Genomic DNA, 1,153,433 nt, shown 5'->3' on the forward strand with positions numbered 1-1,153,433 from the left:
CTTTCTTGAACAGGAGCTTTCTAGGTCTTGGAACCAAGCAGGAGCTATGCCTCGAGGCAGAAAATCCCCAGGTGAGATGTAGGGTACGTCCTTCGTTCTGCTGAGCTGTCACTGATGGTACCGACACAGGCTTGCATACCCGGAGCAGCTTTTTAGAGGAGTGCTTACTCCTGTCTGTTAGTGCTGAGTCAGTGCCTATGCCCATCGGGTCCATGGGCCTGCCAGCAATACCTGTTGCTGGTGGTCTCTGGGAGCCATGGGTGCCAGACTGAGATGGCCTTGGTGTCAGTGATATTGAGCAAGATGGTGATAACTTATGACTATCTCGGTGCTCCCTATGGCAGCTTCCTGCTTAGATCATTTGTGAAAAGGGTTTGTAGTCTGCTTTTTTGACCCACAGCCCTTAAAATGCAGAAGGTTGTAGGGAGGACTCGCATCGACCAGCCAACTAGGGTCAGAGAGCTGCCTTGATGAAGATAATCTTCTGGCAGAGCTCTGTCTTTGCAGGATCCTGGCCCGAGTTGTTGGCAAAGACCACACTTTTGTTGTATGTGACTGTCCCCGAGGCAACAAGTGGACTGAGTGTACTTATCTGTGATGAGAATAGCCTCTTTACAGGCATACTGTCTTGGGGAAAAGGTGGGAAGAAAAATGAAGTCATTCCTTTTTTTAAAGGATAAAATAAAAAAATGGGGGGGGAACCCCTAGAACTATAACTAGGAGACTAACTATAGGTATGTAGATTAAAACAATAGTCTTAATGAACTGCTAATGGCTCCATCTCTAGCCAAGGGCGGTTGAGAAGGAACTGATGCATTAGCCCACATGTGCGGACTAGCCTCGTGGTGCAGCATGCGGAGAGACAGCATATTTGTGGTCCCAACAGATACTGCTCCTAAAGTCCTCTGATGAGCAGCACAGGGATGCAAGCACACCTACAGTGGAGTGAGTAGGCATAGGGACACTACTCAAAGCAGCAGAGGATAGGTTTTATCAAGTAGTAGGAAGGTTTTAATGAAGATGGTCCATCCCCCATTCAGGCACTGGAGAGCCTTCTCAGCACAGAAGAGTTTAGATAATGTCCCTCACAAACACACCCTGAAAACTTGCTAAAAAAGTAACAGCAACCAGGAAGACATTGAACAATACATTAGCTAATAATTTTACTTAAAAAAAATCATTTTAACATTTTATCTGACAATTTCACTGCCCAAACACACAAATGTTAGTCTTCCAGATGCCCATCTGCTTCCAAAAGTTAATTAAAAGCAAGCTGATCCTTTACTTTTCAAGCTGCTTCATATTTCTGCCCTTTATAAAAGTTTTTGGGGAGGTTAAGCTAGATTTAAGGTTTAGATATAAAACATTACATTTGAATCCAATGAAAGTTAGTTTACTAGCAAGGCATCCAGCACAAAAGCCACTTTTCCAGTGTTATCCAAAAGCATTTATTTATAGGTTTACCTTTAAGTACTGAACTTAGCTGACTATACTGCTGTAAAGAAAGCATAGTTAGGAAAAAAAAGTGATTGCAGTTACATGGTACACTAAGCCAGCTATTTTGTCATAGGCCCCAAATAAGTTAATTTGTTGTAAGTACCTAAACTTTTGTAGGGAGGCTGTAAATTTAAGCCACTAATATTTATGAATTAACCAAATTCAGACAGGCCTAAATTTTTAAAAGTGACTCAAGTTGGGCACCCATAATCACAAGGTCACTATTCAAAAAATAAGCATCTACTCCTATAGCAATCAGACCCTTTTAAAGTGGCTTGAGAAGGGCAAAAGAATGGAAACACAGGCCAAAATGGTTTTTCAGCCTCTGTTGTAAAGACCACCACTTAATGGAGGCAATTGATGACATACATGCAAGTTTGGGACTGCTGTTTTGGGTCAGATTTTTAAAGGTGCAACTAGGCACTTTTGAAAAAGCCCTCTTGGTGCCTTTAGAAATCTGGCCCTATAAACAATCACTCTAAAATGGCAGAAGGGGCATCAGCATAATTTTCTGTTTTTATATCAATTATTCTTCACAGAACATATCTAAGGTATCTGCATTTTTTTTTAAAAGAGAGAAGGCAGTGAAAAGGAGAGAGGCAGGATTAGAAGATGCAGAAATTTACAGAGCCCACTTCCTGTTCTCCAGACATATTTTTAAGTAGATACTAACCTACAATATATGGGAAAGGTTTTTGTATTAATGCAGTTTAGTTTTTAATTCTTTATTTTAACTACATCATTAAACGTGCACAAATGAGGGATAGCTCAGTGGTTTGTGCATTGACCTGCTAAACCCAGGGTTGTGAGTTCAATCCTTGAGGGGGTCATGTAGGGATCAGGGCAAAAATTGAGGATTGGTCCTGCTTTGAGCAGGGGGTTGGACTAGATGACCTCCTGAGGTCCCTTACAACCTTGATATTCTATGAAAAACTGGTTACAATAGCTATATTTCCCTGTTCAGGAGGCACCTAGTCATCTGTATACCTCAGGTGATATTTTTCCTAATTATCTGAAGTAATTACATTTTCTAGATGGAATAAGTATTAGTCATAAAATCTGTCACTTATAAGGGCAGCCCTAAGGGTGGGATCCATGAAGAGACTCAGGCATTGCAATGCAGAGCATCACAGCAGCTAATGTCAGATGCCTGAACAATCTCAGGAACACCAATTGCCAAAGCTGAGTTAGGCCCGCAGGCTGCCTACCCAATGAATGGGGAAGAGAGGCATCTTAGAATACAATCCACAGAAACAAGTACACTAGGCAGGGAGCACCTACACTAACCAATGGGAAATGCTAATGACATAAGGATCCCTCTTTGGAAGGGGTAGGGTTAAGTCTAGGCTACCTGATTTTAGCAATCCACAACTGGGTCCCAGCTAGCTAGAGGCAGCTTGGGAATTTAATTTTTTTTTTTATGGTAAGTGGGGGCAGCACCATCATTGGCAGTGTCTCTACTTGTGAGGTAACTCCCTTTTCTTCATGTGTCAGTATAATGACTGCATCTGTAATTTTCACTCCACACATTTGATGAAGTGGGTTCTAGCCCACAAAAGCTTCTGCCCAAACAAATCTGTTAGTCTTTAAGATGCCACGGGCCTCCCTGTTGTTTTTGTGGATACAGACTAACACAGCTACGCCCTGGTACTCAGCCTCATGAATTAGTTTTCAATACTAGTGGTAGTACAGTTGTCATTACTGATAAAACCTGGATCTGCCACTGCTTTAGTTCAGCAGTGAATGAGCCAACAAGGCAGATTCACTCACTGACTAACTGCGGTTTAGATGGTTATTTTCTCCCCTACTGCCCACCCCCAAGAAGTTGAGACAGAAGTAAGTTGAAATCACATTTAATGAAACAAGACTTAAGTTAATGTTAGCTTAGAATTAAGCTTATCAAGTATGAACTTTAATACCATAATTGACTAAGTTACGAGCATGGAATGGGCAGCATAGGACAAGCCAGAAGTGTAAATATTTTGAAATATCTTTTATAGGTCTAGACAAGCCAGAAACAGGTGTTTGAGTACAAGATTTGTTAGCAGCTGTGAAATACATATTCTAAAACAAACAAATACTATTTTACACAGATTGAGCATATTAAATCATGTGTTTTGTATATTAGTTACACTAATGACTGTTAGAATGTTTAGGCTAATGTCTAATTAGAATGGTAGTCTAATTGGTCTGAAGAGGTCTGTTTTAGGATACACTAATGCATTCTTGTAGATGTCTGAAATTTAATAATTCAGGATACAAATAAGCTTCTTTAGCAAGAATTCCTTGTACCAGCTACTTGAAAAATATCCCAGATCTTGCTTTGCAGAGTCTTTTGGTTGGCAGAAGTTTAATCCTGTTTCACATCACCCTTTAATTTCCTTTTCATGCGTGAGTAAGGGCTGATTGAGTCATCCATCACAAAGTCATAAAGCACTTTTATCCAGGAGTTATATTGTGGAAGATGATCATAGTATTCAGCTGCTATTTTCTTCACCTAAGAGGAAAAAATTAAGGTTTATTCATATTTAAGCTCAAGACTTCTTCCTTCCCCTCCAGTGTTTCTGCCAGTATTTCTAGAAGCAGAAGAGAAAGTCTTCCAACAACTGGGAATGCTAAGAAATTTACTTTTAGCAGCATTAGCTGATTATAAATTTAGACCTTATAGGTTATCAGTTTCAAATTTAAAATGAAATGGATTTTTAATAAACCTGGGGGTTTTTTTTTTAGTAAATTGTATTCACCCAATGTAGAGCTATCAAAGTTTTAACACGCATTGTTGGGAGAAGGCAAAGCTGTTTTAATGCCCAAGCCAGCTGCTTGCTTAATATCTGATTACAGGCAAGGCCTTTTTAGGTACTCCTAAACTAACAGAGGTGGGATCTACATGGGATATTCAGCCCATCATGGTTCTTTCTTTGTCCAGAGTGTGTTACACTCTTCCCCCGCCCCCCAAAGAAGTGCCGCTGGTCTGCTTTTGTTTATCTGAATGAGGCTACGGCTACACTACAGAGCTTACAGTGGCGCAGCTGCACCACTGCTAGTACAGACAGTAAGCAGATGGGAGAGAGAGGTCTCCCATCAACTTCATCACTCCAGCTCCCACGAGCAGCAGTAGCATCAGCAGGAGACAGTCTCCTGCTAACAGTGCTGTCCACACTGGTGTTAGGTTGGTGTAACTTAAGTCATTCAGGAAGGTGGTAGCATGTACATAGCCTCAGACTGAACTAGAACCGAGTGGTGTAACACTTGGTACATAAAAAACAAACGTTCACCCAACAGTGGTCCAAGGAGTTTATACACAGAAGGGGCTTAGAAGCAAGGGGACCAAAGTATTGAAGCCGACTGGGTTCTGAATTGGAAACAATCAAGCAGTTGGCACAGAGCTGAAATGGGGATGTGGGTAGGGAAGAGAGGAGAGAAAAAGCTTGAAAATTTGGGTCTGAGATTGAGACAACTGGTCTGGCATAAGCATTTGAAGCCCCGATTATAATCAGTCAGGGCAGATATATTGGTGCAGTAACAGCTGATGAACTACTCTGAAATGGAAGACTAATAGTCAGGGCAACCTGTGACAAGTATTGACCAAGTACCTTTTCCCGGTACCTATCAATACAGTACAGCAAGCAGCCTAGGAACTTCAGATTCATCTGAGACTATCAGTGCTTTCTGGGCACTGAATTTAGAACGTTGAGATATCGATCTTCTAACTGGTCTTCTCAGAGTAGAAATCCATTAAGATGCCATCATTAATGATTCCACAGGGAGAGGCAGAATAAATATTCCCAGTTCAAAACCTGCAGAAAGGCCAGTTGTTCCCCCACAGTGTGGTTTGCATTAAGTATTCCAAAGGGCATTTGTTAATATGTTATGCAACTTTACTACTTGCTATTTTTTGAACTGCAACAACCTTTAGGAATGTTAAATTCTAAAGAAATTATGTGACGTGATTGAAGACACACTTATGTATAATGGTTACTTGAAGGATTTCTCAGATTCCATTGTAGGACATAGGAATTAAGTCTTAAAATTGCTAAACAGCTGCATCTCCACATGTGGAGGTAGTAATGTTGACAAAAAACAAACCAATACTGTCTCCATTGCAGCTTCAGAGGAAACTATACCAGTTGGGAACTAGTGAAAAAACTCAGTTGAGATGTGGCCAGAGTACTGCATTTGTGGCAGTACAGGTGCAGTTAAATTAGCATGCAGATATAAAAAAGCTTTACTTAATGTTTGTGGTAGGATGATCCATCAAGAATTTCAAAACTCCCCCAATGTTAGTCTGAGGTAAACATTTAGTTTTTGCTTGTTAACATGAAGCTGTTAATCAGTTTGCTAAAAATAGTCAAGAGAAGCATCCCTATGTAAGCAGAAGGGATCAGACTAGCTATGCAAGCTTTTATTTAAGAGAAATGCTCAAACTAAAATGCAGTCTTTTTTTAAAGAATGTAGTTTCACTGTTCTTGTTTCCTCCCATTTTTGTTTTATAGTGAGTGTTTTTCTACTGCTGTGTGGGAAAGAGAAACCAAAAGGTGAGAAACTGAATTACAAAAAACCAAGTATGCAAGGTGCTATCAAGTACTACCCAGTAAATAGAAAAACAGATTGCAAGGCTGGATGGGGGGGAAGGACAATCAGAAGTAACACTTAAGATTGCTAACAGAATTATTTCACATAATGTAGTTTTAAGTCTCTAGTGGATACTTAAGGTACTGCTACTTTAAGTGTCCTACTTCAACCAAAAATGTAACTAAAACAGGGGCAGGCAAACTACAGCCCAGATCAGGCCCGCTAGCTGTTTTAATCCAGCCCTCAAGCTCCCACTGGGGAGCGGGGTCTCAGGCTTGCCCCCCTCCAGCCAGGGAGCAGGGTCGGGGGCTGCTTTGTGCAGCTCCTGGAAGCAGTGGCATGGCCCCCCCTCTGGCTCCTATTCATAAGGGTAGCCAGGGGGCTCTGCTCTGCACACTGCCCTACCCCTGCAGCTCCCATTGTCTGGGAACTGTGGCCAATGGGAGCTGCAGGGGCAGTGCCTGCAGACAGGGCAAGGCACAAAGCTCTGACTCCTAGGTGGAGATGTGGCCAGGCAAAAGGGAAATGTGCCCCAACCCCCTGCCCTAATCCCCCCTCCTGCTCTCTGAACCCCTCAGTCCCAGCCCAGAGCCCCTTCCTGCACCCCCAGCTGGAGCCCTCACCGCCCCCTTCCCCAGCCCAGAGCCCCCTCCTGCACCCTGAACTCCTCATTTCTGGCCCGAGCCCAGAGCCAGCAATCCCCACCCCTCAACCGCAATTTTGTGAGCATTCATGGCCTGCCAGACAATTTCTATACCCAGATGTGGCCCTCGGGCCAAAAAGTATGCCAACCCCTAAACTAAAACAAGCACTGAAGTAAGCTTCAGTTTACCATTAGCTTTATATATTCTTGAAAGTGTACTTACCAATGGAAGGTTCTTGCCAGGAATATTGGGAAAGTCATGGTGTTCATTGTGGTAGCCAACATTAAAAGTGAGCAAATTAAGTGGCCCATAATAGGAGTAAGTCTCATGTCCCTTTAAGAACATATAATGTTCAGCTATGAAGTGTCCTGAAATTGGGTGCAATCCCAGTCCAAGTATTGATCCTGCAAGCATGTAGAAGGCTGATTTAATTCCCAAGTAGTAGTATATTACAACATCAAAAGAGAGCTGAGCCAACAAGTTGATGATTTCCAATCGAGAAATTGGTTTGGGATTAATGCAGAGAGGTCGAATAGCATAGAAAAAGGGCTGAAGAACAATCCATATGAACTTCCTAAAACGAGTACAGAAAAACCAGCCTTCAAAGTCAGTAGGAATGTCCACATCAATTCCATCACCTCCTAGATAGCGATGATGATCCATGTGGTATCTCTTGAAAGATATAGAGTATGGGAGGCCAAGAGGGAGATTGGCAAATATTCCAAACCACCGATTCCACATAGCTCTGCAGTTGCCAAAGGCACTATTGTGAGAGATCTCATGAATAGCCAGAGTCATTGAGTGACTGATGCAGCTGCCAAAAACGTACGCCCAGAACATAACCCATTTCCAGTCCAAGTCTTTAACTAGATAAAATGCAATCAACTGCCCAAGAACCATCAGTACAACCACCCAGATCAAGTTGTAGTCTGGCTTCATTAAAGCTTTTATTTCTGGATGTTTAGCTGTTATGGGGAGAAGATAAACAGTTACATGCAAAGAAAAATGTCAGAAGTACTCTTTAGTAGAGCCAAAGTTCTCTCAGCCACACAAACAGCTTATTAGTATACCTCTCTTCCCCCCCCAAAATGGATTCCATTCATTAAGGAATAAGTCCTCTCAACTCAAATCTTCCTACATTTTTGGCAATTCAATTACATTAGTAGTTTGCATGTACATGTTGGGAATTGTTTGAATGCTGTTGGCATGTGTATCCCTGAAATATTGAGCAAGATCAAAGAGTGCTGCTGTAGTTTAGTGGTACTTGGTGTTATTTTCATCTAGAAACCCAAAGCCTCTTAATACTTAGCATGCAATTCCACAGTTTGTTACAGAGTTAAAATTAATCCTACACCTGAGGCACATATTACACCCTTTTTAGGGATGAGAAAATTAAAGATAAGCAACTTCAGACTCATCTTGGGCAGACATGTAAAGATTCCTATTTATGAACTGTCATTTTTACTTCAGTAATTAAGCTTCTGAAAGTACTGTTAGTTGCATTATTATGCCTTTAAGACCAAGAGTGTACAAGCAGCATTTGTTACACAACCCACCAAAGATTTATAGTCCTTGCTAGAGTTGTATACATCACAGCTGCCAGATAATTATATTTCAGGCTCTATACCAGCTTTTACCATAGGTACAGCCAGGGAAGATTGCTTGGGAAGCTGTAGCCAAACAAGGCAGACAACCCAAATTGCAAAAGGCCCTAACCTTAAGTGGTTATGGACAAGGAGACAGCATGGTCAAAAACTTGATACAACTTCCTGAGGCTTAGTATTACCTTCCCAGAACAGACAACCTCAGCTAATAAAACAGCTCTTCCTCCACATCCCACTCTTGGGATGACTTGGTTGTGCAGAGGTGTAAGCTACACTTAATTTAGGCAAATCTGGACCACTGTCATTATAAAGCTAGTCACAAACTAGTCAGAGTACTGACTATTTTGTACACTTCAGGGTGTTAATGCTCACTTTAGGGTTTAAAAAGTAACCTTTGCATTTGGTATAGTAGTTTTCCCAGCCTCAAGAAAACGAAATTAAAGTGAAACCAATCCCCACCCATCAGTTAGAGGCAGAACCACCATAATTTATATGTAGTGTTTCTTTTTAGCAATTTGAGTTCTATGTAGATGGCCAAAAAAATCATCACACACACACTAACAAGTAATGTTTCTGTAATATTCCCTAGTGCACTTTAATGTAGCACTGCTTCAACGACCACTACATTCACACAGGAAGGAACCTTTAATGCACACCAGCAGGGTCCACATGGACAAACTAATGCACAACACACTAGTGCACTTTAGAAATCACACCCCAGTTGTCTGCATTACTGCTATGTAGACAAGCACTCTGATACAATGGCTCATTGCCAGTGTTAACTGAAAAAACACCCCAATTTAAAAAAAGGGAAGTGTTCATCCGGTCACAACTGATCAGAAGTCCTATTTAAGTCTCCTGTGGACTTCTCCCTAAGTAGTTCTTCATGTCCGCCCCTCTACTTCAGGGGTGGGGCAAGGTCTGCTTTTTGCAAACACTGTAGTATAGTCACCATTTCCCTTCCCACCACTCTACAAGCACTGTCAGTTTCGTATATAACTGACCACATCCATCACTGTACTACACAGCCCAACAGTACACATCATGAAAATGCGGCCTGCTTCACGATTTCCATCTCAAACAGTTGTTCTGCCAGCAAGATCAAAATACAAAACTCTTCTTAGAGCTTTTCCTCCTCCTCTCCTTCAGGTGTGTATAAGTGTACCATTTCCCAGGCCATCAGTTTTAAGAAATATTCCGGAGACGTTACCGGAAGCCAACCCACCCGTCCTCCCTCCAGCTCGTTACCTAGAAAGAGGCTAACGACCGCACCGAGTGCACTTGAGAGGGGCATGACAATTTGATGAGTGTCTGACCACAGGACAATCCCCTCCCCCAAATCAGCTGAGCGGAAGACAGCCCAAAATGACTCCGAGGGCGAGGAGCCTCCCCGTGCGCGTGCAGAGCCGCTGGCCAGGAGGGCGGATCTGCAGGGTTGACTCCGGCCTCTGGACAGTCCAGAAACGCCTCATTCCGGGGCTCTGCTCGCGGGCCGCCGAGCGAGGCGTCTCGCCCCCCCTCTCAGCAGGGCTGGGGGGGAAGAGAGAAGTCCTGGCGGTAACCGCGCTGCCCGCCCCCACCCCAGGCCGGCCGGAGGGAGGAGCGGTGTCTAGCGGTCACGGATGGGGTGGGCCCTTCGAGGCGCCTGAAGAGCTCGGCCTCCGAGCCTGGCTCAAGGGGCCGACCCGTTTGTCACCCGCCTGCCCCCCTTCCTCGGCAGCCATTTTACCAGGCTCGCCACCCCCGAAACGGGCCCTCTCGGCGCTGGGGACACCCACGAGGCCTCCACACACGCCACCTGCCCTCGACTGGGCCGCTCCGTCCCGCAGGCAGCACCCCTCCCGTGCGCGCAGGGCGACAAGCGGGTCCGGCTGCCAGCGGATACGGCGAGCCTGGAGGCGACCGGTTCCCTGTGGGGAGGCATCAGGCCCTTCCCCCCGCCGCCGGAACGGGTAGAGCCCAGGGCACCTCCGGCTCTGACAGCGAGCCGGCTGGGGGGAGACACGCGCCGCCAGCAGGACGCCCCGGCGCTGAGGGGAAGCTGCCTGGGCCGCTCGCTCACCTAGGATCGCTTTGCGGCGATCGGCGTGGGGCTGGTCCGTATAAACCCACTCGAAGTCCTCCCGAGCTACCGCGTTCCCCATCGCTGCCGCGCCGCCCCCGCCCGGACGCCTCCTTGGCTGACTCGACTGGCACGCGGACGGAGCTTGGCGGCGGCGCCGCTCCCCCTTTATATAGCGAGAAGGTGTCTCGCCGGCTACGCCCCCACTGCTGCTGATTGGCCGGGGGCTGATGGCCTCACCCCCACCCCTTGCTCAACCCGTTTTTACTGACCCCCCCCCCTTGTGCTCTACGAATATTTACAAAGATTTTAAAGGATTAAATAACGGTGTTTGCAGATAATATTCGGGGCCCCACGGGGCGGGGCAAGAAGTGACGTAGGCGGCGGCGGGAGCCTAGTGAAGGAGGACCGTTAGGTAGTTGGCTGGGGCGGGGGTGGCCGCGGCGCGAGCGTTGCCCGCCCCGGGGGAGGCCGGGTCTGTCAGCATGTCACCCTCCTCGGGTAGGGGACGGGGGGCAGAGGGGAGCCCCCGCATCGCCCCTCCCCCAGACACCGCTCCCTCGGGCCGCCCCCCCAATACTACGTTCTAGCCTCCCCCGTCTGCTGGCTGCTTCCCTATCCACCGCCTTGCCAAGCCCCGCTTCTGCGGGCCCGGCGTGTCCTCCTCGCCGCGTGTCCCCACGTCGCCCCCCCCCATCTGGGGTGGGAAATAATGGGGGTCATACAGAGCCGCGGGCGCGGGGGCTGCAGAGAGTCCCTGAAATAGAGGATGGCCATGGGGCAGGGGAGGTTGGAGGGATGCAAGAAGCCCCCGCAGTGTGTGCGAAACGCTTGGCCTGCGTCAGCAGCAAAGCACCCTCCTATCCTGGCCGGTCACGGGCTGATTTCCCAGCCTCTGAAATGGTGCTAACACGCTTTGCGGGGCTGGGGGATCCATATGTGCACGCACGATGCTGTGCAGGCATGACGTGTTGCTGTGATACTCATGTATATCTGTGTGCACGGCCGGTTAGCTTGAGGTGTATGACACCAAGGTTGCCTCTAACCAAACTCTCCCTGCAGGGAAAGCGCTGGCTCCAGGTAAGTGGTGCTTTAAGGGCTTTGGCTTCACAGACCCAAAGGTGATGTTTTTTACAGCCAGATAAGGAAGGCGTGATAGTTATCGCACTGTAAAATCCTAAGTGGTGACAGAGGCCCTTGTATTTTACCCTGAGGAACCTAGGCGAGGTCAACACTAGATCCCAGCCAGGGGTTGACCTCGCCTAGTTCACCTGGCAATAAAGTGAGAGTGCCCTGTCTCCTCTGTGTTTTTACAATGGGATAGGTTAAGGCGCATGACCTATCACAAGATAAAAACACGTTTCTGTCAGTCACAGTTGAGGTAGCTGGCCTATCAAGTGGCATCGGCTGAAGCTCAAGTAAGACTGATGCTGGAGCTAGAGATGCAGTCCGGACTCCACTGCAAATACAAACACCCTGGGCTGCTGGTACAATCACTCTGTGCAGCTTGAGTGGGTTTCTTTTGGTGTGTAGTGGTTTAGTGGTTTTTTTGTTGTTGGTTTTGTTTTTGGTTGGGTTTTTTGTTTGTTTGTTTGTTTTTTTCATAATGTCAAGTGTTTTCACTGGAGCTAGGCTAACTCAACAGGAGTTAACTCTGCTGTGGATATTATTAATCTTGTCTTGTCTTTGGAAGGTGTATGTCTCTATTTGAGGCTTGCTTTCACTACTGTGTTAGCTCCGGAGTTGGTTGAGGTAACACACCTGAGTTATATCTTGACTTCACACTGCAGTGAAGACAAGCCTTGAGTCTTGGAGGACTGAGAGTGGTGTACATAGTACAGATACTGTGCAGTAGCAGGGAAAGTGATCTGCTTCTAAAGAATGCAAATCTAGTTCTCTGGCAGAATATTGTCCACAAATGGAGAGGATGGGCAGCAACTAGGAAGCTAAGTCAGGTGATGCAAAGATTCTGAAGTCTGTTGTGAACCTAAGCACATTGTCTTGGAACAATATGTGCCCATTGTGTTTGTACTTTGACTCAAAATGAATGAATGTACTTTGTACTCAAAATGAAAATAATCAAAATCATTCTTTTTAAACATACAGAGAACTGATTATCATACGATGAGGTGTAATACCCTACCTGCAAAGTTCCTATACTATGATGGATCCATCAAAGTTCAGAAGGAGCCAGTCAAGGTAGGTTTTTATTATCATTAATATTTATACTATGGTAGTGACCAAAGGCCTACTTGGGATCGGGGGCACCACTTGGTGCTGTAGAAACAGAAAAGAGACAATCCCTGCTTTGCAAGGTTTTCAGTCTAAAAACATACACAGACAAAGGATAGGACATGTGGAGACAACATAGGAACAAATGAATCTGGTGAAGTACAGGCATAGCTTTGTTAGCTATGTGAATTTTTTTTAAGTGAAGTACTGGTAGTGAGGAAGAGAATAGGACAAGGAAAGTGGGAAAGGAGAACAGTCACAGCTTGTCACCTGCCTCGATATGAAAGCTGGATTTTGTAAACATCATAGCAGAGGCAAGTCTTACAGAAGGATTTAGAGTAGAGCTGTTGATTAGTCACAGTTAACTCACGCGATTAACTCCAAAAAATTAATTGCAATTAATTGCAGTTTTAATCGCATTCTTAAACAATAGAATACCAATTGAAATACATTAACTATTTTGGATGTTTTTCTACATTTTCATATATATTGTATTCTGTGTTGTAATTGAAAATCAAAGTGTATATTATTTTTTATTACAAATATTTGCACTGTAAAATGATAAACGAAATAGTATTTTTCAATTCACCTCATACAAGTACTGTAGTGCAATTTCTTTACTGTGAAAGTGCAATTTACAAATGTAGGGTTTTTTTTGTTTCATAGCTATGTGCAAAACCAAAACAATGTAAAACTTCAGAGCCTGCAAGTCTACTCAGTCCTACTTCTTGTTCAGCCAGTCGCTAAGACAAACAAGTTTGTTTACATTTACAGGAGATAATGCTGCTCTCTTCTTATTTACAGTGTCACCAGAAAGTGAGAACAGGCATTTGCATGACACTTTTGTAGCTAGTATTACAAGGTATGTACGTGCCAGATATGCTAAACATTTGTATGTCCCATCATATGTCAGCCACCATTCCAGAGGACATGCTTCCATGCCGATGACACTCGTTAAAAAAATAATGCGTTAATTACATTTGTGACTGAACTCCTTGGGGGGAGAACTGTATGTCCCGTGCTCTGTTTTACCCACATTCTGCCATATAGTTCATGTTATAACAGTTTCGGATGATGACCTGGCATATGTTGTTCATTTTAAGAATACTTTCACTGCAGATTTCACAAAACACAAAGAAGGTACCAATGTGAGATTTCTAAAGATAGATACAGCACTCGACCCAGGGATTAAGAATCTGAAGTGCCTTCCAAAATCTGAGAGGGACAAGGTGTGGAGCATGCTTTCAGAAGTCTTAGAAGAGCAACACTCCGATGCAGAAACTACAGATCCTGAAACACCAAAAAAGAAAAGCAACCTTCTGCTGGTGGGATCTGACTCAGATAATGAAAATGAACATCCGCTGGTCCGCACTGCTTTGGATTGTTATTGAACAGAACCCATCATCAGCATGGACACATGTCTCCTAGAATGGTGGTTGAAGCATGAAGGGACATATGAATCTTTAGTGCATCTGGCACGTAAATATCTTGCGATGCTGGCTACATCAGTCCCATGCTCTTTTGAAAATGAGGCCCTGCGTGAAGTGCGTGCAATCTTGTAAAACAGCAGTTTGAAATAAGGGCAGCAGTGAGGATTTTCTTTTCCCTTTCAAAAATGAATGCTGCAAGAAAAAAAGAAGAAAAGAAAAAGAAAAGTGGACAGTGAGTGTCAGATTTTCAACAAAGAATGGAATGCAAAATATTTTTTTACAAACATGAACTCGAAGGCTGTATGCCTGATTTGTCAGGCGAGCATCGCAGTGTTCAAGGAGCATCGCAGTGTTCAAGTTTGAATTGCCATTTTTCAACAAAACATCCTAATTATGGCAGCAATTTAACAACTGAGGAATGGGCAAGAAAAGCGGAGAAACTTGCCACGAACTTAAAAGCTCAGCTAAATATTTGTGCAACAGGGTACAGTTCAGGAAGCCACCTCAAAGGCAAGTTATGTTCTGGCATTTGAAATCACTAAACAAAATAAGCCTTTTGCTGAAAGAATGCATGGTTGATGTTGCTGGCATGCTATGACCGGACTACCAAAACAAATTTGAGAACATTAGTTTGTCACAGACAATTGTTACTCGCTGTGTAGAAGTGATTGATGAACATTTGGCTTCTGAGTTGAACAAGAAAGCCCAGGGCTTTACGTTGTTTTCGTTAGCTCTCAATGACAGCACTGACATTAAGGACACAGCACAATTATTGATTTTTTTGTCAGAAGAATTGATGACAAATTTGAAATCACAGAGGAATTTTTATCAATGGAATCAATGAAAGGCACAACTAAGGGATCGGATTTATATGAGAGGGTGTCTGGCTGCCTTGAACATCTGAAGCTCCCCTGGAGTAAACTGACAAACGTAACCACAGATGGATTGCCAAATTTAATTGGGAAAAACGTAGGACTTTTAAAAAGAATTCAGGACAAAGTAAAAAAAGATGACCCTGATAAAGAGGTGATTTTTCTGCATTGTATTATATACATCAGGAGGGCCTCTGCAAAAATGTCCTGGACATCGATCATGTTGTTCACACAATAGTGAAAATAGTGAATTACATAAGAGCGAGGGGACTTAATCATTGGCAATTCATTTCCCTTCTTGAAGACACTGATGCCGAACACCAGGACTTACTTTATCATACAAAGAAAAGGAGTACTTGTGGCACCTTAGAGACTAACCAATTTATCATACAAATGTCCACTGGCTCAGCCTAGGAAAGGAATTGCAGCAATTTGGGAGTTCAGAGATGAAAGTCGCATTTTTCTGGAGATGCAGGGGAAAGAAAATGATTTCCCTGAATTAAAGAATTCAAACTGGGTGTGCGACCTTGCTTTTGGTGGGGATCTCTTGGCACATTTAAATGAACTTAATGTGAAACTGCAAGGAAAGAATGTGCTTGTACATGAATTGTATTCTAGTGTGACAGTTTTCAAAGTCAAGTTAGTCTTGTTTTCAAAACAAATTAAGGACAAAGTGTTCGCTCACTTTCCAACACTGAAATACTTGGAAGTTTCGCCGGAGCAGACAGAAAAGTACAGCAAAATATTGAGTGACTTGCACGGAGAATTTTCTTGTTGATTCTCTGACTTTGAGAAGATAGAGAAGATGCTGGAGCTGGTGTCATGCCCACTGTCATTTGACCACGAGAGACCACCGCAAGAATTACAAGTGGAGCTCATTGATCTCCAATGCAATTTCAACTTGAAGGAGAAGAACAATTGAGAAAAACTGTATGAGTTTTATGTCCCCTTGAGTGAAACAAAGTTCCCAAATATCTGCAAGGTGTCACAGAAAATCCTTGTTTTGTTCGGCTGTGTGTGCAAACAAACATTTTCCCTGCTGAATTACAACAAATCTGCTTTGCATTATATTCAGCAGTAATGCAAGAAACCTACAGGCCTGTATCCTGTAAGACATTAGCTTTAGCAAGTTAGCATAAGGCTTGAGGCCTATGAACCTTGAACAGATAAGCTTTGCATAGATAAACGGCCCAATGGAAAACCCAAAGTATTTGGGGAGCTGAAAATAGAGTTTAAGGGGAAGTTCTGACCACAGGTACATGAGTCAACCACAGAAGTGTCCTGGCAAAGAACTGACGTACATAACAGGTACATGAAATACGTCTAAGTCTAGCCTGCTTGCTCGCCTATGTATCTTTTCTTATAAGTTTCTTATTTTCTTATGGGTTTGATTATTTGTTTTATTATTATAGCTTTACATTAGAGTATATTTTGGCTGTAACACAAGGGACCTGCAGGCCACATCCTATATGTTGAGCTAAGACAAAGTTAGCATACATAAGTTTAGGACCTTTCACCTACATCAGTGGTTCTCAAACTTTTGTACTGGTGACCCCTTTCACATAGCAAGCCTCTGAGTGTGACCCCCCTTATAAATTAAAAACACTTTTAAATATATTTAACACCATTATAAATGCTGTAGGCAAAACGGGGTTTGGGGGAGGGAGGCTGACAGCTTGCGACCCCCCATGTAATAACCTCGTGACACCCTGAGGGGTCCTGACCCCCAGTTTGAGAGCCCCTGACCTAGATAGATGGTGATAAGCTAAAGCATAAGGTCCATGTATGGCTGTGACCTTTAACATAGAGGATGCATTAAAGCAGGTTGGCATAAGGGCTTTCCTAAGGTCATACCCTTTTAAACTAAACAGGTACATCACAATTTGGAACTTGGAAAGAACCAAAATAGCCAGTTAGGACAGAAATAACAAATGTGATACCTAATCACAAAAGGGCCATGGTATCAAATTGATACATATGATAATAAGTTGAGATCATTGATATACTAAGCTATAGAAAAAAGACACTCCAACATTAGTAAGGTGAGGAAATACAAATAAGGAAGGGGAAAATCCCTTACAACAATGCATCAAACATAGCGGCATCAACGTAACATATTATAAAAGTGGCATCCCAGCCTAGGGGCAGTAGAGAGAGAAAGATGTAGTCCTTGGGAGGTGCCAGAATGATGGCCCCTGGTGATGATGGGGAAGGTGATGTGATACTTATAAGAAGCACACAGGATCTTTTATAAGAGAGAAGGCAAATATGCCGTATTCATTGAGAATACAAAAGTTAGCATATGCTTTTCAGTCACACACACGTACACATCATGCAAACAGTCCTGCCAGTTGATGTTTTTATAGTTACCAGTCTGTTGTAGTTCGAGTCAATCTAATGGCCAGTTAGATTGAACACGAGTGAGGAGCTGGGCTCTGTCGATCGCGATCCGATGCTCCGAGGTTTTGGCAGGACTGAACCCAGAGTTTCATGGCAAAGCACTCCAGCTTTATACTTGTAAATTCCCATTTGAGTCCATCAATTTTGCAATGTCATCCTGTAATCATTAGTCCTTAAGTGGTAGTAATCTTGGGGTTTTCCACTGTTATCATTTGATGAAAAGAAGAGGAATACTTGTGGCACTTTAGAGACTAACAAATTTATTTGAGCATCCGATGAAGTGAGCTGTAGCTCACGAAAGCTTATGCTCAAATAAACTTGTTAGTCCCTAAGGTGCCACAATTACTCCTTTTCTTTTTGCGAATACAGACTAACACAGCTGCTACTCTGAAACCTATCATTTGATGGTTATTGTCAGGCTTCCCATCATTATCTCCTATTTGTTGCCTTGCCTTCGGGGGCGGTTGCCTCACCTCTGAGGCTATCAATGCTGCTAACATGTTTAGCATTGGATACAATGGATGTTTTCTGATTGTCTCCTGGTGTTTCCAAGTCTCTCACTTTTCTTGACGATCTGGACATTTGTGATGGGTTTCACACCTTATCTTTTCCTGATGCATGCATTCCTCATTCACACAAACAATCTCTCACAGAGAAGACAGCAGTATTTTATACAGTAGAATACATTGTAAATTAAACTTCACTTAAATCTTGTGGTCAAAACAGTTTACATTTTTCAGAGTAGCGGCCGTGTTAGTCTGTATCAGCAAAAAGAAAAGGAGTACTTGTGGCACCTTAGAGACTTTAGAGAATTTATTTGAGCATAAACTTTCGTGAGCTACAGCTCACTTCATTGGATGCATGCAGTGGAAAATACAGTGGGGAGATTTTATATACACAGAGAACATGAAACAATGGGTGTTACCATACACACTGTAAGGAGAGTGATCAGGTAAGGTGAGCTATTACCAGCTATTATCAGGAGAGAAAAAAAAACCTTTTGTAGTGATAATCAAGGTGGGCCATTTCCAGCAGTTTACATTGTGGCTCAGGCCTTTAACATTTGTTTAATCTAATTAACACAGACACAATACAAGATCCTGTCTTTTACTCAAAAAGAAAAGGAGTACTTGTGGCACCTTAGAGACTAACCAATTTATTTGAGCATAAGCTTTCGTGAGCTACAGCTCACTTCATCGGATGCATACTGTGGAAAGTGTAGAAGATCTTTTATACACACAAAGCATGAAAAAATACCTCCCCCCACCCCACTCTCCTGCTGGCAATAGCTTATCTAAAGTGATCACTCTCCTTACAATGTGTATGATAATCAAGTTGGGCTAACACGGCTGTTACTCTGAAACCTGTCTTCTACTCACTAAACCTTAAACCAAAGAAATGACTAGAGGGAAGTTTATAATGCATATAGGAAACAAGATCCCAGTCTCATTCCTTTCTGTTATTCAGAAAGGGTGGCTGGCAGAATTAATTCAAAGTTTACATCAATTTTTATAGTACAGTTATAAAATCCTGTCCCTACAGTGATGGTGATGAGAAAGATGATGGCTAACATTTCAGGTTTTTCTACAGGAGATGGTATGAGTATATGGATGTGCAGATGTACATTCTGTAGTATCTCTATCTATTTTACTAAGTTGGGGTGTTTGTGACTGTGTTAAATGTATTAAACTATATTTGTAAATATAAAAGAGTTCCTATAGTGTGAGTATTGTAACTGTACACATCGGGGTTCCCAACTATATAATAATTTGAATAATACTGGCCTTGATCTTGGGGCAAGAACCTGGCAACCCTAAAAGTGATAACTGGGGATTCTTAAGTAATCAATATAATTAATACATAAGCTAAAGGTCAGGCAAAAAGATGCACATCTCTCTCCCTCCTAACCAGGGTTTTTCCAGGCTGCGCGTTTCCCTGCCCATGCTGTGATATCAACAGCAAGCTAGACTGCCTCTCTCTAAAAATCCCCAGGAAAACCCGTCAGTACTGTTTGTCCCATCAATACTGTCTGTCCCAAAAGTCCATTGTTGTCTCCCCCAGTCTGAAGTTCATAACATTTCCTACAGTTTACAATAATACATAAACTTTGTAGTCAATACAGAGGATTCCAAAGATACTTAAACTTAATTCAATAAAGTTTGTAAAGATATTGGCAGAAAATTGTCATATCTGTCACAATTCAGATCCCCTCTTTGTAGCACACACAGTGTGAAAACCCCTAGTTGTGATCTTCCACTTCTTTACAAGACCTTGTTAGGGATCTTAAATAGCACAAAGAACCTTGATAGGGCATTCTCCATAGGTGGACTTCACTCTTCCTGTAGACAGAAAGCAACATTACTCTCTCCTTGTATCCGATGAAGCGGGCTGTAGCCCGCAAAAGCTTATGCTCAAATAAATTTGTTAGTCTGTAAGGTGCTACAAGTACTCCTGTTCTCTCTCCTTTCTGGGGTTTAAAAAATAAAAATCTGATCATTTGTCCAGGCCTCATGCATAGAAAAGTTTACTGATCCTGCAAGCGTTTGTATTGTTCTTTCCCAAGAATTTTTTTGTCCAGGCACCTCAATATCTGTGCTACTGTTAACTACGTAAAAACTCCTTAATTTCACAAATGTAATGTTCATATTTGAGCCTGTCATAAATATAAAAGGAAGGGTAACCACCTTTCTGATTACCATGCTATAAAATCCCTCCTGGCCAGAGGCAAAGTCCTTTTACCTGTAAAGGGTTAAGAAGCTCAGGTAACCTGGCACCTGACCCAAAATGACCAATGAGGGGACAAGATACTTTCAAATCTGGAGGGGGGGAAAAGGCTTTTGTCTGTCTGTGCGATACCTTTGCAGGGAACAGATCAAGGATGCAAGCCCTCCAACTCCTGTAAAGTTAGTAAGTAATCTAGCTAGAAAATGCATTAGGTTTTCTTTGTTTTGGCTTGTAAAATTTGCTGTGCTGGAGGAAATGTTTATTTGTTTTTGTCCTGTTTTTGTGTCTTTTTGTACCTTAAGGTTTTGCCTAGAGGGATTCTCTATGTTTTGAATCCGACTGTCTGTAAGATTAACTTCCATTCTGATCTTACAGAGTTGTTCTCTTATCTTTTTTTTGTTCTTCTAATAAAGTTCTGTTTTTTAAGAATCTGATTGGGTTTTTTTGGGTCTTAAAAATCCAAGGCTGGTCTGTGCTCATCTTGTTTATTCTCAAGCCTCCCCAGGAAAGGGAGTGTAAGGGCTTGGGGGGATATTTTGGGGAAATAGGAACTCCAAGTGGTCCTTTCCCTGATTGTTTGTTAAATCACTTGGTGGTGGCAACATTTACCTAATCCAAGGGCAAAGACTTTGTGCCTTGGGGAATTTTTAATCTAAGCTGGTAGAAATAAGTTTAGGGGGTCTTTCATGCGGGTCCCCACATCTGTACCCTAGAGTTCAGAGTGGGGAAGGAACCCTGACATAGCCTAATCTGTAATTCCTTCTCCCAACATCTGAAAGACTGTTAGAGGTCCAGGCTGCCAGCACAAGCCTTTTCTGATTTCACATTCAAGAGAAGCGCCTACGACCTAATGAAGTTAAGTGGAGAAGCTCTTAGACTTCATTATTTTTAAATATGATATTCTTCCTTCCCTAACTCCAGAGGGCTGATGTAGTTCTTCCTGAATGTGGAAAAAGGAAATGATTGTGTTTTTTGGTGGAATGAGTTTTGTATGGCTAACTTTTAATAACATTTTAACTAAAAAGTTAGATGACACCCATATTTTAAAATAATTTTTTTCTGATTATTGTTCTGTTTCCCTCCACCCACACTTCCATTACTGCATTATTTGCTAGCCATCCTACTGTACACATGAAATCCTAGAGCTATAGATTAATGTTTTATACTTCTTAAAAACTGGGAGTTACACACATTCAAGTGTTATGCAATATTGGTTCTACCTGTAATGTTTCTCAACATAGTGGCCACTCCAGTCAAGTCAGAATTGAAATTGGGAAATGATTATTTTATCCTCAGGTATATGTCTTTATTCTTGTTATATTCTTCCCATTAATTTCCATTTAAGAATTAATGTAGTCAGTTACTGCTGCAGAACCTTTTTCTCATGTTTCCTGTTTCAGTCTAAGGAAATGACTAATTAAAAACACAGTTATAACTTGATGTGTGCATAACTTGTCTTGATGAGAGCACAGTCTCTGGTACTATGACATTAGAACTGATGCAGAAATTATATTCAGGAGAACAGTGTAATAGTAGTGGCATAAAGACAGCTATAATATTTTTGAGGAACTATAAACTGGGTAATATGTAACCCTATCTTTAAGTCCATAAGAAATAGGGGTGGAAATTCTCTGCTGCAGTGTAGAGCTTACAGCACAAGAGTGGGAGTTGTATGATATACGTTAAATTGGAGGTTCTGCCACTGACTTTCTGGGGGACTTGGCAAGTCACTCCTTGCAGTGTTTCAGTTTCCCTGTAATGTAAAACTTCACATAGATGTTGTAATAGCTTAAGTAATATGCATATCGAAATTTGATATGTTCAGATGGAAGGCAGTATAAAAATGTGAACTATTACTCTATTTGGGTCATTGTAATGTAATACAATACATATTCAGGTACGGATTTTTAACACAAATCTGGACACTGTACGAACTTCCACAAAATTAATCCAGAATGGCCAAGAAATTATTACTACAAACCAACAAACAAAATAAGTAAAAGATAAACCAAAACATGAGAGATGTTAGGGGAGAGGGAGAGAAAAGAAGGAAAATTTGTCAAAAATTATCTGACTCAAATGGAAAGAACCTGTGTCTAGTCTTGCAGCCAATCATCAGGAGTCTACCAGACATATCTAAGGAGAGATTTCCACAAATGAGATTCCCAGATGAAAAAAGGCACTACCCCTGCTCTGATCCAGTTGAATGTGGGGATAAAGAGCATGAACAACTGTACAAATTGCTACTATCTTGGAACTACATAGGGGAAAAGATGATCACTGAAGTATGGTCATAGAGCATTGTTTGCAAGTACAAAAATTAGAAAACATATCGCCAAATGTTTTCCTAGTCCAAGACGTTTGGTCTGCTCCTCTTTTCCTACGAATATCAAAAGCAGCTCAGATTGTCCTTGGCGTTCAGCCATGCACCTTTCATCCTCACTCCAGAGGAGCTGCTTTCAAAGTTGCATTGAAGCACTAAATTATTAATAGTTTAAACATAAATGTAAAAATAATTCATTATTCAATCATAGTGACAGGGACCCTGGACCCTGAAGAGACCCTAAAAGGCATCTCAGGTGGAGCAAACTGCATGGGAGGCCATTCATAAAGCTTTAACACATTTTCCATTTTGTTTTCTGACTTCTCCTCCAGTCTGAGACTGTTGGAACATAATGAACAATAAGGAGAAAGATATAGGGAAGAAGAGATAAATAGGCTAGAAGGACACGATTTCCCCAAATAACATAGCTAAACTATTTAGGAATCACCACTTGGGACATTTTCCTGCCAAAAGGTGGCTTCTGCAGAAGAATGAAAACCAGCCTATAGTGTTTTTCATAATGGGATAGATGGATGATCTTGGTGGCAGCTTTATTATTTAAATAAATTAATCTGTAAAATTATTTACAGATTTTCTGTGGTGGTTTGCTGCATTGTTGTCTCACGATATCATTGTGGAGAGTGTTGAATAGATTCTGATCCCTTCTGGGACCAGCTTATCCTCAGCTGTGTACTTTTCAGTAATGCTGAGCCTAAGCCACCTGCCACTTGTAGAAGATTTAGAAGTTTTCAGGCTCAGACTTTTTGTTTTAATTTAGCACAGTAATCAGCTGAGAATTGGGCCCCATCGTGCTAGGACTGTCCAAATATAGAATAAGAGACAGATCCTGCCCCAAAGTATCAGAGGGGAAGTGGGGTTTTTTTTACCCATGAAAGCTTATGCCTAAATAAATCTGTTAGTCTTTAAGGTGCCACTGGACTCCTCGATGTTCCTGCCCCAAAGACAAAAAGCAGAAAAAAAGATATATAACACACAAGCAGTGAACAATATAGTGACTATAAATGTCATGGTAGTTCCACATTTATTTTCTTTTGTTATTTAAATCCTTTCTATGGGATTATATTAGCAGGGGCTTAGTTAGCAGAAAAGATGAAGGAAGAGAGTGGGCAGGAGAGGTTGACAAAATCAGCCAGTAAGCACAGGTGATGCAATGTTCAGAGTTAAAACTGGAGAAAACAGGCCAATGACATGATCAGTGGTCATCAGTCCTGTCTGAATGGGTTTTATGTACAGTAACTCCTCACTTAACGTTGTCCCGGTTAACGATGTTTGGTCCCTGACATATTAGAGAATATACTCCTTTAGAGTCCTGCAATGTTCCCTTATAATGTTGTTTGGCTCCCCCCGTTCTGCCTGCCCAGCACTCCTGCCAGGGAGTGGGGTGGGGGAGCGGGGGCTTGCCCTGTTCCACCTGCCTGGCATTCCATCTGGGGAGCAGGCAAGCCCCCGCTTCCCCATCCCACTCCCTGGCTGGAACGCACAGTGGGCAGAGCAGGGGCAAGCCCCTGCACCCCAACCCTGCTCAACCAACCCTGTCTCAACCAACCTTCACAATCATCATTGGTGAGTACAGTATTAAATTGTTTAAAATTATTTAAAACTTGTACTGTATATGTATACAATGTCTTTTGTCTGGCAAATAGCATTTCCCTGGAACCTAACCCCGGCCCATTTACATTAATTCTTATGGTGAAATTGGATTTGCTTAACATCATTTTTCTTAAAGTTGCATTTTTCAAGAACATAACTAGGATGTTAAGTGAGGAGTTACTGTAGTTGTTTTCCTGGGTTCAGTCTGTGGCTGGTTCTTCCCTGTAGTTTCTTTCCCAAAAGTCATATGGCTGGAGAAAAAGAGGACACCATATGGGTCCTAGTGCCCTGGGAAGGGCTGGTGTCCCCTGAACAGTGCTGAGTTTAGGGAGTGCTAGGGTGCAGGGTGAAATTGAACTGAAAGAAGATGTTTTTCTGAGCTGGCTAATATATTTTAATTGCAGGTCTCACACGGTAAACCCTGTTATGAACAGAAGCCTTAGAGAGGAAAGAGCACTCACCTCCCTTGATTGGTGAAAAGGGAAAAGCGCTGTCATAGAGATCTTCATTTGCATAAGATAGCTACCCACAACTCCTTTCGTGACACTTGGGGAGTCACCATAACTATATACAAACTTGGATTTTGGGGAACAGGGGTAGTGGTCTCCCAGACTGAAGAGGTCCTTTACAAGTACTTAAGGTTTTGTTCATAAATCTGGAGTATTTTGACTTCCTTTCTATGGGAAGAGATGGTGGTGATTGGGGATTTAGTAGTGAGAGAAGACAGCAATAGAGCTGAGTAGTTTTCAGTGAAGTTCTATCTGCCCAGCCCCCTAAAGATGAACCACTCAACTAAGTTAGGTGATGGTTCCTCCATGCAAGCATCTCTCTTGGGGCTAGAGACAGATCTGCATAAAGACACTTGGACTGGTGCTGCTCACTGATCCAAAGTATGAGTGGGGTTTTATGGGTGGGTGAGGTGGTGCATTCTTAGCACTATTACCTGTGGGATGTTTTCATCAATGGGGGGGAAGGGAGGGCTATTTTATTTTTTATTTGCATATATATTTTGCTGCTGTGTTTTTCCCAAATGTGATTGTGTACCCTTTCTCCAGTGGTTTTCAAACTATTTAGGCTACATAACCCTTTCCAAATTATGTAGTCTACTGTATACTCCTGTTGTCAAAAGTTTGAAGGCTTTATAGTTTTGAAAATGCAGTAAAACTTTCTAGTTACAAGACATGGTATCAAAGAGCTCATATCTATCATTTAGCTTATAATTAGATTTTACAAATCCTAATAGTAGAAACATTTTCCTGACATTAAATTTTAAAAACTATTTTTTAAAATATTCCTATGTAGTGTTGATTGTGAACCCAAATACAAACATTCTTTGTCTCTTTGCAAACTGAAGGTATGTTCCTTATCCTGGGGCTTTATCTGAGAGGCAGTTTGGAAAATACTATTTCCCAAGGTATTGTATTCATGATTAACACAATCAGATAGCTTGAGCATAGAAGATATTTGCATCCCTTGATCCCTGATGCACATAGTGCTATTAAACATTTCAATGTTGTAGTAAAAAGAAAAGGAGTACTTGTGGCACCTTAGAGACTAACCAATGTATTAATTTATAAGGTGCCACAAGTACTCCTTTTCTTTTTTTAAATACAGACTAACACGGCTGTTACTCTGAATGTTGTAGTAGTCACGTTGGTCCCAGGATGCGAGAGAGGTGAGGTAATATCTTGTATTGGACCAGCTTCCCTTGGTGGAAGGGACAAGCTTTTGAGCACCTCAGAGGTCTTCCTCAGCTCTAGAGAAGGTAATCATCTGTAGCTCGAAAGCTTGTCAATATTATCTCCCCTACCTTCTCTCTCTCTCGTATCCTGGGACCAACATGGCTATAAAAACATTGTTATTAAAAGCTTTCATGTTTCAAGGTCACAAGGCAAATAAATGGAAAAACAGTCAGTATCATCTTTATAAAGCAAGCACTAAGGCAGAGTTGCTTGAAAAATTCTAGCAGCCCCACTGACTTATGTGTATGAATCAGCAAAGGTAGTGTGGCTGTTGTCCTAGCTGACTTTCTTCTTCTGAGTAAATTCTTTATTAGCTGAAGTTGTTACATTCTCCCCTCTCCAAAGGATCATTTTCCAGCATAGACACTTAATCCCAGTATGCTTCCTAGAGCAAATCTACTTTCACTATACGCTTTACAAAAGTGATTCTTTAGAGGTCTTCAAATGCAAATGAAGCTCTGAAGCAATGAACACAAAAGCCTGGTAAGGGCTTATTTAAAACCACGACTGCATATTATCAGTAAGGTAAAATGGTGGTTCCCTTCTCACTTGAAAATTTATCCTATCAACTTTGGCATCCCAGCTCAAATGTTGATTTTGGAAAAAGCTGGTGAGCCTATTTCAGCAGAAAGAGGAGAAATTTGCCTCTCAATAGTTATTGGAGAGGTGATGAGTTCTCTCTGCTTTAAGTCAGAATGTCACCTATTTCAGAATTTTCCAGTCAATCCTCTCATAGTGGTAGAGAATATTGTCTTCAGAATTTATATATTAAGAACCACAATTTCTCCAAACTGGAAGTGCCAGATGGATGTATTTTAAGGTCAGGCTTATTAACAAGTCCAGTCTAGTGAAGAAATACACATCACAAAATGAAAAGGAGTACTTGTGGCACCTTAGAGACTAACCAATTTATTTGAGCATGAGCTTTCGTGAGCTACAGCTCACTTCATCGGATGCATACTATGGAAAGTATAGAAGATCTTTTTATACACACAAAGCATGAAAAAATGGGTGTTTACCACTACAAAAGGTTTTCTCTCTGCCCCCCCCCCTCCTGCTGGTAATAGCTTATCTAATGTGATCACTCTCCTTAAAATGTGTATGATAATCAAGGTAGGCCATTTCCAGCACAAATCCAGGGTTTAACAAGAACATCTTGGGGGTGCGGGTAAGGAAAAAACAAGGAGAAATAGGCTTGAATAGAGACTGGGAGTGGCTAAGTCATTATGCAAGGTAACCTAAGTTAATTGTATCCAATTTGCAAATGAATTCCAATTCAACAGTCTCTCGCTGGAGTCTGGTTTTGAAGTTTTTTTTGTTGTAATATCGCAACTTTCATGTCTGTAATCGTGTGACCAGAGACATTGAAGTGTTCTCCGACTGGTTTATGAATGTTATAATTCTTGACATCTGATTTGTGTCCATTTATTCTTTTACGTAGACTGTCCAGTTTGACCAATGTACATGGCAGAGGGGCATTGCTGGCACATGATGGCATATATCACATTGGTGGATGTGCAGGTGAATGAGCCTCTGATAGTGTGGCTGATGTTATTAGGCCCTGTGATGGTGTCCCCTGAATAGATATGTGGGCACAGTTGGCAACGGGCTTTGTTGCAAGGATAGGTTCCTGGGTTAGTGGTTCTGTTGTGTGGTATGTGGTTGCTGGTGAGTATTTGCTTCAGGTTGGGGGGCTGTCTGTAGGCAAGGACTGGCCTGTCTCCCAAGATTTGTGAGAGTGTTGGGTCATCCTTCAGGATAGGTTGTAGATCCTTAATAATGCGTTGGAGGGGTTTTAGTTGGGGGCTGAAGTTGATCGCTAGTGGCGTTCTGTTATTTTCTTTGTTAGGCCTGTCCTGTAGTAGGTGACTTCTGGGAACTCTTCTGGCTCTATCAATCTGTTTCTTTACTTCCGCAGGTGGGTATTGTAGTTGTAAGAATGCTTGATAGAGATCTTGTAGGTGTTTGTCTCTGTCTGATGGGTTGGAGCAAATGCAGTTGTATCGCAGAGCTTGGCTGTAGACAATGGATCGTGTGGTGTGGTCAGGGTGAAAGCTGGAGGCATGTAGGTAGGAATAGCAGTCAGTAGGTTTCCGGTATAGGGTGGTGTTTATGTGAGCATCGCAAATGGAATTCATTTGCAAATTGGATACAGTTAACTTAGGCTTGAATAGAGACTGGGAGTGGCTAAGTCATTATGCAAGGTAACCTATTTCCCCTTGTTTTTTCCTACCTCCCCCCCCCCCCCAGCTGTTCTTGTTAAACGCTGGATTTGTGCTGGAAATAGCCCACCTTGATTATCATTGTAAGGAGAGTGATCACTTTAGATAAGCTATTACCAACAGGAGAGTGGGTTTGTGGGGGGGGGACGGGCGAGGGGAGAAAACCTGGATTTGTGCCAGAATTGGCCCAACTTGATTATCATACACATTGTAAGGAGAGTGATCACTTTAGATAAGCTATTACCAGCAGGAGAGTGGGGTGGGGGGAGAGAAAATCTTTTGTAGTGGTAAACACCCATTTTTTCATGCTTTGTGTGTATAAAAAGATCTTCTATACTTTCCACAGTATGCATCCGATGAAGTGAGCTGTAGCTCACGAAAGCTTATGCTCAAATAAATTGGTTTGTCTCTAAGGTGCCACAACTACTCCTTTTGTTTTTGCGAATACAGACTAAGATGGCTGTTACTCTGAAACACATCACAAAATGTATACCTTATTAGTATGAGACGCAAGGGAATATTGGTATATAGAGAGATCTCATAAAGAGATTGTACTAGTTTAACTAGGAATAAAACCAGTCAGCACCAAATTAAGCCACATTGACATTAGTTGTAAATACATTTAAGTGTCCACACAGGCATTTGCACCAGTTTAAATTATTTTAACTGATTTTTTACTTAAATCAGTCCAAATTATATGTGTGTGTGTAGAGACCAGCCCATATTGACTCATGCTGAAGAGACATTCCTTTGAATTAAATAATACTTATCTATTCAATGTGTGTGCTTATCCAGATGGTTAAGATTGCTGTTTTATCAGAGCAAACTCCACTGCACTGATACTTTAGTCCTGGTGACAACATTCCTTTCATTTGAACCTACCTATCTACCCAACTACAAGTGTGTTCAGTTGATCCCGTACTTATCCAAATATATTGTTGCTCAAGCACTATGGATAATTAGGATTCTGCAGCAGCTAGATAATGCAAAAGTTTGAAAAGATGGTGTTAATGTCTTTAAATTTATTTTACATGGTATCTAACGTGATGATTTGTTTGAGAATTACATGTAAATTTAAGACTAATGTTTCAGTGGAGTACAACCATCACTCAAACAACATTGATGTTTTACAGTATTTTTATATCTTTAAAAATACGAATCTTACAGAATCTGGATATGAACTGCTAAGGAATGCAGCTTGTTCCTCACTGCTATTTAATCCTTCGCCACTCGTCCACATTTAACTTTGATACCTAAAACTTGCAGAATTGAAAAAATGAAGAAATTACATTTAAAATAAAAAGTTAAAGTGAAGGAATGAACAGGGCTATTCTAGTGTTAGGTGATAAAGAAGAATTCCAGATAGATTAAGAAATAATATCCATAAAAAGGTCAAAACATTACTAGAGATTATAAAATGTCATTTCTTATTCAAGGAATTCATGTGTAACAACCTAGTAATATTTTGACCTTTGCGTATGCTTTTGCAAAGTTAAATTTGGGTATGCTGTATGAGGCTAGGTCTACACTTGGAGCAGTTTGCTAGTGACAGCTGTACCAGTCTACTAAAGCAATACAAGAGTGAATAGATCTTATACCAGCAAAATCGTGCTTTTGCTAGTATAGCTTACTCCAGTTCCGCCTGAGCGGAATAAGCAATACAGGTAAAAGTGTAGTAGTTGGTATAAATTGCATCTACACTAGGAGCTTTTGCCACCACAACTATGTCAGTCAGTGATCATACCTAATCAGGCCCCTGATCTACATACCTATTGCAACAAAACTTTTAATATATACCTAGCATGGGTTAGGTGTGGTGATGTTAGCCGACGGCCAAGGATGTTTGGTGAGGTGCCAGCTATGCCCGTTTATACCATCCGTGACTTTAACCGCTAGGACGCACGGTCCCTTCGCGGCGGGCAGCCCGGGGTAGGCTGACGGATGCCCCCAAGGTCCTAACCACCCGTGACTTTAACTGCTAGAGCTCAGAGCTCCTTCGCAGCGGGCAGTCAATACTGACTGACAGGTGCCCCAATGGCAGCACTAAGAGCCTCTCCACACCCGTGACTTTAACTGCTAGAGCTCAGAGCTCCTTCGCAGCGGGCAGCCAGGATTGACTGACAGGTGCCCCAAGAGTTTGCCCCGTGGAGGCGGCACAACTCAACGCTAGGCTCTTAGTACTCTCACCTAATGGCCAGGCTTTAGAGCCAAAACGGCTGAGGTTCTTTAATTGTGTTGGCTGCTTTACAGTAAACCAGAGAAAACAAGTCAGGCTTATGCACAAATGGTTACCAAAATTTATTAAGCTAGATTCTAATCACGTGGTTACAAAATTGCTAGTGCCTACTTATTTAAATGTAGAGATGTTACACACACAAACAAGTTGCAAAACTGAAGCCACAATCCCAAAGAAAGAAAACAAAGTATAGAGCTCTATTTCAAAATATGTGTACACTAAAGATAGGAGATCAGGTGTGGGTGCTTCTTACCCTCCTTGCATCTCTCGATTCCAGCGGTGCCAAGCCAGGATCGGTCACTCAATTCCGCGGAAAGACGAATAAGGGACAAGGCTTAGGGACCCTCTTAGCTGCAGAAGCCTTGGGAGGCTGTCACTTATCTGACCAGCAGATAGATAGTGAAAAGCACTCAAAAATCATGGTGCTGTAGGTCCCCTACTTATACCTCTGTACTCCTTTATTCTCTTTCTCCTTTCTTATGCCAAATTGAGGCTGGTCTGTCTGGGTGACGCCAGCTTTCGCAAGAGTAGTTTACACTTGCAAGGGAGAGAAACAATAAGTGTCGACTACTGGACATTTCTTTTATCAGGGTAAATATTTTCCCACCTAGGATGTTGGTGTGTGTGCATCACGCTATTTAGTAGGGGCTAAGAGCCATGTCTGTCACAGGGCCTCTGCCTGCTGTGAGCTTAATCGTTGTATCTGTTCCCAGAGGCACATTGTAGCAGCACACCTGTGCTTTTCACAGCTTCAAAGGCTGTGCTGGAATATATGTTAAGTGCCCTGTTCCGGCTTCCTCCTGTGTTTCCAGCAATGCTGGTCTGGGGGCGGGCTGGCTGTCTGGCTACAGGTGAACTAGTGGTTCGGTATTAGGTGGCAGTGGAGAATAGGCTGCATCCTTTAGTGGTTATTTCATGTCAGTTTAACTTTTCTTTTTAAAAAAAAAAAAAGGTGTAAGATTTGTATATAAAAAAACCCCCCAACAACAGCTGTTTCATGGCATCAGCTAGACTCCATTAAAACATTAGCTCTTGAGTTTGAAAATTTTATTTTTTTTAAAATGCATATCAGATTAAATGAGGTTGGTAGATCAGGTTTGTAGGACAGGAACTTCATTATCAGGTCTTTTATGATGTATCTTAATAGCAAGGCTTCCCACCTGAAGACTTGAGCAAGTCCGTAGATGTTGGGTGGCAGCTTTTACCCACATTGAAACAGAGTGCTTGATTTCATAGATAGAAAATTGTATGGGTGTAAAATTTTAATATTGATCAGGCTCTCTACATTTCCTTGTCTTTCTCCCAGTTTTCTAGTCCACTCTTCCATGCCCCCTGCACCACTCATCTCTTCACGCAACATGCCCTGCTGTTACCTGTTCCTCCATCTTTCCTCCCTCCCTCAGGAAACACAAGTGAGTCAGTAACAGATCAATTTATATTTATAACCTTGTTCTGTTTATGCACTCTGCATGAATTTCTGGCTCCAGTTCTAGCCATAACTAACAGGGAAAAAAAACCCAATATGATCCATCTTTTCCCTTTAAAGTTCATTCTGCTGTGCACTGCCATTCTTCACCTCGGCTGACAAACAGGGACTCTCTTCATGACGGCCCTGAAAACCCAGTAAGAAATGAAGGTTAAATTTCCATCAGGAGGAAAATACAAATAGCTCATCACTTTTGTCTTTTTTTGTTTTTAAACAGTAACGTTTGTTTCCTGGCTCCTACTAGCTTCCAGAAGGCCAGGCAAGTGTTTGCTAGGTCTTTGCTCTTCAGGGCTTCCTTGATCAGCGTGCCACTGCTCATTACAACTCTGCTTTAGTTAACCACTTTCTCAGTACATGGAGTTCCAACGTGTTTGGTTGTATCTCTTTGGAAAACTACGATGAACTCTTTCCCCACCTCCCTATAAAAAGTAATAAAAGGCACTATTCCACAGACCTAATCATAACAAATATGGAGTGTGTACACCATACCATTTTGAAGAGACAAGCCAAAACAAACTACTTTCAAAAGTGAATTTTAGGCACATTTGACACAATGTAACTTTAGAATTCCTCTGATTTTTATGAAACTTCCCCAGACACACACTAGTCTGCAATAAGGTGCATCATGCAGTTTCTGGAAGAGTGGTGTCTTTTGGGGAAAGTTATGGTGTGTGTTAAACTGAGTAATTACAGAATTTGTAATTTTTGAATAGGAAACTTGCTTCAACTTTAAAAAGCACCTTTCATAAAGTCACTATATCTATAGTTCTAAAAAAGCTACTCCATGAAAATCTGAGGACTACACTGCCTTCAGTTTCCTTCTACTCTGAACAGGTGATTGTAACCCTATTAGAATTCTTTGAGAGTGTCAACAAGCATGTGGCGGAGAAGGGTGATCCACTTGATATAGTGTACTTGGATTTTCCAGAAAGCATTTGACAAGGTCTCTCACCAAAGGCTCTTAAGGAAACAGTCATAGGATCAGAGGGAAGGTGCTTTCATGGATCAGTAACTGGTTTAAAGATAGGAAACAAAGGGTAGGAATAAATGGTCCGTTTTCACAATGGAGTGAGGTGAACAGCAGGGTCCCTCAAGCATCCCTACTGGGACATGTGCTGGTCACTCTTTTTCCAGTTATTATTGAATATGTTGAAAAGTGAAGTGGCAAACTTTACAGATAACTACCCTGAATAATTTTGTTAAGTCCAAAGCTGACTGCAAAGAGATCCAGGGGATGTCACAAAATTGGTGACTGGGCAACAAAATAAAGTTTGGCATTGACAAGTGATTAGTAATTCACACTGGAAAAAATGATCTCAACTACACGTATATAATGATGGGTTTTAAATTAGCTATTACCATTCAAAAAGGCTCTTGAAGTCACCATGAATAGTTCTCTGAAAACTTCAGTTCAATATGCAGCAGCAGTTAAAGATGCTAACAGAATGGTATAAACTATTAAGAAAGGGATAGAAAATGAGAGAAAATATCATAATGCCACTATATAAATCCTGGTATGTCCCCCACCTTGAATACTGTGTCTAGTTCTAGTCACCCCATCTCAAAAAGGATATAGAGGAACCCAAAAAGGTTCAGAACACGGCAACAAAGATGATCAAGGGTATGGAACAGCTTGGATACAAAGAGAGACTACAAAAATGCAGCTGGTTAGCTTAGAAAAGAGGTGAGGAAGGGGGAATATGACAGAGGTCTAATGAATCGTGAATGATGTGGAAAAAGTGAATAGAGAAGTAGTATTTACCCTTTCCCACAATACCAAAACCAGGGGTTACCTGATGAAATTAATAGGCAGCAGGCTTCATACAAACAAGAGGAATACTTTTTCACACAACCACAGTTAACCTGAGGAACTCATTGCCCTGGGATGTTGTGATAGCCAAAAGTATAACTCTATTAAAAATAGAACAAGATAAATTCATGGAGGATAGGTCCATCAAAGGCTATTCGCCAGGATGGTCAAGGATGCAACCCCATGCTCAGAGCTACCCTAAACCTCTGCCTACCAGAAACCAGGAGGGGAAGAAAGAGGTGAATCACACTATCTGCTCTATTCTTTGCATTCCTCCTAAAGTTCTGGTTGTGGCCACTGTCAGAGACAGAATAATGGACTAGATGGACAGGTCTGACCCACTATGGCTGTTCTTATGTTCTTAGATACCTAATGACTAAGAAACCTGAAAGAAATTGAGAATTAGAGTAATATATACAAATATTTAGCTATTGTATAACACTCACCTCATGAGAGTCTGTATTAACCTGGCCACTGCTCACCTGTGTTGCAGGTTCCTCCTTAAGCAGTGCTGAGTTAAATAAGTTGGAATGAAGCTAAGAAGCTTGATAATATCTGAGAATTACACAATTCTTGTTTTCAGGATAAGTCTTTCAGGGGAATATTTCATAGCATGATTTGACTTGGGAGAGGAAGTACATTAGCTTGCTGGTATTGTTTTTACCTGAAGAGAAAATTTGCTAAAGAGAACTATTATGCAATATATTTGGTTTTCAGTAATATCCAAATGCATGCTACTGCAGACTTGAATAGCAGAAAAATATAACTGCACTTCATAAAAATGCAATTTTTAGTTACAAAGCTTTTGGCCTTTTCTAGACTTGAGAAGAATGATGCAAAACTAATGCCAGTTCCACCTTTAAAAGTTTTGGTGGCATAGTTATGTTGGTTAAGGGTGGGATTTTTTGTGCTTTGTTTTAATAATTTATCTATGCTGGCAAAAGCCCCCCTGTAGATGTAGTCATACTGGCAAGAGTGCTTCTGCTGGTATGACTGCATCTATACCAGGAGGGTTTTGTCAGTAATAGCTATACTGGGAAAACTCATATAAACTTGTTTACACTAAGAATACCTCCTCTATACTTCGTTTAATTCAGCATCAGCAACAAGGTATTAGTGAAAGCAGTTATTTTACAAGAACAATTATTTACCGTTTATACCAAGTGATTAAATGTTTATAGTAAGCTTCCTGATCAGGTAAGACTTAAATTTATTCCATCTACACAAAATTTACCTCAACATTATTTTCCTTCATTATTATTCATTAATGTACATAAACGTGATGCAAAACTATCTGTTAAACAGGGATCCATGGGTAACAACGACCTACTGCATAGGCATATCGTCAATGGATTCAACTCGGCACTGCTCCTGATTTTAGTTAGCATAATGTTAATAGCTAATCAGCTTGAAACTCCTATTAGTTTCAGAAAAAGCTGTGCAATTTATGACAGGAAAGGGCAGAAGAAACTAAAACTAGTGAAACCCTAAACTAATGCATATGAACAAGCCTATTCAAGGAATGCAATTACTGTATAGGCTCTTTATTTGTGGTTAAATCTTTCTAAACAAGAACCTGTTAAAGGAATAAGCCCATTAAACAAATTAAAGCATGTGTACCAAGTCATAATGCATAGAGTAATTAAACCTGTTAAATGATGATCATGCTAATTTTTGTTATAACAAAAAACATTTTAGAAATGAAAGAACATTCAAGTGTTTTGCCGACAACTGTTTCTCCAACAGGCCTTTCTCCTATAACAGCGTTATAGTTCAAAAACCAAGTTCTACAGACTAAGAACAGCTAAAAGAAAGGCATCTGCTATTAAAATTTGTTCCAGATTGATATGTGAATGTTTACCCATTGCTAATACGTTTTATTTATGGAAACAACCCACTGTAAAATCTCTTTGAACTAGCAAAAGAAGTTTATTTAAAAATTAAACACTCTGCCAAAAACTAGACATTAAGTTGTAACGGTATGTTTCACGGGAAGCACTTGATATGAGCTAAATGTGTTTAAGAAGTAAAACCTAGGATTAATAAAATTTAAAGAAAAAGTGAACTATCACAAAAGAGTTGACAGATCAAAATCTGATTTCTGTTTGGTTAATTTGAATACAAGAACCACATTGTGTGGACAGGCATAGAAGATATAATAGTGTTGAACTTGCACTTTAACCCATGGTACTTCCCAAAACCTTAAACTACCACCAGTAAGTGGCATTTTTCAGTGCGATGCCCAAATTTAATTCCACCTAAACCGAAGGCAACAGTTGATTAAAAGAAAACATAAGTCGAATGATAAAGCTACATAGTTTAGTACATTAAAATAAAACAAGGACAGTGATATTTGTATAAGGTTCCAAAAATATACAACTGGAAAAAAATAATCACTGTACACAACAACTCTGAGGTTGTTAAAGTGACCAATCAAAAGACTGAACAGTGCAAGACATGCTTTTCCAGTTACAAGCTCAAAACAGAAGTGCAAAAGAAATTAAAGCTTTTTTGTCTGAAGTGATTTACCTTTTAGGATAAGGAAAGCTAGAATATAGTTAAGTATTACAGAGCGCTCTTTTCCACAACATGAAATAGTTTAATTTTTTTTCATAATACAATGTTTCACTCAAACTGTGTCCCACTAGCCTGTTTTGTTAAAGGAACAGATAACTTTTGTCCAATAGTTGTTTAATTTTGGCCTATGAACCAGAGGACCCATAGTCAAAAACAGCTGAATTCTCAAGCTTTGGCTTCGCTAGAGTACCTGCAATCTACAGGTAGTGGAAGCAGCAAGTAGGCTTGCTTAAATACACTTTCCTTTCCTGCAACTGGTTGACAAGTGGTCTCAAGACCTCCTCACTGTCAGAAAGCAGCTGTGCTGAAAGCAGATGCTAAGTTATGGCTGAGGACTAAGAAATTGCTCTACAACTCTGGGAAAGTAGAGGTTTAAGAGCAACTTCAGGCAAGTGCTTTTAGCGAGCTGACTAAGCAATGCATGCAGCTATTCATGCAACTGTAGAATATGGCTCCAGAGACTTAGAACTAGGGTGTGTGTATGTGGAAACTGGATAGAAGTCCCTTGCTCATAAGTTTACAAAAATATATAGCCAATACTGTAGCATAAGAAGTCACTTTTACTCATTACATAGATTCCAAAAAGTATTAACTACTTTTCAGACATTCCAGACAAGGTCACTTGTAACAAAAAAGTCAACTTTTTTAAACAAGATTTAAAAAGTAGGTCTTTTCTTCAAGTGAACAGGACATCTGTTTGTACGCTTAACTTTCTAATCAGTCAAGACTGGATTTATTTAAGATCTCTTATGTGAATATATGCATAACACAAATAAGTTTACTTTAACACGTATCATCTGCACAGAAAAAAGGTTAACTCTTCAAAACATGATAGAGCAGGTCTGGTTAGTACAAATCTATTGCAAATTATAAAGATCCTGTGCATTAGGCCCACCCAGACAGAAGCAGAGGGAAAAAAGTCTCAACAATGAGAGAAAGTTACTGTTCAAGTCTATGTGGTGTTTTGAAGAGCCAGCAGCCTAAATGACACCATGCTGCTAATCACAGTATCCAGACAAGCAAATCTGCTTGGGCTACTAAAGCAGTGTAATCTTCTGGAGGTGTCATTTACTCCAAAGTTATTTTCTGTTTCGAAGGCGTTTGGATTTCCTAGGAGAGTCTATGGATTCAACTGCCTTTCTCCGTTTCCTAAGGGACTCCTCATTTGAACCAGAACCTGAAGAACTTCCTACTGCACTTTCCATTACTTCTCTCAGTTTGCGTTCAAGCTCAGCCAATCGGGCATTCTGTTCACCTATGATTTGGGTTTGCTCTAGCAGTTTCTGGTCTTGGTCTTGGAGCTGTTTCTGTTGTTCTTGCACTTTGGTGCGAAGCTCTGAAATTTCCCGCCTTAGAACAGTCACACCTGCACCATTCGTTTTGACTTGCTGCTGGAGTTTGGTGACTTCCTGCCTTGAAGGGTTTTGCTTGGAGAATAGTTGCATTGTTGTTAGGGCTGCAGAAGGACCTGGAACTTCAGAAAAAGTGATTTAAGATTATTTTTTCTGCATTGTGTTTAAACAAAATGTATCAAACTGTGCCCCAATTTACACCCTCTGTTCAATTCTGTTGACCAATCCAGAATCTGAGTAATTAGTGGTTTGTAAAATTGTGACCATATAAATAGTATTTACAGATACTCAATATATAGTAAATGAATAAGACTTTATAATGATTTTACAATGGCTTGCACATGATACGAGTCAGGGCACAATTAAGTCCAATGTTTCAGGTTTTAAGAGGTCAAAGCATAAGTGATTTTCAACTTCCTGAATAAGGAAAAACTATTTTTTGCCTAAAATACGAATATTAGATTATGTTCTAAACCATTACATTAAGATATCAAAGGTGTGACATGCACAAAGCCAAAAAACTAGACATCACTTTGACTAGACTTACTGCAGGACATGCAGTAGACCAGTGGTTCTCAAAGCCAGTCCGCCACTTCTTCAGGGAAAGCCCCCACAGGGCCGGGCCGGTTTGTTTACCTGCAGCGTCTGCAGGTTCGGCCGATCGCGGCTCCCACTGGCCAATGGGGGCTGCGGGAAGGGCGGCAGGTAAACAAACCGGTCCGGCCCGGCAGGGTCTTTCCCTGAACAAGTGGTGGACCGGCTTTGAGAACCACTGCAGTAGATCACTCATTGGATATCTGTGCAATACCAAGGAATTAATAGTATGATCCAAAGATAACTCAACTTAATTCTGAATTTTTTTCAGAGTAACAGCCGTGTTAGTCTGTATTCGCAAAAAGAAAAGGAGTACAGTGGGGTGGGAGGAGGTATTGTTTCATATTCTCTGTGTATATATAAAGTCTGCTGCAGTTTCCACGGTATGCATCTGATGAAGTGAGCTGTAGCTCACGAAAGCTCATGCTCAAATAAATTGGTTAGTCTCTAAGGTGCCACAAGTACTCCTGAATTTTTTTGTGTTTGTCAGCTTGATGCAATGTTTGAGTTTCTTTAAAAAAGTGACAGTTAAGAGGAAAATCATGAAAATTCAGTAGTCACCATTGAGTGTGCACAATCTATTCTTTCAAGTCCTCCAGGACTCAAGAAACTTGAACGGTTTCAGAGTAACAGCCGTGTTAGTCTGTATTCGCAAAAAGAAAAGGAGTACTTGTGGCACCTTAGAGACTAACCAATTTATTTGAGCATGAGCTTTCGTGAGCTACAGCTCACTTCATCGGATGCATACCGTGGAAACTGCAGAAGACATTATATACACACAGAGACCATGAAACAATACCTCCTCCCACCCCACTGTCCTGCTGGTAATAGCTTATCTAAAGTGATCATCAAGTTGGGCCATTTCCAGCACAAATCCAGGTTTTCTCACCCTCCGCCCGCCCTCCCCCTCCCCCCCAAACTCACTCTCCTGCTGGTAATAGCCCATCCAAAGTGACCACTCTCTTCACAATGTGTATGATAATCAAGGTGGGCCATTTCCTGCATAAATCCAGGTTCTCTCACTCCCTCACCCCCCTCCAAAAACCACACACACAAACACAAACTTGTGCTGGAAATGGCTCAACTTGATGATCACTTTAGATAAGCTATTACCAGCAGGACAGTGGGGTGGGAGGAGGTATTGTTTCATGGTCTCTGTGTGTATATAATGTCTTCTGCGGTTTCCACGGTATGCATCCAATGAAGTGAGCTGTAGCTCACGAAAGCTCATGCTCAAATAAATTGGTTAGTCTCTAAGGTGCCACAAGTACTCCTTTTCTTTTTAAGAAACTTGAAGTAATTTTTTTCAAAAACAACTACTGTAAATTGACGTGATAGAGCTATTACAATCATGTAAGTTTTTTGTTTAAACATTTTAAAGCAGTATTTCACCCTTTTGGAAAGGATACGCAAGCCTAGAACAACTCAAATGCATCAATCTATATGAATGACTTTACCTATGTTACTATAGAGATAAGGCAAATCTTGAAAAAGGCAGCATAGCCTGAACAAAGGAGTTTCAATTTCATTGTGGGGAGAGAACTGAATCCTTAAGCACCAAGTGTTGTTACAAGATCACAGCATTGGGGAGGTATGGGGAGATAGTAGGCTACATCAATGTGTCCTATGTTTTTTGAGCCATGGGGACTTGTGCTATGTTCCAATCTGCTGCTCATGCCATTAGTGGGTGCTGTTCATTCCACTTCCCCCACACACTTGCTAGCAGAGACTCTCAGTTAAGTTAAGGCCAGAAGGGACCGTTGTAATCTGTTCTGACCTCCTGCACTACATGAACTATAGAATTTAAATTAGATTCCTCTGTCAACCAAAACCTTCTGTTTGAACTACAGCATAGATGTTAGAAGGACATCTAAACTTGATTTAAAAAACTCCAAGTAATGGATACTTTACTACATCTGTTAGTAACCTAAGGTGTTGGGACTGAGCCTGTACAGATATCCTACACAGGATAGTGGACATACATCTTTTCTGCTACTTTTGGCCATTATATGCTCAGATCAGCAGCCTGCCTCAACATTTGGCCCATACAAAGTAAGTTGTATGAAAAATGTAACTGGTCGTGCAAACAAAAAACAAAACCAGTTTGAGTGTTAACTTATCCAGTTTAATATTTTACAGGGCCAAGAGGCCTTTTCCATGTTACAGACTAAACTCCTATGAATATTTCATTTGAAAACAAAACATTTGGGTTCTTGTTACATAAAGAATCTAAGGGTGCCTTAGCTTTCTCTTTGTACTACAATAACTTAAGCTATCTCATTTGTTTATCCTATTAATAAAACTACAAACATCTTGAATTGTGGCTTTGTTTGCTAAATTTCAACCAAGTGTGATTATAAAGTCTCATTCATTAGTGGCACAAAAGTATTTGTTTAATGAATACACACTATGCATAATTATAAAATATATTCAAGTCTAGCAGAACAAAGCCTCCTTAAATTTTCAAACAATTACATTCCATACTCAGGTTTCAGAGTAGCAGCTGTGTTAGTCTGTATCTGCAAACAGAACAGGAGTACTTGTGGCACCTTAGAGATGAACAAATTTATTAGAGCATAAGTTTTCGTGGGCTACAGCCCACTTATTGGATGCACAGAATGGAACATATAGTAAGAAGATATACATCTATACATACACACACATACAGAGAAGGTGGAAGTTGCCATACAAACTGTGAGAGGCTAATTAGTTAAGATGAGCTATTATCAGCAGGAGAAAAAACCTTTTGTAGTGATAATCAAGATGGCCCATTTAGACAGTTGACAGGAGGTGTGAGGATACTTAACATAGGGAAATAGATTCAATATGTGGAATGACCCAGCCACTCCCAGTATTACACATATCAAATCTATCTCCCTATGTTAAGTATCCTCACACCTTCTTGTCAACTGTCTAAATGGGCCATCTTGATTATCACCACAAAAGGTTTTTTCTCCTGCTGATAATAGCTCATCTTAATTAATTAGCCTCTTAGTTTGTAATGGCAACTTCCACCTTCTCTGTATGTGTATATCTTCTTACTATATGTTCCATTCTATGCATCCGATGAAGTGGGCTGTAGCCCACGAAAGCTTATGCTCTAATAAATTTGTTAGTCTCTAAGGTGCCACAAGTACTCCTTTTTTTTATTCCATACTCAATGTCCTTAGGATGCAAAATTAATTTTCATCAGGAGACTGGATTATAATGGGGTATTCCACTGTTGAGGGAAACAAACAAGGGAGTGAATCCTTTCTAGAAAGTGGAATGTTGTGAATTCTCCGACAACATGATAGACAAAAACAGCTAGATAAAAAGTTAAAAATACTAGAGGTTGAAAGTAATACCTGGGGCAGCTCCTATGAGACGACCTGATACATCTGATCCAGGCAACTTTCTTTTTAGAATTGGAACAATCTTCTCATCAAAGTATTCCATAGCCATGGATGAGATGTCTCTTAATTCCTGAAGGACTTCATGGGCTCTCTGAGGGGCTCTTGTAGAGTTTACGTACCTTAGCACACGATAAATTTCATCAATCACCTAAAATATTTAAGAACCATTAGATGTTCTGTTAAGTTCAAGGGAAAAAATTAAAATAGTTATTGGTATAGTCTGAAATTATAGCACTGATCTATTGATGGGCAGGTATTTCATACCCATTACACTAGTCTGTTGCTGTGTTCTTCCTAATTTTAAACTAATCACCTGAAATGAAATGCTGTATTTTACAGTGGAGGTAGAGTCTGAGTTGTCATTGTATCTTTAGAAACTTTTACTCAGTAAATTTACTATAATAGTTATTTTTGAACTTATGAACTAATCTGCATAACCACTGCATGAAATGTAATGTAATGGAGCATCCCACAGTAACCTGGACAGCAATTAGCAACTTTTCTTTTCTTATTACATCTACTATTAGTACATGCCTTAAAATATCTCCCATAAAGTTTATACTCAGTACAGTATGCTTAGTTCTCCAAGGAGACTCATAAGCAAATTCTTAGCAAATACACTGAACACCTTAGCAAAGCAGTCAATTCTGGCAAAAGCACTCTGTTGGCATAGCTGCATTCAGTCCAGGAATTTTGCTGGCAAAAACTAAATTGGCTGAAGGGTATGATTTTTTTTCTACACTCCTAGCTGACAGTTTTTGCCAGCAAAATTTTCTAATGTAGACTAAGATATAGTGCTTTAATGCTTGCGAGGCACTCAGATACTATGGTGATGGGGAAATAGACACCTGAAGGCGTTTGCCAATGACAGATGTGATTATGAACACCATGCTAGTGACTGTATAACTAGCTTAATCTATTGTGTCACATACACATAGGGGGAGGGATAGCTCAGTGGTTTGAGCATTGGCCTGCTAAATCCAGAGTTGTGAGTTCAATCCTTGAGGGGGCCATTTAGGGATCTGGGGCAAAAACTGGGGATTGGTCCTGCTTTGAGCTCCTGAGGTCCCTTCCAACCCTGATATTCTATGAAACACTGCAGTGGAAATAAACAGCAAATTTACATGAAAGCTGAACATATATGCTTAGATTTTGACATACCATCTTGTTTTGTTTAGGTCTAACATATATGCTAGGTGCTGCACCACCACAGATAATATATTCTAAAATAGCTATACAAGGTATGCCAATGGTATTTCTATTTTTAGGGAAAAACAAGTGTTCCTCTCATCTACTGAAAAAACTCAAGTTCAATTTGTCTTTGGCCTAAAATGCTTAATATCAACTGATACTCAACAGATGGTGTTAGGAACACATTAAATATATATATTTTTTTTTACAGAAGTGTACCAAAAATATTGCACAGGATAATCTGGGTGACAAGAGTTTGTGGTGGAATGGCCTCCAGTTTGGTGTTTACAGTTTGTAAGTCCGGACTACTCAAACTCTACATACAGCATCTACATACTTTTAAGGAATAAACTGTAAGTAGAGTTCTATCTGTTCAAAGGTCTCAGTAGCACACATATGAACAGTAAAAGTGAACCTGCAAAGAACAGTGACCAATTCAAGCATTTTTAAGGATTTCTTTAAATGAACACATTTATTATTAGAAATATGATCCACGAGTGGCATACTGAGTTCATTTAAAACAAAAAAACACCCATTTTCTATGTTGAAACATTAATATAAAGCCAAAAAACAACTCATTCAGACAAGCACATCTATTCATAGGGTAGCCATTACAGTACATAGGCTCCCTATAATATGTCTAAGTACATCCAGAATGATGCACTATACTATGTTTTTAGGCAGCTACAGCTGTTAATAATTTAAAATTGCAGGAATATGATTTTTTAGCAACAGCACACATTCATACAAGCAAGCAATTTTATATTTTACCTTTCCAGGTATGAAGCAACAGAGATTGGAATCCACATATTTCATGAAAGTCATATTTAACAGAGAGAGCCTTGTTTCTACAGCAGCAAGGATGTCTGCATGGCGAGCTAATGAATGGTTTCTTCTTTCTGACTCTCGCCTAGAAGAAAGCACACAGAAACCATTAAATGACACCACAGACTTAGCAATTTTAAGCCACCAAAAACTGAAGTATTGCAACAGTAGTTCTTTTAAATCCTTCTGTTCTTAAGAGCCCAGATGTAAATCAAGATCCAACAGGCAGCATCAGGTGTATTAGTCAGAGTTTCTGAATCTTGTATCACATGGCCATTTACCTGCTGAGACTCAGAAAGAAATACAATTACTTCCAGTAATTTTGTCCTTCTCAAGAGATTGCTGCAGCTGTCAAGAAAGAACCAGCTAGCAAACGACTCTGCATGTTTGCTAAACACTGGAATAATTTTTAGATCTATTTGTCAAATTTGGTTCTCCTTGAATCATTACTGTGAAAAAAAAATTATCCAAATTATATGCATAAGTAAAGGCATCTTAGTTTTTAAAAAATTCCAAGATTAAAAATATTAAAGGACTAGAAGGAGTAGTCTTAAAGCAATGCAGCGGGGCAGAGTGCTTCAATGTGATTTTGTCATCACTACTCATTTGTGTTCTGGTAACTGACCTAAACACCACCACCACTAATAAACAGCAATTCAGCCTCCATGCTTCCTCAGTCCCAAGCTTCATCTGAGCTGAGGGAACTGATGACTGTTCAAGCTTTTTTGATGCTGGGTAACAATCATGAAATAAAATGAAACCATTTAAATCATGACAATAAATTAGGCTGAATTATCAGGTTTTAGAAGTGAGAGGCAGCTTCTCTCATTCACTTAGAGACAAACATTGTCTTCTAATGCCCATGATCCAGCTCCAAATTATGTTAGTGGATACTGTGTCCATGCACTTGCTGATTGGCCCTTAGCTGAAAAATACATGAAAAGAAAACATGCAAAATTAGATCATGACTTTCTAATCCCAGGTAACATGAAAAACGTGTTTCACGTCTACCCAATTGCACAGGTAGGTAAAAATCCTTTTAGCCAAGGTAAGTTAGTTGGCACTCCTTTTGGAGCAAGTTATCAGAGCTCCTAGGTTTGCCAGAGGAGTTGATTTTGAGTAATACTGGACACTTCCTCTCTCTTCTGAAAGCACTTCAGTTCCTGACAGGCTGGGAAGCAAAACAGGATACAAAACAAAATAGGATAACATTTATCTATACAAACAGACTTTAGGGTTCGGCTAAGTGTTTTTGCAAGAAAAATAACCCATAGAATTTTACCACCTAAACCAGATAATTCCAATTACAGCCAAAATATTGTCAATGTTTTTCTAGAATATATTAATTTAACTAGATAACTGAAGTAAACTTTTACAGACTTAGCTTTACACTTAAGAAATAATGTTACTGTGTTCTTACTTACGTGTTTTAAGATATAGTATTTGGAACGCATAGCTGTAATTGGCACATACCTTGGAAGTTGTGCTTTAACCTGTTTCTGACACAAGTTGTGATATCTTTCCACTTTCAGAAATCCCTGATTTAACATTCGCTGGCAGACCAAGTCCATTCGCTTACAAACCTATTTTTAAAATACAGAACAAAGGAAACTTCAAATGTCTCAAACCAAGTTGTTTTCATGATTAGTCAGTCTGTGCTTGTTCAATGGTGGAAGATTAGTTTTTATTCTTTCTGATTTGCAAACTAATCCTAAATTGGATAAAATGTCAACTACAATACAAAATAAAATTGTTTGCCCTTTACTGATCCTGTTATAAAAAAGGCAACTTCAACACTCATTCAAATCTGTATCACTTCTTCCTTCATGTTAATAGAAGTTAGCAGCAGTTCAGTTTAAAGGCTCATGTTTAAAGACTCGTTATTTATGTCCACTAATGGTCTCAGCCATATCCTCCAAAGAGAGGTAGGACCAGATATTTCAAAAGTTGTTTAATATATCAAAGATGACAAAACCCCACTTTGCAGTTAATTTCACATCTAGAAGCTTTTCGCCAGAGCATTTTCTCTCAGAGAAGTCTGAAGGAGTGCAGAGGGACAAAGACTGATCTTGGACTTTTTTGGGAATTGTCCCACTGCGTAGCAGGGGTTTTCATAGGCAAGAATTTTCAACCTTATGGAAATGTTTTATAACGTAACAATATATATTGTTTGGTTATCATAAGCAAACCATGAAAAATCTAAAAAAAACCACAGGTTTGAGCTAAATTAACATGGTATTGGTGTTGACCATCAGACTCACTTGGCATGCCACAGGCAGAGTAGGATCCTCGTGGGTAACCACCTGTCTCCCACCACTAGGTTTCCATGGAAATTGTAACTGTGTAAGGATGCATGTGTGGTGATATGGGACAACAGTCTCATTGCCCTCTGATATCATCCTCACGGGGTATTACTGAGTAGTCATTAGGGTTTAGAATCTCGCAAAAATGGGATTCCTTTATACACATATTACAGGGGTTTTGTAAGTTGAATTGTGTAGTAATGTAGAGGTACCTGAAGTTGAAATTACAGTTGCATTGGGGCCCAGTGATCCACACTTTGAGGTGGCAGGAGACTTGATTTATGTTTTAATTGCCGCCAGGAAAGCCACAGCAGTTCAGAACCTGCACAGGTTCGTGCTACCTTATCTCAGTCCCTTCAGCTCTCCCGCCTGTGTCCTGATCCGTGTACCGCAAGCTTGCCCTGGGCTGCTCGGTGGGTCCTGACAGGGTAAATATTAGCTAAAAGCATGTTAGCCATCGAGTGAAGAGAGAGAGAGAGAGAGAGAGAGAGAGAGAGAGAGAACCCTTATCCCCTGTGTTTTTCTTGGGACTTGTTCAAGTAATTGTTGAAACCTGTTATTAAGGGGTTAATTATTTAAGGAGGGATGCCTTCACATATGTATAGTGTTAAGTGTTTATTGTGCACTGTTAGAAATTAGATATTAGGCTAACCAATACAGTTTAGGGTTAAAGTGAGCAAAACAGATTCAGACGAGACTTCTGTTATTAACCAAAATACAGCATAAAAATATACTAAATATCCTGGAGGTTTTTTATGAATGAAACATAGCCAGGCTATTTTTAATCACCCTAACTTGTGGGGTTTGATCATATGTTCAATGTAATGTTTAATATGTGATATGTTCAATGTAGTAGTGGGGGAAAGTACAGGAAGCTATGTTACAATGCCTTAATGCCTATCAGGGGATAATTACTCAAATAGAAAATGAGAACGGTAAGTATAAGGCCAACTTCCACCAAAGCAAGGTGTTAATAATCCAGGAAACTAAATTAAATAGTAATATAAAGGAATGGCTGAATAAAAAGTATCAAAGAAACAAGGGAAAAACCCTCTACTTACCAGAAAATACCAAAAGCTTTGTTTCCCCGCAGATCTTAGAGACCGTAATAATGCATTTTGTAGCTCATATCCTATAACCTGCCAGGCTAACAGTCTCTGTGCCTTTAATTTGTAATTTCTAAATAATCCTCAGCAACAAAGCCACCAACAGCTAACATGTTGCTGTAAAAGCTGAAGAGGATGTGTGTCTGGGGAAAAAAAGGCGAAGCAGGCAAAGCAAATTGCTTCTAACCTGAATCTGGCAAAATAATATTAAAATTAGGGACCCATAAAACATCTAATTACAAGGTTCAGCATCCTTTTAGACAAGGCTATATCTAATGTATGTGTACAAGGTAAAGCAAACCCTGCTTACTACCCTTCTAACCCGCAACTGGTGGGGGAGGCAGTAGGAAAAGGAGAGAGGGTGAAATTCAATGTTATTTATATTGTTTTGTTACTTGCATGTTTTTATTAGCCAAATTGTGGCTCAAGTTATTAATGAACATATTCCTAATTTAACTAATCGACTGTGCATTATTATTCCAAAAATAGGTAGCAAGTTAGTTGCAGTTCTGGACTTACCCAACAAGGGAACGAAAGCCAGGAAGTATAATCTTTTTCTGCTTTACACAGAAATAATACTTTTAAGGAAGCACTGAAGCTTCTAACAATCAAAATGTAGCAAACTTTGCTACCCACAATATAAACCGTGGTTGTTATTATAGGTCCTAATTCATCAAAGTAAATTGTTCAACTTATCTAATTGCAATTTTCCCTTTATATTTCCTAAATAATAAAGCACATATTAATATTTTTTTTCTTTTTAACCCACTTGTGTTTTAATCTAGGATTTAAAGACTCAAGGAAATCACCTTTGGCTCCTGACTAAATTGTTAAACTTATTTTATAGGCTAACCAAGGTGTAAACCCAGAACAATTAATGATTTCAAACTTCAGGTTTCCTGGACTTGCTCTAAGCCAGTGGTTCTCAACCTTTCCAGACTATTGTACCCCTTTCAGAAGTCTGATGTGTCTTGCGTACTCCCAAGTTTCACCTCACTTAAAAACTACTTGCTTACAAAATCATACGGAAAAATACAGAAGTGTCACAGCATACTATTACTGAAAAATTGCTTACTTTTCATTTTTGCCATATAATTATAAAATAAATCAATTGGAATATAAATATTATACTTACATTTCAGTGTATATAGAGCAGTATAATAAAAGTCATTGTCTGTATGAAATTTTAGTCTGTACTGACTTTGCTGGTTTGTTTTTTTTACATAACCTGTTGTAAAACTAGTCAAATATCTAGATGAGTTGATGTACCTCCTAGAAGACCTCTGTGTACCCCTAGTAGTACGCATATCCCTGGTTAAAAGAAAAGGAGTACTTGTGGCACCTTAGAGACTAACCAATTTATTTGAGCATGAGCTTTTGTGAGCTTGTAGCTCACGAAAGCTCATGCTCAAATAAATTGGTTAGTCTCTAAGGTGCCACAAGTACTCCTTTTCTTTCTGCGAAGACAGATGAAGTGAGCTGTAGCTCACGAAAGCTCATGCTCAAATAAATTGGTTAGTCTCTAAGGTGCCACAAGGACTCCTTTTCTTTTTACTAACACGGCTGTTACTCTGATACCCCTGGTTGAGAACCACTGCTCTAAGCAAAAATGTTTATTCCCTTGGTGGTATGGTTTGGTGGTATGTTGGGATTACTTGTTTGTTTGATGGTTATATGTTTTATGTCATGTGACTAGATTGATAAATTGTTGCAACAATATTTTTGTGCGCTAAGGTGTGAATAAAAAAGTTAATAGGAAAATAATTTGATGGTACCACACAGTTTCAATATTAGAATTAGGGTTTAACCACCATGTGCATGTTCCTATAAGACAGCAATGGTAGTTCCATTTTTGCAAATGTCAGTCAAATATAAGTATATTTGTCTCAATGAAAAAATTAATTGTAACTAATATATATATAAATATAAATAAAATTTTGATTTGGAGTTTGTCAGGACCCAGATTAAAATTCAGAAGTTCACTGAGCAAACTACCATAATATTAATGTAAGATTAATAACTATATTAGAGCTATTAGAACAGTTTTATAATGTTACAATATATAATTTGGTTATCATAATCAAACAAAGAAAAAAATTAAAAAAACAGGTTCTAGCTAAAGTAACATGGGGTTGGGGTTATCAAGATAATCACCCCAACAAGTAACTGTGTGTGTGTATTTCTGTTCTGCACAATATACTGGGAAGAAATCTTGCTGACTTATTTGTTTTGGGTTTTGCCCTTGTAGAATGTGTGTCATTCTTGTATTTTGTTTTTGAGGGTTCACTGCTCAGATTGTTTAACCCTCACATATGGAGGAGCACTTGGTTGTTTTATATCACTCTCTTGCTTTAGCAAACCGCTTTCATGTTTGCAAGGCAATAGATCACTGTAAATGTATAATGAATCCTTTAAGCTAAGTTATTTGCCACAAAAGGAGCATGATGGAAACAGGATCCCTTAAACACCTCAGATTTTCAGGGATAGTAAAAGGAATTAAATTATCAAATCAAAAGCTGGTAAATGCCCATAACATCAAGTCCCACAACATTGTACCAGGAAAGGGACATGTCTTTACAGATATTCAGAAAACGATCCTCAGAGGCGACGAGACCCAAGCCAAAACCGGCTCAGAGGACCATGTACCTGACAGCATTATTCCTCCTCTGCAGCAGCCCTGATGTCCTGATAGTCGGTTTGGTGAGATGCCTGGCCAACTAAATGCAGACTTGTGAGCTCCAGTATTTGACTACCATATGAAGGAAGCTGAGAAAAAGGACTTTTCTGTAAAACTCCAGATGGTGAACTCTAACTCTGTAGTAACTGTGGTCTGGAGCCAACAGCAGCAGCCCGTTGTAAGGATACCGTTTGGTGCACTGGTGTCATCTTCAGAGCAATATGATCTCATCCCCAGATGGCAGTATACTGAATTTGGGGAAGACTAATAATCAAAACATGGGACAGTATTGAGGTTATTGCCTGAGCTAATGGTGTCAATGTACAAATATACATTAGAAAAAAAAAGTATCTAAAAGGGGTCGCCATGGTCAAATTGGTTCCCCATTCCAGTAGTGGAATCAAGGAAGCCAACCCCTAGTAGGTCCTATCAAATTGTAAAGAGTATACTAGGTGAAAGACAATGAGGAGTACTTGTGGGACATTAGAGACTAACAAATTTATTTGGGCATAAGCTTTTGCGGGCTAAAACCCACCTCATCAGATGCATGGAGTGAAAAATACTGTAGGAAGATATATAAATACACAGAGTACATGAAAAGATGGGGGTTGCCTTACCAATTCGAAAGAGATAATTCAATTAAAGTGGGCTATTATCAGCAGGAGGAAAAATCACTTTTGTAGTGGTAATCAGGGTGGCCCACTTCAAACAGCTGACAAGAAGGTGAAATTCCACTGATGGCGTATTGCTCTGAAAAGGGGTATCAGTACATTGGCAGATACGATATGGCTGAGGTGAACACATCACCATGTGGCTAGAAGGAAGATACCAACAGAATCCATTGTCATCGTCGTTGGTAGCCTAGCAGTCTAACCAAGCATGATGCTCTTATGAGAAGGATGACATATAGTGGAGATGGTCAGTATTGTGTAAAACCAAATATCAAAGATCTTTTTATGCTCAATTTGAGTGCAAGGTCAGAGGGTCAAAATTTGTTACACCCCAAGGGTGGCAATTCCCCTTTATCTCATCTATTGTGTTATGTAAAAAGCACAGGTTTAAGCAAAGGATAAATCCCTAAATTTATGAGATAGGGTGATTGTTAACGAGCCCTGTCAAGTGGAGGACTTAATTATATTCACTGCCTTGCCTTCATCATATTCTGTCTTTATTATATTCAGCAGTAATGCAAGGAACCTATAGGCCTATATCCTGTTTATTAATCTTTATTAGCTTCAGCAGTTGGCATAAGGCTTGAGGCCCATTAACTTTGGCATAGATAAATGGCCCAATAGTAACCCCTAAGTTTTGGGGAACTGGAAATAGATTGTAAGGGGACCAACCATAGAAACATGAGCTAACACCAGCTTTTGAAAAGTTTTTGAAAGAACATCCAAACACAAGAGTGCCAGGGCAACGAACTGACATATATGATAATAAGTTGAGATCATTAATATACTAACCTATAGAAGAAGGGCACCCCAACTTTATTAGCGTTAAGAAAGAAGAGAGGAGAAATCCTTACTGAATATGCATTAGACATGGTGGCATCAGCATATTATAAAAAGCTGTATCCCAGCCTGTGCACAATAGGGGAGAGAGAGATGTAGCCTTTGGGAGGTGTCAGAATGATGGCCTCTGGTGACGAAGAGGAAGGCAATGGTGAGGAAGAAGATAATGGCCAACATCTCAGACTGGTCTGCAAGGGATGGTGTATGGATGTTCAGATGTACTTTCTGTATTCTCCCCATCTACCTTACTGACTTAGTGTTTGTGACTTTGCTTAATATATTAATAAATTATTGTAAATACAGAAGAGGCCTACAGTGTGAGTGTTGCAGCTGTGCACATCTGGGTTCGCAACTATATAGTAATTTTAATAATACTGGGCCTGATCATGGGACAAGAACTTGTCAATCATCAAACTTAGAATTCTTAAGTAATCAATATAATTAATATATTATTTATAGATCGGGCTACAATCCTGGGAAAGGGATGCCCGAGAAAGCACAGGGATGGCTACTCCCATTATATGGCTGTTCCTTAACGAGCTATGCTGCCACTAGCTATCATCTTGTGGCTTTATACAAAAAATATCACTGGGCCAAATTCTGTCCTGGTGTAAGCAAAAACAATTCCTATTGACTTCAATGGGAGCTGCACCTACATGTACCTGGGCTGAACTTTATGTACAGAGGTTCCGATGGGTCATAAATACTTTAATCTCTCAAAAATGCCAAAGACCTATGAGCCAGAAGTTGAAATTTTAAAAAGCATATACATGGAAAATTTTATTAAGACAAAAACCATGAGATGCAGAATTAAAGCATCTCAGATACATTTCTGTTCACTTTAAACTGACCAGTGTCAATAATGCTTCCTTAAAAGCGTAAATAAAATTATTTTAATCAAAAAATATTTCTCCATTTCTAATGGAGTCTTTAATTACAAAGATCACACAGTACTGAGTCTAGGTCTTAGCACAAAACAGATATTTTACAAAACAGAAAGCCAACATGTTGAAGATTTTTAAATATATTTTATAAGGTATTTGTAAACTGAATAGCCAGTATATAAATTACAACTGGTATATTTTAACGTGTCATGTTTTCAGCTTATCAGTAATTGATATTGCCTCTTCAAAGGTTGACTAGAAAAGGGAAGTGGAGATTCTTTTAAGGCTACATGTATGTGCTGAATGCCCCCACATTTCTCTGCTGAATGGAGAGCATTCAGCAGAGAAATATATTTTTAAAGAAAGAATTTAAAAACTAGCTGCTCCTCTCTGAAAGTTCTTAGCAGCTCAATTTGCTAGATGTCTGAAAATTAATTGTCAGCAATAGGAGCTCAGTCTCTAGTAGGCACAAAACAGCACAATATTTCCATGGGGGGGGGGGGGGGGGAGTATTTGTGTGCGTGTGTGTTGTTTTTTTAAAGAGAAGTTAAAATGTATGTGCCAAAAGCCCCCATAGTGGTTAGTGAGGGCATTCAGCACAAAAGTCTAGGATTGACTCAACTGCGTTTCCCATTACATTTAACTTCTAAGGTTGAAACATCAACATCTACTTTGAATTTACTGGTTTGTCAGTCTCAACACTACATTTATTTGGTATTTTCACTAAAAAGAACTCTATTTAACAAGCTTTGAGCACCTGTTGTATGAACCTGCAGTCTAAGCCAAAAGATTTGTGTTCCATTTTGTTCATTTTAGACACTACAAGAATGGTGCATAAACACCTCTTAAATATAAGGTCGCATTTGTCTTCAGGGACACATGCCCACATTTGGGCTCAAGATTTTCAAGTCAGTATTTACCATATATTCTGAACAGTTTCACATTTTCCTATTAACAAGTACACTGGCCACGGGACAGCTGCAGAAAGATTTACAGGGAGCAAAATTTGTTCTCCGTATTTAACAGAATGGAAAAAACTAGGTGGAAGTCACTATTATTTTGTCTCTGAAAAGAACTGAGATAAAATCTGGGGCACTATTAGAGAATCAAAAAGTGCATAATCATTGACAGTCTAACGCTTTAAGAGCTAGTATACTGTGCTGCCCTCTCAGGCTCTGTGCGCTTTAGTACTTGCTGAAGACTAGGAAGATCCATGGGAAAAAAAGGATTCCTGAAAGGTAACATGAAGAACCATTGATCTTTAATTCTAGTGCAGTTCTCCCCCACACTCATCGATGGAGTCAGCTAAGTAGTCAGTTTAAAGTGTTGGTGTTTGAAAAGAAAAAAAAAATCAATTTGAAGGAAACTTTATGGCAGCTAAATTAAACCATATTTGTTCCAAGACAACCTCTCAGAAGTATTACTCTGGTCCAGAAGCAGGGAGTCACCTACACAGTGCTGTATGAATACCTAAAATACCACCTAAAGAATTCTGGTTTCAAATATAAGAAGCTTGAATTCTAGTGTTACTATACATGGCAAAAGCTAGTATATAAAAGATAGGTTTCAGAGTAGCAGCCATGTTAGTCTGTATTTGCAAAAAGAAAAGGAGTACTTGTGGCTCAAATAAATTTCTTAGTCTCTAAGGTGCCACAAGTACTCCTTTTCTTTTTATATAAAAGATAGAGATTTTTCTGGCAAATACATTGTGAAGTTTGTCACTGTTTAATTAAAATAGTACAATAGACAAAGAAATAATCTTAATACAATTTTTGTGGACAGATTCATTGCAAGATATGTGAGAATATTCATCATCAAGTTTATACTGACATCTAGGGTATATATATAAAAAAATATTTTCTAGTGTGTTCAGCTATCCCCCAGGCAGTAGCCCTCAAAAAGTAATCTGAGCTGCACTCAGGATAAATTGAGATATTTAAGTATGGGGTTTATTAACCTTACATAGGTAAAAATAAGAACAAGCATCTCTCTTTTGCAGACAGAAAAAAAATCAGCTGTGGTAAACTTAATTCCTGTATATTACTTAGCTTCAGTTGTGCTAATTATCACAAGTTTGAATCTGAATGCAAACTGATCAGGAGTGCCAACAGCAATTGAGAAAAGAATGTCTGAATCTATATATTATACCTGATAAAGCCCATCCTCCTTCATTAAAACATAAGGCGACTATTTAGTCATGAGTATTTTTAATAGAAGTCATGGACAGGTCACGGGCGATAAACAAAAATTCACATGGCTGGCTGCAGGGCCGTCCAAGCGGCTGGCAGCGGTGTGGCTGTCCCCGGGACCAGCTGCTTGGGCGGCCCTGGGGTCAGCCATTCTGGCTGCTGCAGAAGACACAGAGGTTGTGGAAAGTCACGGAATCCGTGACAGACAGAGCCCTATTTAAATCGCAATTTCTATATTATATTGCACAACAGAAAATTTACATTTCCACTTGAAAGTTTTAGCCTCCATTTTAAAAGTATTAGTAAATATGAAACCGAATGAATTAGTAAAAAATATCCTTTACTTTGCCAGTTGCTACTTTGTTAGATGTGGCCAGGAATTATTTTCAAGGACCAGTTTTGGAAATCAGCATAGGAAGATTAGTCTCAAACAGAAGGGTTTTCCTCTAGCCAGCAGTAGCAAGCAAAATAGCATTACTATGTTGGAAATGATCTATACTATTTCCTCAAGAAAGTTTCTGAATGCAAGTGATTTGAATGGACAAAACAACCATTACTTTTAAAATGTAAATTTAATCTGTTCATAATGATCATGTTTACCAAGCCTCACTAGAGGATTTTCCTACTATCATAAGTCTGCGGCAGACCTCAAACCTGTCAAGTATATTCCATGCACCAAACTGAGCACTTTAAAGTTCTTCCAGAAAAATCTCAATGAAACTGAAGAATTGGAACTAGAAAGAATAATGTAAGTCACCACATGCAGAGCAACCATGTGAAAGCTTTACAGAAATTAAAAATATATTTTCATTAATTTTTCTGTAGACAACTGAAGTGGTTGACACAATCTCACAGATTTAGCAGCTTTTCCTTTGTAGCACAGATCACGTCTGCCTATCTTCACTAGAGAGATTTGACAAGCAGTGAGATCATATGAGAGAGAAAGTATGCAAAATATTTAGATACACTGCACCACAGCCTGGAGCTCCCCTATACTTTATAAAGCTTCTGTTTCAGATTATTTGAGCCATCTTGTTATAGAAATTATCAAGGCCTTATTTTAAATTCTACAATGAAGTAAAATGAACAGCCATAGATTTCCTGAAGTTCTTAGTTCTGGAATAGTAAAGCTCTAGTGTACAGCTTGCACCATTTTTTCTTTATGTTTTGGATGTAGACAGAAAAGGGAAGTATGCCATACAACCTGCTAAATATGAAGTTGGTTATAAGTACCCGAGTTCATGACAACATTGTCTTCAGTGAGTACATGTGGAGATTAATCCTGGATCATTCACTCCAACCACCCTTGTTGTGGCAGTAACTTGAACTTGAGCTCATTTCCAGGATATCACAGCTGTATAGAAAACTGAAGATGTACACATTTATTGTCCCACTGTTTAAAAAAAAGTGTCCATTATTCAAGCCTCTAGATCCATTTATGTTTAAATACATTTTAAAAAACCACAATCTAACATATTGTCTACAACTGGCAGCAACAAATCCATCCCAAAACTAGTTCAAAAAATAACTTACAGCCACATCATCCCTACCCAGTCCTTCAGATAAGAATGTCCATCACACACAAACCCACCACAGACAAGAACCTAAGTAAGGAGATGGGCCATCACTGTGGCTTGAAGGTCAGCAAACCTAGACCCCTGAAGACCAACAAAAGTAGCAAGTTCAAATAGAGGACCCCTCACCAAAAATGCTATTCCTCCAAGTACCTTAGAGACTAACAAATGTATTTGAGCATAAGCTTTCGTGAGCTACAGCTGTAGCTCACGAAAGCTTATGCTCAAATACATTTGTTAGTCTCTAAGGTGCCACAAGTATTCCTTTTCTTTTTGCGAATACAGACTAACACGGCTGCTACTCTGATTCCTCCAAGTGTCAATTCCCAAATCTCAGGCCTAGAATATCTCTTCTGAGCTCAGCTGTCAGAACAGAAATACCAGGCTCTTATATAGCACTTAACACTAGCTATCTACATGCTTTAACAATGGGAATCATGATATTTACTTCATATGAACAGAGGGTGAAACTGAGGCAGAGGTGCAGCAACTTGCTTAAGGTAACCCAACAGGTCAATGGCAGAGCTGGGAATAGAATTGAAGTTCAGCATTTTAACCACTATACAATGCTGCCTCACATTCAAAGCGTTCATAGAAAGAAAAACGGTATCTGTCAGTGTTTTATTTTTACTTAAACCCAGAATATTAGTGGAATGCTTTCTGAATGCCATCAGGATATTGATTACCTTCTCAGAATATCCCTTCCTCTTCATCCTGTCTTTTTCAATAGCCAGGTAATCGGACAGAGTTGTTGCAGAGTCATTGAAACCTGAGAACAGAAGTCTTTGCAAGATGGAAGATGTGCAAGTTTCCTAACCAACAGGATTACCAGATGTTTTCAAAAAGCTTGACCAGCAGGGTGCAACTTCAATCAAAACCTCAAGAGTTCCTTATGATTAGATATGGGCAGAAAGGAAATGCATAAAGCAGACCCCCTGAAGGGACCTTCATCTGAAGGACAGATGGTCAGCTACTGTTTTCCCCTGGATTCATCTGTCTGGAGTAAAACTTGGGTACTTTAAAGTTATGGCTTAGTGCAAATAGAGCAGACATGAGACTCCTTAGTTGTTGAATTGTATTTCCAAATACCTATTTGTTTAGACATCATACTTATAGATCTATTTCCCTTCTTAACCAGTCAGCTGCATTTTATATACAGCGCTTTAAATGACAGCAGATGACACTCTGCCCTATGAAGCATAGTGAATGTTTTTCTTGTGGAGTGAGATGATCTCAGTCTTGCCTGATGAGATGACAGACATCACAAACAGGTGATGTGCCTTTACTTCCGCCTTTAATGACAGAACTACAAGCTTTATGGCTTTTAACACAAATTATGCTCCTTTTGGATTCCTAGAGCCAACCTCTCCATTGTACTAAAGAGATTTCCTAGTGTTGTGCCCTCCCTGCCCTTCTTCCACTCAACCTACATCTTCTTTTCAGTTTATCTGGCTCCAATATATCTCACCTGAGAAAAATCTGATTGCATCAGTCCCCTGGGGCGATACAGAGATATCAAAAGAATAACTGAAATTAGAACATTTGTATCCTCCAGAGTGCTGATCCAGGGACAATAGAAAGGACTGAAGTGATCTATGTAAGCAAGTCCAACTCACTAGGTCAGTTCACAGATTCCAAGGCTAGAGGGGACCACTTTGATCATCTAATCCAGTGGTTTTCAAACTTTTTTTCTAGGGACCCAGTTGAAGAACATTGTTGATGCCCAGGACCCAACAGAGCTGCAGATGAGGGGTTTGGGACGCAGGAGGGGGTTCCGGCCTGGGGGAGGGGGGGCTCAGGGTTGGGGTGCAGGAGGGGGTCAGGGCTCTGGGCTGGAGTTGCAGGCTCTGGGGTGGGGCTGGGGAATAGGAGTTTGGGGTGCAGGAAGAGGTTCCAGGTTGTGGGGGGGGGGAATCAGATCTGGGGCAGGAGATTGGAGCACAGGGTTGGGGTGCGGACTCACCTCCGGTGGCTCCCGGTCAGCAGCGCAGCTTGGGTGCAGAGGCAGGCTTCCTGCCTGTCCTGGCACCACAGACCACGCTGAGCCCCGGAACCATCCAGCAGCAGGTCTGGCTCCTAGACAGAGGCGCGCAAGCGGCTTGGCACGACTCTCGCCTGCAGGTACCGCGCCCCCCTCCCCACAGTTCCCATTGGCTGGTTGAGAGTTCCCATTGGTTCCCGGCCAATGCGAGTGCGGAGCCAGTGCTCGGAGCAGGGGCAGCACGTGGAGCCCCGTAACCCCCTTGCCTAGAAGCCGGACCCGCTGCTGCCTGCTTCCGGTGTGCAGCACAGTGTCGAAACAGGTAAGCACTAGCCTGCCTTAGCTGGGCAGCACCACCAACGGTTGGCGGTGCTGACCAGAGCAACCCAGTGCCTGACATGCCGCGACCCGACCCAAAGTTTGAAAAAACGCTGATGTAGTCTCACTTCTAGTATAACACAGGCCATAGAAATTTCCCAAAATAATTCCTAGAGCATATCTTTTAGAAGAAACATCCAATCTCGATTTAAAAATTGTCAACAATGGAGAATCCACCATGACCTTGGGTAAACTGTTCCAATGGTTAACTACATTCACTGTTAAATGTACAACTGATTTCAAATTTGTCTAGCTTCAACTTCCAGCCATTGGATCATGTTATACCTTTCTCTGCAAGACTGAAGAGCCCATTATTAAATATTTGTTCTTCATGTAAGAACTTATAGACTGTGATCATGTCACCCCTTAACCATCTTTGTTAAACTAAATAGATTGAGTTTTTTTCAGTCTATCAATACAAGCAGGCTTGGAAGGGCTACGTTTTTTATTTGAAATTCCAGTAGACATACAAACCAATGAAAAAATATTTCCATCAATAAATGGAATTTCCAGACAGGCAAAATGGGGGGGGAAAAAAAAAAGCTGCTTGAGAACTTAAGAGTTTTATTTAAGTATATTAGGGTGGTCGATTAATCGCTGTTAACTCCCGTGATTAACTCAAAAAAAATTAATTGCAATTAATCACACTGTTAAACATAGAATACCACTTGAAATTTATTAAATATTTTTGGATGTTTTTCTACATTTTCAAATATATCTATTTCAATTACAGCCAGAATACAAAATATACAGTGCTCACTTTATATTTTTTTATTACAAATATTTGCACTGTAAAATGATAAAAGAAATAGTATTTTTCAATTTACCTCATACAAGTACTGTAGTGCAATCTCTTTATCATGAAAGTGCATGTTACAAATGTAGGATTTTTTGTTACATAACTACACTCAAAAACATAACAATGTAAAACTTTAGAGCCTACAAGTCCACTCAGTCCTACATCTTGTTCAACCAATCGCTAACAGAAACAAGTTTGTTTACATTTACGGGAGATAATGCTGCCCACTTCTTAATTACAATGTCACCTGAAAGTGAGAACAGGCGTTCTCATGGCACTGTTGTAGCCAGCGTCGCAAGATATTTACATGCCTGATGCACTAAAGATTCATGTATCCCTTGATGCTTCAACCACCATTCCACAGGAGATGCGTCCATGCTGATTATGGGTTCTGCTTGATAACAATCCAAAACATTGCAGACCGACGCATGTTCATTTCCATCGTCTGAGTCAGATGCCACCAGCAGAAGACTGATTTTCTTTTTTGGTGGTTTGGGTTCTGCAGTTTCCACATCAGAATGTTGGTCTTTTAAGACTTCTGAAAGAATGCTCTACACCTCATCCCTCTCAGATTTTGGAAGGCACTTCAGATTCTTAAACCTTGGGTCGAGTGCTGTAGCTATCTTTAGAAATTTCACATTGGTATCTTCTTTGCATTTTGTCAAATTTGCAGTGAAAGTGTTCTTAAAACGAACAACACGTGCTGGGTCATCATCAGAGGCTGCTATAATATGAAATATATGGCAGAATGCAGGTAAAACAGAGCAGGAGACATACAATTCTCGCCCAAGGAGTTCAGTCACAAATTTAATGAACACATTTTTTTAACGCGCGTCATCAACATGGAAGCACGTCCTCTGGAACGACAGCTGAAGAATGAAGAGGCATATGACTCTTTAGTGCATCTAGTACGTAAATATCTTGTGATGCCAGCTACAACAGTGCCATGCAAATGCCTGTTCTCACTTTCAGGTGACATTGTAAACAAGAAGGAGGCAACATTAGCTCCTGCAAATTATAACCAGACTTGTTTGTCTGAGTGATTGGCTGAACAAGAAGTAGGACTGAGTGGACTTGTAGGCTCTAAAGTTTTACTTTCTTGTTTTATTTTTGAATGCAGATTTTTTTTGTACATAATTCTACATTTTTATGTTCAACTTTTATGATAAAGAGATTGTACAACAGTACTTTTATTAGGTGAATTGAAAAAAACGTATTTATTTTGTTTTTAACAGTACAAATATTTGTAATCAAAAATAAATATAAAGTGAGCACTGTACACTTTGTATTCTATGTTGTAATTGAAATCAATATATTTGAAAATGTAGAAAACATTCAAAAATATTTAAATAAATGGTATTCTATTATTGTTTAACAGCACCATTAATCGCAATTAATTTTTTTAATCGCTTGAAAGCCCTAAAGTATATTTGTTTTGTATGGCATGTGACGCTGTCAATGTGTTTTTACAGATATAAAGCTTTAATTATTTGAATTTGTGTCTGGTGTCATTAAAATAATTGTCTGACCCCCCTGCAATTTCCTGCAACTGTAATAATTTAAATAGATAAAAATTAAAAAAAACTTAAAACTCATAATTGTGAGGAACTGTGAACATTTACATTGATAAAAATAAAAAACTTAAATATTGATATCTGTCAAAATAATAAAAACAAATTCTAACAAGCCTAACTACAAGTCATGTTTTCTAATCTTTTAATCAATCTCCTGGCTCTTCTTTGAACCCTCTCCAATTTATTAATATCCTTCTTAAATTCTGGACACCAGAACTGGACACAGTATTCTACCAGTGGTTGCAGCAGCGCAAAATACAGAGGTAAAATAGCCTTTCTACTCCTATTTGAGATTCCTGTTTATACAACCAAGGATCGCATTAGCCCTTTTGGCCTCTGGGAGCTCTTGTTCAGCTGATTATTCACCATGACCCCCAAATCCTTTTCAGAGTCACAGATTCCCAGGATAGAGTCCCCCATCCTTTAAGTATGGCCGACATTCTTTGTTTCTAAACATATACACATTTACCTGTATTAAAACACAAATTGTTTGCTTGCATCCAGTTTACCAAGCAATCTTGTATTAACGACCTGTCTTCTTCATTATGTACCACTCCCCCAAATTTTGGGGTCATCTGCAAACTTTATTCGTGATTATTTTGTTTTCTTCCAGGTAATTGATAAAAATGTTATAGTATAGGGCCAAGAATAGATCCCTACGGGACCTCATCAGAAAAATAACCACTCAATGATGATTCCTTATTTACAATGTTTGAGTCCTGTCCATTAAGCCACTTTTTAAAAAACCATTTAATGCACGTCATGTTAATTTTATTTTGTTCTAGTTATTTAATCAAAGTGTCGTACAGTACCAAGTCAAACCCCTTACAGAAGTCTAAGTATACATCAATACTATTACTTTATACTTGAGCATTTGTTGAAGAGTTTAAAGCAGATTACTACCTGAACTCCACAAGATTTCTGGGGAACTATGAAAAAGATTTAACATAAACATTGGAATCTCATTGTCTAGAACAGGTTCTACGGCTCCCATACAGCACTAAAAACTTGCATAATTCCTCTTTACTGGATTCAATATGGTTGCTGATTGAACATATTAATGAACTGTTTTAGTTTTTGAGTGATCCCTTTAAATAGCCTCAGACAGATAAAGTGAAGATTATTATATATTTACATTCCTGGAGGAATAGAAGCCAGAAGTGTTTACACTGAGATTCTTGATGTCAGCGGATGGTCGGAAAAGAGGTGTGTACTTTCTTTCTCTTGGAATAATTATCCTCTGCATCTATCTTTAGAGAAATGCCTTCTGAGGAACTTGGTGAAAGGATTTGTTTTTCGCTTTCATTGAATCAAAAATTAAAGATGGAATAGACCCACTGAATTATTTTGTTCATCCTTCATTCAGTGCAGTACTGTTCCCTACAGTATATTTGTTAATAGTTTATCCAGACTAACTCTAAATATTCCAACAATAGGGCTTCCACCGGCACTTCTATTGATAGTAGCTGTCTTCCATAATAACCAATTTCTTTGCAAACCAAGCATTTTTGAGTTCAGAAAAGGGAAAAAAATTTTATTTTCCCCTCAATAAAAGCAGTCCACTACCACAGAATAGACCCCCTAGGTAAATATAACACTTTGCTTTCATTCAAGAATCTCAGCATGTTTACAAACATTCATTTAGCTTCACAAACCGGTGAGGTAAATATTATCCCTATTTTACAGACAGGGAAACTGAGGCAGAGAGGGGTCACATTGCTCAGGCAATGTCACACACAAAGACTGTGGCGGAACTGAAAGCAAAATCCCACAATTCCTCGTACTATACTTTAACCATCAGTCTTTAATAATGAGCCATACTAATGAAGTTTGCCAAAGTAGTATATACAAAGATGCTATTAAGGTTTCTTCATAGCTGGGCAGGTCTGAAATATAGCCTACTTTCAAAATAACACATACATACACCTTAGTGAGGATTGGTGGACTTAATCCATCCTGGAGGAAAATACTTACTGATATCAGCATGTGAGGTGCTGCATAAACAGAAACGGAGCCCTGTCTCCAGGAGTTTCAATTTAATATTAGAATCAGACAAACACATTTTAGAACACTGGCAGATTTTGTAAAATATTTCTCCCAGAAATGTAGTCCAAATTACTGTAGAAATATGTTTGTCATATTAGAGTTCTAATATTTGTTTTGTTACACAGAAAGTCTAATTACATGTTCTTAAAATAGAAACAGTATGGCACACAAATTTAGCGAGGGTTACATAAGCTTCCTAATCCTTCTACTTCATTATCCACAACAAGTAATTTATTGGCTTGGTCCAGAGTTTATACTCCCTTGCTATTCAGACACTACCAGCACGATGTACACTGATCTCAGTTACATCTCTGCACATTTTTTGCACCTTAACTCTTGACCTATGTCTGTCTGAGTGAGACAGTAGGGGTGTGATCCACAAAGGTACTCAGAAACCTAAGTCCTGTTTTTAAGTGCCACTGCAATCCACAAAACTCCCATTCAGCTGCCACCTAACCTGTAAATGCCTAAACTCACTCAGTACCTAAGTTTTTTCCTCTGGGCATGTGTACTGCAGCCTCACCCTAGGCACCCTGGTGCCTATCGCCTGCCTGAGCACTATTGCCTCATGATAAAGGTGCAGATTCCTATCTCCTGCCTAAGCCCCAGAATGATTCACAAGCTGGGAAAGAGAAGGTGTTCAGCTGCTTAAGTCACATCCAGAGACCTGATCTGGTAGGCAACCTCTGGGCACGGTTACCATATTGTGCCCCTCAGGCAATCCGGGCGGGGGGGGGGGTAGCAGGAGGGAGGAAGAACGTTCCTTAAAACCTTTAACCTGGTGGATAAGGTACTCGCCAGGATGTTGGAGAACCCCAGTTCAAGTGCCCTCTCCTCCTGAGGGGGAAAAAGGGATTTGAACTGGGATCTGCCAACTCTCATATAAATGCCCTAACTACTAAGCTATGGAATATTTTGATATGGATCTTCCTCAGTCTCACCTATTTAAGTTGTTACACTTTAATAAAACAATTGAATAATTAAATATTAACTGGGCCATTGAAAGAGTTAAAATGACTTTATAGGAGTGGTGGGCAACCTGCGGCCCGCACGCAGCCCATCAGGGTAATCCATTGGTGGGCAGCAAGACAGTTTGTTTACATTGACCGTCTGCAGCTCCCGGGGTCAGTGGTTCACCATCCCTGGTCAATGGGAGCTGTGGGAAGCGGTGGCAGGCACATCCCTGTGGCCCGCACCGCTTCCTGCGGCTCCCATTGGCTGGGAACAGCGAACCGTGGACGTGCCTGAGGACGGTCAATGTAAATAAACTGTCTCACGGCCTGCCACCAGATTACCCTGATGGGCCACAGGTTGCCCACCACCACTCTATAAACTAGTGATTAGACCGCTCACCTGAGAGGTGGCAGATCCCTGTTCAAATCCTTTCTCCCCCAGCAGGAGCAGAGGGGACTTGCACTGGGAGTCTCACAGACCCTGTGTGGGTGCCCTAACTATTCGGGAAGTCCCCATCCCCAAGCCATTTAGTTTCAGGCCCCACACGCAATTCAGGCAGCAGGACAACCTCTTCTCCAGGTTGCTAGCAGAGCTACGCACTTCCCTGCAGTCAGCATCTCCCATTGGCTATCTTAGACATCTCCCGGTCTAGCATTCTGGTTTTGTGGATCTCATTCTAAGGTGCCTATCTCTCCCCATTCATTCTACAGGGAGCCTAGGAACCTAACCCAGGCTTTGTGTTCCTGTGATTTTCTAAACATTAGATGCTGCAGTGCTGAACAGTGTGGTGCCTAAGTCCCTTAATGGATCTGGCCCTAAGCTCTTTGCAGCAAAGTTCTTATCTTCCTATACATTTTCTATATATCATATACACTTACTGTACTACAAATAATAAATAGACATGCGGACTCTAATCTAAACCCACAAGGAAGCATTTCACAGGAGGAACAGTCTTGGAACATAATGCTACCATTTCTAAAAAACATGAAGGAGATAGATGTACCAGTTAAGTAAAGAAACCAATGCGCAGACAAATAGCATGCCTCCCGAGGCAAATACACCAAAACGTTTAACACATAGGCTCTTGTTTGGGTTTTCGGGGGGTGGGTGTGTGGGAAAGAAAAAGGGACAAATGCATCCCCCAACTAAGAAGGTACTGAACAGGAGACAGTGTGGGGGGAATTGCCTGGCTTTTCCACAACTCCAGCACAGTACTGAGGAAAGATCGGGCCAGCGGGCAACATCAGACTGCAAGAGATGGTGACAGTGGGCCCCTCTCCCCTTCCGCCCACCTCGTTTCCCTCCTGACAGACCTGAGTAATTGCATTAAACAAAACCCGGGGGGGGGGGGTATTTCACCCTAAGCCTCCCAGCAGCAGGGGCAGACGTGACGGACTCAGGGGCGGGCAGCAGTAGGGCCCTGGGCTCAGTCGGGCCCTGGCTTGATATTCCCCCCTTCCCCTTCCCAGCCCCCCTCGCCCCCCACCAGGCGGAGCTGATGACCCAGCCCCCTTCGCCTGACGGAGCCCCCCCCCCCTCGCCGGCCGGCCCCTCACCAGGCGGAGCTGGCTGGTCTCGTCGTAGGAGAGGAACCCGAGGATGCTCTCGATGGCCACGATAGGCAGCCCCACCAGCGTGTTGCTCTGAGGGAGCTGCTCCAAGAGCGCCTGGCCCCCCTGGAGCTGGGGGGCCGGAGGCGGGGAGAGGCGCGCCGAGCCCATGGCGCCTCCTTCCCCCTCCGACAGGAGCCGCTCCTCCGCCACCGCCGCCATCTTGGGCCCTGTCCCCCTCCAGTCCTCGGCTGCGGGAGGGGGGACTTCCTGTGACAGCACTTCCGCCCCCCGCCCGCCCTGGGCGCCGCTAAGGGGACGCGGGGGGTGTCCTGGGGTGCCCTCACAGGGGCGTTTTGGGCCCGTCCCCTCCCCAGTTGTGACCCCCCCCGGGCCCTTGGGCGCCAGTGGCCTGATCCCCCTGCAGGCCCCGTGCTGCCGCTGGAGCGGCCTGGGGCCGCCGCCCTGAGCACCCCAGTGTGCCCCCACTCTGTGACTAGCCCCTGCCCCCAGCGGGGAGGTGCCGCGGGGGTGGCAATAGGTGAGTGAGAGCGGCTGGAAGCGGGGTGTCATCTACGCTGAGCTGAGCCTCTGGGGCCAGCAAATCCAGCCCGGCGCCTCAGCCCGCGGGAGCTGCTGGCTCTACGGGGTGTCGCTGGCGAGGAAGGAGGGGGCCTGTCCCCAAAGAGCTCACATTGCGAGGCCCACAGGCAGCGAGCTAGGGGGCAAGGAAGGAGAACAAAAGGGATGGCTTTGTGGACAGACCCCTCAGCCAGCAGACCGTGCTTTTGTGGGCTGAAATACCCCTGGCTGCCCCTCCACCATGCCCTTGTTGAAGGCGGTGGGGTGGGGGGCATTTGAGACAGCTCCAGGATTGCCCCACACAGGTTCTGAAGAAAGTGCCCATCTTCCCTCTGTAGGGCTCTTCCTCTAAGAGGCTCTGTTGGACCACCCTACCTCTCAGAGCTGCCAGCTGTCCAGGCACCTTGTCTTTGGCCCCAAGGCCTCCTGCAAAAAATTGGAGAGACTGAACATCCATGGGGTCCCCCAGCCTCCTGCTGCTCCATCACAGATAGGTGATGGGGTTGTGTGTGCATGTAAAACAAATGGGTGACCACTTCTGATTGTCACTACTTGTATCACAATAATACATAGTGCAGTTGTAGCTGTGTTGGTTCCAGGATATTAGACATACCAGGTGGCTGAGGTAATATCTTTTATTGGACCAACTTCTTTTAGTGAGAGAGACAAACTTTTGAGGTACACAGAGCTCTCTTTTCAGGTCATACATGGAACAAATCCTATTTCCAAAAGGTCAGTGAACCACAGTCAATATTATGGGGGAGTTCTCTGCCATTATCCATTCTTTGTGCTCTTTAGGCAGCACATAGGGAGTGGAGGTTACTCACAAGTCCCCAGCTGGCAACATGTTCCCATACGTTGTATGAGCACCTTTCTGAGCCTATCACCATCTTGCCCCAACCTGTCAGTACCAATGGCTAATTGGGGAGGGGCAGGAGCAAGAGGAGCCACCACCATGGTCAGAGTTCTTTCCCCGTTTCTGCGGAGTGGAAGCAGCAAGAACCAAAGGGTGTGTTTCAGAAGGAACAGGTCTAGGAGCTGTTTTAGCAGCCACAAAGGAGCTCCTGGTGCCTGCCTGCAGTAATTGAGGAGTACCACAGTACCTCCTGAATTCCATAGGAATAGTAGTAACAGCACAGGAGAAGGAGACCACCACAAGTGAGGGAACAGAGGTGTCAGTGTACCTCAGCAAGGAACCCAAGGAACTTCGTTTTTCATTTGGTTTAGGTGTTACCCTTTCCGCAGCCCGTGGGGCAGAGGTGGGTTGGGTGAGGACAGGGAATGGTTAGAGTATATGGTAGATTGGGGACCTTAGCCAGCTGTCCCAAATTAGAGCAGTTCTCAGATCGCTCCTATGGATCCAGAGAATATAGAGGGTAAAGTATAGCCAGAACAAACCAAATTCTGGTCACAAGTAACACCTCTGAAGTTAATGAAATTTCATGGAAATTACAGCAAAATCTGCCACCAAAGGGATGGGTTAGGATAAAAGCACCTAGAATATAGTTTTCTTTGGGCCTAGAAAATGTCATGATGGTTCTTGTTGTAACTAATGACTTTCTAGCTGCCTAAAATCCCTGTGGATTTCCCCTGCTACGATTAAAAAGTAACTAGTTATTTGTTGGTTACTAAGGTAAATGATTAGGGGATGGGGATTAACCTATGATTTTCAAAGACAATCCTGGGAACCTGCCTTTCTCAATGGAAGAACTATTCAGCTAAGGAAGGAGTAATTTGGGAGCAGCAGAGAAACAATGGGAAAGCCTTTATATATATCATAATGGCATTCCAAAAATGTGTCCTGAAATGAATATTTCCTATTTGGGAGCAGAACATTATATGCCATGTACATATTTGGAAGCATTTTGCATTGTTTTTCCCCCACTAATGTCTAAAACTACAAGCCAATATTAGAACAAGGCCTCCCTTTTTCCTCTATAATTTCAGGATCTGACAGCCTTTCCAAGACAAACCTTTAGTGGTTTCAGTCCAGTTATGGGGATTCACGATAGGTTTGTGACTTTGCACATATAGTTCAGGCAGACAGCTCATTAATATTTTCAAAATTAGGAAGAAAAAGCCGTTTACATTAGTTATAAATGTGTTTAATTGTTTTGAATGCTTAACTTGAAAAGTTTGTTTTTAAGATATAGTTTTGCAAATAATTAGTAATTAGTCTGCTGAGTTAAAGCTCAGACTCTGCTGAATCTTAAGTTTTGATTCACATTGTGATGTTTTCTTTTTTCTGTATCATATTTTAGAATGGTCAATTTGTAAATGATCCAGTGCTTAATCTTGAAAAAAATACATCATCCTTATCTGTAGATGATCCACAATATAGCCTTAATAGTGACTTACCATTTGAGCCCATAGTAAGAGACTCTGGAGCCCATCACCCCAGCAGTAACTCCTAGAAGTATCATGTAAGGTAATAAAGGTTTTAGTGCATCCCAAATCATAGACCGGCAGTTTTTGCAGTCAGTGTTTACAATTGATGCAGGATATATTTCCTGTATCCTGCTACAGCTGTCACCGGTCTAGATTTTTACAGAGCTTGCAGGACATTAAAACTGTCTTGCAATAGCCTTAGGGCTAATGCAACATCATAATATGATGATGGTTGTCTATGTCACACTGAATTTTTTGGGTAACGTTCAGCAAAAATGGTTCAGTCATTTCCAGGAAGGAAGGTAAGGAAAAATAGGCTGTTTTCTTTAAAAAAAAAAAAAAAAAAATTACAGTTGTTTCTTTGAGAAACTACAGTGCCTCCATACTTGGGAGTAGGGACATGAAATTTGACAGGGGAGCTGCCCTCGTGTCAGAGATGTGGCTTTTGCTGTCCCTTTGAAAATCTGCCAAATTTGGCCAAGTTATAAACCTCTGAAAAAATCTCAGTTCATCCATACTTAGCCTTGTTAGAATTTGACAGAGGAATTCTGAGAATTTCATCTGCCCTGAACATGCACCATCCCTCCATGCCAGCCGAACTGCCCATGTGCCAGCCCCTCAGAGCAACTGAACATGCTCCAACCAAGGGCTGCAGGGGCTGAACAAACTTTTCCTATAATTGCTCCTCCTGGCTGCCTAATTTTTGAATGCTTGACTTTGCAACCCTAGCATGCTGTTAACATTGTTTTTTGTATGCAGTATAGAGTAGATACAGAGTAAAATTAGTGTGGAGAGAAATATAATATAGTACAGTCCATTTCATTTTAAACTCCTCAGGGTGACACCTCCTGCCAAGACGTTTAATGTGAAAAAGTATGCAGATAAGATGCTTATTTGGAAGCAAAAGTTTATCTAGACTGAGAATTGCACCAGCTTAATTAAACTGGTGCAACCCTCTGTACGCATAGTGTTTGGTTTGTTTTTTTTAAACTTTTAGTGGCTTATGTTGGTTCACATTAATTTAATTGGGAACAGGTTTAAATTGAACCAAAATGAACCACTCTTATACCAAAATACATATTCACATAGGGGTTTTCACTGGTTTAAGTAAACCAGTTTCAGTTAAACTGGTGCAAATTTGGGTGTGTACAAGTCCTAAGATGTAAAATACATATTAAAAAATTTGGAATCTAAACTGTTTATTCAAAGGAGTGAATACAATAGTGAATGACTCTGGCCATGGCATGAGACACAGGCAGTAATACCCTCGCTCTGCAGAACACCAAGGTATACCTGCCTAGCCATTAACATGCCTACAGAACAATGCCAGCTGACTAGGCACATGGCAAACTGAGAATACTGCCCCTCATCTGTTTGTTACACCTACGATCCAAACACAAGTAGTGTATGCAAAAACATCATGTTACTGTTTCCTTGTCCTTACTCACACACTCCCTGCTTTGTTTCATCCAGCTGTTGTAGCTTGTCTTTAAAATTGTATGTTCTTTGGGGCAGGGACTTCTTTTACTAGATAGCCGTATCCGTATAGCACACAGTACGAGAGGTTCCCAACCTGGTAGAGGCCTTTAGGCAATGCTATATTACAGATAAATTAATCAATACAGATGTCATTTGGGTTTGGTGTTGCATATGATAATAGATCAGAAACATCAAAGAAATCTGAAAGGGAAAGCAAAATTGCAAAACAGGTGGGAGATGTATCATGCCCACCCAGAGACCGGAGGGCTGGGTCTCAGACTGGAACAGAACAGGTAGAAAAAGACTAGCCAGGGAAGGAGAAAATGCATTCTCTATAAATGTAAGATTGTGATTCTTAATTAAAACAACATGGATTGGACTGATCTTAATTAGCTTCTGCAGCTTCAGGCTGGACATGTCATGCAAACAGTTTCTTTTGCTCAGTCTGATTTTCTCTCTCTTTTTCAACAAATTTTGTTTTTCTACAATTCAGGTGGTTTAAGATTGGTATTTGAGAAATTGATGCAAACTACGCTGGGCGGGGCTAGAAACCTTCAACCTCCAAGATGAGGTAAGGAAGAAAAGGTTGTTGGAGCCCACCTTTCTCTGGATTTGTGGTCAAAAGGGTCCTTTCCTCTAAGGAGTGTTAATATTAAAACTGCAGGCCTCCAGACACTTAGGAAATACCTAATGACCACAGATAAGAACTGAGTTTAAGGGGCATAGGTCACAATTACCCAACTGAGAATTTACCCAGATACTGTTTTTATGTCTCATCGGAAAGGTCAAGACAGTGATCCAAAACCAACTGGCCATTGGTTTGATACTGATTCAATGGAGGAGTGTCATCTATAGAATCACCAACACCACTTCCCACATCACCCTGGATGTTCCTTGCAAATCCAACTTACTGCCATCAAGTACTGAACAGTCCAACCCTAAAGTTACATATTAACTGGAGTGGATTTGTGGGGACACCTTATGGTCAGTTTGGGAAACTACATGCCTTTATTCACAAAGGTGTGAAATCCAGTTCTGTGTAGAGGGCCACTCCAAGGCCTTTGAACCATTCAAGTTCATTTCCAGATAGGCCCAATGCTGAGGAACAGGTCTGGTGTGTGGAAGGAGATGGGTTCAGTGTATATTGTGCAACAGAGGAAGTTATCACTTGTTTAATAGTAGTAAATATGGCAATACCCAAGGGTGCAATTGGGATTGAGGCCCTATTGTGCTGGGCTCTGTGTGATCACAAAAAAAGAAACAATCCCTGCCCTGAAAGGTTTACGATCTAAAGATTTAGTGCTTACAGTATGCTGGGAAAAGTACAATTAACTAAAGAGGCATTGACTCAGAAAAACAGTGAAGCAGTATCTACAGAAATAGGAAGGAGAAATATGAGGAGGTATTAACTTACATGGCTTTTGCTCGCTCTCCACCTCTTTTCTTAGAGTGTTCACAAAAACAGGAAAAGATTGTCTGATTTCCTAATTAAGGGCCCAATAATTCTGTCAGCTACACTGGTGTAAATCCTGAGTAATTCCTTTGGCTTCAGCATGTTACTTTAAATTTATATTAATGTATTTGAGAAAAGAATTTGGCCCTAAAAAGGACAGACAGGAAATGCCTTTGATGGTCATCAGCTGAATCAGGCTTTATTGGCATGACAAGCTGTTTGAGTGTTGCCAAAGTGTAAGAAAAAGACAGGCCATCAATCATCTGTCAGAGGCAGGTATGAGCCATCCAGAATAGAGTTACACACTGGGTTTGGGATTATTACAGTCCATTCCTGATCTTGTAGCAGGTTGCTGTAACATGAAGCCAAAACAGAATATCATTTGGTGATGAGCACTGGGAGGATATGTCAATATGAAAATATATGAAGAGAATATGTAAATTGACGAGAATATATTAACCTAAGGACCCAAACCTGCAGACCTTTAAAGGCCTTGTCTACACTACAGTGGCACAGTACAGCACTGCAGCTGTGCTGCTGTAGCACCCTAATGTAGATGCTTCCTACATCAACTGAAGGTTTTTTTCTGTCAGTGTAGTTAATCCATCTCTCTGAGAAGCAGTAGGTAGGTCAACAGAAGAATTCTTCCATTAACCAAGCTGCATCCACACTGAGGGTTAGGCTGACCTAACTGGTGCTCGATGCAACATTTTTCACAGCATTGAGTGACGATTATCTCATTTTTAAGTGTGGTACAGGCCTAAGAAAACTATTTTGGGCCTGATCTTGCATTCCTTTTGCATACAAAACTCATTGATTTTGTGGTATTCTGAAAATTGTGTTAAAATTATGATCTAGCACTTTACATTCCCAGGGGTTTTGCTAGGGCTCTGTAGGGAAGCATGTGATCAGATTCACTCTGTGCATAGCGAGCCAGCCTAGAGTGACAAACAAGGTCAGAGTGAGCTGTGCCTCTGCATTTTAGGGAGCAGCCTGCTTTCTCTCTCTCTGATTTTGGATTCTTATTTGTTATTGTTCTGAATTCTAAGAATAAAGTAAAAAGAAAAGGAGTCCTTGTGGCACCTTAGAGACTAACCAATTTATTTGAGCATGAGCTTTCGTGAGCTACAGCTCACTTCATCATGATGAAGTGAGCTGTAGCTCACGAAAGCTCATGCTCAAATAAATTGGTTAGTCTCTAAGGTGCCACAAGGACTCCTTTTCTTTTTGCGAATACAGACTAACACGGCTGTTACAAAGAATAAAGTAGTGTTTGTTGCAAGCTTCCAGCAAGAGTATTTTATGTTTTTATCTAACTTCTGTGTGTGTATGCTGTGAAACAACAGATTTCCCTGTCTCCTTCTTCTCTTGACTTCATTGGAATGCTCATGTGAGTTAAGGTAGGTAGCTGGTGCTTGGAATGGGAGAGAGGAAGTAGGTAGGGGGGTAGGAATAAAGTTTCAGTATTAAGTTGCTCGCCACATCTCATGAATACTCAGCTCGGGTGTACATTGAGCACCAGTTTGTGTCCAATCAGTACCTTGTGGTTTTTGCTGGGGGTTGTGCAGTTTCAGTCACAGGCTAAATAAGGGATATGCTCATTCAGCACATTCCTCAGCTGGCCTAACCACTCCTCCTCACTGGCCAAGTGTCAACTCTACTTCTGGGGCTAGATGGTGCCTCCAGGCAGAAAGGACTTTGTGCTCCCTTGGACTGCTTCAATTGCTCCAAACAGACTTTCTGTTGCACAGGGCCTTCTGCCAGGGTCTGTGCTGAGAAAAGTTGGCATAGACCCCAGAATTAATCTGGTCCAGTGAATACAATTCAGTACTGAGAAGCAAGCAACAGAGAGAGGGAGGAAAAATACACTATATATGCTACATACAGGGCACCCATTTGTGTCAAACCAACTTTGGGGGGGGTGGGGAAAGAAGGGCTGGTGTAGGGGAAATTTATTTCTTCTGTCCTTAATACACAGCATAAGCATTCTTTAGTTTGGAAAATGTTTGATTTGTATATTGAATTACTTGTGAAAAAAAGCCATGGCTTTAAATTACAGAGAGTAGAGTTACGGGTAGAAAACTAGGATTTTAATCTAACAAATACTTTGAGAGTGTTTGCAGAAACTTTGGTTCATGGAAGCTCACTCATCTCTTTTTAGGTTGGAAGAAGTGAAAAACTATATACATTATGAATGCTGTGTGTGTGCAGTGGTACTGACAATTCATCCTCTGCATTTATGAAATCTCCATTTAAAATCTTCACAGAAATCTCAAACCAAGAGCAGAATATATTACAGCCTAGCTCTATACAATTTCTACAGTAGTTTCTGGGTGCTGCTGGCTCTTCACTTGTAAATAGCTATTAGCTTAGTCACTGTTGTTATTATGATTTGACATTTGTGTATTGCACCATGGAAGCACATGGCACTTTACAGAAGATAATCTTCTAGGTTATGAGATAAATGGTTTCTAAAGTTCTCCAGTCTAATGTACTGCTACTTACTTTTCCGATTAAAGATCCAAAGAATCAAATGCTGCTTTGTGGTGTAGCCATTCACATAAGTGCTAAGTGGGTCTATTGTGATACCAGATCAGATTGGTAGCATTTTATACCCACTTTGTACAGGTGCAAATGACAATACAAAATACAAGACAAGCCTTTGCTCTTTCAGGTGTGATAACATTGTGTGATCTGGCCATTCCTATTGCTGAGAAAAACAGTTTTTGTTTGGTTTGGGGTGAGAATGTCACATAGAGTTCTATTTTCTGTCTGGATTTTCGTTCAGCATAATCTTCAGCACAGCTATTCCTGTTTTTATCTCAAGTGGGTATTTATGACACACCACACAGGAGTGCTTCAAATGGTCATCCAATAAATCCTTCAACAAAACCAAACCATCCAACCAAAAGCACAATAACTGATAGATTCTTCATGAGGTATTTACTGATGCGTTGAGCAATAGAAAGTGCACTACAGCTGAGGAGAGTAGGTTCAGTTGTCCCACAGAGTGGATCTTCCAATTCAACCAGCACAGGTATGGAATTAAACAGTCACCTCTATAATACTCCTTAGACCCAATGGAGAGTACTTCACACTGCCTGGGATCCCCATATGTAGAGGGCAGGAGGTAGGAATTGGATATGCTAGATTCATCCTATTGACAATGGGGTCCATTTAATACAGTTCAAGGCATGCCACTTGAGGAAGGGTTCTAGGGGTGGTGGAGGCCAGAGGAATCTGGCTCCAAAAAGTAACCAGATGGGTAGCATGGGGCTCCAGAGCTGGTGCAGAGACAGTGCTTTGTGGCTGACCCTGGCCCCTAGCCCATCTCCTGGGATCTAAATGGATCTCAGAAAGGTGAAGATTCTGGAGTCAGTAAACTCCTTCCTCTTAACTTCTGAGGGGCAAACTCTGCTGCCACAATCAAAAAAACAGAATCTCCCTGCATCTTGTCCCTCCCACAGCTTCTATGGAAGGAGGATGATCTGGCCAAGTATCACTATTTATTTTCTAAAATAATCTGGATACCAAAAATTGAGCATATAAATAATAAATTAAAAATACCTGTAAGAAGCACTAGAGATCAGCTGGTGGCTTAGTGAAGCTGGGTGAGAGCAGTGTGGATTATACAGGTTTTCTTTTTCCAGTGGTTCAGTGAAATCTCTTAATTCACCTGTTTGCAAAGAAAGTGAAAATGGCACCTACAGACATGGCAAACAGAGAAAAAGGAGACAAAGGGATACATGCGTGTTTTGACTTTTGCACCCTTGGAATGCTGTGCCTCAAGCCTCTTGAGTTTAACTGAGCCCTCCTCCCACCATTCTCCTTCCAGCAACCCTTTCCCCCTACCCTCCATCCCTCTCCTGGCTCTCTGTACCCTCAGCCACCAGGAAAAATTGGAAGCAAGTTCACCATATTAGACTTGACACAGACTTAACAACAGGTGGCGCTGGATAGTAAATGTAAAACACCAGGCCTGAATCTGCTGTACTAATTTTACATGATATTATTCCATTCATTTGAACAGACTAACTCCTTATTTACTCTCTTCTAAGAGACATAAGAATCAGACTCAGCATATTGCCATTAAAGAGGTTATCTCCCAGTATAACCAGCTGGCAAGCCTAGCAGTGATTTTTCAACACTTTATGGACAAGATACAGCAAAGGATTAGAAGAGCTGTGGAGAGAAGCTGCAGAGATGCACTTGAGCAACTTGGACTCAGTATTTGACAGGTTGCAGGATGAGAAGATGTAGAATTTACAGATCTGAAGATGAGACTTTACTGATCTGATGCTGAAGGAATGCATTCAATAACAGAAACTATAGAGTTGTCACAGGTGTGGCAAAGGTGTGAAAGGCAGGAGTGCTGGTAAGAAACTGATTTTTATTTCTTGGACCCGTATTGTATGGGTCAGGGCAACAAAAGATTAGGCCCCTATCATATAGCACTCCATTGACTCCGGCGGCTACTGTTACAACTGATGCCCACTAGCAGCCCAGATCACCCTTCTGCTTATGTAAGTGAATAGGGTTGATATCAAGTGGATTCCTCCTAAAAGCATAAAGAGAATAGGGATGGCGTTTCTGCATTGTCACCCCTCCTTTGGATTCTATACAAGCTATTCCAGAAGCATTAACTTCTACAGGATCCCTTCCCTTACTGCTTCTGAGTAGCTGCATAGGGACACAGACAATTGAACCATGGCTCTTTCTAGAGCTATGCTGCCAGAAGTGGGGCCAGAGAAGCATCACAAAGAGGCAGTTGCATAGACAGGACGGCTCCAACTTCCATGGATCTAACCTTCTCTTCTTCATGGAACCCCTGGATATGCTGGATGAGGAGGCTTTGCCACCCTGTCGATTCTGCAGCCCACAGACTCCTTCCCACTGGGGGACAATTTCTTGAAAACTCTGTGAGATGAACCTTGCAGAGTTTTCAGCCCCCTTCCACTGGGCTCTCTGAAGGAGGGAGTGATCTGCTCCATAGCTATCAAAGGTTTCAGAGTAACAGCCGTGTTAGTCTGTAGGAGAGTGGGGTGGGAGGAGGTATTGTTTCATGGTCTCTGTGTATATGTCTTCTGCAGTTTCCACAGTATGCATCCGATGAAGTGAGCTGTAGCTCACGAAAGCTTATGCTCAAATAAATTGGTTAGTCTCTAAGGTGCCACAAGTACTCCTTTTCTTATAGCTATCAAATCTTTCCTGGAATTCATATATTGTTGTGGACAATTCATTTCATGCGTGTCTAGTCTGTTGCCTGCAAAGTTGGTTAATAATGCCCTCTTCTGTTGTAGTGGGGACCCTGATCTAAAAGGAATTGCTAGGTGGCATATGAGTCACACAGCCTGGACTAAACCTGAAACAAATGATGCTTGATGAGGACTCCAACTCCTTAGCAGGGGGGCTTTAGTTGTGTGTAGAAAAGATAAAAATCAGGTCTGGGCTACACTAGAGTTAGGTTGACACAAGGCAGGTTACGTTGACCTAACTATGGAAGTGTTCTACATTTAAATTTTGTAACTGCCCAGCTACACTGACTTAATAACTCCACCTCCATGAGCGGCATAGCGTCAAGGTTGATGTAGTTAGGTGGTTGCAGTGTCAGTGCAGACACTTGTGTTGTTTATGCTGACTGTTAGTGGCTTTCAGGAGCTTTCCCACAATGCTCCACACTGACAGTACAAGATAGTGGAGAATATCCTGCAGCTCAAGTGGTAGAGAGTTTATTCTTTTGGAGCAAGATGATCTGTTTTCATGAAGTTTTGAGTGGTGATGTGTACAGCTATGAAGTCCTAGGAAGCCACAGTTTTCTAAATTGAGATATGCTGAATCTTCCCCATAATCACAGAAAAATGTATGCATTGTTACTGAACCAAAAAAAAATCAAAGGATTGTTCAGGCTTGTTGATAATAGGGCTAATCTATCAATCAGAACTCAATGAACTAGGAAGCCTCTACATAGACTAAATCTGTGGCAAGAACGTTTTATTTTATTATTTATTGTATTATTTTAAAAATAGGCTAGAATTGATCAGACAACTGGGAGGAGTGTGGTAACTAACACCCATGAAAAGGTTAATGCCAGCTTTCAGCAGCTCCAAGAAGTTGCTAAGAAACAGTGTCATGTCCTCCTGGTATGTCCAGTGAGAGTCTGAGTAGATGATGTAATGCTCAAAATTTGTGTTTCATTGGTTGGATCTGTTGCCACTCAATGCCCTACTAGAGGGTTAATAGGCTGGAGTTCTCTGGAAGCCTCAACTTTTCTCCACCTTCCTCATACACACACTTTAGCTAAGCTCTAATTAAATAAAGTTGGCAATTTATTTTCTAACTCGCCTCTGAACTTTTACTTACTATTGCTACAAACAGAGCACTAACCCTGTCTGAAAGGATGATTTCAGATGGGTGATAAAGCCTGTACACCTCTCCTATGTCTTCCACAGAGGCAGTCTTTAGTGCCATGAAAAATGCATTGGAGTAGTACAGTCATCTATAATAACAAACACATGGTAAGGGAATATTTGACTATTAAGGGATTGTGGAAAGATGTGTGTCCCAGAGTCACCTTCACCCTTCAGATGACTGTTCATTTAGGAAACATTTTTATATGAGCTTTTTCACCACCTTTGAAATCTACTGACTCTTAAGGACAAATATTTGTGCGTCTCTCTGTTTGCCAAGATGATCCTGCAGATGTGTAATGCCTGCGTGTCACTGTGTGTAAAGTGCTTGACGCAGCAGCAAGCTGGCTGCCCTAGAGAAGATGACAGAATCAGCAGAACGGAGCAGCTTTCCATATGTTCAATTAATTTCCTGCTATATGCCAGGACACTTCCTCCTCCTGTGCAGATGTAAAAAAAATCAGGACCAAGTTTCTTAGTTTCTAAATTTTTGTCTTTTCTCTTCCCTTCAGCACCCTGTGAACTGTCCTGCCTTCTTCTGTGTTATGTTCCCTTTTCCGTCCTATGTGGTTTTTTTCTACAGAGACAGCATATTTTAATGGACTGAGCACAGAGCTGGGACTAGAGTCAAGAGTTCCTGAAAACTAATTCCAGCTCTGCCATGACTTGTTATGTGGATATGATTTCCAGGACATAATTTATATTACATACATATGTATAAAGGGTGCTTTTAGAAAACTGTAATTTTAAAAAATTAATTAAAAAATAAAATGTAAACTCTATGTCAGTTTCTTTATCTGTAATACAGGAATAAAAACGCTTCATTACCTCACAGGCAGGTTATGAGGATTAATGCTCTAATAATATGGTTAAATTTTCTACACCACTTTGAACGTGAAACTGGTATATATATGCTGAGTATTATTGTTATTCTCCTTGCATTTGGGGATTCCTGTCTAAAATTATTAAAAATGTTTAATTTCTAGAAATAATGGGTATGAAGACCAGCATTTTCTGCAGAGTCCTAAAGGGTGACTGACTTACCACACCTTCAATTTCCAGCCTTTTTCTTGATCTTTAAAGTTACACTACCAAATGATTTAGGCCAGTAATTTATACCCCATCCTTCAAGCTGCTCTGTGTAGGTGTCAGAGTAACAGCCGTGTTAGTCTGTATTCGCAAAAAGAAAAGGAGTACTTGTGGCACCTTAGAGACTAACCAATTTATTTGAGCATGAGCTTTCGTGAGCTACAGCTCACTTCATCAGATGCATACCGTGGAAACTGCAGCAGACTTTATATATACACAGAGAATATGAAACAATACCTCCTCCCACCCCACTGTCCTGCTGGTAATAGCTTATAATAGATAAGTGGACAGTGGGGTGGGAGGAGGTATTGTTTCATATTCTCTGTGTATATATAAAGTCTGCTGCAGTTTCCACGGTATGCATCTGATGAAGTGAGCTGTAGCTCACGAAAGCTCATGCTCAAATAAATTGGTTAGTCTCTAAGGTGCCACAAGTACTCCTTTTCTTTCTGTGTAGGTGGACTCTTGTACTCATAGTACAATTTGCAAGGTAGGGCCTTTGATTTTGTAAAGAAAATAAATGATAAAAAAAACATGGAAAGATATGGTTTCTTTTTGTTTGTTTTTATATTTAAACATTGCCCTGCAAGGTTTTGAACTTAGACATAACAGAATAGAATTGGAAAGTAAAAGTAACTAGAAACAAAGGTAAAATTAACCATTTTAATATCACTAGCCAAAGTGAGTAATATGAAAAAAGTAAAAGGAGAGCATAGATAGGAGGCAGCATGGTCTAGGAGGTAAGACACTGCAAAATAAAGTCAGGAGATAAGGGATCCAGTTCTGGCTCGATGAAGTGAGCTGTAGTTCACGAAAGCTTATGCTCAAATAAATTGGTTAGTCTCTAAGGTGCCACAAGTCCTCCTTTTCTTTTTGCGAATACAGACTAACACGGCTGGTACTCTGAAACCTGAGTTCTGGCTCTGCTGCTGAAGTGCTCTGTGACTTTGGGCTGGTCACTTCACCTCTGTTTTCCCTTTCACCTATATGTCTTGTCTGTTTAGATTATAAGATTTTTAGGGGAGGGACTGTCCGCTGTTGTGGGTTTGTACAGTGCCTATAACAACTTGGCCCTGTCTCAGTTGGGACTTACAGGTGTTACTGTAATTTAATAACCTAAGGCATTGCTGTTAACAGTATGAGGATTTTAATTTTATCATCTTGCCATATCCCTTTAATAAAGATGTTTTTAAGCCTTGGCCTCTGCAAAAGTGGAGACCCCTGGAAGTCAGTGGGGCTGTGGGAATCCCTGCACTGGAGATAATCTTGCACTTTGCCCTCCAACGATCCTTAAAATCAGGGGAACATCTAGCTAGATGCATTTACGGGTATCTTTTAGTTCATTTAAGCAGGGGTTCTGAAAGTGATCATGGCTGAATAGAGTGAATAGATTGTGCGATCACAGAGATAAGGGGGTGAATAGTAAGTACCGACTTTCCAGTTCTTGCCCCCAGGGCAGGGTTTGAATTCAATTAATAGATACCTTAGGGGTGGGGAATCCATTGTCATGTATATACATAGGAATGGGCACACTCAAAATACGCAAAAAGAAAAGGAGTACTTGTGGCACCTTAGAGACTAACCAATTTATTTGAGCATGAGCTTTCGTGAGCTACAGCTCACTTCATCAGAAATCAAAATACGAGAAGTGAGAAAGTGATTATGCCAAAGGTAAAACTTATCCTCTCTGCAGGTGCCCTCAAGAGCCACAGGAGTACGTCAGCAAGGCAGGGCTGGTTCAGCAACTGCGTGTGAAATCCAAATCTGTCTGAGCGATTTCTGATTTTAACGAGGGACGGAGTGAATTATAATGAAAATGTCCATCTGGTCATGGCGAAGGACAGTCAGGGAGGGTGGCGCAGAGATGTCCAGAGACTGAGCGAGCTTCAGCAAAGAGGGGGGTGGAATGGGGCCCAGAGAGTTGGAGGAGGGGGCGGGATGAGCCAGCAGGAAGGGACGCCCCATTAGAGGGGGGATGAGCCCTCAAGGGCGGGGGGTCTCTGTGAGGGAGGGGGATGAGCCGCATAAAAGGCGGTCTCGGGCAGCTTCCCTCCTGTCCCACACAAGGCAAAGCCCGCCGCTGTCTAGCGTGCTAGGGGAGGGGAAGGGCAGGGCTTAGGAGGGAGCTGACCCTCCCTGTGCCAGCCCCTCCTGGGGGTAGGATCCGGGCGGGGTTGGGGCTGTCGGCTCCTCCTCGCCAATCGCTGGGCTTTGGGGTTAGTTTCGGAGAGTGGAGCCGGGGGCGGCGGCGGCGGCGGGGAGAGCGGGTCGCCGAGGAGACAAAGCGGCGGCGCTGGGGCTGAGCGGGGGCGGACGCCAGGGCCCGGCGGGGATCCGGCAGAGTGCGGCGCAGGCCGGGCTCCTCTTCGCAACAGGTTCCCAGCTCTGCCCGGCCCCCTGTGTGCTGCGGCGGGCACCGCAGGCCGCTCCGCCTCCCCAGGCCCCGGCCAGTGGTCTCCTCGGTCTCGGGCGGGGCGACCCGGCACCATCCGCCTCCATGCGGTTCGGCTCCAAGATGATGCCGGTGAGTCCGGGGTCCCGGCCGGAAAGAGCGCGCGGGGGGGAGGCGGACTCGGGGGGTGCGTGGGCGGGCAGTGCCGGGGGGGGGGAGGTAAGGGGGACACGTGGGGCTGGCGCTGGGGCTGGACTCTGCTCCCATCCCGTATTGTTCAGTCTCGGGGGCGCCGCGATCAGCGAATGTGACTCGTTGGCCCCAACATGGGCTGGGGCCAAGCGTGGGCAGAGCCAGGCCAGAGGGAGTTTCGTGGAGAAAGTTGGAAGGGGGGGAAGCTCGGGCTCGGACTGGAAATTGCCTTTTGCTTCTGACTCCAGGATCTCTCGGTACCTCCATGGTAACTTGGCGGTTTTCAGGGGGGGGGGATCAGCCGCGTGTACCTCGCCCCCCGGTTCAGAATGTACGATGGGGCGGTGCTGCTTGGAGACGGGTCATTAAATGGAGCTGACTCCTTATCTAGGGAAGGATCTGATAGCGCCAGTAAACATCGGAAGAGAAAATGGATCCTGCCATTGTGGAGGCAGAGACGGAGGAGCTGGGGGAGACCATCAGATTAGCCCTATGCTTGGTCCGAATCTGGGCTGGTTTGTGTTGGGGGATTTTCCTCCCACCTCTAATCTCAGTGTTTACAGCTATTCTGCTTGCTCCCGTTTCACGCTGAGATCAGTGTAACGAGCCCTCCGGGGGAGAAGAGCGAACCTTGTAGGGAAAAGTGCCCCAGGTTAGGATCAAGTGTCAGTAGTCTCTTGGCCTATCAAAGGCCATGATCAACTGTCTTGATGTTTTTGGTCTTTTGGCCTCGAGATGAAAACTTTGTCTGTGTCTCTTGGACTGGGAAGTAAAAATATTATCTAAGTTATAAGAGCGGCGAGCCCTGATCGGCGCTAGGCTTGCGGGGCAGGGCTTGTTGGGGGCTGTCCAGCGCACTGGGGCATGAACTGCTGGGGAACAGGTAGGTTATTGGTGAAACATTCCACACATTTAAAGAGACAGTGGCGTTTGGCCTTTGGAGGGAAGGGTTTGCCATACACTTCCCTTACTCCTCCCACCCCCCATTTCTTCTTGCATTAGATAGTTCTCCTGACTTTTTATTAAGGATTTAACCAGCTGCCAGTCTGAATTATCTTCAGATGCACAACAGTCCCTGAACATTGAGTTTGTTTCACTCTGAGAATTATAGATGTTATGGGTGGAACTGGCCTGTTTGGCAGGAGGAGGGACTGAATAAGCTAAATTGTTTTGTTCTCTCTAACTTATTCAGTGTGAGTTTGCAACTTCTATGTAACAAATTCATTAACAATTCTTAGCAAATTAGAGTTCCTAAATTTGTCTAGGCACAGACCCCTGCTGCGGCCCTAAGATTTTCCACATCCATTTTCTTTTTTAAAACGCCCAAGCTCCAAGAGGATGAGTGCCCATGTTCACAAAATAAACTGGTTTTGCTTGCTTTAAGGATATTCTCCCATTGACACTGAAGTAGGAATTACCAAGAGACATTTGTAGTTTATTAAAGGTGTGTCCACACTAGGTAAAAAAGGTGTGTTTTTAATACTTTAAAATTGACCCCTACCAGCTAACTTGTGTTAAAATATAAAGTGCTATGTCCAACCTATGGTTCTAACATGGGTTTAAAAACTCATCTTTGTTCCTAGTGAAGGCAAGGCCTAAACTGAATACAGCTGAAGCTGAATGAAGGGATGGAAAGGTTTTGCTGTGTGGGAAGAGGGAGGTCCTTAGTCCCCATGTTCCAGTTGGGCCAAGTGAGAAGTAATAGTATCTCTGAATATTTGGTATTAACCAACAATGGTTCATTTGGGGCTCTATTGGTTATTTCTTAAAATGGCAGACTACAAGTAAATAAAATGTGTTGGGAATTCTTGTGCTTAAAACAGTCTCCATTCATGCTTTCCTATAAGTATCTTAGATTGCAGTGTGTATGTGTGTTCCATGCCTATATGGCCTTGCTCTTTAAGTGCTTGCAAAATCAGGGCCAACACTGTGTTATGAGTAACTTTACACAGCTGCATAGACCCACTGAACTCAGTGGGATTATTCATGTATATAATGTTATTCACAAGTGTATTTGCAGAATTGGGGAATTGTATTCTTATGATGCAGCATATTGTCAATTTAAAAACACCCTTCCTATCACAAACCCTGGAAGCTGACTGAAACAAATAGGAATCCATAAACAGGAAGAGAATCTCCATTTATAAGGAGATTACACTTGAGTATCTCAGGCTGAGGTGGTTTGCTTGTTCCAGGGAAGCTAATGTCTCTTCTCCCATTCCTGTCACTCTTTCCTCCCCATTGAGGAGGCAATGATGAGGGTTGATTTAGTTCAGCAGACAAATCAAGGCAGGAGTAAGTGACTTTAATTGGTGTAATTAAAGAGACCACAATCAGTATTGGTGTAGTTAAAGTAGTCAAACTTTCTGGAGAATTATATTGTCATCAGCCCCTGGAAATCTGAGGAAAAATAAGCAATGTATATAGTAGCAAGGTCTTAATTCAAAGATAATCATAATTCAGTAAACATGCTGTCACCAGATAGTAAATCTGTACAAGAGACTACTCTTATCAGCTAACTGCCTGTCTTTGAAGATCATCCCAAAGTATCCCCAAACAATTCTATTCCTCCTTTATTTGAATGCCACCTCCATTTAAAATCTAGTTCTGTCTGTCCTTTCAGTGGTTGGTTGAGACAGGTGCCAGTGCATGAATTGCTGTAGGTGCTCAGACTTCCATTGCATGATGACGCAAATGTTGGTTATTCTGCTTTAAATTAATAAAATAAAGGATCCTTGCAACCTTTACCATACCATGTTTACTACATAAAGTAATGGATCAGTTTAAATTAGAACGGGTTAGGTGACTTAATTCTAGAGTGCAAATATAGTGGATTTAGAACTCAGCATTTTTAAAGGTTATAACATATTTTGTTGCTCTACAGGCTCTCATTTCTAATAATTACATTAATCCGGGGGGATGTGGGAGGAGATTTTAAAAGACACAAAGAGCAGTTAGTGGCCCACTGTGAATTGGTGCCTAAACAGCCCCTTGAAAATCTCCTCTGTAGTGTAAACACTCTGAATGGATAGGAACAGAAACGAACTGGAGCCCAAATAGTGCTAAAAACACTTGGGAGCATAAATAATAGCAAACCTTAAAACAATCTCTTGCACTTTTTTGCAGCTTCTTTTATCCGATCGCCCTTTTGATGACTAACACTGTTTTGTACCAGCAAAAATCATATTTAAATGATGAGATTTTGGAGTCTCTTTAAAAGAGTATTTTTTAACATCTGTCTAAATGTATAGCAACCAAGAATGACATTGAACCAAAATGTACCAAGCGTGACACTTTAGGAGAGCAGTCGTCTCCTTGGTGTGATGGTGGGACTCTTATGGGCATAAATATCTTCATCCATGCTGCTGAGTGAGAAATAGGAAGGTGATCCTTAAGCATCTTCCAACCCCTTCTTCCCCATCCCCCTTTTTTAATTCCTTTTGTGGTAACTTTTATATTTTCCTCTGCTTCTTCCCTATCTTATCTCTTCCTTCCACAATAAAACAATCTGACCGAACCCCTTGGCACCAGTCTCATACTCTCTTCTGCCCCAGCCAGTGCAATGCATACATAGCAAGAGTATAATGAATTACCTCTACGTACAGGTAAACTGATGGCACCTTAGAAATGCATGCAGAAGTAGTGACAGGGTTAAAGTCAGAGAATTAAATGATCCATATAAAACTGTCTCACCTTCCATCTGTTGAAGGCCTGTGGGAGTGCAATTTGTACTGTTGTGTTGCGATGAAGAGCTAGCACATTTTCTAAAATAGCATATCTTTCTGCAACATAATTGGTCCCCTTTGCGTGTTTTGCATTCTTACCATAAAGATGAGTAGATGTTGGGAAATAACGTGCGTCATTATGTATGCTGGATAAATAGCTTTGCTGAAGGGGTGGGCGGTTTCACAGATGGAGCTAATGCAGAAACTGTTATAGGCAGAGGCTTCAATTCAGTCTGAAATTCTTGTTGGTCATAATAGCTCTAAGGTCTGGATCTGTGTTGCGATGCAGAGCATTGCAGTGACCAACATTTAGGCGCCCAGACAATCTCAGGAACAACGCTGATCCACAAATCCCGAGTTAGGCGCTAGACTCCCTATATGATAAATGGAGCAGAGAGGTGCCTCGGAATGTGCTCTACAGAAGCCTACACACTAGATGGGGAGTTGGCTAAGATAGCCAGTGGGAGATGCCAGTGAGAAGAGTGTGTCCAAATGCCTACCCTTCTCATGGAGATAGGCGCCTTTGCTGCAACCCAGACTTGGGCACCTATGATCTACAACTGCAAATCCTTCTCCTGGAGTGAAGTTGCTTAGCAGCCAAAGTTGTTTTTGTGAGAATGAGCCAAGTGCCTGCCTCACTCAGTGCAAAATAGAGGAAGAGGTGGTGCACAGAGAAGGCAATGCCCCTGCCTGCCTTGTAAGTTTTAGCCCGGTGGTTAGAGCACTTACCTGGGATGTGGGAGACCATTCTCCCCTCTGTGTGAGGGGAACAAGGGATTGAACAGTGTCTCCCACACTTCTCAGAGTGCTCTAACCACTGGGCTATGGGATATCTTGATGTAGATTGCCCTCAGTCTCTCCTGTTGAAGCTGTTCTAGACTTTAAATAATTAAAGTCTTTGGAGAAAGAGGACGAGACCCTGCATCGCCTACCTCCTAGTGGTTAGGGCTTCCACCTAGGTTACAGAGTCATTCTCACTCTCGACAAATAACTCTTTATTTATCCACAGTGGAACACCTTCAGCAGAATAGGCTGAGCGCCCTCACCACAGAGTATGTAATAGCCCAGTGGTTAGAGCACTCTAAAGAAATAAACATTCAAGGGCCCGTTGGATGTTCCATTGAATAGTAACATAGGAATTACCACACTGAATCAGATCAGTGATCCATCTAGTGCAGTTTTCTTTGACTAAAATACTTCCCTCAATTGTATTATGAGAAAATCTGGTTTTAACTACTTGGGATTTACAGACACATGCATCTTCAGTAAGTATTCACTACTTTAATGTTAGATAAGGGGGAAAAAAATGTCTGTCTACAGTATGATGCAGATAAACAGTTGTTTTTGTTCACCCTGAACCACCTTTCTTCATCTGTGTGTTGCTTATTTAAGTGCCAGTCCTGCAATGGGATCCACGCAGCCAGACCCCTGTGTCTGTGACACCCAGTTGACTTCAGCATGAATTTGATTGTCAGATTGGGGTTTATATTGTAAGCACCCCAGGGCAGGGGCTTTGCCTCCTAATTTGTTTAAGGGCTTGGTATACATTGGATAACTATTAAATATAGTTCTGGACATTTTAGCCAAAGCAAGTCACTTAGTAATGTTACCAAAATATTATTTCATAAAATCATTTAATACATGGTATTCAGGGTCTTAACTTCAGGGATATTTTGCATAGAATGCTGAATAATTCTGAGAACATGTTTTGCTGGTCTTTTCTCTACAGTGCCTTGGGTGTGCATAACATTTTACAGACCATGAGCTGTTGTGAATCATGACAGTAAATAATGTCTCACTAGGTTTCCTGTACCCCTATAGTTCAGCAGGTTTTTTTGTCTATTGATCAATAACTTCCTATTCAATTTGTGAAACAATTTTAAAATAAAACTTATTTCTGTGTTGTCCCTCTTTACAAACAACCCCATTCTCCCAGAAAAAATTCACCTGAAATCTGTATTTTGTAGTACATGACAATTTGTTCAGTATGTCAGTTTCTTTAAGTGCTTTCATCACAAATGATCTGTATTCCCCCTCCCCCCCGACACTAGATCAGTCTGTGGAAGTCCTGGGAAATCACTTATTATGGTTTTGCTCCTGATCTGTCTATTCATCAGTAATTCAGACTGTGAATGCCTTGTGGGTTTCCTGTTACTGTTGCATGGGTCAATCCACAGGAGGATCAGATGGGGAGAGATGGGGATGGACACTTCATATAAAACATTTCCTTTCCCCTGTGGCTGTTACCAGATGGGGTCTCTGCTTTATTAATGAAGGGCCTGTCTGAAGAGCTGTATGCTAGATTAATTTGCATGGAGGTCAACGGAGTTTTAATAGAGGCAGGTACAATGGAGATAACATATTTGTTGGTTTATCCTCATTCTGGTGTCTTAAAGTGGCACTGTGCTCACTCATCATTCAAATTGATGATAATAAGTTGGCTTTAAAATGCTTTCCAGGTTTACCAGCTCTCCTTGTTAGCAATCTGCCTGGGGGGGTCTCCTTGCCCCCACAAGGCATGCCACTGGGCTTGCTGAGTTTGTTCAATAGGGACAGGGTCTTGTCTCTTTCAAAGGGAAGCCCTGTGAATAAGGAGGTGGGACGCACTGCAAAAATGACTTGGTTAGAGTGGCTTTTTTGGCTTGGCTGTTATAGCATCAGGAGGAAGGGGAGTAACTTTATTTCCTCACATCTGTGACCTCCCTGGGGAAGAGGTTGGAAGGTTCCCTTGTTATCCTGGGAATGTACACAAATGTCAGTTCTAGTATCAAAGAGAGGGTTATTTAATACTCTGGAAGATGCTCACATTCTTGAGGTCACGAGCAAATTAAGCCATCCTGCTCTTCGCTCTTTCACAGCATTACTGTCTTAAAGCCCTGTTTTAACTCTCCTTACTCACTTTTTGCTCAGGTAAACCTCTTTCCGAACTTAGTTGTGCCTGAGTAAGAGATGATTAAGGAGCTTGAGGCAGGGCCTTTTGTTTGACGTCAAGATGGTATAGTGTATAAAGGTCAACAGAGTTCTTTGGTGTCATGTGAAATAGTCCTATTTTTATATGATGCTCAACTGTTTGAGAAAATGCCAAACTTTTGGAATGTGGGAGAATTGCAGATGGTGTGGAATAGCTAGTTCTGTCACTTGGATGAGAATTTTAGGCGAATGATGCTCTTGCTCTAATCCATGAGGATTCCTTGTTACCAGAAATATTCAAAGGTAGAAACCAATTCCCATCGTGCTGTTAATCACTGATATTTTTGTTGTTGTTAGTCCTGTAATCAGGTTAAAATTAGTAACACCAATGACATCACCAGTTGTTGCATAGTTACTAATAGTGCTACGGTTACGTTTAGTGCAAAGCCAGTTTTGCACATGTGTTTAGAAATCTCTGGTTTCTGTTTTAGTGATGTTAGTATCAAGAATGTTTTCTTTATGTGGCAACTGGATATAACTCATCATTCCTCACTCCCTCTTCTATTTTTATCGGTCTGAGGTAGGTATGCCAGGTATTTGAGTAGATACTTCTGTATCCATTTGTTCTACATTACAGAACCACCCACGGTATAGGTTCTAACGCTGATTAGCAGGAAGAGGTCCTTTTGATAGAGGGTTGTGTGTGTAGGTGGCTCAACTAGGCTGAGGTAAGTGTGTTGTGGGAGCCGTTTAAGAAAACAAAAATCAAGCAACATTTTCTCTGGTGGTGGTTGTCGTCTCCGTTTTAATACTTACAACATCAATTTTATGAGAATAAAACATACGTGAATGGATTTAGCCTGCTCTTCCCCCAGTGTTTTAGAACAGTTACTAGGCACTTTTTAAAAACGTTTTTTGATAACGTGAAACTGATGTGGAAAAGTTTCTATGGGAGAGATCCAGTTAGATTATACTGTATAGTGTCTGAAATTGAATAAATAATAGGGATGCTCTCCCACCCAAAGCCTTGAAAAGCTTCTGATATGTTAATGTTCTGAGTTGTTCGGTGCAGTTGTTTGAGTTGTTAGTTTATTTAGCACTCTTTGCTGTGGATCAAGGAGTTGTAGAAAGGGAAATTTAAGATAGAAGAGCTAAGTGACTTGCCAAAGATCATGCAGCAAGTCAGTGGAAGAGCTGGGAATAGATCTCTCAGTTGCTGACTCCTGCTCCTGGGAGTCCTACTAACTGGGACACTCGTGATGTCAGTTTCCTTTTTTTTGGCCACACACAAGTATCACTAAATGTCATTGTCTGACATAATCGTATCATCTCCATGCACACTACAGCAGGGTTTTGTGGTTGTTGATATACGGATGCTAGGGGAACCTTGAGCTGGTTGTGTTCTGGACTGTACCTCTGAGCAGATTTGGACTGTGATTGACTGGGTGGGGCTGAAAAGAGGTTTAAAATCCGCTTTCTACTGCATGCTCCCCTTACGCTCCTCCTTTAATACATTCAACTGTGTAGCTAGTTCTCATACTTTTGAGATCCATTTAAAATGGCACATCTTTGTTTTATCAAGTTTAAGAATTTTTCTTCAGCCTTGATTCTTCAATTCTGTGAGGTGAACTACTAAGCACATAATTTATATTTAAATTTAGACTTTCACTCTGTTTTGTTGTAGTAGTGCAAAACTAAATTTAACAGTTCTCTTGAGCTGAGTTTTAAGGGAGAGTTTCTGGAATTATCTGTCAGTTTCTTGGTGCCAGGGTACCTACTGTGTTTAAGCAATGAGGTTGTGTTTCTTTAGATATATCATCAAATGAGCTTTTTGTTTTTAATACATTGCTTTGTCACTCCATTCCCTCTGTTTTTACCTTGGGTGGAGATTCTCAATATTACTCTCTGAAACAATCCTTGTGTGAAAAATTTTTCACTAGCTGCACTTCATTACTGTGCCACTCTTGACAAACCTAGTTTGGTGAACAGAGGATATGAAAGTAATAATTAGCTCTAAGCAGGTCTTAATCTGAAGATCTCAAAGCACAGCTCTCAAAGTTGGGGTGGGGTGTGGGGGGAGTAAGTGCTGTTATCACTTTACAGGTGGTGCAGCTGAGGTAGAGACCATAGAGGGCGCTGTCAATTTGAAAATTCCACTTCCATATAAAAACTTCGTGCCTATTGCTACAAATAGTGTCTAAAATCATTATAACTGAAAGATTAGAGAGAAATATTTTAGTTTGTTTACATTGTGTATTTGCCAGCTCCTTGTCTGTCAGTTTCACTAGTTTGTTGATCATGCTCACCCCTTCCCAGGCCCGAGAAGGAGGTGTTCACCTGTACCAGCAGAAGCAGATCTGAAACTGAAAGAGAACAGGCAATAAGCAGGCTTTGCTCAGAGAAAGGAAAGGGAGAAGTGTTGCTCTCAGGTCCAAAAGACACATCAAAAGAACAACAAATACTCCTGGGGGAATTCTGCACCACTGCGCATGCGCAGAATTTGTCCCTTCAGATTTCTTTGCTCCCCTGCAGAAAAATGACTTTCTGACAGGATAGCCACAAGAGCGGTCATTTGACCCTCCCCAGCAGTATGTTTCGGGCAGCCGGGTAAATCACTATGGGGCAGGAGGCGTGACTGGGGAAAGACCCGGCTGGTGGCTCCTAGCCTTGTGGTAGGCTCAGCTGCTAGTCCCGGCTGGGCTGGGAAGGATGCTGCACGGCATCCGGGGCCGGGTCAGACCCTCCCACAGCTGCAGGAAGCTCTGCAAACTCCTTCCCCTCCTCCCACCGCTTTCTGTACCCATTGCTCCTCAGCTGCAGGGGGAGGGATTACTGTACTGTACAGGAAGCTGCTCCCCCATCTGCCCAACCCCCACACACTCAGAACCCCCTCCCGATGAGCCCCATTGCCCCTGGACCACCCCAATGAACCATCCGCACCTGGATTCCCACCCTGCCAAGCCCCAACCAGCTGCACCTGGATCCCCGCCCCACTCCCCCAGCATCTGGACACCCCCTCCAAACCCCCCACACGCAGACCCCCTGGCGAGCTCCATCCTATTCCCACAGCTACACTCCCCCACTGAGCCTCAACCACCTTCACCTGGACCCCTCTGCAGAGTCCCATTATTGTTGCACCCAGAACCCCGCAACGAGTCCCTGTGTATCCAGAGCGCTGCCCGCACGCAGATCGCCCCACACAGAACCATCTCTACCCACACCTGGATCCCCCTACACTAAGCCCCTCCACTCATGGATCCTGCCTTGCTGAGCCTACCTGGTGCACCTGGCACAGAAGGGCAGGGCCCTGGGATGTTTCTGGGGCAGGCTCTGTCCTTGGGCTGTGTCAGGGTTGGGTGCAGCTTCAATGCCAAGTTCATGTCCTGGAGAGGAGCTACATACTGTGCAGCCAGTAGCCTGTGCTCCCCAATGCCATGCTGGAGCCTCCAAATTTATTTGACAAAATTTGCAGAATTGTAATTTTTTTGGCGCAGAATGGCCTCAGGAGTAAAGAAAACAGCAGGAATTTGTCCTGACATTCAATAAAGAACTTTTTTTTTTTTTTTTTTTTTTTTTTTACAATCTATTTAGAGGGTGCTCCAATAGAAAATTAATTGATTTAAAAATAGATTAATACACTTACAAAAATTCAAATTGTGTCCCTTTTAAGTGGCTTTCCCATTGTCACAAAACATGTCATTGGCAGAGCTTGGAAAGAGAACTGTGGTCTCCTGATTTCCTGTCCAGTGTTCTGGTAAATGGTCTGATTTCCTTTGTCTTCGAAATCATTTTAAAATTTTTTTTTTAAATATAGCTGAAATGTGGGTGTTGGAAGGGGTTGTGTTTCACTGTAGCTCATGGAGGAGAGACTAACAGACTTTCGGACCTTGCTACTGCTTGTGTAGTGAGTAGCATGTTTTAAACATTAAAAGTAGGATTTTCTAAAGCACTCCGCATTGGCCTTATTCTGCTCTAATTGCTGTCGTTTTTTAAAATATTTAAGAAGCTTCATTTAAAATGAAATTAAAATGCAGAGCCCCCCGCACCGATGGCCAGGACTGGGCAGCGTGAGTGCCACTGAAAATGAGCTTGTGTGCCGCCTTTGGTACATGTGCCATAGGTTGCCTACCCCTGGCTAGAGTATGCCAACACTGGGTGCTTTTGAGTTGCACCCTGAATCTTTGTTTTTGTAAACGAGAATTTATTTGCTACACATTCTACTTTTATAATAAGCCCAATAGTGGCTCCCATATAACTCTCTTGCTGCAGTTGTTGTTTAGGTTTAAGTGAAAGGACTAGACCTAAAACACCCCCCAAAATTTAACAGTAAGCTTTTGCTACTTGCATTAGAAACAGGTGATAAATTCACCTGTTCTAGGGAAATTTTTTTCCCCATAGTCACCTGACCTTACTATGATTTATGGGCTAGAGTTGCATGTGATTTTGGGTTATGGGTATTCCTGTTGCTTGAGGCAGAAGTATCAGTCATCTTTTCTTATCAGTGTGATTTCTAAGTGCGAGATGGAAAAGAGAAGAGTAAATATTTTAAACCCTCTGTAGTATTGCGGACATCAGTTAGCCAGCAACAGGACCGGCTCTAGGCCCCAGCAAAGCAAGCATGTGCTTGGGGTGGCACAATTCTAAGAGTGGCATTCTGGCCACCCTTTTTTCCTTGTGCAGTTGTGCTCTCGGAGCTTGGGGTGGCAAATTTTTTGCTTGGGGCGGCAAAAAACCTAGAGCTGGCCCTCGCCAGCAAGTAGCAGAGTGTGTCTGGTGCAGTTACCACCTCTCCATGATAGTCTGGTCTCCTCAGAGGAAGCATGGGTTAAATGTGCTGCCATCTCACCACTGGGCCTCCTGAAATAAAGTTTATGTACAGATCACAGCTGGTATGGAACCGTATTCATTTGCTATGGACACTGAGAAACATTTAGCTCCTTTTTTCATTGCAGGAACGTGTGCCTTGAAAGGCCAGTGAGAACAATTGAGTTTTTTACAATAGCATCCCACAGGAACTCTTTGAAAGCCTTTCTGCTGGCCAATTGCCATCTAGGAAGGCTGTTGACATAACAGCACCACTGCTTTCAGTGGGAGTGGCATGGCAGTTGAGCTTCAGGAACAGTTTTTAAAAAAAATAAATACAAAGGCTCCTTATGAGTTTGATGTCAGCTGAGAAAAGCAAGACAGTTCAGGCATATGGTTGTTGCTTTCATAACTCCATTCGTTATCCTTAGATGTCATCTGTTCCATGCAGAGTATGTTGCAGTACTTAACAGAGGGAGGAGAGAGGCATCTGCAAACTATTTTGCTTGTGTTGAGTAAGTTAGATCCTTCTATTTTAGAGTGCAGTATCTGTTTTTAGAAATGGGGGGGGGGGTAATTGAGTTTGTGGTGGCTGAAAAGTGTTAATTGCTCTTTGAACCCTGACTGCTTGATAGGACTGAACACAGACTGGGTTGAGCAATGTAGTGTCTGCCAGAAGGGGCATATGATCCAGAGGACTGGTCTGTCTGTCTTTCACTGACTTCAGTAGGAGGATTGAGCTCTTATTTAGACAGACTGTACAGTTCAAACAGTGGCTGAAGATCAAACCTTCATGCCATCCGTTTTAGTTAGGCTTTTAAGTGTTAATGATACAAAATGGCTGACTAGTTGTCACTGAGAGGACATGCAGAACTGGTTATTGGACACTTGGGGAACATGTGCAGGAAGGGAGTTCCAAGTATAGATGTCATTGTGAAAAGAGTTGTATATTGTATGTTCTATCATACAATCTCAGGATCGTATTAGGGTTTGTTTACACCCAGGTTTTTTTGCACTGATTTAACTAAATCAGTAGAAAAACTAATTTAATCAAATTGGTTCAGCCCCCTAGTGTGGATTCAGTTATGTTGATACACAGTTTCATTGAAACAAGCTATAGCAATATAAGACCCCTTATGCCAATATATCTGCATCCATACTAGGGGATAACATTAATTTAACTAAATCACTCTTTCTACCAATTTATTTAAAACCATTACAAAACTGCATATAGATAAACCCTTATTCTCTGTATCATATAGCCAGTGTAACTCTTAAAATCTGAAAATAAAACATTTATAGAAAGTGCTTTGAAACCGTTACAAACCCCAGTTCACGTTAAACATCTGGCTTTCCATACTGATATTACGGACGTGGGTGGTCTGAAAATATAATCACCCTTAAAAGATCCCCTTGATCCAAGGCATGCTTGGTTGTAAATTCAGATACAAAACTGAAGTACCACAGTTATGTAGGTATAACTTTTGGCTAAATACTTTCACTGAGTACCAAGGCAAAGTGCTCATGTTTGAAGTTTTATTTGAACTGCTCTTTTCCTAATGTCCTGCTTATGGATAGTCTGGCCTGTATGTTCTGTTGTACATAAACTAATAGAATACATTTTTAATAACTGAGGGCTTCTGAGCTCAAGATTCTTTGTAAACTGCTCAGTTTGAGAGCTGACAATAAAAGGAAGATTGCCTTTTTCTGTTGGTTACATGCATCCCAGTGCTCATATTTGATCCAAGTAGGGTAGTTCAAAGTTTTGACTACAGCTTTGGTAAATGGCCCTTTAATGGATTCCTCCCTCTTGTCCTTCCTGGTAGTAGCATAAGTAAAGAACATCAGACTAGGAAACTAATCTGTTTAACAGATTTAAACAATTCTAGATTGACAAACTTCAGAAAATTAATATGGCCAAATTAGATGATGCAGAAAAAGAGACCTTGTGATGAAGGTAGTATCTAAGCTATAATTATGGATCACTTCTGTTTAGATGTACAGACGCACTTGAGATTTCAAATGAGATCTGCTGGAATACAGAAATTGTCATCTGTGAAGTAGGAGGGGCCCGTTGTGTTCCAATTATAACTGTATTTTTCTAGGGAAATTAAGTCCATGGGTTTTGGTCGCACAGTCTCCAGCTACTTCTCAGTGTTGCTGATGTGGGGGAAGAAAAAACTTAAAATAGCAAAAATCAGTGTGTTCATCGTGTACTTTGTGTTGTGGTGTTCCAAAATCAGACCGTTTTCACTGTTCTCGACCCTTAAAAAAGCTTCCTCTTAACTGTTTCCCTATATTTATAGAAAACAAGTTGTTTTATCTCCTCTGAAAATGGAACATATATCTCTTCAATGAGAATTTAACCTAATTTAGAGAGTAGAGAATACTGTGTCTTTGGGATTAAAGGTCGAGTTCTATTCTCCTGCAGTACAATTAAAAGGAAGAAGGGCTGTCCTTTATTTAGAACAAGAATAATCTTAACAATTACAGTATTTCCTACTGTACCACTCCTACTTTGCATCATAACTTCCTTTCTCATAGTTATGGCTAAGTGCCACTGCAATATAAACTGAGCTGTGTGCGCAGTGGCTGAGAAGGAAGGATCATACTTTGTGTATCAGGTGTGGCTGTAGGTAAATATTAAACTTATCTGTACACTTTGAGTCTTACCTTATTAAAGTGAACTGCTGAATATGAAAGGAGCCAGGATCATGTGTTTTTCTTCTAGGAAGGCTATTATGTACCCTCTTGTTTACCTTAATCTCTAAATACAGAGTCTGAACTGGCTGGCTAGTGAAGACCAGATAGACGTTCTGAAGAACTTGATATGAAAGGAATCCTTTTGTTACTGATACAAACTTGGTGTATCAACTTTAGTTGCTGCCTCTCTCCTGTTAAATTGAGAGCTAGAACTACGTACCAATGTGGAATTCTGTTGATCAGAATATAAAAAACTTGCCATTGTACAAGCTGCTTTTTGCTTAGAAAGTTGCAGTCAAGTCAGCAGAAATGTGAGACGTTTTAATAGCTGATTTCTTCATGGCTGGCTTGTGAAGATGAAGCATCAGCGTTTGTGTTTTCCAGGGCTAGGTAAGATCCAGGACTTGTTTATAAAGGAGTTTTTACTTACCTGTAAAAACTCACTCCGGGCTGAAACTTTGGATGCAAGGTCTCTGCCTGGAAGTAGTTACATCTGTATATTTCTCTCATACAAATTGCTTTTTCAATTTAATAGCTAAGTGTTCTTATTCACCCTAAAACATTAGCTATTTACTGTTTTTGTTTTTTGTACTCTAACTGAAAATAACTCTGTTACCATTTATTTAATTCCAGATATGAATCTGGCTCTTGTAATTCTTCCACCTCCCACACTGTTTTTAAAAGCAGCTACTGCACCTCTGAAATGATGGCTTTCTAGTATACAGCTAAAATGTTCTTCTACATTCTCACTGTACATGGAATCCACTGGGGGAAGAGGAGGTCCCTGCCTTGAAGAGCTTGCTGTCTAATTTAGATACGATACAAACAGTGCTGAGTATGTGATTCTATTACACATCGCTATTAATCTGAAGAATTTCATTTATCAATCTCATTTTGACGGGACATTAAACTGTATACCATGAAATGTCTCTCCAACACCATTTCCTAGTGCTGCTATAAATATCTAGGGAATTAAAACTAGCTTTTTGTGGTTTAAGAATATTAAAGTTATGTTTGTCTTAAACTCACAGAGAGAGAAACCTCAGAGTTGAATGCTGAAATGACATCACTTGCTTAGACTGATTCACAATATTAAAATAGTTCATGCTTTTTTATAGAGGGGTAGTGTTCTCATGGGTCTACTGGGTTCTTGTATCTCTGCCAATTAGTTGTGTGCCTCAGTTTTCCCGTCTGTAAAATGAGCAGACTACTTGCTTGCCTGTTTGTGTTGAGGCTTATTGTTAGGTGCTATGTAAGTGGAGAGCGTTATTGCCTCTTATACCATTTGTGATGCATTATACCTGGGCAGAACAGGGCTAGGTTAAATGTTAACCCTGAATTTCATTATTTTTGTAGAGAGACCAGGTGGGTGAGATGATATCTTTTCTTGAATTGACTTGTGTTGGTGAAAGAGACAAGCTCAAAAGCTACTAGGTGTTGAGCATGGTTGTTCCTGTCCCCACCAGGGACCAAAACACGTTTCCCCCACTCTTGAATGGATATCTGCGGGAGGAGACTCTTTAGGTGTCCAAACACAAGAAATTGAACTGAAAGACAGATCCAGAAGTAACCTATTTCTATGTCAAAAACTGGTCTCTTTCACCAACACAAGTGGGTCCAACAACAGATATTCCCTTACTCACCTTTTCTCTTTCATATTCTGGAACTATCACATCTACAACAATGCTACAAACATTATTTATGCAGGGAATTTAAGGCCCTTAATGAACTCCATATTTGAATATAGTGTTTTATGTGAGATATACAGGTTTTGTGTGTGTGTATATAGTTTTGTCTTGAAGTATTTCTGCTAATTAAAGGCTGACAAAGTTTCTACATAAGAGCTTTGACTAGAACCTATCTGAAAGTACAGGCTGTCCTTTTTACTTAGGTTAATTTCAGGAATTACCTAATCCATGCTGTCAGAGAAACTGCATAATTGAGTTTTCCAGTCAGCACATGCACTTAGGGATTTAAAATATTTGATATAACTGAAGACTTAATTTAAAATATTATGTTGATGCAAAATTATGTAATGGAACTACTTTACAAATTTGAAGATTTTTGCCACCATCTTTTTTAGAGCGTAGAAAAAGGCCCTTAAAAAGGGACCCTGCCAAGTTAAGAACTTCAGAACGGCCATACTGGCTCAGACCAATCGTCCATCTCTAGCCAAGTTAAGAAGACAAGTGTATTTCTTTTTCCCTTAGTTTCTCCAGTACGCTTTAATCACTATAGTAATATCAGAAAACACAGCTGGTTCTCCGCATACCACCATATCTGCTCAGTTGAATGGCCAATAAACTGCATAATGCAAATATCTTCTTAGCTACTTGAACTTTGGCTTAATACCAGTTAGGAAAACTGATTCTGTTTTTTAAAGTGACAGAGCTGTAGTTTCAGAGTGGTAGCCAAGTTAGTCTGTATCAGCAAAAAGAACAAGGAGTACTTTTGGCACCTTAGACTAACAAATGTATTTGGGCCTAAGCTTTCTTGGGTTTTAGGCCACGAAAGCTTGTGCCCAAATACATTTGTTAGTGTCTCAGGTGCCACAAGTACTCCTCGATCTTAGAGCTGCAGTTAAAACCCTTTGTGGGCATATAGATCTGCATTTAAGCAGAGCTCAGCAACTTTTTTTAAGAAATAGTTATCCACAAATGTTAGAGCTGGGAAACAGTATATATGCTGTATTAAACTACACATAAAAGCTTGTCTGAAATGATAGTGTCACTGAATTAAAAAAAAAAAATTGGAGGTGAATCTCAGGAAGTTTATGTGGGTGTAACTTGCATGCTGATGAAACAGAAGATGGTGAAATTTTAAAGTAGGGTGTAGCCTACTTTAATGTACACCTTCTGACATCCTCTTTCTAATTGCTTGTCCTGCCACACCACCTCCCTTTTTGGCCTCTTCGATAGGTGTTATGATTCAAATGTAGTGGGTTATATACAGAGAAGATGCTGTGTCAATTACATGGATTGGAATCAAATGCTGTAACTCATGATGAGGGGACTAGAAGGTGCAACTTACACCAATTTGGATTCCCTTAGATTTGCCTCTGAATCTGGTCTGTTCTTTTATAGAGATGTGAAAAGTTCTTCTTTATAAATATGTGCTTTGCTTTGCCATCTCAACACTTGCGGGTTGTGCATTTCACTTGCATTTCTAAAGATTCATATGCCTGCTCAAAAAATGGTCTCTGGCTGAAGTGAACGTGCACATGTTAGTCATCCCTTCAGTGTCCTTGATGCATCAGATGAAAGTCTCTCTTTTGCTGGAGGAGCCATAATTGCAAAGTTTATTTTCTAGGCTGGACAATACTGCCAGCTGAAATGTACGGTAAACCATGCAGGAACCTGCATTGCTAGATCTACCATCCATCTCTGGCATCTGGTGAATATGCCACGAGCTACGCTGCTGGGATCCAGTGCTTTTACACTTAGAACCCCTTCATAAATCACAAAAAACAAAACAAAATATTCAGTCATGATTGTCCAAGGAGTAGAACAAAATAAATGGCAAATAACACTCTTTGTACACTCAAGTCCACGTAGGTCCTGTCTATGCTAGAAAATAAGATGATTTTTTGGCACCTGACAGGTCATAATTCTACACATCTTAGACACTGGTGTAGACAAGGCAAAAGTGTCCACGATCAGTCCTTTTTAATACTGCCACCACGTGTTGAGCATGGTTGATCCTGTCCCCACTAGTGACCAGAATGCATTCCCCCATATTTAAATGGATATATATGTGGGAGGAGACGGTCTTTAGGTGTCCAAACTAGAAATTGAACTGCAAGACACATCCAGAAGTAACCTATCTCTATCCCAATGGAGGATATTAGCAAAACAGAGAATTTCAGAGCCTGATGTTCAGTGAGGCCCAGCACCTGGAGCTCCCGTTGACTTCAGTTGGAGTTTTGGTAGGTTAACACTTCTGTAAAACAAGATTAAACTTGGCACAGAGCTACTTGCAATTGTCAGAGCTTTCAGCCTCATTGGGTATTGTCTGTAATAGATACTCAAATGCTGACTCTTCTCCTCCACTTCTTCAGACTGAATGGTTTGGTTTACCTGTTACAAGTCACTTTTCTTTTGTCGTAGTAACTCATGCCCATTTGGAGAGGTGGTGTCCAATTTCTTGAGTTTTGGGGCCAAACATATTTCAAGAAGGTCAAGGGCTACGGCCAGTACTTTGGGTCAGTCTCTCTGGGCTCTTATGGTCCATTTATGCCAATTGTTTGGGTGCTCTGCACAACATCTCCTTTGCTGGCGATTCCCCAGTGGTATGGTGCCAATTTACTCCACTCCCATGCCTCTCTCCCCACAGCCTCTGCCTAGGGGCCATGCTGGGATGTGGAGCAGCATGTCAACAGTTGGGTTGGGAGAGTGACTGGTGCACGCTACATGTCAGCTATCCCCTGCTGGTGTGTGGTCTCTTGGGGAGCCTTGCCAGCTTGTGTAAGTTAGAGCAGCCACCAGGCTACTATAACCCACCCATGCCAAAGCAGTCAATCAGGGAGCTATAAAAGATTTCTGGTTCTTAGCTTCTCCCTTCCCCTGTTCTGTGTTGTCGTAGGTTGCAGTGATAGGGAAGGCAGCCATCTTTGCTAGATACTCCCTTTAGGCTCAGGCAGAGCCAGGCAAGCTCTTACTTGGCTCTTCCTGGAGTTTATACAGCCTACCAGGCAATGGTGCAGCCAGTGCTGCTTTTTCTTCCCTCCTCAGTAATGCAGTAGATGGCCTGTGTGGGAGCTGCTGAATAGCAGGGAAGGGGTGGCTCACATCAGAGCAGCAGGTAGTTGGGTAGGCCATGCCCGCTACTACATCCTGGGGGCTGATCCAAACACTTCAGTTAATTACTTGATGTCACTCTGGAAATACACTTTCAATTTGTCAATGAATACAAATATTCTGACATAGTCATCGCTAAGGGAGGTTGAACACCCTGGTAAAGTAGTTTATCTGGGATTTTCAGGGTATAAATGGGCAACTTGTGACCCTTTCTGAACAGTTGCCTCTGTGTATGTAAACCTCAAGATTAGCAGTGGGACTTATTTATCCTCATTTGAGGAGTGAATAATCTTGTATTAGGTTGGCTGTCTGAGGTTCCATATAATACCCATGATTATGCTCGTTTTAATTAAAAACATTCCCAGCTGAAAGTGAATCACTGAAAACAAATGTCCCTAGATGCAGCACATTTTGCAGATACACAGGACCTGGGAGATAGTTTTGTGTGCAGTCATTTTAAGTGTGAAGTGGTTGGGGCAGTCATTGCTAATGCTACAAAAGGTGGTCTATTCTACATTCCTGTAAAACTCCAGGTTTTCACTGCAGCTGCACAGCTGGCTGAGCTTAAGGAAAACAAAACTGTTTTTCTGGTTTCTGGTTCTGTCTCTGTGATTACATGGTAGCTCTGCCTGGTGGAATGTCACTTCCCCACCTTCAAACTCTCTCCTTAAAATAGTGTGTATAAAATGTGTGTTTTCGAGTTTTGTCGTGGAGCATTGTTGTAAATTTAAAGTTGAACTTCAAAGCTTCAATTTGAAAGCTTTAAATAGAACCAAACTACCATTGACACATCATTGGCAGTTTCCCATAAACTGCACAAAGTCATGATGGCCTTTTCCACATTAGATACATATGGAATGCTAACCACTGTAGCATGCCTGTAACACACCTCTAGTCTACATGGAAACATGCCCCCAGTAGTGCTCAGCGTTTAAACGAAGAGTCCTAGGCTGTGTGGCTGCATACACTGCTGGCACATAGCACGAACTTACTAGCTGCTTCCGGCCAAGGGTGGGAGAGGGAAGGAGAAGGGGCTTCATGGCTTACAACTTCCTTCTCTCTTTCTGTGTGTGGGAAATAAATGACTTCCTGAATTTCTTCTTAAAACTGAAGAGTGGAATCTCTCGCCCCCATTTTCCTTCCTTTTTTTCCCCCCCCTCCTCATTCTTTCAGTACCACACATTCGTTATCACCACCTGTGCATTTCACAGTCTCCCCACTCCCTTTTATCTTTCTTGTCTCTTCACTCCCATTCTGTTCCTCATCCCATTTATCTTTTCCCTTGCTGTCACTGTGATGCAGTGACTAAGAAATGGTGCCAGGGGATTTATGGGAGTTCCCTTAGGAATTCTGGGAGTTGCGAGCTCTTTTTCCTCAGTTCCTTTTAACTCTCTTACTGCTTGCGGAAGGCCTTCTGAAATTTCTCAGATGCCACTGCTTCAGGGAGCAGTACCAGGAACTGTAGACCTACTGGGCTGTCAATACTTGGGTGCAGTCCCATCAGTTTAGTTACCAGTGGTTTAGTACTCCAGTGCAGATACAGCCTAGGAGCTGGCAATTCAACATACCCACTCCAGGTGACTGTGTAACAAGAAATGTTGTATATTGTAGTTCTGAAATCCCTTAAAGTAGTAGAATATCTTTAATTTGACAGTTTTACATGTAAATAAGATGGCTGCTGCAACTTGTTTTGAGGGGAAGGAACCCAGGCATTTGAAAGATCCTTGACAAAGTAAACAAGATTTTTCTCAGACAAATGCACACCTTAAACTATGTTCATCCTTTCCTCAAAAGATTTTAAGTCCTCAATATGGTGGGCCAAATTTGTCTCTAGTGAGTACAGTGACGCCAGGCATGAGTTTGACCTACTGTATCTACAGAAAACAACTGAATAAGTACATGCTGTAATGGCTCCCTTTTTAAAGTTAGAGGGAAACGAACATTTCCATTGTACCTTGCTTGAGTCATCGTTCAGGCCCAGCATATTTTGAATCTTTAAACTATGGTTCATAAAGAATCTTCACCTGTCCACTTTTACCCCATATGACTTTAACATAGCTTTGGGGGTAGGGAGTGAGAATAAACATGGCTGGTTTCCAAGATCCAGTCTTTTTGTTGACTTGGAACATATTTTGCTAGGAGACCTACAGTTAAAATGTTCAATTGGTTTAGCAGAGTAATTGCTGTTGAGAAGACATTTGACAGATTTATGATTTTGGAAGTTATGTCTTTCAGCTAGTGCTGAAATAAAAATTCAGAGGAACTCCAGGAATGAAATAAACCTATTTAATTTTTTAGTCAGCTTCTTAAATTTATAATTCTAGAATAGTAGTATCCAACAAACTGATTGCCTTGTTTTCAGAGATGCTGATCATCCACAGCTCCCACTGAGGTCATCTTCGCTGAAAATTAGGCTATAGTTTTTTTTTTTTTTTTTTTTTTTTTTTTTTTTTTTAAAATCTGAGCTTCCTATTGCAGAGGGTAGAGAAATAACAGCAAAGAAGAGCAGGTAGCTGTTGAACTTTTCTTGTATTGAATAATCCTAATCAAAGAACAGTGAGTTGCTAAGAGAGGAAGCCAGATGAAATTTGAAGCACATTTCATTTGACTGCATTTGCAGGGAACCTTGAATTCATACAGGGCATGTTTAAGGGCATAATAAGTTGAGTTGTGCTATCTGTAGGAGATCCTCAAGTGACAAGTGCTAGCTACATAAATTCAAAATATTAGCTTCTACTGGATAAGAAATGACAGTGGTTCTTTCTCCAGACTTTAACTACCTTTGTTCTCCTTCATGAGAAGTTGTTTCTGGTTAAGAACACTTCTGAACTGTAGAGGACTGTTTCTGCTTCTACATCAAATCATTGTGCAGTGTGTAGGTACCTTAAAGTGATGCAGAGAGAATTTTGACACTTCACATCTGCTCTTTCAACTCTTGGCCTGAAAGAACAGGCATCTCCATGTTTTTTTTTTTTTTTTTTTTTCAGAACTCCAATATCTCAGAAAGGGATGCACATGCAATATATAGTACAGATTGTTTGAGACATGTAGCCAGTTAAACTGTTTACATAAACTGGAAGTGACTTCCCTAGCATCTCATTTTGCTCAGTTCTTTTCTGTGAATTTTTGTGATCTTGATTAGGACTGTGTATGTTCAATGATCACTAATGAATGGTGCCAAGTGCTTTAGGCTGAGAGTGATGAGCTTAATAATAAGGACATGGGTGTGGCATGCAACCTACCTTGTGTATTCTACTGTGTGCCATTATCTTTCTCTTCCAGATGTTTCTTACTGTGTACCTCAGTAACAATGAACAACACTTCACAGAGGTGCCAATTACACCTGAAACCACTTGCAGAGATGTCGTGGAGCTGTGTAAAGAGCCTGGTGAGAGTGACTGCCACCTGGCTGAAGTGTGGTTTGGCTCAGGTATGAGAGATGCAGCTTTTGTGATCATTCGATATCCTTTGTTTGTTTGCTTTTCCTTTTTTTTATTACCATAGCACCTAGAGGCCAAGGCCGCGTTGTGGTAAACATAGTCCCTGCCCTGAAGTGTTTACCATTTGCCTTCCTTTCCATTCATCTCGTCACTGGAAATATAAGCTATATATGCAAGGCTGTCTGGTGACTGGAGAATGTGACATCCTGCGGGTCTGGAGACTGAAGGCTGAGCAACTGAGAGGAGAAGGGATTTTAAATAGACAGTTTAATGCGTTTTGGGGGTTTATGTAATTCCAGTGCCTCATGAACATTTTGGAGACATGATGACTGTTAAATGAAAAGGTGGGAGTTGAATTTTTAAGTCCTGAGAATTAACAATACTCATGCTCCAAGAGCCTGAAGAGGTTCTCCAGCAAAAACAGGGAAGATCAGACTTGGTATTCCTCATATTTCTAACCTTTAAAACACATTCTTTTATTATTATGGTTTTAAAACAAACAAACAAACAACCACATACACCCAAAAAAGCTTCCAGGCCTTCATACATCATAAATAGGCCAAAAAAAAAGAAAAGAAAACACAAATTCAATTTTAAAAGTGACCTTCTAAGAAAGTATTTTTTTATTGTATAATTCACTGATTGTACAACTTCATTTTAATCATCACGAAGTACAGAAAGAAAAACAAATGAAATCAAGTTCTTGGTTTGCTTTGTTACTTTGAATTCTTACATTTATTTTCCAAGTGGTGTTGTGCAGCTCACTGGAAGAGAACTATGTATACGTGCTCTTAGCTAAGAAAGAGAGAACCTTGGAGTCTGCATGTTGGTTAGGATCTTGATATAGGCTCTCATCCTGAAAACACTTATGCACGTTTAATTGTCCTTTTGAGCTCAATGGGACTTTTCCCCTGTGTTTTGCAGACTCAGGGCCATAAAACATAGGGAGTTTTATTTGTAAAATCCAGTCATTAGCTGTATTGGTTGTACTCTGGAGAGAGACCCTTTAAAGACTAGGTAACAGAGACCAATGCACTTTCCCAGAAGAGAGATGCAGAAACAAGAAATAAAGCAATTACCTGTGTGTGTGGTTTTATGTGTTACCCTATCCTTGTGATGTCTAAATGCTGTTTGTACAATTGTGTTTTTATAAGCCATATAAAAATAAACCTGGTATCTATGGAGTATTCCCTTTTGTAAGGAGAAACAAGCAAAATTTGGTTTTGGGGGGAAAAATTGAACTAATATCCGATATTCTTCTGGGAACATTTGTGTTTACTAATGGAATTTTGTATTCATTTTTCAACACAAGCATTTGCTTACCTTTGTACAAAACCAGTATTTACTGGTCGTAAATATAAAAGCTATCTCCATGTTTCAAATTGCATTGCCTAACAAATAATTTAAACAAGGTGTAAATTTTTAACCAATTTAGTTACGGTGGATTCTCCATCACTGACCATTTTAAAATCAAGAAATCCCACCCACCCCCGCCCCAAAAGATCTGTTCTAGGAATTTGAGACATTCCATGGCCTGTGTTATGGCCTGAGTTCACACAGGATGATCACAATGGCCCCTTGTGGCCTTGGAATCTATTAATCTGACTGAAAATGGTGTAAGGCAGAAAAAGATGCTTTGGTGCAGTATGAATTAGAAACACATTTAGAAAGGGATATATTTGATCCAAAACCACTACTGTGCTACCAGTAGTGGCCAATTGCAGTTATTTCAAATGAATCCCATTTTATCCTGTGAGAAAATTGCTGTTCAACTCTTCTCACCTTTAAGATGAGGCTGTGCAAAATGAGTCCACTTTATTTTGCAGAGATTTAGGAGCTAGACCAGGGGTGGGCAAACTTTTTGGCCCAAGGGCCAGATCTGGGTGGGGAAATGGCTTGCAGGGCTGGGGCAGGAGGTTGGGGTGTGAGGGCAGGGTGTGGGAGGGGGGTACAGTGTGCAGGGAGGGGCTCAGGGCAAGGTGTTGGGGCAGAGGAGGGGTGTGGGGTGTATGAGAGGGATCAGGGAAGGGGGTTAGAATGCAGGAGGGGTGTGCAGTGCAGGAAGGGACTCAGGTTGGGGGGTGCAGGAGGGGGCTCGGGCAGGGAGTTGGGGTGTGGGATGCAGCTGGGGGCTCAGGGCAGGAAGTTGGGTGCAGGAGGGGTTCAGGCTCTGGCCCGGCGCCGCTTATCTGGAGCGTTACCATTCCTGGCCAGTGGTAGCTTTGGGGGAGGGACCCACAGGCAAGAGCAGCGTGTGGAGCTCTCTGCCCCCCCATCCCTAGGGGCTGCAGGGACGTGGTGTGGCCGCTTCCCTGAGTGGTGCAGTGCCACAGGGTTGGCAATCCTGCAGGCCGGGTCCAAAGCCCCGAGGGGCCAGATCTGGCCCGTGGGCTGTAGTTTGTCCACCCCTGAGCTAGACAGTTTAGAAAAATTGCTTTCAGTGGCAGGCAGCTATATAAATATACAGTTATTAAAACTGTTAAGTGACTTAAACATGGAGACAGGCTCTTCCACTGCTGACGAAGAAACAAAAGTTATGAGGCGCATCTTGAAAAATGAGGGCTCTCCAAATTAAATTACTGGGGTACTCTTTGGGTATCACTACCTCCTCCTCCTCTTTTTTGTCTGGCCACAAGTTACAATAAACTTTTCTCTGGTTCAGGGGGTTTTGGCTCCTGTTCTTGGAGCCTATTAAATTTGCTGTGAATGTTGGCGAGTAGATTTGCTGGAAACTGACATAAGGGGCTCTTTCTGCAGGAGCTATACATGCTATCTCCACAGTGCTCTCATCCTCTTTTTGGTTTGAGAAATAGGAGGCCAAGCTTTTAATAAATTGTTATCCCCTGTGTGGCATCATATACCCTGCTACTTGATCACTGGTTTTGGCCAGGAAAACTGTTTCTACTTCCTTAATTACCAAGAAAAGTAATTAAAAGGAAGGAGTATGTACGTTATGTGGCTTTTTGATGCAAGGAAAGAAGAAGTGAAAACGGAAGACTTCTGAATGATCCTCTTTGTCCTGTCCTTGGGTAGTTTGTGTTTTGATTTCTATTAGAACTTGAAAAATCTGTTTTTGACCTTCCTTGAATTCACCAGTTAAGTGTTGACAGTATCCTCTTGTAAAGGGCATCTTCTTACTTTTGATTACTCAGTTCTGATTGAAGTATTGCCCAGTTCGCTAGGAATATGCCTCATCAGTCTTTTAAATATTCCTTGTTTAAGAAGATGTGAATCTGACAGAGGTAACTTTTTTACATTGGGGTTTAGCAGATGAAGAGCTTTTCTAGCTGTCTAGACAAGTAACCACTGGGAGACTGCTTTTTCTGTAACAGTGACCTAGTTGCTTATACTGTAAATCTAATCTCTTCCGACAATGACTCCAGTAATTTTCCCTCCTAGATGGCTTCAACATAGCTGAGGAATTTTCATTTAAAGAAACCCTTTTTATATTGTGAAAGAAGAAGAAGAAAGAAGTATTCAGATACTATTGTATCTGTGTCCCCTTTCAGTTTTATAAGGGGGCATTCATGCTTAACAGCATAAATTCCTTTAGTCTAAAATTAACATTTACCTCTTAAAGAAAAACTCTCTATTCAAGATGAAATACTTCCTGACTTAAATCGTTTTCCTCTCAGCCTTATCTTTGCCTTGAATTTAAAAAACGCAGACTGTAAATCCAATAGCAACAAAAAATTGCCTCCATCATTATGACGTTTACTTGTATGTTATATCACATCATTCACCCTCTATTTGCTCTTGCCTTCTGAGTGTAAGCTGTTCAGGTCAGGGACTGTCTTTTTCCTATGGTTTGTACAGCACCCAGGGCAAGGAGGCCTTGATCCTGATTGGGCCCTTTAGGTGCTGCCATAATATATACATTTATAAATAATAATGAAAGTTCCACATATGTGGAATTTACTGTTGTATCTCAGACATTGTCTATGCTCAGGAAAAAAAAACTGTTTACACAACAAGTTATTAATATATTATTGTTGTAAAAAGCCTAGTATAGACTAGGCAAGTTGTAGCCTTACCTTGACCAGCTCTATCAAGATGAATCCTAAACTCAAGTTCACCTCAGCTGGGTAAATTGAGGTAAAACTACAGCTTGTTGGGTCTACGCTAGGATTTTACATTGCTAACTCATTGTAAACACAAGCCAATTTTACCTAGTGTGGATGAGGCTTCAGACAATGCTGCTATTCTTATTTATTCTTTAAATAATAAAAACCACATAAATGGGTAAGTATCTAGGAGAATTAAAAATAAATAAATCCTGGCTCATGTGCAAAGACAGAAGGCCCCTAAGTCAATCTAAGTACTTTCCACCTCTAAACCCCAAGTCATGAAAGAGTGGTCAAATTGCAAGAGAAAAATATGCTGGGGAGGGAGAGAATCGGTAGATGGAAGTAGTATACACAAAGGTAATCCACTGGGGCAAAGATTGGTCACTCTAAAAATCCTGTAGGAGTCAAACGGCCAAAGAATGATGGATTTGAAGCTTTTTTTTTTTTTTTTTTTTTTTTTTTAAATTAAAAAGGCCTGATTTATTGTTGTGGAAGCTGGGAGCAGGAGTGGAAAAAAATAATTTATGCATAACTTTATTTTAGCTTAAATAGGTAGATTAAAAATGTAGAAGAATTAGCAACCTCTTGGATACTTGCCCCATGAACTCTGACTTCCCATTGCCGCCGTCTCCTCCTCCTTTTTCTCTCTGAGGCACTAATCCGAGATGTTAAGTGTTTGGCTTTTTCAGAATCATCAAAAATTAAGCCTGGCGTCATCCAAAATGCATATGATCTAACAGGAAATAAAATTGGCAACAAATTCTGCTTTCAGAGGTATTGTGCCAGATCAGTGGCTGATGTAAATCAGCATAACTACACTGAAGTCAATGGAGCTTGGCTGACGTACGCTGTCTGAAGATTAGGCCCAACAGCTTTTACCCGTGAGCATGAGTAGCTTGGGGCACATCAGGAAAAGATGGATGAACTGGCCACCACAGTAAAGCCTTTGTCTCTTGTCGCTTTACTGCTTTTGTTGTAGGATCCTCTCCACCCAGACAGGGCTTAGAGGAGACCTCATTAGAGTCCAATAATATATATGTATTTTGAGTTGTGTGCGCCTTTAAAATTCAAAGGTTATTAGGAAGATTTTAATATATTAAAGGGTTTCAAAAACTTTCTCTTATTGATATAAGCTCTTAAGGGTTGAATGGTGTTTTAGCTATGGATTTAGGCAGATAGTTTCAAGCATACAAGCTTGCAAATTTTGACCTGGGTTGTTTTTATCCTGAAAAACACTACTTGAATACTTAACCCAAAAGTCTTTGCCTGAGCTTGAGTGCCTAAAGCTGCAGTCAAGCAGTGAGTCACCATCTATTGGTATAATTAAGAGAAGAAGAATCCTTTCTTTCTTTTTTTGGCCACTAACCCTAATTCACCATGGTATTGGTAGCAAAAGCATCTCCATATGATTGGCCTCCTGCCAGTCCTTTGGTTGCCATTTTAAAGGAATGGAGAAATAGTATCATCTGAGGTACCATGGAATTGGAGGAAAAGCAACTTAAAATTGGTTCCTTGAAATGTTAAAAAGCTCAAATGATTTCAAAATATAGCACTAGCCTGCTATAGACCAAAGCTATAGACCATCTGTTGGCAACCACTTGAGTTGCAGCATTGCCTGGGAGGCCAATTTGCACACTCCTCTTTCATAGCACCAGATTTTTGTGGGTTACTTCCTTTGTTTTTAGAGGTGTGTATGCATTTTCAGGAACACACTCTGTACAGCTCCTATGTTTACATGTTATTGTGTCAGTTAATAAAGTTTTGGGGATCTTTCTCCCACCCACTCCAGTGTTTATGGTGAGTGTGTGTGAGGCATGAAAAGCATTGGTGGGATATGAAAGAGGTCTTACTGTATTGGCATTCCGCTTTTTCAGAGCGCCCTGTAGCTGATAATGAGCGGATGTTGGATATTCTGCAGCACTTTGATGTCCAGAGAAACGAGGTTCGTTTCTTCCTTCGCCATGAACGTCCCCCTAGTCGGGAAACAGGTATGTGGTGATCTGAATTGCTCAAATCTGACTTAAAAGAAAAAACTAATTTCAGGCATTCTTAAGGTTAGGTTAACTGTTGCATGTCTGATGACTACAGTCTCTCTAACAGAGAGCCGGGATCCTCGGGGGCAGTGTTTGGTCTGACCTTCGTTTTGCCTGCAAGAAAATGCTACTACCAAAAAACTTTTAGACTCACTACGTACACGAAATATGACTTCTATTAAGTTTCAGGCAGAACTGGGCTGGTTTAATTTGTTTCCTCCTCTTTTCCCCTCCCCCGCCCCCAGCCCCCCAATTCTTGTATGATCTACAGAAACCCATATTTGCCAAACTACTTTCTATCTCTGTGGATTTTATACAGCTATTCATCACCATGGTATGTGAGAGCGTTCAGTGTTAAATAGATTGGCAGTAGCTAAGTCCCTACAGGACTTCAGTATTCCCCCAAGTTTATCACATTTATCACCCTGGTAAGTGTGCTACAAAGTGAGACTTCTACCTGAATTCTTGTTTAAAAAATAAATGCCTCTCTGGTCAGAAGAGTGACTTGGGTTATCAAATGATCTTAAATAACTTCTTTTTATTTTATTTTTTAATAGCATGTAGATGATTTGGCATTCACAATAATGTGACCTTTTGACTTTTTTCAATTTTTGCCAAGACAAACCCACCAGGTATACATATCATCCCTGCACCAGAGTAGAGAATAAACTCCCTCTGTTACTGTTTTGGCTGACTGGGCTGCATTTTTGAATTCTCATCTGTCTGCCCATGTGAAGTACAGATGTCCAGTAGTGAGAATGAAGTGTCCTCTTTTACTGTTGAAACAGTCAACCCCTTTGCTTATGAGATAAGGAGAGTGAGTTCATGCAGTAGATTTTCCTGGCCGAGTGCTAGATTTAATTTTCATTTAGGATTTGACTCTTTTAATTTCCATGAAAAGAGAAGTAAGACCTGTGTTGTAGTGTTCTCCATATCACCAATGGTGGGAATAACCTTGTAACAGCCCATTTAGTAAAACATCCATGGTCTGCAGTTAAGTTTATTTTAGTGTTGATAAAGGTAAGAAGAAAACCAGAAAGTCTCTCAAAATCTAGACTGAAAGAAAATGCACTCCCTCTCCTTTGCAAAGAACGTTGTGTGTAAAGGGAGCAGTACAAATATTTCAAGTGTTACATTCTCCTTGACTGGTGTGTGTGTTAATCTAGGGAGTGGACAGAGACCACAGGATCTGAGCTTAAAGAGAAATGGTGTAAAAGTGGCTGCTGATCGACGATTAGAGAATGGGGTAAGCATTCAGTTAAAGTCTCTCTAATGCAGTTAAGCAGAGCCTTTCATTCTGAGTCACTGGTGCAAATCCAAACCTGGCAGACAAAGGCAGATATTTTGCTGGATCTTTGGTGGCTGCTCTGGAAATATGCAGTCAGTCCACTCCACAAAAACACTATCACAATTGACACCCTTGTTGGCAGTCTCTGTAGAGATGTTAAGAACTGGAAAGGAATAGACTGAACTACCCAGTTCCTATATATCATCCCCACTAGGTTGAAACACAGTGGCAAAGGCAGTCTGAGGAAGCTTGCACTAGTGTGTACCTGTTCTGTGGCCAAGCAGAGCACTTCAGTCTCAGTACTGTCAATCAGATTCCTGCATCAGCATTAGATCTGCAGAATGATAGTTCTCTTAACAAACACCCAATAAGCAGAAGGAAAGGATAAATTTCCTTTATCCTTTGTTAGTTTATTGCTTATTTTTCCCAAATATTGCCAAAGGTTGTTCATCTTGGTTCTGTGCTTCTAGTTGAGCTCAACTAGATCAGTTTCTTAGGAGTTGAAACCACTGCCATCTTAACTGCAAGTTCCCAAATCCAGGTTTAGCGTGTGCCAGTTACATAATGTGGTGATTGGGCCAACTTCAAATTGTGACTTAAACTCTGATTCCAGAAAACAAATTGATCTTAGACTGCTTTGTAGGATGACTTCTCTATGCTCAGGGATCCATCCTGCAAGGTGCTGTGAATCCATCAAAGCACTTAGTTCATGCTGATCTTAATCCAGATGGGTTCTTATAAAATATTTTTAATACATATACATTGTGTTATTTTGATTTCAATGGGCTATTCACCCAGTGCTTTGCTGGGTTGGGGCTAGAGTGCTCAGTACCTTACAAGCTTGTACAGTGCCATTATACCAGTGGTTCTCAACTTCTTTACCATTACGGGCCACATATGCAGCTCTTTGTATTTTTGTGTGGATGAGGCCCACATAAAAACACAATATATGTACTACCCGTATGACCCTGAGGATGTCACATGGGCTGCAGCTGTGTGCTGATTGGTCTGCAAGCAGCCCACGGGCCACTGGTTGAGAACTGCTGCTTTATATGCTCTCTTGAAAGATGACCAAACAGGCTAGGTATTTCGTAATAGATCCACAGTGGCATCAGTCTTTTTATTTAAAAAAAACAAACCAACAAAAAACTTTTTTAAAAGGGATCCTCTGGGATGAATTGTAAATGCATGACACTGGTAGATAAATTTGACTCAATATATTCTTTTTAAAAGCCTTTATTCTTTAATAACTTAGCAGAACACACATTTTCAAAGTCTGAAAACATTAGATTTGACATATTTTGGATTTTCATCTGCAGATCAGTGTTCCCAGAATGGATATGACTCTGGCTGAACTGCAGGAAATGGCATCACGCCAACAGCAACAAATTGAGGCTCAACAACAGATGTTGGCTAACAAGGTACACTTGAAATATGTTTGTTTACAGTCCAGGAACAAAAGATCAGCAGAGTCCTTTTTCCTCCCCTTCCACACACCCACCCACCCACCCCCGCCCCTTTTTCTGAGTACTCTCAGTACTCCAGCTCCCTTTTGTACATTTGGACAATAATCTCAATAAGTGTTCCGTTCCTACCAGTATTTTCTGGTCAGGGGTTTATCTCCAACATTGTAAATAGCCAACAGTTTTAAAATAAAATGCTGATTAAATCAATCGCACAGCTTGCTCAGATGATAGAGCATAACACCAATGTTGTAATTCATTGTAGTGGCTCTGCCAACCCCATTTTGCTCTGTATAGTCACCAGCTATTCACTGGATTTCATCAGTGAACCATGCTTTTGTCTCTCGGTGTAATACTCTCCTGTAACTATCTTGCTTTTTCATTATAGAGTTCAACATGTCTGGCTTCCTAGGGCAGCCATCTGGAAAAGATGGGCTGGCTGTAGTGATAAAAAGGAACTAGAAACGTCTTTACAGACTAAGTCCTCAATTCCTGTTCAACAAAACTAGTGATGGAACAACGGGAACTAGTGAATCAACAAAAATCATTCTGAACACTCGTGTGCAAAATCAGGGTGCAAACATTGTATTTGATTCAGGGATCATTCAGACATACTGCTCTTGAGAATGTCCCCATCAGTTGATGAGCATTGTCTGTGAACCCATCACATGCTGGCCTATCCTGACGTGTTTCCTGTTATCAGGTTTCTCCAGTTTCCTGTGCTTTGGAGAGTGCTGTACTGGAGAAGAAGGGCTGTATTGGCACTCCTGAGCCGATTGTCTCATCCCAACATTCTTTCTCTGCTAGTAACCCTGCCTCCCTTTGCTCTCAGGTCACCACTGGCCTGTCTTTGTCTGCCATAGCTGTGATTGGAGTAGGACCAGCATGGACCAGAGAGCAGCTTTGTGCCTATAGGGCTAGACTGGGAGGTTAGGAGGGTGAAGAGTGGGATGCTTCTGGGAGAGGGAATAAAGAGTGGACTATGACAATAGGCAGGGAATGTGGGAGGGCAGAGTTTCCTTGGCTTACATCCCTCATTTTATTATCTGAATCAGCAGACTGGTCTGTAGAATTCTACGGGTTAATGCATGAAAAGTTTAAATATGGGTACTGAAACTCTTGATTCTCCATACCAATTGTAAGGTTACTGGAATTTCAGTAAGTCTTACTCAGTTGGGTGCTGGAAGCCAGTTTCATAACTCAGCTAGAGCAAATCCAAAGTGGTATAATAGCTTTTAATACCAAATCTTGCACATTTAAAAAATATCCACTGAGACTTAGTCTGAATTTGTTTGCATTTGGCAGTACAAGGTGGTGTGGAATATCACGTGTAAGCACACATCAGAGATATAGTGACTGGAAGCACTGTCATATTAACATATGTCATGGTCAGCTCCAAACTGAATCTAACTCTAACAAGTGACTGGGATTTTACTCTTGAAGTTAACACTGCCAACAAACACCTACTTTGCTTGGGTAAATTAGTCAGGGGCAAAGCTTTGTGTCCCTAATCCCGCCAGATTAGTGATAAGAATGTCATGTGTTATCAAGAATGAATCGCTGTTAGGCTAAACTCACCTGGTTATATAAACACTTAACAACTATGAATAACCAGCCAAAAAATAAAGGGGAATAGCCGATAGTGTTAGAAATAGCAATAAATCTAAGTCAGGATGACATCTGCAAGAACAAAAATAGTAAATTCTTATTGCAAAGGAAATCAAACAGGAAAAACTGGATGTACACAGTTTCTCAATCTGCCCTGTGGTTGTCTTCCAGCATCTGCATAAATAATCTGGATGACCATCCATCAGGCAGGTTTTCTATGTGGCCTGCACCTTGCAAATAAGTTGTCTATTGGATGTCCTACAGAAGAATTTGTTTCAACTGGGATGCCTCTTTCTTTCCTGGAGGATTATTAGGAAGTCCAAGTTGTTCACACACCCAGTCTTTTCACCATTCCTGCTGAGTTACTCCTTTCATTTGTTCTCAAGGCCACCTTCCAGCTGAATCCTATCAGATCATCTCTCAAGAAAATAAACCAATTTATGCTTTCTAGAGCAGTGATTTTCAACATGGGGTCCACAGACTGCCTGAGATTTCCAAAGGGGTCCATACTGCCATTTGCCCCTTTTTAAGGGGTCCACAAATGAAAAAAGGTTGAAAACCACTATTCTAGAGTGAGGCTGTGATGTTTACTAGTTGGTATTCCCGAGCACGTGGGGGAAAACACCAAACTGATGCAACATAGGATACTGCAGGTGCTACTTGGGTTAACTATGAAAGTGACCCACGTGGCCCTTTTTTCTTCAAGATCATTAAAGACCAATATTTTCAAACATGACTAGTGATTTTGGGTGCCTCAAATTCTGCCCAATTTGAGATGCCTTAAAGGGGCCTGGGTGTGTGTGTGAGGTTTGTTTGTTTGTTTCCAAAAAGTGCTGAGCACCCACCCCAAAACACTGGTCATCTTTGAAAATCTGGGCCATGATATTTTGATGGGGTGCTTGAATAACCCCTGATAACTATATATTCTCCATTAACTGCTGGAACAAACTACCAAGGGAAGCAGTGGCATCTCCGTGTCCTGAAGTCTTTAAATCAAGACTGCGTGCCTTTCTGGAAGGACTTAGTCAAACACAAGCTATTGGGCTCAATATAGGGTAACTGGGTAAAATCTCTTAGCCTGTCACATACAGGAGATCAGACTAGATGATATAATGGTCCCTCTGCCTTTAATCCAATTGTTCATAGAGTCATACATTTTAAGATATGGAGATGCTTTTCTAGTGCAGCATCAATGGTACTCTGGTTTAGAGCTCTTGGAGAGACAAATGCACCTTTCCTGCCAAGGCTGTCATTGGAGAATTGATGTGGCCAGTTCAGCACATGGATTCTATGCTGTGTGCTTCTCTCTTGGAAAGACTTCACAACCCACTTCTGTAAGCAAAGCCAGTCACCTTTGTTGTAGTAGCTGTGATCATTACTTTCCTGATCTGAGACGTCTGACATCTGATTATGGGATAGAACCTTAATATGCAATACGTGACATGCTACTTTGTCTCTTAAGACTACTACATCTGAGATTATATCCATCAGTACATTACCTTGATCAAGCATATAACCTATTCAAAAATTAATTGCTAAATTGCTTCCTGTCTCTACCTGCAGGAGCAGCGTTTGAAATTCCTGAAACAGCAGGATCAGCGACAGCAACAGCAAGCTGCTGAAAAGGAAAAACTTAAGCGACTAAAGGAAATTGCTGAGAATCAGGAAGCCAAGTTGAAGAAAGTGAGAGCACTCAAAGGCCATGTGGAGCAGAAAAGACTCAGCAATGGAAAACTCGGTGAGCCGCTCTAGAGAGGACATATTGGGGGTGGTGGGAGAGAGTTGTTGTCTGAAATAGCTCCTAAAACATTCTTGGACAGTGGAACTTCCATTTTAAAATTTAAAGCTTTTCAGTTAAAATGTTCCTGTGCAGAGTCAATCAACTGAATGTTTTTAAAAATCTGAAAAATATTATTAAAATATCTGTTAGGTGATCCCTTTGATCTCCCTGCAAATGGTGGGTTGATGCTTAAAGTACATTTTTCTATCTTTTTGTCCAATTTCATTTTAAATGTCCAAACAATGTTTCCACCACATCCCTAGGGAAACTCTATTCTTCAGCCTAGTATAGTGTTTTTAACTTCATCCTAGTTAAACTTCCTTTGAATCACATTTTAAATATTTTTTTTCCATCCTTGATATTAGCAACCTTTAAATATTTAGACTGTTACATCCTCCTCCTTTAATCATCCCTGACAAAAGCTCTGCATGCTGCATGGCATACTATCCCTACTGCCTTTTGAGCAGGAGCTGGCTTCTTAGACTCTAGTTTATTTTTTTGCAATACTACTTGCCACCAAATAGTTTTTTGGGGTGTCGCATCTTGGCCAGTTGATCATAGTGTCACATGCTTGCCTCAAATTTCATATGAGTTCAAATATTTTCTTTCCCCTTCTATATAATAGTATTGTGCAAAGAGGCTTTTTTACAGCAAAGTTGAAAGAAAAATAGTCTTATTCATGTCCAAAACACACATGGTGCTTTACAGATATAAATTAAAGCAAGGCCCCAGGCTTGAGCAGCTTACAGTATAACTCAAAGATAATGCAATGAGCAGACATCAGATAATGAGTGGAAGGTAGTAATGGGTCAACAAAATAAGCAAAGTTGGGAAACTGTTGGGAGAATATATGTTATAGGTGACAGTATGTTTATGCCTGCTTCTGTAATTTTCACTCCATGCATCTGAAGAACTGAGGTTTTTCCCCCCCCCCCCCACGAAAGCTTATGCCCAAATAAATCTTAGTCTTTCAGATGCCACCGGACTACTCGTTGTTTTTGTGGATACAGACTAACACTGCTACCCCTCTGATACTTGGCAGTCCTTTTAGTTGTCATGTCTCATTAACTACTTATAAGACATACAATATTAATTAAAGTTTAACACAATGGGTTCAGACAGTAAAAATTCCTGATTTGGAGTGTCTCGATAGGATGCTATTTGTGATAAGCTTGTAAGTCCATTCAGAGATCCCAAGAGATTTGATGACATATTTAATAACTTGGATATATACTCAGTCATTCATACTATCTAACGATAAGACTCTGCATATTGTAAAAGCACCTACCTGAGTGTTACGGGGTTAATTTCCTTGAGCAGTTCTTGCATGATGCTGGAGTTAGCTTCCTCCTGGTAACTCAGCCTGATAAGTTTTGCATTCAAATGATCAAAGCAATATTTATTTTGGTTGTTTCTCACCAATGCATTTGATGCACAGAATTAATGTTAAATTTGGGATTTACTGGAACTAACTTTCCTTACTATATATTTTGCAAAGACCCAGAAAACAAATTAACTTTAGTCTAAGAAGCACCTATAAAGGATATTTGTGTCCAATTGATTTGTAATTGCCTGTTGTAGACCTGGCTCCAGCACTGTGCTGAAGAACTGCAGGGTGTTCTCTGTTCCCTTAACTGCTGCCTTGGATGCAACCCACATTTGGTTCTTTCTCAGCTGCAGCTATTGTGCTTTCTTCCTTTCTAGTGGAGGAAATTGAACAGATGAACAGTTTGTTCCAGCAAAAGCAGCGAGAGCTGGTACTGGCTGTGTCAAAGGTAGAGGAACTTACCAGACAACTGGAGATGCTGAAGAATGGCCGGATTGATGGTTACCATGACAACCAGTCTGCTGTAGCTGAGCTTGACCGACTGTACAAGGAGCTGCAGGTGATGGCAAATCTGCTTTGTAAATGAGAACTTTCAATAATGGCTAAAAGTTGGTAGGTCCGCTACTTGTCTTAAAAATACAGCACATTTCTATTCCTCCAAAGCCATAGAGCTGCATGAGATGTACATAGTCTTCAGTATTGTGAGAGCAGCATATCTATCCTATTCAAGATAACAGGTGGAATATACTGTATTGAACAGGTTGTATATATTGTTAAAGCAAAATTGACTGACTAATCAACAGATTGTTATGGGGGGGGGGGGGGAAAAGAAAAAAGTAACCTCAATTTGTGTGTATGACTTTACCTTTTAGAATTCTGTTTATTTCCTCAAGTGCCTCCTGGTCTTCATCCTGAATGCTGATCTGTTTTTTGTTCTTGGTTTGTTTCCCCCCTTTTGAATATATTTAGTTGAGGAACAAACTGAACCAGGAGCAGAATGCCAAGCTGCAGCAACAGAGGGAGTGTTTAAACAAGCGCAACTCAGAGGTGGCAGTTATGGATAAGCGTGTTAATGAGCTGAGAGATCGACTGTGGAAGAAGAAGGCAGCACTGCAACAGAAGGAGAATGTACCGGTAAGGGCTGGATAGTTGATGATAATCCTGTTTAGTTTGCTGCCCAAACAACATTAAGTCAAGACCCTGCTTGTGGGGAAGGCTGTTCTTCTCTCACCCTTGGTGGTGATAGTCTTGTATTATTAAAGTGCTTTTCATGCTGCTGTGGTGTTAACCTACTTCGTGTTCATAGGCAAGAGCTTTTTTTATGCTGCTGTTAGATAGCCCTGGTATATTTACTTGGACTGTAAAGAAACCTTACTTTTAATAAGAGAATGCTACTGCTTTTTTTATGCCTCTTTCCTGACTCCTGTGGTGTGTACTGCCATATTCAATTATTTTTTACTTGCATTCTTTATTTAGATTTCTTCAGATGGGAATCTACCCCAGCAAGTGGTATCTGCCCCAAGTCGCGTGGCAGCGGTAGGTCCTTATATCCAATCCTCCACCATGCCACGTGTTGCGTCCAGGCCTGAACTTCTAGTGAAACCTGCATTTCCAGAGGGGATCCCAACTTTGCAGGCACCTGATGGTCCACTGAAAACACAAACTCTGCCGAATATGAGAGCTGCAGGTGTTTCTCAAGCTAAAGCTTCTGCTGGTAATTTATCTAATTCTCAGTTTCTATTAAATTCCTTCCACAAAAGCTGCTCTTTTTTTTTTTTAAACTTTCATCTTCTTCTACTCTCTCTGTCTTTACATTAGCACCCCAAACAGTATTACAACTAGATTAAAATGACTCTGTTGGTTAGCGATTTTCCTGCCATTACAGAGAAGGAGACCAATTCAGCATCTGTGTACCCTAGCAGATTGGTGGGAATCCTGAAGATGTTAAACTCAATAACGAAGCAATCCAAGATCCTTTATCACGCATTTGGGGAATAAAACCTGTAACACTGGCTTTACTATAAATGTTCAGTCATTGGTGGGGTGGAGGGGAAACGGGCTGATCTTTGGTGGCAAATTGCTGATCATAGGATGACTATAAGCCACCAATGTGATATGGCCGTGAGAAAAAAGCTAATGCGGTCTTGGGATGCATCAGGCGAGGTATTTCCAGTAGAGATAAGGAGGTTTTAGTACCGTTATACAAGGCACTGGTGAGACCTCACCTGGAATACTGTATGCAGTTCTGGTCTCCCATGTTTAAGGATGAATTCAAATTGGAACAGGTACAGAGAAGGGCTACTAGGATGATCCGAGGAATGGAAAACTTGTCTTATGAAAGGAGACTCAAGGAGCTTGGCTTGTTTAGCCTAACTAAAAGAAGGTTGAGGAGAGAGATGATTGCTCTCTCTAAATATATCAGAGGGATAAATACTGGATAGGAATTATTTAAGCTCAGTACTAAATGTGGACACAAGAACAAATGGATATAAACTGGTCATTGGGAAGTTTAGACTTGAAATTAGACGAAGCTTTCTAACCATCAGAGGAGTGAAGTTTTGGAATAGCCTTCCAAGGGAAGCAGTGAGGGCAAAAGATCTATCTGGCTTTAAGATTAAACTTGATAAGTTTATGGAGGAGATGGTATGATGGGATAACATGATTTTGGTAATTAATTGATCTTTAAATATTCATGGTAAATAGGCCCAATGGCCTGTGATGGGATGTTAAACGGGGTGGGATCTGAGTTACTACAGAGAATTGTTTCCTGGGTATCTAGCTGATGAATCTTGCCCATATGCTCAGGGTTTAGCTGATCGCCATATTTGGGGTCGGGAAGGGATTGGAAGAGGCCCTGGAGGTTTTTCGCCTTCCTCTGTAGCATGGGGCACGGGTCACTTGCTGGAGGATTCTCTGCTCCTTGAAGTCTTTAAACCACGATTTGAAAACTTCAATAGCGCAGACATAGGTGAGAAGTTTTTCGCAGGAGTGGTGGGTGAAATTCTGTGGCCTGCGTTGTGCAGGAGGTCAGACTAGATGATCATAATGGTCCCTTCTGACCTAAATAGCTATGAATCTATGTAGGGAGCAACAGTTTGATTTCTGGTCTTAGTTACTCCTGCTGGTGTAAAAGGAGTGCTTGTGGGCTTGGCATGTTTTTTCCATGCAATTCTTGCCATGAGATGACATTTGCTTTACCTCTAATCAGTCAATGTGGAAAAATTGAGAGATGTAAAAACATCCTTTGTGCTTTCACAGGGACACAAGACGCCTGAGAGAGAAATGCATAAGAGAAACCCAACATATCGCAAAAGGGGAAAAGAGGCTGAATTGTGCAGTACTCATTGCTCCTCTTCTTCATTCCTTCCCCATCACTAATATTTAAGAAGTAGTCATTGCACAGAAATGGTGCAAATGTCCTTCACTGCTCAGCAAATATTTTGGAAGTAGAGACTAAAATTGCTGGAGTGGAACTCAAGCCTTGGTGTAATAGGGACTCTCACCTCTTGAGTGCCTCTTGCTGCTGTGTGTAGTACTGCAATCCTTTGCCAACCTAACGGGTCACCAGGAGAGGGGGGAAATCTCACTTTGAGGGGTCTACAGTGCCTCGGCCCTCCGGCCAGCTCACACAATCTAAGTGAACCCTTTCAGGGGTAACAAGTCCAACAATGCTATTTATCTACCCTCATCAGGGTCTTCAGCCCTAGCTCTGGGCCCTTTAAATTCCGCTCTTTACTTGGACTTCCAAACAAGCCTTGTCTCTTTCTGAGGGTTTACACCACTTCACCAGTGGGGGAACCTGGGCCTGCCCACTACTCTGGGCTCCAACCCCTGAACCCTATAACCACAGTCACATACTGCTCATTTCAATTTGTTGCTGCTACTTCCCTGGGCCTCCTCCCACCTGGCCCCTTTATCTTCACCCCCATCTTAGGATTTTAAAGTTCTCAGGACCTCTTGTTCCCAGCTTCAGCAAATGCAGACACTACCAAATTCTAGTAGTCCCTCAAGCTCCTGTGGCCAGAGAAGAGCACCCTGCCGTTTCTCTCTGGTCCCAGCAAGGAACTGACTCACTAAGGCAAGGCCCCGCAACTCCCATTTATCTGAGCCTGCTGGGCTTGGATTGGCTGCTTCTGTACAGCCTCTCTAGGCAACCCTGGAGGACCCACCTTGGTTGCCCCATTCCTGGGGTTATGTGTAGTAGGACCATGGGGCCTCCAGTAGGAGGCCACGAAGGATCTGGTACATAACATCACACTTGGCCATAGTGAAACCTAAATTTTAATCACCAGAGCTCTCTGTCCTATATCCCCCTTTGATTCCCTTCTCTTGAACCTATGACCTTGCTCCTGCCCCTGTTTTCTCATTTGTTGACCCCGGGAATCAGCTGATCCCTGGTTCCATGGCTTCTTGATTGAAGGGGAGTGGGCTTTTAATTTTAGACAGCAAATAGGCTGCTAACCTTGCTTTCTATAGTGAAACCTTGCTATGTGTAGTGCTGTGCTGCTTCTGCATGAGATTGACTCACTCTAGTTATATCTTATCTCTAGCATGGTCATAGTCACTGGTTACCAAGAGTGATGGTCTTTTAGTTCAGAACAGAAATTGTCTTACAAGTTTGTCCTCTGTTGTTAAAGTAGAAATCCAGTTCAAATATTATTAGAAGGGTGTTATCTTGCAAATACATAGTGAAACTGTTTACTTCTACAATATTGAAACTAAGAACAAGATCTGTGCATCAGCTTAATTGTTTTTGAAGTAGACTTTATATCTGCTCTAGTGAATTTAAAGAGCATCCCTCTCTAATTCAGTGTCTGTGTGCACACTGAATATACAGATTATTTTTCTGCTGTTTTGGATGTCACTAGCTGGATTTACTACTACTTTAATGCATCATATTTTTCTGTAGTTTGCATTAAATCCCTCTTCCTTCCCCCCTCCCCCGCCACCCCAGTTTCTTGTTTTACAGACTATATTTTATTAGCTAAGGAAAGTTGCATACCAACCAGGAGCATGCCAGTGAAAACACCAGTCTAGGGGATTTTGCCTAAAAAAGTTACAATACCAAAATGCAGACAAATACCAACATTAGTGAGCTTCACTGCTGTGGGAAATATAAAAGTTGGGTTAATTTTTTATGTTGTAATTAAAGGCAAAATGTGTCCAAGCCTTGCAATGGATTCTTAAAAAGCCTGAGAAATCTAGAGTGATATTTATCTTAAATTATATGCTGGAGGAATCTCATTTAATGAAGAGGCTAATGAACAATGGTCAATAAATGAAAATGGTTTTAGTTAAAACTGTTTTTCTTTCCTCCGTTTACACACTAGGCCCTACAATCCCAGGTTCAAAACCTCCACCATCTGTCCCTGAATGGTGTAATTCAAATGCAGACAATTTCATTAGCCAAGGACCAGTCTCTTCTTCAGCAAAAGGAAATGTGACTAATGAAGGGCAAGGTAAGTTCTTATTTGTCTTGTACAAAATTTACGTTTTATTCATATTTGCTAATCTATACACTGGTGAGAAACCAGTTAACATTTATGAGTTGATGCCTATAATTCACTTTAGTAATAGAATTGAAGACAGTAGGTTTGCTACAGTAACCTGCAAAAACCACTAACAATCTACTGGTGGTTGGTTTTTTGTTTTTTAAAGCCCCTAATTTTGTATGGTGGTGTTACAGTAGAGAATATTGCCCACAGACCTGGTCTGGTTTGGTTTGCATCTTATGTACAACTTTTCTTGGAGTCTTTAGGGTATGGCTTGGGGGTGTGGGGTAGGATTATATAAAAGCTTCCCTATACAAGTCCATACAGTGACAGAAGAGTAAAATGGGCCTCTTATTGATGCAAATGGATTCCAGATATTTGCCTTAATTCTGCCTTTCCTCTCCTTCAGCTGGTGATGGAGAGACTCTCCTGCGAGAGAAGAAGGAGAAAGTGCGTCCTTTCTCAATGTTTGATTCTGTGGATCAGTCCACTGGAGGGCCAGCATTGGGCTCGCTGAGAAAAAACCAGAGCAGTGAAGACCTCCTGCGAGATGCTCAGGTATGCAGAAAATGCATAGTCCTCTTCTAGTTTTGCACTTATCTCATTTTCCTGCATTCCAGGAAACCCTTCCATTAATGATTGCCGCACAGCTTCACAAACACTGCCATAAAAAAATTGTGAAAGGGCCCCCGTTCTTTTCAGGGAATACTAGAGGGGAATTGTAGGCTTCTAATGTGAGTAGGTAGCTCTCAAAATCAACACCTTCTACCTACTCTGAGTATTTATCATGAGCAAGTAGTTGTGCTATTCACATTTGCTTGCATGCGATCAATATTTCCTTGCTAAGATGCTATACAGAACCTATGCTTTAAAACAAACTGTTTAGGTTTGAGTATCTGTTTACACAATTTGGTAGCATCCCTTAGATCTTAAATAAATCACAACAGGATTCAGTAATCTGTGACTAAAAATTCAGGTGCTACATGTGAAAATAGAGAGGATACAGAAGTTAGAATAAACGTATGTATGTATCATTGTAGTAAATATCCTGCTAGCCTTACAGAACTACTGTGATTCCTCCATAATTTGATCACTTTAACAGACCCTTTCAACTGCCAGATATTTAGACTTTCTGTGGCCAATTCAGGGATTGTGTACAACAGCTGTGATTATAATTCAAATCTTGGTATTTCGTGCATTCTTATGAATAACAATAGAGACCATAAATAGCACTGCAGAAATAATCACATCTGTAGCTATTGTGCTGTCTACACAGTGTCTTTCCCACCAGATCTGTTAGAACACCCTTTTTAAAACAGTGCCAGATTAGACTTTCATTAATTCAGCTATATTTTTTTGTCTTGCAGATTGCCAACAAAAATGTGACAAAAGTACCACCGCCTGTTCCCACTAAACCAAAACAGATAAACTTGCCTTATTTTGGTCAAGCCAGTCAGCTACCTTCTGATACTAAGCCTGATGGAAATCCACAGAAGCTGCCTTTGGCTATCGTAACAGTGGGGAACAAACAGAAGTCAGCAGCCCAACAGCCACCCCATAATTCCCAGCAAATCCAACAACGAATCTCTGTGCCTCCCAGTGGTCCTGCCACTAGCCAGGACCAAATTCTTTCCTCATCCAAACAAGAGAGCCCACCTGCAGCAGCTGTGAGACCTTTCACCCCTCAGCCATCCAAAGAAACCCCACTTCCATCATTTCGAAAGCCACAGACCGTGGCTGCTAGTTCAATATACAGCATGTACACGCAGCAGCAGACCCCTGGGAAGAATTTTCAGCAGGCAGTGCAGAGCGCCTTGACAAGGGCACAGACCAGAGGCCCCCACTTCCCAAGCAGTAAGGATGTGGATATCTTTCACTTTCCTTTGTAAAATTCCATGGGAACTGTAATGTGTATCTCTTTCTTGGGGAATCAAGAGTGATATGGAAGCTATAAATTGTTAGCTACTAAAGGTCAGTGTTTGTAGTGGAGAGAACAGTAGTGAAGTGTACATTGTCAACTCCTCCACCCCCACCCCCAAGATGCTTGTGTAAAATATGGTTACCTGTATCTGTCCTCTTACCCTGGTCTCTAAAACAATACCTTTCTTCCAACTTTGGGGAGGTGTTATTTTAATATCTGTAGGATAAGGCTGGTTTCTAGCAGATTCAAAAGGATACGATTATTCTACCTTCTCACTATAGTAGATAGTTCTTTTTGTTGGTCAAATACTTAGTTTTCTCTTTCTGAATTGCTCATCAGTGTACGGCAAGCCTGTGATTGCTGGAACCGGTGCACAAAATCCATCACAGCAGACAGAGAACGTCTACTCAAATAGCCAAGGCAGTCCGGAGTCCGAAATGGAGACAATAGCTTCTGCCCATGAGAATCCTGAAACTGAACGAATTCCTCGCCCACTCAGCCCAACCAAACTGTTGCCTTTCTTATCCAACCCTTACCGAAATCAGAGTGATGCCGATTTGGAGGCCCTAAGGAAGAAGCTGTCTAATGCACCAAGGCCACTGAAGAAGCGTAGCTCTATTACTGAGCCAGAAGGTCCAAATGGGCCTAATATTCAGAAGCTTTTGTATCAGAGAACCACTCTGGCTGCCATGGAGACTATCTCAACCCCATCATATCCATCTAAACAAACCTCCACGTCTGCCAGTCCTGAAAGCCCAACAGAAATCCAGAACCCTTATCTAAGCACAGAATCTGAGAAAGAAGTGGTTCCTTCCACACCTGAACCAGCCATCACCGAGGAAGCAGAAAACACAAGCACAGATCAGAATGAAGTGCCTCTGCCTTCAGCAGGCCTAGATAGCGTGCCTGAGGTAACATCAGACAGTGATGCACTCGTGCAATCTGAAATGGAGGAACCAAGTCTAGAGTCATCAGAACCACTGGAAGTTTACATGGAGGAATATCCTCCATACCCACCACCTCCTTACCCATCAGGAGAACCAGAGGGATTGGGAGAGGACTCCTTCAGTATGCGACCCCCTGAAGTCACTGGACAGTTTTCCTTACCTCCTGTAAGTACCAGCCCCTCTAGTTAACCTAAGATTTGATTACTTCATGGGTCGTTTTAGGCTTCACCAATAGAAGCTGTGCATTGCACTGTGTAGTAGGCTGTAGAGATTTCCTACCAGCATGTGGGAGAATAGTCACCTTAGCAGGCTATAAGTCCCTCTCTGTCAGTGTCCAGTCTAGCTGTATTGATATCCTGTTTTTCTCTAAAAGTATTTACTCTGGTTAAAAATTTCAAATACTACTCAACACAGAACAATCCTAGAGTTCCTTTTTGGGTTTGTGAAAACAGCGTTCTCAGCATAAATCTCCATTTCACGCAAAGCTAATTCCATTTTAGAGGTAATAAAATTGTGGTTTTGAGATGGTAAATGCTTCTTGAAATCTCTATTCACATTATTATTGATACTTGGTGGAGCCTAATATGCTTAGTACAGGATCATGTTGTATATTGGAAGTGTACTATCTAAACAACTTGTTGGTGCTAAAGGCTATAGTTAACTTTCATTCTAAAATTGGCACAAGATGCTTGCATCCATTTTACTGAAGTTTAGTTGTTTTTATGATTCTCTACAATTCCAACTAATTAGCATCCATCAGTGTAGTCCATATGGAGTCCATATGGGTTAATGGTGCCACTTACGAGCTACTAAAATAAACAGTAAGAAAACCCGTTTTGAGACGACAAAACATGCCTCACAACCACTGGTTTAGAACAGAAATGTTAAATGTTTTCGGTTCCACATGCAATAGGTTGGTGTACAAAAGTGGGATTCCACAAAGTCAACTGGAAAGCAGAGGAGCTAATAGCTTTCAATCCAGTTCACTTTGTCTTCTGATGTTGCATGGAGTACCAGTTACCTTCCCCCTCCCTCCGCCACCCGCCAAAAAAAGCCCTTAGCAGAAAACTTGCAGATGTAAAGAACTTGAACAATCGGGATTTCCCATATCCCAAGAACTCAATTCAGTTGATCACCTTTGAGGCCATTTTGAATGTATTTTGGAAACTTTTCTCTTTGCAATACTGATTCTAGACTGATGTGAAGAAATGAGTCAAGAAGTTGAGCCCATTTCTTGACAGGCTGGTTTGGTGTGGTGTGTTTTTTTTTTTTTTTTTTTTTTTTTTGTTGAAAAATCCTGGCTTTTTGTAATTTATTTTTCTGGAAATCTCAAAGTAGTGTCAATCCACTTACAGATCATAGATTGGTCTCTTCATCTGCAGAATGTTTTTTGTTTTGTTTTTGTTCCTGTTTATTTAAATGAGCAGAAGCCAATATGACTCACTTCTGTTGACATCTTTTTTCCTGACATATGTCAGTAGGAATTTGCATAGCCCTATGAATAGTGTTTGCTGCTGCTGCACAGGCAGCTGGGGATATCGCTGTTTTTAACAAATACTCATTCTCAACAATAGTGTGTTGGGCTTTAAAATAAGTGTTTGTAAAGTCAAAATTGTTTCCAACACAGCTGTAAAAATGTTAACTTAGATCTAAATATGGTTCTACAGGATCCCTTTAAAATTTTCTTTAATGTAGCCAGATGACTTGCTTCTGTAATCCCTGTTCCTACTAACGAGTTTTTAATAATTTGTTGAAATCCAGAAGGACTGTAATTTACACCAGCGTGTTAAAAATGTCTTATGGAATCCTAATTTTTCATCCTTCTAGTTACTGTGTAGCTTTTGACAGATTGATGATAAAATGCTGTGAATACAAAAATGCACTCATTCAATAATATTTTATCTTGTTAGTATTTTTAGTTGGCTTCTGGTTTAATGATTTTGCCGTGTTAGGACCATGGGAATTGCTGTATTAGACTGGACCATCAGTCTCATCTCCAGCAGTGGCCCTTATCTGAGCTCTCAGAGGCTGGCAAAAATCTCCCATTATGTATCTAGCTATCTCTGCAGTGCTATGCAGGAAGAGTAGTGGTTTAGAACATCATAAGTCTATATTTCATAATAAGTTTCTACCATTGTTCTCAGTGTATCAGTTTTGTATTCTTGTTCCACCTAGGCAAGAATTCCTAAAACCTGTATTTTTCCCCCTCCCCCCGCCCCCCAGGGGAAGAGGACGAATTTACGTAAAACTGGCTCCGACAGGATTGCCCATGGAATGAGAGTGAAATTCAACCCCCTTGCATTGCTTTTAGATTCATCTTTGGAGGGAGAATTTGACCTTGTGCAGAGAATCATTTATGAGGTAAAAATATTATAAGAGATGTGATTAAAATTGAAGTTCATCTGTACATGTCTCAGTTTGTAATTTAGAGAAACTTTTTGACATTAAATGTTGAGAAGATGGCATCAGGTCTATAAGAGATGGTCCCACTTATGGGTCAGTTCAGTTGGCAGCATATCCATAGTGTATGTTCTGGATATTCAATGTTAAGTCTTTTTAGGGAATAATTTTGCCATGTTGTCTGTAGCATGTCTTGACCTCTTCTGACAATATGTAATCTATAATATATCAAATGACTTGATAACACACAAATACAAATCACTAACTTACCTTGAAGAAAAGGAGTACTTGTGGCACCTTAGAGACTAACCAATTTATTACGTTTCAATGTGAAATACTCAAGAATCCTGACTCCCAATTCCAAAAAGTTGCCATGCCATCCCTCTAACATTTAGCTCTGATCAATTCTGTAATTATCTGGACACTGCAAGTAAACCGTGTTTGACTGTTACAGTGAATTTGAGTTAAGTGTACATGTGAGACTTCATGGGGGTTTGTATTCATTTAGTTCAGGGGTTCTCAAACTGGGTGTCATGACCCCTCAGGGGGTCACAAGGTTACTACTTGGGGGGTTGCTAGCTGTCAACCTCCACCCCAAACCCTGCTTCGCCTCCAGCATTTATAATAGTGTTAAATATAAAAAGTGTTTTTAATTTATAACAGCTGTCACACTCATAGGCTTGCTGTGTGGAAGGGGTCACCAATACAAAAGTTTGAGAACCACTGATTTAGTTGCTGCTTGTTGCCCATATCCATCACAGAAACTTCGCTCTTAAGTAATCTTTCAAAACAAGATGACAGTCTGTTCATTTTTATATATGGTTCCATCTGGACAATAGTGTTGTAGACAAAAGCATTTGAATGTGAATGGCTTCTTTTTCTGTGCCCTGTAGGTTGAAGATCCCAGCCTGCCCAATGATGAAGGAATTACAGCACTTCACAATGCCGTGTGTGCTGGTCACACCGAGATTGTAAAGTTTCTGGTACAGTTTGGTGTGAATGTTAATGCTGCAGATAGTGATGGATGGTAAGGACAGTCTTCAGTTTCCTTTAAGTGGTATTAGTGTGAAAACTCATTGCCAAAGAACAGCTCCTTTTGGGCTGCCCTGAATTAATCTTATGGAAGTGTGACTCTCGAACTTGGCACCCTACTTTTTGTACAGCAAACTGGAGCTGGAAGCATTCCCTCCATGAAGCTCTGAGTTCTGGACAGGTGGGATTTCAACTGTTGCAGCATAAGGTGGTCTTATTGAAAGAGAATGGAGCGTGAGAATTATTCACTCCAGTGTAAACAAAGTGCTGGAATATTACAGAGCTAATTAGTGATGCTTTTCCTGCTGGAGAACCTGGTTGGTGAGGTGTCAAGTAAGGATATAGACAGGGTGAAAATATGGCCTGTTGATGAAGCCCTGCAGCGTAAGCTTCTGAACCTCTGCTAGATCAGTTTTCCTCACTCAGTTTGGCCACCACCTTGAGTGGGACAGAGGAGGAAGAAGGGCATAACCCACAATGGGGAAGTTTGGAGGACAGAAAATCCTAAGGTTGAAGAGGACGTGGCTCAAAAAGACCCTGACTATAATGCTTCTGGCTTATAGTCAGTAGCTATAGTAATGCTATACTTGGTGTAGAAAACTTGTTCTTGTTTGTTTGGGGTTTTTTTTTGTTTGAAAATTAATATTTGAATCCTGCTGGGGTGGAAACAACTCTCAAGGAGAATCTGTGTTTTTTCAAGTGAACATTGCAAGCTATCTTGACTTTACTAAAGTTTTCGATACTGTCTTGCATGACCTTCTCATAAACAAACTAGGGAAATGCAACCTAGATGGAGCTACTATAAGGTGGCTGCAAAACTGGTTCGAAAACTGTTCCCAGAGAGTGGTTATCAGTGGTTCACAGTCATGCTAGGAAGGCATAACGAGGGGTGTCCTGCAGGGATCAGTTCTGGGTCCAGTTCTGTTCAATATCTTCATCAGTGATTTAGATAATGGTATAGAGAGTACGCTTATAAAGTTTGTGGACTATACCAAGCTGGGAGGATAGGATTAAATTCAAAATGATCTGGACAAACTTGAGAAATGGTCTATAGTAAATAGGATAAAATTCAATAAGGACAAATGCAAAGTCCTCCATTTAGAAAGGAACAATCAGTTGCACACATACAAAATGGGAAATGACTGCGTAGGAAGGAGTACTGTAGAAAGGGATCTGGGAGTCGGTGGATCACAAGCTAAATATGAGTCAACCGTATAACGCTGTTGCAAAAAAAAGTGATTCTGGATGTATTAGCAGGAGCGTTATAAGCAAAAAACGAGAAGTAATCCTTCCGCTCCACTCTGTCCTGATTAGGCCTCAACTGGAGTATTGTATCCAGTTCTGGGTGCCACATTTCAGGAAAGATGTGGACAAATTGGAGAGTCCAGAGAAGAGCAACAAAAATGATTAAAGGTCTAGAAAACATGACCTATTGGGTTTGTTTAGTCTGGAAAAGAGAAGACTGAGAGGGGACATGATAGTTTAAGTATGTAAAAGTTGTTACAAGGAGGAAGAAGAAAAATTGTTTTTCTTAACGTCTGAGGATAGGACAAGAAGCAATGGGCTTAAATTGCAGCAAGGGAGGTTTAGATTGGACATTAGGAAAAAATTCCTAACTGTCAGAGTGGTTAAGCACTGGAATAAATTGCCTCGGGAGGTTGTGGAATCTCCATCACTGGAGATTTTTAAGAGCAGGTTAGACAAACTCTTGTCAGGAATGGTCTGCCATGAGTGCAAGGGACTGGACTAGATGACCTCTCAAGGTCCCTTCCAGTCCTATGATTCTATAATTCTTTAAATCTTTTAGCTGAGGCAGCTAATTGTATGAGGAGGAGCTTGTTTGCCCAAATTCCAAATGTCCCCTACAAAAGTGAAAACCTACATTTTGCTTACCCTGGGCATAGGACAGTGAGTGTATTAGCCTTGCAAACTTGTCAGTCCTCTACTCGAGTGACTGGTTGGGGGAGGGGGGATCTTTCTTGTATCAGACACTGAAGACTTTTTTTTTTTAGGGAGAAGAATTTCTTGCTAATAAAGGCCCATGTGACGGTTGCTGGCTTTACCATTGTTTGTTGTACTTCTAATTATATCAAAAGTGCCTAGAACCCAGGATAATAAATCCAAACACACACAATAAAATAATTAGGACCAATGGAAGGCAGGATTTTGTAGTTGTCTGTGTCCTTGAGACATGAATTCAGTAGGATTCTTGAGGTGGCTTTACCTGTCTTAATGAACATTCTTGTAATTTGACAGAGCAGAAAACTAGCATGATTACACTTTCCTGTTGGTAGCCAGATACTGGTAGTTGTGCTGCATCCACTTGGAGGCAACTTGATGTAATCTGGGAAATACAGCTACTGTTGGCTCTAGAAATTCATTGTTTCACATGTGGGGTCTTTACCGATGCAACATCTATTGCTATATCATGCATAAAAGCAGTCTGCCCCAAGAAATCAATGGGTATATCTACACCACATCTGGGAGCGAGCCTCCTAACCCAAGTACACCAACTCTAGTGCACTATAAGCCGTTGTGAAGACATTGCTTCGACACTGTGACTCGGGCTCCGAAGCTCCTTTCCCCGCAGGCTTCAGAGCCCAGGTTCCAGCCTGAACCGCTGCATCTCCACAGCTACTTTTAGTACCCTAGTGTGAGCCCTGCTAGCACAAGTCTGTCTGCCCGGGTGCGTGGCTCGCTTCCAGATGCAGTGTAGACATACCCAATAAGACACTGAAAAGATGTCTTGAACCTAACAATCACTCTTCCTCTCCCCAATTTGTAGGACCCCTTTACACTGCGCAGCATCTTGTAACAATGTCCAGGTGTGCAAATTCCTAGTGGAATCAGGTGCTGCTGTGTTTGCTATGACCTACAGTGACATGCAGACGGCTGCAGACAAATGTGAAGAAATGGAAGAAGGCTACACCCAGTGCTCTCAGTTTCTGTATGGTATGTGTTCCGAGTTCAGTTCTAAAGAATACCAGCTGCTCCCTGGGGCCTTTCTATATGTTTTTTGGGTCTGATTACTGAAGTGTGGCTAGCGTGAAATGAACAAGGCCTGCTGAGCAGAGGATACTTTGGTTTAATTGGAGAAGCTGAGTGAGATAACCCAATGGGAAAACCCTCCAAAGACCACAGGGAAAAGTCAGCCTGAATTCACCTATATGTGCTAACTGAAGTGGGTACAGAGTTCTCCTACTTGGGTGGTTAATGTTTGCTGAAAGGCTACTGTGTGTTGGCTTTCACGTGCTAGATTTATTAGAAATTAATATCGGAAGCAAGAAAGTTTTTGTCAAGTTTCTGAGCAGAGGTTTTGTGCTCTAAACTTGATTCCATACTGTTTCCTGTATTCTGTTACCCCATAATTACAATGCAGGATGTTTTTTAAGTCCTGTTCAAATAGTAAGGCTAGAAGGAGTAGCTGTTCAAAAGTACAGCCATCTTTGTCCTTTCTGAACTCTGCACAATATGGGAAATATATTGATCATTGAGGATCCCAAGCTTTTTTAACACATTGGTGTTGAAAGTTCAAATGTATTTTTCTCTTGTCTTCTGTCTACTGATCAGTTAAGGAGTCGACTGTCTTTTTAGAAGTAAGTGTGTGTGTGTGTGTGTGTGTGTGTGAGAGAGAGAGAGACTGGAGGACAGTAATAAAAACACAGCTTTTTAGTTATACGTAGAACATAGGCAGTAGTTTGTACAAACTTCTGCAAGCTGCTTAAGCCAGTTGTCTCAAAGTTCCATGTCTATTCAGCTGTCTTCATTGGATTGCGATTGCTAACCAAAGAGTCACTTGGTTCCAAATAGAAAGGTGTTCTTTTGAAAGTAGGGAACCCAACTAAGTAGGATTTAAACTGAGGTCCTTTCAGATAGGCCTCAGGGTGACCTGTAGTGGCAAAATTTTAGGTCACTGTCCGTTTTTACAGATTAAAACTAGCGTCTTTAAGCAAGCAGTAGGACACTGGTTATGTATTTGATGTCTGGTTATTTTTGGACTTCAGAACCTATTAATATGATGTTTCTGGTAATCTACAACAATGATAGTAAGTTCATAAACTGGGAAAATCTGATTCCTGGTGCCAAGGAGTGAGTTCAGAATATTCCTTCCATTTGCCTTTTCACGTGTTGCTTTTTAAAGAATGGATGTTGAATTGAAATCTGACCCTCTGGATTCCACAGTAGACAGAGCACAGAAGCCGCATATAAACTGGATGGGTGTATTTAGTGTACTGGACAGCAGTGAAGCAGTTAATATATAGTCCTGAAGAATATTCACCTGATCCATTTTAGCGGCAAAGAAATTACAATACTCGTAAAGCTGCTTCAGCACATCTAGCCAATCTGGGCTGAAAGACTAGAGGCTTAAAGTAGAACTATGATATTACTTATGCTTGTAATCTTATCCCCATTGAGATTTGCTGGCTTTACCATCTTCATTTTAAGAGTAATTTCTACACATGGATAAACTGGGGTCGGGGGGAAGCAATTAAACAAACCCATGTCCATTACCTGTAAGTTTGTCTCACCGCTAGTGTTCTCATGTTTTGACTTGCAATTCTTTCCTCTCACAACCTAGCTTCTCTTTCTGCCAAATCCTTTGAGATCCTAATCCTGTGTTCGCTATCCCTGCATGTTGCTACAGACCATAACTAAGGTCCACATGCAACAGGGTCACTTCACTGCAAGGTCAAGTAGATGGTGAAAATGAGGGCCTTAGTCTGAACACAAACCTTTCTTTAGCAGACATTGTTAAGGAATCTTGTGAAAGGTGAAATGGGTTTGGTAGAGTTATATTTGAAAGTTCTGACAAGGAATGGTGAGTCAGTAATACACGCACACGATACTGAGATGTATTAATGTTCTTGCCTGAAGCATGCGCCTATAGCTGTGTAAGGTCAGCCGTGCCCAGAGTGCCCTCCATTGGCAGACCACAGCATGACAGGTGTACCTGCCTCAGTTTCCCTCAGCTTTTCAGACATAGTCCAAAGCATCTTCCCAAACATAAATATAGCCTTTGGGGTGGAGAGAGGGAGTCACTTATTACAAAAGTCCCATGCACATAAATCCATAACAAAAGTCCCACCCCCATATAATGTAAAATTCCCCTAGCATGGTCCAAACAGTACATGCAACATACAGTCCCAGTGTCCCTCACCACATCCTAGCTCTCTCCAGTGCAGTCCTCTCTTGTCCTTGTACCAGGATAGCTGCCCCAGCCCTTCAAACTGGAGTGCATCCCTGCTCTTCCCATCAGGAACCCCCTCAGCTCTCTGCTGGGAGCCTCCTTGCCAGAGCAGCATCACTCACTCCTCATGACCCTCTCTCTCAGTTCCTCTGGGACCAGCTGTCTGGCCCTGGAGCTGTCAACAGGTAAACTCCTCCCCTGCCATCAGCCTTTGGTTCCAGCTCTCCAGCTTTGAGCCAGCAAGCAACTGCCTCTGCTCCTCCTCGTGCCATTGGCCCTGGCTCTCTGGTTTGGGGAAGTCAGCCAGCAAAACCTGCTTGGTGCTCTCCCTGCCTTCAGCCTTCCCCCAGGAATCACCTCCGGCTTCCTTCTGGGACAGTCCATGGTCTTCTGGTAGCGGTCACCTGCCTGTCCTGACTAAAGTAGTCTGCTGTGATTCACTGGTACTCTTTCCTAGCTTCCCTTCTGGACTTCCTTTCACTGGGTCCCTCCTGGATCCCAGAGTCTCCCAGTGCTGCCCCACCCTCTTAACTGGGAAATGGGGGCACCTGCTCTGGCACAGGGGAGCCAGGCCTACGTAATTTACTGGGGTTAACCTCCTGCTGACAGGCTCCTTTTGTGTAACTTGAGAGGCTTGTGCCATGGTTAACTTCCTGCCCTGCTGCGGTACACCACTATGCCTCAGCCCCCCCAGCTGTGCCCCAGAGGTACTTGTGTACTACACAAATGTTGTTCCAAATTAAAATCTCCCTCTGGGGTCTGGTTTATTACGTTTTTAAAAAGGAATTCAACCCTTCACCCTTGTATTCAAGCTCCCCACATCTTTTTGTCAGGGCTTCTGTGTAATCATGCTCCTGAGGTCCTGTCCCAGCTGCCTCTATGCCAGGAGCTCTGCTGGCCCTTCTCTGACATCCTGGCTCTACCCCAGTCAAACTGCCCCGCAGATTGCTGCAGAGAGACCCACACCAGCTCTTTCCTAGTCCCTGCTCTCTGAAATGTGCCTAGAGCTCATATCGTCACTGGAGTAGTCACCTGATTCCCATGTCACCTGTCCCTTCCCAGGTCATGTGATCTTTCATCATCTGCTTCACCATTCCTATCTGGGGGAACTTTGCTACCAGAATTCCATCTTTTCAAGGGCCAACAGGCACACTGGTTGTTCCTGTTCAAACACTGTAGGAAGCAATGGCTCTTTACATAAGCACTATTTTTTTAAGGAATACCTATCTCTGGACACTAGAGGTGTGTTGACTGAAACTACATAACCTGGATTATTGTTTGTTTTTTTTTGTTTAATGTTAAAATTAGTCTCCTCCCCCCCACTTTTGTTTTTTGACTTGCCCATTTCTTGGACTTGTCTATTCTATCTAGCTAATGCTTCTTGAGCATAATGTAAGTAGGCGATTACATATGTTTGAAATTGCCTGAAGTTTTCTAATGCGTCTTACTCCTTTAATAGTTTTCCAGGAACATGTTGTTTGGTTGCTGATAACTAGGTAGCTAACTTGATAGGAGTCATGACTTTCTTGTGCACATCCCTTGTTTGGCTGTCAGATATGGTACAACAGTTATTCCCAAGTGACCATGACATTGAGATCCAATTTAGGTTGAGCTGCTTTGTTCTGTCTTTCATGTTCCAGGAGTGCAGGAGAAAATGGGGATAATGAACAAAGGGGTGATCTACGCACTCTGGGATTATGACGCACAGAATGATGATGAGTTGCCCATGAAAGAAGGAGACTGCATGACAATACTACGCCGGGAAGATGAAGATGAAATTGAGTGGTGGTGGGCACGGCTAAATGACAAGGAAGGATACATACCACGCAACCTGCTTGGGGTGAGTTGCTCTTGATACTTAGTTAGTCCTGTGATCACTGAAGTACAAACTACATGTATGGAAAAGCAGTCATGTAACCGATATGTCAGTGTTGATTCTACATGCACATACAATCTTTTTTTACCAACTCAAAGATAATTACTAATTTGCAACTGAACAGGTGACTTACACCTGAAGCTCCATTTTGACCAAATGTTTTTCGGTTGCTATGGGGAAAGCAGGGGTTAGTGTTTTCTTTTCCAGAGTGATACTCTCTGGAAAAGGACATCTCAAATACAGCTATTTTATTAAGCATAGTCAACTGCAAATCTGACACTTGGTTTAAGGGTGTGGTCTATTTCTGCTCCCAGGAAGATCACTTATGGTGAGCCACCAGCCCTCCTGCCTATACTCTAAATGCGCATCTTGCATCTTCCCCTTTAATTATCCCTGGAGCGATCTCATAGGAAGGGGCATGCCACAATATTCTACAGTTAAAATAGTTCCAGTCTGAAAGAGAGAGATCATGCTGTCAAAAAAGCAAGACCTGTAAAGATTCTTATTGTCCTCCTTGTATTATTCAGTTAGTGTCAGCTGTCATGAAATCTCTTCTTCTAGAAACAGAAGAAAACAAATGACAATTCTCTAAGCACTGAAACTTCAGTAAATTATCTTTTAATCCGTACATTATGACAATTTAAGCCTTGCAGCATGCAATTTGAGAAGTATTGTTCTAATAAGAAATTGTCAGGTTGATGAGAATGAGATGTCGGTCCTGGGATGTGATTCACACATTTGCCTCCCGTAGATCAGAGGTGCCTCCGTTCTTATCAGTCTCTGCCTTCTAGGTTAACTCGTTTCCCCAAATGTATTCTATATTTTGAGGCTGGAAAAATACTACTTATAATTCTCTGCTGGTGCAGCAATTGTTGTATAAATGGAAGCATATCACAGAAATCCATGTTAAAGTGAGTTGTGCTGGTGATTTCATCCCACTCTGTTCTATTCTTTACAACATTTGTTAATGGGGAAATGGGGCAGATCTCTTTGAAACACATTTTCGTCTCTCTCCCTTCTCCCCCAGATTCCCAGAAATCTGTAGCAGATGGACACTTCTGTCTCTTCATTTAAAACTTCTCCCCATTAAGCTTTTCATCCATGTCCAGTATCCCTGCTACAGGAGATAATCCTTCAGTGCTGGCAGAACCTCTTAACTGCTCTGAATTTCAGCTGATTGATGCTTCAAAGAGGCTGTACCTCATACAGATAATCCATGCACACAAGCTGGCTAGGATTTCCAGAGGGAGTTTCACAAATGGATGGAAATGAAGACTGGATTCCTATGTCTTTCAGGACAGGCCTACTCATAATGTTTTAAAGTCTTCCTGACGTACCTCTTCTGCTTGGTCTAGTATTTTTTAGGAATATCTCTTCATGCTTCCAGTCTTTTCTCAAACAGCATTAATGCCTTAGAATCTGAAGGCTGAGTTTGTGGCAAACAGCCATAAAGGAAAAAGTCTGGTTATTACTGAATTTCCTGTTAGGCTATCTCTTCCCCACCTCCCAAGCGTGTGTGTGTGTGTGTGTGTGTGTGTGTGTGTGTGTGTTTACATTAAGATTTACATCAAAATAGCTCTCAATGGATAAAAGGCTTTTTACCTCAGTGTAGCTAATCCAACCTGGTGTTTGCTTTGACTGACTACATTGAAGTTAAACACACAGTTCCGTGTCTCCACTAAGATCTTACAGAGATAGCTATCTCGAAGTAAAAATGCACTTTTACCTTTGAAGACATAGCCTCCGAAAGGTAGAGTTCTGGAGTACAGGGTAACTAACGTTGCTGATCAAGCTTCGCTTTGCTCTTATACCAGTAGGAGTGGCCCTTCATATTATACGGTCACCTGGCAAAACACTCTTTTGCCAAACAGTGTTTCAACAAAACAGTTAGGATTTAATTTCTTGGCTGTGGTGTTCCTTTCCTACCATCCCATTCAGTGTTTGTTTAAAATGGGCTAAAGGAGAGAGGGATTTTATTTCAGCTACTGGTGAATGGAAGGGGAAGGAAGGAGACTAGTTTTTTCTTCATCCGTTCTAAAATCATTTTCCTCTTCTGGTGTGTTTTTCAAGGGGTAGAAGGGAGTGGGTGTGAGATTGGGTTTTGTAGGGGTTAGGGGAGATCCTTCCCTAAGAGCGGGCTAAAGAGAGTCGGTCTGGTGTTCCTAATTTTGTCTTCAGGAGATGAGTGGAGGAAGGCATGGCACCCTTCCTTTCCTCAGGATCTGTGTACTCAGCAGGAGAAGCAGAGTGAAACTGAATAGGCTTGTCTCACTTTCACTGTACCACCCCTGTGTATTAGCAACAGTTCAGGAACAGTCCTGGGTCTGGAAAAGGAAAGAGAGAAGGCAGCAGAGATGCAACATGCAAGGTCTGTGTATGTAGAGGGTTGTCCAGGGCAGTAATACTCAGCATGGCTACACTGGAAACTTCAAAGTGCTGTTGCGGGAATGCTCCTGCAACAGCGCTTTGACAGCACAGCTCCCAGCGCTCGGAGCCTGTTCACACTAGTGCTTTAAAGCGCTCTGACTTGCTGCACTCGGGGGGTGATTTTTCACACCCCTGAGTCAGCAAGTTTTCATAGATATTAAGGTCAGAAGGGACCACTGCGATCATCTAGTCCGACCTCCTGCACAACGCAGGCCACAGAATCTCACCCACCCACTCCTGCGATAAACTTCTCATCTACGTCTGAGCTATTGAAGTCCTCAAATCATGGTTTAAAGACTTCAAGGTGCAGAGAATCCTCCAGCAAGTTACCCATGCCCCATGCTACAGAGGAAGGCGAAAAACCTCCAGGGCCTCTTCCAATCTGCCCTGGAGGAAAATTCCTTCCCGACCCCAAATATGGTGATCAGCTAAACCCTGAGCATATTGGCAAGATTCATCAGCCAGATACCCAGGAAACAATTCTCTGTAGTAACTCAGATCCCACCCCATCTAACATCCCATCCCAGGCCATTGGGCCCATTTACCATGAATATTTAAAGATCAATTAATTGCCAAAATCATGTTATCCCATCATACCATCTCCTCCATAAACTTATCGAGTTTAATCTTAAAGCCAGATAGATCTTTTGCCCTCACTGCTTCCCTTGGAAAGCTATTCCAAAACTTCACTCCTCTGATGGTTAGAAAGCTTCGTCTAATTTCAAGTCTAAACTTCCCAATGACCAGTTTTATATCCATTTGTTCTTGTGTCCACATTGGTACTGAGCTTAAATAATTCCTCTCCCTCTCCGGTATTTATCCTCTGATATATTTAGAGAGAGCAATCATATCTCCCCTCAACCTTCTTTTAGTTAGGCTAAACAAGCCAAGCTCCTTGAGTCTCCTTTCATAAGACAAGTTTTCCATTCCTCGGATCATCCTAGTAGCCCTTCTCTGTACCTGTTCCAATTTGAATTCATCCTTAAACATGGGAGACCAGAACTGCATACAGTATTCCAGGTGAGGTCTCACCAGTGCCTTATATAACGGTACTAAAACCTCCTTATCTCTACTGGAAATACCTCGGCTGATGCATCCCAAGACCGCATTAGCTTTTCTCATGGCCATATCACATTGGCGGCTCATAGTCATCCTATGATTAACCAATACTCTAAGGTCCTTCTCCTCTGTTACTTCTAATTGATGTGTCCCCAGCTTATAACTAAAATTCTTGTTAATCCCTAAATGCATGACCTTACACTTCTCACAATTAAATTTCATCCTATTTACTATTACTACAGTGTACAAAGTCATCCAAATCTTCCTGTATGATATCCCAGTCTCTCTCTAAGTTGGCAATACCTCCCAGCTTTGTATCCTCCGCAAACTTTATTAGCACACTCCCACTTTTTGTGCCGAGGTCAGTAATAAAAAGATTGGTCCCAAAACTGATCCCTGAGGAACTCCACTGGTAACCTCCCTCCAGCCTGACAGTTCACCTTTCAGTAGGACCCACTGTAGTCTCCCTGTTAACCATTTCCTTATCCACCCACCGTTCAATTTTCGTATTGATCCCCACCTTTCCCATTTAACTAATTCCCCATGTGGCACGGTATCAAATGCCTTACTGAAATCTAGGTAAATTAGAGCCACTGCGTTTCCTTTGTCTAAAAAATCTGTTACTTTCTCAAAGAAGATCTACCTTTTGTAAAACCATGTTGTATTTTGTCCCATTTACCATTGACCTCAATGTCCTTAACTACTTTCTCCTTCAAAAATTTTTCCAAGACCTTGCATACTACAGATGTCAAACTAACAAGCCTGTAGTTACCCAGATCACTTTTTTTCCTTTCCTAAAAATAGGAACTATGTTGGCAATTCTCCAGTCATACGGTACGACCCCTGAGTTTACAGATTAATTAAAAATTCTTGCTAATGGGCTTGCAATTTCATGGGTCAATTCCTTTAATATTCTTGGATGAAGATTATCTGGGCCCCCCAATTTAGTCCCATTAAGCTGTTTGAGTTTCGCATCTACCTCCATATCCTCATTCCCATTTGTCATGCTACCATTATCCTGAAGATCCTCTTTAGCCTTATTAAAGACTGAGGCAAAGTATTCGTTTAGATATTGGGCCATGCCTAGATTATCCTTGACCTACACTCCAACCTCAGTGTTTAGCGGTCCCATTTCTTCTTTCTTTGTTTTCTTATTTATATGGCTATAGAACCTTTTACTATTGGTTTTAATTCCCTTTGCAAGGTCCAACTCTACTTGACTTTTAGCCTGTCTCACTTTATCCCTACATGTTCTGACCTCAATCAGATAGCTTTCCTTGCTGATCCCTCCCATCTTCCACTCCCTCTATGCTTTCTGCTTTTTCTTAATCACCTCTCTGAGATGCTTGCTCATCCAGCTTGGTCTACAACTCCTGCCTATGAATTTTTTCCCCTTTCTTGGGATGCAGGCTTCAGATAGCTTCTGCAGCTTTGACTTGAAGTTATCCCAGGCCTCCTGCCTTTCAATCCATAAATTCTTCAGTCCAATCCACTTGCCTAACTAATTTCCTTAATTTTTGAAAGTCAGCCCTTTTGAAGTCAAAAATCCTAGTCGCAGATTTATTTTTGTTTGTTCTTCCGTTCAGTCTGAACTGAATTAGCTCATGATCACTTGAACCAAGGTTGTCCCCTACAACCATTTCTTCTATGAGGTCCTCACTACTCACCAAAACCAAATCTAAAATGGCATCCCCTCTAGTCGGTTCAGCAACTACTTGATGAAGGAATCCATCAGCTATTGCATCTAGGAAAATCTGAGCCCTATTATTATTACTAGCACTCGTCCTCCAGTCTCTATCTGGGAAGTTAAAGTCTCCCATGATCACATTAGTATTTACTTCATTAAAAACATTAAAGAGGGCTCTATCCGTACCCAAATTAGATCCAAGCGGTCTATAGCACACCCCACGCACTATCACAGGAGAGGCTCTAGTAGTTTTCTTCCCCAGTGTGATTTTTGCCCAGACAGACTCTGTCTTATCCATTCCATCGCTTCTTATTTCTTTACATTCTACCTCATCATTGATATACAGTGCTACTCCACCACCTTTGCCTTTATTTCCGTCTTTCCTAAACAGCACATACCCTTCAATACCTGTAGCCCAGTCAAGACTACTATTCCACCATGTTTCTGTTGTCCCTATAATATCTGGTTTCACTTCCTGCACCAGTAGCTCTAGTTCCTCCATTTTGTTACCTAGGCTCCTCGCATTGGTGTACAAACACCTTAATTTTTGCTGTTTGGCCTCGCTCACATTCTGTACCCGATTAGGCACAGTCATTCTACAGCCAGTATAACCTATTAGACTGGTATCCACACTGCCCTTCCTCCTTATATCTATTCTCCTACCCACAGCTGTATCCTTTCTTTCTTCATTTTCTTCCCTCTCAATGCTAAAATCCAGCGTGGAGATTACCTGGACATCTCCCCCAGATTCCTAGTTTAAAGCTCTCTTAATCAGTTGTGCCAACCTCCATCCTAGAAGTCTATTTCCTTCCCTACTTGGATGAAGTCCATCCCGAGAGAACTGTCCTCTGTCCATGAATGCCTCCCAGTGGCCATACATCCCAAAGCCCTCTTTATAGCACCACTACCTAAGCCATCTGTTGATAGTCATAATCTTGTCACACCTTTGTTGCCCTTCTCCAGGAACAGGCAGAATCCCACTGAAGATCACCTGAGCCTGGATTTCCTTAAGTGTCTTCCCCAGCCTGGCATAGTCTTCCTTGATACGTTCCAGTGAGAATCTATTGGTATCATTTGTTCCCACATGAAGGACAATCAGTGGATTCTTTCTCGTTCCCTTTAAGATCCTTTTCAACCTCAGGTCCACATCCTGTATCTTAGCACCTGGAAGACAGCACACCCTTCTATTCTCTGGATCAGCTCTGGTTACAGGCCTGTCTCTTCTTCTCAGTAGAGAGTCCCCAATCACGTAGACCTGCCTTTTCCTGGTGACTGTGCTGTTCTCCAGTCTATCCCCTGTTCCCTCTGGCTGCAAGTTCTTTCCATTCCTATTCTCCCTTGTAATCCTCTTCAACCCACCCTGTATCGCCCCAGGAGGATATTGGTGTAGTCTCCATTGACTCTTCCCTTTTTCCTATAGGACTAGCTGCTCTTCTCTTCTTCCTTGCCCTTCCACCTTCAGTGACTACCTGCTGAGCCTCTCCTTCATTTTCCAACTCTACAAACCTATTCTTGAGCCCTATTTCTCCTTCACTAGCCCGTCTTTTCCTCTGCCTAGTTCTTTTAGTCACATGCTTCCAATGACCACTTTCCTCACCCAGCAGTCTCCCTTCAGAATTCCTCAGTCCTGCTTCCGTCTGCAAGTCTGAGCTTTTTCCCTTCAGATACCTTCAAAGGTCTTTGCTCAATAATCTGCTCGAACCCCTTTCTAAACTCAACCAGACTTTCCACCTGCATCTCCAAACCTCGGATCTTTTCCTCCATCAGCTCTATCAGACGGCATTTCATGCAGACAAAACTCTTACCAAGTACCCCCTCCAGTATCATGTACATACCGCAGCTTCCACATCCACTCATCTTCATCGTGTTTTCCACTACATGGGTCACTCCCACTGCTGCCTCTGTATCTGTCATGGCCTTCCCACCTAAATCCTGTTAATCTGGGAAACACAAACCACACCAAAACACCACCACCCACAGCAAAAATAAATCTCAAACAAACACCACAAGACAAACTCCCACTGAAACTCCCCTGTTTACAGCTCTGTTTGCTGGCTCCTGTGTCACGACAGCTGTCTGTTAGAGAGCTATAAAATGTAAGTGTAGCCAAGCCCGCAGACTGAGGCTCAGGAGTCGCAAGTGGCTCTTTGCAGCACATGATGATATTACTGTAATGATTTAATTATTGACCAATCAGGGTGCTTTTACTATGTTATTAACCAATTGGAAAGGCCATTTTTGCTGTGATTAAAATGATATATAATACATAAAAATAGTAAAGGAAACCATGAATTCACAGTACTGTGGCTCCTTTGGGTAATGTTGATTGCTAATTTGGCTCTGGGAACCACTGAGGTCTGAGTATCACTGGTCTAGGGGCATCAGGATTAAGAGACATCCCTGATCAGTTTTGGATGGGCATGCTGTTCATGCCAAGCTGTGGGGACAGAGAGGGAGCACTCCATGAAGTAGCAGCTCTGCAAAAGACTCCACTGCTTCTGGGGGCATTTGGAGAAGAGGTCAGGAACAGAAACTAAATGTCTCTCCTCCTCCAGTGGAAGGACTGTGCCTGTGGCGATACTGCAGGGATTGTTTCCCCTCCAAGGCTGAGCAAGAGCACAGGTGTGAGAACACGAGAAACCTCTGTTCTCCTGTGACAGTTTAAAACCTGTAAAGCAATAAACCTTTGGAAGCTTCTTAGCTATTTTGAGCCTCACCACAGTGGAATTCCTGTCGCCTTCTCTGGAAGGACTAGAAGACCCAGAATTAAACATGCTAGCCATTAAAGTTTTGGAGCTGCCTATTCAGTCTTCAGTCGATTAAGTATTCATAGGGCTTGTCTACACTACTGAGCGGGGTCGATCTAAGATGCACAACTTAAACTACATGAATAGCGTAGCTGAAGTCGACGTGCTTAGATCTACTTACCACGGTGTCTTCACGGCGGTAAGTTGACAGCTGACGCTCTCCTGTCGAGTCCGCTTGCGCTTCTTGATCTGGTGGAGTACCGGAGTCGACAGGAGAGTGCTCAGCAGTCGATTATTGCGTCTATACTAGACGCAATAAATCGATCCCCGCTGGATCGATTGCTGCCCACCGATCCAGTGAGTAGTGTAGACAAGCCCATAACTAAATGATACTTCGTTAGCCTCTGAGAAAAGTGCTTGGACGCTGCAAACATCCGTGGCATTGCCTGAAACTCAGGTCTAGGTGTTTAGCCCGGAGAGATTGATTCAGTAGTTTGACACATTCTTTCTCATTTCTATGATATCACAGCTGCTTTCCCCTTTGAGGTTAAGTGCATTCGGTGAGTCTAGGATTAATGATCATCTGCTTCAATACTTTCTGTCTGGAAGATTATTCTTGCCAGCCATGTTAGTGAAACTTACAGGCTATGTGAGAACTCTGCTGAATCCTATGTGAATGGCAAGATAGTGGCTACAAGTCTTCAAACCCTAATTATAATACAGATGTTGACTCTGTCTGTGCAAAACGGAAACACTTTGGGCAATGTCAGATTTTTAATGGACTTGATCTGTTGGTAGCTTTTAATATCTGATTTCATATCTCTGCTGATGGTGAAAAATGACCAAATGGATTTGAGTTCTGGTGGCTGTCTACAGTTCTTCTCTTCAGAAGCAATTTACTGACTGTGATAGGAACTTGCTGTATTCAAACACTGAGACACTGTTTGATACATATGGATATGTGATTGGTTTGGATTGTGGAAGATCTTAAACCTGTTTTGGGGCCTGGCATTTAAAGGGGTGTTGACCAATATTCAGTGATCAAAGCAGGGAAAATGTCATACTGACTGTCTTCACAGAACCAGACAATCGGTAGCGATTATCTATAACATATGGGTAGATTTTTGTTTTCTTCTTTTTTCAGATTACCTGTTGCTAGTCAAAAGCTGTTCGATATGCACCGAGATGAATGAAATCAAATAGACTGTAGACCCTGATCTCTCCTTTTGTTTATCAAATATAATAGAAATACCTTCTAAAGCTCACTGCACAGTAGAGATCACTTATTGCACGACAGCCTATCTGAATAGGGCTGAATGTTCCTAAGGGCTTAGATAATTTAGAATTGCTTGCTTTTCAATGTATTGCTTTTGACATTCCTATTACTCTGCTACGGAGTTGTCACAGTTGATACATCCCTGTGATATTTTTATGCTTGCCTGGAGAAAGTTTAAAAAAAAAATCTTTGCAATTGCTACTTTTTTTTTTTTTTTTTTTTAAAGTTGCCTCTGTGGGAATTTTATGTAAGTACTCTTTGTCACCGAAGATGATGTGTGTATATAATTAGACACCAGTGGCTCGTGGTATTCATGATAGAAATTCTTGTCTACATTTACTTTCCTTAAATTTAAGAATTGCTGCCCCATTATACTCTTTTTTTAACATTTTTAAAATCTTTTTTCTTCCTTTTTCTCCCCCACAGCTGTACCCAAGAATTAAACCAAGGCAAAGAAGCTTGGCATGAAATTGCACAGACTCCTGAGTCATGAAGTTCTGATCATGGGTGATTTATCACTTCTATAAAAGAAATCATTCATTTTGTGTTAGTTCCAATTTCATGAGACTTATGTTAATAACAATGTAACTTGAAAGCAATGAAGAATGTGCTTGAAAACAAATGAAGGATCAATGGATTCACAAATGGAGGAGGGCATTCCATGAGCTGAAATGCTGCTTACAAGCAAATGACGCTGTGCTACATCTGGCCTAAGCAAGCCTAATGTTCAACTAGTGCCCACTCTGCTTTTCCAAATGACACATACATACATACATACATACATACATACATACATACATACAGGAACAGAATTCACTTTTTTTTTTTTTTTTTAATTTCGAGCATCATATGCAATCAACTTTTCAATTACTCAGTGAGGGAGTTCATGTTCCACACAACTGGCTTTCTCCAAATCTGTTTTTGGCTTTGTTCCTAGTGGAGGAAATTAGTCATCTGAGCTACCCACAAAGTACCCAAAAGCACATTTCTGTAAGCAGAGTATTTGTTAAAGTAGCTGAGTTAAAGTTTTGAAGATAAAACAGTGCGTCTAACAGTGAAGAACTTTTGACCAGTCCATTGAGCAATAACTATAAAATGCTGTAGCATCTTAGGAATTCCATGTATTCAAAATACTTTGTGCTATATCAGAGGTAATGTAGTTTTAGAATCTGTTTGTACAAAAAAAAAAAATCCTGTATTTATTGTCTCTTTTTGTAACTGAAAATTAAGCGTAGAAACTTTCTGTAGCCTTTAAAACTTACAAACTTTGTTATGTGTTTTTTATTTTTTGTTAATTGTGATATGATTAAAATGGTGTCTCCTCTGAAGATTTAATTCTTTGGCATTTCATGTCCAACTCTATCCATGACATCTGCATTAGCATGTCACTGAGAAATCTCAACCTGCTATGCAGATACATAAACACAATACATTATAACATCCTGGAATATGCCAGTATTCAACTATTACAGTATCAGTGTGGAAAACATTCTTTGACTTATAACTTTCATCTAACCTGCTATGCAGCCATATCCGTTGTTAGTTCTAGGAATAACATGAAGGTTATAAGTGACTGCTAGATCTTCTTAAGTAAATTTAATTACTCTATACAGATATATTTTTTAAATGGAAAGTTTTATAGCAGAAGAATTACTTCTAACTAGCCTTTTCCACTAGGATAATCTTATAGGTGATATTACTGTACTATTCATAGCTTTGTTAAAGACATGTCAATAAAACTTGAGGTTCAATAACCTTTCCTTGTAGGAAAGGAGTCTGAGTCCATGAATTTCCTGGACAATCACTACAATCTACAAATACAAACTGAAAAAGTTATCTGACCCCCACTCTGCAGTGTGATCTTTCTACTCCAGCTCAGGATTTGGGAATTGTACTGTATATGGCTTTGTGAATGTGTGATCTCTCATTAGATCTGGTGAAAAGGGTTGTCAGACTGACATGAACATGTGGAACTGGATAGCTCAGGGGATTGGCAGTGGGCAAAAGTGCTTGTAACTTCTAGGACCAACGTAGTTTAGCAATGATGTATAGTAACCATTTACCTAGTTTGAGCAATGAGCTTAATTGTTCAAACCAGTGAGCTGATGCATGGCTGCATGCTGAACAAAAGATGCAAGTAACAGAGGCCCTGCTGGAATCCTTGGTAGGCAAGAATATCAAACCTACTGCCCATCTGGGCCTGGGTTGCTGCTGTCAGACCCTTGCTGGATAAATAGGAGTGCTATTGCCCAGCTGAAAAGACCTACCAACACATGGGGCCTTGCAGTAGGAAGGCCATGCTCAGCAGTGGAGCAAAGACTTTTACCATGCACAAGCAAAAGCTCTACCACCACACAATTCCTCAGAAGTTTAGATGATAGTAAATGCAACTTGGTCATGAAATTGAAGTCTGTTAATGTTCATAATCTCATGCTTATGCTTTTAATAGGGGGCCATGTACATGTATTGGATACTTGGTAATTTCATGCCTTCGGTATGCAGTGTAGTACTTTATAGATGCCTTTCCTGTATCTCAATTATCAGCATTGCTTTCTACAGCAGACTTAAAAGAACATGTAACCTGTGATTATGCAACAAATACACAGCATATAGAAACATGTTGCAGTGAACCTAAGATTGTGTCCCCTGCTGTCCCCCCAAAAAATTATTCTGTTGACAGTCAGGGCTTTATGCACCCAACTGATCCCCATTATAAAGAAACACCTTCCAGCTGGACCAGGCCTGAATTGTCTTTATTTCTATTGTTGCCTTCACTTCTCCCAGCTACTTATTCAAATAATGTTACATTCATTACATTACATTCATTTTATAAGGTTTAAGGGGTTTTATTATTTTTATAATTCATAACCAGTGATGTTCCCTACCATACATGGCAGCATTTGTTCCCCCTTGAAGTCTTTGGCTGATGACACAGATCTTACTGGTAGCAATCCTCTTGCATGGGGATCAAATATCAGACTAATAAGATCTTGTCCTCTCTTACGTGTATGGTTTCCTGCTGGTCAAACTGCCATAAACTACTTAATCCAATCCTTCAAAATACGGTTAACCCAAAGAATGCTATGGTTTTCATGTATGAAACAGGATTACCAATGCATTTAAGGGCTAGCAAGATTGCAATAGGAAGTTTATTCAGTGTGTTGCTTATTTAAAAGGCAACATTGGCCATATTTAAAAGGGAATATTGCTCTAATTTTAAAAGGAATAGTTCTTCTAATAGGTAAAAAACTGAAGGGCAATGGGCCCCTACTGCTTTCTCTATTCAGACCTCCCACTTACCTCTCTTTTTTTTTTTTTTTTTTTTTTAAATAAGATAGCCACTATTCATTCCCAGGCAGCTTAAAAATGCCAACAAACTACAAACTTCACTTCCTTCTAATTTACAGTGAAAACTGCTGTTCCTCAGAAGTCACATTTAACTGCACTTTAAATATCTTCCTGATTAAATGTAAAACAGATCAATTAAGCAAAATTGTCAAAAATAGAACTGAAGAATTATATACAAAAGTAGAGCTTTCACCCTGAACTTATAAAGGTAGTTAAAAATATCCAGTCTGTGTATATATAATGAGACTGCAAGCTTTTGTATCGTTGGAGTTTTGGTTTTTCAGGTACTTCAAAATATTCTACCCATCCCCTCCTACACACTAGTTTAAACATCTCCATTTAAAAATGTAAGGAACAGGTTGATGTTGGGATACAGTGGGGTCAGGTTATTGCAAGTTGTATGAACATTTTTGCATTATCTTGATTCCATGAGATGTCTTCAGCTGAGGTCAGTTATTGCTTCAAATGCTAGTAAAACACAACCACTAGTGGAGAGAAGGAAAAACATGAATTAAGGGCTGTCCTCATCTACCGTAAAACATAAAGCACAATGCAAGTTTAGCAAGATGTATATCAACAAGTTCTTGAGATGATGCAGTCTGGACAAGAACATATTTAGTGCAAAGAAGGAAAATCTATTCCTGTAGAATGGTGGTTCTCGAAGTCGGTACACTGCTTGTTCAGGGAAAGCCCCTGGCAGGCCGGGCCTGTTTGTTTACCTGCCGTGTCCACAGGTTAGGCCAATCGCAGCTCCCACTGACCGCAGTTTGCTGCTCCAAGACAACAGGGGCTGCAAAAAGCTGCCCAGGCCAAGGGACGTGCTGGCCGCCCTTCTCATAGCTCTCATTGGCCTGGAGCGGCGCACCATGGTTAGTGGGAGCTGCAATTGGCCGAACCTGCAGACACAGTAGGTAAACAAACTGGCCCGGCCTGCCAGGGGCTTTCCCTGAACAAGCAGCGGACTGGCTTTGAGAACCACTGCTATGGAAGACATTGTGGGATGTTTCCTGAACGCCTTACATTTGTAGACTTTTTGTTTAGGTTACAAATGCATATGAAATGTAGAACAAATGTTATCAGTTGCATCCTTGTGCAGTGAACTGCCTGAAATGTTCCTGTCACATTTTAAGGTCTGAATTGTAAACACCTTTTAAAATTAACCAACTTCAGCTATTCTCTTATAGTAATGTAACCTGATTTTGTCACCAGAAGATAACAACCTTACTCCAAGTAGCATTCAAATTACTTGGAGCAACACGAGCTTATCTCATACACTGAGGACTTGTCTCTGCAGGGACATTAAGATGAATTAACTAAAGCTGTGAAGTACATTAAACCCATGTGTGCACTCTCATTCAGAAGTAAAGTGGCCTTAGTTTACATTAGCTGAATCCCCTTTGAAGGAGAATAGAAGTGGTAGAGGATACAATTATAGGGGTGGAGGCATGAGAGGACTTTGGGAAGATGGAATGCACAATGACCTACTATTGATGGGAAAACTAGGAAATAGGAGAACTAGTACTCCTGGGGAATTCTGCACTACTGCACACATGCATAATTAATTATCTGTGCATATTTTTAATTTTTTGGGCAGAAGAAAGTCTTTGCTGAAATGTTGCTGCAGTTCTGCCTTTTGCCCACCAGAAGGTGTTGTGGCGCTAGAACAAAGCAGCAGCTCCCAGCCATCTAGGGAAGAGAAAAAGCCTGCCTTCTTTGCAGCACCGGCCAGGCCAGGAGACTGGGGCTATGGGGAAACAGACAGCGTGGGGCTGATGGGGGCAGGGGGTTGTAAGATGGGCTCATAAGGGCTAGTGGTGGGAGGACAAAAAGGGGCAGAGGCTGAATGGGAGTGGAGGCGCAGGGCCACATGGTGATTGGGAGGGGGTGCAGAGCTACATAGAGACAGAGGGAGGGGGTACAGGAGTACAGAGCCACATGGGCTTGGGGGGAATGGGTATCTGAGTGGGATGGAAGGACACTAAGGACAGGGGGTGCAGGAACACATGGGGATGGGAAGATGTGCCTGACTGGGAGAGGCTAGGAGGTCAGCCAGAGTCTGCATGGGGGAAGCTCCATAACAATCCCCCCCCCCCAAAAAAAAAAAAAAAAGAAAAAAAAAAACCTGTTCCATACTTTTCCCACCCATACCCAACAACCCTCCAAGTTCATAGCCAGGTTCCTTCCCAGCAATTTACTTCCCTCTCCCTCAGCTCCTCCGTTACCCCTGACTCCCCCAAGCCTTTGCACTGCTTCTGAGGGCTGAGGGAAATAAGGTTCTGTATTGTAGTTCAAATGCATTAGTATTCAGAGTTCTGTATTAATATACCTAGTAAGGAATCTATTTGTCAAAAAACATATTCTTAATCTTTTTTGTTGTCTGTATTGTTACAGACATACTTGCCCACAGGTATTTTGAAATAAATGACCAAAAATAATTGAAACTGGTGTGACTATATTGTTATTTTGACAAATAAAATATGCAGAATTTTGCAGATTTGTAAAATATTGTGCACATAATTTTTAATTGTTTGTTGAATATTTTTGGCACAGAGTTGCCCCAGGAGTAAACTAGGCAGGCTGCAATTGAAATTCATCCCAGTAAAATAGAAGGTTATTTAACTAAGTATAGGTGCTGGAACTAGGGATGCTGGGGGTGTTGCCTCATGCCCTGGCTTGAAGTGGTTTCCACTATATACAGGATTTAAAGTTTGGTTCAATGGCTCTCTGCACCCCCACTCTACAAATTGTTCCAGCATCCCTGACTGGAAGAGGCCAATGTGAGCAAGTAGAGAGTGATATAAATGGATTAGAGAGAGATTTACCTTCTTTAATCACATGCACAAAGAACTCTCGACACAGAAGATACCAAAATCTTTCTTGTGCTTAGATTCCCAACTCTGTGTGAAACTGGCACACTAGAGAGTGCATCAACCATCCCAAATGTATAGATCCTGTACTACCAGGGGAAACAGCTTTTAGAACCGAACGAGCATTTTTCTCCTAAACCATCTCAGCAAGCCACAGATCTGTGCTGTTGATCCCAAGCAGACTTATTAACTTACAGTGATAAGGTTCATCTCCACTGTTCCACTTTTCTCAACATCCAGTTTCTTAAATATTTCTGTCACAGAGAAGAGAGAAATAAGATGTGTGTATGAAGAAAGCCGTGGGAACCGGAAGCTGAATCTCGACTATGTCTCAACTATGAATGTTTAAATCTGAGACAAAGGGACAAATTTAGGGTTTGAAAACAACCTTTTAGAAAACCAAACCGAGAGAAATCTCATGAAAGCTGCTTCCTTTTTTTTTTTTTAAATAGTCCACTATTTACAGCAAAAACAGAGCAGCTTTGTCCTAGTGCATGAAAACTAGCGGCTGCTTAGTTCAAGCTGAGTGAAATGAAAAAAATAAACAAGCAACATAAAGACTGTAATGTTAAATTGTTTGAAAAATTATTTTAATGGTCCATCATACGGTTAGAACACTGGTAAGGAGAGTTGTCTGTGAAAATAAGTATTCTTTTAAAGCTGTTGCAAACTGAAGTGCTTTCTATTTTTGTCACGTTAGCACTGGAGGTGCCATTCACAAGGGGGATGTAGGTGCCCAGCTGCCACTTTAGGCCACATAACGCCAACGTTTAACCACCACTGGCATTCAGAAAACCAGAACTCAGCTGCCGCTTAACCCTGGAGGCTCCTAAAGTCCCATGCTGTCTAAGTGGTAAGTTCCTATGGCGCCTAAATTGCTGCTGGTGAGCCTGTGCAAAATCAGGTAAATCCTGACACCACTGAGCAGCTGGATGCCTCACTCAGGCTTAAGTCCCACAAGAATTCACAAGCTAGGTATTCTCACACCTGTCTCGCCTGCAGGGCCTGATTCAGTAGGCATCCTCCCACTGGCACCTAAGAGCACTCCTACTGGATTGAGTCCCGCACAAAACACAGTGGAGGTGGTGCCTCCCCGCATCCAAAAGCTCAGTGGTTAAAGCATTCATCCAAGAGGTGGAGACCAGGGATAAAATTTTCACTCTGGCTGGTTCATGGCTGGTATTCAAACCCTGGTCTTCCCCCTACCAGCTGCAACCACTGACTAAAGAGTCATTCTCATGCTCTCTGGCCGAATGACTAAAAGTATTTCATAACAAGTAGAACAATTTCAACAGGTGAGACTGACAGATCCCACTCAGCATGCTGGCTTCTGTAAATCCCGTTTTTAGGCACCTAATTCTCCCCCTGCATTGTATGGGAAGCCTGGACAACTCACTTAGGGTTGTGAATTCCACTAGGCAGCGGGACAGCTAGATGTTAAACAGTTTAATGCCTAAATCCCCCTTATGAATCTAGTTTTTGGCCGTGGGGTGTAACTAAAGCCTGTAACAAAATGTTTTAAGCCCAATCCTGCAGTCTGATCTATGCAGACAGATCCTTGCACCCCTGGGGAAAGTACAACTGTCTTTCTGCGCAGATCAGAATGTAGGATTGGAATCTCGGCTTGTCTCTAATTTATTCTGGTGCAAAGCCAGGAGCCTTGTGTTAGAATAAGCCTGGACCTTATACAATGCAGCAAGGTGAGGGGCTGCTCACAATGTGAAGATTTATTAAGAACATACTTACTGAACAAAGTTTCCAGCCGAATCAAGCACCTGACAAAATTATCAAAGTCAATGATAAGCTGCTCATCTGCGAAACGAGCCACAATGACTTGGTGCAGCTGGCAAGTCAGCTTGAACCCTACAGGGCAAAATAAAAGGTGAAAACATTTGGCCACCTAATAATGCAATCAGGTGTTGGTGAAATAGCAGGAGCAATGTGTATGTTTTTGTTTAAAAAAAAAAAGTTGTTTTAAGATCACAAAGTCTTTGCAAACTGGGAGCAATGTTGGAAAATTTTCATATCTATATTGGCTACTTGGTGACATCTGTGTGTCTAGTTTTCAAATTGCTTTTTTAACTATTGAGCTGGTTGGTTATGATGGGTTCCTTTGTTTTTCTGTGGGCATTTCTAAGTTGTTTGGTATTAGTGCTGATTGGCTGAGCCGACTCCATGTACTCAGGAGGACTAGCAGAACTTAATTTGATTCACTGTCTTAGAGGGAGTGGCTGTCTTCTGTGGACCAGTCAGAGAAAAATGGTTGATGGTAAGGAGCAGCTCTGTACTGTAGTAAGTGTGGGCTGTGTCTTACCCAAAGACCATTCAGAATTTGAGGGGCACAGAACTGCTGTCTACTGGTCCCAAGACCCCCAAAGGGAAAGCAGTCTTTCCACCAAGGAAGCCAAACAGTGATATCTGATCTTACCCACACAAACACAACAGCAGGTGGGGATGATTAGGGGTTGTTCTAGGAGGGTTCAGGTGGGATTGTTGGTAGAACCCATGGCTTTGCAACCTTGTGAACCTCTCCAGCAGTTTAGATAAGCATTCAAACTCTGACTCTTGAGACTAGCCCATCCATAGCTGAATATGTACTTTCACTCTATTGAAGCTGGTTTACAGTGTAATTTTGCTGTGCTGATGCTGGTTTCCAGCACCCAGCTGTGGTATGGAGATCTTCAGTGGATGTTATGCTTTTATGAGGAGCTTTGTCTGGGTGCCAGTTCATTCTGGGCTTGTGTATTTTATTCCCCTTGTAGGCATTGTGCAATGGACATAAGAATCCAGTGTACAGCGCACTGGACTGGGTCTCAGGAGACCTGTCCTCTATTCCCAGCTCTGCCACTGACCTGCCGGGTGACCTTGGGCAAGTCACTTTCCCTTTCTATGCCTCTGTTTCCCCCTCTGTAAAATGGGGATAATGATATTGACATCTGTACTAAAGCATTTTGAGATCTACTGATGAAAAGTGCTATAGAAGAGCTTAGTATTATTATTTAATGGTGATTCATCAGAGGAGGTGCTTGCATTGATTGCCTCCTCTTCATGGGCAACCTGGCCAACTCTATCACTGAAGGAAGTCAGCCTGTGGATCCTGGTTGTTAAGGGCCTTCTCATCATCCTACTGTGCCAGGTCCTAAGTGAGAATAGCCCCAAACAGGAAGCCACTCATCTGGGCCACTTTTAATGTGCCTCAATTGCTGAGTATAGCCAGATATCATGGCCAACCACCAGAGAGAAAGATGAGTGTACACAATAAGCCAGTGTCACTGGTAAAGATCACTGAAATGGTTACACTGTATTTACACCAGCACCTATTGACTTTGATTATTGGTCTAGATAAGGGACTTGAAGTGGCATAACCCTATACTGCATACAGGCAGATAAATGTTGGGTAATACAGCTATAGAGGAATGGAAGTACCTGCTTCTTCTAATGCTCTCCGCATCTCATAGGAGTTCATGGTACCAGAGCGATCGACATCTATTTCCCTATAGATTTTCTGTAGAACACAAAATCCAGTGTTGGAGATCATCAATAATTAAGAGCTGGTTATTTTGACTTCAGCCAGAAGTCAGATAAATGCCTGTGGAAAGCAGAGTCTCTGCTTTCCTGAGAAATGGAACCTAACATGGATTTTGGATTGATTTAATTAGTGTCAGTCATACCACTGCTCCTAGGGCTTGTCTTCACATACAGAGCTACACCAACTGCACTGGGGAAGGTGCTTTAGTGAAGACGCTGCTACGGGAGAGCTTCTCCCATCGGCGCAGATACTCCATCTCCCCAGGAGACAGTAGCTATGTCATCAGGAGAAGCTCTCCCATCGACATAGCACTGTCTACGTGGGGGGCTAATGTCAGTATAACTACATCACTCAGGGTGTGGATTTTTCATACCCCTGAGTGACATAGTGATACCGCTATAGGGCTGTCGTGTAGACCTGGCCAAGATGGAGCCATAGCTAATCCTTTCAGTGCAGCATACAGTAGGGAGGAGACTCAAGGAAGTCACCTGAAAGTGCAGTGATCGCAGGGTAAGTACAATGTGGGACTGCAGAACCACTGACAAAGCAGGCACTGTCTAGCACTTGGTCCTGTGTCAAAGTTATCAGACCTGTAAGTGAAAAGGCTAAGGATGTGGGAGGGATGTGGAGCTAACGTGAGGAGCAGTCACAGGAGCAGAGGTGGCTCCACCTTCTGCTCTTCACCCTAGAATTCTAAAGAGCAGCTGACTTGTCTCTAGGGCTTTAAAACTTAAAATCCCAGGGGGCAGATCCTTAGCTTGTGTAAATTGTCTTAAACCAGCTGAGGCTCCGCCCCACTGTTTTAAACTGGTCACAGAGAGTGAACCAGCCGGAGGGTCCCAGCTCCCTGTGTTTGGGGTTGCCATCAGTGTGGTCCCCAGCTGTAAAATGTGGAGTTATCTGATAACAGAAGTCTAATACTTTGTTTCTTTTATCTACTGTTGCTTTCCGTGGCCATTCTGGAGGCCTATTATTTTTATAAAAATAACTTTTTAAAATTTGAGTGGCTGGTGAAGCTGATGTGCAAGTAAGGGCAGGAATTCCCAGTGAGGAAAGGATAGGACTGAAACCGTCCTGCCTTTACGTTCTGCATTTGTGGTCTGTGTGTGCCATGGCCTTGTGATGCTCAAGGCCACGCTAGTCCCACTGAGCCCCATCCTGCAAGATGCTGTGTCCCTCTTGTCAGGCACTGAGTGTCCCCAGCTCCCACTCACTTAGTGGGAGTGGAGGAAGTTCAGTGCCTCACAGAACTGGGCCGGGGAGCAGGTTTTTACTGAAGAACTCAATCTTTCCGTTTAACAATATGTGCTCAGAATTGCCCATATAGATAGATATACTGTACCCACAATATACATATAGATTTACACCCACAGTGCTCCAACAGCCATTGAACAGACCAGACTACATTGACACAAGTAGTATACTGTATGTTCCCTTCTACAGAAATCATATCTTACTTGATATTTCTGTATCTTTGTCCATAGTATGTAGAACTCCTTCAGTCCCAGTTTACCGCTTCCATCCGACTACAGGAAGAGTTAAGGCAACCTCTTTGGATGGCAGGAAAGAAATGTTTTCCCTCCTCTACATTAGGTTTGCTTTAATATAATCTCAACACTGTTTTTCTGATGTCAAATTTAGAGAAGGATGCAAATCATCTTGTGACGCATGGCTTACTCTGGCTCATCCTGCAGGATCTAGGGACTCTTCCTCTGTTTCTTCAGTTGTGTTTTAAGTTTCTAAATCATCTGTTTGGATGAATTAAATCTGAATCTCTGAATATTTCCCCAAGCCTTTTCAGTGCCTTCCACAGGTAATCTTTAACTATTCAGTATGTGTACCGAGAGGATGCCATTCTGTTCCCCAGTGGTGGTTCACCTATTGATGGGAATCTGAGTCATACCATGTCTGGATTTGAAACAGAGACATAACCAAAATCAAGAGCTGCTGTTGACAGAATTTGTAGGTCTTCAGAAAACCCCTAACAAAAGAATCCCAACATCACTGTCTGTCTCTTACTGTAACTACAACAGTGGAATCCTGGGCTCTGCCACATTTTACAACAAATTGCAGGAGAGCTTCATTTTGTTCGGTAATTTTCCTTTTCTAACCACATTATTCTCAAACCTGCGATGGTTTAAAAGATCAAACAAACCCCTTCCCCTCTCCTGCCAGTGAAACTGAGCATGGCTATCATGGTAGATTTCTTCCTAGAGCATTGGGCTCAGAAAAACTATGTGTCATCTGGAAAGAAGTTCTGGGACTGTGCTTCTAGCTGGTTTCCCTTATTTTTAACCGTGAAATCTTTGTGATTTTACTATGTTCTGTCCAAATCTGACATGGATTGAATGTACTGATATCACTTCTAATATACAGATTTCAGTCCTCTAAATGAGCCCATGATACCGATTCCATGTTGGGACCAATCTTTTCCTAGGCTGTTGCCAGCCAGACCACACATGTAGCATCAAGGCTGGAATTCAGACAGGACCTTTTGCTCTAAAAATACAGGCTCCCACTGCTAGACATACTGTAGATTCAGCATTAACTGGCAGTACCATTAACATGTATAGTCTCTATGCAAGAGAGTCTTTAAAGAGTGGCTGTCACAAGCAGATCTGGCCTTCCCTCCTGCAGGGGTTGTGGGTAGGAAGGGATGGATTGATAGGGACATCCCCACTCCCCCACTGGATCCATTTCAGCATTGATAGAGGAACACAGTCTAGCTAATACAATCAAAGGATACATCTAACAGATCAACCATGATTTTACACGTCTCAATACTGAAGCCATCTGATTTAATATCTTGGCCTGAAAGGAAAGAGGACAGAAGGCAGGTCAGTTATATGTGGAAGTGTATGGGAATTGGATAGTAACCCTTTAAATAGTTTGGGAAACCTCCTAGTGGGCCTCCCTGTCTTCAACTGCAGAAGCCATCAGCCGCTAACAAGTACAGCTGTGCAGATATGGAGCTAGACTTTGTAGGTTTGTCTACAGAGATAGTGAAGAGTGCTTCGGAACCCAACTGTGTCTGGGTGTTTTTAATGCTGTGTAGACCAACAACTCACGCCTAGAAAGCTCAGGGCTATAGTGCCTTTTCTACTACTTCCGCTGTTCAATAGCCAGTAATTCAGTGTCTGTACCTGAACCTTTCCTTTGGGCTTGGATGGGGCAATGAGCCATCTCTAGTTTGATTCCAGGCTAGCGTCGTTCTATGCTTTTTGCTAGGTCCATTGGAGGGAGGTAACATTACTACCACCTGCATGCACACGTATGCACGCAGCCATTAACAGAACCCTGGGCCTTCAGCTCCAAAAATACAAGGCTCTCCTGATCGGACGAAAGTGAAATTCCTTTAGCTCCTGTTAGCAAGACCCTTATTTTTTCTGTGGAGCAGCGCCTAGAGGGAAAAATCATACATACGCTCACAACCACTCCCTATAGTAAGATGCAGGTGGTGCTACCCACTAGTCTAGGAACTGCTTCCAGCTCCTAACAAATGTAATTTTAATCCTTAGGAAACTGGATAGTTCTCAGCTGGCCATTGCCAGGGGACTGGTTAATTTTTATGTGACTGGTGTGAAACGTGTAGGGAGAGTGTGAGGGTGCTGGGAGGAGAGCCTGGGGCAGGACTCCTGCCTCCAGAGAATCCTATCATCTCCTACCTGCTTGATGGAAACCTCGTCTCCCCTTGCAGGCCCTCTTAGTGAAACCTGCTTTCTCGGCTGCTGGATCCTGCTCTTCCTCAACAAAGGACACAGCATGTGCCTACAGTAGATGCTGGGATGTAGGGGGACAAGACTTACTGGCATGGAATACAGAGTGGCTTCATGCTAAACAGCAGGCTGTCTACAAGCAGGACAGGGTCTGTGAAGGTCTGTCTACCGGGATGAGGACCCTCTGCAAAGGGTTGCAGGAAAGTTCTCATTTTGCACAGTGGCGGGTCACATGACTGGAATGAAGGGGATGGGCAAAGTGCCCATGATCAGCATCCTCAGCACTTTGCTGCAATTGACCATGAGTCCTAAGCGTAAAAGCTGCTGGGAAATTTTCGAAGCAGAACCTCCACGCATAAATGGTTTGTATGTGAGCTGCAGAGATCAAGTGTCTCTGGTCCTGTCAGTAAACATAAGTGCTCCTGTGGGGACTGAAGGAAAGGGGAAGGAGACTGAGCTCAGTTATACAGGAAAGACAATCTATACCACGCTGGTGCATCTAGGGGGATAAAGCACAGCATGGACCTCCCTGTCTATTTGGCTGATGTCTGTAAAAATCAGTGGGGCTTTTATCTCCGTGAACTTATCAGTGTCCAAGGGGAGACTAAACCAGTAACAAGTCCTGAGTCCCTTTGTGCAAGAAAAACAAGATTAGAAACACCCCTCCATTATCACTGAGAGAAGCCCTAGCCAGTTGCCTGTGCTGTCACTAACCTTGAAGGCTTAAAATAGGCAGCTGTCTGTGTAAGTTACTCCCCCTTCTAAACCAGAAAGAGGAGCTGTACGCGTCCTAACATTCCCATTCATTCAGTGTTTCACATTAGTCCCCTACTCTTACCCTTCCCCAAACAAAGTTCTCTCAGATGCTGGTTCATCTTGAAAGCAACAGATTCACTTTTCTTTAAGTAAATCTTATGGCCAACAACTTCTTCTCATTTGAACCAGTGCCCTTTAAGGACAGCAACATGGTCTTCACAGTCCACCTCTGTTGTAATCACCGGAATCCAGTTGGCACCACGTGCCAGTTTGTGACTGATTCAGGTACAGGGAAAGGTGGATTTTTTTTTCAATTGTGCAGGCCGTGACCATAATTATTTCACAAGGAACTTGCAAGAGCAGTTTATGCCTTTGACACCTGACACCAGCCCTGATCATTGCAATTCACTCATAGTAAGGCTTCTGCAGTGCTTCTTGGTGTTGCTTGCATCTTATTCAGAATCCAGCAGCATGTCTGCTCATTGGTTTGAGTAATGTGATCACATAATCTGATTATTTCACATCAATATCAATCTAGGTTGGATTCAAACCACTAGAGGATAGTGACACTCTTGTCCATTACCAATCCCTTGAGCTAACCAGCTTCTATCTGACTAGCCAGACCCAGTAACACCTATACACACACAAGGAGTGTTCCTCATTCATGCCAGTGTGGTGTTGAGCAGTCCTGAGCTCAGACTGCCAAGAGTTTCTCCTGCAGCTCTGGAGTGCAGGAATTAGGGGCACAGCTAGTTTGAGATCTCTGTGAAGCACAGGACTGGGATCGATGTCTGCACATTTGACTTCTCTGGAAGTTGTGGGTGCTCTGTTTCTAACCTACTACTGGCCATCACAGACAATGTATTCTCAGAGGAGAGGAAAACACTTACGTTTAGCCATGATTTTTCTCAGGATATTACATAATTCAAAAGCAGAGATCTCTGCATCCTGTGGAAATGTAACAAAACAGTTGTAACAAAATAGTCATAGTAAGCCAAGCCAGATGTGGAATCTATGTAACAGGGAAGGGCGTGAGAGGGTTAGCTAGAAGATCTATTGCATTTACCCAGACTGAATAAAATTTGCACAAATGAAATCAAAAGCTCTGCAATGCTTAGAAAATGCAGACAGTTTAAATCTGGCTATCACCTCATATGCTAACAGCAGTTACCGGGCATGCTCAGGACTCCTTCTGATGAGTTTGCCAGGTCTAGCTTTTACCCCTGAAATTTCCCATCACCTCTCGTGCTCCAAGCACACTCTGTCTTGGAATGGGTTTTATGGAAGGATTTGAAGTCCTTCTGTGAAACCTTCCTGTGCTGATCTCACTGGCCAGGTCTGGATTCCATTGCTTCTCTAAGGCAGTGGCTCTCAACCTTTTCAGAGCACTGTACCTCTTTCAGGAGTCTGATTCGTCTTGTGGACCCCTATGTTTCACCTCACTTAAAAACTCCTTGATTACAAAATCAGTCATCAAAAATACAAAAGTGTCACAGCACACTAGTACTGAAAAATGGCTTACTTTCTCATTTTGACCATACAATTATAAAATAAATCAATTGGAATATAAATGTACTTACATTTTAGTGTATAGTATATAGAGCAATATAAGCAAGCCATTGTCCATATGAAATTTTGGTCTGTACTGACTTCGCTAGTGCTTTTTATATAGCCTGTTGCATAACTAGGCAAATCTCTAGATAAGTTGATGTACCGCCTGGAAGACCTCTGTGCACCCTCAGGGGTATGCGTACCCCAGGTAGAGAACCACTGAGCTAGGGGCCTGACTCAGCAGAAACAACCGCAGGTGCAATCAGCAGAGGGCTTAACCAGAGTAAGTCTAAAACAAGATAATGTCACATAAAAAGAGTAATAGTAACTCTCCCTGCCTGGGGTTTGCTCCACTCATAGGAGCCCTGGGTGTATAGCCAGGAAGCTCTTTCCTCTGAGCACCCATGCAAGGGGAAAGCTCAGCTAAGCCTTTTTCTCTGGGGACCAGATATTGCCCCTGTACCTTGTCATACTTGGTTACTCCATAAGCCAGATTTTCAGAAGGGCATGTGCTCAGCAGGGTGCATAAAAGTGCATGTGCAACTTGCATATTTTGCATGCTTAATTGCTGTGATTGCTGGATGAGCTGAACCAGGAACTTCCAGAGCTAAAGGCATGAATCTAAAGAGCTTGACCCAAAGAGGTAAGTTCTTTAGCTGGGGGCTATATGAGACTGTGATGGGACATCCACCCCACACTGGCCTGTAAGGGGTTAATGGAGCCCTAGGGAGGCTGTGCAGAAAGCAGTCAATCAGGGCCGGGCAGGCCTATATAAGAGGAGCTGCAGAGCAGTGGCAGTATCTACCTGGAGCTTGATGAGGGAAGCTCAGACTCTTGGCAGGAGGAAGGGGTGCCAGCACCCTGGACAGAGCAATGCTACCAGCAGGGACCCGGGAAGCTAGAGAGAGCTGGCTAGCTGCTAAGACTGGCAGGCTGAAGTGCTGAGGTAAGGGGAAGAAGGTGCTGGAGGCTGTAGGATAGTGGCCCAGGGAAATGAACTGAGGAGATGCAGCAAGTGGCAGCCATCCACAGGGTCCCTGAGCTGGGACCCAGAGTAGTGAGCGGGCCTGAGTCCCCCCCACCCCCACTTGCCACTGAGGAAGTGGCTGGATTCAGGGACTGTGATATTGTCCCCCAGAAGGGGGAAACACAGAGGGTGGCACAGCCAGAGGGCAGTGTTTATGAAGAGGACGCCTCAGTCCTGGGAGTGGTGTGGGTCTGGGAACAAAAGTGATGGCAGTGAGGAACCACCAGAGGAGGATGCACTGGCTACCAGAGCTAATTTCCGTTTCAGCCACAAGGAAGCACCAGAGTGGTGAGTAAACCCCGTTACACAGACCAATTGCCTGTGGCAATTAGGCACACAACTGTGGACATTTTGGCATGCACAATTGTGTATGTATGTTTTGCAAATCTGGCCAGCACATCTGAGTTAAACTGCTCCTTGGGGTAGAAGACACAGAAGATTTGTGGAGAACCATGTACACTGATAATAATGGATAAGAATATGTAAGAGAAATACCCACCGCTCCAGCCAACTGCGCAAAAAGTTTTTTGAAACTGGGTTCAATGTCATCTTCACTGATGTCATTCTAGAAAAGGGTTCAAATGGTAAAAATCAACCTGTTATAAGAAGGGACATTGTGTCGGAGATGCTGTTTCATTAGCAATCACATTTAAACGAATGCATTTCCTTAGCTATGGTACAAGCAACACTGCAGATTATTGCAAAGGAAAGAATTTTTTAAATCTAACTTTTACCATTGAGTCTGTCTTTTTTTTTTTTTAAACAAAACCAGATATTGGACTAAACTGAACCCCAGAGTGTCTGTTTAAAAAAATGTATGTAAAACATTCAGATCCCACTCCTGCAAAGATTTACATACATGCTAATTAAGTAATCTGCTGCTTTAACTACTAGGACATGCTCTTGCTTACAAAACTATACATATTATCCTGCATCCCTTACACAAGCCATCTCATAATGTCAGTGGGACTATTCACATGACTACGTATTGCTGGATTGGGTCCCTCTACTCAAATGTGGATTTAATGTCTACATTTGAAAACTGAAGCCTGTTTGCCTAGGCTTGAATCGTTTCAATGAACAATGTCTGATCTGGTATCTGAACAGGCTGAGTTTTGTTGCTGCAGGTAAGGGCTGAAATCTGTTTTCAAAGCTGCTTCAGATGTTTTCATTGACTTCACTGGGAGCTATGTGTGTACATCCAAGAATCTGGGTTCAGGATGAAATAGAAGTTCTTGACGGATTATGGACTAATAGAAAAAGACTACAATACTGTGAATGTTTTGTGCTGCTCGAGAAAGAGGGGAGTCAGATAAATGGAAAAAAGGCATGATCTATCAATAAGGCTAAGATTCTGTCAAAGGCATTTTTAGTAAAAGTCAGGGACGAATTGCAGGCAATAAACAAAATTTCGCAGAAGCCCATGACCTGTCCCTGACTTTTACTAAAAATACCCAGCCGGGGGAGGGTGGCAGAGGAGAAACAGTGCTGCCAGGGGCTTGCAGGGGCTAATCCAACCCTGGCTGCTGCTCTGGTGGGCCTGGGGGCTGCTGCTCCTGCCCCAGCAGCACCAGGGCTGATGGCTGGCAGCTTCTCTCGCCCGGCTGCTGCTCCTGCCCCAAGGGCGCTGACCTAACCCCAGGCACTGCTGCTCCATCCCTGCCCCAGAAGAAGTCCCGGAGGTCCCGGCAAGTCACGGAATCCATGACCTCCGTGACCGAATCGTATCCTTAACTATCACCTTTCTGTCTGTGATAGGATCGCTTCAATTAGCAATATTAAGGGGGAGGGAGGGGAGAAGATTTACCTCTTCAATATTGGCCTCAATTTCATCATCTACAATCCTAGAAAGATAAAAGGATTGATGTTAAAACAAACTAATAAAAAATAAAGCAGCTTAAGCAGAAGTTTTACTTCAATACTAGTTCTTTTAACTCCTATAATATAGCTTTAGAAAATTCTAGAAAAATCCATTTAAATATTAATTGAAAATCAAGTTAATAATAATCAATGTTTGAGGCAGAGGCCCAAATATTGATTTTTGTGGATGACTGCCCACAGAAACTGACTTTCAAGCAAACCAGTGCCATTAACATTAGTCCAGTTATGACAGCGTAATTTTTAGTTCATTTCACCCTCAAAGCACTTTACTTTTACAAACCATGCAACGCTCCTATGAGGCAGTATTACAGATTCACAGAAGATTCATTTTAAGGCCAGAATGAACCAGTATGCTCATCTAGTTTGAGCTCCTACATAGATTTTTTTTTTTTACCCACTAATGCCTGCATCAAACCCATATCTATTAACTTCTCTATTTCAGAGAGAAGGAAATAGGCACAGAGAGTTTCAGTAATTTATCCAAGGCTTCAGAAGTAATCTGAGTCAGAGCTGGAATTAGAACCCAGGAGTCCCTGGCTCCTACTCCTCCACTGAGATTAGACCATCCCATTCTGTTAGTACACAAGATGCAGCAAACCAAAGGAGGAGCTATTCAGCTCATCTGCCGCTACTTGTGTGGATCTATCACCTGGGGAAGGAGTGTTGGTGAGTTATGGTTGAGGGCAGAACTAAAACTGAATAGCTACTTGAAAGCTGAAAATAAACAATGTGGCAGGAGACCCAGCTTTCACAGGGGGCCGTGTAACGTGCAGGCCTAGAGTAAGTGGCCTTTTGTGTTTGTATACAGGGTTTGAAAAGCCTAGAGATGAAAAGCTTCCTAACACGTTTCCAGTCCCCTGAGCCATCCCTTCCTCACACGGTGACAGTTTTGAAATTCTTCTCTTCTCTTTAGAATCATGATTATTCCACGTACTTCCCAAATGGTGCCGTTTCGAATCAGTCGTGTTTGATGTTTCATATTTTTAATCAAGGAAGACGTTCAGCTGGGCTAGTTCCCTGGGCCTTTTCCCAGCAAGATTTCAAAGGTGTGAGCTCACCTCTTATGACTAATTGTGTCTGTTTGTGGGCACTAGTCTTGCAATTGGGCTTTAGAGGCAATAGGAAATGTACATCTCATTGTGAGATTTAACATTTCCGTGAGTCAGAGAGCCCAGCCTGCTATTTTCGAGTGCTTTCTTTAACACTTAAGACTCAATTGGTTCCTGCTCAATAATCAGCACCTACGCTGCCAGGATTGATATGAAATCTGCCCCTCACCTTCTGCAACGTTTAATTAGAACTCTCCTCACTGGTGCTCAGAAGCAATGAAGAAGTTGATGATGGGTTGGATTCAATCCCATATTAAAGAGGAAATTGGAATTCAGGCTGATGCTCTGTGGTCCTAGATCAGGGGTGGGCAAAATTTTTGGCCTGAGGACCACATCTGGGTATGGAAATTGTATGGTGGGCCATGAATGCTCACAAAATTTGGGAGAGGGGGAGGGCTCCGGCTGGGGGTATGGTACTGGGGATGAGGGGTTCGGAGTGCAGGCGGGTACTCTGGGCTGGGACCAAGGGGTTCAGAGGGTGGGAGGGGAATCAGGGCTGGGGCAGGGGGTTGGGGTGCGAGAGGGAGTCAGGGGTGCAGGCCCGGGCAGTGCTTACCTCAAGAAGCTCCCAGAAGCAGTGGCATGTTCCCCCTTCTGGCTCCTACGCGGTGAGGTGTGGACAGGCAGCTCTGCATGCCGCCCATGCAGCTCCCATTGGTCATGTTTCCTGGCCAATGGGAGCTGCAGGGGCAGTGCTTGGGGTGGGGGCAGCATGCAGAGCCCCCTGGCTGCTCCCTACACCTAGGAGCCGGAGTGGGGACATGCCGCTGCTTCCAGGAGCCACGCGGAGCAGGGCAAGCCCCGGACCGCACTCCCCGATGGGAGCTCGAGGGCCGCATTAAAACATCTGGAGGGCCAGATGCAGCCCCTGGGCCGTAGTTTGCCCACCTCTGGCCTAGATGCTCACCCTGGATTATTAAGTACGCAGTATGAGTGAAAGACAGAGCTTGTTTTGCATTAGCTGGGCCCTGTTGGTTTCAGTAAGACAGTGTTTGATTCTGAGTGAGTTTAAAGATGCTGCACTGACAGCCCTGGAAACTGAAGTCCTTCATCCAGTATAAGAGGGGGAATCAATGCAAACTTCACCTCAGCGTCACTCCACATCTGCCCCTTGCACCTTTGACTCATCTCCCTTCCTCTTCTCACCAGCTCTGTCCCCCTCACCACACTCCCTTTCTCTGTCTTTCCACTGAGCTAATCCCTCCTAACTAACCTGCCTTTGCAAGCTGTGAAACTAATATGACATTGGCCACAGTCACATTGATCACTCTGCTGGTTTGCTACATCCCTTTCCTCTACACATTGTCTCATTTGTCTATTTGTGGGGGCAAAGCTGTCTACTACTTTGTGTTTTTATACTGCCTAGCATAGTGGGACTGATCTTGGTTGGACCCTGGACACTACTGCAATAAATGTGATTAACAATAACAAGAAACTTCCCTGCATATAGGACAAACAGTCCTTAACCAGAAGAGACCACCACTAGAGATCAGAGGGTAATTCAGACACCATGGTGCCTTTGATCATTGGCCTCTCAGATGAGGCTCTCAACAAGGATGCCAATGGTTGTGGGGTTTTCCTTTAATGCAGATACCTGTCCACGGGGAAATGGAACAAAACCACGAACTCCTTTTACATGGGCCATAGTAGCAATTTTTGATCATTCTACATTTAAACCAATGAGCTAAGGGGATCCCATTAGCAATTCTCAGGGCCATCCAGTCCCTCAGAGATATCAGATTTATCAGGATAATATTTCTGGATTACCCTAAGGAGGAGAGAGAGGGTGCATCAGCTACGTACTGTGAATCTGCATTCTTTTCAGAGAAGACTCGGAGGCAGAAATCCCCATTCTTGTTGGGTTCAAAAGTGGATGGCACAATGACATATTCTCCTGGAGGCAGTTTGAATCGGTTTAGTACCTCTCGGAGGTTGATGAAGGTGTTTGATTTTTCTCTGGCTCTGTTCGTCAGGAAGAAGTTTTTGCTCAGATGAACGTTTGTCTGGCCAGAAAACTTATTCAAACAAATAACGAGTTATTTCAGTTCAGAGAGAAGGTGAAAACAGAACAGTAACATGTTATCCTCCTTGGGTAAAGATCAATGCAACAGAATTATGAGAGAGAATAAATATTGGCTTGGTATATAGGTTTCATTGGCATGAGTTTGCGATGGTCACCTTACTTGTGAGTTTGAGGGATAGTGCATGTTACGCAGCTCATTCCAAATGAGGGTCAATAAAACCTTTACCCTGGGCTGTCAAATTCTAGATATGTTACACAGTTTGGGAGGAATTTGGCAAAATATTTAGGATTTTAAAGACGTGTGCTGGGTGCTATTTTCACATCCCCCCCACCCTGGAAAGCCAGGGATGTCTAAGGGTCTCTCTCTCTGCTAATGCAGTGTGTGTATGTTAATATTATACTTGATACAAGTCAGTGTCTACTGGTTTAGGACAACAGAGCATAATTTTAGGAGCTGTTAGTGTCCAGGGAATCAATCTTATTGCAATTGCCCTCAAACACCGTCATAGTATACAAAAGCCCAGGCTTGTATTAACTAGATGCAATTGACAATAGGGACCAAAAGGGACAACAGAAAATCGTTATTTGGAATATTCATTTTGTGCCAAATTTGGACCCTGTGCCAGCCTGAGAAAATAGGCTACCCAAGGGGGGTTTGCTGGGTTTGTGCAGCAAAGAATCCTACCCATGTGCAGAGCAGCAATACAACAAAAACAAATACCTTCCGGCCTGGAAGATCTACTTATAGACTTAGCAAGGTCAATATTGTCTGTCCAGTGGAGTGCTCTCTTTATCCATGCCATTAAGCCCCGTCTATGAACATTAACCCGAGAATGGAGGAAAGAGAAAATGCACATTACATACCTGCGAGGGCAGCTGCAGAAAAAGCAGAAAGGGACACAAGTTATTCATTTGTTCATTGAAAGGAAACAAGCAGAAAGGTTAGATAATTATTACTATTATCCAAGGTCATGACATTTTTCTGCTGATACTTCACTCTGCACCTCTCTGACACATATCTAGTGAAATACACTGTGATAGATATGACTATACTCAATACTGGTAGCTGAGGTATAGTCTCTGTCTTGTATTAAAACAGGGCACCCAAGCTTTATCCAATTAAAGGCCATGTGGCAACTTGTCAGAACCCTGAGGGCTACACCTAATCTGTATAAAATGGAGCCATTAGTAGCCATCTCCTTCTTCAAAACAGCAATATGGCCTTTGGACACTACAGATCCCATCATGCAATGCTCTGTCATGATCTGAGTGGAAGACCTCTTACATCATGGTGGGCACTGTAGTCTCTGCAAACTGACCCACTAAATCAAAGATGAGAAACTGTGGTTTCTGTTGAAGCTCTCCATTGGACACGTTTAGTTTGCACATCAAACCTAGGTCATTCCATCCCTTTGTCCACTCTCGTACTGAAAGGAAACTGGAATACTGCTGGTTTCTGGCTCACTTGCCTTGGCATGAAACTGCCAAGGATTTAACAATTCCAAACAGCAGGAGGTTTCAAGCAGCACCCAGTTCAGGGTTTTTCCTTTGGGATTTGCATGCAAATCTTCTGTAGAATGGGCTGCTTGTTGTCCCACAAAAAAATTCACAAAAGGGACCAGGCTGTTCATTTACTGGCATTACCATAACTAATTAATCTTGCACTTGTCTAGCAACTTTCTTCAGAGAACCTGAACTTGCTTTAAGTCTCACAATGCCCAGCTGGAGCAGGTGGTGTGACATCTATCTTCCAGCCTTGGAAATTGCGGCAGAATACCGTTAAGTAACTTGCCCAAGCTCATACAGCAAGTTTGTGGTACAACTGGGACTAGAACTCGGGGAATTAGACCCTACATGGCACTATGTTTAAAGGAAGTACCAGTGAGCCTGGGTGTGTTTATTAGGAAATAGAGGTGGAGCTGGTTTAGATGCACACACCAATGCCAGCCTCTTTCTGTAGTCCTTTATCCCAGCTAGTCTTACACATGCTTTCACTGGCTCTTCTCCTGGGCCGATCTTTTTCACACTAGCTCTGATCCCCAACTAGTGTCCCATCCCCTGCCAGAATCACTCCCATTCTGTCGCCACTCCCCATGATTTGATCAACTGAAAAAGGCTGAGGTGAGTGGAACCCAGAATGCATTTCTGACTTTTCATTGTTTAACCCCCTACCCTGCCCCTGTACACCAGAGGTGTTCAGCAGCTGGCACTCAGAGGGGCTAGACGTACCAGGTGCTGGACGGGCATTGCTGCATCTGACTTTGTGTCTTGTTCCTGAAGCGTTAGACGGCAGGGAAGCAGAGGAACCATTCATTGATGACCCCTCCCCATTTCTGAAGTTCTGGAAACTTTTTCTAGTTTCTTCCCCTCAAGGAATTTGCATGTGTATGTGCATTGCGCTACTTGCCTCGTAGATCCCAAAGCCAATGGTGTGCATATCCTCCCCCATCTTCCGCTGCCTCCTGCGGTGCTTCTGAATCAGGCCAACTAAGAAGGTGCAGCCTTTCTCAGGATCATCGGGATCCTCATCTTCTTCCTCCAGCTTAATCAAATACTGCGGATTCATCCAGAAAGTATCTGAGAAAACAGAGTTTGACACAAACCCCTCAGAGCCTTCTCTGAAACCAGCCCATACTGACATTTCTCAGCAGCCACGGTAGCTTGGACGTGTCCTTAAAGATACAGACCTAAACTTTCAAACTGGGGTGCATAAAGAACAGCAGCACTGTCCAGATTTATGCCCCTATGCAAGTGGTCTGATTTTCAGAGACGACAAGCCCCTGTGGCTCTCATTGAAACTATTTTCCCGTGAAGTCAATGGGAGTTGCGGGGACTCAGTACCCCTGAAAATCAGGTTCTAGGTGTCTCAAGATGAGCAACCGATCACCCGATAGTTGGTAGATACCAGAAAACGCTGGCCTAAGGGACTTGCCCAAGGCCGCAAAAGAAGTCAACGTGAGAACCAGGATTAGACTCCCCCAAGCTCCCAGGGGCCAGTCCCATGGTTAGATCACTAGTTCATAGCTCTCTGTCTAGACACATCCCTGGAGAAAGATGAATCCAGCTGGTGTTTGGCAGGGGCTGTTTGAGCGTTTTAAACAAGTAGTGGATTAAGCCAAGGGCAACGATCTAGATTTTTAAAAAATTGCCAGGGAAAGAAGAAATGGGAGTTTCGTAGAGGCTACACTGAAGGATGAGCCCCGACTGAGGGGATTTTATAGAACTCCCCACGCCCTAAGGAAATCCTAGCTAGAATAAGTCCATGTGTGTTTTCTGTGAATGCAGAAGTAGCACGTGGGAGGTCTTACTTGGGTAATTCCTGCAACCCCCAGCAGTGGAGCCACACCTCCAGTTCCCATCAAGCTTGGTCAGGCTCCACTTCTTGTATTTTTCATTTGCCAGCGTGTCTGGAGTCAGGTTGCAGATCTCAAGGCGGGAGTAATGTCTCAGAAAATCACTGAATGACATCCTGTGAAGAGCAATACCACACACTAATTCTGCTTAGAATGGGAGACTTTCCCACATGCCGCTTTTCCTAATCCTCCCTCTAATAACTCTAACTATGACCTGACACTACAGTTGTTGGCCAGGCTGATGAGGTGCTTTATCCAGCCATTGTGGGGACCTTTGGTATTATATGATTGAAATCACTCCTACGTTGATTATATGGCCACTACACCGATCCATCACATTTCTGGTGATCCGGATCCTGGACCCCACATCCAATGGGATAGGCTACAAAGTCTCTGCTCAGGTTCGCAGATAGCTGTGCACTTCCATATTATCCCCAGGCCTATTTATCTGAGTCACTGTTTGTTGGCCCACGGTACTTTATGTTAAAAAATGAAGGAAAACAACCAATCTCCCCTGCTGTTCAAAAACCCAGAGCTTCTCACCAAAATTCTCCATCTTCATGTCTCTTGGTCAATCGCTCTCTCACATCAGGAGCGACGCTGTTCCAGTTTGAGCAGCTACAACATAAAGATGGGAGTTTGCTTAATTGTCAAATGACAGCTCAAAGTCCATCCCTAATGCAGTGACTTTGATGGGGTCACTTCGCTCTCCTGTGGCTCCATGTGATTGCAATATGCTACTGTGCCCAGCTCAGCAGAACTCCCAAACTCAGTGGAGTATGGTAGCAATTTAGATCATGTACAGTTAAGACATGTACAAATTTTCACAAGCGCCTAGTGATTTTGGGTGCCTCACTATATGAGGGCCCAGCTTGAGATGCTTTAAACGTGCCTGAATTCCAGTAAGTGTGGAGCACCTGCCTGTCTGCTGCAAATCAGGATCCTGCCTGGTGTCTCAGGTTGGACACTCAAAAATGGAGGCACCCAGACTCATTAGACACTTTTGAAAAGTTAGGCATTGTGCCTTTAAGAAATGACTGCTTTAATGAACTGTCCATCAGTAGGATAACTCCTTCTGGAAAAGGAGGAACTGGGACCAATGATCTCCTACCACTGAAGACAGCAGATCTATGTTTTCAGTGTAACAGCAAATATTAAGTTCTTTGTCAAGAATTGTATAACTTTACAAAGACGTCTTTTCTGAAGAAGACCTTACTGGGATCCAAGTTTTTAGTCATGCAAGGTGGAAATGACTCAAGGGTTTATAGTAACCCTATACTGTAGCCAAAATACTGTAACTTACATGAGAGTGTGTTACAATAGGGTTTATAAAGAGAGCAGAGCATACTGTAAAGTCTCTGTGGGGAAAGCTATGGTCCTTTTAAACAGCACAAAGCAACACCACACAACAGTTTAGGATAAAAAGTACAGAATACTGGGTCCAACGGTAACTTCAGGGGGAATTTCAGGTAGGGAGAATGCAATTCCCAGTGGAAATTTAGCCATGCCACTGGGATGAACACCCTCTTACAATGTATAAGTCCCCTAGACCTTTAACTCACTTATCATTCCATTTTCCAGTCCATTCCACTTCCCCCCAGGGATTTCGGATTCTGATCAGCTTTTGCATGCTTCCTCGGCAATTCACCTGATAGGATTAGAAGTGCAGAAGGGACTTAGTTACACAGGGAACCTGTGTAGTAATAAACACAGAAGAAAGTACAGTGGTTGAAATACAATACTTGCACCCTATTCCTTAGCTATTTATGTAATTTTGCACCTGGTTATTTAGTTGAAGAGGCATAAAGCCACATTGGCTTTGGATAAACTTTGATTACCTAATGCATGCAGACAGGAAATTTAGATTGTGTGCAAATCAAATATTTGTGTGCTTGGGGGCAAACAAAATCATTCTTGTACTGGAAGAATGACACGTCTAAGAGAGTTTAATAATAAAGAGCGGAGCTGCGGAGGGAATGTGAGGTTATTCACAGCACAACGGCAATTCTTACAGTGTGGCTTTACTCTAAAAAGCTCCTGAGTAAAAACGGTACCTTCCTACTCAACCGCTCCGTCCCCCACATGTATTCAGAGTCATACCTGCAACTGACTACATACAGGACACTGGGTTGACTGCTCCTGTTCTTGTAAAAACTGCCACAGGCTGTTTCCTCACCACAAACACTCTGGACAGCAGGGTTAGGACCCCTCGGAACTTTAAAAATCCCAACCAGAAATCAGTGTTATTTGGGGGGAGGCACCGGATTCATTTAAGTAGGGAATTGCACAGTGGGTGTGAGCTTGAAGCCAAGAAAATGGATACGCTTTCTCATGAGGACCGGTGCACTATGGTGCATGCAGTAGCTGAAACAGCACAGAGAAGCCTGTGGGGGTTACTGGTGGGCCTGAGGTCTGAGAAGGTTAACGGGGTTCCGAAGTGAAACAGCCACTAGGAAGAGCCTGCAGAGATTTCCAAAGATTAAAGCTGGCCTAGCCTTCTTAATGTCTGAGTCAGGAACAGAAGAACTCCCCACTGACTTCTGTCACTGGGAGGGGGAGAGCCAACAAGCAAGGCTAGCTGCAATCCTGCATGCTGCCAATTCCCATTTAGCTTCATCAGCCTGGATGCAGCATGCCAGGGACTGACACCACTTTCATTTGAGAGGCAGGGGCATTTCAGGAGTAATGAATAGGGCCATGATCCAAAGACCATTGAAAATCAGTGGCAAGGCCCCCTATGTTTCCATAATCCGTCTGCTTCCCTTCTATCCTCTCCCATCTTTCCTTTACTGAGCAAGGCAATTCACCTTCTTTTACACAGATAAACGTCTTTCACACAGTGAGATCATCAGTCCTTCCAGTGGAGCTGCTGGGCAGCTATACCAGCAGATGAATATGTCGTTCCCCTGGGTATGCATTCCTCTTTCTCTCATATGTGCATCCTGCTGTTCTCTGAACTGCCTCATTACTCAGAGTAAAGTAATAATCACTCACAGTACAGTGTGCTGGGCTTGGATTTCCCATTGGGAGCTCTGTGCGTAGACAATTTACAGTATCACGCTCCAAGATTATAAAGTGGTAACAGAACAGTCTAGGACGATGCCATTTTCCAAACATAATACTCCAAAGGCTGAGGCCCAGTGAGTCTAAAACACAGGGATAGTGTGTGAGGGAATATTCTCCTGGGTGACTAGGGGAAAGTGCCTCCTTCCCCCAAGCCTGTTGACCTTGATTGGAAAATGACCCAGCTGTTTGTAGACGCACGGAGAGTCACATTAACCCAGCACACACTGAGACTCTGGGTATTGCCTCGGCAACGCCCAGTCCTCTGGGGAACACTGGAACAATGCAGAATGGCTAACCGTTCCAAACGCAGAGAGAACTCAGAACTTTGCTCTATCCACCCAATTTTATGCACATTGTTTTAGGGGTTTTTTTTTAAATAAAAAAGAGCATTCAATAAGTAATAAGTGATGTTAAAAATTCTGCGTACTGTAAATGTTTGTGAGATAATTTAACCACAAGATGGCAGTTGGACTCAACAGTTTTCGGTATATAGGCTCTCACTGCAAGGGTAGAAATGGTCAGAAAATGGGAGGGAGGGGATGTAAAATGTTTCTTGCCAAACCCAAAAAGTTTTGTTTTCAGCTGAAAAGTTTTTGATTTTTTTTTCAGTGAAAAGCTGAAAGTTGCGATGGGGAGGAGACATGTTTGTGAAAATTGTCACAAATCAAAACCCAATTTTCTGTCAAAAACTAGTTTGACAGAAAATTTTCAACCTACCCAACAGGTTAAAAAAACAACAACAGTGAAATGTGACTGTGATGCAAGCAAGCAGGACACCAGGCAAATACAATCCATGGACAACGCGAGAGAGGTTACCTCTTCGGCTCCTGTAACGGAGTATGCGTGGCCTTTGACCAGCTTCTGAGAAGTGACTGCCTCGGTCTCGGCTGCACTTGTGATCTGGAAACACAGAGCAATTCAGTGGTGCTTATTAGCTGCTTGCAAGTCTGAGGATACAACAAGCTACAGCTTTTATAAAGCTCCCTTAGAGCAAGAGTTTAGCTGCTGCACAGGGGTACTGGAAGGATCAATTGGGTGTTTGAACAGAGCTTTGAAACCAGCCAGTGTCCATGTGTCCCAGGGTGCTCTGGTAGTGGATGCAATCTAAACTCAGCTCTGTGCCATACAGCTGGCATCTAACGGACATTCTCCTTGAGCTCTGGAAGAGCTTCTGCTTTGGTAGCAGGATAGGAGTTTACTTCCTGATGTGCCCATGAAGTTCCACAGGTGCGCATAGGACACACATAAGGGCCTAAGTGGCCACCGACTTGCTACAGTATCACAATTCATGGTAAATAGCATGAATATCAGATACACATTTTAGTGCAATGCTGTGTGAGTAGCTCAGGTTTTTAAGAGTAGCATTCGGACCCCTGCTTATTGAGATGGCAGAGCTAGAAGAACCAAGGAGACAAGAGCTTGCCCATTGTGCATCTTGCTGCACATTGAACATTCATCCTCACTCAACAGCTGTCTAAATCTGTATACAAGCTGTAAAGTCTTAAAAGGAACAGGCTGCAAATCCGCCATTTTTTATTTTTAAGGTACGTTATCTAGTGTGCACCAAAGGAGCTGTGAACTCAGGACTCCTGGGTTCTTATCCATGCTCTGCCACCAATTTGCTGGTAATCTTGGACATGTTGTTTAGCATCAGTTTTCCCCTCTGTAAAATGGGTATAAAACTTCCCTACCTTGCAGGGGTGTTCTGAGGTTGAACTAATTAAAATATTTATAAAACCATTTTGTGCTTCTCTAACACCTTTCAACAAAGGAGCTCAGTATTTTTAGTCTCTCTCTTCCCAGCTAGGAGATTTGAAAACCTGGATCATTCTGGGGTAGAAAACCAGATGTCAGATGCTTATCAAACTGCATGCTAGAAAAACAGGACCTAGAAAATGCAGGGAAATCCTGAGTAGGGAAGTGCACTGTGCTTAGCAAACTATTTTTCCCATTGTGAAGTTCCTCTCTCTTGTAGCTCTTCGATTTAACTCAAATTTGGAGGAAATATTTCAGTTTATGTTGTGAATGGAGGTTTTTAAACTACTTACCCTCCCACTAAAAAGAAATAAGATCCATGATCCCCAGGAGAGTTGACTATCCCGTACTGACAATACTTAGCAAGCATACAGTGCTTAATATCATCTGAACTTCAATCTATGGTACTAACGATACATTTTTGGCTTAAAGTGCCTGTCTTTAGGCCTTTTTCTTTTCCTGGTCTATTTCCTTTAGACATTCTTTGCTTTGTGTTAATTAGGGGGTATGTTCAAATGTTTTTGAAGTACTAAAGCTCTTTTCTTTGTTTATATACAGATAAAGTACACACCATGATGACTGAGATTTTGGCAGTGGGCCTATTCTGTTAGGGCCATTTAAAAGACTGCCAATGTATCTAGCTTCCCTGTTTCAGCCTGGATTTCATGCAACCCTTGGGAACAATTTCTGCAGCAATAAGGTAAAGAGATTACTGCAATGCTAGTGGCCTGCAGTCCCAACTCTGCAGAAATCGTTGTGAGCAGCAATATGCTGGGATCCCTGCCTAAGTATTCTGAGATTCCTTCTTTCCCAAAATCCAGAGCCAGGAATAACTTCCTGCCAAACCAGTGGGATTTATTTAACCCATCCAGGTCTCTGATGCACAGTGGAAAGCAAGGATGTGGTACACAATGCCGTTAAATCCAACTCCCACGTAATCTGGGCATATCAGAAGTGTTAATAAATTATCCTTCTAGCTCCAGAGAAAAAAAGATCTCTGGCTCTTATATGCCACTAAATCGCTGATCAGTAATGGCTGAATTTTTCATATTCTGTGATCTGACCCCACAGAGGATTATGTTGCCCCTAATACTCCTGTGTCAAATTCTCTAGCCATGAAATAGAGGACAGCTGGCCTCCCTGAGCTAGCAGCATGAGTAGAAAATCCCAAGGGTTGTGTGGTAACTGAGCACAGCAATATGCTGATTGCTTCCTATCTACTCCTGCTGCAAGGGATATCAACAGTCTGGTAGAGAGCTGGACTGACTTACATCAATAGAGCATCCGAGGAGGGAGCCTTTTAGAAGAGCTTTCTGGATGATTTTGAACAGGTTGGGTGGTGCCTTTTGCAGCTCATACCACTCTGCAATTCCACCGGTGAAATCTTCAAAGCCTTCAGTGGTGGATCCTCCAGAGAGAGCCTCGTATGACCCATTCACCCTGCACAAAGGACATGTACTGTTTCAACCTTCTCTCTGAGGCAGCTCCTCACCTAGTATAAATATCATAGCTAAGAAGAAGTCAATGGAGCTCCACTGATTTCAATTTAACTATGACAATTTATACCAGCTGAGGATCTATCCTCTCCATCTATGTCTTTCCTACCTCTTCAGGGCAGAAAAGCCACACGTAGGAACTAACATGCTGTACGTCAGGAATATGGGTTGATATGCCCAAACATGCAATGACAAATGCTCAAGACTGTATGTAATCAAGCACATGCGCCCTCTGCCCCCAGGTTCAATACAGAAATTAGACCTCAGACTCCTTTATACCTCAGCTGGTATAAGTCAGCATAGTTCCATTGAAGTCAAGTATCTGGCCCTGTACATTCAGAATAAGATTCCCACTATTAGATGCAAGAGTTCCTTCCTGTCCTTCCTGAGACTGGAACATCAGACTTGGGTGTCCTTACCATGAATCAAAGGTTTGCACACACTGAACTGGAATACCATGAGCTCCCCAGAGGTCAGCTGGGTAATAAGGCAGTGCGACTGGTATTCAGTCATGACCTTCTTGGGACACGTGTAATGTTTCTTCCACAACCTGGACTACCAGAGATTAAGTACAGAGAAAACGTTTGGCCCCAGAAGAAACCACAAACATTAGCCTTTTCAGCTACAGCCTGTAGCATCTGTCTCAAACCCACATTATACAATCAGCTGAAGCAGTCAGTGATATACCCTAGAAGACTAATTAGACTGACACTACCTCCACATAGTTCCAGATAAAGGACAGATACTCCACCAGATATTAGCTTAGGCATGAGGAGGTCAAAAGGTGAAGCAGAAAGGAAGAAGTTTCCTTTGATTTTAAAAATTGACCCTTTACTTACTTGGCATAGGCCTTCTCCAGCAAAGCACTCCAAAACTCACTCCCCTCTGCTGAGTGAACGAAGAGCAGCTCCCCGTTTTTGGTGGGCAGCCTGTCGTCAACAACAACATCCACCCACTCCCCATACTGCCAGAACTGAAAGAGAGAATGAAAAGGACCTAGTTGCTGCTGATTGCCAAGTGCGTGGGTTACATAGCCATGCTCTGGACAGAACCTTCACAGATGATTTTCGTTTCCGTGCATGTCCTCTCTTGCATTCTCTTCTATTCTCCTTGGTTTTGTCTCCCTGTTCGCTGCCTGGCTGCTCATTAAACATTTTTCTTGAGCTTTTAGTTCATTGTAAGTCTTGCATGGATTTTTGTGTGCTTTGAACATGTAAAGTATATATTGTTATGTGGCTCACTATATGGCACAATACCAGCTGTACTGTGGGCTTTAGGGTTATTTGATTAGTTCTGCTTGCTTAGTTTGCTGCAGAGATGGATAGACTGGTCTGGATGCATTTCAAAGTCAAGCAGATCCTTCATTCGAGCCTCAACCTGAACCAGGATGGGACTTTTCTGAAGTTCAAAAAGCTCTGGATAACTCAAGCAACTGGGCTCTCTCGGGGGAAACAAATGTCAGTGCCAAACCAGGGTACAAGAAACGGCTCTCCTCATGTTTCTGGATCCATGGATAGGAGGAAGTTCTGGAAAGTTTGTTCTTATCAGATTAGCGCCCCACATTGCAAACTGAAGGGCCCCTAACTCCAGTTTTACACCCGTGAGATTCCATTGACTTCCCTGGAGTTACTCCAGATTTACATCAGTGTAGGAGAGAAAAGAATAAGCCCCCAGGAAAGGTCAGGGGTCGGGTAAGCATGACCTTTCAGGTGTCTTGTGAAAAACTGACTTGCTTTAATCTTTTGAAGTTTGTTTGCCACAAGTTTGTGCTTCTCTGCCATAGACATCAAGTGATACCTTGGTTACCCCAGACAGTGTTAACTCAGGTTGTATTACTGCTTGGGTTATGATAAGCAGTGAAAGGGATGTTGGCTGAATATTTAGAACCACCTGCTTAGAAACATGGTACTGACTCAGCCAGCATTCCACCCCCTATCACAATGTTGCTTGGGAAACTTCCCATAAGAAGCTGGGTCTGCTAAGGCCTTTACCCCTAGCGTGAGGAAATCGAAATTCCTCTGAAACTCTCTAACTGGTCACCTAATGCTAATGATCTTGGCTGGAAGTACCTCCTTCAGTTTAACTTCCCCAGACAGATAATGGTTTCCGTATCCAGGATCAGTCTGGCAGGGATCCTTGGAAGAATCCTGCCTTATTCTGAGATGCTTCACTTCTCTGTTCTGGAGTGAGAGTGGAGGGAATGGTCCTTTGTGGGGACTACACAGTGGATCTGGACAACAAACACTACAGGACTGGAATGAAACCCACACTCCAGTCTGACAGACCACCACTGATCTTTGAGAGACACAGTAACCAAAATATGCCTTTTCAGTTCTTTGGCTGGTGTAAATTGGTGCAGCTCCATTAACTTCAATGGAACTATACCAATTTACACGAGGTGATCCGACCCACCATGTTCCTCACGTTCTGTCAGTATTTGACTCTTTAGCAAAAGGCAGAAGTCAGGTACCTGGAAGTGGAAGATTCCTGCATATTTGTCTTGGAAGCTCTGATCTTTGGGAACAACTCTGGCCAGAATCTCTTCATTCAGGGTGAGAGACGCAATGGCGGCCAGCAGCCAGCAGTCACCTGTGAACACACCAGAAAGTATTAGCCCTTAGTTCTCGTACTGTGAAGGAATTTCTATATGTCTGAGGATAGGGACAGGGAAGGATTTCACCTCTGCTTCATGTTATGCTTCTACTATTCTCGGAGCTCAGGGACTTGACATAACTGATCAGACCTTCAAGGCTATAACCAGGTGGTCAAGTCCTGGGTCTGACAGAAAATCTTGTTTTGTTTCTTAATGAATGGAAGTGTTGCTATAGTGATGACGGGGGTGATAAATAACCAACATGCATGGCCCCTCTCAATGCGCTTGACAAACTTTACACATAATTGCAAACTTTCTGCACTAACATCACTTGACCCATCACTGAAATGCAGCCGTGACGCTGGCAAACCAGGTGCTAGCTCTTGCCAAGGCTTTAGGCCTCAGCCAAGCACTGACAAATTTACTGCTGGAAGCCAGTCTTTCACATCTGTGTGCTGGTATGGTTCAGACGGGTACTGAACTTCTAACAACATGCTTAGACTTCTACCAACAACTAGTGTTTAGACTTCAGTGCATGCAGCAATTTACAAGCATTTCGTAATTTCACTTGTAATGTCTTTATCACATGCTATAAGGTAATATTTAAGTTTTTGCTTTATAACTGTAAAAAATGTTTGCTCTGAAAGGGTCAGCCTGTCACTCCTGCCTGATGGACAAGAGCTGATCCCTTCTACCAAAACTAAATGGGCCATTGTGAGACATTGTAATACGAAACTTTGTTAATTGCCCCTACACAGCCATGAAGATGCTACGTGCAAAACGGCTCATCCCATCAGCTTGAATTCTGGAAGAAGGAAATCGAGATAGCGAACAAGAAATTTTTTAATCTTCTGCTGTTGGACTCTCATAGGGCTGCAGGTAGGAAACAAGCAGAGATCTCCAGGGTCAACCTGGGTTAGCCCTAAGAGACATTCAGTGCTGACAGATTACTATAACTCTGTCACCTTTCAGAACCATAGACTGTAACTCATTTGTGCATATGTTTGCCTGCTTTAATCTGTAAATAACTCTCCATTTCTTTTTCCTAGTTAATAAATCCTTAATTAGTTTATTATAGGATTGGCTACAAGCGTTATCTTTGGTGTGAGATTGGGGGTACCAGTTGACCTGAGGTAAGTGACTGGTCTCTTGGAACCAGAAGCAATTTGAATCTTCTGTGATCTTTGATGGATAGCAACCAACTATCTCTAAGTCCAGCTTGCCTGGGTGACAAGATACACTGGAATGCCCAGGGGAACTCTCCGTGACTCCATAGTCACACTGTTAGAGTGCTTCAGGAGTTCACATTTGTTACTGGGTTGGTGAAGTATAATTAGAGAACATTCAATCAGTTTGGGGTGTCTGCCCTGCTTTTTGACAGTCTTCCCCAAGGTTGGCACCCACAGTTACAAACCACTCCAGACAGCGTGACAGTAATCACCACTGCGGTAGAAGACAGCAGTCTTTACAAAACATGAAGTGACTTTGATTCTGATGAAAGGTTCTGGATTGCCAGCCCTGGCGCATGAAGTCCTCTGTCAAACCACAGCACAGGTAGCATCACTGCAAATTTCTGCATCCTCTGCCCTGCCAATGTGCCTCAATCCTGAGCTGGGCACACACCTTCGAGGGGTGGGGGTGGCGGGTAATTTACAGCCAATGGCCCATTCAATTCTACGCCTGTCTGCTGAGATTGTCAGTTGTGGGCCGCCTTTAAACAGCACCCAGATGTACATTACACAACAAATTTGGTGTGGCTTGGCCCATCCTTGATAAAACAAACATTAGCGATGAATGAAACCAGCTTTAATATGTGCATTTAAAAAGAAGATTCAGTTAAGACTGGGATCACTACCGCCCTGTGTCCTTCCACTGCAAAGATAATGCTAGTTAACCTTGCTGAGTCAGCAGGACGATTCCTTGGCTTCTCCAGGCCTGCAGGGCTCTCTCTCCTTTCAGTACATTAGATGCCTGACCCATTCAGGAATGAAGAGCCTCCTTCCCTGTTCAATCTAAGCCACCACTTTTGCCTCTAGGCATAACTGAGAAATAAGCATAATTGTAGGCTATTTCCATGCAAATGCTGCATTGTATCCAAGAAGAGGTGGAAATGGGCTGTTTGTGATGTTTCATGTTCCCTATGTATATAAATCTCCCCACTGTATTTTCCACTGAATGCATCCGATGAAGTGAGCTGTAGCTCACGAAAGCTTATGCTCAAATATATTGGTTAGTCTCTAAGGTGCCACAAGTCCTCCTTTTCTTTTTGCGAATACAGACTAACACGGCTGCTACTCTGAAACTTAACACTGTTGTCTACAATGGACCATGGATGCCTTTTCAGCTGTTCCTGAAAGAAATGCAGAACCCCAGTGTGGGCTCAATTAGTTTGAAAAGTAGTTGGCTCTGTATCCCTTTGAATAGTTTGTTCTGAACCCCGTAGTGGGGCTCACTGCCTCCTGTGTTTGTGGGTACTTACTAAATACTGTTTTTAGGGACTCAGTTTGTGCCCAGATTTCTTCTTTGTTTGTTTGTTCTGTAAAAGGCAAAAGATACCACAAGCTCCACCACGTGAATGCATTTAATGTATTTTACAGAAAATGAGCCGTTCTGCGCTTATTTACAAATTAGGGAAGGGAGTGGCACGGGGAGGAAGAAAGCATGGTGCCTCTAGGCATGTGCAGCAGCTCCAAGGATGTTCCTCATTCGTAGGGCCAGTACTTGCCTAGGCAAGCAGAGGACGTGTTTCCCTGTCCACTCCTCTCCAGTTCATGAGCGACTGCAGATTTGCTCTTGCAGAGACATACTCTAGGGACTGACGCTCTCACAAATTCCCATATACAGCATCCTCCTAAATGATATTTATAAACCAAGGTCCTTCAATCTCCCAACCTTTCTTATTTGTCTCTGTGGAAATTCACTGAAGCCCTCCTGATCCAGCCCAAAGTTCCAGCCTCCGAGACTTGCCACCCACAAGTCAGAAAAGGTCTGAAGGCCAGCCCTGTTTCTTAGTGCGGTAAGCCCTTCTGCCCTCACTGGGACGAAGCCAACGTACACTCTGGCTGCAGGCTGGAGCCTCACATTCAGTACCGGCAATGTACTTTTCCGACAGACAGACAGAAAAACATGCCTTCGCGGAGGGGAGGGAGAGGAGACTGACTCCATACACACAGCAAATTATCTATTTTTGTAGTTACTCTAGGAAATAATAAACATGAGTTCAGTAGTGAAAGATCACCTTTATGTGCAATCTCAGACCCTTTGAGCAGCATGTTAATGAGGTGACTAGTGCTTTTAAAGAGCCTCAGGATCTCAAAGAGCTGAGTTCCAGGGTATGCTCCTTTGACTGCACTTTTCCAACTGATTTTTTTACTCCTGTAGCCTACAAGGGAAGGCTCTGCTGATTAGAGCAGGAAGCTAAGAGTTAGGACTCCTGGGTTCCATTCCCATTTCTGCCATTGCCTTGCTTTATGACCTTGGGTAAGACACTTAATCTCTATGCCTCAGTTTCCCCCATCTCTAAAATAAGTCATGCTCCTCCTCTCCCTGTGCACCCCAAATATAGAAGAGAGCCTTGAGATGAGGCGTTGGAGAGCAAAAGGGCTGTTGGGGATTGTGGGGTCCAAGACTCATGGCAAGAGGGGGCTGGATGGAGCAGCAGTTAACCAATGGCTGTCAGACGGCCAGCTGTCACCACTGGAAGGAAGATCAAAGACTTGTGAAGGGGATGAAGAGAAGGGTTCAGCTGGGTGCCTGGGAGGAAGTCTGGGGTGGGGTCATTTAGCCTTAATCCACCATTGAGTGCTGCCACAAGTTTAACGTCTGCAGCACAAACACCATCCTTTTGAGAAGTACGGGGACCTTGTAACTCCCTCGCACCCCCTCTGTTCTGTAGTTTTTCTCTGTCAACAGATCACAGTGACTGGATTTATCTCTCAGTACATCTCAAAGAAGAGCTGGAAGCGGTGGATTTTTACAATAATTTGCAGGCTTGAGTCCCTCTTCCTTTTCCCATTTCCTATACCAAATGGCATGAAACGTAAATAAACCTTAAAACCCACCCCTTAGCCGAGCTCCAATGGCCAGCTCTGTTGCTGTAAAGGAGTCCCTGCTAGCTGGGATGTTATTTTTCCAGACAAAGACCAAGCACACACTTCCAGTTGGAATGACTCTAACTGTAGATTAAAGTACAATGATAGAGAGCAGAAGTCAATTTCCCATGAGAGAGCATAGTGCACGTCTCCTCTGTAAGATGCTTCATCAGTTCTGCCTCACAAAATGCCAACTGCCCTTGCAGACTCCTTAAAAATGTAAAGATGAAGTACAGGGGAAGTCATAATAGGAACAGAGCTCCGTTCACTCATTTTGGAATGCCACAGTGCTCAGGAAATGGGCAGAGGATATGGACACAAGGCATTTGGGGTGTGAAATACATTCTTAACAGGCTATTTACATGTCTTATAGTGATAGACTCAAAGAGCTCAATCTGTTTAGCTTAACAAAGAGAAGGCTAAGGGGTGACTTGATTACCCTCTGTCATAAATATAAAGGGAAGGGTAAACCCCTTTGAAATCCCTCCTGGCCAGGGGAAAGCTCCTCTCACCTGTAAAGGGTTAAGAAGCTAAAGGTAACCTCGCTGGCACCTGACCAAAATGACCAATGAGGAGACAAGATACTTTCAAAAGCTGGGAGGAGGGAGAGAAACAAAGGGTCTGTGTCTGTCTGTATGCTGGGTCTTTGCCAGGGATAGACCAGGAATGGAGTCTTAGAACTTTTAGTAAGTAATCGAGCTATGTATGTGTTAGATTATGATTTCTTTAAATGGCTGAGAAAAGAATTGTGCTGAATAGAATAACTATTTCTGTCTGTGTATCTTTTTTGTAACTTAAGGTTTTGCCTAGAGGGGTTCTCTATGTTTTGAATCTAATTACCCTGTAAGATATCTACCATCCTGATTTTACAGGGGGGATTTCTTTATTTCTATTTACTTCTATTTTTATTAAAAGTCTTCTTGTAAGAAAACTGAATGCTTTTTCATTGTTCTCAGATCCAAGGGTTTGGGTCTGTGGTCACCTATGCAAATTGGTGAGGCTTTTTATCCAACATTTCCCAGGAAAGGGGGGGTGCAAGTGTTGGGAGGATTGTTCATTGTTCTTAAGATCCAAGGGTCTGGGTCTGTAGTCACCTAGGCAAATTGGTGAGGCTTTTTACCAAACCTTGTCCAGGAAGTGGGGTGCAAGGTTTTGGAAAGTATTTTGGGGGGAAGGACGCGTCCAAACAGCTCTTCCCCAGTAACCAGTATTAGTTTGGTGGTGGTAGCGGCCAGTCCAAGGACAACGGGGGGGAATATTTTGTACCTTGGGGAAGTTTTGACCTAAGCTGGTAAAGATAAGCTTAGGAGGTTTTTCATGCAGGTCCCCACATCTGTACCCTAGAGTTCAGAGTGGGGGAGGAACCTTGACACCCTCTATAACACGGGTGGGAAAAGTAAGGCCCACAAGCTGCACCACACGCTTGGTCCCAGCCGGAGCACCAGAGCGGGGCGCTGGGTCAGGGGCTGGACCAGCAGCTCAGCCCCGCTCTGGCCAGGGCACTGGGTCGAGGCTGGACCAGCAGCTCAGCCCTGCTCGTGCCGGGGTGCTGGGTTGGGGCTGCATGACGCGGCTCCCGGAAGCTGTGGCATGGCCCCGCTCTGGCTCCTACATGCTCCAATGGGAGCTGCAGGGGCGGTGCTTGCGAACAGGGCACCGTGCAGAGCCTCCTGGCCGCACCTCCATGTAGTAGCCGGAGAAGGGACATACCACTGCTTCCAGGAGCCTCATGAGGTAAGCGCCGCTCAGAGTCCACAACCCCTGAGCCTCCCCCCATGCCCCAATCCCCTTCCCCTGCCCTGGTCCCTCTCCTGCTTTCCGAACCCCTCGATCCCAGCCTGGAGCACCCTCCTGCACCCCAACCCTCTCATCCCTAGCACCACCGCAGAGCCCGCATCCCCAGCTGGAACCTGCACCCCTTCCCCAGCTCTGACCCCCCTCTCGCCCTCCGAACCCCTCGGTTCCAGCCCGGAGCACCCTCCTACACCCCAAACTCCTCATCCCCAGCCCCACCCCAGAGCCCACACCCCCAATCCCAATTTTGTAAGCATTCATGGCCCACCATACAATTTCTATTCCCTGATGTGGCCCTCTGGCCAAAAAGTTTGCCCACCCCTGGTCTGTAAGTACTTATATAGGGAGCAAATATTTAATAATGAGTCTTCAATCTAGGAGAGAAAGGTATAACAAGATCCAATGGCTGGAAGCTGAAGCTAGACAAATTTAGACTGGAAATAAGGTGTAATCTTTTAATGGTGAAAATAATTAAGCATTGGAACAACTTTACAAGGGTCATGGGGGATTCTCTATCATTGACCATTTTTAAATCAAGCTTGGATGCTTTTCTAAAAGCTCTGCTCTAGGAATTATTTTGAGGATGTTCTCTAGCCTGTGCTAAACAGGAGGTCAGACTAGATCAGGGGTGGGCAAACTTTTTGGCCTGAGGGCCACATCGGGGTTCCGAAACTGTATGGAGGGCCGGGTAGGTAAGGCTGTGCCTCCCCAAACAGCCTGACCCCCTCCCACTATCGGCCCCCTCCCACTTCCCACCCCCGACTGCCCCCCTCAGAACCTCTGACCCATCCAACCCCTCCTGCTCCTTGTCCCCTGACTGCCCCCTCCTGGGACCCCCCTGCCCCAACCACCCCACTGGGACCCCACCCCCTATCCAATCCCCCCTCTTTCCTGTCCCCTGACTGCCCCGACCCCTATCCACACCCCCAGTCCCCTGACAGGCCCCCTGCGACTCCCACACCTATCCAAGTGCCCCTGACCATGCCCCCCCCGAACCTCCACCCCATCAAACCGCTCCTGCTCCCTGTCCCCTGACTGCCCCCTGGAATCCCCTGCCCCTTATCCAACCCCCCCACTCCCTGCCCCCTTACCATGCTGTTCAGAGAATCAGGTCTGGAAGCCATAAGTAGCACATTCCTGTGGGAAGCAATTTAATACACTACACCTGTCGGCTCTCACAGCTGCGCTGTCCGGCAGGAGCTCGCAGCCCCGCCGCCCAGAGTGCTGGCGGCACAGTGAGCTGAGGCTGCAGGGGAGGGGCCGGGGGCTAGCCTCCCCAGCCGGGAGCTCAAGGGCCAGGCAGGACAGTCCCACGGGCCAGATGTTGTTATGGTGGATCATATTAAAGAAGTTCTGTATTAAAATCACAAATTAGTTTGATTCCCCATAGTTTAAATTCGAGGGTATTACTAATTAAGAGGTCTCTTGGGTTTTGGTCTCTTATTTTTACTGTTTCTCTCCCCCTCTGTGTGAAACTTGCCAGCTGCTAATTGTGTTAGTACATCCTAAAACAGAGTCTGTTCTCAAAGCAATACTCTGTAACAACAACTACACACACACACAGAGACTCAAAGCAATACTTTGTAACAACAGAAACAGCACACAGAGACTCCCCGCCCTTTTGTTGTATTCATTTTGCTTTGTTAACAATTGTGATTAAAATAGAGATAGAGGATGTATGTGGATGGATGCTTGGTGTGGATAATAAATGAATGATCAGGGAGGTGCCAGCCTAAGAATCCAGTGTCCATCGTCTGAAGAAGGCGTCAAGTGGAAACAACCAGAGGACCCCCAGAGGTCAGACTGGAATCCACCCAACAGCTTCAAGGATGGGAGAATCAAAGAACAAGATAACATCTGGGAGCAGGGAGCCATCAGGAATGTGCCATCTGCTGATTGATTCAGCAACAGCATGATGAACCAATTCCCATAGGCTGGCATAGGAATAAATTCCTATAAAAATGGACTCTAGAAACTGAGAACTTTGGGGTCTGATTCTGCAAACCAACTTCCAGGAGCATCAGATGGGCATCTGACAAGGTCCTGCTCCCTCCTCATGTCCAGGCCACCTGGCCAGTGGCTTGGCACAAGCAACTCTAAGGCTGGTAACTATGATGACAACCTTGCAGAACTTTGTGCATGTGTGTATGAATGAATGTGTGAATAAATATGAAATGGAATGGAATGTTATAGCTATAACTAACTGCTTACTGTGATTCTTTCTGTATTCACAATAAATGTGGCATTTTGCCTTATTCCCTTTAATAAGATCCTGCTGATTTTATTTTATTGGTATAACAATGTGGCTCGCGGGCCGTAGTTTGCCCACTTCTGGACTAGATGATCACAATGGTCCTTTCTGGCCTTGGATGAGTTTGCAATTAGTTACAAACACCTCTGTCCCCTGCTGCCTGGGTTATTCAGAATCTCAAAATGATCCTATTTGTGGAGGGAAAGGTTGCAGGGCCCCTTGCAACCAGCCCTCTAGGCTAATGAATGCAGAGGCCTCATGCTCTCCCATACACAGCCTGTCTGTACAGAAGTGCCATTGTTCTTCTGTTTTTCTACCAAGGAATCCCCAAACAAACAGTCACGCGCTCCGCTTGGGTTGAGATGCACATGGAAAGGAATCCCCAGAAATTCTTTCCACACTGAGGATCTTGTTTTTACACAAGTTCTTCTTTCTTAATCCTTGAACTGAGAGGGTTTTGGTCACTGGCTCATTCTGTCTCCACCAAGGACAATTAAAGAAGTTATTGGCCCAGAGGAAAGGGAAAGGAGGTTTAAGGAAGATCAGAGCTCTTCCTAAAATCCTGGAGCCACTGACAGGTATAGTTTGTCTGGTATTTTGGTTAAGATGCTCCACCGCATATCATTATCATATACAATAAAGAGTGATAAATGGTTTCCTACTAGCCATAAAAATAGTAACAAAGGCTGCGAGCACAAGTATGCTGGTAGGATATGGTGGTGATGGGCAGGGCCACCGACCAAAGGGGGCAATTGCTCAGGGGTCTGGGTGATTTAAAAGGGCCTGGGGGCCCCCAGGAGTCCCTGACCACCGCTGCCGGCAGTGCAGTGGAGCTAAGGCAGGCTTCCTGCCCACCCTCGTTCTGCACCACTCGCAGAAGCGGCTGACAAGCCCTGCAGCCCCTGGGGAGGGGGTCTCCGCGCACTGCTCCCTCCCTGAGTGCCAACTCCACAGTTCCCATTGGCCAGGAACTGCAGCCAATGGGAGCTGTTGGGGCAGTGTCTGCAGGCAATGGCACGCAGAGACCTCCTGGCCCCCCGCCTAGGAGCCGCTGCCAGAGGGGCGTGCTGGTCGCTTTTGGGAGCTGCCTGAGGTAAGCACTGCACCCCAACCCCCTGCCACAGCCTAGAGCCCACACCCTGCACCCAAGTCCCTCCCAGAGCCCAACCCAACATCCCCTCCCACACCCAAACTCCCTCCCAGAGCCCGCACCCTGCACCCCAACCCCCTGACCCAGCCTAGAGACCACACCCCAGACCCAAACTCCCTCCCAGAGTCTGCACCCCTCCTGCACCCAAACTTCTTCCCAGAGCCTGCACCCCTCACCCCCTCCCGCACCCAAGCTCCCTCTCAGAGCCCTCATCCCCTCCTGAACCCAAACTTCCTCTAATCAGGAAAGAGATCTTGGAGTCATTGTGGATAGTTCTCTGAAGACATCCATGCAGTGTGCAGCAGCAGTCAAAAAAGCAAACAGGATGTTAGGAATCATTAAAAAAGGGATAGAGAATAAGATGGAGTACATCTTATTGCCCTTATATAAATCCATGGTATATCCACATCTTGAATACTGCATACAGATGTGGTCTCCTCATCTCAAATAAGATATACTGGCATTAGAAAAGGTTCAGAGAAGGGCAGCTAAAATGATTAGGGGTTTGGAACGGGTTCCCATAAGAGGAGAGATTAAAGAGGCTAGGAGTTTTCAGCATGGAAAAGAGGAGACTAAGGGCAGATATGATAGAGGTATATAAAATCATGAGTGGTGTGAAGAAAGTGAATAAGGAAAAGTTATTTACTTGGCCCCTAGTTCTTATATCATGGGAACACCAAATGCAATTAATGGGCAGCAGGTTTAAAACAAATAAAAGGAAGTTCTTCTTCACATAGCACCCAGTCAACCTGTGGAACTCCTTGCCTGAGGAGGTTGTGAAGGCTAGGACTATAACAGGGTTTAAAAGAGAACTAGATAAATTCATGGAGGTTAAGTCCATTAATGGTTATTAGCCAGGATGGGTAAGGAATGGTGTCCCTAGCCTCTGTTTGTCAGAGGGTGGAGATGGATGGCAGGAGAGAGATCACTTGATCATTATCCGTTAGGTTCACTCCCTCTGGGGCACCTGGCATTGGCCACTGTCGGCAGACAAGATACTGGGCTGGATGGACCTTTGGTCTGACCCAGTAGGGCCATTCTTATCTTCTTATGTTCCTCCCAGAGCCTGCACTCTGCACTCCAACCCCCTGCCCCAGCCTGGTGAAAGTGAGTGAAGGTGGGGGAGAGCAAGCAACAGCGGGATGTGGGATGGAGTGAGCAGGGGGCAGGGCCTCAGAGAAGGGACAGGACAGGGGCATGGTCTCAGGAAAGGGGCGGGGCAGGGGGTAGGACAAAGGTCTTTGGGTTTGCACAATTAGGCAGTTGGCAACCCTACCAGGCGGGCATATGAAAGCCCTGGCTGTGCCGGAAGAGCACGCCCAGCATCACAGCCAGCAGCTTGCTGGGCACCAGCCAGCACAGGCGCAGAATCTCCCAAATGTCAGGTGGACCAAGTCCGCGCGGGCGTGGCTTGTGCATGCATGGGGGCCCATTGACTATTCTGCCCTGGGGCCCGGAATTGCTGTCGGTGGGCCTGGTGATCAGGGGGCAGATGAGATCATGTCTCTCTTGATGGACAGAGCCCAGCAAAATTAAGAGCCTGATGCATATGCCCAGCTAACAGCTTTACTCCTTTAGGGTCTTTTGCTTTCGGCACTGAAGGAACTTCCTGGGTTCCATCCCTGCTAATGGCTATGTCTGTATGGGACAAGAGTTTATTACAGCTGAGCTGTACTGCAGAGATTTCTGAGCACATTTTGAATCAATAAAGAGCTCTCTGGTCTGGCCACCCCACCTCCTCCTCCTCCCCCCTCCTGTGCATTTGGAGACACAGGAAGGAATAGCTCCAGCTGAAACTCCCCTTCTGAATGTAGAAACATTAAAAAAAAAAAAAAAAAGCACAGTAGCCAAAGTCATGTGTTTTAATTCCCTTCCTTCCTTTTGGGCTTTGGCTCCGTTGTTCCCTCACGCTGGGATGGGTCATCTTCACTGCAGTATGCCGTGGCTTTCCCCCCTTGTTTGTAGTGCAAAGCACTGAAAGCAACACTTAGACAAAGCAAACATCCCAGCCTTGTGGAATTCAGAGCTTTCACCTCCCCGTGCCCAGTGCAACTCTGTCCTGTTTTGGCAGTGACTGAAGGGCAATGCCTGGCTAACAACCAGCGTGAACTGCGCTGACTGTTTAGTTCCTGTGGACTGATCTGCAAATCGCACACACCCACCATTACATTAATTGGGCCCAGCCATCTCCATAGAGAGTCCAGACACTGAATGGGTCCTGGAGACTCAACCGCCTCATGCTCAGGGTTAAGGCATATGTGTGGGAGCTGCATGCAGAGAAGATTTCAGCCTCCAGGGTTCTTAGTCGGCCAGACACCTTTTACCAGACTTAGTTCACAGCTAATGGCCATGTGCCAAGAGTGAGATCAGCCTGAATAAGAAGAAGAGTTCAGGGGCTGCCAGGAGTGTGTGTAGTGCCTGGTTGGGGGGGTAGATAAAGCTGTCGGTCTCTGAGAGTGGAGTACAACAAGACACCGGGCAGAGCTACAGCTGGTCCCCTTGCCTGTGCTCTGTGGGCTGGGTGGGACAGCTGGAGGCAGGTTCTACACTCCTAGCTTGTGGAGGTTCAGGTCAGGAGGCATTTTTTCCTCATGATTGCTCAACCCACAATGCAAATACAAGAACCTGGGGGTGAGCTCACTCTAACCATAACAATACTGTAAACTTCTCTGAGTCTGTCTGTTGTAATGTATGCTGCCTTCTTTCCTGGGCTTGCGGGGGTTGGATCTGACATAACTTGGAGCCTGTACCCATGGATCCTCTCTATGGGGGCTTCTCAGGCTCCAGAGGTGTAAACCAGACACACACAACATTCTCCCTTTTCCCACCCCAAAATCCAGGAAGTGAAGAGTAGCAGGAGCCTTTGACGGTTTCCATGTGTGGAAGGGATGTGAGCACTGGGACCACCTTGAGTAGAAGATTGTTACTGTTCAGGTCCCACTACTCCAGCGGTTACTGGAAATTTAGCCCACTAAGTCATAGTAAATTGAAGGCTGTACAAGTAAAGAGCCTGGTGATGGAATACGGAGTTTTAGCCATGTGTGAGGAAACACTGCTCCATCACCCTGGGACTCCAGGGACTGGCATCTTTTACAAGCTTAGCTATCTGACAGGTTTGGCTAGAGATTGTCCTTGGGCAGAGACAGGAGTGCCAAGCCCAAGGCGTGACAGAGACTTTGTGTGAGAAGAACAGACTGTCTAATAAACCTCTTGGAAAGGAGTGGCAGGTTACAGAAATCCCACTGTGATTCCACCAAAATTAACCCCACATCTGTCTAGGCATGCTATGCATAGAGCGTCCTCTGCGATAAGTACGAGGAATCCATTATTTTTGTCACTGTATTTCCTGTATAAATGGCTCAGTGTTCCTCATCCTATCTTTACCTATCTCTTGGTGCATTAACTTAGATTATAGTCATAAGTGTTAGAAATATTAATATACCTCACTTGTGACTGATTATTCACTAATAATTATAAGAGTTTAGCTACTCTTCCATAAAATATAGAGAGATGAGGGGGTCAGCACTCCCCCATGAGTAATTTGCAGAGGTTCAGTGGAAGTATGTATTTAAACTACCCTCTAAGGCAGGGGAGGGCAAACTAGAGCCCGCGGGCCAGATCCGGCCCATCAGGGCTTTCAATCTGGGCCACAAGATTGCCAGCTCCTGGTGCAGCGGGCCTAAAGCGGCACCTGGGGGACGAAGTGGGGGGGCAGAGGGCTCCGTGTGCTGCCCTCGCCTGCAGGCACCGCCCCCCACAGCTCCTATTGGACAGGAACAGGGAACCATGGCCAATGGGAGCTTCGGGGATGGTATCAGCCAGTGAGGGCAGTGCGCAATGGAGACACCTGCCCCACGAGAAGCCACTGTCAGACATGCTGGCCGCTTCCGGGAGTGGCATGGGGCCAGGGCAGGGAACCTGCCTTAGCCCTGCTGTGTGCCACTGCCCCCTCGGAGCCGCTCAAGGTAAGCCGCACTGGGCTGGAGCCCACACCCCGAAACCCTTCTGTACCCCAACCCCCTGCCGCACTCCACACCCTCTCCTGTACCTCAACCCCCTGCCCTGAGCCCTCAACCCCCTGCCACACCCCTCCTGCACCCCAACCCCCTGCCCTGAGCCCCCTGCTGCACACTGCACCCCAATCCCTTGCCCTGAGTCCCTTCCTGAAACCCTCACCCTTTCCTGCTCACTGCACCCCCTCCCACATCCCCTCACGCATCCCAACCCCTTGCCCCAGCCCTACATTTATGGCCCTGCATACAATTTCCCCATCCAGATGTGGCCCTCAGGCCAAAAAGTTTACCCACCCCTGTTCTAAAGAAATGCAAATATGTCGTCACAGCTGGTATTGGCTAGAAGGAAGCAGCTGTGATAATCCAATGGTAATTATCTGCCATGGGATCTCAAGAAGCCTGGACTGGGAGCATTTATTGGGTAAACAAAGATGCAGACAGAGGGGTATTGGGTGGGGCAGTGCTGGTACTTGGCAATGGTAGTCAGGAAGCCCCACTGTTGCAGTAGCATGTGACTTCTGACTGACTTGATCCTATCATCCTAAATGTCTTCACTCTGTACACCAGGGATAAGAGTGAGGGCCCGCTACCCACCAGCCTGGCACATGCCTCTGTAATGCTAATGGCTCAATGTGAATGTGAAGGCTGCTAGTGCCTTTGTGATTTTGAGCCCAAGGTTGTAAGAAATTGCATCTGTGTGCAAGAGACTCAGACCAAGAAGACACACAAGGTAGGATTACTGTTAGCAGAGAGAAAAGGAGTACTTGTGGCACCTTAGAGACTAACCAATTTATTTGAGCATGCTATTACCAGCAGGACAGTGGGGTGGGAGGAGGTATTGTTTCATATTCTCTGTGTGTATATAAAGTCTGCTGCAGTTTCCACGGTATGCATCCGATGAAGTGAGCTGTAGCTCACGAAAGCTCATGCTCAAATAAATTGGTTAGTCTCTAAGGTGCCACAAGTACTCCTTTTCTTTTTGCGAATACAGACTAACACGGCTGTTACTCTGAAATCTGTTAGCAGAGAGTGAAGTTACTGTGACAGAGAGGCCCTTTGCAAAGAAAAGGGGACCCTCTGTCAAACAACTCATCTGAGGTCTGACAAACTCACTACACCAAATGCATGTCTTGTAGCGTATTTATCCATAAGGGGTAACATGTAAGGTATCTACAGAGAGCTCACAATGTAGCGAGACTCATTGTGAGACGTATGTATGAATAATATTTAAGGAATAATGTAACTATATTGAAAGTATGCTTTATGATCTTGGAGTAAAAATGAGATCATGGGATAATTCCAGCAGGAGGGAGTTGCCACCCCTTCCTTGTTAGCCAATGATATAATACAAGGCTTAATTGTCTAGCATTGCTGCATCCCAAAACTAACCATGGAAAACCATCAGAGACAACTGCAAACAACGGAAACCACTTGGAGGTAAAAAAGGAACATTACAACAACAGGTTTCAGAATAGCAGCCGTGTTAGTCTGTATTCGCAAAAAGAAAAGGAGGACTTGTGGCACCTTAGAGACTAACCAATTTATCTGAGCATAAGCTTTCGTGAGCTACAGCTCACTTCATCAGATGATCCGATGAAGTGAGCTGTAGCTCACGAAAGCTTATGCTCAAATAAATCTGTTAGTTTCTAAGGTGCCACAAGTACTCCTTTTCTTATTACAACAGACAGGGGATCGCCCTGTCTATGAATAGAGACAAAACATTTTTCAGGATAACAGAAGTCCGGGAGAAGTGCAACTTGTGGAACGGACATGTTTTTTGTGAAAATCTGGATTCTGGTTTCTGTGAAGCTCTGCAACAGACTGAACTTTGCAGGGGAAACCTACTTTATTAGAGAGGAAAGGTAACTATTAATAAGTGTAGGCCCTAGTTTGCATTTTCTGATTTTTGTTTTGTAGTGTAACCATTTGTTTTTGCCACTCTCTGCTGTTTTTAGTTGAATCTCTATTCTTTCTTGCAGTAAAAGAAGAGGAGGGTTATTTAAGTGCTGTACATTTTACAGGGACAGAGCTTTAAGGTAAAACTGGTAAACTGGGCACACTGATCCTTTGGGGGCAGAGGATCTGGGATTTCTGTGAGTACTGGTGTCAGGGGCTGAACATCACAGGGAAATGCTTCAAGGGTCTCAGGGACTGGAGTGCACCCACTGTTAACCTGCAAGGCATGGACAGGGCTGGCATAGTCCAGAAAAGAGTGCCTGAAAGGCTGGTAGTGTTAGGCAGCTGACACCCAGCTACCACCAGAAGGACTCCCTCACGTTGCAGGCAAGAGGTAACAAGGTGACTCTCAGTCCTGGGAGTCTGCGATGTATTCGTTTCATGGTCATTCTTTCAGCCTATAGATTGGAACAGTGGCTGTTGCTCCTTGTGTACTCTACATGCACCCTATTGGCCACCGCACCCCTCCATAACCCCAGCCCCACAGAGCATTTAATTAAGGTGCCTGGTGTGAACCCTCTGCACTTGGTTCAAACAAAGCACCTTAATTAGTCACTGAGAATGACTGTTGCTGCAAATACTGCTCCCTTGTGAATTCACTAAGCCCTTTTAAAATATTGGCCGATGGGTCCATACACAAGTTTGAGCATTCTGACTCCTGGTGTATGTAACCTTTTGATTTACCCCCAATACTCACTGCACCTAGCACGTATGCTCCTGAACATACTGGCATGCGGCAGACCAGGAGTTGCAAGGTGGGATGCACTGTGGCAAATGGGATAATTCCAAGGACTTTCCATCCCATGCTAGGGTCAAAAACCAATCAATCAACCAAGCCCAGGATGCAGCTGATCAAGTGAAGATAGTCCACTCACTTGTAGCCTCCATGTGACACACTTTATAGTCACAGTGGTGAACTGCATTATGATATCTAATGTTTTACTCTTCTTCCCCCAGGGGGGCTTTCCATCAGAAGCATCTAGCAGACATGCTTATTACTTAGAGTACAGTGACTAATTTTTTTGATAAGGCATTACATTTTCCAGGTTTTAATTTGTCTGAGTGAGTGAGAGGAATGGATGAGTTACTCACAACACAGTAACCCCATCATAGGAAAACACGCATCTAATTTTGTGACTTCGCCCTATCTGATTTTTGTTATATTTTTCAAACTTTTTTTCTAGGGAGGCGCCATTTATGTCTATACACAGATGAGAGATACCGTGCTGTGTATGCTCCAGTGTTGTGATACCATGGTGACTTCCTTTTGAAAAAAATTGTAAAGAATGAATAAGCATCCTCTATGCAATGGCCATTGTTTCCTTTCTTCTGCCACAATGAGTCACTACATCCCATTTGATGGGTTTTTTTAGCCAAATACCATAGCTGAGTAATGTTCGATCTGATGTTGCTGAACTAAATACAATTGTCGCCAGAACTGTAAGAATTGTGGAATAATAATAATAATTAATAATAAAAGCACCTCTCCTGAAAAATTAAACCCTAAAGGGGAGATATTTGGTGCTTTTGAGAACCTAATGAATTATATATTTTACATTGTAATGAACGGCTACAGTGTGTGTGTGTGTGTGTATCACAGTCCTGTACTGGATAAAATTAGAACGATTCAACAATACACTCCATACTGTGAGCAAATAAGAGAGATGCTCCTTAAGTTTAAGAGGTAGGATCTTGTGGTTTTGGTGTTCTCTATCCCTGCTGTAACGGTGACTTTCTAGATGGTCATGACGTGCAGCGTCATCATAACTGTGACGCCATAGGTGGCCAGAGGTTTGTCACAATGTAAGTAGGGTTTCTGATTTTCAGGACTCTTACAGAAATTGTGCCTTACTTATTATTAGTAGGAAGTCACTCTGATTGCCACCACGTATCACAGCTTCCTTTCTTAAATGAACCAAAACCCAGTTTCCTCATTAGTGCAAAAATTGTAACCATAACTTGAAAACCGCAGCAGTAGGATCTGAAATGAACAATGTAGGGTGTCTTGCCTCCACATCGTTCTGATGAAAAGCAACCTTTAATGCTTTTGGCCTTTAATTGCTTGCCAATTCCAACTGAAAAAACAATAGTGAAAACACAACTGCAAATATTGGGAACGTTCGTCCCTTTGTTTGTATTTTGTACTAAACAATTATTCTTGGAGTTTTCCCTTCAGTTAGTTGCATTTATCACTTTAAACTGAAATCAAAAAAGTGTTCTCTATAGATAAGTGTATTACAGCTGAGTAAAGCAGTGGGGTGGGAACCAGTGGGAAAGATGTTCCTGCACTTTTGACCTCACATACACTGGACTTGTGCGGTCACGCCAGACGGAGGGCGCCTTTTATACAGAAACATGCTGGGGGCTGGGAGGGGAAGGAATCACACCTGTCAGGGCAGAGTTCCTGCACACACACACACACACAAAAAAATATCAAGATACATTACACCCCATAGCCGCATCATCTACTCCCTCATTAATCAGTTTCTTTCTCCTGCAGCATTGCCCGTATCCACATTCTTCCCCCGCTGCCAGCACCTGCCTGACACTACAAGCCAGTGCAGTACTGCAGTCTGGCCTAGAGGCTCTCCTCTGGTGAGTTCAGCCCTAGCAGTGCTAACTGCCTGGGGTGGGAGCACAGAGGGGCTGGAGTAGATTACTGACATTTTTCACTGCAGGATTTAGATCCCTCCTTGGAATAGCCACTCCCTACACTTTCACCTTGCTCCGTGGTTCACCTTGAACTTTTTACTCCTGGAACCGGTTGGACCTGTAGTTGCATAAGCTCAGTGGCAGGCAGCTCAGGAATGAGCCAGTAATAGACATATCTATCAGGAGGGATGGATATACATTCCCTTCTGTTAGTTTTAGCTTAATACCAGCTTGTTCAGAGATATGGTATATGTGCTCGTGGCTTTGTTTTCTCTGTACTGCACCTTTTAAATTTCTCAGGAGCCTACCTGTGTGCAGGGCCAGCTGCCATTCTGAGATTTGACTTTTGTTCTTTCTTGTTTTGTTGTTCTCCTTTAACTTAAAATTAGTCAGTCATTCAGACTGAAGAAAATCTGACAATTCCAAACAAGTGACCAAAGGAAAGAGAGGCCAAGATCTTTAAAAAGAGATACTGTCCAGCCATCGATGGTCTAACCACAGGCAGACCGTGGATCAGGCTGTTTTAAATCAATCTGTATTTCCTCTGAAGCACAAAGGACATGCCAGTCATGGCAGACTGCACAGTGTGCTTGAGGGATGAGACCACAACATTTAGTGATTTGATTGACTGAAGCAGAGGCAGCAAGGGATGATGTAACAGGAAACAAGAGTGGAGAAGGAGGAGCAGAGTTGTTAAGGGCCTAGAAGGTGAGGACAAGAAGCTTGAACTTTATGCAGTTCAACAGGGAGCCAGAGGAGGGTCTCAGATGTACGTGTGTGAGAGTGACGTGATCATCACAACAGACAAGAAAGGTGATCTTGGCAGCATGGAGGTGATGCAGGTGTTAGGGCAGCCAAACAGAAGGAATTAAAGCTTTTCAGTGCAAGGATCATCTTTTTGTTCTGTGTTTCTACAGTGCTGAGCACAATGGGATCCTAGTCAATAACTGGGGCTCCTAGGTGCTAAGGCAATACACATAATAAATAACACAGCAGTCGTGACTGGAGTTGCGATGCTGGATGAGAGTGTTGACTGGACAGAAAGAAAAGGATGGATTTTAGACATATTGTGGAGGAAGAAATGTCAAGATGAGGTCATACTAGGCCACCACACCCCTGAGCCCCAAACTGATAGTGTTTTAAAAATCAAAATGGGTCAATACACCAGAAGGTCCATCATGAGGTGGTTCCCAAGGGAATGCTCAGAAATGCTCCTTTACCCAATGAAACTGCATATAACATTTCCTTCCTCACTGATTTTTTTTTTTTTAAACTGCCGGACTAGTGCACTCTGCACAGTTGTTTGTTAATTTAAAAAAAAACCAAAACACCCACTGCACATTGCAGAGAGGATGAGAGAACAAACCACACACGACAGCTATTAGTCACATCACTTAAGGCACTACTGAAAGATGCTCAGCCGCTACAGTGATGAAGGTGGTATTAGAACCTATACAGAATAGAAAATTAACCGTAGTATGTGATACAGCAGGGCCAGATGGCAGCAGGATAGTCATCGATGCGAAGTATAAGGGCCCCAGGATGATCAGAGCCTGTGGACTGAGGAGAGGTTACTACAGGTTAATTAGAGCACCTGGAGCCAATTAAGGACCTGCCAGAGACCTAATAAAAACCCCTGCTTCAGTGAGAAGGGAGGAGAAGAGCTGATTGTAGTTTAGAGGAGCACTGTTATGACCAGAGTAGCAGGGGAGGGAAACATTGCTGGAGCAGAGGGACTGCCCAGTGGGAGAGAGGGTAAGAAGCCCGAGAAGCTGAAGGGGCAGAATGGGAGGTAGCCTAGGGGAAAGAACTATAGCTCCAAGTGCTCAGCTGCTCTCCATAGGGCCCCTGGGTTGGGACCTGGAGTAGAGGGCAGGCCTGGGTCCCTTCCCCACTCCCCTTCCCTCCCCCACCAGGGCACTAGCAGAGCTGTCAACAATAGAGGCAGCACCCTCACCCATCACATGAAGGAGAAACACAGGACCCCACCAGAATAGCATTTGCCACTTGTCACAAATATTATTATTAATTCAGACAGTGATGCTGCATACAATGGACAAAGAAAACAGAATCCAATCTGGAGGAGCTTTCAGCGAAGGTCAGATAAAACATGGTCATCAACAATACAAGGGGAGATGGCAAAAGGCAAAGGGGTGGAAACTGGAGAGAGAACTAAACAGTTATTTAAGAGTCTAACATGAAACGCTAACGGTGTGGAACTTGGACAGCATGTTAAGATACCACAACTGAAAATCAAACAGGTGATCTCTGTCTTACCCAAGGCTCCTTGGCAGATATCTGTGCGGGTGGCACCTCCAACAATAAACTGGGGATTAGAACACAGCTCCTGGAATGAAATACATAAAGTACTTAATAAATAGACAGACATGGGATAGGCAGTGTACTTAAGATGCCGGAGATCCCAAGTCTGTTCCTTACTGATCATCTTAGTTTCTGTACATTTGCAGCCATGGTGTGTTACGATTAAGGCTGTGTGTTGGTCACAGAAGTCACTTTCTGTGACTTCTGCAGTGGCCAGCAGCAGTTTGGGGGTGTGGGTGGGGGTTCAGAGCTGGGGCAGGGGTTTGGGGTGCATGGTGGTGCTTTCCTTGGGGGGGGGGCAGGTGGGAGGCTCCTACCATCATGTCCCTGCAGCTCCTAGGCGAAGTGGCCAGGAGGGCTCCCTGCAGGCACCACCCCCACGGTTAACAGCCAACGGGAGCTGCAGAAATGGCACTGTGACAGGACCAGAGCACGGAGCTCCCCTGGTCGCCCCTCCCCCTAGGAGCTGCAGAAACATGCCAGTCAGAGCTGTGTAGGGAGGCTACCAGTCCTGCCAACACCCCCCTCCCCCCCCCGCCCCAGCACTGGTCCCGGGCCGTGCACCGCCTCCCACCCAGCACCCACGGCCCGCCCCTACAGAGTGCCCGCAGTCCCTGGCCCAAGTTTTAGTTAGGGGTATTTTTAGTAAAAGTCATGGACAGGTCACAGGCCATGAATTTTCATTTACTGCCCATAACCTATCCATGACTTTTATTAAAAATACCTGTGACTAAAACGTAGCCCTAGTTATGATTGCCCCCTCCATTGCAAAGCATATCAAAACCCTTACATAAAGAGGATACCGTCGTGTCAAGAATGGAGAAGGGCAGGGGGCGGCTGGTGTACCAACACAGCCAGGGCTGGCTCTAGGATTTTTGCTGCCCCAAACAAAAAAATTTTGGGCTGCCCCCCATCCCAGCCCTGGGTTCCCCCCCACCAGTGCCCTCCCTGCACTGCACCCCCCTGCCGCCCCAAACTTGGGCTCTCACCCCCCACACCCGCAGCCCCCTGCTGCCCTAGTCCTGGGCTCTCACCCCTCCAGCTCACCCGCAGCCCCCTACTGCCCCAGCCCTGGGCTCTCACCCCCCCACCCCACCCCACCCCACCCGCACCCCCTGCCACCCCAGCCCTGGGTCACTGGTAACTCACTCCCAGGGCGGGTGGTCAGCATCCCATTCACGACATTGGCAGGGGCAGAGGCTGCATCCACTCGACTCCTTCCTGGCACCCAGGGGACCCTGACTCCGCCCACTCACCTCTCGCCTCCAGCCCGTCCGGGTCAGGGTCAGGATAAGCAGCGGGGCTCCCGGGCTATGCCTCAGCCCAGGGTCCCTCCAGCCAGGGCTTCTGCCTCCAGGACCGGCCAGGAATCGGGAGGGCAGAGCCAGGTGGATCGCCCCAGCAGGGCACTGAGGAGCCGGGGCAGGGCAGCCCCAGAGGGAGCAGCCAGCGGGGAGCAGAGCCCCAGAGAGCGGGCTGCAGGCCCCGCATGGCAGCGCCTTGGGCACCGGTCCCCTCTATGGCCCCACTGCTGCTCCTGGCCGCCCTGCTGCGGCCCCTGGGCGGCTCAGGCCACTTCGCCCAGCCCCGGCTGCGGCGCTGGGGGACGGCCGCCCTGCGTCACTTCATAGATATTTAGGTCAAAAGGGACCATTATGATCATCTAGTCTGACCTCCTGCACAACACAGGCCACAGAATTTCACCCACCACTCCTGCGAAAAACCTCTTACCCCAGCCCAAGTGTCCCACCCTCCACATGTCGGAGCCCGCCGGCGGCGCAAACCATAGCAGTCCCAGGGCAACCCCCACGCCGCTGCTGCTGGACCCCAGTCCCGGGGCCAGCTTTGGCCACTCGCTGTGGCTCTTCCACCTGGTCTTCGGCAGCAGCTTGGGGGCTGGGACAGCATCTACCTGGGTGAGCGCTGGCAGGGCCGGCCCCGAAGTGGGGGGGGGGAAAAAAAAAGGATGGCCTGAATGCCGCCCCTACAAATGTGTCGCCCCAAGCACCTGCTTGCTTTGCTGGTGCCTAGAGCCGGCCCTGGTAACACAGCACAACAATGGGGAAGGGAAATCATGGCCAAGGAAAACCAGGGCAAATATCTGTTTTTACAACAGGCACAATTTCAGGCCTATACATACAAGATTTTAATGCCTAATCTTTGAAGGACCCTGAGACAATTAATTGCGAGGAACCCATATCTGCTTTGGAAGGATTAACAGCTGAGAGGACTCTGCTGGGATCTGAATGGGTGCTTGGAAATTGCATAGTAAGCACGAGCTCCTTTAAGTTGCCGGGGATGAAGGCTGAGTGGCACATTGTATAGAACAGCCTCCATGTCTCAGACAACTCATCCCTGTGCTAAGAAAAGCAGCTTTCTGCAGTGACCGATCGCAATGGTACCCAAAGCTAACATGCTTGTCTGCAGAGGCTGGTGTAGGCTCTAAGGCAAAACATAAGCAGAGAAAACTTTGTACAGTGTTGGCCACCCCACAGTGGGTTCCCTGAGTAAACAGAGGCTTGGAGACCAGCCCCTTCATAAAATAGCATATTGATTGGGCTCTAGTTGTTTGGCTCTTACCCCTGAAGGATTTTTCCATTTGTTCTTGGACCTGTTTCAATGCTCCTTGGGAGCACTTTGAGCCAAATTCTTCCCTAATGAGTTCCTAATACACCAAGGATGAATGTGGCCCTGTGCAAAGAAGCTTTATTCAGCTGTACCTCTACAAAAGATAGGCACTAAACAAAGTGGTAAGGGATGCTAGACAGCTGGCAGGAAAATATAACCTCCCTGTAACAGTCAGAGTAGAGGAAAGGGTATATGGAGAGGGCAGGGGGAAGGGGTGTGTAAATAGGGACATTAAAGTGGGAAAGACTATCACAGAGATTTGGAAAATGAAGAATGAAGCAGGCAACATTAGTAGGATGAAGAGAAGGAAAAGAAATAGGTAGTGATGGGGACAGAATCCATTGTAACAACTCCAAAACTTGACAGGTATAGTTCACAAAAGACCTGTGTAGCTGCAGGGTGTGGATCTCAGGGTGGGGATGGTGTGAGAGTTGGGACATGGATTAAATCAGCAGGGTTTGTTCATATCAAACAGGTGTAAACAGGCATGAGTTATATAGATTGGAAATGCCAACAAATGAGTCAACTAACAGCTAAGAACAGCCCACTGGCTATTACATGTTAAAAAAAGCCCTCTTCAACTGAAAGCATAGTGGGAGGGCAATGGAATGTGAATGCGGATTCTTGTGTGTCTTGCCCTTCATGGAGTTTGGCACTGAAAACCAGCCATGGCTCTGGCTGGCTTCAAATACTGGCTCCTGTCTTAAAAGTAAAAGATTTCCTGTATTGAACTCAAGATAAACAAGATATCTGGCATAATTATAAAATTGATGTGAGAGGAAGATCTGGGCCCAAGTTTGTATCAATATAGCTCCCCTGACTCCCATGGAGTTACTCCGACCTTACACCAGGTGACTCTGGCCCTTGAACTGGACTGAATCTCTTTGAAGTTCAAACAGAGTTTCACTTAACCTTCCTGTTCATTTTTGTGCCTCAGCATTTCAAGCCCAGATATTTCCACAGTTCCCACAAACCTTCCAGCTAGTTTTATAGACCAAAGAGTTTTGAATAAATCCAAACCGAACTGCTGGAACTTTTTAGGTTTGCCTGGTATACATCACTGAGCCATTAACTGCCTGCATCTGCACCCTCATATCTTGGCTGTGTGACAGCACCAGGCAGCTTGGAGGTGCATCCCTTGCCCATTAGCAGGAACCAGTAATGCGCATTCTTCTCTATGGGATGGGGAAAAGGTTTTCGATCAATAGACAGGCTTTCACTGCTGTGTGTGCTGAGCTTGGAAAGAGTGCATTCATCCTCCCTGGCTAAACAGCTGTCAGGTAGCGCTGCTTTGCCAGGGACCTTCAATCTATGTGTCTTCCCCCTCTCCCTTTAAGGAGAGACAGTTTCTATAACCTAGTCAGGTGTAATTTAATCTCTCTTCCTGCTAGAGATGGGCTCAAGCCAATAGATCCTGATCTGAATCCCCAACCACTTTGGGGTAGTAACATCCCAGGAACTGGGTTTGCCTCATTAGTAAAGAGAAGGACCTAATGCAAAATTCAGAGCAGACCCCTCCCCCACCTTGCCCCTAAAAATTCAGAGGTTGGAGGTTAAGATCAGGGGGTTGAGCTCATCTGCAGTTCTCATGCTGTCATGATGCACTGAAAAGTCCAGCTCAGTTTTTTATAGACAGTATCTTTTGACTCTTTCATTTAGAAATATCTTCCTCCCCCCAGAACTTCCCCTGCATGGGGGTGGAAGGGGGAACCCCCCCCCCCAGGGGAAGCTCACCCTGATCACTGCACTCCCCGCACCAGCCAAGCCAGCACAGCTATTCCTGACAACGGCATGGCTTTGCCCTGCCCTTTACGTTGACCCCCTTCTCTCGCCCTCCTCCCTGCTGCCCAGGGGGCCCATCACGCAGGTATCCTACCGTTGGTCTCCTCCACCTGATGCCCTGAGTTTTGTGTGAGTTTGGTCCCAGTTCTTTGTACCCCAGAGAGGATGCAATCGCAGGGAAGGATGGATCCTGGAAGAGTTTCCCAGCCTGAAGGCACTCGTTCCTCAGCCTCTCAAAGTCCTGACTGAGGTACTTAAACGCCTTTGCGTTGGAGCCTAAGCCCCTGGCTGTTTCTCTCTCCTTAGCTAATTTAGCTGCAATCCCAGACATGTTTGCCTTCTCCCGCTGCTGCTGGTGTTTTGCTGCCGTCTGCTCTCCTGTGGGTAACATAAAAATGCAAACCTTCCAGCTGAGCAGAGACGTAGGAAACCTGAAGTAAACAGCAGCAGCGGTATTGGGAGCCAGAACCGCTGGTGAATCATCGGGGGTGGGGGGGAATCTGCAGCAAAAGCTGGGTGTGGCTCGTGCTTAAAGCTTTTAGCTTCCCCCTAGTGTCCCTCTGAGGGTATTTACTAGAGGGCAGTGATGCACGGTGCCGGGGTGTTACCATCTGTCAGCTAGTGTTACTGACAGTTACATCTTGCCTCTTTGGTAAGGTGCAATCCTCCTTACTGGGATGTGCCTTTCCAGTGCCTGTTATCCCCCTTAAGCAGATGTCCTTTTCTTTGTTTTTTTGAACAGCTTCCTCCCTCCATCAGAAGTCTTCAAAAACTGGCCCTCAACATGGGAACAGGATCTGGGACCTTTTTGTTCCAAAGCACAGAACTCTGCCAGTTGAACTAAAGGAGTGACCTCTTAGCTGGTAGGATTCAGCTCTTAACCGCTGCATGGATCAGCCATTTGAAGGGGACATGATCAACCTAGCCACTGTGTTATACACTCTGACTGTCAGGGTAGCTTATTCTGAGTATCTGAGGTCCGCAGGAGTAAAAATCCCATACCCATCACTTTCTCGTGATCTCTGGCCTGGGTTGTCAGCAGGAATAAAACTCAAACCTTTGGGCACCAAAGCCCAGGCCTCTACCCTGTAAACTAAATGGGATAACTGTACAGCCTGTACTGAATGTAAAACTTCTCTTTACTGCATTTCCTCTTTAGTTCCTCCACTCCAAAACTGGCTGTATTTGACAGTAATGGGTGATGCAATGCTTATATTTTGTAACATGCTTTGGGATCCTCTGGAATTTAAGGCTCTGGAGGATTAGTATCACCTTTCCCTTTGACGAGCTACATTTTGAGGGGATCCTTAAATCCTGAAACATTTTCTATTGATGCTGTACAAAATACCTAGGAAAAGGAGAAAACTGAACATTAGCTGTACACATGGCTGGCATGGTCCTTTCCCCCATTTGCATTGTTCTGTTGTCTTTCCTGGAGTTCCAGGTAGCAAGAAATATCTACAATTCCTCTGTTATTGTTAATTATTTATATTATAGTATCACCTCGAGATTCCAGCAGATGCCCCATTGAGCTAGGCACTGTACAAGTGCAGAATAAGAGACCAGTGCTTGCCCTACAATCTAAACCAGGGGTTCTCACAGCACATTTTTTGATGGCCTCAGAGTGCAACCACCAGCTCTTGCTGGTGGCCGCTCTGACAATTTTTCCTAAAATACTCAATTAACTTTAGGAAAAACAAATGAATATGCACATATCCATGTCCAAATCATTGTAATTTATTTATGTAGGGTTTTTTTTGCAGACTCAATAATAAAAATAATGTACAGTTGTCGCTATTCCTACTGGACCTAAACAGAATAGAAACACTAATAAGGTGCTTCGCATGTTCTTGACTTCTTTCTTTTTCTTTTTCTGGTTGCTTTTTTTTTTAGACTTGCTAGCTACTAAGTCTGCTGTGAAAAGTGATATTAACAAACACACAAATATCACTTTCCACAGCAGACTTACACAACCCTGGGAATCCTGGGGACAAATTGAGCCCTGGATGGGGAGGTGGGTACAGAGGCAGCGGGAGCCAGGGGCAGTGGGGGCTAGAGGTGATGTGCTCGGGGAATGGAGCCCAAAGCCCTGGAACCTGCCAGGGATGAAGCCTGACCCCACCATCCCTGGGAAGGTGGGGAACTCACTGGCTACTCCAGCTTTTGTGTCTCCAGAGCGGGGCCACTGCTTTGCCCCCCATAACCACCCAGAAGGCTGTGGCCGCAAGAAAAGCCGCTGGTGGCTGCATTTGAGAAACACTGGTCTAAACAGAGAAAGGAAGTATTATTACGCCCACTTTATAGATGGAGGCACAGGGAAAGTAAGTAATTTACCCAAGATTACACACGAAGTCTGTGGCAGAGCCAGGAATTGAACCCAGCTCACCTGAATCCCAGTACAGTGTTTTAACCCCAGTCCATCCTTCCACCCACTATTAGTCCCCTATATAGTGTGGCTATAAGTGAAGGGCTTCAGCTACTCTGACTCTCAAGACAGTGGCTGCTAGTGGTGCCACCTGACATGGGACATTAGCTGAAAATCCACCCCCCTGAGTAAGGTAGTTATACCGAGCGAACCCCCAGGAATGAAGCTACCACCTCTCAGGGAGAAGCTCTCCCCCCAGCATAGCTAGCGTCTTCACTAAGTGCTACAGCTGTGAGTGTAGACAAGCCCTGAGTCAGAAGCTGGCACAGCATGCTTTATGGAACAGTATAAAACCAGCACAAAGAAGATGCTCTGCACAGTGGGTACTGTCCTTTTCTGAACAGCAGAATGGACAAGCGACTGAACTCATCCCACGCCACCCCTGAATGGGTTAAAATGGATTACAAGAGGCTATTTGACAGGAGGGGCTGCACCTGGGTGAGGTGTAGGCTGGCTGTACTGAACCTGCCCCAGCTAGGCTCCAATAAAGCCAGAGAGAGAGGCGAGCACAAAGAGGCTGCTGCTGCAGGGGGAGAGAGTCAGCAGTTACTCTCAGGGTTGCAAGAAAGGAGTAGGAAGAAGCCCAGGAGTCACAAAATCAGCAGCTGAGGTCTACGCAGTCTCATGCTTGTGCCTATTTTCCCTAGGCTTCTTCCTACTCATTTCTCTCCACCCTGAATAACTGCTGCTAACTCTCTCTCCCTGTAGCAGCCTTCTTGGGCTCTCCTCTCTCTGGCTTTATAAGAGCCCCGCCTCCTCCTGCCCAGCTGTGTCAGGTTCAGTTAAGGCTGTATAGCCAGTTTACACCTTACCCATTGCAGCCAATCCTGTCAAATAGTCTCTTGTGAGCCATGGTGACCCTTTTGGGGTGGTGGGGAGTGAACACCCCATCACAGCACCCCTTACCAGTTCTTTAGGCCAACTTGCTGATGATATGCACCCTGTGCAGTCCCAGTGACAGCTGAGGTTGCATGTGCCATAAATCCACACAGAATTCAGCCTCTTGTCTCACTACTGAAGAGTGATGAAAGACACCAAGCCACACCTGTCTCTAAGCAGATCCACCTTGCTAGGACTGCTTTGTTTACTCCTGCAACCTGAACCACAAGTATAATCCCAGTTTGGGTGGAGGAATCATGAGGTTCTATTTAGACAAAGAGCTACTTTGATGTGTTCACATTCAGGGCACTAAAATAAAACCATGACTTTTTTTTTTCTTCTTTCAAATGCTTGTTTCTCTTTCAGGAATAGGAAAAGCAAAATCCTAAATGCTTTATCCAGCCTTTCCCCATTTAGAAATCTCCCAGTTCCAGCTCTCTGAACTGCCTTCGCCCGCTCTCTCACTGCCAAACCTAAACCCTCACAGACACCAGCCTGCACGTTGGGTCTAGTCCTGGCTCAGGCCAAACTCTTGTTGGGATGAAAGAAAGTTTTGCGTAAGTAAGATTACGGCATTGTCCTACACTGTCTGCAGTTACAATACAGACAGCCCACAGAGGGGGAATAAAACACTCAAAGTAATACAAGCCTTTTAGGATGAGCTGGATTCTTTATTTGAATGATTCAAGCCATTTGGAGAGTGGCAGAGTTAATGAACTTTAACTGCTTTGAAATCCCATATTAGTCCCTGCTCTCAAGTCAGCATTAATCCGGTTTGTCATTTGTATGCTTGCAAAATCCATTCACTGCTTTGCAAAGGAGCTAACAATAACCAGCCCTGCAGCTGGTGAGGTGGAGCCCAAAGCTTTGTGACCATGGCTGCTGGTGATGGGAGCCGTGCTGACACGACATAGAAGGGAAGGGAGGGGTGACTGAATTCCAGAGTTGTTTTCCTTACTCATGAGGTTGCATGGCTTCACTTTTTCCATGTGATTGCACCACTGCTGGCCATTTGAACTGTCAGCTTTCCCCAAACAGAGAGGGAACTTGCTGCTTGCTGAAGGAAACTGTTGTTAGTCTGTAATCAGGGCATGAGAAGCCAGTGCTACAGTGGATTTTTATTTGTAGAGTGAGAGATAAAGCGATGGAGTGAGATTGCAGGAAGTCTGGACTCCTACAGGGATGGTGCTAGACATTTTGCTGTGTAGGTACCCCCCTACACAGGTCTTCCCCGGGCTGGAGCCATCCCGGTACTGTTTAGGGTAACCAATTTTCTAATTTGTGAAAACTGGACATTGAGGGCCAGAACCTGCCCTACTCCCTGCCCTGCCTCACCTGTTCCCACTGAGGCCCCACCCCGGCTCTGCCTCTTCCTTCAAGGTCCCGCCCCTGCTCTGTCTTTTCCCTCGAGGCCCCACCCCCTGTTCCTCTTCTTCCTCTCTCCTCCCCCTCCCCATAGCTCATTGCTCTCCTCATCTCCTCTCTCTGAAAGCTGAGCAGGGCTCTAGAGGTGGAGGGGTGACTGGGGCAGGATGGGGGAGGGAGAGCCATGTTCTGGGGGTGGAGGGGTGACTGGGGCAAGGCAGGACAGGGGAGGGAGAGCCATGTTCTGGGGGTGGAGGGGTGACTGGGGCAAGGCAGGACAGGGGAGGGAGAGCCATGTTCTGGGGGTGGAGGGGTGACTGGGGCAAGGCAGGACAGGGGAGGGAGAGCCCCACTCTGGGGTTGACTGGGACAGGACAGGGGGCAGCACGCCGGGGGCGGGGCAAGGGCAAAGGGGCCTGGATAGTGAGGGTCACTGGCCCTACTCCTCAAATGCCCCACCCTTCAGTATCCCTTCCCCCAGGAGCCGGCCGCTGGTACCGCTCTCTGCCGGAGCCAGGAAGTTCCCGAATGCTCCGCTAGCTCCGGTAGCAGCTGCTCTTCCCGCCCTCCCAGCAGCGGAACGGAAGCCAATTGTGGACAGTCAGGTCACCAGACTTTTGGTGACCGGTCAGTAGTACGGCTCAGACGCAGTCAGGTCCCCTTTTCGACTAGACTTTCCAGTCTAAAACCAGACACCTGGCGACCCTAGTACTGTTCCCGGGGATGAGGATGGGCTGCTGGGCCAGAGCTGCACTACTCGTGCCGACTCCCCGCTGCTATTTCTGGTGTGTGTGTGAGGTGGAGGAGACTACGCCATTAAAGGGGCAGGCTCCTTCCCCACAAAAGTTGTGCTGCGCAAGGGGCAGTTGGACCAGAGCCACACCAGTGCTGCTGTTCAGGCTCAGTCTGCTGGTGTGTGCCTGTCGGGGAGGGGTAGCGCCCTCTTATGTGCTGGGTCTGTACTGCAGCGTACTAACCGCCTCATCTTCCGGTAGAGGGTCTGTTGTGTCTCCTGGAGTCTGGTTTCCCACTTCTGTTGCTGCTGAGCTCAGTGAAAGCTCAGAGAGAGAGAGAATAGCTTACAATTTCTGTTGTATAATGATGAATCACAAAGCCCCCATATAAGCTCAGTTAAGTGAATTTCTCCTTCCAGAGGGACTTTGTGTAGAGTAAGCTCTTAAGAATCTCTGTCTTGAGAGGCATGGTTTCTAGGAGGCAGGTCTTGGCCTCTCTCCTGTGCCCTGTAGATGAGGGGGAAGCTCTAGCTTAGAGAATAACTGCTGCTGATAATTGCCTTTGAAACTCTGCCTGTGAGAAGCTGTTTCCTCAGGACTGGCTCTAGGCACCAACAAAGCAAGCACGTGCTCGGGGCGGCACATTTCCAGGAGTGGCATTCTGGCTGTCCTTTTTCTCCCCCGGCCCTGCTCAGTCAACCAATGAGCCCCTGCATGGGGCAGGGCGGCGGGCTCAGCGTGAGGGTCCCGGCCCAGGAGTGGTCCCTGCCCTGGCCCTCTGCCGCCAGGGGAGTGGAGTGATGCAGCTCCTCCCCCCCGCCCCTGCCACATGTGTCACAAGCGTCAGAGGAGCCGGAGCCAAGCGGAGCAGGGGCAGGACCAGTGGCTGGTAAAGGACCCACTACCCTTGTCCGCCCCCCTCCCCATGGCTAACCTGCCCCCTAGCCACTCTGTCAGTTACTGTCCCCTCTGCGGGGGTGGGGCCGGGTCTGAGATCGGGCTGGGGGCCCACGGGCGGGATGTACAGCCCTGAGCACCCCACTCCAAACACTGCTATAGCATTACGCATTCTTTTAACATTACCAGTATCAGTGGCTTCTGGTGAGTGCAGTTTCTCAAAACTGAAATTACTAAAAATTATTTGAGGTCCACCATGTCTCAAAATCGTTTGTCAGGACTCGCATTAATTTCAATTGAAAGTACCATTGCAAAAAATTTAGATTTCACTGAATTATTAAGACTACGCAAGTATAAAAACCAGAAAAATTTAGTTCATATAAATCTTTTAATTTAGGAGAAACTGGGCACACTGGAAGACACTAACATTTTTCATTACAGTATATAGTTGAACCAAATTGTTTGTAATTGTGACTTTGTTAAAATTAAATGAGAACACTAGTAGGAAATTGTTTTATTTCACTAACCACAAATTCTGTTTTCATATTTTTTTTAATTTTTAAACAGTCAAAAAAACCCCAAACCAAAACAAAAAACGTTGCAAAGTGCAAACGTGTAAAAGCCAAAAAAAAAAAAAAAAAAAGGGGGCAGGGGCAAAAATGTCTTTGCTTGGGGCAGCAAAAAACCTAGAGCCGCCCGTGCCTTTCCTCTCAATGTATTTAAATCCAAAGCCTATGGGTGGTTCTTCAAGTGTGTTCGGCTGAACTGATGAGTCACACGGGGACAAGTAAGAGTCTTGCTTACCAGAAGAGGAAGTGAGCACTTCTACTTTCCATGCAGAAGGAAAAAGGAGTCACAGCTGATAACTGCCATTAATCCTAAGGACAAAAGATACACAATTAAACCAAAGGAAAGGTAAATAACAGTTCATTAAAGGTAAATAAAAGTATACTGGTCAGACTGGAATAGGAGATCTTGCTCAACATAATGGAGGGGCATACTCATGTTGTAACAAATCCTTGGATGGACTTCCCGGTTGTCATTACACTGCACACCACAGCCACTGAGATATTCAGCAGCAGCAGGAAGGCAACTCAGATCCACCTGTGCCAAAGTTACAGGCTTCTACCTCTTCCTCTCTAGAGAATTCGCTTTAGCTGGTAGCATTATAGGGCCTTTGGCCTTGCCTGCACTTGCAATGGTGTGTAGGGTATGTATAGCTACATGCCGCAGTGAAAAGCAGGCTCCAGCCACACTGCGGTGTGCAGCTACATGTGGCAGTGAAATGCTCTGGTAGGGTGGAGGCAATGGGGAAAGGCTCCAGCAGCGGGACATTGCAGTGTTAAAATAACAGTGTAGATGGAGAGGTGCTGCTTGGACATGTAGAGAATCGTGTAGGGTACATACCCGAAGGTGGTTGTGTGTCTGTATGCTACTCACCTAAGCAATGCCTCACTATCTGTACTGCTATTTATGCCTGTGCTAGCTGAGTATGTGGTGTCAGTTTTCTATATGTGGCTGTAAGCATAGATATACCTATGACCGGGGCTCCATGTTTGTCACGGAGGTTGTGGAAGTCACGGATTCCGTGACTTTCTGTGACCTCCATGACTTCTGCAGAGGCCAGTGTGATTGACTCCAGAGCCAGCCAAGCAGGTGGCCCCGGGGCCAGCTGTTCAGGCAGCCCTGGGGACAGCCACACCAACTGCTGCTGGAGCGGCTCTGAAGCCAGCCACTCCGGGGGCCCAGCAGCCAGCCTCACCAGCCACGACTGGACTGGTCCCGGCTCCTTGGCCAGCTGCACTGGCCGCTGCTCTGGCGTCTCCAGGCAGCTGGCCCCCGGGACCACCAGGGCAGTGGCTGATGCAGCAGGCCCCGGGGACTGCCTGAGCAACGATCCCAGGGCAGCTGGAGCAGCCCCTGTCCTCCCAGGGCTCCCCTCCCCGGCCACTGGTGCCATGGGCACCCCAGGCTTCCCCCAGCATGGCTCCCCTGCTAAGATTCAATCAAGGGTATTTATGCTATAAGTCACGGACAGGTCACCGGCCATGATTTTTTGTTTCTTGCCCATGACCTGTCCATGACTTTTACTAAAAATGCCCATGATTAAATTGTAGCCTTACCTATGACATACAATTGAGCAATTCTGATTCCATCCAGCAGAGAGCAGCAATACACAGTAGCCAGTTCACCACTCTGTATAGCAGTGGTTTTCAAACTTTTTTCTGGAGACCCAGTTGAAGAAAATTGTTGATGCCCTCGACCCAACGGAGCTGGGGATGAGGGGTTTGGGGTGTGGGAGGGGCTCAGGACTGGGTCAGAGGTTTAGGGTGTGGGGGTGAGGGCTGTGGGGTGGGGCCGGGAATGAGGGGTTCAGGGTGTGTGAGGGGGCTCTAGGCTGGAGCAGGAGATTGGGGTGCGGGAGGGGCTCAGGGCTCTCGACTTGGGGGGCAAGCTCTGGGCTGGGGCCGGGGATGAGGGGTTTGGGGTGCAGGAAGAGGTTCCAGGTTTGGGGGGTCTCAGGGCTGGGGCAGGGGATTGGAGTGTAGGGTTGGGGCGTGGACTTACCTTCGGCGGCTTCTGGTCAGCGGCGCAGCTGGGGTGCAGAGGCAGGCTTCCTGCATGTCCTGGCGCTGCATACCACGCTGTGCCCCAGAAGCAGGTCTGGCTTCTAGGTGGAGGCGCGCAAGCAGCTTCGCGTGACTCTCGCCCACAGACACCGCTCCCTACCCCCGGCCAATGGGAGTGTGGGTTCTTGGGCCCCCCTGCCTAGAAGCCGGACCTGCTGTTGGCCACTTCCAGGGCTCAGCGCGGTGTCGAAACAGGTAGGCACTAGCCTGCCTTAGCTGGGCAGCACCGCCAATGGGACTTTTAATGACCCAGTCAGCAGTGCTGACCAGAGCGACCCAGTGCCTGACATGCCGCGACCCAGTACTGGGTCTTGACCTGAAGTTTGAAAAATGCTCCTATATAGTGTCTCCTTCTGAAAGTGAAATAATAAGCAATTCAAACCTAGAATAAATACATAGATGAGAGTCCAAATCTGCGCTCAGTCACCTTATACCCTCTGCAATTTCCTGCTGTCCCTGCTCACCCTTTTCCTCCTCTTTGACCTTTTCTAGTATGGCTGCAGCCATAAATTACTCTCAGGGCTGGAGTTGCTCATGGTGGCTGAAGAAGATCTACCACTGCGATTGTTTTGATTAATCTATCCATTCTCCTTTGTGCTTCTAACCTGCATGCTGCTAATTCCCTGCCAAACACGCTTTGACTGTACCTTGCACTAGCAAGAGAAGATGGGTGAAGTAATATCTTTTATTGGACCAACTTCTGCTGGCAGGGGCAGCTCTACCAATTGTGCCGCCCCAAGCAGTCGCCACCGAATTGCCACCACACCCGGAAGAGCAGCGGAGCTGCTGCCAAATTGCCGCCCCATTCTCCATGCCGCCCCTAGCACCTGCTCGGAAAGCTGGTGCCTGGAGCCGTCCCTGTCTGCTGGTGACAAAGACAAGCTTTCGAGCTACACAGGGCTCTTCTTCAGGTCTGGGAAACTTACTCAGAGTGTCACAGCTAAATACAAGATGGAACAGATTGTTTATCTTAAGTAGTTGACACATATTTAGGCAGTTTCTTCATTTGAGCTGCATGCTAACATGCCAGTTGCTGCCAATGTAATATTGTTTTGTCCTGAGGGGAAATTAAAACCGTTTGTTACACATTTTTCTGTCTGAGTCAGGGATTATTTGAAGCCAATCACAGTTCACTTTCCAGTGAAGAGTATTAATATTCTGTGCACTGACTGAACACACTTTAACATTCTGCATTGCATCCATGTTCTGTGTTCAGTGACCATCTGGCTTATATTTTAACAGATGGACTTTCTTTAAAACTTAGCATCCCAAGACATGTATCTACTAAGGACCTACTCAGAACTATCTGATCAGATAAAAATATTTTCAAACAGTAATAATGCAAAGGATCATAAAATACCTCAGTTGTATTACAGGGTGGTTTTCTTGAAAAATAAGAAAAAAGTTTATTTTTAATATTGTGGCCCTAGGGCATCACTCTGTGCGTCTGGTGCTGCCTTTGTATCTTCTAGAATTCAAATGTCTCTACTATACTAAGAGGTACTACACATGATCTTAGCTCCATATACATTTATCCTTCACTTAAGACAATGTGAGCTGCAACTACTACCAAATTACGAAAATGTGGCATACATTATGCATTCATTAAACACTTTATATCAGAGGAAGCCTTCAGAACCTTTGTTATAAGTCAGACACCAAGAATGTGGCTGGCTTGCCTTTGACTCAAAGTATGTGTGTGTATTCAGTCAAACATGAGGACAGTGGCTGAGCTCACTGCTGGGTTCTCCAGTGGCTTTTGCTGTTGCTGTGTGGCAACTGGCAAGCACAGTTAAATGCTGTAGAAAAATTGACCCAATGAAGGAACAAACCTTCTTTGCATCTGAACATATTTTATCAAACAGCAAATTCAAATTCCTTGAAGTCACATGCCACTGCAGCAGAAGCAACTGTAGGCCTTTGACCTGCGTGGCCACATGTAAGACCTCTTCTCTCAAAGGTCCCTGAGCTGCACGCTTAAATGATAGTATTCCATTTCACGTTGACAGCTGCATAAGACCACACCAGGTCCAGTGAGACACCACAGGTACATGGCACAGTAGTAGAGACAAGTTTAGGTCCACAAACCTGTTCACTAGACAGCACTGAACATTTGAACAGCTACCTTGTGAAAGACTAGGCCTATTTAAAGAAGCAGTCACTGGTGCAAGAAGTTCATCTGCTTAATGGGGACAATAAGATGAGATGACCTCCTGCGAGCCTAGAATTTAACTATGCTGTATCATGGCTCATCTGCAATGTAGGATGTAATTGTTATGACTGCTTTTAAAAATGTGTGTGGCTCCACTTAGTGGTAAAGATGTGTATAGCTGCCACAAATCGGCACTGTGTGATATTTCAGCAAAAAGGCAATGAAATAGAACTGAGTTTTGTGTAGACCTCTCTGATTTCGTCCGGCAGCTGTGGCACATATAATTCTACATACAGCCTGTTCAACCATCTTCTACAGCCCCCTAAAGCCCTTTAGCCAGCAGTGTTGGGGAACGTGGCAGCCATTTTGTACTCAGTTTACAAACGCCTCTCGATGTTAGAGGATCAGTTTTATTGGGAGAGAAAGTGTTTTGATCACTACAAGGCAGTCAGCCCCTCAGTCTCTCAAACACGTATGCATAGATGCAGATATTGGCCAAAACTTCACGAGCTGGCAGCATTATGTATGTCATCTTTAAAAGTGCAGCCCTTCTTTGCACTTCACTACTGCATTGTAATGCCACTGTACTGTCAGTTTGGGGTATGAGCCAAGATGTGGTGGCAACTTCAGCCTGTCACATAATTGCAACCAGAACATGAGTGCTACTGGTGCAAGTGAGCCATCTTCTTCCCCAGCCAGGTCTAAGAAATGGACACCATTTTTTGGATTTGCGTGGAATAAAACCTCACTGGTTTAATGGCATCTTACACTCCCTCATACCTCGGTATGGAATATCTCTTGGATCATCATAGATTGCAATGGAAAAAAAACTTTCAGAGCCATACCTGGAACCATTTAGGAATGTCATGGTTCTTCCTGTGCTGCTTAGTATGGGCCATACAGAACTCTGCAGTAATAGTGAGATAGATCTCATGTTTTCCTGCCCCCCTACTGGTCAAAATAAAAGAATTTCTCTTTGCTACAGGGCCAACACCACTGCTAAGCTGCTCTGATTCCCTCCAGTAGAGAGCAGTGTTACACTAGTAATTTTGCTACAATTAAATCTCCCCTGTAAAGGATGTATCTAGAACTGGTTGAAAAATAGCAATTAATTTATACCAAAAATGTAAAAGAAAATTGAACAATTTTAGTTTCATTCGAAAATGGCGAGTTTTTGAAACTATTATTTTTGTTTCCTGGTATAGTTCATTCCCTCCTTTCCCTCCCCTTTTTCCCCCTGAAAAAGAGAATGGGGCAAAAAAGATAATCCTTACAAAATTGATCCAAAGCAATTATTTTACTTTGATGAAAAACTGGATGATTTTGAATGATATAAAATAATTACACAAAAATCATTTCATTTTTCCCACATTCTGAAAAGCCATTTTTTTAGAGAAAATGTTTTGACCAGCTCTAGATATATCCATTAAATAAAATAAACAGGGAAAATAGTTTTACTTTGTGTAATGACATCCACTCCCAGTCTTTATTAAAGCCTAAGTTAATGGTGTCCAGTTTGCAAATTAATTCCAATTCAGCCGTCTCTCATTGGAGTCTGCAAAAAGAAAAGGAGTACTTGTGGCACCTTAGAGACTAACCAATTATTTGAGCATAAGCTTTCGTGAAGTGAGCTGTAGCTCACGAAAGCTTATGCTCAAATAAATTGGTTAGTCTCTAAGGTGCCACAAGTACTCCTTTTCTTTTTGCAAATACAGACTAACACGGCTGTTACTCTGAAACCTGTCATTGGAGTCTGTTTTTGAAGTTTTTTTTGTTGAAGAATTGCCACTTTTAGGTCTGTAATCGAGTGACCAGAGACTATTTCCCCATGTTTATTCTCTCCCCCACTTTCCCCCACTGTTCCTCACATGTTCTTGTCAACTGCGAGAAATGGCCCACCTTGATTATCACTACAAAAGGTTTTTTTCTTTCCTGCTGTTAATAGCTCACCTTACCTGATCACTCTCATTACAGTGTGTATGGTACCATCCATTGTTTCATGTTCTGTGTATATAAAATCCCCCTACTGTATTTTCCACTGCATGCATCTGATGAAGTGAGCTGTAGCTCACGAAAGCTTATGCTCAAATAAATTGGTTAGTCTCTAAGGTGCCACAAGTACTCCTGTTCTTTTTGCAGATACAGACTAACATGGCTGCTACTCTGAAACCTGACTTGATTTGTTCATCGCTGAATGGGAATAAGTGATCATCTCCTTTCAATCCTCTTTGTTGTCTCTAGGTGGTGCTTGTGTATCATTTTCCATGTTACTCTGGCAATAGACAGTGCTGACACTGATCAATCCTGCAAAGGGAGAAGTGCAAAATTTAGGATTTATCACTAGAATCAGAAGCTTGAGGTGGAAACGAAACAATCAGGTCGCCCAGTCCATCTCCCTGTCCATGAAGGATTGTTCCGTATGATAGACAGTGGTGGGGCTTTTACCACTTCCCTGGGAAACTATATTCCTATCTTTTAGATTTCCCCTGTGGGAAGTTTTCCTGAAATACAGGTCAGTTAACTATTGCTTATTTTTATCCTGTAAAACCATAACCAATTCCTCTTCTCCACATAGCCCACATCAGCTGACCCACCTTTACTGAATCGGAAGGTGCCCAATGGCAGAAGTGCTCAGACCTTGAGCACAATAGTTAAAGACGTGTCCTGGTTCGGGAAGCCCCTGATTCCCACCGACCAAATCCCCATTAGATCACCAGGGCCTGCAGGGGGATCTACAATGAGAATTAAAGGGGAAACAGGAAATGGAAATTAATCTTTGTCCTGACCCTGACATGAAGGCTAAGAGAGTAGGCAACAGACGAATCCTGATCCTGTAATCCTCAGAGGATGGCAAGTGGACCCTACAAATGTGTTTCCATTTGGCTTGTTGAGACAGGCACATTTAACCAGTCCCTGACCAGTGTGACAAAGTGGGACTGTTCTTAATGTTTCCTCTGAATAGTGTGAGGTTGCCTCAGTTTCCCCTATGCAGTTCTTAAGTATCTAGGTGGTGGGGTAAGGGTGTATGATCATTGCAGAGCCCTAGAGGGCAGGTGTGTGCAGGGGTCTGGACACAGAGAATGGCCGACACCCTGTTTCCTGGCAACTGATGGCCTGGGCCCTTCCCCCCTACAAGGTGAGAGCTAAAGGGTTGGAGAACAAAGGAATTAGGTGACCTCCTGGCCCGGGAATGGGATAAAGCCCAGAGGAGGAGCGGCTGGAGGGAGTTTTCAGCTTGGGGCTGGCTGGGACATGGAGTGAAGTGCAGACGTGGTTGTCTGGCTCACAGCCCCCCAAAATGGACCCAGCTGAGGGGTTCTGATCTCTGCACCTGCAAGCTCTGTTTTAGACCATGTTCCTGTTGTCTAATAAACCTTCTGTTTTACCGGCTGGCTGAGAGTCATGTCTGACTGTGAAGTTGGGGTGCAGGACCCTCTGGCTTCCCCAGGACCCCGCCTGGGCGGACTCGCTGTGGGAAGTGCACGGAGGGGCAGAGGAGGCTGAATGCTCTGAGGTCAGACCCAGAAGGTGGAAGCCATGTGAGCTGTGTGTCCTGAAGACAGGCTGCTCACAGAAAGGCGACTGCTCCAGAGTCCTGACTGGCTTCATGGGGAGTTCCAGAGCATCGCCCAGGGACTCCGTGACAACTGGTGGGAGCAGTGGGATGTACTGCACCCCGTGGACGGCGCTTCCTGCAGTAAGTGACTGGGGAGCAGTAAAATGAAGGGGGATTGACAGGAAACAGGGTGTCAGCCATTCTCTGTGTCCAGACCCCTGCACACACCTGCCCTCTAGGGCTCTGCAATGATCATACACCCTTACCCCACCACCTAGATACTTAAGAACTGCATAGGGGAAACTGAGGCACCCTCACACTATTCAGAGGAAACATTAAGAACAGTCCCACTTCGTCACAACCAGTTTCCCTGCTAATCAGCTATTGTGGAAAGTGCAGGAGGTTTGTGTCTGGGACAAAGTAATTGATCATTCCAAGCAATATAGGGACACCAAAGGGATACCAACCAGAAAATGTATGGTTAATAACTCGCCCTGCTTAGCTTCCTTTTCTTGCTGCAGTGGCATGAGGCAAAGTGTAACATCAGTCTCAACTTTACATTTCCTATCTTCCGTCCATTAACGCTAGACTGGCAATGAGAATTCAGTATGGTGGTTTGTATTTCACATACAGTTAATGTGTCACAATGAGGAATTTTTTCAGCCAGCGTAAGATCATCAATTACATCATTTGCTGCAAAGGTGAAGAAATCTAAGGATTCATGCCCAAAGCATCTCTTAGCATGCTCATGGTATGGTCAGAATTGGATAAAGCACTGCACTAGGTGTAGGAAACAGTGTTTCTGTGGTCAGGTTGCTCTTTCTCCTATTAAAAGTTTCAATGGTTTATACTGTAGATAATTTTTGGAATTATAATTTTAAATCTACATGTATAGTCTGGTTTTGCTCTAGGATATTTAACATAATGAACTGGCTAGAGCACATGTGCATCACTTTCCTCCACTGAACAGAATCAAAACTGCTCAACTGTATCATAGACCCTCTACTGATGATTGGTTGTGGAATTTCTCCTTTTGTTGAAGCGGTAGGGGGAGGGCTTTTGGTTGTAGGACAATCTGCGTTCTATCCCTGCTGCCTCCATGAAGTTCTAAGGGGTCATGGTGTGCAGTATGGTCACACAACTAGGAAATCCCATGGGTTTGTTACAATACTTTTAAAAAACAAAATATTGGAAAATGTACCTGCCCTGCTGCCCCTGAGCTCAGGATTCTGTGTTTCCCTTTAAGAGCTGATAACATCACAACAAGCATTTCTATCAGAGGAGGGAGCAGAGGAAAATGCTCTGCTTTCTGAGCTTGCACCATGCAGCTGATCATCTTTAAGGTCCTGTCTACCTGGTAAAAACAACGTGGTGGATCCAATAGCAACATGGTACTGCACTGAGATGGGGAAAAGACAGTTCAGTCATGCGGTGCATGACGGGAACAAACTATGTTTTAACCGTGCTGTGGCTTTACAACTGAGTCCCCCACTTGGTAGGAGTTACAGTGTAGACAGGATGTAATATAAGTGACATAAGCTAATATATTTGCAGTGTGGAGCTGCCTGCTTGCCAAAGAACATAGAGGAAGTGACAGTCTCTCAACCTAAATGATGATTCACACATCCCAGAGAACACTGCATTTCAATGAACAGAGCAATTGAGATTTGTAGCCTGGAGCTGCCAATACCCCCCAAAACTGAATATAAGAATAGAGAATCTATATAGCCTGTAGACAAGGGGTATGAGGAAGTTCCCAGCCTGGGAACCATAGGCTGTGTCCACACAGCCCGCAGCAGCGAGTCTCGGACCCCGGGTCAACAGACTCAGGCTTGCCCTACAGCACTAAAAACAGCTGTGTAGTTGTTGCAGCTCAGGCTGCAGCTTGGGCTCTGCAGCCTTCCCCCACCCTAATCTTCAGAGCCTGACCTGGAACATCTACACAGTTGTTTTTAGCACCACAGCAAGAGTCCTGTGCAGCATACCAGGGAAAGGGGAAGGAAAGACATGTACTGTGATCAGAGCTGGGACTCAGACACTTCAAAACGTGAAGGTGTTTAGAGCCAGGGTTTTGATGTGATCCGTTACACAGAGAGAGGCCACCTGCAAGCTGAGAATCAGGCCTCAGCTCCTCCTTCCCCCAGAGTTTAAGGGCGTGGGACGCTGGTATTTAATTTGCACCCATCTCTAATTATGATAACAGTGTCTTGGCTTTTAGTGGGGTTGCTCTAATGAGATGCAGTGATTTTTTTTTTTTTTTTTAGAAATGCATTTGTGAATTAATTTAGTGCCAGTAGAAGGTGTGCCCTGACAGTGCTGGAGACTAGCGTCCTTTGACATTCTGTCCAGTACAGGGCAGTGATATACCCAGCCCAGCAGACCTCCCAGCAGCCCCAGGTTTTATAGAACTGTCCCACTTAGACCCTTGAAAGCCTCCTGTCTTCGCTGAAGTGCAGTTTGCCCCAGGCCCCCCTATTTGAGAGGGGCCCCAAACCGAGTGGCATTATGATCTGGTACACAGGGTTGCAACGACACTTCAGGTTTGGCCCCTCTACTTCTCCAGACAGAGAGGGACGGCAGGCCAAACCTGAGTGGTGCTGCATCCTGCTTTAGCCATTGGCAATATTGGGAAGTATGGCCCAGTAAAATAGGCTTACCTACATGTTGCAAACAGCAAGCTACATGAAAGTCTTGGGAGGCAGCGTCTTATGCTTATCAGTCAAATCTAAGATGGACCAGTAATGAGTACTCCAGGGTTCTGTCTCTGCTCTGCCACAGATTCACTGTGTGACCTGGGGAAAATCACTTAAGTGCTATGTGCCTCAGTTTCCCCACCTGTAAACCAGGGATAACAGCATTTACTTATCTCGCAAGGTTGTTGTGAAGTGTAGTCAACCAACATTTGTATGATGCTTTGAGATCCTTGGAAAAAAGATGCTTTATACATGCAAAATATTATTGCCTTTATGAACAAATATCCCTGGTGTGGCAGTGTCTCTTTAAATCAGATATTGGAGCTTGAAAGTAGCAGCTCTGGTTCCGCCAATACAATTGGAACTGACCTATGCACAACTTCCTCTCTGTACAATGTCTGCAACTTTCTGGAGGCTAGTTCCCACTGCACATAACTTCACCCTCCTGCCTTCTCTTAGAATGATCACGCTTTCCCAAGCAGAGTTTGCTTTGGAACCAGTGCAGGCCTGTGTAAATAATGGCTTTGTTTGCAGAAGATATGAGTAAGTTTAGGCAGCAGGGTTGAAAAGAGAAAGAATTTTTCTTAGGGGAGGAAACCTCTTCTGAGATAAGGGAACCTGTTAAAAGCTAGTCAGGTTGTTTGTCTACAAGTATTTGGTGGGAGTAAACACAAAGGCAGGAGCAGAATGATTTGGAATGGCACAATTAAGAGAAATGGGTTGAAAGCAACAAAGAAAATCTTGCTGATATGCTGATTATCAAGAAGAGTATTTAACAATGACCTCTATTAGAGTTAGAGCTGAGTGAAAATCAGAACTTCAGATATTTCAGCATCTGTTTTTGCCCCGATTCAGGATGAAAAAAGAAATATTGACATTAGTCACAGAATGGAAAGTTCCAAAATATGTTGAAGTTTCATTCAAAGCAAAATGTTTCAACATTTCTGAACTGAAATATTTCATTTCAATTTGTTGAGCCAAATCAAAGCAATTCACTTGGAATCATTTTGACATTAAACTGTACCTGCACCCGGTGCTGTGGTGCCTCAGTGGAGCTGTAGTTTGGATGCCTCTTGCCCTCATTCTGTCCTACAGCCTGGACTCTCCAGCCAGACTGCATTTCCCATGATGCACCTGCAGTCATGGATTCCCATGGTGCATCAGATGGCTTGGTCAGAGAGCTGACTACAGTGCATCATGACAGATGTAGTTTCGCTAAGGAACCCACCCCAGAGCAGAGAATCAGGCCACGGAGCACTGCAGTATCAAGGCGGATGCAGATGAACTGACTCTAAATAAAATCTTTTGGTTCAGTTCAACAAGCCACAATGTTTCAACTTGGTTCAAACTGACCTGCAATGTCACTTAAGGCAGGTTTCTCTGAATGTAAAACACTGTAAAGCTCAGTGAGACCCTGGGTCTGAGCACCCCTATCCTTTGGTGATGGTGGAAATCCAGACCTGGATTTTGTGATTAGCCCCCATCTCTCTGATAATGTTCCCCCAAGCTGAACATCCCTGAACTTTGAGGAGGACCAAGGTATCAGAATCCTAACTGTGATCCTGATCCGTCCTCTATAACAGGCTGAACAAAACCCCTGGATCCAAGCACCCATGAAAGCTCAGAACTGATCTGAATTATGTGGCTCGGAGCCATCTTTAGTGTTAAAACACTTTCCCCCTTATTCCCTGCCCTCTGCTAAACATATATAGAGAGGGAACTCCCACGCTGTTATACAAATAGAGAAGATAATGAGAGCCAGAATCTACAATGAGTCATCGGCCCAGGTTCTTTGTCTCCTCCCAGCTTCTCTTTCCTCTTGTCTTGAGTACATATGTGCATTTGCATTGTGCCTCCTCCCTCCAAAGGTGCTGGACTGTGTAATGTGTTCACTCGCTCCACCCCACCTGGCCACTCACTTATATTCATTCCCTCTTGTTCATGAGATAGGAGCTGTCCTGTCCACACACACACCACCACGCTGGAGGCAAATGGTGATGGCAGGAGTCGCAGCTAAGTTGTCCAAAGAGAGAGCTGTATTAGAAGGGCTTGGCTCCAATGGGAAGGCAGTGAAGTATTTAAATCAGGATTATGAGGCTCTGAGGCAGCAGTGCTTGCAGTCTGGCACTCTGTTTAAGGATGAAGAATTCCCAGCCAGTTCTTCTGCCCTGGGCTATAGGGACTTGGGGCCATATTCCCCTAAAACGCAGGGTATTGTCTGGAAGCGACCCACGGTAAGAGAGCTTCATCATTACATGTTTTACTAGATTCAGATCAAATCAGATTCAACCTGAACTTTCACTCCAAAATCCAAACTGAATCTGAGCTGGAACTTTCTTGAAGTCTGGAAAAGGCACAGATTAGCCTTCCCTTTCATTCTTTGCCACCTTTCATCATCTCCCTTCCCCCGCCCCTTCTAACCAGAAGTGAAAGTAATGGAGTATCATAAAAAAAGCTGCTGTCCAACTTCAAGCCCTTTGGGATGGGAGAAGCCCCAGAAATGCAGAGGGAGAGCCTGCTCTCATAAGATTTCCAGCACCACGCTGCCGATTTGAGAGGTTTCAGTACAATTGAGAAAAGCATCTGAACTTTTGATGCTTATCCAAATGGAACCTTCAAACCTCCTGGGAATTGTTGGTCACCAGTTAAAGCTTATTACTGGTGTCATGTGTTTTCCGGTATTACTCCAGGAAAATTAGGCTTGTACTAAAATAAAAATTTAAAAATTCCAACCCCCAAAATACCATATTTTGAAGAGCTGGTTGAAACGTTTTAAATGAAATTTATTTTTAATTTTAAAAAACGGGCTTTTTCATAGAAAAAAAATTAGTGTTGTCGATGAAAATGAAAAATGTAGGGGTTTGTGGCTTTTTTTCGTTTTGTTTATTGGGTTTCCTTTTTTCCCTTGTTTCTCTCCCTTTCCCTCTCCCTTTTTCCTTCAGTGACAAAAGGAAAAACTGGTAAAAAGGAAAAAAGAATGTGTGTGCACAGGGGAAGAGCGGGGGGGGGGGGGGGGGGTTAAACTGTAACACTGAACACAAACCTCCTCCAAGATGAAAAAATTCAAAAAAGAAATTTTCAAATTAAAAAATGTTGCAAAAATTTTCAAATGAATGAAAAATTAAAACTTGCTGCACTAAAATGTTTTTTATTACAAGTCTCCACCCTAACCCCCTTATTTTTTGACAGCCTCCTAATTTGGCACTTGAATACTTCATGCGTGGGTGCTAGGGAAACATATCTTGTATATGTCCACACTTGGCATTGGATGAGAAAACATTTTAACTCACACATTTGAATTAACATGTTGTTAAACACCACTCAGTGCCTAGCGTAGACAAAGAGTCACGATGACCAACGTGTTAGCTGGTCATGGACAACCTTAGGGTTAACACCAAAGATGAATAGAAGGGCTAAATCCTCCAGCTCTGAATGGTGCAAAGCCAGCCTGGGCAGGGGCAGGAACTTTTTATCCCCTGCACGTTGCAGCAAAGTGGTGGAAAGGAACCTGGGGGAGGGACAGAATCATAGACAATCTACAACTACAAAGCTCTGCTGGACTATGCCCTGTGCATAGAGGCTGTGTAGAACACTACTGCAGCCTCAAGGATGCTGTAGCAACCACAAAGGATGCGGTAGCAACTACGAGGGCAGCTCCTAACCCTCCATTTATTAGTTCACCTGAGAAGGGACCAGGCTCTGACTCTGACTTTTGAAAGGAATGGAAATCTTCAGTGACAAGTAACATGCTTAAAGGTCTTGCTCATTTCCCCCCCTGGATTCTCTGTTCTGCAGGGGGTTTTCTTGCTGTAAGCTCTGCCCTGGATTCTGGGGGAATGAAATTACCCTTCACCTGATTTTGTCTGAACTGGACAGAGTCTGTAAGTTCCTGCTGGGAAAATGTCTAGTCATGAAACAAACACTCAGTGCTAAATTCACCCCCGCACCTGGTGCATAGTGCATCTCTGTTTTATGGACAGATATCCTTCCATTACAGGCCTCTTTTCTGTGCTTTGTCACTAGGTTTGTATAAAATTGATTGGAGGAAAGTAGACAATGCCTAGGAAGACATTTACTGTCTAGTCACTTGGCATAGATTCAGAAATGACAGGTATCGAAGGGTACATCTACACTGCAATTAAAAACCCATGGAGGTTGGTGCCAGCTGACTTGGGGTCGCAGGGCTCAGGCTAAGGGGTTGTTCAATTGTGGTGTAGATGGGACCTGCCCCCCTCGCAGAGCCCAGACTCCAGCCCAAGCTTGAACATCTGCACCACAATTAAACAGCCCCTTAGCTGAGCCCTGCAAGCCCAAGTCAGCTGGCACCGGCCTCTGTGGGTTTTTAATTGCTGTGTAGACGTACCCTAACTGAAAATGAGTCACGCTGGACTTTTTTGCCATGAGGTGCTGCTGCAGCAGAGATCTGCAGTATGTGGGCAGTTCGGAGGGGGCTGCTCAGTGCCCCAGCCTCCTTCCTACACCCTACCCACCCAGAGAACAGGATACTGTGGGCGGGGCGGTGGGGCTGGGGTTCCTCGACAACGGGCCAAAAGCAGGCATAAGCAAAGCAAGCAGCACCTCAGAGAGCTTTATCTCATGCAAGCTGAGATCAAAAGCTGACCCACCTTTCTCTCCAGCAGCATGACTAAAGGGAGAACCAGCTAATGGACTAGTTCTCCTCTCAGGCATTGTAGGAACCTCTCTTGCTGGGGCAGCATAAATCATAAGACCCACCCTGGCTCCCCCACCGTCCAAAGATGCGTATTCTGAAGCAAGCTCTCTGTCAACAGGGCCCAGCTCCCACTGGGAAAGAATCTCAGCTTCTCTCTTAACACCTACACCCCAAAAACTCTTCTGTATGCTGCTTATCACCTTCATTTAGAAATTCAGGTGAAGTGCTCAGAGCAAGTGAAGACTTTTGTCCTTGGAGAGAGTAGGGAGACTTTAAACTATGTCCTAGGTTTAAAATAATTGGAGGATTTTATTCAGACTTTCCAAACATTGCACCTTTGAGCAAGTACAGTAGTGAGTATGGACAATTTCATCTCTAATTGTAACTCGGCTATTCAGACTTGCAGTGGAGAGAGAAGACATTCTAACTTAAAATCCCTGACTGGCCCCAAAATAAGATTCTAAAAAAGTGGGAGAATTACAAAAACTAATAGCAATAGAAATGTTTGCATGTGTATCCTTTCAGTGCATTGAAAATAGGTGTGGGAAGTTCAAACACAAGCCCAAAAAACAGCAGGATGCTGGTGCCTGAGTACCAGGAAGTGAAACTGACCAACCTTGTTGAATTGACTGAGCCCAATGAATTGCAGAATAAAGAAAAAGGGCCAAACCCTGAAGTTCCTTCTCAGTTTTTACTCACTCCCTATTCAGGCAAAATTCTTATTGATGTCAGCGGCAGAAATGACTGAGTAAGGGCATCAGGATTTGGCTCAAAGGGTGTAAATGTAAAGTACATTAGAATTTAAAGTTCAGCTGAGTTTTCATAACCTGAGATAAAAGAAAAGGAGGCTTGTGGCACCTTAGAGACTAACCAATTTATTTGAGCATAAGCTTCACTGAGCTGTAGCTCATGAAAGCTTATGCTCATGTAGCTCACGAAAGCTTATGCTCAAATAAATTGGTTAGTCTCTAAGGTGCCACAAGTCCTCCTTTTCTTTTTGAGGATACAGACTAACACGGCCGCTACTCTGAAATCTATAACCTGAGAAGTTGCTAATAACACAGTTAAAGAATATTTTTCCAAAGCGTTTTTTAAATCTTGATCTTTTAAATATATTGGAAATGTTTACATTTCGTCTTTTTCTGGATTTTGAATTGAAATAGGTCAGAAACAAACTGCAGCTTTTGTCAGACTGCCAAGATTAACATGAATTTAACAAAATTATTTTCAGGAGTTATGTACCAATCCTCAGTTTATAGTTGGAGGAGCCACTCGGACAGACATTCGCCAAGGGATCCTGGGTGAGTAGAGTAATTGAGCAGAATTTTGCTTGTTTGAGAGACAGGAAAATACCTTTTGTTATTTGAAAAGCCATGTAACACACTAGCTAAGTGTATTCCATTCTGCGCTACATAGAAGCAAAAGGGCAGGACCTACTACTTCTATCAGCTAATGGAATTACTCTTTTAGATCAAATAATTGAAATCCGTGCTGAAGGTCTCAGGTTCAAACCCTGCTGATGATCAACAGGAGGGGTTTTTATATCATTTCCCCCCAAACTCAGCAGCACACATAATGCTCATTCATTCCTCTTTACATAGCAAGTTTGAAGTTCAGCTATTTTTAAGTTATCACTTAAAAAAAGTAAGAATTTTTTTATATTAGGGAAAAATATGTGTTTGTGGGATTTTTTAACCCTGTCATAACTTTACAATAAAAATGTGTTTGTTTGTTTGTTTGTTTGTTTGTTTTAAAAAAAACATTGTCATGTATTTAAAATAATTGGGGGATTTTATTCAGGCTTTCCAAACAATTTCACCTTAGAGCAGGTAGTGAGCATGGACAGTTTCATCCCAGAAGCTCAATATTTCCGAAAGGTCTGAGTGTGTGAGAACAAGGGGTTAAAATGGAAATTGTTTTACAACCTGAATAACAGTGGTCAGTGCTATATCTGCCAGATCAACATACTGGCAAGACAATCCATCTGGTCATGGCCATGAGTTAGGAATGCTGACCACGTCGTTCAGAAATTAACGGAGCACATCAGCTAAGCAGGGTCACCCTTAACAAGTAATTTGTTCCAATTTCATGTTGAACATTCTATTTCTACAGCATTTGGTGCAGAACAGTAGCAAATACTGGAGAAAGAAAGGGGAGACCGTACACCAGGCACACATAAACATAAACATAGCAGGGCAAGGTGGCATCAAACATTTCTCCTTGAATGGCAGAGCAACATTGATGAACGTTTGGAAGACGTTTTATCACTCATCACAGCAAAGCTCACGAAAGCTCATGCTCAAATAAATTGGTTAGTCTCTAAGGTGCCACAAGTACTCCTTTTCTTTTCACAGCAAAGCTGACTCTTCCTTACCCGCTTTTCCAATGCTGCTTTACATAGAACTTTAATAGGGTCTTTAACTATTTTTTAAATTCCTTTTTAAGGCCTTATTCTAACCCAACACATGCTTTCTTTGTTTGCTGCCCAACTGATAAGATCCATCTTTGGAAAACAGCAGCAGCAGCATTCATTACAGGCTTTCTTGCCAACACACACAGCCTAAAATTCTGAAAGCCCTGTAATAAGAACGTGATAGATTAGTTAGATTGCATCTGAGCTCCCTCCCCTCCAAGGTGCTTACTGCAGTAGTTCTAACCTTACCTCAGTCTCATCAATTCTGCAAATAAGATTCATGCCATTTCTGCAAGTCATTGACAGTAAATGACACAAGTGCTGCCCCAGTGAACACAGCTCCATTAAAGCAATTGCTAGAAAATCCCTCAGTGTGGTGTGTTCCAATTGCTAAAAATAAGAGGCACAATCCTATACTTGCTCCAGAATATTTACTCACTTATGCATCTGGGCATAGGAGATCACTTACTGCATTTTCAGGGGGTTGTTCAGTAAGAATAGTAAAGGCTTCATTTCTTGTCAGCATCACAGTTTATGAAGACAGGTTTCAGAGTAACAGCCGTGTTAGTCTGTATTCGCAAAAAGAAAAGGAGTACTTGTGGCACCTTAGAGACTAACCAATTTATTTGAGCATGAGCTTTCGTGAGCTACAGCTCACTTCATCAGTTTATGAAGTTTCTGTAATGGATGTGGATTTTTTACATGCCCAGAACACAAACCCCTTTTCCATGGCAGTTTACAAGCTAAGGGACTGGAGCATACTTCCAGCCTTGTCTAGTCTGACATACAGACATAACAAACATCGTTTTGGTTAACACCTTAAATAGAATGCAGGCTCCCTCAGGGCCAGTTGTTCCAGCTCCTTCTTTACCTTCTTCATTTCAGCCCCCGCGTGGAAGTCTGATGGCCTTGCGGCATTTTGTAAACAGAGACTTTCACCATGGACTAATGCCAAAGTAAATCACATAGCAGGAATAATAAAGATGGGCCAAAACTAATCCCCCTCCTCTGAACTAGAGCGTGGGGCATGTTTCTGAGATTTCCTAACAGAGTCCTGTAGGGAGAACCCCAAAGCCTGGGAGCTGATCACCCCATAACTTTTGGGGAGGTTCTTGAAATCGGAATCAAAATTGTCTGGCTTGAGCCCATCTCTCAAAACAATCCTCTGTGGCTTGTGGGAAGGGTAGAAAATCAGGCTGATAATATAATGCAGGGCGGCTTGCATCTCTGAATAGAATCACTTCTATCAGCTCCACAGTACTCTGTCTCTTTATAAAAATACATACATACATACATACATACATAAAATTGACTTGAGTTTGGAGCATAACCAGGGAGCAGATTTTTTAATGTTCAGGTGGTAGTTGCTTAACACTGCTGAGGCCACAGTGGGCCTTTTTGTTATTTAATCTAATAGCTTGAATATCAAAGTGCTGATTATTAAGCCCTGTATGTAAAACACTTTTAGTGAAACAAACCTTGGTTACATATTTACATAAGTCAACTGTGTGACTCACTGACTAGTCCCTTAGGGGAATAAACTCCATTTTTTATATTTCTTTGTGACATGTTTTGCTTTTAAAAAGAACACTACAGGTCTGAGCTCATAGGAACAAAAGCAGGAAATCCAGAGTTACAGTCTCACTCCATTAAACTTTATTTAGTTGACAACGGCGTAAGTTAGATGAATATCAGCATGGTGAGTTTGATGGGAACTTGAAAGACTGGAAATATTTTAAATGCACTCTTTGAACCATTTCTTTTTGATGGCCTCGTTACAACTTAAAATGCAGAGTCACACACACTCTATTATTTAAAGGTGACCTCTGAAGTTTCCTTATAGCTATCCAAATAAGTTAACCCCAACATTATTTTCTGAAGGCCTCAAATAGCAAGTGGCAGAGATTTATTTTTGAAAAATAAATAGTATTTTACATCCACTGGGATGAAAAAATACACTTAAAATAGCTTTCCAGATCCATGCCATTTGCATGTGTAAAGTGCCGTTCATCCTGAAGGCTCCTGAAGCACTGTACACACGTCAGAAACAGAGGGCCAGATCCTCTGACCGTGTACATGGGTGTAGCTTCATTGAAGCCAATAGAGCTATGCCTGTTTACACCAGCTGAAGATCTGTCCCATGCACACTTTCTCTCTATGTGTAGCGATTATATATGCATAGATAAAGTGCTCATTCAGGCAAAAACCTAGCTGGGAGAGATGTCTTCTAATAACGGTGGATCTGAACTGTACTCCGTATATTTGGGGATTCTTTTTGGCCTCTTAACACAGGAGTTTGCTTAATACTAGTGGTTTCTGTGACAGGTTTCACTGTATAATATGTTTATAACCCTCATAAAGCCTATCTCCATAGGCTGTGTGGTTTCTGATAGCTGCTGTATCACAGACTGATGCATTCTGGGGATCAGGGGATCTGAGGCCAACTAGATAGTCTTTGAGGAACCTAAAAGCCTATTTCTTTGTTGAATGTACCTTTGCACCTCTTCTATTTGCAGTATTTAACACACAATTGTAGCGTTTAACTCATTTTAGTATAAAACTTTAACAGGCCTCCTTTAAAAGTAATAAACTTGTTGACCTAATGTATTGTAATCCACTGCACTGCGGAAGTCGGGTAGTCTAGTCTGTGTGCTGTGAGCTCCATGGCAAGTGCTGGCAGTGAAGGGTAGAACTGAGAGTCAAGTCTGGGTAGAGGGCAGATGTTGAAGGAAAGGATCACAGGCTGGGAAAGAAGAGAGTGAGAGCATTTTGCCTGGGTTCTATTCTCAGCTTAAGGGCTTGCTGAAATAGCAGGAAATGTTTAATACAGAGATGCCTCTGAGCTGCAAAATTCAGATCTGGGTTTCAAAAATTCTAAATTTGGGGAGTTTCTTTCTGTCTCTCTCCAATCTCGGCTTTCAGTTTGGGTCCATCTCTACTTGACTAGATCATTGACTAGAGAATTAAATTCTTACCAGTTTAGACACTTTTAGCATTAACGAAAGAAGCCTCTGTGTGACTCTAAGTAAATATTTCTTGTGGATTTTATTTTATAGTCACCATGAGTGCAGCACAGGTGAGCAAATATCATATAATTATACAGGAATCTGAGTCAGAGTTCCAAGATTACCACAGGTTTCAGAGTGGTAGCTGTGTTAGTCTGTATCAGCAAAAACAAGTCTTTATTCAAGCCTAATTTGATGGTGTCCAGTCTGGGAGTGGATGGGTCACTACAAAAACTAATTCCCCACTGCTGATACTCACACCTTCTTGTTAACTGTTTGAAATGGGTCACCTTCATTACATTGGCCTCATTAGCACTACAAAAGTGATTTCCACCTCTTCTTGTCAACTGTTGAGAATAGCCCACTTCCACCTTAATTGAATTAACTCATTAGCACTGACCCCCTCCACTTGGTAAGGCAACTCCCATCTTTTCATATGCTGTGTATTTATACCTCTCTACTGTATTTTCCACTCCATGCATCTGATGAAGTGGGTTTTAGCCCACGAAAGCTTATGCCCAAATAAAGTTGTTAGTCTCTAAGGTGCCACAAAGATTACCACAGATTTAGCATTCACTGAGATTATTTTATCAAACCAGGAAGCTGACAGCATTACTCAAAGAGAACATCAGTTAGCACGGTACAGTTGTGAAGAAGGAACAATTTGTTTTAAATGTAGGGTGTAGTCAATAAAGTAATTCTAAAAATGACATTGTGGGATTTCATGTTTATTTCTTCTTACAATTTGAGATATCAATTTGCTCACTTCACAAGTAAAAAAAATTGCATATTGCCTGCATCACAAACTCCTGTAACAAACCCCTAACTCATGTCTGAGCTGTTGAAGTCCTCAAATCGTGGTTTAAAGACTTCAAGGTGCAGAGAATCCTCCAGCAAGTGACCCGTGCCCAACGCTGAACAGGAAGGCGAAAAATCCCCAGGGCCTCTGCCAATCTGCCCTGGAGGAAAATTCCTTCCTGACCCCAAATATGGCAATCAGCTAAACCCTGAGCATGTGGGCAAGACTCACCAGCGAGACACCCTGAAAAGAATTCTCTGTAGTAACTCAGATCCCACCCCATCGAACATCCCATCACAGGCCATTGGGCAAATCTATCACTAATAGTCGAAGATCAATTAATTGCCAAAATTAGGCTATCCCATCATATCATACCCTCCATAAACTTATCAAGCTTAGTCTTGAAGCCAGATATGTCTTTTGCCCTCACTGCTTCCCTTGGAAGGCTGTTCCAGAACTTCACTCCACTGATGGTTAGAAACCTTCGTCTAATTTCAAGTCTAAACTTCCTCATGGCCAGTTGATATCTATTTGTTCTTGTGTCCAAATTGGTACTGAGCTTAAATAATTCTTCTCCCTCCCTGGTACATTTATAGATAGCAATCATATCTCCTCTCAGCCTTCTTTTAGTTAGGCTAAACAAGCCAAGCTCTTTGAGTCTCCTTTCATAAGACAGGTTTTCCATTCCTTAGATCATCCTAGTAGCCCTTCTCCGTACCTGTTCCAGTTTGAACTCATCCTTCTTAAACATGGGAGACCAGAACTGCACACAATATACCAGATGAGGTCTCACCCAATGTTCCCTCTAATTTTTGACAGGCCGTGTGCGCAAATAATTTCTTCTGTGCGAATTGTGCTTCTGTGCAAATTTTTGTGCGTGCGGCATTTCGACGCGTGCACGGGGTTTAGGATCTGTGTGCGTGTGCACACACACGCAGTTTAGAGGGAACAATGGTCTCAGCAGTGCCTTGTATAACGGTACTAACACCTCCTTATCTCTACTGGAAATACCTCGCCTGATGCATCCCAAGACCGCATTAGCTTTTTTCACGGCCATATCACGTTGGTGTCTCATAGTCATCCTGTCATCAACCAATACTCCGAGGTCCTTCTCCCCCTCTGTTACTTCCAAGTGATGCATCCCCAGTTTATAACAGAAATTCTTGTTATTAATCCCTAAATGCATGACCTTGCACTTCTCACTATCATCCTATTACTATTACTCCAGTTTACAAGGTCATCCAGATCCTCCTGTATGATATCCCGGTCCTTCTCTGTATTGGCAATACCTCCCAGCTTTGTGTCATCTGCAAACTTTATTAGCACATTCCCGCTTTTTGTGCCAAGGTCAGTAATAAAAAGATTGGTCCTCATACCGATCCCTGAGAAATTCCACTAGTAACTTCCTTCCAGTCTGACAGTTCACCTTTCAGTGTGACCCGCTGTAGTCTCCCTTTTAACCAGTTCCTTATCCACCTTTCGATTTTCATATTGATCCCCATCTTTTCCAATTTAGCTAATAATTCTCCATGTGGAACCATATCAGATGCCTTACTGAAATCAAGGTAAATTAGATCCACTGTGTTTCCTTTGTCTAAAAAATCTGTTACCTTCTCAAAGAAGGAGATCAGGTTGGTTTGACATGATCTACCTTTTGTAAAACCATGTTGTATTTTGTCCCAATTACCATTGATCTCAATGTCCTTAACTACTTTCTCCTTCAAAATTTTTTCCAAGACCTTGCATACTACAGATGTCAAACTAACAGGCCTGTAGTTACCCGGCTCATGTTTTTTCCCTTTCTTAAAAATAGGAACTATGTTAGCAATTCTCCAGTTGTATGGTACAACCGCTGAGTTTACGGATTCATTAAAAATTCTTGCTAATGGGCTTGCAATTTCATGGGCCAATTCCTTTAATATTCTTGGATGAAGGTTATCTGGGCCCCCTGATTTAGTCCATTAAGCTGTTCAACCATCAACCTCAGCCTGGACCAGTCCACACAAGAGATCCACCTCCTGGACACTACAGGGCTAATAAGCGATGGTCACATAAACACCACCCTATACCGGAAACCTACTGACCGCTGTACTTACCGCTATACTTATGCCTCCAACTTTCATCCAGACCACACCACACAGTCCATTGTCTACAGCCAAGCTCTACGATACAACTGCATTTGTGCCAATCCCTCAGACAGAGACAAACACCGACAAGATCTCTATCAAGCGTTCTTACAACTACAATACCCACCTGCTGAAGTGAAGAAACAGACTGACAGAGCCAGAAGAGTACCCAGAAGTTACCTACTACAGGACAGGCCCAACAAAGAAAATAACAGAATACCACTAGCCATCACCTTCAGCCCCCAACTAAAACCTCTCCATTGAATCATCAAGGATCTACAACCTATCCTGAAGGACAACCCATCACTCTCACAGCTCTTGGGAGACAGGCCAGTCCTTGCTTACAGACAGCCCCCCAACCTGAAGCAAATACTCACCAGCAACCACACACCACACACCAAAAACACTAACCCAGGAACCTACCCTTGCAACAAAGCCCGTTGCCAACTGTGTCCACATATCTATTCAGGAGACACCATCATAGGGCCTAATCACATCAGCCACACTATCAGAGGCTCGTTCACCTGCACATCTACCAATGTGATATATGCCATCATGTGCCAGCAATGCCCCTCTGCCATGTACACTGGTCAAACTGGACAGTCTCTCCGTAAAAGAATAAATGGACACAAATCAGACGTCAAGAATTATAACATTCAAAAACCAGTCGGAGAACACTTTAATCTGTCTGGTCACTTGATCACAGACCTAAAAGTCGTAATTCTTCAACAAAATAACTTCAAAAACAGACTCCAATGAGAGACTGCTGAATTGGAATTAATTTGCAAACTGGACACCATTACATTAGGCTTGAATAAAGACTGGGAGTGGATGTGTCATTACACAAAGTAAAACTATTTTCCCATGTTTATTCCTCTCCCCCCCCCCACACTGTTCCTCAGACATTCTTGTCAACTGCTGGAAATGGCTCACCTTGATTATCACTACAAAAGGGATGTGAGTGTGTGTGTGTGTGTGTTTTCTCTCCTGCTGGTAATAGCTCACCTTACCTGATCACTCTCGTTACAGTGTGTATGGTAACACCCATTGTTTCATGTTCTCTGTGTATATAAAATCTCCCCACTGTATTTTCCACTGCATGCATCCGATGAAGTGAGCTGTAGCTAACGAAAGCTTATGCTCAAATAAATTTGTTCGTCTCTAAGGTGCCACAAGTCCTCCTTTTCTTTATCCGTGTATTATTATTGTTATTGCAGTGGTGCATAACAGCCCCAGTCAAGACCAGGACCCTATTGTAGGCACTGTACAAACAGAGATGGTCCCTGCCCCCAAAGCTTACATTCTAAGTAAGCCTAGCTCTTTAATCTAATTAGGCCCAATCCTGAAAATGCCTTGACATCGCTAATTCCAGCACCCTCATTGAGCCACATTCAAGTCTGTAGGACCCTGCACGGTGAGAAGGGTCTGATGTGCAGCATTAAGGTCAGTGTTGAACCATGAGTCCTTATTTAAGAATACCTGACTGAGGGCTGATCTATCCACAGACTTGTACCAAAATAACTAAATGGGGTTTGATTCACATTTTTTGTTATTTCAGTGCCAGGCTGTGCGTGGATATCACACAGTTTCATTTTAAATAGGAGTGTTCTATTCTGAAATAAGAATATCCACACCATAGACTTGTGCCAAAATAACAAATGGTGCCACTTAAAAGCACTGTAGTTCTTTTGGTGTGAGTTGTGGGTGGATAGACCAGCCCTTAATGTCTATCTAAAATATAGTTATAGTTTGGATTAAAGCTCATGACGCATGCTGGTGGGTGTAACTACTGCCCTTCATTTAAGATAGTAGAAACAGTTAAGTTTCCAATCTCTGGATTGGAAGGGACCTCAGGAGGTCATCTAGTCCAACCCCCTGCTCAAAGCAGGATCACTCCCCAATTTTTGTCCCAGATCCCTAAATGTCCCCCTCAGGGATAGAATTTACATCCCTGGGTTTTGCAGGCCAATGCTCAAACCACTGAGCTATCCCTCCCCCCTGGGTCTGGTGCTGGCTAAAAGAGGTTTAGTGCTGTGAGCAAGGAAACTATTGTTTGGTTCTTCCTCTGTTCAGAGAAATAGGACTTCGTACACTCCTTGTAAATAAACAAGATGCATCAAAAGTCCCTGACTCCATCATCAAATTTTCCTCCTAACTGGAACAACGTGCAAGACCCCATATTTTTGTGATCTAGCCTCCTTTGAAGGAAGTAGAAATGACTGAGTGATGGAATTGCTGGCATTCGCCTAAATGCTAGGACAGAGGGAGATTTCCCCTGGGGAATTCTTGTGAAGGACTTCACTCTGTGGGCACGCGCGCTGTCCTAGGGGAACAGGACCTTACATTACTATAGTAAGACTCAGAATGAGCACAGGGAAGGCTTCTCATTTAATTGAAGAGTCTATATAGTTTTGTGCTGACTAAACATTCCCAAGGTTGCCATCCTTGAGGTCAAGCAATTCCCAGCTGCTGACACACAGTAGTTAATGGGGCAGGCTCTATTTCAATAGTTGCAAAAGCCTGGCCTGTAACACAGAGAAGGCATTTCCAGACATCACATATGGGGAGAACTCTAACTCGTCCTTACCAATGGGCTGTGTCTGTTCTCCGCTGGATACTGTTATAGCAGGAATACCAGGAGAGCTGCTCCACCATCTCCTCAAAACTAGCACTGTGTGCTTCAGAGCAGGCCAGCAGCAGCAGCCGAGGAACTCAGAGGCAGGGGAGCCAGTAGCTGGGATACATAGAAAGATGAGGATTTAAATTTCCACTTCAAAAGCTGTTGTTTTCCTCTCCACATCAGGAGCCCCTCCTCTACCACACCCCCCTGCTACCACAAGGACCATGATTAATTCTGCTTCTTCAACCGTGCTCATGTGGGGCAAAACATGTGTGATACTACAGTTCAGTGCTAGCAACGTGTATGGACCCTGCATGTATGCAAAGCGGTACTGAAATACTCTCATGCTACGTGCTGGTATCCTGGAAACATGGTGACACCAGTATGGCATTTCCTTACCCCTCGGACCAGCATTGTGTGTGTGTGTGTGGGGAGAGATCTTTCTCATCTCCGCTCATATCAGCTAACTTTTTTTTTTTTAAGAGCTAGGCCTTAAAACACGAACTACAATGCTAGGAGAGCTATGCATGTTTTAGTTTGAGAGTTACATTTCGCTAAATGATGGGCACATCTATGGGAATTGGTACAAACATGTCTCAGAACTTCCTGGGCAGCAGTTTAACCATCAGCAGTTTCCTAATTAGGCTTCTGATGCTGGGAGGTGCTGGGCACCTTTATTCCAATTCAAGGTTAATCTCAAGCTAGTGACAGTCAAGGGCATGCGGCTCCCAGCCTCTTGCCGAACTGGATTGGACGTTCTGCTACGGTGAATACACTTATCTAATTTTTAAGAAGTTAACTGCTGCCCTCTGATGTTAAAGCACACACCAGTTTAGACTATTTGGGCCAGATCCTCAGCTGCTGATTTACACCAACTGATGATATTGCTATGTGTGTCCACATGAAGAAACTAAGGCTGGGTTCAACCCAAATATCTCAGAAGTAGTATTTGTTTTCCTGATCTTTTTCTAATGCCTCAGGGAGCCATTTGGGGCCATGAAAGAACATGAAGTCTGTTTTTTTCCCCCCCATGGTATTTCCATCATCCAGAAATTAAAATTCTGTGGGAAGCCCAGACCTTGGATTGCTTCAGCCACATAAATTGCTCCCTGAAGGCATTAAAAAGCATGTAAAAACATGGTCTAAACACCAATAAAATTTGGAAGTGGCTCTGTACCAGGGCCGTCACCCCACTTCAGCCCTGAAAGGGTTAAAAGCCAGCCCTTGGAGAGGGCTGGGGGTGAGAGAAAAGCTTAGGCTGATTGGGGAAACAGCCACAGCTGGCCCTATAAAAGGGCTGTGAGCCAGGTGCTCAGAGTCTCTCTTTAGCAGTGGAGAGAGAAGGATCTGGCTGCTTGGGAGAGATGGGTATCTGGTGTGGAGCAGGGCTAGGGAAAGGCTAGAGGAGTGGGGGAGCTCCAGCCTGCAGGCTTTACTAAAGGCTGGGAAAGATATTGGGGTTGCAGAGGTGCAGCTCACTGTTAGGCAAAGGCAGCAGGCCCAAACCCTCCTTGCCAATGATGACTGGATTACACACTGCAGTCTGCCCCAGTGAGCGCAGGCTAGATGGTGACTGGCAGTAGCCACTGAGGCAAGGTGGGGATAGAGGGTGGGCGTTCCCTTGGGAGGGGAGACCCAGAGACTATGGGGGTACTGCAGGGGGCAGCACCCCAAGGTAAAGGGACACCAGGGTCTGGGAGGCACATGGGGGCCAGTGCAGGTGAGACACCGGCCTGCAGAAGGTGCTCTGGAGAGCTAATTCCCAGGAGGTCCAGCAGGAGGTGCTGTGCTGGTGGGTTGTCGCATTGCTACAGGCCCCAGACTGGAACACCAAATCCACCAGTGTCATCAGCCCTGGAAACTTTGGCAGAATTTAAATCAAGATTTGGGCCTAACAGTATTAAAAACACAAAAGCTAGAATCTGCCCACCCCTCCTGGAAAAATAAGCAAAATAGATATATTTAAAAACAAACAAACAAAACAATCCAGCAACTAGACTTCCAATAGGATCTCACAGGGCACTCTACTTTGGCATTTTATTCAAAGAGTATTTCAATTAGTGGTGTAGGACAAAATGAAGGAACTGCAAGGCCATATTTTATTGATGCACATTTCTATCTTGAAACTTGCATGTTCCCAGGTGACTGCTGGCTCCTAGCAGCCATTGCATCTCTTACCTTGGATCAAGAAATCCTGTATCGAATTGTTCCCAAAGATCAGAGCTTCCAGAATAACTACGCTGGGATCTTTCATTTCCAGGTAACTCTTGCTAATCCATCAGACAGGATCAAGATGTGAGGAACAAAAGAAAGATCCAATATTTAGGTAAATGTAGCTTGTCTCATTGCTGATGACAAGTTAGATATTCAGCAATTAAGGTGTGCAAGTGAGATAGACAGGGAGGGGGAGAATAGAGGAGACTATAACAAAATGGAATTATACATACTCTGTTGGCTAGAATTCTGCTCTCTTACACCTGTGTAAACCCGGTGCTGCATCAGTGGTGGCAAGAAAGTTACTCCAGATTTATACCACTGTGATCTAGAGCAGAATGTTCTAGGTCAGGTGCCAACTTTTTCACAGTATAGGCCACATTTCATCTCCACAGGGAGATTGTCCTGTGGATTTGCCTGCCTCCCAAACTTTGTCTGGTTGTCTATCTGCCCCCTCATTTGTGATCACATAACATCCTGGTGGCAACTCCAGCAGCTACTTACACAGAGAATAAATATTAGCTAAGTACACAGGCTTACATTTCCAAAAGTGACCAGTGTTTTTGGGTGCCCCAACTTGAAGTACTTTTTAAGGGGGCCTTATTTTTTCTGTGGGTGGGTGCACAGCACTTTCTGAAAATGAAGCCTCTTCAGGGTGCCCCAAGTTAGGTACCCTAATGTACTTTTCAAAATTTAGGCCTTAATACATCCCAGCTGCCAGCCAGGTCTTTGTGAACACGAAAAGTACTCCATGGACCACACTATGAGAATGTTCTAGATGTTCCTTCCAAGGCAGCAATAACATTACCTATTATTAAACCTTCACATAGTACTTGTAAATGTACCAAAGCCTTACAGAACCTAGTAAAGCAGAGCATAGAAAACACATTGGTCTCTGTTCCAAATGATGTGCAGCGTAATATCGATGGGACAAAATGCAGATATGTTTTCAAATACGGGAGACTGAGGAGAAATCAATGGGGAGGAGCCCAGTGTCGGAAGGATTCCTCAAAGTGGGTTTTCATGAGGGATGTGAAGATGGAGAGGAGAAGATGAATGGCCAGCAAGAAGTGGGACACTGTTCCATAGCACAGGGGACAGTGAGAAGCAGAGAATGGCAGGAGGATTTTTAGCAGGAAGGTAACTGTAGCACACCACTCTAACCACCCTTTCTTTCTTTCCTTAGTTCTGGCAGTTTGGGGAGTGGGTGGATGTTATTGTTGACGACAGGCTGCCCACCAAAAATGGGCAGCTGCTCTTCCTTCACTCAGAGGAAGGCAATGAGTTCTGGAGTGCCCTGCTGGAGAAGGCCTATGCTAAGTAAGTGGGGCTAATTCTGAGAGAGGCCATAATAAGTGCAAGGAATGTGACTGTCTCAACCCATGCTGGTGCCAGGCCCAACACATTCTGCCCTAGTGTCAGTCTCTTATTCCTCCTCCTTCCTCTCTCCACACCATTTCTTGTTTCCCACAAACACTTCAGGGAGAACTGCCAATCTTCTGCCCCAAGATGTTTTATCTACTAGTTTCACAAGTAACACTTTTATGTGTACAGTAACAGATTGGGTTCTACACCATTATTTCTGTAATGCAAATGTGTGGGGGTGTGTGTGTGTGTGGAAACTGGCCGGATGCTCCTTGTTGCATCTCTGTTATCTTATTTTCTTCCCCATAGATTGAATGGATCATATGAGGCTCTCACAGGAGGCTCCAGTATAGAAGGGTTTGAGGATTTCACGGGAGGCATCGCTGAGTCTTACGATCTGAGGAAGGCCCCACCAAACCTATATCAGATCATCCAGAAGGCCCTTCAAACTGGGTCATTGGTTGGCTGCTCCATTGATGTGAGATACCATCAGTATTTTATTCTTTCACCATCAGAACTCTGATCTGTGTAGCAGGAAAAGCTCAGGTCAGCAGCAGGCATTGTTACTATGGAAGGGCCTTTTTCAATGCCCACTGAAGTCAGTGGAGACTTTCAACTGATTTCAGTGGGCTTTGGTTCAGGTCTTGAATGGGCAACCACCCATCGTGTCTCCCTGCTCAGGAAAGAGCCTAATAATTAGAGCTGGGAACTAGGAATCATATTTCTGTGTTCTATTTCTGACTTTCCTCTCATTACCATTTCATTTTACTCATCTGTAAAATAGGTTAGCACTGCCATGCCTATCTCACAGGAATTGTGAGAGGTTTTATTAATTTGGGGCTATTGAGATCCTTGGATTAAAAGAGCTAAAGATGTATAAAGTGCTATTATCAGCACAAACTTCTTAAATGTTAGGTTAATGTGACTCCCTGACTATCTCTTCAGCCCTGATGTCTGACACGGCCTCACATAGAATCATAGAATATCAGGGTTGGAAGGGACCTCAGGAGGTCATCTAGTCCAACCCCCTGCTCAAAGCAGGACCAATGCCCAACTAATCATCCCAGCCAGGGCTTTGTCAAGCCTGACCTTAAACACTTCTAAGGAAGGAGATTCCACCACCTCCCTAGGTAACGCATTCCAGTGTTTCACCACCCTCCTAGTGAAAAAGTTTTTCCTAATATCCAACCTAAACCTCCCCCACTGCAACTTGAGACCATTACTCCTTGTTCTGTCATCAGCTACCACTGAGAACAGTCTAGATCCATCCTCTTTGGAACCCCCTTTCAGGTAGTTGACAGCAGCTATCAAATCCCCCCTCATTCTTCTCTTCCGCAGACTAAACAATCCCAGTTCCCTCAGCCTCTCCTCATAAGTCATGTGTTCCAGTCCCCTAATCATTTTTGTTGCCCTCCGCTGGACTCTTTCCAATTTTTCCACATCCTTCTTGTAGTGTGGGGCCCAAAACTGGACACAGTACTCCAGATGAGGCCTCACCAATGTCGAATAGAGGGGAACGATCACGTCCCTCGATCTGCTGGCAATGCCCCTACCAAAATGCCATTGGCCTTCTTGGCAACAAGGGCACACTGTTGATTAATATCCAGCTTCTCGTCCACTGTAACCCTTAGGTCCTTTTCTGCAGAATTGCTGCCGAGCCATTCGGTCCCTAGTCTGTAGCGGTGCATGGGATTCTTCTGTCCTAAGTGCAGGACTCTGCACTTGTCCTTGTTGAACCTCATCAGATTTCTTTTGGCCCAATCCTCCAATTTGTCCAGGGCCCTCTGTATCCTATCCCTACCCTCCAGCATATCTACCTCTCCTCCCAGTTTAGTGTCATCTGCAAACTTGCTGAGGGTGCACTCCACACCATCCTCCAGATCATTTATGAAGATATTGAACAAAACTGGCCCAAGGACTGACCCGTGGGGCACTCCACTTGATACCGGCTGCCAACTAGACATGGAGCCATTGATCACTACCCGTTGAGCCCGACAATCTAGCCAACTTTCTATCCACCTTATAGTCCATTCATCTAGCCCATACTTCTTTAACTTGCTGGCAAGAATACTGTGGGAGACAGTGTCAAAAGCTTTGCTAAAGTCAAGGAACAACACGTCCACTGCTTTCCCCTCATCCACAGAGCCAGTTATCTTGTCCTAGAAGGCAATTAGATTAGTCAGGCATGACTTGCCCTTGGTGAATCCATGCTGACTGTTCCTGATCACTTTCCTCTCCTCTAAGTACTTCAGAATTGATTCCTTGAGGACCTGCTCCATGATTTTTCCAGGGACTGAGGTGAGGCTGACTGGCCTGTAGTTCCCAGGATCCTCCTTCTTCCCTTTTTTAAAGATGGGCACTACATTAGCCTTTTTCCAGTCATCCGGGACTTCCCTGGACTGCCATGAGTTTTCAAAGATAATGGCCAATGGCTCTGCAATCACATCCGCCAACTCCTTTAGCACTCTTGGATGCAGCGCATCCAGCCCCAGGGACTTGTGCTTGTCCAGCTTTTCTAAATAGTCCCGAACCACTTCTTTCTCCACAGAGAGCTGGTCACCTCCTCCCCATGCTGTGCTGCCCAATGCAGCAGTCTGGGAGCTGACCTTGTTCATGAAGACAGAGGCAAAAAAAGCATTGAGTACATTAGCTTTTTCCACATCCTTTGTCACTAGGTTGCCTCCATCATTCAGTAAGGGGCCCACACTTTCCTTGACTTTCTTCTTGTTGCTAACATACCTGAAGAAACCCTTCTTGTTACTCTTAACATCTCTTGCTAGCTGCAACTCCAGGTGTGATTTGGCCTTCCTGATTTCACTCCTGCATCCCCGAGCAATATTTTTATACTCTTCCCTGGTCATTTGTCCAATCTTCCACTTCTTGTAAGCTTTTTTGTGTTCAAGATCAGCAAGGATTTCACTGTTAAGCCAAGTTGGTCGCCTGCCATATTTACTGTTCTTTCTACACATCGGGATGGTTTGTCCCTGTAACCTCAATAAGGATTCTTTAAAATACAGCCAGCTCTCCTGGACTCCTTTCCCCCTCATGTTGTTCTCCCAGGGGATCCTGCCCATCAGTTCCCGGAGGGAGTCAAAGTCTGCTTTTCTGAAGTTCAGGGTCCGTATTCTGCTGCTCTCCTTTCTTCCTTGTGTCAGGATCCTGAACTCGACCATCTCATGGTCACTGCCTCCCAGGTTCCCATCCACTTTAGCTTCCCCTACTAATTCTTCCCAGTTTGTGAGCAGCAGGTCAAGAAGAGCTCTCCCCCTAGTTGGTTCCTCCAGCACTTGCACCAGGAAATTGTCCCCTACCCTTTCCAAAAAGTTCCGGGGTTGTCTGTGCACCGCTGTATTGCTCTCCCAGCAGATATCAGGGTGATTGAAGTCTCCCATGAGAACCAGGGCCTGCGATCTAGTAACTTCCGTGAGTTGCCAGAAGAAAGCCTCGTCCACCTCATCCCCCTGGTCCGGTGGTCTATAGCAGACTCCCACCATGACATCACCCTTGTTGCTCAACTTCTAAACTTAATCCAGAGACACTCAGGTTTTTCTGCAGTTTCATGCTTGAGCTCTGAGCAGTCATACTGCTCCCTTACATACAGTGCAACTCCCCCACCTTTTCTGCCCTGCCTGTCCTTCCTGAACAGTTTATATCCGTCCATGACAGTACTCCAGTCATGTGAGTTATCCCACCAGGTCTCTGTTATTCCAATCACATGTACCGGTGATGGCATGAGTCCATGTACTCATGAGGCATGAGTTGTGGCAATCTGCCCCAAGTCTGATTTACTTAGTGACAGCATGTCAGCTCAGACTCCTTCACGATATTTCCTCTCTGACCACATTCCTTTGACACTGGAAAAGAAACGACTAATTTGCCTGGTTCATCCAGCTTCTAAAATGCAATTCTAACTACTGTTCGGATTCAAATGCTGCCTGCCTACAGCCCCAGACACCCAAATGGGGAGAAGGTGACAGACTCAAACTCTTTGAGAATATCTTACATTCGCTCTATGGTGCCTTTCAAGTATGCTTTATTATGAGGTACTCTAGGTCAGTCATTTGAGACCCACACTCACCCTTTTCCTCACACACAACCTGGAGTTGGCTCCATTTCTCAATCCTATAAATCACCGACATCTGTAATAGGCAGTCTCAGCAGTTATAGAAAACATTAGATAGGTTAAAAGAAGCCCACATCTTTCAAATTCGTTTCTTCCTCTTGTCCCTCAATGTTTTTTTTTTAAAGTTGCACAGTAAAAAGGTCAGTGTTGTATATCTGAATCTTGGCATACTGAGCCCTTTATATTCACCAGAGGCTGAGTTTATTATTGACTTACTGGATTCTGACCAACCGAGCTGAGCTCTGGATCTGAGTTCAAATAAAAGTTTGTAACTGAAACTTTTCTCTATAATGGACTGGACCTGAATCTTTGAAATTGAGAAAATTTGGATTCATATTGCAGCTCCCCCTCATCCCAAGTCACAGATGTGTTTGGAACTGGGGTTCTGGAGCTACAAAGCAGAGCTCCAGGGTTAGGGTCCATTTCTGTTTAACACAGTTTGTATTGTTGAATTTTTTTAGAATACCATTTAGATATCTGCAACTGTATTAATCTGGTCTTTAAAACTGTGTGCGCGCGCAATATATAACAGTATTTTTATTGCCCTAGATCACCAGTGCAGCTGAAACTGAAGCTATCACAAGTAAGAAATTGGTAAAGGGACATGCTTACTCTCTCACGGGAGCAGAAGAGGTAAGCTCATACATAATGGCTAAACCTATTAGGTTTCCTATGCGTAAACCTGACCTATACAGTGTTGATGAAACTTGCCATCACACAGAATGATTTACCAGTCTAACAAACAACATAATTTTGGGTTTGTGATACTACACGGCCTTTGACAACTTGCTGATGGCTCTCTACATTTGACCCCATATGAAAATGTTGCTAATATCTTCACAGCCACAGAGACAGAGATTGACTGTAATAATTCTTTAGCTTGAAATCTCTCCCCTTGGTGATAACCTCTCAGATACCTTATTCAAACCAGTTTTCCTCAGCAAATTAGCATAGCCTGCGACCTGCATTGTACTAACTGACTATATTATAAACTCACTTAAACCTTACGTTTCACAAGCTTTCCCTACATATCACAAGCTACCGTGATTATAGAGGAGATTCTGCTAAATAACTTAGTGCAGCAGCATAATTGGTACAATCTTCTGAAATGTCACATGCTGTGGAGAATGCAGATCTTGTGCTGTGCTGCAGCTGATGCTCATCCTTGCATGTTACCCATATATTGTATGACTCACCATTAGGCCTGTAAGTAATGCTATTTTTGTAGTGCTGGGTTGGTGGTGAAGGGGAGAGTAAAATGATGATGGGGGTGGGAGATGTTTGGTGGGTTTTTTCTCTTGACATCCCACTAGAGTGCAAATTGTGGTTTTTTTTTCCCTCTAGCTGTAAAAGCGCATACTACAGGATAATGAGTAAATTAACATAATGCTCAGACTCTGCTTGCTATGGATCCTACAGGTAAACTACCGTGGGCGCCCAGAGAAGCTCGTCAGGATTAGAAATCCCTGGGGTGAAGTGGAGTGGACCGGAGCCTGGAGTGATAAGTAGGTTATTATATTCTGTGCCATCCCTCTCCTCACTGTGTTCCAATATCTTTTAAAAATTAAATTGATAATATCTGCAGTTAATAAGCCACACAGCACATTTGGAAAAGGTGTTAAATCAATTGATCTTTGTCAGAAGTAAAGCATTATTCATAAATTAGCAGTGCTGGCTATTGATCTGTTCTCATAATGGGATTTACCTCCTCCCCCCAGACAGGACTAGGGTGACCAGATGTCCCAATTTTATAGGGACAGTTCCGATTTTTGGGTCTTTTTCTTATATAGGCTCCTATTACCCCCACCCCCTCCCGATTTTTCACATTTGCTGTCTGGTCACCCTAGGCAGGGCTCTCTATTTGTGGAGAGTAGTCTGTAGTTCTTGCTGTGAACAGGACCAAGGAAGTCAGACCCATGTCATTTTGCAAGGTGACTCTCCTCATGCCTGTATCCTACTGATGCTGGTGAAATACCAGTGTAGTATTCAGTCAATTTCCATGGCTAGAAAACACAATAGGGCCAAATTGCTGTGCAACTCCATCGATGGGACTGCAAGGCCTAAGAAAGAGCAATGTTTCACTGCGGCTGGAGAAGCTCAAAAGGCTCTGTGTTCAGCTAAGCACCCAAACATTTGAATACCCATCTGAACTGCTCTGAGCTGGAAGGTGGGCTTGGTATCTCATGAGAAGTATGGTCACAATGTTTCTAAGATTTTTCTTGGGTTTGGTCAGGTTGAAAATAGCATGAACATTTCTCATGCAGGATTTTGATATATCTGCTTCTCATCCCGGCTGGCTGGAAATTATAGCATTGAGTTTGTGTGCAACTTGAGCAAAGCTTTAGGGTGAATCTTATTTGTATTGGACCTGGTTTGCTCACCCTAAAAGTAGTCTGCTTCATATAAACTAACAGGGCCATATTCTGATCTCAGTCACACCTGTTTTACTGTGGATCATCTCCACTGAAATCAATGGAGTTACTCCAGATTTTCATGGGATCAGATGAGAACCTGGCCTACTCTACAATAGTATGATAGAGATGGAATAGAAGCATTGGATACCTAGTCCTTCCCTGTGACCAGTGCAGGATTGCTCCCTGTAGTATATTTTTCTAGTGCTCTTTCTCCATTCTTGTTTTATAATGTCCCAAATAATGGAGGTTTCACCACTCTGCTTGGGAGACTTAGACATTAGAATAGATCTCACACTGAGAGAACATTTCCTGATAGTCCTAGTGATATCTGTGCATACTTGCATCTTGTAGTTATGATTAAATGTGGGGTTCATTTGCCACAAATACAGTTAAATGTAAAGCCTGATTCTTTGACCAGCTTGTCTAAATTTCCAACTGTATATAGAGTTAATTTGCATTTTGCACAGTCCTTGGAATGAGTAAAGAATCCAGTCATTGAAGGAAATATGTACTTTTATCTTCTGTAAGTATAGAAAGATTCCAACTTCCTGACATTTTTATAAAGTAAAATGTAACTACTATACTTATTGCCTCTTGTGTTTTGCCTGCAGTGCTCCAGAATGGAATTATATTGATCCCAAACAAAAACAGGCTCTGGATAAGCAAGCAGATGATGGAGAGTTTTGGTAAGAATCATTTAGTGGGATTAATCCTTAGGAAACTGTACATGGAGATGTACAGCATTGCTTTGGATGGTGGTTGAGGAAAATACCACTATCCAAAGGGTTAATAACACAGCCAGGATGTGTGAGAGAGCCTGTTGGTTATCTCCCTTCCCATTCAAATATGACCTGTATATTAGGGTTTCTATAGCATGATGAAGTGGCAAGGATGTAGCTCAGATGCTCAATATTTTGTGGCTTGGATTTGGCTAAATAGTAGTGAGGAAGTTCTAAGTAGCATCTATTTACCGGGAGTGAGTGGAAAATCCAGCCCAGTATTTGGTTACATGGATTAATATTGAATTGATCTTTGTAGAACTCTACCCTCAATTAGAATGGCAGTTGTCCTCTTTGTGCAAATGTAAATAGCTACACAAGGTGCAAGACAGTGGAGAATCAGGGACGGATCTGATTCAGATTTTCTTTGCTGTGGATTTATTCAGTGTTTATTCCACTGACAGTGATGGAGTTATGCCTGATTTATGCCAGTGGAAGTGAAATCAGAATCATTCTGAGTGCAAGGAATGGTGTCAGTCCCCATGAGTGCTTGAATATCTGTTGGCAGTGTGTCCTGCTTTCCTGGGTAGCTGGCAACATGACCTGATTATCTTCTAATGTAATAATAAGGTGAATGTTACCCAGGCTGAGCTATCAGAGGGGGGTAAGAAACATCAACAATGGAAGGATAACCAATTTATTTTTTTTTTAAATTTCTGGGACTATCTGGATGTATGGCTCATTCCCCACATAGCTGCACTGATTTCAGTGAAATTATTTGGGTACTAAAGTATGATTCAGCATGAGCAAAGGTGGCACAGTTGAGCCCTTAATGAATATTAGCCATTGAGAACTGTTGCCTTAAAGGGGTGGTTGGGGTTCCTAGAAGCCAATTTTAGTTCCAAAGTTCAATTAGACTGAATTTCAGGGAATTCTCCTGTGGTTCTGCTATTTTCTGCCCCATTAGAAAAGGGATCAGTTCACAGTGGGTCTGGCCATGTTCCAAGTTCATGAATTCACCATGGTCTCTTTGTGTTCTTTGTCAGGATGGCATTCTCAGATTTTCAAAGACAGTTTACACGGCTTGAAATCTGCAACTTGACTCCTGACACCCTGACGAATGACAAGGTTCATAAATGGGGCCTGACCTTATTCAATGGTCAGTGGAGACGGGGTTCTACCGCTGGTGGCTGCCAGAACTATCCAGGTAAAGACCCAGGTGAAACTTGTTTGTGTGGTGAAGAAATAGATACAATTTCTTCCAACACAGGTTCCATGTTGTATCACTGTTGAAGCAGCAGTGTGGGTTGTTTCATGGGGGTGTGTGTTCTGGTGTTTTTATAGTTGGATCAAAGAGGTGAAGCAAAGATCTGGACTGGTTTAGTCCGGGGTCTAGGCTCAAGGCTGAATCAGGACTGTCTGTTTGGGTTTGAAGTTGAAAACTTGCAAGTGCTCTCATGAGATTTCAGCCAAAAGTGGCAGAAATTTCATGAGATCAGCTGGTATTTGGAGATTTCCATTATCAGGACTGGCTGGGAATCTGAGATCAGTCATTTTCATGAGATTTCTGCCATCTTGGGCTGCATCAGTGCCTGATTCAGAAAATAGGTCAAGTCTCCTTTTCTCTAATTTGGAACCAGAAGCTTAGAAAGGAGTTAAGAGCCAGAAGGGTTTGGATCTGAAGTTCCTTCTCTAGGGTTTTTTACCTATTTTCTACACGTGTTGATATTAACCCAAACCTATGTGGTCTAAATCAAAACCTGATTCAGACACATTTTCTCATCAGGGTTTCTTTCCTCACTTGAGCAGTTAATTTACTGCACAGTATCTTTTCTTTATGCACTTTCCCTGCCTGTATTACTCAGGCTTCTGACTGGACTAATCACCAGTGGATTGTGGAAGCCACAATACAGTCACAATTCAACACTAAAAGACACAGAGTATCGTAATTTGGCCTTGCATTTTCAGGTCAAACCTGAAGAGAGGCCCTCTGGGATTTGGCCATATAACAACAACAAGTCTCAGCAGAGGACATTTCCTGGGACTAAATGACTACTTGGTGTTTATGGCATTGGCTCCTCCCAGCTAGTCATTACTCCCCAGGAGATGTCTTTGTAATTTGTTATTGCTTAAATAAATATACAGCACAGCTGGAAAAACATGGAACCATATAATGTAATGGAAAGGTTTGACTGAACCCCAAAGAAGGTCTTTCCAAAGTGCTGTTTCTGTACGTCTCATGAGAATGACCTCAGTGGCAGTGAAAGCAAATGCTCTTTCCTTTCATTTTCCCTTGGGATTTTTTTAGTGACATACTGGACCAATCCTCAGTTTAAAATCAAGCTGGATGAGCCCGATGATGATGATGATGAAGGAAGCACTGTGCTGGTGGGCCTTATGCAGAAGAACCGCAGGAGACAGAAGAAGATGGGGGAAGGTCTACTCAGTATTGGCTATTCTCTCTATCAGGTATAGTAAGTCCCTTTTAAGGGGTTACTCAATGCTGTGCTCTCCTCGAGATCGGCAACGCTCAGGGAGGCTTTTGACTTTTCAGCATCACCTCGGTCAGGTTTTGGTTTTGCGAGATGGTTCAAATCCTTCTCTCATTCGATCTGACCCCCGTCGCATGGGAGTGTTCAGATAAATGGTTCAGGGTTTGTACCATTCAGTTTCTAACAGAGCGCTTCAAAAGTGGAGGTGGCTAATTTATCAACAGTCTCATTCAGGTCTTTTCTCTTGCAAAGCCTAAACAGTGCTGGTTCATAATGGAAGGAGATTCCAGATAAATGGTTCAGTTTTAGGCCCATCACTAGTTCCTGCTGTTCGCTTGAATTATTTTTCTTTGAATATGCAGATTGTGTTAGCTTCACTACCTACCATAGTATTGTTCTGTTGGTTTCTGGTTTTATATAACACTTGCGTCACCACTGTCTGTGTAAACAGTTGGATAATATACTGTAGGGAACAATTCTGCAGAGGCCGGAGATGGGAGTAGGACTTTTCTGTCTCTAACTTCTGTGATGCCATGGAAACAAAACAAAAAATCTGAAATTCCAACTGATATCATAATTCATTGCTTTTCTGCAGATATGAGATCATGAAGTGTAGCATAGACTCCCATAGGCAAAGGTCTTTAATGGGAATGACTAACTTTTGCTAAAGTAGCTTGTACATTTTGGTTCCCTTATCTCCTGCACATGTGGGATAGCTTTTCTTCAGGGCTGAAAATGTGGCACTGGTACAAAATTGGCAAGGGTTTTCCCTGGTGCTAACATGTCTGTGCACACAGCTAGCTCTGTGTTTCCCATGCCATCTGTTTAATACCAGGCAACCCAATCCATTTGCATTCTAGAATTTGCACATTAAAGAATGGCTCTCTCTACTTATCTATCACCATAGACAGACCAAAACACAATCTTTCTGCCTTAGTGTATTTCTGTCTTGGGAGATCTCACTCACCTGCCCACTTAATAATCTTCTACTTGTTAGGGTAGATCTAGTAACTCTTAACAAATGAACTCTACCTTGAAAGGAAGGGCTGCTAAATCCTCTAACCTGGACGCTCATCCATGATACAAGCTACCACTGGTGCTTTCGCCTATGGATGAATATAATTTCAGCTGAGACTATGGCCAAGGAAGACCTACTCTAGTCAGGAAAATGCTGAGCAGATGTGCATAACAAGAAAAGAGAATGGGCATACTGAAGCTTACCTGCCTGGTAGAATCTTATATAAGTCATGTCACTGAAGCTAACTGAAAGACAATTACAGTAGTAATAACTCTTACAACTGAGTGCACAGGCTTATACTCTTATATGGTATGAGCCTCCAACCAATGCACTCCTATCTAAACTAGACATAAAAGACATTCTATAAGGGTATGTCTACACTACGAAATTAGGTCGAATTTATAGAAGTCGGATTTTTAGAAATCGGTTTTATATATTCGAGTGTGTGTCTCCCCACAGAAAATGCTCTAAGTGCATTATCTCGGCGGAGTGCTTCCACAGTACTGAGGCAAGCGTCGACTTCCGGAGTGTTGCACTGTGGGTGGCTATCCCACAGTTCCCGCAGTCTCCGCTGCCCATTGGAATTCTGGGTTGAGATCCCAATGCCTGATGGGGCTAAAACATTGTCACGGGTGGTTCTGGGTACATGTCGTCAGGCCCTCCCTCCGTCCGTGAAAGCAAGGGCAGACAATTGTTTCACACCTTTTTGCCTGAGTTACCTGTGCAGATGCCATACCATGGCAAGCATGGAGCCCGCTCAGCTCACTGTCACTGTATGTCTCCTGGGTGCTGGCAGATGCAGTACTACATTGCTACACAGCAGCAGCAACCCATTGCCTTGTGGCAGCAGATGGTGTAATAGGACTGGTAGCAGTCATCGTCATGTCTGAGGTGCTCCTGGTTGCCTCTGTGAGGTTGATCAGGAGCGCCTGGGCAGACATGGGCACAGGGACTAAATTTGGAGTGACTTGATCAGGTCATTCTCTTTACTCTTGCAGTCAGTCCTATTGAACCATCTTATGGTGAGCAGGCAGGTGATACGGATTGCTAGCAGTCCTATTGCATCATCTTCTGCCGAGCAGCCATGAGATGTGGATGGCATGCAGTCCTTCTGCACCGTTTGCTGCCAGCCAAAGACGGAAAAGATAGATGGAGTGTATCAAAACAAGAAATAGACCAGATTTGTTTTGTACTCATTTGCAACCCCGCCCCTCCCTGTCTAGGGGACTCATTCCTCTAGGTCACACTGCAGTCACTCACAGAGAAGGTGCAGCGAGGTAAATCTAGCCATGTATCAATCAGAGGCCAGACTAACCTCCTTGTTCCAATAAGAACAATAACTTAGGTGCACCATTTCTTATTGGAACCCTCTGTGAAGTCCTGCCTGAAATACTCCTTGATGTAAAGCCACCCCCTTTGTTGATTTTAACTCCCTGTAAGCCAACCCTGTAAGCCATGTCGTCAGTCGCCCCTCCCTCCATCAGAGCAACGGCAAACAATCGTGCATCTGAGTTGAGAGTGCTGTCCAGAGCAGTCACAATGGAGCACTCTGGGATAGCTCCCGGAGGCCAATACCATCGAATTGCGTCCACAGTACCCCAAATTCGACCCGGCAAGGCCAATTTAAGCGCTAATCCACTTGTCAGGGGTGGATTAAGGAAATTGATTTTAAGAGCCCTTTAAGTCAAAATAAAGGGCTTCATCATGTGGACGGGTGCAGGTTTACATCGATTTAACACTGCTAAATTCGACCTAAAGTCCTAGTGTAGACCAGGGCTAAGAGGCTATGGGTGAATTTTTCAAAAGCACTTATGTGACTTGAGAGCACAAGTCCCATTGAAATTTGTGCTCTCACATCACTTGGATGCTTTTGAAAATCATGTCCTATATTCATAAGTGCAAATTGCAGCAGTGCTTTTTAGCTATTTTATTAACTTATCAAGGGCTAAATTACACAGATTAAAACTGCTTTGCAAAACTATTTGCCTTCTGGCAAATATTTTAATTGCAAGTCAAAACAGATATCATCATTACATTTTTCATCAGTATTATGGTAATGGCAGGCAAATAGATTTTATGCCTGTTCTCATAAATTTTCAAAACAATTTTGAACTAAGCTCTCATTGCCTCTGAGTAAAAACAGAACATTTGGCCAAATCTTGAAATTAATTTACCTTTGGAACAGTGCTAGCACAAGTGGAAACTTTGTGCATGGACTAGAATTGCATTAAATGGTTGTAAATAGGAATGAAAGACAAACTACCTGAGTCTATAAAATGTGGCATTAGTTAACATTTCACCCAACTGACTGCAGAAGATACTAAGCAGCCTCTTTTCATTATTAACTTCTCTTTTGCAGGTCCCTGAAGAGGTACGTACATTCCACTGGAGACTTCCATCCTCCAGATGGCCACCACCTGTTTAATACAACTGCTGCTTAAAGCATGGTGCCTTCTAAACTGACTACAAACCTTCGGGAGAACTTTGACTGGGGTGTTTTTTTTTAAATCACTAAATTGATATTTGAAGACCAACACTGCACTTCTGAATTGCCATTTTAAAGGAACTGTAGGATGAGGTTTCATCCCAGTCAGATTTTGATCTCATTTACACTAGTCTAAATATGGAGTGACTCCATTGACTGCCATTGATCTTAATATAACTAAGATCAGAATTGGATCTGTGTGTCTAGTAAAGATTATGGCAGAACAAGGTCCATACTGTATTTTCCTTTCCTGCTTAGAGGAAACCCAGTTTACATTATTTAAAGAAATATCAAACTCTGTGGCTCCCTCTATCTTTGCTGGGCAGTGGCACAATGTCATCAATTTACCCAACTCTATCTCCTCAATCAAGTGTCAATGTTAAGATAAAGAGGCTTTCCATTTCTAAAACTAGGACCACAAAGGGGTGTTTAGAGCTAGATGGAGTCATGTTCATTACTATAGTGTAGCATTCTGTGCTGCCAATTTTGCTGTGGTTTTTTCATCCCCTTTGTTCTTGCCCAATAACATAATGTGCAGCTATGTACCAATTATCTGCTCTCTGTTTACAGCTTCAGACACAAAGGGAAATGGAACTTATACATTGAAAAAATGCTGGATCTGATTTCTGAATTTTTCATTGCGTGTAGTTTCGCTTCAGAATGGGTGGGGAGAAATAGTTTGAATAGTTGATTATACCAAAACCCAATCCTTACTTTAAAAAAAGAGAAAAGGCACCACATTATTCTATAGCTTACAACAGAGATGCTGTAGTGTTTAGGGCTATTATTGTTAAATATACCACTTTTATATAAGAAGTTACACCTGATCACCCTTACAAATGAGTTCAGCACATTTACCCTGTGACCTGGCTTTATAGTCAAGCCAGAAACACAATCAGTGTAGCAGTCGGCACACCCTCTGTCAAACATGCTCCACGTTTCTTGTATCATTGCCTTGATGAGTCACACATTTTGAAGGAAAAGTTTATGGAGTAAAGGTAAGTTGAATGAGATTTCTAAAGGTGTATTTCGCACTGGGATCTTGTTTTTAATTGTGTTCCGCTATGAGTGGCTGATTTGCTTAAACTCTGTAGAGTGTAACCAGATTATCAGTCCATGGAACTGTTGAGTTGGATTTTCAAAACAGATAAGGGATTAGCCACACATTTCCCACTGAAATGAAGGGGAGTTGTGTGGCTAAATCCCCTCGTTGGCTTTGAAAACCTCAAGCCATGTTATCCTTATGCCTACTGTTAGAGGTAGAAGGTGCTTGAAGTTTCCATTGCAGCAGCTCATAGCTCACCTAACATAGCCAATAAAAAGAATATTCTGTTTGTAGTGTTGCTGAAGGACAACCTGCATCCATTCACAGTTTTGGATTATGGATACTGTCAGAAGCAAGGAATAGATGATAGGGCTGTGAGGCTGGTGAAACAGGTGACTGAAGAAATCTGAGAGTTAGCCATGGTACATGGGTGCTAGAGCTGCAATGCTAACAAACATCTGCGTGAATTCTGAATGGCCATTTGGCTTGTTCATATGTGTGTCCCTTATTGCTATACATGAACACTCTCATGACTAGGGTTTTGTCCTCTTGAATATTTTGTGCTCACGAATGCCACAGTGATATGAGAACAAGCGTGTTAGCTATTCACTCTTTTCCTGTTTAAAAAAATTTAGTCCTCCAATCGCAGAGCAGAAACAGCATGTGACTTTCGGGTTGCCAGTCTTCATTGGATGTATTCCTGGAGATTTCATCACATGACATAATCTTTAAAGATTAATCTTTAACTCCTGGAGACTCCAGGCCAATCCTGGAGGGCTGGCAGCACTATGTGGCTTAGGTGACCAATCACATGCCATGAATAGTCAAAGCGAACAGTTTGCAAACACTCCATAGGCTGAATAAAATTTGTAAAAAATCAGTCTTTTTATGTACAATTCATGAAAAGAAAGTGCTAAATTAACAGAACAACTTATTCACAACAAATTTGTCAAGCTGTGAGTGCACATTAACATGGTTCTATTTGCTATTGTCTCACAGACATTAGAGACACATAAGTTTGATCCTGATAGAGTTAAGCACCATCCCCTTTCTGTTGTTCAGCCTGTTCTGGGTTTGTTTTTTATGTTGATATGGCAGAACATTCGTGCTTGTCTCCCTTGCCTGCACTCAGAGGTTATATTGCTTCCAACTGGCATAAAGTTCTGGGGATGGCTTTTAAACAATGAAATAGAACTAGGGAAATTAGGCTTTCTGGTGACTTTATCCAGTTGATTTTTTTTTAATAGAATATTATTTTTGCCAGCTGAAAAATCACACAGATGTCCATCTGAGCCGAGATTTCTTCACAACCCACCGACCAGTAGCCCGGTCTGACACCTATGTTAACCTGCGCGAAGTCTCCAGCCGTCTCAAACTGCCCCCAGGAGAGTACCTCATTGTGCCATCCACATTCGAGCCTTTCAAAGATGGAGAGTTCTGCCTTAGAGTTTTCTCTGAGAAACAGGCTAAAACTCAGTATGTATCTTCTTCATAATTCTGTCTGCTCAAGGTGAGGTATGCAAGGAGCAAGGTGGAAGGATCCACACTACATGGGAGACTTGCGAGTTGAACCTTTAAGGCCCCCAACTCATGGGCTACTTGTATCAGTCAATACATCCACACACAGGTGCCAACTTTCTCATTTCTCTGGGGATGCTCGAGCTCCACCCGCCCTCTTTCTGCCTTCACCCCACCTCTTCCCACCCTGTTGCATGCCCTGTCTCTGCTCTGCCCCCTCCCCCAGGGCTTCCTGCCTGCCACTGAACAGCTGATCCACAGTGGGTTGGAGGTGAGGGTGGGGGGAGGAGCAGATTAGCAGGGCCCACTGGTGGGTGCTCAGCACCCACTATTGTTTTTTCTGTGGGTGCTCCAGCCCACATTATAGAGCAATGGCTTGTCCACTATGTTCTAGCACCCACTACTGTAGTATCTGAATACCACCTGGGGTCTACAGAGTAAAAGTTTTGTCAAAAAGTGCCATGGGAAACATAAAAACGGCTATATTGTGTCAGATCAAAGGTCCACCTAGCCCAGTATCCTGTCTTCCGACAGTGGCCAATACCAGGTGCCCCAGAGGGAATGAACAGAGCAGGCAATCACCAAGTGATCCAGCCCCTGTTGTCCACTCCCAGCTTCTGGTAATCAGAGGTTAGGGACACTCAGAGCATGGAGTTGCATCCCTGACCATCTTGGCTAATAGCCATTGATGAACCTATCCTCCATGAACTTTTTCTTTTTTAAACCCCATTATAGTCTTGGCCTTCACAATATCCCCTGGCAAGGAGCTCCACAAGTTGACTGTGTGTGTGAAGAAGTACTTACTTTTGTTTTGTGTTTTGTTGTTTTTTAAACCAGCTGCCTATTAATTTCATTGGGTGACACTGGTTCTTGTGTTATGTGAAGGCGTAAATAACACTTCATGAGTGGTGTGGAGAAAGTAAATAACGATTTTATAGACCTCTATCATATCCCTGATTAGTCTTCTCTTTTCCAAGCTGAAAAGTTCCAGTCTTTTTAGTCTCTCTTTATACAGAAGCTGTTCCATACCCCTAACTTTTTTGTTGCCCTTCTCCACCTTTTCCAATTCCAATATCTTTTTTGAGATGGGCTGATAAGAACTGCACACAGTATTCAAGGTGTGGGTGTACCATGGATTTATACAGTGGCATTGAAATTTTCTGTTTTATTATCTGTCCCTTTCTTAATGGTTCATAGTATTTAGCTGTTTTGACTGCTACTGCACATTGAGCAGATGTTTTCAGAGGAAGGATCAGAAGTGTGGGGGAAGAGACGGTCGTCAAGCATATATATCCTACAAAGTGGCCAGTAGAAGGAAAAGGCTGGAGAGGCTGAATACACGGCAAAAGAAAAGGTCACCTGGTGTGCATGATTTTAAAAATGTAGTGGTGTGTGCTGAGGTAGGATTATTGCAGACTGAAAAGCTCAAGTTACCGTGTTAGAGACCGCAGTCCTATACAAGGATCCATTGTTTTGTAAATACTAGATTGGTCATTTCTTTTTTTATTTTTCCTCAGGGAAATTGGTGACGTAGTGGCTGCAAAACCATATGAGGTAAATGCCAGTTAGGTCTAAATGAACAGCTTCTTGGGCAAGCAGACATTTGATTTGGGATTTTGTTGCGGTTGGCTTGAGCTGAAATCAGAGTATCCATACTTGTGTAAAGAAGCCCTGTAATTGAAAACCTCCTTTCCCTATCTATCTGGCTTACAGGTTCCATGTGCATTTTTGGGGCAAAATTTTGCCCATGCAATTCTGTAACTGAGCTGTAGTACATCAATTCAGAATACATATACACAAGGAGAATATAATACCGTGGTATAGTGTGATCCTTTCCATAAAGAAGAATTTCAAAAGCAGACCTCCAAGGAACTGTGTAATTGCTATAGACAGGCTCAATATAATTTTTCTCCACATCTATTTTGTGATCCTAATGTGATAACACAAGAGTCCTTTCCAATCAGGGTCTGACTGCACAGTAGTTAAACATCCGCAGCTGACTTGGGACAGGCTGCGGGGCTATAAAATTGCTGCGTAGACATTCAGGCTTGGGCTTGAGCCAGAGCTCTCTGACCCCGCTCATCTTCCAAATGGAATTAAGCCATTTATTTAGGAAATTTTGCTTGGCAATTTCAAACACCTCCACCCATTTCCTGGCACCTGTGTCTGGAATAATAAACCACATTATTGGTTCTCTCTTCCCTTTAGCCTCATGTTGATGACAAGGGCATAGATAAGGAGTTCCAGAGCCTGTTTCAGAAGCTTTCTGGAGAGGTGAGTGGTTTAAAGAGAGAAAAAGATAGTGACATCTTAGTACAGAGGTAGAAAACTATTTTGAGTACCAATTCTCTTGTTTATCTAGTCTTCTGAAGAATAGAATGGATTTCCCCTTTTATTAACTCTCAGCTACCATTTTGGTCCAATTTAATGTACCTTACAATAGAACAGTTGTACTACGTTATTCCATATCGGTGCTGAATGTGATTCTCTCAAGGTGTAGCCTCCCTTTAAGAATGGTGGAAGTGAGTGATGTTACTATGTGGTGATATAAATTACCTGGGGAGTCAGCTACCTGGTGCTGGTGCATAATTTGGAGTGTTGTACTAATAGATATTAGGACTATATTCCTTGTTGGTTAGAAGTTGCTGGACTCAGGAATCCTTTAGCTAGAGGGTAGTATTGCACTCTCTACTGCATAGGAGACCTTGGCATCTGCAGGATCCTGCTGCACAAACTAGCTTGTAGCTGTCACATTGGGTTTGCTCTTAAGAAGCAAATACCTGGGGCCAATTTTAAGTGTAAGAGCATCATTTTTAGCCAGAGAAGCCTGTTTGAGTTGTGATTGGTGAATTTCAGCTGCTTCCCTTTCAGTTTCCATAAGTCTGGATGTGTTTCTGAATCTCCTTAGTTGAGGAACTGAGCCAGTGGTTGCTGGTAGACACGTCACATTTAGTGGGTTGCCACACTGTGGTACCTGAGATACCACTCACTTCACATTCTAAGTATAAGGAAATATCTGTGGTGTGTCCTCGGGCTTTGTCTACAGTAGCACTTTTGTCGGCAAAACTTTTGTCGGTATAGAGCGGCTACACGGGAGACCTTAGCGTTAGAGTCCCAAGCCTTAAGATAAGGATGAGAAGTGGAGTTGTCTGTAGGGGTATTGCAGTGAATGAAGGCTCAATTGGTTTGTTCCAAACATTTATGTTATCACCTGAAATGTGGTTTTTTTTTTTCTTGTTTCCAGGACTGTGAAATGACTGCAAATGAACTTCAAACTCTTCTGAATAGGGTATTAGCAAAGAGTAAGTGACACTAGATGTTTCACACTGAGCAAGGCTGGTAGGCAGATGCTGCAAGTAAGACATACAGGATCTCTCTTTGATTCGCAATGAATTTCTGTACCATGGTCCTTTCTGATAGCACATAAACAAGTAATAATGTTAAAAGAGAACTGCTGGGATCCGTTCAGGGTAATGAATCTTTCTGTAAGATAACTGTCACCCCAAATAATGGGACTGGAATGTGGAGTCTGAATAGAGAGGTCAGGGCTTGTCCTGGGAGAAGTGACTGGGTCTCACTCCCTGTGTGTTTCTACATTTGGATCTGGCCTAACAAACTGTACAGGTACTTGTCTGAAATCCATGCCTAAGGAGGACTCCAGAGGTGCTGCTGTGTAGCACACCATGGCCCCTATATTGACAACACAGATGTAATCTGGTTTTCCTGCTCCAAAAGCACAATCCTCTGCCACATGGGCTAAGGGGAAATCTCTATTAGCAGTACAGGATTTATGATAGAATGTGCAACTCTGATTCTACCAGTAGAGGGCACCTGCACGTACACGCTACCCGGTTCATTATAGTGTATTCTGTGTAACCTACATTGATTACAAAAGGATCAATTTTGTTCAGTGCAAACACAGAAGCTCTTTCTTTACAATGGATGCAACATAGATCCTTGCCAGGGCAGTTTGGGAAAAGCATGTACTGCAATTGCCCATGCTGTATATGTTCTGTGAATAAACAGACCTTTCCTCTCTGGTATTTTTTGAATCCAAACCCTTTCACTTGTACTAAATATTCACTTTCTTTTTTTAATAAGTTGAGAGAGGAGGTGCATAGAAGAAATGTTGGTAGTAATGAAAGTGTATTTGCCCTAGTAGCAGATGCTGACTGTAGGTGGACTGTATTTCTGTGGGCTGCAGAAAATATTTGTCTAAAGTATTTCTGACTTTGTTTTTATTCAGGGGCAGACATTAAAAGTGATGGATTCACCATAAACACCTGTAGAGAGATGATCAGTCTCTTAGATGTATCCTTTAAATGTCACTTCACTGTTCTCTGAAGTTCCTAGATCTCCCTGGCAAAGACCTTGGACTAGATAAGGCTAGATTTACACTTCCGATTTTCCCAGTCCATCTGCCTTCACTTGCTGTAGGCATAAAATTCAGAAAAGTGGCTCTGTCAGCACAGTGTGGCAGAGACGTTAACCCTCAAGTGGCCAGATCTTCACCACCCCTGCTTTGTGGCTTTCATATGTTAATGTTTTCTTTAGACATAGCTGGTCTACTCTGCAGCACAGCAGGGGCATTCTGCCAGAATTCACCTAGTGCAGCAATGGGAGCTCAGGGTAGACATACCCAGTGTGCTTGGGAAGCTGTGCAATGGTTGTTATACACACTGTGAACTTCCTTCTGCAGGGCCGTATGGTCTTCTCCCTTTACACAGTATAGCCCTAAAGGTGCAGAGAAAGATCAGAGGAACTATGTGATGGGGAAAGGCTTTGCATGCCCCGTCCCATTGCATGCCTCCTGTGGGAGATGAGCTTCGCACGGCCAGAGGACGAGGGTTAGGACAGTGGTGGCAACCTGCAGCCGGTCAGGGTAATCCGCTGGCAGGCCGTGAGACAGTTTGTTTAACTTGACCATCTGAAGGCACGGCCGCCCGCAGCTCTCAGTGGCCACGGTTCACCATTCCTGGCCAATGGGAGCTGTGAGATTTAAAAATTTGATTGAAAAATGGTCAATGATGGAGAATCTACCACAACACTTGGTAAATTGTTCCAATGGTTAATTACTGTCACTGTTAAAAATGTACGCCTTATTTCCAGTCTGAATTTGTCTGGCTTCAACTTCCAGCCATTGGCGTGTGTTGTACCTTTCTCTGCTAGACTGAAGAGCCAACTAGACTAATCAAGTTACCCCTTAACCTTCACGTTAAGAAGAACCGATTGAGCAACTTGAGTCTATTGCTAGGAGGCATGTTTTCTAATCCTTTAATCGTTCTCATGGCTCTTCTCTGAATCCTCTCCAATTTACCAACATCCTTCTTGAATTGTGGGGGTCAGAACTGGACAAAGTGTTCCAGCAGTGGTCATACCAGTGCCAGATAAAGAAGTAAAATAACCTCTTTACTCCAACTGGAAAGTCCCCTGTTTATGCATCCCACAACCTCATTAGCTCTTTTGGACACAGCATCACACTGGGTGTTCATGTTAGCTGAACCCACCACTACCCCAAAACAGTTTTCACAATCCCTGCTTCCCAGGATGGAGTCTCCCATCCTGTAAATAAGGCTACCATTCTTTGTTCCTAGATGTATACTTTTTACATTTAGCGGTATTAAAACACACATTGTTTGCTTACGCCCAGTTTACCAAGTGATCCAGATTGCTCTGAATCAGTGACCTGGCCTCTTCATGATTTACCACTGCCCCAATTTTTGTGTCACCTGCAAACTTTAATTTAATTCAGAATCTCTTATTAGTTGGAACCTTTGTTCTTTTTAGCAGTCAGAGGTTCTTGGCTCAGCACAGATGTAATCAGCATAGATCAGGGCAGCTTCTGATCCTGATAGCTAATGAGTGTCCAATGTAAGGTCAATCACTTATTGACTTATTGTAAGGTCAATCACAATGTAAGGTCATCCACCAGGATGTCCAAATTGCCAGGGCCTGTACTTTGAGAGAAGTCTGTGTCCATGTCCTCATCACTCTTATCACCGTGCTGCTGTCGCCTCCTTGCCTGCTTTTGCAGGTTCTGGTTCTGCACATACTGCAGGATAATGCGCGAGGTGTTTACAATGCTCATAACTGCCACGGTGATCTGAGTGGGCTCCATGCTTGCCGTGGTATGGCGTCTGCAGGAGAGCAGAGTGGCAGCGGAAGCAGTGGCTGATGACACATGCCACGAGAATAGATATTTATAGAGAATGATGAGAGGACCTGTGAGGTGGATTCAGGAGAGCAGCACGGCAGCGGAAGTGGTGGAGGACGATGGTTAGCACCGCACACATTTCCCAAGGAAGAACACACGTACCCAGGAGCCTGTGATAGACAACATGGAGAAATTCACTATTGAGACAATAGCAGCAGAGCAGCGGTGGATGACGACAGTTAGCAGTCCTACTGCACCATCTGCTGAAAGCAGAATGGTGTTCGCACGGGGTGGGGAAAGGCACGAAACGATTGTCTGCCATTGCTTTCATAGAGGGAGGGGCGACTAACGTACCCAAAACCACCCCCAACAATATTTTTGCCCCATCAGGCATTGGGAGCTTAACCCAGAATTCCAATGGGCAGTGGAGATTGTGGGAACTGTGGGATAGCTACCCCTAGTGCACTGCTCTGTAAGCCTCTGCTAGTCATGGTAGTGAGGACGCACTCCGCCGACTTAATGCACTTAGTGTGGACGTACGCAATCGACTGTATAAAATTGATTTCTAAAAATTGACTTCTATAATATCAAACTAATTTCGTAGCGTAGACATACCCGTAGTCTATTAAAAAAGAGCTTTCAGTAGTGGGTTACTCCTCTCTGTATGAAATGGGAGTGTAATCTAATAGGTGTAGTACCTTTTTAACCATCCACTACAGTATTGCAGATAGCCCAGGAATTCTTAGCACACCCTTAGCTAAGCAAATTTAAAACTGCAAGTTTCTCTCTAATGGGTGGATTACAAATGAAAACTACTATGAATAGTACACTACATTGCAATGGGTCATTTATTTGTATCAGTGCCGGTTACTCTTCCTCTTTGATATGGGTAGAAACTGATCCATTCTGAATTTGAACCAGGCCTTAACATACCCAGACCAACGCGACTGGCACCTTGGATGTTGTAGAATTCAAGATACTTTGGCTGAAGATTCAAAAATATTTGGTAACTAACTTATTTCATTGTTTCCCTGCCCCTATCTAGCTCTGTGAAATACAGATTTAAACAGAGATGGGTCCAAGCCACCAAGGTCAGAAACAGGTCCCAATTTCCCATTATGTTTGGAGTTTTGCTCAGAGCTCTAGTTCAGATACATTTCTGATTTAAAGAGACATAGTCAATTCCTCTTCCACCCTAGCCCCTCCCACTCTATTTTGGAACACTTTTTTAGAAGCTTGAACAACTCCTTTTGCTTGGTGATTTCATTCCTACCTGCTAGGCAAACATGGATTCATCCCCACCTCTTACATTTTAATACAGCTGAAATGAACATGGCTCTGTTGTTGTGCTGTGCAACATAATTACTTGTGCACCAAACCTTCTAATACCTGCTCTGGAATAGAGTTTGTTAGTTAACTGCTATAGCAGAATACAAGGCAATTCTATTTTTGCAGGGCTGACTAAAATAGATATTGTTTAGGTTTTATTTTTTTAAATGTCTCTGTGACGGGTTCCCCCTGGGTGCCACCTGGAACTGGGGTACCACTGAGCCCTTTGACCCACCAGCCTGGGCTCCTGTTCACACGGTGTTTCTGTGACAAGCTGCAGACATGCTCCTGGTCTTGCACTGCACCAGCATACGCACAGATATGGAAGCACCTAGCTGCAGTTACATGCAGTCGCTTTGACCAGCCACTGCATGAACCAACAATAGAGAGGCTACAGTCAAAATAACCACTAGCTTCCCAGCCTAGGACCCCAGAGCTTTACTATCCTGCCCTGGTCCAAACCACAACCACTATGAATTTATTTTCCTGTTCATCTCCCACTCAGTGCGGAGGGGAAATGCAACAGCCCCTCTGAGCCAAGATTCCCAGGCACTTCACTCCAAACCCACTGGTTTAGATTAAAACATAAAATAAATTTATTAACTACAAAAGTTGGATTTTAGGTGATTATAAGGGATAGCAAACAAAAACACAGTTTAATCCACTAGTTAGATTGACTATGAATTAGCAGTTTCTCACCTTGACTGATGATACCAGCAGTCTGGCAGATTCTCAAAGCACAAGCTGCATTTAATTTGCAGCTTGGGTTTCTCAGGTTTCCATACATAGGCTAGAAATCCCTTTAGCCTGGATCCAGAACTTCCCCCAGTTCAGTCTTTGTTCCTTAAGTGTTTCCAGGAGTCCTCTTGTGGGGGGAGTGAAGAACAACCAATGATGTCACTCCCTGCCTTATATAGCTTTAGCATATGGCAGGAACCCTTTGTTTCAAAGCTTGGTTCCCAGACCACTTTGTGGAAAAATACTGACATCCCAAGCTGGAGTCCAGAGTCACATGGCCTGGTCACAGGACCTTGCATACCTTGCTGAGTCATAACAGCCATTACTTACAGGCCCTCGAGCATTCTCAGGGAGGCTCACCAGGTAATGGATAAGCTTCTCCTAAGGCTTATTGTTTTTTCCTAATGGCCCATTACCTGAATAGGCCCTTCCCCACCCACTATCTAGACTGAAAGCATCTTGCCTATTGGGTATCAACTTGGTATAACTACATTCATAATAGATACATAATATTAATAACAGATACAAAAATGATACATGCATGCATATAGGATAATCATATTCAGCAAATCATAACTTTTCCAATCACACCTCACATGACTTATCTTGTACAAAATGCATCATAATTATGCCATAATTATATAATATTACTGTGACAAATATGGGGTGCAGTGTCACAGTCTCCACAAAAGTGCTTCCCCCCCCCCATAGAAAGTTTAATATCCAGAAGATTTTCTGCAGAATCAGTTTAAAGAAGGCCAAAGTTTGGACTTAACCTACTTGATAATGCCCCTTTAAGATAAGCTTTTGGGATGGTACGCATTACAGGCCTGCTCCTGTGAAGTGCAGAGCTCCCTCCTTTCCCATTGAAGCCAAGGAGGAGGTGCTTAGCTCCTCACAGGTTGGACACATTCTGATCACCAGCATGCAATGAGTAGGTGGCCTGCGTAAATGAAAACATGCCCCAAGTGCAGTTTCCCCTCTGAGCTGCAGGCCAGAATAGTTTCTAATTACTCAGCTAGAGCTGGCTAGCAGATCAATTGGCTGTGAGAACTGCCTGTTGTTTCTTTTGAAGTGCTAACCAAAATGGAAGTTGTATATTACAGTGTTTGCTGAGTGAGGGGGATATTCCTCAAGGGCCTATTTGCCACAGCACAACATGCCGATGGGCAAGCTGCCAGACCACTGGGAATAGTTTCCCAGGGCACAGTTTGCCATTAGCTAATTGAAAATTTTCCTTCAGTCATTTACACTTTCAGAGAAAAGATGCATTGGCTGGCAGGAGCAATGCATCTCCCAGTCAATCAGATAGGGCTCCTAACAGTCTAAAGGCAGACTCAATACTTCCTCTTTCTTCTGCTGCAGGAGATCTACAAGAAAGTGGATACGGACTATTCTGGTACCATAGATGCTCATGAGATGCGAAATGCCCTCAAGGAAGCAGGTAAATATCACGTGTAGAAAGGATGCCCTAATGTGGTATTCCGTATTTTAAAAAAATGAAAATATTGAGGCATTCTGACTACTGTACTATCCCTCCTGCCTCGTAGCCTCATAATTGTGGTGACATCATTGACTTGCCTCTCTCTCTTCCTGATCCCCGTATATATCCCCTGGCCACGCCTCTTCCTTGGCCGTACTGTCCACTTCTGGGGTGGTGCTGGCCAGCTCTGGACCCCCTGCAGGAGCAGTTTTTCTGTGGATGATCTGTATCTCTGCAAGCTCTTTCCTGGGGGACTTTCTGTGGGTGGGTCCCTGCACTCTGGATTAGGCCAGAAGACGTCTCATTAACATGATCCTAAATCAAGCCCTAAAACTCAACACCAGCGTGTTATGTAGGTAATGGACTCTGCTGCAATTGCTGCTGTTTGGCTCAGGCCCCAGGAGTGCAGTAAGTCATATTAATTAGGTGCTTATCTCAGGATATAGGGCTAAGGAACTCTGCAGAACAAGTGGAACATATACAGTTTGTCAAGGTTTTGGGAAGAGAATTATGCCTGTCTCCACCATAGCACAATGGGCTATAGAAAGGAGAATACACAGTAGAGATAATGACAGGTTTCAGAGTAACAGCCGTGTTAGTCTGTATTCGCAAAAAGAAAAGGAGTACTTGTAGCACCTTAGAGACTAACCAATTTATTTGAGCATGAGCTTTCGTGAGCCACAGCTCACTTCATCAGATGCATACCGTGGAAACTGCAGCAGACTTTATATATACACAGAGAATATGAAACAATACCTCCTCCCACCCCACTGTCCTGCTGGTAATAGCTTATCTAAAGTAATCATCAGGTTAGGCCATTTCCAGCACAAATCCAGGTTTTCTCACCCTCCACCCCCCCACACAAATTCACTCTCCTGCTGGTGATAGCCCATCCAAAGTGACAACTCTTTACACAATGTGCATGATAATCAAGTTAGGCCATTTCCTGCACAAATCCGATTATCATGCGCATTGTGTAAAGAGTTGTCACTTTGGATGGGCTATCACCAGCAGGAGAGTGAATTTGTGTGGGGGGGTGGAGGGTGAGAAAACCTGGATTTGTGCTGGAAATGGCCTAACCTGATGATTACTTTAGATAAGCTATTACCAGCAGGACAGTGGGGTGGGAGGAGGTATTGTTTCATATTCTCTGTGTATATATAAAGTCTGCTGCAGTTTCCACGGTATGCATCTGATGAAGTGAGCTGTGGCTCACGAAAGCTCATGCTCAAATAAATTGGTTAGTCTCTAAGGTGCCACAAGTACTCCTTTTCTTTTTAGTAGAGATAATGGAGACCAACAACTCTTCTAGGAGGAATAACCCATAATTCTTCAGCCACGTCTTTCTGCAGCTGCAAAAATTCCATGTGCAACCTGCATTAAAAAGTGTATGTAACTGCTGCTTGAGTGATTTCTGTGCTTTCAGGTTTCACTCTCAACAATAAGGTGCAAAACATCATTGCTATCCGCTACGCCGGCAGCAAGATGACCATTGACTTTGATGGCTTTGTTGCCTGTATGATCCACCTAGAGACCCTCTTCAGTAAGTTCCTTCTTTCGAAGCCGCTGAGCAGAACTGCTGAACATTGCGGGGCGGGGGGGGGTGTTTGTTCAGTGCTTGGTATTTTTGTTTAAATTGGAGTGCTGAGTGCAGAGTACTGTGTGGAAGTGTAAGGGAGCCAGCAAAACTGGCTCTGCTGCGCAAACCAATAGAGAAGGCCCCAGACAAAAACTGGAGGAATTCAGTCCAGATCCAAACCTTAATCATCTTTCTTCTAGACAATAGTCATGGACTAGATTGTGGAGCACTTACTCAGCCTGGAAGAATCTCCTACTCATGCAAGTAGGCCACTGGCTTCAATGAGACTATTTGTGTTAGTAAATGTTCAACCAAATGAGTAAGGCTTGTGCAATCTAGCTGTAAATTTGCACTTACAGACACATTTTTAAAGGTTCTAGGTCCCTAAAGATGTAGATGAGTGCCTAGTGGGGTTTTCAATGGGAGTTAGGTGCCTAGGTTGTCTTGAAAATCTCACTAGGTACCTATCTGCATCTTTAGGCACTTTTTATATCTTTAAAAATCTGTCCCTCTGAGCTTTGCAAGCCATACCTCTTTAATCTTCACAGCACCCCCATTAGCTCCATTTCAGAAGTGAAGAAAGGAAGGCACGGAGAGGTTAAGAGACTTGCCTCAAGCCAACCAGGAAGCCCCTGCGCAGAACTGGGAACAGGAGTTAGGCATCCCTAGCTCAGCCAACCAAATGTATCCATGCTGGAGGCTTGCCACCATGGCCTGCCCTTTCCTCAGTTCTCTAGTCCACACTGAATTTAGCAACTCCAATGAGTTCTGAGAATGGCAAAGTTTCAAAATGGGGAAGGTGAAAGCTGTTCTGATAAAAATAAGAACTGGCCCAAATCTTCACCTGAAAGTCAAACTGAAACCAAACCAACTTCTCTAACTTGTTCAAATGATTTCTGGGTGCCATTTATCTCAAATGAACCTCTGAACCCTTTTTAAGGTTTGCCCAGCACCAGTTCAAAGCCCTTTGTCTGTAAAAGGGTCAAGGATGCAGATTATTCTCTTGTATTGAGGCTTGGTTAATTAAAAATAAACTCAATGTTCACATTGAGAAGACAGTGGAAATCTAGAATATGCTTTTGTTTCGGGGCAGTGAAGGAGTTTCATGGGTTTGTATGGCTATAAAAATCAGATTTTGTATCTAATCAGCCACTTAAGAAGCTGTTGTACTCTAGGATTATGGGAGGGAGGAAAAGGAGTAGCCATCTAACCTCCTGTTGTAAATTCTGAAGAAACACCCAGTATAATAATAGATCAAGGACAGTCTGATTCTTTTAGGGATTGTTGATAGAGATGGGCTGACAAAAGAGGAGAACTCACTTACTCTTTGAATGAATGCAGTCTAATGTTAACTGTTCCATTTGACTGACCATTGGGGATTCTTCCAAGATGGTGAAACGCTTTTCTTAATCCTCCTATGACTGATAATCACATGCACTATGTTTCCAGTGCTCTGCCCCCACATTAGTCATCTCCCACTAGTGATATAAAGAAAAGGAGTACTTGTGGCACCTTAGAGACTAATTTGAGGTTTCAGAGTAGCAGCCGTGTTAGTCTGTATTCGCAAAAAGAAAAGGAGTACTTGGGGCACCTTAGAGACTAACCAGTTTATTTGAGCATAAGCTTTCGTGAGCTACAGATCACTTTAGTGATATAGTTTACCTTATCTGTGCCTGGGTCAGATCTCAGATTCATGGGTGCATCCCTACATATCATGTGAAATGGCCAGTGCTTTGTGGCTGTCCTGTTCTGAACACACAATGTGTCATAGTGGGTCCCGCCTGATATGCTATCCCATGCTTATAAGTGGCTTATGAATGATACTTAAGAGGAAGGGAGGGAAATAATCTGTAATGCTCCTATCCAATTGTGACTCAAAATTTGCACCTGAATCCAGATTTGAATAGGCCACGGAGGGAGGCCTCCATATTTTGTCAGACACCGTGTTACTTATATTTTATTTCTTCCCTTCTTTTGTTCTTCAGAAATGTTCCAGCTCCTAGACAAAGACAAGAATGGAGTCATCCAGCTCTCTTTGGCTGAGGTAAGGCTAGTTACATCAAACTACCCTATGGTTAAACTGTTGTGATGACTGGTCACAATTAAAACATATTTCCTCAGGATGTCCATTATCAGCTTTATAAACAAATGAAATAGCGATTCAAACAGGAGACCTACTGAAGATTCAGCAGCGAAAGAGAGATTTTTCAGACAAAAAGCTCTTACTAAAATCCTTCCTAAGCCAGTAGTTGTTCTTCCAGAGAATGAACACTTATCACACATACAGTGAGAGAGAATTTATTCAAAATGCCTCCATTTGTCTAGGAGATGATATCCTTATGGGTATTTTCATTCTCTTCTTTTAAAGTGGAGCAAACCACTAGAAAATGCACAGCAGGGAACAATTCTTGCAGAGGCAGAGGGTGAACTAAATGACCTAACAGCACCTGAAAAAGACCTTTTAAGATGTCATGTCTTTCCCCCCACCCCCTCCTTTTTAAATGAGGGTTTTCATTATTCAAACCAAAGTTGTTCAAAAGTAATGAGGCCCAGTCCTTCCTCTGCAGGGAAAATCCAAGTGGAAAAATGAATGGCAGTCCCCCACTATGATTCCAGTGGCAGTTCGTTGTATCCTGTTAAGATGTGGGAGGAATCTGGCTCCATGATTTTTTTTTTTTAAAGATCATGCATCTCTTTTTGTTGCATTCTCTCATCCCAAGAGAGTGGCCTATTTGCAAAGTTTGAAGCAGCTCCCAGTTCTGAACTTCCCCAAAGTTCAAGAGCAATTGGATCTGTGGGTTTTTGTTTACCCCATAAAAGAAATTTAGATGCTGATCTAATCTTCCCCAAAGTCCAGTGGTGTTTGGATCCATAGTTTCAGGGCCCATATGTAGCTCCACTAAAGACATGTAATGGACCTTCTAGACAAACTCCTTTTTTCTCTTCCTCCCACAGTGGCTGTGCTGCACAGTGGTTTGAGCCGTTGCATCTGAATTGAGTAGAGATCCCCGTGACTCTTGCAAACGTGTTGTGATTTTCATATGCCTGGAAGCTTGGAAGATATTTATTTCCTGTGTATCTGAGTGACTCTCAATCTGCTGCTCCCCTCTTACGGGGAGAAAAAATCCTCTCTCAATCACCAGCAACTTATTTTAAGCCAAAATGAAAATAAAATGACCCCTTGCCATTTGGAAAACAAACACTGCAATGATACTTTAAAAACACACAAACAAAAAACCTTTTCTTTTTTCTGCCTGAGGAGTATTTTTGTGTCATGCTGAAATGTCATGAATTACAATTACTACAGATAGGCCCAAAGGGCATAACTTAGATTCAAATTCCAGCTCCCCACCAATATTCAGCAGTGTTCAGATCCAAACAGCTGGTCTGGATAGAAAGGGTCAGCTACAAAATTTGTATCAGATTCTGAAGCATCCACCCATATCCTGCATTTGAATCTAGGAGCTTGGTTTGGGCCCATCTCTAAGACTTCGTTTAGTGACCTGGTTTAGTCTATTCCATTTAAATTCTTATAACACCTGAGTGCCTTCCAGATTGAGAATAAACAAGGAGGATCGCATCTGTCATTTTTTAGTGAGCAGGAGAAGGAGGAGGGAATCTGAAGGCCCTTTTTACAAACATGTTTCATTTATGGCTCTTTTGTATGTTTTCAAGGAAGAGAAGGAGAGGGCAAGGTGGTAAGGAAAGAATGTGATTTGTGCTTTCAGTAGGCACATTGGTTGATAACAAACCTTGTCAGTGATCCACATGCAGGTCCAAAAACAAATATTTACATTTAATAGGTAAAAAAGGGGAGTGTGCAGCCTGGGAAGGAGTCCTATTAGCTCATCTCACTAGAAACCTGAAAGAGCCTACAGGATGGTTTTCAACTTCAGCTGGAGGGTAAAGTTTCCAAACATGGAATCACTGGAAGTTGCAGTTTTTGAAACTGAGGCCAGCAATCAGGGCCGTCCTTACCCATACACAAAGTACACAGCTGCGTAGGGCACCAGGAAATTTGGGGCACCACATTTCCTGGTGCCCTACGCAGCTGCATGCTGCTCCAGCCCCTGCTCCACCCCAGCCCCACCTCTTCTTGCCCCTGCTCTGCCCCATCCCCGCCCCCATCCCCTAAGGACTGCAGCAGGGCAGGGCCTGCACTCACCAGCCACGGGAAGTACAGACCTGGCCCTAGCCACGCTGCTGGTGAGGGCTGGGAGGTGGTTCCCTCCTGTCCCACAAGCCAGCCCCCCCACATGGAGGCCTGGGGCCCCACACACCACGCACCCCAGAATAGCCAGGGATGGCCCTACCTGCAACCCACACAGAAGCAAATGCACAACAGTGACAGAGGATGCAGCTTCTTTAGAATCAGTGGAGTTGCTCCTGCTTAGAACTGTGTGAGTTGGGCTCTTGGTCATTAATTAAAGATCCTCTGAAAGCTCCAGCGTCCTGGCTGGCCAACTTCTAATTTGAGGAATTACATTCTGCCTAACTATTCTGCAGCTTCATTTGGAGAAGTTATTTTCCATTCCCCTTCTTAATTGTCATCACACTAATAAATCTGATCTATAGTATTGCTAGCACAGAGTAGCTGCCATGATCCGTCCCAGAGGTGGCTGTGTTCAGGTGATGTGAATGACCTCTATACAACTCTATACAGGTATAGGGCAAAATTCTTCTCTCTCACTGATGTGGGGATCTCTGCTGCCTGCAATGTTCAGGATTTGTTTGACACAGGAACATCATTCTTGCAATAAGGGCAAAATTAGCATTTAGTGGGTTGTTTGGCATATAAGAACAGAACATTTTACCCTTGGTTTATAACAGGGGCGGGCAAACTTTTTGGCCTGAGGGCTGCATCGGGTTTCGGAAATTGTATGGAGGGCCGGTTAGGGGAGGCTGTGCCTCCCCAAACAGCCAGGCTTGGCCCGCCCCCAGCCCGTGGACTCCTGCCCCATCCAATCCCTGCTCTCTGACTGCCCCCGCCACTCCATCCAACCCCCCCTCTCCTTCCTGATTCCCCCCCCCCCCCGGGACCCTTGCCAAATCCAACCACCCCTTCTCCCTGTCCCCTGACTGCCCCCTGCCAACCCATCCAACCCCTCCTCTCCTTCCTGACTGCCCCCCCAGGACCCCTACCCCCATTCAACCCCTCTGTTCCCCACCCTCTGACCGCCCCAACCCCTGTCCATGTCACCCCCCCCCCCCCAAACTCCCCTGCCCTCTATCCAACCCTCGCACTGCCTGGAGCACTGGTGGCTGGAGCCCGGCTGGAGTCAGCCATGCCATTGTGCAGCACAGAGCACCGGGTCAGGCTGGGCTCTGCAGCTGCGTGGCCCCAGGAGCTCGCAGCCCCCCCTGCCCAGAGCATTGCACCGGGATCGCAGTTAGCTGAGGCTACGGGGGAGGGGGAACAGCGTGGGAGGGGCCGGGGGCAAGCCTCCCGGGCCAGGAGCTCAGGGGCCGGGCAGGAGGGTCCCACAGGCCATAGTTTGCCCACCTCTGGTTTATAAAATGCTCTGGGATCCTTGCGGATGAAAAGTACCATGTACAGTGAAACCTGTGCTAATGATCAGCTGGGTAGGGTGGGCACCTTCCCTAAGGTCCAGTAAAATCTCTGGCCTCGAGAGAGTTCCTCTCTATTAATTGCAGTGTGTTATACACTGTAGCTACCCAGCAGTCCCTTTGGCAATTAAGGGGTCTCACGATAACTACAGGGACCGTAATGACCTGGCTAGTGTGTGTGTATGCGACAAGCTCCCACCTTGCTGCAGAGGGAATGAAAGAGGAGCTCCTGCCCACCCGCTATTGGGAGGTCCAGCCTTGGACCTTGAAAAAGAAGCGGATGACTGATATAAGGCTCAAACCCTCTCAGCTTCTTTGCCCCAAGGCCACTTCCTTCACCTCTTCCCAAAGTACTTCCCTCATGACCCAGAAGGATTTACACGGTCTGTTGCGTAACAGCGTCTCGCTCTCCAGCCAAACTTCCCCTTGTTGGGAGTGCTGTCTTCAGGCTTTCTTAGACGTCCAGGAGCAAAAGTCCAAATAAATAACAAAATCCAGACGAAACAAGCTTCCCCTTCCTGGGGTTTCTTCTTCAGCCTTCTGGGCTTGCATGGCCATTTAACAGACCCTCTTATCAGTTTTCCCTCTTAAGTGGGAAGGGATCTGGTGGTATCTTCTGGCCCCTTCATAGAATTCTTTGCTGTGATAGCCTCTAAGGCTCAGCTGTCCCTCCAGACTTCAATTCCCAGCAGAATGGGTGTGACCAAAACCAGGGTGGTGCTGGATCCAGCTGCCCCACTACCCCCTAGTGGATGCATATGAACTGCTCACTGAGGTATCATAGACCCTATACCAGTAACAGAAAAAAATTCTCCTCTAGTTCAAGTAGCAGGGTCTGAGTTTTTGGAGCAAGGGGGTCTTAGGTCTTTCTCTTCCATCCCTGGAGATCTGATTGGCTATGCTGTACAGCATAGTGACAACTGTCTGACGTGGCCAGGGATTTCTGACAGTGCTACTATCCCTCACAAAACAGCGTAATAATCTGCATGCACCTGTGTGTCTAAACAGAGAGAAGTCAGGGATGGGATGGAGCTCCCAGAGGCCCTAGCTCTCTCCAGCAAGTGCTCTCTGCCAGTTGAGCCAAACGAACACCTCCCCCCAGCACAGAATCCTGAGTATGTCCCACAATTCCTTACCAGCCACGCAGCACAGCAAGATAACAGCATGCAGCTCTGGATTAGCTTTCTGCTCACATCCGCTAGTCATCAATTTAGTCCAATTACGCATGATCACAGAGGTGTCTCGCAACAGGACGGGGTAAATCAAATAGAGAAATCCACTGGATGCTCCTCCTGCCCCTCTCCTCTTCTCAGGCAAAATGCCCCCATTTCAATACACCTCCTACCTATCTCTGTGTCTCTCGCTCACCTTTCCAGGCTGGGCAGAGTGCTGCACTCCATCCTCCTTTATCTGTAGGAGGCAGGCCGTTCTAGTGGAGCTACTTCCTCTTTTATTTGTTCTTTGAGCACAGCACTTGGCATCTGGTCTCCAGACAACTGCTCAAAAGTAAGCCTTGTCATTGAATACACTTCTCCTTGCCACTTGGCTGCATCTGCAAAAAGATGATTGAGGTCATCTTGTTTCTCTTCCTCATACGACAAGCCAAACAAGTGTCTGTGCACGTCAGTCCCTCTTCTACCCTTGGCCCTAATTGCTTGTTGACTAAAATGCCTGCAGCTGCTATTAGGGGCAATGCAGGACAGGGTGGGGGGTGGACTGAGCCTGGGGCTTGGAGTCAGGAACTCCTGAGTTCTGATCCCTTGTTGTGTGGCCATGGCTCCAGAGTTGCCAAGCGCCTATAGCTGCCATGTGACTTGCGTGACTTCATCGCTTCATGTCAGTTCTTCTCGCCGTATAATGGGGATCATATGGCAGGGGTGTTGCAAGGGCTCACTAATTCAGGTCTGTAATGTGCGCAGTATTAGTAGGAAAACCTGACTGTGCCTGGCTGGGATTCCTAGCGCTTCGCATGTAGGATGGCAAAGAAGAATTTACCCATGGGAACAATGCAGTGGCTAGTCTATCCGCTCTCTTCCCGCCCTCCCATACTTTGAAGGAATGTTTCCATTGATTGTGCTGAAGCCCATGCATCATGGTGCCCTGCAAAGCCAAAATCTCTCTCTGTGTTGCTGGGGTAGAGTGTTATAAATATTGGCCAAGGTCCAGATGGCCATACTCACTTGTGGCCAGTTTGTCTTACATCTGTGTAGTCACATTAGTTCAAATGGCAGTAATTCCTACCAAAGAAGCATTTTACACCAACTTTGCACAGGACTAAATGACAGTGTGAGATACAAGGCTGTGGAGAATGAGGCCCTGAATAAAGCTGGTTTGTCAGCAGGAGAATCAGGCCCAGCAAGTGCAAATAGCTGCCTCAGCTTCTGCCTTAGCAGTCAAAGGAGATCCCACAGTGTAAAGTGATTGCTCGCATAGTGAGGGAGAGTTTTTTCATGGGGAATTACTGGGGTTCTCCTTCATCTTCCCTGTCATCTCAGGCTATAGACCTTGGTTTATTCCTCAGAAAAGGAGTGGTCCAGAAACCTCTTCCCCCAGGATTTACTCAAAGGGATGCTGCTGAACCTAACTCCAATTAATTTTTGGTGGGTCTGCATTTCCACATAGTTTCAGGCTGCCTGCCAGGCCTGAAAGTGCTGCAAGAACATGAACACTTCCTTCCTTGCACTATTTCCAACCCGGACAGGCAGTTTCTGAAACCTCAGCCTGGCATCATAATCCCAGTGCAACTTTACAGCCTTGGGAGATTCAGATAAATTTCATAAAATCAATGCAGTGTTTAGGTGCAAGAGGAACCCAACCGCCCTCACTTTTGAAGCTTCCCCACTACTAATGATGTTTACTCACCCTCTTTACCGCTCTCATATCTTGGGACTGACATGGCTACACATACACTGTATACCTACTTTTAAAAAGCATCGGGATTGGACTGCAGTGGTTCCAAACAATCTGGAAACTGTAGGGGACAATTTCCTGGTGCAAGTGCTGGAGGAACCAACTACGGGCGGAGCTCTTCTTGACCTGCTGCTCACAAACCAGGAAGAATTAGTAGGGGAAGCAAAAGTGAATGGGAACCTGGGAGGCAGTGACCGTGAGATGGTCGAGTTCAGGATCCTGACACAAGGAAGAAAGGAAAGCAGCAGAATACGGACCCTGGACTTCAGAAAAGCTGACTTTGACTCCCTCCGGGAACTGATGGGCAGGATCCCCTGGGAGAATAACATGAGGGGGAAAGGAGTCCAGGAGAGCTGGCTGTATTTTAAAGAATCCTTATTGTGGTTACAGGGACAAACCATCCCGATGTGTAGAAAGACTAGTAAATATGGCAGGCGACCAACTTGGCTTAACAGTGAAATCCTTGCTGATCTTGAACACAAAAAAGAGGCTTACAAGAAGTGGAAGATTGGACAAATGACCAGGGATGAGTATATAAATATTGCTCGGGCATGTAGGAATGAAATCAGGAAGGCTAAATCACACCTGGAGTTGCAGCTAGCGAGGGATGTTAAGAGTAACAAGAAGGGTTTCTTCAGGTATGTTCGCAACAAGAAGAAAGCCAAGGCAAGTGTGGGCCCCTTTCTGAATGAGGGAGGCAACCTAGTGACAGAGGATGTGGAAAAAGCTAATATACTCAATGCTTTTTTGCCTCTGTCTTCACGAACAAGGTCAGCTCCCAGACTGCTGCACTGGGCAGCACAGCATGGGGAGGAGGTGGCCAGCCCTCTGTGAAGGAAGAAATGGTTCGAGACTATTTAGAAAAACTGGACGTGCACAAGTCCATGGGGCCGGATGCGTTGCATCCAAGAGTGCTAAAGGAGTTGGCGGATGTGATTGCAGAGCCATTGGCCATTATCTTTGAAAACTCATGGTGACTGGGGGAAGTCCCGGATGACTGGAAAAAGGCTAATGTAGTGCCCATCTTTAAAAAAGGGAAGGAGGAGGATCCTAGGAACTACAGGCCCGTCAGCCTCACCTCAGTCCCTGGAAAAATCATGGAGCATGTCCTCAAGGAATTAATTCTGAGGACACTTAGAGGAGAGGAAAGTGATCAGGAACAGTCAGCATGGATTCACCAAGGGAAAGTCATGCTTGACTAACCTAATTGCCTTCTATGATGAGATAACTAGTTCTGTGGATGAAGGGAAAGCAGTGGACGTGTTATTCCTCAACTTTAGAAAAGCTTTTGACACGGTCTCCCACAGTATTCTTGTCAGCAAGTTAAAGAAGTATGGGCTGGATGGATGCACTACAAGGTGGGTAGAAAGTTGGCTAGATTGTCGGGCTCAACGGGTAGTGATCAATGGCTCCATGTCTAGTTGGCAGCTGGTATCTAGCGGAGTGCCCCAAGGGTCAGTCCTGGGGCCGGTTTTGTTCAATAGCTTCATTAATGATCTGGAGGATGGTGTGGATTGCACCCTCAGCAAGTTTGCAGATGACACTAAACTGGGAGGAGTGGTAGATACGCTGGAGGGCAGGGATAGGATACAGAGGGACCTAGAAAAATTGGAGGATTGGGCCAAAAGAAATCTGATGAGGTTCAACAAGGACAAGTGCAGAGTCCTGCACTTATGACGGAAGAATCCAATGCACCGCTACAAACTAGGGACCGAATGGCTAGGCAGCAGTTCTGCAGAGAAGGACCTAGGGGTGACAGTGGACGAGAAGCTGGATATGAGTCAACAGTGTGCCCTTGTTGCCAAGAGGGCCAATGGCATTTTGGGATGTATAAGTAGGGGCATTGCCAGCAGATCGAGGGACGTGATCATTCCCCTCTATTCGACGTTGGTGAGGCCTCATCTGGAGTACTGTGTCCAGTTTTGGGCTCCACACTACAAGAAGGATGTGGAGAAATTGGAGAGAGTCCAGCGAAGGGCAACAAAAATGATTAGGGGTCTGGAACACATGACTTATGAGAAGAGACTGAGGGAACTGGGATTGTTTAGTCTGCGGAAGAGAAGAATGAGGGGGGATTTGATAGCTGCTTTTAACTACCTGAAAGGTGGATCCAAAGAGGATGGATCTAGACTATTCTCAGTGATAGCAGATGACAGGACAAGGAGTAATGGTCTCAAGTTGCAGTGGGGGAAATTTAGGTTGGATATTAGGAAAAACTTTTTCACTAGGAGGGTGGTGAAACACTAGAATGCGTTACCTAGGGAGGTGGTGGAATCCCCTTCCTTAGAAGTTTTTAAGGTCAGGCTTGACAAAGCCCTGGCTGGGGTGATTTAGTTGGGGATTGGTCCTGCTCTGGGCAGGGGGTTGGACTAGATGACCTCCAGAGGTCCCTTCCAACTCTGATATTCTATGATTCTATGAATCTAATCCAAGTGACACTGCAGTGTTCTGGGATATTACCCTTTTCTACAGTAGTGCATCTCTGTGAGACAGTCTGGTCCAAATCCAGTCCTGGCAGAAATGGGTACAATTCCTGTTCATCTCGGTAGGAGATGCACCTACTTGCTCCCGATCTCAGCAGGATCTCATGTGTTTACCCAAGCTAGGCTAGTCTGGCTCCTTTTAGCTTCTTCAGCAGGTATGGTTGTGAAACTGTTTCCCCCTTGTCCAAAAGGACTCTCTCATCGTCTCCCTTGTTCACACTGTAGAATCTCCTTCTAACATTATAGCTGCTTTAACCTCATGACCTGTGGTGTGAGGTCAGCCAGGCATTAATCAGTTCACGGCCACTCTCAGTCTTCCAGAGCACTGTGAACAAAGGATGGTGGAAGCACCACTCACAAGTAGTCACAAGCCTGTCAAGCCACAGATGTAGCCATGTGATCAGCTAGTTGGCTTGTCCCCCAGGCTGGACTTTCAGCAGTGGCTCAGAGACCTGAGTGCTGGATCACCAGTGAAGCCACTAGGAGGTACCACACAGAAAGCAGCATAAGTGTCTTTCAGCTTCACTTGGAAGGTTTGCATTAACACACTTCCCTCTACTCCGGTAGGGCAACAGCATCACAGATAGACACACAGGTCTAGTAGGCAGCCCAACACAATGCTGTGATCTCCAAGTCAGAGATAAGTTAATATGCTTTGGAGCCTACTGAGCGTCTACAGCGAGACACCTGCACTGAGTTTTCACGAGGGATCCACAGGTCCCATTGCGGTTAGCACCTCTGAAAAACCAGGCCACTTATTTTTGTGCGCCCAGGTGTTGGCTGAAGCCTTTAAAGAAAGAAAAGCGCAGAAATGGGAGAGGGAAGCACAATGCTGAGCTGGTTATAAAATCATAAAGGTCCACATTTATTTATTTATTTTGATAAAGAACTAGACCTCTTTTGGAATAGTCCAGCTGCAGATGGCAGCAGAATTGAGGCTTTCAGGGGTCATTCACTTCTGCAGGCAAAAATCTTTCACCTGTAGGAGAAGGGGATTGCCCACTTTAGTTCCCCAATGGGGCAGTGTCCTAGGACCACCACTCCCCCACACACCTGAACGTTAGAGACATCCACCTCAATTTTGGTTTGAAATCCCTATGCTGGCAGCAGTCAGAGAGAGGGTGACCCTTCCTCTTTACTTTGGCTGCTTTACCTGATCATCTTTCAAGAAGTCATTCCAAGTTGGAGGTGTCTGAGATATTAGAGGTGCATCAGCAATGAAGTGTGTCCCAAGCCAATGTGATCATTAGAGGTTTAAGAGCCACAATGGCCAGATGGGTCCAGTATAGCTTACAGCATATTCCCATTTGTTACTATTTAATTGCACATAATACTTGTTCATTGATTTTCAGTGGAGCTAGCTAGGAATCAGAAAGCATGATTAGCACTGAACCAGGGATTACTCACATGTGAGGATTGTTCTTTAATTTTATTACCCTATTGCACCTCAGGCCAAGAGCAGTTTGCTGTATCTCCACACGTTTCTGCTAGAGGGCAGTAGAAACTGTTACTTCTGCCAGGACCCGCTGGTCCTGCTTTAATATTGTTGTTTTTAGGCTGTCAATGAAGGCCCGGAAGAACATTACACTGTTCATTAGGTAACACCTTTCTGCTGTGAAAATCTTGCTCAGTAAGAAGTGAAGTAGCAGTGGAAATGGAGATTAGAAAAATATATGTGATTTCAGAGGGAATTAGCATGGAGTGAATTAAACAGGGGAAAGGAGAGTAAGAGAAGAGGAAAACAAGAGAAAATGATAAAGAAGCAATTGTGTCTAATTTGTAAACACCATTAGTCAAAATCCTTTGAGATGGGCCCCCAGAGGTGATGACCGTAATAATAGTGAAGGTGTGGTCAATCCCAATAGTAATAAAGTGTCCCCACCAATGTTCCCTCTAATTTTTGACAGGCCGTGTGCGCAAAAAATGTCTTCTGTGCAAATTTTTGACAGGCTGTGTGCGCAAAAAAATTCTTCTGTGCAAATTGTGCTTCTGTGCAAATTTTTGTGTGCATGGTGTTTCGCCGTGTGAGCGGGGTTTAGGATCTGTGTGCACACGTGCACAGCTTAGAGGGAACATTGGTCCCTACCTTCTTCAATCTTAATTTCAGTTCAACAGGTTTTTCACTATTGATTGCTTTTGTACATCCCCCTCCAAACCATCTGCACCCCAAACATTGCAATGGTTGGTGAGTGCATGAGAACCTGAAAGAAGAGCTGACTAGACAAGTTCTGCTGTTCAAGCTGGGAGAAGTACAAAAGGTAAGTAAATGAACTGTACAACGGTGGAAGAGAATAGGAAATTCACAATTCATTGTCAGTATTCTGTGGTATTATTGCTAACTCGGATAATAAGAGACTTTGATCATTTTTAATTATATGAGCCAAATTGGAGGTCTTTGAGTAAAAAAAGGAAGGGGTCTCTTGTGTCTTAGGCAATGGATTGGGGTCAGAAGATTGTGGTTCAATTCTGAGCTCTACCACTAACTTTCTGTGTGCCCTTGGGCAAGTCACTTACTCTCTGTGTGTCTCTGGTTCCCCATCTGATTAAAAAAGGGATAATATCCTTCATTCAATCTTTTGGTGCTCCAGGTCCCCATCTATAAAGTGGAGTTAATAATATCTCCTTTCTCCTACCTTTTATCTGTTTTTTTCTATTGAGAGTTTCGGCTTCTTGAGGCCTTTTATTATGTGTATGCGTGATGGGGTGGAGTAGGCCCGGAGGCCCCTTGCTGAAGGCCTCAGTGTCCTGCCACACTCATCCCAGGAAAGCAGCAGTGGAGCTAAATCCTCCAAGCAGCCTATAGAGACTGCACAGGAAGCAGCCAATCAGGGAGAGGCAGCAAGGGGCTAGCCAATCAGAGTGTTGCAGGCTAGTATAAAAGGAGCTTTAGTGCAAACCCCAGTCAGTTCTTTGCTGGAGCCAGAGGAGTATTGCTGATACTCCTGGTTGGCAAAAGGGAACTGCAGCACTATGGACAGCTCAGTACTGGCAGGGAGTGAGAAAGAGCTCCTCGCTGGTTGGCTGGGCCTGAACATAGAGAAGCCTTGAGGTAAGAGTGAAGCTTTGGTGATGGCTGGGGCTGTGGGGAAGTGGCCTAGGGGACTGAAAGCAGTTTTGTTAAAGGGATATGGGAGGGTGAGTGGCTGCTATTCTTAGGGTCCTTAGGCTGGGACTCAGAGCAGTGGGTGGGCCTGGATCCCCCCCCCCCCGCGCCCAACCAATAGTCCACTGGAGAAGTGTCCTATAATTATTAGAGCATAAGCTTTCGTAGCCCACAAAAGCTTATGCTCTAATAAATTTGTTAGTCTCTAAGGTGCGACAAGTACTCCTGGTCTTTTTGCGGATATAGACTAACACGGCTGTAACTCTGAAACCTGTCCTATAATTGGACCGCAATAAGCCCCCAGCAGGGGATCTGAATTACTTAGTGGCCCAGCTGGGTCTAGGGCAAAACCATTGCCTCCAGGGAGGAAGCCCTGGGTTACAGCCTGATACCAAGGCAGGGACTGTTTAAAGCCTGCAGCCACACCTGACCAGAAGGGGTGCTTGGGAGATGTGTGTGCCATGCTGTTACATTATGTACAGTGGCTAGCACTATGGGGCCACAATCTTGGTTGTGATCTGAAGGTGCTACTGTACTATTATAGTAAGTGTAACTCAGTGAGGACTTTTGAAATTGTACTTTTTGTTTTTGTTTTTAACTTGACACCATCCCTTTTATGTCCAAGATAGCGAATGTGTGAGATGCTGGAGGACTGAGCATGGTCCATGCTTTCAGGTAGAAGGAGGCTAAAAGGCTGCTATGGAGTGGGAAGGAGGGTGTCTATATGCCACTGGCCATGATTTGTTTCTGTTGGGCCTCCTGGCTTCCTGGGAAGTAGTGGGGATATGATGGGGTCCTGTCCATAAGCACTATTGGCATGACATTGATTTGAAAGGTCTTTCTTCTTTAGTGTCTGATACCCAATAAGGACTTATTTAGAAGCGTTTGATCGGGTAACAAGTATGTTTTCAAGCCATAATCCCATGACATTTATTAGGCACGTGACTATGGCTTGAAAACATATTTTTATCTGCACTCCCTGAGTGAAAGATCACACTTTGTCATACAACTGTCTGATTTAGCACTGTGAATAACATGCTGTCAATTGGATCCCTTGAAACATTTGCTTGTCAAGTACTTTTCATTCGGTTGTCTGATTTCCTTCAAATGTCACTGATTACCCAGCCTGAGCCCATTTTATGGGGCCTAAAAGAAGAGGTTCCATACCCAAATTTAGAATCTGTGAGCGAGGTATACGGATGGACATAGAAGACTAGAACAAAACAGGTGCCCCCTTTAGAATCATTTGGTTAGCTAGGGTCCTAATGAACCTTGAGCAGAGCCCTTTGGAGCCTCTGTATTAGGCTGAGAATGTGTTGCATATTTTGCTGCAGCTTTTGATAAGCCAAAGTGATCAAGTGTGTGTTGTGAATTAAGATCTCTGCAACTGGAGTGCTTCCTGGAGAAGGCTGGGGATAAAGGTCATCCAGAGACACACTGAAACCACCAGTAGACCTTTAAATAATACAGATGTCAGACAAAATTGTGCTGTAGCTTGCCTTTAACCTATGCTCCCTAAACGTTTACTTCTAATTTAATTTTCTTAACTGCATTACAGTGTACTTCGTAATTACAGCAGGGAAACACTTGAGTTGTAATATATATATATATATTTTAATCTTTCTCAAATTATTCTGGTAGGCTCTGTACCAGCTAACTCTCCTGGCCTAATTTTATACTAGCTTTATGTAAGTGAGTACAAGCTGTTTGGCAAACCCTTTAACAAATCCTTCAACTGATGGAAAACTAAAACTGCAAGGGTGAGATTAGGAGACCCTTAATCACATTGAGGATCACTTTACCCCTTGAGTAGTGCCATTGAAATCAATGGGACAACTTCCAGATGCCACTCAGTATGAGTAAGGGTGTTAAGAGCCGATGTAAAGAGGAAGCCATTTATAGTGCACAAGTTTTATTGGTCCTACAAAACTCAGCAACTATGCCACATTGTTAGTTTCATAGGCATGGGAAGTAGAGGTGCGGGGGTTGCTACAGCACCCCCAGGTTTTGCACCCAGTGCCCCAGCTGCTGGCCCCTGCCCCCACCCAGCTGCCAGCGCTGCACGTGGGGTCCTGCCTGGCCGCTGGCCCCAGGCCTGGGGTTTCCACTGCCAGCCCTGGGGATCCTGCCCAGCTGCTAGTCCTGCATGCAGGGTTCCGGCTGCTGACCCCACACCTGGGGCTCCACACCCACCCCCAGCTGTGGCCCCAGGTGGGCTGGGCACTGGCTACTGCAAATCCACTTTATATCTGTGGATAGCTGCATCTGCGGACATAAATTTTGTATCCGCGCAGGGCTCTGCTTGTTGGGCAGAGTGGACGCAGCATGTTACAGGAGAGAGACATACCATGTTCTCTCATGGAGACTTACTTGTCTTCCTCCTTCCTTTTGCTGCTTTTCCTTCATTTAAAATAAAAGCCATTCAGAGTGGAAAGGACATAAGTTTGCTCTTTGTTTCTGGATGTGCATAGCAGTGGAGATTGTTAAAGGAATTCACAAAGCACAGTTCAGGGCAATTACTGCACTGGCTAAAAGATGCCTGATCAGTAGCAACCACTGCACAACAGGAAAAACATCTACAATTTACAATGTGTGGGGCCACGGACACTAAGATATATTAACAAGTGCTTCACGTAACCCCAGCCTCTTCCAATTGTGACAAAACTCAATGAGTTTCTGACTTCTTCCTCAGATATGCCCTCAAAGAGCTCGGCACACAAAGAATCCCTTTATGTAAGCTCCAGGTCCCCTGATGACTATAGTTCCCAGATCATTCTAACAATCCCTTCCCTAGAGTGCACCTGTCTTTAGATAGCGATGCACCTACTTATAAAAGACTTTAGCTAAGAACATTAATGTGGAATGAACAAAAGCCCTTTGGAATTCTAAATACAGATCCCAATAGAGCTCAGTCCAGAATGGGACAGTGGCTGGGCACCCAAAGGAACAAAGCCCTTTTGCTTTAACCATGTATTTATTCAAGATGGTGGTTGTTCAGGTTTTGGTCCTAGGCTTACCTTTCATTCTGCCCCTTAATGATGGTCTTGTCACCGCAAGGCCTGGCTTCAGTGTGAATGTTTATTTGCATCATCCATTTTAGTGACTCGTATTTGTTAGATGTATTTGCTTTCAAATTGAATGTGATGTGCCCCAGGTGCTACAGCCAGGGGTACTGCACAAGCAATAAAAGCTTGGAATTGCCTTCTGTACAGGATGATAATAACGTGCGTGAAATGGTAGCAGGCTCCATCTGAGCCCCCGAAACCACTTATTATTGTTTGCCCTGTATGTCTCCTTCTATATGGTGCTGATGAGAATGCATTAGGTCCTAGTATACCATTCTAACAGCATGGATGGGAAACAGGAAGGATTGTTGTATAGTTGGGCATTGGACTTGGATTTGTAGAGCTCTGGGTTCAATTCCCAGCTGTGTCACAAACTCCTGGTGCGTGTCCTTTGGCATGTCATCTCTCTATGCCTGATAGACTTTAAGGTCAGAAGGGACCATCATGATCATCTGGTCTGACTTCCTGCACATCACAGGCCACAGAACCTCACACCCACTCCTGTGATAGGCCCATAATGTCTGGCTGTGTTACTGAAGTCTGCAAATCTTGATTTAAAGACTTAATGTTACAGAGACTCTACCATTTACTCTAGTTCAGGGGTTCTCAAATTGGTTGAATCCCCTCGGAGTCATGAGGTTATTATATGGGGGGGGGGGGGAGGGAGGGTCATGAGCTATCAGTCTCCACTCCAAACCCTGCTTTGCCTCCAGCATTTATAATGGTGTTAAATATGTGTTTTTGATTTACAAGGGGGGTTGCATTCAGAGGCTTGCTATGTGAAAGGGGGTCACCAGTATAAAACTTTGAGAACCACTGCTCTAGTTCAAACCAGCAAATGACCCATGCCCCAGGCAGTTGAAGGCGCAACCTCCCCAGGGTCTCTTTGCCAATCTGCCCTGGGGATAAATTCCTTCCTGACCCCAAATATGGCAATCAGTTAGACCCTGCAAATGTGGGCAAGACCTACCAGCCAGACGCCTGGGAAAGAATTCTCTGTAGTAACTCAGAGCCTCCCCATCCAGTGTCCCATCTGCAGCTATTGGAAATATTTGGTAACAGCAGTCACAGATTGCCTAGTGTGGCACATGGACCATCTCATCATACCACCCGCTCCATAAACTTATCAAGGTTTAGTCTTGAAACTAGTTAGGTTTCTTGTCCCCACACTGCTCCCTCTGTAAGGCTGTTCCAGAACTTTACTCCATTCCCTATATGTGAGATGGAGATAATACTTCCTTTCTTCCCAGTGTGTCTTGTCTATTTAAACTGTAGGCAGGGATGGTCTCTTACGATGTATTTCTACAGTGTCTAGCCCAATGGGGCCCTGAGTTTGGGAGGAGCCTCTAGGTGCTACTATAATACAAATGAAAAGCAAAGAATTATTTTCACGCCCTCAGATGGAAAGAACGAGCCTCCCAAACATTGATGGAAAAAGTGAAGTTCTGCTCTTAAAGTGAATCTGTAACAACAGCATGGTGGGGTCCCACATTTGTTGCTTCTCATGATATCCAAATGAAATGTGCTCAGCTTGCAAGTAAAAGGATGTATTAACTTTATCGCTACCAGCGCTGCAAACACATCCTGGTATCTGAGAGCAAGGCTGGGTTTTTCTCCATCACCATTAATAAAGGATCCACCAGGTAAATTAGGCCATGAGTTACACCTGTGCAATCCCATTGTCTTCACATTATACCCTGAGATGGGGTAGTGTGCCATTGATAGCAATAGTACCTAGTGGTCAGCCCACCCTACCATCTGGCTTGGACTCTTCTGAACCCTTAAAGGGCCAGTAGAAATATATAGAAACCTAAGGGTCCGTGGAATGAATGGGAATTGGGGAAGGAATCTGGAGACTACCTTTTAAGGCCTGAAACCTTACAGAGGAGGCAGGGCAAGGCTCCCCCCTTGCCCAACCCGTTGGGCGAAGCTGTGCAGCATAAGGCTGCCTTCCTCCTCCCTCATGGCAGGCAGACGCTGCCAGAAGGCTGGCCTGCTGAACTCTCCAGATTGGAAAGCTAATTGGGAATGGGGGACAGTTGAAGGAAGCTGGTGAAGCCTTGAAGGTGACTCCTCTAAGGCAAGAGGCCAGAGATCTGAACCCCAGCTCCAGAGAGAGGGCTGAAGGGGAACTCCTGTTGGGAGGAGGAGGGTAATATTGGCTACCCTAAGGCAGAGTGACTGTCAGGTGTAACCAGTCCCAGAGAGAGGGCTCAGAGGGAGCTCCTGCTCAAAGGAGAGAGAGAAGGACTGATCTAAGGGAAGAGGCAGAGAAAATGGTAGCAGTACAATCCCACTGCTGCAGGGAAGAGCCAAGGTCAGCTTTTAGGAAACCTCTGTAGCTGGCCCCAGGAAATGCTGTGGGGAACCACCAAAGTCAAGGTGGGTGGGGAATCGGACCCTGCAGATCTTATGACGATACTAGTGAGTGAGGTAAAGGTAAGAGTGTGTGATGTTGCACCCCATAAGGCTTTATGGAAATATGCTTATGAATGTAAATATGACATAACTGGAATATGTTTTATGCTACATATGCCATGTGACATCTATGTAAAGGTTATGATCTACTGAATCTATTCATCCTATTAGTATGCATTTATCGTTTTTGTATTTGAAATTATGAATATTGGCTGTGTACTTGTTTGGTGTGTGTGGTGTTTTTTTGTTTTTTGTTTAAAGTAGCCTTAGTAAGGCATTTGGTCAGCTTCTTTAGAGAGGAATGTACAAGTTAAGTGTTTCTTGATTGGGCACTTAAGCTGACAGTAGACCTTGATAGATGCCAATCCACATCTGAGCTTTCCTGGCTATGTGGCTTGGCCTGTAAAGTTCTGAGTCATGCATGGACATGTGACTTGCCCATGTGACTCCAATACTCCATTTTGTTGCTGTAATTCTGCAGAGGTGGAGGGAAGGGTTTAGACCCACAAGGAGAAACTATATAAAGCCTTGGGAGACCCCTCCATTTTGTCTTCAGCTGCCTTAAGAGACCCTCTCCACCCCCCAAAGGATACCTGAAAGAAACTGGAACAAATGACAGTAAGCTCGGGGGTGATTGCTGGACCTGGACTAGAAGGAGACTAGCCTGTAAAAGAAGGTTACTGGAACATCTGAGGGTGAGCCTTCATCTGTAATCACTTTTTTTAACCTATTAATTAACCCAGAGTATATATTAATACCTGGGGGGCAAACAGCTGTGCATACCTCTCTATTCATGTTATAGAGGGCAGACAATTTGAGTTTACTCTGTGTAAGCTTTAAAATGGCTTTATTGGGGTTTGGCCCCCATTGGGAGCTGGGCATCTGAGTGTTAGACAAGAACACTTCTTGAGCTGTTTTTTTTTTTTTTTTTTTTTCAGTTAAGCCTGCAGCTGTTGGGGGACGTGGTTCAGACTTGGGTCTGGGTTTGCAGCAGATAAGCGTGTCTGGCTCAAGCAAGGCAGGGCACTAAGTCCTAAGCTGCCAGGGAAACAGGCTCAGGGGTAGTCTCAGCACATCAGGTGGCAGTCCCCAAGGGGATTTCTGTGATCCAACCTGTCACAGAGCAGCCCAGGGAAAATGCTGAGGCATTGACAGAACAGGTCTTAGCCACCTAAACAGGGTCTCTGGGTTGGAAGCCAGAGGAGAAGGTGGGTCTTCCCCAGAGGTGAAAGTGGACTAGTACGGCATACCGGCAAGAGCCGGTACACAGTCGACCATACTGGCAGGGGGCAGCTTCCCCAGGCCCACGGTTTAAAGGGCCCAGGGCTCCCGTCAGTGGCTGGAGCCCCAGGCCTTTTAAATCACCGCTGGAGCCCCGGGGTAGCAGAGGTGGCCTGGGGCTCTGGCCACCACTACCACAGTGGAGCCCCAGGCCCTTTAAATCGCTGCCGGATCCCCAGGGCTCCTGGCCGCCGCTGCTACCCCATGGCTCCAGCAGCAGGGCTCTGGTGGTGATTTAAAGGGCCCAGGGCTCTGGCCACCGCTACCGCAGTGGAGCCCCAAGCCCTTTAAATCTCAATTTAAAGGGCCTGGGAATTTAAAGGCCCTGCCTCTTTCAGTTGAGGCCCCGCCCCTTGCTCAGGACTCCAGCGTACCCGTAAGTCCTTTAAGTTACTTTCACCCCTGGTCTTCCCCTGCCTCTCCCGAGACCAGGAGGGGAAGCATGAATGTCAAGAATAAAAAGCCAAGAATGACAAATGTCAGAGACTTGAGAGCCAGGCCTGGAAGTTGTTAGATTTTGAGTTTATTTTCTGGACCTCTCTGTTAATCTCCAGCAGGGGGCATGGACTGAGTGGTGACTTGGCGTGAGGGCTAGGCCATGTACAACACTTGACACCAGAATGACCAGAGGCGGTGCTTGACCAGAAAAAGCCTGGCAACACCAAACCCAGGCACAGGGAGGTACTCTGGAGGTGAGAGGCATGGTGACTTCCCCTCAGGGACACCTTCAATGCAAATGATTTGGAGCTTATTAAATGATTCTGCTGCTAGAAGGGATAGATGGTGACTCACTGTTGCTTAGCTGGGCTGGCCCTGCAGGGCTCACAGGAGTAAAAAGCAGCAAAAGTGGACTTTTGTCACTAAAGTCAGCTATAGGGCTTGAATACAAGCAGCTGATCTGCTAGGTTAGATGGTGCCATTTTCCCACTTCAGAATAGAAGCACACTTTTAGGCCTTCTTAGCAAGGTTGTTGTGGGGCTAGATGAGAGAGAGAAGCATTTTGCTTGGATGTAAAAGTGGATAACTAGAGCGATTACAGTACATGGATAATTCAGTGCACAGCCTGGCTCAGAATGGCGATTGGGCTAAAGGGCAATGAGCCATGATACTGATGGGGCTTCTGGGGAAATAATTGCCTCATTCAGCTGAATGAGGCAATAACCCCAGACTGCTATTGAGAATGGCGCCTAAAATCAGGATTGTTCAGAATGGGCTTCTCCGCAGAAGGCGTAATTCAGTTTGAGAGATTGTACTCGAGTCAGGCCACCATTAGAAGTCAACAGGAGTAGGGCCTGAGTAACGCCCCAGGGTGAACTGGTGACCGCTCTCCTTGTCAATGAGGTGGAGGGTTGTAGAACCCCACATGAGAGGTCCCAGAGGATGTATGCCACAGGGGGAAGCACTTCGCACCACACCCTGAGGAAGAAAATGGATTCAGCACACAACCCCAGCAGACTTCAGGGAGCAGGAGTCCAGCCCTTTGTCTCCTTTGCTGTGGCACCATCTCCCAGCTCCTTGGCAGTTCCCGTCCACTGTAGCTGTCCTGCCGGGAGCTTCCTAGCCAATGCCTACCCAGTGGAACTTCCTGGAAAACTGCAGGGTGGAGCAGCTCAGCAGAAAGCTAATACAGAGTACAGAGAGCCACTGTTGCAGAAACAGCTTTCCTCCCTCTCCTTTGCAGGGGGAGGGGAAGATCCATGTGAGGAAGGTGCTCATGGCATATCCAGGCCCTAAGTAAAAGCTCTGGATCTGTCCCTGTACACATCTGAATGTGATGATGGCAAAATGTTTATCCTGGAAAATAAACAGAAATATCCTAATCAGTGACTTGAGCCCTACAAGTCCAGCATTTTATACACTCACAACTTCTTAGGAAGTCGCTTACTCGCTTGCTTGCTTGTTTATTACACACTGAGTGTTTTTATTACACACTTAGCCTCTGGCTAAGGCTTCCATCCAAGAAGAGGGGTGGAGGGGAGCAATGCCTTACCATATGCATCCTTGAAGGGAACAAGAGGCAGAGAAGAAATGTACTGAATGGAGTTTCAGAGGGTCCCAAACAACCTCAGCTTGGTATTCCAGTTCTGCTGGGTGATGGCTTCGTTACTGTTGCATCAGTAGATTATAACATTGAGTCAAGGTGATGCAGAGTCAGAACACCTTACTGCAACGACTCTGTGTCTCTCTGCAAGCACGTTCAGCAATGATATGGCCCAGCAGCTGTTCAAGGCTGGGCACCTCTGCTCTAAACAATAGTGAGAAACTGCTGAGCACAGGCATGTTCTAAAGGATGCTTTCAGATTTGTTCTTTTACCCTGCGGCTATATGGTGCAAGCACTGCTCTGGCTGCAAGCAATGCTTCCGCTTTTCTCCCTGGGAGCTGCTGTGGAACTTGCAATATTGCTGAGATAAACGCCTGACCTGATGTGCTTGAACTGTCTCCTCTCCACTTCAGCTGTTACAGAGGGCAGCATTTCCCTTTTGGATATTCTCCTGGGGTGTCTGTCCTGCCTAACTGAGCCCTACTTTCTTGTCCTCCCTCCCTGTCCTTTTGGGAGGTGGGAAGGTGTTAAACACTGAGCCAGCAGGGGAGGGGAGGGGAAAAAAAAGACCTTGTCCACAAAGATGCAGCTTGAACTCCAGCTACTTTAATAAACTTTAGCAAAGCCTTGATACTGTCTCACATGACCTTCCCATAAACAAACTAGGGAAATGCAACCTAGATAGAGCTACTATAAGGTGGGTGCAAAACTGGTGGGAAAACTGTTCCCAGAGAGTAGTTATCAGTGTTATCACAGTCATGCTGAAAGGGCATATAGAGTGGGGTCCTGCAGGGATCAGTTCTGGGTCCAGTTCTATTCATCAATGGTTTAGATAATGGCATAGAGAGTACATGAAAGTTTGCGGACGATACCAAGCTGGGAGGGGTTGCAAGTCCTTTGGAGGATAGGATTAAAATTCAGAATGTCTGGAGAAATGGTCTGAAGTATATAGGATGAAATTCAATAAGGACAAATGGAAAGTGTTCGTTCCTAAGTGGACTAATCAGTTGCACACCCATAAAATGGGGAAATGACTGCCTAGGAAGGAGTACTGCGGAAAGGGGTCTGGGGGTCATAATGGACCACAAGCTAAATATGAGTCAACAGTGTAATGCTGTTGCAAAAAAAAAAGTGAACATCCTTCTGGGCTGTTCTAGTAGGAGTGTTGTAAGCAAGACATGAGAAGTAATTCTTCCTCTCTCCTCTGCGCTGATTAGGCCTCAACTGGAGTATTGTGTCCAGTTCTGGGCACCACATTTCAGGAAGGATGTGGACAGATTGGAGAGAGTCCAGAGAAGAGCAGCATCGTTAAAGGTCTAGAAAACATGACCTATGAGGGAAGATTGAAAAAATTGGTTTTGTTTAGTCTGGAAAAGAAAAGATTGAGAGGGGACATGATACGTTTTCAAGTTTGTAAAAGGTTAGAATGAGGAAGAAAAATTGTTTTTCTTAACTTCTGAGGATAGGACAGGAAGCAATGGGCTTAAATTGCAGCATGGGAAGTCTAGGTTGGACATTAGGAAAAAAAATCCCAACTGTCAGGGTAGTTAAGCACTGGAATAAATTGCCTTGGGAGGTTGTAGCATCTCCATCATTGGACATTTTTAAGAACAGGTTAGACAAACACCTGTCAGGAATGGTCTAGATAATGCTTAGTCCTGCCACAAGAGCAGAGGACTGGACTAGATGATCTCTCGAGGTCCCTTCCAGTTCTATGATTTCTATAAAACCATTTATAGATGGGCTTTTCCAAGCAGCCCATGGGATTTATCAGAGGTGGGAGGAAATGAGGTGGGGGAAGCAGACTTGACACATTGCAACTAGATCTGGGCCCAAGACTCTGGATACAAACACCCTAGATTCAAGGGCCTGGACCCAAACTTTATGCTTGGTTCTTGTCTCTAATTAGGCAAATCAAAATGCCAAATCTGAAGAGCTGAGACTCCCAGCATAGAAAAAATTCCAGGCTGGATCCAGTCTTCGCAGCTTGGGTCCTCAAACTTGTTCTTGGTTTCTCCTCAAACATCCATATTGACAGCCCTCTGCTAAGCTGGAAGTAGAGTTGTTACTAGAATGGGGTTCTAGAATGGACACTGAAATGATGACTCCATGCTGCAGCAAACGTTACTGAAGCAGCTGATACTGTCCCTGCTACAGCAGAGAGCCTCTGATATTTGAGTGGGGCTATAGGTTCACATGTGGCTACTGAGCTGATTGGGGGAGAGGGAATGCTGCTAAAGAGCAAAACGTTTTGGGTGTTGTGCTTATTGGAGGGTTTAGTGGGAGATTATTAGTACCATATGATAGGAACTGTGCCTAACATGAGCTCTTGAGAGAGGGATCTCAAGTCTAAAGGCCTGAGTGAGAACACTAGTGCTCAATGCACTATATAGACCAGCATATGGTCATGAAGAGAAAGATGGCCTTGGAGTTAAGGCACTAGACTAGGTGTCGAGATGTAGCAGTGAGGAGGTTTAGGTTCAGTTCTCCTCTTTGCACAGGCTTTGTATGTGAGTCTGGCCAGGTCACTTAGGCCCAGATTTTTAAAGCTATTTAGGTGTCCCTGCTCTCAGAGTTTCTACACTTAACTGATTCAGGAGCCTCAGTCTCTCTTTCAAAAGGGATTTAGTCACTTAAGAGACAATCCCATTGACAGTCAAATCTGGGCCTTAATCTGTGGGCCCCCTCAGTAAAATGGAAATAACAATATTCCCTTTCACCCGGTCTTCCCTTTCTTGTCTTTTTTTTAGTTTGTAAGCTCTGCAGAACAGGGACTGTCTCTTCCTACATGCATGGCCCGTACTATATCCAAAGTGGCCTCTAGGCATGGCTCTAATACAGATAATAGCTGGAATTCATGCAGGTGTTCAGTTTTCAAGAGTACATAAAACAGAGCAAGGAAGAGGGAGGAGAGCTTAGGACACATTAATTGGGAGGCTGTTCCAGGTGTATAGGGCAACCTGAAAAAGGCCTGGAGTGGGCGAAGAAGATAATGGTACTAACGTTTAGCTGTGTTATAGCACTTAACATTTAAATATCTCTATGTGCTTTACAAACTGGGCAATTCTCATTGCTCCCATTTTACATACACGGAAATTGAAATGGAGAGGTGAAGTAACTTTCTCAAGGTTGCACAGCAAGTCTGTGTCTGGGTCAGGACTAGAGCCATGGGAATCTCTGCTTTGGTCCCCTGTACACCTGGTAAAGGAGTCGGAGTGACATAAAGGGGCTTTAAAAGCCCCAGATCTGACCCAGGTTGAAGTTCTCTGGTGCTAGAACTTCCTGTGGCTGGCTTCTGAAAACCCCTCATAAGTCTCAGGAGCAGGGGCATCTTGGGGATGAGGCTGGGGATGGAAGGGGTGTGCCGGGGGGGGGGGGAGGGAAATGTGATGTAGAGATTCTGGGCAGCACTGCTGCCCCAGGACAGCCAAGAACAGATTGCCATAACAGGTTGCATAACATATCAGTTATGCTTGTGGCAGGGAAGTCTGCTTAGGCCCTGGAGCAATGCAGAATTGGGAGAGCACAACAATGGTTTAAAGCCACCGTAGCCCTCCTCCCCCTGCACTACTCCCCCATCCCTTGAAGTAGTACAGCATAGAATCTCGCCCCAGGCCTCCTGAATCTTTTATTGATGGGTTCTAGCTACTAGTCCTTCTGCCTCTCTGGTTCTAGTGGTGAGAGCAACTGCGCCTCCTCACTCTGCTGGCTGAAAGTTTTGAAAATATCCTGGTGGTTCTTGTTTCTCACTAAGTTGTGAGGTTAAATGACTTAATGTTTGTAAAGTGTGCTATGATGTGTACCTGGCTAGCTCAGTTGGTAGAACATCAGACTTTTAATTTGAGGGTCCAGGGTTCAAGTCCCTGGTCAGGTATAGGGGGGATTGTATTCCCCCAAGAGCTTCAAAAGGCAGCTCTTCCGTACCCTCCTTGACATCTGACAGAATGAGGAGCAATGGTCTCAAGTTGCAGTGGGGGAGGTTTAGGTTGGATATTAAGAAAAACTTTTTCACTAGGAAGGTGGTGAAGCACTGGAATGTGTTACCTAGAGAGGTGGTTGAATCTCCTTCCTTTGAGGTTTTTAAGGTCCAAGCCCTGGCAGGGATGATTTAGTTGGGAATTGGCCCTGCTTTGAGCAGGGGGTTGGACTAGATGACCTCCTGAGGTCCCTTCCAACCCTGATCTTCTATGATCCTTGGGAGGTGCCATGGAAGTGCAGAGAGTTATGATGTTTGGAAACACTTTATAAATGCAAATTATGAAGAGGCAGAATGTTGGTGTAATAGTTGAACAGAAATAGGGGGGAAACCCAGAATGGTTATGAAGGGTCATAGCAAAGTGTTCGGCCTCTTTTACAGATTCAAGAATTCTTTGATTAGGCGTGCTTCTTCCCAAAAGGACCTTTTCTTTGCAAATGAAATTGGTGCTCTGTCAGCATGTTACTTGCAAAACAAACACACTGCTGGGCTGATGAGATGCAAAAGGAATTGGGTTTCTGCAGGGTGTGTAAAGAGTAGGTGTGGTTTCTCTGTATGAGAAACAAAAGCATGGCTATACAGATGGGAAGCAGGGCGAGTGGATTTGAGAGATGTGCAGGGGAGAGGAGAAACATAACTTCATTAGTTTGTAAAGTGGACTGCAAAGGGTGAGAAGCCAAGTATAGGATATGGAGGTAAAAGAATAAGATATTTAGTTACCCTGCTCTGCACTAATACTCTGCCTGAATGGCTTACAAAGGAATAGAATGCTAACAGGGAGAATACCAATAGGCCCAATCCTCATTCCACATAAACTAATGGCCAAGACTTCAGTGGGCACAGGATCAGGATCATATGCTGCAGGACAGGAGAGCAACTATGAGAGAGGAAAAGTGACATGTGAGAGTGGACTCTAGAGAGTGATAAAAGGAAGGGAACTGAGGAAGGAGTTTGGGGTTGATGGTGAGTGGTTTCTTTTTTTTTTTTTTTGGAAATTTCACCCGATATTCCCTGGAACAGTGTTGAAGATGGTTTTCTCCCTTCACATGGTTAACACCACGCCCTTGAGGTGGCCCAGGAAAACCTGGTGCTGACACTCGTTGTCCTTTTCCTAGCGTAGACAGGCCCTCCTAAGATAAGCAGGGGAGCAATGGAGCTTGTGATACACATGGTGGGATTCTTGAGGTGGGGGTAGGGGAACCATTTGTGTCCTTCCATAGGTAACTTTTCATGCTTAGGAACATAAGCTTATTGCCCACCTAGCAATAGTTTTACCACTGTTGGCTTAGGAGGGGTCTATTTGAAATAATGCTGACCTAATGATTTTTTTTTATTGACTTCAATAAGATTTGCTTCTATTTAAAGCAATCTAGACTGACTACTGCATTGGGTAATCACCCAGTGCTCAGAGATTTAAACTGACTTCAAGGTAAGTGGAAGGAAGCAGGAGTGAGTTATGGACTTGGGGTGCAATCCCTCCCCAGAGGAAAACTGTTTGTGGTCAGTGTGGGCCTGGAGACAGCTAAAAGAGTTGAAAGGTGCAAGGGCTAGTTACAATATGTAAAGGTAGTCGCATGTTCCACTTGAATTAAATTACTCTACCTTTATTGCCCAGACCAAGTACAGAAACTTGTATGCCTTACACAGACACACATAATTGAGAGATGCATGATGCCCTCTATGGCAATAGGAAGTATAGATACTGGTATGGTATGACTTTATGGTATGACTGGCCTTCTCCAGGCAAGGCACCTCTTAGACTTCCCATTAACTGTCACATTTCATGTCTCTGTGTTATCTTAGTTGCGAGGCACAGACAGGGAGGCTTCCAGGGCTGGCTAAACCCACGTGCTGTAATAAAGACTCTTACAGTGGTGGTGCTGTGAAATAGGGTTGGAGGCGGATTTCCAAGGTGCTGTACTTTCATCGCAGCCCTCAAGTTATGTGGCACTGTGGCTAGGCTAGGAGAACTCTACAGCAGGCCAGGGTGAATTCGCAGGTACTTAAGCCTATGTCACAAATGTCACCCAGATTCTGGGGCAGCTCAGACCAGTTCAGTCCCTGGCAGAAGATAGAGAAGTCCTCAGAGCTGCCTTAATTTGTGCCCCCACTGACAAGGTCCCATGGGCTTTATGCATCTGCATAATAGTTGAGATGTAGAGATGCCAGGGTCACAGATCTCACTACTCCCCTCTAATTCCCAACACGTTCCTGGAATGCCTCCTGCACAAAAGGTTTCCTTTGCACGAGGAATTCAGCAGAGGGCTGATGCTTTGTGGCTGGTGGAAAGGGGCTTCAGGGCAGCCATGAATGAGACCCACAGATTTTAAGCTTGATCTCGGGCAGTCATTCACTCCACAGAAGGGCGGGCCGGGGGGGAAGCGGGCAGGAAACCTTGTCATTGCTCATCTCCTCCCTAAACTGAATGGTACAAATATTCTTACTCTCTCTGCAGATGGAATTCTTCCCATGCCTTTGATAATCCGCCGAGGATGTAATGGATGCACAGTGGTGATTAGAGACGTGTGAGTCATGTAGCTTGGATCTGGATGCAGGTCTCAATGGTCTTGTGAAGAATTTGAAAAGTATAGTGCTATGCAATAGCTTCCTCTTGATTGGAGGCCTATAATGGGAAGCAAGTAATCTAATAATACTTTGCAGATGTATAGTGCTCTGAATCAGAAGAACTCAAAGCTCTTTAGAAATGTCCCATATCTTTGGGGGTTTTTCTCCTGTAAAGCTACACTGTGTACAAGTGCCAGGGGTTGGACTACTGTGTAGAAATAGCTCTAGCTAGCCACATTCATTCCTAAAGGGATTGGTATTCTGGAAAGGTCTGTGATAGGTCCCAATGCCTCATGTACCAGACAGATTATGACAACCTAGTTGCAAACAAAACAATACACAGTAGGAAGAACTGGTTATTTAAATGGCTTTGTACAAAGGGCTGTATTCACCCTCTGAGACCTCATGAGCTTGTCTAAAAAGAGTGACTGGACTTGTATCTTGTAATATGGAGAGGTAATTGTGGTGAGATTAGTGCAGACTTGTGCTCCTAAACCCCAGAGGACCATAGCATGAGAGCATTATTCCTGGGAGACGTTTTTGTAGTGCAGAGAAGGGGAGTGTAATGAATAAATGGCAGTGGAAAAAACTGAAGAGAGGGGGGAAAGTGTAAGGAATAACAATCAGGAATTGAATTCCTTAAAGGAATAGCTACTTCAGTGTCCTAAAGTACAGCACCCTGTTTAAGGTCACGGTAATTATTCTTTTTTCAAGCAATGTCTTTGCCAATAAAAAGAGGCAACCAAAGTATTCTTGACATAATGAGCCCATTTCAGACCTGGCATAAGCAGTTTCAATTCCACTGATGTCAGAGTCCCACCTGCATATATCAGGTCAGAATTTGTCCCATTATTTCTATGTGGCCCTCCTCTGCCACAGAATTCTGGTGTGATCTTGAGCAAGTCACGTAATTTCTCTCTGCCTCCATTTCCCCCATCTGTAAAATGGGCACTTCATCCCCTTCAGCCAGACTCAATCCATCTTGTTTTGGTTGGGCTAGCAGTTTTATTCCTTCCCCCAGCAAAAGGAACAAAATGTTAACCTGGGGGCGGGGGAGAAGTCTACTCTCTTTCTCATCAAGGCATGAGAATTTCATGATATTGGCCCAGTTTAACTGCAAAGAAACAATGACCCAGAATTATTAGGTCTTGGACCAGAATCTTTCAGAGACCTAGTCATAGTGATCATCATTTCAGTCTTCTAAAATATTTAATGAAATTAATTCTTAGCCAATATAGGGAAGAATGTTGCCCAACTCAATAAATTAGGCTTCTGTTAGAGACGTCCTTTCCAAGAGCCATGGTACAATGCCTAGTTTCCAGCAAACACAGAGGTGACATCCACAATGACTGCAAATGGTTCTTCTGTCCTTCCTTGGAACATTGGGAATTGCATACCGGAACCATGCATAATACTTAGTTACAATCAAGAAACCTTGTCAGGATACAAACCTAAAAATGATCATCCAGAGCAAGAGATGGGCCAAAACCAAAACCTTAATGCTTTGAAGAAATTGGACCTGGTTCCAGTTCTAAATTTTTTTTGTCTTTGCCTATGTGTCTTTATCCCTCTGTTTCTATCTCGCATATTATATCTAGGATCTTAGACACCTGTTGTCATAGTAGCTAAGAGCAGACTTACAGTATTCATCCACATATTTACTGGTTCTTATGGGCTTAGGAAAAGATTTTTTCAAAAGTAACTAGTGATTTTTGGGTGACCAGCTGGAGACATCTGAAAGGAATCTGATTTTCAGATATTGCATAGTATTTAAATAGGTCTGATTTCAAGAGGGTGAATACTGAGCAATGTCTGAAAATCAGGCCCCTTTAAGATGTCTCCAGCTGGTCACCCAAAATCACTAATTACTTTTCAAAATCTTGGCATTAGGACTGCACCTCTCAGCTTACTCCTTTATCTTTACTTTGCTGCAGAAGAGGAGAGAGGCAACACTGATAAGAAAAAGATTCTCTTGGAATCAAGGTCCAAGTCTTCTACTTCTTACCCTGGAAGATGTTTGGACAAGGCAATAGAAATGGATTTTTCACAGCATCTCACAAGCTTTATGAAGTATAGAGATGGAGCCATATCCTAGAACTTGATGCCCCCAAACTCTGAGTGGGGCTGGGGTTCAAAATCTGAAGCCAGATTGGATCCAAATTTTGTAAATGACCCCTATTGTTTTATAATGGGCTAAACAAAAATCCCAAGCCCAAGCACCTCCAGATTTTGGGGTGTTCAAAATTTAGACTCAGATCAGATATTTCATGAGAAGTCCAAATTGAAAAGTCCAGGGGGACTCATTACTGCAATACGCCTGAACTCTCTCACATGCTGTGCACTTAATTTGTGCTTGGTTGAAGGGATCCTTTAGCTGGCAACCAGCCCTACATTCTTAAGTTCATGTTAATCAGCAGCCACTCCGCATGTAGCTGCTGCTTCTCCCATATTCAGACTAATGAGGGCAGAGTTTGCATGGCTTGTTAAATGCTTGTTGTCATGTTCACATTCATGTTCTTAGAGAATTTAAAAAAAGAGACCAAGCAGAGAAGCATTCCGTTAAAAGCTTATGACCTGGACAGGTGCTTTGGACCTGTATTTGACCTGGAAAGGTGAATCTGTGGCTAAATAGCTGCTGGGAACACTAGTCCCAGAAAGAAAGAGGTCACATTCTCTTCTACTATAGTGGTGCAACCCTCTCCTGAGTTCAATGGGGCTGCAAGCAGCAGCAGGAGGATTTGGTTCATGGTGTGCACAGAATGCTCCAACTGTGGAAATCTCATTTAAAAAAAGAACCAAAAAAAATCCCCCTCAGAGCAAGAGTGGGTGCAGCATGTCTGTTTTAACTGTTCGCATGCTGGGGATGAGAAATGAAAATCCTTTGATTGATCTAGTGCTGTAAGTGTCACATGGTCTCTCTGCCCCTAGGATCTTACAATCAAATCTATACAAGACAGGACAACAGCTGTGAGGACGCTGGGGGGCTTGATTCTCCATTACTCCGCACCTCATGCAGTCACTTACATCATTGCACAGAAAGTGTAAAAAGCCAGCATTCTGACTGGTTAATATTTCACACCCAAATTGCATTGATGCAAATGACACCCCTAGGTTTAGCGTGGTGGAGAGCTGGGCCCCAAGAGTGAGGTGATTGAGACAGGAAGGATTTCTGGCTGGGAAGCAGCTTGACAGAAAAGGAAGATTCGGAGGTGCTTGACAGAAAAGTGGGAGATAGTCCCAGGCATAGGGGGAAGCAAATGTATGAATGAAGGTGTCATTGCTGAGAATGGATGGAAGACTAATGCAAAGAGCAAGTGGTAAGGAGGGAGAACTGGGTGCAATGTACCAAGAGAGTTGGAGGGAATAAGAGGAGAAACGTGACAGTGGGAGGGAATAAGAGGAGAAACGTGGCAGTGACAAAGTCTATGTAGGGCCTCTGAAAGTAAGCATGAGGCTCTTGAATTTCTTCAAGTAAGAAATGAGGATGCCAATGAAGGGGCTCAAAGTGACGTGGGTGGAGCAGTGGGAGAGGCAGAGACCTTTAGCAGCAGCCCTTTGGTGAGGAGGGAGGACGCAGAGGAGAAGGGGGAGGATGGAGTGGAGAAGGTAATTTGCTCTCTCAGTCATTCTCGCCATCAAATTCAGGTACTTCTATCTTCACTTCAGAGGGTGCAATAAGGCTGCACTGTCCAAACCTGCAAAGATTTTCAGTGAAAATACCACATGCCAAACACCTTTTGTGAAGGGAGGCCAAAGAACAGCCTCCAATGTCCAGACTTGCTACAATATGTAGCAATAACCCTGACCTTGTAGGATTGTTCTTGAGGTAGCCAGGACTGCGTGTAACCTTCTCTCCTGTCCCCAGCATGAGGGAGTCTTGCTTGTGTTAGTCTGGTGTTTGCTCCCTGACGCCACCGGCTTGTTAGGCACTCTCCTCTGGGCAATGCCAGTCCTGTCTTTGCCCAGCAGGTTAACAAGAAGTGCCTCCCAGTCCTAGTGTTCCCCTGAAGCATTCCACTCTGTTGTCCAGCCCCTGACACTGCTAGTCACTGAAATCCCAGATACTCTGCCCCCAAAGGAGCAGTGTGCCCCAGTTTTACCTTCATTCACTGTTCCTGTATAATGTATAGTACTCTGAGCACTTATAATAAAAGAATCTATTTAAGAAAGACTAGAGATTCAATTAGAAACAGGAGAAAGTGATGGAAGCAAATGGTTACAATACAGAACAAAATAATAAAATGAACTACAGCCTACACTTTATCAATCGTTACCCTTTCCTCTCTAATAAAGTAGGTTTTCCCCCAAAGTTTGCTCTGTTGCAGAGCTGGCTGGCTTCACGGGAACCAGGATCCAATCTTTAGGGAAACTCCCCTGCTCAACAAGCTGGCTTCTCAGCAAATGGATGCAGAGTGTCTTTTGTGATGGACTGAATCAGTCTTTTGTCTTTATTCACAAACAGGGCAAATCTCTCATCTGTTATAATGTTCCTTTTTATTTCCAAGTGGTTTTGATTGCAGTTGTCTTTGGTGATTTTTTCCATTGGCTGTTCTGAACCTTGCATTTCATCACTAGCTAACCAGGAAGGGATGACCACTCCCTCTACTCACCAAGGCATATGAGTCAGGTGACCCTTTTACTCCAAGACCATAAGGCATAGTTTCCAATATAGTCACAATATTCCTTAAATATTACCCATTCACACATCTCACAATGACTGAGTATTGATAAGTTACAAGCTTTCAGTAGAGACCTCACATGCTACCCTTCATGGATAAAAACCATGAAAGTGGTAGTAGGTATAGTGAGTTTGTCCGGTCTAAGACAGGAGTTCTTTGTTAAGAACATAAGAATGGCCATACTGGGTCAGACCAAAGGTCCATCTAGCACAGTATCCTGTCTTCCGACAGTGGCCAAAGCCAGGTGCCCCAGAGGGAATGAATGGAACAGGTAATCATCAAGTGATCCATCCCCTGTTGCCCATTCCCAGCTTCTGGCAAACAGAGGCTAGGGACACCACCCCTGACCATCCTGCCTAATAGCCATTGATAGATCTATCCTCCATGAACTTACTTAGTTGTTGGTGAGCACTTTGCTGGCCAGTACCAATGGCCTCTGGGTCACATTTGGGAGTAGGAGTAACCAGACAAGATACAAAGAAAGTCTGAGTCTCAGTAGCCCAGTGTCTAATTATATTGGAGGTGGGCTCAAGCTGCAACTTGCATCCATAGTTTGAACACTCCAAAGTGCTAGTTGTTTGGATCTGGGGTTCTGGGCAGGCCCGTTATAAAGCAGGAGCTATTTGCAAACTGTGGCTCCATTCCTATCACCTGTAAAGTATGGGATGCTCTCTCTAAATACACTGGATTTAAACAGTTTCAATATAAAATATGAATGCAATTCACCCTTACGTTGTGCTTCAAGTGATCTGAAAAAAGTAGGATCGATCATAATCTGAGAGCAGCAGTTTTGGTAAGATCGTGCTTAAATCGTGCCCCACAGCAACCCTGCTTTTTGTTTTTTGCTGGGTCTGTAATCCCTTTGCAAATTCTGCCCCCCCCCCCACTTTAAGCAGTATCTTTATCCAAAAGATCAGCTCAAGGCCCATACAACTAGGGTTTAACTAGGTCCGGATGTAAGTGGTGCACATACCTCATGCTGGCATCTTCACAGGGAAGCAGTTCTTCCTCTATAAATTACTTAACAGTGTCACTTTGCATGAATGTTCTTGGCTCAGATTTAATGTGTTACACAATGGTCTCTGTGTGATGCAGCAATCATCTCTGGCACTTTAAAGCAATATTTCAAGGCCTTCAAAGCTTCATATTTTATTTCACTCTGTAACACCTGAAACTATAAACTGTGGGGCTTACTTTCTTATTTCTAAATCGAAAAGCTTTTCTCCTGTTATGTCCATCTGCTCCACTCTTGTGAACCATCAGCACTGTATGATGGAATGGGAATATCAGGATTCAAACCATAGGATTCCTGTAAATTTTTGTAGACTGTCTGATTGAAAGAAAGGAATGGACAGGCTCAGCGGGGCATTACTGCATGCAGCAGCTGCAGTCCAGTCCATACATGGTACTGTGTCTAGATCACAGGTTTGACTTGCCAGCGTTGAGAGGAGAGAGATAAGGTGGGTGAGATAATATCTTTTATTGAACCAACTTCTGTTGGTGAGAGAAACAAGCTTTCAAGTTACTGAGAGCTCTTCTTTAGGGCTTGAGTAGTCCTAAACTTTATGCAAATGATATGTAAATTATTCAGTGTGTTCTGTTTGAGTTACATGAAACCCATTTCTTAATGTTTAATATATGGACTAAATTCTGCTCTTTTACACTCATGTAAAACCACTGACTCCAATGGTGTAGCTAAGAGCAGGATTTGGCCTTATAAAACCAATGTTTGCTAATGGAAATGGTTGTATAGCTGCATATTTACTCCGAGTCCCCGCTCATCTGCCATTTACACTTGCTAATCAGGACACAATGCAACAGTCCTTACTCAGGCAAGCTTCCCTCTGAACTCTAGGGAACTCTGTATGAGTAAGGATGGATACATTTGCCCCTAAATTTTGCAACCTGCAGAAAACACTCCTACCTCACCTAGACTATAAAACAACACTCACAGAAATCCCTGAAAATAACCAAAGTGGCTGCAGTACAATGACTAATTCCCCTTCATATTGATCACATACAGTAGTAATTTTAATTTGAAGTCACTCTGAAAATCACAGGCCACTCTAGTCAAATGCAGATGCTGAAATAAGATCCACCTCTTACAGCACACTGAAGTCGGAGCTGAACAGGGAATTTGCTCTAGACATCTCTTCCTACACAAAGAACAACTATATACTTTCAGTCTGAATGGTGAGATATTTGTTTCGTTGGTGGTTTTAGATTTAGGAAACCAATAACTAGTAAAATCGTTGTGAGCTGTGTGTGTGTGCACGCACGCCTCTTCTGTTCCAGGCTGCAGTGCCTCTGAGAACAAAAGGGCAGGCAGAGTTCCTAAAACTTTTAAAATTCAATATAAAACAGAGACATTAGTTTTCCAGTTATATATGCTACAGCATCTTTGCTGCCAGAGAGAAGAAGGGGAAAGGAAAAGGCCAGTGTTAGTTCTGAATTGATCTAGCTTTCATGATGGTTGGGCTACCTGTGGAGAGGGACAGCTGGACTCTGTAGGGAAGGCAATTCCAGGGTTAATGGGCTACTAGCCTCTTCCTTACTGAGAATCTTTGGTGCAGCATAGCCTGCTGGCACATGCCTCCTCATGAATAGCTGATTATCACTGCAAGTCCTGGTCAGAAATTGCTGCTTGTTGTTGTTACAATTCAGTGTGTTTTTGTGACAACAGCCCATGTGCTGGAGTGTTATGGGGACTGTTTTTCTTAGCTTTGTAATGCCCTATAGTTGTGCTCTAGAAACAACTGGCTATCAGCAGTCTGAGTAATTAGACCCCTGCTAGGTTTACTCTGAACTAACTAACTCTCTTCTCCTGAAATTACTCCCTGCCCATCTGATCACCTAAAGACCTACAAATTTTGTTTAGATACTATAGTCCGTTCTTGGTGAGATGATATATGGAATATTCTCATCCTGAGATCTCTTACCAGACAGAACTAGTGCTGGGATGTTGTACAAAACAGTGAAAGACCTGGATTTTTCTGCATTCAGCCTAAATTCTCCACTCTCTCTGCTGCATGGGGTGAGGTGTCATGTCAGGAACATGGCAGAGCTGTTGCCTCTTTGTAGAGGTGATGGGGGCTCACACTGATCCACCCCTATTCATATCTACTAGCCATTGACCTGTGTCTGTGTGAAGGGTTGTAGTGCTCCAGAGGCTATTTTAGTCCTGAGGTATGGGACTCTCTGTAAACCTGCTTCAAAGCACTTTACAAATATTCATAAACTAATCCACACGGCACCTCAACCCAGTCTTACAAATGAGGGATCTGAGGCTCAGAGGTTCAGAAACTGGCTGGTGGTCACAGAGGGAGTTCTAACACTGGTTCAGATTCCAGTGCAGGAGGAAGAGTGGCTCTAGCCATTTTGCTGGCCAGGGAGAAATTAGCTGGAGAAATTTAGTGATTGTCAAGAGGGCCAGGGACATCACCACATGGAGTGACTCAGCTTCTCATCTCAGACAACCCACCCCAGGGGATCCTCTGTTCTCCCTCAAAAAGAACAGGAGTACTTGTGGCACCTTAGAGACTAACCAATTTATTTGAGCATAAGCTTTCGTGAGCTACAGCGCACTTCATCGGACGCATACTGTGGAAAATACAGAAGATGTTTTTATACACACAAACCATGAAAAAATGGGTGTTCATCACTACAAAAGGTTTTCTCTCCCCCAACCCCACTCTCCTGCTGGTAATAGCTTATCTAAAGTGATCACTCTCCTTACAATGTGTATAATAATCAAGGTGGGCCATTTCCAGCACAAATCCAGGGTTTAACAAGAACGTCTGAGGAACAGTGGGGGGGGAAGGAATAAACAAGGGGAAATAGGTTACTTTTTATAATGAATCAACCATTCCCAGTCCCTATTCAAGCCTAAGTTAATTGTATCCAATTTGCAAATTAATTCCAATTCAGCCCCCAACTAAAACCCCTCCAACGCATTATCAAGGATGTACAACCTATCCTGAAGGACTCTCACAAATTTTGGGAGACAGGCCAGTCCTTGCCTACAGACAGCCCCCCAGCCTGAAGCAAATACTCACCAGCAACCACATACCACACAACAGAACCACTAACCCAGGAACCTATCCTTGCAACAAAGCCCATTGCCAACTGTGCCCACATATCTATTCAGGGGACACCATCACAGGGTCTAATAACATCAGCCACACTATCAGAGGCTCGTTCACCTGCACATCTACCAATGTGATATATGCCATCATGTGCCAGCAATGTGCCTCTCCCATGTACATTGGTCAAACTGGACAGTCTCTATGTAAAAGAATAAATGGACAGAAATCAGATGTCAAGAATTATAACATTCATAAACCAGTCGGAGAATACTTCAATCTCTCTGGTCACTCGATTTCTGATCTCAAAGTGACTATCCTTCAACAAAAAAAACTTCGAAAACAGACTCCAACGAGAGACTGCTGAATTGGAATTAATTTGCAAATTGGATACAATTAACTTAGGTTTGAATAGAGACTGGGAATGGTTGATTCATTATAAAAAGTAACCTATTTCCCCTTGTTTATTCCTTTCACCCCCTCCACTGTTCCTCAGACGTTCTTATTAAACCCTGGATTTGTGCTGGAAATGGCCCACCTTGATTATCATACACATTGTAAAGAGAGTGATCACTTTAGATAAGCTATTACCAGCAGGAGAGTGGGGTGGGAGGAGAGAAAACCTTTTGTAGTGATAAACACACATTTTTTCATGGTCTGTGTGTATAAAAACATCTTCTGTATTTTCCACAGTATGCATCCGATGAAGGGAGCTGTAGCTCACGAAAGCTTATGCTCCAATAAATTGGCTAGTCTTTCAGGTGCCACAAGTACTCCTTTTCTTTTTGCGAATACAGACTAACACGGCTGTTACTCTGAAACCTGTTCTCCCTCAGTTATCCTTGTTCATTACTCATGTGGCAATCACTTTTAGTAGCAGAGTCAGTTTCCACAGGCCCCCAACACCCAATCACAGGTCAGAGTCTGGACCTACATCTGAATTTCTCTAAGGGTCCCTTTCTCTGTAATGGGCTGGGCCAAACCAAACCACCAATCCAAACACACACCCCATTTCCAGACTTTAGAGTGTTTGGAATCCTGAATGTCGCGGCTAGGGCCTGTCTACCCTGAAAATATCTACTGCTTCTTGTTCCTCTGGGAGGCAAGGCTTGGGAGACAAGGAGTGACAGATGGATGTGCAGTGAAATTTAACAAATGGTCACTGACCTTTAGGAGCCAGGATGCTGTGAAAGGTCTAGCAACCTTGGTGAAATGATAGGCATCCTACATCTCCTGGGTAATCCTATACAGCGGCCTGTGTGCCAGCTGTTGCCTTTGTCTGGAGCTGAGTGTTTTTTCATTAGATTTTTATCTGAATATTCCAGCCTTGATGTCTTGTTTGTCTGCTTCTTCCTCAACCATTATCTCACTTCTTTCCACACCATATTTTACACTTGGAATGCCCTCTCCATAAAATCCTTCAGATACCTTCACCAGACCCACTTCCCCCAGGATGCTCCTATGAAATTAACCAACTAATAAAAGCTGCTGACCACACGGGAGCTTGGTGTAGGAGGAAGAGGGAAATCCCTTTCATTATATGTTTCTCCACTCCTCCTCCCCCCCCATCCTTGTGTTACTGTCTTCTTAGGCTCCAATCCTTCAAGTTACTCTGTGCAGGTAAACCCCTGCATCTACTGAGAGCCCCACTGAAGTGAGTGGGGTCTTGTTGTTATGGCCACCTATCCTTTCCATTTCTAAAGCACCCATAACCATGGGATCTTGGCGGCATGGAGGAACTGGGGCCAGAACAAGAAGTTCATCTAACAAAGGGAGCCCAAGCTACTGTAACTGGGTAATGATTTTCAACTCGGATCCTACTGATCTTTGCACTGGTGACCTTCAGGCAAGTTTTTGTATCCCTTGATCTCCTCTGGCATCTGATTTGTGAATTCCCATATGCTCAGGAGCCTTCCAAAGCAGCACACTAGAGTATTTCCATGGGCGTGCATGGTATACAATTAGTAGGTTGTCCCAGGCTTCTTGTTTGGGGATGAGAGGGAACTGACACTTTAGCTGAGGTTGATATGGCTGTCGTAGATGGGCTGGAGAGGAGGAGCAGACTAGGTTGACCCCATGTTGTCCTGCCTCATCCCACATAATTATCTCTGGATACAGATGTGTTTCTGTAGCACAACTGCTGCCCTTCTTTGTACTTTCACACAGTATGTACAGTTACTTCTCAGTTTTTCAGGCCCCACTGGATCAGAGCAGTCTGGCAGCTGCAGCATACACTGAAGTGAATGTGTTTTTTAGGGATTGTTGCAATTACTCTGAAATGCCCAAGTTAGTGGGTGGTCCACAAAGAGGCAAAACAGTATCGGAGGCCTAGATCCCTGGTTCCAGCATGGCTGCTTTGTGCTGCTGGCAGCACAAAGCACCCTCAAAGCCAATTTAGCTGCAGGTGGAGCAGTTCCCATGCACAGGGGAAACCCCAGGTGGTACAGACTAACTGTAATAGCCCTTACACCACTCCCTTCCGGGCCATCAGTAGAGGTGGTGGGTCCCAAGGAAACAGGAGCATGTCCAGGTCATTTCCGTGCCACAGTGATCCCCAGCTGCAAACAGCCCTGCGGGGTCATGGGCAGCTGGTGTAATAAAGAGCAGTTCTGAGGCTTCTCTACTTTACACAAAGCCAGGGAGGGGCAGAGTGGCCAGACGGCCCCTAGATCAGGAAGCATAACGTTGACTTAAAGCTGCCTTTGTCCACATTTTCAAGATGCACCAACGACAGGATCTTGGGTTTGAGAATTTTAACACTTTCCTAGGTTAATGCCTCTGTTCCAAATTACCTGGCAGAGGGAGTTGGAAACAAATAGCTGGAGCCAATCCTGCCCCTGAGGTTTTAGTTCCATTTCAGCCCCCAGACTGGAAGGTGCCTCTCTCCTGAACAGGGAGCAATGTCAGGAAGGGGCAAGAGTGAATATCAGCAGTGGACTGCTGCTAGAAGGCACTCAGCTCCTCGAAGGATCAGCTCCCACTGAACAGCTGTGGTAACTCGATTTACCTTGGGCATTGGTTAGATGACCTTAGAATGCACTGTTATACAGATGTGATATTTTTAAATACATCCTTCCAGGTAGTTACAAGTTTCTGGACTAAGCTGTGTGGTGCTGCAATATATAATGGCCACTTATTAGGATCACCTCTGTTTCCTATGAAATCACCGGAGACTGTGTAAAATATGCAGCTCGGGTCCATTATTTGCTCCCCTGGGCAGCAACTAGCTAGAGGTATCGGAATAGCAAAGATTTCTGTATTCATTTAGTCATGCTCATCAACCTTTACCCAGAGAGACTTGATCTGTGGTGAGGGCCAGGGGATAATTAGATTTCTGCCTGTTCAGGTTTAGGATCTTTATGATTCAGCAGAGTCTGTTCAATTGAGTTGTGTTTGCCTGCTGTTTAGGGACTTCACTAAAGAAAACGCAAGTTTATTATATGAGTGCAAAGTAAAGTATATTACTGAGTGATAGGCTGGGTTTTTCTGCAGTGAAAAGGAATGAAATACTATTGCTCATCACTCAACTATCCCTGTGTTTAGATGTCTGCAATAATCTTGTTTTAAAAGCAACGTTCACTCAACTAGAAAAGGAGGACTTGTGGCACCTTAGAGACTAACAAATTTATTTGAGCATAAGTTTTCGTGAGCTACAGCTCACTTCATCGGATGCATTCACTTAACTGGATCCCAGTGGCTCTGGCTATTCTATTTATCAAGTGATGTGTGCCCTGGGCCATGAGATTTAGTTGTACGTATTTTGACAGAAAATAAATTGGGAGGCAAACCAATGCAGTGGAGGGCGGGAACATTACACTGGAAGAATTTGATGACCTTGAGGACAGGAGTAACAGAAACGGAACAAAATTCAATAATACAAAGTACAAGATTATGCCCTTAGGGGTGAATAAAAAGAATTTCAGCTACAAGGTCGGGGAGTTATCAGTTGGAAACAACACAAGATCCTAAAGATCTGGATGTATTAGTCAATTAGAAGATGACGATGAGCTGCCAACATGATGTGGAAGTGAAAAAAGGCAAATGTGATCCTAGGATTGCATCAGATGAGGTATTTCCAGTAGAGATAGGAAAGTATTAATGCATTGTACAAGGCACTGGTAAGAACTCATTCGGAATACTGTGTACATCTTTCTTAAACATGGGTGACCAGAACTGAATTCAAACTAGACCAGGCATGGAGAACATCTACTAGGATGATCAGAGGAATGGAGACCCTATCTTATCAGAGGAGGATAAAGAGCGTGGCTTGTTTAACCCAGCAAAACTAAGGCCATGGGGACTATTATGTGTCTCAATAAATAGATTGTGAAGTTTGTAAAACTATTTCACAATCAAACATACCCTTCAATATAGCTTGTCCATTTTCTCCAGGGGTCAAAACACTTCCAGATCCATCTGAAGCTTCATATGTTAGTAGAAAAGCCTGGAAAAAGAGATGTTGAAAGGTGTGATGCCACTGTTGGCATCTTTATGGAGATCTTCTGTGGCGTTTTCTTCAGAAACAAGTGGGTCACTTCAATGATACATAGGCACATAATCCTTCTCCACTGCATCTTTCCTTCTCATCACAGCCAAACTTTTTGCAAAGAATGCCCCTTATACAAGGCTCAGCCATGTACACCTTGGTCTGGTTCCACTTTGAATAATTTCCTTACAGTTTTTAATATAAATCCAGTCTCCTTTTTCAATGCTTACTGGACAGTGGTAAAATAGTTGTTCTGAGGAACATGGAGCCTTAAATTCTTGCTGTGAGTATAGTATTTAATTTCCAAGCTTATGATTTTAGGAAATTAAAGACATCATGCAGTAATCTTTCTTCCTTGGCTTTCATGTGCACTTCCCAGGAAATATCAGTTCACAGATTCTCTGAGCAGCTTTCTTGGTATTGTCTCTGGGGCAATGCTTGCTTTTTTTTTTTTTTTTTCCCCCTTTCTTTCTCTCCTCCTTGCAGATGGAACTCTTCCCTCAGGTCCTTAAATAGGCTAATCCTTCCTTACAGGAAAGTAATGAGAAATTAATTACTGTAGTCTTTGGTAAACCAGGCTAGCAGCAAACTTTAGACTGGCGGTGGATACGGCTGCACTAGAAAGTAGCAGAAGTCAGACTTCCTGTGTACAGTATTAGAGCAGCTTCTTCTCTTACAGTGGCGAAGATCATCCCTTTTTCCTATAACTAATGATCCATGTCACACTTAAAATTCAAACCACAAGGTTTGACCACTGCTAGGTTGGTTTTCAAAATGACTGTTTATTGCAAACAGCTTTGAGGAGGAAGGTAAATTTTGGATAGGAGGGTGGTGACCTACTCTAGTATTCTCCTCTCCCATGCCAAGGGATTTACATGTAAAGTATCAGTTTTAGCCCATGTTTAAAGCCTTGACCAGGGCAGTGAGAATCCATTTTTTTACCCAGAGTAGATTGTTAGCTGGAAAGCAGGGAGAAATGACTACTTTTCCTGCTGATGGCATATAGTTTTCAGAGCCTCCGAAGCTTCCTCCTGGCCTGGACCTCTGCAGAGGTTCTCATTGCTGCTCCTGCCTTATGTAAAGGGCTGGACTGTGAGATCTTTACTCACTGTGATTAGCATCGGATGCCGCAAGTAGTTCAATTGACTTCAGTAGGACTGCTGATCTCTTGTGTAAGATGTAACACAATGTAATGGTATCAGTTTGGCTCAAAGTAAGTTAACTCAGGGTTTTGGGGGAAGTGGGAAGGGGAATGTCAAAATAGCTAATGGGCAGATCTGCACTTCCATTGGTGGCAAGTATTGCTCTAGGTGCATGACTGGAGGACAGAATTGTTGGCCTGATTCCACTCCCACTTACAGTGGTGCAAATCAGGAATAGCTCCACTGAAGCCAATGGAGTTTCATCTGTGTACCAGGAGAGCAAGATTAGCATTAAGCCTGGAATTTGCATGTATATTTTGGAACAGGAACAGTGAGGATAGAAGCATGGACAAGTTTGGGTTTTGGGGTTAATTGTTCAACCCTAGGGACTGTGGGGAAAGGAGCTGAGATGAAATCAATGGGACTACTCACTAATGTAAGTACTTCCCAGTCTGGCCCTAAGTGAACATTACCGAGTCCTATCTTGGGCATGATTAGAGTAACCCTGGCTATTGTAAATCCAGCCATGGACAGTAATGGACCATCTCTTCACACACTTTCCCCACTGGTAAAGTGAAATTAAAGTCCCCATCTTACTAACACTGCAGGGATGGGAGTATTACAGACTATATCTGGCACCCAGCCAGCATCCGATACCAACAAACTGACACTCTTGACATTCCCATGAAATAGTAACACTAGTAAGACCCAGTTCTCCTCTCACTTAGACCAGTATGAATCAGGGGTAACTCTAATGGAGTCAGTGGAGTTACACCTTTGTAGTGCTTGCACAAGCAAGAGGAAAATCAATCGTTCAGAGAACAAACAAAGAAAAAAGCAAAGATGGAAAGCCTGTTAAGAGGAAAGTACTAAGTCACTGCCTCTTCACGCCTCTGGAAAACAGTTCTTGTAGCTATGATTCACTGTGGAGAGCTAGAATAGCTCAAGTTCCCCTTGAGTTAATTCACAACTGTCTACTGAAAAACCTGTTATGTCAACCATACAACAGTGCATCTTTCAGGCTTCTGTGGCATTTGGCCTGGTCTTCTGTCTGCGGCATGTTGGCTGGGAGGAATTAAAAATCAAAAACACCTCAGGCTCTGGGCATTCTCCAAAGCAGCATCACAACTGGCAGTCTCCCAGTAACACCTGCCAAATGAGGTTCTGAATGTCCGTTAAAGAAACCAGAGCAAAACTTAATGGGCCTCATTCTGATTTTAGGCTCACCAGTGTGAATCTGTAGCAACTTTCCTGAAGTAGAAGTATGATCAATGCAGACCCAGTTGAGAGCAGCATCAGTCTTTATAGCTATTTTTTCATGAAGAGGAATTTTTCCTCTGATATTGACAAGTTTTATTTCAACCATCTTCAAACTAAGTGTCCATATTATATTTTTCTAATATCACAGGTTTATAGACATTAGAGATAGAAAAGACCTGGTAAGTTACCCATTCTTTCTTCCTCCCAGTGTACGATTATTACTAGCATTTTAATCAGCCTGTCTTTTAAAAGTCCCATGCTATGGAGCTTCCATCATTGCCCCTGAAAGATTATTCCTCAGCCTAATAGATTTTACTGTCAAGAACGTTTTCTGATATTCATCTTATATTTTTCACTTCATTCCACTGCTCCTAATTATGTCCTCTGGACCACCATAAATTGTTCTCTTTACTGTCTTATAGGCATTACCATGTCCTGCCCTGGGCCAATACCCTGCAACAGCTCAATATAGATGAACCCCCAGTGGGGACAGGGTTTTCCTGTATAGATCCAATTTACCCTTCCCTCAGGTCCTGCTGCCCTGTTGTAATTTACAGTAGAACTTTAAATTGTGGAAATCCTGCCAGGTTGGTCGGATTATTCCCTTGCAATTCTTTTCAGCTGATGATGCCAGAGAACAGGCACTGCATGGATCTGAGAAGGGAGAGCGGATCTGAGTAATACCTCACCCTGATTCTTTCTGACTTATGCCTTGGAAATGGATCTTGCCTGAATCTGTTGTGGGTTTTTTTTTTTTTTGGAAGTTTTTTCCAAACTTTCCAGCTACACAATTACTGGCTTATACTTATTTTCTGCGGTGGATGACTTCTACCTCTAATGCTTTGTATTTATGTAGCACTGTTCAGCCTATAACACCTATACATATATAATATGACAGAGCCAGAAAAGTAGCCAGAAGTCACCTACTACAGGACAGGCCCAACAAAGAAAGTAACAGAACGCCACTAGCCGTCACCTTCAGTCCTCAACTAAAACCTCTCCAGCGCATCATCAAGGATCTACAACCTATCCTGAAGGACGATCCCTCACTCTCACAGATCTTGGGAGACAGGCCAGGCCTTGCTTACAGACAGCCCCCCAGTCTGAAGCAAATACTCACCAGCAACCACACCAGAAAAACACTAACCCAGGAACCTATCCTTGCAACAAAGCCCGTTGCCAAATCTGTCCACATATCTATTCAAAGGACACCATCATAGGACCTAATCACATCAGCCACACTATCAGAGGCTCATTCACCTGCTCATCTACCAATGTGATATGTCATCATGTGCCAGCAATGCCCCTCTGCCATGTACATTGGCCAAACCGGACAGTCTCTATGCAAAAGAATAAATGGACACAAATCAGACGTCAAGAATTATAATATTCAAAAATCAGTCAGAGAATACTTCAACCTCCCTGGACACTCAATTACAGACCTAAAAGTTGCAATTCTTTAACAAAAAAAATTCAAAAACAGACTCCAATGAGAAACTGCAGAACTGGAATTCATTTGCAAACTGGACACCATTAAATTAGACTTGAATAAAGACTGGGAGTGGATGAGTCATTACACAAACAAAAAACTATTTCCCCTTGCTAATTTTCCCCCTACTGTTACTCTCACCACCTTGTCAACTGTCTGAAATGGGCCATCCTGATTATCACTACAAACGTTTTTTTTCTCCTGCTGATAATAGCCCACCTTAATTGATTACTCTTGTTAGAGTTGGTATAGCAACCCCCATTTTTTCATGTTCTCTGTGTGTATGTAATATATATAATCTTCCTACTGTATTTTCTACTACATGCATCTGATGAAGTGGGCTTTAGCCCATGAAAGCTTATGCTCAAATAAAATTGTTAGTCTCTAAGGTGCCACAAGTACTCATGTTCTTTTTGCTGATACAGACTAACACGGCTACTGCTCTGAAACCTATAATCTCAGAGTGTTTCACAACCAATTAAGGGTCCCTTCTGAGGTATATATTACAAGCCCAGTTTTACTGAGATTACTTACCCAAGTGAGATAAATAATAACCAATATTGTCTCATTATTTCCTTGCACTCCCCTATTGGTCTATATCTATCTGTTGTCTCTTTAGGGCAGGGACCATCTTTTTGTTCTGTTTTGTACAGCACCTAGCACACTGAGATCCTGGTCCATGACTCAAGACTTTAGGCACTATGGTAATACAAATTAATATGTCCTTCAAAACTGGGACTAAAACCTAGAACTTGTGACTAACAGTCCTATGCTGTAACTAGTAGACAATTTTTTCTCTAACTCTGGAATACTAGACATTAGAATATCCTGCCTGGTTTTCCCCCTTACAATACAAACACAACAGAAACTTGACAGACCACTTCCTCTTTTTAACTCTCCAATTTTATGCAGCTTTAAATTTCCCCTTGCACCTGATTCTGCCCGCTTGAATTTTTATCTTTGCACACTTCCCCCTTAGCAACTATTATTGTACATTAATCTAACCCCCTCCAGAGCAAAGATTGATGCTTTATGTGAATCAAAGCATCTTTTTCATATGGCCAACCTCCACCCTTGTGGATTGTCCAAAGACCATGACATCCATGGCTCAACTCTGCTCTCACACTGTTTAACTCCAATAACGTTACTGCTGATTTGCTCCAGTGCCATGGTCCCCTAGTGTCCAGCAGAAGACTGTCAGTGACAATGAAAAATAGTCTTCCATTGCCTCCTAAGTTGAGATTGACCTGGGAACGTATTGCTAAATTCTATACTTGCAGCACACTTTTAAACAATATCTACTGTCAATGTTCAACCATGACACTGATGAGACAAGAGGCAGATGCTGGTTACAATCGGTGGGCTAAATCTGGTCCAATTTACACTGGTGTAAATTCACTTACACTGGTGGAGTTCTCCAAATTGCCATCGGTGTTATTGAGAACAGAATCTAGTCTCTTTTATTTCTTTGTTACATCTTGCAGTCTGGTGGGCACATCAAAGCATGGACTAAGCGGAAATGGAAATTGGATGCTCTCAGCAGGGACTTTTCTTTTTGTAACCCCAATGCAGGCTCTTATCTATGTTCACTTGCAAAAGTCACAAGCACCAGTATCTGTCATGTGACTACAGAAATAAGTGATAGAAAATTCTAAAGAGTTTAAGACTGATTCTGTTCCTGCTGAAGTCAATGGCAAAACACCCACCAACTTCAATGGGAGCAGGATCACAGCCCCTGACTGGTAGGCAGAGCAGACAAAGGCAGAATGAAAAGACCTTTGAAAGTGGCTGAAAAGGGAAGCATCTCTCCACGAGGGTAATTAACCAAATGTTTTTCTTTGTATGTGTCTGGTTTTTTTTTACATCAGGATCAGCTGCGATGTTGATATTTTAAACTAATTAATTTCCCAGTTCTGGACAGAGCTCTGAGCAGCCAATAAACTGGTTTATATAGTTTATGATTGATTATATATGAAATTGCCCCTGTCACCACAGCAATCTGTTAGAATTAAATCAGTTTATGTAATCTACAAAGTAAAATCTGTAAATTGTGTGAAAGGTTTGCTTTTCTGACTAGAAATTTAACTCTCCTGAAAAAAGCCGAGATGATAAAATTTTCTGCCAGAGAAAGAGACAGTGTAATGAAAAATGTGCCATGCATCTTTCTAGCTGAACTTTCTATTTTTAAATACTTTTGACAGAGGGGTTTTTTTTTTCCTCATTTTTTACTGTTAGGCCTGGGTCCTGCAATTAGATCTGTGTGGCCAGACCCCTATTCCCTCCCAGAACCCCAACAATACCCACATCCCCCTGCTCAGCTCCAAATACAGAATTGGAGGTTTTAAATGTCTTCACTAGCAGGAAACTAAAACCTCAGATCTATTTTGGTGTAATGATTTCTGAATCTTAGCTTCAGAAGATTTAGAAATAAATCATATTTTGTAATAAACATACTTTATCATATTCATTTCTGAAGGTCCCATCACGTACTAATTGACATGCCTGGGATTCTTATTAACCTTTGAGTAACAATTTTAAAAAAATGTTCCTTGTCTATAAATGTCCTTTGGGTTCTCACCCCTTCCAAAAATCATGCCCTAAGAGTCTGATCCAAAACCCAGTGAAGTCCATCAGAATCTCTGACTTCAAGATCAGGCCCTAAGTGAGTGGCTCAAGGCCAAGTCAATGGGACTGATTCTTCATTGCCCTGCACCTTTTGGGTCCCGACTTCCGTACCATGTCTTTGGCTTGCTTTCCCTAACCTGAAATCTTTCCTCAAATACCCTAAACGCTGCCTAAAAATGTACACGTCTCAAACTTCTGGAGTGCAGTAAATATGGCTGAAGAATCAGATCTATGCAAAAAGCAATGCCAATTCCCTTCAAACTGAACTTTGGGAGAAAAAGGCCATGCACCCCAACATGTTTACATTCGAAGTACAATGAATTAGTGTAATATTCTTCCCACTTCTGAATTGATATAAGTAAAGGTTTTAATTACCGAAATTATGCAGTTGTAAAAAAATGATTTAATGAAATTATTCCTCTCATTTACATTCATGGGCTCCCTGCATTCAGACAGTATGACACATGGTAAATTACACTGAAGTGTGGTAGAATAATTACCAATGTTGTAATTCTGCCTGAGGACCCTGCACTTAAATCATTTCAATTCCAAGTGAAATCAAACTGCAGGAAAATAGATCCAACATCTTCTAAGGAGGATTAAATGTGACACCTGGCTTTTGAAATTCCTACCCCCTTACTTTTATTGAACTAGGACCTAGACTCAGATATAATAATGTCAATGGGATGTTCTTGTAGAACTGAATTCTGCTTCCATTGAATTCAATGGCAAAATGTCTATTGAGTTCCATGATGCAGGATCAGGCCCTAAGCAATCAATATTTCTGGCTAATACATTAATTAAGGTGCCTAATTTGTGTTCTGAAGTGATAGCTGATTTTGCAGCAAAGCCACTTATTTCACTGCTCTTTTTAGTGTTCATCCTCTAGTCTTTTGTGCCTGGATGAGACTGTAAACTGCTTGGAAGGACTGTGTTTTAGCACAGCACCAAGATCGCTTTCAGTGCTCACTAAGCCATGCATCTGAAGAAGTGGGTTTTTTACCCACAAAAGCTTATGCCCAAATAAATCTGTTAGCCTTTAAGGTGCCACCAGACTCCTTGTTGTTTCAATGCTCACTAAATAAGCTTCAGGGCTGGTGAAATTAATGAAAATACTGTATCAGAGGACCCATGAACTTTGGATCGGGATCAAACTTCACTGTTCATCTCCTGTTACTAATCATGAGCAGAACTAAACGCACTCAACCAAGTACTCCCAACCCTGGGGAAAGTTTAGCTCTGAATAGAGCTATGATAGGTTGGACCAAAATTCAGGATTCAAATGTCCCATACTAAAACTTCAAGTGTTCTGTCATTCCTTAAACAATGTGAGAGGAACTTCAATTTGGGAGACACATGCTGGAATTCTCATTCATCCAGTAGTAACACATCATTAGATTTTCTAAAAGTTAAACTGTGACCAGATAACAGGGAAATGAATGCAAGCCAATATAAGGAAACCAACGATTAAAAGAATATTCAGATAAGTTAGATGTATTCAATACAGCAGGGCCTGATGAAATTCATCCTAGGGTACTTAAGGAACTAGTGGAAGCAATCTCAGAATCATTAGCTATTCTCTTTGAAAATTCATGGAGAATGGGTGAGGTTCCAGAGGCCTCCCCCAGCCCTGATCCCCCTCCTGCCCTCCAAACCTCTTGGTCCCAGCCCGGAGCACCTTCCTACACCTCAATCCCCTCATCCCCATCCCAGAGCCCCCTCCCACACTCCAAACCCCTCAGCCTGGAGCCCCCTACTGCACTCCAAATCCCTCATCCTCGGCCCCACATCGGAGCCCTCACTCCCCACCCCAAACTCCAGCCCAGAGCCCCCACCCATACCCTGAATCTTGCATTTCAGGCCCAACCCCAGAACCTGCACCCCCAGCCCATAGCCCGTAACTCCTCCCAACCCCTTGCCTCAGCCCAGAGCCCCCTCCCATACTCTGAACCCCTCAGCTCCACCCCTCAGCCCAGAGCCCCCTCCCACACTCTGAACTCCTCATTTCTGGCCCCACCCTGGAGCCTACACCCCCTCCCACACCCAGGCACTCTGAGCCAGCTTGGTGAAAATGAGCGAGTGAGTGAGGGTGGGGAGAGCAAGCAACAGAGGGAAGGGGGATGGAGTGAGTGGGGGCAGGGACTTGGAGAAGGGGTTGGGGCCCAGAAGGGGGTCGGGGCGCTTACCTCAAGCAGCTCCCAGAAGCAGCGGCATGTCCCCACTCTGGCTCCTACGCGAAGGCGCAGCCAGGCAGCTCTGCATGCTGCCGCTGCCCCATCTGTAGGTGCCACCCCTGCAGCTCCCATTGGTCAGGAACCACTTGGGATGGGGGCATTGTGCCCCCTGGCTGCCCCTATGTGTAGGAGCTGGAGGAGGGACATGCCGCTGCTTCCCAGGAGCCGCGCAGTACAGAGGCTAGCCGGGAGCCTGCCAGCCCCGCTGCGTGGTGCTGCCAACAGGACAGTCAATGACCTGGTCAGCGGTGCTGACCGGAGCCACCACGATCCCTTTTCAACTGGCTATTCTGGTCAAAAATCAGACACCTAGTCACCCTAAGTAAAGACTGAAGAAAAATAGATATTAAACTCCTCAGCTTTCTTGATGCTGTCCTTTATTAGTTCTCCTTCCCTACTAAGTAGAGGCCCTACACTTTACTTTCTTACACCTAATGTATTTAAAGAACCTCTTATTGCTTTTTATGTGACTCATTTTATGCTGTAGTCTTTCTGATTTTTGTCCCTACATGCTTGTGCTATTGTACTCATCTTTAGCAATTTGTCCATGTTTCCACTTTTTGTAGGATTTTGTTATGATTTTCAGGTCATTAAAGAGCTCCTGATGGAACCATATTGGCCTCTTCTAGTTTTACTTCGCATCAGGATTGTTTGCTGTTTTGTCTTTAATATTATCTCCAAGAAACTGCTAGCTCTCCTGAACTCATTTTTCCCTTAGATTTTCTTCCCATGGGACTTTATCTACTAATTCTGAGTTTTAGTCTGCTTTCTTGAAGTCCATTGTCCTTATTCTCCTGCTCTCACTCCTTCTTTTCTTTATCATTTCATGATCACTTCATCCAAATTGCATTCAACCTTCAAATTTGCAACCAATTCCTCCCTGTTGTCAGAATTATGTCTAAAATGGCTGCCTTCCTAGTGTTACACTGATAAAAATGATACCAACAGGATCTTGTAAGAGGGACAAGGCAAATTGCCATGTTTATTGTAAATACAACAAAATATTCCTATATACAATTTCTATATAGATCCATTCACACACACAGACATTCACACACAGGTTCTACATAAAGGTCGTTATATTTACCAGCCTAGATGTTGCTCGTTCCAAGTCACTGGCCAGGTGGCCTGGATACGAGAGTGGAGCCGAGTCGTTGTCAGATGCTCATCCGATGCTCCTGGAGGGTGGTCGTAGAACCAGACTCAAAGAACACAGTCCCTGGACCCAATTTTTATATGTCTCTGGTTCAATACAAGTCTATGGAAGTTGCTTCATCATGCTGAATTTACAATTGAGATGACCATCAATCAGCTCAATCAGCAGGTGGTACATCCATGACTGCTCCATGATGGCTAGGTGTTATCTTCTTGTTCTTCCTTGATGCGTTTTGGGTGGATTCCAGTTCGCCCTCCGGGGGTCATCCGGTTATCTCCACTTTGCATATTCTTCGGCCCATCGATATCAAGGTTGAAATTCTTAGGATTAGACTGGCAAGAAATACCTCATCTATCTCCTCTTCCTGATTTGGTGGTCTATCATAGATCCCACCCTGCTATGACATCACCACTGTTTTCCACCCCTTTTATATTCACCCAGAGTCTTTCAATGGGTTTCTCTCTCACATCCTTCTGGATCTCAAAACAAGTGCATACATTTTTGTGATCCCAATTAAGTCATAAGATAAATTATGTACTAATACTACCAGTTCTTCCTGTTTAATCCCCATAATCCTTGCATTTGTATATAGATATCTAAGATGTTGAGCAGATTCCCCCACTGATTTTCCTCTTGTTGCTTCTATGACCCTATTGTAATTTTTCATCTCCCTCCCAACATTTAGCACTCTAAGGTCACCTTTTTTTATACCTACATGCGGGCTTTTGTCACCTGTCTCTTCTGATTCTAGTTTAAAACCCTCCTCCCTAGGTTGATGAGTCCATGTGTGAACATGCTCTTCCCCTTCTTGATCAGGTGAACCCCATCTCTTCCCAGAAGTCTTCCTTCCTGGAACAGCATCTTCTGGTCAAGGAAGCCAAAGCCCTGTTGACCCCATCTGTGCAGCCATGTATTCATCTCCACAATGCGTGTGTTCCTGCCTGGGCCCTTATCCTCATCTGGACAGCACCTGTGCCCTCAACTCCTTCAACCTCGCTCCCAGAGTTCTGTAGTCACGCTAATCTGCTCAGCGCAATACCTGGTGTCTACATGGATGAGCAGCATGGGGCAGTGTCGGAGGGACAGATGAGTCTCGGCAACCTTTCTGTAACATTTCTGATGTGGGCTCCAGACAGGCAGTGTACTACCTGGGACATCATGTCGGACAGCAGAGAGATACCTCCATCCCCCTCAGGAGGGAGTCCCTTACCACCACCACCACCACCACCCTACAAGGGAGGGTGTGTGCACATGCATACTGTGCAGTAACTCTTATCAAACCTGATTTTGTTCTTTGAGATTACGGATTTGGTTGATAAAGGCCACTGCATAGATGTAATATTCTTAGACTTCTGTAAGCCATTTGACATACAATGTGCTGATTAAAAGAATAGAACTATGCAATATCAATTGAACACACATTAAAAGGATTAAGAACTGGCTAACCAGATCTCACATGGGGAGTCACCCTTGAAAGGGGGTATTTGTACTGGGGCTCTGCAGAGATCTGTACTAGGGCTGACACTAGTCAATATTTTCATCAATGATTTGGCAGTAACTATAAAATTACTGCTGCTAAAATTTGCAGATGACACACAGATTGGCAGAGTGCTAAATAATGATGAGCTCAGGGCAGTAGTACAGAGCAATCTGGATCCCTTGGTAACCTGGGCCTGTTCAAACAAAATATGTTTTAATATAGCCAAATGCAAAGTTATACATTTAGGAACAAGGAATACAGGCCATAATGATACAATGGGGGGAGGGGGTGGGTATCTCTTGAAAAACAGAGACTCTGAAAAGAATTTAGGGATCATAGGGGACAAACTGAACATGAATTCCCCAGGCGATGCTGTGGTAAAAGGGCTAATGCGATCCTTAGGTGTATAAACAGGAAAGCAGTGAGTGGGAGGTGACTTTACCTCTGTATACGGCATTAGTCAGACTGTTACTGGAATACTGCTAGTTCTAGTGTCCACGTTTTAAAAAGAATGAGAAAAATTGGAGAGGATGTAGAAAAGAACCACAGAAATCGTTCGCGGGCTGGAAAAAATATCTTAGACGGAGAGACTTAAAGAGATTGCTTCGTTTAGCTTATCAAAAAGATTGAGGATATGTCTACACTGCAATTAAAAATCCCTGCCTGGGCTATGCCAGCTGACTGGGGCTTGCAGGTCTGGGCCTAAGGGGTTGTTTAACCGTGGTATAGAGGTTCTGACTTGGGCAGCAGCCTGAGCTGTGGGACTCCCACATCTTGCAGGGCCCTATATCCTGGGCATCCACACTGCAATTAAACAGCCTGTGACAGGGTGCTATCAGCTGCATCATGATTACTGACAGAGCTGTAGCCTGGAGAAGGCTGCAGGCCCAGCTAAGGGAAATTATATGCTTTCTGGTGGGGGATTGTGAACACCTGCGTGGCAATCACTGGTTTAACAAGGTAATTGGGGAGAATATAAGGAGAGGAAACAGGCTATAAAGGTAGCTGAGGAGGGAGGAAGCCTGGGTTGAACAGAGAAGGCTGTAGGGGAGCCTGTCCTTTTTATGAGCCTGTGTTATGGGGATGTAAGAGGGAAATAAAAGCACACCTTGGTGAAGAATAAACAGGCAAGCCTGTGTTTGTGACTAGGGCATAGGGGCTGAAGCTGTGGGTGCCCTCCGGGGCTAGAGCACCCATGGGGAAAAAATAGTGGGTGTTCAGCACCAACCAGCCACAGCTGATCAGCTGCAGGGGGCCTGGTGTGGGGTGGGGGGAGCAGTCCTGGGGAAAACTAGAAGTCCGTGCTTAGGGTCTCTGGAACCATCTGAATTGGCCAGATGGTGAGGTTAACCGGGTAGTGATGGAGGCACCCTGTGACACAGCCTCTTATCATGAGACCTGCAAGCCTGAGTCAGTTGGCATAGGCCAGTCACAGGGTTTTAACTGCAGTGCAAACATATGCAGAGTGGGGACCTGATTACAGTATATATAAATACCTTAACAGGAAGAAAATACTGGCTACTAAAGGGCTATTTAGTCTAGCAGAGAAATGCATAATAACAAATGCCTGGAAGCTGAAGCCAGACTAATTCAAACTAGTCTTATTGGGATCCAGGAAGTGCTAAAGGATCCCCCCCCAGCCTAAGAGGGGGGTCCACAGGACCTGGAAAACCAAATAATTACGGGGGACAACTAATGAACAACAGGGACAGGAGTGCGGTCAAAGAGTCAAATGAAGGGAACCGGACGGGGACACCGAGCAGAGAACCCCGGACAGCACCCACTGCTCCTCAAAGTAGTAACAGGCACAAATTCTTAACAGTGAGGATTATCCACTGTCACAAACTCCGCAGGTAAGGGTAGGGATTGCCATCTCTTGGTGTCTTCAAATCAAGCCTGGGTGCCCTTCTGGAAGATATGCTTTAGCCACAAATGTTACGTTTCAGTCATATGTAAGTTATTGAGCTCAATTCAGGTTTAACTGTGAAATTTAATGGCCTTTGATATACAGGAAGTCAGACTAGATTTAATGGTCCTTTCTGGCACTAAACTCTCAATTTATTGTCTTAAACATTTTTCTTGGTCCTATCTCTATAAATCATCATCATTCCTATATATGCCAAAAATGTGTTTTGTTTGAATATTCTGGGTATATTTATTTCAGTTTCACTTTGTTCTATAGCTGCATCTGAAAAATGTAAAAAAGTAAAACTCCCGTGTAATATAAACAATATTATAATCCTGGCACCTAATTACAAAAAAATGAAGCACTAAAAATAGCATTCAGTATAATAAAAGGGGAATAAATCAATACTGCAGCAGGAACCTGACAGCTAACTTGTTCGTGAAACTTTAACAGGAAGGATTGGTTTTTCATTAGCAAGCGTAGGCAATGAGGAGGGCGGCTTCTGTGGGAACCTGAATATCTGAAAATTGGGTTATTCAGGAAAAGCCACAACTGGCTCCTTTGGGCAGCTCATGCAACAGTCATATGGATTCCACTGAAGTCTCACAGGATCCACATTCATTGGAGGGTATAATGGGTCCCCTGTAGAGTGAACAGGGAAGCAACAAGCAGGCAAAGGCAGCAGAGCTCCAGCTGCTTTACAACCTCCATGCAGTAGTGAGTGCTGCTGGCCTTGACTCTTCAAGCTACCCTGAAGTGCTGCTGTCAGATGGCTGCCTTTCTCTCTTTCCCTCTAGCCTAGGGAATGCTGGTTCCTTTCTTACCCTGACTCTCTTTCCTCTGTTAGTGAATGGACTTTCATATTGTAACTGGCTAGGTTATATGCTGCCCTCTACTGCATGGAATCAGAAATACACAACTGTGTGCTGTTGCCATGGGCCCTGTATGATTATCTGCTAATGGCGATTCCCTTTTCGTTGAAGCTGTGTTTCTGGAGCAGCAGGCTCAACATGCAAGCCCTGCTATTGCTCAGAAGTTCAAAGTGGCCATGGTGTAGTATAGCGATGACAGGTAGGTTCCTAGGTGGCTATGGATTTGTTACAATAGCACCTTTATGATAGCTTAATTCTTTCAGGGAAGGCATACAGGTCGCAGGTGGGAAAACCTAAACTTATACATACCTCCAGTGAAATGAACGGCTGATGTAATTGGCATAACTCCATTGTAACTAGGCTGTGGATTAACTTAATTCCTTTTATGGCTAGAAGAAAGAAAATGGCTACAGCTGGAGGATAAATAATTTACTGGAAACTAGAAATGGACAAAGATCTGATACTTAATTTCTCCAAAGGTTTGGGGATGTGTGGATCTGGCCGTAATGTTTGCTGTATGCTATTTTTCTTGATGTTTGTTAGAACAACTACTGAAGGAAGTTGCAATGACGCTAGTGTAACACTGATGAAATCACACTTTCATAGTGCTTTGACTGCTCTGCTATAAAATGAAGTCAAATATAAACCAATGTATATGACTCTAGAAATGTACAAATAGATAATTCTGGCATAAGTGAGAGATACTCCATTGCCTGTAATGCAATTATATCAATTTGCAACAGGTTTGAATTTGACCCATGTGTTTAGAAGTCTGGAGTCTTGGTGCTCAATAGGGTAAATTTGACACAGTCCATGCTTTGTTTCATTTCAAAAATGTATCTCTGCTTCTATTTTTATTGTGTAGAAATGAAGTTTTCCCACCAATTCAAATTGTGGAAATAGACTATAACCAAAATGCTGATTTAAAATTATGTTGATAGAATCAAATCCAAAATCTTAATTATTTGGAATATAATTAGGTGGTGCTATAAAATTATGATACCTTGTGTTATCTAGGTATTACATCTTTAAATTTCTAAGAACCCTTGCTATGTGCAGACTTAAACAGCCATTTTGTTCTCATAATTGTTGCGACCTGTTGCAGAGAAGGCACATGCTCACTTTGTTCCTTCATGGAGACTTTATCTTAATCTTCTTTACTGTTTTCCCTTGATCTACAAGTCATTTAGGATGGAATGTACGTGGTTGCTGTTTATGAATGTAAGCTCCTTTGGGCAGGGATTTTTTTTTTTAGTCTGTGTTTTTACGGAGTCTAGGAGCTCCTAGGCACTACTGTAATACAAATAATAATGAATGTAAAAATGTAGCATATTGAGCATGGATTTTGTGTTCTCTCTCTCTCTAGATATAGATATAGATAGATAATTAAAAGCTTTGGAACACACAGAGAAACTCCCTAATCACTGATGATTTGGTGAAGTGTACCAGATTAGACAGCTCTGGAAATGGAGCTCTTCTAGTTATCCATATCGTGGGTATAGAATGGGCACTGACAGGGCAAGCTTTCACATTCTGTTCTACCAATACATAGTCTCGTTTATTATTAATGAGAACTTGGAGCATTTCTCACCCAGGGAACTCAAAGTACTTTCCAACAGAGGATAAGCATTATTACCTCCGTAATCGATGAGGGAAAGTAAGGCACAGACTCAGTCACATGCTGAGTCAGTAGCAGAGCCAGAAATTAAATTCAGAGGTGACATCCTGGCCCTATTAAAGTTAATAGCAAAACTCTCATTAACTTCTCTGGCAGTCAAGATTTCCCCTGCAGTCTACTGGTTCCCAGTCTAGTTTCCTATCCAATGGCTTGTGCTGCCTGATTTCAAGGGATCATCTCTAGGGATAAATGTCTGATTTGGATTATATCCCATTCCATGCTTAGCCATCTGTCCTGAGATGGCAAACAAGGTTGCTGGTTGTGACGCAGCCACTTGTCTCCATCCATTTCCTAGTAGACACTCTCATTTTTCCACAAGCCAGCCCTCAGTTAGTAATGAGATTCAATAAATAATGAACTGGAAACCATGACTTGGAAGTGAAAGGTACTCTATCCTACTAAATGTATCCTGAGGTATCCTACACCCCGTGACTTTCACTTAAAAGTTTACTGTGAATCCTAGAAACCTTCATTGTGGGTTCCTACATAATGTTGATAGTTTTCATATTTAGAGTGGTGTTGCAAATCCAATACTGTATATTAAAAAGCATACATGCTGAACTATCTTGTGGGAATATGAGAGAGGCAGGTATTAATAACCTCTTAAAATGCTTTAATACTGGAATTGGTTTTAAAATGGTGTGTGTTTGTGTGACTGATGAATACTTCAACTGGAAATAACCAAGTAAGGGCTTGCTGTCTCTTCTCACAAAAGTAACTACATCAGTGGGATAACTCCTGCGAGTAGGATTTAATTCTCATCAATAAAGTACAAAATGTAATGTTTTGCTTCTCCAGCTAAAGGAACAGACCTCCTGTTTTAAGCGGTTCAGTTTGCAGTCTGTGCAGGATTCATTTTTGTTTAATTTCTTCTGGGTTTTGTTGAATGAAATAAGAGAATAAAGAATGCTTTCGTGTTTACTGAACCTCTCTGTGGTATCAAGATGCTCTCTGTTAGGCTTTTATTTAATTATTTAAGAAAACATCAAAGCAAAAGCAGGTACGTAAGTCATTAGTTTAAAAAAAAAAAAAAGTAGCTCAATCTCAGGTCTTCTCTGTGCCCCAAGTCTTTATAATAAAGCTTATTTAGCACTAACTGATAAACACTATCCTGATGCCTAGTTACTCATGCTTGTGGATTGGTCCTAGACCGGGCTGCTTATCTGCAAGTGCTGATGATTCACTGATGAAAAGAGAACCATCCTTTCGAGACTCCTGTGATTACCTTCAAGGACTGAGTACACTCATGGTCCAACCAATATGAATTATATTAAGAAAGGGGAGGCCTCTACTAAAGCCCTTTCCTTGTAGGAAAACTGAACACCCTGAACTCCCATTTAAAATTGGTGGGAGCTGAGGTTACTTAGCACCTCTGCAGGATCAGACTCGGCAACTGCAAAACTGCTGTTCTTTAACCTTGGTGTTAGTGATTCAAAATTTGTTATAAGTAATAATTGTTGCACTAATTACATACTTATGCTTGAAACCAGGCTTATTAGGCAAGCATCTGTTCCAAGTGACCACCTTAAATGCGCCTGCTTGGAACGATTGCTTTCCATGCAATCACAGTGATTATGGCGACGGCAATCCTCTAAGGAAGAATAAAACAAGAGAACAGGCCTTGCAGGACAGTGGTGAAATCAAGATGGGCAATGAGGAGGAAAAGCCTTTTAGATGACTGCTGTTTTTTAAATTGTACATATGGCACCAAGATATATTATAATTGCCTTATAAATGAAATTGATAAGATAAATAGGATGGAAAGGAGATCTCAGAGGGTATGATAAACTTTGAAACCCCTGAATTTCTCAGAGTTTACCCTAATCTTCTGAGGGTTACCTATTACTAATTAGGCTAGCTGGATTGTTTGAAGGATAGGATAGATACTGTTTTTTTAATATTTATATAATACCTAAAACTGCTCTAGGCACTTCCGACATTTAAGAATAGAAGGCCTTTTCCTGAAAAGCTCCATGTATTATTATATGGATTCATAAGGTGCTCATCAGCATGGTATTTGGATACAATTTGCATCATTGAGATTTGGGACCATTAACATTTCCAAGTAAGAGCCGAAATACATCACACTGCAAATATGAGGATTTCTCTGGAAAATTCTCTGTATATTGAGCTTATAAACAGGTTGAAATAAACCGCCAAACCCAGCAACTGACCACAAATTTGTGTGGAAATGCTCAGTCTATTACGAATATAAGAAAATACCTACCATAAGGACGTGACAAGGTGTGTTTTATAGGTCATTAAGCTGACTTGGGGCTTAATGGTCTAGTCTTAGAAATCATTCAGGACTCATATCACCACCCCATTAAACATCAGCTGGATTAATTTAATTTTGTTTTAAATTGTTTCCTTATTTTTACGTCTAGGTTTATTTTTTATAGTACTGTCTTTTTTTTTTCCTTGTGGCTCATTTTTTTTTAAAAAAAGTAAGTTGGTTTGTGGCTACAAAGGTCTGAATGGTTTTTGAAGTGACGTGTATTTACAGCTTGAAATGATTTTCTGTTGGCCATGGACTAGGAAAGAGATTGGGCTCTTTTATATTTTAAAATAATTCATCACAGAGGTGACTTCTGAATGAAACTCTTCGCTTCTCTATTAGATTTACCATCCCTTTACACCAGGAGCGGGCAAACTTTTTGGCCTGAGGGCCACATTGGGGTATGGAACTTGTATGGCGGATTATGAATGCCCATGAAATTGGGGGTAGGAGTGCAGAAGGGCTCTGGCTGGGGATGAGGGGTTCAGGGTGCAGGAGTGGGCTCTGGGTTGGGGTGCGGGGGGGCAATGAGGGCTCTGGGGTGGGGCTGGAGGGTTTGAGGTGCAGGAGGGTGCTCTGGGCTGGGATCAAGGGCTTTGGAGGCGGGAGGGGGATTAGGCCTGTGGCAGGGGATTGGGGCATGGAGGGGGCTCAGGGGTGCAGGCTCCGGGTGGCACTTACTGCAAGCAGCTCCCAGAAGCATGCCCGCCCTCTGGCTCCGAGGCACGGCCAGGCGGCTCTGCGCACTGCCCCGTCCACAGGCACCACCTCTGCAGCTCTGATTGGCTGGGAATTACAGCCAATGGGAACTGCAGGGGCAGTGCCTGTGGATGGGGCAGCACACAAAGCTGGAGAGGGATCATGCTGGCTGCTTCCTAGGAACCATGCGGAGTGGGGCAAGCCCCCAACCCTAGTACCCAGCTGGAGCGCCGGAGCAGGGCAAACCCCCGAGCCCGCTCTCCGGAGGGAGCTGAGGGATGAATTAATTGGTCTGACAGGCCAGATGCGGCCTGCGGACTGTAGTTTGCCCACCATTGCTTTACACCCATGCCCAGCTGGAACTAGCCTGCAATATTCCCTTCTCTACAATGCTCACATTAGCTCTAACCAAACCATGTATATATCCAGGAAGGAGTTCAGAAGCATTTGATCAAATAAAAGGTCTATTTTCAAGCAGTAATCATGCACAGGTATGATATTGTACCACAGATAAAACTGTGTGAGCACACACACATGTGCTGGAAAGGAGGAGGGAAGAGCCCTTAACAGGGAGCTTCACACAGCATTTTTCGATGAGTTGGCCTATATTTTCTTGAAATGTAGGTGGTCACCATTAACGTATTCCCCTACTTGCAAATGAGCTGGGAGTAAGCAGGAAACAGCTCCTCAAATTGAAGCTAAACTGTAATTAAACCAAGACACCTCTGCGTGTTAGAAAAAAAGCCAAAAACTACCTGCTCACACCAGCTAGGACAGAGCTGAAAAGCTCCCCCTCCTATCTGGAACAGAGCCAGAACTGCCTCTCACCAGATGGAATCAAACCCAAGCTGCTGCAATTAAGCAAGAATCTCCCTTGGCCTTATTTTATGCATGTTCCTAAATAACAGGAATGTGTTTCTGGGGCAATCAGGTGTGGTACTGTCATTGTTTATCTTGGGTCTGGATGGAGGTGGGTGGCTTTGGTTTGTGGGATGTGGTCTAGCTAAGTCACAAAAGTTCATCCCTTCCAGCATTAAAGTCCAAAAGGAAACAAAACCATTCTTCCATCCCATTCTCGTTAGGAACAGCCCTTCCTCTCAGGGTCCTCTTCTTCCAGCTGTTAGCTCAGATTCGAGCTCTCCTGGGTTCCAGTCAATTCCTTCTTTCCCTTGTTGGCAGGAGCCCACCTCACAACATGGTAGCATGCAGGAAACCCAACCCACCCTCTATTACAGGTCTGCAGCCTTGAGACACTAAACAATTGGGTTGTCTGCCATGTGAAATGCCCCCTCTTCTTCCCAGAACTGCTTCCTATATACCCAGCCTAGGCCTCCTCACTGGCCTTTTTATGTCTATTCTGTCATTTTTCAACAGAGTGCTCATTCCTATGTTTGATCTCCCTAGAACCTCACTGAACTTAGGCTTGCACTTGTATCTCCTCCAGCAGCCTCTTTAGTTACATGCTCCCCCTGTGATGTGACCCTTGTACACCTGCTAAGGGGGTTAAATCTGCCACAAGTGAGACTGGTCCCCAACCTCCTTAAAGGGCCCTTTCAGCCAGTGACAGGGAGATTCTGGGCTGATTAAAAGTGAATCCAGAAGGATACATGAGCATTTTGTTTGGACAGCGTTGGTGGATTTATTGACCTGGAATGCCTTCCCTTCCCTAACTTGGTGAACCATATAGCCATCCTCGCCTCTTTCCAGTCCTGACTCTAAACATGCATGTGCTATGAAGGCAGTTAGTGTTGTTATGCCACTCACCAAAGGATTTGCTATTTTTAATTTATTAATAAGATACAAAATAAATAGCTGTATCATTGAGTGATAAATCCACTTCCTGATTACCTAGTGCTTTGTGTATGCGATGGGGGTTGTTTGTCTACTTAGGGCTTGATCCCTTAGCCCTGTGCACATGATACTCTGACACTGAGGGTAGTTGGCTTTTCACAGGATTAGACTTTAAGACTGTGTGTTCCTTGGGGAAAGGACTGTGTATTCTCTGCATTCTGTACAGACATAAGAATACTGGGAGATTCAATAGCAGCTGCCAATGATTAAGCAATAACTGTTTATCAAAAGGGACACTCTTTTCCATTTGTCCCCTCTCCATCCAGAAGGGAGCTGTGTTTCTGGGCACCTGCCCCAACATGTTGAACTCAGGGATGGAAAAAAAGGGTCTCCTGAATAGAGATAACATAGGAATTGCCATACTGCATCAGAACATTGCTCAAACTACTTAGATATTCTGCCAACTGTATTGGCCAGCACTTGATTGCTTCAGAGGAAGAAGCAACTCCATTGCATTTGTAAGTTACACTTTCACGATTGCACTTCAGTACTTGTATGAGGTGAATTGAAAAATATTTCTTTTATCATTTTTACAGTACATATATTTGTAATCAAAATTAATCATATAAAGTGAGCACTGTGCACTTTGTATTCGGTGTTGTAATTGAAATCAATATTGAAAATGTAGGAAAACATCCAAATATATTTAATACATTTCAATTGGTATTCTATTGTTATAAGTGTGATTAATTTTTTTTAATCGCGATTAATTTTTTTGAGTTAATCATGTGGTATACTGTGATTAATTGACAGCCCTAATCAATATAGATTTTCTGTTTCAGTAGAAATTGGGGTGATGAACACCGGGGATGTACTGCTACTCAATCCCTGCACTATACCCCAATGCATATAGTTGGGTTTGGCTGGCTAGGGCCCCGCTTGGAGAGAGAAACTCCTTCCAGATATGTTTCTTCTTTTGCCCCATTTTCTTCCACTTGCTGTGTCCTGTTACCACCACATAATTTCCAGACTTGTGAGAAAACCCATCAAAATGGGTGAGCTCTGCTACTCTGGTCTACTCTAACTATAGCTTCCTATCTTACCTTAACATGCATGCATTTGTTCAAGAACTTGAGTTGCCCATATGTGCACCATAATCTGCTTCAAAAGCATAGGCTTCCTACCACCTGAGTTGAAGGAGAATCTCTCTTAGTTTGTTAGCAATATGGGGCCTGACACTCAGTAGAGCAGTTCTGACTCTACCCAGTAGAAGGCAGTGTGCACATCAACACTAGCTAACTTCAATAAATGTCATCAGAGGACATACAGTTTTCCAATCCTTATTTAAACCCAGACACTATATTTGATTCAGTGATATCCCGTAGCGGTGAATTCTCCAGACTGACTAAATCCTGCTGGGTACGGCTTCCTAATAGGCAAACTGCTTCAACCAACAGTCCTGACTGCTCTTCCCTCACCCCGCGAGGCAAATACCAGAATAAAGAGCTTTGTAATACACCTTCTCCTTGCCCACACAATCTGTGAGGAATGTCAGGAATGTTATAATATGAATTAATCATGTCTCACATAGGATGTTACATATAATTGGTCAAACATCCCATAGGCTAAACGATATTAAACCCTCAAGGCTGCCTATGCATTTGCCCTGTTTTGAAGCACAAACCAGGTGGAAGAAGACGCTTTGGTTGATATTTAGCAGCCTTTGGAAGTGGCTCACAATAACAGGGGTTTCATAAAACTCTGGTCATGCACACAGAAAGTGCTACATGACTGTACTAGGCTCCTGTCATGAATGCACATGTGCCATAGAAACTCAGGCCTGGTCTATACTACAGTTAGTGTAAGTGTTGGGGTAAGGCATCTTACACCTATCTAATTACATCAGCATACACACTACAGCCTTGCTCCCACCGATGTAAGTGCCCTACTATGCCGACATAACTGCACCTCCACGAGAGGCGTAGGGATTATGTTGGTGAAGTTAAGGAAATGTAGTGTCCTTGTAGACACTGTGTTACTTACATCTATTGACTGTCATTCTGTAATTACTGTAGTTGCTTGTAAATCGATTTAACATACATAGGTCGACTGAAGTTTATGAGTAGATATGCCCTCGGGCTTCTATGCCTCATGCTGGATGGGGAACATTGGAAGATTTGCAGCAGATTCTCGCTAGCTCTTGATATGCCTGTAGCAAGTGGCACAAGTAAGTGTATTTACTGCATGCTCTGGCCTAATCCTGACATGTATTAAGCATGAGGCAAAGGAACATTTACAGCAGACTCTTGCCTGTCCCTCCTGTACATGCAGCCCAGGGGACACGAGCATAATGGCAACAAATTCGTGTCAGCGCCTACCCTGCATGCAGCACAGTGTATTACCAAAAAAAAAAAAAAAAAAAAAAAATGCAGAAGACTTTGTCTACTGCTGTTATGTATGCATAATAGGGCGCCCAGGAGGGCTGGCACCCCAGGCTCTTGCTTTCTCCCGCAGTCCCTGCAAAAGCGGGAGACCCAGCAGATTTTGCAGCAGCAACCCCTGCTTGCTCCACGCAGCACTGGGGAATGCGGAATGGGTGGGGGCTGCGCGCGCTCTGGGTGGGCGAGGGGATAGAAGGCGGCTCGTGCAGCGGGCAGGTGCAGGCTCGGGCACGGGCTTCCCCTTGGCAGCTGCCGCAGCCGCTGTAGCCTTGGCTCTGGGGCCGCCCGCCTTCTCCCCCCTCCCGCCAGACACAGGTGGGATGAGCGCGAGCGGCGGCGCGCGCTGCGTGTGTGGCTCAGCCCGTCCCCTCCAGCGGGCGGGGGAGCTGCCGCGGCTTACGGCGGCTGTGGTGGCGGCAGCAGCGGGTCGTGCCCAGCTGGGGGCTCGCCCGGGGGAGGCAGGCAAGGAGGCTCCATGCAGGCGGGCAGCGCTCAGGTAAGGGCGCAGTGCGCACCTGGCTCCGTGCGCCGGGGAAGCAGCCTCAAGGGGGAAGGCAGTAAATGGGGGAGCGTAAAGGGGAGCAGCGCTAGAAGCGGGCGTCAGGGGGAAGCCGGGGTGGGGAGTTAAAGGGGGAAGCGTGTATTTGCCCCTGGCAGAATTAACAGAACCTGGGGCCTGCATTCGGTAACCCCCTCCCCCCCCCCCGACAGTTCGCTCCTGGGTGGAAATGGGAGCGTTGCAATATTTATAAAGATGAGAGATCTAAGTCCGGGGTGGTCTTGGCAAACCGGAGACCCTCGGTGGTTATAATACTTTATCACGGTAGCAAGCTGTGAATTGCATGGAGCAGCACAGTGAAGGTGGCTTCAGTGCTGCGTCTTTGCGTTGAGGCTGATTTGCTGTTTGGAAACTGCATCCCATTCCCAGGGAGTCTTGGCTATTGCAGGAGGTAGAAGGAGAGTTCAGAATGGCACAGGGGTTTCGTGTGTATGCAGCATGCAGGCAGGGGATTGCATGTTAGGAGAGGGCATTTGGGGGAGTGTGGTTTGCATGTCAGGGAACAGACAGTGGGGAACGGGATGGACAAAGATGATTATAATAATTATTATTTTATATCCTGTCTTTGGTGTCCATAGCCCTGTCCAGATGTGTAGGTGGCAAGGTCCTTGCCCCAAAGAGGTTTCTGTTGCATGTCGGAGCTAGGAGTGGGATTGCCCCTTGGAGAAGAGTGGGCAGAGATTTCATCTGGAGGAAGGGAGAGATTGATGCTCTGTTCTGAGATCACTGGGAGATGGCAAGATAATATTCTCTTTCTTGTTGCAGATTATTGCCCTTTGTGGATAAAAGATGTATCATGGAATGAACCCGAGCAGCGGGGATCCGTTCCTAGAGAAGCAGCAGCAGTACCCGTCCCCCCGGAGACTCTTCGTGGTGGTCTTGTGGCTTCAGCTGGTGCTGTGCTTCGGCCCTGCACAGATCACGGGCGGTGAGTGACTAACTCATGTGACTGACAAGCAGCAGCAGCGCCCCTGCAAGCTAGCCAGCGAGAGACGAAGAGAGAGAGGCTCTGACAGCCTGCAGGCAAGCGGGTTCCCCAGTGACGGGGTGCTGGGCCCCCTTACTGTGTTTAAAGGCTAACTCACTTCTGTCTTATAGCCCCCCCCCCTTACTTCTCACTTCTGTTTACATTAAAGCAAGCCACTTGACATTCAGGGTCCCTGTGCGTTTTTCCCATAATTTGAGCACTGGAGACCTTCCTAATTTGACCCCATATGCACAAATGCCAGTGTGAGAGACTGTTCTGAACCTCACTGCATACAGATACCTCCTTGCATGAAAGCCTCCCTCTGCATGTGCCTATGCACACACAGATGCTGAGATGCAAGAACCCCTTCTCTCCTTTCCTGCTCCCCAACACTCAGGCATGCTGACAGGACCCACCCCTATATGCACATATAGACACCCTTTGCCCACCACCCTTCTAGACACATGCACACAGAAGTGCTGCCAGGAGAGACTCCCTCCTTATCCCCCTCTTATCTCATCCCCAAAACCAAACCATGGATCCTAATAGGAGAAAATCCTCACACTTCTCTCTCTCCACCTCTCCCCCCTCCCGTCTTCCCTTTCATAGACACAGACTAGAGAACTGAATCCCCTTTCTCCTGTAAAAATCCCACACATAGATGCTGGTAGGCAAAACACCCCTCCCCAAATGCTGAAGGGAGAGGAGAAACTTCCCTCACATGTACACACATGGATGCTGATAGGGTAACACTCCCACACTCACCTACACCCTGCTTCCCCATCTATACATGTATACAAATACGGAGAGGAGAGAGCATTCCCTGCTGCCTGCAGGAAAGAATAACCATGTAGGTTGATGTGGAGAAAACTACCCCAGGCACTAAACTGGTGACAGGAGACAGCCTTGCCCAAATGCTGTCTGGAGAGAAGAAAGTAGTAATAAATATTTCCAGTATAATCACACATTCATTTTTATTTAAAAATAATGTAATGCTTTAATAATGAATAGCAAGAATCCTCTTCTGTTAGCTCTCTTGCTGTTCTTAACCTAGGCATCTGGGGAAGCATAGGTTCAGTGTTTTGGGGGAAAAATCATCTAATGTGGGGCTAAAGAAAGAGACATTAAAATTCAGTTCCATTGCATCCACTTTGAAAAAGGACCAGTTCATGTTTGTCCTTTTTATGATTTTAATTACAATTTTTACACCTTTTTTATTTTATTGATGCTTTTGAGATATTTTAAGCAGATGTGTTTAATTACCAAATTGCTTGAAACCGATTCCCTAATTAGGTCTGGATTGCAGGAAAAGTCTTCAGTTAAACTGCTGTGCTGCAAAGTGAACTTAGTTGGAATAACATTAGCAGCTTCAAAGGATTTCCACCCTAAAATGGTGTTATATTCTTGAGGGGGGAAAATATACTGATTTGCGATTGGATCACACAATTAATGGCAGACTGAGAGGCAGTGTAAGAGTAGTGTGGGGTTCTTTTCATGCCTCTGAATTACATCAAACTTCGGTGCTTGCAGTTAAGCTCATAAATCCACTGTTACTCACGCCACTTCTACTTTTAGTGTTTATGTGCTGCTCCCATTGCCTTCAGAAAAGCTGCCTTATTTTCAGAAATGTATTTTAGGTGCCTAACGGTGGATTTAAGAGCCAAATTTAGATACCAAAGTTTGAACATTTTGGCCTGAGTTAACAGGCATGAGAAGAAACTGAAGAATCTCCTACACTGACACACTTTCTCTCATTAATTATGTGGTCCATTTGTAAGCTGGCTTATCTTTTTCTCCTCTCAAGAATATAATGTCATTTTAGAGTAGAAATCCCTGGAAGTTGCTAATATTCCAGCTAAATTCACTTTGCAGTCATACCTCGTGCTATAAGAGACCCTGTGTTTTTTGGAAGTGCTGCCTTTCTGATGAGACTTAAAAAAAAAAAATTAATTAGTGTGGTCATTAAACAGTGTGTGTCAGTTGGTGGCATATTTCACGAGAATAAAGTGTTCACTTTAAGAGTTGGTCAGGACATCAAAGTTTAATTATGTTCTGCCCACCTATGTTTCCCTTGCAGTTTAAGTTGGACAGGCCAACGTTCATTTTATGGGCCACCTCATAAGAGAGAGAATGCCTCATGGATCCACCTCCTATCCCAAACCCCATATCCTACTGCTTAATTAACTGCTGATTAACGGAAGGTGTATGGTGGTGGATGTTAATAAACAGCTGCTGCATTTCACTTCAGTAGTGAAACCTGATATTGTTTCTATATCAAACTACATTTGTAAAGCACTTCGGGATCCTTCAGGATGAAAGGTTCAGAGGAATGATATAAATCCAATATACTGTTTGTTAATATGAAGAGCTTTTGTTATAGGCCAGCTTGAGGCAAGAGAGAAATTCTTGTCCAGATTCCAGTGAAGGTTAATGCATTAAGAAAAGGAGTACTTGTGGCACCTTAGAGACTAACCAATTTATTTGAGCATAAGCTTTCGTGCATCCTATGAAGTGAGTTGTAGCTCACGAAAGCTTATGCTCAAATAAATTTGTTAGTCTCTAAGGTGCCACAAGTACTCCTTTTCTTTTTGCGAATACAGACTAACACGGCTGTTACTCTGAAACCTGTCTTAATGCATTAAATAACTTTGATTAAAAGAACCAGTGAAAAATATAGATTGTATTTCTAAGCAGTATTATTTTCCAGTGCATTGTATTGAGAAGTACTGTATATACACAGGTTTCAGAGTAACAGCCGTGTTAGTCTGTATTCGCAAAAAGAAAAGGAGTCCTTGTGGCACCTTAGAGACTAACCAATTTATTTGAGCATGAGCTTTCGTGAGCTACAGCTCACTTCATCAGATGCATACCGTGGAAAGCTCATGCTCAAATAAATTGGTTAGTCTCTAAGGTGCCACAAGGACTCCTTTTCTTTTTGTATATACACAGTCTGCTAAATCAACAAATCTTTCATGTAGAAGAATACATATACCTGTTTTTCTGAAGCATGGAAGTGGTGAGACAATGGGATTTTAAAATTAAAGAAGTGGACTGTGAGCCAGGACTCATCATCATTATTTCCCACTCTGTTATGGTCTTGGGCGAGCCACTTCGGCCACTTGTTTTGCATGCTTCAGTTTTTGACTGCTCAACTTGAGACACAGTGTGTGATTTTGAGAAGTGTTGAGCACCAACTGGACTTTAGTTGGAGTTGTGCTTGCTCAGCACTTTTGAAAATCTGGCTTCAATAGTACTCTAAAGTTGGATATCCAGATATTAAGGCATGCAAAATCAGTGAATACTGTTGAAAATTTGGCCATTAATCTCTTTGTATCTTAGTTTTCCCAATCTGTAAAATAGGGTCGTCACCAAGGAGGGTGTTGAAACATATCTAATAGTTTGTAAAGAGCTTTGATGATTTTAAATTAAAGATGCTATGCAAGTGGAAAGTATTTATTATTTTGTTTCAGTAGCGGTTCATCTTTAACAACATCAATGTGCTATAAGACAAAAATAAAAACTAACTAACATGTTGAAAAGGGGGAAAATGATGATAGGTTAGACCAGGGATCCCAAACATGCGGCTGGTCTGTGGAGTTATTTCCTTCGGCCCACCATAGCTCCCCTCATCCTCCGCCCCACCGAGCGCACTGCGTCCCCCGCTCCTCCGCCTACCTCCCAGCGCTTCCCGCCGCCAAACAGGGGAGGAGGCAGTGATGCGGCCTTCGGGCCAATGTATTAGTCCTCATGTGGCCCTCGTGGTGATTTGAGTTTGAGATCCCTGGGTTAGATTTTGCCGTAGAAAACTGTTTTCATTTATAGGATGAAAATACGTTCTTCCCTTTCTTACCTGAGGGCAGAATTTGGCCCTAAGTAATAATCTTGTCATGACTTGTGTAGCTCCTTCTATTTTATATCTGACTGTTCTATAAACCATATTGATTTTAAGGTTCTGCCAGTTCACCCCAAATCAATATTATTTATAACCCTTCTTTTTTTTTCTTGTCAGTGATTTTTACAGAGAATAAATCTGCCTGTAGTATTTTTACCCTCTCAAAAGTGGTTCCTGGAATGATCCATGAGAAAAATCACTCCACAAATGAAATCAAAAGAACAAACTCTTCAAAGCTCAGTAGGCCTAATTCCTCCCTGGTATATGTAACTACATTCACATCAGAGATGAATTAAACCCCCTTGATGTAAGCTTGGGACTTCCTTCTAGTCACCTGGTATCTTTGCTCATCTTGCGCTTTTTACTGTTAGTCTATAATGAGGAAGTGTTTTTAATAATAGAAATAACCAGTGTTAAGACCTTCAGACACACTAAATGCATAGCTGGTGCTAAAGGCAAGATATTCATTGCACATAAACAATTTGCAGAGTTCATGGCTGTACATGTATCATTTTGAGGGGATATTACATATATATTTTTTCCAAATGTTGCAGATCTCTAAGTATTTTTAATTTTTCCAGGAATTCTGAATTTTCTAATAACTGTGGGCAAAGAATTCACCATGTGAAGATTTATTTTAGTCAGTTTCTGAGTTTGGACATGGGCTTTGGATTTTGCTGTTGTAACAGGAGAGGCACTTGAGCGAATTTCTCTTTTTTGTTTTCTTGGTTGGCTCTGAAGTATTTCTAGTCCTTTGGAAAGTCGTTTTTCCCCACCCCCCCCCTTTGGATAGCCCTTTGAGGAAGCTCACTACTGCAATATGATGGAGTATTTCTGGTATGTTTGAATCAATGTCAGCTTGTTTGTTTTTTAGTGGTTGATACTTTCTTTGAGCCAGATTATGATACCTTTGCTCACACTGAGTAATCCCATACTGTACAAATAGTTCCCATTGAGAGTACTTATGATATGTATGTAAGGTACTATTAGTTGTGAATAAGGGTGTTGCATTCTGGCTTTTTGTGAGGTACCCAAACATGCTTTGGAGTCTCTTGAAACCATGAAGAATAGTGTTTTTGCTTGTAAATATAGGCTGAATTTTTATTGCTCTCTTGTTTTATTGTATTGCAGCCTGGACTGTGCCTGATTCTGGATTTGATGATTCCATAAGAAATCTTTCTCAGGTTGCCAAGCAAAGTAGAACTGTTCCATCTGGCTAAGTCAGATCTTTCGCATTCAGATGACTTGTGTTCGCATTAGGGATGTGCATCGCCTTTGTTTTGACAACCTACTGTCTGTCTTTGGTGGTTTTTGGAGACACAGAACTGTTTGAGATTGTCTTTTTAATTGGTGCATGCAAACTCTTAGATCTTATAAAGAGTCTTTTCTGAACAGACTCCTATTTGACTGACACTCCAAAAAATATATCTGTAGCCAGCATATTTTGCTTCTCCCTTTCAGTATGGCTGCTTCAGTTGACAAGCAAAACAGACAGCACCCTTCTTTTCAACCTGGAATATGTAAATGAGGTTGGTGAAATCATTAATTAGCTTTACAGTATCAGCCTTGGCTTATTACTTTGTAAGAGCTGGTTTAGGCATTGTCATATCTTTTAATGTATCTGCAGTATAGCTTCCTTTCATATATCTGCTGAGATATGTTCTAAATTCATTCCACTGAGTAATTCTGATTTAAAACGACAAATTCTTCTACATACCTTGGTAAGACAACAGATAGTTTGCTTAGTGGTGTGTCCACCCACATCCTTGTGAGATGTGGACTTATTTGATAGGCTAATACTGTAGCAGTTCCTTCTTGCAAAGTCCCTTAGCGCTTCATGAGAAGGAGCTTGATCTTGTTGCTAAGGCATGGGAATAAGAATTAAGATCTGCGTTCTGTTCCCAGCTCTGCCCCTGACTTGCACTATAACCTTTGGCAAATCACTTAGCACAAAATGCAAATCCTTACAAAATGATCCAAATTTGCTTTCTTTGCCATGATGATTGGTAGTAATGAAAAAATGAACAATGCTTGGCTGGACTGTAAAATGTGATGATTATCCTTCATCCCATGTGAGTGGGTGAGTAGAATTTTGCAAAGATAATTTGATTTTTCTCTGCAGTTTCCTCATTTGTAAAATGGGCATAATAATCTCATATGGAAGATGCTGTGACATGAAAAGTATTTATTATTACATAAAGTAAAAGATTAATCTTTAACATTGTTTGTTTGCCTCAAAGATGGCCAACCTGGGGCTCCTGAGCTGCATGCGGCTCTTCAGAGGTTAATATGCGGCTCCTTACTTAGGCACTGATTCCGGGGCTGGAACAATAGATGCTAACTTTCCTGTGTGTGCGTGCGTGCGCGCTCACTGCTCAACCCCCTGCTTTGCCCCAAGCCCTGCCCGCACTCCAACCCTTCCACCAAGGCCCCTGCCACTTCCCCTGAGCCTGCCATGCCCTCTCTCCTCCCCGCTCCCCACCATAGCCTCCTGATTGCGGTGAGTGGGGGAGGGGAAGTAGGCGCTGATTGGTGGGGGCTGCTGGCAAGTGGGAGGCACTGGGGAGCAGATGGGGGGCTGCTGACGTATTGCCGTGGCTCTTTGGCAATGTACGTTGGTAAATTCTGGCTCAGGTTGGCCACCCCTGGGTTAGTAAGTAAAGATCCCTAATGAAGGTAGAAAGATTTCATCCCTTTTGATTTCTATGGCTTTTCTTATGGATATTTCTCTGTATAGAGCTTTGATCACACACTTTGAATTTTTTTCAAGTATCTACCACCTCTGCCTCTCTGATATTCATATGTTCCTTGTAACAAAATAAACCTTACTAGAAACCATGACTGTTGCACCCTTACAACTCCACTGATGTAAAAAATGTATGGGGTGGTTTTTGGTAGGGCCAAAGAGGGCAGAATGTGACCCCAATTCAGATCTGATGTAAGCAAATGCAACACCCATGAAAGACTCTGAGCCAAATTCAGTGGTGGACATAGGCTACACATCATATGTAAATTGGTCAGAAAATGAGTGTAAAGGGTAAAATGGTGTGACTTGTTTGGTACACTAATTTTATGTGAAACTTCCACGCTGAGGAGGCTGAAGGTTTACGTGTTGCAGGAAATCCAGCTAATTACAGTGCCCTGCTAATTACGGTGCGAGATAAAGTAGCCTGCCTACTTCATTTCACATCTTCCTATTTCTTTCTTTCCTTGCCATGTTATATATCCATCAACATGTTAATTACACTTGGTTTACACACCCACTGGATGTATGCGGTATTGTTGTAGTCGTGTTGGTCCCAGGGAATTAGAAACATTACCGTACCCACCTTGTAGCATTTATTGGACCAACTTCTGTTGGGAGAGTCAAGCTTACACAGAACAACTAGATGTCAGATTGGAGCAAATTGCGGTACTGACACTTAACATTTATTTATACTAGTTTTCTAACCACCTTACACCACTGTTTATGTTGGTGCTAATTTGGCCCCCTGTGTTTGCAGAAGGGGCTCTTGATGCCTTTTCCCCAAACAGCTAGTTGGCTCATACGATTAGTCTAAATTGGAGCATTTCTTTTTCATGTATTGAAAACATTAGAACAGTTTGTTAATACCATCTATGCACACCAAGCACATGCTGACAAAACGTGTCAGACATATTTTCACACTCACGAAGAGTGACCCGGAATCACTTTTTTCCCTTTATTTAGTCATATTTTCTTAATGATGTAGTGTCCATATTGAGTTGGATTTCTGCTTGTTATTAAGGAATGATACAAAGCGTTCACTCCGTGAGGAAGTTCAAGACTTTATTAAGAGAATTTTTTGGTTGAACAGTTCTCTTGATTGTCAACATTACTGGCCTTAGAAAGATAATATGTGGAGTTAGTCTGCCAACATCACTACTGACACATTGCTAGGAGCATCAAATTAAAAGAAAAGATTAAACATATTCTAGCAAAAATTGTTGCCTGTTAATAATAATAATTTAATAATTCATAGCTCTTTCATATAGCCCTTTTTGTCCCTAGATCTCAAAACATTTTACAAAGGAAGTTAAGTATCCTTATCTTCTCTTTTTATTTGGGAAAATGGGCGCAGAAAAGTGAAATGACTTTGCTTAAGGTCACATTACACTGTCAGTGGCAGAACTGGTAATAGACCTGTGGGAATAGATCTCCTGGCCCAGTGCCCTGTTCATTGGACTGTATTTTTTCCATGACAATTCAAAGGAAAAAATGACTTGCAATTGCAATTTAAAATGGAGGAGCAGGGGGGTGGGCAACATCTATAATTTTCTTTTGATGCCACATTTGTATGGTAAAAATCTCTGATGTATCTTTTTGAACTCAATTTTCTCTTCACTGAAGTCAGTGACACAAATCCCATTCACTTTACCGGGAGCAAGTTCAGGCCCTATGTGTTGCCTAAAGAAACTACACAAGCAGACTATTAATCTAATCTTTCCAGGTGAGATTTATCTGTCATAATACTTCTGAACAGGAGTAGGTATGTGGGGGTGTGTATATCTCAGGTGGCACATGGCATTTTTCCAATATCAGAAGTATCTTTATTTGAATAATATACAATACAAAACTATTACCCTTGGAAAACCAGCTCGCGCACATGCTCGCGCCCTCTCTCTCTTTCTCCTTAGAACTAGCTGATGGTCTGCGGGATAGGGTTCTTAAACTTTTTCATAGTAAGGAACACATTAATAGTGAGAGAGGATCTCGTGGATATCCCATAGATGTCACTCCCAGTTACGATCACAGGACTTTTCACTGTCATATAACAGTCCTGGAGCAACTACAACAATTGCTTACATGGAAAGATAACATAAGGAAAGTATTGAATGTGTTTGCAGGTAATTTTAATGTGCTTTAGCAGCTGGAAATAAGGAGAGCCAGTTCCATGTGAACAGCCAGCTCTCTGCAAGCCATTGTCAGAAAACAGTACCACCCTTCTCATTTGTTTTGGGATCAGTGGAAATTCAATGGCCGCACTCAAAAACTTCTCTTTCTACAACTGTTTTCTTCCTGCAAATAATGCTGATATGTGTTCCTTGCATGAAGGGAAAGAAACTGATGAAACAGTTCAATTTAGTTCCTCCCTCTTTCACTTGTTTACACCAGATGGCCATGCTGCTGTCACATTCTGCATATTCTCCTACTGTAGGAAACGTCCCATCCCAGCCAGGAAGGGGTTAATGAGCTCCTCTGGGCACAGTCAGCTGTGGAGAAGGGTGGCTACTTAAAAAGCATGATCCAAACACAGTGAGGGGAGGCACTCCGAGGAAAGCAGAGCTCCCTGAAACTACAGAGCGGAACTGCTAACCTGGAAACTTTCTGAAGGGCCTCTACCGCCTGGAGCATCTGGACAAATGAAGGGACCTTCTTTATTTTGTTTTCTTTCCTTAAAGCCTAGGACACTCAGCCTGTGCCTCACAGACTGAAAAGGGGTTAGAGACCCAGCCCTTGCTAAGAGATTAATAGCCCGTTTGCCTTGCAATCATAGTAGGGCAAACCCAGACCGTTTGTGGACTACCAGACTGTTATATTTTGCCTTGATCACTGGGACTGCCGAAGGACTTTGAGAAGAGGGGGAACTGCCTCCCTGAGATGTGTAGCTGGAAGGACATAGCCTTGTGGCAGACAGACTTTACAGTAATTACTCGCAGCCAAGTAAAGGCCTCTGGGACAGAGGAGGTACCCCACCATGCACTGCGGAGGTGCTCTAGGTTCAGAAGCACAGCCTCCGACATCTCCATTGAGCTGTGTGTTATGGAGAGGTGGTAGGTTTAACATAGTTGAGGTTGCACGTGAGATTCTGTTTATAGCCAAATTTTCCATTTTTGGAAAAGCCTACAAAAAAGAGTCAGATCAGCTTGGAAGCTTTGCAGAGAGGACAGGAGTTACAGTAGACTGGGGGAAGTGAAGTTTAGATGATACAAAATTACTAAAGATAGTTAAGATACAGGCAGATTGCGAAGAGCTACAAAAGGATCTCTCAAAACTGGGTGACTGGGCAACAAAATGGCAGATGAAATTTAATGTTGATAAATGCGAAGTAATGCACATTGGAAGGCATAATTCAAACATATAAAATGATGGAGTCTAAATTAGCTGGTACCGCTCAAGAAAGAGATCTTGGAGTCATTGTGGATAGTTCTCTGAAAACATCTACTCAATGTGCAGCGGCAATCAAAAAAGCGAACAGAATGCTCGGAATAATTAAGAAGGGGATAGATAATAGGACAGAAAGTATCATGTTGCCTCTATATAAATCCATGGTATGCCCACATCTTGAATACTGTGTGCAGATGCGGTCGTCCTATCTCAAAAAAGATATATTGGAATTGGAAAAGGTCAGAAGAGGGCAACAAAAATGGTTAGGGATGTGGAACGGCTTCTGTATGAGGAGAGATTAATAAACAAGACGGGGACTTTTCAGCTTGGAAAAGAGACCGCTAAGGGGAGATATGATTGAGGTCTATAAAATCATGACTGGTATAGAGAAAGTAGATAAGGAAGTGGTATTTACTACTTCTCATAACGCAAGAACTAGGGGTCACCAAATGAAATTAATAGACAGCAGGTTTAAAACAAACAAAAGGAAGTATTTCTTCACATAACGCAGAGTCAACCTGTGGAACTCCTTGCCAGAGGATGTTGTGAAGCCAAGACCATAACAGGATTCAAAAAAGAACTAGATAAATTCATGGAGGACAGGTCCATCAATGGCTATTAGCCAGGATGGGCAGGAATGATGTCCCTAGCCTCTGTTTGCCAGAAACTGGGAATGAGCGACAGGGGATGGATCACTTGATGATTACCAGTTCTGTTCATTCCCTCTGGCACTGGCCATGTTGGAAGACAGGATACTGAGCTAGGTGGACCTTTGGTCTGACCCAGTAGGGCCATTCTTACATTATTATGATCAAGGGGATCCTGAAGTACTGCAACCCAACAATGAGTTGTTTACAAAGATGCTAAATTCTTCTAATGTTGTTTTGCACACATATGCAGGGGAAAAAGCCAGATGCAGGAGACACATGAAGCTGGATTCCCTTTGCTGAGATCTCAGACAAAACTGAAAAGAAGATCTATGAAATCTAAAAAGGTTTTTCAGACCTTGTTTTTGGAATTAGAGTGGTTAAAATGCAGTGTTGAGGAGATTGTGCAAACTCAACACCTAGGCTCTCCAGTATACTGTGTGTGGGGGGGAGAGTGTGTCGACCATGGGTTCTAGTCTCATCTCTTTCACTGATTGACACTAGCGATCATATATACTTGACAACTTGTTGTATAAAGACACATACCTTCCTGCCTTCTAAATAGGGGTATCTTTTCCTGAATTTTACAGATACTGTAATGAAAGAGAGAACTGGGAATAATGTGGCAAACAAGTTTCATTTGTTTAGCTATATTGCCTTTCAGAATGAATGTGCTAAGTATGTGTTCTTGGCTATACTGCCTGCTCTAACCACTAGATTACACTTCATTCCCAAGATCAGGAACAGAAAGAATCCTGATTCCCAATATTCTACTGCTGTCTAACAAATAGTTTTGTAACTCGCTGGCAAAGTGTTCGTTCAAGTGGCAGAGGTCCGTGGTATGGATCTAAAAGTTCTGTATTCAAACCTTGCTGCCAACCCATGAAAGAGTCATTAAGGTGATGAAATTTCTGTTTGTTTTTTTTGAGGTCACCGCTAAGTTTGTTTTAAAGCTAGATTATGTATCCTCCCCAACAGTGATCAAAAGAGACAGATTGGCCTGGCTAGGTCAGGGGGCTGGCAGAGATTCTGCAAGGCAGAGCCAGGAATAGAACCAGGTCCCTTGTATACCAGAGCCAACCCTTATCCCCGTAGGCTGGTGCCTCTCACTAAGTATACGTATTTGGCCTAATTTTCCTATGCTGTCTGTACAAAGAGGCTACTCCTGCATACTGACCTCTGAAAGGCACTGTGAAACACACTGATGAATTTGCGTAGTAAATAGTTTCACATGATGGCATTTCTATGTAATGAATGAGGCTGCAGGGGAAAAAACGGATGGTCCTGTGGCTAAGATAATAGACTGGACCACAGGTGAACTGGCTTTTATGTATAGACATCCTTGGCAAGCATTGTACACCAGAATTTCTGGAGGTAGTTACTAATTAATGTCCTTGTACCTTAGCTCCTTCTCTGTCTAAAATGGAGGTGGTTATTATCTAGGAATGTTTGTCATGCAATAGCCTCGAGCTATGCTAGAAGTGTATTAGAAAGGTGTCTGGAGCATTTCTAGGTGGGGACAAAATGTGGAGGACGTAGAGGTGTACTGGGAGCTTGCAGTCTAATCAAGAATAGTGGGTTTGTAATGGTGGTGAAGTCAATGGAACTAATCACTTGAGAAAATGGTACTCAACATAAGTTCAGCATCAGACCCCCTGATTGTAAGCACTTCATGGCAAGGAATGTGCCTTTTTATGTATGGTTTTTAAAGATCTGTGTAAACTTACAGTGCTACACCAATGTTTTTGTAATACTAATTAGTATTCAGGAAGCATGGCACTTATGAGTGGAACAGGCATATTTCTCTGCATCACATCTCTCACACAATTGCTACAATATTTTTAAAGATATTGTATGAAAACCACACAGTTCAGAGAATATACAAATGACCCACTCCAAAAGGAAAATAAATTGTAGTTAATTTGGTTGCACATAAATTGGAATTATGAGTGCATTTTAAAATAGCTTAATTGGAACTAGTTGCTGCTTTAACCTTAAAGATGGTAACATGAGAACACAAGGGGAAGTACAACAAAATAATGACTATCATTATGGGGAAACAGTAAATGTAGGAATGCACAGGCTATTGGCCTTATCTTGCAAAATTTTCAGCATCTATCCCTCCTGTTGAGGGCTCTCAGTACCTCTCAGAAGGTGCTCAGTGTCAGAAACTTGCCCACTCCCCCTCTGGAAGGACACCAAATGTCTACACTGCAATTTTATCACACCCCTTGCCCCAGGCTGAGCCCTTGCGAGCCAGTCAGCGGACATGGGCTAGCCACAGGTGTTTTATTGCAGTGTAGACATACGCTATGGCATGCTCCCAGGTGTAGACCTCACATCTGTACCCCTTTCTTGAGATATGGTGATCTGCTGTGCTGGCTACCTTAAACCTTGGAACCAGCCCTCCTGAGCCCATGGTAGCTTGTGCACGCTCCCTTGGAGTCCACCTGACTTTGGGTCTGGGCACTCTGAGCTTCTCGATTAACCCCTTCAGGGACAACAATGGCAGGCACATGGAATGCAGACTTAGCAAGGGAATTGCTTAAAATCACAGGTACTTTTTTTCTTGAAACACTTGATAGTTACAAATCTTTGGAAAACCACACAATCCTGAGTATGCAGCCCCTTTAGTGTGATCTCGCCCCTCTTGTGAGTCCTGGGTTTGGTATGGGTTCATAGGCTAGATGGCCCTTCCACCAGCCTTCTCTCTCCTTAGCCTGGCCTTCTTGCGGTGATCTGGCTCCCTGCTCAGAGAAACACTCACCTTTTAAAACAGTCTGTCACCCTTTTTCCCATGTGCTTCAGCTGGGGAAATTCCAGAGTACAGCACTTCATGGCGAGGAGTCATTCAAAAATCAGTGGCCCTACCAGTAGAAAACCCATGGTTCCAGAAGAGAAGAGTCAGTCACCATTAATGATCCTTGATGGCTTTCTCACTGTTAGTTCTCTCCAAAGTGTCCCACACCCCTGCATGAGCAGGACACTGTTCAGAAGAGACTGGCTGTGTCAGGGCCACGCTGATTTTTGAATATAAACTGGATATCTTATTCCAGCATGGTGAGTACAATTTAGGGTGACCAGATGTCCCGATTTTTTGGTCTTTTTCTTATATAGGCGCCTATTACCCCCCACCCCTGTCCCAGTTTTTTACATTTGGTGTCTGGTCACCCTAGTACAATCAAAAGTGACAGTCACAATGAAGGTTACAGTCGACAATGGCATTCACAAAACAAAATGGAAAGTTTTTGGTTTGACACACAGACGTACCCCCCGCAGTCTGTCACACTCAGCACCTCAGAGGAGCTGGCTCTTTATCACCGGACATGCTGCTTTGTACTAACTGTGAAGGATTTAGGAGGAAGAAACTACATAAATGGGCACACAGATGAGGAGACGGATGTGGAGAAAGAGAGAGACTAATAATTACATACACATATTACTTTTATGTACACGTGCATGCACGTTAGTCTTAATCTTATGCGCACACGCATGCATGCACCCTTGCCATGAAAGTAAAATAATAAACAATGTGGGAGTTGGAAAAAATTTGCTGCTCTCATTAGCAGTCATTTCAAGGTTATCTTCAAGTAAAGTAAGCTGCTTTAGTAAGGCTAGGGAGGAAGAAAAAGAGGAGAGCAGCAGAGCGGTGAGGGATGGGCATTGTGTTCAACGTTTCTATTGGAGTGCCGTCTGTGTGGGTGATGGAGAGGAGCACTGGGCTTCGCATATCCATTTAATTTTTATGTAATACACAACACTTTATTTCCTCAAATAGATTCCAAATGAAAGAGAAATAGATCAGATAAATTGGGCTCATTGGGGGAGGGAGAGGGATGTCACAAATAGGCTGAAAAATACCTATTTACAGAGACTTGATTTGATGTGAAATCTGTTTTGGATGCTATTGATCCATGCAGTTTCCAAATCCAGGTTCTCTGTGTGTGAAAGTTTTACTCAATTCCCCTAATGGATTCTCTGGAAAATCCTTTGGATAGAACAAGTAAATCTATGGTGTTCAAAAATATCATCAGTCAGCCTTGGTCGGTAAGGGTATCAACCAATAAATGAAGGTAAAAAGTTATTTAAAATATATGGTTTATAAAAGATAGTAAAATCACTGTTCAGTATTAATACAGTGTAAAAAACTAAGTCAAGAGCACGCTGTTTACTATATAATATTATAAATTAGCTCTGGATTATATTAACTATTTTTTTTCCCATGGTACATTAGCATCTCAGATCTGAGAATCATATTCTCTTAGAAATGTGCTTTAAAAAGTCTTCATTTTTATACGACATTGTTCTAAATATGGTCTAAAGCATGATCTTATTATGCCAAAGAAACTTTAAAGCAGTAGGTGCTAGATGTCACCAAGCAGTCTACCATCTGATGTTTGTAGTAATTGTATAGGTTCGTTATTCTCAACTTAATTTCTGAAGTTGATTGGATGGGGAGAAAAAATAACCTTGCCACTGTAGCAAACAAGGCACATTATAAAAAGCTTTTGTTCGATATGTAGTGGTATTTTTTGTAGCTTTTTATTCTGGTGATCATGTGGTCGCAATATTTCTTTTGAAATGCAAAACTAAAGCAATTCAGGCAGCTGAACCACAACTTCGTAGATTTAGTAACCCTTCAGTAAATGGCCCCATGTTGTATATGTTAAACTGCAAACTGTGTGTCAGTTTTTGTCACTTTTTTTTAAATTAATTTTTGGAATAGGGTTTGGGGATTTTCCTACTGATCATCTTTCCATTCCCCTGCAAGTGTTCTTTCCTCACTCTCAATGGCTTGCATCACAGTGACCTCCCCTCTGGTTGAGAAGCCTAGGATTACGAGAACTACTATCATAGCCGAGGGCTGCAAGGGCAAATTTGGATCTTATGTGCTGTCTGCGAAGACTACCAGATAGCACTCAAAGACTTCATTCTAAGTGTCAGACCTTATCCAAATTGCACAAGAGTTGGCGCTATGTGAAGTATTTATATAATAAGCCAAACAATGAGATTGTGATTCAGGGATACCATTCCTCAGCAGTCTGATCAGAGTAGACAGAGATTTACTTGCTTCCCCACTTCATGAGGTGATTTTAAAGCTGTCTTTCTGAGCATATTATTTTGACTCCACTTCCCTATCTCAATCTGGTAAATCCCTGACTTTTGTAGCATTGTTTTTGCAACTTGAAGAACTGCTCCTGTGTAGCAGAATGAAATCTTCCAGTCTGTTCTGTCTTCCTTGAATAAACCTGCCTGGCACTGTGAAAGGACTAAAAGATGAGAGAGGAACTTCACTGGGAAGGTTGGCCCCAAGCCTAGCCAGTTATTATTAAATGTAAGTGAAATCATCCTTGGGTTCTTACACTTCTCCCCTTGGGCAACCTACCCTACTCCTTTGCAGCACACCTTATTGGGGGATTAGGTTCCAGAAACTCCTTTTTGCCTTCTTTACTTCCCTTAGAGACTGAAGACCTTTTCTGCCTTTTAGAGGCAGCTTGTGTGAAACACTCACATAGTAGAAGTTTTATTGGAAACAAGATTTATTAAAAATAGAAAATCAGATTAAAATGTCATTTAAAATAGATGAAAATAAAAGAAACTGCATAACATACCTCATTTCAGTACTTTGCAAAATCCCATAGAAGCCGGCTCCTCTTCATTTAGCTGTAAGCTCTCTAATGTAGCTGTTCTAAGCTGATGGGAGAGAGCTCTCCTGTCAGCTTAATTAATCCAGTCCCCGTGAGCGACAGTAGGTATGTTGGCAGGAAAAGCTCTCCCACCGACATAGCACTGTCCACACCAGTGCTTAAATTGGCATAAATTATGTTGCTGGGGGGAGGCTAATTCACACTTAAGCTGTAGTGTAGCCATAGCCTTAGGTATAGGTAGGGCCCTACCAAATTCATGGTCATGGAAAAACACATCATGGACTGTGACGTTATCTCATTAAATATGACCATGCAAATTATTGTTGCTATCACTGTTGTATAATTGCAATGATTCTTATACAAAGTGTGACACATCGCCAGAAAGGGTTAAGCAGGATAAATGACCCAGATTCAACCTTTAGAGACATGATAGAAAAGTATAGAAATGGTAATTAGGACCATTCCATGGTAGATAGGCTAGAACTTTGAAATGCAAACCTATATTGTTACAATTAGTATCACCTCTAATTTCTGTGTGTACTCATATTTTGTTAAGTGTTAGCCATGTAAACAGACAGTTCCTGTCTGTCATTATAGCTGTTGATTCAAAGATCAAAACATATTTGGTAATACTAACATTTAGATGACTCTTTTGTGAAATAATGTCATTGTCTATATGTCTCTTTAAAGTTTGTGATAGACTGCCTAATGGATAAATTGCCTTATGTTAATTTGTGTCGCTAATTACTGGTGATGCTTAGGAAATAGGTCTGTTTCAAAGTATCCATAATTGCCTATTGCTCGCCTAAGGACTCTGAGCTGTTAAGGAGGAATGTCTGGGGTCCTGATCCTTTTTATCTCAGATCTGCTTCATGCAGGGGAAGCTTAAGCCTAAGATTGAGATCTCCAGTCCAAAGCTGGAACATCCTGAATATGATCATTGGACAATAACCCATGGTCTAATTATGAAAGAACTCTTTGCAACTACAAAGCTTACCATCTATACTATGAATCTAAATCTCAAGAACTGTACTCGTGTCTGTATGTATACTGATCTTTTAACCAATACACTCTTTCCTTTTTTTTTTTTAATAATTTTTAGTTTAGTTAATAAGAATTGGCTGTAAGTGTGTATTTGGGTAAAATTTGAAATATTCATTAATTCTGGGAGGTAATGTGTCTGATCCTCTGGGATTGATAGAACTCTTGTATATGATGAATAGGATTTTCAGTAATCCTCATCATATTTGACTTGGGTATCTGGGTGGAGGCCTAAGGCTGGGTTACTTTAAAGGAACTGTGTTGTTGGCTTCTGGGTAGCTAGTGAGGTATTATAGAAGTTGTTTTGTGCTGGCGTGGTAAATCTAAGTATTGGAATATCCACCAGCTTTGGGGATTGTCTGCCCCATTCTTTGCAGTTTACCCTAATTGAGTGACCTCAGTTGGCTCCCCGGGACCCCGGTCATACGAACTGTGAAATCTGGCCTTTTGTGTGGTTTTACCCTATATTGTATAGATTTCATGGGGGAGACCAGCGTTTCTCAAATTGGAGGTTCTGACCCAAAAGGGAGTTGCAGGGGGGTCACAAGGTTATTTTCCAAAACTGTTATTTGAATGTAAAACACACAGTTAGGGTTGGTACCTTCCCCAGAAGATTATCTGAGGATGGGGTAAGGTCCTTATAACAATGCTTAGTATTAATGCGGCCTGCTCAGCTACTAAACTCAGGTATAGCATTTCTCAGATCATTTAGTCTGGCTATCTCCAGATTATCCAGGCCTCTTTTTAAAACCTTTTTCAAATGTTTCCTTTGCCATGAAATATAAATGACTGACAGACATTCTGTCACAGGAGGTGAAATGGGACATTTATCTTAGTGATAAAAACTTCCAAATGTTCGGGTGTAGCTTTGCTTCCCAGGTGGTGAGTAGGTCTGGGTGTGTTTGTCTTACCTGACTCAAGTTGGCATTTAGACCAGGTTTATCTGGTGGGCAAGATGCTATACCTGGACGCTGATATTTGAATCTAAGGGTCAATAGATGCCTCTTTTAAAAATGTTCATGTTCTCACTATCATACTGTATATTTGTAAGGGAATGATTCTGCATATCTAGGCCTGATTGCCCAGGATTTGTAAAGCTAAACAGCAGCAGTTTGGTGCCGACATGAGTCACTATTATTTTTAGCTCTAAAGAGAAGACAGTTGGTCCGAGGGCTTTACTTGTCTTGCCACACCAGCTGTCGTTTCCTAAGGATGATCAGCCACCACTGATGTTTTTAACTCCACGGCTCCCTCTTTAATCAAACTTTTTCAGGATGTACTAATAGCTGTTCAATTTTTTCTTATTACAGTGTCAGTCCTTGAAAGAATGGCTCAGTGAAGTTGGTAGGTGATCTGTTGGTATTTTTTTGCAAAAGGTACTTTTTATGGTTCTCAAGGATCAAGACTTAGAAACTTGAGCTGCTGTAGTACCTGGAAACAAAGTAGGAATAGCAGAGGTAGGAATGTACCTACAGTAGCAATATAGCAAACATTGCAATAGGTTGGATCATTTCTTTTCTCAGTTCCCATTTTGAAAGTTTATTCCAAATAATAATTTCAGAATTTGTGTAATGATGCTAAAATAAATAGATCGGGGTCAGTTTTTTCTCTTTGTGGTCACTGATCCAAGACCCTAGAGTTTGGAAAATTATACTGGTTCTGAAAGCACTTTAGTGGTCTGCTAAAGCACTCATAGCCCTGGCAAGTTACATTATATTTAACATACATTTAAGTTAATATTCATACTAGCATTCTCATTACTTCTCCCAGTGAAGTTTGAACAGCCATTATTATTCTAGTCTATTCTGTTCAAGTTTTTGTACTGTGCGTGATATGGGGGTGGGTGGGAAGAAGAGCAGTTCAGAATGGATTGAAAGTTCTGAGTCAAGTCAGTGAAGAGAGAAGGAAATGGGCAATAGAGTAACAGAAATGTCTTAACTGGGTGTGTCTGTACTCTTATGTTCACCCTTTTTACAAAACGATAAAGTACAAAGTACACCTTGTGAACTATCATTTGAAAACTCATAATCTACTGAACATTATTGTCCTGGTAAAATGTGTGTAGCAACATTGTATATAAAGTTATAAGATTATACTGTATGACATTGTTGAGACATGCTCCAAGTTCAGAAAAGCAGCCCAAACCAGTTCCTCGGGGACAAAAGGTTAGCCAGCACCTCAGCCAGATGTCAGCATAATCAAGTAGACTATCACCTAGGTAAATAGTCGTTCTTTGGCAGGAAGAAGAGTGTGAACAAGACATTTACATTTTGGGCAATGTAACAGTTGGGGTTTCCCATGTGACAGACTGGCTGTGTCACCTGTACCCCAGCTGGGGTCAATCCTTAAAGAGAAGAGAAAGGTATAAGAATAAAGGACACTCAACACAGATTACTGTTCTCCTCCACTCTTCTCCTCTCTCGGCAGCAACAATACCTGAAAAAACCCTGAACTGGGGGAGAGGTCCTGCTGGGAGGCTTTCAGCCAGTAAAGACAGCAAAAACCATGTGGTGAGAAAAACCTTTGCTTTTAATTCATTTAGTTTGCCAAGTTAGATATTAGTGGTGTTTTATCTTTTATTTTCTTTGAAACCAATTCTGACTTTAATGCCTCATTACTTGTAATCACGTAAAAACTTTCTTTCTGTGGTTAATAAACTTGTTTTATTGTTTTATGTAAACTAGTGTGCTTGGATTGTAGTGTTTTGGAACATCCATTTGGAAGTTTTGTGCATATCATTTTCTATTAATGAAATGACAGGCTTTCTAGGAGCGTGTACTGCACAGAATAAAAGAGCTGGGCAGTGCAAGACGCACATTTCTGGGGACAAGTCTGAGACTGGGAATTTGCTAGTGTTGCCCCGTAATGTAATTTGAGTGGTTAGGTGTAACACTCTTTCAGTTCAGGAGGGAATGACTTTGCATGTTAGTGGCTGTGTGAGAGCAGGACCAGGAGTGGTTGCTTTCACAGCGAAGCAGTGTAAAACACATCCCAGGTTGGTGATTTGAGGTGACACAGTTGTCCATCTGTCCAGATAGTACCCTGGGGAATTTCACACTCAAGGCGGCCTGTTGGAACAATCATAATCAATGGTGGAATAGTATGGCATAGTGCATTGAGGAAGCCTCTGAAAGACATGATCAGAAATGTGTGTTTGAGATGTCCATTTCTGTGGCTTCCTCCAGTTAAGGATAAAAATGGAGAATACCACCAGGTTATCAATGCACAACTTGAGCTTTGGCCTGAGCATTTTTTTTTTTTAATTAATGAACTGATCCCTCACCAAGATGAAAATTACAACTTAATCCAAAAGTGAACCCAGCAGAAAACATTCCAGTGACATTAGAAGAAATGATCATAAAGTATCTTGTCATGACCATATTTCATCAGAATGCTAAAGAGTGGGTGCCCAGATTTAGTTAACTGGTTTCATACAGTTGTCTTAAAAGTTTGAGGAAACTGGTCACATTCTAGAAGGTTGGAAAAGGGGCTGCATCATCCCTTGTTTCAAAAAGGAGAGTAATCCGCTTGCGCAAGTTACAAGGGAATAAACCCTGCTATCAGCCTCAGGTATTACTGTAAATACCATACTACTGAATCGACTGAAATATTGTCAGGTTTCAGAGTAGCAGCCGTGTTAGTCTGTATCCACAAAAAGAACAGGAGTACTTGTGGCACCTTAGAGACTAACCAATTTATATGAGCATAAGCTTTCGTGAGCTACAGCTCGCTTCATCGGATGCATGCAGTGGAAAATACAGTAGAGGGATTTTATATACACAGAGAACATGAAACAATGGGTGTTACCATACACACTGTAACGAGAGTGATCAGGTAAGGTGAGCTATTACCAGCAGGAGAGGGAAAAAAAAATCGCTACAAAAAGGTTTTTTTTCCCCTCTCCTGCTGGTAATAGCTCACCTTACCTGATCACTCTCGTTACAGTGTGTATGGTAACACCCATTGTTTCATGTTCTCTGTGTATATAAAATCCCTCTACTGTATTTTCCACTGCATGCATCCGATGAAGCGAGCTGTAGCTCACGAAAGCTTATGCTCAAATAAATTCGTTAGCCTCTAAGGTGCCACAAGTACTCCTTTTCTTTTTGTGAAATATTATCTTAACCCAAAAGTGAGAGACCACTAATGTGGTTTCCTTACACACTGATCTACAATCCCTGCTATATATGCTCTGCGGAATGTTATTGAACAACATTTAGAGCAACAAAAGGAAGTTAACGTTGCATTTATAGACTTTACTGACGATTTTTGGCTCTGTGCATTTATCAGCACTGTGGATACTGCTAGGCCAATGTGTGGTGTCTGAGGACTTAGTATGCTGAGGGGAGGAACTGTACCATGGTACTTTTAGCTGCGTAAGGGTCAACGGTTGTATTATCGACTGGTTTTCAGTAGGGTCAGGAGTACACCAGGGATGTGTTGTCACCTATGTTTTTTAAATATTTTAATAGACTGTCTGATGACAAAACTGATTGAGGCCGAAGTATGGGGTGTGAAATTTAAAGATCTCAAGTATGTGGATAATACTGTCTGTCTTGGAGAGACTACTGACCAACTGATTTTGTCACAAATCGGGAGATACTGAAACGATCCCAGTGAGTTGCAATCTTGCATCAGTTGAGATCAAGATGACTGCATTGGGGGGGTCATGTCCAATGTGCAGAAGAAGGTATGCTTTTACAGAAGATTTATGGAGCTGAGATTGAGGGAAGTAGAGCATGGGGCCAACCATGAGTGAAGTTGGATGATGCAGTTCTGAGGGATTTAAGAAGTCTAAACCGTCCCATACTGACTATTGCCAAAGGAAGAAAAGATGGAAGGAACCGTTCATGATGGAAATCCATTCTGTGTGTCACCATCACTACATCATATCCATGTAAATCTGCTGCAGCTGCTGCTCTTCTACCACACTCATCACCATAGTATCTGAACTCCTTCCAGAAGTGCATTAAGCAGTGTGACTACACATCTGTCACATGTTTGTTCTCTTCTCTTCTCCCCAGAGAGTGTGGAGTGTCTTGTTTTGGTAGTGTTTAATAAATATATCTGTTGCTACATGTGTTCATTAGAGAAGGCAAGGTCTAAGAAATGTGCCTCACACTTGGAACGAAAGTTGGCAGGTTTGTGTTCCTTTGGGAATGCATTCCACAGTCTCGGTCCACCCTGGAAGTTCTGTGTCCCGCACAAATGAGCTTTACTCTTATTGTAGAGAGTTCCATTGTGCCAGAGGAGCGAAGTTGTCAACCATAGTCTTTGTCCTGAAGCTTCAGTCAGTGTTCTAGATATCACGGCCACAGGCTATGGAGCTCTTTAAAGATAAGGACTGAGATCTTGAAGTCTATAAGAAGCCAATGTAGAGGCCAGAGGAAAGGTTCCAGTAGTCCCGTGCTGCTGCAGCTGTCTTAAGCAGTTCTCGTTTCCATTTTAAAGAGGAGCTATTGTAACCCATGCCAGCTTGGCAAGATGCTCTGTCCCCCTCTAGTGGCATCTAGCCCAATTAGAGATTAATGAGTCTGCTGCAGCCTTGGCTAAGAGACATGTGGCTTTTAGCTCATGCAATAGGGACTCATACACTGAGTTTCAGAGGCCCCAGGTTCGATCCCGCCAACAACCGGGGTCTGTTGCTGTTACACTATGATGGCAGAAATCAACAAAAGTCAGTGGAGAAAATATTGGACTTGGAAAAAAGATCAAAGGTTTAACATTTTAAAAGTACATGTGGGTATGTCCACACTGCCAAAACAAAAACCTCATCGCACCAAGCCTTGGTGCCTGGGCCTAAAGACTCAGGCTTGCACTAAAAATAGTCATGTAGACCTTTCAGGCTTCAGAGCCTGCCCAGAAAGTCTACATAGCTATTTTTGGTGCTGTAATATGAGCCTGAGTCTGTAGGCCCAGTCTCTGAGACTTGCTGCCATGGTTTCTTTCTTTTTTGTTTTTGTTTTTTGTTTTGTTTTTGCAGTGTAGACATACCCTAAGTGACTTTATTCAGCATTGACCTGTGCACTTGGGACCAGATCCACAAAGGGAGTTAGCTGCCTAAGTAAATGCCACTGTGACCACAAAACCCCTGCTGAGCTGCTGCCTGATCTCAGCCAGTGCCTCAATTTTTGCTGTAAAAGTTCCCTAGACACCTCCTAAATTTCTGTCTCTGGGCATGCAAAATGCTGCCTTGCTCTAGGTTCTGGATGTCTGACACCCAGTGGGATCCTCAAACCAGGTGAAGAACAGCATTTCCCCACTTATCTTTTCGGTGAGGCCCAATCCACATACTGCAATAGTTGTTGGCATTGCAACACCTAAGTTCCTGTGTGGATCTGGGCCTTAGTACCTAAGTCATGTTGACTTTCAGTGAGACTTAGGAGCCTAAATGCCTATGTGACTTTTGAAAATAGATCTTCGGCTCCTGAGTCACTTAGGCACTTTTACAAATTTAACCCAAAGTTCAGTTTTTCCCTCGGTGTTCACCAGGACCTAGGCTGAAGCTTTCCTGCTTTCATTCTGAAGGACCTTGCATTTGGCTAGGGCAGTTCAGAAGGCTGTAGAGCTGCCAAATTTACTACTGAAGATATATATGGCAAATAGTTTTGACAGTTCACATCTCATTAGAAAAATGAAACGTCTTAGGTGCTCAAAGCAGCACATAGAGATTTATGTCTCTAACCTCAGTGTGACTTTACAACTAATTTTACAACAAGCTTTACCTGCATCCGATGAAGTGAGCTGTAGCTCACGAAAGCTTATGCTCAAATAAAATTGGTTAGTTTCTAAGGTGCCACAAGTACTCCTTTTCTTTTTGCGAATACAGACTAACACGGCCTTTACCTGTTGAGTAGACCTAAAACCATAATCAACTCTGAAAGTGTAGGGGAAAGCAGCTAAAGCAAGGGTCTACACCAAACAGGTAGACCAACCCCACTACATCACTCAGGGTGGGTTTTTTGTTTTAAAGTCCACACCCCTGCACAATGTAGTTAAGCCAGCCTAACCCCTGGTGTAGATAGTGTTAGGTCGATGGAAGAAGACTTCTGTTGACCTAGCTACCGCCTCTCAGGGAGGTGGGTTAACTACAGTGATAGGAGAACCCTCTTCTGTTGCTGTAGTGAATGTAGTGTGCCGCTGTAGTGGTTTAAGTGTAGATACAGCCTAAGTTGCTGCTAAATGCTCTTCAGATACTTGATAACAGTATAACCAAAGCAAAATAGCTTCATTCAGAATACAAGTGTGTTGTGTCTTTGTGCTTCAGAGATAGTAGCTCATGCAGCATATTTGATGAGAAGATTACATCATGTGCATGAAGGTGAAGGAACGGATTTTTTTTTTTTTAATTTTTTTTTAGTTTTTCTGAGAGCGTGTATGCACAGCCCCTTTACTGGAAAGACTTAGCCTTGTGTAAGTCTAATTTGAATTTAATTTATAAGGAAAACCTATGGATCAAGAATCTCATTGAGCAATACTTAGTTCTCTATAATGGGGTTTCATCCTGCTGCATGTGAAAGGTTAATGTGAGTCAAAAAGGGAGGAAGGGGCAGAGAAGGAGGAATAAGGGGAGAATGTGCCCTGTGTAGACAGGGAATCGCAAGTTTACAGAAAGTAAGACAGACATTTTTCAAAGAAGCTTGAAGCTTGCTCCAGGCAGTTTTAACTTTCTCAGCTAGCACTTACAGTGGCTGATAACTCATACTGACAGTCGCACAAGGGTAAGCTCCCCAGAAGGATGAACTATTCTTGAACCGTTTCTCCAGTATACCAGGCACAATCCTGCATTCCTTCAGCATTGATTATGGATGTCTGTTTTATTCCAGGGTCAACATATTGGTTGCAGATAATGTTTGAGCACTCTTGCATCCATTAGTACCGCAGGGCAGTGTGGTGCAGTAGAGCCTCTTGCACCACACTTATTCTCTTAAATTTTTTCCCCCCGCCATTCCCCTTCAAAGTGCTGTAAAGAGTATTGTTTTGTTTAGTAACCATCTGCCCTATGGTGTTCTGTCTTTGGGGTAATTTAATAATTTCTTCCAGTCTTGTATTAATATCTAGTGAGTGCCAAGTAATCTTTTACATGTACAGTTTCACTTGCACAGGCAGTTTTCAAACATCATAAGTGGCAGCTTTGAGCTGATCAGCATTAGGAGACACAGTCAAGGCAGTTATATTATTTTTAAGCCATCCTCTGTGCATTGGAGGGGGCTGCCTCTTTGCTGCTGAATCACTGTACCTCTTGCTAAATATGCCAGGGTCCGTGGGTGGTTGAATGCCGCCTGAATATAAATCCTTTCTCTTGTAGAGAGCCCTCCAGACTCAAGAATAAAGTGCCACAGTAGGAATGAGGCTTATTTGCATCCTCTCCTTGCAGATCACTGCAGCTTCTGTATACTGAAAGGTCAGCTGGGGACTCGAGACCTATCACGAGTCATATCCTGTAACATGGAAGGTTATGAATTATGGTCTATTGCAGAGAGACTTTAGTTGTTAGATAGGTTTTAGGAATTAGAGGGACCCTGTCAGGGTTTACAGGCCCTAAATGGCTCCCTACTGTAAAAAAGAGTTGTTGTTTTTTAATATTACTGTGTCCATGATACAGAAAAAAACTTCTTAGGCTATTCAGGACTGTGACTGCAGCAGTGTTAAAATTCTAGGTCCTTTGCTAAATGATCTACCAACAGCACATAGGGTCAGGGATGTTTTTGTGCATGTTACATTGTTGGTCTGTCTACCTGCTTTCTCTGATCCCCTGAGCTGGCAGAGGAGTAAAATTGACAAGACTTCTGCTCTCCCAGCTCTTCAGGGAGGAGGAATCTTGTCAATTTCAGGACCGTGCCTGCTTACAAGAATTCAGCTGGCAAGGAAAAACAGATAATATCATGGGCATGTGTGTGACTGCAGCTGCAGAAAAACTCTATTACCCAGGTTTTACCAACAGTCCTCAGGCTAGAGAATGGGATTTTAATGTTCTCGGACAGCTGCTAATTTTTTTCTGTATCAAGGAGGCATCTAAACAGAAAAAGAATACTCTGGTGGGAGGATTTCATTTTTTTGCATCCACCTGACTACTGTGACATATTAAGGATATGATGTGCTAAGAGGCTCTTTCTGAGTGTCTCTCTGTTAACAGCACATGTCACAGTTTCAGGGTAACCACAGTTATATTTTCCTCTCCCTGGTCCACTCCAGGAGTTCCTAGTCAGGTCTCCAACTGTCATCTGTCTGGAACCTTTGTCCCATTCCCTTCTGACTGGGGTGTTAAGGCTTCGCAGCTCCCTGCCTTACATTATGGCATCCTCAGCAAACTAGTGTTCCTAAAGGCCAGTGCCTGTGCATTGTTTTCTCTCTCTCAGGGCTATGAACGGTATATTGCCAGCAGTTCCAAGTGACCACAGAGCTCCTTCTAAGCAAGCACCTTTATTTTAAGGTAAAAGCATTACAGAAAAAACATAATAAAAATAGACTGATTTGAACACACACAAAACATACCAGGAGTCACCCATCAATCTAGTGGAGCCCTAGTAAGCCAAAATATTTCCAAACTTTGGGCAAGTGTTGGGGCTCCCACTGGACAGAAGGTTCAGTCCGTTTGCAGGATCAGAAAGAGGATCCTGAGTTGGTTCAGATGCAGCCTTTTGATGTCAAAAGCTCTCTCTTTGTCTATTGGTCTCTGAAAACCTAATTTGAACGGGTATATGCGAACCACCCCAAGGGTGATATCTTCCTGGAGGTATGCGCAACCTAAGTGATTTACTTTAGTCATCACCCCCTTGTTTTTGATTTCTGGAGGAGTTGTGGTGACCCTCCCCATGGAGTTGTGTATAATCCCTGGCCCACAGCGATATATAAACTTAATACAATATAGTCCTCAAAGATATTGCAAGAGATTGCAATATCTGTCACAACTGATTTTATTTCACAGATGGGACCAATTTCCTTATTGGAACTCAGCCTGAGTTCTGGTTGCTTGCATGTAGTGGGGACTACCACTTAATCAACCACAATGATAAATTACTTAGCACCCAAGGGGAAGGGTGTGGGTGTTTGCATACAAATGGACCTGCACACATAAAGGCTGTAATCTGTACACATGTGGTCATGTGCAAAAATAGTACATGCAGAGTTCTGCAACCACAAATAGAAGCAGTGCTTTGAAAATTTGGTCCATAATAAATAAGGGATGAACGCAGATTTGACATGCATATAAGAGTCTCTAAATTGTTTATAAGAGGGCCAAGTGGAACGGGGATTTGTAATGGGATATGGAGCCTTCCTCCTGCTAAAGGTCATTCCCTGCCAGAGCCATTCCCTGTCAGACCATCCCACTGATGGTGTTTATTGACCTGTGGTCCTAGTGGGTAGGTGTTTATCTTGTGCCCCCTTTGCAATTGACGCTAATTTAGCTTGCTTGTTGTCAGTCTTGAGAGAGTGGCTGTGTATTGAATGGGCATGGAGAATGAGTTACCTTCTTGACCTTAGAAGTTGTCAACCTAGAACAGGGTTGTCATAAATTGATAGGGCAGTATAAGGAAGTTAGAAGCGGCTGGTAGGCCATGCTATGTCACTTCTGGATCCTGTCCTGCTCCATTGAAGTCCATGGGAGTTTTGCCATAGGTTTCAGTGGGAGCAAGATCAGGTCCTGAGTGAATAGGTAGAAGAATTCAGGCACCAGGGCTGCTTGTATGGTACCTTCTAACTTGAAGGTTATTTAGAAATACACCGTTAACTTCATTTGAATTTATTTTAAATCCTAATTCATACCATTTTTTAATAAAGCAGCATGCTCTTCTATGGAGCAATCTCCTGTATAATTGGCTGACCTGCTATCAGAAATTATTGCTTGTCAGCTCTACACGTGCAACTCTCAAAATCAAAATAAGAGGACTTAGGCTTTTAGTCTTTTGAGGAGCTGTATTGTGATGGCTAATCTGTGTGAGCAGATGGCATCTTGCACCGTTCTTAAGACTGCATCATAGTTTCTGTCATAAACTCCTATTAGTCAGGAACTTATAAGTCAATTGTACAATTTTTGCTTGGAGCTAAAACTTGACCTTCAAGGTCACAGCCTAAGTGCAATGTTGCTGACCCTCTGAGGTAGAAAAGAAACTCTGGAAGCCACAGCTTTATTGTCAGAGGGACCTGATTTTCCAAGGTGCTGAGCCCTGTAACTCCTGCTGAAATCAATAGGAGTTGCAATATCACAGCTCATTTGAAAACTGGACCCCAAATCAAGAGACTTACCCATTCGGACTACAGGTCATTTGAATACCATCAGATGGGAACAAGCCCTTACCACTATATTAGGGTCCCTGAATAGTATCCATCTGGCCAGTAGTCTCCTACGGTGAAATATATTGGCCTTGTTATAAATTAACTTTAATGGCCCAATATATTGGCCCAGTATATTGGCAGTATTCTTGCTAAAGTTGGTCAGCAGAAGTACTGTAAAATAAAAAAGAGACACATTGATTTGGTACTTCATTTTTTGAAACATTTCACTTTTCAATAAAGAGACAGAACCACATGTTTAAAAATACATGTTTATATGAAAAAACATATTATTCCTAAAGGGGCATTTATAATTAGGGTCCTACCAATTTCACAGCCATGAAAAATGCATCACGGACCATGAAATCTGGTCTCTCTGCTGTGAAATCTGCTCTTGTGTGCTTTTACCCTATACTATACAGATTTAATGGGGGAGATCAGCGTTTCTCAAATTGGGGGTCCTGACTCAAAAGGGAGTTGCGGGGGGGGGGTCACAAGGTTATTTTAGGGGTGGGGGTCGTGGAATTGCTACCCTTACTTATGCACTGCCTTCAGAGCTGGGTGGTCAGAGAGTGGTGGCTGCTGACTGAGGGCCCAGCTCTGCAGGCAGCAGCGCAGAAGGAAGGGTGGCAGTACCACACCAGGCCAGTCTTACTTCTGTGCTGCTGCTGGCGGCGACGCTGCCTTCAGAGCTGGGCTCCCGGCCAGCAGCTGCGCAGAAGTAAGAGCAGTAGTACCTCAACCCCCCCCACAATAACCTTGTGACCCCAACCCTCTCCCCCACAACTCCTTTTTGGGTCAGGACCCTACAATTACAACACCCTGAAATTTCAGATTTTAATAGCTGAAATCATTCCATTTACGGTTTTTAAAATCTTATGACTGTGAAATTGACCAAAATGGACTGTGAATTTGGCAGGGCCCTATTTATAATCTGTTGTGTAAATCTGCCTTTTAAATAGCCCCTAAACACATTTACACAATGAATAGTTCATAAAAGCTGTAAATATGTATTTCATCAGAGAAAATAGTCTATTGTATATTCTCATGCATTTATATGGCAGAACGCTTCTTGGTAACATATGTTAAAAAACAAAGCAGACCCACACATCATGCACACAAATAATGTTTAAATGAAGTTCAAGTTGCAAAATAAATCTGTTAAAACCAGGAAATTAGTTAAGGCTGACACATTATTAGTAAGTGTTCTGCTGTGCCTAGCTATTACGGAGGTCTCAGATTAGTAGATAATTCTGTATACTCTGAGATACAATAAATAGGTAAGACCAAGAGGTTTCTAGATGGAGGGAAATGCATCACTTCAGTGAATTTACTTCTGCTTATGCCACTATTCAAGTTGGCCCTGAGTATCAGGTTTCATTGTGAAATTCCGGGTTTTAATGAATTGTGACACAATCTTTACGTTGCTTTAAGCTTTGTGTTGTTTGTGGGCTTTTTTTAATACATCTTAAATCTGAGGATATAGGAAGTGTTTTTGCATTGTATTCTAGCTACTAATTCTTTTCTAAAGCAGGTGTTAGCTAAATAAATATATATATATATATTTATTTAGCTATTAAAAAAAATATGGAAGTGATGGGTTGTGGCGGTGGTTTCTTAAATAAAACAAATAACATCAATTTTATATGTTTGCATAAAATATTTTATTAACTTTTCCACCTCTACCGATGAAATGGCTATTCCTGTGACTAAATATTAAGGGTGAAAATCTCCTCCAATGTGCAAGGCCTGAGTAAATGTGAGTATACGGTAGAATTCTCCCCACTCACTCCATAGTTGATATTATAGCTTGCTAAGCTCCACCACTGTGGGTTTTCAGGCAGTGAACCTGTGTAGTTTATGGACTCACTAGCCATGCTGTTGGCTTTTGCCTGGCCTGCAGTCGGTCGTGTTGCTGCAGAGAACTTCTCTATGACACAAGGAGGATGCCTGTTTGCAGCCTACACACAGGCTTAGTTGAGCCACTGTGTTCTGCTGCATTTTGGGCTTTGCATTCCCACACAAGAAAGGTAAGTTGTCTCCTTCAAGCAAAATGAGTTGGGACCTAATGATGGGCGTACTCTCTACTCCATCGTTATAAACGATGGGTGAGTCTGAATTAGGAGTGCAGTAGCATTTAAATAGCTTATTTAAAATTGAAGTCCTATAGTTGAAACACTTCTCTACCAAGATTTATTTCTATTCAGTTTTTTGAAATGGGAGTGTATTATTTCAATGGTATGTTTCCATTGCCGACTCAGAAGACACGCAAGAGAAGGAACTTTCTGATTAACAGCAGAGATTTTGTGTGTGAGAGATGCTAATCTCAGTCTCTGGCAATTGTGTGTGTGGCGAACGGGTGAGGGGAGTTGATCTCCTGCCTTCTGTTCTTTGTACCCCATTATAGCTGCAACACTCCCAGTGTCTTTTTCTCTTACTTATTAACCCCCTAAAATTCTGTGCTGTGTAAATCCATCTTGACTTGCTATGGGTTTGAAAGTGGTGGTGGGGGCTTTAATTTATTAAAATCTGAGAGAACATTTGTTGCTCATGGGGGCACTCTTAAAATGCAAAGGAGACTAAAAGCAGTCTCAGCCTTTGAGGTGACCTTTCATGAGAATCCCTTCTCATACTTTTCTCCTCAGTTGCTTCTGCAGGAAGAGAGGCAGAGAAAGCTCTGCCAGCTTCCAGCATTTTCTTTTACTATACTAGATACTGCCTCAACAGTGTGTATACCGAGCCTGTATGTCATTTGGGATCAAATTTTGCAACTTTTTGTTTAGCCAGAAAAGCCTTACCGATGTCCATGGAACTCAGTGAGTAAAGGCTGGTGGATTTGATTTGACCCATGTGTTTTAACTGTTGATTTTTAAGCCCCCGCCAACCCATGCAGTTCTGTCAAACCTAATCTACAAATAACGTGCTGATACTTTGAGATCTCAGTGTAACCAAAGTCACAAAAAGCAATCAGCCAAAAGTTGCTATTCTCCCTCTTGTTTTAATGATGCACTGAGGGAGGGTCATGTTGGGTAAATTTCCTCCTGCTCCTCCTTGTATTCGTTTACCCTAGAAGAATGTTCAAAGCCAGCGCAGTGCAATTCACCCACCCTGCTCTGTCTCTCAGCAATCTGAATGTGCAGGAAGTTATTGTAGGAAAGCTAACTTAATGAAACAGGTCTTACATTTTGTTCTGATGGGGATAACATTAATGATCATCCTGATAGCTTGTGTATGGGAGCTCTACAGAAGTCGGCCATGTGCTGAGACAGCTGCATCCCCAGCATCTTGCAAGTATCACCCTAGACAAGGTGGATTATAGAATCATTACGGGGAATGCAGCTCTCATGATTACAAACAGGGAGCAGCTGGGGGTGGTTTCGGAGATAGTTGTGGGGCATCCTACTGAAAGTTTTTGAAGATGAAAATCCAGACCTTGAATTGGAGTTTTGGGCCAGGTGCCAGTGCAGTATCTAGAGCAGTAGGGGTAATGTGTCCTCAGCACGCTTTGCTGGTTAGAAGGGAAGCCATTACACGTTGGACCCTCTGGAGCTTCTTTGTTCCTTCCTCCCCAGGTGCAGTGAGTTCTGGTAGTGGAGCCTTGAGGTGATGCAGATTGTGGCCACCTCTGTTACAAATGAATGTGAATTTCTAGCCCGCTGAAGGGCCACTTAGATGTCCAGGAGCAGTAAAGAATCCAGAAGGACCTCAAGACTGCACAGTCAGCATGGGAAGGCATTTACCCTTGATTGAGGGTGATGTTATGGCTTAGCTAGTTCTCCAGAACACTTTTGTCTTCCTGTTAACATCACCTCTGTCTTGGCTTGCATTTAGTTTCCGACAGCAGCCCTTCGTGCAGGTGCATTATTCGCTGAAGCACCAAGACTGCTGTGTGTGCGTGCTGCCTGTATTCGATGTGAAGGGCATAGATAACGCCCATCTTTGCATCTACAGCTGGTGTTGGAGTCAATAGCACCTCTCAGCCTCCTGTAGGGGTTTACATAGCATGACATGGGACGGGAGGAAATGATTGAGCCTGGTGGAACTTCACAGATGAGTGATCTCAAAGCAAAAGAACAGCTGCCTGCAGTAATCTGCTTTGATCTATCCTAGAGGAGTGTTCAAAGCCAGCATAGTGCAAGTCTAACCACCCTGTTACAAGGTGTTTCAGCAATCTGAATATAAATATCTATCCATAGCTAAAAGTGCCATCCAGCTGCCGTATCCTGGCTTTGAGGAGTCTAGAATTTACTGCTGGAGGTGGTTCTTTACCTGCTCCTCAGTTACGTTGCTCAGGAATAGTAGATTTGATACAGGCTGACACATGAAAAATTTTAACACCCGAGCATTAGAATTTGCAGCTACAAAAGCTAGCATTTTTGAACACTTGTGTGTGTAGACATTTAAATTCTGAATGTGCATATGCAGAGGTTTGCACCTGCAAGGTGCAGGTACATATGTGTGTGTGCTATTTTGTATATTGTACATGCAAAATTGTATATTGTGCTGAGTAGACACCTATTTGAAAATTTGGCCTTAAAAATGTTACATCTATGTATAGTGGCACCTATCCTCTTGCCCTCCTTGGCTCCCCTCAAGAGTTGCTGTTGGATTGGATCAAGATGAAGCAATTTAGCAACCCTTCCAAGTACAAATTACAAGTGCAACAGTAGGAATTTTGCACTAAGTATAATGAGATAAAAGTAGAGGGACTGAACTTAAGAAATCAAAAGGCCACTTCAAGCTTTATGTAGGGCAATGTTTCTGCATCTGGTCTATTATTTGTTGTTATAATTATTATGGCTGACACATTTGCCTTTGTCTGGCAACTGTACATCAGCTGAAATTTGGAACAGTTTACTGCATTGTGTCTTTATGAACATGCAACATGACTGTGTGCTGTCTTGGCACAACTAGGACCAAACCATTCGGGGGATAGCTCACATTCTTCAGTTTCCTTGTGTTACTGCTTTTTTACAGAGCAGAGGTAACCTTGGTTGGTTAAATCAAAGATGTGAAAGGTCATATGAACTGGCTTTTATTGGAATGTGCTAGTTATCTCGGCTAGTGGTTGTTTAACAATCAATCTTTGAGAATACCTTTCATCCATTGCACAGATAGGATCAAAGGTCTGGTAGTGCAGGAAGGGAATACAACAGAAAATAAATTGAATGCTTTTAAGTAAGCAGTTCAAAATGACTCTAAATTCAGCACCATTATTTGTCTATGCATTTTGAGACATTTCTTGCTTGCTCTGATTCTGATCACGTAGCGACAACATTTTGATTGAATAATAAAATGACTCTGATGTAGTGGCACCATTTCAGAGCTAGTTTACTTAAAAATTCTGGGGGGTTGGATAATGGGCTGTAGAAACGTACTGTTTAAGCCGGTTCAGATTCTGCTCTGGTGAATGGTGACCAAGAATTATTGTTAACTGACATCGGATGATTTAGCATGTAAAATAAGTTGGTGCTTCTCAGTTTGGTTCCAGTTGCTCAAGTGTCCACACCACAGAAGCCATCCTAATTGGCCCTTTCCAGTCTCTGTACGGAGGCCAAGTATGGAATGGACCCTAGAAGCTGAACTACTCTCACCTTTAAAAGTGCTCTGTCCAGTCCAGGGTTGAAGTGCACTGGGATGGGGGGGACATAAGAGGAAGCTCACGTTGCCAGTGTCTATGCAGTTACTGAAGGGCGTGTCTAGGCAAACACAGCAAGCTGGGTTTTAAATCTATAGCACTCCAGTGTGCCAACGCACTGTCTGTGTGGACCCTGCTGCCATGCATTAAAATTTCCCTAGTATGCTTTGACTGACTACTCTTTGTTAGTCTCCAGGAGTGTTGATCCAGCACCAGCACAAAATTCACTTTCTTGTACCTAAAGTTTATTTTCTTGATTTTTCACTGCATTTGTACTTGGTACCCTTGTCTATACCATGTGGGATGCAGGGTGCTCTGTAACAAGAACTGTGGTGCTTGTGCCAGGAGGTGTCAAGAAAAAGCAAATGATAAGAGCACATTGTGACGGGTTGGATCACAGAAACCCCCTTGGGGCTGCCAACTGATGTGCCAAGACTGCTTCTGCCCCTGCTTTCCCTGCCAGCCTGGGACTCCAGCACCCTGTCTTGCTGAGCCAGAAACGCCAGTCTGCGCCAACACAGACCCAGGGTCTGAACCACATGCCCCAAAGCTGCAGACTTAACTGAAAGCAACTTAAGAAGTGTTCCTGTCTTTAACACTCAGATGCCCAACTCCCAATGGGATCCAAACCCCAAATAAATCGGTTTTACCTTGTGTAAAGCTTATACAGGGTAAACTCATAAATTGTTTGCCCTCTATAACACTGATAGAGATGCACATCTGTTTGCCCCCAGGTATTAATACATAGTCTGGGTTAATTAATAAGTAAAAAGTGATTTTTATTAAATACAGAAAGTAGGATTTAAGTAGTTCCAAGTAGTAACAGACAGAACAAAGTGAATTACCAAGCAAAATAAAATAGAACACGCAAGTCTATGCCTAAGAAAACTGAACAGAGATAAAACCTCACCCTTAGAGGAATTCTAGTCAGCTTCCTTTTACAGACTAGTCTCCTTCTAGTCTGGGTCCAGCAATCACTCACACCCCCCTGTAGTTTCTGTCCTTTGTTCCAGTTTCTTTCAGGTATCCTTGGGGGTGGAGAGGCTATCTCCTAGCCAGCTGAAGACAAAATGGAGGAGTCTCCCAGGGGTTTAAATAGACTTTCTCTTGTGGGTGGATACCCCTCCTTCCCCCTGTGTAGAAGTCCAGCTACAAGATGGAGTTTTGGAGTCACATGGGCAAGTCACATGTCCATGCATGACTCAGAATTTACAGGTAGCAGCCATGGTTTACACGCTACCTTGAACGTCCTCAGGTAGACTTGTTATGTGGATTGGAGCCTCCCAAGATCCATTGTGTGTTAAGTGCTTCTTGATTGGGCGGTTAACTTGCAAATTCCTTTCTAGAGAAGCTGACCAAATGCTTTACTAAGGCTACTAAAAAATCAGGCAAGCACACAGCAAATATTCATAACTTTTTAAATACAAAAATGATACATGGGTACAAATAGGATTAATAGATTCAGTAGATCATAACCTTTTCAGAGATATGTCACATGGAATATGTAGCATAAAACATATTCCAGTTATGTCATATATACATTCATAAGCATATTTCCATAATGCCTTATGGGGGGCACCATCACACAGATTTTTAAAGGGAGCCACTTTCTCTGCTTTCTCTTTTATTGACCTAGCACCAGATTTGTCTATATTCTTATCTCATTCTGGCATTTATTTCTTGATCACTTGAATGTCTTTTCGTTTTCTGCATAAAACTTGAATAACAGCTTTCATACCTGTGGGTTTTAAGAAAGGTGGGAAATATATCCATAGGGCTCCAAACACATGGGGAAAATCTCATGTGGGGCTGGGAGCCTTTATACCTAAGATAACATTTTTGAAAACATGTTTCTATTTTGATGATTTTGGTCTTGTTTCTGAATCTAAAATTGGTGTCAGTTTTCCACTGATGCCATGTTAAATTGCATTTTCTGCATACAGACTATTTTGCCCATTGTGCCACAGGTGGTGGTTTTTTTCATTTCACAATGGTAGTAAAAGCAATGCAAAAGAGTCCCTGTTTTAAAAAATCACAGTTGAAGACATAGGCATTATTTAAAGTGAAAGGCGCAGCAGAAGTGTAAAGTTTTATTTATTTATTTATTTAGTTTATTCTGATTATAAATTCTCTGCAGAATCTTGTGAACTGAGAAGTGGATCACAGTCACCTGCAGGGAAAGTCTGAGACAAAACCTTGATAGAAATGCTATTTCTCAGTTTCCCTCTGACATCAAGGTTGATTCTATAAAAAATGACTGTTAGGTCTGATGAGCTGTTTTGTAGAAGGGGGAGCTGGTAGCGGTACCTATAGTTAAAATTACTAACATCTTCCCATTTAAGAGCCTCTGTTTTCAGTTGCTTATACTTTTGCCAGATTATAAACATTTAGGGGAAAATGTCTGTGCATGCTCTTTGTCTGTGGCCGAACAGTTTTGAAAAGTTTCAGCAAAAAAGACAGCGGCGAGGGGAAAATAGGTAGTTTTGCCAATGTTAAATTATTTTCACAACTGTTACTTTGAAGAGCTCCAGATCTCTTAAAGGTTTGGAGCAGGAACTTGAAATTTGCCAGGAGTAAGAGGTACTTTTTGCTATCCCTATGAAAATCTATCATGATTTGGTCAAGCTATGGGACTTAGAAAAGCACTATCTGTACACGCTCAATAGAGTTTGTCAGAGGCTTGATAAAATCTCTGAACATTCTTTCTGCATGCTTCCACTGACCTTGATCTGCACTGAGCATGCTCCATGGCTTCCATGGGCTTTCCTCTTCTTAGAGCATGCACCATGTTCCCACATATTTTGAGCTTCAGGTGTTGCAAAATAGCAACTGCCCCTTTAGCCTACAGGAAGAGGATATTGGGCTGTAATCCTGGAGGAGATCATGAGTTCTAATCTCAGCTCTTCTGTTGACTGGGAAGGAGGATGGTCAATATGGTTCCACCTGATGGAATTTGTTTCACTTTTTTCCTTTTTAGAAACCTAGAAAATTACATGTAATAACACTAGGTTAAAAGAGCAATAAGGTTGCAAAGTCAAACACACCAAAATTAGGAAATGCTGGCATTAAGATTGTCTCTGCAAGCTTAATTCTAGCTCCCTTATCCCTTATTCTAACCTAGATTTTTTGCATGTAGTGTTATATAAAATATGTGGGGAGGGGAAGCACTTTTCAAAAATTATTTTTATGCATGTGATTTCCAGATAGGGGCTATGAGCCCAATTACACAAGAGATGAGAAACCCACATGGGAAATCTCCCATCACAAAGCGGAGGGTTGATGTGTAAAAATGATGTTTTCAACATCTGAAGAGGATCTGGTGAATGCCAGTCGTCTGCATCATCTAGTGAACAATCCAGTGATGCCAGCTGACCCTCCCTCCCCGTTTATAGGATGAGAAATGGAAAATTCCCTCATTCTACTCCAAGCAGACCAAAACATGGGTTGTTGTTACTATGGCATGGAAGTCATATTGGCAGTATCCTCCAGGTTAGGGGGATGATAGTTGAGAACGACTGTTCATATACTTTCAATGCCTAACATCCTCTCATAAAAACAGTGTGAACAGGACGCAGAGTAAGCAATTCAGATGTAGGCCGGAGCGTAAGAACAAATTATCATTATTTCAATAAATGTGCTATGAGATAGAACAGTTACTACCTGCTGTCTCGATTGCAAACCATTTTACACTTTAAGGCAAATTCACTTTGAAGGACTGTGCAAGGAATGGGATGCAAAGCATGACAGAGCTACCTTAGTGTTGTTTGTTAGTGACATTTTGAAGGTCAGTAGTCTGGAGAATTAAGGGGAAGATGGTGCAAGATGGTAACAAAAACTGGGAAAGTTCCCTATGAAGAGTCTTCTTTCTTTTCTTCCTTTCCATCCATCTACAGAGCCTTTTATGTAGTTTATCCATGGTGTGTGTCTGCATGTGTAAAAATTTTTTTTTGTTTAATTACAAGTTTGTGTCAGGAGAACTGAAAATTTGGATTCTGTTCTAATATTTATAGTTGCACATTAAATATCTGTGTTTTAGAGGCTGACATTGCTTGTTTGATCTAAATTGGTTCTATTTAGTCCCCTTAAGCTAATTCTTTTTGTTCTGTAGTTAGAACATAAGAATGGCCATACTGGGTCAGACCAAAGGTCCATCCAGCCCGGTATCCTGTCTACCGACAGTGGTCAATGCCAGGTGGCCCGGAGGGAGTGAACCTAACAAGTAATGATCAAGTGATCTCTCTCCTGCCATCCATCTCCACTCTTTGACAAACAGAGGCTAGGGACACCATCCTTGCCCATCCTGGCTAATAGCCATTAATGGACTTAACCTCCATGAATTTATCCAGTTCTCTTTTAAACCCTGTTATAGTCCTAGCCTTCACAACCTCCTCAGGCACGGAGTTCCACGGGTTGACTGTGCACTCCGTGAAGAAGAATTTCCTTTTGTTTTAAACCTGCTGCCCATTAATTTCATTTGGTGGCCCCTAGTTCTTATATTATGGAAACAAGTAAATAACTTTTTCCTTATTCACTTTCTCCACACTACTCATGATTTTATATACCTCTATCATATCCCCCCTTAGTCTTCTCTTTTCCAAGCTGAAAAGTCCTAGCCTCTTTAATCTCTCCTCATATGGGACCCATTCCAACCTGCTAATCATTTTAGTTGCCCTTTTCTGAACCTTTTCTAATGCAAATATATCTTTTTTGAGAAGAGGGGACCACATCTGTATGCAATATTCAAGATGTGAGTGTACCATGGATTTATATAAGGGCAATAAGATATTCTCAGTCTTATTCTCTATCCCTTTTTTAATGATTCGTAACATCCCGTTTGCTTTTTTGACTGCTACTGCACACTGCGTGGACGTCTTCAGAGAACTATCCACAATGACTCCGAGATCTTTCTCCTAATTAGTTGTAGCTAAATTAGCCCCCATCATATTGTATGTATAGTTGGGGTTATTTTTCCAATGTGCATTACTTTGCGTTTATCCATATTAAATTCCATTTGCCATTTTGTTGCCCAATCACTTAGTTTTGTGAGATCTTTTTGAAGTTCTTCAGTCTGCTTTGGTCTTACCTATCTTGAGCAGTTTAGTATCATCTGCAAACTTTGCACCTCACTGTTTACCCCTTTCTCCAGATCATTTATGAATAGGTTGAATAGGATTGGTCCTAGGACTGACCCTTGGGGAACAACACCAGTTACCCCTCTCCATTCTGAAAATTTACCATTTATTCCTACCCTTTGTTCCCTGTCTTTTAACCAGTTCTCAATCCATGAAAGAATCTTCTCTCTTATCCCATGATAACTTAATTTACTTAAGAGCCTTTGGTGAAGGACCTTGTCAAAGGCTTTCTGGAAATCTAAGTACACTATGTCCACTGGATCCCCTTTGTCCACATGTTGACCCCTTCAAAGAACTCTGATAGATTAGTAAGACATGATCTCCCTTTTACAGAAACCATGTTGACTTTTACACAAGAATTTGTTTGTCTATGTGTCTGACAATTTTATTCTTTACTATTGTTTCAACTACTTTGCCCGATACTGACGTTAGACTTACTGGTCTGTAATTGCCAGGATCACCTCTAGAGCCCTTCTTAAATATTGGCATTACATTAGCTATCTTCCAGTCATTGGGTACAGAAGCTGATTTAAAGGACAGGTTACAATCCGTAGTTAATAGTTCCGCAATTTCACATTTGAGTTCTTTCAGAACTCTTGGGTGAATGCCATCTGGTCCTGGTGACTTGTTACTGTTAAGTGTCTCAGTTAATTCCAAAACCTCCCCTAGTGACACTTCAGTCTGTGACAATTCCTCAGATTTGTTACCTACAAAAGACAGCTCAGGTTTGGGAATCTCCCTAACATCCTCAGCCGTGAAGACTGAAGCAAAGAATTCATTTAGTTTCTCTGCGATGACTTTATCATCTTTTGTATCTCGATCGTCCAGGAGCCCCACTGGTTGTTTAGCAGGCTTCCTGCTTCTGATGTACTTAAACATTTTATTACCTTTTGAGTTTTTGGCTAGCTGTTCTTCAAACTCCTTTTTGGCTTTTCTTATTACATTTTTACGTTTACTTTGGTAGTGTTTAAGCTCCTTTCTATTTACCTGACTAGGATTTGATTTCCACTTTTTAAAAGATGCCTTTTTATCTCTCACTGCTTCGTTTACATGCTTGTTAAGCCACGGTGGCTCTCTTTTAGTTCTTTTACTGTGTTTTTTAATTTGGGGTATACATTTAAGTTGAGCCTCTATTATGGAGTCTTCGAAAAGCATCCATGCAGCTTGCAGGGATTTCACTCTAGTCACTGTACCTTTTAATTTCTGTTTAACTAACCTCCTCATTTTTGCGTAGGTTCCCCTTTCTGAAATTAAATGCCCCGGTGTTGGGCTGTTGAGGTGTTCTTCCCACCAGAGGAATGTTAAATGTTGTTATACTATCTATGGTCACTATTTCCAAGCGGTCCTGTTATAGTTACCTCTTGGAACAGATCCTGCGCTCCATTCAGGACTTGATTGAGAGTTGCCTCTCCTCTTGTGGGTTCCTGTACCAGCTGCTCCAAGAAGCAGTCATTTAAAGTATCGAGAAATTTTGTCTCTGCATTTCAAACAGTTGAACCTGTTTGCTCTAGTGTCCTGTGCAAAACTCGACTGGACATGCAGCTATCTGACTGCTTAAAGAAGAAAAACCCTTGTTCTTTTTCTCCTCAACTTTGTTGAAAGGAGCAAATCATACAATAAATTTACATCTGCTTTTCACAAACCCGTGCATGTTAGTAGAACTTGGTCTGAAGTAATAACTGCCCTTTCATAGAATCATAGACTATCAGGGTTGGAAGGGACCTCAGGAGGTCATCTAGTCCCACCCCCTGCTCAAAGCAGGACCAATCCCCAACTAAATCATTTCTTGGAACTTAATTAAAACAATTATAGTTGAGAAGTTATTTTCCCTTTGTCATAATATCTTTCTATTATATTGAGATTTCAGGGACTCTCTTGCGGCTATTTTAACTTAATATGGCTCAAAAAAACCCCACGCACATGCATGCGGGGGCACACGCACTCACAGGACCAGCCTGATTCAGGGGGCACAAACAAAAAAAACAGTGTTCTCATAATTCCAGTCTTTTTGAGGGGAGGAAAGAGATGACCAGTGATGCAGGTTCATTCAGAATGGGGGTGAGGAAATGCTTTCTGGCAAGAACAGCTGAAGGAATTGCAGCCCGGCCTGACGGTTGGTAATGCACAATCAGATCCTGTAATTTATTGATCAGGCACACACAGATAGGATTAGAACTTGGGACCTCCCATTTCAAAGCATAGCTTCTCTATTTGATAAGCTAAAGGAACAGCCTCGTCTTCTCAACTAACAGGAGCTATTGTACGTTGTGTCCATTGTGCGGAGTCCAGCTCCCACGTTGGTATGCACTTTAACAGATGAGTCGGGCATAGAGCCTTGTTCATATTTATAATGAGAGTGTGTTGGGCACAAAAATATGCCCCTCAGTTTATCAGATTTGTAAATTATTTTTGGAGGTAATTCTTCCAAGCACTCAAACCCTACATAAAATCATTCAATACTTCATTTTAGTCATTAGTATTATCTAAGGAATATCTCTTTGTGCCTCATTATCCCATGCCCACTGCAGTTGGATGGAAGCAGTGTATTAGAGCTATCACAACTGTATTGCGACTCCCACACTATTTTTCTCTGAGTGACAGGATTGATCGGACCTCACACAGCTGCCGGAACTTGAATTCATTCTTTTCCAACTGAAGAAATGACAAATGTTAGTCCAGTTATCCTCATCTACAACTGTAACACTCTTTTGTGTGGTGCTAGAGATCTGGAAACTTGTTCACAGTGCATAAAGAGTCTGGATAATTCTCTTCCGAGTCATGTGCTGACCCATATCTTTTTGTTACCAAAAAGATGATGGGTTTTAACTGCTCTTTTCTTTGTCACCATTTCCTTTAAATAACACCTCGATAGCACAAGAACAAGGCTTCTCCAACTTTTTCATAGAATGGAGTATGTCTTCATGGTGAGCCATGTTCTCTCTACATCCTCCCCCAATCATAGCCCCATTTGCAATCATACAGCAACACTATGTGTCCACAAACATAGGAACTGGGACACTGAGTCCAGGGAGCAGAAACCAGCAAATGAATAGGAACAGGAACAGGAACAGGGAGCAGGAAGCAATAAGCCAGAGAGCAGCACCCATACCAGTCATCACATTAATGGAATCACAGTATAAAAAGCCCTGGGTGAAAAAGGTATGCTCCCATGCTCTTATAAGACCCACTTATGTGCCTAATAAACACTGAGGATTTCATAGTTCTGCTGAAATAGCATATGAAACAGACTAAAAAGCTACAAGCTTTCAATATGAAAGGAAAGCATGTACTTCACAATGTACTTACCAGGGAGAATATAGTTCTACACTGTTCTAAATCAAACTAAAACAATTTTCTCCTCCATTTGGGTAAAGTACATTTTGAAATGGGTGTACCCATGTGTGTTTTTTTAGCTGTCAGAGTAAATATGAACCAGAAGCTTTACTGGCACTGATTGGATGACATTCAGTAAATGCTGAGTTCATTCCAGTTTGGAGTGGTTGTGTTTGCTAGGGATGTTAGAACATCACTACCATTCATCGTAAAACAGTTTATAGAGTCAAGACCGAATTTCTTGTGACCCAAGGGATAGCTGATGCAGATCAGATCGAAAATACTTCTAGAAGTAAATGTATTTCTTTGCTGTACTGGAACAATTAGTTCTTACCTTGGAAGTCAGATAAAGGATGGTGTCCCTGTGGTGAATTATGGTACTGTATACAGAGAATATTAGGTGCAGGCAAGGGAAATTCTGCAAAGTACCTGCAGGATTTTTCAAGAAGACAAAACATAATTAAAAGATAAAAATTTATCAGAGCCATCTTTAAGTATAATCTATGTAGGAGGCCATATAGGGTGCTACGTTTAAGTAAAAGGCAAGATCCTTGGTGCCCCCCCCTTTTCCTCTCCCCCCAGGCCTTACCATCTAACTCACAGGCAACATTTATCTTCACATGAAAGTCAGTCCAGTACTTAGTAAAAACAATATGGGAACTGAAAAGGAAAGACTTGGGACAGGCAACCCATTATGCATAAGGCTGCAGCATAAGGATGTAGGTTCTTGCACATTTTTAACCCCCCTTGCTACATAATTCAGGATAGTGAGGTTTGCTGAGGATGAAGCATGAGTCTCCGTTCGGAATTTTTGGTCTGATCACTGCAGCATGAAGTTACTGAAAGAACAATCCCAGGTGACCTGCACACAAACAGATCTCGGTATGTGGCCTTTCTCTAGCACAGCATATGTATAGATCTGACTGCACGCACTCTTTTAAAAATGTATGTATGTAAAATAAATCTGATGTAGCTGTTGCGTCAGAAAGAAATACAGCACTGAGGGAGAAGAGGCAGGGGAAATACTTACCTTAAACCCGACAAAGGAAAATAACATTTAAATAAGTTGCTTGTTTAGGTGTCTAAAATTCTTATCAGTACTACTTGAATAAGAACAGTGTACTATATCATTGCTACTTTCAGACCCTTCCTAACTCCTAGCTAATCAGACAAATGATGTGAGCCATAAAAAATTATATAACAGCTGTTTCTTTTTCCACCTCCAGTACTTTGAAATGATGAGAATCTATTTGCATGGCAGCTTTGGATATGAATATCTCTAGAAGAACAGGACAGACGTCTAAAATATTTTGAGCATCGGATATCACGATTAACTGTTTTTTGTGCACATGATGAATCCCATAGTTCCTGATCACTCAGTAGACTAATCATGGTGTGTGTATTTTTGTTACTATATAAATTTTGATTACCTAGGTCTTCACCACTGTCATTGTGCTGCATATGATGGCCACCTCAGTGCTCATTCATGGCAGAAGTGTCTTTATTTCTATTTACTTCTATTTTTATTAAAAGTCTTCTTGTAAGAAAACTGAATGCTTTTTCATTGTTCTCAGATCCAAGGATTTGGGTTTGTGGTCACCAATGCAAATTGGTGAGGCTTTTTATCCAACATTTCCCAGAAAAGGGGGGGTGCAAGTGTTGGGAGGATTGTTCATTGTTCTTAAGATCCAAGGGTCTGGGTCTGTAGTCACCTAGGCAAATTGGTGAGGCTTTTTACCAAACCTTGTCCAGGAAGTGGGGTGCAAGGTTTTGGGAAGTATTTTGGGGGGAAAGACGCGTCCAAACAGCTCTTCCCCAGTAACCAGTATTAGTTTGGCGGTGGTAGCGGCCAGTCCAAGGACAATGGGTGGAATATTTTGTACCTTGGGGAAGTTTTGACCTAAGCTGGTAAAGATAAGCTTAGGAGGTTTTTCATGCAGGTCCCCACATCTGTACCCTAGAGTTCAGAGTGGGGGAGGAACCTTGACATGGTGGCATAGTGGTGGGATTAACCTGAAATCATTTTGAGATCCAGTTGAGATTTTCTGAACTAGAAATAAAGAAATCCCCCCTGTAAAATCAGGATGGTAGATATCTTGCAGGGTAATTAGATTCAAAAACATAGAGAACCCCTCTAGGCAAAACCTTAAGTTACAAAAAAGATACACAGACAGAAATAGTTATTCTATTCAGCACAATTCTTTTCTCAGCCATTTAAAGAAATCATAATCTAACACATACCTAGCTAGATTACTTACTAAAAGTTCTAAGACTCCATTCCTGGTCTATCCCCGGTAAAGACCAGCATATAGACAGACACACAGACCCTTTGTTTCTCTCCCTCCTCCCAGCTTTTGAAAGTATCTTGTCTCCTCATTGGTCATTTTGGTCAGGTGCCAGCGAGGTTACCTTTAGCTTCTTAACCCTTTACAGGTGAGAGGAGCTTTCCCCTGGCCAGGAAGGATTTCAAAGGGGTTTACCCTTCCCTTTATATTTATGACAACCCATGTTGCTATGTGTTTATGTTTAGAGCAGGCAAGTCCAAGAACAGTGCCTTGTACTTGGAGTGGAAGGTGGTGAGGTTATAATGATTCTTAGTTCCTGTGGGTTTTGAGTCGACATAGTACAACTAGCTCCCGAGAAGTCTCTGTCTCCTGCACAGAGAAGCTTTATCCTTATTGTAGAAAATTCCATTTTGTGCTGGAGGAGTGGAGTTGTCCACCACAGTCTGCATACAGGAGCATTAGTTGATCTTTAAAATACCATTGTCCCAGTTCTGTGGAGCACTTGAAGACTGTGATCTAGAACTAGAATTTGACTCAATATTTATAGGAAACCAGTATAGAGAGCAGAAGACAGATCTGATGTGCTCACAGTAGCCAGTGTAATAGAGGAGATGTGCTGCAGCATTCTGTACCAGTTGGAGTTTCCTAAGTGCTGGAAGGTGTATGCGCGGATATATCTCGTTGCTCTAGTCCATCTGAGAAGTGATGAAAGCATGAACAAGAGAGGCAAATCAACCTCATGGATGGGATGGAGTCTCCTAACCAATCAGAGATGGTAGAAAGCATTACACTCAGATTCTGCTGTGTGAGAGCTTAGCATTGATGAGGAATCCAAGAGCACTTCTAAACTATGGCCTGAATTAACCAATTGTGGGTGCATGCCATTAACCAAAGGAGACGCTTCATGGCTGCAAACCCTTTAATGTGTTTCTTTGTGCGCAAGCGTCACTTCTATTTTGCTCGGTTCACCTTCAGCTGGGTATTTTTCATCCATGAGCAGATGTTGTCCAGACACTGGGCCATCTTGATTGCAGTGGTATGGTGGTATGTGGTGTTAAGTAGAGCTGTATGTCATCTGCATCTTTCTGGAACTTGAGTCCATGTTGTCTGATCGCTTCGTCTGGTGGCTGCATGTTAAGTATTGGATGGGACCGGAGAGAGAATTGAACCTTGTAAGACTCCACAAGTGACGGGTGCAGAGGTGGAGGTGCAGTTTCTCATCACTAGTCATAAGATGTGTCCCTCCAGGAAAAAACACCATCCATTTTATTGCATTATCCAGGGCCCCATCACCTCTCTCAGGTAAGGCAGCAATATGATGGTTGATATTGTTAAATGCTTCAGAGAAGTCTAGGAGGATGAGAATGGATGTCTGCTCTCCATCTGTTGACAGCATGAGATCTTCCATCTATGCCACTAAAAGTAGTTTCAATTCCATGTCCTGTCTTGAATACAGATTGTTCTGGGTCTGCAATATTAACCTCAATTAGATGTGCTTCAAATTGGCCTTTGGCTAGCTTCTCTATGAACTTGCTCAGGAATAGGTGCTCCAGTCACCCTTTCTGCCAACAGCTGCTGCTGCTCCCCACTGCCATCTGCTTTTTCCATACACTTCCTGCATCAACCACCTTCCTTCAGCACCCAGATGGAATCACAGGTGTTTCCATCTTGTGCAAATTATTTCTGGAACGGGGTTAAATATGAATATCTTTTGTGACTGGCATGATACAGCTATTCAAAACAATTTCCATGATGCTCACAAGCTCTCTTTCTTGATTTATTTTCTTAACTTGCTTGTTTCCTGATTATATGAAGCATTGTTGTAGCAGTGTTGGTGTCAGGATATTCGAGAGACAAGGTAGGTGAGATAATATTTTTTTATTGGACCAACTTCTGTTAGTGAGAGAGACACACTTTCGAGCTTACTCAGAGCTCTTTTTTGGTCTGGGAAATGTACTCAAGAGTGTCACTGCTAAATACAATGTGAAACAGATTATTTAGCCTAAGTAGTTAACACACATTTCAAGGGACCATTCAAGGTGAAGTGGCCCATTAACACTCTCCAGTCATGGGAGGGGGGAGGCAGCTTGGGTGGGAGGGGGGTTAATGGTTATAGGTTCTATCAATAAGTCATAAACCCAGTGTATCTATTCAGTCCATGATTTATATTGTCTAGCAAATTTATGAGTTTAAGCTCCCAAGCTTGTCTTTTGAAGTTGTTGTGCAGGGTTCTTTTGAGGATGAGCACTGAGAGGTTGGATATGGAGTGATCACTTTGTGAAATGTGTTCCACCATAGGTGATGTGCTGTTTTTGTTTTACCATTTTTCTGTGTGATTGTCTGGTTTCACCCACATCGTTGTTGTTGGGGCATTACATGCACTGGATGAGGTATACCACATATTATGATAGGCATGTGTAAGACCCTTGGATCTTGAAAGGTGTGTTTGGGGGGTGTTGATCATTGTAGCAGTGAAGCGATGTCTGCAGCTTTTGCATCTGTTGTTCTGGCAGGGTCTGGTACTGCTTTGAGTGTTTGTGTCCTGGTCTGTGGAGAGCTGGTACTGTGCGTACCCGCATGGCCCCACAGTATGCCAACATTTTTATGGCTGATTTAGAACAACGCTTCCTCAGCTCTCGTCCCCTAATGCCCGTACTCTACTTGCGCTATATTGATGACATCTTCATCATCTGAACCCATGGAAAAGAAGCCCTTGAGGAATTCCACCATGATTTCAACAATTTCCATCCCACCATCAACCTCAGCCTGGTCCAGTCCACACAAGAGATCCACTTCCTGGACACTACAGTGCTAATAAACAATGGTCACATAAACACCACCCTGTACCGGAAACCTACTAACCGCTACTCCTACCTACATGCCTCCAGCTTTCACCCTGACCACACCACACGATCCATCGTCTACAGCCAAGCTATGCGGTACAGCCACATTTGCTCCAACCCCTCAGACAGAGACAAACACCTACAAGATCTCTATCAAGCATTCTTACAACTACAATACCCACCTGCGGAAGTGAAGAAACAGATTGATAGAGCCAGAAGAGTTCCCAGAAGTCACCTACTACAGGACAGGCCTAACAAAGGAAATAACAGAACGCCACTAGCCGTCACCTTCAGCCCCCAACTAAGACCCCTCCAACGCATTATTAAGGATCTACAACCTATCCTGAAGGATGACCCAACACTCTCACAATCTTGGGAGACAGGCCAGTCCTTGCCTACAGACAGCCCCCCAACCTGAAGCAAATACTCACCAACAACCACATACCACACAACAGAACCACTAACCCAGGAACTTATCCTTGCAACAAAGCCCGTTGCCAACTGTGCCCACATATCTATTCAGGGGACACCATCACAGGGCCTAATAACATCAGCCACACTATCAGAGGCTCGTTCACCTGCACATCAACCAATGTGATATATGCCATCATGTGCCAGCAATGCCCCTCTGCCATGTACATCGGTCAAACTGGACAGTCTCTACGTAAAAGAATAAATGGACACAAATCAGATGTCAAGAATTATAACATTCATAAACCAGTCGGAGAACAATTCAGTCTCTCTGGTCACGCAATTACAGACATGAAGGTCGCTATCTTAAAACAAAAAAACTTCAAATCCAGACTCCAGCAAGAAACTGCTGAATTGGAATTCATTTGCAAATTGGATACTATTAATTTAGGCTTAAATAGAGACTGGGAGTGGCTATTTCCTTGTTTTTTCCTACACCCCCCTCCCGACGTTCTGGTTAAACTTGGATTTATGCTGGAAATGGCCCACCTTGATTATCATACATATTGTAAGGAGAGTGGTCAGTTTGGATAAGCTATTACCAGCAGGAGAGTGAGTTTGTGTGTGTGGTTTTTGGAAAAAAAGGGGGGGGGTGAGAAAACCTGGATTTGTGCTGGAAATGGCCCACCTTGATTATCGTACACATTGTAAAGAGAGTGGTCACTTTGGATGGGCTATTACCAGCAGGAGAGTGAGTTGGGGGGGGGGGGCGGAGGGTGAGAAAACCTGGATTTGTGCTGGAAATGGCCCACCTTGATTATCATACACATTGTAAGGAGAGTGATCACTTTAGATAAGTTATTACCAGCAGGAGAGTGGGGTGGGAGGAGGTATTGTTTCATGGTCTCTGTGTATATAATGTCTTCTGCAGTTTCCACAGTATGCATCCGATGAAGTGAGCTGTAGCTCACGAAAGCTTATGCTCAAATAAATTGGTTAGTCTCTAAGGTGCCACAAGTACTCCTTTTCTTTTTGCAAAGACAGACTAACACGGCTGTTACTCTGAAACCTGTGGAGAGCTTGTTTCTCATGATAAGCTTGGAGAGGTAGGGGGGCTGTTTGAAGGCCAGAAGTGGGGATTCAGGAAAGATCTTTCAGGAGGGGTCCCCCCATCAAGCATGGGTTGCAGTTGTCTGATTATACTCCATAAGGGTTCCAGTGTGGGGTGGTAAGTGACAACCAGGGATGTGTGGTCAGAGGGGGTTTTTATTTCTGTGTTGACGCAGGTTCTCTCAGGGTAGTTAAGTGGCCCCATTCCATGAAGCAAAGTACTTCTCTGGTGGAGTACCCTTGTTTGATTAAGGCAGTTTTAAGTGTATTAAGGTCTATATCCTGGACTTTCTCCTTGGAGCATATTCTGTGGTATCTGTAGATAACAGATTTCTTGGTGTGTTTGGAGTGGTTACTGGATCTGTGAAGGTAGGTGTGGTGATCCCTGGGTTTCTTGTTTATGGTTGTCTGTAGGGTTCCATTGCTGAAGCTGAATGTGGTAACTTGGAAGCTGATGCTAGCGTTGGAGTGTTCTGGAAGGAGTTTAATGGACAGGTGATGATGGTTGAATTTGTGGTGGAAATATGAGGAAGTTTAGGTTATTTGTCCAGAATCAAAGCGGCACCAGACCCTGCCAGAACAACAGATGCAAAACCTGTAGACCATATCTCCACTGTCTGCTACGATGATCAACACCCCCACAACACACTTTTTGAGATCCATGGGACCTACACTTGCTTATCACATGTGGTACACCTCATCTAGGGCACTAAATGCCCCAACAACAACAATGTGAATTAAAGCAGACAATCGCTCCGCACTCAAATGAACTCTCACAGAAAAGTGATAAAACACAAAATCAGCGTATCACCTGTGGGTGAACGTTTTTCACAAAGTGATCGCTCTGTCTGACCTCTCAGTCCTCGCCTTCAAAGGAAATCTGCACAATGCCTTCAAAAGACTAACCTTCTAACTTTTAGACTCTAAATGTCATGGACTGAATAAAGACACTGGATTAATCGCTACTTACACAATCTGATGAAGTGAGCTGTAGCTCACGAAAGCTCATGCTCAAATAAATTGGTTAGTCTCTAAGGTGCCACAAGTACTCCTTTTCTTTTTGCGAATACAGACTAACACGGCTGTTACTCTGAAATCTGAAACCCGCTACTCCCCCCCCAGCTGCCTTCCCTCCCCCTTAATTTCCTCCTATGACTGAAGAGTGTTAGTGGGCCACTTCACCTTGAATGGTCCCTTGAAATATGTGTTAACTACTTATGCTAAACAATCTGTTCCACCTTGTATTTAGCTGTGACACTCTGTGTACATTTCCCTGACCTGAAGAAAAACTCTGGGTAAGCTCAAAAAGTTGTCTCTCTCACCAACAGAAATTGGTCGGATAAAAGGTACTATCTCACCCACCTAGTTTCCTGATAGTCTCACTCCTGGGTCATTGATGAGTTACTATTTGTCCCTTTAAGAAAAGGAGGACTTGTGGCACCTTAGAGACTAACATTTATTTGAGCATAAGCTTTCGTGAGCAGTGAGCTGTAGCTCACGAAAGCTTATGCTCAAATAAATTTGTTAGTCTCTAAGGTGCCACAAGTCCTCCTTTTCTTATTGCGGATACAGACTAACACGGCTGCTACTCTGAAACCTGTCATTATTTGTCACTTTGACAGCCCCCTTGTTCAAAAACAGAGGTTCACAGATTTTAGAGAGGTGCTTATAAGAATATTTTAATAGTGACTTCCCTAGAATGGAGTGCTTTCCTAAGAGGTTTGAGGTCTTTACTAAGCTGTCTAGACTGTATCTGGAAGGAGTTTAGAAGCTTTAGGGGCATTTCCCTTACGTATTGTGGAAACTGTATTGGAAGCAATTTTGATTCTAAAGGACAGGAAGAAACAAGGGTTAGAAACCCACTTCTGCATTTTGTTTTCGTAACCTACTTCTGATTTTTACAGCCTTTTCTTCATGAATAAGATGACTCATTACATGACAGAGTATTTATAATGTATAATTTCACTAATACAGCCATTTCATTTTGATGGTTGTACGTTATCTACGCCCAAATAGATCTCTGCTTCCTTTGTATTCAGTTATTTCATTTTGTATCATTCTCTGAAAATAGCAAGCAAACTTGTCATTTGTCTCCAAGGAATGTACACTTGCTAAGGGAAACCACAAACTGAAACCTGTGCTGGATGTTAATATTAGTGAAGCGTAGGAATATATGGTCAGTTCTCAGCATGGAAGGAGGTTAGTAGAAGAGTGCCCCAAAGATCCATATTAGGACTAAAATATTGTTTAATGTATTCCTTCAGTGACATGGAAAAGGGGATGAACAGTCAGGTGTCAAACTTACATATAATACACAATTATTACCAGTAAGTTAGTCAAGTTCAGAAAAGACATTAAGGAACTCTATTAACAAAGCTAGATGGCTGGGCTAGATGATGGTTGCATTATGAACTACATCCACTCCGGAAAAGAAAAGAAAACTCTGGGTGTTTTAAGTAGCTCAATAAAAGCTTTTGCTCATTGTGCATCAATAATAAAAGAAGCAAAAAAAGTTAGCTTGTGTTAAAGTTATAGAGAATAATCTGAAAATAGGATAGTGCTTATTATATACATTGATGATATGCCATCATTTCAAATACTGTGTTTAGTTCTGGTACCCCATCTCATAAAGCATATAGCAGAAATGGAAAATACCAAGCAACAACAAAGAAAATGATTTAGAGCCCTGGAAAGACTTTGATATAAGGAGTGATTACAAAGATGAGGAGCTATTTAGCCTAGAGAAGAGACTAAGAGGGGACTTGTTTTAAAGAAGGTCAAGTTTGTGATCGTTGGCTGAACTTTGTGACTTTGTCCTTACCCATAACTATTTCACATTTGGGGACAATGTATACCTTCAGATCAGCGGCACTGCTATGGGTACCCGCATGGCCCCACAGTATGCCAACATTTTTATGGCTGATTTAGAACAACGCTTCCTCAGCTCTCGTCCCCTAAAGCCCCTACTCTACTTGCGCTATATTGATGACATCTTCATCATCTGGACCCATGGAAAAGAAGCCCTTGAGGAATTCCACCATGATTTCAACAATTTCCATCCCACCACCAACCTCAGCCTGGTCCAGTCCACACAAGAGATCCACTTCCTGGACACTACAGTGCTAATAAACAATGGTCACATAAACACCACCCTATACCGGAAACCTACTGACCGCTATTCCTACCTGCATGCCTCCAGCTTTCACCCTGACCACACCACACGATCCATCGTCTACAGCCAAGCTCTGCGATACAACCGCATTTGCTCCAACCCCTCAGACAGAGACAAACACCTACAAGATCTCTGTCAAGCTTTCTTACAACTACAATACCCACCTGCGGAAGTAAAGAAACAGATTGATAGAGCCAGAAGAGTTCCCAGAAGTTACCTACTACAGGACAGGCCTAACAAAGAAAATAACAGAACGCCACTAGCCGTCACCTTCAGCCCCCAACTAAAACCCCTCCAACGCATTATTAAGGATCTACAACCTATCCTAAAGGATGACCCAACACTCTCACAAATCTTGGGAGACAGGCCAGTCCTTGCCTACAGACAGCCCCGCAACCTGAAGCAAATACTCACCAACAACCACATACCACACAACAGAACCACTAACCCAGGAACTTATCCTTGCAACAAAGCCCGTTGCCAATTGTGCCCACATATCTATTCAGGGGACACCATCACAGGGCCTAATAACATCAGCCACACTATCAGAGGCTCGTTCACCTGCACATCCACCAATGTGATTTATGCCATCATGTGCCAGCAATGCCCCTCTGCCATGTACATTGGTCAAACTGGACAGTCTCTACGTAAAAGAATAAATGGACACAAATCAGATGTCAAGAATTATAACATTCATAAACCAGTCGGAGAACACTTCAATCTCTCTGGTCACGCAATCACAGACATGAAGGTCGCTATCTTAAAACAAAAAAACTTCAAATCCAGACTCCAGCGAGAAACTGCTGAATTGGAATTCATTTGCAAATTGGATACTATTAATTTAGGCTTAAATAGAGACTGGGAGTGGCTAAGTCATTATGCAAGGTAGCCTATTTCCTCTTGTTTTTTCCTACCCCCCCCCCCAGATGTTCTGGTTTAACTTGGATTTAAACTTGGAGAGTGGTCAGTTTGGATGAGCTATTACCAGCAGGAGAGTGAGTTTGTGTGTGTATGGGGGTGGGTTTTTGGAGGGGGGTGAGGGAGTGAGAGAACCTGGATTTGTGCAGGAAATGGCCTAACTTGATTATCATGCACATTGTGTAAAGAGTTGTCACTTTGGATGGGCTATCACCAGCAGGAGAGTGAATTTGTGTGGGGGGGTGGAGGGTGAGAAAACCTGGATTTGTGCTGGAAATGGCCTAACCTGAAGATTACTTTAGATAAGCTATTACCAGCAGGACAGTGGGGTGGGAGGAGGTATTGTTTCATATTCTCTGTGTATATATAAAGTCTGCTGCAGTTTCCACGGTATGCATCTGATGAAGTGAGCTGTAGCTCACGAAAGCTCATGCTCAAATAAATTGGTTAGTCTCTAAGGTGCCACAAGTACTCCTTTTCTTTTTGCGAATACAGACTAACACGGCTGTTACTCTGAAATTTGTGATCGTAGTTCTCCTCTGGGCAATGACACCCAATGAAATTAAAAGGCAACAAATATAAAACGAATAAAAAGGAAACTCTTTTTCAAATGCAGTGCATAGTTAACCTGTGGAGCTCATTGCCACAAGATATTACCAAAGCAGGTAGCTTAATAGGATTCAAATATTTTATATTTATATGGATACTAAGAATATATGTGGTTACATTGGATAGGATAAAAATGTGTTGAGGTATTAACCTTCCAGCTTCAAGATGTAAGCCAGACATTAAGTGCCTGGTCTTAAGAAGAAAGTCCTCCTATTGTCAGGTTAGACCATAAATGTCTGTTACAGAGATGATGCTTGCACCTTCCTTGGAAGAATCTGGCTACTGTCAGACAGGATGCTGGACTTGGTGGGGTCTTGGTCCAATTTGGTACTTTTTCTTTATCTAATCCTTTTTAGAGGAATACTTATACCAAGGGGTAGATACTCAGGTTCTGGAAGTTACTTTATTGATGTCAATGGAGCTATGATAATTTACACCAGCTGAGGATCTGGCCCACATCTTTGAAAGCACTCTTTGATGGGAGGGAATATTTCACTTTTAAAGTTGTGCGAATGGTGTGTTAAATCAATCCCACAGATTTCAGCTTTGGCAATTTTTAAATCTAAACTCCTGAATGGTAATAGTAATTATTTTTTTTCCATACAGATGAAAAATGTATGCTAAACACAACAGCAACACTGAAATGAATATTAACTATTTTTTAAAAAATACCGTAGAAGAAGTAACATTCTGATTTTCTTTATTTTACTTCATTTTGCATACCTAAGGGTATATTCTCACAGCAAGAATGTAGAAAACTCCCTGTTAAGCCCATGAGAGTTTGTGTATAAATTCCAGCTCTGACATAAAAGATGGAAAATATACTCCTTTGACAGCTATGCTGAGTTTTTATAACTGAAACATAAGCTGTGTTGGTGTGAGCTAAATGCTGTCAGAACTACTACTGGCAGATTTACTTTCTAAATTTTGTCTTTTATTTAATTGATGCAAAGTTCAGAGAATCACACAGTAGCATGTAACATTTGTTGTTTCATAGGGATTAATAAATTATGCAGTCAAACTTGTTAGCTTTAAAAACAAAAAGAGGCTGGAAACAAATGCTTCTGGCATTATAAATGAAATGGCTTATTTGTAAAGAGGCATATATATATACTTTAATTGTAGGAGGAATTTGTGATTAGGGAGACAGACTGATGCTCTTTAAGATATTTATTAGAATAAACATACTGTTCCAGAAAGAAACAAATGCATCTTTTAAAATTTTGTTTTGGCCATGTACGTAAATTAAAGATTTGATGATGATTGTCTGAACTGGACCTGATACGTATGTGAATCTACTCGAAATCTGCATATTTGGATTTGACAGTTCCTGACCCAGCTGTCACTTTGTCCCTCAGATTTCACAAAATGCAGACAAAAATGTAAATAGCAGATAAATTAACAAGATTTAGGAACTGATCCTGCAACAAATTTTGCTTGAGTAGACCCCTGCACCTGTGCAGAGTTGATTGAAGATACAGGCCTTAATTTTTCATATTATTCGTATGGATTCAAATACACAAATGTCAGTATGGAGGGTAGTTTTTTGAGAAAAGACCCTTCTTTCTGTCCCATTCAGCCTTTGTGGAATCTTTTTTGAAGGGTTAAAATGTTTCTTGAAAACTGTTTGAACCCAAAATCCTCCCAAACCTTACTCCCCCTTTCCTGGGGAAGGTTTGATAAAAATCCTCACCAATTTGCCTAGGTGAACACAGACCCAGACCCTTGGATCTTAAGAACAATGAAAAAGCATTCAGATTCTTAAAAGAGGAATTTTAAGAGAAGAAAAAGTAAAAAGAATCAGCTCTGTAAAATCAGGATGGTAAATACCTTACAGGGTAATCAGATTCAAAACATAGAGAATCCCTCTAGGCAAAACCTTAAGTTACAAAAAGACACAAAAACAGGAATCTACATTCCATTCAGCACAGCTTATTTTCTCAGCCATTTAAAGGAATCCGAATTTAACGCATATCTAGCTAGATTACTTACTAAATTCTGAGACTCCATTCCTGTTCTGTCCCTGGCAAAAGCATCACACAGACAGAGAGGGACTTTGTTTCTCCCCCCCTTCCAGCTTTTGAAAGTATCTTGTCTCCTTATTGGTCATTTTGGTCAGGTGCCAGCGAGATTATCCTAGCTTCTTAACCCTTTACAGGTGAAAGGGTTTTTCCTCTGGCCAGGAGGGATTTTAAAGGTGTTTACCTTTCCCTTTATATTTATGACATACCCTAAGAGAGTTATCTTGTTGTCACATAGGTGCGGGTCTTCGATTGTGTAAGTATACTTGAGGGTTCTCTCTGCCTACGAACCTTTAGGAACTGCCACATTGGATTAAGTCAGTGGTCTCTAGTCCTGTATCCTGTCTCTGATATGGGCAGCACTAGATGCATCTGAGGAAAGTGCAAGAAACCTGCATTAGGCAGTTATGGGATAACCTGCCCACAGGATTTACTGGAGCCCCTAAACCCCGCAGATCCCTACTCTAGTCTTTTACTAGAACAAAGGGGGATGGGAGGCTGCACTGAAGGAGGTCCCTTTAAACAGCCACATAGTCACCCAACATTCAACTCTGTGCACATTCGCGTACACACATGCTTGATTTCTGTCTAAAACTCACCCCTACGTGGGATTTTCTTTTATACTTAATTTAAGAATAGCAGATATAAATACTACCATACTACCTCATCCCTTGCCTTCAGACTCTCCCTCAGCCTTTTTTCCTTCTGAGTTGGTGGTGAGGAGACCCAACTGGTCTGCCTGACAGATGTGTCAGCAGAATAATCCTATATCTCTATTTATTTTACTTTATATTTTATTTAAATTTAAAATAATTAAATAGATGCCTATCCAAGGCTCTCAGCACCCTAGCATATTAATAATATAGGAACATCCCAGCAACATTAATGTAATCGTTACAACTGGAATTCGACCAGCCAAGCATCTACAGAAACTTATTTCTACCCCTATGTCATTGTAGGAACTATGCCCTTAATGCTTTACAAATGTCCTATCAAACAGATGCCTGTTGCAGAGTGCCTGGAAGGTCATCAGATTCGGGCTATTTTGAACCAAGTGGGGAAGAGAGTTGCAGAGTCATAAAAACATAAGATTAAGTGTGCTGGGTCAGACCCAGGGTCCATCTAGCCCAGTATCCCGTCTTCTGACGGTGGCCAATGCCAGATGTGGCAGAGGGAATGAACAGAACAGGGAAATTATCAAGTAATCCATCTACTGATGTCCAGTCCCAGCTTCTAGCAGTTAGAGGTTTAAGGACACCCAGACAATGGGGTTGTGTCCCTGATCATCTGGGCTAATATCCATTGGTGGAGCTATCCTCTGTGAACTTATCTAATTCTTTTTGAACTCAGTTATACTTTTGACCTTCACAACATCCCTGGCAGTGTGTTCCACAGTGTTCCGTGCGTTGTGTGAAGAAGTACCTCCTTATGTTTGTTCTTAAACCTGCTACCTATTCATTTCATTGGGTGTCCTCTGGGTCTTCTGTTATGTGAAGGGGTAAATAACACATCCTTATTCGCTTTCTCCACAGCATTCATGATTTTATAGACCTCTATCCTATCCCTCTTACCTCTTTTTTTCTAAGCTGAGCAGTCCCCTTCTTTTTAATCTCTCACATCTTTTTAATATGAAAACTGTTCCATACTCAAAATCATTTTTGTTGCCCTTCTCTGTACCTTTTCCAGTTCTAATATCTTTTTCTGAAATGGAGCAACCAGAGCTGCATGCAGTATTCAAAGTGTAGGCATACCGTGGATATATATAGTGGCATTATGATATTTTCTCTTATTATCTATCCCTTTCCTAATAGGAGTCTCTGGGATGGCCATTGGGATAGTTGATTCCCTTTTAATGGGCCATAAACACATGTCTGGCTGGTCCTGATGTAAATCTGTCTTACTGGGTGCTCCTTTGCTGCCACTGAAAGACTGGCTATGGACATCTTCCACTCTCCCAACATATTTCAGTCACACACACGGAGTAATACTTCATAACTTCAGATGCAATGGTAACACACACAATTCAACAGGATAGTAATGTTCAGCAATCATGACTTCTCAAATGATACTTCACAAGGCATACCTTGTACAAAACATACCATATCACAGTGATGAATATGGGGGTTTTAGGATGCTATTTTGAGGTAGTGTCTCAGTGGTAACAGCTAACTTAGACCCCATCGTTGTATAGTTAGAATTATTTTTTCCAATATGCGTTACTTTGCACTTATTAACATTGAATTTAATCTGCCATTTTGTTTCCTAGTTACCCGGTTTGGTGAGATCCCTTTGTATCTCTTTACAGTCAGATTTGGACTTAACTAGCTTGAGTAAATTTGTATCATCTGCAAAGTTTGCCACCTCACGGTTCACTCCCTTTTCTGAATCATTTATGAGTATGTTGAACAGCACAGGCCCAGTAAGGGTCCTTGGAGGACACCACTATTTACCTCTTTCCAGTGTGAAAACTGACCATTTATTCCTATCTTTTGTTTCTTATCTTTTTGCCAGTTACTGAACTATAAGAGGACCTTCCCTCTTATCCCGTGACAGCTTACTTTGCTTAAGAGCCTTTCTCAAAGGCTTTCTGAAAGTTCAGTACCATATATTAACTGGATGACCCTGGTCCAATGCTTGTTGACACCCTAAAATAATTCTAATAGATTAGCGACACATGATTTCCCTTTACAAAAGCTGTGTTGACTGTTCCCTAACATATCGTGTTCATCTGTGTGTCTGATAATTCTATTCTTTATTGTACTTTCAGCCAATTTGCCTGGTACTGAAGTTAGGCGTACCAGCCTGTAATTGCCAGGATCACCTCTGGAATCTTTTTTAAAAATCAGCATTACATTAGCTATTTTCCAGTCACTTGGTACAGAGCCTGATTTAAGCGGTAGGTTACATACCGCTGTTAATTGTTCTGCAATTTCATAGTTGAGTTTCTTCAGAACTGTTGGGTGAGTACCATCTGGTCCTGGTGACTTATTACTGTTTAATTTTTCAGTTTGTTCACAAACCTCCTCTACTGACACCTCAGTCTGGATCAGTTCCTCAGATTTGCCCCCTAAAAAGAATGCCTCAGGTGTGGGAATTGCTCTCAGATCCTCTGCAGTGAAGACTAATGCAAAGAATTCATTTAGTTTCTCTGCAATTACCTTGTCTTCCTTGAGTGTTTCTTTAGCACCTCAATTGTCCAGTGACCCCACTGATTGTTTGGCAGGCTTCCTTCTTCTGGCATACTTACAAAAATTGATTTTTTTTTAATCTTTTGTTTGTTGCTCTGCATAATTATATTTTTACACTGGACTTGCCAGAGTTTATGCTCCTTTCTATTCTCCTCAGTAAGTTTAGACTTCCAATTTTTAAAGGATGCCTTTTTGCCTCTAACTGCTTCTTTTGACTCTGCTCTTTAGCCATGTTGGCATTTTTTGATCTTTTTTCCTGTTTTTTTTTTCTTTTTATTTGGGGTATAAATTTAGTTTGTTTCTATTATGGTGGGTTTTAAAAAGTTTCTATGCAGTTTGCACTTTTTTTCACTCTTGTAACTCTTCCTTTTAATTTCCATTTAACTAGCTTCCTCATTTTTGTGTAGTTCTGATTTTTGAAGTTAAATGCCATTTAAATGCCAGGTTTCTTTGGTATTTTCCCCCTACAAGGATGTTAAATGTAATTACATTATGAGCGCTGTTACTGAGCGGCTCAGTTATATTCATCGATGTGACCAGATCCTGTTCTTCACTTGGGATTAAATCACAAATGGGCCTTTCCCCTTATGGGTTCCAGGACAAGCTGCTCCAAGAAGCAGTCATTAACAGTGCAGTAGAAATTTTATCTCTGTGTCCCATCCTGAGGTGACCTGTATCCTACCAATATGGGTATAATTGAAATCCCTATTATTACTGGGTTTTCTGATTTTATTTGTAGCCTCTCTAATCTCCCTGAGTATTTCACAGTCACTGTCATGATTTATATCACAAGTCAGGAAAACTCAATTAAATCATGGATTTCTATATAAAAGTGCATTCTTGTTGGTTGTTATAACCTTAATACATATTCTTCACAACTCAGAGATAGATGAGACCCAAACTAGGTCTCTTTTACGGCCTGCTGCCATTATAGGTTTTCCCTTCTGGTGAGAGAATGGTATGGTAGATCTCAAATCAGTGAAGGCTACACTCAGAAAGACTTCAAGACTTCTGGAATATGCTGCTCAAACAGCTTCACTTTTTTGTTTCTACTGCCCGTCCCTCCCTTCTCACATTTATCTCCAGACTTCTCCTTTTCCAGATCTGTTCCGCCCCCAACAATCTTCTATTCATTGAACTTCTTGAAACTTTTTTTAGAGAGCGGTAAGGGATTGACTCTGTGTACACAAATTTGCAGAGGGACAGTAGAGTTGAGAGCTGTTATTTCTCACCTCTATATATTATTTATTTAAAAACATTTTTGCTGTTAACAAGCATGTTACCTCTGGAGACACAAATCCACAATTTGAGAACCGCAAAACTAAGCGCATCTGATGGTATCTTCTAGACTGAGCACCCATTGGATAGATAGAAAGATTAACTGAAATAATCTATACAGAAGCCTCTGGAACCCCATAAGATTGGGTCCCTAATCCATGAGCTATTGGAACTCATTTACAAAACTCTTCTTAAACATTACATTACTATATTGTCTCCTACTATAGAATTAGAATTTATAATTCCTATTCTATGATGAGATATCTTTAAGCTATAATGTATCTTAATTAAGGCTATCTTTAGAAAGGTTTTTTTCCTCAAAAAGCATTTTATAAAAAAAATCTGATTTAAATAAAAACATTTTTTTAAATTTAATTTAATATTTTTTTTAAATAATTGATTTTTACCCACCTGGGAAGGAGGGTCCCAACTATGGGATCATTTCCCTCTGTTCCAGCTTGATGATCTTCTTCCCCGAGACTTCATCCTTCTGAACAGCACAGAGGCTGTCAGATTGTGGGTAAGACTGCTCTATGCGTCCGAGAAAGCTCTCTCAGAGAACATCCTGCCAGCTGCCCCATCTCTTTTGTAATGAGGGGAGAATCCAGTTTGGGTGTCCCTGTTGATTGCAGCTGTGGCAGTGTGGCCTGGGAAGAGAGGCAATCTCTCAGGTAAACTGATCACAGACCATTTAAGGTGTTGTGGGAACATGTAAATATCTTGCAAGGCCAGCTACAACAGTGCCATGCGAATGCCTGTTTTCACTTTCAGGTGACGTAATTAAGAAGTGGGTAGCAGTATCTCCCGTAAATGTAAATAAATTTGTTTCTCTTAGCGATTGGCTGAACAAGAAGTAGGACTGAGTGGACTTGTAGGTGCTCAAGTTTTACATGGTTTTGTTTTTGAGTATAGTAATGTAACAAAAACCCCTACATTTGTAAGTTTCACTTTCATGACAAAGAAATCACAATACAGTACTTCAATGAGGTGAATTGAAAAATACTATTTCTTTTATCATTTTTACAGTGCAAATATATGTAATAAAAAAATACTAAAGTGAGCACTGTACACTTTGAATTCTGTGTTGTAATTGAAATGGATATATTTGAAAATGTAGAAAAACATCCAAAATATTTAATAAATTTCAGTTGGTATTCTATTGTTTAACAGTGTGATTAATTTTTTTAATCACTATTTTTTTAAGTTAATCATGTGAGTTAACTGCAATTAATTGATGGCCCTAATAATGATTAATATATCCCCAGTCCATTTAAGGATCAGACATTCTCTCGTGGCTTATTGCCTCACATCTGCAGTTCTTGTGTCTTCATTTTGTGTTGTGCTTGGGAGGTTTTGGTGCCTGTGGATTGCAGTGCACAGTGGTTCCTTATTTTTCTGCCACCCCACTGTAGGGTTAGGTGAAGGAAATTGTTGCTTAATAACCTTGGTTTCATGGATCAGTTTGTGGTTTAAGCCAACTCTTTTCACACACACACACCCCGCCGAGTGTGTTGGCTATTCTGCTTCTTCTGCATAGTAATTGGAACACCTGCCTTTTTTTCAGTGGCTTGTTACGCTGTTCTCGATAAGGTTGTACAGTGTGAGAAGCAGGAGCCCTCAACAACGTCGTGAGCTGGGATGCACTCTGGAAAAATAGCAGATGAGACTGGGAATCATGTCTCAAGCAGGGCTGGGTTTCACAGAGCTGCTGATGCCTTGAGGAAGCCCAAATAATAGTGATTTAAAGGGATTAGAGAGAGGCTACAATTTTAGCAGGGATTTCACTTATGAAATTACAGGTTTATAATTCATTTCACTTCTTCCAAGGGAAGATGCTATAAGCAGATCCTTCTTTTTCTGTAGTGTTAAGCAGATGATTCAATTAACGTCACTGATTTATGAAGAAGCATAAATAGCCTGAGGCACAGAACTCTGTGTGGTAAAACAGAGGCATTTAGGGTACTGATTGTTAAAGGGACAGAAATGACTTTTTTTTCTTTGCAAGAGACAAACGAGCCCTCAGCATGTTTGCACTTGTGGCCTCGTTTGACTTAAGGTAATGCTGCAGCACACACAGATTGCTTTTCAGAAGTGTGAGCTGGGGATCCAGTCCCACTGTAAGCCACAAAGTCTCTACTTCCTGACACTGTAGAAAGACAGAAAAGACCAGCCAATTTGGTAAGGCCAAAGATTAACATACTGGGTTGAGGGAAACCCACATTCCAACCTAATGTTACAGCCAAAGAGAAACACTGCAAATACATTATAATGTTAACAATACCGTACATTTACATAGCACCCCTCCATCCTTCTAAAATCATAACAAATTTGAAATACAAGCTTTGACAAGGGATTGCTTCATCCAGCACTGAAATGCAGCCACCTTTGGGATGACATGCATGAGATGTTTAACAATGTAATATTACACAGCAGTTTGGAAGGGAAGGAATCTGCCATCTGCAGATTAGAAATCGGATCACCAGTAGCATGATCTAGAAAACTTGAGTTCCTGGGATCGGGGATGGATGGACTCTAATTTAGAGCTGTGGAATATGGGAGGGGAGAAGATGGAAGAAACCAGATGAGGAAGGGTGACTGCAGAAAGGAACATTCAGAAAAGAAGGATGAAATGAAGTGTGAGGAAACATTCTTTAGACATATGACATTTTAGGTCTTATCTAAAATTCAGCCATGTTGAAAATAATTTTCTTTGATCATTGATTTATTCTTCATTTTGCTCCCTAACTTACGCGAGTACTTGGGTGCTACCTGGAATGTTCCCAGCAGTTGAGATAAAATTAGGGTTGCCAACATTATATTTCAAAAATAAGGGACTGTTTTCTTAGCATCCCCACCTCAGCCCATCTCCCCATATTGTCACAAATGTTATTAATGCATTCTTTTTTTAATGAGCGTCATCAGTATGTATAGAAGCATGTCCTCTGGAATTGTAGCCAAAGCATCCAAGGGCATACAAATGTTTAGCATATCTGGCATGTAAATACCTTGCAGTGCCGGCTACACAAGTGCCATGCCAATGCCTGTTCTCACTTTCTGGTGGCATTGTAAATAAGAAGAGGGCAGCATTATCTCCTGTAAATGTAAACAAGCTTGTTTGTCTTAGCAATCGGCTGAACAAGAAATAGGACTGAGAGGACTTGTAGGCTCTGAAGTTTCACATTGTTTTGTTTTTGAGCTCAGTTATGTAACAAAAAAAAATTGACATTTGTAAATTGCATTTTCACAACCAAGAGATTGCGCTACAGTACTTGTATGAGGTGAATTGAAAAAATACTATTTCTTTTGTTTATCATTTTACAGTGCAAATTTATGTAATCTAAAATAATATACACTTTGATTTCAATTACAACACCAAACACAATATATATGAAAATACAGAAAATATTTAATAAATTTCAATTGGTATTCTATTGTTTAACAGTGCGATTAAAACTGCGATTAATCATGATTACTTTTTTTGAGTTAATCACATGAGTTAACCGTGATTAATCGACAGCCCTAACAATATTATTGTGATAAGGGACGTCCCTTGTGATAAGGGGCTGTTGACAATCCTAGATTAAATGTCCCAGGATATACTAATAGTTTACTCCAGTGGGGACATGTGCTACATTTATTTTTATCAAGGAGTAATCTGCCATTTTTACAGGCCTCATAAAGTCTTCATTAGGAAGCAATTGCCTGTGAATGGAGATGTCTATGTTAAGGAGTGTTTTATTAGGGTTGTCCCTATAAAAAGCTTTAAAACATGGAGCAAATCCTATCCTGAGGTGTCCTAACAATATCTGGCAGAGGGATTTCCAGAAGGTGAGTAATTTTGAGGGTAGCTAAAATTCTGGTTCAAAATTGAACTTAGTTTGGAAACCTCCAGACCTCTGTGAGATAATTGACTTCTGCTTTTTCAGGCTTTTCATCATGAACAAGATGAATCATTGTATAACAGACCATTTAAAATGTAGAATTTCAGTAGCACAGTCATTTCAAATGGATTATAATGGCTCATTATCTACCCAAAACAGAGCTGCCTTTTTTAGTCTTCTGATTGATTTTTTTCATCATATTTTTACCCTGACAATACAAAAGTAATTTAGATAGAATGAACCTGAATAAAATGCTCTCTCAATCATGCTGTCTTATCCATGTTGGGAGAACTGCTATATCTCTATGATCACAGTTTGGTCCAGTAGTAAAATGCAGCCTATAGCAAAAACCCCTTCTGCATCAGGGACACATCTTATTGCTGCCAAGTAACTTCCTTACCCCTGAGCTACAGCAGAATGTGTTGTTACAGGGCTGTCAATTAATTGCAGTTAACTCACCTGATTAACTCAAAAAAATTAATCACAATTAAAAAATTAATCATGATTAATTTCAATTATAATCAAATATTTTTGTTTTCTACATTTTCAAACATATTGATTTCTATTACAACACAGAATATGAAGTGTACAGTGCTCACTTTATATTTTTTATTAAATATTTGCACTGTAAAAATGATAAACAAAAGAAATAGTACTTTTCAATTCACCTCATACAAGTACTGTAGTGCAATCTATTTTTCATGAAAGAGTAAGTTACAAATGTAGATTTTTTGTTTGTTACATAACTGCACTCGAAAACAAAACGAGGTAAAACTTTAGAGCCTACAAGTCCACACTGTCCTACTTCATTTTCAGCAATCGCTAAGACAAGCAAGTTTGTTTACATTTATGGAAGATAATGCTGCCTGCTTCTTATTTACAATGTCACTTGAAAGTGAGAACAGGCATTTGCATGGCACTTTTGTAGCTGGCATTGCAAGGTGTTTACGTGCCAGATATGCTAGACATTCATATGCCCCTTCATGCTTCGGCCACCATTCCAGAGGACATGCTTTCATGCTGATGATGCTCGTTAAAAAAAAAAATGTGTTAATTAAATTTGTGACTGAACTCCTTGGGGGAGAATTGTATGTCTCCTGCTCTGTTTTACCCGCATTCTGCCATATATTTCATATTATAGCCATCTCGGATGATGACCCAGCACATGTTCGTTTTAAGAACACTTTCACAGCAGATTTGACAAAACACAAAGAAGGTACCAATGTGAGATTTCTGAAAATAGCTACAGCACTGGTTCCAAGGTTTAAGAATCTGAAGTGCTGTCCAAAACCTGAGAGGGATGAGGCCTGGAGCATGCTTTCAGAAGTCTTTAAAAGAGCAACACGCAGATGCGGAAACTACAGAACCTGAACCACCAAAAGAGAAAATCAACCTTCTACTGGTGGTATCTGACTCAGATGATGAAAACAAACATGCATCGATCGGCTCTGCTTTTGATCATTATCAAGCAGAACCCGTCAGCAGCATGGACACGTGTCCCATGGAATGGTGGTTGAAGCATCAAGGGACATATGAATCTTTAGCACATCTGGCAAGTAAATATCTTGCAATGTCTGTTGTAATAGTGCCATACAAATGCCTGTTCTCACTTTCAGATGATGTAAACAAGAAGCGGGGAGCATTATCTCCTGCAAATTGTAACCAAACTTGTTTGTCTGAGCGATTGGCTGAAGTTGGACTGAGTGGACTTGTAGGCTCTGAAGTTTTACATTGATTTATTTTTTAATGTAGTTATTTTTTGGTTCACAGATCTACATTTGTAAATTCAACTTTTATGATAGAGATTACACTACAGTACTTGTATTAGGTGAATTGAAAAATACTATTTCTTGTTTTTTACAGTGCAAATATTTGTAATAAAAATAAGTATAAAGTGAGCACTGTACAGTTTGTGTTCTGTGTTGTAATTGAAATCAATATATTTGAAAATGTAGAAAACATCCAAAAATTTAAATAAATGGCATTCTGTTATTGTTTAACAGCATGATTAATCGTGATTAATTTTTTTAATTGCTTGACAGTCCTATTATTACAAATAACTCTACAAGATAGGTCCTAGAGGTGCAACAATACATAGACCTAACAAGATGGATTAAGGATGGAGTTTTGATCCTGAGGGTGAAGGGTGGGTAGCATTTCATCCTTAATTCTGCAGTCTTTACTTCTGTGGGTTTAAATCAGAATAGTAACAACATTTAACATCGTTATAGATGGTGCAACTTTACTGTTTACACTTTGGATTTCCCAAAAAACTGGTGGAGATACCCTGGTGTAATTGAGATCAGAATCTGGCTCTGCATCTTACAATCATATCATAAGAATTGGACATCGCAATTTTTTCCCCTATAATGGTGGTATGATGTTGCTCCCCATAATGCTTTATAGAAATATGCTTATGAGTGTAAATATGACATAACTAGAATATGTTTTATGCTAGATATGCCGTGTAACATATCTTTGCAAAAGTTATGATCTACTGAATATATTCATCCTGTTTGTATGCAGGTATCATTTTTATATCTGAGGTTATGAGCGTTGGCTCTACACTTGTATTTCAAGTGTTTGCTGTAGGAAGCATATAAGACAGATTTGGTCAACATAGTGTGAAGGGGTTATTCAAGTAATTGGGAGTACTTAACTGACAATGGACTTTGGGAGATGCAATTTCACATCTGAGCTTTCCTGGGAACGTTCAAACTAACATAAAGAATGGTGTTGGCCTGCAAAAAGGTGAATCGTTCATAATGTGACTTGCCCAGGTGGCTAGAGACCCCATTTTGTGGCTGGGATGTTGCACAAGAGAGAGAATATAAAAGGCCCTGGTAAACCCCTCCATTTTGTCTTCAGCTGGCTCAAAAGATAACCTCTCCACCCCAAAGAGATGCCTGAAAGAAACTGGAACAAAGGACAGTAACTACGGGGGGTGGGGGTGGGGCAGGGAAGTGAGCGATTGCTGGACCCAGAATAGGAAGGAGTCTAGTGTGTCAAAGAAGCTTATTGGAACATCTCTGAGGGTGAGATTTACCTGCATTTAGTTTCCTACTGTATTAGGCTTAGACTTGTGTGTTTTATTTTATTTTGCATGGTAACTTACTTCGTTCTGTCTGTTATTACTTGGAACCACTTAAATCAGAGGTGGCAAACTACGGCGCAGGCCACATCCGGCCCACGGGACCGTTCTGCCCGGCTCCTGAGCTCCTGGCCCGGGGGTCTGTACCCTGACCCATCCACCACAGCCGGAACTCACTGCGCTGCCAGCACAATGCTCTGGGTGGGGAGGCTGCCTATATTACTGTGTAGCTTGTGGGAAACACTTCGAAGCAGGGGTTTGGGAAAGTTTCAGGGAATATAATTCCACTTTCTCCTTGCTCTTCCAGTTCCTTCCTGGAAATTGCAGTGTGCGCACATTGTCTCCACACACAAATTGTGTCTGAGGTGTGGACATACATTAAGAGATCAACATTTTTTGCCAAAAGTTCCTTGAGAGGAGTGAGAACCTTGAGTTGCAAGAGGTCATTGGAAAGGTGGCAGCAGACAGAGTACATAATTAGACTGCAGAAGAAGAAAACATTCCTGCCCCATGTACTCCAGAGTTTCATGATAAGAGGCCAGGGCAGCTGTAACTTTGTATACTTGGCTTTAACCAGTTCAGGAATATGCTTAAATTGCTTTTTCCTCTATAAGTTGCATATGATCTGGGCACCATTGTATCCTTGGTCGCATGATTTCTGAACAAGGCAGTGTGCACCTCTCTCCCTTGTGCAGTTAGGAAGCTCCTTCAGGAGATGGCAGACCTTCTGCAACACTACCATTCACATTTAAATGATGCTAAAATTCAAGATATCCTTGGGTTTGGATGGAGTGTAAGGGCAGATTCTTTGAGTATCCAATTGTATTTGGCCAGTTCTGCCTTCACAGATGCAATGTGTCACCAACCAGTCTAGGGTTAAATGAGCTCCTTCTCCCTGAGCAGATCTGCTGTTCCTGCGTGCGGACTGGGATATTTGTTTGGAGGTTGTTTTTACCCTCCCCTGCCCTTCAGTAGGTTGGTTCTCTGCGCAGGAGGCTGACACGCCCATGAAAATGGCATGACTTTTCTGGTCAGGGTCCAAAGAGAGACAAGACCACCACCTTCCCCTCTGTATTGTCCAAGATAGCTTCCAAGCCCCTCATCCTTTGCTGAGAGAGACCACGACTGGGCTCAGTTGGAGGGTTTTGCTTCTGTGGCTGGCAACATAAGGAGCTCTCTTTTTGAATCTCAGGTAATGAGTTTAACCCCCTCTCCATAACTAAGACTTGTATGAGGTATATAACCCCGCCAGTGTAATGAATCCATGACTGCACAATGGTCGCATTTGTTAAAGTGGTGGAGGCATGTGTACTGTATTTTGTGCACTAGGTTCTGAGTCATAGATGTCTGTACTGTGTGTAGTTGGGGGAAGGGAGCCAGCCATGGATTTGTTTCACAGTATCATCACAGATGAGACTTAAGCTCCTGTGACTCTTTGATGCTCAGGATGAGCTTCATGTAACGGGGGGTGGGAATATGTAGGGTGAGAGTCTGTGGCCTGTTCTGCTTCCGTTGTGCTTCTCCAGCAATGCAAAAGAAGTGGGGACTGGCTGCATCCCTCTAGTTGGGGTTCTTCATGGCATAGGAGAACCCCACAGGGTGTAGATCTAGTAGAGCCAGTTCCTACATAATTCCTGTTGCAGCCCCTGGCAGATGGGGTCTGTTGGGAGTAGGGAAGTGGCTCCTGGGGGTGTTATCAGCTGGTGGAGTTCAGAGCAGCCATGGAGCCTGGACTGACAGTACAGTGGAGGCACTTGAGGCTTACCGTGCAGGAAATTACTGAGGCCCTATGATACTTTTCTTTTAAAATCAAAACATTAAATCTATAGTTCGATGGTTTTCAAATTTTTCCAGGCATCCCTCCCATTGGCTGATTGCTCCCCTGCTGATCTTGTTGCAGAGCTGTTTGCTTTTTCATATGCATATTCATATTCAGTACAACATTAAACCTTAGTTGTTTTTCAGCACAAAAAAAAGCAACATTTTGTGTAAGACACTGTATACATTGTAGTGAGCTTGAAAAAGTGCTGGACACTCATTTTGTGATTCCTGGCTGTCTGTCTGTTGATTAGTTAGTTCTCTAAAAGCAAGTGTCTTAACATAGTTCCTCCTGGTGGTAACTCCTGCTAGTGGTCCTCCACCAGGGTTTTACCAATATGTGAACTGACCCACAAGTCAGCTTCATTGTGACATCTCATTTACCCAACATAAAAAGTCACTTTTCCCTATGTACTGACACTCCCCAAAATGCCCATCCTGCCCCCAGCCAGCTCAGCTCCTAGATTGGCACCTGATTCCTTGGATCGCAGCTAGAATTCATGCCCTCTACACTTTCCTTTTCACTCTCTCTTCCCATTCTCCCCCCTTTCTCTTTTTCTGTTTCTTCCTCCCTGCTTTCTTTTGGCTCTTCCAAATCACTCTGGTCCCCCAGCTCCTGTAATGAGCTACAGATATGTTACCCTGCTTTGTTCCCTGCAGACATGTGAGTCAGGTCTTTATTGACTTTGATTAGATATTGAGTGGCTAGGCTAACATCGTTTCTACTTCTAATTCAATAAGTGTGTGGCTGGGGGTATGAGAAGGGGCAGAGTACCTCAGCACCTGGAATTTCCTACTGGAGATTGGGGGTGGGTCATTTCCAGTGGAGATGGGTGCCCTAGAATGCCCCTAGTGATGAGCTTACTGACCGGCATTAATAGGAGCCTTATGGGTTCCCATACGCTACAGGGATTGCAGTGGGTGATTGTTGTGTCACTATCCTCCACTGGCTGTCGCTGTTTTCCAGAGCCTGTCAACATGGTGAATCTTAGAAAAAGGAAGACTGCAATTATTTGAGTAATAAATGACCATAATTGACTTGCATGTTTGTTGACATAGGATTTGATGACCTCCATGCTTGTGCTGATCCTGGAGTCCCTGAACACGGATACAAGACACCCAGTGCAGGTGTTTTCTTTGAAAGCGCTGTAGTCCGGCTTCACTGTCAAGAAGGATACAGGCTTAAGGGTCCTTCAAAAAAGATTTGTGTGAGACATTTTAATGGCTCCTTGAGCTGGAAACCAAGTGATAAACCTGTGTGCCTACAAGAAGGTAAGTTAATTTTGTTTAAACATTTCATGAACCTAAATTGTGATCACTTACTTACATACATACCATTATGTCTCCCTGCAGAGTGCAAAAGTCTGGAACCCGTTTCATAGGATTACACTCAATATGTGTTTTAATTTCTGAAAAGTTTTTATCCAGATAAATTAGCTAGAATATGCCTGTGTGTGTTGTCAGGGCAGGAACAGGGGAAGTAAATGAATCCTAGCCATGAAAGGAATAATATCCCATTACAAATAGATTTATCACTGCTTTTGTCAAAACAGAGAGAGAATACTGCCAGTGATAATAGTAACATTATTTATTACCATTACTGTTCACTTAGTGATCCTTTCTGTCATATCTTACTATAAAAATATAATTCATTTCTAATGATACTAAAGATGTATTTTAATCAGAGGCTTAAATCGATTATTATTTATTACATGTACATAGTTCATAATTAGAGAATGAAATATGCAGAGCAATCAGTAGTTTATTGGTACTGTATATGTTTACTTTTACGTAATTCAGACATTCATGGGGTAAAACCAACATGATTTTTGTTATATGTAAATGTGGTCTGTTTAAATATGTATTTGGTTTTAAGTATTTGAGAAACTGCTACTTTTTCTTCTAAGATGTTTGATGGAAGCAGGATTAGACTATCAAACCACAAACATTAATTCTGGCCAAAAATGTGTCCAAGTAGTGCATACTATTCATTTCACCAAGTATATTAAAACTATCACTTCTTTCTACAATTGATTTATTTTTGTTCAGCAGAGATACTATAATCAAGAGACATAAAGTATCAGCCGGACTTAGTGTGAATGCTTTACCTCTATGAAGCTTTATAAATAATATTTAGCTGGGAGTGTTATCTCTCTATTATATTAAAAACCGTGCGGCAGATCCTCAGCTGGTAGAGTCATGCTGATTGACTCCCACTGAACAACTAGTCCTGTGTATCTGAGAAGAATTTTTCTTGTGCTGTTTGTTATTTTTAATCTAACTGTATACCTCTTGTGTTTTAGGGCCTGCTTTTGCCCCCCTTAAAGTCAGTAGCAAATTAGCCATTGACTTCAGTGAGATCAGGGTCAAATTTTATTTGTTAAGGCTCCCTTCATGTAAAAGAAGATAAAATACCATTAGCTAGATCTACACAAGGGTGTAGAGTTGACTCAAAAGAAACAACTGAAGGCTATGTGACTAAGACTTAGCCCAATGTGTATAATAACTGCAAATATATTGTGAGGGAAAACCCCTTTTATATTTTGTCAGTTGTTATGAATCACATCTTCTAAGCATGAAATGTACAGAGGCCTTTGGTTTTGGATGATAAAATTGTATCCTGGTGGCATGTTCTTTCTGAATCATGATAACTGAACCTTTTGCAGTCATAGTCTGTTTCTGGTACTTTTTCTTTCAGTAAATCTCATTAATAGTATTGCTTGTTTGTTTTGTTTTAATTTTTAACAGGGTGACATGAGAGTTTTGCTTTGTTTCATTCCATTGGCAAAGCAGGAAATTACCACCTTCACAGGACAATTCAATCCCATTTTGCTGTTTCTGACAGCGATGCTTCTATTATACAATGCTTTGCACATTTCATGCTGTGGCACTAATAATCTGTAGATCAGGGGCGGGCAAATTTTTTGGCCCGAGGGCCGCATTGGGTTTCAGAAATTTTATGGAGGGCCGGTTAGGGGAGGCTGTGCCTCCCCAAACAGCCAGGCATGCTCTGGCCCCTGCCCTCTATCTGACCCCCCCGCTTCTCGCCCTCGACGGCTCCCCCGGGATCCCTTCCCCATCCACCACCCCTCCGCTCTCAGTCCCCTGACTGCCTCCGGAACCCCCACCCCTAACTGCCCCCTGCTGCCCCATCTAACCCCTCCTCTCATTCCTGGCTGCCCCATCTAACCCCTCCTCTCATTCCTGGCTGCCCCCTGCTGCCCCATCTAACCCCTCCTCTCATTCCTGACTGCCCCCTGCCGCCCCATCTAACCCCTCCTCTCATTCCTGACTGCCCCCTGCCGCCCCATCTAACCCCTCCTCTCCCCGCCCTTCCTGACCACCCCGATCCCTGTCTACACCCTTAGCCGCTGACCATGCCCCGAACTCCCCTGCCCTCTATCCAACTCCCCTGCCCTCTTACTGCGCTGCCTGGAGCACTGGTGGCTGGCAGCACTACAGCCAGGCTGCCCAGCTGGAGCCAGCCACGCACTGCACAGCACAGAGCGCCGGGTCAGGCCAGGCTCTGCAACTGCGCTGCCCCAGGAGCTCGCAGCCCCGCCTCCCAGAGCATTGCGCCCACAGTGCAGTGAGCTGAGGCTGCAGGGGAGGGAGGATAGCGGGGGAGGGGCCGGAGCTAGCCTCCTGGGCCAGGAGCTCAGGAGCCGAGCAGAATGGTCCCACGGGCCGTAGTTTACCCACCTCTGCTGTAGATATAGCACAGTAAAATAGCAGTAACTTCTTTGTTTTAACTTTACTGTCTTATCACCAGCAAAATAGTTACAAAGAAAAAATCTGCCACATTTTAACAGCACGTGTGTGTAATGTTCACATGCTTACGTATTGTTCCATTCACCTGGCATTGACATCCATACTCTCTAACCAAATGAATGTTGGTGAAAAAATGAAAATGGAACGACAATGGAAACTATTATGTTTAAAATAAGCAGTAAAACTAGGGGAAAAAGACAAGTTCTTGTAAAAACTTATTTTCTTTTAGACATTGCTAAGTGTTTGCTTAGGGGCTTTTGCATATCTCTGAGCCAATATATGTATCACTTGTTGCAACTGTTACACTGAGCATTAATGCGTTTTTATTGTGTTCACACAAAAACAGTTTGTTAGAATCCATGGATGAAATTCTGCCCCCATAGAAGTCAATGGCAAAACTCCCATTAAGTTTATTGAAGGCTCAAGATTTCACCCCATGTGTAAGGGATGGTAATGTGATGGGCTGAGTGCCCAACAATCTCACCAGAGGCGATCATTAACTTACACCATTGGGCATTGCATAGCATTGCCTGTCAAGGCCTTAATCTAGCAAAACACTTAAGCATAAGATTCACTGTGAACACGAGACTACTCATGTGTTTAAAGCATGTGCTTAAGTGCTTTTTTGGATTGGGACCCAAGAGAGTAAGGCCCTGATTCAGGAGAGCAGCTAAACGTATGCTTAATTACTTCACTGGTTAGGGATGCTTTCCTGAATTGGGGTCTAAATACCGTACTACCAAAAAAAATAAAAAAATAAAAAAAATTAGCAATAGAAAAGTGATTTAGATCATATAGTTCATCCCCCTGCTAATGCATAATATAGCCCCTGGTTCAGAAAAGCACTTAAGCGCATGCCTAACTTTAATCGGTGGGATTTAAGCAGTTGTATACATGCTTTCCTGAATAGGAGCCTTTGTCATGAAGCAGGAGAATTATAGATTGATGGGCGATATAGTAGCATGGCACATTTGAAGTGTAGTTGGGAAGGAGTTGGAACACCTTTTTGGGTTCTCCTGGCACCTATCAGAGGTTTAGTGACTTACATAAGTCTGCATCTCAGACAATTTCTTCTTTAATGATATGTGTAGAAATTTGGAGTAATTAGTGGCGAAGCAGGCTTTTAATATTTTAACATACATCATAACCCATCAGAAGGTGAAATAATCTTTGTGTTACAAGCACTACTTGACTGTTAAAGACAGATGTTTGTTATATTTGCCACTATGCCTTATGTAAATTTCAGGTACTTCCATCTGGATCATTAAAGTAGCTGTTTTTAATATGACCAACATTAGAAAACTTGAGCATTAAAAACCATTAACATATCGCAGTTATTTGCTAGAACAATCTAAAATTTATATTTGCTCTATAATTTCAGGTATTAATGCTATTTAAAAGACTATGAAATGTCCATCTATATAAAAAGTTCTTAATTTAAAAAATCAATAAGATTACCAGGAGATTTTCAGTCAGTTGATTTGATTTGATTCCATTTCTTGTTAAGGTGCAGATGACTTAAGTGTCAATGCAAGGACAAAGTCACACAGCACAATTATATACATGATAAATGTGCTTGTCAAAAATCTGTTTACTTACAGTTATAGTCTCATATTGCTCTACAGTGTGTGATGCATGTAACTTCTGATGGGGTTATGCATGTAAATCCTGAGTCATCAAGGTGAGAATTCCGTATTTACTGTTTAAGAATAAGTGCCATGTTTTCTACACCATAATCTTCTCCCACTGCAATACGTGGCTGCTGAAACTACCAGACTACTTGGAACAAGAGCTACCTCCTTTCAGGCTGAGTCTACAGTTACACAGTCCACTTCAGGATGCTCTGTTGTCCTATGGGCTGAACTCTCTCACTCCCACTCTCCAAGGCTGTTTGTTACTGTTGAGTTCTTTCACTGCCCAGATGTCCCAAGGGGAGAAAGGATGGCCTTGTGGTTAACTCAGGAAATCTAGGTTCAGTTTCCACCTTTGCCACAGACTTCCTGTGTGACCTTGGACAAATGATTTAGTTTCTCTGTGCCTCTGTTCCCCATCTGTGAAATAAAGATATGTCCTTCCTCCCATCTTTTTTCTGTCTTGTCTATTTAAATTGCAGGCTCTTCAGATCTGGGACTGTCTCACTGTTGGTCATATTAAAAACAGCTATTTTAATGATCAGATGGCAGTATCTGAAATTTACATAAGGCAGAGTGGCAAATATAACAATCAACATCTGTCTTAAACAGTCAAGTAGTACTTGTAACACAAAGATTATTTCATCTTTTGATGGGTTATAATGATGTATGTCAAAATATTAAAAGCCTGCTTCACCACTAATTGCTCCAAATGTCTATACATATTATTAAAGAAGAAAATGTCTGTCTGTACAGTGCTTACCTCTATGGGGCACCAGTCTCAGTTAGCGGCTCTAGGCACTGTTGTTATATAACTAGTAACAATAATTAACAAAGAGCAGGAATCCTGTGATGTCTCCAGAAATATTATCTTTTTGCCGTCCGCAGAATTATCATACCAGCCTAATTTTGCCAACTTTATTTTATAGCACTCACAGACCAAGTTTTTCCATAGATTACAAAAGTACAACTTAATGAATGGGAAAATATAGATCCTTATATTTGTTTTTAAGAGGACACTGTCAAGATCAATTAACCCAAAACTAAGCACCATTTTAATAATGCCATTCCTGTTATATTTCCCTCCTAATCCTGGAAGACCTGTATATGCCCCTTAACAAGCACTGCAGCATAGATAAAATCCAAGCCACTCTGGTGGGCAACTCTACAGTAACACACCTGGAGCACTGTATTTCTTCACTGTTGTGTGCATGTCCTGTCATCCCTCTGAGCTGCCTTTGTGCACTGTTCTTGTAAACAGGAAGCAGTTAAGAAATAATCCCTGAAATCTTAATTCAGAAGAGGTCGTGTATGTTTCAGTGTCACAACAGAATGGAACAGAGAAACATGGGCCTCAGTATGAAAGATGAGCTCCATTTACTGCCATTGGGCCTCTGGAAGTTCACAAAGGTGTTTCACAGGGAATGGTTTGGGCTCCCCTTCTTTCACATTGACATATTCAATCTAAGTAGAGAGACAAGTAGAATCCTTTGCTCTGTAATGCTGGTAAAAGATCACTTATTACATGCTATGTGATTTACATGTTCCAGAAGATTTGCTGAAGAGTGCCTAGAAAAGCAGTGACAGGAACACATTTTATTTTGTCTGATGAAGAAGTCTTTCAATTCAGTCACTTACTCTCAGCTATTCCAGGTGGAATCTGTGCCAGTTCATCCAGTTTATGGAGGGGAAGACTACCGCAGTTTATTCTTTTATTTAAGCCAGCCAGGGTGTAGTCGGCTAATAATGGTACAGTGAGCAACGGCCACTGTATTCTGATAATATCCATCTGAGTAAAATGATTCAGTCTGCAGCCATCATTTGGGATAATAGGAACAAAGTCACTGTAATAGATCATAGTTACAGGATCAATTTTCTCTGCTTTGAAAATTTCATATTTCATCTTAGTGTATAGTTTGCGCCTTTGTTTATGTAGCAGCAGGACACCATTATCCCAAGAGTAAGCTTTTCATCAACATGATCTCTTGCCATCTGTCCTAGCCTTGCATCAGGCTAGGACTCAAGATCCCTGTCAGTCATTCCATCCGTGAAGACTTCCACTGAAGCCCCTTCATGGCAATATTCAAGACTTGGTGTAAGGCTTTTCTGTTGGGTCAGGACACCATTTTTTCACTCCCAGGTTCAGTAGCTCTCCCTTTTATTTTTTTGGAGGGGGTGTGGGGGAAGGTTTGGCCAGTTTTTTAAGGGAATGTCTAGGTTTTGAATATGGCGTGGGTTTAACTTTTTGTTAGTGTACACATCATCCGAGATCTGGGTGCTCTGTACATTAATAATCCCTCTTGCTGCTGTTCCCCTGCAACACCGGCCATCATCCATTAACACTCCAGTGGACAGCTGGTGCGTTCTGCCAAATTCAGCAGTAATGAAATAGTTAAAGGTATTGGGAAATTGTCAAATCTTTGACTACTAATTGTTTCCAGATAACATAATAAAGTCTACTAAGTAAAATGTAATCCAGAAAGGACAGGTATAAATTGAAAACACAGAGGGATGCGTTTTTAAATTGGGGCAAGGCACAAAACTCCAATTTAAAGTCAGTGAGATCTGGTGGCTGAAAGGATCATCGAACACAAGATCGTCTGGTTCATCTGCGTGCCACTGCTAGAGCTTTATCTAGTCTAGTTCTAAATGTTTAGGCCTTGCTTAGAAATTGTGCCCCTAGTAAACAAACAGCTTGAAAGCAAGATGTTGCCATTTTTCTTCTTTGTGGATGAGAGATTGATTCCTAAATTGTAAATTTTAAAATATACGATCAGTGAAAGTGGCAGAAGATTTCTCTTGGTTCCCTAAAATTTGCAGTTTCCAAGTGTTTTTCAAAACATGGTAGTCAGCCCCTTTGTGTAATAGGGTTGGTGATTGTCTCTTGGGAGAGAGATGTTTGTAAAGCAGCACAAAGATTTTTTTTTTTTTTTGAGCCCTTTATTCTCCTATGTTTTCTGGTGTCTAGAGATTAACTGGTGTCTCTGACACGAACTGGTTACTGGCATTCAGACAGATGATTACATGGACATATTTCTCCAAGATTTCCTTTATTCCTCTTTCTAATCTTATTTTATATTTATGAGGAGGATGAACTTTCTGAGTCATATATACAGTTCTCTCATTAATTTACCTGGCTGTTAACTGTTTAGTATTAGTAGAATTTTTCTGTATCTCTTTGTCCTCCCTCACTTTCCAGCCTATGTTTCATCTATTGGTGTATTTTTTCACTTTTGCTGCTTTGGCACCATTGTGTGTCTGTGCCTGCATATCAGTTCTCCACCATTCTTCCTCATATTTCATGTAGCGAACACAGGATTTTCAAAAGTGGCTATTTGATTTTGGGTCAGCTCAGTTTTTGGGTACCTATATGGAGGGCCTGATTTTTCAGAGGGAAGTTTCAGACAGTACTGAGCAAATCCCTTTTAAAGCATATCAGTTGGGGCACCAAAAAACTGAAGCATCCAAAATCGCTAGTAACTTTTGAAAATCTTGGCCAACGATCACACACTGGGCCTGAGTCTCTACTCCTGTCAGGGTTCCCTCCCCACTCTGAACTTTGGGGTACAGATGTAGGGACCCGCATGAAAAACCCCCTAAGTTTATTTCTACCAGCTTAGGTTAAAAACTTCCCCAAGGCACAAATTCTTTCTTGTCCTTGGACGGTATTGCTCCCACCACCAAGTGAGTTAGACAAAGATTTCGGAAAAAGACCACTTGGAGTTCCTGTTTCTCCAAAATATCCCCCCAAGCCTCTTCACCCCCTTTCCTAGGGAGGCTTAAAAATAATATACCAACCAAATAGGTAAAAAAGGTGAGCACAGACCAGACCCTGGGTTTTTATGACACGAAAAACCAATTAGGTTCTTAAAAACAGAACTTTATTATAAAGAAAAAAGTAAAAGAAGCACCTCTGTAAAATCAGGATGGAAGGTAATTTTACAGGGTAATAAGATTTAAAGACACAGAGGATTCCCCTCTAGGCAAAACTTCAAAGTTACAAAAACAGGAATAAACCTCCCTCTTAGCATAGGGAAAATACACAAGCTAAAACAAAAGATAAGCTAATGCATTTCGTGCTATTACTTACAATTTTTGTAATCTTGGATGCTTATTTCAGGTAAGGTTTTAGGAGATGGTTTTCTCCTGCCCTGGTCCCTCTCTGTCCCAGAGAGAACAGCAAAAGGCCACACAAATAAAACCTCCCTCCACAGATTTGAAAGGATCGTCTTCCCTTATTGGTCCTTTTGGTCAGGTGCCAACCAGGTTATTTGAGCTTCTTAACCCCTTACAGGTAAAGGAGGGATTTTATGCTACCCTTAGTTGTATGGTTATGACAGCTCCTTTACACCGTTTTACATTGCTGTGACTCCATTGACTTCAGCAGAGGCACACTGATGTAAAACGGGTGTAATGCATGCAGCAGAGAATTAGCTCCATCCTCTCTGGAAAGAAGGAATTTTTGTTATCCTTTGAACTAATGCCTCACATGCAGTTTACACGTTTTTACAAATAGACATTATCAGGGCTTAAATTCTCATAGAGTATTTCTGGGAGGCCCCCCCGCCCTTGCTATAAAAACTCCAGAGGGTTGAAAATATTTATTGGAACTCTGATCCAGACAGCTCCGACCGAATTTAAGCCCTGGACATCATCCTCAATTGACAGGTTTCAGAGTAACAGCCGTGTTAGTCTGTATTTGCAATTGATTTACCTTATTCAGCATCTCTGCATTATATACACAGTATGCAGCCTGGGAAGGTTAAGTATGCATGTGAATTACAACTTCGTGGCCTCTTTATGGCCAGCCTGTGGACAGATGTCTGCAAATGGATAACATGATATGATCTCTTCAGCTATGTGTTTTTTCTGTTTTACTGTCTGTGAGTGATTGTAATGTAAATCACTAAAATGAGCAAACTGAATGCTAGTAATGTGGGACTTGCTATTGGCTGAACACTGACCATGTGTAAGGACAAGTATATCCATATACAGACCCCATCCTACAGCTAGATTCATAGCAAGTAGACATGAAAGGCAAGCAGAGTGGGATGATAGTGTGGGGTTAAATTAAATCTCCTGCCCTGCTGCTATACAGATTCATAGGCAATGGGCAGATGTTCCACTGACCACAGAAATGTAGTCATTAATACTGTAGCGGAGGACTTAGGGTATGTCTACACTACGAAATTAGGTCGAATTTATAGAAGTCAGTTTTTTAGAAATCGTTTTTATATAGTCGATTGTGTGTGTCCCCACACAAAATGCTCTAAGTGCATTAACTCGGCGGAGTGCTTCCACAGTACTGAGGCAAGCGTCGACTTCCGGAGTGTTGCACTGTAGGTAGCTATCCCACAGTTCCTGCAGTCTCTGCCGCCCATTGGAATTCTGGGTTGAGATCCCAATGCCTGATGGGGCTAAAACATTGTCACGGGTGGTTCTGGGTACATGTCGTCAGGCCCTCCCTCAGTCTGTGAAAGCAATGGCAGACAATTGTTTCGCGCCTTTTTGCCTGAGTTACCTGTGCAGATGCCATACCACGGCAAGCATGGAGCCCGCTCAGCTCACTGTCACCCTATGTGTCCTGGGTGCTGGCAGACGCGGTACTGCATTGCTACACTGCAGCAGCAACCCATTGCCTTGTGGCAGCAGATGGTGCAATAGGCCTGATGACCATCGTCATCGTGTCTGAAGTGCTCCTGGCCGCCTCGGTAAGGTCGGTCAGGAGCACCTGGGCAGACATGGGCGCAGGAACTAAATTAAGAGTGACTCGACCAGGTCATTCTCTTTAGTCCTGCCGGCAGTTCTATTGTACCATCTTCTGCCGGGCAGGCAGGAGATGAGGATGGCTAGTAGTCCTACTGTACCGTCTGCTGCCAGCCAAAGATGTAAAAGATAGATGGAGTGGATCAAAACAAGAAATATACCAGATTTGTTTCGTATTCATTTGCTCCCCCCTCCCTCCCTCCATGAAATCATCGGCCAACAATCGTTTCGTTGTGGTCTGTCGGGGCACCTTGAAAAGTTTAATGGAGATTCAGTCCTGCCTGAAATACCAGGGGAAGGGATAGCTCCGAGGGTTGAGCATTGGCCTGCTAAACCCAGGGTTTTGAGTTCAATCCTTGAGGGGGCTATTCTGTGTGATAGTTGTTTTTCTTTCTCCTTGATGTAAAGCTACCCCCTTTGTTGCTGCTTGGCAGCAGTTCTGCAGAAAAGGACCTAGGGGTTACAGTGGACGAGAAGCTGGGTATGAGTCAACAGTGTGCCCTTGTTGCCAAGAAGGCCAATTGCATTTTGGGATCTATAGGTAGGGGCATTGCCAGCAGATCGAGGGACGTGATCGTTCCCCTCTATTTGACATTGGTGAAGCCTCATCTGGAGTACTGTGTCCAGTTTTGGGCCCCACACTCCCATTTTTCCACTTCCTTCTTGTAAAGAGTCCAGCGGAGGGCAACAAAAATGAGTAGGGGACTGGAACACATGACATATGAGAAGAGCTGAGGGAACTGGGATTGTTTAGTCTGCGGAAGAGAAGAATGAGGGGGGATTTGATAGCTGCTTTCAACTACCTGAAAGGGGTTTCCAAAGAGGATGGATCTAGACTGTTCTCAGTGGTAGCTGATGACAGAACAAGGAGTAATTGCCTCAAGTTGCAGTGGGGGAGGTTTAGGTTGGATATTAGGAAAAACTTTTTCAATAGGAGGGTGATGAAACACTGGAATGCGTTACCTAGGGAGGTGGTGGAATCTCCTTCCTTAGAACTTTTTAAGGTCAGGCTTGACAAAGCCCTGGCTGGGATGATTTAGTTGGGGATTGGTCCTGCTTTGAGCAGGGGGTTGGACTAGAGGACCTCCTGAGGTCCCTTCCAACCCTGATATTCTATGGTTCTATGATTAGTTTGATCCTCCAGCAGCCTCAGCATTGAATCCTGCTTCCTCTCATCACACTGCCACCATCTTTCAGCTTCAGCCCGCCACTTACTTTCTTTAGCCTGCCACCTCTCCTCCCAGTCATTTTGTGCTTTCCTGCACTCTGACATTGTCTGAGCATTCGTCTGTGCTCTGTCAGTGTGGGAGGACTGCATGAGCTCAGAGAACATTTCATCGCGAGTGCGTTTTTTTCACCTTCTAATCTTCACTAGCCTCTGGGAAGGAGAAGATCCTGTGATCCTTGAAACACATGCAGATGGTGGAGGGAAAAAAAGGGACAGTGGTATTTAAAAAGACTCATTTTATAGAACAATGGGTACACTCTTTCATGGTAAACCTTGCTGTTAACATTACATACATAGCAGATGTGCTTTCGTTACAAGGCCACATTTTACCTCCCCCCCACCGCGTGGCTAACCCCTCCCCTTCCCCCCTCCCCGTGGCTAACAGCGGGGAACATTTCTGTTCAGCAACAGGCAAACAGCCCAGCAGGAATGGCCACCTCTGAATGTCCCCGTAAGAAAAGCACCCTATTTCAACCAGGTGACCATGAATGATATCACTCTCCTGAGGATAACTCGGAGATAAAGAACGGATGTTGTTTGAATGCCAGCAAACATGTTCTGCAATGATTCCCAAGTACGTGCTACTGGCCTGGAGTGGTAAAATGTCCTACCATGGTGGACAGAATAAGGCTGCCCTCCCCAGAAACCTTGTGCAAAGGCTTTGGGAGTACATCCAGGAGAGCCGCGAATGCCAGGGCAAATTAATCATTAAACACGCTTGCTTTTAAACCATGTATACTATTTTAAAAGGTACACTCACCAGAGGTCCCTTCTCCACCTGCCGGGTCCAGGAGGCAGCCTTGGGTGGGTTCGTGGGGGTACTGGCTCCAGGTCCAGGGTGAGAAACAGTTCCTGGCTGTCAGGAAAACTGGTTTCTCCACTTGCTTGCTGTGAGCTATCTACAACCTCCTCCTCATCATCATCATCATCTTCTTTGTCCCCAAAACCTGCTTCCGGGTTGCCTCCATCTCCATTGAAGGAGTGAAACAACACGGTTGGGGTAGTGGTGGCTGAACCCCCTAAAATGGCATGCAGCTCATCATAGAAGCGGCATGTTTTACGCTCTGACCTGAAGCGGCCGTTTGCCTCTCTGGTTTTCTGGTTGGCTTGCCTCAGCTCTTTAAGTTTCACGCGGCACTGCTTCGGGTCCCTGTTATAGCCTCTGTTCTTTATGCCCTGGGAGATTTTGACAAATGTTTTGGCATTTTGAAAACTGGAACGGAGTTCTGATAGCACGGATTCCTCTCCCCATACAGCGATCAGATCCCATACCTCCCGTTCAGTCCATGCTGGAGCTCTTTTGCAATTCTGGGACTCCATCATGGTCACCTCTGCTGATGAGCTCTGCACTCACCTGCAGCTTGCCACGCTGGCCAAAGAGGAAATGAAATTCAAAAGTTCGCTGGCCTTTTCCTGTCTACCTGGCCAGTGCATCTGAGTTGAGAGTGCTGTCCAGAGTGGTCACAATGGAGCACTCTGGGATAGCTCCCGGAGGCCAATACCGTCTAATTGTCCCCACAGTACCCCAAATTCGACCCGGCAAGGCCGATTTCAGCGCTAATCCCCTTGTCGGGGGTGGAGTAAGGAAATCAGTTTTAAAAGCCCTTTAAGTCGAAAAAAAGGGCTTCGTCATGTGGACGGGTGCAGGGTTAAATCGATTTAACGCTGCTAAATTCGACCTCAACTCCTAGTATAGACCAGAGCTTACTGTACCTGCAGTTTAACTTGTGCTGAGATGTAAGGGGAATATTAAAAGCAATCTAGCTGTGCTCTCCATCTGCTTGTATACAACAATTGGAAATACATACTCTCATTATAACACACCGGACTCTACTGTCATACAATGGATTATGGTACTGATGAGTGACTAGGAAAATGTATATTAACTGAATTGCATTTTGTGCTGTGCAGACTGCAAACTGTTTAACCAGAACAGATATATTATGGGTTAACTTTGCTTAAGAGCTTGGCTACTGAGCAGCTGGCCACAGTTTTTTTGTAACTAAATTAATAATACACAATTTTTTATTATGTCACAGATTGCCTCGTTCCACATGTTGAAGATGCAGAGGTTCATAACAAGACATACAGGACTGGAGATAAGTTAATAATCAGTTGTCATGAAGGATTCCAGATCCGTTACCCTGACTTAGACAACATGGTTTCAATATGTCAAGATGATGGAATGTGGGATAATCTGCCCATTTGTCAAGGTATAGTGCACCAGAATATCTTACTGTATAGCTCTTACACCTTGTAATCATTTACCAACACTTTTTTCTGCAGCTAAAGAGAATAGCAATAAGATGATAGATCCAGCTGTACAGTATTTCTGCAAAGGCTTTTGGATTTGCTCGGCCCCATTATTCACTTTTGGAAGTAAAATTCCACATTTCAGCATAGCTTTATTTTAAAATATTATGTTAAATGTGTTTTTTTTTTTTTTTTGCTAGTTTAAAATCTGAGGTGAGCATGTCTTCTCTTTTAATGAAACAGGTTGAAATTCACCCATTAGGTCAGCACAAGGCCCTTTGGACCACCTAAATCTGTGCACTACTTCATTTAGTGAAAGAATTAGGTTTTTTACTGCTTTTCACTTTGTTAGCCCTGCAGAGCTCATGCAACTAGGAGAGAGCAAGTTAATCTATTCCATCTTGTTCATTATCAGCTGAATGGTGTACCAAGTTTTAAATCAGTTACACGCATGGATACTGACTGAACACTGTGCAGTTGCACGGGGCCTAATTTGGCCAGCAGAGCCATTAGGGCTAGTGACAGCGTATGAGAAGGAAACAGCTTGAGTTTGTCTAGACTTGAGAAGAGTGATTGAGGCTAGACTGCCATTAGTGGGCATGTGTTAAATACCCTGATCTAACCACAACCCTTTTCTCTTGCATGGGCACAGATTAGCACCTTTAACCTCAATTTAGCTAGTTGAGATTGATCCTAGGCTCCCCTGGGGTTAGTCTTGACCATTTTAGTCAAGACAAAAGGTGTTAACCTGCATCGGCACAAAGGGAAAGATTAGGATTGGCTAACCTTGACCTCTTTTCCTTATCTAGACAGGTCTTCTGTGTATAATACAATTTAGGAAGTATGCTGTTATTTGGGGCTTGGATGTGAGAGTGCTGAGCCCCCTTTGAGTTGAAATCCAGTGTGAATCACAGATGCCCAGCCCCTTTCAGGTTATTTGCATAAATTTGGAACACATCTGGGAATGCAGTGATAAACTATTGTATTTTTAATGGTGTTGGGGATTGCAGAAAGCATTGAACATTATGACTTGTCAGCATGGTGCAAATGTATTTTATGTCAGTTTGATAGTTCCTATTATTCTGTAAATCTTTTAAAATTCAGGGAGAGCAGAAAAATAATCAAATTTCACTTAAAACAGTTCCTAAATATGCTGTGGCCAAATAGAAGAAAAAACAACCCTTGAGTGATTAATTTTGGCTTTATTTTTTTTTTAATTTAACCTGCTGCAGAGTCTCTACATATTTCACAAAGAAAGGTCTTATAGCTGCCATGTGGCACCGGCATGTTGAAGTTAGGCAACTGTCATAGCCCAGTATTGCTTTGCACATATCTTGGAGATTAAATAAATTGTATCTGTAGATGGTAGCAGAAAAAGCAGAGCCCTTCAGAAAATCATCTTTTCCAGTCAAAATGGTGAATGCACTTTGCGCCATTGCATGCCGGTGCAAAGGGCATTTGTGTGTAGTGGTTTTAAGTGCCCCTGCCATTTTTAAACAAACAATGACGGACTCAAACACTTTTGCACTTAGGGGACGTCCTCACACAGTTTACAGGTGGAATTTTTCTGGGCTATTATTCAGATGAGCAGTAGTATCCATTGCTTTCCTCCAGTGTGATATCAAAGCCATGGAACAGCAGACAACTGCTGCTACACACACCTCAGCTGCAGTGGATTGATATTGCCTCCTAAACACAAACCTCAGTTCTCCTCCTGCTTAATTCAACATTAACCACATTTTAAAAGTAAATTTAGTGCAAGTAAGTGGTACGAGATCAACAGCATTAGTGTGAAATCTGGTATCTACGAAACAGGTACAGTTCAGGCAATTACAGTGCAGGTTTCCTTACATTGCCCTCCAGTGGTTCTCAAGTCTTGTTGTGGAGTTAGCAGCTGTTCCGGGTCCAGCTGGTCTGTTAGGATTGCAATCACAAGTGCTAAATATGAGGTGGGCACTTGTCCACTAGGACATAGACCACCAACTCATTTTACATAGCCCACCAATTACTGTGGACCTGATTCTCATTATGCTAAGGCCCCTTTCAAGTTTTCAGAGCCGTGTAAAGAGGTCTTGGTGTAAATGAGAAACGAGTTCAATGATTTGAGGCTTTAGACAGTACTGACAGTAACGGACCTGGGATGGATCTAAGTTAACTAGACGTGAATGGCATTGTTTTCTAATACCAACCCCCTCTACACCTTTATTTGTTTGCCAAGTTAGCTATTTTAGCAAAGGAAAAAACAGTGAAAAATTGTTAGAGTAGATAAACTTAATTTGTTTAAAAATAGGGGGAAATGTATATGATCTTCTAATTGTATTTTTGGGTGAGAGAAGGCGAGCCTGGTAACTAAGGCCCAGATCCTCAAAGGTATTTCGGTGCCTAACTCCCTTAGATTTCAGTTAGGTGCCTAAATACCTTTGAAGATCAGGGCCTATATGACAACAATCCTTAAGTGCAACGCATAAGTGTGGCCCATAAATCTGATCACATCTGACTTTAAGGATACCTACCCTGGAGCTGGAGGTGTAACTGTCAGTTCAAGTAGACATACCTGCACTAGCTCTGATGGATTGAGCACGCTAAAAATAGACGCATCGCTGTGATGGTAGAAGTGGTAAGATAGGCTAGCCGCCTGAGTACAGTCACCTCCAAGATGTGTCCTCAGGGCAGCCAGCACCTCCCACCACATGCGCTGCTGTGGCTACACTTCTCTTTTTAGGGTGCTAGTGTTGGTATGTCTACTCAAACTGCAATGACACCTTCAGCTCCAATGTAAACATACCCTTCAAGAGTGCATTTGTCTGATGATTAATAACACAGACTATATTTTGGGGTTGATTTTGGAATTACATACTCCTAGTTGCTGAACGACAGGATTTTAGTTATGTATTAAAGGGGAAAAAAGTTTTCTGGATCACTAAGAATTGTGAACCACTGGAAGATGCCACCCTCTTTCTTGTTTTTTAAACTGAATTCTTGTGGAATTAAAGGTTTCAGAGTAGCAGCCGTGTTAGTCTGTTTTCGCAAAAAGAAAAAGAGGACTTGTGGCACCTTAGAGACTAACGGATTTATTTGAGCATAAGCTTTCATGAGCTACAGCTCACTTCATCGGATGCATGAAGTGGAAAGTACTTTATGCATCCGATGAAGTGAGCTGTAGCTCATGAAAGCTTATGCTCAAATAAATTGGTTAGTCTCTAAGGTGCCACAAGTACTCCTTTTCTTTTTGTGGAATTAAAGTTTCCGAGCTCCTGGTGAAAATGGGAAGGCCCTTGTTTCTGGATAGACCTTCATGTAACTGTATCAGAAGATTGATTTTTTTTTTTCATACTTTTTTATATACTGTGCTCTGTGAAACTTACATATTGGAGGGGTCCTCCCTCCAAACTCTCTTACCTCCAGAAATGGGAGACCATCTTTCTGTGAACCCAGTTTAAATGTCTGAGGAAAGGGCAGGTTAGATTTACTGTAGCGCTGTGAACTGGGTGCTCGTATGTAATAGGATTTTCTGCACGTCATGTACAATCACACAAGGAATTATAACCAGGCTTTAATACTACATTTCATAATGTACTTTTTAAATTTGCATATATGCAGTCGTCCGTTGGGGCCTGTGCATCAGAGCTCTGTCATCTTTATCTGGAAATCCAAACAAAACCTTATCTGAACTTAGTCACCTAGGACCAGATTGTCAAAGGTATTTATTTAGGTGTCTGATGCATATAGGCACTTAGCGGGATTTTTAAAGCACCTATTGAAAATCTCACTAGATGCCTATCTTCTTTAGGGACATAAATACCTTTAGAAATCTGTCCAAGAGGCCAAATTCACTCTGGTATAATTCCATTGAAGGTAAACTTGCCCCATTTATATAGTCTGTACTCTTTGTCTGCAGAAGTACATGTGTTTTATATTTGGTACAGAAGAGAAGGCAATAGCCAATAAATAGGGCCATTGTGGCTTTATTTGAGCGAAGGGGATTCATGAACTAGTAAAACTACTATTAAAAGCCGTTGTGCTGAACGTGATGCAACAAGTTTCCGTCCCCTCTCCCCCTCCCCCAATGGCCGGAGCCCTGAATTATTCTCCTGTCTTTGGACTAGTTAGAAGCTGTTTCTTTAAAGTGGCGGCTGGACATCTCAAGAAAAGGGAGTTGAAAGTACACAGCACTTTGCAGGATGTACTCAAATTGGAAGATCTGGCCTGTAGCTTTTATTTTGATAAAGTAAGACTCTCTAATTTTTAACAGTTTGTATAACAAGGCTTGAAATTATGGGAATCCATGTGACCTTCCTTCTGGAATTCCTGATAGTGACAAGAGGCCTATTAATGATGGTTGTTGCCACAACAAACATCTTATGTTAGTCTCATAAATTTTCATAAAGCTTTTTTCATTCCCAGATTGCTAATCATCATTCCTCAAAATCATTGCAAGCTAAAAATCAGCACCATTAGTCATTACCAAGAGGGTCATTTTTAAGGCAGTGAGCAAAATAATTCTAGTTTATTTCAGTACACAACTTGAAATCTCAAGTCTCAATATCCACTCAGAACATTGTTTGCATACATGTGAATCAAATATTAGAAAGTCGTGAGTGATTATGTAGTGAATTTCCTTTTATTCCAAATGTCATCTCATTTGTGAAGCCAACTGCTGTCAATTCCCCCTCTAGGGTGCCAAAATTACAAAGTCTGCCTGGAGTTAATCACTCTGGGCCAAACTCATCTCTGGTGTAACTCTACTGAAGGTAAGTTTGTCCCTTTCTCGATCAGCTGTGGCCACTGTTCTCAAAAATGGGTGCCTCCATTTTTGGGTGCCCAATCTGAAACCCCTTGAAGGGCCTGATTTCCGGAAGGTGAGCGCACTGAGCACTTTCTGAAAATCAGGCTCCTCTAAACGATCTCAAATTGGGCTCCCAAAATCACTACTCATTTTTGAAATCTTGGCCTCTCTTGCTGCTGTGTATATCTTGTAACAGCATCAATTTCAGTATTAAACATAACCTCTGTGACTGCCTGTTTGAGGAGAGGAATAAAACCCAGGGTTTTGTATAGGTGACCGTCTTTATTTATTAAGAATTCCACCTTGTAATAAGTGACAACTGCTAAACTGGTGAATGTGTGGGTGTGCAAAACGAAACATTGCAATTGTCATTAATGCTATTTTGGGTTTGCAGATGATATATATTATCTTGGCAGAATGTGTGGGCTAAGCAATAAAAGAACTTGAAATGAGGTAATGACACTTGAGCATCTAAGAGAAAGATTAAGCAGGAATGCCATTCACTGTGGGGAGGATGGGAAATATTGTGCTTCTCAACTTGGGAACCATAATCAAGATGTGTTACAATGACTAAGACAAGCGCCTCATAATAAAAGATACCTTCCTCTTCTTAATTTGCAGGTTGCCTGAGGCCATTGGTTCTTCCTCATAGTTACATTAACATATCTGAGTTCGAGTCCTCCTTCCCAGTAGGAACAGTGGTATATTATCAGTGCTTTCCTGGATATAAACTAAAGGGGACAAAGTTCCTTGAGTGCATGTATAACCTTATCTGGTCACATAGCTCACCTAGGTGCCTTGATGTGGAAGGTAAAACAGCTTATTTGTTTTTAATTTTGGACAATTAACATGATATATTTTAATTGAACTTAGGGCTACAATTTTTAGCTCCATTTTGTCCACTGCCTCCTGAGGACGTACAAAGTGCATCCATTCAAGCTCCTGTTTTGTTGTACGTATACTGTGTAATCTGGAACATCGCATAGCTTAACTGTTAAAGTTACTTACATAATGTTTGCTCTGTCAGTATCGTAATCATACTAGCTGAAGTTTGTAACAACAAAGACTGTTTATACTTAAAATCTAAAAAACTATGTAATCTGCTGTCTTTCTAATGAAATGCTGAGAAAGTTAAGAATCTATATTCACATAAGGACAACCTGAGTAGCTGAAGATTTCAGCACCATACCATTCTGAACTAAAAGCATTTGTAAATACTATTAAGTATCAAGTTTCATTTCAGCCTGCATGCCAGGTGTATGCAAAATCTAATACTGCATGATTCTGCATTAAAAATTACTGGATGTTGTACCCAAAAGTACTGGAGTGTTTCTTATTTTTAATTAACAGTCCAGTTTTCAAAATTCTAAAAGGTCTTTGCAATGTAAGGGTTCCACCTTCAGGAACTGACTTTCTGATCTAACATCCTAGAAATTTAACCACAAAACAGCCCTGCATAAATCATCTTTCTTTTTATTTTTTGTAGTACATGAAATACATGTTACAGATAAAATTATTAGAAAGAGACTGCCTGTCGGATATCATAAAAGAAATTACAAAATGAAGCAGGATTAGCCAGAAGTAAGTCTTTAATGTGTTAGGAGCATTAAAACCCACAAACACAAATGTATGAAACCTGAAAATTTTGTATGTGTCATTTCCCTGTGCTCACTTAACACAGATGACAGTCTGAACTACCTGTTCCAGCTCTCGTCGACGTACATGGCAAAACTCCCATTAACTTTAATGGGGGCATGTATCATTTGTATTATATTAGCACCTAGAGCTCCATTGTGGTAGGCTTCTTAAAAATATACAGAGAGTAAGAGAGAATCCCTGCCCTGAAGATTTTGTAGTCTAAATAGACACGTCAAAGAAAGGGTAGGAGAGGCAAAGAAGTATTCTCCCCAGTTCACAGATGGGGAACTGAGACAGCGATTAAGTCCCTTGCCCAAGGTCACACCGGACGTTTGTGGCAGAGTGGGGAATTGAACCTAAACCTCCTGAGTCCTGATCCAGTCCCTTAATCACAAGCTCATCCTTCCTTATGATCGCTTTTGGCACAGGGCTTGTTGTTCTGTTGTAACATTAAGACCAATTTTTTCCCCGGTGATTACTTGTAGAAACCCTATATATACAGGTGATGGACAAACCACAAATGTTTCAGATAGTACGAGAATGGGTTATCTTGAGATTTTAGGTCCTTTCTTTTTCCATATGGGTAGGACAGAGTCTTTTATAGCTGAAAACTTCATTTCTCAGGTGTCATGTGGGACCGGTGTAACTGGAACACACAGAACTTGTAAAGTTCCATCCAGCACCTGTAAATCAACTTAGGTATTCACATTTGAAAATGACAGGTTTCAGAGTAGCAGCTGTGTTAGTCTGTATCTGCAAAAAGAAAAGGAGTACTTGTGGCACCTTAGAGACTAAACACATTTATTAGAGCATAAGCTTTCGTGAGCTACAGCTCACTTCAGCTGTAGCTCACGAAAGCTTATGCTCTAATAAATGTGTTTAGTCTCTAAGGTGCCACAAGTACTCCTTTTCTTTTTACTTTTGAAAATGTTGGCCTAAGTGACTTATTCAAGAAGAGTCAGACTTCAGGGGTCCTGCTTCCATCTAATTCTCCAACCAGTGAACAGCACTCCCACCCTTTTTATCCAGTATTATAGAATAATAGAAGTATAGGGCTGGAGGGAACCTCAGTCATCACAAGTCCAGTCCCTTGCTCTGAGGCAGGACTGAGTAAACCTAGACCATCCCTGACAGGTGTTTGTCCAACCTGTTCTTAAAAACCTCCCATGATGGGGATTCCACATCCTCTGTTGAAAGCCCATTCCAGAGCTTAACTATCCTTATGGTTACAAATCTTTTCCTAATAGCTAATCTAAATCTCCCTCACTGCAGATTAAGACCATTACTTCTTATCCTATTTTTAGTGGATATAGAGAACAATTGCTCATAGTCCTCTTTAGTACAGCCCATAATAATATGTTGAAATGTTGAAGACTCTTAGCCAGTCCCCTTTCAGTAGTCTTTTCTCAATACTAAACATGCCCAGTTTTTTTAACTTTTCCTCACAGGTCAAGTTTTCTATGATTTGTATCTCTCTTTTGTTGCTCTCTTCTGGACTCTCTCCAATTGGTCCACATCTTTCCTTAAGCGTGGTGCCCAGAATTGGACACGATACTCCAGCAGAGAGGCCTCACCAGTGCCACATGGAGTGGGACAGTTACCTCCCATGTATTACATACAACATTCCTGTTAATACACCACAGAATGATGATGAGCTTTTTTTGCAACTGCATCACATTGTTGACTCTCATTCAGTTTGTGATCCATTATAACCGCCAGATCCTTTCCAGCAGTACTGCCACTTAGCCAGTTATCCCCCATTTTGTAGCTGTGCATTTGATCTTTCCTTCCAGAGTGAAATACTTTGCACTTGTCTTTATTGACTTTCATGTTATTGATTTCAGACCAATTCTCCAATTTTGTCAAGGTCCTTTTGAATTCTAATCCTGTCATCCAAAGTGCTTGCAACCCCACCCCACCCCCAGCTTGGTTTCATTTGCACATTTTATAAGCATATTCTCCACTCCATTATCCAAGTCATTTAATGAAAATATTGAATTGTACCAGACCCAGGACAGACACATGCAGGACTCCACTAGAGATCCCTCCCAGTTTGACAGCAAACTATTGATAACTACTTCGAGTACAGTCTTTCAACAGTTTGAGCACCCACTTTATAGTAATTTAATCTAGACCACACTTCCCTAATTCACTTACAAGAATGTCATGTGGGACTGTGTCAAAAGCCTTACTAAAATAAGATACCTCACATCTATTGTTCTCCCCCTCCTCTACTAGGCCAGTAACCCTGATGAAGGAAATTAGGTTGATTTTTGTCATGATTTATTTTTGACAAATCCATGCTGGCTCTTCCTTATAATCCTGTTATCCTCCAGGTGCTTACAAATTGATTGTTTAATAATTTGTTCCAGTATCTTTCCAGATATCGAAGTTAATCTGATTGGTCTATACTTACTGGGGTCCTCTTTGTACCCCTTTTCAAAGATAGATATTATATTTACCCTTTTTCAATCCTCTGGAACCTCTTCTGTCCTCCATGAGTTCTCAAAGATAATTGCTAGTGGTTCCAAGATTGCTTCAGTACCTTAAATACCCTATGATGGTTCCTAAAGTACCATATGATGAATTTCATCAGGCCTTGCTGACTTGAATGATACAACTCATTTAAATATCCTTTAACCTGTGCTTTCCTTATATTGGCTTGTGTTCCTTCCCCCATGTTGTTAATATTAGCTGAGTTGAGTATCTGGTCACTATTACCGTTTTTAATGAAGACTCAAGCAAAATAGGCATTAAACACATCAGCCTTCTTGATGTCATCAGTTATTAGCTCTCCTTCCCCGTTAAGTAGAGGGCTTGTGCTTTCCTTTGTCTTTCTCTTGGTCCTAATGTATTTTTAAAATCTCTTATTCCCTTTGATGTCCCTTGCTGGGCGTAACTCATTTTGTGCCTTTCTGATTTTCTCCTTACATGCTTGTGCTATTCTTTTGTTGCTCCTTCTTCTGCACCTTGCAGTTGAACTTAGCAATGTCAGCTCCGCTTTACAGATGCCTACCATATATCACAACTGTATTCATATTGCAGTATTACCCACCAGCATTTTTCATAGAGGGGATATTCAAATAGCAAATTAGTCTCTTTATTTATTTCCATGATCAATACTAAATGTATTCTCATAACATTACCTGTTCTGGTCTTTTAATGAGAGATTGATTAAAAGCAAATAGTTGTTAGGAACTTTTACCAAATCTTTATATCATATTTTGCTGGAAGCAGTTTTGCCTGTAGCTTCCTGTTTTTGACATACATTCTTCTCTAGGCTCCAACAATATGCAGATTGAATTTAAAAAAAGAAAAGCTATGGGCTCTTTAGTAAACCTTTCTCCAGAGTGGTACCAGACTTCATAACAATGATTGTTTCTAATTTTGGAAAATATTGATGTAGAAGTGTTCCAGGAGGGCACCAAAAATTGCTCTTTCTGCTGCATACGCACAAACAGTTTTTCTTGCCTGGGCAGTTTCTGTGGTTGCATTATATTTGATTCTCCATCTGAACATCAAATTTCAGATCATATGGAGCCTGGCATCAGAGTAATCACACAAATGATATCTGTGAATCTTATGAATTTTGCCTCTTTCTAAACTATTTAGGCCGAATACATTGCTGGTGTAACTCCAGTGAAGTCAGTGGAGTTACACAGGGAAATATTTGACTTTTTCTTTCCTTTCTGCTGCTATAACTGTAGCATGAACATTTTTAATTAATATTACACTATAAAATTTACTTAGTGCTATAGCTGTGGGAATCTCAAAGCATTTTAGATACTTTACATATAGAATCAAAGTAACTGGAAATGGAAAGAAACTATTAGTTCATCTAATCTATCTTCATACTGCTAGTGCAGGATTATTCCCTATAATACACTTTTCCAATGCTTAATCCAGTCTAGTTTTAAATGTTTCCAATGGAGCTTCCACCACATCCTTTGGGACACAGTTTCACAGCTCTGGCTGTCGGAGGGAGATTTTTCTTATAATTAACCTAATTGTTCCTTTTCATATGTATTGTATGGTAATTCCTTTATCCAGTGTTGACATGCAGCCACCTCCATGGAGGGATGCAGCAGCTGTTTAGGAACTGTTTTATATTTTACACACACACACTCTCTCTCTCTCTCTCTCTCTCTCTCTCTTTCTCTCTCTGTTTAGGAACTGTTTTGTATTTTACACACACACTGTTCATCTGATCTGGAAACTTGTTATAGGCAGAGCAGGGTGGTAATGCCATAGTTAAGGTTGCTCAACACGTGCCATTATAAGATTCTATTTTCAGTTGCTTATAATTCTTCTTCAAGTAGTGGCCCTTTGTGGTCCCACTTCAGGTGCACATGTGTCTCTCAAGCCCTTGATTGAAGATTACGCAGGCCAAACGGACATTGCTAGCTAGAAATCGTCTTATGCCTCTTTATGGCAGACACTGAGGCTATATAGGGGTGCGCAGGGGAACTGCCCTCACTTCCTTCTCTGCTGCCTCACCAGTGTGCAAAAGGACAGATAAGTACTACGTACCCCTTAAGGATTATCACTTTTTATTTTCCCGTCCCCCACCTAACTCCCTAGTGGTGGATGCAATGAATGAACGGGGTAGGCAGTACTTTTTGAGATATGACAAGGAACAAAAGTGGCTGAATGTCTTTGGAGGAAAGTCTTACTCATCTGCAACCCTGCAGCTCCGGATCGCAAACTATCAAGCGGTCACCAAATACAACCTTACTAATTACAACAAGCTCACAGCCTTTATTGAATAGCTGCCATATGACTGCAGGGAGCAATTCCAGTCTGTAGTTGAGGAGGGTCAGCTACTAGCCTGAATGGCTCTCCAGACATCCCTAGATGCTGCTGCCAGATCCATCTCTACGGTGGTAGTTATGTGCAGGGTGTCATGGCTTTAACTTTTGTGGTTTCTGAGGGAGGTTCAGAACGCTGTAGAGGGCCTCCCCTTTGATGGTCATAGGCTTTTCTCAGAGAACAAGAATGATGCCCTGCACACATTGAAGGACTTCAGGGTTATCCTATGTACCTTGGGCATTTACACAGCTACGAGCAAGAAGTGTTTTAGTAGCTCATGCCCTGTTCAGTTCTTGGGGTACCGTAGATCTGCAGAACCCTCCAGAAAGAGAGACAGGTTTCCCCCAACCACCCACATGACCACCCAGGTGTCATCTAAACTGCAGTTTTGATAGGTTGGTCAAGAGTTTGAATTCTCTCACTTTTCTGGATTTACAGTTGTGCCCTTCAGCCTGCCTCCCTCGCTTTGGAGACTGTCGTATCCATTTCGTCCAGGCTTGGGAGCAAATCACCATGGACCAATAGGTCTTGGAGGTCATGACATCAGGCTATACCATCCAGTTTATGTCACTCCCTACCTTCCACTCCCCTTCCCCAGCCTTCTTTAGGGACCCCTCTCACAAGCTTCCACTAAGGCAAGAGATGGAGTCTCTCCTCCAACTAGGAGCAATAGAACTGGTCCCTTTCCCTTACAAGGGCAGGAGTTTCTACTCAAAATACTTCCTAGCACCCAAGAAGGATGGAAGTTGGAGGCCAATCTTAGATCTAAGACAACTGAATAAGTTTGTGATGCCTCAGAGGTTCAGGGTGGTAACTCTGGCAACTATAATTCCTTTACTAGAGAAAGGGGATTCGTTTTCAGCCCACGACCTACAAGAAGTCTACTTCTGATACATCTATCACACAGGAAGTACCGATGATTCACTACAGGCAAAGATCATTTCCAGTACCATGTGCTCCCCTTCGGCCTATCCTCAGCCCCAGGTGTGTTTTCAAAGGCTCTAGCAGTAATGGCAGTTTACTTTTGGCAGGAAGAGATCCTGGTCTTCCCGTACCTTGATGAACGGCTACTCAAGGGCTGTTCCTTCGAAGCAATGTTATTGTCTACCCAGAAGGCCCTCGCTCTGTTCCAAGAGTTGGGCCTCCAGCTGAACATAAAGAAATCCACAATAGTACCAGTACAAAGGGATGCAGTTTATAGGGGTATTCTTGGACTCAGTGACAGCCAGAGCATATCTCCCTTTAGACAGATTTGTGACCTTGTCAGGACTGGTAGCGACAATTCAGGGAAGCTCTCGGACCACAATAAAAAGCTGTCTTGAGCCATGTGGCAGCTTTTACCTTTTGTGACCAATTACACAAGGCTATGGTTCTGCTGCTTCCAGGGTTGGCTCAGAACTGCCTATGCTCCAAACAGGGACACCTTGGACAGGGCAGTGATGGTCCCTTTGCATGCACAGAACTCCATATCTGTGCAGGTGTTCCTTTCTGTCACCCAAGCCCATCAATGACTCCAGCAATCTCATTGTTAAGATTGGGTGCCCATCGCAATACCCTCAGGAATCAGGGCAGATGGACAGTCCATGAAACCAGTCTCCACATCAACCTGTTGGAAGTCAGGGTGGTCAGGAACTCTTGCCTCCATTTCCTAATGACAAAGCATTCAGGGTCATGATGGACAAAGTGTCCTGCATGTTTTACATCAACAAGCAAAGAGGAACAAAATCCCCTTCCTTGTGCACCAAAGCTATAAAGCTCTGGAACTGGTGCATAGCCCACCATATCCAGATTTCAGTGATCTACCTCGACTATGACTTGGAGCTGGACACTCAGGTTCTCCACAGCATATGCCAGAGATCGATATTTTCACCACCTCCGAGAACAGGAAGTGTCCCCTCTTCTGGTCAAGGTTCACCACTCCTTGCGGGACAGCCTTTTTCTACCTTGGAGGAAGGATGCACCTGCAATTCTAGGGGTATTGAACAAGATCAGGCAGGACAAAGCCAGAGTTATTCTCAGAGTACCTACCTGGCCGAGACAAGCTTATTACCCTTACCTGCTTCAACAAAATATCCAACCGTTAATCAAGCTCCCAACCATTCCTCTTCTCCTGTCTCAGGATGTGGGTTGCATGCTTCGCCCCAGCTTGGTGGTTCTACACCTCAGGGTGTGACTCCTGGATGGCTCTCAGGAACAGAGGTTTCCTGCTCTATGGATGTGCAGCAGGAGTTATTAAACAGCAGAAAAACATCAACCTGCACTTCTTCCCTGCAGAAATATTTTTTAAAAATTGTCCAATGGTGCAATCCATTTGTCCATTGCATCTCTAGCTGGAATTGGTTCCCCTTTCCCTCATCCTAGATTACCCATTGGATCTGAAGACATCTAGGTTGTCCATCAGTTCAGCCAAGGTACACCTGGCTGCCATATCAACCTTTCATCCCCCAGTAAAGGGATTCTCCATTTTTGCTTACCTGGTATTGTCCAGAATTATTAAAGGTCTGGGTAATCTCTTCTCCCACATTAGACACACGACCCTGTCTTGTGACCTCAACCTGATTCCCAACCACCCAGCAAGGCTTCCATTCACACCAATGGCGACCTGATCCCTACTTCATTTATCTAGGAAGATGGCCTGGTTAGTTGAAAAATGTAAAGGAAATGGTGCTTCTTATTTTTAAATTAACTGAATCTACAATCCTAATTTGGGGAAAATGATTAATCTGTGAAACAATGTTATTACATTTCAAATGACTGCATGTTCTTTGCATTGAAGAAATGTTTTTTCATCTTCATTGTCTTGAAGTTGATGCACCCTGCATTGTTCGTAGCATTGCAAGAAAGGCAAAAGAACAACTTATTCATAGATCCATAGATATTTAGGTCAGAAGGGACCATTATGATCATTTAGTCTGATCTCCAGCACAATGCAGGCCACAGAATTTCACCCACCACTCCTACAAAAAACCTCACACCTATATCTGTGCTATTGAAGTCCTCAAATCATAGTTTAAAGACTTCAAGGAGCAAAGAATCCTCCAGCAAGTGACCCGTGCCCCATGCTACAGAGGAAGGCGAAAAACCTCCAGAGCCTCTTCCAATCTGCCCTGGAGGAAAATTCCTTCCCGACCCCAAATATGGCGATCAGCTAAACCCTGAGCATGTTGGCAAGATTCATCAGCCAGATACTACAGAAAATTCTTTCCTGGGTAACTCAGATCCCACCCCATCTAATATTCCATCACAGGCCATTGGGCCTATTTACCATGAACATTTAATTACCAAAACCATGTTATCTCATCATACCATCTCCTCCATAAATTTATCGAGTTTAATCTTAAAGCCAGATAGATCTTTTGCCCCCACTGCTTCCCTTGGAAGGCTATTCCAAAACTTCACTCCTCTGGTTAGAAACCTTTGTCTAATTTCTAGTCTAAATTTCCTGGTGGCCAGTTTATATCCATTTGTTCCTTTTTTGGTCTTTTACTATGACATTCCTATGGATCAAGTTGAAACAAATCACCATTTTACACCTGCTGTGTCACCTGCATTCTTCGCAGAAACTCCTTAGCCTTTCCCAAATCAGCTAGACATCAGAATTTTCATGAAACCATAATTTCCTGCCCTCATAGTTCACATTTGTCCACAGATGGATGATACATTTTATCCATGGTGTTGCAAATGTGTGAAGGATTAGACAGGGGAAAGCAGATCAAGTTTCTCCCTCAGGGCGGTCTTATATTGAACTTTTAAATGTTATCTGACAGTGCACCTCTAACAGAACAAGAGCACTACGCTATGTCATCGGAGAGAGAAATATTACTTTGTGCATCAAGGACATATTTATTGATTTACAGTCCACTTACTGCGATCACTGGGCCTGCTCCTCAGCTAGTGGAAATCGGTGCAACCCCTTTGACTGCAAGTCATTGAAGTTATGGTGATTAGCACTAGCTGAAGATCTGGCCCTCTCACTATGCCTATAGAATCTAAAATATATATTACATGCTAAATTGGTTTGTTCGCTTTTCAGGCAGGAGTCAAAGGTTCAAACTCAACTAGTTAATAGAGGAGACTGTAAGCAAACAAAGGGCTGGAATTAGAATTATGTCACTAGAACTCTGATATTACCCTGGCCTTGTATGGTGATGTCTCATAGAGATTACTGCATTAGTCTGCTCTGGTCTAATTCTAAAGCCCAAGCCAAGCACAGCAGACCCAAGAGTACCCAGGTCGTTTTCAGAACTGACCCAAACCTGACATCTTCCCCAATTTTGTGTCAGAGCCACCACCTCATCCTAGAGGCTCAGCCTCGTGGGGACTTCCCATGCCCGCAGTCTGTCTCTGACCCCCTCCTGCCTGTGGAATTGGCACAGCAGTGGCTGTGTGCCCCACTCCTGCCTTGCTGCATTGCATATGTTGTGGAGTGACTGGCACTGCGTCAACACTGTGCTCCACAGTGTAGGAAGGCAGTGGCAGCCAGCAGAAGCAAGGCACTTAACCTCTGCTACCCAAACCCCACAGGCAGGCGGAGGTGATCAGAGCCTACCTGACCCAAGTCCAAGAGGTTCAGGTTGTTTTCAGACCCAACACTTGTAGTCAGATTCCGTCAGGTTGCAAGGCTCTGAGCTGCACCTCTCTTTCCTTCCTGGTGTCTCTGAGTGCATTCCTCAGGCCTTGTGCATTTACCTCTCCTGAGGCAGAATCATGAAGTCCTCTACTCTTTGACCAGATCCTGGACTATAGTACCCTGTGCCTGAGTCATGCTTACTCAGCAGATCTGGCTGGTTTCAGCACCTGTGGTCCTTCCCTTAGGAACTCTCTGACCACTAATGTATATAGTGACCTGTAGCTTTCTTAAAACTAAAGCACTGTTTATTTCACTAGGTAGGAATAACGCATTTAGAGGAAAAAGGATTTAAAACCACAAACAGTCTGCACAGGTCAATATTCAGCATTCATAAATTATTTCAGCTCCGCATCCATCATGCATGGCAGAAAGCACTGGCCCAGAAAGATGGGCTTCCTGGAATATCCTTTTTGACATCAGTAGCAAATTAAAGGCCTGATTTGGAACAGGGATCCAGTCTAGACTCCTGCCCATGATTGTGGATGCAGTTGATGTTGTTTGGACACCTAAGTACGGTAGCTGATTGTAGCTGCAATTCAGGTAGTCAGATGCCTAAATGACATCAATTACACATGCAAATAATTATGAATATCCAATTAAACTCAAACCCACAAATTATTTGCACCAACACATTTTGAGCCTGAATAGCAAGACCAGGTATTGAATGTCTAGCCCTGGAGGTTTTAAAGAGACAATGCATCATCGTTCGGAGAGGTACTGAGTTCATTGGGGTACATGTTTACAGAAGGGGAAAAAAACCCACAGAAGGTAAGTAATGTTGTGACCAACTAACACAGTACTTACTGTAATTGCAACCCCAGTGCTCCAAACAGCCGTGCGCTCCTAGCACAGCATAAATGTATTCAAACATGATTCAGCTCATTTCTCTTAAATAAATAAATAAATGGGCCCCATCTTGCAAAGTGTTGTGTCATCAACTCTCTAGCACCTCAGCAAGATCATGACAAAAATTTGTTTAAATGAAAGCTGCACTTGTTTAGGTTATCACCTCTGTGCAAAATATCAGAAGGAGTGTGCCTTGCCATGTATAAACTGTGAAATGTATTTGAAACTACAGAGTTTAATTAAGATCAGCATTTCTCTGGTTGCTCTTCTGTAAATGGTTGTATTACTAATGATTGTGTCATAACCATACAGCTAAGGGTAGCCTAGAATTCCTCCTTACTTCTAAAGGAGTTAAGAAGCTCAAATAACCTGGTTGGCAACTGACCAAAAGGACCAATGGGGAAAGAAGATACTTTCAAATCTGGGGAGGGGGAGGCTTTGTTTGTGCTTTTTGTTGGGTGTTCTCTCTCCTAGGACTGAGAGAGGCCAGGCCAAAATTCATCTCCTCCAACCAATGCTGAACCAGTCTCTAATATTACAAAAATAGTAAGTAAAGCCAGACAAGGCGTATTAGATTATCTTTTGTTTTAGCATGTGAATTTTCTTGCAGGAGGTTAACTACCCTGCCCTCAGGCAGAGAAAAAGAACACCTCCAGGTGCTCTCAGCTTGAAACCTCCCTGCTTCCAAGCAGCCAAAAGGAAAAAAAATTTTTTTTGTCCTTTTAAAATCCTAAGATCTGTGCTTTTGGTTCAAAATGATCCCACCGCACTGCCACCAGGTCAGGGTTCCCTCCCCACTCTGAATTCTATGGTACACATATGGGGACCTGCATGAATGACCCCCTGAGTTTATTTCTACCAGTTTAGGTTAAAAATTCCCCAAGGCACAAATCCTTTTTGTCCTTGGGCGGTATGCTGCCACCACCAAGTGATTTAAACAAACATTCAGGGAGGGCCACTTGGAGCCCTATCTCCCCCAAAATATCCCCCCAAGCCCTTACACTCCCTTTCCTGGGGAGGCTTGAGAATAATATCCTAACTAATTGGTTACAAAGTGAGCACAGATTTATCTCCACCCCCTCCCCCTCCCCCCCGGTCTTAGGACACTGAAAATCAATCAGGTTCTTAAAAGAAGAATTTTATTTAAAGTAAAGGTAAAAGAATCACCTCTGTAAAATCAAGATGGAAGATAACTTTACAGGGTGACAAAAGATTCACAAACACAGAAGAACTCCCTCTAGGCTTAGTTCAAAGTTACAAAAAACAGGAACAAACCTCGTTCTAGCAAAGGGAAAACTCCCAAGCTAAAACAAAATATAATCTAACACCCCTTGTCTTGCTTTACTTACTATTTTTGTAATATTAGAGACTGGTTCAGGATTGGTTGGAGGAGATGGATTTCGGCCTGGCCTCTCTCAGTCCCAGGAGAGAGAACACCCAACAAAAAGCACAAACAAAGTCTCCCCCTCCCCAGATTTGAAAGTATCTTCTTTCCCCATTGGTCCTTTTGGTCAGGCGCCAACCAGGTTATTTGAGCTTCTTAACTCCTTACAAGTAAAGAGGAATTCTAGGCTACCCTTAGCTGTATGGTTATGACAGACGACCATAGAGGCCAGTCTGAAAGTTCAGTGAGAGTTTTGCCTGAGTGGGGACTTGCAGAACTGAACCCATTATTTGTACCTCCAGTCACAGGGAAGGGGAGTGATTGTTAAAGGAGGACTGAAAGTTATTTCAGTGTGAAACTATTATAAAAACACAATGGGAACCGGTTTTGTAATCTTTCACTTAGTCTCATGCCATTGGTGTCACATTGATACCAATTTTCAACAAGAAATTTGTTGGAGGCAAACCAGAAAAGCAGGTTTTCATTAAAAACTTAATTATTCAACTCATTTCGCAATTCCTGCAAGGTGAAAAATGCTGCTCACCATGTGAACTCTCAACTTGCTGTGCTGTATTAATGTAGCTAGTTTTTCTCTGAATCTTACAATTTGTACTCAAACAGATGTTTGTGGAGATTACACAGAATTAAGACATTTTGGTCTAGTGCCTAGAGCAAATAGCTGGGTGTCAAGAGACCAGGATTCTACCACTGATTTGCTGTGTAACCCTCAACCAGTTGCTTAACTCTTCTGTGTTTCTTTTATTCAACTGTAAAATATACACACAATGTTGTAAGGCTTAATTGGCTGGTGTTTGTAGACGCTAGAGAGATCTTAGGATGAAAGGTGCTATCCAATTGCATATTATTCTTGCATGTTCAGCCTTCTGTGATGGAATTTACTACTCACTGCTGCGGTGCCTTCTTGTGGCTCATCGGGGGATTAGCTCTTGACCAGTCTGACGCCCCCTCCTTCAGTTGCCCATCTGTAGAGTGAGTGTGTGTGTGTGTCTCTCTCTCTCTCTCTCTCTCTCTCTCTCTGGATTTGGGGTGCTCTCTTTTTGTGGCTTTGTCCTGGGGGTAGGTCACTATAGAGTGCCCCTTCCTGTGTATCTCTCTGGACAAATGGTCTCAGGCAGACTTCTGATCTGCTGGTCAGACTGTGTCACTTCCTCAGTGGCTCATAGGGGAACCCAGACCCCCCGACACTATTCCGCATTCCAGCCCAAGGACTCTATGCCCAGCAACCACTGTCTGCTCCTGCTCCGACTTGTTGCTGTTTCCCTGGGCTCTTTCCTACTTTTCTTTTCCAACTCTGGCTCCCAGGGGTTACCAGTGAAGCTTCCTCTACTCCTTGTGGCTATTTCACCCCCTTTCGGGTTCTTGCCAGAGTCTATAGTCCAAGGGAGGATTCCAGGGTTTATTCTCTTCCTAGACCTTCTCCTTTGTCTTCTGCCAACTCCCCTCCCCTGCAGGTAGTGACTGCAGAGCCTCCCCCTGCCATCCTCTTTCTTTATGAGCCTTGCCCAGCTCCTCCCCTAAGTGGGCTTCATCAGTCCCTGGCTCTCCTCTAGGTGCAGCCTTTCAGGTTAATTGGCCCTTTTTAACCTGCTCAGGCCTTGTATGGGATGGAGACGCCATCATACCCTCTGCAAGATTCTTCTTTGTGCCTGTTAACTGCTTCCCATGAACAGTGTGATCGCCTCATACCTCTGTCACTTTAAGTTGTATCTGAAGTCTTTATGCTATAGCCTTTACTGTTCGTGGTGATTTATTTGTTGTTAGGGATTAGTTTGATTCAGTGTTGTTTTTGCTCTGTCGGGGAGGGACAATCTGAAAAATTCCTTGAAAGCATCTCTTCAGTGTCAAAGCACGAATTCCAGAGGCACAAGAACTTTTCAGTTTGTCCCGTTATAGCTAATACACAGCTACACAGCTGTGTGTACACTGGAAATGCATTCTGGGTACTGGAATGCAAATGAGCCCCACTTTGCATCTGGAATGCCTACTCTTAGTAGAGACTCTTTTTGTGACCCTGGCAGTGTTTTCCATTTGCAAATAGGAAATTGTTAATTTATTGTCATGATTAATAGGAACTTTAATAAAGCTTCCTGCTCTAATCCTGTTTCATGAGAGACTGATTAGAAGTAAATTATGGTTTATGAAGCTGTTCTAGATCATTGTGGTTTTATAGTACTTGTTTTTTAAGCAACTGGGCCTGCGGTTTCCTCTGTTCTCCAGCTCTCAACAAGTTGCAGACCAGCTGAGTCTGAGAATAAATCTGCTCTCCTACCAGTGTCAGACTATGTAGTGAGTTGAGGAGGGACTTGTATATAATTTGAGATATTTTTATTTTGCAGGTGAGAATGAAAGATGTTTTAAATTTAATTAATTAAATCAAGTGGAGTGCCCCAAGTGTTGGTCCTGGGGCCGGTTTTGTTCAATATCTTCATAAATGATCTGGAGGATGGTGTGGATTGCACCCTCAGCAAGTTTGCAGATGACACTAAACTGGGAGGAGTGGTAGATACGCTGGAGGGTAGGGATAGGATACAAAGGGACCTAGACAAATTAGAGGATTGGGCCAACAGAAATCTGATGAGGTTCAACAAGTGAGAGTCCTGCACTTAAGACAGAAGAATCCCATGCACTGCTACAGACTAGGGACCAAGTGGATAAGCAGCAGTTCTACAGAAAAGATCCTAGGGGTTTACAGTGGACAAAAAGCTGGATATGAGTCAACAGTGTGCCCCTGTTGCCAAGAAGTTAACGGTATTTTGGGCTGTATAAGTAGGAGCACTGCCAGCAGATTGAGAGACGTGATCATTCCCCTCCATTCAGCATTGGTGAGGCCTCATCTGGAGTACTGTGTCCAGTTTTGGGCCCCACACTATAAGAAGGATGTGGAAAAATTGGAAAGAGTCCAGCGGAGGGCAACAGAAATGATTAGGGGGCTGGTGCACATGACTTATGAAGAGAGGCTGAGGGAACTGGGATTGTTTAGTCTGCGGAAGAGAAGAAATGAGGGGGGATTTGATAGCTGCTTTCAACTACCTGAAAGGGGTTTCCAAAGCGGATGGATATAGACAGTTCTCAGTGGTACCAGATGACCGAACAAGGAGTAATGGTCTCAAGTTGCAGTGGGGGAGGTTTAGGTTGGATATTAGGAAAAACTTTTTCACTAGGAGGATGGTGAAGCACTGGAATGGGTTACCTAGGGAGGTGGTGGAATCTCCTTCCTTAGGTTTTTAAGGAGAGGCTTGACAAAGCCCTGGCTGGGATGATTTAGTTCGGGATTAGCCCTTCTTTGAGCAGGGTGTTGGAGTAGATGACCTCTTGAGGTCCCTTCAAACCCTGATATTCTATGATTCTATGATTTTCATGATCCTATAACTTAAGTGATGCAAAATAATAGAAATAGTGCACTTTTTTGCTTATTTATACTGCATAAAGAATTTCCATTCCTCCCCTTTCCAGCTCTGAAAAAAGATATTTTTTTGTGCTTGTTTTTGCATTAGACATATTTCTTGGCTACTGATTTTTTCTCCAGAAGTCTTTGTGGAGAACTGGTTGAATGATATCATGAGACTAAAGACTAAAATTGAAGTAACTGGCTGTTTTATTTTTTTTTTTCTTGTTACCACATACTCCTGACAAATTCTTAGAAGAAAAAAGGCTCTTTATGAAAGATTCCGACACCTATGCCCCTTCCATTAAATATGAAGATATAGGCACTGCAGTGATTTCTGTAGCGATATGTTATAATAGGGGAATATTAGCTTGGAGTTAAGGCTTTGTGTTGTAGTGCAAGTGTGAGTAATACTCTGTGTGTGTGTGTGTGGCACATGTTGGAGTGCATGGTAGTTATTTGTGGAGTAGCCGAGTCTGTCAGATAGACTAGATACTGGATTGTGCACATTTGTTAAAGAACGATCCCTTCACTGGGCGTTTGACTGAGTGGAGGTGGCACTGTTGTTAGTGAAATGTTTTTTAGTGGCAATATTCATAAAGAAGCAGAAATGGGCACAAACATCATATTTTGTTTCCTTTATAGGTTACTTTTAAAACCTTATTTTTCAAATTGTGCAGATGTTTACACTGTGATGTGGGGTAATCGCCTTTGAGTCAATATTTAAGAGACACTTTGCTCTACCGGCATCCTGGAGCCAACCAAAAGTGGGTGGCGCCATTCTGGAGTAATTGGGTCAGGCCACCCGGGAGAGAGAGGCTCCTTCAGCATCACTCCTGGGCAGATTGTATCGGCACTGCTCCCCCCCTCCCACCTGCCCTCTCTTGAGTGAATGCCTCTTTGGAGCAGCTGCACTCTACTCTCACTAGAGCCAATCCACCCCTACATTGAAGTCTGATATGCAGGGTGGCTGGGATGGGGCAAAACTTCACACTGGCAATAATGGTTCTGAGTATCCTGGTGAAAAATGACTAGATCTCCTGGCTCAAGTCTCCTCTCTAGTGGCCAGCCGGGGTATTGCTAACACTAACCTTTAAAGGGGCCACCTGCTTCTTGTCTGCTGGGGAGTATCATTAGAGAGAGAATTAGTGGGCCAGGATGAAGAAGATGGGAAAGATTAGCACATTGCCTCTCAAATGCTCCTCTCAGGGAGGTTAGAGTCCCTCTTTCAGGATGGTAGATTAGAGGAAGTCTCTGTATTGAATAGCCCGCTCTCATTTCCTGTGAATGGGGAACTAATAACTTCCATTACACTCTGGTAATGTGGACCAATCTGGAAGGTAAGTAATGCTCTTCCTCCTTGGTTTCCAAAGCCTATGACAGGATGATAAGCCTTGGGGAAGGTAATGGAACATATGTTTAGGAGACTGAGGTTTTCTGTGTGCCTCCTTCACGATAAAATAAATAGTGATTATCTGGTCACTGTGGAACAAATGTGAAAATCACCTTGTTTTTCTGTTGCCATCTGCTTCACATTAATTAGAGAGAGGGAAGGAGTTTTGCTGACAATACAGTAGTAGAGTAGCATCTTAACGTCAATTTAGTTAACATGAAGTCTGGTTGCCTTTCCCGTGCACTGGGGAAGACTAAGACTGCTCGTGGAAGGGAAGAAATGCAGATGGCTGGATTTCAGGTATCCAGCTTGTTGGTGTAGCACAGTGTGTATGAGCATGACAAACAGGAGGGGCAGGAACGGTTCTTCTCTCTCCTGGTTTGTGCACAGATGGTACGCACTTTGCAGGCATGCCAGGATGTTTCAGATCTCCATTATTATCTAAGCGAAATGCGAAAAAGTGCTTTCCCTGCTCTTTGCCCACTGCAGCTTTTCCTTGCACTGGCCTCGTTATAAAGACTGATCTTAATTCTTTTTCAACCTTTAAAAAAAAAAAAAAAAGCAGGGATGCACAGCACATCTAGAACAAATGCTATTTTTGTTAAAAGCACCTACGTTTTGATGATGTGCCCCATATGAAACATTAAAAATCAGGCCATGCACAGGGATGTTCAGAAGGTAACCTAGCACAGACAGAAAAGCAGCTGGTAGTCTAACACAGGAGCCAGGCTGCTAACGAGAGGAAAAACATGTTATTTGATTCAGATTCTGATTCGAAGGCAGGAGATGGGCTTCTGAAATGCCCTGGATCAACAGATAATAGTGCTCTTTTTGTCAGTCTTGAGTGTGAAAGTCAAGGCAAAGCTTGAATAATTTTCCTACCATTTAGCAGTAGCCCAAAGACTAAGCATACCATCCAGGATGAAAAATAACTGTGTGATCATGCCCACAAAACTCTGACCCCTGCAGTTTAAGGAACTACATTGTTGTGTTCTGTTAATTGTAACACGTCAGCTTCCAGTCTGTAACTTTAAAAAGCGTAACACTACATCTCTCTTGCTTCCCCATTTAAGGTTACTTGGAGTTATGTGAATGCCCAGAATCCCTCCTGAAGTTAGCAATGCCAAAAACATAGGAATAGGTTAACATCCTGTGGGCAAATCCGCTTGTCCACAATGAGTAGGAAGCTGTTCTGAGTGAATACCATCAACTTCTGTAGCGTCTAAGCCGGGGTGGGCAAACTTTTTGGCCTGAGGGCCACATCGGGTTTCCGAAATTGTATGGAGGGCTGGTTATGGGAGGCTGTACCTCCCCAAACAGCCAGGCATGGCCTGGACCCTCCTCCTTGTCCCCCGACCACACCCGGACATCCCGCCCCTGACTGTCCCCCATTGCCCCATCCAACCCCTCTTCTCATTCCTGACTGCCCCCAGAATCCCTGCCCCTGACTGCACCCCGCCACACCATCCAACACCCCCCCTCCTTCCTGACTGCCCCCCAGGGACCCCTGCTCCCATTCAACCCCCCTGTTCCCTGCCCTTTGACCGCCCAGACCCCTATCCACACCCCCACGCCCTGACCACCACCCCAAACTCCCCTGCCCTCTATCCAACCCCCCCACCCCCGCTCCCTGCCCCCTTACTGTGCTGCTTGGAGCACCAATGGCTGGCGGCGCTACAGCCGGGCTGCCCAGAGCGCCAGGACAGGCAGCCGCGTCACCCGGCTGGAGCCAGCCCCGCCACCGCGCAGCTCAGAGCACCGGGTCAGGCCACGGCTCTGCAACTACGCTGCTCCAGCAAGAGCTCACAGCCCTGCCGCCCAGAGCATTGCGCCGACAGCGCAGTGAGCTGAGGCTGCGGGGGAGGGGGAACAGCAGGGGAGGGGCCGGGGGCTAGCTTCCGGGGCCAGGAGCTCAGGGGCCGGGCAGGAGGGTCATGCCCCCCTCTGGTCTAAGCTGTAAGTGGCCCCATGCTGCAGCTGCTCCTTGGAAGGCCCTGAGGTGGGGGGGAGGGGTGCAGAATGCTATGAGGATTCTGAATGGCAGAGCAGCCCAGGGGCATCTGTAGAGGCTGCCATAAGGTGGAGCAACCACCCTTGCCTCCTTTCCCTGGGCCTTCTGCACTGTCTCTCCCAGGAAACGCAGCACAGAATCTAGCCCTGGGTATTTTACAGTGAGCTTCAGAAAATGAATTTGGTTCTAGTTGTTCAGCTTGGATGTACATCCATCTTTGATACGTTATAAACCAAAATAACTGAGTCAGACGAACAAGGAGAGGGACACAATTCTGGCCTGTCTTGACTGACTTCTGATGCTTGTATCACTCATATAGGAACCATTAGCCTTGCTGAGAATTGAGGACCTTTGCTCAGTTGAAGCGATTGTTCAACAGCCTCCCGCGACACCACACACAGAGTGGCATTCAAACACAAGGGCAAACTAATTAGCGTGTATGGACCAATTAAATTGTGACTCATTATTTTGGTGTACCTTCATCTGCATTCAAGGGACTAGGTTCCTGAAAAAAACAAAACGATAGAAGATTTTTGGCATTGCTTGGTTGCAGAACTGAGCTACGAAAGATTGTCATTGATAAGCAAAGCTTGGGAACCTGGCACCTGAGGAAAACTCCGCAGTTGAGAGCAGGCATGGTTTTTGTGTACACTTTAAAGTGGGATATATTCTGCCCTCTTTCTTAAAGGGGTGCTCTGCCCAGAGCCAGTGTATGAGTCTCAAGCATAGATGCCAACTCCCGTGGGTGTTCTGGGGCTGGAGCACCAAGGGGAAAAAAATAGTGGTTGCTTAGCCAATCAGCTCCTCCTTCTCCCCCCAGCACCTTCTGCCCACCATTGGGCCGCACGGATCAGCTCCTCCCCCACCCCCATCCCAGTGCCTCCCATCCACCAATGATGCTCAGCGGCGTGCAGGAGGCACTGGAGGGGAAGGAGCGGGGGCAGGAAGAGGCTTGAGTGAGGGTGGGGCGCACTCAGGGGAGGGGTAGGGTGGGGATGGAGTAGGGGTGGGAAGAGGCAGGGCAGGGGTGGGGTCTTGGGGGAAGGAGTGGAGTGGGGACAGAGCCTGGAGCGGGGGTTGAGCACCCCCCAGGGAAACCAGAAACTCCGTGCCTCTGGTCTTTAAGTACTTCCTATGAGTTGCTGAACACCCTCATTGAAATCAATGGGAGTTGGGGGCACTCAGCATATCTCAGACTAGAGCCCTTAGCTCCTGCTGTCATTAAGAAAACTTGCAGAAGCCCATCACACCACACTGAGCTTCCTTAATTTCATTGACCAACTGTAGTCTTGAGTATCCCAGGAGGGATTTGTTTTGCTAGACAGACGTAGTTTTTGTTTCTATTGTCAGGAGGAAAGGGTGGTTTATTTCTGGTTAACCATTTTGCTTTTCATCTGGAATGCACAGCTGCAAAACACCCAGCCTAATGATGAGCCTGCTACAATCTGTGGCCATTGCCCATAACACCTGCATTCTCAGGAAACAGAAAAATATAGGGGAACACGACTCATTTGATCTTGGCTACCCAGTGTCACACATTTCAAAATCAGCAGAAGATAAGACATGAATCACACACATGCCACTGAAAAGCTTTAAAGTTAAGAGTTAAGAACTCAAACTGTCTCTTTTTAACTCTCATTTTGAGAAAAGAAGGTGATTTTAGATTCTCCAGGTTATAGGGGGTAATTACTGAAATAAAGTCTGAAAAAGCATTATGAAGTGCTGAAAATAATGAATCTACAGATAGAGTTCTGTCACATTTTAAAAGTCATAATGTAAAAAGATTCTTCACATATGTAACAAATAATGTCATAGATTAGTAAAGCTGAAAGAAGTTTTGAAGTGGAATTGCTTGTCTCTCTATGTTCTTTATTTACTTTTCACATTTCTCTGAGCTTGGACCATGAAAAAGGCTTGTCAGCTTCACTTTTGTTTGTTGTAATCAGTTTATGGCCAATTTCATTTTGTTGGATCTCTCCTACACTAGTCCCAAGGCTTCAGTCTGTGGATTACAAACATAGCGGTAACGGGTTTTTGTTTGTTTTCGTGTTTTTTTTAATGTGCAATGGAATTTTTCGTTTTAGTTTCATGGAAACATTGCTATTTGTCTTCAGTTTGGTAACCTACATTTGGGACCATATTTGATCTGTTAGTGTCTGTTTAATCTGTAGAACACCAGTGTGATATACTGTACTAGTTTCTAACACACATGAGAGCCTACAAGAAACAGAATTTGAATAGCTGAAGAGTTTCATAGTGTTTTAATTATAATTAAGGTGTCAGAAATTTAGGGCCCAATCCTGTGAGGTGTCTAGTGCCTCCTGCTGCATTCAGATCTCTCTTCATTGGGAGGCAAGTGTGTTCAGCAGCTTCCATGGTCAGATCCTTAAAAATCATGCTGTTTTAGGGCCTGCTCTAATGCACATTTGTAGTTCCTGGGAATCTTTCCATTGACTTGGATGAAGCTTTTAGTTATTTTTTATACAAGGTGGCTTGTGGAGAGAACTGGGAGCATGACAGGCTGCTCCGTACTCCATAACTAATTGATTGAAAGGGGTTGCTTGTAAAGTAGTTTGCTTGCTTTGATTTGATAAAGACTTTATAAATCTGAAGGGTTTCAGAGTAGCAGCCATGTTAGTCTGTATCCGCAAAAAAAAAAGGAGTTACTTGTGGCACCTTAGAGACTAACCAATTTATTTGAGCATAAGCTTTCGTGAGCTACAGCTCACTTCGTCAGGTGCATTCAGTGGAAAATACAATGGGGAGATTTAAATTTAAATTTTCCACTGAATGCATCCAATGAAGTGAGCTGTAGCTCACGAAAGCTTATGCCCAAATAAATTGGTTAGTCTCTAAAGTGCCACAAGTACTCCTTTTCTTCTTATAAATCTGAAGGTTATTGATTACACCAGGGGTAGTCAATAGGTGGACCGTGGGCAAATCCAGACCACCGGATGCTTTTGAACGGACCACAAAATCTTTCTATTTACTTATCATTGTTGTTGTTGTTGTTTTTATATTCTTTTCTCTGGAGTCTGGACCTTGACTATACCTTGACCAAGAAATTTGGACCTTGACAAAAGTAATTAATTACCCCTGGATTACAAGTATCAATATCTTTTTTACAGACTTAAATATAACCATAGGCCTGTGTTCTATGCAAATTTTGAAGTGCATTGAAGATTCTTTAGACTGGATTAGCATAAAATTCATTAGTGAGACATGCCTGAAGTGAGGAAAAAGCCCTTATTCTCTTGGGTAACTGAAATAAGAATAGAGTACCGCCTAAATTAAGTTTAACTTGCTCATTTTCTGCTCCACTCTTTCCCCATCTGTTGCCCATAATAAGTATTTTAATAAAAAGAGCCATTGGCAGGCAAGAGTGTTTAAAACAGGTTCATTTCGTTTCATTTATTACCCAAGACACATTTTCCACAAAGATAAAAAGAGGATTGTTTACAAAAGCTCTCGGGCAGCAGCAATATGAGTTTCCCTTGAAACGTGGAGGATGTTTACAATGGATGTGATACCAGCTTCAATTTTATCATTAGGAAAATAGAACACACTAAGATTAATGCTCCTGTTTTCAGGATTTAATAAAATATGTCTCCAATATAAGCAGGCAGTGACAGTATCATAGCTGAGTTGAGCCAGCAATGTACTCTTTTTAATCTTGCTGTTGAAAACTGCTTGGTTACTGGGCCAACACAGAACGCTAGAAGGCCAGTGTTGTGCTCCTGCATTCAGAAGATTGATGCAGCCCTTAATGTCATGGACTGGGGATTCTGAGCACCAGGAGAGGCAGCAGGTGTCATTACTTTAGATTAGAAATTTTCTTCTCAAAGCAGTTGATCCCTGTGATGAGAAGCTTTTTATTTTGCACATTGCTGGAGCAGTGCTTTATATTCACATATCTCTGGCAGCCTGTTACAGCTTGCAAAGCTTGCTTTGAAACCAGCTGTAAAGAAGTTTAGGTAGCAGGGGACTATCGGAAGATGGCAATAAATGTATGTAATAAAACATACCATGTCTCATGGTAGTGGACTGGGATTGTTGCTTTCATAGATTGGTGTAGTGAGATTGTCCATGACATAGATAATAGGCATCTTCCCTTGCCATCTTGGTGTCCCTCCTTTGAGCCACACTTAGAAGAATTGTTTTAGGCAGAAGAAGAGAGAGCTCTTCAGACCTTTTCTGAAGTTCCTAATAAACATTCCTGCTTCCCCTAGGTTTAGTCCACTTTGGAAAGTATGCAAAGTATTGCCTTTGGTGTGAATCACTTGTTCTGGGTTTCACATTATTATTAAGCCTTGCTAGCGAAAATGCAAACAAAGCTTGTCTTCAGGGTATGGGGAGTAGACAGTGCTGCGCATTGTAATCAGCCGCTCTTGAAGTTCCTTTAATGTCTCTTTGTGGGCTTTCTTTCTTTTTTTGTTTAAGCGTTTAAATCCATTATTCATGTAACAAGATTCACAGAGAGAAGCAACTGAATTGTGATTTCAGTGGAGATTCTGTTTTAGAGAAATGCCATTTTCATTATTTAAATCTATGCAGTGAGTCTTTACTGCATCGCAAATGCATGAAATTAACACAACAGCCTGTTCATGGGGCACTGATCCTGTTGGTTATTTCCTCTGAAGGGAAATAAATTGACCCTTTTAGCTAATTCAGACGCTTTAGGCTCTCAGAATGCTCAGTTCAATATTGTAGTCATTTTATTAATCATGACAGCAACTTTGAGAAACAGTAACCAAACCAGTGGTCAACTAATCTTATTTCTCATTTTTGGTAAAGAGGCTTCCTCTGCTATACAAAAAAGCAATGCATTCAAACACTTTAGCTACTGCTATTTTCTAAAAATGTTCCTTCATTTAATTCGTCCACCCAACAAAGTGATTTTTTTCTTTCAGTATCTGTTTTAAAGCATGTTTATATTGCAATTCTTTCTTATTTGCATAGCCCTTTGTAGTCTGCTTTATTAATACAGGGCCAGATTCTATCACTGTTGCATCCTTACTTCCTGAGCAGGCCGATTGAAATCAAAGGGGCTGCTCACAAAGTGAGGTGCTACTTGACTCGAGTAAAGTCATCAGACTCTGACACCGGCTTTAAAATAATATATTTTAGGGGCTTTAATTGCTTTAGCAATATTACCTGTATTGTATCTATTACAGTATACTTTACAACAACTGGTTTCGTAGCATAAACTGTTTAAGAATGGAATTATTGTTTTTAACTATTTCATAGTGTTAATGCTATATGTATTAACAGGACCTTAGGACTGAATTCCAGCTGCCTAGTAAAGGTGTTTGGCACAAAACCTCAGGGTAGAGGGGGATTACAGAGTGGTAGGTTTCTGCTGTAATTAAGATTTGCCTCCTTTCACTTTTATCACCCCCTCCCTCCTCCCCCCCCAAAAAAAGGGTCCCACAGAAAGACCACATCTTAGGCCACATCATCATGATAAATGCCACTGAGTTCTGGGGAGGAGTTCTTGAGGTATGGCCTGCACATTTATACACATTTTCTGACCTAGCTATGGACATCACATTCCTTCCCCCACACTGCACCAGAGACTTGTGACAATGGTCATTCATGGTCAGAATTCAGGCTTCTAGTAGCTTTAATATGGTTTGGGGTTCAGTTATATAGGGGGACAGTATTTGGTCCTGTGTACAGTGTTGTATCAAATCCATAAGCTGAAGATACTCTGTATGAAATGGTTGCTGCTGTTGTTGACTCTCTTTTTTTCTTTTTGCCCAAGTTTGTCCACTACCTCCAATGGTGATTCATGGAGATTATATTTGCCATCCGCGGCCTTGTGAGCGTTATAACCATGGAACTGTCGTTGAATTCTATTGTGATCCTGGTTATACTCTTACCAATGACTACAAATACATCACCTGCCAAAAAGGAGAATGGTTTCCCTCAGCTCAAGTATACTGTGCCAAAACAGGTAAAAATAGCACTAAGATCACAACTTCTGAGGGAGTTTACCCTTTATTTTAACAGTATAATCACAGGCTGACATTGCCTGTCAAACTACATTTGTGTCATGTTTTAAATTTTACAGGTTCATTTTGAAACATTAGTAAGATGTAGTTATTTTCAGTTTTTATGATCTTGAATTTTCAGCGGCTAGCTCCACAAATGCTAAAAGGTGCATATTAAATGTCTGCTAGATCTTCTTTATTTTGTTTGTAAATAAATCCAGATTATAAACACATTAATAAAAATAGCATGGAAGACCCTGAAAGTAGGGATTTTGTCTCTGTATTTATACAAAACCTATGGCCCTGATCCTGATTGGGGTCTCTGAGCATTACTGCAATATAAATATGAAACAACAATAATAATCTAATGCAACTATTTTATTGCCCTTTTGCTACAGAGCAAACCTGGCCAAATACACAGGAAACCCTCCTGACTACATGGAAAATAGTGGCATTTACTGCTACCAGCGTTCTACTGGTACTTCTGTTGGTTATTCTAGCCAGGATGTTCCAGACCAAATTTAAGACTCATTTCCTTCCAAGGTTGGTACTGTAGATGGAGGGCTTTAATTTAGTTATTTCACTGAATAGAGAGGAAATAAAATGACATTGCAAATATCTTCTTTTCTTGCGTTGATTAATAAATAACAGAGGGAATGTGGGGGGAGGGGGGATAGCTAGACAACCCATGGAGTTGGGACCCCTGGAATTCCATAGTACTGTTCTGGTCTTTTCTAGGGCAAAGAGGAGAGGCAAAGTTTGTCAGATTCACTTTGGGTGCGATTATAATAATTGCTAAACTGATACTGAGAGTATTGTCTTTGATCGGATATACTTACAGGTAGAAGCCACATATTTTAATATGTCCATTTTGGGAGTTGGGGAGTAGGTTCTTTTAAATATATTGGGCTTAGTAGCGTAAACTTCAAAAACACTGTTTTTTCTCAATGGAAATATTGTTTTAAAACTTCATAGAGGTCTCCACTGAAACCCCTCCAGGATGTTCATTAACTAACACTCTCTCTCTCTCTCACTCACCACTGTGCAGACGTCACTTACCTGTTATTAATGCTCATGCTATTCCTTGAAAGACAGGGAGGTAAATATTACCCTTCCTTTACAAATGGGAAAACAAAGGTTAGTGGGTTAAGTGACTAGACAGGTCTACATAAGTGAGTTAGTGTTATACCTTAGTTCAGGGTTTCTGGGCCCAGGCCTGTGCTTAGACTGCTAGACAACATGTTTATCTGTCTGTCTTTCTCTGTGTGTTTCTTTTTTACATCATCTATAGGAATGAGAGATGGGAAATATATATTAGGTCAACTAGTCTGTCCCTGTTCCAGTGTAGGTGATGGACTAGTTCACCTGAATTATACATACGCAAGTGAGAGAGCCTCTAGATTTAAGAGGCTGCTCCAGTGGCAGGTGTCCTGGCCTGTATTCCTCTGACTTGCTGAAATAGGCTTCTGTCTTCCTCTTTCAGATGTTCCCATATCCTAAAAACACATGGGATCCCGGTGGGACTCCATTGTAATCTAATTCACATTTTTGAGATTAACAGATCCAAAATTGTATAGCCTGAAAAAAGTGGTTTGCTTGAAAATATCCTCTTAGTAGTGCCGGGGGGTTTTGGGGAATGTGCATCATTCCAAACTGAGGGCAAAGCAAGCTCAAAATCTCAACCCCAAAGCTTGCGTCATCCAGCAATTATCAGCTCAGTATAGTTTTGCATGTGCTGCAAGTACCCTACCCCTTTAGGTCCAGTGCTGATCTCTTTAGGGATTCACACACTTATTGATTCACCCCGATTCTATAGGATTCTATATCCCTGGTATTTACTCTGCATGGGACAACAGAGAATGCTCCTTATCGCTGCCTCAGACCTGTTTTCCTTTCCTTCTCTAAACAATGTCTCGGTTCTGGCTTTGTTTATCTCATCATAACAAATTGCACACACCTATCAGTCTGAGCGGATTTCTGCAGATCTGTGAAGCGGATATTCCCGTGAATGTTAACGACCTTGTATAGCTCCATTTCATGCGATTAGAAAATATTACATCTTGAAACGGTTGCTTCAAGATGCTATTGAAATGTTCAAAGACTCCATGATGATCTGTCTTTGTTTGATGTAGAGGTGCCCAGGAGAGTTCCACCAGCGACCCCGACTTTGTGGTAGTGGATGGTGTTCCTGTCATGCTCCCTTCCTATGATGAAGCTGTGAGCAGTGGTTTGAATGCCTTGGCACCGGGATACTCATCTTCTGCAGCCCAGGGGCATGCTTTCCAGGCAGAAGATCAGAACCCTCCAGCTTATCCTGGCCCAGGAGAGACAGACACATTACCTGCTGAATTTGAGAGCTGTGATAGCATATCAGGCTCCTCCGAACTTCTCCAAAGTTTATATTCATCTTCTGTGTGCCAAATGTGCGTGCATCCTATTTCAGATAGAACTGAGGTGATCAATAGCACCACTGGGGAGGCTGCATCCACAAGCCCAAGTATCGATATTGCAGATGGTAAGTTTTGCTTGGATATGTTACATGGGATGTGTGTCAAAGGTAATGGTCAATAAATACAATCCATGTGCTTGTGCTTCAGAGCAGGAATTAAGCAGGAATTTTTTTCAGTATACGTGTTATTCGTTATGCTTTCTTCAAAACAAATTCTTCAGTACTTTTAGGATCTCATCTCCCCTACCCCACCAGGCTAAGCCCTAGCCAGGGTTGTGGCAAGGGGGGTTGGCTCTCCAGGAATGGAAGAGGGAGGAATCTTCACCCCCAAATCACACAGTGGCAACAAAGCCACTCCTTGGAGAGTTTTTCCTTGTTTGTTTTGGAGTGAATGGAGGTTTAGTTGGCTAATTCCAGGCATCACAATAGAAGCGGGTCTTGAGGAGGGATTAGACTGGGGATAATATTGTATATTTTGCTCAAGTACAGCCTTTCATCATGCATTATTTGTATGACAGATATCATCAACTGGTAGGTGTGAGATGGCACTCTGCAGGCAAATAAGTTGACCTATGCAGTCTACAAGCTAAAGCCAATAATTCTTTTTTTTTCCCCTAGAAATTCCATTGATGGAAGAAGACCCTTAACCAGCACAAATTTTGTTCATTATATGATCAGACTGGGCAAAATGAATCATGCACATATATATACATACAGATAGAGAAAAAGACTATTTAAAGATTGGAGGGAGGGTATTTTTCCTATTTTTTGATCTTCCGTGTGATGATGTCACCAGATTGTGTGCACATCTCAATCAACTGTGTGGTTAACAGCATCAGCAATTGAACAGCAGGTTTGTGAAATGAATCCTGGGGATTTGATGAGACCATTTGCAGAAAAAGAACTATGAATTCTTGGAACTGAAATTAACGTATCTCTGCATTGCACGAAGTTGGATGGTTCTGTAGAAACACTGTTGAATTTTGATACAAGTACTTACTGCCTCATAAAAGCATGTCAGATTGTGTAGATTTGCTTACAAAGGCTGCTCTATACTATCTGTGGACCCTGGTTTGTGAAGGATTATTATAATTTTTTAAAAAATCAGTGTTGAAATCTGAAAAAAGAAAACAATCTCCTTTTGAATACCCTGTATTAACCAGACTTTTAAGAGGAAGCCATTGTTTTTTCTTCCTAACATCATTTCAGACCCTGTCTGCAGAAAACATAACAGAAGAGATGGGACTCATATAAATTTTGACATTATGATAACAAATATAAATATATATACACACACACTCTTTTAAAGAAAATTAAAAAGAAAGGGAAAGACATGATCTGGAGATTTTTTTAAAGTAAAGTAGGATTTATATAATATATGATGTACAAGGTAAAGTATCAATATTTGTATTTATGCAGCACTTATACATTAGATTTGATAAACCCTGTGATTTTATGAATGGATTTAGAAAGTGTTAAAATAACAAGGTCATGATGAAGGAGGTGTTGAACTACTGTCTTGTTTCCCCATTTCTTACACCATCCCATACATATATACATAGGTTATTCTACGGCCAAATCCCCAAAGCACTACAGTGTCCCTACTGTATGGGGTAGTACTCTGGTATTCTACAGTAATGACCCAGAGTACTTTTTTTTTTCTTTTAAAGGGGCATTACCTGTATTTCAGTCCTTTTTTTTATTTACTGGCTTGTATCCAGTTGACCTTCATAGAGCTTGTTATTACTAACTAAGTGCTCTGCTACCATGTTAGCTTCCACGCAGGAACATTTGAAAGGAAGGAAGGACAACGCAGTCAGCTTGAAGTGCACTCATCACGGATACAAATAGACAGAGTGATATTGTTTTAAAGAAAATGCACAGTGCTCAGAGTGCTGTTGAAATTTGATTTCCTCCTTTGCAAGAACGGAATACCATGCCTCATGATCCACTTGTGGCTCCATTTCTCTCCTCCTCCTCCTCATGTGGAGCTGGGGCACAATCTAACCACTGCAAACAAATCCTGTATCTACGGTATGTTCCTGGGAGGGTTATGTGATACATTATTTGTAAGGAATATTCCTCCCTGCTTCAACTTGGCTATTCATTTGCCAAACAAATTTTCCATCTCATTTCTAGCATTGCACGCTTGAAATAAGAACATTATGTTAAGTTTACAGTGGTTTAAAGCAGGGGTCTCCAAACTACGGCCCATGGGCCGGATCCAGCCCGGGGCTTCCATTTGTCCGGCCCCCAACCAACGGGGAGAGGCGGCGAACAGCTGAGTAGGCACGCCGAGCAGGCAGGGGGAGGGCCGCCGCCAGCAGCAGCTCACGTCTGAGCTGTGGGGAGGGGTGAGTGCCGTGGGTGCCAGTGTCCCCCCAGAAGGGGAGACCACTTAGGGGGGAGTCGTTCCTGCAGCTGAGCAGGCACAGACCCCTGCCTTAGAGTAAAAATACAAGCCAGATGCTTCATTATATCTCCAATAAATGGAGTAAAAAAGATGGATAATTTCATAATGGTTAAATTTTAACTACAGCACTAATAGAACCAAACAGTCCCAACCAACAATGGGAACCTGGAGCTTCTCTTACCGAAGTACAGCCAAACTTTCAATCCTTTGTCATTTTCTTCAGCAGAGCAGGCATGCCTAGCAGGCACAGGGAGAAGGGAGCAGGCAGGGGGCACAGCAGACCCAAAAAGGGGAGCCAACTTACAGTACCTGCATCGATTAACTTTTATACCTGATTTAGAATTTAATACAACTCTGACACAGTAGAGTAGTGTTGTTTTTTTAACAATTTTGCGTATATTTAATTTCTTTCACAGTTGCTTCGGCCCACGAAGCCCCTTCAAAAATCTAATATGGCCCTCGTCTCATAAAGTTTGGAGACCCCTGGTTTAAACAGTAACTCACTGTTGTCTTGACTGAGAGAGATTGTTATCTGTGTGGGCTAGTTGAAAGAAAGAAAGCAATATAGCAATAGAGTCTAGTTTCAACTGCAGTAGAACAAATCAGGAGTATTTCTGTTATCATTAGTCACTCCATATTATACTGTTGTTTTTGTTCATTTATTTATTTATTTATTTATTTGTGTTGTGAGAGCAGCTAGAGGCCCCAGACATCAATCAGAGCCCTATTGTGCCAGGCACTGTACAAACATAGAAGGAGGAGATGGTCCCTGCCCTGAAGAGCTTACAGTCTAAGTATATAATGAGACAATAGGTGAATACAACAAACAGGGAGAGGCAGCAGAGTGTAAGATTGAGACAATGATTGTTATGATCTTGGTTGCCCCAGTCTGAGATCAGAATCTCTAAAGTATGATGTTGAAAGGTAAGATGCATACAGTATCATCTTTCATTGTTGCTTAAATGAGAGCTGCAAATTGCTTTGACGGAGTTCTCTCAGTTGTATCAATATCTATGAGATTTCCCCCATGCGCAGGCCATGAGGACATTCCCACCATATCCAGCTGTGCTTTTATTGCCAATTCCTGGTTCAGTTTGCCATCCCAGCATATATACTGTGTGGGTGATGTGATATCAAGCAAGGAAGACCCTCAGGAACACAGGTTAATTAAATGATTTCGTTTTATAGTATTGTTGCACAGATTTGCAAAATATTAACCATATTACAATTATCCTATAAAATACAGTGAAATCTGTTCTTGCTGCTATCCACAGTGCCCTGTGTTAACAGTTTGCAAAATCTCAATCCTTGTGAAATTGCTTACTTCCTGTATATTAACTCCTACTGTGGTAGCTGCCTGGTTAATGTATGTCTGCCTGTCCGCAGACTGCCATTGCTCTGTCTGTTGTATTGCAGTCAGCCTGCTGAGGTGGTCAGAAAGGGCAGCTGGTTCCAAACTTGAAAATTTATTTTTCAAGTAAAGAATTTAGCTCAAAACACTTTCAAAGTATCAATAGAGAGTTATGGTTTATTGGACCATTTTTCTTTGTAAACCTGAAAATGCTATAGAAAACATGTATAAGTGAAAGCAGCTAGTTAGTCTTTTGGTAGTGGTGCTGTGCTGTATTAAATGTGGCCCAAAAGAGAAAAAAAATTGAGTTTGTCCCCCGTTTAATTCTTTATGATATACAAGATAGCCTGAAAGATTTTTCCAGATGTTTTGTTGCTTGCTTGCTTGCTTAACATTTTGTTCTGATTGTTTACATTGGAGTGGAATTGTAAAGAGAGTTATATGCAGCAGTGTTGAGCATGTTTGAAAATTCCCCCCTAGAAATCCAGGTCTTATGTTTTTTCTTGAAGACATGTTAGGTCACTGGAGAACTGGTAAGATGATACTATGCTTACCTGGCAAGTGAAAGCAGATTGGGAGGGTAAGGTATTCTTATTGTGGTTAAAGATTCCGCACGCAAGCTCCTTCATTTAAGGGTTAAGAGCTCACAACCTACATTTCTGAGATCTCCAGGAAAACCAAGAAAGAGCAGACTTGGCATTCCTGAAATTTCTAAGATGAAAAATAAGCAGGAAAAAATATATGTTGTAGAGAGGGTGAGAGACAATCATTTCTTCTTTGAGGAGTGTCCCTATGGGTGCTCGGCTGTAGGTGTCTGCGCCCCTGCAAAAGTCGGAGATTTTTGGTAGCACTGTCCGTTGAGCCTGCACATGTGTTCTCTCCCCCCCCCCACCCTGGCTATCTAGCACTGCATCAAGAACCCCCCTCTTACTTACATGGGCTCCCAGTCGTTGGCCAGGCCAGCCTGAGGGGTTCCCCGGTGCAGCCACCTCGGTACCAACAGCACCAGCAGCTCTGAAGTATGGTACTCAGAAGGGGGCCTCTGCTGTGAGCTCTGCTCTCTGCCACATGGGCTGCACCACCTGGAGACAGACAATTACCGTACCATCTCTAAAAGAGCAGCACAGAAAAAATCTTTGGTACCAGGTGCGACAAAACTCCATCATCGTGGACATGGTTAATGCACGAAGCAAGCAACATCATGCCAAGTCGACCCCATATGATCGGGCTTGGCAGGATGGCATATTTGTCGGCAACATTACCATTTAGAGTCACGAATTACCAAACTCTCATGGCCAAATACAATTTTATTAATTATGGGAAACTAAATGCGTTTCTGGAACATTTACTGGAGACACAAAATGAGCAGTTCCAGACCATTCTTAGAGAGGGTCATTTATTAGCCAGACTGGTGCTAGAGGCAGCACTGGATGTAGCCGATACAGCGGCCTGCCCGGTCTCCATGACAGTGGTACTGAAGCGGGCTTCTTGGCTACACCCTTCTGGGTTGTCCAAAGAGATGCAGAAGACTTCCAGTTTGAAGGGCCCAAACTCTTCATGGAGAAGACAGATACTTCTCTCCACATCCTGAAGGATTCCCAGGCCACATCACACTCCCTAGGAATCTGTACTGTGAGACAGAAGAGAAGGTACACCTCTCAGCCACAGCATAGGTCACAACCTCCTCAATACCCACCATCTCAGCACTGTTAGGACCTGCAGCGTCAGAGGACGAGGGCTCAAAAACAGAAACATTTCGCACCCCAATCCGTGACTGCCTCTCAGTCCGCCTCCTTAAGCACTTTTGACAGGCTGGTTGGGGGCCTGAACAATTATATCTTGCAACATCAGCTGCCATCTACACACCTGTCACGCCCCTTCAGAAATTGCCTGGCCCTTTTTCACAGCAGTTGGGAGAATATCACCTCTGACAGATGGGTCCTGGAGATTATTTCAAAGAGTTACACCATTCAATTCATGTCCTGCCCCCATTCCAACCCTCCTCCTTCATCCCCCTTCAGTTCTGAGAAACCCTTTCTCTCGAGAACCTACGTCATCAGGAAATATATAATTTGTTATGCCTAGGGGCCACAGAACCAGTCTCAGTGCAATTCAGGAGCAAGGGGTTTTACTCTCATTATTTCCTGATCCTCAAGGCAAAGGGAGGTTGGAGGCCCATTCTAGTTATAAGGGCATTAAACCAATACTGGAAGGCACAGACATTCAAGATAGTGATGCTAACCACCATCATTCCAGCTCTAGAGCAAGGAGATTGATTTCCAGCTCTCAACCTACAAGATGTCTACTTCCATATCTCAATACAGCCATCGTACAGGAGATTTCCTACAGTACACCTGCTCTGCCTGGAACTGCTCCCTTGATGCTGGAGACACTAGTTCCTTGCTGGGTTGTGGACTTGAGCTTAGTCCCTCTGGAAGCGATGCAGGTGATGGGGGTGTCTCTGTCGACTGTGAACCATTCTCTGCTGGTGCACTGGGTGGTATTTGAGGCTCCAGTTGAGCCTCTTGCACCAGTTTAGCTGCTGCTGCAGGTGCAGGCTCTGTGGTGCCCTCTGGTGCTGGTTCCCCTGACTCTGGTGGGGTTGCAAGCACGGACTCTGGTGCTGACTGCTCCGCCAGTTCTGATCCTTGGACTGGCTCTGGCTGGGTCCCACAAACTGGATCTACAACCTCTGCTATAGACTCTGGTCTGGGGTCTGGTTCTACCAACTCTGGCTGGGTCCCCAGGCCTATAGTATCAGGGGACACAGACTAGGTCCTTTTAGGAGGCTCAGGAATGGAGTTAGGTGTGGAGGCCTATTTAGCCTGGCTGTGGGTGACCATCCGTACCCTTTTTGTTAGCCTCACATGGTTGGTTAAGTTTTTTCTCCCAGCAGCATGGGAATGGGATAATCATCATAGACTGCAAAGGTCCGCTTTCCTGACCAGCCCTTGTCTGTAGGCAAGTTAAGAGTTGGCCTTAAAGGGTTGCACTGTCACTTGGGCCTCTGGGTTGATGAATTTGGGGTCCACCAGGGATTGGTGGCTAGCTGACGTGTGCTCCAGTTTCTCTCCACGCTGTAATCTTCCTCCCGCCCACACTCAGTTTCCCTTCGGTCTGGGGGTATTTGCGAGACATCTAGGCCTGAAGGCTCTTGGTGGGACCCCGGGGTGATGAGTTGCAGTCGGCTAGTGCTCTTGGGGCAATAGGCCTTCACATGCCCCAGCTCGTTACATTTAAACCATTGCCCAGCTGAGTGTGGGCTGGGGCGAGGTGGGTGGGGTGGTAGGACCATAGGACATCTGGGGTCTCCCTGGCTGTGTGGAGGACTTCTGCTTGTGAGATGGGGCCTTGGGCTCATTCCGATGGTGGGTGTCGTCTTGGGTTGCCTCTTCTGGTACCCCCACCAACTGCTACTATCTATCTTCTTCTCTGCCACCTCCACCCATTTGGTTCCGATCTCCCCCACCTCGATTACAGTTTTGTGCTTCCCATCTAGGATGTACCTTTCTATTTCCTCAGGAACACCCTCTAAGAACTGCTCCATTTGCATTAGGAGATCTTCCTGAGACTTAACACTTGCTCCTGATATCCAGGCATCCCAATTTTTTACAATGTGATAGGCGTATCGGGAAAATGCCCTATCTGGTTTCCACCTTAGGGCTCTGAACCGCCGACGGGCATGCTCGGGGGTTAGCCCCATCCTAATTCTGGCCTTGTGTTTAAAAAGTTTGTACTCGTTCATGTGTTTTTTAGGCATTTCAGCTGCCACCTCTGCTAAGGGTCCACTGAGTTGTGGCCTTAGCTCCACCATATACTGGTCTGTAGGGATGTTGTACCCAAGGCAGGTCCTTTCAAAATTTTCTAAGGCCTCTGTATCATCGCCTACCTTGCATCTGGGGAATTTCTTGGAATGGGGAGCGGTACCTGGAGGAGGACTATTAAGGCTACTTGGCTGACCCAGCTTAGCCCTTTCCAGCTCTAAGTGCTTCAGCTCTGTCTCCGCTTCTAAGCACTTCACCTCCATTTCCACCTCCAAGCGCTTCATCTGTAGGAAGAAATTCCCGTCTTCCATAGTTAGAACTCAGTCTGGGTTAAGGGCATCCCTCCATCTTGGCACCTGGATCTCGAGTTGGGGAGGGCTGACCATTCCCTCTGGGGAAAACTCCAGTCCCCCATCCCCTCCCTGCATTTCTTTCATGGAGCTGGATGTCTGGGCTTGATCTGGGTCTGTCTTCTCTGTGGCGTGCCACTTTGGGAAGACTGGTTGCTGTAGGGTTTCAGTGCCTGACTGCAACCTCATGCACAGGGCTGTCTACTCTAGCCTAGCTATTTCATTGCCACAAAGCTAGAAAAAAAAAATAAACTGCTTGTTGGACTCCCTGGCTTTGCAGGCTGAACCCTTTGCATGCCTGTTCCCCCTCAGGCAGCAAAGAAAAGAGGAAAAAAACTCCCTGGCTTTGCAGGCTGCCAAAAGGAAAAATGTGTCCTTTTAAAAGCCTGAGGTCTGTGCCTCTGGTTCAAAATGATCCCACGACTGCAACCATGTCAAGGCTAATTCCCCACTCTGGGACTATGAGTGCAGAAGGTGGGGGTCCACAAGGATTCTAAAAATTAAAAAAAATAATGAGGAGTCCTTGTGGGACCTGAGAGACTAACAAATTTATTAGGGCATAAGCTTTTCATGGGTTAAAACCCACTTCATCAGATGCAGGGAACGAAAATACAGGAGCAGGTATAAATACATGAAAGGATGGGGGTTGCTTTATCAAGTGTGAGGTCAGTGTAACGAGATAAATCAATTAACAGCAGGATATCAAGGGAGGAGAAATAAATTTTGAAGTGGTAAGAGAGTGGCCCATTACAGACAGTTGACAAGAAGGTGTGAGTAACAGTAGGGAGAAATTAGTATTGGGGAAGTTAAGTTTAGGTTTTGTAATGACCCAACCACTCCCACTAGAGGTTCCCAGAGGCTTTGGGGCAGAGATGCACTATAAGTAAGTATTGTTTTGGTACAGGTGTGGGAATTTTGCAAACTCAATTTTATAGTCACTTTAAAGAAATTACATCAATATTGAAATCTAGCCAGTTTCAAAAACTAGTTAAAAGTAGTTCCAGAAGCTACAGCTCCTCTGCAGTCCCTCTGCCAGCTTCCATGGTTTGATAATGTCCTGTTTTGAAAAAAATATGTTTCTCTCGATATGTGAAAGACCCACCTAGCGAGAGGAGGAATGCTGGAGCAGATGGCACACACAGTGCTGCCAAATGTAGACTGAAAAAACAGAAACGTGTTACTGTCATCTCCAGTATCGTCCTCTTGAGTGGTAGTTGCTAACCATTTGGAGACAGAAGTGTAGTTGCTTATAGCAGACAAACCTCTCTGTAAGGATGGTGGGTTACTCCTCTCATATTGCAGCGTACATTGGTACTGATGTGTTAACTAAGACGCCAACCTTTAACATAGAAGTATGAACAGGAGATCCAACAGGTTTGGTCAGAAAAATGTAAACAGAGGTGTTCTGAGGCCTCATTCTGAACCAGTGGGCATTTGTATCTTTGCTGATGTTATATCTGCCCCTGAAAAAAAATTCTCAAAAATAACAGTGTCAGGCAAATTTGACTGGCCAACTCTCAGACATTTCCAGAAGTGTGTCAGATGCACTGGCTCAAAGGATTTAGGAGAAATAACTGGGCTTAACCCAGGTCCCATCATTTCAGCCTGTTTTCTGTGTTGTTTGTATAGGAATGTATCCTGTGCATTGTCTTCTGGCATGTTCACCATCCCTTTGGTATTTATACAGATTCCAGCCAGAGCTATACTCCAGTTCAGCAATGGAAGTATTCCATAGACCTGGACTCCACTAAGAGCCTCTGAGTGTAACCCGAGCCCCACTGCTGCCAACGGGAGCTTTGCCATTGACTTCAGTGGGACCAGACTTTCACCCTAAATCAAATCTGAGATTGTGTTAATCTGCTCTTCACTTTCAGTTTTGGCTGTTCCATAGGTGTAGGGCTCTTTACTGGAAACTCCCTGTGCACTTTGTGAGGTTATTCACCCTCCGCATTTAGCTGAAGACAGCAGTTTCAGAGTGCAGAGCCACAGTGAAGACAGCAGTTAGATTACTGAAGTGGTCAGATTGTCAGGTTTGTGCAGAATATTCCTCCCCTCAGCATTGTTCTGGTTCCAGAAAAGGAGTTTCATAAGGCTGCCAATCCTCTCTGCTTCCTTATGCAGAGGTTAGCCAGTATGCCACATTAAAGCCAAACCTGGACTGAGGGGAGAGCAGCACACCTGTGGCTTTCTAAACATGGAGCTCCTGTCTTTTGGTCTCTTTTGGATTCTGGGGGAGCGGACAGGGAGGAACCAGAGAGCAGCTTCTCTGGATCTCCAAGGGCACATCTGCTCCAAAACTAATACTGGTTGAACCAGTAGCAAATCCCACTGTGCATCTATAATACCCACCCCTTGCAGGCTGCTTTTGGGGGAGTTATGCTTCCATGGCAGAAAGACGGGCCTTGCTTTGCCCTGTCCTGTTTCAGGTCATTTTATATATGCTCCTTCCCTCTGCAGGTAACATGAGGGAGCTAACCTAGAGTAACAGCCTAGTCCTTCCGCTTTCCCGTCTGTGCCCCAGAATAATTGGTAGAAAACTCCTCAGTAGGAACTCCTGTAGTATCCTTCATGCTCGTTAGGGTTTTCCCTATACGGAAGAAATGTGGCCCAGACTTTCCAGATACACCTTTTCCATGAGTGGAAGAGCCAATATTTAACAATAACAGAAAATGCCCCCACCTGCTGGCTAGACTGTGTGTGTGCTGCACATTAACACAGCTGAGACTCAAACTAGGACCCTTGTGATCTGATGGTGGCAGCTTTCCTTTGCGAGTCAGAAAGAAATCCCCTAATGGACAAGGCAGAATGGGCTGGGCTAAGATCCATGTAGTGATTATTTGATAACTACAGGAACAAGAGATCCATACAATAACTTATTTGAAGCAGAAGCCTGCAGAATAGATGGGTTAAAAGCAAAGAAGACCAGTGGAAACACCCTAGCAGGGTGCTATGGGAAGGCCTTGGGACTGATTCAAAATGAAATAAAGGCACAAAGAGAAAGAGATTCCATGAGAATATGCTTCAGGTACCTTGGGCGGATTCAGTTCTTCCCTCTTGCCTCTGCACTTCATGGTGCATGAATTAGCTCTGCTTGCAGCAGTGATTCTTGTCTGCCATGGATGAGACTTTCTTTGTGCTCAGATGAATTTCCTCCATCTTTCTAGATTTGCTTTTTCCTTCCCCTCTGCTTTTTTCTTCTTCTTAGTCTTTCCTCTTTGCTTTCTCTATCCCCTCTTCACACTGTTACTTCTCTTTCTCAGACAAGATGCTGGGATGTGAAATTAGTTTGTTGATATCAGGTCGTTTCTAGAGGCAGAGTTTCCCCATCACAGCACCTCATTGACATTCTCAGAAGAGAAGACTGATAGGTCATGGGGACTGAATGACCCACTCCCCAAAGAAATGCGCCATGGAGATCATGGTTGAAGCACAGTGAAGGTTGCTTGTGTTACGGCAGCCCATGCTTTATCTGGTCTGACGCTGTCAGTCCCCAGGCCCATCAATGCATGTGAACATATACACACAAAGAAGTATTGGCCAAGATTTTCAGAGTGACCAGTGCTTTTGGGTGCCCAATGTGAGACCCTTTTAAAGGGGTTGATCTTCAGAAATCTGCAAATCAGCCTTGAAAAGCTTGGCCACTGGACACAGCAGAACAGTCCATCCAGCTATATCCTATTGCTGCTTGGTTTGTTTCTTAATAGAAGAATAATTGTGCTTTTATTACAACAAGCAGCTGAGAATTTGCTAGTTACTATGTTGTTACGTTTACATCCAACTTTTGCCAAAACAAGACTAGGTTAGTTTTCTACTGCTCCTTGCCCTCAGCCTCTGGCTTCTGAGAGTCCAGTGCTGGATGAATGCCACTCTTAACTCTGTGTCTCAGAACCCACACCTGTTCTCTCTAGAGTATTTACACTTCTCACCTTTGTCCTTATGTTATCTCTCTGGCAGCACATTTGCCCATCTTGATCTTGCTGCTATCTGATATTTTAGTGGGAATGCCATGTCAACGGATGTATTTTTTTATAACCATATAATTACTGCCTCTCAACAAGGTGCTTGGGGCAAAAGGTCTTTCTTAGAACATTGGGATGGTGCAACAGTCAAGAATTTCAGAGTTAGCATTCCAAAGGGCTGGGCAGTTTCTATTACAAATACATTTCACTGGTGGTTTGCGGTATGGGCGGGTCTCTCTTTTATGGGGTGGGGAAAGAATTGCTGAGCAAAGCTGTGCTGTTCTGCATCCACACCACTAGGACACACCTTGATACCACAAGAAATACCATTAACGGAAGAGATTTGTTTAGTCTGTAGATCTGATAATACTGCAATTTTAAATCCAGTTTTTATAGGAAACAGAACTGCTACAGTCTATGGCTCCACTAGGAGGAAACCAAACAGGGGCTGAGTGCCATTCTCCACTGACCATGTGCTGCTCTATACTGTGTCACTGACACTACTTGTTTAATAAATGGAGTGTTACAATCCCCAGTGAAATTGTTCATTTACATTATAGTCTATGGCTGAATTGCCCTCCCCATTCTATGATTCCTTCTTGATCCTTTTTCCTGTGCTGCCTGTTTAAATCTTGCATCAGAAGTTCACTGCACCCTCATCAACAAATATGCTATGAAGGATTCTTCAGGCCAGTCCTACAAGGTGCTGAACGCCTTCAACTCCCATTGGTTTCTCAGCACCTCTAAGGAGGGCCCTGAAATTGTTACTTCATTTAAAAAAAACTAAACTGCACATTAGACATTGAGATTGAGCCTGATCTTCTTCCTATTCTTTTTCATTTGTTGTTTAATTTTAAATTTAAAAATTAATATCAACACATTCAAGAAGTAGCTAAGGAAGCCAACTTTAAAGCAGATCAGACTCATGGTCAAAATTAGAGCCCAGAAAGAAAGTCACTCGTTAAGAAGAGTCAATACTAGCCCATAACTACTGAAATCTGAAAGCTTAATGCAAGCTGTATCCCTACATTAATTGCTAGTGTTTATAAGTGCTTTTGCTGGAAAGATACAACTTCTGCAATATAGTTACATATTTATACTCTGTACAATAGATCTGTACGCTTACAAAGGTGGGCCTGTGTCTTTGGCCACCAGTCAGAAGGGAGCTGTGTGTAATATTCACAAGTGCAATACTAATAAAACACATTTGTGAACTTTGACATTTGGTGAATTTTTTTTCTTTTACAGAATAACAAGAATGACATAGAGCTTAGAGGAAAATGAGTCAAGGCATTAGTAGTGTCAGAGAGAGAGGGTGGAAATAAGAGCAACTGTGTGGAGGGTGGTAGGTATGTTTTGAAGGATGTTAAAGAGGTTCTGTCAATTTGGATTTTTTTTAACTACATAATTTTAAAAGCTGGGTTTATGATAGAGCACACTTTAAACGGCTTGTTTAGTTTCTTTAAAAGAAATTACTTGATTCATCTGCATCCCTGCAGATCCGTATTACTTACAACAATCTTTGTTACATTGGTGTTAAAGTTGCTGCCATACAACCATGCCTTCTGTTCCCTATATCATTTTGGAACATGGGACTTCTAAATCCCAAACCAAACAAGCTAAGGTCCCACATATTCTGAAAATAATATTTAGTTACATAAGAACAAAAGAACGGCCATACTGAGTCAGACCAATGGTCCATCTAGCCCAGTATCCTGTCTTCTGACAGTGGCCAATGCAAGGTGCTTCAGAGGGAATGAACAGAACAGATAATCCTCAAGTGATCCATCCCCTGTCGCCCATTCCCAGCTTCTGGCAAACAGAGGCTAGGGACACCATCCCTGTCCATCCTGGCTAATAGCCATTGATGGACCTATCCTCCATGAACTTCTCTAGTTCTTTTTGGAACCCTGTTGTAGTCTTGGTCTTCACAACATCCTCTAGCAAAGAGTTCGACAGGCTGACTGTGAGTTGTATGAAGAAATACTTCCTTTTGTTTGTTTTAAACATGCTGCTTATTAATTTCATTTGGTGACCCCTAGTTCTTATGAGAAGGAGTTAATAGTTTCCTTATTTACTTTCTCCACACAGGTCATGATTTTATAGACCTCTATCTTATTCCTCCATAGTCTCTTTTCCAAGATGAAAAGTCCCAGTCTTATTAATCTTTTGCACTGGTTTTACACTATTGCAGCTCACATGCACTGGGGTTTGCACTGTGTAGCAACATCAGTGGAAAAATTTCAGTGTAGACAGACCTTAAGGGGCTTTTGCCAGGAGAGAAAAATGGGCTGAGAGTAACACCACCAAATGTGTTTGCCCCACTCCAACCTTCCCCTCTGTGCACTCCTCTGACTGCGGCCTCTTCTCTTTCAGCTTTGCTGCTGCAATTAGTTGTAATCCACCCTTGTACAGAGTAGTTGCATGAGGCAGGGAGGCAACTAAGCATCAACATCACAATGAAAGCGACTATACTCAAGCTCTCAAATGCACACAGTAAAGAAACAAGTAGCCACCCAGATCGCTAATTTAGTAATAGCAGGCACATAATTTTCAGGCAAATATGATTTCCAAGTTGATGCTGACTTTTAAAATAGTTATGATAGTAGTTATCTGTCCAGCGGAACTTGGGCTCCATGGTATCTCTCATGACCCCAGTCAAGCCTCTACAAGGCAACAAGAGGAAATGGAACAGATGTGAGCAGTGTTTGTGGGGCTTAGACTCATTGCACAAAGGGTATGTCTACACTGCAATAAATCACCCACTGCTGACCCATGTCAGGCTCGGGCTGTGGGGCTATAAAATTGTAGCGTAGACAATCTGGGTTTGGGCTGGAGCCTGGGCTTTGGGACCCTCCTCCCCTCCAAGGACATCTACGCTACAGTTTTATAGCCTTGCAGCACAAGTCAGCTGACATGGACCCGCCGTGGGTGTTTTATTGCGGTGTAAATATACCCAAAATCTGCCGAGACTGGCAGCAAGCCCCAGACAAAGTCGACCTCACTCTACAGTGTAGGGCAGTTGCTGGAGCATGCTCCAGTCTGGCTCCTTGGAAGCCATCATTTGGGGGCAAAGTTTACAACAGCTTCCAGGCTACTCTAAACTCAGATGTAAGACTGGCTCCAGGATCAGGGAAACTACCTCCTTGGTGCCCCAGCCCACCCCCACGTCCTGTTCCCAGCAGAGATCTGGACCACCATCTTCATTTTACAGTCTCATGAGCTCTTGCTCTAAGTATACCTGATCACTGATCGCTCACTAAAATATCAGAACCTCCGGAAGGGAGAGGGTTGGTGTTTGCAAAGGTGGTGCTTAGGGGAGGGATCAAATGGACACTGGATGACATGGAAGGAAGTGAAGCCCCAGAAGGGAGAGGGCTGAATACAAAAGCCACAAAAGTGGACATGAGGCAGTGCTGTCCTTCCCGCTGAACTTTTGCGTGCAAATCCCGCTTGCTTATGGATGGAAATGTGGTTTGGTAGCTACACAAGGGAACTGGCAGCCAGGACTCCAAGCTTCTATTCTGAACTTTGCCAATGTGATCCTTGGCAAGTCCCTGTGCCTCAGTTTCCTCAGCTTTAAAACTGGGATAATGATACTTAAGTCACTGCAGTGTTATGAGGCTTCATTAATTAGAATTTGTAAAGCACTAGATAAAAAAGAGGAACTGATGTGCCAAATGTGACCAGCTTTGCAATTTTTATACTTTGCCATTTCGTACATGTACAAAATGTTACTACTTCTGCTAAAGTACAGCGTCTCCTCCACTATTTCCACACTTGAGGAAGTTGTCAGAGTGAAGCAATACAGCCTTACCAATGGGCTGTTTTTCATTATTACAGCTCTCCTCAGTGACCCGTGAGGCACAAGGCTGTCTTGAAGGTGCTGAGTTTAAGCCACAATTGCACTGGAGTTCAGCATGTGCCAGTGTGTACAATTTATAATTTGTTTCACAGGGCATTTCTTTTGGTGTTACTGGCAGGTTGGCTTTGATCTTCATCCTTCCTTTTATTTGCACGCTGCTAATGTCACTAGCTTGCTTATTGATACTACATAAAATGGGAGATTTAGGGAGATGCAATGTTCAGGGACCAACAGGTCAGTCTCGCAAACTGCTAGACACACCAATATGATGAAAGCTGTTACAGGCAGATTTAATAAAGGTTAATCAAGCTTGTATGTTGTTTAGAGTAGTTTAAAAATAGATATAAGCCTGAGCCTCCAACTTTTAATCACAGGAGTAATTCCACGGAGACCATTTTAAGTTGGGAGTATTGGGCCCTCCAACATTAATCCTTATCATTTCCCTCCCTCTTTCTTAGTCATAATGATAGTCTTTAAAGCATGATGACTAAATTCTGAGCCAGGATCTGATGGTAACTCAAGTAGCTGAAACTTTGGTCAAGCAGTTGCTGCTTCAGTTTTCCATAATCATAATGTAGGTATTTGCAAGTCAAAATAAAACATGTTGAATTATTCCAGTGTCCAGTGCTGGGAGCTCCGAGTCTGATGGAATGCTGTACTTTTTGATCAGTGAGGTCATTTGGTTTAATCAGACTGCACTGTCCGACTGTTGTAACTTTTCTGTTCCCTTTGTTCATATTGCCATTGAGCCAGATAAATCCCCAGTGTAACTTCATTGTGCTGTGGTTGCAAGATTTTTGACGAAATAAGAATGAGAAAATACATTCCTTGCAGTTTTGGATTTGATTCAGAACAAAGCTCACAGAAACCCATTTGGAGCTGAATCTAAGCCATCTGAAATTGGAGGATCATCTTTGGGCTCACCTCTACTTTCTAAGGGAAGAAAAGATGTCCAAGCGCATACTGTAATTTCTTTTTTGTCACTCCATCATTTTGGTCAACAAACTGTTCAGTGTGTAGCTTTAATAAAAGCTTTCCAAAAAGCAGTGAAGGATATCCAGGAGTCACCTTCCATTCCCCTCCCAGCTGCTGTGTACACATCTGGGTTCTTTAGAATTTGTGACTTCATTGAAAAGTGAACAGATTTGTCCATACGTCCTGTGAAAATCACCTGGAAAAATTCAAATACTTGGTATTTTAAAACCTTTTCCAGGCTGGTCTTTTAAATGCTGAGACTCAAGGAATAACAGGAACTGTGCCTTATTATTACTGGAACATATCCAAATGAACACAATTCTTTGCTTCTGGTGTCCTCTCTAGGGCTGCACCATAATAATGGCTTTGATCTTGCATAGTTGGGGGCCTATTATAGATGAGACCACTGTGTCCTGCAAGAACATTTTACCCATCTGTTGTACAGTATGCAAGAGTCCAAAGGTGCAATAAGAAATACATTTAGTCAGTGCAATACATGAAATAAATTATCAATTTAATTTATGAATCACCAAAGTGCAATTAGGGGACTTCACTTAGAAAGTATTAGTCGTTCACATTAGATCTCATCCATGGCTATTCATATTTCGTGGATTCTGTTTGGTTCATTTTGGCCTGATCTCAGCTGAGGACAAATCCTTTTTGCAGTATAAGTCAAGCGCTAGTCCTAGTTAATAACTTTTTTTTTTCATGCATGCATGGGTTGTCTTTTTGGATCGTCTTTCAGTAACTCTTATGGTCACGCTTTTTATATGAAGGTTCCATTTATAAACGGCTTAGCAAGGCTTAGTACATTATTGATACATGTTATAGTCAAATTACAGACCTGAGCAGTATCAACGGTCAGCGTTATAAGCCATGGTAATAAACAACCTATTGACCTGTTGGAAACTATAACAATATATATAAACAATTGGTTAACCAGTCATTAATCATTTATTGACTCTTTATAAACATGCAACCAATAGCCTTAATGTGGTTTTCCTCCTAAATTAGAAATAATTATGTATCTTATTGTTGTACCTCAATGATTTAATTGATCAATGCTTCAATCAGGGACACACAAGCTTGATAAAGGAAACTCCACAAATAGGCTTCCTCTTTAAGCTTTTCAGTGTTTTTCACTGGTGTGGGGGAAGTACCCCTGGTATTTCTGCTGTAGTTGCAGTGGAAACCACGATATGGCATTTTAGAAGTGGCAGATTTGTGGTCACAAAAATGTGCCTGTAACTGCATGTGAAAAGCAGAGAGTCGCATGCAAGAACAGCCAGCCAGGGGTCTGACTCACCATTTGTGTGGGCCACTGCTTGAGATGCACAGATAAATGTAGCAACTGAAACTACACAGTGGTTGTCCAGTCACTGCCACAAAGGCAGCTTCTGGTTTAGCTGCCACCATCTCATGTGTATCCTTGGAGAATGACAAATTAATACAAGTAAGTGATTTTTCTTCTTTGTCAAATACAGCAGCTGCAATATAGCCTGAGGTGGTGGTGCAGGTGTTAGTTTGGTCATCAGTGTGTATCTTCTCCTCCTGTAATCTGGCACGAATCACCCTGGATTTATCTTGAGGCCAGCAGAAACTTTCTATTGAAGTGTCCCATATTCATAACCTAACATCATCCCAAAATAATTATCATGTTAGAAGCATCTCCTTCAAAAAATGCTCAGATGCAAACTTTAGGAGGGCGTCAACTATGTTATACGAGGGATATAATTCAAGGTGAATTTAGAATAGGATCAGAAACCGCAATGATATTCAAGGAGTATGTCCCAGCCTGGCTTGTAAACAGCATCCATACAACAGATAAGGAAAAGATAATGGACTAATATTCAGAAGTGCTGAGCACCTTCAACTCCCATTGGTTTCAATCCCACATCAGTTTCAGTAGTCATTGTGAGTGCTTAGCATTTGTAGGTGAAATGCAAATCCATTTATCAAACACCTTTCATGTAAGTATTTTAAAATACTTCACAAAGAGGCAAGGAGAGGTCAAGTAACCTGTTCAAAGCCATAGATCAAGTCTGTGGCAAAGCGCAGCATAGAAACCAGGTGTGCCAATTCACAGTCCCCAATTATTGCAACTAGCTCACAGTGTGTCTCCTACGCAGTGTAGCAGTTAGTAGTTTCTCCTTCGTGGCATGTTTATATAATCACATTGTTAGGATGGGGTGCTTCTATTACACCTTGATATGCTGGTACCCGTGTACTGAAAGCACTGTTATGTATGTATTTTAAAGATGGAGCTGCTTAATAATTAATTATAAAGTTTTTATTCAGCAGAGGCTTTTCAGCTGTAATAATAGTTTGTGTGGCTGCTGAATATCTTCTGTTTATTGTTCAGCGACAACCTGATATCTTTGATTTATATATGGCAGGTTTACACACACACAACCCACAAAGGCTTCAGATGGAATGTGCTGTCATAATCTGGGAAAGGCTTTTATAAAAATCACTTCTGTCAATTAGGGTTCCTTTGCTAGACATTGGAAACTGAATCATGCAACTGGAGACGCACGCTCTTCTTTCCTTTCTGAGGCAGAACTCTGTGTCCTGTACAGGATGTTGCTTAATGCTGTCTTGCAGGGGGAAAAAAAGTCCAGCTATAACTGATATTTGCAACAGCACCTGATGCAGAAGGCTGTACTCAAAGGCAAACGGTGACATTTTAAAAATCTCTCCTTTTGCAATGACAAATTAGCTCTCGCCTTTGCTCAGGTCCTCATCACCAGGTGATTTATGATCAGAATCACGTCAGCCTGAACAAGTCAGCCTTGTTTGTTAGCCTTCACCAAGTAAGTAAATAAAAGTAATAATTTACATGTATTATAGCACTTTTTATCTCTGGGTCTGAAAGAAATATACAAAGGTTGATTATTTGGAAGCGATTGTTGGCCAGAATCTTAAGCTAATGTAAATCAGTGTGGCTTCGTTGACATGGCAGTCTTGTACTTACAGGTGATATTCATAGTGCAGCAAGACCCATAGTAGGTGAGCCGCCCTGGATTTAAAATCACCGCCTGTTGACAACCCTGGTGAGAGCCTGAGGGCAGGGAAGTTGGGGATAGTTGACATGTGAGGGGGTGTGCTGGGAAGTGTAATGTGCATATAGCTACAGCAAAACTAAGTGCTGGGAAGTGGGGGGGGGGTGGGTGTGCCATCGCTCCTATTTTGCCTTACTGCCTGCTCCCCCTGGCTTGTATACATCTCCAAGGCCTCCTAAGGGCTGTCACTGCCTGCCCCTGCCTCCTGCCTGGCCTGTGGATCAGTGGGACCTCCCTTAGTCTCTGCTGCTGTCTACTCTCTCCTGGCTGAGGCTGCATGTCCTGAATCTGTGTGCATATGTGTAAGACCAGGTCTACACTACAAACCTTTGACGGCATAGGTATGTAAGGAATGTGATTCCCTGACTGACATACCTGTGCCAGCCAAAGCCTCTAATATAGACACACCAGTTTGTACTGTCAAAATTGTGCTTTTAGCAGTATAGCTGCAGTTTTACCAGTATAAACTGCATCAACAGGAGCATCACTTGGCTGGTTTAAACTTGTCTGAGTGTGTAAATGTAAGTAATTTAGTGATTATGGGAGGGTCAACAGTGGGCCATGGATAAACCTGAACTGGCCCTGCTCCCATCCGCTCTTACCTACGATTTTCTTAGACCAGGAATAAATTCCACAGGAGCAGAAACCATATTCCATCTGCTAATCCTAATGATCTATTAATTAATCAGTAACTAATCTAAATCATGCCAGTGCTCTGAAATAGCACAGCTGCCAACTGAACCAAACCCACATTTCACAGCTACACATGTGCTGCTAGTTTTCGCTATTTCTGATCTGAAATATTTTGTGTTCACATAAACTCACCAAATTCTCTTGGACCTCATATTCCCCCAATGTGAAACTACCCTGGGGGTGGGGGGAGAGGGAGTATTAGCAGCAGGATCAAAAACTAAGGTAGCAGAAATGATCAAAGGCAAGCCTCTGATGAAAAGAAGACACTGCAGGAGTCACTGAAGATACTTTTCTGCTGAACATTTACGCTGAACAATCTGGAGTATTTTCAACAAACCAGCTGGTATGCTAGTGTGACAAGACAGGTGAGGTAATATTGTTTATTGGCCCAACTTCTGTAGGGGGAAGAGACCAGCTCTCGCTCCACAGAGCTCTTGCTCTGTGTTGGTCCAGTAAAAGATATTACCATATGGTCCGCACTCGCCTTGTCTCGCTTTAATATCCTGGGACCAACAGAGCTACACCACTGCAAACAACAGGCGGTATTGTACCCAGCTGTATACATTGACAGGGCTGAGTCACCAAATATTTGCAGTGATATCTGGCTTGTAACCAAGATTGAGATAGCTACACAATGGCCACACTTTTCAAAAGTGTCTACTAATTTTGAGTGCCCTAGTTAAACTGACACCGCTCCCCCGCCCCCACAAGGAGACCCCTAAAATTAAGGGACACTTGAAAAGGCAGGGGTTAAACGGCTCTAACCCTGGCAGGCTCTAGGGCACCAATCGGCCTAGGAGCCACTCCCGCTAGCTCAGCCGCCTGTTCTAAGGGGGGCGCCATGTCGTTGTAGCCCTGTCAGCCCCGGGATCTTAGCCAGCCAAAGCGAGGGAGACAGCTTTGGCGCCACACAGAGGCGACTCTTCGCTAGCGAGCGTGTCCCGCACCACCCGACCCTGGGCCAGCAAAGGCTAGTCCCGCGCCCGCCTTGTCTCGCTCCTAGGACTGGGGCTCTTTCCCGGGGGCTCGGTTGGCTGAGCTGCCCGCGGAGCAGGACCCGGGCGGAGGTAAGCGGGAGGGAGGCGCTGGACGGCCCGGGCCCCACGGGCAGGAGGGGATGGGCGCGGGGACGCCTGAGCTCTGTGCCAGCCCTACGGCGGACTCCCCGCCGGCAAGCGGCTGCGCCCCGCGCGAATGCTCCTGCTGGGCGCGGCGCAGGGGCTGGGGCGGGGCGGCTCTGAGTCCACCGGGGAGCGAGGGGGCTCCCCGCGCTCTTGCAGCATCGTTACTCCCGTGCCAGGTGTTGGCCCCGCTGGGCACTACCGGGCCTGGCAGGCGGACAGCTGGAGCCTGATGCAGCTGGTCTGAGTGCCAGCTCCGTCTCTGGGCAGGTGCAGGTTCAGCTGGGCTCTGGCTGAAGCTGACAGCGTCCTGGGGAGTCAAAGGAACATATTTGGGCCATATTTCCAGCCACAGCACCTTTAAAAGAGGCAGGCTGAGATTTTTCAAACGCAGGTTCTGTCTGGACAAATTTGTTCACCTGACCTCAAGGGTCAACCCCTGTTGCCAGGGGAGCGGAGGGAGCCTAACACTACTTGCTTTTGGAAATTCCAGCAGAATTATTTAGTCCGATTTAAATTAAAAAAATCAGATTTTTAAATTTTTTTTAAAAAAATAATTGATTTTTATCCACCCTGGCATCTGGGCATGGAAGAATTTTGGGCACTCTGCTAGCTCTTTACTAAATAATGCTTGTACATTGCTTTGAAAAATGTAATCACTCCTTCCACCACCAATGTAAATATTATTATCCACCTTTTACAGAGGAGCAAACCCAAACCCAGAGTGCCAGTCCTAGAAATTAAACCCAGGCGTTCCTATGTCTTAGTCCTGTTCTTATTCTACCATACTGCCTTTTTAAATCTTTGTTTGTTTATCCCATTTTTAATCTAGTAAATAAAGCCAATTAGAATATATGGTTTAGCTAAGAAAGGCATGGCAAACCGTTATTCACATTATAAACACTGAGGGAAGCATTCTTAAAAGCTCTCAGCATTGGTCAAACCCTGCTTCCACTGACACCAATGATAAATCTCCCATTAATTTTAATGGGAATAGTTAACCCATCACTTCATGCTTTCAAAAATTCCACTCTTAATTTACTTTTTCTTTATTTACAGACTGGGAACGGTTAGGTGAACCTTCCTCCTCTCTGCCCCTACTTCTGGGAATGCTGGGGCTTCATATAAGATGGAATCTGGTTTGAAACCAGCTCAGGTATGAGCATTACTGAGAGGAGTCCAAACTAAAATTTTTCAGCCATTGATTAACCTTTAATTGGATTAAAGATGATATCTAATTGACCTTCACTATTGGCTCCCTTTCATATGCAAAGCTGCCTTTCATCCTGGTTATTCAACTATCATCTACAGCACCTGCCTGTTATAGTAAAAGCAAGTAAGTTACATGTACATAAACAACTGATACTATAAATTCTGTAGATAATGGGGATTGGGAAGATTTCAAATCTAGACAAAAGCCTCATTGTTTTAGTAAATTGATTATGATGTTTAGTGGAAGCTAGAAAGTATAATGAATAGGGAATGAAACATGCAGATAATCCTGAGAAGCTTGTCTATCAACTCACTGGGGAGATAATTCAGGGGAATGCATACCTTTAATTCCAGGAGTTTAATTTTCAGTTATATATTAATTACAGCCTCCAACTGCACATTTTTATTTGATGAAGAAACTATAATAAACTTATTTTTATAGACAGCCATTTTCCAAGAAATCATTGCTGAGGTGTAAGTGGAGGATTTGATGTCAAAAAGATTTATTGATGCAAAGTCATCTTCAGGGTACCTTGGCTATCTCTGAGGCAGAAACTGTTGAAACTGAGTTTTCTGTATGCAGTCTTATTCAAGGGCTGAGAAAAGAGCTAGGGAGGTTATCTGGTGCCGGCTCTTTGCTTTAGAGAAGGGGTTTTCAAACTGGGGGTCGGGACCCCTCAGGGGGTCACGAGATAATTATGTGGGAGGTCGCAGGCTGTCAGCCTCCACCTCAAACCCCACTTTGCCTTTAGCATTTATAATGGTGTTAAATATGTAAAGAATTGTTTTTAATTTTAAAGGGGGGTCATACACAGAGGCTTGCTATGTGAATGGGGTCACCAATATAAAAGTTTGAGAACCACTGCTTTAGAGAACAACTACATGAGGGACAGGCTCAAGTGGTCATAAGTGGATGATAAACAATAACAGTCTGTCTCCAGTGGATGCAGGCATAGCCTGTAAAAAGGAATTTATGTCAACATCAGTAAGTGTTCAGGCAATATTGCTCTGAAAGAGAATTAGTTGGTTTTGAGGATAGGCTCAGTTAGAATGGCTTTGCAGGGGTAGTACTGGTTCTCAATTAACTCAGGTTAAAGCAGAAACATACATGTGAGTCCTCTGGGCATGCCCTGTGTTGTGGCAGGAGAAGAGTGCAATGTGCTTCACCTAGCCCAGCCAGATAGCTTCCAGCTGCTGGAGTGAGTACTGGGGAGCCTCCTGCAGCCACCACCACCTCCCCAAAGTCAGAACATTTCCCTAAAATGTCTCATCTTGGTTGAGGGCAGCAGTTTTGACAAAGGCTTAAGGTTTGGCCAGGGTTTTCTGTGAACTGCCTGGAATCTAGTGGCCCTGTTTGTAATTTGGTGCAAGACTTGGGAACCTGTAGAAAATTGGCTACTCCCCAAGCCTATTGCGCTCCTTCATTTCTTTTGTTTGGCATCTTCCTTATATCGGCTAGTTGAATTTCTTGCAGTGAGTCTATACTGCCACAAATATCTTTTTATACCATGTGAGTTGACTTCCTTTTGCAGAGGGTGAGTAGAGATACATGTTTATCTGTCTCTGTAGTTAAGATTTATAAACTGATTGGCTTAAAAATAATCAATTTTTTAAAAATAAGACCTTTCGGGTCTTTTTATTTGAATTGTAAAGTTGGAACCTTTGGGTGGGGGGATGTCCCAGTTCTTCAAGTGCTGGTCCCTGTGTGTATCCCATACGTGGCTATGCATGTGCATCATGCGCCCGAGTCTAGAAATTCTTCAGAGCAGTATCCATTGACCCGCACATGTGCAGTAGTTTCACTCGTGCTCTTGACCGAAGGTATACAAAGCAGTGCAGGTCGATGCCTCTCCAGTTCCTTCTTTCCGCTGCATGGCCTGAGTCGGAATTGTGTCCTTCTGTGCATAACCTGTAAACTCAACTCTTTGTAAATAGCTTTATATCTAGTTTAGTAGGTTTAGTTAGCATAAATTTATAGTTAGCATAGGATAAGTCCCCCTTACCCCTTATTTGGGGGACAATCCTCCCCAGTCCCAGGACTATGCCCAGAGTCCCAGGATTCAAGAATTGTCTCCTGCTCTTGCTCCTTCTCCATCAGTGACGGGCATCAACGGTGCCTGTATTGCCTGGGTGAAGCACGTATATCTGCAAAGTGCTGTATCTGCTGATCTTTTCCACCCAGCGAGGCATGAGAGCTCTGTCTTAGGAAGTTTCCGATGGAGGAGGCTATAAGGCCTCACTCCAACCCTGGGAATCACCCCTGTATAGCGGTATCAGCTGACTAACAGCGGCCCTCCAAGCATGGGCCTCGGAGCAGGGCCGTTACCACCAAAGCCCAAAGACTCCTCCTACAGGGCTTCCCATGAAAGTAAGGGGAACTCTCATGGGCACAAGGATAGATCCCCACAGAGGACTGTTCATAAGAAATGCATTTCCTCCCCGAGCCGGTCCAGGTCAGGTGAGATGTCACAGATGGAACCCACAGAACATGCTACACCAAAGACCACCCAAGGTTGGAGGCATGAAAAAAACGGGATTGAGAGAGTTCAGATAGTTACAGTTGGACCAAAGTGAAAAGACAGATACTTGCCAGTCCATCAATGAATGCAAGTCCAGACCCATCAACAGTGCAGAGCCATTTATCCAAAGACTGAACAATAGCAACAGATGAGCCAGGTTCTTCAGGCATCCCAGCTGGAATTCACTGGACTCTTGGCCCTACAGAGACCTACATAACCCCAAAGGATATATTTGTCCATTATCCACTGTCTCTGCTCTTCTTGGGCTTTGCCCTCCTGAGTGACATCCTTAAGCCTGGAGGAGGAATTGTGCCACCGCTACCAGTGGAATTGGAATCGGAAGAGCTAGAGGAGATGGAGGCATGAGTATCTCAGAGAAAGCACAGGAGTCCTGACAGGCACTCAAGAGGCTACCTACCAGCACTCTGGATATGAACCCCCAGAGAGACCTGTTACAGATTGGGACCACCAAGGCTGATGGACCTAGGGTGACCAGACAGCAAGTGTGAAAAATCGGGATGGGGGTGGGGGGTAATAGGAGCCTATATAAGAAAAAGCCCCAAATGTCAGCCCCCTATAAAAGCCCCCTATAAAATTGGGACATCTGGTCACCCTAGATGGACCCCTCCTTCTGGCCTTATTGGGGCCCTTGGGACCTTATGGCAGACACCCAGACCCCTCTCAGGTGTCATACCACTCCTCTCCCTCTCGGCAGCTGGCTCCGTTGGTGTGTGAGGAGGAAGAGCCGGAACTGGTTCCAACAGTACCAACAGTTCTGACGGCGACTTCCTTATCATCCCTGGACGATGCTGTCACTCCTTTGTTGTCCTCTCTGCCGGATAACCATCAGCAATACCAGGAGCTATTGCAAAGGGTTGCTAGTGATCTACAGATCCCATTGGAATTGGTCCAGGACCCTCAACACTGGCTCTTGGACATTTTACAACCACAAGACCCAACAAGAATAGCTCTTCCAATTAATGAGGCTATATTAGATCTGGCCAGAGTAGTTTGGCGCATACCTGCATCTTGTGCTCCTATGCCAAAAAGATGCTACTTTGTTCCTGCCAATGGAGCTGACTTTATATTTTCCCATACTACCCCTAACTTGCTGTTGATACAGGTAGACATGGAAAGAACTAGGTCACAGAAATCCATTCTGGCAGAGTAGGGCCCAAAGAGACTAGACCTTCTAGGTAGGAAGGTCTTCTCTGTAGGTCTGGAGTTTCGTATAGCTAATTACCAAGCCTTATTAGCAAAATATGATTTCAGCACTGAGGAGACTATAGGAGCATCTCCCAACCATCTCCCACGAGTTCCTAGTTTAAAACTCTTTTAATCAGTTGTGCCAGCCTCCATCCCAGAAGTCTATTTCCCTCCCTCCTCAGGTAGAGTCCATCTCATGAGAACAGTCCTCTGTCTGTGAATACTTCCCAGTGGTCAAACATCCCAAAGCTTTCCTTATAGCACCACTGCCTGAGCCATCTATTGATCATCATAATCTTGTTGCCTTCATTCTTCTCCTAGGGACAGGCAGAATCCCACTGAAGATCACCTGAGCCTCCATTTCCTTAAGCATCTTCCCTAGTCTGGCATAGTTTCCCATGATGCATTTCAGCTAGAATCTCGCTGTGTCATTTGTTCCAACATAAAGGGCAATCAATGGATTCTTTCCTGCTCCCATTAGGATCCTCTTCAGCCTCAGATCCACATCCGCTATCTTAGCTCCTGTCAGACAGCACACCCTTCTGTTCTCCAGATCAGCTCTGGTGACAGGCCTGTCTGTTCTTCTTAGTAGGAATTCACCAATCATGTAGACCTGCCTCTTCCTGGTGTAATTCTCCAGGTTTCCTCCTGTTCTTTCTGACTGCAAGTCCTCTTGTCTTTTTTCTTATTTGCAATCTCTGCAAGTTCACCTGCATCCTCCTGGGACTCTGAACTTTTCCCATCTTTGACGCTTCCACTCTTCTTGTAAGCTTAGGCATTCTTCTTTTCTTCCCTGTCCTTCCAGCTTCTGTTATGGCCTGCTGTGCCCCTTCTTCATTTTCCAACTCCGCAAATCTGTTCCTGAGCTCTGTTTCTCCTTCGGTAGCTAGTCTTTTTCTCTACCTGGTTCTTATAGTCATGTGCTTCCATTGGCCACTTTTCTCACCCAGCAATCTGTTTCCCCATAGAATTCTTCAGTCCAGCTTGCATCTGCAAGTCTTGATTTTTCCCTTCAGTCTCCTCTTGCCTTCCCTCCATCATCTGTTCAAATCTCCTTTGAAACTCAACCAGAATTTCCACCTGCATCTCTAAACCTCGGATCTTCTCTTCCATCAGCTCTATCAGGCAGCACTTCATACAAACGAAGCTACCACAAGGTAAAAACACACCTAGTTTTGTCAGGGAAGACCAGACACTCACTGCTTTGAAGAATTTCTGCACTTGAGTGCGTGGTGCGCATGTGTACCCACGTGTGGAATACAGATGGGGACCACACATCTCGAAGAACCTTGAGTTACAGTAAGTAACCTCTCATTTCAAGTTTTTCTCTGCAAGCATAAGAAAACGAAATTTAGGGTGGTGGGGTTTTTTACCCTTTTCTGTACTCTCTCAGTATTTCTTAGCCTCACAACTGTGCACCATGCTGTCAGCTCCTTGTGCTCTTTTTCTGTGAGTGATACAAACCTCTGTTCTTTTTGCACTCTTAACTTCTCCCAGACATTGAGAAGATGGGGTTTAAGCACCTCTTCTCTATCAGTCCCCAGCCTTTTTTCTCATCAGGATCTTGCAATCTTTTATTACCTTGAATATCTCTCTTTTGCTGTTTTGCTGTCCTCTCCTAACTGCTTTGCATCGAGTTGCATGAGCCTCCTCAACCCCATTTTTCCTCTTTACCTGTAGAAGTAGATACCTTCCCCCTTGGGTATTAGATGTCACTCTTAGTTCTAGGTGCCGGCCTGCCTATTCCTTTTGCCAGTTCCTTGATGTATAGCATGAACAAGATAAGCACCAAGGAGTGAGTGTTGGTCCTAACATGTCACTTACCTCCTATCTGATCTGTAGCCATTCAATGCTGGTCTTCCCTGACAAAACCAGGTGTGTTTTTTACCTTGTGGTAGCTAATGCACATTAGCTATCCCACTGTAAAAACATAGAGGAGACGGGGCACTTTCATTTTATTGAGGTAAACTAGGCAAAGTCAACCATGGGTGAGGCAGGTGCCTTGTCTCCATTTAGACTTTTACAGCAAATTAGCTGCTGCATGTTGGTTATCTTGCTGTAAAACATCACTTTGTTAAGCAGTGAAGACAAAGCTTTAGCCAATGTTCTCTGGCTTCTGTTACCAAGCCAAGTTGGTTAGGGTTTTTTTTAAGTCAACTCATTTCACCATTATACTTGTGCTTCTTAACTTTTTACGAACTGTAACCTTGACGACAATACTCTATTGAAACTCTACTTGAAGCTCTTGCGTACATTCTTTACATTACTCACCATCTACTCTTCACTGCCTTTTCCTCAAAGATTTTAATCAGTTTTGTCAACCCTGACCTCCCTTTTGTAAATAAGGGCTGTCTCTAGCCAGCCTGTAACTGCCCAAGTTCTTTCCTGTTACCTTTCTGATCCTTTCAGGTCAGAGTTTAGGTCTTGGCTGCATTTCTAATTAACTTGTGAGAGTACCTAGCGACCCCTCATCTCTGTTCTAAATGCTGCTTTGTTGGAGACATGGTTCAGAATAACTACTAATGTTCTTGATTGTTCAATGACTAGATAAGAAAACATATTTAAAAATACAGACTTTTTCTTGTGGCAATTCCTATTCTAATCAGAGCAATTAAAATTCTTCTCACGTGAGAGCTTTCAAGAAATATTGAGAGTCAACACAGAATTAGTTTGGGCTTGTGAGCCTGGAACAACTGAGCGCTAATCCTGGTTCTGTGGCTTTGGGCAGAGGTAAAATGAGGGTAATACTTGTCTGCACAGGAGTGTTATGGGATCAATTAGTTGCCCTAAAGTGCTTCAAATGAATCACACTGATAGCCCTTTTCAAAAAGGCCAGATTCTCTCTGACTTCACTGCTCCTTTGAGAGACACTAGCAACACAAAGGGGCCGTAAACTAACCCATCTGGTCTGCTGAGAAATTTCCCCACTGTGGCAGAATCCTCAGCTGGACTAACCAGAAGAACCAGCTCCTTCATCCAGTAGAGGGGACATGCCAGTGATGGGAAGGGGCTGGTTTGTGGTTGGAACACTCAGACTATGTTCAAATGGTGGATAACTCATCGGCAGCTGTAAACAGCCGGTATGGCTTAGAGCAGTGGTTCTCAATGTTTTTTGGGCTCAGGACCCAAAGGTTTATGGCATGTCGCAACCCAGTAAATAGTCAGGGAGTTGAGGCCCTGGGGTGGTTTCAGGCAGGTCCTGCCCCCCATGGAAGGGTTGGGTCCTGCCCTGCACTCACCCCACGTGGCAGCTCCTGTGCTGTGGGGCTGGCTGGGGTTGGCTCTCCACTCTGGGCATTGCACCTCCGGGGTTGCAGCGCTGCTCAGATTTGGCCTCGCCCCCCTGACTGGATTAAATTTGTGTGAGTGGAGTTGTGACCTGGCTCATGGGGTTTCAGTGCCACTCACTCAAATTTGGTCTACCTGGACTTCCATCACGATAGCTGGGCCAAACCTGAGTGGCTCTGGGACCCCCAAGTTTTGCAGTGGTTGCAGCGTCTGTAGCAGGGCGGCGAGCCCAGCTGGCCCTGTGGGACAGGAGCCACAGGAGCTGCCATGGAACTGTTTGAAACATTCTGGTGACCCAATTTTGGGTCCCGACCCAACAGTTGAGAAACCCTGGTTTAGAGCATCCACCAGTCTGGGACCAATCTGAGAATCAGGGAGCCAGGACCAACCGTCTTATGCCTATTCCCAGCTTTTCTGCTGTCCCCAGTTGTAGCAATCAGGCAAGGTACTAACAAACTTCAACAGGACTTTAAAAATAAAGTGAAAACCTCTTTACCAAGCTGCTTCTGCACCCTCAGTAGCTCTCACTCCACCTCCTCAACTCCCCCCCTCCCCTTCCTGTTTCCTGTCCTTTCAGACTCCCAACAGTCAGTGCTCCAGTTCTAATAATTACAAGCAGCATCTAAACACTACATCCCTCCTCTCTTAAGAAACTCTCCCAATTAAAATAAACATTGTTGTTCTAACCACAGGAACAAATATGAAACAAGACACTATACTGTTGGCAGAAATATTACACAGAAAACACTGTAGATACTACATAACATAGTCTCTAGTCCAGACAGGTGGTCATCTGCGTCTGACAGGCCATCTCTCAAGCCCCGGTTCCAGTGCAATGTCTTGTTGTGTTGATACTATGGTGAAGTCATCCAATGAAGACTGGGTGTTGGCATAATCTCCTCTTGGTTCATAGGCAGGTGCAAGATAAGAAGCATTCCATGCCCACCCATCAGAAAGTTGATAGGTGTAAGGTCCCTTCTTCTCTATGATTTTAAGAGGAGCTGTGAATTTATGGTCCACTTTGCATAAAATTCCAGGTTTTTGTATTGTAATGAAGGAACAACACTCAAACTTTGGTTCCTTAGCACCCTGCCGCTTGTCTGTGAAAGCCTTATACTTTGCTTGGTTCTGTTCAACTATATTTCTCACATCATCCTCGGCTGGGGCATCAGGTCGTGCTTTTAACAATCCAGCAATGTTCAGTTTAGTAGTCATCTGTTTCCCATGCAGTAACTCTGCAGGTGATCTTTGCGTTGTGGCATGTCATGTAGCCCGGTATGCTTGCAAGAAATCAGTAGTGAAGGTTATCCACAATCGCCCTTCCAGTTTAGCCATTTGCAAACTCTCTTTCAAACTTCTGTTAAACCGTTTGATTTCCCCATTGGCTTGAGGGTAATATAGGGATGACCTTCCGTGTAAAATGTTCCTCTCTGCTAGAAAAGTTTCAAACTCCAGGGAAGAATTGATCTACATTATCTGAAACCAGTTCTTTGGGGTTACCTTCCCTGCTAAAAACTAAAGAGAGGAACTTAATTACTGTAGCAGAAGAGATTTGCGATGTAAACGCTACCTCGGGCCTGTCAAGGTTCCTTCCCTACTCTGAACTCTAGGGTACAGATGTGGGGACCTGCATGAAAACCCCCTAAGCTTATTTTTACCAGCTTAGGTTAAAACTTCCCCAAGGTACAAACTATTTTACCTTTTGCCCTTGGACTTTATTGCTGCCACCACCAAGCGTCTAACAAATATATAACAGGCAAAGAGCCCGCTTGGAAACGTCTTTCCCCCCAAAATCCTCCCAAGCCCTACAACCCCTTTCCTGGGGAAGGCTTGATAAAAATCCTCACCAATTTGCATCGGTGAACACAGACCCAAACCCTTGGAGCTTAAGAACAATAAAAAAGCAATCAGGTTCTTAAAAGAAGAATTTTAATTGAAGAAATAGTAAAAGAATCACCTCTGTAAAATCAGGATGGTAAATACCTTACAGGGTAATCAGATTCAAAACATAGAGAATCCCTCTAGGCAAAACCTTAAGTTACAAAAAGACACAAAAAAAGGAATATACATTCCATTCAGCACAGCTTATTTTATCAGCCATTTAAACCAAACCGAATCTAAAGCATATCTAGCTAGATTACTTACTCAGTTCTAAGACTCCATTCCTTTTCTGTTCCCGGCAAAAGCATCACACAGAGAGAGAGAACCTTTGTTTCTCCCCGCTCCGGTTTTGAAAGTATCTTGTCTCCTCATTGGTCATTTTGGTCAGGTGCCAGAGAGGTTATCCTCGTTTCTTAACCCTTTACAGGTGAAAGGGTTTTTCCTCTGGCCAGGAGGGATTTTAAAGGTGTTTACCCTTCCCTTTATATTTATGACAGGGCCATTTACTGAAATAGTCTATTAAAGTAATGGCATAACGGCAGTCACTTGGAGCATTATCAAAGTATCCTACAATGTCAATCGCCACTTTTTCCCGTGCAGATTCAGGAAGAGGAACAGGCTGTAATGGAGGGGTACATGTCATTGCTGTCTTATCATGCATTTGGCAAGTGACACAGGATTTTATGAGTACTTCAGTTTGAGAGTCCGTCCCTGGCCACCAATACAGATCCCATAGTCATTGTTTGATTCTGACAATTCCTTGATGAGTATCGTGTGCCAGGTGTATGAGTTTTGACTGTAATTCTTCTGGCACAAGTGGCCGGTGTGTACCTCATAGCACAGAGCCATCAAGCAAAGAAAGTTCAACCTGAACTCTAAAATAAAGCAGCAAAACTGGGTCAAGGTTTTTAGGGTTACTGGGCCATCTCTTTGTCAGAAATTCCCATAGTTTCTGTTGAATTGGACACGCTGAACAAGCAGCTTGAAATTGTTCTTTTGTAACTGCAGTAAGAGTGCTTGTAATAAGCTCAACTACTACATCCTATCCTCCGGTGACCATCTGGTGAAGGCAAAGGCAGGCAAGAAAGGCAATCAGCTACCACATTTTGGTTTCCAGGCTTATATTCCAGTTCATAATTGAAAGAGAGTAATCTTGCAGACCATCTAGCAATACGATATTCTGCTCTTCCCAGTCCTTTCGTGGCGAGCAACGTTGTCAAAGGGCTGTGGTCTGTGTGCAACTTGAACATGCGGCCCCACAGGTAAGTTCTCCATTTTTCAGTAGCCCAGACACAAGCAAGTGCTTCTTTTTCAACTGTAGAATATTTCCTCTTAGCATTACTTAGTGTCCTTGAAGCAAATGCAACAGTCCTCTCTGTGTTGTCCTCATGAAGTTGTGTGAGGACAGCCCCAAGTCCATAATCAGAAGCATCGGTAGTTACAATTGTGGACAACGCAGGAGTGAATAGTGCAAGTACTGGACTATGTACAATCAAGTCTTTCACTGTTTCGAAACTAGCTTGTGCATCCGTTGTCCACACTAAGGTTGAACTTCTCTGTAGTAATTCTTGTAATGGTTCAATGACAGAAGCATAATCGGGAATGAATTTTGCATACCAGGAGGTAAGACCCAAGAAGGAACATAAGGTTTGCAAATCTGTTGGAGTAGGAGCATTTGAAATTGCCAGGATATGATCTGGATCCGGTTTTAGTCCAGCCTGTGAAATTGTATGCCCCAGAAAGGAGAGTTCAGTTTGTCTAAATTTGCTATTGGGCTAGAGGTCTGCTTTGCTCATGCAGTTTAGTATAGACTTCAGGTTATTGTCATGCTCCTCAAAAGTATTTCCAAACATGATAATATCATTGAGATAGCACTGAACTCCATGTTGATTCTTCAGAATCAATGACATCATTTTTTGGGAGGCACTTGGGGCAGATGCGAGAACGTATGGAACATGTTTAAAACAAAATAGTCCCTCATGTGTAATAAATGCTGTGAGGTCTCTGCTATCTTCATGCAACATAACCTGGTAGTATGCAGTCTGCAAATCAAGAGTAGAAAACATCTTTGCTCCATGGAGTTCTGCAAATACTTCTTCTATGTGAGGAGGAGGATGGCTGTCAATCACAATAGCTTTATTTGGCTCCCTTAAGTCCACACAAAGGCGAATGCCTCCACCCTTCTTCTGCATCACTACTATAGTTGAAACCCATTCCAAGGAGTCAATCTCTTCAATAATGTCCTTTTGAACAAGTTTTCTAAGTTCCTCTGAAACAGCTTCCCTGACTGAAAATGGTAAGCACTGTAACTTCTGTCATACAGGCATCACATTATTCCGCATTTTAACTTTATGCAGAAACCCATAAGCACAACTGAGTTTCTCCTCAAACTGTTGGGTCGCAGCTGAAACTGGTGTGTGTACCGCAAGAGTGATTTGCTGAGGAAGATCAATTTGTTCATTAACTACCCTGACATTTAAAGCAGCCAATAAATTTCTGCCAAAGATAGGAGTGCCTTTGTGGACAATGTAGAACTCTGCAGTTACACAGTAATCACCAAAAGTAACTATTGTTGGCAGGCAGCCATGTAGTGGAATATGGTTTTTCAAATAGCACACCAAGAGACGTTTGGGTTCAGTGAGAGGCACATCTTTAAAGTAATGCAAATAGATGGAATCAGGTAGTATAGATACTGTTGAGCCAGTGTTCAACATAAGCTGAATAGAGTGTGATTTGCCTGAGGGTTTGGTGGAAATGTTTACAGTGCACTTTATTTGTTCTGGAATATGTGCAATAGTGGTTTTGTCCACGCTTAGCACAGTAACATCTGGTATTGTAACTGCATGCACCTGTTGATTGAACTGGCTGCTGCGACATACTTTAGCAAAATGCCCAATCTTTTTGCAATGATTGCACTGAGCTACTTTTGCTGGGCATCCTGTGTAGCTTGCAAGTTGTTGTGGGGATCCACAGCAAAAGCATGCTTTTACTGTATTTTGAATTTGCTGATTCGGTGGTTTTCCATTAGTTTTCCCCTTGTAATCATTTGTCTGCAGCGATAGTGAACTTTTCTGCAAAGGAGTCGCAGCCTGGACAGTGCCTTCTGTATCCATGCTTATTATTTTGGCTTCAGCTGTAGCTGACTCAATCTGAGTATCAATGGTTATTGCTTTTTCTAGTGTAAGCTGTGGTTCTAGAAGTAAGCGTTCTCTTACACGAAGCATGGTTTTTTTCTCAATGAGCTGGTCTCTAATCATCTCATCTGCCATATTCCCAAAGTCACAAGTTACAATCAGACTCCTCAGGGAAGCAATATACTGCATTATCATCTCCCCTGTTTTCTGCTCACGCTGGCGAAATCTGCAGCGATTAGCTACTACATTCACTTTGGGCACAAAAAAGTTCTTTAATGCAGTGAGTGCTGTCTCCATATTTATCATCTGCAAGGGGAAAAGTGTAAAATATATGCTACCCTTCTGCTCCAAGGCAGTGGATTAGTAGAGCATGCTTTCTTACTTCAGAAATCTCTGTAGCACTGATTGCAAGCAGATAAGTCTCAAACATATGGATCCAGGCAGTAAAAGCATTTGGAGGCTCACCTGGGCTTTGCAGAAAGGGTGCAGGTGGGTTCAGAGGCAGAAGATCCATCCTCGTCGCCAAAATGTTGTAGCAACCAGGCAAGGTACTAACAAATTTCAACAGGACTTTGTTTTTAAAGTGGAAACCTCTTTACCAAGCTGCTGCTGCACCCTCAGTAACTCTCACTCCGCCTCCTCAACTTCCACCCCCCCTTCCTGTTTCCTGTCCTTTCAGACTCCCAACAGCCAGTGCTTCCAATTCTAATAATTCCAAACAGCATCTAAATACCACACCAGTGCCCCCTGAATTTCCTGGTGCCCTGCACAGCTGCATGCTGCTCCAGCCCCTGCTCCGCCCCTCCCCCCTGCCTCTTCCCCTAGCCCCTTCCGCGCCCTAGCCCCACTCCCAGCATTCACCAGCAGTGTGGCTGAGGCTGGGTCACTGCACTCCTGCTGCCAGTGAGTGCAGGCCGAGCCCCGCCCATGCTGCACCCCAGCCCCACCCCCACTCCCCCGCGCTCTGCAGCCGGACTGGGCCTGCACTCACCGGCCGCAGGAGTGCAGCGACCCGACCTCAGCCATGCCAGTAGTGAATGCTAGGGGGTGGTTCCCCACATGGAGGCCTGGGGTCCACCCCCCCCCGCTCCTCCCCTGCAGAGACCTGTCCCCCCTTCCCCCGCAAGGGGGCTGCATAGAGCCACAGAATTGCTAGGGACGGCCCTGCTAATGGGGCATTAGCCCTGTCTGACTTTTCCATTGCTGTATCTGAAGGATTAGTTGTGGGTGACATCCAGAGTAGCACATTTGAAATAGATACATCTAACTTCAGATACAGAAATGATACAGGCATATAAATTGGATAATTACATTCAGTAAATCATAACCTTTCCAATGATATCTTACATGAGTTATCTTGCATGAAGTAGATCTGTTATGTCATATCCATATCATAAGCATATTTTCATAAAGAATATGGAGTGAAACATCACACCTTCTCCCTGAGTTTACTGCCAGAGGGTTGGTCACTGACCAATGCGGAGGTAGTGTATCTAAAATCCCTTTTTGGCTTTGGCTATTGTTGACCTGAATTTAATGGGTTAGTTTAATGGCTCGCATCTGACCAGAAGATTTATAGGTTATCCAATTCAGGCTACAGAGTTCGAGAACTCAATGAGTTCTATAACGGGAGAGGATTCTCGGGGTTGCTTAACAAGAACAAGTACACTGAGAACAATACCAAATTGATAAAACCTTTATTGAAATTAACATAAAAATAAGAAATGCAATGAAACTTATAACTGCAAAACAGTAAAGAATTCCAAAACTCCTGGTGGTACCATTTCTATTATTAACCTTAACCTAACATACTCACACCCTTCCTTGAGGACACGGTAATAGGAGGTGAAGGACCAGCCTCGCTCCTGGCATGCCGATTACGTGATGGTTCTGGCTTCCCCAATGGTTAGGAATGTTAAGTAGTTATACTATACTGCGCAAGCTAAGCTAATAGCATGATAGACAATAGAATAGATAGCTAGATGAGAAGATAGTCTATAGAGTATAGGAGAACTGAATGGAATGAATGAATGAATCAAAGGAAGAATTTTAGAATAGAGTCGACTCCCGAAGAGCTCTCTTACAAGGTATTTTATAGGATCCTGACCTATGTAATTTAGGCCCAACCTACTATACCCAAACCTTATTTCCATACCCTAAGAATTTTATGGGTACCCTTCTCTTATAGGTTAGTGGATTATGACACCTACTTTCTAAATATATTAATAAGTATTATCTCATTCCCAAAACTGCCAGTCTAGGCTCTCTTGATGACCTCCAAGTTGTGGTGTACCCTGTGATTACCAACCAGTTGTAGAAGTCGGATAAACCTGTGATGTGATGTGGATAGTTCCTCCCTTTGGTTCCCCAAAGTTCAGAGACCATTCTTATCTGTGCCAAAGGTTGCCAGCTTTTATGCTGACATATTTATAACTGATTATACTTTTTGCTATATAGCAGATCGGGATCCTACAGACCGGTAGGCTTCTTGCATTTCAGCAAAACTTATTAGGAAACACATGCCTCAACATATCCTAAATTCCAAGGAATTAATACTGATAAAATAAAATGGATTAATTTCAGAAAAAGAAACATATTAATTGATACTGCCGGCTGGATTAGTAAAATATAATAGCTAGCAAAATAATCCTATGGGCTACAATATACAACCTCCAAGTGTTCCCAAACACTGTAATGTTATCCATCGGTATTTTTGCAAAGTTCTGGGTTTCTGTTCCCAGGTTGCCTGAAAACATTGTGGTGTATAGCATTGTATAAATAATGCAGATATCAATATCTTTTAAAATGTCTTGGCATTTAGCCGTTAATGCCATGAGGCGATGTGCCTCAGTTGCCCCTTCCATACAGCAGTCAAGACTGGTTATGCTTTCTTTACTGTTCCAGACTCTAAACCTGTCTACAGGTACTAGCTGAGAACTAGACTCCAACGAGAAACTGCTGACCTTGAATTAATTTGCAAACTAGATACCATTAACTTGGGTTTGAATAGAGACGGGGAGTGGCTGGGTCATTACACATATTGAATCTATTTCCCCACGTTAAGTATCCTCACACCTTCTTGTCAACTGTCTAAATGGGCCATCTTGATTATCACTACAAAAGTTTTTTTCTCCTGCTGATAATAGCTCATCTTAATTAATTAGCCTCTTACTCCACCTTTTCATGTTCTCTGCATGTATATATCTATCGATCTATCTTCTTACTATTTGTTCCATTCTATACATCTGATGAAGTGGGCTTCAGGAGTACAGGGGTACTTGTGGCACCTTAGAGACTAACAACTTTATTTGAGCATAAGCTTTCGTGAGCTACAGCTCACTTGCTCAAATAAATGCCTTAGTCTCTAAGGTGCCATAAGTACTCCTTTTCTTTTGACAATACAGTACTGTATTTGCTTTTCCGCCCGGCTCTGCTGTTGCCTGATTGCGTACGTCCAATTCCAAATGAGGTGTGTGATTACCCGATCAGTTCGTAACTCTGGTTTTCATAATGCTGAGGTTCTACTGTATATTAGAGGTAAACTCAGTATTATGATGCCCATTTAAGAAGAGAGTAGGGGATCACATTCAGTACATAGCCCAAAACACTGTTAAGGCCAATATTTTTTTTCAGATTGTAATTATTGGGATGAAATTCAGCTCCAGAATATTCAGAGCAATTTAACAATGTTAATGCATAGGTGATAGCTCAGAGGGGGGAAAAGAATCTTGGCACTTTATTTTTGTTAATAAATAATTGAATCTGGCCTAATCCAGATGAAAGCAGCAATGCAATTAGTCATGAGAACAAAGGTGTCGACAATCAGGCTTTTCTTATCTGGCCAATATAACAACCATGCTTTTACTGTAAATTGTACCTTATTTTCAAGAGCTTTACTAGAATCATAGAATAATAGAATACCAGGGTTGGAAGGGACCTCAGGAGCTCCTCTAGTCCAACCCCCTGCTCAAAGCAGGACCAATCCCCAACTAAATCATCCCAGCCAGGGCTTTGTCAAGCCTGACCTTAAAAACCTCTAAGGAAGGAGATTCAACCACCTCCCTAGGTAACACATTCCAGTGTTTCACCACCCTCCTAGTGAAAAAGTTTTTCCTAATATCCAACCTAAACCTCCCCCACTGCAACCTGAGACCATTACTCCTTGTTCTGTCATCTGCTACCACTGAGAACAGTCTAGATCCATCCTCTTTGGAACCCCCTTTCAGGTAGTTGAAAGCAGCTATCAAATCCCCCCTCATTCTTCTCTTCCGCAGACTAAACGATCCCAGTTCCCTCAGCCTCTCCTCATAAGTCATGTGTTCCAGTCCCCTAATCATTTTTGTTGCCCTCCACTGGACGTTTTCCAATTTTTCCACATCCTTCTTGTAGTGTGGGGCCCAAAACTGGACACAGTACTCCAGATGAGGCCTCACCAATGTCGAATAGAGGGGAACGATCACGTCCCTCGATCTGCTGGCAGTGCCCCTACGTTTGCATCCCAAAATGCCATTGGCCTTCTTGGCAACAAGGGCACACTGTTGGCTCATATCCAGCTTCTCGTCCATTGTAACCCTAGGTCCTTCTCTGCAGAACTGCTGCCGAGCCATTCGGTCCCTAGTCTGTAGCGGTGCATGGGATTCTTCCATCCTAAGTGCAGGACTCTGCACTAGTCCTTATTGAACCTCATCAGATTTCTTTTGGCCCAGTCCTCCCATTTGTCTAGGGCCCTCTGTATCCTATCCCTACCTGCCAGCATATCTACCTCTCCTCCCAGTTTAGTGTCATCTGCAAACTTGCTGAGGGTGCAATCCACACCATCCTCCAAATCATTTATGAAGATATTTAACAAAACTGGCCCCAGGACCGACCCATGGGGCACTCCACTTGATACCAGCTGCCAACTAGACATGGAGCCATTGATCACTACCCGTTGAGCCCAACAATCTAGCCAACTTTCTATCCACCTTATAGTCCATTCATCTAGCCCATACTTCTTTAACTTGCTGGCAAGAATATTGTGGGAGACAGTGTCAAAAGCTTTGCTAAAGTCAAGGAACAACACGTCCACTGCTTTCCCCTCATCCACAGAGCCAGTTATCTTGTCCTAGAAGGCAATTAGATTAGTCAGGCATGACTTGTCCTTGGTGAATCCATGCTGACTGTTCCTGATCACTTTCCTCTCCTCTAAGTGCTTCAGAATTGATTCCTTGAGGATTTTTCCATGATTTTTCCAGGGACTGAGGTGAGGCTGACTGGCCTGTAGTTCCCAGGATCCTCCTTCTTCCCTTTTTTAAAGATGGGCACTACATTAGCCTTTTTCCAGTCATCCAGGACTTCCCCCAATCACCATGAGTTTTCAAAGATAATGGCCAATGGCCCTGCAATCACATCCGCCAACTCCTTTAGCACTCTTGGATGCAGCGCATCCGGCCCCATGGACTTGTGGTTGTCCAGATTTTCTAAATAGTCCTGAACCACTTCTTTCTCCACAAAGGGCTGGTCACCTCCTCTCCATGCTGTGCTGCCCAGTGCAGTAGTCTGGGAGCTGACCTTGTTAGTGAAGACATATGCAAAAAAAGCATTGAGGACATTAGCTTTTTCCACATTCTCTATCACTAGGTTGCCTCCCTCATTGAGTAAGGGGCCCACACTTTCCTTGACTTTCTTCTTGTTGCTAACACACCTGAAGAAACTCTTCTTGTTAGTCTTAACATCTCTTGCTAGCTGCAACTCCGGGTGTGATTTGGCCTTCCTGATTTCACTCCTGCATGCCTGAGCAATATTTTTATACTCTTCCCTGGTCATTTGTCCAATCTTCCACTTCTTGTAAGCTTCTTTTTTGTGTTTAAGATCAGCAAGGATTTCACTGTTAAGCCAAGCTGGTCGCCTGCCATATTTATTATTCTTTCTACACATCGGGATGGTTTGTCTCTGTAACCTCAATAAGGATTCTTTAAAATACAGCCAACTCTCCTGGACTCCTTTCCTCCTCGTGTTATTCTCCCAGGGGATCTGCCCATCAGTTCCCTATGGCCTAGATCAACATAATAAAGAATCTCCTTGTCAATAGTCTTACTAACCATGTAAAAAAAGAGAGATTAGGTTAGTCTCGCATGGTCTGTTCTCTGAGAAGCTTTGCAGACTTCCTTATTACATATAATGCCGTTGTCAGCTTTTGTCATCAATGTCTTATCAAGTTCTCCAGAATTTTATTTGGGAGTGGAGTTAGATTAATTATATTATAATTTCCTGGTTCTCCATTTTCTCTCTCTTTTTTTTTTTATTTAAGCGATGGGAGTGGTCTTCCAGTCCCACACTGAACAGCAAGACGACGTTGACTATATAGTGGTAGCAGAATAGGAAGATCCTTTAATATTCTGAGAAATAAAGCAGCCAGGATTAGGAACTGAGTCAGATTCAAGTTCTGTGAGCACAGTGCTGGTGAGGATGCTATCATTACCCTCTCCTGGTACATTCGTGACATTGATTTGGAGACATTCACCATCTGGTCACAGCATCGTAGAATTTGATTTTATCATCAAATTTTTTCATCGTAGAATTTATTTAATTCCCCTCAGTTCTCCTTCCCTCCTGCTTTGGCTCATAGCTTCTTTGATTCACTAGCCTCGGAGGTCATGTGACTTGGTCTCACCAGGTCTGTTCCGCTCTCAAAATAACTCACCAGCACAGCAATGAATCTGTCCCTCTGTTTTAGGTACTTTTAGGGTGATCATCATGGAAGTACTAAGTAACTCAGTTTTGCATAGGGTTGTCCACCTTGAACTCAGCTCTTTGCCTCTTCTAGCTTTTGCAGCTCTGCTTCAATGTTTTTGGGCTTGTCCACTCAGACTCAATAGAGAGAGAAGAGGGAGCACGAGTGGTTTGAGAAGTAAGGCCTGGGGTCAGGCTGCGGGGAAGAACATTGGGGACTGAGTTTATTTATCTTCCATCTCAGTCTCAGTTTAGGAGCTCAAAGGTGAGAATACATAGCCTAAGCTGTGTATGAACTCATGCCACATACTCCTGGACCACTTCTGAGTTTGTCTGTCAGCCTTCATTGCCCATCACAGTTTAGCCGTGTCATAAATATAAAGGGAAGGGTAAACCCCTTTGAAATCCCTCCTGGCCAGGGGAAAGCTCCTCTCACCTGTAAAGGGTTAAGAAGCTAAAGATAACCTCGCTGGCACCTGACCAAAATGACCAATGAGGAGACAAGATACTTTCAAAAGCTGGGAGGAGGGAGAGAAACAAAGGGTCTGTGTCGGTCTGTATGCTGGGTCTTGGCCAGGGATAGACCAGGAATGGAGTCTTAGAACTTTTAGTAAGTAATCTAGCTACGTATGTGTTAGATTATGATTTCTTTAAATGGCTGAGAAAAGAATTGTGCTGAATAGAATAACTATTTCTGTCTATGTATCTTTTTTGTAACTTAAGGTTTTGCCTAGAGGGGTTCTCTATGTTTTTTAATCTAATTACCCTGTAAGATATCTACCATCCTGATTTTACAGGGGGGATTTCTTTATTTCTATTTACTTCTATTTTTTATTAAAAGTCTTCTTGTAAAAAACTGAATGCTTTTTCATTGTTCTCAGATCCAAGGGTTTGGGTCTGTGATCACCTATGCAAATTGGTGAGGCTTTTTATCCAACATTTCCCAGGAAAGGGGGGGTGCAAGTGTTGGGAGGATTATTCATTGTTCTTAAGATCCAAGGGTCTGGGTCTGTAGTCACCTAGGCAAATTGGTGAGGCTGTTTATCAAACCTTGTCCAGGAAGTGGGGTGCAAGGTTTTGGGAAGTATTTTGGGGGGAAGGACGCGTCCAAACAGCTCTTCCCCAGTAACCAGTATTAGTTTGGTGGTGGTAGCGGCCAGTCCAAGGACAACGGGTGGAATATTTTGTACCTTGGGGAAGTTTTGATCTAAGCTGGTAAAGATAAGCTTAGGAGGTTTTTCATGCAGGTCCCCACATCTGTACCCTAGAGTTCAGAGTGGGGGAGGAACCTTGACAAGCCGTGTGGGGATTTTTAACCATTTCTAGTTTACAGCACAATGCCAGTCATCTTTACTGCGCAAGCACAGTGCATAGATTGTTTCTTTCTTCATTTGTTATTGCCCAACTCCTGCATGTTACCAGAGTCCCTGCCAGGCTGCTGCAACTGACCTTTCTTCCTTCAGCTCAAACATCCTCCTAGCAATTTTAAGTTCCTTATACCCAAGTTAGCCCAATATATTAAAGATGAAAAAAACACCTGAAACATCTTCCCCTATCTCCCCTTTATCTGTAACAACCTGGGATGTTTTCCATACAAATGCCCCAGTTACAGCAGCATTCATGCAGCTTCAGGATAAACTCATAATGTGTCTAGCATTGGAACTAAAGAAAAATCTTCCAAGCCGACGGTAGGGCTAGGGAGACAAGGTTGGTGAGGGAATATCTTTTATTGGACCCACTGGTGTTGGTGAGAGAGACACATTTTTTGAGTTACACAGAGCTCTTCTTCGGGTCTGGGAAAGGTACTGAGAGTTTGAGAGCTAAATACAAGATTGAACAGATAGTTTAGCATAAGTAGTTAGGGACCATTCAAGGCAAAGTGACTTGTTAACACCCCTGTCATAGGACAAAAAAGGGGGTTAGTGGGTTACAGATTGTTGTAGTAAGCCATAAAACCAGTGGCTTTATTAAGACCATGATTTTTAGTGTCTAGCAAAGTTACGAATTTCAGCTCCCAGGCTTGTCTTTTGAAAGTGTTGTGATTTCTGATCTATCAGTTCTCATCCTCAAAGGAAACTTGCCCAATATGCAGAGAGTAAACACGCTGATGAATGCTGAATCCACACAAAAGTCTTGCCAGTATTTGCAGGCTCTGGGAGATATGCAAAATTTACCCTGCACTTCAGACAACAAATGTGTTTCCTTTCCTGTCTAAAAAAGTGAGCAAACATTCTCAAGTATTGGCAGGGACAATGTGAATCCAAACAGGATGGTAACATCCTTCCGTGATCTAATTAGCTTTATTGGCAACACTTGGCAAAAGCCATCAGGTCTGCATTGCTTAAAAAACAAAACAAACTTTTGAACAAATGCTTTGGTTATAAATAAGATGCTTTTTTAAAAGAAGGAAATGATGAGTGCTTTGCTTCAGCAAATCTAAACCTTTTTTTAGATTAGCTAGTGCTCCTCTCAGTGTCCCTGCCCTTCTCCCCCCCTTCATTCATCAGATGCCCTTAGGAGAACACTGAGGTTCTACAAAGGGCCCAGCATACTGCAAAATTCACCCTAAAACGACAGTCAGCAAGAGTGTTTCCTTCTGTCTACACTGGGAAATCTTCTAACCAGTTTTAAAACCAGTTCACCTAAAATGGGGGTTTATCTACACCACTGTGGGGGGGATCTACACCCCTCACTCAGGGGTGTGAAAAAACACCCCCCTGAGCACAGCAAGTTACAGCGCTGTAAAGCGCCAGTGTAAACAGTGCCCTCCCAGCAGTCTAAGCTAATCCCCTCATGGAGGTGACCACACTCACACTTCAAAGCACTGCCAGGGGAACGCTCCCGCCGCAGCGCTTTGAAGTTTTGAGTGTAGCCATGCCCTAAGATATGCAACTTCAGCTACATGAATAGTGTAGCTGAAGTTGATGTACTTACATCTACTTACGTCACTGCGGTAAGTCGACAGCTGATGCGCTCCCGTCGACTCCACTTGCGCTGCTTGTTCTGGTGGAGTACCGGAGTCGACTGGAGAGCGCTCAGCAGTCGATTTATCGTGTCTATACTAGGCACGATAAATCGACCCCCGCTGGATTGATCGCTACCCACCAATCCGGTGGTAATGTAGACAAGCCCTGAGTTTCAAAAACTGCTTAGAGCTGTAGAGTAGGCCAGTTTTAGGCTAAGGCAACCTGATCTGTTTTTACTGAGCCCGTTTAACCCCTGCTGAGAGGGAACTCAGAGCCTGGAGCTGGAATATTGAGATGAAGCCTCAACCTACACACTCATTGGTTGGTCATACGGGCAGGGGTAGGTGAAGCTCCACTTCTCATTATAGAAGCTCCCTTCCTGCTGCATGGAGAGCAGTATGGTGGGAGGACCCATCTGTTATAGCTAAGGGTACATTGCTCACTACAGCATGGCCTGGGAGTCACATGAGCCTCCCCATTCTCAACTCCCCTGGTCTTAGTTTTTTCTGTATTTCCTTCTGATGCCTAGGCAGGAAAACAAAATGAAGTTTGGATTCAAGTGTCTAAATCCTGCAGCCATGGATCTGGAATGTTCAATGCCATGGGTCTCGATAATATATTAATCCCTCTTCTCAATAAGGCTGGTGTGGATATATAGCCCAAGTAACTGTCCCAAGTACTGAGGATTTCTGCAAGGTTATTTTGGCGCAGGAACATGTTTGCCCAAAACATCTTGGGTGCTCAGATACTATCCTGATGGGGCCATATAAGTGCCCAAACGGATGTTTTTAGGTTAAAATTCCATCTGTTTTCAAATCTGACTCTAGAGACATGATGGGTCCCTGGCTTCCTTCTAGCCCTACGCATCTGTGTAACCTCATTATACGGATTGGTGTGGTGAGCATTGGTCTGTCAGTAAGTTCTACATACACTAAATCTTTGGTCAGTTCGCATTGCGCCAGTAAAGGGCAAAGAATGGATTCTTGTTTCTGCTTTAACAACAGAAAAAGTAGCCTGGTCTACATTTGGAAGCTGCACCAGTATAACTAGCTCAGTTAAGGGTGAGATTTTTTTTTTTTACAGACATAGTTATACTGGTATATCCCATATTCTGGACACAGTCATACTGTTATAAAGATTCTTTACACTGGTAGAACTTATTCCCCTTCCACTATGGGAATTTATTCCCCTTCCAGTATGCTATATCAGGGTATGACTAAACTGCAAGTGCTGCAGCATAGACACTAGCTACAGCAATGGAAGGATTTCCCATTGCTGTAGTAAACCCACTCCTTTGAAAGGCTGGAGCTAGGATGATGGAAGAATTCTTCCATCAACCTTGTGATGTTTATACCAGGGCTTAAGTTGGCTTAACTGCGTCTCTCGGATGGTGAATTTTTCTCACCCCTGAGCAGAATAACTAAGTTGATCTACGTTTCAGGTGTAGATCAGGCCTCAGTATATGCACATACACGCTAGGGTGTCGTACCAATTTAACTATCACAGTATAGCAGTAAAGCAATACAAGTTTTATCTGTAGACAAGCCCAGAGAGACAGAACTTCCCATGCTGTGCTATATTATTTCCACTCCCCCACCACCCCACTCATGCATACTTTTCAACTCCCTATGGAGATAAAGCTGATGCTACCATTCATTTAAAAATAGTTGGACTCCTAGTGGAATTTGCAAAACGCTGTGGATTTTCAATTAAACTTGCTCCAGCAACACACAACCCCAGTCAGTTTTATGGCTAAACAAATATATTTTTACTGATCCTCTGTGCAGTTTTCCATGTTATATTGTGTTAAAGGAATGCTATCAGCTACTTCTAGATTTAGATTATGTAGATTGTTTTGCTAATAGAAAGAACCTCTGGTGCAAGGAGTGGTTCTGAACTGCTCCCTGTGACAAGAGTGAATGGAAAGGTCGCTTATTGTCATCACTCTTGCAATTCCACACAAAGGTCCAAGTTTCCAGGAGGACACTGGTCCCATGAAAATATTGAAGGAGCAAACAGTTTATCGATTAGCCCCTCCCTGCAAGCAGACTCGAGATAAAGGCAGGATTGTATGAGGACACATGGCCTGATGGATACCTCCTTAATGTCTGATAGTTTGGATAAGCAGCCAAACTATAAAGGGTTGGAAAATTTTTCTGATGTAAAAATGAGATTTCTTTTTCCATCAAAAATTGCCCCAGTTCCCCTCCATTTTCTGAGATCCTCAATCTGAACCTGTTGCAATTCACCTATTGCTAGGTTCAGCATAGAATCTTGAAATAATTTACTCTCCCTGTGATGCTTCTGGGCAATCTGTGCCATTAGTGAAACAGTACAGTCAATCGATAATAACAATTAATGGGATTGACCTACTTGTTAATTACTGGCTCAGGGCCTCTCTTTTTCTCTATAAAGTAAATTTATTTAGCAACCACTAGATGGCCAGGAGGGATTTGGTTTGACAAAAACTTATGCTTATTAAGTTTGAACACATTAGGCTGTAGGGTACAAAAATTCTTACGCTGGTTGTCAGCCAAGCAAACATTTCAGTGAATGCTTTTTAGAAAGGAGAGGCAGGTAGTTGCAATCTTAGTAAATACATATTTTAAAAAAGCATGCAAGTAATCCTTTTAGTGCAGACAACTTGCTCTGTCTTATGCAGCAGGCAACAATAAGGACAGTGATTGCTCTGAAGAGATTACAGTTTAAAAGAGAGATGTTTAGATGACAGGATGCATGAAGAAATCCAGAGTGGGGAAAACCTCGAAGTATACATCAGTTAGATGCATTTGTTACATTCACGCATTGCTATGCAAAATCTGACTGTCCACAGTACATCAAATGTAACCTTTTAATAAGCAGTAGGCTATAAACAGTAGATTTGTCTCACACAATAAATCAGTGACATTAATACCATATGATAGATCTCTTGTGAGCTTCATTTGTACTGGAGAATATTTTAAGATGACTAATAGCAATAAGAATGATTTGATTACTAAGGGCTATTTAATTACGATATCCTCCTCATCAACCTCTTTCCTGTGTACGCTTTTAAAGCATTGCTCCCACCATAAAAAACAACTTCACATTACTGGAATAGTCCCAGAGATTCTGAAACTCCAAATGGGCCTTTTCCTTTTAAACCTCCATGGCTGAGTCAAACTCTCCTGTGTTAAATTCAGAGTAACTCAGCTGATGACCAGAAATCTCATGGGTGCTCCAAAAAGAAAGCATACCATTTTTTAAAATACTATTTCTGGAAGGGCCTTGTCTGTGACACTATTGTGACATGTCATTGTTAGCCATTGGAATTGTCTGACCTAGCCCTGATAGCAATGAGGAGTGGGGAGGAACATGGCAGTGATTACACTGTTCAGAAGAGTAGGTGGATATCTCAATACTTGTGTTAACCTAAAGCCTCTGACCATACTATCCAAACTTTTAAAAAACAGTCTGGCTAACTTTGAATAAGGAGTGAGTTTCAGGCTAATGTACCATTGTTGTCACATCAGTGGTGCAACTGTTAAATATTTGGACCAAGATTTTCAAAAGTGACCAATGATTTTTGGGTGCCCAACTTAAAATACTTTTCATGGAACTTGATTTTCAGACTGGGTTGCTCACCATTTTCTGGAGCCCATCCACTGAGCATCAGATCCCTTTAAGGTGTTTCAGATTGTATACTCAAAAACACATGCACCCAAAATCCCTCATCATTTGAAAATCTTGGCCTTGGTCTTTTATTCTGTTGCATTAAAACTTTGCTACAAAACTTTATTGGTCAGACAGCCAATTTTATATTTTGTTCTTACAACTTTCTCTCTCTCTTTTCATGCAGCATCACAATGTTACATCATCTAGTATTTCTCTTAGGAATGTCGCTGGTAGCCAAAGAAATATTTGCTACAAGCTGCTGTTCCCAAGGCCAAAATGCTTTGTGTTATTTTTGTAACCTCACCGAGGTTCCACCTGTGCTCAGTGACACAGTTGCACTCCTGCTAAGTTTCAACAAAATCAGGCAAGTGAATGCATCCTCTTTCCCTCTGCTGGAACAGTTGCAGATTTTGGAAATTGGAACCCAGTTTGTCTTTCCTGTTACCATAGGGAAAGCAGCTTTTAGGAACCTGCCAAACCTTCGACTCTTAGATTTAGGAGACAATAAGATACTTCATCTGGATCCTGATGCTTTTGTGGAGTTGTCATATGTACATACACTCAGGTTATATCACAACAGTCTTGAGGAGTCCATTCTGGAAGAAGACTATCTTCGAGATATGATCTCCTTAGAATATTTGGATCTGTCTGGAAACAAGATCAAAAGCCTTCGCCCTCATCGCTTATTTTACCATCTAAAATCCTTGCAAATTGTGGACCTGAAAAACAACAGGATATCCAGCTTATGTGAAGGAAACCTTGATAGCTTCCAGGGAAAATTCTTCATACTGTTTATTCTTAATTCTAATAAGTTACATTACTCAATTTCTATGGACGGGGCCAAGTGTGGAAATCCTTTCAAAAACATAGCCCTGGACACCCTGGATCTTGGCGGTAATGGCTGGGGTGTAGATATAATGCAACACTTCTGCACAGCTGTGAATGGGACTTCAATTGTTTTTCTGAAGCTTAGCTATCACATAATGGGTCCAGGATTTGGCTTTAAGAACTTCCAGGATCCAGACCAAGATACATTTGCAGGGCTAGCAAGAAGTGGCGTTCGCTTACTGGATATTTCACATGGTTCTATTTTCTCTCTCAATCCTTATGTATTTCAGAGCCTTGGTGATCTGGAATTGCTGAATCTTCACAATAACAAGATAAATCAGATCCAAAAGCAAGCATTTTTTGGCCTGGGAAACCTAGGAACTCTCAACCTGTCATATAACATTCTGGGGGAGCTGTACGATTACACTTTTGAGGGGCTTCAGAATGTGATGCATATTGATTTGCAACAAAATCATATTGGAGTAATTGCTGGGAATTCGTTCAGGGATTTAAGAAGGTTAAAGATGGTGGATCTCCGGGACAATGCCATTAAAACTCTCCCTTCTTTCCCAGCCATGTTCACTCTTCATTTAAGTGACAATAAGCTAGTATCTGTAGGTAACCAGAGAATAAGTGCAACATTCCTTAACTTGGAAAGAAACAGATTGGACAATCTGGGTGATCTTTATATTCTTTTACAAGTTCCAGATGTGCAGTATCTCTTGTTAAGAAAAAATCGTTTATCTTATTGTGTTAAAAGTGTTGATGTTATAGAAAATAACCAGTTAGTGTACTTGGATCTAGGAGAAAACATGTTAAAGCTTGTGTGGGACAGAGGTTTATGTTTGGATGTGTTCAGGGCACTTTCCAAACTAGAGGTGCTCCACCTGAATAACAACTACCTTACTACCCTTCCACAGGATATTTTTAGTGGTCTAACATCATTAAACAGACTTAACCTAGCCTCCAACCAGTTGTCTTATCTTTCTCCTGGTGTTTTCCCTGAGAGCCTAAAGACACTGAATATGTCTGAAAACCAACTTCTTTCACCTGCCCTTGAGCTCTTCATGACTTTGAGTGTCCTGGATATAACAAATAACAGGTTTTTCTGTGATTGCACTTTAAACACCTGGACAGCATGGTTAAATCAAACCAATGTGACCTTAGCTGGCTCAGAAAATGACACATACTGTGTACTCCCACCTGTTTTCACAAGGGTTCCACTTTCTTCAGTGGCACTTGATAGCTGTAATGAAGACGAACTCCAGAAGCCTCTACAGTTCTCACTGTTCATTTTCACTTCAGTCACTCTGATAATGTTCCTAACAGTAGTCATTATTTTTAGTCACTTTCGGGGGACTTGTTTTGTCTGGTATAAGACCATCAAAGGTGCTCTGCTAAAAGAACGTAAGCAAGCAATAGATAAAAGTGCATATAAATATGATGCCTATTTATGCTACAGCAGCAGAGACTTTGAGTGGGTCCAGAATTCATTGCTAAAGCACCTGGACTCTCAGTATTCTGAGAAAAACAGATTTACTTTGTGCTTTGAAGAGAGAGATTTCCTGCCTGGGGAGGAACAGATCACCAACATCCGTGATGCCATTTGGAACAGCAGGAAGACTATTTGCATTGTGACAAGGCAGTTCCTCAAGGATGGATGGTGCGTAGAAGCCTTTAATTTTGCCCAGAGCAGATACTTTTGTGACCTGAAAGAAGTCCTCATTATGGTTGTGGTTGGGTCACTTTCTCAGTATCAATTGATGAAATACAAACCGATTAGAGTCTTTGTGCAAAGGAGTCAGTACATGCAGTGGCCTGAAGACCATCAAGATATAGACTGGTTTTTAAATAACCTTTCTCACCAAATTCTGAAAGAAAAAAAGGTGAAAAAGAAATCCAGTGTTATAGAAATGCAAACTGTAAGGACAATCTCGTAGTTGGGAGGGTTGTTCATGGTTTGTATTATTAGTGCTATAAAACAGACTTTTGTAATTACATTTTTACTTGTGGCTTGACAGTTACTTAAATAGTCTAAATCCATTTCCACCTGTGGCATGGCAGGAAAGAAGTATGGGCCATGCTTCAGCTTTCCCTGACAAATGGGTAGAATATAATTTCCTTGGTTTAAGTTTTAATAAACATGGTGTCAGCTTTAAAGTCACCAGCAAATGCAATTAACAAATTCAATCACTCTAGGAACTATGGCCCATATTTTCAAAAGAAGCCACCAATTATGGGTGTCTCAAATTTTCGGTGTTCAGATTGGGACACCATGGATCTGATATTCAGAGATGCTGAGCGCTCACAGGTCCCCATGACAATGGGAGGAGTGGGTACTCAGCACTTACAAAAACCAGGTGCATGTTATTGCAAGTTAGGCACCAAATTTATAGGATACTTGAAAATTTGGGTCCATGTGCTGAAAGCCCCCACTAACTAAACTGAATGGGCACATTAACTGATGGCAGTGCCACATTAAGGTCTTGCAATGTCTAATCCTACCATTCATCCCCTACTCACAGAATGTTTTAGTGATCATCATCCTTGCTTGTGATGTTGCATGATCAAGATGGTGTAGGTGTGGGTGTGGGGGAAGTCATGTAAATGTCGCTCACATACACACACACACACACACACACACACACACACTATTGGGTACCATTTTTCACAGAACAACAACATTTTGTAAAGCCACACCACATAGTGTTCGTTTTTTTTAAAAAAAGGGGGATTTACCTCTTCCTTAAAGCCAGGCTTGGAAGGATCACATTTTTATCAGTAAATGTCACTAAACATCAATTTCACCATACATGTACAAACCAACCCAACATTTCCATTAATAATAAATGACATTTAGAAATAGACCAAGAAAGAAAAATGCTGCTTGAGAACGTAATAGAGTTTGATTTAAGGATATTTACTTTGTATATTTTGGCATGTGATGTTGATATGTTTGAACAGTTATAAAGCTTTAATTTTTTGAGATCAGTGTCTACTGTCATTAAATAATTATTGCATGTCCCACCCAGTTATCTGATACCCTCCCAATTTCCCACTACTGTGAAAATTTAAATGGATAAAAATAGAAAAAAAATGCTTAAAAATAAACATTGATATTGTCCATCGAAATTATAAAAACAAATTCTGCCAACCCTACTTATAGCAGATACTGAACAAATAATATATAGTGGTAACTAAAACCTTAGACACTACATGAAGGTCATATTCTAACCTTGATCTTTGGGCACATATCCTGCTGCCATCACCGGGAGAGTCTCTGTGGCTTGAGGGTAGTGTGTATAACCCTACATTTATAGCCCCACTTGGCCATGAACTCATTGGTTGAACTGTTCCTGGACCTTGTGCTTTCTCAGCTCTATGACCTTTTAGCACCAATTTCAAAGATGCTTTGAAATGTATCACCTTTTGCCACTGTAATTGCTGTAGTATGGTTCATGTTTACTTTTTCCCATGTGATAAAACAACAAGCACAGTTTGCCTAGGACTTTGAGATTTAGCTGGCACACATACAGCCCTGGATTATTACATACCTTAGACTTCACCTCCCCCAATATGCTATTTCTGCTCAGTTGTAAAACTACTGTAACTGCCCTAAGTTACAGCTGCTGCTGTTTTCATGTGAAGATTCTTCAGCTTAGCTGCATCAAGGACTGAGGTGGATAAAGACCTTAGAGAGATTTGAACACGCAAAATCACTGAACAAACTTGAAGCCAGTCTTCTGTGCAGTCTACCTTACTCTTCAGGCAACTGTAAGGGAATGCCTTGCATTGGATGGCATGTGGAGCTCCTTACTTTATCACAACACCTACTTTACTATATTTCAAACTACCTCAGTGACATGAGCGTTGTAGTCAATAGGCATTCTACAGGCCTCCCTGAAGCAGGCGTTCCCAGCCTGCACCCACCCTCTGAGAAGGTGAAATAAGGATCATTTCAGTATCAGTTAGTAACTGTTTGCACATCTGTTTCCTGATCAGCTCTGAGGCTGCTTCTGCTCCTGTTGAAATAGTCGGCTCGACTCACTAGGACCTGGAACTGACAGTATGCATTTAGAAAACCAAATTTTAGAAGTGCTCAGTTTGCATGATTTCAGCATTGTAAGAATTAAGGCGGGGGTTCTCAAATGTGTCAGAGAGCGTTAAGAGGCCCAAATCCTGTTCAAATTCAGGAGGGCTAGGGCTGCATTTCCCTAAAGAGCCTTTGAAAAAGCCCGGACTAAAATAATTCTTGTCTTTCAAAAATTATAAATATTTCCAAATGCTTGATTTGATCGGCCAGTCTGCAGGGTACATTACAATGGCAGGGTGACCCTGGGTGCATTGATATGAAAACTAAGCCTGTCTTTTGAGTGTGAAGCATTTCAAAGAGAGAGAGCGTGCGTGTGTTTGTTTGCACATTAATTCAATTACAATTGAACAAAATGAAAAATATCATTAGGGGCCGGGGAGAAACAAACCTTCCATTATTGGGTTAGGAAGAGGCCAGGAATGGACTTTGCTTCGTAAACTGATTGGTCAGTTAGGCCTCATCTGTACACAGAATTTTTGCCACTTTAATTACATGGGTAAAGTTAATGCAGTACAATCCCCTCGTGCGGATGTGGTATAGAGGTGCTTGTGCCATACAGCTTACGCCTATATGGGAAGGACTTTTATACCAGTATAACTGTGGCCACACTAGGGGTTATACTGATATAAAAACTTTGATTTAAAAAAAAAATCACACCCCTAGCTGACTGTCATACTGGACCAAAACCCGTGTGTAGACTAGAATGGTAGAGGATTTTCGTCAGTGAGAAAAAAGCTGGTGAAAGTAGATCGTGAATTAGGCTCATCATCCTCTAGGGGGCGTGATTGGACTGGATAACATCTAGGACTTAGGCAAATTGTACCTAGTCAAAAGCATTGCACAGTAGCTGTTTGCATGTAGGATTGAAGAATTTTCATAATGAATGTGCCACATAAAAAGACTTGAAAAGGAGCTTGCTGCTCTGGCCCGTTACAAAACCCTTTGTACTTTCTACAGCACCTGTGCCTACACTTAATTTTGTTAGTTGTACTGTTCTTGTAGTGCCCTAAACACATCTGACAATTTTTTTAGTGAAATATTTACAGGTCTCCCTGTGAGGTAGACGTTATGCCAAGAAATGTCTGACATTAAACTTTGACTACAGCAATCTCACGGGCCAGGGCATTCTTCTTTCTTTCCCTTATCCCACAGCTTTTCACTTCCAGCTCAAGTATTAGGAGCAAGTTTGAGTCTGTACCACCAAATTCATATCCAGGTCTGGTCTGTGAACTTCCACAGATGGTGGGTAAGTAGAAGGGTTGGATCTGGAAATTTGGATCAGCCCACTGTAGAGATATCTGAGAAATTCATATTCAGGTTTCTGTTCCGACACCCTATGAAATTTGGGGGTTGGATTTTGGTTCAGAGCTATCTCCAGTTAGGCCACTGTTAAGTACTTGTAAAAAGTGTTTTTCATAAGAATATCCCAGGACTTGAGACACCTGCCCATTGCAGCCATCCCACCGTTCACTAGGCTTGTGGGTTCTACCCCTTCGCCCACCTCTGCCTGTCTGTTCTGATTAGAAGCTCTTTGGAACAGGGATTGTCTTTGTGGTCTGTGTTTATACAGCACCTAGCGCCATGGGGTCCTGGGCCTGGATCAAGTTTTCTAGGTGCCATAGTAATACAGATAACAATTGGCAGGCATGGACATGACATGGGGTGGGACCTACTAGAGCCTTTCCGCTTCTTTTTGTCAGCTTCTCTGAAGTGCAAGATTCTTGATTGTCTCATCTCTGTGCATGTCCTGCAGGTCAGAGGTGGATACACAGCACAGGGATTTACTTATCACTCTGGCTTTAGAAAGAGAAGACTTTTAACATTTCTCAGAAGTGCTTGAGAAGATAAAAGCCCTTGGGATAGATTCTGTCTCTCACCCCAGCCCTTATACACCATTCCAGCAGCACACAAGAATTTGAACTGCATTACTAAGAGCTGGAAGAGAAGTTCTTCCGTCATAGGCATAGCATAGAGCTAGCATAAGCAGCCCTACTTTGGCCACTCATAAGCTCCAGTGCAAGGGGTGTGCTTGGGGTCGGAAGAGGGTAGCTGTAGCACGTGCTGCTTTTGAGATTCTAAGCTGCTCCAAACTGTGGTGCATGCCATACGCAGCCTCAGGAGGGTGCTGTAAATCAGAGCACAACCACCTTTGCCCTGCCCTTCCCCTGGGCTGTAATTCTGTGCTGCACCTCCTCAACATCAGTCCAGGGCAGTTCTCTTTGGCTTCCGCCACCCCCTTTGGATTGTATTCTACACCCCAAGCAGAAACGTTTTCCTGACAAAGTTTCTGTGGCCTTGAGTGCTTCGGGTTCCCTTTGCACCTTGGGGTGTTCCAAAACGGGAAGTGGCTGATGCCAGGATATTTTAAGTCATTGCTTTAAAGTTTCTCTTTTTTCACAAACAGTCAGTCATGCTAATACTTATTTCCTCGCTAGTTTGTTAGGAGAAAGTTGCACGTGAGTTCTGGGCTATCCACATCCCTCTGTCTGCAGTGGAAGCCAAACACTCCCCTTTTCTAACCACCCAAACTACTGCAGGCTTTAGCCCCTCACGTCTCCCTGTGAACAAATACAGCTTCCCAGGCTAATGGACCTGCAGCCATTACAATGAGAAGATTCTGAGGGAAGACCACATCAGCCTGCTCACAGGAGCCCCTGATCAACTTCTGTATGCAGCCTTGTCCTCCTCCTCCCAAAGGCCTGGGGGATTGTCAAAAAAGAGCCGTCCATGTACCCTTTATATTACCCTTCTAGCAGGAACCACCAAAACCATCCTGCGCAAAATAAGGGGAATGACTACGTTCGATGAATTAAGCCCATAAATTGAGCCGCAGCCCCATAACTATTGACTGGATTCCCTTCAGGCTTGCTAGGAACATTACTGCTCTATTAGTACTTTATGGCTCTTTCGTTAAAGATACACTCATCAGTTTTATTCACGTCGCTTGATGAACGACATTAAGTCATTGGAGAGCATCCAGAGCAGGGTAGTAAAGTGTGACACAGGCTCTAAAACTGACTATTATGGCGGAAGCCGCTGAATTTATTTGCGGCAGCAGCACAGAGAAGATTTAGTGGACAATGGCTCACCTCCATAAACTACGAGTGGAGGCAGATAGAGACGTGCTACACTGAAACTCAGAGCGTCCCCCATGCAAGGTGCTTTGCAAACGTTAATCCTTGCCAGGAGAAGTATTATTTTCCTGGTATGACAGCTGGATACATTGACATTGAGTGGTTAACTGATGTGCCCAAGATTGTTCAAGGAGTCTTTAGCAAGGCTGGGATTGGCATCCAGGTATGCTGGCTCCAGGGCCTGTCCCAGGACCTGGCAGAGTCTCTGGGGCCATTGAAGGAAATCAGCAAAATATATGTATAATGTACAGATATAATATGGTGAAGGGATCCTCTTCCACCAATATACATAATGTACAGGGCAAGGTATCACAAGGCCACACACTGCTCTCAGATGCACTGGTGCTACCCTACTGAAGTCACTGGGATTGCTGAAGTGCAACAGAAAGAATTTGGCCCCCAGGTACTAGAGATGGCAAAGACCTCTCACTGTAAATCATACAGTCCATCATTTGGCTGGAGCAGAACTGTCCTCTACAGAATTTGCTCCCATCTCAATTTAAATGTCCCAAGTGATGGAGGTTTCTGCCACTTTCCCATGGGTGACTATTCCACATTTTAATAGATCCACCATTAGGAAGTATTCTCCCTGTTCAGCCTAAACCAGAGGTGGGCAAACTATGGCCCATGGGCACATCCAGCCCACGGGACCATCCTGCCTGGCCCCTGAGCTCCCCGCCGGGGAGGCTAGCCCCCAGCCCCTCCCCCACAGTCATGGCGCTCCACGGGCAGTGCTCTGGCCTGCTGCTCCTGTCAGGCAGTGTGGTGGCATGGCTGGCTCCGGCATGGCAAGGGGGGTGGGGAGCGGTGGGCGTTGGATAAGGGGCAGGGGGTGCCAAGGGGCAGTTGGATGGGGCGGAGGTTCTGAGGGGGGAACCAGGGAACAGAAAGCAGGCGGCGTTGGATGGAGGGAGGTTCCGGGGGGGGCAGTTGGGGCGGGGATGTGGATAGGGGTCATGGCAGTCAGGGGCCGGGGTCCCGGGAGGGGGTGGTCAGGGGACAAGGAGCTTTGGATGGGTTGGGGGTTCTGAGGGGGGGCAGGAAGTGGGGGCGGTAGGGGCCAGGCTGTTTGGGGGGCTCAGCCTTCCCTACCCAGCCCTCTATACAGTTCTGCAACCCAAATGAGGCTCCTGGGCCAAAAAGTTTGCCCACCCCTGGCCTAAACCATGGTTTCTGTCATTGCTACCACCAGGGGAGCTGCACTGGTGCGAGGCCACTGATAGGAAAACATTCAAGCCCAGACAAGATGATCAAGGGGGACAATGCTCAGCCTGCACTCTGAGATCTCTATGTGTGCTGCTCAGCTGCACAGTCCCTTTTTTGCCATTGTGTCACATTGCAAACTCATCTCATTTGTTTCTTTCAGCGTTACTGCTCTGCTGAGTCTCCCTGCCAGTGCCTGTGAATGCCTGTGTTTCAGATTACGTTTCCCACCATCTTTTCATGCCACTTGGATTATTTTACAGTAGCTTTAACATGCTCTCTCCTGCTGGAACTGTGAATTCATGCAGCCCAGTTTAATCATCAAAACAGGAACTGTATCTGGCAAAATACTTACCATTTTGCACAAAGAGCAAAGCACAGAAGAGTGGTAAGAGATTTGCAGGGAGTGGAGGGAATACACTGCAAATGGGAGAGAAACAACTCCAAGGAGGTTTCAGAGTAGCAGCCGTGTTAGTCTGTATCCGCAAAAAGAAAAGGAGTACTCGTGGCACCTTAGAGACTAACCTATTTATTTGAGCATAAGCTTTCGTGAGCTACAGCTCACTTCATCGGATGCAAGGATGCAACTCCAAGGAGCAAACTCAGAAGCCAGGGGGCTCACTATAAGGCAGGGAGGGTACACATAGCTCTCCAAACACCATGTCACATTAAAGGGGATGCTCTCTTAACCAGGTGTGGGTTCTGTGCCAAGCAAAAAGGAATGGAGACAGGATACCTTCTTAGGGCCTGATCCTGCACACACTACCAAACATAGTGCATTAATATGATGAGTAACTGGATTGAGTTCAATGGGATAATGATAATTCATGGTAGTAATCACTATGCTTGGTAGCAACTGTTTGCAATTGTTGCCAACCTCAAGCATTAAAAAATCACGAGTCAGGCCTCTGAAAACCACGAGATTGGCTTAAAAAATATTAGTTTTGTTTTTTTAATTGAGTCTCGTTGTATGTACCTTCTGGTTTCTGAGCCTTTAGATCGCATTCGGGTTACATTTTCAAGGTTTTCTATGCAGCCTGAGGGCTTGAAACCAACTGTTTTTTAAAATGACAATGGAGATTCTTACATAATTACAGAAATCGAGGAGCTGGGGCTTTCAGAAGCCCACCAACTATCACACGACTTACAATACAATTATAAGAGTTGGCAACACTCCCTGTACCCTGAATAAAGAGGGGGTTTGTGGGGGTGGAGGAGAGCTTTCAGAATGTGCTTAGACTCCTCACCTTTGTTTTGTATTGTTTATTTGATGTTAAGTAAAACAGCAAAGTGTGATTCCTGTATTAGAAAGAGGAAACCCGAAAGAGAAGCAACAATATTAAGTCTCCTTCAGCAGAGCCATTTTCAATTGATGTCCTCTACCAGGTCTACTATGCTGTTCCAGAGGGCTAGACTTTCAAATCTCAATGCCTCAGTCACCCCCTATATTCAAACACACCTCAGAGTGTGCAAAAGAGCCTGTCCATGTGTGCACAAGAGCTGTTTGCACATGCAGTTAGTAACCCTTTGCTTACCTGCACAAAAATATGTTTTGCCCCTCTTGAGGATGCCCTGAATACCTGGGTTCTCAAAGTTGTGTCTCTGCTGCCCCCCGCAGTGTGATCCTACAGGACTTCACAGCTACAGCAAGGATAGAACGCTGCTCATTCTAATCCACAAGTATGGGCCCACCAAGCTAAAACAGAATGACTTGTAGCAGTTGAGTATTAAGGAATATCAGCTGAGATATTCTGATTCCTCTCAGCAGAGTGCAGCAATGCTCAAAAACACCAGTCCATAAAGTGCATTGCATTAAATTTTGTGGGTGCACCTTAGGCTCCATAGGTTTAACATATAGCATAAAGTCGTACTTTTACCAAAGTTAAGAGCAGTCACCAGAACGTGGTCAAGCCTTTCCCTTTGTACAGATATTGACAAAAGGGGCATTTCCCCATCTTACTCTCCCTTTACTTTTTGTATTGCACATGCCTAGCGTGGTGCATGCTAAACATAAGTCTTTCCTGTCCCAATATGCACAAGTCACTGCAGGTATGACATGAGTTATTTTATAGTGCAAAGTTTGACTATCTAGTCATAGCGGAGCCCATTTGTTTTAGAGGCAGGCTTTTCCTTCCTTTCGGCGAGCCTATTGTTTGCCTTTTCCATTTGTATTAAAAATAAAATCTTTGAAAACTGCAAGTAAGGAGAAAAAAAACTGTATTCCTTCTGAAACTAGCAATTCTCCAAACAGGAAGGTTAGCTCTTTCCTGTTTAGACATTATGTCCAAAGAAAGGAAATTGGGATTTTAAATTGTAATAATAATTACATAAAGCAGTGGTATATAAACATTAATAAGTATCAAAGATGATTGCACTGTTTATTTAGTGTGTGCTGAATGGTATCGCTTTGTTTCGAGTTTTTGTTTGTTGGCCACTTCATGGGCATTACACACAGATGTAGATTCAGGAGCAATGATTCCTCCAGTTTGATCACCTGTATGCCTCACCCAGGCTCTCACAGTATGAGGGGGGCAATATGAGGCTGCCTCAGATCTGTGTGAATTACAGCATAGAGGGCAAATGTATGTCTTCTGCAATGGAGCCAATAGAGAACAAGGTTAGAAAATGACACTGATATGGCAGTGGCTTTCAGAACACAGAAGAATGTATCTGGGCTTCACGTAATTTTAATGCTGACAAAAGGGTGAGTATTTCAGTCCACATTTGTCATCACTGTTCATAACATTGAGCTGGCAACTGAATTTTACTACTGAGATATGGTACTAATCAAATATTGGTATTATTCAAATATTAATAATGTATTAATCAAATATTTAGCACGGATGTGGCACTTCTCATCAGTAGAGCTCATGGTACATTTTAAAGGTGAGTGCATTTTATTATCCTCCATTTTACAGATGGGGGAACTCAGGTACAGGGAAGGGAGGTGACCTGTCTGAGGTTACACCAAGCAATTCGCTGGCAGAGATGGGAATAGAACTCAAGTTTCTTTTTCCAGTCCACTGCCCTATTCACAGGATCATGCTGCCTCCCTTAGTCAGTGAGAGAGAGAAAGAGAGAGAGAGAGTGTCAACCACCAAGGGGAAGAAACAGAAACTCTCCTGAGATGCTAGTACTATTTATTCTACCTTGTAAGATTTTTTTCAAAGTGTATTTTGATCATCAGGGGGACTGGAGTCCTCTGCTTAGCCTCAGAATTAAAGCACTTCAGCACCAGAGTGAATTCTCCACACACTACCCACCAATTTGCCTTAGTCTGGCCTGCAGGGACAATTTTCTAGGAATGAGAAGGTAGTTAAGGCTTGGTGCTTACTAAAGCTGGCACCTAGGCTGCCAATAGCTTTGGCATGATGTGGACACCTGTCCACTAGGCACTTGATTGGGACGACCAATACCAACTCACTTCATGCAGCCATTAAACACTCATTAGAGAGCAGCCCTTTTGGGTCACTACCCATCTTGGTGAGATTTGAACCAGTGATAAATATTCACTGGATATGGCTTCCAGCTGACTCTGCCAGCTTTCCTGAGGCAATCCGGTGTGAGAAAGGGCTCTACAGACAGAAACTGAAAGGGGTGAAGGCCTTGCTGATGGAAGTACCTCAGAGCACCCAGCTTATAAGCTGTGACAAGAATCTCCATCACTGCCTACCTCCCAGCTGATTGCCGGGTTGTTTCCCTGTGGGTGCTTGGGGGTTAAGCTGCAAGGGAGTAAAAAGAGAAGTAGTGAAAATGAGGAAAAGGACCTAGGACCTAACTCAAAGCAGCAGATCCTAGGCCTGTTCTAGGCTCAATCCTGCTTGGGAGCTCCTTCTGAAATACCAGAGTTGCGGGTGGAGGAGTGTCTGTCTTATTCCCCTCCAAACTTCCCACTGGAGAGCTGAAGGATGTCAAAAATGCATCAGCAATTAAGGGGCTACTTTGAAAAGAGGCCATTTTTTTCAAAACAATAAAAACACCAATTAGGGAATTAAATGGAGAGCGAGTGAGAGTGACAGCATAATGGGGAAGTTATATCAAACTAAAGAAAAGAGAAAATAAGAGGACAGGCAAATATCTGGAACAAAGAACAAAGCTGAGCCTTCTTATAGTCTCTTTTTGTCTAGAGGTCTCAAGGTTCATTAATTAGCTCTAACAGTGACCCGTCTGAAAGCTAGACTTCGGGGCCCACACTGCCACAGCTGCTGTGACATACCAAGGCACAAACCAGACTAGTGAGGGGCTGTATTACCCCTGCCCTGTGACCTTGGGGGTCTTACCGTGCCTTGCTGTAGTAGCTCCCACCTGGACCACTCACAAGCAGCCTTCCAGCATGCAAACCACACCCTGAACGTCTGTGTAACTGCAGTCTGCCAGCTATACTGTGATATCGCCAACCTGGGTTATACTGCAGGGTGACCTGCACTCTTCTGGACAGTACAAATCTATTAAGTCATTTATTCCTTTAAGGGAATAATATGCCAGTTTATTGCTTTAAATGGAGCCCAGACACTTCAACTTAAACACACTGGATTAGATAAAACAGTAGCACAAGTTTATTAACTGCAAAGAGAGAGATTTTAAGTGAGTATAATTAATGAGGCATAAAAGTCAGAAATGGTCACAGGAAAAATAAAGATAAAACACTTACTAGTATCAACTTAAGAAACGATCTTGGTTGCAAAGCAAACTTTCTCACCACATGCTCCAGCAGATTACTGACCAAATTTTGCAGCCAGGAGCCCTCCCCCAGGGTCCAATGGATCTTTCACTTTGTCTTCTCAGGTATGGAGAATGAGGTAGGCAGGGAGGGGCGGGTGCCTTAGAGTGTTTGGCCCTCATTTTTATAGTTTCAGTCCTCTTCTTGAAAAACATTTTTAGCTGAGACCCAGGAGACAAAGAGTCTATGTGGAAGGATGTTCTCTGCTGGGTTCCCCCCTCCACCCCCCATTTGAACTTCCTTTGTTTTCCCTCCTTCCTTGATGACTCTCTTTACTGCTTAAATGCAAATTAAGGCAAGCATATATTCCTTTCTTTGTTTAGGACAGACCTGTCTTCTGCCTGGGTAGGGCTGTGGGGTTTGGAATGTGTTAATATCATACAGAAGAATCTGATAACTTCACATACAATGTTGACACTCATTTTACCAGGACAATACTGACCAGCAAATTATGATTGTTAAAATGATACCTTACTAGGTATACTATGTACAAAGATTATTAAAATAGTGTGTAGAGTGTAACTATTGAGGGGTGGATTCTGTCACAGCTGCAAACTGATCTGGGGTCCTCCCCAAAATCAAGGCATCTTTGGGAATTGTTTTCAAAGACCAGTCTTGAGAAGTTTATAGCAGGGAGCAGAGATGGGGCTGTGAGAAATCCATTACCTAGCTGAGATCCTTTGGTGAGGAGTATGATATAAGTACCTAGACAGATAGTTTTGTAGGAAAAATTTCCAACTCTCGCAATTAGTTTTCCAGTTTGAAGGCTATAGTTGCAAGGAAAGGAGCAAGAAACTTAGAGCCTGATTTTCAGAAGTGCTGAGCACTCACAATGTCATCTGAAGTTATTGTGGGCTGCAGGTGCTAGCAACTCTAAAAATCAAGCCATTGCTTTTTTAAAATGAAAGAGTAGCCCTGACATTTCTAGTGGATCTGATGGCACTAGGTTACATGTAAGTTTCCTCCCAGCCAGATACCTACAGCTGAACCAGCTCCTCTGTTGAGTAGAAGCCAATGGGAGAAGCAGGCACCCAGGAAGGTGCTTGGCACTTGGTAGGGACACACCTCGAGAGACGAGATGATTAAGATATAGATCAATAAAAGCTAACTAGAGTGACAATATTCACTAGCCTGTATCTTTAAAATTCAATTCAGGAATCATTTGGAACCTGACTTGCTGGAGAACAGACTCTAGTGAGGCACAGTCGTGCCAATTTAGTTTAAATAAAATTGGAATTCCTTCCTCTCAGTCCCTGGACCTTCACCCAGGTGTCACAGTCATGAACCCAAGCTGAACTTTTTCCAACATTTGAAAATAATCAATTAGCTTTCCTCCCTCTTCCCCCCATTGTTTCTATGTTTGTGCAGTTCTCCTCTCCCAGATTCTGGGGATGAAAGTAACAAATCACATGAGAAGAACTTGTCTCCATAAAATCTTCAGTCCCGTGTTAGACTCAAAAGATTCCAATAAGCAATTGGACCAGCACTCTGAACATTTGAGATCCACCCCTCAGTTGCCAGAAGAATATCCTCAGTGTTAAAGCCTAGAGTAAAAAAAACAGAACAAAATGGTAACGTTGGTGATAACTGAAGCTTCATCATCCAATGGTGGTCCCTATGTGTATTCTACACATGGGTACCATGCGCGCCATATGCCTGAAGCTGGGAGTTTTTCCTAGCAGTGTTCATTGACCCACACATGGGCACTATCTCCCCCATGCTCTCAACCGAGTGTAGAAGGAGCGGTGTGAGTTCACGCCTCTCCAGTTCCCTCTCACCACCACATAGTCTGAGTCGGAACCCTGTCCTCCTTTGCTCTTCTAATCGCTAAAAGAGTTTTTGTATATATTTGCTGTTTAGAAATCTTAGTGGTATATATAGTCCAGTAAAGTGTAAGAATACCCCGCACCCCCAGTCGGGCAGAAATCCTCTTTACCCCAAGGACTATGTCCAGGGTCCCAGGCTTCAAGAACTGTGACTCCTGCCCTCACCCCTTTTCCATGAGTGATGAACATCAGTGGGGGCCTTTAGTGTCTGAGTGAGGTGTACATCTCTGTGAAGTGCATCATCTGCAAGTCCTTCCCATGCAGAACCAGAGAGGCCTGAGAGCTCAGGCTGAGGAAGCACCTGATGAGGCCCTGATCTGATCCTGGCCAGGAAGACCCCTGTACATAGGCCTCAGCTGGCCAGCTGTGCCCCTCTGAGCACATGCCATGGAGCAGAGCCGCTGTCCAAAAGCCCAAGGACTAAGGACACAGGGCTCCCCATGACAGTAAGAAACATTTTCATAAGCATGAGGGCAGATCCCCACAAAAAGCACATTCCCCTCCCAAGTTGTGCCAGGTTGGGTGAGATGTCTTGTATGGATCCCATGGAACTGGTGCCAGAGCCCCCTGGCAACTGGAAGGGAAGGTGAAGAAGAAGAGGAATCAGACAGTGACTACGATACCAGGACACAAAGACAGGCAAATCTCATCCACGGTCCAGATGTACCACAGGAACCACTTCGGCAATATGGAGACCAGCGAGCTCTTTCAGCTGAACTGGGTTCCTTCCGTGTCTCAATGGGAACCTTGCAGACTCCAGGCCATATGGAGACTTTTCTGACACTGAAGGAAGTCTTCCGCCCCTATCCAGTTTCCACTTCTGTCGGACCCAATGGTTCTCAGGGAGGTTCCTATCCCGGAGGATGAACCACTTCTACAGTTTCAGGAGAGACTCCCTTTAACTATCTATCAGACAGGGCCTCCGGGAACCAACAGTACCACTGTTTCTGACAGCACCATCATCAGACTCAGAGAAGATAGTCCCACCGATGTCTCCAACCTGTCTCAGGAGCTTGGACAGAGCCACGGCAACCCTTCCACCTGGCTATGACCCTAGCCCCAGGCTGGGACTCCTGGTATCAAATCCCAAGGGGACAAATAGATCTGTCCTCTGGCCATACCGGGGCCCCAGGGACCCTTATAGCAGATGCCCAGCACCATCACAGGAGTCCTACTGCTCTTCCTCCTCTTGTCTGTCGATTCTGTCGGTGTCTGAGGAGGAAGATGCTGAGCTGGTACCACCAGTTCTGACTGGAGTCTCCTCATCACTGGATGACACGGTCATCCCATTGCCACCCTCTCCACCAGATGACCACCAACAATATCAAGATCTGCTCCAATGGGTGGCGACTGACTTGCAAATCCCACTGGAGTTGGTCCAGGACCCCCAGCACTGTCTCCTGGACATCTTACAGCCACAGGGACCATCCAGCGTGGCCCTTCCTATAAACCAGGCCATACTGGAATCAGCCAGAATGGTCTGGAACACACCGGCAACATGTGTTCCCACCCCAAAGCGAGCCAAGAGATGCTATTTTGTGCTGGTCAAAGGGGCTTATTTCCTCTTTACACACCCTGCCCCTAATTCACTGGTAGTGCAAGCAGCTGTGGAAAAGGCTCAGCACTACCTGCAGAAATCCAGTACCAAATAAAGGGTCAAAGAGGCTGGATCTCCTGAGCAGGATGGTCTTCTCCTCCTCAGGCCTTCAGTTTCATTTAGCCAACTACCAGGTTGGCTAAATATGACTTTAATACGTACACCAGACTGGCAGAGTTCAAAGACAAACTCCCTGTGGAAGATCAGGCCCAGTTCCAGTCTGTGGTGGATGAGGAAAGGCTAGTGGCAAAGGCAGCTCTCCAGGCCCCAGTGGCTGTGGCTGACACTGCATCCCAGGCCTTGGCCACAGGGATGGTCAAGTGTATAGACTCTTGGTTCCAATTAACGGGCTTCCCAAGGGAGGTCCAAAATACTATTCAGGACCTCCCTTTCAACTAGGTCAATCTTTTCAGTGAAAAGATGGATGAGTCTCTGCATTCCCTGAAGGACTCAGGATCCACCCTGAGGTCCCTGGGGACTTACACTCCAGCCTCCAGGAGAAAACATCAAAACCGGCCCTTCAGACCACAGCCTCCTTCCTCCTGGCTCTCCGACTACCAACATTCACCTGAATCTTCTTGCAAGCGACCGAGATCCCAGCCCCAACCACTACCACATCCTCCCAACCATGGGCTAAAGGCCACTTTTCACATATAGGTCAAGACCCACACACCACCATCAATGCCGCCAACTTTGCCACCCATCTTTGGAGGCCAACTCACCTTCTTCGCCCACATTTGGAACAAGATCACCATGACAGTTTAGTTCTGGAGATTATCCATCATGGATATTCCACAGAGTTCCTTTCTTTCCCTCCTCACAAGCCTACCACACAGCTCCCCTGGGGAACCCCTCCCACCTTCAACAAAAGGCAGACTCCTTATTCCACTGGGGAGCAATAGAGAGCAACCCCCTTCAATACCAGGGAAGAGGGTTCTTCTCCCCATATTTCCTTGATGCCAAGGAAGGTAGAGGGCAGAGACCCATCCTGGACCTTCGACAGCTCAATATTTTCATCAGGAAGCTGAAATTCAGGATGATTACACTGGCATCAATAATCCCCGCCCTCCAGAAGGGACTGTGGTTCACAGCTCTAACATGAAGGACTCATATTTCCATGTGAACGTTCACCCATCACACAAGAAATTCCTATGATTCAGGATTGGACAGCAATGCTACTAGTTTTGCATCCTTCCCTTTGGTCTTGTGACAGCACCAAGGGTCTTCAGGAAAGTATTCTCAGTAGTAGCGGCCCAGATGTGACACCTGAGACATATGTCGTTCCCATACTTAGACGACTGGCTTCTGGTGGGACATTTCCGACAAGAAGTTGTCTTTGCAATAGAGATTCTTTGACGCCTCCTTGCCTCGTTAGGGATCTGCATAAACTAAGACAAATCTGTGTTGTCACCCACAGAAATGTTACATTTCATAGTAGCAACGCTGGACTCGGTCTTGGCACAAACTTTCCTTCCAACAGACAAATTTTATGCGATGAACAGCCTGATAATTTGCATTACCCACAAGCCCTGCACAACGGTGCATCAGTGCCTCTCCCTATTGAGCCATATGGCTACCTGCACGTATCTGACACCTTTTGCCAGGCTTCACTTGTAGTACTTACAAGACTGGCTCCACTCAACCTTCCAGCTGACTAGGGACCTCATTGACTCTATTATTCCCTCAGGAGCTCTTGCCTCTCTTGCTTGGTGGTCCAACCTGACCAAGATCATGGTGGGGACCCACTTCAGTCCTCCAATACCTAGGGCCACCATCATGACGGATGCCTCCCCGACAGGATGGGGTGCTCATCTGGACTGCCACGCAGCCCAGGGTATGGAGATACCACAGGAAGCCAGGCTGCATATAAATTTTCTGGAACTTGGAACAGTCCACCTAGCCTGAAAGGCCTTACTTCCCCTCATCCATTCCCTCCGTGTGCAAATCCTATCGAACAATATCACTGCAGTGGTCTATATAAACAAACAGGGAGGAGCAAGATCTCATCTCCTCTGCCTGGAGGTAGTCAGGCTGTGGCGTTGGTGTGTCACAAATCAGGTTACCATATAGGCTGCATACCTCCCGGGCGTTCAGAACTCCTTAGCAGACAGACTAAGCAGACAGACTAAGCAGAAGTCTCTACACAGGCCACAAATGGGAAATACACTACACAGTACTGACCAACATCTTTGCACAGTGGGGTACTCCCCTCTTTGCATCCCAGACTAACAGAAAGTTTCCCATGTACTGCTCCAGGGGGGCTGTAGGCAGCGACTCACAGGGCGATGCTTTCCTGCTTCCCTGGATGGGTGACCTCCAATACGCCTTTTCCCCTATTCCCCTCATACCACAAGTTCTCTGGAAGACTCACTGAGACGCAGCTACCATCATCCTCCTAGCACCCTATTGGCCCAGTTCTGGTTCACTGATCTCCTAAAATTGTCCACACGCCCACCCATCAGAATCTGTCTGTTGCCAGATCTCCTGACATAAGACCACACCAGGCTCAAGTACCCCAAACCAAGCTCATTCCACCGCACAGCCTGGTGTTTGGATGGGTGTTGGACCTAGAAAACTCATGCTCTGCCTCGGACCAGGAGATCCTTAACCAAAGCAGGAGAGAGTCAACCAGAACATGCTACTGGTCTAAATTGTGCCACTTCTCAGTTTGGGTGCACCGCCACCACCATTCCCTCGCCATGGTGAGCATGCCAGTTATCCTCGACTATCTCCCTGCCCTGAAAACTCTTAGCTCGCTGTGTGTACACCTAGCAGTGATTAAACATGCATAATCTTAATTTTCTTTTTTTTAAATAAAAACAGTGTACAAAACATTTAGCAATTAAGATAACCTGAACATTCCTGTCTTGTATTTTAGCTCGCTGTTTGTACACCTAGCAGTGATTAGCACTTTCCTTCCCCTGGTGGAGAGATGCTCTATCTTCACGCACCCGACAACAGTACGCTTTATGAAAGGCTTGATCTGAATCTTCCCACCAGTCATCAAACCTTGCCCCAGTGGGACCTTAACCTCGTCCTGTCAAATCTCCCAGGGCCACCCTTTGAGGGCCAACCTGTGCCATGACCCACCTCTCCATGAATGTGGCATTCTTGGTAGCCATCACTTCGGCCAGAGGGGTCGGTCAGCTAGTGGCCATGATGGCAGACCTCTTCGTCCCCAAGATTGTGTCCAAATTCAATAACAACCAATTAATGCTCTTACCTGTAATTTTTCCAAAACCTCATGCCTCTCCTGAGGACAAGAAACTACACTCCCTTGACATCAGACACACCCTGGCATTCTACCTGCAGAGAAGCAGCTCATTAGAAAGTCTCTGAGACTCTTTGTCGCCGTAGCAGAAAGATCAAGGGGCCAAGCCATATCCTCACAGAGAATTTCTACGCGAGTCTAAGGAAGCATACTAGAATGCTACAGGATAGCAAACATTCCCCCTGCTGGGAGTGTTCCAGCTCACTCCATGTGAGCGCAAGCAGCCTCCATGGCATCCTTATCTGATGTCCAGTTGCAGGACATTTGCAAAGCTGCAACTTGGCGATCTGTCCACACATTTACTGCACACTATGCCCTAACTCAAGCGACAGCTGCAGATGCAGTAATAAGAAGGGCTTATAAGCAGAAATTACAAGCAGGTCTGCCGCCAGCCTCCTCACACCCACGTCCAGGCCAATCACTGCTCACAAGTCGCCTACATGTGGAATTCACATAGGCACCAGCATTCAAAGAAGAAGAGATTATTTACTGTAACTGGAGGTTCTTTGAAATGTATGGGCCCTATCTGTATTCCACCACACGCCCTCCTTCCCCTCTGCCTTGGACTAGAGAGGGAACTAGAGAGGTGTCTACCTGTATTGCCCCTTATGCCCTCAGTTGGGAGCACGAGGGGAGATACTGCACATGTACGAGTCAATGGACAGTGCTTGGAGAAATTTGCAGACTCAGGCGCATGGCGTGCGTGCATATCTATGTGTAGAATAAAGATAGGGACCTCACAATCTCAGAAATCCTCCAGTTACAGTAAGTAATCTCCTCTTCCAGTGGGGAGAAGGAGTAAATATACACTGTAGCATTGGCCTGTCTCCAAGGATCAAGTGCTCCCCTTCAAAAACCCATTGTTGGCATTTGTTGGCACCACAGTTGGTTCCAGTCTCAGCAGATAGATCAAGGAATGAATGAGAAAGGAAGAATGGTCCAGGGATTAGTGTGTGCGCATGGAACCAGAGAGACCCAAGATCTATTTCCCTCTCTGCCACAGGCTTCCTGTGTGATCTTGGATAAATCAGTTTGTCTCTCCATGCCTCAGTTCCCCATCTGTAAAATGGGAATAATATTTCCCTGTTTCAAAGAGGTGTTGTGAGGAAAAATACAGAGTGTGAGGTGCTCAGCTAATATAGTAGTGGGGGGGGGGCCATGTAAGTACCCTCTCAGTGGGGTCAAAGTCCATTTCCTCAACATCAGAGTTGAGGCACACGCGATGGGTATCATGCTCTACCATGGTCCTTAGCCATACCTATTGTGTGCATGAGATACAAGTGCTTCACTGACTGCAGGTTTCATCATCACGCAAGTTCACATTAAGAAGAACATTCACCCAGGACAAACACTACCTATTTCAGTGGTTCTGCTAAAACTGGAAAATCTTTCCTATTTACCAGCAATGTAAAAAGAAAATAATACTGGTCAATAGGAAATGGGAACCAGCTCCCTCTGTGTGTTTTCCTTTTAGAGTATTTTCTCATATTTCTGTGGTCCTTTGTACTAACAGTGTCCTTTTCATCAGTGTTCTTCTCTGAAGAGGCTCATTCATAATATTCTCATTTGAGTATATACACATGCGCCTTCTTGATACTTAAAAAAAATCTACAACTTCATTCATACACCAACACACATATCAAAGAGCTGTAAAAAAAACAGGAAATTTGCTCACAGCCACGTTCTATTTTCAGACTTGGACTGGCTTTGGGAATTTTACAATATTGAGAGGACTTGGCAGTATGACTGTATTTCCTCACCAGGACATGTCTGCAGACAGAACAACATGTACAGTACACCTTGTGGGGAAGGAACAGGCTACCCTTCAGACTAGGGCATAGAGATCAATGTTTATGCCATGCTCAATTGGTAGCTGGAAAACACCTCCAATAAGCCACTAGAATCTCTGTGAAGAGGTAGGCAATTAGGGGTGGAGTCAGCCATTTCAATGTACAAACAATAGGCCCGTCTGCTGCCCCTTGCTTGCATTGTACCTCATAATGAGTAAGGGTCTGGCTATACAGACATTTTTATTGTGTTAGAGCAGTGGTTCCCAAACTGTGGTTCGCGAAATGTTACAGGGGGTTCTCGGGAAAAAAATTCCGTAATGGCAGACAGAGCTGTCCCTAGGGACCCTGGGCAGCACGGGGCCAGCAGCCCTTAGTCCCTGGACTTCCAAGAGCTAAGCAGATCAAAGCAAGCATATCTATCACTCTGAGGAGATTTAAACTTCAAGACTCATAAGAAATGGAAAGGGAAGTAGATATTTTTTGCTGTTTTTAAAATTAAATAGGCAGCTAGTATTGTTTTTAAAATTATTATGAAGAACAAGTTTAAGCTTTGTTGTAACATGCATTGTTTGTCTGGACTGCTCAAGACCTGAATCCTTGTGTAGGAGGAACTCTTTGAGTTGGCTTCTTAAATACCTTCATGCTGTTTCACATCTAATACTCCTTGATGAAACATAGGAGCCTTGTCTGACAACAGGCTTATTCAAAGTGATACAAGCTATGAAAATGAGATCTTGGAAGAGTATCGCCGTTTTCATAATGTAATAAATACTTTAATGGTAAATAATAATAATAAATAGTGTGTAATAAGCATGTCATAACAACAAATTTTATGTTTCCAAGATCACAGTTTTTATAATTTATACTCCATTTAAAGGAGAAACTCCCTGGAAATATTCATTTTAGGAGGGGGTTCGCGAGACTTGACATTTTAGTGAAAGGGGTTCACAGGTTGTTGAAGTTTAGGAACCACTGTGTGAGAAGATGGGTTCGTTACTAGCTGTATAGGTGGCGTTGGACCAAACTGCGTTTTATTCATGGTGAAGCACTGTAAAGTTCATGGTTAAAACAGTTTGATTCCTTCTCTGTTTGACCAAAACATGGTAGAATAAATTCAGGAGATTATCCTGATAGACTATGGTTCTAAAAACTGCCATGTAGATGCAGGGGGTGCAGTTAGATTGTGTAGTAATAAGAGGTTTAAGGAAGAACAAGGAACCAGCCAGCAGCCAGGGCATTACAATTTTTCTACCATGCTTTAGTGTTGATCCTATGGCACCTGAGGAATGCACCACAATCCTTTTAATTGACACACCCCAGGGATCACCTGTTATGCTGATAGAGTGGCTGTACTGGGTTAGGTGAAGCCACTTAAAAGTTTAGAGATTTTAAACAACAAAATACTGGATTATATAAAACTCAAGTCTAAAAGGGACACTGGCCACATTCCCATTTTCTTTAGTCTTTTTTCTTCTCTAATCAACCAGTAGGCCACAGTTTAGGGTTTCACCCATAACACTGGGTCAAATACCACTAACTACTTCGGGAAGCATTCAAGCAATGCAATGGATGCTGGCCTGATTAAGCAGTAGTCATTACCATTCATGGATAAGCTATATTAGTCCCCTGTAGTCTAGGTCTACAGTTTAGGTAGGGCCCTGTAACTTATCTTAGCTCTCCATGTGCTCAGTCCCTCAGGACCATTAGGGAAGTACCCCTCAGTGCTGCGGCACAGGGGCTACAAGGGACCTGCTGGAGCATTTGGGGTCTTTCCCTCCACCTGGATCCTTCACAGAAGAGGTATTCAGTTAGAACAGACAGCTGTGAACAGCACCTAAGGCTGCGTTGAAGGTTTATTTTACTCTGATTTTATTTTTAATTTTTCTGCATGAGGCAGCATCTCTAGTGCCCCAAGGTACGCCCTCCACAGACCCATACACAATATGCATTAGAGACAGTGGTGGAGGAGGAGCCTTGCTGAAGATCCTGGGTTTTATTCAGAGCCCAGCTATGGTTCCTCTGCACAAAGATTGCACTTTCTGGCCTCATACATGGATGTTCTTGCGCTCTGACATGGTTGTGGTTTGTGACTTGTAAATGAGCCTCATTGTGGTTCTCAGCCAAGCTCAGAATTCACCAAGTTCTTCATTCAAGAAAATGTGACTCTCCAAACTTTGGCTTCTTCATTTTCCTCCATGATTCTGCAACAAGGAGATGGGGAGGAGCATGCCTGGAGAGTTGTGAGCTGCTCTTTCTCTGTGACCCTGCTGAGGCCCTTCGACTCCTGTTGGAGTTCTCCCCGCCTCCTGCTGACTGTCTTTCACTGGCATGACAAAGCAGCACATCTTGTTTGAACCCAGGAACCTTTGGCTGGGTCCCTCACCTTCCGAGCTCCAGGATATATAAAGTAATGGGGCCTGATGACCATGTTTGATTGGTCTACACACTAAAATTGGGCTGCCCTTTGGAAAAAAGATGCTAGGGCCTAGAGTCTTGCAACTAACTCCGAGCTCTCTTCTAAGCTTTGCTCTGCCACAGGAATACCAGTCACAGTGAAAACAGCAGAGTGCACGCACCAGAATGTGTGAATGGCAGCACTTGGTTTTGTTCTGGCTTAAAATAAAGGCTGGAGATGTGCCCCAAGTCTCAGTGTTTAGACGACCACAGACCTTGGGAGTTTTTGCACCTATGTGCTTGATTCAGACTTCTCGGTAATAGAGACTCGATAGCTGTCTAGATCAATTTCTTCAATCTTTTCAGGTTAGTGACCCTTTATTCTAAGTCAAAAACATTTTGTGACCCCCCCCCTTACATTTACTGTAAAAGCATTAAAAAAACCATCAATGATAACAATAGCCCTCGATAATCTATTTGGGCGGGTTTTTTGAGATGCTGACAGAGACTAATTGACCTTGAAGGACAAGGGTGTGCGGAGTGGGGGAGCAAGATCCTCTTTGCTTTAGGTTGTAATAACATTTTCAATGCCTCAGACTCCCCCACCCCCGATTTCCTTTTGTGACCAATTGAGAAACACTGGTCTAGATGGTTGCCAACAGCCTGCAATGCAGCCAATGCCTTAGTGGAGAATGGGAAGAATGATCTCCCATTTACAGTAATTTCTTTTCCCTGTAATAATACACATGCTGGAAGACAAGGTGGTGTCCGGTGATTTAAAAACTTTGATTCACAAGAATTTTGGCTTTGCCTCTGCTTATATGCCAGAGGACAGAAAATGCAATACTCCTTTCCTTATCAGAACATTTCTGATTCGACTGTGTAGTATCTTTATTTCCCTTCTCATGAAGTCTCCAGAAAGTAAGTCTGTCAGCAATTCATGACTGCTTCCCATCTCACCGCCTAGCCCCTGATCACCAGAAAGAAATTAGTGCAATTTATGATTCATGGCTTGCCTTGCCAGAACAATATGCAATCTGATTACATCTGGAGACTCTGAGGAAGTAGTGGGCGTTAATGCATTGACTTGTAATTCATGTTCAGTCCAGAGATCCCACCCCAACAAAACCCTGTGGTGAAGTGCTACCACAAGTCCCCAAATGGATTTCCAGAATGAGCTCTCCACTGAAACCATAGCCACCGAGTTACCTTCTTCTAGTCACGGCAGAGAAGAAATGGATGTTTCCTATGCATTAGCAAGCTCTATTAGGCTATGATTTGTCAGCTCACCAAGAAAGTTAGAGCCTACATCTAAAAAGCAGCATATGAAGGCTGTGATGTGCAAGTGATGAAGGGGACACCTCAAGAGAGGGACCTTGAAGAATAACATTTCATGGTTGAGTAATATTTCACCCTGTTACACCTCTATTTAAAGAAATCCAGGCTAGTATTACAGGAGGGGACGCTGTTCTTCAGAACAGAAAGGAAAAAATGAAAAGGGTGATAACTGAAGTTAGGAGAAACAGCCCAGATTCCTCCATTTATCGTGGTACCCATCTGTCAGATAGGAAAAACTGTGTATTTTGCCTGCCATTCTAATAAATGTCAGTGAAACAGAAGCTTTTCGCCCAAAGGTCTCCGTGTTTCACAACAGCAAGCAAATATCCCTATCATTAGGAAAATTGAGGCACTGGCAAATTAAGTAGCTCTCCTAAGGTCACAAAAGTGGTAGCCCTGGGAACACTACCTGGATCTCCCCTGCTCGCATCCCCATGGGCTGCTCTGCCAAAGGGAAGAAAGAAGATGCTGCATCCCCCTTCTCCCCATGCTGCAGTTTCATTCTTGGAAGTACATTCACTCCCAGAAGGCCATGCTCCCAGACAAGATCTAGCCCAGCACAGTGTTTGGTAGGGTTGCCAACTCTCTACTTGCACAAAACTGAACACCTCTGCCCAGACCCTCCTCTGAGACCCCACCCAGGCCCTGCCCCTTCTCCGAGGCCCCGCCCTACTAACTCCATCCCCCCCTTGCTCTGTCGCTCGCTCGCCCCACCCTCACTCACTTGCTCATTTTCACTGGGCTGGCTAAGGGAGCTGGGGTGTGGGAGGAGGGAGGGCTCCGGCTGAGGGTGCAGGCTCCTGGGTGGGGCCAGAAATGAAACATTCAGAGTGCAGGAGGGGGCTCCAGGCTGAGACAGTGGGTTGGGATGCGAGAGGGCTCCAGCTGGGGGGGTGGGCTCTAGTGTGGGGCCAGGGATGAGGGATTTGGGGTGCAGAAGGGGGCTCCAGGTGGTGGCTGAGTTGGGAGGGGCCTCTGGGCTGGGGCAGGGGTGCATGGGGTGCAAAGGCTCTGGCTGCAGGTGCAGGCTCTGATGTGCGGCCAGGGATGAGTGATTTGGGGTACAGGAGGGGACTCTGGATTGGGGCTGGGGTTTGGGGTGCGGCAGAGTGAGAGGGCTCTGGCTGGGGGTGCAGGCTCTGAAGTGGGGCTGGGGATAAGGGGTTTGGGGTGCCGGAGGGAGCTCCAGGCTGGGACTGAGCAGTTCGGAGGGTGGGAGGGGGTCAGGGGTGCAGGCTCTGGGCGGCACTTACCTCAAGCAGCTCCCAGAAGCAGCAGCATGTCCCCCCTCCGGCTCCTATATGGAGGCGCGGCCAGGCTGCTCTGTGCACTGCCCCATCCGCAGGCGCCACTCCCGCAGCTTCTATTGGCCATGGTTCCCAGCCAATGGGAGGTGTGCGGGTGGTGCTTGGGGTGGGGGCAGTGTGCGGAGCCCCCTGGCTACACCTACATGCAGGAGCCGGAGGGGGCACATGCTGGTTGCTTTCTGGGAGCCACATGGCATGGAGGCTAGCAGGGAGCCTGCCAGCACCACTATATGGCATCAACGGTGCTGACCGGAGCTGCCAGGATCCCCTTTCCACTGGGTGTTCCAGTCGAAAACTGGGCATCTGGTCACCCTGTTGTACACACTTTCCCCAAGCAACAGAGTACGCCTACCCAGGACTTGCTTGTCACCATCACTAAAACAAATTGTGAGGAGACCAGGCCTCAGACCCATTTTGTGTGAGTGAGGCAAGGCGGCAGAAAGGAATGCTGGGTGAAAGGGAAGAGGAATGGAGGGTGGAAGGGAAGAGGCCTTCATTGGGAAACCGTCTCATGTCTGAAAATTACCACCTCAGTCCCCGCCCCAGCCATCACTGCTGCTTGTTCCAGGGGGAACAGGTCTGAGGGGAAACAGACCTTCTGGCTCTGGAGTTCAGACTGAAGGTTGGGAAGTTTCCTAAGAGGCCTGTGAAAATGGTTCCTTTGTGGCTGTGGGTCGTGCAGATGCTTCAGTTAGTACAGTGCTGGGAAAATGAAAAATAATATAGAGGGTCTATTTAGGTTGTTTTTGGCACTCCCGCAAGAGATCAGAGTGACCACAGAACTAACCTCTTGTAGTGCTAAATTCAAAACTCATTTCTCTGACTTAGGCCTGGTCTACATTACGGGGTTATGTCGAATTTAGCCGTGTTAGGTCAATTTAAAAATGACTGCATCAACACAACCAACCCCATTCTGTCGACCTAAAGGGCTCTTAAAATCGACTTCTGTACTCCTCCCCGAAGAGGGGAGTAGCACTAAAATCGACCTTGCTCGGTCGAATTTGGGGTAGTGAGGACACAAATCAATGGTATTGGCCTCCAGGAGTTATCCCAGAGTGCTCCATTGTGACCGCTCTGGACAGCACTTTTGCACTAGCCAGGTACACAGGAAAAGCCCCGGGAACTTCTGAATTTCATTTCCTGTTTGGTCAGTGTGGCGAACTCAGCAGCACTTAGAAGCACAGGTGACCATGCAGTGCCCCCAGAATCGTAGAGCGTAGAATGTTTCTACGCTCCCCCTATCATCTCCATCCCTGAGGTTATCGCAGATTAGATGGTGAAAAAAAAGCATTTGCGATGACATGTTTTCTGAGCTCATGCAGTCCCCCGGCACTGATAGGGCACAGCTTAATGCATGGAGGCATTCAGTGGCAGAGGCCAGGAAAGAATTAAGTGAGCGTGAAGAGCGGAGGTAGGATGCGATGCTGAGGTTAATGGGGGAGCAAACGGACATGATGAAGCGTCTGTTGGGGGAGCAAATGGACATGATGAAGCATCTGGTGGAGCTACAGGAAAGCCAACAAGAGCACAGACCCACACTGCATCCATTGTATAACTGCCTACCCTCCTCCCCATGTTCCATATCCTCCTTACCCAGATGCCCAAGAACACGTAGCGAAAGGCTCCAGGCACCCAGCCATTCCACTCCAGAGGATGGCCCAAGCAACAGAAGGCTGTCATTCAAACAGTTTGATTTTTAGTGTTGCTACAATAAGCAATGTGGCCTTGTCCTTCCCTCCTCCCCCAGCCCAACGGGCTACCTTGTCCATTATCTCATTTTTTAAAAATTAATAAAGAAAGAATGCATGGTTTCAAAACAATAGTTACTTTATTTCGAAGTGGGGAGGGTGGTTGGCTTACAGGGAATTAAAATCAACAAAGGGGGCAGATTTGAATTAAGGAGAAACACACACAACTGTCACACCGAAGCCTGGCCAGTCATGAAACTGGTTTTCAAAGCCTCTCTGATGCGCAGTGCGCCTTGCTGTGCTCTCCTAATTGCCCTGGTGTCTGGCTGCTCAAAATCGGATGCCAGGTGATTTGCCTTAACCTCCCACCCCACTATAAACGTCTCCCCCTTGCTCTCACAGATATTATGGAGCACACATCAAGCAGCAATAACAATGGGAATGTTGGTTGCACTGAGGTCTGACCTAGTCAGCAAACAGTGCCAGCGAGCTTTTAAACATCCAAAGGCACATTCTACCACCATTCTGCACTTGCTCAGCCTATAGCTGAACTGCTCCTTACTACTGTCCAGGCTTCATGAGCCCTGGGAGCAAGGGGTAGGCTGGGGTAGGGGCGACCGCGCGGTGTTGCCGGCTGGGAGAGCTCGCATGATATTCCAGGCATGACTGAATCTCCATGAGACAAAACTTAAAGAAGAGAATGACCTGGAGTCTCTAGCTCAGAATTCAGTGCTCTAAGAGGAGACTAGCCATGTCTGTCCAGGCGCCCCTGATCGACCTCACCGAGGTCTGCCAGGAGCATCCAGGAGATGTACGGTGACGGTGAGCTAAGCGGGCTCCATGCTTGCCGTGGTATGGCATCTGCACGGGTAACCCAGGAAAAAAGGCGCAAAATGATTGTCTGCCGTTGCTTTCACGGAGGGAAGGGGGGACCTGACGACATGTACCCAAAACCACCCGCAACAATGTTTTTGCCCCCTCAGGCATTGGGAGCTTAACCCAGAATTCCCGTGGGCAGCGGAGTCTGTGGGAAAGCTACCTACAGTGCACCACTCTGTAACTCGATGCTAGCCACAGTAGTGAGGACGCACTCCACCGACTTAATGCACTTAGTGTGGACATATGCAATCAACTGTATAAAACTGGTTTCTAAAAATCAACTTCTATAAAATCGACCTAATTTCATAGCGTAGACATACCCTTAGATTCATCTGCATTTCTTCACACAGCCACACATACACAAACCCTACAAACTAACCGTGCGTATTTCGCTTACAGGCTGGGAAAGGAGAAAGATGCTTATTGTGATATCCGTTTTCCAGTCGTTGGGAAGTGCACAGATATTGTAGTGATGGGGGCTATAGAAATACCTAAATGGGTAGGAAGCAGGGAGAGCTGGCAGGAGATTGTTTGGGAGACAGACAGACACATGTTGTGTTGAGAGAGAAGAGAATCAGGCACAGGGGACTAACAGCTTTTTTTAAACAATAATCTGACTGGAATCTGACCCAACTCCTGCTGAAGTCAATGGAAAGATTAATCAGGAGTTCAGCCAGGCCCTCAGTCAAACAAATCCATTCTCCTTTCATTCTGAGCAGTTCCACTTTACAGCAGAAGTACAAACTTTGTTTTCCAAACTCTTAATGCTTCTTGAAAAGTTCTGTGTTATGCAAGATCCTAGTGGAGTGGACCAGGTGGGCCTCAGTCCTTGACAGTTCAGGCTGGCAGACCATTTGCCCCACAGCATAAAGGATGACCACAGTGGCTTCTTCTGCAGGTGTGGTTTTAGGTGCAAAGTAAGTTAGACAGCTGCCTAGGACACCACTTCCAAGGGAGGGTGCTGTTGGAAAAGCACTGGGACCACTTGGGTGACTCACCAGTCTTAAATCTCTCATCTGGCTGCAGCATTTCTGCCTGTCTGGTGTCCCCACCCCTTCCCCAGGGTGCGTCTGTTTCTGCTGAGTCATGGTTTTCAGATGTGTTCCAGAATCCTGCCCTCGCAGCACCATGGTCATAGCAGGAGAGTGTCCAACCGCACAGGTGATTGGGGGGGCATGTGGGAAATAGAATGCCTGGTGCACATGGCTGCAGGGGCAGCAGAGCCTTCCCAAAAGTGTGGGGGGGGAGGGGGGCAGGGCCCAGGGCAGGTGGAGGGACCCAGGCTCCCCTCAGCTGCCTGCGTGGTGGCTCTTACCCCAACCTGGCCATGGCAAGAACCACGTGGGCAACTGTGGGGAGCTGCGGCGCGGACCTTCCACTTGCCTGGACGGAGGTCCCGGGGAGCAGGGACACAGGCTGGAAGCTGCCCTCAGGGGACACACACACGCATGCAGGTGGAGAGTCCATGCAGCTCCCACAACTGCCCAGGCTCCCCGTCCAGGCTCCACCAGCTGCTGGCCTGGCTGGGGGGGGGGGGCAGGGTCCACCTGGCGAAAAGTGGAAAGGCCAGGCCCCCCCACTTTCAAAAAATGGGAGGGCCCTGGTCCCCCCTCCCCACCCCCGTTCCGGCATCACTGCATGGCTGACCAGCACGTGGCATGTACTTCTGGAGAGGGGCCATCCGTATGGGTTTGGTTCCATAGCTGGGTGGGAGGGATGGAGGAGGGGAGAGAAATCATCACTTTGCCTAGTGTACTAAAGCAACCGGGACTGGCACTGGAAGGCTGAACTCTCTGGGTTTTCCTTATAACAGTCATGCATGCACTTCCACGGTAGCAGCAGGGAATGAGTTTCCAAAAGCAGCTCACCTGTGTTTACTTTAAATCACTTCCATCATTCTAATGCCTTCAGAAATCTCACCCTAAGGGACCCAGCGCCCCCTCGCCCAGAGACCTCCCCCACAGATCCCTATGGCTAATCTCCCTGCACCCCCTATGCCCAGCACCCACTGCCCAGAGATCCCTCCCGCTGACCTCCCAACACAACTGCACAGCACCCTGCACACCATACCCCCTGCCAGCTCCCCCACCCATAGATCCCTTACTGTCCTGCACCCCCGTCACAGTCCCACCATCACACTGTACACCGCCCCATATTCCTGAGGGAATTCTGCATCAAATTCTGTGCACAATATTTGTAAATTCTGCACTTTTTTTTTAAACAATAAATAAATGTGGACGCTCCACCATGGCAGTGGGGAGCAAAGGCCATTGGCTGCATGGAGGTGGGAGAATACCCTGCAGCCTCCCCCACATCCTGGGACAGGGACTCGGTAGTGAGGCTGAACCTGACCCTGACACAACACAAGGGCCATGCCTGCCACAGAAACACCCTGGGGCCCTGCCCCTTTTGCGCCAGGCACACCAGATGTGGGCAGGGAGGCTCAGCCTGGCAGGAGGATCCAAGTGTAGAGGGCCTTAGTGTGGGGGATCCAGATGGGGGTAAGAGGGTTCTGTGTGGGGCAGTCTGGGTGCAGGCAGCTCAGTGGGGGATCTGGATGCACAGGGAGGTTCCAGGTGCAGGGACAATGGGAGTCTGCAGGGGAGACCAAGTGAAAGTGGTTGGAGCTCAATTGGGTGGGGGTGGGGATGGGGATCTGGGTGCAGGGGAGGTGGGGTTCATTTGGGTGGGGGTCCAGGTGTAGGTGGTTGGGGCTCAGTGGGGAGGGTGTCTGGGGGGGCTCATTGGTGTAGTATAGATGCAGGGCAGCTGGGGCTTGTCAGGGTGCGGGTTTGATGGGCCTACTTAACAGGGGAGCCCCAGCTGCTGCCAAGGGGATCCACATGCTGGCCCCCAGCTTCCCCTATCCCCTTCTCCTCCCCATCCCACCTCCTTCCTTCCCCCCTGCCCCCACATCCCCCATCGCCTTCTCTTCCCCATTCCATGCTCCTTCCCCACTGCTCCATCTCCTCCCCATCCCACTCCCTTCTTTCCCCTGCCTCTTCCCCCCCATCCCCTTCTCTTCCCCATTCCATGCCCCTTCCCCACCACTCCATCTCCTCCCCAGGCTTGGAGGGTAGGGGGGAAACCGCCCCCCAGCATGAGCCAACAGAATGGGCTGGGACCAGGTCGCTCTATTTCCTGCCGCCGGTGATTGCAGGGCAGGCTCAACGGTGCGCTCACGGGGCGGCAGGAAGTGGAGCAAGCTGGCCCCAGCCCACTCCAGTCTGCTCGCCTGGCTCCCGGCCTTGGGACTGGGGAGAACTCACCAGCGGAGCGGAGCGAGCTGGGGCAGGGTCGCTCCACTTCCCGCTGCCCCATGAGTGCGGGGCACACCCAACCCCTGCTGCAGTCCCCCGGGACGCGTAGCTCAGGGGAAGGGGTGGAGCGGGGGTGGGAAGAGGGGGGCGGGGGCGGAGCAGGGTCAGAGCTGGGGCGGAGCAGGGGTGGGAAGAGGCGGGGCTCAGGTGGAGCAGGGAAGGGAAGAGGCGGGTCGGAGCAGGGAAAGGGGCAGCTTTTCTGGTCGGCTCAGCCGGCGGGGGGATCAGGCTGGCCGGGGCCCCTTCTGACTCTGGGCCCAGCGCCATGGTGAACCTGCTACTGGATACAACTCTAGGAGAAGAGGAATGTGCAGGTATCCTTGTCAGCAGCATGAGACATAAATGGCACTTTAATAACGTACTTGACAGTAATGAAACAGAAACAGCCATTTATCCTAATTGGAGGTGATTATATAGGAAAGTGCTGGGCCTGTGGACAGCGGAGTGCAAATAGCATATATTCCAACTTAATGATTAGGTGAACTATCCTGACAGACTTTGTCCATGTGCAGCTTCAGTGCATTCCCCCAAACAGAAAAATCATCCTGTTGGAAGCTGGCATCAGCTAAAGTTTGAAAATGGAGGGTTCATTCTGGCTGCTGAACATATGTGGCTTGAAGAAGTGAGAGAGGCCTATAGGCAAGGGATGGATCCCATATAGAAAGCCTCTGAAAGGAGTGAAAGCGGTTGAGGTGCATCTGGAATTAATGAAGGGAAACATCCAGCCTGGTAGTTACCTGTGATTGTTACAGGAAATGTGAAGAACTCTCAGGCTTCCTCCATGTGAAGACAGGTGAACTGAAGTCATGACTGGCTTGGAATAAAGCCTTTGTTGATACTTATCACCTCTGTGGCGCTCGAAAGCTTGTCCCTCTCACCAACAGAAGTTGGTCCAATAAAAGATATTACCTCATGCCACCTTGTCTCGCTAATATCCTGGGACCTACACGGCTACAACAACTGCAGACTTATCCCCTCTGATAGTCACCTCTCTCATTCTGGTAAATCTTATGCTGGAATTTCTTTGCCTTATCTCTAAATGGTTCCCACCTGATATGGTTGATAGGCTTCTGACAAGGTTCTGTACTGTCGTTTGGCGGAGGAGACTCCTTCCCAGTATTCTCCCAAACCACCAGACGGGGAATTTTGCAGAAGTAATGCAGGCAGCTCATTGTGTGACGTGAGCGTCTCATCTCATTCAGCACAGCAGCAGCTCCCTGAGGCCAGTGATGAGGCATCTGTGCCAGACTTTGAATGAAGTCCCATTCAGTGCACGTAAACTAGGAGGAGAGTGGTTGTGACACAAGGTCATGAGGGTTTGGAAGGGATGTAAAACAGGGAACAAATAAAGGGATCCAGAGGAGCCCATAACAGACTCCTGCAACACACTGGAACAGATTTCCAATGCTGGAGGGAGGGAAGCTTATACCGTTGGCCTCAGCTATCACATGAATAAATTATCAGTTTGTACAAATGTGCAACAGGCTTTTAATTTTCTGTTAATTGACCGGATCCTTGAGGCCTCTGGAAAAAGAATAAAAACTTTGCTACCTATTAAAAAAAAACAAAACAATAGGCAAGACAGTGAATTAACCAAACATCCTCTGCCAGCAAAGGAAGCCATCAAAATTTGCTCCTGAGCAATGTGTGACAGAATTAGAAAACATTTACACTAAAGCCACATTAGTCAGAGCATTAAAATATTAGCAGAATTGACTGCATGGAAGCCTTGCTAACACAGTGCTGGTTTTATGTGCTGAAGATGCTGGATGAATACACAAGTACTGACCAAACAAGTATAGTGCTGACAGCTTGGCTAAAAAACCCCATCAAAGATGCTGTAAAACACCAAGCAAAAGGTGCTCCCACACAAAAACCTAAACAACCCCCCAACAATCTGGGATAAAAAGACATTCACAGCCTCTGAATACTTAGCAAGATTAGACATAAAAGCTTCTTTGGCTTATTCTGAATTGTACTTTCCTAATGTCAAAGGGTTCCCTTGCCTCAGAGAGATGTTTATACCCTCAAGTGGGAAGCCAGAGGCTTTCAGATAAGATAGTGTCTTTGGAAGAGCAGATCTTTAAAGGCTCAGGAAGATAGTAATTATCATCAGTCAACCCTCTGTTCAGGATGGAGAGATTCCTGTTTGAGTTGGCTACAGTCTCCATGCCTCAAGTCCCTGCCCAGGCCGTTAAAATAGAACATCGCCCTGCAGCTGAAAAAGGGCAAAGAGCGGAACGTGTAAATAGTAATTTAAAAAAAAATCATGTTAATTAAAAGATACTCTGTGCTCTCCTCCTTGTAGGTGAGTTCTGCAGCCTGACCAGTCAAACGCGCCACACGAAATATAGTGCGAGTTAAAGGCAACTTTTCCAGAATTACTTTCTGACTGGGGACAACAACATGGTCGCTGCTATCTCTGCTTTTTATTTTTCTTTTTATTTTATTAAAGGCAGTGTTTCCTAATGGAGAGAGCTGGGACTCAAACAACCAGGGTTCTATTCCCAGTTCTGCCACTGACCAACTGGGTGGCCTTGGGAAGTTACTTTGCCACTCTGTGCCTCAGTTTCCCCATCTGTAAGATGGGGCTAATATTACTGACCTCTTTGTAAAGAACTACTGAGGAAAATACTACACTAAGAGCTAGATATTATAATGTATTGTCATTGTCAATAGGACTAGATGGAGAGGTACCGTAGCCAAGGGAATTGAACTTGGGTTTGGGAGCCAAGAATCACAGTTTCAGGGTTAACTGCACCTTTGAACTCACCTCTGCCTTGGGCTTCCTTGAGGGCACCCACATAAGATTTGAGGCTCTTAGTTGTCACTTCTCTTAGCTGGAGACCTGCGTCCCCCTCCCTCCAGACCATGGTTTTAGGCTGGCAGTTCCTTTGACTCTCACTGTGATTGCTCCAGCAGGCCTGACCAGTGTCCAACACATGCAGTTAACTCTTTCTCCAGGGGATACTCCAGTGTACACCAGTTACCAACCAGCCTTCACAAACGTGTAGTACATTTATTCTAAGGGCAAGTGTATTACAAAGAAAACATAAAAAACAAGAAAGGAACCTAAAAGCTTACCAGAGGTCATCCCCTTGACTCCAACTAGGGCTCTGGGAAGTGTCAGTCTTTCAAACCCCTCAGCTGGGTTTGCTCTCCGGGTTACCAATTCACGGCAGGTTTCAGATCAAGAACCAGAACCACTTTGGGACACTCCAAATGTTTGTTTAACACAGTTTGGGCCTTTGATCTTTGGCCTCCTGCGACAGGTAATTACCAGCCAATGGCCCTCTCTTCAGGGCGAAGCTTCAAAAGGCTGGGTTCTTGCATAACAGGTGTGAAAGATTTCAGAGTAACAGCTGTGTTAGTCTGTATTCGCAAAAAGAAAAGGAGTACTTGTGGCACCTTAGAGACTAACCAATTTATTTGAGCATGAGCTTTCGTGAGCTACAGCTCGCTTCATCGGATGCATACCGTGGAAACTGCAGCAGACTTTATATACACTGTATATACACTATATAAAGTCTGCTGCAGTTTCCACGGTATGCATCCGATGAAGCGAGCTGTAGCTCACGAAAGCTCATGCTCAAATAAATTGGTTAGTCTCTAAGGTGCCACAAGTACTCCTTTTCTTTTTAGGTGTGAAAGAATTTGCATTAATCAGCCCCTAGAAATTCAGCAAGAAACCCCCACCCCAGTGAGCCATACACGTCACCTATACTGATACAAAGGACTGTGAATATTCCACAGCTCATACTGTTGGCCCAGCCAATATAATGGCTTGTCACGCTTTCAATGTAAAATACAGTACGGTTCCCAAAGATACTTCATGGGGTTGCAAGAACTGTCACTCAAAGAACTGCAGCGTTCCTTTCCTGACTGCCACCGACTTGCTGCATGAGCTCAGGAAAGTCACTTAGAGATAGCTTTTTCTGAAAAGGGTCTAGGTGCCTTACGCCCATTGAAATCAATGGGAATTAGGCACTCAAAGGCTTTTCCAAAGACACTATCTGGACTTGAGGCCCAAGTTTGAAAGGAGCTGGGCACCCCCAGCTCCTATTTATTTCACTGGGTGTTCCAGGCCCTTAATGCCAGCGTGCCAGCAGAGCCCCCCTCCCCGTCCTGTTTCTGGCCAGCACTGGCTGGTGAGTGCAGGCAGGTGCCAGGTGGCGGCTGGTTATGTGTGGCCTCTGCTACCCACCCATCGGCCCTTTACGGGCTCCCCCTCTCACTGTCCTCTCCCTGCTTTGCCCTTTCACCACCCCAGCCCTGCTGCTTCTCCATACCCTCCCTGGTGGGACACATCCCACTCCCAGTGCCATGTGGAGAATCAGCCCACCAACAGCCTGGCTGGCTGGCAGGCTCCCTTCCTTCCCCCACTGCCTCTGGCTGGGCTGGCACCCCAGGAACGCTCAAGACCCTCTGGCCTGGGATGCTCCCCAGGAGGAGCAGAGCCCTGCATGTGTCAAAGCCCCGCACAGTGCTGGCATAGGGAACCCTCTCTGTCCTTCAGCTACGCTCTGGAGCGGTGGTGGTGGGAAGTGATTTCCAGCCTGCTTGCACCCCGACTCTGCAGACTGCACAGGAACCCCCCCGGGCAGGGGTTTAGAAATCCTTTTCAACCACCCTCTGACCCGCCCTGGGTCCTGCCCTCAGGGAGTGTGGGGCTGCTCCATCCTCTGGGTACCCTCCCCTGCTGAGCCACCTCTCTGGCCCAGTTCGCTGAAGCCCCTGGGCCCTGGTGCACAATTCATCCTTAGGGCTTAACCCCCTCCTGCCTGCGCTGTAGTCAGAAGTGGCTGGTTTATGTCAGTGGCCAGCAGCAGCCTGGAGGTGTTAACTGCTTTTCAGTACTCTGTGGGCAGGAAGGGACAAGCTGCTTCCAGCCACGCTGGTGTTGGGGGGAGGGCAGGGAGGGAGAGGGAAGAGATAAACTCTGCAAAGACACAGGCCAGGTCATTCCTTCCCTACCCATCCCCCCATGAATCTGGAAGCCGTTCCCATTCCTTCCCTTCCACACAGTGCCCAAAGGCTGCTGCTGGCCACATTCTGGTGTGAACCCTGGCAGAAATCTGGGGAGGGTGGGATGTGTGACCCTGGATGCCCTCCCTCCCGCCCTCATGTTGCCTCAGGAAGACACAGCACCAGGAGAGGCGGGTCCATTCTGGGGGCCCAGCCCGGCATGGAGGGCAGAGAGCGCCAGACAGGGAGGGTCATGTGAAGGAGGTGTACAGAAGTGTGTGTGGCACCTCTCCCCATGTGTGTGGGGAGGTAGGGGGGGGGGGTGTCACCCCTTCCCGTTTGGACCCTAAAGCCTTAAAGATAAGAAGGGAAATAAAAAGAATCCAACTACACTGTATTTCTTTTTAATGGGGGCTCAGTCAACTTGATGGTAATTTGAATGTTTGTACTGCATAGTTCTGATTGAATTCGCTTGAATACGAGTAATTTACCAGGTGTCCTGTATTCAGCATAGGGAAATATGGTCACCCTACACTCACATGGCTTTGATCAACACAAAGTGCTTTCAGATGATCTGGCGCTGGGTGCTCTCTGAATGCCAAAATAACGTGATTCCATGTTTGAGAGGAATCTGTTATATCACAGACAGAAAAGCTGTTCTCAGAACGTAAGGGATGGGGGGATTCCATAGAGAAGAGTTTAAAGGGGAAATTCTTCTCGTACTGAGTGTTAGATTCTGCCTTTGATCATAGGCGCCGACTTCTACTTGCGCTGGTGGGTGCCTGATCCTCGGCCCCCGTCCCCACCCCAATTCCACCCCCATTCCAACCCCTTCCTCAAAGTCCCTGCCCCAACCCCACCCCCGTCCTGCTCCTATTCCAACTCCTTCCCCAAATCCCCACCCCAGCCCCACCTCCTCCCCTGAGTGCTCCTCCCCCCTCCCTCCTGGAGCTTGCTACAGCTGTTTGGCAGCAGCAAGCGCTGGGGGGGTAGGCAGAGGAGGGGGGACATGGCACACTCAGGGGAGGAGGAGGAGGTGGGACGGGGTGGGGAGTTTGGCTGCCAGTGGGTGCGGAGCACCCACTAATTTTTCCCTGTGGGTGCTCCAGCCCCGGAGCACCCACGGAGTCAGTGCCTAGGCCTTTGATCACATGCTCATGACTTCCACTGAAGTCAACAGCAACTGCACCCAACTAACATAGAACAAAACTGTCCCAAATAGCTAATTACACACGCAACTAACCACAGGTAAAACTGACTCCAATGGGGGTTATGTGCATGTACCTAGAGGCAGAATTAGGTTGTAGGAGAGTTCTCAGCATCTTTCCTCTCTACTCAGACAGCATTAGAGTTTTCTGGAAAGGGCCAGACCCCAAAGGGACACATACTGCAGCATACTCAGTAGCAAAGAGATTGGGGAATCCATGTAGAGAAATCCCTAATACTCCCAGGCACAAACCCCAGCTGTGGTTAAGGAGGCCAACAGGACATGGGGTTGAGTTTGTGCATAAACAGAAGATAAATAAAGAATATTTAATATTGTAAAAGACATTGGCTACACCCCTCCTGACTCCCAGCTTCCTCTGGAACCAGAGCCCTGAAGGATAAAGGCGGGGGTGGGGGGACGCGGTCTGGTTTACATTTGCTCTTCATCTCCCTTCCTTCATGACCCCTGCCCCATCTGCCTTAGGAATGGAAGAGATTTTTGTTTGTTTGTTTGGGATGCGTTTGAAATGCTGGGTACACCAGCTAAGTAGAGGCAGGTTTAACATGCATGGCTGGAATGATACAGCACTTTATACCTACCGAGTACTTTGCAAACATTGATTAATTCCCTGTCATTGGGTATTGTCAATCCTATTGCGTAGCTGTAGAAGCTGAGGCACACAGTATAAGCGACTGGCCTTAAATCACACAGTAAATCAGTGCCTGAGCCAGGATTGGAACTTTAAGGGTACGTCTACACAGCGAGCGGCAGTGAATCTCAGAGCCCAGGTCAACAGACACAAACTTGCAGGGTTTAGGCTACCATGCTGCAAATAGCTTGGGCTGGAGCTCAGGCTCTGAAAGCCAGGAAGTGAGTCTGAGCTCCAGCCTGAGCCACAACTTCTACACAGCTGTTTTTAGCAGCTAGCCCGAGCCCCACAATCCCAAGTCTGCTGACCCAGGCTCTGGGACTCACTGCAACGGGCTGCTGCTTGCTGTGTAGGCATACCCTTAGTTTCCTGCTCAAACCACTAGACACCTCTCTCTCGACATCCAAATATAAAGCATCTCATGAGTGAGTGAATGAATATCCTGATTTGCCTGGGACAGTCATAGGGTTTGTTGGCCAAGTTCTGAGCAAACTCACTGGAAGCACAAACATCTCCGCTGGGGAGGCAGGTTCCTTTCCACTGTGTGGTCCTGTTGGCAAGCCTCAGTTCGGATCCCACAGACCTTGCCTCCCTGAAGAGAGAAGGGGTTTGGTTAGCCAAGGAAGGTCCGTGAGTCGTCCTGGTATGTTTATAAATCCAGCTCGTTTCCAAGTGTTCATTGAAAAGCAAAATGTCCTCAACTAAAGAGCTCTTTGTGGAAATGAGCAAAACAGTAGAACTAGATGCCATTTGGGTTAGACTAATTCAGGAGTGGAATAGAAGGATGCTGCAGATCAGGACTGAGGTGTATTGCAAAGGAAGCTGGTACATCACCCTATGTACAGCTTCCATGAGAGACATGTGCACCTCAAGTGACCCCATGAAAACTACAGCTTGATCTCGGCTTCCCTACTGAGCATTCATTTGGCTGGCAGGCTGTACAGTGCCAGCAATCTTTAAAAAAAAAAAAAAGTGCACCCTCCTTTCATGAAAAGGAAAGAAGGAAACAAGGTTGAGGGACTGTAGAGGTGTTGCAGGTGTCTCCAAATACAGTGAAGCTCACTGACTGATAGTTGGGAAGGGTGGCCCTTTGGGTGAAATCCTGGCTCCATTGAAGTCAATGGGTGTTTTGCCTTTGACTTCAGCGGAGCCAGGAGTTCACCCATGGTTTCTGTTTACATCCCTGTGATGAAAGGTCATTCACAGAACTACCATTACCTACAGAAGGCAGAGCTAACAAATATGGGCCCATTAAGTTAGCTGGATGTGAGTCAATGCATGATTTGATCCCCTTTACTTTGAAGTGATGGAGATAAACCAGATACTTTTTGACACTGTCACACAGACAACTTAATTTCTGTGCATGCCACATTGCGGTGAAGGTTATACAGACAATTTGCCAGATGGATGCCTGACATTCTTCCCAAATTGGAGTGAAGAAACAGGCTGTAGTTTATGTGAAGAGAAGCCAAAGATGAGCAGAGGCCAGAGACAGGAGAACCTCAAAAGAATCATAGGGCTCTATAAAGCTAATCCAAATTATCTGAGTATTTTTAAATTGAAAAATGGTATTTTTCAAAAGTAGAAATTATAACTTTCCCTCAGTTTTTTCCTGAGTTGTCTTCTTTTAATTTTTTTGTAATGAATCCGCAAACTACAGGTTTTTCAGTGTTCATTTCTTGGGTTTTCCTCCACGTTTTCCCTCTCCCCTTGCTCCCTTTTAAGTGGCAATATGGAAAAAAAAGAAACAATGGGAAGGAATTGGGGGGTGGAGGGGAAAGGAAGAGAAAAGAGGAGAAACTTGAGTATCTGGTCCCCCAAAATTGAAAAACCGGATGTTTTCCATACAAATTTTGGCAAAATGTTTTGAACAAACAAAATTATCATTCTGTAGAAAGAAAAGGTTTTAAAAGTTTTTATGAACATTCTTGACCTTTTTTGTACCATAATTAGTTTGATTTGTCATTTTACAACCACTAAAAAATGCTCCAGAGGGTTTACAAAACACGTGACATTTCAAGAGTTTTCAAGCTACAACTAAATGCAAAAAACCTTGCTGCTTTGAGTCTATAGGTTCAAATATGATTCTTAGTCTCAGCTCTAATGTAAAGTGGGTGGCTTTGCACGGTAATCTGGCTGTTTGTGCCTGTTCTGTGTTTCCAGTTGATCGTTTTAAGATGAACATTGACAAGCCTTTTATAGTCCTCGCCACAGAACCCTGTACTGAGCAGAAACCCGTACTAGCTTGGCATTTGCAAGTACAACTCTGGGGCTGAGTTCTCTGGCAAGGTGCCAATAGAAAATAATTTCAAGAGCTGGTTGGGAAATGGGCTTTTTCCAGTGAAAATGTGATAAAATTTTGCTTTAATTGAAAGTTCTTGTCAGATTCTTGGGTATTTGCTTAAAATCCCAAACCTGGAAATTTGGGTGTTTTCAGCAACTACACTACAGTGCAGGACTTTGATTCTACCAATTCCCCCTAGGTTGGAGGCAAGAGAAGATGGGATGGGGAGAGCTGGGAAGAAGTACTTATTTTAGTCTTCGCTGAGGCTACTGTCTGAAAAGAACATCACAGTGAGGTCCTAAAGGTTCCATAAGGATTCTGGTTTATTCCATGAATTGCTTTCTTAGACAAGATGTTTCCTTGTTAGTATTTAGAACAAATTCCTAAACCACAATGGTTTGGGAAAGGTTTTGACTTCCTACCTTACTTGAACTGGAATTGTTTGATATATATTTTGGGTGAACACCGCTTTTATTTATTTTGGGGGGAGAGGGAGCAGCAACATACATCATTTCCTCATGCCGTGTCAATATTTTGCAGTTTTAAAGCCCTAATTTCTCATAACACTAATTATTGTTATGTGCACATAAAATATTAAGGGATTATTCCTAATCCTCATTAATTTACCAGCAAAAGGAACAGGAAATTTCATAAGGAAAAGCCTGTAATTACCACTGTGCATTCCCTGTACCATCAGTCACACAGCATCGGGACACTGTCTGGCTTGTTCTAAGTTTCTCTTCAGCTCGGATATCCTTTTTGCAGAACCAGCTCCGAGAACACAAAGATGGATTAGACATTTGTCTGAATAAGAATAGCATCTGATGTTACATTAGCTAGGTAAAAATTAAAAGGGCATATCAACTGTCGTGCTTCAAGGGGATAAGCTGATCACCAGCTGGGGTCAGGAAAAAACCTCCCCCTGCCCGGGAACAGGATAAAACAATGACAATAGGTGCATGATGAGGTTTTAAACTTTCCTTTGAAACCAGAGGCATCGGGAAGCAGGATACCTGATCAGACATTTCATTTATCTGGAAAATTCCTATGATGCTACCCAAAGTATGGACAAGAGACAACTTGTCATGTTGGGCCAGATAAAGGTAATATACGAGGATTTTGTCCCCTCCCTTCCCAATGTCCCTTTTCTGGCAGGTTTTATAAAGCGAAGCATGTGGATTTGTTTTCTGCGATTTGCACGTACAAATGAGAGCTGCAACATTCTGTCAAGGTGGTACTAACACTGCCTACCATTGTATCTGCCTTGATCACTTTTTCCTCCAGAACCAGTAGCGGGTTTACCATGGCGCCGGCCCAGAGTCAGAAGGGGCCCTGGCCAGCCTGATCCCCCCGCCGGCTGAGCCGACCAGGAAAGCTGCCCCCGCCCCTGCTCCGCCCCCGCCCCGCCACTTCCCACCCCTGCTCCACCTGAGCCCTACCTCTTCCCACCCCTGCTCCGCCCCAGCCCTGACCCTGCTCCGCCTCTGTCCCGCCTCTTCCCACCCCTGCTCTGCCCCAACCCCACTCCACCCCTTCCCCTGAGCTACGCGTGCCGGGGGACTGCAGCAGGGTCAGGCCTGCCCTGCAATCACCGGGCGGCAGGAAGTGGAGCGACCCAGCCCCAGCCTGCTCCGCTACCCTCCAAGCCTTGGGAGGAGATGGAGCGGTGGGGAAGGGGCATGGGATGGGGAACAGAAGGGGATGGGAGAAAGGGGAAGGGGGGAAGAAAGGTGGTGGGGTGGGGAGGAGATGGAGTAGTAGGGAAAGAGCATGGGATGGGGAAGAGAAGGGGATGGGGGAAGCGGGGGCAGGGGTAAGAGGCAGGGGGGAAGGAAGGGGGTGGTATTGGGAGGAGAAGGGGATGGGGAAGCGGGGGCCCAGCATGCGGATCCCCTTGGCAGCAGCTGCGGCTCCCCTGTTAAGCAGGCCCATCAAACCCTCACCCTGACAAGCCCCAGCTCCCCTGCATCTATACTACACCAATGAGCCCCTCCAGACACCCTCCCCACCTAGCCCCACCCAAATGAATCCCACCTCCCCTGCACCCAGATCCCCATCCCCACCCCCACCCGATTGAGCTCCAACCACTTTCACTTGGTCTCCCCTGCAGACTCCCATTGTCCCTGCACCTAGAACCTCCCTGTGCATCCAGATCCCCCACTGAGCTGCCTGCACCCAGACTGCCCCACACAGAACCCTCTTACCCCCATCTGGATCCCCCACACTAAGGCCCTCTACACTTGGATCCTCCTGCCAGGCTGAGCCTCCCTGCCCACATCTGGTGTGCCTGGTGCAAAAGGGGCAGGGCCCCAGGGTGTTTCTGTGGCAGGCATGGCCCTTGTGTTGTGTCAGGGTCAGGTTCAGCCTCACTGCCAAGTCCCTGTCCCAGGATGTGGGGGAGGCTGCAGGGTATTCTCCCACCTCCATGCAGCCAATGGCCTGTGCTCCCCACTGCCATGGTGGAGCTTCCGCATTTATTTATTGTTTAAAAAAAAAAGTGCAGAATTTACAAATATTATGCACAGAATTTGATGCAGAATTCCCTCAGGAATACGGGGCGCTGTACAGCTGTGATGGTGGGACTGTGACGGGGGTGCAGGACAGTAAGGGATCTATGGGTGGGGGAGCTGGCAGGGGGTATGGTGTGCAGGGTGCTGTGCAGTTGTGTTGGGAGGTCAGCGGGAGGGGTCTCTGGGCTGGGGTTGCTGGGCATAGGGATCTGTGGGGGAGGTCTTTGGGCGAGGGGGGCGCTGAGCAGGAGGGCAGTGTGGAAGGGGCATGCTGGCAGCCCAGGGCTGTGCAGGCCAGTGTGTGTTTAGCAGTTGTGGGTTTGTTAACAGTGCCCTGGGCTCATTGCCCCGAACCAGCCCCTCACTCTGTGGACCACCCCTCATCACATGCCCTATTTCCCCAATGGGGGCCCACCAATATGTTTGGCGCTGGGCCCACAAAAAGTTAACGTGGCCCTGTCCAGAACCAAAATGATGGCTGCACGCATTTTCTGAACAGGCTGCTTAAATTATTTATGACAATTCTCCACACTTGCAAGAGCCAGCTTCTTTATTAAGCCTGGTTTTTTAACTCAGTTCTAAAGCATTGCTATGTCCATGTACAAGACTAGTCACAGTGCCAGGAAGACACACTGAGCTGAATTCTGCTGTCAGAACTCATGCAACTCGACTTCAGGGGGAGGGACGTGTAAGAGAGAGCAGAACCTGACCCACTTCACTTACATCCCTTCTAGAACTTATTCCGTGTTGTTTCAGCTTTTTTCTTCCAAGTGGCTTACCTTTGAAATGACACTGAGGGGACCTACACCTGCTCGCTTTACCGGCCAATGGTGCAGGCCCCACTTGGGATCTCAGAATCAAGCCAGAATCTTTCTGCCTTTCACATCATTTCTACTAAGAAAAATCCTTAAACTGACATTGGGAGCAAGCGGCAGGATTGTAGCACAGGGGCCTGATGGTCTGTAGGCAGCCATGCTCTGGCAGCCATGCTCTGTACCAGATGGAGGATGTGCATCATCTTCAGGTTTGACGTGGTACAGCAATCCAGGCTCGACACAACGCAGGCCTGGCTCACTGGGGACAGGGCCTCCCCCAGGAGGAAGGGATGACGTTCCTTGACAAGCGGGAGGTGGAAGGGAAAATGGTTACCTACCTTTTGTAACTGCTGTTCTTTGAGATGTGTTGCTCATGTCGATTCCATTTTAGGTCTGTGCACCGGGGCGCGCACACACCTAGAATGGAATCGACATGAGCAACCACTTGAAGAAGAAACCATTTGTGGAAACGGATACAAACATGAACTTTAGTCAGTAAAATGAGCCAGTGTGACTCAAAGACCCACAGGGAGCAGACTCATTGAATAAGAACAGGATGGTTTTAACAGTGTCACTTTTATGACAATAACAAACCTTTAAAAGCAGATGTTGCTGTCTCAGCTATACTGCCGGAGCTAGCTGTGTTTCAGTGAAAAACTGATCCCCCGAGAACCACCCTCACTCTTTCCTCCTTGCTACAAGAAGGGTCTGTACAGAGCACACAGAGGAATTATTAAAAACCTGAAGCAGGTCTCACAGAATGGACATAATTTTCAGCTGCCCAGCTGTAAGCACAGCAACCTTCCTGTCCAGCTCTGCTCTGGAGGGGCCATCATTTGCACTGCCTTAGCCTCTAGATTTTCATGCTGGCAAACTCTGAATTGAAGCTCCAGCTTTTAACTTGGTGAAAAGATGCAAAAATTAAGGTTCTGACTAATACAATTGCAGGACACAAAGGAAATAATGCCTATGGTACTGGCTGAATTTGCGCTGATGCCTCAGTCCTGAGCAGCTTTTCCTGTGAAGAGTCACACAAAAACAAAGAATGGCGGATTAGTCAATTGAATTCAAGCTTTCCAGGCCTGTGTGTAGCAGCTGGAAGAGCTATGAGCCCAGATGATGAGCTGGCTTTAAAGCAGCAGCAGCAACAGCAGGGAAGACAGGAGCCAGGCGCCTGATCAAATTGCTGATGGGTTCATCTTGAAACAGGCTACCAGCTCGTTCCGGGAAATGAGGATTGTTATTAAAGAACCTTGCAGAAGAAGAATGCTAGAGTCTGAGGCCAGGCCTACACTACGGACTTACATTCGTACAACTACATCGCTCAGGGATGGAGGAAAAAATTCTCCGCGCCGTAGCTCCCGCCTCTTGGGGAGGTGGATTAAGTACGCCGACCGGAGAAGCATAGTAGCATCTTCACTAAAGCACTAGTGCACTGTAGCACTGTACGTGAAGACAAGCCCTGATATGACAGAATGGGAGTTGCTGTGACCCTCTGGTTCCAATAAAGTCTGCACAGAGACTATCTTAATTGAGCTCACCTGCTACATTGAATCCCATTGAAAAGCAGATCTAGAACTCCCCTTCTCGGCACATACACACTGGTTGCATAGAGAGGAAGGAGGGTCTTTTGCTTAAGGCACTGGGCTGGGATTCGGGAGGTCTGGATTCAGTCACGGCTCTGCTCCAGACTTACTAGGTGACCTTGGGCAAGCCACTGAATTTCTCAGTGCCCCGTCTGTAAAATGGGGTTAATACAACTTCTGCTCTGCCTTCTCTGCTAGGGCAGGGGTTACATCTATACAAACACAGAGCAAGAGCCTAGCACAATGGGACCCCAGTCTCAGCTGGAGCCCCAGTTATTGTAATACAAACCATAGTTTATTTTACGGTATAAACTGATAGTAATCACAGGGCCTGAGAGCAGTTCATTGCAATATGAACTAGATACTGAACTGAGTGCTCAGAGCACCCGAAGCTCATTCCTATCATGATGATTTCCTCGTGTTTGCTAGCAGGGGATGCTGCTGGGATGAAGGGAGTGAGGCCCTGTCTTCTTTATGACCCCAGGCCTCCTTACGGCAGCTACACCTGTGGTTCAGGAGAGCAGAATGCTTTCCCATCCTCAGAGGCCATCAGTTTCTTTCTCTGCACTGGGAGCTACGTACACCTCGCTCCCGCAGCACTCCCAGGCTTGCTAGTTCAGAGAGAAAGGGAGGCAAGGTGAGCTGTCCATGTGCTAGTCCCACTTTCCCATCTTAGTCTGTGAGGTTAGGACTATACTGGGTTCATAGCTACCAAAACACGTCAGCCCCTGGAAAAACACAGAGTGCCAGGCCCACAATTCCTTCTTGTCCTGCCTGTCCCTTGAGTCACTCATTGCAAAGTCAACAGAGGAGCTGCAGGGCACCTAGGACGCACTGCCACCTCCTGCTCCCTGGGTCCAGCCCTGGCAGCACTCAGCTGTGTGCCATGGCACCTACTACGCACTGACTCCGTGCCTGCAGATTGCGGCCTGGAACTCACAGAGCCTACTTCATCCTTCCCGATGTGCAAAGGAGTCCTGCTTGAAGCAGATGCTTTATATACAGACACTGCATCAGGAGGATTTATTTATCTGTTTCCCTTAGTGAGCTCCGCTGAGACTCTCTCCTGTCCAGGGCCCGGTTAGAGATGCACCAGAACAGCTGCTGCCTTGTGGAAATGAGGGACAAGATACCGAGAACAAGACTCTCGAGCCAATCCAAACCCATCTTTCCCATGTCCCTTGATCTCTAGAAAAGGGCACATACCCAAGAGTCTAGGCCAGTTGGATGCACTGGAGACCAGCCTACCAGTTTCCACTTCAAGATCCTTTAAAGCAAAACATGCCAATCTGAGGGCTGTGGTAGCTTGGAGGAAATCGCTAAGGCACATCCCAAAGTAGCAAACATGAAGAGGCTGTGGCTTCCTTGCTGTCTGGGTTTCCTAAGGAAGGGTGGACCCCTCTGCAGAGAGAAGGGCAAAGGGAGGGGGCACAGGGTTGGGGAGGAAAGCGCTAACATCAACAACATCTGATAGAAATCTCTGTTCTCTTAATCCTAAATCACAACAGTGTGAAACCAGAGCAAGTGTGAGAGCTGAGGACTCCAGCTGGTTTTCACATCAGTCCCTCCTCTTTAATGTTACAGAGCATTAAAGAACTGGGGGCCGGGGCGGGGGAGAGGAAGCAAGCATGAGTTTGGTCATTAGATGCCAGGGCTGTTTCCAACCCCATGTATAATCAGACTAGCAACTATGCAGACACACAGTCCATCTCTGAAAGTGCACACTGCCCATTCTCTGCTCCATCCGTGGCAGAGCACGCCAACATTAATACAGACAAGGGCTATGTTCAGGGGGGACACTATTACAAATGTGAAAGCCACCAGCTCTCCTGTGCGCTGACAAATGGGCCATGTCAAAGCCATACATGAGCAGTTTGGAATGCAAACCAGGGGGCAGGCTTGATGGACAGGAGCAACTGCTGGTGAACTGGAGGCTTGGGGGTGGTAGTGGTGCGGAAAGGATCGTTTTTGTAATGAGTCGCTGTGATGATTGATACAGCCTATCAGTATCTGAAGAGAATAAGCAACCAGGAGGGAGAGGTCTTGAAAGGGGGAAGAACAACTAGCAAAGTAACAGGGTGACAATGAGCAAAAGGAAAATTTTAGACCTAATCTGAGGCAGATAAATTGCTTAGAGGTCCATTAGACTGAAGAATAATCCTCCAAGAGATTACTTGGCCCACTACTTGCCGGTGTGGGGGATGTCCCACCTGCTCAAGTACATGAGATCAATCACCGGCTAGTGGCTGGGCGACCGCAGTGGCCATTCTAACACTAGGACTCGATTACTTAATGGGTCTTTTCCAGGATGTCTCTCTGGGGAGTGGGAGGATAAAGGCAGGGCACACACAGCCCATAACTGCAATATTATGGATCCCCCAAAACTGATTTGAATCCATTCAGTGATATCTCCAGCTCTGTCCCCTTAGGCCATTCAGGCAGCACAGCAAACAGGAGTTGGGGCTGAGAGAGAAAAGGGAGGGCTCGGAAGAGGGAGAAATGGAGGCAGATCACGGAGGGAAGGTTGTGTGGAGGCCAAGATGGCGGTGGGAGATGTGAGAGGAGGGGGCACTGGCAGCTGAATGTATTTAGGCCTGTGTTTAACTATTATGCACCAAAAAACATTTCCCACTTGTTTCAAACCAGTTTTACAGCCCACTGAACGCTGGCCTGAAAGGATAAACACAGTCAGGCGAGCAGCTGAGGCCCAGGGTTTAGATTTTGTTTTTAAAAAGGCATTTTACAAAACATGGTGACTAGAGCCAATGAAATACGGAAAAAAAAGTCCCTGTGCCCCTGCACTGCTGGGCCCCGAATAGAAATACTGGAGGAAGGGGGCTCATCACTTTAAAAGGAGCTGACAGTAATAGGAGTGCAGTGTTTGGGGCCGTTACTGCAGGATGTATAGAAGGATGAATTAAAAACGCAACAAAATTGCATTTCTTCAAGACATCCAGAAAATGAAACTGACCAGTTCACTGCCCTTGTTCAGGCTGGGTGAGGAGCAAAATTAAATAGCTCGCTCATAGGGCAACAGGTAACTGTTTGGGTGAAATAACCCATGTATTTAGTTGGAGGAGATAAATAACTTTAAGCAATGGAGCCAGACATCTACTGTCCACATCAGACTCCCACAGAAAGGTTCCAGGTGCCTTCTTTACTTTCAGATTGCCTGGCTCAGCAAAGTCAGCTGACTTTTTCTTAAGGGGCAGGGAGCAGTAACCTACTTGAAACTCTCCCATTGCCCAGCCAGTTACCAACAGGCAAAAGAGGAACAAGATTCCTTACTTCCTGTCCCGAGGCTGACCCCAACTCTGAGCCACTCTTTCTAGAAATGAGAGGCAATTCAATCTCTAGCTGAAGTCCCAAGCAGTGACAGCCAAATGTGCTGGATTGTGCTTGGTGTGGACTCCTGTGCAACAGGGCACTGAGCAGACAGTGCCAAGGTTATAGAACTTAAAGCTTCAAATTGTTTCTATCCACTAAGTTACAGCACACAGGGCCCGCAGTGCTTATGCCTCATTCTGAGCAAATCCTGATGCTCTCTACAGGTTGATATTGTTCTTTTAAATGTGTCATATTTAATACTGGTAAATGTTAAACACTTGGAACGCTGACATCCCTACATAAACTATAGTGCTCTTTTCTATGGCCCTGGGCTTGCAAACATTAGTTACCATGAGTAGAGTTCTTACTGCCCTGAGGAGTCCCAAACAAACCAACCAACCCCCAAACCTCATGCAAGTTCTTATTATATTTGTTCTGTTCCCAACTCAGAGATCTTAAACATTGTGGTTCACAGACGCTTTCCAAGCCAGTGGAAAAGTTAGCATATTTTAAACATTAAACTCCATCTGTATCCTGTGGAAGTGTTCAATATAAATATAGCTTTGGGGTACCGCTTTTTTTTTTTTTTAACTGGACTAATTGAGGGCTATAGATCTAAATTGTCCAGCGCACCTACTGAGCGGTCTCAAATTCTTGCTTAGGGGCTGAAGTATCTTGCAGTTAAAATATTTCAGTTCAAGTCCCATATTGATTTTCAGCTGCAAATGATGAAAGTGCCAGGATAGAGTAACAATTGAGTGATTGTCTTCATTAAGACACCTTCTTTTGGTAAGGTATCATCTTTCCTTAGTGACGTTCAAATTTTGTAATTTATTCAAACTTCTCTGGAAAGTGATACCATCTAAAGATGCCTGCAGACAACTTACTGAATTCTCATTCTGTAATGGAGAGTTGCATGCTTTTTGCCTGGGACATACTCGTTTTACTAGATAGCTCAAAAGTCTTTTTAGAACCTAAAAAGTACCAAGTGCCCTGCCTGGCAAATCAGCTTAACCCTAATATTTTTTCCCATTTTCTCTGGCTTACTATTTCCTGATTTTAAAAAAAACCATCTTTCTTTGCTAGTTATTTAACATACACTATATACAGTGCTACACAAACATAAATACCATTTACATATGATACAAGGAGGAATATTTAGCTCATAAACTCTTCAGAATAGGAACTTTGCCTATGTCTTTGTCTGTGAAGATTATTTTATATAGTATCCAAAGAATATAATTCCAACTCATGTGACTGCAGGCTGGTGTAAATCTTCAATGTAATGTCAGTCTATGCTTATTTTCCGCCCTCTGCTGTGGTGTAATCTAGCAGTAAGTTATGAAAGTTCCATCCCAAAAGTGGTTGAAATCAGACCTGGGCAAAGTTTTGAGATCGATTTGTTAAATGCTCTGAGATCCATCAAAAAGAAAACGTTCTGAGATCCTTCAAGAAGAAAAGAGCTATCTAAACTGTGTGTGACTCTATCAAGAGACGCGCAAGGAGAAATCAAGAAACTCCAAATTGTGAACAGTTTTATCTGAAAAGGAAAGTGCCCCCAAATAATGTTATCTTCCAGCAATAGGTTAGATTTCGACAGCTACAGCCAGGTGGAATAAAAGCCACAGGATGCATAATTATTAACTGAACAGTCCCATAAAGTCCCCTGCCTGGTGAAAATAGACGTAGGTAAATGAATCAAGGGTTTTGGTCTGCCATCTGACAAGGAATATTACAGGAGTAAAAATATTTACTATCGAGGAATATTAAAGTATTAAAGTACTAAATATTAAAATATTAAAGTACTACAGAGTAAGCTGCTTGGGGCAGGGACCATCTTTTTGTTCTTTGTTTGTATGGCACTTAGCACATGATCCTGGTCCATGGCTTGGGCTCCTATTCATTACTGCAATACACATTGATAACCAACAAACAACAACAACAACAACAAGTGACCAATCAAAACATCAGAATGAGGAGCTCTAGGACCCTACAGAATGAAGCCAAGAAGGAAAATGCTAGAGATGAATGGAAGTATGAGTTCTAGAAAGGCTATGGTACTCAAGACATTTTTCAAGACCCCAAGGAAGAAGGGGGGGGGGGGCAACAAAAGCAACAGAATGACCTTTAAGCAACGACAAATGTAATGTATTGATAAATGAAGTACATGGAAGATTAAATAGCCAGCCTCAGCATTCGTTAAGAGTAATGGAGAGAGGTCAGTATGAGATACATTTGCCAAAGGAGACAGACTTAAAGGATTCAGGATCATGCCAGAACAGACAAGTCAAGCAGTTAGGACATTGGAAAACTGACAAAATTCCAAGGCCAGATGAGATGCATCCCAGAATTGAGAGGAATGCAGCATGAGAGAATGGATCTTAGCAGTTTCACATCAGGACTGAGGAGCTGGGTGGATAGAAAAATGTGTATTGAAGACGAGGATTGGCACAAGTCAGCACCATGATTCTTTCCAGCTTGAGAACACTGATGTCTCCATCACTTGGAAAGGGTCCCCACAATTCTACAAATTCCTTAAAAAATGAGGAATTTTATTGTAGCCAAAATGAGAGGATGTACCTAGCTCTGCACATATTGCAATCCGCGGAAATGGACCCGCCTTTCCTAAATCTACCCTGAAAGTATAATGAAGCCCTTACTACTCATGCCACATGCCCTGGTTTACTAGGAACACCCTGTTCTGCTCATTGTAGCACTCTGGTCTCCTTGGTAATTGATGGGCTGTGGCTTTACACATATAATCTCCCTTTGCAAATGGGTTTAAGGCCAAGCATTAAAGTGAAACAGGAATTTTTATGACAACCAAAAAGAAAAGGGCTGAGATTCTTCTCTCAAAACACCAGGGTAAGTCTGTTCATTTAAACAAAGTTACTCCTGACTTACACCACTGTGAGAGGAGAATCAGATCTCTGGAATGACATTTGTATAATATTATCCTATAACCAAGTGTGTGTATGGGGCGGGGGGATGGTCATTTATTGCTGGACTGAGAGAGAGAGAGAGACTGTGTGTGAGAGAGAGATTAACCTATAATGAAGTCTGTGCGTTTGTATGTATATAAATGTATGAAGCGTATGTATGTATGTGTGATATATATGTATGAGATATTGAAGAGTATATGTCTGTATGTGTGTACATACACACTTCATTGTAAGTTAATCATATATATCTACTATGTGTGTCCAGAAATAAATCAGTGCATCATTCATCTAAAAGCCTTAAACCATAATTTGTCACTTCATTGAAAACTCTGAAATAGTTAGAAGAAGAAGGTAGATCTTTGGCCAAATATTAAGGGAATCCTGAGTGTCATTTTTAGGTTTTAATCCAAATATAGCTAAAGGGTTGGGATATCAAAACGTGGCTCTAATGTGATTGTAATTAACAGTCAGCTAAAAATTTGATCCCTTTTTAAATATTAGAGAAGTTTCTGAGAAGTGGCACCAAGAGAAGACTATGGATATTTTTTGGTAAACACTCTTTTCTAGTGTTTAAGAAGGTTGGTTTAGACCCCAAAGGAAAAAACCATCCATCTGGTCTAAAGAGTCCTGGTGGGAGAATTGGAGCTCTAACAGTACAATCACTGAGGCTAGCCTGAAGCCAGAGAACAAATGTTAGTCCTGCTGCGTGTAAGATGACAAATCAGCCCAGTTTTAATTAACTTTAATGGCTTGGAAACTAGACCAGACAAACTTGCTTAACTAGCAGAATTTAAATACAAGCAAGAACCAGTTGCTGTCCTGTTTCTTCCTTGGAATGTGTTTATCCATTCACAGGTAAAGTGACATTTTTGCCATTTAAACCTTTTTATATTTCTTTGACATTTTAAACTAAACTATACATTGTGCAGGATACATTTCAAATTACGGTCAAAATCTCTCTGGAATCCACAAAAAATGAGCTGTTTCTACAAAGTACCTGGGTCTATGGATCTCTGTACCCTGTGCAAACACAGTTCCTTCTACCCCGGGACACAGGGAATAAGCAAAGCCAGAGCTCTCAGTTTAAAGTTGCTTATTAATAACTAGTTGTATTACAATAGCGGCTAGAGACTCCAATCGAGATTGAGGCCCTCTTGTGCTACACACTGTCCAGCTCCACACCAGCTATAATTTCCAGCTCAGGCAAATGTATGCATGCTAGCTTGGATCGAGCTAGTGAACGAAGAACAGCAGCATCACCTGGCAGGGGTGATTTAGTCGGGGGTCGGTCCTGCTTTGAGCAGGGGGTTGGACTAGGTGACCTCCTGAGCTCCCTTGCAACCCTGATCGTCTAGGATTCTATGTTAGCACAGGCAGCAGCTCAGGCTAGCTGCCCGAGTCCAGTCCCATCAGAGATCCTAGGTGTATACTCGGGCAGCTGGCCCACGTTGCCACCAGCAATCATCAAGGCTACCCTACTATTTTCAGCACGCTAGCTCTACATCTACCTGAACTGGAAATTACACCCCCAGTGGCCGAGTAGATGTTTGCTGAGTAGACAATGCAGGTAAAGTGTGGGAGGGGAAGAGAGGTACAGAGAGGTGAAGTAATTGGCGCAACGTCGCGGAGCAAGTCAGCGTCAGAGCCAGCAATAGAAACAAGGCCTCATGACTGTAAGCCTGTGGCCCTGTCCACTAGACTAGGCCATGCTGCCTTCTTCCTATCTGACCTGAGAGCTTGTTTGGGGGATTTGAACCCAGCTCCTCCCATACTTAAGAGCCATAGCCCTGGGCCAGCAAGCAGCTTGAAATGAATGGCTCCAGTGAACAAGCAGACTAGGAAGAGTTCTTCCTGGGAGCGCTGGTTTCTCAGTGCATATCGTCTTTTCTTCAGTCTTCAAAGAACCACCTCCATAGTACAGCAGCCCAAATATATATGCTGCTGAAAGCCTGAGTAGAAAGCGTTGCCACTTCCTATATTACTATCCTTGAAAAGAATAATTAGCCTTTTTTGTCTTGAAAGCACTTTACAAACATTAGCTCTCACAATATCCATGTGAGATAATGTAGGTGTTATCCCCTTTTTACAAATAGGAAAACTGAGGCCTGGGTAAAGTAATTAACTTGCCTGAGGTGAAAGATGGAGTCTGTCTGAACTGGGATTGGAATGCAGGAGTTCCTGTTCCCCATGTCCTGTGCATCTTACCACAAGTGTATTTCCTTACTAAACTATCAGACAAGGTTTATGCTCACTCCTTGCCACTGCCAGAGCAGAGTCTCTTGTTTACATCAGTGTAAATCAGGGCTAACTCCACTGAAATCAATGGACTTTGTAAGAATGCTGTAGGAGCAGTGTCAGGCCCATATTGTATGAAAGCACATGTTTTCAGAAATTTTTTTGTAATTATTAAATCATGATTAACTGTCGATTAGTTTACTCTGCTGAGGAGTATTTGAATGTTACACCATGTCTGCACTAGAAACTTTTGCTAGTACATCAGTGTCAGTTAGGGGATTGATTTGGGGGGCAAAAAGACCCTAGTATAGATACAACTATTGTGGCAAAAAAGTGCTTTTGATGGTATAGTGTATTTTGCTCACTGAACTGCATATAAGCTATACCAGCAAAAGCACTTTTTTGCTGGTATAAGCTGCATCTACTCTAGTAAGAAGAGTAATTGCTGGCAATAGCAATACTAGCAAACTTTTAAAGGTAGATGAGGCCTTAAACTTGTAAATGTAAAGGTAAAAATACGTAAATTTTAAAAATAAAAAGGAAAAATTATGCACAAATACAGTATCTTAGGAATCAGCAAGTGAAGGGTAATGAAATAAAAAAGCACAGAGAGGAAGGATGGTCTTGTGATTAAGGCACTAGATTGGAATTCAGAAGATCTGGATTTAATTCTGGTTCTTCCTGAATGACCTTGGGTAAGTCTGCTTCTTTTATTTTGCCTATACAGTGTGTGAACTTTTTAATGCAGTCATGGTCTCCCGATGTGTGTCTTGTCTATACAGTGCCTAACACAATGTTGCCCCATTCTTGCCACTGTAATTCAAATACTATTACTGATATTTTACATGCCGTTGCTACAAATGAAATTTAATAGTTTCCCAGCTTGTGGCAAAAATATAAGGTCAATTTAAATTCAATCAATGGGAGTTTTATCTGAGTAAGCACTGAGCAGAAGCATCCCTCAATTTTTTGAAACCATCTGCTACTTACATGAAGTAGTGTAAGATTTTCTATTAAAATAAAATGCATTTGCGTTCATCACTTTGGACATTTCTTACAGAGTTAAAATCTTGTAATAAGTTAACCTATATGTTTCGATTTCTCTTGGATTGACTGCCCAGCTTCCATTTGGCAAAATCAGAGGTCCTCCAAATCCAAGGCATTTTCAAGGGAGTACTCCCATTTTGCCAAAATACAGAATCAGTACAGCTGATGCCAGATGATCACAAAAGGAGTTAGCTTGTATCCCTCCAAATTAAAACAAAGAAAGCTTTACCGCTAATACACGCTAAGAAAGCCTTAAAAATGTGGCTCATTTTCTTGTATTTTATGAGACTAGTAGATGCTCCTCCCAACCATGAAGGAGTTGTGCTAAATGTAGAATGCTTGCATATTGGGTGTGGCAAGATATTTTAAAGGGTTTAGCGTAACCTTCGTAGTATATTGTTTTTGTTAAATACATTATTTTTATTAGAATGATGTTACTTACCATCCAGTACAAGCACATGGGAAGACACTGTCTCTGTCTCAAAGATCACACAATCTAAATAGACATGACAGACAACACATGAAAGCAAAATGTCATCTATATGTTAGATCTTGGTTTGTTGTGGTTTTTTCCTTCCTCCCCACCTCTGGATCATCTTTTCCTATTATCCTTCCCTCTTGTACCTGTAGTCCAACCAACCTGCACTGTTATGTCTGCCCCAATGTACCCTCCCCTTCTACCATATCAACCCCTTGCCACATATAACAACCTCCCATCATGAGGCATCTGCAAAGACAGAGCTCAGGACCTTCAACACCAAAACACAGAACTCGATCACAAGAGCTCAAGGAATAACTGTGAGCTGCTAGCAGTAGAAGGATCTCAGCCACTATGCAGACCGGCCAAGCGGAACACAGCACACTTAGTTGGTGTGTTACATATAGATTCAGGCTCATTAGGAGATGGGGTAGAGGAGACAGCTAGAGAGACTCTGCCCGTGGTCAAGGTTTGCTGTAGTCTCCTGTGGGCAGGTGCTTCACTTACCTCCATGCAGTCACTGGCAATTCTTGCTATCTACACCCAATGTATGTGTGGGGCTTGTGTAGTATCATGGGGTGGGGAAGGATCCCACATTCTCTCATTTGCTCCTAGCAGTCACTGACAGCTCCCCCGAGGGGGGTGGATTGCTATTATTCGATTCTTCCTTGGGCATGATCCCTAGGGCAAGAGTCCCACATGGCCTCACCTGCCTCCAGCAGTCATTGAGAGCTCCTCTTTTCTTCTCTCCCTCCCACTGTATGGGGTGGGTTGGAGCTGGAATGCCTGCCTTGTTGGATATGCGCTGTACTGTATACGTATGCATTTACACAAATGAAAAACACACGCACGCACACGTCTGTTATAAAGAAATGCCGTCTATGCAAACAATGAACTCATTCTCCTTTAGATATTTCTGATTGCTACTTGCCCAGCTAAGTTTGACTTGGCAGGAATAAAGATGTCAGCAGGGTAATCAGAGTACAAAGTCACAAATGGTAAATGCTACTGTTCATCGGCCAAGTACCTTAGCTAATTTTAATCTTTTGTAAGTACACATTACTTCACAACCCCTTACCTACCCAGATAGTTTTGCTATATCAGCCCTTCTTAAGAACATACACATCACTATTTTAAGATAGTGGGTTGCTCCTTTATCGCTTACCTCCCCTATTATAAAAACATTTACTAAAGACCTGTGGGACAGGGTTACCTTAGGCAAAGAGCCTTCATGAAAATGTAATTTAGTAACTAGCTGCCAAACATACCAATACATCCCTGTAGCATGCCCAGCACTATAGCTGTCTGGACCAGGGACTTTCAAACGGTCCATGGATTCCGATGGCATGAAGATGGATTACAACAGGTGTGGCGAAAGCAGCACGAGCATTACACTGTACTTTCGGAGACTAGAGCGAAGGCAGCCTAAACTAGCATCAACATCTTTCCCCTTTTATTTCACACCTTATTGTCTCATAGCTCTAATGTGCCTTACATAGCAACTCCACCACCGCAGGTGCACTAGGAAGCATTATGAAGAAATCTTCCACTATAAGAAAGCACAGCTACTGGGCCCCTGCCCTTTAAGAAAGTGCAGTGTAGCCTTCCTTCCATGACTGGGTAGCTTGGTTAGTTGGTGCCATTGGGGCTATCGCCCTGCTTTTTTTCTTACCTCCCCCCGTTCCCTCTGTGAATTGCTAGCACCGTTAACCTCATGCAGTTATTTACTGAGCCAGAAAATGTGTCCAATGTCCAGCCCGTCTATGGTGGGGAGATTCCTTGGGTGGCCCCTCCCCTTTATGCATCTGTGTAAGGGGGTAGGCATGATTTGGCCCTGAATTTAGTGAAGATTTGTAAGCCAGAGAAATCTGAGTTGTATTTGTAGACCTAGGGAAGTCAATTATGCTGCGCAAATCTCTTATGCTATTCTAGTCTATTCTATAATCTTCAAGTTCTTATGCTGAGCACGCTGGGGCTCACAGCTAAAAGAGAAGGGGTTTGTCACATGACACTGATTGTCACGTCCCTTGGACATGAAAAGTAGAACAGGAAAAATTTACTCTCCTCTTTCACTGATTCATAGCGTGCTTAATATTGGACAACACCCCATTCTATTAAACAAATCTTTTATAATTATATTATCTTTAAAAAATTTGGCATAATGTTTGCTGTAACAGCTCAATTACTGGGCACAAGATTAAACACTAACAAATATTCAATTAAGATACTCTATAAAATTTCACTTCTGAAATCTGCTTTGGTAAATCACTGATACCTGCAGCTGTATATATGACAAATCTATATCTGACATCCGAGAAAACTCTGCAGTTATGTGAATACAATGCTTGTAATCCAATTTCTTTGTTATGTGGCTTGGACCAATATTTGTAATTATGTCAGGTTTGGAACTCCTTTGGGTAAGCAAACCTCAATGTGAAATAAAAACGTAATTGTTTAAAGCCTTTTTGACTTGACCTCCTCCAGTCTACCATCAACAAGACTATAACATAGTTACCAACGGTGCTTCATCTGCAGAGGTTTCACTTCCAACTTGTACAGTACTCAGTGAAAAAATACTATATTGGAAGGCCTTTCACTCCTGATTTTAATATAAAATTACATATATGATTTCTCTGCTATTGTCATTAAAAAGTAGCCATTTTCCAGTTCCCATCTGAATTAAGGTTACCACTGTTTACCTATATCCTTAAGAGGTCTCTATATAGTAACTGTCACTAATGGCCAGTTTTAAATGGGTTCTACTGTACGGCATATATATCTAGTAATGGCAGTCCAGTGTATCTCTCTCTCTCTGTTGACCTCCAAAGAGGCTGCTTTTCTCATTTCATTATAATATCACATTAACAATGAAACATACTCCCAACTGAACACACTGAGAACATGGGCTACAGGAGATCTTGGTTCAAAAACAACCATGGCAACTCCTCCTCTTTCAGGTGCCAGCATTGTGCCCAGCAGAAGGGCTGATTAGATTTGAATCATTCATACCTCCTGTAAGGCTGCTAAGAAAGCAAAGGAATAGAGTAGGGAGTATACTTGGACAATATGGCAGAATCCCCTTCCCTCCAAATTTCATCAAATCTCCTAAGTCGTGGTCTCAGAAAGGGGACACTCTCTTTGGAATGCTTTATTTTTCAGCATGGTGGGGAAAGGAGAACTCAGACTCAAATATATGGGACAAAAACTAAATTAAGTGTAAGCCCTCTTACTACTTACAGAAAGTCATTCTCAACAACATCAGGTTTCATCACACAGTAATGGGTTTTTTACAATTTACAAATGTTCATTGTTCGGTAAAATATATTTTCCATTTCAAAATGGTGCTAAAATATAAATGATCATTTGTTTTATCCAGAGTTTTGTTTTTTAATTAAATTAATTTAAAAAGAGACAGGATTGCCAAATGTAAGATTTATTATAGCGTTTTTATTAACAAACTTTCATTGGAAAGTTCTGGATGCGTTAACAGAGCAGGCACATTGGCTTCAACGTTTGGCATTCGACTGTCAGCAGAATTGCACTTCACTGTTATAGTTCTGTTACGATATTGTGTATTTTCAGGGCAAAACTCATACTCAGCCTCTCTCACTGTACTGTTCAGTATGTGTTTCTGATCATTTTGATCAGCCTTCAAAAGTTGGTCAGTTTGCGATGAATTCGGATCTATCTTGATTTCAGTTATCTTCTGCTTTGATACGGAAGTTCGCTTGTCTTCATTTCCATTTACTTCTGTACCCCTTAAATCACACTTGTCTCTGTTTTTACAGAGTCCCTTTTGGTTACTTGATACATTATTTTCAGCTTCAGAACAAGGTTTTATAAGAGAACCAGCACTTCTGCAGATAAACAGTGAGGAGCTGGTCACCTTTGGAAGAGTTCTTACACTCTCCTCTGTATTCTGAAGACTAGCTGCATCTCTCCTGTTTATTCTTTCATGTGTTTGAAACTGCTGTACTGAATGCAGAAAAAAATTTCTAGGCAGAGAGTTCTGCATCATGGGTCTTTTCAGTCTCCCCTGAAGACAACTGCAATGGAGCACATGTTGGACTGGGGGAACAAAGCTTTCAACAGCTTGCTGTAAAACATTTACAGGAGGCACAGAGTTTTGGACCTGCACAACATTACCAGATGACGGGCCACATTGGTAGCACAAAGTGTCACTTAACTGTCTATATGCATCTGGACAGCTACACTGCCTGTTCTGAGAGGAGAGGGGGCACATGGTATGCTGGTCGACACATGGCTGTACCAGGGTTGAACCAGCTTCATTTTTGATGCTTTTATTCAATTCACTGTTATATGCTGAACGCACAGACGTGCATGCATTTGGGGGTCTGCCATTGAAAAGTTCTGAGCAGATGTGGGTTTCTTCATAGCTTACTTTCTCTGATGAATTACAATTACTGGTATGTGATGCCAGAGGCTCTAACTCATAATGCTCCTGCACCATTTCTATTTTTTGCCCTCCGGAATCCAACTGAAATGTGTTGGCAAGATGTGCTTTGTTTTGTCCCCGGTCTCCTTGGCTTCCTGACAAAGCTTGGGAGAAGACATTGCATTGCAATTTTTTTGGCAGAGGAATCTGGCCACAAGTGCCTTGAGGTCCAAGGCAACGGCACATGCATTGGAAAAAGAAGGTTGCAAAAGCCCAACTAATGCACATTATAAGCATCATGAAGGTGCCAAGTTGGGTGTATGCTAAGACCGTGGAAGGCATCATCATTGCTCCAGCCACAAATGTGGTCAAGGCAGCCATTGCAATTGCAGAGCCCATGCGGCTTAGAGAGAAGATGACTTTTCCTTCTCGGTCTGGATCAGGAGCTAAGCGGTAAGCAACTCCGTAGTGAACAGCAAAGTCCACAGATAAGCCAACAGCTACAGAAATAGTAACAGACTCTAACACATTTAGCTCCCATCCAAGAAGAACCAGAGAACCAACAGTAACAAATATAGTTCCAGCTATTGAAACTATTGCATAAAGGCTTATAATTATATTCCAAGTTGTAAGTAGCATTACACTAAATGCAACAGCAACTGAAAGACCCATGGCAATCAGAGTACCATCAGAAAGACTGTCCTGGAGATCATAGAACTCTAAATTACTCACAAACCATCCATTGCCAAGACCCTCAGGAGCAGAACGAAGCTCATTTGAAATCCATGAATCCACCTCTCTGTAGAACTGATGCATTCTCTCATAAGCCAATGTGAAGAGATAAGTGCTTTGGAACTCCAGTACAACAGCCCTGATAGTATCATTTATGTCAAAGCGAGGCCCTGGGGTTTTGCTGTACAAATGGTACCCAGTGCTTCTTTCTAACTCCATGATGGCCCTCTTGATGCATAACTCAAAAACTTCTTGTTTGTATGGAAACCTCCAGTGGCTGCAGCAGGGATAAAGAGCTGGCTCATCACAGTCCTGATTTTCCATCCACTGCTTAAATGTCTCAATAAAGCAGCTTGCAAAGTCTTGTTCTTCAGTTTGGTAATAAAATGTTTGATTTCTTAACTTCTGGCAAAAATGTAAAATCCAGACTTGTGAAGCTGGGCTTGCAATATTAAAACTGCTGTCTAGTTTCAGCTTTCCTTTACTTTTAGGATTTAGAGGATCTCCATTATCTTCAGGAGAGATGCCCCAGATTACTGTAATTGGCATGTGGAGTTCCTCTCCATGGTGGACACGTTCAAACATAAAAAGCTTTTTGTACTCAGCATCATAGCGTTCAAAAGGGTGAGAAGACCTAAACACTTGAAACTCAGAGAGCTCCAGTGATGGTAATTTCATTTTTGGATTAACACATACAATATATGCTCCACCTACAGTTAAAGCAAGGAACCAGAACAGCCAAATATATCGAAACTTGATAACGATGCATGGCAAGACTTTTTCAAAAAATATCCTGGATGCTTCTGAGACTGCAAAAATAATCTTGTGGCACACCTGGCACAACACTGTGCAGCAGCCTTGGTTGCTATAGACCCGCTGCTGAGGTTTTTTGAAGCAAGTGAATATATTGAGAAGATACCGTTCATGTAACACAACTACTGCTGGTAACCATGTTACCATTAAAACATAATTCACCAATATGGCAGTGCCAGCGTAAACACCAAAACATCGGATTGCTGTAATATTGCTGACGTAATTAGCATAGAAGGCAGCCGCGGTGGTAAAACTGGTTACAAACATGGAAAGAGCAGCATGTTGCAAGGTGATGCTGACTGTCTCAGAAGTATCAGCATGAGATTTATCAAATTTTGTGTAGTTCCAAACATCACACAGGACAAAAGCATCATCTGCGCCAATTCCAACAAGAATAATTAATGCAGTGAGGTTCATAAAAGGGAAAAACTCAAAATTAAATACTACACGATAAAGAAAGTAAGATACAATCAAGGAACTAATTATTGCAAACATGGTCATCAGCGTGATAAACATGGACTTCGTGTACACACACATGACTAAGAGAACAATGACAATGGCTATGGCAGGATACACAGTATCCATTAATAGGTAATCTTGAAACAAACTATGTTTTATTCCAAACTCAATCCCCGTGATGGTCGTTATACCATCAGAAGAGTTCCAGTTCTCAAAATTATCCAGGTAAATGTTCATCATGCTTTCTCCTTTTTCTGTTGGAGAGAAGAGCATGCTGTACTTTAAAGCTGGCAAGACATAGTCAGCAGTCTTTGGGCTTAGAAAATCTTTGTCCACTAGATAGTGCAGAATCTGGTAAACAGCATTGTACTTTGTACATTTACGAGGCACATTTGTACACTTGAGCTGGTCCTTCCTTTTGGCTGCCACATCCCAGCAATCTGGCCCCAGGGTTCCATTGTAGTAGTACTTGGCACATGTACGAAGCAGCTTTAGGGTGTGAGAAACATCTCGTTCTACAATTTTTTGACATGACGATCTGTTGTTTAGAATGGCAATATAGTTGCCCAGCGTCCAGCTGGGACAGCATGAAGCAGCAGTGGTCCTCTGGCAGAGATCACCAAATTGGGAATGAGATCTTATCTGTGTAGAGACAGACACAGGATTAGAACATAGGGCAACAGCCATTTAAAATGGCTGCTTTGCATTTAATTTTTAAATTTCAAATAATTCACAGACAGGTTCATCCAGGAGGGGTGAAAGTGACACTCATGGAATTCTGTGCCAATACTTAAATTTCTTAAGCACATGTACACATAGGCCCTGATCCTCCTCTCACATATATCAAGGTAAATCAGGAGACCCTCCACAGAAGTTCACAGAGTCCCAAAAGTGTAAAAACTAGTAGGAGTGATATGACAATCAGGCCCATATGCTCAGAAATTTTAAGAATATTTTACATTAGCCACTACAGTCTAGTACATTAGAACACAGGATTGGAAGGAACCTTCTGGGTTATTGAGTCCAGTCTCCTGCTATCACAGGCAACCCTGTTATATAATCCCATTCATAAATTCATCAAATTCCATCTTAAACCCGATTAGGTTGCCCACACTATTCCTATTGGAAGGCTGTTCCAGAACCTCACTCCAGAAGCCTTCTTCTAGTACTTCTGCCTGAAGATGAAGCAACTGAGGTGCTCTTTCCCTCTAATGTTCCCCAATGTTTTTTTTTAAACTAATCAGTTGCCCAGAAGGTTGGTTCCAATGTATTCCTCACCCCTCCTGAGACCACATAAAGATGATCCTAGAAACTATAGGGACTTCTCCTGGCACTGTAGCACAAGCGGATGGGACAGCTCCAGGATAAGAAGCTATGTAACCTAAGCTCCCTTCTACAGCCCACTTTGTACATGAGTTTTGCCTTTCTGCACCTGGCTGACTTTTCCTCTGAATGACTCAAGCCTTGTCTGCCTATGAAATTATACCCATTTAACTACTTAGATTGAGAAACTGATTTAGTAAAATCAGTTAAATTAGCTTCCTCAGTGTAGAAACTCTTATGTCAGTTTAAGAAGTGCCTCATACTGATTTAACTTAAACTGGTAAGGAACTGACTTAAGTTAAATCAATATGAAGAACTCTTCAACCAAAGTAAGAGTGTCCAAAAAGAGGGTTGTACTGATTTAAATACATCAGTTTCTTACTTAATATAGTTAAATCAGTAAAATTTTCCCAAGTAGACAAAGCCTAAAAGCTAAATAAGGGCTTGACGAATTTAAGACTCCCAGATTCCATGCACATGCTGCTAGTCCAAACTCCTGGCTTGGAAAGAACAATGAATTGGAACCAATCTTCCAAACACTCCAGAATGGGCATAACTTCATTCACTGGGACCATTCAAGTGAGTGACGTTACACATGTGCCTACATGTTTACAGGACTGGGCCCTGAAACCTTTATCCATGCAGATTTCAGATCAGCTAAATATAAGACATACTACTTCTTATTTATTACACTAGGTTATCATCAGTGATCACTTGTAGCACAGACAAAACCCACAATTTGAGGATTGTCATGATGGGATAGCTCAGTGGTTTGAGCATTGGTCTGCTAAACCCAGGGTTGTGAGTTCAATCTTGAGGGGGCCATTTAGGGATGTGGGCCAAAAATTGGGGATTGGTCCTGCTTTAAGCAGGGGGTTGGACTAGATGACCTCCTGAGGTCCCTTCCAACCCTGATATTCTATGACTGTCAAACAATTCCTGAACGAGAATGACCTGACATTCCATAAAAACAGGATAATTCACATTTGATTGTTTCCAGATAAATATACTCAAACATGCAAACTCAGGGAAAAATGAACAACCTAATAAATAAAAGGAAGCACTGGAATAGCATATCTGTATTTTTCATGGCCCATCTCCAGATTTATCCTATGAGGATGTAACATGCAAGCTCTGGGTCAGCCAAGCCAACTGGGAGGAAAGGATTGCATTGTCCTCTCTACATAGTCAGGTTCAAGATGGGACAATGAAGCTTATATGTTATTCTTCAATACTCGCTGCAAGCTATAAACGCTGGTAAAGTAACTGTTGCCAAAGATCAAGTAACACAAACTGGCAGCTGAAACTTGGAAAGAAAAAACAAAATTTAGCCTGGAATAACTTTTAAAAGCACTATGCAAAAACATTATTTACAAAACATTAGCATTGCAGGATTAGGCCCTACTTTGTTGGCTAATCAAAAGATATTGCCAAGGTTAGTTGGTACTTGCCAGACCAGCTGTGTCACTGGCAACATCTCCATTTGTTACTGGGATATTTAAAGAAGTGAAGCTGTGCATTCTGCATGTCTACTACCTACAAGGGCACGTCAGCTTGGCAAATGGATCTGCCTGGTGATGTAGGCTTGTGCTCCTATATTTGGAATCTTTGAAGTTTATGAAAAATAGAAGCATACAGATAGTAAGGAAAGCTTCCTGTAATTGATGTGGGAAGGAAAGGACTTCTCTAATTCTAGTTAAAAATTAGGGGCCTGATCCTGTAGCCAGTCTGCATGTGGAATTTTCATTGAAGTTTATGGGAATGCCACGTGCTGAGCAGTTGCAGGACGGCGCCCTAAGTATTAGTAAACCAGATGGTTAAAGTTGTTATTTTTCCCAAGATAGTTTCTGTGTTTAAATGCTAAGCAGCTGCAAATACGATTTTAGAGATCCCTTCTTCTATTGATGTGCAGGGGATTTATACAGATAGCTCATATTATTGCAAATAATAGTTTGGCACAGAAATCCTACATATCAAGAGTAAAATATATGAAACCTTAAGTTGGCACTTCAACTTAACTTGCAAAATTCCAGAATATGTACTGCCTAGTTTTGCTACCATTGAATTTAATGAAAGTTTTGCCACTGATTTCAATGAAAGCAGAACTGGCACCCTTAATCAGGCATGAATTTAATAAGTGAACTATAGCCAACAGAAGAGAGAGTCTAACAAAGACTAAAGGTCAAAAAGCACACCAATTTCTTGAGACTAGTTACAGCGCAAGTCAGCATCCACTCCAGGAGGTCAAATACCAGCAAAAGAACATAGCAATTGAAAGCAGGGTACATCTAAGCACCTCATGAGATCCAGGAGGTGCTCGAAAAGGAGTAACATTTCTATATGGCTTAAGCAATAGCACGAGCCATTTAGAAGCAATTTTGTTATGAAAACAAGTTTTCGTCCAGATTGTCTAAGCAACTGGCATCTGGTTTAACTAATTTTTAATTAAAAGTACTGTGCATATAGACAGGTAAAAATTACAACATTCGTTCTTATCAAATTGTAAATCCAACTAACTAGCTAGCTACACCACCACCTTGCTACATGCAATTGTGCTCTCCAGCTCACTGCTTGATGATTGAATGCTTAACTACAAATCGAGGTTACAAGAAAAAGATCTCTTGTCCAAAACGTTTGATCTGCTACAAATATCCTATATAAAATATCTACAGACACTGCTAAAGCTTCCATGATCCTAGTACTTAAGTGGTGGTTTGTTTGTTTTTTAAGGGAGAGATGTTTTTCATGGCTTACTATATGGTGCTTTTTCTTCAAAGTAGCCTCCTCTTATTCTCCCTTGAGAAGGGTTCACTACTCTTTGGCAATCAGGACTTTTAAAAAAGTAGTATTTGATATAATAAATTCTAAAATTTCAAGGTATATTGACGATAAAAAGGTAACTTTCTCAGTAACAATACAAGCTCCACAAAATTATCCTTCAGATGAAGCAAGCTGTCTTCATTTAGTTATCCAAAAATATGTTTCCTTTTAATTTATGACACAAATATGCTGTGCCCTGAACTGGACAATGATGAGTGGCATTTATTTGAAACAGCTGTCTATGTGGACGTTCACAGACTAGCACTTAGATCGCATTTAGAATTAGTCCTTTATGCTTAAGTGTCACATACAAATAAAATATAACTTCACATCTTAACTTCCAAGTCACTGCTATGACTCCAGAAATCCTCAAAAATTGGGAGTGACTATAGGAAACCACTGTCTTCTTTCAGAGTAGCAGCCGTGTTAGTCTGTATCTGCAAAAAGAACAGGAGTACTTGTGGCACCTTAGAGACTAACAAATTTATTTGAGCATAAGCTTTTGTGAGCTACAGCTCACTTCATCGGATGCATGCAATGGAAAATACAGTGGGGAGATTTTATATACACAGAGAACATGAAACAATGGGTGTTACCATACATACTGTAACGAGCGTGATCAGGTAAGGTAAGCTATTATCAGCAGGAGAGAAAAAACCTTTTGTAGCGATTGAGACACCACTGACTTCCTGAGGAAACTACAATCCATCGGTGATCTTCCTGAAAACACCATCCTAGCCATTATGTATGTAGAAGCTCTCTATACCAATATTCCACACAAAGATGGACTACAAGACATCAGGAACAGTATCCCCGGTAACGTCACGGCAAACCTGGTGGCTGAACTTTGTGACTTTGTCCTCACCCATAAGTATTTCACATTTGGGGACAATATATACCTTCAAATAAGCGGCACTGCTGTGGGTACCCGCATGGCCCCACAGTATGCCAACATTTTTATGGCTGACTTAGAACAACGCTTCCTCAGCTGTCGTCCCCTAACGCTCCTACTCTACTTGCATTACATTGATGACATCTTCATCATCTGGACCCATGGAAAAGAAGCCCTTGAGGAATTCCACCATGATTTCAACAGTTTCCATCCCACCATCAACCTCAGCCTGGACCAGTCCACACAAGAGATCCACTTCCTGGACACTACAGTGCTAATAAGCGATGGTCACATAAACACCACCCTATACCAGAAACCTACTGACCGCTATACTTACCTACATGCCTCCAGCTTTCATCCAGACCACACCACATGATCCATCGTCTATAGCCAACCTCTACGATACAACCGCATTTGCTCCAACCCCTCAGACAGAGACAAACACCTACAAGATCTCTATCAAGTGTTCTTACAACTACAATACCCACCTGCTGAAGTGAAGAAACAGATTGACAGAGCCAGAAGAGTACCCAGAAGTTACCTACTACAGGACAGGCCCAACAAAGAAAATAAACAGAATGCCACTAGCAGTCACCTTCAGCCCCCAACTAAAACCTCTCCAGCGCATCATCAAGGATCTACAACCTATCCTGAAGGACGACCCATCACTCTCACAGATCTTGGGAGATAGGCCAGTCCTTGCTTACAGACAGCCCCCCAACCTGAAGCAAATACCCACCAGCAACCACACAACAAAAACACTAACCTAGGAACCTACCCTTGCAACAAAGCCCATTGCCAACTGTGCCCACATATCTATTCAGGGGACACCATCATAGGGCCTAATCACATCAGCCACACTATCAGAGGCTCGTTCACCTGCACATCTACCAATGTGATATATGCCATCATGTGCCAGCAATGCCCCTCTGCCATGCACATTGGCCAAACTGGACAGTCTCTACGTAAAAGAATAAATGGACACAAATCAGACATCAAGAATTATAACATTCAAAAACCAGTCAGAGAACACCTCAATCTCTCTGGTCACTCGATTACAGACCTAAAGGTCGCAATTCTTCAACAAAAAACTTCAAAAGCAGACTCCAACGAGAGACGGCTGAATTGGAATTAATTTGCAAACTGGACATCATTACATTAGGCTTGAATAAAGACTGGGAGTGGTTGTGTCATTACACAAAGTAAAACTATTACCCCATGTTTATTTCCCCCTCCTACTGTTCCTCATACAGTTCTTGTCAACCGCTGGAAATGGCCCACCTTGATTATCACTACAAAAGTGTTTTGGTTTTTTTCCCCCCTTTTCTTTCTCTCTCTCTCTCTCTCTCCTGCTGGTAATAGCTCACCTTACCTGATCACTCTCGTTACAGTGTGTATGGTAACACCCATTGTTTCATGTTCTCTGTGTATATAAAATCTCCCCACTGTATTTTCCACTGAATGCCTCTGATGAAGTGAGCTGTAGCTCACGAAAGCTTATGCTCAGATAAATTTGTTAGTCTCTAAGGTGCCACAAGTCCTCCTTTTCTTTTCACTGTCTTCTTGATTTTGTTAATCTAAATTTCAGTGAGATTCATTTCTTGACACTACTGGTTGTAACATATTTCACTGCTTATATTGGGAAACTCAGAATCCTAGGCAAGCAAATATCAGCTAAAAAAAAGGGGAGGAAATTGGCTGTGTTAAGGTGACTGCCTGACAATACTGAAAAATCAATCCTTGATCAAATATCACAATCTAAAAAAACATTTCTGGTTAAATGCTTATGGCATATTTGTTAGGTTAACTGCTGATGGGAATTTTATTTGGTGGTGGGAAAGATAATGGGCCTCTACCCAGGAAATCAATTGATCATTACTAAGATAAAATGAAAAATATATGGCCTAAGTTGTTTTCTACACCAGGTCTCTGAGTTTATGAAAAGTTACAGTCGCATTGCAATTTAAAGCACAGTGTTTTCAGCGAATGAGACGCTTATACTTTTCAGATGTATATTCAAATACATTATGCCTTTTAGTTCAGAATGGACTTTGTAACTGTCAGTTAACGTCCATTATTAGTTGAAACCAGACACCAGTCTCAACTATGTGCACAGTTAACTTCTAACACATGCAAGAGCAACTATTAAATTCCCTTAGGCTGGCTCTTGCCTATATCATTTTGACTCTTTACGGGATGAGAGCAAGGCCCTATCGACACTGAACATGGAAAAAATATCTACTAGTCCGGGTTGACAGGGACAAAGTGTCTTCTTTCATTCTCTCACGTTCTAAGGTGGAAGCAAATTTTTATTTCAGAACTATACAATCTGGCCTGCATTACTTTTGCTGTTTGCCTAGAAACTGTATTTATGTCCCTTTGATGTCTCTGATGCCAAGCTATTCTTTTTTGAGTTCATAGGGCGAAGTGACCCACTGACAGCAAGAGATGTATACAGAACATAAAGATGCAGACAGACTGTCTTAAGGGAAATAAAAGTAAGGGACAAAGAAATGAAATCCTTGCCTTCTTTGGGAAACAAAAAGGTTGGTGTAGGATTATGAAAGGAAATACATTGCAAAAGAATAAAATATACTCTTCAGTACAGAAAGTGTTGAAGCACAGAAATAGGCTTTATCTTTAGTGAAGATCACTTGAGGTGCACAAACAGAAATTCTGATCTGTAATCTGGCAAAATTGTTTTTGAACTAGTGCCTGCCTGCGGATTGCTTACTGTGCAACAAGAAAACAACTTGAAATGCTTTCATCTAGTGGTTAGATATAAGGCACAAGGAGTTTCAAATACATATTTTCATCTGGATTAAGCAGAGTAAAGGTTTTCTTTACTTACCCTCAAATTATCTACATTGCACATTGATTTAATTGCATGCAAGTTCCACAAGTTCTCTCCTTCTGTGGAAGTAAACACCACTCGTGAGTATCGATCACCTGGAAATATAGTAAGAAAGTTTATGAATTTCTCAGGTATGTCTGATATCAGAGACTAAAACAGATTCCCATCATTCAAAAAGTAGATAAAAATTATTTTAACTGTACGTCTTCAGAATATTTGTCTGAAGGTGGGAAACTACCTTTTTCAAGAGAGGAGATGATCTCTTTATCTGAAAGACCTGAGTCCTGTAAGAGCTTCAATCTCCCTCAACATCTTAAAGCTGAAAGAATTCTCTAAACTTCAGTCTCCTATTTTATTCAATTTTATACAGTTCAGAAATCCTAAAAATGTCTAGCCATGCTTATTGTCTGCCCTCTCAGATCTGACAAGTAAGAAGGAAAAGTCTCAGCAGCAAACTATTATAGGTCTATCTTAATTCACAGCATATTGGTAGTGGATACATGATATAATCAGAGGCTGCCTTAGTAAAATAATACACTTGGGGATATCATTAATAATTACAAGGACATTTATAAAATGATTTCTTTGCTTTAGAGGCTGGTGACTTCAGTTGAAGTTTCTGGAAAGTCCTTGGGCCTTTTTTTATTAAAAAAAAAAAATCTGTATTCTGGAAGTTATATACGTCTAATGAACACAAATTCCATTGTAAAAGAAGCTTAATTTATCAGTTTAAAATATTGAGTTACTGAAAGCTGTTTCAAATAAAAGTAAGAGGGAGTAATGTCTTAGTGGCTACCAGAACTTTATGCTTAGCTAACCAGGAATGCATATTACACACACACCAATCTTAAGTACCTTGGAGTACAATATGGTACTTTGGGCTTCATATTGCCTGATTTTGTGTAATTTAGGGACAGACATAGAAGAAGTCCAATAATTCTCATATCTTGGAAACACTGTAAGTACAACAGGTAGAACAGATGAAGATCCTAAAGCCAGAATAGCGGAAGCCAGACATGCCTTTGTAACTCTAAAGAAGATCTCAAGAAACAAAACTCTTGCCTTCCAAATTAAAATTTGAACATTTAACATCTTTGTAAAGTCAGTCTTACTATATGGCACTGAAACTTGTAGACTTAGTAAGGTCTTAATAACTAATAAGTTTTTCATAAACAACTGCTTTGGACAAATCCTCAGTATGAGATGGCCAAAAAACAAAAATCACAAATGAACTCTGGAGGAGGATGCAACAGAACCCTACAGGAGAGGAAATTACAGAATTAAAATGGAGATGACTAGGACATACATGGAGGAAAGACTCAAATAACACAACAAGTCTGGCATTGGACTGGAACTCCCTGGGCAAGAGGTGATGAGATAGGCCCAGGATAACATGGCAGTGCAAAACAGAAGCAGAACTGAAAGCTATCTAAATGACATGGCAAGAAGTTAAGAGGAAGAGAACATCAAAGATGGAAGGCAGCGGTGAAGGCTCTATGTTCTGCCTAGTTTTGTAGTAGAACTTTAAAACATGCACTATTATGAAAAATGATTTCAATAGCCATCATCAGATTAAAAATCCTATTTTAAAAAAAGAAAATAGCCAGATCTTCTCCTACTGTCAATGAGTAGAGGAGACCAAAAAACCCAGCATAAGGTGCACAAAGCAGAATTGTCACAGAAGATGGGACAGGCTTTTCTAAATGCCTTAGGAATAGTGAGCCACAGCCTCCCAAATTCTGCTGATCCTAAAGGCACACAGGGAGAGAAGTCAAGGAACAAAGAAGGCAAAGGGGTCCAAGATGAGAGAGCTACCATCTTGCCATTGCCTGAATCCCCGGGGATGGTGTAAATGCTGTCATGGATGGGACTACAGGAGTTAATGCTGCTTCAAGCAGTATTAACTTTCACATGGATTTCAAGATAGATCCTCCCACATTTGCTCTTGCTCAGGAGAGATCTGCTTTGTCTCAATTATCTCCACTCATGAAAAGAGAAAGGATGATCTGGGCCAAATTTTCTTACCTTTGTTAGAAGACAGACCTTATAGTGTTAAAAAAAGAATTTTATAAAATCTACTTTGGTATTCACTTTTTGCCTCTCTCTCAGCTTAGACAATAGAAACAAATTAGTCACTTTCTAGTCAATTTCACATTCATGTTCTCATGCATTGTTATTAACATTTATACTGCAGTAGGCCCCAGAAGGCCCAGATCAAGACTGGGGCCCATGGGTAAGTACTGTACACACACATACCAAGACATGGTTCCTGTCCAAAAAGTGCTTACTAACACAATGCTGAAATATGTGGCTGGTTAAATATGAAGAGGAATGTTTATTTGTTTTAAATAGCCTTCCCCCTGTATATTTTAAATTTCATGGAAATGTTTCCACTGGTCTTACGTTTTATAAAATCTAAATTTTGGGCCAGATTTGACATCACAGATGTCCTTTAAAAATAGTGTTGCTAGAAGAATATACAAGGAAAAGTGAATTTCTGTTTTTAGATTTAAGCTGAAGTACAGATAATGCACTACTAATGTATTTAATGTATGTTAAGTGCTACTTCTGTACTAATTATGTTAAGGTACTAACAATTAGGATTGTCAACAACTAAGACCAAATCCAAAACCCTTTAAAGAAATGCTCTATAAGAAAAGGTGAGGTGCAGTGCTTGGTGGAAATGGCTAATGAAGTTTAAAATGTGATTTCATCTAAATTTCTCAGAGCCTTATGCAAAGAGGAAAAAGGTGCATATCATAAATATAGGGAGCGAGACTTTTTTTCTAATAGTGAGACATTTCCTGTGAATATTCAATATTCCCACAATATTCAGATTTACTATTAACACCATTCCACTCACTTGGAATATCGCAGAAAAAGCTGTCTTTGTGGAAATTCCAATCTGCTTGCCTTTTCTCTCTCTCATAGTGATCATCTGACCATCTGTCATCCTGATGACTAAAATGGAGGAAACATTTTTATCTTATTTGAACACAGAATATAAGATTCTTAAAAGGAGTTTCCTAACTACTTACACATTTTACTAGCTTTGGCCAGAGAAAATAGATGTAAGTGCTCATATGACTTCAACATTCAATAACTCAGATATTCATGACACTTTTATCCTACTAGGGACCTTAAAGCATATTATCTTTATCTTAACACTTCTTGTAGTTCAAAGTGGAAAACACAAGACATTTTAAATGGTTACACTATGTGGTAGGGTAAGTTTTATCAAACCCTCTCTTCAGCCTACATGAGGCCTAAGGAATATAAGGGGGGCGGGGGGATTGTCTGATCCAATGTCCCTTCAAGTCCATGGGAGTGTACTCATTGACTTCAGGAGGCATTGGAGCAGGCTCTATTTCAGCAAGCTGACACAATAACATGATTAAAACTTTCTTACCTTTTAGCCTGTTCATCTGCATATTTAAAAGGATAATTTGCCAATGTTGCTTTGTACCCTGTGTTTTTCACCATATTATTCCATGTGACCAATCTCTGGCCTATTGCAGTCCCTCTTGGCTCGAAACCCTAAGGCAGAACATTACAGAATTTTATTAGTACATTTCATTCCATTGCTTTAAAAGAAGAATGGAAAACATGAACATCAAAGTGACGGACAGCTATAATTAGAAAGTTCAGTTACTCCAGACATCTAGTTTAGAGGTGGATTGCTTTATAACAGGATGTTTTGACACAATAATGACCAATTGCATAGGACTTACAGGGTGGTTATAAATTCTGATGTATATTACACACCTTCAGTAAGAAACAGTGATTGTCAATACTGCCTAACCAATCAGTAAACTGGCTCTTAGTATTTTTAGCAGATAAATGGATTGAGCTAACTTATCTCAATTACAGAATATTTTGTAGCTTGAGTAATTATCTCTGTTGGTTATCTCTGCATGTCTCTTGTCTTTTCTCCATCCCCAGAAGAATAACTCAAAGCCTTAGAACCATTTAAAAGAAAACATTTTTCTTGACTAATGCAATTTAAAGGACTGCTGACTGTTTCAAGAAATACTAGTTTACTATATTCCATTTTTTCTGTGCAGCGGAACATTATTATAGTAGCAATATAACAACAGTAACTTTGTAGTACTTTAGGATAGTCAAGTAAAACTCTTTCCATGAGAGTTCTAAATCCATGGTTGAGCTGGTTCAGAACAAATAAGAACTGACCCCAGTGTTTATCAGACTCAGATAAAGATTCCTTTTAGACCTTCAATATGGATAGGACTCCATCACTCAAAGGTTCTTAGGTTCCCTCTTCCTTTAACAGATCCTGGCACCCCAATCCGAAACCTAATTTAGAATGTATGATCTCCAGGACAGAGAACCTGTCTTCTGTGACTATGTTCTAATGTGTGGGGCAAATTCACAACAATATTAAATGCATAGTAATTCATTTGTTGGACATGTATAAGCTTTGGATAGTTGTCTGCTGGGTACTGGAATTCAAATCTAGGGGGTAACAGACTCTGATGTGCAACCACCTCTTTGTATCCCACTTCACTCTTCTGGTGTCATGATCTGCTAGAAGAAATACCAGGAACTGTAAGATCTACTATGCTCTTCCATAGGATTCATTAGATAAGGCTCACTACATTTGTTAGCAGCTTCTCAGCCCTTGTGAAAATATCATTGGGTCTGGACTGCAAAGTTCATACCCAAATGTCCTAAAAGCTCACGTGTGCTCAGATTTGGGGTTTTGGTTTGGGCACATCTGTATTGGAAAGCAATGTAACAAGCTCTCCAAACACTACTTACATTACCTGTTTACCATTATTGTTGGGGAAAAGAGTACAGCCGAGAAAATTATCTGACAGTACAGGAAACTGTTGCTAACTTACCAGCAGAGGATCAGAGAAGTCTGGAAGATCTGGAACTAATATGCCAACCAATGCACACACCACTATTAACACAGTACACATGCCTAGAACCACCACAGGCCAGTCAGCTATCAGGGCTGCATAACTATAAGGAAAGAAAAAAAAAATCTTAGCAAGGAAAGAGGAATTTGAAAACAAAAGAAGACAAGAACAGAATTATTTCACACCTCTCTCTTTATGGAATAAGACCCATCTAAAGCATGGTACAATTTTTTTATTGCACTTAAATGAGATTAAACTGGATCTCACGTAGATACCAGGCAAAGGTCTGAAGCCTCCATTTTCATTTTTTTTCAAATTGAAGTGAGAAACAGACCAAAACAGATGTTGTTAATCTCCAGCAAATCCCTCTCCTCTTGAAACTTCATTTGGGTTCTTGTTAGGAAAAGTCTTTTTCACCAGTCTATTGGTATTTCTTTCAAGATTTTTATAAAAATATAGATTTCAGTTTAGCATTTTTGGTGTGCTGCTGCTGCTAAGATGATTATTTCTGACTTATTCAAAAATAGATTTCTTTGGTTCACAGGTCAGGTAATGATAATTGCTACTTTTACTCAAACTATTCTGGCAACTTTGAATAAAGCACAATTAACATCATTTTAAGTCAAATTGCTTCATGAGACCAAGTATACATTATTGATTTTTATACTACTTCCTCAACTTTATAGTTCTGGTTTGGTCAGAATGTTTTCCCGGATCCGCACTACACAAGAAAATAAGTGTTTTGCATAAGCCAGAAGAACCATTTGCTTTGTAACTTAAATCTACAATTAAAAAAAAGTTATTCAGAGTTTATTATGATAGTCGACAGAATTTGCTGCAAGTGCAAGGGTGAAAATAAACTGCAGCACCCACACACATACTCAGATTTCAGAATATATCATATCTTGCCAATAAATTCTTGGAGCAAAGAAGCTGTTACGTGCATAATTAAATATTTATCTCAATAAGAGGTTCTTGTTAAATTGACAAAAAGTGTGAAATAATAAAGCAAGAAAATGAAACCCAGAAGTACGAAGTTCACTATACAGTAATTAGTCTTACATCAGTCACTTGAAATCAAGCTCCTTGAGTTCCAAGGACAAATTTACAGAAAGGTTATACTGTCTAATCTTCAAAACAGAGGGGACAAAGTCCGGTGAGGTTTGTGATGCATTTTGAAAAAACATTTGAGTATGAATCATAGCATATTGATAGTAGCCGTACACATGTAAATATTGATCAGGACAATTTATATTCCACTTCCTCCACAATCTCCATAAAATAAAGGTTAGTTGATATTACAGCTCTCTCTGCACCTACTGTCACTACCCTGAGAGACTGTTATTCTTTTGAAAATCAGATCAACACAACATCTGTTTGTTCTTACCTGGACCCAGTTACCCTCTGTCCAAAGATTTTCTGTCCTATTGCTAAAACAAGATTTAATACGCCTTTTTATTCAAAGGCAACAGGACAGCCTCTCTGGCAGCAGTTAACCATTTCTCTATCATAAAACCAACAGTATTCAACAATGCTGTTACTGACTGCCCTGGGAGTCCTCTGCAGTGTGCCTCAACCTGAAAAATCTTCACTTCAGCAATGAGAAAGGGGTATGTTCTACAGGTTTCAGCACAGACCTGGGAAGATTCAAGTGTTATTATGGCTTTGCCTCAGTTTCTCCATAGATAAACTTGGAATAATTTTTACCCATCTCACAGAAGGATTCTCAAGCTTAATTAGTTAAAGTTTCTATATCTGTTTGAAGTGCAATTTGTTATTAAACAAATCATAAATGGACAACTTGCCCAAATAACCAATTGCGCAAAGTTTAAGAGAGAGGGAGTAGATGACTTAACATTTTTCTATTTACAAGATTCAATATTTCTATATACACCATATTGTATATTAACTAGTTAAATGTTTGTCGAGAGCTCTGAAAACTTAAAAGTTATTTTTCACCAGTGTGTTGTCACTGCAAGAATTATCCCTTTACCCTGTTGTGTGTAGGATTCCATTCTCTGCTGAGCAGCTTGCTTTCATCTCAGTTGTGCAGAACTCTTCAATCAATAACTAACACTAAAGAAAGTTGTGGCCTATGTGACCTGTTTAAAGACTTTAATAAACCTTACATAGGAAACATTACCAGGTCTTTACTCTTGTAAAATTGTCCTATGTTTTTATGTCACTGTAGTGGGAAGCTCTGATGACCATCAGGCCTAGTGGATACCTCTTGGTTGGTCAAGTCATCCCAGAGGGGGCCCCAGTTGTGGTCTCAATCACCCACTTGTGCTCTGATTGGTCCCCCAGAATCCAGTCAATACAGAGGAGCAGGAGAAAGGGTGCAAAGTAGGGGACCTGGGCCCACCTACTTCACTGGGTCCTGAAGCAGGGCCCTAGAGGTTATCCAAGTGTCCAGCCTAGTTACTGAGCTACCCCAAATTATGTGTTCTCCAAGGTCACTTCCTAACAGTCTGGAGCTCCTTAGTTTGGGGCATAATCATAGGCTAAGCAGACTTTTCTCAGTCTCTTAGTGTCCTGTTCAGTTAGTTAAATCTCTCTCAGAGCTTTCAACTCCCAAAGAAGGGGGCAAATCCAAGTCCCTGTGGCTAGAGCAGCCTTCACAGAGCTGTTGCTACTCTTGACACAGCTCTCAGCATCAGCCTGGCTTCCTGGTATCACATACACTCATTTCCCCCCTCTCCTAGCAATAGTGTCCTTTTAAAACTGTTCCTGAACTGAGAACACTCTATGCAAGTTGCACTTGTTAAGGGGCGCAGCCTCCCTAGATCAGCATTGCTCCACTCCCCACCCTGATTCAGTGTCGGTCCCATCACAGTTATACACTGGATATTTGTATCAGCAATGATCACTGCAGCCAGAATAGCAAAAGCATCCATTTGAACCATGTGACAACAACATTTGTTTCAACATAATTTGCAGTCCTTGTTGGTTTTCAACTCTCCGATGTAGTCTTTGTTAATTAGCCTATGTGCTTTTTAGTACCTTGAACATGCAAATAATTTCACAGCTCACTGAAAATGCAAAAAAACGGCATGAGTATCTGTATCAAGTAGATTCACAATAATTTTAAGTTGCCTCTGACAAATCTGAAAATATCATTCCCTTTCCAGCCAGCATACATTTTTGAGATACAGTAATTAATTCTCTTTTGTCAACTTCAAAATTTCAGATTTTGGTTGTCTGAGCTTCATTTGGCACCACTAATGACGCCAGTGTAAAGCAAGAAATCCCTTCAAGTGATTTGTCCACAAACAACTGAGATCCTAAGTTGTTATCCAAAAGGAAAAGCTGGTCTCTCCACTTCTACTTATTTTGTAGCCATTGTGTGGGAGATGGGAGTTTTAAAATTAAATTGTAGTTCTTGCTCTAAAAGGCAAGCTGTGGATTTGACCTGAATTTAAAAAATGTGGGTGCATCGACCTGAAGATGAAAACGACTGGCCTCAGACCTCTGCCCCCAATTCAGAAAAGCAATTAAGCATCTGCTTAAATCCACCCCTAGTCAAGAAAGAGCTCAAATTTAAAAAAGGCACGCTTAAAGTTAAATATATGTTTAAGAGCTTTCCTGAATCAAGGCTTCAGTTTCCTGACTTATACCAGCTGATTAAACCCACCAATACATTGGTGCAACTGGCTGAAAAGAGTCAGAGGACTGGGCCAGACTGGTAAGCAAGCCATTTCTTCAACCATTCAGTAGCCCGAATCAAGTGGAAGTGCCCACTAACCACAAAATTCATAGCTGCCTGAAATCTATTTTATGCCAAAACATCTGCTGCATTCAGTCTAGTCAGTAGTATATTAACATTTCCTACACTACTTTGTGGTATGGTGCTACATTTTCCTAATCCACCAAATACATATATTTGTGATTCTTTACTTGCCTCACTGCACTTCTAATGAGCTGGGAAATTGTGTTTGAATACTAAGCAATAAAATAATGCTTAGGCGTTCCCTTTGTGAATCTGTCTGTGTGTGTATAATGAGAAAAACCTGGTTCATCACATTCTGGTTGCACACAAAAAGATATATACAACTTTTCAAAATGTCTAGTTTGTGTATATTTAAGAGGTTTTCACTGTTTCACGTACAATGGAAATTTATTTGATTGGATTTATAAGCAGTATATTCACTGAACAGATCTATTATTTACTGAGGGCAATTCCTGCACGTGGATTATTCCTTTAACATGTGTTCATTTGAAATGGTATCTAATATTTCAGGTGCACACACAATTTTGGGTAGGCCATTCTACTTTCTTCCATTAAATGTACAGAGCCGGTACCCATGCCAAATTTTTGTTTAAGGGTAGGAAAGATTATTGCAATGCCCTCTCCTGAGCTTTTTAAATCAGGCTGTTTTATAATTATTGGTGTTAGACCAGGGAGTTTCTGGTGGTACACTCAGGAGCAGGACTGTGGTCAGCTGTGGATTCTGTGTGCCTGATGTGGGTAGTGTGCGCACACAGTATTTGAAAAGAAAAGAAAATTAAAAAAGAATCAGAAGACAACACGGGATATGTCTTCAATTAATATGATTCTTTCCTTCTGTTTTTAGAGCGAAACCTAGTCATATGCACAACAGCTGATTTTACAATACACTATCACCTGTGTATGAGACATGGTTTTCTTAACATATGAAAGAACATGCACAAGGTTTATAAGTGCTTATACGGTACCTTACCTTTTTGGTAACTTGAATGGTCTGGCTGGTCTGAAGGAAAAAAAAAAAGAATTATTGAATGTAGGCAAAATGCACTAATACTTGTGCACGAATACTTTTTTCCTGTGCAGTTCCAGGGAAGAAAATATTTTAAATTGGTATATTCTATCCTGGCATTATCCAGAAAAATGGAACCCAAAAAGGTACCCAAATAAAGCCCATTTCAACTGCTAATGATGTTGTTGCTTCTTTACTAGAAATCTAGCTCTACCGAAGTTATTCTGAATAGCAATAGAGAACAGGCACAAATGTATTGGTTGCTAATACTTGCTCTTCTTCAAATGGATCTTATTTCATGGAGTAATCATCTTCATTATACACTTCGCATTTTAAAAAATTGTAATTAAGATGACCAAAAAGCGGTCTCTGGGGGAAAATCATAAATCCACTTAAAGATTCAATATCTATGGATATGACAAACAGATGTTACAAAGATGTAACTAAAACTACAGTTTCAGGTGAGTATGAACTTGGTTTTACTTTCTATGGTCATCTTTAATACTGTTGCTATATTCTGTAGACAAAAGACACTAACTAAAGTGACTTTTTTTTGTGAAAAATGGTCTCTTATAGTACTAAATTCTTAGTTCTCTGAAAGAGTACAGGTTTTCTAATTCCCACACCATGCATTAATGGCTCAGAATTTATGAGGGCTTCTGAGATTGTTCCAGGCGCAACTAAAAAAGTCAGTTTGTCTAAGAATAAGATACATTGTCTCTGCAAGAGATACTGAGTGAAATCCTGGCTCAGGGGAATGAGTTATACCATTATAGGCATCTTTGTACAGGTATAACTGTGTTCACACTCGGGGGCTGTACTGCTTTAACTCCATGTTTCTAAACCAATATAGTTATGGTAACAAAAACAAAGAAACAAAAACCATCTATGTGTAAAACAGCCCCTAAAAAGTTAGGACTCTTTAGACCAAGCAGAAAGCACAATCTTATGTAGAATAACTTAGCATACCACTTCACACACATGCTGACCAGCACTGCTGTGATAAGAAAGGAATAATCAAAAATAAGTTTTTCAAGCAATACTCAAATTTAAAGCATAAAATAAACTACATGTTAGCATACCTATTACTGGGCATCATCAATGACACACACGCCTTACATCAGCTGTGAAGATGAAAGAACAGATAAAGCAAGACAAACTAAACCTGGTTTCTAATCTATCTTTTAAGCATCATAGTTAAGTCTTTGTGGTCTGGGTCAAATGATACAAAGAATAACTACAACTCTTAACTACTTAATTCCTGTATCAAAAGATAAATTAAAATGACACAGCATTTTGAATGTAACTGTACTTTAGAAATACAAAAGGAATCACAAGAAAACAAACGTTTTCATTTTATAACCAAAATAGGGCTAAAAGGCATAAGTCCTTAAAAAACAAAAACAAAACTAAACTTTGTAGACAGATATGTTTTATTGTTTTTAGAATATTTAATAAAGCATTTATTTTCCTACTGCTGTGCTACATTTTGATTAAACCCAAGCTGACGACTTCAAGAAGTTGAACACACATTTGCATATGATCATGGAATTCGTCACTATTGATGGAGCAGGTGCTCGTAATTCCCAGAATTTATAGGGAAAACGGAAAGTCTCATTGCATTTGGTGCTGAACAAATTCGGAGACTTGACGTAATGGAGGACTTGAAAAATCCATCTGCCACTGGAGAGTAAGCAGCTTTTCCTGGCGCGTAGAAGAACCTATGCCAAATTCTGCAGAATTTTACTTTTCCTTTGACTTAATTAAACAAAGAGTTTCTATCCCTTGCTGTTGCGAAGATTAAATGCATTTCACATTTGGAAGGTTAACAATGCAGTGCTATCTTGCTGGGTCTGGAAAGAGAGAGAGAGAGAGAGAGGACTGTAGTACCCCTCTCTGCTGCTGCTGGTCCTGCTCCTCAGAGTTCTCCTATGATTTAACAGAGTGAAAACAGACTTGATTGTTGTTAGCTTTTACTGCTGCTATTCTGAAAACTGTGGGCAACCATCAAACTGACATCCTATCGATTGTACTATTCCTTGAGAAAGCTATGAGCAGCAGTGGAAACAGGCAGCAGAGCTATTAACTCGGATATAAATGGGGGAATATAGATTAGCAAACATTGCTCTGTGTTAGCAGCCAGGAAGCTGGAGGGAAATGGTAGAATGGCAGAATGCCCAGTGCCCAGCTACAATAGCCAGGAAGCTGAGGAGGCATTGTGGAGTCCCTTACCTATGCAGAAGATAGGAGGCTTTAGGATGGGAAGGAGAAGAGAATAAATGCTCCTTCCCTCCAGCAGCCAAAGGGGGCTGGCACATTTGAAACCTTCCTTTTAGCTGGAGGGTGCTATGAAAGATGGAATCTCTAAGAGGGATCTAGGAATCCCTAAGCAGGAATCTCATCACCCTTCCCCATTTCTAGGAGTAGAGGGACTGGACTTCTCACCATGGTACTACCTCTGGACAGTGGGGCCTTCCCATCTTTCACAATGGACTCTGGAAAGTAGATTAAGTTCTCTGGCAAATAGGTGCCTGCAAAAAAATTTTAAGCCTTGATGTAACAACCTTGATCTAGATTCAAAACTTCCAGCCTATATGGCAAACTCCGTCAGTCAATCATTGGGCTTTTATTGTCTCTGAAAAGCACGACACGCATATAAATCTCTATATAAATATTAAAAGAAAAAAAAAGACATCTCCATGGAAGAAGTTAAGATAGGGTATCATTTTTCCACCTACATTAGAGACCTACTTAGAACATCAATTTTATTTATAGGTTTCTCTGTCGTGTTCATTATTGTAGCATATAAGCATCACACAAACAGTAAACCTGCACTTATCCTTTCAACATCCAGAGGGAAGGGTTATAATTCCCTATTTATAGATTAGGAACTCAGAGAGATTAAGGCCAAAATTATCATATGTCCACTAACTTTGGTTGTCCAGTGTGAGAAACTTAAAACAGAGATGCTGAAAAGTCTCAACTTCAGCCGAGGTCAATGCAGTTACCTCTGAAAAAACATCAAATTAGAAACCCAAAATTTGTAGCATCTAAAACTAGTGGACTCTCTTGAAATTTTATGCCTAAGTGACTTGCCCAAGATCACACAGGAATTCTGTTGGAGAGTTAGGAACAGATCCCAGATCTACTCACTCCCAGTACAAGACCATCCCTTCCTCTTTCAGCCCAATTGGTAGACAGCGTGGCTGAGTGCTCTGAATGTGGTATGGACCAAGTTCTGCAGACCACTCTCAACGTATCACCAATATATGAAGAGGTTTCTACTCAAAATCATTTGAATCAGAGTTGAGTAGCAATAAGACCATGTATGAAAAGAAATGTTCACGTAAATCAACAAGCTTTTGGATTACCTCAAAGCCAAAAGGCTTATAAACAAGAACAAAGGGCAAATTAGCTAGAAAGCTATAATTAAATGCTGTAGAATTTTTCAGAATGACAGCCACTCTCAATTTACGGTATCGTTCCATATAACTATACAAATTATGAACCTTTAGCTTCATTCATGTAATAAAAAAGGTCAAAGCTTTGGTGGCATGATCAGCTCTTTGAGTAGAGGGCTGAGGGAAAAAAATTAAGGAAAGATTTTTCAACTCAGGTTGAAGTGCAAGAGACAGGTGGATAATCTACACTCTTAGCTTACACTCTTAGTAGATTGACCCCATGGCCAACCAATTTCTAGCCTTTAGAAATAAAAGATCTGCATTTCAATGCACGTTCTGTCACCTGTGAAAATGAATTTCATTCTCTAATCTGGACATAATTACAAATAACTGAACCACCACACTATTTGGCACAACTGGCAGTATGTAACCCAGAGAGATCGGTCCGGTATTGGAACAGTATGGGCTATTGCAAGCAGATTTGTGATGTGTTGGCAGGGTTATGTAGAGAAGTTTGCCAAGCACATGCCTGACTCGCATCAGTTCCAACAGGCTTCACTTTAATCAGCAGATAATTAAACCATAAAAACAGAAAAATTAATTAAGTAGCTGCTCTGTAGGGACAAATACTCTCCTCTCCACAAAACTGGCTTTCCACTGGAGTGCTCCAGAGAACAGAGCACTCCCCTTTCCCCAACCACTCCACCTACCTCAGGCTGCAGGGCTGCTGCAATAGTTTCCATGGCAGCTACCCCCTCTCCTCAACCCTTAGCTGGTTCATCTGGGTACCATGGCCACACCTGTACCCTTGTCCCCAAAATACCCCCAGAAGGTGGTCTGGTTGGAACAATGTATTGCTGAAGTATGCTGTGACACCTTCCCAGTAGAACTGCAACAGCATCTGCTGCCTGTTCCGTCATACAAGGCTGGATAGGGAACTGTGTTCGTTTTGCATCTGTCTCATAATTAGGGCTCACTGAGCATTTCCATTATAAGTCTATCGTGAGGAGTCTTCGTACAAAATGTTTTTCCTAGGAAAAAACCTCATTTTCTTTTATACGGAACAAAAAAACCCCTCCAACTTTAATATCTTTGTGAAAACAAAACGCCTCAAACCCACATTTCCCTTCTGTTTCCTCTCTCCTCAAAGTATATTCAGAGCTGAACAAATGACGATGATTAAGTCCTTCAAGTCTGGAAAGGTTAAAGGTCACACCTGCTATCAAATTGTTTTCTTTCAAAAGGCATGCATAAAAAAAATTCTGTGTACACCAGAATGAATTCCAGCAGTGTAACCAATACCTTGCAGCTGTTATAATATCTTTATTACACTGGTCAGTAGGAAAAGTTATCCCCACAAACTTCACTAAAAAATTCTTTCGTTCTGCCCTAAAATACAGAAATGCATAGCAAAATGGATCTTTCCTTCTTAATTAATTAATCCTACTGTGGGTAGTTTTTAAAGCACTGTACTTCTATTTAATTCATTTATGTAACTCTACTGAACTCTAAAGAAAGTTTTGGTGAAGAAAAAGATTGCTCATCGATCTTCGTGAGAAAGGAACTGTAGGTTTTGTAAGAATTTCACTGAACACACTAACAGTGTACGTAAGTTACCCATATGAGAAAGCCCAACTGGAGAGGATTCAAATTCAACTCAAAGCTAAAATACCTCTGTGCTTAGCACAACAGGGGTAATGCTGAAAAGTGATACAGCAAGGATTTAAGATAGGACAATGCAGGATTGAATTGCTGCATCACAGCACTAGTACAATTGCAGTAAACCGTATGGAAAAAACTGAAGAGGGAACCTTGTGGTAGACTTGAACTCATCCACAATTTACTGTGAGCCCTCCACCATGGTAGTTGCAGCTGTCATACCCCATTCCATCCTTCCCTAATGGTCCACCAGAGGCACAGGATACCATTCACAGAGCTGTTTTAGGCTGTGTGCCTAAAACGAAAGCACAATGCAGCAGTTCACATTAGAAAGATTCCCTCTGCAACCTCGACTAGCAATTTAGTTTTTATTTTAAACAGCAGGGAGCAGAGTGTTCTGCCATATTCTGTCTCCAATGCTCTACACTGGAGCCAAAGTCTGTTCTTAGTTACACCCAGGTATTCCCATAGACATCAATGGAGTTGCACAGGTGTAACAGAGGGGACAGTTTGGTCCCCAAACTCTTAGCCTTTGGATATAACAAAAGTATTATTAATTCACATCACTTCTCTAACTTTTACCTGGACATTTCCTTGCATAAAACAGTGCTGCATTAGCACGTGCCTCACTACAGAATCATAAAAATGTAGGGCTGGCAGTGACCTCCAAAGGTCACTATAGTCCATTCCTTGTGCTGATGCTGTATCAAGTATATCCAGACTATCCCTGACAGGTGTTGGTCAAACTTATTCTTAAAAACCTCCAATGGTGGAGATTCTCCAGCTGGACCGAGGACAGAGCCCAGAAGCACCCCACTAGCTATGGCCTCCCAGTTTGGCAGTGAACCATTGATAACTACTCTGAGTACGTTTCAGCCAGTTATGCACCCACCTTATAGTAATTTCATTTAGACCACATTTGCCTAATTTGTTCATAAGAATGTCATTTGGGACTGTGTCAAAAGCCTTACTAAAAGCAAGATGGATCAATATGGAACTGTACTAAATGAATTTAATGCTCATCAATAAAAGTTATGCATGGTTTGATGCTTTTAGCAATCTCTTTGGTTCTTTGACCTAAATTGCGTTAGAGGAAAACAATTTGCAGGAAACCCAAACGTGTTTAAGGACAAGTGGTGCTCCTTAAAATTACATAGAGCTTTTTTCTCAGCCCTCCCATTGCACTTCTAGGTTGGGAGAAACTCTTTTTACCCCACAGATAGGAACTGTCATACTGGATCATTAATAGATGCTCAAGGAGGTGCTAGAAATCCTACAGAAGGCCGGTATGGATTAACTAACCCACAAGGCCACGGGAAAATTAGCAAAATAGGCTGTGGTTTGAAACCTGTTTAGCCAACAAATTTTTCACTTTAAAAAGAACTTTTCACAGTGTAGACAGTGTTAATTGTGTTTAAAAATGTGTTCGCTGGGTTGACAAATGACCAGTCAGCATTTTTTTTAAAAGCATACCTTGCCCTTTCTATGCTAATGTTTAAAAACCTTGTTGGTTAAAACCTGTTAGCTACACACGTTTCAAAACACAACCGACTATAGGCATGGCCGGTTCCTTCCAAAACATTAAAAAAAAAATTCTATTATAACTATAGATATTCTTGTTACCCACGTAAGTGTTCAAACCTTCTCTAAATCCTGTTAAGTTCCTGACCTTTTCAAATGTTACCTCGTGATAATTTAATTGAATGTCCCCTCATTAATGTATTATTAGAAAGAGTGAACAGAAGTTCCTGACCCACATTCTCTACACCATTCGTTAATTTGTATGCTTTTATTAGATTCTCTCTCAATTGTCTCCTCTTCAAGATAAACAGTTCCAGTTTATTCTATTTCTCTTAAAGAGAATTTTTCCATGACGAACTATTCTTGTCACTCATTTCTGAACCTCGTCTTTTTTTGCTCTATCCTTTTTGAGCTGGGATGACAAGAAATGAACACACTATTCCAAAAGGGGAGACATTAATGATTTATATAGCATTTTATTTTTAGTACTAGTCTCAATCATATTCCTTATATATCTGAAGATTTTGTTTGCTTTTTTTTTTTTTAAAACGGCTGCCCCACAACCACCCAAGGAGTTTATTAAGCTCTTTGCTGTGATGGTCAGGTCTCTCTGTCCAAGTTGTTACAGCTCACTTGGAACTCAGTAAGGTACATGAGTAATTCACATTATTCCTTTATATGCACATTGCTTTGCATTTGTCAGCATTTACTTTAACTACAGTCATGTTTCTCGTTTAGCTAGCATGGTTAGTCTCTCTGAGGGTCCCCCAGTCTTGACTAATCTAAACAGCCGTATGTCATCTGCTAATTTTGACACTTCATTCTTCAACCCTTTCCCCTGATCATTAAACACCAGCCTTAGTTTAATCTAGGTGGCACCCCACCATTATCCTTTCACCAGGAGAACTGACCATTTAAGCTTGTTTCCTCTCTCTTAGCCAGTTTATGATCCAGTCCATTATTTTGCCTCTCACTCTTTGTTTCCTACAATGACACTTCAAAAGGGTGCTAAAACAATACTGCTTTATACTTTTGCCATAGAAGTCACACAGATATAGAGAACTGGCATCTAGTTATTCCTGGCAAATCTTATAGATGGTGGGACAAGAATATGGGTTTGGTTATATTTGTGTACAGTCCCTTAGTACAATGGGGGTCTGTCCCATGATTAGGAATCCTATGTACTACTGCACAAAATATAAACAAACAACAATTAAAGGAATTTACGTACCCAAAAAGGCTTAGTCTACAAAATTATTCTCAAAGTAATTTAGCCACTAACAAAGAAATGTCCAGAGCCCTTCTGTTCCCACCCCACATAACTAAGGTAAAACAATTGTTTAAAACTGTTGTTCAAGCTGAGCAGAGCACATATCTGTCTATCTAGAATCCCAAATGCCCCCCCATCATTGAAATATCTTAAGCATCTCCCAAACATTTATGGACTTCTCCTTAACATATCTGTTAAACCAGAAAGTGTTATTTCTATTTTACCAGTGGTGAACTCAGAGACAAGTTAAGTGATTCACTCAAATTTATATAAGACAACTATGGGAGAGTAAGGAATGGAATCCCCTTTCCTTCCTAACATGAACCTCAAATAAATCTTTATTTATGCAGGCCAAATAGTAAACAATTGGATCCTAAGCACCTCATCACTTGAGACACTTAAAATAAATCTAGACAAAACACTAGATATCATACTGAATGGGACAATCCTGTACGGGCAAGATAATGGCTAGACCAATGGCTTCCAATCTGTAGTTCAGAGAGAGTTGGCTGGTCAAAGTGCTGGCTGTTCTCCTTGGCTTCAGCTACTAGGTTACACCAAAAGTTGAAAATACATTAAATATTTTCCACATAAACAACTGCTGCAATTGCAATAAGGATATTAAGTGATCACCAGTAAGATGGTCCACCTGATAACAAATAGCTGAGAAGGCGGTCCATGAGAATCACTATAATGAGATGTAGTCCACTGTCAGAGACAGTTTAAGAACCCAGAAGTTAGACAATTTAATAGGTCTTCTCCAGCTTCAATTTCTGTGATTAAGGTCAAAGACCATTTATACTTTACTGAATGAGTCCCTCACCTCCATCTTCCTACGGCAACAACTTGCGTCACTGCATTTCACTTTGCTCTGAAGTTCACTCTTAAGAGAGTCAAAATATTAAGTTACAAATAGCTATACTTACTGAAAGACTTATCAATAGAAAGACTCCCCTGTTCAAGGATCATGAAGCAGTTAACACCAGCATTTTATTTTGCCCAAGGGAAGTTCTCCCCTTTGTTGGTAGATCTGGTTACAAGTAGTGATAAAACATAGCTTTTTATCATCTACTACACTGAGGGATAAGCTAAAACCCTGCAAGACAGAACTAGATCTGCACCACAGTGTACATCTTCCATCAGGACTTACAACAGAAGTTAAATCCCTACTGGGAAAATAATTATGCTTTCAGCATACTATTCACCATCAGAACCACTTCAATCGTTTTTAAATGGTATTTTTTGGTGATTAAACTGGAAACAACATCTGATCATTTAAACTATCATTTAATTTAATGATTAGATCAAGTTACCCTAAAATGTTTAACAAACAATACTGATTTAATTTTCTGTTATACCTTTCTTTGCTTCTAATCACAGACTGGCTCTTGAAACAGTTTAACCACGTGATGTTTGCACCCTTGATTTGTGCTTAGCTTTGCTTATTTAGACCTAGAAAAAGACAACACACAGCAGAACATTGCACCAATGTTGTACAAGTTCTCAAGATGCTGAATTCTTCATTTGATAACTACTTTTGTTTTCCCTTTAGCAGAAAGCATTAATAAAGGTGCAGACAAACTTCTGGTCAACTTAAATGTACATTTACAAGCAGTAAATCCAGAATGCTTTTGTTTCTCTCTCTCTCTCATGTTGTTAGGATGGGTCTTAAAATAATACTAACTAAAGGTTCATCTGATCACAGGTTAAGGCAGTGATCTTGCAAAGACTTACACATGTGCTAACCTTTATGCATATGAATTATTACTTCAATGAGATAGTTCACATGCATTAAGTGATTCATGGATGCAAGTCTTTGCGGTATAGAGGCCAAAAATCAAATTTCTTTACAACTGTGACTAAAATATACATAGCATGTCATATTTTTACAACTGAGACATCCAGACTTAAGGGGTCTCATGTTTTGCTTGTATTCTATCCCACTCCTCAGATTATTTGGGACGTCTTGCCCTACACTCACAGTAAATGTGAGCAACTAAAATTGCCGATTTCTGCAAGGGAAGGAAGTGCAATTAAGAGAATCAACAAAAAAAAGCTACACTCTCTAAATGCTGCTTGCTACCACAGATGACTTTGCCAAGGAAAATTCTGCTCTGGTGAGTTAGTGTAGCAAACATATTGGGAGAAATCCTGGCCCTACTGAAGTCCATGGCTAAACTCCACTAATGTCTTTCTGGTAGTAAACCTACATTAAATCCATTTGGTAGTTTACTGACCCACTTTTGAAAAAGCTAAACCACTTTAGACATCTACTGATCATGAGCTTTCAGTTGATGGCATGACATGAAGATTGGTTCAGCATGAAAATAGGTTTCTGATGGGCAAACAGATGTGTGAAGAGTTGAATGAATGAAAGAATATACCAGTTTTGTACATGCTTAATTTGAGCTGGATATTTTTATTTTGATATTTAATGTCAGAGTGTAATTATATACTATTTTTAAAATTAAAGCTTATATAATGTTCAGAAATACATACCCCATAGATTACTTTTAAATCTAATTCTCACATAAATGCTCCAAACTTTCTTTCATGCTGCCCCGTATGGATAAACATCCTTCCTGAATTTATTTGTAAATCCTCCGTCTCTGTATTTAAGCTACTAGGAGGCTCATTTTTGCCATGCTGACATCTGATTTATACTGAGATCCCTAAAATAATTAACCTTTCCACACTTCCCTTCCATGCTCCCTAAGAAAAGACCAAGCATCACCTCATCCATTCTGTTTGCTGGTGTGCCCCTTCCCCCAGTTTATAGTCTGTTTGACTGCCTTTATATGGTGAGCATGCTGGGACAGAAACCATGCCTTTTCTGTCTGGTAGGCCACCCAGCATATTGTGGGTGCTAATATACAAAACCCTACACACCATGGATTTTATTTTCCCTCCATCTCCCTTTCACTATAGAACCTAGATCTCTGAAGACATATTCTGAGATAATAGTATATCACATTAAATGTTCTCCAAACAGCTGCTCTCCAAACAGGGCAACCACTTTTAAGGACAATTCTTATATACACAACAAATAAGAACATTGCCAACAACACGGTTGAAATGTCTCATCACAGTTAACCATATCTGTAGTAATATTCTCAATGACAGAATTTATAAATTTAGTGTAAAGTAATTTCTTCTTCCTAAGGCCTAAATGTTTATATATTTCTTTTCAAATGGCACTAAAAGCAAAGCTACACAATGCTTTGCAAGTTAAACAAAAGTTTTGAACTATTCAGGAAGACAATAAAAAGGCTTTTTATAATACCACCATGAATCATTATTTGAAAACAAGCCAATAACTAATTTGGAGCAGACTAATATTATTTCAAGATCCTTCATAAGTCCGAAGCCATTTGTCTTATTTCCTTTCTTTATAATTACAGTGAAATTAACAGATCTCTTCTGGGACTTAAATGATTACTGGAGTAGTTTTCAGCAGCTTTTTTGGCACAAAGTTACTTCCTTACAAAATGTTATTTATATAAATATACATATTAAAAAACTAAGCTGTTATTATACTTCCCAGTTTAATGTAGCAATGTAAGGTCATGCTCACACCTTGTATGCCTCTGATGGACAGGAAACGAACATGACCTAACAAAACACGATATACATATGCGGGGGGGGAGTGAAGGGGGGTGATCTATCAAATGACACCAGACAGGACAAAACGGATGTAGGTGAGCACATATTTTAATAAATGTATTTCTAAACAGAAGGTTTTGCACTATTTTATTACAAGCTAAACTGATTCAAATGAAGCATGTATAAGTTTGACTCTGGAATCAGGAGACTACAGATTTTCCATGTATTATACTTCAGCTGGTACATGCTTCAGGCTTCCTTCCTGTGCAGATGCAAGGACTTGTGAATTAGTTGTCAAAGGGTCCACTTCTATCTATTGCACAGCCCTGCAGGTGTGGTAAACTTTGATCCAAGTCTTTTTGAAGACAGGCAACAATCTATTAGAGTTACTTCCAAAGTGCTAAATCGTTTAGACACATTATGGAGATGGGAAACATTACCTTTTACCTTTCTGTATTATTAAATCTTCTTTAAAAACACTCTGGCTTTACTTCAACAATTTTGTCCCCAGTTCAACAAAGCACTTGTATGCTTGAAGTTAAGCATGTACTTAAGTGCTCAGCTTAATAAGAATGGACTTAAGCATGTGCTTTAATGTTTTGCCAAATCAGGGCCTTTAAGGCCACATTCTGACATAAATACACGAGCATAGCTCCCATTGAAGTCTATCATATTTACATGTGAGTATTTGAGGGTAAAATTTCACCTTATGGACTTTATAATCCTATGTATATATCTACTCATGAGACTATGCACGGAAGGCAAACTCATACCAGTCTCCCCAGGAAGCCATCTTGCACTCAATATTACTCACATAAGCAGTATTAGCTACAATGCAAATGTAACCCACCCTTTGTGCTGGATCCAGAGGATGATAGTCAATTAGAGCCCAACCACAGAGCCTAGACCTTTATCTCAAGCTGTTGAAACTCATGCTTTTTAAGCACAGAAGTTCTCTGGTTCAATCCCTACTGTCAGTCAAAATGGTGGTTATGAACATTTGCATGAGCATTTACATATAAATTCACATCCGTTTAATGAAAATAAATCTTTGAAAGCCATTTTGGATTCTCCACAACATAAAGCGAGTTTGAGATTATAGTCATGTAACCATTAATATGTAAATGTGCATACAGGCAATTTGTACAGGAAGTCAATAATTCAATGGACAGTTTAACCTAACTAAACTGCATTTCTACTTAGGATTTTCCACAGTCATCCCACAGAGCTATTCTGATATTAGAATTTTTAGAGCCACGGTTACATTAATTTTTTTAATAGCAGCATATAAAAATGCATATTCAACAGCAGTACTACAACATTAAAATGACTTAATATACCCATTTATTTTGTATTAAAAAAAAAAGGCCTCTCTAATCCATTGCTGACTTTGCCTATTAAATTCACTCCTCTTGTTCAGACATCATCTACTTTATTTCCTGAGAAGAAATTCATTATTTGAATCTGGTTTGCTTATTAAGAAGCAAGTGAGAAAAAATTCAGGACTTGGTGAAAACTTCAGTGGTTCAGTATTTTATTTATGGAAAAGAATAAAAACAGTGCTAGACTACTGGATAAACTAAAGAAAACAGGATTAATGTAATCAGTGTTTGTCAGCATAAAAAAAGCTATGAGAAGAATAAAAAGTCAGCATAAAACCATCTGTCAATGGAATCAACTAGATACACAATGATCTTTTAAATTGTAACATAATAAGAATTCTGCAGAAGTATTCTCTTAAGGGATATGCCAGTGAATACTGGAAATGTGAGAAAGAAAATAATTTGATCATTGTTTCTAATGATCCTTTTCTTAACATGCATGAAATTTTTGCAGTTTTATTAAAAGCCAGACAGAAGGCTGCAGATTCCAATCACACATAACTCAAATTAGATTGCGTGGTCTAGTCACCAAAATTTTGTTTTCCACAAAATTCTGTAATGCTGCTTAGAGTTGGCATTCACTAAATCACTATTCTGTGGTCTGCTAATTAGTATATGGGACTGGAAGTAAGGAAAACCAGGTTCTGTTCACAGCTCTGCTACCAATTTGCTATGTAAAATTGGGGAATTAATTGAGGACAGATCATGATATCCTTACTCACAGTTAATAGTACCTTACACTAGGAGTAGTCTCACTGGAATCAATAAGAATACTTGAGAAGGTACTGAACATGAGTAGAGGCTTCACAATCTAGCCCTCAGTCTCGGCTCTCCAAAGGTGATTTAGGCTCCTAACTTCCACTGAAATCAATGGAAGTTTGCAGCCTAAACACCTTTCACAATCTGGGTCTTCGTGCCTCAGGTTTACTTATCTTAATGTTTACAGGTAGGTAATTACTTAAACAGGTGTGCTGTAAGATGTAAATTGTTTGTAAAGAGCTTTGCGGTCCTACAGTAAAAGACTACAGATTTTTATTATTGTCCCTCAAACTTTCCAGTTTACAATCCTTTTATAGTTCTTCTAATAACTACCATTTTCCCAGGGCAAAAATAGGTCTTAACATTGTTTGCATAGTTTTCATTTTCTTTAATCATAGATGCTTGAGACAGAGAATTGCTTGTATGATAGCTGTAAGGAAGGCAAACAAACTGTGCAATAAAACAGGCACCACAGTGGAAAACACTATGTTGCAGATTAAAAGGATTCTATATTTTTAGATTTCCAAGGTTTGCACACTGAAAGAACCAAAGACTGAAAAACTGTTTCCATGAGGAACAATCAACAGTTTATTCCTTTAGATGATACAAAGATGAAAAAAGTGAGTAATCATAGTATAAATGACCAGATTGCTATGGCTCTAATTAATGTCAAACCTTTTGTCATCTCACTTAATTATTGTAATGAGCAACTTATTAGAATTCCCATATAACGCCTAGAATTTATTTTTGTTATCACCCTTTAACACACATTGCACCTCCGAACTAGAAACAAAATAAAGTTCAGTTTCCAGTATAATTCATATTTGTAAATACTCAGCTAAGTAAATCATGTCATGCGTACTCTCAAAAAAATGTTTCAACCACTCAATATATAGTGCATGCTTTTATATAACAGTAGTCACCTCCTCTCCTTTATACTAGAGCAACGGAATACTATTTTCAAAACTAGTTTTATTTCTGGAGAGTATGTTTAAATACATTCTATAATGTCAATGAATGATTACTAAGATTCCAGTAAACCCAGGATTTCTACATGTAAAAACATGTATATTGTTCCACTAGTGCAACTGGACAACTTGTAGAATGAACATCAATGCAATATTGATAAAGGCTTATTTAGCAAGGGTGGTGGGGAGAAATCTCACACTGCTGTTATTGTTGTAACAAAATTAATGTCAGTTACACTCAGAAGGATCAGACTTTGGTCTGGGTCTGCACCTTAAATCTGGGTTGCCATAGCAATGTCATACAATGTGTGAAAAATCCACATCCCTGACCAATTTAGCTATGCCAACCGAACATCAGTGTAGACGCAACTAGGTTGACAGAAGAATGCTTCCCTCAACCTAGCTATCATTGCTCGGGGAGGTGGAGTTCCTATACTGACGGAAAAACTCTCCCATTTGCATACGCTGCATTCTACACTATGGGATTATGGTGGCACAGCGATAGTGCTATAGCTCTGCTGGTAACAATCCCTGTAGTGTAGAAATGGTCATGCTGTTTTCTCTCACACAGACACTTTTATTCCTCCTTCTCTGTTCAAGTACTTTTCCTTCACTGAGAGATGTGTGTGTCACCTATTATATCACTTGCTGCAGGATGAAGGAGGCATTATGAAATGCTGTCACAGGGAAGGACGGACAGATTGTAGGAAGGCTAGATACAGAGAACTGTGGTTATTTACAAGCTGCTTTTTGAAACCCATCTTCTTCATCCCCCACATAGAAAAAAGCCTCAGAACACTAGGAATATACCCAGCCCCTGCATACACCTTTTCCATGAGAATACTGAAAACCACAGAAACAGCCTTGTTGAGTCTAGTTTCTCCCTCAAGCCCCAAAATGTCTAGTGCAGTCTTGTTTTGAAACTGAACCTTGTTACAAGTCTATTATAAAAACTGTCTGGAGAATGAAAACAGACAATATATTTGGCCAAAAAAAAAAAAAATCCCACATTTCTTTTTAAACTGCCATGTTTTCTTGCTCTGCATGTACTTTTTAAGGCTTTCACAAACAAAATTTTATGTAATTTATGCAAATTTTAAAAGTTGGCCTTACCACAAAACCAGACCATCCTATTAAAGGGGAGCACAGCTGATGCTATTTTTCCAGCCAATTTAGTAAACAAGGATGGACTTGTTATGTTGTTTGCCACTCCTTTTCTATTATCTGTTAATTTATCTCTTCTGAAGCCTACAGTTCAAAGGCCTAGTAGATCACTAGTTAAGTACTAACTATTCTGTTGTTCATGGAAAGGTGAGGGACCCAGGGCATGGGAAATTCATTTTCAAACACACTTGGTCTCTGCCACTTACAAGCACCAGGTTCTAAAGGTCAAAAGATTGTAAGACTCTGGTACTCTGCAGCACACAGACCAAAGCAGGAATTTTAGAAGTTCTTTTTGCTATTGCATAGACACTTAGCTCAAAGCAATCTGACGTCTAGACAGATAGAAGTGCTTAATTAGTATGATTAAAAAGCCTGGAAAAGTCATTAGATTGCTTAATGAATAAGTTGTTTAAGACCATTTAGTTTTGACTTGCACAGACTATTTTAATTTTGTCAAGCATTTAATTATGAACTGCCTTTTTTCCACTGTGGTCTCTGCATGTTATCCCATTGCCTGAAGCTCCCTGCAAGTGCTAATGAAAAATACAGAATATTGTTTTCATAAGCAACTTATGTACAATAGTCATCATCATGGGATCTAAGAATACCTATTAAGCCGGAACAAGCCTATTAAGACTGAGTATGACTAATTTATAAAAGGCAAGTCCAAGTGAAGACTAAAAGCCTAGGCTGACAAATGGACACTCGAAGATCAGTCAGTTTGGGGGAAGAAAATAGAGCCAACCTGACATTTCAGTCAGAGGGACAGTTCTTTCCCTTCACTTGCACAAGAGGACAGAACCCAGATTTGGCAAACCTGGCTGGTGTCACAAAAGAGATGTAACAGTTTGTTTCACTATCCTTTCCCTTCCCTGACGCATGGAAGCCCCAGTATAGGTATCCCATGGAGCAACGGTATTTCGTGGGTAGGAAAGGAGCTGGCTAAATTGGGACCCCTGCTCTCCCTAGCATTGTAATTTCAGCCGCCATGGGAACTCAGAGTAAAATAATTCCACAAGAGTGTGTGAAGCAAACCTTTCCCCCCCCATGAGAATAAAGAGATGGACGGGATTGGGAATGCTTTATTGTCGCCATGTAGATTACTACCACGCAGCAATTACTGGCACATACTGTGGAATCGTAGTGCATTTATGGGCGGACATCAAACCACTGGGTACTAGAAGCAAAGTAACTGAACAACAGAAACTGCCATTTAGCTATTTGAATGTTGATGAAACAGATCAGAACCATCCCCTCTGGGTGATCTGAATAAGTGATTACTTTTGGAAACGTGTGTATTATTTTAGTTTTATAGCAAGGTTTATTGGGATAAGTCTCTGTCTTAGAGATCTTTATTATGGTTTATGCACATACACTGTACACAAAAAGTTATTTATACCTCAACATAAAAATTAAAACAAAGGAACCTTTAAATGTGTGAAATACATTGTAAACTAAATATGTTTATATTGAAAGGTGTTTGGAAGTATGCAAAATCTTTTATTTTTAAATGAGATACAGTATAGAAGTATTTTTAGAACCGTTTTAAAATATTTCTGAAGTGAGAAATAACCTCCTAAAATGTTAAAGTCAGTAATTTCTTCTTAAATATAATATATAGCAGCTCTGCAAGCACTTGAGGAATGTACTAGATAACAAATACCCTTTTCCTGGAATTGAGGAGGGAGCTGTTTCATAACAAAGTCATGTTATTATGACTTGGTATTTGGCAAACCTTTCCACTCTTTTTAAAAAGGCTTTTTAAAAACAAGAACTTTTTATTTCTTTCTGCTTCTCAGCTGTCTGCCAAGTAACTAGCAGCAAACTGTAAAATGGATAGGAGGCAGCTAAAAAAAATTCCATCCCCAGTTCACAACTTTTCAGCCACTTATTTTTATAAAACACTTTTTTTTTTTTTTTTAAAGGCACTCATTAAAAGGACAACTGTATTAAAGCTTTTGGAAAATGCAGTTTAGACAAGTGTGTGACACAAAACTCTGAGATATAGCAGATCCTAGAATCCCAGAACTCAAGACTTAAATTAGTGACCCCACAACAGTTTTTTTAAAAGTGGACTTAAATCGATTGAATGTTACCTTTGCAACGGAAGATGAATGATAGGTCTGAAAACATTAGCACTTTGCTGGTACTTTATGTATCTATGTAAAGTACTGTATTTTAGTCTTACTTCAAATGTGAACAGCTTTGCCACTGATGTGCTGCGTCTGCACCTGTTGTTGACTTCTGCAGTTTTATCTCCTCTCATAAAATGTGATATGCTTATTAAAGCTTCAGCTCCTGGAATCACGTGATAAGATGAGAAGTTCAGCTTTCATTTAAAAAGTAAATTTTTAGCACTCATGGTTGCTAAGAAAAAGATGTAAAGCTAAAGGCTAAAAAAACAAGGAAAATAAAGCCAAATTTATTATTTTAGAAGTATCAATTTTAAATCAATATAAAGATATTTTTGTTGTTTGAATTTTTGAATGCTTCACGTTGACAACACTGTAGCGTGACCTTAGAGCAGTGGTGGGCAACCTACGGCCCATCGGGGTAATCCGCTGGCAGGTCGCGAGACAGTATTTACATTGACCGTCCGCAGGCACAGCCGCCCGCAGCTCCCAGTGGCCACGGTTCACTGTTCCCGGCCAACAGGAGCTGCGGGAGGCAGCGTGGGCCACAGGGATGTGCTGGCTGCCACTTCCTGCAGCTCCCATTGGCCGGGAATGGTGAACTGCGGTCACTGGGAGCTGCGGACGGCCATGCCTGCGGATGGTCAATGTAAATACTGTCTCCCGGCCCACCAGCGGATTACCCTGATGGGCCGCAGGTTGCCCACCACTGGCTTAGAGAAACCACCACCTATTTGTGTCAGTTTGCCAATCTGTAAAATGGGGATACCACCTTCTTTCTTTGCAGGGAGTTGAAAGGCTCAATTGTTTGTATAGTATTTTGTATATGTGAAACACCATGAATGAGTATTGTACTTTTATCAAGAATCATGAATTAGTCTCCTTAACTTTCTGATACTTCTGTCACCTCACACAGAACATTTTACTTGTTTATCAGCTGCAGCCAAGAGTTTCTGCAACTTCACCTCAAAATGCAAGTGATTTGGGAAGATATTGAGCCTCTCTCTACTTTGGAGATGTGCGAAGAACATTGGTGTCCATTTGTGGACCCAATCCTATAGGTGTGCAACTGCCGTATTCATAGGAGATTAAGTGGAATGGTTCACTTGCCTGCAGTATGACCTCCTCCCCTTTGCCTCTATTCAGTTCATATTTGAATATATAGATTTAAGTTCTCTAGGCTGAATGACACAAAAGAGATTATTCTAGAAGACTCAACATCAAGGTTAACAAGGATGTCATTCAGTATTTTGACTATAGCTGTCTATTTTTTAAAAAAGCACATGAACCTGAGTAAAACAGTGCAACTTTGCTCCAAAAGAAACCGCCTACAGCAGGATCATCATGCTTTCCGTAGTTCAGACTACATTTTAAGAAAGGTAATCTTTGCACTTACCATCCCATTCCATTTATATTGCATATCAGCCCTATGTGAATAACTGAAATGGGAAAATATAAAGAAAGCATTACAAGTATTTTTAATTTTATTTATTGCAGTGTTTTGTTCCATTTGAAAAATTAATCATATTGTCTTTTGTTCTTCCTCTCTCCCCCATGTATGCTGCATAGTCTCCATCTTCCCTGGCAGCTCCAGTCCCACCAGTGGTTCTGGTTGTCAGGGTGGGTCATACTACTTCCCCTCCTTTTGGAGGATAGTAGACTCTAATCATGGTTTTGCTGGTTCCTCCCCCTTGTCTCCATCTGCCTCTTTGGGGTGAGTACCTTGGTTGGCTATAGAAGCAGCTGAAAACACAGGTGCAGCAAGAATAAGACCAATGTGACCTGCCAGTTTTCTAAGCACTACAGTTTGAGAATTGCTGATGTGCGAAAGCTCCGCCTCTCTCAGCCCCAGTGAGGATCATTGGGATGTGGGGGTGTTTGAAAAGGAGGAGGGGGTAGAAAGCCCTCCAAAAAACTAACTAAAAATAAACCACAACCCTCTCTATGAAAAATAAAGTTCAGAAAACATTGGTTTGAAAGTGAAATTTAATGTCTGGGTAATTTAATTCTATAGTTTGGGCAGACAGCTGGGATTTCACAGATGCTAAACCATTTTACAGTGAGATATTCTGCTCATGGCAAGAGAGTTAATTCAAATGTTTTCTTAACCATGTCCTGAATTAACACTGAAGACATTTGCCATCTCTTACCCAAGATTTTCAAATCTCAGAGGTTTGATTTGTTAAAAGGCCATGATCAGTGTTATTAGGCCCAACATTTGTCTATTTTATCTACTTTTATATGCATGGACTTCGCAAACAATTCTTCTATGTGTTATACCCACCACCACAAAACTCAGCCCACTCCTAACAGGTTACAATGTTGCCCCCGCCCCCACTGTAAAACAAAATAGCAGCAGCCCAGGCCCCTCCATGTGCAACCTTCTGTAAACAGATAACTAGTTCTTCCCATGTAAACACAAATATTTAGTGAATGAAAGAGATTTAAGTCTTAAAGCTATAAAAGGTTATAAAAACTGAGTAAAATGAGATTTTAAAAGTTATTCAAAAATATATTAATTTGACTGCACTCATTTAAACAGTTCTTGTTAGGTGTAGATATTTTATTGTAAATGTAGTCAAACTACAAAATTTCAAGTTGAACACATTATAAAGCCTGCAATCCAGCTCAGTTTAAAAGGCGAGCACAAATGTGCATTACTTCAATCTCTCTTCTTTACACTCTTTAATCCATAGGGATATACCAGCCCTTAATTCTTTTAAGATTAGGTCACTGACAAATGTTACGCTTTAGGCTTGAAAAACGACACAACCAGCCATGCTGAAATAATTAGTTACTTGCCTATAAGCTTTAAATTTTAGCGAAAAGATTTGTGCAAAGTTTCTTTCCATATAATGTACCTTCTTCTCCAACTCCACAATTATAACCAATACCGGAATATATATTTATACAATTGAACAGCAGCAATGAAAGCTAGCTTGATTATACTAAATTTAATTAAACTTAGGAAAACTTGCATTTAAAAATACTTCTGTCAAAACACACAAATATTCTAAAACTGGATGATTTCCAAAGTAGTTTATGTATGAAGAAACATCTCTGGTAAAGGAAACTAATCAGTCTAATTTTTGAGGTTTAAAGTATGGTTAAGTGAGTATGTAAAAATGGCACTAACTCAACAGATCCATTCCTTTTGTGCATTCAATATTATCAGATTTATTTAGCAACAGAAATATGGTTTTACTGTTTTATACTCATTTTAACACGACAAAGCCCACAAACAGTAAATTGGACAACTGTCCTCCCCTTCAAGCGCCTTCACAAGCAAGGTCACAGGGATCAATCCCCACTCTTCAATAGCCGTGAGACCATTTGTAGGGGAGGTAGCAAAACACCAGTTCTCTTGCCAACAGCATAATTGAGGACATTCTGTTGTACACTTTTTTCTGTGAATGCAACCATCCAAGCCATGTCACAATACATACAGGAGACCAGCACCTAGATGTACAGCAGCTAGCTCAACCCAAGCAAAACCAAAATGACTTCTGATCAGAAGGGTGAGGGGGTGTTGCACTTCAAATAATTATGAGAGCATACTTTCCTCATATATAAGGTATCTCCCCTCAATTCTCAGCATAGAACCCAGCCTCAGAGTCCTGGTCACCTCATGAAACCTAAATGACAAGCTGAAGATTATCAAAGACATTTGGCTAGGGGAATGAGCTCTCGGAATAAGATAGAGAAATTCAGAGTCTGACCACCTATTAGCAGTGCTGCAAAATCTCCTCTGAGAAAACTTGCTCACTATAAAAGGAATGAAACTTGGAGGAAAAATATCCTGAACATTTTCATATAATGATGGATAGAGAACCCCAACACCAATAGTTAATAGTAGCAGATGCTACATAAAGTTTTAATTGCAGGGTCAAATTCTGTCTGTATTTGCAGCAATGCAACCCTATTGCTGGCATAGGGATTATATAGGTGTAGCAGTTTACTCTGAAACTTATCCTAAAGAATTATTATTACTGGTGATGAGGTGCAATGAGGAAAAAATGCAGCTTGCCTCAAGATCCCTCATGTAGCCATTAGAAAAAACATCTTTTTACTTTTAAAATTGAGCAAATTTGACTTGAAAATCAATGCATCACAATATACGTAAATTCACGTCGTCCATTTCAGCCAGTAAGTTCTCTTGGGCAGCATTCAACTGCCTGATCCACCAGACCATCTTTTCTCTTCCTGCAGATCCCTCCCTTGTTATCCTACAGACAACAGTCTCCTTCACTACACAAACCTGATTCATTCCCTGAACAGCATCCATCCTGTGCACTAAGACTATATCATACAAACACATAAAGAGGAAAAATCAAGGTTGCACAGGCTAACCTTAATTTTGGTATTTCTTGGACGTGCAGTGGTTGAATTTGAACCTTAACATTAAAATAATGCAGGAGGGTTTTGGTATGTGATTTTGTAAGCTTAAAAAACCAGAAAACAAATTCATTAGGTGGAATTATACTGGCTGTCACTTGGGTCATCAGCAAGTTTGGGCCCACAGACTTCTACCAGTTGAGCTAACACAATTAAGTAGAAAGCTGGTGAAAAACTTATTTTATGCAAGAAAATTTGAAAAAAAAAATTCCTCTTGGAAATTGATCACAAAATTGATGAAAAAAATATCAATTTGGGTTTTGAAAATCATTTTTTATTTTAAAAAGTTTATTTTCAAAAACTCAAAACATTTTCACTAAAAATGAATATTTTTACTGCCAAAATTTTGGTTCCTGGTTTTTCATTTAGATGAAACAAATTTTCCACCAAAATGTTTGTTTTGGTTGAAAAACTAATGACATTTATTTTGACAAATATTTTGAACAGCTCTACTAATTGGGAGTATCAATGGGCTGTTATCCTTTTATATTGATCTGCTGTGGAGTGGGGGACTACCCATACACTCTGCCAGTGCATAACTCTTTGCTAGACAGTAGAGTACTATTGGGACTGAGAAATCCTCAGTTCTGTTCTGGAGAGGGAATGTTCTGCCCTGGTTTCCACACCCCTTCCACTTCACCAGAAACTTCCTCCTTGCCTTCTACATCTGGGCTCCAACAAAGGCTAGCACTGAGAGCACAAGAAAGATGGTGTCCTTGCTGTCAGTTTTGATGCCCAGTGACAGTGGCCCCCCGGCAACTGGGAGGAGCAATGGCAAGGAAAGTACTTTTTAGCTGTGCAAAAGATCACCCGCAATCCAGATGGAATCCCCTAAAAATCTAGCTGCCAGACTCTAACAAGCCTCTACTGAGCATGGACACATGGTAATTCCCCCTTCCTCCCAGAGTATTAGAGCTGAGCCAAACTGAATGGCTTTTCACAGGGACAAGAAAAGCCACCCCTCTGCCCCTAGGGTGAAGCCATCTGCTACCTTGCAAGTGCCTGCTCTAAAGCATGGAGATGCTTGTCAAATAATTGTAAGAACCACTAACCCAGGAACCTATCCTTGCAACAAAGCCCATTGCCAACTGTGTCCACATATCTATTCAGGGGACACCATCATAGGACCTAATCACATCAGCCACACTATCAGAGGCTCGTTCACCTGCACATCTACCAATGTGATATATGCCATCATGTGCCAGCAATGCCCCTCTGCTATGTACATTGGTCAAACTGGACAGTCTCTACGTAAAAGAATAAATGGACACAAATCAGATGTCAAGAATTATAACATTCATAAACCAGTCGGAGAACACTTCAATCTCTCTGGTCACTCGATTACAGACCTAAAAGTCGCAATATTACAACAAAAAGATTTCAAAAACAGACTCCAACGAGAGACTGCTGAATTGGAATTAATTTGCAAACTGGATACAATTAACTTAGGCTTGAATAGAGACTGGGAGTGGATGGGTCATTACACAAAGTAAAACTATTTCCCCATGTTTATTCCCCCTCCCCCCGCCCCCCCACTGTTCCTCAGACATTCTTGTCAACTGCTGGAAATGGCCCACCTTGATTATCACAATAAAAGGTTTTCTCCCCCCCACGGCTCTCCTGCTGGTATTAGCTCATCTTAAGTGATCACTCTCCTTACAGTGTGTATGATAACACCGATTGTTTCATGTTCTCTGTGTATATAAATCTCCCCACTGTATTTTCCACTGAATGAATCCGATAAAGAGAGCTGTAGCTCACGAAAGCTTATGCTCAAATAAATTTGTTAATCTCTAAGGTGCCACAAGTACTCCTTTTCTTATTACGATAAAGTATATCATCCACACAGTTTGCATGCATTTAAGTGGAGTATGCCTCAGATTTTATTATTGTCTGCAAAACAGTATGTATAAAAGATTTAACTCACTCTCCTTTTTGACCTTTTCTTATTTTTGTAAAAAGTAAAATGGAATACATGTAGAATTAGTTGCATATTGAACACCATTGAAAATTCATTCCACTCACCTTACACTGGCTACATGTTGTTGAACAGACTGATGTTGAAAATGGTCAGGCCACTGATGATGAAGGCAGAATGATGGGGAGTGTTGAAGGCAGCAGGTGGTCTGATACATAGGTGTATGTTTTTGGCAGACAGATGTTGAATATTCAGTATGTGCCTGCAGGCAGCAGGAAGTCATAGGAGATGGTGCTGTGCTCCCAGCCAGTGAATGACATTCTTGCTGTTTATTATGGTTACTTAAAGGATGATGGTATGGGCAAGGGTGGCAGCATTGTGTTAACATCTGTTGAGTTCTTTGGTTGTCTAAAGGCAGAAAGGATGGTTTGATTGTACCATTAAGTTGCAGGCATCCATTTGGACTCACTTTTGCTCTTGGTGCTTCCTTGGAGGGGAGGTGTTGGGCTGCAATGCCTCCATCAGTAGCTGAAAGGATGCTGGGACCGGTAGCACTGGAGAGGATGCTGCCATTACTCAGGACCACAAAATCATTATTGCCATTGTTCATAGCCATACTCCGACTGCTAGATGGGTCTGCAGTATTTCTAGAGAAAATTAAATAAACCAAATTTAGCAGGTGGCATAATTTTTTCCAGTGTTCAAAAATTCAAAACAGTTTATATAGAAAACGGTAAGACCCTAGTCCTGAAACTAGATCCCCATATAGGCCCCAGTCCATACAACTAGATCCAAGAGTAGGTGAACTCTTGCCTACATTAAACAGCATGGGCATTCTGCAGGCATAAGGGTCTGCCAGTGGATCTAACTGTATTGTTGAGGCCTAAAGCCCCGATTTAGCAAAGTTCTTCAGTACATGTTTTTGTTTCTCCATGCAGAGTACATCATTGTTGTACATTTCTTCAATGGAAAAATAAGCTTCTCTCTAAGAATCAAGGACAACCACGCTGAAAAGGAGATCTTATATGTTAAAAAACTGATTATTACATCAGTGGAAATGATTAAGTTGGGCAACAGAATAAATGAGACAAAAAGTTAAAGCCTGATAAGAAGATCACAATAAATACCACATAAGAGATGGGCTGTTTTTTTTTTGTGGTAATGATTAAAAAAATGCATCAGATTTTAAAAAGCTAAACTGTGACATAATAATCACCTTTGGGGATCATAGTCAACACGATAGTTGGGGTCTAAAGTTGATTTTATCCAACTTCCACTCTTCACTAAATAAGAAAACAACTGTCTTCAAAGTAGTATGTAGCAACCACAGGCACAAAGCCTCCGGCAATTCAGCAGGAAACAGCTCAAACCATCAGCCTCTTAGCTGGGAGCCCCTAGGTTAAAGTTTTCAAAAGCAAAAGGTGAAGACTGAATGCTTTTTGCAAGTGGGCTCTTAGGGATGTCCTAGTCTCTACGGCCAGCTGGCTTCCTGGAAGGCCACAGCCTGTGGATCTTTGCAGTCTTCTTACTACCAGCCCCAACATGCCCTCCAAATATCCCTGCAGATGAGCGCACAGATAGTCCTTCAAGAGCTGGACTCTGGGCTCCCCAAATCCTGCCTCCCATTCAGGGAGCTACATTGCATACAGAAAAGAGGCAGAGAGAAGCATGAGCTCTCTCCCAAAAAAGGGCATCAGCAGGGAGGGAATGGAAGTGAGCCATAGGCAGCTGTGTGGCTGTTTCAAAGGCCTTTTACTTGTTCAACCAAAACCCAAAGTTAAAAGTGACACCAGACCAAAATGTATAATTCAAATGAACACACACTGTTGGCTGCCTCTGGTTTACAGACAGCTTGTGGTTGAGAAGCAGTGGTGCACCCTTGAGCTGGCTGGAAACAGTTCACTTCCGTCAGTATAAAGACTAACTGAAAGAGTACTATTTATAAAAACAGACTTCAATGTAAACTAAAAGTAACCATCAAAACCGTCCACTGCAGTTTGCTGACACCTTTTAACAGTTAGTGAGAGAGACAGGGCTGCATGGCAGCCAGCATTTAGCAGTAATCAACGTGGTGGTTACAGTTTTTGCCCTCCCCTCACATCAACCACTAGCCATTGAAAACCAAGCTTATAAATATTTTGAAGAGATTCTTTTTAAAGGCTATTTAAAGAAATCAAAACACTTTAGTTTTCCACCTAGAAGTCTCTGTAGATGTTTGAGATAATGTATAATAGCAGCACAAACCCTACAGTTAAACTAGGAATACCTAACACAACCAACATGCTTTCCAAAACTTCAATTAAAAAAATTAAAATATGACAAAATCCCAGGCTTACGCTATTTTCCACTGAGCTCATTGAGGAACTCACCCTTCTTAGCAGCAGCAATCCTGAAGACAATTAGGATGTGCACTGTGCTGTAAGCATTAGCTTAAACAGTGAAGAAAGGTATTAAAGAAAAAAGTTTTTCTTAAAGATGATTTTGTTCTGTACACACACAGTAAATAGGTCATAGTTACATACATTGGAGCGGCAATTGAGAGAGGGTGGCTGAAAGCCAATGAGAGTCTAAGGTGCCAGCAACAGCTAATCTGCCTCTCTTTTTAACTATAATTTTGTTTTAAGATTTGAAAGAAGGAATGAGAAGATTATTTGGATAATTTTAAAAAACAAAACAAAACAAAACAATATAGGAATTTGTTTCACAAGTTACCTTTGGAGATTTTTTTTTTTGATAGAAGAAGAGTGAGAATAAGATACTGTTAAAAATAATTTCCTCATACTTTTAAAAATAAGATAAATCAGGTCATTAAAACCACTTTAGCTATCTTAATTGATTAAATGCAACATTAAAATCTAGGATTAATAGTCTGACAGGTGTTAAGTGTGAGTAGTAACTTACTGGTCTGAGGCCATGTCTACACTCCCACTTATGTCTGCAAAATTTATGTCACTCAGGGGTGTGAAAAACACACCTTCCCGAGTGACGTAAGTTTCACTGGCGTAAGTGATAGAGTGAATAGCACCATGTCAGCATGAGAGCTTCTCCCACCAACACAGCTACCACTGCTTGTTGGGGATGGTTTAATTATGTTGACAGGCATGGGGGGCAGGTTGACAGGCCGTTGGAGGAGGCTAGCCCCCGGCCCCTCCCCTTCTGCCCGAAGTCCCGTCCCTCTCCTTCCTCTCCTACCCTCCACCCCTGCAGGAGCCCAGAGCACTCCACTGTAGCCCCCAGTCCCAGCCCTGGACGGTGCAGCCACAGCACCCCCAGGGCCGGGTCGCGCAGTCCAAGTGCCAGGCTGTGCAGTTCGAGTGCCAGATGGGTGGCACGGCCCTGGCCCCAGCCACTCTGAATCCCCGCAGCAGGCAGGCCAGCCTGCCCCAGCCCCAGCCCTAGCCAGCCTGGGCCATGGAAGAGCACCAGGGACTGCAGGAGGGAGCTTGGGGGTGAAGAGTGGGCGGAGCCACACCAGGCTGTTTGGGGAGGCATAGCCTCCCCTGGCCTAGGATACCCGCCACCCAGGTCGATGGGAGAGCTCTCTCCCGTTGGCACAGAGCAACTATGCAAGAGATCTTACAACGGTACAGCTGCGCCGCTGTAAGGTCTCTAGTGTAGACATAGCCTTAGACTTTGCAGGAAGACATAACACACAGATAAAGAATGAAAGATAAGCAAGAAAGTTTAACTAGCTCTCTTCTCCTATACTGCCACTGAGCATTTAGAGTGCTAAGAATGTTCAGCCAGCTGAGTTGTTCAACCAATTGAATAGCTAATATTGAGCAGAAAGTGCTTTCGCACAATGGAATGCTGCCCGTGGCAACCTCTGGTGCTGTGTCTCAGATGTTATCCTTCCGAATCCTCAACTTCTAAAACTAAAGGAAAATGTAACCTCTGATAATGCACCCAATGCTATTTGTTATGGATCATATGCAGAGCCAGATTCTTTGTGAAGTTAACTCTAAATAGTAACTAGTCAGAACATGACAACCAACACATTTGCTAAACAGGAGTATTTTCTCAAAGGTCCAATTCCTCAAATTCTTTCTGAATATTCTCTTCCCCTGCTTCAAACAAGTCAACCCTTTTAAAAAACTTTTCACCAAGCACAGAAGAGTAAATTCAAGTGGCTGCTAAAGCTTGTCTCAGTGTGAAAAGACATTAGTTATATGAAACACTGCTGTGTTTAAACAGCCTGGTTTTCTCCCGAGCTGCATGGTAGCTTCGAAAAGAGGCTCCTAAGGGGACATAGCTCAACATCCAGAAAAAGAAAGCTCTTATTGAGTTTTCTGGCCACATTTTAGGAATTTTTGTCTGCTTATATTTGCTCATTGATGGATAGGATGGATATGCTGCAGGATGACGTTGTTAATTAGTTCTGAACAGGAAATTACAGTGCATCAGTATTTATTAGTGCTATCAATAATACAACAAAGTGTGCAAGAATACCAGATGCCCATACACTTCAGCCAGATGAAAGCTGTTGGTTTTTGGTCTTAAAGTGTAACATATTTGTAGCATATACCAATGAATGTAAGAACGCTTCTTGGAGGACTGATTGTGTGTGGCATGTTTTGTAGCAGTTAAGTACCACAACATCTATAATCATACTGGATAATCAGTTCATGTAGAATCTTTGTCAGCATCATGGTCATTTTAAATCAAGTCTGAAAAGATTAAAAGAAATAAGTCTTTATGTGATGTCGCTAATAACTATTCTAGATGAATGGATATGAAAGTACATTCAAAGTGGGTTGGACATTGGTCTCTATAGGTAAAATTACATAATGGCTGCTCTATTATTAAGGAAGTATCACATTGTTTAAAAACATGTAAAACCCATGGATTCAGTACAGAACTGGAATTCAAGAGATCTAAGATAATTTCTTCTACTGATTCACTGTGCACCCTTGGGCAAGCCATTTGAGCTTTGTGGCTCAGTTTCCCTATTTGTAGAAAAATTGGGATGACGTTTACTTGATTGTAAAGCAATTTGAAATATACAGATAAAAAGCACCATGCAAGTGCTTAAATATTTACTAAAATTACACTATTTTAATAAATCATACTTCAAAATTTTTAAGAAGAAACTGTTAAATATATATACACAATGCTTACTGGTAAATGGAGTGGCTACTGTATATACAGTAATCCATACATGGACTTGGAAATTAGGTCCTCTTATTAGTGTTAAGGGAACGCCAGCTTTGGACATCACATTTATCCACTACTTCTACTACTGGACAGCACCCTGGGAATCTTCAGCCTTCACTAAAAACACGCAAAGGAGCATCAGTTTAACATCTTCTGTGAAGACCAGATGAAATGGTATTCTAAACAGATGCGGTCTCTGCCTGAACGTTAGAAATCTCTTCATGTGGAAATTTAGAGACAATCTTCAGAAAGAGTTGTTTAGAAGCTGTTTGATTCGAGTCAGGTCACATCACATTACAGCCTGCCATCTTCCACAAGGTGGCATATAAGATTTGATACAGCTCAGTATTTGTTCAAGCACCTCTCTTGGTGATCAGACTACTTGTGAACTGTTTCAAGAGATAAGGATTGTGACAGATAAAGCTGATGTAGTCGTTCCTTCAAGGCACCAGAAACTTGAATTTTGTCAGTTTTCATGGAGTCTTCCACCAATGCATTTAAGCACCTGTTTATCTTGAAGCACGTTAGCCTCATTCAAGTAAATGGGACTGACTACCGCACAAGCCTCAGTGCTTTGCTGGAACAGAACTGGAGAGAGGTCAATGTAATTTAACGGTCATAAAGCAAAATAAGAGTTTGGTTTGTTTCTATTCATTAGGTTTGATGATATATCTTCTGCTTTTATATAAACTAAAAAGCACTTGTCAAGAGAGTACCACCAAGAAGTCTGAATTTTGTCTCAATTAGCTCATTATACAGAGTTTAATTGAAAACTTCACTGAACTATTCTGTTCTCTATTCAAAGTTCATTAGGTTTTAAAAAGTACAGGAAGTTACACAGCAAGTAGAAGGTCAGAATAACGTATTACAGTATCCTAATTCCATTGTGTCAGACTCTAGTGTATACAAAGATTGATATTAAAAGGCAATGAGTCAAATTCTTATCAAGATTTTGGTATCATACCGGCTTAAAAATGAAAAATTGAGAATTATGAATAAGACTAAAATAAGATTCAGTAAAATCTTTCAGAATATTCAACAGTTAACGACTCACTTCACTGCTGTATATCACCAGAATTTAGTTTTATTTAGATTTACAAATGAAAGTTTTGAAGTGATGGATGGAAACTCTAGACACATATTGATGCTATGGCTACTGCAGCTCTGGTGATTCTTAAAGACTGCTTGTAACTTTAGTCTTATTTTAATATAGCATACACAAACTCACCCACTGGTCTGGCTGGCTGAATGGCCAGCATTTTGAAGGTTAATGTCCATCTAGAAACTACACCAGTTGGATTACCACCAAAAGGAAGCTAGAATTGCCTTTAACTATTATATACTTGACAATGGAAATTGCTGAGAGAAGGTACTTCAGTGATGCAGACAAGGCCAATAGTTTGGAGCACTGTCATATCTGGAAGCTACTACACCATATAAAGGCAATGTTATAGAACAGTTTTATGAGTGATCCCTCTATTATTTGTAGTGTTAACACTGACCCCTGCTTACTCAGCAGACCTCTCTACCATCTGGGTTGCAAGGCCTTCAGGAAATACCTAATACCTAATGATGTTAAAAACGTAGGATTTGGTGTTCCTTAACTTCCATGTTCTTTTAAAACTTGGATTAAGTTCACCTGCTACTTTGGCTGCAACTGAAAGAATTTTCATTGCTTTAAATTTTGTTAAAAAAAACGCACAGGCTTAAAAAAACATTAGTTCAAGAAATACCATCTGGACTAATAATGCTTGCAGCTGAGAATGACAGAAGTGCAAATTCAGATGTGAATGACGTAGTGGAAATTTGGTAGAAGCAGCTATATAGCACAGATAATTGATAGATCTTTAAAAAGTTAAGAACATAAGAACAGCCATATTGGGCCAGACCAATGGTCCATCTAGCCCAGTATCCTTTCTTCTGACAGTGGCTGGAGCCAGATTCTTCAGAGGGAATGAACAGAACAGGACAAGTATCAAGTTACCCATCCCCTATCACCTACTCCCAGCTTCTGGCAGTCAGGATCTTAGGGACACCCAGAGCATGGGGTTGCATCCCTATCTTGGCTAATAGCCATTGATGGACCTGTCCTCCATGAATTTATTTAATTCTTTTTTGAACCGAACCCAGTCATACTTTTGGCCTTCATACCACCCCCTGGCAACACGTTTCAAGGGTTGACTGTGTGAAGAAGTACTTCCTTATGTTTGTTTTAAACCTACTGCCTATTAATTTCATTGGGCAAGGGAAGGGGTAACTTCCTTATTCACTTTCTCCACACCACTCATGATTTTATAGATCTCCATCAGATTCTACTTTAGTCTCCTCTTTTCTAAAATGAACAATCCCAGTCTTTTTAACCTCTCTTCATAGGGAAACCGTTCCATATACCTAATAATTTTTGTTGCCCTTCTCTATTGTTCCAATTCCAATATATCTTTTTTGAGATGGGGCAACCAGAACTGCACGCAGTACTCAAGGTGTGTGTGTACCATGGATTTATATAGTGGCTATATATATAACAGCCCATTAAAACTGCTTGGTTTTTATTTTGGTTTTTTTAAGAGCACATGATGGTCCTGATAATAAGCATGATACTTGATGAGATGAAAATATCTCCCCATGCCAAAAGTTTGTCTGAAACAATTTAATCTTAAGTGTTGCAAGAAGTGACACATTCTTAAACTGAGCAATATTTAACACTCTTAGCTATCCATTACTCTCCATCCAGAAGAAACAGTATAATGGATTCAAGTCCCATAATACTACAGATTTTTTAATACACAAGTGTGTACCTTGTTCTCAGTTCTATAAACTCCGATAAATCCTTCCAAGGCTCCATTTACTATACCATTCATTCAATGCACAACCATTCTGAAGAGGCCTTTCTCCCCTTTCACTTCACCAACATTATTTTTGCCATTGCTTCCCTTCCCGAAAGTTCACAAAAGTAACAGGTGGTGCCTAGTCTTTGATACTGGCTTTCATGGGAGAGCCTAGTTCTCTATCAAGGCAGTATTTGTTCAGAAGTCAATAAACTTTTAAATGCTTTATTATTGTTGATCTCTGTTTTTGGCTCTCAGATGGACATTCTTAAAATTCTCTAGCATCTAATTTTTGTGTGTTCACAATATGTGGGAGCTGGTTTTCAATTTCCTGATTCTTGCTTTTTATTTTGTTGTAAACCGCTAGTTTGTCCTTGAAAAGCCTTCATTATTTAGTGAAGGAAAACTACTTGAAGATAACAAAAAGCAAAGGTCTGTCCTCTCCACATGTAGAACACTTTTCATTTACTTAGTTTATGTCTACTGTAAGATTTACCATCTGGGGTAAGAAGAGACATCTTCAGTTTTTATTCAGTAGCAACTGTTAATTCTCAGCAACCTTTAAAACACTAACTTTTAAACATGTTACAGTCTTTTTAACATGTTGAGTATACCAGTGTTAAATATTTATGAATGCTACCACTAGATTTTGGATGTTTGATGGTACTGAACCTATTTGTTTCCTATTTGTCTGGGATTTGTGCATTTTTTTAACTGTACAGGAACTAGGTGGACCAGAAGCATAATAGTCTCACTTTTGAATATATTCATGCCTTTCTTTGCAGATAAATAGCTTTTCAGTAATCTAAATATTTGTGACATGCAGTAATGGTTAGGGTACAATCACAATAAAGCATGTAGTTGTTTCTACCTACCCAAGCCATACAAAAGAAGAAGAAGAAAGCATCAAATTTACAGAATAAAAAATTATTCTCCTTCTCTTGCCACATTCAGTATCTCTGTTAAGCTGTTTTTCCTCCACCCCTTCAACAGCTTGATATGCTAACAAGCTGGCCTGTCTTAAACCTGGGACACCATGATTTCATTTCCTGCATTGAAGGCTGGGTCAGGAATTGCAATTCCTATAACAGGGAGTTTCCAGATGTCACCAAGCCAGGATTGTAGATCATGCTGCAAATGGGCACCTAGTGAATTGATTTCACTCAGCTGGCACACAAAGTAACCCATCAACAGCTAGGAAGTGAAGGAGTGGGAATTGGGGAAAAGAGCCAAGGGTGGGGAAAACAATATATTTAAGACCTTCGTAAGTATCTTATTAACCAGAAGTTAACTTGTTTAGTACAAGCTATGAAAAAGAGATTATTATTGGAACCGTCTGTGGTGCTTTGACCAGCCCTTTTTTCTGAAGTATAAATAAATATATACAAACATAATTTAATAATTTTGTATGAGCAAACTACCTGAAGAGGATTTACCAGTTTATTGCTGTTTGTTTTTAATACCATCACATTTGTGGTTTAACAAAAAAAGAAACGCACGGGGGGAGGGGGAAGGAATTATAATAAGTCACTGCAAGAATTACTGTTTTGAAAAAAGATATATAGCTATAGACAAGGGTGTTTTATGTATATGTTTATATTTTATATGTTTTATTTATCTCAGTGTATTAGTAGAAATAGCTCAGCAAAATTTAAGAGCATAGAAAGCAGTAAAAACTCATTGCCTACAACTGAAGTACTGTCCTTACACTTAATCTTATTTATAGTTTAGTGACTCTGAAACCTGTCTATTACCATATAAAGGGTACTTATTTTTCATAATCACTAATACTCTTATACAAAATAACCCTATTCCATGCACACTCAAAATCAAAATCTCTCTCTCTTTTTGGGTGTGTAAAAGGAGTTACTTGCAGAACGACACCAAAAAGAAACCCACTGCTATGGTACAATTACTGCTATAACAAACCACCACAATGCCAATTTGAAAGGTATGTTATGTAACAGGTTAAAAACCTGCATATTTTACAGATTCACTCCACAGCAGTGTGTTGCACTAACAAAGGCTCTGTACCTAAAAAAAATTCTGTTTATCTCTTGATTATATCATGCCCACTGAATTGTAATTATGATATAAACTGGTAAATGTTATGCTGAAATTTTTTGTACACATCCAAATTTCAAAATAAAATTATATTTGGATATCCTTAAAAAATCCATTATTAATTATTTTAATTTTTTCTCTTTAATTGAGAAAAATACTGTGTATTAAATATGCAACCGAAGTGATAAATATGCACGTCAATGCACATCAAGCAGAGCTATTTTAGCCACTATATCAGTTTACTTGCTAATAAAAATAAAATGCATTATCCGTAAGTAGTTGCAGACACTTTACCAAAGCCACTGTATGTGCAAAAACAGATGTTTTTTAAAAGCCATCGCACTTCAGCAATATTTTTCTTATTAAGCTAGACATCCTAATAATTTTTTGCAATATACTTTTCAATGTACTTCATCCCTGCATTAAATTCAAAACCAGTTATTTAATCTCACATTAGTTAATTTAGACTCTGAAAAACAAGTGAGAAACTACATATAATTATGCTTTAACAAAAGATCAAAACTACCTACTATAGTAACAATGGACATTTGTATTAGCACTGTTCTGTTTCAGGCACTCAAATGTTTCTGAACAGCTGTAACCTTTTACAAGAAAGGAGTTACTTGTTACAGTCCGGGTAACATTTTAGTGAAAATAAACTGAACATATGTCAAAGTCTTAAATCTGCATTTGTAATAATTTCTGAAATATCAAATAGTTTCACCTCTAGCCTAAAATTCACTACAGAAAAAATGGTTGGATTTTAAATACATTTTTATGTAAAATACTTTCCATGCTTCCTAAACACAAATAAAACAGATGAACAGTTACAGAAAAAAATGCTACCTTGAAATTGACTAACAGTATCTCCAAGGTACGACTATCGTCTTTATGAAATCGTCTTGAAGCAAAGTGTGATTTGTGAACTGCTCAAACAGCAGCAACACAACAGAAACAAACAAGCTGCTTGGAGCTGCCCTACAATACTGCAGAGACAAGCCTGAATGACAAGCATACGCAGATTGCCTTGAATTGGGCATGTTAGGGGCTGGAACTTTCAGTGTTTGCTCTCCTATAGACAGCTGAGTTTCTCTCCTACTTAACCCTTGGGGGCAAGATCTTAATGGTTACAGCTGGTATGGTGAGGGCTTGATCTCAAAACAAGGTCAGGAAGCCAGGATATGAAGGTGACATGTAATTTCTAGCTTTTTCCTGCTTCTACAGGAGTATTCCACCAAATGCTGCTGTTAGTTACAACTTTCTTTGATCTTTTTGATTTAGGTTAGTAGATTAAAGCCTGTTGGATGGTGTTATTTGATTCTTAGACTTATTTTAAGTTTTAGAGATTCAGCTTTCTAGCACATAAGTTTTATCACTTAAGTTTATATGATCAGTTATTAAATCTGTGTATAATTTCTATGTATTTTGCAGACCAAACTCTTTCTTACCTTTACATTCTAAGAAGAAGTATAAACGGGTGCAACTTGCTCCAAAAACAAGTTGTTTGTTTGTTTATTTTTGACAGGAGAATAATTTTTGGAAAACGGGATACCAAAGATAGAACTGGTTATAATATGCTCCTTTCAAAATCACTCTGGTCCTTTCTTATCTCCTGAACCACAACTCTCAAAAAGCCCAACAAATCTGACAAACCATGAAGAACAAGTGTGTTGTTTACAGATCACACAGGAAACTACCATACCTCACCTTTCCTAAACAAGTAAAATCTAAAATCTCCAACACCTTAAAAAGCAAAGAGAAAAATTCTTCCAGAAAAACTGTAGACGACTAATAATTGAAAAATGTCGTCTCTAAAGTGAAAGCAATTGTGGGTGGGGCAGACAGAGATTCTGGTGCGTGTAAGCCATATCAGTGCTTTGCCTTGTGTTGTTTTTAAATTTGTGAAACAGTGTTTTGTTACATGACTATTAAAAAAAAAAGGATGATCAACAAGCTAAGTTATCAAACTTGGCACTACTATAGTTTTCAGAACTCCATAGGTCTTATTCATAACTATTTTAGCAAAACAGCAGCCACAAGAGTTTTTGAAACCCCCACAATGTAGTCCTGGCTCCCCATTAGGCTTCAACATAGCCAGCTAACATGACTTCCCCATCATTAGACTCTCATCAGACCCGGTCTACACCTAAAACTTCGGTCAACCAAGCTACAATGCTCAGCACTGTGAAAAATTTCACACCCTGCGTCATGTTGACCTAACCCCAACTATCGAAGCAGCTAGGTTGATGTAAGAATTCTTTCGTCAAACTAGCTACCCCCTCTGAAAGGTGGGTCACCGACATCAATGGGAAAAAACCCTTTGCCATTGTAGCGTAGACATATCCTCATCATGCCTGCTTCCATTCCTTCTTCGATGCTTAGGAAAAGACTTCCCCATCCAACAGGCTGACCTGCCATCAGCTCTTAAAATTCCTTAACACATTTCTTCCACAAAGTCTTTCAACAACAAATAAATTGGCACATTCTAATGATAGGTTATCAGACCACTTTGAGATCAGAACTTCTGATCATCTTTGTTGCCTAGCGTACAGTGTCGGAATGATGATCTGTCCAATGCAGACAAATCTCTTTTGGAGCATGAGCTGTGTCTTCTGTAATTTGGACCATGCTTTGAATGCTGACAGTGTTCAATAAGTTTGTTTATTTTTACTGTTTTATTTCTTCAAACTTCTTGAAAGCACCTTTCCCAACAGCTCTAGGCACTTTTACCAATATTTAAAATATAAGAGAAGGCAACAAACTCCAAAATACTACTTGCTCACGTAAAATAGTAAAGACAAATTGATATCTTCCCTTATCTATTATGAATGAACGAACCATTGTCTCAGCACTACCAACTAAAGCACAATCGCACTGCCAATTTTTCATTTTAGGAACACAAAAAGAAAATTATTTTATTCAGTAGTGATTCTTTTCGGGGAACCCCCCCAAAACACTTAAAATATTGCCAGAGTACAAAGACTGCACATACAGATTGAAGCACTTGTTAGAAACGACAGCATACTTGATAACCATACAAAATTATCTTTTAAAAAGATTACAAAAAAACCACACATCCATTTCTGAAGTATGACATTTCAAAATGTACAACCTTAAAATGTTTAAGCCAAGGGGATCTGCGTACTACTAACTCTGACTTGGAAGGGTTTTTTTTCACTGAATCAATCTAGATTGGTTATGGGCCACTCCCAACACACAAATCTCTGCTTATGTCCTTCATAAGACTTCTGTTTATTGTCATTAAAGATCATATACCACTTTTATAAAGTCAAGGTGTTAGCCACAATGTTCTGGCTAACAACATAATGCCAACTGCATAAAACCAGTTCTTCAGCTATTTTACAGTTTCATCTGGATACAATATTATTCTACAGTTCCTGTCTTAAACTGTTGTAAATGTTGCTGTACGCTCCCATACAGACGCTGTATTTCACCTCCATGGTGGGTCAAGTGATTCCTTTCCATACATATTTGTTAACTATCTCCTGGAGCGAAGAGAGGCTTAATAGTTGTAAAGCACTTTGATATCTTAGAGGAAAAGCACTACAAAACTCCAGAGTATGACAATCTATTAAAATGCTCTAACACTACATGCACTGTTAAAAACAGTGTTACTATATCTTGGCTCATCTACAAATGATAGCCAAATTATTTTCTAAGATGATATTAAAATGAAAGTATAATACATATTTATGGATTATAATTAATAAGTTTTCTATATACATTAGTTATAAACACTATCATAAATTTGAATTAAAAGCTTTCCAAATCAGTAACTGCCTGAGTATTACTCAGCAGCATCAGTGGTTGCCCGAAGGTACAGGGCAAGGGGCCTAGCCAAGCCCCCTCCTGACAGAAACAGGACCTCACTTTCGCAGCACAGGAGGCCCAAGATCAGCAGCAGCTCCAGCCAGTACTGCCAACCCCAAGCATTTTTTAAAACATCATGAGATTATCTTAAAAATGAGCTTTTTTTCAAAACCTGGGGGTTTATTTATTTCCTTTCTGATACCTGAGCCTTTAGAATACACTCAAGTCGTATTTTCAAGTTTTTCTTCTGTGAATGAGGGCTAGAAACTTACTTTAAAAAAAGTAAAGCAGAGATTTTCACAAAATCACATGCTTCCAGCACCTGGAGCTTTAAGAAGAGTACCAACTTTTGCAAAAATTGCAATAATAAAATTACGAGAGTTGGCAACGCTAAGAATCTGAGTTATTATTTGGAATTGGTGGACTGGCTGTTGGGAGGGATAAAGTATTGTAAGAGGCTCCTCTCTGCAGGGGTGAAAGTAAGCCGGTACGGCGTACCAGTAAAAAGTGGACACCAGTACAGTACCAGTGGCCGTGGCAGTGCTTTAAAGACCCTGCTTAAAGTGCTGCCATGACAGATCTTTAATGTCATTGCCCCTTTTGCCCCACTCCCCCCAGCCACTGACGGGGAGGGGGGCCAAAAGGAGCAGCTGCACCGGGGCCGGCGATTTAAAAGGGAACGGGGCTCCGTCCACCTCTGCTGCTACAGCAGGAGTGGCCGGATCCCCAGGCTCTTTAAATCGCCGCTGGAGCCCCGGGCGGTGCGGGCCAGGCAGCGTGGAAGGACTGGCTGGGGGACACTGATGGCCCAGCCCCACCCCTGCCAGGGGCTGGAGCTGGCTCCCATACCGGTAAGTCTTTGGCTTTACTTTCACCCCTGCCTCTCTGGCATCTTCACACCTTTGGACTACTGGAAAAATCAGACTATATGCTTTACAAGTGATCGGTTATTCTGTCCTCTTAAGCTTTCAGGGACCAATCCCCTGAACTGCGCAGAGAGAATGTCCTAGCAGACTAATGCCTAAGTGGGTCAGGCATTGTGGGATTGAGAATTGTGGGGATCTCCCTTCTCCCCAGGAAATAATAAAATGCTAGGTCTGTCATAAATATAAAGGGAAGGGTAACCACCTTTCTGTATACAGTGTTATAAAATCCCTCCTGGCCAGAGGCAAAACCCTTTCACCGGTAAAGGGTGAAGAAGCTAAGGTAACCTCGCTGGCACCTAATCCAAAATGACCAATGAGGGGACAAGATACTTTCAAATCTGGAGCGGGGGGAGGAACAAAGGGTTCTGTCTGTCTGAGTGATGCTTTTGCTGGGAACAGATCAAAAATGCAGCCTTACAACTCCTGTTAAGTTAGTAAGTAATCTAGCTAGAAAATGCTTTAGATTTTATTTTGGTTAATGGCTGGTAAAATAAGCTGTGCTGGAGGGAATGTATATTTCTGTTTTTGTGTCTTTTTGTAACTTAAGGTTTTGCCTAGAGGGATTCTCTATGTTTTGAATCGGATTACCCTGTAAGGTATTTTCCATCCTGATTTTACGGAGGTGACTCTTTTACCTTTTCTTTAATTAAAATTCTTCTTTTAAGAACCTGATTGATTTTTCATTGTTCTTAAGATCCAAGGGTTGGGGTCTGTGTTCACCTGTACCAACTGGTGAGGAGATTATTATCAAGCCTTCCCCCAGGAAAGGGGGTGTAGGACTTGGGGGGATATTTTGGGGGAAGACGTCTCCAAGTGGTCTCTGTCCCTGTTCTTTGTTTAAAATGTTTGGTGGTGGCAGCATACTGTACAAGGACAAGGCAAAGTTTGTACCTTGAGCAAGTTTTTAACTTAAGCTGGTAAGAATAAGCTTAGGGGGTCTTTCATGCAGGTCCCCACATCTGTACCCTAGAGTTCAGAGTGGGGAAGGAACCTTGACAAGGTCCAAGGAAAGTTGTGAATAGCCTAAATGGATGGGTGGCAGGGAATATGTACAATAGGCAGAAAGCCTAATGCCTCTTTTTCTGGTATACTGGAAGATGGGGTAAAAGTGTTAATGGAAATAGGGACTCACAGTTTGACAGTGAACTTTTTAAGTGAAAAATTAAAAACTGAAAATATTGTAAATTATCAAGTTCAACACATCATTAGCCTATATCGGAGTCAGCAACCTTTCAGAAGTGGTGTGCCAAATCTTCGTTTATTCACTCTAATTTAAGGTTTCGCGTGCCAGTAATACATTTTAACGTTTTTAGAAGGTCTCTTTCTATAAGTCTATAATATATAACTAAACCACTGTTGTATGTAAAGTAAATAAGGTTTTTAAAACGTTTAAGAAGCTTAATTTAAAATTAAATTAAAATGCAGAGCCCCCCCGGACCGGTGGCCAGGACCCAGGCAGCGTGAGTGCCACTGAAAATAAGCTTGCGTGCAGCCTTTGGCACGCATGCCATAGGTTGCCTACCCCTGCCACACTACGTAATTTTGGTAACCTCATCTTTCTCTCCTATTTGTTACTCACTCTGGTCGCATCTTCTACTAGTTTGACTGAAAAAACCTATAGTACAGAGATCATGTGTACCTGTGTTTGTAAAATGCCTACCACAATGAGGTCCCAATCTGACCAGAGCCTTACTAAGAGACTCGAGTAATAAAATTACTAATCCATTATAACAACCTATTAAGTAATGTTTTTTGGTCACATTAAACTGAAAAATCTCCTAGAAGTTACAAAGAATCTACAAAATGTAACCTATTAGTCTTAATTTGGCAGTGTTTCAACACATGTAAGATAAACATACTGCAGCTGAATAGCTCCATTGCTAAGTATCTCATTATGATCAGTCAAGTGCTAGTGCGCTCAGGGCTGTACAAAACACAAATAAAGACAGTCCCAAAATAACTTCATATTTTCTTATAAAGTAAGTGAGGTTAAAAGAATTAGAATGAAAACAATTCAGTTACAGAATTATTTCTTAGTCTAGTTGTTTTGTAGAGCAATGAAATCTCCAACAAAATATGAGACATACACCAACCAACTGTAAAACTGCGGATTAAAATGTATACCTGTTAAGTATGGTGGAGTGGTCTTAAACTGAGATAAAGAAAATAATGAGATATTCATGGAAACTGCAGTTCATGTACTCCAAAAATTATGCACTGAAGTATGGTTCCAGAAACTATTCCAAATATTTAATTAGCCCCCCTATCATTCTGTGATGTTCTTGAAAGGCAAAGAATAAGGTTATAATCAGGTTTCAAATCCTGAGAAATTTAGGAGCAAGAGAGCTGGAAATGTGAATTTGAGTCTTAAAAAAACAAAAAACAAAAAAACCCTAACTGTGGAAAACATTGCACCATAAGGAAGCTTAAAATTGTAATATTTGCTATAAAATGGTTGTTTTTATTTCTTCAGTGTGGACTCTAGTTGATAGCACTTTAATACTTCTAATGTAGCATTAACTTGTAACAGAAATTTGATCTAAAAATCTTCAATACAAATTTTTCCAACAAATATTTTAAAATTATTTTCAATTACTTCCCTAAGAGAACTCATCTGTGTATAACACATACAAAAGCACAAATGTAGTAGTTACAGGAAGGAGGTGGTTGATAAACAGATGCTGTCTGAGGTCCCTTTGCTTCACTAACATCTTGAAAAACCCTCAGAAGTCTGGAGAGAAAGCTATCATGATTTTTACTGATTTATGGTGAGATTTTCAAAGCTCTTTGCATTTGCCTAACTGTGCTCCCATTGGCTTGAACGAAAACAGAGTAAGGTCAAAAGCTGGGCTCTTTTGAAAGTCCCAACCACTGGGCCACCTGAATAACTGCTATAATTTATTGATCTCTCTTAGTCACTTACCAAACAACCTATATTTCACCGTCTCCATATTACTTCCACATCTACCACCTACACCACACAAACTTCCTCTCTCCACCTTCAACATCAAACTCAGAGCAAGTACAGTAGTTAGAAATGGATGTCTAAGCTTTCAGACCATTGAAGTAGATAGTTAGTATGAATGGTATACACTTTTAGTTGATAGCTATACTTAAACGTGCTACATTTGAAATGGTTACCACTCTTTCACTGGTAACCCAGGGGTAGGCCAGAAGGTATTGAAGAAGTTCAGGGAGATAGCAACAGGGTCTGGAAGCTGGAGCAGATCATGGTTGTTAGACATAGGGTCCCTGGGCTGGAACCTGGAGTGCAGGGGGAGCCTGGGTTCCCCTACCGGCCACCGGGGAAGGGCACAATCTGGGCAATAGAAAGAAAGACTTCCTGAGACAGATAGTCTAGAGGGACTTTGACACCTCAGAATGGGAAAACTATAATGACCTAGTGAAACCACAAAGGGGGACCACCCTGAGTTACGAAGAGGGGTCGAGTCCAAAGAGAGAGGAGAGATATGGCACGAGCAACCAAAGGAAGGGGCATCAGACTGGTCGAAAGCTAATCCCCACAAGGAGGCATCACAGCAGTGAGCAGTAAACCCCATGACAGGGTCACTTCCAGGATACTGGTCACAGGCTGGGGCACTGACCAGACCATGTGACTAACACCTTTCAAACATGGCAGCAGCTCCTCCCTCCACCTTCTCTGGCTCCCTCCTCGCCCTTCTCTATGCCTAGTACGCCTATGGGAGAAGCATCACAGATACCCTTTGTCATGGCAGTGTCTTCTGAAGGAAGAAAGATACCTACAAAAAGGGGGCTGAAGGACTTTGCTGGTACTGGATGCTAAGAGGAGAGATAAGGGTCTTTGTGGGAGCTCTGCACACTTCTATAGCTCTTCAGATTTACTCTGCAACCAGAGAGGAGTTCAGGTGCTTTGGAAATGCTGTGGGAAGGAGGCAAGGTGGCTGAGGTAAAAAAATTTTAATTGGACCAACTTCTGTTGGTGAGAGAGACAAGCTTTTGAGCTTACACAGAACTCTTCTTCGGGGGAGGGGGGAACTAATGGGCTTTAGAGGACACTGTAGGAATGCTGTCCGGGTGTTACAAGACACTGAAGGACTGGGGAGAAATAAGAGTGGTGGATTAGAGGGGAGAGATTTATAGAGAGCAGAGGAAAAAAATTAATCAAAGGTTAAAATGGCCAAGATAGACTGTTGTTCCACATGAGACAGACAATACTGTGCAAGTATTTTAAATATCTTTACTTTTTTTTTTTTAATAATTTCTATCACTCTATGAGAGTTTACTCTTGATATTTTTCTTGTGTAGAATATGCTTATTGCAACTTCAGTGCCAATATAAAATACAGAGTAAGCAATGAAGCTAATCTTATTCACAAAAAAAGGGAACGGGGACAAAAGAAAAAGCAAAATTTGGCTGTGAGCAGCGTTCCCTCTAATTTTCCCCACGCATGTACAAAATAAATTTTGTTATGTGCACCAGTATGGAAGTGATGTGTGACATCACCTCCATATTGGTGCACATAAGAACAGTCATGTGGCGGGGGTGGGGCCGAGAGGCTCAGAATGTGGGAGGGAGCTCAGGGCTGGGGCAGAGGGTTGGGGTGCAGGGGGGTGAGGGCTCTGGCTGGGGGTGCAGGCTTTGGGGTGGGGCCGGGGATGAGGGGCTCAGAGCTGGAGCTGGGAGTGAGGGCTCCAGCTGGGGGTGCATGTTCCAGGGTGGGACCAGAAATGGCGAGTTCAGGGTGTGGGAGGGGGCTCCAGCCTGGGGCAGAGGTTTGGGGTTCGGGGGGGTGAGAACTCCTGCTGGAGATATGGGCTCTGGCGTGGGGCCAGCGATGAGGGATTTGGGGTGCAGACTGTCCCGAGTCTATGGCAGGGAGAGAGGACTCCCCCCAGCAGCTCTCTCCCCCTGCAGCAGCACCTGGGCAGGCGGGGAGGGGGGAAGGGCACCTCTCATCGTCATGGCAGCTCCAGGCTGGGCTGCGTTTGGGGCCAGGGGAGGGGCACCTCTCCCGCAGCAGGTCCATGCTGGAGGAGGGGCACCTCTTCCCCAGCGGGTCTGGAGCAGCTGCGCAGCTTAGAGAGAATTTAGGCTGTGAATCCAATCAAGATCCATGCATATTAGTTATCTGTTAAATGGAAAAGGTGCCAGATTCAAAAAGCAAAGGCATTCCATTTCTGTTGGGTAGGGAATGATGGATTGTTCATTTTCACAGACATGTTATATGCCACAAAGTACTCTTTGCTGCTTATCCAGTTCCTTTGGGTCAAGAACAGAGTAAAAACCGAGGTTCTGATAAAAATAAAACTGGAGAGGGTAATGGTACTAGGGATGTTAGGTATGACAAGAAGCAGGTCAACAATCTTTTAATGAATCCTTTCATTTCAATTGTTCATGGTACAAAATAGGTAGATTAAGCAGATCCAAGCCCTTTATTTCAAAAGGGGCATTGCAGTCACAAACCTAGTTTCAAAGGAGCCACAAAGGCACCTGATAAGTACACTCTACTCCTCTACAATCACCTGAGATGAAATCCTAGCCCCACTTAAATTAATGGGTGGGTTTTGCCATGAACTTCAATGGAGCCAGGATTTCACTCCTGGTTTTAGGCAGAAAAGTCCAAGGTTTTGGTGGTTTCAGGCTCCACTTAGGCTTTATCCATTGCATATACTATGTACTAGACTGAAACATTTAGCACAGCATGGGGTTAAACTGTATAAATAAACAAACAACATATTAAAACATCAAGTGGAGTGGTTTGGTGCTTTATCCAGGGTGTGGTTAGATGAGGCCACAATACACGGGCGGGACTGAAAGAAAAGGCTGGAGTGGTGGGAATGGTAAATCCTTTAGCCACCAATCCTGCAAACACGTATACACATGTAATTTTACTCAGGTGAATAGTTACACACATTTCCAGGATGCAGGCCTTAGAAGTTAAACTGTAGATAAAGTTTTGACTTGCTACAACTGCTTAATAGTTACTATGTTTTATGTGCATTTAATTTTCCTCATCTCAGGATGAGGCCAAGGATCCCTTTAGTCCATGTCCCACTAAGGATGATGTGCTTACCCAACCATCTCTCATCATTTAAGCTACCACTTATGTGGCAGCTGTACAGAAGGACTATTCAAAGCCTGATGGAAGACTGTATCATCCCATGGCACGGGGGTAAGAATAATTACAAGTAAAGCATATACCTTTGTACTATCTATACTTTTAGAAGCTGGGGGGCGGAGCTTTTACAATTTGTATTTAATTAAATTGTTTCCTTGTCTATTGGAGGAAACACTGAAGGAGCAGGAGCCACTTATTTTTTTTCTTTTGTTTTAATAAATAAAAATAAAAACACAACCTGAGTAACTCAAGTTGCCTTATTCTAAGGGATTGGAGTGGGTGAAGGAAAACAAAACTACAAAGGTACTGAAGAATGTACATATGTACTTCTGTGTAAATAAATGTCTGTTTTTGTCATATTTGTGGATTAGGGGAAAGAGTTAAGAGGTATGGTGGGAGAGAAGGGAATGGATGGAAAGGATCCAAGATATTTAAAATGGTTGCTGCTTTATACTGGCATTCATCTAAATATCCTTTCTTTTCAGCAATGTTTATACAAATACAGGTCTAACAAGACTGCCAGATACATATGCAAATCTCTTCCAACATAGGGAATCATCATATCCATAGGAATTAAGTACTGGGCCTTTCAGCTTCAGGCTAACAGTTTGAAATCTCCCCAGTTTAGTGAGGGCCAAAGATTACTGCCATCTGATAGATAGTCAGTAGATGTGATGTAAATTGGTTGTCCCAATCCAGTTCCCACTCAATGGGCCTTTATCACAAAATTTTCCACAACGAGCACCCTAAAGAAATTGAGCTTGGAGAACAAATGGAGTGTAGAGATTGGCCTACACTTATGCCCCAAGAAGTGGTCTTTCCAGCTCCAGGTGGAAATGCATTGGGGAGAGGGGAGTAAGAAAGGAAAACGTTAGGGATCAATACTGCCCATTCTGTAACTTGGTCGATGGATAAACAGATGCTTTCAGGCTCTTAATCTAGAACATTTTGGAAGCAGGAAATCCACCAAACACTAAGTTCTAAGACTCTATTAAACAGAACTAGACACCTTTGACTATTTGTTTGTTTAAACACAGTGAAAAGGGCATATTTGAAGTTGCATCATCTTAAGTGATACTGAAGGCAAAGTAGCACAGACTGAAGGTGTCTAGTTCAGAGAGTGTTGTAACAAAATAAGAGTTGAACTTCTTAGGGCAAGACAGTGTTACTCATCTATGCAGTCCCCAGTACTATGCATTCCCAATGCTGACTGGAGTAGACACTCAAATCACTATGGTTCTGCAACTAAATACAGCAGGATAGAAATAATGGTTACTTATTTATTAAATATTTTCAGCCATTCCAAGTATGACAATCATGTTTTTCTAGTTTTTACATAAAATGGCAACAAGCCACTCTCTCCAGCAATGATTCTCGGACTTGGGTATTTGAGAAGAACTTGGCTGTACCATACGTCCCAACTGTGCCTATAGCTGCATCTTACCACATAGGTATTGTATTCTAGTAGTTAATTTGTTACACACTACCTACTTGTAGATGAGTAGGAAAACTACAGTATCAGTTAAGTGATTCTTCAATGTAGATCTAATAGAGATAAATGTTTTACTGACAATGTCCTTGCATTAATATTGACATTAACTGGAAGTAGCCCTACACTGCTCCACAAAAACCACAGAGTCCTAGCTCCCACAGAATTATGCACACCTTCCCCGTCACCCCCATACATGGGCTTGGGAGCCAACAGTTATACTTTTAAAATAAAAAAAATCCAAGTAATTTATTAAGCAGAAAGTATCACAAGCAGCAAATTCAGATTTAATATATTCTTGTGCAAATAATATGGACTATGCAAAAATGCCTTCATAAGTAAGGCAAAGCATATAAGTTAAGACACAAGTTGTTAATATCTTATGTAATTTTCAAGTGATGACATGAGCGCATCTTGTTCCAAGCAAAGCCTATTTGAAGAGGAAAATTGATTGGTTTCATTAGGTAGCTGCTAGTAATGGTACCTAATTTTTCAAAGCAAAGTTTAATAGTTCTGTTATTAACCGAAATGCACTGCATGATTCTGTAAACAGAGAACAAGTTACATTGAAGTGCAGCTGTAAAAACATATTTACACATACACTAACATACTTTTATGCACATTCCTTTACCACAGGTGTATGTTTTCCACTATGAGCTATAACTAATATGAATCTTACTTAAAGCTGCACGCACAGAATATCAAACTAGGCCGTTCTACAAATTACCATGGAGGGAAAGCTATAAAGGAGTGCTTTATCTGTATACACAAAAAACAAATGATGCAAATAGCGATATGTAGTAAGCCATCCTTTGTACAACATTAATATTCTAACCACTTAATAGCACTATCGTGATGCTATAGTAAAACTCTTTGCACTTTGGATTCTGCAGCAAATATCACATATTTATGACCAGTGCAATTAATCATGCAGACAACATGAAAGTGTGCTTTCTCCTAGCATTTGGAAAAATTTAGGCAACAACAGCAGTCAAAGAAAAAAAAAAAAAAGTAACTGCCACTATACCAAGTTAATGTAACCACAGGAATTTTTTTGTCCAAATTCATGTTCCAATTTCAGATAATAAAAATGACTACGTTGTTTGTTTGTATTAATTCAGGTATCAAGCGTACTGATTTTTAAAAAGTACAGAACATTTGTTGTCTTTAAGAATCAAAAGCACTAAACTTAAAATCAGAATTTACTATGACCACAAAAATATTAATAATACATATAATACATACCCTGTGGAGTTCAGAATTATTCTTGTTTGTTATTCTCCTTCATGGATGAAGGAAGAAAGTTGGAAGTGTTCAATTAAGAGCAAATTATGCAACATTTGTAGCTCTCAAACATTTCTTCTACCGAATGAAGAGTTCAGATTTCAACCTGGGAGGTTACTGCTTAGTCAAAAAACCTGCTATGCCAAGCACTCTAATCTCTTGTTTTTTCAAGGGATTTCCAAAATGCAATATCCAAATCTTCAAATAATGCACAAGCTACTTCCCCCCCACGCCGCTTTTGTTCAGCACCTACAGTTTATCTCCACCTTTCTTGATTAGAGAAATGAAATAAGCACCAGATTACTTTTCTTCTTCACAAAAGAGCTCCAAGTGGTTTGAGTAAACGGACACTGCTACAGCTCATACAGAAGGTTTTATTTGATCTTCGCTTTGCTGACACACTAATGAAGGTCCAAGCAGACAAGGCAAGAGAAAATGTTATTTGACCACAAATTTAATGTTTATTCACTAGACTGCTTGCCTTTGAGAGGGTTGCCCAAACATAGCTCTTGCAATGCAGAGTCAATCTTTTCTAGCTGTCTCTTAGCAAACATATGGGAGCCTGGGAATTTCTCATGCATTCAGATAAATCAAGAACCAGACCTTTCAGACCACTAACATTTAGTACCTTTAGAAGGAGATGTCAGATTTTTCTGGGACTCTCTGACTTTACATTGTTTAGATTACACCAAAGTCACCACTTTTCAAAATCAAAACAAAATTATTTCATATATAATAAAATGGGGACTTCATCATTTCAAACACAGTTCTCTAAAACAAATCTGAGACAAACATGCTTTTACATTTACTACTGTAGATCTCAAACCCTATAACAGAGAAACCTAAATTATTAAATATATGCATCGTATCTGGCTCTTAAAATGTACTGCAGCCTCTCTATTTGTCTGCATGATTTTTCAAATGCAACATCTATCCTTTTTGTATCACGCTTCTTACACTTATTCAAAAAAGTCATACCTTAAAAAACTCGGTCCAATGTTTTCAGCAAAGCGGCAGCGCTCATCAATTACCTGAAACCAAACCACTTTGGGTTATATTCTTGTTGGCTCTCCTGAACTATACATGACTAGTCACTACTTTGACAGGAGTCTCAAAACTCCTAGGAAAAAACACAGGTGCTGCAGGAAGTTGTATTGCAATACAGCCAAACACTTAAAACTCCCCCCCAAATTATTTTTGAAATCATACACACTTTTTTGCTTGGGACCAGTTCAACATACTCCACATACTATCCTGAAAGTTAGGTCTTTCCAGCATGGCCAGTTGTCCAAAAAGATTCGTTTTAAGGCTTGCCAAACCTGAAGTATATCTGAGATTTGGGCTTGGTATGTTCAATGGGACATCTGGCTAAGAAAAAGAATTCAGAATCAGGCTGAATTCTGACTATTTTGGCTATAATTTTTCTGTTAAAAACAGATCTCTCCATGTACAATTACTAGGTAGACAAACAAGGTACCTGTTTTGAGCTACACTTATTTGTATGAGCTATATCTATTTTTAGGTGACAGTTAATTTAATATTACATTTCCATTTACCACTGGAGAATTATTATTTTTTAAATAGATAAGATGTAACAACTCAATTCTCTTAATACTTCCCAAACAGGAATTAAACTATCTGAAAGGGATCTAAACCTCAAACAGTTTAACTACAGAAAGAGAAAAAATGCTTACTCACTTTCTCGTAACTGTTGTTCTTCGAGATGTGTTGTTCATGTCCATTCCAAGAACAACAGTTGCGAGATAGGGAGTAACCGTTTTTTCTTCGAGTGATTGTTCATGTCCATTCCAAGCAGGTGATTCACAAGCTAGAGCTCAGGAGGTGGGGTCGGAGTTATCCACAGAAAAGAGCACGGCTCGCCCAAAAGCCGCATCGTCCCTGGACTATTGTGTAATTGCATAGTGCGACGTAAATGTATGTATCGAGGACCATGTGGTTGCCTTGCAAATTTCCTGAATAGTGACTTGTGCCAGGAACGCCGCAGAGGAGGCCTGGTCCCTGGTAGAGTGAGCAGTTATCTGCGGAGTGAGCTCCTTTGCCAAAGTATAGCACTCCCTAATGCAGGATGTTATCCATGATGATATGTGTGAGAGGATACCGGGAGGCCCTTCATTCTGTCCGCTACAGCTACAAAGAGTTGGACCGACTTCCGGAACGACTTAGTTCTCTCTGTATAGAAGGCTAAGACCCAATGCACGTCCAGTGCGTGCAGCCTGTGCTCCCTATCGGAGGAGTGCGGCTTGGGATAAAACACTGGGAGGAAGATGTCCTGGGTCATGTGAAAATGGGAGACGACCTTCGAGAGAAAAGCCAGATGAGGCCTGAGCTGGACCTTATCCTTATGAAAAACCGTGTAAGGGGGCTCAGACGTGAGGGACCTGAGCTCTGAAACCTGTCAAGCCGAGGTAATTGCCACGAGAAACGCAACCTTGAATGAGAGATATAACAGGGAGCAGGTGGCCAGAGGTTCAAATGGCAAGCCTGTAAGCCTGGAGAGGACTAAATTGAGGTTCCAGGCAGGGACAGGCTGACGTGTGTGGGAAGAGCCTGTCCAAACCCTTGAGAAAATGACTGACCATAGGGTTTGCAAAGACCAAGAGATCATCTGAGCCCAGATGGAACCTGGAGATAGCAGTCAAGTGGATCCTTATTGATGACTGGGACAACTCTTGATGCTTTAGGTGAAGAAGGTAGTCCAGTATAAACGGTATGGAGGCAAGCAGTGGCGACTAACTACGTTTTTTTCATAGATTCATAGATATTTAGGTCAGAAGGGACCATTATGATCATCTAGTCTGACCTCCTGCACAATGCAGGCCACAGAATTTCACCCACCACTCCTGCAAAAAACCTCTCACCTATGTCTATGCTATTGAAGTCCTCAAATCGTAGTTTAAAGACTTCAAGGAGCAGAGAATCCTCCAGCGAGTGACCAGTGCCCCATGCTACAGAGGAAGGCGAAAACCTCCAGGGCCTCTTCCAATCTGCCCTGGAGGAAAATTCCTTCCCGATCCCAAATATGGCGATCAGCTAAACCCTGAGCATATGGGCAAGATTCATCAGCCAGATACTACAGAAAATTCTTCCCTGGGTAACTCAGATCCCACCCCACCTAACATCCCATCACAGGCCATTAGGCCTATTTACCATGAATATTTAATTACCAAAACCATGTTATCCCATCATACCATCTCCTCCATAAACTTATCAAGTTTAATCTTAAAGCCAGATAGATCTTTTGCCCCCACTGCTTCCCTTGGAAGGCTATTCCAAAACTTCACTCCTCTGATGGTTAGAAACCTTTGTCTAATTTCTAGTCTAAATTTCCTGGTGGCCAGTTTATAACCATTTGTTCTTGTGTCCACATTGGTACTGAGCTTAAATAATTCCTCTCCCTCTCCCTCGGTATTTATCCCTCTGATATATTTATAGAGAGCAATCATATCTCCCCTCAACCTTCTTTTAGTTAGGCTAAACAAGCCAAGCTCCTTGAGTCTCCTTTCATAAGACAATTTTTCCATTCCTTGGATCATCCTAGTAGCCTTTCTCTGTACCTGTTCCAGTTTGAATTCATCCTTCTTAAACATGGGAGACCAGAACTGCACGCAGTATTCCAGGTGAGGTCTCACCAGTGCCTTGTATAACAGTACTAACACTTCCTTATCCCTACTGGAAATACCTCTCCTGATGCATCCCAAGACCGCATTAGCTTTTTCACGGCCATATCACATTGGCGGCTCATACTCATCCTATGATCAACCAATACTCCAAGGTCCTTCTCCTCCTCCATTACTTCTAATTGATGTGTCCCCAGCTTATAACTAAAATTCTTGTTATTAATCCCTAAATGCATGACCTTACACTTCTCACTATCAAATTTCATCCTATTACTATTACTCCAGTTTACAAGGTCATCCAGCTCCTCCTGTAGGATATCCCTGTCCTTCTCTAAATTGGCAATACCTCCCAGCTTTGTATCATCCGCAAACTTTATTAGCACACTCCCACTTTTTGTGCTGAGGTCAGTAATAAAAAGATTAAATAAGATTGGTCCCAAAACCGATCCTTGAGGAACTCCACTGGTAACCTCCCTCCAGTCTGACAGTTCACCTTTCAGAAGGACCCGTTGTAGTCTCCCCTTTAACCAATTCCTTATCCATCTTTCAATTTTCCTATTGATCCCCATCTTATCCAATTTAACTAATTATTCCCCATGTGGCACGGTATCAAACGCCTTACTGAAATCTAGGTAAATTAGATCCACTGCGTTTCCTTTGTCTAAAAGACCTGGTACTTTCTCAAAGAAGGAGATCAGGTTGGTTTGGCACGATCTACCTTTTGTAAAACCATGTTGTATTTTGTCCCATTTACCACTGACTTCAATGTCCTTTACTACCTTCTCCTTCAAAATTTTTTCCAAGACCTTGCATACTACAGACGTCAAACTAACAGGCCTATAGTTACCCGGATCACTTTTTTCCCTTTCTTAAAAATAGGAACTATGTTAGCAATTCTCCAATCATACGGTACAACCCCTGAGTTTACAGATTCATTAAAATTTCTTGCTAATGGGCTTGCAATTTCATGTGCCAATTCCTTTAATATTCTTGGATGAAGATTATCTGGGCCCCCCGATTTAGTCCCATTAAGCTGTTTGAGTTTCTCTTCTACCTCAGATATAGTAATATCTACCTCCATATCCTCATTCCCATTTGTCATGCTACCATTATCCCTAAGATCCTCTTTAGTCTTATTAAAAACTGAGGCAAAGTATTTGTTTAGTTATTGGGCCATGCCTAGATTATCCTTGACCTCCACTCCATCCTCAGTGTTTAGTGGTCCCACTTCTTCTTTCTTTGTTTTCTTGGCCAGGTAAGTAGCCCTGGTGGAGGGCTTTCTACTACCCAGGAGGACTTGTCTGACCTGGTCCAAACAAGACAGCTCTGTGGCACTTAGCCATGGAGCATCCAGGCCGTAAGGTGGAGCGACTCCAGATTCGGGTGCCGGAGTCTGCCCTGGTCCTGTGTGATCAGGTCAGGGACCAGCGGTAAAGTGAGTGTGGCCACTATGGAAATTTCCAAGAGCGAGGTGAACCGGTGCTGACGTGGCCACGCCAGTGCTATTAGTATGACTCGGGCCCAGTCCCTGTGGATCTCGAGGAGCATCCTGTGGACTAGGGGGTTGGGTGGGAAAGCATATAGCAGGCAGCCCTTCCATGAGAGAAGGAAGGCATCCCCGATGGACCCCAAGCTGTGGCTCCCGAGGGAACAAAATGTCTGATATTTCCTGTTGCCCGGAGTGGTGAACAGGTCTATCCGGGGACAGCCCCAGAACTGGAAGATTGAGCTCGCCACGTCTGGCTGAAGGGACCACTTGTGGCCATTGAAGGTCCAGCTAAGGCTGTCTGCCAGTGTGTTTCGCACCCCTGGGCGGTATGAAGCCGGCAGGTAGATCAAGTGCTCTATGCAGAAGTCCCACAGCGCAAGGGCTTCTCGGCACAGGGGAGAAGAGCATGCACCCCCTGTTTGTTGATATAAAACATCGCCGAGGTGTTGTCCATGAGCATTGAAATACATCTGCCCATTATGTGCATTCTGAAAGCGTAGCATGCCAGACGCACTGCCCTCAGCTCTTTGACATTGATGTGAAGAGAGAGGTCCACCGGAGACCAGAGGCCTTGGGCCTTGAGGTCCCCTAGGTGAGCCCCCCAACCCAGATCCGAGGCATCTGACACCAAGGTGAGCGAGGACTGAGGGCTGGCAAAAGGCACTCCTGCACAAACCATTCGAGGGTTGAGCCACCATAGGAGGGAGTCCAGTACCAGGCGGGGCAGTGTTACGACCCTGTCCAATGGATCTCTGGCTGGTCAGTACACAGACGCCAGCCAAGACTGGAGTGGGCGCAGCCTGAGCCTGGCATGCTGCACCACGTATGTGCAGGAGGCCATGTGTCCCAGCAGCTTTAGACAGTTTCTTGCCGACGTCACGGGGAACAGTCTGAGGCTCTGTATGATGTCCTGAAGTGAGCGAAACCTGGCCTCCAGGAGGTACACCCTGCCTTGGGTAGAGTCCAGGACTGCGCCTATGAACTCAATCCTCTGCACTGGGGACAGAGTAGATTTCTCCTCGTTCAGGAGGAGACCTAAGTCGAGGAAGGTCCTCCTTATAAACTTGACCTGAGCCTCCACCTGGGCTCTCAAGCAACCTTTGATCAGCCAGTCATTAAGGTATGGAAAAACCTGTATCTGGCGCTTGCGCAGGAACGCCGTGACGACTGCCATGCATTTCATGAATACTCGGGGGGCAGTTGATAGTCTGAACGGGAGGACGGCAAACTGGTAGTGGCCTCTATTCACCACGAACCTGAGGTAGTGTCTGTGATGTGGGACTATTGCAATATGAAAATACACATCCTTCAAGTCGAGGGCGGATTAGCAGTCTCCTGGATCCAGTGAGGGGATAATGGAGGTTAGTGAGACCAAGTGAAACTTGAGTTTCTTTACGTATTTGTTGAGCTATCATAGGTCCAGTACGGGTCTGAGCCTCCCCCCACTTGGACTTCGGTATGGGGAAATACTGGGAGTAGAAACCCTTGCGCCTTAGCTCCAAGTAGGGCAGTGGAGGACATTCCTCAGGAGGAGGGACTGCACCTCTTGAATTAGAAGTTGCTCGTGAGAGGGGTCCCTGAAGAGGGATGGGAAAACGGGTTGGGGGGGGTGGGAGGGTACAGAATTGGATGGAATATCCCCTCTCTACCGTGCAGAGCAGCCATCTGTCTGAAGTAATTCGAGACCAGGCACAGTTGAAAGGGGATAGACGGGATGAGAAAGTAAGATGGGAAGGATCCAAAGGTCATACTGGCAAGGCATCCTCGACCATACCCTCAAAAGGGTGGTCTAGAGCCCGGTGGGGCCCTGGGCTGGCCCGAGCTTTGTCCAGAGAGAGGGCGTTGCCTCCTCCGAGTGCGCCTGTTCCACCTACGCGGAGCATCCTGGCGGTTTTGGGGTTGGTAAGGACAAGGAGCAGGTTGAGGCCTAAAATGTCTGCGCTGGGTAGCAGGCGTTTGAAGCCCCAGCGAACGAAGGGTAGCCCTCGAGTCCTTCAAGCTATGAAGTCTCTTATCAGTCTTCTCAAAGAGAGCTACACTCTCGAAGGGAAGGTCTTGAATGGTCTACTGGACCTCGTGGGGAAGACCAGAAACCTGTAGCCAGGAGCCTCTCCTCATAAACTACCCCTGTGGCCAAAGTGCAGGAGGCTGTATCCGCTGTGTCCAAGGCCGCTTGCAAAGACACCAGTTTCCCCTCCTCCACGAGTGCAGAGAACTCCCCCCAAGCTTCCTAGGACAGAAGTTCTGTAAACTTAGCCATAGACAAGCAGGTGTTATGCCCGTAGCGGCTTACTATGGCCTGCTGGTTGGCTATACGAAGTTGCAGGCCTCCTGTCGAGTAGACCTTCCGGTCAAAGAGGTCCAGTTTCTTGGCATCCCTGTTTTTAGGGGTGGATCCTTGAAACCCTTGACGTTCTCTCTGATTGGCCGCGTCAACCACCAAAGAGTCCGGAGGAAGGTGGGTGTAAAGATGTTCATACGCTCTAGAGGGAACAAAGTAGCGGCGCTCAGATTTCTTGGCCGTAGGTGCCAGAGAAGCAGGAGTTTGTCACAAGTTCTTAGATGTTTTGGTTATCGACTTGATAAATGGCAGCGCAACCCTGGATGGGCCACAGGGAGCCAGGATGTCTATGACAGGGTCTAAATCCTCTTCCACCTCCTTTGCCTGAAACCCCAGGCTTTGGGCGGCCTGCCTCAAAAGCTGTTGAAGAACCCGACTGTCCTCCAAAGCTGGGTCCGTTGAAGTCTCCTCGACCGCTTCATCGGGTGAGGATGAGGAAGAGAGAACAGGAGGTGGGCCCAGTTCACTGCCTTCGGCCCCCCGGGTCCCTCGGCAAGCGGTACTCGGGCTGTGGAGCCAGTAGCGATGAAGAACTCTGCGCCGCAGCCAGTGCTGGGGTAGATAAATCCAGTGGGACCGAGACCGTCGGGGTCGGTAGGGACGGAGCTGAGGCTTCCACCGGTGCCGTCACCTGGAGAGCTGGTGCCGGAGCTGGCTAAGGTATCGGTGCCGAAACCATGTGAGTTGGCGGGGCCACTCCGCCAGAGGGCGGCGCCGTCATCGGTGGTGCAAGCACTGACTGTGGCACGAACGACACCGAGGACACCGACACCATTCTGGAGCGCGGACCATGAACTTGACACTGGCTCTGATGGTATGCCCAGGGTGTCCAGAAGGGCCATTGAGCAGGTGGTTGCGACTGTTGTTGCCACGGTGCCAGATACGGTTGGTGACTGCGCTGGGACCTGGACTTTCTGCTCCGCGATCTGCTAGATGGAGCTGAGTCCATCTCCGACTCAGAGGTCTCCGAAGAAAAAGACCATGGAGGAGCAGTGCCCTGGGTCGCCAACGAACGACTACTTGATTCCAGGGAGCTTCCTGTGCAGGCGGTGCCGGAGATGGAAAGCGACGGGCCATCATGGTTGGCTTACCCCTGGAGTGGAACAGGGGGCGTGCGGTCACCGGAGATTTGTCCCTCCTTTGGGGGGAGGATGGCACCAGGAGGCACATCAGGTCCGTTGCCGCCTCGAACGCCTCCAGCATCGATGGTGGTTGTATGTCCACCAGATGGTCTGGGGACCAGGGAGGGTTCGGACTCGACTGGAACCTGGCCGGGGCAGGAGTCGATGAAATCCTGGGTGGAAGCGAGGCGGAGGCGGTCTGTCCCGAGCCACTCACAGACGGCGCCAGCCCTTTAGGTTTCAAGGAGGATGATCGGTCTCTCACCAGCCTCTTCTTCTTTACCGGCACCGGAGATGGAGAACGGTGCCGAACTGAGGCTGACGCCCTATGGCCTGAGTAGTGGCAGTGCCGGTGGGCTTTAGAGTCTTTAGCCGGGCCCGTTTCGCGCGCCGTTGGTGCCAGAGTGCTGCGCACCGAAGAGGACATGCTCAGTGCCAGGTTGTTGGGTCCCGGGTCAGATTGCGGTCTCAGAGTCGCCTCCATGAGCAGGAGTTTTAGTCTCTGCTCTCTGTCCTTAAGGGTTCTTGGGCAGAAACCCTTGCAAAGGCGGCACTTGTCCTTTTGGTGAGTCTCACCAAGGCACCACAGGTAAGATGAGTGAGGATCACTCTTGGGCAAAAACTTTCCACAGGACTCACAGAGTTTAAACCCCAGAGACCCAGGCATACCCCCTGGGGGGAAATGAACTATCTAACAAACCACTACTAACTATATGAAGAAGTACAACTATAGAGAATAACTACTAAACTATGTACAGTAAGAACAAAGACACTTCTAAGGCGCTTGCTGTAAAAGTGAGCAAAGTTCCAGCTAGCCATCACGGGCGGTAAGAAGGAACTGAGGGGGTGGGGGGTCAGCGGGGCCCGATATTGGGTGCCATGAAGGCACCACTCCAAAGTGCGCCCAGGCCAACCCTACGGACGCTGCTAGGGGAAAAAACTTCCAGCTGGCATGCACGCGGCGCGCACACACCTGCTTGGAATGGACATGAACAATCACTCCAAGAAGAACTGTACTTAAGATAAAATTTTCCTTAAACATCCCTCTCTTCCTGCCCTCTCCTCTCCTCCCCGCACCTCGCCCAGCCTCGGGAACCCTGAAAGCACCAAAACTGTTGTCGTTCCCCTGGTAAGAAGAGAGGATTTAGGAAGGCTGAACAGGGATTTTATAGCACCCTGCACGCCAGAGAGTACAGCCCTGTGGGGGATCACTGTACTCAGGGACAGAAGGGAGCTTGGGCATGGACCAGTGGATCCACCTAGTACAGATTCAGTGACAAAATACCACTCTCACCCTGGACAAAACACAAGGTGAGAAATACACAGCATCTTCAGAGACTACTGTAGGCATAAGACAGCAGCAGCAGCAGCTGCAGAGCGGTTCCACAGCCTGAAGAAAAAACTGGTCTCCTCTTCCCAGCTCCCCCGCTCAGCTCACTTAGTTGGGCTATGTACTGCATTCAGGATTTGAGCATTAGTAATCTTAGGCCTGGTCTACACTTAAAATTTAGGTTGAACAGGTTGCTTTGCTCAGGGATGTGAAATGTCTCCCCATGAGAGACACAGTTAAACTGATCTAACCCCAGTATAGACCATGCTAGGGGTTTACAAAAGAATTCTCCTGTCAACTGAGCTGCTGCCTCTCAGAAATGTGGATTTACTACAGTGACAGAAGAACTCCTTCTGCCACTACAGTAAGTGTCCACACTATAGCACTACAGTAGTGCAGTTGCAGCTGTGCTGCTGTAATATTTCTAGTGTAGATATAGCTGTAGTTAAACTGACTTAAGCCCTCCTGTAGATAAGGCTAGGTCAACAGAAGAATTTACTCCTGAGGGAATTTGCGCATAATTTATGTTCCCCACAGATTTCTTTGCTTCCCCACAGAAAAATGACTTTCTGACAGGGAAGCAAAGGGAAGCCACAAGAGCAGTCATGCACCCCCAGATTTTTCCCTGGCTGCAGGAAGCTCTGCAAACTCCCACTCTCCCCGCCCCTGCTTCCTGCGCCCATTGCTCCTCAGCTGCAGGGGGAGGGATCCCTGTGAAGGGGGCTGCTCCCCCATCTGCCCAACCCCCATGCATCTAGACCCCTTCATACTCAGACCCTCCCGCCGAGCCTCACTCCCCTACACTCAGAACCCTCCCCGATGAGTCCCACTCCCCCTGCACCTGGACCAGCCCAACAAGCAACCCACACCTGGATCCCCACTGAGCTCCAACTACCTGCACCTGGATCCCCACCCCACTGAGCCCCACTCCCCCAGCATCTAGACCCTCCCACTGAGTCCCCCACACCCAGACCCACCTGCCAAGCTCTATCCCCCTGTGATATTGCACTCTATATGATTTTATGAAAATATGCTAATGAGTGTGAATATAATGTAACTGGAATATGCTTCATGCAAAAGGTGTCTTGTAAGGTATTATTACAAAGCTTATAATCTACTGAGTGTGGACATCCAATTTGTATAAATGTATCATTCTTGTATCTGAAACTAGAAATATGAAATGTAACTCTGAGGTCCTACTGTAATTATGTAAAGTGTGGGCCATTAATGGTGGCTTGGAATTTGGATGGCTCCCATTAACCAGGACAATTCGTTCTAAATTACTCTGTTTACTTGTAACTCTTCCTGTATGTGTGTGTGCTGGCAAGTGGGTAATGAAGTCTTACAGTGACAAGTGATCAGGTCACCTGAACTGGAATCCATCTTTAACCTGGTGCTTTTCCATGTAGAAGGAGGGGTGGGAACCCAGAGAGGAACAAAGGATTCCCACCTTGTGCAAAAGATATATAAGGGCGTGGAACAGAACAAAGGGGGCTGCATCTTGAGAAGTCCCCTAGCTACCTCCTGAGCTGGAACAAGGACTGTACCTGGGAAAGGATTGGGCCCAGACTAGAAAGGAGTCTAGTCTGTGAAAGAAGCTTACTGGAACATCTCTGAGGGTGAGGTTTCATCTGTAATCAGTTTCTTACTATATTAGGCTTAGACTTGCGTATTTTTGTTTTATTTTGCTTGGTAATTTACTTTGTTCTGTCTGTTATTACTTGGAACCACTTAAATCCTATTTTTTATATTTAATAAAAATCACTTTTTGCTTATTAATGAACCCAGAGCAAGTATTAATACCTGGTGGAGCAAACAGCTGTACATATCTCTCTATCAGTATTATAGAGGACGAACAATTTATGAGTTTACCCTGTATAAGCTTTATACAGAGTAAAATGGGTTTATTTGGAGTTTGAATCCCATTTGGAACTGGATATCTAGGTGTTGGAGACAGGAGCACTTCTTAAGCTGTTTTCAGTTAAACCCGCAGCGTTTGGGAGACGTGGTTCAGACCTGGGTCTGTGTTTGCAGCAGTCTGGCTCAACAAGACAGTGTACTGAAGTCCCAGGCTGGCAGGGAAACTGGGCTCAGAGGTTGTCTCAGCACATCAGCTGGCAATTCCAAGGGGGTCTCTGTGACCCAACCTGTCACCCTCCCCCACAGCCAGACCCCCACCCCGCCACCGCTGAACCCCAACCACCTTTGCCTGGACCCCCCTGCAGAGTCCCATTATCATTGCACCCAGAACCCCGCAACAAGCCCCTGTGCATCCAGATCCCCTCTGCACCCAGATCCCCCACTGAGCCACCTGCACCCAGATTGCCCCACACAGAACCCTCTCAAGCCACACCTGGTTCCCCTCACATTAAGCCCCTCACGGTTGGATCCTGTCTTGCTGAACCTGCCTGCCCACACAGAGGGGCAGGGCTCTGGGATGTTTCTGGGGCTGGCCAGGTCCTTACGCTGTGCCAGAGTTGGGTGCAGCCTCACCACTGAGTCCGTGTCCCAGAGGGGAGCTGCACAGTGATCTCCCAGCTCTGTGCAGCCAGTGGCCTGTACTCTCCAGTGCCATGCTGGAGCCTCCACATTTATTTGACAAATAAAATTTGCAGAATTTTAAAATATTGTATGCAGAATTTTAAATTTTTTGGTGCAGAATGCCCACAGGATCAAGAATTCTTCAGTTGACCTAACTACTGCTTCTGGAGAGGCTGTATTTACTACAGCAAGGGAAAAAGTCTTCTATCGCTATAGCAAGTATCTAAGCTACAGCAGTGTCACTGTATCATTTGTGATGTAGACATATCCTTAATAAAGCTAAGTAGCAAGCTGTTGAATAATATTAAAATGTGAAGACTTTTTTTACATTAAATCTTATGTAGATTATATATTATTATTTTATATATTATTATATTAAATCTTAATAGAACAGCCATGTTTAGTCTACAGTATTCAACATGCTTCAGCCAGATATTACTGCGTTGTATCTGTCACCACAGTAATATTGACCCTTCCCAGCATCAATACAATTCTCAAATATTTATGCGGTGCAAAAGTCTCTTGATTAGTAAAAGGAGCCACAACTTTGTATTTTATACCATTTACTAAGCAGCCCATTCATAGATTTATCTGGAATTTTTGCATGCTGGAAAACTACATACTCCATAGTTCTATTAACTAATGTACACACAGCAAATTTCTATTCAAATTACAAGAGCTGGGTCTCTGTGTATGTGATTGCACGCCTCCCCCCTAAAAAACAATTTAAAAAAATTAGTTTTACTACATGGTGTTCTTCAGATTCTAAAGTTCAAAACATTCCAGTCATAAGGAAAGTTTCATGATCAATTTTCTTGGGTAGACATTTTGCTCAGTCCTGACTCCTTCACCCATTTGTATTTTTCGTACAGTAAACAAAAGGATTATGATGTGTTTCTGGTCACAACACTTCTTTATAAAAACCCCAAAATGTTTCCAATTATAAGAAACATACTGTGATGATGAGCTGTATTTAGTTTATTGTTATTTAGAAAGACTGACAGATTGCTTCAAAGTTTTAAACTGGTATGGGGCTGGCTGACTCAGAACATTAGTGATTAAATTCAAAGTTTTTTACCTCCACCCCACTAATTCAAAGCTGACCCAAGTTGGCCCGATTGGTAGATTACCACAAGTTAGTTTGTCTAGTTCCTAGTGTTTACCTGTACTTCTCACAGGATCCACCACAAGTTGCATTCTGCTGAACTGAGCAACCCTCCTATCACTAGAATTGGTCTCTGCAAGTCAGAGTTAAGACATTGGTGGGAACCTGCATTGCTTCTGTTGAGGCCATACCCACTCTGAATAACCGAAGGGCTTCCATTTCCAGAACTGAATCTAAATGTCTATTTTTCATTTTTACCCAAATTACTGTACTCCTCTTTCAGCATAGAAATTTGTAACTGTTCAACCAGAGAGCCTAATTATCTTTATCATGCATACAATAGCCTTCATAACATTGGTAAGTTTTTCGGTTACTGTGAACAATGGTCAGAAAGTAAATGTCCATACTTTCAGAAGAATATACAGATCATAAATAAAATGGTTGGACTTCTCATTATAGAGCCTGTTTTAAGAATATCAAGTGTCATGAGTTAGATTGCAAGCCATTAGAATAAGAGGCACAAATGACAGTCAAAAAAAGTTGTACTACTGACTATTTACACTGACATGATTTTTAAACATGTCGTCTTGTTAGAATTCTGATGGAACAATATTTCAGGAAAAACTGACTTACCCTGTATATTGTTGAGGTTTGTACAGGGCTTAGAGAAAGCCCCTATATCTTATCAAAATACAAGAACAGCTAATTCCAGTTAAATTTACTGCACAGACCCCCATACATTTCAACAAGGAATAATTCTTTGCCGAGGGAATTTCTCAATTTCTGGATTAAACCCAGTATTATTGGCTGCAGAATAAAATTATTAGCAACAGGTTCACTGAATTACTTCTTAGAGGCAGTCACTAGAGCTTCCTCTAAACCTAAAACTGCCACTGTAAATTTAACTAATGACAAGTGAGTTTTAAACTGTTAAAATTAGAGGTAAACATAATAAAAATTGTTTTATCACAGTGATTTTAATTACTGTACTTTCATTAAAGTACAAATTATGTTTTTGTTTTCTTCACTTCAAAGGTTATAAACTGAGAAATAGCCTGACTTACTACATCCCCAAATATTACACTTTAAATTAAGTTCTATATCCACATTTTAGCATTTCCAATTATTTGAGATGTGTAAATTTCCCTCCTAAAAATGTAAGACAAACGTGAATTTAGAAAGTGAGATTAAAAATCATTTTTCCAAGAATTACACAAATTGGTTGCTGGTCACCACATTTAAAAGAATCCTCAGACAGAAGGCATTTTCCAAGAGGGAAAGTCCCCCTACCATTAATTAATAATACGTTCACAGGAGAAATGCAACAACACTGCAATCTTAAATTCAAAAAGGTAACCAATCTGCAGATTGCACACATGGATTATTCTAGGCCTTGTCATTTAAAAGTTTTAGTAACAAAACTATGGTTAATTACTTTTTTCATACATGCACAATCTTTATCACATAGAAGTTAACTAAAGCTAGATATTTTAAGTAAGAGTTTACAATTTCCCTTGGAGAAAGGAACAATCAGTATAACAAACTTCACATCTTCCTTTACAGGTATGCTTCAAAGTCATCCCTATTACTGAAGTGTCATTGGGCCCAAACTCACTTAATTCAACTAATGTTCTGTGCTAAAAATGAATGGAAGAAACAACATATGTAAATTGAGGATGTAAATAAAGTCTGTGCTGCTCCTTTTCAGCATAGTATTTAAATTATATGATAGCCTTAGCAGAAATACAGATAAGAGAAATACAATAAGAGTAATCCATCTGGTAATATACTTAGCAAAGATGTCTAGTGGACTCACTGAAGATGGGTAAATCCAGCTGTTTAGTGGAGATGTGCAAAACAAAATGAACTCCAATAAACTTCAGTTTACTTTAACAGACTACATTTTCAGCATTCCAGTTATCTCACTCAAAATCATTTTAAAATGAGACTGCCCAGTGATGAAAGCACATTTTAATGCAAGATTTTAGCATAACCCCAAATAGAGCATGATGAAATGAAAAGATATACAAGACCCAGAAAGCATCAATGAAGTGTTTTGCATTTTTCTAGATAAATTAATTGTAGCCTTTTACTGTGCATGACAGCCACAGCATACAAGAGAGAAACTTTATCACTGAGTTTAAATACATGCATATCATTAAAAGCAGAGTCATTATCCTCTATCAATCCACGGAGGAAAAAAATCCAACTGAAGGAGAGGATTTACGGGCACTTAGAATTATTGGTCACAGTGGAAACAGAACTTTAAAAAAGGGGCACTGTCAAGTTATATAAAACATAATTTGAACAATATTTTTCACCCATTTCATTGCCAAGCCTACAATTTCTTTAGATATTCTCCCTCTGTCTTCCTTCATCTGTAAGCAAGTACTTAAATACTTTAAAAAATATTTTTAGTTTATTAGTTATGACAGATGCAGACAGTCCTGCTTGGAAACATGCATTTTCCTTTTATCAACATAAATAGGTACAGTATGGTTAACAGTAGTACCAACTTTCCTCCCCACTTCAATGACTTGCCAACATGCCTTGCCTGACCTGAACAGTGACAGAAAATAAAGGTAGTACAGACTTGGCCTCTTCACTTCATACTAACAAGGAGCACAACCATGGTGATGCCTTTGATGTAGATACCTGGTAATGACAGCCCCCCTGATGTTAATCCCTTTGGATAGTGGCTAATTTTTGTGTTTAGGCTTAATCAACAAATTAAGACTGTGGCTACAAGGGGATTCTGCCATGAGTAGCAGGAAAAGGCCTGACCTCAAAACCTCACAGTTTCTTTCTGTGGTAGGTCTAGACCAGTGACACTCAAACTTTCCAGACTCCTGTACCCTTTTCAGGAGTCTGATTTGTCTTGCATACCCCAGGTTTACCTCACTTTAAAACTACCTTAAACTACTTGTAAAAAATTACAAACTCAGACATAAAAATACAAAAAAGTGTCAAAGCGTACTATTACTGAAACATTGCTTACTTTCTCATTTTTACCACATTATAAAATAAATCAATTTGAATATAAATATTGTACTTACATTTCAGTGTATAGTATACAGAGCCATATAAACAAGTCATTTTCTGTATGAAATCTTAGTTTGTACTGACTTTGCTAGTGCTTTTTATGTAGCCTGTTGTAAAACTAGGCAAATATCTAGATGAGTTGATACGCCCTCTGGAAGACCTCTGTGTACCCCCAGGGGTATGCGTACCCTTCGTTGAGAACCACTGGTCTAGACAATATAGTTTTCCCAGTTAATTATGATTTAGGTAGATGTCTGCATTGCAGGAGGTGTTAGGCGATATGACACTTGCAAGAGGAGTATGTTATTTATCCTGTGAACTAAGAACTAAGAATAGAAGATTCTGAGGCTGAAAGATTGCCTGAAGTTATGGTAAAGACTGAACATTATGCCGGTCTAAGGCCCATAAATTACTCCTTTGATTTATAAAAATGGGCGATCATGTACTGTTGGTGCCTAGACAATACAAAAACACATAAAATATATTTTATCCTGAATTGATGCCAAAAATACTATTGCTGTAAGAGTCCAGTGGCTGTTCTGGGGTTCAAGATCTCACAAGCACCAGGTTTAGGAAAAAACAGATTTATAAATCTCTAGGTACATACACAAATTTAGAACAAAATTCCAAAAAAGGTGGCAGAACTCTCACTGACTTCAGTGGGACCAGAATTCTTTCCTCTTCTCCCCGTACTCCATTCAGGTATTTTGAATGCATCCATCACTGTAGGCTCTGTTCAGTTCTGACCTATTTTAGTGTTAGCTATCTCAAGAACTGTTAAAAGTAAAAAAATGTTTTATACCACATTCTAACCCCAGATACATGCAGTACATTGCTACTTCTTCGGAAAAAGTCTACTATTTCATGCATTTAAATAAACAGAAATTTACTCCCATTAAGTTGTGCTGAATATTTTAAAAGTTCTTTTATCAGTCAATCACTTGCTCCCCTCAATTTTTCATGAAGGCCCAGGGAAAAGCAGTGTTGCAAAAGCTTTCAGAGGTAGCCAACAAGGACCTGCAAGATCCATCACTGATTATTCTGAGTGGCACAGCAGCTCCTCTGAACAAGCCAGGCTAGTGATCTCTCCTCTGAAATGTCACTTTCCATACCACTGTGGCACAGGAGAATATTCTAAGTGGCCTTAAACTACTTCTGGCACTGGGCTTATTCTGCAGATCTCTAGGTTGCACAAATGGCCCTGTTGATATAAAAAAAAAAAAAAAAATTATTTTGAATTATTCCACTTCATAAGATTTACAAAATGAGTAAGAGTCAGCTAACAGATGACAGGGTACTTCTTGGAACGAAGCACTGAGGTGTGGTTAGTACAACGAAAGAACTTCAAAATCAGTACAAATCCACAGTGGTACTCACCTGTCTCAAATATCAACTCTCTTCCTAAGAAATTCTGGCATTTACAGTCCAAGGGTGGTCCACACTACTCCATCTTCAAATAACACTTTACTTTATTAAACACTGTACTAAACACTTGTACTTTATTACTTTTCAGGATTTGGGGGGGGGACTTGTTTTCCATGCTGCAAATGACATCATAATGTTATTAGAAACTTCAGTTAGCTCTCAGCACATCAAGTGATGTTTTGAAAGTCAACAAGCAGGGAGAAAGAGAGCTTCATTCTCCTACATCAGAAGTTCTCAATACCTAGCTATCAAAAGAGATTCTATAGAGGTACGGTAGAGTCTCCATTATTTGATGTCTTGAAAATCAAGACTTCATATTAGAGCTAATTGAAAAAACGTTTAGTTAGAATTTTTCCATCGGAATTTGCAGATTTGTCAAAATTGAAATATTTTGCTGAAATGGTTCAATTTTGATGAAATTCCAAAATGGAGCCCATGCAGCCTAGGTTTCTCAGAAGCCTGGCTGGCTTCCTGCCATCTTGCCCTCCAGCTCCTGGGAGGCCTCTTTGGCAGGCTGATGGGGAGCTGAGAGCACTAGCTCCCAGGCTTATGGCTCAGCAGCCCGCGCTCCTGCCTCTGAGGGTCCATGGCAGCCTGCAAGACCAACTGTCCCCCACGCCAGGGTTCAATTCCTTTTCACTGAGAATTTTGAAATTTTTGGTTTTCATTCCAAATTGGAATTAAACCAAATTTCAAAATATCAAAATCTTTTATGAAACGGAATTAATTTTCATCACCCAGATCTACTGGATGTCTTTCTAAAAGATAAGCTACAGTTCACACAGATGTTATAGGTTTGATGCAGGAATTACTAGGTGAGGTTCTAAGGCAGGGGGTCTCAAACTGGGGGTTGGGATCCCGCGGGGGGCCGCAAGGTTATTACATGGGGGATCACGAGCTGTCAGCCTCCTCCCCAAACCTTGCTTTGCCTCCAGCATTTATAATGGTGTTAAATATATTAAAAAGTGTTTTTAAGTGTGGGGGGGTCACACTTAGAGGCTTGCTATGTGAAAGGGGTCACCAGTACAAAAGTTTGAGAACCACTGTTCTATGGCCTGTGTTTATACAAGAGATCAGAATAGTTTCTACTGGTCTTAAACCCTCTGAATCTGAAATGGAATTTTTTTAATATTGCAAATATACCTGGGGATAAGGAGAAAAATCACTGCAAGGAAAAAATCACCTTTAAATGGACCCAAAAGTAGCAAGGTGGGTGAGGTATTGTATTGGACCTACTTCTGTTGGTGAGAGAGACAAGCTTACACAGAGCTCTTCATCAGGTCTGGGAAGCGTACTCAGAATGTCACAGCTAAATACAAGGTAGAATCACCATGGCAATAACAACACTGCATACACCAAGTACCAATCATGTACCATATGGCAAATTTTGGCAGCAGCAGCATTCTTTAGAATGCTCAGGGTCATTTGCTTGGGCACGATGCCAATATCTCCAGAGAAATGCAAACTACAGCAGGGAAATTGTGATTTTTTACCAGTTTAAAACAGCTAAACCTGAATCGAATTTCATGGGCCAAAGAAAAGGACTCACGCTCTCTGCTGAATTTCTAAGGCCTCCTAAAAACAATGAAGGTGCTATAGCTTTCCAAAAAAAAATGTTTGCAAGGATCTTTTACAATGATAAAACATCAGCATCCTAAATTATAGGGGTCATTACAATCTCCCCACAAGTTTCTTTGTCACAATCTGAAATGAATTTTACTTGGTACATTCATTTGTTCTGTTGCTGCTAACCTTAGATTCCACTGGTTCTCATGGCAGCAGTAGTAGTCAGTCTTCCATAAAGGAGTCATTTGTTCACGAATCTATCAGTCTATCTAAATTTGGTGAAATATTGCGTCTGTCTGTGACCTCACTGCTCTAGAAAGCAACCAAGCAGCATAAAGTGTATGGACATGAAAGCAAGAAATCAAATTAAAAAAACAGGCCATCCCTTCAAAAATCAGATTGCAAGTTGCAGAAATTTTGTTTTGAGATATAAAATATTTAAATTTACTTTATTTAATCCCAAATTTAAATAATATTTTAATCAACCTACTAAAAAGCTGTAGTTTTTCCACCTACAGTTTAAGCCAAATGTGTCTCAGCACAAGATCGCAAAAACTTTAATTTCCTCCTTCCACTATTGTTATACAGTGCTTCTAAAGTCAAGTCTACTGCAAAATTAAGTCAACCTAAGTTGTCAACATACAGCCACTGCAGTAATTAAATCATTTTTGCACATCCACACTATGCTCATGTTGTTGGTGCGCGTCCTCACCAAGAGCGTTGCACTAATTTAACTGTCAGTGTACGGCATTGCGGGACAGCTTCTGAAAGGCAGCAACTGTCAATGTAAGCAATGCAGCGTCTACACGGACACTGAGTCGATCAAACTACATCAACCTAAGTGCTAAGCCTCTCATGGAGGTGGAGTTATTAAGTCAGTTTAGTGGGCGAATTACACCAGTGCGAGCTACATTTTAGTGTAGACGCTTACAGAGTTAGGTCGACATAAGCTGCCTTACATCGACTTAACTCTGTAATGTAGACCAGGCCAAAATATTTTCCCTTCCCAGTTTACTAAAATGGAATGAGACATAGTTCCTTTCTAGCGCAGATGATTTGAACAGACATCAAGTCATAGAAAATTTTTTCACACTTTCTTGGAGAAGAACTGGATTTAAGAGATACTTTGCTCATGACAGTGTAAACTAATCTTTAATAGATGTATAAGGAAAGCTAAAATGATCATTCTAGTATAAGCTATTGAGCACTGCTTCCTTGCATATCTTGGTGTCATGAATTTAAAGACAGTGATTAAGAGTCTACAGAGAACTGTAGGTTCCTGCATTTTTACATAGTGTTTAAATGAAGATATGATCAAGTTGAATCTCAACTGGAAAACAATGTTTTCTATTTTGAAAAAAATCAAGTTATATTGAATGTACCAAAGCTTCAAGTTGTCAGATATTTTAGAAAGGTGATCAATAAAAAGAAATAAATACTATAGCTTTCTCAGACAAGACTGAGGAAAGGACATATGAAAATGCTTCACTAAATTTAAGATTACTTTACAGCTTTTCACTGGGGGAAGAGGTGCTTAAGTTTCCTCACTTGTGTTTTTATTCATGCCTCATACAACACCAAAGCACACAGTTGGTACTTAGATAACAAACAGGTCCTGGAGATTTAAGGCTTCTGTCTATCCACTGGACAGGAACAGCATAGGAAACAACTCAACCTTTGAGCAATTCAAGTTTCATTTCCATGGCCAGTGAATCACTGGCGTCTCTGCAGAGACTGCCAACAAGATTGACCATTAGTGCCAATTGTGGTAGCAAACCTTCTCATTGCAGATATAGGCTGCATTCAAACTGGTGACCCACAGGAGAGAGGCTCCATTTTTCTTTTATTGATTTATTTTTAAATCAAATCCAAATCACTTGTTAAGCTACAATAAGCCTAAATAAGATGTAAACACAAAAACTACCAGAAAGCTACTAGAAACAAAGTCAGTTTTCTGTATCCCCTCTTGGTAAAAGTTAAGCTGAATTCATTTTCCTTTCTAAAATACAAAACTGTGACAAAGATTTCTTCCTCCTAGTCAGACCAGCACTGGATTCTGTATATAGTGGTGGTGAAAAAGCATGTCTCCATATACATCACAATGTGTGTAAGAAGAAACGCATACAGAACAATTAAAAGACGCTAAAACCAAAGATCATATCAACCTCATTAAAATTATATATCTATAAAAATACTTGAGGATTTTTTAAAAAGTTTTCAAATTATTCTGTGTTACTAAGAGACTAAGTTCCCTGTCAGCTGCGTGGCCGTGCAGCACCCTATTTAGCACCGCGGAGGCGCTCAGGGAACCTGCACAGGGACCTGCTGCGGCCAGGGCGGCCCAGCTCAAACCCGAGCCCAGACCCGAACCCGGGCAGCCCAGCCCGAACCCAGTCACGGTCGGGGCAGCGCAGCGGACCCAGCCCCAGCCAGGGACAGGGCCCAGCCCCAAACTCACAGTTTTTAAATGAAGCCCAGAACTCGGGTGGCCTGGCCTCGACCCAGCGCGGTGGCCCAGCTCAGGCCCAGACGCAGACCCAGCTGTGGTCGCAGCTGGGGCAGCGTGGTCTGGCCTGAATCCAGGTGGCCCTCCCCAAACCCAGACCTGTGGGGCCAGGCGCCTCTCCCTCCCTCCCCAGGCCAAGTGCTGCTGCGTGGAAAGAGACCCGGGGGGAGTCCTGTCTCCCCACTGTAGCCCCGGAACACCTTCCTGCACCCCCAAACCCTGCATCCCCAGCCCCACCCCAGAGCCCACCCCCCCAGCAGGAGCCACCCCCCCCGAAACCCTTATGCTCCATCCGTGAGCCCCTCATCCTTGGCCCCACCCCCGCATCTGGAGCCCTCACATCCCTGCACCCAACCCTCTGCCCCAGCCCTGAACCCCCTCCCACACTCCGAACCCTTTGGCCCCACCATCACCGTATGAATTTTGTTATGTGCATCAATATGAAGGTGATGTGTCTCACAGAGGTGACAGTTTCCATGGCATTGTATTTCTTTGCTCTCATGCCACAGTCACTATCTAGCTAGAATCTTTTCCATGGTTGCTCTAAACTGTGGTGGGAAAAGTTAGTCATTCCAGTGCCCCCAAATATCCTGTAATTTTATAGACACCTGTTAAGGTAAGTACAGTAATTGAAAAAGGAATATAAAAAAATTAAGTGAATATAAAGCCCTCTTCACAAAACAGATTATAATCCAGCAGTAACACACAACGGGGTGTGTTAGTGATTCATGAGTGCATTCCCATGTGCATTGTGGGGCCTTTAACTTTTACTTCAAAAAAACTAGAGATGGAGGAAGGAAGAAGGCAGTTGCTAAATTCTGTTTTTCAGCCAATGATACAAGTGTCATAAGCCATAATTTCAACAAAACCAGAAGAGAATTTTGTAGATGTGGCTCTGTGTAACAAAACCATTTCACACAGCACTGCTTGTCTACCAACAGTTGTCTCTCCCCACCCTCCAAAACATGGCACTCTGTCCTATTTCTGCTTTTCTTTCCCCTATCCCTGATCACTTATTTCCATTCCTCCTTACTTTCCCTAGTGCCTTTGGATCATACCACTTTCTGAGTCAGACTGGCAGTTGAAAAGGTTTATTCATGCTGTGGGCAGGTTTTCTAGAAGCAGCAGTTTCTTGCATTGTCTTTCAAAATGGGAGAGGAAAAATCCCTGTATCCGTCTTCACAGGCAGGCTCAGTGTACAGTAAATCTAGCAGGATAAACACTATTTATCATTTCATAATGTTTAGAATCAGGAGACAGTTCTAACAAATCACTAAAATATTTCTGTATGCATGCTGATTCCACAGATTAACGCACCATAATGCCATCCCATTCACCAGCTTCACCTTTTAATTATTACAGTGAGCTTCACTGCACTTTGTATTCGCTACAACACTGAAATGTCAGCCACCATACAGCTCATTTATGAGATATATGTCAAGTTTCTCCATGTTTAGGCTATAATAGTCACAAAGCAATCTAAGGTCATGGCTACACTACCCCTTATGTCAGCAAAATTTATGTCGCTTAGGGGTGTGGGAAAAAATTACACCCGTGGGCGACATATATTTTGCTGGCATAAGCACTCATGGGCACAGCGCTATGTTGGTGGGAGAGAGACTCTCCTACAGACATAGCTACCACTGCTCATTTAGGTGGCTTTATTACATCAACGGGAGAGCTCTCTCCTGTCAGCACAGAGGAGCTACACAAGCAATCTTACAAGCAGGGCAGCTATATCGGTACAGCTTTGCCACTGTAAGCTTGCTAGTGAAGACATGGCCTAAACTGGTAAGAAGAAGGAGAAACAGAAAATAGGAATTTTGCTGTGCTTTAAATGAGTGGTTCTCAAACGTATTTGATCACACCCCTCTTCTTTGTGTCTGTAGTAGTTTACACCCTCTCTCCTGCCACAAAAGTACATAAACCGATAAAAAAAAAACATGCAACTCTCACTAAATATTAAAACCAATAAGGAATTGATTCAAACAGAGGCATTTAAGTATATAGTAAGTGAGATACTGCTTACCGGCATCACACTGTTGTTACTAGTGTGATGGGTGCGCCTGTTTTCTGGAGCAGAGCAATTCCACAAATTCCATGAATGAGCCAACGATCCATTGTAATAAGAGCAAAAGAAAAACCGATTATGGTCAATGCTAACAATTAAATGTGCACACCATGTCATAGCAAACGGATTAATGTACAGATGGCAACGCCTTTGTGTAATACTATGCAAGCTTAACAGAAAGCCATAACACACAGCGCCAGCTAGAGTCAAATGCACAGTGCCATCTGAGGACCTGATATGTCTGGAGGAATCAGCTTTGCTTGTTATTCATTGCGGTGGGTAAAATGTGTGCATTTCCCCGCCCCAAAGCATCTCACGCCCTTCACCGAATACGGTTTGCACCCCCCAGTTTGAGAACCTCTACTTTAAATGACTGTATAAGTGATCAACTTTTAAAGGAGGCATTGTGACCATCACGAAAATATGTTAGTCAGATCTTTCAAAATGTGCAGTGGTAGATGACAGCTAAGGGTGTGTGGTCGGAGGGTTTTACCTCCCATACTGAAGCTGGTTCTCTTGGGGTATTTGTGTGGCTTGTTCCATGATGTGATATACTTCCCTGATGGAGTGTCCTTGTTTGGTAAAGGTGATTTTAAGTGTGGGGAGGTGTGTATCCCAGCCTTTCTCCTTGGACCATATTCTACAGTATCTGAGTGTCTGGCTGTAGATAATGGATTTCTTGGTGTGACTGGAGTGGTTACTGGATCTGTAAGGGTAAGTGTGGTGATCCATGGGTTTCCTGTAGGGTCCCATTGTTGAAACTGACTGTGGTGTCCAGGAAGTTGATGCTGGTGCGGGAGAGTTCTAGAGAGAGTTTGATGGATGGGTAGTGGTTGTTGAAGTGGTGGAAATTATGAGGGAGTTTAGGTTGTGTGTCCAGAGGAGGAAAATAATATCCATGCATCTCAGGTATATCATTGGTTTTGTAGTGTATTTGTCCAGAAATTCTTCCTTGAGGAAGACCATGAAGAGTTTGGCATATTGGGGAGCCATCTAAGTACAAGTGTCTGTTCCTGCGGTTTGGAGAAACTATTGTTGAATGTACAACTGTTACGGGTGAGGATGAAATGGATGTGTTTGGTGATTAACCAGAAATGTATGTGTGAGAACTGTCCATTGTCTTGTAGATATTGAGGCAGGCAGTGATGCCATCATTTTGAGGAATGTTGGTGTATAGGGAAATGGCATCCATGGTAGTGAGGATGGTGTTCTGGGGGAGGTGATTAATGTTGGGGTCTTTCTGAAGGGGTCAGTTGTGCCTGGAGGAAGCTGGTCCTTTGTATAGTGAGTGATCTGAGGATGGTTTCTCCTTGGACCATATTCCTTCATCGATATTGCTTCAGTAAGAGTTCTGTGGAGAGACATAAATGGTCTCTCTGGGTTCCCTTGTTTGTATACCTTGGGAAGCATATAGAACATCTCTGGGGTGGGTTCATGGGAGATGAGGTTGTAGACTCTCTCTTGGAGCTGTTTGGGAAAGGATTTGAGGATATTCTTAAATTCCTGGATGAACTGTGGTTTGGGATCTTTGAGTTCTTTATAGTAGGTGGTCTCAGAGTTGTAATCATCACAGTTGAGAATTACGATGGGACCCCCTTTATCTGCTGGTTTGATCACTATCTGGTGATCGGATTTCAGAGACTACATAGCTGTTCTTGTGGCAGTTGAGAGACTGTGGTGGATGGATTAAGCACTTCACAGTCAATTTTTTCCCCTGAAACAATTAATGGAATGATCAAGTGTGTGATTTTGCCTACTGTGGGGTGTCTAGTCAGATAATTCTTTTTTCTTATGATTATTGGTGGGGAGGTGTCATCATTGTTGTGAAAGAATTCTTCTAGTTCTCCACATTTTAGTATGGTATCAGGTTCTGTGGTGGGGCAGAAGTTCGGTCCTTTGGAAAGAACAGATAACACAGTGCCAGTTACAGATGTTTTGATAAATTGATGATGTTGGGGTGTCTAGAAGTGGGTCTTGGAGCCATGGTTTCTCCCTGAGGTGGTGTTCTGTGGGCTGTGGAGTTTGTTCCACTTTTTGCTTTTGTGTTGGATAACTGTCATCAGGTTTTTTTGGGTAGTTTGGGTTTCATGTATGATTTCCAGGTAGGTTTCCTGATTTTTTTTTTCTTTCCAGTGTGCGAGAGTATGTGATGTTGTTTGTCTGAAGTGGTCCCTTCCAATAATATCCCAGATACTTTCATTCTCTGGACAGACAACTTCAATCCCTACCACCCATCCGTCAAACTCTCTCCAGAACACCCCCTACCAGCATCAACTTCATGGACACAACAATTAGCTTCAACAATGGAACCCTACAAACAACTGCACACAAGAAACCCATGGATCATCACACTTACCTTCACAGATCCAGAAACCACCCAAACAAACCAAGAAATCTGTTATCTTCAGCTAGACACCACAGAACATGCTCCAAGGAGACTATCCGGGGTACACACCTCACTATACTCAAAATCGCCTTTACCAAAACAACAACATTCCGCCAGGGAAGTAGATTGCATCATGGAACAGGCCACACTAATACCCCGAGAGACCCAGCTTCAATATGGGGAAAAACGACAACCGTTGACTACATACCCCTACTTGTCAGCTACCATCCCGTTCTAGAACACATATGGGGTATCAAACCATTACAATTCATACTCAATGGGGACCACATCTTGAAAGAAATCTTTCCTGAATCCGCTCATCTGGCCTTCAAAAAAAACCCAATCAAAACAAATTAACCTTGCCAAGCTCCCCACAGACCACGACCCACCAACTTAAGCAGCATGCAGACCCTGCCAGAACAGATGCAAAACCTGAAGACATATCTCCACTGCTATGATGATCAACACCCCCCACAACATACCTTTCAAGATCTATGGGTTCTACATATGCCTATTGCAACATGGGAGTGTACCTCATCCAGTGCATTAACTGTCCCAACAACAACTATGTGAGTGAAACCAAACAATCTCTACACTCTTGAATGAACTCAAAGAAAAATGATAAAAAAAACAAAATCACCACCACATCACCTATGGGTGAACACTTTCACAAACTATCACTCTGTATCTGACCTCTCAGTCCTTATCCTCAAAAGAAACTTGCACAACACCTTCAAACGATGAACCTGGGAGCTTAAATTCATAAGTTTGCTAGACACTAAAAATCATGCTCTTAATAAAGACACTTGATTGAAAGCTTATTACAACAACCTGTAACCTGATAACCCCCCTTTTTTGTCCTATGACCGCAAAGGTGTTAACAGGCCACTTCACTTTGAATAGTCTCTTACTTATTGTAATAATACTTATTGCATTAACTACTTGTACTATGGCTGTGACACTCTTGAGTATCTTTCCCAGAGTTGAAGAGCCCTGTGCAGTTCATCTCTTTCAGAAATTGGTCCAATAAAAAAATACCACCTCACTCACCATGTCTCACTAATATCCTGGGAGCAACATGGCTACAACAACACTGCCAACACTCTGGAATAGAAATGGTTACAGCCCTAATTTAGTTTCAAACCAGACCAGTTAATTACATAAAACCGTCAAAAGAGCTTAGTTGCTGAGTAAACCTCACCTGTTAATTATCAAAGCCCCTGCCTTTGTTTAAACTCCTAAAATAGGTCTCTAATATTTAGGGCCTTTACACGTAGAAGTTTAAAAATATTAAGACAGGTGGGGTGAGGTTTTTTAGTTACTACCGAATTATTTCAGAAGTTGATTTGTCTTGTTTAAAGCACCTTTCTTTGGTACTAGATAAGCCTTTAAAAAAAAAAAAAACTTACAGGAACAATTTGATGTTCTTACTGTTAGCCATTAAAATTTGAAAGTGATAAAAAAAAGTTTAGAAGTCTTTCCTATTTTCCATCACAAATGGGCCCTACAGTAACCAACTTGTTTCATTTCAGCTATTTCATGTTCCTCGGTCTCAGAAGCATGAAACTTATGAGTTTCTTAAAAAGAGTGGACAAATTTGAAGACTTAGGCAGTTTGACTGCTTTGCTTTCAATTTTACCTACATTCCTTAAGGACCCCAAAAGGAACATCATTTCCGCTCACTTAAATGCCACCTTCAGTGTCTTTATTCCAGTTACCCTGAGTGTTCGGAGTATTAGCCACAAGGACGGTATGTCTACACTGCAATTAAAAACCCATGGCTGGCCTATGCTAGCTGACTCAGGCTCACGGGGCTATTTAATTGTGGTGTAGACATTCAGGCTGGAGAGGGAGCCTGGGTTCTAAGACCCTGGAAGGTGGGAAGATACAAGATTTCATTCTGCAACCTGAGCCCGAATGAACATCTGCACCACAGCTAAACAGTCAGAGCCCTCCAAGCCCAAGTCAGCTGGCATGGGCCAGCCACAGGTTTTTAATTGTACTGTAAATATACCCTTAGAGGGGTTCCTCAATTAACATGAAGTATTGAGCCCACTGATTCTGCAATACTCCCAACCTCTGTGTATGCACCCAGAAAAATTAAGAACATATTTATAGTTTGTAAATGCTACAGAATTTACAGTGACTGACAGCCTAAAAATACTTTAGATAAGAAACCGCAATTACCAAAACTCTGCAATTATCTAGGAATTGCTTTGCAATAAAGCTAAACCAAAATGTGCTATATGCCATTTAATTTCCATCGGACTTCTGTATAATCTGAAAATACTTCACTTGCGAGTGAAACCATGGTCTCCAATAGTAAATTGAAAACTAGAAAAGCTAGAGAACCCATGCCCCATAGAAATTGCCAAAAGTATGGTCATTAGTTTACACCATACTCCATGATAGTCAGAGACAGAAAATAGAATATACAGTATGCCAGATATTTATAAACATCCTTTAGAAAAGGCAACATTGGCAGACATACATGTATGAGAAAATACCTACTCTGTGAATAGACCCTTGCAAATCCGTGGGTATCCACTTTATATCCGTGGACCATATTTGCGGATCACAGTTCGGATGCGGATACAAATTTTATATCCGCACAGGGTTCTGCAGCACAGACTCACCAGAATGGAGCGGCTGTCTCCCAGTCCTCAGGCTCCAGCTCAGCACTCTGAATCACACAGCAGCAGGGATCGCCCGCTGGGCATTCTGGAGTTGTAGTCCTCAGCTTGCTTGGATGGAGGAGGTAAACTACAACTCCCAAAGGGGAGTGAGCCAAGCGCCATTTTGAAAGAGGTGTGGTTGTAATTTAAACTAGCGGGTGGCAAGGGTGCATGCTATGAAGAGAGTAGTTGTCACCACTCTCTGTCCGGGCCAGGTCTGTATGCATTACAGTCGCTGCAGCTACATAGTGGTGTCTGAGCCCCGTCCCCAGGAGTGGGGTGCTGCACATGAGGGCCCAGGATTGTAGCCTTCCTACTCAGAGTGAGGAAGGAGGTACGGCAGGGGCGGAGCAGATGGTGGGGCAGGAGGTCTCTGGGGAGAAGTGGGGGGCAGTTGGGAGTCGGAGGCTTGGCACAGCTCTCCGTCAATGATGTGCGGTGACCTGTGGAGCTGTTCAGAGCTCTGCAAATCCGCAGACAATTTTTGAGGATTGTGGATCGGATGTGGATACAAATTTTTGTATCAATGTAGGGCTCTATCTATGAGCCCTGGTGGTGAGTACAGCCAGGATAGAAACTTGAGCTGTATCTCACTTGTGTTTAGACTAGAACAGACTTATTGCCAGCATTTTAATCACTGTCGTCAATCCTTCTCAGAGCAGGTCTAGAACAACTTCAGAGGTCATAGCCCGATTCTAAGGGTTCTTCTGCGGAGCTGCCCCACCAAGAGTAATACGGTAGGCAATTTCAAGAAAAATGCCCGTGTATACAAGGCCTTAGAGACATCTGTTATCCAAGGACCTGAAAGCCCCTTACAAAGATGGGTAAGTAACCTCATTTTACAGATAGCAAAACTGGGGAACAAAAAGTTGAACACTGCCAAAGGCCACGCTGAGTGTACCTGAGTAAGTAATAGGCCTCCTGCCTCTCACTCCCTCTAAGCAACACTGTTTGCCTTGCAGAAAAAGATCCTTGAAATTTGGGAAGGATGACGTTAAGGTTGTCTTTCAGCTGATGAAAAAGTAAAAGGTAGCTGAAGACAAGTTACTAGACAAACAAATCTTGATCATTAATTTCTTCCAGTTTAAGAACCAAATCTGTGCTACCCTCTCTTGTCAAAACTACTTGTGGATAACAATTATGCTTTTTTTATTAGGATGTTTAGAATTTGTGACCTCTCTAAAGTAATAAATAATTTTTAAAATCTTCAGGTCATTGTGTATTAAATTCTATTATAACTTTCCAAGGTTGTGCAGTGCCTCAGGTGCTGGTGAGATTTTACAATGGAGGCTGATCAAAGGGAAAGATTTCCAAAACTAAATTTTTACCACAATACTATTATCCGCTTGTTTGATGTATTAGCTAACACAGCTGTTGGCTTGTAATGGAACTTCAAAACTAGTAAGTAAAACAAAACACAACAAAGAAGCTAAAGAAAATATATCAAAGTTAACTTTTGATTATATTTTAAATGCAGGAACCAAAGGCTCAAGTACAACTGAATCTGAATCAGTCTTCTTAGAAACCTTTGTTTTACCAAATAAGTTACAAGCTTTCCCATTCATCTTACTGAAGAGCTACACTGCTGAAAGATGGGCTTTGTCCTACACAGACTAAAAATCTGACTGAGACCCTAAAACTGTACAGGGAACATCCTTATTCCTTAGCAGCTAACAGATATGGAAGACTAAAGCCATATCCCATTAGGCTATGAAGTGAGCTAAGGAAACATGGTTAAGCAAGTTTGCAATACAGAATAGCAAGTCAGCGGCACATAACTTTAACTTAAGTTAAAAACAGTAGTTTTAAAAACCACAGAACAGCCCATCCACACTGACTGGTCAAATTGCACTAGAAATGGGCTTAAAAGAATATTAGCCTTGTATATACGTTAAAAAAAATCAAGTCAAGGGACCTGGCCATAGGAGAACATATATATGTGCTTCTATGATGTTCTCCATATGGTTTTTTTGGTGCTTCATGGCACTTCAGGGAATTTTGTCCAGTCCTGCTCAGTTGATATGATGTTAATTGCAAGATAGTGCTGAGGCAGCAGGGAGTGAGAGAATGAGGTAAAAGCAGAGCCTAGTGGGTGTAATGAAAAGAAATACAATGGTTACAAAAAAGATGCCACCACACTGAAGGCTGCTATATAAAGACACAGTCAAGTTGGATCCATATTTTCTTTAATTTTCCCCTCTCTAAGAAATATTCTTTTTTTATTGTTATTGAGAAAAATTTTAAAAAAACATTTCAAAGAGAGGCACAAAAATAGAGTAATTGCAAGCCAACTTACATACGCTACAGTTCCTAAGAAAAAAAAAGTTTAAAACCTCTAAAGGCAACATGATTTATCTTTTTGCAGCTTGTCTTTTACATTCATCAGCACAGGCTAGACTATGAGGGATTTGAATTTCAGACATTTTTTGAAGATTATGGAAATTTTACCTGTTACTTATGCCTAGAAAAGCTAACATTATGGCTACGTCTACACTAGCACTTTTGTCGGTCACAGCTGTGAAAAAATACCCGCTGACTGACTGAAGTTTCACTAACAAAAGCACAGTGTGGACAGCACTATGTCGGCAGGAGAACATCTCCTGGTGCCATAGCTACCGCTGCTCAGTGGGAGTGATTTAATTATGCCAGCAGGAGAGCTCTCTCCTGCCAGCATAGAGCAGCTACACAGGAGACCTTACAGAGGTACAACTGTGCCGCTGTCAGGTTCGTTGTGTAGACATAGCCTAGTACTAACTACCTAAGCAAACAGCTAAGGAAATGGCCAAGCAGGAGAGATACTGACAACAGAAGTAAACCATGGTTGTTCACTTGTCAGACAGCTTTGTCAAGCAAATGTATCTGAGTAAAAAAAATAAAATATTCCCCCAATCCTGTCTGACTTAACTGATAGCAGAAGTGGAGCAACGCGGCCCCAGCCGGCTCTGCTTTCTTTGCCCCAGCCCCAGCTGTGTCGCTGGCGGGGTGAGGGTTGGGGAAAGGTCCTGCACTCACCTGCAGCGAGAAGCGGAGCGCCGCAGCTGGGAGCTGGCGGAGTGGAGCGGGCTGGGACCAGGCTGCTCCGCTTCCGCCACTGTCTGTGAGTGCAGGGGGTATCCCTTCCCCAAAGTGACAAGGCTGGGGCCGGGGCAAGGGACGCGGAGCGGGCTGCTCCCAGCCCCCCACTAATCCCCCAGACCACTCTGGGACTGCGGGGCCCTCAAGAGTGCCCCCCCGCTCCTGCCTCCCAGACTCTGCGGGGGGGAGCCCCTGATGCCCCCAAGACCCTCTGCCCCTTATCCAACCCCTTGGCCCTGGCCCAGCACCCTTAAACACACTGCTCAGAGCAGCGTGTCTGAGCTTTATCGCGTTGTATGCGAACCCGCATTATATTGGGTGGCATTATATCGGGGTAGAGGTGTACTATATAGATTTCATGGGGGAGATCAGCGTTTCTCAAATTGGGGGTCCTGACCCAAAAGGGAGTTGCATGGGGAATCGCAAGGTTATTTTAGGAGGGTTGCAGTATTGTCGCCCTTACTTCTGCGCTGCTGCCTTCAGAGCTGGGCAGTCAACGAGCGGCGGCTGTTGGCCAGGTGTCCAGGTCTGAAGGCAGTGCCCCACCAGCAGCAGCACAGACGAGTGGCAATACTGTACCACGCCACCCTTCAGAGCCGGGCTCCCGGCCAGCAGCCACCGCTTTCCAGCTGCCCAGCTCTGAAGGCAGCACCGCCACAGCGCAGAAGTAAGGGTAGCGGTACTGTAACCCACCCCTACGATAACCTTGTGCAGTGGCAGATTTAGAGTTAGTGGGGCCCTATGCGCAGCTTCATTTTTGGGGGGCCCCCCAGGGGACCCAGCCAAGAAAAAGAACATTATCTACCTCCCGTTTTTCCTTCTTTTTTTCCCCATCCTCCTCCTATATTATAATAGGATGTAAATGAAAATAAAATGAGGGGCAGGGGGTTGGGGTGCAGGAGAGGTGCGGGGTCGGGCTCTGGGAAGCTGTTTGGGTGTAGGATGAGGGCTCTGGGCTGGAGCAGGGGGTTGGGGTTCGGAAGGGGTCGGGGGGGGGGTCAGCGCAGCTCCCAAAGCAACCGGCACAGGCCTCTGGCAGCGGCTCCTAGGCGGGAGATCTCTGTGCACCACTGTCAACAGGGCGCCACCCCCACAGCTCCCACTGGCTGCAGTTCCCGGCCAATGGGAGCTGCAGAGTCAGTGCTCGGGGCGGGGGCAACACACGGAGACACTCCCCACCCCGCCACCCCCAGGGCTGCAGGGACATGCCAGCCGCTTCCAGGAGTGGCGGGGCGCGGAGGGAGGAAGGCAGCACGGGCAGGGAGCCGCCTTAGCCCTGCTACTGGCACATCTCTGCGCTCCCCTTGTGGGGAGGGGGACAGCGGGTTTCCATGCACTGCCTGGGGCGGGGGCAGCACACGGAGCCACCTCCCACCGCCAGAGGCACACAGAAACATGCCAGCAGCCAGCCACTTCAGGGAGCAGTGTGGGGCCACCAGCCGCGGAATGCAGGCAGCCTGCCTTCCTGAGCCCTACTGCGCCGCCGGCCGGGACTCGGGGGCAGGTTGTCAGCTGAAATTTGCCCTGCATTTTGGGGGCCCCATGCCACCGCACTGTTTGTTTCATGGTAAATCCATCTCTGACCTTGTGAGCACCCCACAACTCCTTTTTGAATCTGAATCCCTACAATTACAACACCGTGAAATGTCAGATTTAAATAGCTGAAATCATGAAATTTATAATTTTAAAAATCATTTGACCATAAAATTGACCAAAATGGACCATGAATTTGGTAGGGCCCTACACATGGGTAAACCACAACAATAGCTGCCTCCCAAACCTCAACCACCACAGCACCTACAGCTGACTTGACAACACCGAATTGGTTAGTCACTGACTGAGAGCAGTCTGGGGTAGCAAGCTTCCAGATGGCAATAGCAGCCCACTTCTGGACTGGCATGGCCTTCCTCATCAATGTGTCCTGGTGCTGGAAGGTCATGGCAAGCCCCTCACATAAGACCATGAAGCTCTCCTTCCTCATGTAGTAGTTCTGGAGCCAGTGCTGGTCAACCCAGGTCTGCAGGATGATACAGTCACACTACTCTGTGCTCGTGGCCCTGCTCCAGACCAACCGGTCAGCAAAGAGGAGATTCCACAGCTATTACAACCTGAATCAGCTGTCTCCACTCCATCATGTTTTCATGCAGCCCTCCTCGTCAAGGCACGTCACCCTCAGAAGTGGTGATAAGATGCTGCCAAAATGTCATCGATTGCATCTCAAACACTCTGCTTCTACTTGCAGAAATGGGCATTGCATTAACTACGCCAATAGTCCTGAGCTGGATCCATGCCTGGGCATCATCTAGAATGGAGGTTGCAGGCAGAAATGAGAAGTGTGCCAAGCCAGAAGTGCAATAGCTAACTGTGTTGATAAGCGAAGATCATTTCAGTACAGGGGCCCAGGAAGGACAGACAATACTGTGAAACATTTCGTAGAGCAGCATAGCTTACATGCCCCCAGAAACCCTAGCACCTAACCCAGGTTACTGCAGCATCAGTGTGGATGCTGCTCCATGGGTCTGACTTGAGTGTGGCTTTGCAGCACACATGCTTGCAGCTGGGCTTGGTTATCCCAGATTCTCAGGGCGGCGAGTTATATGGGCCCTTGGTGCCTGTGAGCCAGCAAATTCAGGGCCCGGCTTCACCAATGCTGGGGGCCAGGTCTCTCCCCCAGCCCCGCCTGCCGCCCCCACATGCCTGTCCCACAATGTCCCTACCTGCCCTGGGCAGCAGGCGGCTGCCCCCTGCAGCTCCTCACTGCAGCTGGCAGTGGCTGGCGAGGGAGCGCAAAAGGGAGCGGTGACAGCAGCAGGCTGAGGCAGTGGTGGAGAGGCTGAGGCAGTGGTGGAGAGGAGGAGGTGCACACGTGATGGCAGCCCTCCCCGCCCCCTGCCCTCACCACAGGGGAAGTGAGGGGGCTTCCTGGACCTGAAAGGGGCCCAGCCTCTAAGAGCACGTGCAGTGATGGTGCCAGGTGAGTGTGCTGCCGGGGGGTAGAGTGGGACCTTTCCCCTGGAGCTCACTGCTGCCAGTGGGGAGACGGCTGGGGGAAACTGTGGATTCCTCCTCTCTGACCCCAGCCTCGGGGCAGCCTTCCTGCACCCCAAACTCCTCGGCCTCGGCCCCAGCCCCGCCCCAAAGTCTGCACACAAAATATATATCGGCTTACAAGGTGGGGAGGGGGGCACTTGGACCCATTCTGGGCACCACGAAAAACCTGATGCCCCTGTAGGTTTCCACACCCAGGTAAATTCTGGTATTAAGATATATCCTAAATAAACCAGACCCGCCATCCTTCCAGCTGATAGATGGAGTGTAATGAAGAATCTCGAAGTGCGAGATGTGTGAAGTGGAGGAAAATACAATAAGATGGTGATCAGGAATATTTTGGAATCAAAACAAAATGACTGAAAAGAAGGATAACTACCACAGAATCCCCTTTAGAGGCACAGTAGCTACACATGCCAAGAGAGCTCATAAAACGTGCATTAGTGGATCCACTCTCCTTAGTCCTTGTATGAGTAGCAGTCTCTATTTATAATAGATTTAAGTTTTCTCCTCAACTACTAGGACAAAACTAATCCATTAAAAAAAAGTCTAATTAGCAATAAACTTCTATCTCTGCCAGTTAATGTGATCTGACTGATGTTGTTAACTCTAGTCACATGTCCAACACTAGTCTTTTATAGGTGATGTTTTAGAACAAATAGTTTTTGTCTGAGCTGCCTCCATGCCTTGGTGATCCATTCAATTCAATAAATTTTTTCCTTCCTCACTGGTAGGTGAATTGCAAATGAGAACCAAAATATATTTAACAGGGACATTACTGCCCCCAAAATATAGATTTTGTAAAATAAGGTTTTACAAAGCACAATATTAAAATAAATGCTATTTAGGCTTTAAAAGATTCCATTGAATACAATTGGTTTGGATTTATTCATGCCTCTGCAGCATTTACAACCCAAAAAAGTGCAGCAGTTCTAGGGCAGAAGAACCAGAAAATGAAGGTGGCCAGTTTGTTTACTTCTTTTTTGCTTACATTATTTTGCTTAGTTCAGGCATTAACGAAGAGCAAAACTGGCCTGAAGTGAAATTGAAAACATTTATAATCTCAGGAGTTATAAATGAGACAGGTAAGGATTTTTTTTATCCTGACAGTTCTTTTTAACTGAATATAAGCATTGAGAACCAGTAAGATACCAGAATACTAATTTCAATCCCTTGCATGCTGAATGGTCCAGAAAATAACTAAATAGTACAGGGATTAGCAATGGGATATGAAGTTTTTTTTTTATCTCTAAACTACTAGTTTATGACCAGCACAGGTCAATAAGGATCAAAAATAACCAAACAGTTTTTTAGTTGCTTATGTAAAATGAACCTGTGATCTCGGTTTACAATTGTTAGTTTTAGCATAGGGTTCAGTGAATTCTTGGGCAACTATCATCCTCACTGCTGGTAAAGTTCAGGGTGTTGGGGTTTTGTTTTTTGTTTTTTTTTTTTAAAACAACAATCTCATCTCTCCAAAGCAAAAAGATTTCTTCTCCTTAGAGGAATGCCTGAGAAAACAGATAAATCTTGCTTTGCAGAGTACCCTGAAGACTGAACTTGAGGTCCACTGGACTCAGGGTGGATGTGGAACATGCAGATTTTAGAGTCAAGGACACTCTGAGGAGCACACCCTGCATTGAACACCTAGGACGTACAATTCTGCAGTCTGTTAACTCGACTGCCCTGCTAATCTCATCTACCATATGAACAGAAAATTTCCCCAGCCATTCTCAAAATGTAACTAAATTTATTATCTTAAACAATAAAAGCAGATGCAAGTATATTAATGTGTTTTAGCGGCAGACCTCTAGTATTCTTAAAAACTGATTTATGTCAGGAATATAATCTCAAAATCTACAGATTCTTTACTCGAGGTGGTGAATAATTTAGCTCTAAGCACATTTTTGCTTGTTACCCAAGACCACACCTTTTTTGCACAGAACATTTTTTGAAGCTCCCTCCAGACAAAAGGTTTAAAATCAAAGTTTTTAATTAGAAGTGTGTCAGAAAACCCTGCCTCAAGCTGTCTCAAATTTTGGAACATTACTTTTTGGATCTCAAGGTACAAACTGTTTCTTGAAAATTAGAAAAAGAACATTAAAAGCAGTACCTGTACCTGGATTAGTAATGACTGACAGAAACACAGCCTGCAACTATTAGTTTCATCTGGGCAGGAAGGAATCTCAGTGTAGAAATTTCTAGCTGGAGCTGTTTTCTGGGAGTTTTCAACAAGACAACTAAACATTGACCCACTGTAGAGTGCAACACATCTGTGCTGATGACTGCAACACAGTATTCGAGTGAAAAAAGTGGTATCAGTGCTGCAAACAGAGCATTTGACTAAAATATGGGTTTTTTTTATAAATGTGTGGGGTACAAAAAACTCTAGTGCTAGATGAGTGAAGTAGAGGAAAATACAATAGGAAGTCCGGTGGCATCTTAAAGACTAAGATTTTTTTGGGCAAAAGCTTTCGTGGGTAAAAAACCACTTCTTCAGAGGAATCTGAACATGAAAGTAAAAAATGCTACTGTGAAAGAATCCATTGTTTCACTTTACAGAAACTACAAACTACTTCTCTTCAGTCCTTGCATTTAAAATATCAAAGCAAGGCAGTTCAGGGCAAGGAACAATACAAATTCAAGTCAGAGCACTAACAAATCTGATCTAAAATTTTTTGCAAACATTGAAAGAAATACATTTACTAACATTGCAATTGTAATACAAGCCCGGAGTGGCAAGTACTAATTTTTAAAATCTTTGTGGGCCCCCACTTCCTGCACTCGAGGTGCCAGAGTGGGGATTCTGCCCTGACATGGTGGCAGAGCGGTGGGATAGTTTTGAACCAGACGCACCGACCTCAGAATTTTAAAAGGACACATTTTTCCTTTCTGGCTGCTTGAAAGCCAGGGAGGTTTGGTTTTTTTCTCTCTTTCTTTTCTTTGCTGCCTGGGGGGGAACAGGCCTACAAAGGGATTGGCCTGCAAAGCCAGGGAGTCCAACAAGCTATTTATTTTTATTTTTTTTTTATTTTCTAGCTTCAAGGCAACTAAACAGTTAGGCTAGAGTAGGGCAGCCCAGTGCAAGAGGTTGAGGTCAGGCACCAAAACCTTAGAAAAAACAGTCTTCCCAAAGCAGCATGCCACGGAGAATACAGATCCAGATTACGCCCAGACATCCAGCTCCATGACAGAAATGGAGGGAGGGGATGGGGGAATGTGGACTTCCCAGGAGGAAAGGGTCAGCCCTCCCCGAACCGAGATCCTGGTGCCAGGATGGAGAAATGCGTTTAACTCAGGCCGACTTCTAACTGAGGCAGAAAGGAATTTCTACCTAGAGGTGAAGCGCTTGGAAGTGGAGGACAAGCCCTTGGAGGTGGAAAAGCAGGCAAAGCGCTTGGAGGCGGAAGCAGAGAAGAGAGGTGAAGCGTTTGGAGGCAGAATTAGAGCTGAAGCGCTTAGGGCTGGAAAGGGCTAAGCTGGGTCCGGCAGGTAACCCTAACAGTCCTCCTCCAGGTACCGCTCCCCATTCCAAGCAATTCTGAACATACGAGGTAGGCAATGATACAGAGGCCCTCTTAGAAAATTTCAAAAGGGCCTACCTTGGGTACAACACCCCTATAGATCAGTATATGGTGGAACTGAGGCACAGCTCAGTGGACCCTTAGCAGAAGTGGCAGCTGAAATACCTAAAGAACATATGAACGAGTTTAAACTTTTTAAACAAAAGGCCAGAATTAGGATGGGGCTAACCCCCAAGCATGCCCGTGGGCGGTTCAGAGCCCTAAGATGGAAACCAGATGTGGCATTTTCCTGACACGCCTACCACATTGTAAAAAATTGGGATGCCTGGATATCAGGAGCCAACGTTAAGTCTCAGGAAGATCTGGCTCTCCTAATGCAAATGGAGCAGGTCTTAGAGGGTGTTCCTGAGGGAAATAGAAAGGTGCATCCTAGATGGGAAGCCCAAAACAGTAATTGAGACAGGGGAGATTGGAACCAAATGGGTGGAGGTGGCGGAGAAGAAGATAACTAGTAGCAGTTGATGGGGGTACCAGAAGGGGCAACCCAAAACGACACCCATCATCGGGGTCAGTGCAAAGCCTCACCTCGCAAGGAGGAGCCCTCCACACAGCCAAGGAGACCCAAGATGCCCTCTCGTCCCACCACCCCACTCTCCAACCACCCGCCTCGCCCCAGCCCACACTCAGCTGGGCGATGCTTTAAATGTAATGAGCTGGGCCATGTGAAGGCCTACTGCCCCAAGAGCCCCAGCCAACTACAACTCATCACCCTGGAGTCCCATCAAGAGCCTTCAGGCCCAGATGTCTCGCAAATTCCCCCAGACCGAAGGGAAACTGTGAGTGTGGGCAGGAGGAAGATTACAGTGTGGAGAGAAACTGGAGCACAGGTGTCAGCTATCCACCAATCCCTGGTGGACCCCAAATTCTTCAACCCAGAGGCCCAAGTGACAGTGCAGCCCTTTAAGGCCAACTCTTAACTTTCCTACTGCCAGGTTGCCTGTCCAGTACAAGGGCTGGTCAGTAATATGGACTTTTGCAGTCTGTGACGATTATCCCATTCCCATGCTGCTGGGAGAAATCTTAGCTAACCATGTGAGGCTAACAAAAAGGGTGGGGATGGTCACCCGCAGCCGGGCTAAAGAGGCCTCCACACCTAACTCCATTCCTGAGCCTCCTACAGGGACCCAGCCAGAGGTGGTGGAATCCGACCCCAAACCAAAGTCCATGGCAGCAGTTGTAGATCCAGTTCCTAGGACCCAGCCAGAGCCAGCCCAAGAATCGAAACTGGCGGAGCAGTCAGCACTAGAACCCGTACTTGCAACCCCATCAGAGTCAGGGGAGCCAGCACCAAAGGGCGCCACAGAGCCTGCACCTGCAGCAGCAACTAAACCGGCACAAGAGGCTCAACCGGAGCCTGAAATATCACCTAGTGCACCAGTGGAGAATCGTTCACAGTCAACGGAAACAACCCCATCACCTGCATTGCTTCCAGTGGGACTAAGCCCAAGTTCACAACCCAGGGAGGAACTAATGTCTCTAGTATCAAGGGAGAAGTTCCAGGCAGAGCAGGAAGCAGATGAGAGACTAAAGGGAGCTTGCACGGTGACACAGAGCACCCACCACCTCTCAGCTCTTCTAATAGGTCCAGGTTTGTTATAGAACTCTTATACAAGGAGACCCTTTCTGGTGTGCACCAGGAGGACTGGCATCCTCAGAGACAGTTGGTAGTTCCAACTAAGTATAGGGAAAAGCTATTGAGCTTTGCTCACAATCACCCTAGTGGCCATGCTGGGGTGAACAGGACCAAGGACCGTTTGGGGAAGTCATTCCACTGGTAGGGTACGGGCAAGGACGTTTCTACCTATGTCCAATCTTGTGAGGTGTGCCAGAAGGTGGGAAAGCCCCAAGACCAGGTCAAGGCCGCTCTCCAGCCACTCCCCATCATTGAGGTTCCATTTCAGCATGTAGCTGTGGGTATTCTGGGTCCTTTCCCTAAGACAACACCCAGAGGAAAGCTGTACATACTGATTTTCATGGATTTTGCCACCTGATGGCTGGAATCAGTAGCTCTAAGCAACACCAGGACTAAAAGCATAAGCCAGGCATCGACAGACATTTTTGCCAGGGTGGATTGCCACTCCAACATCCTTACAGATTTGGGAACTAACTTCCTGGCAGGGACCTTGACATTTCTTTGGGAAGCTCCTGGGGTAAACCATTTGGTTGCCACCCCTTACCACCATCAAACGAATGGCTTAGTAGAGAAGTTTAATGGGACTTTGGGGGCCATGATACATAAATTCGTAAATGAGCACTCCAATGATTGGGACCTAGTGTTGCAGTAGTTGCTCTTTGCCTACAAGACAGTACCACATCCCAGTTTGTGGTTTTCACTCTTTGAACTCGTTTATGGCCACAAAGTTAAGGGGCCTTACAGTTGGTGAAGAAGCAATGGGAGGGGGTTACATTTTCTCCAGGAACTACCATTTTGGACTTTGTAACCAACCTGCAAAACACCCTCAAAGACTTTCTAGCCCTTGCTCGAGAATACCTACAGGATGCTCAGCAGTAGCAAAAGGCCTGGTATGATAAACATGCCAGAGAGCGTTCCTTCAGAGTAGGTGACCAAGTCATGGTCCTGAAAGTGCTCCACGCCAATAAGATAGAAGTGCCGTGGGAGGGGCCATTTATGGTCCAAGAGCGCCTGGGAGTTGTTAATTACCTCAGAGTTCTCAGACCCTACCCTAAAACCTAGAGTATACCATGTTAATTCTCTAAAGCCCTTTTATTTGCGAGAAACCAAGGTTCTCCAGTTTACAGCCCAGGAGAAAGATGATGCTGAGTGGCCTGAAGAAGTCTACTATCAAGGAAAAAGCAACAGTGGCATAGAAGAAGTGAGCCTTTCCATCACCCTTGGGCATAAGCAGCGACAGCAAATCCAGGAGCCGTGCACCAGTTTCACCCCAATGTTTACTGCCACCCCAGGACAGACAGAATGGGCATACCACTCCATTAACACAGATGATGCTTGCCCAATTAGAGCCCAACCAAACCGGATGCCTCCTCAAGCCAAAACTGCGATAGAAAGGGAGATCAAGAACATGTTACAGATGGGTGTAATCCGCCCCTCTGAGAGTGCATGGGCTGCTCCAGTGGTTCTGGTTCCCAAACCAGACGGGGAAATCCGCTTTTGTGTGGACTACCGTAAGCTAAATGCTGTAACTCGCCCAGAAAACTATCCAATGCCACTCACAGATGAGCTATTGGAGAAACTGGGACATTTCTCCACCTTAGACTTAACTAAGGGGTATTGGCAAGTGCCGCTAGATGACCCAGCCAAGGAAAGGTCAACCTTCATCACCCATATCAGGTTGTATAAATTTAATGTGCTACCTTTCAAACTGCGAAATACACCCGCCACTTTCCAGAGACTGGTAGATAACCTTCTGGCTGGATTTGGGGAATTTGCAGTCGCCTACCTTGACGATTTGGCTATATTCTCAGATTAATGGGCAGAACACTTGGAGCACCTCCAAGCTGTCTTCCAGTGCATAAGGGAGGCAGGATTAACCATTAAGACCAAAAAGTGTCAAACAGGCCTAACACTGGACACCAGGTGGGTCAAGGTACTATCAACCCCCTACCGGCTAAGATAAATGCTGTCCAAAATTGGCCTGTCTCTAAGTCAAAGAAGCAGGTCCAATCTTTCTTGGGCTTAGCCAGATATTACAGATGATTTGTACCACACTACAGCCAAATTGCCACCCCACTAACAGACCTAACCAGGAAAAAACAGCCAAATGCCGTTCAGCGGACTGAAGTGTCAGACAGCCTTTAACCAGCTTAAGGCAGCCCTTACGTCCGACCCTGTACTAAAGGCCCCGGACTTCGACCAACCATTCATCGTAACCACAGATGCATCCAAGCATGGTGTAGGAGCAGTTTTCATACAGGAATGACCAGATCAACAATTCCATCCTGTCATGTTTCTCAGCAAAAAACTTTCTGAGAGGGAAAGCCACTGGTCAGTCTCAGAAAAAGAATGTTACGCCACTGTGTATGCGCTGGAGAAGCTACGCTCATACATTTGGGGACGGCGGTTCCACCTGCAGACTGACCATGCTACACTAAAGTGGCTTCACACTGTCAAAGAGACTGACAAAAAACTTCTTCAGTGAAGTTGAGCTCTTCAATATTTTGATTTTGAAATACAGCACATTTCAGGAGCCTCTAACAAAGTGGCTACGCACTCTCCCAGGAAGGTTTCCCAGAATCAGCAGGGAAAAAATGTCCCTGCATTCTAAGTCATTGTAGTCCTTAAAATGTAAAAAGTACTGTTTAGTTCTTCATGTAATTATTAGTAAAATTAAAGGTGCATGTATCTTATTAACTCTGTTTCCTACACCTCCAGGAAGAAATTCCAGCCAGTGTGGACCCAACCTGACCCAGGCTGGCCAGCACTGTCTGCGATTTGTGGGGGGTGTGTGGTAAATAAAGTGGTGGAGTAGCTCCCTTTGATGGACATCCAGCCAGCCAGTTAGCTGTAAAATCCCTCTTGGTAGCTGTTCTCTGCTTGCTTTACCTGTAAAGGGTTAACAAGCCCACAGTAAAAGAAAAGGAGTGGGCACCTGATCAAAAAAGCCAATAGGAAGGCTAGAACTTTTAAAAATGGGAAAGAAACTTTCCCTTTGTCTGTTGTTCTCCAGAGAAGGAGACACGGAGCAGCAATGCTGTGTAAGGCTTGAACCAGGTATGAAAATTCATCAGCTCATACCTCCAAATACTTATTTGAAACCTCCCAAATATGTAAGTAAATTAGGAATGTTTAGCTAGACACAATCAGGTTTATTTCTTTATTTTGGCTTGTGGATCTCCTCTCTGCTAACCCCTGATGCTTTTGTTTGCTTTTAACCTTTAAGCTGAACCCAAAAGAAAGCTATTTTGGGTGCTTAATTTTTGTAATTGTTTCTTTTAAAATCTAGTGAAAAAAACAAAAGCTACAGTGAAAGTGAAAACAAATAAATAAAATCCAGGTAAAGTGATGCAACTGTACATTTGGGGTTTTTCTCCCGAGGTTAAAAGTCTTCTTTAAAATCTGAATTCTAGTTTTATGTAAAATAATATAATTTCTCAAGGATGTATTCAATCACTACAACTATTTTCAACAATAATATCTACAAGGCCATGTCTACACTAGCACTTATGATGGCAAAATTTTTGTTGCTCAGGAGTGTGGAAAAAAAAAAAACACACCTGAGCAACATAAGTTTTGCCACCATAAGCACTGGTGTGCACAGCACTATGTCAGCAGGAGATGCTTGCTGAGCTGGTTTTATGTTGTTGATGGGAAAGCTCTCTCCCATCGGCATAATACGGCTACAAGAGCACTCTTAAAGTGGCACAGCTAGATCGGTACACCTGTGCCACTCTAGGCTTGTAAGTGTAGACAGGTCTTACATGTCTTGTAACACAAGAGGGTGGTGGCTCTAGAAGCTCATCTCCGCCAGTGCTGATTGAAAGGTGCCAGCAGTTTTCGTGGTGGAGCCACATGGCTAGTTAAAATCTTTGCCTGAAAAGGTTATAAATAGTGCTGGGGTAAATTATGGCTGCTGGATAACAAATTGGCCAATGGTGCAACATAATCAGCAAGCAGTCCAGATAAGATGGCAGCTAGCCACTTATTTTAGTGACTGGGGGTTTGTTGGTATTAACTTTAATTATGAAAGATGGATTTTTGGTGGGGAAGGGATGGGAAGAGGGAGGTTGAAATCCATATTATAAGGCCTAACTCTAAAAACAGAGTCCCTAGTACTCTACATTTACAGCAACTATCAGAGGAATGTGGAATTTTATAAACATTAACTCTCTATGTCCACATCAAATGGACAACAGTACAACATTTTGCAGCCCGGCAATTCACCTAACTTCTCTGCACCTCAGTTTACCCAAGGCCACATGCAAGTCAGAGGTAGAGCTGGGAATAGAAACCAGGAGTCCTGGCTCCTAGTGCAGAGCAGGGGCTGGACACCCCATGTCTTAAGAGTGATGATGGGTTGGACTGTGTCTATTGCTTACCTGCAGAGGGACAGCACAGCCTGGGAGGGGAATGCTTATGTTGCCCATGGCTGGTAGAGTTGAGGAGCATCAAACTAGCATAAATGTTAAATGGTATTATTTATATTAATACCTAATCCTGATTTGAATCTTAAGTTCTCTGCCTCAATACTACCTTGTGGCCGTCAGTTCCGCAGCTTAGTTGTGTACGGTGTAAAAAAGTATGTCAATTTGTAAAGAGATACTATCAGATTGAAATCTAATATTTTTTAGAAAATTAGTTAACAAGTATTTTCAGTTATAAATGGAGATCCACTACGGTGGAACTCTGAATTCCAATAGAAACCAATGCAGGACTGGGGTTTAAGGGCCAGATTTTTAAAAGGTATTTAGGTGCTAAATGATCATATGAGGGAGAGCAATGAAAGCATCCCTTTGTATATAGTTAGTTAAGTATACAAAGTAAAAAAAAGGAAGAGAAAAAATAAATCTCTCTAGTTTTTAGGTATTATAATCTTGGATATTACTTGAAACACTAGTAGGCAAACATTTCAAGCAGAACTGGGATTAAGATGATGTCCCTTGAAATGTGTTTTCTCTTAATTTAATTGGGTGTCTTCTTGATAACACTGACATTTCTGCAGACTCACCATTTTGTTCCAATTCCTACACATTGTATTTGCCAAGACTAAAGACAAGCACTTATTTCTGATTTTAAAAAAACCACAGGATTAAGAGCTGTGAAATGCAGCCAGACATCTGATTCCTATATAGTCTGCACCTGTGACCTGATCTTGATTAAATGGTTGAAATTAAGCAGCACCATCACAAGGGAACACAGTGTTGAAGCAATACATACTTTTCTACACTTCCCTGCTTCACCATCATGTGAAAAATGCCAGTTACTGGACACCTGAGAAGGCTGAAGTTACTTATGAACTTGGGATGCAAAAAAACCTCACCAAGCTTCCTCAACCAAAATCACGCTGAGATGCAACAGACTAGCTCGGTATAACAAACTCTTGACAATCAATGTAATTACAAATTGCATTTGAAAAAAAATGAACACACACATTAAGATTTCAAAGTCAAGCACTCAAAGCTAGGAAATGCAGAATTGAGGTTGATGCAACCTTAATTTGAGCCTCTTGTGCATATACATTATGATACAGTCTTTATTTAAATGATCACTAGCAGGTTTTCCAGAGGACCCTTGCCTCATTCATTTCACAGGATGGACAGTGCTCGATGAATGGGTTGCTACCTAATATTTCTTTTTATCTTTATCATTCAATGTGTGCCCTCTTGTCATATTTACTGCACTCTCTTCGGACACAGCTCTAAAGACTGAACTGCTAATTTTCTCATGGGGTTATGTACAGTGTTCATCACCATAGGATCTGAGTGTTTCACAGACACTAATGAATTTAGCTTCACAATTCCCGTGAGGTATTGTCGTGTTAATATTCTCATTTTAATGATGGGTAAAGGAGGCAGAGAGAGAGACTAAGATCAAAAATTAGCTTTAATTTTGGGTGTCTGACTTGAGTGTCCAGTAGCTGGAAAGCATCTACCAGTCAGACTCAGGCCCTGATTCTTCACAATATTTAGCAGCTGGCACTTTTTAGGTTCAAAGCACAGGTCCCATTGACTTCAGTTACCCTTATGAGCGTCCAGCACTTCTGTAAACTGGCCCCAAGCATCTGAAGGTGGGCACCCAGAAAAAGAGAAACACACAATTAGTAGCCACCTGTAAAAAAAGTTTGGTTTCAGTGACTTTCCTAAAATCATACACAACCCAGATTCATTCCCTGAGCACTATGCATCCTGTGTACTGAATAAGGCAGAGAGCCGGGGGAGGGGAGCATGTATCATACTGCATATGGACAAGGAGGTGAACCTTAATGAATCCCCTTGTGTATATGCATAAGGAGATGCAGTCTTAATTCTAGCGCTTCCTAGTTAGAGTTCTTGATTTTGCAACCGTAACGTTCTTTGAACATACTGATCCCCATGTCAGTCATCAGCACAGTTGGAACCTTTAGATCTCTGCCTCTTGTGCCAACAGAGCCACTGATGGCAGTAAGTTCCCATCTCGTATGTGGGATGGGGGTCACCTACTAAAGCGAGATCACATTTTGCAAGGGAGTTTCATAGCTGTTTCCTGACAGCTAGGGACTGTTGAGAATGTAAAAGGAAAAATACTCTACTAAATCAAAAAATGGAGCATATTGCAGAGGAAAGATTAAGGATTATCTAGTATACACTTGTTAAAATCTTTTACTATTTGGCTAGTTTTTTCAATTAAACTAGTTGTGAACAATCAGAGACAAGCATATGGGCCCCAGCCTTCCTCTGTCCAAGGAGAGGTTACTACAATACAGTTCTTAAGAAGGAGCTGATGTAAATCAAAGTGCTCTGTTGGCAAAAACAAGCACTTTCTTCTATGAAGAAGTGAAATGAATGCCACAGGATATCAAACCAATTTAGTTTTCTACTTAAGAATTTCTCCGCATTTGGCAAAAGCAGGAATCTACGGTAGAAGTTTTCTTGGGGTGCTTCATGAGGCAAATTTTCTCTTTTTTCTGCAGTCCCATTTCTATAGGTCTCACTACACTTAAAATGCCTTTGCAGAATTAACTGTAGTTACTCCCAGGTAGTGACAGAAGGAAAGCGCTATTCAAGCTAGGTCCTGAGCAAAAATATCCATATTCTTGGCATGCCTATGGATTAAGATCTTGAGCAGACAATATTTATTGAAAGTTTTGTTAAAAGATAATATTTAGGTATGTATCATTTACAACCTTCATAATTTATACAATGCACTTGTATGAGTAAACCTAGCAGAAGGCCAAAACCCAGTCAAGCTAAGAGTTGTTCTATTTTACCAAAATGACTATAAGAAGTGTTCAGAAGAAGAGATTAGAGAACAGAGGCTATAAAAGTAAAAGTTTATTTTCCATATGATCCCGATAACCAAGGCAAAAGAAAGGACCTTGAAGGAGTGATATAGGACTAAGGAATCCACTGCAACGTGTGCTTTTTGTACATATCCTATATTAAGACTATGTTTTCTAGAACTACATATCGGGAGATTTTAAGGATGATTTTTTGGGGGAGGAGGGCAAACGGGGAGGGAGGAAAATCAGAGGATTCTCTTGTTTTGCAATTACTCCATGCTCTGTTTGTCAAAACTGTTTCAATGCAACTCTCAGGACCGCATGCTTGGGCTGTTTTTACAATTAATGCCACAAATGCTCATTATCAGATCTTATTCTTAGTTTTCTGATCTGTTTTATTATCTGCCGGGATATTCTATTTTCTGATCAAATAGGTAGACATCCATTTTAGCGTCTAGGCCAACTGGCAAGAGTACTTTACAACAAAATTGATCTGATTACACTTTTTGGACTTAAGTACCATCTTCACACCAATTACACACAAATCTACCTGTCCACTCCTGACCTATATCCTTCCAATCTCACATCTTGACCTGACTTCAGGGCCAGATTAAGAAAGTTTGGGATCCTAGACACACCATGAAACTGTGCCCCCTTCTCCTCCCCCCCGACCCCCCGCCAACCCATGCCCAATGGCCCAGTTCTTTGCTTGTTATGATAGTAACAGGGAGTCCCCTTCCTTTCCAAAGGGGCAGGGAGCAGCAGAATGGTGCCCTCTTCTCTTTTTCATGAGAGAAAAGGGCTCTCCTCCCCACCAGAGAAGCAGAAAATCAGAAGTGGCAGCAGGGGAGCCCCCAGCAGGTCAGTGTCAGAGCCAGGAACAGAGCCCACTGAGTGACAGCCCACCGTTCTCAACATGTCTGTTCTCAGCTCCCCATCCAGAGGGGAAGGGCTCCTCCAAATGCTAGCTTACAAGGGGGCCACAAGAAGGGAAATGAGCTCTGACTCCGCGTCCCCCCCAAAGACAAGACCCCCCCCCAGATCCCACGAGAGGGGCAGGGAAATCAGAAACCCACAGAACAGGAACCCTTCCCCAGATCCTGGTTCCCACATAGGGAGAAACAGGGAGAGGGGGCAGATCGCCCAAGCACAGGGCCTCCCAACCCCACTCCCATGAGGGGGACAGGGAGAAGGACTCACACACCTCCAGGGGTACCCCTCCCCCAGATCCTAGTACACCTATGGGAGGGGAGAATGTGGGGTTGACAGGTGGCCCCTGTTCCAATCCCTCCCACTGACCCTGCCACATCTGCCCCCCTGTCAACCCTCCCAGTGCCCCACTGTTCCTACTCCCTTAATCCCCATCACCTCTGCCAGGCTAACCCCCCGCCCCCTCCAGACTTCCCCACTACCACCCTTTTATCCCTCCCCCCACGGCTGCCCCAAATTCTTCTCTTCCTATTCCCCCACTCCCTAATCTCCCCTCCCAGCAAGTACTAGCATATGTAATTTTTTTCCCTTTTCAAAAAGAATTGGAGCGCCTTCTGAGCTGTCTGCTATACTCAGATAATATTTCCCCAAAGTAAAACAAAACACCCTATGACAAAGGCAGATAGTAGCAAGATGACTCCTTTTTTACTTCAGATTTCTACCATGGGTTGGATTTGAATTCTCAGTGCCTAGGTGGTGCACAGATTTGATGACTACAGCATTCCCTCAGAGCTACATAAAGCCCTGAGGCTCATAAGTGCCTTTCATCACTCTTGGGATCTCTACTCACACCCTCAATGATTGCACTGAGAGTGTGAGTAGAGAGCCCAAGAGTGATGAAAGGCACTTATGTTGGCACCTAAGCATTAGGTTATGTATAAAGCTAAACTCTCTTTTGAATACCATTTTCAGTTTTGGTCAAGTGACTCCAAATTCGGAACTGCTAGCCCTATATCGCATCTCCATGAGGCACAGCAAATTTCAAAAATCAATCCCAATGACCATGTGGGAACTTAGAGCATTTAGAAGAGTCTACCTTTAAACAAAAAGCTGCTCTTAACCTCCGCTATATACTGTGCCAAGTATCAAAGCCAATGTATGGAATAAATGGAACTCTGGCTCCTAGCCCTGTGTGCATTCCTCTAGATCACATGACCTCTAGGCAAGCACTATCTTCCTTCTCTACTTTATGCATTTTAATTAGGCCATGTCTACAGCTGTGCCACTGTAAGATTGCTCATGTAGCCACAATGCCGACAGGAGAGAGCTCTCCCGTCGACATAATAAAGCCATTTCCACAAACAGCAGTAGGTATGTCAGTGGGAGAAGCTCTCCCACCGACAAAGTGCTGTCCACACCGGCACATCTGTCGCTCGGGGGGGGGGGGGTGTTTTTTCACACCCCTGAGCGAACTAAGTTATACCGACAAAAGTTGTAATCTAGACATGGCCTTAGTCTGTACCCATGTGAGAGTTGACTGAACCACCATAATGCACATCTCTGTGCCATGTACAAGTTGGGCACTTTGTATACCACAGCAGTTCTGAGAGATTTCTAAGGCCTGCAAAGCAGCTGTTTCATGTGGAGAGTGTGCACAATACCATTGTACATTTCTGGACTCTCACATCCAGTTAGTGCTGATTTCTTAAGATAGCATGTGATACTAAGAATTTCGCAGAGATCATAACATACAAAAGTTGGTTTAATATCCAAATTCCAACAGGAAAACACTCAAAAGTAATCAAAGACACCAATCTTCTCCAAGACAGATTAAAACAAACACAGGGTTTCAAGGCCAAGCTGCTTGGGAACTACAATAAATCAATACACACCAAACAATTAAAATTATCTCCCAAATGCAGTCAGAGTTGCCTCAACATGTCCAGAGAAATTCTACCATGGTTACAAATTTTTTTTAAAAGGTATGATGTTTAAGGCATACTGGTTTAGCTTTGGCAAAACTAGAGCATCTAAAATCAGATTTAGACTTATAATGGAAAACAATTTTCTCCAACTAGGCACAAAGCACAAGAGATGTTCTACATTTACAAAAGGTAAGTTGTAAATACTGTTCTAGAATGAAGAAAGCTTGTAGGGGGGAAGGAACCAGAGATCAAAATATTTTATGCTTGTGTAACTCAAAGCAAGCTTACAAGTGTGTAGAGAAAAGCATCTAGAAAAAAATTGTACATTTTAATTACTAGCCAATTAAGATCATTTGTCTTTTGTCTCCGATCATTTGCAATTCCTGACAAATCTGGGTTTGCAGACAACATCAGACTATGAATCATATATCCCACAAGGTTGGGGTGAAGGAAAGCCACAGACCTATTATGGCAATGAGATATGTAACGTATGAGGTTAGAACTGCTTGTTAGGAAATTGTCTACAGCCCCTTGAATTGTGATCACTGAAGGCATTTCCTCAATTCACAGGATTTCTTAGATGAAAATCACTTTGTATAAAACATGTGGCTTCATGTATACAAAAAGGAGAGATTCAGCAACACTGTGGAGGATTTGAAGGGTACCATAATTATGTATGTTCTGTTAGTCAAAGAAATAGACCTGTTTCAGTGGCATAGTATGCTAGTTCCGAGACCACATCTTAGTTAAGACAGAGTTTTTCCTTATTTGGTCAAACGTGTTTCCTTTTTAATTCCAAATGCAAGTTCCTATTGGGTCAAGCCCCAGGCAACATTCACTCTTGAAGTTTAAATCAAAGAGCAAATCAATTTAAGGAAGAAACCAACCACTACAATAATCAACAGAAATAATCCATGTCCTATGTACGTTTTCAAAAACACTATCTGTGTCTATCTAAGTATAAATATAGCCTCTAAGGGAACGTCTACACTGCCATTAAAAACTTGTGGCAGGCCAGCTGACTCGGGCTCACAGTGCTTGGGTTAAGGGGCTATTTAACTGCGGTGTAGATGTTCGAGATCAGGCCCAGAGCTCATGCTGCAGCATAAGCCTCAATGTCTACCCCGCTATTAAACAGCCCAGGCCAGCTACAGGTGTCTAGTTACAGTGTAGACATACCAGAGCCACTGCCTTCCCAGTCTGCACATCCTCTCCATCCATGTTCTTTAAGCAGGGCAAACACCAACTAGCAGCAGTGGAGAAAGAGCCACACCCATTAAACTTTCACCACTATGGATGGCTTTGTCTACACTACCACTTTTGTTGGTAAAACTTTTGTTGGTCGGGGGTGGGAGGGAGGGTGTTTTTCCCCACAGATCGTAAGTTTCACTGACAAAAGTGCTGGTATGGACAGTGCTATGTCAAGAGGAGAGAAGCTCTCCCGCCAACATAGCTAATGTCGCTCAGAGGGGGTGGTTTAATTATATTGGCAGGAGACCTCTCTCCTGCCAGCAAAGAGTGGCTACACAGGAGAGTTTACAGCGGTACAGCTGTGCCACTGTAAGGTCTGTAGTGTAGATATAGCCTATATCATGCCGTCAATCGTCTGCTCTGTACTTAATTAGATGGTTATCAGTCATCACTACCTCACTCACACTCATCCAAGTGGTTTGTACCCTATCAGTTGCCTGACTGATTAAGAGCAGGTTCAATAGGCAACAATCAACTGATTCTCTCTGTTAAACTGATTTAATTATCACATTTAATCTTGCCCAACTTTTTTTGCTTAGTTTTTTGATCAGCTCTTACTTAATCAACTGATTGCCTTGCTAATTAACCAAATTACTTGCCATTACATTGATTTTGTTGCTCGATTTGTTTCCTCTCTGCATGTTTAGCTTTGTACCTGTTCTCCCCACACTATCCCCCTGTGCTTGCATAGGAAGAGGGAAGCCCTTACACCAGGCATCCTCACTTCCTGCCTCAGAACATATTTGTTTCACCCCGCCTTCCCCTATTAACTTCCATTCCCGTGCTGTCAACTCCTCCACTCTTTTCCTACCTCAATCTCTACCTAAACTATCAGAATGTTTAATATTCTTTTCCTATAGTAAATAACTCAATCTTGTTTTAGCATTTCTTTCCTTTACTAAACCCCTTTAACTTCAGGTCCTATGGTGATCTAATTTTGATTGTAAGCTCCTTGGGGCAGTAACCATGTCTTTTTAAATATCTGCGTTAAGTGCCATGAAAAATGATGGTGTTACAAAAATGTAATAACAGCTGAAGAAATGTAAATAAGTTCCACAACCATACCATCTACCAGTGTGATATATGCCACCATGTGCCAGCAATGCCCCTCTGCCATGTACATTGGTCAAACTGGACAGTCTCTACGTAAAAGAATAAATGGACACAAATCAGATGTCAAGAATTATAACATTCATAAACCAGTTGGAAAACACCTCAATCTCTCTGGTCACTCGATTTCTGACCTAAAAGTGGCAATTCTTCAACAAAAAGACTTCAAAAACAGATTACAACGAGAGACTGCTGAATTGGAATTAATTTGCAAATTGGATACAATTAACTTAGGCTTGAATAGAGACTGGGGGTATGTCTACACTACAAAATTAGGTCGAATTTATAGAAGTCGGTTTTGTAGAAAGCGTTTTTATACAGTCGATTGTGTGTGTCCCCACACAAATGCTCTAAGTGCATGTAGTCGGCAGAGTGTGTCCACAGTACCAAGGCAACCGTCGACTTCTGGAGCGTTGCACTGTGGGTGGCTATCCCACAGTTCCCGCAGTCTCCGCCGCCCATTTGAATTCTGGGTAGAAATCCCAGTGCCTGATGGGGCTAAAACATTGTCACGGGTGGTTCTGGGTACATATCGTCAGGTCCCCGTTCCCTCCCTCCCTCCGTGAAAGCAAGGGCAGACAATAGTTTTGCACCTTTTTTCTTGAGTTACCTGTGCAGACACCATACCACGGCAAGCATGGAGCCCGCTCAGCTAACCGTCACCGTATGTCTCCTGGGTGCTGGCAGACGTAGTACTGCATTGCTACACAGCAGCAGTTCATTGCCTTTTGGCAGCAGACAGTGCAGTATGACTGATAGCCGTCATCAACGTAGTCCTGGGTGCAATTTTAATCGGGCGCCTGGGCAAACATGGGAGTGACTCAGCCAGGTCATTTCCCTTATTTCGTCTCGTGGTGATTCAGTCCTACCGGCAGTGTGCTGTCTTTTAACCTCCAGCCAGCAGAAGATGATGGCTAATCGTCATACTGCACCGTCTTCTGCTGAGCACCCAGGAGATGATGACGGCTAGCGGTCGTACTGCACAGTCTGCTGCCAGCAAGATGTATAAAGATAGATGAAGTGGCGCAAAACAAGAAATAGACCAGATTTGTTTTGTATTAATTTTCTCCTCCCTCCCTTCTTCCCTCTGTGAAATCAGTGGCCTGCTAAACCCAGTTTTGAATTCTATCCTTGAGGGGGCCATTCAGTTTCTCGCAAAGCCAAGCCCTTTGTTGATTTTAATTCCCTGTAAGCCAACCCTGTAAACCATGTCGTCAGTCGCCCCTCCCTCCGTCCATTTTAAGAGCCCTTTAAGTCGAAAAAAAGGGCTTCATCGTGTGGACAGGTGCAGGTTTACATCGATTTAACGCTGCTAAATTCGACCTAAACTCCTAGTGTAGACCAGGGCTGGGAGTGGTTGAGTCATTACACAAAGTAAAACTATTTCCCCTTGTTTATTCCCCACCCCCACCCCCCTGTTCCTCAGACGTTCTTGTTAACTGCTGGAAATGGCCCACCTTGATTATCACTACAAAAGGTTTTCTCCCCCCCCCGCCATTCTCCTGCTGGTAATAGCTCATCTTAAGTGATCATTCTCCTTACAGTGTGCATGATAAACACCCATTTTTTCATGTTCTGTGTATATATAAATCTCCTCACTGTATTTTCCACTGAATGCATCCGATGAAGTGAGCTGTAGCTCACAAAAGCTTATGCTCAAATAAACTTGTTAGTCTCTAAGGTGCCACAAGTCCTCCTTTTCTTTTTGCGCATACAGACTAACACGGCTGCTACTCTGAAACAACCATACAAAGTTTTATTTTCTTTTACAAAGAGACTGCTATCTAGCAAAAACTGTTGAATGTTCAATTAGAGTGAAACAGGACAAATCAATGAAATCTAGCTGAACTTGTTTCAAACAGCATGTTAGAAGAACATTCTAATATACCAGAACATTTTAAAGATCATGATCCAGAGGTGAATTTTTGCACTGAACTACTTTCGGTTTGACACATGCTCTAATGTTCTACTAACTGTGGGAACACCACATACATGGTATTAATATAAAACCTTCAATAAAGGAAGAGCACCTTCATTTAGACACAATGTAGTTAGTTGACTTATGAGAAACTGAGGGTAAAAAAAAAAATTAGAATAAAAGCCTTTCCAACTGTATTTAACTTAACATAAATGAAGAGTGATTATATTTTCAACTAGAAGATAAATATTAAAATAACGATGTATTTGAATCTAATTCTTCCAAATTAAGGATGTGGAGGCATTAGTATGCAACATTTGTCAGTTCCATACGTTCATTAGAAACTGACCATTGACTTTTTTTACAGATTCATCGATTCTAAGGCCAAAAGGGACCATTATGATCATCTTCTCTGACCTCCTGTACAACACAGGCCATAGAACCTCCCTAAAATAATTCCTAGACCATATATTTTAGAAAAACATCCAATCTTGATATAAAAATTGTCAGTGACGGAGAAACCATCACAACCCTTGGTAAATTATTTCAGTGGTTAATTACTCTCACCATTAAAAATTTACATCTTATTTCTAGTGTGAATTTGTCGCTAGCTTGAACTTCCAGTCACTGGATTGTGTTATACCTTTTTCTGCTAGACTGAAGAGCCCATTATCAAACATCTGTTCCCTGTGTAGATTCTTATAGACTGTAATTAAGTCACCCCTTAACCTCCTCTTTGTTAAACTAAATAGAATGATCTTCTTGAGTTTAATCCATGTTGATTGCAGAATTTTGATGCAGTCTCCACAGGCTTTACGAGAAGCTATAAAAATCAGTTCACAATAACCAGTGATAACACAGATACAACCATTTTGCCAAGGGAGAGCAAGTTTGGATTCTCCCTAATTAACTCAAACTCTTGGGACTAGAGTCGTTTTGGATTATTTCACATTCTTAGGAATCCTTAATTCAAACATTTAAAGAAATACACACACTTTTCTTATATGCAGAAAACCACTTTGAACTATATCAATGAATACCACATTTCTATATTTTTCTGTACATAACTGCATATTCCCCTTAAAATTACACAGCCTTTACAAACTGGCACATGAGAAACAAAAGAGTATAATACAATTCAAAGACACCAGGGAAAGAAAGGATGGTTCAACCATGTATAAAAGTTACAGAACGGTCATGCAGTACAATTTAGGGCTTGTCAAACCTAAAATGTTATAGTGGCACAGCTGTGCGGCTGCACCACTGTAGTGTTTCAGTGTAGAAACTGCCTATACTGATGGGAGGGATTCTCCTGTCGGGGTAGGTAATCCATCTCCCCGAGAGGCGGTAGCTATGTTAACAGAAGAATTCCTCTGTCGACCAAGTGCTGTCTACTCTACACCAGCATGTAGCTACACCAGCGAGCAGTGTGTGGATTTTTCATGCTCCTGAGAAATGCAGCTATATCGATGTAGACCAGGCCTGACTGTAGATCAGTTTGGCACCAGCCATCCTCATAACAAGGCATGATGAACATTTAAAAAAAAAAAAAAAAAAATCAAGTATAATCATATAAATTGTGAACTCCTCATGAAGATTTCATGAGTTATCCAGACCTTCAACCATACTAGTGTTACTACTACTTATTCATACCATATGGGTTTCTGCAAGAGCTTTTTTGTTTTAGTCAGAAGCAGGGTTATATCATTTTATCAGTTTGATCACTTTATAGCTCAATACATGCACAAGCCCACTTATAATCCAAATAAATGACAATATAGTATTTAGTAATTCCATGTAGATAAAGGAAAACTGATGTGTTTCATTTTAATACCTTAGGGTTACATTTTCCTTTACAGAACATATTACTGGCTATTCTGCTCCCCCGGCATGTGTCAAAATCCCTCAGTGAGTTCATCAGGAGTTTCAACAACACAGGAAGAGTTGAACAGATACCAGGAAAAGCAGTGCATGCAGTAGAGAAGGAATTTAGCCTTTAGATTGCTAAGGAGGAAGTCTGGATGGTTCACATTAAGGGGATGTGGAGCTTTTTGACTCCAGAACAATCTGTATCCAGTCCTAATTTGTAGTGACTCATAGTTACTACCCTCTTACTGGCCTATGAGAAACTAGTTCATTCCAGTTTTTAGTGGACCTATATCCATATTAGAACACACACACAAAAGCCATAAACCTCACACCATTGCCCTAAAAAGCACCCTTAGTAACAATGTCAGCATAGAGACCAAGGACTGAGCAAGCATAAAATTTAACTAACTTTTGCCGCTAGCCCTCTAGGTCAGGGCTGACCAGTTGGGGCAGTCATGCTTCTACTGCTGGACCTGCAAAAAACCTATGACTATCAATCCAAAATCTGTCTGAAGTCTGACAATGATGATTTTCAAAATGGTTTCTACAAATACATGTTACTGTCTGGTATCTCTGTAACAGCGAATGCTGGTCCTGTCTCAGGTCTTGTCTACACTTAAAACGCTACAGTGGCTCAGCTGTACCATGATAGCGTTTCAGCATAGACACTACCTATGCCGGCGGGAGGGCTTCTCGCGCTGTCTATACTGGGACTTAGATTGGCTTAACAATGCCACTAGGGGTATGGATTTTTTCACATCCCTAAAAGATATAGTTAAACTGACCTAATTTTCTAGTGTAGACCGGGCCTTGCACTCTACCACCATTTTACTGCTTTTCCCAGCAGCAGACTAGTCTGCAGTGCTAACAGTTTTGGATGAAGTGCTTCTCAGCATTTGAGAATGAATAAGAAAGAGCTGAAGCTTCATCTACTTTAAGTTCTAGAAAGATTTGCAGAGAAAAATAGATGCTGTTCATGTTATGCCCTATTAAAATAGAATTTACCCTACAACAGCTTTGAAAAATCTCCAGCTTCTCCTGTGCATATTCAGCAGCTGAATATTTCCTTAGTTATAGAGCAAATATAACTCCCTGGTTCATTAGCCATTTTTATTTTGTTCAGTTTTTTTCAAATCTGACATTTTTCATAATATAAATCATAAATATTAAAATATAGTAGCTTGTCTTCTTTCTAAGCAAGTTCAGCAAATCCTATCTTTTAGGAGCTTAATTTGTTAAATCTTAAAATGCTTTGCAATTTTGGGGCAGCTTAAAGTTTTGGGAGCCTTTATACAACTATAAAAAAACAAAACAAAACCCCCACACCTCATAAGTGTAATGTCCCTTTAAAAGAGTTATTTGTATTACAGCATGATTATGTCACTGTCTTGTGGATAATTTATTATTTCACTTTATAAATGCAAGTGTTATTGTAATTGTTTTCCTCTGTTCCTCCGCTCCCAAATCTCCACATATCATAACACTACACAACATAATCTTTTGCACTTTAAAAATCCAACATCTTGCTTGGAAACAGCTTTGAAAAGTTGGCATATGGCCGACTTGCAACTGATACTACAGTTTAAATACCTTCCCAGCAAAGTTGCACATTAACTTCAAAATACTTTGGGATCAGCCATTAAAATGTTTTTGTTTCAGTTACAACACTAATGAAAACCAAATGTCTGAATATATTTTAAACTGGTCTAATGCACTAGGGATTTCACTTAAAAGAGAAAAGTCTGAATCAACTTCCATTTACCCAAATGAACACAGATTAGTCAGTACTACACTATGCAGATATATGGCCAAACACTTGGAGTAGGATTAAATAATTATGAAGAACATTTCAACCACAGATTAAATGAAGAAAGTCTGAGTAACTCGCTAAATTTGATCCTTCTCCTAAATCTTTTAGTTATGGTCTGCTAAAGCTATTGAGCTGCAAGCTTACAAAATTCCATTTACAGGTGGAGTCAGGACCCTAAACCTCTGCTTTGCTAACATCTAAGCCATTGCAAAATACGTATTTTCACCTATCCAGGTAAGGCACATCAACTGATCTTGCTCTGTAAATTTAAGCATACCCTAAATATTTGCTTGCACAACGAAGACCTAACAGCTTTGAAGGAACCATATACCAGAAAAAAAGTTTGTCTAAGCTGACCTCTTTATGGGAATGATTTCAAATACTGAATTTTAAGAAGTCAGACAGTGAGGACAACCAGAAAAATAGGATGTACCCCTAAAAGAGTGATTTTATGTACTGGATTATGAACCAGTAAAAGGAAAAGAAACAATTTTAACTTTAGGATTCTGGACTTGGGAGTTTCTACCAGAACTTCTTCAAATAATTATTTTGACAAGTTCCTATTAAGTGTTTAAAGGGTAGAGGGTAGTCTTTAGTTAAGGCATAGGACTGGATTTAGGAGATTCATTTCCTTGCTTTACCAGTGACTTCCTGATGACCTTGGCTTATCACTTTATATCCAAAACTCAGTACTCTGTGTATAAAATAAAATTAATTCTTCCCTACTTCAGAAGGGTTTTATGAAAATTAATGTTTGAGAATCTCAGATATCATGGTGACGGGGGCTTCGTAAACAGATTACCCAATATACTTAAGGCCATACACATATTTCTGAATATCAGTCCTTTCAGGCTACAGCAGAATTTCTCATTGTTGTCCAGATTACTTCCAATTTAATTCTATCTTTGAATTTTCACTTTAAATTAATGTATTTGTTGCATTCATTTCTTCAAGGTCATTCCCCGTAGCCCTCCCACCCCCCACAAAAAAGAGAACTGTTTAATTGTCCAGTGATTGTTGTTATTGCAGTCTTTTGGCTAATTAAAGAGAGCAATAGACAGAATACACAGTTAACTTCTAGCATGCTCATCATATTTTGATGTGCGACATCTTTATCAAAGCCTCGGGAGTTACCAGGATTTGAGACGCATTTTAAATAACAATGAAATTAAACATAAGCTCTAGGAATAAAGAAGAAAAATTCAGTCCTGAGTCACACTACAGTAGGTCACATGCAGAAAAGAATCATTTCTTTCTATAGCAAAATGAACCGCTCTGTCATTGAAACTAATTAAAAAACCCAAACATTTAAAAAGTCAACTAATTAATGGTGAAGAGCTACATTTCCATTAATTTTGTTTTTTAAAAAAGTCAAGTATTTTTAAAAAGAAGAGTACTTCTCACCGTTGTATCAATGCATCTCCAAAAGTCAACCTAAAAATTGCATTCCATAAACAATGAATACTTTGTGTAGGAGATTTAGCGCAAGCTATGAAATGCAAGTTACAAAATATCTTTTTTAGCCAAGAATCAAGACAACCTGTTGACAATTTATTTCTTTTACAATTAAATTAGAAATTCTAACCTATTTCAATGCAAGCTATAATGATAATTGGATATGAATTGTAAAGCCTGAAGAAATACATTGTAGAAATGTAGAATTTCCCCTGAAGAAATACATTGTAGAAAACCCTGCAGGTACTTTTCTATAGCAAATAGTTTACACTTCTCTGAAAGAACCAAAAAATCAGCACAAGCTATCCCAGGACTTATACCAATATCTAATTTTTCATGACATGCTCTGACAACTTTGTTGACTATGGTCCATATTTCAGAAGTTTAGAACATATACCACCTGTTTCCGACTAATATTCAAACTGTTTCTATTGTACAATCAACAACAGCTGCTGAAGGGTCTAAAATATCAAGGATTAGGAAGGGACAATTATTAATGGCTATATTATACTAAACAGGTCAAAAACTTTCTGCTAAAGATGTATATAGTTCACAAATGCATCAATACTTTCTGTAAATATATATGTACCTTTAACACCGCTTTCTTCATTTTGTTCTTAAGACCATTTACTGTAATTCAAACTTTAGGGTTTTTTACCTGCAAGAACAGCAAATAGCTGTGCCGCTCTGATTGTGCCAAGGACAGCAGAGGAGGTGAGCTGTGCAGAACCCTGCATGTAAGCTTCCAGATCACTGCATGGTTAGGAAGTTCTTAACAGGGGATTTTCAAATTCTCGTGTGTGTAAATTAATACTTGTTATTAATCCAAAAGGCTGTACAATATCTTACTGTTAGAACATTTTTGTGGAGAGATTAAAAAGTCTGCAGCAACAACAGGAACTGTCTCACCCAAGCAGAGATGCTAAGCATGCACATTCCAAGTCAAGAAAGAAACCAAAGATGCAGGCAAGTGAAAGTTGACAATTTAATCAAGTAAAATCTGGAAAGTAGCATCTGGCAAGAATTAAAGCAAGAATTTTGAGGTCATTTATCAAGTGGTTAATTGTTTAAAATAAAGTTTAAGACCTAACTAGTACTTTGCTTAAAATACAAAGCATATTTATAGACTGATATATTCCCATCAGACTTTCAGAAGTGTGATGAACCATAAGAGCTTGTCTCCAGGTCAGATTTGTTGTAGATCATCTTGAAATCTTTCTCATTAAAAAATCTTACAGCCATACACAAAATGTTTTGTTACAAATCTTGCTCTTTAATACATGTTATAAAACCCACTTTGGAGGTGGGTTTACTTAGATGCAGGAGGAGCTTACTCACAGCAAAATATACGTGGATACATCTGAATCCTGTACCAAGCGTTGCACATCTATCAGGTCTCCCACTAGTATCCCATACTACTTTGCTGTCGACCTTGGTTGCCTATATACCTCATTCTGCTCTGGGGTCATCCTTACCGGATGTCACCTCACTGTTTAAAAGGTCATCCTCAGCCAAGTGCTGTCCTTTGTGATTCCATCATGAGGTGTTCACACATAGCTGTGCTATGCTTGTGATAACTCTCTAGTAATGCCTCATGCTGCTGTTTTGTAATCCCACACTAGGACTCTGGCTTTTTAGACCTCTGGAGATAGAAGCTTTATCCAGCCCAGCTGGCTGGCAGTAAACTGGTATGCAAGCAAGTATCATGGCTCTTGTTCAGTAAGGTGCACAACCAGAACACTTTCCAGTGTTGCAGTATAACAGAGGAGCTCCAGCTGGGACTACAGACATTCAAAGTACAATTTGTCTGAATAGAGAAGTAGCACAGTCTGACCTTACTATGAGGACCTTGACTGGATGTGTCACCATTGTACAAGTTTTTTGTTGTGAACAGTCTGACTGATCCACAATGACCTAGGTGAACCCTGAGCCAGACAATCATGAAGGTCCCAAACCACCTCCATTCAGAGCAGAAGGATGAGTCTGAACCACAGACACACACCCATACTGTGGATAAGATCAATTCCTGGAAGTATTAAAATGATACCGCAAAATACAACATAACAAGAGGGCAGGTTACACATGTTGGGAACTGTAAGGATGTCTCCATGTTGGCATAACTTTTCACTGATTCATGGGCTTTTAAACCCCACCCACAATGCTTAACGCAAAGGTGGCACTAGAGACTGCACAAATGCTGTTTCTTTTTATAGTAATAAAAACCCCACAGAAACACTGTGTAACCTTTCTATATCCTGTCCCATACCCCCATCGCAGTGCTTATTAATTTTTCCCCCTCCACACAGTCTCCTCCCCTTCTTTCACAAAAATAGTGGAATTGCATAGCTTAACAAGAAAGGAGACTCAAAGTAAAGATGCTTACTGAAAATGATGTTTTTTTATTCTTTATTTTTCACCATGACAGCAGGATCAGGAAGAGAAGAAAAACAGATAGAAATACACTGGACTATGGAGGGGAAGGCTACGTTACTAAAGCAAATGGCCTACTAACTTTGCACAGCAGTGTAGCAGCTCAATAAAATTTTAAAATGCTTATAAAGTTCATCTTTATTTATTATTCATATCGTTTACTAAAATAATTTGAAAGTGTGTTTTCATTCATGTTTGAATCTTAGACCCTCCTTTCATTGCAAAGCATCCAGTTAAAACCACCTTACTGGTACAATAATTCCATCAAAACAAGTACTATATTAAAAAGCATTGCATTACAAATTGCACATACAATGCATTAAGAACAAAGAAATATGTGCAGTATTGTTATGACATGCCTTATACAACATACACATTTCTCATGAGTAGGAGCACAACATATTCATCACAATTATTCTACACATAGGCCAGCTCCCTCACTGTTCAAAATGTTCACCATGTGTGCACATCCTACTCCCATTATGTGCAATGATCTCCGTTGTACGCACAAAGATTGTAAAATACACAGCTATCAGATATAATCAGAAGATGTCCCTCATCAGCGTCCAGACCTGACATCAGGATCCTCCATCAACCTTTCAGTCTTCCAAAATGCACATTCCGCAGTCTTTCTGCAACTACTCGGGATATAATTAACCAGTTCCTTTTGCCTCTCCAGTGACAGGCTTCTTAGGCCAGGAGAGCAGAGAGTAAACTACCTCCTAGAATGACTGGAGGAATGGCAATGCCATTAACGTTCATACAGACCATTGGTGCAAAAGTTCCATTTGTCATTACATGAAAATGTCCAAACCTTCTAAAAATCATGGTGTCATGGACCTTTCCAGATCACCCCACATAAATATTAGTGAACGTTCCACACCAATCAACCAAGCCATGCAGCACCACAGAGAAATAATCCTGTCTGTTGATGAACCCTGAAGTGGGAGGCAAAGAATGGGCACATGGGTCCCATCAATGTCCACCACACAATTAAGGAACCCGAATCATGCAAAGCCATTAATAGCCACCAGCACATTGCCTAGAATTATGACCTAGAAGGACAGCACCTTCTTGATTGTGGTGTACACCTCCACTGCAACAGCCTGATGCTTGATCTACCAATGCCAAACTGGCTACTAACTGATCAGTAGCAGTCAGGGGTGGTGAGCTTCCACATGGCAATAGCGACATGTTTCTCCATGTTGAGGGAAGCTCTCATGTACATGGTCTACCACTGCAGCCCCAGGGGCAAGCTCTGCACACAGTTCTAGGAAAGTGGCTTTTGACATCTTGAAGTCATGCCACCACAGCTGGTTATCTCAGGTCTGCAGCACTATCCTGTCCCACCAGTCAGCACTACATGGCAAAGCCAAAAAAGCAGTGTCCTGAGCGAGTCTGCACCAGTAAAAGCCGAGGAAGTGTGATTGTTTTCAGCCTCCTCCTCCTCACGTTCCCTTATTATTCTGGTTGTACAGCCATTGCACAACTTTAGATATTATACCAGCAGTCTTTATATACGTGACAACAAGGACTGCAGTGCCCAACAACACTTCCTCCATGCTGACAGTGCTTTAAAAGTGGCACCAGATCACAGAAACAAGAAGGTTGATGGGGTGAAACAAGATGAAACATAGACGTTATTCTGTTTGACCACAAACCCCAGAATTCCATTGCTTTCTGGCAAAAAAAAACCAAAACAAAAAATCCCAGAAGGCATGCAGCAGAGTGGCAGAACAATGATGCGATGTCTGACCAGAATACTGTGTTCATTGCAAAACAGTGCTGTAATGGATGACCACAAAGATATGAAGCAACATTCTGACTGCACATTAATTTCTCTGCAAATTCTGCATGTGCAGTGGCACAGAATTCCCTCAGGAGTAATTTAACTGGATTACAGGATAACAATGCAGGGTGTGGAAATTAATTGTGCAACAGTTGTTGCGCATCACTTAACATGGATAAACAAAACCTAGTTTTGCACCAAGTTAAAAATGTAGACATACTCTCAGTTGCTTTCTCTCTTCTGTAGCTTTCCTGCATTCTAAACATAGTTGGAAGCTGAAATAGTCATAACAAAAGGCTATTTGTGCCTTTTCAGAAGGTTCCAGGTCACATTTACTAAAAATCTAGAAGTTATCTTTGCACTTACTGCTAACAGTTGTGTCACTGTGCTCACAACAATCCAATCAATTTAATTTGTTTGTATAGTTTAGCTTTTCTCCTCCATCAAAGCCAGAAGATAGAATTTCAATACTGAACTTAATGTAAAAACATTTAGCAGCAATTTTATCTCCCAAAAGGGGGCAAAAGGAGAAAGACAGCGAACAGGTGAAACTCTCTAGTGTTGACACATGTGAACACCTTGTCCCATCTTACAAAGAACAATTCGTGTTGCAAGAACATTGAAAACTTTTTACAGTGTCACTCAAATTAAGAAGTTGAGCCTGGGCTATTGTGACCTTTTAGCTAGATGCCAACCATCTCTACCCTCACTACAAACACCAGCTAAAGGAATTCTCTACTTCAAACTTCCAGCTAAATTTCTACCAATAGAAGCAGCAAATGTCATTAAGAAGCTCAGTTGGTTGCAGCATGAGACTAGTACTCATCCATCCCAAACATGTCACCTCTCAAACACACTTGCTGTCTGCCACTCTAGGGAAAGGAAGACCCAATAAATTTCTTAACTCTGTGATAAGTTTGAACAGTAACTGTACAAGACAATAAAGGCCACAGAGACTCAGTGTACTGTAGTATGATTCTACAACTACCCCACCTCACAAAAAAAAGATTTTGTGCACCCAAAACCATTATCAAGTTACTTCTAAGGATATGTCTACACTGGAAACTTCAAAGCACTGCCATGGGAACGCTCCCGCTGCAGCGCTTTGAAGTGTGAGTGTGGTTGCACATGAGCGCTGGGAGAGAGCTCTCCCAGCGCTCCTAGTACTCCACCTCCACGAGGGGATTAGCTCCGAGCCCTGGGAGTGCGGCTCCCAGCGCTTGGAGCCTTTCTACACTAGCGCTTTAAAGCGCTCAGACTTGCTGTGCTCAAGGGGGTGATTTTTCACACCCCTGAGTCAGCAAGTTAGAGCGCTATAAAATGTAAGTGTAGACATACCCTAAGTTTCAGTTCTCTGAAAACCTGAAGACATACTTACAAAATACTCAGATAGTTTTAACGAGACAAAAGGTCCTTGATTAATGATCCCACCCCACTGCGTGAATGTCTTCAATTCCCATTAAGGAAGTTTAACTGCGCTTTATAGGCCAACACTTAACATTTAGAATGGGACTGGGAAAATACTTATTTTGTGCATTCCCTGTAGGATGCCAATACAAAGCATTTTGGATTAAATGAGTAGTCTTCCCAAAGGTCAGTATAGTTAAATAGGTCACTGCACTGACTCAGGGAGAGAGGAGGAAAAAAGCACAACAGAACTAAGAACATAAGGCAGGCCATACTGGGTCAGACCAATGGTCCATCTAGCCCACTATCCTGTCTTCCAACAGTTGCCAGTGCCAAATGCTTCAGAGAGAATGAACAAAAAAAGGCAACTTTCAAGTGATCCATCCCCTGTTCTCCAGTGCCAGCTTCTGGCAGTTGGAGGCTTAGGGATATCTAGGGGCAAGGGGTTGCATTCCCAGATCATCCTGGCTAATAGCCACTTATGGATCTATACTCCATGAACGTATCTAAATTCTTTTTTGAAACAAGCCCAGGCATACTTTTAGCATTCACAAAAGCCCTGGCAAGGGGTTCAACAGGTTGGCTGTGCATTGTGTGAAGAAATATTTCCTTCTGTTTGTTTTAAATGTACTCCCTATTAATGTCACTGGGTGACACCTGGTTCTTTTGTTGTGTGAAAGGGTAAACAACACTTCCTTATTAACTTTCTCCACACCAGTCAACATTTTATAGACCTCCGTCATGTTCCCTTTAGTGGTCTCTTTTCTAAGCTTAACAGTCACAGTCTCTGTCTCTCCTCATCGGAAAGCTGTTCCAAGCCCCTATTCATTTTTGTTGCCCTTCTCTATACCTGTTTCAATTCTAATATATATTTTTTGAGATAGGGCACCCAGAAATGAACACAGTATTTAAGGTGTGGGCATACCATGGATTTATATAGTGCCACTGTGATATTTTCTGTCTTTTTATCTATCCCTTTCCTAATGGTTCCTAACATTGTTGGCTTTTTTGACTGCTGCTGTATTTTGAGCAGATGTTTTCAGAGAACTATCCTTAAGGACTCTAAGATCTCTTTCTTGAGTGGTAACAGCTAATTTAGAACCATCATTTTATACATATAGCTTGGATTATGTTTTCCAATGTTCATTACTTTGAATCATCAACAATGAATTTCATCTGCCCTTTTGTTGCCCAGTCACCCAGTTTTGCAAGATTCCTTTGTAACTTTTCTCAGGCAGCTTCAGACTTAACGGTCTTGAATAATTTTGTATCATCCTCAAACTTTGCCACCTCACTGTTCACCCCCTTTCCAGATCATTTATGAGAATGTTAAATGGCATTGGTCCCAGGACAGATCCTTGGGAGACCCTGCTATTTACCTCTCTCCACTGTGAGAGCTGACCATTTATTCTCACCCTTTGTTTCCTATCTTTTAACCAGTTACTGAGCCACGAGAGGACCTTCTCTCTTATCCTATGACTGTTTACTTTGCTTAAGAGCTTTGGCGAAGGACCCTTGTAAAAGGCTTTCTGAAAGTCCAAGTGCACTATATCAATGGGATCCCCCTTGTCCACATGCTTGTTGACACCCTGTCATAAATATGAAGGGAAGGGTAAACCCCTTTAAAATCCCTCCTGGCCAGAGGAAAAATCCTCTCACTTGTAAAGGGTTAAGAAGCTGGGATAACCTCGCTGGCACCTGACCAAAATGACCAAAGAGGAGACAAGATACTTTCAAAGGCTGGGGGGAGGGAAAAACAAAGAGTCTGTCTGTGTGATGCTTTTGCCGGGGACAGAACAGGAATGGAGTCTTAGAACTTAGTAAGTAATCTAGCTAGATACGCATTAGATTATGATTTCTTTAAATGGCTGAGAAATTAAGCTGTGCTGAATAGAATGGATATTCCTGTCTGTGTGTCTTTTTGTAACTTAAGATTTTGCCTAGAGGGATTCTCTATGTTTTGAATCTAATTACCCTGTAAGGTATTTACCATCCTGATTTTACAGAGGTGATTCTTTTTACTTCTATTAAAATCCTTCTTTTCAGAAACTGAATGCCTTTTCATTGTTCTTAAGATCCAAGGGTTTGGGTCTGTGGTCACCTATGCAAATTGGTGAGGATTTTTACCAAACCTTCCCCAGGAAGTGGGGTGCAAGGCTTGGGAGGATTTTTGGGGGAAAGACGTTTCTAAACAACGCCTTCCTAATAAATAAACCCAGATAAACGTTTGGTGGTGGCAGTGGAAGTCCAAGGGCAAAGGGTAAAATAGTTTCTACCTTGGGGAAGTTTTAACTTAAGCTGGTAAAAGTAAGCTTAGGAGGTTTTCATGCAGGTCCCCACATCTGTACCTTAGAGTTCAGAGTGGGGAAGGAACCTTGACATACCCTCAAAGAATTCTAATACGATTGGTGAGGTATGGAGTTCCCTTTACAAAAGCCATGTTGACTCTTCCTCAACACAGAGTGTTCATCTATGTATCTTGTTGAAACTATAGTAAACAACAGAATTATCAAACTGCCTGGAACTGAAGTTAGGCTTATCAGCTTGCAATTGCCACATCACCTCTGCAGCAGTTTTTAAAAATTGGGCTTATATTAGCTATCCTCCGAAAGTCCTCGGAGGCTGATTTAAAGGGATCAATTACATACCAGTTAGTATATCTGCAATTTCATATTTGAATTCATTCACTACTCTTGGCTGAATACCATCTGGTCCTGGTGACTTATTACAGTTTAATATATCAAGCTGTTCCAAAACCTCCTCTACTGACACCTCAATCTGGGACAGTTCCTCAGATCGGTCACTTTAAAATGGTTCAGGTGTGATAATCTCCCTCATATCCCCTGCAGTGAAAACTGATGAATAGAATTTGTTTAGCTTTTCTGCAGAGGTCTTGTCTTCCTTGAGCGCTCTTTTAGCACTTCTTCATCCAGTGATCCCCACTAATTGTTTGGCAGGCTTCCTGCTTTTGATGGAATTAAAACATTTTGCTGTTAGTTTGTGCCTTTTGCTAGTTGCTCTTCAAATTCTTTTTGGCCTGCCAAATTATATTTTTATACTTGACTTGCCAGAGTTTATACTCCTTTCTACTTTCCTCAGCAGGATTTGACTTCCATTTTTTAAAGAATGTCTTTATGCCTTTAACTGCCTCTTTTACTTTGTTGGTTAGCCATGAGGTTAGCCCCGCCTCCTCATCAAGGCATCCTAAAGAGGTTAGGAATCAAAGGATAGCAAGCTAGAGCCTCATTAGGAAGCTTTCAGCCTAGCCTAGCAAGAATCTGGGCTCAGCACACAGCCCCCTAAAGAGACCACACTATAAAATTTAATCAAGCAGGCAAATGGCAAGCAAGCACATGACAAAAAACTAAGACAACAAAAAGAAAAAGGAGTACTTGTGGCACCTTAGATACTAATCAATTTATTTGAGCATAAGCTTTCGTGAGCTACAGCTCACTTCATCGGATGCATACTGTGGAAAGTGTAGAAGACCTTTTTATATACACAAAGCATGAAAAAAATACCTCCCCTCACTCCACTCTCCTGCTGGTAATAGCTTATCTAAAGTGATCACTCTCCTTACAATGTGTATGATAATCAAGGTGGGCCATTTCCAGCACAAATCCAGGGTTTAACAAGAACGTCGGGGGGGGGTAGGAAAAAACAAGGGGAAATAGGCTTGAATAGAGACTGGGAGTGGCTAAGTCATTACGCAAGGTAACCTAAGTTAATTGTATCCAATTTGCAAATGAATTCCAGTTCAACAGTTCTCGCTGGAGTCTGGATTTGAAGTTTTTGGTTGTAATATCGCAACTTTCATGTTTGTAATCGCGTGACAAGAGAGATTGAAGTGTTCTCCGACTGGTTTATGAATGTTATAATTCTTGACATCTGATTTGTGTCCATTTATTCTTTTACGTAGAGACTGTCCAGTTTGACCAGTGTACATGGCAGAGGGGCATTGCTGGCACATGATGGCATATATCACATTGGTGGATGTGCAGGTGAATGAGCCTCTGATAGTGTGGCTGATGTTATTAGGCCCTGTGATGGTGTCCCCTGAATAGATATGTGGGCACAGTTGGCAACGGGCTTTGTTGCAAGGATAGGTTCCTGGGTTAGTGGTTCTGTTGTGTGGTATGTGGTTGCTGGTGAGTATTTGCTTCAGGTTGGGGGGCTGTCTGTAGGCAAGGACTGGCTTGTCTCCCAAGATCTGTCTCCCAAGATGTTGGGTCATCCTTCAGGATAGGTTGTAGATCCTTAATAATGCGTTGGAGGGGTTTTAGTTGGGGGCTGAAGGTGACTGCTAGTGGCATTCTGTTATTTTCTTTGTTAGGCCTGTCCAGTAGTAGGTGATTTCTGGGAACTCTTCTGGCTCTATCAATCTGTTTCTTCACTTCCGCAGGTGGGTATTGTAGTTGTAAGAATACTTGATAGAGAGCTTGTAGGTGTTTGTCTTGGTCTGAGGGGTTGGAGCAAATGCGGTTGTATCGCAGCACTTGGCTGTAGACGATGGATCGTGTGGTGTGGTCAAGGTGAAAGCTGGAAGCATGTAGGTAGGAATAGCGGTCAGTAGGTTTCCGGTATAGGTTGGTGTTTATGTGACCATCGTTTATTAGCACTGTAGTGTCCAGGAAGTGGATCTCTTGTGTGGACTGGTCCAGGCTGAGGTTGATGGTGGGATGGAAATTGTTGAAATCATGGTGGAATTCCTCAAGGGCTTCTTTTCCATGGGTCCAGATGATGAAGATGTCATCAATATAGCGCAAGTAGAGTAGGGGCGTTAGGGGACGAGAGCTGAGGAAGTGTTGTTCTAAGTCAGCCATAAAAATGTTGGCATACTGTGGGGCCATGCGGGTACCCATAGCAGTCCCGCTGATCTGAAGGTATACATTGTCCCCAAATGTAAAATAGTTATGGGTAAGGACAAAGTCACAAAGTTCAGCCACCAGGTTAGCCGTGACATTATCGGGCATAGTGTTCTTGACGGCTTGTAGTCCATCTTTGTGTGGAATGTTGGTGTAGAGGACTTCTAATCCATAGTGGCCAGGATGGTGTTATCAGGAAGATCACCGATGGATTGTAGTTTCCTCAGGAAGTCAGTGGTGTCTTGAAGGTAGCTGGGAGTGCTGGGAGTGTAGGGCCTGAGGAGGGAGTCTACATAGCCAGACAATCCTGCTGTCAGGGTGCCAATGCCTGAGATGATGGGGCGCCCAGGATTTCCAGGTTTATGGATCTTGGGTAGTAGATAGAATATCCCAGGTCGGGGTTCCAGGGGTGTGTCTGTGCAGATTTGATCTTGAATAGGTCGGAATATGAACAAGAGGCTGCTCAGCACCTCTCCAACACCACTTTCTACAAGCCATCACCCTCTGATCCCACTGAGAGTTACCAAAAGAAACTACAGCATTTGCTCAAGAAACTCCCTGAAAAAGCACAAGATCAAATCCGCACAGACACACCCTGGGGGGAGTGAGAAAACCTGGATTTGTGCTGGAAATGGCCCAACTTGATTATCATACACATTGCAAGGAGAGTGATCACTTCAGATAAGCTATTACCAGCAGGAGAGTGGGGTGGGGGGAGGTATTTTTTCATGCTTTGTGTGTATAAAAAGATCTTCTACACTTTCCACAGTATGCATCCGATGAAGTGAGCTGTAGCTCACGAAAGCTTATGCTCAAATAAATTGGTTAGTCTCTAAGGTGCCACAAGTACTCCTTTTCTTTTTGCGAATACAGACTAACACGGCTGTTACTCTGAAATAAGACAACAAACTCACTCCAAGGGTCACATAGTTGCTCCTCCTTCACCTGGAGCACTCCTTCACAAAACTCTCATTTGCTGCTCCTGTTTGCTAGCTAACTGTCATGTATTGCTTCTAGCCCAATTAGGTAGTGCAGGGGGCAGACCCTGGACTTTCAAAACACCTATTTTTTCCTCAGCTGAGAGTATGAAAACATCTGCAGCCAACTAAATTATTCCAAATGCTCAAATATGGGCTTATTCCTTTCATGCAAAAGGTGCCCTTGAAAAAGGGAGGCAGCTACAGAAAAGTCAGATTAATAATACAAATTAAAAATACCTCCAAAATATTGGTTCTGTGCCCTAGTTGGCTCATTGAAGCTGTTTATCTGGTTTACTGGCTTGAGATAAGGAGTCACCATGGGAACTATAAAAAGAAGAGGGACTAAAAGCAACAAGAGCTAAACCGAAAAAAGCAACTATTACACACACCAATATAACTATATCAGCTTAAATACACATCCTTGCTTATACTGGTATGAATCTCCCATGTAGACAAGCCCTAAATGTGACAGAACTGTAGCTCTTCAAATATTCTGTTGCAAGTTTTGGCAGATTTTTTTTACATATTGCCATAGTAGGCCAACTGAAAATATGCACTACATTCTGCAGAAGTCTTCAAAGTAACAAGGGAAATATCCTGGAGCGAATTTTTTTTTATCATTTAAAAAAAACCCACAAAAACAGGTAAAGATAATTAGAAAAACTTTTGCCATCATGGTAAATGTTACAACTATAGTGGTTTTTAGCTAGCAAAATCTTAACTACTCATTCTCTGCAGCTAAAAAGCCAAAGAAGGAAGTTTTAAATATACTTAGTCTCAAGTCTTCACTATGTTGGATATTAATTCATTTTTTCTGCATAAAAAGGTTTATTGGAGGACTTTTAATCTTTAAAGAGCTGGACAAAATTAATTCTCACAGCATCCATCTGAGGCATTAGCCACATTCTATAGGAGGAGAAGAGAGGCAGATAAATTAAATGACTTGCCTAAGGCCACACAGTAATTTAGTGTCAGAGTTGAGATTAGCTTTCAGGGGGTTCTGTCTCCCAGGCCTAGTCTCCCTCCAGCGATCCATATTGTCTCTTATTTTTGCATCTTTTACTTTTAATTGTTAGTTCACGACAAAAAGACCAGCATTTGCAAATTAAGAGATGGTTATATTTCATATCTCAACTCCAACCAGAACAATAAGTAAATCAGACTGAAACCTTGAAATTTGACGTATTGTACCCAACATAATTTGACGAGAGATGTGATTTTTCAAAGGCAGCTCTGGGGGTCAACTTGCTCTGGGGGTCTGCAGTGCAGCAGCAATGTGTACCTCACTCATTGATCCCAAGATACCATTTGTTTGTATAAAGCAGCAGTGTGGAGTTTCAGTAGAAGGTTTCAGTAGAAGGTTCTTGTCTTGTCCTGTCCTGCTAGCTGGAGGAAAGATGCAGTAGTTCTCTTTGAGAAGGAGGGAGTAGGAATACCAGATGTATAATAAAGATGTGACACTTACTCAGATACCCAAGGCCCAACATCATCACAAGAGGAGAAAATGCATGATGAGGACTTGAGATTAACAGCCACCATTGTATCCTTTTTATTTATATTTGTTGCAATGAGCCGTATTCTTATGTACAGTGAAAAAGAAGAAAAGGCATTGAGCTCAAAGAGTGCATCGTAGTATGCCCATTGCAATTCAGATATAGTGAACCTTGATTTAGAGAGAAGTCGGCTGGTGAAAAAAGAAAAGTGATTTCAAGACAAAAGAGTCACTAAAACTCAAGATGTCTATTAAATACCTGTTTTATTGCATAATGAATTCCATTATACAATATTTAAACCAGATCAAGATTAAACCTTGAAATTTCTGAAGAATGGAACTTTCAGAATTCTGCATGACCTACCTTTAGATCAATGTCACAGCTCCGATCTCAGCTGAAATGTGCCGTTTCCCAACGTCGTAAAACTCACGCTTTGAGACAGTTAAGAGTACAAAGCCAAGATCCTGTGCCAATTGCTTTTAGATACCTAAAAGGGAAAACAGTATGCATTTAGTCATACAATTATACACAAGAGGCCTTTGATTGTTACTATTTATAGTACTAAAAAATTATCTCTGAAGTTCTTTTTCCTCCAAAGTATGCACAAAACCAGTCAGAGTCTACAGGTATACAAAAGTTGTGTGGGAAATGGTTTTGCCATGTTGGGAAATTTTTTAATATTGAAAACAGTTTTCCCTTTCCAAATTGGGAGAAGATCAAAATCTTGAAAAATTTCAGATTGAAACTAAAAAAACTCACAGTTCATTCAAACATAATTTCATTTAAATACTTTTGAAATGTTTTGACTTTTATTATTATTTAAATTTCACTATAAATTAACTTAAATTTCAAAACAAAGGTATTTCAAATCGAAAGATGGAACTTCTGCTTTGAAAGTGCCAAAACAGGACATAATAACAAATTAAAAAACTTTTGACATGGAAATGTTTAGTTGAAGAATTCCCAGCCAGCTCTACTTATGACAACTGTTGATCTGGTCATCTGCACCATAGTAAACTAAGTGCTCAACAGCTCAATAACAGCAAGCAGTCTTCATATGCGACCAGTCTACTTTGGTACAAGGAACTTGTTAAATAAAGCTACTAAAAATATTTGGCCTTGCCTGAATGCTGTAATAGTACATTTCTGTTCTACAAACTCATACTAACTAAAGGACTGAGTTTAGGTTATGTCACTAAACTGAACAGCATTGGTATCAGTTTCAAAACAAGTACTGGCATCCTGGGCAGGAGGAAGCATGTGCAGTCACACTATAACATGTAAACTTTTTTATTAATTATTATTATTAATAGCTAAATTACTTAATGTTAACTTACTGAAGATTTACGAATTAATAACCAATACAGATTCAAATACACAAAGAAGGGCAAGGGGATGAGAAGTGGAAGAGTTAAAACTTCAAAAAGGGAAAAAATTGCCACATCATTTTCTTATTGAGTGAAACAGTGCAAGCAATACAGATACATGTTAGTCTTTTCCCATATGTGTTAATTAAACATGAAACTCTTTCCTCCCACCCCCAACTGGGACAATCTCAAATAAGGCAATTTCAGAGCAATTAGTGCCCAGCAAGAAACAGTTATCTTCAGTTTCACAATTGAGATTACATTTTAACAACACAACACTGTTTTCTTCTGCATAATTTTATTATTGATACAACACTCATCATATGAACCCACAATAATAAAAGGAAGAAAACAGGTCACAGAAGGGTGAAATAAAGGGAGACCTTACATACAGTCAGCCTTGATATTAACTCTAGCTGGGGACCTTAGCAAAGCCACATAACCTTCTGGTGACATAGCTCAGCCTTAGATGAACTACTCAAGGTTAGCACCATTATCAGTTAAAATATAGTGAACTTTGGACATCTGATAGCGAGGCAGCTGTTCACATTACCCTGCTTACAAAAAAGAACGAACAATACTGCAAGACACAGTGGACAGGCAGGAACTTTGTTGGCCAAGTTTATATATTGGTAAAAATTACTGGACTCCCAGAGCAGAGAGATGTCTTAGGGCTTTTGACACTTAGGGTGTGGCTACACTTGCAGATGTAGAGCGCTTTGAGTTAAACCAGTCTTCGGAGAGCGCAGTAGGGAAAGCGCTGCAGTCTCTCCATACTGACAACTGCAAGCAAACTGGCGTGGCTACATTCGCAGCACTTGCTTCAGCATTGGGAGCGGTGCATTATGGGCAGCTATCCCACAGAGCCCCTCTTCCCATTCTGGCGCTTGTGGGAAGGGGGCAGGAGATGCAGGGCATTCTGGGTCCTGTCCCAAAGCCCCATGATGCATCGGTTCACATCCCAGCAATCCCTGTGCTTCCATCCACATTTGGCGCCATCTTTCAACGTTTTTTGTACTGCGCGCTCTGTCTTCCCTTTTGGTCTGCGGGAATGGAGCCTGAACTGCTGAGGAATATGCTGACAAGTCTTGCCAGCACGTCACGTTTGGCAGTCGAGTTACTCCTTAAGATCCAAAGTGACAGTGAGGACTCCGACGATGACAGATGCGAGAAAGGCATATGACATGAGACTGTTTGTGGCATTCACAGACATGCTCCCCACTGTGGAATGCCACTTTTCAGCTCGGAAAACAAGCAGAGAGGTGGGATCACATCGTCATGCAAGACTGGAATGATGAGCAGTGGCTGCAGAACTTTCAGATGGGACTGTATAAGGAGCTCGCCCCCACCCTGCAGCACAAGGACGTGAGACTGAGAGCTGCCTTGATGGTGGAGAAGTGGGTGGCTATTGCAATCTGGAAGCTGGCAACTCCAGACAGCTACCGATCGGTCACTAACCAGTTTGGAGTGGGAAAGTCAACCGTTGGAATTGTGTCGATGCAAGTTCGCAGGGCCATTAACCATATCCTGCTCAAAAGAACCGTGACTCTGGGTAACGTGCGTGACATTGTGGCTGGCTTTGCACAAATGGGTTTCCCTAACTGCGGAGGGGCAATAGATGCATATTCCAATTCTGGCACCAGCCCACCTAGCCTCTGAGAATGTTAATTGGAAGGGGTATTTCTCTGTGGTTCTCCAGGCGCTTGTGGATCACCGTGGGCATTTCATTGACATTAATGCAGGCTTGCCTGGAAAGGTGCCTGTCACACACATCTTTTGGAACACTGGGCTGTCCAGGAAGCTGCAAGCCAGGACTTTTTCCCCATACCAGAAGATCACCGTTGAAATGCCCATTGTGATCCTTGGAGACCCTGCTTACCCTTTAATGCTGTGGCTCATGAAACCCTACGCAGGGAGCCTTGACAGCAGCAACGAGCGGTTCAACAGGCTGAGCCGGTGTAGAATGACTGTGGAGTGTGCTTTTGGCCATTAAAGGGCCGCTGGTGCTCTCTGTATGGGAAGCTGGACCTGGCTGATGACAGCATCCCCGCAGTTATATCTGCATGCTGTACCCTCCATAACATTTGTGAAGAGAAAGGTGAAAGATTCACTCAGGCATGGAACTCAGAGGTTAAACACCTGAGGCTGAATTTGAACAGCCAGAGAGCAGGGCTATTAGAGGGGCCCAGCGCGGGGCTGCAAGGATTAGGGATGCAATTTGAGGGAGCAATTTGAGGCTGAAAGCCACCAGTAATGTCTGGTGCCTTGCACGGCAGTGAAGTGCAGTGGTTCCAATGTTAGTAGGAATCTGTGTTTGATACGCTGAATTGCAGTGCCTGTTGCTTTCCTGGGATGAGGTATCTTTTACTTTATGCACTAATAAAGAAGGTTTTCAAAGCCAAAAATCCATTTATTGAAAAGAAAATTCATTTACTGAAAAGAAACAACTGCTTGGGAAAGAGAAAGGGCAAGGGGATGGGGTGGGGAACGGTTCAATCACAGATTTGCATATGTCCTGTTCTCATACTCAGACTTCCTGTCTGAGTGCTGCACTTCAGGATGGCTATAATGCATGGTGATGGGGGTTGAGTGCAGTGGGTAATGGTTGTAGTTTTCAGGGCTGGGTGGTGAAGCTACAGGTGTTGGAGGCAGCTGGTGGCGACAGGAACACGGATGTTGGGGAAAGTGGGGTTGGAGGTGACATGGGGCACAAGGGAAAGAGTTTTGGGACAAGGGCTGCAGGGGCATGCAGGGGTGGTATTGCTCCACCTGCATGGCTACAAGCGCCTGGATCAAGTCTGCTTGGTGCCCCATGATGCTTATCAGCCGATCCGTGCTTTGCTGCCGGAGCTCCGCACTTTTGTGCTGGCACTCCTCATTCTGCTAGCGGATCCTCCTTTCACTCTCCCTCCACTCCTGCACTTTTAGATTCCCATTAAGGGACTGCTGCATGACTTCATGCAGCATGTCATCTTTGCTTCTAAGTGGCCTCTTCCGAATTCTTTGCAGTCTTTCAGCCGATAACAACACAGAAGGCTGAGATCTCAAGGTTGCATCTCTAAAGGCAAAATGCAACACTTAACAGAGGCAGCATTGTCACACCAGACAGAGTAATGATTCCCCCGTACTTAAGGGCAGGCACAGTCTATACAATAGCAGAATTTGCCTGTCTCAAAGCGAGCGCACATAACCCACGGGAGCCCCAAAATGGTGAGTAAGCACAGGGTCAAGGGGGACTGATTGTTTCACAGAAACCCATCCTCTGGGTTTCTGTGCCTTGGGGAGAGCCAACAGCAGCAGGGGGCCCCTATACTGAACACTGTCCTCACATTTTCCACAGGAGTTTGTCCTGGAAGATATCTCACTGCTGAGGGTGACCTGGGAAGCAAGGGAGGGTCTTCTACCACAATGCAGCTTCCTTCCTGGCCCATATGCAGCTTGCCTTTGTGCAGCAATGGTCCCCCTGCTCAGCACGGCACACTGGCGCAGACATGTTAGCCTGACTGGGACAAGGACCACAGTGGCTCTCCCAAGAAACCTGCGCAAGCGCATTGCCCAAGTTCTGGATGAGACCTTTGGGGAGATCACTGAGGCTGATTACCGCGATGTGAGAGACCACATCAATACCCTATTCCGCATCTAGGTATGCATGCAGCCCTAACCCTCCTCACCCCAAGTGCCTGCACCGAATAACTTCCTTCCCAAAATAAAAGCCACTTATTGGGAACCTCTTCTGGTGTTTGTCCTTCCCCAAGCACCGGCCACCGCGACTGGCTACCTTCCTCCTGGCTTGAGAGCAGCTCCTGGCTGCATGCATCTAGGGATTCCGGGGTGTCTTCCCTGCCTCGCTCCCGCTTTCCTCCGCCTCCTCCTGCCTTGTTGAATTGGCCTCTGAAGTGCCCATGGTGGTCCTCGGAGTGGAGGTGGGGTCACCCCCCAAGTATCGCATCCAGCTCTTTGTAGAAATGGCATGTCGCGGGGGCAGCACCAGAGCAGCTGTTTGCCTCGCAGGCTTTGCGGTAGGCATTCCACAGCTCCTTCACTTTAACCCTGCGCTGTGTCCCGGTCATGGCCCCTTTCCATCATGTTCCCTCATATCTGCCCAAAGGTATCATAATTCCTACAGCTGGAGTGCAGCTGGGACTGGACAGCTTGCTCCCGCCCAAACACTGCTGAGGTCCAGCGCCTCGCCATTGCTCCATACTGGGGATCGCCTGGCACGTGGAGGCATGGTCACCTGGAAAGATGCACTGAGAGCACTCCACACCTGGCTGAGCAAACAGGAAGGGGATTTTCAAAATTCCCAGAAAATTTAAAGAGCGGGTCTGATGGTTGGTCACCTGAGGGCAGGACAGAGTTCAAAAAGTGATGACCAGAGTGGCTAGAACAGGCATTGTGGGACACTTCTGGAGGCCAATCAGGGCGCATTAACAGACCAGGGCGTCCACACTGATGTTGCGGCGCTCCAGCAGGGGTGCACAAAACGTTATTCCACTCACTGAGGTGGATTACCAGGAGCGCTTTAGCCGCGGAGTCAGAGCACTCTATGTGCCTTGCCAGTGTGGACACGTCATGAGTTAGGGTGCCCGGGGCTACTTTAATGCGTTCTAACTCGCAAGGATAGCCATGCCCTTAAAATGTACAGTGGCACAGCTACACCATTACAGTTGCAATGTTTCAGTGCAGACACCGCTTACACTGACAAGAGGGTTCTCCCATTGGTGTAGATAATCCACGTCCCTGAGAGGCAGTAGCTAGGTCAACGGAAGAAGTCTTCCATTGACCCAGCTCTGTCTACATGGGGACTTAGGTCAGCTTAACAATGCCACTCAGAGGTGTGGATTTTTCACGTCCTGACCAACATAGTTAAACTGACCTAATTTTCTAGTGGAAACCAGGTGTTAGTCTTGTCATCCCATCATCACTGCTTTAGCCTGGGCTTCTTACAGCACAAGAAGTCAAAGTCACAACTGCACCAGGAAGTTCTAGACAAACAATATATCCAGACCATCTCTCTTTAGGGCTAGAGGGGAAGAAGATCAAGATAATTCCAAAAAGAAACACTTAGATCATAAGCTTACAGATGCTAAGTTACTTGTACATACTTGAATGATAGCCAAATGCCAGACCCACTGTTGAATTTCTCTGAAACTCAACCTATTATCTTTGTTGCATGTACTGTTGTTAAGTGTGCTGATTAGAAAAGTCAATATAAAAAGCATTATGGAAATTTCTGCAAGGTACCTGTTTTTTAAAAGATAAAAGGATACAGCTGAGAAAATACCAACAACTTTATTTTCATTTTACTGACCATACTTCTCCCCACCACTATAAGCTAAATAATCCTTTAAAACAGCTGCTTAATTTCATGGTCAAGATATTTGTAGAACTTGAAGGTATTCAAGGCAAAGATAAAACAAAGTCACATCATCCCCTTATGGAAAGACCATAGAAAAGTCTATGTTTGAATATATGTTGGCTGGACAAATGAACGTACTTAATCATTATTCAACACCACCACCCAAAAAGCAAGTAATTGTTTCCTCAAATTGTTTCCATAATCTCTATTGATTTTAACAGAAAACAATTACCAAGGGACCAAATTGAACCTTAAACTACTGTCCACTACTGACAATAAATAAATTAATGCAAAGAGCTATGTTAATGCAACAGTTAAGTATCTACATCAGAAAATGTTAAGTTAAAGTTGTATGGTCAGCCTTAATACAACTTCCTCGTGCACATGCATTATGATAACATACTATTTCTCAAGTACAATATGTATTATTTTCTAGATTCACAGCCACAGCATCTTGTAATTTTTTCTTCATTCTTGTAAGCTTATATTACTTTCGTTGTCATAATTGGCCATGATATTTTTGTTGACTTAGGCCCACATGGAGCTCCTTGTAGGATCAGGGCCTCAGACTTTTTATATGATCAGGAACATCTCTAAACTAGGTATTTAAATAACTATCAGACTACCACAGAAACACACAATGAGCTGTACTAAAAATGTTAGTAAATAAAATTAATAAAAGTATTAATAAAATAAAACTAACATTTATGATTTTTGTTTTACTATGTTACTTGTGTAAAAGGGTCATGATGATGTACCCTAGTTTCAAAGGGTCTTAATAAAATTAAAATATTTCATTATCCTAGTGTTTGATGCATTGACTTTATTGTTGACAGTTTCTATAATAAGTGAGAATGTGTGTATAAGTTTAGAATGAAATCTGTTCTGAATGGCAGAAATTCTCCTGGTACTATTCCACAATGGTTTAGCATACTGTGCATAAGAAAGATAGTTATTTTAGTTCACATGCAAACTTATCTGTAATTTTCCAAGTAAATCATAACAGTAGCAGCCTTAACTGAATTGTCTTACTTCTATTTGTCTCAAAACCTTTTAAAAAACAAAACAAAAAACAATTGGTCCCTGAGTGCTCCTATTAGAAGTACCAAGTCATGCAAGGAAGGTCAGTCCAGTGATTAGGGTGCTAGGACTTTGGGAAACCTGGGTTCAAGTCCCTGCTCTGCACAGATTTCCTGTGGGAGTTTAACTAAGGGCTAGCCTACACTAGAAGCACTGCAGTTGCATTGCTGTAGTACATCTCATGAGGACGTTCTATGCTGACGGCATAATAAATCCACCTGGTCAAGAGGTGGTAGCAGCTCGCCCACCGACACAGCCCTGTCCATGCTGACCCATGCTTGGATCAGTGTAACTTACGTTGCTTGGCAGGGTAGCTAATTCATACCCCTGAGCAACGTAAATTATACCCAGTAAATGGTAGTGTAGACCTGGCCTTAGGGAACCATGGCATAGAGACTATCTATAAAACAGGGATGACACTTCTGTACCTCACAGGTGTCTTTTAAAGATAAACACATTGAAGACTGTGAGGTGCTCAAATATTATCATAATGAAGGCCATATAAACATCTTAGATTGAAAAAAATTTATATTAGATACATTTTTAAATTTGTGACACAAAATCTATCCAAAAGTTTATTGCAAGTCTAGAAACTTCTTCACTCTCTGAAGCTGGAGGTGTCAGAGAACCCACCGTACCTATTACAGTTGACAGTAATTTATGGCTGTGAAAGTAATAAAAATCCCCCTTCAAGTCTTTTAAAATCACATCTTCAATTTCAGCCCAGCCCTTCAGCACAGTTGTAATTTGAGATATAGTATACCCCTCACATTCCAGGTGAATTGAAGTTTTATGTGAATAGTTTCCATGCTTAATCTGCTTTGTCTAGTCTCACTGTTGATATTCCATCCCCTAACTAGAAATTTAATCAGGTACAAATATTTAACTATCAAACGATTTCAAGATACAGACAAATGCAGACTTTCCACATTTTCCAGTCCGGAAAAAATATTTTATGGCAAAAATAAATTAAAGTTTTTGATACAGTAAAGAAATGCAAAGTTAAATATGACATTACCATGGAAGCCCTAGAGAAGTCTTTATGGGTGTAAAGGATCTTCTTTTAATTATGTTGGTGTCATGAGATTCTATGTACATTGGATTTATAGCTTGAATACACACAACTCTAAATGCGAAGAGGTTCATATAGCTCCATGTCCATCTTTCTGAAAGTATTGTTTTTTAAAGTCCACTCCTTGTTGGGACAAGTATGAGTAACAGGAAGATGATGGTACTGTGGGTACAGTTATATGCTCTTGATCTTAGACAAGACACTTACCAATATTCTATTCAAATGCATCTGAGTGGTGAGCTTCCTATTTTGGGAATAGGAGTAAGAAGCATAGCACTAGCTGTGGCACCAGGTACTTTAGAAATATGCCCTGTACTTACATCCAATAAGAGTGCATTCATCTACTCTAGAGGTGCCAATGGCATAGAGGACTATTATGAAGTCCACATTAGAAGTGTGTTTGCAACCTCCTTGCCAATCTTAGATCAAGAAAAAAAGCACTGGAGGTCTATGTTGATTCTTGACAATCCTCGAGCAGTAATGACCTTTATTTCATAAATGTTATTTATGGGTAAAGATAAGAAAGCTTTCTTTGCTTTGAATGCATGCTTAACTAGGAATATAAATATTTTCTGACGCAAGCAAGTAGAACCTAAGTCTCATTCCATTAGGGCCAAAGCTTCCTTCCCTACCATTTCAACTGCATATGGGGTGACCATTGACAAAAGTTCTGAGAATAAAGGCAAGAGGCATCCAGGTACTAACAAACACAGCAAATATTTACGAGTGTTATGATTAATTGGTGCTCTACAATATTCAAGTCATTTTTATGTATTGCATATGCTGATTCTGTGTAAGACCTAATTATGATCAAAACTGTTTTCACTATTGTGTTGAGTTAGTCTGTTTTTATGGAAAACAATTTCCATCAATATTCTTTAGCGCAGCAGATCATGAGTAAACAGCTCTTATTTGGGCATGAAAGACAGAGAAAGACATACAACTATACCTGGGTATCTTTGTGTGTATTAGAAACATTTCACTTTCTATATGTGCCAATGTTTTCTAACCACATAAGATTATAGGATATATTATGTGCAGCAAGACATGCCCAGAAAGTAAACTTAATAGGGTAGAGGGCTGATTTACTTCCATTTTCAGCCTCAGGATGGACATGCCAGTCTATCATTGCATTCAGCATTTTTACATGCAGATTAGTCACTTTCCCAGCAGACAGTAAACTAGTGGATCAGACACTCAATAGCTCTGCTAGCCTGAGCACATTGTGCCCATGAGGGGCTCCTTCCTTTCTCCTCATGGGCACAGTGTGCTCAGGCTACCATTGCTCTCCATTCTGCCCCTCCTCCTGCTGTTTACTGTCTCTTTAAAGGAGCAGCGAACTTAACTTCTAGGAGCGTTCCAGGAGAGGGCTGGACACTACAGGGCAGATGGTTTGGGGGAAACTCAGGACTGGGGTATGGGGTCACACTGCAAAAAGTAACTGGATGGTGGAAGCCAGTATGTGACCTACATGCTTGTAAGGCTGACTGTTTGGTGTCTGGGCTGTGAACCACAGCAGCATAGCATTTAAGGTATCCATAATTGCAGGGCAGGTGGTGAAAACCTCTTAGTGGTCTGGGTTGAACCCCAAAGCATCACAGACTCCCTCTCTAAACTTGAATAGAGGCTGTTAATCTTGGTTTTTTAAGCATATGGTTATGGAATTAATACTTTCTCTAGTCTCAAGAAAGATTGAGGGCCTCCCCTGTTGGCTTCATATTGCCCTTCCATAGGACAGATGGGAGGGGTTAAACAGTTAGGTGTGAAACAACATTTAATATATAGGTTTCAGAGTAGCAGCTGTGTTAGTCTGTATCCGCAAAAAGAAAAGGAGTACTTGTGGCAACTTAGAGACTAACTAATTTATTTAAGCATAAGCTTAAGTGAGCTGTAGCTCACAAAAACTTATGCTCAAATAAATTTGTTAGTCTCTAAGGTGTCACAAGTACTCCTTTTCTTTTTACTTAATATATAAGAGCTGTTCAGGATTTTATCCCATGTGCTTCTTATCTAAGTAGCCTCTTTCCCTAACAATGAAATCTACTATATGTCTTCAATGACTGAAGTATAATTCAGATATTTTTCAGATCTTCATTATTATTTCTACAAAATATCTCAAATATTTTTTAGTCAAACTGATTAAAGTTAAATATTTAGCTTTTATAATAAAGTTACCTAACTCCTCAGATATTTAACAGTTCATTTTGCATAATTCCATGTAATTTCAAAGCTGTGTAAGAGATAGCATTACCTGTCTTACCAATTAGCATCTTTTCAGGTTACTATAACCACGAAATCCAAATTCAGAATGTGCATCCATAAAATTCCGGTCCAATTCCAGCCAAGAGACAATGTTAAAAGGCAAGTGACAAAGAAATTAGAAGTGTATTAATTTACAGACTGCATGAGAAAGATCATTTAAGAGGGCAAACAATTAGAACTGAGAAGCCAACAAAGCTTAAAAATAAGTTATAAAATATTTTACTTACTGCTGAAGAGGGATTCTGTCACGCAACTTTTTGATAATAAGCACTTAACATCTTCAAAGTGTTACACATGCAGCAATAATTAATGTTTAGTTCTGAAATGCCTAAAAAAATTATTGTAATCTTGTTGGAAATAGCCTTCTTAATCTATTCTTATGCTGCAAACTGAAAATTATCTGTTTATATAGGACTTAGCAAAAAAAGTGCTTTTACTCCCGCTTATAGGTGCGGCAAAAGTTAAACACTATTACCAAAGAACAGCTGACATGATAAAAACTGGTCACAGGCAAGCAAGTCACACTAAAGGTTAGAAATAGCATACGGTCACTGTACTAGAGAATGACAGGTTTCAGAGTAACAGCCGTGTTAGTCTGTATTCGCAAAAAGAAAAGGAGTACTTGTGGCACCTTAGAGACTAACCAATTTATTTGAGCATAAGCTTTCGTGAGCTACAGCTCACTTCATCGGATGCATCGCTCACGAAAGCTCATGCTCAAATAAATTGGTTAGTCTCTAAGGTGCCACAAGTACTCCTTTTCTTTTTGCGAATACAGACTAACACGGCTGTTACTCTGAAATCAGATGTCTGATTAATTCTACAACCTTATCACAGTTTAAGGGTTTGGCGGAAAAGGAATGCATACTACTCAGACCTACAGTTAACATATGAGAAACATTACTGAGAGTCATTCAGCAGCCTCCTCATGGGAAAGGGTAACATTATGAGAACTGTTAAGTGTTTGCATATGTTGTTTTACCCTTGTTCTTTTATTGTCTTATTTCTCACCTTTTACACGTTAAGGCTTTTGGGAGCTACTAATTTGACTGCCTTCTCTTTCTTCCTGGGGCCCTCTGGGCTCACCCCCTTCATTTCACTCTCTTTTGTTCCTGCTTCAGTGACGCTCCCACCAATCAAGGAGAGCTAGACATGCCATTCTCTGGGGAGAGAACTGTAAGGAGGGTGATCACTTTAGATAAGCTATTACCAACAGGAGAGTGTTGGTTTTGGTTTTTTTTTGTTTGTCTGTTTTTATTTTTTGGGGGGGGTGGGGGGGGAAGAAAACCTGGATTTGTGCTGGAAATGGCCCACCTTGATTATCATACACATTGTAAGGAGAGTGATCACGTTACATAAGCTATTACCAGCTGGAGAGTGGGGTGGGGGGAGAGAAAACCTTTCGTAGTGATAATCACCCATTTTTTCATGGTTTGTGTGTATAAAAACGTCTTCTGTACTTTCCACAGTATGCATCCGATGAAGTGAGCTGTAGCTCACGAAAGCTTATGCTCAAATAAATTGCTTAGTCTCTAAGGTGCCACAAGTACTCCTTTTCCTCCTTTCCCCCCGTCCAGGCTTCCAACTCACACTCAATCATCGAGGGAGCAGAAGCATAGCCTTGATATTGAACTCACATTTCTTGTATTATGTAGAGCTGGCTGAAATTTAAGGGGTTTATTCGCAGATTTTGCTACTTACACATTCACTTTCCTTCTGATTTAGAATGAAAGCAAATTTACCAAAAAACCAAAGATCCCCAAATTATTTTATTTTAGAAACATTGAAATATGGTGCTCCTGAAACAAAACATGAAATTTATTTTGTGTCAGTTTCACAGCTGCTATTTAGGCTCCCAGGGCTGCTTGCTGGAAGAGGGGAGACTGCCAGCACCCAGAGTCCCAGCTCTATCTAGCCAGGGCTCCAGGAGTTGGCAGATTTTCTGCCTAGCTGAAGACTCTGAAACCTGCCTGTGTTTCGGCAAAAGTTTAATCAAATCTGTAGTAGATTCATCAAAACATCTCTCTATAATGAATCAGCGCTTTCTGAAAAAATGTTTTGCTGGAAAATTTCTGATCAGCTCTAGTATTAAGAGAGCTTAAAAAAGACCCACTCACACCTATTACATAAGTAATGGCTGCTACTATGCTACAACAAAAACTTTAGCGTTTAAGGTAGAAATTAACAGCTAGGGGAGGAGAGGCATACCTTCAAATACAACCACAGCTCATACAGTCTTTTAATTATCACATTGCAAAATGAAAAACCAAACTTAACTCTGCTCTCATAACCACATCAAACTACAGATAAGAAACCCGGGCATCTTATTCTCCATATAGAAATAACATTTTCATCCCATCCATCATTCTCTTCATATACTCTCAAAGTCCCATTATACTGTCCATATTTTACACTTATTGTATAGGACCTCACTTTCCACCTGACCATCCACCTCCAACCAGCTCCTAGTCACCCGCCTCAATGTAACATCATCCAGAGTCAGGATAACCTAAAGGGGATGTAGAGGTGATTATTATCCATCTCACCCCAGATTCAGCCCACTAACCCCTCCAAAACCACATAAGCACATCCAACGCACAGCAAAGCTGCACAGCCAGACCAGGAACACAATTTACAACTCCATCCCTGCCCCAGCCACACAACGTATGAAGCACAGACAACAAACCCACAGTACATACCACTTACCCAGTCTCGGGGAATCCTCAGAATGGAAGAATCTCAAGGAGGTAAAGGCAGAAATGCATGTGAAAAAAAAAGTTATCAGAGCCTCCCTAGACTAGGAACAGTAACTGCCCCCCTCCCACCTTTTTTTTTTTTTAAATACCACCACAGCAATTATATCTGCATGAGACAGACTCAAGGACAGGGCCCTTATCAACAGCAGAATGGCTGGCAAACCTGAAGGGGAGAAAGCTTGTGACAAAATGTTTGTGGCATCATTACAGAGGACCTCTCCCCCGCAAAAAATGCAGGGAGTTGGAAGCAGTATTTAAGAACTGAGAGATTGTTGCAGTGGCAAAGGACAGCGTGGCAGTGGCCAGGGAAAGCACTGCCATGTCCAAAAACAGCATAGAAAGAGGGAGATGCAGAGGCAACTCCTGGGGACAACACAAACCCGAAATGCCCTATTGCAGCATTTAACTATTAGGGCAGTCAGCAATACAGTAGTGCAAACCAGTCCCAGCCATATTATGAAGCCCCTGAACAATACAGGCTACAAGGAACAAGAGTACACACCTCCCTGGTGTAACCCCACAGCAGTACTCCCAGGCCATTTCCCTCTGAGACCCAAGCTGAGGGCACAGAGAACAATTTGGGGCAATTAGGACCCCAGCTCATTTGAGCCCTCAATTGCCCCTTGTAACTTCAAACCTCAGCATGCCACTCCAGAAAGCCCACAAACCAGAAGAGGCTGAGCAAAGACACGCACTAGCCTGTAAATGTAACCCCCTTCCCACTTTGTGTTGTGCCCTGCCTTGCACTGTTGCACTTGACTGTTTCGTTTCACTGATGATATAATGAAAGGGTTCTTTGTAGTTAGATAATAGATTGCTGTTTAATATATTGTGTCATAATTAAAAGCTGTTTTTCAGCTTTGTTTCAGCTGAATGTTCACTTCTGCTTGTTACATAACAGATTAATAAAAACCTTTTAAAATGTCAAACATTCATATGGAGTTGATGACAGCTCATTTTACACAGAAAATTATGTTTGTACTAATTGATAGGGCTTTACAAACACATTCAGGCAAAGACACTTGGTGCAATAGGGAGTGCTGGCTCTGTTGCACTTCCACCACCCGTAAACTACACTGAACTGAACAAAAGACTTCAAACCCCCCTCCTCTCCAGGAGTTAATAGCTGGATGTACAGCTGCACAATTCAGGCCTGAGCCTCAAAATAAGAGCAACAGGCATCCCTGATAATACTGTCCCGGCTGTTTGCATTTTGTATTGGATGCTTTGCTGGTTGCTCAAATCACGGAGCAAGTCTCTGCACCTCAGCCTCCCACCCATCACTAAGGCTTTCTCCTTTATTATCACAAATATTGTGCAAAATACATGATGCTATAATCGCTGATGTGTTTTTCTGTTGCTTCCAACCTATTCAACAAATAGCACCAACTCCCTTTCAAACAATGCAAAACTTTAGAGTCTACAAGTCCAATCAGTCCTACTTCTTGTTCAGCCATTCACTCAGACAAATATGTTTGTTTACATTTCCAGAAGATAATGCTGCCTGCTACTTACTAACAATGTCACCTGAAAGTGAGAACAGGAGTTCGCATGGCACTGTTGTAGCCAGCATCGCAAGATATTTACATGCCAGATGCGCTAAAGATTCATATGTTCCTTGATGCTTCAACCACCATTCCAGAGTACGTGTCCATGCTGATGACAGGTTCTGCTCGATAACAATCCAAAGCAGTGCGGAGCAATGTATGTTCATTTTCATCATCTGAGTCAGATGCCACCAACAGAAGGTTGATTTTCTTTTTTGGTGATTTGGGTTCTGCAGTTTCCGCATCATAGTGTTGCTCTTTTAAGACTTCTGAAAGCATGCTCCACCTCATCCCTCTTAGATTTTGGAAGGCACTTCAGATTCTTAAGTCTTCGTTTGAGTGCTGTAGCTAACTTTAGAAATTTCACATTGGTATCTTCTTTGCATTTTGTCAAATTTGCAGTGAAAGTGTTCTTAAAATGAACAACATGCTGGGTCATCAACTGAGACTGCTATAACATGAAATATATGGCAGAATGTGGGTAAAACAGAGCAGGAGACATCCAATTGTTCCCCAAGGAGTTCAGTCACAAATTTACTTAATGCATTATTTTTTTAATGAGGATGGAAGCACGTCCTGTGGAACAACGGCCGAAGCATGAAGAGGCATATGAATCTTTAGCGCATCTGGCATGTAAATATCTTGTGACACCAGCTACAACAGTGCCATGTGAACGCCTGTTCTCACTTTCAGGTGCATTGTAATTAAGAAGTGGGCAGCATTATTTCCCATAAACAAACTTGTTTCTCTTAGCGATTGGCTGAATGAGAAGTAGGACTGAGTGGACTTGTAGATGTAAAGTTTTACATTGTTTTGTTTTTTAGTTCAGATACATAACCAAAAAAACTACATTTGTAAGTTGCACTTTCATGATAAAGAGATTGCACTACAGTACTTGTATGAGGTGAACTGAAAAATACCATTTATTGAGTTTACAAATATTTGCACTGTAAAAATGATAATCAAAAATAATACAAAGTGAGCACTGTACACTTTTTATTCTGTATTATAACTGAAATCAATTATTTTTGAAAATGTAGAAAAACATCCAAAAATATTTAATAAATTTCAATTGGTATTCTATTGTTTAACAGTGCAATTAATCATGATTTTTTTTAGTTAATTGCGTGAGTTAACTGCGATTAATTGACAGCTCTAATTTAAAGTGAAGCATGTGTATGAGTACTGTAGTCCCATTGACAGCCCAGGTGCTTAGAGTGTTAGCATTTGCTGGCCTAGTGCTTGTAGGAGTATTTTTGCCATAACTAAAGATGTTAACCTGCTTTACAACTTGTATGTAGAACAGCAGCGCAGAGTTTCAGAGAAATATGACATATACCCAAAGGCTAATATAAGATTCCCCCCGCCCCCGCCAAGAGTCCAGGAACAATAGGAATCCTAGCACCCTTTCCCTTCCTCTTCTCAGCAGAGAAAGGAAGGGAGAACAGCTTGTTCTTTCCATCAGGACATCATCCTTTAACAGTGCCCCCACTCCAGCTTTCATATTTGCTCCTAAGTACCAAGCGCATGAAGTTTTTCAAGCACTGCTTTTACACGAGAAGGATGTCATGAGAAACTATTACACAAGAGCAGAGATATGATGTGTCCCAAAATGAAGTAGCTTGCCAAATTGTACACAATTTCTAATTCCTTCATGCAGCCTCTCAACCACATTGTGTCCTAGAATATAAACTGGTGGGAAAGGAGAGCAACATTTCAAAACATAACCAGCATCCAAAAGCATGTTCAAGTTTCATCAGATTTCAGAACTATCCACTTTAATACGAATATGAAAAAGACTAAATCCTTAATGTAAACACATATTTAGGAATGAATGCAAAGATCACGCCATTTCTTATGCGAGGCTTTTTAGATAAGGGACAGAAGAAAGAACCAAGGCTATTCATTTAGCACTGGTTTAAACAGAATAATAATTGCTGTGTCCTACCTCAGACCCAGGTGATTGTCAGGTAAGTTTCCCCCCCTCCCCATCACCTGACAACCACTAAGTATTCAGTACTTTGCACATACACACTAGAGGCCTCCATCACTCCCATCAGTGACTAACTTGATGCTAGAATCACTGCAAAGATAGAAATATTACTTTTCCTACAGTGAGTTTTCCTACAAGAGTGGCAGCCCCAATTAAAGTATCAGAGGCATTGCTAATGTCTTCCTGAGCTAGAATTTCAACCTGTTTGGGAAGAGGGATACAAAAGGAGGAGATTAGGCAAGCGATGGGAAAATCTTATCAATGGGATACCATCCACAGAAAATCTGTCTCAGAAGTACTTCTAAATCCCTAACAAACCGAAGCACCCTAATGTTATTACTGTTGTTGAGATGGGGGAGAAAGGGATAAGCCCAAGGCCACCCCTATTGCTACCCCAAGAGGCACTTGCACCTACACATGAAACAGATACTCCAGCACACACACAGTGAGGGAGCCATGAAGCCAACACAATACCACATATGCCGGTTTCAAGACACATCCACACGCGTTGCTGACACGCCGTTGCTACCAGAAACACCTGGGGTTGTGTCCCGGGGACAGCGCCGGGGGACGCTCTCAAACCCATCTCGGAGCCGAACTCGCTGTCCCGGGGCTGGGCTGCCCGGCCACGGCACCGCCGCCCCCCAGACCGGCTGCCCTGACCAGGGCGGCGCAGGGACCGGAGCGGGGCACATCCCACAGCCGGGCAGCGAGTCACGCGCGGCGGAATAAAACTCCCCCCGCCCCCACCCCGAAACAGCAGCTGGCCCCCGCCGGGGGACCGGGCGGCTCGGTGAGGCCTACGCCGGGCAGGGCTCAGGGCCAGGGGCCAGCCCGAGCCCGACCCGCCGCGACCCGCAGCGGGGCAGCCGGCTCGGGCAGCCCTGGCCCCACCACGCCGGGGAGGCGAGGGCAGCCCCGCGAGACACCCGGCCGCGAGAGAAGCCCCCAGGGTGGGAGTGCGGGGGTGACCCCCCCCCGCCGGGCAGTGCAGCCGGGGGGGGCGTCTCGCTCTCAGCCCCGCAGGGCGGACCGGGGAGGGGTGCACCTGGCTTCTGCCCGGTGAAGGGGGGGGCGGGGTTCTCCTTTCTCTCTCTTACCCCCGCCCCACTCCGTTGTTGTCTCTGTGCCGCAGGAAGCGTGTGAACGGCCCCGCTAGCGTCCCCAGCGCGGCGCAGTTACCATGGGACGGGCGCCCGCTCTCTCTCCGGAAGCCACCGCCGGGAAGGGGCAGGGAGAGATGCGCGGCGAGCCGCCATCTTGAGTGTGGCGCGGCGGGGGCCTCTCGCCCCCGGGCTCTGGCGGGCGCGAAGGGGTTTGGTGGCGGAGCCCGCCCGCCGGTCCTGCTCGGGGAAGGGGCCGCAGAGCCGCTCCGAGGGCCCAGCAGCGCTGACTCACAGGCCCTGAGCTCCAGGCGCCCTGGCCGCTGGCCGCGGGGGGGGGGATGAGGAGCCGAAGGCCGCCAGGCTGCAGCAAAGGGCTATTGGCTCATGCTCAAATAAATTGGTTAGTCTCTAAGGTGCCACAAGTACTCCTTTTCTTTCTGCGAATACAGACTAACAGGGCTGCTGCTCTGAAACATGTCAAGCACTAATTCATTTGAATGAGAGGGCAGAAACAGCTCAATCTGCATTTTAGCAAACACAAGCTGGAGAGAAGCCACCCCACAGAATTTTCTTCTGCTCCAGCCTCTGTCCTTACAGCTTGAATGAACTTTCCTTTGGAGGGTAATCTTCCGAAGGATCCATTTCAAAGGTTCACTGGACTATAAAAGAAAAAGGGCAAAGAGCCCCATGTTATCTTTTCACCTAAGATGACAAAGAAACTGAACACTTTAGTCTTTGAGGCGAGATCTTGACCATAGGGGCAGTCAGCTATCTTGCTGTAAGAAGTTTGTGGTAAAAATCTTACCTGATACCCAGACAATACTTGTTAAAGTTTTAGCATCAGAAAATGTATTTTTACTCTTGTTTATAACCCTTTCTAACTTAATTCCGTCTACATGGTATCAGTTAAAATCATATCTCCTTTGGTTAATAAGCTTGCTTTACTTTTTTCTGAGTGACTCCAGTGCTGTGTTTGAATTATAAGAACAGCCATACTGGGTCAGATCAAAGGTACATCAAGCCCAGTATCCTGTCATCTTATAGTGGCCAATGGCAGGTGCCCCAAAGGGAATGAACAGACAGGGTATCATCAAGCGATCCATGCCCTGTCACCCAATCCCAGCTTCTGGCAAACAGAGGCTAGGGACATCATTTCTGCCCATCTTGGCTGATAGCCATTGATGGACCTATCTTCCCTGAATCTGTCCAGCTCCCTTTTGAACCCTGTTATAGTATTGGCCTTCACAACACCCTCTGGCAAGGAGTTCCAGAAGTTGACAGTGCGTTGTGTGAAAAAATACTTTCTTGTGTTTTAAACCTGCTATCTTTCATTTGGTGGCCCCTTGTTCTTGTATTATGAGAAAGAGTAAATAACACTTCCTTATTTACTTTATACCACTCATGATTTTATAGACCTCTATCATATCCCCCCTTAGTCACCTCTTTTCCAAGCTGAAAAGTCCCACTCTTATTAATCTCTCCTCATACAAAAGCTGTTCTATACCCCTAATGATTTTTGTTTCCCTTTTCTGACCCTTTTCCAATTCCAATATATCTTTTTTGATGTGAGGCCACTTAAAATGATAAAGCTGGGCATTTTGTCTCTTCAGAGGACCAAATAAACTATTATTCCTCTGCATGGTCCAAGAAAGGCCTGGAAACTGCAAACCACACAGTTTTGTGAAAATGAAAGACTGGGGCACGTTGTGGTCCTCTTGCCAGGTGTAACGAAAGCTGGTGGATACTGGAGTGTAACAAGGAGTCTGCCAGAATCAGAGTTGCTAAACCACAGCTGGTTAACACAGAGACACTCAGTGCTTGCTTGTCTACTGGTGTTCAGGCTGTGAGCTACAGCAGCAGAGCATTTATGGCACCCAGGGCTACAGGCAGTAACACAATCACTTACTGGGGTGGATTGCACCCCACAATGTGACTATACATATCCCTGCAAGGAGAGTCTCCAGAAACAAGAGTTTTTTTTATCAGAGTTCTTTAATTGTTAGTTTCCCCAAGAGCTCTTCCTTCTTGTTTGCTTTTTGAGTTTGGGCACTAGAGGAGAAGGAGATTAGGATTATCTGAAGGACAGCAGGGTAGTCCGCTGGTTAGAAGAGGTAAGGAATCCGGACTCTCAAGTTCATTTACTCTGATCATAGGGAAGTTAACTAAACTCTTTTTGCTTCTGTTTCCCAAACAGTAAAATGGGGCCTCATAGAAATCCTGTGAGGATTAATACATTCAACACAGGTTTGCAAGGCTCTTTGAGATCCCTCAATGAAGGGTGCTACATATAGTGTTGGTGATCTGTCCCACTGCCTCCCAGCCATCCCCTCCTGGCCTGGGGTCACCCAACAGGCAGCCTGCCTCACTTCCAAGGGACTTTTTAACAAATTCCACACCCTTTTTTCCACTCACGACATCCCTTCTTGGGTCTGTGTTTATTCAGATAAAATATACTCAAATAAAATTCAAATAGCTGAAACACAATCCATTCATTTTATCTTCTTGTCAGATCACTCTCCAGCCTTTCCCACCTGTAGCCTCAGCCCCACATCCCAGGACTCTCTGCTGGAGCCTGATCACTCTTAGCCTGATCACTCTGATCATTATACTCCCAGGCCTTCCCTGCTTTAGTAGGCTACTCCCAGACCCTACTTGGCTGAGTTCAGCTTCCTGGCCCAAACCCAGTCAGGGTTTCCCACTGGAGCCTCCTACTCACTAGGTTCTAGCCTCAAAACTTCATTGACATCAGGATCTTTGCAACAGGAGCCTTTCTCTTTCTTTACGATTTCCTGCTGATCGATATAGGAAACCACCTGATCCAACCCAGGTGTGCCTTTTGAGTAATCAGGGTTGGCTAGACCCAGTACCTCCAGCCTTTAAGAGTTGAGCTACCCTGTTACAGTGTTGTTCAACAGTATTGTTGACTTTGCTGATGGTGTTTCTCTTCTTTGCACTCACTGACATACTACGCTGATCAGTTATTTCAAGACTGCATGTGCCTGAGATAATTCAGTCTGGGTAACAAGTTTTTCATAGTGCTCACACTTACCGTAAAGATAGCAGATACCACTGGATATGTGTCGCCATGTCAAATTACAAAGAACAGTGGACTTTGAGGGGCTTTAGACATTTCAAGTGAAATGGGAAGAGGGGTGTGGGGCTCTGTTCTTTAATGGCTTTTGGAGGCTGGTAATCGGGTTGTTATTCAAGAGGGTCTCTTTAGTTAGACAGCATCCCAGCAACACTAGGAAGGACAGCAACATTTACAGAAATAATAATACTAGTTTCTAAACCAAGATAGTGTAAGTAGGACACCTAAGAGTACACTTTTTTAGACTTGTTTCATGGATCTAAACTGGTGATTTATAGGCGTAAATGGGTGAATAAACTAGACGAAACCATTGCTATAATTTTCTGCAATAGACACTCAAGTGCAGTGCAGTCCAAACTACATCTATCAAAAAGTAAGGCATGCAGGACATGATTTGTATGCTGAGCACGTAATTGACATTTTCTGTCATTTAATCTTAGGAGCAATTGCTGTAACCAGATGCCACAGTTCAGTCAGTTATTGGTTATATTCATGTAATTGTCTGACAGCTATACAAACAAAGATCTGGAAAAAGGTTTCTTTAGATTCTGGACTGCAAGTCTGAAACAAGAGCTGAATTTTCCTTGGCCAAAAGGCCAGTGTAAATCCGAAAATATTGTCAATTTATATTTTGAGATGCTGGAAAGAGAGATGGTGCAATTATGCCGCCCATAGAATATACAGAAGTGGATAGGGTTTTCTTTAACTCTGTAAAGAACAAGTATTTCTGAGATACATGTTAGAGATAAACAGACATTTATAGCTATGTGTGGAATTAAAGGGGGGAATTAGAGTCACATAAACCGAAGTTATACCACATCTGGTATTAAAATTGCTGTTTTCAGTTTAAAGGTATTTGAAAAGTACGGCTCAGTTTTTAAAAGAAAATATCTCAGGGGCGGGGAGGGCTCTGCACTGGGAACAGTAGGGAGCTGTTAGAGGAGTTGTTGCAAGGGGGAGAGAAATAGGCTGGGTTCCCCATGACCACTCCACCAACAACCATGCTGGAATGGTTCATGGCCCCAGTGGTCTAACCTTTTGGAGAGTCCACACGGGGCAGGAACTACTCCATCCTAGGGGGATGAGGAAACAGCAGGAAGAGAGAGACCCATACTGGGCTCCACCCAGTCACCCCTCTTGGCCATTATACATGGCTCCTGCAGCCCATCCCTCCAATTGGGGCACCACATGGGGTGAATACCCCCACACTCCTGGAAGGGGGAAGAAAGAGAGACAGATCAGTCTCCCGCATCCACCTCTGGACCCAGTACACCGTCTCTGGGCTAACAGCCTTCTCTTGCTGCCTTCTAATGTGAGTACTGTAGCTAAACTTGTTCTGCAATACTGAAGATTCAGTGTGCATTACGTGGGGGTTGTCTCATTGCACAGAATAGAATTTGTTTTAAAACTTTCTTTAATTAAAAAATACATAAAATTACACACAAAAACTACACTAAAAGAACATGACTTAGATTGCAAAGTCAAACACTAAAAACGTTAAACAATGCCAGATTTGCAGTTGTCCATGCAACCTTAGTTCAGCCTCCTTGTACATATGCCTTATGACAAAGTCTTTAATTACATGGTCACATACTGTTTTTTCCATAGGACCCCTCCTTCATTCAGTGCACACAATGGACACACAAGAGGGCAGACCTAAGGTTGCACTGACCTCTAAATCAGACTACATTTCCCAGACCTGAAGAAGAGCTCAGTGCAAGCTCAAAAGCGTGTCTCTTGCTCACCAACAGAAATTGGTCCCATAAACAGTATTGCCTCACCCACCTTGTCTCTCTAATATCCATAAATCTGGCATTTCCAAATTCAGTGCTTGACTTTATAACAAAGTTCTTTTGACATTTTTTCTATGTTATATATTAGTAGACGGTATGCAGTGTTGTTGTAGCCATGTCATTCCCAGCATATTAGAGAGACAAGGTGGGTGAGGTAATATCTTTTATTGGGCCAGCTTCTGTTGGTGAGAGAGACATGCTTTTGAACTACACAGAGTTCTTCTTCAGGTCTGGAAAAGGTACTAAAGCCATGTCTACCCTAGCGAGCTTACAGTAGCACAACTGTGATGCAACTGCGCTGCTGTAAGATCACTTGTGTAGCCGCTCTATGCTGATGGGAGAGAGCTTCTCCTGTTGATATAGCGCTGTGCACACTACCACTTATGCCAGCAAAACTTATGGTTTTTTCATACCCTTGAGTGACATAAATTTTGCTGACATAAGTGGTAGTGGAAACACAATCCAAGAGTGGCATGCTAAACTATCTGTTCCATCTTGTAATTAGCTGTAAGTAGTTAGCACATATTCATCACATATTCAGACGTCAAGAATTATAACATTCAAAAACCAGTCGGAGAACACTTCAACCTCCCTGAACACTCAATTACAGACCTAAAAGTTGCAATTATTCAACAAAAAAACTTCAAAAACAGACTCCAATGAGAAACAGCAGAACTGGAATTAATCTGCAAACTGGACACTATTAAATTAGGCTTGAATAAAGACTGGGAGTGGATGAGTCATTACACAAACTAAAAACTGTTTCCCCATGCTAATTTTCTCCCTACTGTTACTCACACCTTCTTGTCAACTGTTTGAAATGAGCCATCCTGCTTATCACTATAAAAGTTTCTTTTTCTCCTGCTGATAATAGCCCACCTTAATCGATTGGTCTTATTAAGAGTTGGTATAGCAACCCCCATTTTTTCATGTTCACTGTATATATATAATCTAATAACTGTATTTTCCACTGCATGCATCTGATGAAGTGGGCTTTAGCCCATGAAAGCTTATGGTCAAATAAATTTGTTAGTCTCTAAGGTGCCACAAGTACTCCTCATTCTTTCTGCTGATACAGTCTAACACGGCTACCACTCTGAAACTTGTCACATATTCTAAGGGACCATTCAATGTGAAGTGGCCCAATAATATATGACTACAGAGGCGTTAATCATAGAATCACAGAATATCAGGGTTGGGAGGGACCTCAGGAGGTCCTCTAGTCCAACCCCCTGCTCAAAGCAGGACCAATCCCCAACTAAATCATCCCAGCCAGGGCTTTGTCAAGCCTGACCTTAAAAACTTCTATGGAAGGAGATTCCACCACCTCCCTAGGTAACGCATTCCAGTGTTTCACCACCCTCCGAATGAAAAAGTTTTTCCTAATATCCAATCTAAACCTCCCCCACTGCAACTTGAGACCATTACTCCTTGTTCTGTCATCTGCTACCACTGAGAATGTTCTAGATCCATTCTCTTTGGAACCCCCTTTCAAGTAGTTGAAAGCAGCTATCAAATCCCCCCTCATTCTTCTCTTCCGCAGACAAAACAATCCCAGTTCCCTCAGCCTCTCCTCATAAGTCATGTGTTCCAGTCCCCTAATCATTTGTGTTGCCCTCCGCTGGACGTTTTCCAATTTTTCCACATCCTTCTTGTAGTGTGGGGCCCAAAACTGGACACAGTACTCCAGATGAGGCCTCACCAATGTGGAATAGAGGGGAACGATCACGTCCCTCGATCTGCAGGCAATGCTCCTACTTAAACATCCCAAAATGCCATTGGCCTTCTTGGCAACAAGGACACACTGTTGACTCATATCCAGCTTCTCGTCCACTGTAACCCCTAGGTCCCTTTCTGCAGAACTGCTGCCGAGCCATTCGGTCCCTAGTCTGTTGGTGCATGGGATTCTTCCATCCTAAATGCAGAACTCGGCACTTGTCCTTGTTGAACCTCATCAGATTTCTTTTGGCCCAACCCTCTAATTTGTCTAGGTCCCTCTGTATCCTATCCCTCCCCTCCAGCGTATCTACCTCTCCTCCCAGTTTCGTATCATCTGCAAACTTGCTGAGGATGCAATCCACGCCATCCTCCGGATCATTAATGAAGATATTGAACAAAACTGGCCTGAGGACCGACCCTTGGGGCACCCCACTTGATACCGGCTGCCAACTAGACATGGAGCCATAGATCACTACCCATTGAGACCGACAATCTAGCCAGCTTTCTATCCACCTTCACCTAATGGGCCACTTCACCTTGAATGATCCCTTAGAATATACACGATCTGTTCCATCTTGTGTTTTAGCAGTGGGCATGGCTACACTAGAGAGTTTACAGTATCATGCAGCTGCACCGCAGTAAGCTCTCTGTAGCCGCTCTAAGCCAATGGGAGAGAGCTCTCCCATCGGCTTAATTAATCCACTGCCAATGAGTGGCAGTAGCTATGTCGGCTGGAGAAGCTCTCCCACCAACATAGTGCTGTCCACACTGGTGCTTAGGTCAGTGTAACATATGTCACTCAGGGGTTGGTTTATTCAAACCCCTGAGCAATATAAATTATGCCGACATAACTGTAGTGTAGACATAACATCAGTATTTTTCCCAGACTTGAAAAATTGCTCTGTGTAGCTCGAAAGCTTGTCTTTCTCACCATCAGAAGTTGGTCCAATAAAATATATTAACTCACCCACCTTGTCTCATATGTTCATAGAGTTTAATGCCAAAAGGAACCATCAGATCATCTAGCCTGACCTTCTGTACAAAACAGGGTGTTATATTTCACCCTGTTGCACCTGTTGTTGAGCCCAGTAACTTGTGTTTGACATATTAGTCATTAAGTTAATCAAATAAGACTTTGAATACACCCAGGAAGTAGAATTGCTGCAGAAGAAGGTTACATTTTAATGCAGTCACTTTTTGGGGTGGAGCTACACTTGAAGAGTGTGGAGGTAAATTAGAAAAAGCAAGTGAATTTAGAAAACCATTAATTTGAGGTGAATAAGGAGAATTCCAGTTCTGTCTGGTTCTACAGAAACTTTGCCCACCAAAGCTCCTCAGAAGGATAACCAGTTACATCATAGGAACAATATTTCATTGGCTAATTACAGCCAGAGGGTGGGACGCTGTTACTCTCAGATCTTCCTAGATGTCTCCAGCTTTTCTTATAGATTGGAGTCTGTTTCCCCATACCTATCACAATCATTTTAATAGATTTTGTAATTCTCATTGCCCTTTCACTAAATTCAATGAAGTGAATCTAGTGAATATAACTTGGGCTTCAGTGTCTTTCTTTTGCTAACTCTTTGTGGCAGAACACGTCACATTTTTGGAAATTTAAACAGGTCTGTTAAGAAATATCTATCTCCTATCAGACAGTGCCATCTAGTGACTAGATGTAGAAACTGAGATACATATATTGTAATTAATGGAAATTTTTGGCAGATAAATAAGTAGTTTCAGGATAAATAAGTAACATTTTGGAAATTAATGAGTTTTACTAATTGAGTTTATCATTGTAAGGTAATAGCATTTTGGCAGACGCAAAAATGTTATGCTTGTGCATACAGTATATTGCTCGCATTGGGATTGTCAATGGGGAGTAACATTTACTTTTTTAGATTTTTATGGCACTAATTTCTGACACTGACACTTTGCAATATTTGAAATCAATTCTACTAATGTATCAAATGTGTACGTCAATAATTTGCTTCTGGATTCACCATTATCAGTAGTTAAGCAACCTTTTCCATAGCAGTGGCAACAATCACTAAAGAAACCTACCACGTCAAGCCTGTCACCAAACTTCACCTGAAGCCCCTGAAAAGATTGGGGTCATCAAGGTCAAAGGCTCAACCCAAGGCTTTATTGCACATATAGGCCCTAAACTAGTCTAGAAGAAGTTGATTATAAATGTTAAGGTCTTCAAAATGATCTCATTTCATCTGGCCATGCTCTGCCAGTCCCTCCTTCTGTGCTACTTCTGTTGTTGTGCTACACCTCAGGCTGCCCTTTTATGCCAGACACAAAATGCTACCATTCTCTCTTCATTCAAATCCCTCCATAACATACAATTATTCCTCCATTCCCACCCCATGCTAGCACACCTAACTTGTATGTGCTGCTACACACACAATACTTTTATCTTCCCACTCCGATAAAATTCCATTGGTGATCCAAGGGAATTGGTGTTGTTCTGCTTATCTATTTAGATGCTGATCTCCATAGGTAGGGACCATGTCTTCCTGTGGCTTTTATGGCACCACACATGGAATAAGAATTTAACAAATATGTATTATGTATTTAAAAGCGACAATAAAGGGACATTATTTATCCTATGCCTTATGGTTGCATTCAGCATTAATCAATGGGAAAAGATGTTCCCCCTTTAGGCCCAAAGCTATTTCTGCTCTTTTCCCCTTTATTTCTTCCCCGTGTTCCTTTCTTGTTTCTCTCTGCACCTTAGCTGAATCTGTGTCTACACTACCACTTACGTCGCTCGGGGATATGAATAAGCCACCCTCTGAGCGACATAAGTTACACCACCTAAGCGCCGGTGTGGGCAGCACTATGTCAGTGGGAGAGCTTCTCCTGCGGACACAGCGACTGCCGCTCATTGGGGGTGGATTAATTAAGTTGACAAGAGAGAGCTCTCCCTTCAGCTTAGAGGGGCTACACTTGAGAGCTTGTAGCGGCACAGCTGCATCAGCGCAGCCATTGTGCTGCTGTAGTGCTTCAGTATAGCCACTCACTGCAGAGATGGGAGGGGTCGTCCCATTGCTGTAGTTAATCCACCTCCCCACAAGTCAGTAGCTACGTTGACAGAATTCTCCTGCTGACCTAGTGCTGTCTACACAGGGTGGAGGGGGGAAGGAGGTTAGGTCAGCTTAACTACGTCGCTCAGCAACTCCCAGCTCCTGTCCCCATCCCCAGTTCTATTTCATTCACTAAATGACCAGCAATGAAATAGTTCATGCTTCCATTAAAGTGTCCTTGGTGGACCTTAGCATTAACACTTCATCAAGATTACTTGGTGGGGAGAATCTAAAGATGTTCATACCTCCCAGCCTCATTGTTTCAAGCTGCTGCAGACTCAGGAAGACAATACTACTTTGTTTACCCATGGTTATATGTAGAAAGAAGGTTCTCTCTCTGACCATAAGTCCTAGTAACTTCTTTTTTGTTTTAATTAAATCTTACATTCCAAACGTTATATGGGTCCCATGTAGCCTGCAAACCAAGCGTTTGACACTGCTGACACAGAGGGAGAGTCCCTACCCTGAAGAGTTTGTAACCTTGATTAAGATGCAAAACATGAATGTATTAAATAAATGAAGAGAAAGAGAGGATGAGGGTAAAAGTGAAAGGAACTCTTGGTTCCATCAGTAGCTTTGTGAACAATTAGATCATATCAATGAGAAAAAAAGTAATTATAAGAAATAAACAAAAACCAAAATAGATTTCACTAATGGCTGCTGGCCCCCTGCCTAGCCGTGGAAGAAAGTCATTATCTTTTGAGCTACTCTGGTTAAAAAAACATAGAGTACAAGGTGCACAGCTACTCTCATTCCAGTGGGAAATTTAATTTAATTAGTGTCTAATTTCAAATCACACTTCTGGCAGCTGTGTTTATTCACATTCTTTAAAGCCAGAAATTAGCATGCATTGAAGTTACCATCAAAGCTCATTTATCCGTATGTCTACATCCTGCCGGCTTGTAGCAATCTGGGCTTGTGTGTTTATTTAGCACTTTATTAAAGTTACAGTAAATAAGATTTCAGTATATATACTGGATTTGTCACAGTATTTAGTATGGACTTGTTACACTGTCATGTTACAGCCTTCATTGGAAGTTTGATCAGAGAAATAATGTTCATTATGGTAGATGGGATATTAATATGGTGGCAGACTGGCCACAAGAATATGCTTGGATCTTGATAACAGCATGCTCTCTCTCACCCCTCCCCCCCCGCTCTCTCATTAACAGTAAAAGCTCTACTTGACCTTTCACTCCTAAAGCTACTGAAAACTTTATGAAACTGTAAGTTGATCATGTTGTTGGTCTTTTTAACTGCTTATAGGGTTAGAAGAGAGAGGTGCTCTGTAACGAACTCAGCAATCCCTGCCATAGCTGCTTGGTCTATATGCCAGCACTTACAGCGGCTCTATCTGATGAAACAAGGAAGTGTGACAGACAAGGAATTGATATATATATATTAATCTATGAATACTGATATGGAATAATGGTTTGAACATTGTAAATTACCTAGTCAGTCAGATAAAATTATTGTATAACTATGGTGGGTTATTAGAATTACCTGTATGGATCTAACTTAATAGGGGGAGGTGGGAAAAGCAAACAAGAAAGCAACACAATATATCTAGATAAGAACACACCAGCACACATTTTAAACTCTGTGACAAACTATATGTCTCCATCAAGTTGCAAGCCTTTTTTTGCCAAAGCTAGGAGCCTGGAAATCAAATACACACTAAAGAGTTAAAAAAGCACTTCTCAAGGGAAGACAGGACTTGTCAGCAGCTGTTTAGGAAGACAGGTGGAGAGAGAAAGATGCTGTAGAGGGAGCCTAAAGAAGTGTTCCTTCCCAGATACAGGGAATGGTAAGACTTGGGGAAAAGCCAGAAACGCTTTCAGTATATTTGTTGTGTTAAGACCCATTTTCTCTAAAATTCTTTTGTTCAAATTTAATAATACTTTGCTTTAAGGAGTCTGTCCACTCCCAGTCACTGCTGTCATTGCTCGTGGAGTGAACAAAACTGCAGAGACTGAGCCTAAGTCAGATCTGCTGAGGTCTGGTTAGTGGCTGGGGACTGCAGCCAAGGCCCAGTCTCGAGGTGGGAGAATTGCATGACTCCACTCAAAGCCAGGTGACAGCTGGAGGCTTAAAAGCATGGAGGAGATGCACTTGACAAGACCAGAGGTCAGGGATGCAGTTTGCCTGGGAACTGTGACAGACAGCGTAAGCTGTATTAGGCTAGCAGGGTTAGGGAGAAATACGGCTTTCTGTCTGCTGTTTACAGTAATCTTTATTGAGGTAGTAAAGAACTCCCCCATAGCTTCATTACAGCTGAGTCCTGTCTCTTCTTTTACACAAGGGATGCTCCAGGCTCAAATAGGAACACCAAATCCAGTTCTCCTTGAACCTTGAGGAAGTCCCAGTTTGGGTCTACATCTGAAAATAACTGTTCTGGCCAGGAATGGAACTAGCGGAGGAACATGAGGGTGTCCAACAACTCAATCCCAAATATGTATCTATAGGGGGATGGGACAAGGAGGCATCACACCCTCCACGTTATAAAGTTTGTTGACACATCAGTGACTGTGTTGGTACACAGAGAAATCCTCCACAGGGAAACAAAATCAGTTACCAGTATTGTGCGTTCCAGATTTTTGTATAGATTTATGTGTGTTGTATTGTCCAGAACCACTGTCCTACAAACAAGGCTCAGGATCCTGTGTTTATTTGTGGCCTGCTTCTTTCTGCATAGTAGGCCCCTGTTGACACACAAACTTTCCAGTGGCGAGAGGGGGGGAAATGAAGATGTTCTGTGTTATCAAGAGGCTTATAAAGGGGATGGGTAGAGGAGAGGAAATCAGAACTTTTACAGATGAAATCTGCATCTGACCCACTAACCTCCTGTCTCACCACCCTCAGCACCTTGTTTAACTTGCAATCGTGGATTAAGCTCTTACTCTCTGTAACACACTGCTGGGGATATGCAGAACTGTAAGCCACTGTGTTACCTCTTTGCCTCAGCAAGAACGAGTTTTGCTGGCAACTAAAGTGTGTGTCAGCTCCCTGCCACATCAGCCTGTCTTCCACAACATCAAACTCCTCAAGGCTCTACCAGCCCAGACCTTGCCTAGCAGGTAACAGTCAGTGAACTTCAGCCCCCCAAGCTCTTCAGAGATGTTTCTCTGCAAATGCACAGACCCTACCACTGTTCATTCACAGAAGAGATTGTTTGTTGCTTTGTTAAAGAGTCAGTACGTCACAGTTTAGTAATTTAACTGAGGTAAATGCTCCTTTCCCTTCAAACACAGCATTGACTTGATTTATAGTAAAAGTGAAACAAGTTTATTAACAGAAGACCATGGATTAAGTGATATCAAGTAAAAGAGATAAAGGTAGAAATGGTTACAAGCAAATAAAAGTGAAAACATGCATCTAAAAGTAAAAAATGTAAACTAGCAAGATACAGTCTTTGTTCAAGATAGTTTCTTTCACGCCCAGTCTCCTTTTCAGCTATTTACTGGCCAGCCTTGCCAGGACCCATCACAGAGATCAAATCACTTGGTTTCATTGTCTCCTTGAAGGTGCAGGATCAAGATGGAGTCTCTCTCTGTTCTTCCTATTCCCAAAGGGATTTCTTCATTTTACAAGTCAGATAGGCCTCCTGGGGACTCAGTCGCCTGCGTCCCTCTGGGGTGCAGGAGCCAGGTTAATTCTTTGTCTCTCAAGTTCAGTCTCAAGATAATCCCCACTGCTTTAGCTTGATAGTTTTGTTTATAGCTAATATGTAAAAACTGAGATAAACCCACATTCATTTGTCCAAGATGCACCTGTTTATCACCTTTACCTAGGCTAACCTGTCTTTGTCTTGAACATGTTCTAGTAACATTATACAGATGGAATTCTAACTTCAAACAAAGCTCACACACGCATTTTACAATGATATTGATAACCAGTGTGGCTTTAGCTTTCAGATGATCTCTCACAAGGCATATTTTGTTCAAATATTATTGCAGTAGTGTGTAGGGTGTGAATACAGGGGTGCCTTTGCTCCCACTTTCCATTGCTGAACTTCCCTTGTCTGACATCACATTGTCTCCAGTATTGCTCACCTGCTCCTTCTTTCTCCTCTCACCATCCAGTCCTTCTGTGATTTCTAGTCCATCAGTGTCCATGACTTCTCCTCTGCTCTCCTCTCCTTCCTGCACGGTTGCCAGTTCTCACATTTTATCATGAATCTGGCAATATTTGGTGTTTTTCTTAAAGCTTCAGGTCCTGGAGTAGGTGATTAGTACCTCAGCTTTCTAGCTTTCGTGGTTGTGGAAAAAGATCTGAAAACCTAAAGGCTCAAAAAGCAGCAGCCAAATAAAAATAAGATTTTATTTTTTTACCATTTCAAGATTTTAATGCATGGGATTGGTAATAGAGCTGGCCGCTCTTCTCCATTGTCCATCATTGACTTTCTCTCCCATGGCAAGGTCTTCCACACCCCCAGCTCACCCCCCACCCCCTGCTTATTTACATTAATGTGAATGTTTCACCGGTACCTTGTGCCACAGTTCAGGGCAACTGCAACTATGTTTCTCCTCAGTGGTCTAGCAGAACACTGACTCTTGGCTTTCAGCTCCCCAGCTGTTGCCTGTCTTGGGTGTAGACCTGTGTTTTTTTCCCTTCTGACCAGGGGATTTCCAGGCTACACAATTCCCTGCCTTCACAGGTTGCCCAAGGACACCTGCTTGCTTTCTCTTTAGAGACCGTTAATAGGTATAATTGCTAGTTATAGGTATCATACAATTTTTTCTATGTAAGCCTACTTTATATCTTGGGTTTCTTAAGGTAAAAAGCACTAGAGAGAAAACATATTAAAAATAATAAAGAATCTACATGCATGCTATTCAGCCTACCAAAATTAACCCCATCCAAATATGGATTCTGGCTGGCCCAGTCCTTCCAACCATACTCTAAGGCTTGGGGTCCTCCATGGATTAGGGGTCCTGTCCATTTGCTCGATCAGGAAGAAGGCCCTGAGCCAGTTTAAAACCAGGCTATTTATCCAAAACCCCTTTCTTTGTCTGGTGGTCCTTGGACTAATAAATGTGCCACCTATTCAGGGGGGTAGTTTCTCTGGAGATGTTACAACCTGAGTGAATTTGTCTAATCATCCCCTGCTGTTCTCCTACTTACCCTTCCCAGGGAAATACATACAATTCCAAAACACATACACAATTGCATTTTTAATACAATGAACTCCAGAGATGTTAAAACTAATTCAATAGGTTTAACTTAATTCAGTAAAGTTTATTCAGGATATAATTGTCAGTCTGTCACACCTTGTCCTCCGCCTCTCCATTTGTTTGCTGTATGTACTTGTTTTTCATCATATGCTAAGATATAAATTCTTTGGAGCAGGGACTGCCTTTTTAAATGACATGTGTAACAGTACCTAGCACAACTGGGGCCTTATTCTTCAGAAAGGTCCCAATAATTCAGCCTGGAGTAAGTCTGACATAGTTAGGTGCAGTTCTCATGAGTCTTCAGGTCAAGTTCAGCAGCGACAGAAGTGGTGCTGTTAGCCCTAAATGGAGGCTTAAAGATGAGGTGTAGGATAAAGCCACCGTTTACATTACTGTTTGCTCTACACATGATAGAACCCTGTGCATACCAGGACAAAGTATGTTGTTGTAAGGGCAGCAGAGCCTCTCTGAAGGGAGACAGATCTAATCACAACCACAGCAGACTTTCCTTTTTGCTTCCTTGCAAGTCTCCAAGGAGGAATGTAGGAAGCCCCCTAGTACTAATAAAACACCTACTGCTTAAGGGCTGAATGGTGTGGAAAATAAGCTGCTTTATGCAAAAGGATTCTGCACTCCTGTTGAGGTTTCCTGTTCAATCTACTACGTCTCCAATTCTCTACACACAGACAAAGCAGTGCCAAACCCATTCTCTGTTCTGCTATTCCCATCCTTCATTCATTCCCAGTGAGACTGAGACCTTCCTGCGGACATGGCACTGGAGCCTAGGTCTCACAGGAATGGGGGGAAGAAGAGCTGAAATCATGTAATTATACGTGTGTGTATCTTGGCAAGTGATACCCAACTCGTAGTGTGAAATTAGAGACTGGCCCATTCCCTGGAATTCTGATCCAATTGGGAACTACCTTAGAATGCAGGGAGGTGTTCATACCTGGTTCAGACCCATGTCTCCACACAAACATTAACTCTATAGCTCCTAGGACATGCACCAAAATAAGACCATGACAAGATACCACACAAATGAAATCAATCAACTAGGCCTGGGGTGAAGTAAATTTTGTTTTTACTAGGGCTGTCAAGCGATTAAAAAAATTAATCGCGATTAATTGTGCTATTAAAAAATTAATCGTCCTGTTAAACTGTAATAAAATACCATTTATTTAAATATTTTTGGATGTTTTCTACATTTTAAAAAAATATCGATTTCAATTACAACAGAGAGTACAAAGTGTACAGTGCTCACTTTATATTTATTTTTATTACAAATATTTGCACTGTAAAACAGAAAAGAAATAGTATTTTTCAATTCACCTAAGTACTGTAGTGCAATCTCTATCATGAAAGTTGAACTTACAAATGTAAAATTATGTAAAAAAACCCCTGCATTCAAAAATAAAATAAAGTAAAACTTTAGCGCCTACAAGTCCACTCAGTCCCACTTCTGGTTCAGTCAATTGCTCAGACAAATAAGTTTGTTTACATTTGCAGAAGATAATTCTACCTGGTTCTTGTTTACAATGTCATCTGAAAGTGAGAATAGGTATTTGCATGGTGCTGTTGTAACTGGTGTTGCAAGATACTTACATGCCAGATGCACTGAAAATTCATATATCCCTTATTTCTTCAACCATCATTCCAGGGGACATGCATCCTTGCTGATGATGGGTTCTGCTTGAGAACGATCCAAAGCAGTGCAAACTGACATGTTCATTTTCATCATCTGAGTCAGATGCCACCAGCAAAAGGTTGATTTTCTTTTTTGGTGATTTGGGTTCTGCAGTTTCTGCATCAGAGTGTTGCTCTTTTAAGACTTCTCAAAGCAGGCTCCACACCTTGTCCCTCTCAGATTTTGGAAGGCACTTCAGATTCTTAAATCCTGGGTCAAGTGCTGTAGCTATCTTTAGAATTTCACATTGGTATCTTCTTTGCATTTTGTCAAATTTGCAGCGAAAGTGTTCTTAAAACGAACAACATGCTGGATCATCATCCGAGACTGCTATCACATGAAATATATAGCAGAATGTGGGTAAAACATAGCAGGAGATATACAATTCTCTCCCAAGGAGTTCAGTCACAAATTTAATTAACGCATTTTTTTTTAAACAAGCATCATCAGCATAGAAGCATGTCCTCTGGAATGGTGGCCGAAGCACTAAGAGGCATATGAATCTCTAGTGCATCTGGCACATAAATATCTTGTGATGCCAGCTACAACAGTGCCATGTGAATGCCTGTTCTCACTTTCAGATGACACTGTAATTAAGAAGTGGGAAGCATTATTTCCCGTAAATGTAAACTAACTTGTTTCTCTTTGCGATTGGCTGAACAAGAAGTAGGACTGAGTGGACTTGTAGCCTCTTGAAGTTTTACATTGTTTTGTTTTTCAGTGCAGTTATGTAACAACAACAAAAATCTACATTTTTAAGTTGCACTTTCACGGTAAAGAGATTACATTATGGTACTTGTATGAGGTGAATTGAAAAATACTATTTCTTTTGTTTATCATTTTTAAGGTGCAAATATTTGTAATCAAATATAAAGTGAGCGCTGTACACTTTGTATTGTTTTGTAATTGAAATAGATATATTTGAAAAATGTAGAAAAACATCCAAAAATATGTAATAAATTCCAGTTGGTATTCTATTGTTTAACAGTGCGATTAATCACAATTAATTTTTTGAGTTAATCGCATGAGTTAACTGCGATTAATCGACAGTCCTAGGTTTTATACAAAAGGACCCATTACTTTAGCAACTTAAGGTCGAGGAATAGAAAAGTGAAAACTAAAAATACAAGAACATGGGAATCCATAAAGTGACTATTAGTTTTCTTATGTTCACCCATTCACTTAAAACAAAAGGGCAAGTTTTACATCATTCTTATGCTGACTTGGAAACATCTGTAGCTACCCAGAATAGACTATGATTCAGCAGGATGCTTTAGGTACCCTAGCATATCAAATTCCATTGCATAGTCCCAATTGGATGTTTTCCACTTTCAAAAGTAACCATCTAATGTCAAGTCCGTGATTCACACATCAGAATGTAAGGGCTCCAGTTCAATGCTCATAAACATAGGGAACCACGTGGCAGATGCTCCATCAACCTCCTTAGCTCAAATAGTAAAGCGTCAGATGTCACAGAAGGCAGCATGAAATCTTCACCATCTCCTTTCTACCTTTCTCCATCACAGAGCTATTTTGGCTCTATCTAGCTGGCTATTGGACATTGGAATAACACTGCTGGACAAAGGAATGTGATGTGTTAGCCCCAGAGCATGCTAATGATATGTTAATGTCCTATTATAGAGTTATTTCAGTATCAGAGGAGACCACACTGACAATGTTGCCATCATTTCTTAACAGCTGAGATACAGTTTGGACTTTGTAGGTCATGTTTTGAAGCCTCATTAATGTTTGCAAAAGTGCTTCTTTGAGAAAATTCCATAGCATCCTTGAGTCTAATAGATCCATATTCTACACTCTGTACCTCAAGGTGGTGTTTTTCATTCAGAGATTCTGCCTCATTCGTCTCAGAGATCATTTCACCATCTTCATCATCTTCAGTTTCCTGCAATGAAGACAAGACAATAAGAAAAATTTACTGGACAAAATGAAACCTGTTCTGATATCTTCTATAAGGAGACACTGACAGCGATAGCAGTGTGAGTTTTCTGTTACCTTGGGCTGAGTAGCTCCATTACATAAGATTGGGTTACTGTCTAACTGCCTGTAACCGTTATACACAGAAGTAACAGGAACTCTGAGAAAGGCCAGCACTGTAGCTTGAAACTTGTTTTAAGTTTCTGAAGTAGTGATCTGTTCTAGAATTAAAAATGCTACAAGCCATGAAACATACTTAAAGTCTACCGTGAAAAGAAACTATGTAAAATCACCACCCTTTTGCTGCTCTGCTCCATGATTTTATTCAGAAAGAGATCTAATTGCTTTAGTGAAAAAAAGTTATTTTTACTACTTTTTTTTAGCTGTGCCTGTTCTGCAGAACATACAGCTCTGGCAAGGTAAGCTGGATTTGGGGGGGCACCCTCAGGGGTCAGAATTGTTATGTTCCAGTTGCAAAGCCTCCTATGCAATCCTATTGTCCTCAAATTATGCCCTCAGTTTCCCTTATCAAGCCCACTAACAGGAATTAAATAGGTCTGCAGAGATGTACCTGGGGGCTTAAATTTGAGGACAAATGGGGTTGCACAGATGGAAAGAAGAGCATTTGACTAGTGAAGAGCCAGAAAGAACCAGCTTGAGTGGAAGATCTCGGGCTGAATTTGCAGAGCTGGAGATGAAATTTTTGTATTTTTAACACCTGTAAAAACATATTTAATATGAAAATTATTGGTCTACAAACAGAAAACCCACAATGCCATTTTCACACAAAGTAGGACTGTAGCCTATAGGGATAGGTATTTGCTAGGTAAGGCATAGACATAAGTTAAGGCAGTAAAGCAAGGAGTTTACAAGCCACAGGCCTGTAAGACAATAGCTTAGATAAACAAGGAATAAAGCCCCAAAGCCTTAGCCTATGCAGTTAACCAGGAGTAACCCCAGATCATAAGAGAATGCTGTAATGACTAAATTGCTAACAGGTAACCATAAGATTCTAGTTTATATTGGCTTGGTATATTTTAAATTAGGAACATTCACAGATGTCTGATCACAAGAGTGCCATGGTAACCAATTGACCTATATTCTAATTAAGCTTGAGGTAAAAAGCCTACTGACTTGTGGGACGAGGGCACCCCAACATTAGTAGGGTGAGGAAATACAAATAAGGACAAAGAAAGAAATCCTTACTGAATATGCGTTAGGCATAGCAATGTCAGCCTAACAATCTACAAGTTGTCTCATAGCCTATGTGCTTTGGAGGGGAGATGCGTAGCTCTGGGGCGGTGACAGGATGATGGCCACTGGCGACGGTGATGAGGAAGGAGATGATGGTGAGGCAGATAATGACTAACATTTCAGATTGTTCTGCAAGGGATGGTGCGAGTATATGGATGCTCAGATGCACATTCTGTATTATTTCTGTCTATCTTACTGGGTTGGAATGTTTGTGACTTTGCTAACTGTATTAATAAAACTCTCATCACATGTACAGAAGCTTCTTCATATGTGTGAGTGTTGCAACTATGTACATCAGGGTTCCCAACTGAACAGTAATTCTAATACTACTGGCCTTGATCCTGGGACAAAAACCTATCAAACCTTGAGGTGCTAACTGGGAATTCTTAAGTAGTTAAATTAAGACAATCCATAGATCAGGCAACAGGACCGTCTTTTAAAGAATAAAGCTGACCCCCAGCAAGTAATTTCAGATTTTTGGGGGACTGTGGTGGGTTTAGAATAAAAAAAAATTGTGACTAGTCCTTCTCTATAGCAGGACCAAATTCAAATATATATAAGGAAATCTCTGAAATTTGGGGCAGATTCAAAATCCAGACCCAGGTCAAAATTTTGCAGCTTGGGCTCATCTCTGTTTACAAGCAGCCTTCAACCACATAAAATTGTCTGAAAATGTGGTGGTGTCCTTATACATTCATCTCCCCCCACAAGTCAAAAGGTTATTTCTTGTAAAACTTTATTGCTAGAACTCATCCAATTCCTGCATCTGTAGCTGAATATAAAATTTCATCTGCATGCTCGTTTGTGCACAGCAGTTTCCTCAAGAAACAAACATGCCTTTGATCAACTTAACCTACAACAAAACAGCCATATATCACGGTGACCAGTAACCAGTTTCTCAACATAGCAGGGCAGGGTAGGTCATTTTGTTCCAAGTTTTGGAAGGAATGAGTAAGAGGACAATTGGAATTACACTACATTATTCAGTGGGAACAGTCTTCTCGACCACAAGCCAGCAGTGCTAGGAGAAATGTTTCAGGAGAGTCAACCTCTAGTGCCTTGTAAATAGCTGAAGACAGAAAAATAAATACTAAAAATAGGACGTTTTTGAAGGAGTTTGTGTTGTTCACACCCCAAGGCTTCTCCACAGTTTTGCTGAGTCCTCACGGAATTTTCATTTACTTTTCTATTCTAGGACCACCATTCAGCCATCTTCTGTCTAGGTGTTGCCAGTACAGCACCTTGACTCAGTGCAGACAGGTGGGGCAAACATTTTTCTCCAACCCCCATCCCGACAGTGGTCTCTGAATCTGTTAACATGGGGTGATGTGAGAATGAATGACCAAACTTTCCTGCCACCACCAGGATACATATCCAGATTGTCTTCACAATGGAGCTCAACCTTGTCAACTCAGGAAGTAAGACTCTGGAAGTCGTTCTGGAAGAGAACTAATCCACAATACAAACATTTAAAATCAAACCCCTGCAGCCTGAAAATTTAATCACAGCCATTTCAGTGTATATAGTGCATTCTGATGCCAGAACATCTCAAAGCTTTTCATAGGATCTGTACAGAGCTAGTGACTTTAGTAAAGGTTCAAGGATACCCACAAGCGATCCACTGAGAAGATTTTAAACTACATATACAGAGAGAGAAAAAAAGAGAAAGAACACACACAAACACACAGGTTTGCTTAGATTGTAAATTCTTTGGGGGTGAGTGTTTTTGTTTTGTGTCTTGTTTGGAAAGAAGACTGTTGGTTCTTAATAATAAAACATGATAAATTAAGTCCCATATTTTTTGTTCTCCACTTGTTAAAAAGCTATGTATGCATTTCATTTACCTTCTTCTGTGACCTGTAGTATTCATCTATTGCATATTGATATTTAGGTTCATTGAGTCCAAAGAGCGTGGCAAGCTTCCCACCGAGGAATTCGCAAGCTAAAAAGACAGGGAGGAGAAAGAATAACAGCAATTCTATCCCTTATGTAAGTAAGGAGCTTGTCTAGAGAGGCATTTTATGTGGTGCGAGAAAATAAATAGTTTTACGCACTGATATACATATGAACAAAAGGACAAGGGCTGTCTTCATCAGCTCAGGAAATACAAGCCCCTTTCAGTAAGCCTAGTCCTGACTCCAGAAAACTACTGAATGGCTACCTATTTCAATCCTTTTCCAACGACTTAGCCAGCATTCCTGGAAATGATGTATGTCACTTACACCAGCTGCAGCCTTAGGCAGTTTGTTCCATACTGTGTTTCAGCTACACTTTGCGTAAACAAATTCAGCCTGGGTTGTTTTCCATGGCAATTCACTCTCAAATAGTCAAGAGGTCATAGACAAGTCTTCTTTCCTTTCAGGATCTTCTTTCAACTGACAGAAGCCTCTCTCCCTCTGTATCAGGGAGAAGAGATGGACTTTGTATCTCTTGTGTTTAGGAGGCTAGTGATTTTTGAAGGGGGGAAAAGGTTGTGATTGCTTTCAGGTGCCACTTTTTCAGACTTAGCACTGGCCTGCCTGGAGTATCACAGTTTATCAAAATTGTATGCAATGATGCCAGTTGGCAGAGCTAGATTGTCCTAATCCATCTTTCTGCAGTATTATGCTTGTTGACCTGTCTCCACTTGACCCATTTTCTTTTCCTTATGGCCTCAATTTCTTGTCCCTCTGCCAATTTCTAATCTGCTTCAGTAGTTCTACCCTTATTTGTGCCCTCTTGGTGCAAATTTTCAGTTTATTATATCAGTCTGATCTGGAACACTATTAAATATTTTCCTACAGTCCGGGCAGATTTTGTCCACCCATAGTTTTACCCCCTGCCTGCCAATTAATGCCATTTATTAAAGGTGGCGCAGGTACTGACAACTATAGTTAAAGTTGCCTGACACTTTCCATTATAAAGATCCTGTTTTCAGTTGCTTATAACTTTGCCAAACTTAAGCTGCAGGGGCTGAAATTTTCCATGCCTGGTGTCTCTCTCAAGCTGAAATTTTTGCAAAAGTTTCAACTAAAATTATTGTCATTTCCAAGAATGAGGTTAGGGGAAAATACACATAGCTCACATAAAAACAAATGGTTACAGTTGTTTCATTGAGAAGCTCTAGCACCTTCATGATTTGGAGCAGGGACTTGAGATTTGGCAGGGCTTTGCCCTAGTGTCAGGATGCACCTTTTGCCATCCCTATGAAAATCTGCCCACATTTGGTCACATTATAAGACATAGTGTAAGAACATAAGAGTGACCATACTGAGTCAGACCAATGGTTCATCTAGTCCAGTAACCTGTCTGACGGCAGTCAATGCCATATGCTTCAAAGGGAATGAATAGAACAGGGCAACCATCAAGTAATCCATCCCATCGTCCAGTCTCGCCATCTGGCAGTCAGAGGCCTAGGGACACCAAGAGCATGGGGTTGCACCCCTGATCATTTTGGCTAATAGCCATTGATGAACCTATTCTCCATGAAGTTATATAATTCTTTTTTAAATCCAGTTATAGTTTTGGTCTTTACAACATCCCTGAAAAAAATCTGTTAGCATGTGCTCAGCAGAGATTTGTTAAAAAAGCTGGAAGCCAAGTACTCAGAAGATTCCATGTGCACTGAGCATGCTCCGTCCTCACAGCTCCTATGTGCTGACTAGACTGTTCATACACCATCCCCGAAGAGTGGCTGAGCATACACCATCCCTAGTTGAGTAGCTCTTTCCCTTCAACTGTTTTGCCCAGTTCCCAGGAGCCACTGTAACTGAGACCAGGGAGACTGCATCTCCTGCATCCTCAGTGCTCCCCTTGCTGGTACCCAGAAAGCACAGAGGAGGAAGCAGCCTGACTAGAATGCAGAGGTATGAGCAGGAGAGACAGGGAAGAGAAATGCAGGGCAGGGAAACTGGAACAGAGAACATGACAGGTAGGAGCAGAAGGGAACAGGGCCAGTGGTTATAAACCACTAGAGCATGCTTTCCTCCAGAACCTGGAACTGAACCCATTATTCCCAAGTGCCACTATTCCTTTGCTGTGTAGCAAATAGCTGTGAAACCCATGGCTAAAGTTTGCATCTTAGCTTTTATGTTGACCTGCCACAAGAAGGGGTCACAGCATTCTACGGCTACTGGTTAATCTTTTAACTCAAGTGACAGAGGAGTCAACTGTGCTGCGGATCTAAATATCCAAACCCTGGTGATGACCTATGTATATATGTGTGGGTCAGTATAGTTTCACAGGATTTTTTTCCCTTTTTAAAAAAAAGTAGGAAATTATATTTTTTAAAAATTAAGTTAAAAGAACATTAAGGTGCCAAAATCAAGAGAGGCCAGAATTAAGATTGCCTTGAATATATGCATTGTGGTACTCTTTAATTATCACTTTTTTCCACAGGAACCTTTGCCTCATTCGGGACACAGGACAGACTGTGAATGGATCCTGGGAATGGCTCATGATTGCGCTGTGAAGGAGATTGTTGTCTGCAGGATCGCTTCCTCATTTGTTGCAGAATTTGGAAAGCGTGCAGTGAATGAGGCAGAGGAACAGAAAAGATGGTGTCATGATTAAGATAGTTGAATGCTGCCCCGGAGAAAAGGATTTGATTGCAGCCTCTGCTGCAAAGTTCCTATGTGGCGTCGGGCAATAACAAAAGTTTTCACAGGTGGCCACTGTGTGCACACATCTCATTTTCTGAGTCCCAGTTTGACACACGTGGGATCTGAACTGTAGAAATGCTGACCCCACAGCTTCCACAGAAGTCAGTGGGAGCTTTGCTTAGAGCATTAAGCACCTTAATATGCTATGTACTTACAAAAAAACCCATATGCATCTGGAGCAAGGTGGTCACCTGCTCCTGCCCTGAAAGGCTTGAAATCAGCCCTGGGAGAGAGCTGAGGCTGTGAGAGGGCTGCTGCTAGGGAAAGCAGCAAGCCTCAGCTGATTGGGAAAACAGCCACAGCTGCGGCCACGCCTCAGTCAAGGCCCAGCTGGCCTTTATAAGAGGGCAGTGGGCCGGAAGGACACAGTCTCTTTCTAGATGTTGAGAGGGAGAGGCCTGACTGCTTGGAGCTGAGCAGGGTACCTAAAGTGGAGCAGTGCTGGGGAAAGGCCAGAGAAGCTGGAGAGCTTTGGCCTGGGAAACCCCCAGGCTGCGGGCCTTGATGAAGGCCTAGGAAAAGGGTACTGAGGTTGCAGAGGGCAGCCCAAGGGTAGGCAGAAGCAGCAGGTCCAGACCCTCCTTGCCAATAACGAGTGGCAATTATACTGCAGTCCGCCCCAGGGAGCAAGGGCTAGATGGTGACTGGCAGTAGCCACTGAGGCAAGATGGGGATAGTGGGTTGGGGGTTCCTGCGGCGGGCAGAACCCCTGAGTAAAGGGGCACTGGGAGGGACTTGGGGGCCCAGCAGCAAGCAGGACACTGGCCTGCAGAGGGTACTCTGGAGGCTGGAAATGCTAATTCCCTGGATGACCAGTAGGAGGCACTGCAGGGGTGAGTCCTGCCCCGCTACAGCATCAAATAGGGCACCCAAAATTAGTGGACACTTGACAATTTTGGCTCTAATTTCTGTGTATCAGTTCCCAAAGTGCAAAAGGGAGGTAATATCCCCATACCACAGAACGGTGTTGTGAAAATAACTCCATTGTGTTTGTGAAACACTCCGAAGACAGTATTATGATGACACCATCATAGAGACACTCAAGAAGAAATTAATAATTCTAGGGTTTTGATGGTGTGCAGTAAATAATACATGGAGCCACACATGGAATGAGAAGGATAAAATCAGATACTGAATAGCTAACCATTCAGTGAGCACCACCCCACATGTGTACTGAATAAGGGTTTGGGGGGAAAAGTAGTATGTGATCATACAATTAAGAAGATTATATCATAATTCCTATGCACAAGGGGGCTAAATTAAAATTGCTCAGGCACCCTTAATTCAAGCATTTCCTAGTTTTTGACTGCTTGATTTTGAAACTAATGTTCTTTTAAGGTAGTTATTTTGGATGCAGTATTTGATATACTGTCACACTAGAAATGAAAAGGATACCTAGCATCTGCCAACTAAAATGACATATACAGAGACTAGTATTGGTTAAACCCATCACTGTGACAATGAAAAACCGATTTAGTATTATAGGGCTGAATGAAAGTGAGACCAGCTTCATGTCAGCAGACCCACTGGAAATCATCTGCCATGGAGGTTGTTGTCAATGAAACCTGCTTTTCTTCAGTAGCTGCAGCATGGCACGTTGTGCTAGATGTGTTGGTAGTACAAAAGTCAGAGTCCCCAAGACTGCATAGCCAGATCATGACATACTGGTACAGCCATCAGGCTCTTGCCACTGAATTCAGGTTGCTCCTTTAAGCATGCTGAGGCAGTCCCTACATTGGTGGGAGTTTCTGTCTTGTTACTATAAGAAACTGTTTTTTTTTTTTAAAATGACAATGGATGGTCTGATCTCAAATAATCTAACCTGAAGTATTTCATATTTAATAGTGTTACCTAGATATCTATCTCCTTGAAGAAAAATATCATATTTTGTTTAATATATTATAAAATATATATAATAGAGAGATTTTTTTTTGTATAGAATAGCAACACCCAGTTTTGAGAATACATAAAACAAATAAGATGAAGGAAACAATTCCGGTGATGATCTTATATCTTAATAATATTGAACAGTAATTATATTCAACTAAATGTAAAATAACTCTCTCATTGATGCGAGAAAAAATATACCTACTAAAAAGTGAAGTTGTTGCGATTCGAACTGCCCACAGCCGCAGATAGAGCCCCCAGGAGAGTTTGGACTACAAAACAAGAACAAAAGGAAAACTTTCATTTTAGATATACAGAGCTGAACTAATCCATGGGCTTGTACTAGAGATTAATTTGACCCATAATGTTTGCCATATGCAAGGATCTTCCATGGTGTAGGGGAGAAAGCTAATTGTTTTCTTTACTTCAGTCTTTACACAGGGTGCTGTTCAAGCTAGCTAGTCTCAGCTGATTTACAGCAAGTCTCTGTCTATTTAAACTAGGGATACCAGTTTCATTTACCAAGCCAACAAGAAACATCAGTACAATGAACATAAGGAACACATATACAATAGAACACAAAGGGTCCAATCCTGCAAAATACATAAACCTCTGAGGAACTTTGAACTCCATGTGAATAAAGTTGTTCATAGGTTTAAGTATTTGCAGGATCAGGCCAAAATACTAAAAATATTTAGAGATTTTGGACAGAAATAGATACATGTAAATGTCAATATCTAGCACAATATAATGCTTTACATTTTCAGAGATGTTTACAAACATTACTTATCCTCACTGTATCCCTGCGAGGTCAGTAACTTAAGGTTTGTCTACATGGGGATGAATTAAGACAAATTAACTAAGGCCTTGTGTACATTCAGAAATTAGGTCAATATAACTTCATTGGTCTGGGGTGTGAAAAATCCACAATTAAAATCGACCTAACCCCTGGTGTAAGTGCCCTACTACACCAACATAACTCCACCTCCACGAGAGGTGTAGGGCTTATGTAGGTGTAGTTAGGGCGATAGTGTTTTGTAGACAGTGTGTTACTTACATCAGCCTTTGGCTGGCTTTCTTGTCAATTTCATGGCTCCTTGCTGGAGTTGTGACATTGACAAGAAAGTCCTCCCAGCTAAGCTGCTGCCCACTGCCTGGGCTCCCCACTCCAAGCTGGGCTGCCTCTTGTGCTCCTGGTTTTCTGCTTCCAGGGCTGCTACCCAGGATCCACACTCCAAGCCAGGCTGCTCCTGGGGTCCCAGCTCGCAACTGGGAGGCAAGAGCCTGGGTGGGCTCCTGGCAAGCGATGAGAGCTGGGGGGAAGAGGGGAGCAGCCAGGTTCCGAGCAGGGAACAGAGAACTGGGCAGAAGGGCGCGCAGCCAGAGGGAGCGGGGAGCCTGTGGGGCAGCTGGGCTCCTGGCGGAGAGCTGCGAGCAGAGCTGAGAGCCTTGGCTCTCAACTCCCCACACTGCCCTTAGTGGTCGGTGGAAGTGCTCCTGGTGAGGGTGTGCACCACCGACTTAAGGAGGGTAGGGTAAACATGAACCACCACAGTAAAATATATCTATCTATAAGTCGACTTAAGAGTTTTTAGTCGAGACATGCCCTAAGGCCACTTTTCTTCTGAAGCAGTGTCCAGACAAGGGTTTAATTAGTCTTAACTTTCCCCAGGTGTCTCCATGTAGACTAGCCCTCAGTCTTGTTCTCATTTTAGAGATGAGGAAACAGACATATGGCATTTAGGAATGGGTCACGGAGCACCAGGGGACATGCTCCTGCATGTTTTTGCTTTGGGACAAATTCCTTTTCTGTAGGTTTCTTCTCATCGCCTTGCTGCATCTTCTCACCACAAGATGAAGCTATCATTAGGTAGGGGTATAGCAATAGGTCCTATTTTGATCTGCTTAACCACTACTCTCTCCTCAGCAGTCAGTCCCGTGGCCATCAGGAATAAAGCACGTTAGCAGGAGAACTTGAAGAAGCTTGTACTGTTGCTATCCAAATTGTACTAAATCTGTTCTGTGACTGGTTAGAGAAGTCACAATATTTACAGGGGGGGGTGGGAAAAGAGGTAAGTGATCATCTACAGAGTTAGCTATTATGGCTGTGAAGGGTGCAGTGTTCTCTAATGTGCATAGAGCAGAAACACTCCTCCCCTCTTCCAATTTCCCCAGAGTTTCCTAAAAGCCAATAATGGGGCTTACTGTGTCAAGTGGCGGCTGCTGCTGCTCCTCTTCTTCTTCTTCTGTACTGTACTCTTCCATGGTTTCACCACTGGCAAAGTAAATGATCCTCCTGGGAGACCTTGTTTCTCCCCCGTCTTTATCCTCCATCTCATTGTGCTGGAAGCCATCCTCCTGCTCAAGAGAAAACACCCGCCAGGAGTGCCCTGTTAGTACACTGGACAATGGACTGCATAGTGTTCAGCTTCACCTTAACTCTTAGGCTAAGGAATATCAGGACTGGGTTTGAGAATCTTATTTAAACCCTCAAAAGGTATAAAGAGCCCTGCATAGTTCAGTTTTGGGAAGAGGCAGCCCAGGGCATAGCCAGAGCTACAGAAACCTGGCCTGTGTCATGATGGTGCTTCCAACTCTTTCAAGAACAGGTACAATTGTTGGTGTCTCAAACAGTTCTTCCATTGGTCTTCAAACGTCTGTGCATGTTTTCTGTCATTGACTCAGAGTATACTACTACGATCTAATATGAGACACTTCAAAACAGCAAAAAACAAAGAGTCAGAAAGGCCAAATCCTGCAACATGCAGACATGAATGGTGCTTAGCACTTTGCAAGATCACAGCCTAAATAAACAATTTGCAGCTTACTACTGTGCAATTGAATAACAAGGCAATACTATTTATATAGCACCAAAAAGTGCACAGAGGGCTTCGCAAATAGGGATGACAGGCCCCCCCCCCCCCCAAGAGCTTCCATTTACATGGACACAGATCCAATGGGGGAGAATCATGATTTCCTTTTTCCACAATTAGTGTTTTTTTTCCCCTTTTGCCCCATGTTTATTAGCATTTGCCTTTTAAATTGCTTAACTTGGGCCTATTTGGGTTTTGTCTCTGTTAGGACTATAGCAAAATGGACAATGCATACATCTTTTAAAAGTTTAATCCTTTCATAATTTCAAATTTCTAACAGCTATATAAAATATAATCTAGAGTTAAGAAGGCAAATAGGTATCCAGTAACTATGGAGAAACCCTTAAGATAATAAATTTCTTAAACTATTTATGCTCTTAGCCCAATGGTGTACCATAATTTTATATTTAATTTCTTTGATATTTTCCCTTCAAATATATAGCATTCTTCAAAATCTTACTTTAAGTCAAATAGGAAAAGTTATATATGCCATTTGCTACTATGTTTTCCCCATTCCATTTCACTAATCAATTTAGAATCAGTCATAAACAAGACAATAAGATCATTACTTTAACATTCCAAAGACAATAAATATTAGTTTACAGTGTTCTCCTTATGTTTGAAGGAGAACATTGGTGGGATCGAATACATTGCTGAAATATATAAATGTGAGAAATCTCTAGCCAACAACAAATCAAAAGCAAATTCACCTGCAGAATCTCTCTGGTATCTTCCATCACTTGAAGAAGTTGCAGTGCAAAAACTGATTAAATTGTTTCCAAGACAAGTAAGGGAAAAAACCTAGAACCATGACACTTGATCATGTATGTAATTTGTGCATGGGGGGGGGGGGGGGGAAAAGTCTCTGTAGCATTTGCAGCAGCTCAGGTCTGGAGGCAAGTCAAGAAAGGTAAACACAGTGTTCCAGGATGCAACTATCTGAAAGGACTGGGCTATGTTTGAATTGTGGGCAGGACCTTTTTATTTGCATGTTCAGCAGTTAAGACAACTGGTTGGGGTGGCAAAAGGAATGTGGGCACAGACATGGACATTGCAAGTAGATACTCCAGGGGGGCATGTTGAAAACCCTGCAAGCTGGTTGTTTTTAAAGCATATCACATTTCTAGAGGACATTTTTCAGCATTCTGCTTCCCTTGGTTTTTGCTTCATTTATGAAGTGAACTTTGACTTTACTAAAGCTAAGTCACAGGTATAATATTTACTTTTTCCAGCAAAGTGAAGGAACCAAACACGCACCTGCAAACAAATATTTCCTGCAACTGGTATGACACCTACTGGCAGTTTGGAGGAATAGGCCCATATATCAGCAACTGTTAAATAACTTCTTAGCAGAACTAGCCAATCATCAAAGGAAATTAATAAAACAGACCAATGCAACCTGGCATCTTTGGTATTGGATCAACAGAAGAGGCTACAGATGTGGGTGAAACCAGGCCTACTTCTAGTTAGGAAGTACAATTTCTTCCCCTGCTCCAGGTACCTACTTAAGTAACCTGCCCAATAGCAATAGTGAAGTACCAAATCACCTGATCAGTTAGGCATATGCACATGGCATTCTTTATCTTCTCAGTGTGTTAAGAATGTTCTGTATATTTTCAAATTCAATAATAATACTAATTTTAACTTATTCAAAGAAATATTCCCTACCACTATAATTAAAATTTGAAAAGCAAAGCCAAAAAAGGGACAGGTTTTAGATGGACAGAAGTTAGAATAAAAATGATAAACTACTCCATGTTCTAGAGTGTGCAGTCATAATTTTCAGACCAAATATGCAGTTGATAAGTTTTTTTGTTTGTTTTAAAAAGTGAAGTACCCCACTCTTTCCTCAATTTACTCTATTCAGAGATCAACCAGTGAGTCTCTCACCTCAAATATTAGGTCATAGCCCCTGAAGGTACTAATATCAAGCAGGGAAGAGATTGTGCACATGAAAGACCACAGTCCTGGGTCCCTCAGATGGAATCTGCAGACAGACATTCTCAAGAGCATGACTGGCACTGAGAGGGACTCCGTGAAATCAGAATATATCCTAGAGGCTATTGTGAGCTACTTACACCAAAAAAGGAAAACGGCATAAATAATCTCAAGATGAGTACTGAAAGATAGGGGCTTTGCACAGTACCTGTAGGCTAAGAGTCATCTTGAATTTATGTTCCGTAAAAGTTTCTCATCCTGTTCTTTCAATGCCAAAACCCCTCATGTTGGCATTTCCCTCCAGCAAGGAAAATCATTAGGGACAGAGTAGAAATGCAAGAAATAAGCATTAGCAGGATCTATGTTAACTCTTCAGCTTCAGAGATTTTAGATTCCTTCTAGCCCCATGTTTGGTATCACCACAAATATCCTCCAGCGTAGAGGGGCAAAGTCTTCCTCCAGATCCCCCATGAACCATATGAACATAGGTCAGGAGGTAGCAGGTAATAACGTTAAAAGCATATAAACCTCTGCTCTCTCCCCCCGCCCCCCAACTCAGAATTGAAAAAGGAAAAACAGGACAATAACTTTGGGTAGTAACCAAACTGGGTCTTCGTGATCTTGGGAGAAGGCTCTAGATATGACCACATCAAGAGCACAGACTCCATTTGGATGCAGACCAGGAACTGGGTGAGATTACATCTTCAAAGCACCTCGCTAGAATGGTTCCCAATAACCTACTGTGTAAAGAATCTGAACAGTCCAAGTCATGTAGGACATTAGTGTCATGATTAATAAAAGGCAACCTGGAACCTTGTCTGCTTCCAAGAGACACTTCGGTATCAGTGCTATGTAAGAACCTGAGAGCCTAATCAGGAACTTTAACATCCTAGTCCAAATGCTGAGTTAGATCCTTACAACTTTTCTGCTTTCACCACTGTTGGCACCAGAACTGGGGGAAAAAAATCAAGTGTGGAATTTGGAAAGCATGCAATGTACATTTGTGCCTGTTAAGAAATGAAGAAGCATATCAAGAATTGCATTAACAGTTTATTTCATACATACAATGGACAATACATTTTAATTTTAATGTTTTCCCATGAAATCTCACTAGTATCAGACTGCAGCAATCAGTACAACAGAAACAAAAATAAAGGAGTATTTACAAGCACATTGTACAGTAATGAAAATGAATGATTAGATTTCTAAAGTGCAAAGTTGGCTATACAATACTGTACATAAACAAGTGTCTGCTTGCTTTCCTAGACTATGCACAGATATTGTATTGTCATGGTATATCAGCCAATTAGTCATACTAAATGCATAAATGGACCAAATCCTGCACTTGGATGCACATACAAGACTCCAACAGAAGCCCATGAGAGATGGGCATGCACATTCAAGGACCTGATTTAGTCCTTTGGCTGTACAGAGTGTTACGTGCTAAATGATTACATTTCATATTAACCTAATAACATGGACCATGGAGTAAGACACATCATAAGTGTATTAAACGAGTTTAGAATATTTTCCTATTAAAGGACATGTCTTGCTTTAATTATTAAGCTATTATGAGCCCTCATGTTAAATATTTTAAAAGGACAAAAACACCAAGAGCCTGATGTTCAGCTAGTACTTTAGTGTCCGACATCTTTGTGGCTGCAAATTTTGCCTCCACTGTGAAGTGCGAGCACAAGTATCAAGTCAGACATCAGATGTTTACATCAATTTTTTTTTTCTGGGTGTAACTAAAAGAAAATTGCACCCACAGATAGAGGCCATCACTAAAACCATGTCCTCATTGTAAGAAAGCAGAGGCCTACTAATGCTGATGTTAATAAATATTAAAAAGTCACCTTATGAAATACATTATCTTTTAAAAAATTACTAAAGGAAACCTTAGCAGAAGGAAACGCATTATATACATGTATATGTGCAGACCGATTGAAGCCCCCCAATTAGACTTTCTAAATGCTTGAGCAAATGGAATAGTTAACTCAAAGAATGGAGTGTCTATTTAAATACCTTAACAATATCTCCCCGCTTCATAACAACTCAAAAGGATCACCCATTACAGAATAGCATCCTCTACTTATTTTCAGACTAAAATGTCTATATTCCTTGCCAAGGTGGGTGAGGTAAGATCTTTTATTGGATCAACTTCCGTTGGTGAGAGAGAAGTTTTCAAGCTACGCAGAGCTCTTCAGGCTGGGAAAGGTACTAAGAGTGTCACAGCATTTAGCTGTGACACTTACTTTCCCAGTTCTGAAGAAGACCTCTGTGTAAGCTCAAAAGCTTTGTCTCTCTCACCAACAGAAGATGGTCCAGTAAACGCTATTACCTCACTCACCTTGTCTCATTATCCCAGGACTGACATGGCTATAACACTGCATATATTCCTTGCCCACAAGCAAGACTACTCACTACATACCCTAGGCTTTAAAATACAAGTAAACAAAAGTAAGTCTTGAGAAGCAACAAAGTTTAAGAGCACAAACTCATTCCTTTAATCAGTTTTTAAAGCTACTCGTCTTGTGGTTACTGAAAACAGCTACAGCCTGGGACCAGCACAAGGTTACAGCCTGGCTTATGTAATGCCATTATCTAACACTTGAGTTGTACACAGCCAGCAAATATTTACAGTGAATTTCAATCAAACAAGCCACTTAGTTCCAGAAAGTAGAGGATAATACAATGCCAGGGTCCAAATGCCAGTAAATATGCAAGTTCATAAAATAAGCTTTTGGAAGGTTTTTGGGGGAAGATCTGGACAATGGTTACACAAAAACTATAGATTTGGATTTTAGGAAAAAATGTATATGCTACAGCACACACACGGTCAAATGCACCAAAGCAGGTACAAATCATGAACACACATGTGCAAGAAAATAAAAACAGTTAGGCGAATCTGTGCAATAGTCAGCAGCAGGGATTAAGAGAAAACTGTGTTTTATTAAATCTTAACTTTGATTAGAGGAGATAAAATTGTCAGTAGAAAAATGCCTCGATACAGGTTATTAAGAATAAAAAAGAGTAACAGTACATACTGCAAACTTAGGACTGGGAACATGGAGCTAATCAGCTTATCCTTCAGTAAAATGAAAGCCACGTAATTGTAAGGATAGAATATACTTTAAAATAATTGAATTTTTGGCAACACCACATATTTGTCCTACTTCCTACCCCCATCCTCCACCTTCAACTCCATCACCACTACCAGTATGGGAGATCCTAAAATGGCCCCTATAATTATGCAGGAGACCAGAAGTTTCTCATCAGTAAATCAACACTTGGTGAAACTTTGGCCAAACATACTCAGCTCCCTTCCTTCAAAACTTGGGATGCAACAAGAAAAAAAAAAAAAAAAAAAAAGTGGAGAAGTTTTGAGAGAGAAATATCTATCCAGCTACTTTCAGCCCTGCCCCCCTCCCCAAACACCTAAACACCTCAAATAGTTAAAAACAGAAATGATCTTGTCCTTCACAACCCATGGGAGAAATAGTTTGATTAGTTTATAGGGACATGTGTATTGAACTGATTAGGAGAAAGGTAAACTTAAAGGAAAAAGGGGGACAGATAGCTCATTGGTTTGAGCATTGGCCTGCTAAACCCAGGGTTGTGAGTTCAATCCCTGAGAGGCCATTTAGGGATCTGGGGCAAAAATTGGGGATTGGTCCTGCTTTGAGCAGGGGGTTGGACTAGATGACCTCTTGAGGTCCCTTCCAACCCTGATATTCTATGAAATTGAAAAGAGTTTTGCATCTGATCTGTCCATACTGGTTAGCACCACAATCATTCATATGTCTTGTAGCAATGAGCTGCCTGGTCCAGTCCAGTTTCTGTGAAAGTTCAGTTTCCCAACTTCATAAATTGCCTATTATTGACCAGCAGCTTCTTTGCTCCAGCTGTTGTGGAAAGTCACGATCTGCCAGGTAGCTACATCCAGTTCCACAGAAGATTTTTAATATCAAGACAGAGTCACTGAACTGGACTCTGTACTGAATGGAGACAGCAGAGCACTGGAGCATACTTTCCTTGTAACCTGCGATGCTAACCATATGGGTTGCTGTGTTTATCATCAGCTGAGGCTTTTTCAAGGTGTGTAGCTTCACTCCTAGGTGTAATGACTTGCAAAGCTCAAGCCTGGAAGACATACATATACACAAGGATCACTGTGACTAGTTGTGTGTGCCAGACAATCTTCTGACCAGTTACAAATGAAAATAGAAGTTTTCGTTGTCACAGTTGTATTGAACACATTACTGCTGAATGCCCATAGGACACCAAGGCTGCAAACTAACTTGTCTGAGAGCATAAGTCCTCAACAGTGGGGAAAGCTATAGAAAGAACAAGTTCTTCAGAGCACTTCCCTCTTCCAATCAGCCTCAGTCTTGCCTGGGGTCATTTTTTCAACAACTGCTCTTTATCAAGGTGCTGTTTTCAGATAGCCATTAAGGAAGCTGGGAGAAGATGCCATTTGTTTGAGAAAAAGGAGATCTAGAGATGGGTCTCCTTTGGGCTAAAACACCAACAATACTCATTGTCTATGATACCATTGACATTACCCAACTGAAAATACAGCACATTAATTACAGCTAAATGCATTCACCCGAGTTCTATGAAGCCACTGAATTTTAAGTACCCATAATTCAATCATTCTGGACCTTGCACAGTATTAAATTCGGAAAAAGTCTGGAAGTCTGACATCATGATATATTCATTTTAAGATTTTTTCCACTTACTTGCTGCCTCATTCTCCCATGCCACCAGCAGACTCCCAGTTTGAGATTAAAAGGCTTAAAAGTAAGCAGTTGGATAAAATAAACAAGCTTCGGCAGAAGCAGGTTACTATGAACTTGGGTATAGGGAAACCTGATTTAAAGTGAAGTAGAATGGAGTGTCCAGTTGTTTCAACTGCGTATAAACTGCATTTAGATTATGGAGAAATTCTGCTTCTGAAGTATAGTGAAGTGACTTCACTATAGAAGTTTTCACATGGATAAAGCTCAAATGAGAATTACTTTTCTTATTTATCAGAAACAAGAGAATGGGAATGAGTCAGGGTTTTAAGCCTTTGGAACAACCATGACTAGAAGACTGCTTCTGGCAAATTTCCATTTGTATCTTTTTTGTTCTGGGCACATGACACTAAGTAGTAGGTAAAGAATTAAATCTCATGGAAAGAAACCATATCCTTAATTTTACCACCCTTTCCTATGGTGGGAAATACTAACTTCAGTATGCTATTCTCTGTATAGAAGCTAGCCTGAGACCACCACCTAAATTTAAAAAACACTTTCTATAAGCATGAGCTCATTCTGAGGTCCCAACTAAAACAAACAAACAAAAAAAGCATGGCTATAAATAATTTCATTTATAAATCCAGCCACATTCTCAATTAAGAGACTTTTACTAAACATAAATCAGTAAAATTAAACTTTAGGATTAAGAAGAATTAGAAAAGGGGATCTGAAATGAATGCCCCAGAGTTCATTAAATACAACTTGTAGAAGGAATTCAAAGCACTTGTGGTGTTTAAGAGATCTGGCATCCACTGTCTTTTTGAGGCTTTATATCTGGTTCTTTCATAGGTTTCACTTCTTCCTCTGGTTTTGGTTTAGCCTGCAGACAAGAAAAGAGTTTGAAAAAGATTAATTAAAAGAGTCATGGGTTTCACACAATGTCCATATTATAGGTTTCAGCAGCAAGACCATGCAGAGTTTAGATATTATTGTCCACTAGTCTTCTCTATTCTCTCAGCTCAGGGCGTTCTGGCTTCTCCAACACAAAAATGTTAAATCTGCTGTATTTTATGATGGCTTGAAATGGAAAGCAGAGACTGGACTAAACTAAGTTCATCCAACTTACTGCACCTACTTTAGAAGTACAGCTGCAGCTAGTTTGAAGGCCATTGCCTTCTTAATGACATGACCCTTAAATTCTCCCTTAAGAAATGGAGACAGGCAGAATAATAATACCACCACCTAAGTCCTATCTAGCACTTTTCATTCAGAGACAAAGTGCTTTACAAAGAAGGTAAATGTCATTACATGAGCCAAAGACAACTAGGAAACAATGGAGCTTCTAGGCTCTGGATTAACAGAAATTGTTCCATGAGGAGAGAAGGTGCTGGGAGCTTGGATTGTTGACCTATGACTGACTCAATGTGTGCTTTTTTGAAGGGGGAATTCCACCATCTACCTCTACCTCACAGGGGAGTGACAAAGCTTAAATGAAGCGTGCTATAAAAAGGCAAAATAGTAAGGACTGGCAGAAGGATATTGTCCTATGATGCTGTTTAGCAATACCTCAAGCTACTAAAAGCAGATGCATTAACATTCTGTGCCCACATATACAATGTGTATTTATTTAATTACATTACACTGTCCCATGGCATTAGCTTCTATAGTACCTCAGTACCTCACCAACTTCACTGAATTTAACCTCAACACCCCTGAGATGTGACAGCATTACTTCAGATTCACCGCTGGGGACACTATGGCACAGAGAGGTTCAGTGACTTGCCTAGTCACATAGTAGAACCAGGAATAGAACCCAGGTTTCCCAATTCCCCTGCATAGAGCCTACACCACAAGACCATCCTTCCTCCGTGTTTGCTCTATTGAGCAGGATAGGGCAGAGGGCGGTGGTGGAAAAGCAGCATGCCAACTCTCTACTATGTGTGGGATAAATTTGATGTGAGGGAGAGGAGGAACAATGTTAAGTAAAATATTCTTACACTGTCATCCTTTGGCCTCTTGGTGAGATCAAATGCAGCCAGTGTTTCAGGGGTCCAGTGTGCATGCAAGGCAGGAAATTCAAAAAGGATGGGCTCTACCAGGCCATAGTTCGCCTTCAGCTCCAGCTGAGGAGCCTCAGGTGGCACTTTCTGAAAGTAACTAAGACAGAATTTAATATTTTAAAAACACAGTAAACAAGGATTTGCAATTAGTTTATCTTTCTTCACTTTCGGGAGTAATCTGGCCACTCCCAAAGGCATCACACTATTACTGCTGAAGTGGTCCCATTTTATTTAAGAATCTTAATGCTGGTATTATGAAAAGGCATTCAGTTCAGCAGGTTTCCCTGATGCTTCACAAGAACAGACAATTTCCCATTTGTGCTTCCTCCTCCCCAGTGACTACTTTAGTCATTTCCATCTGGTAACAGATTGGTTTTCTCCCCTTTGTTTTGGTGGAAGCAGAGATAAATGATGTTGTTTCAATTTACAGATACTTAAACTGCTATAGGAGAAAGGGGAAGAGGCAGATGCAACAATTTTCCTCAATCTCCCTCAAGTCAGATGTTTGGCATGCCAGCATGCATTGATGCTGGCAACACTGCAACCACCAGAGAGCCCTGCTAGATTACAAAACCTGAAACACAGTATTTTATATCAAAATCTTTTGCAAAGCCACACCACACAATAGAAACTGCCACTTATCTTATGCTCAACACATATCGTGTTTATGCTCAAGCAGAGTTCTGTGACTATTGCTCTGTCAGCAGTATGGCATAAACAACATCTCAGGGAACAGGCCCTGGGCATCTGACTGTGTGTTTTGTTGAAGGGACATGCCATCAGACTTCTATGAATCTCTTTATATACTACTGTTACAAGTTAGAAATACAATCCATGTAACTGAAGATTAGCAAAATAAATTTCTCTATTTTTAGTTTATTGTGTTACTTGACACCACTTGTGTTCTATGATTGGCAAGGGGATTCAAGGGCTGGTGTAGTTCTTGTAACTATTCTGAACTCACTAGATTTAAAAGTTGATGTCCCTTCAAGAGTAAGTTGATAAATCAGTTAACTGAATGCCCCATTTACCATAGTTACTTTGGTGCACTTGGCAATTAGCGAGGCCACACAGCTCAGGCAATGTTATAGATTAACTTTAGAAAAGCCAGCAAAGAAAGTACAAATATAGGTTTTTATTTAGGTCCTATAAAAACAATGGCTAAGTTTAGGAAAGTCACAAGCAAAGACAAGATTCAAAGTTTACTTATATTACATACACATGCAGAACGTAGACACTCTTCCAGTTTCTTTAATACACTGAAGCAAATTCTTTAGTAAGGGCAAGATTCTAAACTTTACAAAAAACAATCTAACCTTAAAATTAATAATAAATGAAGGATTTAAAAAAAAAACCAAGTAGGAAATATATACTTACATGAATCCATTTTCTCTCTGGCATTTTTCTAGGGTATTCTTAACCAGACTTCCTAGTTTCCTAAAGAAGAGGTGGCCAGAGGGTTTGGCAGTAGTCCCAGGCCCTTTGGTTTCACCATATTCTTTGCATAATGCTTCAGCCTTGACAAAAACTTCACAAGAAAGGAATGTGAAAAAGTTACAATTGGCATAAAACTGCACTTACAATTCAAATAAGAGATGAGAACAGACCCAGTAATCCCTCCAAGATTCTGATTAGATAAAGCAGAAGCAGCTGGTTTCAGGGTGACTCCTCCAACCATGGCCAAAACATCAGTATAGTCAGTAAAAGAGTAGACAACTTTTTGGGTGGGGAGGACAGACAAGTATTCTTATTTGCAGAGACAAGTAGAAGTGGGACTGTAAAACAAGAACTGGAACTACATAGCTACGGAACTGAACACAGTCCTGAAAGAATTCAGGGACAGACTAAGGGGAACACCACTGTGGGTGTTTGGTATGATGATAAGCCAAGCACATGAAAGAAGCCCGAAATGTACAGTTGTGCCCTGAAGGACCAAGGGAAAACTTCAAGAAGGATGCTTTTCTATGACCCTTTTGTCTGCGTAGCCTGTTTGAGGGGGACGGGGGGAGTGCTCTCTAGAAATGCAAGACTTACTTTAATAAAGCTAATCCAAAGTGAACCTACCTAGTTTAACTCTTGCCAAGTGTAAGACAAGATATGTTAGGTAGACTTTTCAACTGATTTTCCTCTATTTGTTCTTTAAAATATATATAATGTTTTAAAGTTACTCCATTTGAATCATCAATTGCGCTGTGGTAAAGTTACTGGGGTATAGTCATTGGGAAGGAAACAGTACCTACCCTGGATCACCTAGATGAGAAAGCTGCACCAGAAGTAAACCCAGATACAAGTTGCAGTCAGGAATGGTCCTGAGGAAAGCCAGCAGATCGTGAGGAATGGTGGGAATAGGGGTATGTCTACACAGGGATAAAAAAAACCATGCCTGGCCCGGGTCAGCTGACTCAGGCTTGCAGGGCTCAGGTTCCAGGGCTGAAAAATTGCTCTGTAGACCTGCGGGCTCAGCTGGGACTCTGCAGTCCGAGCCTGAATATTGACAGTATTTTTAGCTCTGCAGCCCAAGCCCCGTGATTCAAGGCTGGCCATGGCCATGCTACAGGTCTTTTATCCCTGTGTAGACATGAGGTTACAGACATCTATAATAGCAACTTTAGGAACAAGATCAAGTAAAATAATTGCGCTCTCCAGCCATGGGAGCTTAGATAATATCTTCATTTATATGACTGAGTATTAACTCAAATTTTATATTACCATTAGTCCCTTGATACAAATATTTAAGTTCATAGAAACGTAGGGCTAGAAGGGACCTTGAGAAGTCGTCAAATCCAGCCCCCTATGCTGTAGAAGGACTTAGTAAACCTAGACCATCCCTGACAGGTGTTGGTCCAGCCTGTTCTTAAAAACCTCCAGTGATGCAGCGCTCTGGGCAGCGGGGCTGCGCACTCCTGCAGGGCAACACGGCAGCGTGTCTGGCCCCGGCTGGGCAACATGCCACTCAGAGCAGCATGGTAAGGGGGCTGGTCCCGGGGGGCAGTTAGGGGGCAGCTGGATTGAGTGGAGGTTCTGGGGTGCGCGGTCGGGACGGGGAACAGGGGATAGTTGGATAGGGCAGAGCTTCTGGGGGGGCACTGGATGGGTCGGTGGTTCTGAGGGGGGCAGTTAGGGGGCGGGAAGTGGAAGGGGTTGGATAGGGGACGAGGGCCAGGCTGTTTGGGGGGGGCACAGCCTTCCCTACCTGGCCCTCCATACAGTTTCACACCCCGATGCGGCCCTTGAGCCTAAAAGTTTGCCCGCCCCTGCCCTAGAATATTAGGGTTTTTCACAGCTGCATCACACTGTGGACTCATTCAATCTGTGATCCACTATACCCCACCCCGATCCTTTTCAGCAGCATCATGACCTTTCCAGTTACTTCCCGTTGTGTAATTGTGCATTTCCTTCTTAAGTGAAGTACTTTGCAATTGTCTTTGTTAAAATTCATCTTGTTGATTTCAGACCTATTCTCTACTTTCTCAAGGTCATTTCGAATTCTAATCCTGTCCTCCAAAATTCTAACTCCTCCTCGCTGGTTTGATGTCATCTGCAAATTTTATAAGTGGATTCTCCTCTCCATTGTCCAAGTCATTAATGAAAATATTAGATAGTAGTAGATCCAGGCCTCACCCCTGCAGGACCTCTCTAGATAAGCCCTCCCAGCCTGACAGCAAACCATTGATAACTACACTCTGAGTATGTTCTTTCAGCCAGCTGTGCACGCACCTCAGAGTAATGTCATCTAGACCACATTTCCCTAATTTCCTTATGAGACTGTCATGTGGGACTGTGTCAGAAGCCTTACTAAAAATCAAGATATACCACATCTACTGCTTCCCCCATCCGCTAGGCCAGTAATCCTGTCAAGAAGTAAATTAGGTTAGTTTGAAATGATTTGTTCTTAACAAATCTATGCTGCATATTTCTTATAATCCTACTATCCTTCAGGTGATTACAACCTGGTTGCTTAATAATTTGCTCCGGTATCTTTCCAGATATCAAAGTTAGGCTGACTGGTTCTACAATTCCCTGGATCCACTCTGTTCCCTTTTAAAGATGGGTATTATGTTTGCCTTTCTCCAGTCCTCTGGGACCTCAACTGTCCTCCATTCTGAGATTGCTTCAGTTAGTTCCTTAAGGACCCTAGGATGAATTTTATCAGACCCTGACAACTTGAACACATCTAACTCAGTGGTTCTCAACCAGCAACCCATGGGCCACATGCAGCCCAACTGGCACATAGCTGCGGCCCACAATGGTAAATAGGTTGAGAACCACTGATCTAACTTATCTAAATATTCTTTACCCTGTTCTTTCCCTATTTTGCTTTGTGTTCCTTCCCCCTTGTTCTTAATATTGTGTTGAATATCCGGTCACCATAAACCTTTTTAGTGAAGACTAAAGCAAAATAGGCATTAAACACCTCAGCCTTCTTGATGGCATCAGTTATTAGCTCTCCTTCCCCACCAAGTAGAGGACCTATACTTTCCTTCATCTTTCTCTTGCTCCTAATATATTTAAAGAACCTCTTCTTAATGCCTTTTATGTCCCTTGCTAGGTGTAACTCATTTTGTTATTTCACCTTTCTGATTTTGTCCCTACATGCTTGTGCTATTCTTTTATAACTCTTCCTTAGCAATTCATCCATGCTTCTACTTTTTGTGGGATTCCCCTATGATTTTCAGGTAATTCAAGAGCTCCTGATGGTGCCATCTTTAGGACACATTTTTTAAGCCTGCCAAAAGCTTCAATTTATCTGGTGTTTTTAGGCTAACAGGATAAAGTACATTACGATAAAATGGAATATTGCATTACCAGATGTAACAAGGAGTTGGACCCTGCCTCTGTTTCCCTTTCTTGGACTTTCCAATAACTGCACCCAGACTGTCGTGCAAGTCACACAACATCCCTTTTTGGGGTCAGATTTATTAAAACATCAGAGTACAAATGTCAACTTAAAACAAGTCTTTTCCCAACACCAGAGTTCTGCAGACTTTTAATGGGCTCATAGTTTGTTTCAAACCCAGGTTCTGCTGCCTGGCATTTCCTCAAGTCTCTTCCCTCTTAAGGCTTCTGCCCCCCCCCAATACAGATTGCTCCCTCCAGGCCTTTTCACCTGGCTAGCATGGACAGTTCATTCCACAGTCCTCTGTGATCCTGGTCCTCTAAAGATCTCTTTCCTCTCTGGATTCCCCTGATGGAATCTCCCGATGATCTCTCTCCTCCCCAAACTGACAGAACTCCCTCTCGCAGGAACTTCAGTCTTTAACTACATCATATTAAGCCATTCAATACAACCATGCACACTCAGTCTGCCCAAGCCAAAATGAGGGGTAGAACCTGTAATATTAGGGAAGACTGAACTAAAGAAAGTCAGAAATTCTAATACAAATCTACAAACAAGAAGAGAGCCACAGGTTCACAGAAGACAACATTAGAAATAGGATAAAATAAGTGCAAAGAAATAAATTTAAACTGCTCTTGAACTCACTAGTATCTAAGTACTGTACTTTTCAATATGTGTATTCATATATCTGCTTTATCCGTGCAAGTAACTCATTTAATATTAAATAGACCCATTCATTCTATCACCAGAACACAGCAGTTGGAAATGGAAGAGTTTTAGAATGTGGAAAACAAACTGTCTTCAGCCTCACTAAGCAACATCTAGCAGCCGTGCACTTGTAATGCCTACAGGTTTAGTGAGGACATGCCTAATTTTGCTGCAGTATGATGTGCAGCCAATCCACCAGGAGCATGCACTTACCACAGGGTTTATATCCTCCTCCCAAAATAGGGGTGCAGCAGATTAAGTTGACATTGGTCTCCTTGTTGTGTATTTTCTTTGTATCACACATTTGTGGACTCTGGACACACTAAGGACTCCAAAAGGTCTTCAGTGATTTTAGATAGCTAGTATGCATTGATTGCCTATGTTAGGGGGCTTATTCCTTCATCCACTTACTTCCCTAGTCCTTCTTGCATGAACAGAGAGCAACAATACCCAAAGTCCAAAAGGTGCAAACAATTTGATGTTTATTGGTGTGAACTTCCAGCAAGCATGATTCCAGGTTCCTTCCTTAGTGTCCCCCTTCCCAGCTCTGACACCACAGAGCCATACCTGTGCCCCTGTTCCCCCCTTAGCAAAACATGATTCCAATTTCCCCACCCCCATTCTCCCCTTTTCTTCCTGATTGACTGCAGACTATATCGTAAAACTTGAGTTCTGCTTAGCTATGCCTTAATCAATCATTTTACTGGAATTTAACTAACCAATCCTAACATATTGTAACATGATAGGGGATGCGAAATCCTCCTTTCTTTGTTGTTCTATCACTATAGTCCCCATTTCCCTATTGTTTGTTTGCATAATCTCTGTCTGGTTCTGTCTGCTGTATAATTAATTTTTCTGGGTGTAAAATAATTAAGGTGATGGGATATAATTGGTTAAATAATCATGTTACAATATGTTAGGATTGGTTAGTTAAATTCCAGTAAAATGATTGGTTAAGATACAGCTAAGCAGAACTCAAGTTTTACGATATAGTCTGCAGTCAATCAGGAAGAAAAGGGGCGAATGGGAACAGGGAATGGGGGTGGGGAAATTGGAATCATGTTTTGCTAAGGGGGGAAAATGGGAACAGGGACACAAGTAAGGCTCTGTGGTGTCAGAGCTGGGAAAGGGGACACTAAGGAAGGAACCTGGAATCATGCTTGCTGGAAGAAGTTCACCCCAATAAACACTGAATTGTTTACACCTTTGGACTTTGGGTATTGTTGCTCTCTGTTCATGCGAGAAGGACCAGGGAAGAAAGTGGGTGAAGGAATAAGCCCCCTAACAGCCTACTCTAATACAACCTTGATAATGTGTTTATTTGGCTTTGACACAAACATTTGGATATTTTGTGAGCTACTCTGAATTATGAAAACTAACATTTTTTTAATATTCTCTAAACAGTACGACAGCAGATGTTCCAGGAGGGATTTGAGAATGTGGCATCCATACTTACATTTTTCTGATTCCTGCAGAGATCTGATTGCTTCTCCACATTTATCGCTGGCCAGTAAAGTTTGACCATGGTAGCAGTATGACTGATGAGAGAAGAATATAGGTACTAGCATCAATCAACAATTTCCTGTCACCACATCAGTTTTGCTATTTTTCCTCCTCACTGGATGGGGATCGTGTACAGCTAAACACTAGCCAGAATGGCAAGATCTGCATCTCTCTGCCGCTGCCATCAGTTGCACAGTCAACCAGCAGGGGGTGCAGGGAGGTAACATGACACAGCACTCACTGGTGCCTAAGCACAAGTCCCTTCAGCAGGGAAGAAACCCAGTTTTCATGATGAAAACCAGGTACAATGAGAGTTTAGGTTTTTTACATCTATGAAAAAACTTCACTGAATTCAGAAAGGCAACAGAAACATTCCAGCTTTTCTGAACTGTAATGGCAAGGTTGAAGTGGGACTTCACCACACTCCCATTTTCTCCCTTTCATAAAACTATCTTGGGCTCCTATGCTCAAATAGGGTTCCTACTGGAGCACAATATCAAATGCTCCTTTTCATTTGTAAAAGCCCACTCCACTTAGATTAGGCCCAAAACACAATATAAATATTCTCAAGATGCAACATATATATATTTTCCTTGCTGTATTGTGAAGCTGAATACAACAGCATTACCGTATTCCATCATTGTCCATATTACAAGGGTTACACACAGCTGGTCTTAACAAATAGCACAAATCAAACCCAGCCCAGCCTTAATTTTCTCACCCATTCACAAGATAAACAGCCTCTGGCTACAGACACAAACTAAGAGAAAGTCAAGTATTTTTCTTTTTAAAACTAAAATATGGTCAGATCGGAAGCAGCAACTAATTACAGAGCTGCTGGTCCTTGATGGAGAATGTTATGCCAGGAGATCAGCCAGGCTCTAGCAGAACATGCATGCTAAAGGCAGCTTGGGGGTGGCAACTGATGTTATCAGGTCCTATCTTATCCATATCTAATTCCAGTGTAGACAGAATATACACCTTTGTTCGCAATCTACAAAGTATGCATTGTAAGGTATCATTTAAAACTGGTTTCAATATTTCAGGCTGTGATGACCCCCCCCAAAAAGTGATAGCAAATTACTGTAGATGCTCACAGGAGCATACTCGTGGCATTGCCACCCTTACTTCTGTATTGCTGCTGGTGGCCGTACTGCCTTCGGAGCTTGGTGGCCAGAGAGCAGCAGCTGCTGTACCCCCAGCTCCCCTTCCTCCTGGCAATATTTTTGTGATCTCATGACCGCCCCCCCCCACACACACAATAGCCTTGTGACCCTCTTTTGTGTTAGGACCCCCAGTTTTAGATGCACTGATTTAAAAATGCATAATTTGTTGATCAGCATTATTATGGCAAAATGAAAATAGCAGCATAATATCTGAAACTATAAACTTCTTCCTATATAAACAAGCTGAAATCATGACCAAAGTATGTTTTTTCCTGGGAAGTCTGGGGAGTGACCTATAAGTTCCTCAGAGACAAAGGGCAAGCTGATGCCTGAGCCATGTGTAAACAAGGCTGATGGACAGTTACCTGCCAAGTGACCATTCTTTGGCAGGAAAGGGGAGGCAGGGCAAAAATTTACGTATTAGTGAAGAAATAGCATGGAGTTTCCTTCTACACAGATTGTCCCTTCTTTCTATAGTCCTGTCCTCACTTTAAGAAGCATTTCCAGCTGGGAGCAAGGCAGCAGGCAGACACCCCCTTCTCTCTCCCTGCCCATCACATTCACTGCAACTAAAGAGACAAAGGAAGCAGCCGTTGGACTCTGTGGGAGGGGTACTGACCTAAAGAGTTTGGTCAGTAAAACTGCTGAAAGCATGTGGCAAAAGAAATTTGTTTTGAATCTAATATAGGTTGTTAGGCACCAGTAAGCGTTTTACCTCTTTTTTTTTTTTGGTTAACTTTCTGACTTTTATGCCTCATAACTTGTACTCCAAATCTCTCCGTAGTTAAAACAGTAAAACCAGTTTATTATCTAAATCTAATCCAACGTGTTCAAGTTGAAGGGTCTGGGTGACTCTATTTGGGGTAATAAGTTATGTGCATATTATTCCCTTAAAGGAATAACAGGGGGGGAGGGATAGCTCAGTGGTTTGAGCATTGGCCTGCTAAACCTGGGGTTGTGAGTTCAATTCTTGAGGGGGCCATTTTGGGATCTGGGGCAAAAATTGGGGATTGGTCCTGCTTTGAGCAGGGGGTTGGACTAGATGACCTCCTGAGGTCCCTTCCAACCCTGATAGTCTATGATTCATAAATTTAGAGATGTGATCAACTCTGAATTACACCTGGAAGTAGATTGGATATCAGTGCAGAGAATAGAGCACAAGTATTAAATGCTCAGATTGACCTGCCCCAATTGTGGAGGAGAGTAACTACATTAAATTCTACAGGGCACAAATTGCATCTTATTCTAGAACAGTGTACTTTTAAATACTACAGGGACTGCAATATGTCAATGTGGTGACAAGGACAAATGATAATTGACTCCCATTCCCCATCTAACTCCTAGATAACCTTTAGAAACCCTTTTGAAGTGTTCACAGATTGGTTACAGAGTACTCACATAAGCCATATAGAAACATGTCTTCAAGTGTAAGTACTTTCTCCATTTAATAGTGTATGCTGGATCCAAACTGGATAACATTTGATCTAGAATTACATAAACAATATTTTTTTCTAAATCATTAAAAAAAACCCCCATATTCAGAGCAGCACCCTGGTCTAGTTAAGTGTATCTATAGACCATAAGTATGAAATAGCTGTAACCTCAATTAAGTGCACCAATTATACCTGCAGCTGCAAAAAGAGACTTAAGCTGCATGAAAGCATCAAGTTAAAAAATGATTTAAAAACCCAATTAAAAAAAATCTGGGAATTCCCTTTTGTTTGCTAAACAAACATGCAATTTTCATTGCTAAACAAAGAAAGAATTCCCAGATTCATAAGTTTCAGTTTCTGTTTGAGGTAGCCAAGGCAAAAGAACACAGCTTTAAGTTGAAGCTTTTCTGTATTTCCTTTTATTTAAATTAAACAGCCCATAACTATTACAACAGCCCAAAACTATTACAAAACTTTTAAATATTTTTCAGTAATTTTTGTTAGTATATTCTAATAATAATTTTATTTTTCCCCAATTCAAACTGGTATTTACCAGTGCCCTATCAGAAACTAATTTTTTCTAGGAAATAGCCAGCCTTGCCCTGAGGAGCTGCTGTTGAACAACTCAAGACACTCCTTTAATCTTCATCCACCCCCTCTTGTCTACTAATTTACTATCATAGCTGGCTGAAGAACAGAACCAGAACAAAATCACCCACAGAGCTAAAAGGACATTGCCTCTAGACCCGCCCACTATAAATCTGTTATACTGAGAACTGACACTTGATGATTGTCACTTAGGATACGATTTCAAATTACTGACTGGAAGCACAGACATGCTGTTAACACTGTCCACAAAGAAATTGTAGCAGGGTTACATCTCTTAATTGCAATGTCAGTGGTTTGTCTGTTTTTCTGCAAGGCATACAAACTAAATCACTAAGGACTCAAAGGACATTGTAATTTAACTTACCAGCTTTTTGGTAGAAATTGGCTGTTTCATAGGCCAGAGCAGCTATCAGACCAGGATTGTGTTTCAGCTCAATAGCTCGGGCAATTGTCACTAAAACCATTAATAAAATGTAATTGCAGACAGTCAACTTTATCGATAAAATTAAGGCATAACTATCGTCTGAACAGAATAGCTCTAAATGAGTACAAAAGAAAACCTGACAATATGGGCATGGTTAGGCTGCAGGGAGATTAGTTTTCAATTTCATTATTTCAAAATATTTAGACCTTTAGTTTATTAGATGTTTTTGTATTGCGTTAAGCGAGGGTGCCTGAGAAGGGTGGAGAACAAGAATCTCCTAGAGAACTTCTCTAAAACTGATCAACAAATATTTGTAATGTTTTATTGTCATTTGTATAACAAAAGCGAAGAGTTTGATTCTGGCGATGCAATCAACCCCAAACCGCAGTACTTTGGGAGAACACTGGCTGTCACCATCCGGGAGACATTATGAACCACAAAAGAAATCCACAGATAAATACCCCCATTATTTTTTTACCTTCTTGAGCTTCAGCTTGGCACTGGATGATGTAGGAGTCTATAAGTCGAGCTTCTAAATCCCTTCCCTTTTCTACAGGTGTAATCAGCTTGGGGATATGGCTCTCCTAAGTAGTAGAGAGACAGACAGTCAGTTTCAAAGTTAGTTCAAATCTAAGACACCACTACTAAATGTCATGGTTTTTTCCAGATACTGTGACAAAGTTCCTCCTCTGCCTTGGTGTGTCCTGCGCTTATTGGCAGATTTGCTTGCCTCAGAGATTCACGGCAGCCCTCGGTTTGGCCACTTTTGCTAGTGGCTCAAACCTGCCGTTCACTCAGCTAACCTCATCACTGGCCAGCATGGGAAAAAGGAAGAAGAACAATCCCTGCAGTCTCTGCTGATCCACCACGTGGTTCAGGGAACAGACCAGAGACCTTACCCTCTGGTGGAACCCACAGTCCAGGTCAACTCCTCCTGTTTCTGATCAGGAGTTGGGATGTTTGAGGGGAACCCGGGCCCACTCTCTACTCCAGGTTCCAGCCCAGGGCCCTGTGGACTGAAGCTGTCTCGAGTGCCTCCTGGAACAGCTGCGTGACAGCCACAAGTCCCTGGGCTACTTCCCGATGGCCTCCTCCTAACACGTTCTTTATCTTCACCATAGGATCTTCCTCCTGGTGTCTGATAATGCTTGTACTCCTCAGTCCTCCAGCAGTACACCTTCTCACTCTCAGCTCCTAGTGCCTCTTACTCCCAGCTCCTCACACACATGCCACAAACTGAAGTGAGGTCCTTTTAAAACTCAGGTGCCCTGATTAGCCAGCCAGCCTGCCCTCATTGATTCTAGCAGCTTCTTAATAGGCTCCAGGTGTCCTAATTAGTCTGCCTGCCTGAATTTGTTCCAGCAAGTTCCTTCTTGTTCTGGAACTGCCCCTAGTACCTTACCCAGGGAAAATGGACCTGCTTAATCTGGGACTAATATATCTGCCTTCTCACACTCTCCTGTAGCCATCTGGCCTGACCCTGTCACAATACATATTCTATTACTAAATGGGTGCAAATTACAAGTGAAGGAGTCAAGGTGATAGCTGGCCATTTCACTATAATACACTCTTGCCATTACCCTTCTACCTTGATTAACAGCCAGCCATAGCAACTGACTAGTAGCGTGACTCATTGATGGTACATTATTTTCTGCAGCATTCAAAAGCTCCACTATCACTGCATAAATCCCCTGCATATGAACCAAAAAAGTCTTTTTGTAAAAAAAAATGTTTGTAATGTTTGCACTGACAATTCACTGAATGTTGTACGGGACAAGTAGAAGACAAAGGCTCTGTACAGAGAAACTTACAACTTCAGAAATAGGAATAAAGGTATGTTTTCTACCTTCAAATGTTTAAAAATCCCAGCTGCTATCTTCAAGCTTCTGTGAACATCTTTTGCTTCATCTTCTGTTATACTGAAAGATTGTTAATGAAACATGTAATTCTGCATTCAAGTTAATATTACACAGCGGAATTATTTACCAGCTCATAATCTCACATAAGTGACTACTCAAACATTCATTAATTGCCTTATATCTAAAAGGCTGGGATTTTGTCCATACATTGCTCTTGTAGAGTAGTTCTACTTGTTCACTATCCTTAGTTTTATTGCCTGACCTTTATCAGAACTGCTTGGCTGTACTTTTTCCTCAGCAAAATGCTACTTATGAGGACACCATAGTGGCTGTGTTTATATCTGCACTTTAAACAGGACTTCAATCCCTCTACTTCACACTTAAATTTCAAAACTAAATCCAGTCATTAAACATGCTCATTGTGGGAGAACTGAATTTTCTATATTTCCAGTCCAATATTTAATCATTTGCATAGAAAACATTAAGATTTCCCTTCACATTAACATTTTTCAGGCTTCTCCAAGTGAAGAGCCACAGTGACTAGAAACTTCCCACACACACTCATTTAGAAAATGAAAAGTAGCTGGCTGAGACAATCTGAGTTACAAAAAGTTATTTCCTTTGTTTGCTATAACTTATTTTACCTCTGTGAAGAAAAGCCAATAAATTGTCAAATTCTGCCAGTTACTTCTGTTCATTGATGCTGCTAGCCCAATTCCTTTAATGTTCAGCTCTGCCCAGTCAACAGACCCTGGGGAGCCAGGGAAGTAGACTTGGCAGCAAGAGATGTTGGAGGAGCTATGTGAACATGGGGGAAACTAGCCTTCACTCCAATGTGACATTTTTCTACGCAGAAATAAAATATTGTAGATTTCAGTGGAGAATAGGCTTATAAAAATGTTAGGTCTAGGTGTGGCTGAAGTTTAAATTATGCATCTGACCATGATGTAGAGAAATTTGGTGTGTGCATTGTTGTTGGTTACATGTTGTAAGTGAAATGGAAGTTTGCTGCGGAGACAAGGAGCCAGAGTGCATCTGAATGTTAAAGCATGTGAATGATGTCTGCTTTAACTGAGGATTTCCTTTTTGTTCGGATATTATTGCAACAGAATTGCTAAAGGAGAAAAAAACACTTACTCTTCCTTTCCAGCCAGTCTCGATGCATATTTTGTGTACCACAGAGCCACGTTAAATCCCATGGAAACCAGTTCAAACACAGCATCCTGCTGGGCACTAAAAATAAAGCAAAACAAGCAATTTCATGCTTTCCAATTTGTTTAGACAAGTTCTCTAACTTGTACTTCTGCAACATAACAAATTGTAGCTACCTGCATAAAGTAGGTTTGGTTTTCATTTATAATGTCAGAAACTTCCATTTTATAGCTTTTCTATTTCTTGGATTTCCTAACAATTTAGTATTTTGCTTATCCCCCAAGAAGTCAGGTGAAAAAATCTCACAGGGTGTTCAAATATGTGCCTTCACATGGATTTTTTTCTGGGGCTGGGAAGAGAGTTTAGTAGAATTTTTATGTTAACAGGGTAACATGCTTTACTGAGCTTTCAGCGAGGTTAACATTTCTCTTTCATTTATTTTTAAAATGCTTGTTTTGTGGAAAACCAAGGTCTGGGATAACTAGTTTAAATAAACAAAAAGATGTAGTCTCAGACCTGTTAACTTGGCAGCTATTTTGAAGTGCTTTCTACTGCATGCAGTTACTAATTACAAATAAAAGGCACATAAGAATACAAAGTTGCATAGATGTTAAAATACTCTTATGATAATAAGTTCATCGCACTTAAAGGGTAACTTATTCAGCTTGATTTAAGGATGTGGCAATAGGAAAACACATAGAAAAAACATCCTTCTATTAAAGAATCGGTTTACAGTTTATCAACAGCACCCAAAAGCATGCTATATGCTTCAGAAGACAGGGAGAAAGACCCTGACCAGAACAGTTTTGTCTACGTTTCAGGTGAGACACAATAGGGGAGTGAGGATATCACCAGAAAATACAAAGGTAAGACTTAAGTTTCAGATTTCCAGCACCAGAAACCACTACAATTATATACATTCTAATTCTTATTTTATATTATTAATTTTGTATGATTATTTCCTATTTTGCACTATAATAGTTAGTCTGTCTTCAGCTGCATATAGAGGATTTAGAAAGCACCAACAGACTGGATCCAGCATTTCAATGTAGTGTCTTAACCTCAAATAAATGAAAGAGAAGCACTTTGGCATCTCCAGAACACCACTGTAATAGATATAAAGCAGAAGAACAAGGCAATTATTAAAACACTAATGTAATCAGCCTCTTGGGAACTACTTAATGATCAGCATTGTGCAACATTTACTATAGTGGCAGATCTATACTATAATCTAAGGAACCTGGCCACAGACATTGCAGACTCCACAGAACATATACCTTGGAATTTGTCCTTGTAATGTGTCTGTCCACTTAAAATTCTGAATATATCGCAACTTGCAGTCTTGGGAAGAGTTATCCAGTGAGACTATAAAGCCTGTCCAAAAACAAACAAACAAAAAACACACCAACAGGCAATTTGAACATTAGAAGGCAGCGATATAAAGATGCAAGTAGAGATGTAGACAGTTGGAACAGCAAAAAGTCTCTCTCAGGCCATTCATGTTACTCCTTAAAGCTTTTATTCTTCAGAAAGTTCAGAGAACAAGATTTACAACAGAAAAGACCAACTGGTCTTATCAGACACTCCCTGCTCCGACAAGTTATTGCCTCAGCCCTGTGAGCCTTGTGTACACTAGGGAAACACTGTTGAAGATTTCACTGTTGCTAAGCTCCTGGTATAAATGGACTGCTGGCAGTTTAAACACCTTGTCATCTAACTATACTCAGGAGAGGTTCAATCAACATGGTGCTTGAAAGAGTCATCCTCTAAAGTAGGGTTCCTAATACTGCTAACGCTGATAGGAAATATTTGAAAAATTTATTTGACACAGAAAAGGTTTTAGGCCTCCTCTTCATTGCAGTGTTAGCTCAATTTATAATTTGAATTTTGTCCCAACCTGATTCCTGTCCACAGACCCAAATCTCTTAGGTGGTGCTTTAAGCTTGAGTTAGTTGGCCTGTCAGGGGAGCGACTGAAGCTTCAGTACTGCCAACACTTGTTCACATTAGTAATGCAGTGGGGAAGTAACAACTCAGACGCTAATCCAAACACTCTAGGTAGCTTGAGTGTTGTTTTCACGCTCACTCAGGTAGGTTAACTCGAGTGGAATAAACCAAATGAACTAACTCAAACTAACTGTGAAGACAAGTCCCAGTGACTGGATATGGATTCCCTTTATTGAAGGCATCCTTCTCCTCCAATTGTCTTCTCTGCAGCAGCTCGGACAATACCCTCTCCTGTATTTGGGGAACCTGATTGGTCTGCAGTCTCAAGACCCTTGTGTGACACAGAGGAATATTTACTATAGATTATTACATTTTTTTAAAATGAGTGATTAAACATACAGGGGATTTTAAGGCTGATAGAGAAAATACATAATTGTAATTTAAGCCAAAGGTAACTTGATTTGAAAGATTCACGTCAGGCTGGGACATAGAAGGCTATAAGCATACTAATGAACCATCACTAACAGACAGAACACCACTGTTTGTGGAAAAGGCAAGTTATTATTTATGTAATTTCAAAACAATGTTTCAAATCAATGTAGGAAATAACTGAACGGAGGTGGACAAGGAAGCAGAGGTTCATATAATATTGAATAAACTTATACAGTACAGTGGAGCTGGGAGGGGGGCAGATTTCAAATGAAAAAGGCTGCAAAAAAAGGGTAATTGTCCGTAGGCCAATATAGCCTAGAAAGCCATAACTAACGTGTTTCATTTAAGCTCAGCTCTGCCCATTGCACAGAATTCAATGATGTTACTTGACGGGCCTGTAGAGCCATTTGGACACACAGGGAAAATGCTGACTCAGAGTGGGTTACTGAGATCTTGGCATGCTGAGGGGCAAGAAAGAACGTGAGGAAGCATGACAGACATCTGAGCCATAAAATGTAAATGAATATCTACTGAAAACTCAGATACCAAAGTGACAAAAGCCATATCAGCACCTGGATAACTGTAGTTGCAAGACTGCTTTATTTAGCTAAACTATTACCTAACGTTAGACCTGATACTATTTTACACTTTTGATTTGGTATCCTCTCCATTCTGAGAGAAGTCATAGACCTGTTTTTAGGAGTAATGCAGTCTATTCCCAGAAACAAGGAAAATGAACTTCTCGCCTCCCCAGAAAGCAGAAGATGGTTGAGATACCTAACCTGGAAAACTTGGTTAAAAGGCAAAGAGCAAAGGATCATCCATGCTCCTAATACTGCCAGGATGCTGACTGAAGCTTCTAAGGTTATAATGGGTAACAGGAACAGGAGACACTGTATTTCCTGGTGACCAGATAATGCCCCTACATAAGCTGGTATAACAAATGATTACGAGTTTCGCTAAACCTAAGATTATTATATAAAACCTTTTATTTGCAGCTTACAAAGTTCTTACCTTGCAAGAGTGAAAAGTACAAATCAGTTGCATTCTTTATCATTTCTGGATTACAACTCAAATCAGTAAATAGCTCCAAGAGTCGTACCCTGGATGATCTTAAGTCACTGTGTTAAAAAAAAAAATTATACGAAAGGTGATCCTTTTAATAGTCCCCCACACTATTTCTTATCCTTCTAGCTAAGTGAAGTACCAATTTAATATCTGATAGCCACTGGAAAAAAGACACGTCAAACACTTCTCAGGAAGGGAACAGATTTAACAAGTCTTTATCTCTTGTAGGACCCAACAGTCACTTCAACATTGGTATTTTCAGTTTAAAGTATGACTCATTTTGGACACATAGTATGTAGTAATCATCAATGTTATTAAATGAACAATTTTAACTACTTTTTAACCCAAATTTTAACCCAACAGAAATATTTGTTATTCACCCAAAACTTCAGAGGTAGATCACTGTACCAGTGGTGCACTAGTAGAGTACATTATAATTAGAAGTAAATCCGTAATGGCACGTTCCAATAGTACCTTTTTATAATTGTGTTTATGCAATGATCTCAAATTACATCACTTATATGAATTAAGCCTCACATGAAATAAATCAGTGTTGTACTCATTTCAGATCCATAAACGGAAGCAAAGAAGGTAAGTAACTTGCCCAAGGCCACACAGCAAGAGTGTGACAGAAGTTAAGGATAAAACCAAGGAGCCCTGACTCAAAGTCTCTTAATCAAAGATATATGCACACACAGTGTAATTGATTCTCTTGCTTTTGTAAATGAAGCCATGTGTTTGTATGCCAGAATACACAGGAAGTGATGTTCATCCTCTCCAGAGAAGTTAACATGGCAGGGGCAATATCAGCATTGGGATTTTACACTACATGAATAGATGGAATTGTAATCATGTTGCTGTATTTATATGCTTGACTTAAATGCTTTTTCAGAGCCACTCTTATCTCTACAATAGAACACTTTTGGTTTATTAATTTATGTATGTTACTTACACTAATCCTTCCACAATAGGATACACACAGAGCAAAAAAGTGATGAGACGTCTAGTCCTTTTAGTCTCTGTTTTGTTACAATAGGTTTTTCTATGCAGCATCAGATTTGTAAGATTAGATTAATCATTAGCTAGAACTGGATGCTGAGAATGCTATCAGTGCTTTATTGTCTCCCAACCTACAAATCTCTAGTCTCTTCAAACACTAACACTAGAAAGATGTCCATTATACACCCTGAACACTGGAAAAGAAGTCAGTGTTAGTCTGAAACATACTTACTTGCAAATCTTTGTTGCAGCAGGACTGCTGGCTACCCCATAGAAATTGAATGTAACAGGAGCTGTCGCCTTTAAAGGGTTGCGATGAAACCAGTGGGTCATCTCTCTCAAGTACTGTTTGCAATGTTACTTATTGGAAACCTAAAGATTGGAAGAAAACAAACAGTTACATGACGGTAACTGGGGTCTCCTATTTCTCTAGTGCATCTGATGCTCCACTTGGGTCTATAAAGTGACCGTGAGATACATTTTTTTTATTACATGAATTCGCAAAGCGCTATAAGTAATTTTAAAGGGGGTGGAGGGAGAATTGTTGGAGATCCCAGACCTGTTAGATATATTGATATGTATTTACATACTTTTTGAAACTCTGAGCTCACCACTGTAGGGCACTATTCCACAGCTCTTTTACAGGCTTAGCTCACACTGAAAAAATGGGAGATTGCACAGGAAAACCCAAAGCAGCAAGCCCTTATTATAGTACAAGAGAAACTGTTTAAGGTGGTAGGCCATAAAGTTTTACTTGCCTTTCCTCCCATGCTTCCTCAGCACCAAGAAGTCTTCCACTCTTCACAATGACTTTCCCTTTAACAGAGAGCTGGACGCTCAACTACAAAGCATGCTCAACCACAATCAAGGCAATTTGCAATCTGATGGGTGTTTACATACAGCAACATACTTTCAGGAGACATCAGTTGTTAGAAGTGCCTTTTTTCACCTTTGTCTGGTAAGGCAATAGTTTGTCTGATGTGGCCTGTGGCAAAGTTATCCATGCCTTTTTGATATCCATACTCAATTATTGCAATGCCTGCTATTTGAACCTACATTTGGAGACTGGAAGACTGCTTCCCTATAGCATTAGCAGAAAGAGATTCTTCTGAAGACTGTCCTGACTTCTGGGTAGGGTGCATCACTGATTTAGAAAGTTCTTTTATGGAGAGGATCCTGACTACGAGACACGTCTTTTCATTTTCTATGTGTACAGTGCCTCACACAGTGGCTCCTGGTCCATGACCAGGGCTCCTAAGCAATTCAGTAATACAAATAATAATAATAATATTCATACTAACAGTCTTTAGAGCTAACTGTCTGGGGTCTAATAGTACAGAATATGCAGCAGAGGCCCCTTGACATCAGAATGTATTTCAGACAGTTCTAAAGTCGATTACTGTTTAGAGCCATGGTGTGTGGCTATTCTGTTTTTACAGATCTTTCTGGAGTAGAGGTGGAGAGAAGCAAAAGAACAGATTGTTGGCCTAGATAATTAGTCAACTTTTTTTCTGGCATGGGGAAGAGAGAAAAATCTTTTTGTGGACAGCAAATGCCTCACTGTATTTTTCCCCAAGGCATAATGCACCTAGTAACACTTGCAAGAGGGAAGATTTGAGAGGCTTCAAAATAAGATGAACTAGAGGAAGGTATCAGACTACACCTAGAGAGCTCTCTTTTCTGTTCTGAATCCTGTCCTCAATATAGCAGCACAATGACAACCACGGTGGTCAAGTGTCAGAGCAAACCATCACTGCAGCAACTTTCGATGAAACAATCTCTTCTTTGGGCATTACAAGGAAGCAAGTGGCCAAAGAAAGTGCTCAGAGCAATTACAAATAACTATGTCCTTTTACAAATATGTACGATAACTGTTCAATAATTCTTGTATTAAATTACTCTGCTAAGCAGAAACCCAGAATATTTAAAGAACTGGGACTAGTAACCTGGACAATTTTAAAGATCTTGTAAATCTGCCAAGTCAAGAGCTGGGTGAGTTTGTGGTAGTATCACTACCACGTTTCGTGGTGTATTGCAAGTAATATACACGCGACCATGTAGAGCTGCTGGGAAAGTTAGAGCGCCTCACCAGCTGCTTGGGGAACGCGACGGGCTGCGGGCCCGCCTGCCGAATCTACACCAGTGGGGTGCAACTTTGTCTAGACCCCGGAGACCCCTCTCCCAAAGCGCTCCCGACCCTGTCCCCCGTCTGTGGTCCCCAGCTTGAGAGCCAGGATTTAGCCCACGCAACGAGCCAAGGCAGGAGGGCCGCACTTCCCAGCGCCCTTAAAGGCCAAGAAACCCAGCGCGATAGTCAGGCCAAGCTCACAGCAAGGGAGTCCCGCCCCGACCCCTCCCCTGGCCAGGCTCACTCATGGGCAGACACCCCCACGAGGCATCGGGCCCGCACAACCCAGCCGCCGCCTCGCTCTCTTACACTATGGGTGGTGGCTGCTGTTTACCTCCGCGGACGAGCCTGCTTCTGATGCAGAACCCGCCCCGCTACGCGCTGGCGCAGCAGCATCAGCTCAAAGCGAGACCACTTCCGCCCTTACTGTTCCCAGATTCCCCCTCCAAGCAGCCCTACTTCCGCCCTCAGCGCTTGCGCCGGCGCAGTATGGAGCCCACGCCAGTCCGTGCGCAAAATGGCCGCCGCCACGCAGGCACAGGTAGAGGAGAGCCGATTTCATTGAGCGCCTGTGGACGATCGGGGGCATTGATCCCTGCCAGCTGTGCTAGAGAACGGGTTCCCCCAAATCTCTGGCAACTAAGCATACAGACCTGCTTCTCCCGCACCCCAAGGAAGGTGGTGGAATGGAGGCCGCTGTTTAGGGCGACCAGATTTCCCGATTTTACAGAGACAGTCCCTATATTTGGGGCCTTTTTCTTATATAGGCTCCTATTACCCCCCCCCCCATGTCCCGATTTTTCACACGTGCTATCTGGTCACCCCACCGCTGTTCCCCCCTCCTCCACTCGGGCTTTAGATCTCTAAATGAGCAGATCCACAGAGAGGTGGCGAGTGTCTGGCTGAAATATCCAGCCAAGCCCTCCTTTCCCGAGGCTGCGTGTGTCACACTCTGCCCGCAGCCAACCAGCCCGCCCGCCCGCCCCTTTCTCACACACACACACAATATCCCAGCACCTCTGACAGGGCAAGTGTCTTTCCTCCGCTACCCCACTCGCAGCGAGTGACCGATGGAGCCAGCTCTATGCTACAGGCGATGCAGCGGTTACAAACTGGTCCCTCCACTCGAGCCCCAGAGGATGCTGTTCGGAGACTGATTTGATGACAAGTTGAAGTCCTGACTTGAGCCTTCCGTTACGGCTAATGCGCAGCCAGTCCGAAGAAAAAAAGAGCCGCTCTCATTATTTCCCAAAGCCGCGGCTCCCTTCAAACAGGTCACACGTTATTAACATAACCCCCATCAAATTCAGAAATCCCGCATCCACCCACATACTTAACATCTAGCCCGGCACAGCGTTCCGAGTTTCAGTCCCCGTGTAGGTGATATGTATACTCGGTTAGTACCCCCACCAGGTTTTTGTTCCTCCTCCTCCTCCGCACAGATGGCCTCCTATTATCATTACAATTGCACTGGCTCCAAGCAAGACTTGACAAGTACAACACCTTCACCCAGACCGGCTCGTCTGAACTGTGCCCTCTCTAGCACTACAGACAGGAAGCGCATAAAACGCGGCTCGATTGGTTCTCCCAGCCAGTCCCACCCTTCAGGGGCCACTTAAGGGAGGAATCCTCAGCACCTCGTGCTTGCGCCTCATGACAGCCTGGGGGAGCAACTGTATCGGCCTATGGGGGGCCAGTCTGATTGAGACCGTTAACAACTGAACTATACCTAGGTCTGGGAAAGCCACGTGGGTCTCCCAAATACAGGCAGGAAAACACACCTGCCTCAGGAGAGGAGACTAACCACTGCCGGGAAACGGACCCGCAGCGAGGAAAGGGGAGGGTGTGACGCGAGGGTTACTAAACACGTTCCCCTGTAGCCGGAGGAGGAGGAAAGGGAGACGCTGACAGCCAGGACACGGATTTCCCTACTGCAAGGAGACTCGCCCTCTAACAGGAACGAACCGCCCCCTACTCACTTACACAGGACACCCACCCCAGCGCAACCCTTGGTCCGAGCAGCACTGGGAGCCGGGCCGGCTCGTTACTGCCCAAAGGCGCAAGCCAACCGCAACTAAGGTTGGGGGGGAAGGGGGAGGCACCTGCCGCTCACCTGGCACTGGGGACTTCCCGCACAGGAACAGCTGGAGCTGCACCGGCTCAGGAGCAGGACGCTGCTCCCAGCGGCGAGACACCGAACTTGAGGCCCGCCCAGGACGAGCAGAGTTGCCGGCTGACCCCGTGACCTCCTGTCCCATGACACACACCGAGGCGGAAGGGTCCGCGCCGACTTCCTGGAGCCGAGGGCGAGGCAGCTTCGATAGCAACGGCCTCCCCCGCCCGTTGGGGCCGAGGGCGTGGCCGGCGCAGACTAGCCTGCTGGGAGGGGCGGGGCTGACTGGAGGCGGCCGCCAGGGTCGGTTGCCGCCGCAAATGGGCTTGGTCGGCGGCTGGGGTGGCTGGAGGGAGCGGCTCGCCCGTGTGATGGCCGGCCCCGGGCTGAGCATGCTGCCCTAGTGCGGGGGCCATGTCGGAGGCGGCTCGGAGCCTCCTGCAGCGCTGGGGCGCCAGCTTCAGGAAGGGAACCGACTTCGACTCGTGGGGGCAGCTGGTGGAGGCGATAGACGAGTATCAGATGTGAGTGCGGGGCGGCGCCGGGACGCGGGCGGGGGGCCAGGAGCGGAGACGGGCAGGGATGGAGGGGGCTGGGATCCTGGCTGGGGGTTGGGAACGGGGCCGGTCTGGGACACCGGCTGGGAGTGGGCCGGCAGGACGTTGGCTGGGGGCGGGAGGGGGCGCTGGGGCTAGAGAAGGGACTGGTTCAGTAGTGCCCGGCCCCGGCGTGTCCGGTGCTGTACGCGCCACGCAAGGTCTTGTCCCCCACAGTCCAAGAAGTCAGGTGCCCTGTGAGGGACGGGGGCAGAGAGGCCGCTCCCACCTGAGCAGCGCCCCTCCCTGCCCTGGCACCATGTAACGTACCCACCTGAGGCAGCTGAACTGATCCTGCTGCCTCTAGGGCTGGCACTTGTGGCTGGTCTCTCCCAGGGGTGGGGCTGTGGGCAGGCTGGATGGCTGCTGGGCACAGCGATGAGATCAGTGGTTCTCAAACTTTTATACTGGTGACCCCTTTCACATAGCAAGCCTCTGAGTGCAACCCCCCCCTTATAAATTAAAAACACTTTTTTGTATATTTAACACCATTATAAATGCTGGAGGCACAGTGGGGTTTGGGGTGGAAGCTGATCTCTTGTGATCACCGTGCCCCCCACCCCATGTAATAACCTGCAACCCCTATGTAATAATCTCGTGACCACCTTGGGGGTCCTGACCGCCAGTTGGAGAACCCCTGGATTAGAGTATGAGTGGTGTGGGATTTTTTTTTGGAGGGGGGGTTAAGGGTCTGTCTTGTGGAGTTGGGGCTCCACAAGGGGGATCTGGGGAAGTTAGGGAGGCTGTCGATTTGCTTTGGATGTTAGACCTGTGGGCATCATGGAGCCTGTGGGCAGCTGAAGGTGACACCTGAGCATGGGACTTGGCAATGGCTCGGAGCAGCTGTTGGAAGGAATAGTTGAGTATGAGATGTGGGTGCCAGGGCTGGGGGGAAGCAGATGGGGCATTGCTGGGCCTAGTCCCTACTTACTTAAGAGAAAGGGCTGTCCCACCCTGCTCTCTGGCATGTACGAGCCACTGTTCGCTTGGCGGGGGACAGAGCCCAATCTGCATGGGCAAAGGGCTTACTGCCCCATTTGCATCATGGAGGCTCCCTCATAAAAGAAGAACTACCCTTGGGGTGGAGGGCAGATACTGGCTGCAGTTGTTAGTGCCTCTCTTGAGAGGGCAAGCTGCCAAGCGCACACAGCAGCACTGGTTAGACCTTTGATCATCCTTGGTGTGTGTATGTAAAACAAACAAACAAAACCAAAAACCAATAACCTTTGCCAAATACTGCCCTGTCTCTAACTTCCTTTTGGGGGATGGAGGTGGATAGGAAGATTATCAAGGTAATTATGAGACGATTTCAGCTATACTCTGAGTCTGTAGATTTCCTTGATCCCTTTTTCTGGGTATAGAACAGACTGCGGTGGCATCAGTTGTTGATCTCCTCCTACTGATGGAAAAAACTCAACTGTCTGTTAATATTGGTTCCATCCGCAACTTTTTGATGCACCATTGATCTAATGGTGGTGACTGCCTGTGGAATCCTGCAGGGGTGGACAACGGCGACTCTTCCGTGAGTTAATTCCTTAAACTTGGAAAGGTCTCAGTGCTGAGCAAGTTCATCCTTCCCGTAAAAGCCCCCCTCTCTTTTGCTCTATATTTTAAAGTACTTCATACAGTAACAGTATCTGGACAGTTGATTGGTTGGACTGTGCCACAGCTTGGCTGTTAGGAAAATGCCTGCCAAAAGAGAAGAATCTTGCACTGTGATCTGAAGATTGCAGATCTTGGGCTCAGCTTGATCATGGGGTGGTGAATTTCCTAAGAGGCCTGTTGCTTGGAAAATCTTTCAGGTTCACACTTGTGCTCCATCATTCATAGTATTCTCAGAGAAAGATGGCAAAAGAGATGGTTTCTGAGATAGCCTGATCAAAATCCTAAATGAGTTAGGAAGACAAGGGCCAAGACTTTGAATTTTATCTGAAATTGGGCTTGTAAATCAGAGTAAATTATAAAACACTGATGTTTATGCTGTCACACCTCTCTCCACTTAGCAAATGGGGTGACACAAGTTGAACGGTTTGGTTTCCTATTGGTTTTCTGAATAAGGACAGGGTATTGTAATAATAAAACCTTGGGATGGGAAGGAAAACAAGGAGGTCTGTTGCTAGTCCAGTACTTGAAAAGGGGTGGAGTTCCTTCACCAGGTGAAAGTAAAAGGTGTTTCTAATAGTTATTGTTATGTGGACATCCATAAGGAAAAAAGTCAACCATAACCTGAAAGTTTGAAATCATCTTGGCAATCTAAGAACATAAAATTTCAGTAGAGGGTGAAATCAGTTTCCCAAAGTGAAGGTTTCTCCAGGCTTTTTCACTCTGAGGTCACTTCATGAGGGTGCAGGGTCTGAGAGTATATATCGTCCTACTGCTTGGTTTGTAAAATACTTAATTCTGCAGAACAATCCAGTTTGAGAACCTCAGCTCTAATTACTACTCTCTTCTTTCTGGTCGGGACTGAGCTGAAGCAGGTGTCTTTCACATGCACTCTTATTTCTGTTTGATTTGTAACAGGAGACTCCTTTTCTAACACAAGTGTTCAACCATTCAGCTGGGTGTCATCAACATGTTGGTGACAGTGTAGTACATGTCTGCTGATGATCTCAGTGGTTTTATATGTTGAATAAGAGAAGTGATAGGCATGAGCCTTGAAGAATCCCACAAGAGGGGACCTTTCATGAGGAGGAAGAGGGTCCCATTGCAGTCTTCTGATCTTTCATAGGAAAGAGCAAAGCCAGTTTAACATGACTCTGTTCACCTCTTCTAGGTACTACAGGTAGGTTAGTAGCATCTCTTGATCAGTCCCATGGAGGCCGCTAGTAAATAACAACACTAGCATGGATATTTTGACCTATTTTTTAGCCTAGGGAGATACACCAGCATGGTTTAATGCTGTTGCACGTCAAACCCTAGTCTGAAGCCATATTAGAAGGGGTCTGTCTAAATTGTCGCAGTTGGCTGAAGTTGACTAGCTCCGATGGTATCAATTTACCCAGGAAGTGGAGGTTGGAGATGGGGTGGTCACTGGCAAGCTTGCTGGCATTGCATAATGGCTTCCTGAGTACAAGCTGGCTTATAGCATAGTTTTAGTGCTGTTGGTGGGTTCAAAAAAGAACTAGAGAGGTTCATGGACTTGTTAATGACTATTAGCCAAGATGGTCAGGGAGACAGCCCTATGCTCAGGGTGTCCCTAAACCTCCAACAGCCAGAAGTTCTGAGTGGACAACAGGGGATGGATCACTTGAAATTGCCCTGTTCTGTTCATTCTCTTTGAAGCAGTTGGCACTGGCTGCTATTGGAAGACAGGATACTGGGTTAGATGGTCTATTGGTCTGATCCAGTATGGTCATTCTTATGGGGCAAAACAACTGCTTGCCTCCTGCAAGTGTCTGTGAACATGTGGTCAGGTCTTTGCACTGGCTTCCTGCACTTCCAAAAGCAACGCAAAGTGTTGGTAGAGCCCTGAATGACAAGGACAGCCTGTCTGAGTGACCATCTCTTGAACCATCCCAGCAGTTCAGATTGGCTGGAAGACCTGTAGATTGGCATCAGGACCTTCTCAATTAAAGACCCCTTATCCTTGGAATTCTCTTCCCTGGGCAGTTCAGATAGAGCAAACTTTAGAGTACAATGCAAGATGCATTTACTTAATTGCTTTCTTACATTTTTGACAAATGGAAAGATGGTTGTGCTGATACTTCTATAATCAACAGCAGTGGTTCTGCTATGGGAATAAATTCTTTATAAATCATTACAATTAGTACTACTGTGCATACAGTATATCTTCACACTGGTAAAGCACAGCACGGGGACAGCAGATCTGAGCTCTATTTCTGCCATGTGTGACCTTGCGTAAGTCATGTAACTTCTCTTTGCCTCTATTTCCTTGTCTATAAAAGAGGGATTAAAACCACTGTGTTGTGTGGCTATGCTATTTTTCCCTCCCCTGGTTGGAAGGTGCTATAAGAACTTAACTGCTCCAACTCCACATATAGGATCTTGAGCTTAAGACACAGAACTGGGAGTTCAGACTTCCAGTGGCAAGTTACCTCATCTCTCTTTGCCTTTGTTTCTGCATCTGTAGAATGGCATAATGTACATCTCACAAGGGTTGTAAAGGTGGATTCGTTCAATAGTGTAAGTTATGGGGAAATCCTAGATGGAAGGACCTGGAAAAATGTTGAGTACTGTTGTTGTTTTGGTGTCCCTTTATTTATAGGGAATCACATCAATTGACACCAAAGCTCCATTTGTTTAATTTTTTCCTTCCTCACTGGAAGGAAAATTGTAGTAGCTCTTCCCATGGATTCTCTTCAAAATGCCCTTTAGTTTCCTTTCACTTTCTTGGGCTATTTGCTTACTGTAACTTTCCAATCCAACCCCTTGATGCTCCTCTCTCTTTGATTGTGGGTGGAGTCTCCATTCAGGATGTGATGATGAGGGGAGCAAATGTCAACTAAGCTATCCAATACAGTTTCAGCCCATCCTTGCCTGCATTTAATCTCCAACATCGGAGAACATGTGGTTACTACCTACTGCACCAGTTGCTACTCTCCTCCTAGACCCATCACCTGTGGAAACTTTAGGGGGGGATCTGACTGCTGCTATAAAGCCTGCATTGACTTTCATTAAACCAGGTTTCCTCTACTGGCAGTATATCCTAGAGCTAGTTTTTCTGGTTTGGTTTAAAAAAAAAAAAACCCAAAAAACAAAGTTTAGTAACTGTTTGTGAAAGTGGCTGCAGGTTGTGAAGGGCATTAGTTTCCCAGTTTGCTTAGAGCAAATATTAAAGCCCCACAATACCTTGTTTGCTTCATTTTTTAAAAAGAGGTTAATGTGTTTGGTGCTGCTGTGAGTATATTTTGTCTGTCTCTTCCCCCCTCCCCTGCAATCGAACTTGAGTGAACATCTCAGTGACATGTTTGTATAATGATTAAGGATCTGGGATGGGGTAGTCTACCCCTTATGGGTGGTGGTGCCTAGGGGTCAGCCCAACCCCTGTCACCTGAAATGGCCCATTAAGATTTTGAAAGGTTTCGATGATTGCAAAGACCTAGGAAATAAGAGGGTGTTGGTAGAGGGGAAGCAGTCCTGGGAATTAATAGTGTGTTGGAGAAAATCAGTTATTGTTTCTTTAAGGACCCATGGCCAGGAGCATTGCAGAGTGTGTGAGGAGGAAGGGGGGGCAAGGCTCCTCTCACCAATTGGGTATAAGCTGGGAGAAGGGAACTAGTGTATATGCTGCCTCCTCCCTCATAGCATGGCACATACCAGCAGGAGAAGGCTGGTGCTGAACTCTCTAAGCCTGAGGACTAACTGGGAAAAAGAAGGCAGCTGAAGAAGAAACTTGCTAAGGCCCTACAACTGGCCTAAGTTATACCTCAGCTCCAGGGAGTAAGGCAGGGGATTCCTGGCATGAGAGTAACTGTTTAGGGTACAACCCAAGCTCCATAAAGGGGCCTCCTGAACAGGGGCAAGAAAGCTGACCAGGACCGTTATATGGACCTGGAATGGGTGTGAACTGGGTCAACTACTAAACTGAGTTACACTTCATAGGAAGACTTAATAAATCAGACCCCACAAAAGGGATACTGTGGCATTACCCAAGGCATAATCTGGACTGTTGAACAGCTGTGTCCTCTCAGTTCTCTAACTTGGGGTGCCTTTTACACTGCTTCACTGTGTGACAGGAACCACTCCAGATCCACTCATACACAGCCTACAGCATGTAAGTATTCCCAGCTATACAATGAGTGTATGGCCAGCCACTCTTTAATTACATTGCAGAGCAAACCAGCAAATTCAGTCCCAGACTTGCCCCTAGAAATGTGTGTCTTGTACTGCCCAGTCCTCTGCTGGACAACACAAGCTCATAAAAAGTATGTCATTTTATTAATAGAAAATGATATGCACAAATCCCGTTATCTCAAATGGCATTTCCCAAACACTTCAATCCAATCATGTTGGTTTAGATAAACAAAGTTTAGCTACAGATAGATTTTAAGTGATTACAAATAATGAGGCATAAAAGTCAGAATTGGTTACAAAGAAATTAAAAGTAAAACACAATTAATATGACAGGTTTTAGAGTAGCAGCCGTGTTAGTCTGTATTCGCAAAAAGAAAAGGAGTACTTGTGGCACCTTAGAGAGACTAACAAATTTATTTGAGCATAAGCTTTTGTGAGCTACAGCTCACTTCATCGGATGCAGTGCGCTGTAGCTCACGAAAGCTTATGCTCAAATAAATTGGTTAGTCTCTAAGGTGCCACAAGTACTCCTTTTCTTTTCACAATTAATATCTCACTTAACAAACTAGAAAGTGAAAGGTCTGTCTCTCACCACATGCTTCAGTAGTCCTACTGGCAGAATTCCTTTCAGACAGGATCCCTCCATCAGTCCAAAGCTGTTACGTTTTTCCTCCGATATTGTGACTGCTGTGGATTGAGAAAGGGAGGACATTTTGGGGCACCTGTTCCCCATTCTTATACCTTTCCCTCTTTTTTGAGAATCGTTTCCAGCTGGGGTTCAGGAGACAAAGTCTGTGGGGATGGGAAAGATGTAAATTTTTTGGTCACCCCCTTTTTCTTGCCAAAGAATGGCCAGTTAACCAGGTAATAGCCAGGTGTCAGTGAAATCAAATAGACCGAGGCGTCAGTTTGCTTTTTATCTCTGAGGAACTGATTTGTGGCTGCTTCCCCAAATTTGGAATATGTCTTAGAGCTTGTCTACACTGCAAGGTAACTTTTTTCAGAAAAAAATCCCTAGTTTTGGCGACAAAAAACTTCCACCCCTGCAAGAGACAAAAGTTTTGTCTCTTCCCCTCCCTTTATTGTTGACAAACAGCCAATGTAGACACCGCAGGTTTTTTTCTCTCGATTTTATTGGCCTCCAGAAAGTATCCCACAATTCCCATGCTGCCGCTCTGGTCAGCAGTTTGAGCTCCACTGTCCTGCAGCCAACCCGTCCCTCCCCCATGCAAGACCCGGGACTTTTAAATCTCATTTCCTGTTTGCTGGCTTCCCAGAGGAGCTTCCCAGGTGAGCATGGTGGGCTATCACACCAAACGCGCTCCCACTTGGACCACTGCTGAGTTGTTGGATCTGATCAGTATATGGGGAGAGGAGTCTGTTCAGTCGCAGCTGTGAGTGACCCGTAGGAATCAGGACACATTGGCAAATTTCTCAAGGGTTGTGTGAAAAGGGCTATGATCGGGACACGCAGCAGTGCAGAGTGAAGATAAAAGAGCTGAGGCAGGCTTACCATAAGGCATGGGAGGCGAACCATCTCTCCTGTGGTTCACCTAAGACCTGCTGTTTCTATAAGGAGCTGAATGCTATCCTCCCTGGTGACCACACCTCTATTGCCGATTGCCCTGTGGATACTTCACATGCAGCGGAAAGAGGGGGTAACCCACAGGCTGGAATTATGGATGAAGAAGTCAAGCTAGAAGAGGATGTGGTGCTCCCAGCGGGGTCCTCCAGTGGGGCAGGCAGCCAGGAACTTTTCTCCACTGCAGAAGTGCTCAGCGGAGAGCAGGAAGCAGATGAGACTCCAGGTAAATTGTTGTGGCTTGTGTAGGGAATTGAAAAGTGGGAGGCAGGTAGTGTTTTCTGTGAGCTGGACATTGTCCTGTGTAGCTAATCTGCATGGCCAAGCAGGGTGTCGATGGACATCGAGTTCTGCAGGGAATCCTCCAGAGAGGGAGGCTTTGGAAAGTTTCCAGGAAGTACCTGTTAATCCTCTGCCTCAGATTCCAAGGGATTGCAGCCTTGTTAGTTCCCCCATTGTACGAAACTGTACCATACCATTTAGCAATCACTGGAGCTGGGACCAAAGCAGCACATAGCTGAGCTGCATATAGACTGGGGTGCAAGCTGCAAGCATTCAGCGGCTGAGCCCTGGTTTCTCTGGTCACCATCAGCAGGGGGATGTCAGCCAGCAGGTTGGCCACCTGTGAAAAAGTATGGGATAATTTTAGAATGAGTTCCCTGCAAGCTGTGACCTTTTTGTCTGTACACACAACCACCTTCCCCCCCGCTCCTGAAACTCACCATGATTGGGGTGCTTGCAGAGCCGTGTGCCTGCCTAGAGTCTGAGAGTGATTTCTAGGAGCAAAAGGCCCTTGTTACTAAAATGTTTCAATCGTTTGCTTGAATGTAACAATCCCCCTTCTGTTCAGCACAGACCTTATAGAACACATCATGTACCCCCGCAGACCGGCTGCGGCAGATAAGAAAAAAACCTAGGCATAACAAAGAAGAAGTATTCTGCGAGGTTCTACAGCATGATGAGAGACAGACCGGGGAATGGAAAGAGTGCTGGGAAACCGAAAGGCAGGACAGAAAAGAGAATACTGCTTTTGCTAGGCATGATGATAAAAGTTACGGAGGATCAGACAGAGATGCTCAAGTCATTGATACAGCTGCACACTGAGCAGATCCGAGCTGGAGCGCCACTGCAGCAGATATACAATTCTTTGCCAACCCCACCCCCCCTCTATGCCCACACATTCCTTTTCACTTCCCATTCCCCATCACTCCACCCCCTCTTACAGCTTGCACAAAGATACCTGGAGCTACATTCAGTTGTGAGGTTTTATCGTTTTTCACAATAAGTAAAGGCTAAGGTATCTAATGGAACAACATTTTTATTCTGTGTTCTACAAAAGCATATAGCAATCAATTCACTCTTGGGGACAGGCTTCTAAAGCATTGTGTTGCATGGATCTTGGGCCCCAAAATTGTATATGGATGCAACAGGGAAGCAACTCCAAAGCAGACCTGTGTTACTGCCCCTCATTGTCAAAGTGGTTCCTCAAAGCCCCTCTGATGTTAATAGCAACCCCCTGGGCCCCTCTGACAGCCCTAGCATCTGGCTGTTCAAACCGTGCAGCCAATCACTCTGCTTCAGTGCTCCACACCTGAGCAAACATTTCACCCGTGGATTCACACAGATTATGCAAAGTGCAGCATTTGGCTATGACCATGGGAATATTATCCTTGGTAAGGTCTAGCCTGCCATTTAAACACCTCCAGCGAGCTTTCAAATGGCCAAAGGCACATTCGACTACCATGCAGCACCTGTTCAGCCTGTTGTTAAAACGCACCTTGCTGCTGTCCAGGTGCCCTGTGTAAGGTTTCATGAGCCAGGGCTGTAAGGGGTAAACCTGGTCTCCAGGATTACCGTGGGCATTTCCACATCCCCCGCTGTGAACTTGAGGTCTGGAAAGAAAATCCCCACCTGCAGCTTTCTGTACAGGCTACTGTTCTTGAAGATACGTGTGTCATGAATCTTTCCAGATCAGCCTGCATTGATGTCCGTGAAACGCCCCCGGTGATCCACAAGCACCTGCAACGCCATGGAGAAGTATCCCTTCCTGTTGATGTATTCAGAGGCAAGGTGGTCTGGTGCTAAAATTGGATTGTGTGCCATCAATCGCCCTGCCACAGTTAGGGAAACCCATCTCTGCAAAGCCATCCACTATGTCATGCTCATTTTTCAGAGTCACAGTCCTATGCAGCAGGATGTGATTTATTGCCCTGCACACTTGGAGTAATACAGCCCCAACAGTGGACTTTCCTAGTCCAAATTGATTTGCAACTGACCGGTAGCAGTCTGGATTTGCCAGTTTCCACACAGCGATTGCAACATGCTTTTCTACCAGAAGGGCAGCTCTCAATCTGGTGTCCTTGTGCTGCAGGTCTGGGGACAGCTCAGCACATTGCTCCATGAAGGTTGCTTTACGCATCCTAAAGTTCTGTACCCACTGGTCGTCATCCCACACCTGCGTGACAATGCAATCCCACCAATCACTGCTTGTTTCCCTAGCCCAAAAGTGATGGTCTACTGTATGCAGCTGGTCTGTGAACGCACAAAGCACTGATAAGTTGCTGCTGTCCATATCACACTCGGGTGCCTGCGATTAATCCTCTGCTAACTTTGTGAGCAACTCTGTGAGTAACTCTGCTGCCATGCACGATGTCTTCAGGACAGCTAACAGCGCGTAGGAGAGAATTGCAGGATCCATTCTCTCTCACTGCAGTTGCTGGTGCGCACTGTAAAAGAATGACAGTTGGAAAAACAGTGCAAAAGGAAGCCAGAGACGTTTGGAGGGGTGGGACACAAAGCGGTGCATGACGGTACATTTTGCCCATCCCCGGATGCGCTCAGTTTCCGCATTCCCACAAGACCTAGCGATGGATGGTGTCACCAGGCAGTGTGGGATACATTCCCACAGTCCATTGCTCTCGCTGTTTACAAAGGTGCCCCAAATGTGGACACGATCTGTCGCCAGAGGGAGCAAATGTAGACATGCTTTGGCGACTTTGCTTTTGTCAATTTTTCCTTGGCGACATTAGTTTCATTGAAAAAACTTGCAAGTGTAGACAAGCCCTTAGTAACATCGTACAGTAGAAATCTTAACTTTACATACAATGTTGCCACACGTATTTTACCAGGACAATAAAGATTAGCAGATCATGAGTTTTCAGATTATTATTTTACAAGGCATAGATTTCATTGTACAAAATTTATCATAGCCTTGAAAAAGGGGCAGATATAGGCATAGAGACTGTTACAGGTATGTATTTTGAACCACTTTAGTCTGGGTGATTGAAACAACCTGAGTAGCAACTGAATGCAATGTATCTCAAGGTCCCATAGGGGTGTGTGTTGCAGGCCAGTGCCCCATAGCAAGAGCTGAAGATGCTTTGTAACAATGCAATCTTGAGGAGTTGTACCTTAATCCTAAAAGTTCCTCATGAGCTGAAATGTGGTGTAGAATTCTTGAACAAATAGGTTTTTTCCATCTCTAGCTTCTATCAGTCCATCTCCCAATGCAGAATCATTCCCTAGAGCACACCTTCAAATGCTTTGTCAAATTTCCATGATCTAACTGCCAGGGCTCTTTTCCCCCTGCTGTGCAACAAGGGAAAACATGTAGTGTTCCTCTTTAAAATTTCATCCCACTTCTTTTAGTTATACCCCAAGTAGTACCCTTAAATAAATACTCTGCCTCTGTAACATTTACACCCCTCATATATTTGTGGAATCCTTATTTCCCACTTTGTTTTTATTTTGCCAATGAGCCGTGTAAATGAAACTACCTTCTGACTGCTGGAAAATGGCCCCTTCTGGGTGACTTGGGCTTGGGAAAATCTGTGTTCCTACAGTACATGTTATCAGTCAGACACCTTACATGAGCACTACATTAACATCTAAAAACAAAAATTGGGCTGGTAAGAAAATGCCCAGTTTTTTCTACTAGAACGCTCTTGCTGTCATCAAATGCTGAAGTCTGGCATGTGACCATCGCATTATTTTTCATTTATAGAGGCCCACTGGGGCACTCAATGCTACACAGAGGACGTCAGTCCCCACTCAAGAAGCTTATACTCTAAATTAAATACCCTCCATCCAATCTCTCTCTCAAATCTTATGTTCTTGATTCAGGAAAGTACATGCTGAATGGTGAAAAAGGACAATGTGGCTTCTAGACCTATATCTATCTTCTTTTTTTTTTTTGGCAATTAAAATTTTAAAGTTAATCCAAGAATAACTAACAAACCAAATTTGCAGTGTTCAGGTACGGTCCGTGTGAGCGTGCATGCGTGCACACACTAGTGTTTGGACTAACAGCCCAAGTCTCTTTATTCATAGAACAGGAACAATACAATAAGCAAAAGTACAAGCTTCTTCCACACATTGTCCTGCTAATGTATCTCAACCCTGTTCTGAAAGGACCATGTCTAGGAGCGAGAGGAAACAGGGCCCATTCAATCCTTGGATATTTTTTTTTTTCTGAGACTGCCAGCAAGAGTGTCTTGGTATAAATTGCAGGGTGTTTTGTGTTAAACACATTCACTGGGAATCTGACTGAGATGATCAGACTCTTCGCTGAACAGCCGTCTAATGCTAGCAATTTTTGGTCACGAATGACCTAAGCCAAGGTTGGAAGGACAATGAAAGTCACTATATCCCAATTCTAATCTGCTGAGTCATCCATTCTTCCCTCCTCCCCCCCATACAGTTTTTAAAGTGGAACTTTAAAAAGACCATAAAAACTAGGTTTTGCTTTTTCAATATTATGTTTCTCGCTGAGGAAGATACACTTCACAAAAAATAAGGTTTTGGAATCTGGTACCAATGAAGTCTTTCTTACTAGCAAGTACAGTGGGCATGGGAGAGATGAATCAAGAATGAGCTTTTGAATTTCTCTAGGTTTTTTTCTCCTCCAAAAAGTTTCCTAAATGACCTTTCAGAATGATAAGCAGTTGTGGGGAGAGATTCCTTTCCCTTTCGTATACCCAGTTCTGTACTTCTTCTGGTACAGAAAGTTCAGAAGTGCTGATATATTGGATTTTTTTAAAAGAAAGGTTGAGATTCTATTTCAGGTTCACATGGAATGCAATCCCAATAGTTCCTTGTCAGTAACTTATTGCAAATTTGTAATGAGTTTACTTGTTCTTCCATAGATCTTTGACGAAACTGCCTCTAAAAGCTTTTTAATTCATCTTGTTTCCAAATTGGAATTATAAACCTGTGCTCTAATATCTCTTACTTCATTAGAATGGAGGGATGTCAGTTGCTGTGTTGAACAGGATTAAAAATTTAACTTCTGAAAAGATTTTTGGAAAGTAACAGTTCATCTATATAAAAATACTTAGCTCTTATAGAGTTTTTCATCCATAGATTTCAGTGCTTTATAAAGGAGGGTAGGTATCATTGTCCCCATTTTACAGATGAGAAAACTGAGCTACAGAGAGAGTAAGGGTCTTGTTAACATGTGACATTTGTAAAAACAGCCACATTAGAAAAGCATTAAGTTAAACAAAAACACCATTAGGATTAATCCTGGCATCCTCTCTCCAATGGTAAATGAATAGAGCTGTGCAAGTTTGCTGTCTGAACTGGAGAAAAAAAAAAATTTCAGATTGACCCAAAACAAATTTTTTTATTTTCCTAGCAAAAACAAATGCCGCCTGCCCCCCGTCCAACCCCCTTGTTTTGGATCAAACAGAATGTTTTGTTCTCACTTTGGACATTTTAAACTTTTTTTGAGTTAACAGCAAAAGAAATTTAGAAATGCCACTCACAAAACTTGAGAGGGAACAAGTTCAAAATGTGCTCCCTCGTTCAAAGAATCAAGTCCTCCTGTGTATGGTATTGTCAGGGCTATACTCCAGATTCCTCCAAGTTCTCTTCTATATAAGTAACAATGCTTTTTTTTCCCTTGGCTTAATTAAATTCCATGACTCTCATGCTCTATGATAGCGGATAGACCTGTTAATGCTTTCTTGCCCATTAGCAGATGGCATTGGTTTTTATGAGCCTTACTCTCAGTTTTATCCAGAAAATTAACATTTTAAACAATATCTAATTTGTTAAAATATGATGAAATCAAATAAATGCATATTTTGCACTTGGTGCTTTCCAACCAAGGGTCACAGTGCTTTACAGAGACTGGTAATTACCGTCCTTGCTTGATAAATGGGAAAACTGAGGTCCAGAGAAGTTAAATGACTTACCCAACGTGTCACAGTGAGTCAATGATCAATTCAGGAGAAGAAGTCTGGTCTCCTAATTTCTGGTAGTGCATTCTGAGGGGCTATATAGTGGTATCTGCACTGAAGTGTGACAGTCTTCTGATTGTATGATAGATATGAATATTAAACTTGTTTTAATATTTGATATTTAAAGTACAATGAAACCTATAGAAGAGACCACCTTCATTGGAGGGCTCTCAAGGCAGGAGGTTGTCTACAGTATCCCCAAATGTAACAAGTCCAGTTCTGCTACAGCTTTGTGAGAAGACCACTTCTGTTAAGCAAGTGATTTAGTCAGTCCCTTCTACTATGACATGCGCAAAAATGACTCTTTAATTGAGCTTATCCTCATTTTGCTCCTTTATGATATATGAGGCCTGAAAGGTGCTTCTGAAAAGTGTTTGCTTGTTTTTACTTTAGATGTGTCAGGGATGTAAAAGCTGCTTTTTCTGGAAGATCTCTTGTGTCTTGATAATCAGTCATCTTAACTGAGGGAGTTGTATTGAATCTTAAACAGACATCTCTTCTCCAGAATGTCTGTCATTAACTTTATTAACACCTAGTTAACTCTAGACTGAAAATTGTTACTTTGACTCTCGTGATGCTTTAGTTTCAGGAGTTTTCCAGTCATTACAGAATTATCCAGGGTAAACAAGACCTGTATTTCTAAATAAATGTTGTGCTTGTTTTTCACATTAGAAAGTTTAAGTGGTCCTTATACATCATAAAAAGATGCAATTCCACTTTTACCTTTTTGTAGATCACCTGTAAGTCTTGTTTAATTGTCTCGTGTGATCATGTGTTTTCCAGTACAATGTCCTCATTCTAAGGGTTTTTAATATTAGGAATATGCAAGCACAACAGTCTACAAAACTTCTAGCTAACATGTTTTCTGAAAACAGCACCATGGGATTCAGAATGTTGTTCCCAATCTACAGAAAATATTTGATACTCCTCTCCACCCTTTCCCCATCCAGATTAGCAAGACACCTACAGAAAGAAGCCCAGTCTCAACACAACAACTCAGAGTTCACAGAAGATCAAAAGGTATGTTACTGTTCGTTCAGTTAATGGGGGCTTGATCCTGCAAGATCCTGGTCACCTGAGTCCTCTTGAAGGCTCTCAGTGTCTCGGAGGACTGAGCTCTCTGTTTTTCTTCTCTCTTGAAGTATAAAGTACTGTGAAAACAGAGAATAGCATGGCTGAAATGTTTATCATTAGATGTGACAGATATTCTGATGTGCAGTAGTCATGTCTTACAATCTGGCCAGAATCCTTCATAACCAGAGTTTTTCTTTTTGGGTGACCTTTTGATAAATTACTTATAGAACTTTGGCAAAGAATTAATTTAATTTTGTCAAGTCCAAATGTAAAATGTGTTGAACTGCAGATGTGTCTAGTGTGTGGGGGAGGATGTTAAATTAACATGTAACACCTGATGGGAAGTGGGACTGCCAAAGTCTTTTATAGCAGGGGTTCTCAAACTTTCTTTCTCAGGCCCTCCGAACATGCTATTAAAAACTCCATGGCCCACTTGTGCCACAACAACTGTTTTTCTGCATATAAAAGCCAGGACGAGCGTTAGTGGGTAGCAAGCAGGACCGCTGTCCAGGGCTCCATGCAACAGGGGGCCCCATGAAGCTAAGTTGCTCAGGCTTTAGCCCTGGGTGGCAAGGCTTGCGGCCCTGGGCTTCAGACCCATGCGGCAAGTCAATGCTGGCCCTGCTTAATAGACCCCCTGAAACCTGCTCGTGGCCCCCCAGGGGAGTCCCGGACCCCTGGTTGAGAACCACTGATCAAGAGTCTTCACATGCTTTCGACTGAACAAGATTGTAGTGTGTACTTGGTGTGTGTTGTGTTGTATTTTGTTAGCATCATGTTAGTGTAATTCTGGAAGGGGGTTTGTTAAAAATGGAAACTCCAACAGACTTTCTCAGCACTGAAAACCAATTTTAGTGATGTGTATTCAGTATAATTACCCTCCCCCACCCTGCTGTTAGTAATACACGTGACTTTGCTACCCTTGTGATATTTTGTGAAGGGACAGGGTTTTATTAGGAGTGATGGCCATGTGGAGAAGACTTGTGATTACAGGTATTGTTTATGGGAGCAATAGCTTATTTGGGAATGGAATTTTCTAGTACACAACTCAGTTCAATATACAAGTTACAGAATTATGTGTGGATTAGAGAAAAAGAACCTAGTAAGAGATGCTTTATGATCGGCTGTGGACTGAACTTCAAGGTGGATAAAAAAAATCTGAGAAATGAATATGCTGCCATTTTAAAATGTCCACATTTGCCTTTAGTTACTACACGGAGACACATGCTAGGACAGTGGTTTCTCAACCTTTTCCATACCACGTATTAAAACAAAAAAGCTTTAGGACTCTTCTCCTCTTCATCTAGTCATAAAGAGAGCATGTTCATGAGCCCCCCCACCTTAACTTGTCTTGGGCCCTCATGGGGATTGTGACCATCATCTTCCTGGTCTTCTTCCTCCCCCCCCCCCTCCCCCACCCCCCCAAAAAAAAAAAAAAAAACAAGAACCCATGGACTAAGGAGATCTCTTTGGTAAGTCAGAAAATTTTGATTCTTTAATGGCTTCTGTTGTCATTGCAGATAGTTTAGTCTTTTGTTATAGTTTCACTTCCCCCTTCCCACCAATTTTGATTGTATATTTCACTCCCCCACCCATTGTTGGAAGTAGAGTTGGAAGGTGTGGTTTGTTAGCAGGTGGTGTTAATCTCACTTATGGCAGGCTGTGATTAACAGCATGCTGTCCTTTATGCTGTGTATCAATATGAACTTCATTGTTTCAAGATGATCGCAAAGCTGGGTTCTTTGAACTTTGTGGATAGTGCCTTGCCCCAGATAAGGGTGTGTGTGTCGTGGGGAGGGGAAGGCTGCTCCCTGTGGAGCATCTCTCTTGTAGGGCCTGGTTTTTAACCGAAACACTCGGTTGAAAAGGGACCCTGGCGGCACTGATCAGCACTGCTGACAGGGCTGTTAAAAATCCAGTTGGCAGTGCTAAGGGGCTAAGGCAAGCTAGTCCCTACGTGTCCTGGCACTGTGCTGCACCACAGAAGCGGCCAGCAGGTCCAGCTCCTAGGTGGGGGAGCCACGGGGCTCCATGCGCTGCCCCATCCTGAGCACCGGCTCTGCACTCCCATTGGCCGGAATCCAAGTAGATTTCTACTTGGTTAGGGTATGTCTACATTGCAAAAGAACAAAGCAAAACAAAAGGGCAGGGGGTTGTAACTCAGGTTAAAATAGCAGTGAAGACACAGCAACTTTGCTTTTAACTTGGGTTAGCAGCTTGAGTAAAAGCCTATTGAACTGCTAACCTGAGTTAAGAGCAGAGTTGTGTCTTCTGCTATTTTATTGTGAGTTAGCTAACAAGCTAACTCACATTAAGATCACACCTTTCTTTGCAGTGCAGACATACCTATAGTGAGCAAGCATAGCTTATTACTATACATATATACATACTATACATACCAGCTATATACACACACACCCCTGAACCAACTATGCGTGATGGGGTCTAAATGATGAGAGAGCTGTTACCACGCGAGAAAGAGATCTTGGAGTCATTCTGGATAGTTCTCTGAAAACATCCGCTCAGTGTACAGCAGCAGTCAAAAAAGTGAACAGAATGTTGGGAATCATTAAGAAAAAGGGATAGATAAGATGACAGAAAATATCATATTGCCTCTGTATAAATTCATGGTATGCCCACATCTTTTGGGCAGATGTGGTTGCCCCATCTCAAAAAAAAGATATATTGCAACTGGAAAAGGTTCAGAAAAGGGCAACAAAAAAGATTAGGGCTATGGAACAGCTTTCGTATGAGGAGAGATTAATAAGACTGGAACTTTTCAGCTTCAAAAAGAGACAACTAAGCAGGGATATGATAGAGGTCTATAAAATCATGACTGGTGTGGAGAAAGTAAATAAGGAAGTGTTATTTATTCCTCCTCCTAACACAAGAACTAGGGGTCACCAAATGAAATTAATAGGCAGCAGGTTTAAAACAAACAAAAGGAAGTATTTTTTCACACAACACACAGTCAATCTGTGGAATTCCTTGCCAGAGGATGTTGCTAAGGCCAAGACTATAATAGGGTTAAAAAAAGAACTAGATACATTCCTAGAGGATAGGTCCATCAATGGCTATTAGCCCGAAGGGGCAGGGATGGTGTCCCTAGCCTCTGTTTGCCAGAAGCTGGGAATGGGCGACAGGGAATGAATCACTTGATGATTACCTGTTCTGTTTGTTCCCTCTGGGGCACTTGGCATTGGCCACTGTCGGAAACCTTTAGTTTGACCCAGTGTGGCTGTTCTTATTACATTAATTGATCTCCTTAGCTTTGGCTATGTCTGTCAGCCTGCCCTTCTGCACAGGGTGTTAGTTGTTTTCATCCAGATCTCCACACAATGCATGTGACCTTTCAAGTTTCTGACTAAAAAGTGCTTGCATGAGCCTTTTTAAAAATTATTCTTGGCTTTATGCAGTGTTGAAAAAAATCTTATTTTTTTGTGTGCTGATAACTTGCTGAAACACTTGCACAGCTGTATAATCTTAGCATGTCTGCTTAAACTACTGGTCTGCTAACAACTTGGTTTTCTTGAAAACCAAACTTCGCTTAGGCTCTCTATTTATGCAAACATCTCAAACTGCATTACAGTTAGCACAGTCATTACTCACACAACAGTACAGAGGAAGCCTTGACTACTAGATCAACTGACTTTTTCTCTCCTAAACACTAGTTTACATTGAAACTGGATCTTTAACAGCTCTAACTAGCAGAGTTTGTTACAGCTTCAGTACTGCTAATAAGATATTAAGTGTTTTCATTGCTGTAAAAGGAGCCTCTGCATGGGATAGTTGCAGCTGAAAACGATAGTGTTTAGCTGCATTTTGTACTTTCGGGTTGGGTGTGGTCCCTTAAAAATAGTTATGAATAATGGCTGCTGGTATCTTGCCATAATTCAATAGATTCCATATAAAACCTGTTCTTTTCTATTTTAAACTCCAAATCTCTCCAAAGTTAATCTGTTCCTAATGCTGTGTTATCATTCTTCAACTCCCAAGAGCCTAACGACACACTTTGCAAAGTTTCATTTGCACCACTGCAAGGAGTTAACTGGTTAGTCCAGGCAGCTGTTAGAATCTAACTTCAGGATGGGGTCTGCTAAGCATGTCAGTGAGGGTGGGGGAGGGGGAAGAAACGAAGTAGCATTTCTGAAGACCTCGTTTCTATCTCAGGCTCAATACTATGTGTGTGAGACCGAGGAAGAGCAGAAGTTAAATTATGTTTACAAGTCTTGCCTACATCACACAGTGCTGGAGATTCTTAGTGTACCAATCCTCTTGCTAATTGGAAGAGCAATTGCTCATTGCTCTCAGAACAGATTATGATTCTAGAGACTATCTTTTGTATTTTCTTAACACTCAGTTGGCATGCTCACTGCTCCTTTGCACTAATATTAGAATTAAATTTTATATGTAGAGATTCTGCCTCCCTAGGGGAGCTCTGAGGAGTCCTCTGTCTTTCTCCATCACTTCAGGGGAGGTCCTACATTTGTGGACAGCCTCTTCCCCATTTTCAACAATAAAGAACTCCCAGTGCTGCTGCTTAACTGACTAGAGAGAGTACCAGGCATTCCCTCCTGGGGGTTGAGCATGCTACATCTGTAGCCCTACTATCTTTGATTTCCCCCACCCCCTTCCCAACCCTGACCGCAAGACGAGGCCATGCATTAAACTGAATGTGTGGAACATGGTACTCAATCTTTTTAACTCTAAGGTATTTGAGCGTACTCCAGAGCAGGATGTACATGATTTCTAATGTGTATTGGTTGAGGCCAGAGAAGCATAGTTTTCCAATCTGTTTACCCTCTAACATGAGGCAGATGTCATTCAAGCACAAAATAGACAGGGCTTTCTCAGGGTCCAGCCCAAGACTGGAATGAACTCCCATAAGAATGAAGGACCATCACAAACCTCACCAACTTCCAGTGGAAGTGCAAGGCATGCTTCTTTGATTTTTGCCTTCTCTAATGTAAACACATAGCAATGTGTTTGTATATATGTTATAAACAAAAAACTCCAAAACATAACACTCCACTGCACACACTTCTCTGCCAGGGAGAGAAGAGAACAAACACGTGACAGATGTTAGGCCAGAGGTTCCCAAACAGTAGGGCCCACCCCAGGAATGTTCAGGGGGGCAGGGCCCAGGTCAGCCCCCATGGGCGTCAGGGAGGGAGCGCCTCCCAGCCATGGTCCCGGCCCCGTGCCTGGTCCTGCCCCCAATCTTTAGCATGGCTTCGCACCCGGCTTCCAGCCTCCACCACAACCTGGCTAAGGCTCTGCTTCCTCCCCCAGTTCGGCTCCTTGCTCCCACTCCCGGTCCCAGATCCACCCCCAGCTTCGGTCCCCTTATCCTGTTCCCCCCACTCCCAGCTCCTTCCCCCAGAGCCATGGCCCAACTCCTGGCTCTGGGGCGGGCACAACCCTCAAAAGTTTGGGGACCACTGTGTTAGGCACATTGTTTAGTGCACTGCTGGAAAGCGCTCAGATACTACAGTGCTAAGCATGGTATAAGAACCTGTGTAGTATAGAACAGAACATAGTATAAACTACAAGGAAGCTATGCCTAGATCAGCACCATCTCATGAGGCAATATTTAAAAAAGAAAGAAGGCAGGATCACTGTACAGTAGGTATTGGTTTTTGGCTGACATGCATGGCTTGGGAATTGACCTAAACACTGTTGGACTCAGTAGTAGATCAGCCTCTTTTCTATTTTTAGGTAGTAGAATTGCTACATCAGGAACCCAAACTCTTTTTTTTTTTTTTTAAACTGGGCAATAACAGATGCATTTATTGGACTTTCACCCGAGAAACTTTATCACCCATTGTATTTAACTTGCTTTTCTCTATAGCTTTATCATAGTCACCATTTTTGTCCTATTGGCCATATTGCACTTTTCTGTCTATCTTTTGTTAACCTATTGCTAGTTAGTTTGTCCCCATCATCACCAAGACATTTTCTTCTAGGTGCTGAATAATCTTGTGACTTTCAAAACTGTAGCCATTGCAGCAAAATGCTTCTAATGGGTAGTCTTGATTATTAGTGCCTACCTGATTGGAAGCTTCGTTCTTCCTGAAAGCTTTTATACTGGTGGCACTGGAGATGATCTGCATCATTGCTTGTAAGCCTTCTAATGTTCTTTATTTCTCTAGCTGTCCACTTCGAAAGGCCTTTATGAGAGATGTAATATATTGAAAGACTTATCTAGTCTTGTCTAGGGCTCCGGCTCTCTCCTCCACAACTAGATGAACTGAGGTCTTTTAGGGAATCCACCTGCGGTAATCTCACTGCAGCATCTCGCGCATCACTTCTGTATATGAAGGGAGAAATTACAACCTACCCTTGATCAATGGCAATCTTACATGGCTAACAAGCTTTAACTGAAGAGTTCTCTCTATTTGGGTGAAATTGTTAACCCGTTTCACAGAGTTTAAGTAGCCTAAAAAGTTTTACAAGACCTGCTTTGAATTCATAGGGACTGCTATTCCTAGAATATGTCAGCTGTTGCAATTATATGGACCAGTAAGTTGTTGTTTTGTTGTTCAAGGGAGTCCTCTTCTCTTCTTCCCCACAACACACACAGCAAAACAAAAACAAACCTATGCTTAAGGTACAATAGGGCCTGCTTCTGAGAGATTCTGAGCATCCACAACTTCCACTGAAGGGTGATCAGTATACATCTCTGGATCAGGTCCTCGTTTAGTTTTGTAATCGATTCGGGGGGGAATCTACAAATGTTTCCTGGAAGGGCAAATGAGAACAAGTAATTTCACATTCTCAAAGTAATTGATCTTATTCTCCGACATGTCCCCCATCACTCCCAGAGTAATCATCAGGTTTATAACCAATTTATGGGAGGCAGTGCCCCAGTCTGCAGTTCATTCACTGACACATTTGTACCAATGAGCTATGTGGAAGGAGTTCAATTGCCAATGGTTATGTAATATTGTCCATTCCACTTTCAATCTCTCTGGCTTGTATATATTGTTTCTCGATGCAAATATTAAAAGCATGTTTGATGTTAATCTGTTAATATTTCTGTGTAATCAAATTTTTGGGGGTGTGAAGAAGTGTTTGTAAGCTTGTTTTAAAGAAGGGGGCTGTTTTCTTGCGTGCAGCTTTAATTGGCAAACAAATGAAGTAATTTCCTTCTCTTCCTTACAGAAAACCATAGCTAAAATTGCAACATGCCTAGAATTGCGGAGTGCAGCTTTGCAGGTGTAGTAACTTAATGTATTCCCCTGCCATATCCTGTTCTGCTCTCTTTTTTTCTTTTGCGTTTTAATGAGTGTCAACCAAAAACATGGGAAGACAATTCTGTATGGAAATCTGATTTGTGCCATCGGGAAAGTGACTTTGCTTTTAATGTTAAATGTTTCTGTTTTTCTCTGTTAAGTTTCAGTGGAATGAAGTGGGGAAATAGGTAATGTGTAAGGCTTTCCACATGTAGACATGATTTCTGGCTGACAAAGTTAGTGATCTCTTTGAATGCTGGGACTTCCACCACCAGGTAGTTGCTTGAAAGCCTCTGAATACTTCGGGGCATTTGCTTCAATGGGGCGAAACTGCAGGCTTCCTGTTCCTTGTCACTTTAGATTCCTTCCACAGAAAATGACAGTGCTGGTGGTTTGCACAGAGGCTGTACAGACAAGAGCAGAAATAGCCCTGGAGTGAACTTCACACAAGCCTAGCTGTTTTCACGCTGTCCCTCCTAGACCTCAAGGAAGCACTTCAGCAATTTTCACTCTGCATAGATTCATGTCCTCATTACTCCTTCTCCAGGGAAAGCTGTGCAGATACAAATTTTGGGGGGCGGAGGGAAGACAGTTAACTTTAAAAAGGAGGTGAGAGGGACTTCTAAAAGTGGGAGACGAGGTGACAGAAAATGAATTTAGGCTCTGAGCTGTGGTGTGGGTTTTGTTTCTTCCATTATTCATCTAAATAAGGTCTTGTAGAAATCAATTTAAGATGTTTCTTCATGCATTTTGACCTTGGCTTATATTTTCTATACCTTTCCACCCCTTTCAGTAGCTAATGAGCAAGTTATTTAAAATCCCCTTCTATTATCCTGGCTGCTTATGAAACAATAATTAATAGTTACAGTCACAAAAAATACAGGCAGGGGATGTACTTCATGATGATTTATGGACTGTGTGTGTTAAATATGATTTGGTCTATAAGAAATGCCTCAAACTCAGTCTTGCCGGTAAAGTAGCTCTGGCCTTTGTCAAAATTATAGCAGAAAAATCTTGCTTTTAAAATTTTAAAATATAAGCTCTGTTTGCTTTTTGTGACTTTAAACAGAGTCTAGTGTACAATATGTGTTAAGACTATAAGGTTTTGATTTAAAAGCTGGAACAATCCTGCATGCCCATTCTGAAATAGCAACAGACGGTGCATAATGAAACCTAATACTATTTTCCTTTGTAACTATCTAGTCCACGCAGTCGCAGGAGGAATTTAAGCTGGAGGATCTGAAGAAGCTAGAACCAAGTAAGTAGTATCTGACATTTTAAGTGGGTGATTTTAATAATTACAGTGGAAAGTCTGATAGCCGCAGTAATGCTGACTGGCCTAAATGTGGGTAGACAGCAATGCTGGTAAGGTTATTCCTCCAAATGTTTGCTACCACATACATTCTTTAATAACCAGGCTTTAGTGTAGTGCTGATTTATATATGGAAGTCCTTACACTTCAGTAGTCTAGGAATTTGTCCTCCCTTGAATGGACAGTGCTCTTTAGGGTCACTAATAGCATTATAGCACAGCAGAATCCATCCAGTATAGCAATGGTTTTCAAACTTTTTTTTTTTCTGGTGACCCAGTTGAAGAAAATTTTTGATGCCCACGACACAATGGAGCTGGGGATGAGGGATTTGTGGTGTGGGAGGGGCTCAGCGCTGGGCAGAGGGTTGGGGTGAGGACTGCAGGCTGGGGCTGGGAATGAGGGGTTCAGAGTATGGGGGGGGGCTCTGTGCCAGGGCAGGGGGTTGGAGTGTGGGAGGGGGTCGGAGCTCTGGGCTGGGGGTGCAGGCTCTAGGATGAGGGGTTTGTGGTGCAGGAAGGGGCTCTGGGTTTGGTGGGGGGGGATCAGAGGTGGGCAGGAGATTGGGGCGCAAGGTTGGGGCACGGGCTTACCTCGGGCGGCTCCTGGTCAGTGGCGCAGCGGGGGTGCTAAGGCAGGCTTCGTGCCTGTCCTGGCACCGCAGACCACACTGCATCCCGGAAGTGGCCAGCAGCAGGTCCGGCTCCTAGGCGGAGGCATGCAAGCGACTCCGTGTGGCTTTCGCCTGCAGGACCGCCCCCTCAGCTCCCATAGGCTTCCCTGCCAATGGGAGTGCAGAGCCTGTGCTCGGGGCGGGGGCAGTGCGTGGAGCCCTGTGGTGCCGCCCCCCCACCCCCCCCAGGAGCTGGACCTGCTGCTGGCCATTTATGGGGCGCAGTGTGGTATCAGAACTAGTAGGAATGAGCCTGCCTTAGCTGGGCAGCACTGCCGATGGGACTTTTAACAGCCCAGTCGGTGGTGCTGACCAGAGCCGCCGCAACCCAGTGCCTTACATTCTGCGGCCCAGTACTTGGTTGTGACCTGCAGTTTGAAAACCACTGCAGTATAGAATACAAGCATTTTAAAAATTCTACACTGCTTAATTGAATCTTCAACCTGCATGTATCTTTTTGAATGGTATTATATTACAGTTGTAAGCTCAGTGGGGCAGGAAACATGTATTTCTCTGTACAGTGCCAAATACACCAGACCTCGGCAAATAATTCAGAATATACTCTGATACCAAATCAACTCTTACCCAACACACTAGTGGTGGTATTGTAATAATGTCAAATTCTACTGAGGAAAATAGAAGGAAGATAAACTATGGCAAGTCAAGTGTAAAAATATAGTTAGGCAAGCCCAAAAAAAAATTTAATTTTTTTTTTTGGGGTCTTCTGCTAGTTGCTCTTCAAATTCTAACAGCAAACTTTTTTAAGCACATCAGAAGCAGGAAGCCTGCCAAACAATTAGTGGGGCCACTGGATGATCGAGGTGCTAAAGGAGCACTCTAGGAAGACAAATCTGTTGTAGAGAAGCTAAATGAATTATTTAGATTGGTCTTCTCGGTAGAGGATGTGAGGGAGATTCCCACACCTGAGACATTCTTTTTAGGTGGCAAATCTGAGGAACTGTCCTAGACTGAAGTGTCAGTTGAGGACGTATTGGAATAAATTGATAGATTAAACAGTAATAAGACACCAGGACTTGATATTCAACCAAGGATTCTGAAAGACCTCAGATATGAAATTGCAGAACTATCAATTCAATCAGCTTCTGTACTAGTTGACTGGTGGTTAGCAAATGCTCCAGAGGTGATCCTAGTAAGTACAGGTCAGGAAGTCTAACTACTTTACTATAGTTACAGTTTGCCTGGTAATAAACAGAATTGTCAGACACCTAGATGAACATTGTGTTGGGGAAGAGTCAACACAACTTTTGTAAAGGGAAAACCTGTCTCACTAATCTATTAGAAATCTTTGAAGGGGGTTGTCAAACATGCACAAGCATTATCTTGTTGATATAGTGTACTTGGACTTTCAGAAAGCCTTTGAGAAGGTTCCCTCACCAGAGACTTTAAGCAAAGTGGGCAGTCATGGAGTAAGAGGGAAGGTCCTCTCATGGATCAGTAATTGGTTAAAATATAGGAAACAAAGGGTAGGAATAAATGGTCAGTTTTCAGAAGGCAGAGAGGTAAATAGTGGGATCCCTCAAAGATCTGTACTGGTACCAGTGGTGGTCAATGTATTCATAAATATTCTTTTTGGGGGAAAAGGGATGAACAGTGAGAAGACTAAGTTTTGCAGATGATACAAAATTACTCAAGATAGTTAAGTCCGAAGCTGAATGTGAAGATTTACAAGGGGATCTCAAAAAATGGGCAATTGGTCAAAAAAATGGCAGATGGAATATTGATAAATGCAAAGTAATGCAGGTTGAAAAACATAATTCCAACTATATATACATACCAAATGATGGGGTCTAAATTAGCTGTTACCACTTAATAAAGAGATTTTGGAATCATTGTGGATAGTTCTCTGAAAACATCCACTCAGTGTGCAATGACAGTCAAAAAAGCTAACAGAATTTTAGGAAACATTAGGAAAGGGGTAAATAATAAGACAGAAAATATCATGATGCCACCATATAAATCCATTGTACACCCCTTGAATACTGCTTGCAGTTCTGGTTGCCCCATCTCAAAAAATATATGTAAAAATTGGAAAAAGTACAGAGATGGGGTATGGAAAAGCTTTCATATGAGGAGAGATTAAAAAGACTGAGACTGTTCAACTTAGATGACTAAGCAGGGATATGATAGAAGTCTATAAAATCATGAATAGTGTGGAGAAGATGAATAAAGAGTTTTATTTAGCTCTTCACATAACACAAGAACCAGAAGTCACCCAATGAAATTAAGTCAGCAGTTCTAAAACAAACATAAGGAAGTATTTCTTCACACAATGCACAGACTGCTCGCGAAAATCATTGCCAGGTGGCAGTGTGACTGCCAAAAGTATAAATGAGTTCCAAAAAGAATTAGATAAGTTAATGGAGGATAGGTCCATCTGTTGTTGTTAGACAAAATGGGATGCAACCACATGCTCTGGTGTCCTTAAATCTCTTGACTGCCAGAGGCTTGGACTGGATGGTAGGATGTATCCACTCAATAAATTGCCCTGTTCTTTCCCTCTGAAGCATTTGGCACAAGCCAAAGTCAGAAGACCAGATACTGGGCTAGATGGGCCATTGGTCTGACCCAGTATGGCCATGCTTATGTTTTTATGATGTCAGGTAAATCTCAAACCCTTATGTCCTAAGTCTGTTTCAGTAATGACTGAGACAAAATGTTGCTATCTCTCAATTCAGAAGTCATTTTTCCATTTCAGAAATAAACCAAATTTGTCTGCTCCATTCTCCTTCTGGTAATATTGGCTATTGACTTAACACCAGACATTGTCTTTGAAGTCAGAGGATCTGCAGCCATGCAAAGTACCATGAATGTCTACAAGACAGTCAGCTTCTAACGCTTCCTTCATAAGCAAATACGTTTTTCCTTTTCCCCAAAAGAGTGAAAATTAGCAAGCCCAGGCCACTTACTGTAACATGCCTCTCAGTCATATCTCCTACTGGACCGATCTGATATTTCATTATTATCATGTGATGTCATTGTCATGAGGCTAAGCAGAGCTGGTGCATTGTCATGTGGCTGTCTGACGTTCTGCTCAGATATCAGACTGTGCATCACTTAAATGATTGTTTTGGGCAGTAAAAGAACTTTTTCATACTTTTGCTGATGAAAATATGGAGTCTGGATATTTCAGGGTATTTCCTTGGGACCAAGAAGGTTTTCCTGCTGAGGTTTCTCTCTCTTATATGACCCCCATTGCTGTAGTGTGTGAGCACCTCACAATCTTTAATGTATTTGTCCTTGCAACACCATTGTGAGATAGGGAAAGATATTTGGCTATTGCTCTGCTCAGCGTTTAGGTGCCAAAGTCTCATTTTGAAAAGTGACATAGGTGCCTAAGTCTAAGTGACTTGCCCAAGGCCATGTATGAAGTCTGTGGCAGAGCAGGGAATTGAACCCAGGTCTCAAGTCCTGGACCACTGGGCCATCCTGCCTCCATCTCTATGGGCACAATTTGCAGTGGGCACAATGCATTTGAAGACTCTGTGCTTCAGTGGAGACAGGTTATTAAGACCTTAATTGAGGAAAGCATCCTTACTGAGGAAAGTACTTAAGCATGTGCTTAAAGTTATGCTTTAAAGAGCTTTCCTGAATTGGGGCCTAAATGCCATTCTTAGAAATGGAAGGCCACATTTTGGTCTCTGATACTCCACCTCCCCTGTCTGGCATCCTGGCATTCACAACAGTAGATTTGGGATTAGAGTCTGTGGTCTGAAATATATATTTCTCCGAGCTATTTGCAAAAATAATAAACGTTTTATCAACTACTGATTATAACCTCCATTGTACTTCCAGTGTTTGCGTCTGTAGCAGACTGCAGTCCTTCAGGCAGCTTCTCTGAGCTGGCCCCTTTAAATTTCCTTCAGCTGGTTCCACCCAGGCAGCCACAAAGTCTTTTCAAAAACCAAACTGAATACAAACAAACCTTCATAGCAAAAGTCCTTTCCTCCCAGGCATCTCTGTTGGGTGCAGTCTTCCAGCCTTTCTCTGCCAGTTGGCGGCCAGGTCACACCACCTCAGTCCCTTCTCCCATGAGTGGGAAGGCTTAGCAGGCAGACAGTCCTTCCCTGAGTGTCCACCTGTGTAAGGAAAGAGGCAGATTATATGTTGACCTCTTTTGCAGAATTTATCCTGGGTGGCTGAGAGAGGGGAGCTTTGTCTGACCCTGTGCTACAAGGCTCCCTATCCCGAACATGTAAAGAAACAATAGTCTGGATTTTCCCAGACATTATCACCCCAGGGCCACATCCTCTCTTCTGTCACCTTCCTCTGCCATTTCCTAGGCCCTCCTCTGCTTCAGAATTCTTGGAACAGGGTAACCTGGCCTCTCGACTTCCCCTTCTGGCCTTAAAGGGCAAGTATTCTCCCTTCAAGTCTTTTGTTGTCAGTGTGATCACTTGTGAAGTTAGTGTATTAATATTTTGTTTAGCTTTCTGCTCAGCATATTCTATAAACCAGAAGCTCTCAAAGTGAGGGATGTGGGGAAGAATACACAAGGAGCTTCAGGGGAGGGGAGGGGAACGTACTGCTCACACTTTACCTACAGCAATGAATAATGAGCAAAGCCGATTACTCCAGACATATCAGGTCCTCAGATGACACTGTGCATTTTGGTGGATTTCTGTTAAGCTTGCATAGCATTATACAAAGTTATTGCCATCTGTACGTTAATCCGTTTGCTGTGACATGATCTGCACATTTAGTTGTAAGCATGGAGCAATACTGAGGTTTTCAAATGCATTCAGCATTGGCAAGTAGTTAGGCCAATGCTGAATGTCTTTAAAAATCCCCTCGTCAGCATTCTACAATGGTCCAAAAGAATGCTGTGTAAAAGATTTATAGTGAGATTTTCAAAATTGCCTGTTAAAATTAGGAGCATAAATCACTTTCAATGGGCTTTGTGTTCCTAACTTCCTTGGATGCTTTCAAAAATCCCACCATTAGTGGGTGTTTGACACAGTTTTCAGCTGATGTAAATCACTATAGCTCAAATCAATGGAGCAACATCAAGTAAGAATCTCACCTGAAATGTAGAACAGACAAATTAAATGTAGTAATTTAATTTAAAGACAGAAAATATTGTGGTATCTTGTTAAAAAGGCTCTGTCATGAGAAACATGTTTAAGATATTAAATTACACATTTTGCCTGTGAAGACATATGCTGTTTCTAACTTTATTTCAGTTATTTTACTTACATTTTACCCATATAGCATAGTACATTACGATATCTGAAGTTGTGATCCTGTCAGAGCTATAATTTTTTTCTATTTACAACTGATAACTGTTGTCTGTCCTCCAGTGGCAATAAAGGTGAATTACTGAATAAGTCTTTCAGAGTGTTGTGTATTCATAGTAACACGTCTGTTTCTCTCTGAGAACAGAGAAGAATCTAATGCTGCTTGTACATGAAAAATGAAGTGTAAACTTTTTTTCTGATACTGGGTTAATATAAAAGTCTGATCAAGTTTCTTTCTGTCTTTAGGCTGTGTTCCCTCTTGCAATTCACTAAACTTGGATGGTTTCACTTTCAGTGTCTCATACACATTACTGCTTAGCTGTGTTTTCCAGCACTGCAGGGGAATTTTGAAATTCATGAAAACCTCTTCTGTCTCTCACCCAAAATGTTTGTAGTGTTTGTGTGCTATTAAAAACTGCTTTGCTTCCAAGAAGCAATAGCTATAATCTCCCTTACTGACCTTTCAGGGATTAAGGCACTGGAGTGAGGCTCCAGAGATCTGGGTACACTTCTTAGCCTGCCACAGATTCCCTGTGGAACTGTGGGCAAATCTCTTAATCTCAGTGTTCCTCAGTTCCTTATCTGCAAAATGGTGATACCCACTTTACTCACAAGGGTGAGTTAGGATGAATTCATTAGTGTCTGAGGTACTCAGCTACTGTGATGATGAGGCAGTTATCCTCACCTAGGTAGATAATGTCAGTAAAATTGAGAGTTTCAGGTTAAATATACAAAATCCAAATTATTTCCATTGAACGTTTAAGAGTATTAAACAATTATCAGGTTTTGAAAAAATGTTATACTACAAAACTTCATTCTGGGCCTAAGTTTAGGTGTACAATGTTTTTAAAGCCCTCTATGCTGTTAGTATTGAAAGCAAAATGTTTGGGGTTTTTAAATAGTTCAGTATCAGGCCTCCTAAAAAAGGCTGGAACAATACTAATCCTAATTTGCAAATGGGCAAGTCCTCAGTGATCATAGACTATCCCTTTTAAAAAGAATTCCAGGCAAATGTGAATAATTACAGACGAACCTCACTCACTTACATCTGTGACTGGGAAACTGGTTGGTTGAATTTTCAAATTTGGTGAATAAGTGAGCAGACTTCAAAAAGAAAGGCTAGTGTGTCATAGAAGGGGTATTCGAAGTGAGTGTCACGTATGGTCAGTGCTTAATTTGTAATGAAAGAGGTGCCAGCGCTCGAGCAATTGTTTTACATTCATAACTGATGCAGCGCTAGAGGTGCTGGGGCTATGAACTGCCAAGCCCAGAGGTGCTGGGACCCAGCCCTAGCAAGCCTTGCCAAATTAAGCACTGCGTATGGTGTAAAGGCTTTCTCAAAGAAGGCTTTTCACCAGTTTCTAAAGAGGGTCTGTCATAAATATAAAGGGAAGGGTAACCACCTTTATGTATGCAGTAATATAAAATCCCTCTTGGCCAGAGGTACAGAATCCCCTTACCTGTAAGGGGTTAATCAGTTCAATTAACCTAGTTGTCACCTGATCAGAAGGACCAATGGGGAAAGAAGATATTTTCAAATGGGGCTGGTGGGGGAGGCGTTTTGATATGGGGAATATCTTTGTTTTTGTGCTCTGTGTGTGTACTCTCAGGAGACAGAGAGAGACCAAGCAAGTAATCCAGCTCCTACTGAACGATACATCTAAAATTACAGAAATAGTAAGTAATAGCAAGGAAGTGCGTTAGAGTATCTTTTAAAAAAAGAAAAGGAGTACTTGTGGCACCTTAGAGACGAACCAATTTATTTGAGCATGAGCTTTTGTGAGCTACAGCTCACTTCATCAGATGTATTTTTTGTTTTAGCTTGTGAATTTTCCCTGTGCTTAGAGAGGTTTATCCCTTTTTTTTTTTTTTTTTTGTAACTTTAAAGTTTTGCCTAGAGGGGAATCCTCTGTGTTTTGAATCTGATTACCCTGTAAAATTACCTTCCATCCTGATTTTACAGAGGTGCTTCTTTTACTTTTTTTTCTTTATAGTAAAGTTCTGGGGGTTTTCTTAAGAATCTGGTTTTAGTGTCCTAAAACCCAGGGATTTGGTCTGTGCTCAACTGTATCAATTGGTGAGGATATTTATTCTCAAGCCTCCCCAGGAAAGAGGGTGAAGAGGCTTGGGGGTAATATTTTGGGGAACAGGAACTCCAAGTGGTTCTTTTCCTCGAATCTTTGTCTAACTCACTTGGTGGTGGCAGTGAATACCATTCAAGGACAAGAAGAGATTTGTGCCTTGGGGAAGTTTTAACCTAAGCTGGTAGAAATAAGCTCAGGGGGTCTTTCATGCGGGTCACCACATCTGTACCCCAGAGTTCAGAGTGGGGAGGGAACCCTGACAGGGTCAGACTTGGGATTCCCTGGGTCTCCTCTGGAAGTTTGTCCCAGAGCTGGGTCCCTTCACAGAGAATGCTTGTCTGAGCTCTCATGATTCATCCTGGTCTTTGTGATCTGAATTGTCCCGGAGGAGCGCAGCTGTCATGGGGGTTCACAGATCAAAGTTTGGTCATTGATGTAGGTGGAGCTTGATCCATTAATTGCCTTGAAAATTAGGACCAAGGCCCTAAACTGACACTGGATGCCAACTGGGAGCTGGGGAGGGAGCTTAGCCCAAGCATGATATACTTACGGAAGCCTGAGCCGTGGAGAATCGGGGCAGCTACATTCTGTACCATATGGATGCTGTGAGTCAGTTTCACATTCAGCTTCTGATAAAATGATTTACAGTAATCCCGCTTGAGCCAGCTGCTCTTCAGCCAAGAGTTAATTTCCTGTAGGCAATCTGACATTTTAGAAGTGGCAGTGGCTGCATCAATGAATGCCAGAGAATGTCAAATAAAGTTCAAGGTTTCAGTCCTTATCTTCAAGGCCTGAGTGGCTGGGGCCCAGGGTATCTAAAATATCACCTAAAGCTCCAGGATACAGACTCTGGTCATCAGCTCTGATCCTTGGGTACAGTGGAACTTCCTACCATAAGAATAAAGCTCACTTCCAGGAGATGGAGCTTTCCTTGGGGATGGAGACTGTGGAGTGAACTCCAACAGGAGCAAGGACCATGACACACCTCACTACCTTCCACTTCAGGTAAAGGTGCACTTTGACCTAGTCTTCTCTAATAAATGCATAGCAATATGTGCATTTAAAAAATATTCCCCAAATCAAAATGCTCCCCTGCAGCCACACTTCTCTTCTTGGGGGGAGGATGAGAGAATGCATGAAGAACACACACATGACCGTTGTTAATTATGTTGCTGAAGGCATTCAGGTACTGTTGTAAATAGGTTCTTCTACTGCAATTATGTAGAATAGGTTTGAGAAAAATGTTATGCCAGAGTAAAATTCTTACAGTTTTTTAGTTGGCAAACTCTGTTACTTCCATTCTTTGATTGGTGAAGGGATGTCACCCTGGTGCCCTCTGTGGTTCCCATGAAAATTTGCCCGAATTTTGGCAGGTTATGAGCTTCTGAAATTTTGGAGTTAGCACATGCTCATTAGACTTATTGGAATTTGGCAGCTAAGTTCTCTGAAGATTTGGTCTGTACTCTGGGCTTTCTCCATCCTCTCACAGCTCATATCTGTGACCAGACTGCACATGTGTCATCCACTCAGAAGGACCAAGCAGGACATTCCTGGCAATTTTCTCCCCACTTCCACAGGCTGATTTGGTATCAGGCAAAGGAGCTGAGAGCAGGAGCATCCCACCTGTGCTCCCTCCTACCAGTACCCAGGCAGCATGGAGGAGGAAGCTGCCTGACCCAAATCAAGTGATATGGGGGTGAAGAATGTGGTGGATGATGGGCACAGGAACCCAGCAGGGGCAGCAGCTGGGGAGTAGAGGTGGAGGAAGGGAACTGGGCCTGTAAGGAGGGGTTTACTGGGTATCTATCTTGAGATACCCAGGGTTTGATTTGCAGATGTGCTGAGTAGTCACAGCTGCAACTGAGGTCAGTGGGAGCTGGGCTCTGAACATATAAAATGTTATAAAATGCCAATGCTCTTAAAAATCAAGCCCTAAGCTTCTTAAATTGGTTTTAAGTTCTGTGCTTCAGTTGCCCAAGTGTAAAATTGGTATAATAAATCCCACCTCGTAGGGGTGTTGTGAAGATTAAATCACTGATATTTATGAAGAAAAAAGATGTGACAAAAACATCATAGAAAACCCCATGAGTAATGAATAGTTCCTTATGTACTGTAGGGTTTGGATGGTGTGCACGGTGACAGATGAGGATAAATATTGACTAGCTACCCGTTCCATGAGCACCATCCATTCTGTGTACAGAATGAGGCAGGGGTGCTGTGGAAGGAAATAGTACGTGGCCATTTAAGTAAAGACTGTATCATAATGTATACTGTCACAAGACAGGGCTTCTCCCCAGCTTCTGAAGGACTCACTGCCACTCCCACAGTCTCTCTTAAGAGTTTTTTTAATTGTCTATACTTAACCAACCAACCAGAAAACTATTCCTCAGCTCATCCTTCACATCTCTGGTCTCACTACCTTCTCTCCCAGGGGACTCTGGCAGTCCTGCTACTCCTGCTTTGTAACTCTCAGCCACTTCTGTTCTCACAGCCAGTCGTCCCTCACTGGAATTCCCTCTATAGTCCCAGGTGCTGCCCTACCCTCTTAAGTGACCAAATGCTCTGACACACTGGAGGTGGACCTACTTCAGTTACAGGTGCCGGTTACCCTGTGACCTATACAGTCAAACAGGCCAAATTAAGGTTGCATATGCAACCGTAACTCTGGCACTCCCTAATTTTTGAATGCTTGACTTTACACCCTTAACGTAGTTTTTTGGCTGGAATGTAGATTTAGGGGGAGAATTTCAGAAGCACAAAGAGCAGTTAGGCACCCAAAATACATGGAGAGTCATTAGGTGTTAGGCACCTAACTGCCATTTGTGTCTTTGGAACCAGTTTGGCTTGCTCCTGAACTGGACCCCCGCCATACAAACTGACAGATTTAAATTGGGGAGTTTCATCGGGGTTTTCCGATGATAACATCGGAGGCTGGAGTTTTCAAAAGTGCTGAAGGGAGGTAGGACCCCAGCTGAGGTGCTTCTGAAAATCCCACTTTCAGTTTTTGAATCCACTGGTTTAAAAAAGAAATGCATGTGAAAGAGAGAATAAGACCCCATAATTGAAATGGGTAAGTTTCCTGTACTAAGCGCAGAGCTGCAAATTTGCTGCTCCTTTCCTGGGAGCAGCTACAGCCTTCAATATCCACTGGTTTCCTAAGGGTCTCATATTAATCTTTGCTCTGCTCTGAATTTTCCTGGCTCTTCATGTTAGCCTGCCTTGTATGCCTACGTGGGTTAGCAAGTCTCAACCAAATTACACTTCAACAGCACTACAGTCAGACTTTAATAGTACCTGTTCTAGATATATTTGCTATAAGTCTGTATTTGTTATAAATGTGTCCTAGGTGTGTATTAAGGAATGTCAGTTCTGGAGAATTGTCAATCTGATTGGAGCTGATGATTGTAATGCTAACATCTGAGAACTCCTGCCAAGGCTTGCCAGTACCAAAGTTATTGTCCCTGGATTGTTCCCACTACACTAAGGCTCCTTGTTTCTCTTCATACTTCTGACGATGTAAATGTGGCTAAACCCTCGCCTTTCTGGGTAGCTGTATCATCCTGAGCTAAGCTATTACGTGGAAGCGACCATTCTTGTGATGATGTAATTCTAGTTGTACTGTCACTGGCTCTTTGGTGCATTTTGATGTATCTGTCACAAGGGCACCATGAGAATGGACACAGACAGCACCATTAAGTTGTGCAGGGTCGGTTGTTTTTGTTTTGTTTTTTGTAAACTGGTTTTCTTAGCAAATGAAGTCTGCTTTTTTTTTCTTTATAGTCTTAAAGAATATCCTCACCTATAATAAAGAATTCCCCTTTGATGTTCAGCCTGTCCCACTCAGGTAAGGAAAATTGTGGATTTGTACATGTAAAAACTGAATTGGTATGAAAGGCAGCATGGTCTAGTGGTTAGAGCAAAAAAGTGGGAGACATCAACTCCTTGGGTCGCATACTTGCCATGTTGCCTTGGTAAGACAATTTTTTTTAAAGCAGCGTCTTATTTTGGGGTACCTAAACTTTAGATGCCCCTAGCCTTTTTTCGTGCCTCAGATTTGTTAAACGTTCAATGTCACTTGAAATTAGTGGAAAAATTAGAGTCCACTCAAATTTGGCCCATAATCTCTGTCTGTCTAATTTGTATGCTAGCTTTGCAGGCTCAATTTGGTTAGTGTGTATAGCATTCAGATGATCAAAAGTGCTAAGTGTTTGTCTTGGGACAATGTGTTGCTTCTGCGCTAAACCTGGGAGTTGGTGACTTTTTTCCAATCGTAAACTTTATTTTAAGATAAGTCACTAGGTTTTGTCTTACAGGAAGATTTTAGCACCTGGAGAAGAGGAGAACTTGGAATTTGAGGAAGATGATGAGGACGGTGGAGCTGGAGCAGGGTCTCCAGATTCTTTTCCTGCCAGAGTTCCAGGTAGGGTGACCAGCTTCATCATCTGAAATATTTCATACATCAAGGAAGGGACGTGGGACTTATTTAGAAGCTGTTATAAGGGGAAGCCATTTCCAGTCACTCCTGGATCATCTTCAACAGAACTTCTCGAATGGTTAGACACCAAAGCAATACATATCTCATAGGAATCTTGGACTAGTGGCTGAACCAGATGGAGTTAATCAGTGAGAGCCGTATTTGTCCCTTCAGTGAGGAGATGGAAATTATAGCTGGGTATTTTCTGTCTTGCTTTCATGGTGAATCGTTTGTGAGAGATACTAGTTTGAATTAAACTATTGTGGGGTGTTGCTTTGGTTTTGCTATCCAAAGGATAAATCACTGTCCATATGCAAGCATGTGGAGCAGTTGATACATCTACAGGTCCTAGTGAGGACACACCTTGTTAATTACATTTTTGTGTGCTGAAGATTCATGGGGATAAGAGAGTGGAAAATTAGAATCAGAGGGATTTTGACCTCCTTATTGTTTCTCCTCATTTCTTCAGAGCAAATTACCAAATTTAAGTTCTGGGAAGGGGGAAAAAATTTGGTACTAGAATTGTAGGCAACATAATTGGGGCAGGGACTCTATTCATCTGTGCATATACACTATAATATAAATGATTCATATATGCAACTGCTGATTTAGTATAAGTATGAAATCTTAATGCCAGTGTGCAGACTACACATGACTAGCTTTGTGGTATAGTATATAACTGCAATTTCTGAATGCTGTTGTCTTGCTGTTACCATGAGAAACTGTGTAAATATGAGTTCTGTCAGTTTCAAATAAGCATCTCCCAGGGTATTGCTTTTGTCTTCCCCTCTGTATGGCTGTACGTCTGTGTTGTCTTTGGTGTTTGTCACCTCTGAAGTTCTATTAATGAGAAGTAACATGACAAATTGTAGTTGAAGATTATTCTTAGTGAATCTAAGGATTAAAGCCTACACATAGTAAGGGGACTACTTTTGTAGCCAAATGATCTTACCTTAGTAAGAAGCAAAATTGCTACAGTGGTTTGGGGTAGAGGGAGATGCTTAAATAAAACAGGGTGTCTAACATTCAACACACTGGCTACTTAAAATGCTTAAAGTAGGTAAAGAATTGGAAGGGCCCTGGGCAACTCAGAGAAATGTGCAACTATATTGCATTTAGGTCACCTATTTTGAGTCCTGCCCATATTGGCAGCAATTGAAAGATACCACCATATAGTGGGTGATGCTTGGTAAGAATTGGGTTGAGGCCCCCAGTTCAATTCACAGGTCTTTTACAGTTCAAAACTACCACAATTAAAAATACATTGATGCCAATGTTAGACACCAAGAATGAGCCACAGAGACTGAATTAACATCTCATTCCAAGAGGTGGCATCTTCATTTCAGAGTCGGTGAAGGTACAATGGCAGAGCAGTGTGGAGAAGCTTGCACTGGCCTCCCAGTGGTAAACCTGTTCTGAGGGTAAATGGACAGAGCTCTGAACCCACCACTTCTTAAAGAAGCATTCAGTTCACATGAACAGAACACAGCTCTGTTCTGAAAAGTAATGAGGTATACATGGTACCTTCTTACTGAGCCGATGGACTCCCGGGGTGTGGTCACAGATCTGCTGATTGTTGTTACAGAATTGTGTTTACTGCTTTTAGTTCCTTTTTAGATGCCTTGGCTCTACAGGGATGAGAGAATGAGCAGGATTCTGTTCCTCCTTGAGCCTCATAAACAGCACAGTTACTAAGCTGCAGTCAAATACACCTTTGCAACCCCGCTGAAGGCAGTGGAGCTGCGCAGGTGCCACTAATTAGGAACCTGTAGAACCTTTAGTACAAGTGTTGTGCAAGAAGGGAAGAACCCAGGTTGACGTAGAAGCTAAATTGGGTTTGCAGGGTTGACTGTTAAAAAAGACACATTTATTGGTAAACCTAGCACACTAGATATAAAATCAGAGTGAAATAATACACATTGGGCCCCACAGAGCCATTCTTACAGAATCACTCTTCAGGATAGGACCACCCTTCAAGAGTAGGTGAGGGCACCCTGTAAACTTAGTATTAACACATTTAGTTTGTTGCCCAACTTGCAGCATGAATTGCACACCCTGCCTTTCACTTAGTTTGATGTTGCCTTCAAAAAGGAAGTCAGCCTTAATGCAAACAATCTAACGGCTTTGAATTGTCTTGCCGCTTGGCACAATCTGGGTTTCTTTTGCCTTTCATGCAGGAATATTTGTGTGGCGTAATTACTTAACCTTAGATGTTGGCTTGTCACTTTTCTGTGGCTCAAACTAAATTAAAAATAAAATAAACTATTCACTATTCGTGACTTGAGGCTTCTGAATCTAAGCAACAGACTGTCCTAATTGATTCAGTTAGTTACATTGTACTTTCTTCACTTATAGACTTTGCTTCTGTATGCTTTTAATTCACATTAGATTACTGTATTGTCTAATTGTCCATGGTCTTGTCTTCTGCATGCATGGCTTCATCATGTTATCACATGCTAAACCATTCATCTAACTCAGGAGTCATTGAAGGTATGATAACATTTTAATGTGTATAGTCATTGCTGTGGCATCTTTCATTTATATCTTAATTCCAAGTGTCAAAGTATAATTGTTTTTGTAGTGAAAGAATTGAGGGCTTCTCTGTGTATAAGTAACCGGTGAGCTGACTTGCAGCTACAGAGAAAGGAAGGATCATGTTTTAGTGTAGCACCTTAGATGTCTCTCTAGAAACTTGCTTGTTTTCCTTATCTTGATTTCTCTTGCTCTCTGTCTAGCAGCATTGCTGGTTGCATGTATAGCTGGGTTTCTTTCAATGGGGTGCATGCCTAGCTGGCTTTGCATTGCTAACCGGAAATGCTTTGTGGCAGAAGTTGGGCTACAAAGTGACCTCACAAATACACTATTTCATTCTTGCATGCTACTCCAGTATGTTCTGTGTCCCGCATGGAAATCGGTAGGGTTCCCTGTCGCTTAGGGCTAAAGTGACTGAAGTTTATCTCCTGGATAGTTTCACTCAAGACTGTTAAAAACTGACAGGCCCCTGGAGGGAGGGACTGGCATTCTCATGTCTAGTCTTTTCTCCACTAGACCACAGGATCGAATTCTTTTCAAAGGTTGCTACCAACCGATGGTGCCTGTGTGAGATGGATCAATCCAAATCCTGAGGCACGCACATGGTGGCTTGTATGACATGGCCATACATAACTGTCAACTTCTTAAGTGGTCTTAGAGGTGCTAGGGACTAAAATGGTAAGGAGACCTGGGCTGCCTTAGAGACCCAGGAGGTGGAGAGGGACATCCGATGAAAGCTTGAATCGCTGTTCCTTGTCATCTACCCTATGAGCAAATAAGGGACTTCACACAGTCAATCCAGCACCCTCCAGGATCAGTAAATTAACATGGGAAAAAATAAAATTCTTAAAACAAACCCAAGGAAAAGGCCCAAGTCTGCCCCCTTCCTAAAGTGCTTTTTTTACTTATTAAATATCCCACTGGTAACAAAAACCCTCTGTCCTCCCAAGCAATAGCTGGCGAAGACTTGAAATCACAGGTTTTATATTATGCCCTGGCTGGATTTCTTGCTCTTTGGAGATGGCTTTGGCATGCCTCCTTCATTTTTGTGTTTGATACAGGATAGGCAGGGCACACCTACAAGCATAAGCATGTAGGGAGCACAGGAAAGGGCTGGTTGAGATACAAGCCCTCATTTTAAGCATGTCTAATAAACATGGGAGGAAAACCCCTGGCTAACCACAGTGCCAGAGAAAGGGCTCTGTGTTGAAGCAGGATGTGTCAGCAATTTTCCCCAACATGAAAAGTGCCTGTTTTCATTGGTATTGTGGACTATGCAATTCAGTCTTTAGTTTGTATTCATCTGTTCCCAACTCTACAGTTAGCAGTCTTTGTCCCATCAACATTAAATGCTGGGGGCCAAATCCTGTCTTGAGTGGAGCTATGACCCACTCTGCTGTGAGATGTGGTCCCCTGTGGTGGCTGGTGTATAGAAGCCATAAGTCATTACAGCTGTCAACTGAGGCCATACAGACTCATGCTTTTGTTACTGAAGGTTCTGGGTTCCAACCTAGTTAACGACCCCAATGAGGTGGTGGGAGTAGTCAGACAACCCCTATAGAAGTCCTGGTTGCTGGGGGTGCAGTTCTATGGGCAGAATATTTGGTCCTTTATTTTGAAGCCTGTGTCTCTGTCATAATGTAGTAAAGAAAACTTAAACATGTGGAGGGGATGACTGACTCCATTTGCCAAGGGAAATGATTTCTTTTCATTTCTGGAGTCATAAAACTTGCAATCAAAAACAAGGCTTTACATCAGACTTGCTCATGAGTTTGATTACTTTCTCTTACACTGTTTGTGAATCTAGCACCACTAACACCAGATTCTGTCTTAAAACCTCCCAGCTTTGTCTAAAATCAGCATGAAGGAAATATTCTATAGTTGATTTCAAGGGTATTTGACTTCTTGGACAACAGGGGATGGATCACGCGATAATTGCCCTGTTAGGTGCTTCAGGGGGAAGGAACCGGGCATTGGCCGTTGTCAGAAGACAGGATACTAGGCTAGATGGACCATTGGTCTGACCCATGTTGCCATTAACATCAGTCTGTATCTTAGCATAAGAACATCTTTGATTTTCTTAATGTTTAGTTGGAAATGACTTGGCATCCCTCACATTCTCTCAGTTCTGGCAAATGCTTTTTTATTTTTTTATGCTGCTGCCTTTTGATGTCTAATGCCAATAGATGCTAAATACTCTAGACCAGTGTTTCTCAACCTTTTTGATATCAGGAACCAGCTTGCTGCCTCCCTAAACTGTGTCAGGGAAATCTCCGGGACCAGCGTTGGTCCATGGACTGGTCATTGAGAAACACTGCTCTAGAAGAACCTTGCTGATCTGGTATTTCTCTTATCTCACTAGGTGCTGGGGTTCATACCAGTGCAACAGTCCCTCTTCTATTGCTCCCATCTCTTTTACTAGTTGTAAATGATCAGCCTGAAGCTGGTGGATGGCTGCCTGGACACCCTGCAACCACAAGTTCTAATCCTAGCAGGGTGGTCTCAGCCCTTAAGAACTATAGAAATGGAATTCTATCGCAATTTACAATGCGTGCAAATCAGAGACCTGAAAACCAAAGGTCCTGTCTGCTCTGCTTGACATTAAAGATCCCACAGCACTTCCTGTAAACAGATGCTTACGCCGTCTCTCGCAATGTTGTTTAATATGTTATGCACTGACTTGCCACTCTCCACTTCAGAGCTGGTGACTTTCTTTGCACCCTATAAATGTGTAAACCACTTTGAGATCTGTTGGTGTTAGATAACTGTGTATGTCATCAGGATACAAATCCTTGGCCTTAGGACTAATCCCTATCCCTTCTCATTATCCATTGTACGTTGTGGTGGACAAAGGCTTCCATGAGCAATGAAAATGGGGGAAGGACTGAAGTAGGGCCCTAGCTGTAAGAGTCCCAAAGGGTTAATGTTTTGGCTTGCTCTCTGTTGCCAGGTACTTTATTACCTAGGTTGCCGTCGGAACCCGGGATGACGTTACTCACTATCAGAATAGAGAAAATTGGTCTGAAAGATGCTGGGCAGTGCATTGATCCTTATATCACAGTTAGTGTAAAGGGTAAGTGTTGCTGTTTCTGCTGTGTTCTGACTTCTGCTCTCTGTGAAGGGACGTATGTGTTTTAGGGAAATAGGCTCCCTCTTCCCCATACAGTGAAGCACCCTTGTTGGCACTCAGAGCGCCTCTCTCTGCACAGTCATTTTGTGGCTTTACGAGGCAGTTATCTTAGTCAAGGATGAGAAGATTCTGATTTTGCTTCTGGGTAGGGTCCTGTATCTCCTCCACCATCCATCAACCAAAACAAGTGGATATGACCCTTCCTCCGCTCTCTTGATTCCTGTGAATATATTAAACATTCAGACCCTGCTTCTCTGGGTATGCTACTGTACAATTAGACACCTGTGGCTGGCCCTTGCCAGCTGAATCAGGCTTGCAGGACTGTTTAATTGCAATGTTGATGTTCAGACTTGGGCTGAGGTCCAGGCTCTAGGACCCTGCAAGGTAGGAGGGTCCCAGAGCTTGGGTTCCAGCCTGAGCTTGAATGACTACACCACAATTAAACAGCCCCTTAGCCTGAGTCCGAGTCGGCTGGCATGGCCAGCCACGGGTTTTTAAGTGCAGTGTTAGATGTACCCTGTGTCTCTGAGCTTGTCTACATGAACACTTAGTTTGTGGCAAGCTGGGGTGTGAATCTACCCTCACAAGCCTGCTGCACTCGCTGTGCTTGTCTGTGTGGACCCTGCTGACTTGTATTAACAGTTCATTAAGAGTATTTTGATCTAGCCTTGCCTCAAAGAGAGCACTAGACCAAAGTGCATTAACGAACTGCTCGTGCATGTCAGCGGGGTGGACATAGACACTAGGTCCATGTCAGTCTAGTGTGGAGCAGATTCACACCCCAGCTTGCAGCAAACTGATTGTTTGGATAGAGAAGCTCTCAGTCTGAAGCCTCTTCCGTCTGATGGAAAACTGTGGAGCCTGAATCCTGCTCTCTCCTGACATACATTCACCCAGCATTTCTCCCAGTGAGACGCTGAAGACGCAAAAGGTTTATTTTTAATAATGTTGCTGTGGTTCTTCAGCATTATTTTTAGACTCTTTAATTACACGTCATTCCTCGCATCCCTCCCAAGTATTCCTTGTCAGTAATTTGTTGTTTTTGTTCTGTTCTTTTGCCCCCCAGCTGGCTTAGAGATCTAGATTTGTGGGACCAGGGGTTACAGTTATTGTTGGAGTCCAACATCCGATCTAGGTCAAATCAAGCATGAAGGAATGCATTTCACTTTTGGCTAATAGTAAAGTATCAATTTTTAACGCCATCCTAATATTGGGTAATGAAATTTCAGAGTTCAAAAGCAAATATCTTATAAACTGCCACGTTGTTCTGTTGTTCTAAATGTGTTAAATTTCCCCTTTGCTAATTATATATTGTAAAACCACAAATGCTAGTAGCTGCAGGCAGGAGGCAGGGTAGCGTGTACAAGTGCTGTGCAAGCTTTCCTCATATAACCCTGCCCCTCAGTCCTGACCTACAGTACACGTGGTATTTTTCTGAGAAGCAGAAATTACCAAGCAATGCTGTGCTATCAAATTGTATGATCGTCTGACTCTGCTTTCCACTTACCTATCAATCTCTTAGCTCCCCAGTGGGAGATTGTACCACCTATTTGAAATGAGAAGGGGTGTACTTTTAATTTCCCTCCCCAGTTTTTAAAGTGAGTCTACTCAGAAAAGTGACTGTTGGTTTAATTTTTTTTAAAAAAAGGCATTGTGAGACTGTGTTCATTGTCTCTGACTCCATACCCTTAAAATCTGTCTGGAATCTGAAAGTTGGTGGCTAACTCTTCAACCATAAGAGTTCTGCCACTGACTATTTGTTAATGTATTTCAGCAGCCCCTGGATGCCTTCATCAGGGCCCAGGTGCTAGACACTGCCACACACGTGCCCACACAATAAAAAAGACAGCCTCTGCCCCAAAGAGCTCACGACCTTACCATATGCTTAGGCACAACAGATGGATGAAACAAACAGGTGGGGGGAGGAGGGTGGAAGTGGGAAAGGACAAAGTAACAGTCAAACAACCATAAGTAGAACAAGCAGCATTCTTGCTTGTTCTGTCTTATGCTGGAGCAACACAATTGTTAATCTGTGCTCGCATAACGGAATCCAGTTCCCCCCCCGATACCTGTGCCGGCTCTGGAGTGCCAATACGAGTGAAAAGTAGTGAGTATTGTTTCTAGCCAGGAAAGCAGGTATATCTGCATCTGGACAGTTAGAGGTAATGGGTTACACCTGTATTTTTTCATAGACTTTTCTCAGAATAGACCTTTAAGCTCTATTTGAAAACTTTCCTCAAAAGGGAATTTGATACTTCACGGGCAAGCATAAAAATTGCCCTTTTTGAAAATGAAATTGACTAGTTCTGACCTATCGCAAAAGGAAGGTGATAGAATAGTGACTCTGACATTTCAGGGGGCTCTCTTTGAAGCAGAAGAGAGAGGATGCAGATTCTAGATAAAGAGCTGGTTTTGGAATTTGAACCCAATGAACTGATGATAGGATGTAATAAATATGGATTCTGGGTAAGATTTGTTAATACTAGGATGGAAAGTGCATGTATGCTAAGGATAAAATGACAAGTTTTTTTTAAAAGAGGTTTGACCTTAAAAGGGGCAAATTTTTTATTTCCTCCAGATGTGAATGGGGTAGACCTGACCCCTGTGCAGGATACTCCGGTGGCTTCAAGGAAAGAGGACACCTACGTTCATTTTAATGTGGACATTGAGATCCAGAAACATGTTGAAAAACTAACAAAAGGTGGGTAAGTTTAGACTTCTGAAATGGGGTCCTTGAATCTTCAGGGCGGTAGTCTAAACGCTGCTTCTACTTGGAGGAGCAGCTGGGGTAGGAGCAATGTCCAGACTACGGCCCCGAAGACTCAGGGTTGTCTACATGGCAAGTTCCTGCATGGCAAGCCAGGGTGTGACTCTACAGTGCAGTAGCAGCTTCTTGTGTGATCACTGCTACAGCTCAGTGCAAGGCCTAGAGTAGTGGCTTGGCATATTTTGCTTTCAAGTAGTACCCTCTGTTACACTTGTTTGGACCGGTCACGCTGTCTAGCTGTGGTTCTGCCATTCATGAGTAACAGAGTGGGGGTACGAGCTCAGGGGAGTAATTCTGACATTTCAAGAAACGTGAATTTTCTCATCGATTCAGGACATCTAGAGAAATAATAGAAGCAATTGTCTCTGATATATGTAGAACGGGTTATGATGACAGTCATGTTTTCATGCCAAGGAATCTGTTATAGGCAACATTTGACTAGTTTTTCTCTGATAACTTTTTCCACCTTTAGGTGCAGCTATTTTCTTTGAATTCAAACACTATAAGCCCAAGAAGAGATTTACCAGCACCAAGTGCTTTGCTTTCATGGAGATGGATGAAATTAAACCTGGGACAATTGTTATAGAACTGTAAGTGACCTAGCATACAATCTGATATAAAGATGATATATAAATATACATGGTAGATTCCAGTGACATGATGCAAAGGAACTAATCTAGAGCTTGGTATTGTCTGCTGATGCTTTGCTATATTAGATACAGGAAACTGTTTACTGTCAAACATACCACTTTATCTCCTCCTGGTTTTCTTGCTACTTTATTCCTATGATCCTGAAAATACAATTACAGACCCCAGCATTTGGTTTGGTAGGAACTTTGAACACACCAGCATAAAGGTGTTAGGTTCTATATGTTTTGATCCTTAACTAAAGTAATCAGATCTGCTCCTAAAATAACAAACATCTTCCTGGTTACCACGCAGGCCTTCTTTTGGAATGAAATCCCTGTGGCTTGCCACACACCCAAAGGATGCGATCAGGTCAAAAATAGCTTTCAAAAACAAATGACCTACTACAGTAAATTTGAATATTAAAACTGACAATGTTAAAACCCCTTCACAGTTATAGACTCACGACTTGTACTGTCTTCTGATTGGAAAATGGAAGTAAACTGGCTGGTTGGTTTTTCTGGTTAATCTGTATTGATTTCTGACTCTCCTGGCGCCACTATTGTGGCGCTGTGATGAGTTGCAAACATTGAGGGGTATGACAATTTGCCTCAGCTCCTTAACTTTCTTTTCTTTCTTATCGCTATTTATCAGCTAGAAGAGACGGGCTGGGAGTTGAGGTGTCAGTTGCAAAATGGCCATTTTAGGACTGCAGCTGTTTGACTCTCCCAAATTTAAAGGCCAGTCCCAGAAAGGCATGCAGGTCAAAGTAATTCGGTTAAGAGCAGTCACGCACTTAGGGAAGAGGGGGGATGGAGAAGGTCCTACTTTGATGGTCTCAACTAGTGTGTCACATGGGGAAGTGTTTTAATCAGAAGTAACTTTAGTGGGAAACATCTAATGAAAAAGGCTCCTGCTAGTAGCAATTTTGTAAGATCTGGTTTTTTTGTTTTTGTTTTTTTTAAACAAATCTAAATGTTGTCAGAATTACTAGATAGAATTAAACCTGCAGTAACAGGTTGCACATGTGTGTGAGGCAAAGCAAGGTAACCTGAATAGCTTGCAACCGAATTCTCTTCAACTCAGGCTTGTATGAGTTTGAAAGTTTAACTTGCCATGCCTTGTTCTAAAATATTAATCCAAAGAAAAGAAAATGAAGAAACTCAGTTTAACCTACTTTTCATTATTGTTCCCTTGTATGAATCCTAAATTCATACCTGAAGCACTTTCCCAAATAGTGTCAATGGGGTTCTGGGTACTGTCGGAACATGGGCATTTGTGCCTGGGTTGATTCAGATGCATTTAGTCATCATTAGCATTCGCCTTCAATTTTATTTCTTGTGGTTACAGATACAAAAAACCCACTGACTTTAAAAGGAAGAAACTGCAATTGTTGACCAAGAAACCACTTTATCTTCACCTCCATCAAACGTTGCACAAGGAATGACCCTTTTGTGAGACTTCTGTGAACTAAACCACTTGTCACAAATCACGGTAGCTGCATGTGTAGCACCCCCATCCTTCAACAGGCAGGAAAACAGCTGTACTCCTGCCAGTAGGTCAGATGAGACCATCACACACTGCACAGCAATACCACAGGGTCAGAGGTTAAGCCTACCATTCAGGTGCAAGTTTCTTCCAGTACCTTTTGGATACCAGTTTTATCACAAGTGTACTGAAGTATTTTGTGACAATTTCTCTTCAGAATTGAGCTGTTTGTAAAATTTCAATTTTGTAACTTACCTCTGTTTTTACCCTTCCTTCAAAAACCTTGCTAGAGGGTGGGAAGTGCCCCATTCACCATGCCTGATACCGCAAAATGTCGTGGCAAGTTTGCTAGCTTGTGTACTCTTGCTATGCTTGCTATTGCAGTTCTTCAAGTTTTAGAGTCCTTCACTCTGTCTCGTTGGGAGGGTGGGGGAAGGTGATAGAAAAGGGATTTTGTAGAAAGAAAGCGTCTGTGAGTGGTTTAAGAAGCAATCAGGGGATGGTGGTTAGAGAGAGATTCAATCCAAAGTTGAAATGCTGCTCTAGAACGTCTTGTCAGCCTGCTCTTTCGTCTTAGCTGGCTAAGTGGCAGAGGAAAGGAGGGAGGAGTGTTTTGAGGGTAAAAGGGAAGGTGCTGATGAGACAACCAAATTGTCAACTGTTGATCTCAATCCCATTCAGATAGTTCACAGACTTGCAGCATCCAGTGTATCATGTGATTTCAGGTAGAACTTGTCTATTATTACAAGTGTTGGAATCCCTTAAAAATCATGAATACTTATTTAAGGGAACAAACTTATGTTTTTCTGTACTTCATATTTGCTATCCACTTTCCCAGCCAGTGTGTGGGAGAGCTTTGGGGGCCCATCCTACTCCCTTTGCTGTCGGTGGGAGTTTTACCATTGATTTCACAGGTGGTAGGATCGGGCCCTTACTACTCAGCATAAAGCCCCCACCAAAAACATGAACAGCTCAGAAGTGCTCTGGCTATCTCAAGCTGTTGACTGAAGATGGACATGCCTTCCCATGAGAAACTGTTTTCATAAGACCTGATTGTGGATCTTTGCATACCTCTATTCATATGCAAGTCTGGAAACTTAATCTAAAATAACCTGGTTTTTATGTAGGTAGATAGGATTATCATTTATTTTCTATATTATTGAGATGCATAGTGTGTAATAAGCTGCAGGGCATTGGCTTATTATAACATGAATATTTGCATCCACCTTTTGACTTAATAAAGGGACCGAAGTAGAACCCATTCAAACTTTTCATATATTCAATGAGTGGAATATTTAATACAGTTCTTCAAGGTCTGATGTGCTTCATGTGTATCTTAAATAGTGCCTACATACACTCTGCTATGCTAACAAAGGACCAGCTCCAGGAGAATGCAGTGTCAAATGTTAGCTCTTTCTAATTGCTTGGATGTAAATGTACCATTAACGCCTTTCTTTCTGCACCATGTAATACTAACTCATTCCAGAACACTGTTTAAAAAAGTGAGGGAAAAGGATTTTTTCACTTTTCATGGCAGTCTGTTTATGGAGTATGTCAGGGGTGTTCCTTTCTGCCTCTAGTACAGTGATCGAACTGAACTGTAACGGGGATCAAATAAGGCCTTTTGGAAGTTAGAAGCTGAATTTAATCTTGTGTTCTCCCCTTCTTTCCTCTCCTCTGGCTTAATTGTGGATGAGTTCACCTCAGTGAGCAATTATTTGGCTAATGGCTGAAGAACTGTGTATTTTCCTGTTAACAGTTCTTAAAGGGACCCAATTACATTATAACCTTTTACAACAGAATGTCATGCCTGAAACAAACACTAAATATCTTGATTAGTTTTGTTAAAATAAATGTAAATATAATCTGACATAGTGTTCCTCCATTGTGTCTGCTGGTGTTGTACAAAGGAAGGAAACATTCATTAAATAAACTGACCGTATCTTATAGGTGCAAAACCACAATCTTTCACCAATGCAAAAGGTGTAGTGTATGACCCTGATCATCCAAAGCACTTGCTTAATTGCAGTTATTCACATGCTTAAAGTTAAGGTCAGTGGGTCTCACTGCATGTACCAGTGCTTTGCTGAATAAGGTTCTAGGTCTCATGTAGCCTTCTAGAAGTCCAAGAGGCTTCCATTTTTTCTGATGTGTACATCTGTCATACTAAACAAATATTTTGTGGCTATGTACTTGTCTACACATGAAGTACTCAAATGCATCTCCATATAAACTGTCCTGTTGTTGTCAGTCAGTAATGGGGAAAAGGTAAAAAGTACTGAAACTGAGTCTAGTCCTGTCTCTGATAAGATGTACTCACACCCTGTTATACTGACTGCTGGGGATAATCCTTTCAAAGTTAAGAACTATTTCAGATTTTAATTTAGGGGGGTTAAATGAAATGGAATAAACTTGCTTTGAGGGGAATATAATAGGTTAAACTTTAACTTGAGGGATCTGATTTTCAAAGATAGGTGTCCTTAAAATGCATATGTTATAGATGTGTACAGTTAACCAGTTACATGTCTACTGGTGAATGGTTAATGAGCCAATTTGTACACTAGTGCCTACAAATTAAACATGTTTTCATGTGAAACAGATCCACTGGTTCTAAACTATCACCCTTGAAGTCCCTATTAACTGCAATTGTATGGAATGTCATGTGCAGTACAGTTTGAAACCTTGTTTGTTTAATATACAAGTAGAGCTTTGTATTTAATTGTAGATGAATGTTTGTACAATGTTTTTTAAAGTCCCTTCTCTCTCCATTTTTTTCGTCCTTCATGATGTAGTGATCCCTGAAAGACTTTCCCAAAAGTGAAACACAGGGTGCTGCTTGTATCGCTATGTACAAGGGTGATCTACACTTCTGCTATATATCTGTCAGAGCTTGTTTAGCTAAAAGGTCATTTCTTGTTATGGTATTTGAATAACCTACCTACACTTACAAGTCAAATTAATGGCTGCTGATATCTGCAAGTAAAGATGTAGTTCCTGAAATTGGCCCTGCACTAGATTTTTTTGCTATCCCTCTCCCCGAAAGAGAAACTATTCAAAGCTTTGTATGGCAGAGGGTTTCACTTTTCTCCCTGGAATGGATCTAGCTTCCCAGTACAGCAGAAGCTCAGCATTGTGAACACTTCAGGAATGGAGGTTGGTTGTAACTCTGAACAAAGTTCACAACAGAACATTGACTTGATACAGCTTTGAAACTTTACTATACAGAAGAAAAATGCTGCTTTATTTTTTTAGTAGTTTAACACAATACAGTACTTTTGTCTCTGCTGATGCCTGATTGTTTACTTCTGGTTCCAAATGAGGTGTGGGGTTGACTGGTCAGTTTGTAACTCTGAGTTTCTACTAGCCACACCTCTCATTTAAGAGTATGAGGGAACAGCTCAAGTGAGATCCTATCTTGCCTTGTAGCTATTTAACCACCTCACCTGAAGCCCAGTAGAGGCTACTGGTGCTTCTAGACTAGCACCACTTCAGCCTTACAGGAAACATTTTTTCCCTCCCAAACCATTTGATAAGGGGAAATCCTGTAAGCTTATATAAATCTACCTTCCCTGAAGTTTGATTTTGTAAGATATAGTTCCATTTGTTTAAACAATTTGTTAAACTCCATGATTACACAGGATCAATGTAGGTGCTTTGTAAAGGGCACTTTATTTACTATTTATAATCTGAATTCAGCCCATTAACTGAAGTTCTAGCCTCTATATTTTTGAAAAGCCCAACTATGCACAAAACTTTGATACACAGAGTTGTGCTTTGGGGAAGATGAATTTTTTTAAACTGCATTGGACCCTAAACTTTTCTGTACTGCAGTTAAGCAAATGGGTCACAGGCTAGCCTGGCTTTCACTGCAATATATGTCAGTTCAAGGCTGTGTGCATGGGCACAAGTGATGTAGATCTGATTAGTTCCATAAAACCCAAGTGACTTAAATTTCAATCAGGAGTTTGCTAGAGCCTGATTTTGAATTTAAAAGAGCTGTGCAACTGCTTGCATGAGTGGCTCAAGTCTTACACAAGGTTACTGTTGACTTCTCACAAGTGGCTTCCAAGACATTCACTTGCATGCTCAAAGATCTAGCAAATTTATTTTGCTCTTTATTAGAATTTTCCTTTGAGTACAGGGTAGCTCATGTTCAATCCTTCTGACCAGACATCTTAAAAAGGTAAATATTTTTAGAGTCTTTCTGTAAACCATTGGTCTACAGTAACTGCAGGTTAATGTGAGGGAGAAGACAAGTTGGGTAGCATTTTACTTACAAAAATATTTCCACAGGAAATGTTCTGATTACATTTTTCATGAAATTTTAAGTCATTCAATAACTGGTTACATAGGCTACATTAATTAAAACCAACCACACAGGTACTTTTGTATTGCACATTTAAAGAGCTGCAGGTGGACCACAGCTATAAGAAGCAGGCTTCAAGTCCATCATTAGCATATGATTTTTGCATTCGCAGAGGGTGACTTTTCTTTAAAGTGATCTCAAATGCACATGACTAGGGAAATTGGAGGGAAAAGTAATTCTGCAAAAACTAAATATACTGAAACCAAATTTAAGAATAAAATTAAAAGATAGTTGTCTTTTGAAGGCATTTAAACTGCATGAAATGTGCTAGAATCCATTCCACAGAGCTGCCATCCAACTGTTGAAGTTATGGTTTTCGTTCTGGAGGATGTGTGTTGTCCCTGGGACCTGCTGGTGATGGTGGACAAGGAGGGGCTGGTGGGTAGTCTCTAGGTCCTGGTGGAGGCAAGTCTCTATTTGGAGGAGGAGGATAGTCCCTTAAGCCTTGTGGGGGTAGCGGTGGACCAGGAGGATAATCTCGTGGGCCAAGAGGGCCTCCAGGTCGAAAAGGAGGAGGGAAACGTACATATCCTCTTGAGTCAGGAGGTGGTAACGGGCCAGGAGACAGGTCTCTCATTGCTAATGGTGGGCCAGGTAAATAGTCTCTTGCAGCTGGAGGTGGTGGCGGAGGACCACAAACTGAAAGGAAAGGGGAAAGTGAGTGATGATGGAAGTAGTGACTACACTCATTTAATGGAAGTGATACAGAAGTTTCCCCATGTTTCCCTGTTCCCATCCTGGCCCAAAGCATTTTAGCTAAAGAAAGATTGCAGTTCCTATTGGCACCTAACACAAACATTTGAGGCCACAAATCCCTGGGGGGATTTTTGGCAGCTAGCATTTCCTTTTTCACACTATTACTGTACAATAAACAAACAGATGTGGATGCTTTGAATGGGGCTCCTTTGGAAGCTTGATGAATCGTGCTCAGCAAAGTGTTCCAGGAACTCACAGGGTAGGTCTACACAGCAAACACACACCCAGGACAGGCTTGGGCTGCAAAATTCAAGTGTAGAGATTCAGGGCTGGGCTCTGGGACCCTCTCCCCTAAGGAGGGACTCTCACTGCTGCAATAGGATATGGAGGAGCTACTGGAAGTAAGAAGAGGCATGGCTGAAAAGAACAAAGTTAAGTTAAACTCAAGCATAAGGTAATCATACCTAAGGGTAGAGGAAGGGGCCGAGACCCATAGTGCCCACGCAGTGGAGGCGGCAGTGCTCCAAATCGAACTGGAGGTGGTGGTCCAGTCACTGGAGAGGTCATTATGGGTGTCCCAGGAAAAGATGGACCTTTAGGACCTAGGTTTACCTGTTCAAGATGTTGGTTTGAAACTTTAATAAACATGATTTGTGACGATAACCAAATATATGGATGCTAAAACACCAGAACTTAACTTGAGTGCCAAAAGGTAAGAAAACACAAGTAAGGGCAAACAGCCAAAGAGCAACAAGTTGTCAAACCTCCCCCAGCCCTTTGCAGAGCATGGAGTTTGCTGCCTTTGGAAGAATCTGGTTTAGGCCACTCAAATGCATTCACATTAAACATACCTTTGGGATGACTGCTCCTATAGTACAGCACAGTCAAGACTAACCCCACCTCACAGATGCCAGTAGGCCCATACAATATTGCTGGATGTCAAAAGCTAAAACAAAATACCACCTTTCTTCCTGTAGTACAGGTTGAAATCATCTAAATCCTTCTGTACTACAAATATTTAGGTACCACAAATATCACATTTCATTGGATTACTCTTATAAGTTCTTCCCAAAGAAATGTTTGCATGCAGTCCTTGACAAAAGCAATAGGGTTTTTGTCATATTGCAATAAAAATCAGACATAAAACTATAACAGAACCATCAACAGGAGTAAAGAAACCTTTAAAAACAGAGCACCCATGGTTAGTTTTGCAGAGCATTTAGCTATTCAGCAATTTAAAACACCATGCCCTTTATTTCTCTCCATCAAAGCAAGGAGTGCACCAGCACCATATCCAGCTGCCAAATACTCACTGCTGCTGCTGCTTCCGAAGATGAAGGCAGAACAGTAGATACACAGGGGGCTTCAGACTCTTTGGGAGGGTTTTGCTTTTGTTTTTGGCAGTAAATGATGTACAGGGGATACAGACAAGATAGAACACGATACACAATTAAAAAAGAGAAGCAGCAGGTACAGTGGGTCACAAGAAATGCTGCCTAAAGTGTTCCCTTGGCAGAGGAAAAGTTTTCAGCTTACCACTCCATCCATGGATGTAGAAGGTGAGGAGGTTCTTGGCCCACTATTGACCAGGGCTGCTACAGCAGGGCCGAGATCTGTAAGAAAAGCAGAAATTTCATATGACTTTACTCTGCTTTGGAAGAGGAACCCGGGCCTTCAAATACACGTTTCCAGTCAATAAACAGCTAGCTAGCTAACTAACTGAAAGGCTTGGAGGCTGCAGCTCATGTAACTCACCTGGGACAGATGATCTTCCAGACAGCTCAGGTGGCCTCCTTGGAGCTGAAGGGCCATCCACCACCGCACCTTAAAAGAAATATAAAACACAGAGCTCAGACCCAGACTCGTTAATTCAGTTAGCTACTTTTATAGCAAATCCATATCTTCTGTACACTGGCACCTACACGTCACTAATTGCGTACAGGTTCAGTGGCACCATGAGGGGTAGCGAGAGGAAACTAAATTTTGGGAGCAGTTTCCTTTTGAACCCTTTGATGGAGATCACTTCCCAGCACTATCCTCCTATGAGCCAGCAGTGCAAGAAATCCTTAGTTAGGCAAGGGGTTGACACTTCAGCACCTCCAGACATAAAACAGCATAGATTTCTAGGAATTTTCACAAGGTATAGCATTTTGGATTACTTGAGTAAGAAATGGATTTATTTTTTTAAACAAGTGAACCCTTACAGTGACGGTAAGCTCATTACTTAATCTAATGTGGACAGATGCTGTCTCTCCAACCATTGTGTTGCATGTGAAAAACTCAGAGGTGTAAATACATCTGTGTATAAGCATAACTGATGGAATCCCTAGCTGAAACCAAGCTGATTAAAAACAAAGTCAAATGCTGCTACCAGGCCCCCCACCCTTGATCTCAGTAATACTGAGACTTTCAGACTGCAGTTTCTTTCTAACAAATTTGCATTTGGACTAACCCATACGTTAAACAATAAGCCTCAAAGCTAAAATGAAAATTAACATGAACCCATAAACTTGTGCTGAATGAGTTCTCTGGCACTTTCTGGGATGTCCCTGGCAAACTAGAATGCACTGTTCTGCAACACCACATATATGGTTCACCCTATCCAGAGAATTTCAAAAGACAAAAAAAATAATTTCAAGAACGTGAGTCGCGCAATGCCTTTTTGTACTGACTGCCCCTCTCAATGTGGTTAAAGTGAGGACCTTCAGGGTATATGCCAGCTTTACTCAAGTTCTCTCTTGCAGTTCACTGGTAACACTATCTAGGGACAATAAGCACTAGTAAAAGGTAATATTTAGCATTTGCGTATTTCCCCAAAAGGCTCCACAAACAATACATTCTCAACTCCTCTCTCAAATAAGGATAAATGGGCACAGAAGTCAATTGACTTGTTCAAGGCCACAGTGGGAACTGAGATTAGACCTCAGAATTTTTGTGTTCAGGGCTTCCTCCCATAAATGTCTATGGCTGCAGGAGAAGTTTCACTCCTTACCAAATTCACTTCTTGAACCTTCCCTTCTTGTGGCAGAGAGGGGCTGACCAGGAGCTTCCATCATCAGTGGTGGGGAAGGACCTCCTCCACTCACAGGTGATGGCCCAAAAGAGCCATCACGGCTCAGTGGACCTGTGTAAAGGGTGCAACAATACTTCATTAGTCCAGCACAGTTATTTCACTCTATAAATATTTAGACCAAATACACCCAGGACTTCACAATCTTTAGAGGAATGGTGCAGGTGAGGGAGGGAAGATCAGTATTTACCTCTCCGTACTGGGACTTGACGGTCAGGTCTGCCTGCAGTTGGTTTTACAACTAATGGTCTTTGAAGCATTGCAATTTTTTGGTTCACTTCTATTAATCTAAAAAAATAAGCACAAGTTAAAAAATAAATTACGTTGAGTATACTATGTCTGTTACAATATATTATTCAGGCCACCTGTATTGTAAAAGCTTACTGATGTCTTTCAGCATGAAGATATATTTAACAGTCAAGTGAATTTTAAAAAGGTGCACCACTACTCAAATGAATTGTATGGCTGACCTGCTTGTTTAATCGAGAAAGTGTAAACTACTTGGGACAGGACTGCGACTTCCTTTAGTTTGTGCCCAAATAGTGCTGAGCACACTGACTGAGCTCCACAAATAGCTTGTTACATGCTTACTTTTGCCTCAGGTTGGCAGCTTCTCTCTTTTCTTCAGCCAAAGCTCTCTCTGCAGAACGGGCAATGAGCTGTTCAGGGAAAGAGCAAAACAGGTACAGTAGAAACTGAATGCACTTGGGACCAAAAAAATAAACCAAAGTTTCAATCTGTTTTCCTAACTGCACGAACTGCTCCACTCAGGAAGCTAAATGTAAATTCAATAAATCTAACATTGCAGACTATTTAGGAACTGTAGTACAAGGGTCAGAAAAAGGAACACACTCTTACCCAATTGTCATGGGCCTTCTTCTCATGACCAGCAATCTTCGATTTAAGAAAAAGGAAAAAAGTGGTTTTAGCTTGGTTTATCCAATATTTACTCTATCCCACACTCCTCCCCATATATCAGAATATATAATAAGATAAACCAAGCCAACTATGACCAATGAGCAGGAATGTCTTTTACCTGGTTTTTATAAGATCTCTCTGTTTTTTTCAGTTCTTCCTCCATTTCCAGAATTCTTTGTCTGTAAAATATGAAAGGTTAAAACAAATTCTCCCCAATATCCAAAGTTAGAAAACTGTGAACCTCCAGTATCTGAACTTTACTTGTAAACTTTCACTTCCTCAACAGCCAACACTGCTTTTTCATCTGCAGCAGACAATTTCTGCTCCTTCTCTTGACGCTCGTATTCCTCCTGGGTCAGCTTCCTGTATGGAAGAGAGAGAAAGTTACTTCAATATACTACACATCTAAGATCTTAGAGACGAAAACTAGAAACCCAGTTGGCTGTATCTCATGCCTTCTACCTACAAGAAGAAAGGAAACACTAGAGCAGTGGTGGGCAACCTGTGGCCCATCAGGGTAATCTGCTGGTGGGCCACGAGACAGTTTGTTTACATTTGCACAGCTGCCTGCAGCAAACTGTGGCCACTGGGAGCTGTGGGCAGCCATGCAAACGTAAACACACTGTCTGACAACCTGCCAGAGGATTACCCTGACAGTTGCCCACCGCTGCACTAGAGAAACACGAGTACAAAAGAGGAGAAAAATGCTCCCGACCCAGAATATTCACAGCCTTCTGAGCCAGACAAGCAAACCAAATCTATATCCTGAGAACCCAAAATCTCAGGTGCAGAGCTGACCAGGAGTGTGAGAGCCTCAGAGGTCTGTTACTAGTAGGCAGCTCAGCTCCACAACTCCCAATTTCTCTGTTTCTGGGAGAGTTTTCCCTATCTAGAGCTGTGCAGATGACAGATGTTAATTCAGCTCTAGAGACAGACACTGATAAAGAGATGGACAGATTCTACACTTGACATCCAAATGGCTCAAGTAGTACAACAGTGTGTGTAAGTACAAGTAAACAGGAATTTTGGGGGTCTGGGAACAGAGCAGAGAGAAAACATCCTCTTTCTACAACGGTTATTTAAGGGAACTGAAGCCTCTGGTAAACAGTCTCCCAGCCAATTACTACTATTATGTGACCAGTTACCAGCGCCCCTTGTTCACCCTGTGTTTAGTTCCCACTCGCCTTCTTTCTGACTCCTTTGCAATCAGTCTGAAGTATCCAAGTTACAGGCAACTCTAAAAATAACTCTCTCAAAAAAGAAGAAACTGGTAGTAACTCTAAACCTAATAACTACTAGCAGCTGCTTTTGGGTGGGTGATTTCCTTATTAGTGAGGCTAAGATGTAATCACAGAGATCATGGAAATCACAGAATCGGTGACTTCCAGAGACCTCTGTGACATTTTCACTTCAGCCCTGGGGCAGTGGGACTGGAGCTGTCAGCCAGCAGGACCCGCCCCCTCCCCCCACCCCACCGCAAATCCCAGCTGCTGCAGGCAGTGGGCTCCTCCCACATTCCCCAGCAGGGATGCCACCCATAGCCTCCACAGGTTATTGTTTGGTTATTGCCTGTGATCTGTTGTGACTTTTACTAAAAATAACCATGATAAAATCTTTGCCTTACTTATTAGCTATATTTGGAAAGACTTCCCAGAGGATGAGAACTGTCCACTGGAAGTGTTTCATTCAAAGAGAAAGCATTAGATGGATGAGAGGATTATCCAGATTTAACAGTAAATTCATTTTAAAAAATCAGTTTTGAAAAGGATCTGAATCCTCATGCTTCAGGGCACGAGCCAACCTTGAACTACTGGACGCTAGAAAACTTTCCCTGGGGGCAAGTTGTCCCATAACTGCCTCCTATAGGGTTTCCTGCACCCTCCTCTAAAAGAACTGATGTTGGCCATTGACTGTTACAGGACTCTGGAGTAGACGGACCCTGGTCCAATCAGGTAACGCAATTTCTTTGGTACTATGTCCTGTTTGTGATGGCCTTATAGTACCTTAAGTTTCCATCCCTTACTGATTTTCTTCCACATAAACAATAGTTTTAAACACTTGTCTCTTCCAGAACTGTGTTATTCTTAGTCACATTTGCCCTTTAGCTGAAAGTGTGGCTCAGAGTCCAACTCATGTCCCCCTGCCAAAGAAGCAGGTTGGTACTTCAACAACATTTCTACAACTTTAAAAAATTTCGAACATTAACAAATAGGGAATGAACAGTAAAGGGATTTAACTAACTTCCCAGTGCTGCGTGAGAGCATATCGACACTGTAGCACTTCAGCGAAGACGCTACTACACTGACAGGAGAGCTTCTCCTTTTGGCGTAGTTAATCCATCTCTGCAAGAAGTGGAAGCTATGTCAATGGTGACTTCCAGACGTTAGGTTGGAATAACTGCATTGCTCAGGGGTGTGGATTTTTCACATCCCTCGGTGACGCAGTAATACCGATGTACATTTATAGTGTAGACCTGGCCTAACCCTTCACCACTCACTCCACCAGACATTGCCTACCCATCTTAACTTTCCCCCTAGAAATGCAAAAAAATAGATGCAAGAGACAAAATGCAATGCTGAAAAATTACTGGAAACTGATCCCGATTACTGAACAGAAATGTATTTACTATTCTCTCTGCAAGATACTAGAAAGGAACGACTCTTTATTTGTGATGGCATTCTTACTGAGTTTGTACGACAAACTGTTAAGAGATTAGATAAATCAAAAGTTTTCAGCAAAACTTCCCCCCGAAAGCTTCTACTCTAGGAGCAGATATGTGAAAATTTCAAGAAAGTCAAGTTTCTAGGGAAGCTGTGATCATATACTGGGCTTACAACCAGAAGCTAGCTTCAACCTTATCAAAGCAGTGGCTATTAACACTCCATGAGAGTTTTGTATATAAAATTTTAACCAAGCAACTCAAAGTGAGGATAGGACAGAGAAGAAACAGTTAGATGGTGCATCTTATATAGGCAGAATGGGAAAGAGTAACTACTGTTTCCTTTCCTAAAGGTAGAAAGCTTACTTCTGAAGCGCCATCTCCTTCTGCTGATAGAGCTCATTGAGAATCTCCACCTTCTGTTGCAGAGTTTTACATTCATTTTCAAATCTAGCTTTGGCTGTCTGTATTGAACAGGAATCGTGTTCCAGCTTTTTTATTTGCTCTGCAGGAGACAAAGAGGCACATAAGGCAGTGATAGGAACTGCTACCAAGCAATTTATAAATTACAGACAGAGTATTTCACACTAAGCGGCTCTTCTGCTGAGCCTACCTTCTAGCTCATGCCTTGCTGCTATTTCATCGCTCAGTTTGGATTGCAAAAGATCTCTATCTTCTTCAACTATAGATAATGTTGTTTTTACCTGTAAAGAGGGAAACAACAGTATTTTATAAACCTAGACAGAATTAAAAGTTATGTGGGAACTATTTGTTAAACAACATAATGGGATATACCCTTGAGACATCCATCATCTGCTTAATCTGATTCTTCATCTTCTCACTCTGGTTATCTAGAAGAGAAAAGTAATTGTTTTCCTTGCTTTGTATTCTCTTCTCTCTAATATTGTTTAGAAAATACAGAGTTTTAAAAAAATTATCTGACAAATATTTTAATGCTGAAACAAAAACAGAGTCAAGACTTTAAATCTCTCATATCACTGTTCCAGGACCATCATTCGGGACAAATTTATTAGTCCTTAAAGACATTTTACTTATCCAAAGAGCCTGAGTTCTGCACCTCATCATCTATATATGTTTAATTACCTCATGCACAAGCCAGCTGTTATTTAAGATCTCTATACCTGGCAGTTCTCCATTGGCCAGATCATCCCCTGTGTCCCATCCATTTCCTTCTCCATCCTTCTTGCCCTCAGAATCTGGATCAGTTTGCTTTAGCTGCATAATGCAGTTAGTCAAAACCTAATGAAGAAATCAAAGGAACAATAAATAGAAGTCACTCTACTTTTCCACAGTAGTTCAGCCATTTAACATATGGAATATTTAAGATGGTTGCTCTTTAGCAAGAACATACTTCGATTTCATTTTCCTTGTAGGCGAGTGCTTCTTCTATGTCCTTCTGAGACTTCTGATACTGTTTGATCTGTTCACTGAGCTCAGTGTGTCTCTCACTCCAGCCTTCTGCTTCTTGTAGCAGCTAAAAAAACAAGTCAACATGATTTTTGGCTCTATTTTTTAGTACTATGTATGCAGAGTGTATTGCCAACTTTGAAATGGTAACTGATCACCAGTGACTATGGAGAGCGTATGCTTAAATTAACCTGACATTTAACATGAGAGGATAGATAATCCCCGGACTACTTGAAAATCTGGCTGCTAGAAAATTTTCTGCAACTTGTATTGTTACATAGTTCTATGAATTTTAGTTCTCTTCAAGCATCTAATATTCAACACTAGAGTCAAAGGGCTCATTTTTTCCTAAATAGTAGAAATTACCTGAAGGTTACCAGCATCCCAGCCACACCCCTAATATAGTAATCAATCTAAAGAGGGGCAGAAGAAAGACACACAACACAAGAGGTAGCTTTTGTTACAAAGATAGGTCACTGTACAAGATGGGTCACGTTTCAGGACCAAGGAAAAGACATAGCTTCAGAATGGCCTCTTGCATTCCAATATGTAGCAAGAGTAGCAATTCTTCACAAGGGCTTCAATCGGCCCTGTCCGTAAGTGGTAACATTAGTGTCTGAAATATTGCTTCTGATCAGACACTGGCCATCACATCAACTGTGCAACAATTTCATAGAAGGGTTAGCAGCTGGCTCACTGGAACTGGTGAAGCTTTCACAACATACAAATGGGAATCAACCTGCCTGTAAAGCTTTGGAAGACTTCTGTCAATCAGGGCTAACTCTGAAATAGTGGGCTTGAGTATTATCATACCTCTGGCTCATACCAAGATGATCCAATCAACATAAGATACTAGTATTAGGACGATAGGAAGGAATGTGCTAAGACCACAAAGTGCAGAAAGGCTTGGTGTATCAGTGTATAAATACTTGAAAAGCAACAGTTTAAGGTTTGCATGTGCTGTGGAAACCTCCTTACAAATCCCATACGTTTATTTATTCTAGTATTTGACAACAAGAATTAATTGCAGAAGAAATAGTTGTGGGACTTTTTTTTTTTTTTAAACAAAATGCTCAGTTTTCCAACAGACCTAGTGCACAGTGTAAAATATTACAGAATTCAAGGAAGAAATGCAGATAGCATTTCAGGCTCACTAGCCTTTTGATGCTTACTTGCTCCTTTCTCTTTTTGAGTCTAGCATTCTCTTCCTGTACATGACGAAGCTCAGACTTCACCTTTTCTTCACTTAGTTTAGCTTCATTGAGGACTATCTGAACCTACAAAATTTCAACATGTCATTTAAGAATTGTATATTACGGACTATAAAATAGGAAAAAAAAAAAAGGTTAAAAGCAAGCCCCTCCCCCATCTGCAACCTGGTAGGTTAAGATTTGCTATCAGATATTTGTGACAGTCTGGGGGTGCAATTTAGACTGGTGAAGAGTTGTGTCACTGCTTGCCCTGCAACCCTGGGTGCCTCACAATGCTTTGCTGTTGTAGTTCCCAATCTGGGATGCTTACAACCAAACAACAAGTATTCAGGTCACACCCTCAAGTGTCTCTGTGGTAGACAGCCCTGGTTCAGCAGCTCTGACCCGACCAGCCTGCCTACAGTCCCACTCTGGCTTCCATCAGCCTTTTCTCTCTTTTTCTTTCTTTCTTTCTTTCTTAAAATAACCAGCAAGGTGACACCAACACACTCAACATCCCGAATTTTCCCAAAACCATATGCTCTGTAATATCCCGTCACTTCCTGGATAGTTCAGAGAAATAATAAAGGTTTGTTTGTTCCTCTAAAGACACAAAGCACATCAAGCTTAACTGGGATAAATAATCCTTCCATTTAAACACAGCACTGAGTTGGTTTATAGTAAGAATAAAACACATTTAACAACATTAGAACATAGGTTAAGTGATGCCATGTAAAAGAATAAAGTTAGAAAGGGTTACAAGTAAAACAAAAGTGAACACGTGCACCTAAAAGTCTAAAGCTTAATCTAGCAAGGTACAATCTTTGCCTAAGATCAGGCAGGTCCAGGCTGGGCTGGGTCGGGGCTCCTGTCCCCCAGCCCTGGCAGGTCCGGGTCGGGCTGGGTCAGGTCCAGGGGAGGGGGTGCCTCTTCCCCAACCACAGCAGGTCCGGGGCTGGGATGGGGCCAGGGGAGGGGTGCCTGTCCCCCAGCCGCAGCAGATCCAGGAGTTGGGGAGGGCATCGCTCCCTGCCATGGCCCTGAGGGCCTGTGCGGTGCTTATTAAGCAGCTGCGCAGCTTAGAGGGAACTTAGGTAAGGTGTGAATACATGAGTGCTTAAGGTCACAATCTTAATACATGAAGATAGCTGGTACAAAAACCAGCTTCTAAGAGTGACTCTGAAGGAAGATCTAGAAAGTGCTTTACCTCTGAAAGCTCTACAGAATGCAGCATGATAACTTCTTGGAGTTTCTCCAAAGCCGTCTGCATTTCAAATATCTGCATAAGAAAGAATTAAAGGTGACTCCATTTTAGCTTCACAATTGAAATTTAATTTCAGTTACTATTAAATAATATATTTTCAAGGTATTTGAACATAACCGAAACTCCAACCAAACTAGAGTTTCAGAGCCAGCCCTCAGACTAATTGGAGTACAACACGTTGCCACACCAGGGGCAGGGGAATGAAAAGAAAAGGATCAGTTTGGGACCAAGCTACGACCCTTGCTTTCTAAGCTAACCGTGTTTCAAGATCAGTTTCTCCAGCCTGAAGTGAAAGGTGCAGTTTGCTGCTGCCACCTAGCAACAACTTTTGACCAAATGAAAGACCACCACCGGAACTCAGTGGAATCTGAGTTTAGCCATTGTTGGGTACGTCTTCATTGCAGCTAGGAGCATGCCTCCCAGGACACACAAGAGCTCTGGTCAAGCTAGCATGCTAAAAATAGCGATGCGGATATTGAGAAACAGGCTAGCTGCCTGAGTACATGCCCACCCTGCTTCTAGGGTCCATATTCAGGTGAGTAGCTTACGCTGCTGCTCATGCTGCAACAGCCAGGCTGCTGCTTTGAATATGCTAGTTCAGGGGTTCTCAAAATTCATTGCACTGCAACCCCCTTCTGACAACAAAAATTACTACACGATCCCGGGGGGGGAGGGAAGGGGCGGGACTGAAGCCTGAGCCTGCCCAAGCCCCACCACCCCAGACGAGGGTGGAGGGGAGAAAGGTGGGTGGAGGGCAAAAGCTAAGCCTGAGACCGCCGCCCAGGACTGAAGCCCAAGGGCCTCAGCTTCAGCCCCGGGCCTCAGGAAGTCTAATGCCAGCCCTGGCAACCCCATTAAAATGGAGTCACATCCCACTTTGGGATCCCAACCCACAGTTTGAGAAGCGCTGTGCATGGCCAGCGCTAGGGCATGTCTTTCTCCCCAGGCATGGAGACATGCTCCCAGCTGCAGTGTAGACATATTCTTTGTGTTAGGAGGATCAACATGAAAAGACTTGGATAAGGGCAAGGGAAATCTCAGAAAACTTCATCCTCGTAACAAAATTGAGGTTCCTAGGGAGATGGTAAAATTTCAGAAGATCGGTTAGGATAACTATTGGAACATAGTCGGAAACCAGTATCGCCAGGAAATCCCAGAATGCAATCTTTCTCCGTGGATTTCAGTGTTTCTGCTTTTGGTTGAGACAAAGAGGTGCAGAATCATGTGAATAAAAAGCCAGCCAAAACTCTACTTTGAGTTTTGGGAGAAGGTTTACTTCAGTTCTTTTTCTGAACTAGTTCACCCAGCCCTCCTCACCTCAATAATTCAGGCACAGTGACCCCTGACCTAAACCCCCTTAGGGCACCACTGGCCCTTACGGATATCTTACTTTGTCCTCTTTCTTCACATTCTGCTGTCTCTCTGTTTCTAGCACTGTTTGCAGGTTTCTCAATCTGTCATCTAGGAGATGGTTTGTTTCTTCAAGCCCCTTGATAACATCCTGTAACAGAAACAATTCCCAACCAACTAAAGCATAGTATTTATTTCTATATTTTTATGCACATCATAGAAAGCATGAGCTGCTCCTTACCTTAAGTCCTGCAGCTTCATCTGAGAGACTGGTGTTCTGTTTCTGGGCCACCTTCACAGATTCCTTGGCTTCCTTAATCTAGGTGCATGGAAACAATACGATAACACCACAGGCGGTACAAACAAAAAATAGTAATACAATAAAAGTTTTGTGCATGTTATTTACAAACTGTGTCCCAGATGCCAAACAAAGAAACATGACAGAAGACAATATGCCATGTAAGTTACAGAAATGATGCTAGGACATTAGCTGTTTATTCACTGTACAGTAAGCCAACGACAGACAATTAAGAGGCATGAAGTAGGCAAATAGTGCAATACCTTTTGATCATATTCTGACATCTTCTCTAAGATTTCTGTTTTTTCTTGTAGGAGATTTTTAATCTTTTCAGCAAGTTGCTTTTCAGTCACTAAGGGAAAAAGGATAAAGCTAATAATTGTACTCCACGTCCTGAGAGAAAACTCAAAGCTGCTGTCACCACTTTGTGAACTTTTTTCAAGAGAGGACTATATCACAAAGCAGGGCCTTGTGCATTCCACAGTTCCATGGCACTCACTCCTTCCTGCACAACTGTGCTATAGAACTTAAACTTTCATTTACATAAAGGGTTGGAAAGCAACTGGACACAGAGTTAAGTATTCCCCTGCCCTGGGGAAACTTCAGTTGGTGCAGAGCTGATGTACCTGGCTCCTGTGCATCCTTCCTCACAGAGCACAGGAAGCATAGTCAGAGTAGGATGCATTCTGATTATGCCCAGACAGCGCATGTTTCCTTGGGAACCACTGCAACCTCAGACAGCTCCAACTCACATGGAGGTTGAGGTGGGAGCACAGATCTGCCCTGAGACTCAGGGAACGGTAAATGGCTCCCTGATGGCTGGCTCTCTGTACTGCACCAAAACTAAAATCTATATAGCAGAGAATCTAGGCCAAGGTTTTTACTTCTCATGGCTGTGAAGGAAACACTGAGAACATGAACAGATCCTAAACTGGTGAGCGGTGCTGATGAGCTTGATGGAGCACCGCTCACCAGTAGAGTCCTCATAGGTAGTATTTCTCTGATGAAGCAATAGCCTGGAGAGGTGTGAACTTGCTCCTCCATCTAACCAGCTTGCTAAAATTGTCATCTTTAGGTTTCAGTGTTAAGTGTCAATATTATTTTGATGTTAATTTTTTTTGCAGAAACATCCAGCTAGTATGCTTATCCAAATCCCAAATTGCTTCCCACATCTCCCCAGGTGTCGTAAGCGCCAATTCTCCCATTTCCAAAACCTCCAGCTTCCTCAGTGACAATATCTGCAAGGAAGTTATGCATCCTCCCCATCCATGGTGTGGGGCACCAGTTATTGCTCCAGTAACCCATAAACTGCAGTGCAACTGCTGCCCCTCTCCTCCCCACTACACATGGGGTTTTGACACCCAACCTCTGCCCTACCGAGGGTGGCATTTGAAGTGTTGCGTGTGACTTCTGCCTTTATCCTTAACTTGGAGGTGTGGGCTGTAGCGATCAGAAGCCTTAGTATCCAATGTTTCATCTTAATCCAGGCAGCCAATTTGTGCAGCACCGTATCTTTTAATATTAAGCACTGCCACAGCACAGCACACATGGCTCATACTGGCTTCCCCTAGCATATACAATAATCTTAGATATGTGTTCTCTTGGAAAGGAAAAGATGACTAATACTTAGCCCCCATAACATGTTCAAAGTCTTTAAACAACGACAGCAAGAACACTGAAAAGCATAAAGAATCTTACCTTGATACATTCTACTCTTTACCTACAGGAGAAAACAAGAACAAAAGGAAGTGGTCACAAAAAGAGTTATTCAAAAGCTTCTATGAATCCCTCCCCAAAGGGGGGAAAACAATTGTGAGAGGGAGACAGTTAGCCTTAAATGTACGTGGACTGAATTAGCGTATGGAAAGATTTACATATATATCACTGCCAATTAAAGCGTCAAGTAACATTGAATAAACAAGCTTAGCTAATAAAAGCTTCTAGGCTAATGCCCTATTTCAGAGCCTGGGAAAAGGACTGTTTATTCAACCATTAGGAGGGCACAAATAACCCAAATTAGAATAAATTAAAAAAATATTAACCAACTGTACATCAAATGATCATCCTGAATTTGCAGAAGTTAAAGGGTGACACACAAACCTAGCTGCAATCAACTAGTTAAAATGAACTACATTTGTATGGAAATTACTATTTTCCAAGCAAATACTACTTTAAAAAAAAAATACATAAAACTCTCCTTCTTATGCCCTTATAAATTAAGGAGACTTTGCGTGAGATCCAGAACCAGTGAATTAACCAACAAAGCTAGAGTGATGAAAAATCAATGCTGTCCCAAAACATGTTTGTTTTCCATATTATTCTACTTTACACAGTAAGTGACAAACGTGTAGAATTTTTAAGTGCTTACTCTCCTTTAATTTAAAGGTTGCAAAATAAATTGGCACTTTAACAATCTAACTTTAAATACTAATTCCCACATGGATGACACTGGAAAAGAAATTTGAAGGCTGGTCAGAGATAAATACTTTGCCTGGGGATTTGTTTGTGGAAAGGGAAATGTTAAACATTTTATGTGGAGTGGGCAAGAGGTGAGTATGGAGAGGGGCTTTACAGCTGCAATGAAGACTAGCTCTCCTACCAGGGAACCTGAAATGGTCAGCTGAGTGGTCAAATGCTTGTTATGTAGTTGGTTGGGGATTCAATCAGGCATTTAGGAGGCACAATTTGCATAGACAATTTCACTCTTCCTCAGCATTCTAAGGTTTCCATAACAACTCCCTGCAATCCTGGAACTATACATTGACAGTTACTGAAATTTTCACTGTGATAGTTTGATAGATTCACTCCATAACTTAAAGAATATTGGTTTCAGTTTTAAAAGAAACTGTTAAACACTAAATTAATGTTAATGATCTAGATGGGAAAGGAAAGAAAAATATTGCTTTGATACTTGTAGCATTACAAGTACTCAGCCATAAAGGCCCAACATCACAAAGGACTAAACATCAGTATGCTCATAAACTTGAAGTGTACTTACTGAAAGGAAGGTTCTCCAGAACAGTATACCTAGAGTAGCAATTCCCACCAAGGCAGTGATAATGATGGGCTCCCATGGAAGTCCATGGAAGTCAGGCCCAGGCCGAATGTCCTCAGGCAGTGTAGCAATCAACTAGAACAACAGGGTTGACAACCATGATTTAAAAAAAAAAAAACGAAACAAAACAAAAACAGACCTTTTAATAAAATACACAGGAAGAGCAAAAGAAGGAAAACAATCATCCACCCGTAAAACCAGAGAGGACTATCCAAAGACTTCTAGGGTAGTCATAATGGTCTCAAATGGCCTGCAAAGAGCTCAGCGCTAGAACATGCCAAGTAAATGTAATTAGCCTAAAGAAGCATCTGTGGAGCCATGAAGAAGCTTGATGGTTGGGTTTGGCAACAAAGATGCAAGCAATCTGATCACATTTCTACTTGAAAATATTTTTGAATATCTGAAGAACCTGGAAGTAAGGGGCTTCTATACAATTTAACCATCCAACACTCCCTAGAAGCCACCAGCTTCTTTTTAAAAACAAGGCCAAGTGGATCACAGACATTTGTGGTTATACATAACTAATCAATTAGCTCTTCAGCACATGAAGTCATTCCTTTTTACATTTCCTGTCATTAGCACTATACTGAAACCATAAGAAAATATAATGAAACTTGATAGTCTGAACATTTTCTCACTTCCCTAGTTCATCCTTGTCAAATGGTCTCTTCCCATCCCTGATATAAAAGTGAGACTGGATAAGTTAAATTTATTTTAAACACATTTAGCCACACGGTCCTCTTTTCAACCACACAACTAAAACATGCAATCTTCAATAACCTTTGAAAAAATAAATGTTAAAAGCTCCAGATCCAGCTCATCCAGAGTTCTGTTTTGTTTCAACAGTCTTTTTGACTATACAATGCACTTACATACCAAAAAAAAATCATAATACCAATCCACAAGCCTAAAAGACAACACAGCCCATAACAGTCCATCTAATGTTACAGCGACAAAAACTCCTCCCGACTTTCCTACTTTGTTTCTCATAGCTGCAAGCTTTAGGTAAAAGTGATTTGTGAAATTCTGGAAGAGAATGGGAGTCACCTGACAGAAAGCCGAGATCCATGACAGCATTATAATAGGATATATTTGGTCAACGGTGATAAAAAAAAACCAAACAGCAGCAAGATGGAAAGAACAAGAAACGGCAAGAGAACGTATTCCCTGGCTGGGAAGTTCCTGAACACTGAGGAAAGGAAGATTCTCTTGCTCCCCCAACACACCCAAGGCCTAGCTCTCAATAACCAGCCATCCCCTCCTTCTCACCCCCCTCTGACAACTGACCCACCGCCTGCAGGCGAGGAGGGGGTAGCCCCACTCCGTGCCCCGTCCCAGGCCAGGCTTCCGTGCTGGCTCGCCGCCCCGCCGGCTCAGTGTGTTATGACGGGAAGCGGGAGGGGAACAGGCCGGCGGCTGGTGCAGTGACTACGGGCCAAGCTCGCGGCGCTCGCTCCCCCGGCGGCCCCCGCACCCGCTGCCACACGCGGCTGGGAGGCGCCGGGCAAAGGGGGGCGGGGCCGGGGAGAGGGTTCGGGCCCCGGCTCGGGATCCCGGGGCGCCCTCTGGGGAATCCACGCGAGCCGCCCGGGGAGGGGGAGGTGCCGGGACGCCGGGGGCTCCCCCCTTCCCCGGCTGCCCGCGCCCCGCTCCCACCTGCAGCAGCCAGCCCATGAGGGCGGCGTATCCGCGGGACAGGGGCCCCAGCAGGAGCGCGGCGGGGCCGGCGGCGGTGGCGGCTGCCCCGGGGGGGGCCGTGGGCTCCATGGGGAGAGGGGACCGCGGTCGGCGGCGCTGAGCGAACTTCGCCTCCTTCGCTAGCCCACAATCACACGTCACCTCACGGTGACCCCGGCGCCGGCCGCGCGCGTCATCGCCCGGCGCCGGCAGGGGAGGCGCGGGAACCCGGAAGCGGGGCGGCCCCGAGTCCCCGGCCTGAGCCACGTGGGGAGGGGGAGACGCTCCACCCCGCCGGGCGGAGCCGGGCAGTGCGCGAGCCGCGATGCCGTGTGCTCCGCGCGCCGCCGGGCCCGCAATCCCCAGCCGGCGCTGGAGGAGCGGCGGCACAGTGTCCTGCTCGCGTGTCTGCAATCCCAGCCCGCTCCCTCTGCCCAGCCTACGCAGCTGCCAGCAGAGCCTGCGCCCCGGAGAGCCTCAGCCAGCTCTTCGGCCGGGCTGACCTGTCCCGCCATCCCCGGCTACACCCAGCGGGCACCGAGCACTAAGGGGGGGTGATTTGATATCATCTTAGTTACCCAGTACAGCCTGCGTGTGGGCACATGCCAAGTTTAGCTTGTGTCTGTAGATATGCAAGTGCAAGCTAAATAGAGATGGACCATTTTCAAGCGATCTGAGCCCATACCCAAAAGTGGTTGGCATAATCTAAACCCATTCAAGCTAAAGTGGTGCAACTTCTCTGTTTATACAAGCCCTCAGAACTCACACACCGAATTTAATTTCATGTATTCCTACAATACAATCCTCTTTATAAACAATTTTCCATTTGGATGGGGTCATTTAGTCCCCCACTCCCTAAACAGCTTTCTTTGCGAACAACCCATTTTTCATACATTTCACAAAATTGTTTTGGAGATGCCTCAGTAGGCCAACTATGAATGCTCAATTTAAAAAAAATCAACATAAAATTAAATAATTTTAAAAAGTACATGCCATACTGTACTTACAATATCTGTGAATGGTCGCATGTTTTCTTTAGCTAAAATAACCACATCATTGAGAGTTATATGCGGTACAGCAGGATCTCCTTCTAAATGAGGACTTTCAGTCTTCACAGTATCATCCGCAGTAGTAACTATACCTTCGTTAAAAGGAGGAAAATGTTAATTTTGGAAATATTTTAAGTAAACCTACAGTACTCCTTAGTATTTATTCTAGGCCCTGTCTACAATATGGAAGTTTTCTAAAATGAGTGTTCACATGGTTGTGAGACCAAGGATTGGACCTCAGAAGTACCTGGCTCATAGACTTCTGATCTAACAATTCTTCACCATGGAACTGTTGCTGTGGCAAGAGATGCATGTGCAAATTCTTTCTCCACCATTACCCGGAATTCCTACTAATAGCACCTGAAAGTGATGTTTGGCCACTCCTGATTGAAAATTAGGCTATCATGTCTATGTACTCGCATTCAGCTTTATGTCAGCCAAAAACTAGGGCTAATTTTTTGGGAGTGGTTGTCTTATATCAAAGTCAGATCGAAAAGAGCGGATGATAGAAATTAGCTCTGCAGAAGTTGAGTGGCAGAGGTACAGAGTCCATAAACTCCACATGCTCCCTAGTGCCTCATCTCTTGCCTGTCTAAGGCTATGTCTACACTACCACGGTAAGTTGACCTAAGCTACGCAACTCCAGCTACATGAATAATGTAGCTGGAGTGGACGTATCTTAGGTTGACTTACGGGGTCCACACTACGCTGGGTTGACAGGAAACATTCTCCTGTCAACTTACCTTACTCCTCTCATTCAGGTAGAGTACTGGTCGACTGGATAGCGATCTCCGCTCAATTTGGCGGGTCTTCACTATACCCACTAAATCGAGCCAAGTGCATCGATCCCTGGGGTGTGGATGGTGCGGGGGTACTGTAGACATAGGCTCACGGTTGGTCATCTCAGGAAGGACTTGCTGCCAGCCCTGTTGGTTTCCTACTACTGTATATACTCATTTCTAAGCTTACTTTGCTTACAAGCGAGTAAACGATTTTTAATTTAATTTTACATGGAGAGAGTTGAGAAGGAATCTCTGCTAAATTCTTTCAGTAAATGGTGATACTTTTCTCCTGTTCTGTAGGTGCAAAAGCAGGATTCCGAGGGATTTAGCATTCTTAGAAGGCAATGTTAATATACTAAATTTAGATGAGTCTGGCCTGAATCCGCTTTAGTTTCACTTTTCACTCTGGATCCAAATTTAACAATTCTGACCCATCTCATAGAAATATAGGAATTGGTCAGACTGGTAATCTGGTCCATCTAGTCCAGTACCAGAGGCTTCAGAGGAAGGTGCAAGAAACCCTTTGCCAGACAACTGTGGAATCAGCAGGCCATTAGCGCAGGTTTTTCCTAACCCCTTTAAATTAGAGGTTGGTTTATGCCCTAAAGCATGAGCATTTATATATTTACATCTTTCTCTCCAGCATACCTCTGGCTGATCTTTAACTAAAATACCTAACATGATTTTTTACTCTTACTGTCATTACATCATATATATCATTAGGCCCTAAGCAAAATAAGCAGTCATGAGATAAGAGGAAAGGTCCTCTCACGGATCAGTAATTGGTTAAAAGATAGGCAACAAAGGGTAGGAATATATGGTCAGATTTCACAATGGAGAGAGGTAAATAGTGGGGTTCCCCAGGAATCTGCACTAGGACTGTGGTGTTCAACCTATTCAGAAATGATCTGGAAAAGGGAGTGAACCTGAGGTACCAAAATTTGCAGACGATACAAAAAATCACTGAACATAGTTAAGACCAAAGCTGAATGCAAAGAGTTACAGAGAGATCTCACAAAACTGGGTGACTGGACAACAAAAAAATGGCAGATGAAATTAAATACTGATAAGTGCAAAGTAATGCACATTGGAAAACATATAATCCCAACAATACATACAAAGTGATGGGGTCAAAATTAGCCATTACCACTCAAGAAACAGATTTTTGAGTCATTGTGGATAGTTCTCTGAAGTTGCTGGCCCAGCAGACTGAAGTCCTCTGTCTAGCCACAGATAAGATAAAGGCACCGATGGTACCATTGCAATTTACTCTACAGTGCTCAGCCATTGTGACTCAGTCCTAACCTGGACTCACTTGTAGGAGTAAAAGGACAGCTCCAGGCCCATTCAAGCCTTATCCTCTCCACTGAGACTGCAAACAACAGGCTTGGAGATGTGGACATTTTTGTCCACTGGGAATTGAATAGTTGCCATTTCACATATGCCAAACAGTCATCAGACGGTCCTGTGAGCCTGGGCTGAATTCAGAAAAGGACAGGCTCCATTCCCTAAAGTGAAAATCTTATTGTATGCAGCACTGGGTAGGTTTTTACAGCGCTGTATACATTTTTTTAAACCAACCAGCTACCAACCCTCTGAGTCATATCACTTCCATTTCCTCTTTATAGTTAGCTTATGACGATTTTAAATTTTAAATTCGTATAGTGTGTTGATATGTCATAGAAGTTTTATACTGGGTAACTAGAGATTAATGTGAATCACTTTCTCTCAATCATGTGTAATAGTAAAGTGAGAAGAAAAGATGGTCTAGTGCAGGGGTGGGCAAACTATGGCCCAGGGGCCACATCCAGCTCTCCAGACGTTTTAATTCAGCCCTCGAGCTCCCACCGGGGAGCGGGGTCCAGGGCTTGCCCTGCTCTGGTGCTTCAGCTCGGGAGCAGGGTCGGGGGCTTGTCCCACTCCGCACAGCTCCTGAAAGCAGCGGCATGTCCTCCCTCCAGCTCCTACGCATAAGGGCAGCCAGGGGGCGCCACATGCTGACCCCACCCCAAGAGCCGCCCCCACAGCTCCCTTTGGCCGGGAACCGCGGACAATGGGAGCTAGGGGGCGGCGCCTGCGGATGGGGCAGCACGCAAAGCTGCCTGGCTGCACCTCCACGTAGGAGCCGGAGGGGGGACATGCCGCTGCTTCTGGGAGCTGACTGAGGTAAGCCGCCTGGAGCCTGCACTCCTGACTACCTCCCGCGCCCCAACCCCCTGCCCCAGCCCTGATTCCCCTCCTGCCCTCCAAACCCCTTGGTCCCACCCTGGAGCACCCTCCTGCACCCCCAACCCCTTATCCCCAGCCCCACCCCAAGCCAGAACCCTCACCCCCCCTCCTGCATCCCAATCCCCAATTTCATGAGCATTCATGGCCTGCCATACAATTTCCATATCCAGATGTGGTCCTCGGGCCAAAAAGTTTGCCCACCCCTGGTCTAGTGGTTAGGGAGCTAGCCTAGGGAAACCCTCACGGGGATGTTGTGAGGATAAATACATTAAAGATAGGGAGGTACTCTCAATTACTATGGTAATGGGAGCCATATAGGTATCTAAAATACAAAGTTAGATTGTCCATCAGGTTCGGCACACCAGTCTGAGTATTAATATTAGAAACTGCATTTGTGCTGTTTTTATAGTGCACCAACACAGCAAAAGACTCTTTCCGTTCACTTCAACAGGAGCTGAATTGTGCAATTATCAGAATCATTCAAAGCTTTAGGCAGAATTTGCCAGGCATAACATATTAATGTCACTTCAGCCATACTTCTCTTAAAAAAAATTTAAAACATCAAAAAAGTTACCTGCAGCCAAATCTTCTCTGTTACTCTGAATTGGCCCAAGGGACGTATCCGTCAGTGGCAATCCCTTCTCAGTATCAAGGATTTCCTGGGTTTCCTTTTTATCCAAGAGCCCCACCTCTTCAAAAATATTCATATCTGGCTCAGGCTCCCTCAGGTTTAGAGCCTCCTCTTCCTCTTCAATATGCTGTACTGGCCTCTCATCTTCAACTTGTGGGAACTTCTGACCAATTTCTTCAGCTGAACTTGGGCTTCCCACAAGATGGCTGTCATATTCAGTTTCTTTTACAGTATCTATAGTAGAGAAGAAAGCATGTATGTGGCATAGTTGGCTTGTCTTTCTCACTGGCAGCTGTGTTCAGTGAAAGATATTCAAAGACTGTGATTGAGAAAGCCTTACCGATATCTTCCACTAAATATATTCTTCCAGATGGCTATTTTTTTGTTCTAGCATATTTTTAGGCAAATTTCAGTGACACCCTAGTAAATATTTGCATGGAAATTATGCCAGGTAAAAACACTGACCAGATGGAAGAATTTAGTTTTACTGTATCTCAGTAACAAGAATGTATCAGAAAATAAACGGCCAACTATTTGCTTCTGTTAAAAGGGCCCTATTTATACTAAGGTTTTGTACTGCCCTTCATCTTTGTCCCCATCACTATTATCTGACTAATCAGGCAGGCATCAGCAAGTCTCTGGTGGACTTCATGGTGCCTGTGGCTCACCTTCCTTGCCAAGGTTGGCATACTCAGTATTTCCTCCACTCATTCACAGTGTTTTGATGATATTGTGGTGATAGGATTCTTATCTAGATAATTTTTCAGTGCCTAAGTTTAATATAAAATCATTGCACATATCAGATAATGGCACACTAGTTAGAGGGAAAAACAACAAGGAGTATTTGTGGCACCTCAGAAACTAACAAATTTATTTGGGCATAACCTTTTGTGGGCTAAAACCCACTTCATCAGATGCATGGAGTGGAAAATACAGTAGGAAGATATATATAGAGAGAGAGTACATGAAAAGATGGGATTGCCTTACTAATTCTAACGAGACGATTCAATTAAATTGGACTATCATCATCAGGAGGAAAAATCACTTTTGTAGTGGTAATCAGGGTGGCCCATTTCAAACAGCTGACAAGAAGGTGTGAGTAATGGTAGTGGGGAAAATTAGCATGGGGAAATAGTTTTTAGTTTGTTGCTATGGAAGTTCAGCATCTACTACATATTTCTAAAAATTCACTGCATGCCTCTAATTTTTTTTTAAATGAGGCCCTATGTGGATGGGTCTTTCCTGCCACATCCAGTCACTTCAGTCTCATATGCAGGAGACCTGTTCATCAGGATGAAGCAGATGGTTGAGGCTCAATAACCATCATCTCTCTCAGGGTTTATATGGCCAACCATCAGCACAGTATCTGGGCCCTTCCACATAAAAATTGATTACCAACAGTGAAGTCCCAAATGGAGTCTGGGTTTCTTTCCTCCCCTCCCCACCCAATTATGCTATAAAAACTCTACTTGGAGTAGGATTATATGTTTGTTTTAGGGTTTTTTTCCTCCATAGACAAGCAAAAAAAAAACAAAAAACCCTCAACTTCCCCTGAGCAATTGTCAAACCTAAGATCCTACCTGTATCATACATGCTATAATCCTTTTCATGTTCTGAAATGGACACAAGTGGTGCACTCTCACTAACAGATGAGTATTTGTGCCTTAACAAATATATTATTTCCTGAACATCATCCATCAGTGCAGCTTCTTCATCCCACAAATCTATTTCTTTCACCACCTCTTCTTTATTTTCTGCTTGCCTTGCATCTAAAACATTTTCCACAATATCCATTATCCTAGATTCTGAAAATGTAAGGATCTGGTCCAAAGCTTGTTGGATATCCTGATAATCATGATTACCCTTCTGAGCAAGATCCAGCTTCAACTTCATGTTGTGAAACATGGCTTCTACCCTGACAATGTGCTGGGGCCCGAGATACTTTTGTAAACGTGCCACTCGCTTTTCATCAAGAAATTCTTTTATTATAATGAGCTGCTTCACAGCCTCTCTGTATTCTGGCTCCACAGCTTCATTTGTGGTTTCAGAAGTATCAGCAGGCCCTGTCTGCTCTGTTACGTTCTGAAGATCTTTCAGGTCTTTCTGCACAAGATCCTCTAGGAAAGGATCTTCTGTTTGATTAAAATCATTTTTGCTGTCCACTGTTTCAAGAGACTTGTCATTTGGCAAAGTCCTTTCATCCTCTTCTTCCATTTCAGGTGCTACTAATGTGTCTTCTGTTTCTGGAGACTCCTCGTCTTCTTCCATCTCATTCAGTTTAGCTCCACTGAATTGTATATCCTCCTCTTCATTCTTGGTCTCACTCAAATCTTGCATGCTGTTCTTTCTGGCATGCTTAAACATTGTGTTTGCTTCCTCTCCTGTTTCATCGCTCTCATAAACAGGATTAGCAGTTCCTGAAATAGCTCCATCTGGTATTTCCAATTCTAGGTTTGTACTTTCTCCATCTAATTTATTACCCTGTCTATTTGCAAGCCTCTCTTTTGACAATGCTGCACTTGCAGCATTGTCATCTTCTAATAGTTCTTCCTCTGCTTGACTTAGGTCATCATCTTCTTCAGCTTCCAACTCTTCAGACTGAAGTTCTGGTTTTACTGTTTTTTCTCCAACTATATCGGTTCCAAGAGCTTTGTCTTTATTTTCATCCCCACTATGAGCAGTGTCTTGTTGGGTCAGCCTCTCTGTGTCAACATCCTGTGCAGTCTCTGTGGATATTTCACCAATACTTTTTTCTAGTGTCTTCTTGCCTGTGTTTCTGGAAAGCTCTTGTTCCGCATCTTCCTCCGAATACCTGGTCTTGTTTTCTTGTTGCTCAGATTGCTCAACAGCCGCTTTACTTGTATACTGATTGTTCAGGTCTTCTTCCTTTTTTTCCCCTAGTATTTCAGTTTCTTCCTTAATAGCAACATTTGTTTGATTCTCATTCTCAGGCACCCTTGTTTGTTCAAAATCCTCTCCATCTTGTTGAATATCTTGTTTCTCTGTAGCAGATATTTCATGCTCTCTTTTGCCTTCTAAGAGGTCAATATCCCCTAGGTCACTTTGGGATGCACTTTTTAGCTCCTCCAGTGGTTCTGGTAGAAAATTCACAGATTGCTGGTCCCCAGCTGCCTTTTTCCCCTTTATTTTCTTCCATAATGTGTTGGGTTTTGTATCATTTTCCAAGCTGTCCTCCAAAATCTCCTCCTCTGCCTTTTCTTTATCTTTCAATATTTTATGAAGAGTAATTCCTTCTGGATCATCTTTGATGTTGCCTACAGGTGGTTTTAAAGCTTCTTGCTTTTCTTCAATGGATAGTTTAGACTCCAGGCTAGGAACAGCTCTAGGATCATGCACAGATGTGCCACGCAGTTCTTCAGTAAATGATTCTGTCTTATCATCCAGGAACTCTTCCTCATACTGTTCAGTTTTGTTTGTTTTTTCCTTTGGATCTTGGCCATTTACAACATGTTTTTCCTTTTTGAGAAGGTATTCTTCAGTTAGATCGTCAAGCTGAGCTGTTGCTGCTGTTTTATCCTCCTTACTAACTGGGATCACCTCATCCTCTTCCTCCTTTTCTTCCAACGAATCAGACTTGCCCACATCTGTATCATCATTTGTTCTTGCACCCTGTCTGAGAGTTGGAAAGATGGTATCCTCTACAGTTGTTAATAAACCCAAATAGTCTTTTTTCTCATTATTTCTTTGGGTAATTAACTCTGCAGCATCCTCAATGGTTTCATAAGGTTTATTCTTTTCTGACTCACGGTCAGCATATTTATCAGCTGAATGCTTCTCAGCTTCTGAGTCCACTGGGGTTTCTTCTTTTGTAAATGATAGCAAAGGGATTTCTTCAGATTGTTCCTTAAGATCTTCCAGAAACTCTGTGTCATGAGAATCAGTATTCAAATCTTCATTAAAATCATCCTCCAGTGATGTCACAAGGCTAGTCATCTCATCATCAGACACAAGGGCATCTGCAGTTGAACCAAATTTTGTTTTCAAGTCCATAGACAGTTCTCTGTTTAAAAGTGTATAGGCATCAGTCTCCTCACTCTCCTTATCTGATTCTTTGGCTGTACCCTGAGGATTATTAGAATTTTTGGTATTTTCACTTTCTAGCACTTTTTCTTGTAGCATTCCTTCTGAGTGAGGATGTGCAATTTGGTCTCCCTGAGACTTTTTTTCATGGCTATATATGTTGAGGTCATCCCTCTCAGATTTGAGGAGTCCCTGTACATTCTCAGTGTTTTCAGAAAGAAAACTGCCTTTTTCTTCTGTTTTGGTGAGGACTTCCTTGTTTTCTTCTGGACCTGGCTCAAGAACATCAGTCTCAGAAACATCAAGGGGCTTTACAGTATCAGACCCTTCTGTCTCCTCCTCCTTTTTGGTTTCTTCAATAACTTCTGTCCCTGGAGCATTCAATTCAGCTTTGCCCCTGTTCACCACAGTTTCTTCTGAAGATTTTAAAAGCTCATCCACGTTATAGTTATCAAAATCATCTTTTCCTCCATCAAAACAAACAAAATCAGTTTCCTGGAACAGAGGGGGAAAAAGCATTGTCAGTTGTCAGAGAGTTTTTTCTATTACATTGATGTGAAAGGTTCAAAGAATTTTCTTTACCATTACGTACGTTTCTACATTTTTCCATTAACTGGGGACTAAATCTTTAAGTCCATAATCAAAACTTCCATTGACTCAATGGGAGTTTTGCTTGAGTAAGGACTGAGCAGGAAAACCAAGTAAGGACCTTGGGATTCCAAGCAGTGGGCTAAATCCTAAGCAGTAATGAACAGATAGGGAGTCAATGGCAGAGTTGGTTATATTTTAAATAAACTATCATGTGCATCTTTGAAATTGGAACTATTGTCAGTAAAATGGCAAGGACAAGTTCTTCTTTATCAAGTGGTTAGCACATAGCGGGTGCCGCCATAAATAAATAGTGACACAAACTAAAGGTTTGTACTTACACGATACATATGGGCCAAAATACAGTCTGATCCTGCAACCCTTACTCACATATGTATTTCCAGTAACTACAATCGCATTAGCCATGTCAATAAGAATTGCCGAATCAGACTGATAATCCATATGCTAATAGAATAAAGCAAACAAAGAGGCTTACACAGTTCCAAAGTTTTTCTCTAAGTTCCAGAAGTTCTGGGAAACAAACCTATTCATTCAGAGTTTGTATGAAACAGCCTCCATACAACCCAGCTAGTAACGCTTCTTCAGGGATTCTGAGACCATTCTATGTATAGTTATTTAGTCACTTTTTGTCGGAAGAAAGAATGCTTCATTTTAGACAAGTCCAGTGTTCAAATTATGGTGGATATAGACATATATACACACAATATTAGTTCATGGACTGAAAAGTAATTACAGTTTTTTCCTTCTAGGGTTATTGAGGTTCCAGTTCTCTCTCTCACTGATTTCACTCACAGTTCAGGAATGAGCCATAAGTATAATAAAGTCAGTCAAAAAAGTCACAATCAAAACTTACATCTGTTGGTAGTTCTAGCTCATCACTGGTATTATAAATATAATTTATTTCAAGTAAATCCTTTGGAAAATATCCAAATTCACTGCCAACCTGCCAGAATAAAAAACAACAAAACAAAAAGAAAAGTTTCAATGTAAAGACGCTTGTAAAGCCACATTAGGAAAAAAGCGACTTTAAAAATACAATTAGTAGTTAAGAATATATCAAGTTAGATATCAAACCTAAATATTTCTAGACATACAGGTTGTTACCACAATAAATTGGAGAAACAGAACAGTAATACATTACACTTTCAATGGTTTAATTTGAGATTCTAAACATTAATTAAGCCTCACAACACCTTTGAGAAGTAGGGAAGCATTTCTACTCCCCTTTCAAAGACATGGCCAGCTAAGGCATAGGGCCACATAGCAAGTTATGGGGAGAGTTTGGAATGAAACCCAGGAGTCATGGCTCAAAGCATACTCTCACTGACTTCACAAATGCTCCGACCACTTTCTTGTGCACAATTAGCGAAAATATCTTTTCGTGATAAGGCCTACCTGTCTGCAAAAATGTTACATTTTTAAAGCAGACAACCAACCTTCTCCATAACTTTATACTTCTCACTTCACATTTTGGAAAGATTTCTTAAAGCCAGCTGTTAGAAAACACACAATTGCACCTGAGCTATTGCAAATTGCTGAACAGTAGCCTTTTATCATCACTAGTATTATCTACCTTAGTATCAGTGTGTAAAATGTGACCTTCTTTCCAAACACACTTGTTCTTCGGTAGCTAGTGTTTCCAGATGAGCAATAGGTGCAGGTGGTCAGTTAAGAATAAGGTGATGTGGTGATCAAACGCAAACAGTAGGAGACAGAAAGCTCTCTTATCACTCACTAGTTAAAGATCCACAGAATAATGCTCTCACTTGGAAGCTCTGATAGCTGCTGTCAGGAAGCCAATATGAATAGCACAGTATTGCTTCAAAGATTAGATAGCCAAAGCAACGAGAAACTGGTGGACACCCTATTAAGAGTACAGAGTCCCTAGAAAGCCAAAATATGCTCAAGAAGAAAGCACTGCTCACTTCCTCGATATCTTGATGTTTTTATTGTCGGAGCAAGAAGGCAATTGCCAATTTTCTTGGAGAGTATGCGTGAAGATCGTTCAATTAAGGATCAAAATAAAAAAGAACATAGTTCACCCTCAGATGGGACACACTCTGATATCGATTACGCTGGTTTATAAATCCAGAGTAGCTTCAAACTGCTCAGTGAAGCTCTCTGGATTTGCCACGGTGCAAATAATATTAGAACTTGGTCTAGGTGTGCAACACATAGACATAGTAATACACTCACAAATGAATGAAATACTGAAGGGATATGGAGTTTCCTTTTTAAAATATTTACCATTCAAATCCTAAATGAAATAGCTGTGGAACCTAGTTACGTAACAGTAATGTTTACGCAATTTATATCAATCTTTTGTATACACTGCAGGGAGAAGTAACTGCTACCATGTTAAAAAAAACCCTGTATATTATATTTGCGATAGGAGCAAGCCAAGTAACAGGGAGTGTGCAATTAGCCTAGAAAGGCTAGTTCTAAATCCCTTCCCCTTTATTCCCATAGTATTATTCTATCTTTTTCTTCGCCAGCTAATATTCCATTTTTCAAAGACTCTTTCACGTGCAAAAGCCAAAGCCTCAAAGTAGCTTCCTTAGGGACTGATCGTAATGACGACAATTAGGCATCACAATTTCACACTACTTTACTATAATCCAAGCTTCCAAGCATACAAGTCCCTTGCCATGACCCAGTTTGCAACTTAACATGGCCTATGACAGAAAAACTTATTCCTATATATTGCCATGTATGCAAAGAAAAATATTCTTTATTCTATTCAGTAGTGATTGAGGCTTGAAAGGAAAATAGAATGTCATGGCAGAGAATGGAGGGGAAAAAATGCATCCTGCAGCCTGTCTAGGAGATGCTCCCAATTAATTGGCAGCTGAACTGATCTGCAAATGAGACATGGGTTTAAACACACTTGCATCTAGAATTAAAGAACTGGCAGTCTCTGAAGTCTGTATGTGTCTGAGATAGTTGTACTTGTAGTGTTTCCCTATGACAGCAACCTCCCATAGCTGATTCACAAAATGATACTGACATCTTGATACCACAGAAAGCAATCACTTCACGTCACCTGCTGAATACCACAATGACAGAAGCCAGAAAGATGAAATATTATCCTGCTATGTCTGAGTTACAAGTGCAAAGAGAGGGTTAGTTTGCTCTACCGTTTTATGTAGCCTTTGTATATCATTCAGAAAGATTAGAACCAAACGTTAAGAGCAATTCCTGAACTCCATGTGGATTTTCCAGAAATTAATTCTCTCTCACATAATTTGTTTTTAAAGTAACTCCATCCACAACCATGATTCCACAGAAAGATGGCCTCAAGTCAAGTTCTTATTTTGGATGTGAGGCAAGGAAACATTTATCTCGTGCAGGACTGAATAATATTTCATCCTGCACCACAGAGTAATATATACTTTTGTGGGGTAGAAATAGGAAGTCTAACACTGAAAATTGTTACTTTAAAAAGGAGCAGCTGTTTGAAGCTGCTCAGAAGTTTGGGATATTAGAGATCATGATTATAAATGTGGGGTGTTCTTTATTTTGGTGTTATGGACTGTTCAAGGGGGAGGGGGAGTGGAGGAAGATACCTTACAGAGACGATAATGTATAGAGTTAAAAAACTGAAGTATGATATGACCATCAACTCTTCGTGCTTTGAGGAAAACCCGGCAGCAATATTTTCTCTGAACTGATGTTTCAGTGGAATTAAAAACAGAATTATTCTGTAACACTCTGAGCATCTTCCATTGTACTAACCACAGAGTAGATCCTGCAAACCCTCCGCATGCAGAATTCCCCTAGACTTCAATGAGAAATCTGTATACTGAGGGCATCCAAGAATGAACTCAAGACTAAGACTCTATTCTTGCAACAGCTTGAAGGATTTTTGCAATCATCAACAACAGCTTGAATAGAGGGATGAGTTAGGCAAGTAAAGGAGCATGTAAAACAATGAACAACTGCTTTAGATTTTCCAACCTGCATTAACCCTTGCTCATCTGATCATGGTCCTTTAAGTCACCCATATTTATTATGGCCCTGATCTTACAAATGACTCCACTTGGGCACAGTCACTTGCAAGATGGGGACTATATGTATAAATTTTGTTTTGGAACGGGCCCAGTTCTTTAGTAATTCGGATCCTTAAATACAGTTTCATCTGGTGGCCCAAAGCAAGGACAGAATAACTATAAGTAGGTTACAAATAGCCATAAATTATTCAAACAAATAAAATTCCCCATATTTAAGAGTCAATAAAATTAAAGTTTATGGTGGAAATTTATAGAAATACATTTCAGATGATAAACTGTTTATGCAGGTTGCAATATAATTAACTTAACTCCTTGTATGATAAATAAGTACAGTATCCCTGTAGTTATTTCTTGGTTTTATAACTCCCTCTTATCCCTTCATAAAAGGGCACTGAAGTGAAATTTTTTCCAAAAGTTAGTACATTTACAAAGGCACATTTACAAAGCCCTAATATGAACAGAAAAGGTTCTATTTACATACATTAATTGAAATTTTAAAAACATGTATAAATAAGTATTTCTCTGAAGAGCTTGCAACCTAGTTATTGCAGCATTATGTTATCAGGAGAAGCTGAAAGTGAAATTGACTTGAAACTAAAAATACAAAAATTAAACTGATTAGTCTGTTTTCATTGTTGGCTAGACATGCAGAAAGCCGCCTAAATAGTGAAAAATAAATTGGATTTTTAAAATTCTTTCAAATTTAATAATGTAAGGTGTTATTTTTTAACACAAATAAGGACTTTTGATTTGGGTTTTTTTACGTATATTACCATAAGCCTGACAATGTGTCTTTAAGCTACTGGCACTAGCTCTGTTAATGAATATGGTTAAAATGTTGATTCTGCAATTTCTTGTCCGTTGAATAATCTGTGGGCCTGATCTTGCAGCCCTTGCTAGCTTGTGAGTAGGAGCTGCAGGATTTGGCCCAGGTGTCAGCTCTTTGTGTTTGTGGAGAACAGGCAGCCCTGGAAACTGGTGCCATCTAATTATCCAGGTTATTTATGGCACAGTACGTGTCAGAAGGGAATTGCCAGCATGATATAATTATAAATTCTGCTTCTTTCACCAACATGGCACAGCTTTCCACTTTCTTCTATGCTATTTTAATTGGATCCTACTATTACTATGAGGCTGCCTGTCCCCACCCTAAGCAACACCTCCTGCCAGTGCATGAAGCCAGTAGTCACACAATAACAGCCAGCATGGCTTTGTGAAGGTCCAGTCCAGCTCAGCTCACTGAGGCACAAAGACTTAGTTATCAACAGCAGCATTCATCTTTTGGAGCAAAACAGTAAAGACATGGAGAAGAGCAGGGGAAAGACAGGAATAAAGACTTTAAGGGCATGACCCCGCAAGATGCTGAGTATCATCAACTGCCAGAGATATTAGTGGAATCTGAGGCTGCTCAGCACCTTGCAAGGTTAGACTTTTTGTATGTTTTAATAATCTTCTTTCCTCTTCCCTGTGAGTGTCCCCATTCTGCAGATCTCATGTAAGCAAAACTTCTTCCCACTGAAGTCAACAGGAATTTGCCATGTAATGACTTCAGGATCAGGGTCTGAGAGGGTTTGCTGAAGGGATCTTCTTTTCCTACTCAAGTGACTTATCTTTAAACAGAATAAAACAAGAAGACAGGCTTGTCTAAAGGTCTGTCACAGTTTGATTATGAAAAATCAGTGAGTACCACTGAGGACCCTAAGTTTTACAAACACTTCCTTATTAAAACTGAAATAATTTTCAAAGTCCAATTTACTTTACACTCTTTTTGCTTTTTTTTTTTTTTTCCCTCTCTTACTTTTTACTCAACTTGGACAATAACAATACCTAGTCAATTGAATGATAGGATGATGAGTATATAAAAAGCCATAGGCCACAATCCTGCAAAGATTTATTCATTTGCTTAAGTTTATGCAGTGTGTGTTGTGTCACTGAAGCCAATGAGACCACACACAGAGTGCAAATTTAAACAGATGCTTTGCAGGACTGGGACCTTAGTTTCTAATCACTTTCAGGTTCTCATGTACTAGCACAATGTTCGGTCTGCAAACACTGCAGGGGAATTTTTTAAAAATGGAAATATATTTCTCTTGCTTTATTTAATATATGAGAAGTTCACTCTTACAAAACCTAATGTTTGATCCAAATATGACCCAATAGCACCCCTTAAAAATTAAAGTGCGTGTTAAAATCTTGTCTCAAGTGAAAATTACATCTGTTATACTATCTCTTCTCTGTAAAAAGGTAAAGTGTTTTCATATTTTTGAAAAGGGGCAAAAGAAATAAAGATTATTGAAATGTACAGAGCTAAAATGGCCAATACAACTGAAATAAAATAAGCGTTTTGCAATACTTACACTTCCAGCCCAAAGCTCAGTCGATTTTCCAATTAATTTGTAATACACATACACTGCTTCTCCTTCTTTCAAATTTATAAAGCGACAATCCGGACCTTTAAAATCCTGCTTTGCTTTCCCTCGATACATCAACACTGTGCAAAGAAAACAAAATATACCATTTTAAATAAAGCACAGTTCCCTGAACAGTATCTGTATTAATTAGTAGAAAAGAAGGCCTTGTTGTATGCAGAATATGACTAATATATTTAGGGGCATCTGTCAAGGGATAAGAATATGACTGGTATAAGAGACAAAAACGTATAGGATGATATTAAGATTGTTTCATGATGTGATGTTAAAAGTTACAACCTTTACAAACAACTTTTGAAAATGTTAAAAGCACACTAAGAAAAAGGTGTTATTATTAATAATAATTTTAAATTAGATGGATCCAATGTGCGCTTCATGACTAACCAGCTTTCATGTTACTCAGTGCAGAAACTATACCTGTAGAGGGTGGAGGTTTGTTTTGTTTTTGAAGAGGGTTTTTGCAGGAGGAAGAGAGCTGGGGAAGGCTAAAAAAAACTGGTAAAGATTATCAATTTATGAGAGGCAAGTTGATCAAGACAAGTCTTTAGGAAGTCTACGCAGTAAGGCAAAGACTTTTTTGTGATATACAGTTTTAAATAATTGTGATTTTTTTTGTATAAAAGTAAAAACAAAACAAAAAATCAGACTCTTGTGGCTTATGCCACAACAATTCGTTTCCTAAGTATTTTGGAAGGCTTATTCTTGCAAATCCGTGGCAAAGATGATGGAAAATTATTTCTGCTGGACTGTCAATATGCCAAGTGTCAGGTACCTTTTCAGACTGAACTCTGGAGCATAGCATTCCCTGTCAGACAAAATAAATACAGTAAGCCCCTAGGGAGACAGGAAATGCCTGAATATTTGTATAATATTTCCAAGAACTCAGGTTGCTCTGGGTTTACTTGATGTAGGGAAAGAAATAGCAAACCCACGCATAAGGAGGATGAGTTCAAGTGTTGCTTGTTTGTGTGAAATCTATTTTCTTTGCTCTTTGTTTTAAAAAGAATATTAAGAATGGATCCTCTCTGGCTGGAAGACACGGTTTTGTTTACATGGAAGGGGAAACTTTTGATGTTTACTAAAAATCTAAAACACAAACAGTGTAATACACCAGGAAATTGGGAGCGGGACTTGGCCATCCTCAGACCAACAAGGCTAGCAAGCCACCAAAAACGGTAATAACCTGAACGCAGGAGCTTTCTACCAGCACCCAGCTCCGCTTTGATACCGGGCCTCCAAAAACCGGAGTAGCTTTTAAACACCCTTCTTCCCATAAGTAGGGGCAAACGCTTAGACAGAAAACAAGAGAATGTCTCCTTCTCTAGCCAGATCCCCCAGTAACCAGCCCGGGCCCTTGTCTCTCTCCCTATATACCACACACCAGGCGGCGTACTTGCAAACAACTATTTGTAAAATAAACTAAGCAACAAGTTTCCAAGCAATCTTTAGGAAGCTGTGGGCAGCGGGAAGGGCACCAGGCATCCCTCTCTCCCTCCCTCCCCCGACAAGGGAGAGGCAGCGCTGGGAGAAGGGTAACCTCAGCATCTCCCGCCCCACAAGAGGGCGCTCGGGGTGAAGCAGTGGTGTGGGGGCGCAGGGTGGTAAACCCCAGCATCTCCCCCTCCCCGCAGCAGGGGTGACCCCAGCAGGCCCCCAAGCCCTGCCCCGTCCTGGGAGGGGCCCCTGGAGATGCCAACAGCTCCTGGCCGCTGCCGAGCAGAGACACCGGGACCGGACCCCCCTCGGGGACCCCAGCGCCCCGCACCCACTTACTGCTGCACTCCGGGTCGGCGCAGCGCTTGCGCTCGGCGAAGCGCCGGTCCAGGTGCTTGCCGGCCCAGCAGAGCGGCCGCTGCGCGGGCAGGAGCAGGGCGACTAGGGCGAGGAGCAGGAGGGAGACGCGCGGCCGCGCTGCAGCCATGTTCGCAGGGCTGGCAGCGGTGGGAGGAGGGAGCGGGGCCGACACGTCAGCAGAGCCGGGATGGAGGAGGATGTGGAGGGAGGAGGGACCTCGGTGGGAGGGGGAAGAGCAAGAAATCCACCGCTTGTCCCAGAGTACAGGCGAGGAACCCCTCCCCGGCCGTCCCAGCCCCCGAGGACAAGGCCCCCTCCCCTCTCACTTTAGCTCCGGAGGAATTTAGGGACCCCCTGGTGCCCCATCCAAGAGACTGGCTGCTTTCAGGAGACTCCTACCACTTCCATCTAACCTCGGCCAGATCCCACCCCATTTCCCCTCCCTCCTAGGAACACTTACCGTCCCAGCTTTGAGAGCCTCCTGGCGTGACGCCCGATGCCCACAGAGCTCCTACATGCAGATTTGAATACGAAGGGAGCGGAGATATCCTGGGTAGTGCATGGCAGAGGAGCTCCCTGCAGAACTTTCTTCACCCTTGAAAGAGGTGGCAAGTCGTTGCTTTTGTTTAGAGCCCGGGAGTTGGGGTGCGGTGATCATTTCTTCACTTGAAGGGCTGAATCTTTTCCAAGTATGGAAAAAGTGAAGTCTTGGGGGTCGAGAACTTGTATACAGGAGTAGAGTCCTGCTCATTTCCGAAGGGAAATTTGGTTGAACGTACATGTAGTCTAGTGCATTCCAAAAAGCAAAATATTTTCTGTTCAGATGTAGTACTGAGCCAAAGTCACTGTCTGGAGCAAGGCTGGGTTAACAGGATAAGAGGCCTGGAAGTGGGGAATGAACTCTTTCAGAAGTTGAGAGGTCTCCTTTAACCTTTTCCCTCCTTTTCAGTTCACTGTAAGGAGTAATCCTGCCTCCCTTGGCCAGGGGAACTAGATGACTTAACAAGTACTTTCCCTCTTCGAGTGTAAAGGTGGAATAGGTTCTATCTGTTGTACATATTTCTGGTGGGTAGCTATGCTCAAAATGGGGCAAGAAGTCAAGCAAAAATAATGGTAACTCTTCATATTATCTTTGAGTATATTCTATCTATATGCTAGATGAGTGTACCTATATAACTAACGAGAACACATCAACATTGTGAATGTGGTACAGTAATAAAATGTAATTCTGAAAGGTTAACAGTAGCAATTGGGCTGAACCAAACACTGGATCTTAACTCTCCCCATCAATCCTTGCAGAAGTTCAGATCTAGATCTGAGCTTCATGACTTCGTTATTGGAAAAAAGCCATACCTGTCCTCACACAAGTCTGGCTGATTAGGCTCCAATCTCACAAATGCTTAAGCACATAAATGTATGTAAATAGTCCCACTGAACTAAATGCAACTGCTTATGGTAGAAGTTACTCAGGTAAGCGCTGGTAGGATTGGGCCCTGAAGGTGCTTATTATAACTGTTCTGTAAGTTGCATTTGCTGTTATATATTAACATGAATTACGTTATGGCTGTTTTGTAAATAAAATACGTGCTCCTTACATTTGTACCTGTACCTTGCATGCCTTCTTACATTACCTTATAGTTATTTAACAGTCCAAGGCAAAGAAAGCCACAGAGAATTGTCTGAAGGGTAAAGGTGGCTACATGGAATGTCTTTTCCTCCTTCCATATACTCAGTTTATCTGTAGACATTCAACCTGGCTCCTCGGCTGCAAGCAGACAAAAGGATATGGTTTAGGGGGAATAGGTGATGGACAATAGATGCTTGTTGCTGATTCTGTTGAAGTCAATGGCAAAACTCCCCTTAGCTTCAATGGGAGCAAATTTGGGGGGGGAGGGGGAGAAGATTTAAAATCAAATTCTGTACTGGATCCTGAAATGAGGGGGGCTACTGACCAAGTGGAGGGAAGTAGTAGATGTGATATCACTTGATTTTAGTAAAGCTTCTGACACAGTCTCATATGACATTCTCAAAAGCAAACTAGGGAAACGGGGTCTAGATGAAATTACTATAAGGTGAGTGCACAACTGGTTGAAAGACCACACGCAAAGAGTAGTTATGTATGGTTCGCTGTCAAACTGGGACAGCATATCTAGTGGCATACTGCAGGGGTCACTTCTGATGCAGCAGTGAAACAGGGTAATATAATTCTGTGATGTATTAAGTAGAGTGTCATATGTAAGACATGGGAGGTAATTGTTCAACTGTACTTGGCGCCACTTAGGCCTTAGCTGCAGTACTGTGTCCTGTTTTGGGCACCACACTTTAAGAAAGATGGGGACAAATGGGAGAGAGTTCAGAGGAGAGCAACAAAAATGATAAAAGCTTTAGAAAACCTGACCTATGAGGAAAAGTTAAAAAAATGTGTGTTTAGTCTTGAGAAAAGAAGACTGAGTGGGACTTGATAACAGTCTTCAAATATATTAAGGGCTGTTATAAAGAGGATGATCAATTGTTCTCTATGGCTACCACAGTTAGGACAAGAAGTAATGGGCTTAATCCGTAGTAAGGGATATTTTTATTTAGGTTAGATATTACAAAAAACTATAAGGGTAGTTAAGCTCTGGAATTGTCTCCCAAGGGCGGTTATGGAATCCCCATCATTGGAAATCTTTAAAAACAGGTTAACCAAACACTTGTCAGGGATGGTCAAGTTGTACCTGGTCCTGCCACAACACAGGTGTCTAGAGTTGAGGACTTTTCAAGGTTTCCTCCAGCCCTACATTTCTATGATTCTATGAATGGGGATGCCCAGTGGAGCTGTCTGATGATCAAGGTGAAAGGGTTTTGTTTCTTAGTACACGTTGGAAAATGGAGTTGGCAAGCTGTGATTCAGAGTCCTTTTAAACTAATTAACATTTGAAAAACACTTTGAGATCATCGCTGAAGCACAAAGGATTATTAATAATTAAATGCTCAGGAGGTTATTCTGTGACCCCAGAAAGTGCAGTCCTTCGTGCTCTTCAATTTATTATCAGCTCTTATCTCAAACGATTTGCAATCATCACTAGAACTAATCACATTAGAATTACTGTTCGTGTTTTTATCATATGCTCATGGTTATTGATTTTTGCTTTATAACCCATTTCTACATTCTCTTAGGAGGAGAACTGAGAGCCCAAAGGATGTAGCAAAGTTAATACTACATACCCTTGGAAAAATATAGGTTCTATATTTTGCTGCACCCCAAAAAAGATCAGTTTGTTATCATATCCTCAGACAACAGCAAGGTAAGAGAATTTAAAATAATAGTTTATATTATATATAAACTAACAATGTTAAGAAAAAATCTCTGATGACAAGTTTGGGTACAGGTATCTTTGAGCATCCTGTTAGTTCTCTGTACTTGGCTGGGAGATGATCAAGAAACACTCAGCTGCTGCAGGATGTATCAGTAGCTGGGGCCCTTCTCTCTCTAAGCCAGTACTTCCCTCGCATTGTGCCTTGACTGTACAACACTGTGCTGCTGATGGTGCCATGCAGCATAAGTATCTCTGTAAATCAGTTAATTAATCTCTCTACTTCAGGTCCCACATCTGTAGACTGTGGATACTGATACTCACCATAGAAAAGCCCTAATAGGTTCTAAGTAGTATGAAGTTTACAAATGGATTTAGCCACACACAGTTCTGATATCCACCCTGAATTTAAATAGTTTTAGTCTGAAATTCTCTTTTGAAATATAGCTTTCCAAGATTGATGTTTAAGTGACTGAAGACCCTGCCAAGAGTGACAGGTTTCAGAGTAACAGCCGTGTTAGTCTGTATTCGCAAAAAGAAAAGGAGTACTTGTGGCACCTTAGAGACTAACCAATTTATTTGAGCATGCTCAAATAAATTGGTTAGTCTCTAAGGTGCCACAAGTACTCCTTTTCTTTTTGCCAAGAGTGAGTTAGCCGTAAAATTAGATTTCATGGAAGAGCACACAATATACATGTAAACACTGTAAAATTGGAAGACATATACATATGTATAAAATATTTTAATATTAATGTGCTGCAATGTACATGGAGCTCACAAGCTCTATAATGTCAGAACAAAAGAATGAAGTTTAGCTGACTAGTTTGATGTCAGAATTTCTTGTAGCGAAATTCCTATTCAGATTTTTAGGTGCTAGTTTCTGAAGACACAGCTGTTTGATAATGACCTCTCACTACCGGTTTCTGAAACAGAAAAAACAAAACAGGTAATAGTGACAGTTTAATGGACAGCAGCAAGGGGGAAATGAAACATGCCACTTTGACAAGTCTTTGCCACGGACAAAGAGAAGTAAAATCCCTTTTTTCTAGTAATCACCATCTCTCAAAGCCTCACGGCTTTTGTTGGCTTACAAACATGGATTTACCACTCCAAGTTCTCTCTAGTCATTACCATTTAAAGTATTTATTGATACCTGTGTCACTTTTTTTTCTCCTCTAAAGAAAGTTTTGCCCAAGTTACCCTGTAAGTTCAGTTATCCATCTACAGCATAGAAATGTTCTAGGTAATTGAACTTACTGGGTAGCTTGGGCAAAAGTTCCTTGAGAGAAAATATCTCTGGCCCTGTGCTTAATTTTATATACATGAGTAGCTCCATGAAGTTAATGGGACTTTTTGCATACTAAAATTAGGCACATGAGTAAATCTTTGCAAGGTTAGGGACTGTATTGTAATAACCTGTTGTTTGTTTCTGTCCTCCTGAGCAGGGGACTATACCAGATCAAATACCTACCATTGTGATTACTAAGACATATTTTCATATTTATATTATTTGAGTGTATGATAGTTCTCAGAAGGTGTCCACACAGTGTGCAGCGGCAAAAAAGCAAACAGGATGTTAGGAATCATTTAAAAAGGGATAGAGAATAAGACAGAGAATATCTTATTGCCCTTATATAAATCCATGATACGCCCACATCTTGCATATCGCAAACAGATGTGGTCTCCTCATCTCAAAAAAGATATACTGGCATTAGAAAAGGTTCAGAGAAGGGCAACTAAAATGATTAGGAGTTTGGAACAGGTCCCATATGAGGAGAGATTAAAGAGGCTCAGACTTTTCATCTTGGAAAAGAGGAGACTAAGGGGGGATATGATAGCCGTATATAAAATCATGAGTGGTGTGGAGAAAGTGAATAAGGAAAAGTTATTTACTTGTTCCCATAATATAAGAACTAGGGGCCATGAAATGAAATTAATGGGCATCAGGTTTAAAAACAAATAAAAGGAAGTTCTTCTTCACACAGCACACAGTCAACCTGTGGAACTCCTTGCCTGAGGAGGTTGTTAAGGCTAGAACTATAACAGGGTTTAAAAGAGAACTGGATAAATTCATGGAGGTTAAGTCCATTAATGGCTATTAGCCAGGATGGGTAAGGAATGGTGTCCCTAGCCTCTGTTTGTCAGAGGGTGTTGATGGATGGCAGGAGAGAGATCACTTGATCATTACCGGTTAGGTTCACTCCCTCTGGGGCACCTGGCATTGGCCACTGTCTGTAGATGGGATACTGGGCTGGATGGACCTTTGGTCTGACCCAGTATGGCCATTCTTATGAATACCCTAAAAATCTGCAAACTATTCTTCAGGAAAAAACACACACACACAAAAGGATATGCAAACATTACAAGCAACACTGGGTCAAGCCCAACACTTTTGAAAGTGGTTTAGTGAAACAAGTTCCTTGATAGTTTATATCAGGGGTGGGCAAACAACGGCCCGGGGTCCGCATCCAGCCCTCGAATTCCTGCCAGTGAGTGGGGTCCAGGGCTTGTCCCGCTCCAGCGCTCCATCCAGGGAGTAGTGTCGAGGGCTTGCCCTGCTCTGCGTGGCTCCCACAAGCAACAGCATGTCCACTCTCCAGCTCCTATGCGCAGGGGCAGCCAGGGGGCTCTGCATGCTGCCCCTGCCCAAAGCAGCCAGTGGGAGCTGCAGGGGCAGCATCTGCAGACGAGGCAGCGTGTAGGAGCCGGAAGGGGGGACATGTCACTTCTTCCGGGAGCTGCTTGAGGTAAGCACTGCCCAAAGCCTGCGCCCGTGCCCCTGCCCCGATCCCCCTCCTGCCCTCAAACGCCTCAGTCCCAGCCCAGAGCACCCTCCTGCATCCCCAACCCCTCATGCCCAGTCCCCACACACCCCGTCGGAGCCCTCACCCCCTGCCCCAAACCCCCAATTTCGAGAGCATTCATGGCCCACCATACAATTTCCATACCCCGATGTGGCCCTCAGGCCAAAAAGTTTGCCCAGCCCTGGTTTATATACTCCTCATTGTTGCTTGGTGTGTTTGGACCTCAAGAAACTGGCTATTGCTGTGGGGAGCTGGATGGCTTTTTAGTAGTGCTTTGTATTACATAAGACGCAGAAGCCAGACTCTTTGAATGGAGGAGCTTATATTCTAAATGAATGGCCAAGACAAGAAGTATTGAAACATCCACAGGAGAAACTTTAATACAAGGACTTAGTCTATAGTGATTCTTAAAACACAGGTCATGACATGGTTCAGCCCTTCTCTATGGAAAACACATTCCCACCCTGCTAGCTAGAATTGCATATAAACATAGTTCTTGCAAGAGTATAGATGTGGCCCAGGAGTGCAATACTGAGGTGAATCCCCAACTTCATAATTTTATTTCCATTGGGGAAAAAACCGCTCAACACTTAAAATAACCACCATGTGCCGGTCTGCTGAAATGACGACCAGAGAGGATAGGAGAATAAATAATCAGCTTCAAATATTTAAAGTATACACAGCACCCACAACATACCCTGACCAGAACAGGAAAAGACAACTGTAGCATCAAGGAGTTTACAATGTAAGGGGCAGCAGCTTGGAGGTTTGAAAGCCTGAATAAAGCAAAGGGCATACGAACCAAGTTCAGGCAACAAAATCTTTGTCAGTTGAGCCTCCATGAGTTTGGTAACATCCTTGTCTCTAAATTTTTTTGTTTTAATTAATACTGATCATATAAAATTGTTACAGGTAGGTCTACTACAGTGCTGAGGGCTATATAAGTACCTACAGATGTACTTTTATTAGTAATAGGTTTCTCAAAATTTCTGGAAACAAGTAGTTTAGGCATTTCTTGCAAGAAATGCTGAGGAGGTGGTGGAGGTACCAGTGATGCCCATCTTACAACTTTTAGCCCAGTGGTTAGAGCACTCACCAGGCATGTGAGAGAGCTGGGTTCAATTATCTCCTCTACTTGATGGGGAGAAAGATGGGAGACACTTTTTCAAATCCTATCACAAGAGTGCCCTATGCACTAGGCTATGGGATATTCTGATGTAGGTCTCTCTCAGCCTCTCCTAGTGAAGCTGTTCCAGTGGTTAGACAGCAGCACCTGAGCAGGGGTATTGTGAATGCCAATGGCATCTAAATATTGGACTTCAGCATCTATGGACCTTTTTGTACCTTCTCTGTTAATGTTCTGTAGTTTTTATTACTGTTTTACTTGGGCTCAGGTCTGGGAAAATTCAGTAGAGAGCATCCATCTATTACTAAGTCACTTTTGTTACAGACAGCAGTGAAAAATCTGCATAGCCTGTCTTATTATCTTGTAGCAGTCACAATGCTCTCTATTCCGATTGCTTCTGGTTCTCTCTCTATGGAATACTGTAGTGTATACGTAGTCCTTTACTGCCAGCTCCAATAAACAGACTTTATTTCAATCCAGGCTACTGGTTCAGATATCTCATTGTCAACTGGAAACCACAGGGTGCGTTCCTAGTTCTGATGTGGTTTTCTATTCTCTGGTCAGAAAAAAACTGCTGCTTTGTAAGTTCTTTACTGAAATCTACACAGTCAACTGTGAATCTAACCCAGAAGTCTTTTTCCTTCTCTGTGCCTCTCTCTTTTCCTGACTTTAGGTTTATCATGTAGCAGAGATCCAAGTATTTAAATTTGTGTGTTATGGATACAAATATCCACAATCACACTATTAAAAAAAAAAAGTCAGAAGGAATAACACTACATTTCAGGTTTTAAGACAATCTCTAACTATTATGAGGTTAGGGAGATACTCTTTTGGGAGGTAGATTATCTTACATCTTCTTATTGTGGCATTTCTTACACCTTCCTCTGAAGCATCTGGTGCTGGCCATTGTCAAAGATGGGATCCTTGGATTAGATGAACCAGGCGTCTGATCCAGTATGGCAATTGCTATGTGTCCAGAACGTCAATTTTTTCATCAGTGATGTTTTGTATTTTATCTGATTTTGCTGTTTGTTCTTCCCACATGACTGGGCTTCTCTGAATGTAGTCTTTGGTACTAGAAAAGCCATTCTGACTTATTCCTCCAGCTTCTTCACCATGGTGGCACGCACACAGAAGTCTGATTTTGCCAGCCTCTTCCCTTTTGGCATTCTGTACACAAGCACATTGCCCAGTGTCAAATATTTCTGAGATAAAAAATGTTTTAGCACTTGGACAAACACACAGCCCAACAGAGCTGTGTAGCTTAGCAAATGGGTTATAGTAGCTTTCCAGCACTGCTTCTGTTTCAATTCTCAGACTTTGCCCAATATTTCAAGTTAACTCAAATCAACAAGTATCAAAATGAGACTTGGTAACCAGACGAAGTACTTCATCCATTTTATGAGATCTTGTATTCAACTTTTCTTTTACTTAGAAAAACCATCTACAAAAAAATACAACAGTAGTCATCTTCACATGGCCACAAGAAACACATGTGTAATTATCAATTGGTTAAAATTAATCAGGCAACAAACCAAAAATACAGAAAGCGAGAAAGTCCAGCTCTAAGAGCTCAAGTTCATTGTGGTACATCATTTTGTTATAAAATGATCAAATTGTACTATAATCTCACAATAAAAGATTAGCACCATTTCAAAATAAAAGATTATTAGTTTTTCAAAAGGTGGGGATTAACACCTGACTGTCCCCTCCACACACCAGTGTGACTGTTCACAGGGTGCCCAGGACTGAGAGTCACCTTGTTACCCTCCTGTCTCCAGTGAGAAGGAGACTTGCTTGTGCTTAACTGGGTGTCCTATCAGCACCCTAACAATCTCTGGGCTTTGCCAGCCCTTACGTTGCCTTGCAGGTTAACGGGGGCACCCCAGTACCCAAGCCCTTTGAAGCATTTCCTTTGAGTGTTCAGTGTATGAGGAACTGAACGCTACGAGTAATACCAAGTATGCTGCCCCAAGGGAATAGGATACACATTAGCTTGAATCATTCAGCTCTGGTTTAGCTCCTTGTACAATACCACAATACTTAGATATAATTTTTAGTGAAAATAAGAATAGGTTTATTAACAAAGAACAGAGATTCAAAGATTCAAGTGAGCAGTGATTAAGGATAATGGAAACAGAAGGGTTACATATACAACAAAATCAATACATGCTTTCTAGGGACCTTTAATAGGCTAACCTCCTGTCTAGAGTCTTATCTCACACACAGCCCTTTTTGCAATGCTTCCAATCAAGGCTGCCTAGAGTCCAGTTTTTGTAAAGGTAAACATACTGTCCATTTACTTCCTAGGTGCAGGATTACAGGGTGCTTTCCTTGTCCCCCAGGTAAAGTCCAGTAAATCTTTGAGGTGCACCCTCAGATTATGCTCTTTTCCCCCTGCTGTTCTTCTTTCTGTTAAATCTCACAATTCTTCATCCGCATTTAGCTCAAACTGCTGATTGAAATGAAAATTGAGTAATGTCTCATTCATATCAGATAAACATACATCTCTGGTCTGGCAGGAAGCCAGTTTTTCACCTCTACTGTGGAGTAACACCTTGATACAAACTGTAGGAACATTTTCAGTACATATACATCACTCCTTATATAGTAGCAATACATATATTTTTCAACAATATTTATAACCAGGGTGACACTGGTTTTCCTTTGATTCCTTATACAATATTCTCTGGTGAACCAGGATGTTCACACCAGAATCACGAGATTCTTGTAACCCCCTTTACCAGTTGCCATTCAGGAGTTCTTAGGGTCACAATCCCTGACCTCCAAACTCTGCTTCCCTGCCTGTCCCCATATATACACACCTGTTCCTACAACCAAAGACCCTCTGTTTCCAATCCTCAAATGCATTACTAATCCCTACAAATCCAATGACACACTTACCTAACCCTCTTTCCTTAAACTGTGCATACAAACCTATCCCTGACTTCAACATCCTCTGCTATATCCCTGCATAGACTACCTATCCACACTTCAGAGAACTCCCCCACTTCCAGTCTGCTGCACTCCTGTTCTTCTCCCTACATATATCCAGAAACTGTTCTCCCTTTTCCCTACCTGTGTTCTCCTATGCACTACCCCATCCCATTCCAGCCATACACGGACCCCCCCCCCACCCCCCATCATTTCAGTCCTCCACAGCATTCATACAAAAGCCCACCAAACCTTTCACTCTCATTCTTATCCATTTCCGCTTCCTTGTCTGTCCCCCACACTGCCCCTTCCCCACTTTCACCTCCAAACAAGGACAAAACACATTTAATCTGCAGCTGCAGGCACTAACAAAACACTCTGTCTAGTAAACAGCCCCACTCACTTCCTGTGGGATGGACAATGAAGCTCTGAAAGTTTTTAGTGTTGTACTCTAGTAATAGAACGAGCCTTTAAACGAGCTCACCCCTGCCCCCCTCTTTTTTTAAACTATTATTTCTGTCTTTAAAAAGGACTATTGGACTCCTCAAGGTAAAATGTTACATTTGTAGAATTTGCTTTTTACTGAAATATGATTAGACACTTTTAAAAGGAAGCCCATTCCATCTACACACTTGTACCATCCCATTAAAATCCTGACCTGTCCCCCCAATTCAGCCCTGCCCAATGCTCTCAAATAAAGCTTAATTTTGTTAAAATCTTTAACTTATCTAATCTTCTCTCAAGAGTTTGTAATCTCTATTTTGTCAACCATTCTGTTTATCATCTAATACACCTGGAGTGAAATTTATTCTTATGTAATACTAGATACTCTATATCAAGCTATTCCAACGCAGTGGAAAGGAAAGAAGAGCCACAGGAGGCCGTGGCTGAACAAGGAGCTTCTAAGCCATCTAAAAACCAAAAGGGACACATACAGGGAATGGAAGGAGAGGCACATCACCAAGGAAAGTATATATGGGGTTAGTGCAAGTGTGTAGGGACAAAAATCAGGAAAGTCAAAGCAAAGAATGAATTATAGCTGACAAATGTTAGAGACAACAAGAAGGGGTTCTTCAAATATGTCAGACAAAAAAGAAAGATCAGGGACAGTGTGGGTCCACTCCTCAATGGAGACAGTGAGCTGGTAACAGAAGATGATAGGAAGGCAGAGCTGCTCAGTGCCTACTTTGCTTCAGTCTTCTCACAAAAAATAAAGCGACCGGACAACTAGCGAAGATATCAGAGACAATGAAGGGGAGGGGATGCAGATCGGGATAAGTAAAGAACACGTCAGATCTTTTGAACAAGTTGAAAGAATTCCAATCAGCAGAGCCTGATGTGATTCACCCAAGGGTACTAACAGAATTGGCTGAATAAATCTTGACGTCACTGGCAATATTTACAAACTCCTGGATGACAAGAGAGGTCCCAGAAGACTGGAGAAGGGCTAATGTAGTGCCCATCTTTGAAAAAGGAGGAGCTGGGGAAACTATTGTCAGTCTGACTTCAATACTTGGGAAGCTACTAGAGCAATGTATAAAATATTCAATTTGCAAATATCTGGAGAGTGAAGGGGTAATCACTAGCAGCCAGCATGGATTTACAAAGTACAAATCATGCCAAACCGTTTTGCTTTCCTTCTTGACAGGGTATCTGGTTTGGTGGATGAGGGATACAGTGGACATAATATACCTGGACTTTGTCAAGGCTTTTGACACAGTCCTACATCACATTCTCATAAGTAAGCTGAAGAAATGTGGGCTCTGCAGAACTACCATTAAGTGGATACATCATTGGTTAAATAATCGCAAACAAAGAGTAACTATTAATGGAATGATGTCAGATTGGAAGGCGGTCTCAAGTGGTGTTCCACAAGGAACTGTTCTGGGTCCGGTGTTGTTTAACATCTTTATTAATTATGTGCTATTTTCCTACATCCAGGTTCTGATCAAATTTGCAGATGACACAAATCTGGGGGGGGGGGGTTGTCAACACTTTGGAGGATACAGCTAAGAAATTCAGAGGAATCTTGATAAATTGAAGAACAAAATGAAATTCAACAAAGACAAATATAAGTTGTTACACTTAGGCAAAAAACACAAATACAAAATGGGGGATAACTAGCACTGCAGCATCACTGCTGAAAAGCATCTGGGAGTTGTGGTGTATTACAACCACAACATGAGTCAGCAATGCGATGCTGTTGCAAAAAAAGCAAATGCAATATTAGGTTGCATTAACAGACAAGGCATGCAAGTCAGGGGAGGGGACAGTACCGCTCTGCTTGGCACTGATTGGACACAGTACTCTAGCTGAGGTCTAATTTTGGTCACCAATGTATAGAAAGGATATGAAGAAACCAGGAAGGATCCAGAGGCGAGCATCAAAGATGAGCAAAGTGATAGAATGCAAGACATAGGAGCAAAGGCTGAAGGAACTGGGTATATTTAGTTTGGAAGAGAGGAGATTAAGGGGGGGACATAACAGTCTTTAGTACATGAAAGGCTGCCATAAAAAGATCGAGAAAAGTTGTTCTCTCTTGCCACAGCATAGCAGATTTAGATTAGATCTCAGGAAAAACTTCCTAACTGTAAGAGCAGTAGGACAATGGAACAGACTGCCTAGGGAGGTTGTGGAGGCTTCTTCTCTGGAGGTTTTCAAAACGTGTCTGGATAGCCATCTGTCTTGGATGGTTTAGAGCAGGGGTTCTCAAACTTCTTTGCATGACAACCCGCTTCTGACAACAAAAATTAGTATACAACCCCAGGAGGGGGAATTGAAGCCTGAGCCCGCCCGAGCCCTGCCGCCCCAGGCAGGGGGACCTGGGGCAGCAGGCGGCTTTCCCCCCGCCAAAGCCCCACTGCTCTTGGTGGGGGGAAAGCCGAATCCCAATGGCTTTAGCCTCAGGTGGGGAGCCTGTAACCTGAGCCCCCCCACCACACACACACTCAGAGCTGAAGTCCTTGGGCGTTGGCGCCAAGCAGTGGGGCTCGGGCTTCAGCCTTGGGCCCCAGCAAGGCTAATTCCAGCCCTTGGCAATCCCAATAAAATGGGGTCCCGACGTACAGTTTGAGAACTGCTGGTTTAGGCACAACAAATCCTGCATCTTGGAAGGGGGTTAGACTAAATCAGTGGTTCTCAAACTTTTGTACTGCTGACCCCTTTCAGACAGCAAGCCTCTGAGTGCAACCCCCCACTATAAATTTAAAACACTTTTTAATATATTTAACACCATTATAAATGCTGGAGGCAAAGCAAGGTTTGAGGTGGAGACTGACAGCTCATGACCCCCATGTAATAAGTTCGCAGCCCCCTGAGAGGTCCCAACCCCCTGTTTGAGAACCCCTGGGCTATATGACCCTTGCAGTCCCTTTTAACCCAATGATTCTATATACTTAATGCATCTTTTTCCACAGTTAATGAAATTATTCACGTGTAAAGTTAAGTGCATGTACATTTTCAGTATTGGGGCCTCACTTAGGCCATGTCTACACTAGCACTTATGTAAGCAAAACTTTTGTCATTCAGAGGTGTGAAAAAAAACACCCCGAGTAACAAATTTTGCCAGCATAAGCACTCACCTCCACAGCACTATGTCACCGGGAGATGCTCTCCCACCAACAAAGCTACTGCTGCTCATTGAGCTGGATTTATTATGTTGATGGGAGAGCTCTCTCCCATCAATACGGTGTCCAGGTAAGTCTACACTTAAGACTTATTCACACAAGGTCACAGCAGCATAGCTACAAGTGCTTTAGTACAGACATTACCTACAACACCAACAGGAGAATCCCTCCCATCCTCGTAGGCAATCCACTGCCCTGAGAGGTGGTAGCTAGGTTGATGGACAAAGTCATAAGTTGACCTAGTACTGGCTACACAAAGTTAGGTCATCTTAGCTATATCTCACAGGGGTATGGACCTCTGACAGACTTAGCTATGCCAATATAAGTTCTCAGTGTAGACCAGCCCTTATCCTGTACTGTACACACTCCAGTTTAACTACATGCTGCTACTGTATCTTGGCTTTTTAGCATTTAATTTGGTTTTATATTAAATCTCATCATACTTATAGGACAATCACTTATCTAAGTGATCAGAGTAACCCTACTTTGCAAATCCAAGCCACTGAATAGCTCCCTGTTAATAAATAAAGGAGATGTATACCTAATTTTACAGAAATTACAGTTATATCATAGCACATGAAAACAGCCACCTAACCTGAAGAGGAGCTCTGTGTAGCTCGGAAGCTTGTCTCTCTCACCAACAACAGCCGGTCCAATTAAAGCTGTTACCTCACTCACCTTGCCTCTCTCATGTCCTGAGACGGACATGGCTACAAACAACGCCACACATAACCTTGCTGTAACCCTTGTCCCCTCTCTCCCCCACCGTCAGCAGTAAAAAAGTGGGGCTTTTTCCTTATCTCACAAGCCGGGCCCCGGCCCTAGCGCTGTACGAGGCAACAGATCCAGGCTCAGGTAGGAGTCCAGGGCTGGCTCTGCGTTACCCAGTGCCAGCGTCTGCGGTCACAGCAGGCCCCGAATCACATCAAAGCCCCGCAGCGCGGAGTCATACCGGAGCCCGGTCCCGCGTCAGAGGGCCGCGCCCAGCGGGGTTGCGCTGGACACGCCAGCGAGGACCGGACACGCCCCGCGCGGCTGGGGCCGGGGCTGAGCTGAGCCCAGCTTCAGCCTGCCCGGGCTGCCGGCGCCTCCCCCGCTCGAGCCACCCCGCAGCCTGGCTCTGGTGGTGGCGGCGGCAGCGGCAGCTCGGCTGCGGCTCCTGCCTACTGGCCCCTCCCCCATTCACTGAGGGAGCGGGCGCCACCACAAGCGAGGCGGCAGGAGGGGCCCGCACGCACCGCGCCGGCCGCGGCTCTCAGCGCGCGCGAACACCCAGGCGCACGCGCCGATCCCTCCGTCAATCACAGGCAGCTTCCCCACTCCCGACTCCGCCGTCGGACCCACCACCGCGCGTGCGCATCAATTCGGCGGCTCCGCCCTGTGGGTCAAAGTCACGCGTAAGCGCGTGTTCAGACCGTCCTCTTGGCACCCGCTTTTAAACCGCAATGTCGCCGAAAGGGCGCGTGGCCATGTGAGTAGACCCCGGATAGACTCGGTTGCGCAAATCCCCCGTGGCCGCCTCCCTGGAGCCGTGCGGAAACGTCCGTTGGGAGCGGCCCAACCAGGAGGGAGGTGGGGCGCTTCGGGCCCTTTGCCCTGTGGGGCCAGGGGTGAAAGGGCCGGGCTTGGGCGGATCCCTGGCTCCTGTTTAGTGGGCTTAGCTGCAGTGGCTCTGCACAGCCCTGGGCTGAAAGCGGAGAATCCCATGACTCCCGGAGCTGGGGAGTTAAGGCCAGTGAAAAAACCATGAGTTGGCAACCCTGGGGTGGCCTTGGGCATTAGGCACTGACCTGGGCCTCAAGAGTTCTCGATTTAGCTACTGGCTCTGACAGGGGCCCCCTGTGTGATTTGGGTAAGCCAGTCTCTGTGCCTCAGTTTCCCATTTGTAAAGTGATGCTCTTGTAATAAAACTACTCTGCTTCCCTATCCCCTCTCCTATGAGACTTTAAAGAAATGGTACATAGCTTCATTATTTCATGTGTGTCAATTTTTTTCAGGTGTAAAAGTTTTCCTCGCACTTTAAAGACATGGACAGTTTTGTTGAACAACTGAAAAGGGGGACAGAGGAAGAGTTTACAGAAGAGTCTGCATGGGATGGGTCTGCAGTAAACACCACAAACAATTCACTTCCGGCTGTCTATTTACCTTTACTCCCACGGTACCTTCTGCATCCAAGTAAGTGTAATTCTCTGTTGACTGCTTATCCTTACTAGCACATGCTGGTAAATAACATAGTAGTATTAGAGATGTCACTGCCGCTGAACTCACTGGGAGTTGAGGGCTCTCCCACAGTACAGGACTGGGAGGTGGGAGTGCCATAAAGATGCTATCACTGCTTTCTGTGTCTTGACACAGACCTGACTGTACCCAATTTAAAAAAAAATGCCACGTTGTGAACTTCTAACATCTTTAATGCTACTATGTTAATAGTATACAGTACCTGGCTCCTTAGCCAGGATTGAGGCCTCTATTAGCTTCTAATACAAATACTTAGTAAAAATAGAGAAAGGGTCAAAACCAAAAGTTTAGAACAGAAATCTTCTATATTTTGAGAGAGTCTGGATCTGAATTTTGCAGCACGGACCCATCTCAAGGGCAGTAATGTACAATGAATGACCCTTGTATAATTCCAAAATTTCCTTAACTCGAACAGGTGAGAGTGCCATTTAACTTTGCATTTATAGCCCTTGCTATGGTCTTTTGCTCCTCTGCTATGTTTCAGACCATATGTTTCTCTGAATAACTTCAGATCCACATAGGTGAAGATCACTTTCCATAGCTTCCAAGGCAGATATAGTTTAAGAACAAAACATACTGGGTGGCCATACTGGGTCAGACCAATGTTCCATTCAACCCAGTAGCCTGTCTTCTGACAGTGGCAGGTGCTAGATAGTTCAGAGGGAGCAAACAGAACAGGTGAATCCTGTTAAATTGAGTGATCCATCCCCTGTCATCCAGTCAAAGGTATTGGAACACCCAGAGCATGTTTGTTTAGGTGAGCTGCATTCCTACTGGTGAGCAGTTTTAAGAGCTTACAGCTTGCAGGGTTGAGTCCCTGATCATCTTGGCTAATAACTATTGATGGACCTATCCTCCATGAACTTCTTTTTTTGAACCCAGTTATGCTCTTGGCCTTCACTGTGCTCCCTGGCAACGAGTTCCACAGGTTGGTTGATCATTGTGTGAAGAAGTACTTCCTTATTTTTGTTTTAAACCTGCTGCATGTTGATTTCAGTGGGTGGCCTCTGGTTCTTGTATTATGGGCAGGGGTAAATAACACTTCCCTATTCGCTTTCTCCACTCCCTTCATGATTTTATAGACTTCTACTGTATCCCCCTTAAGTCATTTCTTTTCTAAGATGAACAGTGCCAGTCTTATTAATCTCTCCTTACATGGAAGCTATTCCATACCCCTAGTCATTTTTTATTTCCCTTCTTTGCACTTTTTCCAATTCTGATATATCTTTTTTGAGATAGGAGAACCAGAATTGAATGCAGTATTCCAGGTGTGGATGACTGACGGATTTTTGTAGTTGCATCATAATATTTTTTGCCTTATCTATCCCTTTCCTAATGATTCCTAACATTGTTAGTTTTTTTAACTGCTGCTGCATATAGAACAGATGTTTTCAGAGAACTATCCACGATGACTCCAAGATCTGTTTCTTGAGTGGTAACAGCTAACTTAGACTCCTTCATTGTGTGTGTAGTTGGGATTATATTTTCTGATGTGCATTACTTTGCACTTATCAGCATTGGATTTTATCTGCCATTTTTGTTGCCCAGTCACCCAGTTTTGTGAGATCCCTTTTGTAACACTTCACAGTCAGCTTTGGACTTTAACCCATCTTCAGTAATTTTGAATCATTGGAAAATTTGTCACCTCACTGTTTACCCCCTTTTCCAGATAATTTATGAGTATGTTGAACAGCAATGGTTGCAGTACAAATCTTTGGGGACCCTGCTGTTTTCCTCTCTCCACAGTTAAAACTGACTATTTATTCCTACCCTTTGTTTCCTGTCTTTTAACTGGTTACTGATCCACAAGAAGATCTTTCATCTTATCCCGTGGCTGCTTATTTTGGTGTGGGACCTTGTCAAAGTCCTTCTGAAAGTCCAAGTACAGTGGCTCAACATGTTTGTTGACCCACTGAAAGAATTCTAATAGATTGGTGAGACATGATTTCTCTTACAAAAGCTGTATTGATTCTTTCCCAGCATAGTGAGTTCATCTGTGTGTCTGAGAATTCTGGTCTTTACCATACTTTTAACAAATTTGCATGGTACTGAAGTTAGGCTTGCTACATTGTAATTTCCAGGATTGCCTCTGGAGCCTTTTTTAAAAATCAACATTACATTAGCTCACCACCAGGCAGCAGGTACAGCGACTGATTTAAGCCATATGTTACATACTAGAGTTAGTAGTTCTTAAATTTCATATTTGAGTTCCTTTGGAACTCTTGGGTGAATACCATCTGGTCCTGGTGACTTATTACAGTTTAATGGATCAATTAGTTCCAAAACCTCCTCTACTGATGCCTCAGTCTGGATCAATTCCTCAGATTCATCACCTTAAAAAAAAGGCTTAGGTGTGGGAATCTCCCTCACATCCTCTGCAGTGAAGACCAGTGCAAAGAATGACAGGTTTCAGAGAAGTTGGTTAGTCTCTAAGGTGCCATAAGTACTCCTTTTCTTAGTGCAAAGAATTTGTTGCAACAGTCTTGTTTACCTTGAGTGCTCCCTTAGCACCTCCAACATCCGGTGGCCCCACTGATTGTTTGGCAGGCTTTCTGCTTCTGATGGACTTAAAACAAATTTTGCTGTTAAGTTTTTGTCTATCCTAGTTGCTCTTCAAAGGTTTTTTTGGCCTGCCTAATTATATTTTTATACTTGACTTAACAGCGTTTATGCTCCTTTATATTTTCCTCAGTAGGATTTGACTCCCAATTTTTAAAAAAAAAAAAGGAGTACTTGTGTCACCTTAGAGACTAACCAATTTATTTGAGCATAAGCTTTCGTGACACTTCACTTCATCAGAAGCTCACGAAAGCTTATGCTCAAATAAATTGGTTAGTCTCTAAGATGCCACAAGTACTCCTTTTCTTTTTGCGAATACAGACTAACACGGCTGTTACTCTGAAACCAATTTTTAAAGGATGTCTTTTTGCCTGTAACTGCCTCTTTTACTTTGTTGTTTAGCAATGATGACTTTTTTTTTTTTTTATTTGGGATATACATTTAGTTTGAGCCTCTATTATGGTGTTTTTAAATAGTTTCCATGCAGCTTGTAGGCATTTCATTCTTGTGACTGTTCCTTTTAATTTCTCTTTAACTAGCTTCCTTATTTTTGTGTCATTTCACTTTTTGAAGTTACTTGCTACTGTGATGGGTTTCTTTAGTATTTTCCCCTCTACAAGCATGTTACATTAACTTCATTATGGTCGCTATTATTGCGCGGTTCAGCTATATTCACCTCTTGGACCAGATCCTGTGCTCCACTTAGGACTTTCCCCTTGTGGGTTCCTGGCCTACCTGCTCCAAGAAGCAGTCATTAACAGTTTCTAGAAATTTGATCTCACATCTTTTTATCTTGCATCCCATCCTGAGGTGACATATATCCAGTCAGTAGGGGATAGTTGAAATCCCCCATTACTCTTGGTTTTTCTGTTTTTTGTAGCCTCTCTAATCTCCCTGAGCATTTCACAATCGCCATCACGATCAGATGGTCCGTAGTATATTTCTACTATACTCTCATTATTTAAGCATGAAATTGTTATCCGCAGAGATTCTATGGTAGTGTTTGATTCATTTTAGATTTTTACTGTATTTGACTCTATGCTTTATTTCATGGGATAGTGCCACTCCCACACCAGTATGATCTGCTATGTCATTCCTGTATGTTTTGTATCCTGGTATCACCATGTCCCATTGATTATCATCATTCCACCAAGTTTCTTTGATACCTTATATCAGAGGTGGGCAAACTTTTTGGGTTGAGGGCCACATCTGGGTGGGGAAATTGTATGCAGGGCCAAGGCAGGGGGCTGGGGTGCAGGAGGGAGTGTGGGTTGTGGGAGGGGGTGCAGTGTGCAGGAACGGGCTCAGGGCAAGGGACTGGGGCAGAGGAGGGGTGCGGAGTGTATGAGGGGGCTCAGGGAAGGGGGTTGGGGTGCAGGAGGGGTGCAGAGTGCAGGAGGAGGCTCAGGGGTGCGGACTGCGGGAGGGAGCTCAGGGCCGGGGGTTGGGGTGCAGAGTGCAGGAGGAGGCTCAGGGGTGCGGACTGCGGGAGGGAGCTCAGGGCCGGGGGTTGGGGTGCAGAGTGCAGGAGGAGGCTCAGGGGTGCGGACTGTGGGAGGGAGCTCAGGGCAGGGGGTTGGGGTGCAGAGTGCAGGAGGAGGCTCAGGGGTGCGGACTGTGGGAGGGAGCTCAGGGCAGGGGGTTGGGGTGCAGGAGGGGTGCAGAGTGTGACGGGGCTCAGGGCAGGGAGTTGGGGGGCGGGGTGCAGGAGGGGTTTGGGTTCCGGCCTGGAGCCGCTTACCAAAAGCGGCTCCAGGGTGGCAGTGGTGCACACTGGGGCCAGGGCAGGCTCCCTGAATGCCTGCCCTGGCCCCACGCGGCGCCGCTCTGGGAAGCGGCCGGAACCACGTCCCTGCACGGCCCCTTGGAGAAGCAGGGGCACAGGGCTCTGCACCCTGCCCTTGCCACGCCTCCAGGTACCTTCCCCGAAGCTCCCATTGGCCCCAGTTCCCCTTTCCCGGCCAACAGGAGCTGCAGGGGGGGACGGTGCCTGGAGGCAAGGGCAATGCACGAACACCTCTGGCGCCTCCCAGGGCCCCAGGGATGTGGCGCCGGCCGCTTCTGAGAGTTGCGCGGGGCCTGTGGCACCACGGGGGGCAATCCCGTGGGCCAGATCCAAAGGCCCCAAAGGGCCAGATCCAGCCCGCGGGCCATAGTTTGCCCACCCCTGCCTTATATCCATATCCTTCTTTACAGCTGGGCATTCAGTTTCGCCCATCCTAGTATTTAGACTTCTAGAATTTGTATACAAGCACTTATAAAATTTGTCAATGTTTAGTTGTCTGCCTTCATGTGACATAATTGAAAGGGATGGTGTCTTTGAATGTTTCTCTTCATTTCCCACCTGTTCTTTATCAACTTCTATTCTCTCCTCTTTATTAAGATATAGACCATCCCCTTTAATTAATCCTCCCCTAAGGTATGTTTCTGTTCGAACCGGGTGCTCCACACCTCTGCACCTGTTGTTTTTTCCCCAGCCCTTAGTTTGAAAACTCCTTCATAACCTTTTTAATTTTACATGCCAGCAATCTGGTTCCATTTTAGTTTAGATGGAGCCCATCCTTCCTGTGTAGGCTTCTCCTTTCCCAAAAGGTTCCCCTGTTCCTAATAAACTGAAATCCCTCCTCTGAACACCACTGTCTCATCCACACATTAAGACCCTGCAGTTCTGCCTGTCTAACTGGCCCTGCATGTGGAATTGGAAGCATTTCAGAGAATGGTACCTTGAAGGTCTTGGACTTTAATCTCTTACCTATCAGACTAAATTTGGTCTCCAGGACCTCTCTCCTACCTTCCTTATGTCAGTGGTACCTGACCACTGGCTCCTCCCTAGCGCTGCTCATATATCTATGTAGAGGTCCACAACCTATGCCCCTGGCAGGCATTTCACCATGCAGTTCTCCTGGTGCAAATCAAACCCATCTATGTTTCTAATAACTGAATCCCCCATGACTGTTACCTGCCTCTCCCTATAACTGGGGTTCCCTGTCCTTGAAGATGTATACTCCGTGTGAGAGGATAACATGACATCATCTGGAAGGAGGATCCCAACGATGGGATTGTTTCTCTCCACTCCACCTTGGTGTTCTCCTTCCTCAAGACTTTCATCCTCAGCACAGAGGCTGTCAGACTAGGGGTAGGACTGCTTTATTGGGTCCCTGAAATTCTCACCTGTGTATCTCCCTGTCTCCCTTAGCTCTTTCAGTTCAGCCATGCTAGTCTCAAGAGTCCGTATTCAGTCTCTGAGGGCCATGAGCTGCTTGCTCTGAATAGACGTATATGCCACCAGTCCATAAGGCAGGTAATCATAAATGCTGCAATCAGTGCAGTATAGTGGATACCCCCACTCTGCTGCTGGACTTCTGTCAGCATTATTTCTACTCTTTCAGGGTTTTTGTTTGTTCTGTGTGTGTTTTGGGAGGGGGGGAGTGCTGATCTCCGTTTAGCGTATGTTAGGTGTATCTGGCTTTTATGCTCCTTCTCTAAACTCCTGTGTTTGCTGCTTCTGTTCACTAGCTTCTCTATTCATTTAGGAGCTGGTTTTTTAAATCCCTGTTCTCCCTGAGTTTGTCCTACCCCCTTGTCAAGGGATCCGAAAGGGATTAAGGATCAAAGGATGGAAGACTAAAGCCTTGTTATTGGCAAAGATATAGATACTAAAGTAACAGCTGTGCTGATTTGTTTTTTTTGTTTTGTTTTTTAAAGATCACAGTCAGTAGTTAGCCACTAACCTTATTTTTTCAGCAACCAGAGGTCGAAAGTCAACAGAATTTCAGGAGACTAAGAAAGCTTGTTTAAATTACATTCAGGATGCCCTGCTACAACACCAGTGGCAGAGGGCTGCAGAATTCATGACTAACTATTTGGAAACATTGGAGAATACTTCTGCTGAACAACGGATGGCTGCCCCAGAGGTAAGTACAAAGGAAAAATCAGTACTCTTTTCCTTAGTTGATGGAAATAATTTAAAGGGGTATCTGAGATAATCCAGGACCCATACTGATGCTTTGTTTATGTAAAATATAAATCCCTAAAACTTCACAAAAATCTAATTGTGTCAAAGATGTTTTCATAATTTTCAGGTGTCACCGTTCATCTGTTTGCACAACAGATAAGAACATGGGCCCAAATATGAATAAATAGGCCACACGTCACACCAGTAGCATGTTCCACTTAAAATACAAAAAGAAGTACTTGTGGCACCTTAGAGACTAACCAATTTATTTGAGCATAAGCTTTCGTGAGCTACAGCTCACTTCATCGGATGCATACTGTGGAAAGTGTAGAAGATCTTTTTATATACACACAAAGCATGAAAAAATACCTCCTCCGACCCCAGTCTCCTGCTGGTAATAGCTTATCTAAAGTGATCACTCTCCTTACAATGTGTATGATAATCAAGTTGGGCCATTTCCAGCACAAATCCAGATTTTCTCACCCCCCCCTACCCCCCACACACTTTAGATAAGCTATTACCAGCAGGAGAGTGGGGTGGGAGGAGGTATTTTTTCATGCTTTGTGTGTCTATATAAAAAGATCTTCTACACTTTCCACAGTATGCATCTGATGAAGTGAGCTGTAACTCACGAAAGCTTATGCTCGGATAAATTGGTTAGTCTCTAAGGTGCCACAAGTACTCCTTTTCTTTTTGCGAATACAGACTAACACGGCTGTTACTCTGAAACTTAAAATACAGGTTTTCATAATCTCATTCTGAAACAGAGAAATAAGCACATTTGCCACTGGGTTCCCCTACATATTGGTGTCCATTTGAAAACTGCATCTTGTTTTTAGTTCTCCACCATCTTTCTCCAGTACTGCATGAACCTTTTTGATAGTCCCTTCACAGCTTCCTCTGTGCATCTCAACAGATGGAAAGGGTAGTAAATTACATTGACAAACAGCCATTTAAAAAAATAAATTCAATGCAGAGATCATTGGATGCTACCAGTTTGTTGGAATTGCTGATCTAACTCTGTAGACAAATCTTGATCACAGAGATATTTGGGGGAGGGGAGGGTGTGTCCGGATGGAGGGGATGTATTTCAATTTACAATTCATCTAATTATCCTTACATTTGTTCTATCAAGGTAACATGAGCTACCTACACCCTACATTTTAGTGGGGTAACATGAAAGGAAAATTTCTTGTTTGCTTGAGTTGTTGTCAGTCCATGGCAGGCACCTTCTGGATTCTATATATGGTTTTGGTGCGTTTTGTTGAAGTATGGGATTTTGATGACCACTTGTGAAGTTTCCATTGCATTTAAACTTTATTTTCACTTTTACTACATGCCAGTATATTTTACTATAGCAGCAAATAATACACAATATTTTCTATTTGCAATTTAAACCACACATAATATGGTTAAATATAACAGCCATAGTGCAGTGATGAGAGACTAATGCTGTTCTGGCTGCTGTGCGCAGAGTGTTTTCACTTCTGAAATTTTAATTCTTTTGGGATTTTTTTTCTCCGTTGGCAGGTGATTTGGAGAATAGGAACTGAAATTTTGTGCCATCATTCCAAGAGCAGCGTTGAAGAGTTCAACTATTTTGCTGAGCAGATGAAAAATCTAGGAGTGAAAAAGTATTTAGGGGTGAGGATAGCCTTAAAGGGACACTACAGACTTAAATCATGCTTCTCTCTGAAAATTTTACCTTCTGGTATTACAAGCAACTCTTAAGAAACTCTTAAGAATATTATCTCTGATAGTTAGTATCACTGATTATAGAATCAAGAGACCGCACCTTAGATTTATGTAATGGCATTATTCTTTTTTCATCCCATTCCTTATATAGCCTAACATCTTGTTTGCTTTTTTTGACTGTAGCTGCACATTCTGCTGAAGTCTTCATTGAGCTGTCCACAGGTCCCTTTCCTAAGTTGATAGTTAATTTAGAACCATGTCATGTATATGGATAGCCTGTAATTTTTTCCCTTCCAATGCGTATTACTTTGCAGTTATCAATATTGAGGTTCCGTTACCATCATGTTACCTGTTCACCTGGCTTAGTCAGGTCTTGTTGTAGCTCCTCACAATCTGCCTTGATCCTGGTTAATCTAAATAACTTGGTCATCTACAAATTTTGCTGCCTAATTCCTTTCCCCCCTTTCCAGATTCATAATACATATACAAAACACAAGACTAGTCAGGAACTTTGAGATACTTTTCTGTAAGTCTTTTGTTATGATTAAATTTTTCCATTTAATCCTACTCTTTGCTTTGTCTCCTTGCCAATTTGTGATTCATGACAATATTATTTTTTATTGCCATACCACTGAGGAGCCCTAGTCATGGAACAGGACCCAATTATGTTAAGTGCTGTATAAACACAGAACTTGAAAAGAATCCCTGCCCCCAAAGGTTTGGTTCGACTCCCATGCCATGTCTAATTAGTTTCTTTACTAGACTTTCGTTAAGGACCTTTTCAAAGGCCTTTTCAAAGTCTGAATAAATAATCATCTGATTCTCCTCTATATACTACTTTATCAACCTGTTAAAATAATTGTAATAGATTAGTGAGACACGATTTTCCTTTGTTGAATCTGTGCTGGTTAGGGCACCATCATATTGTGATCTTACAGATGTTTTCTTGCTCTAATTTATTGTTTTAAACCAATTTGACATTTACAGATGCAAGGTTTACTGGTATGATTCACCAGATGGCCACCATTTCCTTTTAAGAAACAAACAAACAAAAAAACCCTCTGTATTTTTTAAATTACAGCACTTGCAATCTCCTGTGTTTTCAGGATTTTATTTTGTTCAAAATTTCCCAGAGTTTATTACAGAAATTAAAAAGTGGGTGAAAATCAGTGCAAAAATTAACCTCAGTTTTCTGGGGTAATATCAGAGTTAATATTGGGATGGGAGGACAGAAAAAAAAAATCAACCAATAGAGAATCATCAGGGTATTGTAAGTAAAAGCAGTTTAATGCTGTGACTTATTTTGTGAACTGTACATTACCAGTACATAAACGTGTGTGTCTCTATCTGTATCTTCCCCAACGCTGCATTACTTTAACAGACAGCTTCTCATTTACACTTAGACAAATTTATTAACAAAAACACATCGACCTAATGTAACATGTTGGATTTGTTTAACATAATTAGTATTTTCATGTATTTGTTCAAAATTCAGGTGAAAAGCAGTTTAATAAAAAAAAAAAAAGCATTTATAAAACCTGGGAAATATTTGGTAAAAATCAGTAAACTGAAAATGAAGGGCCTTATATATTTGCTATCTTCTAATTCTCTGGAATAGTGGCTGTTTTTAGTGAGGGATTGGATATTTTTGCTAACAGCTCAACCACTTCATACTTAAGCTCCTTCAGAGCTGTTGGATGTATACCATCTGGCTTGTGACTTATTGCTTTATAAACTGCTTGTACTCGCACTACTTCTTTTGACACCTCCATTGCTGATAGTACCTCGTATTTATTACCACAAAAGAGCAGGTCTGGGATATGTCTCCCCAGCATCATCCTCTATGGTGAAGACTGATGCAAAAAATCATTTAGTTTCTCAGCAATGTCCACACTTACCTATATCCATACGTTTTTCTCTCTCCTTTTCCTAATATTGTATTTATCTCTAACACGTTCTCCAGATACATCATGTGAATGAAAGAATCTATGCAAAATAACTAGGGCTGTTAGTCACAGTTAACTCACGTGATTAACTAAAAAAAATTAATCGCGCTTTTACGATAGAATACCAATTGAAGTTTACTAAATATTTTTGGATGGTTTTTCTACATTTTCAATATTGATTTCAGTTACAACACAGAACACAAAGTGCACAGTGCTCACTTTATATTTTTGATTACAAATATTTGCACTGTAAAAATGATAAAAGAAATAGTATTTTTCAGTTCACCTCATACAAGTACTGCAGTGCAATCTATTGTGAAAGTGTAACTTACAAATACAGATTTTTTTTTTTTTTTGGTTACGCAACTCCACTCAAAAACAAAACCATGTAAAACTTTAGCGCCTACAAGTCCACTCAGTCCTACTTTTTTGGTCAGCCAATCACTTGGACAAACAAGGTTGGTTACAATTTGCAGGAGATAATGCTGCCTGCTTCTTATTTAGAATGTCACCTGAAAGTGAGAACAGGCATTCACATGGCACTTTTGTAGCTGGCGTTGCAAGGTATTTAAGTGCCGGATATGCTGAACATTTGTGTGCCCCTCCCATCCTTTGGCCGCCATTCCAGAGGACATGCTTCCATGCTGATAATGCTCCTTAAAAATAATAATAATAATGCATCAATTAAATTTGTGACTGTACTCCATGGGTGGAGAATTGTATGTCTCCTCTGTTTTACCTGCATTCTGCATATATTTCATGTTATAGCAGTCTCAGAGAAGGAACACTTTCACAGCAGATTTGACAAAACGCAAAGAAGGTACCAGTGTGAGATTTCTAAAAATAGCTATAGCTATAGACCCAAGGTTTAAGAATCTGAAGTGCTGTCGAAAATCTGAGAGGGACGAGGTGTGGAGCATGCTTTTAGAAGTCTTAAAATAGCAACACTCTGATGCAGAAACTACAGAACCCAAACCACCAAAAAAGAAAATGAATGTTTGTTGGTGGCATCTGACAGATGAAAATGAACATGAGTCAGTCCTCACTGCTTGGGATCATTATCAAGCAGAACCCATCAGCAGCATGGAAACATGTTCTCTGGAATGGTGGTGGAAGCATGAAAGGACATATGACTCTGTAGTGCATCTGGCATGTAAATATCTTGCAATGCCAGCTACAACAGTGCCATGTGAATGCCTATTCTCACTTTCAGGTGACATTGTAAACAAGAAGCAGGCAGCATTATCTCCTGCAAATTGTAACCAGCCTTGTTTTTCTGAGTGATTGGCTGACCAAAAAGTAGGACTGAGTGTACTTGTAGGCTCTAAAATTTTACATGGTTTATTTTTGAATGCATTTTTTTTGTACATAATTCTACATTTGTAAGTTCAACTTTTGTGATAAAGAGATTGCACTACAGTATTTGTGTGAGGTGAATTGAAAAATACTATTTTTGTTTTTTACAGTGCAAATACTTGTAATTTGTTTAACAGCGTGGTTAATTGCGATTAATTTTTTTAATTGCTTGACAGCCCTAAAAATAACTTCTAATTAAAATATTCCAATTCAGTCACAGTTCTAATTAAAATGTATTTAGACTACGTTGTATTGATGCCAATAATATGGCTCTTTTTTTCAGGTGTATGGTTAGGAGGTAAAATTGCAGTGTGCTGTCAGGACAGTCTGATCTGTATGACATTAAAATTCAGTATTATAAATTGTGTAAATTGTTGTAGGTCTGTTTAGAGCATGTCTTTCACCTCCTGTGTAATGGACTGATAGATGATGCCTACCAAAACCTGTCCCTGGCAGAAGGCTGGAGGTATGGAGAACAAACAATTGCTCAGGATAAAGAATTGAAACTCATTCAAGCTTACAAGGGGCTGCTGGACTACTATAACTGGGCCAAAAAAAGAAAAGCCGTGTTAGAGCTTGGTGAGTACCAGTGCTGCATTCTTTAGATAAAAGGAGCTGTTCAGCTCAGTCATTCTCATAAGTCACTGTGACTTGTAGATGATTCTTGAAGGAGGAAACATTGGTGGTGAACGCTGCATTCAGTCTGATTACTTGCAGCAGAGAACTTTTAAAATTCTGATGCACGCTTTTTATTTAAAAATAAAATGCGTTCATCCATTGGATCTGCAAGGTCTCCTCCAGAAGAACTGTTCTGAGTGGAGGACAAGAACCTTGGCTGCCTTCTCAGTGAGAAAAATCTGAATTTCTGGGTGTAATTTTCTATTTACTTCATGATAAACTCGATCTGATTGAGGCCAGGTTTATAGTGGCAGTGTCTTGGCTTCCTGAGAAATCACCTCCGTGTACCACCATGGGAGTGGAGATCAGCTGGGACATAGGAGCTAACAGTCCCCACATTTAAATGAAGAAAAGGGGAAGCTGGCTCGTGTTCACAAGGGCAAGCCCTTGACTCTGGAATTCCTTTCTCATGCTTTTTCATGCCAGATAGTTGGGGGAGGAGGTGGAAAGTCACACTGGAATCTTGTTTGACATTTGTTTAAAAAGTCATTTGTTGTATCTATGTGCCCTGAAACTTTTGCAAGAAGTCATATTTATTATAAGCCAAATTTAAAATTAAAGTTAGATGAAAATCCAAGCTCAGGATCCTGGTCATCTAAAAAGGTTGTGTGAGCCCTTAATTCCTCTTACATTCAGCAACTGAGAGTTTTATCTGAATGAAAATTATAAATATTACCTATAAAAATACTTTCTTCTTAAGAGAAACACCATTTATTTTAGATTTTTGCAAGTAGACATTAAAAAACCACCTACCTGAAGCTCCGTGTCCTTGAAAATATTCTAAAACTATACTACTAAAGAGACTTGTCAATTACTGAGTTCAGATAACTTGGCAACAGCATAAATGAGTCTCAAAGATCTTTGGTTCCTAATGGAGAATGCTTAATCAAAGGAGTTCCATCAGAAAACTTTTTTGTTTATAGGTAGTCTTTTCTGCATGTCAGCTGCCTGCCATATATGCATATTTAGAAGCTGACTTTCATATTTAATTGTTAATTCTTTAGTTTATTACCTTTGTAGAGCTGACAGGATTACATGTATTATTTGAATAAAATGGACATTGATTGAGATTTATTTTATTTACCTATTTTGCTGTAACAGAAAATGAAGCTTCAGATAATTTAGTCAGACTGTCATGTCTATAAGGCAAGATCCGTAAGATTTGTATAATTTGTATAAGTTATAATTTGATAATTAACTTAATTGCCAAAAAACCCACACCACAAGACTAGTTAGCTCCACAGTTCATTTAACTGTGGGTGGGTGGGGGGAGGTGAGGCAGGAAGATGGTTACTAATATTTTTCAGCTAAGATCTAATCCTCCCAAACCGAGCTCCTTAAATCTCTATTCAGTATAAAAATATTTCTTACCTTCTGCACTTGTTTTATAAATATACTAACTCTTCCTTTGTCCTTCTCATTTTTAGCTCTCACTGAGCTCCATTCTTTTGGGTTAAGGTGCTTTCTTTGAAGTTGGATTCAAGATGTTGACTTTTTTTTCTGTAAAGCCCACCATGGCTTGAGTCCTGACTTTGTGAGACTATCACTCATGTAAATTTTTAAAAAACCTTCTATCTTTTGGCAGATGGTGATTTTGCAGACTCTGTTGAACAGGAAATGCACAGTTTCTTTCGGCAGGCAGCAGTGAATCTCAAGGAGATAATTAAAATACCTGGAGTTTGGGACCCTTTTGTGAAGTGCTATGTGGACGTAAGAGCACTTTTTTTTTTTTTTGCAAATATTACTTAAATGCTACTTTGTCTAATCTTAGACAAAATGCTTAGATCAAAGTGTAACGTTTTCTGATGTTTCACCACTTGCAATTATGTTACAGTTAGGAAAGGGACACTGTGAAAATGCTACCTTTTTAAAACAATATATGTAGTGTTTTCATGTCAGATCTGCTTACATTACTTATGAAAGCAAGTTTTTATTCCTGGTGGCACTGCAAGTCCAACATAACTATGAGAATACAAGCAAGGAGTTTACTAGTAAAATCACGAGGTAAACTGATTGCAGAATTTTTTGTTACTGGTGATGGTGCCAGAATTAGAGCATGGCTTGATCTTTTTTTTTTTTTTTCAGATCACAGGTTGTATCTACTGCACAAACGGAACAATCCTCTTTTAATTATCAGCTGATTGTAGTTGGATATTGAAGTCACAGAACAAATATGGAATCCCACAGTCTGATTTTCTGATTATAACCGCTAAATCAACTAACTTTTAAAATTGAATTAAACTTAAAATAGCTTTGAAACAGTTTGATTTTTCTAGAGTTGCTAATGGCACTTGATTTTCTTTAGTGCTTGCCTGCCTCACATGATTCTACCTCCTCCTGGGGCTATGCTGTCTCATTAAGAGAGACAGCAGTCCTGTTCACTGAAAAGAAATACTGAAACAGTGAGAGCAATTATTTAATATATAAATATTTAGCTGTTTAATGTATTTGCAGTGCTTTTAATAACTTCTAGGTATGAATATTTTCATATATGTAGTGGAAAGTGAATTGCATGTAAGAGGAGCATTATTAAGATTCATTAGATTTAAATGGAAATCTATTAGCATTGTTAAGTACTAGTCCAGAAGCATCTAGTGTTGCTGGGCTTACTGTATTGTGCACTGTAAAATCAAACATTTGGTGCCTCACATTGTTACAGAAAAGCTTCACCGCATTTTTCCTTAATTTTCGCTAGTCTTAGTCCAATTCCTATTTAAATCTAAGGGAGTATTTCCTTTGACTCCAGTAGGATTTGGATCAGAGTCTTTGTTTTCAGAGCTGCAAAGACGTCCAGGATAGAATTAGTCATTGGGAGCACTAACTTGGTGCTCAGAGAGGATCTCTCCAGGTTAAAGTTGGAATGCATTAGAGGTTGTATGGGGAAGCTTGCAGTGCAGTTACTTCTATCTGACCTGTAGAGGACTTAATTCTTCAGGGTTGTCAAACAAGGACCTCTCAAACACTAAAATGGGTTTAAGAGTAACATTTTGAACTACTGTGTGTAACGATAGCAAAAGGCTCCTTTCCATCCTAGTGGTGGTATGAACAGGATTGTCATAACTGTACAGTTTGACAATCTAAAACTAGTTGTGGATATTTCTGATCATTATTACGCTGTCAGGCACCAACAATGTGCTCACATTTTCTTTTCCATAGCTGTTGGAATTCTATGAGGATTATGATGAAGTCCGGCAGGTGTTAAGCGAGTATGCTTACAACTCGAAGTTTCCTCCCAATCCCAATGCTCATGTTTATTACTATCTTTTCCTAAAGAGACGTGGTGAATCAAAGAAGACACTGATGTCTGTGCTCAAGGTACAAGTTTTGGACTGTTTTAATAGATGTTTTTATAACTTTATCGACAGAACATAAATTAAATTAAAAATTGTTTTTCAAAAGTCTGTCTCAGCTTTATGCTGATGACCTGTATCAGCTATTACAGATTTTGTCCAAAATTTTTAACACACTTGGACAGAAGAGAAACCAAATTCTACCCTCAAAATATTGCGAGCCTCCTGACACCACATAGCAAATCGTGTGAAGTTTAAAATAAACCCTTGAATTCCCCCCCCTGACATGTTTGGTATCACCTTCTACAGCCCTGTAAGTTTTATATTTGTGTTTAACTGAAATGTCAGGAAATTTCTGGATCAACCTGTTCCAGGGAAGGAGAGGTTGATGTTTCATTTAATGTATGCCATAGTTATGGTCTGCTTTGTTAGTTTTAAAAAGCACACGGGCAATTACTTAGGCACCATGCTGGATTGAGAATTTGTCTCATGGTAGTTCTCCTTTTTAGATTATTTGTATTTACCATATAACAATAACAGGTATTCCTCTGAGATTAAACATACAAATTATTTCTGAAGAATAGAGTACCTGCCTTTGTAAACACAGAGAGTTGTTGGAGAAAGAAACTCTCTACTTCTCTAGCACTAATGTTGATCTGCCTGTGACTTAACAAAGGTTGTCAGAAGAAAAAGGGGGGGGGGGTTAAGGGTCGTGTCAGTTTGCAAGGCATTTGAGGGTGAAAGATAGGTATCTGTCTGCAGACAGAAGAGGAAGGTTGATGGGATGTACTTGCGCACAATAAGCTCAACACGTACACGTTCTTTTCCCTTTGTTAATGCTCTTACAGATTCTCTCACCGTGGAGCTGTAATTTTCAGCTCCGGTAGATGTATGTACTCTAGCTTTGATCGAGCTACTGTGCTAAAAATAGCAGTGTAGCTGTGGCAGCATGGCTGGCAGCTCAGGCTAACTGGCTGAGTACAGAACTGTGATCCTGGGTGTGATTATACTCAGGCAGCTAGCCTACGCCACTGCTCGTGCCAGGGCAGCTACACTGCAGTTTTTAGTGCGCTAGCCCAAGCTAGAAATTACACCTCCAGCTGCAGTATAGGCATGTCCATGTAGGCCCTGATGCAGTAAAACACTCAAGCATGTGCTTAACTTTACATATATGCTTAAGGGCTTTGCAGGATCACAATCTTAGTCTCTGAAAAAAATTTATCTTTTTCTTTTGGTTTTTACAGCCCAGAGCATCATCCGCTTCTTGTTCTGTTCTTTCTCTCTACTGTTTCACTCCCATTATGTTCAGCCAATCACAGTTAACTCAATAAGTTTCATATTGTATAGCTTGCAGCACATGAGAACTCTTGGTTATCTTGTTTCATTTCTTTGTATAGTGTGCACATGGTGTTGCTGCAAAGTAGAACTTATCCAACCATTTTGGTAAGTCGTATTTTGCAGTCTGCAGTGTACACTGATCATAAAGGAAGTGGGATGCCTAGGTGAGATTGACAGGACACCAAAATGCAGACTCAAACTTGGAATTGGTAGAGTGCAGAGCAAATAACGTCTTCTACTGTCTTACTTTCACACGGCATGTCTAAATTCAAATCTGTCTGTTTAGTCTTGATCAGTTTTGGGACTGATTTCCATTTTATATGTTAACAGTTTCCAGTTAGTTCAGAAAAGGTGTTTGGTATAGTTTTCTGGACCCACGTAAATAGGCTTGCATACAACATACATTGCTGTTGTCCTAGTTTTATCTTTACATTTAATTTACTGAAGAAAACAATTTGGTGTTTGCTCTTTCTGCACACTGATTTCAGTCATCCTGCCTAGCAATTGGTTTCTCTGACATTTTCAGTGAACTGTGGAACTAAGATACAGTAAAACTTCCTATTACTGTTGTCCATTGGTAGTTGTGCCCTCTCTACGCTAAGCTAATTTTGTTCCCTTTAGGTAATTATGAATTGATTTGCCCTTGCTCCCCAAACTTCAGTAAATTTTTTTGCTTACCGTGTTTATAATATTTTTAACCACTTGGTGGCACCAAAACACTTCCATTAATGTGTATGTTCTAACATTGTTTCATAAGTTTGACTTGTTTTTAACTTAAACGTTGATGCACCAAATGTTCCTATATTTTACAAAATTGCATATACCCAGTACTATTGTGATTTTCATCTCACCCAGGAGTTTGGGATGAACTAAACAATAGTTCTGCAAATTAACCTCTTTCTACAAATTGGAGTCAAAACAAAAAATTGCACTGAAATTTCTTGAGGGAGGAGACAAGGATGATTTTTACCAGTTTGTCACAATTTTTCTAAAGAAAAATCTTACAAACTATTTGGGCAATTAAGAAAGCTCTCTTCTCTTTCAATATAGCTGATTTTCACTTGTAGTATCTTAAATAATATATACAATATTGACTTTATATAAGTTGTTTGAAAATGGGAAAACAAACCATTTTACCAATAACGATACATGTGTACGCAGTGTGCATATCACAGTATTTATAAGGCACAGACCTAGCGATATAAATAATGGGGTTCAGTGCTTTTAAAAAGCCAATAGCCTAATCTTCGAGATGGGAAAAGTAGGCACAGAGTGTGCAATCCTGACACCATTGTAGACAATAGCAAAACTCCATGAGTTCACTCAGATTGAGTGACTTATCCAAGGGCCCATAGTCAGTGACTGGGTTAGGACGTAGAAACCAAGTATCTCTTCCCAGTTCCTCACTAACTAAAAGGCAATGTGGTCTAGTAATCACAATGCCCCTTTGAGGGCAATGGTTTATAGACACTTTTATAGCGAGGTAAGGTGAAACTCAGTAAGATGAAGTTACTTGTCCAGAATTCCCCAATTAGTCAGTGGCTGTTCTTTGTCTTTTTTTGTATTTTGAAGTTTATTTCTGTTCACCATGTGTTTTGAGATGCTGAGATACTACGGCACCAAGGGCCATAAAAGTACCTAATGAGGGGAATGCTGTTTACCACTGTACCTTAAGTCTTTGATTTAGACTATTTCCATATACTATTCTTTCTACTAACTAATGCATTTTTCTATAGTCTAATGATCAAATATCAAATAAGTACAAGATATACCTCTTAAAGCTCACCATCTGGATAAACGTTTAATTAATCTAGTTCTCTCCAGCTGATGGATGATCTCTTTTCTGGTCTTAGTAGATTTCTTTACTCCAGTCATTAAAATAAATAAATGGAACATCTGACTGGGTCAGTCAAAATGGAAAAGACTGTGCAGAGCTAGTGTACTAATTAAACCCTGGGGGAAGAGTGAAATTAATGCAAAAGAGGGAAGTAATGAACACTATGAGCTAGGTTGTGCCTAGTCCTATGTGGGTGCACAAAAGGGAGGGCAGGCACAAGGAACACACCTTTCCCCTCTGCAGTGAATTCTCAGTCTGCGCGCTCCTGCTGTGCAAGGATTGTGGACTAGCACCAACTGTTGCATTAGAAACTCCAGAGAGAATGAGTGTGGGAGAAAATGAGACCAGCACTAGTGCATCACCAGCCAATGGAATTGGGTCTCTCCAAGAGGAGCGCGCACAGCACTTTGCTGAAGGGTGTATTATATGCTGCCTCCGACAGCTCCTGATAAATGTTGTCTGCATTGGGCACAACGCCTCTGTGAACTGCCTGCCACTGAGATACTGCTCCTCCCCATCATAGGAAGTGTCTTAAAACTGCAATCTAGCCCTAAGTGTTTGTTGAAGTTGTTCTGTATGACCAAATTAAAGGACCAAATTGTTTGTTTTAATAAACCGATATCTGGGTGAAGCAGAAGTATGGACTCTTCAAATCTTTTTGAAGATTCTATAACAGAAACTTTTTTTTTCCAGATTTTGCACGAGATTGTTCCCTCTCATGAATTAATGTTAGACTATAATGCCATGCTTCAAAAATCAAGTAAGTCTTTGGATACCCGTGTTCTTTTCCTTTAGGTTATTCTAAATACAAGTTTCCTAGAATGGCTGTTGGCTTTTTCCTATTTAAAAAAAAAAAAAATAGTATTTTAAACATACTAAAACTAAGGTGTAAGGAGAACAGGAGTCTAGAAGACAGTTGCATTGGCAGATAGTTACAAACCCCTGCAACCAAATGCTTGTCTAAATAAAAATATGCAGACGCTAATTGTCAGTATGTAGGCAAACAACCAAGATCTCAATATTGACTAGTGATTTGGGGTACCTTATGTCAGGTGCCCAACGTGATACCTTAATGAGGCCTCTGACTTTCAGAAAGGATTGATGTGCAGCACTCTGCCTGAATTCAGTATGTGTTATTCATTAAATCCAAGAACAAAACCCACATCTCCTCCAAATGGATCTGATCTTTGTCTATCTGAAAATAATCTCCAGAATTGGCCTAGCCCCCATCTTGATGTGCTAATCACTTACAATGTAAGTCAGACTCTTTTCTCTTGAATTGATCCTCTGAAATGTAGTATAGTGTAGCATGTAGGCAGTGTGGTGATGGTTCTTTTCTTCCTTTTCCCCCTGCCTCACTTGTCTTCCTTATAAAGTTCCCCTTTAGGCTGAAGTATCTCTTGTGTTATCCGCACACACATGATATTTTTGGAAAATCCATTTAGCTGTTTTGAATGATCAGTTTGGCAGGGAACATCTCATATATTAGGATAATTTTTCAGATGCTTTTAAATTAGTGTGCTACCTGGCCTCCATGTGTGTTAAGATTTATTGTTCATTATTGTATTTTACTGTGTGTAGTGGTGAGTCACGTCAAATGAGGAACAAACATAGCTTCCTTGATCTCTTACTCTGACATGCTGCAAGTGAAATTTAAGAACTGTATTCATAGCACGGGTCTGACTATAAGAGAAAAGTATCATTGTATCTAGTAAACAGTAGTAAATGTTGTCTTGTTGGACTATCCTGGAGGTCTGTGGACTAACACTGTGGGTTGCTGTAGGGATTTGTGATTGAGTCAGTTTTTTCTCTATGGGCTTGAGGGAACTTGGAACAAACCAGAAGCAGTGTGTTCAGGCCCCTCAGGAAGGGCAGATGATCTTTGGTAGCAACCATTACTGACCAGTCAGGAGCATCATTATTGAGCTCTAGGGATCTGCTGATCAGAGGCAGCAGCCACACTTTAAGACAGTCAGTCTGGGATGAGTGAACTTGGTTCTGCTGCATGGTTGGTCTTGCAGCCTCTTCACTCAGCAGTCATTGAGCAGGATTAAAAGAACAGAGAGCAGCTCCAATATAAGCTGTGTTCCAAAAACTAAGCAGCTGTCCTTGAGTACAGATGTACCTTGCCAGGTTTCCAGTAGGAGGAGGAAGAACTGGGTCTGGAATTGTGAAGAGGGCATCACCACGGCCAGTAGAATGAAGGCAAACTACCTCTTGTTGCTGCTTGTCTTATGAACAAATGCAGGATTGTTCATTAACTTGACCTATTCTAATTCCAGAAAAAAGAAAACACCATAGACTGGGGCTGGAGATTATTTTCACGCTCCTGGATTTTGCTGGGTGGAAGGAGCATGTAAAAGCTTGGAGCTGTTTAGCAAAACAGATCTTGGAGAAGTAAGTATAGTATATCTTCTATTGCCATACAAGGAGAATTAAACGTTACAGTGTCAGTCCACATGGAAACTAGGATATATGCACTTTGGTAGCAAGAAAATTGTCCTCTTATATCCTTTCACATGCTTGCCGTGTTACTGAACAGAAGAGTAAACTGGCAAGTCCTTTCAGTGGCTACACTACACTGTTTGGTCTGCTACTGTTAGAATACTGCAAAAAAATTTTTAAAAAGGTGATCATTGTGTGGATAGTGAGTTTCGGAGCCACTAGGGATTATCTTCTTTGGCTAGCACTGAGTGACATTAACTACAACTCCAAAGGAAGCCATCTCCAAGCAGCCCACCCTGGTTAGAAGTTTACTGTGATGAGTAGACTTGAGAGGAGTGGTGAATGAAGGCATTCAAAGGGGTGCTCCTGGAGGCTTCTCTACTCTGTCAAAGGCAAACTGTTTACTTGAACCATTCATAAGATTGGCTGAGTGTGTCAGTGGTGCCCTTTAACACAGTATGCACATTTTGTATGTAAAAGGTGCTCCAGGTTGTTTCTAGCTCCCATCTTTAAAAAACACTTCTCAAATAGTAAGCTCTATGAGGCCAGGATTATATCTCACTGTGTAAAATACCCTGTAAATGTAATGCTTTTTTACAAATAGATCTGGTGTTGAGTAAAAGTGTTTGTTTGAAAAGCATATAGGCCAATGTTCAATGATTTAATACAGCCTTTATTTAAAGATCAACCAATGTTCCTAGGCTTGTGGCTGGTCAATTAAGATATTTTCACTGTTGACCTATTAAACCAGGAATGTCTTAGTGGTGTTTCTGTTTAGTGAAATCTGTTCAAAAGACCAGCCTTATCTGCAATCTCCTGGTCTGTGAGCCAACCCCAGAATATATCCAAGTGACCTGGTAACAGTTCTAATTTTATTGAAAAATTACCTCCATAAAACAGCCAGTTTGTCATCCCTTAGGTGGCAACTGGGACAAATTCATCCCTGGCATCACTTCAAATTTACACACCCTCTTAAACTGAAACAACTTCACTATCCGATTTCTCGCAAACCTAGTCATTAAATTTGCTTCATACTATTGTACTAAACTGGCACGCCAGCTAAAATGTCACTCCATTTTTTGTATAAAATTTAGTTCTCATTTCAAACCCTAATTAGTGCCAGCATGCAGACTTTAAATGAGGTGGTGCTGCATTCTGCAGTGTAATGCTTTCTTTTCAGCTGGCAGTGCCACTCAGAAAAAACGTGGTAGTGGCCACCACAGGGCTATCAAATATGTGGTGGATTGAGTACCACACACAGTCCAGGTCCCTGTAAGCAACATATGAAAGGTGCAGCACTCAGAGCAGTGCTTTGGTAACTTCCACTTTATTTAAAAAAAAAAAAAGAAGAAAAAAAAAAAAAGGGATGCGTCCCACCAAACTCAAGTTTAGCTGTAACCTATTGACTCTCTCCAGCTCTAGCAAGCATCTTGACTGGGTCAGGGAGGAGTGGAACTCCAGAAAGGACTGGTGGCCAGCCTTCCACTTTAGCCACTACTTGGCGAAAAGAAATTGGCAGGAAAATGAAAGTCTTGCTTGTGAAAAAGCATTGGTGGCTGGAATCTTGTTGGGAAAAGGTAATTTTAAATCTTCTTCTTTACTCTGTGGAATAGAAATATTGGCTAGTTCAAGCTTTAATGGCAGGGGACGTGTCTAATTTGTGTTCTGGAAGAATTTTCAGCCTTGTGATTTGAAAAAAGAGGCTGGCTTGATCCTGCAAGGGTGAATACAAGAGAGGCTCTAAAATGCTTGGTATTTGCCATTGAGGTGTAGTTCACATCTCACAGGTCTTGCTGCAGCTATGGGTCCCTTGAAGGGACACAGAGCTACATTCATCCTGTTTTGAATGAATGAATGACCCCAAGAAAGCTAGGCCTGTGTTGGGTGCGGTTTGCCTGGAAACTGTCTTTAGGGGCATGGTTGTTTAGTTGGGTGGCTGACTCTGAGAACTGATCTGTGGTGACCACTCGGATATCAATAAGGTCCCCCATATAGAAAGATGTGTACGCTTGAGAGATACTATCATGTCATCATTCGAACAAATTTCCTAGTGCTTAAATATACGCTGTGCATTTAGTGCTTTCCTGCTTAATGTTGTGTGTCCAAACTTGCATACAGGAGAATGATTTGATTTATAAGCCTTGACACTGGAGTATAGCAGTCCTCTGTCTGTCGAGCCCAGGCAAGCGGAGTTATGGGAGGTGGGTAGCTTGATGGCAGCTCATGGAGCCCACGTGGGAGAAGTGGAATTGAAACAGGGAGGATAGAGATGTGGAGTGGAGCTGTGTTTGGGTGAATCACTTGTGGCTCACCAGCGCACAGCTCTGATTTGCTTCACTAGCCCCAGGTTCTTCCAGTTCAAGTCCCACTTCTCATCGTCCCCACAAATAGGCCTGTATTCAAGAGGCGCAGAGTCCTCATGTGGCTGTGAGGAGTTGCAAACGGCATAAGCTCTTAATCAGACTTCCAGGTAAAAATCCATGCCATCAGGAGGGGGATGACTGTAGTGGAAAATGGCTGGTCCCTTGCTCCTGCAGAGCACTCTCACCAGAACTCTGGCAGAGGACTTCCTGTGGATTCGCAAGGAGGGCTGCACAATGCCATGGAGGCTGCACTGCACCTTCTTCCTTGCCCCCCAGAGTGAGACCTGTCTGAGTAAGGTCCCTTCTCCCCATGGTAGTAGAGTAGATGGTTGAGGCATTAGTCTGAAGTTTGTGAAGTTGCTGGGATTTTCCAACAAAAGGCAGTGTCATTCATCTTTTAATGGGTCAGCTTTTCCATTACTAACACCTTCCAGACTTATTTTTAATATCAGGAGCCCAGTTTTACTTCCAACAAGCAGCCACTGAACACCTGTCTGTTTCCAGTAAGTGGGCAGTTAACTAATTTAGTTCCAGATGTAGGATGACTTTCTTGAAGCCCATTAAGCTAAGGAAGCGATATGCACATGTTGAAGAGAGAATAGGTCACATTAGTTTTACTAAATATTGGGACTTGTGTATATATACTTATTCTTCTGGGGCTAAATAAACTTTTTTTGCACTCTTAAGTCCTAATATATCTGAAGGGCATTACAAAATTAGACTTGCCAGAAAAACCCAATGAATTGTATAATTACCTACACCTAACTTATCACTGTGTTTTGAGGATGTGTGGGAGACTTTCTTGGTCTAAATATTATACCTGCTTATTTGGTGGTGGTGATATACCTTATGCATGCACCTCTTATACCAGTGACTTCTATTATAGAAATTTTTTTCTTTTTAAGGGAACTTTTCTTTAAGGGAATTTGTGCTCAGGGAAATGCCTCTTGTGCAAATTAAAAGCATTTTGTGTTCTTCAGTTTGTATCACATTGTGGTTTATAACGTCATTTCATTTTGTTTTAGATTGCAAATACTTCAAATATGTTTCACATGAAGGCTGCAAAGCCAAGAAGGAAAAGTTTCGGACAATGAAGAAATTTGTGAAGAAACACAGCTCTACCCATTTGAGAGCATCTGGTGTTTTGGATTCCTGCACGCATCTTTGATGTATACAAGATGTCTTTAAGGTCCTCTTATTAAAAATGCTAAATTATTTTCCCAGTTTTTCTGTGAGGCTTTTCTTTACAGGTTCTCACTACAAAGAACTTTGAGAGTGGATTGCTAGCTCAGTACTAGACTCAGTATATTGCTGGCCACATTCTTTGGTTTCTATTCTTATTTGTAATAAAAGGGAAGTAAATCCATTGGTAAGGGAATCTGCTTTCTTTAATATTTTATTCCATATTTGTTTGTGTGAGATTTAATAAGCAGAGCTGATGCCTCAGAACATATTTGAGAGGTATTTAGTAATTGTGGAGCAATGTACCTATGGCTTGCTGATATTGGGACTGATCCTGCTCCCATTTAAGTCCAAATGAGTTTTGACATTGCCTTAAATGGGAGCGGAGGAAGGCCATGTTTCAAATCCAGTCAAATTGACAGTGACATAAAATAGTTAATGTCTGGCTGCAGCTGGAGTTTTCCAAGTCATGTGCCCCCATAGGGGAACTTCCCACCCTCTCACTTGTTATGTTGCAAGAAATGCTGTCTGAGAAATACTTAAACAAGTAAGCAAGACATGTTGCTAGTTGACTCCATCTAGGAATTATCTTCTATGCTGAGAAATCTGTGAAATCAATTACTATGAAAAAAGTGTGTGGAGTACATAGTCTTAATTAATAGTGGCTTATGGTTAGACTTGGCAGAATTTGATATATATATATTTAAGTAACGTCACTGGCCAATATCTATTTTTAAGCATTTTTTTCTATTTTTATTTATTTAAATTTTCACAGTTGCAGGAAATTTGTGGGGATGGGGGGGTTGGACAATAGGAGGCAGGTCAGACAGTGATTATTTAATGATTAAAAACGGATTTAAAAAGTTAAAGCTTTATAACCATGAAAATACAAATAGTCAAAATATACAAAATAAATAACCATAAATCAAACTCCAATAGGTTTTCAAGCAGCATTTTTCTTACTTTGCCCATTTATAAGTTTCTGTTATCATTAAGGCTAAGATTTTGTCAGTTATTTTTAGTAAAAGTCATGAACAGGTCACGGGCAATAAACAAAAATTCACAGAGCCCGTGACCTGTCCGTGACTTTACTAAAAATAACCAGGGGGGCAGCAGGGAGGAGTGAAGTCTCATGAGGGAAGGGAGGACTGACAGGCTGAGCCCCCCCCCCCCCCCCCACCATGGTGGGGGGCACAGCCGTGGCTCCGGTGGGGGGCACAGCCGTGGGGGGGCTCATGTCCCCCCCCACTCTGGAGCTGGCCGCAGTTGCAGAACAGGGGTATACGGCCCCGGCTGCAGCCCCCGCCACCTCCCAGCCACAGCCTTGGGAAGCCGCAAGGGGGGCACATGGCCCCTGCTGCAGCCATTGGGTGGGGGTGCACGGTCCACGCTCCAGACCTCAGCTGAAGTCGTAGGGCTGGGGCACAGCCATGGGCGGCGTGCCGTCCCTGCTCCGGAGCTGGCCGCAGCTGCAGGACAGGGGTTTGTGGCCCTTGCTGTAGCCCCTACCAAGCTCCGGCTGGAGCCAGCGGGGGTGCACACAGCCCCCACTCTAGAGTTGGCCGCAGCTGCTGGACAGGGTCACACAGCCCTGCTGTAGTGTGTGTCCATCCCCGCTCCACCCTCAAACGGCAGGGCAGTGACTGCAGGGTCCTGGTTCCAGCCATCCAAGCCCAGTTGTAGGGCAGGGGTGCTCATTCCCGCCTCCAGCCCTGGTTTCAGTTGGTGACAGCTGAAGTGGAAGAAGTCACCGGAGGTCCAGTAAAGTCACGGAATCTGTGACCTCTGTGACTAAATTGTACACTTAGTTATCTATGGAAATATTTTTTCTCATCGATTTGTGTGTATGACTTTTACAGACATTTACCAATAAAAATCTGGTCCTTCCAAACCTACTTACAGTACATTGCAGAACACACTCATCCAGACAAAAAACTATGAAGGTTGGCTTGGTAGCAGACTATGTGAAGCATTTAGAAAATTGAATCAGAGTCAGGAACATGGAAAATCAATAACTGTTTGCCACTGTGGACCATGTGTTGAACTGTAGCATATCAGAATCTGGTCGCACTGAACATGGTTGCTATGTATTTAGTGTAAAAACCACTAAAGTTCAGCATATCCAAACATCATTTTCCTAGGGCATCTGTCTGTATGTTGTTGACTCATCCACACCCACCATACTACACTGCATGGTTGCATCAATAGAGACTGGGAAAGTCTTTCCATATTCCTTCAGTGGCCGGTGCTATAGACAGAGGATTGTGGATATTTTTTCATGTGATGCTGTGCTCTTGGAGACGACATCTTTGGAGAAACAAAGGACATAGGACTGTGTAAGATTTCTCCACTCTGCAGAAGAAACCGTATAGAACTTGTTTGCAGTCCAGTTCATGGGCAAGACTGAACATGGAACACCCTGTTACATACAATACGTTGTGGGAGTGTCTTGTAAAAGACAGTTACCTTTTCTGTAACTGGTGTTCTTTGAGATGTGTTGCTCATGTCCATTTCATATTAGGTGTGTGTGCTCGCCACATGCACCGGTGCTGGAAGTTTTTCCCTAAGCAGTATCTGTAAGGGACCAGCTCTGGTGCCCTCTGGAGTGGCGCTGGCTCCCCCCACCCTCAGTTCCTTCTTGCCGGAAACTCTGACAGTGAGGAAGGAGGGCGGGTTGTGGAATGGACATGAGCCACACATCTTGAAGAACACCAGTTACGGAAACGGTAACACTCTGTTCTTGGAATACTTGTTCACGTCCATTCCATATTAGGTGACTCAAAACCAGTGCACCTGGAGGTGGGTAGGAGTTCACGGATGTGTAGATTGCAACACAGCCCTGCTGAACCCAGTGTCTGTCTCTGGCCTGTTGGGTGATGGCATAATGAGAGGAAAGCTTGTGAATCGAGGACCATGTTGCGGCTCTACAGATGTCCTGGATAGGGATGTGCACCAGGAAGGACTCTTGCTTGGACCCTTCAGGTAGCAAGACCTCAAATTTGGCCATAGACTGCCACATATTGTAGTCATAGCAGCCAAGGAGGGCTTGGTGGTTGGCCACTCTCAAATGAAGGCTGGAAGACTAATACATTTTTCACCCAAACAGATCCAGTCTCTTAGAGTATTTATTCTTGGGCATAGCCCCAGGTTGACCCTGCCTCTCCCTCTGGTTAACGGCCTCCACTACGAGGGAGTTTGGGGCCGGGTGAGTATAGAGATACTCATGGCCTTTAGCTGGCACAAAATATTTGCTCTCAGCCCTTTTTGAGATGGGTGGCAGGGAGGAGGGGGCCTGCCATAGGGCATTGATTACTTTCGATACACCCTCAGGTAGGGGTAAAGCCACCCTAACAGGTGCCATGAAGCAAAGGATGTCAAACAGTGTATCTGATGGATTCTCAAGTTCCTTTGCCTGGAGTCCTAGGTTAGAGGCGACCCTCTTCAAAACTCCTGATGAGCCTTGGCGTCATCTTGCAGAACTGGGTGAGGGGGACCCATAATCGCTTTGTCTGGCGATGATGAGGATGAAACCAGCACCAAGGGTTCCACCACTTCCCCTGATGGTCCAACTGGCTGCTCCCCTAGGTCCACATGGGCCTGGGGGGTCTTCCCCTCTGGGACCTCCACCTCTGGCAAAAGGGGGGGATGTGCAGCTGATGGCCTATCTGAGGTCCCCGCCACTGATCGGGCAGCCTGGGAAGGCTGGGTAAACTCCCATGGATTCCAGGGTACTACGCTGCCTACTATTGGCCTGGAGGCCATGGGGTCAGTTGCAGCGCCGATGAGGTTGATGGGGCCTATCCTGCTACCAGGGACTCCTGATCCGCACCGGAGTCGTAAGCGGAACAGACGCTGTGGATTGACTGTGACTGGCTGGCCTGGTGGCCCGCCTCACTGCAGTGCCAGCCGCTGTGCTTCGATGCCGACCTGTCTGGAACGAGTTCCTCCTGTGGGACCCTGGGGATCTTCAGCGTTGGGCCGATCTGCGTTGGTAGACTGGCGATCTACACCTCATGCTGCTTGACCTGTATCCCCTAGAGTGGGACCAGGAGTCGGAGCAGGCTGGTTGTCGATAGAATCTCCCCGATCGAGGGGATTCATGTGTTGGTGATGGCTGCAGGGGGGCGGGTGCCTGGTGACCCCGTTTTGTCGATTAGTTGCACAACTGGTGCTGAGACATTGGAGACCCGATGGGTCGGTCTTGACGCTCATACCAGGGATGCATGCCTCTGCAGGTCTGCGCCACCTCGAATCCCGCTGTCAGTGCCCAGGGTCTGGAGTCCGAAGAGGGCTTCTCTGAGTATGCCTACCAAAGTCCGAGGCTTGACGGCTCCGTGTAGGCAAGCGCTAGCGGGATGTCCCCCGCAATGGGGAGTGGTGCTGCCGAGGCAGGGACACTCAGAATGGTCCCAAGGCGGGTTTACCATCAGGATCTCCTGCACTTCTTGCAGGGCCTCGGGCATCGACGGGACTTTGAGTTGACAGAGCCCCTTGTCGCTGTCTGCTGGGGCAGGCATAGTAAGGGAGGGGCTTGACTGCTCAACATGAGCTGGGGCCCAACTCCCTGACGGAGGTGTCGAGCAACCCAGCGCGGGTCTTGGCTCTCCTCTGGCCCCTCCTTTCCCTTACGGGAAGTGGAAGATCTTCCCCTCGTCGATCTCTTGGGCTTCTTGGACGGGGAGCAGGGGGAAGAGAGAGAATCAGTGCCGGCTCGTAAACAGCACCGGCGGGGCGCTCCATACTGATGCTGTGGTGCTTGGGGCCGAGTCAGACCTTTGCTCTGGTCCTGGTCAGCGCCCACCCCATCAGGAGTGCCCTGAGATGGATGTCTCTCGTTTTTCGGCACCAGTGCATGGGGCGAGCACACACTCCTAATATGGAATGGACATGAACAATCACTCGAACAACCCCCATATTCCTCATTTTTATATAATTGTGATCTTGCATATAAAGCATGCCTTGTAAGGTATCCGGCGCTGTGTGAGACAGCCCAGGCTGGGGAGAGTTAAGGAGGCACAACAGTCCCACAGTCACAGTCTGCACCCCAGGATCCCATCTCAGTGGTGCAGCAAGCAGGGTGAAATACACAGCTGCTTGTATTGAACAAGATTTGCGTTTCATACACTGCTATAAAGATTTTAAGTGTGGTGGCTAAGGACAATCAGGAGGAGGCTACCAGTTTGTTGTTTTCTGTTTGCTTATTTTGGGAAAGGGAAGTAGGCAGAAAAGCAGGAAAATGACTGAAAGCAGTGAAGTCATTCAAAGTTGGAGCTTTTTAGACTGCAGGTTGCAGAAAGAGAGAGAGCACCAGAGACCATTGGAACTGAAATAACGGGAGATAAACGAGAAGCGGAAAGAAAGAAAGCAAAACCACCAACTGAATCTGCTAGAGAAGCAGAACGAGAATCCACCAACCCCAGCGATTTCCATCACGCCAAAAATCCACAGTTGGGACCATTTATGTCCTGCATACAATGAGGCAGATGATATTGCTGAATATCTGGTCACCTTTGAAAGGTTGTATGCGGTGCACGAAATCCCTGGTAAAGCTCTGAGTGTATTCAGTGAAATGCCTATTGAGGATGCTTTAGACTACTGTAAATTCAAAAACAGTTTTACAAAGGTTTCAGATTACACCTGAAACACAGAGTTAAATTTTAGGGACCTTAAGAGGGATATTGGTATGGAGTAATGGGGAATATGTGAACAAAATAAAAGAATGGATGGGAAAATGGGTGAGGGGCAAACGTGTTCCAACATTCCCTCAAAGCTTGTATCTTGCTGCTCAAGAGCATTTCCTAGGTATATGTAAGGTGGATGTAAAGCAGTATCTATGGGACAAAGATGTAAAGTCTGTGGATGAGATGGCATCTCTAACTGTTGCCTTTGAACAGACCCAGCCATCTATTGAAAACAAACCACTGAAAGAGGTGTTTAAAGCTGGTGAGACGGGAAGATCCCATTTTATTCCTAGCAACAAAGAGGGTGGCTGGGATGCTGGGTACTCACCTCTCCCAAATCATTCCTCTAACCCTCATCCCAAATCTCCTGTAAAAGCAGAAGAGCCCAAAATGTGCGATCAGTGTAATTCACTGATCATCTGAGGAATAAATGCCCTGTGCTCAGAGGAAGCAGGCAATGAATAGCTCATGTTAGTTCTGCTGTCCTCAACAAAGAACCCCCCATCCCCCCTCAAGCAATTGAAACCTATCATACTGGTTTTGTGAGATTAGCCTCTGCAGAACCAGATATGGCGCACGTTAAGGTTGTCAGAATTAATGGCAGGGAGTACTTGGGGCAGAAGGATACAGGGCCCCGGATTTCTCTGGTTAAGAAGAGCGTGGTCCCAAAGGCTAGTATATTACCTGGCCAAATGGCCGAGATTGTGGGGGTGGGCAAAAGCGGATTTCTCGAACCACTAGCTAAATCCATGTGGTGTGGGAAAGTTTGGAAAGTGTTTTGACTGGGGGGGTAATTGTCAATTAGGAAGTGTCCCTATTTTTTGGTAATGATTTTATTTTGTGTAGCTCAGGTTAAAGTATTTGCCTGCAGCGGGAGGGAGTCTTATGCTGGGACCTCCGAGTGAAAGGATAAGGTTTCAAACTGCTGAGGGAATGGGGGAGAGCCTCTTTGATTCCTCTACAACAGGGGGAAGCCACATGCTTCCAGGTGTGGGTGTGGTTGAGCTCAGCTCCTGCACTGTATCCGGAGGCAACACCACATCAGGCAAGGGATGAGGGGTGTAATGTCTGTCAGGGAGAGAATTGTCCCAGCTGTTAGCTGCCAGCAGTGCAGCTCCGATGCCTGTGATAGCAGAGGAGTTGAGACCAGGAAATTGCCAGGTGCTGGTTTGTGAGAATGCAAATGACCCAACTGGCAGAAAAGGGGGTGTCTTCCCCCAGGCTGGTGAGACACAGAGAGCGGTTATGGGAAAGCTGCTGTAAAAAGGTGCATCTGATCAAAGGGTAAACAAACCTAGCACAGATCACAGCCCTCTAGGGGGCAGGGAAGAACTCAGTGCTGGGAGGGGAAAACACAGAGTAACCTCAAAAAGGAACTGGATTTTTTGCATATGTACAGTCCTGGGCTTGAAAGACAGCTCCCCAAAGAGCCAGCCTATATGCAGGATCCCCCTAAACTCATGTCTTGTCAGACCCTGAGGTACCAAAATCCCAGAAACATGATTAAAGTAAGAAACCAGGCAGAGGGGGACACTGGAGGGAAAGAAAAGTCAGTAATTGATTACATGGGAGAGAGTCAAAGGACACCATGGGTAATGAACAAACCAACCTCAAACCAGACTCTCTGAACAAAGGGTGTGGTATGATACTTGTAAACACCCATCTGTGATAAAAATTTTGGTATTAATGTTAAGTATTGGGATAAGAATTTTGATACTGATGTTAAACCTTATATTAATGCTACTTCTCAGTTAATATCTGTAAACAGACTTAAAGCTTATCACAGCAGAGAAACCATAATAAACCTGGTTTGCTGTGTAAAGGGGAAACTGAGGCATGTCGCCTCATGGCCTTGATGGCTGGATGCCAAAAGAAGTATAACACAAACTGCCTTCGAGATAGCCACTGACTAAGGGGGGAGGTGTGACATACTGTACCTTGGGGGAGCGTCTTGTAACTTCCATATTCCTCATTTTTATATCATTGTGATCTTACATATAAAGCATGCCTTGTAAGGTATCAGGGGAAAGGCTATGATCTTCTGAAAGTCATTTCTTTACCCATATATGTATATCATTAATGCATATGAAGTTATGAGAATTGTGTTGTATGGTTGTCACTAAAATATGCTGCAAATTGGGGAATCAGCCAGATATTAGCTCCCCAGAGGCAGCAGCAAGGAAAGTAACTAATGCCCAGGCGTGGTATCAAACAACCCATCAACAGCCATTGTCTAGCAAGGGAGCTACAATGCAATGACTCACCTGCATGAGGCCACCCCAGGGGAATTGCTCAACCTTGCCTGGAGTCTCAGAAATGCCCCTAGGCATGCCCAGACTTGTGCTCCCCAAGCACACAGGACCGAGGGTATAAAACAGACACAGTGCCCACATGCTGGGCCTTTCTCCTTCACCCATCTATGCTGCAAGCAAGAAGGACGCTCTGAAGACTTGAACGGAAGGGACTGGCCCAGATTTCAAGGGTGAAATCTGTGTACTATGAACTGCAATATCCAGTGGGGTGAGAAAAATTGCTTAATCTAGTTGTTGCCCAGTCTAATAGCGATGAGAGTTTAGACTGCATGCTTATTTTTTATTTCTTTTGGTAACTAACTCTGACTCTTTGCCTATCACTTAAAAATCTATCTTTTGTAGTCAATAAATTTGTTTAACTGTTTATCTTTACCAGTAAGTTTGTATGATGTGTGTGGCAAATCTGCTCGGGTTTTGCAAAAGCTGGTGTATAGCCACTTTCCATTGATGAAGTGGTGAACCTATTAATAAATCTGCATTGCTTGTCTTGAACAGTGCAAGACGGTATATTCCTGAGGTGCAGTGCTGGGAGCTGGGGGGATTTGGCTGGTGCCTTTCTCTGCGTGATTCATGAGTGGCTCTGGAAGCATTCATGCAATCTAGCTGGGTGTGGGGCTCCACATGCTGTTGTGCTGAGTGATCACAGTACCTGGAGGGGCTTGTGCTGGTCACTAGCAAGGCAATGTGAGAGACAGCCCAAGCTGGGGAAAGTTCAGGGGGCACAGTGGTCCCACAGTCCCAGGCTGCACCTTGGGGATCCTTCACAGCCCCCACTCTTCTTAGGATTCAGGTGTTAATATCATATGGTCATGAACTGTATGTGAAATCAGTCATGATGCAACCTGGTTACAAACTTGGTAAAGGTGTTAGGTTCACATATTGTTTATATTAAAATAAAACTCATACAACTACCTTTCACACAGTAGTTACTTAGAACTGTTACTGCTAACAGCCAGTTCTTACAACTTACAGGTATATAGGGTCTTTCCTCTGTACAGAACCTGTAAAGCATGTTTTGGTGAATTGCCACTGGAGTGGAATGAAGAAGTTCTTCAACAACGCAATAGCAAGTGAATAACGATAGAACAGCATGTCCAACTGAAACTGCCTGGTAAGTGTAGATAGGCAGACTGTAATTATCCAAGTGGGAATTTGGCCAGGAGTAATATTGGCTCATGGGAAATGTGCTAGCTGATCTTTAATAACATCAAGTGGTCAGGACCTTAAATGTAAAACTAAACTGAAAGACATTCCATCCCTGCCAAATCCAGCACTAAAGTGGACATTAATTCAATTGGGACTTAGTAATAAGAATGGTAACACCACTTTTTGCAATACCCTGGGGTTTTGTTTTTTCTTGGCAGTCTCTAAATCAAGATTTGATCAGGCCTTATTTGTGAAATCTGACAAGATTACAAGTCAAAGTTATATGATTGCTAGCATTAGACTTTCATCAGAAGAACAGAACTTCTGAGAGACAAAGTTTAGGCTCATTCTACATATCCTAGCTAGGATGAACTTCTTAATGTACAAGATTCATAGAAGTTATGCTTGATTTTTCTTTAGAAATCACAGGTACCAGTAGTCAAGCTAGATAGACTTGAAGAGAGGGTTTGCAAAATTCCCTGTGTTTAGGGAGGGTTTCTTTCTCCCGCAAAAACAAGGAGTCCAGTGGCACCTTAAAGACTAACAGATTTATTTGGGCATAAGCTTTCATGGGTAAAAAACCCACTTCTTCAGATGCATGGAGTGAAAATTGCAGATGCAGGTACTGACACATTCTCTTCTTGTGTCAATATATGCCTGCATCTGTAATTTTCACTCCATGCATCTGAAGAAGCAGGGTTTTTTACCCATGAAAGCTTATGCCCAAATAAGTCTGTTAGTCTTTAAGGTGCCACCAGACTCCTTGTTGTTTTTGTGGATATGGACTAACATGGATACCCCCTGATGTTATTTCTCTCTACAGATCTCATTACTATTCTCTTTCAGGTTTAGCATGTTTCTGGAATGGTCCACACAAAGGTACTTGCTTCCCTTAAGGCTAGTTTGTCAGCCTGTTCTTTTTCTGGTCTGTGCTTTCTTCTGGGGTCTTGCACTTCAGGATGGCTCCATCTTTCTTTGACTCGACAAGAATTGAGAGGTGCATATCACCCCTTGGAAGAGAAGGGGTTTCCAATAATCCTTCTGAATTGTAATTGTCTCCTGAAATTAAAAGTATTAATCGGGGAAGTGAGGGAGAGGTTAAAGAACAGAGATGTTAAACAACTTAAGCCCAGTAACTTCCAAAGAAAAGGAAAAATGGTATTTGATTTTAGGCTCATCTAAAAACAATTGCTAAACCTTTCTAGAATATTTTTAAAAAGTCAGTTCCTGTAGACCCTGCTGTCTGACCTGCTTGGCAAGTGATGGAGTCCTTAACTAAGAATCACAAACCCTTCAAAGCTCTAGCATCAGCCACCTGGGAGGAAATATGTGTACTACATATTAAAGCTTACAGTAGCTGAGACTCCATCTATTTAATTTAGGAAAAAGAAACATGAAACAAAGCAGCAATGAGTGGGGTGCAGGTGAGGGAAATAAGAGGGTAGGGAACAGCTTGATGGCTTTGAAGTATCTCTGCACTAAAGTAATTAGTTACACCAGTGTGAAACCAGGCTAATTGAGAGGAGAATTTGGCCCTATCTCCGTCCTCACATTATTTAGGCCTGATTTTCATCTCGGTTACAACAATGCAAATCCAGAGTAACTCATATGAACGGCCATACTGGGTCAGACCAATGGCCCATCTAGCCCAACATCCTGTCTTCGGACAGTGGCAAATGCCAGATGCTTCAGAAGGAATGAGCAGAACAGTGCAATTATCAAGTGATCCATCCCAGCATCTGGCAGTTAGAGGCTTAGCCATTTTGGCTAATAGCCATTGGTGGACTTATCCTCCATGAACTTACCTAATTCTTTTTTTAACCCAGTTATACTTTTAGCATCCACAGCATCTGCTGGCCATAAGTTCCACAGGTTGACTCTGCGATGTGTGAAGTACTTTTCTTTTGTTTGTTTTAAACCTGCTGCCTATTAAGTTAATCAGGTGACCCCTGGTTCTTGTGTTACGGGAAAGGATAAATAACACCTTTTCTCCACACCATTCATGATTTAAAAGACAGTTATCATATTCCCCCCTTACTCATCTCTTTTCCAAGCTGAATGGTCCCAGTCTTTTTAATCTTTCCTTGTATGGAAGCTGTTCCATACCCCTAATCACTTTTGTTGCCCGTCTCTGTACCTTTTCCAATCCTAATATATCTCTTTTTGAGATGGGGCGTACAATGGATTTATATAGTGGCATTGTGATACTTACTGTCTTATTATCTGTCCCTTTCCTAACAGTCCTAACGTTCTCTTAGCTTTTTTGACTGCTCCTGCACATTGAGCAGATATTTTTCAAGGAATTATCCATAATGACTCCAAGATCTTTCTTGAGTAGTAACAGCTAATTGAGATCCCTTCATTTTGTATGTATAGATGGGATTACATTTTTCAACGTGCATTACTTTGCATTTATCAACACGGAATTGCATCTGCCGTTTTGTTGCCCAGCCACCCAGTTTTGTGAGATCTCTTTGTAACTCTTCACAGTCAGCTTTGGACTTAACTATTTTTGTATCATCTGCAAACATTAGCTCCTCACTGTTTACCCATTTTTCTGATAGTTTATGAATATGTTGAACAGCACAGGTCCCTGTGCAGATCTTTGGGGGACCTCACTATTTACCTCTGTCTACTGTGAAAACTGACCATTTATTCCTACACTTCGTTTCCTATCTTTTAACCAGGTATTGATAAATGAGAGGACCTTTCCTCTTATCCCATGACCGCTTACTTTGCTTAAGCACCTTTGGTGAGGAATTGTCAAAGGCTTTCTGAAAGTCCAAGTACAATTTACTTCAGTGAATACACATTATATAAATGAAATCAGAATTCATCCTTTTTGCCTTCAGTAATAACTCTCACTGTTGCAACCACCACCCTTGTATCTGTCCGTCCTCAGGTTTTCTAAGGTATTTAGAATGTTTTTTCCTAATAAAAACTCTAATCACTAGCTGCTCCTAGCTCAAGTTTTGGAAAGACTGCATTTTGGGGGGTTGGGGGAGAGGATAGAATGTCTTTTAGAAGAGATCTTGCTGTTTCTGAGTGTTGTAGTAGAAAGCATGGGCCTGGTGCAAGACCTAAGGCCTGAACCAAAGTTGGCAAAAGTTATGCTATGAGCAAGAGTTAGGCCTTGTCATAAAGCAGATGCTTGCCTGCAAGTTCACTGTCCGATATATGAACTTGGCACTGGTATTGCTAACATTGCTAAAACACAATGTGTAAACACATTCCAGCAAGCTAGGACAAGAACACCCCAACCTAGCAGAGGATCAGACAATTTGATAGAAGTGATGAATAGTGATGTTTTGCCTGAAACATGAGGAGAAAAAGTACAAAGACAGGTGCTGAAATGGGATGGTTGGTCTGAAGCACCAGGAGAGAGTTACAAGGGGAGGTAACAAATATGTCATGTTAGGAGATACATAAGTTGTTTATCCCAGATCGTTTATCTCAATGGTGGGATGCCTCGCCTTAACCCTTTGTCCGCCCTGGGGAGGATTGGAAAGTTCTGCCACTCACTGAGCTGAGTCCATTGTCATAGGCATACATGTATTAAGTGTACCTGATGCACGTATAGGGCACTAATACCGTGCCTTGTCGGTAGTAAACCGGGCCGAGCACCTTTGCCGCCACTGACCTGAGTCTGGGGTCATCTTGGGCAGTTTGATTGAGGTTTGCTGCCTCAGCTATCTGCACAGAGCTGGTGCAGTACCCAGACAGAACACACACACAGCCAGCAACTGACAAGTGGTGTGAAGAATGTCCATGTCCTGAGAAGAAAATATGGGGATATCTCTTTCTTGGATCATGTTTTATCTGGCCTTTTCTGCTAGGAATCTTATACCATTGTCAAAATATCATCATTAGAATAATTACAGATAAGACTACACTGCCAATTTCAGATCTGGAGCAGATCTTACCAAATGATGGGGATATTCAGATCAATGATACACTGAATAAACGGTGAATCTGAACACTATGTTCAAGAACACAGGGGAAGTGTTGAAAATTTGCAACCTGGACCTGGGACAGGTTCCCCCTAGGGTGCCACCTGGAACTGGGGTACCACTAAGCTCCCCCGACCCACCAACCTGGGATCCCTTTCCAGTGTACTGCTGTGACGAGCTGCCCAGCCCACATACAGGTAGGGACACATCCAGCTGCAGTTACATGCAGATGCTGTGACCAGCCCTGCATAGGGAAGTTCCAGATAGGGAACTTCCCAGCTACTCAGGCACGCACCCCCTCTGGAGTGTAAACCTAAAATTATACCGTCTTGCGATGCACAGCTTAAGCTCATGAAATTCTTCCCCTCCCTCAATATGGAGAAGAATACACAACAGCTTCTGTCCCAAGTTATGACTCCCATACACTGGTTTTAGACACAGCAAAAACAAGTTTATAAACTACAAAAGATAGATTTTAAGTGATTATAAGCAAACAGATCAAAGAAGATTACCTAACAAATAAACAAAAACACAATCCAAGCTTAATATACTACTGGATATGAACAGCAGATCGTCACCCTAAGAGATGATACAAGCAAACTACAAGATTCTTAAGGGGCTAGTATAGGAGCAGGATTTTATAATTGTACTATAAGAATTAATGTATAATTTGATTCCATCCTGCTGGACACCCTTTTTGAATAAGCAGAAAGGAATGACCCTCTGGGACTATGGGATCCTGTTTCCCATATGCATTACAAATTAGGCCCTTTTAGTTTTTGTTGTATGGTTTAGTTAGCCCTGGTCTACACTACGTGGTTAGGTCGAATTTAAAATGAATGAGTCTACACAACCAGCCCTGTTCTGTCGACCTAAAGGGCTCTTAAAATCGACTTCTGTATTCCTCCCCGGTGAGGGGAGTAGCACTAAAATTGACCTTGCTGGGTCAAATTTGGGGTAATGCAGACGCAATTCGACGGTATTGGCCTCCGGAAGCTATCCCAGAGTGCTCCAATGTGACTGCTCTGGACAGCACTTTGAACTCCAATGCACTAGTCAGGTACACAGGAAAAGCCCCGGGAAATTTTGAATTTCATTTCCTGTTTGGTCAGCATGGTGAGCTCATCAGCACAGGTGACCATGTAGTCCCCGCACAATCGCAAACAAGCTCCAGCATGGACCAAAAGAGAGACACTGGATCTGATTGCTGTATGGGGAGAAGAATCTGTGCAGGCCGAACTCTGATCAAAAAGAAGACATGCTAATATATATGAATAGTATATATTCATATACTAATATTATATATATTATACATATTCAAAATTGCACAGGGCATGGTGGAGAGAGGCTACAACAGGGACACACAGCAGTGCCACATGAAAGTCAAGGAGCTCAGGCAAGCCTACCAAAAGACAGAGGAGGCAAACGGTCGCTCCGGGTCAGAGCCCCATACACGCTGCTTCTATGATCAGCTGCATGGCATTCTAGGGGGGGGCCCTACCACTACCCCACCACTGTTCGTGGACACCTGCAAGGAGGGAGTCTCATGCAACAGGGAGGAGGATTTTGTGGATGAGGAAGAGGAGGAGGAGGAGAATGCGCAGCAGGCAAGCAGTGAATCCGTTCTCCCCGGCAGCCAGGACCTTTTCATCACCCTGGAGCCAATACCCTCCCAAGGTGGGATCCCCGACCCTGAAGCCGGAGAAGGCAGCTCTGATGAGTGCACATTTGTAACTACAGTACAGGGTTTAAAAGCAATAGTGTTTAATGTTAGATTTGCCCTGAAGAATTGGGATGCATTTGTGGCCAGTACAGCTACTGGAAAAGTCTGTTAACGTGTCTGGGGATGGAGCGAGAATCCTCCAGGGACATCTCCATGAAGCTCTCCTGGAGGTACTCTGAAAGCCTTTGCAGAAGGTTTCTGGGGAGGGCTGCCTTATTTCATCCTCCATGGTAGGACACTTTATCATGCCAAGCCAGTAGCAAGTAGTCTGGAATCACTGCAGCACAAAGCATGGCAGCGAATGGTCCTGGGTTTTGGTCGCATTCAAGCAACATTTGGTCTTTACGTTTCAGTGTTAGCCTCAGGAGAATGATATCATTCATGGTCACCTGGTTGAAATAGGGGAATTTTTGTAAGGGAACATGACCCTGTTCATGCTGGATTGTTTGTGCTTGGCTAAAAGGGATCATCCCAGAGAATAGCCATGCGGTGGTGTAGGGGGAGGTGTGTGCTGCACATCCACCCAAAACCGCAGCCCCTCCTTTTAAATGTGAAACCCAGCCGGCATTGCTTGCTTTGGGAAAGGATGGTGCTGCAGTTTGAAACCATTCCCACATGTTATGAAGGCATAAGAAGCCAACACCACATACCAAAAGGCTTACCATGGCTGCCTGGAAACCGAATTCTGTTGCCCAGCCATTTGTGATGTGTCACCATACCGGCAGGCGCTCAATATAAAAGGCAAAATGCGACCTTGTACCTAAAGCACATGTGCTGTCTGCTGTGAATTGCTTGATTCATTGTGATAGAGTCTCCCTTTTGTTCTCAGAAATGTATCATCTTAAATTTTACTCTCCCTTTTTATCTCCCCCCAGGTGCAAATGTTTCTATGCTCCCCCTATCATCTCCGTCCCTGAGGTTATCGCAGATTAGAAGGTGAAAAAAACGCACTCGTGATGACATGTTTTCCGAGCTTTTGCAGTCCTCCCACACTGATAGGGCACAGCTTAATGCATGGAGACATTCAGTGGCAGAGGCCAGGAAAGCATTAAGTGAGCGCGAAGAGCAGAGGCAGGAGGCGATGCTGAGGCTGATGGGGGAGAAAACGGACATGATGAAGCATCTGTTGGAGCTACAGGAAAGCCAACAAGAGCACAGACCCGCGCTGCATCCATTATTTAACCGCCTGTCCTCCTCCCCAAGTTCCATATCCTCCTCACCCAGATGCTCAATCAAGAACGTGGGGCGGGGAGGCTCCGGGTACCCAGCCACTCCACTCCAGAGGATGGCCCAAATAACAGAAGGCTGTCATTCAAACAGTTTTGATTTGTAGTGTGGCTACAATAAGCAATGTGGCCTTGTCCTTCCCTCCTCCCACACCCCACCCCACCAGGGCTACCTTTCAGTTATCTCATTTTTTTTTTAATTAACAAAGAAAGAATGCATGGTTTCAAGACAATAATAGCTTTTTTTTCCTTTGCCAGCTGCGATCAAAGGGGGGAGGGTGTTTGGCTTACAGGGAATTTAAATCAACAAAGGGGGTGGGTTTGCAGCAAGGAGAAACACACACAACTGTCACACCGTACCCTGGCCAGTCATGAAACTGGTTTTCAAAGCCTCTCTGATGCACAGTGCGCCTAGCTGTGCTCTTCTAATCGCCCTGGTGTCTGGCTGCTCAAAATCAGCCACCAGGCGATTTGTCTCAATCTCCCACCCCACCATAAACTTCTCCCCCGTACTCTCACAGATATTATGGAGCACTCAGCAAGCAGCAATAACAATGGGAATGTTGGTTGCGTTGAGGTCTAACCTAGTCAGCAAACAGCACCAGCGAGCTTTTAAACGTCCAAAGGCACATTCTACCACCATTCTGCACTTGCTCAGCCTATAGTTGAACTGCTCCTTTCTACTCCTTGCAAACAGGGACCGCTAACAGGGAGTTTCGAGAGTGAGTTCTCCAGGTGAAGGAGGAACAAATACGGGACCCTTGGTAAATGGCTGTCTGTAGTGTATGTTTGTGTTTGGGGGTTACTTGCTGTGTGCTGAGCTTGTGTTTGTCTGTCTGGAAACAAGCACTGAGTGGTAAGATCACATCATGATGCATGTCTGGGATGATGAGCAGTGGCTGCAGAACTTTTGCATGAGGAAAGCCACATTCATGGGACTGTGAGGTGAACTCGCTCCAGCCCTGCAGCGTAAGGACATGAGAATGAGAGCTGCCCTGTCTTTGGAGAAGCATGTGGCAATTGCACTGTGGAAGCTGGCTACTCCAGACTACTACTGATCGGTCGCTAACCAGTTTGGAGTGGGAAAGTTGACCATTGGACTCATGTTGATGGACATGTGCAGGGCCATTAATTGCATCCTGCTCTGAAAGACCATAACTCTGGGTAACGTGCGTGACAATGTGGATGGCTTTGCACAAATGGGCTTCCCTAACTGCGGAGGGGCACTAGGTGGCATGCACATTCCAATTCTGGCACCAGACCACCTAGCCACTGAGTACATTAATCACAAGGGGTATTTCTCAATGGTTCTCCAGGCGCTTGTGGATCACCATGGAAGTTTCACGGACATTAACGCAGGCTGGTCTGGAAATGTGCATGACGCAGGCATCTCTCGGAACACTGGCCTCTTTAAGAAGCTGCACATACTTTCTTCCCAGACCAGAAGATCACTGTAGGGGAAGTCAAAATGCCCACTGTGATCCTGGAATACCCCGCCTACCCCTTAATGCCATGGCTTACGAAGCCATACATAGGGCAACTTGACAGCAGCAAGGAGCGATTCAACAACAGGCTGAGCAAGTGCAGAATGACTGTTGAGTGTGCAGTTGGCCGTTTAAAAGCCCATTGGTGATGCCTGTATGGGAAGCTGGACCTGGCCCATGACAATATTCCTATGCTTATAGCCGCGTGCTGTACGCTCCGTAATATTTGTGAAGGGAAGGGTGAAAGATTCACTGAGGGCTGGACCACAGAGGCTCAGCGCCTGGAGGCTGAGTTTGAACAGCCAGAGATCAGGGCTATTAGAGGGGCGCAGTGCAGGGCCATAAGGATCAGGGATGCCTTGAGGCAGCAATTTGAGGCTGAAAGCCACTAATATTTGTTGCTATGCTTGGGATTGCAGTGCTTGTAATGCTAGGAGGTGATTGGTTCACATGATGCAAGAAGGGGCCTTAACATAATTGTATGTTGCTTTGCAGTGCTCTTTTTGCTTTCACTTAATAGAATAAAGATTGCTTTCAAACCAACACAATTCTTTTATTAAGAGACAACAACCAGAGGAGAGAGTCAAACGACAAAAATACATCAGCAGGGATGGGGAAGGGAAGGTCTCCAGAGGAGGAGGAGGGGTCCCAGGACAGCTAAAGACTTGTATATGTCCAGGGATCATACCCAACCTTCTCCTTTGGAGTACAATGCAGCAGGTGCTGTACTTCAGCAGGGCCAAACTGCAGAGAGACGGGTGTTGAGTGCAGTGGGTAGTGGGAGTCCACAGTGCTGGACTGTGAGGAGGGAAGACTGGAATGCTGTGGGTAGAGCCTGGAGCCAGGAGGTTAATAAGAGTGTGTTGGCTGGGTTGGTGGGGGCACATGGGCAAGAATTTTGTGACAGTGGCTGCTGGGGAGGGTGGGTGTGGAGCTGCTCGGTTTGAAGAGTATGTCCACTTGGTGCTCTATAACATTTAAGAGCCACTCCATGGCTTTATTCTGGTGTGCTGCATCTTCCTTTCAGTCCCTCTTTTTGCTGTCCTGCCACTCCTTCAATTCTTGTTTCTCAGGGGCGGAGTGCATCATTACCTCACACAGAAAGTCCTCCTTAGTTCTTCTTGGACGCTTTCTAATTCTGCTCAGCCATTGTGCCACTGATAAGGGAGGCTGGCCTCCCAAGGTCATCTCTGTGAAGTTTAAAAGCATTTTACAGAAGCAGTATTGTTTGCAACACAGACAACACTGACAGTGTTTTAAAACACAGCCAGTACTCACACCTGTCACTAACTGGCTAACCCCAGGCAAGCACATATGAGCCACAAGACCCCCAAAATGGTAAGTAGCCACAGGGGCAGGGTGAATCACTCTTCCCGGACCCTGATGTACACTGCGCACGTGGCTCTTGGGGAGAGCCAGCACTGTAGGGGGTGGCTTGATAATCATTCCTGTCCCCACACTTTCCACAGGTTGTGATCATTATGGAAGATATCGCGCTGAGGGTAAGCAGGGAATCAAGGGGGGGTCTTCTCCAAGCCTGCAGTTTCTGCCCTGGCCCCTATGCAGCTCATGCTCCCACCTCCCTGTGATGGCACAGTGGCACGGGAAAGTTACCATTAATGGGGGAAGAAACAAAGCAGCTCTGCCAAGGAACCTGTGGCAGCGGATTGCCCAGTATCTCCATGAGAGTTCCCCGGAAATCTCTGAGGGAGATTCCCTTGAAGTGAGGGAGTCTATCAACAGCCTGTTCCGCCGCTTAGAATAGGCATGCGGCGGGAGACAAGCCTGCTTTCTGCAACCATCCTGCCCCCAACAACTCGCTTCAGGAATTCCCAACATCAGATCCACTTACCAGAGGCCTCCCCTCCTGTTTGCTCTTGCTAAGATCCAACTGCTGTGACTGGCTAGGCTTCTCCTGGGTAGAAAAGAGCTCCTGACTGCAAGCATCTCTGGCCTCCGAGACATCCTCTGCCTCTCGGTCCCCCTCCCCCTCTTTGTCCAAGATTTCCTCCTCCTGGCTTGATCCACTCTCGACTGGCATGTGAACCAATGAAGTATCCACAGGGGCCTTCGCAGTGGAGGTGGGGCTGCCACCGAGTATCACATCCACTCTTTGTAGAACCGGCAGCTCGTGGGCGCAGCACCGGAGCGGCGGTTTGTCTCCCGCGCCTTGTGGTAGGTGTTCCACAGCTCCTTCACTTTGACCCTGCACTGCAGTGTGTCCCGGTCATGGCCCCTTTCTGTCATGCGTCGTGAATTCTGTTCATAGGTATCATAATTCCAATGGCTGGAGTGCAGCTGGGACTGCACAGCTTCCTCTCCCCAGATGCCGTTGAGGTTCAGCAGCTCGGCACTGCTCCAAGCGGGGGATCGCCTGGTGCGTGGAGCAGGCCTGGCCACCTGGAAAGATGCGCTGAGACCACTGCACGCATCACCGAGCAAACGGGAAGGGGACTTTCAAATTTGCAAAGGTTTCTACAGGGTGGAGATGACGGGTGGTCACCCGAGGGCAGGGCAGTAGAGTTCAAACGGATGACCAGAGAGGTGAGAACAGGCATTGTGGGACACCTCCCGGAGGCCAATCGCAGTGCTGTAATCACCATGGTGTCTACGCTGGTACTGCAGCGCTGTAGCCCCGGCGCAGAAAGCTGTACGCCTCTCGTCGGGGTGGTTTTTTAGAGTGCTACAGCGGGGCAGTTTCTGAGCACTAAGTGGCTTGGCAGTGTGTACACCGTGGGAGTTACAGCGCTCAAAGCCACTTTACTGCGCACAAACTTGCCAGTGTCGATGGGGCCTCAGTGTAGCCATCTTCTGAGTGTCCGTCTGTCTAAGGCAGAGCCTGTCTTTATTTTTGACATCTGGTGCAGCCCTCAGCACATTGTGAGCACTAAACAAAGAAAGATATTCAATAAATCTGAAGAAATCCCAGCTAAGATCTAATTCCACAGTTGCGGTTTTCCTTTTAATGCTTTTCATTACCAGAGTCTCATTTTCATAATATAAACAGTTGGTGCATCTGCTTTTGGTCCTGTTTTGTTGCCTTCAGACAACGTTCGCCTTTTTTTTGGTTAAGAAAAAAAGCCTAGTTTAAAAAGTCTTTGGTGGCTGGGCCATGGGGGTGAGGATTTGCTTACTAGTGTTCTCTGTGGTGTATTGTGCAGTCTCTGAGCACCCAACATTCTCATTCTCTCAGCCCAAACTTGCGTAAAGCCATACTAGCTTTTCCCTACTCAAAGGAGAGACAGGGAATGCTCTTGTCTACAAGTAGAGATATCAAGTAACTCAGTAGTTGCAATTTTCTACACAGCTGACTCTGTAGCATTTGAATTTGTGAGGCTGGATGCAGCACTTCTTGCATAACGGCAGAGATGGGCTTGAATTGAAATGCTCTTGCCACTTAGAAAGAGGAGAATGCGTGAGGAGGAAGGATACCACACATCGAAGAACCCAGTAGCACTAAAAGAACAAAAGCCACCGAAACCCCCTTGTAGGGCCTGATTTTCAGAGACAGCTGTGTTGGCACCTGCAAATTGAATAATTAGGTGTCCATTAATATTTGTGCCTGCAGTTCACTGTGGATGCAAAAATGAGGATGAAATTATTTGTAGATGCAAAAGCAACATCGTGATGTTGCAGTGACTGGTGCTACACAAAGATAATAGGTATGTTAGGGAAGGGCAGGCCAGGGTGAGGCCTGGCTGAAAACTGAGCCTTGAGTATTTAAATCTGTTGAAGGTACTTTAGTCCAGTGGTTCTCAAACTTTTGTACTGGTGACCCCTTTCACATAGCAAGCCACTGAGGCATTTTATAAATTAAAAACACATTTTTATATATTTAACACCATTATAAATGCTGGAGGAAAAGCGGGCTTTGGGGTGGAGGCTGACAGCTTGCGACCCTCCCCTCCCCCCGTAATAAGCTCGTGACCCCCTGAGGGGTCCCGACCCCCAGTTTGAGAACCCCTGCTTTAGTCCATGCCAGCATTGAATCTTCTGGTTCTGCTGTACTTGCAGTTTGTTGGCAGCCTAACCAAAGCTGGTAGATTGTGGGTACTGAGCAGCTGGCTGATGCAGTCAAAGCTCTCCAACCTGTGATAGCAACAAAAGTTTGTCACTATTTAACATCTCTGGGCTGAATAGTTTCCTAGTACGGATATGGTATCAGTGACCATCACAGTGCAGCTGCGCATTGTTTCATCTGGTGCTTACATTTGTCACTTTGCAGAGGTACTGTGCAGACAACGAACTTTGGCTGTACGGCCAGAGTTACAATATTTTCAGGGTGAGACACACGAAAATAGATTGTGGAAGCAGATAGTAAATGGGGTTTTCTGAAGGGAGGAAGTTGAAGATATCCCAAGGGCAGAGACCAAGAACTCTTCCTTCACACAGAGGCAGAGGTCAGTGGAGGCTCAGGGAGAGTCACAGCAAATTGTGGAAGAGCTGCAGTGGGTCAGGGCAGCACGGAACCAAAGACCTTAACACAGGAAGCTGAGGTGGATTCCCCGAGATCTGTGGGGGTCTGAACTCCCGCCTATTCTGCAGGGCATAAATTGCCTCCCAAAGATGATCTGTTCTCAAGGGAACTTTTTGGAGTTTCCTGTCCCCTGCATGAGTTTTTCTATGTAGAAGAACAACTGGGGCCATGAAGTACAACTACAAGAGATTTTCACTTGAGTTGGTTGGTTGCCAATGGACTTGAGGGAGTTAACCCCTTTGTAAAAGCTAACCTGGATGCTCCACAAACATTTGTTCCGGGATGTAGATATTTGAGGGTTTACCCAAAGAATCAGTTCAATTTTTCATTTCAATTTGAAATTAAATTTTTAATTTTGAAGAAAAATCAAAGCATCTTAAATTATATGAAAATCTACAAAACATTAGCATTTGAAAAGCCATTTTTCATAAAAAAAAATTTCTGATGACAAAAATTTCTACCTGGTCTGTTGATAATACTCTGTCCTCCATCAGCATCTTCTACCTAAGAAGCTCAAAGCATTTTACCAACTTCAATGGGCTCTTTGGAAGGGAGGTGTCATTTCAGCTGGCGCCATCTCTAAAAAAAACTGTCCCCGGCTGAGATATGGGAACTCTCCTGCTCTCTACTAACACTTCCCCATGTTATGTGATAGGTCATGGAAACAACTTTAAATATTTTCCACAAATGTTTATTTTTTTTCAGCCAGCTTTGCATTGTAATGAACTGGTGGGTGGGTGTGGACATACATGTAAACACTGCTGTCTGGGGTGGAATCAGAACTGCTCAGCCCTGTGTCATTGGCCCTACACTGCTAATAGGTTAAGAGAGATTCTCTTTTACCTCAAGTGATAGGGGCCTGTAGTTTGAAACGGCACATTTGCATGGTGTTGGTCTGATGTTCTGAGTGGGCTGTGGCATCTAGCATAGTGGCAATTGAGTTCTGAGAGGCCATGGATTTGTTATTGTTACAAACCAGATATGCTGCATGAATATTACTGTACCAATTTCTGATTGGCAGCAAATGAGCAAGGAAAACTTTGCAGGAGAAGCTATGACAAAGCTGGAGTGTGGCTGAGGTAGCCTCAATCTGTTTGCCATGTTTGCTCATGCACTGGAGTCTGGGACAAATGACTTGAGTCATCAGCAGTGAGCACAGCACACAGAACCTAGCACATCCTCGGTGGCTATGAGAACTAGTTTTTTTAAGAAGTATAGTCTCAAAAGGCCACAGTCTAGCAGTGGACACTGGGAGGGAAAAATGCAAAAATCTAATGGGTCTTTAAAAAACAATTTTAAACTAATCTGAGCTCACACAGTCCTAAAAGTGTGGTTGTTACATGGCATCATTACAGGGTAGAGTTAAAGTTGTTTGTGTGCCTTACTTTGTATTTCCTACCTTCACATGTTTGGATTTCTTTTAAGTTTAACTCTAGCTCTGAATTTGTAGAATGCCTCACATGGCAATAGCATCCCTGTAAAGATTTTTATCCTCACATACACTCAATATTAATTCAAGATGGGATTATTAAGTGAATCTTAAACAGGGTGGAAGACCCCCTGCTTCCATCCCTGTAGAATCTGATCCAGGTTTGACCCAGCTCTTGAAAATTAAATAGAGGGTAGGTACTGACTGAAAGTGATTCATTCATTTTCCTTCCCTAATATTTTCACAGCTGCAGCATGCTTTGCATTCTAAATAGGGAGAGCAGATCAGGTTGGATATATTTGGATCATGCATTGTACTGTTTACCTGTTATACATATTCAATGAATGATTTTGGAACCTGTTTAAACTAAGTTGTAGGGACTAGATCTGTGAGTGCTCTTGGGGGCATGAGAAATGTGCAGAGGGGAGGGGAAAGATTCTTGCAATGTGCCGTGTGAAATACCAAAGAAACAGCCTGCAGGATTTCTCCTCAGCCCACAAATAGTAAACTTCAGAGCGGGAGAGAGAGAGAGAGCTTGGGAGAGGGCGAGTGAGCAAGCAAAAACCTTAGCAAACACTGAGTTCTGCAGCTGGCAATTTGTAAAGCTCAGAGGATGAATGGGCCTTATCTTAAAGATGGCCAGGATTCCTATACATCTGACCTCAAGAAACCTCCAGTGGAGAAGATTAATGTTTGGCCACACAGCAGCAGGTTTGGAGTTACCAACTTGTCCCCCAACTTTTTCTTTTGCCTCTCTGTCTCCTTGCTGTGCCAAGCAGGCATGCTCTGGGGGCACCCCCAGTGCCTGGACTACGGACCCCCTTTCCAGCCCCCTTTCCACCTGGAGTTCTGCTCTGCCTATGAGACCTTTGGCTGCTGTGACCAGGATAAGGACAACAGCATTGCAGCTAAATACTGGGAGATCATGGATTACATTGATCCCCAGGGCCACCAGCTGTGTGGAGGGTATATCAAGGATATCCTGTGTCAGGTAGGGCAGAGGGTTTCAACCTGAAGTTTACAGTATGTTTGTGCATGTGTTTGTGTGCACGCTCACGTGCTATAGGTTTTCATTAAAAGGTGATTTCTCCTTGTCATCCCTTTTACATTTGTGATGCTGTGGGGATGTGTGGATTTGGGGGAGAGGGGACAGTGGGGGTAACGTTACTAGACAATGGTTATTGCATAGTTTGCATTGGGATCAAAGTGTGGCCAGTTACCACAGGGATAGATGTTCTATAACTGCATGTGACAACATCAGGAACAATAGTTAATAATGAATTACTATTTTTTGATAGCTGTAAGTGCTGATGAAATGAAGGAGGAGTGTATCCCGCTGTTGGGAGGGGAACAATACTAGCCCCTTTGTAACTAAGGGAGGATTAAAAAGATCAATATTTATTTTTCATTCTGCTCATAAATATAGGGTGACTTGGATGGCAGATTATACAGGACATGAAGCACAGTGTTTGCATTCCCAGGTCTCATGACGGATGTGTTTAGATTGTGCTCCTGCCTAGTACACTGCAAATGCTGTGGTTATTAAAGTAGAACAACATTAAGAAACAGCTAGAAGATTCATGCAGCTGAAAGATCCGGAAGCTTCAGCTGTTGCATTTCCCCTCTACTTTTCTTCCCACTGCCCATCTGGCTCATGGAAGCAGGCAGTTCAGTAGTAAAAGCTGCTCTTGGGTTCCTGTGTGTACAATGATTTGTGGGCAGAAAGGACTTGACTTTTTAACAGGTATGCTAATCATGCTGGTCATGATTTACTGTATGCCAACACAAAGCAGCCAAAAAACATATTTTTGCTTATCACAAAGGTATAAAATTCTTCCAGCTAATCCTTCTTAGCTTTCAAATATTATCCATGTTTACTAAATACTTCCACTTTTATAGTCTCATTGGTAAGAGTCTGGAATCACCTTGGAGAAACCAGCTTTCAGAAAAACAACATCAACATTTCATCAGTCACTTACAACCAATAAACTAAGAAAAAATTGAATCTGGCCATGGCAGAGATAATTCACACTAACGTTTAATGACTGAGTGGCCTGTGGAGGATTTCCTGTATGTGACGGTTAGAAAATAAGCACACACGATAATAATAACAATTAAGACTGTTGCATCTTTATACTTTGATCATAAGTCCTGATATGTGTAGCTTAGTGTGAATTCATTGTAATCATATTTCATAGCATATTATAAAAATATTGGTGTATATTTTTAAAAATAATTGTCTCAGTAACTTGAGATCCTAAAATAATGACTTATCTATTAACTCTTTGATGAAAAGTGATTAGTAACTGCTAGTTTTTAATGACCTGCCTCTGCTTCTATTGCTGTTAATGTCAACACACTGGGAACAGACTAGGCTACTTCCTGAGATTCAACTGTTTATTGGATTAGCACAGTCAGCAAGGTTCTTCTGCATAATGCTTTTTTCCCCTCAAGTGAAGTCAGCCCTAGCTCTTTGATCCAATAAGTAGTAAGGACAGATCATCATTCCACCAAATCAAGGACATATTAATAATTAGTAATGATTGTTAAATGTTAACACATGATGAGTGCTGCACACGATACAAAACAGACTCTGAGACGCTTACAATGTCAGGATCCAATCTTGCACACAGCTAAGTCGATGGAAGAATGCGTCTGCCTCCCCAAGGTGAAGTTCCTACAGCGATGGAAAAAATGCTTGCATCAGTATAGTCTACATCTACACTATGGGGCTAGAGCAGCACAGCTATGGCACCATAGCTATGCCATTGTATCACTTGTAGTAGAGACATGGCCAAAGCCCTTTCAGTCAGGTGCGTGGAAGCCAATGCATCCATTCTATGCTAGAAATAGTGGAGAGCAAACAGGCCTGCTTTGGTAGCAAGTTGGTGTTAAGAGCTGATGTAATGCGCTGCAAAGAGGAAGCTATTTGTAGTGCACAACACCTTTTATTGGTCCTACAAAACCCAGGAGCCATGCTACATGTTCCTGAGTGCCATCTCCTGGCACCTTATCGATATCTGTTTACATATATACAGACAGAGAGCACTCTTGTAACGAGTGGTTCAGAAAGTATTTTTCTGAACAGCTTTGCCTCTGTCACATCCTAGATCACCTGCATTTCTCTTTATAATTTTAGCTGAAGTGAAAGCAAAAGATCAACTCATCAACTTGTATAAAGTGACATGACTCCACTGACATCACTGGAGCTGCTCCGATTTACACCCGCTGACGGTCTGGGCCATATTTGCTAATTATTTGATTGACTGATTGAAAACACTTAGGGCTAGATTCTCAGAGGCTGTAAAAGGGTAGCTAGTCTGAGATATGCCACCTGAGGATCTGGTCCATACAGTCCATGTCAAGCCCTGGTCAAGACCTGCCCTTGATGTCCTTAAGAAAGAGCACTGAAAAAAGGTATGTGGAGGTTGCGTGGCAGCTGATGCCCCAGGAGGCAATCCCTGGTAGCACACACTAGAATGGCAGCTTCATCATCCTTTGAGAGGATGTAAGGTTTCCCTGTTCAGCTGGCTGGTGCAGGGGAAAGGTGAATAAAACCTTGTTTAGACTAGGATTGAAAGGTGTGATATTAGCATGTGCTAGCTAATGTCATAATTGGCATGTTTTAAGGTTTGTATACAGATGAGGCACAGTGCCTGTAACTTGGCATGTGCTAGGAGGAATCCTAAAGGCTCAAAACCAGAATATGACTACAAAGGACACAATATTTATTCTTTTTGTAACTCCCCTCCCCCAAATCCCTCCCAACCCTTAAGCCAGTATCATGATTGGGGTGGGGGCTGACTCATGATTTGTGAATGAGATGTGAGTGTCACAGGGCCTGTCTGTTAATAGCTAATAGAGATTCTCCTTTAGTTCAAGTGTAAGGGCCTGTGTTTTTTGAAGCAGAAGCATTAGAGTTCTATCCCCACTGTCTCCAGGAAGGTCTGTGTGACATGAGTGAGACAACTGTGATATGCTAAATGGCCCCAGATTTGTCACAATTAATTTAATTGTGTTATGCTCACAATTACAATTTGTTACACTTAGTGAGAAATCAGTCATTTGTCGTGAAGGGAAAATGATAGACAAGTGACATCTGGATATGAGGATCTTCAGCTCTATTAATTAATTGAAATAATAATTCATTCCCTTTCCTCATCCCCCACTGTCCCCTCCTTCCACAGAGATGGGAAATGACTAGTGATTAGTATGAGATTGCTTAATCATGGTGGTTTTACATAGACCCCAAGGAATGCCTTCACCTCAGACATTTAGCCAAAACAATGGCGGTTGTCTGCATTCCTTGCAACACTGACAATGAGTTGGAAATGTGAATAGTTTAGAAACAGCAAAGGCTACTAAGTGAATGGCTGGAAAAGAATGTCCCCTACTTAGAGGGTACACTTTGTTCAATACCTTAAACTGTAGAAGACCTTGCACTACAGTGATAAGGAGTAGAGGCTGGAGGGAGTTCATTAAGATTAGAGGTACTAAGGTTGCTTCTTGCTCCAGTGAGAAATGCATATCTCCCCCACATGCATAGGCGCTGACTCTGTGGGTGCTCTGGGGCTGGAGCACCCATGGGGAAAAATTGGTGGGTGCTCTGCTCCCACCGGCAGCCAACCTCCCCGCCCTGCCCCCACACCCCAGCTCATCTCCATCTCCGCCTCCTTCCCTGAGTGCACCGCATCCCCACTTCTCCCCCTAGCTCCCAGCACTTGCCACCACAAAACAGCTGTTTCGCGCGGGCAAGCGTTGGGAGGGAGGGGGGAGGAGCAGGCAAGCGGTGTGCTTGGGAAAGAGGCAGGGCCGGGGCAGGGATTTGGGGAAGAAGTCCAATAGGGGCAGGGAGGGGGTGTGGCAGGGGTGGAGTCAGGGTGGGGCCGAGGGCGGGGGCATGGAGCACCCACCAGCGCTGGGAAAAGTCGGTGGCTATGCTCACATGTAAGCGCATTTGGATACTATAGCAGTTGCCATAGTTCTTAGCCTCCTGAACACCTCACACAGGTACAGCAGAGAGAACTCCTGAAGCCGATGGAATGACACCAGCGCAAAACCAGGGTGAGAGGAGCATCAGGATTTAACTGATTGTATTTTAGTTTCTATAGAGCTTGCACCAACAAATATACAGGTCAAGTATTAATAGAAACATTATTTCCTGAAGGGTGTAACACAGAAACCCAGCTGGGTGAAAGACTAGTGGAATTTTGCAAGATTGGGTAGGTAAGTGTTAATACCTCCATTATACAGATGGGGAAAATGAGGCACAGAGCTGTGAGCACCCAAATGTTCACACTTGGTTGCCTAATGTTAGGCACTTAACCTATATCTTGCACATCTAAAAATCTGATTAAGGCATGCAATCTTTAGGCATGCAAGAGTGAAAAAGGTGACCTCAATGATTTGTCTGTGATCACACAGAGAGTCAGTGGGGGATCCTGGAATAGAACCCAAAAGTTTTAAATCCCAGTTCAAGCTAAATTTGATCATAATTCAAGGTTATGCACTGACTTAAATGGGACTCCACACATGCTTAAGGCTTTTCTTAAATGCTTTGTTGAATCAAGACCTTAAATATCTCTGAAAAATGCAGTGGAAATATTCTTCCAAGATTGTTTAATTGGGGCTATTTTGTCTTACTAATTATTTGCATGTTACTGACCAATTTGCTTGGATGAAGGCTACTCAGTGCATCAGGAATCTGTATACACAGACAGACATGTAATTAGTTTGTATTTATTTTCATAGGAGTGCTCCCCATATGCTGCACATCTCTATGATGCAGAAAACCCCCAGACACCTCTTAGGAACCTCCCAGGACTTTGCTTTGACTACTGCTCTGAGTTCCATTTCAATTGCCGCTCTGCTATTACACTGCTGACTAATGATAAACACATTCAAGAATGCTGTGAGAGGAACAAAACCCGCTTCTGTAACCTCCTTAACATACAGGACCAAGACTATTGCTACCCCAATGTGCTGAAAAACACAGACCTCAATCGCAACCTGGGGTCAGTAGTGGAGGACCCCAAGGGCTGCCTTCAGCTGTGCCTGACAGAGGTTGCTAATGGGCTGAGGAATCCGGTACTGATGCTCCATGCTAATGACAACACCCACCGCATGTTTGTAGCTGAACAGGTGGGGATCATCTGGGTCTACTTGCCCGATGGGAGCCGACTGGAGGAGCCCTTTCTAGATATTAAGAAAATAGTGCTAGCTACCCCGTGGATAGGGGATGAGAGGGGTTTCCTAGGGATGGCTTTTCACCCCAAGCACAAACACAACAGAAAATTTTACATCTATTATTCATACATGGACAAGAAGAAAGCGGAGAAGATCCGGATCAGTGAATTCAAAGTTTTAACGTCTGATGTCAACAAAGCTGATCCACGCTCAGAAAGGTAAAGCTTATTCAGAGCCATTTTGAATGTATCAATTTCTCATATGACCACACAGGAACCTGCCCAACTGCAACATCTGGATCTGAATACTGAGCTCATGACCATTCTAAGTTGCGCAGATCCAGGTGTTTGGCTGGGCCCATTAAGGAGATTGCTAAACAGAGACAGAAAGTGTTGTGAGTGCTGGTTCAACGTCACAGGGTGAGCCCACACCAGAATGGAAAATAGCGCCAAATTCTCCTTCTCTAACCTTTAGACACACTGCCTCCTGTCCGTGCCCTGTGAAATGTAGCAGTACAGTGGCAGCCTCAAACACACCAACTTTTCAAACTGTGACCCCTGTAGAGAATTAACTCCTGCTCTGAAATTGCTTTATAAACAATAATATTAAATAGGCTGTGTTTTTATTGCCCACTGCAAAGGCATTTTATTGCAATGATAACATAAATATCACACACACATCACAGGGCTAAAGGAACTACAGAAGTTCTTAGGGCACCAGCTTGGTCTCACCTCTAATAAAAGTTAAACTGCTCAGAACGAGAACATCTTTTCTGGGGAGGCTGATTCTGTCCCTTTCACTCATAGAAAAGGATTCAGTAATAATTTTGTTACTTGTGAGCTTCACAGTCTTGCTGAAAGACAGATATAAAACAAAAACCCAGTGCCTGTTTCTCACAGTGAACATTTAAAAGGCCAGAAACAGTTTTCACCCAGAATAAACTTTGAAATGTATTGGAAGATTTGTGTTTTTGAATGAGCACCGGTATTTTATTTCTGTGCCGGTGGTTGGTGGTCAGGGGTGCAATTAAGGGAGAGCTGGGGGGGACCCAGGGCCCCCCCTGGGCCCCTGACTGGAGCTGGAAATTTGGCTCAGTCACTTTGGGATGGTCAGGCCAAAGCTGAGTAGTGTTGTGCCTGCTTGGCCCCCCACCTCTGCAGTCCATCTGGTGCCCACGAGCACTGGGCACTCCCAGCTCCTAAGGAGAAGTAGAGCAGGGGGAGTGGAAACTCCCAGTGCCCAGGAGGGTGGGAGGACTGGATCTGGGCTTTTTTGGTGCTTCTTGGGGAAGCAGAGATGCAGCAGGAGGAGGGGATTAGCCTGTGCCCTGCTGGGGATGTTACTCTTCAGCTTGATCACCTCTCTGGGTAAGAGCTCAGACTGAGTATGGGGTGTGGAGACCACAAAGCTGGGTGTGGGGTAGGGAGCTCAGAGCTGGGCGCAGAGGCGGTGTGGATGGGTTGGACTGGGTACAGGGGGAGAGTGTGGGACAGAGAGCTGGGGCTGAGTGCAGGGGAGGGAGAGCTCTAGGCCCCCTCCTTAGGAAAATTCTGGTTGCGCCCCAGCTGGTGGTGGATTCTGTGCCACAAGGGGCACAGATGACATCACATTTTTAAGCCCCCACCAGTAGCAGGTTAAAAAAGTCTAATGGTGTTAGGTCACCTGACTGAAACCATTCCATACGGTTAGTGGCTGATAGCTGCAGAGCAGCTCAGGTGAAATAAAGCTGATGGATCTCATTCCTATTCCCAGTGGCAAGTGTCCATATTACAGAAACCCCCAGCACGATGGGCACTCTGCTTCTAATAAATAATACTAACGAAGTTTTGGCATTTCTGTAATGCCTTTCCTAGAGGGAACCCAAAGCAATTTCCAAAGGATATAAGTTTCCGAAGAACCCTCTGAAGGAAGTACTATTGTCCACATTTTACAGATGGGAAAACTGAGGCACTTGTTAGTGTCCTTGTTGGCAGTGTGAGGAGAGAGGTCAAGGTTTGAATGGACACAGGGACTGAAGTGTCCTTTCACTTCTAGAGGTGGCTTGTCTGTGTTAAGATGAAAGTACAATGGTGGCATAGCGTGGGTGCAGCCATGCTGTACGTGTTCTGTGGATCAGCAGAGAACTTCCGCCCCAAGGCCTTGATGTCTGGCCCATTTCCCTGGGCACTAACAGACCCCTGACACCTTCCTCATCAAGTGCTAGAAAATGCACCCAACAAAATTAGATTTTAAAAATCCAAATGTAAATATAGATTTCACAGTTTATTATGGCTGAAAAGTGCCTCTGGACTGTCAAACTTTCTGAGAGCTCTGCCTTTACAGTAAGAAAAGAACAAGATCCACTGAGTTATTTGAATTTACCATTTGCTAAAAGGGCAAGATGAAATCAATGGGAACAATCAGTGCCCACGTGCTGGTTATGCACTTATCATAGACTTAGGGTATGTCTCTACATTTGAGCTGGGAGGTGTCATTTCCAGCTCACGTAGACTTACCCGCATTAGCTCTGCTCAAGCTAGTGCCTGAAAATAGCAATGTGTCCCCAGCCACACAGGCAGCAGCTTGGGTTAGCCATATACCCAGGGCAGGCAGGATTGTACTCGAGATGGCTAGCCCGAGAGGCCACCTGTGCTGCCATGGAGGCAATGCTCCTTTTATGTCCACACAAGGTGGGAATCACACCTCAAATGTAGACATACCCATAAATGGAGGGATGTGATTATCAATGGACATGAAAGGTCCTTGCTTAGCCTGGGAACAGTAAGATATCTTGGAAGGATATGTTCTGCAGATAAGGGGTTCCACTTATTGTGCGGACTGAATAGTAACATGTTTCTCTAACCCAACAAGACACTGAATCTCATCCAGGGGCTACATCTGTGGTTATTTCTCTTTTTTCTTTCTTTTTAGGAGTCTTTTGGAACTTGAAGAACCAGCTGCAAATCATAACGGGGGGCAGCTCCTCTTTGGCATGGATGGCTATCTATATCTGTTCATCGGGGATGGAGGGAAAGCTGGGGACCCTTTTGGAAAATTTGGGAATGCTCAGAACAAGTAAGCTGGAGGACAGGTTTATGCATCTCTCATGCTAGTGCAATGCATTGGCTTAATGCATGATGAGACAGAACTTGGACTTTTAACAAAATAAGAGAATGGACTGATCAAGCAGCATTTTTGTTGTACTAGTCATTGTAAACCAGGAATCACATCTAAGGGTTGGTTTTGCTACCACGGTCCATCCATTCTTTTGCCCCTCTGCTGAGACAAGGGTGCTAATGAGTATCATTTATGGCGGTAGTTTTTGTGTTGATTGAAGAATATTGTAATGGGGCTTCCTGGCTGTCACACTGTGGCCACGTGGAACTTCACAGGGAAAGCAGAGAGAGACCTGATATCTCCCTTCGCCAGAAAAACACAGATTCTATGTGAGCTAAAGAAAAAACTCTATTAGCTGTGTGCAGCAGAGGGCCTATCGCACACAGCCAAGCAGTTCTGATGCCCTTCAGGAGAGGGCAGTGATGCTTGTGTACTCCCTCCACTCCCCTAATCCAGTTCATTACAATATTTATTAGAGCTGGTTGAAATTTTTTAAAATTTTAAATATTTTTTGATGAAAAAAGGGACAAATTTTTCATGAAAATTTTCACAATGTTCCCATTTTCCCACCAACTCTGAGATTAACATTTATGAACCTTGGTTTACCTGACAGTCTCCTTAACCTATTGTTCATGCCTTGCCTTACTTTCAGGAGTACATTACTAGGAAAAGTTTTACGGATAGATGTGAATGGAAAAAGTCCAGATGGAAAGCATTATCGCATCCCACCAGATAACCCCTTTGTCTCTGACCCCAAGGCTCTCCCTGAGGTCTATGCATATGGGGTCAGGAATATGTGGCGCTGTGCTGTTGACAGAGGGGATCCAGTCACTCACAAGGGACGAGGAAGAATATTCTGTGGTGATGTTGGACAGAACAGGTTTGAAGAAGTTGACATCATTGTTAAAGGAGGGAACTACGGCTGGAGAGCTAAGGAGGGATTTGAATGTTATGACATAAAGCTTTGCTATAATTCCTCCTTAGGTAAGCCAATAGCTTCTTGTGGGAGCTTTGCTTGAAAAAGCACACCCCATGCAATAAAAACAACAAGGAGTCCGGTGGCACCTTAAAGACTAACAGATTTATATGGGCATAAGCTTTCGTGGGTAAAAACCCACTTCTTCAGATGCATGGAATGAACATTACAGATGCAGGCATTATATACTGACACAGGAAGAGAAGGGAGTTACCTCACAAGTGGAGAACCAGTGTTGATAGGGCCAGTTCGATCAGGGTAGAGGTAGTCCACTCCCAATAATTGATGAGGAGGTGTCAATTCCAGGAGAGGCAAAGCAATATGCTAAGTACACTGTGCAATATGTACTTAGTTAATGACTGTACTGCTGCTTTTCCAGTGAACCTTTGTAATCTGAAGTCATGTACAGGAGGATGGGGAATATGTTCCTGTCTGATAAGAAAACATACAGCTCCCCAGCTTTCCAGTCCAGAGGCACTAAAATACAAAACATCCTGGCATCTCAAGAATTCCGTGTTGTGCATCACATTGCACAAATGGCGAAGGGCCAGTGCCCATTGCAGTCAACAGAAGTCTTTCTATGGAGTCCAGTAGGCACTGGATTGGGGCCTAAATGCATTATGGGGAATACTTGCTTTCCTCTGAAACGTCACGTAGTGGCCACTGTTGAAGGCAGGCTACCAGGCTTGGTGAAATGATCTTATAGCAAATCTTATGTGGGAGGCAGTATTGCCTACTGGATAGAGCACTGGAGTGGGCCTCAGAAGACTAGGGTTCTACTCCTGGCTGACTTTGTCTTTGATAAGTCATTTCACCTTTCTGTGCCTCAGTTTCCCCATCTGTAAAATGGGGATAATGATACTGATCATCTTTGTAAAGTGCTTTGATATCAACTGATGGAAAGCACAATATAAGAGCTGGGTGTAATTATGTTCCTTAAGGATTTTGTTGACAAACACACTCTTAAGTTAATAAAATGTAAATGACTCTGGGAACTAAGCTTGGCATATGAGCGTAGGTATGCAGTATCTATCTACACACCACATATGTGGTGGTGATTGCCATATGGTGCCATTATTGCAGAATACGCCAGTAGTTTTTAACGAGGTCCAGCACTGTGGCCTAAGGATCAGAAAGTTTACCATGTGCCTGTGTTAGGCTTGGCTGCTAGGCTTCAGATTTTAACTCCTTACATTTTTCTATCTGTGCTGTTCAGCATAAAAAGAAAATCTCAGTCATATTGAAAAAGTGCAGACAGGACTGAAAGTTTTCAGGAGCAGAATGTCAGTCCCCCCCAAAAAGAGCTGGAACCACCTTTCAGGGTGCCAGGCATAAAGGGAGGCAGTAACTTATGTTTCTGGTAATATGTGTGATCCAGCAGAATGATTTTCAGTTGCCGCCCCTAGGAGCAGTTGCAATGTATAAATCTATTGAGCTGAGCTGCAACTTCCTACTTCCATATTTTGTCTTTTCAGTAGAAAACTGAATTTTTAATGTTAATCTTTGTTAAAATGCTTGATCCACTTAACCACAGGTAACGTTTCATGAACTCTCTCTGCAGCATTTACCTGATGTAAAGAATATTGGTCCAGCATGATAATGAAGTTCACTGGCTGAGTCTTGTTAAGCCACATAGGCAGCTCCTTAAAGCCTAGGCCAAATTCTCTGCTGGTGTAAATGGGTGAAACCCCATTGACATGAACCAAGCCACTCCCATGTGCATTAGCCCTTTTGGCCTCCATTGTATATATCAGTATTGTTGACCAGTTGCTCTTTGATCAGCGAGTCCGTGAAAGCTGTTCTTTTTTTTCTTTTGTGTGTATTTAACAGATGACATTCTTCCGATATTTGCCTATGGCCACACTGTGGGGAAGTCCGTCACTGGAGGATACGTGTACCGGGGGTGTGAATCCCCAAACCTGAATGGCCTCTACATTTTTGGTGATTTCATGAGTGGGTGAGGGAGATAAGTTTCCATTCTTTTTTATCCAGCTATCCTTATATTTGTATGGCTTCCATATCTGAGCATTCTGAACCCCTCTGGCCCAGTCAGTGAACGTCCTAGATAGTCAGCATATTTAGATCAATTGTTTGGTTTGGTCCATTACAGAGACAGCACCTGTAAAGTTCTGAGCTGGATCTGAACTTCACCCAAATTAGAGCTTTCAGGAGTGGGGTTTTAATTCAGGCCCAACAAAAGAAAATTAAACCCAGTTTAAGGATCAGGGTTCCAACTAACCTTTTACTTCCAGTGATACATGATTTTTGCAAGAATTAACCCTGAGAATGGAAAATTTGAATCCTACAACAAAGGTTTTATTTTTCATCCAGCCGCCTTATGGCTTTGCAGGAAGAGGAGAGGGAAAATAAATGGAAGAAACAAGATATTTGTATTGGTAGCACTAAAGCCTGTGCTTTCCCTGGGCTGATTAGCTCCTATAACAAATTCATCATCTCCTTTGCTGAAGACGAGGCAGGTAATGCATCTCCCTGACCATACTTGTACAGAAAACTGGGTTCTGTGTTTCAGGGCGAATATATGGGGTTTGGCTGCCCTTGGGAAATGTTAGTGAAGACCGACTGACTGCACAGGGGTGATGAAATATCTCAGCATTGCAGCGGGGGTTCACAGATGGTTCAGACAGTTCAGAAATATGCCCAGTCATGAGACCTTGTCAGTTTTTCCCACGTACCCCGGACACACGTGATGCAGAACTCATGACAGCTCATTATAGAGCTCACTAATCACTTGAAATTTGAATCTGGATCTGAACTTGCTCAAAGTTGCGTGGGGTGGTTGGATTCATGCCCATATACATTTTTAAATTTAAACAAGCAAACAAACAATGTAAGAGTATGGGTCATTGCAATGCAATCCTCTTCACTCCAGTTCTTGCAGCCAGCTGAATCTCTACCTCATCAAGACACCATTCTCATTCACAATGGCAACACTAGGAGTTCTGGTCTGAAGAGACCCTGGTTTGGAAGGCGGGGGGGGGGGGGGGGGGGGGAATTCCTTTTTCTGTAGCTGGTAGGAATGTCTCAAAGCTTGGTCAAGGATTTAAAATGTCATCATGACTATAACAAAAAAGTGAAATTACCAGCAGATCCATTGGTCATGCCTTTGGGGCTTCTTGAGTACAAAGACCTCTCCAGTGCATAATGCAAAACTGATCTCAAAGCTTTAGATAGCAGGCAGCTGTGCTCTGGCAGAATTTGGAAGAAGAGGGGGAAGCCCTCCATAATAGCTTGTGGTTCAGCAGAATATGGATATCGTCCTGTGCTTGTAATGGAAAAGATCCTGGATGATCTCAGACCGGGAAATACTAGGTTCTTACACATTTGGCTTCCATGTCTAGAAAATGAAAAATAAGGCAGGAGACACAGACCTGGGGAATACAGAAGTGTTGTTTTAGTGTAAAACACTGACAGGCTTTAGCCTCTGTTCTAGTAATAAGTGGCAGGGATGGATGTTAAACTGCGGTATCAACTCTTCCTCTAAAAATTGTCACAGTGCTGTAATGTAATTTGAACTGCAATAATAGTTTTGCTTGGTATTTGCTCAAATTACAATAACCTCCCTAGATATTATACTGATGCTAATGAAAAATATGAATTCTAGGGATAGTAGTCAATTTCTCCAAATATGAACCGAACAGCCCAGTAACAAGAGACTTTTGTCCCAAATGATTAGCCATTCTAGAGCCTGTTTGATTTTTTTGGTAGTTTATAAGTCAGCTAAATATTTTGTTTTTGTGTGCGTTTCCTCTATTTATAAGTGCTGGCTGCTTTACTGGATAAAAACAAGACTTTTAGAAAGTACACTTATAAGATATACCCAATAAAATAATCTTTTGGGGTGTCCTCCACAGGGGGACACAATGGCCCTGATGCTGCATCGTGATTGGCACAGGACTGCTATGCCTGAAGTCAGTGGGTCTGTGTGTGGGCATTGCAATCTGCCCACATGGATCACACTGTGAGACCAGGCCCAAGGTGTGAAGAAAGATTTTGAATGAAACAAATAGGATTGTGTCTTCCTTTACAATTATGTGATGTAATGGAGGGCCAAGAGAAGGGGGGAAATGGTAGTGCACCTGCAATTATTCTGTGCATTTGCATCTGAAACAGCTTATATTATTTTTTTCTCTCTGTTTGTTTAGGGGAGCTTTATTTTATGGCTACTTCTTATCCCAGTGCCTATGCACCCCATGGAGCTATCTACAAATTTGTTGATCCTGCAAGGTTAGCATTAAGATCTGGTTTTCCCTTGCATGCTGCTTTATAATCAACACAAATTATCTAGTTGGCTCAATAGATGTGGAATATATATCAGTAATCTACCCATCTATGTTTTGATCTCAGTTACCCTATTGTAAATCTTGAACAACGCCACTGGCTGAGGGAAGTTAATTCTAGGATTAGACTGACATTTGTATTAATTTACATTACTTCAGACTTAGGCTGGTACAACTGAGAATAGAATCTGGTCCAAAATCTGTTAAAAGTTTGGGGACAATAAGGTTAAAAACTATTGACTTTTTTACAAGTCAAAGATACAACACAAACTTGTTTTAATAGTATAAAGTAATAATCAGTACCCTTCAGGTTCACAACGGAGATAGCCTTTTTCTGGCTATACGTCAGCCAAGGACCCTATAAAATAAACATCAATTAATTTTGTAATGCCAAAAAGGCCTTTCACCAAAAATTCTATCTTACCTCACATAACTTTAACCTTGCTGGCATGTTCCTCTCATCACAAAGGGGTTAGTGACCTACGAAGTATTAAAACATGGTAAATGGCTGACGATACATGACACGAGGGGGGATCAGTAATGGGTTACAGTGCTTTTACCTCTAGGCCACTAGTTCAAATCTAACCTGCATAAGGCTACTGTCTCACTAGTGAGTTATATGAAATTAGTGTTCTCTAGGAAATTCCTCAGGGCCCTAGTTTTTGTTCACATCACAGTTAATGCAGACTGGCTCCATTGTTGTCAGTCAGCCTCAGCAAACAAGCCAAGAACTGAATGGGCCATGCATGGGGAGCTTGATCGCCACGCCTCCTGCTGCATCGGTTCTGTGCTTAAAGGATTTAAGTGTTTAGCATAGTCATGCCAACATTGTTCACTACTTCATAGTGTCTTGGAGCACAGGCGGGTAAATGCCCGCTTTGGGGAGGTTAGCCTGCTGGCCCTGCCCCCTTCTGCCCAAGGCCCTGCCCCCTGGAGCCCTGAACCCCTCTCCATAAAAAGGAGAAGCCCTAAGCAGCCCTGTAGCAAAGCAATGACTCACCAGTGCAGTGCCTCCTGATGGTCGTCTTAGGAATTAGCTCTCCAGCATATGGAGCACCCTCTGCAGGCTGGTATCTCGCCTGCTGCTGGCTCCGTGTCCGTCCCAGACCCCAGTGCCCTTTACGCTGGGGTTCTGCCCCAGTAGTACCCCTATGCTCTGGGTCTCCCCTCCCAGGGGAACCCCCAACCCTCTAAACCCACCTTGCCTCAGTAGCTACCACCAGTCATCATCTAGCCCCCGCTCACTGGGGCAGACTGCAGTGTAATGGCCACTCGTCATTGGTAAGGGGTTAGGACCTGCTGCCTTTGCCTATCTCTGGGCTACCCCAGTACCTTTTTGGGCCTTTACCAAGGCCTGTAGCCTGGGGGTTTACCAGGCTGGAGCACCTCAGCTCCCTTTGTCCTTCCCCAGCACTGCTCCAGCTCTAGATATCTTGTTCCCAGGCAGCTAGCCCTTCCCACTCCAAGGCTAGAGTGAGACTCCTCCAGCTTCTGGCCCACAGCCCTCTTATCAGGGCCAGATGGGCCCTAACTGAGATGGCCACACCTGTGGTCAGCTACACAGTCAGCTTCCCCCAGCTGTTCTTAATCCCTTTCCCTGCTACAGCCCTCTCCAGGGCTGCTTTTAACCCCTTCAGGGCCAGAGCGGGGTAATTACCCTGCTACAGGCCCCCACAACTGGAGGAGCCCCAGCCTGCCTGCCCCAGCCACATTGGGCTGAGCCTCTGCTGCCGGCCCCCCAGAGCACCAAGCCAAACCGCTGGCCCCCTGCCCCTGAAGGCCTTTCCCCGCCTGAGCCGCAGGCCCCCACTACCAGTGCCAGGCTGTCGGCCCCCTGAGCACCAGGCTGGTCCAGTGCTGGGTTGGCCCCCTCGAGCACTAGCCCCTCCCGCCCCTGAAGGCTCTCCCTCAGATGAGCCACTGGCTGCCAGTGCTTAGCCACCAGCTCCCCAAGCCTCCAGCCTATCCCCACTCTGAAGCTGCCGGCCCCCTGAGTGCCAGCTCCTCCCACCCCTGGAGCCCCCCCCCACTGGCCCCAGAGTGCCTGGCTGAGCCTCCTCACTCCGCCAGCCGCTAGCTCTCTCCGCCCCGAGGAGGAAGGATGCAACGAGCAGCAGGGACCTGGGTGTGTGTGTGTGTAGTGGAGGAGACGGTGGGGTTCTTGGGGATGGGGTGGGGCAACCGCAGCCCAGGTGTCTGCCAGTGGATTGGTGGCAGTGCCAGGGAAGTGCCCATGTCTTGGAGTTTAAGGTCAGAAGGGACCATTTAGATCATCTAGTCCAGAGGTGCTCAAACTTTTTTTTTGCTGGGCTCCCCTTTGAAAACATTTCAGGCTGTAACAACCCCCTCACAAAAAAGCGATGACCCCCGCCTCATAGCATCCCCTTACTTCTGCGCTGCTGCTGGCGGTGCCTTCAGAGCTGGGCTCTCCGCCCGCGACCCCCCTACAATAGCCTTGTAACCTCCTTTTGGGTTGGGACCCTCAGTTTGAGAAGCACTAATCTAATCTGACCCCCTGCATATCACAGGCCATTAAATTTTGCCCAATGCCCCTACGTTGAGCCCAATGACTTCAGTTAAACTAAAGCATGTTAGTCGTGAGGAGACTCAACTGTTGTGTGCCACAGGCAGAGACCAGGAGACACCCAGGTGCCACCAATGCCTGACTGATGAGGTGAACCATATCCAGGCAAGTCATGACCCATACTGCAGAGAAAGGTGAAAAAACCCAATTAAACTAATTTAAATTGAAAACAGATTAAAAATGCTTTGTAGTCTCTAAGTCTCCTGTGAATTCCAATGGTATGAACTTAGGTTAATGGGGTTTAGCAGGGTCAGCTATGAATCAGTTCTCCCGGGTGGGTCTATTAGGCTATATTTTGATAATCTTAGGAGGCTGTTGAAAAGCAGTGATATGCTGGCACTTTCCTGAATTGTTGCCATCTATGACTTAGCAAATGTACTGTAGGGATTTCTTCTGGATTTGCACACAAGGAAAGCTGGCTTGCAAGAGTCTACTGCATGTGTTCTGAGGTTCTACTGTGTAAATGGAGAAACCCAGCTTTACCTTTTCCAAGAAGCCTGAAGAGAGTTTCCAGGTGGCCAGCTTCCTGCAAGGACGCAGCTCACTAATGAACAGCATTACTTCACAGGAGGACTTGCTGCTTGCTCTACAAGTTTTCCTGAAATGAACCAATTTTCTTTGCTGAGTTTCAGAAGTTTCTCCCCTCACCTGCCTTCCAGAGCATGACTGTGTGTTTAATCTTTCCCTTGGTCCTTTGCATGGGCGGTGAACTGCTAGCTGGGGGAGGCTAGGCCCCAATCCTGCTCCTTCCACCTGAGGCACCAGCCCTTCTGCACACACCCCCTGCCAGAGCCCCACAGCCGCTAGCCCCAAGCCAGAGGCAAGCTCCCTGGAGCGCTGGGAGGGAGGAGTGGCACGGCACAGCCCCCACCTCCCCAGCCCCGGGGATGGGGGGGCGGCGTGGCCCCGGCCCCAGGAGCGTGGGCAGAATGGAACAGCCTCCCCAGCCCTGAAGCACCAGGAGGGTGGATGGTGTGGCCTGAGCCACCCCACAAGGAGACTGGAGCTGCAGCAAGTGGGAAGGAAGGGGGGCTGGGGGCGGAGTGTGGGCAGGGCCACACCTGGCTGTTTGAGGAGGTACAGCCTCCCCCAGCCTATAATACCCACCGCCCATGGTCCTTTGGAGATTTATTTTTTTTCTTTCTTTCTGCACCTCATCTGGGTTCCCTGCTAACTAGGTCTCATTGCTTGTCTGTTTGATTAAGCATCTAACTTTAGTAAGGGCCTGATTTTCAGGAGTGCTCAGCATCCACAGTTCCAATGAAAGCTGAGGTTGCTCCAGAAAATCAGGGCCTTAGGGCTTCACACACTCTGGCATCTCAACAGATAGGGGCAGCGAGTGAGTTGGGTAGCAGTCTAGCTCTCTCAGTTGTGTCACAATCATAGCTCTTCCATCCTGATTTTTCTTTCATTGCAATTTAATGTAGTTTTGTTTTATTCTACTTTTCTCTGTTGAAGGTGACCAGATGTGAGGAGCTTGGCACCTTGGTGATATTATAGAGTGAGGTAACTAGCAAAGAAAAGAGAATTTTATGTAGCACCTTTCACAATAGTCTCACCAAAATATTACTCCACAATAATAAAATGTGAACATTTTTCAGTGAGAAAAGGCATACTTTTTTTGTGAAAAGCGTTCCTAATTTCTGACCCTCTCTAATTGCAAATGGTCTGGTTTCTCCTGAGGGCACATGACCTAACAAGGAGGATTGATGTATGATCTCTGTCTCTGGAAAAAGTAAACTTCCTGATCATTTCCTAGATAGTCACATGTGCCTTTTTATCTTTTAAATCTGTTTTCAAGGAGAGCTCCACCTGGGAAGTGTAAACACAAGCCTATTCCAGTGAAAACAAAGAGTAAGCGTATCCCATTTGCTCCTCTGGCAAGTAAGTCCTTAGGTTTTCATTTTATTGTGTGGAATCTCAGAGCTGTCAGGTTGAAATGTACAGCATTCGTTAAAGCCAAAGTACTATGCAACAGCTGTTGTCGTACAATAAGTATGTTAATTCATGTTTCTGTTGCATATTAAATATGCTGCTTCTACTTAGTCTCCTCAGAGGAGTTTGGAAGTGGTGAAAGTTTTTTAGTCTTCACTACAGCAACAGAATGAGCAGAAAACACGAGAGGACAGATGCTGTTGTGGTAAGGCACTAGATTGGGACACTCAGGGGACCTAGGTGCAATTTTGGGCTCTGCCACAGACTCCCAGTGTAGCCAAAGTCACTGTGGACTTCATTCACAAAGGTATTTAGGTGCCTACCCCCCTGACTTAGGTACCTATGTCCAGGTTTTTGACACCAGTGTGATTCTCAAGACTTCTGCTTGGCTGCTGCCAAACCCTGTAGGTGCCTAAACTCACTCGGTGGCTAGGTTTTTGTTGTAAAAGTTTCTTGGGCGCCTAAATTTCTGCCTCTGAGCATGCACACTGCTGCCTACCTCTACGCATCCAAATGCCTATCTCCCACCTAGGCCCCCGAGTGATTCATGAGCCAGGGGAAGACAGGTGCTCCTCCACCTAAATTACTTGAAGTGCCTAATCTGGTAGACATGCTGATGGGCCACCTAATTCCACAAAAAAGACCCAGGGAAGGCGAGAGGAGGAGGTCCACTTCCCCCATAATTTTTAGCCCACTGGTTAGTGCACTGCCCTTTAATGAGCGAGATGCCTGGTTCACTTCTCATGGGAGTGGCTTAACCACTGAGCTATGGGAGGCTCAGTGTGGGTCTCCCTCAGTCTCTTCTGTTGAAGCTGTTCCACTGTGGAATCCCTTTTCCTCCTCATGTGGAGGGGGGAACTTGAACTGGGGGTCTCCCACATCCCAGGCAATTACCCTAACCACTGGGCTAAAAGTTATGTATTTACAACACCTAACTCTCTTTGTTACTCTAACCCTTAATCTCTCGGCACTTCAGTTTCCCCAGCTGTAAAACTGGGATAATAATACTTCAGTTCCCCTGCCCTTTGCCTGTGGTCCATATTTAGATTGTAATGTCTATGACTCAGGGATTGCCTCTCATTACGTAGGTTGAACAGTACCCTGCACCATGAGGCCCCACTTGGGCTTGTAGATACAACTGTAAGATAAATAATTAATACTAATCATAATAACGACCTGTCAACAAACTGGAGCTGCCGAAGAGAAACTTTATCTACCCTTTTATAAAATCTGCTTGCAAATTCCATCTTATTCTTTATGTATTTTGGCCTTTTTTCTAAACAAATGTTCCATCATCTTTTTTCATTCTAAGAGAAAACAAACTTATTCTTAACAACCCTACAAGAAGCAGCCAAGGTTCATATTTAATGGAGGAAGCAGATTCAAAATGAGAAAAAAGTGAGGCAGTGTTCAAGCATCACAGTTTTTAATCTCTTTTGACAGGCAAATATGTTTCTAATCTGCCTGCCTGCTTGTCAGTCTGCTAAGGCTCTTTTTCAGGGATACGTCTGAGTTAGTGTTTTGCCTTAAACCAGGAACACTGAAGCATTTTAATTATTTTTCACAGAGACTGTCCTTGAACTGCTTAATGAACCCCCAACAACCAAGCCTCCCAACACATCCTCCATCTCCACTGGAGCCACCACAACAACTTCCAAAAAAGCCAAGAAGCCAGCTTCCCCAAAAAGCTCCACCAAGCTGTCAGCAGCAAAGCCAACTGTGTCTGGCAAAAAGAGGCAGGCCAAAGGATCCAAGACTAAACTAGATCCAGCAGAAGAGAAGACAAAGGTTCCAAAGGTATCCAAAGCATCACGTGTGACATCTTTGCCAGACAGGAAAGGTTCCCAGCTAACCAGAGCCAAGAAGAAACTTCTCCCCAAGAAAACAACAGCAGCGAACGAGAAAAAACAGAAGAAAAAAGGAGTCAGATCAAGGAGTTCCCTCTGAACACAAATGAACTCCCAACGGGCCAAAAAGAAAGCAAGTGATTGAGAAAAAGAAGACCAGTTTGTGGCGTGAACTGGAGGTTTCCAACATGGACCTTATTAGAAGAATCAGACCTGTGTGCAGTTTTTGTGCCTATAACATGTTCATAAGATTATGTGGGGGAAAATTCAGTCTTGGTGAATGTGTGCTATTTCATGAGTTTAGCATGGGTGGACCTATATGTCCTATTATGACTTTAACTGCAGCAAGGTTTTCCCATCCTCTTAAGTTTCACATTCTTTGCAAATCTTGCTTTGAAGGCCATTTTCTGACATTAGCAGTTATACAAAAACCTCCACTGACTTCAGTGACAGTCCCACAGGTGCAGTGAGGGTAGGAATTGGTTTTCAGGCATTTGGGTTTTTAACCTTCAAGGCGTGTTGCCAAAATAAGGATTGTAGGATTAGACAGCAGGTGTCTATCAGTGGGCTTAACTGGTTATGAGGGGGTTCATATTTTAATCACGGTATATGGAATAAATACATTGAAGCTGCCAGATATTTTTGGTCAGTATTTTATCATCCTTTTCCACTGAATTTCTTATCTGTCAAAATATATTTTTAAAAGAATCACCTTCTATTAAATACTCCAAAAGAAAATCTGAATGTGTGTTTATTTTAGGCAGCTGTCTACTTAGACATATTTGTTATTATGTGCCTAATTTTCAAAGTTGCTGAGTACCTGGAGGTCCCACTGATTTCCAGGGGGGCTAGAGTTGCTCAGCACAGCTGAAAGTCAGGCCAGTCATGGCTGGGCAATTGCTTCGAACAAAAATTCAAGCTGACCCAAACCACCCAATTGAAGCAAACTGAACACCAAACACTGTGAAAAGAGTTTGGCAGACATCCGTCATGGCAACTTACACTCCCCAAATCACATAAACTGAGGGCCAAATCCTGACCCCTTTCACCAGATGCAGAGGGACAATACTGCTCCTCTCTCCGCTGTCAGTGAGTCTGTTCCCTGGAGTTCCCCTGCACCTAGTTTGGTTACTGCTGGTAACTCTGAGGTTGGATATTGTTTCTTAGGTAGGGTAACTAGAGAGCTAGCGTGAAAAATCGGAACGGGGGTGGGGGTAATAGGGGCCTATATACGAAAAAGACCCAAAAATCGGGACTGTCTCTATAAAATCAAATTTATTTGAGCATAAGCTTTCATGAACTACAGCTCACTTCATCGGATGTAGCTCACGAAAGCTTATGCTCAGATAAATTGGTTAGTCTCTGAGGTGCCACAAGTACTCCTGTTCTTTTTGCGGACACAGACTAACAGGGCTGCTACTCTGAAATCTATAAAATCGGGACATCTGGTCACCCAATCCTTATGCAAAACATCATGCAATGAGATAATTTAAAGCTGGGTGCTGTAGAAGCAGCAGCTGTTTTCTATAAACAGAAAGAACCAAGAAAAGCCTCATTACAACTTAGACTGGTTAAAAACCCAATGAACAAAAGTATCTAGCGGATTTCATGAAGTGGGCCTAGGACCTGGGAATCTGAAGATCGTTACAGTACTTACTTCACTGTGGGGGAGGGGGCTAGTTGAGCTGTGATTAAAAAGCCAGACAGGTTCAGTACTGTGAGGATGGGGCGTATGCCCCACACTGGCCAACAACCAGGAGAGTTAGACCGACGCACGTTGGTAGAGGTGCCAACCCGAGCCGGGCCGGCGTGTTCTCCGCTCCCGGGCAGGGCAGTCCCTGCTCTCGGCCGGCAAAGCCAAGGCGGGGGAGCTCGGCGTGCCTCCCCACGGCTTTGCTCTCCTGCCCGCAGCCCAGCCCGGCTCCTGGCGCGGCTCCCCGGGGGGGGGAGCCCGGGGACGGGACGGGACGGGTGCGGCAGCGCCAGCCCCCAGCCCTGCCTCCGCGAGCAGGGAGCGGGGCCGGGGCCCCAGCGGGCAAGTCAGGGGCCCCACGCCCTGCAGAACAGCGCTGGGGCCTCCCCCACGGCCACACACACACACGTGCCAAGGGCCGGAGTCGCGGGTTCCGGGGTGACACCGGCGCGCCGCGGCTTTGTCCTGCAGCGTCAGCTGCCGGTAGCGCAGGAGAAGAGCAGCGGCTGCAGCGTCCCGTGTCTCTCCCCCTGCACTCCGCCCGGCCCGGCGTGCGGCCTCCCAGCCTCACCCCAGTGCGGTGCTGCCGGGGGAGCAAACAGGGGCTGGAGGCCCTAACAACCTCCACGTGCCGCGGGCACAGAATGGGGCTCTGCGTCTCCCGGCTCGGTGCCTGGGTCCCTGCCTCTGAGCCAGCCCCGGGGCTCTGCAAGGGGCGGGAGCGCCGCAGCCCCCGCGCTGAGCGCCTGCAACAGAGCAGGGCGGCTGGAGCTGCCCCCTCCTCTTGCTGCCCTAAAATGATTTTATTTAGCAGGTTTTCACGAGCAAAATAAATCTCAGGCCCCAGCGAGGATCGAACTCGCGACCCCTGGTTTACAAGACCAGTGCTCTAACCACTGAGCTATGGAGCCACCTATCATTTCTGTTAATCTAAATACTTGGTACTGTACTGCATCTTTGTCTCTAGTGTGACTTGTAATAAGCTATTACTGGTTTTAGAGTAACAGCTGTGTTAGTCTGTATTTGCAAAAAGAAAAGGCATACTTGTGGCACCTTAGAGACTAACCAATTTATTTGAGCATAAGCTTTCATGAGCTACAGTGAGCTGTAGCTCACGAAAGCTTACGCTCAAATAAATTGGTTAGTCTCTAAGGTGCCACAAGTACTCCTGTTCTTTAAGCTATTACTGTCTTCCTGGGCCGTATTGAATCTGAATTAACCTCTTTTCTACTGCATCTGGGAAACTCCCCTGGTTCAGTAGCAGATTTTTTTACTATTATTTTTTAAAATCACTTATATATATATAATGAAAACTCTTTTGTTGTCAGAGCTGAGTTAAAAACTCCCCAGGTCCTAACCTTCCCAAACTTTGATGTGGGGAGAACCTGGAGCCACCTTTTGTTGCAGTAAATAGACTAATTTAAATGTCAGCAATAATATGGCCATTGATAGTAACTGAATAAAAATGAAGATAAGTGTTCAAGTATCTACATATTTACATTACACTCAATATGTTTATATCAGACTCAGCCTATTCCAAGTATGTAATTATGCACATGATCATCAGGTGTGGTCTACAGTACACTCCAGACAGCATAATGGACAAAACACTCCTGTTTAGGAATTTCCTGCAGCTAACATAGGTAAAAAGTGTGCTAATGCATTATTTTCAGTAGATGAGCAGACTGAAGGACTCAAACCCACCAAACACTAACACTGTGACCATTTATGTGAAACAGTGCCATCTCCACAGAAATAAGACTTGAAATAGAAATCTAGCACAAAACAATATTTAACAGGCAGCCCCAGAAAGGGTTACCCTGAGTTTGCAGTGTTGTTGTAGCAGTGTTGGTCCTAGGATATTAGAGAGACAGGGTGGCTGAGATTATCTCTCTTATTGGATCAACTTCTGTTGGTTCAAGCTTTTGAGCTCCATAGGGCTCTTCTTCAGGTCTGGGGAAGGTACTAAGAGTGTCACAGCTAAATACAAGGTGGAACAGATTCTTTAGCATAAGTGGTTAGAACATATTCTAAGGGACCATTCAAGGTGAAGTGGCCTGTTAACATGCCGGCAGTCATAGGACAAAAAAAGGAAGCTAGTGGGTTACAGATTGCAGTAGTAAGCTATTAAAAATCATGGTCTTAATAAAGGCGCTGTTCAGTTATGTTGCTTGGGAAAAGGGCTAAGATAAACAGCAGAAAGTCACTCTTATATCATGAACGTAGGTCCAGGGACTATATCAATATGACTGGTAAAACTTTTCCCCACAGACAAGCCCCTAGTAGCTACATTATGTGTAAAGCCATAGCACCAAGATATATCATGAATAGACCCAGAGAATGCTTTTTAGGCGATAAAAAGAAACTTGGCTATCTTCTGTCTAAACTGTGTGTACATGTATAAAAAAAGCAGTTATCTATTGGTCACTAGACACAGATGTTTGTGATATTTTCAGACCATCACATGCACCCCTTTCCCATTCATTTTTGGCACATGCCAATCTGCATGAGTGCTAGTTGCCCCTAGCATGGGTTTACATGGCTTACTATCTAGCCCTCAGTGTGATATAGAGGTTACTGGAAGCCACTAGGTGGAACCTAAATACTGTATTAAAGAAGCGGGGAAAGCAGCATTAGCAGATTCAGAAGGCTAAAGAGAGTGAATTTCACACATTTTAAAAAAATCAGTATAACAATTTAGTTTTTAAAATCTATTAGCCAGACAAGAAAAGACCAAACTCTAGATACACTATATAAAATCAGTGGTGACTTACTGGAGGATTAAGCATGTTTTTTGTACTAAACCCTGCAGTGCTTTCTTTAGCATTATTTCTTTTCAGGTGTTCAGTGAGATAGTGCTGATAAAAGTGAGGGATTAATAGCACCTGGCTAGAGACAGGACCAGTTCAAAGCTCCTGTACGTAACCTGCCAGCACAATACACGTTTAATATAAATGGTATCATTCTTCATGCAGAGGGTCAGCTCACAGTAACCTTTTACAAGAGAGTCTGTTGCAAGATAAAGAAATATAATGAAGGTTTTGTGGTGGCATTTGGAGAGGGACATGAAACTGTGCGCGGGAGAGTGTTATTTCTTTCTATGTGCTGCATCATGACTCTACTCCCTCTTCCTGGAGAGGGTCACAGCAGAGGGCAAGATCTGAGGAGCAAATCTTCAGACAAAGCCTCAAGCTAGAAAATGTGTTATCTAATACAAAGTCAAACACGATTTTGTCTTTAATGTGGACAAAGGCTGTTTAAATGTATTAACTCATCCTGGTTAACCGCTGGATTCCCCAAATGTCCTTCTCCACACTAAGGGCAAAACTTGTGATTTAATCTGGAATTACTCTGAATTTACACCAGTCTAATTGAGATCAGAGTCTGGCTCTTAGAATTCACATTCCATATGATCTTTCTGCATTGCTGTGAATTCAAATGTTAGCATAAGAAGTAAACCGCTGAAATGTCTCTTCAGGTAACTAGGCTTTAAACTATCCCTGAAATATCTATTACATGTTAAAAGAGTTCCAAAGTTCTTTGCAAGACTAATTATCCTGCTACTTGTCAAATTGTGTTGTTTTGTAAGATCACCCTCTGGTCACACACATCCAGCTACCTGCTTTGGATGGCAGTAATCTGAAATAAATACCAGTGACGCCTCCCTTTAAAATGTGGCATGCCTCATAACAGGTTGTCATGTCTTGTCCAGCTTTGTCCTCTTCATGTAGACATCACTGTGCCACAGGACAACCTTATGCACCAGTGATAAGCTCAGCATAAATACAGATCAGCGAAACAGGCCCACTTGCTTTTCCTTGGCAGCCTATATGTGAAAGGACTACGCACAACAGCTGTCTTTTCACAGTCCCACTGGCTCTTTGTTTGAAGGATCTAGTATTGTTGACTAAAAAACAAATGAGCAGCCCCTCCCAACCCCTAAAATTCTGTAGTAACTTAATAATTCACAACCAAATGTCAGTGAGTTTCATTTATTAATTATCAGTGGTTGAGGAGGGCTAATGGGGTACTTGGTCCTATACAAACACAGAGCCTGATTCAAAACCCATCAAAGTCAGTGGAACTTTTTCCACTGACTTCAGTGGGGCTTGGATCAGGCCCATGAGGCTGGTAGGCCAGGTCCAGAGTCTCCCCCACACCTACTGAAGTTATGGTTTTGGTTCTGACTTCTACCCTGGGTATGAGCGTTTATATTCTCATTTGGCCAAATCGTGAGGTCCTTACTCAATTTCTACTCACTGTCCTCAGGCCACGCTGCCATTGACTTCAGAGGGAGTTGGCGAAATGAGGTGCCTCAGGACTTGGCCCTTTGTTCTGTGTTTTCAGATGTGCACTTTTTTAAAAAAAAAAGTATTGTTCTTTCAGTTACAGACACGAACCATTTGGCCATTATACACAGAAGGACAAAACAAGGTGTAAGATACAGCCAGATAAGTGTCAACAAAAACAAATTACAATTGTTTTTCATTATCGTGCACCATGTGGCATGGTGGACTGGTTATGAAGTCTTTTACCTGTAGCATGCTGGGGAGCAATCCTGGCCCCACTGAAGTCAATGGGAGTCTTGCTGTTGACTTCAATGCGTCCAGGATTGCACACCTGGATCCAATCTAGCCCAGGCTGGCAATGGGTGAAATTTGTAAGCATCTGAAGGTTGGTCTGGAGGCCTTTGTGAAATAACTTTGGTGGTCTCAGTCCAGTTCCTAATGGACAAATGTCCTCATCTCACACACAAAAGAAGTACCACCATAATAGGCAACCTTGTTGGCTGGAGTGAGACCAAGAATTGAATGAACCACAGAGACTAAACTCCCCTCTTCCTCCAGAAAAGGGGGACCTTCTACAATAGGGTTACAACACTTTGGTAAAAGGAGTACGAAGAAGCCTGCACTATAGATTTGCTGTTTGGGGATTTCATTCTACCACCTTTGCTGGACAAAAGTCCACAATCCTTCGGTTTAAGTAACAGAGGTGGGAGTGAAACAGAAGTTTGGGGAAATAATTACCAATAAAAATCTCATCTAAAAGGACACCAGCTATATTCATTACTATCTCATGGGTCTCTGTTTGTGAATGGGCCAGCTATATATTTAATCTAAATAACAGAGTGGATAAAAATCAATGCTTTAAGAAAAAAAATTGGATTTTTTTATTTAAATCGGATTTTTTTGATAAAATGCTTTTTGAGGAAAAAACTTATCTAAAGATAGTTTTAATTAAGATACATTATAGCTCAAAGATATCTCATCATAGAATAGGGATTATAAATTCTAATTCTATAGTATGAGACAATATATTCATGTAATGTTTAAGAAAAGTTTTGTAAATGAGTTCCAATAGTTCATGGATTAGGGACCCAATCTTATGGGGTTCCACAGGCTTCTGTATAAACTATTTAGGTTAATCTTTCTATCTACTCAATGGGATTCAGTGCTTAGTCTAGAAGATACCATCAGAGAAGCTTAGTTTTGCAGTTCTCAAACTGTGGATTTGTGTCTCCAGACGTAACATGCTTGTTAACAGCAAAAAAAAATGTTTTAAAATAAATAAATAATATATAGAGGTGAGAAATATATTGTCCCTCTGCAAATCTGTGTACAGAGTCAAACCCTTACCTATCTCTAAAAGTGCAAAGTTTCAAAAAGTTCAATGAATAGAAGATTGTTGGGGGTAAAATAGATCTGGACAAGCAGAAGAAGTCTGGAGATAAATGTGAGAAGCGAGGGACATATGCTTGTTTTGTTAAAACATATGCGTGTTTTGTTTGATGTTGAAGAAAAAAATCCAGAATACTTAACATTGTTGTTTTAGTTAAATAAAACAATTTAAATGTCTGTTTGGTGATGTTCTCCTCCTAATACAGAATGGCAAGAAAATCCTCTAAATATTAATGATTAACCTGTTGAATTGGAGATAGTTCACCTCCCAATGACTTCATAAATATCTGCTTCAATTACCTTTCGTAAATGAAATAACCAAACAACCATTCATTTTCTGATATAGCTGTAAAACTAATCTGAAAAGTTTTCAAAATAAATCACTGTTTAAAAATGCATAATGTGTACCTTCTAAAAATGAGACCTACATCTATCTCTGAGTTGTGAAGAATACGTATTAAGGTTATAACAACCAGCAAGAATGCACTTTTATGTAGAAAACCATGATTAAATCAAATCTCCCTGACTAGTGATTTAAATCATGATTTAAATCAATTTGATTTAAATCAAATCCACCCTGCTAAACAGGTATTTCTAATCGGCCCATCATTATTGTATCTGAGCATCAATACTTTTCTATAGAGAAATACAGCAATATGTTAGCATAATGCTACAAAAGGCTACTATTTACAATAGTATTACTGCCTTATTCTGGACTGTTATTGTGGAATATTGCAGTATTTTTTATTCGGGAGTGTGATACAGCATGGCCAGAGGGCATCAGGAAAGTGTTGTTTGTTTTTTTTTGAAGCAAAAAAAAGAAAAGGTGTTTTTATTTGCATAACACACTTACAAGCAAAAACAACAGCACTTGCAATGTGTAACACAGCAACCAATCACAGTTGTTTTCTTATTAGCTTCAGGGAAGGGAAGTGTTCAAGCTTGCCTGGGACCAGGGTGGGGGGGCTTCCTTGACTCTCGTGGTCTTCCACCCTTCCAAGTTACCTGGTGGCCCAGAGCAAGGGGTCTTCATCGATTCTCAAGGTCTGCAACCCCCTCGAGTTACCTGGCGCCACACCCAGTGTCATCAACAATTCCCTCCTTTGAAAGCACCCAAAAAGAGGGGCAGGCTCTGGGGTGGACAATCTGGGGGGGGGCATGTGCACCCACGTGCAAAAGGACCCCCTAACGTGGTGGTGTCCGCAGCAGCAATGGCTGGGGCTGGGGTCCCTTATTCTCTCCCCCAATCAAAGGGTCAAACAAAGGGAACCGGACGGGAACACCGAGCAGAGAACCTCGGACAGCGCCAACCGCTCCTCAAAAGCATCAAGGGAGTCGGTGGACGCCGCCCAGAGGAACTCCTCCCGGATATGTGAACGGACCAAAGATCGGAAAACAGCCCAACAGTCACAGGAAACTCCATCGGCCAACCTCCTCTCTCTGGTTTTATAGATGGCCTTTTTAGCCAGTGCCAGGAGGAGGTTAACTAGGAGATCCCGCGACCTTGTGAGGCCACGGAGGGGGAGTGCATAAATAGGTGAGGGGGAAAATGCAACCAAAAACGTAATAGAAGATTTGTGAGGAGCCGGAACAGGGGCTGCAGCCTGGCGCACTCCAAATATACGTGCGCCAGGGTTTCCCTCACACCGCAAAAGGGACAAGTATCTGGGATGGGGGTGAACCACGCCAAGTACGTGCCCGTGCTCACAGCTCCATGAAGGAGCCGCCAACTGATGTCCCTGACGGGCCTCGAAACCAAGGTGGAATATAGGCGGAGAGGGATGTGTGGCAGAAAGGTAAACGCCGAGGTAGAGCAGCGGACCCGCGCTCCACCGGATGGTCTGAAGCGCGGGTGGGAGGGAGCTCGCCTGCCGCCAGTCTCCTACTGCCAAGCTAGAGCTCTTGACCCAGTTGACTCGGGCAGAGGAGGCTGCCGAATAGATGGCCTGGCAAGCCTCCACCCGCACCAAGTCGCCCGGGTCTTGGACCACGAGGAGCACGTCATCGGCATACACCGACAGGACCAGCCGCAGCTCCGGCTCCTGCAGCGCCAACCCTGTCAACCTCCTGCGGAGGAAGGGCTCGATCGCCAGAGCGTACAGCTGGCCCAAGAGGGGGCACCGCTGCCATACTCCTCTCCCAAAGCTGACTGGTTTGGTCAGGGTCCAGTTGAGCTTAACCAGACACTCTGTGGAAGATTACAGCACCTGGAGAAAACCCACAAACTGGGGTACGAAGCCAAATGCCTGCAGAGTGCTCAGGAGGTACCTGTGGTCCACCCTATCGAATACCTTCTCCTGATCTAGGGACAGGAGGGCGAATGACAGACCGTCTCTACACCCGAGTTCCAAAAGGTCCCGAACCAGAAATAGGTTATCAAAGATACTGCGGTCCGGGATGGTGTAGGTCTGGTCTGGGTGGATCACGTCTGCCAGCACAGACCCTAGCCGCAGAGAGATTGCTTTCGCTACGATTTTGTAGTCCGTGCTGAGGAGTGAGATGGGACGCCAATTTCATAAATCGCGGAGGTCCCCCTTCTTTGGCAATAAGGCGAGCACAGCTCGCCTGCATGAAAGAGGGAGGACCCCTCTCTGCAGAGACTCGGCCCAGACGGTGACTAGGTCTGGGCCGAGGACGTCCCAAAACACGAGGTAGAATTCCACTATCAGCCCGTCCTCGGCCCAGAGCATACGACAGAGGGCTTCCGAGTACTCGGCCAGAGTGAGAGGCAACTCTAGCCGGTCTCGGTTGCTCGCGCTGACCTTAGGGAGCTCCTCCCAGAGCACTCTGCAAGCGCTAGGGTCGGTCGGATCCGGGGAGAAAAGACTTGCTTAGAAGGCTCGGGCCCTCCCGCACATCTCTGTCGGTTCTGTGAGGGGGGTGCCATCTTCTGCCAGTAGGCAGGTGACATGTTTCTTGGCCCCCCTCATTTTCTCCAGAGCATAGAAGAAGCGGGAGCCGCGATCCATCTCCCGAAGGAGGTGGATGTGGGATTGAATAAAGGCACCCACAGAGGAGCGGGTCCTCGGGGCTGGCGGCCAGACGCCTCTCCAGCTCTAAGACCTCCCGTTCCAACTGCTCTATCACCGCATTTCTCCGTTGGCTGGTGCTCCGGGTGTAGTCGCGTCAGAAAAGCCGGGTGCGCACCTTCCCCAGGTCCCACCATCGCCACACCGAGGGAAAGGAACGCCGCTGCCCTCGCCAGGTCAGCCAGAATTCCCGGAAGGACATCACAAAGCCCTCATCCTCCAACAGGCTGTTGTTAAAATGCCAATAGGCCGGCCCCGGCCTCTCCACACAGAGGGAGGCTGTCACAGTGGCTAGGTGATAGTCAGAAAATGGGGCCAGGCGAATGCTGGAGGAGTGAGCTCGTGAGAGATGGAAGCGTGATAAATAAATGCGGTCCAACCAGGAGTGGCGTGACCGATGGGCCTCCACCCGGACAAAGGTGAATGTGGAAGCGTCATCCGGGTGGTGGTCATGCCAGATGTCCACTAGGGAGTGATGTTTGACTATCTCCTGGAGGGTGTTCGCGGCGGCCAGGCTCTGCTCAGTCCCCAAGTGGTCCTGCTCCTTGAGGGTGGTATTAAAATCCCCTCCCAGGACCAGGCACTTGTGAGAATCTAAAGTGCCGAGGAAGGCGGATGCCTGCTGATAGAATTGCAGCCGCTCCGGGCCTGATGTCAGGGCATAGACATTAACAAGATTAACCACGATCCCCTCCATACGGACCCGGAGATGCAGCAGGCGACCCGGCACAGCCTCGGCAACCCCTAGCACCTCGGGCTGTAGGTCGGGGGAGAACAGGGTCGCCACTCCAGCCTGTCGAACCGTGGAATGGCTAAAGTAGACCCTGTCCCCCGACTCCAGCCGCCAACTGTCTTCGGTTCGGATCCGTATGGGTCTCCTGCAGGAAAACCACAGAGTACCCTCCCTCCCCAAGGAAGGAGAGCACCTGGGACCTGCGGAGAGCCATCCTACAACCCCGGGTGTTCAATATTGCGATGATGAGAGGTGTCATGGGGAGGGCCGGGGGGGATCCTCACTGGCAGGGGTGCTCGCATCCCCCAGGGGACCACGCAACAGTTCTTGACCCATCCCGTAGATGAGTAATTGTTCACGGAAGACACGGACCCACCAGTAGGCCGCGGCACCCCGCTTCCCCATCCCTTTACCTTCCCCCATGAGGGCCCTTGTGGCCCGGAGGATTTGAGAAAAGTCCCCCCATCGCTGGAAAGCAAGTTGTACTTTGTTGCGGGAGCCACGGGCATCTTCTAAAAACTTCCGCAGTGCTCCTTGCACTTGCAGTGCTCCTTGCAGCTCATGGGGTGGGGTGGGGTTATGGTTTCCTGATTGTTCCCCAGTGGGACCCTTGGTGCAGCCCCGTGGCCCACTAAAATGGGCAAGCAGGGTGCGGATCCCCAACGGGGTGCCTGGTGGGCTGAAGCTTCTAGGCCCACCTCAAACCCTGGGGCAATAGGGGGTGGTGGAGGGAAAGTAGCAGCCCCTAATGGGTCGGGGCAGGAGAACACAAAGGCCGCTCCCTGGGGGTCATCAGTTGGAAAAGGGAAGGAGACAGCCCCGGGGACGGTGATAACATTGCAGGAGGTAAACTGGATAGGGGTAGGGGCAAGGGCAGAGGCGAGTTTCTGGGTTTCAGGAGGCAAGTAGCTGGATGGTGGCACCTCCCGATCAGGCTTGAGGGTTAAGGGGGTGGGGAGGGAGCTCTCAGTGATACCAGGTGCTGGCTCTATGGTGGATTTAGCGGCCACAGCATCAGCAGGTGGATTATCTTCTGTAGGGCCCCCGCCTGGGAAGGAAGTTGATTGCTCTGCACCAACGGGGGTTGCCCCTGGCGACTCGTGTCCTGGCCGCGTGGCGCTGGCTGTCACCTGACCAGGCTCGGTGGTCGTCAGCAGGGTGCCATCAGCGGCCGGGTTGATGGAGGAGTCCAGGGGCTCCTCGGAGGTGGGAGCAGAAGCAGTAGTTAGGGGGAGGGAGCATGGGGAAAAGAGGGGTGGAGTGAGGATGCCCAGATCGAGGCTTGCTGGCAAAAGGTCATCCTCCCCCTGGGCGACCTGGATCAGATCTAGGGCCTCGATCTCCTCGAACATGGAGGAGAGGACACTTTCCGCCACCCCAGGGTTCTCCCCGCTGGCACCTGCCACGACGGTTGCCTTGGGGCTCACGGGGCCTTCGGGTAGTGTCAGGACAGAAGGGGCTTCCTCGAGGGTCTCGGAGGGGAGGGTCTCCCGTGGAGGGGAGACACTACCTTCCGGTGTGCCACGTCTTTCCCGGCTGACACCAGTGGATGGGACGCACTCGTGGGCAAAGCGGAAGGCTCGGCATCGGTGCCCCCCTTCCTGGTCTTCCGGGGGGCCTCCGCTTTGGGTGGATGAGACGGAGCTCGAGCCTTCCGCTTGCCTCGCTTCCCCTGGAGTAGGGCCCAGCCCTCCATGGCATCATCTGGGGGCTGGTTAGCAGGGGTCGTGTCAGGGGGTAGAGGCGATGGCTCAGGGACTTGGTGGGGGAATGGTGGGGCAGTGTAAGGGAGGGAGGATTCTCCCTGGGGCAGGCTCTCTCCCATGCCTGGTGGTATCTCTGCCACACCCTCCTCCATAGGCCCTGCCAGATTGTCAGCAGCGAGGGCGGGGCTCTCCCGCTCATCTGGGCGTTGTAGAGGAGGTGTCCCTTGGGCCTGAGTGGGAATAGTGGTGGTCCGAAGAGGAGGGGGGGCGGGTTCAGGTACCGGTTGGCCAGGGGCATCAGCAATGATGGGGCCGATGTCCTGCCAGGTCTCGGGGATCCCAGGTGCCCCTCCTTGACGGGCTAAGGGGCAGTCCCTCCGCACATGCCCCGACGCCTGGCAGAGGTAGCACCAGGCCTCCCCTGTGGAGAAGTACACCCGGTAATGGGCCCCCTGGTGGGGGACTAGGAAGGACCCCTCGAGCGCCTCACCATCACGCACCACCGATGGCACAGAAGCTGCACTTGCTGGCGGAAGGAAAAGATGTGACGGAGGGTGGGGTCCTTGCAGCCCAACAGGAGAGGGCTGATAACAGAAACAGGTTTCCCCAGGGTGGAAAGGGCAGGTAGCAGGGCAGCATTGGGGAGAAAAGGAGGGACAGAGGTCAGGACCAGGTGGACGCCCAGGTCCTCTAGCGGCTCTAGGGGGACAAACACGCCCCCCACCGCCAGGCCCTTCTCCACCGTTTCTGGGGTGGCAGCCTCCGATGCTAAGAAGAAGACGACCTTCCCGTACATTTTGGAGGCCGCCACAATGGCTGAGGGCCCCACCACCCTCGCCAACACCCGCACGTAGGTCTCCACGTGGGGCGAGGAGGGCACCAGGAGGCATCAGACACCGTGCTTCCTTGTAATGGTGGAAAAAGGGCCCCGGCCACTATTGATGGTGGCGGAGGCGGTGGGCAGGAAAGATGACGAGGCAGCAGGTGCGGGGGGGCTGCTGCCGCCCAGGCATACATCCTAGGGGCTGAGGGAGGGACACCCGCAGAGCTGGTGGAGGAGGCAGCGGGGAAGGACGCTGTGGTCAGTGGCGGGGCTGCAGCAGTGGGGGTGGCCCCTGCCAGGGCCCGGTGGTTTTAGTGGGGACCTTCCCTTTCTTCTTGCCCTGGCCTTTCCCGCTGGCTGGGGGGGCTCCCCTAGAGTCTGGGGAGGTGATGGGCATGGCAGCGGCGGAGGTCACCCTGGTGCCCTCCATTGCCGATGCCCCAGCGGGGGCAGTGGCAGGTGGTTAACAGGAGTTGGGGTCAGGTAAAAAGGGACAAGCTGTGGGGTGGACAATTTGCGGGGGGCACATGAACCACCGTACGTTTGTACAGAGAGTCCTGTTTGGTTGGCTGGTGCTTCTGGCTCACACGGTGGAATCAGGCCGAGCAGCTGAGTCCAGAGGCAGATGTTAAACAGCCAGCAAAGACGGTGGAGGGGGGCAGTGGTGAAGATAGTAGTGTGGGGGTTGGGAGGACACAGGTGGATCGGGGGGCAGCTCTGTGCCACACCCCCTGTGTCCCTAAAAACACAGTCAAGACACAGTCAAGGCCTCCCCCCACACGAGAGCACAGTTCAAAAGTTACTCAGTCTTAAGGCCCCCTCCACGGCAATTTGTAGATTCCCCGGGTGGTGTTCCTCCAGTAGATGGCTTTTTCCCTTTCTTTTCCGGGCTTTCTTTGCAGCTGTAGTATTCCAGGGATGCTGGAACAGATGATAAGAGTCTCTCTCGGCCGGATACGGGTCCACAAACAAACAGCAAGCAGCTGGGTCTGGGGGCTGGGTCCCTCCATCCCCCCCCTCCGGGGAGCGGGCCAGCAGGCTCCCCCCTCTCAGGGGGCCCCAGCTGGAGCGGCAGCAGCGTCCGAGGGCGGGCAGTGGGGTGGGGCCACAGCCAGCCGGCAGCCGACCAGCACCCAAGCAACAGCAGAGAAACAAAAAAAAGAAAAAAGGGGGGGAGAAGGGGGGAGAGCATCTGGCCCGGTCACGGGGGAAGCCGAAAGCGGGGGCAAAAAGCAAGGAAAGCCCAGGCCAGAGGGCATCAGGAGAGTGCCAGAAGGGAGCCTTATTCCCTGTAGAGGGAAGAAAGTTTGCTATAGATTAATTAAAGCACCTGAAGCCAATTAAAGCACCTGAAGCCAGTCACCTGATAAAAAACCCCCTGCTTCAATCAGACAAGGGAAGGAGTTGAAGCAGAGTGGATTGGTGTTGGAGCAGAGAGCAGTTTGGAGGGAAGCAGAGGAGAGTTTGGAGAAGTGCTGTGGTGGGCTAAGAAGACCAAGACCCTAGGTAAAGGGACACTTGGTTTGTGCAGAGGGAGGGCAGGAAGCCCCACAAGCTGAAGATCAGGAGAGGGAAGTAGCCCAGGGGAAGGAACCACTAGTTCTAGTGGTTTACTGCTATCCCTAGGGCCCCTGGGCTGGACCCAGAGTAGAGGGCGGGCCTGGGTCCCTCCCTCTCCACTCTCCTCCTCTAGGACACTAGTGGGGCAGTTAATACCCCAGTTCAGGGGTGAGAAATGGTGCCCTGAACCCTCCCCAAGAAGAGAAAGCGTGAGACCCATCAAAGTAGTGCCAGCAATTTGCCCCAGGAGCTAACCTAAATCTATGTAGTATGGTTAATTTGGAGGATCCAAGTTTCTGAGACAGTCTCCTGGTATGTTACATAACTCTGTCTTCTCTAGGATTCTAAAGGGCTAATTTAATTTTATTCACTTCAGAGATGCCACTTTGATGTAGGTCAGATTAGGTTTTGTCTGTCATAAGAGTCCTTAATTGTAATAGAGTGTGGCCTGATGATAATGAGGATGCTGCAGGCACTGGGCTGAGTTGGCTGCAAGGGAAAGATGTTTTTATGTCAGCTAAACAGCTTTAAAAAGGCTGGAACATGTCTTCCTTCATGCCTTGGGTGGAAAACATTCTGTGTCTCTTTATATTACAGCAAAAAATTCTCCTTTGTTTTATACATCGAGAGGGCCTAATTCCTAGCTGAAGGACACGATACTCTTCAAAGCACAGAGGAGGCTAGATTGTGGCTGGTCTTTGCAGGGCACTAGTAGGGAGAACATGAGGATTACTCACTGCTGGTGTATCCAGAAGTGCAAACCACCTCACAGAGTGTGTGTGTGTGGGGGGGGGAGGGGCAGGGTGATATAATGTCCACGTTCCTCTCTATACAAAGGCTGCAGCATCTTAAAGGTTGCAGTGCTTGCTCTCTGGAAGTGGTACACTCCCATCCAGAGCTCCCTATAGGCTGATGTGGCCCCACACTCCCCCTTACTATGGGTTGTGTATGAGGCCATGTCTAAACTACAAAATTAAGTTGACCTAACTTATGTCGGCATACAGCTGCCACAGTAATTATGTCACTCGTGCGTGGCTACACTTTGTTCCTTGTGTCAGCAATGCACGTCCTCACTGGGAGCGCTTATATTGATCGTACTGTCAGAGTGGGGCATTGTGGGATGACTCCAGAAAGCCAGTGACAGTCAATGAAAGCAGCACAGTGTCTACAGTGACATTGCGTCGACCTTGACTCTACGCCGCTCGTGGAGGTGGAGTTATTAAGCTGGTGTAGCGGGGCAGTTACGTCAACAGGAGTGAAATGTCATTGTAGATGCTTCCATAGTTAGGTTGACATAAGCTGCCTTGCATTGTCCTAAGTCTGGAGTGTAGATCAGACCTAGGTTTTGCAGTCTGGCCTGAAGAGAGCAAAACACTGAATGTGAGGCCGAGAGAGCAGCTGCCACAATGGTACTTGGTTTTACAAGGAAAGGATTTCAGCTTTTGCAATTCAAGAGGTTTATAACATTAAAAATGGATAGGCTTGACTTTTAAAGCAGGTTTTGCAAAATCTTTGTGAAGAGACATCAGGGCTTGCAGGAATGCTCGCAAGGTTTGGTTATGACTAGGGCCACAGGTCTAATTCTGACTTGCTGTGTGATACTTAATCCCTCTGCACAGTTTCCCATCTGTCCAACACTTCCCTACCTATCTCACGGAGGCATGGCAAGATGAGTTTATTTGTTGCATGCTCTATGAAAGTTCAGCATTATATTGTAAAAATAGCCTCAGAGGATTTCAAGTGGGCTGTAATCAAATAAAAATCTTACACCAACATCGTAACACGAAACTTTCCAGCCTCTGCATTTCTGATCAGGGGGCAGGTTTGGTTTTTTCTGCTGTTTTCAGAACTGTGACCTGATTTCTGACACAAACTCTAATACAATCCAGATCTTTGTTCTACCATAAACCATTTAGGCTGAAATTTTCAAAAGAGACTAAAGAACATAGGCACCCAGCTCCCATTGAGTTTCCTAACTTTGTTAGGCTACATTCTCTCTGTCATGCCCAGTTATGACCTGTGAATATCCTGGTCACCAGAGGATGAGGATGCACAACAAAGGCACAAATGTTGGTTCAACAGTTTTCAGTCTCACTGAGTTTTGGGGGGGAGAAAAATACCCCCATGTTTGCTTTGCACAGATAAGCATTTAAATCTCAGAAAAAGTTAACTCTGCTCTTTTCCCCACACACAGAATGATACAGTTTTAATGACACTTATCCCATACTATTTCTCAGTTAATAAAAAAATAAGATGCCAAAATTATGGTTGCAGAAGCAACGTTAACTCAGCCATATTGCTCATACTATTTGTATGAAAAATCCTATACATGGGCCCTAAATCATGCCCTGAGTCTTTTAGGAGGGAAGTGTAAGTGGGCTTTACTACAAAGAACAGCTGTATCTATGTGTATATACTCTGCTCTAAAACTTTTCATTACTAGATCTCCAAGTGCTTTATAAAAGAGGCCACTGCCATTATCCCCATTTTATAGAGGGGAACAATTCAGCAGAGACTTGCTCAAGGTCACCCAGCAGGCTATGGACAGAGCTGGGAATAGCATCCAGGTCTCCTGAGCCTCTATGCAGTGCTTTGTCCACTGTGTCAATGAAAAGGGAGGGGAAGCCATGGGGAACAGATGTACCAATGAATAAATTAGCCCTATAACAATATCCTTATGCCCTCTTTCTGATGATCACATTCCCTCTGACAACTAAACTGAATCAGAATCCCCAAACAATATAAAAGTAAAGTGGGTGCAAACTGATGGGTAATCTGCAGGTTTTGGATCAGTGTACACACTCTTCCTTGTGCTGAGTCTGTAGAGGATAGACCAAGGAAAGGTATATTTGCAATGATAAATAATCTCAAATACTGCAGGCCTACCTGTTGCTTGGATGCAGTGAGGTACTAACATATCCTTTCAATTCTGTGAGCATCCACCCCACTTAACTGAGTCCCTGGGACCAAGTCTTTGCTAGTTAGGGAGTGACTCCAGAGATATTTAAGTACAGGGTACAAGCAATACTCATTTTGTGATATTATTTAACAGGGAGACACACAGACCACCCTGTGGAATGGAACAAACTGGCTTTCCCTGGGCTTCTGATGCAAGGGAGGCCTAACAAGTGAGCAGCATTACCAACTCATGTGATCTTTATTTGGAGATTTATAATATTTGCTGTTTTTTCTAAAAGTCCCAGATCCAGGAGTCAAGTGAGAATCTCAGTTTTCGTCTTTTAAAAAAGTAAGCAAATAGCCCTCATCACTGTAGAGATAAGTGGGGAAGCGTGACCCAGTTGACCCTGAAAGGTCAGAAACCAGAAGGCAAAAATAAAGTACCTAAAATGTATTGTTTTGTTTAAAAATCTCGTGATTTTTAAGTCTATCTCATGATTTTTGAGGCCTGACAGATGACTTTTGAAGGCTAAGGGTTGGCAATACAGAGTGAGGCTGGCAGACAGTCCTCTTCTGAACAATGGAATCTGAAGGCTCCTCTCCTCTCCCCTGCATCTTCATGCTGGCTCTCGTCTCTCCTGGCTGGGTGATTGCTTGAAAGGAAGGGCTGGCTTCTCTCCCTGTCCCGTGGGACTACAAGAGCATGGCCGGCTCTAGCCACCAGCAAAACAAGCAGGTGCCTGGGGCAGCACATTTCTAGGGGCGGCATTCCAGTGCCGGCCATGCTGCCCCTAGAAATGTGCCTCTGCTTCCCCAGCTCGCCTCTGCCCGTTTCTCTGAGCGCGCCGCTGCCGCTCCGCTTCTCCCCCCCCATGCTTGCCACGCGCAAAACAGCTGTTTGGCGCAGCAAACCTGGGAGTGGGGAAGGAAGGAGAAGCTGGGCGGTGGCGCACACGGGGGTGGAGCAGAGGTGAGCTGAGGTGGGGAGCGGTTCCTCTACCCCCCCCGTTACTTCCTGTGCTCCCCCCACCCTCGCTCATCTGCGCTCCATCTGCTCCCCTGAATGCGCTGCCTCTTCCTTGCCTGAGAGGGTGGGGGGAAAGGTGGAGCAGAGGTGAGCTAGGGCGGGGAGCTGCGGGGGAGCCGCAGGAAGCAATGGGTGGGGGGTGGGAAATGCAGCATGCCGTTCGGGGGGCTGGGGATCTGGGGAAGGGGCTGGGAAGGGGCTGGGAAGGGGCGCAGTTGGGGCAGAGCCGGGGGCGGGGGGGGGGACGACGATGAAAAAAAAGCAGGGTGGCCAAAGAATTTTTTGCTTGGGGCGGCAAAAATCCTAGAGCCGGCCCTGTACAAGAGTAGGGTTCACTCTCTAGCTCTCTGTTAAAACACATGGAGTTTGGTGTTTCTTAGGTTGCAGTCTAGTCCCCCAACTCCCACTCCTGGTCTGTTTCAAACACAGCTTAGGCAGGCAGTTTCATTTTACCAGCCTCTGCATCTATTCTGTTCTTTGTTTGTGGAGCATGCTGGTAGCTGCCAATACGGCAAGGGTGCTACACATACTTCATAACAAAGAATAATATTTAATAATATGTTTAACCAGGCGATCAGGAATAGAAAATACTACATAGGTGCAATGCCATCTAGTTAAGTTGCTGTTGTGACCTTCCAGTTAGTATAGTATACACCTGCTGAGTTTCCCTCCCATAGCTCTGGTTTCCAGTACAGCTGGGTCAGAATCGGAGCCCGAGATATGAACTCCCCTGAATAGGGGGAAATTGAGATCCTGGTCTGAGCTTTATGTTAACAACTGGCAGGAAAAACAAACAACCAAAGAAAACCAATACACACTAGTTTCATACTTCCCTGAACTTTGGAAATGTTTGGATCCTTATCCATTCCCAGATGCAGTGGTTGGTCTTTATGGCCAGATTTTTGAAAGAGTTCAGGGCCAGTTTTCAAGTGCCCCACACTTTTGGGGGGCAGATTTTCAAAAGAGGTCAGCTCCCATTTAAGGACTTTAATAAGGGCCACATTTTCAAAAATGCTCAGCAATCATAAGCTCCTATTGAGACACTTATGGATAGATTTCCAAAACACTGGATGCTGCACTGTTTTTAAAATCTGGCCCTTTGTTGATACAAGTCTAAACCCTCACCACAGATCTGAACATCCCACTTGTTGAGGAAGTTTGGGCTTTCTCTTGGGCCCAGATCTAATATACAATTCCTCCTACTTCAGGTTGCACTGAAAATACCCTGAGAACAGGCTTGCTCATAGTATTTTCCACTTTTCCTGGCAGTCCCAAATAGGACCAATCATTCAGAACTGAAAGAATAATGGGAAAAGCTAGCCAAATCTTTTTGAATCTCAGGGAAGATTATGATCACATTTTGTGGAAAGTTTCAGATTGGTGCTTATTTCATTCAAATTGGCTCACCCTTTACTCGTGAAGATATAATATCTTGGTCTCAGATGGATAATCAAGGTGGGGAGATCAGACAGGTGATATCATAGTTCAAACACTGGTTTCAAATCTGAACTTTGATAGCTTTAACAAATCCCCTGAAGCAGAATTGTTGAGCTAATGCTGGGATCAAATGTGCCAAAAGCTTTAAAAGCACCACTGAGAATGTCAAAAGAGAATGATGAAGCTGCCTCACATTTGCATGTGGGGATAAATTGTTCTTGAGTCTAATCCATAAATCAGAACATTAAACTATTGTAATTAGACTCTGTGTGAGACTCTGTGGGGCATAAATATTAGCAGCTGCTCTTCATACATGACAGACCTTTTTTAAAGTTTATACATGCATATAAATTCCCCTCCTAAAATGAAATCTATTTAAAGGAAGCCTTGACCCGCCATAGGACTTGTCTGATGAATAAACACAAGAACATCCTAATACACTTGAGTAACTGATGAATTAACACTTCACTTACTGTACTGATAAATGCTAATTTCAATCTAAATTATATAAGAAAATTTAGAAGTGACTCATTCACAATCTTCATTCAGGATTGCATCAGAGGCATTGAATATATAAAGTCATGACTTCCACAGTATGAAGTAGGCCTGATCTAACTCCCACTGGAGTCAACAGAAAGGGTCCCATAAATTTCACTGGGAGTTGGATCAGGGTCAGAATGCAGCAGAACACTTGTCAGATAGATGTGGTGTTTAATTAAATGTACAAGTCAGATTTTATAGTGGAGTCCCGTTTACCAGAATAGAATGGCCTGAACTTTTAGGTCTCAGTTCAGCAAAGCACATAAGCAGATGTTTACCTTTAAGCACATGCTTAAGTTCCATTGAGTTCAGTAGGGATCAAGCATGTGCTTAAGTGCTTTGCTGAATCAGGTCCTTCATGCCTGTCCCCACATTCATCTTCATGACATCTCCTATGCTGCCCCTATGGCTGGAACAGTCTTTCTGTACTCATCTGACAGATTCCATTTCTTTCATCTTTCCAGACCTATCTCTTCAAGCTATCCCTTCTTTTTCTCATCATTAGCAATCCTCACACCCTCTCGCCTTCTCATGAATAGTGGCCCCCTGCAGAAAGAACATGTAATTTACATTCTGTATATCTTATACACTTATATGTTACACTCCATTCTTGTATGGAATATATGATGTGGACCACTCATATTAGTTCATGTGAGATCGTATATTAGCTCATATAAGTCCAATGTATAGAACATACACTAATTATATACGATACAATTCAAATACAAGTTGCAAATTTTATTCCACGTTATCCTATGTCTTATCTTACGTTTGTCTTGTCTTGTTCAGACTGTAAGCTCTTTGGGATAGGGAGCACATCTTAAATATATTTGCAAAGAGGGGTATAAGAGTGGTGTATTTATTATATGCTCGTACATCTTAGTTCTGTAGGCATTTAAATTACTTGGACCAATCCAGGTATAGTCTATGCCTGGTATGCCTGTGAGACTTGGATTCTTCCCTGAATAAATATAAATGCTTTAAAAATTCTTTTCAGGATAGAGTGCTGCAGAAAGACCACTATGGGCCCCAGCCCTGCAAACACTTGAGTTACCATACACAGGAGTCATCTCAAACTACTGCCATGCATAAAGTTATTCACATGTGTCAACATTTGCAGATTTGGGGCCTTAAATTGTAAGCTCTTTGGGGCAGGGTTGCTTCTTTCTTTTATATTTGTGTGAGGTCTAGCACGTTGTGGGCACTCTTGGAAACAGATAATAATAGGCAGAGCATTTAATACAGAAAGGTAGGTAATTCAATGCATAATAATGATCATTGGAAGATAAATCAATCCATTACAGACTTTCAGTTCCTTTCTGGTCTTTCTCCTTTTGTCTGTAGGAAGAGGCTATATTTTGTTTTCTTAATGTTTGCTGAAAGTCTCAGATCTCTCTGCTTTCTTCATCAGATTTTCCAGTGCCGATTTTCATTTGAGCTTTTCTTTTAAAAGAACAAAAAACACAGAAAACAGTGAGCAGTGAAAAATGTTAATTTAAAGAATAATTTGTTTTTTATTGGATTGATGATCAGTTGTCCCAAATCACATGGGGTGGATAGCTTTGTGAGAAGAACAAGCAGATTGTAGTCTCCTCTGAAACCCTTTAATCTACAACAATGCTCATGTGATACAAACCTTTCTGGGGTTATAAGAGAGCCCCTAGCTATTTCTCCCATACTCGCTTACTTATGCTTGCTTGTTCTTAAGAGCTGAACTCAACACTGTGAAGTGATGCCTCTTGTACCCTACTGATTTCTGCACATTTTCTATTAATGCTGGTCATATAAATCCCTGTCAGATAGTCATTGGGGTGGAGGGAGACAAAAAACTTGTGAGCTAAAGAGAATATACCACAGCTGATTATCCACCCTTTGTTGAATAGTGTACCAGAGGCAAGTGTGTTTTCTTCAGTCTGATATAGCTATACAGATGCCGCAACTAAAATACATAAATTAAATCAAATCTATTAAGAATTTGTTAATTACTTGCTTACAAGAGCATTTAAGAAAACTCACAGTTTCTGCAAGAGTTGATCAATGAAGTTTCACTTAAAGCAACCCCAGAGAAACACCCTCTACTTGATGTTTTCTCTTGGGTTCAATAAAATAACATCCATTATTGGCTGGTCAAGTGGATGGAGTCCTCTGCATGCGTTTTTGGGGGAAGGGGGGTGTTATTTTTTCCTCTATAGCCAAGCTATTCTTCCTTGTAAAAATGTATCATTGCCATGTGAAATACCTGAACTTGCCAACCCAATAAATGTGAAGATTATGTAGATGAAAATCCCAGTATCTTTGGCCTTGGTTACAGTGTTATTTAGATGAATTGGCAGAATCAAAAAACCTTTATTTGCTTTCCTCCAATTTTTGAGTTATTCCTTTAAGAGCCCTCTCCATTCTCATTCTCCCAATTCCCTTTTTAACATTTATCTCTTGCACAGCAATCAAAGGAGACTTTAAACTCTTGCTCTATTTAAATGCAATTTGGGAACGTAGCAGTATTCCTCCTGCAGAGTAAGGTCTATCAGTCATCACATCTTGTGGCCTTGATTTTATTCATATAGGATTGATTTGCAGAACTGCCATACTACTGTCTTGTTGGAGAACTTCTGCATTTATCCTCAATGGTGACTGTAGGTCAAAATGTTACATGAGCTGCTGTAACCCTTTTTAGCTGCATATGCACAAGCTTTACTCATGCTGGTGAGCCCTCATTCATGCAAGCAATTCCAGTAACTTCAATGGACTACTCATTTAAGTACTCACTGACACAAGTACAGGTTACAGAATTACACCCTTACTACGACTATTTCTGAAAGTGCCCCAGTCTATGTTCTTTGATGTGCTTGTCAGACTGTTCGAAAATGAACTAAAGTAGATCACCTTGCTCTTATTGCTACTATTTTGAAGCCCTCTGCTGGAACGTGTTCTACAAAGTTTGGGGCCGTAGAGCAGCTGTGATTTTTCAGGGCCAGATTAAGGCAATTTAGGGGCCTATGCACACTAACATGGCTCCCCCATGGTCCCACCAATGTACCATGGCCGGGTCCCTAAACCATTGCCCCTCTCCTCCTTGGCAGTGAGATTAAAGATTAGTGAGAGAGCCTAGGAATCTATATCCCTTTGGAAGCAGGGAAAAAACTCTTCCTGAGATAATGTGGGCCAAATCTTCAAACAAGGAGGGTCAGATGCTCAGCTGGTGTAACTTAATGCTTTCAATGATGCTAAGACAAATCTTTTCAATGATGCTATGACAATTTATGAGTTCAGCATCTGCCCCAGGAGCTTTAATAGATGCAAATCCTAAATTTGGACACACAAAATAGTAAACAGATATGTAAAACTGGAACATAAGAACAGCCATACTGGGTCAGACCAAAGATCCAGCTAGTCCAGTATCCTGTCTGCCGACAACAGCCAATGCCAGGTGCCCCAGAGGGAATGAATGGAACAGGTAATCATCAAGTGATCCATTCCCTGTCGCCCATTCCCAGCTTCTAGCAAACAGAGGCTAGGAACACCACCCCTGACCATCCTGCCTAATAGCCATTAATAGACCTATCCTCCATGAATTTATCTAGTTCTATTTTATTAATTTAAAAATAATATACTGTGAACTTTCACCCAAGAATCTCAAAACTCTTTACAACTATAATTAAATCGCAGAACCAGCCTGTGTATTAAGGGCTGTAAAATAGTTACTATCTTTCTTTTACAAATGGGAGAATTTCCACAGAGGTTGAGTGACTTATCCAAGGTCACACAGCAAGTCAGTGGTAAACTAGGGAAGAGAACCTAGAATTTCTTACTGCCAGGCCTCTGATCTAGTTGCCAGACCATATTTGCTCCTTATGGACTAGATCCTAACTTCAGCTGAGCTACTCTAATTTACACCAGCTGAGGATCTGGACCTACATTTTTGAGTGACAATTTGCTATGTAATTCAGGATTTGGACATCCTGTTAAGGTGCCCATGTGTAGGAACTAGGCTGCTTGTGTCTGATATTGTTTCCATTGCTCTCTGTGATGGTGGTTGCAGACCAGAAAAATCATTTAATATGTGGGATGCCACTTACTAAAATTTTTTTTAAGTCTCAGTCTAAATGATGCAAGCAAAATAACAGGGAGAGCTATAACTGATCACCTCAGTAAAACCTCCGTCAAATACTTCCCCTGGTTTTCATTTTTGCCTTCAGGGCAGGTTTAAAAAAAAAGAGCAAAAGAAGCGAGACCTTTTCAGAGTTGTGATTTGCAATTGTTCAATGAAACGATAAGATTTGAATAATGCACTTAAGTTGAAAATGTCACAGTTGTGCAGGGAAAGGCATCCTCCAAAGCTGTCAGAATCAGAATACATAAAAGTGCACATACTGTAATTCGTCCAAAGTTGCTATCAAAAGGAAAATAAGGGAGATATCTTTGTCAGCCAAAATGTCACACCTCAGAGATTTAGAGGACGAAGTGATTTGTCGACCTCCATACTATTCAGTGGGGGCATATATGTCTTTGCCTTGTATAATCCCTCCGGTCTTTCTTTGACATTCCAGCCAGGGCAAGGTAGCTGCTAATATATGGTGCCACTAATCCTCTGGGGCACATGCAGTGTGAAGCTCAGCATTTGGCAGGATGCTGTACATCTTTGTAAGTAAGTCTGTGGAAGAATGCATGAATACATTGTTTGCTTTTTACTATTTATCTTCATCACCCACTGACTTTTATCAGTAGTTCTGTGGAATAATAGTAAGAAAATGTTATGGAAGTGTACCAGGGGACACTGACTCAGAATGACCCAGTTATCTTGCCTAATAGATGCATCCTTCTTCTATGAATATAGGCTGTTGATCACAGACAGGAATTTTTTTAAGCCAGCTGCCTCAGACAGATGTTTCCTCCATGGGACTGGTGCATGTAACAAGTTGAGAGAGGCCCTGTAGAGGTGTGTGAATGAAAGGTCCTGTGGGCAGAGTTTGTGTATGAGACTGGTCAAGTGAGGAGTGTGGGGGTAAAAGAGAGGACCTCTGAGCAGAGTGTGGGAGAGGGATGTCTGTGACAATGTGCATTAGTGAGAACTAGGAAAGCCGATCTTAAACTCTAAAGCATAGCTGCTAAGTTTTGTGCAGATCTCTGCAACAGTTTATGAAAAATTATGTATTGAGCTAATTTGCAAATAATTTGCATTAACATTGTGACACATGCTGCTTGAGAGCTCTGGTGAATGAAGTCTTCTGTTTATCTCAAAGGCAGCAGGAGGGCAAGCTTCCCCCACATTGCCCTGCCAGCGTGTACAACCCTGATCCAAGGAGAAGGGGGGGAACTTAATCTAGTGGTAACAAGGGCAGTTCAGGCACCAGGGCTCCTGTGGTTCTTGATCCCTCTGCTGAGTCTGCCAATCAGTGCAAAAGTGTGGTGGTGAGTTTGTGAGGTAGCAGCTGGAACTGAGATCCACCAAACTCATCCCATACAGCCTTTGGATGGGAAAAACTTTTAATCCCCACAGAGTGGAGTGGGCTTCAAAGCGATAAACCTACACGTGAAAGGCTCTGGAGTTTATCAGCAATGCCATGAGGCATCTGGTCTCCCAAAAAGTACTACTGTTACATCTTTGAGGAGCTGCGTTGCTTTTTGCAGTATTGCCAGAACAAACGTTCAAAACTCATCAGTCAGACCCCCCTCCTGCCCCCCCCAAGTCACAAGCAGCTTAAAAATCATGAGATTTATAAATTTGGGAGGCTTTTTATTTGCCTTCTGTTTTTTGAGTCTTTAGGGTGCACTTGAATCATGTTTTCAAGCTCTCCTCTGCAACCATTTTTTTTACAAAATTAAAGCTGAAAGTCTCACATACTCACATGTTTCCAGGAGCTGGGGCTTACTGAATATTTCAAGACTCATGATACAATCATAAGAGTTGGAAACATTAGGTCTGGATAGATACATTTAGTAAATCAAGTTCTGATTTTTCTGGAGTGTACACAGGTGAGGTCTTTCCCTCGCTCAATACAGACAAAAAGAAAAGGAGTACTTGTGGCACCTTAGAGACTAACCAATTTATTTGAGCATAAGCTTTCGTGAGCTACAGCTCACTTCATCAAGCTTATGCTCAAATAAACTGGTTAGTCTCTAAGGTGCCACAAGTACTCCTTTTCTGTTTGCGAATACAGACTAACACGGCTGTTACTCTGAAACCTGTCAATACAGACAAAAATCTCTCACACAACCCTTACACTCCAAACACATTCTATAATCAAGTGGCCCACTGTGTTCCATTAACTAGACTACAAATATTAAAAATACAACAAAACAAATATTAACATTCCAATTCACTTTGAAATATACTGTGCAATATATATCATATAAACAATTACAATTATTTCAGAGTTCTCAAGTGAATTTGAGAGTGTCCTATATATTACATACAAAATGTTAAGAGAAAAGAAGGGAGGTTGCAAAGTCAAGCACTCAAATGTTAGGTAATGGCAGAAGTAAAGTACCCATACAGCCTTCATTGGTCCCTTTGTGCATATGAATTACAATACAGTCCTTAATTACATGATTGGATACTATTTTTTCCCTAGCTGGTTCTTCAGCAGTGTTTAAACTCTGGGCCATCATAGACACGACATACCTCTTGCACTTGAGCTGTAGGATTGGGGATAGAAGAGGGATGTTAGGCTAGTTCACATAGAAGCTATAAACCAGCTGGTGAATAAGCAATGGAAATGTGCAGTTAGGGCACCCAAACAACCTTAACTCTTCCCTGCAGGGACACGATGAGGGGGAAAAAATTAAAAATAAAATGTCTTTTAAAATCAGTTTAATCTGAGTCCTCAAGAACTAATATACATTACTTATATGCATATGGTTATTGCATAATATCCTTACAAGATATGGGTGCCCTCACTGTGCATTTCATACTGTAATAGGGTTAGATTTCTTTTAAGATTAACCATAACCCTGAATTTCCTGGGTTTATAATGCTTGTTTCTGGGATAATTACAACCTCCTGATGATGTCATTTACCCTCAGTTACTGACATGATAGCTTGACCTTAACTCCCTCTTCACATAGGTTTTGTCTGGAAATGTAATAGAGGTTGAATCCCTGTTTCAAGTGCAAAACTCAGCTCGTCCTAACTATAAATCTGTAACTAGCACCTCCACTAACCCTTTAGAGGTTGCGGAGTTTACAAAAATGTAATATTAAGTTAAAGAACATGAACTCAACCCCTCCTGCGTTTTTAGGTTAGTGCAACTTCTACTGTGTTACAGGGTGTTTAGTAGGCAAACAGGGGTCTCTCTCTCTCTCTCTCTCTTCCAACCCCCAACTATGCTGCAGGCATAACAGAACTGCAAAGTACATTTTGGACATCTCCTAAAGAACTATTGAAACTGGAGTACTGTTGTTGGCTGATGCTATAGGACCGTATTTTCATGATTCAATTCTTAGTCACTTAGAAATAAGAAGTGTGTGTATGTGCGGACATATACTTGTGTCTTCTAAAGAGCCATCTATCTCTTTTGGTGTCAAAGGCAGGCTATCCTCTTTAGTTTGGAAAGCTATCAGTTACTCTGGAGCTGCCAGCTCAACAGAGTGGAAGAGCTGATTGATGGCAGTTGAGAAAGAAAGGGAGGGTGTTTAATGATTGGAGAAAGAGCTAGGAAGGCATGACTCCTGGGTTCTGTTTTCAGGTCTGCTGCCAACCCACTGTGTGACCTGGAAAAAATTTAGTTAATCACTTTGTGCCTCTGTTTCCCCCCTGCAAACTGGGTGTAATTACAGCCCTCTCTGGGTGTTGTGAGAATTAATGTTTGAATTCCTCAGATAAAAGGTACTATAACTGCAAAGTATTAATAATTCATATTTCATTAATATTTATTAAAACAGTTACTGTTCTCTCTTCTCTATTCCCTGCACACCACATAGTAGCGAAGGAGTTAAGGGGCTTTATTTGCTTCCCTTAATGGTTGAATCTCTTGCAGTTGGCAAGAAATCACTAAGCTTATGCAAAAAGGGGGCTGAGCAGATTTGTTTTTGAAAGCTTTACAGAAATCATTGGACAAATTGTCTGAGCCCGGGGCATTTCCAGATTGCATATTCTTAATTGTATTAAACTCTTCAGAGCCATCTGATGGATTGTCCCACAGTTCAGCCATCTGTTCTGCAAATTTAGGCAAGCTTTACTTTACGGTACAGAGAAACTCCAAGGCAATGGCTTTGGAGTTGCATCTGAGGACCCTGGGCTGCTCTTTGTTGGAAAAGGGCTAGTGTTGTGTCACTGACGATGATGCTCTGATTGAGAGAAACATAAGGTACTAGGGGCTCATTAGTTTTGATTGATTAGGCTAAAAATACAACAACTTTCTTGCCATATTTGTAGCATTTCTGCTTGGCCAAAAAACCAAAGCAAACCAAACCCGGGTGGTATTTTGTTTGTACGGCCGTTATTAGGAGACACAGTGGTTGCTGTAAAGCCCACTCTGCTTTTGGGATAGTGGTTCTATCTGTCTATTAGGCCTTGGTGGAGCCTCTGAGCTCTTTACAGTCTTTAATCAGCCTCATAACCCCTCTCTGAGGCAGAGAATTATTCACATTTCACAGATTGGGGGGGAGGAGGAGGAAACTGGAGCATGGAGAGATGAAGTCATACAGGAATTCTGTGACACAGGTAGGAATCAGACCAAGGTCTCCTGAAGCCCAGGCTGGATCATCTTTCCTTTCTCTCTAGCTTTTGTACCTGCCTGTCTCATTTATGTGTTATATGCCAGATAACCCTCCCCCCCACCTCCAAGGTCTGCTAGTTTATGCATTCCAGCTTTCTTTTCCAAGCAGATGTCCATAAATGTTCTTAAAAAAAAAAAAAAAAAGGATCAGATGCCAGAAGATCATTTGTTCATTGAATAAGTATGCTTGTTGCTGAACAGGTACTGAAATCCTACCTTTTCAATAAAAAGATTATTACAGGGCCATCTCCACATAGTGTGTCAGAGTGCTGGCCAGACCAAAGGATGCTGGCTCATGGTCCACTATTGGCATCACCAAATTCATCAATCTTCCCATGTAATGCTCTACACTGACCACAGGGAGGTTGTCTGATGCTAAAGGGAAGGACTGGGAGCTAGGGAACAGTTACAATTACAATCTACAGCCATTTCAGACTGACTTTCAGGGACACTTTAATTGCAGGGTAGATGTTTTGGATCAGGCTAGTCAGGGCTCTGGGATGTTCCCTGGGAACTCAGAGCACGGGCTCCAGCCCAAACCTGAATGTCTACACCACAGTTAAATAGCCCCATATTCCAAGCCCTGAAAGCCCATGGGTCAGCTGTGGGTGTTTAACTGCAGTGTAGACATACCCTATGTGTATGAACACTGCATGGCACAATGGAGCCATGATCTCAGTTGAGTGTCAAGGTGCTACTACAATACAAACAATAATACTTTCATAGATTAACATCCATTTCAGTGCTCTAACCACTAAACATGCTGCCCCCTCACAAAGGAAAAAAATAGTGACAGCTGTAAATGCAGCGACAAAGGCTATAAAGTACTTTAAAACAGTTTCCAGCAGCTCCCAATCCCTTTCTCCAGTCATTCTATTTTTCAGTTTTCCTTTTTCCTTTTTTCTTTTTCCTCATCCCCAGGCTCTCATCTGTGATGGCAACATGTAGTGCAGGTAACAAGTACAGAAATTATATTGCTAGCAGAATAAAGAATGTTAGTTTTCCATTTAACTGAGTTTAAAGAGACCTACAGAGAACCTTCTTTCTAGTTTTTTCCCACATTTTTGTTCCAAGTTCTGAATTTTACAGTTTATTCCCTAACCGCAGAAGGATATAATTGCAATACTTTCAATGCATTGTCTCAAATGAGGAGAGGGAGGAAATGGGTGAGTGCCTTAAACATCAAGGGCCTAATTACTCTCCCATGGAAACTGCCATGGAGGGGGCTGTGGGCAAAGGGTCTTTTTCATGAAGTTTCCTTCAAATTCTTCTGCTGGGGTGGAGGAAGTTTGCCCCCCAGCACCTAGTGGGAGAAGCAGTGGGCCTTTCCCTATAACATGAAGACTCCACAAGATCTATGTGGATCTCAAGTTCCCATGGTGGCATGGGGCTAGCCATGAGGTAGCCGTCTGCCTTCACATGAGTTCCTAGGCTCTTTGCTGCTGTCTCCAGCTCCTGCCAAGACTTCCATAGCCAATGGGACTGCCCTGAATTCCTTAAAGAGATGTTTACTTAAGGGAGAGAGATGACGATGCATGTTCCCTGGCCCCGTTCTTTCCAGACCTTCCCCATGCATGTGTCCCCAGTGAGCCTTCCAGAAGACTGGAGACAGAGGGCATGCTTTCCTTTCTAGTGGATGTATCTTGGGGGAATGACGTGACCCCAGGTTTGCAATTCTTAGACTTTAAATCACAGGCTCAGATTCCAGAAGGTTGACTCAGCTCTTCAGACTTCTGAGGTAGATAATAATTCCGTTTACTCTGGGGAAGTATCAGTGAGAGTTTATAAACAAGGTGTCATGTGAACAATAAGGATCCCGTGGAGTTTCCATAAGGTAAAGATTTGTCCCAGTGACCTCACCAAAATTTCTTCTTCACCCCACTGTTATGCAATGTGGAGGTTGGCTTGCACCCTTTCCCCTGTAGGATGACTGAATTTCAGTTGTGCTGTAGGCACAGGACCAAATACTGCTTTAGCCACCGCTGGGCAGGGATCGCGTTAGAAGCATCATTTTGTCCCGACTGCCTGCTCTGTAGGGAAGGATTCCACCAGGCAGGTCTGAGGAATACATGGGGCTGCTGTACTGACAAGAAGCACTGTTGGCACTGGCAGTTAGAGGTTATATTTCAATCAAATTCTGGACCTTTCCAATGAAAGAAAGGAAACAGGCTCCTGCAAAGCCAATAATGAAGAGCCCCATACTCCAGCCACAGCTTTTGACTTCAGTGCACTACCCTTGAAGTAACCTTATGTCACGGTACCTATCCTACTGCGAGCCTTCTCATGAGGAGACACTGTCCCCTGGCAGCGTAACTCTCAAAGTGGGCCCCAGCTGCTGTGCTAATAAGCTAATGGGGACCATAATGGTTTCTAAAACAAGCACAGTGAATGGCTAATGGCCCATCCACACACAGGCACAAACTGTTCAGTTAATCAGCTTCAACCATGGTTTTGAATAAATTTAGGCTAGCTTAGCTTAAACCACAGGCCTTGTTGTCACTGGCTGTTCTTCTGAAGAATGTCCTCCTTGTTGCAAATACCAATCCAGCTCCACCAGCGGGAACAACAGTGGGAGTTGTAGTGTAGACGAGGCTGCTGCCAGAACTTTTACCTGTGCTCAGAGCACCAGGTTATCCAAGCTGACTTAGCAACATTGGGAAATGGATCAGAAATGAGGGCAGGGTTCAGGCAGCCACAGTGTAGCTGGTTCTTGTGGATGGGCCCAAGCCCTTTATAAACCAATCTTGGCAATTGTGTTAGAAAACTCACCCATCTTAAATATGCCCTCCCCTCCCTCTCACCAACCTCTTGTGGCACCTTAAGAGGAAAAACTTTCTCTGGTCATCCACACCACTTTTATTATAAACTAATTTAGATCATAAAGTCCTTGGGAGCAGGAACTGTGGGCCAGATCTTCACCTGTTGTAAGGCAGCCTCGCTCCATTGCAGCTATGCTGATTTACACCAGCTGAGACCTACCCCCTATTTCTCTGTGGACTGTACAGTACCATGCACGTGGTCGATGCTTTACAGATAAATACCAGTGTTTTAGTCTAGGCCCTTACCAACAGACACTGTTCAGAAAACACAGTTCCCAGGCAAGTGTAGATTGAGACTTAGTAAGAAGTACATGTGTGGACTGGAGCAATTTTTCCTCCAGTGTGTTACTGCTGAGTATGCCTGTCCAGGCCCTAAAGTGGATACTAATGCACCACTGAGTATTTTGGTTTTGCTTTTTACTACTCATCCATTATGTAAATGAGATATGAATATAATGTGCATTTATTTAGCCTTCAAAGCACTGAGCATATGGTCCTCACAGTGCCAGACATGAAAAGGAATCAAATAATTGAGATTTTTTTATGTGCATATGGTATATTCTTAGTTATTGTGCTCTCTAAGGCATTCAGCCATTAAATCATCCTATTGAATGATGGCTGTCTTTTAAACCAGAAAAGGTGTGTAAGGTTGCATGAACTTAAGAGTGAGTGGGGATTTTTCCAGGGCCAGACCACAGTGCATTGGCAGCCTAGGCGTATATGGGATTCAACCACCGCTTTCTTAATGGCTCCCTGCCTGCTTCCTCATTAGATATTGAAAGGCAAACAGAACTCTGGGGAAACAGCAATGGCTGAATCAAGAGGCAGGCTATGTGTTGTGATCCTGTCAGCTCTCATGTGTTAGACTGGGGCACTGCTTAGCTGGGAAGCCTCTGTGCTGTTGGACATTCAGTGGATAATACGGTTCACTTCCCCCTGAGCCAGTACTAAATCATGAAGCACTGTATTATTAAGTGTACCTGTAATACATATGCAAAAGGGAGGTTGGCATTGACAGTAGAGGTTTTAATAAATGTTTTTTTTTTTAAAATTAAGTCCTGACCCAAATTGAAACCCTGTTGTTAGCAGGTACCTGTCCCAACCTACTCTGCAAACAGTCCACACAGTATGCACAATCCCAACTCACCTGCTTGCAAGACCTGGCTTTATGGCAAAGATGACAAAAATGCTCCAGCCTTCACCTCAACCTTGGCTGCTCCTCCCTCAGGCCTAGTCATTTCACACCCTTAGAGTCTTTGTCCCCTCAGAGATCCAGTTTTTTGGTGGGATAGCTAATCATAACTGATCAGAACCCACTTAACCCTTTCCTGGAAGGATCGTCAACTTGTAACAATAGTGGAGAAGTTCAGGCAAACACTTATAGCCAGCTATACATTTAACTAGTCATATATATATAATGTTGTTAGAATGGCTAGGCATAGAAATAATAATAACAAAAAGCCTTCAGTGAAATTGCCATAAGTGTATCTCAGGTGCTCTAGAAAGTTAATCTCTACTGAGCTTGGCTTTTTAGCTATGCCAATGATCTCTAAAGATGCCTTAAATAATTGGAATATTATTTGTGCAGTGATTCAGACCTGCTAACTGCTTTCTTGTTTGAGGATGGCTGGTCTATGGGACTGGTGTGGTTGTAAAAGCTTGAAAACATTTACAGTCTTTTATTCAGCAGTATAAAACATCCTCTTATAAAAATGGAACTAAAACTATACAGATACAAATAAAATGTAATCATCCTGCATTACTGGCCCTGACTATACCGGAGGAAAAATAAGCCTTGTCTTTAATTCTCTCAGAGATAGTTGGGTAACAGAACTGAGAATGCAGTCAGAGCATTGTGAGTTCAAGACTTTCCTAAGTGGTAGACAGAGTGACCCCTGTGAGTTGGAATCATAAAAGACTTCTCCTTGCAAAGTGATGAGGAAAAATCTTCACTGTGCCGGACCCTGGGGGCAAGGAAAGTGAGAAAATCATGTTAAATAGCAACCTGCCAACTGGATCTGGAATGGACGGTAAGGATAAATGGACAAAGGGGATCAGGCCCCAAACACAATGTGAACCCTATTCTGTGAGGGTCATAACCACACCTGACAGATGCCCAAAGGGTCTGTCTTTTCTTATACTTTGGCAACACTTGTGTAGCTCATGATGCCAATAAAGTCTAATTGGAATGAAATGAATTGGGATGGAGTAGAATCTTGGACCAGGTGGAAAACTGATGCTAAAGGTGTTCAGGTGAAGTGATATAGGCATTCCTAGTCTCCTTTATATCTTGAGAGGCTGTGATACTCGTTTTGTTTTATTTCTGGGGAGGAGAAAGAGAGTATAGGGTACAAGGTGTGTTGGCACTGTTGTGTTAATTTGGATGTAATAAATAGGCCAAAGGTGTTAACATGAGTCTGTCACTGTCCAACACTAAACAATTTTAAACAAGGTTCGGGGGTTGATATAAAGACCTAAGCCTGCTTAGTACAAGGGCAAACAACATTAAAAATCCGTTAAAACTTTTTATTAAGGATACCAAAAAGAAGGAAAAACAGGTAAAAATTAAAGCCTTACTTAATACTTAACAACATTCCTTTCCCTTTATCTGGAGCAAAGGAAAAGCCCCTTTGGCTGATAGTTTCTTAGATTATATTAAAGATGGTAACAATAGTCCTTTTGGGGAAAGGAGAAGTTAGTTAAGATGGGCAGGAGCTGTCACTGCTGCTGTTATTAGAGTCCAATCCTACTTCCTAGAAGACAAAACAAGACAAACATAGACAAAAGCAGAGAGAACAGAACAGTAAAGACAGAAAATGCACCTTGTGTCTCTTGTGATGGTCACTTGCTGGACCTCGCTGCTGGAAAAACACAGGCATGGCAGATGGTCTTATCAGCCACTCTGAGACTAGGCAAACTTGTACCAGCATTGGGCTGTTTAGGGCATTACTGTAAGCTATCTTTTGGTCAGAGGCTTACAGCAGTGTTGCAAACTATGCAGTCCTGGCTGGTTAAGCCAGGCTCTTAGCCAAAAGGAAAAAGGAGAGGGTTAGGGAAGAGAAAATAAGGTTGGGGAAGGAAAAGGACAAAACAGTCCCAGTGCTCTGGGACACATGAGCAGGAGTGCTGTAAGCAAGACACAAGAAGTGATTCTTTTACTCTATTCAGCACAGACAAGGCCTCAACTGGAGGAAAAGATGGACAAGTTGGAGAAAGTCCAGAAGAGAGCAACAAAAACGATGAAAGGTCTAGAAAACATGACCTGTGAGGGAAGATTGAAAAAATTGGGTTTGTTTAATCTGGAGAAGAGTGAGAGGGACATGAAAACAGTACACAAAAGGTTGTTATAAAGAGGAGTTGTTCTCTCTAACCACTGAAGACAGGACCAGAAGTAAGGGGCTTAAATTGCAGAAAAGGAGATTTAGGTTAGACATGAGGAAAATATTCCTAGCTGTAAGGGAAGCAATGAAACAAATAACCTAGGGAGCTTGTTATCCATCATTCAAGGCTTTTAAGAACCGGTTAGACAAATGCCTATAAGGGATGGTCTAGATATTACTTAGTCCTGCCTCAGTGCAGAGGATTGGACTAGATGACCTATTGCGGTCCCTTCCTGTCCTACATTTCTAGGATTCTAGGACACATAAGGTGGGGGCTAGTTTGTGACAAAGTCTCACGTCCGAGGTGGTGGTTGGGATTGAGCCACTGCCAGTAGGGGTAGCAGTGTCATCTGGGTCCCTCTCTTTGGCCCGCTCTGATCAGGACATCTCTCAGGATCAGAATGACAAAGGCCTGAGGTCCCAGGAAACAGTGGAGGTGGTGGCCATGATGATGAAGCTTGCTCTGGTAACCTCTATCTGTTCTTCCTCATTCCCCCCTCCCCCCCACCAAAGTCTCTTTCTTTAAGGGCCCACAAAGGTAATGGTGGGTGGAATAATTCATCCCCTCATTATTTTGTCCAACAGTTAGGCCTAGTTTTTGGTTCACTGATTAATGGACCCAACACCAGTTTTTGGTTCACTGATTAATGGACCCACATGTTCTTGTTTACCAAGCACAATCTAGACACAGTCCTGGAGTTATATCAGTAGGCCTTTTAGTTTAAACTAAGGCTTTGTCTACACTAGTACTTCTGTGATTAACATTTTTGTCATTCAGGGGTGTGAAAAAACACCCCCCGGAACGACAAAAGTTTTAACGACACAAATCGCCCGCATGGACGGTGCTTCGTCAGTGGCAGCTGCGCTCCCAGAGACAAAGCTACCACCCCTCGTTCGTCCTGGCGATAAAGACCGACTACACAGCTCACCTTACAACGGCATGGTTGCAGCGGTACAGCTGCACTGCTGTAAAGTGCACACTGTAGCCATAGCCTAATTCAGTTTGTCTCCTTTTCCTATCTTTTCCCACCAACACTGGTTACTATAGGTTATTGTGACATCATGAACTTTCCCATACTTCTAACAGTTCAGCTCACAATTAGAGTAAATTTGCAGAGCCAGTTATCACAATAGCATCCATTCATTGGAGTCCAGAATAAGATAATGCCTAGAATTGTAAGTAGAGATGTGATGTGAGTACATGAAATGGATGTTGCCCCTGGAGAGAGATAACAATTGAAAGGTGAAAGGAGGCAGCAGAATTGATAATGGTGTCCACAAAAGGATATAATAAGTATGAAGTAATGTGAAAGGAAGTAAAGAAAATACAATCTGTATATCAGGAAAATTGTCCTGATAATTGACCTGTTAATGTGGAAGAGTCTCCCAGAAGAATTGGTGGAAGCTCTGTTGTTAGTACTTGTGGCACCTTAGAGACTAACCAATTTATTTGAGCATGAGCTTTCGTGAGCTACGGCTCACTTCATCGGATGCATACTGTGGAAGTGAGCTGTAGCTCACGAAAGCTCATGCTCAAATAAATTGGTTAGTCTCTAAGGTGCCACAAGTACTCCTTTTCTTTTTGCGAATACGGACTAACACGGCTGTTACTCTGAAATCTGTTGTTAGTGTCATACAGGGACCTTGTCCCAGCAGGTAGCCTGACAACAGCCCTTCAGTGCTGAGCAGAACTCCTTTTCACCCTGAATTTTGGAGTTCCAATCTTGCACTCCTACCTTCCTGAGACGACTTTCTTCCCCCTGGGATCTGTTTCTCTCTTCCTCTCTAGGATAGTACAAGAGTAAATCTTTCCAATGAGCTAATTACACAGTTTTTGGATCCTTTCCCTCTCTAGAATAAGGAGAAAGTGCAACCTTTAAATAGGCGGCAATTAAACACCACCTTTCAGCTGCTTTCCTGTATGGACGGTGCAGAGGAAGTAAAGCCTTTGAGACTTTAACAAATTAAATCTTTAAACAAGACAGTCTTGTGCTGGGGGTTCCCTTTTTGGAGATGTTGATCCAAACTCCCCACCCTTATTTTGGGGTGCTTATCCCTATAACGTTTGGGAAAGCAGGAATACACCCAGCAGTCACTGCAACACAAAGATCTATTCCAACACCTTTCTCATCAGTGTCACTGAAATGAAGAGTTGAGTATAATGAAATGAATCCAAGGGTATATCTACTTTGTAGTTTAAAAACAAGTTGCCAACCCATGCAAGCTGACTGGGACTCGCACTTGCTGGGCTGTTTAATTTGGTGTAGATGTTTGGAGTCAGGCTGCAGCCCGAGCTATGGCATCCTCCCACCTTGCAGGGTCCTAGAGTCTGACCTCCAGCCTGAGTCCAAATGTCTACACCACAATTAAACAGCCCCTTAGCCCAAGCCCCACAATCCTGAGGCAGCCGTCTAAGTGCAGTGTAGACAAACCCCAAGATGCTTAACAAAAGAGCTTTAATCCCACTGGTAACCAAACAGCCCCTCTAGTCTTGGTCCCTTAACCCCAGGGTCACCTCCTTCCCTCTGGGCAATGGGCCATTCTTGCACGCAATACTGTGGAAGCCCTGCCCCTCGTGGCCAAGCACTCAGGTCACAGCCTAGGCCTGTCTCACAGTTCAAGAGCTCAGGTTCTGGACCTGCTGTATCCCAGCAACAGCACATATGTCCACTGCACAGTCTCTTCTGGAGTACCATCCTCTAGTGGGAGGAAAGCTGGCAGCAAGAAATTAGGGTTGCCAGGCATGCCCGGTCGAAAAGGGACCCTGGCAGCTCCGCTCAGCACCACTGACTGGGCCATTAAAAGTCCAGTCGGCAGTGCAGAGGGGCTAAGGCAGCCTCCCTACCCGGCTCTGTGCAGCTCCTGGAAGCAGCCGGCATGTCCCTGCAGCCCATAGGCACAGAGCGATCAGGGAAGCTCTGCGCACTGTCCCCGCCCCGAGCGCCAGCTCTGCAGCTCCCATTGGCCAGGAACCATGGCCAATGAGAGGTGTGGGTGTGGCACTTGCAGGCACAGGCAACATGCACCATGCAGAGTCACCTGGCCGCCTCTGTACCTAGGAGCTGGACATGCCGGCTGATTCTGGGAGCTGCACAGAGCCAGGGCAGGCAGCCTTAGCTCTGCTGTGCCGCCGACCAGGAGCCACCTGAGGTAAGTGCTGCCTGGCTGGAGCCCATATCCCAAACCCCTCCCATACCCCAACCTCCTGCCCCAGGTCAGAACCCCCTCCTGCACCCTGACTCTCTCCCAGAGCCCACACCCAAACCCTCTGCTCCAGCCCTGAGCCTCCTCCCGCACCCACACTCCCTCCTGGAGCCTGCACCCCTTCCCAAACCCCAATCCAAGCCCTGAGCCCCCTCCCGCACCCAAACTCCCTCCCAGAGCCCACACCTGCTCCTGCACCCCACCCCCCCAAGCCTGCTCCTGCACTCTGAACCCCTTGCTCCAGCCCAGAGCCTGCACTCCCAGCTGGAGCCCTCGCCCCCTCCTGCACTCCAACCCCCTGCCCTAGACCTGTGAAAGTGAGTGAGGGTGGGAGAGGAGCAAGCAATGGAGGGAGGGGGATGGAGTGAGTGGAAGGGTGGGGCCTCGGAGAAGGGGAGGGCAGGGCAAGGGTGTTCTGTTTTGGGCAATTAGAAAGTTGGCATCCCTACAAGAAGTAGGGATAGGATTTCCTGCCAGCTTTTGAGGCGACAAGGGGACGGAAAGGCCAGCTCCTCCTCTTTCCCCTCCTTTTTCCCAACAAGATTCCAGGAGCAGAAGACCAGCTGTCACAGTATTGCTGCTGACATGTGGAGTGGTGCACTCCACACGGCCTTATACTTGAAGTTGATCGTGTTGCCCCTGGGTTCACTGAGAGGTTTTTAACTCAAGTTCATTCACTGTCCATGAACTCAAGTTAGCTAAGACATTTGTAGATGCTAATCAGAAGAATGCTCCACAAACATTTGTTCTGGGGCACAAACATATTCAGTTGACCATATGCTGAATGTAAATCAATTAAGTCACATTAAAAAAGCTAGTGTAGACATACCCTGAGTGAGAAACCAGCCTTTTTTACAGGCCAGTCACTCCCATTTCCTTCTCCCATAAATTCATACTTCCTCTTATCTGCACCAGCTAATGCAGGGGTGGCCAACCTGTAGCTCCAGAGCTGTGGCTCTTCAGAAGTTAATATGCGGCTTCTTGTATAGGCATCGACTCCGGGGCCGTAGCTACAGGCTCCAACTTTCCAGTGTGCTAGGAGGTGTTCACTGCTCAACCCCTGGCTCTGCCCCAGGCCCTGCCCCCATTCCACCCCTTCCCATCCCCTCCCCTGAGCCTATCATGCCCTCGCTCCTTCCCCCACCGCCCCGATCCTTCTGCATGCCACAAAATAGCTGATCGGGAGGGAGGGGGAGGCGCTGATCATCAGGGCTGCTGGTGGGTGTGAGGCGCTGGGAGCCGGGGCGGGGTGGGGTTTGAGCTGATGGGGGACTGCTGACATATTACTGTGGCTCTTTGGCAATGTACGTTGGTAAATTCTGGCTCCTTCTCAGGCTCAGGTTGGCCACCCCTGAGCTAATGGGCTCCAGCTGGATAACTTTTGGTCTCCTCTGATCTGGAATCTTGGAGACGTCATGCCTGGTCACTCTCAAGATGCAGAGAGGTAGCACACCTGCTCATGCTCCCATTGAAATCAATGGTGGTTTTTCTATCAACCTCAGTTGGAGGAAGATAAGGCCCTTAAAGGTGGACTGCACAAAGCACCTGAGGATACATTGCGGGGAACAATCTTGCATTGGCAAAGAGGGAATGGACTACATGAGATCTTTCCCATCCTTAATTTCTATGATTCCATAACTATTCCTGCTGCTTAACTGGTGCTCTCCAGTCAGGAGATAAGCCTGTTTTTCTTCTCTCACAGTAGTTCTGTGTCCTATCAGGTTTTAAAGGTCACCAAAACCATCACACAGTCCTTATGACACTGAAATAGCACAGCCATAACATTTGCTTGGTGTTTATACAAATCACCAATTAGCACTCTTAAGGGTTTTATTTCTCCCAAATAATTCTGTAATGGTTTGCCAAGCATCAGATGCAAATCCTGTCACTGATGATTTTATCCTTCAGCCATGAGACCCGCTGGCTTGTACTCAGTGATGAGATTAATGCAAAGCTCCCTGAGGAAATGGCGGCCTTTCAGTTCTCAATCTAAAAGAATAAAAAATAAAGAGAAAATGGGAGAGGGGCTTCCATGGGAATATTTATTACATTAAAAGAAGATGTTAACTGACAGATGCCTAATTTTCTTTGCCTGCCACCTACGTTTTTGTAGAGTACATAGTTAATCCTCAACCAAATTGTTACTGAGCTGCATTAGCTTGTGCTGAAACCTTGCTGTCATAGTTAATAAGGGATATGGGCATGTAATATGAAGACTACAGGAAGCTTCCTCATGCATCATCCTAAAATACATGACTGAGGGGCTAAGTACACATTTATATTATACATGCAAAATCCTATGTTAAGGCAACATTAAGATTGTACATTTAAAATAGCAAAATGTCTGGCAATTCAAAAGTTAAGGTTCCAGTAGCAATGCTAATTCAGCCATACTGCACTTACCAGTGCAATAGGGCTGAATAGTACTCTCTATTACTGTTTTATTGGATATATGTATAGCACAATATAAAGCTATTTTATTATTTTCTGCCTTTTCCCAGCAGAAACCAGAAAGTGCAGATATGGGTAGAAGTTAGAAAATAATTTGATGAAATTAGAATGAATGAAGAAACAAAACTGAACGCACAAACTTTGAGAGTGGTGTGGTTGGGGGCCAAACCTGGATCTGAATTTGTCACTGGCCCCAAAAGAACTGATTTCAACACTCCTTCAATTTAAGTTGCTTCAACAATCCTGTTTATCAATAATAAAATGTAGTAACTAAAATACAGATGTGAATTTTGCTGTTTGGGCCCATCTCTGGTAAGCAATAAGAAATGAGGAAATTATTTCAAACCCCAATGAAAGAATTTGCTTTGGTTCATTTTGATTGTTGGCTGAAGGTTCAAGTCAGTTCTTAGTTTCATTGAATCAGTTTCCTCATCCCAGGGCCTGTTCCTGCTCCCATGGAAATTACTGGTAAAACTCCTATTGACTTTAATGGTGCAGGATCAAAACCCTAATGAGGAATGTATTATGAGGTACAGAATAAAATAAGTATGTGTTTGTAGGGATTTGTCACCACTGTGATTCCATGGAAAGTGAACAGAAACTTCAGTTGGAACCTAAGGTAGTAGGGATCCAAACACATGACCTAATAGTTGGGTAAGAAGGCTCTGCTTGTTCTGACAACAAAATAAAGGGTCTTGGATAGATTTATTAGTGCTGACAAACATTAAGTATTGCCTGTTGTCAGCTGAACGAAGAGTAATTTACCATTAATGACTTGATTTTTAAAGGAAACTTAACTTGTACCCCCTTTTTGTCCAAGTAATTAACTGTTGGTGCAAATGGAGTTCTGTATAATAGACCCCTATGCCAAGCTCCACAGAGGGATTTAGACAACCAAGTCCCAGTTTTAGGCACCGTTTCAATCCACAAAACCCCTGCTTGGCTGCTGCCTAACTCTGTATGTGCATCAATACACTAGGCACCTAAACTTTCACCATTAAGTTCCCTGGGCACCTAAGTTCCTGCCTCCGAGCATGCACACTACTGCCTCACTCTAGGCATCCGGATACTTTTTCCGGCCTAAGCCCCAGCGTGATTTGCAGACCAGGTGAAGATGTGTGGGCATAAATGCCAACTTCTTCTGGCACTGGTGGGTCCTTGACCTCTTCCCCAAAGTGCCCACCCCAACTCCGCCCCATTTGACTTCTTCCCCAAATCCCTGCCCTGAGCACCCCGAGTTCCTGCTCTTCCGCCCTCCCTCCCAGAGCTTGCTACAGCTGTTTGGCAGAGGCAAGCGCTGGGGGGGGGGGAAAACGCGGCACGCTGGGAGGAGGAGGAGGTAAGGCAAGGGAGGCGGGGAGCTTGGCTGCTAAGTGCAGAGCACGCACTAATTTTTTCCCCACAGGTGCTCCAGCCCTGGAGCACCCACGGAGTCAGTGCCTATGTGTGTGGGTGAACACCCGTCTTGCCTGTGGGGCCCAATCTGGTATGTGTGCTCAGAGCATGACTACTGGATCGGGTCCCATTCAAAAAATCTGGCCAGAGGAGGTGTTGGTGGTGACAGTATAACTTTTAGCTTAGGGGCTAGAGCACTCACCTGTGATGTCAGACGGGGTTCAATTCCCTTGTCTGCATGAGTGGGAGTGAGGATTTGAACAGGGATCTTCCAGGTGAGTGCCCTAACTGCTAGGCTATGGGATATTCTGATGTAGGTTTTCCTCAGTCTCTCCTATGACTGAGAGTGGCTCTATAGGTGGGAGATGCAGGGTCCAATCCCCCTGCTCCAATAACTATTAATTTGTTTATCCAAAGTGGGGGGAATTAAATTCAGGTCTCCCGCATCCTAGGTGAATGCTCTAACCACTGGGCTAAAAGTAATAAAGTGGGCATCACCACTACCTCCTCCTCACAAGGAGTGACTTAGGTGCCTAAACCACCTGACTCCAGGAGATGGGTTCCTGGCTGTGGATTGCAAGCAGAGATAGATGCTTCCCTGCAGCTTGGATTTAGGTGCTGAACTCTATGCTGGGGCAGGGTTTAGGACACAGCCGTCTCATTGTAATCTACCATTGGCTAGTTTAGGACAATCTCCAATTGCATGCTAGCTTTTGTGCATCCCATTCTTAAGGACCTATCTCTCCCCATGCACTGTATAGGAAGCTAGGCATCTAACTCTGGTTTTGTGGATCTTATTGTTATTCTATTGATTTTCTAGGTGCCTATGTCAATTTGTAGATCTGGGCCCTACCTGCCTGATTTGTGGGCAAAAGCAGACTGACAGACATCACCATGCCTTTCTTTGCTCCTGCAAAATTGCACCTGCATTTATTTGTGGTTGCTGATTTTTACACAAAGCGAGAGAGGCCTGGTTTTAAAAATCAGATCTCCAAATGAGAATTCCAGGTAAATATATTTCTAAGTCTACGATGGTGAAAATTCACTAGTGAGACACCTGTGGATATTTGAACTCTTATGAATGAAATGAAATAAAGCAAGTCTTTGCTTTTATAAAGAACTAATTTAATCATGCACTGATCAAAGGGCTAATCAAAGAAACTGGAATATCAGAGCAGGTGTCTGAAGCAGGAAAGGGAACATGCTACTGGGAGAGAGAAGCATTAGTGATTTTATACAGAGGAAATTTTCCTTTGGCAAAAGAGACATCCAAACAGTTGAGCAGAAAGAGACTTTTTTTATTTACCTCAAGGGGAGATTTAACTCGTCAAATATCAATATTACAGTTATGGGGTTTGGAGTATTTTTCAATGTAGTTAGATTTGGGAAAATGAAGTCCTTGGTTTGGGAAATGTTTTTCTGAGTGAACTATTTAGTCCTTCCTGTGGTGGCATAAAGGTTAAAATAAATACAGCCACAACATCTTTGGTTAGACACAGCAGGACAGAGTCTGCAGTCAACCCAGAGAAATTCCACTGATTCGACTCATGTGAATGAGAGCAGAGTCCCCCTAACCAAAGATGTTGTGATTGTATTTAACTATCCAGAGGGGCGGGGCTTAGTACTCTAAGCATCAGGTGAAGCTAACTGTGCACATGGTCTGGAGGTACAGGTTAGAATCCCAGAGAGCTCCACTCAGCTATATAAAACCTATTTTTAAAAGGTCAGATTCTGCTCCCCAGTTACACCCCATATGACTCCTCAATGCCAAGGTTGACTTCCATAGAATGTGACTCCTTCTTAAAAAAATTTCAATAATTTTCATTAAAGAATATTTTGATTTAAACATCGAAGACAAGAGAACAAACAAAACACATGGATCCCACCGAAGACAGAAGCTGCCTGGCATGGAAAAACTAGATTAAGTGAAATTTAAATATCTAACTATATTAAAATAAACAAGTCCTCATTCTGTGGCGTGCAACAGAGGATACAAACTTGTATAATTGCCTCTATTAACTAGACATAATGAGACCAGTTTTTATTACACATTTTTATTATTCCCTGCAGCAGAGGTGCTAACTAGTACAAATATCCATTCTATATCCATTGGACATGGAAAGCGTTTCCATTTTCTTAAGATCTGCCTTTTGGCAGCAGTTAAGGCTATAAGCCATGTAGGAATACAGAAGACAGATGTAGATTATGATTTATGAGGCCAGCTATGCAAAACTTGGCTGTAGGAGCAAATGTAGAGCAGGGTGACTAATTTGTAGTAATTTATGTCACAATTTGTATTATTTATGTGTTATTAGTATTATAGAAATTTCTAGAGACCTCAGTCCGATCAAGGCCCCCCATTATACTAGGTGTTGTACAAAGAGTGCTGTAAAATTTAATTTCACCTCTTTCTCTGTTCATACATTGTCCCAGACACCTTACAATTTTTCTGAGCTTATTTGTTCAAAATTATTTGCAGGATAATTTGTGTATAATTCTCGAGGTGTATACCATTCCCTAGCAGCACATTGCAATAATTCAATACTCCAAAATGCAGACTGTCTTTGTTACTTTTGTCAGGGAACAAACTGTGGGTCATATGGTATGTTTCTGTTCTGTACTGGTTAGAATCCAATTTCCAGTGAGAATAATCTGCAGAACTCCCTGGGGTTTAAGGAGGGGGAACAGTTTTTTCACAGGAGTGCTAAACATTGATTAGGACACAGAATGGGGCAGAAAATGGGTTTAATCCAAAACCAGGTCCCTGAGTTTTCCTCCCAGGAAGAAAGGGAAAGGAGAGGATGCTTGCTTCAAAACCTCTGGGGAGCTCTATTTCTGATGCTACATCTCCTCCTCTGCACTGGGCCCACCAGAGGTAGGGAATGGCACCTGCTTTTATTGCATAAACCAGGGAATCTCAGGAAAAACTGTCCCTAACCCCACAGATCCCTTCCTATGCCTGCCTACCCTGTTGTGTTTTGGACCCTCCTGAGCTGCTTGTGCTTTGTGCCCCTCCAATGGCTGGATGGTTCAGAGACCACTTAGGAAGGGGCACATGCTGTGCAGAACAGATGCTTTCCACAGCCTTTTCTAGTACACGTAATTTGTGGCAGCTCTGCAGCTGACCATGTGACGCTGGAATGTACCATAGAACTGCAATCCCACTGTGACGGGTTCCCCGTGGGGTGCCACCTGGAACTGGGGTACCACTGAACCCACCTGACCCACCAGCCTGGGCTACCTTTACACTGTACTGCTGTGACAGGCCCTCAGGCCCCCTCCAGCACGCCATACAGGTAGGGATGCGCCCAGCTGCAGCTACACACAGATGCTGAGATCAGCTCTGCATGGGAAGGCTCAGCTAAGGAACTGCCCAGTTACTCAAGCGTACACCCCCCTTGGGAGGGTAAACCCAAAGTTATACCGTCTTGCGCTGCACAGAGAACTGTACAGTGTAAGCTCATGACATTTGACCTCTCCCTCAATGTGAAGATCTTTCTGCTCCAAGTAATGACAAGTTTATTAACTACAAAAGATAGATTTAAAGTCATTACAAGGGATAGAAAACGGATCAAAGCAGATTACCTATCAAATAAAACAAACACAATCTAAGCTTAATATACTAAAGAGATTGAATATAAGTAGCAAATTCTCACCCTAATTGTTGATTTAGGCAGTTTGCAGAGATTCTTGGGTCCAGCTGCCCTTGCTTGCAGTTTAAAACCCCAGGTATTCCTTTCACAGGCTAGGAATCCCTCTAGGCTGGGTCCAGCCCTTCTCCCCAGTTCAGTCCTTCTTCCTCAGGTATTTCCAGCAGTCTCCATTGGGTGGGGAATCAGAGAAGAACCACGATGATGTCACTCCCCTGCCTTAAATAGCTTTTGCATACGGCGGGAACCCTTTGTATCCAACTTTAGTTCCTAGCCCATTCAGTGGAAAAACTGGTATTCCAACATGGAGTCCAGTACCAGGTGACTTGGTCACATGTCCCTGTAAGGGCTATAGCAAACATAACTCAGAGGCTGTTTGTAGCGTCCTCAGGAAGGCTCCTTGGTGGGAGATTAGCAGCTTCTAAAATCTATAGTTCTCCCTAATGGCCCTTCTCAGCCAGCCGTCTAGACTCAGTGCATTCCGCCTAGTGGGCGTTCCAGAGGTGTAAACATATTTGTAATAGATACATAGACTATATTCCTAACTTCAGATACCAAATGATACACACATACAAATAGGATAATCATATTCAGTAAATCATAACCTTTTCAATTATCTCACATGACTTACCTTGCATAAAATACATCATAACTATGCCATAATCACATCACAATAATATCTCTATGAAGAATATGGGGTTTTTCTGTGGGATTTTGGAGGAGTGGGAACACGGGCTTGAGAGTAGATGTAAAGGTACCATCCCTGCTCAGGAAGGAAGGGGGTTCTTGTATCAATGGGACCTTACGGGATGTACTTGCCACAATCATATGATCTTCTCTGTCATTTTCCTCTTTCAGTTTTATGCTGTACTTAAGGGTTGGGACCTTAACTCATTATTGGTTGAGTTTAATAAAATGCCTGTGAAATTGTAAATTAAAACTGCCGGAGGCAAGTGGTGTCTGGAAAATGTCTTAGGAAGAATAATTACAGCAACAAATCCCTGTATCAGGTATTAGAAAGCACTTAGCCCCATTCAGCCAATCACATTGCTGGACTGGCGGAGCTCTCCTAAATCCAGCCTAGTAGTGCACATGCAGCTACTATGTGACTGGGCTCCTATCCTCCATATAACCGTTACAGACCTCACCATATGCCATTCCAGGTGCAAGGTGCCTGCTTGCTCTAACATCAACACATTGCTATATGCACATTAAAAACAAGCTTCCAAAACATTATACTGCACACACAATTCTTTCCCGGGGAAAGGCGGAGAGAACAAACCACATGTGATAGATGTTGTTCTTGTAGCTTAATGTACTGCTGGAAGGTCCTCAGATACTATGGGGATGAGGGCAATATAAACCTGTAGAGAATAGAACATCACTTCCATGTGCCTGTTCATAGAGGACCAAAGTCTGCTCTCAGTTACACTGGTGTAACTAAGTAGAACGGGATCATTACGTAGCACAAGGCTGGCACCTCAGGATTGCAGCAAGCAAAGCACATAGTTGGACCTATGGAAATGGCATCTCGCATTGCTCACCAGTACATACTAGGTTGGTCTATGGATGGACTGGGAAAGAACCAAGAGGCTGAGTAGTCAGGTTTTTCCTTCATGGTTCTTTTATTGGAGCTGCCAGGTGCTTGGCGGTTGGGAGTGGGGGCCCTGGAGGAGGATCAGCTTTATGACTGTCACTGATTATGTCCCTTAACAACTGACTGTTAGAATTGTTCCAGGGTCCAGGACACCATTCTTCTCCTCATGGCAAAACTCTCAGAAGGCTGAGGAATCCAGACTGGTGGGATAGATGGAGTGTGGTCATGTTTTTGTTTCTTGCTAAAAAGTTCCCTTGGAAAAGTTCCACCTTAGCAGGATGTGGGGAAAACTTCACTGATAATAAGAAGAAGCTATTCAAACTGCTGAAGCACAACTTTGAAGGTCAACATGAATTGTATGATTTATAAGAAATGAACACCTTCCATAAAGAGGCTATAGGATAAAGGGTTTGTGTGACTGTGTCATAAATATAAAGGGAAGGGTAAACCCCTTTGAAATCCCTCCTGGCCAGGGGAAAACTCGTCTCACCTGTAAAGGGTTAAGAAGCTAAAGGTAACCTCGCTGGCACCTGACCAAAATGACCAATGAAGAGACAAGATACTTTCAAAAGCTGGGAGGAGGGAGAGAAACAAAGGGTCTGTGTGTCTGTCTTATGCTGGTTTCTGCCGGGGATAGACCAGGAATGGAGTCTTAGAGCTTTTAGTAAGTAATCTAGCTAGGTACGTGTTAGATTATGATTTCTTTAAATGGATGAGAAAAGAATTGTGCTGAATAGAATAACTATTTCTGTCTGTGTATCTTTTTTTGTAACTTAAGGTTTTGCCTAGAGGGGTTCTCTATGTTTTTGAATCTAATTACCCTGTAAGATATCTACCATCCTGATTTTACAGGGGGGATTTCTTTATTTCTATTTACTTCTATTTTTATTAAAAGTCTTCTTGTAAGAAAACTGAATGCTTTTTCATTGTTCTCAGATCCAAGGGTTTGGGTCTGTGGTCACCTATGCAAATTGGTGAGGCTTTTTATCCAACATTTCCCAGGAAAGGGGGGGGGGTGCAAGTGTTGGGAGGATTGTTCATTGTTCTTAAGATCCAAGGGTCTGGGTCTGTAGTCACCTAGGCAAATTGGTGAGGCTTTTTACCAAACCTTGTCCAGGAAGTGGGGTGAAAGGTTTTGGGAAGTATTTTGGGGGGAAAGACGCGTCCAAACAGCTCTTCCCCAGTAACCAGTATTAGTTTGGTGGTGGTAGCGGCCAATCCAAGGACAACGGGTGGAATATTTTGTACCTTGGGGAAGTTTTGACCTAAGCTGGTAAAGATAAGCTTAGGAGGTTTTTCATGCAGGTCCCCACATCTGTACCCTAGAGTTCAGAGTGGGGGAGGAACCTTGACAGACTGAATTAAGTTTAAGTATCTCTGGAGTCCACTGTATTAAATGCAAAGGTTATGTATTATTGTGGGACTGGATGATCAAAGGACTATATTGAATAATGTGGCAGACAAGAATGATCTTTTGGGACAATACACGTGAAGTGGATTTCCTGGGAAATACCTAGGGGGAAATAATGCAAATCCTCCGCCTCTCTCCCTCGCCAACATCTTATTATGCAAAAACTCAGCCTTTTGACGCTATGCCCTGAGGAAGGGACCATTGCCTATGGATTACCTGTTCCCGGAGTCTCAAGATCAAAGGCTTTGGCTGTATAAAGGAAAGACTACCCTATGCAGGGGAGCTCGTTCTGAGCTGAGGCTGTTCTGAACTCGTAACCACAGAAAAACTCATTGGTGGGGTTTGAAGGACTGACACTGACCAGAGGTCCTGCTGGAGTTGGGGGAAGGTGATCTCTGGTAAACTTCTTAGTATGTGTGTTGGTTCTTAATTTTTTAATATGTTTTCTTTGTAATGCTTTCACCTTAATAATGTGCTTCCTTAGAAAGGGCTGTGATACTCATAACTGTGGGCAATTATGCTGCTTATGGCCTCTGAAGAAAGAGAGCAAAGTGCAGATGCAGGCCTGTAAAGGCCGTCTGGTTTGCTGGGAGTAATAGTGTAGGCAACCTGGAAGAAGCTTGATCAAGAAGGAGAGAGACATGGGTCTCCGCCCAAGAATGGTGATGGCTGGGAGCCTAAAATTAGCTGCCATTGCTAGACCATGGAGGGGGAATACAGGGGTAGTTGCCCTAAACTGTGACAGGGTGTCAACACCAGTGAGGGAGAGGATGTTTCTATGGTGATCTAGTAGCTAGAAGTAATGGAATGAAACAGAGCAAAGGAAAATTTACAGTGAATACATGGAAAATTTTCCTTGCTATGAGATCTGTTAAACTAGGATACTTTCCCAAGACACAAGGTGGAAGCCTTCATCACTTGAGTAATTTAAAACAGAACTAGTGAATATAAACTCTAGGGAATGATCCTGCACTGACAGTGCAGGAGATGGAGTAGGATTTTTCCCATCTCTAATTCCTGCGATTCTGTTAATGTACAAGAGAGTAATAGAATTCTTAGTGTATGTGCCAAAACCTCTCATTTGTGCTTTGTGGTTCCCACACCCACATGATATTTGACTCTTGTACTTTAAGGTATACCCTGCTGGCTGGTTCTAAGAGTCCTCTGAATTTTTATGGACATGTCTACATTATCTGCAATGCTTTACATGTATTTTAAAATACAGTGCATTTAAAATGTTTACAAATTGTTATGAGCAAGAGGCATTAAAAATGAAGCATGGAAAAGCCTAATCTGAAGCAGCTTTTTGAAGTGGGATGATTTATTGTTTTGAGCAGCTTTCTTTGAGCCATATAACATATCACACTGGGGAGGGGGATGGAACTGTTGAGGTTTGCAAACTTTTTGCTGAATCTGGGCTAAATATCAAGAGAGCCTGGGCTGACTTAGTGTCTCAGCTGATTTCTCATGGCTTCAGTCAGAAATCCAGCAGAACAGCATGGTTTCAGCTGAATTGTTTTTGGTTTGTTTGAATCAATCCAGTCTATGACTGTTGAGTTCAGGTGAGGACATAGGAAGAGACACTGTGTGGTGACACTAGGTAGCACAAGGAGTGTTTACGGTAAGTATTCAGATATATTGTATAAGAACCTGAATCGAATAGAAAAAATAGGTTAGGGCTGACAACAAAGGCACCACAGGGTCTTTTGTGTCTAGTGGCCTTAATAAGGAACCCCCTTTATATTCATTATATCTGATTGCTGTTTTTCCCACTATGGGGGCCCAAGCTGCAAATTTTGAATCCAGAAGGGGAAACTCATTTTCCCAGGTTTTCTGATCCAGGGTTTTGGTTCAGACTGTTCTGGAGATAGGAAAGTAATGTTCATGGTTTACTCTGGCATTAGATAGATCATGACTTTCTTTTTCTGATTGCCCTTTATATCATACTTTCACCTCTGCCTGGATGCTTTGTAAGCTGGCACAGTCTGGTACAGCATACCGGCAAGAGCCGGTACACCACCAACCATACCGGCTTCCCCAGGCTGGCGATTTAAAGGGCCTAGGGCTCCCAGACCCTTTAAATTGCACCAGACCCCCTCTGCCGGAGCCCTGGGGTAGTGGCAGTAGCCAGGAGCCCCTGGGGCTCTGTCGGCGATTTAAAGGGCCTGGGGCTCAGCTGTGTTAGCAGCGGCCAGAGCCCTGGGCCCTTTAAATTGCCAATGGAGCCCTGAGGTAGCAGCAGTGGTCCGGGGGTCCGAGAGCAATTTAAAAGGCCAGGGGATTTAAAGGCCCCACCACTTCTGGTTGAGGCCCTGTCCCCCTGCTCAGGACTCCGGCGTACCGGTGAGTCCTTTAAGTTACTTTCACCCCTGCATCCAGGCTGTAAGAGTTCAGCCCCCAACAATCTGAAGCACACAAAATTCAGTGGTTGCTTCTGAAAATTCTTTCTCCATGCCTGAGATTCCTTGTGTGCAAAATGGGGTGTTTGATTTGTTATGAGGATAAATTCATTAATATTTCTGAGAAGTTCAGATGCTCTGGTGATGAGTGCCATAGAATAGCCTATGAATAAATTAAATAATTTGATTGTATTTTGGTTTTTGAAATAAGATTTGGTCTGACATATGTTTCTGTGGCTTTACCTAACTCAATTCACCATCCATGAGTATAACTTTCCTTGACAAGGGGCAGTAATTCATGTTAATATTTAGGCATTATTAGCTTGAGTCTAATTGTGTTCTACATCTGGGCAGTGAGTGCAGCATAGAAACTTTTATAATACAGCTACAGTTTGTAGCGAGCTGCTGTTATAAACTTAAGCCACCAAGCCTTTACCACAGATAGAGCCTGGAGCCGGAACTGCTCAGACTATATTTCATGGCAGTTATATTTCAATGGAGATTCATTATTTATGTATTCCCAGTTGTCACCATATTTGAAAACATATGAAATCTGTTGGTGTGCAGAAAATAAGTCTCTGAGAGAGGTCAGCCAACACAGCAAAATGTCCGAAAACATGGCAGACCTCCACTTAGTACTATAAATCAAGTGCGGTGTTTCCCTGGCTTTCATGCTGCTGCTCAATTCTGCTGAATTGGTCATATGATATAATGCTCTTTTAATCAGATAGGCCACCCTATATAGCTTAGTGTTATAGGAACCACATGTGCTGCATTATTATTCGGGGAAACATGGTGTGTCAAAAAAACAATTGTCAAGGTTTGAATGGTAGAGGCAATTTGGATATAGCTCTATGTAGTGGAGGCTTCTTGGAATGCTGTGGAAATCGGTGAAGGTTAAGAATTCGTCTCAATGAACCAATAAGATTTGGTTGAGACTACTAAATTTAAGCCTTAGTGTGTTACATTTCTTCATTTCATAAACAGCTTATGAGATGGACTTTCTGTTTGTGGTCATTTATTTGCTCACTGCCGGGGCAACCACCATTTGGCTGAATTTACATCCAGACACAAACTTTCTGATACAGAATTTTGGTTTGGCTTATCTAGATAGGGAGCTAATTGTGACCATATCTATGGTTTGGGTGCAGGATTTGGGCTTCTATCTAGATTTGGTGGTTTTTTTTATGTGTTTATTTTTAACTTGCTGTGAGGTGCCCTTGATACTGCAATGAAAATATTCCAATAAATATTAGATTTTAATGTATAACTTCTATATATAATGATCATGAGACACATGACAGATGACACATGACAGATCTGAGCTCTGTTCCATACCATTCCATACGGAAACTTTGTTTAAACTGAATATTTATGTTTCATTTCAGATTGTGCATTGGAAGAGAAAAGAGACAAAGAAATTATAATAATTAGAAACCATGCTGGGAATACAGTGAACTGTGTGTTACAGAGATATCAGTCATCATAGTTTGTAAAATTATTTCAAAATAAATAGGAAGCCACTCTGGTCTAGTAGTTTGAACACAAGCCTGGGAGCAAGGATCCCTTCAGTTACAATTCTCGTGTTTTTCTATGGACTCAGTGTGACTGGTCAAATTTCTTAACTACACTGTGCCTCTTCCCCAGCTGAAAGAGGGATAGTAGTATTTACTTAGCCAGTTCACAGGAATGGTGTGCAAATAATATTTGTACAGCACCAGATAGTGTCACTCTCTTTCTTAATGAATAATGAGGAAAGGTTTATGGGACTGGCTGCTGCCGAGATTTCTTTTTCTGTGAATTCTTTAAAAAGCAACTCAGCTTCAAATGCCTCATTTTTGTTTCTTTTGTTTCTTTTCAGTATTTGGAATAATATGTAATTAAAACTCAATTAACCCTTTTGTTTCTTCCCCATGTCCTCACAGAAAATGTCTGACTTTTTTTTTATAAGGAGGATGGCCTAGGAAGATTATAAAATCTTTCACAAAGGGAAAACCCACCTTTTGTCAGCCTTTTAGTAACCACTGGATGTCACCACAACTCTACATACATACTCTCAAAAGAGCATTTATCTTGGAATGAGAAACTTTAGTTCAAAATGAAAAGTATTCTGACATATTCATTTTGGGGAATACCAAAAATCTGTATTATAAAATGAATGCATGTAAATTAGGGATGGCTCAATTGTCCAAGGATTGCCCAACCTGGATGTTAGAAGCACAGGTTCAAATCCTGGCTGGGCTAACACAGCTCTTCCTCTTTTTGAAATAGAAACATAGATGTCTATTAAGTTTACTTTGGATAGATCTTTTAGATGTGATCTTAAACAACCACGGTTCTCTGTGGACATTAAAGATTTCACAGTGAAATTAGGGGTTTGCTTATTAACCTTGGCCAAAATGTCCCCTCTCCACACTGCTGAACAATATGCTGTCTGCCCACAACCTTCCCTCCCAGAGAAGGCTGCAAGAATTTCAGAAGTACTCTATGTACATAGCTATAAAATCGTTTGGGACGAAATAAATGTAAAGTATTAATACACAATGTATGTGGTTATACCAGATAACATCTACACACCTCAGTTGGTGTTCTCCTGAACTATGCCTTTATGAACTGACTATTTAGTGAATTCTTAATCAACCGTATAGTTGATGCTGTTGGCGAGGATGGTCCACAGATTGTTATCCAGTTACAGAACATATCAGATCTATCACTTCATTGTTTCTTTGTTTTAATCATTTTGTTCTAATTTGCAAATTGATCTCCGCAGAAGCAAAATAAGCAAAACTGTGATTTCTGAAACAGAATTTTCTTGTGACAAAAATCACTGTGCTCTGCAAATATGTTATACCCATTTAAAAAAAAATTCCTAGAAACTAAAATGTGTGGTTATGAAATGGCTCACATTCTTGTACACAATTTTATGGAAAAACTTTCATGACTCATGCAGTGCTAGTTATTTCAATAAGCTGTTTTATAAATCCTCACTGTGTGATTTATAAATTCACACTGTGTGAAATTCATGCCTCTGCAGAGGACCAGCAAAAGATCTATGCACCAATTAAATCCCATTTAAGCCCTCCTTTGAGAGCTTAAGTGGGACTTAGTTGGTGGACAGGCCCTCTTCATATGAGAGAATTTCATTCATACATAATGAAAATCATACAGCTTCTATTGTCTTTTTGCAAATCAGGTGTTTCTGTCTGTGTTGCACCTGCTTATAGATAATGTCTTTCATGAATATTGAAATGTAACCAGTTTAGAAGCTATATACAAGAATCACTTCACCTGCTAATGAAATGCAGCCTACTGTTGAGGATGGTATTGCAGGTATTTAGCAATATACAGTTCAATAGCTAATAACATGAAGAAAATGTATCTCATTCAACTGTAATTAGAATTTTGGCCAAAACACTGCAGCTAATAGCCCTGCCTTGCCAAAATGTTTTCAGATCTAAACTGACAATAATGGTCCAAGTCTTTTTCTTTACATATCATTTGACTAATCTTCATCAGCACAGTGCTCCACAACACCAGGCTAAGGCAGTAACGATTAATATGGAATAGTCCCTACTGAATTATCATAATCACTTCTTGTTAGAAATAGGCCCAAGCCCATTCAGATCTAGGACACATGTTCACATCTTGTGTTGGGTTTGACCCATTGTAGAGCTAGAGGCCAGCTGTAAAATTCAGATGCCAATTTCAAATACTCAAATCTCAGGAGTGTTCAGGTGGATGGTTTTGTTCAGCACAAAAATGGATGTAACAGTTTTGTGTGTGTATGTGGGTGTTGAAAGACCTGATGTCTTTATTCAGGTTTTATTTGGGCAAAACTCCCATTAAAGTTAATGAAAGTTTTCTCTGAATCAGGACTAAGTATTAACTGAGTTAGAACTTCAATATTTGGAATAATAATCCTATGTAATTAAAACTCAATTATTTAAATATTATCATTAAAATACCTGGCAAGGGTCCTATCTGACTAAGATCTCATTTAGTACTCACTTCAGCGGGAGTTGAGTGCTCTTAAACTTGTAGGAGTAATTTCTGTATATGCAATGCTGTAGTGTGGGCATGTACGTGAAAGAATTCTTCCCTGATCGTAGATGGTGATTAGCATATGGCCTTGGGTATAAGGGCAGATGCTGGGTTTTTTTCATGTGTGTCTAATTTTAAAAAAACACCTTTTAGTTGCCTTAATAATATCCTGGGGGAGGGAATATCACAGGTTGAGGATACATATGTATGCTTTTAATTACAAAAAATAAAATAAAATAAATTTAGGTTGCACTAAAAAGCAGGGAAATGGGGGAAAAAACTCAAATCTAACAAGAGAACAATCAAGCTCTTACCAATTTGGAGCTATATCTATTATGGGGAAATAGTGTGGTACAAGAAAATAGCAAACCCCAATAATCACTGAGTCATATGTACTAATAGCAACCATTTGTTTTGTTCTATTTGTTCTTTTTTTAATTAAAAAAATCAAACACATAAATAACAATAATTATTAAAAAAACCAAATACTCTCTGAAAGCATTTTCATTATAACAGTCAACATAGCCACAGTTCACACTTTTTGCTCTTCATTTCTTTTAATGCCTTGTCTTTTAGCTTTATCTAGATCTGAGCCCAAATCTGGATTTGAACACCTTGGAATTTAGGAGGTGTTCACCATCTGGATCCAGATGCAAAGTTGGTCCAGATTCTCCCATGCACTGGATTCTCCCATGTACTGATGCCAATAACCAACCAACCAACAAACAAAAACAACAATGAATCTAGCTACTGGAGGATTTTCCCATGATAGAGGATCTTCCAGTGACATGGAACCTGTGCCACTGGTGGCAGGCAACATAGCCACGGAAAAGGGGGCACCCCTGAATCTGTTGATGGTCAGCTACTTGAACGATCTGTGTGTCCAGGACCAGTCAGAGTGCCCAGAGATCTGAGTGTCATAGAGATGCAAATCAGTGGTTTGAAGACCAGCCCTCACCGGGATTAGTGCCAAATGCTTCTCAGTTGGTCTGGAGAACCTGGGCCATTGTGTATTGAGCACATCTCTAACTTTTCATCAAGTGTCTCCATTGTTCTTTAATTATGGCACATACCTTTCAACTTTCTATGGGGGCTCCTTGTGACTCTCTCCTTGGTCTCTGTAGTAGGGTCCTTGGTGGGCTGGGTCGCCTAATGATTAGCATCCATTCAGTCCATTAAATAGTGGCAGGGGAGCTCAGGCCCACCCACTCCCCTGGGCTCTGACCCAGGGCCTAGGAGGGTCAGCAGCATTGACTCCTGGAGGGGTGTGTGTGGACCCTTTGAGTTACCCTTCCTGGGTTGTTTCCTGCCACTGCTTCCTCTGCTTCTGGTCCCAGATAAGTAAAAATGAAAAGGAAACCAAACCATCAACCCCCAATCCAGTTCAGCATACAGTCCTGATACTTCAGGGAGGCATCTCTAGCCCCTTTTGGTAGGAGTCTGCAGTGTAGGTCTATACTTCTCTCCAGCCTTCTGAGCTGGGTGGCTCCCTTTTCAACTATCTCTCCAACTGGAGCATGCTTTGCAGGATTGGAGGGGTGGGATTAGCTAGATCCAGTACTGTCCTTCAACCCCTTCTGTCCCAGCGTAGGGTTTGTATACCCCATCACTGTCCCATTCTCTTCTCCCTCTACACATTAACTCTGGGTAATCTCATTGGCAAAGACAAATTCAACTACCATCTCTATGGTGATGGCTCAGACCTACCTGTCTACTCCAAAGCTGTCACCTTCTTTCTAAACTAAAATCTTGCCTGTCTTTTTGACATCTCCTGTTGCATGTCCAGCAGTCAGCTCAAGCTCAGCATGACTAAAACAGAGCTCCTAATCTCCCCCCTCCCCAAGACTGCCCCATTACCTCCTTTCTTGATCCTGACGTTACTCAGACCTGTAGTCTTGGAGTCATCTTTGACTCAGACCTTTTTTAGATCCTCACATCCAGGCTATGTCTAAATCTTGCCAATTCTTTCTGCATAACACAAAGAGAAAATACCCCACAAAAAGACAGGGAGACGTCAAAGCCTTTGTGCTGTATCTGTGTATACTGTTTCTGCTTCTTCTGCTTGAGGAATCTGTAGGGTTGTTATTATAATGAATGGAATTTCTACTGTTAAATATTCAGTGAGAGCTGAGATGCTTATGGTATTAGCACCAGGCACTGATGATAACTCTCTGCTATGGTTCCTTGGGATTTACAAACTTCTTTGGAGGATTGTTGATAACTGTTTTTGGTGACGCGGCAATCTCCTAATCCGAAAAGTCACTGCCAAGCTCAGTCTTTGCATATGCAAGACAAAAATATGGATTTTTTTTCTGGAGAAAATGTGATGAGCAATGCGCTGTTCTCTCCTTTTCTCTGATGACTAAGCTAGAAGATTTAATAGACTCACTAACATATTGCTTGGGAGAAGCATTTTTTCCACCAACAAAAAGCAGCTTTTTGACCTCGAAGCAAACAATGTAAAAAAATATATGGATGTTCCAGTTTCACTTAACTTCACCTACTGTGCTGTGCTTTGATAGCACATTATTCTTCAGATAAAAACTAAGGAGCCCCCAATGGACCTAAAGAGCAGGACTCTAAACCAATTCAATGTTTTCTTGGGTAGGGACGAGGCTGGATAGTTAGTGTATTTTTTGAGGGTGGGGAGGAGAATTTTTTTTGCTTTCTGTACTCTGAGTCTGATCCAAAGCCCATTGGAGTCACTGCAATTGTCTTCAATGGGTTTTGGATCTGGCCTTCTGACATACATGTTTCCAATTTTAGGGCCCAATCCTGCAAATTGAGTTGATGATCTCCCACAGGTGCTGAGTGCCCTCAGCTCTCTTTGATATTTGTAGAGATGCTGAGCACTTCACAGGGCTGGGCTCTTAGGAAGCGATTCACAAAGGGACTTAGGCATTGCGATCCTGAGTGTCACGGCCCCTAACTTTTAGTCACCTAGAATATCACAGGAACAACACTAGGATCCAAAACAGCTGGCAGGGGGAAGCCAGGGGGAAGAGGTCTTTTTACCATTAGCCCAATGGTTAGGGTACTCACCCAGGATGTAGGAGACCACTGGGTCAAGTCCTCTCCTCCTGAGGAGTGCCCTAAACACTAGGCTATGGAATGTTCCTCTAGCTCTCCTGCTGAAGTTGTTCCACTGTTTAATTAAATAATGAAGTATTAATTTGGGGCAAAGATGGGGGGGGGGGGATGACCAGTAGGCCCCAGTGCCCTTAAGAGGCAGATTATCCCATCCTCCTCCTAGTTGATTCATTCAATTTGCCTTTAATGAAAACCTGCACCAATTAGTTCTAATACCCTAGGTTGCAATTCACCCGGTACAGAAGCCCAGCATGTGGACTTCAGTGGAATATGGGCCTTGCGATTGCCTTCTGCACAGGGGGTGAATTACACCCTAGAAACTATTAACTGAGCACAAATTCATTTTTTTAAAGTTTTCTTAGAAATGTCTGTTCCTCTTTCAGAGCCTACATAAATGGGAACCGTGAATGAGGCAAGTGCCTATCAAAAACAGCTTCCATTTTACTGACATTTCCATGAATGCAAGAGGCAGTTCAAAATTGTAATGTCATTTCTATTGTTTAAGACTGTTTCTGGCCCACATTAGTGCTGGATGGGCTGTCAAGTGCATTGGGTAACTAGAGGGACAGGAATGAGCCAGTCTGACTACTCCGAGATATATCTTTCCAGATGGTGTAAATATGGAAATACTTTCAAAGCAACAGTCAAAAGCTATGCTGTGTGATATCATCTTTGAAAGGACAGACAGTTCTTCCAGAAGTAAGAGAACTCAAAATGGCAGCAGCCACTGCTGTGGAGCTAGACTTGGTTGTTAAATTAATTACATTTGCATATTGTTTCACCAGTTGTGAAAATCTGCATTAGGTCAACTTTGTTTCTTTGTCCTGTAGCTACAGAGACAGGCTGCATTTCTAGACTACCTAGATCTTTGGTACAGATTCCCAATGAATATCCACACTCGTTTTACTGAGAGCCCTGCATTTTGGATATAATTTTGGCCCATGTCCTATTCTCTGCTTTCCTTAGCATGACTTAAGCAACACACTCAACCTGTGATTCATTCTTACATGGATTCAGCTCTTGAGGCTCAAACTACAGACAAAATTTCAGTGAACTCTTCTACTACGGAAATTTTTGTTTTTTTCAAAATTGAACTGATGACAAAACTGTGAACTCAACTGTCAGTTCAGGACACTCATTGCAGACAGCTGTGGTCAATGAGCCAGGCCTATGCGAACCCAGTGGACAATCAGTGGGTGATTTGCACATATGATTTGCATGAGTCAGCTGCCTAAAGTACGTACTAATAGCTAAAATTTCTCCTAACTCAGTTGGCTGCCGGGTCCAATAAGCATCTGTTCACACCTGCTATTTGTAATTAAAGAGACAGGAACATACAATAAAAAAACCTGGGAACACTGGGACACTGATGGATGATAGGTAATTTTTTTTTCTTTTTAAATTTGTATTCTAAATGAAATACTAAGCAAAATTCTTCTCTTGTTTGTACTAGTGTAGTGCCACGGAATATAATGGAGGGCAGAATTTGGCCCATTATGTATGCAACTACCTGCTGTACTTGTTTGGCTGAGAAGACCTTATCCAATTCTCTATTATCAAGGAGTAATGGGAAATAAGTTTGACAATAAAGCGGGAACAGGGCTTGGCAAACGGTATCACATGGGGCAAAGGCAACGCACCAGCTCCTGAAACGGTGAGGAAGGATGGTCCAGATGTTAGGGTGCTAGTCTGGGATTTGGAAGACTGGAGTGAAATTCACTTCTCTGCTACAGACTTCCTGTGTGATCTTGTGCGAGTTAATTAATCTCTCTGTGCTTCAATTCCCCATTTGCAATATGGGGATAATCATCATTCCCTATCTCACAGGGGTGTTGCGAGGAGGCAGACATGAAAATGTTGTGAGGTGTTCACGTTATGCTAATAGGGGCCATATACATACCCAAGACAGATAGTGGCCTGCCACAGGCCACATTTCTATTGGCAAGTGCAGCATGAGGAGAGAATGCAAGTTTTCACTGCCGGTAAACTCAAGCAAGAATTCAATTCTCTTAATCTAGGAAAGACAAACACAAGCAAATATTACACAATTCAAGATCCAGAAAATTTCACTTATCTCACAGGCTAAACTCCATTGGGTAGTTCTGAGTTCCTATGGAAAAGAAACCCCCTTTTCTGGTTGACAAATGGGAGTTTAAGATTCCAGGCCTGCACTAACTGTAGTTATTTATCCTTTTTAAAAACATGTAAATGTACATGTCCATTAAGTTTGGCTCTTGGCGTTGCAAGACAATTGTGGGCCTCCTTGAATAATTAAGAGTCCCTGTCAAGGATTCAGTGGGGAATGTGCTTTGAGATAAATACATTGTCAAGAATTTAAAAAACAAAACAATGGGCTGCTGTTTTTGTGTTACTCTTTTCTGCTACTGCTGCAGATGCAGGTGTCCAGAAGAGGGAGCACAAATTATATAACAATCCAAGATTAGGGCCTGATCCAAAGCCCATTATAGTCAACGGGACAGAGTCCCACTGACTTCAATGGGCTTTGGATCAGGCCCTTAAAAGCCAGAGTTTGTTCTCATTTGAACCCACTGCTAATCCTCTGATGCCAGTGAAAGTGTGCAGGTGTAACTAAGAGCAGAATATGGACCATTACCCACAAGCATTTCTCAGCATCATCTCTTTAGCACATGGTTTTTGCATGGAAATAGTGGCTTCTCATTTTTACTTCAAGCTGACATGGCAGGCATATTTGTGTGCTACATCACACATGTGGTGGGGATGGCATGTGGCACTATTGTTGTATAAGGATAAGCAACTCTGCTTAATGAACTTCAGAGGTGTGGTTCTAATGCTGGATTCTTCCTTTGTCAGAGGTACTTTTTAAAAAAAAAAAAGTGTGTTTTTTGTAATGCCTGGGAAATTAATGGGTTGACAGCTCTGTAGGCTTACATTCTCTGTTCATCAATCAGACAGGTATAGCATAGGGTGACCGCAACGGAAATGTCTCCACCATAGCAGCATGCTTCAAGCATTACAGGAAGGGCATCCTGTAAAGGTGGGAGTTGAATTCAGTCTCCATGGCCATTCCATCTTTGGTCTCTCTGCTGAGACTGCTCATAAGGGTGTCAATTAGTGCCAAAGGTGGTCTTAGTTCTTGTGATGTGGACTGTCTTTTGAGAACTGGAAAGGGACTAACATGCAGAGCACCAAACAGCTGTCAGATGGCAGCAATCATTGGTCACTACTAATCTGGGCTGGATTTGGATTGGCATCCTGAAGGTGGAAAAAAGCCAGGGAAGACGTTGAAGGAACTATATCATATTGTTTAGGACCTGGTCCCCCAACGTATTGAGTGTCTTCAATGATGCAGGCTCGTTGTCCTAAAGTAGAAGCAAAGTGATCATATATCTTACCCTGTGCAGATGCAGTTTTCTTATCAAGTTATTGTTCCTTTAGATCAAGCCATAACAAATGCAAAATACAGTAAACCCTGCCTGCATAAGGCTGACTTGAAAATATGATTAGATACATTCTATCTGTACCTAAGCAAACCAGGATGTCTGAAGACCGAGCCAAGTTGAGGGGTATTGGAGCTGACTGTAAAATAAAAATACATAAAATCGTTCTATACAAAGCCACTGGGATACAAGGAATATCAGAATATTCTTAATGGTTTACTGCTTCCTTCGCTTAGACTCATCCAGGTTTGACCTCTAATTGCCTCTGCATTTGGTATACTATAATGAAGTGTTTTCCGTGCAGGGTAATTTCACTTGGAATCACCTTTTCCGAACAATCCTTAGGACTACAGCTCATGTATATTTTGGACAGTAACAGACTGGGGAAGGTGCCAATGACTGATATTTATTGCTGGAATAAAGTTACTGAGACCAGTTTTATTAGAGCTACTAATTAGAATTTACATGAAAAACCTCCACTGTACCTTGTGTAAAATGTAAAACTGAAGCGTAGAATACAGCAATCACACATCTTTGAGTTTTTGGCCATTGTTGAAGGTCACAGTGAAATGGGTTGCTGTAATATATGATTAATATGGCTGAAAAACAGTCTTAAAATAATGACTTGTAGCACATTCATCTGCGGATTTCAAAATGCTTTACAAAGGTGGATAAACAGTCTCTATTCTCTATTTTTTAAGAAATGGAGGTATAGAGACTTGCCCAGGTTCACAACAGCCAGCCAGTGGTAGAACCAGGAATAGAACCCAAGTCTTATTTTACCCTATCCATTGAATCATGCTGTCTCCTTTGCATTTTAATTCTATGTTTTTGTCTGAGGCTCTCAAAGTATTTTACAATGGTGTTTTATGGAAAATTAAGCCTTTTACATATTAGGTCAGTGGTTTACAGGCCTGAGGTCAGAAACCACCGAAGTGCCGCCATGTCTAGGGTATTATATGACAACTATTGAACAGGACATAGTACCTCACACAACAGTTTAGAACAGGAAATGAGTAAGAAAAGAATATCACCAATTAAAGCTTTAGGGGAGAAATTTAAGGGAAGCGAATCTGAATATGACAGCAGTGTTAACACAGTAAAAGGCCTCCATTCCACCCTCATCCTTCTTGGCCACGCAGATGCCTTTGACACTGTTGATTATACCCTACTTCTTGAAATCTTTTCCTCTCTTGGCTTTTGTGACTCTATCCATTTCTTCAGCATGTTTTCCTCTCTGCCATTCTCCAAGGAAGGCCCAGTGGCTCTCTTCTAAGCCTGGGGGTGCTGGAATGTCTTTTTACAGTGGGGGTGTGCAAAAAGCCATTGAACCAAACTGTAAACCCTGTGTATAATGGAAACCACTTCTAACCAAGGGGTGTGGTTGTTATACCAATAAAATAAAAACCAGCAGGATCTTATTAAAGGGGAAAAGGCAAAATGCCACATTTATTGTGAATACAGAAAGAATCATAGTAAGCAGTTAGTTATAGCTATAACGTGCCATTCAATTTCATATTTATTCACACATTCATTCATACACACACACACACACACACAGGTTATGCAAGGTTGTTATCATAGTTACCAGCCTTAGAGTTGCTCTGGCCAAGCCACTGGCTAGGTGGCCTGGACACGAGGAGGGAGCAAGGCCTTGTCAGATGCACATCTGATGCTCCCGGAAGTTGGTTTGCAGAATCAGACCCCAAAGTTCTCAATTTCTAGAGTCCATTTTTATAGGAATTTATTCCTATGCCAGCCTATGGGAATTGGTTCATCATGCTGTTGCTGAATCAATCAGCAGATGGTACATTCTGACGGCTCCTTGTTGTTCTTCAGTTCTCCCATCCTTGAGGCTATTGGGTGGATTCCAGTCTGCCCTCCGGGGGAGGGCGGGGGGTGGTCCTCTGGTTGTTTCCACTTGACGCCTTCTTCAGCCGATGAACACTGGATTCTTAGGCTGGCACCTCCCTGATCATTCATCAGTTATTATCCACACCAAGCGTCCATCCACATACATCCTCTATCTCTATTTTAATCACAATTGTTAACAAAGCGAGATAAATACAACAAAAGGGCGGGGAGTCTCTGTGTGCTGTTTCTGTTGTTACAAGGTATTGCTTTGAGAACAGACTCTGTCTTAGGATGTACTAACACAATTAGCAGCTTGCAAGTTTCACACAGAGGGAGAGAAACAAAGCACTTAAAAACCAAGAGACCTCTTAATTAGTAATACACTGGAATTTAAAGTATGGGGAATCAAACTCATTTGTGACTTTAATACAGAACTTCTTTAATATGATCCAACGTAATCCCCCTTTTGACGCTAAGATTTATAATCGTCAGTGTCACTTTCTATGTAGCCTATTCAAGAAAAAGGTACTGTGAGGCAATTTGAGTTTGTGATTCCAATTAATTCCACATACATGATCATAGTGATGTATCTTTACTACAAGGCTCTGGGGCAACAGGCAAGGTGAGGCACACCCGCTTTTGAGGAGTCCATTCGGTACAACTTCTAGTGTCCAATGGCTTTCCTCCCTCCCCAGCCCAATGGCTTAAGGTCCGGGGAAGCCAGAAGGATCCCATGTGTAATATGGGGAGTGGGCTAACCTTCCATACCTTTGCCTCCAGGGACTGTTGGTGTGCAATTTTGACAACAATTTCTCTCATTAACAAGTCTGGTTTTACAATACTGGAAACTTATTGCACCCATTCATATTGAGAAGTGTCAAACAACGATCTTTCTTTGTTTTTGTATTAGGCTGTCCTGTAGCTGGGACAGAGAGCTTAATTTATTCTTAATTACCTGCAGGTTTGCAGGTTTTTTTTTAAACACACAACAGTGCTAGCAACAAGACAAAACACAAGACAAAACATAGAACACAAAACACAATTTCTATTGTGACAGTAGATTCATGGTATCGGGTTGCTCTTCAGCTGGCATAAGCTTTTCCTGATTTTCTGAAAGACAAAAAGAACATGTTTCTACCCCTTTTGGGGTGGCAGATAATTGCTTCAAATATTTCTTTTACAAATACCCTTGCTGATTGCAGGCAAAACAGAGGAATTACCTCCATATTTTCCTGTGTTTGTTCTATAGGCAGGCCAGGTTTCAATGGCTTATATCTTTTAAGGCTGATGGGGAAATTATTCCACTGTTTAGTCATTAAATCCCTGAGGTGGGGTACCTCAGTTTCCCTTCTTATACAGCAGACCAAGTTTATAATGTTTAACCTGCTGTATTAAGCTTTACGTTTATTTACAGGTAATAGCTGTGAAGCATCATTACCATATGACCTTAAAGGATTTTTCCAAAAATCATACACACTAGACATTGTTACAGGGGTACTTATTATCATTAAATTTATTAAAGTTATCTTGTTATCCCATGCCTTTTATTTGGACAATTTGTTTGCTGACCAGGTGTGTCCTTTATCTCCAGCTCCTTTGTGCTGCTAGTTCTTTTCTTCCTTTTATCATTTAGGTAATTTGCATTTTCACAGATGCTTCCTGCTTGCTTTTGGATTTAAAGCCATCAGCAGCTCAGAGAGTCTATCTTAAAAGGGACACAATCAACTTTCTCTAGAGTTCTGATTCCTTTTAACTTCTGCTTCCAAAACACACAGCAATCTGAAAAAGAAAACCCAACCTATTGTGGCTTCCTTTGGAGCCCTAATAGCATTTTAATTAGGTAGCATGGTATGTTTGCATTTCTTTTGCCCCTTCTACAATGTACACTGCACATGTTCTGGGGCAAATGCACATTCCTTCCATAGTTTAACTTCTATAACCTTATCCATATCAATTTTTACATAAGGTGTAACTATTTCTTTTGTGCTTACAGAGTTTTCATGTACCTTTATCAAAGTGAGAGTCTGATTACTCAGAGCCATTTTAAGACTCAGTATTTCTAACATTGCTTCTTTTTGTCTTGTGCACCTCACCCGTGCTGTTGCTTCAGAGGGGCACTGTCTTTTTTTAATTTCTTATTTTTTTTTTTAACTACAGCTCTCATCTACTATTTTGTTACAAAAACAAACCAACCAACCAAACAAAAAGAATCCAGAATTTTTTCCTATTCTCCTGATTTTGACTGCCCTGCTACAGCCACTTTAAATTTTGTAAAGCTTTGAGTTACCGCTTAAGGATTAAATGCCAAATCCCAAAGCCAAACAACACTAATCACCTGTGTCTAGCAAAAAGGTCGGTCAGTTTTGCAACTTTGAATTAAAGAGTGAAATGGATTTTTAGTGGCATTATTTAAAACAAAAACAAAACCAATTGGTCCTTAGAACTTTACATATTTACACACACACAGATACATACACATTTTCTTTTCCTTAACATCCCTTCCACACCTCTCTGTTTTTCACATCTTTCATTCCCTTTATACATTTGAGGCAGTTAAGTTCCAATAGAACCCCCTTATGTTCTTTTTGCAAATTTGACTAAATTGTCCAGTCAAATGAGCTGAATCAGATCGTTTATTTTTGCCTGGCTTATTTACACACATTCCTTTGGAAAAGGGCCCATTTTTTCTTCAGAATGGCTGCAAAGAAACCAAAAATTCTCTTTCTCTAACACTTTTCCTTTTTAACATTTTCACAAAGTTTAGCTGCTTAATTCTCTCCAGCCTCTGCAGAGTTAACTTTTCACTCTCTTTTCTCTTCGTAATTATGCCTGTGGGTGCCCTACATAGGACCTTCTCCCCCTTCACCCGCTGTAATGGCTACTATCTGTTTAGTGGCAAAGCCCAATTTTTGTCTCATACTCTTAATTAGTGACTCACAACGACTATGATTTGCAGGTGCTCTGTCCTGCTTCAAGGTTAATTTCTTTACCATACCTTGGAGTACATGATTCTCTTTCAATTTTCTCAGAGGCTTTAGCTTGGTCTGCCAGGAATCTTTCTCTCTCTCTCTGCATTCCTGGAGTGCCTCTTTCCCTGTTTCCAGCTGACTCTGGGATTTGTAGCCAGCACCTTCCAATTGTCTGCTCCCTTCTCCGTTTGGTTTAGCTTTTCCTGTAAAGATGCCTTTTCCTCTTTACATGAGGACAAGCGGAGGTAAGAATCCTTACATGCCTCCCACAACAACCAAATTGCTGCTGCATCTCTTTTGGCAGCACTAGAAGGTTTGTATATGAGGATATACTGAGCCAATCTATCCACTAGGTCCAAAATAGAGCAGACATCAGCTAGGGCTTGTATAGTCCAAGGACTGTGCCCAAATTTTTGAAGGATTTGTTTAAAAAGGTGTAATTTCTTTAACAAAAGGTGAGGTTGGAGTTCCTTCTGACTCCATTCCTCCCTCTGGTACTGGCTTACCCTGTTTTCTTTTAAACATCTTAACACGGGTATTTCAATTTCTTTGTCACTCCTGGTATTACTCAGCGAGTGACACAGCCTAGATTCTGAAATCGTAGCTTATCAAATTTCCTCGTCACACCTGGCACAGGTCAGCGAGTGACACAGCCTAGATTCTCTGATCCTGCTACTCCTTGTTCTAGCGAGCAGCACTGCCTGGCCCTTAGGCCTTCTTGTTGCCCCTGATACTTCAGTGAACAATAGGACTTGGATTCTGTAATCGTAGTTTAGTAATATGAGCTCTGTATATTTTACCTCTGCCTCCTGGAGGCCAGAAGTCTGGTTACTCAAATAGAAATGCAGAGCTCAACAGAGCTGGCAGTGTGCACACCAATATTTACAATAACTGAGTTTTTTTTACCAATATTCCCCCTTTTGCAATTCTCCACCAAAATGTTATACCAATTAAATAAAAACCAGCAGGATCTTATTAAACGGGAAAAGGCAAAATGCCACATATTTTGTGAATACAGAAAGAATCATAGTGAGCAGTTATAGCTATAACATTCCATTCCATTTCATATTTATTCACACATTCATTCACACACACACACACACACACACACACACAGGTTCTGCAAAGTTGTTATCATAGTTACCAGCCCTAGAGTTGCTCATGCCAAGCCACTGGCCAGGTGGCTTGGACACGAGGAGGGAGCAGGGCCTTGTCAGATGCTCATCTGACGCTCCTTGAAGTTGTTCTTTGGTTCTTCCATCCTTGAGGCTGTTGGGTGGATTCCAGTCTGCCCTCTGGGGGTCCTCTGGTTGTTTCCACTTGACGCCTTCTTCGGCAGATGGACACTGGATTCTTAGGCTGGCACCTCCCTGATCATTCATCAGTTATTATCCACACCAAGCATCCGTCCACATACATCCTCTATCTCTATTTTAATCACAATTGTTAACAAAGCGAGATAAATACAACAAAAGGGCGGGGAGTCTCTGTGTGCTGTTTCTGTTGTTACAAAGTATTGCTTTGAGAACAGACTCTGTCTTAGGATAAAAAGAAAAGGAGTACTTGTGGCACCTTAGAGACTAACCAATTTATTTGAGCATAAGCTTTTGTGAGCTACAGCTCACTTCATTGTGAGAAAACTTATGCTCAAATAAATTGGTTAGTCTCTAAGGTGCCACAAGTACTCCTTTTCTTTTTGCAAATACAGACTAACACGGCTGCTACTCTGAAACCTGTCTTAGGATAGCAGCTTGCAAGTTTCACACAGAGAGGGAAAGAAACAGCACCAAAAACCAATAGACCTCTTAATTAGTAATACCCTGGAATTTAAACTATGGGGAATCAAACTCATTTGTGATTTTAATACAGAACTTCTTTAATATGATCCAACATGGTAGCACCCCCTGCATCCCTATTTCCAGGACCTATGTTTAAGCCCACTACTCTTCTCCATCTGCACCCTATCGTGAGTGATCTCAGCCTCTTCCATGGCTTCCACGACCATCTGTACACTAGTGATTTAGAAATCTACCTCTCTACTCCAGATCTGTCCATCCTATCCTGCATCTTAATCTCTCTCTTCAACATCTCCTGTTAGGTATCTTGCCATGAACAAAAACTGCACATAGTCAAAACTGAACTCCTTGCCTTCATATTAGGTGGAAAACATATATGTCAGTCGAAAATGATAGCAGATCTATATAGTCTTGTGGCTATGACTTGCTGCTGCTGATCAGTCAGTCACAAGCTTGCTGTAGACAGTCATGTTTCTAAGTCCTCCAAACTGCCTATGGATACACATTAGAAAAGCACCTAGGAAGGTTTTAACAGTACCTGTGGCAAGCCTGTGGCTGGCTGATCAGCAGCAACAAGCCATTGCACTCCACAAGAAAAAGACACCATAGAACTTTGCAATAGGGTCAGACTAAATGCAGAGCGACATGGAATCACACCCAGGCAGAAAAAAAGTGAGACCCTTCCAACTAAAAAAAGCATGCTGAGAAAAAAGTTCTAAAGCAAAGTAACTATGGTTGTGTTTTGAAATTTTAGACAATATTACTGCGCTAAAAGTAGTAATATTATTGTGTGTGTTCACTGTCTCTATTGTGGTGTTAGGATCACCTTTAGCACGTAACAGACCCAGTGCCTATAGTGTACCAATAAAAAACGTCTCCAAGCTAACTTTTGTTCAGCTCACATAACAATGCCTCTTGCCGTGTTTCACCTCATGAGTCTCTTGAATGGACTCAAAGGGGAGGAAGTGCCATGGTCATAATGATGGACAAGGAACATGCTAACAAGGGAGTAAATTAGTGGAACATGATCTTAGCAGCAGCATTTTTAATGGACATGAGGTGAGTGAGATTGTTGCCAAGAAAACCAGAGAAATGGAAGTTGCAATAGTCATAAAGGAAGATGAGGGCATGGACAAATAGAGTGGACAGACAGAAAAGGTGCATCGGTGCATCCGATGAAGTGAGCTGTAGCTCACGAAAGCTTATGCTCAAATAAATTGGTTAGTCTCTAAGGTGCCACAAGTACTCCTTTTCTTTAGACAGAAAAGGCTGAATCTTAGAAATATTATGAAAGAAGCAGCAGCAAGATCTGGACAAGGGAAAAGGAGTTATGGCCAGGGCTTCTGAGGTACTTTGCATCAACCTAATCTTCCTCACTGTAATTCAGCCAAGTCCCAAACAACTGGAGCTGCTTGAGAAGGAAGTCTTGCCTGAACACAGTTTCTGAGAAGCAAGCGGGCAAGCCTTTTAAGATTAAAAGGAAAGAAGTTTAACTGTGACACTTGTAGGTGGCTCCTTGTCAAGATGCCGTCAAAGAAAATACCAGACTCCGTCATCAATTTCTGCTCCCAGCTGGAACAATCCCAGAGCCCTGCACTTTGACTAGCTGCTCAGGTCAAAAAAGGAGTAACAGTACTATTTGAAGTGATGTGGGTGATTCAGTAAGTGGCACTCACCCCTTTGAGATTCTGCTAACCCAGAGCTCCAGGATGGTGTCTGGGGACATTGTGTTGATGGAAGCGAAGGTGTAAAAATGATCTCTTGACATTTTAACCTTGAAGATCCCCTGTTTTGGTTTTGTTCAAATTCCAGGTGAGCAGCTACACCTGGCCAACCAAAGTGCCTAGATCTGCCAGGTATCTAAATCACTGAGGGTGCTCTACACTTTTCAGGATCAGCCACTAAACTGCTCCAAGAGGTTCAATGGGAAACTAAAAATGTAGTGTTGGTCTGTGCTGTTAAACAGCTCTTGTGTTCCCTCCCAGAGATAACTGCATTTGAGAGATGGGTTACACTGTTTATAAAGCCTTCCATCAAGCATCGCAAAGTGTTTTACAAATACTAATGAGTTAAGCCTTTCAGTATCTTTGTGAGAGAGCTTACTTTTCAGAGGGGGTATACTTTTCAAAACTATACATCCACAATGCCACAAATTGCTAATAGTTATTGAACCTTCAAAACAGTCAGTCTTTGGTGACCAGAGAAGGTAATGTCACAGCATCCCTTTTATATATAAATTAGCTAAAATGCTATTTATTGGGTTATTGATTCATATGTGGATAATGAGGCACAGACAGGAGAAGTGACTTTCCCAGAAAGCGAATGACAAAGCTGGGAACAGAGCTTGGGTTTCTTGACTGCCAGCCTAGATTCCTGGGGTAAAATTTTCAAAGTCACCTAAGTGATTTAGGAACTTAAATGCCACTGACTTCCTCATTAAGTCAATGAGAGTTAGGTACCTAGGTGCTTTTGAAAATCCCACTAGGGGCCTATCTGAATGTTTAGGCACTTACATACTTCTCAAAATCTGACCCTAAGTCATTGGTGAAAATGGAGTAAAGTTGCTCTTGAAAATTTTACCTCTGGTGTCTGGCACATGCTTCCTCTCTGATCATATTATTTAATTTCTAAATCCTTCTCCATTTGCTCCTCCCCAGATTCGAAAGCTATGGTCTGCTCATCTGTTTTGGATGTTATTGTTCTTTATTATTTGTATTATAATAGCTCGTGGAGGCCCCAACCAAGAATGGTGCCCCATGACTCATAGACTTTAGGGACAGAAGGGACCCTCATTATCATCTAGACCAGGGGTTGGCAATCTTTCAGAAGTGGTGTGCAGAGTCTTCATTTATTCACTCTAATTTAAGGTTTCACGTGCCAGTAATACATTTTAACGTTTTTAGAAGGTCTCTTTCTATAAGTCTATAATATATAACTAAACTATTGTTGTATGTAAAGTAAATAAGGTTTTTTAAATGTTTAGGAAGACTTCATTTAAAATGAAATTAAAATGCAGAGCCCCGCAGACTGGTGGCCAGGACCCGGGCAGTGTGACTGCCACTGAAAATCAGCTCTCGTGCTGCCTTTGGCACGCATGCCATAGGTTGCCTACCCCTGATCTAGACTGACCTCCTGCACATTGCAGGCCCACAGAAGCCACCCTTAATAGACCCATAACTTCTGGCTAAGTTACTGAAGTCCTCCAATCTTGACCTGAGGTGCTGTACAAACACAATACGAGACAATCCCTGCCCTGAGCTTCCAGTGTAAATAGAAAAGACAGACAGAGAGCAGGAGAATGGACGTATTATTATCCCTATTCTATGGTGGACAACTGAGACACAGAGTTGAAAAACTTGCCCAATATCAGACATGAAATCTGTGGCAGAGCCAGGAATTTGACCCCATTCTCCAGTGCTTTAGTCAAAAAATAATCTATCGTCTCAAAATACTAGATTATATATTATATCTTTTCTTTATATTGTGTCTTTTTCTTTAAAAAATAGAGACAGCCATTGGACTCTTTATTTGGATATTTCAGATGCTTAGTGTGGTTCAGCTCCAAGGATAATGTAGAAATGTGCTACAGTTCTCTCTATCCAATAGCTCTATGGTATTTCTAAGGTGCACCTCACCATGGTATCCAGGCTGCTTAACCTGCCCAAATGCGGAATGTAATGTGTGACACAGACCCCAAATCAGGGACACCAATAATTATTCAGGCTGGAGATATTAAATGCTGTTGGATTTGTTCTGTTCATTCTAGCTGTTTGTATAACCCGTCCCCCAGTCTCATAATTCTTCATTTCTGACATAAATAATTTTCAGCAATAAAAGGTGTAGGAGAGAACACCAAATTGGTGTGGATCATAGGAATTCTGGCACTAAAATGAATGAATCCCCTCAGAATGAGGCACGCTTAAGAGGTATGGTGGTATCTGAGTGTCAATTAGAATACTCTGAAAATGCATTCTGATTTACTGAAATGTTACTGGCAGTCATTCATAAAAATTATTGCCCTGTGCGCATGAAAAAGTTAAATGTTGTGATTTATTAATGAATCTGAGCTTTCAGAAGGTGTTGTCTGGGTAATCAGACATTCCTACAGGCACAGCCTGCCTGGGGAAAATAACTGAAAAACAGTACTGTGAAGGCAAGATTTTCTGAAATGTGTCATCTCAGGAAACAAAACAAAGGATCCTAATGTTTTGTATTGCAAATATTCCAATGCAGCTGGTGAAAGCAAGTAAAGGACTAATAGCCCTCATCACTGGTTCAGAATATGAGCCATTTGAAGTGTCTGTCTTTGGGAATCCATTAATTTCCTTTATGCCTTTAGCCCTTGTATATTGCCAGTTCTCCCATATGCAGATGCACATACTCTGCAAAGCAGACCCCAGTGCCTTGGGAAGTTAATTTACACCTGAACAAAGTGAGCGCAAACCCCTATAATTCTGGTTTGGTAGCATTTTGATCCAACGCTAAACAGGGGTAAATTATTTCACGTTGCAAGGCAGTGGAGAGCCAAGCACTTATCTTCATTATCCAAACCTCTCTGGGGAGGAAATGTCATGACAATAGTCTGTCTTGTGATATTTTGGCACTTTTGCTTCTAGTCCTGGCGGCTAGATGTTCTATGGGTGTGTGAAAATGCAGGATGGTGGATGGAGAAAACTTCTCCATAGCTTAAAAATGTTTGGTTTTTGCTCTGAGGTAGGGGTGAAGATTCAGGCCAGTTATTATTTTATCAGAAGAGATTTGTCTAGAGGCTCTAGCCAGACTCCCTCTATTGCCCTATAGGCCAAACGAACCATAAGTAAATAGTGTGTGTTTGTGTTTTAACAGCACTGTACTATGTTAAGGGGACACTGCCAAGTTCAGATTCCTCTACTTAGCTGGGCTTCCATTTAAAGTATTGAAACAGACACACGGTTAAATAACAAATTCATTTTTCACTGTTTATGCAGCTTTTTTTTGCTTTTCACTGAGATTAGATAATGATGAAAAAAATATCAGTTTCACTTTTAGTCTTTCACTTTTGGCTCACATATAGCATTACAGTGCTGTGGTGTCTGAATTGCAAACAGTGAGGGGGGAATGTTTAAAGCCAAACAAAAGATTTGTTTGTAGTGGATTAAAAAAATGTTTCTATTTATATTTAATTTTGTAAAACATATTTTATAGGCAACTAAAATTTGGGGCCAATCAATGTGATGTTTTTTCTTTAAGGCAATGGAAATAAATGTAAACCCATCAGAAAATTTCTAACATAAATAAAATGCCTACATGCAGCTAACAAAATAATATCTGCCACCAGCAGTGATGAGACTAAATACATCATTTAGCAAGGAGGAGCCACCCCAGAGTTAGAACTTGTTTTTTTTTCTTCTTTCCTATAGATCATTTTTAGAAGATAAGAGTACCAGTTGAAAAGAAACATACTGAGTCATTCCGGTATTCTAGAATTGGGTCTCACTTTTCTTATCCTGGCTCTCTGGTAGGTTCCTTCTTTGAAGCAACAAAGTGGAAAATATTAGAGAGAAAAGCAACTTGAAAATAATATCCTTCCTTCCTAGAGTGAGTCTGAATATTATGGCTTCTAGTGTTTTAAAATGTGTAGGTCTATAAAACATTATTAACCAGGGATTAGAGGAGGAGCTGAAGGACACATCAGATTTTGATGAAGTACCATAAAGAAGAAGAACAGAAGGCTATATAATGGCTATTTCCTAGGTTGAGGCCAATGTTTTTATTACACTTGGGCTCTTAACAATGCAGCCATTTTTAGTAACGGCCCAAAGGTAATATCTTCCTGTTAGACTTTCCAGCTTGATGCCTTGTTGCTTTTTCTCTGTAGTGAAAACTGGCAGCAGTCTAACACTGTTATGCGTGACTGAGTACATATGTGGTGAACATGGATTCAGACTGAAAAGCAGTTAGGTATAATAGCTCTTTTTCTAAGCACACTCTTTAGTTCCCAGTTTCATCTACCTATCATTTTCCTGATCTCTACAGACTGCTTTTGTGTAATTTCCAAAGGTATCACAGCCAGACAAGGAGATTGGGTAACTCAAGGAGTTGGTGATTAAAGCTCTTTGGTGGCTTATGTGAATATAGGCTGGTGGTCTTGCTCAACTTTGTAGTCTTCAGAGCCTAATTTTTCAGTGAAGCTGAGCACATGCAGCTCGCATTTATTTCAGATGGCATGATAAGTGCTCAGAACTTCTGGAAATCAATTTAAATGAAGTGGCACCCTAGCCAGTAGCCTCATCAGAGAGGCCAAAGAGTGAAGGGGAATAAACCTGAATTCCCCATTGCTCAGATGGTTGAGGTACGCTCTTGAGGCTATGTGGGGGAAGCATGCACACCCTCTGCCCATGATCAGCCTGTTGTGTGGTTAAGTACAGGTTTTCAGTTTCTCAGTCTAAAAAATAGTGATGAGCACTGATTCATCAGAATCAAATATTTCTATAAACTGTGTTAACAACCCTGGGTCTGATTCTGCTTTTGTTCCATGCACAGAACTTCTAGAGGAGCTCCATGCAGGAGCACCAGCTGCAGAATTAATCCCTTCATTTCTGACATTCCTCTCACCATGAGGTTATTATTGTATCTCCTGTGGTACTTCTCTCACTGCCTGAGTGATTTGTCTCTTACGGCCTCTCTACTTCCTCATTATTTTGGTCATGACTGGAAACTAGAAGTAATCAGTGATGCATTTTTTTATTCCAAATCACTTAGAGCCTGATTCACACCAGACTATACCCTACTTCTTTATGGCCTAACAGGCTGGCTGGCTGCTCCTACGTACCCCCTAAACCAATTCTATTATAACAAACTGCCTGGCATGCATATGTCACTGCCCTCTACTGGATAGAATCAGAACTACTCAAATGTGTGTAATAGCCGCCATACTGCTTGCAACAGTTCTTCATCTCAAGTGCTTGTACAGCAGAAGAATATGGGTTTTATCCCCATTGTTGTTATGGAATTCCAAAGGCCCAAATTAGGCAGCAGAGTAACAAACCTGAGAGTCTCTGATTTATAAGAGAACACTATTGCTATTCCATGGTGCACAAGCTTGATGTAGGTTTTTAATATGTGGAGAGCATAATACACTGTGGTTGAGCAGCTCACAGAAAAGTACGTATTTCTAATTGTCTGGCAGAGGTCTGGGGATCCTAGAGTCAGCTTACAGTCTCTGTGTTACATTTACCCCTTGTTATTTCCCCCAGGAACCACATTTCCTTGTAACTGCTGCCTGCCATCTGAACAATTGCCTGGGCATGATTGGGGTACTCATCTCTTTGCAGGATCAGGCCTAATGTTTGCATAGACCCCATTAAGGTCTGACCTCCAGATTTTAAAAGCAAATGATCAACAAAATCTTCAAAATCAATTAGCAATTAAAGCCTTTATTCTGGAATTAGGCCCAAATGAGTGCCCTTCAACACTAGAGATAATTGTCATTGATCTCCTTGCATCAGTATTTTGCATTTGTTGGCACATTCACTTGTTTCGGATGCATGAGGAACGGAGTATTTTATGAAGCTAAATCTCTCCTACCGAATAGCTTCTCTGGGTAGGGCTGTGGTGGTTCTTTAACATAAAAGCAGAGAACAATCCATTGCTCCACCTGTACATTCTAGCTGATATGCTAATTGTGCTTTCATTAGTGCCTAGCTGCTGTCATCAATTGAGTATTTTTTTTTAAAAAAGGCTAAACAGATGAAGTACTTTCCCACTATTAAATTGGTATTAGGGCAGCCATGTACTTTAGCTGCTGGGTTTTTGTTTTTTGTTTTTGGACTAGTTCTAATTTTCTGTGTGACTGCCGCTGTTCACTGTAGCATTCAAATATTGCCCTGGAGTATTACTTCAAGAACTCAGTTCTTTATGAAAAAAGAAAAGGGGAAGAGGTTGGGAAATATCTTTTTTTGAATGTTATTACTGTTTCACTTCAGTTAGAAAGGGTAGCTAGGAGACTGAATGCAATTAGACTAGATAGGTAAAGTTTCACATTCATCACTCATATAATCATATACGTGTATCTAAGTATCTACAGAGTTCAACTATCTGCAACCTTCAATACATACACAACCACGAGCCTGCCACCCTGAGCTTAAGCAGACTCTCTAGTAATAGGATTTTGAATATGCACTTTTTTCAGGGCTGCCACTAAAAACCATTGCAGTGATTAAAAACCCCTGAACAAGTGTTGCATGCAGCCATTGTTTTACAATGCACAAGGGATCTAACATTATTCCACTGGATAGAGCACTGGACTGGGAGTCCAGAGAATCTGATACATTTCTCAGCTCTGCTACTTGACTGCCTGTGGACCTTACACAAGTCATTTCACCTTGCTGTACCTTAGCTTCTCCAGCTGTAAAACAGGGATAATGCCGCCCTTTCTGAAGCGCTTTGCTATGACATCTTGCTCTAAGATGTGCTGGCTCTACATTGCTAATGAGAAAAAAAGGATTAAAATGTATTTTTGAATCAAAAATGAGTAACTATGACATAAAGGGAAAATATCTGCTTGGAAAGAAGCCACTTTTACATATAGAGCCACACTTCAAATAAAAGAACAGTTTCATGTTTGGAATTCAGTTTCAATTGTGAGTGATTCTGAATCGGGAAACTGTTTTTATCTCATAATAAACTAATTCACATCTAATAAAATAAGATAAAGAGAGAGAGAGAGAGAAACCTGAAAATGAAATATCTAGAGCAATACTAATTTGACTCTATCAGAAACCCAGTGTGTGAAAGTTGATTGGTTTAACATCAGTGAATAAATGGTACCAGTAGTGACTCTGATGCCCTAGGACAGAATACAGAGGCTAGAAACTTGTCATAACAACAATTAAAGAGATATAATCTGGGGCTTTTGTCCATATGTCTGTCTGAATGGGAAGATTACTGAACTGTTTATGCCATTGGTTTTGAATCCAAACTGCAGACAATTATATTTAACTAAACATCTTTTATTTGCCTCTACCATTAGCTTGGGTGCATAGACAAAATGGTTGGGACTATCCTGTTGTTTGGTTCAATTAAACAGGCAGAGATAAGACCTATTTTTTAATATAGAAATCTGATAATGCAGGATGAAAAATTACTCTAATGTCTGCCAACAGGGCTGATAAATAAAATCCATCAAGAGTTTAAATGAAACCATGTACTTTAATGTCATGTCTTTCATTTGACCTATTTAATGTTTACATTTTGTTGTTTGGGGTCACCAGGACAAGGACGAAGTCAATGATTTGCTTGTTTATTGTTGAGTCTCTTTATCATGAGCTTCTCTTATAATCCATCTACTCAACAAAGAAATAATGGTCATGTATTTCTAGGTAACACTGTTAAGGGAAAGTTCCACATTAGCACTGTTAACTGTAACTCCTGGGGACATCCCTTCCAGATACCTGTGCCAGACTTTGGGTGACCAAAGAAGAGACTTTCCTTGAGAAGCCATTCCAGGTTTTATATTGATCCCCTCTTGCAGTGCAGACATGGGCCCTAATTCTTGCAATCAGCTCTATGTTGGCAGACCCCTGCACCCACACAGAGCTCAGCTGGGTGGATTGGGGCCATGGTAAGTAAAAGTCAGATGTGAAATCTTGGCCTCATTGACATAGGTGGGGCCAGAATCTTAGCTGTAGTTTATGCATCTAACTGAGGGGAAGGCAAACTTTTTGGCCTGAGGGCCGCATCGGGTTTCAGAAATTGTATGGAGGGCCGGTTAGGGGAGGCTGTGCCTCCCCAAACAGCCAGGTGTGGCCCGGCCCCTGCCTCCTATCCGACCTCCCCACTTCTTGCTCTCGACAGCCCCCCCCCCCCCACGGACTCCTGCCCCATCCAACCCCCCTTGTTCCCTGACGGTCCCCCCCGCAACCCGTGCCCCATCCAGCCCTCCTGCTCTCGGTCCCCTGACTGCCCCGGACCCCACGCCCCTAACTGCCCCCTGCCACACCATCCAACCCCCCTTCCTGATTGCCCCCCCGGGACCACTGCCCCATCCAACCACCCCTTCGCCCTGACCTCCCCTGGAATCCCTGCCCCCATTCAACCCCCCTGTTCCCTGCCCTCTGACCGCACTGACCCCTATCCACACCCCTGCCTCCTGACCACCTCCTGAATGCCCCGCCCTCTATCCAACCCCCCCTGCCGCTCCCTGCACCCTGGACCATGCTGCCTGGAGCACTGGTGGCTGGCGGCGTGGTTGCACCAGGACAAGGAGCCGTGCCGCCTGGCTGGATCCAGCCATGCACCATGCAGCAGAGAGAACTGGGTGAGGCCAGGCTCTGTAGCCCCAATCCGCAGAGCACTGTGCTGGTGGCCAGTGAGCTGAGGCTGTGGGGGGAGGGGGAACAGCAGGGGAGGGGCTGGGGGCTAGCCTCCCGAGCCAGGAGCTCAGGGGCTGGGCAGAACGGTCCCCCGGCCGGATGTAGCTCGCGGACTGTAGTTTGCTCACCTCTGATCTAACTAATAGTCGTAATAGGCAACTGTTGATCCACTGGATCATGGTGTACATATAAAAGGTCTAGTCAGGTGTCCGATGAATCTGCTTTATGTCTGACAAACCCAATTTGACAGTGACACAGCTTGTTACAAGTTCCATAGATCCATGTGTTGTCTGAGTTGGAGTCCAAGATTACAGCATGCTGCTTTCTTCTTTCTCGATTTGCTTCCATCTTGTGGATCAAAGCCATTTCATGTTGAGCTGCATCCGGTGCCAGATGTTCCCTCCAGATTGAATGGGATTCTGTGCACTCCTCCCAGCTGTACCCTGGGCCAGAATATTATTTTACTTTCAGAAATGGTGCATGTGACTGACCACATGACTTAGCCTCCAAACCTGCCTGTATCTCTGTGACCCAAGAACATCTTGATCCAATGGCAGATGGAACTGGGGCATAGAGGGGTGCAGAGGTTCACTGCATTCACCAAAATAATGTAATGTAAAGTGTCTACTGAAAGCCTGTGTCACACTGGAAATGGTAATCATTGTGAAATGTATGTGTGGAGAATATGTCAGGAGTTATGTATATATGCTGAAGATTTTGTTCTCAAGGTCTGTAATAAAAATAGGTCACTCAAAGGTCATGAGACAAACTCCTCTAGACAGGGGGTAGGAGCCAACTCCTCTCCAGATGGACCATTCCATATTGTATATCATACAATAGGAGTCATTAGATTTCAGAGTAACAGCCGTGTTAGTCTGTATTCACAAAAAGAAAAGGAGTACTTGTGGCACCTTAAATTGGTTAGTCTCTAAGGTGCCACAAGTACTCCTTTTCTTTTTGCGAATAGGAGTCATTAGTATTCTAAGTCAAATGCTAATGAAGAGCTGGCAGGAGACTGGAGAAGGAAAGTAAAGGGAAGAGGTAAACAGCAGGGGCAAAGACAGGGCTGGTGTAGCCCAGAGGAGAATGCTGGAGTGGCTGACAGATTGGTGGTGCTAGAGAGCTAACACCCAAATCATACAGGCAAGACACTGGAGGCAAGTGGTAACAAGGTGACTCACAGTAGAGCCCTGCGGGGGCTAGTGTAGAGCCCTGCAGGGGGACTGGGATCCCATGGGTCCCGCAGGACCTGCTGACACAATAGCGGGATTTAAAAAAGTCCTGCGCAGGGCTCTGACTCACAGCCCTGGGTGCCCTGAGAAGCATCACAGTCATTTTGAAAGACCACTTGTAGTGCTGCTTTGACAAACATCCACCTTCCCTGTGAGCTTGTTCAAAAGGAGAGAATTATGAACCCCTTCAATAATAAATCCATTATTCTCACATTACAAGAGCAATGAGCTCTTGGACCCATTATAGTATTGCTAGATGGATGCTCTGTCAGTTGACTGTATCTTGGGGATAGACTCAAGGACTTGGTAGGTCTTTTCCATTCCTAAGCACGGTGATAACATATTTCTAGGATATCTTTGCTGTACCAGTTGAAGGGGCAGATCTAAAAATAAGGGCCAAATGGCAAAGAAAGCAAGGGGAATCACTTCTTTGTAGCACAATGTGTTTTGGGGTAGCAGAGCAATGTCACCTGGAAAGGCAGGTAGGTGCAGGTGAGAAGCTGCAGCCCTTTATCCCCAGTCTGGACTGAGACTGGACCAAAGAATTGCCTAGTGGAGGAGGAAACCTCTAGAATCCCTGCAGTGCTTGTAGCAGACTCCTGCCTCCCACAACCCAGGGCTAGACAGGAAGGAACGTGTAGTATACAGGGATAGGGTAGTATCTCTTTAAATAGTTTGAGCCACGCCATGTGGTTTCTCCATTTTGTTTTTGTTGTGTAACAAGCAAAGGACACAACAGGTAAACCAGTGTACCATACATGACCATAACTGCCCCCAATTTGCCAGCATGCTGTGTGCATTACACACATACCCCACCCCTCCATGTAAACAGATGTTGGTCTGTGGGGGTAAAACCTGATATTGGCCTGCAGACATGAAGGGGAGTTGCATTGTCTGATCCAGATAGCTGATATCTTCCCCCAGAACGGTATTCATGAGTTGTCTGGCATTTATGCACACCCTTCTTCCATTGAGATACATGGAATCACAGGGAGTATGCTGGAAAAATGTATTATTTTATTTTAAAGGGTGCAATCTTTCTTTTCCATTCAACGAAAAAGAACATTGTCCTGTAACTGAAATGTGGGAAAATAGAAACAGATTGTGCAGGAAATAACCCCACCAAAACTGTGGTCCATTTCATTTTTGTAAATCAAGTTCTTAACTGGAGAAACAAAGTAAGGCATTTTGGCATAAGAATCTCTTTCAGGTATAAAATCACGAGTCATGCGAGGGAATGCTGGTGGCCTATGAGTTTCTTTTTGCCCAGCAGGTGGAGCTAAGAAATCTTTTCAAGTTTACTGGTCTATAACAAATGCTGCATGACCTCCTAACCTACAATCCTGAAATACTGTTAATCCAGTGATTTACTGCCAGTAACTCCAGTGGCTAACTCTTACTACATCCCTTTCCCCAGGGAAAGGAAAAAGCTGACTGTAACCTGCCAGGCAGTGTTGAAAAAACATGGAGGGCTTTGGGTTAGGTCATCATTGCCACAGCACCTGTGTTCATGCGGCTATGTCTCAGTCCATCAGCATTTCTGCTCTAAATCTTGATTTTTCAAGTGTGTCATTCTTGGAAATGAAGTTTGCTGTGGGGCTGTGGGCTTGTCTAACAGGGAACCACTGTCAAACATATGGGGCCATATTTTCGCAGGAACTTCTGAAATTGAGTCTAGAAAATTTGCATTTGCAGTCTTAGGTATGAAAATGCAGGTATTGAAGGCACGGATGACTGCATACAGAGGTGCAGGAACTAGGAGCTTGGGGGGGGGGTGCTGCTGCACTCCCTGGCTTGAAGTGGTTTCCATTATATATAGGGTTTACAGTTTGGTTCAATGGCTCTCAGCACCCCCACTATAAAAATTGTTCCAGCACCCCTGACTGCATGCATCTTGGCAGTGTAATCTAGGAGGCAGGCCTCTTTGAAAACTTAGCCTGTTTACCTCCTGATCCTTCGAGTGTCTCCTCTGAGGTAGTCAGAGATCTTCTCAACTCTCAGTGATTTCTGCTCACTCTGCTATTGAAGGCAGTGGGAGTTGAGGGCACACCAAACCCCACAGGAGGAATTCAGCTCTCACAGAAACAGCCTCTCTATCTCAAGAGTGTGCGTACATATCACTATTGTTGTGCCGGTAGTTGTAGTGTGGATCCCAGGTAGGGTCAGGCTTTCTTGTCCTTTGCACCGTACCAGCGAATATGGAGACGTCCCTGCCCCAAATTGTATATCCTCTTGTTTACATGAGACACAAGGAGTGTGACAAACAAACGGACTGGGGAGAGGAGAGGCAAAGGTAACAGCATTAAGAATAGGAGTACTTGTGGCACCTTAGAGACTAACCAATTTATTTGAGCATGAGCTTTCGTGAGCTACAGCTCACTTCATCGGATGCATACCGTGGAAACTGCAGCAGACTTTATATATACACAGAGAATATGAAACAATACCTCCTCCCACCCCACTGTCCTGCTGGTAATAGCTTATCTAAAGTGAGCATCAGGTTAGGCCATTTCCAGCACAAATCCAGGTTTTCTCACCCTCCACCCCCCCACACAAATTCACTCTCCTGCTGGTGATAGCCCATCCAAAGTGACAACTCTTTACACAATGTGCATGATAATGAAGTTAGGCCATTTCCTGCACAAATCCAGGTTCTCTCACTCCCTCACCCCCCTCCAAAAACCCACCCCCATACACACACAGACTCACTCTCCTGCTGGTAATAGCTCGTCCAAACTGACCACTCTCCAAGTTTAAATCCAAGTTAAACCAGAACATCGGGGGGGGGGGGGGGGAGGGTAGGAAAAAACAAGAGGAAATAGGCTACCTTGCATAATGACTTAGCCACTCCCAGTCTCTATTTAAGCCTAAATTAGTAGTATCCAATTTGCAAATGAATTCCAATTCAGCAGTTTCTCGCTGGAGTCTGGATTTGAAGTTTTTTTGTTTTAAGATAGCGACCTTCATGTCTGTGATTGCGTGACCAGAGAGATTGAAGTGTTCTCCGACTGGTTTATGAATGTTATAATTCTTGACATCTGATTTGTGTCCATTTATTCTTTTACGTAGAGACTGTCCAGTTTGACCAATGTACATGGCAGAGGGGCATTGCTGGCACATGATGGCATAAATCACATTGGTGGATGTGCAGGTGAACGAGCCTCTGATAGTGTGGCTGATGTTATTAGGCCCTGTGATGGTGTCCCCTGAATAGATATGTGGGCACAATTGGCAACGGGCTTTGTTGCAAGGATAAGTTCCTGGGTTAGTGGTTCTGTTGTGTGGTATGTGGTTGTTGGTGAGTATTTGCTTCAGGTTGCGGGGCTGTCTGTAGGCAAGGACTGGCCTGTCTCCCAAGATTTGTGAGAGTGTTGGGTCATCCTTTAGGATAGGTTGTAGATCCTTAATAATGCGTTGGAGGGGTTTTAGTTGGGGGCTGAAGGTGACGGCTAGTGGCGTTCTGTTATTTTCTTTGTTAGGCCTGTCCTGTAGTAGGTAACTTCTGGGAACTCTTCTGGCTCTATCAATCTGTTTCTTTACTTCCGCAGGTGGGTATTGTAGTTGTAAGAAAGCTTGACAGAGATCTTGTAGGTGTTTGTCTCTGTCTGAGGGGTTGGAGCAAATGCGGTTGTATCGCAGAGCTTGGCTGTAGACGATGGATCGTGTGGTGTGGTCAGGGTGAAAGCTGGAGGTATGCAGGTAGGAATAGCGGTCAGTAGGTTTCCGGTATAGGGTGGTGTTTATGTGACCATTGTTTATTAGCACTGTAGTGTCCAGGAAGTGGATCTCTTGTGTGGACTGGACCAGGCTGAGGTTGATGGTGGGATGGAAATGGTTGAAATCATGGTGGAATTCCTCAAGGGCTTCTTTTCCATGGGTCCAGATGATGAAGATGTCATCAATATAGCGCAAGTAGAGAAGGGGCTTTAGGGGACGAGAGCTGAGGAAGCGTTGTTCTAAATCAGCCATAAAAATGTTGGCATACTGTGGGGCCATGCGGGTACCCATAGCAGTGCCGCTGATCTGAAGGTATACATTGTCCCCAAATGTGAAATAGTTATGGGTAAGGACAAAGTCACAGAGTTCAGCCACCAGGTTAGCCGTGACATTATCGGGGATAGTGTTCCTGATGGCTTGTAGTCCATCTTTGTGTGGAATGTTGGTGTAGAGGGCTTCTACATCCATAGTGGCCAGGATGGTGTTATCAGGAAGATCACCGATGGATTGAAGTTTCCTCAGGAAGTCAGTGGTGTCTCGAAGGTAGCTGGGAGTGCTGGTAGCGTAGGGCCTGAGGAGGGAGTCTACATAGCCAGACAATCCTGCTGTCAGGGTGCCAATGCCTGAAATGATGGGGCGCCCAGGAGTTCCAGGTTTATGGATCTTGGGTAGTAGATAGAATATCCCAGGTCGGGGTTCCAGGGGTGTGTCTGTGCGGATTTGATCTTGTGCTTTTTCAGGAAGTTTCTTGAGCATATGCTGTAGTTGCTTTTGGTAACTCTCAGTGGGATCATAGGGTAATGGCTTGTAGAAACTCGTGTTGGAGAGCTGCCGAGCAGCCTCTTGTTCATATTCCGACCTATTCATGATGACAACAGCACCTCCTTTGTCTGCCTTTTTGATTATGATGTCAGAGTTGTTTCTGAGGCTGTGGATGGCATTGCGTTCCGCATGGCTGAGGTTATGGGGCAAGTGATGCTGCTTTTCCACAATTTCAGCCCGTGCACGTCGGCGGAAGCACTCTATGTAGAAGTCCAGTCTGCTGTTTCGACCTTCAGGAGGAGTCCACCTAGAATCCTTCTTTCTGTAGTGTTGGTAGGGAGACCTCTGTGGATTAGTATGTTGTTCAGAGGTATTTTGGAAATATTCCTTGAGTTGGAGATGTCGAAAATAGGATTCTAGGTCACCACAGAACTGTATCATGTTCATGGGGGTGGAGGGGCAGAAGGAGAGGCCCCGAGATAGAACAGCTGCTTCTGCTGGGCTGAGAGTATAGTTGGATAGGTTAACAATATTGCTAGGTGGGTTGAGGGAACCATTGCTGTGGCCCCTTGTAGCATGTAGCAGACTGGACTTCTACATAGAGTTCTTCCGCCGACGTGCACGGGCTGAAATTGTGGAAAAGCAGCATCACTTGCCCCATAACCTCAGCCATGTGGAACGCAATGCCATCCACAGCCTCAGAAACAACTCTGACATCATAATCAAAAAGGCAGACAAAGGAGGTGCTGTTGTCATCATGAATAGGTCGGAATATGAACAAGAGGCTGCTCGGCAGCTCTCCAACACGAGTTTCTACAAGCCATTACCCTATGATCCCACTGAGAGTTACCAAAAGCAACTACAGCATATGCTCAAGAAACTTCCTGAAAAAGCACAAGATCAAATCCGCACAGACACACCCCTGGAACCCCGACCTGGGATATTCTATCTACTACCCAAGATCCATAAACCTGGAAATCCTGGGCGCCCCATCATCTCAGGCATTGGCACCCTGACAGCAGGATTGTCTGGCTATGTAGACTCCCTCCTCAGGCCCTACGCTACCAGCACTCCCAGCTACCTTCGAGACACCACTGACTTCCTGAGGAAACTTCAATCCATCGGTGATCTTCCTGATAACACCATCCTGGCCACTATGGATGTAGAAGCCCTCTACACCAACATTCCACACAAAGATGGACTACAAGCCATCAGGAACACTATCCCCGATAATGAAACGGCTAACCTGGTGGCTGAACTTTGTGACTTTGTCCTTACCCATAACTATTTCACATTTGGGGACAATGTATACCTTCAGATCAGCGGCACTGCTATGGGTACCCGCATGGCCCCACAGTATGCCAACATTTTTATGGCTGATTTAGAACAACGCTTCCTCAGCTCTCGTCCCCTAAAGCCCCTACTCTACTTGCGCTATATTGATGACATCTTCATCATCTGGACCCATGGAAAAGAAGCCCTTGAGGAATTCCACCATGATTTCAACCATTTCCATCCCACCATCAACCTCAGCCTGGTCCAGTCCACACAAGAAATCCACTTCCTGGACACTACAGTGCTAATAAACAATGGTCACATAAACACCACCCTATACCGGAAACCTACTGACCGCTATTCCTACCTGCATGCCTCCAGCTTTCACCCTGACCACACCACACGATCCATCGTCTACAGCCAAGCTCTGCGATACAACCACATTTGCTCCAACCCCTCAGACAGAGACAAACACCTACAAGATCTCTGTCAAGCTTTCTTACAACTACAATACCCACCTGCGGAAGTAAAGAAACAGATTGATAGAGCCAGAAGAGTTCCCAGAAGTTACCTACTACAGGACAGGCCTAACAAAGAAAATAACAGAACGCCACTAGCCGTCACCTTCAGCCCCCAACTAAAACCCCTCCAACGCATTATTAAGGATCTACAACCTATCCTAAAGGATGACCCAACACTCTCACAAATCTTGGGAGACAGGCCAGTCCTTGCCTACAGACAGCCCCGCAACCTGAAGCAAATACTCACCAACAACCACATACCACACAACAGAACCACTAACCCAGGAACTTATCCTTGCAACAAAGCCCGTTGCCAATTGTGCCCACATATCTATTCAGGGGACACCATCACAGGGCCTAATAACATCAGCCACACTATCAGAGGCTCGTTCACCTGCACATCCACCAATGTGATTTATGCCATCATGTGCCAGCAATGCCCCTCTGCCATGTACATTGGTCAAACTGGACAGTCTCTACGTAAAAGAATAAATGGACACAAATCAGATGTCAAGAATTATAACATTCATAAACCAGTCGGAGAACACTTCAATCTCTCTGGTCACGCAATCACAGACATGAAGGTCGCTATCTTAAAACAAAAAAACTTCAAATCCAGACTCCAGCGAGAAACTGCTGAATTGGAATTCATTTGCAAATTGGATACTATTAATTTAGGCTTAAATAGAGACTGGGAGTGGCTAAGTCATTATGCAAGGTAGCCTATTTCCTCTTGTTTTTTCCTACCCTCCTCCCCCCCCCCGATGTTCTGGTTTAACTTGGATTTAAACTTGGAGAGTGGTCAGTTTGGACGAGCTATTACCAGCAGGAGAGTGAGTCTGTGTGTGTATGGGGGTGGGTTTTTGGAGGGGGGTGAGGGAGTGAGAGAACCTGGATTTGTGCAGGAAATGGCCTAACTTCATTATCATGCACATTGTGTAAAGAGTTGTCACTTTGGATGGGCTATCACCAGCAGGAGAGTGAATTTGTGTGGGGGGGTGGAGGGTGAGAAAACCTGGATTTGTGCTGGAAATGGCCTAACCTGATGCTCACTTTAGATAAGCTATTACCAGCAGGACAGTGGGGTGGGAGGAGGTATTGTTTCATATTCTCTGTGTATATATAAAGTCTGCTGCAGTTTCCACGGTATGCATCTGATGAAGTGAGCTGTAGCTCACGCTCAAATAAATTGGTTAGTCTCTAAGGTGCCACAAGTACTCCTTTTCTTTTTGTGAATACAGACTAACACGGCTGTTACTCTGAAACCTAGCATTAAGAATGTAGTTACATAAACTAATAAAATGCTGAACTTCAGAGTTCTCAATCATGTGCTTTTCCCTTTCATAATTAAAAAAAGCTAGTAGCTATCCCTGGTCCTTTACCTAGCCCACCTCAAGAACTCTCTTGCCATTTCTGTGTTGATTGACTATGTGATATGGACAGAGGTGAGACTTTAAAAGCCTTCCATTTAAGTCCTTTATGTTTTCAGTGGAAAAAATGGAGAGAAGAGAGACTATTGATTAGAAAAAATTTCCCTTCTCCCCATTAAAACCGTCATTTAAGATTTCAAATCATTCCTAGGAAACTGTATCAATAGAGTTAAAAAGCACAAGTAAATATATTGCCTTATGTCTGTACCTAGACATGAGCTCAGGGTTCTGTGTTTCCCCTTGCTTCTGGTATTGCTAAACACCTAAACCAAAGCATTTTCTTGCTCTGTAGTGAGAGTCTGGTATCTCATCAGCTATTGCAGGGAACATATAGCATATTAGAATCAGGTCTTGGCAGGTAACGACTTTTTTTAGCTCACTTTTCATATATAGAATGATAAATCCATGGCCATGTAGGATTTCATGGTTATCACTATATGCTGAAAACTGTGGCTTTCCTAACTTCACAGCAACAGTGAAGATAGAAATCAGATCTTCCGTGTTGAAGAGTGTATGAAAACACAAACAACAAACACTTGAGCTGAAGGAGCATCTGTAATAACTAGCAGCAATACAGGGACTTACAGAAGTGTAGCTATCCAAAAACCAGGAAAAATTGAGAAAGAAACCAGGTCCTCTTTTATAAGAGATTTTGTTGGATCTAGTTGAGATGGAGTAATAGTAGAACTTAGTTCACCTGTGAGCTGTTCAGGCTCTGCCTTATAAAAGTCTCCGTTTGGAAGTCTGTCTAAAACAGTGGTGGGTAACCTGTGGCCCGCATGTTGCCCGTCAGGGTAACGTGCTGGTGGGCCGTGAGACTGTTTACATTGACCATCCGCAGGCACGGCCGCCCGCAGCTCCCAGTAGCAATGGTTCGCTGTCACAGGCCAGTGGGAGCTGAGGGAAGCGGCGATCCATGCCGCGTCCCGCAGCTTCCATTAGCCGGAAACGGTGAACCACAGCCACTGGGAGCTGTGGGTGGCCGTGCCTGCGGACGGTCAATGTAAACAAACTGTCTCACGGCCCGCCACCAGATTACCCTCATGGGCCGCGTGCCGCAGGTTGTCCACCACTGGTCTAGAGGGGTATGTCTTAGAAGTATTTTTCCCCCTTGTGTTTTCCAAAGAGGTACTCTACTTAGCAGGGGTTTTGTCTAGATGTTCATTGCCCAGATGATTTCTCCAGGAGAGTATTTATCTAGAGGGGCATTCCTTAGAGTCTCCACCCCCACTAGTAGAGGAACGTACTGATGGCATAATATTTGTGATGCGTTTTAAAGGCATATTCCATTTTTGTATGGATTTTAGCACATCATTTTCAGAAAATAAATAACTTAGCACAGAATGGTCATAGACTTGGGACTCTGGCACCACAGACATGTGGAACACAGCTGAGTACACTTGATTTCATTCAGTGGAGGTGTTCAGGGACTGATCCTACAGTGGGGGGAGCTTTGCTGTTGACTTCAATAAGCACAGAATCAAGCCCTTAGATATTAAGGTCACAGGAGGATTTTTGTGACAATAGATTGGCAGATAAGGCAATGGCACGTATAGTTTCTAAGTAGCTCACTACAATATCTTTAAAAAAACCCATGGATGAACCAGCTTCTAAGTTTGTCCTTAAAAAGACCCAAGAAAAAATGCTCTTGACCATCAAAGTACGGAAGGTAACACAAACAAGGAAAATATAGATCTTTGTTGCCTTGTAGTGGCTGGTCAACATAAGAGATTAGTGAGTCTCTGACAACTGCAAGCTGTCGGACCTAGTCCTTTAGCTGAAGGGGAGTGACTCATTCTTTCAGTACTGAAAGTCCCATGTTCACACCCTACTGATGGTCTGTAGAGGGACAATTATAGAAAACTGAGGGCAAATTTCTGCTAAATTAAATGATTTTGTTTCATCTCATATAATTAAAAATAAAAACAAAATAGAATAAAAACTGTATTAAGAATCCTTCCCAGCCTGATGTGCCAAAGTGAAGCTTTACAACTGATTTACAGTTCCCTGAAAACAGGGCCTTATGATGGAAATCCTGAGAGACATTTAAAATGTATAAATGCAATGACCCTTTTGGAATAATGCAGAATAACCTAGAGTGATCCAATAAGTGTTGTTATGATTTATAAATATTTGAATCAAAATTAGATTCTGATCCAGGTTCTGTCTAAGGACCCTTGTAAGGAAGCTGTGGGTAAGTGTGAAATGTACCTACTAATTACAATGGTAATCTGATTGTGGTATATATTTAACATATTAACATTTTGCATGACACTTTATACTTGATTTGTTTGTAAATTGAGGTAGTGATTGTTGAGTGGTGAGAGAAGGCAGCTGAAAGTCCTGTATTCTATACCTAGTGCAGGCACTGGTTTGTTTTGGCAAGTCATTTAGCTTTCCGCAGCTGTAGAAAAGGCAGCACTTAAGCCCAGTTCCCCTGTGAGGTAGCTATTTCATTAATGATTAAACTATTTTGAGATCCTTAGATTAAAAGTGCCGTAGAGGATCAACATGTTATTAATAATTCAGACACCAATTTTCTCCTCCTTTACAGTGCTCCTGGTAAGAGAGGTAACATCACACTGCCCCTTCTTCCTTCCCATATCTTCTCCCCCCAAAGCAAAATGATAGTATATTTCTCAGGAAGACAGCCTGGTAAATGAAGAATGAGTTCCACATTAAATAAATGAATCACTCCATGTCTTTTCAGATTGGGCCATCATCTAAGATTAGTTTGTTGTAGTTCACGCTGGCAAGCAAACATATTACAACTCTTTTGAAATGTAATGCAGAGCAATTTAAAGACTATTTTTTAAAAAAACCTGCCCACTGGTCCATAAAAACCCATTACCTCAATGTTAACAATCTTACTAAACAAATAGCTATTTTATATTTTATTAGTTAGATCTTTGTTTTACTGGTCTTAATCCATCAATTCAAAGTCCTTGTGTATCCAAAGACTGCATAACTCCATAAAATTGGATTTTGTTATTTATGTATTCATAATTAATTTTTTTTTTAGCTGAGAAACTGAAAAATAATGACATCCCTGGAGTGCTCAGGAATTTAAACTCCATCTGACCATAAATACAGGGAATGTTATGCTTTTAGCGGGGTTATACATACTGTACACAAATGTGCTGATATTTTATTTAAGCCTGACAATCCTAGGGACATCTTATTCCTTTGGAGAGTGAATACATTTGAAAAAGGTGCAACTGTTCTGTGGTATCTGGCCAGGTTCCACAGATGTACATGTTTCCAAGCACTAAAAAATGTTCAGTAAACCAGAGGACCATTTCTTTTAGGGTCAGTCCATTCCTGTGTTTGTTCATCCATTTTTCATAGCTGAATGTAGGGTTTTTTTAAACATTTCTTCATCACAGGGCCAGATCATGGACTATGCTAAAGCAGACCTGCATGGGCAACTGTTGGCTGATATGGCACTGATTATGCTGGTTCTTCTCCCTCATGCCTGGCTTAGGGGACTCACCAGGAGTTGGAGGGGCTTGTTACAACTCAAGGTAAGTCTGCTGTAAGTTCTCTTCTAATTGCCTCCCCCCATCGCCCCTGTTGGCCCCATGATCAGGGTGGGATGGGGAGAGGAGACAGCTCTAGTGCACCTGTCATAAATATAAAGGGAAGGGTAAACCCCTTTGAAATCCTTCCTGGCCAGGGGAAAGCTCCTCTCACCTGTAAAGGGTTAAGAAGCTAAAGGTAACCTCGCTGGCACCTGACGAAAATGACCAATGAGGAGACAAGATACTTTCAAAAGCTGGGAGGAGGGAGAGAAACAAAGGGTCTGTGTGTCTGTCTATATGCTGGTCTTTACCGGGGATAGACCAGGAATGGAGTCTTAGAACTTTTAGTAAGTAATCTAGCTAGGTATGTGTTAGATTATGATTTCTTTAAATGGCTGAGAAAAGAATTGTGCTGAATAGAATAACTATTTCTGTCTGTGTATCTTTTTTGTAACTTAAGGTTTTGCCTAGAGGGGTTCTCTATATTTTTGAATCTAATTACCCTGTAAGATATCTACCATCCTGATTTTACAGGGGGGATTTCTTCATTTCTGTTTACTTCTATTTTTATTAAAAGTCTTCTTGTAAGAAACTGAATGCTTTTTCATTGTTTTCAGATCCAAGAGTTTGGGTCTGTGGTCACCTATGCAAATCGGTGAGGCTTTTTATCCAACATTTCCCAGGAAAGGGGGGGGGTGCAAGTGTTGGGAGGATTGTTCATTGTTCTTAAGATCCAAGGGTCTGGGTCTGTAGTCACCTAGGCAAATTGGTGAGGCTTTTTACCAAACCTTGTCCAGGAAGTGGGGTGCAGGGTTTTGGGAAGTATTTTGGGGGGAAAGACGCGTCCAAACAGCTCTTCCCCAGTAACCAGTATTAGTTTGGTGGTGGTAGCGGCCAGTCCAAGGACAACGGGTGGAATATTTTGTACCTTGGGGAAGTTTTGACCTAAGCTGGTAAAGATAAGCTTAGGAGGTTTTTCATGCAGGTCCCCACATCTGTACCCTAGAGTTCAGAGTGGGGGAGGAACCTTGACAGCACCTGAGGATCGAGCCTACTGATTTTAGTGGGAATTGAAGTGCTCAGCACCTTGCAGGATCACATCCCCTGTGTTCAACACACTCCTGAAAAAGTTGAGGGAGTGTCACTGGGCAAGTGGCCCTTCAAAGGGAATCAGGGCCTAACTTGCCCTAGACAGCTCTCTTAACTCCACCTGGTAGCAACTGAGTACTCCAGGGGGTGACTTATTGGCTAGTTAGTGGTGGCGCACCTGTTCCCTATAAGGCCACCTGAGTGGCCTAAAGGGGCTCTTTAGACAGCAAGGAAAGGAGTTGTCTCTGGTGAGGAGAGGCCTGCAGTTAAAAGATATTTGGGAAGGAGTAGGTGATCGAAAAGCACCCTGTGCGGGGGAGTATGTTCTCAGGGTGGGAGAAGCTAGCTAGAAAGCACCAGAGAGAGAGAGTTTTGAGGAAGTCTAAGAGACTGGCTCCCCGGGACAAAGCAGGAATTGACAGGCACCCCCAGGGAGAGTGTGGTTCCAGGGTGGGTGTAGCTCAAAAAAGAGGCAACACTGAGCGAGACTGTTAATCCAAGCCAGGATGGGGAGGAACAGCTGGCCAAGAAGGCTGAGGGCTTGTGACTGCTTTCAGGGAGAGAAGAGCAAGAATTTAAAGAGAACAAGCTAGAGACTAAAACGGTTTAGAAGTGATGTTTACTTGTGTCAGTTGTTTACTAATAAATTAAGCCCTCTGGATGAGGGGTTTCTTTCCAGTCTGCTGTGCCCCTTTCAAGAGTCTGATTTGTCATGTGTGCCCCCAAGTTACACCTCACTTAAAAACTCCTTGCTTACAATATCAGACATCAAAATACAAAAGTGTCACAGCACACTAGTACTGAAAAATGGCTTACTTTCTTATTTTTACCATATAATTGTAAAGTAAATCAATTGGAATATAAATATTGTACTTACATTTCAGTATATAGTATATACAGCACTATAAACAAGTCATTGTCTGCATGAAATTTTAGTTTGTATTGACTTTGCTAGTGCTTTTTATGTAGCCTGTTGTAAAACTAGGCAAATACCTAGATGAGTTGATGCACCTGCTGGAAGTCCTCTGTGTACCCCCAGGGGTACGCGTACACCTGGTCGAGAACCACTATCTTAAAGGACTAAACCTGTTTGTACAAGTGTCTACTGGGCGGAAGTGAAACTGAGGTACAATCTCAGAACAGGATCTTGTACAGAGTAGCTATAATATCATTGCTTCACCAAGCCTGTGTCCTAACTGCTTCCTTTGCATCTCTTCCATACCTGTTTTCATGCTCTCTTACATACTGAATCCCACTTAATATTGAATCCCACTTCTTGTGTGCCAAATGTCTGGTCTCTTTTCATTTAAATGCCTTCTTAAAACTCACTTGCAGTAGTAATCCACCGAGGAGTAACCTTAACAACAACACTGTTTAGAGACTGGACTGTTTAGAGTATTGCATGGTCAGAACTGAAATCCTTCTCATCATCAATAATCTCCACACTCTATCTTAACTGAGCATGAGCTGTTTTGTCATATTAAATGTCCGAGCCTACAAGAATAAATAGGATTTCATGGGTGCTCAGCAGCTCACCAGATAGCTCCAATTATGCATCAGTTGAATTCACTGTGAGTTTTGCTGCTGACTTCAATGATAGAAAGATCTGGCCCAGCGATTGTAAAGTACCTTGTACATTTATACAATTATATCAGTGACTTTTTTTTTAAACATAACAGCTCAATAATAATAATGAATAGTGCTGCTGTTGGTTTAATTTAGATTGTAAATGGAGATGGTCAAAACATGGGAAAAAAATTTTATAACTTTTTTTGTAGAAATTTTAAAATATGTTGACCTGCTCTAATTGTAAGCCTTTAGGGACAGGGTTTTGGTGTTTGTTTTTGGCACTCAGAGGTTTGGATCATTATCTGAAGCATCCAGTGTCCATGTGGACTAGCAGATTATAGAGTTTAGCAAACCTGGGCTGGGAAACTCATAAGAAGAAACTCTTCTACCTAGCTCGAATGTCCATCTATCTGTGTATTTATCTGGCCTTCTTAAATCACAGTATCTGAACACCAGCATTTCCTGATACTTAAAGATGACAATGTTGTTGCTCTTTTTTTCTTTCTTCCGTGGCATAAGGAAGAAGGCTTAGGAGTTTTGGGCTACTACTATGAGAGAGCCTGAGTGAAGAGAGAGATTTTACATTTGGATCTGACTGCAACAAGATTAGTGATTGTGCCTAATTCTTCTGGCATCATTGTCCGTCTTGGTCTGAACTCTTCTGGTCCATCCTTAGCCAGCTGGATATACTGCAAAAAAACCCCCCCTTTTTTATGGTATCTCAGCCCTTGTGCTTCTGGATACCGCACTATTGAGGTCAATGGAAGTCTTGCCTCTGACTTTCCGGGGAGCAGGATGGGGGCTCTAAAACAATGGGGGAAGAAAACAACTGAATATTTGCTTTTAGTTTTGGCTGATGGTTGATGTATGTGTATGTGGTTTGCCACATCAATTTATCTATCCATATACTACACATGGTCTAATGCAGGGGTAGTCAATTATTTTTTTTCAAGGTCCAGATTTCTTGGTCATGGTCCAGACTCCAAAGAAAATAATAAAAAACCTCAACAATAATGATAATAAGTAAATGAAAAGATTTTTGGGTCCATTCAAAAGCATCTGGTGGTCCAGATTTGGCCATGGTCCACCTATTGACTATCCCTGGTCTAATGTCAGAGGGCTCAGAGCAGTTGTGATTGTAGGGTATGTATTGTACCAGTTTTGGCTCAAAAGGGTGAATTAGACATAGGATCACATTGCTTCAGACATTTTTTCTTTGATCTTTAATTGTATTTTAAAGTGAAGCCTCCATCATAGCAGTCAGATAAGAGCTGCTAATTGCATAAATCCCTGAGTGTGGCTTGGAAGTCATAACTAAACTGCAATATTCTAAACAACAAAATGCAAACAAGGGTTTGAAATATAAATTAGGAGATAAAAACAAATAAAAAAAGGATTAAAAAAAATCCAGTAAAGGGAGGACAGCTGTTAAGGTGCTGGACTCATGAGAGCTCTTCAGTTCCTGGTTCTGCTACATATCACTTGATCTCCTTGTGCCTCCACTCCCCAGTTGTAAAATGGGGATTGATAATATATCATTTCTTCCACGAGTTGCTTGACTTCTCTGTTTAGACTGAGCTGCTCAGGACAGGGACTTTCTCTTGCTATGCATATATAGAGTGTCTAACACAATGCGGCCCTGATCTCATCTGGAGATCCTAGAATCAAAATAATACAATTTTGTTTGAAATCTGTACAAGTGAGTGTTTGGAAATCTAGAACCTAGATGTGCATGTCTCAATTTATTATCCACATAAACTTCATTAATAGGTAAATGCACATTGCAAATAGGCACAACACTTTCTGCCTGCAGAGCTGGTGGGGGGAGAATAGTAAGGGTTGATATGGTAGGAATATATAAAATAGTGAATGACATGAAGGAAAAGCCAGCTGGATACCCATAGGCACTCTCTTCCATGACAATAAAGGGACACAAATGCAATTAAAAGGCAACACCTTAAAGCAGATAGATGTTTTGACGCAATATATAACTAGGGTGACCAGACAGTAAATGTGAAAAATTGGGATGGGGTGGTGGGTAATAAGAGCCTATATAAGAGAGAGACCCAAAAATCGGGACTGTCCCTATAAAATCGGGGCATCTGGTCACCCTATATATAACCAGCCTAAATGTAATCACTTGCCCTAAACTAGATCAGTGGGTCAACCCCACTCCAGGATTTTAGGAAAGTTTTGGATGCAGATATAGATCTGCATATAGACCCTGGCTTTGAACATCCATAAACTTTAGCAGTATGGATCCAAATGCTGTGGCTTGAGCCATCTCTAGTACCCACACATTTAATTGCACACAACAGCAGGAATACATAAGACTCTTGCTCTTCAAAACTTCTCTGGGATGTTTCATGAGTACCAGTGCTGAGGCCCTCCCTTTCTAAAAAAGAAATCTCATCTGGATCGGTATGTTGGAACGTAACATCGTTATGAAGCATGAGTGGTGCAAACTTCTCATCTTCCTACATAAAGAAGGACAGAATGAGTTGCCTCCTAAATCTTATGTCTCCTGTATGAGATGCATGTATGAACTTTTCACAACACAGGCAGAATGCTTCATCTGGCCCTCAGCTCAAGCTACTGCTTCTCAGGTATACGGTATTACAAGTTTCGAGTTCTCCACCACTCTTATGAAAGGTGGGTTGTTTACTTACAGTTGATACTTTCTTCGGTCAGGTAACGGGGCCAAGAATGATGACTTTCATTACCAAAGTTCAAGGATAATAGAAGTGAGAGCCGTGTGGAGAATATCAGCTTTAACTAAAGGAGATGAAGTTTGTTTGTGTTCTCTGACCTAACAATACCCTTTCAGTAGCAGCTCTTCTGAAATATATTGGACAGTCTAAGAAAGAAGAGGTAAAGTAATTACGAATTTGATAGCTTTATTGCCATTCTTAACTCATCATTGCTCAAATCCAAATAGTTCTATGCTGTTTCAAACAGGAGTTGCCAGGACTTGGAAACACAGTGCATATTTCTTCAGGGAGTCTTAAAGCTTTTTATTTATCGATTAGTTTCCTCTCAGGCTGAACTCAGGTGGCTCCAAGCTGTCACCCAAAAATAATCAGGTAGGGAGATTGGATGTTGCAAGGGGTTGGGAGTAGATACAGAGGTTATCATTTATCTGTTAGCAGTTCAAATCCAGCCCAGGTTGGTTATAATTATTTACCACCTGATGATTGCTTGGTAGCCTGGGTGAAATGAGTTAGTGGTTCCCAGTCCAGTTCCTCATGGACAAATGCCAGCATCACAGGAACTGGCACTAGTTGACACCTGTGTTGTGACTGTCAGCCGAGAGGCCAAAAATTAAATGAGCCACTGAGACTGAAGAAGCCTCTGACCCTCAGAGGCTGGTCTGTCCGTGGTAGGGCAGAGGCACATTGGAACTGGTATCCCCAGTGCTTGTGCTGTGCTGGTTATGGATAAAGAGCAGATTTCATTCTCCAGGGCTGCCATTCTGGTACTTGGTTATGTTCTGGGTCCTGTGGCTCCTTCTTTGTCTGAGAAGATGACCTTTTGTTGTGTTGACTGGTATTATCCAGTGACCCCGAATTTAAATAGGCTCGGGCAGTGTGAAAAACATGAGAAGAGAAAGGGATAATATCTAGTTAAAAGTCATACTTTTTTAAAAAATGTATCCTTTCCTGTCTTACTAACAATACCTTAATAGCTGAGTTTATTAGAACTGAAATCGGTTTTCAAAACAAGTTTACTTTTCACCTTTTTGCATTTTTCTCAACTTGGATGAGGAGACTGGGATTGTCTATAGCACTCACACTGGACTGTTTTTCAGGGAGGTCAATAAGTGTTTTACCAGTGACTTCAATTGGCACATAGTGAAGCCACCTCTACAGATCCCACCCTGAAAATAGACTAGACTCTTTCTCTTGTGTTTATAGTCCCTTTATAGTCACATCCCTTGGCCCATGCTGCTTCCCACAGCCCCCATTGGCCTGGGATGGCGAACCGCGGCCAGTGGGAGCTGTGATCGGCCAAACCTGTGGACGCTTTCGGTAAACAAACCGTCCCGGCCTGCGAGCGGCTTTCCTTGGCAGGGTGCATGCCAAAGGTTGCCAATCCCTGATCTAATCTAACCAATATCTAAATGGGGGCAGGGGGTAATGTAGGGAAAGGATTTTATAATTGTACTATAAAAATTGATGTAAACTTTGAATTAATTCTGCCAGCCACCCTTTTTGAATAACAGAAAGGAATGACCGTCTGAGGCTGGGATCTTGTTTCCTATATGCATTATAAACGTCCCTCTAGTCATTTCTTTGGTTTAAGGTTTAGTGAGTAAAAGACAGGATCTTGTATTGTGTCTATGTTAATTAGATTAAAGGAATGTTAAAGGCTTGAGCCACAATGTAAACTGTTTTGACCACAAGATTTAGTGAAGTTTAATTTACAATGTATTCTGCTGAATATAAAATACTGCTGTCTTCTCTGTGAGAGATTGTTTGTGTGAATGAGGAATGCATGCATCAGGAAAAGATAAGGTGTGAAAGCCATCACAAATGTCCAGATGGTCAAGAAAAAGTAAGAGACTTGGAAACACCAGGAGACAATCAGAAAACATCCATTGTATCCAATGCTAAACATGTTAGCAGCATTGAGGGCCTCAGAGGTGAGGCAACCACCCCCGAAGGCAAGACAACAAATAGGAGATAACGATGGGAAGCCCGACAATAACCATCAAATGATAAGAGCAGAAAACCCCAAGATTTACCGCCACTTAAGGACTAATGATTACAGGATGCATCCGATGAAGTGAGCTGTAGCTCACGAAAGTTTATGCTCAAATAAATTTGTTAGTCTCTAAGGTACCAAAAGTACTCCTTTTCTTTTTGCGAATACAGACTAACACGGCTGCTACTCTGAAACCTGATTACAGGATGACATTGCAAAATTCATGGACTCAGATGGGAATTCATAAGTATAAAGCTGGGGTGTTTTGCCATGAAACTCTGGGTTCAGTCCTGCCAAAACCTCGGAGCATCGGATCGCGACCGACAGAGCCCAGCTCCTCACTCGTGTTCAGTCTAACTGACCATTAGATTGACTTGAGCTACAACAGACTGGGTAACTCTAAAAACATCAACTGGCAGGACTGTGAGCATGATGTGTACGTGTGTGTGACTGAAAAGCATATGCTAACTGTTGTATTCTCAATAAATATGGAGTATTTGCCTTTTCTCTTATAAAAGATCCCATGTGCTTTGTATAGCATAATAGTAAGCTATCCGGCAGCTTTTAAAAGCAAAAATTATTAAAATAATGATTTGTTAAATGTTTAAAGATCTACATGGCATAACCCTACCCTCACTCTTGTACTGTAATTGTTATATCAGGTTACTTTCATCCAGTGATCCTGGCAGCATCATTAGTCCAAGAATTTATGGGGTCTTTTCATTCATGAGCTTGTCAGCATGATTGTAGTTCTGTTCTGCTATCAACACCTAAAAAAACAATGGTGTAATTTCACTCATGAGCTTGTCTCCTGGGGATCTGTGTGTCGTGCGGATCATCTGTGCTTGGATCTTCTATTTTCCTTGTGTGCGTTTTGCTGCTCCAGTGACATGGGCCTCATCCCTGACTCTTTGATGTGTCCTCATAGTTTCCTGCAGGAGGTAGTGGAACTTCTTTGCTACAGCAGCATCCCTTGATTTGTGCCTGGATTTCTGTGCAGCATCCAGGTGGGAGGTTAATATAGCTCTGATTCCATTCGGCTCTGTGTCTACTTTTCATCATATCTGAATGGAGCTTTTTCATTCCCTGGTTGAGATGGGGGCTGGAAGACAATAGACTGTATAAGAGTCAATTCAGAAAAGATGGAGGTGACTGGGGCAGTATGGGCCTGGGAGCAATTAGTGCTATCCATTGAGAAGAGTTTTTAGTGTAAGGCTTGACTTAATGTATATAATGCACAGAAATCATAAAAATCAGTCATGGCTCAATAGTTTATAATAGTTAATGCTAGTGATAATAGTATTGGAAGGGATATTAAAGCTCAAGCGTCAGGGTCTAACGACTAGAGGTTGTCATGAGACTTCCATTGGGGCAGTTGGTCCCCCATCTGCCTTATGTGGGGTGTTTTGCATCTTCCCCTGAAGCATATGGTGCTGGTCACTGTGGGATACTAGACTGATGGGCCATTGGTCTGATGTATCAACCATATTCTCAGACTGTGGGAACTCTCCTAAACTGAATGCATGATGCAACTGATTCCTTGGATTCAGCTTATTTGATGCAAGTCAGATTGTTTGCCCAGATGCATAGTTTTAATCAGTGAAAGTTGTTTTATTTAGATATTCGCAGTTCTTCCTTGACAAGTGTCACTTTACAACAGGAATACAAGGAATCTAAACTCTCTGTCTAATCATTCCTAATGCACCTACTGATGTAGTTACTAGAGGCAAACATTCTTACTCATAGGCCCCAATGGGTAATTGAATCAGTCACCTCTTCTCTCCCAAGACCAACCTTTTACCTGCCTGGTCTCATTTCCCCTTCCTTCACAGAGGCCCCAGTTCAGGAAAGCAGGTCTTATTCAAGACAGCACTTAGGCGCATGATTAACCGCACACTTAAGTCCCATTGAAGTCCAGGCATGTAGTTAAGCACTGTCCTGAATTAGAGCCAGGAGGACCACTGCTCACAGTTCTTCTATTTAAAGAGAAAGGGCTCAACACAAAATACGTGGGCATATATGTTCACAATCTCCATTGCTGATATTGCATGATACAGTGATGAACTGGGCTGGGTCCTAAATTACGATAAAAGATCCTTTTTAGAGTACTGCTGTATGGATAACAAATAAAGAAGAGCGCTTGGAATAATTGTCTTCTGGGACTGAGAATTGTCACTCTGTACAGATGTTAAAGTGGAGTTCCTGGGTACTCTAACTAACATACCCAAAGACAGACTGGTGATCTGTAGAGAACCCATGGATTGTCAGGACAGGAATTAGGTGTCCTACTTCAAAACAATTTTGAGTGTTCCCCTTGTCTTAAATGCTGGAAAAGGATTTTGTGCCCTTAACCACTTTCATCTACTGCTGTAAAAAGCAGCATATTGTACTGCTCAAAACTGCTGAGCCATGTAGCAGGTGCACACGTCTTTCATGATAGCTAATAAAAATTCTATAGTTTTATGATTCGAGATATAGCTATTTAAAATTCCACATTGTCGATATGTAATTACATTTGTTATATTGGTTTCATAATTGGATGGATTTACACAAATTACAGTTAAATTACTTTTAAAAGTAATGAGGAGATGCCCAGTTAAGGCCTGATGGTTCAGAGGATTAGTGAGGGGATATTAACCCTTCTGTCAAATCTAGCCAAAGGCCAAGGTTTTCAAAACTGGGTACCTAAAATTAGGCTCCTGAGTCAATTGGTGGGTGAAATTCTGTGGCCTGCGTTGTGCAGGAGGTCAGATTAGATGATCATAATGGTCCCTTCTGACCTAAATATCTATGAATTGGCATTGGAGGGTGGCTAGCCCTTCTCAAAAACAGACCATAGATGTAGGCATCTCACTAAAGATTTAGGAGCCTAATGTCGGAAACCCATTTTTGAAAATCAGTAACTGAAAATAGAGAAGGTGTTAATTTAAAAAAACAACAACCCCCAAACAGTGCATCTAGGCAGGGCTTGGGATAAGAAAAATGGAAGACAATAGGCAAAAAAGTTTTTATTGTTTCTTAACCATCATCTAGGCGTGGAGTTTAGTAAATGGAACAAAATAAGAGTCTTAATTTACAGACAAGGGATACAAATAATCTACTTAGTCTACAAGATTGTTGCATGGCACACTTTTGGACATTACATAAATAATTGTAGGAAGTGATATGTAAAATGTATATTTTAGGTGTTTGGGACATGTGAAAAGATGCTTGCTTGTCTGGCAAGGAAAGAGAACAGCCAGGTGAAAAGCTGAGCCAGGTGAAAAGCTGATCAGGCGAACAACTGAGTTAGCAAACTAATCTTAGTGCTAAGGCAGAAAATGTGTTTATACAATATATAACGAATAACTTTGTAACAATGTATTTACAGCAAGCACCCGGAAGTGGGTGTGTGCTAGCTTTTAACCCTTTGCTGTGCCCTGTTTCAGTGGACTGATCATACACTGAAGCAGCTAATAAATGACATACTTCATCTCAAGAGTCTGTCTGTGAACCTGTGCATTCTGGGTAGCATGGAAAAGAATCAGTGAACAATAATACAGGTTAATAATCGTGAACCAAAGTTATTAGTATCTAATGTCTCTGAAAATAGTTGGTGGCCTCATTCTAATCCCTCTTGGACTGGAGAAGTGTCCACCTCACAAAAATCACCATACGTGGCATTAATTGAGCATTTTGTGTTGGCATTTTCAAAAGAGAAGCCACGGTCTGACATCAGTTATGTCAGTCTGACATCAGACTGACCTGCTCTCTCCCCTAAAGGAGGTCCCTCTGGGTCCAAGGATGGAGGGTGTATTGGAAGTTGGCAGTGTGAGGGATGCTCCTACCACTGCTGCTTGAGCTGTGCCTCTTGTGAGGTAATTTTAATCTCCAGGGCCGGCAACTCAACCAAGCACCCAACACTATGTTTCTGTGGTTTCGTTAGTCTTTTTTATGTTGCCTCTTGTGGCCTGGAATTAGTGGTTCCATTTTTGGCTTTCTTTCAATTAATCTTTCAACTATAAATAGACTTAGAAGGATTAGATTTTTGTCAGTAAATGTTGGTTAACTTCAATTTCACCACACACACAAACCCACAAAAATATTTCCATCAGTAACAACAGAAATGTACGGTTAGGCAAAGTAAGAAAAATGCTGCTTGAGAACTTATTAGAGTTTGACGTAAGGACATTTTACTCCTGGGGGAATTCTGTGTCCCTGCGTGGGCGCAGAATTAATACCTTCTGCAGGTTTTTTGGCTCCCCCGCAGAAAAATGGGGGAGTGAAGAAATTTGTGGGGAACACACACCCCTTCCGCGGCAGCCCACGCGCGTCTGCTGGGAGCAGCTGGCAGCAGAGAGCAGATCACTGCAAGGAGGGTGGGGGCAGGAGGGAGGCTGGGTGTGTGTGCATCTGTCTGGCATAAAGACGTTAAAGGGGCAGGTCTGGCATAAAGACGTTAAGGGGTCTGGGCACACGCCTGCCTATGAACGAGTCAGAAGAAACTCACTCTGTCCCTCTCACTCACTGTTGCTGCATCCCAGGCTTGGAGGCCTAGGGCTGTGTGAAGCAGGCTCTGTCCCTGAGGCAGAGCAGAAATGTACCAACTAAGTAGGCAGGCTTAGTTAATTTTTCCCATTCTTAGTCAATTAAATCTCCTTTACCTTGCCAGAGTGGTGTAAAGGAGCCTTATTGTAAATTACAGTAACAGAATCCTCTGCTAGGAAGGTCTATGTGCTTTCTCGCATGTTTCCCTGTGCCAGAGATGCACAATGGGGTTAGACTACAGCTGTATTTATCCATTTTAAAAAAATGCAGGACAATGATTAGCAAAATGGTATGACTTTCATGTGTGAAAGTCTGAGCAATTTAAAGCAACATTCTACTTTACAGAACACCAAAATAAATGTAATGTAATTTAAATGAAAATCCAGGATTACAACTGGAATGCAGGTTTCAGAGTAACAGCCGTGTTAGTCTGTATTCGCAAAAAGCTCATGCTCAAATAAATTGGTTAGTCTCTAAGGTGCCACAAGTACTCCTTTTCTAACTGGAATGCAGGGTATTAGTTACCAAGTATTTGTAACTTAACTTTCATGTGTTTAGGAAATGCTGAACAGTTACTGTGGGTTTTTTCTGTATGGTAGTTTAAATAAATTACCAAAATAAGTGAACTGGTATGATTATATTGCATTATTTTGACAAATTAAATATGCAGATTTTTGCAGAATTTTGGATTTTTTTGGTGCAGAATTCCCCCAGGAGTAGACATTTACTTTTTATATTCTGACATGTGGTGGTGTTTTAATGGTTATAAAGCTTTAACTTTTTGAATGAGTCTACTGTCATTGAATAATTGCCCACCCCACTGTGAAAATTTAAATTGATAAAAATTGGAAAAAAATGCATAAAACTCATACTTTTGCTCAACTGAAAATTTAAATGGATAAAAATGGGGAAAAATGCTTAAGCATATATTTTTTGTGCATGTATAAATAGGGCTCTTGATGTTTAATCACAAAACCCTGTTTTACCTGTTTGTTGTTGTTAGCTGTGTGGAACCATGTTATGGGAATGATTTTAAATCTCATTGAAATTGATGGATGTGAACATACCCTTCAATTAACAGTTCACTGTAGGAATAAATTAATCACAATACCCCACCTAAGACAAGAGAGTTATGTGAACTTGTTCAGGAGCTTTGGACTGTCTGAGTGTAGAGGGGTTTTTGCTGAGTACTGTGGATGTGGGAAGGCAGAATACAGAAGTAGAGAGAGACACAGACAGCCTGCAGAAATCCAAGCACAAGCCCGTAAGAATGGTGTGACCCTGAGAGAAACCTAGAGAGAGTTTCTGGGTTGGGAGTACTGTCTGAAAAAGAAGCTTGGGCCTGCAAGCGAAGAAACTGTTTCTTTTGCCTTTGGTTTCTTCTGCACACACAGAAGCAAGACTCTGCACATTCCTTATAAGTAAACAAGACTGCATCAACGGAAATACCAGACTCCGTTAATTTCTGATCCCAATCTGAATCTCTCCAGAGCCATGAACTTTGACAAGGTACTTGGGTTGAAAAGGGGTAACACCATTGATGATCCTTTGCTCACAGCCTGTTAGTCTTTCTTGGAAGTCTACATGAATAAAGATTGTCCTCTAGCCATACAGATGACTACCTAGGCCTTGTGCAGTGAATATTTCTTCCTTAACTGGTGGAGCTATATGTTGTAAGCGATAGAAGATGATGACTCACTGGAACTGGTCAGAAAATGGGGATGGGGGTATTTATTTTTTTGTGTGTGGAAAATTTCAATCAAAAACAAAATTATTTTGCTTTTATCAAAAATTGTCCACAGAAAATGGTGACTTCAACAAAAAACGGAAAGCCTTCCATCAAAAACTGAAAATTTCTGTTGAGGAAAATTGAAATGAAATATTTTGTTTTGGATCAGGAAATCCTTTGGTTTGTGAACTGACACATTTTGGTTAGGTGCAATTTAACATTGGACTGTGTCCGCCGCCTCTCTAGCTGAGCTGTTGTGGTGCATCATGATAATTTAGTGTGGCTGCAAAACCTGGCTCATACAGGAGAAAATCATGAAGCTCCTCATCCAAAACTCCCTGGAGACATTACAGTAGTTCAGGAGCACACGGGTTAGTGATAAACTGAGCCAAACCAAGACATTTTGATTGAAAACATTTAAATGTTTTGTTTCAGCATTTCCAAATTGGAAGTTTTGATTTTTTTTGGTGAAAAGTCAACATTTTCCCTGGAAAGCAGACACTTTTTGCAAAACGTTTCATTTAGCTGAAAATCAGTTTCCTTGTTGGAAAACAATATTGATGGAAAATTTTTGATCAGCCCTGTAGTTAACCCCAAATACATTGGAATCAATTGGACTAGAGCCACTTCTTGTTTTTCCCAACAGAAGGGTGCAGGACCCATCGATGGTAAATCTGCCAGGGGAGACTGCGTACTCATGAGGTCATCAACAATTCTCAATCAACTGGGGGTGGAGTTAGCAGAAGGCCATGCTGGTTTTAAAGCACAATCAGCATATTTATGACAGGTGTACCCTACAGTAGCTACATTAAAACAAATTAGCAAAGAGCAGTGCTTAATTTGTAATGAAAGAGATCCTGGGGCTCAAGCAATTTTTTTACTTTAATAACTGGTGCAGTAAACCCAGAAGTGCTGGGGCTATGAACTGCCAAGCCTAGAGGTACTGGGGCTCAGCCCTGGCAAGCTCTGGCACAAATTAAGCACTGGCAAAGAGGAAGGATGAGAAGGCAAAGAGGAAGGACAAGAAACCATGGGAGAGGCTATGTTTGATCCTACTGAAGCCAGAAAGTACTAATGACCTTGCAGATAGGTCTGTTTGCATGCCAAAGAACATCAGAGAAGCTTCTGAAATCTTCAGTGCTCAGCTAGCTAAATTGCTGGCTCTTGGGACAAAAAAATGGTCTTGTAATTAAAATATAGAAGTAGGAATCATGAGACCTGGGTTGTATCTCTAGATCTGCCACAAACTTCCTGTGTGCCATAGGGCAAGCCACTTAATCTCCTTGTGGCTTTTTGCCCTCACCTGTATAATGGGGATGATGATACTCCTTTACTTAGTTTCAAGAACCTTAAGGTGTTTGAATGGAGGAAGGGCCACCTCTCAAAACTGAGTTGTGATTCACTGTTGGTTAAGTGGGTTTCAACACATTTCTAGTTATTTGGTAAGAAATAGAAACAGTGTATTAAACACTATTGTATGCAGTGTTGTTGTAGCCATGTTGGTCCCAGAGTATTAGAGAGACAAGGTGGATGAGGTAATAACTCTTATTGGACCAGCTTCAGTTGGTGAGAGAGACATTGGTCCAATAAATGATATTTCCTCACCCACCTTGTCTCTGTATTAAACATAGTCATTCATTTGGCTCTGGTGATGTATTAAATGCTCAATCATTTGAGATTCTATTTTGTTTGTACATCTACATGGTAAATTGATTCAAGGCATATTTCTCTCCACTAAGAACTTTTTGTGTGTGTGTTTTCTCCTTAATATGCTTTGAAATATATTATTCCCCAACATGGGCATTCTTGCAGCATTGCCTTGACAAGTATCCTGTTATAAGATGATTTCGTGATGAAATCATGTTGTTCTGTACCAGTTTTTTTTCCAGTTCATAGACATAAAGCAGAGCTGCAATAAGATCAAAGATCTATGAAGTTGTGCTGTTCACTATCTTAAATAGAAAAGCTGTGAGACATAGGATTTAAATAAGATCAGATCCTTTTAACCTTACCCGGTTAAGTAAATTAATTTCTCCCAACATGTGTACTGGAACTGTCAATTTTTATTCAGTTCAGGGTTTGGGAAAGTAAGGTTTTCTTTATCTTGTTATCAATAATCTGTGTGTCATTATTGCACACTTCTTGTCTTTTGAAGTGAATTTTAATACAGTTGTTATAACCCAATCTGCTGCATTACTTTAGTTCAAGTCATAATGCCATGCCTGGTACAGTTTAATCTGAAAGTAAAGTTCCAGATAGTTTTTATTTTGTTAGCTGATCCCCAGAAATTTAAATCAAAGCAGGCATCAATTATGTGGTCTAGTCTGTGAGAAAAGTTCAAGACACATTCAGATGCAGAGCAATGAAAGGCAGTGTTACCACAAGTGGAATTTTCAGTCGCAGACAGTGGAAAATATTGTTGTGATGGTAAAAATTTATTCTGACAACAGGCTGGTGAACAAGAAAATGTTTTTATTAAGAGAGCAGATTTAAAGTGTGCATGTAGGGTCTGAACCTGTGAAGTGCTGAGGTACCATTTGGACTCAATGTGAGCTGCTGGTGCGCAACCCAAAGTTAGGGCTGGGCAAATATTTCATCATGTAACCTAAAACTTCTGGTTTCATATTTCATCATGAACATGAAACTCTGCTCAGGTTCATGAACCACCAATAGATTTGGAGGCAAGTTTTAACACCATCTCTTTCCTATCGGACTCCCTACCCCATCTACATTCATATCTGATTTTGTTTTTGAAAAACCCTCATTTTCAGTGTTGAAAAATAATGAAATCAAATGAAAATGAATTCCCTGTGGATCCTTCCTGCTGCTGCCAAGTTTGGAATGTGTCATCAGCTCAGAGTGGTGCTTCAGCGACGTATGGCACTACTAGATCAGAATGTCAAGGCTAAGCCAGAAGAGACAGTGATGGGTTTTTAAGAAATTAGAATGTAATAATGAGATACTCTAAAGATAATTACTTTGTGAAGATATGGCTGCTTTGGTGAAATTCATATAGGTCAAATAGGAAAGCAAAATTTTTCAAATGGTCGGGCTAATTTCCATGACAGAAGGTCTTGGGTAAAATTTTCAAAAGTGCCTAAGTGAATCTGAAGTCCCATTTTCCTAAGTGACTAGGCACCTTGGAGCCTAAGTTCCATTATTTTTCAGGGCAGGTCTAAACGACTGCTTATGTCGATATAACTTACATTGCTCAGGGGTGTGAAAGAGTCACTCAAATTACAGTGACCTAAGCGCCATCCACACCCAGCGCTACATTGAGAGACACTCTCCTGCCGCCATAGCTTACACCTCTTGTGGAGGTGGAGTAATTATGCTGATGGGAGAGCTCTCTCCTGTCAGCTTAGAGCATCTTCACCAGATGTGCTACAGCTGTAGTGCTTCTTGTGTAGACTAGTCCTCAGTCCTCAGTGATATTTAGGCTCCAAAGGTATTTTTGAAAGTGGATGCCTATGAAAATTTTACCCTAAGTCTCATTGAAAGTCAATGGGACTTAGAGACCTAAGTACCAAAGTAACTTTTGAAAATGGGACTTAGAGGCCCTTTTGAAAATATTGCCCCTTGTCACCATATATTTTGTTTGCATAATATTTAGGAAGTTTCTTCACTGTAAGAAGAAAGGATCAGATTTTGTTTTCCTTTCTCCTTGGAGAGTATAGTCATTTCAGTCATTACATAATGTTAAGTTTTCATGAGCAAGATCAAAACATATACTGCCAGTCTAAAATTACTTTGATTTTAGATTGAGGGACTCTTGCCCCGAAACAACTAATAAGAAAGAACCAAAGTAAAGTGAGTGACTGTGAGAAAGTGTATGCATATATCCTCTATAAAACATTGCAACAGTTGTGAACAAAATGGCTGCTGTCTCTGTTCAGGTGGGTGGCGGGGGCAGAGGGTGGGATTTCTCTCTCAAGATGCAGTACACAGAAAACAAATATAACAGACACAAGCTACATACACCTCGCATATGAGCCAGTCTGGCAAACATTAAGGAGATTTTTGGCCAAGAGGGTGATCCTAATTCCTCAGAACTCTCGTCTAAGTGGTTTTGGCTGGGATTTTGCAGCCGGTTGTTAGAGATGGTCCATTGTTATTCCTTGGGCACCACAAACCATCAAATGAAACAAATCAGTCACAAAAGAATTTTTTTTTTCTGTGCTTACACGTAGAGATTTTTTTCTTGATGAACGTTATTGAAACCTCTGACCTAGTGGTGTTAATAATATAGAGGTGTTAATAATATAAAGTGTTGTTGGTATTTACTGTGTTTGAGACTGAGAACCATACTCACAGGGAATATGGTGCTATTCAAGGTACTAATCAATGATTAATTATGGAGTAAAGTGATACTCAAAGTAAGGATATTTGAGCCAAATCCTGGAGCCTCTGGAGCCAGTGAAATCAACAGGAATTTTAGAGTCTTAGCAGGTGCTCAGCACCAATTGGGATTTGCTCTTTTGTTCTCCTAAAGTATGACAGAAAATTTAAGCTCAGGAAATGAATTTCCTGCCATTTCAAACATTTAGTGTGGCTGATTTGAAGGGTGGGATTCTGCCACTAACTGCCCACTTCCCTTTAGAATGGCTGTAGGTAACACTGAGTGCAATGGCTGAGGTCGTCAGTAAAGAAAGCGATCAGATCCAGTTTGAAATTATGTGGAGAATAAACAGAGGCAGAAGGTACCTGCACTGAAATATGGTGAGAGCACCACAGCTAACATCTCTCTTAAGAAATAAAAATGATCAGAAGGACCTCCTTCTTATATCTCATCGGAACGATGGTACCTCCTAGGAGTATGTCTACCACTAGGCTTTTGTAGCTTGAGTTAATCGATTCCCAGTCAAATCGAGGTAGTTAACACATTTGTTAAGGCAATTGTGAACACTCCCCACACTTTTGATCTAGGCTAATGAAAATGATCACTAACAGCATAGTGTCCTCGAGCACCGGGCTGAGACATGGTTCAGCAGGGCCTCAAAAAGAAGAAAGCCATCAACTGAAGCATCAACCCCACCTCCTGCAGCACCCATAGGTGTCTGTAGACATCTCCCATCCAGATACTGGCTAAGGGCAGGTCTACACTACAAATGCTGCTCAGGCAACTGTAGGACTTTGATGGAGATGCTCTAAGCTGATGGGAGACAGGTCAGGACAGTGGGGTGGGAGGAGGTATTGTTTCATATTCTCTGTGTGTATATAAATTCTGCTGCAGTTTCCACGGTATGCATCCGATGAAGTGAGCTGTAGCTCACGAAAGCTCATGCTCCAATAAATTGGTTAGTCTCTAAGGTGCCACAAGTACTCCTTTTCTTTTTGCCATCAGCGTAGTTACTCCACTTCTGTGAGAGGCGGTAGCTATGTTGGCGGGAGAAGCTCTCCGACTGACTGACATAGCACTGTCTACATGGGGGGGTTAAGGTCAGTATAACTACGTCGCTCGGGGAGGTGGATTTTTCAAATCCCTGAGTGACGTAGTTATACTGAAGTAAGTGTGTGGTGTAGACCTGACCTCTCCTTGCTTAGTTTGAGAGTTGAGAGGAGCACCACCCTAGCATGAAAGTTCTGTGAGCCAGAACACTCACTTGAAGACATTTTTAAACCTACTGACCCCACTCTGATCAGGTCCCAGGATACACATTCAGACAGGAGGCAGGGGGTAGAGGGAGCAGAGGTAGAATGTAAAGTGGTTGAGGACTCTGAAAATGTGCAGTCACATGGTGCTTCTGTTGCCTCTGCTCTGAGGATCAGATTGTGGCTAAAGTGGATTTTCAGAACGTGGAGTTAAATTAATAATTCAGTGATAATAAGTCACTTATTAAATATTGTTTTAAAACAGTATAAATAATACATTTGCCTTAGCAATGCATTTGCCTTCTGATCTTTTTGCACAATTAAGGCGATATGACAGTCAGTCCTGTCTTCATTCGGGATAATTCCCAATAGGGACGAACAGCAGCAGTACACAAGTAAGGAACACAGTACAGCTGAAAAGCACAGATACAATTAATTACACCAGTCTTGGGAAATGAATGCTTACCGCTCTGAACAAGCAGATCAGAATGCACACACAGACTGACTGCAAAATATATTGTTCCTCTCACAATTTATGGCATGTAATGGAATCTGTAATGGATCTATTTACAGTATTTTACTGGGTAGCACAGGCTGCCAAACATCTGCAAAGTATCACCATAACTCATCAACACCTGCTTACATGCATTAAAAAGACTTGATGACTGGATTTTCATTTGCTCTGGGACCCCTTTACACAACTCTGGTAGTATAAAGGGGCTTTTAATGTGGGTATAATGTGGGTAATTAACTTTCACTTTCTGGCCTCTTTACACTGCCAGTGCAGTGTAAAGGGGCCTTTGTGTAAATGAAAATCTGCCCATGATTTTGGTTATGTTCATCTACTAGAGGGATGTGTGGTATTCTCTCAAAAATATCAATACCCTTCTCTAGTGCCTGCTATCCAAGGATTTCAAAGCACTTTATGAACATTAAGGTTCACAGCCCCTCTTTGGTGCAGTTATTATCATCTTCATTTTGCAGATCGGGAAGTGGAGGTATGGGGAAAGTAATTGATTTGCCCAAGGTCTATGGCAGAACCTGGGGTAGAACCCAGATCTGCTGACTAGAGTGGTGCAGACAAAGGTGATTCTGTGTCATGGTGGATTTTGATGGTTTAAAGTTTGGTTCTGTTCTGATTTGGCACGAAAACCAAAAACACTGAAATTCTCTACAAAAGGGAATGAAGCCCTGGAGTAGCCCACCTGGTGGGCTTCCCCAGAGCTGTGAACCTTGGAAACTCTGGGGTCCTTGGCCCCAGGGCAATCTTGTAGTTGCTTTGGTGCTGCAGACCTTGGAAGTCCTGAAGTCCCTGGTCTCAGGGTGTCCGTATGGCTGATTGCTCTGGAGCCGCAGACACTGGAAGCCAAGGCTCCCCAGCAAACTGCCAGGTGAGCAGCTGAAGAATGGGGGTGTGGTGGAGTGGGGTGGGAGGGGGTGGCAGGAAACTAGGTTTCTATCAGAATTCTGCCTGGGTTCCACTGGTACTCTGGTGAAATAGACTGCCTCCGGAAAATGTTCCAATTCTGTCTAATTGGCATATTCTGATGAACCAATGTTATGTTGGAATTTTTCCAATCAGCTCTACTGATGCTCAAGCCGCTGATGCTGCTGCCTTTCATAAGAACATAAGAATGGCCATATTGAGTCAGACCAATGGTCCATCTAGCCCAGTATCCTATTTAACTACAGTGGCCAGTGCCAGATGCTTCAGAGGGAATGCACAGAACAGGGCAATTATTGAGTGATCCAGTTGTCCAGTCCCAGCTTCTGGCAGTCAGAGGCTTAGGGACATTCAGAACATGAGGTTGCATCCCTGACTATCTCGGCTAATAACCACTGATGGGCCTATGCTTCATGAACTTATCTAAGTTTTTTTTAAACCCAGTTATACTTTTGGCCTTCACAACATCCCCTGGCAATGAGTTCCACAGGTTGACTGCGTGTGGTGTGAAGAAGTACTTCCTTGTGTCAGTTTTGAATCTGCTGCCTATTAATTTCATTGGGTGACCTCTGGTTCTTGTGTTATATGAAGAAATAAATAACACTTCCTTATTCACTTTCTCCACTCTATTGTTAATTTTATAGACCTCTGTCATATCCCCCAGTTGTCTCTTTTCTGAGATGAGCAATCCCAGTTTTTAAAATCACTCCTTGTATGGACGCTGTTCCATACCACTAATAATTTTTGTTGCCCTTCTTCGTACTTTTTCCAATTCTAATATATTTTTTGAGATGGGGTGACCAGAACTGCATGCAGCATTCTAGGTATGGGAGTACCACGGATTTATAAAGTGGCATTATGAACATTCCTTGTACATGTCTTTTTCTTTGTACATGTCTTTTGATTTGTACATGGTCTGCAGAAAAATACTTCAGGGAATAATTATTTTTTCTGTCACTTGCTACTTTGATCTATTTTATTAGGTTGTCTCTGAATTGCCAGATTCCAACACTCATTGCTCATTATTCTATCATGTCTCTCAGCTTCAGGGAACTAAATCCTCACTAAAATGAGATAGGAAGTTTATAACAATATTAAAGTAATACTGTCTTGATTTGATGTTGTCATGTACCCTGGTGACCCCTGGGGAATAGATAGTAATGCTGTCAAACAAGTGGTGCAAAAAATATTTGTAGCCAACCGTATGCTCAGAGCTGATTGGTGGAATGGAGACTTCTTCAGTGATACTCATTGGGAGGACAGGTGCTTTTGATAGATAATAGTGTGAGCTGCATTGCCTAAAGCAGGAAGTCCCGGCCATGGTGGCTTGGGAGCCTTAATCCAAATACTTCTTGATTTGGTGAGCTGAGCATCATGTTTGAAACACTGAGGATCAGAAACACAAAGTGAACTCACACCAGCTGGAGATTCTCCTTGGAGACTTCCCCCTAGATTGGGGGAACCTTCAGATGGAGTAAAGCAGGCAGAGGTGGCTCTGCTCCTTCCTGCCCCTGCTCTGCCGCTGCCTCCTATGCCTGGTATAAGGAGGGAAGAATTGTGTAAGGAGCAGGGAGGTGGGACTATGGGACGGGGCGTGTCTAGTGAGGAGGGGGTGTGCGGTGGATGAGGCTCCATTACATTATCCATTATTTGCTGGTGGAAAGGCTTCCACCAGCAATGTAAAGTAAAGCTGGTCCCCTGAAGTTTTAACTTCAAGTAGGGCTGGGCACCTGAGGATTGGGGCGCCATGAATGGCTTCCTGCCAACCCCCACTTTCCACTGCACCCGAACTCAGAATTGAGCCCTTTCATTCTAATTTGTTTTATCTGCACTTTTCGCTCATTGTGCACAGGGGAAAGTGACCACCCAGGGTGTGTGGCTGTTTAAAATCAGGCCAACTGGCTCAGATTGTGGTAGGGTCAACTCAAACCTCACGTACAGTTCTCTGCCACTTGTTCCAGGCAGACATTATGTATTGTCTAGTTGCTTAGCCAGGATGCAATCTACCTGTGTAGCAAGGTACATGCCAATGGCTTTTGTATCCTATACCTCAAAGGGCTCTTTGGGAAGAAAACTCCACATGAAGGTATCACCCTTCCACATAGAAATGCTTTCCTGGGAACACAGTAGAAGCTGCACAGCCTCACGTAGGACTGCTAAAAAAACCAGCCAGATCCAATTGTGGAAAGGAATTGTTTTATTTTAACAAAGCAGGTGCAGATAGTGTAACTCTCAGTCCACAGCTACAGGACAGGCACAGCAAAGAAAGTGGCAGCGTCAACTTCCCTCAAGCAGCCAGCTGCTATGCCTGAACGTGTTCAGCTACCATGGTGGTGAATGAGGTTGAAATGAGAGAGACAGCCAGTTTCCTTGCCTATTCAATCGTTGGCCTTTGGTTTTCACTTGGGTGACCCCAAATGGTGTCAGTGGTGATGGTGGTTTTTTTGAGGTAGACACCTATCCACTAAAAATGGGGCCGAACCAAAACCTTGAATCCGCAGAACATTCCCAAGATTTGGGAGTGTTCCAAATTTGCACCCTGAGCCACGGTTCACCAATGACCTCTAACTCTGTAATGGCTGAGCTAACCCGAATCCTCAAACCCTATAAACTGCAAAAACACAAGATTCCAGTTCTATGGCTTGAGTTCATCTCTACTCTTTCTCAGGAACTGGACTGATACCAGGAACAACTCATTTCACACAAGCCACTCATCAGCCGTCATACAGCGAGAGCAGCATGATGTTCTGGCCTGAGGATTTCTTTCATCTTGCCTCCAACAGATCAGCAGAATCACATGCCTTTCCTTTCAACTGGGATAAATGCCTTGCCCTGATTAGCAGCCAGCTGAGCCTCCTCAGCATGGAAGAATCTCGTTTGAAGTTGCTTAACTCCCCTCCTCCCATTTTACTCCACCATTGCTTAACAACATCATCAAGGCTGTACGTTGTCCTCCCGCGCGTATGTACAACAGCTCTCCCTGTACAGCTGCGTGCTCATCAGATGAATAAAACATCATCGTGGCACTCCATCAAGACAATGCCTGCATGGCTGCTCTTTTTAATCTTCCTTTTAAAATTTATTTATTTTTGCATGTGGTTCTAATATAATTTAAATGGCATAATAAAAGGCCAGTGTTATGAAGTTTAAAATTTTTTTTTTAATTCCTTCTTGAATGGGTTCCAAATGCTGTTGGGGAATATCATCTATACTGTGTTTTATTATTCAATATATTAGAGTTTAGTCAGAGGTTTTCCTCTTATACATCATTGCACCTCTCTCCTGATGTGGAAGGATCCTTTTGTCTGCAGCCTGCGCTGTCTTAAAAAAATATTATTATTATTATTATTATTAATAATACTTTTGGATTTTGCAAAGATGTTATTGTAAATGCTGAATTTGTTTGTCTCAGGTCAATAGTCTAACAAATGGGTTATATCAAATTGGGTGAGTGTTTACTCTCAGGCTTTAAATTGCAGAATATTTTAAATCAAGAGAGGAAGCTTATCATAAAGGAAATAAAAGGTGCTTAGAGAAATGGCTAAGCTGCATCACCATAAGAGCTAATATGTTGTTTTTTATGATAGTCTAATGGGAAAAGAGTTTCATTTAGATAGGATGCCAACCCTCCAGAGCTGACTCTGGCTGACTTCACATGGGTTGAAAGCCCAACCCAGATGCTTAACAGTCCAGACTTTTGTGGCCAAGTCAGGCTCTGTGTCCAGAGAGTGCTAGTCAAAACTTCCAGGGGGATCTTTGGCTCATTCATGTGTCTCCTCAAGACATGTCTTCTTAGATGCTGACACAAGGGTGACTAGAATTCCCTGAGTACACCGCCTGCCATCACCAAGAGGAGACCATGGTGCATCATAAGAGATGTAGGCCAACCGCAGGGCCCAGCCTATAGATGAAAACGGCAACATGAGGCACGCAAGCTACAACTCCCAAGAGGCACTGTCGTGGCATTGAATAGCTGTCAAAGGCTATTTCGTGTAATTTTTTGCCTGAAATATTTTGATTTTTCACCAAAAAATTGAAATTTTCTATGGGATTTTCTGACCAGCTCTATCTGTTTTTATTTTTCTTTATTAAAAACATAGTAACAATAACAAAACACCTAGTATGAAATCCTGGCTTGATTGAAATCAATAGCAAAACTCCTATTGACTTCAGTGGGGCCAGTATTTCATGTCAGGACACATACCTGCTTTGTGCCAAGTAACTGCATGGTTTGTGGTGTTATAACCCTTGCCCTTCTCCTCGTCATCCCCTCTGGACAGTTTGTCACCCTCACTCATTTCCTCATGCCTAATAGGCATCATGTAGATGATAAACTTTCGGGACAGCATAGCTCTGTATTTGCCGCAAAGTGCATAGCACAACTTGGGATGCACCACAAATAAAGAATTAAGCAAGTTTATCAGTTTGTATCCTTTTTTAATGGACTCTCCTTCCCCATTTGTAGTGGTGTGGTGTGTCAGCCTGGCAATATAAGGAACAGTGGTTCCACAAATTCCACTATCAGACATGCTAAGAAGGAGCGAGCTGAAGCCAGTGGCTCAACAGCAGGGGACACCAAACAGGACATCAATTGTCATAGCAAGGGGATTTTCCCTTCCCGTCCATGCTGCAGGGCTAATTAAATGACAGCTCTGTTGGGATAGTGGCAGATTACTGTATTAAACTGACAGTAGTGATAGCAGGGACAGTGCATTTCGGAGGGAAACAGGACCATATATTGGCTTTAGCTGTATGTGTGTGGGGGAGTGGTTTTTCTAAATTTTTATTGTTATCTTTATCCTAATATTTTGAATGGCAATCAGACTGGCTGTTTGTAAAGCCACAGATATATCAGGGATTTTAACTGTCAGACGCACAAGCCAAGTGTCACGGTGTCTTGTGGGAGCAGGTCCCAATTTGATAAGAAGAATGAAATAACTAAGCATGCACTAAGCTTTATTGCTACTTGTGCTGTAGTTCAGTTTGTGTCACTGTTTCCATTATTATCACCTCTGTTCAGGGGAACTCAGCCATAAATTTCATTTTGAGCTGGAAATTTCCATCCAAGGAAGGGTAATGATTATTTTAAAAAAGAAATCCATTTGGCTTTTAGGCCAACATTTTCAAAATTGACTCGTGATTTTTGGGGTGCCTTAATTTTAGGGAGCCTATCTTGAGACATGGGTGAGGAGCCTGATTTGTGGAGATCCCCTTTATGGACAGGCAACAAATTAATTCAGAAAAAAATATCAATCCCCACATTTCCTACACTCAAATTTCACCTGATTCTTTTTAAGTTTCTGAAGGGGTTGTGCATGTGTTTTCACATGCCGATTCTGATGGTGACCACAAGTTCCAGAAACTTGATGCGATGTCCTGTTCTTTCATAAGATTTCCAGCCCACTTATGCATAACCAAGAGGTCTTAGAAGGCTTGGATAAGGATGCTCAGCTGAACAAGAGCTGAAGCCCAAACCTGTTAATATTTAACCTTCCCTGCTCTCTTCAGCTCTGTCTGGTTCAGTGGGACCCAACATGGGTCTGATGTGCCTATGATGTTTTTCATTTTGTATTCCAGCCCACCTCAGTACTGGATGAGTGGGGACCATTTTACCATGGCTATGGAAAGTCTTCCATTGCCATGGAAGCTTCAAGATGGATTCCCATTTCAAAAAGCATATTGTTGTCACAAACCACATTTAATTATCTGGTTTCAGAGTAGCAGCCATGTTAGTCTGTATTCGCAAAAGAAAAGGAGTACTTGTGGCACCTTAGAGACTAACAAATTTATTTGAGCATAGAGCATAAGCTTTCATGAGCTACAACTCACTTCATCGGATGCATTCAGTAGAAAATACAGTGGGGAGATTTATATACATAGAGAACATGAAACAATGGGTGTAACCACATCAGCCACAATATCAGAGGCTCGTTCACCTGCATATCTACCAATGTGATATATGCCATCATGTGCCAGCAATGCCCCTCTGCCATGTACATTGGTCAAACTGGACAGTCTCTATGTAAAAGAATAAATGGACACAAATCAGACGTCAAGAATTATAACATTCAGAAACCAGTCAGAGAACACTTCAATCTCTCTGGTCACTCGATTACAGACCTAAAAGTGGCAATACTTCAACAAAAAAACTTCAAAAACAGACTCCAACGAGAGACTGCTGAATTGGAATTAATTTGCAAACTGGATACAATTAACTTAGGCTTGAATAGAGTGGATGGGTCATTACACAAAGTAAAATTATTTCCCCATGTTTTTTTCACGCCCCCCCTCCCCCCCCGCTCCCCACTGTTCCTCAGACATTCTTGTCAACTGCTGGAAATGGCCCACCTTGATTATCACTACAAAAGGTTCCCCCCCACCCCCCGCTCTCCTGCTGGTAATAGCTCACCTTAAGTGATCACTCTGGTTACAGTGTGTATGGTTACGCCCATTGTTTCACGTTCTCTATGTACATAAATCTTCCCACTGTATTTTCCACTGAATGCATCTGATGAAGTGAGCTGTAGCTCACGAAAGCTTATGCTCAAATAAATTTGTTAGTCTCTAAGATGCCACAAGTACTCCTTTTCTTTTATTTAATTATCTGGATTTTCAGAGCCTACATTAGTGTTCCTCTCTTGTTTGGATGTCATGGTGCCTACTTAAAAATGTCATCATGTTCTTATCCTGGAGCCCAGGGGCCAGGCAGTGCTGCCAATGCTGATGCCTCAGTGGTATCGACATCTGTTTGCAATCATAAACCAAAATACCTGCTGAAAAATGGAAGTAAGTAAGGTGGGTTTCATGAACACTCCTGGCTGCTGACAAGAGAGGTAGTTTTGCAGATGGCAAGCACTGGTGTCTGGGAAAACCATTATGACCTGCAGGGGTCTCATACAATATGTAATCGGAGAGTCTTTTTCACCAGCTCTCTGTGAGCAGGAAATCCCATGGCAGACAATAGCACTATAGGATAGCCTACAAAGGAGCCAGTCCAGCTGATTTTATGATACATATTACAAACTTTCCCAAGCAGTAGACAAGGAGCATAACCCCAAGCCACAAGAACCAGTGTGTACAGTTGTTCTTCGTGAATGGCAAAAGCAAACTGGCAGATGGCATTTGCTATATATATAGCAAGCACATTGCAAATTTGGAGTCAAGTCCTCATGTTTTTACTCATGCGGTGTAGTGCCTGAGTAAGTAATTCATGGTTTTGTCCTGAATTAGTAGCTATTGATTAACAGAAGATGCCAGAAAAAGCTATTGCAAATAGTGTTTCAAAGTCTAATAGGCATGACAGCAGACTCAGCATGTTCAATACATTGCATTGCCAGCTTTTATTGAAGGTAGGTGCAAATAAGACGTGCTTGCAGCTTCGTAAATAGTTTTGTAACACGTTATTCTGCAATGAGCTTTGAGATAGCAGTAATAGTGTACCTCCTTGCATATTCTGTAATATACACTGGAACCCCCAGTGTTTACATACATATGTCCCTCTGTAAGCTGGCTTGGCTGTTGCTCTGCGTCTGACTCTGAGGGAGGCCGCGCCTCCTCGCAGTTTGGTCTGTTAAAGGGAGAATTAGTGGTACTCATTGAGCCCTGGCCTTCAAGCAGGGTGGAGCTGCACACAGTCTGGGCTCTGGCCTGGAGTCAGGCAGAGCTGTAACAGTTTATACATCCAGCCTTCAAGTAGGGCGAGACAGTCAACAGTCAAGTTCTGTTCTGCAGTCAGGCAGAGCAGTAGCTCCAGCCCAGTCTATGGGGCTCAGGCAGGGGCGAGCACCAAGCCCAGTCTATGGGGCTCAGCCAGAGGTGTCTGAGGAGCGCAGGCCTCCTGGCCTAAGGAGGGAGAGTACTGCTACCCCCAGGAGAACTCTGCGCGGCTGTGGAGGAAAGAGGATTTTTAGCCAAGTACACCACAGTGAACCTCCTACATTTACAAGAAGAGATTTTTAATGTCACTCAGAGGAGACAACAGAGGAAACCCTAATGCTGCTCTGACTTATGCTGAACACTGGTCCAGTGCCTGGCTAGTTCCACTTCCAGTCAGAGGGGGATTTTAACCCCTCCTTCTAGTCCTGTGATGTACAGAGCTTGGCCAGATTGGAGAATCTAGGCCACAGCATGTAATGCTGGTTGTTCTTAAAATTTCAAACCACAAACCTTCTGAGTGAATCTTGCAAAGCTGAATATTTGTGTAAAAGTCTTGATGGGTCTTATGGGCCTATCCTCTTTAAAGTTGAAAACAATTTCTTTTGTTCCTCTTTGTTCCAAACTTTACTGGCCCTCTGAGCTGAATACGACAATCTTCAGAAGTTTGAGAGTAAGAGCACACTTGAGGGAGCCGGGGTTTGGGGCTTCAGTCCCACTCCTGCTGAAGCCCCGATCCTGGACAGGTGTGCCCCACAGGGTTGAAGCCCCGAGACACCTCCTCCCCACTGGGCAGAAGCTCCTACCCCACTGCAAGGCAAAGATCCCGAGCTCCCCACATTGCAAGGCTGGAAGGTGGAGAATGGGGGGTGAAGGTGGAGGGGGCTTGTGAGCCACACTTTAATGGTAAAAGAGCTGCATGTGGCTCGTGAGCCACAGTTTGGCCACCTCTGCTCTACATCGCCCTTTTCATATCGTTATCTTAGGCTCATAAATTCTTCCTGCAACATAGAAAGAAGCCTCAATATTTAAGAGGCTTAACCTTGTTTTCCCTAGAAATAGGAACTGGGTTTTGAGACTGGCATGACAGGTCTCTGATATTTTGCTCTGAGGTCTGTGATACAGCATGGCCAGAAGGCAGCAGGAGAGTGATATAGGAGAGATATGTAAGTCCCAGGATGAGGAGAAGCCTTATTCCCTGTGGAGGGAAGAAATGTTTCTATAGATTAACTAAAAGCACCTGAAGCCAATTAGAGCACCTGAAGCTAGTCACCTGATAAAAAACCCCTGCTTCAATCAGCCAGGGGAAGGAGTTGGAGCAGAGAGCAGTTTGAAGGAGTTGAAGTAGAGGAGAGTTTGGAGAAGTGCAGTGGCTGGCTAGAAGACCAAGACCCTAGGTTTTGAGACACCCGGCTTGTGCAGAGAGAGAGGGCAGGAAGCCCCACAAGCTGAAGAGCAGGAGAGGGAAGTAGTCCAGGGGAACGAAGCACTAGTTCAAGGGGTTTACCACTATCCCTAGGGCTCCTGGGCTGGGACCTGGAGTAGAGGGCGGGCTCAGGTCCCTCCCTCTCCACTACCCTTCTCTGGGTTACTAGTGGGACAGTAAATATCCTAGTTCAGGGGCAATTAACTGCACCCTGAATCCCCCCACAAGAAGAGGAAGCGTGGGACCCATCATAATCGTACCAGCAATTTGCCACAGGTCATTACTACATCAGTTTTTCCAGCTGTAACCCAATGCGCTATGACTTGAAGAAAATTATTTTCATCTCTAGTGCCAGAGGTTAAGGTACTCAATGCAGATTTCCAATTGCTTTACTCATGCAAATGTCTGACTTGATGTTTCACTTCTGACTAGTTTGTTGGATTTTTACTGAGCAAAAATAATAAGAATGATCAAGTATTTAATGAGTCGTCTTTTCATGACTGCTTTGAGATTAGACCCAATAGATCATTTAAAAACATGAGTAAATGACACTAATTTTTAAATTGTTTAGTGTAAAATGTACCGTGGTAGAACTAGTTGGCTAGTGGAGATAGAGCACTGTGTGATGCATGTATTTGTATGGCTTTATTGCGAATGTTGATAAGAAAAATCGATTTTTTTAAATTAGCGAATATTTTGGATTTACTTGGTATTGTTTAAAACTTTATTCTTGTTGGTGGAACTTTCTGGGCCTGATTCAGAGAACTGTTACACCAGTTTTTATACTGGTATAATTCTGTTGAGCTCAGTCATGTCACAAGAATGTAAAACTAGTTCTATAGAGTAGCAGCTCAAGCTGTCTGTTTTGTAACCTTGGGGCCAGATCCTCAGTTGGTGTAAATCAATGTATCTCCTTAAGACTTGTATGGAGCAATTGTCATGAGGTGAGGATATGGACTTTGGTCTCTAGCGAGAGTGGTGTCTAAGAGCTGCATGTATATTGAATGTGTTGTATATGTAATCATTGTTTGGAAATAATTAATAAAAGTTAAGAGGAACCTTTGATTGCCAGATTGTGTGGTTCCGTTACACTTGATGCTTGCCTGGTTATCCTGTGAACATCTCAGTCCTACTATGGCTTGGTGGTAGCAATATGACACTAACAGTGTTACTTGGCTGTTCTCAAAAGTTTACAGTTTGCATTCTGTTTGGAAAAGCTTTTAAAAACGGAGGTGTTTGAACTTTGTCAAGTTCACTGTCTGTAAAAGAGGGAAAGACACCCATGGCCACATGCTTCTGAGCCAATGAGCTTCAAGCATTTGAAAGGCCATGGACGATGAATGCAAAAGGAAAGAAGAGAGGAATAATGGCCTTGTGGGTAAGGCACTGGGTTGGGACTCAGGAGACCTGGTTCAGTTCACAGCTCTGAAACAGACTTCCTGTGTGACCGTAGGCAAGTCACTTAATCTTTTTGTGCCTCAGTTCTCCATCTGTAAAATGCAGTTAATAATACTTCCTTCCCCCACACTTTGTCTGTTTAGATAATAAGCCCTATAGGGAAGGGATTGTCTCTTCATCTGTGTTTATAAGGCCATGTCTACGCTACAGCTTATGTTGGCGTAACTTATGTTGCTCAGGGGTGTGCCTAAACCATCCCTGAGTAACATAAGTTACATCGACATAGAGCTGTCCACACCGGCACTTATGTCGGCGGGAGAGCTTCTCCCACAGACATAGCTTCTGCCGCTCCCGGAGGTAGTTTTATCATGCTGACGGGAGAGCGCTCTCCTGTTGGCATAGAGCATCTTCACCAGATGTGCTGCAGCACCGTACGTGTAGACATGTCCTAAGTGACTGTCTCTTACTATGTGTTAGTATAGTGCCTCATCTGAGTTGGGGCCTCTAGGACCCACTGTAATGAAAATAATATTATTAATAATAACAGATGCACAAACACAACTGAAGAGAATTTACTAAAAATTAAAATGGATATTCATGGACATGTTTTTCCCCCCCACTTTCTTCTAGTGCTGAATTTAATTTGATTGCTAGATATTCATAAATGTCTCAAGGCTTCATTTTTACTGCTCTGTGATTAAAAACTCAAGGCCACAGAAGAGGCATTTTTAGTCATCCCCATACAATGTGGCATTGTAAAACTTAACTTTCAATGCAGTGCTGGAAGCAGTGCAGATGTTTACAGTATGAAAGGCAGCATGGGAAAGCATGAAGGTGCTTGTCTGAAAATTTAGCAAGTGGCGGTGGATGCTGGCAACATTGGATCAGGTGGGAGTACACATCTCAAGAGTGAATGAGATTTGATAGGTAGGAGGAGATGTGTTTTGAAGGGTCTTGAAAGTAAATACAAGTAGCTTATGTTTGATGCGTTGGAGAAGGCAGGGCCAATGGAGGGATTTAAAAAGAGAGGGTGACACAGGCAAAATGATGGGGGTCAGAGAATAATCTTTGCAGCAACATTGTGAATTGATACAAGTGGGGCAAGATTACATTTGTCAAGGCCAGAAAAAGGGCTGTTGTGTAATTGAGGCATAAGATGATGAGAGCCTAGAAGAGAATTTCAGGTGTCTGGTTAGGTTGGAAGGGCCATATCTTAGAAATGTTATTTTGAAACAATCTGCAGGATTTAGACATAGCCTACATGTGAGGACCTAGAGACCTGAGGTGAACATGATACCCAGGTTACTGGCCTGAGTGACAGGCAGGGTAGAGTGTTGTCCACAGTGACTGAGAAAGGAAGTAGGGGGAGATCTTGGGGGGGAAAGACTAAGAGCTCTGTTCTAGCCATGTTCAAGTTGATCTGAAGCTACATATCCACGAGAAGATCTCAGACAGATAGACTAAGAATTTAGTTTGGACAGAGGGAGACAGGTCTGGAGTAGAGAGGTAGATCTGTGAGTTGTCAGCATAGAGATGATAGTTAATTTGTGTTTGTGGATGAGATTACCAAGAGAGAAGGCATAGAGGGAGAACAGAAGGGAACCAAGGACAGAGCCTGTAGAACCCCCACAGAAAATTGGAGGGGGAATGAGGGGGCTCCAAAGGACATGCTGAAGGAGTAAAGAGGTAGGAGGAGAACCAGAAGAAGACAGAGTCACAGAAGCCAAAGGGGGACAAGATTTCAAGAAGAATATGGTCAGTTATACTGAAGACAGCTAACAGATCAAGGAGGATGAGAATGGGGTATTGGTTCTGAGCTTTAACTAGGAAGAAGTTGTTAGAGACTTTGACAAGAGTGGTTTCAGTGGAGTACAAGTGGTGGAAGAGGCTCTAGCATGGAATTAGAGGACAGGAACTCCAGGCAACAACTGTAAATAGTGCATTCAATGAGTTTAGAGATGAAATGGAGAAGAGTGATGAGGTGGAAGTGGGATCAAGGGTAGGTTTTTTTTTTAAGATGGGAGAAACCAAAGCATGCTTATATTGTAAGGGGAAAGAGCCAGAGGAGAGTTAGAATCATAGAATATCAGGGTTGGAAGGGACCCTCAGGAGGTCATCTAGTCCAACCCCCTGCTCAAAGCAGGACCAATCCCCAATTTTTGCCCCAGATCCCTAAATGGCCCCCTCAAGGATTGAACTCACAACCCTGGGTTTAGCAGGCCAATGCTCAAACCACTGAGCTATCTCTCCCCCCCCAAATTATTAAATCTATTAAGCATTTGCATGTTTGAAGTACTTTACAAACAATAATTAACAGTTAGTGTTAATTAGTGTTTGTTTGTTAAGAAGAGTAATAATACAGAGAATACACAATGGGGTGGTACAAAGGCTTTATTACCATGCATCTGAGATGGTTCCGTTACTTAAGAGTGCTGAAGCCTGATAGATGGAATCACAGATGATAAGAGTGTTGTTTCTCTTGTTCTGAGCAGAGCCAAACGGTGAAGAGCCAAGTACACTGGACATTCAGAAACCTTGTCTGACTAATATTTTGTGCCATTTTGGCACAAATTCTTAGGTTAGTGCCTATAAACATTTACATTCAATTTTATGTTCTAGGCCATTGTCAGATCCCAAGAAAAGCTGCATCAGGCTTGTATCATGTTATGGAACGTACTGTAGGAATGCTAGGGTAGTGATACTTCTGATCTCATCACAAAACAGAAAAGCCAAGGTTCACTATGTTTGCTAGTGAGCTATCGTTGAATGGCCTGTATCCCAAATCTCAGCTCTTTGGGTTTCGGATTCAAATAGTTTTTCCTATCTGTCATGATGTTAATCCTCATTTACCTATATCACATTGATTTTCTGAGATTTACACACATTATAGATAAGAATGATACTCATTTCATTGACATGTCCACGGAGGCACTGAGAGGTTAAAACCATGTTTTTCTCTGTTAGATTGCTATCCTTCTGTTGAAACAGTGATAGATCTGAGATGAGAATTTTCCAATCAGCATGTCAGAAGCAGAGCTGGAAATAGATGTCATGAGTACTAATTCCACGTCCCTTCCTCTGACCACTAACCTCATTCCCTTTCTAGTTAATGAAACTACGCTATAAAGTTTAGGCTGTGTGGCCCGATCAATAGGGAGCTGGAGTTGGTAGACTTGGTTTCCATTCCCAACTCTGCCAACTGATTTGTTGAGTGACCTTGGACAAGTCACTTAACTTTTCAGTGCCTTAGCTGTCTGATCAATAAAATAGGAATAATAATATCTACCTAACTTTGTGGAGCATGTGAAGATCTATTGATGAAATGCACTATGCAAGTGTGAAAGTATTGTTATTGGCTCCTTTTTTATTGTGCAAAGAACTGTAACTTTTGGAAGCTTTGCCTCCCCATTTTTTATGTTACAAAGGCTGCTGAGAGGAACTGTATGACTGACTTGTAATTCTTGACAAATCCCTTCATTTGTATTCCTCTTTTATTACTAGAAAACCAAACTTTACTTGTAAAATATAGCTCTCTTGAATGGTTTGAGTCCTAAAATAATCTCTTCCCTAGATGATCTTCAGTGTAGTGTCACAAATATGATTAGTTCTACACAGTTTTCTCATCTAATTCACTCTTCACTTCATGTGCCTTATCATGCATCAAAAACAACTTGAAACATTAATTAATTTTAGATGCTCTGAAGGCCTTGAGGAGCTTGTTCAGCTGTCCCACTATCTCAGCAGATAGAATTCAGAGGCGCAGCAGATGGTTCCTACATTCATTTCTGAGCAGTCTGGCAAAATTCTTTACCTGGAATAAATTTTGCAGATATGTCACTCCTTGACTGGCACCTGCCATTTAATATCTAAGTTATTCATCTCTAGATGCTAAAAGCTATCCTGTGTATCCTACACTGCGAATGAATTAGTATGTATTCCCCCTCATTCCATTTACACTCCCTTGACACATTTTACAATCCACTTTTGGAAGCTCTTATTGTGAAACTCAACCATCAAACCCTATGTTATATTTTATTTCCATTTCTTTGCCTAAATAGGAGCTGGGTATCTTCTTTCAAATGCCTCTGAGGATATACAAAGAGTTCCTAATGATCCAAAGGGAACCATCTTTAATCCTTTCCAGTGTTATGAACAAAAGCCCTTTGTTCCGTTCAAGAAGAAACTCTCCTACAGATATTGGGCTCTATACCAAATATTCTACTACCAAATGATCAATCCAATTTTCAATAACTAAATTGTGTGTGAAAGAGAGACTGACTATGACACCCCAAATATAACAGAGGCAAAATTGAGATCCAGTCATCTGGAATTTTAGCCTTGTGAGACATGCCAGGCTATTAGGAACTAACAGATGAGAAAGTCCAGAAAGAAATAGGGAAGTGGAAAAATACACAAACCCACAATTCTGCTCTGTACCCCTGTCACTTTTCTCTTTCTTTGAATAATTAATAATAATAATAATAATAATTATTAAATCTATTAAGCATTTGCATGTTTGAAGTACTTTACAAACACTAATGCCACAACATTATGAGAGGTTGGTAGATATTGATGTCCCCATTTTAGAGAAGAGGATACAGAGACAAGGGGTCAAATTCCATCATGGGATGGTTTTAGCCAAGAGAGGTTAATGTGTACAACAAGGGATGTTACAATGGCACAGCTGTGTATTGACTTTCGTGGAATTATTCCTGGTGACCCAAGTGTAAGGGAAAGAATAGAATTGGGCCACAAGGTCTCCCAACTCCCACTCCTGAGCCTAACCATCCAGATCATGGTGCCTGTCAATAAACAAGATAGCTCTGGACAGGGAAGGACATCTTGAAGTGCGCTTTGTAGACTTCAATCAATTTGTTAATACCAGTTATCAAGATATTCACATTTTGAAGATTGAGTGAAGTGTGGCTATTTAACTTGGTAGTATTTGAAGAGTACAGAGTGGTTATGATTGTTTGGTTGATATGGGGATTTTCTGTGATGTCTATTATTGTGAACTAAGGTTAAGTCATAACATTCAGAGACATATTTGGATAATAGATGAGACTGCAGAGACATGTTTCCTGGAGTATTTAATTAGAGCAGATTTGTTAATTTCTTTTTAGCTTCAGTTATAATCCCTAAATTGTAATCTTAAATGAAAATGGCTGACTGTTTTATTTCATTAGCATTTTCTTTGCTTGACTTTAACTCATATAATTGGTAAGTGTGTGGGATGGTCACCCCACCACAGGACTGAAAGGGGAATTAAGGTATCCAGGTGGGTCTATTAACTCCACAGGCTGCACCTGGAGGAGGAGCCAGGGAGCAGAGAACTAATTGATTGCAAGCAGGCTCACCTGTTCAGGAACAGGCAGGGCCTGTATAAAGCCAGGTGGCTGGCAACAGATAGGGGCTGCTGGGAAAGGCTGCAGAAAGGTAGGCAACAGTCACTTCCTGGGGAGGGTTTTAGAGCTGGTACATGCGGAGAGAGAGAGAGAGAAGGGGAACCAGGTGTGGTAGGAAGCAGTCCAGGGAAGGAGCAGTGAGGGCTGAGAGAGGAAAGCCAAGGACTGCTGAACGAGAGTCCCTGGGCTGGAACCTGCAGTAGAGGGCAGGCCTGGGTTCCCCTACCACCTACTGAGGGAGTGGTATTGAGGCGGCAGAAGGGAAGACTGCCTAGAACTGCTAGGGAGAAAGGACTTTGCTACTAGGGAAGCGGGGAAAACGGAGTGACTGAGCCAGAGGGCTGAGTCATGAAGAGGATGCTGCTCTTCCTGGGGCTAAGAGTGTGGCTGCAGACCAGAAGGCAAGACAGAGCGATAGCCTGCAAACCATGGAAGGGGGTGTTGACCTCAAGAGCTAATCCCCAGAGTGACCAGGAAGAGGCACCAGACCAATGGTGCACCCTGTGACAGGAAGAATAATTATATTAGCTCAATATTTACTAATTAGGGTCTCTATACTCTATAACTTATTACCTGAAATGGATATTTTGAAAAGTGTCTCACGGACTTTCACGCAGCACTGCTGTGTGTCCCTGATGTAGCGCCTCTCCACCATGCCCTGTGCGATTTTGGCATATATATTAGCATGTCTTCTTTTTGATCGGAGTTTGGCCTGCACAGATTCTTCTCCCCATACAGCAAACAGATCCAGTGTCTCCCTTTTGGTCCATGCTGGAGCTCGTTTGCGATTCTGTGGGGACCCACTGGATATTGCAGTTCATAGTACACAGATTTCACCCTTGAAATCTGGGCCAGTCCCTTCAGTTCAAGTCTTCAGAGTGTCCTCCTTGCTTGCAGCGTAGATGCGTGAAGGAGAAAGGCCAAAAGACAAAGGAGGCAAACGGTCGCTCCAGGTCAGAGCCCCATACATGCTGCGGGGGGGAGGGATAGCTCAGTGGTTTGAGCATTGACCTGCTAAACCCAGGGTTGTGAGTTCAATCCTTGAGGGGGCCATTTAGGGATCTGGGGCAAAAATTGGGGATTGGTCCTGCTTTGAGCAGGGGGTTTGACTAGATGACCTCCTGAGGTCCCTTCCAACCCTGATATTCTATGACTCTATGACTTCTATGATTTAGGAGCACAGTCCTATTGAAAATCAATGGGACTTGCATTCCTTAATTCTGTTGGTGTTTCTGAAAATCTCCCTGTATGTCTTTTCTGCCTTTGTCTGAGAGAATAAGGCAAACATATGCCCAGAATATGCATTTGCTGGCACTCATCTACACAAATTATGATCTGTGGATCACAAGAGATTTGGAGAGCCTTGCTATCAAGCTGTAGGGTAAAACATTTGGAGATCTAACCACTGGCTGTGGGCTTGGGGAAGGAAATGGTCTGTGAAAGTCTCTTACAGAATGGTTGAGCAAAACAAGTCAGAGAACCACTAGCCAGCAGCAGTAATATTGATAGAATGCAACTTGAAAAACACATTGACCAAAGCAAAAACACTGGTGCCATTCATCAGGTTCTAAGCCAGATCCTAACCAGATTTAAGTGTAGTGCCTATGGGATAAGGCAACACTAATCAATTTCGGATGCTTATGTGATGAGCAAATGAGAAAACAAAGGCTCTAGCATTCAAAGCCTAAATTTTTAAAAACTGATGCTTATATGGTGGCTTCAGAATAGTAGCCGTGTTAGTCTGTATTCGCAAAAGAAAAGGAGTACTTGTGGCACCTTAGAGACTAAACAATTTATAAATTGGTTAGTCTCTAAGGTGCCACTAGTACTCCTTTTCTTTATATGGTGGCTGTACAACACACATCATACCTATGAGCACATATTGCAGCCAGGTAACTATGCTTCTAAATTCCCATTTAGATACATTATGTGTATTTAAGTCAGCAGGGCGTGATGAAATTCATCCTATGGTACTTAAGGAACTAACTGAAGCAATCTTGGAATCATTAGCAATTATCTTTGAGAACTCCTGGAGGACAGGTGAGGTACCAGAAGACTACAGAAAGGCAAATGTGGTACCTATCTTTAAAAAGGGGAGAAAAGAGGACCTGGGGAATTATAGACCAATCTGCCTAACTTCAATATCTGGAAAGATACTGGAATAAATTATTAAACAATCCATTTATGAGCACCTGGAGTATAATAGGGTACCAGCATGGATTTGTCAAGAACAAATCATGCCAAACCAACCTAATTTCCTCCTTTGACAGGGTTACTGGCCTAGTGGATGGGGGAAGCAGTAGATGCAATATATCTTGATTTTTAGTAAGGCATTTAACACAGTCCCACATGACATTCTCATAAGCAAACAAGGCAATTGTGGTCTAGATGAAATTACTATAAGATGGGTGCAGAACTGCTTTAATGACTGTATTCAAAGAATAATTATCATCAATGATTCACTGTCAAACTGGGGGAATGTATCTAATGGGGCCCTGCAGGGGTCAGACCTGTGTCTGGTATTAGTCAATATTTTCATTAATGATTTGGATAATGGAGTGGAGAGTCCGCTTATAAAATTTTGCAGATACACTAAGCTGGGAGGGATAGTTAGCACTCCTTCACATCATACAAGAACCAGGGGTCACTCAATGAGATTAACAGGCAGCTGGTTTAAAACAAACGTAAGGAAGTATTTCTTCATACAGCACATAGTCAGCCTATGGAACTCGTTGCCAGGGATGTTGTGAAGGCCAAAAGTAAACTGGGTTAAAAAAGAATTGGATAAGTTTTTGGAGGATAGGTCTATCAATGGCTATTAGCCAAGTTGGTTAGGGAATCAACCCCATTCTCGTTGTTTCACTAAACCTTCAACTGTCAGAAGCTGGGACTGGACAACAGGGGATGGATCACTTGATAGTTGCCCTGTTCTGTTCATTCCCTCTGAAGCATCTGGCACTGGCCACTGTCAGACAGGGTACTGGGCAAGGTGGACCATTGGTTTGACTCTGTACGGTCATTCTTATGTTTTTATTATAAAGCACCCTAAGATTCCAGTGATGTAAAAGCAAAAGAATTGTGTATTATTCAATCTGCAAAACTTTCATGGCCAGTAGAGTTTGAGAGATTCTTTAATTTTTTTTTAAACTATGGACATCCAAGAAATATTCCCTTAAGAAATAATGGGGTGTGTTCTGGCTGCACCTTTTCCATATTTGAAAAATTAGGTAGCCGAGAGATGAATATCTGGTTGGAAGTCATGAGCTGACAGTCTGGAGGCTCCACAAGTTGTCCATGCCTCAAGACATGTAAGGAGGTGGAAAGATTTAGGGATCATTGGTCACCCCAGAATTGCACATAACCACTATACACTTGCCATCACTCGGATAATTCATGTTCCTGTAGGTGGCTGTTCAATTGTTTGGGAGGGGCTTACACTTGCCAAAATACTGGCTCTGGTAATGAGGGTACTTAAGAGAGCTAGGTAGTCCCCATTGTGCTCAGCACTGCACTAACATAGATGAGGACATGGTTCCTCCCACAAAGCATTTTGTTGATCTCTGAAGTCTTTCCACCTTATCTTTGTCTCTCTTTAAAATATGTGGTGCTCTAAACTGAACCTCGTACTCCAAATGATGTTTAACCACAGAAGAATAATTACCCTGTTTGATTTGCACATGTTACTCCTATTAATACAACTCAGTGTAGCACTTGCTGCTTTTGGGTTACATTTGCTAAAGAAATCTAATCATACAGATCCTTCCCAGCTGTTTCTTCTTCTTTGCTTCTGTAATAAAATAAACTCTAATTACTTTAGCAGCATTCGTATCCTGCAAAAGTCATCAAGTGTTAGCTAAAATAGTTTCTTCCTTCCATCTCTTTCAAATAGATCTGTTGCAGTTTTGCTATGGGGAAAACAGTGTTTTCCCTCAGACAGAGATGCCTAAAACAAAACCTTGGATCTGAACATCCTTGAATTTTGGATCCAGATTGAAAACTTGATCAAAGGCGTGCAGCTGCTGTTTATATCTATATTGGGGTGAGTCAAACCCCTCATACTGAATATCCCTGAACTTTGGGAAAATTTGAATATGGATACAGATCTGAACTGTGCAGATGAGCCCATCACTCTAACTAATCTAGATGCTGATGACCTGGTTCTCAAAGAAGTTCTACCTGTTGGGTGACTGCTGTAAGTGTAAGAATCCTTTTTGGCCACCTCTGGGGTAGCGGAGCTGCTGATGATATAAGTACTTCTTGCCTGAGAAAGCAAAGGCTGCATTCCATCTGCAGCACTTACAGGAGGAGCAGATGGAGTGGCTAATGTAGTTCTGGCATCTCTCCTTTAGAACCAGTGCCTTACATTTCTTAACACTGCTAAAATAGTAAAATTCCTTAGACTGGCCTGGTTAGGAGCCATGATCAGGAAGAGTGGATGAGATTTGATTGCTAGACAGACTGAGTAAAAAACTGACAGTGTGACAGATTATTTGGAGGTGAAATGAGATGGACAAAGCAGTGCAGAAAAAACAACACCTCCTGCTTGATCCTTTGCCTGTTCTTAGAAATCATCTAGAATTAAAACTTGGGTTTAGAGGCTCTGAAATATTTGGAGAACTCCTCCCATCCCAGTTAAAACCAATGGCTATGCAATCAGCTTCCTGTTTGTCCAACTGAATCCAAATTCTGAATATTTTGGACTTTGGCCATTAAAAATGCACAATTGGACGTGGCATTTAGCCTTGAAAATGCAAACTGCTATGCTGGCTTTTATTTTTTTGGTCCAGCTTTGAACCATGTATTGTCCTTCTCCAGTTACAACACTGCACTCCCCTGACTGCTATGAGTTGGGAGAGGCAGGATTGCAAAACACAGATCAAGCACTTTACTACCCTTTAAAAGAACAGTGGGGCTCTTCATATTTTTTCCATTCATTATGTTATTGCAACAAGCATTTATATGGTGCCTGTCACCACAGCATGTAGGTGCACAGTACATAGCTTGAATTAAAGCAGAAACATACCCTTGTATAGGGAGTTATGAACCCGCACTTCCTCATGACTTTAAAAGGACAAAGTCTAGGAAAACCTTGCCAGGGAAACACAACCAGCAGTTACCAGAAAGCCTGCAGTAGCTTTCTGTCAGTAGCAAACTCCAGAGATGGGGCCATACCAGAGATAACACCCACAAAACAACAATTTCTGGACTTGCAGTGCAGCTTCGGAAATGTCAACTGATTGATCTTCTGTGGTATTGCCGTTACATTCAGACTCCTATATAATGAAGGTTAAACATAGAATTTTACTGCTAAGAGTAGCAGCCGTGTTAGTCTGTATCCGCAAAAAGAAAAGGAGTGCTTGTGGCCCCTTAGAGACTAACCGATTTATTTGAGCATAAACTTTCGTGAGCATCTGATGAAGCGAGCTGTAGCTCATGAAAGCTTATGCTCAAATAAATTTGTTAGTCTCTAAGGTGTCACAAGTCCTCCTGTTCTTACTGCTAAGAGTCTGTGTGTGGCTCTAGGTAGGGCCATCCCTAGGGTGGTGCATGGCCCAGGACCAATCAGCCTCCCCGCTAGTCTCCTTGTTGTCCAACTGGGAGGCCCGCCTGCTGCTCACCTCGTTATCCCCGCCCGCCCACCACTTTCCTCCTCGCCATCCGCCCACCTCTTGCCTCCCGGTTCACCTCCTTACCCCACTTTCCCTCCCGCCTCACCTCCCCACCCACCACCTCGCCTGAATATCAGGACAAATGGCATCCCAATCGTACATCGGTCGGGACACAGGACAAAGGGCTTAATATTGAGACAGTCCCAATTTTATCAAAGGCCCCAAAAGTACAGGGCCCAGGGTGATTGCCCCGATTTGCCCTACCCAAAGGACGGCTCTCGCTCTAGGAGTATATTAGGCTGCTTGCTCTCTGCTTTTCACATACAGGCTGAAAAAACATCTCTCTGATGCTTAACCAAATGCAAAGAAAAATAATAACAGACCATTATATTGTCTGAATTGTTACATTCTAAAGTCCCAGCATTTGTGAGTAACAAGGCACTCTTAACTCCTATCAAAGGCAGTATGTTGGTAGTGCATGGAGCAGTGTGGGGAATAGCTATTGTGTTAAGACTGCGCATGTGGCTGTGGAGACCGCAAATCATTGTCTATTTGGAAAGTGGGGCTCTGGATTGCAGGGGCTTTGAGCTGAAGTTAGCAACAGGCTTTGGCTGCTGTTGTGTTAGAGTTTGCTAACGTAATTTTTGCATTAAATACAAGCTTTCCGTGCCTTGATAAACACCACTACACAAGCCTGGGGCTGGAGCCTGGTCCTCCTGGCTCCTAATCTTTTATTTCTGACAAAGAACCACTGTTTGGCCTTGGGCAGGTTTTTTCACCTCTGAGCTCCAGTTTCCCCATCTGTAAAAATGGGGATACTACTTTATACCCAGGACTGTTGTGAAGATTCACTAGTTCATCTTTTTACAGTGCATTGAGCAATACATCATACAATCTAAGTTCGGAGGGGAAAATCCTGCACTGTCTTGGTCTCCAGATTCAGAGGCTGTTCCGTAAGTGGTGAGAGCAGGGTTTGCGGAGCATGTGCGGGAGGTCTGTGTCCCCTGATTGCTATGGAGCCTGAAGCAACTTGTAACATGGGAAGTGGAGGCAGAAGCAAAGAGGCTGGAGGAAGCTCCAGGCAGTATGTCTCTGTGCAGATGGCCAGGGATGCTGAACTGCAGTTGGAGCAGCTTTGGAAATAGCTGATTTAATAAAGGGCCAGTTTAGTTTAATAAGAATGGAAGACTCGCATGTTACCACCCTGTGTTTGGCATATGAAGCACAGCCCAGCTCCCTCCATCCATTGATTCCCAAGGAGTACAGGTACAGGAATCGCAGGCTCTACAGCAGCGTCATATCCTGTGGCCATGATCACAGCTAGCTCTGCTGCTAGTCCATGGTCTGGTGGGGGCGTTCTTTCCTTCTCTATGTCCAGCTCAGATACATTAGCTTGTTGTGATTTGATCCTACATATGATGATGATTATGACAATTAGTTTATTATTTATAATTAATCTCTGGTAAATACCCAAACAACCAGCCTGTCATGAGGCCTATTTATAGCACTTTCCATCATTTCAACAATATTTCCAAGGTTCATGCCCAAACTGAAAATCAACAGAATGTTTTCCAAAACGATACTGGAACTCACCACGCACCTGCCATATTGAGCATTAAAACCTAGTGAAAGGTGTGTAGCTACTGTGTGAAATGAGGAAAGATGGGCTCCTTGGCACCTTTAATGTTTTTGGTGGGATCAAATTTTCTCAGTGGAGTTTCACCAATTTATATCATGAGCAAATAGTGGATTTTGCTAGAGAAAACAGAAGCCTGGGCAGGGGGGAAATCTTGAGAAATCTATAAAATTACTCTGTGGTTGGTACAAAATATTGTGACATTTGGAAATTCAATATAAATGAAATTGAGTTTGCGTTGCAGAATGTTTTCTGAAATGTACAGAATTCCAAGAGGGTTCTCTGTTTCCCCTCAACAATTCTACAAAACTCACATTAGACATTTGATTCAGTTCTACCCATCATTCTGAAGTTTAAAGCCTTTCATCCACCTGATTCTGACAACAGTGATCATGGGAGAAATGTTGGAGCTTTTCACAGTTGCAAGACTTGGATAGTTGTAATAGTAAAAAAGACCCAGAAGAGTGTTTTACAATGTATCGTTCAGGTCCTGCATTTATTTTTTCAGCTTGGTGAGAGGTTTTGCCTGAAGCACTGTAAATTCAGTGGGTGATAAACTCCAAGCATTTTAATTGGAACTGGGTGAATCACACTTGCTCCTGGCTCAGTGAGCTGCTGCTGGGAAGATCTAGCTATCACACAAAGCTGGAATGCACTCACCTTTTTTAAGGACATAGCCCGAAAGAACTGAATTTTGTAAAGTTTAGTTCCCTTCTTGGATGACACTCCCTTTTCATATATTATGTTGGAACACTGAGCTTTTGTTTCTCAGCATCTACTATCTGTCAAGCTAGCAAAGGAGTGATCTTGGTACAATTTGTATGTATTGCTCATTGAGTTTTATTTGTTATTGGCAGGCTATGGCCTTGGGCTCTGTACCACCTGTTCAGTCACACAGATTCTGCTCTTTCAGAAACCCTGTGGAATCTCTCCCTCTCTCTCTCTCTCATCCCAACCTGCATTGATCCACCAGCCAGGGGTTCAGTCTGGCTCTAATGTCAGCCTGCATGGGCAACAGGTGAAGCTTTCCCAAACTGTTTTGCCTGGGACTGTGGCAGAGCTGTTGGCCCTGGCCAGAGCTCCAAGCCTGGAGCCCTTCCCCCTCTTCTGCCTGTGGCCCTACCCTATTCCGCCCCTTCTCCCATGGCCCTGCCCCCATTCCACCTCCACTCCACCTTTCCCTGAGGCCCCGCCCCCTGCATGCTCCTGCCTTCCTCCCCTCCCCCACAGCAGCCATGAGACTGGAAAAGCTCTCTGCTCCCATTGTGGCCCCAGGGCTATTGTGGGGAGTGAGAGCCCCTCCAACTCACCTCTTGTCCTCCTCAGTCCCCTCCATGGTCCCTGCCCGGTAGTCTGAGGTGTGGGGAAGCTTAGCCTCCGCCAGCCTCCATTACGTGCTGCCGATGCTAGTAGGCAAATGCAGAGAATGAATTCCCATTTGGAAAGTTGAGGTCTATTCCAGGCCTTTGCAGATGAGTCACCTTCGAGCCTTTATCAGATAACATATTGGGAGTCACCACAACCTCCATGCGAATGGCAGGCAAACAGGAGGGGCATAGGTGTGTGGAGGGGGCTGAGGAGGACAAGTGTCCAGACACAAACGAGCCAGTTGGATATTTTTGGGCTTTTGTGGAATTTTCTATCCAAGGATTTCTATGTACTTTGCAAAATTTCATGCCTCGATAGGTAAGTAGTATTCTTCCCATTTTACAGTTGGAAAAACTCAAGCACAGGGAGCTTGAGTGATTTGCCCAAGGTTACAGAAGAAGTCAGTGGCAGAGTAAAGAATAGATCCCAAATCTCCTATCTCTTATAGCAATACTATTCTTCCCTATATTTTCTGCATCCACCCTTTCCTGAGATGCTGACATCAAAGAAGAGTTTCCCCCTGACTTCTGTGGGAGTTGGATCAGGCCAGTAGAGATGAGTGTGTAAAATGAAAATATTATAATTTTTTTTGTACAACTGCTAAAAACAGAACTGATAGGAAGAAGTTCTTAATCTTTGCTTTAGCCCTGGATACCCTACTCCTTAAATGACTGTACCAAATCTTAATTTATGAAGATTAACCTGCATAAGGGGAAAAATAATTAACCTAGGGCTTTTCTTGGGCAGAAAAAATAAAAAAACCTTTCAAATTAAACACGACTTTCCATTAAATGAAAAACTTTTCCCATCATAAAGGACTTTCAAGGGCTTTGGTAAAAACTGTTAAGATAAAATATATACCACATCTCACTCTTCCCAAAAAGCCTTATTATGTTCATTCCCATTAACTCCCTCCTCAGGGTATTTCTGATGTCTGCAGAACATATTATGGCCATTTGTTCTGAATGTTTTTGCAGGGCTGTCACTGAATTTAATTCAGGGAATGACTAAAACTGTGAACCAGCTTTCAAAGACTTACATGAGAGGTTGTTTCAATAATAAATAAGGAGGCAAATAGAAATGTCTCTCTAGTTCCCTGTTAGGCCAGGCACAGTGAGAACTTCAAGTGAGAGGTAAGTCATATTTAATGTATCCCGATAAGACACTGTCTTAGTGAGCATCTGCCATCGTGCCGATTTTATTTTTACACTGCAAAATCCTATTGAAAGATGTTCAGATGTCATTAAATCACTAGTTTCTTTCCAAATTCAGCCCTTTCTCTCCTATAGCTAAATGTGGAAAATTGGCTTAACAAAGAAAATTGGCCCAGCTGATCATTTTTATTTTATTAATCTGGGTTGTGTATCTTTGTGCATGGCCAGGTACCTACTTTGGTAAAGACTTGTTTAATTATATCCATGAGGGAGCAGTAGGACCCATAGTACAACAGTACCAGCTTGTCTTGAGAGACATGTAAGTTCCCGTCACAGCCCCATGCAGTAGAAGAGTTAAAATACTTTGGTCTCATCAAGTATTAAGCCAAATAGCCATGTATATGTAGGCAGGAGCCTCTTTATATTGATGTTCTATTTAAAGACCCATTAAAAGGCTGCAAATTGCTATTTGAATGTCCTGCTAGCTGAAGGAATGAAGAGCTCCTGTTTGGCAGGAAGGTGGACTGCTATGTTCATTATCCTCAGAGCTGCACGGAGCGGTTTGCCAGAGATTCAAAGCATGAGGTGAAATCACTCTCATGGGTCCATGTTGCAGTATGTAGAAAAGGTCACAGCAGGAGAACTGAGCCTTTTTTAATAATTTAGATTTTTATTCTTTGTTGGCATGAACAGAAATAGGATATCTGATGCACACAAAACCAAACAGCCAGAATGTACCTCATCAGTCAGGGGTGACAGCAGGAGAAGGGGCTGGAACTAAAGCAAAGTTTGGATAGATATGATTAAAAAAAAAAAATCTAGTAATAGCTGAACCAAGGAGTGGTGGAGAAAATGGATCTCTGTGGATAAGAGTAGGCTGTTCCTCTTCATTTTGTATCTGACAGCTAAATACCAGGATACTAGTCTGTCTGGATCTTTTTAATGTAAGGGGAGCATTCATCAGTGATAAAGGGATGACATTATTATTATTTGCATCATGGTATTGCTTAGAGGCCACTCCCAGACCCATTGTGTTCGACGCTGTACCTATACATAGTAAGTGACGGTCCCTGCCCTGTGGAGTTTTTATAATATAAATAGACAAGACAGATGGGGCTCATTAGCCATGGTAGGCAGTCCAGCTAGGAGGGAGGGACTCTGATTTCAAACCAAGAACATCAGGCCTGGCCAGCTGGTTTTTAATAGTTGTGCCAGTCACACATGCTCTATGCTAGAGTGGCCCCTGGAAACAATTCATGATGTGACTGCTTTTCCTGAAGGCCACAAAAAATGGCAAAAGGCTACTGCAATCTGTGTATGAGGCTAGAGACGTGAGCCCAAGAACTATGTTTGGCTTCTTTGAATGTGGGGAACAATGACTGGGAAATCAAGAAGTAGCTGAGACGTTGAACTGGAGAGTGCACGTTACCTGTATACACAAAATGGAAAGGGTTAAAATCCATAAACATCAGGGAAGGTTACAAGATAATGTGTCATGAAATAGGCATAATTGTAGCAGGAATATTACAGAATGAGGTAATGGACATCCAGAGGAAGAATGACCAAGTGATGAAAGTTAGAATGTTATATGCAGATACATGCTGCAGGTTGGTTGTATGATTGAGGTGGAGGAGGAATTCCAAATATTGCTGGACCAAGTATACTACTTATTTACATAAATAAGTATTGCATGTGATATGTAAGTAAAGTACCACAAGCTGAATACTTGATTATTGTAGCAGATTTCATCAGACATCTGGGAGAACACACTGAGGGCTATGATGATTGTCATGGAGGGTGAGCCTTTGGAACCAGAAATAGAGCTGGTGAGGCTGTATTAGTGTTAGCCAGAGGCCGAGCCCATGGCCTGCTTGTTGCCAATACTCGGTAAAGAGGAGGGAGCACTTAATGACATAAAGAGTGGTGCCAACAGGTCCCAGTGATTACTGTCTCTTGTTTTTTAGATCTCTTCTTCATGTCCGGAGGTAAAGTAGAGCAACATAAATTACTCAAATTGACTTTTGGGGCAAAAGGCTAGCGGGGACAAAAGATAGTGGTAGAGGCTCCCGGATCGGAACGTTACTGAGGTTTTATGGAGGTTGGACAATGACCAAACTGACCACAATACCACCAACAAGATTTTGGAACAAATATACAAGCATTACAGAAAGGGCACAAGCTGCCTGTGGCCAAAAAAGGAATGGCCCGGAGACGTGGTGGTGGTGCAACAATGTAAAGGAGAAAGAAGGAAAGGTTAAAGCGATGCCATAATGTAAGAATGGTGGAAAGTTATGAGGAATACAAGCTGGAGAGGAATACAGCAAAAAGCATGGTTGCGAAAGCTAATGGTCAGGTATTTAAAGACATCTGTAGGATGTAGGGAACAGGGCATGGGCAGCCAGGCCAAATGGTTACAGTCAGGTGCCTGAACTAGTGCCAGGGTCAGTCAGGTGCCAAGCTGAAGGTCAGAGCTGGAGACAGTCAGGTGTCAAGTCAATGGTCAAAGCTGGAGTCAGCATCAGGGGTAGTGCACATGAGCAGGGACCTGGAGAAAGGCAGGAAAGCAGGAACCAGGAACAGATGGGAGTCTGGGATAAGAAGGTCAGGAACAGCCTGGAAGGCATGGCTGAGGAAACAGGGAAATAGGTAGGGTCAATAGTAGCAGCGGGCCAAGGATACACCTAGTTGCTTGGACAACTTCCTGTGTCTTTCTGGTTTAAGTAGAGCTTCCTAACCAATCAGTGGGGCTGGACATCTCCCCCGATCATGAGTTTTGTGGACGGGGCCCTTTGCGAGCTAGAGCTTTGCTGGCCCTCTTCCCCATTGGTTCAGATGAACTGCGGGGTGGTGGCTGTGGTCTAAGCACTGCCTGGGACCAGTGGGCCTGGGTTTGAGGGCTGTGATCACTCACATTATCCACTTCCCTAGACCACTCTCCAGGTGGTAGTGGGCCATGTTTTCCTGGGTGGTTTCTGTGGAAGACATTTACCAGGTAAGGAGCATGGACGTGGTCTGCTGGTTCCCAGGAGTGCTCTTCAGGATTGTAGCCTTCCCAACCCACAAGATACCAGAGTCTACTCAGTCTGATTCTGGCATCAATATGGATGATATACTCATTGTGGTCTTGAAAATGTACCAGCGGCGGGGGTGGATGGGAGCAGCAAGGGAATAGCTCCTGAATGTGGGGCTTCAGGAGTGATATATGTCAAACTGGGTGTATTTGGAGCGAATATGGTAAATTGAGTTCAAAGGTAACTGGGTTAATTTGCCAGTGAACTCAGTAGGGCAAAGGAACTGGTAGTCCAATTTAGTCCTATTCATGTATAGGTTTTTCATTGAGAGTCATACCTTCTGGCCTACCGAAAGGGTGGACTCCTCCTTTCAACAATGGTCTGCATATTGTTTGTAACTCTTCTTGGTGTCCTCCAGCTGAACTTTTAGGCCATCTTGGGTTTGACCTATTTGTTTTATCCAGTCCAGACCTGCTGGGTTAGGGGATGTTCTAGGTAGCTCTGGGTAGAACAGAGGGTGGAATGCATATCTGAAAAATAAAAAAAGGGCTGTCTCATAGATATGTGTTCTGTATTATTGTATGCAAACTCTGAGGTAGCAGCAAGGATCAATCATTTCTGGTGGAAGTTTATGTAGCGTCAAAAATATTCCAGTATCTGGCTGTCTCTCTGCTTGACAGTTTGTCTGAGCTTAGTAGGCAGATGAGCAGCAGGAATGCATGCCCAGAATCCAAAGAGCTTCTCACAAGGAGCAGGAGACAAACTGTAGACGGAGGTTATAGATAATGCACCCTGGGAGGCCATGAAGGTGGACAATTTGGGCCACCTGGGAGAATGGTAAGCCAATGCAGGAGACGAAGTGTGTCATCTTTGTAAGGTGGTTCACTATATAAATCTCCCCACTGTATTTTCCACTGAATGTATCCGATGAAGTGAGCTGTAGCTCATGAAAGCTTATGCTCAAATAAATCTGTTAGTCTCCAAGGTGCCACAAGTACTCCTTTTCTTTTTACTATCAGAATGGTCATGAACCCATTAAATTTTGTAGTACAACTACCCAAGTCCAAGTGATGACTGTCCATTGGCCAGGTGGAGGCTTGAGGGATTGCAGGAGTCCAAGGGGTTTATTGTACAGTGCCTTGGAGTGGTGCATGCATTGCAAGATGTCACATAGGCCTGCACTCTGGCTCACATGCGAGGTCACCAGCAGACACAAGTCGCAAGGTGCCGAGTTTTAAAACAGACAAAATGTTCTGCCAGGGGACCATGACATATTTGTAGGGCTGTAGTTCTTGGAGGTTTTGGGTGGACATATATACACTCTTTTACATAAGTTACTCTGTCTTGGATGTCATGTGGTTCGTTTTTTCTGGCTTCCTGCTCATCTGGAGGGATCCCATGGGCCAGGGCTGGCTGTCTGAGGATGAGCAGATCTTGGCAGGGAGCCACACCCAAAAAGTTATGAAGCTTGAGGATGCAAGAGGTTTTCGGGTTTGAATCCTTTAGGTCAACATAATATTCACCCTTCCAGAACAAAACATCAGCCTTGGTATTTTTGGTTCCTGGACAATAAGATTACAAAATCAAAGCACTAAACGAATAAAGCCCACTGAAAGTGTCCTTGGTTGAGGGCCTTGACCATATGAAGATATTCAAAGTTCTTATGATTGGTGTACATAAACATGGGATACCAGGTCTCTTCTAGGTATGGAACCACTCTTCAAAGGCAGTCTCAATTGCCAGAAATTTTGCCCAAAAATTTGTAATTTTTTCCCTGAAGGTGTTTCCTGGAATAAAAGCTGCACAGATGTAGCAATTTTTAGGGACCGTCCCTTTGGGATAGCAGCACTCTGATCGCCAAATCAGAAGCATCCACTTTGATGATGAAGGCTTGTGAGGTGCAGGGTGCACCAATATGGGAGCAGTGGTGAATGCAAGTTTTAATTGCTTGAAGGCCTGCTTGGCCTCAGGAGACTGGAGGAACCTGATATTTTTGTGGAGCAGGGTAGTGAGGGGGCAATCTGCTCCAAGAACTTCGGGATGAATCTCCGATAGTTCATGAACCCCAGGAAATGTAGTTCATGAATGTTCCATGGCACTACCAACTTGAGGACTACCTTTACCTTCAACAGATCCATTTTGATATGATGAGGAGATAGGATGAACCCTACGAATTCTACGGTGGACTGATCAAAGGCACATTTTTCTAGCTTGGCATAGAGGCCATGTTGGGGTAATCTCTTCAGGTTGAACTGGACATGTATAGTGTGTTTGGTGTTGTCTGAAAAAAAAATAGAGGTCCCAATGAGGTTTGGGGTCCCAATGGAATAGAAAGAGCTTTACACTAAGGTCCCTTTATGCTGCTTGGCATGTACTGCAAAGATAACTGAGCTGTAATGCAATAGTGACTTCATTGCTACTTCCTTGAGAGGAAGGATGGTCTTATGTAAATGAGAAGCAGGACCTACGGTTTTGCTAATTCTTAACACTCTGCAGTAGGACCCAGGTCCTCTGAGTGGCTGACTGAGGGTCAGAGGTGAATTTTTCCATGTGTCTTGCTAGTCCTGTTATTTTCAACTTTATGTGGGAAGTGAAGATGAAAGTTTTTGGGGAATAATCAAGCTCTTGCCATCTGTCCCTGATCCACCCTTCCCCTTTAAAGCAACGGCCTCCTTTCCCACCTCCCATCTTCTGCCCCTTCCCAGCACAGACCTAAGGTGATGGAGAGAGCTGCATTAAGAAGATCTTGTTGTTCAACAAATAACTAGTCAGTGATATCAATTTGATATCCATCTGAGTCCCAAGAACCTAGATTGGCTAAAAGTGCTACAGCTGGGACTACAGGAGGTCAGGGCAGGGCCCTCACATCTCTTCTCTCATCCACCCCAAGTTTCTGGTCTCTCCTGCTGCTTCTCATTATTTTGATGTGATCTGATATGGTGAGGAGAGGAACATAGACAGTAAGGCCCTCTTCCTACATGGGGATCTGCTAACATGAGATGCCCACATCCATGCAGAGTCTCATTAAGGTCCATGAGACTCCACAAGGCTGCAAAAGTCTGCTCTAGCAGATTCTGATGCTGGATTGAGGTGTCAGGATCACTTTTATCAGGTGTTTCGTTTGTTCAAACAGATCTGCTTTGAAGAGATGAGCTGGAGTGCAAAAGTACCAGTTCTCAGTTTTGTTAGGTAGTAACCACCTGCATCACGAGCATGAAGTTATAATTACACATTCCAAGGAGCCATTTCAGCAGCCCCTTTGGGGGAAAAAGACAGGCCAGATCCTTTTTTCATTTTAAAACTGATTTAACTGAAGAAAATGATTTTATAGAAGTTTGTGGTGATTCACTGAACACCCCTGTGGAGTTAAGCAATAGTGTAGAAAACTCTTTCTTACACCACAGGAGGTGGGAGAGCATTGCCTGATGAGATAACTTTATGAATGACAGGAGTCTGGCAAGTCTATAAAAATCTCCTTGGTTCCTCAAGATTATTACTACTGCCAAGGCTGTTTGTGCTGCAGCTCCATGTATGTAATATAAAGAAGTGGAAGAAAGATATTTTAAATTACTTTTGCTACAGTGAAACCCTGCCACCCCTACTCATGCCATTAGCGTTGCTGGCTTAATATGAGTAAGGCGACTTTCATCAAGGAATCTCAAAGCTCATTACAAATGTTAATGAATTAAACCTCAAAATAATCTTTCAATGATACTTCTCTTCCTTATCCTGACCTTAAATTGAGGAAAATTAGGAATTGGGAAGGGGGAGGGAGGAAAAAGAGATAAGTGACTTGCACAAGGGAGCATGGCAAATACACGGCAGAGCTGGAAATGAAATCCAGACTGCCTAATTTTCCCCCTGATGGTTTAGTTACATGACCAATCTCCGTCTCCTGTTTGCAGTATCTTCAACCCCAAGTGTTCCCAAATCATGAGTCAGGCCCCCTCAAATTACAAATTTTAAAAGTTAAACTTTGCTTTGCCCTCTGAGACTTCAGGGTACACTCAGCTTTTCTCTGCAACCGTGAGAGCTAAAAACTTCCTTTAGAAAAAGCAAAGCTGATGTCTGTCCCCCACTGCTCTGTGTGTTCCTGTCTCTGTCCTCCTCTGCTCCTATTTCCTCCCCCACTGCTCTGCCCCCTTCCTTCCTTCCAGTCATCCCATACCCCACCCCTTTCATGCAAGTCAGGGTGTGAGGCTGCTGCCAGTGCTTAATTTGTAATGAAAGAGGTGCTGGAGCTCAAGCAATGACTTAATTTTAAACTCCCTGCAGTGGGACTGGGATCCCACAGGTCCCGCAGGATCCAGTGCCATAATAGTAGAAGTGAGAGAAATTCAACAAACAATGCGGGAGCAGGTGGGAGGGCAAGGTGGGTATTGCAGGGCAGGATAGGAATGGGATTTCAGAAAGTCCTCCCGTGCTGCACACAACATGAATGCCCTGGCCAGCAGCCGCCCAGCTCTGCAGGCTGCCACCAGGAGCAGCGCAGAAGTAAGGGTGGTATGGTATTGCCACCCTTACTTCTCTGCTGCTGCTGATGGTGGTACGGTTTCAGAGCTGGGAGGCCAGAGGCCAGTGGCTGCTGGCCAGGTGCCCAGCTCTGAAGGGAGCAGCAGTGGCAGAGCAGACATAAGGGTGGCATGGTAACGGGACTCATGGGATCCCAGTCCTGCTGCAGGGCTCTACCACCTACTGGGCAGCTGCCTCACTTATCCCACCCTGTTTACAGCCCTGATGGATAAAACAGTGTTAAGAAAAACATGCTTCAGAACAAAAAATGGAGATTTATTTGCTTTCTTAACTGATGCCACAAGCCTAGAAGTGCTGGGGCAATGAACTGCCAAGCCTAGAGGTGTTGGGGCTCAGCCCCAGCACAAATTAAGCACTGGCAGCTGCTTCCTTCACCTCCATGCTTCCTAGATACCAGAACATGGGGAGTATAGAAGAGACTGTCTTCCTCAGTCTCTCTCAGGTCTGGTGTCTGGTGCTACAGCAGTCTCTGGCTGCAGGGGAGAGCAATTGCAGAGGAAAATCCTTCTCAGCCCCTGCAATCTCAGGATGGAGCACACTCATTGCAAGTAGAATTTTTGGAGAATTTAGCTACCAAACTCAAGTTTCTACTGAACATATGCAAACTAAAGCGCATAAATTGGACAGATTTGGGAGGATTTTCACAGGGAGAGCAAAAGGCTCATACCAAAGACTGCTTACCACATTTTTAACGTCGGCAGAACAACCTTTCCCGCTAACCTTGTTCTAATAAAGGGCTGAACCATTTTTGCTAGGGGGGAAATCATCATGTGGCAGACACCCAGCATGAAAAATTGCAGTCTGCTAAGCTTAAGTTGTTAAAAGTTACAAGCAACTGAAAGCAAGGTCTTAAAAGAGAGAGAGAGTACCAGGCAGCCTTAAGTGGAAGCATTGCTACCTGTGCTGCTTATAATAACTACAGAAATTATTTTGTAGGTTAAATAATTGGAGTCTGTGTTGTCTTTCAGTCCAAGCACATAACCTTAACAAAGTTACTCACATGCAAAAGTGTTTCAGAACTGGGCACGAAAGAAAGCAAGACAGAAAGCCTTTGACATCCATGGTCTTTTATAATCTGCACATATGACTACCATGCAAAGGTATGTGGCATTTGTAGGCATCTCTAGTTAGAAGATTTGTACGTTATTCAATATCTGAGCAACTATCCAACACACATTGTCTAGAAGAATACGTTGACATATTTAAAAAAAAATTGACATGAAGAGTCAGGAAATATCTTTAGAATGCTTTCCACCAAATAATCTGACACGGCATGAAACATGAGCTGGCACTGAGAGTCACAATTTAAAAGATGTGACAACTTCAAAAGATTCTTTGTCCAAGTTTGATTTGACCAAGTATAGACAAACAAAGATGCTTATCTGAACCTTTTGACTTGGGCTATGTGAAATATTAGTCCTCGCATTCTTTCACTCACTCTTCCTGGCTCACACTGTCAAATTGAAGGGATTGAGTTCCAGATTTCTAGCTCTCTTAAACAACCCAAATCCTGGTAGGCTCAAAAATCTTGAGCATAATACGACAGTAATTGAAATTAATGCAATGAGCCATTTCTGCTAAGAAAGAATTACAAATGGTGGCTGTTCCAATCAGTGGGTTTGAAACCAGGTTGTCTAGTCTGACCCTTTTTGGACCATCAGGGCATGACTTCCCCATACCAGGTCCCATACAGTTGGGTGTCTCCCCTCACAGATCTGGTACGGTGGTGCCTTAGGCGTCCAGCTAAAGCAGAGCACACGTTCCTTTTGTTTAGGACAGACCTGACTTCTGCCTGGGCAGGGCTATGGGGTTTGGAACAGGTGTTAATAGCATCATACAGGGGAATCTGATAGCTACACATATTTTAATCAGAACAATACTGACCAGTAAATTAAGAGTTTTCAAATGATACCTTACAAGGCATACCTTATACAAATATTATCACAATAGCGTGTAGGGTGCGAACACAGGGATATATTGTCACACCCATCCATTCCAGTTTCCTGTGAACTGGGTCCAATCCCGTGGCCCCAGGTTGTCACTCTCTGGATGTTGCCATAGCAGTCCGAGCTGCCATATAGTCATCAAAAAGAAAAGGAGGAGTTGTGGCACCTTAGAGGCTAACAAATTTATTTGAGCATAAGCTTTGAAGTGGGCTGTAGCTCACAAAAGCTTATGTTCAAATAAATTTGTTTCTAAGGTGCCTCAAGTACTCCTTTTCTTTTTGCGGATGCAGACTAACACAGCTGCTACTCTGAAACCTGTCATATAGTTATCAGTTATCTGGATGGCACTGCCTATTGTCTCGTCCCCCAGTGGGAGTATCTTCATAAACTGAGCAGAATAACTTTCGCTACTGGGACCCCTGTCTTTGTCTTGGTCATGAGCTCCTGCCAACTCCAGCCTTGTGTTTCTGTGCCACCATGTGAGGCAGTGCACCCAGAGGAACGCTTCCTCAGGGATATCCAGTGAATCCAAAATAGCCACTTTGACTCATGCATAGTCTCGTGATGTTACTGGGTCTAATCCATAACAGGTCGCTTGTGCTGTTTTGGTCAAGTATGAAGCCAGTAAGATTGCCCATTGCTCAGGTGGCCACTGTGCTGCTGCTGCCAGCTGACCTTCCTTCTACAGGAGCTAGATAGGGGCCTGCATTCTCCACCAAGTTTGTAGCTGGGTTGTCTAGGAAGCACGCTGTTATGGCCCCTCAAGGTAGAACTTCCCTGCTGTCTCTGATGGTTAGGTGTCACCCCTCGCAGTTTCTGTGCTGTGGTGCCTTAGCCTTCCAGCTAAAGCACACTGGAGGCTTACCTCTTCAGGGTGTTAGAGTCCAAAACAAAGAGAATAGTATACTAAAAATCAGAATTGTCCAAGGGTTCATTGGCTGGACTCCACCCTTCTTCTCCAGCCTTGTTTCCGTACAGCAAGTCCCTTCTTTTCTGTCTTTCTGGCCCTAGTCATCCTATCCACCAAATAGCTTGCTATCTAGACAAGCCAACTTAGGTTCTTGGCTGGGACCAGGCTTCCATCATCAAGGAACTAGTAGAGCTCTGCTCACCTTCCTGGTCAGTTCTGAACTGCGCTAGATCTCCTCCATTTAACTCTCCTCTCCACGCCTGACATTGATTGCAAGTGTAATGGAGCGCGGGCAGGTCCACAGGCTCTCTTTTCGTTGCTAGTTTGGGGCCTATCTGCCCCCTCACAGGCGCTTTTAACAGCTTTCTTTTTTATTGAGAATTGTAAACATCAAAAGCCAAGTTTTTCAAAGAGGATGTCCTGGGCATGCCTGTAGAAATACATTTGTCTGTAACTTGTACAAGTGAAGGCTTGGGTTATTTCTGGCTGCAGTGGATACAAGTGCACTTCTGCACGTGTCCTCATTATGCCCTGATTTGAAAAACCCGGCTCTGAATGAAACTCTGAATCATGCCAAATGTTGCAAAGGGAATGTCAACGAAGCATTAAAGTCTATAAAAGAAAAGAGACATTCTGAATCCACACAATCCACCACGTGCACTTGATACTCAATGTTTTGTTACAAATCCACTTCATAGCCTCATCACTGATGGCTGTCTTTGAATAGTAAACTGGCTCATTAAGCTCTTTTATCCTATGAATGAAACTCTTACTCTGAGTAAAATGGGAAGATATAAAATACTGCCTCTTGATTTTTAGTTAAATGTAACAAAGCTGGCTCTAAGTGGTCAATAAAGCACCATGGGAGGTATTTTAGATTCCAGATCCTTCTAAGTGAACGAAGTAGTTCCCTTCAATTTGTTGTCAATTTCATGATTTGTAATGTTGAATATTCTCTTCAGTTCTGCTTCACATTGGCTTTACAGCAAATTTGCTATCTTGCTTGTCCAAACCTTTTACAGTGATAGGAATTCCAAAAGGGACCCTTTTTGTAGCCTGTCTCCATGTTGCACAGGTAGGGCCTGATTCTGATCACAGTGTAAATCAGGAATATGCTAGTGAAGTTACTGATGTAAAACAGATGTGAGATCTGAATTAGGTTCCCAGAGAATCAGGCCCTTTTTTTGTTACCTTTGAAAGATAAAGGCACTCAGTATATCAAAGTGATAGGGAAGTTAAAAAGGGAGTTCAGTCCCATGAATTAATGCTAAATTTTTTCTACAGTTACAGGAGCAAAATAGCCAGTGCTATGACAGTATCACTGCTTGGAGTAAGTTCACCTGCCTAATTGAGCTGTTCAGCAGACTGCATGTTTCCACATATGGGTTTAAGTCATTTCTCTCTGTTTCAATGTGTAGTCAGTTGGCCTCAGCTTGAGGTCAAGCTGTAGTAGCTTTGAGTCTCTTGCCCCTGCATACCCTACAGAAGCCCCCACTCCTGTGCAGTTCTACTGTTCCTGATGGGTGTTTACTCCCTGGGTCTTTTCAGAGCCCAGTTTACAATCCCATTGTTTCTAGCCCCTGGCACTGCTTCCCAGGACCCACTGTCGGTCACTGGCTAGAATCAGCCCTCCGTGGCCTTCGCTCATGTCAAGTTTGTAGTATCTGCCTCAAGCAGGGATGTTGAAGGAAAAGGTTAGCAACTGCCTTTGGATGAGTTCCCCTTGTTACTGGAGCTCACTAGTGGTCCCTGGCAGCTTACCTGTTCCTGGGAAAAGTCCCCTGCCCTCTTCCTTTGGCCAGTCTCACGCTTTTAAGCTCTACTTCTTCTGGTGAAGCATGTTCTGCCGTGTGCCTAATTGGTGCTGCCTGAGTGCAGGATTGCTTAGTAGTCTTTCCACCAGAGGGATGGGGGCATATCCCGTCACACAATGGACTAATATTTTAAGTAAATGAACACACAGGCTTTATTGCTTTCCTAGTGACTGAGAGGAAAAATCTAGTTTTACACACTGTGATTTATTAGTGTGCCGTCCCAGCTTAAAGAGTAATTTTATTTTGGGAACAACTATGTGATTGGTAATGATGAGCTGTAGGTTGCCAGGACAAATCCAGGGCAGTAGTGAGCCAGAGTGACCATCTGGTTGCTATTCTCTGGCCTTGCTGAAAGACTGGGGAGACTCAGTCCAGTTCCCAGCAGACACGTGTCCACCTCACAAAACTCACCATCACAACTGACATTAAATGGCAACACTGTGGCAATCATAGCAGAGACTAAAGGCTAAGTGAGCCCCAGGGATTGAACTGTTCTTTCACCCTATGTTAGATCACTGTTCTAGATTAGGACACTAGAGGGCAGGGTGGGAAAACTACCAGTGCTAGTGTGTCCCATTCTTGTCAACTGTTAGAAATGGGCCACATCCACCCTAATTGAATTGGCCTCGTTAGCACTGACCACCCACTTGGTAAGGCAACTCCCATCTTTTCATGTGCTGTATATTTATACCTGCCTACCGTATTTTCCACTGCATGCATCTGATGAAGTGGTTTATAGCCCACGAAAGCTTATGCCCAAATAAATTAGTTAGTCTCTAAGGTGCCACAAGGGCTCCTTGTTGTTTTTGCTGATACAGACTAACATGGCTACCACTCTGAAACCTGTTGTAGAAATGTAGATATATAGAGGACATCAGTCTGCATGGCTGCCAATATGGTGCCTTACAGGAGCACATAAAAACACAGGAAAACAAAGGAAAATACAACTGGGACCAGAAGAATATATCCTGGGCACTGTTTGTTCACAATGGCAACACTCTTAAGAAATTAACACCAACAAATTTCTTCCAAGCTAGTGCAGACAAAACAGCATGAACATTGCTAAGGATAGAGTGGAGTTAATGCAGGCACGTGATCCATTATCTAACTTGAGGCAACAAATACAGATGTTTTAAAGTACAAGAAAAGGTGTGTGATCTAGTAGTTAGACAACAGGATGTGTAGTCAGGAACTATGGTTTAATTTCTGTCTCTGCTTCTGATGCAGTTTGACATTTGATAAATTACTTAACCTCTCTGTGCTACAGTTTACAGGGATGTTGTGAGACAATGTTTTAGGGCACTTTGAGAACCTCCGAATAAAGGCTCTATAGAAGCATCAAGAATTATTATAAGGGATTAATTTATAGAAAACAAAGTTAGACACCACCACTGACTACGAGGTACTTTGTGTTGACACATCTGACTGGAAATCCTGGATTCCAGCTTGACAGCTGAGAAGTTAGATAAGATGTGGCAGCATGAGTTCATTGAATTCTTGATGTGTGCTCCATAGGAAAAATTGGGAGACTTGACAGATGCCATTCCAGGTTATCTCATGGATGGCATAATTCAATTCATCCTCTTATCACCATCACTGGAAATGTCTGGAAAGTCAAACTAGTGACAGCTGACACTCAGAAGTTTTGGAAATTTGATTTAGATAAGCTTATGAAAGTTTGGCTGCTTATCCCAAATTTATCCAGCATGTTTTGAATTAAGGATAAGGCTAGAAGACTGCTGTTTTTACTAAATTTTAGAACTGACTTGCTTTTATAGAGAGATTGTAGCAGACTGCAAAGCTTAGATCTACATACAGATCCAAACTTTCCAAAAGGTCAGGGGTTTTGGATCCAGGGTATTGACCTGGGCTCATTTCTAGTCTGAGTACTGAAGAAAATTGCAGGTGTAATCCACTGCTAAGTGTTAAGACCTATATACTCAGGTACTTCAGTTGCCTGACCTGCGCACCTGGAGCGTACTGTTCTTTAGCTTACAGAAACCATTAGTACTGCTAGATTCACTGATGTGCAATGTAAGGGGGGCAGAAGTCTGCTAATGGAATCCCCTGTGCAGTTCCCACTAGCAGTTTTCTGTGTTGCTAAATAGCATTTGAACGTAAGCTTTACTGAGAAATCAGGTTATTTAAGGAGTTTTGTTTTTTTAAATCCATGGTTGGTGCTTCACGTGTGAGTCAACAGCTGTTTAACTGAACTTGAACTACTTCGCTTCTTCTTGTGCCAGCTAGCTGGCAGTTAACATTAATTTAATCCCACAGTCAATAGGAGCATGCAAAACAGCAGCAGCTAAAGAGAGGAAACAAATAATGGAGCCACTGTTCAATGCACTGAAATCAAGCATTGAACATTATTGTGAGAAGAACAGGTCTTTTACAAGCATACTGTAAACATCAGCATGTATATATGGCCTTGGAGCACTGGTCATGTAAAATGCTGCACAATTAAAGTCAAGTGGATTTATGGCTTTTATCCAATATAAACTCAAACCTCTGAGCTTCTTTCCTATACAGAGCTCAGGCATATACAGAGCTGAGCAACGGGCATGGGGAAGTGTGCATGGGGCTGAGAATTAAGAATACCTGAATTCCAGTCTTATCTTGCTATGGGATCTTGGGCAAATCGCTTCCCTTGTCTCTCTGAGGAGCCTTGGGCTATGTCCTCAGCTTGCGTTAAGTGGTGTAGCTGCACTGAAGTCAATGAGCTATCCTGATTTATGCCTGCTGAGAATCTGAAAAATGGGGATTGATACCAACTCATCTGCTTTACAGAGGTGCAGATTAATGTTCACACATTGCTTCAAAGATGTAAAATTCTGCATCACTGCTAAATATCATCATTCAAAATGACAGTTTTTCACACCACGTTCCGCAGAGATGTGCCTGTTGCGATTGTGAGGAAAGAAAGCCATTCAGGTTGGACACATTTCCGCAAATCCCTTTATAAAGCATAGAACCAAGAAGGGAAGACAGCTGATCTTTGGGGTCCACAGAGCCTGAAGTTGTGGAAATATCCTTGACTTTGGGAGTCCTTTAAACATTAAGGTTCAGTACCATTTGTTAAAAAGAAAAGGAAGTGTCTGGCTCATGAGCATAGCCTTTGACAGTACAAACCAATTTGCTAAGGCTGGGAGTTTGTCACTGAGATTTTTTTTCCTGTAACTTATGAGTTATTCACAGCCCCCAACTATGATAGTGTCTTACTCAATTTTGGGACTAATTCACTGAATGGAGGGCCCTGCTGCTAATGTCACTAATGCAGCATTCCTTATCCGATGGGAATATTGTATCGAGAGATTAGTTTTCCTATCCTGTGGAAAATTTACAAGATAGAGAAAAATGTTCCCATCCCAAACTAGGGTGAAAAGTTGAAAACTTGAAGATTTTTGCTAACTGAATCTCCTGCCCCTCCAAAAATTTACAGTTTTGGTCAATCAAAATGTTTCATTTTGATTATTTTATAAAGTTTCATCTAATTTTCAATCATTTAAATTTTTTTTACTAGAATTAAATTTCAAAACATTCCATTGAACTGGAAATGGGACTCTTTCATTTTGCAGATGCGGCAACAAAACATTTTGACGTCCAACTTTTTTCAAAAAATGTTCAGGTTGAAAAATTCATTAAACATGAACCTTTCCTGTAAAGTTTCTGTTCTGATGAATCAACATTTTCCAATGAAAAAATGTTTTGTCAGAAAATTCCCAGCCAGCTGTCTTAGTTAGTGTTTTGCAAGCACCGTTACTATTGTAAAGTAATTACCTTGCTAAGGTATATGGGTACTACTGTCTTCTACATGTGTAACAGGCCCTATACTTCTGATGCAGACTCTCCTGCAGCTCAAGCAATAGGGGGCATGCTTTTAGAATCAGTGCACCTGAGCCTTATCCCTGGGGCTACTCAGGAGTTCTGAATAGCTAAGGAAGAGATAGCCAGGAAGTCTTGGGGACCAGGGCTGGCCCACAACATTTTGGCACCTGAGGCGGGGAGCTCAAATGACACCCACATGCCCCCTCGCTTGAGCCAAAACTTTGAAAGGTCTCAATTCTGCCTTCTTTCGTGTTCTACTCCTCTCATTGTACTGCTCTGTTACCTACCCCAATAAAGGAGAACTAACAACTTGTTCAAAAAATTTAAGTAACACTTAACTTTCAAATGCCTGAACAGCAAATGTAACTTTTCTTTTCTGCATAGTAAACACTGGCATTTTTATCTGTTTGAATAGTCAGTGGTGCTTTCTGTGCTTGGTTGCAAAGATTTGAACTGCTTCCTGAAGGTCCACAGTCTGGGCCAGCTCATGCTCTACTGAGATGGTTGCAAGGCCGACCAGCCTCTCCTGTGTCATTGTGGAGTATAGATGTGTTTTTATTAACTTCGGCTTGGAGAAGCTGCGTTCTCCACTGGCAACTGTTACAGGAAGTGTTAGAAGTATGTGCAGAGGAACAAAAGCATTTGGAAAGAGTGTGGTCATCTTATTTGTGCACATATATTCCAGAACAGCCTTTGGAGTTGATCCTGCTGAAATGTATCATGAAAGCCCTTTCAGTTCATCACCTAAATCACTCGCATCAATATCGCGCATGTCATCATGTGTCAACACTGACTCTAGTGCCCTGCATTGCTGGTGTAGGTCTTCTTCAGGTATAGTGAGGAGTTTTGGAATATCATACAACATCCCAAATATACTGCTGTGTTCCTCGAGCTGCATGAAACGTTCAACTGACTGTATTGCACAATCTAGCACCTGGTTAAAGAATTCAACTTTGAATTGTTTGGCGTCTCTTATGGGATTATCCCGTGCCTTGTAATCAAAATGTTGTCTTATTCGGTGAGTCTTGTATTCTTGAATGGGTGGGAAAATAGCTTCAGTGTGAAGTTCCTCTGCCAACTTCTGTGCACTCTTCAGAACATTTTGAAATCCCTCATCTGACCAGTAAGACTGTAGGTATTACTGTGCTTTGTCCAGTTGTTCCATTGCTTCGGATATATCAAGGTCAACACCTTGGAGTCTCTTGCTTACAACATTTATTTCAAACAGTATGTCATGCCACAACACTAAGCCACACAGAAATTTGAAGTTATGTATGTTTCTGGTGATTCCATTTCCCTCTGCCACTGTTCTCCCACGAACAGTTCCTGTCATAGCATTACCCTCCATAATGGCAACTATGGCATCATCTATCTTCCCAATTTGGTGTGTTAGGCTTTATCACCTCCACTCAACTTTCCTATTGTGTGGCACTCAGTGGTTTGTGTCAGAGAGGATGTTTCCAGATGTTGCTTCAAAATTTGCCATCAATGAGTTGATGCAGAGAAAAATACATAGATGCTTTGAATTACATTAAAAAATTCAGCAGCCTCACTAAAAGCTGATGCTGCATCACTGACCACCAAGTTCAATGAATGAGAACTCATGGGACAAAAAAAGCTCAAGGGTTTAACTCCCAGATCCATGTCTACATGGCTCTGTTCTTTCCTCTCATGTTAGCACCATTATCGTAGCCCTGACCTCTCATGTCCGCTATCGCAATTCCTGTATCTCCCAGCTTTTTAAGAAGCACATTTGTCATACCAACTCCTGTAGTATCATCAATGTCAATAAATTCTAGAAAATGCTCTCTGAGAGTCACCATTGCAAGGACATTTTCACTAGATTCTGTTACAAAACGCACCATTAAAGTAATTTGTTCCGTATGGCTGATGTCAGGTGTGCAGTCCAGAATAATATCTTGCTGACTTCAGATCTGCCACAATCTTCTGTTTGACTTTTGTTGTCAGTAACTGTGTGGTCTCATTTTGAATTGTTTTTTCATGGTAGTGGTGTGTGTACATTTCTTGGGTGGTGACTCTCTTCTTAGACACTCCTGGAGTACAGCATCAAACTCAGCCAAATGTAATGTTAGTGATTTTAATGTCATTTATGTTCCTTTACTTTATTGTACCTTCCTGGCTGACATCACATGCCTTCATGGCTGGGAGCAGTAGTGGCAAAGGGATAGCTAACAGCACCTCAACACTGGCCATAATCAGGTTTAGGGTAGCCTTGTATTGGAAGAGTAGTAGAAAGCTGCCACAACACAGGACAACAAGCAGGGTCTGGACCATTATATTTCTGTGTCTCAAAACAGTTGTGTTTAAAATGCTCTGTGGCATTATGAGACTATATTTCCTAGGAATATTTGCTTTCAGGACTTGTTAAAATAGTTCTCTTTTTTGCAATTACATATCTAGCTGTGGGGCAGTCATTTTCACTGAGTGTAGATAAAAATGTTCCTTTCACTGAAAATTATATTAATTTGCCTTGTGCACTTTTAATGAGTCCATCTACAGTACTCAACCAGACGTTGCTTTCCGATTTATATAACTGTGCCTGACCAAAGTCTATTTAATGTTTCAGGGGGTGTTATTTTATCCTGTCATGTCAACTGCAGAGCTGTTACAGTGGCTTTTATACACGAAAGATCCTCCCTGCAGTGCACTTTCCTTCTGCTTTCTAGGACTGTGCCTCGGAGTTCCTGCTGTATTCATAAATAAATTCTTTCCCCTCAACCTCTTCTATATAGATCTCACTGCTTAGCAGGACATGGTCTGGTAAGGCATATATCGCTCTTAGCAGTTAGAGTTTGACCTTCCTCACCCCCTCAGACAAAGATGTACTTCAGTTGGAAATGGTAAAAAAAAAAAGTGTGCTCATTTCAGTTCATTTCTGTCAACAGGTGCTGCTACAAGGAAGTGGCATTGACTTACAAGGAAGGACATACAAGGAAGTGGCTTTTCAAAAATTGGCATTGGCATGTGGCTATGGAAAGTCTTTTAAAATCCAGGCAAGATCTTTCTGCCTACTGTGGTTAATTTCAGTGTTAAAGAAAATCAAACAACTTTACTTTTGCTTTTGGACATTGTATTGCAACCATTTTCTGGGAAGAAAGTCCCCTAGGAGTTAGTATCTTCAGTTCCTGATTAATTGTCTGTCTATTAAACACCTGAGCACTAAATCTCTCTTTGGTTTCTTTAAGCCCTCTGCTATGAGTTCTTTGAATCCAGAATGGATGTTTAGTAGATTACTACTTGCCGATCATAATAACCCTTTGGGTTATTCAAAAGTCACTCTGATCAAGGACCCTTTTACGTTGTATTACAAGATCACATAAGTACATTCTATTCTAATCTATACCAGGTTCTTATACCATGCTCATTATCCTACTGAGTGCTTTCCAGTAATGCATACATAATGTGACTAACACCTGTCACAGAAGGTGTGATGCTGGCAGACCAGGTGCCAGTTCATGCTAAGGCCCCTTGGCCTCACTAAACACTTACAAATGCATAACTAGAAACCTGTCTGGCTCACCTGGGTTAGTATTATGAAAATAGGTATTAGATTTATAAAATGTGTTTAGACTTAATGAAATGCTGGTGAGTTATTGCATGAGTTAATCTCACTTGTAATATCTGTATACCATGTTATAAGGTAGTATTTAAGCTTTTGCTCTGAAACTGAAAACCCCCCAGTCAGGACAGAAGCATTACCACTTGTGAAATACTAGTGTCCACTCATGTTCCACAATTGTGCAACCAAAGATTGCTCCATGACAACTTCCATGAAGGGGAGATGTGCAGGTGGACTCATTCCATTAGCTTGAACTATGGGGGAAGGGAATAAAAATTGATGACATGGAGGAACTGGATTTCTATGCTGATTGAACTCTGAGTTTTGAAGATTTCTAAGCAGAAGCAAAGGACCCTCACCCTTAAAAAAAACCAAAATATTGTTGACATCAGCTGATGTTGAGACTGCTGAGCCCATAGTGAAAATCAGGCCCATAGAGCACAGTCACTAAGAGTCTCTATTGTCTTCTCTCTTTCTGCTCCTGAGTGTCCCCATCACTTATTATTTTTCAGCTACTAGCAGGTGTGGAATCCTTGCCCTGAAGCCTCTGGCGGAAAAGCCCATTTGCTGATGCAGTTCAGTGAGCTCAGATTCTTGATCCCTGAGCTTGTCTGTGAAGGGCTAGAATCATAATTAGGGGTGGAAGGGACCTCAGGAGGTCATCTAGTCCAACCCCCTGCTCAAAGCAGGACCAACACCAACTAAACCATCCCAGTCAGGGCTTTGTCAAGACGGGCTTAAAAACCTCTAAGGATGGAGATTCCACCACCTCCCTAGGTAACCCGTTCCAGTGCTTCACCATCCTCCTAGTGAAATAGTGTTTCCTAATATCCAACTCGACCTCCCTCACTGCAACTTGAGACCATTGCTCCTTGTTCTGTCATCTGCCACCACTGAGAACAGCTGACCTCCATCAGGTAGTTGAAGGCTGCTATCAAATCCCCCCTCACTCTTCTCTTCTGCAGACTAAATAACCCCAATTCCGTCAGCCTCTCCTCGTAAGTCATGTGTCCCAGCCCCCTAATAATTTTTGTTGCCCTCCACTGGACTTGCTCCAATTTGTCCACATCCCTTCTGTAGTGGGGGGGATCAAAACTGGATGCAATACTCCAGGGGTGGCCTCACCAGTGTCAAGTAGAGGGGAATAATTGCTTTCCTTGATCCGCTGGCAGTGTTCCTACTAATACAGCCCAATATGCTGTTGGTGTTCTTGGCAACAAGGGCACACTGCTGACTCATATCCATCTTCTATTCCACTGTAATCCCCAGGTCCTTTTCTGCTGAACTGCTGCTTAGCCAGTCGGTCCCCAGCCTGTACTGGTGCATTGGATTCTTCCTTCCTAAGTGCAGGACCCTGCACTTGTCCCTGTTGAACCTCATCAGATTTTTTTTGGCCCAATGCTCCAATTTGTCTAGGTTATTCTGGACCCTATCCCTACCCTCCAGCATATCTACCTCTCCCCCAGCTTAGTGTCATCTGCGAACTTGCTGAGGGTGCAATTAATCCCATCATCCAGATCATTAATGAAGATGTTGAACAAAACCAGCCCCAGGACTGACCCCTGGGGCACTCCGCTTGATGTTGGCTGCCAACTAGACATTGAGCCCTTGATCACTACCCGTTGAGCCCAACAATCTAGCCAGCTTTCTATCCACCTTATACTTCATTCATCCAATCCATACTTTAACTTGCTGGCAAGAATACTGTGGGAGACAGTATCAAAAGCTTTGCTAAAATCAAGATATATCACATCCACCGCTTTCCCTATATCCACAGTGCCAGTTATCTCCTTATAGAAGGCAATCAGGTTGGTCAGGCATGACTTGCCCTTGGTTGACTGTTCCTGATCACCTTCCTCTCCAAGTGCTTCAAAATGGATTCCTTGAGGACCTGCTCCATGATTTTTCTGGGGACTGAAGTGAGGCTGACTGGTCTGTAGTTCCCTGGGTTCTTTCTTTCTTTTTTTAAATATGGGCAGTATATTTGCCTTTTTCCAATCATCTGGGACCTCCTCCAATCGCCACCAGTTTTCAAAGATAATGGCCAACGGCTCTGCAATCACATCAACCAACTCCCTCAGCACCCTCAGATGCATTAGATCTGGACTTGTACATGTCCAGCTTTTCTAAATAGTCCTTAACCTGTTTTTTCATCACTGGGGGCTGCTCACCTCCTCCCCATACTGTGTTGCCCAGTGCAGCAGTCTGGGAGCTGACCTTGTCTGTGAAGACTCCCGGCAAAAAAAACCAAAAACATTGAGTACTTCAGCTTTTTCCACATCTGTCACTATGTTGCCTTACCTATTCAGTAAGGGTCCCACACTTTCCCTGACCACCTTCTTGTTGCTAACATACATGCAGAAACCCTTCTTGTTACCCTTCACATCCCCTGCTAGCTGCAACTTCAATTGTGCCTTGGCCTTCCTGATTACATCCCTGCATGCTCTAGCAATATTTTTATACTTCTCCCTAGTCATCTGTCCAAATTTCCACTTCTTGTAAGCTTCCTTTTTGAGTTTAAGCTCACTGAAGATTTCACTGTTAAGCCAAGCTGGTGTCCGGCCATATTTGCTATTTGTGCACATCGGGATGGTTTGTTCCTATGCCCTCAATAAGTAGTCTTTAAAATACAACCAACTCTCCTGGATTCCTTGCGCCCTCATATTAGCCTCCCAGGGATCTTACCCAGTTTCTTAAGGGACTCTAAGTCTGCTTCTCTGAAGTCCAGGGTCCGCATTTTGCTACTCTCCTTTCTTCCTTTTGTCAAGATGCATGAATTGAGTGCAAGCCTTTGTGCCTTCAGAAGCAGTAGGCTGGTGCCTTCAACAATCTCTCACACCCCATCAGCTAGGAAAGTGGGGTCATTGTTGTAGTCAGAGGGAGCATGAGATGTTCATCTACTTCGACACCTGGAAGCCAGATGTGGATAATGCAGTAGGCATATGGGAGAGCTGATTAACAGATTGCGGGGGGGGGAAAGTATTATGGACAATGGTATAGTATGGCAAGGAAAGGCAATTAGTGATACACTTGTGAAAATGTATCCCTTGCTGATAACAAGGAGGAAAGCTGCTTCAGGAAAAAAAATTAACTTCTACCTGCAGTTATTGATGGCAAATAAGTCAGAAGTGGCCACATTTCATTACTACAGTGTGTTAAGGAAAAGTTAGCACATGTGACTCCATTTTGGTTTGGGGCCCACCATTGTTTAAACGCCAGCACATCATACACCAGCAGGAGTAATTCTTAGATACTGAATCCCTGTGAAAATCCTCCTCCTTGTCTCCAGCCTGCCTTGACTCCCAGTATCTGGTTTTTGTCAGTCTCTAACTCCCTGTCTCTTGGCCTTGATGTGAGGCCTCCCATCCTGATAATAAAAGTTACTGATGCATGGCTTTAGGACCATGCTGTGTAATTAACATACTGGTATAGCACGAGGAATGCACCAAGGAGGGATAGGTGGTAGATAAGACAAGGGTTTGTTTATTGGCTAAGGTTTCCGATGCACGAGGGCAACATGCTTTGCTAAGAGGTATATAACCTTTGTATAATCTGCATTCAGGGTCCCCTCCTGGCTAGCAGGGGGGCACCACGCTCAAGCATAATAAACTTAGTGTCTTTTGGGAACTCTGCAGTTGTGGACTTTATTTCTGTGCCTCAGCCTAGATTCGAACTGTGCGTGTCCTACCAGGTGTAATTCGCAGCACTTGTGTGCGTGTCCTACCAGGTGTAATTTGTAACAAGTGTTACAAACCAGCTGCCATGAAATCTGTGGCATGAAGTGCCATCATAACGTTCCCACAGGTGCTTCATTTCCAGACAGGCAGTGTGGTTTAGTGGAATGTATAAGGGTCTCAGAATCAGGAATTTCAGAATCTTAATCCAATTTCTCCCACTGATTCCCTGTGTGAATTTAGGCAAGACTCTTAACATCCCTGGGCTTGATCCTGTTCTCAGTTACCCAGAAGTAACTCCACTGGCTTTTGTACCATCTGTGATGGTTTTTGCAATATGTCCACCTCACTCACTATAGACAAAAAAAATACCAATTAATTACACACAGAGCACCAGGCAGCTCCCACCTCTAAGTTACATTATAGGTATGAAATTATTTTTGTTGGCTGTTGAATTCAAAGAGTAATTAGGCATTAGTGTAAGAGAAATGCCAATATAACCTGCCAGTCATTTCTTAACAGCATTGTTTCCTATGCCCAAATTATCAACAATCCCATCAGGAGTGTTTTGTATGCTATTGGGTGGTCATAATCTTGAATTACATTTTGCGCGTACCATATAGCACTCAACGTGAGGTTCCTGATATTGCTTAAAGACCTTATATGCCTTTAAAACACTTGATTTTAAATACATTCCCTAGTTTGCCTGAAATGATTTTGTTTCCCCCCCCTTAACATTCAACAGGGAAACATGCTGAATAGCAGAGCAACAGTTTCAGAGGCTGGCACATCCATCACTTAAACACGGAGTGTAATTGTAATTCCAAGCAAGACTTCAGAAGCCAACTTCTGTTTGACCAGTGTTTTGGTTAAAGTGGTTCTTCAGGACTCTGAATTATAGTTAAGTGTTTCACTGAAAAGCCTTGGGAACACACGAGAAAGCTCTTGACTGAAATGTTTGCATAGAGAATTTTGATTTACTGTGTTCAGCATATGTTGTCAAAGTCTACTGAAGTGCATGAAAAAGGAACAGTGTATCTTTAGGGGTAATCGGAGAGAACTGACTTTCTGTATCAACTGTATACTTTCTGTATACCTTCTTTTGACCAGAGGCTTCCAGCACTAACAGAGGTGGATAATGTCATTATTACAAATTCCTTTTTAGTGGTTCTTACTTCTGCCACCATTACTTGTAGCTGTGTTGGCTATAATGGAATTTGTGGGTTTGTATCTCATCACAACAGAAGACATTTCTAGCTAATCTCAATAGGAAGAGGAAGCACTGGAATTATTAAGTAGCGCCTAGACCCATTTTTGCAGAGAGTCTCTATCACTCCCATCGTAGTAGCTAGAGATCTCCAAAGCTTAAAACAGAAAACAAAAACCAGACAGGGATTGCTTACAGGCCATCCTCCCTAACAGTACAATAATACATTGTGCTTGACTTCACAGAGCCTTTGTGTATAGAAGGTCAGTGCTTTCTACATGCACCAGGAGGCTAAGCAAGCACTCAAGTGCACCGAACCCTGACAGAATAGAAGCTCTCAATATACTTTGAAGACCTGCATTTTTGATTGGGAACACAAAGATATTAGATAAAAGGGAATATTTTTTAAAATTAGTGGCTGATTCAAGATGATTCAGCATAAATTTATTAAATTTAATTTATGATTCAGCATAAATTGATTAAATTATTTGGAATCCTGCTTGATTATTTGGCTGTCTTCAGGCTAGGAGCGCTTTTCCATTAACACACACAATATTCAAATCAATAAATTCCAGAAACAAGAATCAAGAGTGTCCCTAATTATGTATGCCTGGCTTGCCATCTGATCTGACCAGAAATGAGCATGTCATTGTTCTAAATGTGGGATGCATTTACTTTCAGGGCTGGTTTATCCATGACAACCTGTCAATCAGCTGGAACGATGACTCCGATATGCCTTTCATTATTTCCCTAATCGTAATCTTTCCTGGATCCCTAATTGTTCTTCATGGGTTGTAAAGGCAGCATAATTTGCTTTAGTGACAAACATGGGTTCTGATTTATATGGCTTCAATTATGCAGTGTGCTATTAATGTCATTTTACATCCACTCTGTGTTAAGGAAAAGTTAGCATATATGACTCCATTTTGGTTTGGGGCCCACCATTGTCTGAAAGCAAGCACATCATGCACCAGGAGGAGTGTTCCTCAGATACTGCATTCCTGTGAAAACCCTCCCCCTTGTTTTCCAGTCTGTCTCGACTCCCGGTTTCTGTTTTGTCTGTTCCCAACTCCCTGCCTCCTGGCCTTGAGGTGAGCCTCCCATCCTGATAAGAAATGCTACTGGTGCATTGCTTTAGGACCATGTTGTGTAGTTGAAGTAATGGTTTAGCACAGGGAATGTACCTAGCAGGGATAGGCGGTAGATAAGGGAAAGGTTTGTCTATTGGCTAAGGTTTCCGATGCACGAGGGCAACATGCTTTGCTAAAAGGTATATAATCTCTGTATAACCTGCATTCGGGGTCCCCTCCTGACTAGCAGGGGGGCACCATGCTCGAGCATAATAAACTTAGTGTCTCTGGAAACTCTGCAGTTATGCAAAAAGAAAAGGAGTACTTATGGCACCTTAGAGACTAACCAATTTATTTGAGCATGAGCTTTCGTGAGCTACAGCTCACTTCATCAGATGGATACCGTGGAAACTTCAGTAGACATTATATACACACAGAGACCATGAAACAATACCCCCTCCCACCCCACTATAATGTCTACTGAAGTTTCCACGGTATCCATCTGATGAAGTGAGCTGTAGCTCACGAAAGCTCATGCTCAAATAAATTGGTTAGTCTCTAAGGTGCCACAAGTACTCCTTTTCTTTTTGCAAAGGCAGACTAACACGGCTGTTACTCTGAAATCTGCAGTTATGGACTTTGTTCGTGTGCCTCAGCCTAGACTTGAACTGTGCGTGACCTATCAGGTGTAATTCGTAGCAGTTTTGGCAATCCAGATGGGACTCGAGGCTTGCCCCAACAAGCGAGACTATACTCCTCTCGGACAGCTCCAGCCAGCACAGGGTGAATTCACCTTTGAGAACTCCGAGGTGTGGGGGTGTGAGCCATCACTTAGGCAATAAGGTGGCACATTTGGTGTCTTTTGGTAGCCCATTATGGGTTCTGGGCAGAGTGTAAGTAAGGGGACCCCTTTGGCTGAAATTCTCAAGAATTGGAGGAATATTTCTGGTACCCATGGGTTAGGTAAAAAGAAAGGTGTAATCTTGTGCAAGGTTGAGTGGCCAGCACTAACAACTCAAACACCTTTTGAATGGCCACCGGATGGTTCCTTTGCTGGGGAAAAATTAACAGCGCTTAGGAAAAGGCTGGAGGACAAAGCTCCAGCCCAGATGGATTATTGGTATGGATGGGACAACTGGGCTTATGCGCATGCGGAAGGACATCCTCTTTCCTCCTCCTTTTCTTATTCATCTCAGGGGTCTCCAGCCCCGCTCTGTGCTATGCCTGCTTTTGCCCCTCCTCCAGCTTACCCTCGGCTTTCTGACCTATGCCCAGGACCAGTTGCAAGCCTTAAGACAGGACTTTCCAGGAAGAAAAGGAAGCACTGGCTAAGCAAGTACCAGTCCTTCAGAGACTGGTCAAAATTTAACCATTTGTGCTCAGCATATGCCGTAATAACAGTGTGCCTGCCATAAGAGGAAATTAAATAGTTAAACTGCCAATTGGCTGTGCGTTCTGTCCAGGTGACAAGCCTCACGGGGGAGGACTTGGGTAGCCCTTGTGAGTGAGAATATTTAAGAGAAGAGACCAGGAGGGCTAGTTAAGAAGCCCACCCTCCTTGTTAAATTGGTAGTGGGATAAAGCTGGTGCTCATGGAAGGGACAGTTCAGAGAGAAACAGGATCGGGCCCAAGCGGGCAGGCAACAGGTTGGAAACTTGGAGGGCATAGGGGAAAAAGAGGAGTAAATTACAGGTATGGGAAACATAAGTCCTGGAATAATACTTGGAATGGTAAAATCTGAGTTGATTGGGTCTCGTTTTGGGAGATAAGCAAGTGATTTAAGGAAGGAAAAGTGAGAAGTTAACTCTGTAGTTGCTGGAAAGAATTAAGCAGTTGAGCGTGAAATACTAGGAAAAAAATTCTTGGTTTCTTCGCAGCCATTTTAAGAAAAATGGGCCCTTTTCCAAAGGAATGCAATTATACAGTGCTACTTAATTACTATCTTATCAGGCTCCAAGGGGCTACAATAGGTGGTGTCTTCTTTTTCAGGTTGCTGTGTGTTTGACAGCAGGAATTAAAAGTAAAAGGCAATCAAAAGTCTGGTAAAGTTTATTGTGCCCTTTTAAAAGTAAGAATCTAAGCTGTGGATCCAAAAGCAAGCCGGAAAGCATTTGTTTTAATGTAAGTTACCTAACTGATAAGGTAGAAGCCACTGAAACCTGGGCTGCCTATGAAACAAATACAAGAAAATATGGGTAATTCCTGTTTTGCCTGCAATTAACAAGGGGTGGGGGGGGGGGGTTCCCACAGGAATGCAGTATCTAAGGAACACTCCTCCTGGTGCATGATGTGCTTGCTTTTAGACAATGGTGGGCCCCAAACCAAAATGGAGTCACATATGCTAACCTTTCCTTAACACTCTGATAGAGAGAAAGCTCTCCGTAAAGAATGTGTGCTGTACAGCAAGCCATCCTTGAGGGTTTGTTTTTTTTATCATCCCTATGGAGGAAAGGGAGTTTGCTTTTTAAAAACAATTGAAGCTTTATTTTATTTTGGCAATTTACAGCAGCTTCAACCAACAATTTGTGCCCTGGCATTACCATAGTGCTAACTTCAGACTTGATCCTGTCGGGGCTGAGTGTCACAGTTTCAGGGTAACTGCACCTGTATCCTGCCCTCCCCCATGGTCCTCTCCAAGTGTGTGAGGTCAGGACTTAGCTTTCCAACTGCCACCTGTCTCTGGGCAGGGACCTTGTCCCACTCTCTTCTAACCGGGGTAATTAAGGCTGCCCAGCTCCCTTATGTTGTCATATCCCCAACAAGCCCCTCTGCCTAAAGGCCAGCACCTGTGCATCGCTTTCTCTAAAGACAATGACTGTGTCTTTACCAGTGGCGACATTGCTCTTTCAAAGCAAGACATTTATTCTTAAAGCAAAAGCCTGTCAGAAAAACATGCAACAAACCAGGAACATTCCTACATGCTTACCAGAGGTCATTCCCAAAGTCAGCATAGGGGTCTGATAAGTGTCAGTCTTTCCATCTCTTTAGCAAGGTTGGGGTTCCTTAGGGCCCAAGGTCCTGTAAGTTTGTTGAATCAAAAAGGAACACCACGAGTCAGCTGAAACTCATCCTTTAATACCCAAAACCCTTTCTTGGTTTCCTAGTCTTTGGAAAACCCAGTATATGCCAACCACCCCAGAAGGTGGTACCTCTCTGGAGTTGTTGGCAGTCAGTGATTTGCCTTAATATCCACCCCCTTCACTGTTTGTAGTTCCTGTGGTACTCTCCCAGGGAGTAGAACAGTCATATATAAACCATTCATAAATTTAATGCAATGGTCCCCAAGATACAGCATGGGATTGAAATATCTGTCACACTGAGCAGCTTCTCTTTCCATTAGGGCCAGCAAAATGGAAGGCAGGTCAGCACCCCACAGGATCTGGCCTGATACCTCATGGGGTTTGTCTGTACTTTAATTATATGCTTTTCCTTTCCTCCATTATAGGATCTGTGCACCACACAATCAATGAATCAGTCCTCAGAGAAGGAATTTGTATCCCATTTTACAGACGGTGAGATTTGGCATCAAAGAGTAAGATAATCAGTGTCACACGAGCAGTCTATGGCAGAGCTGCGAAGAAAACTCATTCTCTCAAATTCCTGTCCAGTGCCTTAGCAATAAGGCTGTCCTTCCTGTAGTTAACTTAGTTATTTGGCCTATTCTGCATAAGTGCAAACTGTGGCAATTTGGATTTACGGGAGTCTTGTAACACTTGTCAAGATTTAACATACCCTATGCAGCAGCAGAGAAATTTTGGCTCTTGGCCTGAAAATTACAGCCTAATACAACTTCTTACATGTGTGGGCATTTGATAAAGTTTTAATCCCCAAGAAGATTTTTAATGCAGCTTTGGAAAACACACTAATGTACCATTTCTTTCCTGGCAAGTTCCCTTTCTCTCCCCAGTGTAGCACATATCTCATAAAAGCAATGGATGAAAGTGTGTCACTTTTCATACAAATAAGTTTTTTTTGAAGAATCATTTTTTGTTTTTACAGTTTGCTACGCTCCAGTGCATCACTTTGGTTTACAGAGGAGAACATCATTGTCTTGTGGGGCAATGCCTCCACGCAGGTAAATGGGTGCAGATCCATTGACTTCAATGAAGTTGTGTCCATGTATGCCATTAGGGTGAAATTCATCCATTTGCAAAGGGCCAGTATAAGATCTATGCATCTATTTAGCTCCACATTAGCCTCATGGGTTTGACTGCATCTTCCATGGTGCACACAGTCACCTTGGAGGCTCTCTGTCCAGGCATGAATTTGATTGCTTTTGGCATGGGAGCCACAGAAACACTGCTACTGTCTCTACTATTTAGCCAGTATTGAAGTATATGAAATAATACAAGCAAGAAAGGGTAAGAGGAAAAAGTGAGTCTGATCTCCCAACTCATGGAAGTTAGTGGACAAGCTCCCATTGACATCAGTGGGCATTGGATCAAGCCTTTTGTCTGGGTCTTTGATTTACTTTGGTCAACTTGCAGAAACCGTTTTATACAAGTTGGGGATGTCCATCAAAATCAGAACTGAATAGACTAAACATAATTTAAAGAAAAACATGAGAATGAGGTTTAAAGCATGGAATGAGTGTCAAATATTATAACTTTGGGAGGGAGGGGGCATGGATGGGTTAATGAAAGCATTTTCCCTTGACCCTAGATGTTAATTAGTTTGTATCTATTCTGGTTCATGCAGACTGCTAGCCTTGATATATTTATCCTAGCTGGTTAAACTCTAGATGTGATTCTTACTCATATCACTGAGTAATTCTTTTTAAAAAGCATACTAGGCTATTTTTCTTACTTATACTCTGTGGCAGTTGCAGGAGGAAATATTGTCAATTTTAAATTGGTACCTGTGATGGGGTCCACTTACTGCTATTGGGGCCTCCTCCTAGTCGCTCTGGGGATTAGCTCTGGCCAGGCATTGCACCCTCCTCTGGTGGTGTCTGTCCCATCATCCTCTCGTCCTGTAGTCCCCTCTTGCTTGAGGAACCACAGCCTCCTCTTCATGACTCAGCCCTTCAGCCAGGTCACTGTGAGTGTTTCCCCTTCAAAAGGAGAGAGACTTCCCAGAAGACATTGCCCCAGGCAGTCCACTGTCCTATGCCTGGCTTGTGCCATGTCCTCAGTGGCTGGTATGAGAACCCTTGTCTGCCCTCCAGGCATAGGCACCAACTTCCCCTCTGCCTGGTGGGTGCTCGACCCATGCCCGCCCCTGGCTCCATCCCTGCCTGGCCTCTTCTCGCCGCTGCACACCCTCACCCCACCCCCATTCTATCCCTTCCTCAAGGTCCCTGCCCCACCCACCTTTTCCCACTCCAGCTCCACCCCCATTCCCCCCCAAGTTCCCACCCCTGCCCTGCCTCTTCTCCACTTCCTCCCCTGAGTGTGCCTTGTCGCTGCTCCTTCCCCTCTCTCTCGGAAAGTCCTAAGGGCCACCAAACAGCTGTTAGGCAGCAGGGGACAGGAAGCGCTGGGAGGGAGAGGGAGGAGCGGGGACATGGCCTGCTGGTGTGGTGGAGAAGGAGGTAAGGAGGGGGGAGCTTGGTTGCTGGTGGGTGCAGAGCACCCGCTAATTTTTCCCTGTGGGTGCTCCAGTGCCTCCAGGTTCTAGCTCAGGAGCCTTCTAATAAGCAGCCAAGGTCTGCCCTATCCTATTCCTTGCTGCAATTCCCCTGAGCCTCTCCTACCTTCCCGGCTTCCCTGTCTCTGGGTTTGCTAACCTCCCTCTTCTCAAGGAGGAACCAGGGATCATTTTTCACAGCCCTGAATGAACCTTCCTCCTCCCAGGGAGTGACTACAGCCTACTTCCCTGGAGACCCAGCTGCTCCCAGCTCCTGCACTTATACAAGCCCCTCCTGTTTCTGTCCAGCTGAGCCTGCTTCCAATTAGTGGCCCCTTCTCACCTAAATCTCTCCCCTGCTGACTGCTTAACTGGTTGATTGGGCCCTCCTAGCCTAATTCAACCTCTCAGAGCCAGTATGGGGAATACACCCCATCACAGTACCTCCTATTTTCACTGGCTACCTTCTAGTTCTTGCATTATGGACAGCAACAAAATGAGAGGACTGCCTGATATTCTCTAGATCATCCATTTTTTAACAGACTATTGCTACCATAACTTCTCTAAAGTGAAGGCTGTGTGGTGGGGGTAGAAAGGACAGTCTCTCTCTGAGTCAGCTGGTCTACACAGGGCTATTTTATGATGTTATCTCACTGTTGTCATTATGTATTTATTATTTATATTACAGTAGCACCTAAAGGCCACAATTGAGTCTGGGTCCCATTGTACCAAGCACTGTACAAACACACACTGAGAGATGGAAGCACCTTAGAGACTAACAAATATATTTGAGCATAAGCTTTCGTGAGCTACAGCTCACTTCATCGGATGCATTCAGTGGAAAATACAGTGGGTAGATTTATATACTCAGAGAACATGAAAGAATGGGTGTTACCATACACACTGTAAGGAGAGTGATCACTTAAGGTGAGCTATTACCAGCAGGAGAGCGGGGGAAGGGGGGGTGGGGAGGCAGGGGGGAAGGGAGGACAACACACCTTTTGTAGTGATCAAGGTGGGCCATTTCCAGCAGTTGACAATGTCTGAGGGGCAGGGGGATAAACATGGGGAAATAGTTTTACTTTGTGTAATGACACATCCACTCCCAGTCTCTATTCAAGCCTAAGTTAATTGTATCCAGCTTGCAAATTAATTCCAATTCAGCAGTCTCTCATTGGAGTCTGTTTTTGAAGTTTTTTTGTTGAAGAATTGCAACTTTTAGGTCTGTAATCAAGTGACCAGAGAGATTGAAGTGTTCTCCGACTGGTTTTTGAATGTTATAATTCTTGACATTTGATTTGTGTCCATTTATTCTTTTATGTAGAGACTGTCCAGTTTGACCAATGTACATGGCAGAGGGGCATTGTTGGCACATGATGGCATATATCACATTGGTAAATGTGCAGGTGAACGAGCCTCTGATAGTGTGGCTGATGTGATGGTCACTGCCCTGAAGAGATGACAGTTTAAATAGGGAAGATGGACAAAGGGTGGGAGAAAGAGAGGATTATTATTCTTAGTTTACAAATGGGATATTTATTAAAAAAAAAAAAAATGTTGGCCATTTCTTATGGGAAATGTGAGGCTACCTGAATTAATATAATACATATACATATACTATATTTGATAAACTTTGTACATCAAAAGTACTTCTGTATCAGACAAAGCAATGGTTATGGTTTTTGAAGCCTAGACTCCTAATCTTTCATACCATTTCTTAAATATTTGAATGTCATTCATAATTGTTTCTCCACTTATTGATAAATTCCACTTATAACAATGGCACTCTGCCAAAATTCAGAGCTACTACTGAAATAAGGCCAGCTTCCTGCTTACACAGTAATTATAATCAGCCAGTGTCTTTAAAATAACATGCCCAGTAATGGGATTGTAAACAAGTGACAAGCTGTAAGTTTTCTTTATATAGCTCCGAGAACCAGGGGGAAAAGAAGCATTCATCTAGCAGCTATTTCTTGATTAAACATGAGAAGATATAAAACATTAGCAGCTTTTGAATCGTCTTTATTCTTCTCCTTAATTTTCTCCATTTTGCAATGTTTCTCTCTGTGCTCTATTTTTGATGTTGAAGACAGGCCCATATCAGCAGAGAATCTAGATTGAGTGAGGGAAGAACTTTGAAATGTTCCAAGTATGGGATGGACAAATTCGGAGGCCTTTATCCTGAGTTTCTCTGGCTCAAACCTTTTAGAGCTGCAAAAACGAAACTTACAGAAACATGACTTTTTTTTTTTTAACAATATTTCAGCAATTTTGCTTCTAGTCTGGGGTGGGCAAACTTTTTGAGCCGAGGGCCACATATGGGTATGGAAATTGTATGGTGGGCCATACAATGCTCTTGAAATTGGGGGTTGGGGTGCAGGAGGGGCTGAGGGCTCCAGCTCAGGGTGCGGGCTCTGGGATGGGATCAGAAATGAGGAGTTCAGGGTGTGGGAGGGGGCTCCGGCTGGGGGTATAGGCTCTGGGCTGGAACCAAGGGGTTCAGAGGGTGGGAGGGGGATCAGGGCAGGGGCAAGGGGTTTGGGTGCGGGAGGAGGTCAGGGGTGTAGGGTCCAGGTGGCACTTGCCTCTGCTTCCAGGAGCTGCTTGAGGTATATCCTCCCTCTAGCTCCTATGGGGAGGCGCAGCCAGGCAGCTTGGCATGCTGCCCCATCTGCAGGTGCCACCCTTGCAGCTCTCATTCACCATGGCTCCTGGCCAATGGCAGCTACTGAGCCCCTGGCTGACCCTATGCATAGGAGCCAGAGGGGGGACATGCTGCTGCTTCCGGGAGCCACACAGAGCCACAGCACAGGCGGAGCAGGGCAAGCCCCCTGCTGGAGTGCCGTCTGATTTGTGTCCATTATTTCATGTTCTCTAGGGATATAAATCTCCCCACTGTATTTTCCACTGAATGCATCTGATGAAGTGAGCTGTAGCTCACGAAAGCTTATGCTCAAATAAATGTGTTAGTCTCTAAGGTGCCACAAATCCTCCTTTTCCTTTTGCGAATACAGACTAACACGGTTGCTACTCTGAGACCTGTCATTATGTTTAGTAATGGAGAGTGAAATAGGGAGAGGGCTAGAGATTATGATGAAGAAGTTGGTATATTGCTTTCTTGCTGTGAAAAATGAAGCTTAGAAAACACAATGCTGTTGAGTTGACTTGCTGGTCCTAAATGCCAGTGTGAATGCTGAGATCAGAAGCTCATCTGCATGTTAGCCTTTTATGTGGAAAGCTAATGCTACTGCTTTAATAAAAAACCCAAGCTTGCCTTTAGAGGGCACTAAAAACTTGCTGTGCTTATTGTCACCGGTGTGGAGTTACAATGTGCAAGCAATAGCAGTTTACTGGGCATTTTATTACAATTAGGCCACATTAAAACATTTAAGTCTTCAATATTTTTGCTATCCCCTTGATTGCAGGGCATGTGTTTTCGAATACGCCTAGTACAGTATGCGGAACTTAAAAATTCTCTTTGCCAGACTGATGTCTTTATAGAATAATGGTGTGTGATAGCGCTGTTTAACACTGCAAAGAAGTAGATACAATCCATTCACAAAAAGCCATTTAATATAACTCTTGGGTGTATTTCTCTTTGAAACCTCAAGATACTTACAGTTTTGACATACTGTACAAGCAAATACCTACCCCCCCAGAGAGAGACAGTTATAAATATTATAGTCGGGCCTAGAGGCCCCAACTGACATTGGGGCCCCATTGTGCTAGGCTGCGTACAAACCTATTCTAAGAAATTAGTCCTTGACCCGAAGAAGAGTTTACAATCTGAGGCCTGTTCTACACCTAAAATCTAGCTATGTCCCTCAGGGGTGTGAATTCCCTCAGGGGGATATTTTTTTCCATCGATTTAGCAGCTGCTTCTCAGAGAGGTGGCTCTCCGACAGTCACGGGAGAACCCCGTCTGTTGCTGTAGTAAGCATCTACACTAGAGCCCTGCAGAGGCCCAACTGCAGCAGTTCTGCTGTGTCACAGTAGTGTTTCTAGAGTAGATATATCCAAAGTAGGCAGGGCTACAAAGAAAGGATTATGATTCCCATTTTATAGACAGGGCAAAGAGGCACAGAGAGAGGAAGTGTGTGGGGAAAGGGGGATTTTGTGGTCTGTGGCAGTTGAATTGGATAGAAAGCAGTGGATAGGCACTCCTTCTAATATCAGTGTACAAATCTAAATACATGAATCAGGTTGTGCAGGGAATCTGTGGCAGAGCTGTGAATTCAACTCAGATGACCACATGGCCCTATCTAACCTTAAGGAGAGCTGAACTCCGACAAGGTGTCTGCTGATCAGTGAGGTCATGTTGTTTTAAAATCTCATTTTCCTTTTCCATTAGCTGAGGCACAAAGCAACAGGGTGAGCTGTGTAAGGGACACAGTAAATTCATGGATTATTGGGGATTAAAACCAAATCCTCTGCTCTAACCACGAGAGAACTCATCCTTTTATGCCAGTCTGGCAATATTGTCATGCACATTTACCATGTCAGGCACAAGATCTATTCATCTACACTTCTTATGATGATTAAGAGAATGAACGAAGACCTACTATTTTATTGACCAGTCTAAAAAGAAACAATGCAAAACAGGCTAATGGGTGAGGAAGAATTTCAGAGTTGTTTTATGGTATAGAGATATGCTCTGAAGTTTCACGTACCTCTAAATATTGGGATACTTAGGCAGCTATTTGGTTATCAGATGTGGGTGATGAAATATCACTCAGATATCATTAGGAAAATATTAATTCCTCAAAAGGGTACTTCTCTGGAGGGCATTTTACCAGTTATTTTACCATCCACTATTTGTGGATGATTTATAATCTAATTTATAATTTTCCATCTGAAGCATTAGTTAAAAAAGGGAGGGGGCTTGTATGGGATTTTGGTAGGAGGCTCTGTTTTCACCTAAAATGATTTAAGAAGTTAGTTTCAGTATGGATAGAATCGTGAGGGATGAGACCATTGACCTACCTACTGTAAACAGTGTTCATCAACAGTTATGGGGACTCAGGTCCTTTGTTGCTATCAACCCATCAACGCTTTGGGTTTTTTTCTTATCTACATTGCTTTGGTATAAACCTGGAGTAACTCCACAAGCTCCAGACTTACATGATTTGACTGACCCAAAAGAAAATGTCTGGCTATAGTTCAACAAACTGAAATGTTTCAATGTGGGTCAAAGTGACCTGAAACAAAGTATTTTATTGTGACTTTCCCAATGGAAAATAAAATAAAAAAAAAATTGGGGTGTGTGTGTGGGGGTAAAATTGTAATTTTCCTGTGGAATTTTCCTTCGAAAAACCACTCCAAGTTTGCACTTGTTCATAATACCAAGCCATTGGTATTATACCAGAGAGCAGCACTTACTTATGGGATTAATTCCTGCTTCCTCAAAGGCTGTGGAATGGAACCAAGAGGCTTGGACCCCTTGGGAGGCAAGTGGGGTTCTCCAGCCCCAGGCATGTGTATTGAAGTTTGGGGAGAGTTTAGCAAATTAGGGTCCCCCAACCATGTCGGACTCCATCCCTTTTACTCCTTTAGTCTCAATGTATATTCATCTGACAATACCAACAGTCTCTGCAGATGTGAGGGGCAATCTGCTTACTGCATTCTGGTACAGTTTTGTTGCCTCGAGGCTAGTGATACTTGCATTAGGAGGTCCCATCTGTTGTTATCCTGAGTGATACAGAAATAGGATCTTCTGCAGGCAATTGATGCTTTGCTTCACAGGGTCAGACGTGAGCTCTGTATGTGACTCTATGCTCATTTCGAATCCCATAAAATACTTGAAGATCTTGGCATTTTAGCTGCAATGTACGTGCAAAGTAAAAAGCCTACAGCAAAATTCATACTCAATAAAAATCTAATTCCCTCAGATGAAACATCCCATTAATAAGTGCAACAGGATGACAGGGTAACCCCCCTCTGCATTGAGGCCACCGGCAATTATTAGCAAATGTTTTTGTGTGTGCTAGTCTGTGCTTGTTCGTCTCTCTCTCTCTCTCTCTCTGTCTCTTTCTCTATATATACAGAGAGAGAGAGAAACGACAATCTACACAGTTACTAAATAGGAATGATATATTTTAGTTGCATGTGCTTGCATACAATGCATGCTGCATGCAGCTCATAAAACAGAGCTATAAAGTGGCCTTACTCATTTATTAACATCGTAGCATAATCGGAGGTGAGTCTGAATTAAAACCGCAGACCTGAGCATTCCCATATGGTGGGCAATTCAAAATCCCGATCTGGATGTGGACTTTGTGGCCTCAGCCAACCTCTGAGTCTAGGATAATGAAAATCAGTGTTATGGAGACTTAAAATGGGGCTGGCAGAGACCCAAGACTCAGCCAACATCAGTTTTTGCTACACTTCCAATGGGGAGTTCACACCATCATGTATGACATAAGAGGGGGCTGGGTTGCCAAAGTGAATCTGAGCTCTGGGCACCTCAAGCTTGGAGGAGGAGAAAGAGGGACAAGGAGAGTGTGAAGGCAGCAGCAAAAGCTCCAGCATTCTTCCTTTCCACCCCATTGCCTAACCTAATTGTCAGTGTTAAAAGCCTAGTACTGCCTCCCTGTTTGTCCAGCTCCCAGGTCATACAGATGTTTCCTTCTCTTTAAAAAACAGTGACCCCAGCCATGCTTCTTCTCAGCAGCAGGTTTAGCATAATGCACTTTGAGGACGCCTGTTTTCAAACATTAGTTCTGATTAGAGGTTGGCTTGAGCTGCCAGATTGGTCTACAACTCCAGTTCTAAATATTCTGAAGCTCAAATCTGGGGTGTTGGGTAAGCCCATTACAGAGAAAAGGATTGGCTGCAGTGTTTGGATCCAGATGAAGAATTTGGATCAAAACATCACTGAAGAATGGGGGATGAACCTGCTACTGAAATCTAAACAGGCCATTTTATTTGTTTAAAAACCCCAAAGGCACAATTAGCTTGTTACAAGTTAATAATGCAGGACTCAGTGCTACAGAATATGAACAAAACATAAAGCCCCACTCTGGAGATTTTCGGGAACAGTGCAACGAACAGTCATTTGCTTACCATATCTCTTTCTTGAGTGGGGCTGAAACCTTTCAAAATGCAGGAATGTAAGACTCTCTAATCAGGATCAGTATGGTGTATATATCAAGTCATTTCTTCAGAAAGCACAAGTATTTCCATATTGGATCAGACCCACGGTCTATCTAGTCCAGTATCCTGTCTCTGACACGGCCAGCACCAAATGCATCAAAGGAAAGTGCAAGAAACCCTGCTGGAGGCATTTGTGAGATAATCTGCTCCCACCCGTGAAACTTTTCTTCTAACCTCCAATAGTTAGAAGCTAGTACATGCCCTGAAGCATAATGGTGAATGCAGGAAATAATTTTTAAAAATAACAATGTGAGGCACCATTTGTAAACCTGTAAGGGAAACGCTGTTCCTTAAAACACAGAGTTCGCTTCTTTAGAAATGTTCCCAATTACACTGAAGTCCCTATTGGGAATTTTGATGCCTATGTATGCTGCACAGCATTTCCAGGCTGCAAAACATCTCCGAGGATTCCACCAGGAAATCTCTTCTGGGCCAATGGAGAGAATCTTATAAAATGCACATCAAAGCCAATCTTCAATTATTATTTGCAGTACAGTAGAACCTAGAAGCCCCAGTTGAGATCAGAGCGCCATTTGCGAGGTAGTATAATTACACCTGATAAGAGACATGTCCCAGAGAGCTTACAATCAAAACAGACAAAGAAGTAGTATTACCCCTATTTTGAAGATGGGGGAACTGAAGCACACAGTGGATGAATAGCTACCCAAGGTCACACAGATCCCAAAGCTGGCACAGACAGCACCTGTATATGCAACCACAGTGCAAGTGCAGTAACACTGGATCCTGAGTATTTTACCTCTGTATTCAGAGAGAGAATATCTCTTGTGATCCTGTCTAACCCTATGATTCTATTCACCAATGGCCAGAGTTAAACATTGTGGCTGGAGCTCTGTGATTTTATGACCATTTCTCTAGGTGCAACATTGCACGATGTGTGTTTCATCTTCTGATACATTGGGTATTAGCCAGTGCCCAGTGGGAGGATAACAGACTTGATAAACTAATCGTGAGATCACTTATGGTCCATCCCGTTTTCTTAGAGCATGAGAATTGCGTGGTATACTGCGATGCCTATTATATGTGAAGGAGGCACCCACACTGCTCTGGCAGAGGTCTGATGGAAATCCCAGGAAGGGGGTTTAAGCAAGGGTTTATTTGCAAGCACATGAAAATAAGCAAATTAATCAGCAAGCAAAAGGAAAATGACATCCTGGAGGACTTAAGCTGTTTGAATCATGTGCCAGATATGGAGCTAGGGGCAAGCTCATGCTTGCCAGCATAAGTGCCTGAGGAAAATGAACACAGGACACTAATGTTAGCGAACAAGCCTCTAACACAACCTGCCACTTGGGTTCTGAGATTGTAATCCAGGAAGGGAGTCAGGCAAGGACAGATGCTCAGCATTTGACATTTTCCAAATGTTTTCTGAATAATTTATCTGTTTGGGAAAGAAGGAAAGAAAAAAGAAACACTTTCTCTTAAAAGAAAAAAGATGCATTTTGTTCCAAAGACAGCCCCTTTTAAAGGACTTTCAGCCAAGACTTTCAAAAGTGACTGGTGATAGTGCCTTCATTTTTGGGTGCCTATTCTGAGACACCTTAAAGGAACTGTGTTCCTTTGCACCATTGATCAGCAGTCACATTCTACCCCAGAGGTGTCCGCATTTCAGTGGTAAGAGAAGTGGTTCCTGTTTGTAAAGAGCTTTGGTGTATATTTGGTGTATGTAAGGGTCAATCTAAATTTACCATCTATTTTTATTCCGACTATTGGAATAAAGGAAATCTGTAGTTCCTTCATACAGCGGATAGGATGTGTACTATATATTCCCCAGCATACTCATTTAGGGGAATGATGCAGTACAGTACCTGCTCAGAAGTCACCAGACAAAAGTTTTGGTTCCTGCTGTTGAAAAATGAACACTTCAGCATATAGTGTCACTGGAGTGAGGAGTTTAAGTATTGTTTATTATTGGAAGTGGGTTATAGGAAAGGACAGATATTTAGACATTTAAAATAACTTTAGCAAAGAATATATTTATTAGGGCTGTTGATTAATTGCGGTTAACTCACGTGATTAACTCAAATTAATCGTGATAAAAATTAATTGCGACTAATCACACTGTTAATAGAATACCAATTGAAATGTATTAAGTATTTTTGGATGTTTTTCTACATTTTCAAATATATTGATTTCTATTACAACACAGAATACAAAGTGTGCTGTGCTCACTATATTTTATTATTTTTTATTACATATATTTGCACTGTAAAAATGATAAAAAATAGTATTTTTCAACTCACCTCATAGAAGTACTATAGTGCAATCTCTTTATCGTGAAAGTGCAATTTACAAATGTAGATTTTTTTTTTGTTACATAACTGCACTCAAAAATGAAACAATGTAAAATTTTAGAGCCTACAAGTCCACTCAGTCCTACTTCTTGTTCAGCCAATCTCTCAGTCAAACAAGTTTGTTTACATTTACAGGAGATAATGCTGCCCACTTTTTATTTACAGTGTTATCTGAAAGTGAGAACAGACGTTCACCTGGCACTTTTGTAACTAGTGTTGCAAGATATTTACATGCCAGATATGCTAAACATTCATATGCTCCTTCATGCTTTGGCCACCATTTCAAAGGACATGTATCCATGCTGATGATGCTCCTTAAAAAAATGTGTTAATTAAATTTGTGACTGAATTCCTTGGGGGAGAATTGTATGTCTCCTGCTCAGTTTTACCCACATTTTGCCATATATTTCATGTTATAGCATGCCATATATAACATGTTATAGATGATTACCCAGCACATGTTGTTCATTTTAAGAACACTTTCACTGCAGGTTTGACAAAACGCACAGAAGGTACCAATGTGAGATTTCTAAAGATAGATACAGTACTCAATCCAAGGTTTAAGAATCTGAAGTGCCTTCCAAAATCTGAGAGGGACGAGGTGTGGAGCATACTTTCAGAAGTCTTAAAAGAGCAACACTCTGATGCGGAAACTACAGAATCCGAACCACTGAAAAAGAAAACCAAACTTCTGCTGGTGGCATCTGACTCAGATGATGAAAATGAACACGCATCGGTCCGCACTGCTTTGGATTGTTATCGAGCAGAACCATCATCAGTGTGGACTCATGTTTTCTGGAATGGTGGTTGAAGCATGAGTGGACATATGAATTGTTAGTGCATCTGGCATGTAAATATCTTGTGACGCTGGCTACAACAGTGCCATGAGAACACCTGGTCTCACTTTCAGGTGACATTGTAAATAAGAAGCAGGCACCAGTATCTCCCACCAATGTAAACAAACTTGTTTGTCTGAGCGATTGGCTGAACAAGAAGTAGGACTCATTGGACTTGTAGGCTCTAAAGTTTTACTTTTTTTTGTACATAATTCTACATTTGTAAGTTCAACTTTCATGATAAAGAGATTGCACTACAGTACTTGTGTTAGGTGAATTGAAAAATACTATTTTTATATTTATTTTATTACAAATATTTGCACTGTAAAAAACAAAAGAAAGTGAGCACTGTACACTTCATATTCTGTGTTGTAATTGAAATCAATATATTTGAAAATGTAGAAGACATCACAAATATTTAAATAAATGGTATTCTATTATTGTTTAACAGTGTGATTGCGCGATTAATCGAGATTAATTTTTTTTTATTTTGACAGCCCTAGTATTTATTGATGTTGTTCTCCTTTTTGCTGCCTCAAATATATTTAACACACAACTAGAACTAGGTGAGTGTCAAAGTCAGATTCAGGACTCACATAATTTGTCAGACCACTCTGTTTATTAGCAAAGTGCTTTGCCAATGCACCCAGATGTGAGCCCCTCTCTGAGGCCCAAGATAACTTATTTATACAGCTAAGCCAAAGCCAATTTAACATAAGAGACAAAAGGAAGCAGAAACTGACAAATATACATACATATCTTATTTGCATACTAACGTTTACCAATCTCCTAGCTCAGTAGGAGCTGTAAGTTGATTAGTTTGAGGACCCATTGTCTCACACACCTTAATGTTTCTCTTCCTGACAACTATATTTCAACAAACCCTTCAAGAAGCATTTCTTTAATGAATTATAATTTCAATATAGTTCATTCTACTTTCACAATCCCTCCTTTTGGTCAAGCTATGGAATGACAAGCAATGACTGGGTTCCACGTATCAATCGTTCTTTATCTCTTTGTTCATCAGTGATATTTAAAATAATCAAATTAGCACTCTCGTTTGGGGCAGCTATCTGTGTAGCATGCCTGACACAATTTTGGATACAACAGGAAAGTAACTGAAAACATACAAAAATTATTAGGATTCCAAACAGGAGAGTTAGGGCTCCCTGAAACAACCAGTTTCCTATGCCAGAGAAATTGAAAAGGTTACTTAGCCACTTCCATAAAGAACTTGGCTCTTCGTGGGGAAGATATGCGATTTGTTCTAAGTGGCTAGCGCGATCTATTACCTCATTGGTGTTGTCTGGTATATACACACAGCAGTCTTTTCCAATGAGAGCACAAGTCCCTCTTTTTGCTGCCAGCGCTATGTCCAATGCCTGACAGTTTTGGAGGGCCATCTGTCGGATTGCCCCTGTTTCTTTGGCCAGGGCTCTTAAACTTTCTCCGGTTTCATTTGCTATTATTTCAACTACTGCTTGTAACCTTAGGGTATGTCTACACTATGAAATTAGGTTGAATTTATAGAAGTCAGTTTTTTAGAAATCGGTTTTATATATTCGAGTGTGTGTGTCCCCGCAGAAAATGCTCTAAGTGCATTAAGTGCATTAACTCGGCGGAGTGCTTCCACAGTACCGAGGCAAGTGTCGACTTCCGGAGTGTTGCACTGTGGGTAGCTATCCCACAGTTCCCGCAGTCTCCGCTGCCCATTGGAATTCTGGGTTGAGATCCCAATGCCTGATGGGGCTAAAACATTGTCGCGGGTGGTTCTGGGTACATATCGTCAGGCCCCCGTTCCCTCCCTCCCTCCGTGAAAGCAGCAGCAGACAATCGTTTCACACCTTTTTTCTTGAGTTACCTGTGCAGACGCCATACCACGGCAAGCATGGAGCCCGCTCAGGTAACCATCACCGTATGTCTCCTGGGCGCTGGCAGACGTGGTACTGCATTGCTACACAGCAGCATCAACCCATTGGCTTGTGGCAGCAGACGGTACAGTAGGACTGGTAACCGTCATCGTCATGTCCGAGGTGCTCCTGGCCACATCGGCCAGGAGCGCCTGGGCAGACATGGGCGCAGGGCCAAAATTTGGAGTGACTTGACCAGGTCATTCTCTTTAGTCCTGCAGTCAGTCCTATTGAACCATCTTATGGTGAGCAGGCAGGCGATACAGATTGCTAGCAGTTGTACTGTACCATCTTCTGCCAGGCAGGCAAGAGATGAGGATGGCTAGCAGTCGTACTGTACCATCTTCTGCCAAGCAGCCATGAGATGCGGATGGCTTGCAGTCCTTCTGCACCGTCTGCTGCCAGCCAAAGATGTAAAAGATAGATGGAGTGGATCAAAACAAGAAATAGACCAGATTTGTTTTGTACTCATTTGCTTCCCCCCATCTCCCGTCTAGGGGACTCATTCCTCTAGGTCACACTGCAGTCACTCACAGAGAAGGTGCAGTGAGGTAAATCTAGCCATGTATCAGAGGCCAGACCAACCTGCTTGTTCCAATAAGAACAATTACTTAGGTGCACCATTTCTTATTGGAACCCTCCGTGAAGTCCTGCCTGAAATACTCATTGATGTAAAGCCACCCCCTTTGTTGATTTTAATTCCCTGTAAGCCAACCCTGTAAGCCATGTCGTCAATTGCCCCTCCCTCCGTCAGAGCAATGGCAGACAATTGTTCTGCGTCTTTTTTCTGTGCGGACGCCGTACCAAGGCAAGCATGGAGGGCGCTCAGCTCACTTTGGCAATTAGGAGCACATTAAACACCACACGCATTATCCAGCAGTATATGCAGCACCAGAACCTGGCAGAGCAATACCGGGCGAGGAGGCAACGTCAGCATGGTCAGGTGAGTGATCAGGACGTGGACACAGATGTCTCTTAAAGCATGGGCCCTGCCAATGCATGCATTATGGTGTTAATGGGGCAGGTTCATGCGGTGGAATGCCGATTCTGGGCTCGGGAAACAAACACAGACTGGTGGGACCGGATAGTGTTGCAGGTCTGGGACAATTCCCAGTGGCTGCGAAACTTTCGCATGCGTAAGGGCACTTTCATGGAACTTTGTGACTTGCTTTCCCCTGCCCTGAAGCGCATGAACACCAAGATGAGAGCAGCCCTCACAGTTGAGAAGCGAGTGGCGATAGCCCTTTGGAAGCTTGCAACGCCAGACAGCTACCGGTCAGTTGGGAATCAATTTGGAGTGGGCAAATCTACTGTGGGGGCTGCTGTGATGCAAGTAGCCCACGCAATCAAAGATCTGCTGATATCAAGGGTAGTGACCCTGGGAAATGTGCAGGTCATAGTGGATGGCTTTGCTGCAGTGGGATTCCCTAACTGTGGTGGGGCCATAGACGGAACCCATATCCCTATCTTGGCACCGGAGCACCAAGCCGGCGAGTACATAAACTGCAAGGGGTACTTTTGAATAGTGCTGCAAGCTCTGGTGGATCACAAGGGACGTTTCACCAACATCAACGTGGGATGGCTGGGAAAGGTACATGACGCTTGCATCTTCAGGAACTCTGGTCTGTTTCAAAAGCTGCAGGAAGGGACTTTATTCCCAGACCAGAAAATAACTGTTGGGAATGTTGAAATGCCTATAGTTATCCTTGGGGACCCAGCCTACCCCTTAATGCCATGGCTCATGAAGCCGTACACAGGCAGCCTGGACAGTAGTCAGGAGCTGTTCAACTACAGGCTGAGCAAGTGCAGAATGGTGGTAGAATGTGCATTTGGATGTTTAAAGGTGCGCTGGTGCAGTTTACTGACTCGCTTAGACCTCCGCGAAACCAGTATTCCCACTGTTATTACTGCTTGCTGTGCGCTCCACAATATCTGTGAGCGTAAGGGGGAGACGTTTATGGCGGGATGGGAGGTTGAGGCAAATCGCCTGGCTGCTGATTATGCGCAGCCAGACACCAGGGCAGTTAGAAGAGCACAGGAGGGCGCGGTACGCATCAGAGAAGCTTTGAAAACCAGTTTCATGACTGGCCAGGCTACGGTGTGAAAGTTCTGTTTGTTTCTCCTTGATGAAACCCCCCGCCCCTTGGTTCACTCTACTTCCCTATAAGCTAACCACCCTCCCCTCTTCCCTTCGATCACCGCTTGCAGAGGCAATAAAGTCATTGTTGCTTCACATTCATGCATTCTTTATTCATTCATCACTCAAATAGGGGGATGACTACCTGTTAGCCGACGGCCAAGGATGTTTGGTGAGGTGCCAGCTATGCCCGTTTATACCATCCGTGACTTTAACCGCTAGGACGCACTGTCCCTTCGCGGCGGGCAGCCCGGGCTAGGCTGACGGATGCCCCAAGGTCCTAACCACCTGTGACTTTAACTGCTAGAGCTCAGAGCCCCTTCGCAGCGGGCAGTCAATACTGACTGACAGGTGCCCCAATGGCAGCACTAAGAGCCTCTCCACACCCGTGACTTTAACTGCTAGAGCTCAGAGCTCCTTCGCAGCGGGCAGCCAGGATTGACTGACAGGTGCCCCAAGAGTTTGCCCCGTGGAGGCGGCACAACTCAACGCTAGGCTCTTAGTACTCTCACCTAATGGCCAGGCTTTAGAGCCAAAACGGCTGAGGTTCTTTAATTGTGTTGGCTGCTTTACAGTAAACCAGAGAAAACAAGTCAGGCTTATGCACAAATGGTTACCAAAATTTATTAAGCTAGATTCTAATCATGTGGTTACAAAATTGCTAGTGCCTACTTATTTAAATGTAGAGATGTTACACACACAAACAAGTTACAAAACTGAAGCCACAATCCCAAAGAAAGAAAACAAAGTATAGAGCTCTATTTCAAAATATGTGTACACTAAAGATAGGAGATCAGGTGTGGGTGCTTCTTACCCTCCTTGCATCTCTCGATTCCAGCGGTGCCAAGCCAGGATCGGTCACTCAATTCCGCGGAAAGACGAATAAGGGACAAGGCGTAGGGACCCTCTTAGCTGCAGAAGCCTTGGGAGGCTGTCACTTATCTGACCAGCAGATAGATAGTGAAAAGCACTCAAAAATCATGGTGCTGTAGGTCCCCTACTTATACCTCTGTACTCCTTTATTCTCTTTCTCCTTTCTTATGCCAAATTGAGGCTGGTCTGTCTGGGTGACGCCAGCTTTCGCAAGAGTCGTTTACACTTGCAAGGGAGAGAAACAATAAGTGTTGACTACTGGACATTTCTTTTATCAGGGTAAATATTTTCCCAACTAGGATGTTGGTGTGTGTGCATCATGCTATTTAGTAGGGGCTAAAAGCCATGTCTGTCACAGGGCCTCTGCCTGCTGTGAGCTTAATCGTTGTATCTGCCCCCAGAGGCACACCTGTGCTTTCACAGCTTCAAAGGCTGTGCTGGAATATATGTTAAGTGCCCTGTTCCGGCTTCCTCCTGTGTTTCCAGCAATGCTGGTCTGAGGGGCGGGGGGGCTGGCTGTCTGGCTACATTACCAAGGTAGCCCAGGAGGGGTGGTGGAGGAGGGAAGGAAAATGCCACACAGCACTTTAAAAGTTGTCAACTTTAAAATTTATTGAATGCCAGCCTTCTGTTTTTTGGGCAATCCTCTGTGGTGGAGTGGCTGGTTGGCCGGAGGCCCCCCCACCGTGTTCTTGGGCATCTGGGTGTGGAGGCTATGGAACTTGGGGAGGAGGGCGGTTGGTTACACAGGGGCTGTAGAGGCAGTCTGTGCTCCAGCTGCCTTTGCTGCAGCTCAACCCTACACTGGAGCACACTGGTTTGATCCTCCAGCAGCCTCAGCATTGAATCCTGCCTCCTCTCATCACGCTGCCGCCACACTTGAGCTTCAGCCCTGTCTTCAGCCCACCACTTACTCTCTTCAGCCCGCCACCTCTCCTCCCGGTCATTTTGTGCTTTCCTGCACTCTGACATTGTCTGCCTCCACGCATTCGTCCGTGCTCTGTCAGTGTGGGAGGACAGCATGAGCTCAGAGAACATTTCATCACGAGTGCATTTTTTTTCTTTCTAATCTTCACTAGACTGTGGGAAGGAGAAGATCCTGTGATCAGTGAAACACATGCAGCTGGTGGAGGAAAAAAAAAGGGACAGCGGTATTTAAAAAAACACATTTTATAAAACAGTGGCTACACTCTTTCAGGGTAAACCTTGCTGTTAACATTACATACATAGCACATGTGCTTTCGTTACAAGGTCACATTTTGCCTCCCCCCACCGCGTGGCTACCCCCTCAACCCTCTCCCCTCCCCGTGGCTAACAGCGGGGAACATTTCTGTTCGGCCACAGGCAAACAGCCCAGCAGGAACGGGCACCTCTGAGTGTCCCCTGAAGAAAAGCACCCTATTTCAACCAGGTGACCATGAATGATATCTCACTCTCCTGAGGATAACACAGAGAGATAAAGAACGGATGTTGTTTGAACGCCAGCAAACATACACTGCAATACTTTGTTGTACAATGATTCCCGAGTACGTGTTACTGGCCTGGAGTGGTAAAGTGTCCTACCATGGAGGACGCAATAAGGCTGCCCTCCCCAGAAACCTTTTGCAAAGGCTTTGGGAGTACATCCAGGAGAGCCGCGAATGCCAGGGCAAATTAATCCTTTCACATGCTTGCTTTTAAACCATGTATAGTATTTTAAAAGGTACACTCACCGGAGGTCCCTTCTCCACCTGCCGGGTCCAGGAGGCAGCCTTGGGTGGGTTCGGGGGGTACTGGCTCCAGGTCCAGGGTGAGAAACAGTTCCTGGCTGTCGGGAAAACTGGTTTCTCTACTTGCTTGCTGTGAGCTATCTACAACCGCATCATCGTCATCTTCTTCGTCCCCAAAACCTGCTTCCGTGTTGCCTCCATCTCTATTGAAGGAGTCAACACGGCTGGGGTAGTGGTGGCTGAACCCCCTAAAATGGCATGCAACTCATCATAGAAGCGGCATGTTTGGGGCTCTGACCCGGAGCAGCCGTTTGCCTCTCTGGTTTTCTGGTAGGCTTGCCTCAGCTCCTTAAGTTTCATGCGGCACTGCTTCGGGTCCCTGTTATGGGCTCTGTCCTTCATGCCCTGGGAGATTTTGACAAAGGTTTTGGCATTTCGAAAACTGGAACGGAGTTCTGATAGCACGGATTCCTCTCCCCATACAGCGATCAGATCCCGTACCTCCCGTTCAGTCCATGCTGGAGCTCTCTTGCGATTCTGGGACTCCATCATGGTCACCTCTGCTGATGAGCTCTGCATGGTCACCTGCAGCTTGCCACGCTGGCCAAACAGGAAATGAGATTCAAAAGTTCGCGGTTCTTTTCCTGTCTACCTGGCCAGTGCATCTGAGTTGAGAGTGCTGTCCAGAGCGGTCACAATGGAGCACTCTGGGATAGCTCCCGGAGGCCAATACTGTCAAATTGTGTCCACAGTACCCCAAATTTGACCCGGCAAGGCCAATTTAAGCGCTAATCCACTTGTTAGGGGTGGAGTAAGGAAATCGATTTTAAGAGCCCTTTAAGTCGAAATAAAGGGCTTCATTGTGTGGACAGGTGCAGGTTTACATCGATTTAACGCTGCTAAATTGGACCTAAAGGCCTAGTGTAGACCAGGGCTTAGGAACCTTTCTGCATGGTGTATTACTCCCCCTAATGGTATGAAGGAACCGCCAATGGCCTCTTCCCAGGTTAAGGGGCTTATGTTATTTACATACCATTGGGCATCTGTTAGGTCCCTTCTTTTTCACCTGAAATTGCGGAGGCGTTCTCGAGGGAAGGTTCCTAGCACTTAGAATTGTGGGAAGAGTCGGGTGGGATAACAGATTCCTGACCAATTAGCTCTGGTCCCACACACCCAGTGATGGCCTATTAAGGCCGGGAAGGGTCGGTTGAACCCATTTGTCATATAAGTGTTTGCAAAGGAGGAGTAGTATCCCCCAAAGGATACAGGGTAATTCTCCTTACAAGGAGTGGTGTTATTTGCATGACATTGAAAGATTGTGTTGTTTTCACTAAGGTTACTGTAGGGGGAACATGAGATTGATTTCTCTGTTTGATCCCAGGTTGAGAAAAAATTCATATCTCCATACCCGGCCCGCCACTTTTTAGTTTTGTCTGAATAATCTCATACACCATTGGCCACAATATGCTGAAGGCAACGGCTTTTCCCCAGATCCAGCCCTGTCCCATTACACATCCAACACCAATGACCTTTTCCCTCCACCACACTTATCCATTTAGATGCATTTATTCCCACCGCTTCCCAAGTGTCATTGCTGTTCCATATTTTGTTAAATGGACGAGGCCCTCCAGTGAGGTCTGGGGACTTGAGTGGGATAGCCAGGACAGGAACACCAGTTTGAGAGTGGGCTGGGATGTGGCTGCAGACCCAGCAATTAGAAATATTAAGGGTCTGAGCTATCCACACCTGCTGCTGGATAAAAGAATTGTCATCGTGGTCTCCCCAGACCGTAAGATACCAGCAGCCGAGGAACAGGCAGAGGCGCATGTTGGAGGCAAGGCTCTTCTGGTTCTGACAACCTCAACTGAGGGAACCGCAGTCACGGTTTTACGCCCACCAGGCAGTAGGCGCTAGGCTCGCTACTGCTTTTTTTTTTTTTTTTGTTCGTCGTCCGCTTCTGGCAACCCTTACGAGAGCGTGGATTGTAAGGTATTGCAGACTGTTCCTCTACGTCTTCTTCTGGAGTCAAAATTGACTCTACGTTGTCCTGAGGTGATGATTGGTTCTCTGGAAATGGTGCCTTCTTACACTGTGAAACATGTATCCACGCTGTGATGCCAGATAGTTTAACAACCGTCTGTGTAGTAAGCAGTACCTGATGAGGACCCTTCCATCGGGGCTCCAAGGCGTGCTTTCAATGATGGCGCCGTACGTAGACGCAATCACCTGTCTCGAGGTTGTGGCAAGCGTCGGAGGTGGGTTCCGTGGGCCAGGCGACTCGAACCTGTGAATGGAAGTGACTTACAGCTTGCATTAGTCCCTTGCAATACTGAAGGAGCGCACTGTGACTCAAGTTCAAATCTGGAACGGGAGTAATGGTAGTCATAGCTCGCATAGGGCATCCCATAACAATTTCAAAGGGACTTAATTTATGCCTTTGGGATGGAGTGGATCTCATGTCCATAAGGGCTAATGGTAAGGCTATTGGCCAGCTTAATCCTGTAGAGTCACAAATTTTAGCAAGCTTATTCTTAAGTACACCATTTCGTCTTTCAACTGCACCTGCACTCTGTGGGTGGTAGGGACAGTGCAACAGGTGTTTGATATGCAATATATGGTCAAGGTGTTGAACAAGTTGTCAGGTAAAATGTGTACCCCGATCACTGGACAGAGTAGCAGGAATTCCCTTGGCAGGCATAATATGATTTAACAAACATTTGGCAACAGACAGTGAGTCAGCCTTGCGACAAGGAAAGGCTTCAATCCAACCAGAGAATAAACATACCATAACCAATATAAATTCATATTGTTGACACTTAGGCATTTGTGCAAGAACAGTGCTTGAGGCAGGCCCCGGAACCCCTGGGCCACTTTTACAGGTTTACCAATATTATGGCTTTGGCAAATGGTACAGGCTGCACAGTGGCAGGCTGCAAAAGAGCTAAAATGGGGGGGCGCGTACCATCCTGTCTTAGTTACAGCAGAGACCATCCCCTCCTTTCCGACATGCAAAACAGTGTGTAGCAGGGCAGCCAGAGACGGGTAGAGTGAAAAGGGGGCTACAAAGGTGCCATTAGACGAGCGCCAAAAGGAATCGGGATGTAGAGAGCAACCCTGGGCAACCCAGGATTCTTTCTCGGTTTCTGGGGCAGAGTCTTGGAGCAGAGTGAGGTCAGTGAGGGACCAGGAGGGTAAGAGGAGAGCGGAGAACAAGGGAATCAGACACTTCGAGGAGGCGCGCTGCAGCAGCCACAGCACGCAGGCAGGGGGGTAAACCTTGGGCAACAGGGTCTAAAATGGCAGAGAAATAAGCCACTGGGCTGTTCTTTTCTCCGTGCATCTGAGTGAGAACTCCAAGCGCACACCTAGATTGTTCGTGGCAGAAAAGGGAAAAGGCTTAGAATAGTCAGGCGGCCCTAAGGCAGGGGCAGAAGCCAAACCCTGTTTGAGGGAAACAAAGGCAGAATTGGCCTCAGGGGGCCACGGCATGGGGTCAGGCACAGAGAATCGAGTGAGTTCCTGGAGAGGTTTTGCAAGGGAGGCATATTGGGGAATTCATAGTCTGCAAAATCCAGCCATGCCGAAAAACTTCCGGACCTGGCGTGGGGAGCGGGGTCGGGGAGAGCTAAGGATAGCTTGGACGCAGGTGGGAGAAAGTGCACGGGAACCCTGGGAGAGGAGAAAGCCGAGGTATGTGACAGAAGCTTGACACAGTTGTGTCAAGCTTGACCCTTATTTGCTCGGGCAGTAAGGAACACTAAAGGATCAGTTTCAGAGGCAGACAATGAAGGGGAACAGAGGAGTAGATTATCTACATATTGGACTAGTGTGGACCTGGACGGGAAAACAAGGTCAGCCAGGTCTCGGGCTAATGCTTGGGAAAAATATGAGGGGCTTTCAGTATACCCCTGGGGCAGTGTGGTCCATGTGTACTGTTGCCCCTTGTAAGAAAAGGCAAACAGGAACTGGGAGTCAGGGTGAACCGGGACAGAAAAGAAAGCAGAGCACAAATCAACAACAGTGAAATGAGTTGCATCTGGTGGGATAGAAGCCAGAATCTTTGAGAGAGGCAAGTTTTGATTCTGTCCACCTATGATTTGCCTCTTCCCACCACTGCATGAAACAATCAACCTCTCCTTTTGCCAATTTAGTTTTAGGTTGGCCGAATTTGTCTTTTAAAACGTCTACTCGGTCTTACTACTCGTCTACTCTTGGCCACTGAATTTTGGGATTCTCCTGAGTTAGCCTTTTGCATTCCCATACACATCATCCCCCGCCCTCCCCCCCGCCAAGGTCAGCCTTTTGAAGCCATCCCTCACCCATGTCATGAGGTTTTCTGTTCATTAAACCACAACAATGCTAGCAACAAGACAAACACCACAGACAAACAACACAAAATATAGATCCATGGTATTCTGAGTTATTCTTCTGCTGGCGCCAGCTTGCTTGTAGAGTCTAAAAACAAAAGAAACAATTTCCACCCCCCTGGTGGGGACAGATTATTGCTTCATAATAATACCACTTTCTTTTACAAATTTCCTTGCTAATTGCAGGAAAAACAGAAGAATTACCTCCAGGCTGTACTTATTTTGTTCTATAGTCAGGCTAGTGAATTACCCCACTCACTGGTCATTTATGAAATTCATGAGGTGGTGTACCTCAGTTTCCCCTCTCGTGAAACAGACCCTGTTTGCAATAGTTTCTCTGCTGTACCAAGCTATAAGTTTATTCTCAGGTAATAGCTGAGACACAGCTTCAGATTTTAGCACTATACACACACAAAATTTTCTTTTGCCTAACATCCCTTGCACTGTGATTACTCTTTTACACAACTGTACCCCGATTACACTTCCATCTTGTACAACTAGACACAACCAGGAGCAGCCAAGTTAAGTTCCAATAGAAACCCCTTACATCCTTTAGTGATTTTGATTACGTTACCCAATAGTCAAACAATTTTGATCAGATTCTCTCTCTCTCTGCTGCCTGCAGCAGTCCCTTATAGACCATTTCTGTGGGAAAAGGGCCCATTTTCCCTCAGAATAGCTGTAAAGGCTTCTGGGGACAGAAGCATAGTGGTGGTAGTAGCCACTCTACCTGACCCCCTTAGCCTAGACCATTTTTCCAGAAATTTACAGGAGTCCGGACTCTCCCTAAAATACATAAACTGAGCCGGCGTTCCTTTAGGGAACTGTCCCGACTTAGACGTCTGGTTACCTATACAGGAGGACTTTACACACCAATCACACAAGAAGGAAAGTCGGGTTCGTCAGAGCGATGCCCGGTGCAACACACAAAAGGAGCCCACAGGCTACTGCCTCAATCGCCCTTGCTTTCACACCAAGGGTTTTACCTAAGGCACGGTGCGGCTGCGATTGTGCAGATTTCATTCACTCAGACCGTGGGGACAGGAACCCTTTGGTCAGCCGATCCCTGGACGGAGACAGCGCCCAGACTCAAACACACCACAGGGAGGACGGATAGACACAGAGACAAGACAGTCCTCAGTCTGGACAAAACACAGAAATAATTACCTGACCAGATTCCTGATGTCAGATCCCGGGATCCCTACCAGAACAGAGTGGGAACCAACAGGTTCGATGGTGTAGACTTCACTCTGGTCATGCACCCTTCTGTTCTGGCAGAGGACCACTCGGGCCAAATGCCCAGGTGCTGGCTTGTCACGGCCGTCCTAAGAACAGTCAGGAGTCACACACAGCCCCAGAGAAGATGGTTGCCATCTCGGTGGAACCTCCAAATTGTCAAAGTCAGATTCAGGACTCATATAATTTGTCAGACCACTCTATTAGCAAAGCGCTTTGCCAATGCACCCAGATGTGAGGCCCTCTCTGAGGCCCAAGATAACTTATTTATACAGCTAAGCCAAAGCCAATTTAACATAAGAGACAAAAGGAAGCAGAAACTGACAAATATACATACATATCTTATTTGCATACTAACGTTTACCAATCTCCTAGCTCAGTAGGAGCTCTAAGGTTAATTAGTTTGAGGACCCTTGTCTCACACATCTTAATGTTTCTCTTCCTGACAACTATATTTCAACAAACCCTTCAAGTAGCATTTCTTTAATGAATTATAATTTCAATATAATTCATTCTACTTAACACACAACTAGAACTAGATGAGTATGGCAAACAAATCTATAAATACTCATTCACATTTTAAAAGGATTTGCTTAGGGCACATCTACGCTTAAACCACTGCATCGACACAGCTGCGCGGCTCTCACGCTTTAATGAAGGTGCTCTAACCTGATGGGAGAGAGTTCTCCCCTCAATGTTGTTAATCCACCTCCCGGAGAGGCAGTAGCTATGTCTACACTATCTATCTGGGGGGTTAGATTGGTATAACTACGTCAATTAGGGGTGTGGATTTCTCACACAACTGAGCTACGTAGCTATACCGATATAGGTCTGTGGTGTGGACAAGACCTTAGACTGTGTTTCTGTTGCTTTTGAGTTCACTTTCCATGAGTATCTTCCAGGTAGGAATGTTTAGTATAAAAGTACATTTTACGTGAAAGTTACGGATTTTAAATTTGTAATCACCATGGGTATTTGCACCAGTAATCTGATACCGAGAGTTGCACTCATCCACTGGAAAAGCAGAAACAATACCATGTGACCTGATTTTGTCCCATCCCAATTGCTCAAATTTTGAATGGCTAAATGACTAAGAATTATGCACAAACTTTTTAAGCAAAGAATTTTGAATAACAAATAAATCCAGGATACTGATGATCTCCTTCATGGACAATACACCAACAGAGAAAGGGGTAAGACTCCTTGGTTAAATGATTGATTCCAAAATTTTCATCAGCACTACTTGCAACCACCTGACTTCTGGAGACTCTCAAATTTCCTAGAATTAAGTGCCAGACTGAGAATCCAATACTCATGGGGAACCACTTACCTCCACAGAGAGCCTCATTGAAGCCAGTGGGATTACTCAAGGGAGTAACTGCTCCCCAGGATGAGTAAGAGGGTCACAAGGTTACAGGGTCCGTACAAGCTTATGAGTTCACTAATACACAGTTCTCATTAATAAACTGTGACAGAATATTCATCTTCCACCTCCCCACAAGCTTTCACTGGAGATGTCCCTTCCTCTGCCAGCTTATTGCTAAGCAGATGATGTCAACCTGTTCCTCCCCTCTTCCTCCAGGCAAAATTTGATGACAATAAGCAACTAATAGGTTAGAATTGGAGAGGGGGTGCTGATCGAGTGGAATGCAGGGTGACACCAGTGACAGTCACCGTCACTGAGTCAGAAGATGACATCAACACTTCAGCTCCACTGACAGGTTTGCTAGCTGAAAAAAATATGGACTTAGGCCTGTGCTCCTATTGTGTTGCAGTTAATGCTGGCATTCATTGGCAAACAGAGGCCACTGTTAGTTAATCTGATAACATGTAGTTTAATGGAGCAGATAACAGCAATGTAAATTCTAAAGGGGTGATGCCATGCATTGGTCTGGAAATGAAAGCAGGCACAGATATCACTGAGGAGCCAGCATTTCCCATCACTTCTTTTTCAGCACACAAACCCTATTTTGGATGGGACAACTCTGTGGATGCTGCAGACATCTGCACCTCACTTCTGTTAAAAGAGAAGTAATATCTATTGGTTACGTTAGAATGAAAAGCACAATGGAGATCCTGCCCCCTTGTGGTCATTATTAGGGATCCAGTGGCATCTTAGCAAAAGAGTTGTTAACTCTATATCTTGGGCAAATTCTGGTATGGGTAGTTACACCAGGCCCTATTTTATCCCTTTTCCTGCATGGATTCACTGCCTGCATGGGAACATACCCCCTTTCCTCAGACTCCATGGAGGTTGCTCCATGGGTCCAGAGATGGTACAGGGACATGGGAGGACGGGGTACAAGGTAGGCAAGTTGGGTATCTTCCCATCACTGGCTTAGCAGAGATTCCCCAGGAAAGATGATACTGTCCTATGCTGCGTTATTTTTCCATAGATATCAACCTTGCAGTGAGGAACCTCCTTTAAGGAGGCCCTGAGGACAGCTACCTGGAAGGGAACTTTCATCCATTGGGGCCCTACTAGTTGAGAAGGCACTGGAGGCCAGAGCCATAGCAGAGGCTCATATTCTCTTTGCACATAGCCCTGGCCTCCAGGTTTTAGGGCCAGTCCTGCAGCCTCTCCCCCTTTCAGAAATATATGAATCAGGCTCTCTGAGGGGAATCCACCAGGAGATATCCTCCCTGTATGCTCTTGCCAGCAGGTGTTTTTGCAGGTAGGTGTGACTCGTGTTGCTGAGTACTGTTAAACAGCTGCCAAGATCCATTCCAGAGATGGCTGCATTTCACTGTGTGTGTGTGGAAGGGGAAGTGTTTTTGGTATGTACAATATTGTTTGCTGATCATCTGTAAAACGCTTTTTGATCCCTGGGATTGAAATGCACAAAGATCAATAGACTAAATGATTTTGTGGATTATTCCCCTGTCACTTTATTTTTCTCCTGCTGTGTTTGCAGCGTGAGCATTGCAGCTTTGTGGTAGTGAGTGAGAGCATGACACTGATTAGGAAACAGACATAAGGAAAAGTGAAACTGGCTTTCCTATTTTCATGGTCCAAATTGAGAGAAATACAAAAAGTCAACAATCAGCATTTATTGTGGAAAGTAAACCAGGCTATTAAAGTTCTTCTATTGTTAATAATTTCAGCTGTCATTAATTACAGAGGTATTTAAATATATGGAGCCAAATCCTGGCCCATGCTGTGACCCCCTTTCATTGAGCTGGTGGGGATTTCCCTCCAGTAAGGGAGAATCCACAGGTGGCATACAGCTGGCTCTATACCACCCCCTCCCACTCTCTCCTGCAAATGGGATATGTCATGGCTGAGGCATGGCCAGAATTCTGTTGCATTCTGGCTATCACCAGCTGGGAATTCAGTGGGGTTGTTTAACAGCTGGCACAAATTATATCCTCCCAGAGGATGCTTTAACTTGTGCGGGAGATGGAACTTGTCCCCAGCAGTCCTAGGGATTAACGGAGCACAAAGATGGCATTACAACGCTGCCCCCCCCGACCTCTCCCTCCTCCACACACACATTTTGGGTCCAGCACAAAACCAGATCAGCAGATTTGAGTGCCACTGAATCTGGTCCTGAATCTTTAGCCTCAGCCTATCCGTACCCCAGATCTTTGCCTCCTTGCCCTGCCCTTACTTTCTGGATCTCACATTACAATAGCACAATGCCATTGGATGTAGGATCACGACACGGCTGGGAAATGCTTAAATTCCAAAGAAAACTCTTAATTGACCATTAAATTGAAAAGAACCCCGTGAAAACATTTATGTGTATGTTAGGTTTTATATAACCCCTTTTAGCCAAAATCTAAATTTAGGGCCTGTAACTCTTTAAAAAGAAAGCACTACATTGCTAGAACAAATCAAGCCAGCCTCGAAAAGGGAATTATTTCCAGGCCACATAACAGGAGTGAATGATGTGAAATAATATTTCACTAGCAATTCTATGTAAAAGGGTTACATAACCAGCACAACTCCCGTGTCTAATCCGAACGGTTTTCGCCAGGAAGGCAGGTCACCAGCACTCCCAGATAATTCATGTGGGACCAATTTTCAGTTACTAACTTACAGCATCTGCTTCCCTGGGAAAAAAAAAATTGTTTTCCCTGACTCAGACACCTGCAAGTGGTCACATGACCAGATGAGCATCTTTCTGCGAACAGCACTGCCAGAGGCAGATTTTTCCACTGACTAGAACGGGTGACTGGGAGTCGCTGATTCACTGCATAACCTAGGGCAAGTCATTGAACTTCTCTGCATCACTGTTGCCCTATCTGTCAAATGGGAACAGTACCACTTACCCACCTTTGTAAATCGCTTTGAGATCTTTGAGTAGCGAGCACTGTATATGGTAAATCCAAATGTTGTTGTAGTTATAAAGTTTCCATTACAGGACCTCAGGACTTCAAAAGGGGAAGAATTGGTTTAGTTAGATTATTGAGTCTGATAATCGTACACAGCCTTGGGCATCTTCAGTAAAATGCTCTTGCCAATTATCCAATCAGCTTCATCTGGTGTCATGATTCTGAACATCAGAGAAGGAAAGACAAATACTGGATGTGTCAGTCTCTAGGTTTGCAGAATGATTCAATGGAGCGAGCAGCTGTGTTAACATTAAGGATGGGCTCAGGCCACAAAATTCACAACTGCATCTGCCGTTCAGCCGCTCCCCATTCCCTGATGATGTTCTAAGCTAGGGTGTTCAGACTATTGTAAAAAGAAAGGCCATTTGCACATTGTGGATCCAGATCTGTGTTTGGAATCAACACCCCTAAAACCTCATGATGTTTGAGATACGAAGGTTATTGGTTCAGACTAATCCCTAGTAAGTATAAGTGTGGAAAACACCAGCCCAGTGGGGATCCACGCAGGTCAAAGAGACCTCGCATGAACAACAATTCATAGCTCTGAGATAGTTACTATTTTCGTGTGATAATGCTTATGCTCTGCTAGATGCTTTCCAGACATAGAAGAAGGGACGGTCCCTGCTCCCAGGATCTCAGTTTATAAACAGACAGACACACAGACAAGGAAACAGAGGTTAGAGGAAGGAGCACAACAAAAGGGGAGGGGGGGGCTATATACACCAACGAGATTCCTAAAGACAGCATGGCAAAAATGGGATTTTAACAGAGACTTTAAATGGAGAGGGGCCCTACTTTGTGGATGAGCTCGGGACAGGGGCGGGGGTGGTGGTGGTGGAAGGGAGGAAGGGTTGATTCATGCATGGGTGTATAGAAGAAGGTGTCACGCTGTCTGGAGTTGCTCATAACTGTGAGTGCCTACCACAGGGCAGCCTGTCAGAAACACGGGCAGGCAGCCCAAACTGGTGGTATGTTCTATAATTAGCTTTCACCAAACCAGTAACAAATATGAACTCCTGGATCACTATCCCAGTCTTACCAGTGTGTCACAAACAGTCCCCTCAGATGCTCCAGCCTTTTTTGCCACCCAGACAAACTGGACTTTGTGATAAATGGTTACTTAAGCCAAAAACACACACATCAGGCTTCTCCCAGTCCCAAGAGATCACTTACCCCTGATCAATTGGTACTCCAGATCTTACACCAAAGACAATGCTGGCAGCCAATTCTGTAGCAAACTAATGATATGTTTATTAGCTAAGAAAAGGAAATGAGTTATTGAGAGGTTAAAGCAGGTAAAATATATTAACAGGGGAGTAACAGTTTGTAAGTCCAAAAGGTGGCTGTGATGTAATAAACTGCCAGTCTCCCAAAAGTCTTTTCAGGGTACCCAGATTGTCTCTGGGGATCTCTGCTTTGCATTTGGTACACTGCATAGGCGCCGACGCCATGGGTGCTCCGGGGCTGGAGCACCCACGGGAAAAAATTAGTGGGTGCTCCTCACCCACCAGCAGCCAAGCTCCGCTCTCCTTGCCTCCTTCCTCCCCCCTCAAGTGTGCTGTGTCCCTACTCCTCGCCCTCCCTCCTAGTGCTTCCTGCCTCGCCGCCGCCTAACAGCTGTTTGGCAGTGCTTAGGACTTTCAGGGAGGGAGGGGGAGGAGTGGGGAGGTGGAGAAGAGGAAGGGCAGGGACAGGGAGTTGGGAGAATGGGGGCTGGAAGGGGGCTGGGATGGGAAAAGGCGGGGTGGGGCAGGGACTTTGGGGAAGGGGTGGAATGGGGGTGGGGCGAGAGTGGTGCAGGGGTGGGGTGAGGGGAGGGGGGGTGTCGAGCATCCACCGGGCAGAGGGGAAGTCGATGCCTATGGTACACTGCCCTGAAAGAGTCCAAATAGTTGAGAGATGAACGATCTTTCTTTGAATCCGTTTTTATGTCTTCTTCTGACAAAAGACAAGCTGACAGTGTCTCTACTCACATGGGCTTTTCCTTTGATGACAATAAGTGAGGAATGCACTTAGTTTTGTGACCTCTTGTGACAATGTCATTTGCTTTGAAATTAGCACCCTTCTGGTAAAGTCCTTCATTAGCATTTCACAAGATTTCTTTGAATGGATCGATTTAGTTACACGGGTATGCACAATGTAAATGTTTGCTATTACATTGTAACAGGAACAGATAAGTGAAAACAATACAAGTAATGTTTCACTAGTTTTCATGAAGTTTAAACACCTGAACACACACTTATACGTTACTCACTTTGATCTATACTAATACACAACTGAATTGGCACGTGGCCCTGATCTGACCTGGTCTGCCATATCACAGAAGGCATGGAGGCAGTTGTTTAAGGAGCTGTCAATTGGGAAGACAAAAGTGAGAACACTGGCATAGTGCAAAGCTTGACTGAAAATGCACATAGCTACACTTTCAAAAAATGGTGCCTAAAATTGCATCCTCAGAATCAGTGTGCACAGCCACTGTGTGTGTAAAACACACCCTTGTACAGTCAGCCTGGGGCGTGGACTTACAAAGTATCTGCTTGTAATGTGCCTGTACCAGTTTTGCACAGGAGAATGTGTATTTTGCATGTGCAGTTAGCTACTTGGTATTGAGATTTGTAAATGTGACCCTAAATGTCCAGGATGTGAAACGAACAAACACTGAAAATGCACACTGCTTTTATCTAGTGCTCAGGAAATTGAACAAAAATGGCTTCTTTCTTCAATAGTGCATTAGCTTTCATCTGCCTTCGCTGGCTGACACCCTCTTTCATTGAAACGATCCTCTCTTTGATCTGCCTTTTTGTTTTGGAACAGCTTATTCTTTCATCAAAACAGATGAGATTCCCTTGTGGGCAGGACATCAGTAAACACACTAGAGAGGAAAGGAAGAGGTACTAATATGCATTTGTCTTCTGAACAGGTTCCTGTACCAGAAACTAAGCAACACCTCTTCCTCCCCAATGACATTCCTTTAATAACCACTTCAGATTAACAAGGTGATGAATACAATCATCTTAATAGCTCTAAGATGTTATTCTACTAAGTTTAAAAAATGTGTATTGTGGAAGCATTTACACAATAAAGATTTCAGCTGTTCATGGTATTTTTAGCAGTGTGCACAATGATTAAACAACGACATAACAATCTCACTCATATTTAATATGCTTGGCACTCAGAGCTCTTCGCATGGTGGAAACATTCATTACTTAGGGTCTGACACAAAGTTCCTGGAAGTCAGTGGGAATTTTGAATCTATCCCCATGTGAAGTAGATTAATAAAGAGTATCAGCCTCCACTTTACAGATGGAGACAGAGAGCTGCAGTGAATTTTCCCAAGGCGAAGAATCTGCCATCCCAGTGCACCTTCCTATAGACTGCTCAGCCTTTCTCATTGCCATGATCCTTCTTATATAGTGCCTGAATACTAAAGGATCCCAAAAAGCCCAGCAGACTCTAGGAAGTCATAAACTTCATCAAATTTTAAATAAAACCTCTACATTATAAGATATACGTCATAATACATAAGATTCAAAAAATTCCATCAAGAATTGCATAAGAGTTTGTAACATGCAATATTGAACAGATGTTGGATTTCAGTCAATTTGTTGTCCAGGTCACTAGAGACTCTCTTCTTAAGAATCTTTTCATGTGTCATGTAGTATTAGCCTGTTGTTCTGCTCCATCAGTGGGACTGGATATTGTGTTTTAAAGCTATACATACAAATTATCTCTATTTATTTTTGTTACCACCTACAGGTTATTTCATGACCTCAGCTGGCTACTTGTGGTGCAAGACACCATTCTATTCACTGCAAGCAAGGCTCACACACTGACCTAAACTGTGTCATTGCCACTTACGGATATTATCTGTTCTTCTTATTGTTATTAATTTTTTTTAGTGAATTAATTCCTAGTGAAAGGGGCTGGCTTGACAGCCCTGGAGAAACATGTCCTTTGTACATACCCTTTATCATCATGTTGTCTTACCATCTGGCAAAGTGCAGTAGGTTAATATAGGATTCTCTGCTGGGGACTTGTCTGTATTCTGTGCTACATCCAGGTTCTGCTAGGCATAGAGAGTGGGGAGAGTGACTCTGCTATTCTCTGACTGGCCTCAGCCCTAGACACATAGTAGAACAGCTTGGGGATTGGTCTCACATGCACCATCTGGCAATGGGAGAATCCCTCAGCTGAGGATTGCTGGAGCACATTCACTCTCCATCCTTTGTTGTTCTCACCCTCAGTAACCACCCCGTCCCCGATGGGAGCTGTTGGCAAAGTGACATACAAGCCAGCCAATCTCTCCCGCCTTTTTTGTGTCATCTGAGTGGTGCAAAGGTAGTGGTATGGGGCTACCCCTCTATCTTATACTTGCAGGGACTTAATAAACATTTGCTGTTTCTATTGAGGTGTTGATCTCTCTTTATCTTTGTAAATTATGATGCTTTTATGTACAATATCAGCAAATCAAAGTATTTCTGTGCAGGAAACCTACTATTAATTTCTTTCTAGATGAGCTAAAAATACACTGTTTTCCTAATTTAAGCTGCTGCTGGCTATAGGGAGATCAATATCTGGTTGCTGGTGTC

At 43.0% G+C, this 1,153,433-nt stretch overlaps 14 protein-coding genes, 3 long non-coding RNA genes and 2 other non-coding genes across 41 annotated transcripts; 10 read left to right on the forward strand and 9 right to left on the reverse strand.

Moving 5' to 3' along the window:
• Window positions 1–1,146: 1,146 nt before the first annotated feature.
• On the reverse strand, window positions 1,147–10,536 carry DEGS1 (delta 4-desaturase, sphingolipid 1). Its single transcript, XM_077813700.1, has 3 exons — window positions 10,380–10,536; window positions 6,936–7,678; window positions 1,147–3,994 (listed from the first exon to the last, which is right to left on the reverse strand). The coding sequence occupies exons 1-3, from the start codon at window positions 10,459–10,461 to the stop codon at window positions 3,848–3,850; spliced, it is 972 nt and encodes a 323-aa protein (XP_077669826.1). The 5' UTR covers window positions 10,462–10,536; the 3' UTR covers window positions 1,147–3,847.
• A 134-nt stretch (window positions 10,537–10,670) lies between these two features.
• LOC144263078 (uncharacterized) lies at window positions 10,671–43,489 on the forward strand. Of its 3 annotated transcripts, none has more exons than XR_013345709.1 (6): window positions 10,671–10,794; window positions 12,486–12,578; window positions 13,416–13,473; window positions 13,731–16,221; window positions 42,788–42,929; window positions 43,356–43,489. It is a non-coding gene; the product is annotated as an uncharacterized LOC144263078 (long non-coding RNA). The 3 variants fall into 3 exon arrangements; XR_013345711.1 differs by lacking the exon at window positions 10,671–10,794 and adding an exon at window positions 10,806–11,459; XR_013345710.1 differs by lacking the exon at window positions 10,671–10,794 and adding an exon at window positions 11,921–12,334.
• Window positions 35,373–65,164, reverse strand: FBXO28 (F-box protein 28). The gene is made up of 5 exons (XM_077813701.1): window positions 64,934–65,164; window positions 44,875–44,984; window positions 43,348–43,486; window positions 41,338–41,533; window positions 35,373–37,518 (listed from the first exon to the last, which is right to left on the reverse strand). Exons 1-5 carry the CDS (start codon window positions 65,147–65,149, stop codon window positions 37,124–37,126), a joined length of 1,056 nt encoding a protein of 351 aa, XP_077669827.1. The 5' UTR covers window positions 65,150–65,164; the 3' UTR covers window positions 35,373–37,123.
• On the forward strand, window positions 65,156–78,330 carry LOC144263079 (uncharacterized). Of its 3 annotated transcripts, none has more exons than XR_013345712.1 (3): window positions 65,156–65,468; window positions 69,870–69,947; window positions 77,749–78,330. It is a non-coding gene; the product is annotated as an uncharacterized LOC144263079 (long non-coding RNA). The 3 variants fall into 3 exon arrangements; XR_013345713.1 differs by lacking the exon at window positions 77,749–78,330 and adding an exon at window positions 70,161–71,907; XR_013345714.1 differs by lacking the exon at window positions 65,156–65,468 and adding an exon at window positions 65,486–66,241.
• Window positions 78,331–80,575: 2,245 nt separating this feature from the next.
• On the forward strand, window positions 80,576–146,232 carry TP53BP2 (tumor protein p53 binding protein 2). Of its 2 annotated transcripts, none has more exons than XM_077813703.1 (18): window positions 80,576–80,849; window positions 103,129–103,276; window positions 109,228–109,341; window positions 110,553–110,632; window positions 111,994–112,095; window positions 115,309–115,483; window positions 117,230–117,411; window positions 117,822–117,986; window positions 118,329–118,566; window positions 122,183–122,311; window positions 122,754–122,902; window positions 123,712–124,198; window positions 124,605–125,377; window positions 127,436–127,573; window positions 128,506–128,639; window positions 131,430–131,596; window positions 135,473–135,672; window positions 145,331–146,232. In XM_077813703.1, the coding sequence occupies exons 1-18, from the start codon at window positions 80,823–80,825 to the stop codon at window positions 145,370–145,372; spliced, it is 3,450 nt and encodes a 1,149-aa protein (XP_077669829.1). In that variant the 5' UTR covers window positions 80,576–80,822; the 3' UTR covers window positions 145,373–146,232. The 2 variants fall into 2 exon arrangements, with proteins under 2 accessions (XP_077669829.1, XP_077669830.1); XM_077813704.1 differs by lacking the exon at window positions 80,576–80,849 and adding an exon at window positions 94,965–94,983.
• A 1,435-nt stretch (window positions 146,233–147,667) lies between these two features.
• Window positions 147,668–203,988, reverse strand: CAPN2 (calpain 2). The gene is made up of 21 exons (XM_077813705.1): window positions 203,708–203,988; window positions 199,159–199,228; window positions 178,852–178,970; window positions 177,221–177,354; window positions 176,157–176,325; window positions 173,947–174,030; window positions 171,627–171,712; window positions 170,608–170,682; window positions 170,020–170,180; window positions 169,119–169,288; window positions 167,576–167,587; window positions 166,492–166,703; window positions 163,506–163,542; window positions 162,198–162,263; window positions 160,011–160,068; window positions 157,395–157,459; window positions 156,106–156,174; window positions 154,546–154,624; window positions 152,866–152,982; window positions 151,315–151,373; window positions 147,668–148,737 (listed from the first exon to the last, which is right to left on the reverse strand). The coding sequence occupies exons 1-21, from the start codon at window positions 203,942–203,944 to the stop codon at window positions 148,714–148,716; spliced, it is 2,103 nt and encodes a 700-aa protein (XP_077669831.1). The 5' UTR covers window positions 203,945–203,988; the 3' UTR covers window positions 147,668–148,713.
• An 18,947-nt stretch (window positions 203,989–222,935) lies between these two features.
• Window positions 222,936–270,234, forward strand: LOC144262242 (calpain-8-like). The gene is made up of 21 exons (XM_077811926.1): window positions 222,936–223,178; window positions 226,848–226,917; window positions 238,721–238,839; window positions 239,980–240,113; window positions 240,468–240,636; window positions 244,831–244,914; window positions 245,701–245,786; window positions 247,307–247,381; window positions 248,461–248,621; window positions 249,723–249,883; window positions 253,284–253,295; window positions 255,719–255,930; window positions 257,490–257,526; window positions 258,181–258,246; window positions 259,217–259,274; window positions 260,219–260,283; window positions 263,064–263,132; window positions 265,559–265,637; window positions 267,103–267,219; window positions 269,241–269,299; window positions 270,211–270,234. The coding sequence occupies exons 1-21, from the start codon at window positions 222,936–222,938 to the stop codon at window positions 270,232–270,234; spliced, it is 2,100 nt and encodes a 699-aa protein (XP_077668052.1).
• A 17,714-nt stretch (window positions 270,235–287,948) lies between these two features.
• On the reverse strand, window positions 287,949–781,134 carry BROX (BRO1 domain and CAAX motif containing). Of its 5 annotated transcripts, XR_013345715.1 has the most exons (14): window positions 779,243–779,326; window positions 777,013–777,152; window positions 775,728–775,834; window positions 773,613–773,709; window positions 772,321–772,416; window positions 771,171–771,243; window positions 769,803–769,908; window positions 769,265–769,354; window positions 768,257–768,342; window positions 765,646–765,727; window positions 760,022–760,172; window positions 758,582–758,741; window positions 756,403–757,464; window positions 287,949–287,964 (listed from the first exon to the last, which is right to left on the reverse strand). XR_013345715.1 is itself a non-coding variant. In XM_077813718.1 (13 exons), exons 2-13 carry the CDS (start codon window positions 777,111–777,113, stop codon window positions 757,378–757,380), a joined length of 1,236 nt encoding a protein of 411 aa, XP_077669844.1. In that variant the 5' UTR covers window positions 777,114–777,152; window positions 781,022–781,134; the 3' UTR covers window positions 752,873–757,377. The 5 variants fall into 5 exon arrangements, 4 of the variants coding, with proteins under 4 accessions (XP_077669844.1, XP_077669845.1, XP_077669842.1 ...); XM_077813718.1 differs by lacking the exons at window positions 287,949–287,964; window positions 779,243–779,326 and adding an exon at window positions 781,022–781,134 and having other exon boundaries at window positions 752,873–757,464; XM_077813719.1 differs by lacking the exons at window positions 287,949–287,964; window positions 779,243–779,326 and adding an exon at window positions 779,926–780,203 and having other exon boundaries at window positions 752,873–757,464.
• Window positions 293,927–293,999, forward strand: TRNAK-UUU (transfer RNA lysine (anticodon UUU)). Its single transcript has one exon. It is a non-coding gene; the product is annotated as a tRNA-Lys (tRNA).
• Window positions 334,313–452,488, forward strand: SUSD4 (sushi domain containing 4). Of its 2 annotated transcripts, none has more exons than XM_077811928.1 (8): window positions 334,313–334,451; window positions 404,907–405,119; window positions 418,283–418,456; window positions 423,904–424,092; window positions 449,164–449,355; window positions 449,791–449,935; window positions 451,525–451,907; window positions 452,460–452,488. In XM_077811928.1, exons 1-8 carry the CDS (start codon window positions 334,313–334,315, stop codon window positions 452,486–452,488), a joined length of 1,464 nt encoding a protein of 487 aa, XP_077668054.1. The 2 variants fall into 2 exon arrangements, with proteins under 2 accessions (XP_077668054.1, XP_077668053.1); XM_077811927.1 differs by having other exon boundaries at window positions 423,904–424,091; window positions 449,157–449,355.
• TLR5 (toll like receptor 5) lies at window positions 500,157–502,733 on the forward strand. Its single transcript, XM_077811929.1, has one exon. It carries the CDS (start codon window positions 500,157–500,159, stop codon window positions 502,731–502,733), a length of 2,577 nt encoding a protein of 858 aa, XP_077668055.1.
• DISP1 (dispatched RND transporter family member 1) lies at window positions 560,652–721,022 on the reverse strand. Of its 6 annotated transcripts, XM_077813708.1 has the most exons (10): window positions 713,350–713,854; window positions 702,584–702,707; window positions 630,130–630,182; window positions 605,586–606,125; window positions 581,271–581,300; window positions 576,550–576,673; window positions 575,097–575,224; window positions 574,551–574,648; window positions 571,685–571,782; window positions 560,652–564,440 (listed from the first exon to the last, which is right to left on the reverse strand). In XM_077813708.1, the coding sequence occupies exons 4-10, from the start codon at window positions 606,092–606,094 to the stop codon at window positions 560,835–560,837; spliced, it is 4,593 nt and encodes a 1,530-aa protein (XP_077669834.1). In that variant the 5' UTR covers window positions 606,095–606,125; window positions 630,130–630,182; window positions 702,584–702,707; window positions 713,350–713,854; the 3' UTR covers window positions 560,652–560,834. The 6 variants fall into 6 exon arrangements, with proteins under 6 accessions (XP_077669834.1, XP_077669835.1, XP_077669832.1 ...); XM_077813709.1 differs by lacking the exons at window positions 630,130–630,182; window positions 713,350–713,854 and adding an exon at window positions 720,839–721,022; XM_077813706.1 differs by lacking the exon at window positions 630,130–630,182.
• FAM177B (family with sequence similarity 177 member B) lies at window positions 739,000–750,641 on the reverse strand. The gene is made up of 5 exons (XM_077813723.1): window positions 750,615–750,641; window positions 749,237–749,392; window positions 747,237–747,303; window positions 742,349–742,446; window positions 739,000–739,218 (listed from the first exon to the last, which is right to left on the reverse strand). The coding sequence occupies exons 1-5, from the start codon at window positions 750,639–750,641 to the stop codon at window positions 739,000–739,002; spliced, it is 567 nt and encodes a 188-aa protein (XP_077669849.1).
• Window positions 781,135–781,257: 123 nt separating the features above from the next.
• Window positions 781,258–831,127, forward strand: AIDA (axin interactor, dorsalization associated). 3 transcript variants are annotated; one of them, XM_077813722.1, is made up of 12 exons: window positions 781,258–781,545; window positions 782,979–783,139; window positions 796,146–796,215; window positions 803,434–803,487; window positions 804,708–804,762; window positions 816,606–816,669; window positions 817,139–817,245; window positions 819,778–819,789; window positions 822,782–822,904; window positions 825,540–825,662; window positions 826,201–826,318; window positions 827,706–831,127. In XM_077813722.1, the coding sequence occupies exons 2-12, from the start codon at window positions 783,087–783,089 to the stop codon at window positions 827,800–827,802; spliced, it is 876 nt and encodes a 291-aa protein (XP_077669848.1). In that variant the 5' UTR covers window positions 781,258–781,545; window positions 782,979–783,086; the 3' UTR covers window positions 827,803–831,127. The 3 variants fall into 3 exon arrangements, with proteins under 3 accessions (XP_077669848.1, XP_077669846.1, XP_077669847.1); XM_077813720.1 differs by lacking the exon at window positions 782,979–783,139; XM_077813721.1 differs by lacking the exons at window positions 782,979–783,139; window positions 819,778–819,789.
• An 809-nt stretch (window positions 831,128–831,936) lies between these two features.
• Window positions 831,937–867,515, reverse strand: MIA3 (MIA SH3 domain ER export factor 3). 2 transcript variants are annotated; one of them, XM_077813714.1, is made up of 29 exons: window positions 867,368–867,515; window positions 865,523–865,656; window positions 860,009–860,098; window positions 856,086–859,041; window positions 854,449–854,739; window positions 850,822–850,955; window positions 848,081–848,212; window positions 846,781–846,802; window positions 845,346–845,434; window positions 845,026–845,103; window positions 844,825–844,935; window positions 843,378–843,449; window positions 842,153–842,257; window positions 840,925–841,047; window positions 840,695–840,812; window positions 840,348–840,403; window positions 840,166–840,256; window positions 839,919–840,057; window positions 837,155–837,256; window positions 837,012–837,072; window positions 836,834–836,869; window positions 836,567–836,634; window positions 836,166–836,263; window positions 835,898–836,029; window positions 834,661–834,729; window positions 834,442–834,518; window positions 834,219–834,293; window positions 833,370–833,517; window positions 831,937–832,848 (listed from the first exon to the last, which is right to left on the reverse strand). In XM_077813714.1, the coding sequence occupies exons 1-29, from the start codon at window positions 867,513–867,515 to the stop codon at window positions 832,517–832,519; spliced, it is 6,087 nt and encodes a 2,028-aa protein (XP_077669840.1). In that variant the 3' UTR covers window positions 831,937–832,516. The 2 variants fall into 2 exon arrangements, with proteins under 2 accessions (XP_077669840.1, XP_077669841.1); XM_077813715.1 differs by lacking the exon at window positions 834,219–834,293.
• Window positions 867,516–873,842: 6,327 nt separating this feature from the next.
• Window positions 873,843–882,141, reverse strand: LOC144263089 (uncharacterized). Its single transcript, XR_013345716.1, has 2 exons — window positions 881,770–882,141; window positions 873,843–876,058 (listed from the first exon to the last, which is right to left on the reverse strand). It is a non-coding gene; the product is annotated as an uncharacterized LOC144263089 (long non-coding RNA).
• Window positions 882,142–882,446: 305 nt separating this feature from the next.
• Window positions 882,447–908,240, forward strand: TAF1A (TATA-box binding protein associated factor, RNA polymerase I subunit A). 5 transcript variants are annotated; one of them, XM_077813724.1, is made up of 11 exons: window positions 882,447–882,645; window positions 883,172–883,349; window positions 889,716–889,885; window positions 891,457–891,570; window positions 895,304–895,502; window positions 897,187–897,311; window positions 898,758–898,916; window positions 902,760–902,826; window positions 904,349–904,463; window positions 905,928–906,088; window positions 907,900–908,240. In XM_077813724.1, the coding sequence occupies exons 2-11, from the start codon at window positions 883,202–883,204 to the stop codon at window positions 908,040–908,042; spliced, it is 1,401 nt and encodes a 466-aa protein (XP_077669850.1). In that variant the 5' UTR covers window positions 882,447–882,645; window positions 883,172–883,201; the 3' UTR covers window positions 908,043–908,240. The 5 variants fall into 5 exon arrangements, with proteins under 5 accessions (XP_077669850.1, XP_077669854.1, XP_077669853.1 ...); XM_077813728.1 differs by having other exon boundaries at window positions 898,875–898,916; XM_077813725.1 differs by lacking the exon at window positions 882,447–882,645 and adding an exon at window positions 882,906–883,026.
• Window positions 908,241–930,545: 22,305 nt separating this feature from the next.
• Window positions 930,546–952,988, forward strand: HHIPL2 (HHIP like 2). The gene is made up of 9 exons (XM_077811931.1): window positions 930,546–932,475; window positions 937,236–937,888; window positions 940,581–940,724; window positions 941,419–941,750; window positions 943,573–943,699; window positions 944,074–944,219; window positions 945,906–945,987; window positions 950,426–950,508; window positions 952,127–952,988. The coding sequence occupies exons 1-9, from the start codon at window positions 932,098–932,100 to the stop codon at window positions 952,504–952,506; spliced, it is 2,325 nt and encodes a 774-aa protein (XP_077668057.1). The 5' UTR covers window positions 930,546–932,097; the 3' UTR covers window positions 952,507–952,988.
• Window positions 952,989–954,937: 1,949 nt separating this feature from the next.
• On the reverse strand, window positions 954,938–955,010 carry TRNAT-UGU (transfer RNA threonine (anticodon UGU)). Its single transcript has one exon. It is a non-coding gene; the product is annotated as a tRNA-Thr (tRNA).
• Window positions 955,011–1,153,433: the final 198,423 nt, after the last annotated feature.

The sequence above is a fragment of the Eretmochelys imbricata genome, chromosome 3 (genome assembly GCF_965152235.1).
Source record: "Eretmochelys imbricata isolate rEreImb1 chromosome 3, rEreImb1.hap1, whole genome shotgun sequence".
In the NCBI taxonomy this organism is placed as follows: domain Eukaryota; kingdom Metazoa; phylum Chordata; order Testudines; family Cheloniidae; genus Eretmochelys; species Eretmochelys imbricata.

What these genes read in the sequence shown, in the direction of transcription:
- TAF1A (XM_077813724.1), top strand. Translation starts at nt 883,202, where the DNA reads ATGGACAGTTTTGTTGAACAACTGAAAAGGGGGACAGAGGAAGAGTTT. An exon ending in AAAAGCCGTGTTAGAGCTTG is followed by an intron (nt 895,503 to 897,186) that starts GTGAGTACCAGT and finishes ATCTTTTGGCAG; the next exon opens with ATGGTGATTTTGCAGACTCT. An exon ending in GCAAAACAGATCTTGGAGAA is followed by an intron (nt 904,464 to 905,927) that starts GTAAGTATAGTA and finishes GACTCTCTCCAG; the next exon opens with CTCTAGCAAGCATCTTGACT.
- CAPN2 (XM_077813705.1), bottom strand. Translation starts at nt 203,944, where the DNA reads ATGTCTGGGATTGCAGCTAAATTAGCTAAGGAGAGAGAAACAGCCAGG. An exon ending in GGGTTGCAGGAATTACCCAA is followed by an intron (nt 169,289 to 170,019) that starts GTAAGACCTCCC and finishes CTGTTTTCTCAG; the next exon opens with ATACTTTCTGGATGAATCCG. An exon ending in GAGAGCATTAGAAGAAGCAG is followed by an intron (nt 152,983 to 154,545) that starts GTACTTCCATTC and finishes TTTGCCCTGTAG; the next exon opens with GGTTCAAGCTGACTTGCCAG.
- FBXO28 (XM_077813701.1), bottom strand. Translation starts at nt 65,149, where the DNA reads ATGGCGGCGGTGGCGGAGGAGCGGCTCCTGTCGGAGGGGGAAGGAGGC. An exon ending in AGACCAGCCAGCTCCGCCTG is followed by an intron (nt 44,985 to 64,933) that starts GTGAGGGGCCGG and finishes TTTTAAAAATAG; the next exon opens with GTTTGTAAGCGAATGGACTT. An exon ending in GTTAAAGCACAACTTCCAAG is followed by an intron (nt 43,487 to 44,874) that starts GTATGTGCCAAT and finishes GCTTTCTTCTAG; the next exon opens with GCGAGAGTCAGAAAGAAGAA.
- SUSD4 (XM_077811927.1), top strand. Translation starts at nt 334,313, where the DNA reads ATGTATCATGGAATGAACCCGAGCAGCGGGGATCCGTTCCTAGAGAAG. An exon ending in CCCTGCACAGATCACGGGCG is followed by an intron (nt 334,452 to 404,906) that starts GTGAGTGACTAA and finishes TTGTTGACATAG; the next exon opens with GATTTGATGACCTCCATGCT. An exon ending in AAGTATCGATATTGCAGATG is followed by an intron (nt 451,908 to 452,459) that starts GTAAGTTTTGCT and finishes TTTTTCCCCTAG; the next exon opens with AAATTCCATTGATGGAAGAA.
- MIA3 (XM_077813714.1), bottom strand. Translation starts at nt 867,515, where the DNA reads ATGGCTGCAGCGCGGCCGCGCGTCTCCCTCCTGCTCCTCGCCCTAGTC. An exon ending in AGATGATGGATGTCTCAAGG is followed by an intron (nt 840,257 to 840,347) that starts GTATATCCCATT and finishes CCCTCTTTACAG; the next exon opens with GTAAAAACAACATTATCTAT. An exon ending in GAGGAAGTGAAAGTTTACAA is followed by an intron (nt 837,073 to 837,154) that starts GTAAAGTTCAGA and finishes CATATTTTACAG; the next exon opens with ACAAAGAATTCTGGAAATGG.
- TLR5 (XM_077811929.1), top strand. Translation starts at nt 500,157, where the DNA reads ATGTTACATCATCTAGTATTTCTCTTAGGAATGTCGCTGGTAGCCAAA.
- LOC144262242 (XM_077811926.1), top strand. Translation starts at nt 222,936, where the DNA reads ATGGTGATGGCAGGAGTCGCAGCTAAGTTGTCCAAAGAGAGAGCTGTA. An exon ending in TGGTTGGCTGCTCCATTGAT is followed by an intron (nt 240,637 to 244,830) that starts GTGAGATACCAT and finishes TTATTGCCCTAG; the next exon opens with ATCACCAGTGCAGCTGAAAC. An exon ending in GAGAAACAGGCTAAAACTCA is followed by an intron (nt 255,931 to 257,489) that starts GTATGTATCTTC and finishes ATTTTTCCTCAG; the next exon opens with GGAAATTGGTGACGTAGTGG.
- DEGS1 (XM_077813700.1), bottom strand. Translation starts at nt 10,461, where the DNA reads ATGGGGAACGCGGTAGCTCGGGAGGACTTCGAGTGGGTTTATACGGAC. An exon ending in TCGCCGCAAAGCGATCCTAG is followed by an intron (nt 7,679 to 10,379) that starts GTGAGCGAGCGG and finishes TCCCCATAACAG; the next exon opens with CTAAACATCCAGAAATAAAA. An exon ending in CTGGCAAGAACCTTCCATTG is followed by an intron (nt 3,995 to 6,935) that starts GTAAGTACACTT and finishes TTTTCCTCTTAG; the next exon opens with GTGAAGAAAATAGCAGCTGA.
- FAM177B (XM_077813723.1), bottom strand. Translation starts at nt 750,641, where the DNA reads ATGGAAGATACCAGAGAGATTCTGCAG. An exon ending in ATACCAGAGAGATTCTGCAG is followed by an intron (nt 749,393 to 750,614) that starts GTGAATTTGCTT and finishes TTTTCTCTTGAG; the next exon opens with CAGGAGGATGGCTTCCAGCA. An exon ending in CGCAACAACTTCACTTTTTA is followed by an intron (nt 742,447 to 747,236) that starts GTAGGTATATTT and finishes CTGTCTTTTTAG; the next exon opens with CTTGCGAATTCCTCGGTGGG.
- TP53BP2 (XM_077813703.1), top strand. Translation starts at nt 80,823, where the DNA reads ATGCGGTTCGGCTCCAAGATGATGCCG. An exon ending in TCAAGCTAAAGCTTCTGCTG is followed by an intron (nt 118,567 to 122,182) that starts GTAATTTATCTA and finishes TTTACACACTAG; the next exon opens with GCCCTACAATCCCAGGTTCA. An exon ending in TGCAGAGAATCATTTATGAG is followed by an intron (nt 127,574 to 128,505) that starts GTAAAAATATTA and finishes TGTGCCCTGTAG; the next exon opens with GTTGAAGATCCCAGCCTGCC.
- DISP1 (XM_077813711.1), bottom strand. Translation starts at nt 606,094, where the DNA reads ATGGCTATGAACAATGGCAATAATGATTTTGTGGTCCTGAGTAATGGC. An exon ending in CCATTCAAGTTACCAAAAAG is followed by an intron (nt 576,674 to 581,270) that starts GTAAGGTACCGT and finishes CTTTCCTTATAG; the next exon opens with TTATGCAGCCCTGATAGCTG. An exon ending in GCAGATGAACAGGCTAAAAG is followed by an intron (nt 574,649 to 575,096) that starts GTAAGAAAGTTT and finishes CCTCCATTTTAG; the next exon opens with TCATCAGGATGACAGATGGT.
- HHIPL2 (XM_077811931.1), top strand. Translation starts at nt 932,098, where the DNA reads ATGAATGGGCCTTATCTTAAAGATGGCCAGGATTCCTATACATCTGAC. An exon ending in GCTGATCCACGCTCAGAAAG is followed by an intron (nt 937,889 to 940,580) that starts GTAAAGCTTATT and finishes CTTTCTTTTTAG; the next exon opens with GAGTCTTTTGGAACTTGAAG. An exon ending in TTGCTATAATTCCTCCTTAG is followed by an intron (nt 941,751 to 943,572) that starts GTAAGCCAATAG and finishes TGTATTTAACAG; the next exon opens with ATGACATTCTTCCGATATTT.
- BROX (XM_077813718.1), bottom strand. Translation starts at nt 777,113, where the DNA reads ATGACCCACTGGTTTCATCGCAACCCTTTAAAGGCGACAGCTCCTGTT. An exon ending in TTACAAGGACAAATTCCAAG is followed by an intron (nt 772,417 to 773,612) that starts GTATATGTTCTG and finishes CTTTATTTTTAG; the next exon opens with TGCCCAGCAGGATGCTGTGT. An exon ending in GGATTTTTAAACATTTGAAG is followed by an intron (nt 769,909 to 771,170) that starts GTAGAAAACATA and finishes TCTACTACTTAG; the next exon opens with GAGAGCCATATCCCCAAGCT.
- AIDA (XM_077813720.1), top strand. Translation starts at nt 781,436, where the DNA reads ATGTCGGAGGCGGCTCGGAGCCTCCTGCAGCGCTGGGGCGCCAGCTTC. An exon ending in TGCGGAGTGCAGCTTTGCAG is followed by an intron (nt 803,488 to 804,707) that starts GTGTAGTAACTT and finishes GTAACTATCTAG; the next exon opens with TCCACGCAGTCGCAGGAGGA. An exon ending in TATCACAGTTAGTGTAAAGG is followed by an intron (nt 822,905 to 825,539) that starts GTAAGTGTTGCT and finishes TATTTCCTCCAG; the next exon opens with ATGTGAATGGGGTAGACCTG.